The sequence below is a fragment of the Hemitrygon akajei genome, chromosome 9, assembly GCF_048418815.1.
Source record: "Hemitrygon akajei chromosome 9, sHemAka1.3, whole genome shotgun sequence".
In the NCBI taxonomy this organism is placed as follows: Eukaryota; Metazoa; Chordata; class Chondrichthyes; order Myliobatiformes; family Dasyatidae; genus Hemitrygon; species Hemitrygon akajei.
The window spans coordinates 23,718,477-24,871,909 of NC_133132.1; the positions used below are offsets into that span (position 1 = coordinate 23,718,477).

Here is a 1,153,433-nt window from a genome sequence, read left to right on the forward strand (position 1 = left end):
TCGGTGTCTTGGACCTCCAGAAGTGGTCCAGAGCAGGGGTGATTGATAAGTTTGTGGCCTAAGGTAGAAGGAGATGAGTTATTAACTTCAAACTTCCTGCATTTTCACCCCAAGAGTAGAACAGCACATGCATGTAACGAGAGCTGTATAACTCATCTCCTTCCACCTTAGGCCACAAATTTATCAATCACTCCTGCTGTGGACCACCAGGAGGTCCAAGACGCTCTCGTTACATGCACATGCAGTTCAACTCTTTGAGTGGTAATACAGAAAATTTAACTTATCAACCACTCCTGCTGTGGACCACTTCTACAAAGAAGGAATCCGTATGCTCCACGACCACTGGACTAAGTGTGTACGTGTAGGAGGGGACTATGTTGAAAAATAAATGTGCTAGGTTTTCTAAAATTGACTCCTTCTCCCTTAAGCCACGAACTTACAAATCACTCCTCGTAAATAGAGTATCTACAGGAGCAGGCCATAGGCCAGACATCAGTGTCATTCTGTCATCTACAAGGCATAGATCAGGATTATGTTGGAATATTCTTCAATTGCCTGGATAGGTACAGTTTCAACAACGATCAAGTAGGTCAAAATCATTTGGGTCAAGAAACCCTGCACGGAGGACAGAATAAACCGACTCCAACACCTCACAAACTGCTCACATCATCAGAAATCTCCTGCCCCATCTGTGAAGATTAAGGCTTCCCCATTGGTTCACCGGTCACCTCGGTACACAAACCCAGAGGGGAAGCAAGTAATCTTCGATGGAACTGCCTAAACAGAATATCATGCCAAGCAGAGAAAGTTATGTTAAGTCCCCTCTCTCCTTCCTGTCCACCAGCCTGTGGTGAACTACATATACCTGTCTGGACACGCCCCCCCCCCGCTGTCTGCTCCTGTGGCTCCTCCCACAGACCCCGGTATAAAGGCGATTGGAGACACAGAGCCGTCCTCAGTCGCCAGGATGTTGTGTGATGGTTCTTCCAGCCAATAAAAGCCTACCTTAACCCACGTCTCAGAGTTATTGATGGTGCATCACAGCCCAACGACCATGTTATCTTTTTCATTGAGAGCTCTTATTTTTTGCGCAGACCTTAAACTCGACCACCCCAGCCAAAGTGTTTATCAGTCCCTTCAACTATAAATAACGTTTTCAAACTTTCTGTCTCCTAAACAAAACTAACTGAGTTCTAACCCGCTCCGGTGCCTTTCCCATAGGTAGGGGGCGTTGCGGAGCAACCGTGGCGGTAAGGCGCATGCGCCGAATCGCGCCGCCGTGTCCGCTTGAACACGAGTCCTGCGGCAGTCGGCGGCGAGTATCGGGCTGTTGAGCTACTGTTTGCAGGGTGGGTTGACGGCGGTCAGGACCGCGGAGGGCGCAGCGCCAGGATGAGCATCCTGCAGAAGATAGCAGAGATCGAGGCCGAGGTAATGGGAGGCCGGGGCTGGTCACCGAGAGAGCTGACATGACGGGCCAAGCGGTTCTCGGGCCTCTCCCTCTCCTCACCCTGAAAAACCGCCCCATCCACCGGAGTCTTGGCCCAGTCTGCTGCGTTCACGCCGTCCCTCGCTGGCGTTTTACTTTCTTCCTTCCACTTGGGGACACTCATTCTCACGTGGATGTACTTGCGGCCTGTGTTTCTTTGGCAGTTAACTGTAGCTGCTCTGATGAACACACGAGACTGGTCCCAGTGTTTTCGTGCAGGCTAACTTTCTTGCTGGGAGATATTGCCTCATAATCCATTGATTTTTTTAATTGATAATCAATAATAGTGGCATATTTCCAAGTTGTAATGGTTATTTCGAATTGATGGGAATCCCATGCACTTGTTCCTTTTGGGCGCTTTTTGGGTGATACATTTCATGTACATTTTGCAGTTTTGAAATTTATTGTCCTTTATCCTATCCAATCTAATTTGGATGATTGCGGGATGCTGACTTCTCCTTGAAATGGTCGATCAAGTCACTTTGCTCATCAGAGTGAAAATCTCAAAATCTGATTAACTCACTCACCCCCTGCCACCCAAAAACAAAGCTGAATGAGTCCATTTGACTTGCTAACATCATCTAGGGCGTTACTCCAAAACTGACAACTGTCCTTTTAAGTAAACAAATAACAGCTTAAGATACCAAACTGGCTGCCTTCAAGTAATGAATGTAAACCCCACTGACTAATGGACATCTGTAAAAACAGAACCTGTTTGTTATTGAAGAGTATTTCCTTTCACCCAGGCTTTTTCATTGCAATTCCTGTGTATGACCTGTCCTACCGATAGGAGAGACCTAGGACGTGGTGATATGTGGTCAGAAGAAGGAAGTCCTTTAGGTTTTTAATAGTGAGTAAGTCTTTGATGTAGTGTTAAGTCACGTGGAAGAATTACTTAGAGTAGCAGCTGAGATTTAGTCTGTGTTATTGGGGTAGGTGGTGTGTTGGAGTGAAATCCCAAAAATTACTACCTGAAGCAGCTTCTGATTCTTTAAAAGGCATGCCTGCCTGATTGGTTCTGAGGGAGAGCAGTGTGAGGGATGTACTTCATTTCCTTACTGGTCAACCTGTCACAGATACACAAAAAGGCTGGAGGAACTCAGCAGGTCTGGCAGCATCTGTTGAAATGAGCAGTCAACGTCACAGAGATAAGTTGGTTACTGATTAGGAGTGTAGAGATAAAGTTTTGACTTCACTAAGGAGAATCTCTGCTGTATGGCACTTTCACTGGACTAATTGGAGGAATTCCGAGCAAACCCAGAAGTTCAAAGCTGGTCGTATTCCATCAAAGAAGAGTGTATGAGGAGTGTCTGATGACTGTGGGCCTGTACTCACTGGAGTTTAAAAGAATGAGGGGAAAATCTTATTGAAACTTGTCAGATATTGGAAAAACATAGAGTGGACTCCCCTCTAGTGGGGGAGTCTAGTACTAGAGGGCACAGTCCCAGAATAGAGGGATGTCCCTTTTATGAAGTGGGATTTCCTTAGCCAAATGGTGTTGAATCCATGGAATTCATTGCAAGAGATGGCTGTGGAGGCCAAGCCATTGGGTATATTTAAAGTGAAGATTGATAGATTCTTGATTAGTAAGGGTTTCAAAGGTTATGGAGAGAAGGCAAGAGAATGGGATTGAGAAGGATAATATATCAGCCATGATGGAATGGTGGAACTGGCTCAATGGGTCAAATGCCCTAATTCTGCTCTTGTGGCTTATGGTCTAAATGCAACAGAACTTAATCTGATAGGACATATTCAGAGGAATCGTAGAAAATGATACTCAGCATAGCTGGACTGAACTACCAAAACACTGATGTACATACTGGTTGAGCAGTGGAACTATACCCTAGATAGCAGAACAATTCCATTAATTGAATGGATTAGTGATTTTGAATTGTCAGATTCAGTTGTGATTGATTTTCAACCACCTTAATTCAGAAGTACCAAGTGAACAGTACACAATTTGGCCCCTTCCTGAAGTTGTTGCTTTGGTAGAAAATGCTGTTCATGAAATCGGGGTAAGGTTGAAAGCATTGAACTTGGCTAAGACAGTAGTCTCTAACACATTCTAGCTCCTGGGCTCTTCTGCTTAGTTGTGCTCTGAGCCAGTATATTCTAGCACAACACACACAAAATGCTGGAGGAACTCAGCACGTCAGGCAGCATCTATGGAAGTGAATAGATAGTTGACATTTCAGGCCAAGACCCTTCATCAGGACTGAACTTCCAGCATCAGCAGTATCTCGTGTTTATATTCTAGCACAACTGCAATGACATTTGTTCGACCAAGTGAAACATTTTCCAGTATTATTCTGTCCACAAAAAGCATGACAAAGCTAATGTCACCAATAGCTTATTTAAATGAGGTGTTTCAACTTATTCTTAGCCATAGCAAAGTAGAAAATATTGTCAACGCTGTTGATCAAGCAACATTGAACTTGCTCATAAGTGTTTGGTTTGCTTTAAACCTCCTTACTAATTTAACGAAATATGGACAAAAGAGTTGAATTCCGGGGGTATAGTGAGTAGACTATCACTTGTAACGGACTATAGGATCAACAAGCCCTTATTTAAGGTATTTGTTTTCAGTAAGAGGGATTGACTTGGAGAATAAAATGTCACACTTGTTTCAGATCTTCAAGTTCTTATAGTCTTGAAGATTGAATTTCAAGATTGAAAATCCTACAGAACAACAGAAGTTACCTCCCCATAAATAATTAACTCCTTTAGATAAGCTGATTTTTTCTATTGTGTGGCATTGAGTATCAATTATCAAAGTAGTATCTGAGTTAGTAATGATAGTAAAACTACCATTATGTACATATCCACCATTTATTGGTAACAATAACAATGATATGATGTAATAGTTCAATAAATCTCTCCCTTGTTTCTTTTGGATTAGATGGCCAGAACGCAGAAAAACAAAGCAACAGCTCACCACTTGGGGCTGCTGAAAGCCCGTTTGGCCAAACTACGTCGAGAGCTCATTGCTCCCAAAGGAGGAGGTGGAGGAGGACCTGGTGAAGGTATTGGATTTGTGTTAGAATTTCTGAGAAATTGAATTAATGCATTATTATTTGTTCAAATTTAGGATATTCAGATGTTGATTTTTATCAAGATATTAAGTTTAATGCTCTGAGAGCCATCATGTATTGTTTGGAGTATCCCACTGTAGCTTGTTTTTTGTAGCAGAACAATGCATTTTCATGAGTCATAAAATGAGTGGGGCAGCATAACTAGTGAGAATGGTGCTGGGAAGGACTTTGAAAGAGTAGGTATGGTTGATAAGGGAAAGAATTTGCAATAGAGTTTAATGATTGAAAGAAGAGGAATAGGACCATGAAAGTATTCCAAAGGAAAGTTCAAAGTAAATTTATATTCAAAGTACGTATATGTCACTATATACTACCCTGAGCAAGGCTGGGGATCTTAAGAGAGCGAGTGAAGGGTGATGGTAAAGGAGGTTGATCAGAAAGTAAACTGCTGGAAGAACTTTGTAGTTTTAACAGGATTTGTAGAGGCAAAGAAAGGGTTGATATTTTTGCTGAGACCCTGCATTGGAACTTGACCTAAAGCATCAACCATCCCTTTGTCTCCACAGACACTGCATAACCCATTGAATTCTTCTGTCAGATTTTTCTTTGCTCCAGAATACAGCATCTGCAGGAATCTTGCATCTCCGTAATGGAGGCTGACTCTTTCAGTCTCTTCGGGGAAATTAGTAGCTTGGATCAAGCTGCAGTCCCCAACCTCCTGTCTTCTTGATTTCTCTATCTGCAGTCCTTGAAATCTGCCTGACTGAATGCTCTAGTCCTTCACCCCCTGGCAAGGTGTAATGAGGCTTCTGTGGAACTAGGCATATTGCTGAGGTTTTGCAGAACACCCTTTGAAAGGGAATAAAATCTGATGACCCATGCTGCCTGTCAAAACCAATGGAGGCTTTGTAACAGTTTTTAAATGTCTCATATTAAAATTGCTTTAAATACCGTAGATTCCGGACTACAGAGCGCACCTGATTAAAAGCCGCTGGCTCTAATTTTAGAAATAAAATCAATTTTTTAATTGTACAGGCCGCACCGGATTTTAGGCCGCACCGGATTTTCGGCCGCAGGTGTCCCACGTTGTAATATGAGATATTTACACAGAAAGATATTACACGTGAGGATTTTTTAACTTTTAATTAAATCCATATGGTAACAAAAACAAATACATATTGCAAATGCTTTTTTTCGAACCGTGCCCGTAACGCGGCTACTTTTAAATATACGTTGCGTATACTTCTTTACTGAACAACATTCCAATATCTCCTAACGACTGGTAAAAAATATATATACTGCAGCCTACCAGGAAAAGTTATTGATCGCCTTTAACTTAAAAGCAGCGTTCGCTCAGATCCAAAGCCGCTCGCGTAATGCGCTCCCTCCCTCCGTCCCGTTTTATCGCAAACCGGCGTTTTCCCACAAGACGCGGCGAAACCGGGTGTGACGTCATAGCATCCCGCGATGTAGTACAGAAAACAAATATAGTTAAAACTCTTCTAACTTTAACTAGAAAATGAATTACTAAGCGAAAATATTATAAATAACTGCCATAAAGGCAGGATAATGCTTTTCTTCGAGTGTTTTCCATGTTGATGAGGGTGAGTACAAATGACTGATTTACAATAATTTAATTGTGAAAGTGCGCTTGATTTATCGTACAATTTCATTGGACCTCTGTGAACTACTCATCAATTTTATTGGTCTACTGTTACGAGGCAAAATGTTTACGAGGCGGCATGAAAAAAAATCATGTATTAGCCGCTCCGTTTTAAAGGCCGCAAAGTTCAAAGCTGTTCAAAATGTGGGAAAAAAGTAGCGGCTTAAAATCCGGAATCTACGGTAGTTTGATTGAATTGCTCTAAAAATTTACATTTATTAACACTGAAATAATTAAACACATAAATCTTTGAACATTCAAAGAAAATATCTTGGGAAGTAGGGAAGAACCTAATGTAAATCCCCATTCAACTGAATGAAATTGCTGCTCTTAAGACAGGGTGTAAGAGCAGATAGCTCAACGATGTGGCATCAGAAGGAGATGGAGTGCTGAAGAAGGCATTTGGCATGTTGGCTTTCAGTCAGGGTGTTGAATTAAAGAATTGGTGAGGCCATATCTGAAGTATTATGTACAGTTTTAGTTCTCTGTCAGAGGAACTAAAGAGGAATAGATAGAGTGGACAGCCAGTGCCTCTTCCCCAGGGCATCACTGCTCAATAAAAGAGGACATGGCTTTAAGGTAAGGGGTGGAAAGTTCATGGGGGATATTAGGGGAAGGTTTTTTACTCAGAGAGTGGTTGGTGCGTGGAATGCACTGCCTGAGTCAGTGGTGGAGGCAGATACACTAGTGAAATTTAAGAGACTACTAGACAGGTATATGGAGGAATTTAAGGAGGAGGGTAATAGGCATCTGTTAGTCTCGTGAGACCATGGATTTGCGCCTTGGAAGGTTTCAGGGCGCAGGCCTGGGCAGGGTTGTATGGGAGACCAGCAGTTGCCCAAGCTGCAAGCCTTCCCCTCTCCAAGCCACCGATGTTGTCCAAGGGAAGGGTGCTAGGACCCAAGCAGCTTGGCACTGGTGTTGTTGCAGAGCAATGTGTTGTTAAGTGCCTTGCTCAAGGGCACAACTCGCTGCCTCAGCTGGGGCTCGAACCAGTGACCTTTGTTTCATAGACCGATGCCTTATCCCCTAGGCCATGTGCCAACACAGGGTTATATGGGGGGGGGGCAAGGTTTAAGAGTCAACACAACACTGTGGGCCGAATGGCCTGTACTATGCTGTATAGCTCTTTGTTCTTTGAAAGACATTGTAAAGCAGGAACAAGTGAATGATTATTTGCGAGGATGCAGCCAGGACTCAAGGACCTGATTTATAGGAAGAGGTAGGGCAGGTAGGACTTTATTCCTTGGAGTGAGACTGGAAGATTACTTTGCAGAAATGGATAAAATAGTGAGGGGCATAGATAGGGTGAATGCATATTTTTCCCAGGGAAAAGAAATCAAAAACTTGAGGGTGTAGGTTTAAAGTGAGAGGGGAAAGATTTAAAGGGACTTGAGGGACATCTTTATTCATGCTGAAGCATTTATGGAATGAGCCACCTTCATATGTTTGGACAGGTATGTGGATGGGAAATTTGGTTGTAACAAAGGCAAATGGGATTGGCTTATGTTGGCGAGTTTGGTCACAGGGCAAATAACTATAACAAGTGTTGAGATACACAGGTCCTGAACATGACCTGGGAGTAGCTGTTATGCTGGTATTTCATTGAACCACTGGCTGTAGAGAGCTGGAAATGATTTGGTAAGTGACAATTTCTAAAACCATGAGGTGATTATGAAATTAATGCAGGTAATAGAAAAAATGATGATGTCATTGGAATGAACTGGGGAAGGCACAGCAGAAAGGTGCTCCACAAGGCTTTGTAGTGTACAAGATGTTGGGTTTCTATACATAATGGTTTTAACTACCTATTTCTCAGGATCTGAGCATCACTGGTAAGGCCAGTATTTACTTATTGCCTAATTGTTATTAAGAAATTAGTGGTTCATCACTGCTGTCCTTTTGGTGAAGATACTCTTAATACAGTTAGGAATTCTGGGATTTAAAGCCAGTGTTGATGAAGGAATGGCGATACATTTCCAAGTCAGGAAATTTTTAAGATGGATTGGATGCCAATAAGTTGGTTGCTTTGTCCTGTATGGTGTCAAGTTTCTTGAGGATTGATAATGCTGCATTCATCTAGGTAAGTGAAGCATATTTCATCATGCTCCTAACCTGTGTCTTGTAGATGGAGAATGACTGTTGTCAGTAGGTAAGTAACTTGATGCAGGATAGCTAGTTTCTGAATCTCACTTATAGCCACAATACATACAAAGCTGGTTAATTTTTTGTGTTTTTTTTTATCCCTGAGGTATTAATGGTAGGGAACTTGTCAGTGGTAATTCCATTGAATGTTAAGGATAGTTAAATCTGACTTGTTGGAGATGGCTATTGCCTGGTACTTTTTTGTGGCATGAATTAAAAGATCTTATTGTATAATTTTTGATGAATTGTTATGCTAATATGTTTTTTATTGATCTCTCTCTTTCTCTTTCTGTTGTTGATGCTAGGGTTTGATGTGGCAAAGACTGGGGATGCCCGGATTGGGTTTGTGGGTTTCCCTTCTGTTGGGAAATCTACATTGCTAAGTAATCTGGCTGGAGTGTATTCGGAAGTGGCAGCCTATGAGTTCACTACTTTGACCACTGTACCAGGGGTGATTCGCTATAAAGGAGCTAAGATACAGGTATTATGTGATTTGTAATTGTAGGCAGAGTTAAGTTATGCAGTATTTTGTTATATTTCTGAGCTCACTAACATTGTGAGCTTAGAATTGTAAATGTTGGTCCATTTTCCTCTCTGGTGTGTTTAAGGAGCTTTAGTTTACTGCAGTTAACAAAGTATTTAGCCATGGTAACACATTACCTTCAGTAATTTAACTGTGTGATGGAAACAGTAACATGAGGGAAAGCACCATAAACAAATGAGGTACGAACGCAAGCTAGCCAGGAATATAAAGGAGGTTAGCAAAAGCTTTTTTAGGTATGTGAAGAGAAAGAAGATAGTTAAGAACAATGTTGGGCCCTTGAAGAATGAATTGGGTGAAATTGTTATGGGAAACAGAAAAATGGCAGAAGAATTTAATAAGTACTTTAGATCTGTCTTCACTAAGGAAGACACAAGCAATCTCCCAGATGTATGGATGGGCCAAGGACATAGGGTAACAGAGGAAATGAAACAGATTGACATTAGGAAGGAAATGGTGATGAGTAGACTGATGGGACTGAAGGCTGACAAATCCCCAGGTCCAGATGGTCTGCATCCTAGGGTACTAAAGGAGGTGGCCCTGGAAATTGCGGATGCATTGGTAATCATTTTCCAATGTTCCTTAGATTCAGGATCAGTTCCTGAGGATTGGAGAATGGCTGATGTTATCCCACTTTTTAAGAAAGGAGGGAGGGAGAAAACAGAACTATCGTCCTGTCAGCCTAACATCAGTAGTGGGGAAGATGCTAAAGAGTCCATTATTAAAGACGAAATAGTGGCATATCTAGATAGCAGTGATAGGATTGGGCCAAGCCAGCATGGATTTACCAAGGGCAAATCATGCTTGACTAATCTATTGGAGTTTTTCGAGGATGTAACCAGGAAGTTAGACAAGGGAGATCCAGTGGATGTAGTGTACCTCGATTTTCAGAAGGCATTTGATAAGGTCCAACATAGGAGATTGATGGGTAAAATCAGAGCTCATGGCATTGGGGGGAAGACATTGACATGGATAGAAAACTGGTTGGCAGATAGAAAGCAAAGGGTAGCGGTGAATGGGTGTTTCTCGGAATGGCAGGTGGTGACTAGTGGGGTGCCACTGGGCTTGGTATTGGGACCACAGCTGTTTACGATTTACGTCAATGATTTAGATGAAGGCATTGGGAATAACATCAGCAAGTTTGCTGATGATACTAAGCTGGGTGGCAGTGTGACATGTGATGAGGATGTTAGGAGAATTCAGGGTGACTTGGATAGGCTGGGTGAGTGGGCAGATACTTGGCAGATGACGTTTAATGTGAATAAGTGTGAGGTTATCCACTTTGGGAGTAAGAACAGGAAGGCAGATTATTATCTGAACGGTGTAAAGTTAGGTAAGGGAGAAATACAAAGAGATCTAGGAGTCCTTGTTCATCAGTCACTGAAGGTGAATGAGCAAGTGCAGCAGGCAGTGAAGAAGGCTAATGGAATGTTGGCCTTTATTACAAAGGGAATTGAGTACAAGAGCAAGGAAATCCTCTTGCATTTGTACAGGGCCCTGGTGAGACCACACCTGGAGTATTGTGTACAGTTTTGGTCTCCAGGGTTAAGGAAGGACATCCTGGCTGCGTTAAAGACAAACCTGTTGAGTTTTTTGAGCGGAAAAAATTGTGAGCAAGCGGGACAGAAGCAAGTCCTGAGAGCCACCACCTCCATAAATGCTGCTGTTCTGAGAGCATTGCACTTAGTGGCTAAGGCTAAGAAGCCTTTCACTGGTGAAGAATTGATTCTGCCTGCTGCCGTGTCATGAACTGTTGGGAGAAGCTGCAGCTAACAAGATAGCACAGGTTTCTCTTTCAGCTACCACATTTTCAAGGAGAATCAATGACATAGCGAAGGACATTGAAGCACAGCTCTTGGAATGGCTTAACGAGTCACCATGGTATGCTATCCAGGTCGATGAGTCTACTGATGTCAACAACAAGGCAATACTGCTGGTTTATGTGCGATTATATATTTCAAGACAATGTGCACGAGGATATGTTGTGTGCATTGCTGCTGCCAACTAATAAAACTGGGGCAGAACTATTCAAGTCTTTGAATGATTACATGTCAGGCAATCTGGACTGGTCATTCTGTGTTGGAATATGCACAGCTAAGTTGGACCGAGGGTGTCCTGGAGGCTGAGAGTCGCGTTCGGTTCGTTACTGCAGCAACGCGTGTGTGGCCGTTGGTGCGATGGACAGCTACTCCTCGGACTTTTCTTCTGGCACTCTTGGTGGAGCCAAGGTAGATGCGGGGACGATCATGGAGCAAGTAAAACTGCAAATTGCTGTTGCTAACGCTCAGGAATTACTACAGAGAATGACTGATAAGTGTTTTAAAAAGTGCATTGGCGAACCAGGAAGTTCACTGGATAACTCTGAACAGAAATGTATAGCTATGTGTATGGATCGACATATGGATGCCTGGAACACAGTATCGCGAACTTACAACTCCAGATTGCAGCGAGAACGTGCATGAATGTAATTACACAGTGGAGAGTCAAAGAGGTGGCTTATACTTAAGGTTGGGAAAACTTGAGAATAATGAAGTGATGTACAAAATGAAATACTGGAATATTCTCTGAGAAAACCTGTAAACTTGCCTAGTCTTTATCCAAACCTAAATATTGTGAACTTAATTATGAATAAAAGAAAATAAATGAAATTGAACTTTACAAAAAAGGAATATGCACAGCTATGACTGGATGGCTACTTCACTACCCAAGTCAAAGAGGTTGCTCCTGAATGCCAATCTACACACTGTGTCATACACAAGAAGATCACAAGACAAAGGAGCAGAAGTAGGCCATTCAGCCCATTGAGTCTGCTCCGCCACTCCACCATGAGCTAAACTATTCTCCCATCTAGTTCCAATTTCTGGCTTTTTCCCCATATCCCTTGATACCCTGACTAATTAGATGCCTATCAATCTCCTCCTTAAACACCCTCAATGATCGGGCCTCCACAGCTGTATGTGGCAATGAATTCCATAAATCCACGACCCTCTGGCTAAAAAAAATTCTCCTCATCTGTTTTAAATGGGTACCCTCTAATTCTAAGACTGTGGCCTCTTGTCCTGGACTCACCCACCAAGGGAAACGGCCTTTCCACATCTACTCTGTCCAACCCTTTCAACATTCAAAATGTTTCTATGAGATCCCCTCTCATTCTTCTATACTCTAATGTATACAGTCCAAGAGCCGACAAACGCTCCTCATATGTTAGCCCCTGCATTCCGGGAATCATCCTCTTAAATCTTCTCTGAACTCTCTCCAACATCAGTACATCCCTTCTAAGATAGGTGGCCCAAAACTGCACACAGTATTCCAAATGGGGTCTCACCAGTGCCCGATAGAGCCTCATCAACACCTCCTTACTCTTACACACTATTCCTCTTGAAATGAATGCCAACATAGCATTCGCTTTCCTTACTGCCGATGGAACCTGGTGGTTAACCTTTAGGGTATCTTGCATGAGGACCCCCAAGTCCCTTTGCAGTTCTGATTTTTGAATTTTCTCCCCATCTAAATAATAATCTGCCTGATTATTTCTTCTTCCAAAATGTACAACCATACATTTCTCAACATTGTATCTCATCTGCCATTTCTTTGCCCACTCTCCTAAACTGACCAAATCTCTCTGCAACCTTTCTGTTTCTTCAACACTTCCTACTCCTCCACCTATCTTGGTGTCATCTGCAAACTTAGTCACAAAACCATTTAATCCATAATCTAAATCATCGATATACAGTGTAAAAAGAAGCGGCCCCGACACCGACCCCTGTGGAACACCACTAGTAACCAGCAACCAACCAGAATAGGATCCCTTTATTCCCACCCTTTGCTTTCTGCCTATCAGCCAATGCTCCACCCATTCCAATATGCTGGCTAGCTGAAAAATGTCACCTGATCTTAACAGCGTATTGAGTGATGTTGTTGAAGTTATCAATCACATCAAAGCAAAAGCCCTTAACTCATGTCTGTTTGAGCAGCTTTGCAAGGAAATGGATGAAGAGCACAAAGGCCTTCTCTTACACACTGAAGTCAGGTGGCTATCAAGGGGGCCAGGGTTTTTGAGTTGCTACAGAGATTTCTTTCTGGAAATAAGTAACCACTGTCAGTACACTGCGGTGATGAGGAGTGGATAGCAAAACTCGCTTATCCTTGTGACATCTTCAACTTGCTCAATGAACTCAATTTGTCACTTCAGGGGAGAATGACAACTGTCTTCAAGTTGGCAGATAAAGTGTCTGCTTTCAAAGCCAAACTGGAACTGTGGGGACGGAGAGTGGACAGGGACATATTTGACATGTTCCCAACATTAGCTGGGATTTTGGGAGAGACTGAGGCTGCACCGTCCTCCTCACAGCTGGTGTGCGATCACCTATCTTCGCCTTCGACAGAATTCGAGCATTACTTCCCAACCGCAAATGACCCAAGACGTGCAAAGGAATGGATCCGTGACTCATTTGTGAATGTCCCCGGTGAATCATCCATGTTAGTGCGGGAAGAAGATCAGCTCCTCGAGCTTGCAAATGACAGTGGGCTGAAAAGTATGTTTGACATAACATCTCTGCTGGCATTCTGGATCAAAGTCAAGGCTGAGTATCCTGAGATAGCCACGAAAGCTCTGAAAACGTTGCTTCCATTTCCAACATTATATTTCTATGAAGCGGGGTTTTCTGCAATGAATGCAATGAAAACTAAATTGTGGAATAGACTGGACGTATGGAACCCCCTTCTAGTATCACTGTCTTACATCACCCCTCTGGGACCGTCTTGTTGCAGGCCCGGGGCTCCCACTGATTCAGCAATATTGGTGTGTTGCAATGATTTTATATGTTCATACAAGGAAAATATGCACTGTGTTTAATATCCAAATGTTACTTTAAATGTTATGATGCTATTGACTTATAAGTGACTTACAATTGACTTATCACTATACTCATGCGAGGAAAATATGCACTGTGTTTAATATTAAATTCGTTAGATAAACCCTTTTAGAAATGAAATTGAGTGTATTAGCCACTTATAAATGATTTATAGTTGACTTATAACTTGTATTCTGGTCGTGATTAACACCCCCCCCCCCCCCCCCCCACTCATTGGCCGGTCCGCAAGAATATTGTCAAATTTAAACCAGTCCGTGGTGCATAAAGGGTTGGTGACCCCTGCCCTAAGATGTAGGAGCAGAGTTAGGCCATTTGGCGCATCGATCTGGTCCACTATTTCATCATGGCTGATCCAGTTTTCCTCTTTAGCCCCAATCTCCTGCCTTCATTCCCTGAGCAATCAAGAATCTCCATATCCCTTCATTCCCTGAGCAATCAAGAATTTATCAACTTCTGCCTTAAATATACATGAAGATCTGTGGCAATGAATTCCACAGATTCACTACTCTCTGGCTAAAGAAATTCCTCCTCCTCATCTTTCTAAAAGGATGCCTCTCTATTCTGAGGCTGTGCCCTCTGATCTTAGACTCTCCTACCATAGGAAACATCCTCTACATGTCCACTCTATCAAGGCCTTTCATCATTCTATAGGTTTCAATCAGGTCTCCCCCTCATTCTTCTAAATTCTAGTGCATACAGCCCAGAGCCATCGAACACTCTTCATCTGACAAGCTGTTAATCCTGGAATCATTTTTGTGAACCTTCTTTGAAATCTCTAGTTTCAGCACATCCTTTCTGAGATAAAGGGCCCAAAACTGCTCACAATACTCCCAAGTGAGGGTTCCACCAGTGCTTTATAAAGTCTCAATATTAAATTTTTGCTTTTATATTCTGGTTCTCTTGAAATGAATGCTAACATTGCATTTGCCTTCCTTACCACAGACTTAACCTGCAAATTAACCTTTAGGAAATCCTGCACAAGGACTCCCAAATCCTTTTGCGCTTCAGATTTTTGTATTTTCTCTCCCTTGGGAAAATAGTCAACCTATTCAAGTCAAGTCAAATCACTTTTATTGTCATTTTGACCGTAACTGCTGGTACAGTATATAGTAAAAATGAGACAACATTTTTCAGGACCATGGTGTTACATGACACAGTAAAAAAACTGGACTGAACTACGTAAAAAAAAAGGAAGCTACACTAGACTACAGACCTACACAGGACTGCGTAAAGTGCACAAAAACAGTGCAGGCATTACAATAAATAATAAACAGGACAATAGGGCAAGGTGTCAGTCCAGGCTCTAGGTATTGAGGAGTCTGATAGCTTGGGGGAAGAAACTGTTACATAGTCTGGTCGTGAGAGCCCAAATGCTTCGGAGCCTTTTCCCAGACGGCAGGAGGGAGAAGAGATTGTATGAGGGATGTATGGGGTCCTTCATAATGCTGCTTCCTTTGCAGATGCAGCGTATAGTGTAAATGTCCGTGATGGCGGAAAGAGAGACCCCGATGATCTTCTCAGCTGACCTCACTATCCGCTGCAGGATCTTGCGATCCGAGATGGTGCAATTTCTGAACCAGGCAGTGATGCAGCTGCTCAGGATGCTCGCAATACAGCCCCTGTAGAATGTGATGAGGGTGGGGGGGAGATGGACTTTACTCAGCGTTCGCAGAAAGTAGAGATGCTGCTGGGCTTTCTTTGATATGGAGCTGGTGTTGAGGGACCAGGTGAGATTCTTCACCAGGTGAACACCAAGAAATTTGGTGCTCTTAACGATCTCTACCGAGGAGCTGTCGATGTTCAGCAGGGAGTGGTCGTTCCGTGCCCACCTGAAGTCAACAACCATCTCTTTTGTTCACATTAAGAGACAAGTTGTCTCTTACTAATCTTACTAAGTTGGCTCTGCACTAATCTGTTAGCCGCTGCACCTCCTCTCTGTAAGCTGACTCGTCATTCTTGCTGATGAGACCCACCACGGTCTTGTCATCGGCAAACTTGATGATGTGGTTCGAGCTGTGTGTTGCAGCACAGTCATGGGTCAGCAGAGTGAACAGCAGTGGACTGAGCATGTAGCCCTGGGGGGCCCCCATGCTGAGGGCGATGGTGTTGGAGATACTGGTCCTGATCCAGACTGACTGAGGTCTCCCAGTCAGGAAGTCTAGGATCCAGTGAAGAGGGAGGTGTTCAGGCCCAGTAGGCTCAGCTTTCCAATCAGTTTCTGAGGGATGATTGTGTTGAATGCTGAAGTTTATGACCATACACTTCCCGACATTGTATTCCATCTGCCACTTCTTTGTCCATTCTCCTGTAGCCTATTTCCTCAAAGCTACCTGCCCCTCCACCTATCTTCATATTGTTTGAAAACTTTACAACAGAGCTATCAGTTCCATCATCCAAATCATTCACATATAATGTAAAAAGATTTGGTCCCACACAGGCCCCTGTGGAGCACTGCTAGTTACCGGCAGCCAACAGGAAAAGCTTCATATATTTCCAGTCTTTGCCTCCTGCCAATCAGATACTGCTTTATCCATGCTAGAATCTTTCCCGTAATACCACGGGCTTGTAGCTTGTCTAGCACTTTGGACACTTACCATTTTAAATGTGCTTGTCTTTCTGCTCAGCTGCTTGACCTTCCGGGTATCATCGAAGGAGCCAAAGATGGCAAAGGCCGTGGGCGACAAGTTATTGCTGGTAAGCTTTAGAAGTTTTGACATATGATTAAAGATCAAGTCTGTCTTAAGAGTGAAAAAAATGGTCTGAATTTTTTTTATTATTCTAGCATACCTGGTGTACATAAGAAGGCACAATGTAACCAGTAATATTTTTTCCTTTCAGTGGCTCGAACCTGCAACCTCATCTTGATCGTACTCGATGTGCTGAAGCCTTTGTTACACAAGAAAATAATTGAGAATGAGGTGGAAGGATTTGGAATCCGTCTTAACAAGCAGCCTCCCAACATCGGGTTCAGGAAGAAGGACAAGGGAGGCATTAATCTGACATCCACGGTGGGTGATAATAATTGATTATGAAGTTTGAAACAGGATCAAGATTCCACAAAGTTGTGAACCATTTTGATCTGCATGGAGTGTGTGGGATGGAAAGGACCTCAGTGGAAATTGATTGTAACAGTGGTTTGGTGTTGGTTATGGTTGTGATCGGTTACAGTGATGTATTGTCCATGGTCTTTAAATTTCATAGTGTAATATTAGCAAATGAAGGCTTGGAAAGTTCATTTAGAATCATTGAGTTATTCAGCACAGAAACAAGCCTCTTGGCCCAACTGTTCATATAAATTGAGGTGCTTTGCTGAGCTGGTCCCGTTTTCCTGCATTTGGCCCATATCATTTCAAGTCATTTCCATACATGAACTTGTCCAAAAGTCTTTTAATTGCTGTTATTATATCTGCCTTGATCACTGACTCTGGCATCTTGTTTGATAAACCCACCAACCCTGGTATTGAAAAACCTGCCCTCTGCATTTCCCTACCATCCACTCCATGCCCAAATACTCCTCCCCACCCCATTACAAAAACAATAAGGTTTCTTCAGCTTAATTGAAGGCCACTACAATATTACTGTTGGCAGTCCACAAGATAAAGAGGTAGGTGTTACATATTTTTCCTCCTCCTGGAGTATTTCAATTACTGCTGTACAACTCTTGTTGGTGCCTTTCTTGTCATCATTTTTCTGCTCTGCTGTGTTGGGAGCTAATAATTGACTTTTCTCTCTCAAGAATTAAACAAAAAATGTAGCAGATCAGCTAGGAAATCTATGGATGTGTATATAATTATACACAAGGTTTAACCTCTGACTGTAGTACTATTTGGAATCCCTAATTCTAAATCATAAGCATCTGAATCAAGTACCTCAGTGTTTATGGTGAACTTAGCACATAACACAGCACTTAAGCTTGCAGGGTCAAGCAGTTCTATTTTTATGCCAAGTCTTTATGTTCCTTATGTCAAAGATTAAGTGCCCTGATATGTCACTGAGTCACAATAAAAGGCTAAAATGGCAATGTCATTAAGAACTTTTCCAGCAAAAGATTGAGTTAGCACAAACATGTAACTGCAGATGAGCTGAAGAATTAACTGCTCTGAGGATCTTCTGACATCCATCTTTCATTACTTGTCAAAAATGCAAATACAACATCTTGGTATGTGTTTAGTTACATGTATACATGTTTTCCTTTGTGTAGTGTGTGCAGTCTGAGCTGGACATGGAAACTGTGAAAAGTATCCTAGCTGAATATAAAATCCACAATGCCGATGTCACATTACGCAGTGACTCAACAGCAGATGACCTGATTGATGTGGTGGAGGGTAATCGGTAAGTATTATGTATTGACATCTGCATCAGATGTTCTTGAACTGAAAGACAGACGATTATTTAAATGGAGAGGGAATTCAAATGAGGGATCTTGGTGCTGTTGCCTATGATGTATTGACCTTGAGCAGGAATTCCCAATTTTTTTTATGCCATGAATCAATGCCATTAAGCAAGGGATCCATGGTCCCCAGTTTGGCAACCTCTGACTTAGAGATTAAAAATAAGGATCTACATCTGGAGTACAGTGTATGTGGACTTGCAGATGCTGGAAATCTGAAATAAAGGCAGAAATTGTTGGAAACGTTGTACAGGTCAGGATTGGATATATGGAAAGAGAAACAGAGTTAACACCATGTAGAAGACCCTTATCAGAAATGTGTACATTTTTGGCCCTCATTTGAAAAAGATATGCTAGGGATGGAAGCTGCCCAGAAGAGATTCACTAGGCCAACTCCTGGAATGAGAGAGTTAGATTAAATACTCTTTGGAGTTTAGAAGCATGAGAGATGATCTTGTTGAAACATAAGAGATCTTGAGGGGACAAGACTGGATAGATGTTGAGATGTTCTTCACTATGGGGAGGAAATAGAATGAGGGACAATTTAAAAGGAAAGAGGGCAATCATATTAAGTAAAAACATAAGAAATAGGAGCAGGAGTAGGCCATCTAGCCTGTTGAGCCTGCTCCACCATTCAATAAGACTGTGGCTGATCTGGCCATGGACTCATCTCCACCTGTTTGTTTTTTCCTCATAACCCTTAATTCCAATAAAGTTGAACTGGAGAGGGTGGTGAAGCTGTGGAATTCTCTATCCAGTGGGTTGTGGAGGTGAGATCACTAGAGATATTTAAATAGCAGGTGGATGCATTTTTTAAAACACCTGAAGTGATGGCAGTGGAGAACTTGCATAGGAGTTGAGGCCTGGGGCAGATCAGTGATGAGCATAATGGAATAAGGGGCTTTGAGGGGCTGGGCCTGCTCGTTTTTGTTTTTTATGTACAATTGCTAACCCAATAAAGCACTGATTTCATGGTGCTTTGTAATGCAGAATGCATTGTGACCTACTTCACATACCATAGCTGACAGACCTTTGTCAGTGACTCATTTGCCTAGGCTGTTAGAAGCTGTCAAGCATTCAGGAGAAAGAATAAGGGGAGGTATTGATCTGAAATCCGTGTTGGGTGATAAGAATTAATTTTAAAAAGTTGAAATTGGATTAAAATTGCACAAAGGTGAACTAATTTGATCATCATGAAAAGTGCGAGGTGTAAAGCGGTGTAGAAGATCTCACTGGAAACTGATTGAAGCAGGTCCAGACCCCTTCATTGTATCCTAACAAATCTACCCTCAGCTGTCTCTAAAGGAAAACAGTGACACCTTCTCCAGTCTGTGTTCAACTGTCGTGCCTCACCCAGGATCCATTTTCATAACTCCTTTCTGGACCCTCACTAATGCCTTCACTTTGCTGATTGTGGACTTCAGGGAGGGTAAGGTGAAGGAACATATACTAATTCTCATTGAGGGATCAGAAGTGGAGAAAGTGAGCAGTTTCAAGTTCCTGGGTGTCAAAATCTCTGAGGACCTAACCTGGTCCCAACATATTGATGCAGTTATAAAGAAGACAAGATAGAGTCTATACTTCATTAGGAGTTTGAAGAGATTTGGTATGTCGACAAGTACACTCAAAAACTTCTATAGATGTACCGTGGAGAGCATTCTGACAGGTTGCATCACTGTCTGGTATCGGGGTGCTACTGCACAGGACCGAAAGAAGCTGCAGAGGGTTGTAAATTTAGTCGGCTTTATCTTGAGTGCTAGCCTACAAAGTACCCAGGACATCTTCAGTGTTTCAGAAAGTGAGCATCCATTATTAAGGACCTCCAGCATCCAGGGCATGCCCTTTTCTCACTGTTACCATCAGGTAGGGGGTACAAGCACTCAGCAATTCAGGAACAGCTTCTTCTCCTCTGCTATCCGATTCCTAAATGGACATTAAAAATCTGTTTTTTGCATGTTTTTTTTTTATCTAGTATGCACCCATACTGCAATTTATTTATTTTTCTTCTATATTATGTATTGCATTGAACTGCTGCTGCTAAGTTAACAAATTTCACAACACATGCCAATGAAAATAAACCGGATTCAGATTCGGTTCCTCTAATATTGTGTCCACAGTTTGGGATAGTACAGTGACCTTTACTTGGGGCAATTTACATTGGTCTGTTAATCTATCAGCCAACCAGCATGCCTTTGATTCACATCAAAATCAAAGCAGCAAGAGGGCTGTAAGATGGTCAAAGTCTTTTTCCTAGAAAACTAAAATTAGGTGACATAAATTTAAGGTGAGAGGTATGAGGAGAAACCTATGTGGTCAACAGGAGAACATGCAAACTCCACACAGACAGCAAAGTCGTTGCTAAGCCACCTTCATTAATCATGGCTTTCAGTACAGGAGTTGGGTTGTCATGTTGCAATTGTTGCTTGGAACATTGTACAAAATTCCTGTCACCCAGCTAAAAGGAAGGATGTCATTAAGCTGGAAAGGCTGCAGAAAAAAGTCATAAGGATGTTACCTTACCTTGAGTTATAAGGAGGGAGTGGAGAGACTGGGGCTAGAGCATGTGGAAGGCTGAGGGATGACCTTGCATATAATCATGAAGGGTATAAGTAAGGTGAATCACAGTCTTAATCCCAGAGTAGGGGTATCTAAAACTAGAGGACATAGATTTAAGGTGGGAGGGGGAGAAATTTTAAAAGGACCTGAGGAGCAACATTTTCACACAGAGGATGACGGGTAAATGGAATGTACTGTTAGAGGGCGCTGCAGACAGGTACAATTCCAATGTTTAAAGGACATTTGAACAGGTATGTGGATCAGAATGTTTTAAAGGGATAAAGGCCAATTGCCAAGTAACTCAAAAATTGAAAAGAACGAGTTGGGTCTGTTCTCGAAAATCTTGACTTTTATTCATCCTTGCCAGAAATGTGAGATTACGTACATTAGGAGTCTTATTTGTAAATCATAAGAATTATATGACACTGAAATCGGTCCTTCTGTCACCATATCCATGTTGACGATCAAACACTTATCTATAATAATATTATGTATTGGCCCTTGGTGTTAATAGTTTTGGTGCTTATTTAGGTATTTTATACATCTGAGCATCTTCTCTGCAGTGTCTCTTTTCTATAATATGCCAAGCAGACCTATGTACATTTTGCTAAATTGTGTTCATTTCAGATTTAGTTAAGCTTCCAAAATAAAATGTTCATGCCGTAGACTCATAAGCATAGAAAGATCAGTTCACCATGACAATTGTAGGCATCCATCTACATTAATTCTATTTCCAAGCACTTCGCTTAACAAGTTAGAGTACTTGAAAATGTTGTGAGATTCCTATCTCATGTAGTATGTCCCTGATTTCATCAAGGTGAAAAGCTTATTCATCAGAGCTCCTCTAAACCTCTTCCCCCTTGCCCTAATCTGAATTCTCACACTTGTTATGTGAAAAGTTTCTCACAATCCTCTTAGAGTATCTCACAATTTTTGGAAACCAGTCAGATTCCCCTTAACCTCATGCTCCAAGGAAACCAAACCCATTTTATCCAATATTTCCTCATAAATCAAATGCTGCATCCTTGCCAGCAACCTGGTGAATTCTCCTCTAAACCCTGTTCAGTGCAATTACATCCTACCTTAGTGTGGTGACCAGGATTATACACACTGAAACAGTCACCAAAGCAATGTTTTAAAACTGTATTTAGTCTCTTTACCCTTATATTATGTACCCCAGTTAATGTCATATCTTGTGTGCTGCCACCTTATCTTATCCATCCCTCCCTTTGAGTGCAGTAGGAAATTGGAGCACCCAGAGAAAACCCACACATTCCACAGCGAGTATGTATAGTCTCCATGCAAATGACGTTGGAATAAATGCTGAACTGCAGTGCCCCAAGCTATAATAGTATAACACCATAGGGAAGAAGTCCATTTGGCCCATCAAGTTGCTCCACCATTCAATCATGGGCAGAGCTAATTCTTCCAGTCATCCCCATTCCCCTGTCTTCACCCTTTGATGCCCTGGCTAATCAACAACCTATCTACCTCTGCCTTAAATGCACCCAATGACTTGGCCTCCACAGCCGTTTGTGGCAACAAATTCCACAGGTTTACCACCCTCTGACTAAAGTAATTTCTCCACATCTCTGTTCTAAATGGACGTCCTTCAATCCTGAAGTTGTGCCCTCTTGTCCTAGACTCCCCTACCATGGGAAATCTAACCTGTTCTGGCCTTTTAACATTCGGAATGTTTCTTTGAGATTCCCCCCTCATTCTCTTGAACTCCAGGGAATACAGCCCAAGAGCTGCCAGGCATTCCTCATACAGTAACCCTTTCATTCCTGGAACCATTTTTGTGACTCTTTTCTGAACCCTCTCCAATGTCAGAATATCCTTTCTAAAATAAGGAGCCTAAAACTGCACTCAATACTCCCAAGTATGGTCTCACGAGTGCCTTACGGAGCCTCAACATCACATCCCTGCTCTTATATTTTATACCTCTCGAAATGAATGCCAACATTGCATTCACCTCTTTCACCACCAACTCAACCTGGAGGTTAACCTTTAGGAACGTAGAAACATAGAAAACCTACAGCACAATACAGGCCCTTCAGCCCACAAAGCTGACCCAGACATGTCCTTAGCTGAGAAATTACCTAGGGTTACTCATAGCCCTCTATTTTTCTGAGCTCCAGAAATCTGTCCAGGAGTCTCTTAAAAGACCCCATCGCATCCATCTCCACCTCTGTCGCTGGCAGCCCATTCCAAGCACTCACCACTCTCTGTAAAAAAAAAACACAACTTAACCTGATATCTCCTCTGTACCTACTTCCAAGCACCTTAAAACTGTGCCCTCTCATGCTAGCCATTTCAGCCTTGGGAAAAAGCCTCTGACTATCCACACGATCAATGCCTCTCGTCATCTTATACACCTCTATCAGGTCACCTCTCATCCTCCATCGCTCCAAGGAAGAAAGGCGGAGTTCACTCAACCTATTCTCATAAGGCATGCTCCCCAATCCAGGCAACATCCTTATAAATCTCCTCTGCACCCTTTCTATGGTTTCCACGTTCTTCCTGTAGTGAGGCAACCAGAACTGAGCACAGTACTCCAAGTGGGGTCTGACCAGGGTCCTATATAGCTGCAACATTACCTCTGGGCTCCTAAACTCAATCCTATGATTGATGAAGGCCAATGAACTGTATGCTTTCTTAACCAGAGTCAACCTGCACAGTAGCCTCAAGTGTCCTATGGACTCCCGCTCCAAGATCCCTCTGATCCTCCACACTGCCAAGAGTCTTGCTGTTCCTACTATATTTTGCCATTATATTTAACCTTCCAAAATGAACCACCTCACACTTATTTGGGGTGAACTCCATCTGCCACTTCTCAGCCCAGTTTTGCATCCTATCAGTGTCCCGCTGTAACCTCTGACAGCCCTCCACACTATCCAAAACACCTCCAACCTTTGTGTTATTAGCAAATTTACTAACCTATCCCTCCACTTCTTCATCCAGGTCATTTATAAAAGTCACGAAGAGTAGGGGGTCCCAGAACAGATCCCTGAGGCACACCATTGGTGACCAACCTCCATGTAGAATATGACCCGTCTACAATGACTCTTTGCCTTCTGTGGGCAAGCCAGTTCTGGATCCACAAAGCATTCCCCTTGGATCCCATGCCTCCTTTCTCAATAAACTTGCATGGGATACCTTATCAAATGCCTTGCTGAAATCCATATACACTACATCTACTGCCCTATCATCATCAGTGTGTTTAGTCACATGCTCAAAAAATTCAACCAGGCTCATAAGTAATGACCTGCCTTGAACAAAGCTATGCTACCTATTTGTAATCATATTATGCCTCTCCAGATGTTCATAAATCCTGCCTCCAGGATCTTTTTCATCAGCTTACCAACCACTGAAGTAAGATTCACTGGTCTATAATTTCCTGGGCTATTTCTACTCCCTTTCTTGAATAAGGGAACAACATCCGCAACCCTCCAATCCTTTGGAACCTCTCCTGTCCCCATTGATGATGCAAAGATCATTGCCACAGGCTCAGCAATCTCCTCCCTTGCCTCAGACAGTAGCCGGCAGTATATCTTGTCCGGTCCTGGTAACTTATCCAACTTGATGCTTTTCAAAAGCTCTTTCTTAATATCTGCATGCTGAAGCTTTTGTGTCTGCTGTAAGTCATTTCTACAATCGCCAAGATCCTTTTCCATAGTGAATACTGAAGCAAAGTACTCATTAAGTATCTCTGCTATCTCCTCCGGTACCATACACACTTTTCTATTGTCACACTTGATTGGTCCTATTCTCTCACGCCTTATCCTCTTGCTCTTAACATACTTGTAGAATGCCTTGGGGTTTTCCTTAATCCTGTCCATCCTTCTTTAGGGTATCCTGCACAAGGATCCCAAGTCCCTTTGCATTTCTGTATTTTGAATTCTCCCCCCATCTGTCCATTTATTTCTTACACCAAAGTGAATGACCATACACTTTCCAACTCTAACTGCTATGTGCCTTTGTGGATTTTAGTCTTGTATTCACTGAAGCATTACCATTCATTGTATATGTCCTATCCATATTAGTCTTCCCTAAAGTCCATTGCCTCACTTATCAGGATTAAGTTCCATCTGTCTTAGTTTGTCCATTTTATGATTTGATCAATATCCTCCTGTAACATAAGATTATCTTCTTCAGTAGAGCAACTCTATCAATTCAAAATCAGCTTGAATTGATATTTTAATTAGTGGTCCACTGTTAGTGACAGGTGTACTTGCAATCTGAGAGCATTTTGTTCTTGTACCTCACATGGACTCCATCTACATATAAATAATCTGTATCCCGCTTCTTACTACCAACATGTACAACCTCTATTGGTTAGTTTATTAATATTCTTCATTAATGTGCCGGTATAATTGAGTGAATTTACAAGTCATTAATTTGATATTATCTGCAATTTAGACATGATGTTCTGGTGTTTAGATTGTTAATATGAGCTGTGGAGCACAACTACCAGTGCAAACGTGGATGAGGGAATCTGAAGCTACCAGGATCTGCTGGGGAAACAGAGTGGGCTGAACAGCATATGGACTGGTGGTTGGGGGAGGGGTAAGAATAGTTGATGGTTCAGACTGAAATGATGCACCAGGATTGAGCTTTGTTTAGAATGAAGCAGGGCTTTAAGACCTTCCTGGTTGGGGATGAAGGTGCATAAAGACTGAGAGATCTATATTGCAGAAAGAAGTAAATGATGCAGAACTTTGAAGTGTTGACAGTTTCTTTCTGCCCACATATGCTACTTGATGTCCTGAGTTCCTCTGGCAGATTGTTGTACCATAGCAAATATCAACCTTTTATTTTCACTCTGTGAATTTTGTTCCTAATCTATTCTGCTCTGTCTTCTGGTTTTGCAATCTCTGAATCATTATCTAAGTGATTGAAAATCTAGAGATAATATACATTTAATGCATTATTACCATTGACTACTCCTGTTTCTTCAATATTCAATATGTTTAGTTATGTAAAATGTTACAATTTGAAATCTATTGAGTTCCTTTGGATTACTTAATGCACTATGTACTAAAGTTATTATCTGAACATCTAGGATATTAAGAGCTAGTACCTAATTTTAAAATGAATACCTAGACAATTTCAACTAAAGTAACTGCATGTGGCGATAGTGTTGAAACTTTATCTGTAGACTCAATGTCCTATTTTCTCCACTGCAGGGTGTACATCCCATGCATATATGTTCTGAACAAAATAGACCAGATCTCTTTAGAGGAGCTGGATATAATTTATAAAATACCACACTGCGTACCAATTTCTGCGCATCACCGTTGGAACTTTGATGATCTCTTGGAAAAAATATGGGATTACTTGCAACTTGTTCGTATGTAGGTACCATTTGAATGGGAATAATAATCCAATGCTGTTTTGTTTTTGTTGGGATTCTTAAATATTAAATGGACTGAAATTTTATTATTGCAGTTACACCAAACCCAAGGGACAGTTACCTGATTACACTTCCCCAGTTGTGTTACCACATCGAAGAACTACAGTTGAGGATTTCTGCATGAAAATTCATAAAAACCTAATTAAGGAATTCAAATAGTAAGTAATACTTCCTTAATTATCATAGCCAAGGTGGTTGATAAAGAATGTGACACAAGTTGAGGACTGCATGATGAAATTAGTGCTATTTATCTTCTGTTACAGTGCTCTGGTGTGGGGTTCGTCTGTGAAATATAATCCACAGAAGGTTGGCAAGGACCATGTGCTGGAAGATGAGGATGTAATTCAGATAGTAAAGAAGTAAACTGGAGCATGATTTCTACTCTTCAAGGTTCATTTCTTAAAACAACTCCTTGGTGGTAACAGTGTTTTGTCATATGGTGCATGAAACTCTTCAGGTTGTGATTGGGTCTGGTACTTCCCTTTATTCAATCTGCAGCCAAAGTGGTTTCATCCAAAATAGTTGCATATGTAGAAACAAAAGGTTCTTGACTTTCAACAAGTGTATAATTCAGCCAATAAAAGATTATTGGGACAACAGGATTGCATCTAATGATTTGACATTATTAAAATAAGTACCTATCATGTTCTTATAGCGTCTTTTGGTGCGTGGGTTAAAGACATACAATTCAATTGAAAATTCTTGTTGCTTTCCTCTCTAGAGGTTCGTTGATGAGTTAAGTGGCTACTTGGTCACTGATTTTTCTTTGTAGGATAAGGGGCATCAAAGATCAATATCTAGACTTTTCTGTGCAATTAATGGTTTAGTTTGACTATCATATCCAAATCTGTACATTGATTTAAGTGAAGTTACAGTTGTGTCTGGTATATGGAAAAGAAACTTTTTTTTAAAAAAAGGGCCCTGTAGAATAGTAACTATGCTTGTTAATCTGCCATTTCATCATGGAGGGTGGCGTGGGGAAGGTAGCAGGCAGTATTTAATGTTGCCAGACATTATAGTACATACATTCCCTTTAGGGTGCTCAAATGTTCTGGAGTTTACTTTCCACAAATATTCTTGTTCTTATCAGCTTAAACCTTGCAGCATAGGCTACTGATAATCCTTGTAAAACATTTATAAAACAAGCATTCCCTGTGGGGGGGAATCTCTTAAGAAATACAATCAATTTACTAACTAGCAGTAATTAGGTAGTATATTTGGGTTCAGAATTAGTTGTTTTAGAACTATCTAAAGACCTGTAACTCCAGGAAGTATAGAAAAGCATGCATAGGATGCCGAATGTAGAAGAGAGCAGATTAACCCTTGACATTGTAAGAAGGCAGTTTCATTAAGCTGCATAAACGGAGGAAGCCAGCTAAGAAAAAGGGGGGGGGGGGGCGGGGATAGAGAGATTGAGTAAAGTTCTAGATGGCTGAAGTATAATGGTTAGAGGATAGGATTCAGGAAAAGGTGCAAGATATTCAATCCTATCATTCACTACCTTGTACTTTGTGTATGAGGACAGCACCTAAGTGTCAAAATGGTTGAATCTCAGGAATGTTGGCATCAATAGTTTATTTAGAAACAATCCATGGGGACTATGGCCAAAGTGTTTCATCCACTCATAAGTGAATTCATCTTCCTGAGTTGCAGGCTCAGTACCAGACCCTCCCTCCCTCCCCAAATGGCCACACAAGAAATCTGGCAAAAGTCTCCAAGGAAGTTCACTGTTATTAAGGTAAAGGTTATTTTAAAAAAACAAGTTCAGTGGCACAGAATTCAAAGGCCATAATGGTAAACCTTAATGAGGAATTAGATTCCAATTGGTGTTGCAGTTTCAGAAATATTTGAGATAAATTTGGGAGCAATGTGAAGGGGCTTTACTGGAATGTTAAAAAATAGGAAATACTGTGACTGAAAATTGGATGCCTGAAGCAGTGTACTTTGTTTTAACTGAAATGTTCCATTAACGACTAGTTTTTTAACAAGTTGATTGGATTCTTTAGATATAGAATTGATATCCACAATAAATAGTGGATAAATTTCTATGGTAACTTGCAAAAGTAATATCAGTATGTCTTGCAGTTATATAGCAGTAATAAAACAAGACTCAGGAAAAGGCAAGCTGTTTCTTCTGGTATATATTTCAGATCACATCTCTGCAGGCAAGAGAATCAAAGCTGGTTTATCAACCTAATTTACGCCAAGGAAAGCTAATACGATTACTGTATCACCCATCATTTTGCCCTTCTATTCCAAAGCCACATTTGAAACTGTTAAGGTAGTTTCAACACATGAAGATATTGTTCCAGAGCCCAGCAAAGAAAATGTATTGATTTGGAATACTCAAAGAAAGCATGCTGCAAAAGTAATTTTGGAAAAAGCAGGTTATGTGTTAAATCCAATAACAAAAAGATGTAGAAATACATTAAATGGACCATTTGTTGTGTTAGTTATAATAGGAATAACTGAAAATATGAAGCAAGCAGAGCTTGGACAAATCAGGCTTGAAAGGGGTTGCAATTTCGGAGTCTGGGGAAAATACACTCAGAGGCCACTTTATTAGGTACAGTAGTGGAATAGTGTGGTCACCTGCTGCTATAGTCCATCCACTTTGCAGTAACATTTTCTGCGTTCAGAGATGCTCTTCTGCACACCACTGTTGTAGTGGGTGGTTATTTGTGTTACTATCACTTTCCTGTCAGCTTGAACCAGCCTGGTCATTGTCCTCTGACTTCTCATTAACAAGGTATTTTTGTCCACAGAACTGGCACTCCTAGATGTTTTTTTTTGTTTCTTGCCCGTTCTCAGAGCAGGAGTTCCCACCCTTTTTGCCGTGGACCCCCAGTTCTGAACCGCTACTCTAGAGCCTGTTGTGCATGAAAATCCCAACTCAGCAGTTTCTGAGATACTCAAACCACCCCACAATTATTCCATGGTCAAAATCAATTAGATCATATTTCTTCACAATTCTGATACTTGGTCTGAACATCTAAACCTCTTGACAATGTCTACGTGCTTTTATTTATTGAGTTGCTGCCATATAATGGAAATATCAAATCAGACAATTGTTCCTTTGTTACAGGTGTTCCTGATAAAATGGCCACTGAGTGTAGTTTGTGAGAACATTCAAATTCAGCATAGAGTCAGAGGGTCATACTTAATATCTGATATGTTCGTGGAAGTTATGTTTTAAGGGACAGTTAACATGACCAAATTGGGAATAAAATTCATCAAAACCTCCATGAATTGCTTCTTACCTCTTCCTAAGAGACTTGTGGCGCAGGTCCATTGTTGATCAGCCTTCAGACTGATCACTATCGTGCCAATACAGAGACTGGCAAAAGCAAGTTTCAAAAGATTAGTAATGTGTTCTATCTACAGTTGTAGACAAACTATTTCTGAATTGTAACATACCTAATGTTCTTTTAAATCAAATACCAGAGATTAACAATGTGGTTTATAAACTGGTATATGTTCTCACCAGTTTATAAACATTAATACACAGACCCCATAAACAGTAGTGATAATGTTAGATAATGGAGAACCTTGTAGAAAATACAATTAAAGATAACAATTGTAATAGCACACAGATTGGATTAATCAAATTAGAAGTTCTGGGTGGATACAGGATGACTTTCTGGACCAATACATTGATGAAGTAACTGGAGACCAAGCTAACCTGGAACTGTGTTTAGGAAAAAAATAATAAAAATTTTTGTCTAAGGGCCCTTCAGGGGAGCAACATATATGATAAACCATTATGTGCATGAAACTAAAAAAATGGAAACTGTACCGTGTGGAAGAGTTGGCAGTAGCAACAATTTAAGGTACACATGTCAATGGCTTATTACTGTTTGGCACAAAAATAAAACAGGCTTGTCCATAGCTAACAAGGTATAGACAATTCCTTTTCCAATTGGCAGACAGTGACTAGAGTTCAGTACTTGGAATGCTGGTATTCAGAAATTCTATTATTGATTTTCATGAAGGAATTAAGCACAATAAACCCCAAGATTGTGGCTGAAACAATGCTGCTAAGGAACAATGAGCTATGAGATGCAGAGAGGCACAACTGCAATTTGGACAGGTGGGCAAATAAATAGTAGATACAGTATAATGTGGATAAATGGAGGCAAACTATTGGTGGGCAGGAGCATGTAGGTGGTTAATAACCTGCACAGGATCATCAGTGAATTATTCAGTCTTCAGGAGATATCAGTGAGTATGCTGTACAGTTTTGGGCTCACAAGGAAAGATTTGTCTTACAACAGTGGTGTGCAGCAATGGATTACCAGAACTTCTTGGCTGGTAGCTGGTATATATAGCAAATATGCTATATTTCTTCACTATTCTTGTATATTGCTATATTTCTACACTATTCTTGGTTGGTGCAGCTGTAACAACCCAATTTCCCTCGGGATCAATAAAGTATGTCTGTCTGTCTGATAGATAGAATGACTGGAACAACAAGGCTTGTCATCATTTTGGAAAGAATATACTAACACTGGAATCAGTCCAAAAGAAATTGGGGGTGTTGTGGAGGGCTGTCAGGGACACAGATAGGATGCAAAACTGGGCTGAGAAGTGGCAGATGGAGCTCAACCCAGATAAGTGTGGGTGGTTTATTTTGGTAGGTCAAATATGATAGCAGAATACAGTATTAATGGTGAGATTCTTGACAGTGTGGAGGATCAGAGGGATCTTAGGCCATAGGACACTCAAAGCAGCTGCACAGGTTGACTCTGGTTAAGAAGGTATACAGCGAAGGCCCTCATCAACAGTGGAATTGAGTTTGAGTGAGAAGTGAGAGGCAATGTTACAGCTTTATACAACCCTGGTCAGACCCCACTTGGAGTACTGTGCTCAGTTCTGGTCACCTCACTGCAGGAAAGATGTGGAAACCATAGAAATGGTGCAGAGGAGATTTACAAGGATGTTGCCTGGATTGGGGAGCATGCCTTATGAGAATAGGTTGAGTGAACTTGGCTTTTTCTCCTTGGAGCGACGGAGGATGAGAGGTGACCTGATAGAGGTGTATACGATGATGAGAGGCATTGATTGTGTGGATAGAGGCTTTTTCACAGAGCTGAAATGGCTAACACAAGAGGGCACAGTTTTAAGGTGCTTGGAAGTAGGTACAGAGATGTCGTCAGGAATAAGTTTTCTCCCCTCTGCACATACAATAGGGTCTTTTAAGAGACTCCTGGGTAGGCACATGGAGCTTAGAAAAAGAGGGCTATGGATAACCAGAGGTAATTTCTAAAGTACATGTTGGGCACACCATTGTGGGCTGAAGGGCCTACAATGTGCTGTAGGTTTTCTATGTTTTATGAAAATTTACTAGACTAATTCGTGGGATGAGAGGGCTGACCCATCACAGGCAGCTACAGAAATCAGATCTATATGTGGAGTTAACAAAGGTGATCATACTGAAACAAACTATCCTAAGGTGTGTGACAGGGTAGATTTCACCATTAGTAGGATAATTTCAAATGAGGGTAATCATTTAGAATTGGCACAATACAGGAACATATTAGAGGGTTGTGGAAGTTAGATCATTTAGAAATGTAAAGAGGAGTTGGATACATTATTAAATTGCTTTGGAGAAGTAGCAGAACAGCCATGATCAAATGGAATAGTATGGCAGTTAGCAGTCCCAAGTAGCCAAACTCCTACCTCTAGTTTCTTACATTCATTGAAGAATGAGCACATTATTACAAAACTCTAGATGAAGATATTCCTACTGCCAGGGGTCACAGAGGCAAGGCATTTCATTTTCTAAAGCATGTGAGAAGGTGCCACATAAGAGACTGGTGCATAAACTGAAATCCTAAAAAGGTACAAGTGTCAACAGCACTTCATATATAAAAACATTGTTTCTAAGTTTTTGGTGTCTTTCAAGCTGGAAGAATGAAGTAGTGGAATGCTTTAGGGAATTAGTTCTTGGTGTGACATTCTTTACCACTGCAATCAAGCTTGGGGCTTCCAACTACAAGGTTTCCAAGTTTCCTGCTGCAATGAAAATGGAATGGCATGTTGTGAAGACGACAGTTTTAATCAGAATAGCGAGGGTGTGGAATGAAGTGCTAGATATAGGTTCAATTGTAACATTAAGTTTGGAAGAGAGGGGTTTGGAGAGCTTGTGGTCTGGGTGCAAGTAGATGGGATTTGGTAGGAAATCAGCCTGGCCCAGACCAGATGGTGGCAAGGGCCTGCTTCTGTACTGTAATGCTCTGACTATTGAGATTACACAACAGGATACAGATCAACTGATGCAAAACTCTGGCAAATGGAGTTTAAGGTGGGGGAAGTATAAGATCATGTACTTACATGACCAAAAGGCAAGGGCAAGAATTAGGCCATTTGGCCCATCAAGTCTGCTCTGCCATCCCAGCATGGCTGATATCCTTCTCAACCCTATTCCCCAGCCTTCTTCCAGTAACCTTTGACACCCTGACTATTTAAGAGCCTATCAACCTCAGCTTTAAATATACCCAATGACTTGGCCTCCACAACTGTCTAAATTCCAGATTCATCATCCCCTGGCCAAGGAAATACTTCCTCATCTCTGCTGTAAAGGGATATCCTTCCATACAGAGGCTGTGCCCACTATAGGAAACATCCTCACCATGTCCAGTCTGTCTAGGCTTTTCAATAGGTTTCAACACAATCTCCCCTCATTCTTCTAAACTTCAGCACATACAGTCCCAGAACCATCAAATGCTCCTCACACATTAACCCTTTCATTCCCAGGATCATTCTCATGAACCTCCTTTGAATCCTCTCCAATGTCAGCACATCCCTTCTTAGTTAAGGGGGCTCCAATAATTACTCTCAATTCTCAATGTCTCATACAGCCTCAACATTATATCCTTGCTTTTATATTCTAGCCCCCTCAAAATGAATGGCAACATTGCATTTGCCTTCCTTACCAAACAAGATCTGAAAGTTAACCTTTTAGAGAATCCTACGTTTCCAAATTCCTTTGCACCTTGAATTTGTTCTCCATTTAGGAAAGTCTACACTTTGTTCCTTCCACAGAAGTGCATGATCATAACTTCCCTATACTGTATTCCATCTGCCACCTGTCTGTCCATTCTCCTAACCTGTTCAAGTCTTTTTGCGGACTCCATGCTTCCAGAACACTAACTTCCCCTTCTCTGATCTGCAAATTTGGCCACCAAGTCATCAGTTCTGTCCTCCAAATGACTAGCATAACATGAAGTCCCAACATTTCAGGTTGTACATTGTATACAATCTGATATTAAAATGGAACTATTGAACATCAGAGGAAGACCACTAGTCACCAGCAGCCAACCAGAAGAGGCCCTCTTTATTCCCATACTTTGCCTTCTTCCAGTCAGTTAATTTTCAACCCATGCTAGTGTCTTTCCTATAATACTAGGGTGTAAGGAATCAAAGGGCAGAAACTCAAAATGGAGATTCCCCCAAATGAGTAATGTTCAGAAGAACTGAAGTGCTGTAGCACACAGATTAGCAAGCAGGTTCAAAGAACAGTTAAGGTAATAGCATGTTGGCCATGATTACAAAGGGGTTGAATAAGAATAGGGAGGTTCAGTTACAGTTGTACAGGGTGTGGACAACACCTCATCTGAAATACCATGGAGCTTTGTTCCTTTTGTTAAAAATTGAGGTATTTAAAAAGATTTACCAGGCTAACCCCTAGGATGGGAGAGTTGTCCTATAAAGAGAATAGAATGAAGTGATCTTCCAACATACAAGCAGCTCATGGGTTTGACAGGATCAAACCTGATGTTTCTCATACAAGGGGGCATAGCTATATTAACAAGACAGCAATTTAAAAACAATGTGAAATTTCTTCAAGAGCAGTCAACCACTGAAAATCTGTCTTGAGGCTAGTGGAGTTGGATACAAATTGATGAAAGATTAAAGAAATGAGGCATAGGTAATTACTATGAGGATGAACTGAGGCCAGTATTGATAATATTGAACAACCAACAGGGGGCAAAATGGCCTCCTCCTACTCTGAGGCAAAATGATGCAGCACTCATTTCAAGGCAGTGCTCTTAGCAGGATAAAAAAGTTACCGTGAACTTTAATTATCCACCATGCCTCTGATTCCACTGGCTTGAGCTGTTTAATATACCATGGATGTAAACATGAAATCTTGAACTAACCACAACTATAGAAAGGCAAGTGATGTTAAATACAATTCAATGTTGGAACAAGTTGGTTTTTAGTCATGGATAAATGTGTTAAGACCTTGGCAGCTCATATCAAATGAAGTGACCACTGAATATGGAAACTCCTAGTTCAGATTTATTACCCAGTAATCTGCAATGAGAGAATTGGGCAAGGAAAGTAGAGAAAATGACACCTGTAGTTGACCAACCTATAAAGAATCTTGTGTAGTATTATTGGTAACATGTCCAATGTGTTTACTGCATTGTGCAAGCACCACTGGGATTGATTAGACAAAGCTTTGCATTAGAGAAACAAGTCCATTCTGCAAATCTTTAGCAGTACAATTGATAGCCTGTATGTGGAGCTTACAATATTAGGGTATTGTACTACAAGTCTATGTTTGCATCCACCTAGGGTGGTTGGTGGCAATCCTATGGCTCTGTTGAAGAGAATCAGTATCCTTTCCACAGTTGTAAGCAATTTTTGAATCATGAGCATCTGATGAGAGAGTGCTGTGTACTTGGTTGCTATTTGATGTTAATAAATACTAACATTAAAATACTAGAATAGAGGCAAGATACATAATCAAAAGGAAAATTTGTCAATTATCACAATCCATGCCCTATATTATATTCTTGTGCAGGGGAATTTCAAATTGTGTAAACATAGAAGTATTCATAGATCTGTAGTTCAGATGGATAGACAAACTTAAATACTGATTTGTCATAGAACCAATTTCTATGACACTCCCTGTAATTCTAAATAAAAGATACATTTTGGGAGAATTTTTCTTCATTAATTGGAAGCTTAACATTGAATTCATATTTTATTATCCTTTTGAAAATCTTTGTGCTTTCCTTTCCCTAAAACAATGAATTCCAGCAGTCATGGGTCACATTACTGAACAATGCAAAGCAGAGCTTTACTGTGTACAGAAGGGACAGTACATTAAATTGGTTTGGGAGAGGGAGGAGAAAATAACCTTTTTAGCCACAGAAAAAAAAAAAGGCACAAGAAACCACACTACTTCCTGAACACTAGAGGCAACATCTTATGGGTGCTGAGGGGCTTGTGCCCAAATGGTAAGCAAATTTACAACTCACTCAGCCATCTTTTTGCAAAATGAAAGTTACAAATTCAAGCCTACATTCCCCCCCCCCCCCCCCACCCCACCCCAATTCAACCCAAACGGTCTTTATGGACATCAGAATCAACCAGATGACCACGGATGACTTGATGCTGAAGACTTGGGTCCTAGCCCCATAACAATCAACTGGATCCAATCTGACCTAGATTTTTCAACAAAAAAGTTTACAGTGTTTTCTTCCATTTGCTACTACCAGCATTAATTCAAATCTAGTATATACACAATATTCCCAGTACAGAGTTGTCTGCTCAGTTACTACCTACTGGTCAATGTTCACAGGCCTGCTCAGGAACCATGTAGTGCATTGGAAATTAAAAATATTCATGCTGCAAAATTGCACAAAAGATACAAAATTTCAGCAAAACTGGTTTACAAGTCATTGCATTCATCCTTCCAGCATTTTTATGTACAGTCTCCCACTGCATATGTACAGATGTTATTTTACACAAGTTTCTGTACACAAGGTCTATACAATTCTCATGGTGGCCTACAATTGTAAAGCCCCTCCAAAAAAAAAAAAAAATCACTTTTTTCTTCTATAAGAGAGTTTACTGGATCCTTAAAGTATCCAGTGTTCCCAGACAGGCATTTGCCACAGATCAACTGATCAAGTTTTCCTCCACTTATCTTACTGTTGGGTTTAGTTACTCCCAAGTAGCACTTTTTCCAGTCAAGGGGCTCAGGAAACATTGGGTAACAAACAAATCCACTTTCCGGACCACTCCCCTAGTATTTTGATGCCTGCAGCTCCCTTCTTAAAAACTCCCATCTTTTCATACATTTTACTTTGCCACATTTCTACTGATGGAGTTCAAGTTCATCCACACTGATCACTTTACTAGGCATAGATGGCAATGGTTGTTGAAGGACATCACTGCCAAACCACTTGGAGAGATTGACAGGGGATCCACTTCTCTGATGGAGAGGTTGCAGTGTTGAATTCGGCTGGTTCAGGTGTAGATGTGCTCCAGGTCCTTGGCCACTTGTACTTGGTGACTGCAACACTGTTAGAAGAAAAATAATTAGGTGTAAAGTGTCTCAAACTTGTGTTAGAACTACACATCAGGTACATGGGGAGTATCTACTCCATGAATTTGTTTGCATCTTCGAGCTGGTGTAAAGACTATGGCATAGAAGACCCAACCTCTGGCCGACTTGGGGAATCTCCCCTAGAAACCCACCCAGATTAGTAGTAGGGATCCAAAAGGTAACTGATTGAATGTCAATGACAACAGGTGATTAGAATCTTGGAGACACTGTGGGAATTTGTCTGGACCCTTCTGCGTGCATCCACCAACAGCATTTAACAAGCAGCAAATGGAATTGAGTCACACAAGCAAACACACTCATTATATTCAGACCATGATATTGAAGCAGCACTGAAGATAAATAGTCCATTGGTCTGTGAGGAACTCTTGCATTGATGGCCTGGGTCTGCATAAGCTACCTATAGCACTCTGACCACCATTAGTACATTTCCACTAGATGTCTATTGATCTCAGTGTTACCAATGCTCTGATCCAAACTCAAATACTGCCTTGATGCCAAGAACAGCACTTTTATCTAATTCAGTTTGAGCCCAGTTCAGACCAAGGCTGGAGAGACTGGGAACAGCAGCCCTGCAGCCCTGACAAAAAGCCTCTAACTGAATAGCACTCAGGTTAGAATGCAAGTGCTTTGTAATAACAGTAGTTATGTTCCATTGATTGACCAATAAAGCAAAAGTACAGACTGTCTTCAACATACATTGCAGGAGTCTTCAATGCAATTCAGTTCTATCCTCAAGTGTCTCACTTCAAAGGGAATTTGATGAAGCACAGTTAGGTTTGGATTCAAATGCTAAACATGTTGAGCATGGTAAACATCCTTACAAGATCAGTGCACCAGATGGGCTGTAACAAGATGCTTCATTGTTACCAATCTTCAACTCAAAAATCCAAATAGTCATAACATTTAAGTGTCCAGCTTCTCTAGATCAAGGATCTAGGAGTTAGGATCAGTGGTCAAGAGCAACCATCACATTCCCTGCCTTCCTTCTTGAGGGACAAAAGTCAAATGGACAGCTTCACAATCAAATTCAAACAATCTAGCAGCCTTCCTCACAATTTCCAACCAGATAAGATTTACCACCAATGTGAGTGATCTTTCAATGATAAAGATTTGAAGCTTCAAATGTAATTTGAATTTATTACCTTGTCTTATCATGGCCAGATGCTGCAGGGATGTTCCAGATGCCTGAACCTGTGCTGCAGAGATTGCAGCTCGAGGATTCAGGAGAGGGAGGCCACTTGCTGGAAGAGGGTAGAAAGTCTGTCCAAGGAGAGTTGGAGGAAGGCTTTGCAAATGTGATAGATCCACACCCGACTGAAACATACCTGACAAAAGATTTGGGAGACAAGTTGGTTTCTGAGCTGCTTGCAATTCTTGTATATGCCACTATTTACTGGAGAGTTCAGGCTCATTTCAATGCTTAACAATAGCAGAATATTAAGCAGCATTCTCACATGGAGATTAGCTATCATTTGCTAATACTATTAAAACAGTTTAAGTAGTATCATTTTGAATTGGTAAACAAATTAAATGCAATTTTAGTTTAATGCCCCAGATACCTCAACCAAGGAAGCTGACAATCCAATCCCCAACTAGCATAAACTTTCAATACCTAGGGTTGCCATTGGAGTGACTCCCCTCCATCCGAGATCAACATTTCATGTGCTCCAGCCTTCTGTTCACAAAGCTTCCTCATTTCTTAGTTTGGGTGTGGTTTTCTCTCTTCTCCCCCCCCCCACCACACATGAGATACTGAAAAGCTCATCTTGCATTACTGTTCATTCAGATCTAGTTATACAGTACATTGAAGGAGAACAAGGCAAAACATCAGAATAACAGCTACAAAGACAGTACAGTACAAGAAAGCAACTAAGGGGCAAAGCTATAAACAAGGCAAATTGAGAGGTCAAATCTAATCTTATTACACTAGGGAATTATTTAATATTCTTGAGCCTGGTGGCATGCGCTTTAAGGTTTTTATATCTTCTGCCTGATAGAAGAGGAAAGATAAAAAATATATATTTGCATTGGGCAGGATTCTTTGATTATGCTGGCTGCTTTATTGAGGTAGTGAGAAGTACAGCAGTCCAAGGAGGGAAGGCTAGTATTTGTGATATGCTGAGGTGTGTCCATAACTTAAGTTTTAGTCATGTGCAGAGCCATAATGCATTGGGATAGAATGCTCTCTATAGTGTATTAATTTAAAAGATCAAAGACATATGAAGCTTTAGGCTCTTGAAGAAATGGACACACTGGTGAGTTTTGTTGGCTATGATGTCTGTGTGGTTGGACCAGGACAGGATATTGATGTCCACTCCTAGCACTTATGCTCTCAGCCTCAGCAACGTTGATGTAAACTGAAGCACATGCACTGCCCCCTCCCCTGAAGGGAGGGAGCAACTCTTATTTTGCTGACATTGAGGGAAGATTTGATATAACACCATGTCTCTATCTCCTTCCTATACTGTGGTTTATTATTTAAGATACAGCCCAATGGGTGAAAAAGAAAATGGTGAGAGGGAGAAATTACCAAAAGTTAGAGAAATTAATTTTAATGCCTTTCGGCTGGAGGCTACCCATGAGGTCTTGCTCCTGCGACAGGAGTGTGGCTTCATTGTGGCAGACTAACTTACTTTCTGAGTACTTTTCTTATAGATGTGTAGTTCAAAGTGGTTTACAAGTTTTCCTCAGTTGTAATGTGAAATTAGTGTGAAGTCAATTCCAATTGTATTCTATAGCAAATCAATTATGTACTACTGAAGAATTAGATGAAGAAATGCAAGCAAACCACTGACTAGTTTACAATTTTAAGGAATACCTAATCTAAACCATAAAACATAAGCGGAATTAGGTCATTTGACCCAACGAGTCTGCTCAGCTATGAGATGTAACAAAGCTACAGTTTGACTGCAGCATTTTGGTTACTCCCACCATCTCCAAAAGTGCTGGCAGGTTAACTAGCCACTGTAAACTGCCACGTGTAGAAAGTTAGGGTGCAGTTGAGAGAATAAAAATGAGAATGGTTAGTTATACACTCAATGGGCTGAATAATCTGAAGTTATTAAAAATTTTATGAAGTTATGAATTCACCCAAATTACATTTAGGTCAATTTGATAGCTTACTTTCATAGGAAACATTCAGACCAAACATTTTAGACACGTATAGTGTTTCCAGTATATCATCAATATTTATTTGTTTATTGAGATACAGCACATAGACCCTTCAAGTGATCCCTAATTTAATCCTAGCCTAATCACAGGATGATTTACAGCCTGTACGCCAGTGGGTCTTTGGATCTGGGAGGAAATCTGAGCACCGAGAGGAAGCCCACGTGGCAACATACAAACATACAAAATCCTTACAGGCAGCAGTGGGAATTGAACCCAGGCTGCCTGCACCGTAAATAGTTGTACCAACTACTAGACTACTGTGCCGTTCTTCTCTCAGGTTTCTCCAACTTAGACCAGGATGAACAGAAAAGCACCTCCATGTTCTCCTACCAAAAAATTACTTAATCCAATTCTATAGCCATGATTTAAGATTAAACACTGAATTGCTCTGCACTCACCTGCATGAAGTAATGCTGGTTGTAGCTGTTGTGGTGAACTGCTTTGTGCCAGCATCCTCTGAACTACCCCAGGAGGCAAGTGAGGAGACTGACGCACAAGTGGTACATGTGACATGAGGGATAGAGGACAAATGAGTCGAGGAAATGAAGACCCAGGAACTGGAGAAGCCCCAGTTGGAGTTTTCCTTCCTGTAGATCTAGGTCTATAGTCTTGGTCTTTTGTGAAACGCATCTGGTTTAACTGAGGAGTTGTACATGCAGACCTGTGGTACGTTGACCTTGCCCCTCCTATAGGAGATGCTCCTCGATTTGTGTTTTCCTGTTGAGAACCAGGTGACAAATGGCCTGCAAAGGTGAAGCAATAAAAAGTTGAACTTAAACTTGTGCTTTAGGTTTTTAAAACAAAACCCATATTAATGACAGCAGTTATAGTATAAAAGGCCCATCATGCATTATATAATCCTTTCTAGATGGCAGTCAATTGTAATTTCCATTATACATGCAAATAGATCGGCAATGCAAGTGTACAGAAAGTTCAATATCCCTTTGTTCTTTTGTCTTCAATGCCCTGTCATTCAATGGAAATACAAACGTTTGTAATTTGTAACTATGCTTTCATGATTATTACCAACTCCAACCTCTTTCCACAAGTCACCATACAAATGTGAAATGGTGCAAGTATTTAGAGGGACTTTGCTGCTTTCAGGGAGCTGTGGATTGATTTACATACCAATGTGTACCTATGACACATATATCTTTGATTAAGTTGCATTGAGTACTGTGTGCGGTTTTGCTCGCCGTAACTACAGAAAGTCTGTGCAGGCTTTAGAGGGAGTGCAGAAGAGGTTGACCAGTATGTTACCTGGATTGGAATGTATTAGAAGTGAGGTTGGCCAACCTTTGATTATTTTCTCTGGATCCAGAGCCAAGGGACAACTCAAGTACATAAAAATGAGGCATACTCGAGATGGTCTTTTTCCTCCAGGATGCAAATATAAATACTGTAGGTTATGGAGTGGTAAGAGCCTGGATTACACCACCAGGGAAGGCGGCAGAAGTGGATACAGTAACAGCTAAGAGGCATTTGGTCAGAAAGACGAGGAATAGATGGATATGGATTACGTGAAGGCAGACTAGCATCATGGATGAGGCAGATATGGTGGGCCAAAAGGGCTGTTCTCCAGTACAAGTAAATTACCATGTCCCTTATGTTTAGATTAAAAATGCTCAGGTCGAAGTACTGAAAAATGGATTCAGATTGTTAATGCTTCCCCTCTCCACATCTGCTTTCAGATGTCCCACATCTGCAGTCTATTTATCCTCCATTTTGGACATTTCCTTCTGCAATCTAAAGCACTTTACACCCTAGTATGATGATCACAGTTATAGCCAAACCAAGCATTAATAGAGTTGTGACTTTCTTGCTGGTGAACCCTGCCCTTGGGTATTTGTTTTATATTTATTTATTTATTTATTTTTAAAAGGAAGTTTTAAACTCCAGTGATTTGTTATGTGCCTCTCCCTCTCCAATTAACTCCATAAATCCTGCCCACCACCACACAAATTCTTGCACCTTTTGGAATTGCAACTCTGGGTCCACACTACTTAGAATATAGCAATGCTCAGCATTAAGTTTCATCTGTTTCTCTTCCCCCACCCCCCCCCCACCCCATTTCAACCAGCATGTGGTATTACTGCTTCACTTCTATTGGGTTATTAGTAGGTATTGATTTTAACAGGGCAAACAAACAGGCTCAAAGAAAGCGGAGCCTACCAACTAACTGATGAGCTACAAGTACAGTAACAAACTCCCACCACTCAATTTGCTTTCCGTGTGCCTTATGGGTACAAGGATAAACATACATTAAATGGCAATGACAAATAATGCATTTAAAGCTTCTAATACCTTCCATTAGGCCATGTCTATCCTCCACAAGGTCCTTCACTGGATGAGTTTCCTTCCCATCCTTGAACTTGTCTTTACTTTCAAACATCTTTCGAATTACTGAGGTAGGAGTGAATGATGGAGAAAGCTCCATGTGTGGGAAAAAGACAAAGGGAGAATTACAACCTGGAAACATTTGGCTTGATCTACCTTCAATGTGTGGTTCCAATATCAAACCTTCCTTTCACCTCTATTCTCAACCCAAAACATTCATGCAGTCTCTGCTTCAAACAAGTTGAACTTTTGATCCAAGCTTCTTTAACTTGCAACAAACTTTGTCTTAATGTTGTATCTACTGCTTTTCATTTGACAATAAATGCTGTACGGAAAAAAATCTGTCAAGTATGATTTGGTTTATAAAACTCAGAACTAAACATTCTATATGCCAAGGTTTAGAGTTTGACAAGAGCAGTGGTGATGGTGCCACATGTCATACAAGATATCTGCTTTCTCAAAAAAAGTTCTAATTTTTCTGAGCTGTTTTACCTAACAATACAATCACATTCCCTCAAGTCTACTGGTGATTCTTACCATGTTTGTGAATGAGGAGGCCTGTGATGGTGATGCTGCATTCAATCTATGCTGACTAGGTGGCCCAGGTGAACGAATTCGCTGCTGCCTAAAATCGGAGAGGTTGTTAAAGAATAGAGATCACATTGTTGCTTAGTGCAGCAGTCTGCAGACTCCAGTCAGGAATACCTCAGATCACATGGATCACTCAATTATATAACTTTAATATTAAAGGAAGCTGTCATGTTCAAATCACTATTACCCATTTAGTCCCTCTTAATTACTCCTTCCAAAGCTCTGCAAGCTTTCCCCCTTCAGAGTCAATGAAAACAGTTTCTATAAAGAAAACAGCCCCTTTAGCAAATTGAAAGTTAGAAAAAATCCTAGCTTAAAGATATACTCAGTCTTTATATGAAACTAATTGACATATTAAAGTTTAATTACAAATTCTAACTTAGATTAGCAGATCAGTTATAAATCAGATCAGTAAATACATTTCATCTATAGCAAAGCTTCAACTTGAAGACCCATACCTGACACTGTAGCTATCCCTGTGTTCGTGGTGGATTTTCCCAAATCCAGGTTGGTAAACTTCCCCACCAGGCACATGCAGATCTTGCGCAAAAGGAAGCCGTTCCATGGCTCCCTGTCGCATATCCAGTTGGGATGGACTATCAGCCTATTAGATCAAGGACTAAATCAGGAGATAGCTACTGGCTCACAATTTGGATGGCATCAGTTCAAATACATTGCATTCTGCTGTGTCTTTATCCATTCATTTCAACTGTTTCCCCTCAAATTCTCCTTGCATCTTTCTCAACCCATATTTCCTCCTAGCTTTCCATCAGCAAATTTGAGTATTTGTATTTAAATCAAACAAACTAAACAGATGTGACCATGGAAGCAATTCTTGTGCCAGCCCCACAGTAGCCAGTGATACAGCCCTAGAGTAGACAGAATCTAAACAAACTGTGTTTAATCTTGTACCATTTCCATTTTATTCACCCCACATTCCTGGCAACTTCCTCCAGGCTCCATCACTCAATTTTGAACAGATAATTAACCTACCAATTTCAAGTGGATCCAGGAAAAAGCTTACAAGTACAGGATTGAACCTAGATCACTGGAGTGATGAGGAAGCATCTCTGGGTTTGCACCAACATGCCTCTCCAGTAGCAATTCCAGAAGTTAGGACTCAAATTCAAGTCCATTACTTTTGAAAAAGTGGTATGGAGAGAGTTTGATGCCTTCGACACGAAGGAGCACTACATAAGGAAACAAGTCCTTTAGCCCATTTAGTAAATGCTACATGTCTGGGGTAGATTTTGTCTTCTAAAAGTGTGATAGGTGCATAGAACATATTGGTGGTAGAGGCAGATGCATTAAGGACATTAAAGAAACACTTAGATAGGCACATTGATGAAAGATGAAAGAAAACTGAAGGGCTACATGGGAGGGAAGAGTTATATTGATCTTAAAGTAGGCTAAAAGGCCAACCCAACATTATGGGACAAAAGGCCTGTACTGTGCTGCACTAAATCCCTCCATTCTGTTCCAGGATCAACAGAACGAAAAAACTCAAATTTTACCGTATCAAAAAATATTTTAAGCCATTGAAAATAAGCAGACTGAATTCCACATTTGGTCAAAAATACTGACCAAAGACTGACACCACCTACCTGTGGAATAGGAGATACGTTTTTTGACAGTGGCAGTCCTTGATAGTGATCTTGAATGTGGGTGGAATTTTGGGGATAACCTATAAAATAAAAACGGGGCAGGTTAACCTGGCCATTTTGATGGTAGTTGTAGTGGAAACAGTTTTGACCATAACTGAACTGAATCTCAAGAGTTTTTTTCTCTCCTGCTAACACCTCAAAGTATCTTCAGACAACCAAACAGCTGTAATCCTCCACTTTAAATTTGACTGGCAACCCAACTCTGATTTCATGAATCACTCCACATTTACAGTTAGAGTATATGCTACTTACATCGTCCAAGGGAAATTCCTACTTCTACAGTATATTCCCTAATATACTAGGCGTGGCCACTGGAGCAGCTGGAGAAAAAACAATCGTGGCAGCCCTAACTTAACGATCTTTTACATGCAGCGAATGGGAACTGAGTGTTAACTAATTTGAAGAATTTGCATGCCTCAAGTGGATAACTGAAACTTAGAATAGCTTATAAGCAAATTGTCTATCAGATAGACATTATGAAGCACAAATGTGTACTGAGATTCATTAACATTATGTTACTAGATGCAGATATTATGCTCACCAATTGGAGACTTGACTCTGAAGAACTCCGAAGGGGATGGCTGCTGGAATGCTGGTATGGGGGACGAATGGCCTTGCTGATTAAGGACTGGTGTGTGATGATTCTGACTGCCCAGCAAGTCACCTAGAATATCTGGGGATGGAGGCCCCATTACAGGGGGCGGTAGAATTTCCTGTACAAAAATTCACAATTTGATCCAAGCAATATCACATAAAATATTTAAAATTAAAGTTTCCATCAGTGAAGAACAAGTTAATTTTGAAATTAAAATCGGATTTCTTTGTAGCCACTGTGCCACTTCAGAATTGTAATAACATTGGCAAAACATACATGCACAGGCTTACTAGATGTATAGCAAAGAGGGAAAAAAAAGCACATTGTGGACAAAGCCAAAAACTTTCCAGAACGTGGTTTACAAGCTATGCAACAAATGTCAACTGAAATGTCAGTTGCTTCACTTTAGAAGTTCCATCAGGAAAAACTTTGCAAGTTAATCAATGGTTGTGTGTAATACTGAAGTCTCCAAATACAAGTGAGCAAATCAACATGTCATTCACATCTTGTTATTCTGATTTTGTTTTCAGTTGCCATAAACAAGGAAGAAATGCAAGGACAGTAAGATCTCAATATACCACCCTTCCACTTATACAAAACTACATTTTAAGTTAAAGCAAGAAAGCTGGCCAACTACAAAGGGTCACGTGAGGGGAATCCAGGATGAAGCTTTCTGGATTTTCTGCCACTGCTTCTGAGGAGTTTGTACTTTCTTCCCGTGGCTGTGTAGATTTCCTCCGGATGTGCTGGTTTCCACTCCCACCCCCGTAGGTCAACTGGTCGTGGTAAATTGTCCCGTGATTAGGATAGGATTAAATTGGGGATGGCTAGGTGGCATGGCTCAAAGGGCTGTATGTCAATAACTTTTTTTTAAACAAAAAAGGTTTGTAAAAGACACGATGGAGCAAGGGTAAAAGTTGAATAGGTGTTATAGATGCTGATGAGAATTAATAGAAAGAGCCACGGCTTGAGAACGATCTTCAGAGAAGGTGGTTGCACTAGCATTTGTTCATGAATAGGTGGACTAGTTGAGTGCCTGACAAAAAAAAGGGAAAAAACCCCAGCAAAACACAACTGAGCTAATAGTCAAGGCTTCAGCCAAAATTCAGTCACCAAAAGTTGGTGATAAATTATACTGTGAAGACAAATTATTCTAAAACAGAGGCAGAGGGATGAAGGGTGGGGGGAGGGGTTTTGCTAGTCAGGGAAAATATTACAGCAGTGCTTCGGCAGGACAGATTAGAGGGCTTGTCTACTGAGGCCATATGGGTGGAGCTGAGAAACAGGAAAGGTATGACCACATTAATAGGGCTGTATTATAGACCTCCCAATAGTCAGCTAGAATTGGAGGAGCAAATCTGCAGAGAGATAACAGACAACTGCAGGAGACAGGAAGTTGTGATTGTAGGGGATTTTTAATTTTCCACACATTGATTGGGACTCCCATACTGTTAAAGGTCTAGATGGGTTAGTTTGTGAAATGTGTTCAGGAAAGTTTTCTAAATCAATATATAGAAGTACCAAATAGGAAAATGCAATATTAGATCTCTTAGTAGGAAATGAGTTAGGGCAGGTGACGGAAGTGTGTGTAGGGGAACACCTTGGTTCCAGTGATCATAGCGTCATTAGTTTCAACTTGATCATGGATAAAGATAGATCTGGTCCTCGGATTGAAGTTCTAAACTGAAAAAAGGCCAAATTTGAAGAAATGAGAAAGGCTCTAAAAAGCGTGGATTGGGACGGGTTGTTCTCTGCAAGGATGAGGGAGGCCTTCAAAGGAGAAATTTTGAGAGTGCAGAGTTTGTATGTTCCTGTCAGGGTTAAAGGCAAAGTGATTAAGAATAAGGAACCTTGGTTCTCGAGGGATATTGGAACTCTGATGAAGAAGAGAGAGATGTATAACATGTATAGGCAACAGGGAGGAAATAAGATGTTTGTGGAGTATAAAAAGAGTAGGAAAGTACTTAAGAAATCAGGAGGGCTAAAAGAAGACATGAGGTTGCTTTGGCAGTCAGGGTGAAGGATAATCTCAAGAGCTTCTACAGGTATGTTAAAAGTGAAAGGATAGTGAGGGATAAAATTGGTCCTCTTGAAGATCAGAAAGGTCAGCTATGTATGGAACCAAAAGAAATGGGAGAAATATTAAATGAGTTTTTTTGCATCTGTATTTACTAAGGAAACTGGAAAGGAGTCTATGGAAACAAGGCAAACAAGTAGGGAGGTCATGGAACCTATACAGATTGAAGAGGAGGAGGTGCTTGCTGTCTTGAGGCAAATCAGAGTAGATAAATCCCCAGGACCTGACAGGGTATTCCTTCGGACCTTGAGGGAGACTAGTGTTAAAATTGCAGGGGCCCTGGCAGAAATATTTAAAATGTCGATATCCACGGGTCAGGTGCCGGAGGATTGGAGGATAGGCTTATGTAGTTCTATTGTTTAAAAAAGGCTCAAACAGTAAGCCGGGAAATTATAGGCCGGTAAGTTTGACATCGGTAGTAGGTAAATTATTGGAAGGAGTACTAAGAGATAAGATCCACAAGTATTTGGATAGACAGGGACTTATTAGAAACAGCATGGCTTTGAGCGTGGTAGGTCATGTTTAACCAATTTATTAGAGTTTTTCGAGGAAGTTACCAGGAAAGTGGATGAAGGGAAGGCAGGGGATATTGTATACATGGATTTCAGTAAGGCCTTTGACAAGGTCCCGCATGGGAGGTTAGTTAGGAAGATTCAGTCGCTAGGTATACATGGAGAGGTAGTAAATTGGATGAGACATTGGCTCAATGGGAGAAGCCAGAGTGGTAGTGGAGACTTGTGACTAGTGTTGTGCCACAGGGATCAGTGCTGGGTCCATTGTTACTTGTCATCTATATCAATGATCTGCATGATAATGTTGTAAATTGGATCAGCAATTTTGCTGATGATACCAAGACTGGAGGTGTAGTGGACAGTGAGGAAGGTTTTCAAAGCTTGCAGAGGGATTTGGACCAGTTGGAGGAATGGCTGAAGAATGGCAGATGGAGTTTAATACGGACAAGTGTGAGGTATTGCACTTCGGAAGGTCAAACCAATGTAGAACATACAAAGTAAATAGTAGGACACTGAGGAGTGCAGTAGAACAGAGGGATCTGGGAGTACAGATACACAATTCCCTAAAAGTGGCGTCACAAGTAGATAGGGTTGTAAAGAGAGCTTTTGGTACATTGGCCTTTATAAATCAAAGTATTGAGTAAAAGAGTTGGAATGTAATGGTGAGGTTGTACAAGACATTGGTGAAACTGAATTTGGAGTATTGTGTGCAGTTTTGGTCACCTAATTACAGGAAGGATATTAATAAGGTTGAAAGAGTGCAGAGAATGTTTACAAGGATGTTGCTGGGACTTGAGAAACTGAGTTACAGAGAAAGCTTGAATAGCTTAGGACTTTGTTCCCTGGAGTGGAGGAGAATGAGGGGCGATTTGATAGAGGTGTATAAAATTATGATGGGTATAGATAGAGTGAATGCAGGGCGGCTTTTTCCACTGAGGCCAGGGGAGGGAAAAAAGGTCATGGGTTAAGGGTAAAGGGGGAGAAGTTTAAAGGGAACATGGGGGGGGGCTTCTTCACACAGAGTGGTGGGAGTGTGGAATGAGCTGCCAGATGCAGTGGTGAATGAAGGCTCACTTTTGACATTTAAGAAAAACTTGGACAGGTATATGGATGAGAGGGGTTTGGAGGGATATGGCCCAGGTGCAGGTCAGTGGGACAAGGCAGAAAAATGGTTTGGCACAGCCAAGAAGGGCCAAAAGGCCTGTTTCTGTGCTGTAATGTTCTATGATTCTACGGTTCAATGGAACACTGGATTCATCCTAATCAAGCTCCTAAAAGAGCTCAGTAATGACAGTGAAGACGTAATAATGGTAAACCCTAATTTCTTTAGGCTGTCCAATCACAAACAAGAGAAAATCTGCAGATGTTGTCACTCAGAGAGCTGCAGATATTACGTAGATTGTGGAGCCATGAACTTCAGTTGCAGCCTTGCACAAGGGCATTTATAGAAGAGTGGCAAGGAAGAAGCCCTAGCTTAAAAGATTTTGCAAATTATCACTCAGATACTGTAAAGATGTGGAAAAGATCTTCTGGCTGGATGAGAATTTTCTGGCCTCACTAAGTAGTGTGCCAATAATCTTAAAATTGTGCATCAGCAGGTAATGCCATCTGTACTGTAAAGCATTGTGGAGGTAGCAGCATGCTACACCAATGCTTTCCAGCACCAGATGCTAGAAATCTAGTCAGCATTGGAAGATGAGTACTGCTAAATACAAGCGATCCTAGACAAAAACCTGCTAGACTCTGCCAGAAACTTGAGGAAGTTGGTCTTTCAGCAGGACAACATCCTGAAGCACACAGCCAGAGTAACCATAGAGTATCTTCAAATGAAGAAAATTCCAGTCCTTAAGTGCTCCAGTCAGAATCCTAACCCTAACTGATCGAATGTCTCTGGCAAGACCTCAAGATTGCTGCCCACCACCGCTCTTCAAATAACCAGAACAGCTTGAGCAATTTAGCAAGGAGGAATGGGCAGATCTTGCTCTTTTATGTTGTGTAAAGCTAATAGAAACTTATAGCTCAAGTACTGAGCAAAGGGGGGATGAATACTTTTGAACTGCTAACATTTCAGGTTTTGAATTTTCAGTTTTACATGCTCTACAACTTTATTTTTGGGGCTAAACTGTTTAAAAAAGGGCTAAAATGGCAAAATGACAGAACACAAACCAGTCCTCATAGGGATCAGAAGAGGAGAGTGAGCACTTCGAAGTTCCTGGGTTGCAATATCAGAGGATCTAACCTGGTCCAATAGATCAATGCAGTTATAAAGGCAGCGGCTGCATTTCATCAGGAGTTTGAGAGGGTTTTCGTTTGTCACCAAAAACACTCAAACTTCTACAGGTATATCGCAGAGAGCATTCTGACTCGCTACATCACCATCCAGTATGGGGTGGCTACTGCACAGAATTGAAACTGCAGAGCGGTATAAAATTTGTAAGCTCAACATGGGTACTAGCCTCCGTAGTATCCAAGGCATCTTCAAGGAGTGCTACATAAGAAAAGCAGCTTCCATCATCAAGCACTCCTACCATCCAGGACGTACCCTCTTATTATTACCGTTAGAAAGGAGGTACAGAGCCTGAAGGCACACGTTCAGCAATTCAAGAGCAGCTTCTTCTCCTTTGCCAGATTTCTAAATGGAGGTTGAATCCATGAACGCTACCTCACTAGGCAAAACGAGTGAATCTGCAGATGCTGGAAATAAATAAAAACACAAAATGCTGGCAGAACTCAGCAGGCCAGACAGCATCTATGGGAGGAGGTAGTGATGACGTTTTGGGCCGAAACCCTCCATCACCCTCCTGATGAAGGGTTTCGGCCCGAAATGTCGTCACTACCTACTCCCATAGATGCTGTCTGGCCTGCTGAGTTCTGCCAGCATTATGTTTTTACACTACCTCACTAGTTTCTTTTAAAACTGTTTCTGTGTGACTTAACTATTGAGTATGCATTTACTATATATACTTACTGTAATTCAGTTTTCTATAACATGTATTGCATTGTACTGCTGCTGCAAAGTTAACAAATTTCACAACACATGTTGGTGATATTATTCTGATTCTGATGTGATTCATGAATAAAAATTCTCAGCTAAATTGATCAATATTCCTGATTGTAATACTCACTTAGGTGAACAAAGGGTTAGGGGCTGAATACTTTTACAAAGGTACTACATATTAAGCCATATGTGAAAGACTAGAATCTGGAGAATAAATTGCACAGTGGCAAACAGCAAATACTGTAATAAAGATCTTTAAGTCAGACAGAAGATATAGGCTAGAATCCAGAGAACAACCCAACCCACGAATTTGGGAATAAGTGTTATAGCCCAGTGGGTAACAGGGGAAGGATGTCTACTGTAGGCTGAACAGTTACTTACAACGGTCTTGCAAAGACTAATGGCTGAAGTCCTAGGTAATCGAAATAGTGCTTTGTGACAATACTCCTACCTTGTCTGCTAAACTGAAAGTGCACCATAATGTCAAGATAATCTCAGGTGAACAAATTCATTAAACATTCTTCCAAAAAATGTCTTTCTACAGATACATTGCTTATAGCAAGGACTATTAGAGCTAGACACAAACAAACGTACTTTAGCCCACACAGTCCATGCCAACCATTAAACCATTTTACATCAAATGCTGAATCCCATTTTATTCTTCCCCACAATTCTATCCACCGTAACACGGAGTCAATTAACCTATTACTACATCTTTTTTGATACAAGCAAATCAAATTAAAATACTGAAAATATCAAAATTTCAAGGCAAGCTATTCAAATTAGGTAAAATGCACTTGGTTTCCAAAAGTGTAGAGAACAACCTTACATAAGCTTAAGATTCAAGAGAAATTCACATCTTCAATGGATACTTTTATATTAAGTCATCCATTTGAGAACAAATTACTTGGAAACAAGAGACTGCAGATGTTGGAATCTGGAGTCTAAATTTCTTGGAAGCAGTTTGTGTTATTTTCCCCCAAATGAATGAGAAGAAATTTCCTGTTGTAATATTTGAACATTATAACCCAGTACAAAGGATGTACTTAGTTAACTCAATTACAATGTTGCTCAACTTACTTTATTCAAAGAACTGTACAAAGCCAATGTTAATCAAACCCTATTAGAATGCCATGTTATGAGACACGCAGGAACTTGGTTTAAAAGTGATAACCTAGTCCAATGTCAAAGGCTTCCACTTTTTTGGACAATGAACTTCTGCTCCAAATTTGCAAGAGCTTTACTCATTATGCCCATCAAGCATGAACTATAAAATAATTAAATGCCCATCACCAAGTATGAACTATAAAATAATTAAATGATTACAAAAACATTCATGTTTATGACTTGAATCTGCAGTCAACTTTGTACTTACAGGCGGCTTTGATTGCAAAGGCAAAGTTCCACTTGCCTTCATACTATTAACTAACTTATTGAAAGCAGTCATATCTGTGTCTTTTTTTTGTATTTGTTTGGGACCAGATGATGCAGTCAGAGTCTGTTCCAGATGTTCCACCATGAATGGTGTGGCAAGCTTCCTCTCAGATTCCACTTTGAGACCCTTCAGTTCTGCTTCCACCTCTTCAACAGACAAAACCACTCCAGTCTGTGCTGCAAAACAGAAGAGATCATACACTATATCGAAACAATCCATTAAACAGTCCAGTTACAAACTGAGCACCTCAGCCACACACAGCACCTTCATGATCACTTGGGCATACTTGTCTACATTTCAAATGAACTGCATAACTTTTTGGTGGCAAAATAGTTTCTTGAAGCTTAGCACCAAGTTCACAGGGAAAACAGAATGGATCCACAATTACCAGAACTGCTGACAGACAAGCAAATAAGTTATGTTTTGTATTTTCACAAGTACAAAAGATACTCATATAATCAAAGCAGTGGTGAAGTGGCCAAAAACAGTTAACTTAGCACCACCATTAGAATCAGGAGGCACGGAAAAATTGCCTTTCAGTTCCATGAAAAAACAATTTACTCCAGATCTAATTTTATCTTATACCCATTTTCACAACTCCACCACTCCCCTGCCTATGTACAGGGTAATTAACCTGGCAATCTTTTAAACACAATTAATACAATTTCAACTTCAACTGTTAAATATGCAGAAATAGACACCTACAACTCTCCTTTAGTTTCTCCTTGTTGGCAGTAAGACTGGACAGCAGTGGTTTCACATCCACATTTGCTTTTCGCAGTATTTCTAAAATATCAACCTTTTTATTAATCTCCTTGTTATCTTCTCGTGATGGAATGGGAGCAAAGTAGTTTCCAAGCTGTGAAACAGGAGTTGGGATCCTTTGCTCCAGACCTGTAGCCACCAAAACAAAAACACTTGTTACACTTGGTTAACATCCAAGTTCTAAATACTACAAGTTGTAGCTTCCCCAATACAACTTGGTACTGCTTTGTCAGATGGAGCCAGGCAGCAGATGAGAGCATATGCGCTTTCAGATGAGCATTGACAATTGCAAAGAAACACTGACTATGAAGTTACTCATAAGCAATCTGAACTTTATAATTGTATTTCCTAGATGAACCAGAAGCTGGCACTTGTGATAGATGCATCTCACCATAAGCAAGGAAACTCCTCTAATGTACCTTTGGTCATGCAGTTTGCTGACTGATGCAAAGACATTGTACTACAATGTACTTGAATTCTGTAGCACAAATGTAACCAGTTCTAATGAGGCAACAGAAAAAATTGCAACTCAAACCACCAGTTTTGGGTTTGGTTAATGAAAGGCACCACATAAATTAGTGTGTAAAAAAAAAATCAAAAACTGCAGATGCTGGACACGAAATAAAACCAAAAAGGCCAGTGCACTCACTCAGCAAGTCAGGTAGCTCAGAAGAGCTGACTTCAAAAATAAGTTGTCTGTCAGAAACAATAGATAAAAATAGGCAGAGTTGATCACTTAGAAAGTGTTAAATAATGACCAAAATGGGATTGTTTTCCAAGCCTGTTTAAATGACAGCAGAATTGTTTCCACAAATCTGAAAGCAGATGTCAATACAGCATTTACTATCATGTAACCTCAGGTGATTAGTGTTACAAGTCCAAGGTGGCACTTGAAAACGTCAACTTTGAACACTACAGAAATTTCCACAGAAAGTTGACTTCATACACCTTGTTCACATAACCATTATCAGCCACCTCATATTCAACCAACCTTAGGGGTGGTGTCAATTATCTATTTTTTTTTGCTTTTAGGTTCACAATTCACAGGCTAGAAACTCTAATAACCAACCATAAATGTGACCAACGGGAAAAATATGTGGACATCCAGCTTTTAAAAATTTGCAAACCTGCACATTTCCCACCCCACCCCCCATTTGCCACAATTATAGTTGCTTATTAGACAGCCAAGTCCCTGAACATTACAGAAATGAAATATTCAACCTGATATTTTCTTAAAAACTTTGGGGAAAAAAATTCTTTATCCAGCCACAAACTAATAAGAATTTCTCTTGCGCACTGAACTCAAGTGAGGTTGCTTGTGGTAGTTCGTGTGCACTACTTTAGTTCATTAGGCCACATCAGGGCCTGATGTAGCCCAAATGATTTAGATTGATTTTTACCTCCAATATTTTAAACATAGAACTAGTACAGCACATTACAGGCCCTTCGGCCCACAATGTTGTGCCGACCCTCAAACCCTGCCTCCCATATAACCCCCCCCCCACCTTAAATTCCTCCATATACCTGTCTAACAGTCTCTTAAACTTCACTAGTGTATCTGCCTCCACCACTGACTCAGGCAGTGCATTCCACGCACCAACCACTCTGAGTGAAAAACCTTCCTCTAATATCCCCCTTGAACTCCCCTCCCCTTAAAGCCATGTCCTCTTGTACTGAGCAGTGGTGCCCTGGGGAAGAGGCGGTGGCTGTCCACTCTGTCCATTCCTCTTAATATCTTGTACACTTATAGCATGTCTCCTCTCATCCTCCTTCTCTCCAAAGAGTAAAGCCCTAGCTCCCTTAATCTCTGATCATAATCCATACTCTCTAAACCAGGCAGCATCCTGGTAAATCTCCTCTGTACCCTTTCCAATGCTTCCACATCCTTCCTATAGTGAAGTGACCAGAATTGGACACAGTACTCTAAGTGTGGCCTAACTAGAGTTTTATTCAGCTGCATCATTACATCGCGACTCTTAAACTCTATCCCTCGACTTATGAAAGCTAACACCCCATCAGCTTTCTTAACTACCCTATCTACCTGTGAGGCAACTTTCAGGGATCTGTCGACATGTAACCCTCTGCTCCTCCACACTACCAAGTATCCTGCCATTTGTACTCTGCCTTGGAGTTTGTCCTTCCAAAGTGTACCACCTCACATTTCTCTGGGTTGAATTCCATCTGCCACTTCTCAGCCCAGTTCTGCATCCTATCAATGTCTCTCTGCAACCTTTGACAATCCTCTACACTATCTACAACACCACCAACCTTTGTGTCATCTGCAAACTTGCCAACCCACCCTTCTACCCCCACATCCAGGTCGTTAATAAAAATCACAAAAAGTAGAGGTCCCAGAACAGATCCTTCTGGGACAACACTAGTCACAACCCTCCAATCTGAATGTACTCCCTCCACCACGACCCTCTGCCTTCTGCAGGCAAGCCAATTCTGAATCCACCTGGCCAAACTTCCCTGGATCCCATGCCATCTGACTTTCTGAATAAGTCTACCATGTGGAACCTTGTCAAGTGCCTTACTAAAATCCTTGTAGATCACATCCACTGCACTACCCTCATCTATATGCCTGGTCACCTCCTCAACGAACTCCATCAGGCTTGTTAGGCACGATCTGCCCTTCACAAAGCCATGCTGACTGTCCCTGATCAGACCATGATTCTCTAAATGCCCACAGATCCTATCTCTAAGAATCTTTTCCAACAGCTTTCCCACCACAGACGCAAGGCTCACTGGTCTATAATTACCTGGACTATCCCTACCACCTTTTTTGAACAAGGTGACAACATTTGCTTCCCTCCAATCCTCCGGTACCATTCCCGTGGACAACGAGGACATAAAGATCCTAGCCAGAGGTTCAGCAATCTCTTCCCTTGCCTTGTGGAGCAGCCTGGGGAATATTCCACCAGGCCCTGGGGACTTATCCGTCCTAATGTATTTTAACAACTCCAACACCTCCTCTCCCTTAATATTAACATGCTCCAGAACATCAACCTCACTCATATTGTCCTCACCGTCATCAAGTTCCCTCTCAGTGGTGAATACCGAACAGAAGTATCCATTGAGGACCTCGCTCACTTCCACAGCCTCCAGGCACATCTTCCCACTTCTATCTCTAATCAGTCCTACCCTTCACTCCTGTCATCCTTTCATTCTTCGCATAATTGAAGAATGCCTTGGGGTTTGCCTTTACCCTACTCGCCAAGGCCTTCTCATGCCCCCTTCTTGCTCTTCTCAGCCCCTTCTTAAGCTCCTTTCTTGCTACCCTATATTCCTCAATAGACCTATCTGATTCTTGCTTCCTAAACCTCGTGTATGCTGCCTTCTTCCACCTGACTAGATTTTCCACTTCACTTGTCACCCATGGTTTCTTCACCCTACCATTCTTTATCTTCCTCACCAGGACAAATTTATCCCTAACATCCTGCAAGATATCCTTCAACATCGACCACATGTCCATAGTACATTTCCCTGCAAAAACATCATCCCAATTCACACCCGCAAGTTCTAGCCTTATAGCCTCATAATTTGCCCTTCCCCAATTAAAAATTTTCATGTCCTCTCTGATTCTATCCTTTTCCATGATAATGCCAAAGGTCAGGGAGTAGTGGTCACTGTCCCCCAGATGCTCACCCACCGAGAAATCTGTGACCTGACCCGGTTAATACTAGATCTAGTATGGCATTCCCCCTAGTTGGCCTGTCAACATACTGTGACAGGAATCCATCCTGCACACACTTAACAAACTCTGCCCCATCTAAACCATTGGAACTAATCAAGTGCCAATCAATATTAGGGAAGTTAAAGTCACCCATGATAACAACCCTGTTATTTTTGCACCTTTCCAAAATCTGCCTCCCAATCTGCTCCTCGGTATCTCTGCTGCTACCAGGGGGCCTATAGAATACCCCCAGTAGAGTAACTGCTCCCTTCCTGTTCCTGACTTCCACCCATACTGACTCAAAAGAGGATCCCCCCCCCCCCCCCGCCCCCCCCACCATCCCTTTTGAGAATTCAGGTTTGGTGTCTGAAGCAAAAGCTTCAAATAAAGTTTCCAAAGCAGCTTAGGAGAATAAAGTTGAATGAGACAAGTTACTTTTGTTATTCACTTTAGGCTACCCAAAAGCTTTACTTAATTTGCTTCTGCAATGCTACACATCACAGGCATCTCACCCCAACCCAAGCTGAAAGCTGTACTACTTATTCCAACTTCAGATTTATTCTTTACAAATCTATATTACTCAAGAAATGAGATTTTACCACATCTTACGACCACCCAAAGGGGGTATTATTGGATAATGTTATTCAAGAACCAAGAACTATATTTGTATTTGAAGATAATGGGAAGAACTTCAACATTTTAGACAAAAGCTGTTTACCAGCAAGCTTCTCAAGTTCTTCATGTGGGGTAGACCGCAGGCTACTGGAGCGACTACCTGGTCTACTTAAGTTACTCGAAAACCACTGACTGAACCGGCTGGATGACACTGATCCTTCTCCAAGCACCTCTTCAATCATCTAGTTAAAAGAAAATCAGAATTAATGTCATAATCAAACCAAATGCAATGAGGAAGTAACATAGAAGAATGTTTGAACTTACATCATCACACAGCCCTTTGGTGCTAAATTTGGAACTTGATTTCCCAACGATAAATAGGACTGCTGAATGTATCGCCACCTTGCAGCTTTGTTGTATTAATGCAAGAACAAAATCACCTCCTCTCCCAATAACTGTATTACCATTTAAGTTTAATTACATATTCATTAGTGATGGGCATAACAAATGCATTGACATTCCTAATTGTTACTTATTTCAACAATTCAAAGCAAAATATTTGGAGTTTATATATGCAAAAAGATTGGACTGTTCCTGCTTGTCCTATAACATTGGCATAACCATATTTGTGACTTTAATTCTATAGCCCTATGGGTTTAGTCAGCCCAAAGAAAAAAAATTAGGATTGAGACCAAGCAACTACCCAAATCAACAACCAAAGATTAATTCAAACTTGAATATTTATACACTTGTAATTTTAATATGCCAAATAGCTAAAAACCAAATTTAACCCTTCATAAAACCAAGCTTTATTGATTAATTCATTCAAGGTTTTCACATTTGAACAGCAACAAAAACATTTTCAACTATTGCATGCAAGTTGAGAAATTGTTCAACTTGCACTTGCAAAATTTGCAGGTTTGAAGAAATTTAACATTAAGTGCATCACATGTTGAATATTATTGTCAAGCTCCAGAAAGCAATTGTAAAAAAATCCCAGCTCATGGATCCATAAAATATCTTGAAAACACTGACTAGTATACAATCTAGATTAGCAATGGTTTCACACTGAGTGAATTCAGTCCTCAGCTACACCAATTCAATTCAAGATTCTCCTAAATGAGACCAACCATCGAAGGCCACTTCTGCAATCAAAGATTCTGTTCAGAGAGTTCTTTTCAGACATTCCAGAGAAGGTTAGAAAATCACTGAAAAGTTGCCAGTCTCATGAAGAAATTACTTCAATTTATATGCATTTTCCTGAAGTTTATTTTTGGCTGCTCATCATTTCTCCTCTTTAGAACCCAAAAATTTACTATTCAAGGCTAACCACTCACTCTGGTTCTGTCATAACTTGAAATCTGACTATTTGTGCAACCTTAAGTCTTCTATCTTGCCCACACTATCAAGTTTACACAGCCATTTATCCTTCTATATTAATATCACCCCTACACAAGTTCTACATTATCTATCAACCCTAAATCAAACTGCCAAGTTCCTTCAGGACCTTGACTCATTATGTATGAGAAAGCTTAAGCGTACCTTCCCCCCCCCCCCACCAAAAGTTAACATTGGGGACCCACTCCCACTCCCCTCCCCCATGTAATGAATTCACTTGTCCCAATATTGTCCCAATATTTTCAGTACCTAATGCCTGGATGACTACCAGTGTCATGCAAAATATTCATGCTCCTTAAACTTGGAACTGATCAGGTTTTATTCCAATCTCTATTTACATGCTCTGCTCATTAATTGTGAACCCTTCCCAATCCAAGCATGTTGTGCTGTCAATTGATAATTACTTACTGTAGATGAGATAGAAATAAATTGCAGATACTAAGCAGCTAGATTAATTCAGGAAAAATATGGAACTGAACTTTAAGAGGGTTTCAGGACAGAATATACATTTTAAATGGTGGAAAGTTAAAGATGAGAAATCCAAACAGGATCTGCAGATGCTAGAAATCCAAGCAACGCAAAATGCTGGAGGAACTCAGCAGGCCAGGCAGCATACATAGAAAAAAGTAGAGTCAACATTTTGGGCTGTCAACTGCACCCCCCCCCCCCCCCCCCACCCCATGGATGCTGCCTAGCTGGCTGAGTTCCTCCAGCATTTTATGTGTTGACTGGAAATCCGAAGTTGCTTTGGGAGGAAGGCTGAAGCAAGTTTTAACGTTCATTATATTTAACTGTATGTGCAGATATTGAAACAAGCTGATGTGAGATTGGTTAATCCAAAATCTAGGACTTTGCTTTTACATGTGGCCATTTCTTTGCTAGTGTTAGTTTAAATAGGCAATGAGTTTCTGATCACATCTGTGCTGCAGACTGCCCATTGGCTTCAATGGTTCCAAGATTCACTGGGTGATTCATGAAACCTATGGGGCAGTAGCAGAGGCTTCATTATTTGGAAAATCAGCCTCTAAGCTGAGAAAACTAATGCTAATTATAAATTATGATTTTGATTAATGCTAAACTTTAAGCTCCAAATATTAGAAAATATCCCTTCCATGTTCTGAATGCTAATGTCTGCAAAAATCTAAAACTTCCACACAAACATGAAAGGCTGTAATCAAACACGAGGAAATCTGCAGATGCTAGAAATTTAAGCCACACACACAAAATGCTGGTGGAACGCAGCAGGCTAGGCAGCATCTATAGAGAGAAGCTGCCTGGCCTGCTGCGTTCCACCAGCATTTAAGGCTGCAATTATATTTTTAGACAGTGTGTAGGAGTCCAGCTTCATTAGGTAGCTGCACCTCCAGAACCTCTAGCTAGCTGCCCCATGCTGAAGCAGCAATGAGGTAGCCTTTCAAGTGTTAAAAACTTGGCCTCCCATGTAAAAACCTCATCCAATTAAATGGCAGGCAGCATAGCAGCAAGTTCAGCCCAGTATATTCTTTCATAAGTGGTTTAAATTGATGATGTCTGGTTCAGCAACAGAATTAAGAACACTTTACAGCAATTGTTAGATTTTAAAATTAGGACTTAGTCACAGGTATTAAAATACATAAATCATGGTTATACAGCATTAAGTCACTGTCTCAGCCATTTTATCAAGTCAAGTCACTTTTTATTGTCGTTTCGACCATAACTGCTGGTACAGTACATAGTGAAAACGAGACTAAGTTTTCCAGGACCATGGTGCTACATGAACAATACAAAAACTATACTGAACTATGTAAACCAACAAAAACTACACTAGAGCAGAGCAGGAACCACAGGCAAATATCCTCCTGTATCTTTTATACAAGGGCCTCAAGACAACCCTTTGAAATAATTTCAGTAATCCGAGGATTTTACATTTCCCTTAATAGTCTACTTTTAATGTAAATGTAAACTACAGCCCATCAAAAAAGAAAGTAAGAAAGAAAGTAAGTGCACTCAAACACCAATTTGAGATCAATTCAAGAATGCCCATAAGCAAACCAAATACCAGAAATACTTCAGTCAAACAGTATTTGGAAAAAAATTAAATTTAGTTCTTTCATCAGAACTGCTCCATTCCCACAGAAGCTGTCTGACCCAAAGCATTTGGCATTGACTGTATGCGTACATGCAGGTGTTTTGTTTAAAGTTGTTTTTGCTATGAATACCTGGAGGATTTAGATTAATGAAAGATTTTATGATGTGCACCACCACAAACCCATGGATCGTTATCTTCCCTTTGGTTCTACAATAATCCAACTAGAGCAATTAGCTATTGGTGGATCATTACATCTTATCCCAACACCAAATGTGCCAACTAACCGATGCTAGTCCAGGTACACTTTTCTCCATGTTGAAGAACTCATTGAAATCAAAGTCCCCTAATGAAGGTTCAGGCAGGACTGCTTCCTGGGGAACTTCTTGGTCAGCTTCTGATGTAGAAACAATAGGCATCTCTGCTTGGGCAGCACCATTGCACTCTACACCTAGAAAACAATGAACAAGCTTTCAAAAATATTAAGCAATCCATATATTGGCAGAAACCAGATTAAATTCAGCTACTATAGTGCTCATATTCAACAATGTGGAATAAAGTTATCATTTCTTATACCTTCGTATTTTTGCCATAATGTGTTTAACCTTGAATATTAAAGTTGCTGCCTCAATAAATTGCAACAGGTAGCAAAACAATGGAATGGTACAGAATGGGCCTAAATATTACTGCAGCAAATGTTCAATTAGCTAAATAAATTTAGGTTTAATGATCCATATCTAGTCTTAATAGTCACCATCTTATTGACAAATTTAATCTTTTATCCCTAACCCATAATGGAGCCTGAAATAATCTGATGTCTTGAAGTAGATATAGCTTCTACTATGGATGCAGAGTGCAGCCATTTGTCCCATTATGCCATTTGTAAAACCATCCAAAATTTGTCCTACTCATTACCAAGTTGCTTTGAATCTTTTCATGTACATAGATATCAATTTGCTTTGAGTCACAGAAAACTATAGCACAGAAACAGGTTCTTCAGCCCATCTAGTCCATGCCAAGCCATTTAAACAGCCTAGTCCCATCAACCTGCACCAGGACCGTAGACCTTTATATCCCTTCCATCCTCGTACCGATCCAAACTTCCCTTAAGTGCTGAAATCAAAATTGCATCCACCACTTGCATTGGCAGCTTGTTCCACCGAGTGAAGATACCCCTCATGTTCCCCTTAAACATTTCACCTTTTACCCCCATTTTAAATGATACCCCTCAATTTTGTATACCTCTCAAATCTTCCCTCAATCTTCTACATTAAGGAATACAGTCCCAACCTATTCAATCTTTCCTTATAACTCAGGTTCTCCAGTCCCAGCAACATCCTCGCAAATTTTCTCTGTACTTTTTCCAATCTTATTCACATCTTTCTGTAGGTAAGTGATCAAAACTGCACACAGTACTCCAAATTAGGCCTCAATGTCTTAAACTTCAACATGACATCCCAACTCTTATATTCAATACTTTGAGCTATGAAGTTTTATGACCCTATCTACATGTGACACTACTTTCAATGAATTCTGGACCTGTATGTGTTCTCAGATCCCTTTGTTCTACCGCGCTCCTCAGTACCCTATCATTCCCTGTGCAAGGCCTACCCTGGTTTGTCCTCTCAAAGTGCAACACCTCACACTTTTCTGCAATAAACTCAATGTCATTTTCCAGTCAGAGAGGTAACATCTGCTACCATTCTCTGGCTTCTCTCAAAGCCAGTGCCTAATCCAATTCACTACCACATCTGGAATGCCAAGTGACTGAACATTCTTGACCAATCTCCTTTGTCAAATGCCTTGCTGAAGTCTATGCAGAAGTCACTGCCTTGCCTTCAACTTTCCTGCTAACACCCTCAGAAAACTAAGATTGGTCAGACACTACCTACATGCACAAAACCATGCTGACTATCCCTAATCAATCCCTGTCTATCCGGCATCTCAGAATACTTCAAAGAACTTTCCCATTACTCAAAAAGGGTGTTTCACAAGCTAAAGTGTTTAGGATGTCCAGAAACCTTAAAATACTAAATTCATTTTTTCCTCCTGCACAGATTTTGTGAATGTATTCGAGTTTTGTGAATTACCATCAGATTTTTTTTTGCTGCTTGCAACCAATTATTCAATATTTTCTGTTCAGTCTGCACTACTGTAAAATTGCTCTTAAATGCCTGACACCAAGGGCAATACTTTGAGAGAGAATAGTTCAGCTGTTGTCAAACCAGCCTTCAATACAATTTCCTTCATTTTACATTCTATGGAGTCAATGCCATTGTTTAGTTGTCTTGATTCATCACAAAAACTGGCCGTTTCCAGATCTCTCCCAGCATGCCCATATACACTTACTCTTCACAGACTTATCAGCATCTGGGACTTCTCCAGTATCTAGAGCATTCTTCCATGGTCAGTGGTGTTCCAATTTAATTAGTAAACTCTGCACCTGCCACTGGACAATTCAAGTTTTTGCACCTACCTACAATTCACTAATACAAGAAACTGGTTAAAGTTAAAATCTGTTCCGAGCCTTATAGGTTCATCAGGCCGGTGCTTATGTCGGTTTCTGTGGCGTGATGCAACTGAGAGTACGAGACTCCCCCACCCCCAGATTGGATGCCAGTCTATCACGAGGTTAACCCCCACCCAGCATTTTGCCAGAACCCATTTTCAGCTGGGTGGACTGGAGTAACGTGTGGTTAAGTGCTTTGTTCAAGGACACAAAATGCTGCCTCGGCTGGGGCTCAAACTCACGACCTTCAGATCGCTAGTCCAATGCCTTAACCACTTGGCCACACAAGAAACTGGACAACCTTTATATTTGTCCACATACATGTTAAAAGCTTTTTAAAAAAAAACATGAATACAAGTAGACCTTTTAGCACCCCTGAAGGCCAAGACCTTGGAAGATCAGATTTTGAGATACTGCCCATAACCTTCAACTCCTCCATGCATCAGTTTCTCAGTCTTTTAGTAAATTATTCAACCCAAATTCTCTCCCAGATAACAGATGAACACTTTCCTAAATTCTTCATTGATCAAATTAAGATATATTCCTAGATTTAAGTTTCACTTCTGAACTCCAAAGTAGACTGCAGTCTTGTCTCTCCAAGGTACAAGCCTAAACTGCTTTACTAATCACAAACCTTCCATCCCTGGAATTAACTAACTGCATTTCCTTTGACTTCCACATGTACCCATCAAGATGAAAAATATATTCAGAACTTTACATGTAGTTTTGCCAATATCCTGTATGCTGTTAAGGCAAATTCAATTTTCCCTGGTCACTTGATCTATATGTATACCAATTGTTTCCTACAGACCCAGTCCATGAAGATGACTGCCATTCAACCATCAGTAACATTTCATTCCTTTGATCAGCTACCCTTGCCTTATTTAGACTTGCTAAGTTGAAGCAGAGACCCAAAGACTCATTAAATATAATCAACTTTCTTAATGATGTCACTCAGCACCACTTCCCCTATAATCACCTCCAATTCACTCAAACACCCTTGTCAAGAACCTTCCAGATCCTGTTTAATCAAGCCCCCTCTCACCTCCTCTAGCAATGGAAAGCCTAGCCTATGCAACATCCTCCCCAAGCCAACCAAATCTTCCCCAACCCAATTACAGGTATTTGTTTTTTAAGCTTTTCAGGCATGCCTCCAACAAAACTACAGTATTCCAAATGTAGTCTTAACAATGACACACAAATTGAAATTTAACTTTCATACATCATTCCACTAATTCCCTCTCCAAAAATAAAGGCTCAGAATTAAACATTCTTTAATGACTTGAAACTGGTAAATTGTGCCCTAGGACACCAAGCACCTTATTTCCACAAACTTAAATGGCCCTGCTTAAACTGCCGATTTCATATTTTCATCACATTCTACAACTTTGCTCACTCATTTCTTTTTTAAAAAATATTTATAATTTTCTACAAACTACAACAAAAAGAAAATCAATATATAGGATCATTGCCATACAAAAATAACAATAATACATGTCTTAACAAATGAGCAAGTCACCCATAGTAAAAAAAAAAGGGGGGGAAAAAAAGCACCCAATCCATCACCTATCCAACTCCAAGCCAACCATTATATGAGATACACTTTTATTACCCCAGAACTACATATTGTAATAAAAAAAAGCCTGCTACCTGATCAGAAAAAAACAAAAGTCAAAATAAGCTGGAAATGTAGGGTCTGATTATCAAGGGAAAAAAGAACAAACACCTGTCAATCTAGGTGAGTTATGAAAATATTCGAGAAAAGATCCCCACACCCTATGGAACTTTATGTCCGATTTAGAAAGTGAATAGTGAATCTTTTCGAGATCTAAAGAAGACATAATATCCCTAAGCCATTGAGCATGGGTAAGGGGAAACTACATCTCTCCATTTAAGGAGTACTGCTCATCTGGCTAGAAGAGAGGCAAAAGACAATGTTCGTTGTTTAGCCGGGGTCAAGTGCTTGCCAGGGTCTCGAAGAATACCAAAAGGATCAGGTTCCAAATGACAATTTAATATAGAAGATAAAGTTAAAAAAACATCTTTCCAAAATTTTTCCAGGCCCAATACAAATGGAAAAGGGAGGCCTCACCTCTTTTGCATTTGTCACACCAGGGACTAATATCAGGATAGAACTTCGCCAATTTGGTTTTGGACATATGAGCCCTGTGGACGACTTTAAACTGCAGGAGACAATGACGAGCACATAAAGAGATTGAATTGATGGATTTAAGAATTGAATCCCAAACTTTGTCGGACAAAGAAATACCCAAGTCATGCTCCCAAGCAGTCTTAATTTTATCACAAGGGGCTTGTCTGAGAGTCATAAATTTAACACGAATAGTAGAAATTACACCTTTGCCCAAGGGGTTCATTTGAAGAAACAAGTCTACAACATTTTTATCAGGTTGTTCAGGAAAATGTGGTATTAAAGGGCTAATAAAATGTCTAATTTGAAGATATCTAAAAAATGAGTATTCGGTAAATTAAACTTTATAGACAACTGTTCAAAAGACGCAAACTGATTGTCAATAAAAAAGATCTTCAAACCGCCTGATACCTCTCCTAAACCAGTCTTGGAATGTGGAATCCTGCATAGACGGTTGAAATAAATAATTGTATAGAATAGGACTAGAGAGGGAAAAACTATAAAGACCATGGTATTTTCTAAATTGAGCCCATATTCTCAGAGTATGCCTGATTACAGGATTAATAATAGATTTTGGCAATTGGCAAGGAAGAACAAATCCAAGTAAAACTGGAATAGATAATTTCTTATAAGCGTTTAATTCCATTGCCACCCATGTTGGACAAACAGACTGATTATAAAAGTAGGACCAAAAGATAATATTACGAATATTGGCTGCCCAATAATATGAACAAAAATTAGGCAAAGCCAAGCCACCTTCTCTTTTAGGCTTTTGGAGGTGAGCTTTATCGAGTCTGGGCTGTTTACCCTTCCATAGGTATGACGAGATAATAGAATCTAAAGAATCAAGAAAAACTTTAGAAATAAATATAGGTAAAGATTGAAATAAGTATAAAAATTTAGGGAGAATATACATTTTAATTACATTAGTTCGCCCAATTAAAGACATGGACAGAGGTGACCACTGTGCTAATCTCAGTTTTGTAAAATTTAAAAGATTATTGAAATTCTCATCGAACAGTCGATTATAGTTCCTTGTTACGATAATACCGAGTAAAACAATTGTTTACTACTTTAAAAGGGAGATTGTGAAATTCTAATTCTTGTGCTTCCTTATTTATCAGAAAAAGTTCACTCTTATGTAGATTAAGTTTGTATCTGAATAGCTAACTAAATTTATTGAGAAGTGAAAACAAAGGTAAGGAGGTGGTCGGGTTTGATATAAAAAAGTAACAAATCATCAGCGTATAGAGACTTTGTGCTCAAAACTGCCCCTCCAGATCCCAATCAGTTCAGTACAACTGCGAAACGCAATTGCCAATGGCTCGATGGCCAGATCAAATAACAGAGGGCTTAAAGGGCATCCCTGTCGGGTGCCACGTTTAAGATCAAACAGTTGGGATTGCTGGGAATTAGTCAAAACTGATGCAATTGTATGGGAATATAGTAACTTAATTCACTTAATAAAATTATATCCAAAATCAAATTTTTCTAAAACCGCAAATAAATAGTGCCAGTCCACCTGATCAAACACCTTTTCTGCATCAAGAGAGATAACACATTCAGAGGTCCCTGATGAAGATGAATATAGAATATTAAAAAGACGTCTAATGTTGAAAAAGGGAAGGCAATTTTTAATAAAGCCAGATTGATCCTCAGATAATTAAGGGTTAAAATACTCTCCAGCCTACGGGCCAAAACTTTAGTTAAAATTTTAGCATCTACATTTAATAGAGAAATCGGCCTGTATGAAGCACATTCTAATGGATCCTTGCCTTTTTTCGCTAAAAGAATGATACAAGCCTCATCAAATGATGCAATTTGTTTTGTTTAAAAGAATCAGAAAAAACTAAACTAAGTTGGGTTAAGAGCAATGGGGAAAATGATTTATAAAATTCTGTAGAGAACCCATCAGGACCAGGAGATTTACCAGGCTGCAAAGCAGAAATAGCAGAGGATATCTCCTCTAAGGATAATGGCTCATTCAATTTATGTTTAAGATCAGAAGAAAGTTTAGGAATATTTAAACTATCTAAAAATTGCATAACAGTAGTATTACCATTAAAGGATTCAGAGGTGTAAAGTTGAGAGTGAAAATTCCTGAATGTATCATTAATTTTAGACTGGTCCACACTAATATACCCATTACTCATTTGAATTTTAGTGATGTGTTGTTTTGCTTTAGGGCGTCTAAGTTGGTTAACTAAGGACTTACCAGATTTATCCCCGTGAATATAGAACTTATATTCGCCGACTGCCCAAAAGTTGGCGTTCAATCGGATAAGTCGAAATAAGATTAAATTTAGTTTGAAGTTCCATTCTTTTCTTATATAACTCCGGATCCTTGATCTAGGCGTATAATTGGTCTATAGCTTTAATCTGATTGATCAGTTCTAAATGTTCTTTGTGAGTCTTTCTTTTCATAATTGCTGTGTAGGAAATTATTTAACCTCTTAGATATGCTTTCATTGCATCCCAAACCACCTATGTGTAGTGCGTTGGTATTTAAAAAGAAAGTTATCTGATCCTCCATAAATTTTACAAAGTCGTTATCCGACAACAAGGTCGGATTAAAACACCAGTGTTTATTTACTTGAGGGAGGCCAGGGAGAACTATGGACAATGTAAGTGGGGCATGATCTGAAATCAATATACTCTTATAGTCACAAGAACAGACGGATGGGATCAATCGATTATCAATTAAAAAATAGTTGATTCTAGTAAATGTATGGTGAACTTGTGAGAAAAAGGAGTAATCTTTCATGTGGATGAAAGAAACGCCAAATATCAGATACTCCATAATTAGAAAAAGATTGAATAAATAAAGCAGATTTACTTAATTGTCTAGGGATAGAAGATCTGTCCAAAACCAGATCCAGCCAACAGTTAAAGTCACCACCCAAATGAACTTAGTTCTGGCAATGAAGAAAAAAAACGGTCAAAAAACCCTACATCATCCGAGTTAGGAGCGTAAAGGTTGGCTAAGATAAAACGACCATTAGGATAAGATATCTTATTGTGAAGCTCAAAAGAAACATTTTTGTTTATAAGAATTGAAACGGCCCTCGACTTGGCTTGAAAAGTTGAATGAAAGTGTTGTCCTGCCCATCAGACGAGAATTATCTGAGTGACGAATATGTGTTTCTTGTAAAAAGACTACCTCTGCTCTAAGCTGTTTAAGATGTGCGAACACTCTTCCCCTTTTAACCGGATGATTCAAACCCTTAACATTCCAGCTGACAAAGTTCAATGGACTAACCATTGAACACAAGAAAAAAAAAAAATGGATAGCAGGCATTAAACCATATCTGAAATTTATATGTAATTCTGGGGCAAAAGTATATAAGAAAATAAACAGGATGAAATTACATCCTGTATAGTACAAATAAGTCAAAATTCCATATATATTAGCATTGGAGTTCCCACCCACACCCTCTAAACGTACAACAAGAAAGCTGCAAATATAAAGCAGCAAGCTCTCCCCGAGAAAAACTAACCCCCTACTGGACTTCCAATTAGGTAACATCTTAATTATCTCCACTCCAACTGTTGATACAGTAATGGAAATAAACACCAAAAAGCTTTGAGTTACAAAGATTTACCTTAACAAGAAAAAACAATACATTTGAAGTTTGTAAATCTTAAAGTATAATAATGGTCTAAAAAAAACAAACTTTACCCCAACCTTTCCGCTAGAGTTGATAAACCGAAAAAAAGATAATCTATAAACTCAGTTATACAGAAAAAAAAACTAACGTCAAAGTAAGTAATCCAACCGAATCATAAAAATAAGGAAAGAAAACAACACAAATAGCATCTTGAAACACAGGAAAAAAAAACACCAAAGAAAAATCCATTCAAGAGGAATTTGATCTAAACCAAAAACTGAGTTTAAAGGTACAGCATTGACTGCTGCTCAAGGTTAAAATAATCTAACCGGAGAGAAAAAAAAATCATCACCTTTAAACAAATAAAATTATGTAAGATAGAAACCAAAATTGAGAAAATGGAAGAAAAAGCACTTCAATAGGACAATGCAACATAATTAAGCTACTAATTAGATGCGACAACAGCTACATTTTAAATTTAAAGAAAATATCAAGATTTGTAGAAATTTGAGACTGAAGTCTGAAAAGAAAAACAAAAAACCATTCAAAGACGTCGTCACTTCACGAATCCATATCGATTTTTAAATGCGACACCGACTCCATTTTGAAATAAAGTCTCCAAAGACCTTTAAGAGGTGTCTAATTACATTGTTTCACAGTCAGCTCTATTTAAGGAAAATGAAAATGCCCATACTGAAAAATAGAAATCCATCGTATTGAAAAATATATTGAGTTAAATGAATAATGAAAAAGATAGAAGATTAGAATATTAGGGAAAAAATCGTTATCTAAACAGAAACGAAAAAGGCTGAAAAGAAAAAAAAATAATCATATATTGTATCTGAGGAACTCGAAGTAGCAGATAGGCTATCAATGAAGGTCTGCGCCTCTGCAACTGAATCGAAAACATTTAAAATCGCCATTCCTAAGCTTGATTCGGAGCCGGGCTGGATAGGCGAGGGCTGGATGAAGTCCACAATCGTAGAGAATTTTCATTACTCCTCTGTATTCAGCACGTTGACTCATAACTTGAGGTGTATAGTCCTCTACTAAACGGATAGCATGACCTTTATATTGAAGCGTTTTATGTCGGCGAGCTTCTTTAATTAGTAAATCCTTGATTTGGTAACGATGGAGGCAAATTATCACTGGACGTGGTCTCTGGCCATCTGCTGAGCGAGATGTAAAGATACATAAAGATGTAAAGATAAAGCTCGATCAATCTCTGGAGGACTGGAAAGTATTGCGCTTCCAAAAATCTCACATAGAAAGTTTGAGAAAAATTCGACAGGGGATCCCCCTTCAACAGTCTCAGGCAAGCCGAGAATTCGAAGATTTTGGCATCTACTCCTGCTTTCAAGAACCATAACTTTAAGAGTTAACTTGCTATTATGCTCCTTTAGGGTAGAGCAAACTCTTTCCAGGTCTTTACAACAACTGTCTAGTTTCTCCGTGACTTCTTCAACATGTGATAAACGTTGAGTGTGATTCTTCAGTGTAGAGTTGATTTTATCCAGTTTCAGTTCCAACAAACTAAATTGAGAAAACATATCTTGTCGGGTTTGTTCTTACAGCGACACAATTTCACTCAAGGTTGCTCCCGATGGAATGTCTTTTTTTGCCGATTTAGTAGGCTTAGATACACTCATTGTGCAGCCAGCAACTTCAATAGTGGGAAGAAGAGTAAGAAATAAATGCAAGTATATGAAATGGAGTGGAGCAATAGTTTCAGCGACTTAAGCTACCACCATCTTAACTGGAAGTCCACTCATTTTCATTAGAATATAACCTCATGTCCTTGAAGTGTTCCTACCTCCGTGGTATGAACGAATTTAAACAATGAGGCCTTCAGTTCCTTCTATCTCACTGTTAGAAGATTATTGAATAGTTCCCTGGCACAATAACATGGACTCTACCTCAATCTACTTTATTGTGACCTTGCACCCTACTGTATCAGCACTGCACTCCAACACTATTCTGCATTTATAATTTTACCTTTCATTACCTCAATGCAATGCTATAATGAATTGATCTACATGGACAGTATGCAAGTTTTTCATTGTACCTCAGTGAATGAGGCAATAAGCCAATTTACCAAGGACTAAATTGAGAAAAAAAGCAAATGAAGTCTCTTAAACTTTAGGCTATCAAATCAGTCTACATACTTGAAACAAATTTGAGCAGGGACATTTATATAATGCTACAAAAATCAAAACAGGGTATTGTGTTTAACGTGCTGTTAGCTATACAACTACTTTCAATGGAAGGATGAAAATATTACCTTCTTTAAGGGTTTCTGATCGCTTTCTCCACCTCTTTGCCCGTCTTGGATCCTCCAATAGCACTTTATCATCAAAACCCGTCAGTTCTATTGTTTCTGACTGACTAGTAGGGCCAGCAGAAAACCATTCAGGCTCCTCTTCTGTATAGGAATCACATCGCCTCCGCTCACCAAAAACACGTTTGCCATCACCAAACTCTCTCTGCAAAAATAGAAAGCACTATGTCCAAGATTCAGCCAATTTCCCAGCCATATCATGCTGGTAGATGAAGCCATATGTTTAGATCATATTTCAAGATTTAAGACTTGATATATTACATTGGAATAGCTGCTTTCAAGTTAGGGCACAATTAATTCTCTTCCTTATTTAGAGGGGTGTATCAAGATCTTATTTGCTTGACAAGAGTCATTTTTAGTCATAAAATGCTATCTTATGGTTGCTAATAGAATATCATGCAATGTCATCAAGCTTACTAGTTTCACAAGTACCGCACAACACTTATCAATTACCGATAAGGGCAAAGAACAATGCAAGTACCTTTCCACATAATAAACGCCAATCAAGTTAACTCCTAGTGACTTCATAAGTTAGTTCCTCCATAGGTTTTCCAACTCTAAACAATTAACCTTCTCCCCCCACCCCACCCCCACACTCACACTAACTAGAGTAGTGGTCATCAACCCGTTGATCACGATCGACTGGTCGATCTTTGAGACTTTCCCAGTAGATCCCAAAAAAAAAGAAAAATAAATACACAAATACCGTTGAGAGATTGTTTCCGGGTTGTGGGGTTTTAGTTCTGTTCTTTCTGCCCAGTGTGCATGCGTGTAGCTCCCCCTCCACGCGCTGGTCCCCAACCACTGGGCCGCAAGGAAACAATGAGTCAGCTGCACCTTTCCTCATTCCCTGTCACACTCACTGTTGAACTTGAACCCATGCGAGGTCATTACCCAAGCACATCAGGGATCACTAGTTGGCCTCGGGTAACTGGCCGGCGGGAAGTGCCGTTGCTACTGGCCTGGAGCGCGGACAGATGGGCACCGCCTCTAAACCTGTTTAGCACACCGGGGGATCCTGGTGCTAAAATATTCACAGACTACCTAATTCAGGCTCAGGGTTTCATAAGTAGCAGAGCAGCTACCGCGCTGCGATCTACTGAAACGAACTTTTATTGGCCCATAGATCCTACAAGGGGGTGGTGGACACGTCCTGTTGCACTCCTCGCTTGGTCGCCGGACTGCGATCGCCACTGCCCCGGTATGGGAACAGACGCACCTGGCCAAGGCGGTGGGCAGACAGGTGGCTGAAGCTCAGGCCCAGAGGCTGTCTAATGAGGCAATGAAGCCCTCAAACCTGCTTCTGTACCTTGAGTCCAAGCACCCTCCACAAACACGCTGAGTTTTTTTTTCCAGCGGGAAAAACGTGAGCAAGTGGGACAGCAGCTAAGTGCTGAGAGCCACGTAATCTAAATTGTGGAACAGACTGGACATAAGGAACCTGCTTGGAGTATTGCTGTATTCCCATCATGTTTAACATCCTCCTCACCCCCCCCCCCCACCCTGGTCCGCAAAAATATTGTCAATATTAAACAGGTCTGCGGTGCGGGGAAAAAAAGGATGGTGACCCCTGGTGTTCATACATTTCTACTTCCGGGTTGCGGGGTTTTTACTTCCAGTCTTTTCTGCCCTGGTGCGCATGCGTGTAACTAATCGACTTGGAGTCAATCTTGCCTTTTAACAAGGCCGAGGTAGGGGAACTTGGGCTTCAAAAGGTTGTTGACCACTAAACTAGAGGATCACATCCTAAGTTCTAAACCAGTGGCCACATGTCCCTCCAAACTACACTGTAACAACTTGATTTTGGGACCAATGGGTTCCAATGACCAAGTGATACTTCTCTGGTGGTTAATTTTCCCTCAATCATGTAGTCACAATTACAAATAAAATCAGAGTCCGGAGCAAATCTAACCCTAAAGCGCTTTTCCTTGTAGTCTCGTTCCCTTCCTTCTCTAGCATCTCTGTCACGCAAGTCTTTGTCTCTGCCATCCCGATCAAACGCTCTTGATGTTATTATACGTCCACTTCCAATTCTCCGCTGGCAACCCAACCCGCGAATATTTTCATTCTCTTTGTTTTCCAATGGGCTTCCAGATTGTCGACTATTGGAAGTATTGGTCACATGACAGCCACCACCAAAGCTTCGGCGCTGAGGACTGAGTACAACATCAAGATCTTCTTCCTTTATTCTCTCTCGTGGATCTAGAGCAAGTATAGACATTTGATCAATGAACTTCCATGGTCAAAAACAGATATTAAAGTGCACCTTCTGACTCAAATTCAGTATCAAATTCTGCTTTCCCAGATCACCCATATTGCATGTCATAAAGAACAGATATGAGACTACTCAGTTAAAAGCTGAAGGCCATTTGATGCCCCACCTTCCACTCAGTGAGAAACAAAATCAGAACCAATATCTCTAACTTAATACTACCACATCCATTAAGAACAAATTTGTATTTTTATGCCACTTTAGCCATTTGGCCCTTAGAGCCTATCTTGGCATTTAATATATGCTGGCTGATCAACTTTCTTTTGATGCCCGTGTCTAGAAATCAACCATCTTCAAATATATTTAATGACTTAGCTGCCAGAACATGGATAGTAGTTGAGCCAGGGAATTCTGAGCAAAAAGCAATCTCAGCCCAAATCATTCTGAGACGACAATCACTTAATCTTCTCCTATTCAGAAGGTAACCTGCTCCTTGCATCTAACTTGCCAAGTTTTGCCAGAATTCACCAAGTTTAAATGAGTTCACCTCATCTTTTAAAGAATTCATGCCTTGGTGGATCCCCATACACTGTCATCAAAAATGATGATAGGATACAATATGATTTGATTATGCATATAGAGACCAAAGCTGCCTAATATTGTAGGTCTTATCCAATCTTGTATATGATTACATCCTTGGTTCTGCACTGAAAACTTCAAAATAAAAGAGTTAATGAAAGATTCTAGTTAACTGCTTGTAGATTTCCACATTTGCTTTCTGTAACTCATAAAGGACAACGAGGTCCATTTTTAATTAGTCCCCTACTTATTAAATATTCAGCATTGGCTTTTCCCTATCAAAGTTGACAACTTCACTTAACCATTGTAAAGCACATCTATCATCTACCGTCCACTCATTCAAACTCTTCAACAGTGCATCCTCACAAGCCCATCCTATTTCATGCCACTTAAGCATATGGTTCACTCCTAAATGACGACAAAATTAGGGCTGCAGCACTATCTGCCACGCTGGCATTCCTCAGCTTACCCCAAACTCCAAATCTAATATTGTACACAAACTCATTACATGGGAGTTCAGAATTTTTTAAAAATTAGAAATAAGAGTTCCTTGGTCTTGATGTGAAACCAGATGTGTGATATCTTGAAAGAACAAGGAAAAGAAATGCCTGCTAATAGCTTGGAACACATGAACCTCAGGCAAGAGGAAGCCTTGAGATATTGACACATTTGGAGGAAAAGTCCAAAGCCTGATGAAATCTATCCCAAGAAATTGCTGGAAGGAATGAGATTGCTTTAGGGAAAAACAGATTTTTAATTATTTGCCACAGATCAGGTACCAGAAGACTAGGGCGCAGCTAATGTTGACCCACGCTCAAAGACCAGCAGAGATAGGGATAAGTTAGAAAACATCTTTGTATCAGCAGTAAAGAAATTATAGGAAAAGATCTTTAGGGGTGAAATTTATGATCACTTGAAATTGGGTCAGAAGAGAAAGAAAGAGGGCGAAATCAGTTTTGACAGTGGGAAAACATGTCTTACCAGTTTTTACAATTTGAGACTACTAAGAAAATTGAAAGGAAACATGGTATAAATGGCCTTCATCAAGGTTTTTGACAAAGACCCACCTAGTAGCTGGTCCACAAAGTTGGGGCAAATTCGATCCAAAAGTGATATGGGAGAGGGAGATGGAGGGTTGCTTCTGTGACAGGGATCCTGATCATCTGGAAAGTTAGACAGAACGGTGGCAGATTAAATTTCATCCAATTACCTGCAAGGGCTCCTGAACCAGAGAGAATAATGTCATGACCTCAGCCCCCTCCTTTGTGAGAATCGCAAGAGAGAGAGCCTTACGGTTTGGAATGTGGGCTGGCCGCTCAGCAAGACAAAAGCCTTGGACATAGCCATTGTCTTGGGAGACACCTTTGTGGAATAAGGAACTGGACTACGTGCAAACCCTAAGGGCAATGTGAGATGGGTGATGGGGGAAAGATTGCCTCACCCCCCACCCTGATTGACATCTACAACCCTGCCAGTCCAGATAAAAGGTGGGCTGCCGAGGCGGGGCCTCAGGCGCACCAAGGAGACACACGAAGAAGACACGATAGTGCTTCCCATCGGAGCGGGAAGCCATTCTGAAGGAAGCCACGTGCGTTAGATTCCGGATCGGGAGTCTGTGGCTGGACCCAAAAGGAAAAACCGCTTTAACTAACAGCAGGGATTTGCTTCGCAAGGACGACGGGCAAGTGTTCCTTTTCTCTCTCTCCAACACGTGAAATGCCAGCGGTTCCCGAAACGGGGAAGCCTGCAGACTTTGAGTGACTCTTATATCCCATTGGACTCAGTATCCCCTAGACAATGATAGAGCTCATTTTTGATTGATTATTACTACACCTGTGCTTTAGATTGAGTTTTGACGATGTATATGATCTGAATGTTTTGTATTAACCATACGTTTGTGCCCCTTTATAAATAAAACGTTTGAAAATAGTAGCACCAGGCTTCAGCGGACCTCTCTATCTTTGCTGGTAAGTCACCCGGTTACTGGGGAACGTAACAATAACTTCACTTGTCCCATCACTGAGTTGTTCCCACAATCTATGGACTCCCTTTCAAGAACTTCTCTCATCTTCAATATTTCTCATTTCTTTTTTCCTATTTGTATTTTTACATACTGGTTGTCTGTCTTATCAATACAGACTTTCAGGCATTCTATTATGGTTATTAGTATGCCTGCAAGAAAATGATTCTCAGCATTGTATATAAGACACATACTTTGAACTTTCTAATGTCCTAGCATTTTCCTCATCATCTGGTGTTGGTGTATCTGGTATGTAGTAGCCCAACAATGCAGGGCTACATTTCCCACCCTCAATTTACAGGAACCATTACTAAATTTCTTTGGACTTTTAGTTCCTGTGTGTGTAACCATTTTAGTTCCTACATGTTTCTTAAACATTGGCTATTGCCTCACCAAGTTTGTAAAAAATAATAATTAAAAAGCAGGGGGGAAAAAATAAAGAGACGCATCTAGAATCTCTTGCTTCAATGCAAACTTGCACCAATGCACAAATCAATTACAAACAAAATAGTTTGTGAGTAATACATGCAAAATACTTGAGGAACTCAGCAGGTCAAACAGCATTTATGGAAATGAATAAATAGTCGACGTTTCAGGGAGAGAACCTCATCAGGACTCAATGAACATTTTGTGTTGCTCTAGATTTCCAACATCTGCAGAATCTCTAGTGTTTAATCTAAGATAGCTTACAAGGACATGACAAACAGGAAACAAATGGTCTGATCAAAGAGTGGACGAAGTGGGGTATGTTTATCTTTAACAAGCACAAAATGATATAGAAAATAGGCTAGGTAGGCATGGTTCATCATTAACCCCTCAACTAAATTTGGTTTACTGGGCCCTTTCACAGGATCAAGTACATTAGCCTGGACTGGGGGGAAAAAACATTTCTTCCCATGAACAAAACAGCAGGTTGTATTCCAGTGTCAGTAGTTTTATTATAAACAGAAAATGCTCAAAATAACAGATTAAGCAGCAATGCTAGAGGGAAACTTAAACATTTCATGCTAACAACCTTTCAGATGAGAATTGAATCATGCAGAAAGATTAACTGTTACTTCCTGCTATATCTGAAGAGCAGTTGGGTGTAGAAAGAGGCTGAGCAACTAGCTGACAGCCAACTATTCATAAGTTCAAACACTTAAAAGCCCCACCCTAGAGTTGGGAATAGTCAGCATCACAAAACAGGTCATCAACAACCATTGGGTAAAGTCTAGACCTCCAACTATCACTGCCAATGACAGATTACTCTAGACTATCCTACAGAAAGTTAGATCTAGCTTTACCACAAATGATTGACAAGTTAAGGTCATATTTCAAATAAACAATGTTCAAAGATTGGCTGGAGTGATTGGAGGCAGAGGGTAGTTTTGATGTCTGGCAGTCTTTAATCAAAGGTAGGGATCAGTATAGAGATGACTTGACAAAAAAAGTAGAGTGTTTGATTTTCAAGTCTGTCAAAGATATGAAAATTGAGTGCAAGGATAAGAAAAACACAAATGAACTGGAAAGTTGGACACAGAAGTGGCAAAAATAAAGTTTAATATGTCCTTCGTCTGAATTTATGCCCCAACAGAGTTTGACTTCAGAGTTATGATAGGGACCTTGGAAATGTTGGTGTACAGAGATCATGTGGTACTAGCCCAAAGTTCCCTGAAAGTGGATAAGGTCATGACAATGCCATTCACTATGCCTGCCTACACTAGCAGAGACATTGAGAATAGGTGTTGAAATGTCATATTGCAGCTGTAAAATATACAGATTTGACTGTTTCTACAGAGTTGTACAGTTTTGGTTGCCACACCTCAGGAAAGAGGTAGTGCCAGTACACTGCAAAGTTCACCAGGATGTTGCCTGGAAATGGAGTAATTACAGGGAGACTGGGCAAGGTGGGCTTAAGATTCACTTAAAGGAGGAGTGGTTAAGGGACGACTTTACAGCGTGCAATAAAATATGGGATATAGAAAGGGTAAAAGCTCCGAGATGAAAAGACTAATTGAAGGCTAAAGGGAGAAGAGGAAAAACTCAGGGAATTCAGGTGGATGTGATTATATGGAACAAGCTGAAAGAGGTGGCAGTAGAGACATGCAATTACAATTTTTAAAAAGAGCATTCAGATAGGAAAGGGCAAGATATGATGGCCTGAAGCAAGCAAATGAAATTTGCATTGTCACAGAATAAATAAGGCAAGTTAAGGAGTTGTAGAGCTCAAAACACCTTGTCAACTGGGCAATAATGAAACCTTTCCTTATACACTTAGACCTAAATGACTTGCAGCATCCCAATTTACTTATGCAACTCCACTGAATCCCTGAGATCCACCAGCTGGAAAAATAATCTAACCTGTTCTTATTCATTAAAATCTAGTTGAGGGCCAACTAATACTCAAATGACTTGGAGTCCACTGAATTCCTAATCATCATCATCATTCTGTGCTATATCAGACTCCTAATACAGTTACTATTAGAACATGGACAAAAAGATCATAAAAACCTCAAAAATCCAAAATGGATCAGAAATAAAGTCTTCCATCGATCTGAGGGTCCACCAAAGGTAACATTTTATGAAATTAAAACAAGGCATGAACTTGAAGATTCAAGTATGCTTTAAAGACTAAAGTGCTTTCCAAATAGCTAAAAAAGAAATTAAGCAATTTTGGAAACCTAAAGAGGCAAATTAATTCCAGCAAACTTAACATTTCTTTCAGAATCAAATGAAGTTTTAAGCACCCCATTGTTATTAGGATGGAGAGAATACTCAAAAAAGAAAATGCTGCCCTTGGGTCAGAGAGTATCTCTCAAGAGTGTAAACCAAAGTTAACATTCAAGTCATGCTTATTTCAGTGGTTCAGAAACTGACGTTACAACAAGCAAAAACAGAAGAAACCTCATCTTTTTACAATATATTAATTACAATGTATTGCCCATATGAACATTTTCAACAACCTTATGCTTTTCCTACAAAGGATTGAAGTTTAATCTGTCTAACACTCTGGTTCCATCAGCTGAACAAGTCTGGGGAAGACACCCTCCCGGCCACGCCAAACGTGGGAGATTGAAGCGCAAGCCCCCCACCCCCCCCCAAATCCCCCTGTATGTGTGGATGCTGCGTGATTTGTTACCATTACAAATAAGTAAAGTGGAATAATAGACAGTACACCGCATACAATTAAAAGATTTAGCTTCACACAAAATGCTGGTGGAACGCAGCAGGCCAGGCAGCATCTATAGGAAGAAGCACTGTTGATGTTTTGGGCCAAGATCCTTCGTCAGGACAAAGTCAGAACGTATCCTGATGAAGGGTCTCAGCCCGAAATGTCGACACTGCCAGCCCCAGTCCGGGTCGACTTAAGTCAAAGATAGATAGGTCCTTGATTAGCCAGGGCATCAAAGGGTATGGGGTAAAGATAGGGGAGTGGGGATGACTGGAAGAATTGGATCAGCCCATGATTGAATGGCAGAGTAGGCTCGGGCTGAATGGCCTACTTCTGATCCTATATCTTATGTACTCCTCCAACCTCTTCTCCCCTCTCAAGCCCCAAGCCCAACCCTAGTCCTTCACCAGAGAAATCTCCCCCATATCCACTATCCCGGTTGGGTGGCACACATTTATCCTATCTCTCATCTTCAACAGTAACCCAAACAAGCAGTTTACACAGAACAGAAAAAATATGAACCATGTGAACCAGGGCATTACATTTGTATAAGGAGTCTAATGTGCCTGAAGATGTGTTCCATTTTAAATATCCTTAATGGCTCAGAGGTGGTGAATTAATCTGCCTTTACTGAAGGCACTCCCAAGTCTAGGACAAAAGTCCACATTTTCAAGAGTCTTCTGCAAATCTGAAATATCATACAGCAAAGCAAGGTTAGTAGAGGTCCTTTTGCTTTGTGAATTATGAATGCAAAACCCATCCAGACATGCTTCAGTCAAAGCAATACCCAAAAATGCTGGAAGAACTCATGCCAGGCAGCATCTATGGACACCAGTCTTCACAAGAAAAAAAAAAGTTGCTGTTGGCACACTATGGCTTGCAATGAATAAGATGGAGACACTTCTGTGAACAATAGATTTGAAGAGTGTTCTCCACTATTCCAATGATGGAATTAAAGGCTGGTGCTGCTCCCTTTCTTTTGAGTTATTTTGTGAAGATTACATGCCTCCAAGTTGCTTCCACACAGGATTCAGGAAGGAACAGCCCAGATAAAACTCTAGCAATGGTTTTCCCTGTTACAGTAAGCAGGGAGACCCATTCAGAGTTGGACTAGTCACCTTTCCTGCTGAGCAAGATAAATGCAGAACGAAGTCCTCTGCAATATGCTTCTCTTCATCTAGATGGAATTAAACTAGCTCTTCTGCTGACAAACAATATTAATTTTATCATTTCCCAGCCTGCAGAAGCCAGAGTCCACAGCTTAGGAGTTACCCCAAGGTCTGTCATAATTCGATCCATGAATTAGGTCCTGGTTTCTTTCAGAAAAAGGAAGTTTATCAAGTCTGACCAAAATAAAAGGAACTAATTAACTGCAAATACAAAGCATTCCTAAAAAGAAAAGGAAGAACTTTCAAGTTGAAAAGAAACAGTAACCTAAAGACAGAGAACCAGCTTAAAACAGAACCCAGAGAACAAATGGAGAATGGAGAGTACAGGTCAGTAACTTTACCATTGCCATATGTACAAGTACTTCAGAATAAAATCCAATGATCACAACACCTAAAGACCCAGGCCACTGAGAATCAAGAACCGAGGTAATCAACACCTACTGGATGCAACACTTCAACTATGAGCACCTTTGATGTGGTAGCCCTTCATTTTTTTCCCCTCTATCTAAGCCAGCCTTGCTATCATTCTTGTTAAGAGCACAAAATGCCTGCGAAAAAGTTACATATAAGATTTGCTGCTGAGTTCTAAAGGATACATTTTAATTGTTACATTTGAAAAATAATGTTATACATTCATCTTAATTAAAAACTAAAGTTTCAATACCAAGTGAAATATTTGCGTTGAATCTATGAAAGACATTTATAACCTCAGACTGAATTACCTGTCAAAATTACCATAGATTTTAAAATCAAAGATGAATCCACCTAGGGAAAGGAGCTCGTGGCTAGAACCGGCAATTCGGCCCTTCAAATATTTCCCATGTGTTTGACATCAATGTTCCCTCCAATTAACTTGGGCGGTGTAATTTATTGTCCAGTGACAAGTGTGTGCTGATTTTTACAGTTAGGTATTCATTTTAACAGCTGGAAAACCTCCACAACTTTGATCTCCTCTTGATTGTTTTTACTCTCATTCATCTGCAGGCCTGTAGCAGGTAATCAAGGATTTTCTTGCTGGATTGCACACATTCATATATGATTTGTTTGCCAAATGAGGCTTTAAAAAGTTTCTAAATTTCACTCCACTTCTTCCCACACAAATCCCTTGGCTTCTTTGGAATTCAACTTAGTACATCAACAATTTCTTCAATAAAATTCAGTATTAAAAAAGTTATAATCTATAATCTACAAACAAATCACTGCAAGCTCCACACTATCAACACTATCCGCATCAGAAACCATGATTGTGAAATATACTAACGAGGTAGAGGGTGACCAACTTTTGTGCACAGTTTAAATTCCTTTGTGCATTAGTAGCAAAAGACGTGTGCGCACCTCAGAGGGAACATTGTCCGACGTACCATTTTTACTAACTCAATCACCTTCCTAAAAAGTTGCATTCCAGGTTCACTCACCTCAGCCTGATATGTGAAGTGGGACATTAGTTACAATATTACCATCTGAGTTGGGAACCAGAGTCTGATCACAAGATAAAACTAAACACCAAAAAATACAACTTTGGGTTAAATAGTTCAACTTTGCACTGTACATCATATGCAATCCTGATCCTTAATTGATACACGATTATTTAGCCAGCCAAACACTATACTCAAGATGCTGAAATTGATTCAATAGAAACAAGCTAGAAAATAAACTGACAAATAAAATTGAACTATTATTTTCCACAAGAATCACCTGCAATTCTTCGCTTGAGAACTGCTCTCTCCAAATCTGAAGCACAGTCCTTCTTAGTTCCATCCAGTGGAGAATTCCTGCCAGAATTGGGGTACAAGGATGCATGCCACTTTTCAGGATCCCAGATGCCTTCACTAGAGAAATACCAGTTAAAAAGTTACTCAGTTCATTGAAAAAAAATGACTAAAGATAGTTTGATTATGTAGTATGCTGAATTAAAACATACTTTTTCATTTTAATTCACTGGTAACCTGAAACTGCAAGACCCTCAAAAAAAAAAATTGCATACTTTTGTTTTGAACAGCAACCAATTAGTTCCAGATTACTGCACAAAATGAGAAGCCCTCACCATATCCACCCAGTCAATATCCCTCAGGATCTTATTTCAATCAAATATGCACTTAGTCTGAACTCCAAAAAAAAAAAAAAAAAAAATTGGTTGCAAGGTAATAATCTCATTTTAAGAAATGTTGGAGAAGATCTTCTCCGAACTACTCCTAAAATATTAACTTTCCTGCTTAAGACACAGTCCACTGGACTTGGTCTCAGTAATCCCCAAAAGTGAACCACAATTTCTACCCTATAGTGATCCCCTCTTAATAAAAGTGCTATTATTAATGTACCTTCATAATAACTTTTTTGCATTAGAACAGAGATCCCTCTGCATCTCCACATACATAAATTAATGCCATTTAGATACTGTGTTTTGTCAAAATGGACAATTTTACACTTCCCACATTAGTTTCTCACTAATCCAAGTTTATAAATTGGTTATTTGCCCACATGTTGTTTTCATAGTTGGTTTGCTATCATCTTTCTATAGTTTGTCTGTGAACCTGATGCGTTCCTTGGTTTTTCAATAAGTGTTCACAGTTTAGATTTCATTTTAACGATTCGACATCTTCATTTGGAGGCTTTGAAAAAAAATTATAATCAACTGTTGCTTTGGGGACAGGTACATTTATTGCTTGCTGCCAAGTTTCAAATGTTTGCCCTAGTTTTGACATCCCAACATCCATGCTTAGAATGTAGAACAGTTCAGCTCACCTTGTCTGCAACTATTGTAACCAACTAATCCCATCTATTTATTCCCCACCTGTTTATGTTTGTCTGAATGCCTCAAACATTACTACCTTATCAGCTTCTGCAGTAACTTTCAGGTACATATCAGTGCCTTTTAAACACAAAATGCAGGTGCAATTAAATCTTCCTCTGGCAGCTTATTTCAAATACCAATTACCTTCTAAGTTATCCCCTCAAGCCCTCTTAACTTTGTACCCACCCCCCCACTTCTCAGCTTAACTTATGCCTTCTAACTTTAGACTTCCTACTCCAGGAAAAACACTGATCAGCTACCTACTTGGCTTAATTTTATATACTATGATGTTTCCCTGAAACCTCCTATGCTGTAGGGAAAGAAAAAACATGTCTCACTAATCTCTTCAAAACTTTTCCCTCATTCAACTTGTGCTCACCTTAAGCATTTCCACCTGGGAAAATACTATTTACCCCACTTACGCTTCCATTTTATATCAGTACGCTTGTGCAGAAAGTGAAAAATTTTTTCACTGCAAAGTTTAAACAAAGTTAAAATAATCTCATTGCAATCAAAAAGAACACACTCCTTTACCTGTCATATTTTTCCAAAAGACATGCTGGTCTTTGTTTTGCATATGGATACTCTTTGATTTCAAGTAGCTTTTCCTGAAAATGGAAAACAATTAAAATCTTAAGTTTTAGACAATGGCAAAAAAATCTGTTAAATCTCTTTAATGTATCCCTACAGAAGTGATACCAAACTAGATCCACGTTCTGATCAATATTCAACCGGGATGTGTATTCAACTCAGCATTACAAAAAGCCATATACTGCTTGGTTATCCAGCTGCCTGTCTTTTTTGGGGAAGAGAAGTCAATGACAATATCATCTTTGTAGTAACCCTGACCAAGACCTCACTGGCAAGGCCTAAATTTATTACCATTTCTCCATGTTGACACACAAGTTACTTTCAGTAACTAGCTACCTTCAGGTAAAGGACACTTGTGCAGTTGGGTTTGGAGTTCCAGGATTTAAATGAAGGGCAATGACAGACATTGCCCAGAATAATGGAGTAATCAGATGCTGGGATTTCCATGCATCTGCTGGTCATATAACATCTTCTAGCACTGTAGGGAGCTAGGCAAATGACTTAGTAAACTGTGTACATCATAGCCTCCTGGCTAAATGAGGCTTTAACATTGATGCCCCGTACCAGCCAGGGTAAAGCAGCCTTCCAAAATGTTTATTTGCCAGTGCTCAGAGCAATCCATGCAGGAGGATTTAAGGAAGTATTCACCTGCAGCAATACCACAGCACAGTGATGGACCATATTTCTAACAAACATGCATCTCCTTTTATGCACAGTAAAATTTCAACTTAGTGTTTCCCACTAAATCCAATAATATGTTTCAAAGACAAAGTAAAATTTGTTATCAAAGTACATATTACCATATACTACTTGAGAATCATATTCTTGCAGGCATTTACAGTTAAAATACAGTTTATCAATGGTTATAGTGCAGATAAAGACAACCAAAAGACAAATTGTGCGAAAAGAACACAAGTTGTAAAACCTCCTTGAAACTGAGTCTGTAGGTTGTAGAATCAGTTCAAAATTGCAGAGAGTGAAGTTACTCACGTCAGGTCCTGAACCTGATTGTAGTAGGGCAATAACCGTACCCAAAGCAGGTGTGTGGGGACTATAGCTTCTGTACCTCCCGCCCAATGGCAACAGCAAGAAGACAGCATGCTCCTGGATGGTGGTGGTGGGGGGGGGTGGTGAGTTTGCTGATAAATGTTACTTTCTTGTGGCAGCACTCCAAGTAAATGCACTCAATGGTGAGGAGGATTGTGTTTGTGATGGACTGAGCTTATCCATCACTTTCTGTACCCTTTTCTATTAATGGACACAGGTGTTTCTATTCCAGGTGATGATGCAACCAGTTAGGATACTCTCATGCATCTACTGAAGATTGCCATAATTTTTGGTGACATGCCAAGTGTACATGAACATCTAAGATAGTAGGGGTACTGTTGTGCCTTCTTTGTAATGGCATTTATGTTGGTCTCAGGATAGATCCTCTGATATGATAATGGCAAAGAATTTAAAGTTTCTGACCCTCTCCATCTCCAATCTTCTGATGACGATTGGCTTGTGGACCTCTAGCTTATTCCTCCTGCAGCTGATATTCAGCTGTTTCTGCTGAAATGGGTGAGATTGAAAATCTGGTTGAATGGTGCCACAACAATCTCCTTCCTGTATGCTGATTTGTCAGCACCTTTGATTCAGCCAAAGGGTTGTCAACAGCTTACATACAGCATTAGAACTACCACACAATTATAAAAAGTAGGGTTCTAAGCACACTCCCTTGTGGTCCACCAGTGATACTGTGTAGAGATGCTGCCTTATTAACTGGGGTCTGCAAATGAGAGATTGGGGATCCAGTTGCACAGGGAAAATATCAAGGTCCAGGTCTTATCCGGGCATTCCAAAGTTGAGTGGACAGCCAATGAAATGGCATCTGCTATTGACCTGTTGCAACAGTAGGCAAAATGGAGTGGATCCAGGTCACTCCTCAGGCAGGCAGGCAGTTGATAATCTTCACGACCAGCTTCTCAAAGCACTTCCTCACTTTGATGCAAGAGCTACTTAATGATACTCATTGAGGCAGGTTACCACATTATTCTTGAACACCTGTATGATTGAAGCCGACTTGAAGCAAGTGGGTACCTCAGACTGCTGAATCAAGATGTTTACGAATTCAAAAAGGCTGGATCTGTTCTTGGCTACACCGGACTCTTGAGTTAGCGGTGTAGAGGAGGTCATTGAACAAACTTATCCATTATGGACAATCTGGTGCATCTGCTCCATGAATAAGCAGCGGAGCACCCTTTTGAATAGGTTCATTCAGCTTTGCTGTCACAAGGATTGTTACAGAAAATAATTTCATTTGGAAGGAAAAAAAGCATATGACAGTTCATTTCTGAGTAGCAGAACACATAGTACAATAATCTGTTTTATCATTCCATACATCATTGCACATGATTAAATTTATATATTATTCTGTACTTGATATTAACTAATAATTACAATTATTGCTCAGTTTTTAAATATTGCTGATGTAACAAAATTTCCCACTCAGGATCAATAAAGTACTTATTATTAAACACTTCAGCCAGTTGATTAGCACAGGTCTTCAGAACTCGGCCAGGTACATCACCTGGGCCAAATGATTTCCATGGTTCACTCTCCTGTTGTCAATTATACACAATACCATACACAAGACCAATGTTGCTTGACTTTGCTTTGTAGGAACCCATGACATTGAAACCCTGCCATACTTGTCAAGCATCCCTCTGTGATTCAGGTGAGTTCATCCAGACATTCCAGAGATGCCTTATTTCTAGCCCTGAACACCACGCCACTGATCTAGCCCTCAGCAGACTGAATCTCTTAAGATAACCCAGGGCTTCTGTTTGAGGACTGGGCTTGTGGAGTTTTTGGGTTTTTAGGGAGAGGACACTTTCACACCATTTAACCCTGTTCAGTTGAAGTGTACTGAAAAGCACAACAAGTTTTCAGCAACACAGTTATCTAGTCCAAAAACCCTGCCCTATTTCCATTGCTCTCAGCCATTTATTATCTGTGTACAATGTGTTACTGTGATTTGATCTCATATGGGAGAAGCAAAACAATTTTAAAAAAAAAATTTGAGAGACAGCACAGTATAGGCCCTTTGAGCCGTATCGACTAGCAACCCCAAATTTAACCCTAGCTGAATCACAGGACAATTTACAATGACTAATCTACAGTAGAAAACCCATTGTACAGGGAGAATGTACAAACTCCTTACAGACAGCAGTGGGAATTGAACCTGGGTCACTGATGCTGTAAAGTGTTGTGCTAATCATTATGCTAATGTATTCATAAATACAGTAATTGAATCTGTTATTGATGCTGTTAATTGAATCTGTTATTGTAGCACCACTATGCTACTGTATTCACAAAGTACTTAAGCCTGGTCTGACTCCTGATGACCAAGCTGATCTTCCACATCCCTTCAGCCTAACTTACAGTAGTTCCTATTTACTGCTAATACTTAGTCTCGTATAATGTGAAGGTATCATTGACAGGCCCCAAGAATCCTGTCCAGTTTTGTCTTGAATGCACAAGTGAAGCACAGAAAAAGGTGAGGCTTCAGCAAGAGGAGGCTGGGAGGACAAGCTGATTGTAGCATTTAAATCAGCTGATAAGTTGCAAATGTGTCATGTTAATTCAAGCTATTTCATTTGGCATACTTAATGTGGTAACTCTGGATGGACATCAAGTACTGCAAGCATACAGAGTACTGAGCATCTGCCCGCCAAAGGGTGGTGGGGGATGCATTTTTTAAAAAAATACAGCATTTTCAAGGGTATTCAGATCAAAAAAATGTATAGTCCATAGTATTTAATATACATGATTTCAAATTTCATCTTGAATTTAACTGAAGTTGCATTTGAATTTCTTAATCTCTGATAGACCAAAAAACTTAACCACCTGGTACAAGCAGAACAGACGAGTAGTTTTCTTGATGACTGCGCAATAAAAACAATTCATAATCCTTTGATCCTTCAAACGTCAATTTCATAATTCAGAGGATGCAGCACTTCAAAAGCTACCATGAAACACACTGAAGACTCCACAGGTGGATCTACTTTGCAAAAACTGATATGCGGGGGGAAGCTATATAATAAGCCAGTGATTGTGGGTGCTTTTGTCTTCTGAAGGAAAAAAATTGATCTGGCTAGGAAATTACTAATAGCAAGAGAAGGTTGGAGGAAAAAAGATAGGTAGCTAAATTGCAGAAATAGGATTCAGTGCCTCGAGGCTACATTATCCCATGAGTATAGTTGATATTTGTATACCTAAAATCTATTCATGATTAAAAGCCAGTTACATTTTAAGCAGTATGTGTAGAAGGGGAAAATGGATTCATTAAACCAGGAAGCTTAGTGTATATCGCTACTTTCTAAATTAACATGGAAGAGCAAGAGCTTCAGAAACCTTGCAGTCAATGATTACTACGTCAGGTGGGTACGAAAATGGTAACAGACTTATAGCTTTCATATCTAGAGAGTGAAACACTCTACACTACAAAACCAATAAACAGCTGGTGGTACTACATCTAGAACATTAAAGAGCAGTACTATGCATATTGTGCACGTCCTCAGCTTACAACAGATCAGACTCAGGGTTAAAGACAACTGAAATTCAGGTTATAAACCCACTGTCTAGAGATGATTTAATTCAACTTTTGAAAATACATGGGAAGAATATAGCATGTCTAAAGCCAGGAAATGTTTACATTTAAGGTAAAGTCTAAATTAGACTACATGATGGCAAGTATGACAGAAATTTTGAAACAAAGTTTCTGTACCCAATATTTTGCAAATGTAAGCTTACTTAATAAGTTACAATCTTAAATCACTAATGAGCGAAGTAGTTACAAGTAGTATATCAATGACATTTTGATCTCAGCTCTTAACTATTACCCATGCATGCCAGAGGTTCAGCCTCACCTTGAGTCCACGTTGTCAATCTGAGGTATACAGTGGCATAAAGATGACAGATTTACAAAGCTCAATGCAGACTTGGTTCATTACAGAATTTATACTTACACATGTTCAACCTAATAAATGCTCTACAAGATCATGGGGTGGGAAATATCTTACAATATCTTGTGTCCACAGTTATCTTTCTCCCACAAGTCTGGTAAACATCTCACCTATACTGAATTCAGGAAATATGCATTGTAAAAGTGGGGCTGTTGTTCATAAGCAGATCAATAACTCAATTCATGTTTTCAATCTGCATTTTATAGTTAACTATTATGAACAAATGGACAAGAAAATATTGTTTAGGACAAAGTTGTCATTTGGAAAGTATGGGTGAGTAAGATAGGTAACAATGTTATGATTAAAAGTTGATTCTATCAATAAACTCAAGACCAATTGTTAAACAATTGTTTTGCTTTGGCTAATTAAGTTCCTATTGTGCTTGCAGACTGAAAGTTTGTCAAATTCAATATAGGAGCACCACTAACATCAAGTTACTGAGAAATCAAAGTATTGAGCAGATCTCACATTTCAAGTATAAAATTGCTATTAAGCCTGAAATGTAATGAACATGATAATAGTAACCTAACTTCAAAAGACAATAGCAAAAATAAGTTTATTCTTTCTGAAATACACAACTTTAAAAAAAGGTTAAAAAAGATGTTTCCCTCTCCCCAAACCCCATAAAACAATTTCAGCTGATAGGACAAATTAATAAAGAGAAGCATACAAGCTAATGTAAGAAGGTTTTAGCCAATTCTGAGCAGATACCAAGAATTTCAACACTGAGAGAATGTAGAGGGTCAAATTGTTTAAAATCCACAGAAGGATAAACTAGATCAGGTTTTAAAAAAAGAGGGTTGTCAAACTCATCTCACTGGAGCTTAAATGGAGGGCATATGAAGCCCAAAAATCCAGAAAAATTAATAACTACTGTACTGCTTGAAACCTGCAGGGCAGAACTTTAAGTTTTGTTGAAACTGTCAGATCAGGATCAGATCAAGTACCTGGAAAGCAATTTGCACTGAGGGCTAGTACCTGTAGTGTGGAAAGAATGAGTTGATAGTGTTGCAAGGTGCAGATTTAAGTGACTCAGTGGCTATGTCATACTGTCCAAAAAAAAAACACACACAAAAGCAGGGGTGTCAGCCTTTGTCTTAAAACTTTAAAAACAGATGTAAATTTTTAAAAATAACTTTAAATGAACCATATACTGTTAGCAAGTATTACATCAAGGGTGTGATTTAGTTAAAATATCCCCAGCTTCTCTCATCTCAAAGAATACTATAAGCTTCCAACTGCTTTTCATGGTGTTTGATATCTTCCAACACAAAGCTAATAGCCATCAATAAACTAAACTATAAGAGTATGCCACAACTGAAAATTTGTCTTTAGTCCATACAGTTGGGCACTCATTATTAAACAGCATTCTGGTACAAATAGTTTAGCTTGGGTGCCATTGCCCTCCCATCTCTTCCTCACTGCCCAACCCACAATACATTCCTCACAGGTGCATTGTGACACTTAATTTAGCATTTTGTTTCCAAAAATATTATGCCAATTTCCAGAGATGTATACACCAAAGGTGCTCATCAACTCATAATTGGAACTTGATTCTGTAATATAAAGTTCATTTGACTTAATTAATTTCACTATTACAAACCAGCTTTTCATTACATGCAAAACAGCTTTATTTCTATCTTTGATATCTCCTGAAAAAAGGAAAAACCTTGCCAAGGTTCTTTTGAAGACCCTGGCCTAGAGTTACAGTCTAACTTTGGTTCTTTGCTGGAATGGGACCCACTCTCAGGACCTCACGACTAGCTGCTTTTTGATATCCCAAGGAAGACCAGCTCGCTCTCAGGGTGCCAGATTTTTGTGGCTCTGGAGACAGGCTGATTCAAGGCTGGTGCCCCTGAATATCAGGAGCAGTGGGTTAGCTGCCAGCTGTGTGTCCAGAGACCAGAGCCTTTCTGGGGCAGAGCTCAGAAAAAGCGATGCAACAGACGTTTATCATCATGAATCAGCAAGTTGTTTGTTATGCCTTCCCTCTTGCTGTGAAATGGGGACACCTCTTTTTGCTTTATTAGTGAGACACTATGGTATGTCGAATTACCGGGTGAATGAGTAGTCCTTGGGGTACTGCATCTTTATTGATGCTTTGCTGCAAGCTTGAATGCTTAGTGGAGGGCGCCAATTTTTTTTTGTTAGTTGGGGGTTGGGTTGTTGCCTTCCTGCTGCTTGTGCATGAGGGGGGCAGCTGGAGGGGCTTTGGGGTTCTAACATTTAATTGTCATTCATTCTTTGGGGCACTCCTGTTTTCGTGGATGTTTGCGAAGAAAAAGAATTCCATGTTGTATGTATTTCTCTGACGTTAAATGCACCTATTGAACAGTATTATTAAATCCATCTACCACCATCATCTAGGTTCCTCCCCCCCCAAAAAAAAATGCAAGTTTATAGGCATTCACAAGATCACAGCTGGTGCACAACTTTGTTATCTTTAGCAGAAAAATTTGGACACTAGCATCTGCTGGGGGGAGGGGAAGGAAGAGGAGGAGAAAGTGAGACAACATCTTGACAGGTGACTATCAAAAGGATTATTCAAGAAAAGTCTGGAAGGAGGGAATTACTGTTCAAAAGAATAATTTGCAAGAAAGGCAGATTTGTCTACGGCCATGACCATTTGGAATTTTTCCCTCATAGGATAGCAAAGTGTCTGAAAATTTTAAGGCACAGGTTGTTAGATTCTTGAAAAGCAATAAAAGGTTACAAGGGAGTAAATGGGAACTGGGTGAAAACTGCAGATTAACATCTTAGTGATTGTCAGACAAAAGCCAAAAGGTTAACACCTAATTTTTATGCTCATATAATACAGCACTGAACCCAAATGCAAGATCCTGTCATGTAGATTCCCAACCTGAACAGGTACTGAGATGACAAGGTTGTTTCAAATTAGTTTATGCAGATATCAGCTCCTGATGAAATCTTAAACCGCTAGGATATGACGCAACACACACTTCCAAGATGTTGATTTTTGACAATACAGCATTTATTTTATTTATCTCACTCTATGACAGGCCAAAACCAACAGCCATCACCAAATTACTGAGATCTTACACTTGAATTCTAAATTTTTGACATAAAAAATGAAATCAAAACTGGAAATCTGAAATTACAAAAAAAATACAATTCTGAATTCCCACAACTACTTCACTACAAACAGCTAAAGCTCCTAGAAATTACAACCACCAAATGAAAAACTCCAAATATTTCAACTTACCTTTGAATATCTATATGGTTTCTTCTTGCCACACATGTTTACTATATCATTTACTTGCTCTTTTTCTTCAATCCATTTTTTATCCATGCCTGCCATAAAGTTTAAAGACATTAAAACAAAATTTACCAACTGTTGCACCATAGTTCAGACATAGTCTATCCTAAACTTCACCAACAATAATAGGCCCGTTAATATCTATTTCGAGCTAATAAACCAATAGATAACATTTCATTCAACTTGAAAGCTAAGGGCAACACAAATATGTAATATTACCCACTACGAAAGAGACAAGGCAAACTGGAAGATATCTTTAGCCGTTTAGTTCAGAACTAATGAGAATGTGCAAAACAAAAAAAGTGGCTTCCCAATTACAAGAAACAAAAATCTATCCCTTCTTCCACAGCACTAAACCGAGACCACTTCCTACATGCAAATACATACCTGAAAAGGCAACAAGGCACCTAATCTTGCTTGTTAGGCGTCTGGCGGAGTAGGTAGGGAAATTAAAGGGAAAAGTTTGTGTTGGGGAATGGCAAGAGGACACTCAACCGCTCCCCGGGTTACCCGGCAGCTTGTGCAGCGGCCCCAGGCACCGGGACAACCCGAGCCTGCCAGACACCGAGCTCCGCCACACACACAACAAACGCGGAACACAACCGGCCGAGAAAGCAGCAACAACGACGACGACAACAACAACAAGGGCTACAGCCTGCAGGGTCCAAGCGCCGAAACGAGCACCAACCCCGAAACCAAGCTCACCACCACCAAGACTCAGCAGCCGCCTCCGCCGCTCGGCTAAGAACCCCCGCAGCCGCGTCACGCGCCCGGATGTACGGGCCGCCGGCCGGGCGCCTGACTCTCCTCAAGCAGAGAAAACCAATACATTCGAACTAAAAGTACTTTGCATTAAATGATACATAGAATATTATCATCTTAATTATTAATTATTTAATTCACACTATTTATATTTCATGCACTCCATATATTTTTTGAAAAATGTGAAGGACCTTCAGGCTAATAAAGTCAACGGCAAAACTCAGCCTTGCTCAGCCAATCAGAAGGGGCGCGTCTGTCTGGGGCGTCAGCCGGGCAGCCTGATCGGTGGCGGCTGAGCCGTCGGGGCTCAGCACACTGAGATTCTCTGTATGCATGACGGGCATGTGCGCGGATTGTTTCTCTCAGTACACTTTCGATGTGTATGGACCCCCGGCGTCTACAGCTTCCGTATATCCACGCGGCTGAGATTTTCGTTTCCCATTATCGTTGATGCTTGCCTGTGAATGTTAGGAATCCCGCTATCCTGGCTAAAGGTATAGTTTGACCATCTTTACTGCAGGGACTAGGAAGGTAGTTCATCATTGTCTTCGAAAGGACAATAAATAATGTTGACTTTGCCGGCAAAATCGGCATCCTCAAATGTTTTGGTTGCAAATATGTTCTGTTTTCCTTATCACTCGCCAATCAATGAGGACAACACAGGTGGATTTAAAAGGCTGCAACTCTTGGACCTAGTAAGGTGTTGAAAACGAGTCATTAGATACAAAGGAACAAGAAGTAGAGAGCGCCCCTAATCTGGATCTCTCTTTGTGCTTTGGTGTCTGTGGAAAGGGTACACACTCTCTCAAATTCTTCGACAACTGAAGCACAACATGAACTACGGGGATATTATTTTAACGTGGTTTATTTACTATGTAATTTTTAAATGATTTTGTTAGAAACACAAGATTCTGGAAATCTTGATCTTTTCTCCAGTATTTAGTGTGTGTTGAACATTTGCTTGTTGACAATTACTGTGTATTCCAGCTAATCGGAACCAGTACTTTTTGGCCTAATTAAACGGCTGCCCCAGTTAAAAAGTTAAATAGTTAAAAAGGAATAAAAAAAAGGCAAAGTGGGTAACAGATTATGTACTTAAATGAAATACAGAACAAATTGGAACGCTACCAATATTACTACGGTACTAAATATAGCTGTCAATTCATCTAGTTACACAATTAACAAAATCAGCACAGACATGTAGTGGATTGCCTTTATACAATGCTATAAAAAGACTACCATTTAACTGAGTAACAAATTATGTATTTAAATGAAATACAGAACAAATGATAACACTACCAAATCTACTACAGTACATCTTCAGTTTACACTGATGCGTTCTTTTGATTGTAATGAATAAAATCCACGCAGCTACCTAGTGCAGATAATGTTCTGCCATCATGCAATGCTTTCAATGATGGCATCCTTGAAATCTTAATTTTTATTGTAACGTTCAAGATGATCGTTGATACCTTCAAATTCTTCATCCTTCCTAACATGTTGAAAGTAGTTTCATTTTAACTGCTGGCCATTTCTGGCATCTCCGAGCCTGAATGCTTAAAACTGCAGTGAGTGAAACTGTTCTGACTTGTCTTACTGTTTATTCACCAACTATCATGACAGAAATCACTGCTTTTTGAACACAAACACATGCAACTGACACTATTTAAAAACTTCTCTCTAATCACAATGTAGTGTCTTAACGGCCACACAAGTGTGCGTGCGATGCTAGTTAGAACCTGTTTGGCAACAGTCTCCTGCTTCAATTAAGTAGCATAGTGTCCTAAATAAATGATGGGAATCCCAGAAATTTTCTTGATTAATTTCTGTTATTTAAGACTTGTTGCAAATAAGTGGCTGCCCTGATTAACTGATGATCCAAATAACCGGAAACCACTGTATTACCCAATTGGTAATATGCATTTTTGTAACTTAAATAAATGTTTCCTGAATTGAACTCCTTAATTAACAGGAATAAAAGAGCAAATTAATAATAACTCTTCCACTATTTCTATCCAATGAGAAAAATAAATAGATTTATTGCCAAATGGACCTATTTTAATTAACTCCTTAATTAACAGGAATAAAAGAGCAGATTAATAATAACTCTTCCACTATTTCTATCCAATGAGAAAAATAAATAGATTTATTGCCAAATGGACCTATTTTAATTGCATCAATATGACAGCATTTTCTTCGATCTCAATCAATTGATTTTCTGAGTCTGTAAATGGGCCCATGTCAGCTCATACTGTTAATGGTTGCCTCTCATCGGGTGCTGACCCTACTGTAGATACTGCCAACATTGACCTGCCCAAAACATACTTGATTCCAATAGCTTTACAAGCTCAGGCCCCATTTTCAACTCCATTATTTCCTGTGAATGTGTTTCTTGAATCCACATGTCTTTCCCAGAACTCGGGTGTCTTAATCTATCCTATCAGGTGTGTGTCTTTGTCATTGGTGTTGGCACACATTAAGAAGGACCATCAGGAAAGTTGCAACCTTTTCCTAGTCATTGACATGCTTGATTGCATCATTCTCCCCCACTTCTATTCCACACCCAGATTTTTTTTCTGGCCACAGGAGGTAACTGATGCATGTGCAGTCCCTGACATCAGGAGTGCAAATATCATTTTGTGCACGCTACCTATAGTGTAAGTACTTTGGTAAGCTAGAAATTAAGTGTGGAGGTAATCTGAGATTGCATGGTAGAGTATTTACCAAAGTCTCTGGAAATCCATGTATTGCTATAAAATCTGCATCAAATTCAGACTGTTAGCAGGTGTCCACTCTTCCAGATGTTGCTACTGATTGTTATTTTTCTTATTCAGCTGCAGCTAGAGAATTGAGTGATTTCTCTTTTCTCTTTAGCTCCATAGTGTTCTAACTATCTCTGATCCTTCCCATTCTTAAATACCTATCCTACCCCCCAAAACAGGATTTTAAAACACACCTTCACTTTCCATGTGTAGGTTAGTGAAATGTAATTTAAATCTCTTCCCCACTTAACCTTGCATACTTCTAAATTATCAGATTATTTGTTTGTTGTGTGATATTAGACAAGTTTTCAGCTTAATTCTTAGCCATCATTTCTATCCTTCCCTGCAACTGTCCAAGGCTGGTTTAATCTTGTTTTTGCATTGGTTGTATGACTTGCACATATCAAGTTTGACGATGACGCAACAGTGGTGGGGTTCATCACCAACAATGATGAGATGGCTTAGAGAGAGGTGATGGAAAATTCAAGGCCTAGTGTTAGGTAAATAACTTCTTCCTCAATGTCAACAAGATAAAGGAGATGGTTATTGCCTTTGGGACAACTCATACCACACACCCCTATTTACATTGGCGACACAGCAGTGGAAACAATCTTCTACTTGTATGCAGTGGAGAGCATCCTAGCATGTTGAATTACTGCATGGTACAGAAACTGTACTGCAGTGAATAAGAAGGCTCTACAACAGGTAGTCAAAACTGTCCAACACACCACCAGCACCAGCCTACTTGCCATCAAGGACATATACAAAAAGGTGCCAGAAAAAGGCCAGCAATGTCATGGAGGATCTTACCTACCTTGCTCATGGACTGCATCCACTAAATTTTGTAGGATTCTTTATTCAAGGGCATTGGTGTTTCCATACCAGGCTGTGATGCAGTCGTTATAGTCTCAACTACACATCTATAGAAGTTTATCAAAGTTGTAGATGTTATTCCGAATCTCCACAAACTCCTAAGTAGAAGCACTGCCGTGCTTTTTCCGTGTTTCCACTTGTGTGCTGGGCCCAGGACAAGTCCTCCAAAATATTAACATTGAGGAATTTAAAGTTGCTGACCCTCTACCTCTGCTTCTCTGATAAGGACTGGCTCATACACTTCTGGTTTCCTTCTCCTTAAATCTAAAATCGTGTCTTTGTTCTTCCTGATATTGAGTAAGAGATTGTTGTTGTGGTACCACTCAGCCAGGTTTTCAATCTCCCTCATATGTTGATTCACCACCACCTTTGATTCAGCCTATAACAGTGGTATTGTCAGCAAACTTGAATATGGCATTGGAGCTGCGTTTAGCCACACGGTCATAAGTGTAAAGCAAGTAGAGTAGGGGATTAAGCACACAGCCTTGTGGTACACTTATGCTGATGGAGATTGTATTTGAGATGTTGCCACTCTGTTCTGACTGGAGTCTGCAAGTGAGAGCATCCTAATGTATGCATCTTTGCTGTCAGATATTCCAGGGTTAAGTGAAAAGCCAATGAGATGGCATCTGCTGTGGTCCTGTTGCCCTGGTAGGCAAATTGGAGTGGACCTAAGTCACTTCTCGGGAGCTGATGTTTCATCACCAACTTCTCAAAACATTTTATCACTGTGGATGTAAGTGCTACTGGGCAACAGTCATTGAGGCAGGTCACCATGTTATTCTTGGGGACCAGTATAATTAAAAACTAGTTGAAGCACGTGGGTACCACACACTGCTGAAGAGAGAAGTTAAAGATCTCAGTGAACACTCTAGCCAGTTGATCATGAGACCACTCAAGTCTGTGGACTTGGAACCAAACCAACAAGCTTCTAATCTGGATGAATGCACTCCAATGCCACCACGTCTAAATTAAGAATAATGCTCACCTGGTTCAGATAATGCATCACCAAAGCCCTCATGATTGTAGTTACTTTCTTAAATATTTGCAAACATTAAAATCTCACTTGACTTTGGTGACAAGGAGAAGATGGTCAGTAAGAAAACATGATCTTGGTACATGATGGCAATATGTATTACTATGACAACCTAAAATGACAATGGTAATTTGATCCACAGTTGTAAGACTTTTAAAACGCAAACACGAGGAAATCTGCAGATGCTGGAAATACAAGCAACACACACAAAATGCTGGTGGAATGCAGCAGGCCAGGCAGCATCTATAGGGAGAAGCACTGTCGACGTTTCAGGCCGAGACCCTTCATCAGGACTAACTGAAAGGAAAGATAGTAAGAGATTTGGAAGTGGGAGGGGGAGGGGGAGATCCAAAATGATAGGAGAAGACAGGAGGGGGAGGGATGAAGGTAAGAGCTGGAAAGGTGATTGGCAAAAGGGATACACAGCTGGAGAAGGGAAAGGATCATGGACGGGAGGCCAAGGGAGAAAGAAAGGGGGAGGGAAGCACCAGAGGGAGATGGAGAGCAGGCAAGGTGTGATTGTGAGAGGGACAGAGAGAGAGAAAAGAAGAAAAAAGGGGGAAAATAATAAATAAGGGATGGGGTAAGAAGGGGAGGGGGGGGCAAATCCCCTCCATGGCCACCTCTACTGTCAAGATGAAACCACACTCAGGTTGGAGGAACAACGCTTTATATTCCGTCTGGGTAGCCTCCAGCGTTATGGCATGAACATTGATTTACCTAACTTCCGTCAATGCCTCCCCTTCTTACCCTATCCCTTACTTACTTATTTATCTATCTATTTATTTATTTATTTATTTATTATTTCTCCCCTTTTTTTCTTCTTTTCTCTCTCTCTCTCTCTGTCCCTCTCACAATCACACCTTGCCTGCTCTCCATCTCTCTCTGGTGCTCCCATCCCATGATCCTTTCCCTTCTCCAGCTATGTATCCCTTCTGCCAATCAACTTTCCCGCTCTTACCTTCATTCCCTCCCCCTCCTGTCTTCTCCTATCATTTTGGATCTCCCCTTCCCCCTCCCACTTTCAAATCTCTTCCTATCTCTTCTTTCAGTTATTCCTGACGAAGGGTCTCAGCTCAAAATGTCAACTGTACTTCTTCCTATAGATGCTGCCTGGCCTGCTGCGTTCCACCAGCATTTTGTGTGTGTTGCTTGTAAGACTTCTGACCACTTTTTAATATTTCTATTTATTAGATGGAATTAAATTAATTGTATACTTGGTCAAAGCAATAAGATGCTCTGTTCTCAATGGCACATGTAATAAAGATTGTACCTGTCTAAATAATTTGGAATCAACTAAGTTAAGTTTTGGCACATAGGTAAAATTGAAAATGGAAACTAAAAGTGAGATTATTCCTGTTTTTCATTAATTCTGTAACAGTTCCCAGTGTTTCCATTTAGGTTTGTGCACATATGGATGCTGAAATCTTAAATTTCTGTTAGTTTAAAATCACAACAAGATATGCTCAGTGCATCTGTACACCTGCTCATTAATGCAGATATCTAATCAGTCAATCATGTGCCAGCAACTCAATGCATTCAGACATGGTCAAGAGGTTTAGGGTTTATTTGTTGTTCAGACCAAACATCAGAATGGAGAAGAAATGTGATTGTTGCTGCCAGACATGGGAATTTGAGTATCTCAGAAACTGCCGATCTTCTGGGATTTTCACCCACAACAGTCTCCCAACCCTTTTTATGCAATGAACCGCTACCATTAACCGAGAGGTATGTGGACCCCAGGTTGGGAACCCCTGCTCTAGAGTTTACACAAAAGAATGTGATTAATAAAAAGCATCCAAAGAGTGGCAGTTCAGTGGGAGAATGTTCCCTGTTAATCAGAGAGGGCAGAGGAGAATGGCCAGATTTGTTCAAGCTGAAAGGAAAGCTTCAGCAGCTCAGATAACCACATATTACAACAGTTGTGTACAGAAGAGCAATTCTGAAATGGGCTACTGCAAAAGACCACACTAGGTTCCTCTACTGTACCTAGCTAAATGAAGTGGGCACTGAGTGTATGTTGATGCAAAATTTCATTACACATGCATTGTAGGACATTCAGAGAGATCAGCAATGGAAACTAGCTCACATGAAGCACTTAAAATGGAGACATACATTTGGAAGATTGGGGAATTGAGAGCTATGGGGATCTGAGAAGGAGTTGAGCCTGGGTTAAATCAGCTGTTACCATATTCAATGGTGAGGTAAGTTTGAGAAGATTGTTACTGTTCCTTTGTTCTTATGATTGTGATTCTAGAACATGGGATTTGTGTGCTATGAAGAAACAAAACATTTTTATAGTTGAAGTGTGAGGCAGTTATTTTTAAGTACTGAGAGAGTATATGAGAGAAAATAGAGGGTATTTAACTCAGATTGTGCAGAAATTGGACAAATAATTGGAAAAGTAAAAATGAAGATTGATCACATATTACTTAGATATGTATTACTGAATAAGAATTGCTTGAAAAGTGCTCATTAACATTCATCTGAGAATGACATTGTATTATTAAAAGATATTGAAAAATATTAAAATTATAAACTATGGAGCAAGAGTCAGCAATTCCCAAAATTTCTCTGAGGAAACTAATACAAAGTATGATTTTAAAAGTGCAAAAACAAAATAAATAAAATATTAGAAAATTGAAGTAAAATCAAAATGCTGGAAATGGTAAGCATTGGGCAGTTAGGTCAATGACATTTGGTCAAACATTCTGTCACATCTATTGAAAGAGCATTAACTGAAATGTTAACTGGTCATTTCTATGGATCCCTGAAATGCTGAGTATTTTCTGTTTTTATTATGTATAACAAACAAGATCTGGAAAAAGCAAGTTGAAACATTTGACTCTAAAGTTTCATTGTTTCGGTTAAAGAACATTCTTTTAATTTCTTGCATCAGGTAAATTAGTAGAATTAATGATTGTGCACAGTAAAAAAAAAGGTTTTAAAGATGGAAAATCAAAATGCCAATCTTAATAAAAGTGCTTGAGTATTGAACTTGGTAATAACTGCAAGGTGTTCCAAAGTACATTACAGCCAGTGAAATCCTTTCAGAATGTAATCATTGTTTAATTTAGGTGCCAGCAATTTGATCAGCAAGCATGAGAAAGTAGCCAGATATCTGCCTAAAAATTTGATTTAATCTCTTTTTAGTGCATAACACCAAATCATCTCTTCCAAGAAGATTGTAAAATTGGCTGCAACAACGTGGCTTCCACCTCAGTGCATGCATTGGCCAATGCAATGGGAGTGGTCCCAGCTTAGAACAAAGGTCATTGAAAGGCAAGACCACTTAAAGCTATGTTACCCATGGCAGCCAGACTGTAGTAGCATGTTATGGCTAGAATTGTGGAAAGAGCACCATGGTTATCTTACAAAATTGTTCAAAGAGCTAAAGAATTGGATACATGGCAGAAGAAAATGAACTATGCACAAACATGGGAAGCTTTATAGGACTAGGTACTGCTTTTGAATGGTGAAATTTCTTCTCTCTTGCACACAGAAATACCCTTTCACCTTCTCGAACTCCCAGTAAGGTGAATAGGTCATTCATGTTATCCAACAATTTATAACATGATCTCCATTTTCCCCCTCTTTGATCCAGAGCACAAGACCTCTTACCCAAGTTATTGATCACACAATTAAAATTTTTAATTGCTCCGCTAACATCCTCCAACTGTAAAACAGAGAGCTCAATAGTTTAATTTGCCTTCATATTAAAAATTTCTTCTAGATTTCACTCCAATGGCCAAGTTCAGATTTAAAGATTATACCTCCTTGTTCTGAATTCCAACTCAGAAAATAATTGTTGTATATTTATGTATCAAAACCTTATATAAATTTGATTATCCTTTATCCCTCTGAATATAAGGGTATAAGAGTTAATGAGCATAATTTAATCCCTGATTTTTTTCTGGTTATTCTACATTATGCTCTCACAATCATATAAAAGAACAATATGTAATTCTTGACATGTAGTATCCAAAACTGAACTGTTGTCAAGCACTACTACATCTGATGGAAAAAAGGTGGGGGAAGGGATAGGAAAGGGAGAAAGAAAACTCAGGTGGATATGTATATGGGTGATGGCAACGAGGGAAAGATTAATGTATAGCATGGGTTGGTGGGGTGAAGGTGGTCATGGGAGGAGGTAAGATTGGAATAGGTGAACAGAGAACCCAGGCGGACTGGTGGGGTTTCATCTTTCTTTGAAAATCATTCCTATCCCATCTTTCAACCCAACCCGGTTCCATCCATCTATCATCTTTCCCTTATCTGGTTCCACATATATACTAGTCTCTGCCTCATTGCTTTCCCACACCCCACACAGTTCTATCTGCCTAAAGTCCACTCCCCCAACTCCTTTTGACTGCTTTCACCTATCAGCCTCCCTTTGTCTCATCACTCCCCTGGCTCCATGTGTCCATCAACCTCACCTCATCTGATTTCATCCATCATTTACAACCTTGTCTCACTCCTCTCTCCCTTCTATATCCTTTACTATCCTCCTCTGTACTTTCACTCCTGATGCAGGGTGTTCACCCAGTATTTTGACCATCTCCTGTTCTTACAGCTTCAACATTAATTTGTGTTGGACTGACAAATATTTATTTCACCAACTCAAGTATATTTCCTTTTCCTAGCCTGACATCCTACTACGACAAATAGCTTTGTGCTTACCATATTGTTTGGAATATAACACCACATTTGGATCTTTGCGCCTTCTCTGTAATTCAACAAATGCATTGTTGATCTTTGACCTTGGAGCAGCTTTCTGCACTAAGCCCTTTCCCCCCAAATATTGATGTACTCAATGTCTGTATGGTTCTTCGGTAGGAAATTCCAAATCTCTCTTTTGGGTGAAGAAATTTATTCACATCTCAGTCCTGAATGGCTGAACCTTATTTGGAACCTATGACCTTTCATTCTAAATACTCAACCAGGCAAGATATGATGGAGAGATAAGATATCGCGGGTACCAGAAATCTGAATAACACATAAAGGCATTTGAGGAACTTGGCAGGTCAGGCCAAATTTATTGAGGAAAGTGGACAGTCAACAGTTCAGCTAAGACTGTTCGTCTGGACTGGAAAGAAAGAGGGGACATAGGCAGTGTAAAAAGATGGAGGGAAAGGGTAGAGCAAAAGCTGGAACCAGGTGGAGTGTGTAGGGGGGTGATAAGTAAGGAGAGTAGAAATGATGTTGGAAATTGAGAGCTGATGGGTGGAAGTGACAAAGGACTGACTATGATGGTGTCTGATAGGAGAGAATAATAGGGTATGTACTAAAGGGTAGAGAGGTGAGGAAAGAACCCCATGGGAAGAGTGTGTGGGTGAAGGGCAGATAGAGAGGGTGGGGAAGGGGAAAGAGAGGGTAATGGGAGCCAGATGAATCAGGAGGAGAGAAATGGAAAAAGGGGAAATGAACAGAAGGGGAACAGTTACTGGAAATTTGAGAATTTGATATTCCTGCTGTCAGATTGCCTAGACAGAATGTGAAGTCTGTTCCTCTACTTTGCATTTAGTGTTGAACTGGCAGTGGTGGAGTCTTTGGACAGACATGTCATTGTGGAATGGGAAGTGGAATTAAAATGGCTGGCCACCAGGAGATCCCAGCTATCTCTTTCCAATCCGCGACTGTCTATCTGTACGTCCTTCCACAAGTTCCCTTCCTTACCTTTGCTTTATTCCATGGCCTACCTGCCTCTCCTATCAGATTTCATCATTTTCAGCCCTTTGTCACTTTCAACCATCACCACCGAGTTTCCAATATTTTCCCACTTTCCTCCTTCCCTCTTCTGCCTATCAACTCCTCTCACCAAGACCAACCTATCACCTGCCAGCTGTTGCTCCATTTCCTTTCCCACATCTGTTCATAGTGGCCATCTCCCCTCTTTCTTTCCAGTCCAAGATAAAGAGTCTTTATCGAAAACGTTGGCCAATCCATTTCCATCCATAGATGCTGGCTGACCTACAGCACTTTTGTGTGTTGCTTCAGGCGAAATATCCTTCCTGCATCCTAATCAGCCCTGTAGAAATATTACTTGTTGATTGAGATGATATATTGTTTTTTTGTCTAATCTCAAGTATAGTCTCAGTTAGGTTCATTTCTCCTCATAAGACAATACCCCACCCAACCTAGAGGTAAGCCTGATGCAAAAATTCTGCACTTCCTCTCTTGCAAGTATATCCTTCCTCAGATGGGGAGGTCAGACCTGTAAACAATATTTCAAGTGCTGCCTTATCATAGGATAAATGGAGGATATTACATTTTCACTTGTGCTGAAATAATCTTGCTATAAAGGCCACATGCCACTCATCTTCCCAATTGCTTGCTGTAACTCTGCAACAGTGATTGGTCAGAAGGGGTACAATTTATTGCTGAACACCAACACTGTACAATCTGTTACCATTTAAAAATAACTTTTAAACAAGGTGGCTGACTTCTGAATTTTCCAAAATGTTCCTTCCACTATGTCCTTACATATTTACTTAAGAATGTTCCTTCCACTATGTCCTCACATATTTACTTAAGCTGTCTATATCCCTATGAAACATTTCGCACTTTGTGCACAACGCTCATTGCCACTTATTTGTATCATCAGCAAATTTGGATATATTATACTTATTCCAAAACATTGATAAAGATTGTAAACAGCAGTGACTCCAACACATATTCTTTCTATAAATTGGATCCCAAACAACACTAATATATCTCACCACCATCCCCTGGCCAATATTTGAATTTTGGACAATAATTTCTTGTGTGATACCCATTGAAAGTTCCATGAATGTCCACACATGCCACATCACCTGGTTTGCTTCATTCTATTCTGCTAGAAACAACCTCAAAAAATTTGAAAAGGTTTATTAAACACAATTTTCCTTTATAAAATTTTCATTGACTTTACCAAGTCTTTTAAAATTATTTTCCAGGCATTCTGTTAATTTTTCTTACTGACAGATACCAGCAGTTTCATCTATTCTGGATGTTAGGCAAAAGGAGATAGTTTGGACCACCTGGTCCACGTTAAATTGAGATGAGCAATCCATTTACAGTTAAAATCGATAATTTGGTACACTTGAGACTTTGCTGGTGCTGGCTGGCAGCTATTTTGGACCAGGAGCGAGGAACCCGATGCTGGTGAATTGAAAGGGAGCACGGGAAATGGGCAGCAAACATTGAACAATGAACCAGATGGTGAACCATAGTGATTTCCTTACATAGAAAATTATCGGTACTTTGCTCTAGTTATTTTCAACCCCTCTGTTTCTCTGCACCTTGCCATTTATTCAGTCAAATGAGCAATTTATAATAACCAATTAACCCACGGCACAACTGAGTTTTGGAAAGAAGCAGATCAAGTGGTGACACCTGAGGTCAGGGCTGAACATAGTTATAGACAATAGACAATAGGTGCAGAAGTAGACCATTTGGCCCTTCGAGCCTGCACCGCCATTCTGAGATCATGGCTGATCATCTACTATCAATACCCGGTTCCTGCCTTGTCCCCATATCCCTTGATTCCCCTATCCATAACATACCTATCTAGCTCCTTCTTGAAAGCATCCAGAGAATTGGCCTCCACTACCTTCCGAGGCAATGCATTCCAGACCCCCACAACTCTCTGGGAGAGGACGTTTTTCCTTAACTCTGTCCTAAATGACCTACCCCTTATTCTCAAACCATGCCCTCTGGTACTGGACTCTCCCAGCATCTGGAACATATTTCCTGCCTCTATTTTGTCCAATTCCTTAATAATCTGATAAGTTTCAATCAGATCCTCTCTCAATCTCCTTAATTCCAACGTGTACAAGCCCAGTCTCTCTAACCTCTCTGCGTAAGACAGTCCGGACATCCCAGGAATTAACCTCGTGAATCTACGCTGCACTTCCTCTACAGCCAAGATGTCCTTCCTTAACTCTGGAGACCAAAACTGTACACAATACTCCAGGTGTGGTCTCACCAGGGCTCTGTACAAATGCAAGAGGATTTCCTTGCTCTTGTACTCAATTCCCTTTGTAATAAAGGCCAACATTGCATTAGCCTTCTTCACTGCCTGCTGCACTTGCTCATTCACCTTCAGTGACTGATGAACAAGGACTCCTAGATCTCTTTTTATTTCTCCCTTACCTAACTCTACACCGTTCAAATAATAATCTGCCTTCCTGTTCTTACTCCCAAAGTGGATAACCTCACACTTATTCACATTAAACGTCATCTGCCAATTATCTGCCCACTCACCCAGCCTATCCAAGTCACCCTGAATTCTCCTAACATCCTCATCATATGTCACACTGCCACCCAGCTTAGTATCATCAGCAAATTTGCTGATGTTATTCTCAATGCCTTCATCTAAATCGTTGACGTAAATTGTAAACAGCTGTGGTCCCAATACCGAGCCCTGTGGCACCCCACTAGTCACCACCTGCCATTCCGAGAAACACCCATTCACCGCTACCCTTTGCTTTCTATCCACCAACCAGTTTTCTATCCATGTCAATGTCTTCCCCTCGATGCCCTGAGCTTTGATTTTACCCACTAATCTCCTATGTGGGACCTTATCAAATGCCTTCTGAATATCGAGGTACACTAGATCTCCCCCGTCTAACTTCCTGGTTACATCCTCGAAAAACTCCAACAGATTAGTCAAGCATGATTTACCCTTGGTAAATCCATGCTGGCTCGGCCCAATCCTATCACTGCTATCTGGATATGCCACTATTTCATCCTTAATAATGGACTCTAGCATCTTCCCCACCACCGATGTCAGGCTGACAGGTTGATAGTTCTCTGTTTTCTCCCTCCCTCCTTTCTTAAAAAATGGGATAACATCAGCCATTCTCCAATCTTCAGGAACAGATCCTGAATCTAAGGAACATTGGAAAATGATTACCAATGCATCCGCAATTTCCAGGGCTTAACTTATTCTGAAACATAGAAAACCTACAGCACAATACAGGTCCTTCAGCACACAAAGTTGTGCTGAACATGTCCCTACCTTAGAAATTACTAGGCTTACCCATAGCCCTCTATTTTTCCAAGCTCCATGTACCTATCCAAAAGTCTCTTAAAAGATCCTAACATATCTGTCTCCACTACCATTGCCGGCAGCCCGTTCCACACGCTCGCCACTGAGTAAAAAACTTACTCCTGACATCTTCTCTGCACCTACTCCCCAGCACCTTAAACCTGCGTCCTCTTGTGGCAACCATTTCAGCCCTGGGAAAAAGCCTATGACTATCCACACGATCAATGCCTCTCATCATCTTGTACACCTCTCAAGAGGTCACCTCTCATCTTCCTTTGCTCCAAGGATAAAAGGCCAAGTTCACTCAACTTATTCACATAAGACATGCTCCCGAATCCAGGCAACATCCTGGTAAATCTCCTCTGCACCCTTTCTATGGCTTCCACATCCTTTCTGTAGTGAGGCGACTAGAACTGAGCAAAGTACTCCAAGTGGGGTCTGACCGGGGTCCTATATAGCTGCAACATTACCCCTTGGCTCCTAAATTCAATTCCACAATTGATGAAGGCCAATAGACCATAAGCCTTCTTAACCATAGAGTCAACCTGCGCAGCTGCCTTTGAGCGACCTATGGATTTGGACCCCGAGATCCCTCTGATCTGCTATCATATTTGACCCAACAAAATGAACCACCTCACATTTATCTGGGTTGAACTCCATCTACCACTTCTCAGCCCAGTTTTGCATCCTATCAATGGCCTGCTGTAACCTCTGACAGCCCTCCACACTGTCTACAACACCTGCAACCTTTCTGTCATCAGCAAACTTACTAACCCATCCCTCCACTTCCTCATCCAGGTCTTTTATAAAAATCACGAAGAGTAAGGGTCCCAGAACAGATCTCTGAGACACTCCATGTAGAATATGACCCGTCTACAACCACTCTTTGCCTTCTGTGGACAAGCCAGTTCTGGATCCACAAAGCAATGTTCCCTTGGATCCCATGCCTCCTTACTTTCTCAGTAAGTCTTGCATGGGGTACCTTATCAAATGCCTTGCTGAAACCCATATACACTACATCTACTGCTCTTCCTTCATCAATGTGTTTAGTCACATCCTCAAAAAATTCAATCAGGCTCGTAAGACACGACCTGCCCTTCACAAAGCCATGCTGACTACTCCTAATCGTATTATACCTCTCCAAATGTTCATAAATCCTGACTCTCAGGATCTTCTCCATCAACTTACCAACCACTGAAATAAGACTCTCTCTAATTTCCTGGGCTACCTCTACTCCCTTTCTTGAATAATGGAACAACATCCGCAGCCCCCCAATCCTCCAGAACCTCTCCTGTCCCCATTGATGATGCAAAGATCATTGCCAGAGGCTCAGCAATCTCCTCCTCTGCCTCCCACAGTAGCTTGGGGTACATTTTGTCCGGTCCTGGTGACTTATCCAACTTGATGCTTTCCAAAAGCTCCAGCACATCCTCTTTCTTAATATCTACATGCTCAAGCTTTTCAGTCTGCTGCAAGTCATCACTACAATCACCAAGATCCTTTTCCATAGTGAATACTGGAGTACCTCTGCTATTTCCTCCAGTTCTATACACACTTACCCACTGTCACATTTGATAGGTCCTATTCTTTCTCGTCTTATCCTCTCACTCTTCACATACTTGTAGAATGCCTTGGGGTTTTCCTTAATTCTGCCCACCAAGGTCTTCTCATGGCCCCTTCTGGTTCTCCTAATTTCCTTCTTAAGCTCTTAGTAGCCTTATAATCTCCTAGATCTCTAACATTACCTAGCTTTCCGAACCTTTGTAAGCTTTTCTTTTCTTCTTGACTAGATTTATTACAGCCACGGTTCCTGCACCCTACCACAACTTCCCTGTCTCATTGGAACGTACCTGTGCAGAACTCCACACAAATATCCCCTGAATATTTGCCACATTTCTTCGGTACTTTTCCCTGACAACATGTTTCCAATTTAAGCCTCCAATTTCCTGCCTGATAGCCTCATAATTCCTCTTACCCCAATTAAACACTTTTCTAACTTGTCTGTTCCTATCTCTCTCCAATGCTATTGTAAAGGAGATAGAATTATGATCACTGTCTCCAAAATGCTCTCCCACTGAGAGATCTGACACCTGACCAGGTTCATTTCCCAATACCAAATCAAGTACAGCCTCTCCTCTTGTAGGCTTACCTACATACTGTGTCAAGAAGCCTTCCTGAACACAACAAACTCCACCCCATCTAAACCCCTCACTCTAGGGAGATGCCAATTGATAATTGGGAAATTAAAATCTCATATCACGACAACTTTGTTATTATTACACCTTTCCAGGATCTGTTTTCCTATTTGCTGCTCGATATCCCTGTTATAGGCAGCCTATAAAAAACACCCAGTAAAGTTATTGACCCCTTCCTGTTCCTAACCTCCACCCACAAAGACTCCATTGACAATTCCTCCATGGCGTCCACCTTTTCTGCAGCTGTGACGCTATCTCTGATCAACAGTGCCACGCCCCCACCTCTTTTGCCTCCCTCCCTGTCCTTTCTGAAACATCTAAAACCCGGCACTTGAAGTAACCTATCCTGTCCCTGAGCCATCCAAATCCCTGTGATGGCCACCACATTATATCTCCAAGTACTGATCCACGCTCTACGCTCATCCGCTTTGTTCACAACACTCCTTGCATTAAAATAGACAGATCTCAAGCCTTCGGTCTGAGCGCGTCCCTTCTCTACCACCTGCCTATCCTCCCTCTCATACTGTCTACAAGCTTTCTCTATTTGTGAGTCTCTTCAGTTTGGTCCCCCCCCCCCCAACAATTCTAGTTTAAACTCTCCCCAGTCGCCTTAGCAAACTTTCCCGCCAGGATATTGGTCCTCCCGGGATTCAAGTGCAACCCGTCCTTTTTGTACAGGTCACACCTGCCCCAAAAGATCCAGAAATCTGAATCCTTGCCCCCTGCTCCAATCCCTCAACCACGCATTTATCCCCCACCTCACTCTATTCCTATACTCACTGTCGCATGGCACAGCCAATAATCCCGAGATTACTACCTTTGCGGTCCTGTTTTTCAACTTCCTTCCTAACTCCCTGTAGTCTTTCAGGACCTCTTCCATATTACTACCTATGTCATTGGTACCAATATGTACCAGGGCCTCTGGCTGTTCTCCCTCTCACCGCAGGATATCTTGGATGCAATCTGAAACATCCCAGACCCTGGCAGCTGGGAGGCAAACTACCATCCGAGTTTCTGACGAAGGGTCTCGGCCCGAAATGTCGACAGCGCTTCTCCCTATAGATGCTGCCTGGCCTGCTGTGTTCCACCAGCATTTTGTGTGTTGTTGTTTGAATTTCCAGCACCTGCAGATTTCCTCGTGTTTGATCCGAGTTTCTTTCCTGCGTCCACAGAATCGCCTGTCTGACTCCCTAACTATAGAGTCCCCTATCCCCTATTTTGTTTCAAGACTTCCACTGTACACCATGTGTGATATTTTCAGTCTGGAAGCTACATCAAAGGCCCGCCCCCGTCGCAGGGCGCCGCCGTTGTCATGGAGACGTGAGCGGGTGATGCAGGATGGGTAGTTGAACACTAGGGCGGGAAAAATGGCGGCCTTTGCTGACGGCGATAGTCCATCGGCTGCCTTTTCGTGAGATATGCTCGGTCGCCCATCTCCCAGTCGGTGCTTTTTGTTTGATGGTTTGCCTCTGCCAGCGGATTCTGAGTGTAAGAGATTTTTTTTTTGTTGTCCTCGGTTATCATGGGCTTTCTCACATCAACATGCTCGGCTCTTCTTGGGATCTGAGTGGCCTTTCCAGGTAGCGGCAGGGACAGGAGCAGGCCATTCAAATGGTGGCTGTGTTCATCTCATCCTTTCTTCACCGAAGCTTTGAAATCTGGAGGGAGTAACTGAATGCCTCTTCGGTGCAGCTCTTCAAGTCGGGGTGTGGCTTGAATGTATGCAGTTGAAAAGGATTCACTACGTCTGATTCACTCAAGTTTTAATCGTGGCATGTCAAACAGAATCTGATTTTATAAAAGCAAAAAGCCGCTTACGTTACGGGCCAAATTCAAATATATATGGTTCTTTTTTGCTTAAACGCCTGTGTGTTCAGAGCTAGAAGATTCTTGTAGCCATAGTAATGTACATCCTTGAGAATAATTGACAGTATAATAAAATATTCTTTACAAAAGAATGCCACCATTCTCAGCACAAATATAATTCATTTTACTTGTATGAATTCATTCCTTGAGTAAATACCTTTACCTTTGATATCTTTTTTGCAGTTGCTTCGGTGGTCCTATAGCTTAGAGACCCAGGCCTTGGAATGTACCAGTATACAGCATTCACTGTCGCCTCCTTTTGGCTTAGGACATTGAAGTGTTAGGGAGACCAAAGGGTCTTTTTCACTTGGTTTGGAATCTCAACAGTGGCATCCTTTTCCAGGCTAGAGCACAGTGCAGTAGTATTGGGCCGGTGTTCACTGCATCTCTTTCTGGCTAGAATTTGTCAAATCTTCAAGCATATTGAGATGTCTGCCACAAATACAAATGCTATTCATCATCTTAAATACCTAAGTGTAGGGCAAACATGATTATGGTGTTTGCTTGAAAGTTCTGGTGGTGAGATGTTCTGGAAAATGAATATGGTGGTCTTCTCTAAAGCTGCCATCTTCTATACCCCAAAGCTATTCTGTGCAGATCACTGATTGATTGTCTTATGGTCAAAGGTGTTGTTCTGCACAAATATTACTATGATGAACAGATGTTAATAATGCATAGTCAAATGCCATGGTCAGATGACCCTCACCCAGCATGGGTGACAGATTGAGCCTCAACATTTTGCATTTGCATATGCACAGTTGGATGCAGCCATGAATAAATGTAGCCCATCGGGATAAGAAGACTTTTTTTCAGCCTTTCATTTTAAAGTTCAGATGAAGTGGCCTGCACCACCAGACTCAGGAACAATGGTTACCTCTCAATGATGACACACACAAAATGCAGGAGGATCTGAACAGGTCAGGCAGCATCTATGGAAAGGAATAAACAGTTGAGTTTTTGTGCTGAGATCCTTCAGAGCTGAGGAAAAGTCAAAGTAAGAAGGTGGGGGGAGGGGAGGAAGAAGTAGAAGGTGATAGATGAAACCTGGGGAAGGGGTGAAGTAAAGAGCTAGGAAGTTGGTGGAAGAGAGAGGAGGAATCTGATAGGAGAGGGTAGAAGATCATGGAAGAAAGGAAAGGAGGAGGAGCACCAGAAGGAGGTGATGGGCAGGGAAGGAAAAAAGTGAGAGAGGGAAACAAATGGGGAATGGTGGGGAGGGGGCAATTACTGGAAGTTCAAGAAATCAAGGTTCATGCCATCAGGTTGGAGTCTACCCAGAGGGAATATTAGGTGCAAACACGAGGAAATCTGCAGATGCTGGAAATTCAAACGACAACACACACAAAATGCTGGTGGAACACAGCAGGCCAGGCAGCATCTATAGGGAGAAGCGCTGTCGACGTTTCGGGCCGAGACCCTTTGTCAGGACTAACCGAAAGGAAAGATAGTAAGAAATTCGAAAGTAGTGGAGGGAAGGGGAAATGCGAAATGATAGGAGAAGACCGGAGGGGGTGGGATGAAGCTAAGAGCTGGAAAGGTGATTGGCGAAAGTGATTCAGAGCTGGAGAAGAGAAAGGATCATGGGACGGGAGGCCTCAGGAGAAAGAAAGGAGGGGAGAGCACCAGAGGGAGATGGAGAACAGGCAAACAACAGGCCTCAGGCAAAAGAAGGGGAGGAGGGGCATTAGGGTGGCACCTCCAACGGGATCCCACTACCAAACACATTTTTCCCTCCCCCCTCTTTCTGCTTTTCGCAGGGATCGCTCCCTACGCGACTCCCTTGTCCACTCGTCCCCCCCATCCCTTTCCACCGATCTCCCTCCTGGCACTTATCCTTGTAAACGGAACAAGTGCTACACCTGCCCTTACACTTCCTCCCTCACCACCATTCAGAGCCCCAGACAGTCCTTCCAGGTGAGGCCACACTTCACCTGTAAGTCGGCTGGTGTGGTATACTGCGACCGGTGCTCCCAGTGTGGCCTTTTATATATTGGTAAGACCCGATGCAGACTGGGAGACCGTTTCGCTGAACACCTACGCTCGGTCTGCCAGAAAAAGCAGGATCTCCCAGTGGCCACACATTTTAATTCCACGTCCCATTCCCATTCTGATAAGTCTATCCATGGCCTCCTCTGTTGTCAAAATGAATCCAAACTCAGGTTGGAGGAACAACACCTTATATACCGGCTGGGTAGCCTCCAACCTGATGGCATGAACATTGACTTCTCTAACTTCCGTTAATGCCCCTCCTCCCCTTCTTAACCCATCCCTGACATATTTAGTTGTTTGCCTGTTCTCCATCTCCCTCTGGTGCTCCCCCCCACTTTCTTTCTCCTGAGGCCTCCCGTCCCATGATCCTTTCCCTTCTCCAGCTCTGTATCACTTTTGCCAATCACCTTTCCAGGTCTTAGCTTAATCCCACCCCCTCTGGTCTTCTATCATTTCGCATTTCCCCCTCCCCCCACTACTTTCAAATCTCTTACTATCTTTCCTTTCGGTTAGTCCTGACGAAGAGTCTTGGCCCAAAACGTCGACAGCGCTTCTCCCTATAGATGCTGCCTGGCCTGCTGTGTTCCACCAGCATTTTGGGAATATAAGGTATTGCTGCTCCAACCGACTGGCGTCATTGCTGCAGTAGAGGAGGCCATGGACTGACATGTTTAAATGGGAAGTAGAATTGAAATGTGTGGCTACCAAGAGATTTCAGTTTTTTACTGGCGGACAGAGCTTAGGTGTCCGGCAAGTTTATGTTGGGTCTCACAGGAGGCCACACCGAGAGCATTGGATGCAGTAGATGACCCCAATAGACATACAGTGAAGTGTCACCTCACTTGGAAGCACTGTTTGTGGCACTGAATGGTAGTGAGAGAGGGGTGTAGGGGCATGTGTGGCACTTGTTCTGCTTGCAAGGATTAGTACCAGGAGGGAGATCAGTGGGGAAGGAGGCTAAAGGGTGGTAGATGAGGACAAGAGAAACCCAATTCCTGATATTGGAGGATGAGATGAGGGTTGATGTGGGTGAAATGGAAGAGATGCAAATGGGGGCACCGTTGATGGTGGAGGAAGGAAAGCCCCTTTCTTTGAAGGAGGATGTCTCATTGGTTCTGGAATGAAAAGTCTCATCCTAAGAGCAGGTGCTGCAGAGACAGAGGAGCTGAGAGAAGGGGATGGCATTTTTACAAGTGGCAAGGTGGGAAGAGGTATAGTTCAGGTAGTTGTGAGAATCAGTGGGTTTATAAAAGATTGGTGGATAAATGTCTCCAGAGATAAACACAGAGCGAGAAAGGGAAAGGAGGTGTTGGAAATGAACCACGTAAATTTGAAGGCAGGGTAGAAGTTGGAGGTAAAGTTAATGAAGTTGAGAAGCTCAGCATGGGTGCAGGAAGTACAGCAATGTAGTCATTGATGTAGCGTAAGAAAAGTTGGGAGCAGAACCGGTTTAGGCTTGGAACATGGACTGTTCCAAAGAGATAAATATTTAATGAATATACTGCTGGTGGCTGGTAAAAAGACTCTTACTAGGAACTGGTTATCACAGAAGAGCCCAACTTTAAACGTATGGGTGGAAATTACAATGAACATTTACAAAATGGAGAAGATAACAGCATCTGTCAATCATAAATTGGAACAATTTGATTCATACTAGGAAAAAATGGTTAAATACATAACACCCCATAGGCCTGATTTTATTCTCACAAATGAGTGATTATGTTGTTAAAAAAAGATCACTCCCTACTTGTACATAGTTTTCCTTTTGTTCTTTTTTTCTTTCTTTTCTATTAGATAAATACTATGTGGAGATCTGTGACAAACATGAATATATGATATATAAAACAGTATCTGAAATACATCTTATGGAAATGTTTGTATGATGTTGAATTTCAATAAAAAATAAATTATGAAAAAATAGAGACAGGGAAGGAAGGTGTTGGATTTGGACCGGTGGAAGTTGGAGGCATAGTGGATGAGGTCGACGAGTTCAGCAAGGGTGCAGGAAGCAACACCAGTGCAATTGTTGATGTAGCGTAGGAAAAGTGCTGGATGGTTACCAGTGCAGGCTTTTAGCATAGACTGTTCCACGCAGCTGACAAGCTGGCAGGCATAGCTGGGAACCCATGTGAATGTCCATGGCTACACCTTTTTTTTGAAGGAAGGGGGAGGAGCCAAAGGAGAAATCATTGAGAGTGAGGACAAGTTCTTCTAGGTGGAGAAGCGTGGTGGTGGAGGGGAACTGGTTAAGTCTGGTATCCAGTGAAAAACAGAGGTTTGAGGCCTTCCTGATGGGGATGGAGGTGAATAGGGTCTGGACTTCCATAGTAAAAATAAGGACATACATGGTAAATGGTAGGGCATTGAGGAATGCAGAAGAACAGAGTGATCTAGGAATAATGGTGCATAGTTCCTTGAAGGTGGAATCTCATGTGGATAGGGCGGTGAAGAAAGCTTTTGGTATGCTGGCCTTTATAAATCAGAGTATTGAGTGTTGGAGTTGGGATGTAATGTTAAAATTGTACAAGGCATTGGCGAGGCCAAATATGGAGTATTGTGTACAGTTCTGGTCACCGAATAATAAGAAAGATGTCAACAAAATAGAGAGCATACAGAGGAGATTTACTAGAATGTTACCTGGGTTTCAGCACCTAAGTTACAGAGAAAGGTCAAACAAGTTAGGTCTTTATTCTTTGGAGCTTAGAAGGTTGAGGGGGGACTTGATAGAGGTATTTAAAATTATGAGGGGGATAGATAGCGTTGATGTGGGTAGGCTTTTTCCATTGAGAGTAGGGGAGATTCAGACAAGAGGACATGAGTTGAGAGTTAAAGGGCAAAAGTTCAGTGGTAACATGAGGGGGAGCTTCTTTACTCAGAGAGTGGTAGCTGTGTGGAATGAGCTTCCAGTAGAAGTGGTAGAGGCAGGTTCGATTTTGTCATTTAAAAAAAATTGGATAGGTATATGGACAGGAAAGGAATGGAGGGTTATGGGCTGAGTGCAGGTAAGTGGGACTAGGTGAGAGTAAGTGTTCGGCACAGACTAGAAGGGCCGAGATGGCCTGTTTCCGTGCTGTAATTGTTATATGGTTATAAGATGATGGGGGCGAGGGAACTAGAAATCCATGAAAAGATCAAGAGCGTGTGAGGTGTCATGGATATAGGTAGGAAGGGACTGAACTGGGTGGGGGGGGGATAAAAACAGTTGGGGTATGCTGGTATGAGTTGAGTGGGGCAGGAACAAGCTGAGACAATGGGTCTACCTGGACAAGCGGGTTTGTGGAATTTGGGTAGGAGGTAGAAACGGGAGGTGCGGGGTGCGGGGACTATTAGGTTGGTGGTGGTGGATGAGAGATTCCAGAGTCAATAAGGTTGGTGATGGTGTGGGAGACAGTGGCCTGGTGTTCTGCAGTGGGGTCCTGTTTGATGGATAAGTAAGATGAGGTGTCAGTGAGTTGGCTGTGGGCCTCTTCAAGGCAGAGTTCAGTATGCCAGACTACTACATCACCTCCCTTATCTGCGGGTTTGATGGTGAGGTTAGGATTAGTGTGGAGGGAATAGAGAATGTCTCATATTCATCTTTTATTGCTTATTTCTTTTTTTCTTCTTGTATTTGCAATAGTTTGTTGTCTTTTGCACATTGGTTATTTGTCTTTGTTGTGTGCGGGTTTTCATTTAGTCTGTTGTGTTTCTTTGTGTTTACTGTGAATGCCCACACGAAAATAAATCTCTGGGTAGTATATGGTGACATATATGTTCTTTGATAGTAAATATACTTTAAGCTTTGACAGCTTGGGTGTGAGTTGCAGTATGGCAGAGGGTAAGACCAAGCTGCACCATGTACAACAGCTCTGAGAGCATCTTGTGCACGACGACTGGATTTTTTTCTTTTAGTTTAGATGATCACATTCTAGGTTATTACTTGGATATCTGCTGCACATAGGTCTTGATTAATACCAAGATACTATTGAATCATGTTCCTAGCACCTTCAGGCAATTAGACCTGATGATAAAGTAGACCAAGTATCTTTTGGACCAGTTGCCAAACAACTTATGTGGCCATTAACTCAGGTAGGGGTCATTTTGTTCATCGATCTGTAGCCTTACAGTGGAATGGAGCGGTAAGTGGCAACAACAATCATGTACTGAGAACCCACAGTTGCCTAGAATTGTCATCCCCTTTATGCAGGCAGGTTTGCTAGAGCTGTTGTGAGGATTTAAACTAATTTGGCAGGGGATGGGAACCGAAGTGATAGGCAGTTGGTATACAAATAGGTAGATACTTTATTGATTCCCAAAGGAAATTACAGTGTTACAGTAGCATTACAAGTGCTAGATATACAAGTATTAGAAGAGAAGTAGGAAAGAATAAAATATAAGTTACCTCAAACAATCTTAACAGGAGGGGCTTATCACTTCCCTGCCTGTAGGTTGACTCATTAGAGAGCCTAATGGCTGAGGGTAAGAATGACCTCATATAGCGCTGTTTAGAGTGGTGCAGTTGTCTTAGTTTATTACTAGTACGTGCAGTGTGTAGTGAAACTGAGGAAAGACAGGCAGATGATAGGGTAAAATTGCAGTCGGTGAGATGAGTTGAAGTGCAGAATTGAAAAGGATGATGCATACAGGCCTGAAGGTGTTATATTTGAATGTTCAAAGTAAACGGAATAAGGTAGGTGATTTGTAGCACAGTTAGAGATTGACAAGTATGATGTTTTGGGCATCACTGAGTCATGGCAGAAAGAATATAGTTGGAAGTTTAACATCCAAGAATACACATTGTATCGAAAGGACAGACAGGCAGGCAGAGGGGTTGGTAAAAAAATGAAATCAAATCCTGAGAAAGAGGTGACATTGGATTGGAAGATAGAGAATACTTGTAGGTAGAGTTAGGAGCTGCAAGGGTAGAAGTCTCTGGTAGGAGGCCAGGATGTGGGATACAAATCACAATGGGAGATAGAAAAGGCATGTAAAAAGGGCAATGTTATGATAGTCAACGGGGGAATTGGAAAAATCAGGCTGTGCTGGATCTCAAAGAGAATTTGTAGATTGCCTTTGAAATGGCTTTTTAGAGCAGCTTGTGGTTGAACCCACTAAGGGATCAGCTATTCTGTATTGGATGTTGTGCAATGAACCAGATCTGATTGGGGAACTTAAGGTAAAGCAACCTTTAGGAAACAGTGATCACAGTGTGGGAGAATCCACCCTGCAGCTTGAGAGGGAGAAGAGAAAAAATATATCACTATTACAGTGGAGTTCAAGGAGTTACAGAGGCATGGAAGAGGAGCTGGCCAACATTGATTGGAAGGGGACACTAACAAGGATGATGCCAAAAGAAAAATATCTGGAGTTTCTGGGAGCAGGATAGATGAAGTAGTATTCTAATGGGAGGATGAGTTAACCATGGCTGACAAGGGAAGACAAAGACAGCATAAAAGCAAAAGGGAGGGCATATTATACAGTGAAATCAGTGGAAAGTTAGAGGATTGGAAGGCTTTTATAAATCAACAAAATGCAACAAAATGAGTCATAAAGATAGAAAAAAATGAAATATGAAGATAAGCCAGATAATCATATAAAAGAGGATGTCAATTTTTTTTGTCAGTTATATGCTGGAGTTGGATAAGTCTCCGGGACCGGACAAGATGTGGGAGGCGAGGGAGGAGATTGCTGAATCTCTGGCGATGACCTTTGCATCATCAATGGGGATGGGAGAGGTTCTGGAGGATTTGAGGGTTGCAGATGTTGTTCCCTTATTCAAGAAAGGGAGTAGAGATAGCCCAGGAAATTATAGACCAATGAATCTTACTTCAGTGGTTGGTAAGTTGATGGAAAAGATCCTGAGAGGCAGGATTTATGAACATTTGGAGAGGCATAATATGAATAGGAATAGTCAGCATGGCTTTGTCAAAGGCAGGTTGTGGCTTACGAGCCTGATTGAATTTTTTGAGGATGTGACTAAACACATTGATGATGGTAGAGCGGTCGATGTAGTGTATAGGGATTTCAGCAAGGCATTTGATAAGGTACCCCATGCAAGGCTTATTGAGAAAGTAAGGAGGCATAGGATCCAAGGGGTCATTGCTTTGTGGATCCAGAATTGACTTGCCTACAGAAGGCAAAGAGTGGTTGTAGACGGGTCATATTCTGCATGGAGGTCGGTGACCAGTGGTTTGTCTTGGGGATCTGTTCTGGGACCCCTTCTCTTCGTGATTTTTATAAATGACCTTGATGAGGAAGTGGAAGGATGGGTTAGTAAATTTGCTGATGAAACAGGGTTGGGGGTGTTGTGGATAGTGTGGAGGGCTGTCAGAGGTTACAGCAGGACTTTGATAGGATGCAAAACTGGGCTGAGAAGTGGCTGATAGAGTTCAACCCAGATAAGTGTGAAGTGGTTCATTTTGTTAGGTCAAATATGATGGCAGAATATAGTATTAATGGTAAGACACTTGGCAGTGTGGAGGATCAGAGGGATCTTGGGGTCCAAGTCCATAGGACACTTAAAGCTGCTGCGCAGGTTGACTCTATGGTTAAGAAGGCATACAGTGCATTGGCCTTCATCAACCATGGGATTGAGTTTAAGAGCTGAGAGGTAATGTTACAGCTTTATCAGAATCAGAATCAGAATCAGACTTTAATCGCCAAGTACCTATGCACATACAAGGAATTTACTTCCAGCAGATGTTGTCTCTCTGCTCATAACAATAATAATGATAAATATAAATGAAAATATAGATTATACATACAGGTAGTGCAATCCAAGTAATAGTTAGCCGACAGTTAACCGGCAGTTAACTTCAGCAAAGTGACCGCAGTAGGGAAAAAACTTATCCAGTGCCTATTAGTCTTAGTCTGGAGGGATCTGAAGCGCCTGCCAGACGGAAGCAGATCAAACAGTCTGTGCGCAGGATGGGAGGAGTCCTTTATGATGTTCCCCACCCTCTTCTTCAACCTGGAAGAGTACAGGTCCACAATAGAGGGCAGGGAGGCTCCAATGATGAGCTCGGCAGTCCTCACTGTGCGCTGTAGTCTGGTTCTATCCTGCTTGGTGGCCTGGTGACCCTGGTCAGACCCCACTTGAAGTATTGTGCTCAGTTCTGGTTGCCTCACTACAGGAAGGATGTGGAAACCATAGAAAGGGTGCAGAGGAGATTTACAAGGATGTTGCCTGGATTGGGGAGCATGTCTTATGAGAATAGGTTGAGTGAACTCGGCCTTTTCTCCTTGGAGCAACTGAGGATGAGAGGTGACCTGATAGAGGTGTATAAGATGATGAGAGGCATTGATCATGTGGATAGTCAGAGACATTTTCCCATGTATGAAATGGTTGCCACAAAAGGACATAGGTTTAACGTGCTGGGGAGTAGGTACAGAGGAGATGTTAGGGGTAAGTTTTTTATGCAGAGACTGGTGAGTGCGTGGAAGAGGCTGCCGGTGGTGGAGGCGGATACAATAGGGTCTTTTAAGAGGCTCCTGGGTAGGTACATGGAGCTTAGAAAAATAGAGGGCTGTGGGTAACCCTGGATAATTTCTAAAGTAAGTACATGTTCGGCACAGCATTGTGGGCCGAACGGCCTGTATTGTGCTGTAGGTTTTATATATAAAGAGTAAAAGAGATGTGAGCCTGAAAATGACGCTGGATAGGTCGTAAAAAGAAATAAGGAAAAGGTAGATGAACCTATTCAGTATTTTGCATCAGTCTTCATTGTGGAAGACACTAGCAGAATGCCAGAAATTCGAGAGTGTAATGGGTAGAATTGATTGCAGTTACTATTTTTGCTATTTCTAAGGAGAAGGTGCTTGGGAAACTGGAAGGTTTGAAGGTAGATAAGTCACCTGGACCTGAAGAAGTACACTCCAGGGTTCTGAAAGAGGTAACTGAAGATATTGTGGAGTCATTTGCAATGAGCTTTCAAGAATCATTATATTCTGGAATGGTTCCGGAGGATTGGAAAATTGCAAATTTCACTCCACTCTTTAAGAAGAGCAGGAGGCAAAGAAGCAGGAAATTATAGGATAGTTAGCCTTATTTTGATGGTTGGCAAGAGCCCATTATTAAGAATGTGGTCTGTGGCACTTGGAGGGACAACAAGGTCAGCATGGTTTCTGTAAGGGGAAATCTTGCATGACAAATCTATATTGGAATCTTTTGAGGAAATAACAAGCGGGATAGACAAAGGAAAGTCGGTGGATGTTGTTGGATTTTCAGAAGCTCTTTGACAAGGTACCACACGTGAGACTGCTTAATAAAAGATTGGCTGACTGGCAGGAGGCAAAGAGTCAGAATAAAGGGGGCCTCTTCTGATTGGTTGCTGGTGACTAGTGGGTTGATATTGTAACCGCATCGTTTCACATTATGTCAGTGATTTGGGTAATGGAATTGATGGCTTTGTGGCTAAATTTGCAGGAAATACTAAGATAGGTAGAGGGGAGGGAGTGTTGAGGAAGCAGGGAGTCTGCAAAAGGACTTTGACAGATAGGGAAATGAAGTGGCAGATGGAATGTAGTGTAGGGAAGTGGATTGTCATGCACTTTGGCATAGACTATTTTCTAAATGAGAAAATTCAAAAATCTGAGGTGCAAAGGGCTTGGGAGTCCTTGTGCAGGATTCTCTAAAGGTTAATTTGCAGTTTGAGTTGGTGGTAAGGAAATCAAATGCAATGTTAGCATTCATTTCGAGAGGACTAGAGTATAAGAGCAAGGATGTGATGCTGAGGCTTTATAAGGTATTGGTTAGACCACACAAAGTTTCGTGAGCAGTTTTGGGCCCCTTATCTAAGAAAAGATGTGCTGGCATTGGAGAGAGTGCAGAGGAGGTTTACGAGGATGATTCCAGGGCTGAAAGGGTTAATGTATGAGGCTCATTTGATGGCTCAGAGCCTGTTCTCGCTGGAATTTGTAAGAATGAGGGAGGATCTTATTGAAACCTGTTGAATACTGAAAGGCCTAGTTAGAGTAGATGTGGAGATGATGTTTCCTATGTGGGTGAGCCTAGGACGGGAGGACAAAGTGTCAGAATATAGTGTTTAGTTCAGAGATGAGGAATTTCTTTAGTCGGAGCATGGTAACTCTGTGGAATTCATTACCATGGACAGCTGCTGAGTATCTTTAAAGCAGTGGTTGATACCTGGATTGGTCAGGGTGTCAAATGTTACAGAGAGAAGGCAGGAGAAAGGAGTTGTGAGGGATAATGAGATAACCATAATGGAATATTGCAGCAGACTATTGGGCTGTGTGCCTAATTCCACTCCTATTGTCTTATAGTTTTATACCTATATTCTTTGTGATGGGGTCAGGAACAGGTTTGATAAAATAGGCAAAGGAGACAGCAGAGTGGATAACATTGTCTAAGATTTCATATTGGAGACTAAGTTTCCATTCATTAATTTGGGCTGCACTACTGTTGTCTGCATAGCTTAATTTTATGCAATTGTAATTCCTTCCTCACACTGTTTTGCAGAGCACACCATCCTGTATTGATGTAATAGTCTCTCAAAGATCTTATTCTTGTCTAGGGTGATTAGGCAAATGACACACAAAATGCTGGAGGAACTCAGCAGGCCAAGCGGAATCTATTGAAAAAAGTACAGTCGACATTTCCGGCCAAAAGCCTTCGGCATAAACCCATCATAATCTGCAGATTTTCTTTTGTTTTTAATTAAGCAAATGTCCATATGCTTGTGCCATATGAAGGCATTTCCATCCCTGTTTAGAATCAGAATCAAAATCAAGTATATTATCACCAACATGTGATGTAAAATTTCTTAACTTAGCAGCAACAGTTCAATGCAATACATAGTCTAGCAGAGGGAGAAAAATAATAATAATAAAGAAAATAAAACAGAATACTAAATAAACAAATAGATCAATTATGTACATTGAAAAAGGCTCTAAAAGTAATCCGGGAAATTATAGGCCGGTAAGTTTGACGTTGGTAGTTGGTAAATTATTGGAAGGAGTACTAAGAGATAGGATCTACAAGTATTTAGATAGACGGGGACTTATTAGGGAGAGTCAACACGGCTTTGTGCGTGGTAGGTCATGTTTAACAAATCTATTAGAGTTTTTCGAGGAAGTTACCAGGAAAGTGGATGAAGGGAAGACAGTGGATGTTGTCTACATGGACCTCAGTAAGGCCTTTGACAAGGTCCTGCATGGGAGGTAAGTTAGGAAGATTCAGTCACCAGGTATACGTGGTGAGATAATAAATTGGATTAGACATTGGCTCAATGGGAGATGCCAGAGAGTGGTAGCGGAGGCCTGTAACTAGTGGTGTGCTACAGGGATCAGTGCTGGGTCCATTGTTATTTGTCATCTATGTCAATGATCTGGATGATAATGTGGTAAATTGGATAAGCAAATTTGCTGATGATACTAAGATTGGAGGTGTAGTGGAAAGTAAGGGAGGTTTTCAAAGCTTGCAGAGAGTTTTGGACCAGCTGGAAAAATGGGCTGAAAAATGGCAGATGGAGTTTAATGCAGACAAGTGTGAGGTATTGCACTTTGGAAGGACAAACCAAGGTAGAACATACAAGGTAAATGGTAGGGCACTGAGGAGTGTAGTAGAACAGAGGGATCTAGGAATACAGATACAAAATTCCCTAAAAGTGGCGTCACAGGTAGATAGGGTTGTAAAGAGAGCTTTTGGTACATTGGCCTTTATAAATCAAAGTATTGAGTATAAGAGTTGAAATGTTATGGTGAGGTTGTAAAAGGCATTGGTGAGGCCGAATTTGGAGTATTGTGTGCAGTTTTGGTCACCAAACTACAGGAAGGATATTAAGGTTGAAAGAGCGCAGAGAAGGTTTACAAGGATGTTGCCGGGACCTGAGAAACTGAGTTACAGAGAAAGGTTGAATAGGTTAGGGCTTTATTCCCTGGAGTGTAGAAGAATGAAAAGAGATTTGATAGAGGTGTATAAAATTATGATGGGTATAGGTAGAGTGAATGCAAGCAGGCTTTTTCCACTGAGGCTAGGGGAGGAAAAACCAGAGGACATGGGTTAAGTGTGAAGGGGGGCAAAGTTTAAAGGGAACATTGGTCGGGGGGGGGGCTTCTTCACACAGAGAGTGGTGGGAATGCGGAATGAGCTGCCAGATGAAGTAGTAAATGGGGGCTCACTTTTAACAGTTAAGAAAAACTTGGAGAGGTACATGGATGAGAGGGGTATGGAGGGATATGGTCCAGGTGCAGGTCAGTGGTCTAGGCAGAAAAATGGTTTGGCACAGCCAAGAAGGGCCAAAAGGCCTGTTTCTGTGCTGTAATGTTCTATGGTTACCATAGAACACTACAGCACAATACAGGTCCTTCAGCCCTCCATGTTGTGCTGACCCATATAATCCTTTAAAAAAAGTACTAAACCCACACTACCCCATAACCTTCCATTTTTCTTTCATCCATGTGCCTGTCCAAGAGGTTATTAAATACCCCTAATGTTTTAGCCTTCACCACCATCCCTGGCAAGTCATTCCAGGCACTCACAACCCTCTGTGTAAAAACTTACCCCTGATGTCTCCCCTAAACTTCCCTCCCTTAATTTTGTACATATGCTGGTTTGTACATATCTGGTGTTTGCTATTAGTGCCTTGGGAAACAGGTACTGACTATCCACCCTATCTATGCCTCTCATAATCTTTCAGACCTCTATCAAGTCCCCTCTCACTCTTCTATGCTCCAAAGAGAAAAGTCCCAGCTCTGCTAATCTTGCTTCATCTGACTTGTTCTCCAAACCAGGCAACATCCTGGTAAATCTCCTCCGCACCCTCTCCATAGCTTCCACATCCTTCCTATAATGATGTGACCAGAATTGAACACAATACTCTAAGTGCGGTCTCACCAGAGATTTGTAGAGTTGCAACATGACCTCTCTACTCGAACTCAATCCCCTGTTAATGAAGCCTAGCATCCCATAGGCCTTCTTAACTTCCCTATCAACCTGTGCAGCGACCTTGAGGGATGTATGGATTTGAACCCCAAGGTCCCTTTGTTCATCCACACTCTTAAGTAACTGACCATTAATCCTGTACTCAGTCTTCTGGTTTGTCCTTCCAAAATGCATCACCTCACACTTGTCCGGATTGAACTCCATCTGCCATTTTCCGCCCAACTCTGCAGCCTGTCTATATCCTCTTGTGACCTTCGACAACCTACAGCTCCATTCACAACTCCTCCAATTTTCGTGTCCTCCGCAAACTTACCCATCCTTCCGCCTCTACATCCAGGTCATTTATAAAAATCACAAATAGCAGGAGTCCCAGGACAGATCCTCGCGGCACTCCACTAGTCACCGACCTCCAGGCAGAATACTTTCCTTCCACAACTACCCTCTGCTTTCTTCCTTTAAACCAATTTTTTATCCAAACAGCCAAGGTTCCACTTATCCCATGCTTCATGACTTTCTGGATGAGTCTCTCATGAGGGACCTTGTCAAATGCTTTGCTAAAGTCCATGTAGACCACATCCACTGCCCTACCCTCATCAATTTCTTTTGTTACCTCTTCAAAAAACTCAGTCAGGCTCGTGAGGTACGATCTTCCCTTCACAAAGCCATGTTGACTATCCAGGAGTAGACTGTACTTCTCCAAATGCTCATAGATCCTATCCTTAAGAATCCTTTCCAGTAGTTTGCAGACCACTGACGTAAGACTCACTGGTCTATAGTTCCCAGGTTTCTCCCTAGGGAACTACATTTGCCATTCTCCAGTCCTCTGGCACTTCCCCTGCAGCCAAAGAGGATTCAAAGATCATAGCTAATGCTCCTGCGATCTCTTCTCTCAATTCCCACAACAACCTGGGGTGTATCATATCCGGCCCTGGGGATTTATCAATCTTAATGTTTTTAAGAAGATCCAGCACTACTTCTTCCTTAATCTCCACATTGTCCAGCACACAGGCCCGCTCTACTTCAACCTCATCCTGATCAAGATCCTTTTCACTTGTGAATACTGAAGCAAAGTATTCATTTAGGACCTCCCCAACCTCCTCCGCCTCATGTTGCCCTCTTTATCCTTTAGCGGTCCCACCTTCGTTCTCGTCATCCTCCTATTCTTCACATACGCATAGAACGCCTTGGGGTTCTCCTTAATCCTACATGCCAAGGCCTTCTCATGCACCCTCGAGCTCTCCTAAGTCCTTTCTTCAGCTCCTTCCTGGCTACTCTATATTTCTCATAAGCCCCTCCTACTTCCTGCTTCTTATATCTAACATATGTTTCCTTTTCCCTCTTGACAAGTTGCCTCACATATCTCGTCAGCCACAGTTCCCTTTTCCTACCATTTTTTCCTTGCCTCAGTGGGACAAACCTATCCTGAACCCAGCTCAAGTGGTCCCTAAACTTCTCCCACATTACTTCTGTGCTATCCCCTTTGAACATCTGTTTCCAATTTACTCTCGCTAGTTCCTGCCTCATCCCTTCAAAGTTAGCCCTTCCCCAGTTAAGCACTGTACCATTTCGTCTGATTTTATCCCTTTCCATAGCTATGCTGAAGCTAAGGGAGTTGTGGTCAATCTCACCAAAATGCTCCCCCACCAAGAGGTCTGTCACCTGACCAGGTTCATTACCCAGAACTAGATCCAGTATAGCCTTTCCTCTCGTTGGCCGGTCCACATACTGTGTCAAGAATCCTTCTTGAACACACCTGACAAATTCAGCCCCATCTATCCCCGTTGCACTCAGGAGGTGCCAGTCAATATGAGGGAAGTTGAAATCACCCATAACTACTACCCTGTATTTCCTGCACCATTCTAAAATCTGCCTGCACCATTCTAAAGTCTCCTTGGTGTCCCGAGAGCTATTTGGGGGCCTATAGACTACTCCCAGCACAGTGATTGATCCCTTCCTATTTCTGACTTCCACCCAGACTGACTCTATGGACACTCCTTCTGCAGCATCCTCCCTTTCTATAGCCGTGATACTATCCCTGACCAGCAATGCCACTCCCCCCCTTTTCTACCTACCATCCTATTCCTTTTAAAACACCTGAACCCCATGACCTGCATCATCCAATCCTGCCCTTCCTCCAAACAAGTTTCAGTAACGGCCACAACATCGTAGTTCCACATACTAATCCATGCTCTAAGTTCATCCTCCTTGTTCCTAATACTCCTAGCATTGAAAGAGACACATTTCAACCCCTTTAACTGGCTACAATTATGTTCTGTCCCCTGCCTGTCTTTCCTCATCAACTCAGAACTCTTAACATCATGTCCTTGTCCTTCTACCTTAATCCCTGCACTCACATTTTAATTCCCACCCCCCTGCCAAACTAGTTTAAACCCTCCCCAACAGCTCTATCAAACCTGCCCGCCAGGATATTGGTCCCCCTGGGATTCAAGTGCTACCCGTCCTTTTTGTACAGGTCACACCCGCCCCAAAAGAGGTCCCAATGATCCAGAAATCTGAATCCCTGCCCCCTGCTCCAATCCCTCAGCCACGCATTTATCCTCCACCTCATTCTATTCCTATTCTCACTGTCGCATGGCACAGGCAGTAATCCTGAGATTACTACCTTTGAGGTCCTGCTTTTCTACTTCCTTCCTAACTCTTCTTTCAAGACCTCTTCCCTTTTCCTACCTATGTCATTGGTACCAATATGTACCACGACCTCTGGCTGTTCTCCCTCCCACCGCAGGATATCTTGGACACGATCAGAAAAAGGTTCTCTGAATAGATTTTGAAAAATGTGCAAAAAATAGAAATACTCTATATTAAAAACAGTGAGGTGGTGTCCAAAGCTTCAACGTCCATTTAGGAATCGGATGGCAGAGATGGCTGTTCCTGAATCGCTGAGTGTGTGTCTTCAAGCTTCTGTACCTCCTACCTGTGGTAACAGTGAGAAAAGGGCATGCCCTGGCTGCTGGAGGTCCTTAATAATGGACGCTGCCTTTCTGAGAGACTGCTCCCTAAAGATGTCCTGGGTACTTTGTAGGCCACTGCCCAAGTTGGAGCTGACTAGATTTACAACCTTCTGCAGCTTCTTTTGGTCCTGTGCAGTAGCCCCTCAATACCAGTGATGCAGCCTGTCAGAATGCTCTCCATGGTACAACTATAGAAGTTTTTGAATGCGTTTGTTGACATGCCAAATCTCTTCAAACTCCGAATAAAGTATAGCCGCCGTCTTGCCTTCTTTATGACTGCATTGATATGTTGGGACCAGGTGAGATCCTCAGAGATCTTGACACTGAGGAACTTCAAATTGCTCACTTTCTCCACTTCTGATCCCTCTATGAGGATTGGTATGTGCTCCTTCGTCTTACCTTTCCTGAAGTCCACAATTAGCTCTTTCGTCTTACTGATGTTGAGTGCCAGGTTGTTGCTGCAGCACTATTCCACTAGTTGGCGTATCTGACTGCTGTACGCCCTCTCGTCACCACCTGAGATTCTACCAACAATGGTTGTATTGTCAGCAAATTTGTAGATGGTATTTGAGCTATGCCTAGCCATACAGTCATGTGTATATTGAGAGTAGAGCAGTGGGCTAAGCACACACCCCTGAGATGCATCAAGTATTGACCGTCAGTGAGGAGGATCAGAAGTATCATGCAGGTCTGATCAGATGAATTGTCTGGTGCAGAGCAGAATGACTATGATCTGTCTTGTAATTCACATTATAAGTAAAGATACTGTGATGTTTCAGTTGGCTGCACCAAGCTGTCTGTGATCAGTGTTTAATATTTGTGTGAATGGATGTCCCTCTCTTTTAAGTATTGCGACATCTGATATTTTGTAAATTATCATTTCAATTTGTTTTGTTTGTTTTACACAGGTTCCCAGTGTGCTTCATTGAGATGTCAATGACCTGCTGGACAAGCAGCTTGTAACTGACAGCAATTAATTGCTCACCTGAGTAATCTCTTCAAATATTCATGCTTATTGAACCTTGTCAGCTATCTCTCAACGGGATATTACTGACTTCATTCTTAAGAAATTTATAATTGTTGATCACATGACTTTTATGATCCTATGAGCTTCTGCGTATGACTGAGAACTCCTGGCTGAATCAGATGGTGTTGCTTTCTAGGGGAATTAAAAAAAACTTCACAATTCTTGACCCAGCACAGTTGGTACTGAACTCCATGTTAATTTTGTTATCATTTGAAAATGAATCCAAAACCAAACAGAATTGCTTTGAATCCTGCAAAGCATCTAGTTCGGAAAGACCAACTGATGAAGAAATCTGATTTCCCAAAGAAAGCTCATCAAAGGTAAGTTTAGAAAAAAGAAAAGATCAAGACTTTAGATTTTAAGAGTTTCAGCATTGCAGGCTAGTTTTTACTGTACATTGGACCACATAGAGAGATTATGTCAGGGACCCAAAAGCATGGTCACTTATATTTTTAATTATTATCTTTAAAAAGCCATTTTATTTCAGTCTGTCTCAAAATTTAATAAAATTATAATCTGGATTACACTAACTTTCTCAAGAATTATGCCCCCGGATGATCATGCCCTAGAATAGAGAACAAAAGGCATTGTGTTGTGCACTCATCCATTCTGTGATTGAGTACAGTTAATTGCACTCAATAGATACATCTGGAAGAAATCTGTTTAAGAGGAAGCTGTGCTACATGAGCATGACCACTGCTGTAGTGCAGAGAACAAGTAGAGCTGTGAAAAGAGAGACTGAACACCAAAAGACCCAATCATTAACCCCAGTTACCACTTAATCTTGTCCATACTATATCAAAATATGTGGATCCTGGATCAGCCTCTACAGCCACCTGAGGACCCACCAATAGACAACCCCTTAGGAGAACATCTTACTTGGCTCAAGTGATTGCACTACTTCAGTTAATATCTTTGATGCCATGCATAATTAATTTCCAGGCAGCTCAGCTATCTGGGAAAGCTGATGAGATGATTTGTGTGGAATAAAATGGAAAGTTAGTTATAGCAATTTTTTGGCATATGGAGCCATTCAATCCATTATGCATTCAATCATGTGATCCTTTTTTGTTCTCCTCAACCCTAGCTCTGGCCTTCTCCCCATGACCAATCAAGAACTTATCAATCTCTACCTTCAGTCACCCAATGACCTGCATATGGCAACAAATTCCACAAATTCACCACCCTTTAGCTAAAGAAATTACCCCACATCTCTGTTTTGAAACAGCGCCCGTCTATCCTGAGGCTGTGCCCTCTTGTCCTAGACTCTCCCATCATGGGAAACATCCTGTCCACATCTACTCTGTCTAGGCCTTTCAACATTCAAAAGGTTTCAATGAGATGCCCCCTTATCCTTTTGAATTCCAGCGAGTACAGACCCAGAGCCATCAAAAGTTCTTCGTATGATAACCCTTTCATTCCTGGAATCATCCTTGTGAACATCCTCTGGGCCCTCCCCAATGCCAGCAGGTCTCTTCTAAGATGAGGAGCCCAAAACTGCACACAATACTCAAGGTGAGATCTCACCAGTGCCTTATAAAGCCTCAGCATCACATCCTTGCTCTTGTATTCTAGACCTCTTGAAATGGATGCTAACATGGCATTTACCTTCCTCACCATCGACTCAACCTGCAAGTTAACTTTTAGGGTGTTCTGCACAAGGACTTCCAAGTCCCTTTGCATCTCAGATTTTTGTGGATTTTTCTCCCTGTTTAAAAATAGTCAGCACATTTATTTCTACTACCGAAGTGCGTGACCATGCATTTTCTAACATTGTATTTCATTTGCCAACTTTCTTGCCTTTTCTCCTAATTTGTCTAAGTCCTTCTGCATCCTACCTGTTTTCTCACCACTACCTGCTCCTCCACCAATCTTCGTATCATCTGCAAACTTAGCAACAAAGCCATCTATTCCATCATCTAAATCATTTATATACAGCATAAAAAGAAGTGGTCCCAACACCAACCCCTGCGGAACACCACTAGTCACTGGCAGCCAACCAGAAAAGGATCCTTTTATTCCCACTTGCTGCCTCCTACCAATCAGCCAATGCTCTAACCATGTTAGTAACTTTCCTGTAATGCCATGGGCGCTTAACTTGGTAAGCACCTTGTCAAAGGCCTTCTGAAAGTCCAAATATACAATATCCACAGCTTCCCCTTTATCTATCTCACTTGTAATCTCAAAGAATTCCACCAGGTTCGTCAAGCAGGATTTTCCTGAAGAAAACCATGCTGACTCTGTACTATCTTGTCCTGTGTCACCAAGTACTTTATCACCTCATCCTTAATTGACTCTAACATTTTCCCAACCACTGAGGTCAGGCTAACTGGTCTATAATTTCTTTTCTGCTGCCTTCCTCCTTTCTTAAAGAGTGGAGTGACATTTGCAAATTTCCAGTCCTCTGGCACCATTCCAGAGTCCAATGATTTCTAATGCCATCACAATCTCTAATCCTAGGATACAGGTCATCTGGCCCGGGTGACTTATGTACCTTCTCTCTTGTAATAGTAACTGCATCTACTTCTCTTCCTTCACACACTACAACATCAGGCATACTGCTAGTGCCATCTGCAGTGAAGAATGATGCAAAATACTCATTTAGTTCACCATTTAGCCATGGTTGTACTATTTTCCATTTGAGTATTTCTTCATTTTTGGAATACATGTTTCCTGCACCTTCCTCATTTTTCCCAGAAACGCACACCATTGTTGATCTGCTTACATCCCTGCCAGCAGCTCCTTCCAATTTACTTTAGACAACTCTTCTTTCATCCCACTGTAATTTCTCTTACTCCACTGAAATACTGCTACATCAGACTTTACTTTCTCCCTATCAAATTTCAAGTTGAACTCAGTCATATTGTGATCGCTGGTTCCTAAGGGTTCTTTTACCTTAAGCTCCCTGATCACCTCCGGTTCATTTCATAACACCCAATCCAGTATAGCTGATCCCCTAGTAGGCTCAACAACACTCTAAAAAGATATCTCTTAGGCATTCAGCAAGCTCACTCTCTTGAGATCCATTACCAACCTGATTTTCTCAATCGACCTGCATGTTAAAATCTCCCATGAGTACCATTAACATTGCCCTTTTGACTCGCTTTTTCTATTTCCTGCTGTAACCTGTGGTCCACCTCCCAGCCAATGTTGGGAGGCCTGTATATAATTGCCATCAATGTCCTTTTACCCTTGCAGTTTCTTAACTCAACCCACAAGGATTCAACATCTTCTGATCCTATGTCACATTTTTCTACTAATTTGATGCTATTCTTTACCAGTAGAGCCACACACCCCCTCTGCCTACCTTCCTATCTCTCTGATATAATGTGTAACCTTGGACATTTAGCTCCCAGCTATAACCATCCTTCAGCCATGATTCAGTGATGGCCATAACATCATACCTGGTAATCTGTAATATTGCAACAAGATCATCACCTTATTTCTTATTCTATGCGCATTTAGATGCAACACCTTGAGTACCGTATTTGCTATCCTTTCTGAATTTGCATCCCTAATGATTTGATACGCCTGTTGGCTGCAACCAGGTTCCATCACCTACCTGCCTTCCTGACAGTCTGACTGCACGCTATCTTTACTTTTTTACCATCTGTCCTATCCTGAGTCCCTTCACTCTGGTTCCCAACCCCTTGCCAAATTAATTTAAACGCTCATACCTGCCCTAGAAGAGATCCTAATGATTCAAGAAGCTGAAGCCCTGGGCCCTGCATCAGCTTCTCAGCCATGCATTTATCTGCCAAATCATTCTGTTTCTATCATAAGACCATAAGACATTGGAGCAGAATTAGGCCATTCAGCCCATCCAGTCTGATCTGCCATTTCATCGTGGCTGATCCTGGATTCCACTCAACCCCATACACCTGCCTTCTTGCTGTATCCTTTGATGCCCTGACCGATCAGGAAACTATCAACTTCCGCCTTAAATATACCCATGGATTTGGCCTCCACTGCAGTCTGTGGCAGAGCATTCCACAGATTCACTACTCGCTGGCTAAAATAATTCCTCCTTACCTCTGTTCTAAAACGTCACCCCTCAATTTTGAGGCTGCGCCTTCTAGTTCTGGATACCCCCACCATAGGAAACATGGCAGTATTCATCACATCTGGATGTTATGTAGATGTGGTGTGGTGAAGAAACAAGGAAAAGGATATTGTTGGGTTTCTTACTGACTGCTTTTGGGGATTAGATGTGAACTTCAACACTTTTGGTAAGATGTTCAACTATGTAATTCCCTACCCCCAGTAATGTGACGGCAGGCCTAACACAGCTTCCCATAAGTGCATCTCTGGAATATCCCATAAAGCAAGATTGGTGTAAGGTGCAGCGTGTAAGAAGAAGCACAGTTCCATATAGAGTCAATTATAACTGGCGCAGAGGTGGACGATTAAAGGAGCTTCGTATCAGGTAAATTTGCTGTATTGTGCTTGAAAATGCTGCTATTTCATTCACAAAGTCCACTTGTGGTTCAGCTTGGGTTGGTGATAGAAGGGTTGAAATGGAGATATTGTCCATAAAGATGTTTGTGAGACTGCATTTGGAATATTCTGTTCAGTTTTGGTCACCCTGCTACAAAAAAGATGCCATTAAGCGGGTAAGAGTGTAGAGCAGGTTCTTGTCCTTCTTGTCTTGTCCTTCATGATTCCCTTGTTTATTCGTATCTCCCTCCTGACACATAGCCCTGAAATGGAAGAAGTGCTACATCTGCCCATTCAACTCCTCCCTCTCCTCCAGTCAGGGCCCCATGGAATCCTTCCAGGTGAGGCAACACTTCACTGCTAATATGTTTATGTTAAGCAACACACACAAAATGCTGGTGGAACGCAGCAGGCCAGGCAGCATCTATAGGAAGAATCACTGTGGATGTTTCAGGCCGAGACCCTTCATCAGGAGGGGTTTTATTTACCCCTCGATCATGACCTCACTAAGGAGCACCAGGCCACTGTCTCCCACACTATCACCAACCTTATCAGCTCTGGGGATCTCCCATCCACTGCCACCAACCTCATATTTCCCACACCCCGCACTTCTCGTTTCTACAAGTGTCCTGAAGGAGGGTCTTGGCCCGAAATGTCAACAGTGCTTCCTATAGATGCTGTCTGGCCTGCTGCGTTCCACCCACATTTTGTGTGTGTTGCTTGAATTTCCAGCATCTGCAGATTTCCTCGTGAATATGTTTGTGTTGTTTATTGTACTTGGTGCTCCTGATGCAATCTCCTTAACATCAGTGATCCTTGACGTAGATTGGGGGACTACTTCGTTGAGCACCTTTGCTCCAGTTGCAACAAACAGGATTTCCTGGTGGTCAACCATTTTAATTCCAATCCCCATTCCCATTCCAACATGTTGGTTCATGGCTGCCTCAACTGCAACAATGAGGTTGGAAGAACAATGCCTCATATTCTGTCTGGATAGCCTGCAACCTGATGGCATAAATGTTGATTTCTCTAACTTTCAGTTTTCCTTTTCCCTTCCTTTTTCTTTCATTCCCCCTCTCTGGCTTCTCTCTAACTTCTTTCCTCTTCACCTGCCTATCACCTATCCCTGGTGTCCCCCTTCCTTCCTTTTCTCTCATGGTCCAATCTCCTCGCTTATCAGATTCCTTCTTCTTCAGACACCTTTTCCACCTATCACCTCCCAGCTTCTGACTTCATCGTTCCACCTGACTTCACCTACTCCTTCCCTGCCTATCAGCTTTTCTTGCTTCTTCCCCTTTCCAGTTCTAATGAAGGATTTTGATCCAAAACATCAACTGTTTATTCTTTTCCGTAAATGTTCATCCAGCATTTTGTTAACTGGATTTCCAGCATCAGCAGAATATCTTGTGTTAAAGATTACCTCAGTTTTTTACATGTACTGTACATTGAAGCATGCAGGAAAATGTGTTAAATGACCAACACAGTCCAAGGATATGCTGGGGGTAGCTGGTAAGTGTCACCAAGCTTTAGGTGTCAACAAATATACCCACAGCTTACTAAACCTTACAACTTGGAATGTTGTAGGAAACTGTGGTATCTGGAGGAAACCCCCACGGTCATGGGGAGAACATACAAACTCCTTACAGATGGTTGCAGGAATTGAACGATGATTGCTGGCACTCTAAAGCATTATGCTAATTGCCATGTTCCTGTGCTGTGATTAATATCAAAATATATTAATCCAAGTTATGGACAATTGTTGGAGCTTTGCATTTTCTAACCTCTGTATTTAGTGACTAAACTTATTTCTCAGAAGCCTTAAAAATCTTGTATATGGTTCATAGGGGAACTGACGGTTGTAGAAAATAGGTAGGATGGAGCTGAGAGAATAAAGGTGAAGTGGAAAAGGGCACAGAATAATGGGACTGGAAGAGGATCAGGAGGAGAGGAGTAGGAGTGGGGTTGATGTTCTTTTGGTGAGTAATAGAGGAGGTCACCTCTCATCCTCCATTGCTCCAAGGAGAAGAGGCCAAGTTCACTCAACCTGTCCTCATAAGGCCCACTCTCCAATCCAGGCAACATCCTTGTAAATCTCCTCTGCACTTTCTATAGTATCCACATCCTTCCGATAGTGAGCTGACCAAAAGTGAACACAGTACTCCAAGTGGGGTCTGACCAAGGTCTTATATAGCTGTAACATTATCTCATGACTATTGAATTCAACACACCATACTCCTTCTTAACAACATTGTCAACCTGTGCAGCAGCTTTGACACGGACCTCAAGATCTCTCTGGTCATCCACACTGCCAAGAGTCTTACCATATCATATTTGACCTACCAAAATGAACAATTTCACACTTATCTGGGTTGAACTCCATCTGCCGCTTCTTAGCCCGGTTCTGCATCCTATCTATGTCACGCTGTAACCTCTGACAACATTCCAGGCTATACACAACAGCCCCAACTTTTGTGTCATCAGCAAACTTAACGAACCCACATTTCTACTTCCTCATCCAGGTCATTTATAAAAATCACCAAGAGGAGGGATCCCAGAACTGATTCCTGCAGAACACCAGTGGTCACTGACATCCATGCAGAATACAAACCATCTACAACCACCCTTTGCCTTCTGTGGGCAAGCCAATTCTGGATTGACAAAGCAAGGTCTCCTTGGATCCCATGCCTCTTGACTTTCTGAATGAGCCTTGCATGGGGAACTTTATCAAATGCTTTACTGAAATCTTTATACATTACATCCACTGCTCTACCTTCATCAGTGTTTTGTTACATCCTCAAAGAATTCAAACAGGCTTGTAAAACATGACCTGCCCATGATGAAGCAATGCTGACTATCCCTAATCAGATTATGTCTCTCCAAATGCTCATAAATCCTGCCTCTCAGGATCTTCTCCAACAACTTGCTCAGTACTGAAGTAAGACTCGCTGGTCTGTAGTTTCCAGGGTTATCTCTACTCCTTTTCTTGAACAAGGGAACAACATTTGCAACCCTCCAATCCTCCGGTACTTCTCCCAACCCTATTGATGATGCAAATATCATTGCCAGAGGTTTTGCAATCTCTTCTCTCGCTTCCCACAGTAGCCTGGGGCGTATCCCATCTGAACTCAGCGACTCATCTAACTTAATGCTTTTCAAAAGCTTCAGCACATCCTTTTTCTTAATGTCTATATGCTCAAGCGTTTCAGTCCACTATAAGTCATCCCTACAATTGCCAAGGTCTTTTTCCCTGGTGAATACTGAAGGAAAGTATTCATTAAGTACTTCCGCTACCTTCTCCGACTCCATGCACACATTTACACTATCACACCTGATTGGTACTATTCTCACACGGCTCATTCTCTTGTTCTTCACATACTTGTAGAATGCCTTGGGGTTTTCTTTAATCCAGCTCGCTAGGGCCTTTTCATGGCCCCTTCTAGCTCTCCTAATTTAATTCTCAAGCTCCTTTAAAGGCTCTAAGTTTGCACTTTGACTCTAGCCCCCACTCCGATGATGGCTATACTAGACCCTATCTCTCTTTTATGGTTTAAAAAATAAGAAAAACCCCCACGCAAGGAGAAAGAACTCACCATATTTGGTGGTGCTCCACCTGCCTTCTGCTGCTGCCGATGCCTCTGGTGCTTCCTGCGTTTTCAATGAATATTTGCAATCGGAGGTAGAGTTAGCACTACGTCATGTCATAATCATCGTCATGGGAGATCTAAATGCCAAAGTGGGAAGTAAAAACTGGCACTTCACTTAGGTCATGGACATGCATAGATGTGAACAATGACTAACAGTGGTGAAAGAGTGGTGGAATTCTGTGCCATGAACAATCTGGTCATAGAAGGGACCCTCTTTCGGCGCCATGAAATTCACAAACTAACACAGTGCACACCCATGATTAATGATTTCATGATTAATGGTATGTGGCAATGATCCTTGCAAGATCTAAAGGTCAAGAGAGTAGCAGAAATGGAAGTGATCATCACGATGTTGTAGCAGTGATGAAACTTAAGCTGCGAATCACTGGGACCAGAACACGGGTACAAAGATGTTTTGATGTTGAAAAGCTCAAGGACACCAGTGTGAGATCTGCCTTCACCATTCAGCTTAAGAACAGATTCTAGACCTTGTAAGACCTTGATGAGGATGTGTCAGTAAACAAGATCAATGCAGTGTGGAAACAGATGCTTCAGTCTTCAAAGAGAGTAGCAAAGCTTGTCTAGGATACAGAGCTGGAAAGAAGAGCAAAGCAGGAAACATGGACAGCCGTAGAAGAAAGACAGAAAATTAAGAAGAAAGTGTTAGGTGCAAAGTCAACAGGAATTAAGGAGAAGCTTCAACTAGCATATACTGAAGCTAACAAGAAAGGTAAGAGACTTGTAAGAAAGATAAGAGAGTCTACATGGAAACCCTTGCAGAGGAGGCCTATTGAGGCAATCAGAGAAATTCATGCAAAATTTCAAAACTGCTATGTGGAAAGTTCCAGGCCAGATCCAGTGTGAGAGGTAAGAACAGTCTGCTTTTGACAACTGAGAAAGAGGAAGAAGCACAATGGATGGAGTATTTCAGAGAATTACAGAATAGACCACCACCAAATGAAGAACCTAACATACAAGAGCTAGCAGAGGACCTTGACATCAACACAGATCTATCCAAGAATGAAGAGATTGTTCTGATTAAATCATTAAAGAACAACAAAGCTTCAGAACATGACAATTTCAATACCAGACTATTCAAAGTTGAATCTAAAGTTACAGCAGCCATTCTGCAACCACTGTTTACTATAATCTGGGAATGGGGACAAGTACCCAAGAACTGGAGAAAGGGAGTTCTTGTTAGAATCCCCAAGAAAGGAGCATTAACTGATTGCAACAACTTGTGTGGCCATCACTCTTTTGTTAGAGTCCAGCAAGATTCTCGCCAAAGTCCTTATACAGATGCAGTTGATATGTGCTTGTGGAAAGAACAAGCTAGCTTCAGGAGAAACGGAGGCTGTGTCAACCAGATCTTCACACTGTGTAACACCATAGAACAGTGTACAGAGTGGCAGAGACAACTGTGTGTGGTGGCAGTCATCATGAGGAAATGTTGGAGATGGATTGGGCTCTTAATGAGCAGAGAGGCCAACTCCATCATCAAGACAGTACTTCATTGGACCTTTGAAGGGTAGAGGAAACACAAGAGACCAAAGACAACTTGACGCTGTACTGTAGAGGCAGAAAAGAGGACCCTGAATGACACCTGGGGCAAAATTGCTGAGGGCAAACAGAATGGATGACCTTCATTGCTGCCCTAAATACCAGTGACATAACTGGCTGTAACTACTAGTTATTGACTCTCCAGTTATATTTCAACTTCCCACTCACTCCTTAGCTAAATTCAGCAATTTCAAATCAAGCTCTGGTAAGTAAACACTCCTCCCCCTACTTTGACCCACATCCTTTCATTTAAAGTATTATACTGTGCAGTTTATGTATTTTATAATTTGCTTCTACTAATGCAGAGTCCTTTCATCCAAAGCTAGGTAACAGGAGGTTGAATTAGGCGTGTTTTTTTATCTTGTAAGTATTACTCAATAAAATGTTGTAAAATTGCAATTTTGACTGCAATTTCACCAAGGAGATAAAAAATATAGGATATTGCAGTCTTTTTTGTGAGATTGGAGTCTATTGGTGGAATCATTAAGATTAAATCTTATGCTGGTTTTCAGCCTACATTACAGGTAATGAATCAAGTGATGATAATCAATATTTTGTCTAAAATCTCATACTTGAAGAATTCAACGTGTTTGACTTTAGAATGAAACTACACCAAATAATAATGTAATCCTGTCAACCCAGGCACCTTGCGAGGAAGTTCCTGTACTTATGGGTGTGCAAAACGTTTGGCAGAATCCTTCCATCCAAGGCCAGGTAAGATTATATTTGCTTCCTTTAACTTGTTTAGATTGAAGATGAAAATGGTTAGAATTTCAAAGTACAAGCAGAGAATGTATGGGTATTGTTATCGAAAATAAGAACTCAGATTGGGTGAAAACACATCACCAGGGATGGAGAAATGATTAAAGTGAAGGGCATGAATGAATGCATTTCTTTCATGTGGCATATTGTTACTAAGTGTACCATTCTGGTCACTTCTGGGTCCTCAACTGTTCACTCTTATAAAGCCCAGGAGCTAAAGTAAACTGTGGGGTGAATACAGCAAGACAGCGTAGAAATTCAGATGGATTAATGGAGTCATTTAGGGAGAATTACAAGGGATATAAGGCATAGAGATGGGTGAGTGGGACTAGCCAGTCCGTGCAGAGTTTATGCTCCATTGAATCTCCTAACATGTTTCAACATCTAAATTGAACAATGTAGTCCTTGATTTCCTTCTCAGATAAATTTTTGTCTGGACTGTTGAAACGTATATATACCCTGCACATCAACCATTTACTGTTGCAACAAGTCACACATTTCCAGCACTCTGTGGGTAAGGAAATATCTTCTGCAGTCCCCATAGGGTATTTTGGTGACTGCAATTAAGCAGCAGTTGTGTTAGCAAATTGCAGGTTAACTGTGTCACTTTTCAGAAACCTGCACTGTTAACTCCAAGATGCCCACCTCCAGCCAATACATGTTTTGCTGTTGTCTAAGAATGACTCAATAAATGTGACCAGAAGTTGTAAGTACAACTGTGGTTTCACAAAGGATAGTTGGAATAAATTGCAGTCTGTTCATGAGATTGAAACCCACTGATTTGATCATTGATATTAGTGGGCTTGTGGGTGCTCCATGATTGAGCATCTAAGGCTCAGGCTCTCTTGAACAGTTTAGGAGTTGGAAGAAATCGGGACTAGTAGAGCTGATACCTCACAGCTCCAAACGACTCTGATTCAATCCTGACCTCTGGTGCTGTCTCTGGAATTTACACCATCCCCTTGTATTTATGTGAGTTTTCCCCAGATGCTCTGGATACATGCCGCATCCCAAAGGCATATGGTTGGTAAGTTAATTTGCTACTGTAACTTGCCCCTAGTGCATGTTGAGAGACAAATGTTGGGTGCGGTTGACTGGAATAAATAATAGAAGTTTTTATTACTCCAGTGAGTCTTACTTCAATGGGGTTGTTAAGTTGATGGAAAAGATCCTGAGAGGCAGGATTTATGAATATCTGGAGAGGCATAATATGATTAGGAATAGTCAGCATGGCTTTGTCAAAGGCAGGTCGTGCCTTACGAGCCTGATTGAATTTTTTGAGGATGTGACTAAACACGTTAAAGAAGGTAGAGCAGTAGATACAGTGTATATGGATTTCAGCAAGGCATTTGATAAGGTACCCCCCATGCAAGGCTTATTGAGAAAGTAAGGAGGCATGGGATCCAAGGCGACCTTGCTTTGTGGATCCAGAACTGACTTGCCCACAGAAGGCAAAGAGTGGCTGTACACGGGTCATATTCTGCATGGAGGTTGGTGACCGGTGGTGTGCCTCAGGGATCTGTTCTGGGACCCCTTCTCCGTGATTTTTATAAATCACCTGTGTTGCTTCATTGACCCATATGTTTTGGTCTTGTCCTTGTTTACAAAACTATTGGAAAAATATTTTTAATATTATTTCAAGAGTTTTAAATATTAATTTCCAACCACATCCTTTTTCCGCAATTTTTGGTCTACCAATGATAGATAATAAGCGTTTATCTGCTTCATCCCAACGAATGATTGCATTTGTTACATTAATGGCTAGAAGATCTATTTTACTGAATTGGAAAGAAATTAACCCTCCAACTGTATTTCAGTGGTTTTCTCAAACTATTTCCTGTTTGAGTTTAGAAAAAATTAGAAGTGTGGTTTTTGATTCTTCAGTTAAATTTGAGGAAACTTGGAGACCATTTATTCAACATTTTCATATGAATTAAATGGTCTGATCCTGAACCTTATTGTTACTATCCTGAATTGTGTGAATGGAGGTTCGGAGTCATCGGCACTACTGTATGTATTTAACATTATGCAATTGCCCATGTTGGTTAGTTTTTTTTTATTAGTTTTTTTTTAATTCTCTTAGTTTTTTTGGGGGTTTTTTTCTCTCTCCTTTTTCTCTTTTTCTTAATTCCTTTACATTAATACTATGAGTTTGGGAGACTTTATATATTGATTAATACATATCTGATTGTTAATTAATCTATTAATTGTGTACTCTCAAATGTTTTGTACTCATATTTTACTTATGTTTTTCTTAAAATTAATAAAAAGATTTGAAAAGAAAAGAAAAAAAGAAATCACCTGGATGAAGAAGTGGAGGGATGGGTTAGTAAATTTGCTGATGAAACAGGGTTGGGGGTGTTGTGGATAGTGTGGAGGGCTGTCAGAGGTTACAGCAGGACATTGACAAGATGTAAAACTGTGATGAGAAGTGGCAGATAGAGTTCAACCCAGATAAGTGTGAGGTGGTTAATTTTGGTATGTTAAATATGATAGCAGAATATAGTATTAATGGTAAGACTCTTGGCAGTGTGGAGGATCAGAGGCACTTTCCCAGGGCTGAAATGGCTAATACGAGAGGGCACAGTTTTAAGGTGCTTGGAAGTAAGTACAGAGAAGATGTTGGGTTAAGTTTTTTATGCAGAATGGTGAGTGTGTGGAATGGGCTGCTGGCAACGGTGGTGGAGTCTTTTAAGAGACTCCTGGGTAGGTACATGGAGCTTAGAAAAATAGAGGGCTGTGGGTAACCCTACGTAATTTCTAAAGTAAGTACATGTTCAGTACAGTATTGTGGGCTGAAGGGCTTGTATTGTGCTGTAGGTTTTGTATGTTTCTGTGTTTTCTAGAATTGATTTTAACCACGTGAACCTTAAGTCAGTGCTCCCCAAATTCCATCAGTATGTGGACTTTGCAACGAGGGGGGAGAACATGTTGGACCTGGTTTACACAAACATCCCCGACGCATACCGGGCAGAGCCCTGCCCCCACCTTGGATACTCAGACCACATCTCTGTTATGCTAATTCCAGCATACAGGCCGCTCGTCAGGCGCTCCAGACCAGTTGAGAAGCAGGTGAAAACCTGGCCAGCAGGAGCCATCTCTGCTCTTCAAGTCTGCTTTGAGCACACTGACTGGCACATGTTCAGGGAGGCTGTAACCGATGGTGACTCTACCAACTTAGAGGAGTACACAGCATCAGTGACCAGCTACATCAGCAAGTGCATTGATGATGTTACGCTGTCCAAGATATCACTATACGTGCTAATCAGAAGCCATGGATGACCGTGGAGGTGTGTGCGCTGCTGAGGACCTGCGACTCTGCCTTAAGAGCAGGTGACAAGGCAGCTCTAACAACCGCAAGGGCCAAACTGTCGCGGGCCATCAATGGGGCAAAGCGTGCACACACCCAGCTAATCCACAGCCACTTCCAGGACAGCAGCGACACGCAGTACATGTGGAAGGGCATCCAGGACATCACCAATTACAGGACAACATCACCTGACTGTGCCTCCCTCCCAGATGCGCTGAATGACTTCTACGCCCGGTTTGAGGCGGAAAACGACGTGGCGGTGAGGAAGTCCACCCCTGTGTCTCACTGTGGCCGATGTGAGAAGAACCCTGTGCAGGGTCAGCCCACGGAAGGCTGCTGGACCAGACAACATCCCTGGTAGAGTGCTCAGAGGATGTGCAGACCAGCTAGCAGATGTTCTTACTGACATCTTCAACATCTCCCTGAGCAGCGCCACCATTTCAACGTGCTTCAAGGCCGCCACCATCGCCCCTGTGCCGAAGAAGTCTTCAGTGTCCTGCCTAAATGACTACCGTCCCATTGCACTTACATCCATCATCATGAAGTGTTTCGAGAAGCTCGTCATGAGGCATATCAAGACCCTGCTGCCCCCCTCATTGGACCCCCTGAAGTTTGTGTACCGTCCCAACTGCTCAACAGATGACGCCATTGCCACCACCCTCCACCTGGCCCTAACCCACCTGGACAAAAAAGACACATATGTTCGGATGCTGTTCATAGACTTTAGTTCAGCATTCAACACAATCATCCCTCAGAAACTGATTGGAAAGCTGAGCCTACTGGGCCTGAACACCTCCCTCTGCAGCTGGATCCTAGACTTCCTGACTGGGAGACCTCAGTCAGTCCAGATCGGGAGCAGCATCTCCAACACCATCACACTGAGCACGGGGGCCCCCCAGGGCTGCGTGCTCAGTCCACTGCTGTTCACTCTGCTGACCCACAACTGTGCTGCAACACACAGTTCAAACCACATCATGAAGTTCGCCGATGACACGACCGTGGTGGCCCGCATCAGCAAGAATGACGAGTCAGCTTGCAAAGAGGAGGTGCAGAGCCAACAATCTGTCTCTTAATGTGAACAAAACAAAAGAGATGGTTTTTGACTTCAGGAGGGCACGGAGCGACCACTCCCCGCTGAACATCAACGGCTCCTCAGTAGAGATTGTTAAGAGCACCAAATTTCTTGATGTTCACCTGGCGGAGAATCTCACCTGGTCCCTCAACACCAGCTCCATAGCAAAGAAAGCCCAGCAGCATCTCTACTTTGTGTGAAGGCTGAGGAAAGTCCATCTCCCAACCCCCATCCTCATCACATTCTACTGGGGTTGTATTGAGAGCATCCTGAGCAGCTGCATCACTGCCTGGTTCGGAAATTGCAACATCTCGGATTGCAAGACCCTGCAGCAGATAGTGAGGTCAGCTGAGAAGATCATTGGGGTCTCTCTTCCCACCATCACGGACGTTTACACTACACGCTGCATCCGCAAAGGAAACAGCATTATGAAGGACCCCATGCACCCCTCATACAATCTCTTCTCTCTCCTGCCATCTGAGAAAAGGCTCTGAAGCATTTGGGCTCTCACGACCAGACTATGTAACAGTTTCTTCCCCCAAGTTATCAGACTCCTCAATACCCAGAGCCCGGACTGACACCTTGCCCTCTTGTCCTGTTTATTGTAATGCCTGCACTGTTTTGTGCACTTTACGCGGTCCTGTGTAGGTCTGTAGTCTAGTGTAGCTTTCTCTGTGTTTTTTTTTTACATAGTTCAGTCTAGTTTTTGTACTGTGTCATGTAACACCATGGTCCTGAAAAACGATGTCTCATTTTTACTATGTACTGTACCAGCAGTTATGGTCGAAATGACAATAAAAGTGACGACTTGAAATTGGTATAAATGCATTAGGTTTAGAGCATTAGGGAAGATTGGTGGAGACTGGAGCCGAATGTCTAGTTTCCACCCTGTATGACTCATAACTGTAATCAAGGGTTTGGCAGTAAAGTGGAGAAGGCAAAGATGGTTTAATTAATTGGTGGAGCAAGGAACAAAGTGTCTAATTACTGCTATTTCTTGTTTGATGTTCTTTTCTGGTTGCTGCACTACACTTGGATTTTCAAAAAGGAAAGCAACAATTTTAAAATATTTTTATTATTTGAAATTATGCCAATTACACACGTGACTAAACTAACAACCTGTTCGTCTTCGGAATGTGTGAATACACTGGAGCACCAGGAGGAAACCTACACGGTCAAAGGAAGAATATACAAACTCTTTACAGACAGTGGTAGAGTTGAATCCGGGTCACTGGTGCTGTAATAGTGTTACACTAGCTACTACACTACTGTAGCAAAATAGAAACACATTTTGGGAGAAACTCATTGGGTCAAGACCCTACATCAGGAATTTGGATGAGTTGAGACATGTCGACCAAGAGCAAAATTGACCCTTGATCAATATGTTGGGACAAATATCAGATTGGTAGTCAGTTGACTAAAAATGAAACAAGGATTTTGAGTTCAAATAAAGCCTTTGGAAAGTGGTGCACCATAAGGATTGATGTTGGCAGTACTGCTATCAATCTAATGGCTTGTATAAATTCTGTACTAGACAATTTCAAAGGTGAATGAAATTAACTTTTGGGAAAAATGGAGCAATAACTAGTATTAGGAAAGACTGCAACAAAATATAATTGATAAATAACAAAGATAAATAATGAATGACTTTAAAGATAGATAGTTGAGAGTCAGATACAACAACCCAATTTGTAAAGTAGTGACTCAAGTAAATAAGAATATATAAATCAAAAGTAGCAAAAACAATTGGGATTCATTCCTGGAAGAAAACCATTGAAATACAGAAGTGGAAATGTCAATTTCTATAGAATGGACTGAATTTGATGTTTTGTGCAGTTTAAATCTTTATATTATATAGAATATGTGTGGGCACTGGAGAAGGTACAGGAAGGAGAAATTGTAGCAATTAGGAAAGGCTGTTGTGACTAAGATTGTTTTCGCTGGAATGGAGATGGTTGAAGAGTGAGTTTGCAAAATTTTTTAAGGATTTCATAGGATGGGTACAGAGCTGATGTTTCTCCAGGAAGGAATCCAAAATTGAGGATCACAACTATAAAATTGTTGTGAATTAAGAAGAAATTTCTTCTCAAGAACAACAATCTGTTGCATGCAAACTCTCCTGCCTGTGTGTTGTATTTGTAAAACAAACTGATTGAAAACGGTATTTTATCACAACCACAAGCCATTAATGCTATTAATTCTAATTTTGAATCTTTCATTGATCATTATTTATTCTGGCACTTTCCACATGAGAGGCCTAAACTACGGAAATGTGCAACCTTAACCAGATTGGTTTAAAACTGGGATGCAGCATCATAACTTTCTAGGTTGGCTAGGGTGGTGAAGAAGGCATTTGGTAGGCCAGCCTTAGTAGGCCAAGGCAGTTGCCATGTCACATTGCATTTATACAAAACATTGATTAGACATTATTTGGAGTATTGGGTACTGTTTTGGTTGCTGCAGTGCAGCAAGAATATGGTAACACCAGAAAGAGTGCAGAAGAAATTTAACAGGATATTGCCTGGAATGGAGGGCAGTGATTATAAGGAGAAATTGGATTAATATTTTTATGCTTTCTGGAATGTCAGGCTGAGGTGTGATTGTAGAGAAATCTATAAAATGCATGAGAGGCACAGATAGTCAGAATCTTTCCTCTTGGGCAAGGGAGTCTAAAACTAGAAGTTTCAAGTAAGAGGGAAGAAATTTAAAGGAGATTGAGTGTGCTGTTTTTCACATAGAGAGTGGTGAATGTTTGGAACAAGCAATCAGAGCAGGTGGTGGAGGTAGCTACTGTTAGAACATTTAAAAGGCATTTGGATAAGTAAGGGGTAGAGAGATCCAGGCCTAATGCAGGCAAGTGGGATAAACATAGACAGACTGCATATCCAGCACAGATGATCTTATTTCTGTGCTGGACATCTCTATGATTCTGTGAACTACTGTTGAGAACAATAGCAGGTTGCTGGGATACAACAGACAAAAAGGATATTCGTTTTGAGGTTTAGGGAGAGGAAATTTGTGTGGAGCTTAAAAAAATTAATCAACACAAAATCTACTTTTGAACTATATGTTCTATTTTGCTGTATGGAGAATAAGTGTGCGTTAGTATCAAAGGTCAAATCGTGAAGAATTTTTGGAAAAAATGCTGAAATTATAACAAATTTTAACTGGCAGCTGCATGGTATTAGAAATATTTAAAAAATGAACGGCACAATGAAGATATAATTCAGGCTCAATTGTATCTGGGCTTTTAAATCAATACTTAGTGATACTACGTATTTTAATACTAAGTAATACTTAATGAACATTTTGGGAATGAAATTACAATCAGCTGTTATGTGATGTTGTCTTTTCCTTTCACTAGATCTCATTACTGTCATGCTTTGTTGAATAAAACATTTGATGGATGGAAGGAACAGTGGTGGTGTGCTCGAGTAGAATGGAAGTTGATGGTCCGAGCAGATTGTCACTACAGGTACTTTTATATTTCTTGTGCTGTATCTGTGTCATAGATTTGTGTGCACTCTAATAAGCTGCTAATTGTCCTTATTATATTTCATCCAGAAAGTGTCTTCAATATTACTAATCTGAACTTTGCGTGAATGTGTAACTAGAAAGCAAGGAGCTGTAGGTAATCACAAAACCTGTCCTCTGAGATAGCCTATTTCTGGACATAGCTGGAAAGCTCTAAAAATAATTGTGTTTTGTACAGAAGGATGTACTTTAAAGTTATATTTATTACTACTGTAGTGAAATGTGGTGGAGAACCTGTTCCCTTGATCTGTGAATTTAATCAATTTTTGCAAAATAACCATGGGCTTCTCCACCTCAGAAGCTCTTTATTTTGTTGATATATTTCTCATTTTCTGTCATCCAGTTTGTGGTGGTCCAAAGATGCAGATCCATTCAACGCTGTTGATTTTTAGCACCTTCTTCCAGGTGTTGCTATTCCATTTGCAAGCACTATGTGAAATATGGTAAATCATTTGGACTGTGGAGGAATCATAACTTTCATAGATCTTTGTAGAATCAGTTTCAGCATGGAAGCAAATGTTTCTTTGGTTGCCTCTTATTTACATCTGCCAAAGGCCAACATGCCAAGCACCATCATCACCATTCTCACTCTCTGTGTTGCTACTTTCAGGGAACTCTGTACTTGTACTCCTAGGACCCTGTTCTGGTTGAAAACACATCCCGAGCCTGTACCATTCAATGTGAAAGACTAGTCCTTGTTTGACTTTCCAAAATGCAAACCTCGCACTTATCTGGATTGAACAGCATTTGTTATTCCTTGGCTAATTTACCTATCTTATAAAAATCTTGTAATTTTGATCATTTTCTTTGCTGTCTATGATGTCACTTAAGGGAATGTAGTTTTATGTACACATATGCACTGTTGTAAAAAAAATACTACTTATAATGATGATTAGTGAGGCACAAAGAGATCTGTATTTACTGACAAGTACCTTTATTGTTTAAACTAACAAGTACGTGAATTCATACGCCATCATCAGAGACTCCCACTATCCAATCCATGCTCTCTTCTCGCTGCTGCCATCAGAGAGGTGGTACAGGAGCCTCAGGCCCCACACCATCAGGTTCAGGAGCAGTTATTACACTTCAACCATCAGAACTAGAGTGGATAACTTCACTCATCTCAACAGCGAACTATTCCCACAACCTATGGACTCACTTTCAAGCACTCTTCATCTCATGTTCTTGATGGTTATTGATTGATTATTTATTTATTTATTTATTTATTATTATTACTACTTTGCTTGTGTGTTTTTTGGGTTTTATTTGTATGTACTGAGAATACCCACAAGAAAATGAATTTCAAGGGTTTATATGGTGACATGTACATGTGTAGTTTGATAATAAATTTACTTGGAACTTTGGTTTTCAAATTGGCGGGCTGACTTGGTCCTTAGACCTTGGCCCAAAAGGCAGTCAAATATATAACGGTTTTCCCCTGTCATCATTGCTCCTCTTTTAAATTTTTTGCAAATTGCCAGGGAACACATTCAATCCTACATCCCTGTTAAACTAACCATGAGAGGGTTGCTCTGGATTGGATAGTGGGAGATCTGATGATGGATACTGGTTTCCTGCAACAATGTTCCATGTAGCTGTGCTCAATAGTTGGGAGGACTGGGGTGTATCCACTACTTTTTGTAGGCTTTTCCGTTTAAAGTTGTTTTCATACAGGCCATGTGGTAACCATTTGATGCATATTCACCACATATCTATAGAAGCTTGACAAAGTTTTAGATGATGTGCTGAATCTTCGCAAACTTTTCTTAAAAAAAAGTAGAGGTGCTGCCATGCTTTCTTTGTATTGGCACGTACGTGCTGGACCCAAGACAGATCCTCTGAAGTGGTAATGTCGAGGAATTTAAAGGTACTGACACGCTCCACCTCTGATCTCTCAATGAGGTCTGGCTCATGGGCCTCTGGTTTCCTTCTCTTGAAGTTGCTAATCAGCTCCTTGGTCTTGCTGACGTTGAGTGAGAGATTATCGTTGTGGCACCACTCAACCAGATTTTCAGTGCTATATGATGATTCGTCACCACCTTTGATTTGGCCTACAACAATGGTGTTGTCAGCAAATTTAAATATGGCATTGGAGTTACTCTTAGACTTACAGTCATAAGTATAAAGCAAGAATAGGGGCTAAGCCCACAGCCTTGTGGTGCACCTGTGGAGGCCGTGGAGGAGATGTTGTTACCATTCTGAACTGATTGGGTTCAGCAAGTTATGAAATCGAGGAGGTATGAGATCTAGGTCTTGGAGCTTGTTGATTAGTCTTAAGGGGATGATAGTATTAAATGCCAAGCTGTAGTCAATGAAATGGTATCTGCTGTTGACCTGTTGTGATGGTAGGCGACATGCAAGTCACTCCTCAGGCGGGAGTTGATGTGTTATATCACCAACCTCAAAGCACTTCATTACAGTGGATGTGAGTGCTACTGGATTCCTGCCCCTTGTCCCCTAATGTAGAACACTTGTGATTGATAGTCTCCCACCTTTTTGTAATCTGTCCCTTTTCTATCAATGACAGGTACTACATATACAGTCAGACATGGAAAACCTGGCAGATGTACATTCTTCAAAAAAAGAAGACAAATTCAAAATACATAGTTGCTGCTTCACATGGTATGAGGTGGAAATACAAACAATTGCTGACTGAACACTTTTCAGAGCCAAAGTAATGTTGAAATTATTTCAAGTGGAGTTTGAATGACATTTCAATATATAAATACAAAAGCAAAAATACTGTGGTTTCTGGTACCCTGAAGTAAAAACAGAAAATTTGGGAAATACTCAGCAAGTAAACAATAGCTTGAGACAAGAATAGCACTTTATGATTTAAAAAAAAGCAACTGTCATAAATCTTGTATTTTAATAGAGTAATATCCTATAATATTCTCTCAAAATGGTGAATCTCTTGTTTGACACTAATTTTTACACGACGAGTATGTGAACAATCTGTTAGAAGCTGATTTCTAAGATGCCCTGTTCTGTGGTTTGCTGAGCAAAATCAGGATTTAGCTGCTGCTTCAATTTTGAAGTATATTGAGTGGCATGAAAGTAGATGTATTAACTGGGAAATAACAAATAAACTTATTGCAGGAGGTTGAAGTTATTCATTTAATTCTAAGTTATTTATTTAATAGCTCTTTGATTTCTGCTGGTCAACCACTTTCAGTTTTGGTAAAGAGAGTGGATTGCAGGTATTAAAAAAATCAGGGAAAGCAGAAACACACAAAATAGAAGAGACAATGGTAAGATCTGGAAATAGTGTCAAAAGCAAAGGACTTATAATATTAAAATAAAAATGGGAAGTCGAAACAAATTATTACTGGGAGGTGATACTTTAAAGTTCAAAGTACATTTTATTATCAAAGTATTACGTTCTATAATTTTCTATTAAAATAATGGTGAAGTTAATGTTGTACACTAGAATGTAGTTGAACGTAGAACACTACCACAGAATGCAAGTCCTTCAGCCCACAATATTGTGTCATCCTTATAACCCACTCTAAGACAAATTTAACCCTTCCCTCCATATGTCCCTCTGTTATGCCATCATAAGTGACCTTATTTTGACCGTGCCTCTTGCCTCTGTTTACAGCTTCAGTAAGATTAGCTGCCAATAACAAACCATCACCATGCTCTTCCAAATGATGCCAATCAGTGTCAGATATTTTCTTTTAATCTTTCTTCTTTCACAAAGATTACCTCTATTTTGGATTTCAGATGATCAGAACTAATGGACTGAAATAAATTCCCCTTTCTCCTCTCAGTATCTACTCTCCTGCCAGTTTCACCTTATTTACTTGATCAGGACCTCTTGGTAGGTACTAATTGAAATCTTTAAAAGTTGCTAAAGAGTTGGTAGGTTTGCCTTCAACTGACTTTCCTGAATTCATACAATGAATTACCTCATGCACTCCTTCAGAATTCCATTTCCACAGCGACCTTTTTTACTTTTAGATTTCTACCAATGGGTTTGTGCTATATTGTGTACTTTGGCGAAGGAGCAAATTGATCCAAATTGAGGTTGCCTGTCTAGTTAATATTGTCATTATCATATGTAATAATATACTGTTTACTGTGCCTAAATAATACAAATATTGCTACGTGCACTTAAAAGCTAGCTGTATTTATCATGGTTAAATTTTATCAGGTTGATTGATAGTCCTTTTTGTGTATTTCAGCTAATTTGCAGTTGCTGCATAAAGTCTGGATCCATTGGTGTTGGTACATAAAAATTTGCAAAACCAAACATTTGATGCAAGTTGAGGCACGGGTGTTTCATATAAGAACTATTACTCGGTGAGCATAAACTTATTTCTGATTTAAATAATTTTATTCTCGATGAAGTATGACTACTGAAAAAGTGAACAATTAGACATTTGACGTCTGGTGAGATATATCACCATCTGTTATTGTAACCAAATCACTTGCACAATGGTTAGTTTTAATAGTTTGTCCTAAAATTGTCTTTCCAGTATCGATTTCAGATTTCAAATTTGCCATCATTTTTGCATTGAAATAGAAGTTTTGTGTCTACATTTTCAGTGTTATAGTTTAAACATTGCTCAGCGTTCTGGCATTTTAGTTTGTTTCATGAATTCTGCTTTGTAGATTTTACTTTTCAATCTGGCAGGTTTTTAACATTTTTCTTGATAATTTTTAAATATGTTTCTAATGGCACTTTATCGTTTTCAATAACATTTGTACAAAGCCTCTGGTGTAGTAAAATACCCCACTATATTAACAGAAACAGATTCAGGTTAAAAATGACAAACATAAAGAAGAGATGGGTCTTAAGTAACCAAACCTTACTTAAATTTATTTTTAAGTAGACTTATTGACTGGAGAGAAGTTGAGAGATGGAATTCCAGAGCTTTAGTGTGTGCAGTTATTGTATGCAGTTTTGGTCACCTAATTACAGGAAGAATATTAATGAGGTTGAAAGAGTGCAGAGAAGGTTTACAAGGATGTTGCTGGGACTTGAGAAACTGAGTTACAGAGAAAGATTGAATAGATAAGGACTTTATTCCCTGGAGCATAGAAGAATGAGGGGAGATTTGGTAGAGGTATGTAACATTATGATGGGTATAGATAGAGTGAATGCAAGCGGGCTTTTTCCACTAAGGCTAGGGGAGAAAAAAAGCCAGAGGACATGGGTTAAGGGTGAAGGTTAAAAAGTTTAAAGGGAACATTAGGGGGGCTTCTTCACACAGAGAGTGGTGGGAGTGTGGAATGAGCTGCCAGATGAAGTGGTAAATGCAGACTCACTTTTCACATTTAAGAAAAACATGGACAGGTTCATGGATGAGAGGTGTATGGAAGGATATGGTCCAGGTGCAGTTCAGTGGGGCTGGGCAGAAAAATGGTTTGGCACAGCCAAGAAGGGCCAAAAGGCCTGTTTCTGTGCTGTAATGTTCTATGGTTCTATGGTTTAGGCCGGCTGAAAGAATATTTGGAAGTTGTAAATTGAAGTTGCAAATGTACATGGCCAGCATGGGAGAAATGCAGAGTCTTTAGAGGACTGTGGGGCTAGAGATTAGCAGAGTTGGGAGGAAATAGAAATAATTTTGGAGAGTGAGAATTTCCATTTTGTGTCATTGATTTTCTGGTGGCTGGTGTATGTCATTGAGTGCAAGGAAAATGATTGAGGGGAGCCTGATATGAACCAGTTGAAGTAGTCTAGTCGTTTCATTTTCTATCTCAACTATTTCTGACATCTCTAAGCCTGAATGCTTGAAATTGTGGTGAGCAAAACAGTTCTGAATTAACTTGCTGCTTAGTTCTCACAAACTATCTGTGACAAAAATCACTGCTTTTTGAACACAAATATGCATAAGTAACACCATTTTAAAAAACTGGTCTGTCTAAGCATGATGTATTGTCTAACGGCCATACAAGTGCATGCGCCTGACACTAGTGGCATAGTGTCCCATGTAAATAAAGGGAATCCCAACTATTTTAAAGATTTAGTTTTTGTTCCTTAAGAGTTCTCCCAAATAAATGGCTGCCGTGATTAACTGATGACCCAATTAATTGGAATCCTTCTATTAACAACAGAGCTTGTGTTTCTTTCTAGGTATGTGTGGTCCATTTGGACTAAGCAGTTGATGAGGAAGGAAAGAAGTCGTGCAATGGATAGCTTAGCAATGCAGCACTGGGCAGAAACCTTGCAGCACAGGGTAGGTTTGACAGCAGATATTTCAGATTTTGATGGTTTGTATACCTTAACATTGAAGAAGATTTTGATCTTTATGTTATATATGTGACTTCTTTGAATGTATGCACAATATACATCTGCAGAGTTCTTTCACGTCACACAACACTAAAGGTTCAAAATTACTCAATTGTATGGCATTTGTACAATATACATTATTCCCAGCATTTTTTAAATAAAAGTCTTCTTGTTATCAGACATTTAAGAATCATGTGGATAGGTATACAGAGAGTGGGACTTAAAGGAATATGGGCTAAATTCAGGAAATTGGAACTAGATCAGTGGGCAATATAGTATACGTAGATTTGTTGGGATGAAGGGCTTATAGCTGTGCTGTAATAGTCTATGACCTCAATGCATTACCTGGTTAACAAAGCAAAGCTTTTTAATAAGCAAGATTAATAACTGCTGACATTAAGTATCTTTACCTGACACAGTTGGAACATGGAGTGTTTCATTGCAGAAAATGGTTAAAGCACATTTTGAAGCGTGTGTATTGGGAAGAAAAGCATTTTGAATTTTGATACCATGCTTCTTTAGTCATATAGTTTCCAGTTAAAATTTTATTTTTTTTCTCTGCTCTGAATTTGCACAGAGCAGGCAAAGTCAAAGCCTCTTACCATGTGCCATCCTGCCAATTTGATTGTCTGGAGCCCATGTTCCACTATTCTAATTGTCAAACACCAGACAAATAGATCAATAAACATCCTTTTTTTTGGATTCATCTCTAAACTGAATCTTAATGCCTGTGTCGCACTGTGAATCTTAGTGTACATTTTATAGCTTTTCTAGGTTTTAAGTTTAACTTCTTCACCAATATATTTAACTTTCAGTTGTATAATTTTTAGCATCAATTCTTCTATGGCAGCTTGTTGATTTAGCAGGTCCAGACTAGACCAAGGTAACTGGGACCTTGACTCTCCATTATCATGTCCAGCAAAGCAAAGGAAGGAACATTGATAAAAAGATGAAATCAAAATTTGTAGAAAAATTGCACATTTGTTTGATTATATACTGTATTAAAACAAGTAGTAGAGACCAAGCAGTGGCGCAGACTAAGGTTTATTTTCTTTACTGCAGAAATTTTCCATATTTCTGTCCACATGGTTGTGAGTGACTGAGCTTATTTCTCCACACTCTGTGTTTTGGTGTTTAGCCAACAGGTGGCAACCTTGTTTGTTACAAGAGCTTCAAATGACTCTTGGTGACAAACTGATTAACTGAAGTGCATTCAGCAACATGGAACATTCTAGAAGCCTGAAGTGAGATAGGAGTGCTTTCCTCTGTATTGGCTGGTTGGGTTTATCTATACTTGTTTTCACACCAACTCCCTCTGCACCCTCACTCTTTACCCCACATTGTCTAATGTGTTTCTTACTGATTTGCAGTTTCACAGCTAACAACATTTTCCATTCCTCACATGGGTCCATTTTTACTAAGTAAAGTTTGGTTGTGAACATCAACAGGTTGTTTGACCAGAGCATCAACTTTCAATTCAGTTCTTTTCTTCCTTGATTTCCTTATCAATGCTTGCCAGCAGCAGTCACCAGTTAGTGATTTGCCACCTTGTTATTTTTCCCCTTTTAAAGCTAAGTTTACTGAAGCCACTTGGTAAGCACTTTTTGTGAATTCTGATCAGGAATAAGATGAGAAGAAATTTCTTGAAGCGGGAACTAGTGAAGCTTTGCGATTCTAAGCATGGAAGTTTATTCACTGAGGATATCAATAATATTTGGATGTTTGGGTATAGATTCATGCAGGAAATTGTGCTGAATATAAAGGCATCCCTGGAGCAAGTGTAAGTGGCTAACTAGCCTACACCTGCTTGCAGTTCTTAGTTTCTGTCTGAGATTATTTTATGTCTTGAAAATATATTGGGAGTTTTATAGTAAGATGCAAAAATAAAACAATCTTCAGTTTTCAAGTACTGATTGAATTTTGTATTTTGAGCATTTTAAGTTTTTACTTTTACATGTTTTACAATATTTTTAATAGCAGCACAGTTTAATATCTTTGTTTCAATAGGAGTTAATAATTTGCTTAATGCTTGAAGAATTAATGTAGCTTATGTGCACTATGTGCAAAGCAATAACATTTCTACTTTGCAGGCTTGGCTTCAGTGGAATGCAATGTTACATCAGTCGATAAAAGATCAGAGAAAGGCTGCTCAAGCTCAGCAGATTCATCAGCATAGGTGCCTGCACCATTCATTCCTGGCTTGGCTGGTTTACATTCAGGTTCGCAGGGTGAAGAAACATCAACAGAGTAAGCTTCTGGAATAAAGACTTAAAATCTATGTGCACACATGTTCCATGAACCTGTTGCCTCCTGAGGTACAGAGTTATAATTTGAATTTTTGCCAAGCTGTTAATCCATAAATTTGAAAGTTGATGGTGTCACTTTCAGTAATATTTAACGAGAGTCTTCAATTCTACTTCTGGTGTACTGACTAAAGCTAAATTATTGTGGGCTCACTGTTGTGCAACTAGATTGTATTGACTGTTTTTGAACATGATGAACATTCTGTTTCATTATCTATGAAGAGGACTCCATTGTTCTATAGCGTGCCTCTGATGGGGCTGAATGTGGCCTTGGATCTTTACAGATCAATATTACACTACACGTTGGATGAACAAAGAAGTGCATTTTTTTTCATTTTAAGTTTAAAATAACCATTCATGGCTTGTAAGGAGAAGTGAGTGTGGGTGAGTGGTGGAAAGCATGGTTGCACAGGTAATTCTTAAGAGACTTTTAAAAAGTCAATTGGAGAGTTTCTTTTAGATGGATAGGATATCAGATGAGGACCAAACAGGCTGAAGTCAGGAGAGTTTTTTTGTGTGGGGAGAATGGTGATGGAATGAATAGAAGGCTGAAATTATAGGAATGGATAATTGTGGAGTAAGTGAGGTGGTGAAGGTTAAAAGATATATTAAAATAGTTTGGAAAATGACCCAACCGATTTGAATGTAACATTGTTGCAGAACTGGTAGCATATGGTGGGTGTTGAACAAGAGTGATTTGATGCAGCAATATAGTAATAGTTTGCACTTTATAGAAGTGTTCCCTCCCCTCCTTTCTTCCATGATTTTTCCATTAGATCCCTTCTTCTTCTTCAGACCTTCACCTTTTCCACCTATTACATTGTAGCTTCTTTCTGCAACCCCCTGATCCCTCACCTGATCTCACCTATCATCTGCAGCCTTGAGTAATGTGGAACAAGGTTATGTTAAATTTAATTAAAACACAAGTTCATCTGAAGCTGTTGTCCAAAGTTTTGTCACCACTCTAATTAAAGGATGCATAGGTCCTAGAAATATATGTAGAATTTTTTTAGAGATGAGTTTTGGTTATAATGAAATCTGGAATGTATTCCTTGGGGCAGAGAAGGTTGAGAGGTTGATTTGATGGAAGTGTTCAAGAAGTTTGCAAATGCAGAAAACAATAAATTATATGTAATCAGTAGGTCAGACAGCATCCTTTGAGAGAGAAGTTCAGGTGGATGACCTTTTGTCAGAACAGGAAAAAAGAGAAGCTATTTATTACAGAAGACATAGAGTTCTTTGAGGAAGTAACAAGCACCTATGGACAAAGGAGAGGTAGTGAATATCATTTACTTAGATTTTCAGAAGGTGTTTGATAAGGTGCCACACATGAGGCTGCTTAATGAGATAAAGTGCTATGACGTTACAAGAAAGATACTGGCATGGATAGAGGAATGGCTGACAGGCAGGAGGCAGCAAGTGGTAATAAAAGGGGCCTTTTCTGGTTGGCTGCCAGTGGCTAGTGCTGTTCCTCAGGTGCCACTATTGGGAACCCCTACTTTTCACATTGTTTGTCATTGACTTGGATAATAGAATTGATGTCTTTGTGGCAAAGTTTGCAGATGATATAAAGATAGATAGAGGGGTAGGTGGTGCTGAGGAAGCAATGCGATTGCAGCAGGACTTTGACAGATTGGAGGAATGGGCAAAAAGTGGCCGATGGAATACAGTGTTGCGAAATGTATGATAATGCATTTTGGTAAAAGGAGCAATAGTGCGGACTATTGTCTAAATGGGGAGAAAATTCGAACAACAGAGGTGCAAAGGGACTTAGGAGACCAAGTGCAAGACTCCCAGAAGGTTAATTTTGAGTCTGTGGTAAAGAAGGCCAAATAGAATATAAATGCAAGAAGATAATGCTGAGCCTTTACAACACACTAGTCAAGATGCATTTGGAGTATTTTCAGCAGTTATGGGCCCCATATCTCAGAAAGGATGTGTCGTCCTTGGAGAGAGTCCAGAGGAGGTTCATGAGGATAATTCCAGGAATGAAGGGGTTAACATGAGGAGCATTTGGCAGCTTTGGGCCTGTACTCATTGGAATTTAGAAGAATGTATGGGGATCTCATTGAAACCTACCAAATGTTGAAAGGACTAGATAGGGTGGATGGGGAGAGGATGTTTCTTATGGTGGGGGTATCCAGAACTAGAGGGCACAGCCTCAAGATTGAGGGGCAACGTTTTAGACCAGAGGTAAGGAAGAATTATTTTAGAAGAGAGTAGTGAATCTGTGGAATGCTCTGCCACAGAAAGCGGTGGAGGCCAAATCCATGGGTATATTTAAGGCAGAAGTTGATCGTTTCCTGATCGGTCAGGGCATCAAAGGATATAGCGAGAAGGCAGGTATATGGGGTTGAGTGGGATCTGGGATCAGCCATGATGGAATGGTGGAGCAAACTCTATGGGCTGAATGGCCTAATTCTGCTCCTATGTTTTATGATCTTATGCACATAGGCGCAGAACTAGGCCATTTAGCTCTTCGAGTCTGTTCCGCCTTTCCATCATGGCTGATTGATTATCCCTCTCAATCCCATTCTCCTGACCTCTCCCTATAACTTTTGATGTCCTTACTAATCAAGAACCTATTCTGCTTTGAGTATACGCAATGATGGCCTCCACAGTTGACTATAGCAATGATTTCAACAGATTTACCACCCTCTAGCTAAAGAAATTCCTCCTTATCTCTTCTAAAGGGACATCTTTCTGTTCTGAAGCTGTACCCTCTGGTACTAGATGCTCCACTATAGGAAACATCCTCTCCATGTCTACTTGACCTAGGCCTTTCAATATCGGGTAGGTTTCAATGAGATCCTCTCATTCTTCTAAATTCCTGTGATTATGGGTCCAGAGCTATCATACACTCTTCATATGTTAACACTTTCATTCCCAGGATCATTCTCATGAACCTACTCTGGTCCCCCACTGATTTCAGCAAATCCTTACTTAGGTAAGGGTAAGGGGCTTAAAACTACTCTCAATACTCCCAAGTGTGGTCTGACCAATGCCTTATAAAGCCTCAGTATTGTATCTTTGCTTTCATGTTCCGGTCCATTCTGTTCTGCACCTTTTGTCTATTGTCTATTTTGAATGCTGACCCATTAAATGGCAACTTCATGAAAATAATGTTGGTGAAAACAGGTTTTCAAAGACCAGTGAGGTTGAAACTCTTACCACAGTCAAACATTATGTGCTGTTAACATCATCAGGGGAAGCTTTACACTGGAAAAATATCACCATTTGTAAGAATCAGAATACTTCTGGTTAAGATGGCACGTGTGTATAACACTCTTTTCAGTCAACATCTTCTGGATAGATCATGAACCATATATTTCACTTTTATGTCTTTTACATTTGTTTTTTTTTAATCTTGAATGTGTTTCTGGAATTGTTGGAGCCTGTGATTTGCAGTGTGGAGATTGTTTGGATGTCTCAGCACTCTGCAGTCTCCAACGGGATTCTGGGAGGCAGAGACAGCAAGCAGGAATCTTGTGGTAAGAAGGTTGCGAGCTGGTGTTCAACTTCATTTTGCTGATTAAAACTACCATTGTTCGCTGATTGAAGTGACAAGGGAAATTGAAACGCCGGCTGCCTGCCTTTTTATCACTGGGTAAGTGCTCTGTTGACCGAGAGGGGGTACTGCCTTTTTATCACTGGTGAGATCACTCTGCTATGGAGAGGGAGGATGTTGCCAGGATTCCTGTGATTTGTATGTGGACTTTTTTTCAGTCTTGTGGTTTGTTTTGTATTCTGTGTTTCTCGCCTGATCTTTCTCCCAAGGTGACATTAAAGATGAAATTCAGGGATCAAAGGGAAGGCAAGTAAACATTGGTAAAATTGAGAAAAAAATAGTGCAACTGGAGTAAGAAAATGAATTGGAAAGAAAGTTCACTTTGAAATGACTTGTTGAACCTGAGTCAGCTTTCTGCTGTTAACTAATGCTCCATGTATGCCAGTATATTTTTCTGAAATTTGAGGTTTTATCTTGTGTAGCAGGTTTTATGCAGCAACTCTATGAATACTGTCTGGGATGGAAAATATAGTGTATTCATTGGCTTCCCTGAGTAACAGTTTGATTCAGCACAGCATAGCAGTTTACACATTGCTTTATGGTGCCAACCTTCACAGAGTTCAATTCCTGCCACTGCCATTCCTGTGTATTCTTCCCATGAATACATGGGTTTTCTCTGGGTGCTCCAGTTCCCTTCCACATTTCAAAGATGTATGGTTAGGGTTAGTGAGTCATGGGTCTGCTACGTTGGCACTGAAAGTGTGGCAACACAGGCATTAAACTTTGTGGGTCATAGATTCAAAAATTCCAGATTTCACTGTATGTTTTGATATACATATGACAAATGAAGCTAATCTTAAGATCTTAGTCTTCAGAAATGATGCCTCTTTCAAAAGTGGTTTTAAAAGTGGTTGGAGCATTACACTTGTTGCACTCTGAATGAAGCATTGTGATAATCGCGATATACTGACCATCCTTCTCATTATTGTTGTCTTTTCAATTTCATCACACAGCAGTGGCTAAGCAGTTCTACACAAACAATGTTGTATCACAATACTTTTCTATGTGGATCTTTGCCTGGCATCATCAAAAGAGCATCTGTGCCCTTGAGATTTGCATCAGTAAGTTGAGCAGGAGGTGCATGCTGCGGAGGATCTTTCAGCATTGGAGTCATTGTATCCTTTCTCTGTGAAATCCTTAACTTGAGTCTGTCTAGATTGCAGCATTGTTGGGACATAGTATTGCACAATGGGATTACTTCATGTCAGTTAAAACATTTAGTATTGCTCAAAGGTTTTCAAAATATACATAAACTCTGACCAGGTGTTGCAACAAAACAATATTGCTGAGAAGATAAATTATGGGAGAGAAAAACGGTGACATAGCGGTTAGCGTGATGCTATTACAGTTTAGGGTATTGGAGCTTGGGGTTCAAATCCTATGTCCTCTGTAAGAAAGTTCTTCCTTTGTGTGTGTGTGTTTGTTTTTTCCAGGTGCCAGCCCAAAGATGTAGGTTAATTGGTCATTGTAAGTTGTCCTGTGATTATCTTGGGTTAAATAGGTGAGTCGCTGGTTGGATGGCATGGTGGGCTGAAGGGACTGTCCTGCACTGTATCTCTAAATAAGTAAATAAAATAAATTCATTACTACTCAATGATCGATTAAGGGTTGAAGACTGCAAGTTCAGCAGCATTGACAGTTTGTGGGCTAAAGGAGATATCTCTAAAAGGGGACTTATGAATCTCCTCCTTGTGTGTATTCCCTTAGGGTTAGGAAAGACTTGATTCTACTTTAATCCTCTGGGCTCTGAGTGATTGTTGAATCCTTTGAAGGATGTACAAATTCAGCTATAGATGGAGCAGTTGAGCAGATGGGCGGTTTGTTTAGGATTCTGTGTGTTGCATCTGCTGTTTGTACTTTGCTTCTGAGTGTGCTTTTATCATGAAGAACTGATGTGCTCTGAGCCTTCACGGAGTTTTCTTCACTGTTAGGAGCATTCATTGGGTCATGAATTCCAATGAGTTGGTGTAGTTGTTGAAGCTTATCAATTAAACTTTAAGCACATCACTTTGGAAATCTCATACCACAATGAAGTTTGGAGTCAAGCATACACACAGTGGCCACTTTATTAGGTAGAACAGTGGTCTTCTGCTGCTATAGCCCATTCACTTCCAGATTTGATGTATTATGCATTCAGAGATGCTCTTCTGCACATCACTGTTGTAATGCATGGTTATTTGAGTTACTGTTGCCTTCCTATCAGCTTGAACCAAAGTGGCCATTCTCCTCTGACCTCATTAACAAGGTGTTTTCGCCCACACAGCTACTGATCGCTGAATGTTATTTTGCTTATCGCACCATTCTCTAGAGAATTGTGTGTGAAAATTCCCGAGATCAGCAGTTTCTGAGATACTCAACCCACTCCGTCTGGCACCAACATTCACTCCATGGTCTTTGTCACTTAGAATTCCTTCCTAACCCATTCTAATGTTTGGTGTGAACAATAACTAAACCTCTTGACCATGTCTGCATGCTTTTATGCATTGAGTTGTTGCCACATGGCTGGCTGATTACAAGCAGGTGTACAGGTGTACCTTATAAAGTGGTCACGGAGTTTATGTTTCTGGAGTCTGGTGTCAGGCTTGGTTCATTTATCAGAGCTATTTGACTGTAATCAGATCCTTGATGCAATTGACATTAACCTGGGGGAGGATGTTCACATTGTTTTGCTTAACCTGCCAGTGAATTTGGAGGATTTTGCAGCAGTAGTAAAGATGCTACTTGTTTACAAAGTCCAAAGGGACTGCAGATGCTGGAATCTGGAACAAAAGCAACACTGGAGGAACTTGGGGTCATGAAGCATCTGTCGGGGCTTGTAATTCAGTTGTAATTCAGTGGCTCGGATTGAGACTCTGTGTCAGGACTAGAGGTAACAGGAGAGATTGCCTGTACATATCAGTACATGGGGGTGGGATAGTGACTGGCAGGTGATGGATTGAACCAGCTGGAAAGGGGATGAAGGGCAGATGGAACGGGATGTGAGAGCAGATCAGAGTGATAAAAAGGAGAAGAAAACTAGAATGTCCATTGCATGCATGTGAGAGGGGAACAAGAGGGTTACCTGAAACATAAGAAATATGAGACATAGTTCATCCAATTTGTGTTATCAATGGGGAAGGCCGAAGATAGCTCAATGTAGGATTGGGAAGAGAATTGAAGTGACATGTTGTAAACTTGAAATGGCCATTGTGAACAGAGCATACTTGCTCTACAAAATGGTTGCCTTAAGCTGATTAAAAATTTTAGTCTGGCTATATTTTGAATATTGTGTACCGTTCTGGTGGCCCCATTACTGGAATGATGTGAAAGCACCAAAGCATTCGGGCTCTCACGACCAGACTATGTAACAGTTTCTTCCCCCAAGCCATCAGACTCCTCAATACCCAGAGCCTGGACTGACACCAACTTACTGCCCTCTACTGTGCCTATTGTCTTGTTTATTATTTATTGTAATGCCTGCACTGTTTTGTGCACTTTATGCAGTCCAGGGTAGGTCTGTAGTCTAGTGTAGTTTTTTTATGTGTGTTTTTACGTAGTTCAGTGTAGTTTTTGTACTGTTTCATGTAGCACCATGGTCCTGAAAGACGTTGTCTCGTTTTTACTGTGTACTGCACAGTTATGGTCGAAATGCAATAAAAAGTGACTTGACTTAGTAACAAAAAATTGTTAATGTCAAGATTTGATGCATCCTTTTGAGCCTCTTCTGTACTGGATTATGGAGTCATAAAGTCATAGAACATGGAATCAGGCCCTTTGGCCTAACATGTCCATGTCAACCAAGATTCCCAGCTAAGTTAGTTCCATCTGCCCATGTTTTGCCCATATCCCTCTATTCATATCCATATCCTATCCATGTATCTGTCCAAATATGTTTTATATTTTCTTATAATACTTGCCTCAGCCACTTCCTCTGGCAGTTCATTTCATATATGCTTCATCTTCTGCATGAAGAAGTTGCCTCTTAGGTTCATTACAAATCTTCTTCCTCTTACCTTAAGCCTATACCTTCTAGTTTTTGATTGCCTAATTACATTCACCCTATCTATTCCCTTTATGGTTTGTATACCTCTGTAAGGTTACCTTTCAGTCTTGTATGTTCCAAAGAATAATGTTCTAGCCTGCCCATCCTCGCACCAGAAACTTAGTTCCTCATGTCCTAATAACAGCCTCGTAGATCTTACCTGCAGTTTTTCTGGCTTCATGGTATCTTTCCTTTAGCAGAGTGACCAAAATTGAATGTAATATTTGCAAATGTGGCCTCTCCCAAATCTTGTACTTCTATACTCAGTGTCCTGACTGTTGAAGGCTAATGTGCCAAAATCCTTCTTCACCGACCTTACCCATGATGCCACATTCAGGGAACCCATATACTTGTACTCCTGGGTCAGCAACTCTCCCCAGAGCTCAACCATTCACTATGGAAGCTCTACCCTGATTTGTCTTCCCAAAATGCAACACTTCACACTTGGCCAAATTGAATCCCATTTGCTATTCCTCGGATCACCTACCCAGCTGATCAAGATCATTGTAATTCTTGACAAACTATCTATGACACCTTTTATTTCAGTGCAAGCTTACTAACCATGCTTCATATAGATAGATAGATAGATAGATAGATACTTTATTCATCCCCATGGGGAAATTCAACTTTTTTCCAATGTCCCATACACTTGTTGTAGCAAAACTAATTACATACAATACTTAACTCAGTAAAAAATATGATATACATCTAAATCACTATCTCAAAAAGCATTAATAATAGCTTTTAAAAAGTTCTTAAGTCCTGGCGGTAGAATTGTAAAGCCTAATGGCATTGGGGAGTATTGACCTCTTCATCCTGTCTGAGGAGCATTGCATCGATAGTAACCTGTTGCTGAAACTGCTTCTCTGTCTCTGGATGGTGCTATGTAGAGGATGTTCAGAGTTATCCATAATTGACCATAGCCTACTCAGCGCCCTTCGCTCAGCTACCGATGTTAAACTCTCCAGTACTTTGCCCACGACAGAGCCCGCCTTCCTTACCAGCTTATTAAGACGTGAGGCGTCCCTCTTCTTAATGCTTCCTCCCCAACACGCCACCACAAAGAAGAGGGCGCTCTCCACAACTGACCTATAGAACATCTTCAGCATCTCACTACAGACATTGAATGACGCCAACCTTCTTAGGAAGTACAGTCGACTCTGTGCCTTCCTGCACAAGGCATCTGTGTTGGCAGTCCAGTCTAGCTTCTCATCTAACTGTACTCCCAGATACTTGTAGGTCTTAACCTGCTCCACACATTCTCCATTAATGATCACTGGCTCCATATGAGGCCTAGATCTCCTAAAGTCCACCACCATCTCCTTGGTCTTGGTGATATTTTCATTCAAATCATTGATTATAGATGATAAATAAGAATTGGCCGAGCACTGACCCATGGATCTCTAGTTCGATAAACAACCTTCCACCATCATCCTCTGCTTCCTACCATCAATCCAATTGTGTATCCAGTTAGCTACTTCACCTTTGACCTCATTTGATCTAAATTTCCATTGCTGCCTTGAATGGAAGCCCCATAAAAGGCTTTACTAAAGTCCATGTAGGCCATCTCTACTGCCCTGCACTTCTGGCTTGTTTATTTCTCATTTGATTTTGTGCTTATCTCTGATGAAAGGCCTCAACCTTCCAGTAAGAAGATGGTGCATTCAATCACATTGGCTTCTACGGGGTCAACCAAAGGTGAATGTGTCCTTTTTAACTTGTTTTTTTATGGTCACAAGACCCTGCTGGACATTAAGAACTTGAAGTACTGCAGGTCTACCCTGTCAATGAGTTGCTCATTGGCAGAGAAAGTGAATCATACTGCTGCCTGCATCAGAGACTTGTCAGACGAGTCAGTACACAAAGGAGGTGTGCAGTCCAACAGTGAGTAATCGTCTTGGTCGCTTTTCTTGTGATCTTAAGACCCTTATGTAGCCATGTGCATAAGGGTCTTAAGGACCAGCCCATGATTCAATGGCCAAGCAGACTCGATGGGCCATATGGCTTACTTCTGCTCCTATATCTTATGGTCTTTTGTGGAATGCTACAAGTCCGATTCACTGATTTATTGGACAGCAGTGGGGCTGCGTGGCCTTGGTTATAGCGGGGATTAGGCCTCAAACTGCAGTATCGCCTATTTATAGACGCCACAGAGAGAGGCATTGGAGTCGGTATGGTCCAAGTTGCCTCCGCTCTCCCCCCACCCCCCATGTCCGCTAAGGAGAAGACAAACTGATTGTGCAGATTTCTGCAACATTCATGGGCTCAGTGTCTTGGGCTGTATATTTTTTTCGTATGACTGTATTTTACTGGTATCTTACATGTGCTTGCAATCTTTTATGTGCTATATGTTCCTTGTGTGTGTGACTTTTGGAACTGTGTTTGCAGCTTGGCCCTGGAGTAATGCTTTTTTGTTTGTCTGTATTTATGACTGTTCGTGTATGATTGAATGACTATTAAACTTGAATAATCTGTTGGTAATTTATTTGTATAATAGCTGGTAATTCTGTTAACTTCAATGCAGACATTGTTCTGAGGGCTGAAAAGATTGAACTATGCAACTTGGCAGATCATCATTACCGCTGTTACCTGCTGGTAAGATTTAGTCATATCATGCACTGTATTAAAGTCTTGTACTGCATTGCTGCTGGGTTTAGAATTGCTGAAATGTGTAATTATTTTATTCAGGCACCAGTAACTTTTAAAATAAGTTCTTTTGATATTCAGTATCTGAGTTTTGGATTTATTAACAACTTAGCAGCTCAGTTACAGTATATTAAGGTTAGACTCAGGACCATTGATCCACAGACTTGAATTTAAATGTCATCATGGCTGTTGGAAATTAAATTCTAGAATGAAATAAACTTGGAATATTAAAAAAAATACTAGTACAAGTTGAGTACCCCTTATCTGAAATGCATGAGGCAGAAGTGTTTTGGATTTAGGAATAGATAACTTCTGCCATTTCTTTCAGTACCTTGGGATGCATTCCATCAGGACCAGGGGATTTATCTGTGTTCAGGCCCAGAAGTTTTCTCAGCACTACCTCTTTAGTGATATCAGGGTCTTCGCCTCCCATCACATCCATAACATCTCTCTTGTTATGTTAGATGTGTTCATCACCATGAAGACTGACGCAAAATAGTCATTTAAATTCTCAGCTATTTCCTTATTACCTATTTCAATTCCCTCTTCTCATCCTCCAAGGGACCTACGTTCACTTTAGCCACTCTTTTCTGCTTTATATAATTATAAACACTTTTACTATCCGTTTTTATATTTGGTGCTAGTTTATTTTCATAATATAGCTTTTCTTTCTTTATTACTTGCTTAGTGGTACTTTGTTGCTTTTTAGAGTTTTCCCAATCTTCCAGTTTCCCATTACTCTTGGTGACTTTGTATGCATGAGATTTTAGTTTGATGTCTTCTTTTATTTCCTTAGTTATCCAGGGCTGGCTCTCCCACTCTTACTATCCTTGCTTTTAACTGCAATATACTTTTGTTGAGCAACATGAAAAATCTCTTTAAAAGTCTTCCACTGTTCCTCAACCATCCCTCCATATAGCCTGTGTTTCCAGTCTACAGTAGCCAAATCCTCCTCCATCCCATTGTAGTCTCCATTGTTTAGGCATAAAACACTCATTTTAGATTGAACGATTGTACCCTCCATTTGTTGAGAAATTCAGTCATACTGTGATCACTCTTTCCAAGAGGATCCCTAACCACAAGAACAGTAATTTTACCTGTCTCATTGCACAGGACCAGATCTAAGATAGCTTGTTCCCTTGTAGCTTCAGTAACATGCTGTCCAAGAAAGCCATCATGGATGCTTTCTATGAAGTCCTCCTCAAGGCTGCCTCGACCAACTTGATACATCCCAATCTATTGACAAGTTAAAGTCCCTCATGATAACTGTTGTTCCATTCTTACATGCCTCAGATATTTCTCTGTTTATTGCCTGTGCCACTATAATGTTATTACTGGGTGGCTGATAGTGTCGTGGTTCCTTGAAATAACCAGGAGACGCAGAAGATTCTTCGAGAAGTATAAGCCTTTATTTGCAAACAAAAGCTGAGACAATTAATGAGCGTGTCACTAATTGTCCGCCAAACCCTAGTTCACAGTATTCTTTATAGTAATTTCTTACCTTAGTTGCATTAGCATACCCCGTCTCCTATCTCAGTTACATTAGCATACCCCGTCTCCTATCTCAGTTACATTAGCATACCCCGTCTCCTATCTCAGTTACATTAGCATACCCCGTCTCCTATCTCAGTTACATTAGCATACCCCGTCTCCTATCTCAGTCTCATTAGCATACCCCGTCTCCTATCTCAGTTACATTAGCATACCCCGTCTCCTATCTCAGTCACATTAGCATACCCCGTCTCCTATCTCAGTTACATTAGCATACCTCGTCTCCTATCTCAGTTACATTAGCATACCCCGTCTCCTATCTCAGTTACATTAGCATACCCCGTCTCCTATCTCAGTTACATTAGCATACCTCGTCTCCTATCTCAGTTACATTAGCATGCCCCGTCTCCTATCTCAGTTACATTAGCATACCCCGTCTCCTATCTCAGTTACATTAGCATACCCCGTCTCCTATTTCAGTTACATTAGCATACCCCGTCTCCTATCTCAGTTACATTAGCATACCCCGTCTCCTATCTCAGTTACATTAGCATACCCCGTCTCCTATCTCAGTTTCATTAGCATACCCCGTCTCCTATCTCAGTTACATTAGCATACCCCGTCTCCTATCTCAGTTACATTAGCATACCCCGTCTCCTATCTCAGTTACATTAGCATACCTCGTCTCCTATCTCAGTTACATTACCATACCCCGTCTCCTATCTCAGTCACATTAGCATACCCCGTCTCCTATCTCAGTTACATTAGCATACCTCGTCTCCTATCTCAGTTACATTAGCATACCCCGTCTCCTATCTCAGTTACATTAGCATACCTCGTCTCCTATCTCAGTTACATTAGCATACCCCGTCTCCTATCTCAGTTACATTAGCATACCCCGTCTCCTATCTCAGTTACATTAGCATACCCCGTCTCCTATCTCAGTTACATTAGCATACCCCGTCTCCTATCTCAGTTACATTAGCATACCCCGTCTCCTATCTCAGTTACATTAGCATATCCCGTCTCCTATCTCAGTTACATCAGCATACCCCGTCTCCTATACCCCGTCTCCTATCTCAGTTACATTAGCATACCCCGTCTCCTATCTCAGTTACATCAGCATACCCCGTCTCCTATCTCAGTTACATCAGCATACCCCGTCTCCTATCTCAGTTACATCAGCATACCCCGTCTCCTATCTCAGTTACATCAGCATACCCCGTCTCCTATCTCAGTTACATTAGCATACCCCGTCTCCTATCTCAGTTACATCAGCATACCCCGTCTCCTATCTCAGTTACATCAGCATACCCCGTCTCCTATCTCAGTTACATCAGCATACCCCGTCTCCTATCTCAGTTACATTAGCATACCCCGTCTCCTATCTCAGTTACATTAGCATACCCCGTCTCCTATCTCAGTTACATTAGCATACCCCGTCTCCTATCTCAGTTACATTAGCATACCCCGTCTCCTATCTCAGTTACATTAGCATACCCCGTCTCCTATCTCAGTTACATTAGCATACCCCGTCTCCTATCTCAGTTACATTAGCATACCCCGTCTCCTATCTCAGTTACATTAGCATACCCCGTCTCCTATCTCAGTTACATTAGCATACCCCGTCTCCTATCTCAGTTACATTAGCATACCCCGTCTCCTATCTCAGTTACATTAGCATACCCCGTCTCCTATCTCAGTTACATTAGCATACCCCGTCTCCTATCTCAGTTACATTAGCATACCCCGTCTCCTATCTCAGTTACATTAGCATACCCCGTCTCCTATCTCAGTTACATTAGCATACCCCGTCTCCTATCTCAGTTACATTAGCATACCCCGTCTCCTATCTCAGTTACATTAGCATACCCCGTCTCCTATCTCAGTTACATTAGCATACCCCGTCTCCTATCTCAGTTACATTACCATACCTCGTTTCCTATCTCAGTTACATTACCATACCCCGTCTCCTATCTCAGTCACATTAGCATACCCCGTCTCCTATCTCAGTTACATTAGCATACCTCGTCTCCTATCTCAGTTACATTAGCATACCCCGTCTCCTATCTCAGTTACATTAGCATACCCCGTCTCCTATCTCAGTTACATTAGCATACCCCGTCTCCTATCTCAGTTACATTAGCATACCCCGTCTCCTATCTCAGTTACATTAGCATATCCCGTCTCCTATCTCAGTTACATCAGCATACCCCGTCTCCTATACCCCGTCTCCTATCTCAGTTACATTAGCATACCCCGTCTCCTATCTCAGTTACATCAGCATACCCCGTCTCCTATCTCAGTTACATCAGCATACCCCGTCTCCTATCTCAGTTACATCAGCATACCCCGTCTCCTATCTCAGTTACATCAGCATACCCCGTCTCCTATCTCAGTTACATTAGCATACCCCGTCTCCTATCTCAGTTACATCAGCATACCCCGTCTCCTATCTCAGTTACATCAGCATACCCCGTCTCCTATCTCAGTTACATCAGCATACCCCGTCTCCTATCTCAGTTACATTAGCATACCCCGTCTCCTATCTCAGTTACATTAGCATACCCCGTCTCCTATCTCAGTTACATTAGCATACCCCGTCTCCTATCTCAGTTACATTAGCATACCCCGTCTCCTATCTCAGTTACATTAGCATACCCCGTCTCCTATCTCAGTTACATTAGCATACCCCGTCTCCTATCTCAGTTACATTAGCATACCCCGTCTCCTATCTCAGTTACATTAGCATACCCCGTCTCCTATCTCAGTTACATTAGCATACCCCGTCTCCTATCTCAGTTACATTAGCATACCCCGTCTCCTATCTCAGTTACATTAGCATACCCCGTCTCCTATCTCAGTTACATTAGCATACCCCGTCTCCTATCTCAGTTACATTAGCATACCCCGTCTCCTATCTCAGTTACATTAGCATACCCCGTCTCCTATCTCAGTTACATTAGCATACCCCGTCTCCTATCTCAGTTACATTAGCATACCCCGTCTCCTATCTCAGTTACATTAGCATACCCCGTCTCCTATCTCAGTTACATTAGCATACCCCGTCTCCTATCTCAGTTACATTACCATACCTCGTTTCCTATCTCAGTTACATTACCATACCCCGTCTCCTATCTCAGTCACATTAGCATACCCCGTCTCCTATCTCAGTTACATTAGCATACCTCGTCTCCTATCTCAGTTACATTAGCATACCCCGTCTCCTATCTCAGTTACATTAGCATACCCCGTCTCCTATCTCAGTTACATTAGCATACCCCGTCTCCTATCTCAGTTACATTACCATACCTCGTCTCCTATCTCAGTTACATTACCATACCCCGTCTCCTATCTCAGTCACATTAGCATACCCCGTCTCCTATCTCAGTTACATTAGCATACCCCGTCTCCTATCTCAGTTACATTAGCATACCCCGTCTCCTATCTCAGTTACATTAGCATACCCCGTCTCCTATCTCAGTTACATTAGCATACCCCGTCTCCTATCTCAGTTACATTAGCATACCCCGTCTCCTATCTCAGTTACATTAGCATACCCCGTCTCCTATCTCAGTTACATTAGCATACCCCGTCTCCTATCTCAGTTACATTAGCATACCCCGTCTCCTATCTCAGTTACATTAGCATATCCCGTCTCCTATCTCAGTTACATTAGCATACCCCGTCTCCTATCTCAGTTACATTAGCATACCTCGTCTCCTATCTCAGTTACATTAGCATACCCCGTCTCCTATCTCAGTTACATTAGCATACCCCGTCTCCTATCTCAGTTACATTAGCATACCCCGTCTCCTATCTCAGTTACATTAGCATACCCCGTCTCCTATCTCAGTTACATCAGCATACCCCGTCTCCTATCTCAGTTACATCAGCATACCCCGTCTCCTATCTCAGTTACATCAGCATACCCCGTCTCCTATCTCAGTTACATCAGCATACCCCGTCTCCTATCTCAGTTACATCAGCATGCCCCGTCTCCTATCTCAGTTACATCAGCATGCCCCGTCTCCTATCTCAGTTACATTAGCATACCCCGTCTCCTATCTCAGTTACATTAGCATACCCCGTCTCCTATCTCAGTTACATTAGCATACCCCGTCTCCTATCTCAGTTACATCAGCATACCCCGTCTCCTATCTCAGTTACATTAGCATACCCCGTCTCCTATCTCAGTTACATTAGCATACCCCGTCTCCTATCTCAGTTACATCAGCATACCCCGTCTCCTATCTCAGTTACATTAGCATACCCCGTCTCCTATCTCAGTTACATTAGCATACCCCGTCTCCTATCTCAGTTACATTAGCATACCCCGTCTCCTATCTCAGTTACATTAGCATACCCCGTCTCCTATCTCAGTTACATTAGCATACCCCGTCTCCTATCTCAGTTACATTAGCATACCCCGTCTCCTATCTCAGTTACATTAGCATACCCCGTCTCCTATCTCAGTCACATTAGCATACCCCGTCTCCTATCTCAGTCACATTAGCATACCCCGTCTCCTATCTCAGTCACATTAGCATACCCCGTCTCCTATCTCAGTTACATTAGCATACCCCGTCTCCTATCTCAGTTACATTAGCATACCCCGTCTCCTATCTCAGTTTCATTAGCATACCCCGTCTCCTATCTCAGTTACATTAGCATACCCCGTCTCCTATCTCAGTTACATTAGCATACCCCGTCTCCTATCTCAGTTACATTAGCATACCCCGTCTCCTATCTCATACCCTATCCGCTTGCAATGCTTATCACCAGCACATTAGCTTCTCCGTTAGCCACCAGTATTTCTGCTCAGTAGCCCATACTTGCTCTAGTCTATTCCTTGGAACACGTGTTCCCCTTCCCGGCTTTGACTGGTCCGCATACCATCACACCACTCCACGATCCTGTCTACCACCGTTATCTCTACATTGCTTACTTTCACTGTTAGCTACATTCTCAAGGCATTGATGTGTTCAATAGTACAAAGACAATACAGAGATTTCATTCTGGCTGATAAGTCGGATACATAGTAAATATAAGGCTGGTTTCTCACTGTTAGCTACTTTCTTAAGGCACTGATGTGTTCAATAGTACAGAGACAAAACAGAGATTTCATTCTCCTTCTAAATTGGATACATACATAGCAAATAGCAAACAAGGCTGGTTACATAGTTTTGGTTACACAGCAAACAATTTGCTTTATTCTCGAATATAATCCCCTCTTTGAGACCCATAGGGTCTCACACAGAGAAAGAAGACTAAGAGTCCGCGCACAAAAGCCCCAATAAAGTCCAGCACTTATTCCCAAATCTCGGGTTAAACTATAATTTTCTGTGCCAAGACCTCAAAGTATTCTCTCCCTGTTACCCTAGGCCGCTGAGCCAAAAACCTGTCCCTTTGTACCTGAGACAGGGAAAAAAACTCAGTAGCCCTTACAATCTACTCCCACACTGTCGTTTTGCTCTTGTTCATCCTGCAGGTGTTGTAGGCTGTAACAATACATCTTCGGTGCTTCTTTCTCCACTAAGCTTGCTTCAGTAATTGCCACGAGCATCAGAAATTGTTTGGTTGCAGCACGCACGACAAGAGACTTGAGACAAGGAAGTAAACAGCACAGAACAAGCGCACAGCTCAACAATACAATACCAACAGTTATTGCCATCTTAGTCAGCCATGCTCCCCATCCTCCGAGTCTACTTTCTAACCAGTCAAATAACTGATGTCCGAACCCTGCATTCTGTTTAACTTCCTTTCTTAGACTTTTCAACTTATACATTGCCTTAGTAAACGATCCTTCTGGACTAGTGTTATTTGGTATAAAAGTACAGCACTACTCTCCAAACATCACACAAACTCCTCCTTTTTTTGCCAACAGCCAGTCCAATGCTTGTCTATTCTGCCACGCCATTTTGCTAGTTGCATCTAACTGTTGTCCCAAGGCCTCCAATGCATCATCGGTGTAGTTGATGAATCTTTGCTGATTGTAATATATATAATTTATCCATTCAACATTCTTAATAGTTCCTATCAAGGGTAGAAATGCTTCGAAGCCTGAAGCAATCTCATTCCTCGCCTTAAATTCGTTAGGTATACCTCTCGGCTGACCTATACTATCTATCCAAATCATCGAGTCGGGTTCATATTTTCTCCTTTTCCGCAATAGTGTCTGCTGTTCAGAGATATCAGTGTTGAAGTGTACTTCAGGGGATACTATAACTTCTTGAAGTAGCATAACACGCGTACACGTACCTGCCCAATTGAGGGGAAGTGTGGATCTCAGACCTCCTTCCTCACCACACAGCCACCAGGTGTCTGCTAAGGGGATGGTCTGGGTGTCCAACGTACCTTTGGGTGGAGGGGAACCTACTACGTGTCTTTTGCCTGGGGTTACATCCCACATCTGAGTGCAGCTACCTCTAAAATGACCCACTGGACGAGCACCTTTCCGCGTAAAACATTCATAGCTCAACCGATATTGCATTATAAGCTGTTCCAGTGTAGGTGTCTGGCTTCTTGTTCCTCCTGTCTGTCTTCTGCTAACTGTTCCTCCGCATCACTTACCTCGGACTCCTCACCTGATTGTCCTTGCGGGACTGCCCTCGTGCAGTGGCTCAGATGGTAACAGGTGGAGCGTCCTTCTACCTGAACTGCGGTGGGTGATGCCTTGGTTACTGTAAAGGGTCCTTCCCTTCTCGGCTCGTTCCACTTTCTCCGAAAAACTCTCACGTAAGCCTGGTCTCCTGGTTTGGTCGGTCCTTCCCCTTGTACAGTCTCTGGCTCTTTCTGTTTTTCCTGTGCATAAATAGACTTATGTATCATAGTTAGCTGCTGCATGTATTGTTTCAATTCTATTTCCAATTGTTCCAAACTAGGTCTTTTATACGGCCCTCTCCACTGGGGCACTGGCATGGGCCTCCCAGTTAGCATCTCATGCAATGTCAGGCATGTCATTCGATTAGTTTGCATGCGGTAACTCATCAATGCTAACGTTAAAGCATCGACCCAATTAAGTTTAGTGTCTGCACAGATCTTGTTCAGTTTGGCTTTCAGGGTTCCATTAATTCTCTCTACCATGCCCTGCGACTAAGTGTGGTATACACATCCAAATCTTTGCTTTATCCTCAGTGCTTGTAGTACCAATTTGACCACTTTCTGGATAAAAGCTGAACCATTGTCTGAGCTAACTTCTGTAGGTATTCCAAACTTTGGGATCACTTCATTTGTCAGAAATTTTACCACTTTCATTGTCCCTACCATATCTACACTTACTATTATTTTAATGCAATTGTTGTCTTCTGATATCCACACCTCCGGCGTGATTTTCCTCCACACTGTTACGGTTTCAGCACTCTTAACTAAGGGTCCTAAGTCTTTAGACTGATATCCCTTGTTTACCAACAACGTTACGTGGGGTGCAGCCTCTGGTATCCTGTACCATTTTTCTAAAAAGGTGTTCCACTTAACTTGTAAAGCTGCCCCTTGCTTTCCAATTATCACAGCCTCCCCTTCCAGGTGCTGTTGGGTACATGCCTCCACGTGCCATCTCTCCTCTAACTCCCTGTTCTGAGTCTCGTCAAAAATCACTGTACAATGTAGCTCAGATTTGGGCATTACGGCCCTGGGTAATATAGCCTGCACACCCTTTTTCCATTTTCCCAGGTTTCCTGAATCTGATCTGCTATGTCTCCTATCCAAAAGACATTAGCCTTCTTATCTTCTCGCACTATCAATTGAGCCCCTGCTCTTTCCACACTCAGCCCATTTCTGGTGCATTCTAATTTTAATTCCAGTTTCAATAAGGCATCTCTGCCTAACAAATTAATCGGAGTTTCTTTAGATACTAGCACTGGCAAAACAATTCCTTTATTTCCCATTTTCAACTGCACTGGAGCCGTGCACTGTGTCAACTGTGTTTTCCCCGAGAACCCTACCGTCTTAATAAACTTTCCTGACATGGGAAGGTGAAGGGCATACTGTGGCTGTACGCAAGTGTACGTGGCTCCAGTATCTACCATCATTGGTGTCAGTTGCCCTTCTAACATAACCTGAACATTGGGTTCCTCGTCTGCCTCCCTTGTTATTATTGGGTAATGTCCCTTCCCACTCGAGTTCTCGGGGCACCTCTAATACCTCGCGTAGGGGTTCACAGGTCCGCTTGGGCCTGTGGGAGCTGGTCCTTGGCTAAACTTTAGTTCCCTTCTTATCGGTTCCTGCTAGTGTGTGACAGGCCATGGTGTAAACGGACAATCTCTTCTTAGGTGACCTGGCTGATTACATCCCCAGCACAATCTCTCTACCTCTCTTTCCCCCTGTTTCCTCACTGGTCCCCTCTGCCCATAGCTCCTCCTCTGTCCCCCTCCTTGGGACTTCCAGTCCTGTCTGGGCTGTTTGAATTTGGTCTGTTCCTGATAGGGCATTTGTGGGAATGCTCCTCCAAAGATGTTGATTATTGGCATGGGGTTTTCCGGCCCTTGTCTTACAGTATGATCGGTTCCTCCATATAGCGGTGCTTCATTCAGTTCGATGGCTGTACTCGGAAAGATTGCTGGCAGCATCTTTTTGCTTTTCTCTTTTTCCTTCTTTTTGAGTTCTTCGAGCTGCATTTGTATTAACTTCCTTTGCACCTCTTCCTGCTGCTCAGCCAACCTTCGTTTGTCTTTCCGGTATTTCTCAACCGCATGGACTACGTGGTCTCTGAATTCTTGTGGGATCATTGACGTCAGCCCAACCACTTCCTCCAGTTTGGATTTTACTTGTGGAGGCATTGCATCCAAAATGCTATGTTGGAACAGTGAGGTGATAAATAAGCTATTTTCCACCTCTTGCTCAGTCTCCAGTCTCCACCTTTTCAACTGGTTTTCTGCATAGGCTGCTGGGTTTTCAGTGTCTCCCAGTGGATCCCCCTTTAAGGCTTTGGGGTCCACTTTGGGTGGATAAAACTTCCTGAGGGCCTGCCATACCCTCTGCCTCACTCTGTCAAACCCGTCTCCATCAGTTCTCGGGTCGTTCGAGTTTACTATGCCAGCCATTTCCATTAGTTCGTTAAATTTGGAGGTTCCCATCAACCTTATCAATAGTGCCTTCAAATCTCCCATAGCCAATAATTGTCCCACCGTTTCTTCTTCAAAGGCTCTAATCCATTTCCCTGCTCCTTCATGTAGACTGGGCAGAGTGTTTTTCAGCCCTTCTAGGTCCTGGGATCCCCAAGGAATATACTGCACTTGTCCTGATCCTTTAACTAACAATGGCATCATTCTTCCTCCTACTTCCCACCTGCTCCGGCTCTCCTCCTCGCCTGACTCCCCATCCGTCTCTGGGTATGTCTTTACTGCCTCTCACACAAATTTCTCCGGGGTCCTCTTCTTCTCTCGGTCTCCCTGTGGAGTCCTTCCTTTCTGTCCTGATTCAATACTTGGTCGGCCCCGGAGTAATTTTCACATCTCCTCTGGCAATTCCCTCTCAGTAACTTATCTAGCTCTCTCTCTACTTCCGCAAGTTGCTTCCCTACCGCCTCCTTCTGCTCTTCTAGGCTTCTGCCTCCTACCTCTTCCCCACAAATTCTCGCATCCTCTCTCTCACCACTTAACTCTTGCTCCTCCAATGAGTCACCTTCTCTTTCTTCCTGTCCGTGTCTGTACACCTGTGGCAGGGACTCCTCATGATCCTTACTCATGCTTGATTCTCTTCTCTCTTGTGTTTCTCCAAGACTCTCATCTCCTATCTTCTTTCCACTTCCTCTTGAATGCCTCAGCTCTTCCTGCCCTGATGAACCACTTTCTTTTCTAGTCTGTTCATTTCTACGGTATAACCGGTACTCCTCATACTCCTTTTCCTCTCTCAAGTATTTCATCTGTTCAATCTCATTTCTCTCTTTGCCTGTTCCACCTTTATCCTTTCTGCCTGTATCTCCTTCCATATTGCCGCTTTTTCCTTCTCGTAATGTCTTTTTTCCTCCTCATTATCCCAAACTTGTACTTCTCCCTGCATGTTTACTGTACCCGTCAGCAGGGGGCACTGCTTAGGGGTTCCTTCCTCATTATAGGGAGGGGGCCTTTCTGCCTCTTTCACATCCGGGTATGGAGCTGAAGCCAGCTTCTCACTGTACCTCTCCCTCTCTCTCTAACAGGCTGTTTCTCCAGCACCTTAGTTTCTTCCTCGCTTGTAATCAATATTCTACCTGTCCTCCTCAGCCTCTCTCCCTCCGTTCTGAAGAGTTATAGCACTTTCATTCCTCGTTCTCTTTTTTGCTCTGTTTTCTTAGTTTTATCTTTTGGTTTGTAATTTTTAATTAGTGCCTCCATTTCTTCGCACAAGCTTACATAAAACGTTCCTTCTCTAGGCCATTTTGTGACCAGGTTCTTGGTTCTTTTTTCCCATTTTTCTGAAGTTTTTGTGATCTCACATTTATTTACCGGGAATTTTTTGCTCAGAATCTCTACTGCCGTTCCTTTACCTGTCATGTTGTTCTCTCTTTTTAAGGTATTTCAGAGATTCACAGTTCGTTTACTGGATAATACTATTTACTCTAATTCTATGCCTAGTCTATCGTCTATCTACCAGCGCTTTAAACTATATATCGGACTGTCCTTGTTTCCTATTCCGTTCTGCCCGTACAGACCTCTACCTAGAGCGGTATCCACAGAACTTTCTCTTTGCACCTCGTCTATTCAGACCCTTATCTCTTAAGGCGGTATCCACGAGGATTTTCTCTAATATCCTTTCCCTGCCCGTTCAGACCTTTGTTTTGTACGAAGCGGTATCCACAGGGACTTACCAACAACACGTGGAATTTTTCTTCACTTAACTCCTTATTAGCTTATTCGTACTTACCCCCACTGCAGTGTTCTCGATCAATCCTCTGAGCCTTTTGTTAACCCCCAATTCTGCCAGATTCTTTGGGCCGGAGAGACCCTTCGACAGTGGTTCTACACTTCTGAGTCTCCGAGACCTCCCCAAAACCAACAGAATTCTTAGTCCAAATTGTCGCAAAAAGCGCTTAGTTTTTGTTTGGGTGCACCCTTAATTCTGTTAGCCCTGTGGGGTTCCCTGGAGGACTGGGAAGCGTCCCCAATCTGCCGTTTCCTTTCCGTGGGTCTCTTTCCGGTCCTGCCGTGGTCGCCAATTTTTGTCGTGGTTCCTTGAAATAACCAGGAGACGCAGAAGATTCTTTGAGAAGTTTAAGCCTTTATTTGCAAACAAAAGCTGAGACAATTAATGAGCGTGTCACTAATTGTCCGCCAAACCCTAGTTCACAGTATTCTTTATAGTAATTTCTTACCTTAGTCGCATTAGCATACCCCGTCTCCTATCTCAGTTACATTAGCATATCCCGTCTCCTATCTCAGTTACATTAGCATACCCCGTCTCCTATCTCAGTTACATTAGCATACCCTCGTCTCCTATCTCAGTTACATTAGCATACCCCGTCTCCTATCTCAGTTACATTAGCATACCCCGTCTCCTATCTCAGTTACATTAGCATAACCCGTCTCCTATCTCAGTTACATTAGAATACCCCGTCTCTTATCTCAGTTACATTAGCATACCCCGTCTCCTATCTCAGTTACATTAGCATACCCCGTCTCCTATCTCAGTTACATTAGCATACCCCGTCTCCTATCTCAGTTACATTAGCATACCCCGTCTCCTATCTCAGTTACATTAGCATACCCCGTCTCCTATCTCAGTTACATTAGCATACCCCGTCTCCTATCTCAGTTACATTAGCATACCCTCGACTCCTATCTCAGTTACATTAGCATACCCCGTCTCCTATCTCAGTTACATTAGCATACCCCGTCTCCTATCTCAGTTACATTAGCATACCCCGTCTCCTATCTCAGTTACATTAGCATACCCCGTCTCCTATCTCAGTTACATTAGCATACCCCGTCTCCTATCTCAGTTACATTAGCATACCCCGTCTCCTATCTCAGTTACATTAGCATACCCCGTCTCCTATCTCAGTTACATTAGCATACCCCGTCTCCTATCTCAGTTACATTAGCATACCCCGTCTCCTATCTCAGTTACATTAGAATACCCCGTCTCCTATCTCAGTTACATTAGCATACCCCGTCTCCTATCTCAGTTACATTAGCATACCCCGTCTCCTATCTCAGTTACATTAGCATACCCCGTCTCCTATCTCAGTTACATTAGCATACCCCGTCTCCTATCTCAGTTACATTAGCATACCCCGTCTCCTATCTCAGTTACATTAGCATACCCCGTCTCCTATCTCAGTTACATCAGCATACCCCGTCTCCTATCTCAGTTACATTAGCATACCCCGTCTCCTATCTCAGTTACATTAGCATACCCCGTCTCCTATCTCAGTTACATTACCATACCCCGTCTCCTATCTCAGTTACATTAGCATACCCCGTCTCCTATCTCATACCCTATCCGCTTGCAACGCTTATCACCAGCACATTAGCTTCTCCGTTAGCCACCAATATTTCTGCTCAGTAGCCCATACTTGGTCTAGTCCATATATGTCAAACTCAAGGCCCGCGGGCCAAATCCGGCCCGCGGTGGAATTATCTTTGGCCCACGAGATAATATCTAATTACTATTAAAGCTGGCCCCAGTAATTGAAGCGCCTATGACGTATGATATGGCTAATGCTGAGTTTATTCAGGTACCAGGTTTTCAGGGTTTTTAGTGTTTATTCGGCAGTCTTCTTCATAAGAAACGGAATTTGTAAAGTGAAACACTTTGTAGTTATAGCAGAGACTGAGACACATGAGAGTAGGCTGAAAAAACGGAGGCAACAAAAGCTGCGTTTGCAAGCGTCCGACTGATCCGGCCCGCATGAAGCTGCATTTTGCTCAATCCGGCCCGTGACCTAAAATGAGTTTGACACCCCTGCTCTAGTCTATTCCTTGGAACACGTGTCCCTCTTCCCGGCCTTGACTGGTCCCCATACCATCACACCACTCCACGATCCTGTCTACCACCGTTATCTCTACATTGCTTACTTTCACTGTTAGCTACATTCTCAAGGCATTGATGTGTTCAATAGTACAGAGACAATACAGAGATTTCATTCTGGCTGATAAGTTGGATACATAGTAAATATAAGGCTGGTTTCTCACTGTTAGCTACTTTCTTAAGGCACTGATGTGTTTAATACCATCCAGCCCAAGATCTTAAAGCACAAACTAACGGAGATGGGAGTAGACTCTCACATGGTGGGTTGGATAGTGGACTACTTGACAGATAGACCTCAGTATGTGCGGTTGGGAGACTGTAGGTCTGACACGGTGGTCAGCAGCACAGGAGCGCCGCAGGGAACTGTACTCTCTCCGGTACTGTTCACCCTGTACACATCAGACTTCCAATATAACTCGGAGTCCTGCCATGTGCAGAAGTTCGCTGATGACACGGCCATAGTGGGGTGTGTCAGGAATGGACAGGAGGAGGAGTATAGGAAACTGATACAGGACTTTGTGATATGGTGCAACTCAAACTACCTGCGTCTCAATATCACCAAGACCAAGGAGATGGTGGTGGACTTTAGGAGATCTAGGCCTCATATGGAGCCAGTGATCATTAATGGAGAATGTGTGGAGCAGGTTAAGACCTACAAGTATCTGGGAGTACAGTTAGACGAGAAGCTAGACTGGACTGCCAACACAGATGCCTTGTGCAGGAAGGCACAGAGTCGACTGTACTTCCTTAGAAGGTTGGCGTCATTCAATGTCTGCAGTGAGATGCTGAAGATGTTCTATAGGTCAGTTGTTGAGAGCGCCCTCTTCTTTGTGGTGGCGTGTTGGGGAGGAAGCATTAAGAAGAGGGACGCCTCACGTCTTAATAAGCTGGTAAGGAAGGCGGGCTCTGTCGTGGGCAAAGTACTGGAGAGTTTAACATCGGTAGCTGAGCGAAGGGCGCTGAGTAGGCTACGGTCAATTATGGAAAACCCTGAACATCCTCTACATAGCACCATCCAGAGACAGAGAAGCAGTTTCAGCGACAGGTTACTATCGATGCAATGCTCCTCAGACAGGATGAAGAGGTCAATACTCCCCAATGCCATTAGGCTTTACAATTCAACTGCCAGGACTTAAGAACTTTTTTTTTTTTAAAGCTATTATTAATGCTTTTTGAGTTAGTGATTTAGATGCATTTCATATTATTACTGAGTTAAGTATTGTATGTAATTAGCTTTTGCTACAACAAGTGTATGGGACATTGGAAAAAATGTTGAATTTCCCCATGGGGATGAATAAAGTATCTATCTATCTATCTAATAGTACAGAGACAAAACAGAGATTTAATTATCCTTCTAAATTGGATACATACATATCAAATAGCAAACACAAGACTGGTTACATAGTTTTGGTTACACAGCAAACAATTTGCTTTATTCTCCAATAATAGACAACTTCTACTAGTGATTTATTTCCCTTCAATATTCCTAATCTGTACCCAGATGGATTCAGTATTCTGCTCCTTAGATCTTATATCGTCTCTCGCTATGGCCCTGATCTCATATTTAATTAAGAGCGCTATCCCATCTCCATTACCTTCCTTTCTATCCTGTAGTATGTGACATCCTTGGATATTTAATTCCCAATCCTCTCCACCCTGCAACCACATCTCTGTAATGACCACTAAATCATACCTCTTTGTACTGATTTGAGCCACAAGTTCACTGACCTTGTTTCAAATACTACGGGCATTCAAATAAGATGCCCTTACACTCATTGTGTTTTTAAAATCTTGTAATCTTTTATTCTTTTGCACTTGACTTTTCTTCACTCCACTCTTACTTTTCTCTTTTTTTAATCTTTTTTTATCTTTATCCACACTTCTCTTTTTTCACTTCTCCAATCTGTTGAACCCCCCCCCCCCCCCCACTATTCAGTTTTAAGTCCTATCCACAGCCCTAGTTATGCAATTCGTTAGGATCCAGGTGCCATCACGGTTCAGGTGGAGCCCATCCCTACGGTACTGCTCTCTCCTTCCCCAGTACTGGTGCCAATTTCCCATGAATTCAAGCACACTTCTCCCACACTAATCCTTGAGCCATGCTTTTAACTCTCTAATCTTCTTGACACTTTGCCAATTTGCACATGGCTCAGATAATAAACCAGAGATTGGTAGCGTTTTGGACTGCTCAAATTCCCTCAGCGGAACCTCTTTCCTCATTTTACCTATGTCATTGGTACCCACGTGGACCATGACAACTAGATCTTTCTTCTCTCACTGCAAATTCCTCTGTAAGTCGGATAAGATGTCTCAAACTTGGGCACCAGGCAGGCAACACAGCCTTTGGGACACTCTATCCTCACGACAGAGAACTCTGTCTATTCCCCAGACTGTACTGTCCCCAATTACCACTACATTTCCCTTCTTTCCCCCTCTTGAATGGCTCCCTGAACTACGGTGCCACAGTTAGGTTGTTCATCCTTCCTACTGTTATCCACACAGGGAGCAAAAATCTCAGACCTGTTGGACAAGCTCACAGGCTGACGCTCCTCCAGCACTGTCTCTTGGATCCACTCGCTGTCACATCTTCTTGTCCCTGACCACAGCCTGAATTCAGCTCATCTAAAGGGTGTGACTACCTCCTGAAACAGAGATTCCAGCTATCTCTCCCCCTCCCTGACGTGCCGCTTTGCTTGAAGCTCAGATTCCCGGTCGTCAACATTGAGCCTGAGTTCCTTGAGCAGCCAACACTTGCTGCAGATGTCACCAGGAACCACAATGGGGTCCATCAGCTTCCACATCATGCAGCTACAGCACATCACTTGATCCCGCATCATCCCTTTATTTAATTAGCCGTAATTTAGTGACTTTTGATTCAATGATTACAAAAACCTTACTTGCTACTTTCCTGTACCTACCTGTTAAACATCATATGTTCACTCTGACACTGATCTTACATGATCAGACCTTCACTTTTTAATTTATGCAGTGTTTATCTATTTTTCATTAACTTCTTGTTTATTACATATGTGTGGTAACTTCTCAGAACTGCCTGTGGTGTACAGGGACCTGGGAACCTTCCTAGCATCTTGTAGAATTTTCCATTTGTGATTTCATGTCAGTGCTCAAAAAGTTTGGATTTCAAAGGTTTTCTGATTTTGGAATTTTGGGTAAGGGGTACTCAGCCTTTATTGATAACAGCAGAAAACCAGGGGAGCAAGGAAATCTACTGTCTTTAGGCATAGTACCATAAAACCATATGAAATAGGAGCTGAATTAGGCCATTCAGCCCATTGAGTTTTCCCACCATTCAATCATGGCTGAGTTATTATCCATGTCGACTCCATTCTTCTGCCTTCTCCGTGTAACCCTGATGCCCTTACTAATCAAGATCCTATCAGCCCCCACTTTAAATATTCCCAATGACTTGGCTGCACAGCAATGAATTCCACAGATTCATCAGTTCTTGTTAAAAGGCCTGAACAGATTAGATATAGCAAAGTTATTTCCCACGGTAGGACAAGAGGGCATGACTTCAGGATTGAAGGACGTCCCTTTAGAACTGAGATGCGGAGAAATTACTTTAGTCAGAGGACTAAATCTGTGGAATTTGTTGCCACAGGCAGCTGTGGAGGCCAAGTCATTGGGTGTATTTAAGGCAGAGATAGATAGATTCTTGATTAGCCAGGGCATGAAAGGATATGGGGTGAAAGCAAAGGAGTGGGGATGACTGGATGAAGTGGATCAGCCCATGATTGAATGGTGGAGCAGACCTAATGGGCTGAATGGCCTACTTCTCCTAGAGTCAACAATGTAACTAGAGATGGTCACATCCTGAGGACAATAACAAAGCAGGCAGGTTGTGTGTACTCAGTACATAATCCAGTTGGCCCTCCTTACCCACGAGGGACTGGTTCCGGGACCCCTCGCGGATACCAAAAAACGCAGATGCTCAAGTCCCTTATTCAGCCTGTCTCAATGCGATGGACCTTAGGACCCAGCGGAACCCCGGACCTTATTTAACCTGTCTCAGTGCGGGGGATATTAGGACCCAGCGGCAGAGCTCTGAATCGGCAGTTTTTCTGTTCACGAAAATAATCACGGTCACGATTGAAAATAAAGTGGAGATAATAAAGCGATTGGAAAGAGGTGAAACACCATTGGTCATTGGAAAAGCGTTAGGCTACAGTCGGTCAACGTTCGGAACAATTTTAAAGGATAACGTGAGAAAGGCCCTGCCCCAATGAAACCTACAATCACTACTAAGCAATGCAGTGGTTTAATTATTGGAGTTTTGATCCTCCACATCAACCAGGCACGGATGGAGAGTGCGCTTGGCAATCTGTCACTGGATTGAACTTGGGATCTCCTGTTCCCGAGCCCGGTGCTGAAACATACGTTCTTAAGTGTTTTATATGCATAGAAAGGTAAAATATATACTATATACTAAGACAAACATTTGACTAATTGATGCTAAATAATACCGGATGTACCTGTTCTGACTTAATTGGTAAAAGAACTTCCAGTTTTTTTTTCAATCCCGATCCACGATAACCTACGCACATCCTCCCGTATAGTTTAAATCGTCTCTAGATTACTTATAATACCTAATACAATGTAAATGCTATGTAAAATAGTTGTTATACTACATTGTTTAGGGAATAATGACAAGAAAAAAAGTCTGTACGTGCTCAAACAACAATTGCTGGAAGAGCACTTCCGGGTTTTCTTGATTTGCGGTTGGTTGAATTCGTGTATGCGGAACTCTCGGATAAGGAGGGCCGACTGTAGTACGAAAGCCTGAGTTAGTTAATGCGTTTAAGGTGGTTTAATGATGCAGATGGAATTAAACTATTTAGCATAGTGAAGAATTCCAGAACATAGAATTAAAGAAAAACCATGCAGGCCAGTGTCTAATTCTAGTTCTCAGCCTGTAGGCTATGATGCTTCAACTATTCATCCAAGTACTTTCCCAGTGTGATTGTTTCTGCCTTCTACATCTTTTCAGGCTCAGTGGGTGTTGTTTGAAGCTAAACTATCTTGCTTGATAGATGAATGCACTTTATTTAAAACCACATTATTCTTGTTTATTAGAGACTGGGTTTTGTTGCTCTGAATGGTAATGTGGGAAATAAGCGCCTGAAACAAATACAGAACAACTTGGCATTCCAGCAGTCAATCATATGGGTAAGTGTTTGGTTTTTGTTTGTATCTTACTCTGGGCACTGAAGAATGTAAGAAGATTAATGTGAATCATTTGATAACTACCCCCTTGTTCCATTGATGACACTGTGTGTTATCAGGAATCTCACACATACAATGTAATCAAAGCCCTAGAATGGTTCTTTCTGGCTAGGGTTACTTTGCTTCCTGTGGCTGTGTAAATATGACAGACAGAGAAACCTGTGGTAACCAATGGAACCAAACAACAAATTGGAGTTTGTAGATCCAAAGTGATACAGTAAGGTAATAGTTTAAGAAATTGTGGACTCTACTGAAGTGGGGCCGTGCACTCACAGGTAGGAGGGGCTATCCCCCATGGCTAGACGTTTCCTCTAGCTCAACCCAGGGACATCTACTAGAGACCTCAACCTTGAAATCACACCTTCGGTACCTTTTTTTTCATTCGCGTTTCTTGGTTCTTATTTGTTCAGGGAGCAGATAGATAGTTCTATTTTGTTAATTTTAATGATACATTGACAGATAAATACACATGCCTAAGGACAAAGTAAAATTCATTTCTTTTAATGTCAATGGGCTGTTAAATCCAATCAAACGCTGTAAAATTCTATCAAAAACAAAGAAAGAACAAGCCCATGTAGTATATGTACAAGAAACTCACTTAAGTGATAATGAGCATGGAAAACTAAAGAGAATGGGTTTCAATAATTTGTTTTTCTCCTCATATAAATCAGGACATAGGAGAGGAGTTACTATTCTCATCCTAAACAAGCTAAATTTTGAAAAAGTATTCGAAATGGGAGATAAGGAGAGCAGATATATTCTGGAAGGGGGAATATAGACGGGAATTCAGTTACTCTATTGAATATAAATGCACCCCCAGGAAGTGATATTAGTTTCTTCCAGAAAATTACTAATATTATGGTAACGGAAACAGAAGGTCTCTTGATATGTGGGGGAGACTTAAATTTACAATTACAACCAAACTTAGACTTTTCCAATAGAAAAACCTATGAAATAAAATCCTTACATAAGAAAGTTAATACACTTTTTGAGAATGTTGGTCTAATTCATTTATGGAGGGACCTTTTCCCCAACAGAAGGGATTACATTCATTATTCTGCCCCCCCCCCCCCCCCATTCTGTATATACAAGAATAGACTATTTCATAACATTTGGAAAAGATAAAGACAAAATAAACACCTGTGGAATTAGGACATAGATGTAAGTGACCATGCACTTATATATTTATCTGTTGATTTTGACCTACAACCAAAGAATACTATGTGGAAACTAAATTCAAGTCTACTCAATGATCACTATTTTAAGGAACAAATTAAAAAAGAAATTGGTCTTTACTTAGAATTCAATGATGATGGAGAGGTTTCACCTCCCATTCTATGGGATACTCTGAAGGCTGTTTTAAGAGGGAAATTTATAGCGATATCTTCATATAAGAAATAAAGTAAGGAATAAAACATTAGAGGTATTACAAAATAGGCTGAAGGAACTAGAAAAAAACACAAATTGAGTTTGGCACAGGATACATTAGAGGAAATTAAAAAAAATTAGGAACAAAATTAATAGTTTGGCTACACAAGAAATCAGGAAAAATCTAATGTTTCTGAAACAGAGACACTATGAAAGTGAATCTAGATCTATGAAAATACTGGCATGGAAACTGGAAAAAAAAGATATCAGAAAATACAATTCATAGAATTAGGGATCCAAGAACAAAAGTTATTTAAAAAAAATAAGCTAAGTGAAATTCAAGAAGCTTTTAAAGTGTTTTACAAAACTCTATATTCCAAAGTTCCAGGGAGAAGCATAACCCAAATTGACACATTCCTGAATTCTCTGGAGTTACCCGCTTTAAGCGAAGAACAAAATAGAACGATGACTGCTGATGTAACTGAAGCTGAACTAAAAACTGCAATTAGTAAGCTTAAATTAAGCAAGTCACCAGGCTTGGATGGATATACGGCAGAGTGGTACAAAGAATTTAAAAATGAGTTAATTCCTGTCTTACTCCCCACACTGAACTGGGCTCTAAAAAGACCCAAATGCCACCCAGCTGGAAGGAGGCGATAATCTCAGCTATACCGAAAGAAGGCAAGGATAAAATGGCATGTGGGTCATTTGGACCAATGTCTTTTCTTAATGTAGATTATAGATTATTTACCTCCATCATGGCCAAACAATTATAAGAGTTTCTACCCACACTGATACATAATGATCAGACAGGTTTTATACAACAACGCCAAACACAAGACAATATACGAAGGACACTTCACATTATGGACCATATGCAAAAAAATAAAATTGAAGCAATAGTGATAAGTGTGGACGCTGAAAAGGCATTTGATTTGGTTAATTGGAATTTTCTTTACAGAGTTTTACATAGATTTGATTTACATGACACAATTATTAAAACTATACAGTCACTATATGACAATCCTACCGCTAGGATTAAAATCCATGGATATTTATCAAATTTAACATAGAACATAGAGTAGTACAGCACAGTACAGGCCCTTCGGCCCACAATGTTGTGCCGACCCTTAAACCCTGCCTCCCATATAACCCCCCACCTTAAATTCCTCCATATACCTGTCTAGTAGTCTCTTAAATTTCACTAGTGTATCTGCCTCCACCACAGAGGTTTTATCCTAGAAAGGGGCACGAGACAGGGTTGTGCATGGTCACCGCTGCTCTTTGCATTATATCTGGAACCACTAGCTCAGTACATCAGACAAAATGAAGATATCAGGGGAATTACTATTAAAGGGACAGAGCATAACTTGGCCTGTTACGTGGATGACATTTTGATCTATTTAGGGCAACCAACACACTCTTTACCTAAATTGATGCAATCCTTTGAACGATATGGTCAATTATCTGGATACAAGATCAACATAGATAAAACCCAATTACTTTAATATAACTATAGCCCACCAAGAGAAATTGAAAGTAGATATCCTTGGGCATGGCAAACAGAGTCTTTCAAATATTTGGGCATCATTATGCGAAAAGATTTGGCAAAATTATCAGAATGCTATTATCTGCCAAAATATAAAAAACTAAGGAAGATATTACAAGATGGAACCTAATTCCTTTTTTAAGTCTCAGTTCAAGGATTGAATCCATTAAAATGAATATATTGCCCAGACTGTTATATCTTTTTCAGACCCTACCAATAGAGATTAACCAAAATCAATTCAATAAATGGAACAAAATGTTATCGAGATATATATGACAAGGTAAAAGGCCTTGAGTTTGTCTCAAAACTTTGCAATTAGCCAAGGGAAGGGGGGAGGGGGGAATGGGGCCTACCTTCTCTTAGAGATTATTATTTTGCAGCACAGTTGAGAGCTGTGATAGGTTGGTGCAACGCATCATATGATGCTCAATGGAAAAACATTGAGGAGCAGGTACTTTCCATCCCCATACAGGCAATTTTGGTTGATAACAATCTACAAAATTACATAAATACTATTGATAACCCATGGGTGAAATGACCTCTTAAAATATCAAAAACTATTATAAAAGAATATAAACTAGAGGGATATATTGCACTTCTTAAATGGTGTGCATATGACTCGGATTTTACGCCGAATAAACTGGATACTAGATTTGAGGACTGGACAACTAAAGGAATAACAGTTCTTTGCAATATAGTGAAAGAAGGAACACTGTTTGGTTTTGAAATGCTTAAAGAGAAACATCTATTAGAAAAACAAGCCTTTTATTGGTATTTGCAGATGTGACAGTATGTTAATAGGAGGGTTAAAAATGTAACCAAGCAAATACATGCTTGATAGAGCTATTTAGAAAAGCATATAATTCAGATAAAGGTAGTAGAATCATTTCAAGTATGTATAAGGGTTTGTCAAATCTTAAAACTCATTCGACTTCATACATTAAAACAAAATGGGAGAAGGAAGGAGGGAAAATTATATCTGAGGAAGAATGGGCAATAATATGGAGATATCAGTGGAAGTGCACCAGTTCACAGAAATGGAGGGAGTTTGGATGGAAAAACTTGATAAGATATTTTATTACACCCTCTCAGAAATCCCATTATGATAGTAACCTTTCTGTTTGCTGGAGAAATTGTGGAAATCAAAATGCAAACTATTCCCATATTTTCTGGGATTGCCCTGTTATCAAAGACTGTTGGAGTGGGATACACAATGCCCTACAAGACATTTTTAATTGTGAAATACCCTTAGAAAGTAAGACCATATATTTTGGGTATATAACTCAAGAGTGGTTGAAAATAGATAAATATTTAATGAATATACTGCTGGTGGCTGTTAAAAAGACTCTTACCAGGAAATGGTTATCATAGGAGAGCCCAACCTTAAACGCATGGATTGAAATTACAATGGACATTTACAAAATGGAGAAGATAGCAGCATCGGTAAAAGTTGGAACAATTTGATTCAAACTGGGAAAAATGGTTTAACTACATAACACCTCATAGGCCTTATTTATTCTCACAAATCAATGGATATGTTGTATAAAAAATAGATCACTCCCTGCTTGTATATAGTTTTCACCTTTTGCTTGTTTTTCTTTCCTCTCTTTTCTTTGTGTACACCTCTGATAAATATTATGTGGAGATTTGTGGCAAATATGAGTATATGAAATTGTGGACTGATTTAGAATCAAAATTCTAGCATTATGTTGGGGAAAAGAAGGGGCAAAGTATCTACTATAACCTTAGGTGTGTGACCTTAGGTCATGTATATGAAATTTTAAAATCTTATTATATTTCTGAAAAAAAGATATTTTGCATTTGTTAATTTTGAAATACAGTTCCAAGGTCGTATTGCTCAAGTGCCTGCTTTTCATCTATGTTTGTGGTGTTGCTGTATTCACATATTGGGAAAGTCACAGGTGAACATAATTTGTTAGTGAATGGCAATTTATGGACGTTATCCATTATGGTTAAGGAATAGTAGTCAAGGCACTTTTGGTTAACTCTTGAACTTGCATGTGACCTATTGTAGAAAGTCAATTTTAGAAAGCCTAGCACATTTATTTCTCAACATTGTCCCCTCCTACATGTAGACACTTAGTCCAGTGGTCGTTGAGCATATGATCCCTTCTTTGTAGAAGTGGTCCTCAGCAGGGGTGATGGATAAGTTTGTGGCCTAAGGTAGACAGAGATGATTTATTAACTTAAAACTTCGTGCTTATCACTCAGAGTTGAACTGCATGTGCATGTAACCAGAGTGTCTTGGATCTCCAGGTGGTCCAAAGCAGGGGTGACTGATAAATTTGTGGCCCAAGGTGATGAGTTATACAGCTCTTGTTACATGCACGTGCAGTTCAATTCCTTGAGTGATTACACAGAAGGTTTGAAGTTAATAACTCATCTCCTTCTATCTTGAGCCACAAACTTATCAATCACCGCTGCCGTGGACCACTCCTGGAGGTCCAAGGTGCCGACTTCTACAAAGAAGGGATCCATGTGCTCCACGACTGCTGGACTAAGTGTGTAAATGTAGGAAAAATAAATGTGCTAGCTTTTCTAAAATAGACTCCTTCTACCTTAGGCCATGAACTTATCAATCACCCCTCGTACAATCCAAGCATTTGGAAAAGAATAGAGGTTTTTATATGAATGATATGCTCATAATTTGATATAAATTATGTGATTTCAACGTGTGTTAACAAACTGAGGATTTGGGGAATACCTGTGACAGTGCGATAGTTAATTAACTGTGAAGCATTTGTGGACTGAAGTGGATTTCTTGACATTCCAGTAACATTACAAAATATGAGTATAAAGTGTGATTTCAGTTACTCTATAATTATGTTACAATAGACATTTATGATATAATCCTTTTGTACAACATCACTATTTCAAATTAATGAAGATCTACAGTCCATTTTATTTTATGGTTAATATGATCAAAGCAAAATGTGACTTTTATTGCACTGTTCTTGTTTCATTGCAGGAATTGTGATGGGGTAACAAAACATGGTATAATTTTTGAGACTAAGAGGAGTTTGTTTGTTCTTAGCATTTATTGTTTAAATTTGCATCAATATTTGAACAATTGATAAAGTATAATCTCTTTGCATTGTACATTTTTGATGCTGGCAGAAGTTTGATGCATCTGTTCTTTGTAGGTGAATTATTGCAGGTTTTTTTCATGGATACAAGTGTGCACTGAACAGGAATAAATCATTTGGAACTAAAGACACTGTTGTTCCAGCAGTCTGGAGCTCTGAGCTAGATCAGCTTGGACATTGCTGTTTACAGTACTGAAACTCATTTTAGATTTGTTGTCTCTGTTGCTGTAGTTCTGTACATATGAAAATCGATTCTGTTTTGATCCCAAGAATTTGTCACTTTAGTTGATGCCAGCTTCTGCAGTGATTGAGTTCATTGTACTTCATGCAGTGATTGCAGTTCGATGACTTACTTCTGTGCAAAAGCACCCATGAATGTTTGAGACTGAATTATGCATGGGTGAGGAGTCTTTCAGAGTGCCTTTGCTTGCTGTTATATAATGTGGCTATCCTTCCAGTACTGTGGTTATATTGTTTAAAAATATATTCTAAAACTTAACTTATTTGCATGATGACTCTGTGAAGTGCTCCACTAGCACAAATTTCCAGTCCTGATGTAGGGTCATGACCCAAAACATGACTGTTGATTAATTTCCATAGACACTTCCTGACCTGAATTCCTCCAGCATTTTGTGCATGTTACTCTGGATCTGCAGCATCTGCAGAATCTCTTGTATTACTGATTACTTGTGTCTTTCAAGGAATTGACATAGGTGTGATGAGGTGGAAAGCTGCCTCTTTCTATGTTAAATGTTTTTACCATTCTACTGACTGGATATATTGCAGACTAAATTATTTTTGATACATCCTGTGGCTTAGGCAGTTCAGCCAGATTCTGGTATATCTTTTGAGTGTAGTTTAAAGTACTGTTTCTTCCCCCTTGATTTGTGAAGAAGTGTAATATCATAAAGATGGGGAGAGAACACAGCATTTCAGAATTTGGCCTTGTACGAGAGAAATTATAGGTTTTGTTATTTCAAAAATCTGCAACTGCAATTCTTCTCTAGATCCAAAGTTGGCAGTTTTTATGCAAATGAACAACAGCCGTGGGTGAGGACAGAAAGCAAGTGAAATACATTTTATGTGAATGTGTGATTAAAACAGGTTGATGAATGTCTTTGTGACTAAATTGCACTTGGACCTGTTCAACAGTCCAGTGCTATAAATACAGCTGTATTGGGCCTGGGCTTGTGTTTTTGCTGTCACAGTTTACCTTGTTTGAACAGGTGCTGCAAAAGTGCTGGAATCAGTGGAAGATGTGTTTGGAGAAGCAAGAGGAGCTTGAGCTTCAGGAACAGTCCAGAGAAGCCCAAAATCACTTCAGGTATTCTAATAGCCTTTGAATTTTTAATTCTAAACATATATCCACTAGAAATAATTCAGAAGTTGTGTAATTCGGATGTTTGATGATTTGGTTGAGTTGTTCTCAAATCTTAGCAATTTACTTGCAAATATTTCTTCACCATGTGAAGAGGCATCATCAGTGTGCTGTTGATTGTGGTGTGTCCTCCAAATGCTTGGCCTTTATATACTTTTTAATCAACTGATTGGAAGTTATTTTGGAAACTCAATTTATGATGTGAGGAGGAAACTCTGTTGATGATTGGCCAATCAGTGATGAGATTACCTCCACCTCCATCACAAATGTGTTTTCAAAATGAATTCCAGTTAGCTGATTGAAAAATGTATAAAGGCCAAGCATTTGGAGGACACACCAAAATCAACCATGCACTGACGATGTCTCCTTGCATGGTGATGAAACATTTGCCAGTAAATTGCCAAGATTGGAGAACAACTCAGCCCAATATCATCCACTGTTCTCAGAAGGTGAAAATGTCCTTTGTATGCTGAAACCTTTGTGCTTGTCCACATTCATTTTGCCAAGTTCCTCAAAGGTACATTTAACATTATATGGACATTTGGTTCTCAGAAATTTGTATACAGATGACAACTAAAATTCATGAATAGGAACACTGATCTTCACATTTCAAAGCATGTAAAATGATGTCACTTTTGCTACTGACTTCACCTTTGTGATTACTCCAGATAAGTAACTATGGGTTGTTGCTGAATCTTGGACTTTATAATTGTATATTAATGATCAATGTAAACAGAGTTGAGCACAAACCTCTGTTGTAGCCCTTTTTGATGAAGAGGGTAGTTTCATGCTAGTCCTATGATCGGGTTGTAAATACATGAATATATTCTGAAGGTAAGGCAAGCGTCAACTCTGGAGCATGGAACAGTATGAACTCTTTGGCCCCCAATGTTGTGTTGACCAATATAAACCTACTCCATGATCAATCTAACCCTTCCCTCTTGCAATAGTCCTCATAGTCCTCAAAACTACTTCTGATATCTCTCTTAAACTTTCATCTACTCACCTTAAATGGATATCCCCTTGATATTGGCCATTGCCACCCTGGGAAAAAGATGCTGGCTGTCCCCCCATCTATTGCCTCTTGTACGCCTCTAACCAGTTGCCTCTCATCTTTGTTGTGCCAAAGATAAAAGCTCCAGCTGGCTCAAGCTTTCCTCGTAAGATGAGCTCTCTAATTCAGGCAGTATCCTGGTAAATCCCCTCTGCACCCTCTCTAAGCTTCCACATCCTTCCTATACGAGGTGATCAGAACTGAATATAATTCTCTAGACGTAGTCTGACCAGAGTTTTATAGAGTGTCAGCTTTACCTTGTGGCCCCTGAACTCAATTTCCTGACTAATGAAGTCTAGCAGACCATATGCTGCCTTACCTGCCCTAACAATTTGCATAGCAAATTTGAGGCATCTATGTGTGTGACCCCAAGATCCTTCTGTTCCTCCACATTGCTAAGGATCCTGCCATTAATTTTGTACTCTGCCTTTAAGTTCAGTCTTCAAACTTCAGATTGAATTCCATCTTCCACTTCTCCACCTTGTTCTGTATGCTGTGTCTATCCCATAGTAACCTGCTACAACTTTCTACACTATCCACAGTTCCACCAACCTTTGTGCTATCTGCAAATTTACCCCTCTAATTCCTCATCTACGTCATATATAAAAATCATAAAGATTAAAGGTCCAAGAACAAATGCCTGTAGAATATCACTAGTCACCAACTCCAGCAAAATACAGTCCATCTACTACCACGCTCTGCTTCTATGGCAAGTTAATTTTATAACCACGTAGCCTCGTTTCCCTGGATCCCATGCCTCATGGCTTTCTGAATGAGCCTATCATGGGGATCCTTGTCAAACACCTTATTAACATCCATATGACTACATCCACAGCTCTACTTCAATTTAATTTGTCACCTCCTCTCATTTAGGCATGACCTACCTCATAGATCCATGCTGACTGTCCCTAATAAAGATTACCTTTATTTGTCACATGCACACCAAAACATACAGTGAGGTCAACATTGTGGGCTGAAGGGCCTGTTCCCTGCTGCACTGTTATAAGTGCATCATTTATGTCAAATCAATCAGCAGGGATTGTGTCCTGCTCGTAGCACTAATGCAGTGTGCCCACAGCTTATTATCCCTAACCATACATCTTTGGAAACCAGAGCACTTGGAGGAAACCCATGTGGTCACAGGGCAAACATACAAACTCCAGCGGTGGGAATTGAACCCCAATCTTGCAGCTGGTGCTAGCCCCAATCCTTCTCCAAATGCTTGTTAGTCTTGTCTCTAAACCTGACTTTCTGAGTTCCTCTGGACCAAAACTGGATCTACTTTCTGGCTAACCTATAGTATGCCCCGGATATTTATGACCCCTCAATGACCTTGATTTTGTCAGCTGGCAATTTATCTCTCCCAGAAGATCACATGCTGCCGGCTGAATAGAGACAATCTATGGCGTGATGCACAAAATGTGACACAAATTGTGTGATTGTAGCGATCCAATAGTTGTAACTATCAGTATGCAAGTTTTGTTTATTTTCTGGCTAATGTAGAAGTTGGATATCTCTGGGAAGTGCCTACTATTTGCAACTGATAACTGCACTCAGATTTTTGCAGAGCAATGCAACCCAGAACCTCTCTTGGAGTATAATTTACAGAAAGTAACCTGAAGATATAATTTTATTTTACATAAAAATGATAATTTAAAATACTGTTTTAAAGCCTCACAATAAAGCTTATTTAATGGAAAAATCAGTATTTGGTTTCTAATTGGAAGCTAATCAACCATTTCGTATTTGTTAAATTCTCCAACAATGTTTATATGACGTGTCTGTAAGCCTGCTTCGTAACACAGATTTTACTGAAACAATTACAGGAAGGTATTGTTGAAGAAATCTCTGCACTATTGGATGACACGCCTTCAAGAGAAAAAGTGGTATCAGGTGAGGAATTAAGATGTGATTATGAACAAGATTGTTGAGAGTGAGCAAGTCTGTCCAAGGTTCAGCAGATTGAAATCTATGACATCATGAAGATTATAACTACCCACCTCTCAGTTCATTTACAGCTTTGAAATGGTTTTGGGAGTTCAATATTTTAGTTCCATCACAGTAGTATTATTTTCTGCTTAAAAACAGATTTTTAAAAAGTCTTTTTGTGATATAAGGATTTAATCAAATTAATATTATCCAAAAGGGGGTTGATTTCCTTCTGCCAAACACTGGACTGTGCTCTGCTTGTGTCGTATTCCTTGTTGGTATAATTTTATTAAGACTTGCGTTTAACTTCCTGCCTCTCATTCTGTCAGACCTAAAATAGGCTTAGCTAGAAGGTGAAATACATAATTTTTTGCATCATTTCCTTGGCCTGCCCATGTCAAGTGGTCTCTCCGAGGATCCACTGTTCTTTTATTCTTCCTTCTATCCTAATCCTTTAGCCTACACTGCTCCCACCATGTTGCCTGGACCAATTCTTACCTCTGTCTAATTCCCAGCTCTCTGGAGTTGCTTTGCCAGAATAGGGCAGTTTGTAATTGGTTTGGTAGGTAAAAAAGAAAATAAGTAACTAAGCTGATTATAAATCAGCATTGAATGTCAATTCTTAACAAGTTCTATTTAGAATCATAGTCATACATCTCAGCTCTGTGAGTCCACACCTACTTTTACACTAATCACATACTGATCCCATTTTATTCTTCCCATATTCAGCTCTCACTGATTCTCTCACTTACTTGCTGACAACATCTCTGTCATAGGCCAGATCAAAGGTGGTGATGAATCAGTATATAGGAGTGAGATTGAAAACCTGGCTGAATGGTGTTGCAACAACTTCTTAGTCAATGTCAGCAAGACTAAGGGGCTGATTATTGACTTCAAGAGGAGGAAACCGGAAGTCCTTATCGGGGGTTCAGAGGTGGATGGGGTCAGTGACTTTAAATTCCATGGTATTATTTCAGAGGATCTGTCCTGGGTCTAGCACTTAAGTGCAATTACTAAGAAAGCATGGTAGCACTTCTACTTTCTTAGAAGTTTGCCAAGATTCGGCATGTCATCTAAAACTGATGAACTTTTATAGACATATATTGACTGCCTTCATTACAGCCTGGTATGAAAACACCAATGTCCTTGAATGGAAAACCCTACAATAAGTAGTGAATATGGCCCAGTCCATCTCAGATAAAGCCCTTCTCACCATTGAGTACATCTACATGGAGCATTGTCACAGGAAATCAGCTTTCCCGTGGATAAGGGATCCACATGACCCAGGTCATCCTTCTCTTCTCACTGCTGCCACCAGAAAGAAGGTACAGGATCCTCAGGACTCTCACCACTAGGTTCAGGAACAGTTATTACACCTCAACCATCAGGCTCTTGAACCAGAGGGGATAACTTCACTCAACTTCACTTGCCCCATCATTGAACTCTTCCCACAACCTATGGACTCACTTTCAAGAATACTATCATGTTCTTGATAGTTATTGCTTTATTATTATTATTATTATTATTATTATTATTATTATTATTATTATTATTTCCTTTTTTATTTTTGTATTTGCACAGTTTGATGTCTTGCACACTGGCTGTTTGCCCTGTTGGTGAAACAATCTTTCATTGTTTCTATTATGGTTATAAGATTTATTGAGTATGCCCCACAAGAAAATGAGTCTGAGGGTTGTTTATGATTACATATTTGTACTTTGATAAGAAATTCACTTATTAGTTTGAACATGTGGGAAGTAAACCATTATGAAAGTCCATTGGCCTAAAAGGGTAACTCTGGTTTACTCCTCACAGCTACTGCCTGACCTCCTGATTATCTTCTGATTTTATTTCAGATTTCCAGTATCTGTAGATTTTGCTTTTCAATTAGAAAGTTTGGAAGAAATTCTAAACCTTGGTATCTGAACAGCTGAAGGCAAAGTTACTAATGCCACAGTTACTTTCAGCATTGAGTCTAGCTTTCTTCAAGGTCTTTAGGGCTTGGAGAGAATACTGAAATCAGAAGGGGCAAGGCCATGAGGGATAAGAATTTTGAAATTGTAATGTTGCTTATGGAAGAGCCAGTGAAGGCCATAAAACCCAGGGTATGAGAGATGGATAATACTAAGTGGGATTAAGAAAACAGTTGAAGATGACTTCCAGGCTTATGGAGCACAAGATGAAAGAGGCTAGCATTGGAGTAACCACATCTAGAGGTAACAAGTATTTGGAATAATTCATTCAGTGCACTATGTGTTCGTTTCTGTTCATGAGTGCAATTTGATAACTCAGAAAGTATCAAAGAAACTGTTGTGAAAAGTAATTACTTTTCAGCCTGAGAAAGAGTCCCAAGTGAATTGTGCTGTTAAAAGTGTTTCTTGATTCATAGTTGCATACTAATATAAATGTATATAAAATTACTCCTGAGGTTTCTAATTGCCTGATTAAACTGTTGATCTCATGACATGAACAGTTCACTGTTGTTTCATATTTGTTTAATAATGGGTAATATGGAAAAGGATGTCTGGGGAGATTATACTTCGTACATACTTTGCTATTGAAACTGTGATTGCTGATGTACCAGTAAAATGGCACATACTGATAGATCATGACCTGCTTGTTTTACACTGCTTTAGCCCTGTATATTTGTGTCTTAATCTTTTCTGAAAGGGTATTGTTCTACTCTATTTACTTGGCACTGTGAATTTGCTTCAGTGAATTATAGAATTGAGACTAAACTTTTTTGTCAAAATAAGATGTTATTTTTAATAGAGTTGCACGGGACATTTTCTATTCAATAAGCCTTTGTACTTTCTGCACAATTTTTATTCATACATTTTTGTCAAGTTTACTTCCTTTTGATTGTAGCATTCATTGTTGATATATCAATCACATAATTTATAAATTTTAATAATAAATGGCACAAAAAGAAGGGGAGTTTTGATATTGCTGAGCATCTTAAAACATCATTCAGTTGTTTTTGTTCTTCATCATACTCGCCTGTCAGGTGAGACTGACTGGGCCTGTATTCACATGTGTTTAGAACAAGGGTTCCCAATTTGGGGTCCGCAGACCCCTTAATCATATTAGTCTATAGCAAAAAGTATTACTCCCTGCTTCAGAAGAATGTGGAGTGATCTCAGTGAAATTAAGCAAAAAATCCTGCAGGACATGGTAAAATTAATACAGGAATGGTGTTCCATGGCTAAGGATCACAGTCTCATGAGGATGACTATTTAGGACCATTCAGCCCATCAAGTCTGTTCCATCATTCCATCATGGCTGATCCTGGATCCCACTCAACCACACACCTGTCTTCTTGCGATATACTTCGACCAATCAGGAAACTATCGTCTTCAGCCATGAACTTGGTGCCCACTGCAGTCTGTGGCAGAGCATTCCACAGATTCACTACTCTCTGGATAAAACCATTCCTCTATACATCTGTTATAAAAGGTCGTCGCTCAATTTTGAGGCTGTGCCCTCTAGTTCTGGATACCCCCACCATAAGAAACATCATCCTCTCCACATCCGCCCTATCTTGTACTTTCAACATTCAGTGGGTTTCAGTGAGATCCCCCCATAATCTTCTGAGATAAGGACAAGATCTTTTCATTCAAATGACATTGAAACTTTAGAATTTTCAACCGGGGTGGCTGTGGAGGCTTAGTCATTGAGTCAGTTCAGTAGATCAGTTGACTTCTAGATGTTGAGGAGCTTGAGGATGTTGAGGGGTATGAGGGAAGTGAAGGTGATGTTGAAGGTAAGCCAGGATTCAAATGAATGGTGGTAAAGGTTCAAAGGGCTGGATTGCCTATTTCTGCTTCTCATTCTTGTGTTCTAATATGACTGCTTTTCATTTTTCAGTTTGATATCTCCTGTTTGCTTTGACTCTATTGTGGACCATTATGGACCATGTTAGTGCTTGCCGTTGTTAGAAATCAGCTCCTTTGTTACTGTCAGCTCCTTAAGTATTGTGTCCATTGATATGTCCCTTTCTACCCATGCAATTTTTCTGTTAAGCTTCCAATTAGAGTTGTTTTCTCTGATATTTTTGCACAGTGATGGTCATTAATAACTGGATGCTCTGCAAAACTTTTAAGGACCGGGAATGGAAGTTCCCTTCACGTGCTGCATTTAAACTCAGGTGGAATGTCATCATTGTGAAGCTTTAATTATGTTCCTCAGCTTTCTGTTGATATGTGTTGAAGTCAGTGTGATACCCGTGGGCATGGAGGGGCTATGCAGACAATGTTATTGATTACTTATGACTTTGATATTGTTTAATATTTCAGGTTCAAGGTAAAAGGGCTATAGCTCACCATAGAAGGACGCTGTTGCCTTTTTTCCTGAAAAAATGGAGGTTGTTTGTGAGTGAGAAGAAACGCCTATATCAACTGAAAGAGACTGCAGGAGTATTTCACAGGTATTGTCCAAATGCTGGGTGTGAAGTGAAGAATGGTGTTTTGTTTTGCATCTTTGCCCTCTCTAGTTCTGCATCTACAGGATAGAGGTAAGCAATCTCACTGCCAATGAACTTGATTGCAGCTCTATGATGTGGGGCCCAGTATGTGAATGCTGTAGAGACAATGATGAAACATTTGCAACGGTATTCAGTCAGGTGTGGAATGCGAATAACCTATCTCAGCTTCCTCCTGTGATTACTGTCATAGAAGTCGCTCTTCAGCAAATGCCATTCTCTTCATGTGGTATTGAAAAGCATTTGCGAGCACATGATACAGCAAAGACAATGCAACCATACAACATTACAGCTGTGGCACTGAAGGCCTGCATTCCTGAATTAGTTGCATCTTTGGTTCTAGTACAATCACAACATTGACATCTATTAATCATGTGGAAAATTATATCGCTTTCACAAGAAGAATTGCCTAATCTGTCTCATTACCATCCACTCATACAACTCAGTCAGCAGCAAAATGATGAAAGCGTCAATGACAATGTTATCAACTGGTGCTTAACAATAATTTGCTCATGGATCTTAGTCTGCATTTGCCAGGACCTCTCAGTTCCAGTCTTCATCATGACCTTAGTCCAAACGTACGTGAAAAGCTGATTCCAGAGACAAGTGTGGTAATCAAGGATCCCAGGAAAAACTGAATTCATAGTGGACCATGTGGTAATTGCTCATACATTGCACAAGGAAATTGTGGTTATTGAAGGTAATTTATTTTAAATCCAGGACATTACTGAGGGAATTTCATGAGGCAGTGTACTAGGCTTAACCATCTTTAGCTGCTTCAGATAGTGTTACGTACCCGTGACACGTGACAGTGGTATCCTTGTCACGTGACTGGGGTTGAAGTTACTTGAGGTAATGGTCTTGTGATGGTGGAGTGACGTCATTTTCCCGCCAGTAGAGGTCATGTGACAGTTTTTTTTACAGGTTATAAAAGGAAGACCCACCCTGTGGGGTGGGGCAGTTCGTGGCCGGATTTGCCAAGTTGACTTCATGCCACTGCGTGATTTAATGTGATGACGCAGTTTAGTTGAAAAATAAAGTTTTATCTAATGCCTAAAGTTTAAAAGGTCATTGCCAGCAGTTTCTTTGCTAGTGGAGAGTGAAGATAAGAATTTAGAAGATAAAGATCGAGGAGAATCGGTTTTCGACGGTGGATTGGTTTCGACCTTATTTGATCCTCATTCGGAAGGATTTCGTTGACTATTCTTGCTGTTAATCCCTGGGTTGACCAGAAAGGATTTGAGAATAGTGTGGAAGGAAAGGTCAGTGCCTTTAAACCGTTACATTTCATAAAAGTATTCATGGGGAAAAGTTCGACGCCGGGGATCAAAGGACAACGACGTGGAAGAGAATTTGAATCGCCTTAAAAAGTCTCTCCTTTTAAAATGGACTGTGAGCTTTTGAACTTTTGGCATACCGCTTTAAAGAACTGTTTTTTTTCAACATCGCTGTAAGAACTGTTTTTGCTGCATCGCTTTAAGAACTGTTTAAGCTGTCGCACAGCAGCTGTTTTCCGGTTACGTTTGAGTTTGTTTACTTTTGGGGGGGGGGGTTTGTTTTCAGTGTTTAATAAACGTGTTATTTGTTATAAAAACCCTTTGCCTAACTCATATATATTTATTGTTGCCTGAATACGTAACAATAGACAGACATACTTTATTGATCCTGAGGGAAATTGGGTTTCATTACAGCGGCACCAACCAAGAATAGTGAAGAAATATAGCAATATAAAACCAGTAATAATTAAATAATAATAAGTTAATCATGTCAAGTGGAAATAAGTCCAGGACCAGCCTATTGGCTCAGGGTGTCTGACACTCCGAGGGAGGAGTTGTAAAGTTTGATGGCCACAGGTAGGAATGACTTCCTATGACGCTCAGTGTTACATCTCGGTAGAATGAGTCTCTGGCTGAATGCACTCCTTTGCCTAACCAGTACATTATGGAGTGGATGGGAGTCATTGTCCAAGATGGCATGCAACTTGGACAGCATCCTCTTTTCAGACACCACCGTCAAAGAGTCCAGTTCCACCCCCACAACATCACTGGCCTTACGAATGAGATTGTTGATTCTGTTGGTGTCTGCTACCCTCAAGCCTACTGCCCCAGCACACAACAGCAAACATGATAGCACTGGCCACCACAGCCTTGTAGAACATCCTCAGTATCGTCCGGCAGATGTTAAAGGACCTCATTCTCCTCAGGAAATAGAGATGGCTCTGACCCTTCTTGTAGACAGCCTCAGTGTTCTTTGACCAGTCCAGTTTATTGTCCATTCGTATCCCCAGGTATTTGTAATCCTCCACTATGTCCACACTGACCCCTTGGATGGAAACAGGCCCTCCTCAGGTCCACCACCAGATCCTTAGTCTTTTTCATATTAAGCTGCAGATGATTCTGCTCGCACCATGTGACAAAGTTTCCCACCGTAGCCCTGTACTCAGCCTCATCTCCCTTGCTGATGCATCCAACTATGGCAGAGTCATCAGAAAACTTCTGAAGATGGCAAGACTCTGTGTTGTAGTTGAAATCCGAGGTGTAGATGGTGAAGGGAAAGGGAGACAGGACAGTCCCCTGTGGAGCCCCAGTGCTGCTGACCACTCTGTCTGACGCACAGTGTTGCAAGAACACGTACTGTGGTCTGCCAGTCAGGTAATCAATAATGACACCAGGGAAGCATCCACCTGCATCACTGTCAGCTTCTCACCCAGCAGAGCAGGGCGGATGGTGTTGAACGCACTGGAGAAGTCAAAAAACATGACCCTCACAGTGCTCGTCGGCTTGTCCAGGGGGGCGTAGATATGGTTCAGCATGTAGATGATGGCATCCTCAACTCCTAGTCGGGGCTGATAGGTGAACTGGAGGGGTCTAAGTGTGGCCTAACCATAGGCCGGTCAATGACCATTGTTTCATTATGCTATCAGAAGTGGAGATTGATAATTGTACAATGTTAAATTCCCTTTGCATCACCTCTGCAAATCAACAAGTCCATCCCTGCATGCAACAAACCTGGATGGACAAATAACAAATATTATACCAGGCAGAGGTTATCACCAAACAAGGGAGAAGCCAAACCATTTATCCTTGACAATCAATGGTATTGCTAAGTTCCCCACCATCAGCATCCTGTGGATCATCATTATTCATAATCACAACTGGACCAGCAATGTAAATACTAAGGCTGCATAAACAGGGCAGAAGCTGGCTATCCTGCATCGAGTGATTCACCTCCTGACAGCTGAAAGTCTTTTTTTTGCTATCTATATGACACCTCAGGAGTATGATGGTGCTGGTCTGGATGAGTTAGCTCTAACAGTTTATGATCCATGATAAAGGATCCCTCACCCTTATCAACATTAATTTTCTTTAGGACTATCATGCCCAATGGCTGTCATGTACAGGCTGCAAAATGCACTGCAGTTACTCACCTGGGATCTTCCAACAGTGAGCTCAAAGCTGCAATCTCTATCACCAGTAAGGACAAGGGCAGCAAGTGCCGAGGAACACCACAGGGCCTGCAAGTTCCCTTCAAGTTACACAGCTTCTGTTTGGGAATTTGAGATGTTTTTTCATTGTCCTGGGGTCTAAAACCTAACGATAGCTCTATGGCAATTCTTTCACCAGAAGGACCACAGTGGTTCAAAAAGGAAGCTCACCAATACATTGTCGAACAGTGAGGTTTGGGCATTGCCAATGATATGCAAATCCTAAAAATATGAGTAATATGAACGTAAACTCCGTATGATAATCTATTATATACTATAACAACTAACAAATTTTCTTCACAGAGAGGTGGTACAGAGATCAGCTTTTTATGTTTGGTGGAAGATCATGGATCAGATTCGTGAGAACCGGCTGGCAGAGAGACTGGTAAATGTATTCTTCCAGCAGTTGATCATAACTGATGATAACAAAATCCTGTTTTGTAGAAATTTTTTGTCAGTTCAAACTGATAAAGTACTTATTGTGTTGACCATAATTAAGTATACAGATCACAAATACATAAATACTCAATGTGTCAGCCTCATCTTAGTGAGTGGTACTTACCACTGAATCTGAAGGATTCACATTGCACACCACATGCTTATGTTGCCACATATGTGGGACATTGCCTTGAAGCATTAAAATGAGGCCTCCTAAAGTGTTGAAGATTATGTGTGCTATTTAAGGAATTGTGTTCTATTATTTATTGCATAGCTAACAACAGTAGAACAAAGTATCTGATCTCATTGATATTCTTTGAATCTTCCTGGCTGCCAGCAGCTGTTGTGTTTACCTGTGTAACAATAATGATTGGTTCTTAAATAGTTTTTAAAGCTGACGAGTGGATTTCTTAAAGAATCCAGTGACAAAGCTCTTGCACTTGGTTTGTTTCATAGGGTTCCATTAAACAGGTGGTGTTTTGGGAAAGAATTGATGGACAAATCACTGTTTCCACAGGCAGTGATTCATTCTACTCGACACTTGTTACTTCGTTACTGGTGTTGCTGGCGTGTGAAGACTGCTGTCCAGGTGGAGGAGAGAGAGAAGGCGACCACTGCTGATGATTTCTTTCGGCAACAGTTGTTACTGAAGTATATTCACTTTTGGAGAGAGACTGTGGGAGAGCAGAAAGCAGGGTATGCATGTAATCACTGGGCTTTAATCTACTTAATGTTTCTCTAGTTCTTTATAAAATCACTTGTTGACATTTTGTTACAAAATTGTTAAATTAAAGACTAGGAGCAAGGCATGGAGGGATATTGAGTGCATAAAAATGAGTAATACTTTAAGGATGTTGAGGCAACTTCAGCTTTTGCAAATGTATTATTTTGTAATGTTGTCTGTCTTCTTAGCACAGCCTTTTAGATTTCTCCCCATCACTAAAGTCCTCCAGTTCAGGGAATACCCTGATGATTCTCCTCTGCACTCTTTCCACCACAATCACATCCTTCCTATAGCGTTGTAACCAAAACTACATATAATACTCTCAAGTGCTTCCTGACCAGTATTTTGTAAAGTATCGACTCTCATAGTTTATGCCCTAAAATTGAGGGCATCCATACTTCGTGATATTGTTTGAATGCAAGTTCCAAATGAGTTCATGTATAAGTATTCATCATTGGAGATTAGCGATTGGTGTAATTTCAATTCCTGGATCTTTTTTCTTATCTTTTCTTCAGACGAGACAAAGAAATGGAAGCGATAAGACATCGGTACAAGTTTTCCTTGCATAGGACCTGGAGTGCTTGGCAACAAGTGAGAAATTAGACTTATTCAAGTGGGTGAATGGTATGAAATAGCAATCAAACTAGAATGCAATTTAAACCAAATGGATCTGACATCCACTGTATCCTGGTATGAACAGTTATGTGGATAGGAAAGGTTTAGAAGGTTGTGGGCCAAATGTGGGCAAATGGGGCTAGCTTAGATGAGCATTTCAGTTGGCACAGACTAGTTAGGTTAAAGGGCCTGGTTTTGACTCCTGGATGGTGGTGAGCTTTTTGAGAGTTACTGGAACTACATTAATACAAGTTGATGCAAGTGGAGCTGCCTCAATGACTATTGGCCAATGGCACTCACATCTACAGGTTAGTCATGGCTAGATTTAGCTCCTGCTTAAGGACCTGAGCCCGCCTAAATTTGCCTACTGCCACAATAGATGCAATCTCAGTGGTTCTCCACAGCCTTGGAACACCTGGATAACAGCAGTACCTATGTCAGGCTACTATTCATGGATTACAGTTCAACATTCAACACCATCATCCCCCCAGTACTAATCAACAATCTTCAATACCTTTTTTAGCAGTTAAGCACCGTCTCAAAAATCACCTGAGCCGGAAGCTTTCTTCAAGGTTTTCAATGAAACAATTTTGTGAGACTGCAGAAGGTTAAGTAAAACATATACTAAATTCAATACAGAACCATTGTGCTCCTGAATATACCATGGTGTAACGATGGCTTAACAGTGATGAACATATTACTTCCTTCAAAGTACACCTGCTAAATGTATTATCAATATTAAGAAAGCTTCAAACTCATAGAGTTGTTGTTTCAAGGGCAAATAAAGAATGGATAGAAATGGACTTCTTTCTACTGTGTTTGCTCCAAGTTGAAATCCAAATTAATCTGTGCAGGAAATGGTGTAAAAAAAAAAGCTTACAAACAGTACTGATGTTTGTACAAAACAAACTGCATACAAAATGAATAGCGCATCTAAAGGTATAACACTGCTCGCCTGACGTCCATGATGTCAAACTTTGTCAGAGGTGTTATTGAAGTCTCTGTAAATCACATCAACAGCATAGCTTTTTTCAGTATATTTAGTTACCTCTTCAAGAACACAACCTGAATTAGTCAGATGTGATCTCCCATTTACAAATCTAGTCTAACCATCCTTGTTTTTAATCTATGCCTTTCTAAATGCAGATTAATCCTGGTCCTCAGGATCTATTCCAGTAATCTTCCTACCATTGATGTTAGACTTATTCCCCTAGAATTAATTAGACCATAAGACATAGGAGCAGAATTAGGCCATTTGGCCCATTGAGTCTGCTCTGCCATTCAATCATGGCTGATCCTTTTTTTTTTCTCCTCCTCCACCCTGGCCTTCTCTCTGTCACCTTTGATGCCATGTCCAATCAAGAACCTATCAATCTCTGCTTTAAATACACCCTGACCTCCACAGCTGCACGTGGCAACAAATTCCACAAAATCCACTACCCTCTGACTAAAGAAATCTCTCTGCATTGCTGTTTTGAATGGACGCCCCTCTTGTTCTAGACTCTCCCACCACAGAACGATTCTTTCCACATCTACTCTGTCTAGGCCTTTCAACATTCAAAAGGTTTTAATGAGATCCCACCTCATCCTTCTAAATTCCAATGAGTACTGATTCAGAGCCATCAAATGTTCCTCGTATGATAACTCATCCTTGTGAATGTCTTCTGGGCCCTCCCCAATGCCAGCACATCTCTTCTAAGATGAGGAGCCCAAAACTGTACACAGTACTCAAGGTGAGGCCTCACCAGTGCCTTATAAAGACTCAGCATCACATCCTTGCTCTTGTATTCTCAACCTCTTGAAATGAATGCTAACGTTGCATTTGCCTTCCTCACCACCGACTCAACCTGCAAGTTAACATTTGGGGTGTTTGCATCTCAGATTTTTTGGATTTTCTCCCTGTTTAGAAAATAGTCCACATATTTATTTCTACTACCACGGACAGCCAACCAGACAATAATCCTTTTATTCCCATTAGCTGCCTTCCTTCAATCAGCAAATGCTCTAACCATTTTAGCAACTTTTCTGTCATACTTGGTAAGCAGCCTCTTAACTTGGTAAGCAGCCTCAAGTGTGGCACCTTGTCAAAGGCCTTCTGAAAGCCCAAATATGTAACATCCACAGCATCCCCTTTATCTATCCTACTTGTAATCTCCTCAAAGAATTCCAACGGGTTAGTCAAGCAGGATTTTCCCTTAAGGAAACCATGCTGACTTTGTCCTATCTTATCCTGTGTCACCAAGTATTCCATCACCTCTCACATTTTCTCCAACCACTGGGGTCAGGCTAACTGGTCTATCCTTTCTGCTGCCTTCCTCCTTTCTTAAAGAGTGGAGTGACATTTGCAATTTTTCAGTCCTCTGGCATCTCCTTGTCCCCTGTTATTTCTCCTGCCTCATTTTCTAGCAGTACTCTTTCTGCTCTCATCTCTCTTTTATTTTTTTTACATACTTGAAAATCTTTTACTATCCACTTTGATATTATTTGCCAGCTTGCTTTCATATTTCATCTTTTTGCTGCTAATGATTCTTTTAGTTGCTCTCTCTAGGGTTTTAAAAACTTTCCAATCCTCTATCTTCCCTCTCTTTTGTTTTTATATTAGCTTTGATTTTCCTTGTCAGCCACAGTTGTACTATTTTGCCTTTTGGGTATTTCTTCATTTTTGTAATACACATGTCCTGCATTTTCCCAGAAATGCATGCGATTGCTGCTCTGCTGACATCCCTGCCAACAGCTCCTACCAATTTACTTTGGCCAACTCTCATACCACTATAATTTCCCTTGCTCCACGGAAATACTGCTATATCAGACTTTACTTTCTCCCTATCAAATTTCAAGTTGGACTCAATCATATTGTGATCACTGGTTCCTAAGGCTTCTTTTGCCTCTGGTTCATTACATAACACTCATCCAGTATAGCTGATCCCCTAGTAGGCTCAACAACAAACTGCTCTAAAAAGCCATCTCTTAGGCATTCAAATAACTCACATTCAAATCCACGGCTAGAGTAGGTGGTTTTAGCAATGTGGGATAGACAATATATTCATTTACTAAGTAACTGTATCCACAGCTAGGGTAGGTGGTTTTAGCAATGTGGGATAGGCAATATATTCATTTACTAAGTAACTGTATGTTTTTTGCTTTTACCATGTTTTACTCATTTGATATTTCACACTACTCATCTGCTCTAGCTATAACAACACTCTCCCTGCAGCACCCCTCTTCCCCCAATCTTGTGGAAGTGTTCGTTAAGAACCTTGCCCACACACTCCATCTCATGCATAGTTTTTCTACAGTTCTTGGTAAGCCATTTTCTGTCCTTGCTTATCCTCTTTTAGTCGTCTTTGATTTTATGTGCTCGTACTTTCTTTCTGACTCTTCAAAATGTTATTTCAAGACTTCCTTGTCTTTTTGACCTATGTTATTGGCAGTGATGTGAGCCATGGCCTTGGCTGTTCACCTTCCCTCTAGAGGGTTCGACAGTAGGAAAGCAGTATATCACTCTGGAATCACATTTAGACCTATAGATACACCTGTCAGCTACCTGAATTGTAGAATCCCCTGTAACTATTGCTCTCTTGTGCTTTTTTCCTTTCTTTATCCACAACTTAAATATCTGTGCTGCAATGATTAGATGTGGTGGTGCTCTCTAGAGAACACTCCCTCTACGCTCAGTGCTTAGAAATGAATACGTTAGAAGACTGTTCTCTCTGGGATCTCTTGAAAAGCTGGCTTGCATTTTTATTTATCTAGTTATCATCAATTCCACACAGACTACATTCTCTGGAAATTAAGCTGTTTGGATGGACTGCAGTAACATCAAGAATTACTCAGTCATCATAACTCAGAGCTTAGGCTCCTCCAGCTGATGTTGTTGTACATGTGATCGCCCTGAACATCTCAGTAATCTGTTTCCACTTGCATAGATTCATGCTTGCTGTGGGTCTGAGGTACCCAGTCATGTTTTTATTTATGATATTAACTTACTAGCATAGATTAAGTAACAGAAATAACATTGCTTCACCACCCCTGATTCACCATTTCTCCACCCTGAAGCTCAACTTAACACTCACCAAAATCCTCAGTTTCATACTAAAGAAGCAGTACCCTGTGCAACCAGTCACCTCAAAATCTGTAGGCCTAGTGGATTTCTGATGAAGTAAGCTGTCACTGTTCAGCAGAGAGTGCTCTTGGTGCTAGATAGCTGGCGAAAGTTGGTACTCCTCTGATGGAACTTATCTCTCTCAACAAAACATCACAGTTCTCTTGTCAGAGTGATTAGCTTTGTGGAAATTGTAGGTTTCTGCAATCAGGAGTTAATCCACAGTTGAATAGATCAAAATGGCAGTTCTAAGCTGAACTGCTAGCCTTTATTGGAAACTGTCTCTGCTTCGTTTTCTCTCTTTGATGTTAGCTGAACTACTGTGGCAGTTAATCTGATCAACCATTCTAGTTAGCTCACCCCATCCCCCTCTTTCTATTCCTCAGTCACTGCACTGCACTGTTAACACTTCAAACAACTCTTTATAATGTTGTTTGCATGCTAGTATTTACGTATTTATGCAATTTTGTTCCATATCAGTACTTCTAACTTTATATAATTCTTTATTCTTTATAATTGTTGAATGTTTTTATTGAAAGTAAACACACCACAGCGAATTCCTAATACATGTAAATATATTTGGCCAATAAAGTTGATCCTCTTTCGAGAATTTTTACCTTTTGTTCATTTGTGTCTTAAGTTTATTGCACTGCATTTCTTGCTTATGGGTGGTCTTTTCTTTGGGGAGGCTCAGTGCACATTGAGTGCTTTCCAGAACATCTCTCTTCAGTCTGCAAATCTTACCCCTAGCTTCTGGCCACCTGATACTTCCAGTCTATTTTATATTGCCGTTGACTTTTTTTTCAATCTCCTCTGTTGTTCAAATGAAGCTCAGTTAAAGCTTATTAGACAAGACCTCATCATTTAGCAAATGGCAGTTTTTTTGAATCTCCAAGTTCCGTTCAGGAATGGTCTTGCTGTTTATTCACACTCCCTTAAATTCATCTCTGTTGTTTCATGTAACATTATTATTTCCCTTTCCCTTGTGGCAGCATTCCATTTTTTCACACAATTCTTCTGCTTCCATCCTAATCCAGACTTTGCCTTTTGTTCTTTCTCTTTGCCGCTGTCATTGTTTCTTTAAAGAGTTAATGATAGCACAATTTTTGTTTCAATCCAATTGAACATCAATTTGAAATCCTAGCTGTATGTCATTTCCAAAATACAGTGGATTCCAGTTAATTGGGACTCATCTGAGCCAGTACATTTTGGCCAAATTAAATGACTGCTTCAATTAGCCAAGATTTCATAGAAGTAGTTAGCTGAACAGTTCTGAATTGTTCTGCTGCTTATTACTTACCAATTATCAGTGACAAATATTGCTTTTTGAATACAAACACTTGCAAGTGATGTTATTTAAAAATTGTTCGTGTAGTGTCTAATAGCCACACAACATGCATGCAACTGAGGCTCGTTAGAAACTCTTCGGAAGTTTCCTGTTTCATTTAAGCAGCATAGTGTCACAGTTAAACAAAAGGAATCCTGGCTATTTTCTTGATTTATTTTTGTATTTTATGAGATATCTTAAATATGTGGCAGCCCTGAACAACTGGTGGCTCAATTAACTGGAATCCACAGCACTGTCTGGCATGTTGAGTATTTTAGCTTTTTCTGCAATTATTGAACAATATGAAAATGTTGTATGGAGCCGAAGAATATACAGTTTTAGAAACTTTATGAAGTTAGTAAGTACAACAATTTGCACTTTTCCAGTATGTACAGAAAAAGCATGAAAAGTGGAAGAAGCAGATGTGTGCTGATGCTCATTTTCACCGGGCATTGCTTTGTAAAGCTTTAAATGGATGGAAGGTGAGTGACAGATGCTGCAAACTTGAAGGTAACTTCATGCTGAATGAAGGTAAGTTGTGCTGTCTAGTTGTGGAAAAACAGTTTGTTGCTTAACCTAGATTTAAACCCCATATTAAGTCTGGGGTTGTACGATAGCGTAGCGGTTAGGTTAACACTAATACAGTGCTGGCTATAAGTTTGAAGTTCAATTCCCATGTCTGTCTGTAATGAGTTTGTACATTTTCTGTGTGACCACATGGGTTTTCTCCAGGTTGCACTGGTTTCTTTTAATGTTCGAAAGACGTATGGATTAGAGTTTGTGAGTTGTGGACATAATATGTTGGTGCTGGAAGCATGAAGATACTTGCAGGCTGCCCAGCATAATCTTAACAACACACACAAAATGCTGGTGGAACGCAGCAGGCCAGGCAACATTTTGTGTGTGTTGTTTGAATTTCCAGCATCTGCAGATTCCCTCGTGTTTGCCAGCATAATCTTTGCTGATTTGATTTGACACATATGGCACATTTCACTGTGTTTTGATGGACATATAACAATAAAGTTAATCTTTAATGTTAAGTAGACAGTTCAGAGTTTATAATATCACATGTCAGTATTAGGATATTGAGGTGACTTTTCATTGATATTTTGAGTGAGGCAGATGTTGGATCAAATCTGCGATTGCTTTCTATTTGACACTCTGAAATTTTTTTGAAATAATGTTTTGTGCTCCATTTTGATGATCTGTCATTGTAGAATACTTATAGAATAGTGTTCTAGAGAATGACATAGTGGTGCAGGTAATGGAACTGCTGGCTCCTAGTTGTAAGTCAACTGAGCCTGGTGTTTCAAATCATTTTCCCATTGTGTTACTAACAAGTTACAGGGCTATAGAGTGATAATGGGAAATGGGTCAAATGGGATTGCTCAGCCAATGGACCAAAGAACCTCTTTCTGATTTCTCCTTCTGGTATTTTTCCCTCCCCTTTCCTATTTCTTCTATTCTCCCCTCCGGCCTCTTACTTATTCTCACCTGCCTATCACCTCCCCATGGGTCCCCAACTCCTTCCCATGGTCAACTGTTCTCTCCAAACAGATTCCTTCCTCTCTCGCCCTTTAGCTTTACCAGCCACCTGGCTTCACCTCTCACCTTCTAGCTATCCTCCTTCACCCTCCAATCTAAGTTTGACTAAGTTTGTTCTTTGCACAACTGATGGTGATGAGAATTAAGTTCCTCTACTGACCTGACTTTTAACTTGTCCATCTGAGACAACCCCTCCCTCATTTATAATTCCCTTTATTTAAATTGGAGACACTGGTTGTGGACCTGTAGTGTTCATCCTCAAACTGCATTTAGAATTCTATTGTTTTGTAGTCACTATCCCCGAGGGGGATCTTTAACCACAGGATCCCTCATTAATCCTTCCTCCTTAACTAACATAAAATTTAAAATAGCCTGTTCCCAGGTAGCCTCTGCAAAGTACTGATCTAAAAAGCAATCACAGATGCATTCCACTAATTCTTCAACAATACCCTTGCCAATTTGATTTGTCCAATTAATATGTAAATTAAAATCTCTCATGATAATTGGAGCCGTTCAAACATTCTCTTTATTTCCTATTTATGTTTTAACCTATTAGGAGGTGTAATTTTGGGGGCCAGTAGATTACTCCCACCACCTCTTTCTCTGCTGTTCATGATTTTAATCCAAACTGATTCCACATCACTGTCCACAGCATTTTGCAGTCTGTCTTTGCAGCAGAGAACAGCATCTAGTTCCTTAACTATGCTATTCCCTACAGCTGCTACATTTCTCTTTCCTTCCTTCATTTGAATGGCTTCCTGCACCATGGTGATGTGTACAGTTTGCACAGACACGTTCTTGCCTAAACAGGAAGTGAGAACCTCACTCCAGTTAAACAAAGATAATGTCTGAGGCTCCTAGAGCTATGCTGTAATCCCTTCTACTACCCTTTTGTCATCACAATGTCTTGTCACTGACCATTTGGTAAGTTAGAAGTAGTTAATCAAGGGGTATGACTGCCTCACTGATGCACCATCAATAACTCTCTGAGACGTGAGGCGAGATATAAGCTTTTATTGGCTGGAAGTAAGAACAAGCAGCAATTGACCACCACACTACATCCTGGAGACTGAGGGCAGGGCTCAGGCTCCAATCGCCTTTATACCGGGGTCTGTGGGAGGAGCCACAGGAGCAGTCAGCAGGGGGGCGTGTCCAGACAGGTATATGTAGTTCACCACATTCACCCCCCCTTTGTTTTAAAAGAGAGTCCCCATGGGGCGAAGTTTCTTACAAGTATATTCACAGGTTAAGTCTATCAGGTGGTCGAGTCTGTCGCTGCGATCTACGTAGCACCGGCTGTGATTGCACCGGTGACAGTGGTTGTGCTGGTTCCGGCCTAACTGGAGGTGTCAGCCCACTAGGCGTCATTGATCCCTCATGCGTGTGCATGGTATATGCCTGGTATATGCACGTGCGAGACGCCCGGTATAGGAGTGTCGTGAGGAGTCTGTGTAGGGCTCGGTGTGCGCGGTGTCACCTCTACTTGGAAGGGAATGGTCTCGTCCACTACATGCATCGTTGCTTTGGCAATGTCCCCTTTAATGCAGCTGAAGGCTGCGCGGGCCTCGGCAGAGAGGGGAAATGTGGTAGACTTGACCAGGGGGCGGGACGTCTGCGTAATGGGGGACCCATTGGGCGTAATAGGAAAAGAAGCCCAGGCACCGTCTGAGGGCTTTGAGGGTGGTGGGAAGAGGGAGTTCTAACAGGGGGTGCATACGGCCGGGATCAGGGCCAATGACCCCATTCTCCACGACATACCCAACGATAGCGAGTCAGGTGGTTCTGAGCACACACTTGTCCCTGTTATAAGTAAGGTTCAGGGCTTTGGCCACTTGGAAAAATCGTTGGAGGTTGGCGTTGTGATCCGACCAGTCGTGACCACAGATGGTGATTTTATCCAGATAGGGAAATGTGGCCTTCAGTTGGCACTGGTCCACCATCCGGTCCATTTCCCTCTGGAAGGCAGAGAAACCATTTGTGACACTGAAGGGGATGCGCAGGAAGTGATAGAGCCTGCCGCCCGCCTCGAAGGCGGTGTAGGGGTGGTCCTCTGGGCGGATGGGGAGCTGGTGGTAAGCGGATTTCAGATCTATGGTCAAGTACACCTTGTACTGAGCTATCTGGTTGACCATATCCGCGATGCGGGGTAGGGGGTACGCGTCAAGCTGCGTGAACCTAATGATGGTCTGGCTATAGTCCACGGCCATCCTATTTTTCTGCCCGGTCCGAACAACAACCACCTGGGCCCTCCAAGGACTTGTGCTTGGCTCAATGATCCCCTCCCTGAGCAGCCGTTGTACCTCTGACTGAATGAAGGCCCTGTCCCCCACGCTGTACCTCCTGCTTTTAGTTGCCACAGGTTTACAGTCGGGGGTCAGGTTGGCGAACAGTGGTGGGGGAGGGATCTTGAGGGTGGAGAGGCTGCAAGTGGTGTCAGTAGCGCAGCTGTCGGCATGGTGCTGGGTGGGATGTGTGGGTCGATGTGTGTGTGTGGTCAGTAGCGGGGTATATGACTAAGTCCCACAAAACTGAGGATTCCTGACAGTGAGTGGTGGGAGGGGCCCGTCATATGCCATAGTCACACTTTCGAGGTGACTCTGGAAGTCCAGCCCCAATAGCACAGGCACGCACAGTTGAGGCATGACCAGTAGCGCAAAGTTCCAATATTCTGTGCCCTGCACCACCAATGTCGCTACACAACCCACCCGGATGTCTGTGGAATGCGACCCAGAAGCCATGGTGACCCTCTGGCTTACCGGCCGTGTCACGAGTCTGCAGCGTTGCACCGTGTCCGGGTGAATAAAACTCTCAGTGCTGCCCATGTCAAACAGGCAGCTAGTCCAGTGCCCCTCCACCAGGATGTCCATCATTGACCTTGCAAGCTGGTGTGGGGCGCTTTGGTCGAGGGTTACGGAGGCCAGAGTTGAACTGCTGTCTTGGTGCCCAGTAAGCACCCGTGGGTCGGAGGTGGGGCGAGGTGGCGCCGACAAAGATGGCCGCCCCCATGCCTCGCATGAGGCGGGCAGGCAAGATGGCGGCCCCCATGCCTCACATGCAGCGCTGCCGGACCCCGCTCGTGGTTCAGACTTACAGACCTTGGCGAAATGGCCCTTCTTCCCGCAGCTGGAGCAGGTCGCTTCTTGGGCCGGGCAGCGTTTTCGGGGGTGCTTTTCGAGTCCGCAGAAGTAACACTGCGCGGACTTGCGACTGGCAGCAGCTGTGGTCGGTTTCAGGGAGTTCGTGGACTCGCGACTGGCAGCGGTGGTGGTGAATTCGCTGGCGGGTGGCGGGGTCTGCAGTGTCCACGGAACCGGCAGGGGATCGTGCGGCTGGACAGCGTCAACATTGTGCAGAGCAGCCTCCAGCGTGTCGGCCGTCTCGATCGCCGAGCGTAAGGTAAGATTGGCAATTTCCAGCAGCCGCTGGCGCATGTACACTGACCTGATTCCCGTAACGAAGGCGTCTCTTACCAGGAACTCCGAATGCTGCTCCGCCGTCAGACCTTTGCAGTCGCAAGTTTGCATGAGTGTCTGTAGGGCTCGGAGAAACTCAGCGCTCGACTTGTGGGGTCACTGCCGCCGTGTCGCTAAGCGATGTCTTGCATAGACAGTGTTCACCGGCCGCAGGTACTGTCTTTTGAGGGCGTCCAGTGCCCTTTGGTAGGTCGGCAGGTCTCTGATAAGGGAATATACTTTCGGACTTACTCTTGATAGTAGGATTTTGTACATTGTGGCAGGCTCAGTCACTGGAATCTGTTCCAAGTATGATTAGAAGCATGCAAGCCAGAGTTCAAAGGCAAGAGCTGCTTCTGGAGTTTGGGGGTCCAAGTCTAATTTTTCCGGATGTAAAATACTTTCCATGTTTTAAAACTTCCAGCCAATAAAATTGATGCACCATTAATAACTCTGAGACGTGAGGCGAGATATAGGCTTTTATTGGCTGGAAGAAAGAACAAGCAGCAATTGACCACCATACTACATCCTGGAGACTGAGGGCAGGGCTCAGGCTCCAATCGCCTTTATACCGGGGTCCGTGGGAGGAACCACGGTCAGTGGGAGGAGCCACAGGAGCAGTCAGCAGGGGGGTGTGTGTCCAGACAGGTATATGTAGTTCACCACACTCACAAAATACTGTTCCCAGGAAATTCTTCCTCTCACTCATGGAGCTTGGATTCCAGCTCCAAACACTGACACATCAAGAAGAAGCATAATTACTTAGACAAGGTATTGAAAGAGGCAGGCAGACCCCTGAGCATCTGCGGATATGGTCACTTTTTGCTACAATGGATTTTTACCAATTTCCATGTCTACAGTATATTGCCTGCTCAGCTATCTGTTCTTAATTTGTTGTATTTATTAGGTGAATTAGATTATGTTGGGTTTTATCATTTTAGGACTACAGTCTTCGTTTATGTCCCAATTTTAAATTTGTGACCAATCAGAATAGGTAGAAAGAAGCTTGAAGAAAAATGCCTGTCATTTATCAAGTTACTGCACCCAACTGATTCACACTGATCTCCTATTGTTGCACATCTGAAAACAATATACATATATTTATCTCTTTTTAGATAATTTGCTAGAGTCTTATACTTAGTGTTTTTGACTTATCTACATAAGTTGATAACCTCTATTGACAATGGACTTGTTTCCTGGAAGGTTATCAAATAATCCCATTGGTTTGTTCAATTTAAGCATCTTGATATCTTAAAATAACAAGTTTTAACTGCATTGAAAGTGGAGGAGGTTTGCTAAAAGAGGAAGGCCCTGTTTTTTGAATTGCATATTTGATTTTGTATTTGATTCTGCATGTTCAGTTTAATAGTCCACCAGAAAATATTAAGAGTCCAAGCTTATTCGGAGGAGTCCATGAAAGCACTTGATCACTTATGAAATGAAAATGAATTTCAATCATCAGTGTACAAATAGCTGCTTTATCTTTATGACACACACAAAATGCTGGAGGAACTCAGCAGGCCAGGCAGCATTGTGGGCAGGGTTTCAGCCTGAAACATTGACTGTAATCTTTTCCTAGATGCTGTTTGGCCTGCCGAGTTCCTCCAGCATTTTGTGCATGTTGTTTGGATTTCCAGTATCTGCAGATTTTCTCTTTAACTTCAATTGTGTACACATTTCAGATTTTTTTTTTACTTGTGCCCTGTTCAATATGTTTGTTTAAATTCCAAATATTTAAGGATTAATCTGATTTGGAAAGCTCTTCTATTGCATCCCTTTATCTCATTTAGGTTTACCATCAAATCACTCATCAGATTTTGTATAAGGTGGATGAGAAGGAGAAGAAATGGAGACACAATCTCTTGAGGTAATAAATTTTTGCAATACTCTGTTTCTGTGTTTGCAAGATTATACAACAAGTAACAATTTCAAAGTGTAAAGTAAATTTATCATTGACGTACATATATGTCACTATATACAACCCTGAGATTTATTTTCTTGTGGGCATTCTCAATAAATCTATAATAGAATAATAACCAAAATAGAATCAATGAAGACCACACCAACTTGGATGTTCAACTAGTGTTCAAAACACAACAAATTGTACAAGTGCAAAAAGAAAGAATAATAATAAATAAATATCAAGAACATGAGATGAAGTGTCCTTGAAAGTGTGTCCATAGATTGTGGAACATTTCAGTCATGGGGCAGGTGAAGTTAAATGAAGTTATCCCTTTGGTTCAAGAGCCTGATGGATGAGGGTTAATAACTGTTCCCGAACCTGATGGTGTGAGTCCTGATGCTCCTGTACCACCTTCCTGATGGTAGCAGTGAGAAGAGAGCATGATCTGATAGTAAGGGTCCCTGAAGATGGCTTTCTTATGACAGTGCTTCATGTCAATGTGCTCAATGGTGGGGAGGGCTTTACCCATAATAGACTGGGCTGTGTCCACTGATCTTTGTCGGATTTTCCATTCAAAGACATTGATGTTTCCATACCAGACTGTGATGCAATCAGTCAATATACTCTCCACTACAAATCTATAGAAGATAGTCAAAGTATTAGATCTCCTTGGTCTTTCTAACATTGTTTAAGTGGTTGTTGTTATGGTACCACTCAGCCAGGTTTTCAATCTCCCTTCTATATGCTGACTCATCACTACCTTTGATTTGGCCTACAACAGTGGTGTCATCAGTCGTTTTGGAGCTGTGCTTGGCTACACAGTCATAAGTGTAAAGCCAGTAGAGCAGGGAGCTAAGCACACAGTCTTATGGTGCGCCTGTGCTGATGGAGATCATGGAGAAGCTTATTGATTAGTTTTGAGGGGATGATGGTATTGACTACTGAACTGTAGTTAAGAATGGGCATCCTGATGTATACACCTTTGCTGTAAAGGTGTTCCAAGGTGGCATCTGCTGTGGATCTGTTGTGTTGGTGGGCAAATTGGAGCAGATCCAAGCCACTTCTCAGGCAGGAGTTGAAATGTTTCATCACTAACCTTTCAAAACTCTTCATTACTGTGGATGCAAGTTCTACTGGACGATATTCATTGAGGCAGGTTACTTTGTTCTTCTTAGGAAGATGGGTGCCTCAGACTTCCAATATAACTCGGAGTCCTACCATGTGCAGAAGTTCGCTGATGACACGGCCATAGTGGGGTGTGTCAGGAATGGACAGGAGGAGGAGTATAGGAAACTGATACAGGACTTTGTGATATGGTGCAACTCAAAATACCTGCGTCTCAATATCACCAAGACCAAGGAGATGGTGGTGGACTTTAGGAGATCTAGGCCTCATATGGAGCCAGTGATCATTAATGGAGAATGTGTGGAGCAGGTTAAGACCTACAAGTATCTGGGTGTACAGTTAGACGAGAAGCTAGACTGGACTGCCAACACAGATGCCTTGTGCAGGAAGGCACAGAGTCGACTGTACTTCCTTAGAAGGTTGGCGTCATTCAATGTCTGTAGTGAGATGCTGAAGATGTTCTATAGGTCAGTTGTGGAGAGCGCCCTCTTCTTTGTGGTGGCGTGTTGGGGAGGAAGCATTAAGAAGAGGGACGCCTCACGTCTTAATAAGCTGGTAAGGAAGGCGGGCTCTGTCGTGGGCAAAGTACTGGAGAGTTTAACATCGGTAGCTGAGCGAAGGGCGCTGAGTAGGCTACGGTCAATTATGGATAACTCTGAACATCCTCTACATAGCACCATCCAGAGACAGAGAAGCAGTTTCAGCGACAGGTTACTATCGATGCAATGCTCCTCAGACAGGATGAAGAGGTCAATACTCCCCAATGCCTTTAGGCTTTACAATTCTACCGCCAGGACTTAAGAACTTTTTAAAAGCTATTATTAATGCTTTTTGAGATAGTGATTTAGATGCATATCATATTTTTTACTGAGTTAAGTATTGTATGTAATTAGTTTTGCTACAACAAGTGTATGGGACATTGGAAAAAAGTTGAATTTCCCCATGGGGATGAATAAAGTATCTATCTATCTATCTATCTATCAGACTGCTGAAGCAAGAGTGAAAGATCTCAGTGAACACTCCAGCCAGTTGATCAGCACTGGTCTTTAGTACTTGGCAGGAATGCTGTCTGGGCCGAATTTTCTTTGTGTGTCTGGGTACCTTGCGTGCATTAAATTTCACATTATAGAACTAGGATCATTTCATGTAATTGTATATATTAATGAATAAATGGTAAAATATAATTGTTAGTTTTGAAAGTGACCTTTATGTTATCACCACCTTCCAGATCATTGAATCTACTTAAATCAGTGGTTCCCAACCTTTTCTATGCCCCACACCCCTAGGAAATGTTTGATTAATGTTCGCACCCCCTACAAAAGTAATATCACATTTGAAGATGAAGAAGTTTAATTTCTAATTTTTGAACCACATACAATAAATTGAAAAAATAAGCTTTTAACTCAGTGCATAAAATGCAAATATAAATTGAGTAATTAGATTCTAATTTATTCAGAAAAAAATTGTAAATAGTAAAATCAATCCCAATTGTGAACATAAAATTCAATGACTTCTTTGCTCCTGCTTCTCATTCATGATTTTGTCAAAACGTAGAATGTTCTTGCTGACTGCGATCTGCTGGTCTGCCTGTGGATTCAGGCGATTCCTAGATTTTGTCTTGATTGACAAAAGATTCACACAAGTATGTTGTTGCAAGTGGCATGAGGACACGGAGTGCTTTTCTACCAAGTCTTGGGAACATATCCAGTGCTGCACACCAAAACTTCTCCAAAGTCTTGCTTTCAAATTGCATTTCAAGAGCTTGATTTGTCCGCAAATCAATAAGATCTTCCTTCAGCTCTTCATCATCTGACATTTTCTCCAAATTGTAGGAATATGGATTCATGATCCATTCTTCTGAAATCTTCAGGTCTCCAGCAGCAAAATATCCATCAAACGATTCTGACAACATTTCCAAGTGAGCCACAATTTCTTCACGCACAGTAGAAGTTATGGATCCAGCATCATCAACCATCTCTTCTAGTGAAGGAAAATTTAAGAGACTGCCTCTTTCCATCCTTCGATGCCAAAGATGTAACTTTTCTTTGAAGGCATTCAACTTTTCACAAGCCTTCAATATGTTTATCCCTTTTCCTTGAAGAGAAACACTCAGGTCATTCATACAAGTGAAAATGTCAGCTAAGTAAGCCAGCATTTGGGCGAATTCCTGTGATTTCATTGCCCCAACCAGATCATATTCACCCTCCTCCAGAAAAACTTTGATTTCTTCCCGCATTTCAAAGAAGCAGGTTGTCCTCGTGACAACCAACGGACTTCTGTGTGGAAAAGCAAAACTGAATGCTCACTTCCCAGATCCTCACAAAATGACTTGAAGATGCGATGGTTCAAAGCACGCTCCCTGATCCAGTTGATGATCTTCACACAAGTATCAAGGACTTTCTTCAAATTTGGAGGCAATGTTTTTGATGCCAAAGCATGCTGATGAAGAAAACAATGGGTAACTTGCAAGTCTGGAATCTCCTTTTTTATCAATGCAGAAAAGCCAGATTTATTTCCAAGCATTGCAGGTGCCCCGTCAGTGAACACAGAGCCAATGACTTTGATATCTAAATCACGTTTGGCAAAGAAGTCTTTCACGCTGCATCACATCCTTTGCAGTTGTGTGTGTTTTCAGATCTTTACAAAACAGGAAATCTTCCTTCATAGCACCATCATTGACATACCTCACTAATGTGATGAATTGACTACAACTGGAAACATCAGTTGACTCATCCAACTGAATAGAGATTTCAAGAGGGCTAGCTCTGACATCTGAGATGACTTGGTCCAAAATATCTTCACTCAAATCACAGATTCGGTTGTGAATGACATTATTTGATAGGGGCATCTGTTCAAATTTTTTTCTTGCTTCTTTGCCCAGGATAATTGTTGTCATTTCCAGTGTACATGGCTTGATGAGATCTTCCGCAATTGTATGGGGCTTCTTGGATTTGGCCACTTTATATGCCACTTGGTATGAAGCAAGAAGTAATGGTTTCTCAACAGAAACAAAACCTAATTTTGGAAGAATTCCTTGTGAATCAAAACGAGCTCTTTTGATTTTCAATGACCCAACATCATGTCCTTCAACTTCAACTCCACCATGCTTGTTCTTGAAGTGCTCTTGAAGCTTGGATGGCTTCAGATTTGAGTTGGAAAACACAACGCTACAAAGAATGCACTGGGGTTTTTGCAAGCCATCATTTCCTGTTGTGCAAATGAAACCAAAGCACACATAGTCATCATCCCATTTCCTTCTTTTAGACAAGATGAAGCATTAAGGGTAAAGAGAAAAGTATGAGCTAATATGAGAAAAACTATCTGACTAAGTCAGGGATGACCACTTTACTCAACCAGACACGCCTATAGCAAAGTATCGCGAGAAATACACTTTTGAATATTATATTATGATATTATCTGCGGTTATGCCAAGATAAGTCGTCAGGTGGAAATGCTACGGGGACGTGACGTGACTTTTTAGGCTACTCTCTACTGAATTTACACACCTATTTCCAATGATTACCGGAGATATGAACTCCCATCACGATTCAAAGTCCTCGGTGCTAACCATGATACCTCCTCAACTAACACAATTCAAAATTATCAATGATTTAAGAAAAAAACCTTTTACAAGGAAAAAAACCTTTGAAATTCAAAAACTTCTTTAATGCATTGAGACAAATACGAATGAATGACTTCAGCTGCTTTTTATCAAAATGTGGCTTTTAAAAATTTTATAATTGAATAATTTACCTACTGTCTGCAGGTTTGGTTTTAACGCAAAGTCGCTGCTCGATGGTTGATTCGGGATGTATAAAGATTTTGGCATTATGAGATGATTTTTAACTCTTGAGATGTAACCTTGCTAAAATTGATGAGACTCCTCAACTCTGAGGTGTAACTTCCCAGGTAACACTGATGAGAATCCTCAATGCTGACTTGGGCAGTGTGAGACTGGAGTGTGCTTGGGACAAGCGTTACTACCACTTCTCAAGGCACACTGGCAGCTGGCTGAGTGATGATTTGTGACTCGTTACTCAAGGACACAAGCCACTCTTTGTCGCACCCCTTGAAATTCCATCTCGCACCCCAGGTTGGGAACTCCTGACTTAAATCAAGGCTATTTTAGCCTTGTTGCTAATCACTAAAGAACAAGCATGCATTCCATTTGCTTCTCATTGTTCTTTCCTTTCTGATATACTTGACATTTATAAAAGACAGAATAACATAGCACATTAATTTGGCTGAGCATTATTCCAAATTAAACTAAACCCTTCTGCTTGCACACAATCCATATCCCTTCATTGCTTGTGTGTGTATATATATTCATTTGCTTATTTGAATGCCACTATTGGATCTGCTTCCAGTATTGTCCCTGGCAGCATGTTCAGACACCTACCACTCTCTGTGTTTCAAAAGAAAATACACCCTGTACGTGCCCTTTCTTCCCTGGGACATTTGACATTTCTTTCCTGGGAAAATGTTTCTTGCTGTCGACCCTATTTTTGTCTCGAATAATTGTAAGTTTGTCCATAAGACCATAAGAATAGGAGCAGAATTAGGCCATTAGGTCCATCGAGTCTGCTCCACCGTCTCGTCATGGCTGATCCAGTTTTCCTCCCAGTCCCAATCTTCTGCCTTCTCCCCATATCCCTTCATGCCCTGATGAATCAAGAATCTATCAACCTCTGTCTTAAATACACATGCCTATGGAAATGAATTCCAGAGATTCACTACTCTCTGGCTGAAGAAATTCCTCTTTATCTCTGTTCTAAAAGGACATCCCTTTATTCTGAGGCTGTGTCCTATGGTCTTAGACTTTTCTAGCATAGGAAACATCCTCTCCACATCCACTCTATCAAGGACTTTCACCATTCGATAGGTTTCAATGAGGTCACCCCTCATTCATCTAAATTCCAGTGAATACAGACAGACAGACATACTTTATTGATCCCGAGGGAAATTGGATTTCGTTACAGCCGCACCAACAAAGAATAGTGAAGAAATATAGCAATATAAAACCATAAATAATTAGATAATAAAAGTTAATCATGCCAAGTGGAAATAAGTCCAGGACCAGCCTATTGGCTCAGGGTGTCTGACACTCCGAGGGAGGAGTTGTAAAGTTTGATGGCCACAGGTAGGAATGACTTCCTATGACGCTCAGTGTTACATCTCGGTAGAATGAGTCTCTGGCTGAATGTACTCCTGTGCCTAACCAGTACATTATGGAGCGGATGGGAGTCATTGTCCAAGATGGCATGCAACTTGGACAGCATCCTCTTTTCAGACACCACGTCAAAGAGTCCAGTTCCACCCCCACAACATCACTGGCCTTACGAATGAGATTGTTGATTCTGTTGGTGTCTGCTACCCTCAGCCTGCTGCCCCAGCACACAACAGCAAACATGATAGCACTGGCCACCACAGCCTCGTAGAACATCCTCAGTATCGTCCGGCAGATGTTAAAGGACCTCATTCTTCTCAGGAAATAGAGATGGCTCTGACCCTTCTTGTAGACAGCCTCAGTGTTCTTTGACCAGTCCAGTTTACTGTCCATTTGTATCCCCAGGTATTTGTAATCCTCCACTATGTCCACACTGACCCCTTGGATGGAAACGGGTCACCAGTGCCTTAGCTCTCCTCAGGTCCACCACCAGCTCCTTAGTCTTTTTTACATTAAGCTGCAGATGATTCTGCTCGCACCATGTGACAAAGTTTCCCACCGTAGCCCTATACTCAGCCTCATCTCCCTTGCTGATGCATCCAACTATGGCAGAGTCATCAGAAAACTTCTGAAGATGGCAAGACTCTGTGTTGTAGTTGAAGTCCGAGGTGTAGATGGTGAAGAGAAAGGGAGACAGGACAGTCCCCTGTGGAGCCAGTGCTGCTGACCACTCTGTCTGACACACAGTGTTGCAAGCGCACGTACTGTGGTCTGCCAGTCAGGTAATCAATAATCCAAGACACCAGGGAAGCATCCACCTGCATCACTGTCAGCTTCTCACCCAGCAGAGCAGGGCGGATGGTGTTGAACGCACTGGAGAAGTCAAAAAACATGACCCTCACAGCGCTCGCCGGCTTGTCCAGGTGGGCGTAGATATGGTTCAGCAGGTAGACAATGGCATCCTCAATTCCTAGTCGGGGCTGATAGGCGAACTGGAGGGGTCTAAGTGTGGCCTAACCATAGGCCGGAGCTGCTCTAGAACAAGTCTGTCCAGGGTCTTCATGATGTGGGAGGTCAATGCCACCGGTCTGTAGTCATTGGAGCCGCTGGGGCGCGGCGTCTTCGATACAGGAACGAGGCAGGATGTCTTCCACATCACAGGAACCCTCTGGAGACTCAGGCTCAGGTTGAAGACATGGTGAAGTACTCCACATAGCTGGGGGGCACAGGCTTTGAGCACCCTGGGGCTGACACCATCCGGGCCTGCAGCCTTGCTTGGATGGAGACATTTCAGCTGTCTTCTCACCTGTTCAGCTGTGAAGCCCACCGTGGTGGTTTCAGGTGACGGAGGGATGTAGTCATGAGAGCAGGGTGGGGGGCTGTGAGGAGGGGTAGGAGGGGAGAGCGGAGTATGTGTTGGTTGGGGGCCAGAGTACAGGCCAGAGCCACCAAACACTCTTAATATAACAAGTCATTCAAACCTGGAATAATCTTTGTGAAGCTCCTTTGAACTCTGTCCATGTTCAGCACATCTTTCTAAGGTAACTGCTTATGATACTCCAAGTGATGCCTCACCAGTGCTTTATAAAACCTCAACATTACATCCTTGCTTGTATATTCTAGTCCTCTTGAAACGAATGCTGACATTGCATTTGCCTTCCTCACCACCGACTCAACCTGCAAATTAACCTTTAGGGAATTCTACACAAGGACTCCCAAGTCCCTTTGCATCTCAGTTTTTTGTATTTTCTCTCCATTCAGAAAATAGTCTACCCTTTAATTTCTTCTAACAAACTGCATGACCACAAATTTCCCAGCACTGTATTCCATCTGTCATTTCTTTGCCCATTCTCTTAATCTGTCTGGGTCCTACTGTAGCCTCTCTACTTCCTCAAAACTGCAAGCTCCTTAGCTATCTTCATATTATCTGCAAACTTTGTAACAAAGCCATCAATTCCGTCATTGACATATAATGTAAAAAGAATTGGCCCCAACACAGACCCATGTGGAACACCATTAGTCACCAGCAGCCAACCAGAAAAGGCTCCCTTTATTCCCACTCTTTGCCTCCTGCCAATAGGACACTGATTTATTCATGCCAGAATCTTTCCTATAATACCATGTGATCGTAGCTTGTTCAGCAGCCTCATGTTGGTCAAAGGCCTTCTGAAAATCCAAATACATAACATCAACCGATTCTCCTTTGTGTATCCTTCTCGCTATTTCTTCAAAGAATTTCAACAGATTTGGCACGCAAGATTTTCCCTTGAGGGAATCATACTGACTACGGCCCATTTTATCACGTGCCTCCAAGTACCCTGAAACAACATCCTTAATAATCAACTCCAACATCTTCCCCAACCACTGCGGTTAGACTAACTGGCCTGTAATTTTCTTTCTTCTGTTTCTCTCCCTTCTTGAAGAGTGGAGTGACATTTGCAATTTTCCAGTCTTCCAGAATCATTCCAGAATCTAGTGATTCTTGAAAGATCATTGCTAATTCCTCCATAATCTCTTCAGCCACCTCTTTCAGAACTGTGGGGTGTACACCATCTGATCCAGGTCTACTTTCAGACCTTTCAGTTTCCCAAGAACCTTCTCCCTAGTAATGATAACTTCACACACTTGTCCTACCTCTTCTTATAGGAATTGCCCTCTAATCCAGTCAACATCGTAGTAAACTCTGTTCAAACTCTCTCCTAAGTATTTCTATATCCTTCTGCAGGAAATACTCCTGGTGCAGCCTAACGAAAACTTTATGCAACTACACCATGACTTCCTGATTCTTGTACTTTGGGCCCATAGTAATGATGTCAAGCTTGCCATAGGTGTTCTTTAGTACTCACTGTGTATGTTTCCACCTTCAGAGAGGTATGGACTTCCATCCAAAGATGCTTCTGTGCACCACTGCCGTTAAGGGCCCTGCCATTAACTCTATACCATCCCCTTATATTTCACCTCTCAATATGCAACGTGTCACACTTGCTGGATTAAGCTTCATCTGGCATTTCTCCTCCCAAAATTGTAATTAATGCATATCCTGCTGTATCATTTGACCACCTTCTTCACTGTCCACAACTCCTTCAATTTTTTTTATTATTGTGTACAAACTTACTAATGAACCTGTCTATATCTGGTCCAGAACAGAACATAGAAATCTATAGCACATTACGGGCCTTTCGGCCCACAATGTTGTGCCGACCATGTTAGCTGCCTAGGATTACCCTACTGCATAGTCCTCTATTTTTAAAGTTCCACATACCTTTCTAAGAGTCTCTTAAAAGACCTTATTGTATCTGCCTCCACCACCGTTGCCCAAAGCGCATTCCACACACCCACCACTCTTTGTGTGAGAAACTTACCCCTGACATCCCTCTGTACCTACTTCCAAGCACCTTAAAACTGTGCCCCTTTGTGTTAGCTATTTCAGCTCTGGGAAAAAGCCTCTGGCTATCCACATGATCAATACATCTCATCATCTTATATATCTCTGTCAGGTCACCTCTCATCCTTTGTTGCTCCAAGGAAAAAAGGCTGAGTTCACTCAACCTATTCTCATAAGGCATGCTCCCCAATTCAGGCAACATCCTTGTAAATCTCCACTGCACCCTTTCTATGGTTTCCACATCCTTCCTGTAGTGAGGCGACCAGAACTGAGCACAGTACTCCCAAGTGGGGTCTGACCAGGGTCCTATATAGCTGTGACATTACCTCTCGGCTCCTAAACTCAGTCCCACGATTGATGAAGGCCAATGCACTGTGTGTCTTCTTAACCACACAGTCAACCTGTGCAGCAGCTTTGAGTGTCCTATGGACTTGGAACCCAAGATCCCTCTGATCGTCCACACTGCCAAGAGTCTGGGGTATAACTCAACCGGTCCCATGACTTACCTAACTCAATGCTTTTCAAAAGCTCCAGCACATCCTCTTTCTTAATGTCTATATGCTCAAGCGTTTCAGTCTGCTGTAAGTCATCCCCTCAACTGCCAAGGTCTTTTTCCCTGCTGAATACTAAAGCAAACTATTCATGAAGAACCACTGCTACCTCTTCCAACTCCGTGCATACGTTTCCACTTTCACACCTGGTTGCTCCTATTTTCACACGGCTCATTTTCTTGCTCTTCACATACTTGTAGAATGCCTTGGGGTTTTTCGTAATCCTGCTCCCCAAGGCCTTCGTTGGCCCCTTCTAGCTCTCCTAATTTCATTCTTAAGCTCCTTCTTGGTAATCTTGTAATTTTCTAGAGCTCTAACAGTACCTAGTTTCTTGAACATTTTGTAATCTTTTCTTCTTAACTGGATTTTCCACGTCCTTTGTATACCATGGTTCTTTTACCCAACCATCCTTTCCCTGCCTCCATGAAACATACCTATGCAGAACACCATACAAATGTTCCCTGAACATTTGCCACATTTCTGCTGTACATTTCCATGAGAACATCTGCTCACGTTCCTGCCTAATAGTATCATTTTCTCCCCCTTACCCCAATTAAATATTTTTCTGAATTGCTCCTATCCCTTTCCAACACTATGGTACAGGAGTTAGAGTTGTGATCATTACCTCCAAAATGCTCTCCCACTGAGAGATCTGACACCTGACCAGGTTCATTTTCCAATACCAGACCAAGTACAGCCACTCCTCCAGTTGGCTTACCTATATATTGCATCAGGAAATCTTTCTGAGCAAACCTAATAATCTAAACCCCTTGGTCTAAGGGGATGTCAGTCAGTATTAGGAAAGTTAAAATCTCCCATCACAACAACCCTATTATTATTGCACCATTTTAGAATCTGTCTCCCTATTAGCTCCTCGAGGTCACTGTTACTATTGGGGAAATCTATAAAAATCATCCAGTAGAGTTATTGCCCCCTTCCTGTTCCTGACTTTCAGCCACACTGACTCAGTTGATAAGCCCTTCATGACTTCCTCCTTTTCTGCAGCCGTGAGACTGTCTGTGATTAGCAATGCCATGCCCCCACCTCTTTTGCCTCCCTTCCTGTCCTTTTTGAAACATCTAAAGCCTGGCGCACTCGGCAGCCATTCCTGCCCCTGAGATATCCAAGTCTCTGTAATGACCACAACGTCATAGCTCCACATATTGATCCACGCTCTAAGTTCATCTGCCTTGTTTATGATACTCCTTGCATTAAAATAGACACATCTCAAACCATCAGGCTGAGTGCATCTTTGCTTTATCATATGTTTGTCCTTCCTCTCAAACTCCCTGCAAGCTGTCTCTACTTGTTTGCCAACCACCTCATTCTCTACCTCTTAACTTTGGTTCTCACCCCAATGCAGATCTAGTTTAAACCCTCCCCAATAGCATTTGCAAAGCTCCCTGCTACGATATAGATCCCCCTGGGATTCAAGTGCAACCTGTCCTTTTTGTACAGGTCACACCTGCCCTAGAAGAGGTCCAAATGATCTAGAAATTTCAATCCCTGCCCCCTACTCCAATCCTACAGCCACACATTTATCTGCACCTCATTCTATTTCTATACTCACTGTTGCATGGCACAGGCAGCAAAATCAAGATTACTACCCTTGAGGTCCTGCTTCTCAGCTTCCTTCCAAACTGCTTTCAGGACAGCCTCCCTTTTTCTGTCTATGTCATTCATACCATTATGTACCATAGCCTCTGGCTGCTCACCCTCCCATCTCAGGATATTATGGAAGTGTTCAGAAACATCATGAACCCTGGCACCTAGGAGGCAAACTACCATCTATGTTTCTTTTTCCTGCCCACAGAATTGCCTATCTGTCCCACTAACTATAGAGTCCCCTATTACTGCTGCTATCCTCTTCCATTCTCTACCCTTCTGAGCCACAGGGCCAGACTCAGTGCCAGAGGCATGGCCACTGTTGCTTCCCCCAGGTAGGTCCTTCCCCTCCCCCCAACAGTACTCAAAATAGAGTACTTATTGTTTTTTCTTTGTAATTTATTTTTTTATTGAAGTTCATCATCAAACAAACATTTCTATAAGATGTATTTCAGATATTGTACATATATATCATATAATCATATATATCACAAATCTCCACAAAGTATTTATCTGAGGTATACACTTATAGAAAAGAATGGAAAGAAAAAACAAGCAAAAGGAAAGAACTATGTACAAGAAGGGAGTGATTTTTTTTTACAACAGATTAATTGATTTTGAGAATAAAATCAGGCCTATGAAGCATTATGTAGTTAAACCATTTTTCCCAGTATGAATCAAACTGTTCCAGCTTATGCTTAACAGATGCTGTTATCGTCTCCATTTTGTAAATGTCCATTGTAATTTCCATCCATGTATTTAAAGTTGGGCTCTCCTGTGATAACCATACTCTAGTAAGAGTCTTTTTACCAGCCACCAACAGTATATTCATTAAATATTTATCTCTTTTCAACCATTCTTGAGGTATATATCCAAAATATATGGTCTTACTCTCTAAGGGTATTTCACATTTAAAGATGTCTTGTAGGACATTGTGTATCCCCCTCCAACAGTTTTTGATAACAGGGCAGTCCCAAAAAATATGATAATGATTTGCATTTTGATTTCCACAATTTCTTGAGCAAACAGGGAGCTTACTATCATATCAAGGAGATGGTGGTGGACTTTAGGAGATCTAGGCCTCATATGGAGCCAGTGATCATTAATGGAGAATGTGTGGAGCAGGTTAAGACCTACAAGTATCTGGGAGTACAGTTAGACGAGAAGCTAGACTGGACTGCCAACACAGATGCCTTGTGCAGGAAGGCACAGAGTCGACTGTACTTCCTTAGAAGGTTGGCGTCATTCAATGTCTGTAGTGAGATGCTGAAGATGTTCTATAGGTCAGTTGTGGAGAGCGCCCTCTTCTTTGTGGTGGCGTGTTGGGGAGGAAGCATTAAGAAGAGGGACGCCTCACGTCTTAATAAGCTGGTAAGGAAGGCAGGCTCTGTCGTGGGCAAAGTACTGGAGAGTTTAACATCGGTAGCTGAGCGAAGGGCGCTGAGTAGGCTACGGTCAATTATGGAAAACTCTGAACATCCTCTACATAGCACCATCCAGAGACAGAGAAGCAGTTTCAGCGACAGGTTACTATCGATGCAATGCTCCTCAGACAGGATGAAGAGGTCAATACTCCCCAATGCCATTAGGCTTTACAATTCAACCGCCAGGACTTAAGAACTTTTTAAAAGCTATTATTAATGCTTTTTGAGATAGTGATTTAGATGCATATCATATTTTTTACTGAGTTAAGTATTGTATGTAATTAGTTTTGCTACAACAAGTGTATGGGACATTGGAAAAAAAGTTGAATTTCCCCATGGGGATGAATAAAGTATCTATCTATCTAATGGGATTTCTGAGAGGGTGTAATAAAATATCTTATCGAGTTTTTCCATCCAAACTCCCTCCATTTCTGTGACTGGTACACTTCCATTGATACCTCCATATTGTTGTCCATTCTTCACCAGATATAATTATCCCTCCTTCCTTCTCCCATTTTGTTTTAATGTATGAAGTCGAATGTGTTAAGATTTGACAACCCCTTATACATGCTTGAAATGATTCTACTACCATTATCTGAATTATATGCTTTTCTAAAGAGCTCTATCAAGCATGTATTTGCCTTGGTTACATTTTTAAGCGTCTTATTAACATATTGTCACATCTGTAAATACCGATAAAAATCTTGTTTTTCTAATAAGTGTTTGTCTTTAAGCATTTCAAAACTGAACAGTGTTCCTTCTTTCATTATGTTGCAAAGAACTGTTATTCCTTTAGCTGTCCAGTCCTTAAATCTAGCATCCAATTTATTTGGTGTAAAATCTGAGTCATATGCACACTATTTAAGAATTGCAATATCTCCCTCTAGATTATATTCTTTTATAGTAGTTTTCCATATTTTAAGAGTCAATTTCACCCATGGGTTATCAATAATATTTATGTACCTTTGCAGGTTGTTATCAGCTAAAATTGCTTGTATGGGGATGGGAAGTACCCACTCCTTAATGTTTTTCCATTGAGCGTCATATCAGGGTATAGAGAGAAAGCAGGTACAGGGTTCTGAGTTGGATGATCAGCCATGATCATACTGAATGGCGGTGCAGGCTTGAAGAGCCGAATGGCCTACTCCTGCACCTATTTTCTGTGTTTCTATGATGGGTTGCACCGACATATCACAGCTCTCAACTGTGCTGCAAAATGATAATCTCTAAGAGAAGGTAGGCCCCATCCCCCCTTTTCCTTTGCTAATTGCAAAGTTTTGAGATGAACTCTAGGCCTTTTACCCTGCCAAATATACCTTGATAGCATCTTGTTCCATTCATTGAATTGATTTTGATTAATCTCTATTGGTAGGGTCTGAAAGAGATATAACAGTCTGGGCAGTATATTCATTTTAATAGACTCAATCCTTGAACTGAGACTGAAAAAAGGAATCAGGTTCCATCTTGCCACATCTTCCTTAATTTTTTATATAAAGGCTGATAATTACATTCTGATAATTTTGCCAAATCTTTTGGCATAATGATGCCCAAATATTTGAAAGACTCTGTGTGCCATGCCCAGGGGTATCAACTTTCAATTTCTCTTGGTGGGCTATAGTAATATGAAAGTAATTGGGTTTTATCTATGTTGATCTTGTATCCTGATAATTGATCATATTGTTCAAAGGATTGCATCAATTTAGGCAAAGAGTATGTTGGTTGCCCTAGATAGATCAAAATGTCATCCGCATAACAAGCCAATTTATGCTCTGTCCCTTTAATAGTAATTCCCCTGATATCTTCATTTTGTCTGATGTATTGAGCTAATGGTTCCAGATATAACGCGAAGAGTAGTGGTGACCATGCACAACCCTGTCTTGTGCCCCTTTCTAGGATAAGACTATTTGATAAATATCCATTGATTTTAATCCTAGCAGTAGGATTGTCATATAGTGTCTGTATAGTTTTAATAATTGTGTCTTGGAAACCAAATCTATGTAAAACTCTGTAAAGAAACTTCCAATTAACCGAATCAAATGCTTTTTCAGCGTCCACGTTTATCAATATTGCTTCGATTTTAATTTTTTGTATATGATCCATAATGTGAAGTGTCCTTTGTATATTGTCTTGTGTCTGGCATTGTTGTATAAAACCTGTCTGATCGTTACGTATCAGTATGGGCAGAAACTCCTCATCGTTTGGCCATGATGGAGGTAAATAACCTAAAATCTACATTAAGAACGGATATTGGTCTAAATGACCGGCATTCCATTTTATCCTTGCCTTCTTTCAGTGTAGCTGAAATTATCGCTTCCTTCCAACTGGGTGGCATTTGTGCCTTTTTTAGAGCCCAGTTCAGCGTGGGGAGTAAAACAGAAATTAACTCATTTTTAAATTCTTTGTACCACTCTGCTGTATACCCATCTGATCCTGGTGACTTGCTTAATTTAAGCCTACTAATTGCAGCTTTTAATTCAACTTCAGTTATGTCAGCTGTCATCGTTCTATTTAGTTCTTTGCTTAAAGTGGGTAACTAGAGAATTCAAGAAGGTGTCAATTGGGTTATGCTTCCCCCGGAACTTCAAAAGCTTCTTGAATTTCACTTAGCTTATTTTTTTAACATTTTCGTTCTTGCGTCCCTAATTCTATGAATTGTATTTTCTGCTATCTTTTTTTTCAGTTTCCACGCCAGTATTTTCATAGATTTCGATCCACTTTCATAATGTCTCTGTTTGAGAAACATTAAGTTTTTCCTGATTTCTTGCGTAGCCAAATTATTTATTTCATTCCTAATTCTTTTAATTTCCCCTAATGTATCCTGTGCCAAATTCAATGTGTTTTTTCTCTAGTTCCTTCAGCCTATTTTGTAATTCCTCTAATGTTTTATTCCTTATTTTCTTATATGAAGATATCGCTATAATTTTCCCTCTTAAGACCGCCTTCAGAGTATCCCATAAAATGGGAGGTGAAACCTCTCCATTATCATTAAGTTCTAAGTAGAGACCAATTTCTTTTTTTAATTTGTTCCTTAATGTACAGATCATTGAGTAGACTTGAACTTAGTTTCCAAATAGTATTCTTTGGTTGTAGGTCAAAATCAACAGATAAATATATAGGTGCATGGTCACTTACATCTATTGTCCCAATTCCAGAGGTGTTTATTTTGTCTTTGTCTTTTCCAAATGTTATGAAATAGTCTATTCTTGTATATACAGAATGTGGAGCAGAATAATGAGTGTAATCCCTTCTGTCAGGGAAAAGGTCCCTCCATATATCAATTAAACCAACATCCTTAAAAAGTGTATTAACTTTCTTATGTAAAGATTTTGTTTCATAGGTTTTTCTATTGGAAGAGTCTAAGTTTGATTGTAATTGTCAATTTAAGTCTCCTCCACATATTAGGAGACCTTCTGTTTCCATAATATCAGTAATTTTCTGAAAGAAACCAATATCACTTCCCGGGGGTGAGTATATATTCAATAGAGTAACTGAATTGCTGTCTATATTCCCCCTTACCAGAATATATCTGCCCTATTTATCTCCCAATTCGAATACTTTTTCAAAATTTACCTTACTTGAGATAAGAATAGCAACTCCTCTCCTATGTCCTGATTTATATGAGGAGAAAAACAGATTAGTGAAGTCCATTCTCTGTACTTTTTTATGCTCATTATCACTTAAATGAGTTTCCTGTAAATGTACTAAATGGGCTTGTTCTTTCTTCATTTTAGATAAAATTCTCTTACGTTTGATTGGATTTAATAGCCCAGTGACATTAAAAGAAATGAATTTTACCTTGTCCTTAGCCATCTGTATTTATCTGTCAATGTATCATTGAAATTAGAACAAAACTTAATCAATCTACTCCCTGAACAAATAAGAACCAAGAAACGCAAATAATAACAAAAATGGCAACGAACGTGTGATTCCAAGGCTGAGGTCTCTAGTAGATGACTCTGCGTTGAGCAGAGGAAATGTCTAGCTGTGCGGGATAACCCCTCCTACTTGTGAGTTGAGGGCCCCCATTGCAGTATTCATAAAAGTCAGTGAACAAATCCATTACACAGAATAGATTTCCCTGTGTACTCATATATATATATATATATATATATATATATATACATATACATACACACATATGCACACACACATATATATACGCACACACATACATACACACACATATATGCACACACATATATATTCTCATTTTGATGGGGAAAAAGGAGTAAGTGAGCGAATAAAGAGTAACAACTAAGTAATATAAAATCCACATTATAATAAGTATTTCTCGAGATAGGTATATCACCGGGTACTTTTGGTTCTGTTTAGCTTCTCAACATTTTTAAAGTTAGCCAAACCTTATGGCTCTTCTGAAGGGGGTGAGGACTGTCTTTGGGAAACTCCCAGTCTCCTCCTGATATATTTCTCTCGGCCTCCTCCCGTCTCCTGCCTTCTCGATTCTCGCACTATTTCCCAAGCGGAGCGGGATAATTCCTCAGCCAGGTTTTCCCTCGTTTTGGTCATGCTGACGGGCAACCCTGTGGCCTTCATGTCTGTAGTTACCTCTTCCACTTTCTATCTGGTACAACTGCGTCCCGTTGTCATAAAACACTCGAAGTTTAGCAGGGTACGGAGTTTGAAATCTAATCTTATTTTGCTTTAGTACTCGCTTTACTTCAGAGTATTCTTTGCGTTTCTGGAGGACCGCAGGGGGAGTAATCTTGGTCGAAATATATTAATTAATCCTCTAAAACCACTCTCTTCTTACCCCAGGCCCTTCGTAGAATCTCCGCCTTGGTGCTGTACTGAAGGAATTTAATTATTATTGAGCGTGGCTTCTATCCTGGGTAGGTTTCGGGATGAGAGCACGGTGGGCTCTTTCGATTTCCAGCTTCATAGCCGGGGGAAGATCCAGCGCGTCCCACAGTAACTTTCCGACAAACTCCGTCATAGACGAGCCCTCCGCTCCTTATTTTCCGCTGTGATCTTCTCTCCGGATCAAGCAGTTTATCGAGGAGTGGAGGAGTTCGCACAAAAACTCCCAATTATTCGCTAACTACACATAGAGATTTCCAAGCGTAATGGATTAAAGATGAAGACAGAGACAGTGAATGGAAGTGATGGACATTTAAGGATGATACAGGGGAGAAAGGCAAAATTTGAGAAATACTAATTGAGAAAATTTTTTCTTCTTCTCATATATATACTTCTTTATGTTGCGGGGGTACTAGGGAGCTTTGGATCGATTACTGCGGGATTCACATATGTAATCATGGCGATTTCCGTGACCCATACAACAGAGGGGGGTAATGTTGTGTTCTTTTTTTTCACAACATTAGTAGGGGGGTATTTTGTTTTTTTCTTTATAATCTATTTTTCTTCTATCTTTCTGCCTGGATGATCAGTGGGGACACACATAGCAACATGGAGAATTTAAAAAAGATTCCCCAAGATACCACGAAAGTTGAACGATTAGGTATTATTATAGATTGGAGTAACACAATTAAAAATAATGACTAATTTACTGAATTTTTAAAGTTTTAATGTTAATGGGCTTACTGGACCGGTGAAAAGAAAAAGAATCTTAACATACATTAAAAAAATGAAAATAGATATAGCTTTTTTACAAGAAACACACTTAACAGAGATAGAACATCAGAAATTAAAAAGAGACTGGGTTGGAAATGTTATTGCAGCTTCATTTAATTCAAAGGCGAGAGAAGTTGCAATTTTGGTTAATAAAAATTGATTGACGCGGCGAGCTCTGACTTAATATCACGGAGCTGCTGCTTTCTGTCTTTCTTGACCTCCATTATTTCCTTAAGGATTTCGAAGATATTCGCCGCTTCGCCTGAGCGAGGCCCAGAGTCTGCCTCGCTAGCACGCGGTCAGGTAGGAGAGCCGCTCGCTGCACTCCTCTTGGCTGCAGGCTCCGCAGTGTCGCTTTTTTAAATTTCCATTCCTTTTCCCCATTCTTGCCCCTCTTTTCAGTTCAAATATTTTTTGAAATATATTATATTTGATGGGTGAACGGGGCTTAATATGCATTTTTCCAGAGGAGCTAGTGACTTAAGCTGCCATTCTCGACGATGATGTCACCGGAAACCAGAGTACTTCTTGTTAAGGGGGATGGCCACACTGGGTGCTCTCCACTACTTGACATTCCCCTTTCCCTCTCCTGACAGTCACCCATTTATCAGTCTCCTGTGGCCCGGTGTGACTACCTGCCTGTAGCTCCTATCGATCACCACTTCACTTTCTCCAAGAAGCTGAAGGTAATTTTACTGCAACTCCAGTTATCTAACTCCATCTCTAAGGAGCTGCAGCTTGATGCACCTGGCACAGATATGGCCATCAGGAAGGCTGGAAGACATCTGGATTTCTCATATCTGACAGCCAGAGCAGAAAATTGGCCTTGCAGTCATACCCACTATTCTTAAGTTAGAGGAAAAAAAGAGATATGAAAGTAACTGACCACCTTACCTCACCTAGGCTTGTCCTCACCAAAGCCCCGATGAGCCAAAGCCCTACTACTCTGACTCGTGCTACTCTGATGACCACTCCACTAGGCAGTGTCTCCCTTTTATCCTGGAACCTTCTCAGCGGCTTTGAGCGATGTCAAGCTACTGTGTTTGCACACTTCTCCCAATCAAATCTCCTGCTGAAAGAAACACCTCTGTTTTTAAATCTCCTCAGTAGCCTTGTGTGATGTTGAGTTACTGTTTCTGTGCAATTCTCCCAATTGAATCTCCTGCTGAAAGAAACACCCCCCTTTTAAAATCTTCTCAGTGGCCCTGTGTGATGACTAGTTACTGCATCTGTGCACTTCTCCCAATTGAATCCCTTGTTGTAAGAAACCCCTCGCTTTTTAAATGTTCTTAGTGGCCTTGCGCACTTCTCCCAATCAAATCTACTTTAATGGAAACTATCTTAAATTATATCTGCCATTGGTGAGCTCATCACCAACAACAATGAGACAGCCTACAGAGAGGAGGTGGAAGAGGTCAAAGTCTGGTGCTAGGCAAATAACCTCTTCCTCAATGTCAACAAGACAAGAGAGATATTTATCAGAACTTGCACCACTCTCACTCCTCTATACATCGGTGCAGCACTGTGGTAGACACTGCGCGCTGTTTCAAGCTGCTGGGTATGCACATTTCACGCAACTTGTTGTGGTCCCAGGACATATTCTACTCAATCAAGAAAGATCACCAACATTTCTGCATCCTGAGGAGGCTGAAGAGAGCTGGACTATACATATCGGTACTCATGCCCTTCTACAGATGTGCAGTAGAGAGCATTATAACATGTTGCATCACCACATGGTATGGAAACTGCACTGCAATGGACAGGAAGACTCTACAACGAGTAGTCTAAACTACCAAATATTTTATCAGCAACTGCCTACTCACCATCAAGGACAAACCTGTATATACAGAAAGGTGCTGGGAAAAGGCCAGCAATATCATTAAGGATCACACCAGCCTGCTTGTGGACTGTTCGTCCCAAGAGGGAGGAGGCTGTGTAGCAGCCATGCTAGGTCCACCAGACTCAAAAATAGTTACTCCTTCCACTAATGCACTCCACCACAACACCAACATCACTGCTTAATCATTTCCTCTTATCACCTTATGTGCAGATACTCCTGTGTCCAGCGTCACTTTATGGACACATCAGTCTATGTGTATAAGCTATCTTGTATATTTATTGTGTTTTTAAAATGATTTTGGTCTTTATCTTAGTGTGTTATTTTTTTCTGTTGTATCGGATCCAGAGTAAGAATTATTTTATTCTCCTTTACACTTCTGTACTTGAAAATTACATTAAACCATCTTGAGTCGTTTTTGTTCCATTAACTCTCATATTTTAATAATAATCTGCAATTTCTGAACATCAGTGTTGTTTGTTTACTATCCATACAAGTCTCTTGCAATATTGACTGAATAATCTCTTGATGTTTGACCTTTTGCCTTACTAGATCTCAAGTGTTTGGAGGCTAGATTATTGGGAGTATTTAGAGTAGGAGTATCCACCCTTCTCCATGGCTTAAAGAAGGCTAGGAACCCCTGATTTAGAGGAAATAGATATATATATGTAAAAGAACAGTGAATACAGGACATAGAAGATGAAGCCTGAGGAAGAAGAGGAAAGATATTGAATAGTGAGACAATTGAGGGACGGAGTGATGTACTCCTCCCATTTTCTTGTAGGTTTGCTTTTGATTGATTTCATCTTTATTATCTAGATTTTCTTTTTCCACTTGGAAACAAAATGCACACGGACTGGCTGATGAAGCAAGGAACACTGCCAGAGCGGATCAGCATTATTGCCATGTACTTTTATCTAAGGTATCGCTCTGTTCCATTACGAAAGAAAATTCCAAGAATCTTCTGGAGCTGAATATGAGAGATAATGATTTTTCATTATCAGTGTTGCTTATCATCAGAGTTAACTCTGAATTATTATTTTTGCGTTATTGTAACTGTTTGTGGCAATCTATTGTTTCCTCTGCCTGGAATCGGCATACAATATTAAGCTCCACCCAACTGCCTCCGCTTGTGCTGCTGTATTGTCAGATTGTTAGGAGCAGCAAATGAACATCTATGGGTAATTTCCTGTTTTCATTCAGTCTCCTAGTCATTAGTAAATAGAACATGAGACTCCATGCTCATGAAAAGCCTCATAGGTGATTATTCCACCTGTACTGTCATTTGATAAAAATATGTTTGCAATAAATGTCCTTCATATCCCACTCAATAATTGAGTTTAATTAGACTTTAATAATCAGCCTGAAAGGGAAAAATAGAAGGCCAGATGTTCTGCTGCTAATCTCTGTCCATTGGTCAGACTTAGCAGTGATCAATTCATCTGCACTCACGTTGTTTCTGAATATAAATATGAATTGGCTCTTGGAGGAAAGCTGTCAGCACTTGTGGAAACTTAACAAATATTAGTGCGTTTAGTATAGGGAAGTGTGTGGACATGAATAGAAACATTCCTATAGTGCGCCTGTGCCTTTAGATTGACATCTGTGCACAATGACTTAAATTATAGTGGGCAGTTGTACGAAGGCACTGAAAGATACAGAACTTTTTTCTGCAACTCAACTCGGTGATGATTATGTGACTTCATCTTTGTAAAGGTACTTGGCTGCTGGAGAGATGTCATCTCGATTCAAGTATATCAACGGCAAGAGAAGGAAAAATTCGTGCTGAAAGCAAAGAAACATATTGATTTTGGTAAGAGACAAAATACAATTCACATGTGCATAAACTGTATCAGAAAATACTCTGTGAAATACAGTGCATTTCAGTTATTTGGGCCACATCAGGACAGGTACGTTTTGGCCCAATTAAGCGGCTAACCCAATTAGCCAGAGTTTTATGGAAATAGTTAAAAGGGTATAAAAAAAGGACAAACTACCACTTAACTGAGTAACAAATAATGTATTTAAATTAAAACAATCAATACTACTACAGTTCTATAGAAGTGTGTATTAGTTCCTAATAGTTATCGACAGAGAAATTAATTCAATGTACACTGCTGTGTAGTTTTGAGTGACTGTAAATGAAATAAAATAGCGCAGACACCTAGTGCAGATGATGGACTGCCATCATACAATGCTTTTGTTGATTGCATCCTCCAAATCTTAATTTTTATTGTAACGTTCAAGTTGATACCTTCAAATTCTGTTTATTTCCTAACTTGGTGAAGTACTGAAATCATTCATTTTCACTCCCAGCCATTTCTCACATCTCCAAGCCTGGATGCTTGAAACCACAGTGAGCAAAACCATTCGGAACTGTTGAACTGCATACTTCACACCAACTATCAGTGGCAAAAATCACTGATTTTTGAACACAAACACATTTAAATGATGCTATTTAAAAATGGTTCACCCTAAGCACAACATAGTGTCTAACAGTGTACACGACTGATGCTAATTAGAAACTGTTTGGCAACAGTCTCCTGTTCCAATTAGTTGGTATATTGTCCCAAATAAATAAAGGAAATCTTGCCTATTTGTTGTTTAAGATTTGTCCCAAATAAGCAGCTGTCCTGATTAACCAATGGCCCAATTAACCGAAACCTACTGTATTTGCTTCTTTATATCTTGACATGGTTTTGTGACTATAATACTCAACTTTACTTAAGTTTCATTTGTTTCTTTTGAGACTTGGAAGGGAAACCATCAGAACACTTGTGTTGTATATCAGCAGAGTTGCACATTATCATTGAATTTTGCTTATCTGAAAATGCATAAGACTGTTAATCATAGTCATACAGCACAGAAGTAGGTCCTTTGGCTTGCTTTCTCAAAGGTGACAATCAAGCATCCATCTATACTTATTCCTTGGTTTTCTGTGCCTTGGTTATGAAGTTGTTCATCAGATATCACCTAAATGTTTTGAGAGTCTCTGCCTCCACTATCTTCTCAGGTCACTCATGCATTCCAATTCTAATCCCACTTTGGGTGAAAGAATTCTCTCACTTCCCTCTAAATCTCTTCCTCATACCTTCAACTTGTACCCCCAGGTTACAGACACTTCTTTTAAGGGGTTATGTTTATTCAAAACACATATATTATCAAAGAATGTATAAATTATACACTTTGAAATTTGTCTGCTTATAGGCAGTCACAAATCAATAAACTCAAATAATCCAATTTAAAAAAAACAAAAACCACTGCGCAGAGAAAGAGCAAAGGGAAAAAAAAACCCATTCTGTAAACAGGAGAAGCAAGCCAACAGCTTTCCGAACCACAATGAGTCTCAGAAGTACTCTGGGAGCAGAGTTTGGCCAAAGCCTCTCTGCCGCGAAGAAATGAATGAATGAACCTTCGTGAGGGAGCGAGCGAAATTAGCCCAACCATCACATCCATACCCAATGCACAGGCTTCCAGTCTATCTGCACTGACGTTGAAATTGTCCAAGCACCAAGTAGTGCCACTTTCCAAGGCCCAAATCCAGCCACCTCAATATGCCTGGGCCACTCTGCCCAAAACTGTTCTTGATCTCACCAAATTGGCTTGGCACTTGGAGCGATCCAACCTCACAGCCAGGTTAGGTGGACGGACACTGAAACTACCCTGAGTTGACTCCTCTCAAAAATGCTCGCTCCATCTCTGGCAGTGATACCACCAACTCCATCTGCGAATCTGGTGCCCAAACACACTGTGCCTCACAATGCACGGCTCATCCCCCGACCAGCCTCATGTCCACCTGCCTCCTCACTTCTGTGGTGATAGTTCACCACAATTTGGTTCTTGAAAGATGTTATAAGTAATGTTTTTAGTCGATTCTCTTGCCTTATGATTTACCTGTAAGCTGTTGTACGTCTTTGGTAGTGCTACCTTAAACCAGAAGTTTAATCCACATTTCATATTCGAATCCTATCGACTGTCTTTCATGATTTGGTATAGTATTATCAGGTCCTCCTTCAGCTTTTGCTGGTTGAAAGAAAACAAATCCCAGCCTATTCAATCACTTCTCATCACCTAGGTACTTCATTCCAGGCAACGTGGCAGTAAAGCGTCTTATCACTCTCTCCAGAACAATCATGTCATGTTGATAATGTAATATCAGAATTGCACAAATACAGTATATTGTAAAGCAGTACTGTAGCTTGCCTTCTATTCTCTGCCTAATGAAGGCGAGTATTTTGTATGACATCTTTATCACCCTTATCTATCACTTTTAGGGATCTTTGGACTTAGACCATAAGAATTAGGCCATTTGGCCCATCAAGTCAGCTCTGCCATTCGATCACGGCTGATTAATTGTGTCTTTCGACTTCATTCTCCTGTCTTCTGTCCATACCCTTTGATGCCCTTACTAATCAAGAACCTATCACCCTGTGCTTTAAATATACCCAATGACTTGACTTCTACAGATGTCTGTGGCAATGAATTCCACATGTTCACCGCCTTCTAGTTGTAACCCCTGGGTCGCCTCAGGCATCGCTCAAACTCGTTCTAGTCTAGGGGGAGCAGCCTTCGGCCCCGCCAAACTGGGTAATCAGCTGGTGTGGATGCTGTGTGATGTCCCCGCCTTGCCCAAAAAACAGACAGTACACCTTATGCGATTAAATGAGTACAATTTATAAAGATTACTATAACTAAGTGATTACTAACGATACAGTATATATGAATAAGAGAAAAAAAGAAAAGGCGCCAAACTTATCAAAGTCCAAACCACTTCGTGCACAACCGTTGGAGCTCAATTACTGAAGTCTTCTGGCATTCGATCCCCTCCGACTTCCTCGACCCGCTTCCTGGGACCCCCACGGTGGTCGACCAGACGCTCCACACTCCTCTGTCTCCGTCTTCTCTCATCACCGAAAACCTTGGGCCGGGGACCGTCGCTCAGCTTCCAGCATCCCGTCCTCTCTCTCTCACTCCATCGCGCTGACTCCCCAAAATCCCTGCCAACAATCAGTATACAGTCCCAAACAAGCTTCCAGCACTTATCATAACAAAGACTCTAGCATTCCTACTATTAACACAGGCGCCAGCATTCCTACTTTTAACAAAACAAAGACGCCATTTTGATTACATACACAGTAACAAAGAAAAAGAAACCCCCTGTTACACTCTCCCCCCACCAAATAAAAGTCATGTCCTCATGACTATTAGATAACTCGTCACCTTTCCTGCCAACACACCGTAACCCAAGCACAAGCAGTGACATCTCCTCCCCACACAGTAAACCTCACTAAACCTCCTTAGGCGCTATATAGGCCAACTATCTGGGCGTTCCCTAACCCTTCTGAGACCTTCCGTACCCCCCTCACCTAAACCCTTAGGCTAGGACACAGCTGGGGATGGGGTCCACTACCAACTCCTCTGTCAACCTCTCACTCATGCCCCACACTGCACACAGCTAACCCTCCCCACTACACCTGACTCAGTGGAAGAAGGGCCAAAGGTCTCTTCCTCAATCGAGGGAAAGTCAGCAAAAGGTAGCATGTACTACACATCCAGCACATCAGCCTTTGAATCCGTATTCTTCCTCATTTCTTTGATCGGTAGCTGCTGTTTGATCTTCTCCAAATGGAAACACGTGACCTGCACTGCTCCAGCAGTCTCTTCAGCCTCCTGCAATTGAGATTATCATCTTCTCTGGTCCCTGGCTCAGCAGTTCTGACTCCTGCATCCCGGCCATCTCAATCTGGAATGCAGTTACTCCAACAGCTTCTTCCACCCCGACCTGAAAAGCAGCAGTTAAAGATTGGTCACCCTCCAGTTCAGTATTCGCTGCACTTCTCTCCAGCTTTTTTTTTCTCCTCATGACTTCTTCCAGATCAACCTTAAGGTTTTGCACTTCATTTGAACTGTCGATGGTCATCTTCAGGTTCCCTTCAAGCTACCGCTTCCCCCTTCCGAGATTTGTCCGCAATTTCTTCACCTCCGCAAACTCCCTTCTCCAGGCTCTCAGTTTGCTGTGGCCCTCAGTCAAACAACTTTCTTCATTCTCTCCAACTTGTACGTCTTTCAAATGGTTCCAGATCACTCTCTCCGGTCTCTCAAGTCTTCATTTCAAACTTGATTCCATAGAGACAGACACTCACGAGCTGCGACCTTCGCCAGCCCTGGCACGTGTCCAGAAAACACTTTAACTCTGTAGTTCTCAGCCGCTCCTGCAACGACCTCACTTCATATTCTCCTGAGGCAAATCCAAATACCAGGAGATCATCCACATACGTCAAAATTCCAAACGCCTCCACACCCCCATGGTCTTCCACATGCCCTGCAGGAAGGTTGCAAGGGCTCCAGAGATACCCTGTGGTATCGTTTCGGACCGGAAAGATTCCTAGGGAACTTTTAACCGCCGTCTTCTCCTTGTCGGCCTCACTCATCGGGATCTGGCAACATCCACTCCTCAGATCCAGCACCTTAAACCTCTTCGCACCACTCAGATAGGCCATCGCCTCTACGGCCCAATATAATCCACACACACACGCTGCCTACGTCTGCCACGCTGTAGGGGCCAGTCGCCGCAACCTCTGCCTCACTGAGGTGTCTTCAGCAGTCAACTCCCCTCCCTGGTGGTATTTCGCAGCGTCCACTAAGAGGGTCTCACCCTCAGATACTCCTCCAGGCCATACCACCACCGGCTCTTGTTTGAATTCGGTATCGGCCCAAGGCTGCTACACACATCCGCACAAGCAGCTCGAAACTCTGGGTGCATCGATAATGCCTCCAAACAGCTCTCACCCGCCTCCTCCGGGCAGGCCCCCAAGCGCACCAACAGGATATTGGTTCTCTCCATAACCGAAACGCTGCCCGTCTCAACAGTGTCCAGACACATCAGCATCAACGATTCACGAACCTCAGTCACCTCCACATTTGCCTCTAAGAACTCCATTTTCACTGACCAACAACCGTCGTCTTTATAATCACCGGCACTGGTACCCCAAATCTCCAGTGCCGTCAATGTCATCAAGGGTAAAGGCTTCCAAAAACGGTTATAACACAAACTGTACAGCAACTTAACCGGTGCCCCGGTGCCGAGGATGGCTTTAACTCGACTCCCATCCATCCGTAACAACACCTGAGTGCGTGGTCCCTCTAAGCCTTCAGGAATAGGAAATGATTAAGCAGAGATGTTGGTGTTGTGGTGGAGTGCATTAGTGGAAGGAGTAACTATTTTTGAGTCTGGTGGACCTAGCATGGCTGCTACACAGCCTCCTCCCTCATGGGACGAACAGTCCACAAGCAGGCTGGTGTGATCCTTAATGATATTGCTGGCCTTTTCCCAGCACCTTTCTGTATATACAGGTTTGTCCTTGATGGTGAGTAGGCAGTTGCTGATAAAATATTTGGTAGTTTAGACTACTCGTTGTAGAGTCTTCCTGTCCATTGCAGTGCAGTTTCCATACCATGTGGTGATGCAACATGTTATAATGCTCTCTACTGCACATATTTTTGTTTTTATTGCATTTTGGAAAATATCCCAACTTTTCTGGAAATGGGGTTTGTAGATGATTGGAGGAAATGTCGATCTCTGACTCCCAGGGCATAAGATACTTAACAGAACAGGAGTTAAATCATTTGTCCTTTTCATGCCTCTGTACATTAAGTAACAACATGGTTTGGCTAAACTTTCCTTCCCTAATCAATATCCCTTGATCCCCTATATTGTTAGCTGATAATGTGAAACTGGAGGTAATTTTTTTATATAGGCAAAATTAGATTGTAGAATTATAGAACCAAGATAAGTAACTAGGGTCCAAATGTAGATGAGCCATATTCTCATTGAATAGCTCATAAAGCTTAACAGGCTGAATGGCCGACTCCAAATTCCAGTGTACACTCTGTATACCTCACTCAAGCAACCATGCAAAATCATCATAATTTTTGTGGCTGTTTCCTCCATCCCCACTCATTCGTGAAACCATTGAGCTAGTTGTCTCAACAACACACACAAAATGCTGGTAGAACACAGCAGGCTAGGCAGCATCTATAGGGAGAAGCGCTGTCGACGTTTCGGGCCGAGACCCTTCGTCAGGACCCGGCCCGAAACGTCGACAGCACTTCTCCCTATAGATGCTGCCTAGCCTGCTGTGTTCTACCAGCATTTTGTGTGTGTTGTTGTTTGAATTTCCAGCATCTGCAGATTTCCTTGTGTTTGAGCTAATTGTCTACACACAGGTATTATAAGTTCTCCAGTGCTGACTTACATTTCAGAATAATGCGATGGCACTTGATGGCACAGTATGTTATAGCTATAAAAGATGAGAAGTTGGCAAACCAGCAGGTTATGTGACCTTCAGGAGTCATAACTCACTGAAAGTCAGGATCCTTTTAAGGGATGGGACAAAATGAGAGCATTGTGGTCTGTATGTTTTGTCTATAAATGGTGGGCTATGTTATGTTGACATTGTATTGTGTTCCTGTCCCACCAGTCATAGTGATGACAATATAAGTTAGAGACTTGTGCAAATAGAGTACTGGCTAAAAACATTTTAACCATGTGAATTTGGTTAATTTTAGTAAAAATGTTCTTTGTGCACATCAAGAAACTCATTAGATTTTGAAGATGAAAAGATGAATAAAAGTCAGCAATGAAACTGCTCAGCTGGAAGGAAGTTTAAGTGAATTGTAAAAGATCTGAGTTGGGAAGATGGGAATTGAACATTGTGAAATGAACCAATAAGTAGTCCCAGGAAGCATCCAAAAAGTATGGATACATGCATGAGGAATAAAGAAAACACTGCTTAGGTCTAGCCACTCACTGATTAAAATGGAACGGAGAGACCAAGTTGATAATACTGAAGATTGTGAGATGTATCGAGACAAAGCCGAGTGTTTAAAAAGAAAGTACTGGAAAGGAATTAAGATGTGCCATGTAACTATTTGAATTACAATATATGGCTTGTATAAGATTTTATGTTATAAATAGTTAAAAAAATAGTATTCAAAGAAAGGGTGAGGCTCTTTGGAACCACAAAGAACACATAATCATGTGGAAGGCTTGTAAGGATACTAAATGAGTACTTCTATAAAGGAGTGATGCTGTCAAAATTGCAGTTAAGGCATAGGTATCAGATAAATTGGGAGGTATTAAAAATGATGAAGAACTTAAATTTAGCATTATTCAAACTGAAAATGTTTATAAACTGCTCCTTTAAGCAGTCTTCTCAACTTGTTACTTGCAAAATTTGTGTGCGGATAGATGGCCCTTAATGCAAAGTGTGGAGTGTTGTGTCAGGGGTTGGTGTTGTGACCACTACTCTTTTTGATTAATGATTATGGTTGTGATTTGCATAGGGGAAGTATAACTTAAAAGCTTTCAAATAGCACAAAACGTGGAAATACAGTAAACAAAGTACTTAATTTATAATACCGTAGAACATCCCAAAATGCATTTTGAAGTGCCATTAATGTTGTGACGTACAACTGTGTCAACCAGTTGGAGTACAGCAATCTTTTGTAAACAACAATATGATAATGATCAGAATTATTTTGGTGCTATTGATCGAAGGATAATGTTGAGTGAATGCTTCTGCTCTAAATAATGCCTTAAGACCATAAGGTATAGGAGCACAATTAGGCCATTTAGCCCACTTAGTCTACTCTGCCATTTCATCATGACTGATCCAATTTTCCTCTCATCCCCAAACTCCTGCCTTCTGTCCATATCTCTTCATGCCCTGACCAATCAAGAATCTATCAACCTCTGCCTTAAATATACATAAAGACTCGGCCTCCACAGCCGCATGTGGCAAAGAATTCCATGGATTCATCACTCTCTGGCTAAGGAAATTCCCCCTATTTGCTGTTTTAAAAGGACCCCTCTCTATTCTAAGGCTGTGTCCTCTGGTTTTAGACTCTGCCAGTTTAGGGAACATCCTTTTCACATCCACACTCTGAAGGTCTTTCAACATTCAGTAGGTTTCAATGAGGTCACCCGTCCTTCTGAATTCTAGTGAATACAAGCCCAGAGCCATCAAACACTCTTCATATGACAAGATGTTCAATCCTGGAACCATTTTCGTGAACCTCCTTTGAACCTTCTCCAGTTTCAGCACATCCTTTCAGTCTTTCAAGAACTTTCTCTCTAGAAATGGTAGCTCCACACTCTTCATGATCCCTGACATCTGGAGCTTTCAACATACTGCTAGTGTCTTCCACAGTGTAGACTGATGCAAAATCCTTATTCAGCTGAGTTATTCAGGTTCTTTTTGGAGACCATCTGAGCCCTTGGTTTAATGTCTTATTTGAAAGTGGAGCACAGCCTCAGTATTGAACTGGGGAGTTGGCCTAGAGTTTTAGTGTTGTCTCTGGTTCATGTCTTCTGACTGTAATGTGGGATTGCTACAACTGAGGCTTGGCTTATACAGGAGCAGGATGTAGGCTGATGAAGTAGCCAAGTATGTGCAGATTAAATTTAATGTCATAAATTATAAAGGGATACATTTTAGCAAGAAGAATGACATAAAAATAAACGAAACTTGAAAATGTTTTAATCTTAGATTATATTTATTTTCTCTTTTTCACCTGGCTGGTTTAGTGAAGAAAATGCGATGAAATGAGTGCAGGAACAAAATGTCCTAGGACTGCCAGTACACAAGTTAGTCAGAAAGTTATTTTTTAAAAACTGGTTGTTTTCTTTAAAGACAACCTGTTGTACTCAACATATTGATCAGACAATTCAATTCTGGCACCTCAATTAAAAAAAAAGTGAAGGACTTGAAAATGATGGAGAGAGATTTACTTGATTGTTACTCTACAAGGGGGCTTATTTTGATCTCTACCTTAAAGACCTCCAAATTTGTTTTAGCTGTTGAACTTTGATTACAGTTTCCCTGGACAGATCTATTCTCATCCTAATGGAAGTGGCCCTTCTCTCATTGTTTTCACTTTGAAATGGTCCACATTCTATCTATAATTATTGTAAAGCTTAAGATCCAGAAAAGCATAAATTCTTTTTTTTAACATTAATTATTTTTGAGTTTCTACAATGTGACAAAACAAAAAAAGCAGTAAAAAAAGGTTTATACGTATCAAATGTACAGTTCATAACAACTAAGAAAAAGCACCCATAGTAGAATCATATAAAGTTAGTTACCATCCCACCCTCCCACTACCCAATTCCAAGCCAACCTTATGGTATATAAAAAGGTTCATCAGAACTTTTATCACCACCGAGCTGTATTTATAAAAAGAAGGTATATTGCCTACTACCTGAACTATAATATACTTACACATAAAAAAATGGAAATCTTAACCGAAAGAAGCTGGAAGTAAAGGATTTAAATGCAAAAGAAAAAAGGGAGGGATGCACCCTGTCACGTACCCAATAACTGGGTTACTAAACCAACAGAAATGGAATGATACGTTGGAGTCCGGTGGTACTGTAACTAAAAGGGTTTATTAGTAAACTAAGTAATACAGTATCAAAAATGCAAATATACATATAAAACAGGTTAGCAATGATATATACAGAAGTGTGGAAATATAAACCAAAACCAAGCTCTATCAAAGTCTAAGGGGTAAATGAATAGTCTTAAGATAATGCAGAGTTCAGTTCAGTTCAGCTTGGGTTGAGGTAGTTGCTGTTGTGACGTTGGAGAGAGAGAGAGAGAGAGCGAGTGAGAGATGAGCAGCTGCAGCAGGGAAACCTTTTGTTGTCTTCTTGTTCCGTTGTGGTCACCGATTATGACCCCTCCATTCCAAGCCAGACCGTTCTTCAGTGGTGGGCTCGTCACCCAGGTGTGGGTGGACACACACACAAGCCCCGCCACCGGCCTGCCTTCACACACTGTGAGCCTCTGACCGATTCCCCCGAATCGATCCTCCAAGCCCCCACCTTCCTGTGGGTGCACAACACTCTTTCAGTGTCCAGCGGCGTGTCTGCCGGTGTCTCAGCAGACTCATCTTTTATCTCCCCTGCCGACGTACCAGCCATCCATCAACTGTCCATGTCCGTCACCTGGCTCCTCCTTGCAGGGATGCACACAAACAGGCCAAATGTCCTTGGCGCTCAAGTCAACAGTCAGCGAAGAAGCTATAATACTAAATCATCCATGGAGCCATAACTTTAATCCTTGTCTCTCTCTCATTATCAGCACGTGCAGCATGGTGCCTCTCTCCCTCTTTATCTCTCTCTCTCGTTAGCAGCATAGTTCACGGGGGGGGGGGGTCAACTCTGGACCCCATGGTTTGCTCATCACACATAACAACCCTTAATCTAAACGGGAATTATGAAAATATTCAAGGACAGGTCCCCACACCTTTTGGAACTTTATGTCCGAATTAAGAAGTGAATAATGGATCTTTTCAAGGTCTAAGCAGGACATGACATCTCTGAGCCATTGAGCATGAGTGGGTGGGGCAACATCTCTCCACCTAAGAAGGACTGCATGTCTTGCCAAGAGAGAGGCGAAAGACAATGTACGACGCTTAGTCGGAGTCAGATAGATGTTAATTTCTCCCAAGGTGCCGAAAAGAGCAATCAGAGGGTTAGGTTCCAAGTAGCAATTAAGTATACGAGATAAAGTTTAAAAAAACTCTCCAGAATTTCTCCAAGCTAGAACAAGCCCAATACATATGAAAAAGGGAAGCCTTGCCCCCTTTATACTTATCACAACAGGGACTAAAATCAGGATAGAAGCGCGATAATTTAGTTTTAGACATATGAGCCCTGTGTACAACCTTGAACTGTAAAAGGCAGTGGCTAGCCATATGGAAGTTGAATTAACTGACTTGAGAATTGAATCCCAAACCTCGTTGGACAGAGGAAAATTTAAATCATGCTCCCAGGCAGTTTTAATTTTGTTAAAGAGGGCTTGCCTCAACATTGCTAACATATCTCAAATAGTAGATATTAAACCTTTACCCAATGGGTTCATATGAAGAAACAAAAGCACAACATTTTTATTGGTTACCTCAGAAAAGTTTGGTATTAAAGGGTTGATAAAATGTCTAATTTGGAGATATCTAAAAAAAAAAGAGTATTGGGTAGGGCAAACTTTACGGACAGTTGGTCAAAAGTTGCAAAGCGCTTGTCTGTGAAAAGATCTTAAAATCATCTAATGCCCTTTCTGTGCCAGTTTAGAAATGTTAAATCCTGCATAGAAGGCTGAAAAAGATGATTATGTAGAATAGGACTAGAGAGAGAGAAACCATGAATTCCATTATATTTTCTGAACTGAGCCCATATTCTCAGAGTGTGTCTGATAAGTGGATTAACAATTGATTTCGGCAAATGGCAAGGAAGTGTGGAGATGGAGAGATTCTTATTGGAGTTCAACTCCATTGCCACCCATATTGGGCAGTTCAACTGATTATAAAAGTAAGACCAAAAGATAAGACAACGTATGTTGGCTGCCCAGTAATATAAGTGAAAATTGGCAAGGCCATACCACCTACCCTTTTAGGATTTTGAAGGTGAGCTTTATTTAGTCTGGGACGTTTGCCCTTCCATAGATAGGACGAAATAATAGAATCTAACGAGTCAAAAAAAGCTTTAGAAATAAAAATTGGTAAAGATTGAAATAAGTATAAAAATTTAGGAAGGATATACATTTTAACAACATTAATTTGACCTATCAGAGACATGGGCAAGGGTGACCACTGTGCTAAACTCTGTTTTGTATGATTTAAAAGATTAGTGAAATTTTCTCCAAAAAGACGCTTATAATTCCTTGTTACTGTAATGCCAAGGTAAGTAAATTGATTATTTACTACTTTAAAAGGGAGGTTATGACATTCTAATATCTGTGCTTCTCTGATTATTGCAAAGAGTTCATTCTTATGTAAAATAAGTTTGTATCCAGAAAGCTGGCTAAATTTAAGGAGTGAAAACATTGGGGATAAGGAGGAGTCGGGTTTGATATAAAAAGTAAAAGATCATCAGCATAAAGAGAGACTTTGTGCTCAATACCCCCCTCCAAATCCCTGTCAATTCAGCACAACTAGGAAATGCAATCACCTATGGCCCTATGGCCAAAATCAAAAAGTTAGGGAGATAGAATCAGCAAGGCCTTTGAGGTAAGGATAGAGAAGGCGTTTTGTGATGATTAGCTGCATTCTGTTTTCATCATCCTTTGATTATTGATTTGCTATGTAAGAACCAAGATATAAAGCTGTCAACACTATCATAAGAAGCACTTAACAGCCAACATTTTGTCTCACTGTTTTAATAGAGACGAAAGCCTGTCTGTCTGTGTTATTCTGATGTTTCTTGGATACCACCAGCTGGGAAGATGCTCAAAACCTTTAAACCCACTAACTCCCACAGCTACCTAGATTATATCTTCTTTTACCCTGTTGCTTGTATGGATGCAGTTTCTTACAAGCAACAGAAGACCCAAGGTCTGATTGTTGGCTGCAGGTGGAGGAAACTGGAGGTCCATGAGCCAATCCTAATCAGGGGATCAGAGGTGGAGAAGGTCAGTAATTTTAAATTCCTCTGTGCTACATTTCAGAGGATCTATCCTGTATCCAGCTTATAACTGCCATTTTAAAGAAGGCATGGCAGCAACTCTACTTTCTTTGAAGTTTGTAAAGTTTCGGCATGGCATCTAAAACTTTGACAGACTTCTATAGATGCACAGTGGAGAGTATACTAACTGATTGCATTACAGCCTTGTATGGAAACACCAATGCCCTTGAATAGAAAAGCTTATAAAAAGTAGTGGGTGTTGCTTAGTCTATCATACCTATAGCTCTTCCCATTATTGAGCACATCTACAAGGCTTCACCCCACCAGCCTATGCACCCAGCACATCATGCTTTGCAACTTCTGCTAGCTACAATGTGATCCACCACTATCCTTCTCATTATTTCTGTTTTTTTTTGCAAAAATCATTCTCTCTAAGACTCTTTGGTCCTCACCTTTGTTGTTCTACTCATCGCCACCCTAAACAATGCCACAGAAGATGTACGTGAATGTCTGCCTCACCTGGAAGGGCTATTTAGGGTCCTGGATGGTAGTGCAACATGTGACCTTACATCTCTTCCTCATCACCATCCAGGACCCTAAATAGCCCTTCCAGGTGAGGCAGACATTCACGTACATCTCCTCTGGCATTGCTTATTGTATCTGGTGCTCCTCTACATATGTAGACCAGGTGCAAACAAGGTGAGCACTTAAGTTAGCACTTGTGATTTATCCACCTTAGCTGTCTTGGAGCTATGAATTGTCAATCATTTTAATTTTCTTCCCCATTCCTACAATGACATGTCTGTTCTCGCCCTGGTCTAGTGCCAGGGTGCAGCTAAATGCAAACTGGAGGATCTGTTCCTCATATTCTGCCTGGGTAGTCTCCAACCCAGTGGCATGAACATTGAATTCTCCAATTTCAGGTAAATCGCTCTTCATCAGTCTCTTTTCTCTCTCTATCTGAACTATTCAGTTATTCCTAAACTCACCCCAGACCCCATCACCTTAGTTTGTTCCCCTCCTTCATCCACTTTATCTGCCCATCAACCACACACTCCTCGCACTGGTTTCTCTCTCCCTCCCCCCCCCCCCCCACGTGTGTGTTCCCACCTGCTCACCACCTCCCTTATTGATTTCATGCTCCTCCTTCCTCATGGATCATATTCCATTAGCCCTATACTGACTCCACCCATCATGTTCCAGCCTTTATCACTATTTCCACTCTAACTCCCCCATCTGCCTGTCACCCCTCCTCATCTGAATCTATCTATTGTTTGCAATAGAATGCAAAAGGATCAGTTGAATCCACCTCTGTTCTTTACCTTTTTTATATTGTCTATCTCCTCTCTATCTTTGAAGGGTCTTAAACTAAATTTCGATTGTCCATGTTCTTGATGCTGTCTGACTTACTGAGTTCCTTCAGCATCTTGTTGCTACAGGTTCAAGCATCTGCAATATCTTGTGCCTCCAGACTCTTTTTTTCTGACTTTAAGGAGAAAATCAGAATTTTTTTTACAGTATTAAAAGAACAGGGAGGACCCTATAGATGTAATTATAAATATTAAATCATTAGTACAGGATGTAATTGAAATAAATTGATAGAATCAGATGTTGTCACATAAGAGTACATTTTAAATATGTCATAGGTCATTGGGCCCTTCTTCTCTCTTCTTGCCAGACACCCATGTTGCATCCCACTGGGATAGATAAAATTGTCAATGATGTGTTGTTTCACCTTATCCAGAACTAGAGAACCAGATATAGAACTATGGTGCTTATAGGTTGTGCTGCCCAGTATTTTCCCCACTCTGTTAGAGTAACTGACTTATGATCCACTGATTTTCCATCTTCTTTGAATTGAAGATCCTAGGCCCAGCCATTTCCAGTTGCTTCCCCAGTGACCCTCCTTTCATCATAAGGTCAGAATTGTTCCTGTTCACTGATTATTGTAGAATGTTCCGTACCACTTTCTAACTCCTCAGCAGTTACATGTAACCATCAAGTTCTTCTACCGGCGTGGACAACTTCATTCACCACCATTCTGAACTGATTCTTTGATCTACAGACTCACTGTCAATGACTTTTCAACTGATGTTCTTGGTATTATTTTTATTTGCAGTTTGTCGTCTTCTACACATTGGTGTTTGTCTGTTTACGTATAGTTTTTTCTACAACTCTATTGTATTTTTCCCTGTAAGTGCCTGTGAGAAAATGAATCTCAAGGTAGTATATGGTAATATATATGTACTTCTATAATGGATTTACTTTCAGCTTTGAGGGTACATACAGACATGGGCTGATAAGTACAACTAACATTCCTACCACAAAATTGGCAGGCAGTGACCAATTCCAATAAGAGAGAAAGAGTTTAATCACCCATTCATGACAGACAATGGCAATACCACCCCAAGAGGTACCATTGACAGGGCTCATGAGAATATAAAGGTAGCTGAAGAAGGAATATAGGAAAGCTAGAAGGGGCATAAGAAGGGTTTGGCAAGTAAGATTAAGGAAAACCCCAAGGTGTTCTACACATACATGAAGTTTAAGTTCAAGTTTAATTGTCATTCAACCATACATGAATGTAGCCAAGCGAAACAGTGTTCCTCCAGGACCAAGGTGCAAAACACAGTGCATAGCACTTATTGTTACAATAGTGGAAAGACATACAGCTGCAAAAAAAAAAGCCCAAATCACTGAGTCCTGTAGATTGATGGTGCATGAGATATTGTCCTGGTCCACCTTGTCTTCCACCAAGCTAATAGTGGAAGGCAGCACCAATAATGGGAAGGGCCAGCTTCCAACCCAGTACGGATTCCAGAATAGTATGAAGAATAAAATGAGAGAGTGAAAGTGGATGATTTAGGACAAAGGAGAAAATGTGCCTGGAGGGGGTAGGGGAAGACCTTAATGTCTACTTTGCTTCATTATTTGCCAGGGAGAGGGAGATTGACATGTGAGGTGAATGGTCACGAACAGCTGAATGAGCTGGAGCGTGACAGTGGTAGTAATGGAACATGTGAAAATTATTAGAATAGATAGGTCCCTGGGGCTGGAGGTGATATAACTCAGGTGACTATGGGAAGCAAAGGAAGAGATTGCTGTGCCTTTGGAGCTGATCTTTGTAATGTCACTGGCCACAGGAATAATGCCAGAGGATTGGAGAGTGGCAAATATTCCTTTGTTTTGGTGGCTCAGGTGAGAGGAGATGAGTCAGAGCCTACTAAAGTCGGAGGTGAGGATAAAAGGAGCAGATTAGGGCAAGGCCAGTCTTTTTGGGCTGTGTAGGTGCAGAAAATGTTAGGGCCAGAGGCCTAAATTCAGCTGCAAATAAAAGGAGGGTAGGCTCAAGCGGAGAGGCCATTGTCAGAGTTTGCCAGTGACAGTGTGAAGGCTTTGGCTTTACAGGTACAGGCACAGTTAAGAACAGGCAAGTCTTTTTCTTTTTTAGTACTGAGTAGTCAGGATTGAATGCTCTTATCAGACGTGGGAATTCAGGATACCTGACGGATTCCCCGATGACTACACCTGTAGGAAGTGCACCCGACTTCAGCGTTTGACTGACTGGGTCAAGGAGTCGGAGCTGGAGTTGGATGTACTCAGGATCATTCAGGAGGCTGAAGATATTATAGATGAGACTTTTGAAGAGGTGGTCACACCCAGAGTGCAGGCTTCAGACAGTAGATCGATGACCACCAGGAGAGGTAAGGGGGTTAAGAAGTCAGTGCAGGCCATTCCCCTCAGCAACAAGTATACTACTTTGGATACTGCTAAGAGGGGTGGGGGTGGGGGTGACCCATCAGATCATGGCACCCCTATGGCCGGCTCTGGCGCTTGTCAGGCAGTACGTTATTTATAGTGCACTTGATCATTAGGGGGACAGAAAGCAGATTCTGTGGCACCAGGATTGTGTGTTGTCTCCCAGTGCTGGGGCTTATGATGTATCAGAGTGGCTGCAGGATATTCTCAAGGGGGAGAAGGAACAGCCAGAGATTGTGGTGCATGTTGGCATCAGTGACAAAGGCAGAGAAGGGGAAGAGGTCCTATGCTGTGAATATGTAGAGTTAGGAAAGATGCCAAAGAGCAGGACCTCCATGGTAGTAATTTCTGGATTACTTCCTGTGCCACGGACTAGTAGTGCAGGTAGGAATGGGGTGATAGCATGGATGAATAATTGGCTGCTGAGGTGATGCAGGGGACAGGTTTTCAATTTCTTGGATCATTGGAACCTTTTCTGGGAAAGGTGAGACCTGCTGAGTTCTTCCAGCGTTGTGTACGTATTTTTTGATCCACAGCATCTGCAGTTGTATTTTTGTGGGTTGCACCTGAACTGGGGAGGAACCAATATCCTGGCTGGGAGGTGTGCTGGTGCAACTCTGGAGAGTTTAAACAAGTTTTACAAGGTTCTGGGAACTGGAGGCCCAGGTTGGAAAGGGAAGGATTGGACGAGAGGGTAGATGCCAGGCACAACTGAAATAACTGGTATGATGGGTCAGATAGTTTGTAGTGTGTATATTTTAATGCTAAGAGTATTGTGATGCAAAACTATTGGTGGACTGCTTTGGCAGAAAGAATGCAGCACTATGCAAACACCGGCAACACTTGAGCCTTCTATGAATCACTGGGCATAATTTATTGTCTGACTCGTCAGATTCAAGGTCTTTTACACTCATCTGACAGCTCCAGCATGACATACTAGGAAGCCAGCATGAGGTGATGGACAGAGCACTATGAGAGCCTTTTCGGGAATAATCATCAAATACATGAAGCATTCATTGAAGTGCTCTCCTAGCATGAAGTGAGGCTTAAGCTCGATGGCCCACTAACTCTGGATGAGGTCAAATCCGCTATTTCCAAGCTGAAATGCCGTAAAGCCCTAGCTATTGATGGAGTTGTACTGCTAATCAGGGACAACATCACAGCTGCACCCAGGGGAGACGTAATGGAGGGGTTAGACACTGTGAGTCTATTTGGGTAGAATTAAGAGGAATAGACAGAGTGGATAGCCAGTGCCTCTTCCCCGGGGCACCACTGCTCAGTACAAGAGGACATGGCTTTAAGGTAAGGGGAGGGAAGTTCAAGGGGGATATTAGAGGAAGGTTTTTCACTCAGAGAGTGGTTGGTGCGTGAAATGCACTGCCTGAGTCAGTGGTGGAGGCAGATACACTAGTGAAGTTTAAGAGACTGTTAGACAGGTATATGGAGGAATTTAAGGTTGGGGGGTTATATGGGAGGCAGGGTTTGAGGGTCGGCACAACATTGTGGGCCAAAGGGCCTGTAATGTGCTGTACTATTCTATGTTCTATGTTAACTCAGGAATAGGAAAGGTGCAGTCTCGCTGTTGGGATTAAACCACATGCCCCCTAATAGCCCTTGGGACATTGAGGATCAGATATTAATCAGATTAAGGAAATATGTGAAAATAATAGAGTTGTTGTCATGGGGGATTTCAACTTCCCCTAATATAAACTGGGACCTTCTTAGTGCATGGGGTTTAGATGAGCAGAATGTGTTAAGTGCATCTAGGGGGGGTATCTTAATACATAGACGGTCCAACAGGTGGAGGGGCCGTACTGGACCTGGTATTGGGTAATGATCCTGGCCAGGTGACTGACCTTTCAATGGGTGAACAGATAGGGAACAGTGACCACAACTACTTAACTTTCAGGATAGCTTTCGATAAGGATAGGTATGGTTCTTGTGGGAGAGTTTTAAACTGGAGTAGGGAAAATTGAGGGCGTTAGGTAGGAACTAAGAAGCAGAAGATGAGACATGACTTGATAAAAGTGTAGAAGATTTTGGGAAGCATAGATACAGTGGACAGGTGGCACCTGTTTTTTTTTTCCCAAAGTGGCAATGACAATACCAGGAGTCATCGGTTTAAGTTGAGTAGAGAAAATTAGGGGAGATGTCAGAAGTAGGGTCCTTTTTATACACAGAGAGAGGTGGGTACCTGGAAAGCACTGCCAGAGATGGTGTTAGAGGCTGATATAATAGGGACACTTAAAAGATAAAGAAAATGGAGGATTATGGATAGTATTGGAAGAAATGGTTAGATTAATCTTGGTTGCAGCACTGTATAGTATGAAGGTGCCAATGTACAGGATTAGTAAAAGCTGCAGAAGGTTGTAAGCACAGTCAGTCTATCATAGACACTTGCCTCTGCACTATCAAGGACTTCTTCAAAAGAAGAATGCTGAAGAAAGTTGCATCTATCGTGAAGGACCCTCACCATTTAGGATCTGCCCCTCTCTTTGCTACCATCATGGAGGAGGTATAGGAATTGAGCTTAGGAACACATTCTTCCTCTCCATTATCAGATTTCTGAACGGTTCATGAACGCTACCTCACAATTTCGCTCTCTTTGCACGTTTTATTTTTATGTTATTGTAATATGTAGTAATTTTTATGTACTACAATATGCTGCTGTCACATAGCAACAAATTCATGACATATGTCAGTAAGAATAAACCTAATTCTGATTCTAAGTAGATTTACTGCACATAAGTTGGCATAGCACTGTAGGCTGTATGGCCCATACTGTGTCTGACTGTTCTATGTTCTTTGAGTATACCCAAGCATTTTGGTAATTAGCTAGTTAGTGGCTAAAGAAAATTGGGTACATGCAAGAAGTTAAAATTGGAGGAATACACACCTAGGGTTAAAAGCGTGATGGAAGTTACAAAGACTACAGAAGAATTTGAAAATGAGATATTTTTGTTCCACCAAAAGATATTTTGGTGAAGCATTTTCTATTGGACCACTTAAAATTAAAACACACATCTTTTAGAATAGTCTAATCTAACATTAAGCAATGTTAGCACTGTGATTAACTCAATGTTCATTCATTATACTACAAGATTAATCATAATATTTGTTTTAAGTTGCTGTGCAGCCCATGTTTATAACCATCAAACTTTTTCATACAATGATTTTGTTCTCTTATGGTCATGGTGTGAACTGTTGGATTTGATATCTTCTATGACTTTATTGGGACATGAATAAGATTTTAAATGTGTGAATTTATCTTATCCAACCCTGTCTTCTAAACGGGAGGTGTGACTCAATCCCTGAAACTTACTGCTCCTTTTGCACTCTACCTTGTCAGCAACCTGCATACTTGAGAAGCAATTGAAAATATAAAGTAGCAAATTTCAGCTTTAATTTTGGAATGTTGAGCTCCGATCTTCACTAATTTATTCCCCACTATTTTATGGAGGTTAAACAAATGAATAATAATTTCACTGGAATTTGAGAAGAATGAGTTGTGAAGAACTCCACCACAGCCCTCAGCTTCTTCACAGATAAATCTATATGATTGCCCAGTTGAGTTGAGATGACAGTTTTATTTCCATCTCCCCCAGTTCATTTGCAGCACGTGTTTTCTCATTGGAAACAGCTCAGCCAAAAAACAATAACTCAGCAAGGGAAATTGGAAGCTGCTTCACAACACTATGAGCAGCAGATTGCAAAAAAATGCCTGCTGTTATGGAAATGGTATCATGACAAGCGTGTAAGAGTGATGGTGAGTACAAAATATCCTGATTTGTACAACAGATACTGTTCTGATTATAAAGAAACTGCATGATAGAGAGAACTTGAAATTATATGACACATGCTCAGAATTTGGGAGTAAGAAAATTCAGCATCTGACGGAGTTAGTTTATGCATTTCTTTTCCCACTAAGAATATTTTTGGGTGAATTTCTAAATCATTTTCTCATTGCAAAAGCAAGACTGGAAGCTACAGGCCATTGAGTCTGACATTGATGATGGATAAATTGGTCAGGGGAATTCTGAGGGAACCAGATCTATCGACTTTTGGAGAGACAAGTACTGATTCAGGACAGTCAGCATGGCTTTGTGCGTGAGAGGTCGTGTCTGACAGGGAACCAAGAGGATAGATGAGGGTAGGGCAGTAGATGTTGTCTATGTGGACTGTAGCTAGACTTTTGAAAAGGTCCCTCATGGCAGGCTAGTCTGGAAGTTTAGGTTATATGGAAACTAGAAGAGTTAGCAAATTGGATTCATAATTGCCTCTGTGATAAGAATCAGATTCTTTCGAACTTATAGTCTTTTAACATCTTTGGACTATTTTTACTGTGCCCATGGTCTGTTTTTTTAATCAATTATGGTATTGTTTGCACTGTTGTAACTATATGTTGTAACTATGTAGTTTTGTGTAGGTCTTATAGCTTTAGTTTTTGGTTTGTTGGGTCTCCTGACTTGGTGTGTCTGGGTAGCCTTGTTTTGTCTGGTGGATTTGGAGCTCCTTTCTGGGGAACACGCTAAGATGGTAGCGCAATATTAATACACAGCAGCCTCTCCGGACTCTGGATTTGGGGATTGCCAAACGTTATGTGGATTTTCTGGTGTAGTCTGTTTTGTCGTGTGCTTTTGTGATATCATTCTGGAGGAACATTGCTTCATTTTTTAACTGCATTGCAATTGTGGTTTCTAAATGACAATAACTGGAAATTCAATTCAATTCAATTCAGATGGTGATAGTTGAGTGTTGTGTCTCAGACTGGAAGTTACAGGGATCAGTGCTAGGACCTTTGTAATTTATATAAATGGTTTGGATGTAAATGTATAGGTATGTTAGTGAGATCACAAATGATACTACTACTGTACACTTGATGTTTGATATTCTATGCATTATTCACTCACTATTTTGTGGTTTGTGCAACTTATTTTTTTGCATGCCTGTTTGGGTGTTTGATCTTTTTTTGAACAGGTTCCATGGTGTTTCTTTGTTCCGTGGCTGCCTGCAGGAGGATGAATCTCAGAGTAGTATTCTGTATGCACACTTTGACACAAATGTACTTTGGATCTTTTAATTGAAAATCAAAGGTGTTGTAATTAGTATGGAAAGTTCCAAAAAATTTACAGGGGTATATTGATCAGCTAGATATGTGGGCTGAGTATTGGCAAATGGCTTCCAATCTGAGGTATTGTATTTTGGGAGATCAAACTGTAGGGCTTATACAGTGAATGGTAAGGCCATGGTGAGTGTTATAGAAAGAAGGGCTAGCAGCGTAAGTGCATAGTTTGCTGAAAGTGACATCATAGGTAGATAAGGTGGTGAAGAAGGCACTTGGCATGCTGGCCTTCATTGGTCAGGACACTGGGTATAGGAGTTGAAAAGTTGTGTTGCAGTTATACAAGACATTGGTGAAGCTGCATTTGGAGTATTGTGTACTGTTTTGATGACTCTGTTATAGGAAAGGTTTTACTAAACTGGAAAGAGTGCAGGAAAGGTTTACCAAAATGTTATTTCAACTTGGGGCCTGAATTACAAGAAGAGGTTGCATGCATTAGTGCTTAATTTCCTGAAATGTTGGAGGTAGACCTAATAGGGGTATTTAACATTATAAAAGGACATAGATGTGATAAAAGTACAGTCTGTTTTCCTATGGACATCGCAAAAGATTTAACAGGGATATCAGTGGCAGTTACTTCACACAAAGGCTGGTGTATATTTAGAATGAGCTGCCAGAAATAGTGGTTGAGATTAGCAATATTTAGACACCATCTGGATAACTACATGGATAAGAGAGGTTTAGAAGATTATGGGCCAAACGTGGGGAGATGGGACCAGATCGCTATTGAATGTGGACAAATTGTGCTGAAAGTCTTGTTTTCATGCAATATGACTGTGATTTATGACTGGGCTTTCATATCCTCACTGATAGAGCTGTTGAATTTTCTGGGCTATCTGGGTTTAACAGAATGAGCTTAAAAACTGGTTGTAAATGGCATGTAGTTCTTATAGACTGAGATATGAATGTTTTGAATTAAACATACCCTGTTCTGAATCACCAAGAAAATTATTTGTTTCTATGTTAATAACCCATTTCCAGTTTTATTTAAAGGATATAAAATTTATTGTAAATGTTACCTTACATTTCTTGTTTTTATTTATCTTTAAAGGGTGGTTTACCCTTGGGGTTGTAGTTTCTGCTGTTAACTTATGATGTATTTGACGGAGAGGCTGGTGTTAGATGTGTCTGTTTAAAATATGCTTTTGGTGCACTTGTAATAAAGTGGAACAGATTGTATGAACTGTATGGGCAGTTGGGTTTAAGAGGCTTTACAAATTATGGGCCATGAATGCCTTAACAGCAAAGAACTGAAGTTGTGGGACTGAATAGAAAGAAAGTGAATGTATGTTGAAAGACATTTATGCCACAAGATGTTGTCATAGGAGGAGAATGTGATGAGTTCAAGAGTACCTGTGGAATAAACGGTCAGGATATTGTGATATACACTTTATAGTACAGCATATCACTCACAGAGGGATGAAAGGCATAAGGTCAAAATTTTTGACAAGTTCTGCTGACCAGGAGCAATGTTAATGCGCACATACTCAAGGGAAGTGCTGCAAACCTTGTCTAAGATGGAATGCATTGTTTTTTCTGGATAACAAGATGATTGCATTGCTGGTAATTGTGCTGAACTGGCCTTGAGGTAGAGAATGGATCAAAACATTTTGGTCTGGAGAAATGGAAGAAGTGCTAATAGATGAGTTCTTTATATATCCAGAGTTATGATAAGACCATAAGACATAGGAGCAGAATTAGCCCACTGCTCTACTCTCAATATATATAGGACTGTGTGGCTACGCATAGCTCAGATACCATCTATAAATTTGCTGATGATACAACCATTATTGGTAGAATCTCAGGTGTTGACGAGAGGGCGTACAGGAGTGAGATATGTCAACTAGTGGAATGATGCTGCAGCAACAATCTGGCACTCAGCTCAACAGAGAAAGAGAGGTGACCTGATAGAGGTGTATAAGATGATGAGAGGCATTGATTGTATGGATAGTGAGGTGCTTTTTTGCAAGAGGGCACAGTTTTAAGGTGCTTGGAAGTACAAACGTAGGTACAGAGGAGAGGTCAGGGGTAATTTTTTTACGCAGAGATGACTGTGTGGGATGTGCTGCCGGCGACGACGGTGGAGGCTGATACGATAGGCTCTTTTAAGAGACTCCTGGATAGGTACATGGAGCTTAGAAAAATAGAGGACTATGAGTAACCCTCTAAGTTGGCATATCTCACTCCTGTATGCCACTCCTGTACAACCTCGCAATTCTGTTTCAGAAATTTAAATTGGCCCTGACTATTTCACAGTTTCTTTAACACTTTATGCCATGAAGGAAGAGACTGGACCAAAAATGTAAAGTTGCTGCTTTTAATCATCACACAAAAGCATTAGAGAGACCAGGAAGCATTCAAAATGCTGGAGGAACTTAGCAGATCAGGTCTAGTAAGCTTGTTGGTACTTTGTGAGTTTTAAAATGATGGGACCAGGTAGGCAAAATGTCTGAGCTAAGTGCATCCATGGAATTATACATCATTTAGGAAGAACGGAAGAATGATTTTTCATTTTTCTTTCATAAGCAGCTTTCATTCTGCTTACCTGTATTGTGAGTAAAAACTTTTGCTTTTGATTGTGTTCTGTCTAGCTTTTACAGCGACAGGGAGAATGGTTTCAGATGTATCGACTTTGCAGATACTACTTCACAATCTGGAAAGTAAAAGTAAGAAATATTGCAGAGTTTCATTAATTTTTTATGGTTGTTCTGAATTTAATTTGGGCAGTATAGAGCATTAATACATTTATCCAAAAGTTCCAGTGCTTCTGTGTTTTGCTTTTTGGAGGATTTCTCTTCCTGTTTTGACCATATCTGCTTACTATCATTAGCATTTCACCAGCACACATCTTCCATGCATATAGTTGATTCTGCTCCATCCATTGTGTAGAGGATTGGTTCATGGTACAACAAATGCTACTGCTTTTTTTTTAAACAAGCATACTGTTGATTTCATCTATGGTGCTGAGGTTGAGAGCTTCAAGTTCCTTGGTATTGCCACAGCCAACCATGTAAACACCATGGCCAAGATAACTTTCCAACTCTTCTACTGCCTCAGAACGCTAAAGAAATTTGGCATGCCCTGTCGACCTATTTCATCAGTACACCATAGAAAGCATCCTATCTGGATGCATCACAGCTTGATATGGCAGTTGCTGTGCGCATGACCAAAAGAAACAGCAGAGAGTTGTGGATACAGCTCAGCACATTACTGAAATGTGTCCATGGACTCTGTCTGTACTTCTCACTGCCTCAGTGAAGCAACCAGCATAAATCAAAGACCCCACCCATCCAAGACATTCTTTCTTCTTCCCTCTTCTATTAGACAAAATTTTGAAAGCACGTGCTACTATATTCAAGGACAGCTTCTACCTGCTGTCGCAAGGCTATTAAATAGTTGTCTAATGCCATAAGATAGATTCTTGATTTCACAAGCTAACTCATTATGTTCTTGCACATTATTGTTTACCTGCACTTTGTCTGTAGCTATTAGATTTTATTCTCCCTTCTGTTGTTTTACCTTGTTCTACCTGAATACATTGTGTAATAATTTGATCTGTATGAAAAATATGCAAGACAAGCTTTTCACTGTATCTCAATACATGACAATAATTAACCAAATCCAATTGTGATTCTGTTCACAGAGTTTGAAGAAATAATGCTGTTGGCATAAAGATTCTCTCACCACAATTCCTGTTTCTAATTTTCAAATCTTAGGTTAGCCTTGCTATGTGTGAATATCAGAACATGTAAAATGAAAAATGGACTTGGCTACAATGATCTGATCAACCATTCTACTTAGCCCCACCCCTTCTAAATATCACCCCCATCACAGAAGCACACTGTAAACATTTTTGATAATGCTGATTACACTGTAAATAAATTCTGGTATTTATGCATATTTTATTCCATATCTATATTTTAACTTCTAACTTTATTTATATATAATTATTTATTCTTTATATTTGTTGAATGTTGTGCCCTGACCAACACACCGCAACAAATTCTTAATACGTGTAAATGTATAGTAAATAAAGTTGATCCTTAATGTTATCCTTTTATTGAATAAATTGCTGGCATTTGTCAAGGCTTTTGTAGAATGAATGTCCATTCATTTTAAGTACCAGGACAAAACAAAAAAATTCTCTTTAGCAAAGAATCTTTCTCTTTCTTCCTCTTGACTCCCAGCAATACGTACTGGAACATGACTGAGTTATAAACTAGTGAACTGGAGACTGCAGTGGACTGCTGTGTTGGTCTTGTTCTCACAGTGATCCTGTATTTCATTTGGGATGTAACTTGTTTTATTTTATTACTTATGTAGCAGTTGGATAAACGTCGAGAAGACAAACAATCAGCACTTGCTTTATGGCACTGGTGTCTCGTACTTCAGGGAAAGGTAAGACACCACACAAACTAAATTTTTGGTTCACAAATAGATATTAAGATTGATTCCTGATGTTATGGTCATTCTTATTTTTCCATAACTCTTAAAACAGTGGCTGCAATCAGAAGTTTAAAGGAAAACGATATCAGTAGTCCAGAACAAATTTTCTTTCTGATTTTAACGTTCTGCAAAACTTAGTGTAGGTGAGTGGTGGAATTGAGACTGTGGCCTGTTTGGCAAGTAGATGTGAACTAAATGTAACTGAATCTTCAACCAATGTGACAGTTCATGTAAACCCAATATAACTAGTCTAGGAAATCAATCTAGTCCTAGATTTCATGAAGTACGCATCTTTTAGTTTTGAAAAAGTGATATCTATCCCAAAAAGTAACTGATTCAGCTCTCTTGTTAAAGATATCACCGGACAACAATTTTTTTTCAAAAGTGTTGCTTCCTCATACCGTAGATGTCGGATTATAAGCCGCTACTTTTTTCCCACATTTTGAACAGCTTTGAACTCTGCGGCCTTTAATACAGAGCGGCTAATGCATGGTTTTTTTTCATGCCGCCAAAAACATTTTGCCTCGTAACAGTAGACCAATAAAATTGATGAGTAGTTCACAGAGGTCCAATGAAATTGTACGATAAATCAAGCGCACTTTCACAATTAAATTATTGTAAATCAGTCATTTGTACTCACCCTCATCAACATGGAAAACACTCGAAGAAAAGCATTGTGCTGCCTTTATGGCAGTTATTTAGTTTATAATATTTTCGCTTAGTAATTCATTTTCTAGTTAAAGTTAGAAGAGTTTTAACTATATTTGTTTTCTGTACTACATCGCGGGATGCTATGACGTCACACCCGGTTTCGCCGCGTCTTGTGGGAAAAATGCCAGTTTGCGATAAACGGGAAGGCGGGGGGGAGCGGCGGAGCGGCATTGGATCTGAGCGAACGCTGCTTTTAAGTTAAAGGCGATCAATAACTTTTCCTGGTAGGCTGCAGTATATATATTTTTTACCAGTCGTTAGGAGATATTGGAATGTTGTTCAGTAAAGAAGTATACGCAACGTATATTTAAAAGTAGCCGCGTTACAGGCATGGTTCGAAAAAAAGCATTTGCAATATGTATTTGTTTATGTTACCATATGGATTTAATTAAAAGTTAAAAAATCCTCACGTGTAATATCTTTCTGTGTAAATATCTCATATTACAACATGGGACACCTGCGGCCGAAAATCCGGTGCGGCCTGTACAAGTAAAAAATTGATTTTCTTTCTAAAATTAGAGCCAGCGGCTTTTAATCAGGTGCGCTCTGTAGTCCGGAATCTACGGTAATTTTTTTTTGGTTTCTGATAGACTGCTTGAAGATGAACACAAATATAATTTCAGACTATTTGTACCAAGTAGGAATTTAGAGAAACAAGAAATTAACTTTTATTGAAAAAATGCATTGAATTGCATAATGGTGCTGATGTTTTGCAATAGGTCAACTAAGTTAAAAATGTTTTGTTGATGATTTTCATTTGTACTCAGTGTCTGAGGCTTTTTGCTCAAGTGCTTAACAATCATCAGCCAGCACTGATGGATTCCAGTTGCCCTGATACTGTTTCTTCATTGTCCTGGTTTCTCCGATGTCCCAGTGAAACCTTTCAACATGTTCATTACTGACAGCACCAAGATTTACAGGGAAGAAGTCTAAATGGAAAAGCAGAAAATGAATCTTTCATGACATGTTGCACTTCATGGTTTTGTATTCTTGAAACATGTTGTCAACCAGCTGCCTGTAGCTTGGTGCTCTGTAGTTGGCCAAGAAATTTTTCAACAACATCCTTGAATGTCTTCCATGTGATTTTCTCTGGTCCCACTAGAAGTTCTTTGAATTGCCTGTCATTGATGACCTGTTTGATTTGTGGCCAACAAAAATGCCTTCCTTAATCTTGGCATCAGTTACTCTGACTTGAATTATGAATTGAAATAACAAAGATAGGTGATTTTTAAAAAAATTGTGTGTGATAAGGAAATTTCATGGTGATTTTCATGATTGGCTGCCCAAAATCCATAAGCGACACCCATAAGTATATAGGAAGCAAAATCTTTATTGTCTAGCATATTCAGCTAATTGGCATTCATTTAGTGAGATAACAGCCTTTTGTAGTTAATGTCCTTTGGAGGGAAAAAGCCACCTCCTCATATTTATCCCTCATACATAGTTTGTTACAATTTAATACAGTTAAATTCCATTTTCAATTGGAATACTTAGCTGGAACAGAATATATGCTTGTTTACTGCATTGCATTTCTACTTTGGTCTACTCTGTACAGCAAAATATTTGTGAATTTTTTTTAGTGCTTTGAGAATTAAGAGGAATCAATTTTACGCATTTGTACTGCCCACGTGCACAGCATTTCAGCTTACCAGATTAAAAAATTGTTTGCAATCCTGAGTCAATTACCCAAAACTAAGATTTCCTGAAACATATGAACTTGTACATGGTCTTAAAATTTGCACTGTTTATTGTATCATTAGCAGGTTTTGAAATCATATCCTCCATCAAGATCAGTAATAAAAATAGAAAAGCTCAAACTGTCCCAACATAGATTCTTGAAAACTAGTCTTCACAAAGATCCAGTTCTATCTGTGGTAATGTTTGCTTCCTTCTACCTTCACCCAGTTGTCAATACAACTGAACATATCTCTAACATTGGAGGATGCAATCATGGGAAGCCTGTGATGAGGGAACTTACCTAGAGCTTTATGTAGTTTAAGTTGGCATTTAGAACCATAGAACATTACTGTTTCGAGACAGATATTTCAGATAAAAACAACGGCGCATGTGCACCAAGTTTAATCATCTGCTCACGAATTCATGTACAAGTATATCATAACATCCCCCTTTTTATCAAAACGAAGTAAAGGAACAGTTGTATTAACAATTAAACTCACTTTCTCTGGAGACTGCTTTCGAGTATATTTTCATGGAATTAACTTACAAAGCATTCATTAATCATGCCTTATGTCTCTTATGTCCTGTTGTTTGTTATTTGCATGTTTCAATGTTTGTGTTGTGTCATTAGCCTCTGCTAGTGTTTGGCCGTGTGCATTTGATGCAGTAGGCACACTGTGGTCATTGTCATTACACTCTGCTAGTGTTTGTGTGCATTTGATGCAGTAGACACACTGTGGTCATTGTTATTAGCCTCTGCTAGAGTTTGGCCGTGTGCATTTGATGCAGTAGGCACACTGTGGTCATTGTTATTAGCCTCTGCTTGTGTTTGTCTGTGTGCATTTGATGCAGTAGGCACACTGTGGTCATTGTCATTAGCCTCTGCTAGTGTTTGGCCGTGTGCATTTGATGCAGTAGGCACACTGTGGTCATTGTCATTAGCCTCTGCTAGTGTTTGGCCGTGTGCATTTGATGCGGTAGACACACTGTGGTCATTGTCATTACACTCTGCTAGTGTTTGTGTGCATTTGATGCAGTAGGCACACTGTGGTCATTGATCTCAGTTGTTTGACCTGATTTTGCCTGTTCATGTGTGATTTGCTTTCCTGGAGGTTCCTCAGCCGTCTTTTGTAGATGTGTGCGATTACGTCAGTAGATCCCAGAAGGGGTTTAAACTACATATGAACGATCATCAAAGCGCTGACACACAATTGCTTTCTTCCAATTCTTTTTACCTTTCACCAGGGGTTACATGCGCACAGTATCCCCTTCGTTGAGTGGGGCAAGATCTTTGGCTGATTTGTTGTAATTGTCGGCCTGCTGCTGGCGTGTTGTTTCGTACGCTTGCGTTCGCATACAACTCTGGGTTCCAGAACTCGCTGTTGTAGGCAGGAGCGTGCGTGTGCGGCGATTCATCAGACACTGGGCAGGACTTGTGCTGGGCCCTTGCGAAGATGTGTTGTGATGGTCTAGAAGTGCGAGGTAGGGATCTGCTCGCGATTTGTTGCACTTAATGAGGATCCGTTTAGCTGTTTTAACTGCTGATTCAGCTTTTCCATTTGCTTTGCTATTTCCGGGACTGCTACACAAGTGCTCAAAATCCCATTCTCATGCAAATCTGTGAAACTCTGCTGATGTGTATTGTGGCCCATTATCACTAACCATCTGTTTTGGGCTACCATATCTCGCAAAACGAGCCTTCAATTTGCAAATAACGGCTGCACTGGTCGTATCGTAGAGAAGATCTACCTCAAAGAAATTGCTGTAGTAATCAATGGTGATGAGGTATTCTTTCCTTCGAATGTAAATAGGTCGGTACCTATCTTTTCCCATGGCCGAGCAGGTACCTAATGACTCATAAGCGATTCTTTCTGCTGACTCATTTCATATGTGCGACAAACATCACGTGTAGCAATATATTACTTGCTGTCGCTGCTCATGCCTGGCCAAAAAAGATATTCGCGTGCACATCTGAGGCATTCTTCTACGCCCAAGTGTGACGAATGAATTCTTTCCTTTATATGCTTTTGCTCACTTTGCGGTATGATGACATGCTCACCTTTGAAGATTAAGCCGCCTTGGACTGCAAGCTCATCTCTATAGCTATAGTAAGGTGTGAGTTGCTCTGGTAGCGCGTCACGTTCGCTCAGCCATCCGCTGATGATTATGTGTTTCAACATCTGTAGTGTGTCATCTTTCACTGTTTCTGTGCGAATCTGCTCTAGACACTCATCGCGGATTGGCAAGTGCGATAGCATGTTAACTTCGTCGAAGCTGTTCTCCTGGCCAGGAGTACCACTAACTTCTTGCGATAGCGTATCCATGAGCTTTTCTTGACGAAATCATAGCTCTGCAGGCGAAGAAGCATTCCCTGTAGGCGCTTTAGTGCCTTCACCAATGGCTTCTTAACTATCATTTTGAGCGGCTTGTGATCGCAGAGTACTCTTGTGAAGCAGCCAAAAGTGTATTGATGAAAACGCTCAAGTGCGAAAATGATTGCGATCATTTCCTTTTCGATCGCTGCATAACACGTTTCTGTGTCTGTTAACGCTCTGCTTGCATATGCGATTGGACGCCTATTCCGGAGGAGTGCTGCCTTTTTTGCTGGCGTCACATTGGATGGTTAGCTCTTCCTTAGAATTGTAGTATGCTAACACCGGTGCTTCGGATGCCATCGGCTTGATCTTGGAGAGAGTGTTTTACTGCTCAGCTGACCACTCCCATGCTACATCTGGCTTTGTCAGCTGTCTTATTGGCTGAAGGGTATCTGAGAGACTTGGTAGAAAACGGCTCAGGTAGTTGACAAATCCGATTAATCACTGCACTCCCTGCACATCTGTGAGTGCTGGCATGTTGCGAACATCAGCGACCTTTTTAGGATCAGGCTGAAGTCCCTCACTTATGATGAGATGCCCCCAAAAGGGTATCTCTGTTGCACTGAAGCCAGATTTGTTCTTGTTGAGCCTGATATGCTGCTCTGCACAACGCTGTAATAGCTGCTGAAGTTTCACATCATGATTGGTGATTGCCTTTCCCTGCATTTCCCCTTTTCCATACACCAGAATATCGTCTGCGCGCAGATCACTCCCGGTAGTCCTTCCAGTGCCTGATGCAGTTTGCGCTGGAAGATCTCTGATGAAACGTTGGTTCCTTATGGAAGTCTGAGCTATCTATACCACCTGAAAGGTGTGTGGAAGGTGGTGAGCACGCTTGATTCACTGTCCAGTTTCACTTGCCAGAATGCAGAACTCATATCAACCTTGTTGAAAACCCAGCCTGATCAAGATCTGGCAAAGTGTCCTCTATCACCGGAAGGGGGTAGTGTTCTCTCCTCAGCGCTTTGTTCAATGGTCGAGGGTCAATGCATATACGAAGATTGCCATTCTTCTTCTCTGCGACCACTAGCTGGTTAACCCACCTTGTAGGTTCATGGACTGGAGCTATCACCTTGCGATCTACCAGTTGATCAAGCTCAGCTTTCACTTTTTGCTTCATAGCATGAGGTAGACGTCGTGGGGGTAACACGTGGGTTGAACTTCCTCATCAATCTGCAGGTGGGCTGCACCTGGAAGCTCCCCGAGCGCATCATCAAACACTTCTGGTGTGCATTGTTTTTCTGTGAGTGTAGATGCATGCACCCTGCGAAAGTTGTCATCGTTGACTGTAATCAGCTTCATTTGTTGGCCGGCCCTGCTTCCCAGCAATGGTGTAAAGTCGTCAGTGACCACGACAAATTCAACAGAATACTTGCCGTTCGTCATGGGGTTACGGAGTTTCACTCTGCACATCCCTTCTGCATCCATGGTGGTCTTGTTCCACATCATTAGCTTTTTTGTGCGTTGTCTTAGTGTGTGATCTACCCCCTCCAAGTATTTGCAGGGTAAAATGTTAATGGTCGCCCCGCTGTCGGCTTGTGGAAGTCTTTTGGCTTTCCATTGATGAGCATCAATGCGAATACGTCATCCTTTGTCTTCAAACTGTTGACCACTAGTATGACATTGTCGATAAACTCGGTGCTGCTGTCACTGTCTGTTTGGTCATGGCTTTGTGCTTCCACCCCATGCACGGGCTTCTGCTTGCATACCTTTGCAAAGTGATTTCAAATGCCACACGCCTTGTACACCTGTCCGTATGCTGGGCATTGTTGCTTGTCTCTTGCATGTTCCATGCCACAGCACTTTGCTTCTGTGGCTGTTCAAGGTGCCTTTGGCTCTGGCTCTACCACTAGCACTAACCTTCTGTCCAGGATGCTTTCAACATTTCTTGTGTTACGTACCCTGTAACTGGGTGGCTTACCAGCAAAGATAGAGAGGTCCGCTGAAGTCTGATGGTACTATTTTCAAACGTTTTTTATTTATAAAGGGGCACAAACGTATGGTTAATACAAAACATTCAGATCATATACGTCGTCAATACTCAATCTAAAGCACAGGTATAGTAATAATCAATCAGAAATAAGCTCTATCGTTGTCTAGGGGATAATACTGAGTCCAATGGAAATATAAAAGTCACTCAGAAATCTGCAGGCTTTTCCGTTTGGGAACCGCTGGCATTTCACGTGTTGGAGAGAGGGATTGGTGAGAGAAAGGAACACTTGCCCGTTGTCTTTGCGAAGCAAATCCCTGTTGTTAGTTAAAAACGGTTTTTCCTTTGGTTTCAGCCACAGACTCCCGATCCGGAATCTAACGCACGTGGCTTCCTTCAAAATGGCTTCCCGCTCCGACGGGAAGCGCAATCGTGTCTTCTTAGTGTGTCTCCTTGGTGCGTCTGAGGGGCCGCCTCGGCAGCCCACCTTTTATCGGGACTTGCAGGGTTGTAGCTGTCAATCAGGGTGGGGTGAGGCAATCTCTCCTCATCTCCCAGCCCACGTTGCCCTGAGGGTTTGCACGTAACCCAGTCCCCATTCCACAAAGGTGTCTCCAAGAGACAATGGCCATTTCTGTGGCTTTTGTCTGGCTGAGAGGCCAGACCACATTCCAAAACCTTGAGGCCTCTCTCTCACTCTCCTGTCCAATTCAGCACGTCGCTCTCTCTCTTGGGTCATTGACCCCCCCTTCACTAGGGCTCTTGCGATTCTCACAAAGGAGGGGGCTGGGGTCATAATACCTCCCCTATTAAAAGTTTTTTACCAGCGGTTAAAAAGAAGTTGGTACAGAGTCTCACAGGGTTTTTGAATCTAACACAATACACAAGCTTTTCTTTTCACAGTGTACTACTGTTATACATTCAAGTCAGTATCTAAACAGGTAACAATTACAGTGTCCCTTTCTTTAATATCTTAACATCGCGTACCGTACTAAAGTCTTGTAGCATCAAACTTCAGCTCAATAACCACCTATTTATTTATTTTCTTCAGCAACAAAACTAAGGGTGTGTGATCTTAGCTTAGGTGCATCTACAAAAGTTTATGCAAATACTAATCGTTTCGGTCGTGTTACTTCACCGGCAGGTCTCCAAAGGGGTTGTCTTTATTATTAACAGGTTTTGGCGCAAACCCGTACAACCGGCTTTGCTGTTTAAAAATGGCATTTCTATTAACCGTTGCCTCTTTTCCGGTGAGTCCCCTCGTGGGGAACTTGAGTAATTTGGCGAGGTACTCTTCCGCCTTTCCTTTCCACAAGGGTTATTCTCTTAACTCCGTGTCCCCAACCTAGTCCATCATGGGAATTTCCACCCAATTCTTTAATGCTACACAGGTAGCTAACCCTTTTGTCAAGACCATGCAGGCTGATGTGTTTCAGTTCGAACCTTTCCCTCCAGCCGCATTTATTTTTTGGCTTCCTCACAGCGCTTTCTTGAATAACAATAGCGTGTGGGGCACCTTTACATTCCAAATCAACCTGTAATCGATGCACAGGCATCAATCTAGACTTTAATTTTTTTTCATTCGATTTGGGAACTACAGATTTACCGTTCTCCTCCACAACAACAGTTATCTCCCCATTCGTAAACTCCACATTAACTCGGAACACCCCCTTCAGCGCAACCATCGGGGAACTCACACTTCCCAAGGTTAACCCTTTCTTCCCTGAACCAAGTCTATCTGATCCAAAAGGACGGCCGCCTCGTCCAGCTGAGTCAAATACCTCAGACTTTTTCTGAGCTCCGTGACTAGGTTCAGGACCACGTGCATCCCCATCTTGGACACACTCAAACGGGGCATTGGCCTCTTCCAGGCTTTCAACACCCGTACCCTTTTCACATTCTAACTTCCCCCGGTCCTCCCAGTTCCTCTCTGGGAAGCTCTCACCGGGGGAAGGCGCAACCCTGCGAGCTGAAACAACCTCCTCGGCCCTTTCAGCAGACTTCCTCAAGGCAAGGGTACCCTTTTCATCTAGGATTGCCCTCATCTCGCTATCGGGAACACCTTTAGAACTCTCAACGTCCTCAAACAATTCTGCCAACCCAGACAGATCATCCATGTCCAACTCTGGACCTTTTAACAGCTTTATCTGTTTCTCATCTTTATTTCCTACCTCTAGGACCTTTTTCTTCGCTAAGGGAAGATCTACCTTCTCTCCCTTACCCCCTTTTACGTTACTATTCCTCGTTTTACCACCCTCGAAACCCTCATGGCACAGGGTCGGTAAAGACGTCTGGGCCAAATCAAAACTGGCCAATTTTAAACTGCTCCCGTTCTCAGCTGCCGCTCTCGACAGGCTGCGAGTGTCCGCGTATGCGGGATAGCTCGGGGACGCTATGGGCGGGGCCTCAACACACACCGGTCGGCGGGTCATAGTCATGGCCGACCAAACTTTTCCTCCTGCTAAATCGTTTCCAAGGAGGACATCCACGTCAGTTCTCGGGAATTCTGATGGCACCCCCATTTCAACTGATCCATACACCAGATCACAATCCAAAATGACCCTACATAAAGACACCCTTTCTGTCCATTTTCCTATTCCTCTCAGGGCTACCTCGCCCGTCGGAGGTCCGAATTGTAATACGTTACGTCTAATTAATGATAGCTCCGCCCCCGTGTCTCTCCAAATCCATACGGGAATTGGTGGGTCCCCCTCCCTCACAGACACGGTTCCGTGTGACAGATAAATCTCCAACCTCTCGCGCTCTCTGCTTACCTGGGACCCTCTTGCCGATTTTCTGATTACCACTGCACACCCGATAGGGATCGCTGCTTTCCCTCTCTCTGGCTCCTTTCTCGGAGCAAAGCACTTAGATGCAATATGACCCACCTTTCCACAATTAAAACAGGTCAAGCCAGGACCTCTCCTGCCATCTTGCCTCTCCTCCTCAATTTTACCACTAGCTCCCAGCGGGATCTCTGCCTCAGCCGGCGGGCTTTCTTTACCGTTCCCACGGTCTCTCTGGTAACTTTCATTCGAGGAAAACTTTGTCTTGTGGGTTAGGGCATATTCATCTGCGAACCTAGCAATTTCTGAGATGGACTGATTCGTGCTCTCATTCAAATACATCCGGATCTCTTCCGGTACACAACCTTTAAATTCCTCAATCAAAAATAACTCCCTGAGACGCCCATAATTCTCGGCCACCTTTTCCGCGGAGCAGCAACGGTCCAAGAGCACACTCTTCTCATGGGCTAGCTCGGTATACGTTTGATTCCACCCTTTCCTTAAATTTCTGAACCTCTGTCTATACGCTTCAGGTACTAACTCGTAACCCCGGAGAATGGCCTCCTTTACTTGGTCATAATTCCCTTCCCCTTCCGGGGGCAACGCTGCATATGCCCGCTGTGCTTTCCCTCGTAACACACTTTGTAACAACGCCACCCACTGCTCTCTGGGCCACTTCTGATTCACTGCCACCTTTTCAAAAAGCAAGAAATAACTATCAACATCCGTCTCCTCGAACCCCCCGACCAACCTCAACGCCCGACTAACATCAAACCCCTCCTCTCTCTCTACCCCTTTCTCTCTTTGCTCTTGCCTTCGCCTGTCCAGCTCCAACTCATGGCTCCTTTGTTTCTCTTTCTCGGCTGCTTCTAGCTCTTTTAACTGGAGCTCATGAACCCATTTCACCTCTAATTCCTTTAGTTTGAATGCCTGCTCCCTTTCTCTCTCAGCCCGTTCCTTTTCCTTCTCAGCTGCTTCCAGCTGCTTTACTTTAAATTCATGTTCCAACCTTACTTTCTCCAACTCTAACTGATCTGTCCCACTCGCTAATATCTTTTCGGGGAGATTTTCCAAATCCTCAGCTGCAAACACCTTCTTCCCAATATAATACTGAGTTATGACCCTTCGCACTTCCCGCTTTTTCATTGATGACCTCACCTCTGTGAGGTCTAACCCCTTCGCCAGATTTACCAAGTCTAATTTGGTAGCCTTCCCTAGCGCCCCCGGAGTCGGGTTTCTCATAAATTCATCCACGTCCATCTTTGCTGGTTTTCTGTCTGGCTACCTGCGTACCCAGATTCAAGTTTGGACTTACAGCCCGATTCACTGACCCTCCCCTTTGGTTTCAAATCCCGAGACGAGTACCCCACTTGTTACGTACCCTGTAACTGGGTGGCTTACCAGCAAAGATAGAGAGGTCCGCTGAAGTCTGATGGTACTATTTTCAAACGTTTTTTATTTATAAAGGGGCACAAACGTATGGTTAATACAAAACATTCAGATCATATACGTCGTCAATACTCAATCTAAAGCACAGGTATAGTAATAATCAATCAGAAATAAGCTCTATCGTTGTCTAGGGGATAATACTGAGTCCAATGGAAATATAAAAGTCACTCAGAAATCTGCAGGCTTTTCCGTTTGGGAACCGCTGGCATTTCACGTGTTGGAGAGAGGGATTGGTGAGAGAAAGGAACACTTGCCCGTTGTCTTTGCGAAGCAAATCCCTGTTGTTAGTTAAAAACGGTTTTTCCTTTGGTTTCAGCCACAGACTCCCGATCTGGAATCTAACGCACGTGGCTTCCTTCAAAATGGCTTCCCGCTCCGACGGGAAGCGCTATCGTGTCTTCTTAGTGTGTCTCCTTGGTGCGTCTGAGGGGCCGCCTCGGCAGCCCACCTTTTATCGGGACTTGCAGGGTTGTAGCTGTCAATCAGGGTGGGGTGAGGCAATCTCTCCTCATCTCCCAGCCCACGTTGCCCTGAGGGTTTGCACGTAACCCAGTCCCCATTCCAAGAGACAATGGCCATTTCTCCAAGAGAGGCCAGACCACATTCCAAAACCTTGAGGCCTCTCTCTCACTCTCCTGAGTCCAATTCAGCACGTCGCTCTCTCTCGGGTCATTGACCCCCCCCTTCACTAGGGCTCTTGCGATTCTCACAAAGGAGGGGGCTGGGGTCATAACACTTGTTAGCGCAAGATTTTATCTCATAGACAGTAGCGGACCTGCTATCTGCAGCTGTATTGAATGCTTGTAGGTGTGATTTAGCCATTTCTGTGCTTTCACAGATGTCAATGCAGTTATTGAGCGTTAGCTTTCTCTCTTGTAACAGATGTTTTCTGGTTTGGGAGTTGTTTTTTTTTTTTTTTTTTTTTTTTTAAACTTTTTTTTATTGTTTTCAAATTGTTACAGAATAAATGTGCATGAAAAAAAAAGTGTTACCCAACCCCCTCCCCTTAACCCCTCCCCCCTAACATCCCTATTAAAAAAATAAGAAAGAGAAAAAAAAAGGGAATGCCTGGATGTTGGAAGATCCCCACACACTCCACGGAGTTCTCATTTTTTTTTAAAATATATGTTAAAGTTCTTTTTCTTTTCAATCTATAATAATACCTAATCTTTCCACTTTCGTGGTATCCTGGGAAATCTTTATAAAAGTCTCCATGTTGCTATGTGTGTCCCCACCATTCATCCAGGCAAAAAGATAGAAAAAAATTAAAATATAAAGGAAAAAAAAAAAAAAAAAAAAAATACCCCCCTACTAATGTTGTGGAAAAAAGACACAACATTACCCCCCTCTGCTGTACGGGTCATGGCAACCGCCATGATTACACACGTGAATCCCGCAGTAACCGATCCACAGCCTCCCAGCTCCCCCGCAACATAAAAAAGTATATGTATAAGAAGAGAAAAAAAAAATACTATTCTCATTTAGTATTTCTAAAATTTTGCTTTTCTCTTCTGTAATATCCATAAATGTCCATCACTTCTGTTCCTTGGTTCTATCTTCATCTTTAATCCATTACGTTTGGAAGCCTCTATGTGTAGTTAGCGAATAGATGGAAGTTCTTGTACAAACTCCTCCGCTTTTCGATAGTCGGAAAAAAGAAATTTTCTGTCCTCCAAAAAAATTATCAGTGTTGCTGGATGACGCATTGTAAATTTATAACCCTTTTCCCATAAGGCTTTTTTCGCTGGGTTAAATTCCTTCCTTCTCTTCAACAGGTTGTAACTTATATCAGGATAAAAAAGAATTGGTTTCCCTGCTATCATCAGTGGCCCGTTTCTATTTTTGGCACTTTGGGCAGCGGCCTTCAGGATCTTTTCTTTGTCTTGGTATCGTAAGCATTTTATCAAAATTGATCGTGGGTTTTGGTCAGCTCGAGGTCTTGACCTTAAAGATCTATGCGCCCATACAATCTCAATTGGAGTTTCTCTTTCCATTTTCAATTTTTTAGGGATCCATTTTTGAAAAAAATTTATTGGATCTTCTCCTTCTATATCTTCTTTAAGTCCAACAATTTTAATATTATTTCGTCTACTGAGATTTTCAAGCTTATCAATTTTTTCCATAAATTGTTTTCTTTCTGATGTCCAAGCAGTATTTTCCTTTTCCATTTTGTCCATTCTTTCAACCATGTCTTCCGTTGTAGTTTCCAAGTCCGTAATTCTTTTTTCCATTTTTTCCTGTCTCTTTGTCATTTTATCAAGCATAGTCTCCATATTGGTCATTTTTTTTTCGAGTTTTTTTTGGTTATTTTTAATTACTTTTAATGTGTCTAATTTACGCATTATTTGCCTCAAAGTCTTTTCTATATTTCTAGAAGGACTTTTACCTCCTTCAGCTGATCCTTCCGAGAGATTTGACTCTCCCTCCGATTCGCTATCACTTTCAGTTGCAGTGGTAGCTGGGCTTTGTAGTTCTTTTTGTTCCTGTTTGCGCATGGTCCATCCTTCGCGCTTGCGCAGTTCACGATGGTTTTTTCCTTTGGAAGTGGCAAGCGTTGCCACCATCTCCTGTTCAGTATCACCGGCGATACAATGTACCTGAGATCGCGGCTCCTCGGTAGACGTGGGCCTCGCTCTTGTTCCAGCTTGCGTAGTCTTCCCGGTATTAGTTTTCTTCATCTTCTTTCCTTGAGGCATAGCTTGACACAGTCCGGAGTCGTTTATAAGCAACTTTTAGAGAGTATTGACTAACTTTTCTTCATTTAAACATTAATTTATTAACTTTTTACGGGAGAGCTGGGTCCCTGCGTCTCGATCCTACGTCATCACGTGATGTCCCCCCTGGTTTGGGAGTTGTTAATGCCCAGTATGATCTTGTCTCAGCAGACTGTCTGACATACATGAGCAAAAATTTCATGTCTGGCAAGAAATGATTCAAAGGTCTCACCTTGTTCTTTTTGTCGCTTGTTGAACAAGTACCGTTCATATGTGTCATTTTCTCACCGAGAGCATATCTGTCAAATGCAGCTAGAATCTTTGCGGTCTTGGCTTTCAGCCTCATCTGCGAACGCAAAACTATTGTAGACCTCAAGTCCTGACGGTCCAATTGTATGCAAAAATAATGCTGCCTGGTATGCTGGAACTTGTTTGTGCGGTTGTGCTACAAGGCTGTAGTTAGTCCACATCTGCCGTCATGTCTTCCATCTGCCTATCAGTCCGCGGTTGACCGTCATGGCCGGTGCTGCTGACTGGGGAAGCACTTCTGCCCCGACCATGGTTCCCCGGCACGGGGTTGCCCGTGGGTGCTGGGTGCTGCTGAGATGCTGCTGTCTCACCTCCAGGCATTGCTACCGCACCCATCTCTATTTGTGGCTAGTTGCTCGTCTCAGTTGACATTTTTCTACTCTTACACTCACCCTCCGATGTTTCAGAGTTGTGCTATTATTATGCCACCAACTGAAAGTTGAAAAAATTGGGCGCTGCGGTTGAAAAAAGCAATATTTCAGATAAAAACAACAGTGCATGTGCACCAACTTTAATTATCTGCTCACGAGTACGTGTACAAGTATATCATAACAATTACAGCACAGAAACAGGCCTTTTGGCCCTTCTTGGCTGTGCCGAACCATTTTTCTGCCTAGTCCCACTGACCTGCACCTGGACCATATCCCTCCATATACCTGTCATCCATGTACCTGTCCAAGTTTTTCTTAAATGTTAAAAGTGAGCCCACATTTACCATTTCATCTTTGTGTGAAGAAGTTCCCTTTAAACTTTTTCCCCTTCACCCTTAACCCATGCCCTCTTTTTTTTCTCTATCCATCATCACAGAAGGCAGACTTTATCTAATTCAATTAATTCCATGTGATATCAAGAAAAACTGAGAGGTTAGGACACATAAAAGACTACAGGACCAAGCAGTCTTCTGACAGTGAAGGCTTGGCTCAAGAATATTTTGTGCCTTTAACAGACTACTATGCCAATATCGACATAGGACATAAAATATAACAACACAGTACAGGAGCTTATACTGACTTGAAGAGAAATCTAATGCTTCCATCCTACATAACCCTCTGTTTTTCTTTCATCCATGTGCCTATCTAAGAGTCTCTTAAAGACTCGTAATGTATCAGCTTCTACCAGCTCCCCTGGGAGGGTGTTCCTACACATGCTCCATTTTCTGTGTGTAAAAAAAACTTACCTCTGACATACCCCCTATACTTTCCTCCAATCATCTTAAAATTATGCCCCCTTGTTTTGGTCATTTCTGCACTGAGAAAATGTGTCTGGCTATCCACTTGATCTATGCCTCTTATCATTGTATACACCTCTATCAAATCACCTCTCATCCTCCTTTTCTCCACAGACAATGGCTCTAGCTCACTCAATCTTTCCTCATAAGCCATACTCTCTAATCCAGGCAGCAACCTGGTTGTTCTCCTCTACACCCTCCCTAAAGCTTCCACATTCTTCTTATAATGAGGTGACCAGAACAGAACACAATACACAATAGTGTGACTATTGTTTTATGGAGTTGCAACATTATCTCATGGCTTTTGAACTCAATCCCCCAACTAATGAAGGCCAACACACCATACACTTTCTTAACAACCCCATCAACTTGTGCAACAACTTTAAAGGATGCATAGACATGTACCTCAAGATCCTTGTGTTCCTTCCTCTACACTGCTAAGAATCCTGCCATTAACTCTGTATTGTGCCTTCAAATTCTACCTTCCAAAGTAAATTACTTCACACTCTTCTAAGTTGAACTCCATCTACCATATCTTAGTTCAACTCTACATCCTGTCAATGTCCCTTTAAAACTTACAAAATCTCCCTGATAATGTGGAAAATTACCTGGATAGATCATGTTCTCAAGAAGCATGTCAAATTTTGAATTACCACCTGCGGTTCTGTGAATTACTGCCTGACCAATCTGCTGTTAGTTCATGGCAGAATGATGAAAGCTAATGAATGACTTGACTCCAGGTCTCATGCGAGTCTTTATTCAAAATAGACCAATGAGCTGAGTGCCAGAGGTGGCAACAAGAAGCCATGGTAAAATGGAATCAGGACATAAATGCCACAGTGGCTGCACATGTACAGTACTTTGGACAGGGGTAGATAGGTGTGGTTGTTGGAGTTTAATTACCCAAGCCTGAGAACAAAACACAACAGGAAATTATAGCTATTCTCTTGACCCAATCAACCTTAACTGTTGTTAAGAAAGATGGTCATTGGTTTGCTAACGATGTTCTGTTAAGTTCCAGTAGCAGCAACTCAGTAAATGATAACACCTGCCTGCAACAGGAGGAGGACACTTTCAGGTGTGGATGATAAATGTCACATAATATTCATGCCATAAAGTACCAGGTCATTTTCATCTCCAGCAAAGAGAGTCTAACCATCTATCCATAACATCGTGGGAAGTAATGACAGTAATGAAACTGAGGAGGAGGTATAGCTTTAAGAGTATAAACAGGTTGGATTTAAGTTATGAATCAATCAGAAAGTTAATAATATCCAAGTTTCAACCTGAGTCATGTGCAAATTAATATAGAAATGGTAAAATCAGAAACTTGAATATATGTGGTTCAAGAGTTGGGGTGGAAGAAGTGTGTGCCACCTGATAGACCACTGTGCAAAAAGGGAAGTGGATAAATACACTTGAATTGATCTGGGACCAGTGAGCTAATGAATCAAATAACAACTGCAAGTTAAACAAAACTAAGTACAAGTGATTGGATTTAAGAGAGTGGAAACAACATGATTGTGCAGGATGGCAGAAGGGGTAATGACAACCAGTTCAACAGGAATGGACAGAGCATACAACCACACTTTGTGTTAGAGCAAGGAAAAATTGTTGCAAAGTCAAACTGTGTGAAATCATACAGTATTCATAACAAGATAAATGAATTAATGGCAGTAATGGAAAAAGTAATGGGCACAATTTAATTGCCATTAGAGAGACATAACCAAATTTTGGGAATAATTATTCCAACATAGTTAACTAATGCAAAATTGATAAGAAGGCCCATATAATAACTGATGGAATACATTTAGTTGATAACTACATTAAAGGGTATTTAAAAATGAAAGCAGTGACTAACATATAACAAATTAAAAAATACAGCAAATTAAATATCCTTTTAAGGCACAAAGTCCAATAGAAAAGGTGTTCCAGCTGTATCTAATAAGTTAAAGATAACATTAGATGAAGGAAAAGAGTTTAATATTGCCAAAAATAGAGTAAACCCAAGGATTGGAACAAATTCAGAATTAAGCCAAAGGGGACCGAGAACTCAGTAAGCAAAGGGGATGGTACGTCATAAGATTCAAGATCGTTTCATGTCACTTCTGGTACTCAAGTCTAAATGAGAACAAAATAATTATTACTCCAAATCTGATGCAGCACAAAAAACACAATAAGGTAAAGAACACAACAATAAAATATAAAAATACATAATATAAATACAGAAGTACATAAGATTGCTTATATTCATTGATTGTATATTAATAAAGTGACGCTAGGAGTAATTATACATAAGGTGACTCTGACATGAAATGATAAAGTGGTAGTGGTGGGGGATGAGGGATGGGTTAGTGAGTGGAGGTGTTGATCAGCCTTCCTGTTCGGAGAAAATAACTATTTTTGTGTCTGGTGGTCTTGGTGTAGATACTATGTGGCTTTCTCCTTGAAGGGAGTGGAACAAATAGTCTATGAACAAGATGAGTGGATCCTTCATGATGTCCCTGGCAATTCTCCAGGACTTTTCTGTCTTTGATGATGGGTGGCTGGTATCAGTGATTTGGGCAGTTTTGATTAATATTTGTAGAGCCTTTCTGTCTGCTGCAGTGTAGTTTCTGTGACATGCAGTGATGCAGCAGTTGGGATGCTCTCTATTGCTCATCTGTAGAAGGATGTGAGTATACCTCTGTATAGTTCAGCTCTCTTCAGCCTCCTCAGAAAGTAGAGTCATTGGTGAGCTTTCCTGATTATGTAGAATGTGTTCTAGGACCATGAGAGGTTGTGCCAGATGTGTACTCCCAGGAGTTTGAAACTGCTTGCAGTTTCCACTGCTGTGCCAGAGGGGTGTGAGTTCTCCTGAAGTTGATAACCATCTCCTTTGTCTTGTTGACCTTGAGGAAGGGGTTATTTGCCTGGCATCAGGCCTCGAGCTGTCCCACGTCCTCTCCGTAGGCTGTTTCATCATCGTTGGTGATGAACCCACCACTGTCATGTCATTAGTGAACTTGACAATGTGATTACTCGAGTGTTTGGCCATGCAGTCATGCGATGAGCTCAACACAAAATATTATAACAATAATCTAGTGAGAAATTTTTAAAAATCAAGTTGCAGAAGTTTAAATATATATGTAAAAAGATTAGCAGCAAAAGTTAGTGCTTTCAGTTCAGACTTAGGTAGAAGTAATGACAAAGAATTGACTGTCAGTATTTATGTCATAAGGCCTGGAAATAGGGGACAATGGGTTAGAGAGGAAGAGGTACTGAAAGGAACTTTACATTTGATTAGGACTGAGCAAGTTCAATATGGATATACGAAAGGGAACACAGAACATTTCTGTTCAAAGTTTTTTGAGATTAACACCTTCAGTCATCATCTGAAGGTGGACCAGATGATGACTTGTATTTGGGGTCTGAGAAGGTGTTTGATGAAGTGCTAATAAGTTATTAAATAAAATTAGATCTCATTTAGTTAATGGAACAAACAAGTTATTTTGGCTTGGGAAAATATAAGAGATGGATTATTGACAGTAATAGTGTGCATGATCTAATCAACGGTTTGAATTAATAGGCCAAGTGTGATGTATTCAAGTTTGCTGGTAAAATATGGCTGATTTACCTTAAGTGAGGACACTTTGTTACCCTAAGGGAGATTAGTTTCAGCCAACATAATAATTTCTTGATCTGAAATCAAGAGGCTTCAAGTTACTGCTTTGTCCTCAACAGCAGAAAGTTATGTTGGTATCATTAATTCTCTTAAAACTTCATTGGATGAATTAAGTATGAAACAGAAAACATTATTTTTCCCCCCAGAGTGATCAGATAAATATATAAGCATAAGAGCCTGAAGGTGATGGAACTTCGGGCACAAAATGAACTGCTGCAGCAATTCAGCAGGTCAGGTAGCATAAATTTGCATGTTTGATTGGGCCAAGTTGCAATTTATTGCTCGTGTTTCTAAAGGGGCCTGTTAATTATGAGCCACTGATGGCCTTAGCAATTTGGACTTCTGTGCATGTTCTGTCAAACATGGAAGTCTGAAGTCCAGAGGGCAGACATCTGTCCTTCTGTCCAAAGCTGATCAGTGAGCCCAGCATTGAATCAGCTATGTGCTTACCTGCCCAGTGTGGAGAAAAGCAAGAATCTTCTTTATTTTAATATTTAAAATTATGTAATTCTTTTAATTATTAATATTTTAATATGCTTTTTAAAATAATCATTTAAAATATGTAAGTCTATTTGATTAGTCTTTTGACATCTATATCACATTCGGTTAAAAGCTGTTAAAAAGCCTTTTGACAGCAAAGAGATGTGAAGGTGTTCCATGTTAGGGCAGGCAGGATATTGACATAGGAGCTTGATACCTACATGCTGTTAGGTTTGCTCTGCTAAGCTAAGCATCAGTCAGGATGTAATAGGTAAGCTTTTCCAGCCGTCTACATTCAGAAAAGTAACTAGGCAGGGACCATAGGTGGTGAAAACCAGGACCAGGACAATGTCAATATTTTTGTGAATAACTTTAATCTCACCAGCTCTAAAGCATGCTATTTGAATCAGCAAATGAACTGTTAGTAAAAATATTTTCTTAACTGTTACTTTTTAAGGAGCAGCTTTATTTCACCAGTCTACCACTTTAGCTGCTTCTACATTTTAAACAGAATCGGGTTTATTATCACCGACATGTGTCATGAAATTTGTTAACTTAGCAGCAGCAGTTCAATACAATACATAATATAGAAGAGAAAGAAAACCAATAATAACTAAATAAATCAATCAATCAATCAATTATGATATACGTATAGAATAGATTAAAAATAGTGCAAAAAACAAATAATATATATTAAAAAAGTGAGATAGTGTTCACGGGTTCAATGCCCATTTTGGAATATGATGGCAGAGGGGGAGAAACTGTTCCTGAATCGCTGAGTGTGTACCTTCAGGCTTCTGTACCTCCTACCTGATGGTAACAGTGAGAAAAGGGCATGTTTTGGGTGTTGGAGGTCCTTAGTAATGGATGCTGCCTTTCTAAGACACCGCTCCTTAAAGATGGCCTGGGTACTTTGTAGACTAATACCCAAGATGGAGCCGACTAAATTTACAACCCACTGCAGCTTCTTTCGGTCTGTACAGCAGCCTCCCCCATACCAGACAGTGATGCTTTCAGAATGCTTTCCACAATACATCTATAGAAGTTTTTGAGTGTATTTGTTGACATACCAAATTTCTTCAAACTCCTAAAGAAGCATAGTCACTGTCTTACCTTCTTTATAACTGCATTGATATGTTGGGACCAGATTTGGTCCTCAGAGATCTTGACATCCAGGAACTTGAAACTGCTCACTCTCTCCGCTTCTGTATGTGTTCCTTTGACTTATCCTTCCTGAAGTCCACAATCAGCTCTTTTGTCTTACTGATGTAGAGTGCCAGGTTGTTGCTGGGACACCACTCCACTAGTTGGCATATCTTGCTGCTGTATGCCCTTTCATCTCTACTAGCAATGGTTGTATCATCAGCACATTTATAGATGGTATTTGAGTTATGCCTAGCCACATAGTCATGGGTGTTATAGGGTAGAGCAGTGGACGAAGCACACACCCCTGAGGTGCGCCAGTATTGATCGTCAGCAAGGAGGAGATGTTATCACCAATCCACACAGAATGTGGTCTTCTGGTTAGGAAGTCGAGGATCCAATTGCAGAGGAAGATACAGAGGCCCAAGTTCTGTAACTTCTCAATCAGGATTGTGGGAAAGATGGTGTTAAATGCTGAGCTATAGTTGATGAACAGCATCCTGACATAGGTGTATTGCCCAGGTGGTGTAAGGCAGTGTGAAGAGCCATTGAGATTGCATCTACCATTGACCTATTGTGTCAATAGGCAAATTGCAATGGGTCCAGGTCCTTGCTGAGGTAGGACCAACCATTCAAAGTATTTCATCACTTGTGAGTGCTACTGGGCGATAGTCATTAAGGCAGCTCGCATTCTTCTTCTTAGGCATTGGTGTAATTGTTGCCTTTTCGAAGCAAGTGGGAACTTCAGCCTGTAGCAGTGAGAGGTTGAAAATGTCCTTGAATACTCCCCCAGTTGGTTGGCACAAGTTCTTAAGAATCTTACCAGGTACTCTGTCGGGATCTTCCACCTTGTGAGGGTTCACCCTCTTTAAAGACAGCTTAACATCGGCCTCTGAGACTGAGGTCACAGGGTCACCGGGTGCAGCACAGATCTTCACAGCTGTAGTTATATTCACCCTTTCAAAGCGGGCATAGAAGGTGTTGAGTTTATCTGGTAGTCAAGCATCACCGCCATTGATGCTATTGGGTTTCGCTTTGTAGGAAGTAATGTCTTGCAAACCCTGCCAGAGTTGTCGTATATCCGAAGTCACCTCCAACCTCATTCAAAATTGTCTCTTTGCCCTTGAAATAGCCCTCCACAAATCATACCTGGTTTTTCTGGTACAGACCTGGGTTGCCAGCCTGGAACGCCACAGATCTAGCCTTCAGCAGGCGACATACCTCCTGGTTCATCCACGGCTTTTGGTTTGGGAATGTACAGTAAGTCTTTGTAGGCACACACTCATCCACATAGGTTTTAATGTTGGTAACAACTGCAGCATACTCATCCAGATTTGAAGCTGAATCCCTAAATACAGTCCAGTCCACCAATTCAAAGCAGTCCTGTAGGCACTCCTGTGCTTCCCTTGTCCAAACCTTCTTGGTCCTCACTACTGGTGCTGCAGTCTTAAGTCTCTGCCTATACTCAAGGAGTAAAAGAACAGCCAAGTGATCAGACTTCCGGAAGTGAGGACGTGGAATAGCACAGTAGGCATTCTTGATAGTGGTGTACAGTGGTCCAGTATGTTGCTTCCTCTGGTATCGCAAGTGATCTGTTGATGGTAATTGCTTAGTGATTTTTTTCAGACAGGCTTTGTTAAAATCCCCCAAAATGATGGAGAAAGCGTTAGGGTGCGCTGTTTCGTGCATGTTGATCCCATTGCTCAGATCATCTAAAGCCTGTTTGACTTTGGCCTGAGGTGAAATGTATGCCACTTCCAAAATGATCCTGGAAATCTCTCATGGTAGGTAAAATGGATGGCACTTAACTGCTAGATATTCCAGGTCTGGTGAGCAGAATTGGGACAGCACTGATATATTTGTGACCAAGAAAAGTTGATCATGAGGCATACTCCTCCAACTCTGTTTTTGAGAGACTCTATAGATCTATCCTGATGGTGTATAGTAAACTCGTCTGAATTGCTGCATCTGGTGCAGAAGGGGTTACCCGGGATTCTGTGAAACAAAGGACACACATGGTCCTAATGGTCCTAATGTCCCTCTGATTCAGCACCCTAGCTCTGAGATCTTCGATTTTATTCACCAGAGACTGCACGTTTGCCAGCAAGATATTCAGTATTGGGAGTTTAAAACCCCGTTTCCTTAAGCGCATTTGTATCCTTGACCTGCAACCACATTTCCTACATGGAATCTGGCAAGGAGTCTGTCCACAATCGGCATTGTTTCTGTCAGTTTTAAGCAGTGATGGTTTGTTTAAACACATTAAGACATCTTTGTTGACTGTATTGACCTTGGAAGCAGTTGTGCTTTTTAGCTGTGTCAGGCTGAAACGAGAATATTTAATCGTGTTCTCTATCTTTCCCCTATCATAATTCCTCTATCTTTCCTTTCCTTTCTAGAATTCTTTAGTGACTTTCAATGTATGGTTAAGATATCATGTGGCATGGAAAATCATATCTATTTTGCTTGTAAGATTATGACATTAGTGCACTTCTCCTTTCCAAGTTGTGTCACCTTCCACAGTATTTCATGTATATTCACCTTATGATGACTGGGCATAATAAACAGCACAATTAATACTAAACCCTACCTATCAGGATTGTAATCTTCAAATGTTTTTTTCAACATGTGAGATGGTACTGGCAAGACCAGAATTCATTGCTTCCCTAGTTATACTTGAAGAGGTGGTGGTGAAGCTGCAGCCACAAGGCTAAAGTCTGCAGAGTTTCAAAGGTTTACACTGTACCTTGAATGGTTCCAAATTTTTACATTATGCTGTTTTTAAAAAAATGTTAATATACCATAATCCTGAAGAACATCCCCTCCATAAAGCTATCAGGGATGCCCATGCACAATACTAGTCCAAAATCTAGCCCCAGACAAGCTGCCAATTGTGGCAGGGCTTACATGTTAGAATGCGCTATGGGACCAAGTTAGGTAGCATTCTGGACAACAGTGATGAGCTTAAAGCATTCTATGCCTGTTCTGAACTGAAGGGGATTGGAATCTCACCACTCACCCCTTTAGCGTCCAATGCACCTGAATCCACAGCCACTGTTGTGTGCATAAGATCAGTCTTCTTGAGAGTGAACCTGTGGAAATCATTTGGCCCAGATGGTATCCCTAAATGTGTCCTTAGATCCTGCACAGGTCAGTTGGCAGGAATATTTGTAGGCATTTTTAACCTCTCTCTACTTCAACCTGAGGTTCCCACCTACTTTAAGAAGACCACTATCGTTCTGGCACCTAAGAAACACAAGGTAACATGTCTAAATAACTACCACCCAGAGGCTCTGACATCCACTATCTTGGAGTGCTTTGAGAAGCTTGTCATGGCACATATTAACTCTCGCCTCCTGGACAAACGCGACCCACTGCAATTCGTCCATCACTGAAACAGGTCAACAACCGATATCATGTTACTGATCCTACTATTTCCCTTTGCAACTGGATCCTCTTCTTCCTCATTGGCAAATGTCAATCAGTAAGGATTGTTAACAACATCTCCTTGCTGACAATCAACACAGATGCACCTCAACGCTGTGTGCTTAACCTCCTGCTTTACTCCCTGTACATGCTAGACCATGTGGCTAAACGCAGTTCCAATACCATTTACAGATTCTCCAAATCATGGGTATAATGCATCAACTTGCACCTGGTTGAGAGGTGCTGCAACAACCGCATCTTGCTCAATGTCAGTAAAACTAAAGAGTTGGTTGTTGACCTTAGGAAGAGGAAAGGAGGCCTCCTAATTAGTGGATTGGTGGCGGAGAGGTCAACAGCTCTAAATTCCTAGGTGTTAGAAGTTCAGATGACCTGTCCTATGCCCAGCAACTAGACGAAGTCATAAGGAAGGTGTGCTAGAGTTTTTACTTATATAGGAGATTAAGCAAACTTCTGCAGATGTGTTGTTGAAATATCATGACTGGTCCAACTTTAGTGGAAAAAGCTTGCTTGCCTTTACCCCTCAACATTTTGTATAAATCTATCAAATCTCCCGATTCTCCTACTTCCAGTGAATAAAATCCTGACCTATTCAAATTTTCCCTATAACTCATGTGGCCAAGCGGTTAAGGCATTTGTCTAGTCATCTGAAGGTTGCTAGTTCAAGCCTTGGCTGAGTCTGTGTGTATGTCACTTAACCACAACATTGCACTGTGACAACACCAGTGCCAAGCTGTATGGGTCCTAATGCCCTTCCATTGAACAACATCGGTGGCATGGAGAGGGGAGACTTGCAGCTTGGGCAACTGCCAGTCTTCCATTAAAAAAAAACCTTGCCCAGGCTTATGCCTTGGAAACTTTCCAAAGCACAGATCCATGGTCTATCGAGACTAATGGAGGCCTACATAACTCAGGTCCTCAAGTCCAAGTAATATCCTTGTAAATTTTATCTGTGCTCTTTCTGGTAGGTAGGTAACTCAAACTGCACACAATACTCCAAATCAGGCCTCACCAGTGTCTTATATAACTTCAACATAATATCCCAGCTCTTGTATTCAGTGAAAAACTTAGAAGACTGAAGTGTACTCTTCCTGTAGTTAAGGTCTTCAGCCTCCAGCCTGTTTCCTTTTCAGGTATTTGATGCCTGGCTGATAAACATGCGGGAGCAACAGAGAAAAAGATTACGCATTGCAAAAGCAGTGGAAAACTATCAGAGTCACCTTTTGCGAATGGGAGTTGCTGCAGTTCTTCAGTATACCTCTGACATGATCCAGTTGCGTAGGCATATTGCTGTTGAACGTCAAGTGAAGGTAAGACTCTGAAGCAGGGAGATTTGAAGCTGACATCTGCGAATCTCTCTGAACCTTTGCATTCTCAATTAACAATGTCATAAGGGGCAATAAGTTTGTTTCTGATTATAAAAACACAAGTTCTGCAAACACTCAGTAAGTTAGGCAGCATCTGTGGAAAGATGGTCGATGTTTCAGGTTGAAACAGGCAGGTGAAAATTAAGTTTTAAGTTGTTACGAGGGACAGGGAAGAACTGTAGGTCAAAAGGAGCATCTGAAATGGTGAGCATTGTTTATAAAATTGAGGGAAGTTAGAGAGGGAATAAAACGAACAAAGGAACTTATAAAACAACAGAATACAGTTCAGGCAATGCACACAAAGTGCTGGCGGAACACAGTAGGCCAGGCAGCATTTATAGGAAGAAGTACAGATGACGTTTCGGGCCGAGATCCTTCGTCAGGGCTAACTGAAAGAAAAGATAGTAAGAGATTTGAAAGTGGGGGGGGGAGGGGAGATCCAAAATGATAGGAGAAGACAGGAAGGGGAGGGATGAAGCTAAGAGCTAGAAAGTTGATTGGCAAAAGGGATACACAGCTGGAGAAGGGAAAGGATTATGGGACGGGAGGCCTAGGGAGAAAGAAAGGGGGAGGGGAGCACCAGAGGGAGATGGAGAACAGGCAAAGAGTGACCGTTTTGGATACTTTTGGTGGGGACAACCTACCAGGGACAAGTTGCAGTGGTTGCGTCTGGAACTGAGACTGGATCCTCCGCTCAGAAGGGAAGGAGGGAAAAGAGGAGAGCAGTAGTGATAGGGGATAACAATCTCAGGATTGCTACCAGTGCCATGTGCAGGTGGGTTTAGAAATAGTAAGATAGTGCAGATCAACATGTGGCTGAAGACATGATGCAGGAAGGAGGGCTTCAGATTTATAGATAATTGGGCAGTTTTCCAGGGAAGGTGGGACATGTTCCAGTGGGACGGTTTACATCTGAACTGGAGGGGGACAAATATTCTTGCAGGTAGGTTTGCTAGAGAGGCTTCAGTGGATTTAAACTAGATACAAGGGGGGAGGGAAACCAGAGTGTAGGAACAGATGTATGGGAGAAGGAAGAAAAAAAAGATAGTAAAGTTGTTTGCACTGTTAGAGATAAACAGAGAGGAAGAGGTGGAGAATTTCTTAAATGCATTTATTTTAATGCTAGGAGCATTATAAGAAAGGTGGATGAGCTTAGAGCATGGATTGATACCTGGAAATATGATGTAGCTATTAGTGAAACATGGTTGCAGGAGGGGTGTGATTGGCAACTAAATATTCCTGGATTTCACTGCTTCAGGTGTGATAGAATCGGAGAGCCAAGAGGGGGAGGTGTTGCATTGCTTGTCAGAGAAGATATTACAGCGGTGCTCTGGCAGAATAGATTAGAGGGCTCATCTAGGGAGACTATTTGGGTGGAACTGAGGAATGGGAAAGGTGTAGTAACACTTATAGGGGTGTATTATAGACCACCTAATGGGGAGCGAGAATTGGAGGAGCAAATTTGTAAGGAGATAGCAGATATTTGTAGTAAGCACAGGGTTGTGATAGTGGGAGATTTTAATTTTCCACACATAGACTGGGAAGCCCATACTGTAAAAGGGCTGGATGGTTTGGAGTTTGTAAAATGTGTGCAGGATAGTTTTTTGCATCAATACATAGAGGTACCAACTATGGTAGGTACAGGGGCAGTGTTGGATCTCCTGTTAGGGAATGAGATAGGTCAGGTGACGGAGGTATGTGTTGGGGAGCACTTTGGGTCCAGTGATCACAATGTCATTAGTTTCAATATGCATATGGTGAAGGATAGGACTGGACCCAGGGTTGAGATTTTTGATTGGAGAAAGGGCTAACTTTGAGGAGATGTGAAAGGATTTAGAAAGAGTGGATTGGGACAATTTGTTTTATGGGAAGGATATAATAGAGAAATGGAGGTCATTTAAAGGAGAAATTTTGAGGGTATAGAATCTCTATGTTCCTGTTAGGTTGAAAGGAAAGGTTAAACGTTTGAGAGAGCCATGGTTTTCAAGGGATATTGGAAACTTGGTTTGGAAAAAGAGAGAGATCTACAATAAATATAGGCATCATGGAGTAAATGAGGTGCTCAAGGAATATAAAGAATGTAAAAAGAATCTTAAGAAAGAAATTAGAAAAGCTGAAAGAAGATACGAGGTTGCTTTGGTAAGTAAGGTGAAAATAAATCCAAAGGGTTTTAACAGCTATATTAATAGCAAAAGGATAGTGAGGGATAAAATTGGGCCCTTAGAGAATCAGAGTGGACAGCTATGTATGGAGCCAAAAGAGATGGGGGAGATTTTGAACAATCTCTTTTCTTCGGTATTCACTGAGGAGAAGGATATTGAATTGTGTAAGGTAAGGGAAACAAGTAGGGAAGTTACGGAAACTATGATAATTAAAGAGGAGGAAGTGCTGGCACTTTTAAGGAATATAAAAGTGGATAAATCTCTGGGTCCTGACAGGATATTCCCTAGGACCTTGAGGGAAGTTAGTGTAGAAATAGCAGAGGCTCTGACAGAATTATTTCAAATGTCATTAGAAATGGGGATGGTGCTGGAGGATTGACATATTGCTTATGTTGTTTCATTGTTTAGAATGGGTTCTAAGAGTAAACCTAGCAATTATAGGCCTGTAAGTTTGACATCAGTGGTGGGTAAATTAATGGAAAGTTTTCTTAGAGATGATATATATAATTATCTGGATAGGGTCTGATTAGGAACAGTCAACATGGATTTGTGCGTGGAAGGTCATGTTTGACAAATCTTATTGAATTTTTTGAAGAGGTTACTAGGAAAGTTGACGAGGGTAAAGCAGTGGATGTTGTCTATATGGACAAGGCCTTTAACAAGGTGACTAGTGGTGTGCCTCAGGAATGTGTACTGGATCCAATGTTGTTTGTCATATACATTAATGTATAATGCATGATGGGGTGTTAAATTGGATTAGTAAGTATGCAGATGATACTAAGATAGGTGGCATTGTGGATAATGAAGTAGGTTTTCAAAGCTTGCAGAGAGATTTCGGTCAGTTAGAAGAGTGGGCTGAAAGATGGCAGATGGAGTTTAATGCTGATAAGTGTGAGGTGCTACATTTTGGTAGGACTAATCAAAATAGTACATACATGTTAAATGGTAGGGCATTGAAGAATGCAGAAGAGCAGAGTGATCTAGGAATAATGGTGCATAGTTCCCTGAAGGTGGAATCTCATGTGGATAGGGTGGTGAAGAAAGCTTTTGGTATGCTGGCCTTTATAAATCAGAGCATTGAGTATAGGAGTTGGAATGTAATGTTAAAATTGTACAAGGCATTGGCGAGGCCAAATCTGGAGTATTGTGTACAGTTCTGTTCACCAAATTATAGGAAAGATGTCAATAAAATAGAGAGAGTACAGAGGAGATATACTAGAATCTTACCTGGGTTTGAGCACCTAAGTTACAGAGAAAGGTTGAACAAGTTAGGTCTTTATTCTTTGGAGCGTAGAAGGTTGAGGAGTGACTTGATAGAGGTATTTAAAATTATGAGAGAGATAGATAGAGTTGACGTTGATAGGCTTTTTCCATTGAGAGTAGGGGAGATTCAAACAAGAGGACATGAGTTGAGAATTAAGGGGCAAAAGTTTAGGGGTAACACAAGGGGGAGTTTCTTTACTCAGAGAGTGGTAACTGTGTGGAACGAGCTTCCAGTAGAAGTGGTAGAGGCAGGTTCGCTATTGTCATTTGAAGTAAAATTGGATAGGTATATGGACAGGAAAGGAATGGAGGGTTATGGGCTGAGTGCAGATCAGTGGGACTAGGTGAGAGTAAGCGTTCAGCATGGACTAGAAGGGCCAAGATGGCATGTTTCTGTGCAGTAATTGTTATATGGTTATAAGGGAGTGCCATAGTAAGAAAGCATTAAACTTGATGGGAAAATAATTGCATGAAAGTATTGGACTGTTATTGTTACTCAAGTTGATCCAGCAATCTCAAGAAATACTGGATGCATTTTGAATGTTGCCAAAAGTCTGCCAATGTTTATTTGTGTTGTGGAATAATGGGGAAAGGAAGTTTGGATTAAGGCAGAGAAAATTGACATACCTGAAATTTTAAAAATATCTCTGTGCATTTACTATATACTAGAATAATTTTGATTAGTTGAAATTGTTCTGTGTCTGTACCAGAGGACTTTCATCCATGAAGAGCATGTTTTTAAAAAAACATCGATGATTAATACTTTGCCGTCCATGTACCAGTCCAATTTTCTCTCAAATGTTGAAGTTGAACCCGCATCCAACACTTACACTGGCATCTCATTCCACACAATCAAAATCCTCTGAGTGAAGAAGCTCCCCCTCATCTTCCTCTTAAACATTCCACCTTTCACCTTTAACCCATGACCTCTAGTTCTAGTTTTACCCAATCTCAATGGAAAAAGCTTGCTTGCATTTGCCCTATCTGTAGCCCTCATAATTTTGTATCTCTGTATCAAGTTACCTCTAATTCTTCTACACTTTATGGAATAAAGTCCAAAAGTATTCAATCTTACCCTGTAACTCAGGTCCTCAGTATCTTGTAAATTTTCTCTGTACTCTTTCAATCTTAATGACATCTTTCCTGTAGATAGGTGACCAAAACTGCAGACTATACTCCAAAATAGGCCTCATGAACATCTTATACAACTTTAACATAACATCCCAACTCCTGGACTCAGTACTTTGAACTATGAAGGCTAATGTGCCAAACTGTTTCTTTACGACCCTGTCTACCTATGACACCACTTTCAAGGATTGTGGATCTGTATTCCCAAATCCCTCTCTTCTACTGCACTTCTCACTGTCTTACTGCTCACTGTGTAAGCTCTGTTTTGGTTTGTCCTCTCAAAGTGCAACACTGCACACTTGTCTGCCTTAAATTCCACCTGCCAGTTTTTAGCCCATTTTCCAGCTAGTCCAGATCCCCTTGCAAGCTTTGATAGCCTTCTTTACTGTCCACTATGCCCCAATCTTGGTGTCATCTGCAAATGTGTTGATACTGGTTACCATATTATCATTCAGATTGTTGATATAGATGACAAGCAACCATTCTTACTATTGTATATCTGTAAAAGTTCTTGTGATTCTCCTTCACCTTGTCTGCTAGAAGCAAGTTCGTGCCAACTTGTAGCCCTCCTGATTTCCTTCTTTAAGTGTTTATTGTATTTCTTATACTCCTCAAGTACCTCATTTGTTCCTACCTGCCTATACCTGTGTAGCCCCCGGTAAGCCTCAGGCTCGCTCAGCTCACTTCCGTCTAGGGGGAGCAGCCTTCTGAGTGATCAGCTTGTGTAGACGCTGTGTGATGTCCCCACCATGCCAAATAACAGACAGTACACCATATGTGATTAAATGATTACACTTTATAGATCGTACTGGAACTATGTACTTAATAGAGATACAATATAAAAGGAAAAGTAAAAGGCGCCAAACTTATCAAAGTCCAACCACTTCATGCACAACCATTGGAGCTCAGTTAACGATGTCTTCTTGCCACCATTCGATCCCCTCCGACCTCCTCGACCCGCTGCCTGGGACCAACCATGGTGGTCGACCAGGCGCTCCACATGAATCTGACCTCATCTCCTCTCCTCGCCGAAAACCCTGGGCCCTGGACCCCCGCTCAGGGTCCGTTCCATTGCCCAGCTACAGCATCGCGCCTTCTCGCTCTAGTATACAATTCTCGTTATCAGTAATTATAACCCAAACAAGCTGCGAGAGAAAGCACTCTCTCACTAATTAACATAACAAAGAAGTATTTTATTAGCCTTAGCCGTAACATAAAAGAAGAAACCCCTTACACCTGCTTTGCGCTTCCTACTTTTTCATAACTGGGGGCCTCAATATCTTTAGAAACCTGGGGTTCTATGAAACTGTTAATTTTACCTTTTATTCTGACAGGAACATACAAACTCTGTACTCTGAAAACCTCACTTTTGAAGGCCTCTCACTTACCAACTACACCTGTGCCAGAAACAACCTGGCCCAATCCATGCTTGCCAGATCCTTTCTGAGACTGTTAAAAGTGGCCTTTCACCAACTTAGAATCTCGACTGGAGGACCAGGCCTGTCCTTTTCCATAATATGGTTAATGTTTGGAAAGTTAAAATCACCTACTATCACAACCTTATGTTTCTTGTAATAGTCTATGATCTATACAAATTTGCTCCTCTAAATCCCACAGACTGTTGGGTAGTCTGTAATGTAATCCAATTAACATGGTCATCCCTTTTTTATTCCTCACTTCCATCCATACAGCCTTAGTTTCCAAACTGTCCTGTCTGAGCACTGCCATGACATTTTCCCTGACACCTCCCTCTTTAATCCCTCCCACTCTATCACATCCAAAATAACAGAACCCTGGAACACCGAGTTGCCAGTCCTGTCCCTCCTGCAGCCAAATCTCTCTAATAGCTACAATGTCATAATTCCATGTGATGATCCATGCCCTGAGCTCATCTGCCTTTCCGATAATTATCCTTGCATTGAAATATGCCCAACTCAGAACATTAATCCCACCAGGTTTAATCTTTCGATTCCTGTGTTTGAATGTAGTCTTAATAACTTCTTTCCCTACAACCACTCCACTATATGCTCTGTTCCTCTGGTTCCCATCCCACTCTAACCTAAGTTTAAAACAACTCCCTCCCCCTCCCCCACCATACATCGTTACTAATCCTTCCACAAGGATATTAGTCTTTCTCCAGTTCAGGCGCGAACTGTCCTATCTGTACAGGTCCCACCTTCCCTGGAAGAGAGCCCAGTGATCCAAAACTCTGAAGCCTTCCCTCCTGCACCAGCTGTTTAGTCACAGGTTAAACCGTATGATCTTCCTGTTTCTAGTCTCAAGAGCATGGGTAGTAACCCTGAGGTCCTGTCCTTTAACTTTGCACCTAACTCCCTGAACTCACTTTACAGGACCTTGTTAACCTTTCTACCCATGTCATTGATACCGATGTGAACTATGACCTCTGGCTGATGTCCCTGACCCTAACACCCCAACGTACCATCCGTGAATCTCCTGTTTGTTCCCCTCAACAGTGAATCCCCTATCACGACAGCTTGTCTATTCTCCCACTTCCCTTTTGAACTACAGAGTTGGATTCAATTCCAGAGACCTGACCACTGTAACTTTCCTCTGCTACTTCATCTCCCACCTTACCCCCCCGCAACAATATCCAAAGCCTGTTTGTTATACCTGTTCTTGAGGGGAGTGGCCACAGGGGTACTCTGCACTGGCTGCCTGTCTCCTTTACCCCCTACTGATGGTCACCCTGTTACCTGTGCCCTATACCTTGGGTATAACTACCTCCCTATATGACCTGATAATCAACCGCTCAGCCTCCCAAATGATCCGGAATTCATCCAGCTCCAGTTTCATTTCCTTAACGTGGTTTAAAAGAACTTGCAGCTGGATGCACTTTCTGCAGGTATAATCATCAGGGACACTGGAGGTCTCCCTGCCTTCCCACATCCTGTAAGAGGGACATTCCACTATCACTGCTGTTAACTGTGCAATAAAAAAGAAAAAAAGAAAGAAAAATTAAATGAAAATAATCTACCTATAACCTTCACCTCTCTTCACCAAAGCCTCTGAGTCAAAGCCTGAATTCCCTACTCTAGCATGGGCCTACTCACGCAATGTCTGCCCTGCTCAAACTTATCTTCTTGTAATTGGACCTTGCCAAGTGCCTGCCTGATGATGCATACTCCAACATCTCCTGAGGAACTGGCACACAGAATGTCCTGAGTGCTCCTGCTAACTTCTTTTAAAATCTCTCTCTTGCTGTGCAATTCAATGTCTCCTCGAGAACTGTGGCACATAATCATATACCCTAATTTTGGTAATTAGTAATCAGATTCATATTGTGGTTCATGTACTAAGATACAGTGAGAAGCATGGTTTTGCAGACCATCAATCCAAAGCACTTCAAACCATAAATAATCGAGTAGTATGAAGGGAAATACAGCAACAGAAAGCAGAATATATGATTAGTTACAGAGAAAATGCAGAGCAGGTAGAAAATAAGGTGAAAGGGCCATAGCATGCTTGATTGAGAGATGAAGAGTCGTCTTTATTGTGCAAGATGTCTGTTCAGGCTTGTAATGGAAAATTGATTTGCAGATCCAGCGGGTGCCTAGTATCTTTAGGCAAGATGCCCTTTATGGGAGACAGGCTGCTAACCTTGACTGATGAAACATAGAAAACCTACAGCACAATACAGGCCCTTCGGCCCACAAAGTTGTGCCGAACATGTCCCTACCTTAGAAATTACTAGGCTTACCTATAGCTCTCTATTTTACTAAGCTCCATGAGTTCTGGAGATTTACAAATATGGTAGATTCAAGTTAATTGGTACACATTGGGACCAGTACATTTATGCCCAGTTAAGCATCTGACCTAATTAGCCAAAGTTTCATGGAAATAGTTAAGTAGATACTGAGTAACAAATTATGTATTTAAATGAATTCAGAACAAATACTACTGCAGTGCTATAAAACTGGGTATTAGTTCCTAATAGTTATCGATGGAGGAATTCATCCACTGCTGTGTTCTTTTGACTGTAAGTGAAAAAAAATCAGCGCAGACACCTAGTGGAGATAATGCTGCATTAAATGCTTTTGACTATTGTATCCTCCATCTTCATTTTCATTGTAACATTCAAGATGCTTGTCAATACCTTCAAATCCTTCGTAGTTCCTAACTTGTCGAAGCAGCGAAATCCTTTATTTTTACTCTTAGCTGTTTCTGGCATCTCCGAACCTGAATGCTTGAAACCGTTGTGAGCAAAACAGTTCTGAATTGTCTTGCTATTTATTTCTCACCAACTATCAGTGACAAAAGTCACTACTTTTTGAAGACAAACACACATCTGATGCTTTTTTAAAAAACTGTTGGCTCTAGGCATGGAGTAGTGCCTAATGGACACACAAGTGCACGTGACTGACGCTAGTTAGAAACTGTTTAGCAACAGTCTCCTGTCCCAATTAAGCGGCATAGTGTCGAAGGGAATCTGGCTAATTTATTGATTCTTTTTTGTTCTTTAAAAGTTGTCCCAAATAAGCAGCTGCCTTGATTTACTGATAGTCCAATTAACAAGAATCTACTGTATATTATTTCCCCCTGTGGTAACTTTTAATCCCCCCCCGCCCCAATATCAGCTTGAATCCTTGCTATGTCTTCAGTGTTCCCTCCGACCTTCCCCTTTCTGAGGTGCAACATTCTGTCCTCAGCAAGGGCCTTGCTTTTGTCCCCCTTTGCCCCCACCTCAGTGAATTTTGCCCCCATGCTCACCATGATGCCAAGCTCTTCTGTCGCCTCTATCTCCAAGCCCATTTCTTTGGCAAGAATGCCACACCCCACACTGATGATCGTTCTCCTATCATAACCCTCCTTCTGTTGGACACTCTGCTCAGATTCTTTGTCTGCTTTGGATCTTTTCATCTTGAATTGCCAACAAGATGTCCACAGTCTCAACTTCAGCACTTCTGTCTCTGCTTCGAATCTTATGCCCTCTGAACACACTGCTCTCCACTCTCTCCACACCAATCCCTACCTTACCATAAAACCTGCAAACAAAGGGATTGCTGTTCAGTGTGACACACTGACCACTACTTTGCTGAGGCCAGGCAGCAACTCTCATACACATTCTCATACCTACCCTTTGAAGAGGACCCCTCTCCAGACTATCAGAAAACAATTTCTGAAACTATCACTGATCTTGTCAACTCTGGAGAACTCCCATCCACTACACCAGACTCATAGTTCCCTTACCCCACACTACTCGCTTCTACCTCTCACCCAAGATTGGACAACTTGACTGTCTGGATAGGTAGGTCTATTGTCTGTGTTTGCTCCTGCCCCACTGAACTCATGTCCACATACCTTGACTCCATTCTGTCCCCGTTGATTCAGTCCCTTCCCACCTATATCCATGACACATCTCATGCTCTTGATCTCCTCGGTAACTTTCAATTCCTTGGCCCTGACCGCCTCATTTTCACTATGGATGTCCAGTCCCTCTGCACTTTTATAGCCAATCAAGAAGGCCTTAAAACTCTCCACTTCTTTCTCAGTAAAAGAACCAACCAGTTGCCCTGGCAGAACTGGTCTTCACCCTCAACAACTTTTCCTTCAGCACCTTCCACTTTTTCCAGACTCAAGGGGCAGCCATGGGCACCCACATGAGCTCCAGCTATGCCTGTCTCTATGTAGAATAGTCCATGTTCCAAGCCTTCCCCAATAATGCTCCCTAACTCTTCCTCTGCCACAGTGATGATTGCATTGGTGCTGTTTCATGCACCCGTTGTGCCGACTCATATATTCCTTTAAAAAAAGTACTAAACCCACACTACCCCGTAACCCTCTTTTTCTTTCATCCATGTGCCTGTCCAAGAGGCTCTTAAATACCCCGAATGTTTTAGCCTCCACCACCATCCCTGGTAAGTCATTCCAGGCACCCACAATCCTCTGTGTAAAAAAAAACAAAAAAACTTACCCCTGATGTCTCCCCTAAATTTCCCTCCCTTAACTTTGTACATATGCCCTCTGGTGTTTGCTGTTCATGCTCTGGGAAACAGGTACTAGCTATACACCTTATCTATGCCTCTCATAATCTTGTAGATTTCTATCAAGTCCCCTCTCATCTTTCTACGCTACAAAGAGAAAAGTCCCTGCTCTGCTAACCTTGCCTCATAAGACTTGTTTTCCAATCCAGGCAACATCCTGGTAAGTCTCCTCTGCACCCTCTCCACAGCTTCCACATCCTTCTTATAATGAGGTGACCAGAACTGAACACAATACTCTTAAGTGTGGTCTCACCAGAGATTTGTAGAGTTGCAACATGACGTATCTACTCTTGAACTTCTTCCCTCAGGGTGAAAGAGCAACACCTTATATTCTGTCTGAGTAGCCTTCAACCTAATGGAATGAAAGTCAATGTCTCCTTCCAGTTTAAAAAAAATTCCTCCCCTTCCCTTCTTCTTCTGTTCCTTACTCTAGCCTCTTGCCTTTTCTCACCTGCCAATCAACCCCCTTCCCCCAAGATCCCCTCTTCCTTCTCTTTCTCCTATGGTCCGCTGTCCACTACTACTTCCATCAGATTCCTTCCCCTCTGATCCTTAATCCTTACTACCCACCTGGTTTCACCTATCTCCTCTAGCTATCCTCCGTTGCCTCCCCCCACCTTTTTATTCTGGTGTCTTCCCCCTTCCTTTCCAGTCCTGAAGAAGAGTCTCGGCCCAAGACATTCATTTGCATAGATGCTTCCTGATTCTGAGTTCTTCCAGCATTTTGTGTGTGTTGCTTTGTATATCATTGTTGCTTTGTTGGATGTGAGAGTACCTTTCCCCAAAGGGACTGCAGTAATTCAAGAAGGTGGCTGACAACCACTTCAGGGATAATTAGATGAGGCAAATAATAGTTTTTGATGCCCACAGCTTGTACAAATCAATAAAAATATTGGAATATTGACCTATTTATTGATCATAATAGCTGGCATTTAATTTAATCTTCATTGAACTTCAAATTTTTCTCCCCAGACTGCTTATAGCCTTCATCAGGTTGTCTATCGTTGTGCAATGATTTGGAAGCAAAGGGTACTCTGCGAAAGGGAGAGGCTGAAGCAGACATCCACTGCCGTGGCACGAAAAAAGAATGTGGCCTTCAAGCTTCCAGTCACTGATGTTTGCAAAGTGAAGGATGTTGGTACAAAAACCCACATCTTGAAGAGTGCATCTAGGAAAATGATTCCAAAGGCTTCAGCAAATCCAGTCCAAAGTGATAGCTTTCCAACAGTGCTGCTCGGTGACACAGACTTTCCCAGTTTGTAAGCAAACTTCTTGCCTTTCTGTCTTATGATAAAGTAATGCACATATGTGGACATATCAATTGTCATTCATATTGTGGGCTATTGAGAGGGCTAGAATATAAAAACAAGGATGTAATGCTGAGGCTTTATAAGGCATTAGTCAGACTGCACTTGGAGTATTATGAGCTCTTTATCCAAGAAAGGATGTGCTAGTATTGAAGGCGATCCAGAGAAGTTTATAAGAATGAAAGGGTTAGCATACGAGGAACACTTGATGGCTTTATGTCTGTACTCACTGGAGTTTAGAAGAATGAGGGAAGATCTGTTAGAAATGTATCAAATATTGAAAGGCCTAGATAGAACGGACGTAGTGAGAATGTGAGCACAGCCTCAGAATATAAGGACATTCATTTAGAGCAGAGATCAGGAGGAATTTCTTTAGCCAGAGGGTGATGAATCCAGGGAATTCTTTACCACAGATAGCTGGGAGGACCAAGTCATTTGGTATCTTTAAAGCAGAGTTGATAAGTTCTTGATTAGTAAGGGTGTCAAAGGTAACAGGGAGAAGGCAGGAAAATGAGAGAAAATAAATCAGCCATGATGGAATGGTGGTGAAGACTTGATGGGCCAAATGGCCTAATTCTGCTCCGGTGTCTTATGGTCTAATGCTGCTAAGCTGAAGTGCACATGAAATGGGGCTATTCGTGATTATGTGCAAGGTTAAAGGTTACAAGGAGGCACCATCCATAAAATGGAAATAAGTGAAGTTGAAACTAAAGCTGAGAAAGTTTAAATACATAATATACATTATGAGGAACAGAATGACTACATCATTTTCCCTTCGTGTCAATTTCAGTGTCTGCAAAAGCTGAACACAAATTCTTCCCATAAAATAATAAGTAGCAATCCTAACTAAGCTGTGAGACATTCCATTGGTAACTGACTGTTGATCAGGTCAATGTTCACACAGACCTTTATGTTAAATATACAGTGGCATGCAAAAGTTTGGGCACCCCTGGTCAAAATTTCTGTCACTGCGAATAGTTAAGCGAGTAAAAGATGACCTGATTTCCAAAAGGCATAAAGTTAAAGATGATGCATTTCTTTAATATTTTAAGTAAGATTACTTTTTTATTTCCATCTTTTACAGTTTCAAAATAACAAAAAAGGAAAAGGGCCCAAAGCAAAAGTTTGGGCACCCTGCATGGTCAGTTCTTTTCATGAAATTCGGCACCCTTTTTTCTCCAAACATACCTTTGCTCATTGCAGCCAAGAAGTTCTATTTTAACTTCATCAGTCCACAGGACTTGTTTTCAAAATGCATCAGGCTTGTTTAGATATTCCTTTGCAAACTTCTGATGTTGAATTTTGTGGTGAGGACATAGGAAAGGTTTTCTTCTGATGACTCTTCCTTGAAGGTCATATTTGTGCAGGTGTCGCTGCACAGTGGAACAGTGCACCACCACTCCAGAGTCTGCTAAATCTTCCTGAAGGTCTTTTGCAGTCAAACGGGGGTTTTGATTTGCCTTTCTAGCAATCGTACGAGCAGTTCTCTCGGAAAGTTTTCTTGTTCTTCCAGACCTCAGCTTGACCTCCACCATTCCTGTTAACTGCCATTTCTTAATTACATTACGAACTGAAACGGCTACCTGAAGACGCTTTGCTATCTTCTTATAGCCTTCTTCTGCTTTGTGGGCTTAATTTATTTTAATTTTCATAGTGCTAGGCAGCTGCTTAGAGGAGCCCACGGCTGCTGATTGTTGGAACAAGGTTTGAAGAGTCAGGGTATTTATAAAGCTTTGAAATTTGCATCACCTGGCCTTTCCTAACAATGACTGTGAACAGCCAAAGCCCTAACAAGCTAATTAAGGTCTGAGACCTTGGTAAAAGTTATCTGAGAGCTCAAATCTCTTGGGGTTCCCAAACTTTTGCATGGTGCTCCTTTCCTTTTTTTTCACGCTAAAATCGTACAAAACAAAAATAATACACTAATCTTGCTTAAAGTGTTGAAAAGAATGTTTCATCTTTAACTTACCGTATTGACTTTTGGAGATCAGTTCATCTACTCACTTAACTATTCACAGTAACAGAAATTTTGACCGGGGTGCCCAAACTTTTGCATGCCACTGTATCTACACCTGCAAGTTCACTTCGATGCATGCTCAATCGCACCCTAGAAGTGGTGAAGAAATTACTCATGAAGGTTAATGTCTAAAATTCAGGAAGTACTTTTGACGATATTCTGTTGAGGATGACTTCATTCCATGGATATGCAATGATAAGGAGAAGTTCAATCTGTAGCAAATTACAAAGCATTTGAAGGAGCTCAGTGGATCGGGCAACTTCTTTGGAGGGAAATGGTCAGTTGACATTTCAGGTCAAGACTCTTCATCAGGACTCGAGAGAAAGAGGGGAGATTGATGAAGAGTCTTGACCTGAAATGTCAACTATCCATTTCCCTCTGTTGATCTTGCCTGATCTGCTGAGTTCCTCCTGTTCCTTTACATGTTGCTCCAGATTTCCAGCATCTGCAATCTCTTGTGTCTCATCTGTTCAATCTATGCAGTTTTAAAGCTTTGGTCTCTTCGTATGTAATCATTCAATGAACTCCCTGTATTCACAATCTGCCCACGTTGAACAGTTGAAATCTGCAACATGAATAAAGTACTGAAAGTTTAAAAGTGCATGGTGGTCTTGTTCTGTTACCTCAGCTGGTGCCCATTTCTTGTTGTCAGTAAACTAATACTCTTGAGATGCTGCTAATGTGTTGGGGAGTAATATATTAATTTGTTATCTAGAGTGATGTTCATCTTGTATTGGTGCTGATATATTTCCCAAGCTGCCACTTCAGGAGGCACACTTCACTGAGCATGAGGTGACATATCAGATGGGCTTCAATTTAGAGAAAGTCAGACCACTGCATTGCAAGAGCAAATTGTTTCACCATGCAAAATTCTTTGGGCTTAGTCAAGAAATGTATAAATACTAAAAAAAACCTGCAATGAATATTAAACCTCCCATGATAATCTAGATGTGGCTTTTTTTTACTCCCTTAAAATAAAGCAAAGGTTTTGGGTATTAATCATGATAACAATGCTCCATGCAGCTAATTATTTTTGACTCTGAGAAACTTGTTTTTCTTAACCAGTTGATTAACACAGAAAACACCCAATTTGTTGATACTGGCCCTTTTCTTTGTGTTGTCCTTCACCTAATCAGAGATCTGTAAAAGAAGAAAAATCTTATTTTGTTTTATGTACCAGTTACTCTACAAAAAATGAGTGATTGAAGGTGCTGTCATTTGGCAGTACATGGGGCAGTGGGTTATAACACCAAGTGGTGCGAGAATTGTTGACACAGAGTTCTGGAATAAAGTGTAAGTTTTTCATTGGAAATAAGTGATTGGAATAGAATAAGAGCACCAAGTGAAACTGTATGAACAGAATTACCTTAAGAGATATAGATAATGGTTAATTGCAAATGAACTTGAGAAGAGACTGTGGCATCTTTTGAAGATTAATTCAATCCCTCAATGCTTCAATGTATCAATAGACACTTTGAACATCAGGCAAGATTGCAACCAAGAAAACCAAGTTTCCTGAGTAAACCATCACCAAAGAAAAAGCTTCAGGACAGTGGCAATAACAGGTACGAATATCTATTATATAAAGTGTCCTGTGTATTTGACTCAGAACACAAACATGAGCTGGCACTTTCTTGTAAGCTGTATTCACTAACGTTGTACAGTTTATTTCCCGTCTTTTCATCTCCTTGTTCTATTCTTCCTCCACGTTCTTATGCACTTCCATATCTTTATCCTGACTTCTCCCTTTCCTCTCATTTCTGCTAATTATTTCCATTTTCCATGTATATATTCTGTCCTTTGCACTGTAACCATATTAATGCTAAATATGATTGTATCACATTCACCTGTACCTTGACATTACTAATTATCTAAATGGTATTTATATAAAATGTTGAAAACCAATGTGATACTATTATTTTTCTGTATAGAGATGTAACCATTGCGGATTCTTTTGTTTTGTCACAAGAATTGTGAAGAAGATCTCAGGATCTCCAGTCACACACCTGGTCCTTGACAAATATTTTTTATCATTGAGAACAGAACTTGTGGAAGTGCATTTCTGACAGATAATTATTATAATTATTCTACTTCCTAAAGCTATCGTACCTTGTGTTTCTTTTCTCAGTATTAAGCAACTGTTGTCAACATAGGAAGCAGACAAAAGTTTTTCTTCATTGCAATCTAACCAGATTTATCTTGGGAATAAATAAATTAAAACCATTTCATGATATCGGTTGGTATATCTTCCACCTTCCCTAGAGCATTTTTCACCTTTATTTTGTTCTTCTTTCCTCCCTACCTTCTCTTCTCTTGTTCATTCACAAATTTCCCCCTCACCTTCCTGTTCCCTTCCTGCCATTTCTGCATCACATGAAAATAAAGTTTTCAACAAAGAGCAAAGTGCACAAGAATTAACTAGTGGATACGTGAGTACAGGCAGTCCCCGGATTACGTACAAGTTCTGTTCCTGAGTCCGTCTTTAAGTCGGATTTGTATGTAAGTCGGAACAAGTACATCCGGTGTTATTTAGCATCAGTTCGTCAAATGTTTATCTTATAGTATATATTTTGCCTTTCTATGCATAGAAAGCACTTAAGAAATGTATGTATTCCAATAATTAAACCACTGCGTTGCTTAGTAATAATTGTAGCTTTCATCGGGACAGGGCCTTTCACATGCTCTATTATTCTCACTTTATCTGTTATCCTTTAAAATTGTTCTGATTGTTGACCGACTGTAGCCTAACGCTTTTGCAATGACCAATGGTGTTTCACCTCTTTCCAAACGCTTTATTATTTCTATTTTATTTTCAATCACGATCGCTTCCCGTCAATGGAACAGAAACACCGCGGGTGTCGGGTCCCAAGCTCTGCCGGCTCCTGAGGTCCGCTGGGTCCTAAGGACCACCGCACTGAATTCCCTGGGTCTTAAACTCCACTGCACTGAGAAAGGTTAAATGGGACAAGTGGGGGCTGTGCTGAGTTTGGGTATTTGATCCTCCACAATATTCCACATGGGAATTTAAACTGGAGGTGGCAGTGTTTTTTATATGAGGTCGAGTTGCAAGCTCGACATCAATCCAGCACGGGAGTATTCTGTCACTGGATCGAACTCGGGAACCCCGGCGCTGATCTCACTGTGCCACCAGCCGACTGATGAAATTAATTTTCATCAGACAGAGGTGAATGTAAGTTTTATTTTTATTCTAATTCACTTCGCCTGTTTTTTTTGTAGAAAGGATTGCAAGTCATACTAATTTAATTCAATACTTAGTCATTGAATCTATTCAAGGCTGACACTATTAGATGTTTGGATAGAAACACAATGAAGACCATAATAATTGAATGGGAAAGAAGTCTTGAAACACAGAATAAGCCACAGTCAGTTTGTGAAGCAAGCTTAAAATACACAGTAACCATATAACAATTACAGCATGGAAACAGGCCATCTCAGCCCTTCTAGTTCGTGCCGAATGCTTACTCTCACCTAGTCCCACCGACTTGCACTCAGTCCATAACTCTCCATTCCTTTCTTGTCCATATACCTATCCAATTTTTTAAAAAATGACTATTAAACTTGCCTCTATCACTTCTACTGGAAGCTCGTTCCACACAGCTACCATTCTCTGATTAAAGAAGTTCCCCTTCGTGTTACCCCTAAATCTTTACCCCCTAACTCTCAACTCATGTCCTCTTGTTTGAATCTCCCCTACTCTCAATGGAAAAAGCCTATCCACGTCAACTCTATCTATCCCCCTCATAATTTTAAATACCTCCATAAAGTCCCCCCTCAACCTTCTAAGCTCCAAAGAATAAAGACCTAACTTGTTTGACCTTTCTCTGTAACTTAGGTGCTGAAACCCAGGTAACATTCTAGTAAATCTTCTCTGTACACTCTCTATTTTGTTGACATCTTTCCTATAATTCGGTGACCAGAACTGTACACGATACTTCAAATGCTGTGGCATACTACAGGCTGCATAATGTACACCATCAGTCATGACCTCCTAGTTCCACTGCCCAATTTCACTCTTGCCTTGTCTCATTTATTGATGAAACTCTTATGCATATTTCAAATCCTTCAGACCTGACCATTGCAACACAATAATGACTGCTGTTCTTTTTCTACCCTCTGTCTGTGACTTAACTTATTCCAAGTCATGCAAAGCTAGAACATTTTATTTTCAAACAAAATATTGAAATCACCTGCTTCTAGCAAGCTTCAATCATAACAATGCCTAAGAAAAACGTGGTTAGCTGCCTCAATGTCTATTGTCCAGTAACACTTACTGATCAGCTCTTGCTTGAGGAGCAACTTGGATCCACTTCAATTTGCCTACCATCACAATAGGCCAACAGCAGATGCCATTTCATTGGCTCTTCACTCAACCCTGGAACATCTGGACAGTGGAGGTGCATACATCAGGATGCTCTTCATTGATTATGGCTCTGCATTCAACATTATCATCCCCTGAAATCTAATCAATGAGCTCCAAGACCTAGGCCTCAATACCTCCTCGTACAACAACTGGATTGATTTCCTCACTTGCAGACCTCAGTCAGTTCAGTATGGCAACAACATCTGCTCCACAATCTCCATCAACACAGGTACACTACAAGACTGTGTGCTCAGCACCTGATCTACTCGTCTTGTATTTATGACTGTGAGGCTAAGCACCGCTCCAATGTGATACATATGTTTGCTGACAACACCATGAATCAAGGTGGTGACAAATCAGCATATAGGAGGGAGATGGAAAATTTGGCAACAATAACCTCTCACTCAATATCAACAAAATCAAAGACTACGGGAGAAGTAAACAGGAGGTTCATAAGTCAGTCTTCAATAGGGCATCAGAGGTGGAGGTGGTCAGTAATTTTAAATTCCTAGGAGTTACATTCCTGGGTCCATTAAGTAAGTGCACAGCAGTTCTAAAACTTTGACAAACTTCTCTAAGTGCATCATGACCTGGTATGGAACAAAAATGCCCTTGACTGGAAAAGCCTTTAAAAAGTAGTGAGTATGGCCCAGTCTATCATAGGTAAAGTTCTTCCCACCGTTGAGCACATCTAAAAGGAGCGTTCTGACAGGAAAGCAGCACCCATCATTAAGGACTCCCACCATCCAAGCCAAGCTCTCTTCTCATTGCTGCTATCAAGAAGGAGGTACAGGAGCCATAAGTCCCACACCACCAGGTTCAGGAATAGTAATACAATACAATACAAATACTTTATTGTCACCAAACAATTGATACTAGAGCGTACAATCATCACAGTGATGTTTGTTTCTGTGCTTCGCACTCCAATTACTTACTCCTCAACCATCAGATTCTTGAACTAGAATAGATAACTTCATTCACCCCTACACTGAATTGATTCCATAACCCATGGACTCACTTTCAAGGACTCTTCAACTCATGTTCTCAATATTTATTACTTTATTACTTTGTTTTTTCCTTTTGTTTTACACAGTTTTTTGTCTTTTGCACATTGGTTGTTTGTCCATTTTTGTTGTGTGCAACTTCTCATTGATTCTGTTGTTTCTTTGTATTTACTGTGAATGCCCATAAGAAAATAGATCTCAAGGTAGTATATGATGACATAAATGTACTTTGATGATAATTTTACTTTGAACTTCGCATATACAGCAGTCCATTTGGTACACGGTGATCAGGCAGGCCTAAAAAATTAATGTCATTTTCAGTTTCCAGTTTTCGGTTCATGGCCTTATAAGTTACGACTCTTCAGAAGGTATTCAAGGAATTTTTAAATGTTGAAATGGGTTCTGTCCATATCACCTTTTGAAATTCTGAGTTCTAGTATTCTTTGAAAGAATTATCCTCTTGTTTCCCCACTAACTCTTCAATTAATTAACTTAATTTTCTCTCCAAGGGAAAGCCCTTGTTAGTTTCTCATAATTTTAATTAAATTTCCCCCCAGTTTCCTTTGCAAAGAAAACAACATGGTTTCCTTAGTTTCTCATGTTTAATTCTCCAGTCCTGCCCGCCTTGTATATCTTCTTTTCACCTTCTTTTGTACTGTCACATCCATCCTTTTCTGCAATAACTAAAAAGTCACAACTATGGCTGACTAGTGTTTTTTTTTCAAGATTCTAACCTGACTTCCCTCATCTGGACTGTTTTGTTTCCTGCACTATTTCTCCAATCCTTTCTCAGAATCAGGGTAGATTTCCCTTCTTCATATTCTTCACAACACCATCCTCTGCTCTTGCTGGCAACTCCAGCAAAATACTGAAAATAAGTGGATCTTTTCCTTGCCTCCCCAATAGCATTCAGGCAGGTAGGGAGGTGGAGATAGCAGCTTTTGTCACATTCAACAGCAGAGGATGAGAGATCGTATGGCATAGGAAGTCTGTTAACAAATGGAGCAAGTTTTGGAATGGCCCACACATTCCAGTATGTGATCCTGAGTACAATGAGCAGTCATGCCTCTCTCCAGCCCCTATGGGCAGTCATTCAACATTGAGCTAGAGTGGGATGACAGTGGTTTCAATGCCCAGTCCCTTTCTGCACAATATGCAGCAGTAAGGAGAGCAGGAGGTTGAGTTGGGTTACTGATATAACTGCACAGCCTGAGTGGATGTTTACTACAGAGATCAGGGACCTTTGTTTGTACTTGAAGGACCATGAATGTTGTCAGCACTCTGAAGTAGAACTAAGCAGTTCTGAAGAATAGTCTCATGAGAACTGCATCCATGATCTCTTATTTAGAGGCGTATTTGCTAACAGATTTTAGTAGAGTCCAACTCCTCATGAGCTAATGGACTATATGCTATATATATTTTATACTATATATATATATATATATATAGTGACAGAGGACACAGGTTTTCATGGCAAGATAAGGAAGTGGATTGCCAGGCCTTTCCTCCACGCAGATACTGCTGCTGCCAAGGCTTGGACCCGCCTAGGTTTGAACTCAGGGCCAGTGAAGTCCAGTGATGATGCCACTACACCATTTAGCTCTAGGCTGGATCTAAAAGATGAATTGTTAAAATACAACAATCTCTGTAGAAGTAGATGTTTAAAAATATTCTGTTATATATTATATGGAAAGTAAGGGATTCAGTAGTGCCTTGGCCAGTACTTTTCCATCACCAATTAAGTTCCGTGGAAGTGGTGATATGGGTAAAGAAGATGGTGAAGAAAGCATTTGGCTTACTTGCCTCCATAGTGCACAAGAGTTCACTGAGCACAAGAGTTGGGATGTTATGCTACAGCATTATAAGGTATTGACCACTTGCTTTGAGAATGATGTGATGAAACTAGAAAGGATGCAGAAAATATTCACAAGGATGTTACCAGGTCTTGATGGCCTGACTTATGCACTTTGGTAGTAGAAATAAATGTGCAGACTATTTTCTAAACAGGGAGAAAATCCAAAATTCTGAGATGTAAAGGGGCTTGGGAATCCTTGTGCAGAACACCCTAAAGGTTAACTTGCAGGTAAACTCAGTGATGAGGAAGGCAAATGCGATGTTAACATTAATTTCAGGAGGTCTAGAATATAAGAACAGGGATGTGATGCTGAGGCTTTATGAGGCACTGGTGAGGCGTCTCACCTTAAGTATTGTGAACAGTTTTGGTTTCCTCATCTAAGACAAGACAGGACTGCCAAAGGGTCTTGGCCAGAAACGTCAACTGTACTTTTTTCCCATAGATGCTGCCTGGCCTGCTGAGTTCCTCCAGCATTTTGTGTGTGATGTGCAGTCTCTTGATGGGTGTCCAACAGATGTGCTAAGTGAATGTTCAGGATGCATAACCCTCTGGATTGTCAGTGGTGAGGGTTCCAGTAGGTGTGACTGGTGATGGATGAGGGATCCAGTAGGTGTGGACAACAGGCACCCTCACACACCACCAGTCCAGACCTGCTGGAACACACACCCACCTCATGTCCAATGAAGGTTCCAGCAGGTATAGGACCTCCTACCCTCCCAGTCTCGCTCCCCCTCCCCATCTCACTTCCCCACCCTGCTAAACCCTCCCCGCTCCGCTAACTCCCCATCACTCTTTCCCTCCCCTCCCCTCCCCTCCCCTACTCTCCCTCCCCTACTCTCCCCCTCTACTCTCCTCTCCCCCTCCCCATCACTCTTTCCCTCCCCTCCCCTACTCTCCCCTCCCCCTCCTCTCCCCCTCCCCTTCCTCACTCCCTCACCTCCTCCCCTCCTCTCCCCCATTCCTGTCCCCTCTCCCTCTCCCTCCCACTACCTCTCTCCCCTCTCCATCCCTCCCCCTGTCCATCCCTCCCTCTCACCCTCTCTCTTCCTCCCCACTCTCTCGCCCCCATTCTCTTTGTCTCCTCCCTCTTGCACCCACTCTCTGACTTCCCCCCTCCCTTCCTCACTTCCTTCCCCCTTCCACACTTCCCATCTCCCCCTCCCCACCCACTTCCTCCCCTCCCTCCATTTCCCTCCTTCTCTATCTCCCCTCCCTCTCTCCCTTGCTTTCCCTCTCTCTCCCTCTCTCTCACACACACACACTCACTCACTCACTCTGCAAAGATGCTTACAGTTTTGCTTATTCTCCCCGCTGTTGATTTGTCCTCATCTTTTTCCGTTTGCAGCATCAATGCTTTGAATCTTGGCTCCTCAATGTCATCTGCAGCCTCTCTGTCAGAAGAGAAAGTGGAGGCTCCTGCACAGTCCAGAGTTGATGAAACTATGGTTTACACAAGCTTAAGGAAGCTTTCTGAGGATGATACTGTAGAGCATTTTACCTGGCAACTGCCATTAATAAATCTACAGACTGTTCAGTCTCAGATGGCCTTCCCCATCGCCCGTTCTGCTCCTCAGAGGCCCACCATGGATAACCTGCTGGAGCAGCCAGTGCCAAAGGAAGTCCTGCTGCCCCCTTCAGCATTCCTGCCCCTTTGCCAGGAGAAAGAGAATGTAAGTCAGTAGTGATCTTCAGCTACTCTTTTCTTCTAACATTGCAGAAAATCAAGGCTGAGTTTTTTATCATCTACACAAGTACTTGTATTGTTACGTATCTCTATCCAGCAAAGATAGAGAGGTCCGTTGAAGTCTGATAGCACTATTTTTTAGTTTTTATTTATAAAGGGGCACAAAAGTAAGGTTAATACAAACATTCAGATAACATACGTCGTCAATACTCAATCTAAAGCGCAGGTATAGTAATAATCAATAAGAAATAAGCTCTATCGTTGTCTAGGGGTAATATATTGTCCAATGTAAATATAAAAGTCTCTCGAGGTCACTGCAGTTCCACCAGCTGCCGTCTTTTGGGTGTCGCGGTGGTGCACTTTGTTGGAGAGAGAGAGAAATAGGTATAGAATGGAACAGTTACCCGGCGGGTTTTCCAACCTTTATGAGTTTGATCCGTCGGAGTCTCGTTGGGGGGTGGCCGTTCACTTGTGGCCTCTCCTGTAGCTAAAGCCGTTCTTCCGTGGTGAGGTCGCCAATCCCAGGCAAGGAAAGGATGCACACGAGCCCCCCCCACCAGCTGTCGCTATTAAACGCTGTTACAGGATTTCTAGCGTGTCTTCTGGTGCGTCTGGGGGGCCGTCTTTACAACCCCTCTTTTATCTGGACTCATGGGGTCTCAGATGTCAATCAGGTTGGGATGATGCAATCTCTCTCCGTCTCTCCACCCACGTTGCCCTGAGGGTATACACGTAGTACAGTTCCCAATTCACAAAGGTGTCTCCACGAGACAATGACCACAGTCGCCAGCTTTTGCCTCACCGTGAAACGAGGGACATCGCACGTATCTTTCTCTTCTCTTGGGTCATTGACCCCCCCTTCACTAGGGCTCTTGCGATTCTCACAAAGGAGGGGGCTGGGATCATAACAGTATGCAATGAGATGCTTACTCGCAGCAGCATTACAGATGCATAGCATCTTATTCACAATATGATAAACAAGTTGAATATAATTTTGACAATTGTAACAGAAATAAATCCATTTTAGTGCAAGGTGATCAAAGTGGTCATAGTATTGCTAAACTCCAGTAATCAGTGCTGTGCAGTTCTGGTACTTTTCAGTCCTGACGAAGGGTCTTGGCCCGAAAGTTGACTGCTCATTTCAACGGATGCTGCCCGACCTGCTGAGTTCATCCAGCTAGTTTGTACGTGGTACTTTAGCTTGTTTTTTATTCCATGTCTGTGCAGTACTACTCCAGCACTGCACTGGCAACAGTGGCCCAAAAATTGTTTGCTGGTTGCTGCAATGCAAAAGCTGTTTTGACCTGAATTTAAAATCTCCTTCAGTTGAGTGACAGCAGTATTGAAGCCAACCCATTCTCCCCTGCAGAATATTTTTGCTCAGACGTACGAATGTTCATCTCCACTTACAGACTCTCACTACACAGTCAATCATACCTTCATTATCATAAGGCTCGATTACTATATGTCTTTCAAGTCAGTTATTCATGCTTATCAACAGCAACAGAACTCAGAAATTCACAGCATGTCCTTGGCAGAAACTAGTTCAGAACACATTTGTTTGTGAGGGTGGTAGGTTGAACTTAAGATGCCAGAGAAATGTGAAGTCTTTGCATATACACTGAGTTCTTGAGTGCAGTTCAGGGCCCAGTTCTAACACTCCATTTAAACTTGGTTCACTGGAAAATTTATTATAGTAATGTGAAACATTAAAAAAAACGCAAGTGAAAAGTGTGTTAATAATTGGAGTAAGATCCAATTGATTGCAAAATCTGCCAATCTGGCAAATTAACAGAGCTTGACTATTGTTCAATGATGTGTTATCAACAGTGGTGTGCAAAGTGGGGGGGGGGGTGGCTGGACATGTCATGCTGGGCCCCAATCTACCAGCCTTCATTATAGGGGACTGAAGGGAAATAGAACTAATTCCTATTCCTATTTTGATTTTAGGCAAATGAGGATCGGAACAGGAACAGTGCGTTTGGTGCCCACCAAGTTCAAAAGGATCAGAAAGTTTTGACTGAACGGTCACTCAGAACTAAACGGCTGCTCTCTTCAGATTATTTAAGGAACAGAACAGAATTCCTCAGTGTAACATTCCAGGACACAGGTCAATGAATAACTGATAAGACTGTTGTGTTCATTTCTGGTCACCTCTTTATAGGACGGATGTGGTAGCTTTAGAGAGGGTGTGTGGAGGAGATATACCAAGCTGTCTGGGTTAGAAAGCATGTCTTACAAGGATAAGCTGAGTGAGCTGGGGATTTTCTCTTTGGGGTGAAGGAGGATGAGAGGTGATTTGGTAGAGATGTACAGTATCTGATGATAAAGGGCATTGATAGAGTGGACAGCCAATGCCTTTTTTTTCCCAGAGCAGCAATGACTAATGCCAGAGGACATCTGGCATTATATATAGTGACATATATAGTATATATGTATACTATATAGTATGTATGTATACTATGTATGTACTATATGTATACTATATATGTGTACTATATAGTATATATGTATAAATATATATAGTATATATAGTATAAAATGAGTGAAGGATGTTTAGGGGAGATGTCAGAGGTAAATTTTTAAACAGAATGCTAATCCTTTGGAATGTAGTGCTTGGGATGGGGTTTGAGGCTGATAGATTAGGGACATTTAAGAGACACGTAGGCACAAGGCTGGAAGAAAACTGGAGGGTTATGTGCTACATAAGTGAGAGGGATTGCATTGATCACTGAGTAGGTTCATACAGGTCAGCACAATGACAAGGACCTGAGCTATAGGGAAAGGTTGAATAGGTTTGGACTTTATTCCCTCAAGTGTAAGGGAATGAGGGGAGATCTTATAGATCTTATAATACTCAATTATAAGAGGTATATATATGGTGAATGTCTGCAAGTTTTGCCCCTCAGGTTGAGTGAGACTAGAATTAGGGGTTATAGATTTAATGTGAAAGGTGAAATATTTGGGAATTTTGAGAGGGAACTTACTCACTCAGGGGGGCTGTGTGTGTGGTTCAGTTGTAACATTAAAGAACTATTTGGTAAGTATGTGGATGAGAGGGGTATGGAGGGCTATGGTCTGGTACAGCCACACAGGACTGGGTGGAAGGCGAGGTCGCGGTGGACTAGATGTGTTGAAGGGTCTGTTTCTGTGCCGTGGTGCCCAGTATTTAAAAGGTCAATGTGCAGATATACATACCGTTCTAAAGTTCAATAACAAGTCATCCTGGCAGTATCCTCACCTGTCAATCAGAAGGTCCAGATTTCAAACCACGCTGCACAAACATTTGACACAGCACAGATCAGGCAGGTGTAAACAAAGTCTTGGTGTATTTCCTTGATCAAAGTTTTTGCAGGTTGATGGGTGAGGCAAGAGTTCCTTATCTCCTGGCTGTCATTTTTTTGGTGTATGCATTCAGTGTCACCAATGAACTGTTTACATAGAACTTAGCAATTTGCAGCACATTACAGGCCCTTCAGCCCACAATGTTGTGTCGACCATGTAACCTGCTCTAGACATTGCCTAGAATTTCCCTAGCTCATAGCCCTCTTATTTTTCTGAGCTCCATGTACCTATATAAGAGGCTCTTAAAAGACCCTATTGTATCTGCTTCCAACTCCTCTGCTGGCAGTGCCTTCCACGCACCCACTGTGTGAAAATCTTACCCCTGACATCCCCTCGGTACCTATTTTCAAGCACCTTAAAACTGTGCCCTCTCCTGTTAGCCATTTCAGCCCTGGAAAAAAGCCTCTGTCTATCCATGATCAATGCTCTTCTTTGTCTTAATACACCTCTATCAGGTCATCTTTCATCCTTTCATCCTTTGTCACTCCAAGGAGAAAAGGCCAAGTACACTCAACCTATTCTCATAAGGTATGCCCTCCAGTCCAGGCAACATCCTTGTAAATCTCCTCTGCACTCTCTCTATGGTATCCACCTCCTGCCTGTAGTGAGGTGACCAGAACTGAACACAGTACTCCAAGTGGGGTCTGAGCAAAGGTTCAAAGGTCCAAGTTAATGTATACAATATACATCCTGAAATGCTTTTTCTTTGCAAACATCCATGAACTCCAATCTCCCCTCCCTCCTGCACATAAGCAGCAACAATCCCCCTCCCCCCACCGGCAAAAAAAAAGCAAGCATTGGTACTGTCACCAAGCACTCAAACGTGAGCAAAGCAATAGCAAAGACAATGGCTTGCAGTTACCCCCAAAGACTTTGCGTTTCACCTTGCACTCAACATACCACAGATTCTCTCTGTCCCTAATAAGGGAGAAAAAGGTGCCTCCATTTTTTCTCCAGTGAGCAGGGAGACATAACAAACAACTTGTTGGTTTTCAATGTTAAAAGTCTGTTATGTTGCTTTTTTCGAGCTCTGTGCCTGAAGATCACAAAGATCTCAGGTCTTTGGACCCGCAGCAGATATCCCAATTCCCCCAACGTCACACGGATCTCTTGCCATTTCACTGACCTTTGATCCGCCCATCTCCAGAACCCTGAGATCTTAGGCTTCCGAATTCAAGCCGGACACTCAGGCCGAACCCTTGCCGTGCCGAACAATGGCCAGTCCTAAAATGCCGAGAACAGGTCCCATTCCCACAAAGAACCAAAGTCAGTGTGTAACTCCAGGTCAGGGTCTTCAAAAGAACCCTGAAAGGGAAAAATAAAGATATTAAAGATAGAAATAGAGCTGTTTTCGAAGGTGCAAGCAAAGGAGTCGCCATTTAACGTCATCTTAACTTCGCTCCACCTCCTGTCACTCCACCTCCAAGGTCCTATATAGCTGTAACATTAGCTTATGGCTCTTGAACTCAATCCCACGGTTGATGAATGCCAACACACCATAAAACAACACTGTCAACCTGTGCAGCAGCTTTGAATGTCCTATCGACACAGACCCCTTGTTCTCTCAGATCCTCCACACTGCCAAGAGTCTTGCCATTTATATTATATTCTGTCTTCAAATTGGACCTATCAAAATGAACCACTTCACACTTATCTGGGTTGAAGTCCATCTGCCACTTCTCAGCCCAGTTCTGCATCTGATTGATGTCCTGTTGTAACTACTGACAACCCTCCAGACTATCCACAACACCCCCAACCTTTGTGTCAGCAGCAAACATCCTAACCCACCCTTCTACTTCTTCAGCCAGGTCATTTATAAAAATCACAAAGAGGAGGGATCCCCCAAATTATCCCTGCGGAACACCACTGGTCACCGACCTCCATGCAGAATACGAACCATCTAAAAGCCCCCCTTTGCCTGCTGTAGGCAAGCCAATTCTGGACCCACAAAGCAAGGACTCCCTGGATCCCATGCCTCCTTACTTTCTGAATGAGCCTTGTATGAGGAACCTTATCAAATGCCTTTCTGAAGTCCATACACACTACTCTACCTGCATCAATGTGTTTTGTTACATCCTCAAAGAATTCAGTCAGGCTCGTAAGGCACAACCTGCCCTTGACAAATCTATGCTGACTATCCCTCATCAGATTATGTCTCTCCAAATGCTCATAAATCCTGCTTCTCAGGATCTTTTCCAACAACTTGTCCACCACTGAAGTCAGACTTACTGGTCTATAATTACCTGGGTTATCTCTACTCCCTCTCTTGAACAAGGGAACAATATTTCCAACCCTCTTATCCTCCAGTACTTCTCTTGTTCCTATTGATGACGCAAAGATCATCACAAGTAGCTCAGCAATCTCCTCCCTCGCTTCCCATAGTAACCTGGGGTATATCTCATTCGGACCTGGTGACTTATCTAAGTTAATGCATTTCAAAAGCTCCAGCAAATCCTCTTTCTTAATGTCTAATGCTCTAATTTCTTAATGTTCAAGTGTTTCAGTCCACTGTAAGTCATCCCCACAATTGCTATGGTCATTTTCCCTGGTGAATACTGAAGCAAAGTATTCATTGAGTACCTCCGCTAACTCCTCTGACTCCATGCACGTGTTTCCACTATCGCACCTGATTGGTCCTATTCTCACATGGCTCATCCTCTTGCTCTTCACATATTTGTAGAATGTCTTGGGATTTTCCTTACTGCTGCTCAGCAAGGCCTTCTCATGGCCCCTTCTTGCTCTCCTAATTCCATTCTTAAGCTCCTACCTAGCAACCTTGTAAATTTCTAGAGCTCTAACAGTACCCAGTTTCTTGAACCTTTCGTAAGCTTTTCTTTTCTTCTTCACCAGATTTTCTACATACTTTGTACACCATGGTTAGAAACAAAGAAACATCAAAAACCTACATCACAATACAGACCCTTCGGCCCATGATGCTGTGCCGAACACATACTTATTTTAGAAATTACCTAGGGTTACCTATAGCCCTCTATTTTTCTGAGCTCCATGTACAGATGTCCCCCCCTTTACAAAGGTAGAGTGTTCTTATGAAACCTTTCTTAAGCCGAAACGGCGTAAAGCGAAGAACCATTATTTTAAGCAACGCACACAAAATGCTGGTGTGTGTTGCTTAAATTAAGCAACGCTTAATTCATCCCCCATCACTTCCTACCGATCTCCCTCCTGGCACTTATACCTGTAAGCGGAACAAGTGCTACACCTGCCCTTACACTTCCTCCCTCACCACCATTCAGGGCTCCAGACAGTCCTTCCAGGTGAGGCGACACTTCACCTGTGAGTCAGCTGGTGTGGTATACTGCGTCTGGTGTTCCCTGTGCTGCCTTTTATATATTGGTGAGACCCGATGCAGACTGGGAGACCGTTTTGCTGAACACCTATGCTCTGTCTGCCAGAGAAAGCAAGATCTCCCAGTGGCCACACATTTTAATTCCATGTCCCATTCCCATTCTGATATGTCTATCCATGGCCTCCTCTACTGTCAAGATTGAAGCCACACTCAGGTTGGAGGAACAACACCTTATATTCTGTCTGGGTAGCCTCCAACCTGATGGCATGAACATTGATTTCCCTAACTTCAGTTAATGCCCCTCCTACCCTTCTTACCCCATCCCTTATTTATTTATTTCCCCCTCCTTTTTTTCTCTCTCTGCTGATCATTCTTGGCCTCCATCTCCCTCTGGTGCTCCCCTCCCCCGTCTTTCTCCCTAGGCCTCCCGTCTCATGATCCTTTCCCTTCTCCAGCTCTGTATCCCTTTAGCCTATCACCTTTCCAGCTCTTAGCTTCACCCCACCTCCTCTGGTTTTCTCCTATCATTTCGGATCTCCCCCTCCTCCTCCTCCTTTCAAATCTCTTGCTACCTTTTCTTTCAGTTAGTCCTGATGAAGGGACTCGGCCCGAAATGTCGACAGTGCTTCTTCCTATAGGTGCTGCCTGGCCTGCTGTTTGTGTGTGTTACTTGAATTTCCAGCATCTGCAGATTTCCTCGTGTGAACCATTAATTTATATGGGAAAAATTTTTGTAAAAGCAAAAATCTCCTTTGTAATGCAAAAACAGGTTACTAATGTAGGTATTTGTAAAATCGAAGTGGCATAAAGCGAACATTCATAAAGCTGGGGACACCTGTATCTATGTTCTTTAACTTTACCATCCTTGCCCTGCCTCAACTGAACATACTTATGCAGAACTCCATGCAAATGGTCCCTGAACATTTGCCACATTTCTGCCGTGCATTTCCCTGAGGAACATCTGATCCCAATTTATGCTCCCAAGTTCCTGCCTAATAGCATCATATTTCCCCCTATCCCAAGTAAACATTTTCCCAAGTTGTCTGCTCCTATCCCTTCAGCACTATGGTGAAGGAGATAGAGTTGTTGTCACTGCCTCCAAAATGCTCTCCCACTGAGAGATCTGACACCTGACCAGGTTAATTTCCCAATACCAGATCAAATACAGCCTCTCCTCTAGTTGGCATATTGCGTCAGGAGACCTTCCTGAACACACCTAACCAACTCCACCCTATCTAAACCCCTTGCGCTAAGATGATGCCAATCAATATTAGGAAAATTAAAATCTCCCATCACAACACCCCTATTATTATTGCATCTTTCCAGAATCTGCCTCCCTATCTGTTCTTCGATATCCCTTTTACTATTGGGAAGGGGCTATAAAAAACACCCAGTAGAGTTATTGCCCCTTTCCTGTTTCTGACTTCCACCCACACGGACTCAGTAGACCATCCTTCCAAGACTTCCTCCTTTTCTGTAGCCGTGACAATATCCCTAATTACCAGTGCCACACCCTCACCTCTTTTGCCTTCCTCTCTGTTCTTTTTGAAACATCTAAAGCCTGGCACACTCAGCAGCCATTGCATTAAAATAGACTCATCAGGTTGAGTGTATCTTTGCTCTAACATCTGCCTGTCCTTCCTCAGAAACTCCCTACAAGCTGTCTCTACTTGGGTTCCAACCTCCCCATCCTCTGCCTCTTCATTTTGGTTCCCACACCCCTGCAAATGTAGTTTAAACCCTCCCCAATAGCATTACAAACCTCACTGCCAGGATATTGGTCCCCCTCGGATTCAAGTGCAACCCGTCCTTTTTGTACAGGTCACACCTGCTCCTGAAGAGGTCCCAATGATCCAGAAATCTGAATCCCTGCCCCCTGCTCCAATCCTTCAGCCACACATTTATCCACCACCTAATTCTATTCCTATACTCATTGTCATGTGGCACAGGCAGTGATCCTGAGATTACAACCCTTGATGTCCTGCTGCTCAGCTTCCTTCCTGGCTCCCTGTAGTCTGCTTTCAGGACCTCCATGCTTTTTTGAGCTATGTCATTGGTACCAATATGTAACCATGACCTGTGGCTGTTGCTTGTAGAAACATACTTTGTTCAAACTGGCTATCGTATTTCCTGCAAGCAAATAGAATACATTTGTTAAAAGCAGCAGTTTGGCAACTCCAGAGGTTATATTTATTCCTTGTTACTGAAACTGGAAATTTCATGCATTTGGTGTCTCAGTCAGTGCAATGATGTCAAAGTTAGAGCTCGAATGCGCAAGAGTGTGGGCGTCAGCCATTAAGAACAGTGAGAAGAGTTTAAAACGAGACAGCTGTGTAGAGGGAGACAGAGTAGGAAGGCTTTGGCTCAATGGAGCTTTGGCGATAACGGGGCAAGGTAAGGTAGGTTGTCTGAGTAGAATACAGACAGGAAGTACGTGTGTGAGGCTGGTTTTCTGTACTGGGTGTGAGATGTGGGAGGTCCGGGAGACTCCCAGCGACCTGGATGGCCGCATCTGCACCAGGTGCATCGAGCTGCAGCTCCTTAGGAACCGTGTTAGGGAACTGGAGATGTAGCTCGATGACCTTCGTCTGGTCAGGGAGAGTGAGGAGGTGATAGATAGGAGCTGTAGGCAGGTAGTCACACCGGGGCCTCGGGAGACAGATAAGTGAGCAACAGTCAGGAGAGGCTAAAGAGCACCCCTGTGGCTGTACCCCTTGACAATAAGTACTCCTGCTTGAGTACTGTTGTGGGGGGGTGGGGGGGGAACAGCCTACCTGGGGGAAGCAACAGTGGCCGTGCTTCTAGAACAGAGTTTTGCCCTGTGGCTCAGAAGGGTAGGGAAAGGAAAAGGAAGGCAGTAGTGATAGGGGACTCTATAGTTAGGGGGTCAGACAAGTGATTCTGTGGACGCAGGAAAGAAGCACGGATGGTAGTTCGCCTTCCAGGTGCCAGGGTCCGGAATGTTTTTGATCGCGTCCAAGATATCCTGAAGAGGAAAGGAGAAAAGCCAGAGGTTGTGGTACATATTGGTACCAATAACATAGGCAGGAAAAAGTAGGAGGTCCTGAAAGCTGACTGCAGGGAGTTAGGAAGGAAGTTGAGAAGCAGGATCACAAAGGTAGTAATCTCGGGACAGTGCCACGTGACAGCGAGAATAGGAACAGAGTGAGGTGGGGGATAAATGCATGGCCAAGGGATTGGAGCAGGGGGCAGGGATTCATATTTCTGGATCATTGGGACCTCTTTTGGGGCAGGTATGATCTGTACAAAAAGGATGGATCACACGAATCCCAGGGGGACCAATATCCTGGCAGGGAGGTTTGTTAAGGCTATTGGAGAGAGTTTAAACTAGAATTGCTGGGGGGTGGGAACCAAACTGAAGAGATGGAGGAAGAGGTGGTTGGCTCACAAATAGAGAAAGCTTGGAGACAGTGTGAGAGGGAGGATAGGCAGGTGATAGAAGGGACGTGCTTAGACCGATGATCTGAGATATGTCTATTTTAACACAAGGAGCATTGTGAACAAAGCGGATGAGCTTAGAGCATGCATCAGTGTTTGGAGCTATGATGTTGTGGCCATTACAGATACTTGGATGGCTCAGGGGCAGGAATGGTTACTTAGAATGCCAGCCTTTAGATGCTTCAGAAAGGACAGGGAGGGAGGCAAAAGAGGTGGGGGTGTGGCACTGTTGATCAGAGATAGTGTCATGGCTGTAGGAAAGGAGGAAGACATGCAGGGATTGTTTATGGAGTCTCTGTGGCTGGAAGCTAGGAACAGGAAAGGGTCAATAACTCTACTCTGTGTCTTTTATAGACCACCCAATAGTAACAGGGACATCGAGGAGCAGACAGGGTGCTCTGGAAAGGTGTGATAATAACAGGGTTGTTGTGGTGGGAGATTTTAGTTTCTCAAATATCGATTGGCATCTCCCTAGAGCAAGGGGTTTAGATGGGGTGGTGTTTGTTAGGTGTGTTCAGGAAGGTTTCTTGATACAATATGTAGATAAGCCTACAAGAGGAGAGGCTGTACTTGATCTGGTATTGAGAAATGAACCTGGTCAGGTGTCAGATGTCTTAGTAGGAGAGCATTTTGGAGATAGTGATCACAACTCTATCTCCTTTATCATTGGAGAACAATAGGAACAGACAAGTTAGAAAAGTGTTTAATTGAAATAAGGGGAAATATGAGGCTATCAGGCAGGAACTTGGAAGTATAAATTGGGAACAGATGTTCTCAGGGAAATGTACGGCAGAAATATGGCGAATGTTCAGGGGATATTTGTGTGGAGTTCTGCATAGGTACATTCCAAAGAAAAAGGATGGTAGGGTTCAGGAACTGTGGTGTACAAAGGCTGTTGAAAATCTAGTCAAGAAGAAAAGAAGAGCTTATGAAAGGTTCAAAAGCTTGGTAATGATGGAAAGCTAAATGATTATAAGGCTAGCAGGAAGGAATTCAGGAAAGGAGTTAGGAGAGCCAGAAGCGGCCATGCAAAGGCCTTGGTGAACATGATTAAGGAAAACCCCAAGGTATTCTACAAGTATGTTAAGAGCAAGAGGGTAAGACGTGAGAGAATAGGACCAATCAATTGTGACAGTGAAAAAGTGTGTATGGAACCGGAGGAGATAGCAGAGGTACCTAATGAATACTTTATTTCGGTATTCACTACGGAAAAGGATCTTGGCGATTATAGTGATGACTTGCAATGGACTGAAAAGCTTGAGCATGTAGATATTAAGAAAGGGGATGTGCTGGAGCTTTTGGAAAGCATCAAGTTGGATAAGTCACTGGGACCAGACGAGATGTACCTCAGGCCACTGTGGGAGGCATGGGAGGAGATTGCTGAGCCTCCGGCGATGATCTTTGAATTGGGAGTGGTTCCGGAAAATTGGAGGGTTGCGGATATTGTTCCTTTATTCAAGAAAGGGAGTAGAGATAGCCCAGGAAATTACAGACCAGTGAGTCTTACTTCAGTGGTTGGTAGGTTGACAGAGAAGATCCTGAGAGGCAGGATTTATGAACATTTGAGAGGTGTAACATGATTAGGAATAGTCAGCATGCTTTGTGAAAGGCAGGTCGTGCCTTATGAGCCTGATTGAATTTTTTGAGGATGTGATGATGGTAGAGCAGTAGATGTAGTGTATATGGATTTGTGGGCTCCAAAGGGAAATTGCTTTGTGGACCCAGAACTGGCTTGTCCACAGAAGGGAAATTGTGGTTGTAGACAGGTCATATTCTGCGTGGAGGTCGGTGACCAGTGGTGTGCTTCAGGGATCTGTTCTGGGACCCCTTCTCTTTGTGATTTTTATAAATGACCTGGATGAGGAAGTGGAGGGATAGGTTAGTGAATTTGCTGATGACACAAAGGTCGGAGGTGTTGTGGGTAGTATGGAGGGCTGTCAGAGGTTACATTGGGACATTGATAGGATGCAAAACTGGGGTGAGAAGTGGCAGATGGAGTTAAACACAGATAAGTGTGAGGTGGTTCATTCTGGTTGGTCATATATGATGACAGAATATAGTATTAATGGTAAGAAGCTTAGCAGTCAGAATCAGGTTTATTATGACCAGCATGTGATGTGAAATTTGTTAACTTAGCAGCAGTTCAATGCAGTACGTAATCTAGCAGAGATAGAAAAATAATAATAAATAAAATAAAACAAAATAATAAACAAGTAAATCAATTACATATATTGAATAGATTATTAAAAAATGTTGAAAAAAAAGAAATACAGTATATTTAAAAAGATGTGAGTCAGTGTGGAGGATTAGAGGGATCTTGGGGTCCGAGTCCACAGGACACTCAAGGTTGCTACGCAGGTTGACTCTGTGGTTAAATAAGCATACTGTGCATTGTTCTTCATCAATCGTGGGATTGAGTTTAAGAGCCCAGAGGTAATGTTGCAGCTATATAGGACCCTGGTTAGACCCCACTTGGAGTACTGCGCTCAATTCTGGTTGCCTCACTATAGGAAGGATGTGGAATCCATAGAAAGGCTGCAGAGGAGATTTACAAGGATGTTGCTGGATTGGGGAGCATGCCTTATGAGAATAGGTTGAGTGAACTTGACCCTTTTTTCCTTGGAGCGATGGAGGGTGAGAGGTGACCTGTTAGAGGTGTATAAGATGATGAGCGGTATTGATTGTGTGGATAGTCAAGGCTTTTTCCCAGTGCTGAAACAGCTAGCACGAGAGGGCACAGCTTTAAGGTGCTTGGAAGTACGTACAGAGGAGATATTGGGGTAAGTTTTTACGCAGGGAGTGGTGAGTGCGTAGAATGGGCTACCTGCAACGGTGGTGAAGGCAGATATGGTAGGGTCTTTTAAGAGTCTCTGGACAGGTACATGGAGCTCAGAAAAATTGAGGGCTATGGGTAACCCTTGGTAATTTCTCAGGTAAGGACATGTTCGGCACAGCTTTGTGGGCCAAAGGGCCTGTATTGTGCTGTAGGTTTTCTATGTTTCTATCTTGCATCTGAGTTCCCTAGTCATGATAACAAAATGGCAGTCAGTGTTGCTGCTGCGATTGTCCATGAGGATCCCCTCATTCCGGCTCTGGCATAACATATGATGAGTAAGCTGTCTGTGTGGTTTCTTGTAGTATGCTACTACATGGGTTCCACAGGGCATGAGTTTGATGGAGAAGTGTGAGTTCAGAAGCAATGAACCCATAGAGAACACTAGTATGGTCACACATGGAGTTTTGTGTCTGATTCTGGATGAACCACTTTAAGAAAGCTTTGGTGAGGCAGAAGAGATTTTCTAAAATGTTTCTGTGGATGAGGGATTTCAGTGATGTATTTGGAGTGGCAAGCTTGGATTCTTCTCTTTGGATTATGAGGGGCTATGATTGAAGAAAATCCTGGGATATAGAGAGACAAGACATGGAGGATATGAGAGATGCATCCACGCTGTGGCTGGGAACTGTAAATCTAAAAAGTTCTGGGTTTTCATTCAGTGAAGAATAGGAACTTCTTAAATTGTCTTGTCACGAGCACTTTTCTGTGTTCAATGTAAACATGAAGGTCCCTACAACCAGTCATGCTTATCTTTGCAGATTGGCCTTCATTGACATACATTGCAGAGTTGTCATTTTATGCAGATTTTGTGTAAATATTAAATGTGAAGGTCAGACTTGTGAGAGAATGAGCACTTGCAGTGGTTGACAGGCTGCTGTGATTAATCCTTTCTTTTCCTTCCATAATTCAGATGCTGACACTAAATGTGATCAACAATGTCAACTGGAGGCTGAACTGAAAGCAATACGTCAACAGATGCAGGGCTTCCATGACGGCAAGCTGAAGCTAAGGCAAGTTATCAGAGAAGTGCTCTACTTTTGACTTGTGCTAATGTCAGTGTAGTCAGGCACATAACTAAACCTCCCCCCTACTCACCATGAGCCATCCCTGTGCCCCAGAGGAGATTAGCCAAAGGATGTCCCCAAAGGGAAATCTGATTCAGCAAAAAAGATCAAGGATATTGATCAGGATAATGCCTCCCCCACATCCAGTACCAGGTATGTTAGTTCATCTGCATCTACTCACTCTCCCATCCCTCATCCCTCTCTCTCTACTCCCCACTCTCCCACCCTCATTTCTTTTCGATCCTCTTCTGCGCTTTGTTCTTCTGCCCTCTACATCTGATAACTGCCTGTATCAGAACAGGCCAGTTGCACTCTGTCCTGCATCTGATCTGCAGGCACTTTCTCTGTTCTGTTTTTGCTCTGTAACTTCAAACCACTTTGTTTCTCTCTCCCAGTTCCACCAAAGGATCCTGGATAATGGACTACCTGACTGGCAGACCCCAGTTTGTGCAACTTCAGAGCTGTGTGTCAGACATGGCTATAAGCAGCACTGTGGCTCCACAAGGGACTGTATTGGCTCTCATCTATACCTTAGACTTCAGATAACATAAGAACATAAGAAGTAGGAGCATAAGATGGCCATCAGACCCATCGAGCCTGCTCCGCCTTTCAAGAAGATCGTGGCTGATCTGGCCATGGACTCATCTCCATTGACCTGCCTTTTCCCCATAATGCTTAATTCCCCTACTATGCAAAAATCTATCCAACCTCGTCTTAAGTATATTTACTAAGGTAGCCTCCACCGCTTCATTGGGCAGAGAATTCCACAGATTCACCAGCCTCTGGGAAAAGCGGTTTCTCCTTATCTCCATCGCAAATCTGCTCCCCCAAATCTTGAAGCTTTATCCCCTAGTTCTAGTCTCATTTACCTGTGGAAACAACCTTCCTGCCTCTATCTATCCCTTTCATAATTTTACATGTTTCTATAAGATCTCCTCTCATTCTTCTGAATTCCAACTAGTAGTACAGTTCCAGGTGACTCAATCTCTCCTCAAAGTCTAACCCCCTCATCTCTGGAATCAACCTGGTGAACTTCCTCTGCACTGCCTCCAAGGCCAGTATATACTTCCTCAGGTAAGGAAACCAGAACTGTATGAGAAAGCTTGTAGACAGTGTGAGAGGGAGGATAGGCAGGTGATAGGCTAGAGGGAGGGATACGCTCAAACTGATGGTTTGAGATGTGTCTTTGTTCAAGAAGCATCATGAACAAAGCAGATGAGCTTAGTACTTGGAGCGATGACATTGTGGCTATTACAGAGACTTGGATGGCTCAGGGGCAGGAATGGCTACTTAGAGTGTCAGACTTTAGATGTTTCAGAAAGGACAGAGAGGGCAAAAGGTGGGGGCGTGGCACTGCAGATCAGAGATAGTGTCACAGCTGCAGAAAAGGAGGAAGTCATGGAGGGGTTGACTATTGAGTCTCTGTGGGTGGAAGTTAGGAACAGGAAGGGGTCAATAACTCTACTGGGTGTTTTTATAGACCATGCAATAGAAACAGGGACACCGAGGAGCAGATAGGAAGACAGAGTCTTGAAAGATGCAATAATAACAGGATTGTCATGGTGGGAGATTTTAATTTCCACAGTATTGATTGGCTTATCCCCAGAGCAAGGGGTTTAGATGGGGTGTAGTTAGTTAGGTGTCAGTTCAGGAAGGTTTCCTGACATAATATGTAGATAAGCCTACAAGAGGAGAGGCTGTACTTGATCTGGTATTGAGAAATGAACCTGGTCAGGTGTCAGATCTCTCAGTGGGAGGGAATTTAGGAGATAGTGATCACAATTCTATCTCCTTTACCATAGCACTGGAGAGGGATAGGAACAAACAAGTTAGGAAAGCGTTTAATTGGAGTAAGGGGAAATATGAAGTTATCAAGCAGGAACTTGGAAGTATAAATTAGGAACAGGTTTCTCAGGGAATTGTACGGCAGAAATGTGGCAAATACTCAGGGGATGTTTGCATGGTGTTCTGCATTAGTACGTTCCAATGAGACAGGGAAAGGATGGTAGGGTACAGGAACAATGGTGTACAAATGCTGTTGAGAATCCAGTCAAGAAGAAAAGAAAAGCTTACAAAAGGTTCAAAAAACTAGGTAATGATAGAGATCTAGAAAATTATAAGGCTAGCAGGAAGGAGCTTATGAATGAAATTAGGAGAGCCAGAAGGGGCTATGAGAAGGCCTTGGCAAGCAGGATTAAGGAAAACCCCAAGGCATTCTACAAGTGAAATTTCTCTTGTAGAATGTTTCTCATTCTACAACTGAGAAACAGGAAAGGTATGACTACATTAAAAGGGTTGTATTATAGACCACCAAATAGTCAGCGAGAATTGGAGGAGCAAATCTGCAGAGATAACAGACAACTGCAGGAGACAGAAAGTTGTGATTGTAGGGGATTTTAATTTTCCACACATTAATTGGGACTCCCATACTGTTAAAGGTCTAGATGGGTTAGAGTTTGTGAAATGTGTTCAGGAAAGTTTTCTTAATCAATAGATAGAGGTACCGACTAGAGAGGATGCAATATTAGATCTCCTATTAGGAAATGAGTTAGGGCAGGTGACGGAAGTGTGTGTAGGGGAACACCTTGGTTCCAGTGATCATAATGTCATTAGTTTCAACTTGATCATAGATAAAGATAGATCTGGTCTTTGGGTTGAGGTTCTAAACTGGAAAAAGGCCAAATTTGAAGATATGAGAAAGGATCTAAAAAGCGTAGATTGGGACAGGTTGTTATCTGGCAAGGATGTGATTGGTAAGTGGGAGGCCTTCAAAGGAGAAATTTTGAGAGTGCAGAGTTTATATGTTCCTGTCAGGGTTAAAGGCAAAATGAATAAGAATAAGGAACCTTGGTCCTCTAGGGATATTGGAACTCTGATAAAGAAGAAGAGAGAGATCTATAACATGTATAGGCAACAGGGAGGAAATAAGATGCTTGAGGAGTATAAAAAGAGTAAGAAAATACTTAAGAAAAAAATCAGGAAGGCTAAAAGAAGACAATAGACAATAGGTGCAGAAGTAGACCATTTGGCCCTTCGAGCCTGCACCGCCATTTTGAGATCATGGCTGATCAACTACTATCAATACCCGGTTCCTGCCTTGTCCCCATATCCCTTGATTCCCCTATCCATAAGATACCTATCTAGCTCCTTCTTGAAAGCATCCCGAGAATTGGCCTCCACTACCTTCCGAGGCAGTGCATTCCAGACCCCCACAACTCTCTGGGAGAAGAAGTTTTTCCCTAACTCTGTCCTAAATGACCTACCCCTTATTCTCAAACCATGCCCTCTGGTACTGGACTCTCCCAGCATCTGGAACATATTTCCTGCCTCTATCTTGTCCAATCCCTTAATAATCTTATATGTTTCAATCAGATCCCCTCTCAATCTCTTTAATTCCAGTGTGTACAAGCCCAGTCTCTCTAACCTCTCTGCGTAAGACAGTCCAGACATCCCAGGAATTAACCTCGTGAATCTACGCTGCACTTCCTCTACACCCAGGATGTCCTTCCTTAACCCTGGAGATCAAAACTGTACACAATACTCCAGGTGTGGTCTCACCAGGGCTCTGTACAAATGCAAGAGGATTTCCTTGCTCTTGTACTCAATTCCCTTTGTAATAAAGGCCAACATTCCATTAGCCTTCTTCACTGCCTGCTGCACTTGCTCATTCACCTTCAGTGACTGATGAACAAGGACTCCTAGATCTCTTTGTATTTCTCCCTTACCTAACTCTACACTGTTCAGATAATAATCTGCCTTCCTGTTCTTACTCCCAAAGTGGATAACCTCACACTTATTCACATTAAGCGTCATCTGCCAAGTATTTGCCCACTCACCCAGCCTATCCAAGTCACCCTGAATTCTCCTAACATCCTCATCACATGTCACACTGCCACCCAGCTTAGTATCATCAGCAAATTTGCTGATGTTATTCTCAATGCCTTCATCTAAATTGTTGACGTAAATTGTAAACAGCTGTCCCAATACCGAACCCTGTGGCACCCCACTAGTCACCACCTGCCATTCCGAGAAACACCCATTCACCACTACCCTTTGCTTTCTATCTGCCAACCAGTTTTCTATCCATGTCAATGTCTTCCCCCCGATGCCCTGAGCTTTGATTTTACCCACCAATCTCCTATGTGGGACCTTATCAAATGCCTTCTGAAAATCGAGGTACACTACATCCACTGGATTTCCCTTGTCTAACTTCCTGGTTACATCCTCGAAAAACTCCAATAGATCAGTCAAGCATGATTTACCCTTGGTAAATCCATGCTGGCTTGGCCCAATCCTATCACTGCTATCTAGATATGCCACTATTTCATCCTTAAGACATGAGGTTGCTTTGGCAGTCAGGGTGAAGGATAATCCTAAGAGCTTGTACAGGTATGTTAAGAGCAAAAGGATAGTAAGGGATAAAATTGGTCCTCTTGAAGATCAGAGTGGTTGGCTACGTATGGAAACAAAAGAAATGGGAGAGATATTAAATGGGTTTTTTGCATCTGTATTTACTAAGGAAACTGGAATGGAGTCTATGGAACCAAGGCAAACAAGTAGGGAGGTCATGGAACTTATACAGATTAAACAGGAGGAGTTGCTTGCTGTCTTGAGGCAAATCAGAGTAGATAAATCCCCAGGACTGACAAGGTATTCCCTCAGACCTTGAAGGAGACTAGTGTTGAAATTGCAGGGGCCCTGGCAGAAATATTTAAAATGTCGATATCCACGGGTCAGGTGCCGGAGGATTGGACCTTGTTCATGTCGTTCCGTTGTCTAAAAAAGGCTCAAAAAGTAAGCCGGGAAATTACAGGCCGGTAAGTTTGACATTGGTAGTAGGTAAATTATTGAAAGGAATACTAAGAGATAGGATCTACAAGTATTTGGATAGACATGGACTTATTAAAAACAGTCAGCATGGCTTTGTGCGTGGTAGGTCATGTTTAACCAGTTTATTAGAGTTTTTCGAGGAAGTTACCAGGAAAGTGGATGAAGGGAAGGCAGTGGATGTTGTATACATGGACTTCATAAGGCCTTTGACAAGGTCCAGCATGGGAGGTTAGTTAGGAAGATTCAGTCACTAGGTATACATGTAGAGGTAGTAAATTGGATTAGACATTGGCTCAATGGAAGAAGCCAGAGAGTGGTAGTGGAAGATTGCTACTCTGAGTGGAGGCCTGTGACTAGTGATGAGCCACAGGGATCAGTGCTGGGTCCATTGTTATTTGTCATCTATATCAATGATCTGGATGATAATGTGACAAACTGGATCAGCAAATTTGCTGATGATACAAAGATTGGAGGTGTAGTGAACAGTGAGGAAGGTTTTCAAAGCTTGCAGAGGGATTTGGACCAGTTGGAGGAATGGGCAGAAAAATGGCAGATGGAGTTTAATGTAGGCAAGTGTGAGGTATTGCACTTTGGAAGGTCAAACCAAGGTAGAACATTCAAGATAAATGGTAGGACACTGAGGAGTGCAGTAGAACAGAGGGATCTGGGAGTACAGATACATAATTCCCTAAAAGTGGTGTCACAAGTAGATAGGGTTGTAAAGAAAGCTTTTGGTACATTGGCCTTTATAAATCAAAGTATTGAGTAAAAGAGTTGGAATGTAATGGTGAGGTTGTATAAGACATTGGTGAGACTGAATTTGGAGTATTGTGTGCAGTTTTAGTCACTTAATTACAGGAAGGATATTAATAAGGTTGAAAGCGTGCAGAGAAGATTTACAAGGATGTTGCCGGGACTTGAGAAACTGAGTTACAGAGAAAGGTTGAATAGGTTAGGACTTTATTCCCTGGAGTGGAGGAGAATGAGGGGTGATTTGATTGAGGTGTATAAAATTGTGATAGGTATAGATAGAGTGAATGCAAGCAGGTTTTTTCCACTGAGGCCTGGGGAGAAAAAAAAACAGAGGTCATGGGTTAAGGGTGAAAGGGGAAAAGTTTAATGGGAACATTAAGGGGGGCTTCTTCATGCAGAGAGTGGTGGGAGTGTGGAATGAGCTGCCAGATGAAGTGGTGAATGCGGGCTCACTTTTGACATTTAAGAAAAACTTGGACAGGTACACGGATGAGAGGTGTATGGAGGGATATGGCCCAGGTGCAGGTCAGTGGGACTAGGCAGAAAAATGGTTCGGCACAGCCAAGGAGGGCAAAATGCCTTTTTCTGTGCTGTAATGTTCTATGGTTCTAAGTATGTGAAGATCAAGAGGATAAGATGCGAGAGAATAGGACCAATCAAGTGTGAAAGTGGAAAAGTGTGCATGGAACTGGAGGAGATAGTGGAGGTACTTAATGAATACTTTGTTTCAGTATTCATTATGGAAAGGGATTTTGGCAATTTTAGGGATGACTGACAACAGACTGAAAAGCTTGAGCATATAGAGATAAAGAAAGAGGATGTGCTGGAGCTTTTGGAAAGCATCAAGTTGGATGTCACCGGCACCGGATGAGATACACCCCAGGCTACTGTGGGAGGAGATTACTGAGCCACTGGCAGTGATCTTTTACATCATCAATGGGGACAAGGAGAGGTTCCGGAAGATTACAGGGTTACAGATGTTGTTCCCTTGTTCAAGAAAGAGAGTAGAGATAGCCCAGGAAATTATAGACCAGTGACCTTTACTTCTGTGGTTGATAAATTGATGGAGAAGATCCTGAGAAGCAGGAATTATGAACATTTGGAGAGGCATAATATGATTAGGAATAGTCAGCATGGCTCTGTGAAAGCCAGGTTGTGCCTTACGAGCCTGATTCAATCTTTTCAGGATGTAACTAAACACATTGATGAAGGCAGTAGATGTAGTGTATATGGATTTCAGCATGGCATTTGATAAGGTACCCCATGTAAGGTTTATTGAGAAAGTAAGGAGGCATGGGATCCATGGGGACCTTGCTTTGTGGATCCAGAATTGGCTTGCCCACAGAAGGCAAAGAGTGGTTGTAGACAGGTATATCCTGCATGGAGGTCGGTGATCAGTGGTGTGCCTCAGCAATCTGTTCTGGGACCCCTTCTCTTCGTGATTTTTATTAACGACCTGGATGAGGAAGTGCAGGGATGGGTTAGTAAATTTGCTGATGACACAAATGTTGGGAGTGTTGTGGGCAGTGTGGAGGGCTGTCAGCAGGACATCAATAGGATAAGAAGTGGCAGATGGAGTTCAATCCAGATAAGTGTGAGATGGTTCATTTTGGTAGGTCAGATATGATGGCAGAACATAGTATTGATGTTGGCAGTGTGGCAGACTCTTGGCAGCGTGGAAGATTAAAGGGATCTTAGGGTCCAATTCCAAAGGACACTCAAAGCAGCTGCGCAGGTTGACTCTGTGGTTCAGAAGGCATACGGTGTATTGGCCTTCATCAATCGAGGGATTGAGTTCAAGAGCCAAGTGGTAATGTTACAGTTGTATAGGACCCTGGTCAGATCCACTTGGAGTACTGTTTTTAAGAGGCTCCTACATAGGTACATGGAGCTTAGAAAAATAGAGGGCTGTGGGTAACCATAGGTAATTCCTAAAGTAAGTACATGTTTGACACAGCAATGTGGGCCAAAGGGTTGGTTTTCTATGTTCTACTCTGGCTGTGGCCTCACCAGTTCCCTGTACAGTTGCAGCATACCCGCCCTGCTCTTAAATTCAATCCCTCTAGCAATGAATGCCAACATCCCATTTGCCTTCTTGATAGCCTGCTGCACCTGCAAACCAACCTTTTGTGATTCATGCACCAGCACTCTCAAGTCCTTCTGCACAATAGCATGCTGCAATTTTTTACCATTTAAATAATAATCTGCTCTTTCATTTTTCTTTCCAAAATGGATGATCTCGCATTTACCAACTGCCATCTGTCAGACCCTTGCCCACTCACTTAACCTATCCAAATCTCTCTGTAGACTCTCCTATCTTCTGCACAATTTGCTTGTCCACTCAGTTTAGTGTCATCAGCAAACTTCGATACACTACACTTGGTCTCCTCTTCCAGATTGTTAATGTATATCGTGAACTGTTGCAGGCCGAGCACCAACCCCTGCAGCACACCGCTCACCACGGATTGCCAATCAACGTAGAACCCATGTCTCTCAACTCTCTGCTTTCTATTAGTTAACCAATCCACTATCCATACTAATACATCACTCCCAACTCTCTGCATTCTTATCTTATGGATAAGTCTTTTATGTGGCACCTTATCGGATGCCTTCTGGAAGTCCAAGTAAATAACGTCCATCTGTTCCCCTCTATCCACTGCACTCATTATATCCTCAAAGAACCTCAGGAAGGAAAGATGTAAAAAAGGGAGTCACAGTCCGGTGCCGTCGTCCTCCTAAGCTCCACCCACATAGTTCCCCTATTACTGTTGCTCTCCTCCTCTCCCACACCCACTTCCCTTCAGATTCACTGCAGCTTTCTCTTGGTAAGAAGTCCCCTCCAATAGTATCCAAAGCAGTATACCTGTTGTTGAGGGGAATAGTACTCTGTACTATCTGTCTGTTCCTTTTTTCTCTTGTGACAGTCCCCCAGTTACCTACCTCCTGCAGGTTTGGTGTACTACCACTGTGTGTGTGTGTGTGTGTACAGCACTACACAGTACAGGCCCTTTGATCCACGATGTGCCAGCCTTTTAACCTACTCAAAGATCAATCCTACACATTCCTCCATTTTTATATCATTAATCTGCCTATCTAAGAGTTTCTTAATATATGTCTCTTATTTTTCCCGTGTAAAAAAAATTATCTCTGACCTCTGACATCCTCTCTCCCCCCCCCCCCCCCCCCCCAACATACTTCCACCAATCACCCTGAAACTATGTTCCCTCATATTAGCCTGGGAAGAAGTTTCTGGCTATCTACTCAATGCATGCCACTTATCATCTTGTACACCTCTATCAAGTTATCTAAGAAAAAGCCCAAGCTCACGGAATCTATTCTCATAATACGTGCTCTCTAATCCGGGCAGTATTCTGGTAAATCTCCTCTGCACACTCTCTAAAATTTCCACATCCTTCCAATAATGGGCGACTAGAACTGAACACAATATTTGATGTGAATATTTTATTTTATGGGAAATAGAAGTGCCATCTGTCTCCAGTCATGTTCAACATACGTAGATTGCTCAGCCTGGCAGTAGGACTGCTGTATTTTCTGAGAGATGAACAGCTCCCAAAATGTGCTTTTTTTCCTGTTGCTACCAGCACATCTAATGTTTTAGGCATATTTATGTTATCTGGTTCATACTTCTGTACTGAGTGAGTACTTTGCTTAGGACTCAAATGTGGATGTAACTTCCTGCTTTTGAGATCCATAACATACTATGTCAAAATGGGATCCAAGTCACTACATTATTGAAATTTCTGCATATGGTTCTGGATATCCCATGATGGTGTGGAGAAAGTTTTAATCTGCCTTTAGCAGTGCTGCCTAGATTAATAGAATCAATCAATGCTCAGTGGCTCAGCTAGCAGAACTGCTGCTTCACAGTTCCAATGGTCTGGTTCAGTTCTGACCTCTGACGGGAGTGTGTTCTCTCTGTGACAGTGTGACTATGACTTCCCTGTAGGCGAATGATAAAATAAATCAAAGTCAGCATGGTTTCCATAAAGGGTTTCAGCCTGACAAATCCGTTAGAATCTTCGAGGAAGTAACCAGTAGGGTGGGCAAAGGAGAGGCAGTGGATATCATTTGCTTGGATCTTCAAAAGGCATTTGATAAGGCATGAGGCTGCTTAACAAAATAAAATCTTATGGCGTTACAGGAAAGATACTGGCATGGATAGAAGATTGGATGACAGGCAGGAGGCAGCAAGTGGGATAATGGGGACCTTTTCTGGTTGGTTGTCAGTGATTAGGGGTTCAGTATTGAGACTGCTGCTTTTCACATTGTTTGTCAGTAATTTAGATAATGGAATTGATGGCTTTGTGGCAAAGTTTGTGGATGATACAAAGATAGGTGAAGGGGCAGGTGGTGCTGTGGAAGCAATGCGATTGCAGCAAGACAGACAAATTGGAAGAAGTTGTGGGCAAAAAAGTGACTGATGGAATACAGTGTTGGGAAATGTATGATCATGCATTTCAATAAAAGGAAAAACAATGCAGACTATTATCTAAATGGAAAGAAAGTTCAAACATCAGAGGTTCAGAGGGACTTGGGAATCATCATGCAAGACTCTCAGAAGGCTAATTTACAGGTTGAGTCTGTGGTAAAGAGGTCAAATGCAATGTTGACATTTATTTCAAGGGGAATAGAACATAAAAAGCAAGGAGATAATACTGAGGCACACTTACAGTATTGCCAACAGTTTGGGGCCACATATTTCAGAAAAGAAGTGTTGTCATTGGAGAGAGTCCAGAGAGGTTAATATATGAGGAGCATTTGAGAGCTTTATGCTTGTATTCACTGGAATTTAGAAGAATGCAGGGGTTGGGAATCTCATTGAAACCTACTGAATGTTGAAAGGATGAGATAGGGTGTATGTGGAGAGGGTGTTTCCTATGGTGGGGTATCCAGAACTAGAAGGCACAGCCTCAAAATCAAGGAGTGACCCTTTAGGACAGAGATAAGGAGGAATTTTTTAACCAGAGAGTAGTGAATTTGTGGAAAGCTCTGCCACAGATTGTGGTGGACGCCAAGTCTGTGGGTATATTCAAAGCCGAAGTTGATAGTTTCCTGATTGGTCAGGGCATCAAAGGATATGGTGAGAAGGCAGGTGTATGGGGTTGAGTGGGATCCGGGATCAACCATGATGGAATGACAGAAGACTCGATGGGCTGCACGACCTAATTCTGCTCCTATGTCTTATAGTGCAGGTGGCCTCTTGACATCCCCAATGAGCTAGTTGATCATTGAATTGGCTACTATAAATAGCTGTGGTGTGTAGCTGGGTGATATCATTAACAGGAATGGGATAAGGGTAGGTTATAAAGAAAGTTAGTGAGAGGACAGGATTGCTGTGAACTGGAATATATTCAATGAAGTAAATGGTCTCCTAAAGGGAAATATGCAATAAACTTTCCACTGTTTTCCTTTCCAGAACCTGGCAGAAACAGACTGCTGTGCTGCAGAACTGGCTTCAGGTGAATGCAGCAGAAGGGGGAGAAGAAGTGCTGCAGATGAGCCGTGAATTAAAGCAGGTATAAATCATTGTAGTCTAACAGCGGTTCCATTCACAGGTACATTTACCATTTTACATCATGTAGGGATAAATCTGAATTCCTCTCAATAAGAGGTGGACAGCTGGTGAAGGCAGAGCACTGTTTTCTCTGCATTGATTCCAGGTTCCCCATTCAGCTGTTGTCACTTGATAGGAGAAAGTGTACTTCTGTTGAAAAATACATTGTGGTTCAGTGATCAGCTAGCTGTGGTCCTGAGAAAGGATGCAGAAATAGGGCAGAATTCCTGTTCCAAGACCTCATTTTCCTGCAAAGTTGATGTTTAGGTCTAGAAGGAAAATGTACTTGAAGACAGAATTGGTGTTCTCATTCCAGCTGTGGAGGTGTAGCTCATTCTGTGAACGATGAAAACAGTTATATAGGGGGAATAAATTGTGTTTGCTGTATATCTTTGTTCCTAGAGTGTGTTACATATCCTTTGTAGAGGCTGGATAGTTTTTTATTTTGCAGTAGGATCTGATTGTGGTTGTTTATCCTTTGCAATGATGTAGTCAGGTTTAATTTATTGTCTTTTGATGGGATTATCTTTCTCTATTGGATGTTTACAGTAGGGATGGAGCTGCACTGATGTGAATAGCAGGAATACTGGACTATGATATGTGGTCTGCTGGCTCTGTTCCCAGTCCACAGTAGCAAGGCTGCTTGTTGTGGGGTGCTGAGAAAATGTGGGAATTTATTGAAATGTACCATTACCAGCAACCTGGTAAAATGAGCCCAATGCAAAGTCCCCGCTCCTTCACTACCAGCAACAGACTCTGGTAATTTTAATTTCCCATAGTAGGGATATGACACTGCTAAATTTATTTAGTTTATTTATCACGGTTAGTTACTGATGCAAAGGAATCTGTGAGGAAGATCAGTGCCGGAAAGGTCAGATGGGCCATCAGAAAATATTCACGCTTCGCTCAAAATTTCTGGTAAGACAGTAGAACCATAGAACCATAGAACATTACAGCACAGAAATAGGCCTTTTGACCCTTCTTGGCTGTGCCGAACCATTTTTCTGCCTTGTTCCACTGACCTGCACCTGGACCATATCCCTCCATACACCTCTCATCCATGAACCTGTCCAAGTTTTTCTTAAATGTTAAAAGTGAGCCCGCATTTACAACTTCATCTGGCAGCTCATTCCACACTCAATAGACAATAGACAATAGGTGCAGAAGTAGACCATTCGGCCCTTTGAGCCTGCACCGCCATTCTGAGATCATGGCTGATCATCTACTATCAATACCCGGTTCCTGCCTTGTCCCCATATCCCTTGATTCCCCTATCCATAAGATACCTATCTAGCTCCTTCTTGAAAGCATCCAGAGAATTGGCCTCCACTGCCTTCTGAGGCAGTGCATTCCAGACCCCCACAACTCTCTGGGAGAAGAAGTTTTTCCTTAACTCTGTCCTAAATGACCTACCCCTTATTTTTAAACCATGCCCTCTGGTACTGGACTCTCCCAGCATCTGAAACATATTTCCTGCCTCTATCTTGTCCAATCCCTTAATAATCTTATATGTTGCAATCAGATCCCCTCTCAATCTCCTTAATTCCAGCGTGTACAAGCCCAGTCTCTCTAACCTCTCTGCGTAAGACAGTCCGGACATCCCAGGAATTAACCTTGTGAATCTACGCTGCACTTCCTCTACAGCCAGGATGTCCTTCCTTAACCCTGGAGACCAAAACTGTACACAATACTCCAGGTGTGGTCTCACCAGGGCCCTGTACAAATGCAAAAGGATTTCCTTGCTCTTGTACTCAATTCCCTTTGTAATAAAGGCCAACATTCTTCACTGCCTGCTGCACTTGCTCATTCACCTTTAGTGACTGATGAACAAGGACTCCTAGATCTCTTTGTATTTCTCCCTTACCTAACTCTACACCGTTCAGATAATAATCTGCCTTCCTGTTCTTACTCCCAAAGTGGATAACCTCACACTTATTCACATTAAACATCATCTGCCAAGTATCTGCCCACTCACCCAGCTTATCCAAGTCACCCTGAATTCTCCTAACATCCTCATCACATGTCACACTGCCACCCAGCTTAGTATCATCAGCAAACTTGCTGATGTTATTCTCAATGCCTTCATCTAAATCGTTGATGTAAATCGTAAACAGCTGTGGTCCCAATACCGAGCCTTGTGGCACCCCACTAGTCACCACCTGCCATTCCGAGAAACACCCATTCACCGATACCCTTTGCTTTCTATCTGCCAACCAGTTTTCTATCCATGTCACTATCTTCCCCCCAATCCCATGAGCTCTGATTTTACCCACCAATCTCCTATGTGGGACCTTATCAAATGCCTTCTGAAAATCGAGGTACACTACATCCACTGGATCTCCCTTGTCTAACTTCCTGGTTACATCCTCGAAAAACTCCAATAGATCAGTCAAGCATGATTTTCCCTTGGTAAATCCATGCTGGCTCGGCCCAATCCTATCACTGCTATCTAGATATGCCACTATTTCATCTTTAATAATGGACGCTAGCATCTTCCCCACTACTGATGTTAGGCTGACAGGACGATAGTTCTCTGTTTTCTCCCTCCCTCCTTTCTTAAAAAGTGGGATAATATTAGCCATTCTCCAATCCTCAGGAACTGATCCTGAATCTAAGGAACTCCCACCACTCTCTGTGTGAAGAAGCCCCCACTAATGTTCCCTTTAAACCTTTCCCCCTTCACCTTTAACCCATGTCCTCTGGTTTTTTTCTCCCCTGGCCTCAGTAGAAAAAACCTGCTTGCATTCACTCTATCTATACCCATCATAATCTTATATACCTCCATCAAGTCTCCCCTCATTCTTCTACACTCCAGGAAATAAAGTCCTAACCTATTCAACCTTTCTCGGTAACTCAGTTTCTCAAGTCCCGGCAACATCCTTGTAAACCTTCTCTGCACTCTTTCAACCTTATTAATATCCTTCCTGTAATTCGGTGACCAAAACTGCGCACAAAACTCCAAATTTGGCCTCACCAATGCCTTATACAACCTCACCATAACATTCCAACTCTTATACTCAATACTTTGATTTATAAAGGGCAATGTACCAAAAGCTCTCTGTACTACCCTATCTATCTATGACACCACTTTTAGGGAATTTTGTATCTGTATTCCTAGATCCCGCTGTTCTACTGCACTTCTCAAGTGTCCTAACATTTACCTTGTATGTTCTACCTTGGTTTTTCCTTCCAAAGTGCAATTCCTCACACTTGTCTGTATTAAACTTCATCTGCCATTTTTCAACCCATTTTTCCAGCTGGTCCAGAGCCTCTGCAAGCTTTGAAAACCTTCCTCACTGTCCACTACAGCTCCAATCTTTGTATCATCAGCAAATTTGCTGATCCAATTTACCACATTATCATCCAGATCATTGATATAGATGACAAATAACACTGGACCCAGCACTGATCCCTGTGGCACACCACTAGTCACAGGCCTCCACTACCACTCTCTAGCTTCTCCCATTGAGCCAATGTCTAACCCAATTTACTACTTCACCATGTATACCTAGCGACTGAATCTTCCTAACTAACCTGTCGCGCGGGACCATGTCAAAGGCCTTACTGAAGTCCATGTAGACAATATCTGCTGCCTTCCCTTCATCCACTTTCCTCAAAAAAATCAAAAACCTCCTCAAAAAACTCTTAATTGATTTGTTAAACATCACCTACCATGCACAAAGCCCTGTTGACTCTCCCTAATAAGTCCTTGTTTATCTAAATACTTGTAGATCCTATCTCTTAGTACTCCTTCAAATAATTTACCAACTACCGACATCAAATTTACTGACCTGTAATTTCCCGGATTACCTTTAGAACCTTTTTTAAACAACGGAACAACATGAGCTATCCTCCAATCCTCCGGCACCTCGCCTGTAGATACCGACATTTTAAATATATCTGCCAGGGCCCCTGCAGTTTGAACACTAGTCTCCTTCAAGGTCTGAGGGAGTGCCCTCTCAGGTCCTGAGGGTTTATCTTCTCTGATTTGCCTCAAGATAACAAACACCTCCTCCTCTTCAATCTGTATAGGTTCCATGACCTCACTACTTGTTTGCCTTATTTCCATTGACTCCATGCCATTTTCCTTATACAGACGCAAAAAAAACATTTAAGATCCCCCCCCATGTCTTTTGGTTCCATACATTTTGTATGGAAGACCACTTTGATCTTCAAGAGGACCAAGTTTATCCCTTACCACCCTTTTGCTCTTAGTATACCTGTAGAAGCTCTTTGGATTATCCTTCACCTTGACTGCCAAAGTTACCTCATGTCTTCTTTCTTTCTTAAGTACTTTTTTGCACTTTTTATCCAGTATCCTTAGAGAACCAAGGTTCCTTATTCTTATTCACTTTGCCTTTAATCCTGACAGGAACATACAAACTCTGCACTCTCAGAATTTCTCCTTTGAAGGCCTCCCACTTACCAACGACATCCTTGCCAGAGAACAACCTGACCCAATCCACACTTTTTAGATCCTTTCTCATTTCTTCAAATTTGGCCTTTTTCCAGTTTAGAACCTCAACCCGAGCACCAGGTCTAATTTTATCCATGATCAAGTTGAAACTAATGGTGTTATGATCACTGGAACCAAAGTGTTCCCCTACACACACTTCCGTCACCTGTCCTAACTCGTTTCCTAATAGGAGATCTAATATCGCATTCTCTCTAGTAGGTACCTCTATATATTGATTTAGAAAACTTTCCTGAACACATTTTAGAAACTCTAACCCATCTAGACCTTTAACAGTATGGGAGTACCAATCAATATGTGGAAAATTAAAATCCCCTATTATCAGAACTTTATGTTTCCTACAGTTGTCTGCTATCTCTGCAGATTTGCTCCTTCAATTCTCGTTGACTATTCGGTGGTCTATAATACAACCCTATTAATGTGGTCATAACTTTCCTGTTTCTCAGCTCCACCCATATGGCCTCGATAGACAAGCCCTCTAATCTGTCCTGCCTGAGCACTGCTGTAGCATTTTCCCTGACTAGCAGTGCCACCACCCCCCGGCCCCCCCGCCCCACCACCCTTCATCCATCTGCCTCTATCACGTCTGAAACATCAGAACCCTGGAACATTAAGCTACCAGTCCTGCCCCTCCTGTAACCAAGTTTCACTAATGGCTACAATGAAATAATTCCATGTGTCAATCCAGCTCGTCAGCCTTCCCCACAATACTCCTCGCATTGAAATAGACATACCTCAGAGGATTATTACCACCACCACACACAACCCTTCTATTTGTGACTTCGCATGAAATTTTAGTGACATTTATTTTCACCCCCACTCCACTATCTACTCTGGCACTCTGGTTCCCATCCCCCTGCAAATCTAGTTTAAACCCCCCCCAGTAGCACTAACAAACCTCCCTGCAAGGATATTGGTCCCCCTGTAGTTCAGGTGTATCCTGTCTCTCTTGTAAAATCCCACCTGCCCCAAAAGAGGTCCCAATGATCCTGAAATCTGAAACCCTGTCCCGTACACCAGTTCCTCAGCCACGTGTTCATCCTCCAGAGCATCCTACACTTAACCCGCACTGGCACATGGCACAGGTAGCAATCTTGAGATTACTACCCTCGAGCTCCTGCTTTTTAACTTCCTACCAAGCCCTCTATACTCACTCTTCAGGACCTCCTCACTTTTTCTTCCTACATCATTGGTACCGATGGCATAAGGCATTGGTCGGATGGCATTTGGGAATATTGAGCAGTTTTGAGCCCCTTATCTAAGAAAGGATGTGCTGGCACTGGAGAGGGTCCAGGAGTTTCACGAGAATGTTCCAGAGAATGAAAGAGTTAACGTATAAGGAACGTTTGATGGCTATGGGCCTTTACTGGCTGGAGTTTAGAAGAATGAGAGGAGATCTCATTGAAACCTATCGACTATTGAAAGATGTAGATCTGAATATGAAGAGGCTTTTTTACAGTGGGAGAATCCAGGGCCAGAGGGAGGTGGAATTCATTGTCACAGGCAAATGTAAATGCCAAGTCATTGGGTACATTTAAATCAGAAGTTGAAGGGATTTTGATTAGTCAGGGTGTCAATGGTAACAGGAAGAAAGCAGGAGAATGAGATTCAGAGGGATAATAAATTTGCCAAGATAGAACAGTGGAGCAGATGGATAGGCCAAATGGCCTGAGTCTTATGATCAAACATCTGAAACAGGGTCCCAATGAGAAAGCCATTGCATTTAATATTTCTAAGTTGTGTACTGGGCTAGCCTATCTCAGAAACTTTTGTCTATTCGAAAGTTCTTTTGGAAATAACGTATATTGTAGTTGCTGTGAATTTAATAAATATTGCCAACTATGGGTTTTGCAGATCTGTCTTATTGTGGAGTAATTCTGTTTCCCAGCTAAAAATCTCCCTTTATTGCTGATATCCTGCTTTGTGGAGGATCTGAGTAAAAAGATGGTACTTTAGCATGCATGTCATCAGTCATCAAATAAACTGGAACCTGCCTTTCCACATCTTTGTTTCTTGAAGATTTGTTGAGTGTTCAGGAATTTCTTTTTATGTTATTGCTATTTTAATGCAAGGAGTATTATGAACAAAGTGGATGAGCTTAGAGCGTGGATCAGTACTTGGAGCTATGATGTTGTGGTCATTACAGACACTTGGATGCTCAGGCAGGAATTGTTACTTCGAGTGTTTTTTTATAGACCACCCAATAGTAACAGGGACATCAAAGAGCAGACACAGAGACAGATTCTGGAAAGGTGTAATAATAACATGGTTGTCATGGTGGGAGATTTTAATTTCCCTAATATTGATTGGCATCTCCCTGGAGCAAGGGGTTTAGATGGGGTGGAGTTTGTTAGGTATGTTCAGGAAGGTTTCTTGACACAATATGTAGATAAGCCTACAAGAGGAGAGGCTGTACTTGATCTGGTATTGGGAAATGAGCCTGGTCATGTGTCAGGTCTCTCAGTGGGAGAGTATTTTGGAGATAGCGATCACAATTCTATAGCATAGCATTGGAGAGGGATAGGAACAGACAAGTTAGGGAACCATATAATTGGAGTAAGGGGAAATATGAGGCTATCAGGTAGGAACTTGGAAACAGATGTTTTCAGGGAAACGTACGGAAGAAATGTGGCAAATGTTCAGGTGATATTTGCATGGGGTTCTGCGTAGATACATTGCAATGAGACGGGAAGGATGGTAGGGTACAGGAACTGTGGTGTACAAAGGCTGTACAAATCTAGTCAGGGAAAAGAGATTACAAAAGGTTCAAAAATCTAGATAATATTAGACATCTAGAAGGCTAGTAGGAAGGAGCTTAAGAATGAAATTGGGAGAGCCAAAAGGGGCCATGAGAAGGCCTTGGCGGACAGGATTAAGGAAAACCCTAGGCCCAGTATGTGAAGAGCAAGAGGATAAGATGTGAGACAATAGGACCAATCAAGTGTGACAGTGGAAAGATGTGTATGGAATCAGAGGAGATAGCAGAGGGCCTTAATGAATACTCTACTTCCATATTCACTACGGAAAAGGATCTTGGCGATTGTAGAGATGACTGACAGCAGACTGAAAAGCTTGAGCATGTAGATATTAAGAAAGAGGATGTACTGCAACTTTTGGAAAGCATCAAGTTGAGTAAGTCACCGGGACCGGATGGGATGTACCCCAAGCTACTGTGGGAACCAAGGGAGGAGATTGCAGAGCCTCTGGCGATGATCTTTGCATCGTCAATGAGGACGGGAGAGGTTCCGGAGGATTGTGGATGTTGTTTGCTTATTCAAGAAGTGGAGTAGGGAATTATAGACCAGTGAGTCTTACTTCAGTGCTTGGTAACTTGATGGAGAAGATCCTGAGAGACAGGATTTATGAACATTTAGAGAGGCATAACAGATTAGCAATAGTCAGCATGGCTTTGTCAAAGACAGGTTGTGCCTTACAAGCCTGATTGAATTTCTTGAGGATGAACACATTGATGACGGTAGAGCAATCGATGTAGTGTATATGGATTTCTGCAAGGCATTTGATAAGGAACCCCATGCAAGGTTATTGAGAAGTTAGGAGGCATGGGATCCAAGGGGACATTGCTTTGTGGATTCAGAAATGGCTTGCCCACAGAAGGGAGAGTGGTTGTAGACGGGTCATATTCTGCATGAAGGTCGGTGACCAGCCTCAGGGATCTGTTCTGGGACCCCTACTCCTTGTGGTTTTTATAAATGACCTGGATCAGGAAGTGGAGGGCTGTCAGAGGTTACAGCAGGACATTGCTGGGATGCAAAACTGGGCTGAGAATTGGCAGATAGAGTTTCACCCAGATAGTGTGAGGTGGTTCATTTTGGTAGGTCAAATATTATGGCAAGACTCTTGGCAATGTGGAGGATCAGAGGGATCTTGGGGTCTGAGTTCATAGGACGCTCAAAGCAGCTGCGCAGGTTGACTCTGTGGTTAAGAAGAGGCATAAGGTGCATTGGCCTTCATCAATTGTGGGATTGAGTTTAAGAGCCAAGAGGTAATGTTGCAGCTATATAGAACCCTGGTCAGACCCCACTTGGAGTACTGTGCTCAGTTCTGCTCGCTTCACTACAGGAAGGATGTGAAAACCATATAAAGGGTGCAGAGGAGATTTACAAGGATGCTGCCTGGATTGGGGAGCATGCCTTATGAGAACAGGTTGAGTGAACTCGGCCTTTTCTCCTTGGAGCGACGAAGGATGAGAGGTGACTTGATGGAGGTGTACAAGACAATGAGAGGCATTGATCATGTGGATAGTTGGAGGCTTTTTCCCAGGACTGAAATGGCTAGCATGAGAGGGCACAGTTTTAAAGTAATTGGAAGTAGGTACAAAGGTGATGTCACGGGTAAGTATTTTACTCAGAGTGATGAGTGCGTGGAGTGGGCTGCCGTAGTGGCGGTGGAGGTGGAAACAATAGGGTCTTTTAAGAGACTCCTGGATGGATACATGGAGCTTAGAAAAATTGAGGGCTATGGGTAAAGCGTAGGTAGTTCTAAGATAAGGACATGTTCAGCACAGATTTGTGGGCTAAAGGGCCTGTATTGTGTTGTAGGTTTTCTATGTTAATATCAAAATTGCAGATGCAGGGTATTGGATATTCACAACATTGTGAAGAAATCCAAGGCAAAAACCTGCTTTTTCATATGTCCTTCTGCCTGACCAACTTTGAGTTATCCCCAGCTATTGGTTTCCTGTTATTTGAGTACTGCTGAACAACACTGATATAATGTTCCAACACTCTACAGCATTCACTTAATTTATTCTCAACCTAAATCCGGGAGATAAATCAGATGAGACCCTGGTTGCGCTCGGAAAGCTCCAAGGCGAAATTTTAAAGGAATTTAAAACCGCTTTCAAACAGTTGGAAGACAAACTGGATCGGATCAACGATAAAGTGGACAAGCATGCCGAACACCTATCTCGCATCGATTCGACTTCTGAAGATTTAGAAAGTCGTGTTCGATACTTGGAGACTCTCTGTTCCAGCTTAGAGGAAAAATCTAACAAACTTCTTTCCAAAATGGTGGATCTTGAAAATCGCAGCAGATGCTGCAATCTCAGAATTCTTGGATTGCCAGAGGCGACCGAACAGGGATCAACCGTGAAGTTTTTCGCCAAGTTTCTCTGTGAGATATTCGGGAAAGATTTGCTTCCGAACCCGCCCGAGCTCGAACGGGCACACAGAGTCTACGTTCCCCACGGAATTCTGGGCTCCCGTCCGCGACCAGTAATCTTGTGTTTCCATCAATTCCAGGTAAAACACAGTCTGATTGTAAAGGCACGTCGCAGGGGGTCTTTTCCTTTCCAGGATACAACCATTCGCTTTGTGGAAGATTTTGCACCCCAGACCTTAAAGATGCGCGCTGAGTTTAAAGGCGCAATGAAAGTGCTTTTTATCATGATTTTAAACCCTCTCTTGGAAATCCTGCCGATCTACGAATCAAGCTTAATACCGGAAAATACAAGTGGTTCAAATCAGTGAAGGAAGCTGAAGCATTTGTGGCAAGTCTTCCGGCTATCCAGTCATCTTCGGAATCTGATCGGACCTCCTAAAATGGTGGATAAGTACTCCTCGTAGTAAAATTACTTTTTCTGGACTCAGACTTCACTTGAATCACTCAGACATTATTCATTGAAACTCTAAGGGCTGTTGACAATCTCTCCTGGGATTTGGTGTGTGTGTAATCTATTTTTATTCTTGTATAACTTTATCTACAGAGTTCTACAACTGACTCTAACTTGTTTTGGAGGTTCGAAGTCTTTAGTGAAGGCCTCCCTGTTTGTTGGTTCACAGTTTAATTGCTGATTTATTTTTCCCTTTTTTTAATATTTATTTGTTATCTTCTTTTTCTTTTCTTCACCCCTTTTTTTCTAATCTCTGAAATTTTTTTCTCTCCTCTCTGTAAATGGTTGATAAATACTCATCTTGAATTTATAATTTTCCCCTTCCTCTTTTTTTTTCCCCTTTTTTTTCCCTTTCTCTTACTTTATTCTTCTACAATTTTTCGCGGGTAGGTTAGTTTTGGTTTTCTTCCGATTTTCTCTGTATTAAGTTTTATATTTCTGCAGAAGATGTTCTAATCTGTAGTTATGTTTTCTAGTGCATAAACTAGTTACTATTTGCTATAGTATTTATACAGAACTGTTGTTAATGACACAGATCTGGAAGTTGTATTTGGGTTAATTTTTTGGTAGAGCTAGCTACTTGTTTTGGTAGCCGTCTAGTTTTGGGTTGTGTGGAAGGGGTGGGTTTTCCAGTTCCAACATCACTCACTGTATTTATTGTTTCTCTTTATTGCTCAGGACATGTATATGTTTTGATTTTACGAATCTATGTTTACATCTCTGCTCCCAGACTGCTATTGTACTGCTTGACTTTTTATATGCCTGCTGCCTTTTATGCATTAGTAATTGATAATGGCTAGTGCACTTAAATTCGTGAGCTGGAATGTAAAGGGATTGAATCACCCTGTTAAAAGGAGGAAGGTATTCTCACAACTCAAAGCTGACATTGCTTTCCTTCAAGAAACTCATATTCGTTGTTTTGATAACTCCCGGCTTCTGTCAAAGTGGGCGGGTCAGCACTTGCATTCATCCTTTGCCGCTAAAGCTAGGGAAGTCTCCATTCTTATTAACTCAAATACTCCTTTTGAACTCCATAATAAAATATCTGATACAAATGGCCGTTTTATTATTGTTTCTGGTAAACTATATAACACTAAAGTTGCACAAGCAAACCTGTATGCCCCCAACTTTGATGATGTTAACTTTTTTGAACGGTTTTTTTCCTCACTACCAGACTTAAACTCATACTCTCTTATACTGCGTGGTGACTTCAACTGTTGGTTGGATCCTAAACTGGATCAATCGTCCTCTGTTACCAGATCACCTACTAAATCTGCCTTAGCTATCCAATCGTTTCTCTCTAATTTTGGTATCTCTGATATATGGCGTTTCCTCCATCCTACGGAGAGAGATTATTCTTTTTTCTCACATGTTCACCATACCTTCACTAGAATTGACTATTTCTTACTCGATAACCAACTTATCCCATTTGCCCACTCTTGTGACTATCAGAGTATACTGATTTCTGACCATGCCCCAATTACCCTCTCTCTGAACTTTCCTGGTCTCCCTCAGAGGAATAAACACTGGCGGTTTGATTCAACTTTATTATCGGATGATGATTTCGTAAAATTTATTAAGGATCAGATAACCTTTTATTTTAACACTAATACATCACCTGAAGTGCTATCCCAGATTGTCTGGGATGCCATGAAAGCATATCTGAGGGGTCAAATAATCTCTTACACAGCAAATCTCAACAGAAGATCCCGTGCAGATCGATCAGACCTCATTAACCAGATTAAAGATTTGGATCAAATATATGCCCAAACTAAGAACCCTGAATTATACAAGAAGCATGTTGAACTCCAAACTAAATTTAACCTTCTGTCCACTCAACCTGTCGAACGCCAACTTCTCGAAAGCAAGAGTCGCTTTTACATTCATGGGGATAAGTCTGGTAAATTCCTAGCCAATCAACTGAGGCGTTCCAAAGCCAAACAACATATTACAAAGATCCAGAAGGAGAACGGAGACTTTACATCGGATCATTTAGAAATTAATGACGCATTTAAAAATTTTTTTCGGCTTTATTCCTCTGAATCTCTGAATGACAGTATCTCTGTTAATCAATTTTTACAGAATCTGAATATCCCCTCACTTTCATCTGATTTCAAAGCCAAGCTCAATGCGCCTATATCATCAGAAGAAATATCTTTTGCAATTTCTGCAGTGTCCTCGGGGAAATCTCCTGGACCTGATGGGTTCCCTGTAGAATTTTATAAATCATTCTCTTCACTTCTTTCTCCTCAGTTACTTTCAGTATTATCTGACTCGTTTAATTACGGCAAATTGCCACCCTCTTTCAATGAGGCATCTATTATTCTTCTTTTAAAAAAGGGCAAAGACCCAACAGAGTGTTCCTCGTACAGGCCAATTTCTCTGCTCAATGTTGATGTAAAGATCTTAGCTAAGGTGTTGGCTCATAGATTAGAAACCGTTATTCCCTCCATTATCTCTGATGCCCAAACAGGCTTTATTAAAAACCGTCTCCTTTTTTTAACATTCGGCGTCTATTTAATATTTTATACTCAGCTCCAACTGGGACTCCTGAATGTGTTATTTCCCTCGATGCGGAGAAAGCATTCGATCGTATAGAGTGGAACTACCTTTTTGCAGTCTTAGAAAAATTTGACCTCGGCCAAAGTTTCATCTCTTGGATCCAATTGCTGTACCTGTGTCCTACTGCTTCTGTTTTAACTAATTTTCAGAAATCCCAAGTAATTAATCTCAAACGTGGCACCCGTCAGGGATGCCCCTTAAGTCCCTTTCTCTTTGATTTGGCTATAGAACCTCTGGCGATAGCATTTCGAAACTGTCCTGAATTGACCGGGATTTGGAGAGGGGGTGTTGAGCATAAAGTTTCTCTCTATGCTGATGACTTATTACTCTTTCTCTCAAATCCATCTACATCCTTACCTCTAATGTTTTCACTTCTTGACCAGTTTAGCCAGATCTCTGGCTATAAACTTAATTTACATAAGAGTGAACTTTTCCCAATTAATAAAGAAGCACAAGAACTAATATTTCATGATCTCCCTTTTAAAGTAGTCCATAATCAATTTACTTATCTTGGAATTACAGTCACAAGGAAGTTTAAAGATCTCTTTCGTGAAAACTTTGTCAATCTTTCATATGCTATAAAACAGAGTCTGGTACAATGGTCACCTCTATCTTTGTCTTTGGTAGGTCGTATTAATGTTGTTAAAATGTATGTTCAACCCAACTTTTTATACTTATTTCAATCTATCCCAATTTTTATTCCTAAATCTTTTTTTGATTCCTTAGACTCTATTATTTTGTCATATCTGTGGCAGAATAAGCGCTCTAGAATTAATAAAATCCACCTCCAAAAATCTAAAAAAGAGGGTGGCATGGCTTTACCTAACTTTCGCTTATATTATTGGGCAGCTAATATACGTTGTGCTACCTTCTGGTCTTTCTTCCACGGCCAACCCGAGTGCCCTAACTGGGTGGCAATGGAGTTGAGCTCCACTAAAGAATTATCTATATCTGCACTTCTTGGCTCTGCACTCCCTAGTAGTCTGCCCAGATCAATAGCTAATCCTCTTGTTAGACACACTTTGCGTATATGGGCTCAGTTCAGGAAATGCTATGGTTTCCGTTTCTAGCCCTGTCGCACATAATCACCTTTTTTTACCTACTACGTACGATTCAGCATTCCATGTTTGGTACAGGAAGGGCATTAGACATTTTGAAGATCTCTTCATTGATAATCGCTTCGCTTCTTTTCAGCAGCTCTCTGTTAAGTTCAACCTGCCTAATGCTCACTTTTTCAGATATCTCCAAATCCGACACTTTATTGCTCCTTTAATTCCTAACTTTCCTGAAATGCCTGCGAAAAATGCTATGTACCTATTTCTTTCCATTAATCCACTAGGTAAAGGTTTAATATCAATTATCCGAGATAAACTAGCAGCCTTACGACGGGCCCCTGTGGATAAAATTAAATTGGCCTGGGAGCAGGATTTAAATATCTCCTTATCCGAGGAGAGCTGGGACTCAGTTCTCAAATCGGTTAACTCAACCTCTCTTTGTGCTCGCCATTGCCTTTTACAGTTTAAGATTGTTCATAGAGCCCATATGTCTAAATCTAAACTATCTCGATTCTACCCTGGCATTAGTCCGCTCTGTGATAAATGCAAGAGGCCTCTCTCATCCATATGTACTGGCTCTGTCCTAGCTTGGAGAAATTCTGGAAAGATGTCTTCACTACATTATCGGGTATTCTGAATCAGCACCTAGAACCAAACCCCTTAATTGCTCTGTTCGGTTTTTGGGGCGAGACAGATTTATGTCTGGGTCCGACCAAATGCCGAATACTATCCTTTGCCTCTCTCCTGGCTAGACGCTTGATCCTCCTTAGATGGAGAGATGTTGCCCCGCCCACTCATGCGCTATGGTTTAATGACATTATGGCCTGCTTGGACCTCGAAAAAATTCATTATTCAGTTCTTAATTCCAGTCTAAAGTTCCATAAGGTCTGGGGACCTTTTATTGAGTACTTTCATAACCTTCCTCTTGACTAGGGTTTTTTTTTTTTTGTTTTTTTTTCTTCTTTTCGGTCCCTTGCTTTCAGCTCCCTTTTTTTTTTCTGGTAGTAGGCATTATTATCCTCTGTTGCTAAGTGTATTCACAGTCTGGGAGTTTGACTGTCCTGACCTATACTCTTTATATTGTGTTGTGGTCGGTCTGGAGTTGTTTTTTTTCTTGTGGGGCTTGGGGAGGACACTAAGCTTACTTGTCTTTAATTTAGGTGCTTTTTTTGTTAAATTCTCTTCCTTTGTAGCATATTGTTATTGTATGCTTAATTTTGCACTGTATTAATGCTCCTCATTGGGATTTGGGGTTTTTAATTTGTAAAATGTTTTGAAAAACTAATAAAATTTAAAAAAAAAATTATTCTCAACACCATATGAGCATGTATGCAGTGTCTATTCTAACAAACTTTATATGTAATAATATGGGGGTTAACTTTGGTTCCTGGTGACAGACTCTGACTTACTCTTTTGTGTTCATTTTAAGCTGGAGACAGACATTGAAAGACTTTCAATGAAGCTGAAGAAAGATGCGCCACACATACAGCGGCACGTTGCCAGAGTGCAAGAAATCCGGCAGATGTTCAGAGCGTGATGGTGTCAATCAGCAATCTGCCATCTTTATTGTTACAGGGAAACTCATTTTTTAAATCGGAAGTATTTGCTGGTATGCTGAATCCACCCCATGTATCTCTTGCTTTTTCAGCCGTGGGACACAATTGTGGGAGCAGCAAATAGTGCATGCTTTGAAATGCTTCTAAGAAACGTCATTGTGTTACGAAAAGACCCTGTGGTAGACATTGATATTCAGAGCTTTGTGGGGCAATAATAATGTCCAAGGGAAGATGATACAGTAGTTGGATTTTTTCAAAGCCTGGAGGTATATTACAATATACTTTATTTTTACATTAAGAAAACCACATATATAGAGCTTACTTTTACTACAACCATAAGAAAATTTTTGCTGTGGCCTATTGCAGCATTTCACTGATAATAAGCTCTCACATCAGTAAGATATGGAAGCAGAAGTAGGCCATTCATGATAGTGAAGCATAGAGTACAGCACATTTGATTCCAATGTCTTCAAATATTTTTCCTTGCAGTGCAGCAGCTGAATGGACCAGTGTTAATTCTCAATCTATACAAGGGTTCTAAAGGTTGGTAAAATTTTGAAAAATAAAAGTTATGCAGATGATGGAGAATCACCTATTCCATTGTGCATGTAAGGCTTCATACCAAATCTAAGGAAAATTTACAGCAATTCTCAAAGAAATAAATTTAAAAATTCTTGTGAAATACTGGTTTATTTGATTCCTTGCTCATTATTCATTACTCCATATGAAAATAATCCTGCAGTGAATAGCTGTGGGATTGAACCAGACACTCCCAAACTATAAAAACAGTTAACAAAAAGTACAATTAAAACCACCTGTTCCCTCTGATATTGTACCACTGTGTGGGAAGCTCCAAAAGGACATTTGTTATGGCCACTCATTTAGTGCTTAAGCCAAGAACAGAAATCTTCAGAATATGCAAGGAATGACATCAAGTACCAGCAACATAGTGTCACCATTAATGAAGGAACAACTCAAGTGCCCTCTTTGGTGGTGGTTTGATATAAACAGGTGCTGACCAAGGACCAAAGGAAAAAAATCAGCAACCTTATTTTTCCCCACCTTTTGAAATTTTATTTAAGGAGCAACATCATCATTTACATTTAAAGTAACAGTAAAGATATCTGGCCCTTAGATATTTTAATTGTACGTTCCAACATGCCATTTGTCACCTTCAATCATGCACTCATTTCTTCGATGCTTCCATCCAGGTTATGGGAAGCTAGATGCAGGTTAAACAGGGCAAGAGCCAGATTGTAAACCAGTGAAAATATAGACTCATCTTTGGTATTTGGCAGTTTAATCAGTGGTTGGTTTTACCCATATCTGATTTTGTTTCCCCCTTTTTGACATCTGGATTAACACAAGTTTTAACATTTCTGCAAAAAAAAAACACAGCAGTAAGTTTTGGTATAGCCATTATTTTATTTTGTCTGAAATGTAATTTGCTGAGATTTAATCTTTAAGGATATAAAATTACTGCATGAACTTGCATGGAGCTATTCAGCAAACATTCTGCATCACCATCTCCTGCAGTGTTTCATGGGATATCTTGCTACTCCCCTTAAGACTTGGGCTCTAAAAATTCAGTTCATCTTTCAAAGTTCTTTTATTCCTGGTGACCTGCCAGGGTCCTCCTATCCACAGAAAGAACGGCACTGCACATGCTCAAAACCCCATCCCTCCCATCAGCTTCCTATTGAAAGGAGTAACTGGGTAGGGTTAGTTCCGTGTTTCAGGAGACAGCAGAGCGCTTGTTATGGTGCAGCTGCTCCCTAAGATGGAAGCTGAGGGAGATGCTTCTGCAGTGATGAAGGAGGAATAGCCTGAATTTAACCAAATTTCAGTACAGCCATTCCTCCTGCTTCCTGGTCTGCACTCACTTCTTGTTACTCCAATCCAATTTGAGATTTTTTTTTTAATGATGTTGCTACTAGATAGACCCGAGAGCCTCTCCAAATCTAATCTTCTGTCCAGGTTTAAGGTTAAAGATGAAGTCTTTTGGTGCCTCAAAGATGAGTACAATGGTGGAGCCCAAGTTGAACTCGCCCAGATGCTCTCCTTTTCTCATGGTAACCCCTTCTTTGTTGTTGTTTGTAACAAAACTGAAGTCATTGTAGGAGCCCTTCATGTAGCGAGGGCTGTTGGTGTGCAGATCCTGTGCAAAATAAAGGTGCAGTAAGGGTTATTTTCCAACACTGCTGTCCCATTTCACAATCAATCTTGATATACAGTGACTTCACAATATATCAGTGACTACTTTATTAGAGTCACCTGCTCATTAATGCAAGTATCTAATCAGCCAATCACATAGCAGCAATTCAATGAATAAACACATTTAGGCACGAACAAGAAGCACAGTTGCTATTCAGACAAAACATCAGAATGGGGAGAAAACGTGATCTAAGTGACTTTGACCACATTGGTGCCAGAGTATCCCAGAAATTGATAGAAACATACAGCATAACACAGGCCCTATGGCCCACAGAGCTGTGCTAAACATGTTCCTACCTTAGATCTACCTGGGCTTTACCCATTTTTCTAAGCTCCGTGTAGCCATCCAGGAGTCTTGTAAAAGACCCTATCGTTTCCGCCTCCACCACCACTGCCGGTAGCCCATTCCATGCACTCGCCTCTCTCTGCGGAAAAAAACTTACCCCTAACATCTCCTCTGTGTCTACTTTTCCAAACACCTTAAAACTATGCCCTCTCATGTTAGCCAATTCAGCCCTGGGGAAAAGCCTCTGACTATCCACACAATCAATGCCTCTCATCATCTTGTACACCTCTATCAAGTCATTTCTCATCCTTCGTTGCTCCAAGGAGAAAAGACTGAGTTCACTCAAACTATACTCATAAGGCATCTCTTGGGATTTTCATGCATAGTCTCAAATTTATGGAGAATGGTGCAAAAAGAACAACAAAAAGTCCAGAGAGCATCAATTCTGTCAGTGAATATATCTTTGTAATGACAGAGCTCAGAAGAGAATGGCCAAACTAGTTCAAGCTGACAGAAGGCGATTGCCAGGAGGGCTGTCAGAGGTTACAGTGGGATATTGATAGGATGCAAAACTGGGCTGAGAAGTGGCAGGTGGAGTTCAACCCAGATAAGTGTGAGGTGGTTCATTTTGGTAGGTCAAATATGATGGCAGAATATAAGTTTTAAGGTAAGGACATGTTCGGCAGTTTTGTGGGCCAAAGGGCCTGTATTGTGCTGTGGGTTTTCTATGTTTCTATGTAACTCAAATAGCCAAGCATCACTATAGCCAAGTGCACAACAGCAAATTGGCTAATGAGGGTATAGTTCACCAGCTTAACTGAGGTCATTGACCATCCATAAACCTGCACTGATGGGTGATCTGTAAGGTAATGATTCAGTTTCAATTGAGAAATAGGATGCCTGTCCCATAACTAGTTTAATGAGAGAAATTAAATGGAAAGGAATGGAGGGTTATGGGCTGAGTGCAGGTTGGTGGGACTAGGTGAGAGTAAGCATTCGGCACAGACTAGAAGTGCCGAGATGGCCTGTTCCCGTGCTGTAATTGTTATATGGAATCAACATGAGTAACATAAAAACCACTGGAGGTACTTTGCAGGTCAGGCAGCATCTCGATAGAAAATAACAGTTGATGTTTCCAAATGAGACCCCCTCATCAAGACATGATTATCCCTCAAATATCAAAACTCTTTCCCCCTTAGGATACTTAATCTAAGCATTAAGCAAGAGAGATGCTTAGTGAATTGGAAAGTTTCAATAATTTTCTGCACTTTTGCCTGTGTTCAGCCATTTTTTCCATTTTTGTTCAATATATCCAGGCTAATCAGCAGCAGGTGTTTCATTAAGACAACATGGTAACAGTGAAAGCCTGTGGCCATTTCACTGGATCATAAATGTGTGCTTTAAGCTATGCTGCAAAACTCCACCCAGTAATTTTATAGAATTGAATTTCCAATCTTTGGGTTGCTAACAGTGTTCCATTGATAGGGAATTATACACCCACATTTTACCATTCTTTCCTTTTATATTTAGCTCAGACATATACCAGAAACTTTAAATGGCCAATTATACCCCCACTGTCTCAAACAGGTGCAAGCAAAATAAATGGAAACCAAAATTTCAGACTTTCAGCATCTCATCCCGGGCACAGGCAGCAAGCATAAAAACGCTTCAGAATACTGGGTTTACTTCCCATAACCGTCTACCATACTCACATTGTCAAAGTAAATGCGAATAGATCCAACATTTGTGGCACCGACTGCAGTGAGCGAAAAGAAGCCATGAGTCCAATCTCCAGCCAGAACAACCCGTTCATTGTGACAGAAAAGCTCCTTAATCCAACGAGCTACTCCAGGATTAACCGACATAAGGGAGCCTGAGGAAGACAAGAGCAAATACACAACCTGGTTTTAGTCACTGTTCATTACAACTGCACAATTACACTTGTCTAAGCACATGTTGTGTTCTTGGAATTGTTGCTGGAAGTTTTTCATTGTGCACAGGTGCAATCAACTTGATTTTGACACGTCACTCTTTCTGACTTCACTACAACAGAATCACAGCCCTTTGCTACTATAAATTTGTAATTCCAGAATCTTCAAAATGAACAAAACCATTTCAACTATCTTGGCCTCTTTAAAATGACTATAAATTAATCTCTCACTATTGTTCCTTCCCTGGAGCCTTTCAATTTTTTTTCCATTCATTTCCCTTGATCTTGAATTTGCTTTCAACTTCGCAGCAGTGAATTCTGGATCATTACTCAGAATTCTAAAAAAAATTTCACTCCTTCCTCCCCCACTGATTGTCTCCAATTATCTCAAAACCATCTCCTTTGGTGACCAACACCCGACATGTGGAAGGAGATTTTTCCCTTTTAAAATCCCATATCCTATGGATCTTCTTTAAAGCTCCTTTTAACCTTGTGTTCCAAGGAGTACAATCAGTTTTTCCACTCAAACCCAGATTAATAGATCCTGCAATTCTCAAGCAAGAAACCTTTGTAACTTATATTTGTGTTTTGGATTACTGAGCAAGAATGATGTTGAAAATCCAAGTTATTTTCACTCAAGAACATCTCTTTCACCTTTTACTGTTTCAGATTTAAAGAAAGGATTCAGTGAGCCAGCTGAAACCTAAAGAGCTGACTAGCAACAGCTCCATAAATCTCATTTAGAGATTAAAAGAAAATGACCCAGCCTGCTGTCAGTCTTCAGATATCTACTGCTCTTTTGACCATCAAGGAGATTGTATTAATGTTTTCTGAGGTCATCTTTAGACCCATCTCATTCATATCCTTCCAGACTAAGAGTTAGCCTGTACTATGGAAGTACCAGAGGCCTCGTTCTTTTCCATTGCCAGCACAACACTGAATTAGCTAGAACAACGTCAGACCTACAACACAAATGCTGGCCGCTGGGAAAGTTCCAGAATCTAGCTAATGGCCCAACCCAGCCTCTGCTTCCAGAATGATTCAGAAAGAAACTGCTCAGGAACTACAAAAGGCACTGATCCCAGACCCATCATAAGGTAAGAAGTAGAAAAGCCTGAAGTCCCAGGTCATCAGGTTTTTGAATGATCTGCACAACCCGAGCCCAAGCACACCAGTGAAACACTACTGACGTCCTCAGTTGGGTCTTGCATTTATATTCTGTGTTGTTTGCACCACTGGGCCTATGACGCAGCAAGCAAACTTTTTTATTGTGGACCTCCTCATACTTGTTCAAAAGACAATAAACTTCACTGAACTTGAAATTACAGTAAGCATTGGTCCCTAAATGCCACTAGTCCATGCCAAAGTTGTTCCTTTCAAGTATCCCTTAACTTCACTCAGCTAAAACCTCTTCTCCCTATGTGCTTGAACTGCCATAAATACACCTGGAATACTGACTCCACCACCTCTGCGGGAGTAAGTTCTATAGTCTCATCACCCTCAGAAGAGGCATTTCCCTTCAATTCTGTTGGATATTTGGTCTCTTGTCATAATTTACTAGCCTCTTCTCCATGACATTTATCCATTATGCCTGTACATAAAGTTTCTCTACTCAGGCTAAGAGTGATCCTGTTAGTTCTTTCTCACATTTGTGGTAACATCCTTGTAAATCTTCTCTGTATTATCTCTGTACCTTCATAGCCTTTTGATAACATGTTGACCAGAACTGCACAAATTTCTCTTAAGTGTGGTCTAACCAAGGTTCATACAGGTTCATAATAACTTCCCCATTCTATACCTACAGAGAAAAAAAACTTGGTGCTTGACGTGCTTCTGTTTACTGACATGTGGTGCAACCTTTTGTGACTGGTGAATTGGTGCTTCCATATCCCTGTTTTCCTCCCCCATTTCTGCACAAAGTGTACTCCTTCCATGCATTATGTTGCAATTTATTTGCTAATCAATTGCCCATTCAAGCTTACTAATGTTCTTGGTGTTCTTTCAGTACTAACAAGTTCCCAATTTGTTATTACCTACCAATGTAGGAACACGCTGCAGGGGGTGTGGTAGACACACATAGGGATATTTGAGATACTCAGATGAGGCACATGGATGACAGAAAATGAAGGGCTACATGAAAGGGAAGGGCAAGATTGATCTTGGAGCAGGTTGAACAGTTGGCACAATATAGTGGGCCAAAGGGCCTGTACTGTTCTATGTCACATGGCAGTTTCAGGTCATTCCTAATGATATCAATTCAATTCCAGAGTAAACCCCAAGTGAACAATAGAGTACTTACCTGGAAAATGCCGCCTGTGAGAGACTCGCCAATCAGTTGGTGAATGAAAACAGTGATAATCTCCAGGAGCCAAATAAATGACACAGTGATAGAGATCATTGCCTTCCTTTGTAACCAAGTGGTCCTGGAACGTTGTCTCTGTGTTATCTGCAGGATTAAATAAATTATACAACAAAGAAAGGATTTAAACAGGATTCTAAGAACCACTGTACCCTGGACTTTAGAATCAGAATCACATTTAATATCACTGACATGCCATGAAATTTGTTTTGCAACAGCAGTGCAGTACATCATTTAAAAACTAATTCAGATATATAAAGTAGTGCAAAATAACTCTAAACATCTAGTGTCAGCCAGCCAGAACTTTGACAGACAATATTAGCAACTGTGCAGTAAAGTTCTGTTCAACTGAAGAATGGTTTAGATTGCAGTTTGGAGGAACTTGTGTTGTGTGACATCAGGTTCATTGAGTGACAAGACACTTGCTACCAGTAAGTAAACTATTTATTTACAAGACAAAGTAAACATTCAGTAAACCCTCCAAGTCACACTCAATTACAAATACTTATCTAAAGTGTTCAAACTGTATATATGTTTAGTGTCTGTTTTGACCCACCACTTTGGGCGTACACTTTAGGTAAGTATTTGTAATTGAGTGTGACTTGGAGGGTTTAAAGTGTCAACCCAGGCCCTTTATTGCAGCACACCCCCACTGCTTTCCATTTCTGTGACACCCTTGACTGCTGGCTTTTGAAGAGCAGGTAAGTTAAGACACTGAAACAACTCAGCTGAGTTTGCATCATACTTGTTATCTGTATTCTAGAAACACTCATCACAGATTGTGCAATTTACTTCTCTTGATCATCCCCATGCTGCCTCTCAGAAACATAGAACTACACAAACGGGTCAACTTCCAAATATACATAACAAGAACTCAACACCTCTAGCACCCTCAACCACTTCTGTATTATCATTATAGGGTAACATAATTGGAGGAAATGTACATAATTCACAGCTAGCTACACTGAGTTGGGGTTTCACTTTAAGAGGCTGATCTGACCTGATTTTTATCATAGTTTTGCATTTAGGTTTGGAGTTCAATAAAATATGTTACAGATTTCATTAAACATAAAACATTTCACTTTTGTTTTATTTGTGAAACACTACATGGGTGACCCAGATGTTCTAGGATAATTCCAGAATTATTGAACGCAGTCAACACGGCCAACGCCCAAGTTTTGGAAACAAAGTGCTGTCACTTGGTTTAAAGAACTCTTCTTGCAGAAAATGCCTGATCCAGTTCACATAGTCCTCACTAATGACCCATGAAGGACTATAGGAAGCTTGCTAAAATAGCTGATAGTCTATATTCAGCCAAGTAGATATGCATAATTCCTCTTTTCCCTGCCTCAATAAGCCCAGTCAGCAAGGCCCCTAACATAAGGATGTCTGTGGCTGTGAAACAGACTACACAGGGCCTGTGGTATTGCCACACTCGCTTTGGTACCAACACTAGGAAGTGCCAACTGCCTTGCTGCTTTGACAGTACCTGAATTGGGACATCAGAGGTCTGTGAACACCATGGGTTCCAGCTGCAAGTGTCATCTACTGTTCATTATGGACACCCTTTCAGGGCGACGTTTCCTGTGTGACATGGGTGCTCAAGAGTGTGCTGCCAGCATTGCCTATTGATGAGAAGGCAAGAGCAATAAAACCTCGCTGATGGCAGCAGGATCCAGACTTACAGGACACAGTGGGTGACATCGTGCTTCAGTGTGCGACGTTACACATGAGACATCACACAGGCCAAAGTGGTTAGACCTCTGCTCGGTGTAGATTTCATGAATGCCCAAAGACTGTCAGTCGATCTTAAGAACTGCCAGCTTATGGCTATCAAGGATTTTGGCTTGATACCCTGCTCCGCCAGTAAGATCCCCAGAACAACTCTGTCAAACACGTGCACCACTGCATGTGAATTTACTTAACTGCTAGGTGTATTCCCAAACTTCACCAAGTCCACATTCTCCACTACTGTCACAAAACATGGGGTTGAGCACCACATTCCTACAACAGGCCTGCTAGTCCATGTCACACATGTAACCTGGACCCAGAAAAGCTGGCAACTACAAAGGCTGAGTTCGCCAACATGGAAAGACTTAGCATTGTACGCTGGTCAAATAGTCCCTGGGTTTCACCCCTCCACATGGTCCCCATGGTTGCTGCCCACATGCCGATTACCAACACCCCTCAATCATTACCAGGTCCCACATAGTCAAGATGTTTCAGCACGCTTAGCCGAAAAGTTAATTTTTTCCATGGTCAATCAGCTTAGGGGCTACCATCAGGTGCCTGTGTGCTTGAAGGACATTCTCAAAACAGCTGTGATAACCCTGTTTGGCCTTTTTGAGTTTCTGTGCATGACATTTCAGCTGAAAAATGTAGCACAGACTTTCGAACAGTTGACAAACTCTATTAAAATAAAGACTTACAATTTCTTTTTGTTTACCTGGACGACATTCTTTTTGCCAGTGCGAACACGTATCTTATCTCTGCTCACTTTGAACATTTAAGCCAACACAGATTGATCATCAACCCTGCTAAATGTCAGTTTGGATTGTCAACCATTGACTCTCTCAGCCATCGCATCTCCACAGTAGGTGAGAAACCTCTCCCATCAAAAGCGTCACTATTATGGATTTCCTACTGGCCCCACACTACTAAACTACTACAGGAGTGTTTAGGTATGGTAAATTTCCATCACTGCATCATTCTGCAAGCTGCTGAACTTATGTTCCCCCTATACTGTATAGTGCATTTCCAGGCTACAACCCTAATCAAGTGCTTGACTGGTCAGTGGACATGACAAGGGCATTTGCTGACACCAAACAAGCTCTTTCTAATGTGGCCCTACTGCCGAACGCACTCCCCGACACACCCAAAGCCATTACTACTGATGCTTCAGACTATGCTGTGGGTGCTGTGCATGAACAGTTGGTTGAATACATCTGGCAGCCTTCTTCAGCCACCAGCTCTGTCCCCCGAAAGGAAGTACAGCATGTTTGACTGTGAGCATCTATCTAACTGTCTGCCATTTTTGTTTTTGTCTGGAGGGCCGCCATTTCTCAGCATTTGTTGACCAAACACCTTGTGCCAAAATGGCAGACCCTTGATCTGCAGCAACACTATCTGCCTACATATCCAAATTCACAACTAATATACAACATATCAAGGGGAAAAATAATGCCGTGGCTAACTGCCTCTTACAGCCAAACACAGATTGGGGTTAACTATGCCAGTATGCAGCCAACCAAGTTGCTGACTCAGAGGTCCACCTTACCAAAGAGCAATCACAGGCCTGTGGTTGACTGGCATTAAGTTTAGGAAGGTGGCATTTCTCTCCTGTGCAATGTCTCAACAGCATTCCACCCTCCTCAGTAAATTCAATTCTTCGTCACCTATTCCTACCTCCCATATATCACTCTTGGGATTCTATTGATCTACATTTCGCCTCATTTGTTTTCATCCACCATGATGCACACCAATACCCCTTAGGCCTCTTTAAGACAGCCCATTCTGTTTTGGAACAGGGAGAAAAAGACTTATCATAGTAAGAGGGGTAAACTTTAACGTATTTTGATAGATCATCTTAAACTGGCCCAATAAGATTTGGACTGTTCTGCTGCCATGACAATGGTGCCACAACATGACCATGAGCATGTCAACGCACCTCTGCACAAACCAGAGGCACCTGTTGTTCCTCCACCTGAACACAGCACCCAAGCCGGGTAACTCACCCGAGCTCCAGGCAAGCTCAAAATGCCAATTTTAGTGAATTCTGGAGGGGAATCTGTGGAGGGTAATGTAATTGGTGGAAATGTACATAGTTCACAACCACTGACATTGAGTTGAAATTTCACTTCAAGAGGCTGGTCTGACGTGATGATGTTATTATGCAGAGTTCTCAGTCCGCTTTTGTGTGTAGGTTTTGGAGTCCAATAAAATGTGTTACGGGTTTCATTAAACATAAAAGCCTCTCTATGTTTCATTTGCAAAAATCTATATCATTAATGTACTATGATTTTAGAGCATATAACGGAGAAATCTACAACACATTACAGGCCCTTCAGCCCACAAAGTTTGTGCTGACCATGTAATCTATTTTAGAGACTGCCTAGAATTTCCCTACCACAAAGCTCTCTATTTTTCTAAGCTCCATGTACCGATCTAAGAGTCTCTTAAAAGACCCTATTGTATCCTCCTCCTCCACCACCTTTGCTGACTGTGCATTCCATGCACCCACCATTCTCTGTGTAACATTAACCCGTACCTACTTCCAAGCACTGAAAACTATGCTCCCTCATGTTAGCCATTTCAGCCCTAGGAAAAAGCCTCTGGCTATCCACACAATCAATGCCTCTCATTATCTTGTACACCTCTATCAGGTCACCTCTCATCTTCTATTGCTCCAAGGAGAAAAGGCTGAGTTCACTCACCTATTCTCATAAGGCATGCTCTCCAATCCTTCCACCATCCTTGTAAGTACATCTGTACTCTCTCTCTAGTTTCCACATCCTTCCTGTAGCAAGGTGACCGGAACTGAACACAGTACTCCAAGTGGGGTCTGACCAAGGTCTTACATAGCTGTAACATTATCTCATGGCTCTTGAACTCAGTTCTACTGTCAACCTATGCAGCAGCTTTGAGTGTCCTATGAACACAGACCCCCAGTTCTCTCTGATCCTTTCCACTACTAAGAATCTTACCATTAATATTATATTTTGTCTTCAAATTTCACCTACCAAAATGAACCACTTCACACTAATCTGGGTTGAACAAATGCCACTTCTCACCCCAGTTTGCATCCTATCGATGTCCTGCTGTAACCTGACAACCCTCCACACTATCCACAACACCCCTAACCGTTATGTCATCAGCAAACTTACTAACCAACCCTCCTACTTCTTCATCCAGGTCATTTATAAAAATCACAAAGAGGAGGGGTCCCAGAACAGATCCCTGTGGAAAACCACTGCTCACTGACCTCCACGCAGAATATGAACCACCCACAACCATCCCCCTTTGCCTTTTGTTGGCAAGCCAATTCTGAATCCCATGCCTCCTTGCTTTCTGAATGAGCCTTCCATGGAGAACCTTATCAAATGTCTGACTGAAATTCATATACACTACATCCGCTGTTCAACTTCAATGTGTTTTGTTGCATCCTCAAAGAATTCAATCAGGCTTGTAAGGCACGACCTGCCCTTGACAAAGCCATGCTGACTATCCCTAATCAGATTATGTCTCTCCAAAATGTTCATAAATCCACCTCACAGGATCTTCTCCAACAACTTGTCCACCATTGAAATAAGACTCTGGGCTCTCTCTCTCTCCAACCCTCCAGTACTTCTTCCATCCCTATTGATGACGCAAAGATCACCAGAGGTTCAGCAATCTCCACCCTCACTTCCCACAGAACCGCCTGGGGTATATCTCGTCCAGTCAGTGACTTAACTTAAAGCTTTTCAAAAACTCCAGCACTTCCTCTATAAAAGAAGGGAAGTTCAAGGGGGATACTAGAGGAAGGTTTTTCACTCACAGAGTGGTTGGTGCGTGAAATGCACTGCCTGAGTCAGTGGTGAAGTTTAAGAGACTACTAGACAGGTATATGGAGGAATTTAAGGTGGGGGGGTTATATAGGAGGCAGGGTTTGAGGGTCGGCACAACATTGTGGGCCAAAGAGCCTGTAATGTGCTATGTTCTATATGCTCAAGCATTTCAGTCTGCTGTAAATCATCCCCACAATTGCCAACGTCCTTTCCCTTGTGAATACTGAAACAAAGTATTCATTAAGCACCTCCGCCACCTCCTTAAACTCCATGCACACTTTTTCACTACTGCACCTGATTTGTCCTATTCTCATACAGCTCACCCTCTTGCTCTTCATGTACTTGTAGAATGCCTTGGGGTTTTCCTTAACCCTGCTCACCAAGGCCTTCTCATGGTCCCTTCTAGCTCTCCTAATTCCATTTTAAGCTCTATCCTGGCAACCTTGTAATTTTCTAGAACTGTTTCTTGAACCTCTTGTAAGCTTTTCTTCTTAACTGGATTTTCCACATCCTTGCATATACCATGGTTCTTTTACTCTGCCATCCTTTCCCTGCCTCAATGGAACAACTATGCAGAACACTATGCAAATATTCCATGAACATTTGCCATATTTCTGCCATGCATTTCCCTGAGAACATCTGCTCCCAAGTTCCTGCCTAATAGTATCATATTTCCCCCACCTCAATTAAATGTTCTCACGAATTGTTTGCTCCTATCCCTCTCCAGTGCTATGGTAAAAGAGAGAGTTGTGATCACTACCTCTAAAATGCTCTCCCACCGAGAGATCTGACATTTGACCAGGTTCATTTCCCAATACCAAATCAAGTACAGCCTCTCCTCTAGTTGGCTCATCTACATATTGCGTTAGGAAACCTTCCTAAGTATACCTAACAAACTCCATCTAAACCCCTTGCTGTAAGGAGATGCCAGTCAGGAAAGTTAAAATCTCCCATCACAACAACCCTATTATTATTGCACCATTCCGGAACCTGCCTCCCTATCTGCTCTCGATGTATCTTACTACTGGGGGGGGGTCTATAAAAAACACCCAGTAGTTATTGACCCCTTCCTGTTCCTGACTTTCAGCCACACAGACTCAGTAGATTATCCCTCCATGACTTCCTCTTTTTCTGCAACCATGACACTATAACTGATTAGCAGTGCCACTCCCCCAGCTCTTTTGCCTCCCGTCCTGTCCTTTTTGAAACATCTAAAAGCCTGGCACACTCAGCAGCCATTCCCGCCCCTGAGACATCCAAGTCTCTATAATGGTCACAACGTCATAGTTCCACGTATTGATCCACACTCTAAGTTCATCCACCTTTTTTATGATACTCCTTGCATTAAAATAGACACATCTCAAACCATCAGGCTGAGTGCATCTTTGCTCTATCATCTGCCCATCCTTCCTCACAAACTCTCTACAAGCTGTCCCAACTTGTGCACCAACCACCCCGTCCTCTGCCTCTTCACTTCCGTTCCCACCCCCTGCAAATCTAGTTTAAACCCTCCCCAACAGCATTAGCAAACCTCCCTCCCAGGATATTGGTCTTCCTCGGATTCAAGTGCAACCCGTCCTTTTTGTACAGGTCACACTTGCACCAGAAGAGGTCCCAATGATTCAGAAATCTGAATCCCTGCCTCCTGCTCCAATCCTTCAGCCACGCATTTATCTGCCACCTCATTCTATTCCTATACTCACTGTCACGTGGTACAGGTAGCAATCCCGAGATTATAACCCTTGATGTCCTGCTTCTCAGTTTCCTTCCTAACTCCCTGTATTCTGCTTTCAGGACCTCCTCCCTACTTCTGCCTGTGCCATTGGTACCAATATGTATGACGACCTTTGGCTGCTCAACTGCCCATTTCAGGATATAGAGGACAGATTCAGAAACATCATGAATTCTGGCACCTGGGAGGCAAGCTACCATTTGTGTTTCTTTTTCACACCCACAGAATCCCCTATCTGTCCCCCTAACTATACAGTCCCTTAATATGCTGCCATTCTGAACCCTTCAGAGCCACAGGGACAGACTCACTGCCAGCGGCACAGCCACTGTTGCTTTCCCCAGGTAGGTCGTCTCCCCCACCCACCCCAACAATACTCAAAATGGAGTACTTGCTGTTCAGGGGGATGGCCACCAGTGTTGCTGTCCACTCCCTGATGGCTCTCCCTACTGCCTCCTGACAGTCACCAACAATTCTCTACCATCATTAATCCTTGGATGAGCTAACTTAATATTGGGAAGATCAAAGCCATCACTTTTGATGGCCCTACAAGCTGTGCTTAGTACTTTCTAACTGCCCCTGGGGTAGGGTCTCTTACCTAATCAGCGTTCAGAATATAAACAATTGAACGCTTCAGTCTTACACCACCCCTGGCCTGATCACAGTACAATCTCACATCACCATACATACCCATTCCTACCCGATTATTGTTTCTGTGTTTGTGTTATTGTTTCACTTTCTCTACTGCACCATCAGTGGCAGAGCCTTCAGCCTCTGTCTCTTGCACTCTGGTGGATCTCCCTTAATCCCTTTAACTCATTAGGATTAGGCAGAAAAAAATTCATTACTTTGATTTATATTTTAATGACCTGTGCAAAACATCTTCTACAGATTTCAGAATCAGAATCAGGTTGAGGCTGCCTTAATGACTATTGCCCGGTAGCACTCACATCTACAGTGATGAAATGCAATGAGAGGTTGGTCATGACTAGACTGTCTCAGCAAGGACCTGAACCCACTGCAATCTGCCTATTGCCACAATAGGTCAACTGCAGATAAAATCTCCATATAACCATAACAACCCGAACAACACAAACACCTATGTCAGGATGCTGTTCATTGACTATAGCTCAGCATTTAAGAAGGAAATTAGCAGAGCCAGAAGTGGCCATGAGAAGGCCTTGGTGGGCAGGATTAAGGGAAACCCCAAGGCATTCTACAAGTATGTGAAGAGCAAGAGGATAAGACATCAAAGAATAGGACCTATCAAATGTGACAGTGGGAAAGTGTGTACGGAACCAGAGGAAATAGCAGAAGTACTTAATGAATACTTGACTTCAGTATTCACAATGGAAAAGGATCTTGGTGATTGTAGTGATGACTTGCAGCAAACTGAAAAGCTTGAGCATGTAGATATTAAAAAAAGAGGATGTGCTGGAAAGCATCAAGTTGGATAAGTCTCCAAGATTGGATGAGATGCACCCCAGGCTACTGCGGGAGGCGAGGGAGGAGATTGCTAAACCTTTGCCATTATCAATGAGGATGGGAGAGGTTCCTGAGGATTGGAGGGTTGTGGATGTTGTTTCTTTATTCAAGAAAGGGAGTAGAGATAGCCCAGGAAATTAGAGACCAGTGAGTCTTACTTCAGTGGTTGGTAAGTTGATGGAGAAGATCCTGAGAGGCAGGATTTATGAACATTTGGAGAGGTATAATATGATTAGTAGTCAGCATGGCTTTGTCAAGGGCAGGTTGTGCCTTAGGAGCCTCATTGAATTTTTTGAGGATGTGACTAAACACGTTGATGAAGGTAGAGTAGTAGAAGTAGTGTACACAGAATTCAGCAAGGCATTTGATAAGGTACCCCATGAAAAGCTTATTGAGAAAGTGAGGAGGCATGGGATCCAAGGGGACATTGCTTTGCGGATCCAGAACTGGTTTGCCCACAGAAGGCAAAGAATGGTTGTAGATGGGTCAACCCATCGGTCACCAGTGGAGTGCCTCAGGGATCTGTTCTGGGACCCTTTTACTCTTTGTGATTTTTATAAATGACCTGGATGGGGAAGTGGAGGGATGGGTTAGTCAGTTTGCTGATGACACAAAGGTTGGAGGTGTTGTGGATAGTGTGGAGGTCTGTCAGAGTTTACAGAGAGAGGGACATTGATAAGATACAAAACTGGGCTGAGAAGTGGCAGATGGAGTTCAACCCAGATAAGAGTGAAGTGGTTCATTTTGGGTCAAATATGATGGCAGAATATAGCATTAATGGTAAGACTATCAGCAGTGTGGAGGATCAGAGGGATCTTGGGGTCCAAGTCCATAGGACACTCAAAGCAGCTACACAGGTTGATTCCATGGTTAAGAAGGCATATGGTGTATTGCCCTTCATCAATCGTGGAACTGAATTTAGGAGCCGAAAGGTAATGATGCAGCTATATAGGACCCTGGTCAGACCCCACTTGGTGTACTGTGCTCAGTTCTGGTCGCCTCACTACAGGAAGGATGTGGAAGCCATAGAAAGGGTGCAGAAGAGATTTACAAGGATGTTGCCTGGATTGGGGAGCATGCCTTATGAAAAAAGGTTGAGTGAACTTGGCCTTTTCTCCTTGGAGCAACGGAGGATGAGAGGTGACCTGATAGAGGTGTATAAGATGATGAGAGGCATTGATCATGTGGATAGTCAAGAGACATTTTCCCATGTATGAAATGGTTGCCACAAGAGGACACAGGTTTAACGTGCTGGGGAGTAGGTACAAAGGAGATGTTGGGGTTAAGTTTTTCAGTCAGAGAGTGGTGACTGTGTGGAATGGGCTGCTGGCAACGCTGGTGGAGGTGAATACGATAGGGTCTGTTAAGAGACTTTTGGATAGGTACATGGAGCTTAGAAAAATAGAGGGCTATAGGTAAGCCTAGTAATTTCTAAGGTAGGGACATGCTTGGCACAACTTTGTGAGCCGAAGGGCCTGTATTTTGCTGTAGGTTTTCTATGTTTCTATAATCCTGATTTAGAAGTTGCAGAACCTGGGTCTCTGTACCTCCCTCTGCAATTGGATTCTCGACTTCCTAACTGAGAGACCACAATCTGTGCGGATTGGTAATGATATCATCTCCTCCCTGACGATTAACACTGGTGCACCTCAGGAGTGTGTGCTTAGCCCACTGCTCTACTCCCTATACCCATTACCGTGTGGCTCGGCATAGCTCAAATACCATCTATAAATTTACTGATGATACAACAATTGCTGGTAGAATCTCAGATGGTGACGAGAGGACGCACAGGAGCGAGATATGCCAATAAGCGGAGTGGTGTCACAGCAACAACCTGGCACTCAATGTCAGTAAGATGAAAGAGCTGATTGTGGACTTCAGGAAGGGCAAGACGAAGGAACACATACCAATCCTCAGAGAGGGATCAGAAGTGGTCTCAGTTTCAAGCTCCTGGGTGTCAAGATCTCTGAGGATTTAATGTGGTCCCAACACATTTATGTAGTTATAAATAAGACAAGATGCAACTATACTTCATTAGGAGTTTGAAGAGATTTGGTATGTCAACAAATAACTCAAAAACATCTACAGATGTACCGTGGAGAGCATTCTGACAGGCTGCATCACTGTCTGGTACGGGGGGGGGGGGGGGGGGGGTGCTACTGCATAGGACCAAAAGAAGCTGCAGAGGGTTGTAAATTTAGTTGGCCCCATCTTGGGTACTAGTACCCAGGACACCTTCAAGGAGTGGTGTCTCAGAAAGGCAGTGTCCATTATTAAGTACCTCCAGAATCCAGGGCATGCCCTTTTCTCACTGTTACCATCAGGTCGGATGTCCAGAAGCCTGAAGACACATAGCGATTCAGGAATGGCTTCTTCCCTCTACCATCCAATTCCTAAAAGGACATTGAACCCTTGAACGCTATCTCTTTTTAAAAATTATATATATTTTCTGTTTTTTGCACTATTTTTAACCCATTCAATATACGTATGCTGTAATTGATTTATTTATTTATTATTTATTTATGTACCGCAGGCTACTGTGGGAGGCAAGGGGGGAGATTGCTGAGCCCCTATTGATGATCTTTGCCTCATCAATGAGGACGGGAGAGGTTCCGGAGAATTGGAGGGTTGTGGATGTTGTTTCTTTATTCAAGAAAGGGAGAAGAGATAGCCCAGGAATTATAGACCAGTGAGTCTTACTTCAGTGGTTGGTAAGTTGCTGGAGAAGATCCTGAGAGGCAGGATTTATGAACATTTGGAGAGGTATGATATGATTAGGAGTAGACAGCATGGCTTTGTCAAGGGCAGATCGTGCCTTACGAGCCTGATTGAATTTTTTGAAGATGTGACTAAACACACTGATGAAGAAAGAGCAGAAGATGTAAGCATGAAGAAATCTGCAGATGCTGGAAATTCAAACAACACACACAAAATGCGGGTGGAACACAGCAGGTCAGGTAACATCTATAGGAAGAAGCACTGTCGACGTTTCGGGCTGAGACCCTTCATCAGGACTAACTGAAAGAAAAGGTAGTAAGAGATTTGAAGGTAGTGGGGGAGGGGGAAATGCAAACTGATAGGAGAAGATTGGAGGGGGTGGGATGGAGCTAAGAGCTGGAAAGGTGATTGGCGAAAGCGATACAGAGCTGGAGAAGGGAAAGGATCATGGGATGGGAGGCCTAGGGAGAAAGAAAGGAGCACTAGAGGGAGATGGAGAACAGGCAGAGTGATGGGCAGAGAGAGAGAAAAAAACAACTAAATATGTCAGGGATGGGGTAAGAAGGGGAGGAGGGGCATTAACAGAAGTTAGAGAAGTCAATGTTCATGCCATCAGTATGGAGGCTACCCAGCTGGTACATAAGGTGTTGTTCCTCCAACCTGAGTGTGGCTTCATCTTGACAGTAGAGGAGGCCATTGATAGACATATCAGAATGCGAATGGGATGTGGAATTAAAATGTGTGGCCACTGGGAGATCCTGCTTTCTCTGGCGGACAGAGCATAGGTGTTCAGCGAAACGGTCTCCCAGTCTGCGTCGGGTCTCACCAATATATAAAAGGCCACACCAGGAGCACCGGACGCAGTGTACCACACCAGCCGACTCACAGGTGAAGTGTCGCCTCACCTGGAAGGGCTGTCTGGGGCCCTGAAAGGTGGTGAGGGAAGAAGTGTAAGGGCAGGTGTAGCACTTGTTCCATTTACAAGGATAAGTGCCAGGAGGGAGATCCGTGGGAAGGGATGGGGGGGACGAGTGGACAAGGGAGTCGCGTAGGGAGTGATCCCTGCAGAAAGCAGAAGGGGGGGGGGGAGAGGGAAAGATGTGCTTAGTAGTGGGATCCCGTTGGAGGTGGCGGAAGTTACGGAGAATACGTACGGGAGTTACGGAGAGTTACCTCCGGTCTTCTCCTATCATTTCGCATTTCCCCCTCCCCCTCCTACTTTCAAATCTCTTAGTATCTTTCCTTTCAGTTAGTCCTGACGAAGGGTCTCGGCCCGAAACGTCGACAGTGCTTCTCCCTATGGATGCTGCCTGGCCTGCTACGTTCTACCAGCATTTTGAGTAGATGTAGTGTATATGGATTTCAGCAAGGCACTTGATAAGACACCCCATGCAAGGCTTATTGAGAAAGTAAGGAGGTATGGGATCCAAGGGGACATTGCTTATGGCGGATACGATAGGGTCTTTTAAGAGACTTTTAGATAGGTACATGGAGCTTAGTAAAATAGAGGCCCAGTAACTTCTAAGGTAGGGACATGTTCGGCATAACTTTGTGCGTTGAAGGGCCTGTAGAATGCTGAAGGTTTTCTATGTTCTATTCTTTTTTCTTCTATATTATGTATTGCATTGAACTGCTGCTGCCAAGTTATTGAATTTCACAACACATGACAGTGATGGTGATAATAAACCTGATTCTGATTCTGACACTTTACAACTGTTACAAACTGCAATGTTTTAGAAACAAATCAGCAGCAAGAGATTTCACACTGAGTCCGAGTGTAATACAGGTCCACAATCCCTTATCCGAAATTCTGAAATCCAAAAAGCTCCAAAAACCGATGTTTTTTCCTGCTAACAGCTGACATCACTCAGGTGTGACGTGGCAGCATTAGCAGAGGCCGCTAGATGTCAGTTGTGGCTCAGTGCTCCTACTGGTTACATGTGCATTTGCTGTTTGCTGATATCTTGTGTTCACTGTTGACTTTGTGTTTAATTTCACTGAAAATGTCAAAAAGAGTTGCAGATACCCCTATGGATAACAATGAGAAAAAGAGAAGGAAGCATCTATCATTATCAGTAATGCAGAAAGTGGAGTTATTGCAGAAGCTCGATTGTGGTGTGTCTGTGCGGCGTCTTACTGAAGAATATGGTGTCAGACCTATCACTGTATGTGATTTAAAGAAACAGAAAGACAAGTTACTTAAGTTTTATAGTGACACTGACGTTCTACATTTATTCCAGTAAGTCACTTACCATGTGTTTGATTTGGTTTGTTTGAAGCTGTATATGCTAATGTTTTATTGAATGTTTTTGTTGGAAATAAATTTTGTTTCTTGTCATTATTCCCTAACCAATACAGTATAACAACTACTCACATACCATTTACATTGTATTAGGTATTATAAGTAATCTAAAGAATATGGGAGGATGGGCGTAGGTCTGGAGATCCGCCAGGTCCTAAAGTCCACCCGCACTGAGACAGGTTAAATAAGGGAGTTGAGCATATGTTTTTTGGTATCCATGGAGGGTCCTGTAACCAATAAGAAGGGATTCTGAAATCTGAAAAATTCTAAATTCCGAAATGCAACTGGCCCCAAGGATTTTGGATAAGGGATTGTGGACCTGGTATTAAAACCACTACCTTTATTAGTATCTACTTATTTTATAGTAACTTAACCAAGATAAACAAACATTAACAGTGTTACGTGTATATATGTGTGTAAATATAGCTCCCAAACTATTGAGCCGGGGGGAATAACGTTTAGAGTCTTGAGATGGAAAGTAGGAAAGTTCAGTCATCCACATAATAAATGATGGGAGAGAGTTATTTGTAATCCATGTTGCAATGGAGAGAGAAGGTAAGTACGAAGTATTCCACAGGTTCCACGTCAGGTAAATAAAGTAATAGTCGCCACAGATATTGTCCGTCGAGTTGTGCCAAATCCATGTACGAATTACCAAAAAGTAATCTGTCACAGGAATATCATCTTCGAGTGGTTACCACACAACATACCCAGGCAAGGGTTACACAAGTGGTCCCACAGTTGATTCCAAAATCCACTCCTATGGATTATACGAAGTGACAGACACTTATCCATTATGCACTTCGTGCTGATGGATCAACCCACCCTTGTGGGCATAGGAGAGTTCCAAGCCTCAGCTGAAACAAGCTGAAGCTACCAACTTCCCCGGTCTCGCTCTCTCTCTCTCTCTCTGTCCAGTCAGCAGTGTCAGCCTGTGACTGACGTCATAGTCCCGCCTCACTCAGGCACTCTTAAAGAAACACTCACAGTACAACTGCTGGCTCGTAACAACTCAGATTCTGAAAAACCTTACCCAATTGCAGTTAAACCTGGTCAATTGGGCTATTGGTTAATCACGGCAGCCGCTTATTTGGGACAACTCTTAAAAGAACAAAACTAATCAAGAAAATTGCTCGGATTCCCTTCATTTATTTGGGACATTATGCCACTTAATTAGTCACTGCACCATGCTTAGAGCCATCAGTTTTTAAATAGCGTGAGCTTTGTGTGCTTGGTGTCAAAAGACAGTTGCTTTTGCCACTGATAGTTAGTGAAAAATAATCAGTAAGAGAACTTGGAATTGTTTTGCTCGATTGGTTTCAAGCATTCAGGCTTACAGATAACAGAAACAGCCAGGAGTGAAAATAAATTATTTCACTACTTCAACAAATTAGGAATTACGAAGAACCTGAAGGTGTCGACAATCGTCTTAAATGTTACAACAAAAATGAAGATTTGGAAGATGCAATCATCTAAAGCTTTATATGAAGGCAGTTCATTATCTGCACTAGGTGTCTGCACTGATTTTGCTCATTTGCAGTCAATCAAAAGAACAGGGCAGCATACACTGAATGAATTCCTCTTGATAATTATTAGGAACTAATAGTTTTATAGTACTGAGGTAGTATTGGTAATATTCTAATTTGTTCTGCATTTCATTTATGTACATAATTTGTTATTTGCTAAATGGTAGTTTGTCTTTTTTTATATACCTTTTTAACTATTTCCATGAAACTTTAGCTAACTTGGGGAGCTGTTTAAATAGGTCAAAATGTACTGGTGCCAATGTATCTGAGAATCCACTGTATTCCAAGTTCTACGACCAATCAATTACCCTGCATCCTGCCATTGGTGAAGACCAATTTTTTCACCTCTACCCCACTGAATAAGAAAGAGAGAGAAACAGGTCTTTTGGTCCAATATTACACTGACCATTTACCACCCATTAACACCAATCCCAAGCTCATTCCAATTTTTTTTGCATCACAGCCTAACATACACATACACTTCACACATTCCTCTGTCGACCCTGTGGAAAAAAAAACACCTCCTCTCACCTTCTGCTAACTGATTGCTTCATAACAGTCAATTCAAGATGGTGAACTGCCTGAAAATATATGCAAACCAATATTGAGAAATGAACTTACTGTTGCTAATCTCCAGGTTATCTGACCAGGTCTGAGGGCCCAGGAAAGTCTTCAGTGAATAAGTCACACCCTTCACTTGCTCCACCTCACAATTCTTCACCCTCCCAAAGTGCAGGATTTTTCCATCAGAGGGACTGATCTAGGAACCAACAATAAGGAGAGGCATTGTTGGGTCAATTACAAATCAAGAAACGAATGTCAAACTGCCCACAGCATGGGACAAAATATATGCAGGTGCTCACATTAAGGAATTGATAGTGATTTTAAAGAAAAAGACTAGATATGGAATATGTTCTGGCTGCATCTAATACACCCGCATTGATATGTCAATGAACCAAATTTTCTCTTACACGCTAAAGACATTTGGGTTAGGGTTAATAAGTTATGGACATGCTATATTAATGCAGGAAGCATGGTGTCACTTGGGGACTGCTCACAGCATACCCGCGGGCTGCGTTGGTCATTGACGCAAATGATGGATTTCACTGTATGTGACAAATAAAGCTAATCTCATCTTAATTTTAATTTTCCACCAATTCCTCTGCTTTCTCCTTTGATGAAGAAAAGAGCTTCTTTATCAGCTTTCTTTATGCTTCATCTTGTACTTTTTAATGTTTGTGTTTCCTTATAACACGACTATATTGCCAGATAGGAATAGAATGAGGTGGTGGATAAATGTTTGATTTAAGAGTTGGAGCAAGGGGCAGGGATTCAGATTTCTGGATTATTGGTGCAAACACCAGAGGGCATATGTACAAAATTAAGGGAGGGAAGTTTAGGGGAAACATCAGGGGTAAGTTTTTTTACACAGAGGGTTGTGAGTGCCTGGAATGACTTGCCAGGGATGGTGGTGGAGGCAAAAACATTAGGGGTATTTAACAGCCTCTTGGACAGGCACATGGATGAAAGAAAAATGGAGGGTTATGGGGCAGTGTGGGTTTAGTACTTTTTTTTAAAGGATTATATGGGTCAGCACAACATGGAGGGCTGAAGGGCCTGTACTGTGCTGTGCTGTTTTATGGTTCTATGGTTGGGACCACTCCTGAGGCAGATGGGATCTGTACAAAAGGGATGGGTTGCACTTGAATCCGAGGGGGACCAATATCGTTGCGGGCAGGTTTACTAGAGCTGTTGGGAGTGGTTTAAGCTAATATGGCAGTGGGACGGGAACCAGTCTGATAGAGCTGAGAATAAGCCAGCAGGTTTACAAGTAGATGATGGGTGTAATATGAATGTAAGGAAGGACAACCCAATGATTGGGTACAAATGCAGACAGCGCAAAGAGGTAAGTTGTACCACAGAGGTAAAATTTATAAGGGCAAAGAATGCAGGACTGAAGGTGCTGTATTTAAATACACGTAGCATTCGGAATAAGGTGGACGAACTCTTGACGCAATTACAGTATGACGTTGTGGGCATCACTGAGTCATGGCTGAAAGAAAGCCATAGTTGGGAGCTTAACATCAAAGGATATACTTTGTAGCGAAAGGACAGGCAGGAAGACATAGCCCGTAGTGTGGCTCTGTTGGTAAGAAATGGAATTACATCTTTAGAAAGGTAACTTAGGGTCCGAGGATGTTAAATCTTTGTGACTGGCTATAAAGAAACTGCAAGGGTTAGTGGAATTGATGGATTTGTGGTAAAATTTGCAGTGATACTAAGATAGGTGGATGGGGTACGTAGTGCTGAGGAAACAATACGACTGCAGCAGGATTTGGACAAAAAAGTAGTAGGTGGAATACAGTGTTGGGATGATAATGCATCTTGGTAAAAGGAATAATAGTGCAAATTACCTAAATGGGAGAAAATTCAGATATCAGAGGTGCAAAGGGACCTCATGCAAGACCCCCAGAAGGTTAATTCATAAGTTGAGTGTGTGGTAGAGAAGGTAAATACAATGATGGCATTTATTTCAAAGGGAATAGTAAGGAGCCTTTATAAGATACTAGCCAGACCGCCCTTGGAGTATCATCAATAATTTTGGGCCCCACATCTCAAAAAGGATGTGCTGCCATTGGAAAGTCCAGTGGAGGTTCAAGAGGATGATTCTGGGAATGAAGGGGTTAACATATGAGGAGCATTTGGGCAGTTTTGGGCCACTGGAATTTAGAAGAATATGTGGGGCAGAGGGTGAAGCTTAGTCATGATCAGTGACTCACTGCTTGCATCTTCGGAAACAGCTCTATTTCTATCTTATTATCTCTGTTTTTCCCTTTCAGGGTTCTTCTGAAGACCCTGCCCTGGAGTTACATGCTAACTTTGGTTCTTGCAGGAATGGGACCTGCTCTCAGGGTTTCAAGTCTGACCGTTATTCAACATGCCAAGGACGCAGCCTGAGACCTCAGCCTGCCTTCAGAGGGCCGAGATCTTGTGGCTCCAGAGCTGGGCAGATCGAAGGTCGGTGTCCCAGCAGGAGATTGGTGTGTCGTGGGAGTCAGAAGATGTATGGCTGTGTATGACCTTTGGGCACAGAGCTCCGACAAAGCGACACAACGGACTTTTAACATCGTTATCCAGCAAATTATTTGTTATGTCTCCCATCTCGCTGTGAAACAGAGACACCTCTTTCTCCCTTATTTGGGGGGGATGAAAAGAGGGGGAGGGGGAGAGGGAGAAACACTATGGTATGTCGAATACCGGGTGAACTAGTAGTCTTTGGGGTACTGCAAGTCTGTGTCTTTGCTGTTGCTTTGCTCACACTTCAGTGCCCAGTTATGCTTTTTTTATTGCTGGTGGGGGAGGGGGAATTGTCGCTTGCTGCCATTTACATGCGGTAGGGAAGGGGGTCTTTGGGATTCTAACATTTAACTGTCATTCATTCTTTGGGGGCACTCCCCTTTTCATGGATGGTTGCGAAGAAAAAGCATTTCAGGATATATACTGTATATATTTCTCTGACATTAAATGTACCTTTGATACTTTTTGATCTCACTGAAACGTACCGAATGTTGAAAGGACCAGATAAGGTGGATGTGGAGAGGATGCTTCTTATGGTGGAGGTATTCAGAACTAGAAGGCACAGCCTTAAAACTGCTTTTAGAACAGAAGTAAAGGCATTTTTTTTTTAGCCAAAGAGTGGTGAACCCACAGACTGCAGTGGAGGCAGAGTCCATGGGTATATTCAAAGCAGAAGTTGATAGATTCCTGATTGGTCGGAGTATCAAGGGATATTGTGAGAAGGCAGGTGAATGGGGTTGAATGGGATCCTGGGTTAGCCATGATGGCGGAGCGGTCTCGATGGGCTGAATGACCTAATTCTGTTCCTATGTCTTAATGTCTTAAATTCTTCACAGGCTGTTTAACACATTGGGATAGCTAAGGTCAGGAATGAAACTACACAAATTATATTCATAGATAACAGAAAGACCATTATTGTATTATCTCTGAATATTACAGTGAACCAACTTAAACAGAAATTAACAAATCAATGTGATAAGACATACTACCCATCGTTGAGAAACTGAGGTATTGCACAATTTGATTGGCTCCTGTTGTGAGGAGATTAATAACACACTGCATACCCCCACTGCATATGTGTGTGAAAGGAAAAAAAATGGCAAAAATAAAACCAGATTTCCATGAAACACAAATCCATACTCTTTACATTGTGACTAAGGTGTCAGATATTAACATGAAATCATTCAAGCCTGCTGCAAGACCTGGATGTAGTCTGGATATTCTGTGCTGCATTCTGGCAGTTCACCCTCATCAAGTTGCCTCCAGTAGCCACGACTATGGGGAGTAGGGGAGGAAAGTCATCACCCAAAACAACAATTGGGAACAGGGACTCTCACTTTCTTGCCACCCACCCCCTCCAGTGTGAATTATCAACCAGCTATAACCAGCTCAAGAACCAGAGGCAAAGAAATCCGAAGGAGTATGAGAGAGAGAGGCTGGCAAACCCCCCTTTTCAGGAAAAACCTACATTAGTACCTGTTTTCGCTAACCAAAGAGTATTTTCGCTTTTATGAAAAAAAGACGCCTGCTTTATACGTGTGTTTACCCCAAAAAAGACTAACATGATCTTGAAACCTTGTGCGGGCAGTTGTGTGTGCATGCGTAGGCATGTACGTGCACATGCGCATACGTGCCTTTTTTCCCCCTCCAAATCGATTTTGGCTCATTGTCTTCCCGATTTTGATAAGTGAAACTACACAGAGTGGTGAATCTGTGGAATTTTCTGCCACAGGAAACAGTTGAGGCCAGTTCATTGGCTATATTTAAGAGGGAGTTAGATATGGCCCTTGTGGCTAAAGGGATCAGGGGGTATGGAGAGAAGGCAGGTACAGGATTCTGAGTTGGATGATCAGCCATGATCATACTGAATGACGGTGCAGGCTCGAAGGGCCGAATGGCCTACTCCTGCACCTATTTTCTATGTTTCTATGTTACCGTACATACAATATTTCTACTTTATATAGCTGTGTCTTTATCATATCATTCCTGCTTTTACTATATGTTCGTGTTATTTTAGGTTTTATGTGTTACTTGGTATGATTTGGTAGGTTATTTTTGGGCCTGGGAACATACAAAAATTTTTCCCATATAAATTAATAGTAATTGCTTCTTCGCTTTACGACATTTCGGCTTACAAACTGTTTCATAGGAACGCTCTACCTTCCTATGGGGAATACAGGGGAAACCTGTATTTTTCTTTTGATAGATTCTTCTAAATTTCATTTAGCACCAATGAACACAACTTACCACACAGTGAGAGTCACAAACAGGACGTGCCTGTGGTTTTAGCTTTCTGCGGAAGAATTCACTGAGGTTTCGATAGTGCTGCAAATCTTCAACTGCTGCTTCCTTCATATTGACCCCAAATGTCCATATGTACAAATTATAGACTGGCTTCCGCATCCAGCTGGGTAACTCCACCTGATTGAGCCGGCCCCATGCACGAGACAGCAACCGGGTGGGAATTGTTTTATACAGACCAACCTGCAAGATTCAGACAAGCATTGTTAAACACCTGATACCAGCAGTGCTCCTGATTTGGGGGAGCGAGTGCAAAGGTTGAAGGGTCATTCAGTAAAACCAGTCTTGCATGGAAAAACAATAACTACTCCTTCAAATACCAACAAATGCCACTATATACAATTAGGAGAATGGTTTATATAGGAAAATACTTCACAGAAAGTTTACATCAGCACATTACCTATAGATCACATCCATTGGGAAGGATTCTCAAAAACATAATTTCAAATGAGTGCAAGTTATTACTGAAGCAGTGGTACTTTGCTTTTGAAAATTAAATTATTGCAAACACCAAACATACAGTAATGTTACAAAGCTGCCCCCAATAGCTCATACTAAATGATTTTCTCAGGGAGCTCAATGTGGCAGTCAGCAAAGCATTCCTGCTTCAACACTGTAACTCCTCAACACCAGCTTGTGAGGTCTATGAATCTCAAAGCAGTCCAAGGGGAACAGGCAATATCAATGGGAAATCCAATTATATCAATCACAGGGAAATATAAAATATATGCTATTGTGACAGGGAAGAGCTACTCTAAGCCACCCAACCCTGTCTGCTTGCTTCACCTTCGACAGAGCAGAGCCTCAAATAATAACTGTTTGATGATCAAACACCATTCTTGTTAATTCTAAACATCAGTACCTACAGAATTAACATTCCAACTATAAAAGTTATACACAAGTATAGAATTACCTTATCAAATGTGAAATTAAACAGTGACTGACCTCCTGAGCAGTCACTGTATTTTTCTTTTGTTCAATTACAGGCAAAAATAATATCCCATATATTTACAAGTGAGAGAGAGCAAGAGCAAGCAAAATAAAACTCTATATACTTTTAGGTCAAAGAAGAAAAGTAGAGTTGTTAATTCTGTCTCCACAGATGTTACCTGATCCATCCAACACTTAAAGCATTGTTTTACAAACTTACATCAGTTGCCCTATTTTGCTTTGTATTTCCATTTATACAGTTTCCTTTAAAATAGAAATTGGTCCAAATTGCTTCACAGGAATATTACTCAACAAGATTTGTTTCTCTTAAAATAATAAAGAAAGGTATGGGCAAATTGATGGGTTTCAAGGAATGTCTCAAAGGAAGACAAGCTTAAGAGAATTAGAGCTAGGCCCCAAAGTGCAAAATTATTAAGGGCAAAGAATGCAGGACTGAAGGTGCTGTATTTAAATGTGTGTAGCATTCGGATTAAGATGGACAAACTCGTGACGCAATTACAGATTAATTGGAATGACAGTATGGGCATCACTGAGTCATGGCTGAAAGAAGGCCACAGCTGGGAACTTAACATCAAAGGACGGTTGTCCATCGAAATCTGATGACAATGTTCACTCCTTTAACGGTGACATCCTTGATGACTATACAGTCCTATCCTGGACCCACACGCTCTATTGCAGGTGGGATATGTATATGTGGTAGTGGTGGTAGTGTGACTCTGCTGGTAAGGGTTGGAATTACCTCTTTAGAAAGAAGTGACATGGGGTCAGAGAATGTCGAATCTTTGTGGGTGGAGTTAAGAAACTGCACGGCTGAAAAAAGCATAATGGGAATCATATATAGGCCTCCAAAGAGCAGCCAAACTCTGGGGTTGTCATTGCAAAGGCAACTGGAAAAGGTATGTAATAAGGGCATGTCAAAATTGTAAGGGACTTCAAAATGCAAGATGATTGGGAAAATCAGGTTGGTGTCAGATTGCAAGACAGGGCATTTGTTGAATGCCTATGATATAGCTTTTTAGAGCAGTTCGTGCTCAAGCCTACCAGGGGAAAGGTGATCTTAGATTGGGTTTTGAGTAACAACTCCAATTTTATTAGTCAACTTAATGTAAAGGAACCTTTAGGAAGAAGATATCATAATATGATTGAATTCATACTGCAATCTGAAAGGGAGAAGCACAAGTCACATGTATCAGTATCACAATGGCATAAAGGGAATTACAGAAGCATGAAAGAGAAACTTGCCCAGGTGGATTTTTGGGGGATACTGGCCCACTTGGATTGGAGGGGGATAATGGTGGGGATGATGGCAGAACAGAGGTGGCTGAAGTTTCTCGGAATAGTTCACAAGGTGCAAGATAGATATGTCCCACAGAAGTTGTTCTCAAATGGCAGGGCTAGGCAACCATGGCTGACAAGGGAATTTAAGGACTGAATAGGAAAGGGCATACAAAGTGGCAAAAGTGAGTAGGAAGTTGGATGATTGGGAAGCTTTTAAAATCCAAAAAAAATCAACTAAAAAAGCTGAGGGAAAAGTTTAAATATGACGGCAAAGTTTAAATATAAGGGCAAACTAGCCAATAAAGCAGGCTACTAAAAGTTTTTTCAGTTATAGAAAGAATAAAAGGGAGGTGAGAGTTGATATTGGACCACTGGAAAATGATGCTGGCGAAGTAGTAATGGAGTTAAGTTTGCGGACAATACTACATTGATTGGCCTTATCTCAAATAATAACGAGGTAGCCTACAGAGAAGAAGTCATCACCCTGACACAGTGGTGTCAAGAAAACAATCTCTCCCTCAATGTTGCAAAAACAAAGGAGCTGGTTGTGGACTAGAGGAGGAATGGAGACAGGCTAACCCCTATAAGCATCAATGGATCTGGGGTTGAGAGGGTGAACAGCTTTAAGTTCCTCGACATACACATCACCGAGGATCTCACGTGGTCTGTACACACCGGCTGTGTGGTGAAAAAAAGCACACAGCCTCTTTCACCTCAGATGGTTGAACAAGTCTAGCATGAGTCCCCAAATCCTAGGGACTTTCCACAGGGACACAATTGAGAGCTTCTTGACTGGCTGAATCACTGACTGGAAAGAGAACTGTACTTCCCTCAACCGCAGGACTCTGCAGAGTGGTGCGGACAGCCCAGCACATCTGTGGATGGGAACTTCCCACTATTCAGGACACTTCCAGAGACAGGTGCGTAAAAAGGGCCCAAAGGATCATTGGGGACCCAAGTCACCCCAACCACAAACTGTTCTAGCTACTACCATCTGGGGAACAGTACCTCAGCATTAAAGCCAGGACCAACAGGCTCCGAGACAGCTTCTTCCACCAGGACATTAGACTGATTATTCACACTGATGCAACTGTATTTTATGCTATATTGACTGTTCTGTTGTACATACTATTTATTAGAATTTGCTATAAATTTCACACTGCAGATTTAGATGGAGACATAATGTAAAGATTTTTACTCCTCATGTATGTGAAGGATGTAAGAAATAAAGTCAATTCAAAGAAATGGCAGATGAACTTAATAAGTACTTTGCTTCAGTCTTTACTGTGGAAGACACTAGCAGTGTGCCATTGGTCCATGAGTGTCAGGGAGAATGGAGTGAGAGCACTGCTATTACAAAGGAAAAAGTGCTAGACAAACTCAGAATGTCTTAAGGTGGATAAATCACCTGGACCAGATGGACTACGCCCCAGAGTCCTGAGAGAGGTTGCTGAAGAGATAATAGATGCATTGGCTATGATCTTTCAAGAATCACTTGATTCTGGCATGGTCCTGGAGGACTGGAAAATAGCAAATATCACTCCACTCTTTAAAAAGGAAGGAAGACAAAAAAGAGGATGTTTGACCTGAGTGGTTGGGAAAATGTTGGAATCCATTAAGGATGAGGTTTTGGGGTACTTGGAGACTAATGATAAAATAAGTCAAAGTTAGCATGGTGTCTGTAAAGGGAAATCTTGCCTGACAAATCTGTTAGAATTCTTCAAGGAAGTAACAAGCAGGGTGGACAGTGGATGCCATTTACTTGAATTTTCAGAGCAGTGATCCTGAGGTGCGCCAGGCTGCAGGACATTGCAGGTTGAAAGTGGGGAAGTCACAGGATTTAAAACAATGATAAAAATTTTGAATGGACTCCAAAGCAGAAGGCAGTATTAGTCAATGAGCCAGGTTGACAGGCCAACACCTCATCCAAGGAATGCAATCTACAGATGTGATGGCAGGATATACATTGCCTGGTTCAGTTGGGGAAATGATGAGCAACACACACAAATTGCTGGAGGAATTCAGCGAAAGAGCAAAGGTAGAAGCAGGCAGTTATAGAGATGGAGAAAACGTGGGACCATCAATTTGATTCAGTCTCAGGCAGTTTCCAGAAAGAACTGTAGATATTTCAGTGGAACTTAGGGCTTCACTTTCAAAAAAACAGCACGAGGAGACTGCATGCCAGAGTGAGGGGAGAGGTAGCATTAATTGCTGGGTAAGGGGGGGGGGAGAGTCTCTATGTACAACTAAACTGTATATACTTGTAATGTCCTGATTCATATTTTTTCTGGTTATGCTGTACGTATTTCATTTTGTGCAGTTCTGTAAGAGCTGTTTGTTCTGCTTTCAGCCTATTGGGTTATTGTTGAACATAAGGGATGATGAGGAATGTGGGAGGTTTTTCTTGGTGAAGGACAATAAGGTTGGTCTTTGGCTTTTGTTTGGTGGGAGATGGAGAGAGAAGACACTGGGGAGAACCAGTCGTAGCATACGATCCAGTGGGAGACTGTTTGTTCAAGATGGGTTGCGACATTTGGAAGGTGGTGTGTGCTTTCACGTTGTGTTTTCACGGCATGAGTGACAGAGAAGTTCAAGATGAGCTCCAACTTCTGCACATTTGACTGTTTAATTAAAAGGGGCCCGTTTCTTGCTGTTATTCTTTACAAATCCTTCAGTTAAGATTCATAAATATAATTCTTTTAATAGTATGCAGTTAACTGTCTGTTATTTCCTGGCATTAATTTATACAGGATAGCAAATGACAGAGGATAGCAAACCGAGGTTTGGGGTGGGATCCAGTGTGCCTCAATCTCTACAGCGGGGCCAGAGGTTGCCTTCCCTAGACTTACACAGCCAAGGAAAAGGGGTTATCTCATTTTGAATATGTATTCACACTCATACACATATACACACAACCAAACCAAGCAATGTTCCTCTGGACCATGGTGCACCCACAGAGCATAAATCACACACAGCACATACACCAAAATATTATACTCAAAGTTCATGTAGTAAAGGACAGCACAGGTAAACAGTAAACAGCTTGCTGTCCTGGTGACAAGACCTCAGTGGTGGCAGGGTATTCAGTCATTTCACAGCCTGAGGGAAGAAGTCTTGCAGCCCCAGTCCTGATGCTCCTGTACCTCCTCTAGTAGGTCAAAGAGATTGTGGGGTGTGTGGTAGGGCTCTTCAATGATGCTTTGGGCCCTTCACCTTCATCTGCAATGTTCCTGGTAAATGTCACAAATGGGGGAGGGAGATACCGGTACCGGATCCTTCTGGTGATTGGTCCTCCTGATAAGGTTAAGAGTGGAAGAAATGCTGGAGAATTGAATGCTTAGATAATCTCATCCATGGCAAAAGGAGAAACAGAGGAATATGCTGTGTCCACTTGTGACAAATAGTTCAGCTCAGAAAGTTTGGGGTGTGGATAGTTGTTTCATTGCTCTAGCAAGGTCTCAACAATGAAAGGAATAATAGCAATTCATAACACCCCCTCAACCTACTCTATCATTCCATAAAATCCTTGGTAATCTAATGCTGGTCTTAACTCTACCTTTTTCCCTGAAAGCCTTATCAAACCTTGCTTCCTTTTATCTATAAACTATTTCATCCATGAATATATGCAATCATCCTCTCTCTGCAATTCCCTTGGGACTAGATAATCGAAAACATTCACCACCCTGCCAAAAGAAATTTTCACCATCATAAATGATTGACCCTTTATCTAGAGGCAATGTTCCTCAGTTGAGTTGAGTGAACTCAGCCTTTACTCCTTGGAGCGACGGAGGATGAGAGGTGACTTATTAGAGGTGTACAAGATAATGAGAGGCATTAATCATGTGGATAGTCAGAGGCTTTTACCCAGGGCTGGAATGGCTATCACGAGAGGGTATAGTTTTAAGGTGTTTGGAAGTAGGTACAGAGGAGATGTCAGGGGTAAGTTTTTCTTTACACAGAGAGTGGTGAGTGTGTGGAATGGGCTGCCGGTGGCAGTGGTGGAGGCGGAAAAGTTAGGGTCTTTTAAGAGACTAACCATATAACCAGATAACAATTACAGCATGGAAACAGGCCATCTGGACCCTACTAGTCCATGCCGAACGCTTATTCTCACCTAGTCCCACCGACCTGCACTCAGCCCATAACCCTCCATTCCTTTCCTGTCCATATTCCTATCCAATTTTTTTTTTAATGACAATATCGAACCTGCCTCTACCACTTCTACTGGAAGCTCGTTCCACACAGCTACCACTCTCTGAGTAAAGAAGTTCCCCCTCGTGTTACCCCTAAACTTTTGCCCCTTAACTCTCAACTCGTCCTTTTGTTTGAACCTCACTTACTCTCAATGGAAAAAGCCTATCCATGTCAACTCTATCTATCCCCCTCATAATTTTAAATACCTCAATCAAGTCCCCCCTCAACCTTCTACGCTCCAAAGAATAAAGATCCAACTTGTTCAACCTTTCTCTGAAACTTAGGTGCTGAAACCCAGGTAACATTCTAGTAAATCTCCTCTGTACTCTCTCTAATTTGTTGACATCTTTCCTATAATTCCGTGACCAGAACTGTACACAATACTCCAAATTTGGCCTTACCAATGCCTTGTACAATTTTAACATTACATCCCAACTCCTATACTCAATGCTCTGATTTATAAAGGCCAGCATACCAAAAGCTTTCTTCACCACCCTATCCACATGACATTCCACCTTCAGGGAACCATTATTCCTGGATCACTCTGTTCTACTGCATTCCTCAAAGCCCTACCATTTTCCATGTATGTCCTATTTTGATTAGTCCTACCAAAATGTAGCACCTCACACTTATCAGCATTAAACTCCATCTGCCATCTTTCAGCCCACTCTTCTGACCTAAATCTCTCTGCAAGCTTTGAAACCCTACTTCATTATCCACAACGCCACCTATCTTAGTATCATCTGAACACTTACTAATCCAATTTACCACCCCACCATCCAGATCATTAATGTATATGACAAACAACACTGGACCCAGTACAGATCCCTGAGGCACACCACTAGTCACCTGCCTCCAACCTGACAAACAGTAATCCACCACTACTCTCTGGCATCTCCCATCCAGCCACTGTTGAATCCATTTTACTACTTCAATATTAATACCTAACGATTGAACCATCCTAACTAACCTTCCATGTGGAACTTTGTCAAAGGCCTTACTGAAGTCCATATAGACAACATCCACCGCTTTACCCTCGTCAACTTTCTGAGTAACCTCTTCAAAAAATTCAGTTAGATTTGTCAAACATGACCTTCCATGTACAAATCCATGTTGACTGTTCCTAATCAGACCCTGTCTATCCAGATAATTATATATACCATCTCTAAGAATACTTTCCATTAATTTTCCCACCACTGATGTCAAACTGAGAATTGCTAGGTTTACTCTTAGAAACCTTTTTAAACAATGGAACCACATGAGCAATATGCCAATCCTCCGGCAACATCCCGTTTCTAATGACATTTGAAATATTTCTGTCAGAGTCCCTGCTATTTCTACACTAACTTCCCTCAAGGTCCTAGGGAAAATCCTGTCAGAACCTAGAGACTTATCCACTTTATTCTTTATTCTTTAAGAGCGCCAGTACTTCCTCTTCTTTAATCATCATAGTCTCCATAACTACCCTACTTGTTTCTCTTACCTTACGCAATTCAATATCCTTCTCCTTGGTGAATACTGAAGAAAAGAAATTGTTCAAAATCTCCCCCATCTCTTTTGGCTCCACACATAGGTGTCCACTCTGATTCTCTAAGGGACCAATTTTATCCCTCTCTATCCTTTTGCTATTAATAAGTGTAGAAACCCTTTGGATTTATTTTTACCTTTCTTGCCAAAGCAACCACATATCTTCTTTTAGCTTTACTAATTTCTTTGTTAAGATTCTTTTTACATTCTTTATATTCCTCGAGCACCTCATTTATTACATGCTGCCGATATTTATTGTAGATATCTCTCTTTTTCCGAACCAAGTTTCCAATATCCCTTGAAAACCATGGCTCTCTCAAACTTTTAACCTTTCCTTTCAACCTAACAGGAACATAAAGCTTCTGTTCCCTCAAAATTTCACTTTTAAATGACCTCCATTTCTCTATTACATCCTTCCCATAAAACAAATTGTCCCAACCCACTCCTAAATCCTTTCGCATCTCCTCAAAGTTAGCCTTTCTCCAATCAAAAATCTCAACCCTGGGTCCAGACCTATCCTTCTCCATAATTATATTGAAACTAATGGTATTGTGATCACTGAACCTGAAGTACTCCCCAACACATACCTCTGTCACCTGACCTATCTCATTCCATAACAGGAGATCCAACACTGCCCTTTCTCTAGTTGGTACCTCTATGTATTGCTGCAAAAAACTATCCTGCACACATTTTACAAACTCCAAACCATCCAGCCATTTTACAGAATCAGCTTCCCAGTCTATGTGTGGAAAATTAAAATCTCCCACAAACACAACCTTGTGCTTACTACAAATATCTGCTATTTCTTTGCAAATTTGCTCTTCCAAATCTCGCTCCCCATTAGGTGGTCTATAATACACCCCTGTAAGTGATACTACACCTTTTCCATTCCTCAATTCCACCCAAATAGCCTCCCTAGATGAGCCCTCTAATCTATCCTGCCAAAGCACAGCTGTAACATTTTCTCTGACAAGCAATGCAACACCTCCCCCTCTTGCCCCTCTGATTCTATCACACCTGAAGCAACGAAATCCAGGAATATTTAGTTGCCAGTCACACCCCTCCTGCAACCATGTTTCACTAATTGCTACATCATTTTATTTCCAGGTATCAATCCATGCTCTAAGCTCATCCACCTTTCTTACAATATTCCTAGCATTCTAAGCTATGTGGAGCTTAGAAAAATAGAGGACTATTGGTAAAGCCTAGGTAAGGACATGTTCAGCACAGCTTTGTGGGCCGAAGGGGCTGTATTGTGCTGTATATTTTCTATGTTTCTAGTTCTATTTCTCCAACGGAAACATCCTCTTAGCATTTGCTCTATATTGTATCCGCTTCCCCTCACAGACCTTCTGAGCTAGTATATCAGTATTTCTCATTCTAACTTGAGAGCACACCTGCTAAATCTTTCCTCAAGATTATCCCTTTATACCTGGAATCAACTGATTGAACCTTGTTCTGCACTACTTCCAAAGCAAGTCTTTCTCCCCTTAAGTAGTAAGGCGAAACAAATAGTTCTGCAGGTGAGGTCTCACTAGTGTCGTGTACATTTATAACAAGTCTTTACTACTTTTATATTTAATCAGCCTTAGAATTATGTTGATAACCAATTTGTCTCCCAATTTACATGCTTTACCTCCAAATTAATTTTGTGTTACTTCTAAAGGAACAACAGGATCTCACTGAACATCAGCATTAAACAGTCCCATTGCATTTAAATAGCTTGCATTTCTGTTTCTTCCAGTAGATAACTGTAATGCTCCACATTACTTGCCCACTCCATCTACTTACATCCCTTTGCAGTCTGTGTTTTCCCCACTTTACACCTATTCATAAATCAGTGAAGTTCTGATGCCCAGTGCCTTTGCCGAAGTCTTTAATTTAGACTGTAATTAGCAATTCCTGTTGTATCCTACTAATTAAGGTTCACCAACCTGAAATGATCCATTTTTTAAATCTGAAAATATAATTTATTCATTAGAGTACTAAAATATACATATAAATACAAAACATCAAGTAATCATTTTCATAACAGACGTTATTCCATTATTTAGTATTAACACATCATCAAGCAAAGTTAAATAGTTCATGGTGTTTCAACGCAGATTTTAACTAAAATATGTGCAATAATAGGGCCCTAAGTTGCGGTCTTTCCAAAAAATGATTACCCCAACATTTGGCTTTCTGTCAACACACCTAATCTATCTCTGTAAACAAAGATTTTTGAAATAGGGATTTGTTCAGGTATAAATCTAGTCTGACTCTCAAAACTGTCTTAGTTGTTCAGTTGTAAGGATCTGTACATTACTGTCTGAGCCAGCAGTAACGTGGTATGCCAGAGTTGTACAGTACTGAAACATCCCATCATATCCACACTGACCTGTCTGCCATCTACACTAATCCCATTTGCACACATTAGGATCTTTCCGTGCCTTGCGTACAAGTGCCTGTCTGAATGAATCATAAGTGCAGTAATTGTATTTGATTCCATCACCTGGTAGCGTTCGAGATAAAAGCATTCTATGTAAACTTCATTCTCAAATTTCCTTTAAAACCTCTACAACTCACAATAAACCTGCGCCCTTTCATTTTTGACACCCCTACCATGGAACTATCTGCACCCCTTGAGTGCCCCTACAACAGGGTTTCCTAACCTTTTTTATGCCATGGACCCCTACCATTAACCACGCAGTTTGTGGACCTCAGGTTGGGAACCCTTGTCCTACAAGATTATCCTTCAGTCTTGTTCACTCCAAGGAAAATAAGCCAAGCCCATGCAATCTTTCCCCATAACTAAAATCCTCCAGTCCAGGAAATGTCCTGGTGATTCTCCTCTGCACTCTCAGCAGCGCAACTATATTTTTCCTAACGTGTGGCAATGAGAACTGTTCGCAGTGCTTCAATATCATCCTTCAACCATTATAGTCCTCCTGGTTAAGGTTTCTCCCTCAGTGCTCTGGGCAGCATTTTCAAAGATTTAGAGCCAGTATACACCTGTTTGGTAATGGTTACTGATATTCAATGTGCTTACAGAGTAGCCTGGGAGAATAACTACAATACACGTTATAGGTCTTATGACCACCCCACCTCCCCAAGATCTTGATGATGGGAAACTTGGTGATGCAAAACCACTCAAAATGGAGTAGATGGTTAGATTCTCTTGCTGGAGGTAATAATCATTACCCATACATTAGCAGCACAAATCCTTCTTGCCACTTCCTAGCCCATGCCCAAATCATGTTTAGCTCCTACAAGTATAGACTGCTCCAGCTGCTGAGGTCACTTATAGAATTGACCATTGTGCTATTTGATGAACACCTGACCATATAATGGAAGGAAGGAAGGAAGATATAACAGTTGAAGATGGTTAGGCCTAGGATGCTTCCTGGAGTGAATTTGTGGACTGGGATGACTCCAAACATTAGGGTGTTTCCACCCGTTGCCCAGTTTTTCAAGGGCCCTTTGATGTCAGAGACAAATGCTACCTTGATATCAAGTGTGGTCACACTTACCTCACTTCATGAAGTTAGCTCTTAGGTCCATGTTTGGAGCAAGGCTGTAATGGGGTCTGGAGACAAATGGTCCTCTCAAAACCCATAACCAGGTACCAACGAGCAGTTTATTGATTAATACTTGGTAAACTGTTGATGATACCTTCCAAAACTTTGCCAATAATTGAGCATAGCAATGATCCCATCTAGATTTGTCCTAATTTTAATGAAGAGGCAATAACATATTGTTAGGTAGATCTCAGCGAAGTACAGTTGAAGTCAGAAGTTTACATACACCTTAGCCAAATACATTTAAACTCAGTTTCTCACAATTCCAAAACTGCCATAAAAAAGCCAGACTACAGTTTGCAACTGCATATGGGGACAAAGATCTTATGTTTTAGAGAAATGTCCTCTGGTCCGATGAAACAAAAATTGAACTGTTTGGCTATAATGACCATTGTTATATTTGGAGGAAAAAGGGTGAGGCTTGCAAGCCGAAGAACACCATCCCAACCGTGAAGCATAGGGGTGGCAGCATCATGTTGTGGGGGTGCTTTGCTGCAGGAGGGACTGGTGCACTTCACAAAATAGATGGCATCATGAGGAAGGAAAATTATGTGGATATATTGAAGCAACATCTCAAGACACCAGCCAGGAAGTTACAGCTCGGTCGCAAATGGGTCTTCCAAATGAGCAGACCTCCAAAGTTGTGGCAAAATTGCTTAAGGACAGCAAAGTCAAGGTATTGGAGTGGCCATCACAAAGCCCTGACCTCAATCTGATAGAAGATTTGTAGGCAGAACTAAAAAAAGCGTGTGCGAGCAAGGAGGCCTACAAACCTGATGACTCAGTTACACCAGTTCTGTCTGGAGGAATGGAACAAAATTCCAGCAACTTACTGTAAGAAGCTTGTGGAAGGCTTCCCAAAACGTTTGACCCAAGTTAAACAATTTAAAGGAAATGCTACCAAATACTAACAAAGTGTATGTAAACTTCTGACCCACTGGAAAAGTGATTAAAGAAATAAAAGCTGAAATAAATCATTCTCTCTACTATTATTCGGACATTTCACATTCTTAAAATAAAGTGGTGATCCTAACTGATCTAAGATGGGAATTTTTTCTAGGATTAAATGTCAGGAATTGCAAAAAACTGAGTTTAAATGTATGTAAACTTCTGACTTCAACTGTAACTGTACTGACCAGAGGTGCAGCTAGTTCTGAAGCAGAGGTCTTCAGTAACATGACCAGATTGCTGTCTGGTCCTGTGGCCCTTGTTTATCCAATGCTCTCTACTGTTTCTTCATATCACGTAGAGAAGAGAAGTGGCTGAGGACAGGCTTCTAATGGCATCATTCTCAGGAGGATACTTGGAACCAGTACCAACTTCTGGATGAATGGAAGCTTCAGATTTCTCTAGTACTCCTGTGCTTAGCCCTGCTATTGAGAATGAGGACGCTCCTGCAAACTCCTCATCCTGTTATGCCAGAAGTAACCTTTTGATGCCCCACACAACCACAAAGTTAGGCTTCATGAATCATCCAGCTTCTATGTTGAAAATCTAAATGAGCTGCATCCACTCGTTCCCATCATCTGCAATTCCAATTACATCCTCAAAAACACCAAGTTTTTCCAAACATTGTCTCCCTTAAACCATTGAGTTTGCTGAATTATCTTATGATTTTCTAACTCTCCTCTCACTACTTCTTAAAAAAAAAACCTGATTGGAGAGATTCAGACATGGATTTTTGGGAACAGCAGCAATTGAAGAGTCCAGAAATTGGAAAATTGGCTTACTGTCACCAGTACCTAGGTTCAGTGAAAAATATCTTGCATACCATTCATAGATCAATTCTTTACAAAAGTGCATGGAGTTTAACAAGGAAAAACCATAAACATAATGCAGAATATGGTATTCAGTTACAGAGAAAGTGCAGTGCAAGTAGGCAATAAGGTACAAGGTCATAATGACATAGATCGAGAGCTCAGGAGTCCACCTTCTATCATTATTAATGCTCCAAAACTGGGAGCTTCCATACTGAAGTCTGTGGGTTATCACTATACTCTAAGCCCTGTCAGTGCATTGTGGCCCTCTCTATGTTAAACCCAAGTGGATTTGAGTACTGTTTTCTTTAACAATATGGACTTAACAAAAGGGGAATTAGGCTTTGTTTTAAAAATTGTCAATAAATAGCACTATTACTCTCAGGTAAAATATTGTACAAGTTTCCATCTTACATCCAAATTGAAAACAAAAGCTTGGTGGGTGTGTAATTTAATGGTGGAAAAAGATCTCATTGCTTCAATGCTTAAACCTGAGTCAATGGAAGCCCACAGCAAGCCAGAAAAGATTCTGGAGCTTGGTTAATGAGATTAAGTTCTGAAATTGAGGTTTTTTTGCCCCAAAGTTTCATTCCAAGATGACTCAACTAAAAATTGAGGACATTGTACATGACCCATTCAGTTGATTTGCACTGAATTCTCAGCCTATCTTGTTTCATCAAATGAAAAGGAGGACCACAAACTAGATTTATCAATCAACTTTTCCAATGTCAAAATCTATCATACATATACAAGCCCAAATCCTGGTGTTCAAGATGAAAAAAATTATCATAGGCCATGTTTTGAATCAGACACAGTACTCCAGCAGCAAAACTGATGGAACCAAACAACCTGTGATATTTTAGTCCAGCACAGTAGTAAAGTGGAGCTGAGCCAAGAACATTACAATGCTGGCATCATATTGTCTGCAAATTGCAACAGACTGCTCATACTTCACATTTCTATGAAAAGAGAAAGTGATCTGATCACCACTCAATGCACTGACTGATGGGTTAGGTTCTATGCTTTGACTCAGTGTCTATACACAACTTCAACTTCAGAAACAATACTACCAAAGGAGTGGCCACCCACAGATGAACAGCTGTGTGGCAGTTTCTAATTAACATAATTCCATGGATACAATTCAAATCCTTTCAACAAAGCAGGCAGAGGAGCGAATGCAAATCAACAACAGACTTAATGAAACAGAAAACATTGGAAACACTCAGCAGGCCAGGCTGCAACTGTGGTAAGAGGAAGAGTTAACATTTTGAGTGAAAGACTTCTCATCCAAACTGTTTCTCCTTCTTGGATGCTACCCAACTTCTTGAATGTTTCCAACTTACTCTGTTTTCATTTCAGATTTCTGTTATATGCAGTTGTTGATTTGAATCATAATGACTTGTATTGATATAGCACCTTCAACATGGCAAAAGGCCCCAACCTGCTTCTCAGCAGTGTAGTCAGATAAAAATTAAACAGGACTATATCTGGAGTGATCAATGCAGAGGTATTAATGATAAGGACCATTTTACTGTCTGACTCAGACAGCACACAGGCACCAGCATTGAGCCAGTATTGGGGCATGAATAAGTATGATAAAAGCAGAATACACAAGCACAGTCAAAATCCAGACAGCTGCTCCCTTCATCAAAACAGTTATTAACATTATTATTCCCTACAAGTCACTGCTAGGTACAGAAACAGATCGGTGGGTATACCATAAATCACAGCACATAATTATTCATCAGAAGTATATTGTACTGTAAACAGTAGGCAAGATGTGGATGCCAGGATTAACCCTTGCCTCACCTTAACACCCCATACCTCCCCCCCGACAAACCTAGAAATAACACACACTTACCCTGCTTGTTGGTCGCCATCCTACTTTTGCAAGAGGCTTAAGGACACTAAATGGCAGGAAGAAATAGAGAAAAGACAGAGGCCAGGTACGGAGCTTGAGTGCAGGCTTGGACATACAGCTTAGCTGGCCTAACCTGCGTCGCAAAGCCAGCTGGGGGAAATGCAACCTGTGGAATTATACATACAGAGCTGATCAGGCAATGGGATATCCCAAACATAATGTGACAGATTAAAACACAAAATAACCCTGCTACGGGGTTTGAAGTTCAATTGCCTGAAGGGTGAGACACACCCTACTAGGCTTTTAAAAGTTTCTCACCATTTAGCTCAACTAAACTTATCACATGTACAACTCATTGCACTTAAGTTGATGAAGTAAAGGTGAAGAATCACAACAGTTCCTCCCCTCCTTTCAGATAGTGAGCTCTTACAAATAGTACTAACTCAAATGAGTATATGCACATTGCTCTCAACAGCACAGAGCTAAAACAAAAGTGCTCAACAGTATTGCCTTTACATTGGGGTGGGGAGGAGGGGGGGGGGAAGCACAGGTTTTAATTTTGCTGCCTTAAAACTCACTTCATTGAAAGTGTCCAACCTTTCTGGAGCACGTGATCGATCAGTCAAGCCTGCTCCACCATTCATCAATATCTTGCTGATCTCCCATTTTCCAGCATTACAACCCATGATTCCACCCATCTGCCATTCACATCTACAAATATGCTTCTTTTAATCTGAGGAGATAGCTCCAAATTCTGAGCAACCCATTATTTTTTTTTACAAATCTGCCCTAAATTCCCAGTGAGAAAACATAGCTGTATCTTAATCTCAAATGATCAACCTCCATTCTGAAACTGTCTACCCAGTCCTAGCACTTTAAGAATTTTATTAGCGTCAGTGAGACCTCCTTTATCTTTTCTAAACTACAGAACAAACAGGATGAGTTTGCAGAACAGCTCTTCTCCCTGCATGTATTTCTCTATGAGCTTGCCCACCATGCTGCATGCCAATTTTGTGAATCATGATCTCAAAAGGATTTATTCAACAATAGCATCAGAAAAAGTCCAGAGCAGGATTCCAGAGATTTTGTAGACATTCCATTCCACAATATTACATTTATTCTCTATAAACAGCACAGCTGGACAATTAGGCAAAAGTTAAGTTTCTCTTTGGTTGAACAGATCATCACATAATTGGGAAGGGAAAACCAAGCATAATGCCCAAAATAGAACCAAAAAGTTAGACCTATTTTGTGGGGCCTAAATTGTAGGAATGGATCGGGGTAAAGAGTTCAGTGTTGTGTTGTGAGTTGTAGGAATGGATGGGGGTAAAGAGCTCAGTGTTGTGTTCAGAGTTGTAGGAATGGATTGGGGTAAAGAGCTCAGTGTTGTGTTGGGAGTTGTAGGAATGGATCGGGGTAAAGTGCTCAGTGTTGTGTTGGGAGTTGTAGGAATGCATCGGGGTAAAGAGCTCAGTGTTGTGTTACGAGTTGTAGGAATGGATCGGGGTAAAGAGCTCAGTGTTGCGTTGGGAGTTGTAGGAATGGATCGGGGTAAAGAGCTCAGTGTTGTGTTGGGAGTTGAAGGAATGGATCGGGGCAAAGAGCTCAGTGCTGTGCTGGGAGTTGTAGGAATGGATAGGGGTAAAGAGATCAGTGTTGGGTTGGGAGTTGTAGGAATGGATCGGGGCAAAGAGCTCAGTGCTGTGCTGGGAGTTGTAGGAATGGATCGGGGTAAAGAGCTCAGTGTTGTGTCGGGAGTTGTAGGAATGGATCGGGGTAAAGAGCTCAGTGTTGTGTTGGGAGTTGTAGGAATGGATCGGGGTAAAGTGCTCAGTGTTGTGTTGGGAGTTGTAGGAATGGATCGGGGTAAAGTGCTCAGTGTTGTGTTGGGAGTTGTAGGAATGGATCGGGGTAAAGTGCTCAGTGTTGTGTTGGGAGTTGTAGGAATGGATCGGGGTAATTAGCTCAGTGCTGTGTTGGGAGTTGTAGGAATGGATCCGGGTAATGAGCTCAGTGCTACAGTAGGAGTTGTAGGAATGGATCGGGGTAAAGAGCTCAGTGCTGTTTTGGGAGTTGTAGGAATGGATCGGGGTAAAGAGCTCAGTGCTGTTTTGGGAGTTGTAGGAATGGATAGGGGGTAAAGAGCTCAGTGTTGTGTTGGGAGTTGTAGGAATGGATCGGGGTAAAGTGCTCAGTGTTGTGTAGGGAGTTGTAGGAATGGATCGGGGTAAAGAGCTCAGTGCTGTGTTGGGAGTTGTAGGAATGGATCGGGGTAAAGTGCTCAGTGCTGTGTTGGGAGTTGTAGGAATGGATCGGGGTAAAGAGCTCAGTGTTGTGTTGGGAGTTGTAGGAATGGATTGGGGTAAAGAGCTCAGTGCTGTTTTGGGAGTTGTAGGAATGGATCGGGGGTAAAGAGCTCAGTGCTGTGTTGGGAGTTGTAGGAATGGATCGGGGTAAAGAGCTCAGTGCTACATTAGGAGTTGTAGGAATGGATCGGGGTAATGAGCTCAGTGCTACATTAGGAGTTGTAGGAATGGATTGGGGTAAAGAGCTCAGTGTTGTGTTGGGAGTTGCAGAAATGGATCGGGGTAAAGAGCTCAGTGTTGTGTTGAGAGTTGTAGGAATGGATCGGGGTAAAGAGCTCAGTGTTGTGTTGAGAGTTGTAGGAATGGATCGAGGTAAAGAGCTCAGTGTTGTGTTGAGAGTTGTAGGAATGGATCGAGGTAAAGAGCTTAGTGCTGTGTCGGGAGTTGTAGGAATGGATCGGGGTAAAGAGCTCAGTGTTGTGTTGGGAGTTGTAGGAATGGATTGGGGTAAAGAGCTCAGTGCTGTTTTGGGAGTTGTAGGAATGGATAGGGGGTAAAGAGCTCAGTGCTGTGTTGGGAGTTGTAGGAATGGATCGGGGTTAAAGAGCTCAGTGCTGCGTCGGGAGTTGTAGGAATGGATCGGGGTTAAGAGCTCAGTGTTGTGTTGGGAGTTGTAGGAATGGATCGGGGTAATGAGCTCAGTGTTGTATTGGGAATTGTAGGAATGGATCGGGGTTAAAGAGCTCAGTGCTACATTAGGAGTTGTAGGAATGGATAGGGGTAAAGAGCTCAGTGCTACATTAGGAGTTGTAGGAATGGATCAGGGGTAAAGAGCTCAGTGCTACAGTAGGAGTTGTAGGAATGGATCGAGGTAATGAGCTCAGTGTTGTGTTGAGAGTTGTAGGAATGGATCGGGGTAAAGAGCTCAGTGTTGTGTTGGGAGTTGTAGGAATGGATCGGGGTAAAGAGCTCAGTGTTGTGTTGGGAGTTGTAGGAATGGATCGGGGTAAAGAGCTCAGTGTTGTGTTGGGAGATGTCGGAATGGATCGGGGTAAAGAGCTCAGTGTTGTGTTGGGAGTTGTAGGAATGGATCGGGATAAAGTGCTCAGTGCTGTGTCGGGAGTTGTAGGAATGGATCGGGAGTAAAGAGCTCAGTGCTGTGTTGGGAATTGTAGGAATGGATCGGGGGTAAAGAGCTCAGTGCTACATTAGGAGTTGTAGGAATGGATTGGGGTAAAGAGCTCAGTGTTGTGTTGGGAGTTGCAGAAATGGATCGGGGTAAAGAGCTCAGTGTTGTGTTGAGAGTTGTAGGAATGGATCGGGGTAAAGAGCTCAGTGTTGTGTTGAGAGTTGTAGGAATGGATCGAGGTAAAGAGCTCAGTGTTGTGTTGAGAGTTGTAGGAATGGATCGAGGTAAAGAGCTTAGTGCTGTGTCAGGAGTTGTAGGAATGGATCGGGGTAAAGAGCTCAGTGTTGTGTTGGGAGTTGTAGGAATGGATCGGGGTAATGAGCTCAGTGTTGTATTGGGAATTGTAGGAATGGATCGGGGTTAAAGAACTCAGTGCTGTGTTGGGAGTTGTAGGAATGGATCGGGGTAAAGAGCTCAGTGCTACATTAGGAGTTGTAGGAATGGATAAGGGTAAAGAGCTCAGTGTTGTGTTGGGAGTTGTAGGAATGGATCGGGGGTAAAGAGCTCAGTGCTGTGTTGAGAGTTGTAGGAATGGATCGAGGTAAAGAGCTCAGTGCTGTGTTGGGAGTTGTAGGAATGGATCGGGGGTAAAGAGCTCAGTGTTGTGTTGGGAGTTGTAGGAATGGATAGGGGTAATGAGCTCAGTGCTACAGTAGGAGTTGTAGGAATGGATCGGGGTAATGAGCTCAGTGTTGTGTTGGGAGCTGTAGAAATGGATCAGGGTAAAGAGCTCAGTGTTGTGTTGAGAGTTGTAGGAATGGATCGAGGTAAAGAGCTCAGTGCTGTGTTGGGAGATGTAGGAATGGATCGGGGTAAAGAGCTCAGTGTTGTGTTGGGAGTTGTAGGAATGGATCGGGGTAAAGAGCTCAGTGTTGTGTTGGGAGTTGTAGGAATGCATCGGGGTAAAGAGCTCAGTGTTGTGTTGGGAGTTGTAGGAATGGATCGGGGTAAAGAGCTCAGTGTTGTGTTGGGAGTTGTAGGAATGGATCGAGGTAAAGAGCTCAGTGTTGTGTTGGGAGTTGTAGGAATGGATCGAGGTAAAGAGCTCAGTGTCGTGTTGGGAGTTGTAGGAATGGATCGGGGTAATGAGCTCAGTGTTGTGTTGGGAGCTGTAGAAATGGATCGGGGTAAAGAGCTCAGTGTTGTGTTGGGAGTTGTAGGAATGGATTGGGGTAAAGAGCTCAGTGCTGTTTTGGGAGTTGTAGGAATGGATCGGGGTAATGAGCTCAGTGCTACATTAGGAGTTGTAGGAATGGATTGGGGTAAAGAGCTCAGTGTTGTGTTGGGAGTTGTAGAAATGGATCGGGGTAAAGAGCTCAGTGTTGTGTTGAGAGTTGTAGGAATGGATCGGGGTAAAGAGCTCAGTGTTGTGTTGAGAGTTGTAGGAATGGATCGAGGTAAAGAGCTTAGTGCTGTGTTGGGAGTTGTAGAAATGGATCGGGGTAAAGAGCTCAGTGTTGTGTTGAGAGTTGTAGGAATGGATCGGGGTAAAGAGCTCAGTGTTGTGTTGAGAGTTGTAGGAATGGATCGAGGTAAAGAGCTTAGTGCTGTGTTGGGAGTTGTAGGAATGGATCGGGGTAAAGAGCTCAGTGTTGTGTTGAGAGTTGTAGGAATGGATCGGGGTAAAGAGCTCAGTGTTGTGTTGGGAGTTGTAGGAATGGATCGGGGTTAAGAGCTCAGTGTTGTGTTGGGAGTTGTAGGAATGGATTGGGGTAAAGAGCTCAGTGCTGTTTTGGGAGTTGTAGGAATGGATAGGGGGTAAAGAGCTCAGTGCTGTGTTGGGAGTTGTAGGAATGGATCGGGGTTAAAGAGCTCAGTGCTGTGTTGGGAGTTGTAGGAATGGATCGGGATTAAGAGCTCAGTGTTGTGTTGGGAGTTGTAGGAATGGATCGGGGTAAAGTGCTCAGTGTTGTGTTGGGAGTTGTAGGAATGGATCGGGGTAAGGAGCTCAGTGTTGTGTTGGGAGTTGTAGGAATGGATCGGGGTAATGAGCTCAGTGTTGTGTTGGGAGTTGTAGGAATGGATCGGGGTAAGGAGCTCAGTGTTGTGTCGGGAGTTGTAGGAATGGATCGGGGTAAAGAGCTCAGTGCTGTGTTGGGAGTTGTAGGAATGGATCGGGGGTAAAGAGCTCAGTGCTGTGTTGAGAGTTGTAGGAATGGATCGGGGTAAAGAGCTCGGTGCTGTGTAGGGAGTTGTAGGAATGGATCGGGGTAAAGAGCTCAGTGCTGTGTTGGGAGTTGTAGGAATGGATCGGGGTAAAGAGCTCAGTGTTGTGTCGGGAGTTGTAGGAATGGATCGGAGTAAAGAGCTCAGTGTTGTGTTGGGAGTTGTAGGAATGGATAGGGGTAAAGAGCTCAGTGCTACATTAGGAGTTGTAGGAATGGATCAGGGGTAAAGAGCTCAGTGCTACAGTAGGAGTTGTAGGAATGGATCGAGGTAATGAGCTCAGTGTTGTGTTGAGAGTTGTAGGAATGGATCGGGGTAAAGAGCTCAGTGTTGTGTTGGGAGTTGTAGGAATGGATCGGGGTAATGAGCTCAGTGTTGTGTTGGGAGTTGTAGGAATGGATCGGGGTAAAGAGCTCAGTGTTGTGTTGGGAGTTGTAGGAATGGATCGGGGTAAAGAGCTCAGTGTTGTGTTGGGAGATGTCGGAATGGATCGGGGTAAAGAGCTCAGTGTTGTGTTGGGAGTTGTAGGAATGGATCGGGATAAAGTGCTCAGTGCTGTGTCGGGAGTTGTAGGAATGGATCGGGGTAAAGAGCTCAGTGCTGTGTTGGGAGTTGTAGGAATGGATCGGGAGTAAAGAGCTCAGTGCTGTGTTGGGAATTGTAGGAATGGATCGGGGGTAAAGAGCTCAGTGCTACATTAGGAGTTGTAGGAATGGATCCGGGTAATGAGCTCAGTGCTACATTAGGAGTTGTAGGAATGGATCGGGGTAAAGAGCTCAGTGTTGTGTTGGGAGTTGTAGGAATGGATCGGGGTAAAGAGCTCAGTGTTGTGTTGAGAGTTGTAGGAATGGATCGAGGTAAAGAGCTCAGTGTTGTGTTGGGAGTTGTAGTAATGGATCGGGGTAAAGAGCGCAGTGTTGTGTTGGGAGTTGTAGGAATGGATGGGGGTAAAGAGCGCAGTGCTGTGTTGGGAGTTGTAGGAATGGATCAGGGTAAAGAGCTCAGTGCTGTGTCGGGAGTTGTAGGAATGGATCGGGGGTAAAGAGCTCAGTGCTGTGTCGGGAGTTGTAGGAGTGGATCGGAGTAAAGCGCTCTGTGCTGTGTCGGGAGTTGTAGGAATGGATCGGGGGTAAAGAGCTCAGTGCTTTGTTGGGAGTTGTAGGAATGGATCGGGGGTAAAGAGCTCAGTGTTGTGTTGGGAGTTGTAGGAGTGTATCGGGGTAAAGCGCTCGGTGCTGTGTTGGGAGTTGTAGGAATGGATCGGGGTAAAGCGCTCAGTGTTGTGTTGGGAGTTGTAGGAATGGATCGGGGGTAAAGAGCTCAGTGTTGTGTTGGGAGTTGTAGGAGTGGATCGGGGTAAAGCGCTCGGTGCTGTGTTGGGAGTTGTAGGAATGGATCGGGGTAAAGCGCTCAGTGTTGTGTTGGGAGTTGTAGGAATGGATCGGGGGTAATGAGCTCAGTGTTGTGTTGGGAGTTGTAGGAGTGGATCGGGGTAAAGAGCTCGGTGCTGTGTTGGGAGTTGTAGGAATGGATCGGGGTGAAGAGCTCAGTGTTGTGTTGGGAGTTATAGGCATGGATCAGGGTAAAGAGCTCAGTGTTGTGTTGAGAGTTGTAGGAATGGATCGGGGTAAAGAGCTCAGTGTTGTGTTGGGAGTTGTAGGAATGGATCGGGGTAAAGAGCTCAGTGTTGTGTTGGGAGTTGTAGGAATGGATCGGGGTAAAGCGCTCAGTGTAGTGTTGGGAGTTGTAGGAATGGATCGGGGGTAAAGAGCTCAGTGTTGTGTTGGGAGTTGTAGGAATGGATCGGGGTAAAGAGCTCAGTGCTACATTAGGAGTTGTAGGAATGGATCCGGGTAATGAGCTCAGTGCTACATTAGGAGTTGTAGGAATGGATCGGGGTAAAGAGCTCAGTGTTGTGTTGGGAGTTGTAGGAATGGATCGCGGTAAAGAGCTCAGTGTTGTGTTGGGAGTTGTAGGAATGGATCGGGGTAAAGAGCTCAGTGTTGTGTTGGGAGTTGTAGGAATGCATCGGGGTAAAGAGCTCAGTGTTGTGTTGGGAGTTGTAGGAATGGATCGGGGTAAAGAGCTCAGTGTTGTGTTAGGAGTTGTAGGAATGGATCGCGGTAAAGAGCTCAGTGTTGTGTTGGGAGTTGTAGGAATGGATCGAGGTAAAGCGCTCAGTGCTGTGTCGGGAGTTGTAGGAATGGATCGGGGTAAAGAGCTCAGTGTTGTGTTGGGAGTTGTAGGAATGCATCGGGGTAAAGAGCTCAGTGTTGTGTTGGGAGTTGTAGGAATGGATCGGGGTAAAGAGCTCAGTGTTGTGTTGGGAGTTGTAGGAATGGATCGGGGTAAAGAGCTCAGTGTTGTGCTGAGAGTTGTAGGAATGGATCGGGGTAAAGAGCTCAGTGTTGTGTTGGGAGTTGTAGGAATGCATCGGGGTAAAGAGCTCAGTGTTGTGTTGGGAGTTGTAGGAATGGATCGGGGTAAAGAGCTCAGTGTTGTGTTAGGAGTTGTAGGAATGGATCGCGGTAAAGAGCTCAGTGTTGTGTTGGGAGTTGTAGGAATGGATCGAGGTAAAGCGCTCAGTGCTGTGTCGGGAGTTGTAGGAATGGATCGGGGTAAAGAGCTTAGTGTTGTGTTGGGAGTTGTAGGAATGGATCGGGGTAAAGAGCTCAGTGTTGTGTTGGGAGTTGTAGGAATGGATCGGGGTAAAGCGCTCAGTGTTGTGTTGGGAGTTGTAGGAATGGATCGGGGGTAAAGAGCTCAGTGTTGTGTTGGGAGTTGTAGGAATGGATCGGGATATAGTGCTCAGTGCTGTGTCGGGAGTTGTAGGAATGGATCGGGGTAAAGAGCTCAGTGCTGTGTTGGGAGTTGTAGGAATGGATAGGGGGTAAAGAGCTCAGTGCTGTGTTGGGAATTGTAGGAATGGATCGGGGTTAAAGAGCTCAGTGCTGTGTTGGGAGTTGTAGGAATGGATCGGGGTAAAGAGCTCAGTGCTACATTAGGAGTTGTAGGAATGGATCCGGGTAATGAGCTCAGTGCTACATTAGGAGTTGTAGGAATGGATCGGGGTAAAGAGCTCAGTGTTGTGTTGGGAGTTGTAGGAATGGATCGCGGTAAAGAGCTCAGTGTTGTGTTGGGAGTTGTAGGAATGGATCGGGGTAAAGAGCTCAGTGTTGTGTTGGGAGTTGTAGGAATGCATCGGGGTAAAGAGCTCAGTGTTGTGTTGGGAGTTGTAGGAATGGATCGGGGTAAAGAGCTCAGTGTTGTGTTAGGAGTTGTAGGAATGGATCGCGGTAAAGAGCTCAGTGTTGTGTTGGGAGTTGTAGGAATGGATCGAGGTAAAGCGCTCAGTGCTGTGTCGGGAGTTGTAGGAATGGATCGGGGTAAAGAGCTCAGTGTTGTGTTGGGAGTTGTAGGAATGCATCGGGGTAAAGAGCTCAGTGTTGTGTTGGGAGTTGTAGGAATGGATCGGGGTAAAGAGCTCAGTGTTGTGTTGGGAGTTGTAGGAATGGATCGGGGTAAAGAGCTCAGTGTTGTGCTGAGAGTTGTAGGAATGGATCGGGGTAAAGAGCTCAGTGTTGTGTTGGGAGTTGTAGGAATGGATCGGGGGTAAAGAGCTCAGTGCTGTGTTGGGAGTTGTAGGAATGGATCGGGGGTAAAGAGCTCAGTGCTGTGTTGGGAGTTGTAGGAATGGATCGGGGTTAAGAGCTCAGTGTTGTGTTGAGAGTTGTAGGAATGGATCGGGGTAATGAGCTCAGTATTGTGTTGGGAGTTGTAGGAATGGATCGGGGTAAAGAGCTCAGTGTTGTGTTGAGAGTTGTAGGAATGGATCGGGGGTAAAGAGCTCAGTGCTGTGTCGGGAGTTGTAGGAGTGGATCGGGGTAAAGAGCTCAGTGTTGTATTGGGAGTTGTAGGAATGGATCGGGGTAAAGAGCTCAGTGTTGTGTTGGGAGTTGTAGGAATGGATCGGGGTAAAGAGCTCAGTGTTGTGTTGGGAGTTGCAGGAATGGATCGGGGTAAAGAGCTCAGTGTTGTGTTGAGAGTTGTAGGAATGGATCCGGGTAAGGAGCTCGGTGTTGTGTTGGGAGTTGTAGGAATGGATCGGGGTAAAGAGCTCGGTGCTGTGTTGGGAGTTGTAGGAATGGATCGGGGTGAAGAGCTCAGTGTTGTGTTGGGAGTTATAGGCATGGATCGGGGTAAAGAGCTCAGTGTTGTGTTGAGAGTTGTAGGAATGGATCGGGGTAAAGAGCTCAGTGTTGTGTTGGGAGTTGTAGGAATGGATCGGGGTAAAGAGCTCAGTGTTGTGTTGGGAGTTGTAGGAATGGATCGGGGTAAAGAGCTCAGTGTTGTGTTGGGAGTTGTAGGAATGGATCGGGGTAAAGCGCTCAGTGTTGTGTTGGGAGTTGTAGGAATGGATCGGGGGTAAAGAGCTCAGTGTTGTGTTGGGAGTTGTAGGAATGGATCGGGATATAGTGCTCAGTGCTGTGTCGGGAGTTGTAGGAATGGATCGGGGTAAAGAGCTCAGTGCTGTGTTGGGAGTTGTAGGAATGGATAGGGGGTAAAGAGCTCAGTGCTGTGTTGGGAATTGTAGGAATGGATCGGGGTTAAAGAGCTCAGTGCTGTGTTGGGAGTTGTAGGAATGGATCGGGGTAAAGAGCTCAGTGCTACATTAGGAGTTGTAGGAATGGATCCGGGTAATGAGCTCAGTGCTACATTAGGAGTTGTAGGAATGGATCGGGGTAAAGAGCTCAGTGTTGTGTTGGGAGTTGTAGGAATGGATCGCGGTAAAGAGCTCAGTGTTGTGTTGGGAGTTGTAGGAATGGATCGGGGTAAAGAGCTCAGTGTTGTGTTGGGAGTTGTAGGAATGCATCGGGGTAAAGAGCTCAGTGTTGTGTTGGGAGTTGTAGGAATGGATCGGGGTAAAGAGCTCAGTGTTGTGTTAGGAGTTGTAGGAATGGATCGCGGTAAAGAGCTCAGTGTTGTGTTGGGAGTTGTAGGAATGGATCGAGGTAAAGCGCTCAGTGCTGTGTCGGGAGTTGTAGGAATGGATCGGGGTAAAGAGCTCAGTGTTGTGTTGGGAGTTGTAGGAATGCATCGGGGTAAAGAGCTCAGTGTTGTGTTGGGAGTTGTAGGAATGGATCGGGGTAAAGAGCTCAGTGTTGTGTTGGGAGTTGTAGGAATGGATCGGGGTAAAGTGCTCAGTGTTGTGTTGGGAGTTGTAGGAATGGATCGGGGTAAGGAGCTCAGTGTTGTGTTGGGAGTTGTAGGAATGGATCGGGGTAATGAGCTCAGTGTTGTGTTGGGAGTTGTAGGAATGGATCGGGGTAAGGAGCTCAGTGTTGTGTCGGGAGTTGTAGGAATGGATCGGGGTAAAGAGCTCAGTGCTGTGTTGGGAGTTGTAGGAATGGATCGGGGGTAAAGAGCTCAGTGCTGTGTTGAGAGTTGTAGGAATGGATCGGGGTAAAGAGCTCGGTGCTGTGTAGGGAGTTGTAGGAATGGATCGGGGTAAAGAGCTCAGTGCTGTGTTGGGAGTTGTAGGAATGGATCGGGGTAAAGAGCTCAGTGTTGTGTCGGGAGTTGTAGGAATGGATCGGAGTAAAGAGCTCAGTGTTGTGTTGGGAGTTGTAGGAATGGATAGGGGTAAAGAGCTCAGTGCTACATTAGGAGTTGTAGGAATGGATCAGGGGTAAAGAGCTCAGTGCTACAGTAGGAGTTGTAGGAATGGATCGAGGTAATGAGCTCAGTGTTGTGTTGAGAGTTGTAGGAATGGATCGGGGTAAAGAGCTCAGTGTTGTGTTGGGAGTTGTAGGAATGGATCGGGGTAATGAGCTCAGTGTTGTGTTGGGAGTTGTAGGAATGGATCGGGGTAAAGAGCTCAGTGTTGTGTTGGGAGTTGTAGGAATGGATCGGGGTAAAGAGCTCAGTGTTGTGTTGGGAGATGTCGGAATGGATCGGGGTAAAGAGCTCAGTGTTGTGTTGGGAGTTGTAGGAATGGATCGGGATAAAGTGCTCAGTGCTGTGTCGGGAGTTGTAGGAATGGATCGGGGTAAAGAGCTCAGTGCTGTGTTGGGAGTTGTAGGAATGGATCGGGAGTAAAGAGCTCAGTGCTGTGTTGGGAATTGTAGGAATGGATCGGGGGTAAAGAGCTCAGTGCTACATTAGGAGTTGTAGGAATGGATCCGGGTAATGAGCTCAGTGCTACATTAGGAGTTGTAGGAATGGATCGGGGTAAAGAGCTCAGTGTTGTGTTGGGAGTTGTAGGAATGGATCGGGGTAAAGAGCTCAGTGTTGTGTTGAGAGTTGTAGGAATGGATCGAGGTAAAGAGCTCAGTGTTGTGTTGGGAGTTGTAGTAATGGATCGGGGTAAAGAGCGCAGTGTTGTGTTGGGAGTTGTAGGAATGGATGGGGGTAAAGAGCGCAGTGCTGTGTTGGGAGTTGTAGGAATGGATCAGGGTAAAGAGCTCAGTGCTGTGTCGGGAGTTGTAGGAATGGATCGGGGGTAAAGAGCTCAGTGCTGTGTCGGGAGTTGTAGGAGTGGATCGGAGTAAAGCGCTCTGTGCTGTGTCGGGAGTTGTAGGAATGGATCGGGGGTAAAGAGCTCAGTGCTTTGTTGGGAGTTGTAGGAATGGATCGGGGGTAAAGAGCTCAGTGTTGTGTTGGGAGTTGTAGGAGTGTATCGGGGTAAAGCGCTCGGTGCTGTGTTGGGAGTTGTAGGAATGGATCGGGGTAAAGCGCTCAGTGTTGTGTTGGGAGTTGTAGGAATGGATCGGGGGTAAAGAGCTCAGTGTTGTGTTGGGAGTTGTAGGAGTGGATCGGGGTAAAGCGCTCGGTGCTGTGTTGGGAGTTGTAGGAATGGATCGGGGTAAAGCGCTCAGTGTTGTGTTGGGAGTTGTAGGAATGGATCGGGGGTAATGAGCTCAGTGTTGTGTTGGGAGTTGTAGGAGTGGATCGGGGTAAAGAGCTCGGTGCTGTGTTGGGAGTTGTAGGAATGGATCGGGGTGAAGAGCTCAGTGTTGTGTTGGGAGTTATAGGCATGGATCAGGGTAAAGAGCTCAGTGTTGTGTTGAGAGTTGTAGGAATGGATCGGGGTAAAGAGCTCAGTGTTGTGTTGGGAGTTGTAGGAATGGATCGGGGTAAAGAGCTCAGTGTTGTGTTGGGAGTTGTAGGAATGGATCGGGGTAAAGCGCTCAGTGTAGTGTTGGGAGTTGTAGGAATGGATCGGGGGTAAAGAGCTCAGTGTTGTGTTGGGAGTTGTAGGAATGGATCGGGGTAAAGAGCTCAGTGCTACATTAGGAGTTGTAGGAATGGATCCGGGTAATGAGCTCAGTGCTACATTAGGAGTTGTAGGAATGGATCGGGGTAAAGAGCTCAGTGTTGTGTTGGGAGTTGTAGGAATGGATCGCGGTAAAGAGCTCAGTGTTGTGTTGGGAGTTGTAGGAATGGATCGGGGTAAAGAGCTCAGTGTTGTGTTGGGAGTTGTAGGAATGCATCGGGGTAAAGAGCTCAGTGTTGTGTTGGGAGTTGTAGGAATGGATCGGGGTAAAGAGCTCAGTGTTGTGTTAGGAGTTGTAGGAATGGATCGCGGTAAAGAGCTCAGTGTTGTGTTGGGAGTTGTAGGAATGGATCGAGGTAAAGCGCTCAGTGCTGTGTCGGGAGTTGTAGGAATGGATCGGGGTAAAGAGCTCAGTGTTGTGTTGGGAGTTGTAGGAATGCATCGGGGTAAAGAGCTCAGTGTTGTGTTGGGAGTTGTAGGAATGGATCGGGGTAAAGAGCTCAGTGTTGTGTTGGGAGTTGTAGGAATGGATCGGGGTAAAGAGCTCAGTGTTGTGCTGAGAGTTGTAGGAATGGATCGGGGTAAAGAGCTCAGTGTTGTGTTGGGAGTTGTAGGAATGCATCGGGGTAAAGAGCTCAGTGTTGTGTTGGGAGTTGTAGGAATGGATCGGGGTAAAGAGCTCAGTGTTGTGTTAGGAGTTGTAGGAATGGATCGCGGTAAAGAGCTCAGTGTTGTGTTGGGAGTTGTAGGAATGGATCGAGGTAAAGCGCTCAGTGCTGTGTCGGGAGTTGTAGGAATGGATCGGGGTAAAGAGCTTAGTGTTGTGTTGGGAGTTGTAGGAATGGATCGGGGTAAAGAGCTCAGTGTTGTGTTGGGAGTTGTAGGAATGGATCGGGGTAAAGCGCTCAGTGTTGTGTTGGGAGTTGTAGGAATGGATCGGGGGTAAAGAGCTCAGTGTTGTGTTGGGAGTTGTAGGAATGGATCGGGATATAGTGCTCAGTGCTGTGTCGGGAGTTGTAGGAATGGATCGGGGTAAAGAGCTCAGTGCTGTGTTGGGAGTTGTAGGAATGGATAGGGGGTAAAGAGCTCAGTGCTGTGTTGGGAATTGTAGGAATGGATCGGGGTTAAAGAGCTCAGTGCTGTGTTGGGAGTTGTAGGAATGGATCGGGGTAAAGAGCTCAGTGCTACATTAGGAGTTGTAGGAATGGATCCGGGTAATGAGCTCAGTGCTACATTAGGAGTTGTAGGAATGGATCGGGGTAAAGAGCTCAGTGTTGTGTTGGGAGTTGTAGGAATGGATCGCGGTAAAGAGCTCAGTGTTGTGTTGGGAGTTGTAGGAATGGATCGGGGTAAAGAGCTCAGTGTTGTGTTGGGAGTTGTAGGAATGCATCGGGGTAAAGAGCTCAGTGTTGTGTTGGGAGTTGTAGGAATGGATCGGGGTAAAGAGCTCAGTGTTGTGTTAGGAGTTGTAGGAATGGATCGCGGTAAAGAGCTCAGTGTTGTGTTGGGAGTTGTAGGAATGGATCGAGGTAAAGCGCTCAGTGCTGTGTCGGGAGTTGTAGGAATGGATCGGGGTAAAGAGCTCAGTGTTGTGTTGGGAGTTGTAGGAATGCATCGGGGTAAAGAGCTCAGTGTTGTGTTGGGAGTTGTAGGAATGGATCGGGGTAAAGAGCTCAGTGTTGTGTTGGGAGTTGTAGGAATGGATCGGGGTAAAGAGCTCAGTGTTGTGCTGAGAGTTGTAGGAATGGATCGGGGTAAAGAGCTCAGTGTTGTGTTGGGAGTTGTAGGAATGGATCGGGGGTAAAGAGCTCAGTGCTGTGTTGGGAGTTGTAGGAATGGATCGGGGGTAAAGAGCTCAGTGCTGTGTTGGGAGTTGTAGGAATGGATCGGGGTTAAGAGCTCAGTGTTGTGTTGAGAGTTGTAGGAATGGATCGGGGTAATGAGCTCAGTATTGTGTTGGGAGTTGTAGGAATGGATCGGGGTAAAGAGCTCAGTGTTGTGTTGAGAGTTGTAGGAATGGATCGGGGGTAAAGAGCTCAGTGCTGTGTCGGGAGTTGTAGGAGTGGATCGGGGTAAAGAGCTCAGTGTTGTATTGGGAGTTGTAGGAATGGATCGGGGTAAAGAGCTCAGTGTTGTGTTGGGAGTTGTAGGAATGGATCGGGGTAAAGAGCTCAGTGTTGTGTTGGGAGTTGCAGGAATGGATCGGGGTAAAGAGCTCAGTGTTGTGTTGAGAGTTGTAGGAATGGATCCGGGTAAGGAGCTCGGTGTTGTGTTGGGAGTTGTAGGAATGGATCGGGGTAAAGAGCTCGGTGCTGTGTTGGGAGTTGTAGGAATGGATCGGGGTGAAGAGCTCAGTGTTGTGTTGGGAGTTATAGGCATGGATCGGGGTAAAGAGCTCAGTGTTGTGTTGAGAGTTGTAGGAATGGATCGGGGTAAAGAGCTCAGTGTTGTGTTGGGAGTTGTAGGAATGGATCGGGGTAAAGAGCTCAGTGTTGTGTTGGGAGTTGTAGGAATGGATCGGGGTAAAGAGCTCAGTGTTGTGTTGGGAGTTGTAGGAATGGATCGGGGTAAAGCGCTCAGTGTTGTGTTGGGAGTTGTAGGAATGGATCGGGGGTAAAGAGCTCAGTGTTGTGTTGGGAGTTGTAGGAATGGATCGGGATATAGTGCTCAGTGCTGTGTCGGGAGTTGTAGGAATGGATCGGGGTAAAGAGCTCAGTGCTGTGTTGGGAGTTGTAGGAATGGATAGGGGGTAAAGAGCTCAGTGCTGTGTTGGGAATTGTAGGAATGGATCGGGGTTAAAGAGCTCAGTGCTGTGTTGGGAGTTGTAGGAATGGATCGGGGTAAAGAGCTCAGTGCTACATTAGGAGTTGTAGGAATGGATCCGGGTAATGAGCTCAGTGCTACATTAGGAGTTGTAGGAATGGATCGGGGTAAAGAGCTCAGTGTTGTGTTGGGAGTTGTAGGAATGGATCGCGGTAAAGAGCTCAGTGTTGTGTTGGGAGTTGTAGGAATGGATCGGGGTAAAGAGCTCAGTGTTGTGTTGGGAGTTGTAGGAATGCATCGGGGTAAAGAGCTCAGTGTTGTGTTGGGAGTTGTAGGAATGGATCGGGGTAAAGAGCTCAGTGTTGTGTTAGGAGTTGTAGGAATGGATCGCGGTAAAGAGCTCAGTGTTGTGTTGGGAGTTGTAGGAATGGATCGAGGTAAAGCGCTCAGTGCTGTGTCGGGAGTTGTAGGAATGGATCGGGGTAAAGAGCTCAGTGTTGTGTTGGGAGTTGTAGGAATGCATCGGGGTAAAGAGCTCAGTGTTGTGTTGGGAGTTGTAGGAATGGATCGGGGTAAAGAGCTCAGTGTTGTGTTGGGAGTTGTAGGAATGGATCGGGGTAAAGAGCTCAGTGTTGTGCTGAGAGTTGTAGGAATGGATCGGGGTAAAGAGCTCAGTGTTGTGTTGGGAGTTGTAGGAATGGATCGGGGTAAAGAGCTCAGTGCTACATTAGGAGTTGTAGGAATGGATCCGGGTAATGAGCTCAGTGCTACATTAGGAGTTGTAGGAATGGATCGGGGTAAAGAGCTCAGTGTTGTGTTGGGAGTTGTAGGAATGGATCGCGGTAAAGAGCTCAGTGTTGTGTTGGGAGTTGTAGGAATGGATCGGGGTAAAGAGCTCAGTGTTGTGTTGGGAGTTGTAGGAATGCATCGGGGTAAAGAGCTCAGTGTTGTGTTGGGAGTTGTAGGAATGGATCGGGGTAAAGAGCTCAGTGTTGTGTTAGGAGTTGTAGGAATGGATCGCGGTAAAGAGCTCAGTGTTGTGTTGGGAGTTGTAGGAATGGATCGAGGTAAAGCGCTCAGTGCTGTGTCGGGAGTTGTAGGAATGGATCGGGGTAAAGAGCTCAGTGTTGTGTTGGGAGTTGTAGGAATGCATCGGGGTAAAGAGCTCAGTGTTGTGTTGGGAGTTGTAGGAATGGATCGGGGTAAAGAGCTCAGTGTTGTGTTGGGAGTTGTAGGAATGGATCGGGGTAAAGAGCTCAGTGTTGTGCTGAGAGTTGTAGGAATGGATCGGGGTAAAGAGCTCAGTGTTGTGTTGGGAGTTGTAGGAATGGATCGGGGGTAAAGAGCTCAGTGCTGTGTTGGGAGTTGTAGGAATGGATCGGGGGTAAAGAGCTCAGTGCTGTGTTGGGAGTTGTAGGAATGGATCGGGGTTAAGAGCTCAGTGTTGTGTTGAGAGTTGTAGGAATGGATCGGGGTAATGAGCTCAGTATTGTGTTGGGAGTTGTAGGAATGGATCGGGGTAAAGAGCTCAGTGTTGTGTTGAGAGTTGTAGGAATGGATCGGGGGTAAAGAGCTCAGTGCTGTGTCGGGAGTTGTAGGAGTGGATCGGGGTAAAGAGCTCAGTGTTGTATTGGGAGTTGTAGGAATGGATCGGGGTAAAGAGCTCAGTGTTGTGTTGAGAGTTGTAGGAATGGATCGGGGGTAAAGAGCTCAGTGCTGTGTCGGGAGTTGTAGGAGTGGATCGGGGTAAAGCGCTCAGTATTGTGTTGGGAGTTGTAGGAATGGATCGGGGTAAAGAGCTCAGTGTTGTGTTGGGAGTTGTAGGAATGGATCGGGGTAAAGAGCTCAGTGTTGTGTTGGGAGTTGTAGGAGTGGATCGGGGTAAAGAGCTCAGTATTGTGTTGGGAGTTGTAGGAATGGATCGGGGTAAAGAGCTCAGTGTTGTGTTGAGAGTTGTAGGAATGGATCGGGGGTAAAGAGCTCAGTGCTGCGTCGGGAGTTGTAGGAGTGGATCGGGGTAAAGAGCTCAGTGTTGTGTTGGGAGTTGTAGGAATGGATCGGGGTAAAGAGCTCAGTGTTGTGTTGGGAGTTGCAGGAATGGATCGGGGTAAAGAGCTCAGTGTTGTGTTGAGAGTTGTAGGAATGGATCCGGGTAAGGAGCTCAGTGTTGTGTTGAGAGTTGTAGGAATGGATCGGGGTTAAGAGCTCAGTGTTGTGTTGGGAGTTGTAGGAATGGATCGGGGTAAAGAGCTCAGTGTTGTGTTGGGAGTTGTAGGAATGGATCGGAGTAAAGAGCTCAGTGTTGTGTTGGGAGTTGTAGGAATGGATCGGGGTAAAGAGCTCAGTGTTGTGTTGGGAGTTGTAGGAATGGATCGGGGTAAAGAGCTCAGTGCTGTGTCGGGAGTTGTAGGAGTGGATCCGGGTAAAGCGCTCGGTGCTGTGTCGGGAGTTGTAGGAATGGATCGGGGGTAAAGAGATCAGTGCTGTGTTGGGAGTTGTAGGAATGGATCGGGGGTAAAGAGCTCAGTGTTGTGTTGGGAGTTGTAGGAATGGATCGGGGTAAAGCGCTCAGTGTTGTGTTGGGAGTTGTAGGAATGGATCGGGGGTAAAGAGCTCAGTGTTGTGTTGGGAGTTGTAGGAGTGGATCGGGGTAAAGCGCTCGGTGCTGTGTTGGGAGTTGTAGGAATGGATCGGGGTAAAGAGCTCAGTGTTGTGTTGGGTGTTGTAGGAATGGATCGGGGTAAAGCGCTCAGTGTTGTGTTGGGAGTTGTAGGAATGGATCGGGATAAAGAGCTCAGTGTTGTGTTGGGAGTTGTAGGAATGGATCGGGGTAAAGAGCTCAGTGTTGTGTTGGGAGTTGTAGGAATGGATCGGGGGTAAAGAGCTCAGTGTTGTGTTGGGAGATGTAGGAATGGATCGGGGTAACAAGCTCAGTGCTTCACTGGGGAGGATCTGGACATTTGCCAGCATCTGATGCTGCCCAGAGCTGGACTAAGAATGTATCTAAATTTCACAAAAACCTTGAGTGTGTCAAAAGTATTTGATAGGACCCAGGACAAGTCTGTCTTTGATGACATCACGTGATTACATATTTCAGCAAACACTGCTGAATAGCATTTGGGACTGGGAACCCCGACACACATCCAACATTTACCCAAAAAGGATGTGATCATTTCTCAAGGGATGAGGAATTTGACCCCAAGCTAATTTGAATGCAAAGCTAAGCTCATGATTTGCTGTGCTACATGCACTCTGGATAAAGAGAGACCATACTGATGTCAGTGATAAAAACGAATGCATTCATTCAAATAGGACCCCTTTAGGCTCTAATGCCACACTCTGCCCATAATTAAATTTGAAGCAACTGGTTAATCCTTACAAAAGGAGGAACAAATTGATACCTAGAAAGCATGATGATTAGAATAGGAACTACAATTCTCTTCCCGATCATGGAAACGCTCTCTCCTCTGTAGCAAGGTACGTGAGCCAGAAGTAATCAGGATGTCCTAACTGTGCTAGCTTATCAGTGCACAACAGGCAGCTTATGTGCTGGTACTGACAAAAGATGATCTCATTGCAACAAATGATTCTAAGTGGGCTTAATAGGATTGTTGCTATGATCATGTGATCTCTATGGGAGAAATCTCGAATGAGGGGGCCATAGTTTTAGAATAAAGGATGGAGATGAGCAATTAATACCTTCCCCCAGTTTTGGAGTCCTCTGGATTCTCTATTCCAAGTCATTAAGTACATCCAAGTCTGAGATATTGGAAAAAAAAATCAAGGCTTACTGGGATCAGGCCAGAAAGCGGAGATGAGCCCTAAATCAGGTCAGCCATGACCTTAGTGAGCAGCTGAACAAGCCTAAGAGTGAACCATCTGCCTGACTCCTGCTCCTAGTCCTTATGTTCTCATATCTTAGGTAAGAGCTCAAAGGAATGTATGGCCAATTGTATGAGAGGGGAGGCAATGAAATATAACTCGTGGTAATGGCAGTATTTAAAATATCCAGGATCATTCAAAATTCATGTTAACTAGAGACTGCACGATGTGGCACCAATGATCTTGTGATAGACTGGACAAGCACAGAAGATGCTCCATCGGGTAGAAAGGGGAAACTTGCCCGAGTCTATAGACTCTGCAACAATGGAATCTGGAAAATGCTCATTCTCAGAGGAAGAGCAGGGTGGCTTGGTCAATGCTGCCCCATTTAATGCATTTCAGTGGGCTGGAGAACAGGAAATGCATGAACAAACTTTACATGAAATCAGAACCTGGATGGGACAGGAGTGAGCTAAGCATGCTGCAAAAGGTAGAATTAAATGGTCAAGTCTTTAAGAAATTCATTTCACCAAATGTGCTTCAGTTTTGATGTTATAATTTAACAATTGTTGGCATATTTTGTGTTAATTTCAAGCCTTATTGTGAACAAAACTGGCCCTCCCATTGCACTATTAATCAATAATTACAAATCATTGTGTCAAACATATCAGGCACAATCACCTAATGCACACTGATATCCAGTCAAATTTCTCAAAGCTTGCAAAGAAAAGTGGTCTTGTATAATCCAGGAAACCCAAATCATTAAAACTCATATTAGTTCTCAGACTTATTCCCAGAACATTTTTGTCTGAGAAGCCCTGTGCACATCTGGTTCTAAAGGGGTTATTTATTACAATGCTTGGAAAGTGAACTTCGATTAATACAGTTTAATTGAGGGCCAAGTTTATGGAGGAACCTCACCAGGAAAACATGTCGAGTCTGATGTTTGAATATTTTAAACTCATACCGAACAATCTGTGGGCAGTTACAAAGCTGCCTCCTCCCTCCAGAGTCAGTTTGACCAGGAGGGTACTGTATTTTCACGAGAAGGAACCCACATCTTCAAAAACGAATATAAATACATGCAGTCCTCCCCATTTAACACACACAATCGCATTCTTCTTTATGACATCCTGTATATTTCCATGACAGATGGACTGGTAATTAACTCTTCCCTGCCTTTCACTGCTTCTGATTATCACTAACAGTAATATTTGCATTTATTGCTTTAAATTATTTATAAAGCCTAGCAAAAACGAACCTCCCTTAGCTGTTTACTGCCTCCATCCCTATGACACCTTCCTAAACTGCTAAGAGGAAATCCAACACTCACCAGAATCGCACCATCTTCCTGCCTGGCACGCTACACATTCGCTGTATACTGATTTCACCGTGCTTCCCCAGACATGAACCATCTCCCCCCCTCTCCTCTCCACTGCAGAGAGTAGTCAGCCAATCATCAGCAAGCAGCATCACTGCATAGAAACACCAATCACTCTCTTCTGCATCCTCTCAGATCCAATTCGCAACTTTACAGGCAATGAATCACAGCTCTCCCACCCGCACCATTTCCCCTCCCCCATCAACATGTCTCTATCAAATCAAATGGCATTTTCCTCCTCCTCCATCATTCCAACAAGCCTCCTCATTTAGGTAGCTCCTACAGGCATTTTCTTCCTCCTCTCTTGCCATTCCCACAAAACCATTCCCTCTTTGCCTCAGCCCCCTCCCCAGGTAGGAAAGAAGCAAATCTTGTGTATCCCATCTCAAAAATCTCCAGTCTCTGGTCTCCAAGCTGACTCCTTTCTCTACCTAACAACTTCCGCACCCCCTTCCAGACATTGTGCCAGTATCCTGACGCCCTTTCATATGTAACCTCATTAGGATCTTTCCCCATCCCATCAACCATAACAAAGTGGTCCACCTCTCTCACAAATGTCTCCTGCCAGTAACAGTCTGCACCTCTTCCTTCTCAGCAAACTGGCATCTTCTCCTCCACAGGAAACTCCCACTGTAAATCACAACTCCGGAGAAGATACTTTCCCCCCAACTACAGAAACTGCTGGTTTGCACAATGCTCTTGACCAGATGATGCATACGGGCAGTTTCTGCTCCCAGGCCATCACAACTTTCCAGGTTCCCTATAGACAGCATCTCCCAGACGGGTAACAACAGCCAGCAGCCTTCAATCTATCCGTTACAGGCTCTAATCTACTAGAAACCTCCCTTGACTAGAAGATTCCCCACACCCCACCAATGGTGACCCAGGAGTTCGCCCATCCTCCCTGTGAGCAATGATATAATGACATCCTATCCCTCAGTACTGTCAGCCTCTTCGGCCAAGTGGGATCTCTCCCTGCCTCCATCTACTGGCGGCACCCTCTGACCCTTCCCCTTCTCTCCCCCCCACACACACAGATGGACCCTCGGACCAGAAGCTCCTCCTCCCTATTCCATTAACAGCCTCGCCCGCTAGGGTGACCCCTCCACTCGAAGGAAACTGTTCGCAGGATCCTGCCCATCCCGCCAACACTTTCTCCCGGACGACTACACTCTTAAGATTCCTTTGCTGAAGCGCTTCCCGAGCCGGTTACTTTCACTGGGTCGGCTGTCGGATTTAGCCCGTCGGCCCTTTGCAGCGGCGAGGCGGGGATCAGTTCCCATACCTGAAGCGTGCCTGCCTGCTAGAGCCCGCACCAGTGGACGCCAGCGGCCCGTCGGCGGGATGCTGCTCTGCTGGGCTTACATCGATGCAGCGGGCCCTCCGAACGCGAGCTTTAACTTTATGCAGGTTGTAACAGGTGGTAATGTGTGGCAAGCACTTGCGGCATCTCACCATTTTCCTCCCCTCCGCGCCGCCGGCCGCCCCTGCAGCTGCGGGCTCGGTGGACACATGACCGGCTTCACGAGCCCGGCTCCGGCCGTCCGATCCGCTCCGTCCCGTCCCGCCCCGCCCCGTGACGTCAGCGCCCAACGACGCCACCCGCCAGCGTGCCCGTCCCAAAGTCTGAGCGGGGAGGTTTCGCCCTAATTCATTTATCGATTTTATTTAGGGATACGGCCTGGTAACAGGCCCCTCCGTCCAACAACACATTCGCGACCAATTCCAAAGCCGGCTTTAACAACAAATTCCTTTCGATCCAGCTTCGCTGTCTGGCGAGTCTCATTCTAATATGGCCCTAATGGTGTTCTCCAGCGATAAAAATGTTTCCCTCCCAAGCCCTAAGTAATTTGTCAGTTCTATTTGATCACTCCGCGGCTGCTCAGACTTTCCCATCCCTTCCCTTCCCACCTTCGTCTGGCATCTTTCCCCTTTTCAGACCTAAAGGGTCTCGGCCCAAAACGTCGACTGTTTAATTCAATTACAAAGATGCTGCCTGACCACTGAACTCCACCATTTTGTATGTATTAGCTGAAACATTTTACCTTGTACAACTGTTGTAAAAAAACCTTGCAACTTCTTTGCCACCTGGCTCCATAAAGTTTACATGACTTACAAAACCCTAAAATATTCAAAGCAGTTTATAGTCAATGAATTGTTGTCACTAATGTAAAGATACAAACAAGTGTAATTAATAACGTAATGAGTTTTTAAGTTGTATGTTGTTAATTTTAGATCTTTTACCATTGTAGTATAGCTGTTAATGCGATGCTATTACAGCTCAGGGCATCATTGAATTCTGAATTCAATTCCAATACTGTCTGTAAGAAGTATGCTCGTCCTTCCCGTGACTGCGTGGGTTTCAAGTCAAGTCACTTTTTATTGTCATTTCGACCATAACTGCTGGTACAGTACATAGTAAAAATGAGACGATGTTTTTCAGGACCATGGTGTTGCATGATACGGTACAATAACTAGACTGAACTACGTAAAAAACACAGAAAAGAAAGCAAATGCGAGGGCATCTGCAGATGCTGGAAATTCAAGCAACACACACAAAATGCTAGTGGAACACAGCAGGCCAGGCAGCATCTGTAAGGAGAAGCACTGTTGACATTTCGGGCCGGACCCTTCGTCAGGACTAACTGAATGGAACGATAGTAAGAGATTTGAAAGTAGGAAGGGGAAGGGAAAATGTGAAATGATAGAAGGCTGGAGGGGGAGAGATGAAGCTAAGAGCTGGAAAGGTGATTGGCAAAAGGGATACAGAGCTGGAGAAGGGAAAGGATCATGGGACGGGAGGCCTAGGGAGAAAGAAAGAGGGAGGGGAGCACCAGAGGGAGATGGAGAACAGGCAGTGATGGGCAGAAAGAGAGAGAGAAAAAAGAGGGGGAAAAACACTAAATATATCAGGGATGGGGTAAGAAGGGGAGGAGGGTAGCCTCCAACCTGATGGCATGAACATTGACTTCTCTCTTCCGTTAATGCCCCTCCTCCCCTTCTCTCCCAGGACTGCATAAAGTGCACAAAACAGTGCAGGCATTACAATAAATAATACAAAAGACAATGGGGCAGAAAGGTGTCAGTCCAGGCTCTGGGTATTGAGGAGTCTGATAGCTCGGGGGAAGAAACTGTTACAACGTCTGGTCATGAGAGCCCGAATGCTTCGGCGCCTTCTCCCAGACGGCAGGAGGGAGAAGAGTTTGTATGAGGGGTGCGTGGGGTCCTTCATAATGCTGTTTGCTTTGCAGATGCAGTGTGTAGTATAAATGTCCATAATGGCGGGAAGAGAGATGATCTTCTCAGCTGACCTCACTTTCCACTGAAGGGTCTTACGATCCCAGATGGTGCAATTTCCAAACCAGGCAGTGATGCATGCAGCTGCTCAGGATGGTCTCAATACAACCCCTGTTTGATGAGGATGGGCAGTGGAAAATGGACTTTCCTCAGCCTTTGCAGAAAGTAGAGACGCTTTTGGGCTTTCTTTGCTATGGAGCTGGTGTTAAGGTACCGGGTGAGATTCTCCGCCAGGTGAACACCGAGAAATTTGGTGCTCTTAACGATCTCTACCGAGGAGCCATCAATGTTCAGCGGGGAGTGGTCGCTCCGTGCTCTCCTGAAGTCAACAACCATCTCTTTTATTTTGTTCACATTAAGAGACAGGTTGTTGGCTCTGCACCAGTCCGTTAGCCGCTGCACCTCTCTGTAAGCTGACTCGTCGTTCTTGCTGATGAGACCCACCACGGTTGTGTCATCAGCGAACTTGATGATGTGGTTCGAACTGTGTGTTGCAGCACAGTCATGGGTCAGCAGAGTGAACAGCAGTGGACTGAGAACACAGCCCTGGAGGGCCCTCGTGCTCAATGTGATGGTGTTGGAGATGCTGCTCCTGATCCGGACTGACTGAGGTCTCCCAGTCAGGAAGTCTAGGATCCAGTTGCAGAGGGAGGTGTTCAGGCCCAGTCGGCTCAGCTTTCCAATCAGTTTCTGGGGGATGATTGTGTTGAATGCTGAACTGAAGTCTATGAACAGCATTTGAATGTATGTGTCTTTTTTGTCCAGGTGGGTTAGGGCCAGGTGGAGGGTGATAGCAATGGCGTCATCTTTTGAGCAGTTGGGACGGTATGCAAACTGCAGGGGGTCTAGTGAGGGGGGCAGCAAGGTCTTCATATGCCTCACGGCGAGCCTCTCGAAACACTTCATGATGATGGTGGTCATTTAGGCAGGATACTGAAGACTTCTTTGGCACGGGGATGATGGTGGCGGCCTTGAAACACGTTGGAACGATGGCGCTGCTCAGGGAGATGTTGAAGATGTCAGTGAGAACATCTGCTAGCTGGTCTGCACATTCTCTGAGCACTCTACCAGGAATGTTGACTGGTCCAGCAGCCTTCTGTGGGTTGACCCTGCACAGGGTTCTCCTCACATCGGCCACGGTGAGAGACAGCACCTGGTCATTTGTAGCAGGGGTGGACTTCCTCACCGCCACATCATTTTCCGCCTCAAACGGGCGTAGAAGTTAAACAGCGCATCTGGGAGGGAGGCATCACCCACACAGTCAGGTGATGTTGTCCTGTAATTGGTGATGTCCTGGATGCTCTTCAACATGCGCCGTGTGTCGCTGCTGTCCTGGAAGTGGCTGTGGATTCGCTGTGAGTGTGCACGCTTTGCCCCTCTGATGGCCTGGGACAGTTTGGCCCTTGCTGTTGTTAGGGCTGCTCTTGTCATCTGCTCTGAAGGCAGAGTCAAGAGTCCTCAGCGGTGCACGCACCTCCGCAGTCTCCCACAGTCCAACGGCATACCAGTCAGTAGGTTAATTGGTCATTGTAAATTAGACCAGGGTTGCTGGGTGATGTGGCTCAGTGGGCTGGAAGGGCCTGTTCTGCACTGTATCTCTAATAAGTTGCATCTCTCCATATCAGCTGAGGGATGGTGCAGGGCTATGATGACCATAGCAGAATTATCTGCTAACTTTCTCTATCAAGGATCTCTTGTACCAGTAATTAACAACCGGCTGTGGGACAGGATCCCAGCAACTATCAGTGTCTTCAAACGACAGGAATGGATTGAGTCAACATCTCCTTTCCCATCTAGTAGAAACATGTCGCAACAGTAAATACATTGAGCAGGGTAATCCCGAAACACATAGAACAGAGGTTTAATCATAGTATGTGTGGATTACTCATTTATTTTCACCAAGAGTGGTTAGGGTCATTTTCTTAAGGCTCTGCTGTTGATCAATGAAATGAAGTAAGTCCCAGTGATGTGTGGGAGCATGTAAGTGAAGTCACAACTCTGATCCATCTCACGTGATCCCCTGGTGCTGCCCTGTTTATAGGCACTCCCTGCACTGATTGCCACTGCCTATGCTCTTTGCACCGGCAGTCACCGCTCATTTTTATATGTTACATTTAACATATTTCACTGCTTGATGGGAACATTTTTAGACCTGGTGACCAAAAGCACATCTTAAGAGAATCTTAAAGAAAAAAGTTTAATTAGAGAGACCAGGAGGTATACAAGGAAATTCCAGAACATTTTAGGGAGCTGAAGGTACAGGAGTCAGTAGTGGAGCACATAAGAATCAGGAATGCTCAAGGCCTCATTTAGAGGGCCAAACACCTAAAGACTGTTGGTCCGAGGAAATAGAAATGTTCATATACGAATTTGGAAATAGAGATGCCAAATTTAAAACTGATGTGTTTAATCAAGAGCCAAATGAGCTCTGGTGTATTGGTCGCACAATTTGGATACTCTACAAGCACAGATTCATTACGGATAGTACGCTTGTGACAGTTGTTACAAAACCCCGTAACTGGGTCACTTACCAGCAAAGATAGAGACGTCCGTTGAAGTCTAATGATACTATTTTTAACAGTATTTATTAGCAAGAATACACAAAAATAATATCAATGCAAATATACAGATAATATACGTCGTCAATATTAAACCTAAAAGTGCGGGTATAATAATAATAAGAAACAAGCTCTACCGTTGTCTAGGGGATAATGAATTGTCCGATGGAAATATAAAGTTCGCTGCAGTTCACACAGGCTGCCGCCGTTTGTGTGTCGCTGTGCTGCAATTGTTGGAGAGAGAGAGAAATAGGAGAATGGGTTTTTCCAACCTTCCTTTATGGTTTCGATCCATCGGTGTCTCTTTGGTGTGGCTGTTCAAGTGTGACCTCTCCTTTAGCTAAACCGTTCTTCCGTGATGAGCCCGCCACCCAGGCAAGGGAGGGCGCACATGAGCTCTCACCGGCTTTTGCTATAAAACGCTGTCCCTGGATCTCTAGCGTTTCTCCTGGTGCATCTAAAGGGGTGTTCCCCAGACCTCTCTTTTATCCTCACTCACGGGGTCTCCGATGTCAATCAGGTTGGGATGATGCAATCCCTCAACCAGACCACTCTGGTTGTCCCCTGAGGGGTTTCAATGAATAGTACAGTACTCAATACACAATTCCTTCTCCAAGAGACAATGGCAGTAATCAGTGGTTCTGTTCCGCTTATGTCAGGAGACATTCCACCTGTGTCTCTCTCTCTCATTTCCTGGGTCTCAGACCCGAAATAATAGCGATCTTGCGATTCTCAAAAAGGAGGGGGCAACTTTGTACCCTTTGGCCCCTCAGAGTTGCTCCACCTTTGTAACACAGTGTATTGAATAGTTAAATCCAGAGACAGCAAAGTCCTGGATGAGATGAGGTTGTAGTGTAACGTAATTGGGAGAAATGTACATAGTTCACAACCACCGACATTGAGTTGGGGTTTCAGTTTAAGAGGCTGGTCTGTCAAGAGATTTGGAAGCAAAATGCCATCAATTGGTTCGTACAAGCAGAGACTCAATTCACGTTTTGAGAAATCCCCACCAATGACACCAAATTCTACTAATGTAAGCACTGCTCAGCTGTTCCATGGCTGTGAGAGTGGTGAGCCTGCTTGAATACCCACCTGAACACGATAAATACCGATCACAAAAAACTCACCTTTTACAGACTTTTGGGCTATTGAAGTCTAAACATACCAAACAATTGCTCTTGTTACCCGTCTCGGCCTTCAGAACTAATGTGAAATCACCATCCTTGTTTTATTTTAAAGGAACTACAGGTATGCGCCGCTTAATGTCCATTCGGACAACATCCGATCGCATATACATCTGTAGTCCCGATCGGAGAATGTGGCGTAGTAGACGTAACCAATCACATGTTTCGTGCATCTCTTGAGTGTAGTAGCGTTATCTGTTTAATTTTCTTTTGAAAATATTACCGTAAAGTGCATCATAGCTTCCAAACGCAGCAAAACCACTCCTAGTGATAGCAGCAGCAAGAGGCAAAGGAAAAGTATTGATTTTGAAGTGAAACATAAGGTTATTAAACAATATGAAGGTGGAAAGCCAGTGAATGCTATTGCTTGAAAATGCGAGAGGGACCTATATTGGATGTGGAGAAATTGCTAATGACATGGATTGAGGACCACACAAAAGAGAATCCCTCTCAGCACATTGACAATCACTGCTAAGGCATGGAGCTTGTTCGAAATGCTTAAAGAAAAAGCAGGACCAGACTACGATATTGAGTTTAGTGCTACTCCATATAGGTTTGCTAAGTATATAATATGGTGTTTGCACAACGTCCAAATCACATGACGTTAGATTTCACAGAACGTATCGTGGACGTTAAGTGACACATACCTGTATAGGGAGCTCGCTAAGATGGCCGATAGTCTACTCAGCTAGGCAGCAGTGCATCATTCCTCCTCCTTTCTCTACCTCAATGAATAAGGACACGTGCAGCTGTGAAACAGACAACGCTGAGTCTGCGCTTTTACCATGCTCACTTTGGTACAAACTCTAAGAAGAGCCAACACTGTACAACTTCGACACTACCAGTGCACTGGGGCATTTGCAGTCTGTCAACACCATGGATTCCTGCTGCCAGGGACGTCTGCTATTCATTACAGACAACCTTTCAGGGGACGTTTCTTGTGTGCTACGGGTGCTCAAGTGAGTGTGCTACCAGTATTGCCTATGATGAGACGGCAAAGAGTGATGAAACCTCACTGGAGGCTGCCAACGGCAGCAGCCGCAGTAGAATCCAGACTTTTGGACACAATGGCTGACATTCTGCTTCAGTGGGTAACGCTACACGTCCTGGCTAAAGTGGCTAGACCTCTGGTGCAGATTTCTTGTGTGCCTAAGGACTGTTAGTCAATCTCAAGAACTGACGTCAAGGACTTTGGGTTGTTAACCAGCTCCCCCAGTAAGCTCCCCACAACAACTTTATCAAACACATGCACCATTTGCATGAGAGTTTACTTGATGGCTGGGCAAATTCCCAAACCTCACCAAGCCCACATTCTCCACTACAGTCACAAAACATAGGGTTGAGTACCACATTGCCACAATTGGCCAGTCCATGCACACACAGGTACATTGGACCCAGAAAATTTGGAAACCATGAAGGCTGAGTTTGCCACGGAGAGAGTCGGCATTGAACACCAATGAGGATTACCGATGCCACCGCTCCTGTTCATTACTAGACACTAGAATACTACAGCACAGTACAGGCCCTTCAGCCCTCGTTGTTGTGCCAGCCCATATATTCCTAAAAAAATACTAAACCCACACTACCTCGTAACCCTCTATTTTTCTTTCATCCATGTGCCTGTCCAAGAGGCTCTTAAATACCCCAAATGTTTTAGCCTCTACCACCATCCCTGGCAAGTCATTCCAGACACCCACAACCCTCTGTAAAAAAACTTACTTCTGATGTCTCCCCTAAATTTCCCTTCCTTAACTTTGTACATATGCCCTCTGGTGTTTTCTATTCGTGCCCTGAAAAAACAGGAACTGGCTATCCACTCTATCTATGCCTCTCATAATCTGGTAGACCTCTATCAAGTCCCCTCTCATCCTTCTACGCTCCAGAGAAAAGTCCCAGCTCTGCTAACCTTGCCTCATAAGACTTGTTTTCCAATCCAGGCAACATCCTGGTAAATCTCCTCTGCACCCTCCCCATAGCTTCCACATCCTTCCCATAATGAGGTGACCAGAATTGAACACAATACTCTCTAAGTGCGGTCTCACCAGAGATTTGTAGAGTTGCGACATGACCTCTCTACCCTTGAACTCAATCCCCCTATTAATGAAGCCTAGCATCCCACAGGCCTTCTCAACTATCCTATCAACCTGTGCAGCGACCTTGAGGGATGTATGAATTTGAACCCCAAGGTCCCTCTGTTCATCCACGCTGTTAAGTAACCGACCATTAACCCTGTAGTCGGCCTTCTGGTTTGTCCTTCAAAAATGCATCACGTCACACTTATCTGGATTGAAGTCCATCTGCCACTTTTCTGCCCAACTCTGCATCCTGTCTATGTCCTCTTGTAACCTTCGATAACCTACAGCTCCATCCACAACTCCTTCAATCTTCGTGTCATCCGCAAACTTACTCACCCATCCTTTCACCTCTTCATCCAGGTCATTGATGAAAATCACAAATAGCAGGAGTCCCAGGACAGATCCTCGTGGCACTCCACTAGTCACCGACCTCCAGGCAGAATACTTTCCTTCCACTACAACCCTCTGCTTTCTTCCTGTAAGCCAATTTTTTATCCAAACAGCCAAGGTTCCACTGATCCCATGCCTCATGACTTTCTGGATGAGTCTCTCATGGGGGACCTTGTCAAATGCCTTGCTAATATCCATGTAAACCACATCTACCACCCTATCCTCATCAATTTATTTTGTTACCTCTTCAAAAAACTCAATTAGGCTTGTGAGGCACGACCTTCCCTTCACAAAGCCATGTTGACTATCCTTGACTGTACTTCTACAAATGCTCGTAGATCCTATCCTTAAGAATCCTTTCCAATAGTTTGCAGACCACCGACGTAAGACTCACCTGTCTATAGTTCCCAGGATTCTCCCTATTACCTTTTTTAAACAAGGGAACTACATTTGCCATTCTCCAGTCCTCCGGCACCTCCCCTGCAGCCAAAGAGGATTCAAAGATCATAGCTACTGCTCCAGCGATCTCTTCTCTCACTTCCCACAGCAACCTGGGGTATATCACGTCCGGCCCTGGGGACTTATCAATCTTGATCTTTTTAAGAATATCCAACACTTCTTCTTCCTTAATCTCCACATTGTCCAGCACACAGGCCTATTCCGACCTCACCATGATCAAGGTCCTTTTCACTTGTGAATACTGAAGCAAAGTATTCATTTAGGACCTCCACAACCTCCTCCGCCTCCAGGCACATGCTGCCTTCTTTATCCTTTCGTGGCCCCATCTTCATTCTTGTCATCCTTCTGTTCTTCACATACGCATAGAATGCCTTGGGGTTCTCCTTAATCCTACATGCTAAGGCCTTCTCATGCCCCCTTCGAGCTCTCCTAAGTCCTTTCTTAAGCTCCTTCCTGACTACCCTATATTTCTCATGAGCCCCTCCTGCTTCCTGCTTCTTATATCTATCTATTATATATCTTCTTATATCCATTTCCTGTACCATTCTAAAATCTGCCTGCTTATCTGCTCCTTGGTGTCCCGAGGGCTATTTGGGGGCCTATAGACTACTCCCAGCACAGTGATTGATCCCTTCCTATTTCTGACTTCCACCCACACCAACTCAGTTGACACTCCCTCTGCAGCATCCTCCCTTTCTATAGCCATGATACTATCCCTGACCAGTAATGCTACTCCCCCCCCCCCTTCCTACTTCCCATCCTATTCCTTTTAAAACACCTAAACCCCGGTACCTGCATCAGCCAATCCTGCCCTTCCTCCAATCAAGTTTCAGTAACAGCCACAACATCGTAGTTCCACGTCTTGATCCATGCTCTAAGTTCATCCCCTTCATTCCTAATACTCCTAGCATTGAAATAGACACATGTGAACCCCGCTAACTGGCTACATTTATGTTTTGTCCCCTGCCTGTCCTTCTTCACCAACTCAGAACACATAGCATCATGCCCTTGTCCTTCTACCCTAATCTCTGCACTCACGTTCTGATTCCCAACCCCTGCCAAACTTGGTCTCAACATTCAAGACTTCTCAGCACATTTAGCCAGAAAGTTAATTTTTCCCAAATTCAATCTAGTTAGGGGCTAACATCAGGTGCCTGAGGGCTCAGAGGACATTCCCAAAAACAGCTGTGATAACCCCTTTCGGCCTTTTCAAGTTTCTGCGCATGCCGTTGGAACTGAAAAATACAGCAGACTTTCCAAAGGCTGATGGACTATTAAAAGACTTAGATTTTCTTTTTGTTTACATGGAAGATATACTTGCCACCAATGTGTCCAAATCCAAACATGCATTTCATCTCCGCACACTTTGAGCACTTAAGCTGACAGGGGTTGACTATTTTCGACTGCATACATGGCCTCTTGCATCCAGGCCAAAAGGCCTCACAGGAACTGGTTGCACTAAAGTTTGTTTGGCACGGCCTCAGAAAGGAAGTGTGTGATTGGACTGCAGCCTGTGTGGAGTGCCAGCAGGCAAAAATTAACCGTCATATTCAGGTGCCACTGCCACCTTTTGAGGTCCCTGAGCGATGGTTTGACCATGTCAGTGTGGACCTTGTTGGTCCTCTTCCCCCCACCTCCCATGGGTGGACCATACCACCAGTTGGCCAGAGGTTGTCTGCCTAGCACCAACAATGGCCGCAGACATGGCTTTGGCGATCATCAGCATTTGGGTGCTCATTTTGGCACCTCATCTGTTATTTCCTCTGACCGTGTCCCCCAATTCATATCAGACCTCTGGGCAGCGATGACCCAGAACCTCGGTGATAAGCTACATCACACCATGTTGTATCACCCCCAGTCCAATGGTCTATGTGAGCAGTTCCATCACTCCTTAAAGGCTGCTCTGAGAGCTTCCCAGACAGACAAGTGGTGGCTTGATCATCTCCCAAGGGTCCTGCTGGGGCTCAGAACAACCCCAAAAGAGGACCTGCAGTCAGCCACAGCTGAGCTGATATATGAACAGCCGTTATGAGTGCCAGGTGATTTCACTGCTGATGCCACGACTACCTGCTTGGCCTCTCAACAGCAGTCCACTCTCTTCAGTAAATTCAATTCCTTTTCACTCATCCCTATCTCACATCAGGGCATAAAGGACTCTTGGGTTCTTGTTGACCTACATTCAATTCACCTCATTTGTTTTCATCCGCCATGATGTACACCAACATCCTCTTAGACCTCCTCACTTTCCATGTTTTGGACCATTCTGTGTTTTGGATATAATAGAGAAGAGGGGTAAACCTGAACGTATTTTGGTAGATCACCTTAAACCAGCCCACCAAGATTTAGGGTATTCTGCTGCCATGCATCTGGTGTCACGACACGACCATAAGCGTGGAAAGGCATCTCAGGACGTGCCAGAAGCACCTGCTGTTCCTTCACCCATGTAGCACAGGAGGCTCATCCAAGGTTACAATGCCCATTTTAGTGAATTCTGGGGAGTCAATGTAGGGTAATTCACAACCACCGACACTGAAGGGGTTTCACCCATGTAGCACAGGAGGCTCATCCAAGGTTACAATGCCCATTTTAGTGAATTCTGGGGAGTCAATGTAGGGTAATGTAATTGGGAGAAACATACATAATTCACAACCACCGACACTGAAGGGGTTTCACTTTAAGAGGCTGGTCAGATGTGATGATGTTATTATGCAAACAATTTTTAGTGATTTTTGTGTGTAGGTTTTGAAGTTCAAAAAAATGTGTTACAGGTTTCATTAAACATAAAATGCTTCACTTAGTCTTATTTGCAAAAGCCTGCAAGGTTGTCAGCAGTCAGAGCCAAGTCAATTGTATTATGCTTGGTTGTAACAATAGTCTTGGCATGTGGTTTGACACACAATAGTCTTAGTATGTGGTTTAAAAATGACACTTAAAATTGCAAATATCATGTTTAGTCTCATAAAGGTGCCAATGGGACTGATGGCTAGGGAACATACATTATGATAAAGGCCAGAAAATATCATTTTTTTTATTCTCTTCACTTTATGGCTCAGATTATTTTGAATGTGTCCCCGATTGCTACAGGATGTAAAAGATCTTGGCATTCTTTTGAGAAACTACATTTGGTGACACTATATTAACTGGCCAGAGTAGAAATACAGTTTCTGAGACAAGTTCTGCTAATCTAGTCTGGTCCTGCAAATAAAAAGAACTGATTTTCTGACAAAACATATCAATAATTGTAACCTCCATTTACTTTCAGGAGGAATTGCTCTTTTTATTTGAGAAAGTTGTGGTAGTTTGTGTCTCCTGCTTTTCAAAAAGATTTTATTGCTAACTTGACTTCGCTGTACTTTGGCTCTGCTCTAAGTCATAGGTTGCACCCCACAGTGACTGACATGGTGTTAGCATTGAATACTCTTTCAAGGTAGGGATATTCTGTCCATTATCTTGCCCAACACATTTTCATCAATCAACATTTCTAAATCAGTTTACCTGGTCATTATCAAGTTGCTACTTCTGAAATTCTGCTGTGTCCAAATTAACATTTTCACATATTTGTGGCATGGACCAGTTGGGCAGAGGAGCCAGTTTCTGACTGTAGAACCATGACTATTTCCTACATTATGATGATGATGACATTGTATCATTGTTATCATTTTAAACTCTTACTTCTCAGAAAATCAAATCACAATTTCCATTGAAAACTGCTGACACATTTGAAATTAAAACAGAAAATGTCAGAAATGTTCAGCAGATTATGCTGTGTCTGTGAGAAGAATGACAGTGGAAATGTATACATATAACTTGAAGTATTTCAATGATTTTGTGAGGAATTTGTAATGTTTTGAAAGGAATGTGAAAGGTGGATACAAGAGTGGAATTTAGTGTGGTCTTCTGCTGCTGTAGCCCACCCACTACAAGATTCAGAAATGGTTTTCAGCACACCACTGTTCTAACTCATGGTTATTTCAGTTACTGCTGCCTTCTTGCCAGCTTGAACCAGTCTAGCCATTTTCTTTTGACCTCTCCCATTAACAAGGCATTTTCGCCCTTAGAACTGCCACTCATTGGATGTTTCTGATTTTCACACCATTCTCTGTTAACTCTAGACCAGAGGTTTCCAACCTGGGGTCCACAGACACCTTGGTTAAAGGAAGGGGTCTATGGCATAAAAAATGTTGGGAACTCCTGCTTGAGAGACTTGAACATGAAAATCCCAGGAGATCTGCAGTTTCTGAGATACTCGAACTCCCCTGTCTGGTACTCAAAATCAGTCCATGGTCAAAGTCATTAAATCACATTTCTCCCCTCTTATGATTTCGGTTTGGACAACAATTGAAACTCTTGATCAGGTCTGCATGTTTTTAAGCATTGAGTTGCTGCCATATGATTGGCTGATTAGGTATTTTCATTAATGATTGGGTGTACATGTGTACCTAATAAAGTGGCTACTGAGTGTATAAATCTAAGTCACATGTCTCCTAATACTTGGAAGAAATGACTAATTTTGTACATCATTTGAGCAGCCCAACAAATCAGAGATGAAATGTTTGCGAGAGTTAATGTTGTACAAGAGATGTGGAAACTACTTAAGAAAATGAGAATGTGCAAGTTGACATTAAGTCTGATATCACAGAGTCAAAATGGCCTTTTGGCCCTATTTTGTCCATGCCCACCAAGATGCTTTCATGAGCTCATCCCATTTGCCTAGATTTGGCCCATTTCCCTCTAAACTTTTCCTATCCATGAAGCTGTCCAAATGTCTTTTAACCATTCTACTTGCACCTCCTTCAAACACTTCCTCAGCCAGCTTGTTCCACACACCCAGCCCCTTCTGTTTGGGGGGGGCAGGGGAAAGAGAAATTTGACCCACAGATCGCCTTTAAGTCTTTTTCTGTATAGCCTTAAACCCTCTAGTTTTAGACGGCCCTACCCTGGAAAAAAAGACTAATAATATCCACCTTTTATGCAACTCATGATTTTATATACCTTTCTAAAGATGCCTCTCAGTCCAAGCCTATCCAGTTTCCCCTCACAACTCAAGCCCTTCTGTCTCAGAAACATCCTAGTGCATCTTTTCCGAACCCTCTACCTTAGTGGTCACCAACCTTTTTAAACCCAAGATCCCCTATCTCGGCCTTAGTGAAAGGCAAGATCGACCCCAAATCGATTAGTTACACGCACGTGCACTGGAGCAGAAAAGACCGGAAGTAAAACCCCGCAACCCAGAAGTAGAAATAATGTATGAACACCAGGGGTCCCCACCCTTTTTTTATACTGCAGACCGGTTTAATATTGACAATATTCTTGCGGACCAGCCGATGGGGGTGGGGGTGGGGGTGGTGTTAAACACGACGGGAATACAGCGATACTCGAAGCAGGTTCCTTGTGTCCAGTCTATTCCGCAATTAAGTTTTTGTGGCTCTCAGCTGCTGTCCCGCTTGCTCACGTTTTTTTCCGCTGAAAAAACTCAATGGGTTTGTCTTTAAGTGCGGGGTGCTTGGACTCAAGGTACCGAAGCAGTTTTGAGGGCTTCATTGCCTCATTAGACAGCCTCCGGGCCTGAACTCCAGACTCCTGCCCGCCAGACGCCTTGGCCAGGTGCAGCTGGTCGTGGGTAGGGTGAGAGGACAAGGTCAGGGCCGGAGGACCCCGTGCCGGGGCCGTGGTGGTAGCAGTCCAGAGAGAGTGAGCAAGGAGTGCGACAGGGAGCAGGCCTGCCTCCCTTGCAGGATCTATTGGCCGACAAAGGTTTGCTTCAGTAGATCGCAGTGAGGTAGCTGCTCTGCTACTTACGAAACCCTGAGCCTGGGTCGTCTGCGAATATTTTAGCACCGGGTTCCCCACGAACATACGGTGTGCTAAGCAGGTTTAGAGGCGGCGCCCATCTGTCCACGCTCCAGGCCAGTAGCAATGGCACTTTCCGTCGGCCGCACAAGGGTGTCACTGCATTTAGGTGACTGACGACCTCGCGTGTGTTCATGTTCAGCAGTGGGCGTGACAGGAAATGAGGAAAGGGGCAGCTGACTCATATCATTTCCTCGCGGCCCGGTGGTTGGGGACCACTAAAGTACACTGTGTAGTCAAGTGTGTGGTGGGGGAGATACACGCATGCGCACTGGGCAGAAAGAACGGAACTAAAACCGCGCAACCTGGAAACAATCAACAGTATTTGTGTATTTCTTTTTCTTTTTTTTTCAGGATCTACTGTGAAAGTCTCAAAGATCGACCAGTCGATCGTGATCGATGGGTTGGCGACCACTACTCTACCTTAATCACATTCATCCTACGGTATGGCAACCAGAAGTACACATTATATTGCAGATGCAATCTCACCAACGTCCTGTACAGCTGTAACATGATGTTCCAATTCTTGTACTTGATGTTTCACCCGACTGAAGGCAAGCATGTCTTTTTCACCGTTTTATCTCCCTGTGTCATCACTTTCAGGGAACTGTGCACTTGTACTCTTGTGATTCTGTGTTCGACAACAGCTCCCAGGGCCCTTTCATTTACCGTGCAAGTTTAACTTCCCAAAACGCATGACCTTGCACTTTTCTAAGTTAAATTCCATTTGCCATTCCATTGCTCACTTTCTGAGTTGACCTAGATATTGTTATAATCTTAGACAACTTTCTACACTACCACCGATTTTGGTGTCAGCTGTAAAGTTACTGATGACGTCACCAACATTCTCATCCAAACTGATAATATGAGAATAGGACACCCAATACAGATCCCTGCACATCACTAGTTACAGGCCTACAATCAATTTATTTTATCTAGTGGTATAGCACAGTAAAGGCACTTTTGTCCCAGCAAGCCCAATTACACCCATGTGATCAATTATTCTACTAAACTATACGTCGTGGATAGTCAGAGGCTTTTTCCCAGGGATGAAATAGCTAACACGAGAGGGCATGGTTTTAAGGTGCTTGGGAGTAGGTACAGAAGAGATGTCGGGGTAAGTTTTTTTTATGTTGAGCGTGGTGAGTGCGTGGAATCGGCTGCTGGCGACGGTGGTGGAGGCCGATAGGATAGAGTCTTTTAAGAGACTCCTGGATAAGTACATAGAGTTTAGAAAAATAGAGGGCTATGGGTAACCCTAGGTCATTTCTAAAGTAAGGACATGTTTGGTACAGCATTGTGGGCCGAAGAGCTTGTATTGTGCTGTAGGCTTTCTATGTTTCTATGGAATGTGAAAGGAAACCAGAGCAAAGGGATGAAATCCATGCAGTCACATGGAGGACATACACACTCCTTACAGAGAGTGGTGGAATTCATCTGGGATCGCTGACACTGTAATAGCATCATGCAAACCGCTATGCTACTATGTCGCCCCTTAAAAATAAACAACGCTCTACTACCACCTTCTGACTCCTTCCAGCAAGGCAATTTTATATCCATTTAGCTATCTCACCCTGGATTCCATGTGACATCATCTTCCAGACCAGTCCAAATGCTGGACCTTTTCAAAAACCTTGCCTTAAATGCTGCCTGCATGAATCCTCATAGTCATGTCTTTAAAAGAAAACACAAATTTGCGCAACACAATTTACTATGCACAAAATCCCTCATCAGTCCTGAGCTAACCATATGTTGATAGATCCTCTCTCTCATAATCCCTTCCACTCTTTACCTTCCCACGACTGATGTTAGACTTACTAGCCTGGCATGTCCTTATAGCCTTTCTTAAATAAAAGCACATGAGTCACCCTCCAGTCCTCCAGAACCCATGGCTTATGAGGTTTCACTGCCAGGGCTCCAGTAATTTCTCTCCTGGTGTCCCATATTATTCTCTTCCCTGAATTCCCCAACTTCCATGACCTTCTCCATGGTAAATACAGATGATACATTTTAACTTAAATCCTTACCACTATACAAGCAGATGACAAATTTAAGGGACCGTATTTTCCCTAATTACCCTATTTGCACTTAAGAAGAATCCCTGAAGATTCTATTATATGCCCTTTTTCTCTCCTGATTTCCTCCCGTAAGTTGGACTTCGTTTATTTGTGTTCTGATTATGTCATTTCTTGCAAATATTTTGGGCAACTTCTTGTGAATGCTGCTGTAACTGATGCAACATGCCTGTAATGCTGAAATGCTACCGCAATTAGGGGTTTCTTTGCATTTGTACATGTTGCAATGAAATGAACTTAATTTGGCTTGAAGTTTATGGATTTTTTTAAATCCCAGTTGTCGATGCATGGTATGCCTCCTTTTTCCTGACTTGAGCCTCCATATTCCTTGTACTTGGTGCTTCATCTTATTGAAGGCGAGCATGTCGTATTTTGTCTCCCTGTATCACCACTTTCAGGGAACTGTGTACTTGTAGTCTTGCGAATCTACGTTCTACAACACTCCAAACACATTCCACAGGGTAGAAACTGCAGTGCAGGTAGAAAATAACGTGCAAGGCCATTACAGTATTTTAAGTAAAGGTAAGTAGCAGAGGTACTTAATGAATACTTCAGTATTCACTATGGAAAAGGATCTTAGTGATTGTAGTGATGACTTGCAGCAGACTAAAAAGCTTGAGCATGTGGACATTAAGAGAGAGGATGTGCTGGAGCTTTTGGAAAGCACCAAGTTGGGTAAGTCGCTGGGAACAGATGAGATGTACCCCAGGCTACCGTGAGAGGTGAGGGAGGAGATTGCTGAGCCTCTGGCAATGATCTTTGCATTATCAATGGGGACAAGAGAGGTTCCGGAGGATTGGAGGGTTGTAGATGTTGTTCCTTTATTCAGGGGTGAATATCACAAATGACCTGACTTGGTCTAACCAAGCAAAGTCCACTGCCAAGAAGGCCAACCAGCGCCTTTACTTCCTAAGAAAGCTGAAGAAATTTGGCCTGTCCCCTAAAACCCTCACTAATTTTTATAGATGCACCATAGAAAGCATTCTTCTAGGGTGCATCACAACCTGGTATGGAAGTTGTCCAGTCCAAGACCAGAAGAAACTGCAGAAGATCGTGAACATAGCCCAGCACATCACACAAACTTTCCTTGGACTCACTTTACACCGCACGCTATTGGAGCAGTGCTGCCAGGATAATCAAGGACACGACCCACCCAGCCAACACACTTTTTGTCCCTCTTCCCTCCGGGAGAAGGTTCAGGAGCTTGAAGATTCGTATGGCCAGATTTAGGAACAGCTTCTTTCCAACTGTGATAAGACTGCTGAACGGATCCTGACCCGGATCTGGGCCATACCTTCCAAATATCCGGACCTGACTTGCACTACCTTACTTCCCCTTTTCTATTTTCTAATTATGATTTATAATTTAAATTTTTATTATATTTACTTTGACTTGTACTCCAGGGAGCGCGAAGCACAGAATCAAATATTGCTGTGATGATTGTACGCTTTAGTATCAATTGTTTGGTGACAATAAAGTAAAGTAAAGAAAGGGAGTAGAGATAGCCCAGGAAATTATAGACCAGTGAGTCTTACCTCAGTGGCTGGTAAGTTGATGGAGAAGATCCTGAGTGACAGGATTGATGAACATTTGGAGAGGTATAATATGATTCAGAGTAGTCAGCATGGCTTTGTCAAGGGCAGGTCGTGCCTTATGAGCCTGATTGAATTTTTTGAGGATGTGACTAAACACATTGATGAAGGAAGAGCAGTAGATGTAGTGTATATGGATTTCAGCAAAGCATTTGATAAGGTACCACATGCAAGGCTTATTGGTGTTGTGGATAGTGTGGAGGGCTGTCAGAGGTTACAGCAGGACATTGATAGGATGCAAACCTGGGCTGAGAAGTGGCAGATAGAGTTCAACCCAGATAAGTGTGAAGTGGTTCATTTTGGTAGGTCAAATATGATGGCAGAATATACTGTTAATGGTAAGACTCCTGGCAGTGTGGAGGATCAGAGATCTTGGGCTCCGAGTCCATAGGACACTCAAAGCAGCTGCACAGATTGACTCTGTGGTTAAGAACATGTACGGTGTATTGGCCTTCATCAATCATGGAATTGAATTTAGGAGCCAAGAGGTAATGTTGCAGCTATATAGAACCCTGGTCAGACCACACTTGGAGTACTATGCTCAGTTCAAGTCGCCTCACTACAGGAAGGATGTGGAAACCATAGAAAGGGTACAGAGGAGATTTAAAAGGATGTTGCCTGGATTGGGGAGCATGCCTTATGAGAATAGGTTCAGTGAACTCAGCCTTATCTCCTTGGAATGACGGAGGATGAGAGGTAACCTGATGGAGGTGTACAAGATGATGAGAGGCATTGATCGTGTGAATAGTCAGAGGCTTTTTCCTAAGGCTGAAATGGTTGCCACAAGAGGACACAGGTTTAAGGTGCTGGGGTGTAGGTACAGAGAAGATATTGGGTGAGTTTTTTTTAATTCAGCCAGTGGTGAGTGTGTGAAATGGGCTGCTGGCAACGGTGGTGGAGGTGGATACGATAGGGTCTTTTAAGAGGCTTTTAGATAAGTACATGGAGCTTAGTAGTAATGGAGGGCTACAGTAGTAATTTCTAAGGTAGGGACATGTTCAGCACAATTTTGTGGGCCGAAGGGCCTGTATTGTGCTGTAGGTTTTTTTTGCTTCTATGTAAGGAAGGTATATTAAATAAAACAGCAAGAGAAAGCACACATTCCATGGAAGGGAAGCTAGGTGATGGGTGAAGCCAGGTATGGGGGAAGGTAGGTGGTTGGGGGAGGGAGGATGTAATATCTGTTATGTCTAATATGTTATGCCTAACATATGTAATATACTTTCAGTGATATTGCAGAGGTTAAATTTTAGTTGGAACAGCAGAAGAACTGCCCTGCTCTTTGAATAGTGGAATGGGATCCCAAACCTCTGGCAGTGCAGCACTATTTAACAGTGTTCTTAAACTATCAGATGGGATTATGAGCTCAAGTTAAAGTTGGGTTGACTCTAAACTTTTGTCTCAGTTGTAATATGAATAAATTTCAACTTATATTTCTGAGTACAGAAACCAAGACAGACACTTCTTTCCTTAGCCCAGTCTACAAAAGTTAAAATAATCCGCTGCTACTGATCTCCAAGAAATAAAGACACTTTCAAAGAATTGTTAAATAGCTCACATTGAGTACTTATTCAGGAAAGTCACCATACAGTAATTTTAAAAAATTCTTTTTAATATCAATATTTCTTTTAGGAATTAGCAATGATTAATCAGAAGGACATCATCCTGAGGGTTAAACAGAAAGCAATTAAACACACATTAGAGAGCAACACACACAAAATGCTGGTGGAACACAGCAGGCCAGGCAGCATCTATAAGGAGAAACACTGTCGACATTTTGGGCTGAGACCCTTCGTCAGGCTGAATTACACATTACAGAGCCCTAGGTATATACTCCATAATCAAATCTAAGGCGCATCTCCATGAAGTGTCTTAATATGCACTGGGCAATTTGTTCCTCCCCCTCCCCACCTGATAAAAAAACAAAACGGCTTCCAGGGTATTTTCAGTGGATTCCAGGCAACAGAAAGGTTGACAATAGGCATATCATAAAATTCAAATAACAGTCCCGACTTTACCTCATGTTTCCAGACTGTAAATGGCAGACCCATTGATCCTGAGCTTGTGATTTCTGACTGCCTTTATCTGTACTCTGTAATCAGGGCAAAACTTATTTGCATGAAGTATATTTAATTGTACTATATTTCTGTTACTTATGTACTTATAAGAGTATGCTTTCTGCAAGAAAATTGACTCTTATTTTTGGTGGTGTCTTCTGTCTTTGCAATGGCTGAAAACTCTGGCTCACTCCTTTCCATTCTAATCACAATGAGACTTAGAAAGAATGATGGAACTGACCAGGAGGTTTGCAGATTCAAGATGCATTTTCTGCTGAAAATTTATTGTAAGTAGTTGTCTTCAGCTCCTCAAATTTGACATAAAAAGCAAAAAACTTAATTTAAATTTTCAGTTTTAAAATAGCTAAGTGCTGTTACCTGACTAAATGGAAGGAAGGCACGTGGACGAGAGGTATAAGGGCAGGGGTGAGGGAAAAAGGGAGGAAGGGATCAGCTCAAAAGTCTAGAAGTATGTGCACAAGGTATTCCTACTAGAAACTTTAAGGATATTTAGTAAAGGAAAGTAATTGCTTTCTGTTTAACCCTCAGGATGATGTCCTTCTGATTAATCATTGCTAATTTCTAAAATATTGATATTAAAAAAGAATTTTAAAATATTACTGTATGGTGACTTTTCTGAATAAGTACTCAACAATTCTTTGAAAGTGTCTTCATTTCTTGGTGATCAGTAGGGGTGCATTATTTTATCTTTCGTAGACTGGGCTAAGGAAGGAAATGTCTGTCTTGGTTTCTGTGCTCAGAAATACAAGTTGAAATTTGTTCGTGTCACAACTGAGTCAGAAGTTTACAGAGTCAACCCAACTTTAACTTGAGCCCATAATCTCATCTGGTAACTTAAGAAAAGAATGTTCTTTCTGCTGTAAACTGCACTCCTAATGGAGCTTGCACATTTTGCTACGTTATATAGCAGTATTTCTTAAGCAGTCCCTCAGCATAAAGAACAACTTGCTTCCACTCCAGTTCAAAGAAACCCCTACTTAAATTCTGTCATTGCTGGCTATTCATTGCACAGTTTTGACAGAGCAAGATTCTGCTCCAAAGGCTAGGAGGTTTGACATGACTGGTGACCAGGCTCAGCTGTACAAATGTTGCACACATACATATAGACACACATTACAGAGCACAGGAATGGGATCCTGATCACACCTTTTGGCTCGACACTTGGTGGCCACCGCTCAACCCACCTTGATCCTATCCCTCCTTCAGTTTCCCCATTACTGTTGCCCTTCCTATAAATGTCTCCTTCAACCTTCTCCCTCTTGGCTTCCTCCTCCCTCACTTACCTTCTTCCCTTTCCCTCTTGACTAAGCTGCTCCCCCTCATTGCCGATCACTCTCCCTCTCACAGTAGCCTATACTAGAACTCTTGGAACTTAGAACTCAATTCAAGCTTTAGAATTTCGCACATTACAGCACATTACAGTGCAGTACAGGGCTTTTGGTGTCTTGTCAAACTCCCAACCCACTGCAAGATCAAACTAACCCTTTCCTCCTACATAGCCCTCTACTTTTCAATCATCCATGTACCATATAAGAGTTTCTTAAATGCCCTTAATGTATCTGCCTCTGTCACCACCCCTGGCAGAATGTTCTAGGCAACCACCACCTGATGTCAATACACTGCAGTCTCCCAGTGCTCTTTGAGCTACATTTTTAGACTAATGGAAACAGATTCACCCCTCACTTGACTACCCACACCACTCAACCAGGCTCTTATCTCCCACACTCCTCATAAATATAGTTGAACAAAAGAGGTCAACGAGATCAGCCTCAGTAGACAAGCTCTCAAGCTTGTCCTGTCTGAGCACTGTGGTCATATTTTCCTGCCTAGTAAGGTGACCCCTCTATTATGTCTAAAACAACGGAATTCTGGAACACTGAGATACCTGTCCTGCCCTTCCTGCAACCAAGTCTTACTAATTAGCTACAATATAATAATTTCAAGTGCTGATCCATGCTCTAAGCTCATCTGCCTTACCTACAATACTCCTTGCATTGAAATAGACACAACTCAGAATATTAACTCCACCGTGCTTAATGTTTCAGCTGCTGTCTTTGTACATAGGCTTAACATCTACTTTCTCTACAACCACTCCGCTATCTATTCCGGTACTCTGGTTTTCATTCAGTTTAAACTCACCAAAGCAGCACTTGAAAACCTTCCCACAAATACTTCAGATCTAAACCGTTTTGTATATACAGGTCCCACCTTCCCTGAAAAGAGCATAATGATCCAAAATTCTGAAGCCCCTCTCCCCCCCCCCGCCGGCCAAACCATCCCCTTAGCCACGTGTTAAACAGTATTAGCTTCCTAGTTCTAGCCTCACAAGTATGTGACATGGGTAGCAATCCTCAGCTCACCACCCTGGAGGTTCATCCTGTAACCTAAACTCCCTGAACTCAGTTTACAGGACCTCATCACCCTTCTTTGTACCCAAAGAGTAATTTAGCCAAAGTTCCATTTGCTTACCATCATATTCTGTTCCTCCATGATTCAATCACATATTGCCAAGGCATAAATGGTCTCATGGTTCCCACCAATGAAATCACTAGTGTTGTAAATAATGTAGAGGGCTGTTGTAGGTTACAATTGACAAGATGCAGAGATGGGCTGAGAAGTGGCAGATGGACTTCAACCTGGAAAACTGTGAACTGATTCACTTTGGATGGTTGAACCTGAAGGCAGAAAACAGTGTTAATGTCAGGGCTTGTAGCAGTGTGGAGGAAATAACACAGGGACCTTGGGGTCTATGTCCATAAATCTCTCAAAGTTGCTGCACAGGTTGACAGGGTGATTAAGAAGGTGTGCTGGGGGATTAAGTTGCAGAGTTGTGAGGTAATGTCACAGCTGTACAAAACCACGGTTAGACCACATTTGAAATATTGTGTTCAGTTCTGGCCACCTCATGTTAAGAAGGATGTGGAAATTTTAGAGAGCTGTAGAACAGATTTATCAGGCTACTGCTTAGATTAGACAGTATCTCTTACGAGGATAGGTTGAGCATGCTAGAACCTTTCTCTTTGGAATGGAGTATTGAATTGAATTGACTTCATTACTTACATCCTTCACATGCATGAGAAGTAAAAATCTTTATGTTATGTCTCCGCCTAAATGTGAAATATATAGTAATTTGTAATAAATAGTATGTACAACAGGACAGTTAATATAACATAGAAATACAATTGTATCAGCGTAGGATGAGAGGTGACATGAATAGAGGTATACAAAATAATAAGAGGCATAGATCAAGTGGATAGCCAGAGATATTTTCCCAGGGTAGAAATGGCTAATACCAGAGGACATCATTTTTAAGGTGATTGGAGGAAAGTAAAGCGGGGGATGTCAGAGGTAAGTTTTGAAAAGGCAGTCGTGGGTGCATGGAATGTTCTGCCTGAGGTGGTAGTAGAGTGGCATTAGGGACATTTAAGAAATTCTTAGATAGGCACATGGATGACAGAAAAATGAAGGGCTATGTAGGAGGGATGGGTTAAATTGATCTTAGAATAGGTTAAAAGGTCAGCACAACATTGTGGGCCTGTACTGTGCAGTAACGTTCTAAGTAAATCTATGTAAATATATTATTCTCTACTACCGGTAATCTATTCTGATATTTGTGCACATATCCATTCTGCATAATCATGGCTTTATAATTAAAAGTACCCTGACACCATAACCAATCCTCACATCATCATGTACTCACCATCTATCTTCTACACCCACTTACTCAACACATTCTTATTTAAACACAAAAATCTTTATAGCGTGTAATTTACAATGGCTGTTTTTAAACATAATTAAATATTTTCTTGGGGTGTCATTAAAAGTTTATTGGCTGATTACCACTATCAGCCAAATAATCTGCTACTACATCTAGAGCTTACTGCAGACTGGGGGGGGAAGGACTTCCCCAACTCTGCATAACTTTTCCAGAAAGCAAACTTAATTTTAACAGGATAAACTGACTCAGGCCTATATCTTCATCATGCTCACCCACAATTAATGTCTCAGAAGAAAATAATTTACAAAATGTACACTCCACCGAATACTTGTAGATCTTTTCTTTAATTGAAGGTTGAATCTTGAGGAATTTCCCAAATGGTGCAGTTTTATTTGGGAAGAATAGAGAGATAATTTCAGGTTCAGTCCACATAGCGAATCTCAATTTTCAAGCTCATTTCCAGTTGGGAAAGCCCATTTGAGGATAATGGACCAAAAGCAGACAAATACTGCAGTTAGACTGTTCCAGCAAATTGCACCAGCATTTAATGTATAAATGCTGTCAAAGTGTGGCACAAGTAGTCATTCAAGCTGAGATATCCGATTTCTTAATTGGAGCTGTCCAAAGGACCCAAATGACACAAACATTTACAGTTTATGTGGGAATAGACACTCTTACATTGTTTCATGATGTTGTGATATTTTACAGTTTCACCACCAATGAACTACTTTTAGCCACAGCTGCAGGAAACACACCAACCAATTTGTTCACAAGTACTGGAGACAACACACAATAAATGCTCAGATCCTTCCACTCCAGCTCTTTACTTTTCCTACCCCAATGTCTTTGCCTATCATCTTCTAGCTAGTCCTTCTTTCCTTCCCCCTCTCCAACCTTTTTATTCTGATGTCTTCCCCCTTCCTTTCCAGTCCTAACTAAGTGTCTCGACCCAAAACGTCGACTATTTGTTCCTTTCCATAGATGCTGCCTAACCTGTGAATTTCTCCAGCATTTTGTGTGTAATGCTCAGATACTTTATTTTACTCACTTCAGGTAACCTGAGGTATGGGCAGGTTTAAAAATGGTATTGATTTATTTACTATTTTTCCCCTCTACATAAATTTCATGAGAACAAATTTTATTCTGCATCCAAATTTTTGGTTATTAATTTGTGAATTCTGTAAGGGTGAATTTCTGTAACCCTTAATGCATGTACAAGGTAAATAATCACCTACATGGACATTAGGGAGAATACTGCTGGTTTTCCTGTAAAGGAATACCATTAATTAGAGGGCAAATTGGGCCTCATTTTGATGTCCAAACTAAAAGACAATGTCTAGCAGCATACCCTCAGGACTACAATAGAGAACCGCCCCCCCCCCCCCCCCCACTGCATCTGAATATTTGCTAATTTACTTGGAATGGACTGGGAAAGCATTTTGACTGATGGATTGGGTAGCATTACTTGAAGTTAAGAGGGAAGGGGCCTTCAGAAGGTGGAGGTGGGGTGGGGGTAGAGGAGGAACAGGATGGCAAAAGAAGGGCTGACTTCTTATGTGGACCAGTGATAATAGAAGAGCAGAGGAGGCGTCTTCAAGAGTGGAGGTGGACAAGATGGGAAATAATTTGCTTCAAGCAACACACACAAAATGCTGGTAGAATGTAGCTGGCTAGGCAGCATCTATAGGGAGAAGCACTGACGACATTTCGGGCCGAGACCCTTCATCAGGACTAACTGAAAGGAAAGATAGTAAGAGATTTGAAAGTAGGGGGAGGGGAAAATGTGAAATGATAGGAGAAGACCGGAGGGGGTGGGGTGAAGCTGAGAGCCGGAAAGGTGATTAGCAAAAGGGAAATAGAGCTGGAGAAGGGAAAGGATCATGGACAGGAGGCCTAGGGAGAAAGAAAGGGGGAGGGGAGCACCAGAGGGAGATGGAGAACAGGCAGAGTGATGGGCAGAGAGAAAAAAAGGAGGGGGAAAAAACTAAATAGGGATGGGGTAAGAAGGGGAGGAGGGGCATTAACAGAAGTCAGAGAAGTCAATGTTTAAATAATTTGTTTTGTTACTTCCCTTACCAGTCAACCGTGTCAATATTCTCTCAAACTTTGCTTTGACTTTTCATTTCCCATTTTTTTTTAAAAAAGAGGCCTAATCATGTCATCATCCAACTGCTTTCAATACTCTCTCAGTTCATCGATTTTACGGACTCACTGTCTGCTAAGTATTCCCTTTTATTTGTCCAATCTGAAGTGAAGCATCCTATATGACAAGATATTTTCCCACACTTATTCACTCAGTTTCTTTCCTAAACTCTGTAGCTGAAAAATTCTATTTTTGTCAGCAAATTCATGAAATATGAAACTAAGTATCTAGAGAAACTAAGTATCTAAAACAAATAACATCCGGAACAAAATTGTTTAAAAATATTCAAAAAGCACTGCAGTGTCCTTACAAAAACATCTACACAATGAATAACACCACACAGATGGAAATTCCCCTTGCATATACACACACACAAAACACTGAGCAGAAAATATAGAGCAGGAATAAATGTTGCAGGAAGTGTCATGTGAAAATTGGGCAAATACCAGACGTCGCAACTCTGGTAAATCAAAGCCATTATGCAAACTAATATGGCAATAAGAAAATGGACGAAGTTATTCTTTGTGACCTTTTAGCAAATGACTATATACAGGCAGTCCCTGGGTTACGAACCAGTTCCATTCCTGAGTCCATCTTTAAGTCGGATTTGTACGTAAGTCAGAACAAGTACATCCGATATTATTTAGCGTCAGTTAGTCAAACGTTTGTCTTAGTATGTAGTATATATTTTACCTTTCTATGCATATAAAACATAAAGAAACGTATGTATTCCAATAATTAAACCACTGCTGTAATAACTGTAGCTTTCATTGGGGCAGGGCTTTTCACATGCTCCATTATTCTCACTTTATCCTTTATCCTTTAAAATTATTCTGATCATTGACCAACTGTAGACTAACGCTTTTCCAATGACCGATGACGTTTCACCACTTTCCAAATGCTTTATTATTTCTACTTTATTTTCAATCGTGATCACTTCCCGTCAACGGAACAGAAACACTGCGGGAGGTCCCGAGCTTTGCCGAGTCCTAAGGACTACCGCACTGAATTCCCCAGGTCCTAAACTCTACCGCACTGAGACAGGTTAAATGGGACAAGTAGGGGCTGTGCTGGGTTTGGGTATTTGATCCTCCAAAATATTCCACGTGAGAATTTAAACTGGAAGTGGCAGTGTTTTTTATATGAGGTCGAGTTGCAAGCTCGACATCAACCTGGCACAGATGGGAGAGCGCACTCAGGAGCAGTCTGTCACTGGATTGAACTTGGGAACCTCCATTCTTGAGCCCGACACTGATCTCACTGCGCTACCAGCCGACTGGAAAAGGAGGGGCAGGGTCAGGATGAATCTTGCTAAGAAAAGTTTAAGCCAAATGCAAAGTTACACACTCAGCACAGCGTCAACGGCAATGACTTAAAATGGCGGACGGTGTTGCAATCCAACTTAAAATAGCGGACAGCGTTCTCCTTCCTCGGTTCATAAGTACGAGTTGTTCGTAAGTCGGACATTCATAACTCAGGAACTACCTGTATATCAGAAATGTGATGAAAATGGAAGGATATGGACATAGAGTAGCCAGAAGAGATTAGTTCGCCATTTGATTACTAATTTAATTAGTTAAGCACAACGTTGTTGACTGCAGGGCTGTTCCTGTGCTGTACTGTTCACTGTGTCTTCACTGTGGAAGACGTTAGTAGTATGGTAGAAGTTCCAAGTGTCGGGGGGCATGAAGTTACCATAACTAGAGAGAAGGTTCTTGGGAAACTGAAAGGTCTGAAGGTAGGTAAGTCACCTGGACCAGATGTACACCCAAGAGTTCTGAAAGAGGTTGCTATAAAGATTGTGGAGGCATTGGTAATGATCTTTCAAGAATCACTAGGTTCTGGAATGGTTCCAGAAGACTGGAAAATTGCAAATGCCGTTCTGTTCTTCAAGAAGGGAGAGAGGCAGAAGAAAGGAAACTATAAACCAGTTAGTCTGACCTCAATGGTTGGGAAGATGTTGGTGTTAATTGTTAAGGATGAGTTCTCAGGATACTTGGAGACACATGATAAAATAGGCTGTAGTTAGTATGGTTTCCTCAAGGGAAAATCTTGCCATACAAATCTGTCGGAACTCTTTGAAGAAATAACAAGCAGGAAAATTTGTTGATGTTGTGTACTTGGATTTTCAGAAGGCCTTTGACAAGGTGCTGCAAATGAAGCTGTTTAACAAGCTATGAACCCAAGCTATGAAAGATTCGAGCATGGATCAAGCATTGGCTGATTGGCAAGAAACCTTTTCTGACTCACTGACAGTGACTAGTGCTGTTCCACAGGGGTCTGTGTTGGGACCCATTCTTCCTACGTTATTTATCAATGATTTGGATGATGGAATTGATGGCTTTGTTGCAAAGTTTGCAGACGATATGAAGATAGGTGGAGAGGCAGATAGTTTTGAGGAAATTGTAGAATTGGCAGATGGAATTCAGTGTCAGGAAGTGAATAGCCATGTACTTTGGTAGAAGAAATGAAAGGGTTGTGGCGACTCACTTCCTAGCGCACTCGAACCGGCTCACAAATAGCCAGCGCGCCGGCATAAAGGCCAGTCCCAAAAGGGCGCCAAGTCTACTTCACCAACAAAGGGAAAAGCCCGCGCGGGACCGTGAATATGTGCCCCCTACAGCATCCACGCCCGGGGAGGGTGGGATGAGGGAGGCTTTAAAGCGAGGCCGCTAAGTTCAAATAAAATCTTTTTTAACTGCAGTTTACCGACTCAGTGTCGTTATTTCAGCGCTGCGTGTAGCACACCACTACAATTGGTGACCCCGACAGCCCAAACGATATTTGGGCCGAAGATGAACGACGCCGCATCTGTTCATGCAGTTTCGTTGAAACTGCCAAGCTTCTGGACGCTGCGACCTCACCTTTGGTTCCAGCAAGCAGAAGCCCAATTCCACGTCCCGCAGATAACCTCGGAGGACACACGTTACTACTACGTGGTGAGCTCCCTCGACCAGGACTCAGCAGCCCAGGTTGAGGAGTTCATACAGTCTCCCCCAGCGGACGGCAAATACACGGAATTCAAAGCCCTGCTCATAAGGACTTTCGGACTCTCACGGCGCGAGCGGGCTGCCCGCTTACTGCACCTGGATGGTTTGGGAGACGGACCTCCATCTGCTTTAATGAATGAGATGTTGTCTCTGGCCGGAGGACACACACCCTGCCTCATGTTTGAGCAGGCATTCCTGGAGCAGCTGCCTGAGGACATACGCCTGCTGCTGTCCGACGCAGATTTCAGCGACCCCTGGGTGGACTTGCTGTGGAACGCCAAGGACAGTGGGGCATCCGTCGCACAGATCACCTGGCCACACTCCCAGCAGCAAACCAGACCAGGCCCGGCCACAGAGCCCGCTAACCCCAGAGGCAGGGGTGAGGAGACCAACGAACAATGGTGCTTCTACCACCAGCGGTGGAGCGCAGAAGCCCGTCGCTGTCACCTGCCCTGCAAGTTCCCGGGAAACGCCAGGGCCAGCCGCCGCTGATGGCTATGGCGGCTGGCCATCGGGATAGCCTCCTGTATGTGTGAGACAAGCGGTCGGGACGCCGTTTTTTGGTCGACACCGGTGCCGAGATCAGCGTCTTACCTCCGACGAGTGGGGTGGTAGGTGAGGACAAGGGGGACCCTATCCCGAGTGGGGTGGTGGGCGGATGGGGTAAGGGCAGATGTGCGGGAAATGAGAGAGATGCGTTTGAGAGCAGAGTTGATGGTGGAAGAAGGGAAGCCCCTTTGTTTAAAAAAAGGAAGACATCTCCTTCGTCCTGGAATGAAAAGCCTCATCCTGAGAGCAGATACAGTGGAGTCGGAGGAATTGTGAGAAAGGGTAGCATCTTTGCAAGAGACCGGGTGGGAAAAGGAATAGTCCAGGTAGCTGTGAGAGTCTGTAGGCTTATAGTAGTTATCAGTAGATAGGCCATCTCCAGAGATGGAGACAGAAAGATCAAGAAAGGGGACAGAGGTGTCAGAAAAATTTAATGGTCCATAATTCTCTTATCTGTTCTCTAACATAAAGGGTAGTGATTCAGATGAACAATATAAATAAAGTTACTACCTCAGAAGTCAGTAAAACTGAAGGGCAAATAATGGAGTTTCTTCCACAAATAAATGGTAAACCTTAAACTCCTTTCAATATAGCTGAGTTGGGAATTGCCGTCCAGTAGCTCACATATCAGCCTGTGCTATAATAGCCAACTTTTACTAACCTGCAGTCAAGATACAGGATTTATTTTAAATCATTTTTTGGGATCTGGGTGCCATGGCAGGGGAAGCATCCTTAAATTGTTCAAGATGGGTAATTAGCTATGTTTTTGAACCACTACAATCACTTTGTATTAGATACTGTGCTCTTTTATACAGGGGTCGAGTGATGATCAAGATCATGACGGCCAAGTTTACATGGTGCTGTTGGGAGTACCATGTAACTGTGGTGCTTTTTGTGTTTGGGACACCTGCAGCCAAGGAGTGCCAATGGTAGAGAGAATGAAAGTGATGGATGGGATATTAAGCAACTAGGCTGCTTTGGCCTGGATGGCATACTTAGTTAACTCTTCAAGAAAAAACTCAAATTAGTCAGACACAACTGCCTATCAACAAATCAATGCTCCTTATCGTTGATCAATGCCTGACTTTCCAATTAAGCTTGTCCTTCAGAATTGTTCCTCCGATAATTTTCCTAACACTGACTTTGGACTCACTGGCTTATAATTATCCACATTACTTCTGCTGTCTTTCTTGAATACAGGTATCACATTTGCTGTCTTCTAGGTGTCTGTCATCTCACCTGTGGGCAGCAAACTTCAATGTTTAAATACACATACATTGGACCGCAGCAATCTTCTCCTTTGCCTTCCAGTGCAGCTTGGGATAGATCTCATCAGGACTGAGGCATTTATCCACATGTTAATGTGTTAACATTAAAAAACACTACCTTTTCTAATGTTAACACGCTCCAGAATTTTACTATTCCAAGTGAATTCTCCAACTGCAATATCTTTCTCCTTGGTAAATACAGATGAAAAGTATCAATTTAATTCCTCACCCATATCTTCTGGTTCCATGTACGGACTGCCCTTTTGGTTCCCTGGTTACCCCCTGGTTCTTAATACACTTACAAAATAACTTGAGATTTCCCTTATTACAGTTCAATTCATATTAACTGAAAAATTGAAAGCATTTGCTGCCTAAGAGGGCAAAGCCATCAGGATCTGAACTATTTCCTCTTGTTGGAGTCCAGCATAGTAGGGTGCGGTATTAATCTTAGAACCAAGTTTACTTGGGGTGAATCATGAAAATGCACTTTTGTCATTATGGGTGGAAATCCCCAACTGAGGGAAGACAGAGATATTTAAATTACACAACTGACATGGACAGATATCTGTTAAATAAGCACATTTATGATTATAGAACAAAAGTAGACAATAAGACCATAAGACAAAGAAGCAGAATTAGGCCATTCAGCCTATCAAGTCTGCTCCGCCATTCCATCTTGGCTGATCCAGGATCCCACTCAACCTCATACACCTGCCTTATTGCCATATCCTTTGATGCTCTTACTGATCAGGAAATGATGAACTTCCATCTTAATATACACATGGGACGCCTCCACCACAGTCTGCAGCACAGCATTCCACATATTTACTACTCTCTGGCTAAAAAAATTCATCTTTACCTCTGTTCTAAAGGTCCTCCTCAATTTTGAAACTGTGCCCTCTAGTTCTGGATATCCCCATCACAGAAACATCCTCTCCATATCCACTCTATTTAGTCTTACCAACATTTGGTAGGTTTCAATGAGACTTCTGCCCCCCCCCCCCATTCTTCTAAATTTCAGTTAGTACAGGTGCCAAACGCTCCTCATATGTTAACCCCTTCATTCCTGTAATGCAATAGGATTTTATCTTGTTAATTAGCCTCACACCTTCTGAAAATCCAAGTAAATGACATCCTTTGAGGAAGTAAGGACATCTTTTGTTCACCCTGCTTGTTACTTCCTCAAAGAACTCCAACAGATTTGTCAGGCAAGTTTTCCCTTTACAGAAACCGCGCTGACTCTGACTTATTTTATCATTATTCTCCAAGTATCTTGTAGCATCGTCCTTAATAATAGACTCCAACATTTTCTCAAACACTGAGGCTAGGCTAACTGGCCTACAATTTCCTTTATTTTGCTTTCTTCCCTTCTTAAAGAGTGGAGTAACATTGGAGTCAAAATGAAGATCAGCAACAAGGTATCAAGGGCCACATGGTTGATTCTCATCAACATGAGCAAAGCACTGTGGCGACCTTTTAATGGAAGGGTTCAGTGGGTAGATGGGAACAGGGCTGCTTTTGTGTCCAAGTTAACTGAAACTTACAATGTGATGAGATTGCAAATATGTTACGCGTGCCCAGCTTGTAGTGGAAAAATTTAGACTGGCCTTAATCCAAATGCAACCTTCTTTATTAAAGCTAACTTCATTGACTGGCAGAGAAAACATAATATGGTGTGAGGCAAATGGGGGTGGAAGAGAGGAAGTCTGTCAAGATAGAGGGTACAAGATGCAGGGTGTAGGCAAAATTGAGTCAATAGCACTCTGGCCCGAACCAAAGCTGTAGGTTCAAGCTACCTTTGCTAACATTCCAGCAATATACCACATAGAGACTTTGATGCAGTGTTGAAATATTAATCGGGGTTAAGCGTTAAACCAAGATGGTACTTAGCCACACAGCTGAAAGCATATTATCTGGGGAAAAAAGCACGGACCTATTCTTGTGCTGTATAATGTTAATTCCTCAAACAAGATCACATAACTTGTCACTTGTCATAACGTTCTTTGTGGAATCTGCAGCACTGTAGCTCGTGATGATGACTACAATTCAGAGTCAGCACAGGGAACAAGAAGCTAAATACACTGAAATTCATTTGCTCTCACAGGAATTGCAGCTATTCTGCTTGACAGTACAATAAGTTTGCTGAAAGCTGAGACTTCAGGGCAATTTAACTAAATTAGCTATCATGGGGGTTTGCTTCACATAAAAGACATCTTATTTTGATGTACTACATTTAGACTGGTGTACAAAAAGTGGTATGACTTTAACAATTTCATCATAAATGGCTATGGCTTTAACCCCTTAGGCCTTAAACTCTAACATCCCCTTCAGAAAGATCTTTAAAGACTTACTCTTTACAAAATATTCGATCGCCTGTGAGCAAGTATCATCTACTTGCTCAAATATTACCTATGGGAATGAACTCAATTTGCTGACTAATGAAGCTCTTCTCCACACCACTAGTGTAACACTTGAAGATTTTAAATCTAGCTGAGCGGTGTCACAACAACCTCTTACTTAATTGTCAGCAAGACCAAGAAGCTGATTATCAACTTCAGGAGGAGGAAACCAGAGGTCCATGAGGCAGTTCTTATCAGGAGATCAGAGGTGGAGTGGGTCAGCAACCTCTCACTTCGGCAGTCTGAGGTACCCACCTGCTTCAAGCAGGTTTTGATTATACCGGTGCCTCAGAACAGTGTGGTAATCTGCCTCAATGGCTATCACCCAGTGGCACTTACATCCACAGTGATGAAGTGCTTTGAGAGGTTGGTGATGAAACATATCAACTCTTGCCTAAGTAGCTCCAATTTGCCTACCAGAGCAACAGGTTTACAGCAGTTGTCATCTCATTGGCTCTTCACTCAACCCTGGAACATCTGGCCAGCAAAGATGCATACATCAGGATGCTCAGCATTCCATACCATTATCCCCTCAAAACAAATCAATAAGCTCCTAAACCTTGGCCTCAATACCTCCTTGTGCAATTGGATCCTCGAATTCCTCAATTACAAAGAAAGCATGGCAGCACCTCTACTTCCTTAGAAGCTTGCGTAAATTTGGCATGTCATCTGAAACTTTGACAGACTTCTCTCGATGCATAGTAGAGAGTATATTGACTGGCTGCATCTCAGCCTGGTATGGAAACACTAATGCCCCTGAATGGAAAATCCTCCAAAAAGTAGTGGATATGGTCTAGTCCATCATGGGTAAAGCCCTCCCCACCATTGAGCACATTGAGATGAAACGCTGTTGCAGGAAAGCGGCATCCATCATCAGCGATCCCCACGCCCAAGGACCTGCTCTCTTCATGCTGCTGCCATCAGGAAGGTGGTACAGGAGCCTCAGGATTCACACTACCAGGTTCATGAACAGTTACGACCCCTCAACCATCAGGCTCTTGAACTAAAGAGTATAACTTTACTCAGCTTCACCTGCCTCAGCATTGAAATGTTCCCACAACAGATGGACACACTTTTAAGGACTCGTCATCACACGTTCTCGATTATATTTCTTATTTTTTCTTCCTTTTTGTATATACTCAGTTTGTTGTCTTTTGCACATTGTTTGTTCCCCCAGCTGGTGCAGTCTTTCATGGTTATTGGATTTATTGATTATGTCTGCAAGAAAAAGAATCTCTAGACTGTATACAGTGACATGTTTGTACTTTGATAATAAATTTACTTTAAACTTTGAATGTGGCTATTTGAGTTACTGTAGCCTTCCTGCCTGCTTCAACCAGTCTGGCCATTTTCCTCTGACCTCACTCATTAACAAGGTATTTTTTCCCCACACAACTGCTACTCACAGGATGTTTTCTGTTTTTCACATCATGAAGGATGGAAAGTGGAGTGGCATTTGTATTGAAACCTATCTGATATTGAAAGGCCTAGGTAGGGTGGATTTGGAGAGGATGTTTCCTATAGTGGGTGAGTTCAGAACCAGAGGGCACAACATAAAAATATCTGTTTACAACAGAAATGAGGAGGTATTTCTTTAGCCAGAGGGTTGTAAATCAGTGGAATTCATTGCTACAGACACCTTTGGAGGCCAAGTCAATAGTATATTTAAAGCAGAGGTTGATAGGTTCTTGCTTAATCAGGATGTCAAAGGTTACAGGGAAAAGACTGGAGAATAGGGCTGAGAGGGATAGTAGATCAGCCATGATGGAATGGTGGCACTGACCCAATGGGTCAAATGGCCTAATTCTACTTATGGTCTTTTCATCTAACAGCACTATTTATGTAGTCTGTTGTTCAAATAGGGTTAAATATGGAGTATTGTGTACACTTCTGGTCACTGAATTATAGGAAAGATGTCAACAAAATAGAGAGAGTACAGAGAAGATTTACTAGAATGTTACCTGGGTTTCAGCACCTAAGTTACAGAGAAAGATTAAACAAGTTAGGTCTTTATTCTTTGGAGAGTAGAAGGTTGAGGGGGGACTTGATAGAGGTATTTAAAGTTATGAGGAGGATAGATAGAGTTGATGTGGATAGGCTTTTTCCATTGAGAGTAGGGGAGATTCAAACAAGAGGACATGAGTTGAGAGTTAAGGGGCAAAAGTTTAGGGGTAACACGAGGGGGAATTTCTTTACTCAGAGAGTGGTAGCTGTGTGGAATGAGCTTCCAGTAGAAGTGGTAGAGGCAGGTTCGATATTGTCATTTAAAGTAAAATTGGATAGGTATATGGACAGGAAAGGAATGGAGGGTTATGGGCTGAGTGCAGGTCGGTGGGACTAGATGAGAGTAAGTGTTCGGCACGGACTAGATGGCCTGTTTCCGTGCTGTAATAGTTATATGGTTATATGGTTATGAAAAAGAGAATGCAAACAATCTCATTTAGTTTTAGAAATTTACCAGGAAAAGGAATGGAGATGGAACAAGCCAAGATGGTAGGCTTCAGTCTTTCTAGTATTTAATTAAAGGAAATTTCTACGCATGTATTTTTGAGGTATGACAAAGAGCAATTTGACACAGTAACTAGCTAGACCAACAAGGGAGGGAGCATCATCTAATTGTGTCTTTGGTAATGTAGTCAGTCAGGTAGAGAATGTCAATGGGGAAGATTTTGGAAATATTTGACCTTACCTTCATATATCTCAAACTGATTATGAAAAAAAGATGAGGATAGACCAGGAATGAAGGTCTTTAATAAGTGGAAGAGACAAATGTCATTAAAAAAAGACAAGACCTGGCAACGGTAGATTGGGAGCATCTACTTTCAGATACATCTACATAGTGGAAAACATTCAAATGAGAAATAACAATAGTTCAGGGTCACCATGTTTCTTGGTGGGTGAAAGCCAAAAGCAGTAGGTACAGAGAACCCCCGATGTCTAGGAACATCGAAGATTGGATAAAGAGAAAATAGGAAGCATCTGGCAGGTATGAAAAATTACATTGGGGTAGGCCTATCAAGAGTATGAAGAAGTATAGGAAGTCAGTTAAAAAGGAATTAGAAAGGCAGGATTAAAAAAAGGTTCTTATCAAAGCTTTTGGGGGAAAAGATTCTAACGGACAGGATTAATGAGTGAATGGAAAGGCAGGGACTAATCTGAGATAGCCAGCATGGCTTTATCAAGAGAAGATCTTGTTTGACCAACCTGATTGAATTTTTTGAGGAGGTAACGAAGTGCACAGACATGGGCAGTCAAGTACCGGTAGATGTGGTTTACATAGATTTCAGTAAGCCCTTTGACAAAGTGACTTGTACAAAAGGATAGCACCCTTGGAATCCAATGCATTGGCAAATTAGATCCAAAATTAGTAAGAGACACATGGGAGAGGGCTGTTGAGATTGGACGCTTGTGACTACTAATAGCCTGCTGAGTTCCTCCAGCATTTTGTGTGTGTTGCTTCAGATGTACCAATTGCTCTTGCTGTGGTCATCTCAAAGTACTATTTAATTATACAAGGATTCTTAACTCCTACCTACTCTTCGAATAAAGGCTAATATATCACATATTTTCCAAATAATTAAGCATCTAGTTCTTGGTTATTTGTTAGCCCTACTGCCAATAATTCTACATTCTAATTTTCTTGGTAAGGTAATGTCTATTGATTGCCTCAATCCCAACCATTATTATCAATACCCTCCCATCTCCTTTTCCATTTTCCTACCTTTGCCAAATGACATATATAGATACATTCATCCTCATTAACTCCAAAATTATATTTGTGTATCAGTAATTATAACAAAGTCTGTTTGTGGCATTCAGGCTCAGTTTGTCCATGGCCTTCTTGACTGCCACAATGAAACCAGACACAGGTTGGAGGAAAATATTCTGCCTTGATGGACTCCTACCAGAGCATCAACATCAATTTCTCTAACTTCTGGCAATCATCACTTGTTTTCCTTCCTCCTACCCTCTTTGTTTTCCCTCATTAATGTGCCCCACATCCTTTCTCTTCCACCCTCATGGCCATCCATTCTCCTCCTTTCCTTTATTCAAATTCCACTGTCCTCTCCTATAAGATTCTTTCTTCTTCAATCCTTTGCCTCTTCCATATATTGCCTCCCAGCTAGTTACATCTGTTACATACCCGTGACACGTGACAGTGGTACCCTTGTCACGTGACTGGGGTTGAAGTTATACTGGACTTGAGGTAATGGTCTTGTGATGGTGGAGTGATGTCATTTTCCCGCCAGTAGAGGTCATGTGACAGGTTGTTTTTTTTTACAGGTTATAAAAGGAAGACCCACCCTGTCAGGTGGGGCAGTTCGTGGCTGGATTTGCCAAGCTGACTTCATGCCACTGCGTGGTTTAATGTGATGACGCAGTTTAGTTGAAAAATGAAGTTTTATTTAATGCCTAAAGTTTGAAAGGTCAATGTCAGCAGTTTCTTTACTGTGGAGAGTGAAGATAAAAGTTTGGAAGTTAAAGATCGAGGAGAATCGATTTTCGACGGTGGAATGGTTTCGACCTTGTATGATCCTCATTCGGAAGGATTTTGTTGACTATTCTCGTGTTAATCTCTGCTGGGAAAGCAGGAGATTGAGAATAGTGTGGAAGAAGAGGTCAGTGCCTTTAAACCGTTACGTTTCATAAAAATTCTACGTGGGAAGAGTTCGACGCCGGGGATCGAAGGACAAAGACGTGGAAGAGAATTTAAATCGCCTTAAAAAGTCTCTCCTTTTAAATGGACTGTGAGCATTTTGAACTTTCGGCATACCGCTTTAAAGAACTGTTTTTTTTTCAATACCGCTTTAAGAACTGTTAGAGCTGCATCGCTTTAAGAACTGTGAAGTTGCCGCACAGCAGCTGTTTTCCGGTTACGTTAGAGTTTGTTTACTTTTGGGGGGTTTGTTTTCAGTGTTTAATAAACGTGTTATTTGTTATAAAAACCCTTGCCTAACTCGCATATATTTATTGTTGCCTGAATATGTAACACATCATTCTCTTTCATTCCCCTCCCCTCCACCTGAACTCACCCATTAACTTCTAGCTTGTACTCCTCTCCCTACCTTCTTATTCTGGCTTCTGCCCTCTTTCTTTCCAATTGTGAAGTGTCTCAGCCCAAAAAATCGACTGTTCATTTCCCTCCATAAATGCAGTCTGACCTACTGAATTCCCTCAGCATTTTGTCTGTTCCTCTGTCATTAATGATCTATTTGTTTTTTTTAAACAAAGGAGATAACTTCAGAAGAAATAAGAAACTATTCAATCTATGATGACTACTATCTTTCTTCTTTAATAACTGTTTCAGTTAAAGATAATCAGGATGGTGGAATGGAAAAAGGTTCTGGAGAACGCTGGGTGGAGAGACTTTGTGACGGATAATGGTGGGGGTGATTCGGCAGGAGATGAAGAAAGAAGAAGGTTGAGGGAACTGGCTGTAGGATTCAATCTGACCGGAATGCTTGATTTGATGGTATTTTTATAATTATATGCAATTATGCACCTTCTTTATAATTATTATTTCTTCTGACAGATAACTGCATGTGGGCAGTATTTACAAGGTATTCACTCAGATCAGGATTCAGGCTGTCAAAACATCCCAAATTCTGGCGTGGTGGGACCCAAGTCACACTGACCCTAGACGTACGGAGTTCGAGAAAGGTGGCTTTCTCACTGCTGAGTCCAGTAGCTGTTGGCGAGTGGCTAATTAGCTGTGCTTCTAGGGATGCCCAGAATAAAGGGGTTACACTTACATTTACCATTCAGTTTAACTCCCAACAATATTAAAGTCTACAGACATTTCCTAATTCAGTATATACCACATCTAAGCATTATCTTAGGTGGGTCTCATTAGGACTGTTTCCCAGGGTAGTAAGCTAAACAAGCCATGAAAAACTGAAGTAACCAGTATTTCTACCTCAATCACCTCAAAAATAAACAAAGCATGGCATCAACTGACAGTTAAGACAAGGGCTCTGCTTCCAGAAAGATTTTTAGTCAGCTCCCAATATGGACCAATGTTAAGACCATATAACAATATAACCACAGTCAATGCCTAAACCCATGACCATGTGAAAGCAAATCCTGACATGAAATGATGTAAGTGAACGATCTCTACTTTCCCTTCCCTTTCTATATACATTCCATAAATGGAATAACAAATCAGAATCCTGCAGTTAGAGCCATTTTACAGGAACCTGGATCTTTGCGTTTAGTTGTGAGAAATTCTCAAACATTTTTTTCCTTTGTATTCATAACTTTTTTTAGAAAAGTTCTAAACCTTCATAATTTTACTTCAAGGGTTGCTCTTTGCAGAGGCAACATTTACACAGTCCATATCATACAACATGGATGGCAGAGTGGAGATACATTCTACCAAAGATGGTGTAAGGTACTCCTTCCCACTGCTAGTCTGCAGGTCACCCTTTGGCAAGGTGTAGCACCTGCTTAGCCCCTCGATCAGAGTCATGTGAAACCATGGGAGCAGGTGATAGATAGTTGTATGAGCAGCTGGTGCATATCATAAGATCAATGGCTGCAGGTTTTGATTTTGAAAAACGTATGTTATGTGACCATTCATTTTACTTCTACTGAGACTCCCTATATTCTGTACTTGGCTACAGTGCAGGTAATGATGTAAACATCTGTCATATCTGTTCACTGTCATGGGAAATGGAAGGTGAAAAAATATGCTGCTTTTAGATTAAATGTGTGGCACGTGGCCAAGTGGTTAAGGTGTTGAACTAGCGATCTGAAGTTCAAGCCCCAGCCAAGGCAGCGTGTTGTGTCCTTGAGCATTACACAAGTCCACCCAGCTGAAAATGGATACTGACAAACGCTGAGGGTTAACCTCGCAATAGACTGGCATCTTATCCGGGTGGGGTGGGGGGGGGGAAGAGTCTGGTACTCTCAGTCGCTTCACGCCACAGAAACCAGCGTAAGCACCGACCTGATGAGCCTATAAGGCTCGGGACAGACTAACTTTTTTAGATTAAATAACACAATTTTTACTGCATTAATTCCATATTAATAGAGATCATGGGGCTGAAATTTTCAACATGACATATTTTATCTTTCTACATCAATTAACAAATCAGGCATCACAGGCCTCTGTCCCTTTATCCTGATGTGGATGACAAGACAGGGTGTACTGTAGCCATATTTGTCAATGATACAAAACAAGTTAGCAAATTGTTAGCAGGACAGAAAGAGCCCACAAAGGACTTTCCAAACACTGAAATCAGGCTGACTGGTCTATAATTTCCTTTAACTGCCTCCAGTGGCATTTGTAATTTTGCAGTCCTCCAGAACCAGTCTAGTCTCCAGTGATTCTTGAAAGATCACTACTAATGCTTCCATAATTTCATCAGCCACCTCTTTCAGGTGTAGTACATCTGGTCCAAGTGACTTATCTACATTCAGACCTTTCAACTTCTCAAGCTTTCCTCTCCTCTCTGTTTTTTTTAATATAAAGTTGTCTTCTGTTGGTTTTTAAAAGCTTTCTAATCCTCTAACTTCCCACTATTTTTTTTTTGCTATCTATATTCTATGCTCTCTCTTTTGCTTTTATGCTGTCTTTTAACTACCCTGGTCAGCCATAGTTGTGCCATCCTCCATTTAGAATACTTCTTCATCTTTAGGATGTATCTATCCTGCACCTTCCAAATTGCTGCCAGAAATTCCAGCCTTTACTGTTCTGCCATCATCCCTGCTAATGTCCCCTTACAACCAATTTTGGCCAGTTCCTCTCTCATCAAGTTCAAGTTTAATTATCATTCAACTATACATGAATACCCATGAATGCAGCCAAATGAAACTGCGTTACTCCAGGGCCAAGGTGGAAAACACTGTACCAAAAGTCACACACAGCGTAAAAGAAATATATAGCACATATAACAGTCACAAAAAAATATAATATACCCCAAGTCCCTGAGTGACATGTCCTGTAAATTAATGGTGCATGGCATTAATGGCAAGAATAAGCAGCTCTTGTCCATAGACAAATATACACAATCCAGCTTGTCTTGCACCAAGCAAACACTGAATGGCAGCTCCGACAGGAGGGGCCAGCCCCCAACCCAGCATGAATGCTCCTCTACACCACCTCCGGCACCTCCTCTCCTGGACTGCTACAACAGGCAAGCCTGCAGCTTGAGGCCTAGTCTCGCTACAACAAAGGCCACATAGCTCCCCCGCTGCCTGTCTCTCCAAAAAACACGGAAAGCAGATTTGCAGTACAGTTGGCCCTCCTTATCCGCGGGGGATTGGTTCCGGGACCCACCCGCGGATACCAAAGTATGCGGATGCTCAAGTCCCTTATTTAACATGTCTCAGTGTGGTGGACTTTAGGACCCGGCAGAGCTCAGGACCCGCTGCCTGCAGTGTTTCTGTTCCATTGACGGAAAACGATCACGATTGAAAATAAAGTGGAAAGAACAAAGCGATCGGAAAGAGGTGAAACACCATTGGTCATTGGAAAAGCGTTAGGCTTCAGTCAGTCAACGACTGGAACAATTTTAAAGAATAAAGTGAGAATAATGGAGCATGTGAAAGGCCCTGCCCCAAAGAAAGCTACAATTACTACCAAGCAACGCAGTGGTTTAATTATTGAAATACATATGCTTCTGAAGTGTTTTATATACATAGAAAGGTAAAATATATACTATATACTAAGACAAACATTTGACTAACTGACGCTAAGTAATACCGGATGTACCTGTTCCAACTTACTTATAATACCTAATACAAAGTAAATGTTATGTAAATAGTTGTTATACTGTATTGTTCAGGGAATAATGACAAGAAAAAAAGTCTGTACATGCTCAAACAACAAGTGCTGGAGAGAGAACTACTGGGTTTTCCCGATCCGTGGTTGGTTGAATCCACGCATGCGGAACCCGCGGATGAGGGCCAACTGTATTTTACATTACCAGTGTGCAATACGGTCTTACATCACAGGAGAAATGTCCAAGACAGTCACTTGCTGTTAGACTGCACTCCACACACCAACTCCAATGCTTTTCAGTAGCAAGCAGTAACATGGTTCACACCAGTTCCAGCTCCAGCTCCTTCACCAACTAGCAGCTCACTGATGGGGTAGACCTGCTGCACTTGAAGTCTTAATGTTGAGCATTGCCTTGTGATTGTAAAAAAGTTTTAAAACTACAGATTGGCCCCCAAGAGGCTGCTGCATACAAACATGCCACCATCTTACTGGAAGTCTCTCATGCCTCTGTAATTCCCTTTACTCTGCTGTAATACTGATACATCTAATTTTAGCTTCTGCAGAGTGAATTCTGTCATATTATGATCACTGCCTCCTAAGGGTTTTGTTTTATCTTAAGCTTTTTAATCGAATCTTATTCTTTACACAACACCCAGTCCAGAATTGTCTTCTACACAGTGGGCTTAACCACAAGCTGCTCTGAAAAGCCATCTCACAGACATTCTACAAGTTCCCTCTCTTAAGATCCTGCACCAACCCGATTTTCCCCAGTCTACCTGCATATCAAAATTCCCCAAGACTATCATAACATGCCCATTTTACATGCCTTTTCTATCTACCATTACCCCACATTCTGACTGCTGTTCAGAGACCTATATATAACTCCCATCAGGGTCATTTTACCTTCTGCACTTTCTTAACTTTACCCACAGAATTCTAAATCTCTCTGATCCTGCATCACCACTTTCTAAGGATTTGATTTCATATTTTACCTACACAGCTACCCCACCTGCCTGTCTTTTCGAAACAATGCGCATCCTTGGACGTTAAGCACTCAACTATGATTTTCTTTCTGCCACAACTCAGTGCTGTCCACGTCATACCTGCCAATCTAGCTGCACTACAAGACCATCTACCGAGTTCTGATTAGTGCATGCATTCAAAACATAATGTCTTCAATCCTGTATTCATCACCCTTTTCAATTTTGCTCCTATGTTACACTTCAACTCATCCCACTGGCTACAAGTTTGCCCTATCCTTCCAGAGTCTCACTACACAATGCATCTAGTCATATGACAACTGCCCCAACCTCAGCCCCATCACTCCACTTCTCAACCCCCTGCCAAATTAGTTTAAACTCTCCCCAACAGCTCTCGCAAGCCTACCCACGAGGATTTTGTTCCCTCTTGAGTTCAGGAGTAATTCATCCTTTTTGTATAGGTCACATCTTCCACAGAAGAAATCTCAATGATCCAGAAATCTGAAAACATGCCCCCTGCACCAATTTCTCAGCCACACATTCATCTGCCAAATCATCCCATTCTTACCCTCACTGATGTGTGGCACAGGCAGCAATCCAGAAATTACTACCCTTGAGGTCCTGCTGTTCAGCTTCCTACCTGACTCCCTATATGCTCTCTTCAGGACCTCATCCCTTTTCCTACCTATTTCATTGGTTATCAATATGTGCCACGACTTCCAGCTGTTCACCCTCCTCCACAGACTGCTGTAGATCTGATTCAAAGCATGCCTGTCCCTGGCACCTGGGAGTAAACATACATCAGGGTGTCTCATTCACTTCCACAAAATCTCAAACTATGGAGTCCCCTATCACTACTGCACTCCTCCCAGAGAAGGAGTTAAAGAAGGGAATTCCAGGATCTTTAGAGCACAGATAGTGTGATATTGATGGCAATGGATTGAAGTAAACTAAAGACAGACAGGAATTCAGCTTTGAGGAAACAATTAAATAGGATCACAAAACTGTAAAGGTTGTTAATTTGGCCACATAATAAAACTTGCAAAACAAATCAAACTGGCAATGAAATCTGAACTGTTCTGCTCTCTTCATAGTCAAACAAAATAGGTCAGTCCCATCAGAAATACTGATAGCAGAAAAGAGAACATATACAATACATTGTGATGAACTTTTCTCTCCTTTGGCAGTAACAGTTGTCCTTGAATTAACAGCAAAGCTCATTTATGTAGTTTATGCATTGTTTATAACACATAAATGCTTCGCCCAGGAACTGAGATTATTAATGTTATCAACAGATTTATGAACATGAGAAACAGAAGTTAGCCACTTGAGCACTTCTGACTGCTCTGTCATTCAATATAATAAAAGCTAATCAGTCCTGACAAAATGTCTCGGCCCGAAACGTTGACTGTACTCCTGACGAAGGGTCTCGGCCTGAAATGACAACTGTACTTTTTCCTATAGATGCTGCCTGGCCTGCTGCGTTCCTCCAACATTTTGTGTGTGTTGTTTTTACCCCAGCATTACTTTCCTGCACCAAAGTCATTACACTTGCCTTCATAAAATTCAAAAACCTATTGAATTGGTATAAAAAAATCAGAGATACCTTTAATGAAAAAATTCAAAATTGAAGATCAAGAGCTTAAATATACTCAGAAATTGTGCTTGCAATACCTGGTTGGGTAGAAAATTACGAAGATTCACTATCTTCTGCATGAAGAAAATTGTTCTCCTCTCAGTCACGAACATTTTTTTTATTTTAGGACCATTATCCCAGGTTCTAGATATTATCCCCACAACAAGCTCATTCTTGATGCAAACACTGGAGACACCATCACATATGTCAACTATCCAAGTCCAGCCATATCACTCTTGACAAAAGTTTTTTAAAAAACTAGGCCTCAGAAACAGACAGTATAACAGCTGAAGCTCAAAAACTTGGTTATGAAAAATTCCAGCAACAAATTCACAACCCGATCCCCTTAACCAGATGTGGGTGATGTGACCTAATGAGGTAATTGGGGAGGAGTATTGCTGCAGTTTGCCACAATGAAAATCATCACCAGGATTCTCCTAAACTGTTTCCTCTTTGTGAATGAAGAAATGCTTCTTGAACTGTAGTCTGGCCATCCCATACAACTCACACTCCAAGACAAACTCAGAGAATTGCACTAAACATTATACATGGTCTTTATCAACCTTACTAAAGCCTTTGACTACAATTGAGAGGGACAATGGAGTACCTTTCTCAAATTTGGCTCCCACAGATGTTTGTCTCCAAATTGCATTTGGCTCATGTACACTGTGATCTTGACCAACTGATTCACAAGACAGCCAACCTCATCCAAACTTGTAGCAACCAAGCTGCCTCACTTGTTTCTTTCCTATCTTTTTCACCTCAGTGCTGCACACACATTCAACAAGATTTCCTTAAGACTAGAATTAATCTATAAGACTAACAGAAACTATTCAACCTACATCACAATCATTCAGAACCTAGGTCACCCAAACTCAGTAGATGAGCTCCTTTACGTACACAATGCTGTTTCTACTTGTGATGTTTCAATGCTAGGATCCAAATCACCATCCAGTGTTTCAGCGAAATTCTTTAGTAAATATTGTTGTCTTAAATACAACATGCACAAAACCAAAATCCTCTAGTAATCTGCCCACACTAAAACCCAATAATAGAGGTTCACAGGGGAAGCTGAAGTAAGACCACTTCCCATATCTTGGGTTCATACCTCTGCCATGCAGACATTGACAATAAAATTTTCTATTACTTTTAGTGCAGCAGGCAGTATAATGCATACCACCAACAATGTCTCCACAAAATCCTCCAAACCCCTTTTCTAGATAAGCAAACATGTATTGCTGATCGATATCTCCAACACTGAAGCCCTAAATTCAGTCAGCGCCAATGAATATGGCATATTGTTTGCATGCTCAACAGCAGACTCATAAAATAGGCACTGAATCCAAGCTGGAAATTACAAGATGGATTTAGGAAAAGCTTTTGTGGACCTTATCAAAACATCACTGGAAAGAGTATTTTCTGGGAATGCTTGGTCAAAATGGAGAACCAACACTTGGGATTGCACAGAATATACTGGAGACTACACATTAGGAGAATATGGAGGACCAATTCAAACATCAGTAGGAGTGCACCACCTCATAATTGATGCACTGCCCCGCCACATCCCTGCTGCCCACCAGATGTATATACGTCCCTCCCTGGTCTCTACAGGCACCTCAGGATCCATCACCAATAGTGTCCCAAAGTACAGTGCAAAATGTTTCCTTTAGTGGGTATATTCAAGACACGGATCAATAGATTGATAAATATTGAGGGATTGAAGAGGTTTACAGTTACTGCAGGAAAAATGACAATCATTTTGCAGTGCCATATTGATTTATGTTGGGAAGTTAATTTACCACACAAAGGCTTGCAACTTTACATGTTCTTAATGACCAGTATGGAAACACTGAAGGGTTTTGTCCTGTAATATCAACTATTTATTCATTTCAATGGATGCTGCCACATTCTTATAGCATATTTTGTGTGTTGCTTGGGGTTTCCAGCATCTGCAGACTTTCTCATGTTCATGGAAACACCAATGCTGAGGAATGGATAAGTGTATAGAAAGTGGTAGATACAGCCCGGTATATCTCAGGCAACTGAGTACATTTACATGGAGTGCTGCCACAAGAAAGTAGCACCCATCATTAAGGACTCCCACCATCCAAGCCATGCTCTCTTTTCACTAGTACCAGGAGTGAACAGGAGGTACAAGAGCCTTGGGTCCCACACCACCAAATTCAGGAACAATTATTACCCTACAACCATCAGGCTCCTTCCTGAACTACAGTGGATAACTTCATGCACTCTGAACTGATCCCACAACCTACAGACTCACTTTCAAAGACTCTTGAACTCATTTTCTCAGTATTATTTTTTCTTATTTGTACATTTGTCTTTTTTTGCACACTGACTATTGGTCATTCTTTACGTAAATGTTTTTCATAAATCCTCATGTATTTCTTTATTTTCCTGTAAATGCCTGCAAGAAAATGAATCTTAACGTAGTATATAACAACATACACATACTTTTTCTAATAATGCAGTCTATCAGGTCAAATGCACATTTTCATAGTCTCCAGTTGACATTCAGCTCCACACTACTACGTGAAAATCTTAAAGTTGCAGCTCATTGTTTTTCTCCGTCAGCTATCAGAATATTTGATGTATATCCTGGTAGCTTAGTTCAAGTTCAAGTCACTCAGAGCATCATTCGAAAAATAATTGTTTGCTTATTTCACTCCTGCAAAGTAACATAATCTGTCTGACGTATATGACAACTACCAGTTCTGTGCTGACAGGAGCAGAACCTGACAGAAGTTTATCAGAATGCAATTATCAGCCTATATATTAAAAAAATTAAGATATAACAAGATGGAACCTAATTCTTTTTTTTTAGTTTCAGTTCAAGGATTGAATCTATTAAAATGAATATACTGCCCAGACTATTATATCTCTTTCAAACCCTACCAATAGAGATTAATCAAAATCAATTCAATGAATGGAACAAAATGTTATCAAGATATATTTGGCAAGGTAAAAGGCCTAGAGTTCGTCTCAAAACTTTGCAATTAGCCAAGGAAAAGGGGAGATGGGGCCTACCTTCTCTTAGAGATTATTATTTTGCAGCACAGTTGAGAGCTGTGATATGTTGGTGTAACCCATCATATGACGCTCAATGGAAAAACATTGAGGAGTGGGTACTTCCCATCCCCATACAGGCAATTTTGGCTGATAACAACCTACAAAGTTACATAAATACTATTGATAACCCATGGGTGAAATGGACACTTAAAATATGGAAAACTTTTATAAAAGAATATAAACTACAGGGAGATATTGCAATTCTTAAATGGTGTGCACATGACTCAGATTTTACGCCGAATAAACTGGATGCTAGATTTAAGGACTGGACAGCTAAGGAATAACAGTTCTTTGCAATATAATGAAAGAAGGAACACTGTCCAGTTTTGAAATGCTTAAAGAGAAACACATTAGAAAAACAAGACTTTTATCGATATTTACAGATGTGACAATATGTTAATAGGATGGTTAAAAATGTAACCAAGACAAGCACATGTTTGATAGAGCTATTTGGATAAGCATATAATTCAGATAACGGTAGTAGAATCATTTCAAGCATGTATAAGGGTTTGTCAAATCTTAAAATTCGTTCGACTTCATACATTAAAACAAAATGGGAGGAGGAAGGAAGGATAATTATATCTGAGGGAGAATGGACAATAATATGGAGGTATCAATGGAAATGTACCAGTTCACAGGAATAGAGGGAGTTCAGATGGAAAAATTTGATGAGATATTTTATTACTCCCTCTCAGAAATCCCATTATGATAGTAACCTGCCTGTTTGCTGCAGAAATTGTGGCAACCAAAATGCAAACCATTATCATATTTTCTGAGAATGCCCCATTATCAAAGACTATTGGAGTGGGATACACACAGCCCTACAAGACATATTTAAATGTGAAATACCCTTAGAGAGTAAGACCATATATTTTGGGTATATACCTCAAGAACGGTTGAAAAGAGATTAATATTTAATGAATATACTGCTGGTGGCTGGTAAAAATACTCTTACTAGGAAATGGTTATCACAGGAGCACCCAACCTTAAATGCATGGATGGAAATTACAATGGACATTTACAAAATGGAGAAGATAACAGCATCTTAATATAGTCATAAGTTGGAACAATTTGATTCATACTGGGAAAAATGGTTTAACTACATAACACCTCATAGGCCTGATTTTATTCTCACAAATCAATGAATCTGTTGTAAATAAAAAAAATTATTCCCTACTTGTAGGTAGTTTTCTCCTTTCGCTTGTTCCTTCTTTCCTCTCTTTTCTATAAGTGTATACCTCAGATAAATATTATGTGGAGATTTGTGGCATATATGACTATATGATATATATGTACAATATCTGAAATACATCTTATGGAAATGTTTGTTTGATGATGAACTTCAATAAAAAATAAATTACAATAAAAAGAATGGATCTCAGTTAGTTTTAGATCTTACTAAAAATTAGTTAAATAGAAGAGATCTGTGCTACAGATTCAAGACATGTACGATCACAGGAGCTGCTGGATCTCAGAATGTCAAATTCGAGAGTCTCAACCTGTACCCACCTTCTCATATTATGAAAAGTAATTTAAAAACATTCCACTTGTAGTTTATGTTTGCTCATTAACACTGGTAAAAGTTAAGAGTTATTCGAGATGAACTTGGAAGTGAATGGAAGATGGGAAGTGAATTTGAATAAAAAGAGATGATAGAGATAAAATCATTGTCATAGCTCTAGGTGGGCAGTGAGCAGATTTTACTCCCTTATTTAGAGTAACATTGCAGGAAAAGATGCTGTAGGTTTTTACCAAATATTATTTAGGAAGAGTGTTGCACAGGATGAGAAGCTTGCAGGTTATGGACAAAAAGCAGGCATAATGGATTAACAGGAATTGTATTTTTCAAAAAGCCAGAGGCATCTTTATTGCGACTTTCTGAACAACATGAAATCAAGGCTTAGAATCAATAACCTCACTATCATTAAAGCCTAATAATGCACCGATATGTTCAATTGTCTTCACTCTTTAACTGAAACACAAGCCTCCCACACAGCCACAAACCCATCCTTCACTGTTGTATTGAAACTTTTCAATGTCTTCACTCTTTCAAACTCATCGCTCAGGTTTCATAACTCCCACTTCTAAGGTCCTTACAGAATGAACCCAAATGTTTATATCATCTTCACTTTCAGTCCAAATACTATTGTAGTCAACATCTCTGACCTCTTGTTGCCCAAATGTAACTAATACCTCCTATATTGCAGAGATAAGAGACTGCAGCTGCTGGAATCTGGGGCAAAAAAATAGGCCAGATGAAGGGTCTTGACCCAAAGCATTGACTGTCCATTTCCATCCACAGACCTGCTGAGTTTCTCCATCATTTTGGTTTATTTCCTTCAATCTCCTGTACTGCTTTGGTTCATACACAACAGGGTCTAATGTTCATCAAACTAAATTTAATTAAACACTTACTTCCATAAATCTACTCCAATCTACCTTTACCAAACAGTTCATGTTACTCATTCTCTGCCAAAAGGACCACTATCTCTGGCTTTGCACAAACCCAGTCATGTTCTTAATATCTGCAAGAATATTTTCTTAGCTTTAAAACAATTTTGTAAACTGATAGGATGGATGGAAAAGGTAAAATTACATTTGAAAATAAATTCAGTCTTTCCAGTTCACCTAATCTGCTTTAGACCATAAGATATAGGAGCAGAAGTAGGCCATTCAGCCCATCAAGTCTGCTCTGACATTCAATCATGGGCTGATCCAATTCTTCCAGTCATCCCCACTCCCCTGCCTTCTCCCCATACCCTTTGATGCCCTGGCTAATGAAGAACCTATCTATCTCTGCCTTAAATACACCCAATGACTTGGCCTCTCGTGGCAACAAATTCTACAGATTTACCACCCTCGGACTAAAGTAATTTCTCTGCATCTCAGTTCTAAATGGACATCCTCCAATCCTGAAGTCGTGCCCTCTTGTCCTAGAATCCCCTACCATGGTAAATAACTTTGCCATATCTAATTTGTTCAGGCCTTTTAACATTTGGAATGTTTCTATGAGATCCTCCCTCATTCTCCTAAGCTGCCAGACGTTCCTCATACAATAACCATTTCATTCCTAGAATCATTTTTGTGAATCTTCTCTAAACCCTCTCCAATGTCAGTATATCCTTTCTAAAATAAGAATTTAATGCTTTAGCATTAATACATAGGATGTTGAAGAACTCTTGAGAAATTTTAAAGAAAATTTATTAGGTAACAGCAGATACGTAGTGCACAGAAGCAAGCATTTTTACAATGGGACTATATCAAAGTCATCTCAGCAGTATAATGAATTCATGGTGTCCTCATGATTTGTACCTGATTAAATTTGTGCCAAAGTATTGAAACAAATAATATTGCTGATAACATTAATGATGCCTTGTTACCAATGACCTACCTGCCATGCAGCAGCTATGCTCTGTTGTCTCAGCCCTTCTAATCCTTCACGTTCGAGTTCTCGCTGTTTGTACTTGTCGTACTGCCAGTAGCCCACATACCCACTGCCTGTTGCTACTAAAAGGTGCAAAGGACGGATACGAGTAATGGCTCCAAAAGAGATTGTCTGCAGAATCCGGTGATCTGCTTAGACCAAAAACAAAACCAAATCAGAATATTGGTGAGACTAACAAACATTTTATCATGATACATAAGGCACAGGTCTTTGTGCTAATATATTGAAACAAATTATACTGCTGAAAAATAAATAACAAATGACACCCAGTTACCTAGCTGCCATTCTACAGCTATGCTTTTGCTTTAGCCCTTCTATCCCACAAAATATATCTGCAAAATAATTACAGTTTATGACCTTCCTAATAAGGGTTACATCTGGGAAGAAGAAATTAAACTGCAAAGCTCGTGAAGGGACAGATGACCATATATTTGTTTCTACTCTTGTAATTTAACTGATATATAAATACATCATATCAATCATATTATATTCCAAAATGAATTTCTAGATAAAATATATATTTAGAAATGTGTGTTTTTTTTTGTTATGCTTAGATGGGTCAGGTAACTGGATGTACACTCAGCGACCACTTTCTCTTATGCATAATCATGGTCTTCTGCAGTTGTCGCCCATCCACTTCAAGGTTCAACATGTTGCACATTCAGCACATTACAGCTACAACACAATTATTTAATAATTGTCTTCCTGACAGTTTCAACCAGTCTGGCCATTCTCCTCTACCCTCTCTCATTTACAATTCATCTTCATCCACAGAACTGCCACTCACACCATTTTGGTCTGAACCACCAAATGGTGGTTTTTCACACCATTCTCTGTAAACTCTAGAAAGTGTTGTACATGAAAATCCAGCTCAGCAGTTTCTGAGATCCTCAAACCACCCCATCTGATACCAACATTCATTCCACGGTCAAAGTCACTCAGATCACATTTCTTCCCCATTCTGAACAAAGTTTAAAGTAAATTTATCAAAGCGCATATACTGTATATCACCATATACTATCGTGAGATTCATTTTCTTGCAGACATAGACAGTAAATCCAAGACACATAATGGAATCAATGAAAGACCACACCCAACAAGACAACCAATGTGCATAAGACAACTGTGCAAATGCAAAACAAGGAAAAAATATTTTATTGATCCCAAAGAAAATTACAGTGTCACAGTAGCATTACAAGTGCACAGATATACAAATATAGAAATATTAGAAGAGACAATGAAGAGACACAACAGGTCCACAGCAGAAGACATTTCAATGGCTCTTCACTCAACACTGGAACATCTGGACAGCAAAGGTGCTCTTTATTAACCACAGCTCTGCACTCAATACCATAATTTCCTCAAAATTAATCAATAATCTAGCCCCTGGCCTAAATGCCTCTTTGTGCAACTGGATCCTTGATTTCCTCACTTGCAAACCCAAGTCAGTTCGGATTGGCAACAACATCTCTACCACAATTTCCATCAGCATAGGAGCACACAAGGCTATGTGCTTAGCCCCGTGCTATATTCACTTTATACTCACATTAGACAGTGTGGCTAAGCTCACTAACTTCAATTGCCCCATCACTGAATTGTCCTCTCAACTTATGGACTCATTTTCAAGGACTCTTCATCTAATGTTCTCAATATTTATTGCTTTCTTGTTTATTTATTTATTTATTTATTATTTCTCTCTCCCACACACCCCTTTTTCCCCTTCTTTTTGTATTTGCACTGTTTGTTGTCTTTTGCACACAGGTTGTCTGTCCCATGGTGCTGTCTTTCACTGATTCTATTATGGATATTGGATTTATTGAGTATGCCCGTAAGAAAATGAATCTCAAGGTTGTATATGGTGACATATATTTACTTTGAACTCTGATTTTTACACTCCATATAGTATCTACCTTGCTTCTCCATTTAAATTTCCACCCTCACTCTCCCTCTGTGCTAACCTATCAATATGGAGAATTGGAGGAAAGAGGGGTAAACTGCAGCAGCATGAAACAGCAAAAGCCATGAGGGAAAAGGCAATAGTTGAACTGTAAATGAAAAATAATACCCTTACAAATAAGCATGATTGAATAAACATTCACTCATGTGAAGTCTAAAAGCAGGTGCCAAATGTGGGTATCCTACGTGCAGCATATATGTTTTTGATGAAGATAAATGATGTCCTCTACACATACAATCCACATAATATATATCAGGCCCAAAGACTCTAGCAAATTTTTACAAAGGTACCGTCAAGCGCATTCAGACTGGTTATGTGACTGTCTGGTATGGAGATGCCAATGCCCAGGACCTGAAAAGTCTGCAGGGTTTTGTAAACTCTGCCAGCTCCATCACGGGTACTCACCTTTCCACCAGAGGTAATCTTGAAAAAGAAATACCTCAAAAAATGGTATCCAGACTTCCAGTCAAGATGGCGATGGACTAGTCACTAAAAACTTTAGCTCCATTCTGTTTCTTATCTCCGCATTCCTTTTCTCCCCTTTTTTTAAAATCCAAACTGTTAAACTTTTTATTCTCCCTCCCGCCTGTGAATATGCCTGCTCTACAATGGCCTCAAAGAGTTCCAAACCCGGGAAAAAAGACATTCCAGTGGGTGGCCCATCGGGTGGAAGCATTATCTTGATTCTGAATCAGCACCATCAGGAGATAATTGCTGAATTTAAGTCCTCTTTCAGTTCGTTGGAATCGAAATTGAATCAAATCAATTCCAAAGTGGAGGATCATGCCCAATGCTTATCAAGTCTCGAGCTTGTTATGCACGATTTGGAACAGCACGTTAATGAGTTGGAAAACGTTTGTTCCAGCTTGAGTGTTTACAATAACAAGGTAACAGCAACAGCAAAAGCCGAAGCAGACATCAGAACCTACATATTTTGGGACTGCCGGAGTCTATCAAATGTGGAAGTCCCACTGAATTTTTATCCTCTCTGCTATGTGAGATTGTCAGGAAGGATATACAGGTAGTCCTCGAGTTATGAACATCCAACTTATGAACAACTCATACTTACGAACCGAGGAAGCAGAACACCGTCCGCCATTTTAAGTCGGATCACGATGCTGTTCACCATTTTAAGTTGTTGCCGTTGATACTCTGTTGAGTGTGTAACTTTGTATTTGGCTTAAATTTTTCTTAGCAAGATTCACCCTGACCTTGCACCCCCTTTTCTGATCGGCTGGTGGCGCAGTGAGATCAGCGCCGGGCTCGAGAACAGAAGTTCCCGAGTTCGATCCAGTGACAGACTGCTCCCGAGCGCACTCTCCCATCCATGCCGGGTTGATGTTGAGTTCGCAATTCGACCTTGTATAAAAAACACTGCCACCTCCAGTTTAAATTCCCACGCAGAATATTGTAGAGGATCAAATACCCAACACAGCCCCCACTTGTCTCATTTAACCTGTCTCAGTGCGGTGGACTTTAGGACCCAGGGAATTCAGTGCGATGGTCCTTAGGACCAGGCAGAGCTCAGGACCCGCCGCCTGCAGTGTTTCTGTTCTGTTGACGGGAAGCGATCACAATTGAAAATAAAGTGGAAATAATAAAGCGTTTGGAAAGAGGTGAAACAGCATCGGTCATTGGAAAAGCATTAGGCTAGTCGGTCAACGATCAGAACAATTTTAAAGGATAAAGTGAGAATAATGGAGTATTTTTTCTGTTCTGTGAATTTTTTTTAACAGTCTTTCGTGGGTGGTTCATTGGATAAAATCTGCTTACTTGTTTTTATCTTTCTTTTTCTAAATACTAGTTTATATTCTTTTTTTGGATTATTTGAGTAATGCTTAATAAATTTTGGAGGAATTGCTCTATTTTTCACAGTGTATAATATTAGTCTGGAGTGTTAAAAGTTTTCTGTTTTTTTAAATTGATAGACGACAGAGTTGATGATGATGTCACAAGACAGGAAGTTGAATTATGGGGTGACTTTTTTTTGAAGAGCTTGCTGCTGTTTTTCGGTAGCTGTCTTGCTGTGGATTGGGAGGTGGTGGGAGGGAACTCTGTTGCCAATATCCTTATAGAACCTTTAGATATTTTTGTTATTCAGGATGTATTTTTGTCCTGTTTTTCTTTGTTGTATACTTTTGTCCCAGAGCTGCTATTCGAAATCCTGACATTGCTTATGCCTATTTTTTTTTTAAAAGAACAATGGTTAATCCGTTGAATTTTGTGAGCTGGAATTTTAAGGGATTGAACCATCCTGTTAAAAGAAGGAAGGTGTTTTTACATCTTAAACAGCTTAATGCAGCAATTGCTTTTTTCTCAAGAAACACACATTCGTAGTTCTGATAACTCTCGTCTCATGTCAAGATGGACGGGGCAGCACTTCCATTCTATTTTTCAGGCTAAAGCCAGGTCTGAATTCTCAATGTTCCCTTTGAACTCCATAACAAAGTATCAGGTACAAATGGTCGTTTTATCATTGCCTCGGGGAAATTATATATGACATTGGTAGTGTTGGCTAACTTATATGCTCCTAACTCAGATGATGTGGAGTTTTTTGATAGTTTCTTCTCTCTATTGCCTGAATTGAGTTCATACTCTTTCATATTGGGTGGTGACTTTAACTGTTGGTTAGATCCAGTTTTGGATCAATTGTCTTCTATTCCCAGATTACCAAGCAAATCTGCTTCACTAATTCAGTCCTTTCTTTCCAATTATGGTATCTCCGATGTATGGCATTTTCTCCACCCAAATGAGAGAGATCATTCTTTTTTTTCCACATGTTCATCACACTTTTACTAGAATTGATTACTTTTTAATTGATAATAAGTTGATCCCATCTGTCCATTCTTGTGACTGCCAGAGTATGATGATTTCAGATCATGCCCCAGTCACCCTGTCTATAATCCCTCCTGGTTCCCCACAAATAAATAAGCATTGGCATTTTAATTTGACCTTAGTGTCAGATAATGATTTTGTAAAATTTATGGAGGACCAGATAATTTTTTCCCTAAGTACTAACATATCATCTGAAACTTCAAGTCTGGTTGTTTGGGATGCTGTGAAAGCATACCTAAGGGGTCAAATAATTTCATACTCTGCGAATTTGAAAAGAAGGACCTATAAAGAGCAATTAGATCTGGTCAATCAAATTAAAGAAACAGACCAACTATATGCCCAAACCAAAAATCCAGAGCTGTATAAGAAACGAATGGAACTTCAAACTAAGTTTGACCTTATTTCCACTCACCCAATTGAACGCCAACTTTTGGAAAGTAAGAGCCGATTTTATATTCATGGTGATAAATCCGGTAAATATTTAGCCAACCAACTAAAACACTTCAAAGCTAAACAACACATTACGAGAATTCGAATGGAAAATGGGAATATTACCTTGAATCACTCTGAAATCAATGACACATTCAGGAATTTTTATTCCTGACTCTATACTTCTGAATCTCTAAATGATAACATTTCCGCCAAGAATTTCTTAAATAGTCTAAATATTCCTATGCTTTATCCTGATCTCAAAGCAAAACTGAATGAGCCAATATCACTAGAGGAAATATCCTCAGCTATTTCTATACAGCAGACTGGTAAATCTCCTGGACCTGATGGGTTCTCTGTAGAATTCTATAAATCATTTTCCTCATTGCTTTCACCTCAACTAACCTTGGTTTTATCTGACTTGTTTAAACAAGGTAAGCTGCCAGCATCATTTAATGAGGCATGTATCATTCTTTTAGTGAAACGAGGCAAAGATCCAACAAAGTCTTCTTCATATAGGCCGATCTCTTTGCTAAATGTTGATGTTAAAATTTTGGCTAAAGGTTGGCCCATAGATTGGAGAACATTCTACCTTAAATTGTTTCTGAAGACCAAACTGGTTTTACTAAAAATCGTCTCCCTTTTTATAATATACGGCATCTATGCAAGGTAAGTATCTTATACTCACCTTCAGCTGGGATTCCTGAATGAGCCATTTCTTTAGATGTGGAGAAAGCATTTGATCGTGCGGAGTGGAACGATCTCCTTGCGGTTTTAGAAAAATTTGATCTTGAACAAAGTTTTATTACGTGGATTAAATTGTTATACTCTCATCCCACTGCCTCTGTTTTGGCTAACTCTCAGGAACCCAACCTTTCAATCTTAAACATGGTACCTGCCAAGGATGCCCTTTAAGTCCCTAACTTTTTGATCTGGCCATACAGCCATTGGCGATTGCATTTTGTGGTTGCACTGATCTGATGGGGATTTGGGGGGTGGGGTGTTGAGCACAAAGTCTCTCTTTATGCTGATGATCCTTTACTTTTAATATCAAATCTGACTACCTCCCTACCTTCAATGTTTTCACTCCTTAACAAATTTAGCTAATTTTCCAGATACAATCTTAATTTACATAAGAGTGAACTCTTTCCAATAAACAGAGAAGCACAAATGTTAGAGTTTCACAACCTCCCTTTTAAAGTAGTGAATAATCAATTTACTTACCTTGCAGTAACAAGGAACTATAACCGTCTTTTTGGAGAAAATTTTACTAATTTCTTAAATCATATAAAACAGAGTCTAGTACAGTGGTCACCCCTGTCCATGTCCCTAATGGGTCGTATTAATGTTGTTAAAATGTACATCCTTCCTAAATTTTTATACTTATTTCAACCTTTATCAATTTTTATTTCTAAAGCTTTCTTCGACTCGTTAAACTCAATTATTGGCATAAGGTGCTTTGAACATATTTTTACAGACAATTGTTTTGCATCTTTTGAACAATTGTCTGTAAAGTTCAACTTACCCAACACTCACTTCTTTAGATATCTCCAAATTAGACATTTCATCAACCCTTTAACACCAAACTTCCGAGGTACCCGATTAAAATGCTGTTGACAGGACTTCAGGTAAGATGGCGATTGTTTAGCTGCTCCAAACATTTGTTCCGTTACTGTCGCTATCTTTGCACTAAATATCTCCATTTTTTAAACCTTAGTTAGGAATTTTTTCGGTATCTCTTACTTGCCTGTGAACATATCTAATTTACAATGTCTAGCAAGAGTTCTAAATCCGGGAGAAAGGAAGCTATCGCTCCCTCAGACGAGACCCTGGTTGCGCTCGGAAAGCTCCGAGACGAAATTTTAAAGGAATTTAAAACCGCTTTCAAACAGTTGGAAGACAAACTGGATCGGATCAACAATAAAGTGGACAAGCATGCCGAACACCTATCTCGCATCGATTCGACTTCTGAAGATTTAGAAAGTCGTGTTCGATACTTGGAGACTCTCTGTTCCAGCTTAGAGGAAAAATCTAACAAACTTCTTTCCAAAATGGTGGATCTCGAAAATCGCAGCAGACGCTGCAATCTCAGAATTCTTGCATTGCCAGAGGCGACCGAACAGGGATCAACCGTGAAGTTTTTCGCCAAGTTTCTCTGTGAGATATTCGGGAAAGATTAGCTTCCGAACCCGCCCGAGCTCGAACGGGCACACAGAGTCTACGTTCCCCCCGGAATTCTGGGCTCCCGTCCGCAACCAGTAATCTTGTGTTTCTATCTATACCAGGTAAAACACAGTCTGATTGTAGAGGCACGTCGCAGGGGGTCTTTTCCTTTCCAGGATACAACCATTCGCTTTGTGGAAGATTTTGCACCCCAGACCTTAAAGATGCGCGCTGAGTTTAAAGATGCAATTAAAGTGCTTTTTGATCGTGATTTTAAACCCTCTCTTCGAAATCCTGCCGATCTACGAATCAAGCTTAATACCGGAAAATACAAGTGGTTCAAATCAGTGAAGGAAGCTGAAGCATTTGTGGCAAGTCTTCCGGCTATCTAGTCATCTTCGGAATCTGATCGGACCTCCTAAAATGGTGGATAAGTACTCCTCGTAGTAAAATTACTTTTTCTGGACTCAGACTTCACTTGAATCACTCAGAAATTATTCATTGAAACTCTAAGGGCTGTTGACAATCTCTCCCGGGATTTGGTGTGTGTGTAATCTATTTTTATTCTTGTATAACTTTATCTACAGAGTTCTACAACTGACTCTAACTTGTTTTGGAGGTTCGAAGTCTTTAGTGAAGGCCTCCCTGTTTGTTGGTTCACAGTTTAATTGCTGATTTATTTTTCCCTTTTTTTAGTATTTATTTATGTTATCTTCTTTTTCTTTTCTTCACCCTTTTTTTCTAATCTCTGAAATTTTTTTCTCTCCTCTTTGTAAATGGTTGATAAATACTCGTCTTGAATTTATAATTTTCCCCTTCCTCTTCTTTTTTTCACTTTTTTTTTCCCTTTCTCTTTATTCTTCTACAATTTTTCGCGGGTAGCTTAGTTTTGGTTTTCTTCCGATTTTCTCTGTATTAAGTTTTATATTTCTGCAGAAGGTATTCTAATCTGTAGTTATGTTTTCTAGTGCATAAACTAGATACTATTTGCTATAGTATTTATACAGAACTGTTGTTAATGACACAGATCTGGAAGTTGTATTTGGGTTAATTTTTTTGGTAGAGCTAGCTACTTGTTTTGGTAGCCGTCTAGTTTTGGGTTGTGTGGGTGGGGTGGAATTTCCAGTTCCAACATCACTCACTGTATTTATTGTTTCTCTTTATTGCTCAGGACATGTATATGTTTTGATTTTACAAATCTATGTTTACATCTCTGTTCCCAGACTGCTATTGTACTGCTTGACTTTTTATATGCCTGCTGCCTTTTATGCATTAGTAATTGATAATGGCTAGTGCACTTAAATTCATGAGCTGGAATGTAATGGGATTGAATCACCCTGTTAAAAGGAGGAAGGTATTCTCACATATCAAACAACTCAAAGCTGACATTGCTGGGGTGGGTTTTCCAGTTCCAACATTTCTTTATTGTTTAGGACATGTTTATATTTTGACCTTACGAATCTATGTTTACATCTCTGCTCCCAGACTGCTATTGTACCGCTTGATTTTTTATATGCCTGCTGCCTTTTATGCATTAGTAATTGATAATGGCTAGTGCACTTAAATTTGTGAGCTGGAATGTAAAGGGACTGAATCACCCTGTTAAAAGGAGGAAGGTATTTGCACATATTAAACAACTCAAAGCTGACATTGCTTTCCTCCAAGAAACTCATATTCGTTGTTTTGATAACTCCCGGCTTCTGTCCAAGTGGGCGGGTCAGCATTTTCATTCATCCTTTGCCGCTAAAGCTAGAGGAGTCTCCATTCTTATTAACTCAAATATTCCTTTTGAACTCCATAATAAAATATCGGACACAAATGGCCGTTTTATTATTGTTTCTGGTAAACTATATAACACTAAAGTTGCACTAGCAAACCTGTATGCCCCCAACTTTGATGATGTTAACTTCTTTGAACGGTTTTTTTCCTCACTCCCAGACCTAAACTCATACTCTCTTATATTGGGTGGTGACTTTAACTGTTGGTTGGATCCTAAACTGGACCGATCGTCCTCTGTTACCAGATCACCTACCAAATCTGCCTTAGCTATTCAGTCGTTTCTCTCTAATTTTGGTATCTCTGATATATGGCGTTTCCTCCATCCTACGGAGAGAGATTATTCCTTTTTCTCACATGTTCACCATACCTTCACTAGAATTGACTATTTCCTACTCGATAACTAACTTATCCCATTTGCCCACACTTGTGACTATCAGAGTATACTGATTTCTGACCATGCCCCAATTACCCTCTCTCTGAACTTTCCTGGTCTCCCTCAGAGGAACAAACACTGGCGGTTCGATTCAACTTTATTATCGGATGATGATTTCGTAAAATTTATTAAAGACCAGATAACCTTTTATTTTAACACTAATACATCACCTGAAGTGCCATCCCAGACTGTCTGGGATGCCATGAAAACATATCTGAGGGGTCAAATAATCTCTTACACAGCAAATCTCAACAGAAGATCCCGTGCAGATCGATCAGACCTCATTAACCAGATTAAAGATTTGGATCAAATATATGCCCAAACTAAGAACCCTGAATTATACAAGAAGCACGTTGAACTCCAAACTAAATTTAACCTTCTGTCCACTCAACCTGTCGAACGCCAACTTCTCGAAAGCAAGAGTCGCTTTTACATTCATGGGGATAAGTCTGGTAAATTCCTAGCCAATCAGCTGCGGCGTTCCAAAGCCAAACAACATATTACAAAGATCTGGAAGGAGAACGGAGACTTTACATCAGATCATTTAGAAATTAATGACGCATTTAAAAATTTTTATTCTCGGCTTTATTCCTCTGAATCTCTGAATGACAGTATCTCTGTTGATCAATTTTTACAGAATCTGAATATCCCCTCACTTTCATCTGATTTCAAAGCCAAACTCAATGCGCCTATATCATCAGAAGAAATATCTTTTGCAATTTCTGCACTGTCCTCAGGGAAATCTCCTGGACCTGATGGGTTCCCTGTAGAATTTTATAAATCATTCTCTTCACTTCTTTCTCCTCAGTTACTTTCAGTATTATCTGACTCGTTTAATTACGGCAAATTGCCACCCTCTTTCAATGAGGCATCTATTATTCTTCTTTTAAAAAAGGGCAAAGACCCAACAGAGTGTTCCTCGTACAGGCCGATCTCTCTGCTCAATGTTGATGTAAAGATCTTAGCTAAAGTGTTGGCTCATAGATTAGAAACCGTTATTCCCTCCATTATCTCTGGTGACCAAACAGGCTTTATTAAAAACCGTCTCCTTTTTTTAACATTCAGCGTCTATTTAATATTTTATACTCAGCTCCAACTGGGACTCCTGAATGTGTTATTTCCCTCGATGCGGAGAAAGCATTCGATCGTATAGAGTGGAACTACCTTTTTGCAGTCTTAGAAAAATTTGACCTCGGCCAAAGTTTCATCTCTTGGATCCAATTGCTGTACCTGTGCCCTACTGCTTCTGTTTTAACAAATTTTCAGAAATCCCAAGTATTTAATCTCAAACGTGGCACCCGTCAGGGATGCCCCTTAAGTCCCTTTCTCTTTGATTTGGCTATAGAACCTCTGGCGATAGCATTTCAAAACTGTCCTGAATTGACCGGGATTTGGAGAGGGGGTGTTGAGCATAAAGTTTCTCTCTATGCTGATGACTTATTACTCTTTCTCTCAAATCCGTCTACATCCTTACCTCTAATGTTTTCACTTCTTGACCAGTTTAGCCAGATCTCTGGCTATAAACTCAATTTACATAAGAGTGAACTTTTCCCAATTAATAAAGAAGCACAAGAACTAATATTTCGTGATCTCCCTTTTAAAGTAGTCCATAATCAATTTACTTATCTTGGAATTACAGTCACAAGGAAGTTTAAAGATCTCTTTCGTGAAAACTTTGTCAATCTTTCATATGCTATAAAACAGAGTCTGGTACAATGGTCACCTCTATCTATGTCTTTGGTAGGTTGTATTAATGTTGTTAAAATGTATGTTCTCCCCAAATTTTTATACTTATTTTAATCCATCCCAATTTTTATTCCTAAATCTTTTTTTGATTCCTTAGACTCTATTATTTTGTCATATCTGTGGCAGAATAAGCGCTCTAGAATTAATAAAATCCACCTCCAAAAATCTAAAAAAAGAGGGTGGCATGGCTTTACCTAACTTTCGCTTATATTATTGGGCAGCTAATATACGTTGTGCTACCTTCTGGTCTTTCTTCCACGGCCGACCCGAGTGCCCTAACTGGGTGGCAATGGAGTTGAGCTCCACTAAAGAATTATCTATATCTGCACTTCTTGGCTCTGCACTCCCTAGTATTCTGCCCAGATCAATAGCTAATCCTCTTGTTAGACACACTTTGCGTATATGGGCTCAGTTCAGGAAATGCTATGGTTTCCAGGGGTTTTCCGTTTCTAGCCCTGTCGCACATAATCACCTTTTTTTACCTACTATGTACGATTCAGCATTCCATGTTTGGTATAGGAAGGGCATTAGACATTTTGAAGATCTCTTCATTGATAATCGCTTCGCTTCTTTTCAGCAGCTCTCTGTTAAGTTCAACCTGCCTAACGCTCACTTTTTCAGATATCTCCAAATCCGACACTTTAATGCTCCTTTAATTCCTAACTTTCCTGAAATGCCTGCGAAAAATGCTATGGACCTATTTATTTCCATTAATCCACTAGGTAAAGGTTTAATTTCAATTATCCAAGATAAACTAGCAGCCTTACGACGGGCCCCTGTGGATAAAATTAAATTGGCCTGGGAGCAGGATTTAAATATCTCCTTATCCGAGGAGAGCTGGGACTCAGTTCTCAAAACGGTTAACTCAACCTCTCTTTGTGCTCGCCATTGCCTTTTACAGTTTAAGATTGTTCATAGAGCCCATATGTCTAAATCTAAACTATCTCGATTCTACCCTGGCATTAGTCCGCTCTGTGATAAATGCAAGAGGGGCGTTGCCTCTCTCATCCATATGTACTGGCTCTGTCCTAGCTTGGAGAAATTCTGGAAAGATGTCTTCACTACATTATCGGGTATTCTGAATCAGCACCTAGAACCAAACCCCTTAATTGCTCTGTTCGGTTTTTGGGGCGAAACAGATTTATGTCTGGGTCCGACCAAATGCCGAATACTATCCTTTGCCTCTCTCCTGGCTAGACGCTTGATCCTCCTTAGATGAAGAGATGTTGCCCCGCCCACTCATGCGCAATGGCTTAACGACATTATGGCCTGCTTGGACCTCGAAAAAATTCATTATTCAGTTCTTAATTTGGATCTAAAGTTCCATAAGGTCTGGGGACCTTTTATCGAGTACTTTCATAACCTTCCTCTTGACTAGGGTTTTTTTTTCCTTTTTTTTCCTTCTTTTCTTTCAGCTCCCTTTTTTTTTCTGGTAGTAGGCATTATTATCCTCTGTTGCTAAGTGTATTCACAGTCTGGGAGTTTGACTGTCCTGACCTATACTCTTTATACTGTGTTGTGGTCGGTCTGGAGTTGTTGCTGTTTTTTTTCTTGTGTTGTGGGGCTTGGGGAGGACACTAAGCTTACTTGTCTTTAATTTAGGTGCTTTTTTGTTAAATTCTTTTCCTTTGTAGCATATTGTTATTGTATGCTTAATTTTGCACTGTATTAATGCTCCTCATTGGGATTTGGGGTTTTTAATTTGTAAAATGTTTTGAAAAACTAATAAAAAAATTTAATTTAAAAAAATGCTGTTGACTTGTTTCTTCGTATGAATCCATTGTGTAAAGGCTTAATATCTACTATTCGAGATAAGTTAGCGAGAGATAAGAGATAAGAGGCGAGTTCCCCTTGACAAAATTAAAACTGCCTGGGAGCAAGATTTAAATTTTCCTTTGTCTGATGATGTATGGGATTCAATTCTCAAGTCAGTTAATTGAACTTCTTTATGTGCTTGCCATTGCCTGTTACAGTTCAAGGTTGTACACAGGGCTCATATGTCTAAAACTAAATTATTGTGTCTCTATCCAGACATTAGTCCCTTTTGCGACAAAGGGGGCAAGGCTTCCCTTTTTCCTATGTATTGGACTTGCCCTGGCTTGGAGAAATACTGGAGAAATGTCTTTCTAACTTTATCCCATATACTTAATTACTATTTGGAACCTAATCCTCTGATTGCTCTTTTCGGCACCTCGGGAGAGGTTGACATGCATCTGAGTCTGACTAAACTTCGTGCACTGTCTTTTGCCTCTCTTTTGGCCAGACACACAGTCCTTCTTAGGTGGAGAGATGCTGCCCCACCCACTCATGCTCAATGGTTCAGAGATATTATGTCCATGTCCTGTTTAGATCTTGAAAAGATTCAATAACAGTTTGAATAAAAGGAAAAATAAACATTATCAAGATCAAACATAGTATTAATCTAATAGTATATAAAGAGAAAGGTAATTGATTCTCTTCTTATCCATAAAAAGAAAAAAAAAGACTTTTATAATTGAAATGTACAGGAAAAAACCCCAAAACACAAAAAAAACAAGGAAAAACTTTCAGATCAAATCCAAAACTTCAAAAAGGTAACTGGAAGGGCCATAATTCAGAGCATATGAAAATATTGAATAAAAGATCGCCAAGTTTCCTCAAATTTAGAGGATGTATCAAATGTCCGATTTCCTATTTTCTCTAAACTTAAACAGGACATAATGGAGGTAAGCCAATAAATAACAGTAGGTGGATTAAAGTTCTTCCATTTAAGCAAAATGGCGGCCAATAAAGTTGTAAAAGCTATCAGCCATTGAGTGGAAACAGGAATATCTCCTTCTTCCGACGGAATGATCCCAAAAATTGCTGAAAGTAAATTCGGTTGTAGAATCAAATTCAGAACCTTTCATAAAGTTCTAAAGACTTCTTTCCAAAAATTATCCACCTTGATACAAGACCAGAACATACGTGTTAAAGTAGCCACCTCAATATTACATCTACCACAAACAGGATTAGTATTAGAAAAAGTACGGGCTAATTTGTCCTTTGACATATGCGCCCAATGCACTACCTTGAACTGTATCAAAGAGTGACGGGCACAAATAGAAGAGGTATTTACCAAATGAAAAATCTTATCCCATTGATTGTCTGAAAATGACTCTCCAAACTCCAATTCCCACGTTCCTTTAATTTTATCATTACGTAACATACACAAATTCAATAACCATTTATAAATTATAGCTATCAGTCCTTTTTGAAATGGTTTGACCTGAAAAAGAGTATCAATAATATTGGGTGAATAAGTCAAGGGAAAATCTGGCAGTAAATTACGTAGAAAATTCCTAATTTGTAAATATCTAAAAAAGTGTACATTCGATAGGTCATATTTATCCACTAACTGAGTGAAAGATATTAGCCAATTACCCATGAAAAAATCTTTAAAAATTACTATTCCTTTGGTTTTCCAAATTGAAAAGGTCTGATCAAAAATTGAAGGTTTAAAAAAAATAAGAAAGATGGATCTTACTAGAAAGAACAAAGTTATTAAAGTCGAAGGATCTACAAAATTGAAACCAAATTCTTAATGTATGTTTAATAACAGGATTAAAATCTCGACTACCAATCTTAGAAAGCAAAAAAGAAAGAGGAGCTCCCAGTAAAGAGGCCAAAGAATACCCCTTCACCGAGTTTTTCTCCAAATCCACCCATAAGGGACAATTATGTATATCTGAAAAATGAATCCAAAAGCGATATAACAAATGTTAATTGCCCAGTAGTACAATCTAAAGTTAGACAAAACCATACCACCATACTTTTTTAATTTCTGCAATAAAAGTTTACTCAATCTAGGATTTTTATTATTCCAAATAAAAGATAAAATTTTAGAGACTATTCTATCAAAAAAATTTTAGGAACAAAAGAGGGAATAGCTTGGAATACATATAAAAACTTTGGCAACACTATCATTTTAATAGCATTAATATGGCCAATTAATGATAATGTCATAGGAGACCATTTAGAAATTACTTGCTGCATATACTCAATTAATGAAAGAAAGTTACATTTATACAGGTCGTTAAAATTTTTGGTAATTTTAATACCTAGATAAGTTATTTTTAGCAATGCTAAAAGGAAATTGGTCATATCGATCAAAATAATTGTTAATAGGAAATAACTCACTTTTATGCAAATTTAATTTATATCCGGAAAAACTACTAAATTCAGAAAATATAGATAACAAAGCAGGAATCGATTTCTTAGGATCTGAAATATAAACTAACAAGTTATCTGCATACAATGAAACCTTATGCACTGTGTCTCCTCTCTTAATACCTAAAACCTTATTGGAGTCCCGAAGAGCAACAGCAAGAGGTTCTAGAGCCAAATTAAATAACAACAGCCTAAGAGGGCAACACTGCCAGGCACCTCTATATAGCCTAAAATAAGAAGATTTTTGATTATTATTTATAACTGCCGCCAAAGGGGCTTGATAAATCAATTTAATCCAAGAGATAAAGCATGGACCAAAATTAAATCTTTCTAAAACCTGAAATAAGTAAATTCTACCCTATCAAAGGTTTTCTCTGAATCAAGAGAAACAACACATTCAAATTCTTTAGATGGAGAGGAATGAATGATATTCAGTAATCTCTGAACATAAAAATATGAATATCTATTCTTAATAAAGCCAGTTTGATCCTCAGAAATAACCTTAGCTAAAACATTCTCAAGCCTGTTAGCCAAAATCTTAGAAAGAATATTGGAGTCAACATTTAATAAAGAAATTGGTCTGTAAGAGGCACATTGAAATAAATCTTTTCCTTTTTTAAGAATTAATGAAATTGATGCCTCATAAAAAGTTTTTGGGAGGGTCCCAGAAGATATAGATTCAGTGAAAATTTGGCATAGATGAGGTGTAAGAATATCCGTAAACATCTTAAAATATTCTACCATAAATCCATCCGGTCCCGGAGCTTAACCTGATTGAAAGAAGATATAACTCTTACTATTTCCTTTCAATTAATGGGTGCATCTAAAGTATTCAAATCTTGGGTAGAAATTTGGGGTATATTCAATCTCAGAAGAAACTCATATATAGAAGTAGCGCTGTCTGGAAAATCAGATTTATAAAGATTAGAGTAAAAGTCCAAAAAAACCCTATTAATTTCCTGATAATCAGATGTTTCAGTTCTGTCAGATCTCTGCACTTTCAAAATCTGCCTTCTAGCCATAGTTACTTTGAGTTGAGCAGCTAACAGTTTACCTGATTTATCTCCATGTATATAAAATTGACTTATCGATTTCAAAAGTTGCGGCTCAGTGGGATAAGTCAATAGCAAGTCATGCTGCGTTTGAAGTTTCACCCTTTATTTACGTAAGTCTTCAGTAGGTAATACTGAATAAACTTTATCTATTTCTTTAATCCTGTTAGTAATCACTAAAAGCTCCACTTTAGTTTTCTTTCTTAAAGCTGCTGAATATGAAATTATATGTCCCCTAAGATTTCATCGTATCCCAAATAACCAAATTTGACATACCCCCAGTTGTATTTAATTCAAAAAATAAAGAGATTTGCTCTTTTCTAAAACTAAGAAATGTTGAACCATGGAGCAATGCAGCATTAAATCTCCATTGAGCTGCATTCCATAAGTTATCAGAAAGCTTCAGTGTAAGTTTCATGGGTGCATGATCCAACAGCGCAATAACGTCATACGCACTATCAACAACAAAGGATACCAATTGCGTATCTAACAAAAACATAATCAATTCTTGAATATTTATGATGTACATGTGAAAAAAGGGAAAAATCTTCATCTTTAGGATGTAGAAATCTCCAAATGTCTAACACACCGTATTCTAGTAAAAAGGAATTAATGCAGGACGCAGCCTTATTAGGAAGGCACGGATAGGTCGATGACCAATCAATCGAGGGATTGAGTAAGTAGTTAAAGTCACCACCCATTATCAACTTATATTCATTTAAATTCGGCAGTGCAGAAAATAACCTCTTAAAAAATTCAGGACTATATACATTAGATGTGTACACACATACCAATGCCACCTTTTGACCACATAAACCAGTAACAATTAAGTATCTTCCAACTGAATCAGTAACAGTATTAAAATGTACAAAAGAAACTTTAAAATTAATAAAAATAGACACTCCACTGTTTTTTGAAATTGACTAAGAGTGATACTGAGAACCCTTCCAAAATTTAAAAAAAAGATTTTCATCTGCCCTAAGGATGTGGGTCTCTTGCGCAAAAATGATATCAGCTTGAAATGTTCTTAATTTCTTAAAGACCTTTCTACGCTTAATAGATTGATTCAAGCTATTCAGGTTCCAGAAATTATACTAATTTTATTAACATCCATACTGAGACAAGCAGAAGGGAAAAAAATTAAACTGTCAGATGATGTCTGGACCATCAAAAACGTAAATTGAACTTTCAACAGTTGAGCTGTAAACGACTCTCCACTAAAGATTGAATTCAATATTATGTCTAATAGATGGTAGCACGTACAGGCAGTCCCCGAGTTACAAACATCCGACTTACGGACAACTTGTACTTACGAACCGAGGAAGGAGAACGCCATCTGCCATTTTAAGTCGTTGCCATTGACACTATGTTGAATGTTTAACTTTGTATTGGCTTAAGTTTTTCTTGGTAAGAGTCACCCTGACCCCGCACCCCCCCCCCCCCCGTTCCGGTTGGCTGGTGGTGCAGTGAGATCAGTGCCAGGCTCGAGTTCAATCCAATGACAGACCGCTCCCGTGCCGGGTTGATGTCGAGCTCACAACTCAACCTCGTTAAAAAAAACACTGCCACCTCCAGTTTAAATTCCCACGCGGAATATTGTGGCGGATCAAATACCCAAACCCAGCACAGCCCCCACTTGTCACATTTAGCCTGTCTCAGTGCGGTGGTCCTTAGGACCCAGCGGACCTCAGGAGCCGGCACAGCTCGGGACCCGCCGCCCGCAGTGTTTCTGTTCCATTGACAGGAAGTGATAGCGATTGAAAACGAAGTGGAAATAATAAAGCATTTGGAAAGAGGTGAAACGCCATCGGTCATTGGAAAAGCGTTAGGCTACAGTCGGTCAACGATCGAGACAACTCTAAAGGATAAAGTGAGAATAATGGAGCATGTGAAAGGCCCTGTCCCGATGAAAGCTACAATTATTACTAAGCAACGCAGTGGTTTAATTATTGGAATACATATGTTTCTTAAGTGTTTTATATGCATCGAAAGGTAAAATATATACTATAAGACAAACGTTTGACTAACTGACGCTAAATAATACCGGATGTACTTGTTCCGACTTACGTACAAATCCGACTTAAAGACAGACTCAGGAACAGAACTTGTACATAATCCAGGGACTGCCTGTAATTAACAGCTGCCATCTTAAATACATTTAGTAAAAATTGATCATATATTCAGAAATAAATAGATTCAAGCAAATAATATGTTGCGACTTATGTTAAATTCATACAAATCTTTAAAAAAATACAAGAATCAAAGCAATGGCTATACATAGAACATAGATTAATCTTTAAACGATTCAACCACACAATTGTTGAAGTTGCTTGCAGAACGGCAATGAAGGAGTTGCTTACACGACCGACTTAAACTCGTTGAGAAACTTCCTAGCTTCCTCAGGAGAATCAAGACGTTCAGGACGAGCATCAGCCGGAAAAATTATCAACCGGGCAGGATAGCGCAACGATGGACGAAGGTTTTTCTTATACAATTCTGCCATCACTTCCCAATATTTAATTCTTTCTGCATAAACTTCAGGGGCAAAATCTTCAACTATACGAAACTCCACACCGTTCTAAGTTAACTTCCCCCGCTTCCTGGCATCTCAAAGAATTGCTTCTTTAGTAGCAAAATAATGTAAACACAGAATCATCGCTCGTGGCTTCATCTCAACTGATGGCTTGTTGTGGGGGATTCAGTGCGCCCTGTCTATTAACATAGAGGTTTCAAGTATCTCATTAAAAAGTGAGTATAACATACTTGTAAAAATCTTTAATAGCTCACCAGTTTCCATATTTTCAGGCAAACCCAGTATACGTAAATTCATCCTTTGGCTTCTACTTTCCAGATCGATCGTTTTCTTCTTAATTCTTGATAATTCCAATGAAACCTCAGCAATTTTCTTTTCCATGGTAGAGAACTTTAATTCCTGATCTTTAATTATTGATGTATTGTCTCTTGCTGTCTTCCAAATTTATTAGTATCCATTTTAAGCGTTTGATATTGAGATTCCAGATTCCTCAAAGATTCTTGGATGGCAAATAGTTTCTTCAAGCTTTTCATTAGCATTTGTCAATTTATCAATTTTAGAATCCACCATTCCAATTTTGGTATTAATATCTTACATCAATAAGAACATTCTTTCAGGATTATAGGTTTCTTCTACCTCCCTTATAAATTCGGTTTGTTCAGCTTCAGAAACAATTTTGCCACGTCTTAATTCCTTTCCAGTTCGGGTTCCAGCCGTCATAATTAAATCGTAAATCCTTCACTAATAATAATGAATCTTCAAAGTTTAAACAAAAGTAGCAGGGGTAAGTATGTTGTAAAAGTATAGAGAAGAGCCAATAAGCTTCTTACTCCATGAGCTGCCCAGAAGAGACTATCCACTCCTGAATTCGGACATAAAATTCCAAAGTGTGTGTGGACCTTTTCTTGAATACTTTCATAATTCCCACTTAGATTAAAGGACCTTCCCTTTTCTTTTCCTTCTGCATATAAATCCCTTACTTCCTGCTTCTTTCAGTTGAGATTTACGGTTTTTGATGTGTAAACATATTATATTCCAGGTAGTAGGCAATATACCTTCTTTTTATAAATACAGCTCTGTGGAGATAAAATTTCTGTTCAACTTTTCTATATATTGTAAGATTGATTTGGAGTGGGTAATGGGTGGATGGGGTGGTAACTAACTATATATGATTCTACCATGGGTGCTTTTTTTATGTTATGAACTGTACATTCTATACCTTTGTTTTGCACTGTATAAACTTTTCTTTATTGGGTTTTCTTAAAAAACTAATTAAAAAAAATAGATGGCATCCATCATTGAGAACCCCAACCACCCAGGACATGTCCTCTTCTCGTTACTATCATCAGGAAGACAGGAGGCTTAAGACACACACTCAACCTTTTAATATCAGCTTCTTCCCCTCCGCCATCAGATTTCTGAACATCCATGAACTCTTGAACACTACCTCATTATTTTGCTGTATTTGTGTGTTACTTATTTATTTGTTATATTTCTTATTGTAAATTTTTTATTACTTATTGCACTGTACCACTGCTACAAACCCACATATTTCATGACACGTCAGTAATAATAAATCTGATTCTGATTCAGGTCTCAAAAGTCTTAGATTCTTAGAGTAGTATGTTACATACCCGTGGGTATCTTGTATCCAGTCACGTGACCATTATGCAATTGAGGCTATGCTGGAGATGAGGTAATGGTCTTGTGATGGTGGAGTAACGTCATTTTCCCGCCAGTGAGAGGTCATGTGACAGTTTTTATTTACAGGGTATAAAAGGAGAACCCCACCCTGTGACGGGGCAGTTTGTGGCTGAATTCGCCACTGACTCCATGTTGCTGCGTATTCTGATATTATGACGCAGTTTCGTTTAAAAGTGGAGTTTTACTTTCTGTTTTAAGTCTCAAAGGTTATTGCCGGCAGTTTCGCTCTAATACTGCCAGTTTGGTCAGTGGAAAGTGAAGATTTTGAAGGAGTTCGGAAATCCCAAAGGATTGAGAAAGTTATTGTCGACGGTGAAACAGATTTGACCTTTGTTTAATCTTCACGCGGGGAATTAGTAACGAGTATCCACGATAACTCCTGTTCTGCCAGAAGAGCAGAGGGTTGGATACAAAGTTTCGTCAAAGGTCACTGCCTTTAAGCCATTTTATTTCCTTCGATCGTAAATCCTCCGGGGAATAACATACTTCGGTTGGGATCAGCAGTAACCCCACGAAAGAGGATTTAAATAATTTCAAGAAGTCTCTCCTTTAACGGACTGTGTAAGCGTTTGGACTTTCGCATTACTACTTCTAAGAACTGTTTTCGCATTCTCGCTTTAAAAACTGTTCGAGCTGCCGTATCACAGCTGACTTCCGATTAAGTTAATCGTTTGTTTACTTTTGGGTTTTTTACAGTGTTTAATAAATGTTTTATTTGTTATAAAAAAAACCTGTCTCAAATCATATATTCATTGCTGCTGATTTATAACAAATGGGGGCTTGTGGGATGAACCATTTTTGAGTTTAAATGCTTGTTTGATATTTAATCAGTGTTTTGGAAAAAGGGAATACTCGATTCTTTTGTTTGATTGGCTTGTGAGTGGTATTCGGCAACAATGAGTATTGAAGAATTCCTGGCTTCACCAGACGCAGAGTTATTAGCGAAGGCGAAAAAAAATTATGTATTGAAGATTGCTAGCAGGTTGGAACTTAAAGGTATTTCGAAAGATACAACAAAGCCTGTAATTCAGAGGAAAATCGCGGAAAACTATATAGATTCTGGTGTGTTTGATGTATCGGTTTTAGATCGATTTCCTGTGAGTAAAGCAATGATTCTGTTACAGTTGGAACAATTAGCGTTGGAAAAGTTAAAAATAGAAGCTGAATTAAAACAGAAGGAATTGCAAGCTAAATTGGAATTAAGTCGATTAGAAGCTGAAAATAAAAAGAAACAGTTGGAAGCTAACTTGGGATTACGTAGGTTAGAAGCTGAGGATAAACAGAGGGAATTTGAACTTAAGATAGCGGAGTTAAAGTCTGAGAATCAGTCTCCTGGTTCTAGAAAAACATTTGTTGTTAGTCAGGAAATTAAATTGGTTCCTCCATTTAGTGAAACAGAAGTAGAGAAATATTTTCAGCATTTTGAAACGATTGCTCTGATTTCGAGTGGCAGAAAGAGAAATGGTCAGTGTTGTTGCAGTGTGTAATTAAAGGCAAAACCCAACAGGTTTATACAGCTTTAACTGCTGAGCAAGCACTTGATTATGATATTGTGAAGTAGCAGATATTGAAGGCATATGGGTTGATCCCAGAAGCTTATAGAGAAAGATTCAGAAATTTGAAGAAATCTGTGGAGGAAACATATGTGGAATTTACCTATGATAAAGCTGTGTGTTTTGAGAGATGGGTTTCCTCTAAAAATGTAAATGGGGACTATAATAAATTGAAAGAGCTGATTTTAATGGAGGAGGTTAAAAGGAGCATTCCTGATGAGATAAGGACATACTTAAATGAGAGAGACACTGCTACATTGCAGGACTCTGCTAAATTAGCTGATGAGTATGCTTTACAGGCTGCACAGGTGGAAGGTCAACTGAGGAAGATCTGTACCAGCAAGGCGGCTGGACCGGATGGAGTTTCCCCACGATTACTGAGGGCCTGTGCGACTGAGCTGGGAGAACCACTACAGCGCATCTTCAACATGAGCCTGGAGCAGAGAAGAGTACCCAGACAGTGGAAAACATCCTGTATTGTCCCGGTACCGAAGAAACCACAACCAAAGGAGTTGAATGACTTCAGACCTGTTGCCTTGACGTCGCACGTGATGAAGACCATGGAGCGGCTGATAATACAGAATCTGAGGCCACAAACCAGGCACGCCCAGGATCCTCTTCAGTTTGCGTATAAGGAGAAGGTGGGAGTGGAGGATGCTATCACGTATTTGCTGCACAAATCACTCTCTCACCTAGAGGGGGTCAGTTGTGCTGTGAGGATTACATTCCTTGACTTCTCTAGTGCCTTTAACACCATCCAGCCCAAGATCTTAAGGCACAAACTAACTGAGATGGGAGTAGACTCTCACATGGTGGATTGGATAGTGGACTACTTGACAGATAGACCTCAGTATGTGCGGTTGGGAGACTGTAGGTCTGACACGGTGGTCAGCAGCACAGGGGCGCCGCAGGGAACCGTACTCTCTCCGGTCCTGTTCACCCTGTACACATCAGACTTCCAATATAACTCAGAGTCCTGCCATGTGCAGAAGTTCGCTGATGACACGGCCATAGTGGGGTGTGTCAGGAATGGACAGGAGGAGGAGTATAGGAAACTGATACAGGACTTTGTGATATGGTGCAACTCAAACTACCTGCGTCTCAATATCACCAAGACCAAGGAGATGGTGGTGGACTTTAGGAGATCTAGGCCTCATTTGGAGCCAGTGATCATTAATGGAGAATGTGTGGAGCAGGTTAAGACCTACAAGTATCTGGGAGTACAGTTAGACGAGAAGCTAGACTGGACTGCCAACACAGATGCCTTGTGCAGGAAGGCACAGAGTCGAATGTACTTCCTAAGAAGGTTGGCGTCATTCAATGTCTGTAGTGAGATGCTGAAGATGTTCTATAGGTCAGTTGTGGAGAGCGCCCTCTTCTTTGTGGTGGCGTGTTGGGGAGGAAGCATTAAGAAGAGGGACGCCTCACGTCTTAATAAGCTGGTAAGGAAGGCGGGCTCTGTCGTGGGCAAAGTACTGGAGAGTTTAACATCGGTAGCTGAGCGAAGGGTGCTGAGTAGGCTACGGTCAATTATGGATAACTCTGAACATCCTCTACATAGCACCATCCAGAGACAGAGAAGTAGTTTCAGCGACAGGTTACTATCGATGCAATGCTCCTCAGACAGGATGAAGAGGTCAATACTCCCCAATGCCATTAGGCTTTACAATTCTACCGCCAGGACTTAAGAACTTTTTAAAGCTATTATTAATGCTTTTTTGAGATGGTGATTTAGATGCATATCATATTTTTTTTTTTACTGAGTTAAGTATTGTATGTAATTAGTTTTGCTACAACAAGTGTATGGGACATTGGAAAAAAAGTTGAATTTCCCCATGGGGATGAATAAAGTATCTATCTATCTATCTATCTATCTTAATTCATAAGAATAAATTTTCTCAGGGTAGAACTTTTAAAAGGAAAAATAGCAGTGAATCAAGGTTAATCAGAAATTAAATCAGAAGTTAATGAGAAAGGTAAAGAGGAAGGAAAACTTGTGAAGGAAAGACAATTTTGCCCCATTTGTAATTATTGTAAGAAACCTGGTCATGTAATAGCTAACTGTTTCCGATTGAAAAAGAAAGAGAAGGAAGCAGTCACAGATGCTTGTGTGCAACATACTGAAACACCTGTAAAATCACAGGGTTTGGTAAACACAAATGAAGTTTTGCTAGAGTCTGACCAAGTTAAAAGGGGATATGATCGTTTTATAACTGAAGGATTTGTATCCTTGAAAGAAGGATCTACTCCGGTGCCAATAAAAATCCTTGGGGATACTGGAGCTTCTCAATCACTGATGTTAGACAGTGTATTAAAGTTTAATGAAGAGACTGATACTGGTGAGGTAAATTATATACAAGGTGTTTGGAGTGCCCTTATGCCTGTATATCTGCATAAAGTGAATTTAAAGTCAGGGTTAGTTACAGGACTTGTTAAAGTAGGATTACAGCCTAGCTTACCTGTGAAGGATACTCCTTTATTGATTTGGTAATGATTTGGCAGGTGGACAAGTTTTCCCTGAAGTGCATTTGACAATAGAGTCAAAGGAACCACAGATGGATTCTAACACAGATTCTTCCTGTGTGATTACATGAGCTATGGCTAAAAAGATTGATGTGCAGAATGAGGTTGTTACTCATGACTGTTCAACTCAGGATTCCAGTTTTGAGGATGTGTCAGAAACTTTCTTACCCTCATTGTTTGAACAAGATTCTTGGAGTAAGTCTGACCATGAAGATTTGTCTCTGTCTCGGAAGGAAATGATAGCAGAGCAGGGTAGAGACCCTGAGATTATAAAATTAAAAGAACAAGCTCTACCCGATAGTGAAATTGAGAAGGTGCCAGTAGGATATTATTTTGAAAAAGAAGTGTTGATGAGGAAGTGGAGATCGCCTACAATTCCTGCAAGTGATGAATGGCATATTGTTTACCAAGTAGTTGTTCCTTAAGTTTATCAAAATGAGATTTTAACTTTAGTCCATAGTGTGCCCTTGGGTGGATATCAAGGGGTAAGGAAAACTGTGGATAAGATTTTAAAACATTTTTACTGGCCTGGTTTAAGAAAAGATGTGGCAATGTTTTGTAGAATGTGCCATACTTGTCAAATTGTGGGTAAACCAAATCAAATTACACCAGTGGCTCCACTACAACCTATTCCAGCATTCGGTGAACCATTTTCTAAAATTATTATAGATTGTGTAGGTCCATTACCAAAAACAAAAACTGGTTATCAGCACTTGTTAACTATCATGTGCACTGCGTCTAGGTTTCCAGAGGAAGTACCACTTAGGAATATAACAGCTAAAACGATAACAAAGGCTCTTATAAAATACTTTACTTATTTTGGTTTGCCTAAGGAAATACAATCTGATCAAGGCAGTAACTTTATGTCTGGATTGTTTCAATAGATAGTTTATAAATTGGGAGCTAAGCAAATCACTTCGTCTGCATACCATCCAGAATCATTCTAAACCTAACGTTGTTTCTGTCAGATTACCAACTCATCCATTCTGGAAAATATTAATGAAAAATTTGCACATTTACAGCCAGAGCAGAAGCAGCAAATGAAACAATTATTAGGTTTTGTATGGACTATAGGAAGGTGAATGCTGTAACAAAACAGATGCATATCCAATTCCTAGAGTAGATGATTGTATAGATAAAGTTGGAAAAGCAAAGTTCCTTACAAAGATTGATTTATTGAAAGGGTATTGGTGTGTTCCATTAACGGATAGGGGTAGAGAGATTTCTGCATTTCTAACTCCATCTGGGTTATATGAATATAATGTTCTTCCATTTGGGATGAAGAATGCCCCAGGTACTTTCCAGAGGATGATTAACTCTGTTATTCAGGGACTGAAAGATACAGATGCTTATATTGACGATTTGGTGACAGGATTTGGTGGGAAGCACACATTACTGCGGTGGAGAAATTGTTTGAAAGGCTTTCCAAAGCTAACTTAACTATTAACTTAGCTAAAAGTGAATTCGGACATGCCACTGTAACTTACCTTGGTTACGTTGTGGGTCAAGGTAAGGTAGTTCCTGTTCAGGCAAAAGTTCAGGCAATTTTAGAGATTCCCACCCCAACTGGGAAAAAAACCCTCAGAAGATTCCTGGGAATGGTAGGGTATTATTGAAAATTCTGTAAGGCTTTTGCTCATATGGCCCTTCCATTAACTAACCTCTTGAAGAAGAATGATGTTTGTGTGGACAGTGCCTTGTCAAGAAGCATTTGAGAAATTGAAAACTATGATATGTCAACAACCTGTGCTCAAGGCACCTGACTTTGAAAAAACTTTTTCATTAGCTGTAGATGCTAGCGATGAGGCTGCAGGAGCAGTATTAATGCAAAGGGATGAGGGTGATGAGGTTGATCATCCAGTAGCTTACTTTTCTAAGAAATGTAATGAGCATCAAAGAAACTATTCAACAATAGAAAAGGAATTGTTATCTCTTGTTTTAGCCTTAGAAAATTCTACACTGACCATAATCCATTAGTGTTTCTGACCAAGATGAAAAACAAAAATAGAAGGTTATTAAATTGGAGTTTAATGTTACAAGAGTACAATATTGTAATAACACATATTAAAGGTAAAGATAATGTGATCGCTGATTGTCTATCTCAATGCTGAATGTACAATGTCATTTTTTTTAATGGAGTGACATTTTACCATTTGTAACACTCCTGTGTAATAATTTGTCAGTTGATGTATGAAATACTATGTATACTGTGTACATCGTAAATTTTTGTATGTTTGTATTTCTTCTCCTGTAAATAGTTCATTGTTAAAATTTTGTTCTTGACAGATCAAAATTGTTTTTGGAGGGAGATGCTACGTTGGGTATCTTGTACCTGTCACGTGACCATGATGTAATTGAGATAAGATGAGGTAATAGTCTTGTGATGGTGGAGTGACATCATTTTCCCACCAGTGAGAGGTCATATGATGGTTTTTGTTTACAGGGTATAAAAGGAGAACCCCACCCTGTGATGGGGGCAGTTCATGGCTGAATTCACCACTGACTCCATGTTGCTGCGTATTCTGATATTATGATGCAGTTTCATTTAAAAGTGGAGTTTTACTTTCTGTTTTAAGTCTCAAAGGTTATTGCCGGCAGTTTCACTATAATACTGCCAGTTTGGTCAGTGGAGAGTGAAGATTTTAAAGGAGTGCGGAAATCCCAAAGGATTGGGAAAGTTAGTGTCGACGGTGAAACAGATTCGCCCTTTGTTTAATCTTCGCATGAGGAATTAGTAACGAGTATCCACGATAACTCCTGTTCTGCCAGAAGAGCAGAGGGTTGGATACAAAGTTTCGTCAAAGGTCACTGCCTTTAAGCCGTTTTATTTCCTTCGATCGTAAATCCTCCGGGGAATAACAAACTTCGGCTGGGATCAGCAGTAACCCCACGAAAGAGGATTTAAATCATTTCAAGAAGTCTCTCCTTTAACGGACTGTGTAAGCGTTTGGACTTTCGCATTACTACTTCTAAGAACTGTTTTCGCATTCTCGCTTTAAAAACTGTTCGAGCTGCCGTATCACAGCTGACTTCCGATTAAGTTAATCGTTTGTTTACTTTTGGGTTTTTTTTTTACAGGGTTTAATAAATGTTTTATTTGTTATATAAAAAAACCTGTCTCAAATCATATATTCATTGTTGCTGATTTGTAACAAATACAGCAAGGCACCAAACTTTTTGACCCAATTTGTCTTGCCAACCAAGATGCCCATAAGCCAAGTCTTAAGGAAAGTCTGCTTGGATTTGCAAAGCTTTTGTTCCAGATGGAGATCTTATGGTTCAGGAGAGGAAGGAGTTAATTTAATCCTTAGGCTGGGTAGTAATTCCATTTTGGTCAGTGGTTTGGGACAGGGTAACTTATCAGTGAGAAGCAGTAATGAGAATTTAAAATATAGGTTGAATATGCCTTTTCCAAAATCCAAAAACTGACATTTTTTTTTGAGCATTGACATGACATCACAAGTCGAAAATTCCACAAGGTGCTGGGAAGGTTCCCAGGTGATGTACAGGTCTCTGCACATCACAGACAGTTCTGAAAAAATGACCTCACATACATAATGAACAGGAGTTAACGTTAAATAGAAAAAAGTCTGCATAGAGCAAAAAATGCAGCTCTCAATCGGGCATAGAAAGAATGAATTCATCAGTGTTGGAGCAATCCTATGCCGCTTAACGGTATACATCATGAAACAAGCAAAGTGAATTTCGAAGTACATTTTGAAGTGAAAATCAAAGGTAATTATGAATTGTGTGTATAATTTTGAATATTCAGCAGGCTAGTTGCCAAAATTTATAAAAAGGCATGCCAATAATTTTTTTTTAATTTTAAACATTTGAAAGGTAAAGCATATGCTGTTCATGAAGCAGCAAACAAATTCATTGATGTTTGTTAAGATCTTTGCTAATGAAAATCTAACACCAGACCAAGTCTACAATACTGATTGTTTTTACACTTACATAAAACTTAAAAAAAATAAAATACTGGAAACTTTTAATCAAAACACAGCATCGTAGTTGGAGACTGAAAGAACACAGAACATAGAATAGTACAGCACAGTACAGGCCCTTCGGCCCACAATGTTGTGCCGACCCTTAAACCCTGTCTCCCATATAACCCCCACCTTAAATTCCTCCATATACCTGTCTAGTAATCTCTTAAATTTCACTAGTGTATCTGCCTCCACCACTGACACAGGCAGTGCATTCCATGCACCAACCACTCTCTGAGTAAAAAACCTTCCTCTAATATCCCCCTTGAACTTCCCACCCCTTACCTTAAAGCCATGTCCTCTTGTATTGAGGAGTGGTGCCCTGGGGAAGAGGCGCTGGCTGTCCACTCTATCTATTCCTCTTAATATCTTGTATACCTCTATCATGTCTCCTCTGATTCTCCCTCTTTCCAAAGAGTAAAGCCCTACCTCCCTTAATCTTTGATCATAACGCATACTCTCTAAATCAGGCAGCATTCTGGTAAATCTCGTCTGTACTCTTTCCAATGCTTCCACATCCTTCCTATAGTGAGGTGACCAGAACTGGACACAGTACTCCAACTGTGACCTAACCAGAGTTTTATAGAGCTGCATCATTACCTCGTAACTCTTAAACTCTATCCCTCGACTTATGAAAGCTAACACTCCCTAAGCTTTCTTAACTACCCTATCTACCTGTGAAGCAGATAGATAGGTAGAAAGCCTGCATTGCTCATTGTTGTTCAACAGCTGATCCAGGTAGTCTCCTGATGCTGCTGTGCTGCTTTTGTTACCCTGCACACATTTTCAATATATTAATGGTATATTATATTACTGTTAAGTATATATATGTGAAGACTGCTTATCAATAGCACATAAACTCAGAGTCAGAAATTATGGCGATCCCAAGCTATCTCATTACTTATTCCAAAATATGGAATACTTCCAGCTCTGACCATTTAGGATAAGGGATACTGAACCTGTATAACAATGTAGGGCCCTAAGCCATCATCCTTGTCTAGAAAGATACATGCTATAGAAGACTACAATGACTGTAGGAAGAACAGATAATTTGTTCACAGCATTGTGTGACAGGAAGCTATTCAAGATACTGGATTAAGATAAAAATTTGATAATGATAATAAGATTCCTCAAGAAAAGGTATAGATTTTTTTAACAGTGACATTATAAAGAATATTAAGTCCAGACAAGATCATGGATTAGAGGAAAAGATTTAGTTATTGAGCACTGTATAAACTAGGAACAAGGAACTTTAGAAATGATTTTGGCCAAGTCGGGACTTGCAGACTTTGCCATAGAGGTGCTTCTTCCACCAATTCTGTGTGCTCCAGAACACATGGAGTTAATCCTCTCAATACTATCCTTAATGCTTGTACTCCATTTTGTGTGCTCATGGGCCAAGGATGTCTGAGGGTCAGTGGGAATGTTACATATTGTCAAGTCTACATCTTGAATCTTTTCCATTGTCCACCTCATAACCTCATGTATTCAGTGAACAGTTTCCATTTCCGGAGTCTAGATTCAGGCATCTAAACAATGTGACTCTAACTGTATTAACTGAATGTAATGAGGCTTCGTGGATATTGAACAGGTTAAGTACACTGGCTTATTGATCCCACTAATAGATTTGTGGGCTTTTCAGAATTAGCATTAGTGGTACCCCACCTGTGCTTTGACAAGGCTGCTGTACAACCTATGAATGTTCCAGAAACATTCAGGAAGGCAGCAATTCCGCTGTCTGATACATCACAAGTTTTGTATCAAGTTTGAGGATCTGCACTTCAAGCACTTTTTCTCCTTGACAGAAAAAGGCTGCACTGGTCCACTTAAGTCTATGCTGAACTCTGCCATTGACAGATGCCTCCAGAGATATGGCAAGTGTTCAACATTTACCTATATTGCTGGATGATTGTCAGAGTAGTTGAACACCTGTTTTGTAAACATTAGGTGCAAGGCTAATTCCCTTGTATGCTTCAGTGAACGAATCAGTAACCTGGATCTAATCTCCAAATGTGTAAATATGCAAGCACTGTCTGCATACTGCAGCTTGAAGATAAAAATTGATCCTAGCGTGGAGGTTACAGAAGTTGAACAGTTACCCACTGGTCACATAGATTTGGTCCTCTTGTGGGTAACTTGTCGCAAACAAGATGCAGTATTACCACTAGGGTGCACAAAAGAGGAATGCAGGCTTCATCTGACAATGTCCAACAACTTAACAGTGCCCTCAACAGGAAGTGTTTTGCATGGCTCTGCTTTAACTTAATAGGTAGTTATTCCTGATCAAGGAATAATTTGTGATTCACACAACTCCTGTGAAAGTGGTGCTAATCTTAACAAATTGTGAACTGTTCCACCTACACTTTAGAACCACAATCACCTGAACCTCAGTAGCTGAGCTGCAGAGTGCCAGTGAGGATAGTTCATAAGCTGAACTTCAAGCCACTGTTGACTTGCTCAGGGGGCCATACAAGTGGATGGGTCTTACACTACATTCACAAGACATCTTCCTTTGTATAAAACTGCTCAGACAATAAAAGGTCATGATACCCTAATTACTCACTAATCTCCAAGGCCTAGGCCTCAACACCTCCCTGTGCAAGTGGATCCTCAATTTCCTCACTTGTAGACAGACCCCAGTCTGTAGAGATTGGTAACATCTCTTTCACAACCACCATCAGCACAGGTACACCACAAGACTGCTCTACTCTACTTAGTCCCCTGCTCTACTCACTATATACCTATGATTGTGTACAGCACTGTTACGTACCCCATAATGGGTTAAAAAGAGCCAGCAGAAATAGACACACCTGGAGTCTGAGTCTTCCGTTATAAACTCTATTTTATTAGTAACTACGTGAATAAAGTAATATAAAACAAGGTAATCAGGTTAGCAAAGTAACAAGCCTTGTTAAGTCTGTCTCTGAATTCCAAAACATAACTAAGCACGCTCATACTTACTTACATTCTGATCTGACCATTGCTCTGAGTAGAGTCAAAGGTCCCCTAGCTTTGTGACCAAAAACAAGTTCAAATGGGCTGAACCCCAAAGACTCTTGAATCAAATCTCTAACAGCAAATAGGAGTAGGGGAACCCTTTCATCCCAGTTTCTTCCATTTTCCACACAGTATGTTTTAATTATCATCTTAAGAGTGGAGTGAAACGGCTCCAAAGCCCCCTGGGACTCTGGGTGATATGCAGATGACACAATGTGCTTAATTCCCAACTCTTTAACTATCCCCTCAAATGTTCTCGAAGTAAAGTTACACCCTGGTCAGATTGAATTTCTTTAGGTAGACCTACCAGTGTGAAAAATTTTATAAGGACTTTTACCACTGTCTCGGCCCTGATATTTCTGAGAGACACCGCCTCAGGGAACCTAGTCGAAGCACACATGATGGTTAATAAATACTCATAGCCATCTGCATTCCTTGGCAATGGGCCAGCACAATCCACTATTACCCTAGAAAAAGGTTCACCAAAAGCAGGTATTGGTCTAGGTGGTGCTGCTGGGATCACCTGATTAGGTTTTCCCACAACCTGACAGGTATGGCAAGTCCTGCAAAAGTTCACAACATCCTTTCTTAAATTAGGCCAGTAGAATTCCTTCATAATCCTGTTTACTGTCTTCCTCACTCCAAAGTGTCCACCTAAAGGCATACTATGAGCCACGTTTAAAATCTCAGCCCTGTAAACTTTCAGGACCACAACTTGATGTTCAATGGCCTAATCCTCATTTGCAGGCACAGTAGGTGGTCTCCACTTCCTCATTAATACCCCACCCTTAAGATTGTCTATTGTCTATAATATCGTACTCTCTCTGAACCTCCTCTTCTGTGAGAGCCGTCTCCTTTAACGCAGTAATTTCAGAATCTCCATATAACCATATAACAATTACAGCACGGAAACAGGCCGTCTCGGCCCTTCTAGTCCTTGCCGACGCTTACACTCACCTAGTCCCACTGACCCACACTCAGCCCATAACCGTCCATTCCTTTCCTGTCCATATACCTATCCAATTTTACTTTAAATGACAATACCGAACCTGCCTCTACCACTTCTACTGGAAGCTCATTCCACACAGCTACCACTCTCTGAATAAAGAAATTCCCCCTCATGTTACCCTTAAACTTTTGCCCCCTACTCTCAAATCATGTCCTCTTGTTTGAATCTCCCCTACTCTCAATGGAAAAAGCCTATCCACATCAACTCGATCTATCCCCCTCATTATTTTAAATACCTCTGTTACGAAGGATGAACAACTCTGATGGGCAGAAGGGTGCAGAGTTGCCCATGCCCCCCCCTTTTGGAGAATCGCAAATCGCTACTATTTCGATGCTGTTATCAAGGAAGTAAGAGAGACAAAGGAAATCTGCCAGGGCAGTTGTTATTGATAACAGCTCATGAAAGTTAATGAGAGAGAAACACACCTAAGAGTTACCCAGGGTGGATCGTCTCCTACTGACAAAAGCCATTGATTTACTGCTATTGTCTTTTGGAGAAGGATTGTTTACTTGGTACTGTTCTATTCATTGAAACCCCTCAGGGGGCAACCAGAGTGGGCTGGTTTGATGGGTTACATCATCCCAACCTGACTGACACCTGAGACCCCGTGAGTGGGGATAAAAGTGAGGTCTGGGGTAACACCCCTCAGACGCACCAGGAGAAACGCTAGTGAGCATCAGAACCCCCCCACGAGTCAGGGTGGGAGATCGGAGACCGAACGAAGGGTCAGTAAATTTTAACTCACAGTGTTTTGTAGCGAGACCGGTGGGGGCTTGTGTGTGTGTCCACCCTTTCCTGGGTGACGAGTCCACCACGGAAGAACGGTCTAGCTAAAGGACGGCATACATGAATGGCCACAACAACAACGCATCGGCGGATCAAAATCGTAAAGGAAGGTTGGCAAGATAATAGCTGTTACTGTTCACACGTTTTCTCTCTCTCTCCAACAATTGCAACACATCGGCAAACAACTACCACAGCCTGCATGAACTGAACTGAACTTTATATTTCCATCTGACAATTCATTATCCCCTAGACAACGATAGAGCTTGTTTCATTAGTGATTACTATTATTATACCCGCACTTTTAGGTTTAGTATTGCTAATGTATATTCTCTGTATATTCGCATTGATATTATTTTGTATATTTTTGCTAATAAATATTGTTGAAAATAGTATCACCAGACTCCAACGGACACTTCTATCTTTGCTGGCAAGACACCCAGTTACAGGGTACGTAACACCTCTATCAAGTCCCCCCTCAACCTTCTACACTCCAAAGAATAAAGACCTAACTTGTTCAACCTTTCCCTGTAATTTAGGTGCTGAAACCCAGGTAACATTCTAGAAAATCTTCTCTGTACTCTTTCCTATAATTCGGTGACCAGAACTGTACACAATACTCCAAATTCGGCCTTACCAATGCCTTGTACAATTTTAACATTACATCCCAACTCCTATACTCAATGCTCTGATTTATAAAGGCCAGCATACCAAACACCTTCTTCACCACCCTATCCACATGAGATTCCACCTTCAGGGAACTATGCACCATTATTCCTAGATCACTCTGTTCTACTGCATTCTTCAATGCCCTACCATTTACCATGTATGTCCTATTTGGATTATTCCTACCAAAATGTAGCACCTCACACTTATCAGCATTAAACTCCATCTGCCATCGTTCAGCCCACTCTTCTAACTGGCCTAAATCTCTCTGCAAGCTTTGAAAATCTACTTCATTATCCACAACGCCTCCTACCTTAGTATCATCTGCATACTTACTAATCCAATTTACCACCCCATCATCCAGATCATTAATGTATATGACAAACAACATTGGACCCAGTACAGATCCCTGAGGCACACCACTAGTCACCGGCCTCCAACCTGACGAACAGTTATCCACCACTACTCTCTGGCATCTCCCATCTAGCCACTGTTGAATCCTTGTTGAATCTCGACTTTGTTCTGCTATAAATTCATCCCTGGACAAGAACAAACCTTTCCCATCCTCCTTACTACCTAAATCCTGATGTAACATGGAAGGTAGAAAAGTCATAAATTAAACACCTGTCTTTGCTAACTGTGTCAGTGGCCTTTTTAGACATGCTTCAGGTCACGGCGTATGCATGGTACATGTCAGCATCTGTGCGTGGGTTGTCAGCCACAGGCTTGCTCATTAGCTGCACTGCTGAATAAACGTCCCCACCTGCACGGTCATTACCCAGCAAGACATCAACATTGTCTATTGGCAACTCAGATTGTACCCCGATCTTAACAGGTCTCGATACCAATTTGCATTTCAATATTACCTTGTGCAAAGGCACAGACTCAGTCCCCTTTCCAATTCCTCTAATAATATTGACTTCATCGGTTTTCATCTCATCACCGAAGTCCAAAACACTATCCAATATCAGTGACTGAAAAGCCCCAGTATCTCTCCAGATTCTCACTGGAACCGGGGTGGACCCTTCGTTTACAGACACAAACCCCTCTGAGATAAATCACTCAAGCCCCTCTTGCACTCGGTCAGACCCTATCTTCCTGCGTGGTGTCTCAACAGACTGAACACAACCAGTTGGGATTGTCTCTTTTTCCTTTCCTTTTCCCCTTTTCATAGTGAAACATGACCAGGCTTCTTACAATAGTGACAGGTAAAACTGGGAACCTTCCCTTTTGACTGCTTTCCTTCCTCCTTACTCTTGTCACAAGTTCCCAACTTACTCTCCGGTTTAACCTGTGGGGTATCTTTGTTATCCCCACTACTCCTTTGGTAGTTTCTACTTGGGTAAAGCTTTACCTCGTGGGTTAAAGCTAATTCGTCTGTTAACCTAGCAGACTCTGACAGGGTCACAGCCTCTTTTTCATTCAAGTACGTCTTGATGTTGTCAGGGACAGAGTTTTTAAATTCTTCAATCAGCATCAATTCCCTCAAATTGTTAATGTCCTCATTTGCCCCTTTTGAGGTACACCAATGATCAAAGTACACCCGTTTTTCATGGGCAAACTCCACATGTTTGACTCCCAGACTGCCTCAAGTCCCTGAACTTTTGTCTATATGCCTCCGGAACCAACTCATGGACTTTAAGCACTGTATCTTTCACTGTATCATAATTCTTGACTGTTTAAGTGTCAGGGCAGAATATGCCTGCTGAGCCTTCCCCTTCAACACATTTTGTACCATGACAGCCCACTCATCCCTCAGCCATTTCCGAGTCTGGGCCACCTTTCAAAAGTGTAGGAAATACTGGTCGACCTCAGCTTCATCAAATGGTAGTACTAACTTAATTTCTTGGCTGATATTAAACAGTACCACCAGCCCATCATCATGATCTAGCATTGGACCTCCTTATTATATCCTCTCTATCCTAGTCAGCTCGTACTGCCACCGCTTGTCTGGCTCCTTAGCCTCATGTAACCTCTGCTTTTCTGTTTCGTCAGCCTCGAGCTGTTTTAACTGCAACTCATACTCATACCTTATTTTTGCTACCTGAAGCTGAACCTCAGCCTCAGTAAGTACTTTACCTTCCGCAAACATTTCCAACACCTCCTTTTCAAATTTCCCCTCAGCTACATAATGTTGTGCTATTAACAGCTTTATCTAAGCCTTCTTCATGCGAGTGGTCACTTTAACCTTTAACTTACGAGCAATTCCCAACAGTACATCCCTCTTAGCATCATCCAACGCCTCCGGGGTTGTTTCTGCCACAAACTTACTAACCTCAAACTCCATTTCTGCTGTTAATCCACTCACACAAATCAAAAGGGAATTTCCCTAATCAAATCAACTAGTCAATCAAGCCCCCCCAACAAATTTTAGAATGGCTCCCACCAATTTTTGTTCACATCGCAGACAAGCCCCCAATTTGTTACGTATCCCGTAACGGGTTAAAAAGAGCCAGCAGAAATGGACACACCTGGAGTCTGAGTCTTCCGTTATAAACTCTATTTTATTAGTAACTACGTGAATAAAGTAATATAAAACAAGATAAGGTAAACAGGTTAGCAAAGTATATGCATATATATAGGTGAGTAAACAAGGTTCCCAAACTTTCCCAGCTCAGGTGATTAGGTGATACAGTCTTATGGTGGTATGGTAAGTAATAAGTTCAGTTCCGGAATTTGATTTGAGTAGAGTTGGAGAGAGAGAGATAGAAAGTAGGTTTGTCTTCCAATGCCGATCCTCCACGTCATCCTCCTGCTCCCAAAACTTAGTCACCTACTGTGACCACAAAAAGAGGATGCCGTCTTCTGTGGTAGAGTTATCAACCCAAACCAGGGTTCAACACACCGACAGCTCCCCACCGGTCACCCCTTTTGTCCACACTGTGAGCAAAACCCCACCCTTGTTGTGGGTACACAAAGCTCACCAGTGTCCTCCTTGCCTCTGGAGTCGTGTGTCTCCTGTGTGCTGTGTGTGTCTGATTAAAAAGTCAACTGACCTTGTATATATCTCAGTAGTGCGGAACACCAGCTGTCCATCATATAGCTCCGCCTTTCAGTTTCCAAGGCAACTCACAGACTCTCTCTCTCCCTGCTGCTGAATTAGTACACAAGCTGTTCGCTCCTTCTCTCTCTCTTTTAAAGGAACAGTCCACTTTAGAATAATCCTTCACATCTCATCACAATCACTAATGCAGTATTTAAGTTTGCAGACTACACCACTGTTGTTTGCTGAATCAAAGATGGTTATGAATCAGCATAAAGGAGAGAGATTGAAAATCTGGTGAATGGTGCCACAACAATTCATTCAATGTCAGCAAAGCATAACAGCTGATTATAGTGACTAAAAGAGGAAGAAGCCAGAGTTCCATGAGCCAGTTCTCGTTAGGGGATCAGAGGCGGATAAGATCAGTAACTTTAAATTCCTTGGCATTATCGTATCAGAGGATCTCTCCTGGGACCAGCAGGTAGATGCCATCACAAAGAAGCACTAGAGTACTTGTACTATCTAAGAAGTTTGCACAGATTTCCATGTCACCTAAAACACTGACAAACATCCATAGATGTGCAGTGGAGATGTAAAGTGGAGCTATCTTAACTGGTTGCATCACAGCCTGGTATGGGAATACCAATGCCCAGGAATAGAAAAGTCTACAGAAAGTGATGAATACAACTCAGTCCATCACAGACAAAGCCCTCCTCACCATTGAACACATTTACAAGAAGTGCTGTCATAAGAAAGCAGCACCCATCATCAAGGATTCTCACAATCTAGGCCATGTTCTCTTCTCACTACTACCATTAGGCAGGAGGTACAGCAGCCGTAAGTTCCACACCACCAGGATAAGGAACATTTATTGCTCTACAACCATCAGGCTCTTAAACCAGTATGGATAACTTTAATCACCTCAACAATGAACTGATTCTACAAACTACAGACTCACTTTCAAGGACTCATGTTCTTGTTTTTTTTATTACATTTTGTTTTCTTTTGCTCATTGGTTGTTTGTCAGTCTTAATGTATGTTTTTTTCATAAATTCTATTTATTTTCTTGTAAATGCCTGTACAAAAACAGAATCTCAAGGTAGTACAGTCGGCCCTCCTTATCTGCGGGGAATTGGTTCTGGGACCCCCGCGGATACCAAAATTCGCGGATGCTCAAGTCCCTTATTTAACATGTATCAGTGCAGTGGTCCTTAGGACCCAGCAGAACCCCAGACTTTATTTAACATGTCTCCGTGAGGTGTACATTAGGACCTGGCGGTGCAGCTCTGAATGCGCAGTGTTTCTGTTCATGAAAATAATCACGATCATGATTGAAAATAAGGTGGAAGTAATAACGTGATCGGAAAGAGGTGAAACACCATCGGTCATGGGAAAAGCGTTAGGCTACAGTTGGTCAATGATTGGAACAATTTTAATTGAGCATGTGAAAGGCCCTGCCCCGATGAAAGCTACAATTATTACTTAGCAACGCAGTGGTTAAATTAGTGAAATACGTATGTTTCTTAAGTGTTTTATATGCATATAAAGGTAAAATACCGTAGATTCCGGACTACAGAGCGCACCTGATTAAAAGCCGCTGGCTCTAATTTTAGAAATAAAATCAATTTTTTAATTGTACAGGCCGCACCGGATTTTAGGCCACACCGGATTTCCGGCCGCACCGGATTTTCGGCGCACCGGATTTTCGGCCGCAGGTGTCCCACGTTGTAATATGAGATATTTACACAGAAAGATATTACACGTGTTGGGCTTCAAATTCTGCCCTGTGTTCGTTTTGGAAGAGAGACAACCAACACCGGATTATAGTGCAGCGTGGCTTTATTGCAGAACGCGTTCTGCCTTCCCCTTACATTCTGCTCTTATTTATACCCCTTTTTCCCCCAAACCAAACCCTCGCTACACATATTTGGTAAGGCTAAACTTTGTTATACCTATTTGGTAACATCGGACACTTGTGTCCTTATTGGCCCGATACCATTCACTCACGAGTTTTCCTGTTTTTTTGTTTACTGAATCGCTAGCAGTTTCGGTGCAGCGGAATCCTCAGTTTCGCTCCCTCCCTCCCTTGTACTGCTGTCTAATATCACGTGAGCCACTCCTGACCTGAAGCGGCAGTCCCAAATTAATCCTAACACACGTGAGGATTTTTTAAAATTTTAATTAAATCCGTATGGTAACATAAACAAATACATATTGCAAATGCTTTTTTTCGAACCGTGCCTGTAACACGGCTACTTTTAAAATACATACCTATCGGTAACACACAAATTACGTTGGGTATACTTTTTTACTGAACAGTGCATGAACAACATTCCAACATCTCCTAACGACTGGTTAAAAAAAATATATATACTGCAGCCTACCAGGAAAAGTTATTGATCGCCTTCTTCATCTTCCTCCTGCGCACTAAAACCATCAAAGTCCTCTTCTTCAGTGTCCGAATTGAACAACCTCAGGATCTCATCACTCACTTCAGTCTCTTCGTTGTCGCTCTCACTTGAGCGCACGCGATCCTCTTCATCACGCAGCAGTCCAGCCTTTCGAAACCCGTTGGTGATGGTGGATGTTGTGACATGGCTCCAAGCATTTAGGATCCATTGGCAGACTTGAGTTAAAGATGCTCTTCGCATGTGGCCTGTTTTGGTAAAGGATTTCTCGCCGCTCGTCATCCAAGTCTCCCACTCAATGCGTAGTGCCACTTTAAATGCCCGGTTCACGCTGATGTCCAGTGGCTGCAAATACTTCATGGTGCCCCCAGGAATCACAGATGGAATTGAGTTTGTACTCTTGATGGCAGCTTTCACTGAATCTGTTATATGAGCCCTCATGCTGTCCATAACGAGCAACGCTTTTTTTATGTGAAAAAATCTCCCCGGTCGCTTGGCGTAGCACTCTCTGAGCCAATCCTTCATTAGACTCTCCATCATCCAACCTTTCTTATTGACTTTCACCATGATTTCTTTTGGGAATTTTTCCTTTGGCATTGTCAGCCGCTTAAAAATCACCATCGGTGGAAGCTTTAGTCCGGATGCTGTGCAGCTCAGAACACAAGTAAAATGCGCTCTCTCATGGCCACTTGTTTTCAGTATGATGGACGAGTCACCTTTTTTATTAACAGTCCGAGTGAGAGGCAGGTCAAACGTCAAAGGTACTTAATCCATATTTATGATTTCATCTGGCCCGATGGAATTCTCCGCTATCTTTGTTTGAGTGAATGTGCGGAAGTTAGCAAGTTTTTCCTCATGGTCGGGAGGGAGCTGCTGACAGAGAGTCGTGCGTACCCTGATGGACAGGCCTTTTCGTCTCATAAATCTAAAACACCACGATGGCCCACCTCTAAAATCTTCGATTTTCATTTTGGTGGCGATTGCTTTAGCCTTCAGTCTGATCTGCACGGTGGAAACACCGCGGCCGCCTGCTCTCTGTGTGTTAACCCAGTCTTCAAGAAAGTTTTCAAGTTCGGGCCATCTGCTGTGATTACCTCTGAAAGCTTTTGTCGTCTTTTTGCATTGATTCAGTTCTTCGCGCTGGCGTCTCCACCTTCTCACCATCGATTCATTTTTGCCAAGATTACGCGCAGCAGCTCGATTTCCTTCTTCAACCGCCAGATTGATTGCCTTTAACTTAAAAGCTGCATCATATGCTTTTCTTCGAGTGTTTTCCATGTTGATGAGGGTGAGTACAAATGGCTGATTTACAATAATTTGTGAAGTGCGCTTGATTTATCGTACAATTTCATTGGACCTCTGTGAACTACTCATCAATTTTATTGGTCTACTGTTACGAGGTAAAATGTTTTGGCGGCATGAAAAAAACCCATTTATTAGCCGCACCGTATTAAAAGCCGCAGTGTTCAATGCTGTTCAAAGCATGGGAAAAAAGTAGCGGCTTATAATCCGACATCTACGGTATGTACTATATACTAAGAAAAACGTTTGACTGAGACTAAATAATACCAGATGTACCTGTTCCGACTTCAAATCCAACTTAAAGATGGACTCAGGAATGGAACTCATTCATAATCCGGGGACTGCCCGTATTTTTAAGTCATTTCTAGATTACTTTTAATACCTAATACAATGTAAATGCTATGTAAATAGTTGTTATACTGTATTGTTTAGGGGATAACGACAAGAAAAAATAGTCTGTACATGCTCAAACAACGAGTGCTGGAGAGAGAACTTCCAGGTTTCCTTGATCCGCGGTTGGTTGAATCTGCGCATGCGGAATCTGCGGATAAGGAGGGCCGACTGAATCTGGCTTTCATGGACCCCTTTTCATATCTTAACAACCAATACTCCGCAAAGGTAGACATCAAAGATATTCACCAATTCTTTCAATGTACAGAGTCTTTAATCGATTGAAGATCAACCTGGCACAAAACTCAAGGTCTACATGTCAGCAATGATCCTTGCCTTCCTGTATGCACTCAAGACCCAAACTATCTACAGCGGGCACATCATGATACAAAAGAGAAACCAAAGACATCGCTGCAAAATTCTACAAATTCACCAAGAGAAGGAAACAGGCAACAGTGTTCCATCCCAGGCTGATATCCTGAGATATGAGCAAGTCATGGCTGCTCACCTGGCTGACCCTGAAATCCTGAAAGACATTTTATTCCAAGTTATGTTAAAAGAACTGACAACCATATTAAAATTGGAGTAACTTTGCCCTTGACATAGAAGTAACATAAACTGAACAGTTACCCATTCGTCACACTGGTTAGCTTCTCCATTGTGGGAAATATTGCAAGCACGATGCAGCTTATCACTCAGGGGCACATGGAAATGATTCAGGCTTTATCTAAAAAGCCCAATAACAAAAGTGTGCTTAAGAAGAACTGATTTGTGGTTTGAATATAAATTACACAGCTGTACATTTAATTTAACAGATAAGTTAACCCCATAATTTCAGTACAGGTGTCCCCCGTTTTTTGAACTTTCGCTTTACAACACCTCTCTGTTACAAAAGACCTACATTAGTTACCTGTTTTCACTAACAGAAGGTGTTTTCACTGTTGCAAAAAAAGGTAGCCCGTGCCCCGAGCAGCCAAGCTTCTCCCCCGGAACTGCGTTCTAGCCGCCATTGCTTAAACATGTGCCTGTGAGCATCTGTGCTTAAAGTTGATTTATTTTGTGCATCCGTTAGCAAAAAACTAGACATAATTAAGCCTTTTGATTGTGGTGAATGAAGTAAGGACAAAGTGAGCTTGGCTTGTGGAAGCTGACCAAGATGCTGTTGAAGAGGTTTTGGCATCCCATGACCAAGAACTGATAGATGAAGAGCTGACGCAACTGGAAGAGGAAAGGATAACAATCAAAACTGAACGCAGTAGCGAATGGCCCGAAAGTGAAGTCATCCAGGAACTGAACGTGAAGCAACTGCATGAGATTTTCGCTGTGATTGACAACGCTGCAATGATTGCAGAAAAGTACGACTTCAATTTTGAAAGGGTATGTAGGTTTAGGGCATATTTGCAGGATGGTTTGAGTGTTTACAAAGAACTGCATGATAGAAAAATGCGTGAGGCTAAGCAGTCAAGCATACTGTCGTTTTTCAAGCCTTCTACATCAGCCACAGCAGACGACGAACCTTGACCTTCGACATCGAGGCAGGCAGACACAGAAGATGACCTGCCTGCCCTGATGGAAAGAGACGACGATGAGATGACACCCCAGTCTCCTCTACCTCCCACCACCCCAACCTCTGACGACTCATCCTAACACACCATTGTCAGTGTGTTACCGACAATCTCGCTGTCTTACCGATTCTGGTAAGTGATACTACACTGTACATACATTATTTCTACTTTATATACGCTGTGTATTTTTATGTGTTATTTGCTATGATATATTATTTGGTATGAATTGGCAGCTTCATAGCTTAAAGGTTACTGGAGAGAGTGTTTCTGCTGAGAGCTCTTGCATGAGATTTTCGCTAAGTAGACAGTACTGCAATGATTGCAGAAAAGTATTTCTATTTTATATAGGCTGCAGACTTATCATATCATTCCTGCTTTTACTATATGTCACTGTCATTTTAGGTTTTATGTGTTATTTGGCATGATTTGGTAGGTTATTTTTTGGGTCTGTGAACGCTCACAAGTTTTTCCCATATAAATAAATGGTAATTGCTTCTTCGCTTTATAACATTCCGGCTTACGAACCATTTCATAGAAAGGCTCTACCTTCGGATAGCGGGGGAAACCTGTACTGCAATTTGAGAGGCAGAAGATCAACTCACAAGTATCAGTGGCGTAATGGAATAAAGGGAATTACAGAGGCGTGAGAGAGGAGCTTTGGATGGCGGGGGAACCTGTATTCCTGATCAAAGAATAATTTTGAACTCATTACAGAACCTATCCAGATGGATCATCGCTTGGTGTGGCAACTCCTCTGTCTAAAACACAAGACATTAAGAAAGAGGATGTGCTGGAGCTTTTGGAAAGCATCAAGTTGGATGTCACAGGGACCAGACAAGATACACCCAAGGCTACTGTGGGTGGCGAGGGAGGAGATTGCTGAGCCTCTGGCAATGATCTTTGCATCAGCAGTGGGGACGGGAGAGGTTCTGGAGGAGTAGAGATAGCCCAGGAAATTATAGACCAGTGAGCCTTACCTCAGTGGTTGGTAAGTTGATGGAGAAGATCCTGAGAGGCAGGAATTATGAACATTTGGAGAGGCATAATATGATTAAGTTTAGTCAGCATGGCATTGTCAAAGGGAGGTCATGCCTGATGAGCCTGATTGAATTTTTTGAGGATGTGCCACAGGGATCAGTGCTGCGTCCATTGTTATTTGTCATCTATATCAATGATCTGGATGATAACGTGGTAAATTGGATCAGCAAATTTGCTGATGATACAAAGATTGGAGGTGTAGTGGACAGTGAGGAAGGTTTTCAAAGCTTGCAGAGGGATCTGGACCAGCTGGAAAAATGGGCTGAAAAATGGCAGATGGAGTTTAATACAGACAAGTGTGAGATATTGCACTTTGGAAGGACAAACCAAGGTAGAACATACAAGGTAAATGGTAGGACACTGAGGAGTGCAGCAGAACAGAGGGATCTAGGAATACAGATACAAAATTCCCTAAAAGTGGCTTCACAGGTAGATAGGGTAGTAAAGAGATCCTTTGGTACATTGGCTTTTATAAATCAAAGTTTTGAGTATAAGAGTTGGAACTTTATGGTGAGGTTGTAAAGCATTGGTGAGGCCGAATTTGGAGTACTGTGCGCAGTTTTGGTCACCGAATTACATGAAGGATTGTTACGTACCCATGGGTATCTTGTGACCATGATGTAATTGAGGCTCTACTGGGCATGATGTAATGGTGGAATGATGTAATTTTCCCGCCAGTGAGAGGTCATGTGATGGCCTCTTTCAACAGGGTATAAAAGGAGAACCCCTCCCTGTGACGCAGGTCAGTTCGTGGTTTAATTCGTCAGTGACTCTGTTCTGCTGCGTATTTGATTTTATGATGCAGTTTCGTTTTAAAAGTGGAGTTTTAATTTCTACTGTAAGAATCGTTGTGGCGGCAGTTCTGCAAATCACTGCCAGTTAAAGTCCAGTCGGAGAGTGAAGAATTATCGAAGTTCGGGAAGCTGAAGGATCGAGAAAAGTTGGTGTTGTCGACGGTAAAACAGGTTCGACCTTATTTAATCTTCATTTGGAAGGAATTAGTAACCCGCAATCCAAGATAGTCCCTGCTAAAGAGCAGAAAGGACTGGAGCAAGGTTTCGCCAAGGAAAGGTCAGTGCCTTTAAGCTATTTTATTTCCTTCATCGTAAATCCTTCGGGCAAGGCATATTTCAGCTGGAATCAGCAGTAACGCTATGACGTTGAGGAATTCGTTACTTCTAGAAAAATCTCTCCTAAGTAATTGTGTAAATCATTTGGACTTTTGCATTACTACTTTTAAAGAACTGTTCGCATTTCTCATTTTAAGAACTGTTCGAGCTGCCGTATAGCAGCTGACTTCCGGTTAAGTTAGTCGTTTGTTTACTTTTGGGTTTTTTTTATAACAAATAAAACATTTATTAAGCTCTGCTCAAAAAAACCCCAAAAGTAAACAAACGACTAACTTAACCAGCAGAGCCTCAACTAATCATGGTCATGTAACAGTCATAAGATACCCACGGGTATGTAACAGGATATTAATAAGGTTGAAAGAGTGCAGAGAAGGTTTACAAGGATGTTGCCGGGACTTGAGAAACTGAGTTACAGAGAAAGATTGAATAGGTTAGGACTTTATTCCCTGGAGCGTAGAAGAATGAGGGGAGATTTGATAGAGGTATATAACATTATGATGGGTATAGATAGAGTGAATGCAAGCAGGCTTTTTCCACTGAGGCTAGGGGAGAAAAAAAACCAGAGGACATGGGTTAAGGGTGAAGGGGGAAGAGTTTAAAGGGAACAGTGGGGAGAGCTTCTTCACACAGAGAGTGGTGGAAGTGTGGAATGAGCTGCCAGATGAAGTTGTAAATGTGGGATCACTTTTAACATTTAAGAAAAACTTGGACAGGTACATGGATGAGAGGTGTATGGAGGGATATGGGCAGGTGCAGGTCAGTGGGACTAGGCAGAAAAATGGTTTGACACAGCCAAGAAAGGCCAAAAGGCCTGTTTCTGTGCTGTAAAGTTCTATGGTTCCATGTGTCTAAACACATTGATGAAGGTAGAGTAGTAGATGTAGTGTATATGGATTTCAGCAAGGCACTTGATAACATACCCCATGCAAGACATATTGAGAAAGTAAGGAGGCATCGGATCCAAGGGGACATTGCTTTGTGGATCCAAAATTTGCTTGCCCACAGAAGGCAAAGAGTGGTTGCAGACAGGTCATATTCTGCATTGAGGCTGGTGACTAGTGATGTGCCTCAAGGATCTATTCTGGGACTCCATCTCTTCATGCTTTTTATAAATGACCTGGATGACGAAGTGGAAGGATGGGTTAGTAAATTTGCTGACAACACAAAGGTTGGTGGTGTTGTGGATAGCGTGGTGGGCTATCAGGGGTTACAGTACGACATCGATAGAATGCAAAACTGGGATGAGAAGTGGCAGATGGGGTTCAACCCAGATAAATGTGAGGTGGTTCATTTTGGTAGGTCAAATATGATGGCAGATTATAGTATTAGTCATAAGACTCTTGGCAATGCGGAGGATCAGAGGGATCTAGGGGTTCGAGTCCATAGGACACTCAAAGCAGCTGCGCAGGTTGACTCTGTGGTTAAGAAGGCGTATGGTGTATTTGGCTTCATCAATCGGGGAATTGAATTTAGAAGCCGAGAGGTAATGTTGCAGCTATATAGAACCTTGGTCAGACCCCACTTGGAGTACTTTGCTCAGTTCTAGTCGCCTCACTACAGGAAGGATGTCGAAGCCATAGAAAGGGTGCAGAGGAGATTTACAAGGATGTTGCCTGGATTGGGGAGCATGCCTTATGAGAACAGGTTGAGTGAACTCGGCCTTTTCTCCTTGGAGTGACAGAGGATGAGATGTGACCTAATAGAGGTGTATAAGATGATGAGGCATTGGTCGTGTGAATAGTCAGAGGCTTTTTCCCAGGGCTGAAATGGTTGCCACAAGAGGACACAGTTTTAAGGTGCTGGGGAGTAGGTACAGAGGAGATGTCAGGGGTAAGTTTTTTTACTCAGAGAGCGGTGAGTGCGTGGAATGGGCTGCTGGCAATGGTGGTGGAGGCGGATACGATAGGGTCTTTTAAGAGGCTTTTAGATAGGTACATGGAGCTTAGTAAAATAGAGGGCTAAATGTAAGCCTAGTAAATTCTGAGGTAGGGACATGTTCGGCACAACTTTGTGCTGTAGGTTCTCTATGAATAACCCCTCATGGAGTTGCGAGCTGAGCACCGCTTCGTCCTTCACCCTCAGCCTCAACACCTTAATCTTCATAATCTGTATCAGTGCTTAAACAAGCTAAACTTCGGTTCTTTTTCACTCTTGGGCCTGGACCCCGCCATTTCATTCCGGCCCAAAGTTTGCTGCAGCAATGAGTGCTATAACTATACCTGCATTCTTGAGAGAAGCACTCTGGCTGGTCACTGCTATTGTGAGAAAGACCCTGGCCCCAGGGTCAACCCATGTAAAGTTGTGGGGCCTGATAACATACCTGGTCGATGCTGAGGGACTGTGTAGTCCAGCTAACAAATGATCTAATAGATATCTTCAGTCTAGTGTCCTCTAATCTGTACAACAATCACTTTGAGCCCCTAACATGAGACAAGAGGTACATTAAGACAAGAATTGTTAGGACTGTTATTTTATGTTATTGTTATTTTTATTTTATTTTATTTTCAGTTATTTTATTTTATTTTGTTATCTTTATGTCTTCGTTGTCTAAGGGAATGGTACCGGAGGATTTGAGGGAGGCAAATGTTGTCCGCTTGTTCAAAAAACGTAGTAGGGATAGTCCAGGTAATTATAGACCAGTGAGCCTTACATCTGTGGAGGGAAAGCTGTTGGAAAAGATTCTTAGAGATAGGATCTAAGGGCATTTAGAGAATCATGGTCTGATCAGGGACAGTCAGCATGGCTTTGTGAAGGGCAGATCGTGCCTAACAAACCTGATAGAGTTCTTTGAGGAGGTGACCAGGCATATAGATGAGGGTAGTGCAGTGGATGTGATCTACATGGATTTTAGTAAGGCATTTGACAAGGTTCCACACTGTAGGTTTATTCAGAAAGTCGGATAGCATGGGATCCAGGGTAGTTTGGCAAGGTGGATTCAGAATTGGTTTGCCTGCAGAAGGCAGAGGGTCATGGTGGAGGGAATACATTCAGATTGGAGGCTTGTGCCTAGTGGTGTCCCAGAAGGATCTGTTCTGGGACCTCCACTTTTTGTGATTTTTATTAACGACATGGATGTGGGGGTAGAAAGGTGGGTTGGCAAGTTTGCAGATGACACAAAGGCTGGTGGTGTTGTAGATAGTGTAGAGGATTGTCGAAGATTGCAGAGAGACATTGATAGGATGCAGAAGTGGGCTGAGAGGAGGCAAATGGAGTTCAACCCCAAGAAGTGTGAGGTGGTACACTTTGGAAGGACAAACTCCAAGGCAGAGTACAAAGTAAATGGGAGGATACTTGGTAGTGTGGAAACAGCCCACTTCTGCATCCTATCAATGTCTATCTGCAATCTTTGACAATCTTGGGCAGGTACATGGATGAGAGGTGTATGGAGGGATATAGTCCAGGAGGTGGTCAGTGGGACTCAGCAGAAAAATGGTTCGGCACAGCCAAGCAAGGAAACAACATGAGTCAGCTGTACCTTTCCTCATTCCCTGTCACGCCAACTGTTGAACTTGAACGCACACGAGGTCATCAGTTGCCTAAACACAGTGATACCCTCGCGCCAGTGATCACTGGTTGGCCTCAGGCAGCCGGCGGGAAGCGTCATTGCTACTGGCCTGGAATGCAGACAGATGGGCGCAGCCTCTAAACCTGTTTAGCACACCAAATGTTCGTGGGGAACCGGGTGCTAAAATATTCGCAGACAACTTAATTCGGGCTCAGCGTTTCGTAAGTATCAGAGCAGCTACCTTGCTGTGATCTACTGAAGCAAACTTTTGTCGACCGATAGGTCCTACGGGGGGGGGGGCGCGGGCTTGCACTCTGTTGCACTCCTCGCTCGGTCGGTCGCTCTCTTCGGACTGCAACCACCGCGGTCCCGGCACGGGAACCTCCAGCCCTTCCCTTGTCCTCTCACCCCACCCACAACCAGCTGTACCTGGCGTCTGGCGGCAGGCAGGCGGGAGGCTGGAGTTCGGGCCCGGAGGCTGTCTAATGAGGCAATGAAACCCTCAAAACTGCTTCGGTACCTTGAGTCCAAGCACCCTGCGCTTAAAGACAAACTCGTTGAGTTTTTTCAGTGGAAAGAACTTGAGCAGCGCTGGACAGAAGCTAAGTGCCGAGAGCCGCGAAAACTAAATTGCAGAATAGACTGGAGATAAAGAACCTGCTTTAAGTATTGCTGTATTCCCATTGTGTTTAACACCACCCCCCCATCAGCCGGTCCGCAAGAATATTGTCAATATTAAACCGGTCCACGGTGCAAAATAGGATGGGTACCCCTGGTGTTTATACATTATTTCTACTTCTGGGTTGCGGGGTTTTATTTCCGGTCTTTTCTGCCCCAGTGCACATGCGTGTAACTAATTGATCTGGGGTCAATCTTGCCTTTCACTAAGGCCAAGGTAGGGGATCTTGGGCTTAAAAAGGTTGGTGACCACTACTCTAAATGATAGAGAATTGTAAACTTTGCTGGGACAGTTTATCTTGATATTTATAAATGTCTGCTCAAGGCTGACTGCAGTTGGCAAATTTTTAATTAGCTTTCAAAACTAATCAGTAAAGCTTTGCAGTTGCAGCCAGGCAATGGTTACGCTTGTCTTCATCATCTCCTGGATTATTTGAACCCAGGTGATGGGTAATTATATGTAGAAGAACTAAGTGTTCTGGAGCTTGCCACTGCGTCTGTTAATGAGTAATCCCAATGTACAAGGTGTTATTCAGTTTGGAAATCAGATGCTCCAACTCCTTCACAGTAGAAATATTGGCAGATCATCCTGGCTACAGAGATAACAAGTTGTTCTAGCTCCTATCAGCTTCACTTCTAAATGGTCATAATTCAGTATGCTATGATCTTCCAAAGGTGAATGTTGAGATTTGAACTAGGAACCAGTCTGTCTGCTCCTCAAACTTCACCAGTAGGATCCAAACTTGTCAAGAACACTGCATACTCTGTGCATACACTATGACAGTCACGGGTCCTTTTAGAATTCCTTTGAACCTTCCTCAACGGCATGCAACCTGACCTTGAAGATGTGTTACCAAAGAAGATGGCACCAACGAACAACATGACCAAGGGCAACATCCCCCAGGCAGTTCATGAAACTACTTCTTTTACATTTTCTTTTTCTTTCAAATGTAGTTCTGCTACTGGTGGAGCCTGTGATCTACATTTTGGTGGGGTTTTTTTCAGGCTGATTGAGCATTGTGGCTCTTTGCTGTCTCCAAGGATGTTCAGTGAGTTTTTGAGTGAAACGAACCGGGTAACGAACTGGGTCAGGTCACAGATCTGTCAGAGGCTGAGCATCTGGGGGACAGTGATCACCGCTCCCTGGCCTTTAGGATTATCATGGAAAAGGACAGAATCAGAGAGGACAGGAAAATTTTTAATTGGGGAAGGGCAAATTATAAGGCTAGAACTTGCGGGTGTGAATTGGGATGATGTTTTTGCAGGGAAATGTACTATGGGCATGTGGTCAATGTTTAAGGATCTCTTGCAGGATGTTAGGGATAAATTTGTCCCGGTGAGGAAGATAAAGAATGGTAGGGTGAAGGAACCATGGGTGACAAGTGAAGTGTAAAATCTAGTCAGGTGGAAGAAGGCAGCATACATGAGGTTTAGGAAGCAAGGATCAGACGGGTCTATTGAGGAATATAGGGTAGCAAGAAAGGAGCTTAAGAAGGGGCTGAGAAGAGCAAGAAGGGGGCATGAGAAGGCCTTGGCGAGTAGGGTAAAGGAAAACCCCAAGGCATTCTTCAATTATGTGAAGAACAAAAGGATGACAGGAATGAAGGTAGGACCAATTAGAGATAGAAGTGGGAAGATGTGCCTGGAGGCTGGGTGGAAGTGAGCGAGGTCCTCAATGAATACTTCTCTTCGGTATTCACCAATGAGAGGGAACTTGATGACGGTGAGGACAATACGAGTGAGGCTGATGTTCTGGAGCATGTTGATATAAAGGGAGAAGAGGTGTAGGAGTTGCTAAAATACATTAGGACGGATAAGTCCCCAGGGCCTGACGGAATATTCCCCAGGCTGTTCCATGAGGTGAGGGAAGAGATTGCTGAGCCTCTGGCTAGGATCTTTATGTTCTCGTTGTCCAAGGGAATGGTACCGGAGGACTGGAGGGAGGCGAATGTTGTCCCCTTGTTCAAAAAAGGTAGTAGGGATAGTCCGGGTAATTATAGACCAGTGAGCCTTACGTCTGTGGTGGGAAAGCTGTTGGAAAAGATTCTTAGAGATAGGATCTATGGGCATTTAGAGAATCATGGTCTGATCAGGGACAGTCAGCATGGCTTTGTGAAGGGCAGATCATGTCTAACAAGCCTGATAGAGTTCTTTGAGGAGGTGACCAGGCATGTAGATGAGGGTAGTGCAGTGGGTGTGATCTACATAGATTATAGTAAGGCACTTGACAAGGTTCCACACGGTAGGCTTATTCAGAAAATCAGACGGCATGGGATCCAGGGAAGTTTAGCAAGGTGGATTCAGAATTGGCTTGCCTGCAGAAGGCAGAGGGTCGTGGTGGAGGGAATACATTCAGATTGGAGGGTTGTGACTAGTAGTGTCCCACAAGGATCTGTTCTGGGACCTCCACTTTTTGTGATTTTTATTAACGACCTGGATGTGGGGGTAGAAGGGTGGGTTGGCAAGTTTGCAGACGACACAAAGGTTGGTGGTGTTGTAGATAGTGTAGAGGATTGTCGAAGACTGCAGAGAGACATTGATAGGATGCAGAAGTGGGCTGAGAAGTGGTAGATGGAGTTCAAACCGTAGAAGTGTGAGGTGGTACATTTTGGAAGGACAAATTCCAAGGCAGAGTATTAAGTAAATGGCAGGATACTTGGTAGTATGGAGGAGCAGAGGGATCTGGGGGGACATGTCCACAGATCCCTGAAAACTGCCTCACAGGTAGATAAGGTAGTTAAGAAAGCTTATGGGTTCCTGGGTGGGGTCAGGGAGCGGAGCTGAATCGCCACTTGTTGCGAGAGCCGAGACAAGCGACCAGGTCGGGCTGGGCGGAGGCAGCTTCTTAAAAAAATTTTAAAAAAAGTAGAAAGCTTATGGGGTGTTAGCTTTCATAAGTCGAGGGATAGAGTTTAAGAGACACGATGTAATGATCCAGCTGTATAAAACTCAAGTTAGGCCACACTTGGAGTACTGTGTCCAGTTCTGGTTGCCTCTCTATAAGAAGGATGTGGAAGCATTGGAAAGGGTACAGAGGAGATTTACCAGGATGCTGCCTGGTTTAGAGAGTATGGATTATGATCAGAGATTAAGGGAGCTAGGGCTTTACTCTTTGGAGAGAAGGAGGGTGAGAGGAGACATGATAGAGGTGTACAAGATATTAAGAGGAATAGACAGAGCCAGCACCTCTTCCCCAGGACACCACTGCTCAGTACAAGAGGACATGGCTTTAAGGTAAGGGGAGAGAAGTTCAAGGGGGATATTAGAGGAAGGTTTTTCACTCAGAGAGTGGTTGGTGCGTGGAATGCACTGCCTGAGTCAGTGGTGGAGGCAGATACACTAGTGAAGTTTAGGAGACTACTAGACAGGTATATGGAGGAATTTAAGATGGGGGGGGGTTATATGGGAGGCATTGTTTGAGGGTCGGCACAACATTGTGGGCCGAAGGGCCTGTAATGTGCTGTACTATTCTATGTTCTATGAAGCATGCAGCCTCGAAGACGAATAAGCCTGGAGGCGGGGCATGAGCCCATGATTGTCAAGTCAAGTCACTTTTATTGTCATTTCGACCATAACTGCTGGTACAGTACATAGTAAAAATGAGACAACGTTTTTCAGGACCATGGTGTTACATGACACAGTACAAAAACTAGATTGAACTGCATAAAAATAAACAACACAGAGAAAGCTACACTAGACTACAGACCTACACAGGACTGCATAAAGTGCACAAAAACAGTGCAGGCATTACAATAAATAATAAACAAGACAATAAGGCAGTAAGGTGTCAGTCCAGGCTCTGGGTATTGAGGAGTCTGATAGCTTGGGGGAAGAAAATGTTACATAGTCTGGTCGTGACAGCCCGAATGCTTCAGAGCCTTTTCCCATACGGCAGCAGGGAGAAGAGATTGTATGAGAGGTGCATGGGGTCCTTCAGAATGCTGTTTCCTTTGAGGATGCAGCGTGTAGTGTAAATGTCCGTGATGGCGGGAAGAGAGACCCCGATGATCTTCTCAGCTGACCTCACTATCCGCTGCAGGGTCTTGCGATTCGAGATGGTGCAATTTCCGAACCAGGCAGTGATGCAGCTGCTCAGGAAGCTCTCAATACAACCCCTGTAGAATGTGATGAGGATGGGGGGGGTGGGAGATGGACTTTCCTCAACCTTCGCAGAAAGTAGTGACGCTGCTGGGCTTTCTTTGCTATGAAGCTGGTGTTGAGGGACCAGGAGAGATTCTCTGCCAGGTGAACACCGAGAAATTTGGTGTTCTTAACGTTCTCTACCGAGGAGCCGTCAATGTTCAGCGGGGAGTGGTCGCTCCATGCCCTCTTGAAATCAACAACCATCTCTTTTGTTTTGTTCACATTAAGAGACAGGTTGTTGGCTCTGCGCCAGTCCATTAGCCGCTGCACCTCCTCTCTGTAAGCTGACTCGTCGTTCTTGCTGATGAGACCCACCACGGTCGTGTCATCGGCGAACTTGATGATGTGGTTCAAGCTGTGTGTTGCAGCACAGTCATGGGTCAGCAGTAGACTGAGCACGCAGCCCTGGGGGGCCCCCGTGCTCAGTGTGATGGTGTTGGAGATGCTGCTCCTGATCCGGACTGACTGAGGTCTCCCAGTCAGGAAGTCTAGGATCCAGTTGCAGAGGGAGGTGTTCATGCTCCATTTTTCATCAATCTCACCAATTAAAACTTCGAAGCAAGCAGGTGTTCAGCGCCATCAACCAGCCTCTCGCTTGCTGCTCCCAGAGGAAGGTCCCTGTGTTCAAATGGTCACTCTATCTCTCGCCCTCTTGCTCAATGCTGCCAGTCTTGGGCAAGGTTTAATCGATGCGGTTTATGGATTAGACTCTGGAGTTCAAGTTATGATGTGTTTCTTGTCGCTTCTCTTTTTTTTCGCTATTTTGGGCAATTTTTGATCAGAGTGGCTTGCAAGTAACGAACAACACAGGACTAGATTGAACTGAACTGAGCTGAACTGAATATACCATAGACTCTTTCAGTTTTGTGTTTTATATTCTGTTTTTCACTTTTTTTCGCTGTTTGCACGATTGTTTTTTGTGCATGGGGTGATACTGTTTCGCTTTGAACAGGATTCATGGTTTTCTTTGTTTCATGGCTGTCTGTGGGAAGATGAATCTCAGGCTTGTATACGGCACACAGACTTTGATAATGAATGTACTTTGAATCTTTGATGTAGATGAGTACTGACTGGATTTCAGCCAGAGCATAGTTAAGGCAATTTTGAGTTAAAGTAGCTCAAAAGTACCTAGATTCAGCAGATAGCACCTTCAGCTTTTAATGAGGATGCTGAAGGTTTAAGGTACACTGTAGCACTACTTGAACACATAATTCAAATTGATATTACAATGCAGCATTGAGAGTGTGCTGCACAGACAGAAATGTTATCCAGTTACTACTGCACTAGTAACGCACAAAATGCTGGAGGAACTCAGCAGGTCAAGCAACATCTACAGAGGAGAGTAAACAGTCAACATTTCGGTCTGAGAACCTTGCGCATGGTACATCTCTCTCCCCGACTGGCAAATATTACAAACATGGATTAACTAATCTTTTACTTAAATCATTTTCTGGGATTTTGTGCTGGGCAAATTGGCCCATCACCCATGTTCTTGTGTACCAGTCATTGCCTTTGGGAAATCAGCAGTTCCCTTAAAGGTCACACCTTTTAAGACTAATTAAAATTTACCTTAAAAAGTAGATGGTACAACTGCATACTTACAGTTGGAGAAGCTTCGAATGGGGACCCTTGAATAACATGTAGACAGTGAAGGGAGATGCACACACCATAACGGCCTTAAACTAGGAAGGAATGAAAGAGAACACCATTAAAATGTTGCAAAATCCATTAGCTTGCACAAAACAGCCACAGCAATCAATTTCTTCTTCTTGTAAAGCCCATCATCCCTACTAGACCCCACCAGAGTCCTCTGTCCTGGGCCATTTCTTCAAGTTGTCCCCAGGTGTAGCCCATCTTTGAAGATCCCTCCTCACCCAGGGATGAAGTCTTTGGAGCTTCTGTTTCTGTAGCTTTGGGTTTTTTCAGGATGGAGTTGCTAGCTTCATGCCAAACCCTCAACCTTTCACAACCAGGCTTCCAACCAATTTGGAAACTTAAGATGTAGGTCCAGAACACAGCATAAGTGGAAAATAGCTCTCATTATTAAGGCAAAATTTTACTTTTGTGTTTTGTTCTGATTCTCATTCACCTGGTACCAGACCTAGAGCTAAAGTAATCTGTTGTAACGAGACAATGTCACTCATGTGATATTTGCCCTTGATGACTCCGGGACTGATCTAGCTCAGCGATTAAATTAAACAGTGACTCTTCATAAAACATCCCTAACCCCAGTAAGTACCATATTTATAGAGTATTTTTGTACACAAACTTGTGAATGATATGTTTTAACATTTAATTGGGACTAGCTGCACAGATTCCTCTCCAGCATGGGAAGAAGAAAATTACAATGAATAGTGGAGTTCAGAACAAAACAATAAGGTGCAAACTGTTTGCCCCAGAGAGCACAAATCTTGCCCTTGAAATAGGGTTGACGAACCTTTTTGAGAGCATATGCCCAAATTGGCAATAATCTAAAAAAAAATTCTCATGTGCTATGTTAATTTTGAGCAGAGATTAATGAATTAGTATAATTATGGACTTTAAGGAAAAAAGATGATTAGTTTTATTAATTGTTTTACTATTAATAAAATAACAGAGACAGGTTGAAATAAATGAAGGATTTTAGAAAACCCATTCAAGAATTAATAATATTCTTTTTAAAAATCAATTGAAAGAACATCATTTCTAAATAGTATTGTTATTGTAACCATTTACTATCAAAATACTGATGCGAGTACCAGATCTGTAAGGATTTCAAAATATATCGCCCAATGTCACATGCTTCCTAACTGTCTCACTAGCGCCAAGCAGATGTGAGATGTTTTCTGTGAAACATCTCACTGCTTTCAGGTTGTAAAAAAATAATTCACTGCATCATCTGGCAGAAAAGATAACGATTATGTATTTTTTTCTTATTATGGGTAGGCTTTAAACAATCAAGTGGCACCACTGCATGCCATGCACTAATAACATGTTTGTGTGTGACATCTTGGGCACGCATGCCATTAGTTCACCACCCCTGTGACTAAGGATATCATATAGGCTTATGAGTAGATTTTTACATCCTGAAGCCAAATCCAATTGTGTAAAAGATTAAAGTTACTAGGGGACTTCTAATTCTTGATATCTGCCATTTGGGATACAGATTAAATCCTACTTAATCTTTACATTGATAGGACAATCAAAACCAAATGTGCAATATCCTTAGTCGGTGTCCAATATGCTAAAAGTTGTCACATACCCCGTGACTGGGTTACCAAACCAGCAGAAATGGAATGATACGTTGGAGTCTGGTTAGTAATACAGCACTATAAAATGCAAATATACATATAAAACAGGTTAGCAATGATATAAATATAAATATAAATCAAAACCAAGCTTTATCGAAGTCTTGGCGTAAATGAATAGTCTTATGATGGTGCAGAGTTCAGTTCAGTTTATTTTTAGTCGAGGTGGTTGCTGCGGTACCATGGGGGAGGGGGGGAGGGAGGGAGGGAGGGGGGGGAGGGAGGGGGGGGAGGGAGAGGGGGGAGGGAGAGGGGGGAGGGAGAGGGGGGAGGGAGAGAGGGGAGGGAGAGAGGGGAGGGGGGAGAGAGGGAGGTGAGCAGTTGCAGCAGGCAAACGAAGGTCTTCTTGTTCTGGTGTGCTGTTGTGGTCACTGACTGTGACCCCTCTGTTCCAGGCCAGACCGTTCTTCAGTGGTGAGCCTGTCACCCAGGCGAGGGTGGACACACACACAAGCCCCTACTGGTCTGCCTTCACACACTGTGAGCCTCTGATCAATTCCCCCGAATCGATCCTCCAAATCCCCACCTTCCTGTGGGTGCACAACGCTCTTTCAGTGTCCCGTGGTGTGTCTGCCTGTGTCTCAGCAGACTTGCCTTTTATCTCCCCTGACGGGGTACCAGCCATCCATCAACTGTCCATGTCCATCACCTGGCCCTGCCTTGCAGGGATTCACACAAGCAGGCAAAAGTGTCCTTGGAGCAAAAGAAAACAATTATCGAAGAAGCCATAATACTAAATCATTCTCTCTCTCTCATTATCAGCATCTGCAGCAGGAGGCCTACCCCCTCTTCTTCTTCCTCTTCTTCTTCTCTCTCTCTCTCTCATTAGCAGCATAGTTCACAGGGAGGACAACTCTGGACCTCATCTCCGCCTGGTTCTCTCATCACACATCACAAAGTAGAAAAAATGTTCTGCCTGAAAACACTGTGTTCACCTTCAGACTTTTAACATTTTCAACACCACCATCTTGGCCTGCTACTACATCATACACTAATCACAAAAATGTCCACTGGGACATATAACAAGAAGTACTTAAGTGCATGCCTTGACTGGGGTGAGAGGCAGTACACAGTTACACTTTTGCCACAACAATGTTCGGTTTACCCATATTAAAAATACCAATTTCAGACCACTGGATAATTCAAAATAATCAATTCAAACAACTATATATAAAAATCAGCGATGAGTTGGCAGTATTTTCCCCATCTTTGACTGCAGCAATTTCCTCATCAGAAATACAATGAGTTGCTTTTAGAGCCACTTACCAAGATATAAGGAAACACGGTGTTGAGAAACCGGTATGGCAGGAAAGCCAAAGACAGGCAAATTGCTCATTCTCAACATTTGTATGGGGTTAGTATTATTTTCATCATCACATAATTCATCATACAATTCATGGAAGCAAAATAATAATTTGACACCTTTTACCCCACATACTATTATCATTCAGCATTACAAAAAATAATTTGTATTTACAGCTTGAAAATGCGATGATGCTTTGGAGGAACATGATGAGATAAAACACATTCCAAAAGAGGCAATATTAAGTGGCCACAGTAGGTCTCAAAGGACCACAGAATGGAACCCACACATTTAGCCTGTGAACTTGAGGTCTTTTGAGTCCAGTCAGTGGTGACGTTAAGGAAGTGGCAAATGGACAAAAGCAATGCAGAATTCTTGAAAGTTGGCAGGAGGACATTAAGTGGGCCACAAGAGATTCTAGAAATCCTGGATATCTTGAGCAACACACTGGAAGAACTCAGCAGGTAAGGCAGCATCTATGGAGGTAAATAAACAGTCAACATTCCAGACTGACGCCTTTCAGTGGTCAGGAAAGGAAGGGAGCAGACAGAAGGCGGCAGCATGGGGAGAGAAAGGAGCTTCATCACCTACCAGCTTCTACTTCTCCTCCTCCTCTCTTACTCTGGTTTCAGCCCCTTTCCTTTCCAGTCCAGATGAAGTGTCTCAGCCTGAAACTTCAGCTGTCTATTTCCCTCCACAGACATTTCAATGGGCCAATCATCAACCTAGGTTATTGCGCAAACAATTCTTGAGATAAGGACAGAAGAATATTGAACTCAATTTTTTTCAGAGAATGAAAGAGACCAGGCAGGAGTGCACTAATATAGCTGAGCTCAGATGTAATGAACTACACACTAACTTGATTTTACTGATTCAAGGCACACAAGGTGGTCAAGGCCAGCATTTATTGCCATTCCAAGATGCCTTTGAGAAAATGGGTATTGACATGGGTATTGTCAATGAATGTCAAGAGGGAACAAAATAGCCTTGGTAGGGATACTGAAAAGGTTTATGCAGAGTTTCTTTGTGATGGAGGTAGCTCCATCAAACAAGATAAATACACAAAAATTGAGTTCAGTCTGAGAGTGACCAGAAGGAAGGATCAAATTGATTACGAGGAGTTTCTGATGTGAGCCAAGGCTTTAGTGTTCTCAATATTTAGCTGGAAGAAACAGCTGATAATTTTGAAACCAGATGGCAAACAGATAGATTTAACACAGAGATATAAAAACACGAAGAGAGATGATGATACAATGGAGCTGGGTATCTACAGTATTGATAAGACCATAAGGTATAGGAGCAGAACTAGGCCATTTGGCACATCAAGTCTGCTCCGCCATTTCATCATGGCTGATCCAAATTTCCTCTCAGCCCCAATCTCCTGCTTTCTCCCTGTATCACAAATGCCCTGACCAATCAAGAATCTATCAACCTCTGCCTTAAATATACATAAAGTTTTGGCCTCCACAGCCACCTGTGGCAAAGAATCCCACAGATTCACAACCCTCTGGCTAAAGAAATTCCTCCCTCATCTCCATTCTAAAAGGACACCCCTCTATTCTGAGGCTGTGTCCTCTGATCTTAGACTTCCCCACTATAGGAAACATCGACTCCACATCTACTTTATCAAGGCCTTTTACCATTTGATAGGTTTCATTCTTCTGAATACTAGTGAATGCAGGCCAGAGCTATCAGACATTCTTCATATGACAAGCCATTCAATCTTGGAATCATTTTTGTGAACCTCCTTTGAACCCTCTCCAGTTTCAGCACATCCTTTCCAAGATAAGGAGCCCAAACCTGCTCACAATATTCTAAGTGAGGCTCACCAATGCTTTATAAAATTTCCTTGCTTTTATATTATAGTCCTCTTGAAATGAATGCTAACATTGCAATTGCCTTCCTCACCACAGACTCAATCGGCAAATTAACCTTAGGGAATCCTGCACAAGGACTCCCAAGTCCCTTTGTGTCTCAGTTTTTTGCATTTTCTCTCCATTTAGAAAAATGCATGACTACACACTTCCCAACACTGTATTCCATCTGCCATTTCTTTGCCCGTTCTCCTAATCTGTCTAAATCCTTCTGTAATCTCTCTATTTCCTCAAAACTACCTGCCCCTCCACTTATCTTCATATCATCTGTAAACTTTGCAACAAGCCATCAATTTCATCATCCAATTCACTGACATATAACGTAACAAAAATTGGTCCCAACAGAGACCCTTGTGGAACGCCATGGTCACTAGCAGCCAATCAGAAAAGGCTCCCTTTATTCCTACTCTTTGCCTCCTGCCAATCAGCTAGAATCTTTCCTATAATACCATGGGCACATACTTTTTTAAGCAGCCTTATGTGTGGCACCTTGTCAAAGGCCTTCTGAAAATCCAAGAACAACATCAACTGATTCTCCTTTGAATATCTTGCTTGTTTTGTCTTCTAAGAATTCCAACAGATTCGTCAAGTAAGATTTTTCCTTTAGTAAACCATACTGACTACGGCCTATTTTATCAAGTGCCTCCAAGTACCCCAAGACCTCATCCTTAATAATCAACTCCAACATCTTCCCAGCCACTGAGGTCAGACTAACTGGCCTATAGTTTCCTTTCTTCTGCTTCTCTCCCTTCTTGAAGAGCAGAGTGACATTTGCAATTATCCAGTCTTCTGGAACCATTCCAGAATCAACTGATTCTTGAAAGATATTATCAATGCCTCCACAATCTTTTCAGCCACCTACTTCAGAACTCTTGGGTGTACGCCATCTGGTCCAGGTGTCTTATCTGCCTTCAGACCTTTAAGTTTCCCAAGAACCTTCTCGCTAGTTATGGTAACTTCACACTCTCCATGTCCCGACAACTGGAACTTCCTCCATACTGCTAGTGTCTTCCACAGTGAAGACTTATACAAAATGCTTATTCAGTTTGTCTGCTATTTCATCGTCCCCATTACTACTTCTCCAGCATCGTTTTCCAGTGGTCCAATATCCACTTAGAGTAACAGAGTTGCTGGGAAAATGGAAATGGACTTGCAATAGAATAATGTATTCAGGAATCTGAGAGAAAAAGTTTGCAATCTGAGCAGCAGTTTGCAAGGCCAGCTGGAATAAAGGCAAATGACAGATTTGAAAGTGCCTAACTAAATAGTGACATTATCAAATAATGATGAAACATGGACTTCACATTGGGTGAACATTAGTTTAGTTTAGTGGGAAGAAGTTTGAGAAGGCAGGTGTTATCCCATGGCTAAAATGAGCACCAGAAAGCAGGTAAGGAGGAGGGATGAAATGGAGTTAAGGTTAGGCAGGAGGAGAAATAATAGGATTTCTAAAATCTTTGCAACTCATTCATAGAAATATCAACTGATCTATCCAGGATCCAATCTTTTACAAACAAAAAATTCAGATTTTCTCTGTACTGTATGGGAGGGAAATATGTTTCCCATACAAATTAAGCGAAAATCTGAACTATGGATTTTACATACCCGACCGGCTCCATATTTTGTGGAAAGGCTTCTCTGCAGCCTCTCCATTCTTTAAACAGATTACCTGACTAGAAATCTAGCTGTCCAAGTATCCTTATTTATTCCATGTCATTTTACACTTGAATCCCATAACTCACCATCTCTCAGCCACATTATGCTGTCTTAATTTTCAGTCTGAGATGCTGATTGCACACCTTATTAAAAATCATTTCTAACACCCATAATTAATATCACTGATATTAAAAAATAGCAAATAAGTTACTTCAACAGCATTTTAATAGATTTAAAAAAAAATGTACACCACAGACACTTTCTGGAAGCTTCTCCCTAAAACCTGTTGCATTATAGTTACAGGAGGCAGCTGGTCACTCGCAAGGCTCCTCAGCTGACACAGTACATAGTTAAGATTGGATGAGCCGTGTTCCAGGACATAGTGCTGGTTTTCGAACAAGGTTGTGCAAAAACCAATTTCTTTAAATTATATGCGACTGTAGAGGCCATTGACACATTCCTTTACATTTATGAAAAGTGACATTCCTCAGAGAAAGAAAACTAATGGTTCCGGGACCAAGAGTAGTCTGATTTTCCAACACCTGGGAGTACTGACCTTTCATTTGCGAAACTCAGTTCAATATGCGCACTCAACAAGTAATCACCCCACATCGCTCCCTCCTTAAGGTAGCTTGGTTCAGGCCCGTTACCGAGCGTGGTTTCACAAAGGCCACCACTTAATAGAACTTAGCGCAGCAATACGGACCTGTCACTAGACCCCTACACCGCCCTATTACCAACCATACTGCCTCATTACTTGTCAGTAGAGTATCATGCCGCCCCATTCCCTGTCACTGGAACCTCTCTCCCCTCCCACCACCCTGAACATCCCCATTACCTGAGCGACACCATCCGCGACCGCAACGACAGCACCCACATTCCAGAAGCCGCCATTGCGCAGCACGCCAAGACAGCCAATCCGCTTCCGCTCCAGAACCTTCCCATGGTGCCGCGGGCCGTTGTCATGGTGATCGCAGATCCTGCCAGCCCAGCGAAAAGGTGGTGTGGGAATCTAATGGGAGTCGTCTTATTGACTTTGGGAAAGGAGCGAAACAAGCGCAGAAAATCTGGGTTTTCAGTGATGTGCTGTGCTGAGAGAATTTCTGTTGGATAAGAGAATTGTGCCGAAGGCGATACCCCATCGAAATTCCCAGATGTACATAAACATGTATGTGGATGATCCTTCTCGGGTCGGAGAGTTTTCTACATCCCCGAGCGCTGCATCTTTACAACGAAATCAGTAACGTTACATGATAGGGAAGAGTCTGTTTAGTCATGGAGACATACAAGTAAGGAAACGGGCCTTTTGACCCTTAATGACTAAAAGGCTGTGGTAAACAAATCCGGTTTACCACAAACACGAGAAAAATCTGCGGGATGCTGGAGGAGCTCAGCAGGTCAGGCGGCATCGATGGAAAAGAGTGAACGTTTTGGGCCGAAACCACTGCCTTTTCTCTGTCTCTCTCACATGCTATGGCGGTTCAACTGCTTATTTAAATATTAAATGTTATGACATTTAATGTCGCCTCTGCTGTCAAGCTCTTTGCTCCAAATTCCAACCGTTGGCTAAGTGAAAAAAATTTCTCAGCTCCCCCTTAAGTTATAAACACATGCCTTGTTTTATATTTCTGTTAGGAAAAATTTCTTACATTCTACTGTATCTTCTCATAATTCCATAATTATTCTTCTGTTCCAAGGAAAACAAATTCATCTATGCACTCTCTCCTAATAACTGAGACATTCATCACAAATAACATCCTGGTGAATCTCTTCTGTAAACTCTCCAGCACAATCATGTCAGTCTGCCAGGGCTTGGATAATTCGAGGAAGAACTGTACTTACACAGCAGGGGAGATGATCTAATCTTGATCTACCATAATGATGACAGCTATTTTAGCAGAGAGATGTGGAAGTGTAAAATTGCTGATCGCAGGAAGCATGAAGGAACTCCAAATGGATGATGCCATTTGAAGAGTCACAAGGCCTGTTTTTAATTCCCTGGTGGGAAGCAATCAAGGCAAATATCAAGAAGTTCTTCAATTTCGGGGATGTTTGGAGAGAAAGAATCAAAAAGAGACGCACAACTCCTGAAATGAATGTGGAACTTCCTCCTTCTGTGGTTGATAGGAGTAGATGTTGAGAAGGAGTTTCAAGTGGTAAAAGGGCTACAAACCTTACTCCTTGCCTCAGAGATCTCCATGATTACCTTCCAACTCAAAGTCCGCTCCATGGATGAAATGTGTTTGTGCATGCAAACAGCCACACACATTAAGAACCTGCAAATCCTTCGAAGCTGTGCTATGTGATCCAAGGGGCACAGATAACTCTCTTCTTCCGCAAAGGGTTTAGATGACAGCAAGCAGGGGAGGCAGGATTGACTGTTGACCCTACCAAGTGACGAGGTTTAATCCATTTCTTCCAATAAGTAATACTGGGGTTTGCCAGTTGAGTTGTACTTGGCTCACTAGGACTAACTGGCCCCAGATCTGCTGGATAAGTACATCCCTCCCTTAATTGATTCCACTCTTCACCTTTTTTTTATCAGGTTTTCCAAAAGTGGCCAAACTTAATTTGGAGTTTGACAGGATTTTGTACGTCACCACTATAGCAAATTTCTTCAAATGTATGGTGACTGATTACATCACCATCTGATATGGGGGCTCCAATGCACAGAATCCAAAAGGGCTGCAGAGGGTTGTAGACTCAGCCAAAACCCTCTGAAAAATCAAGATATTTTCAAAAAGTGGTGCCTTAAGAAGGCAGCATCCATTACTAATGGCCCTCACCTCTTATCTTTACTACCTGAGAGGAGGAGGTACAGGAACCAGAAGACTCACACTCTCATGTTTTAAGAACATCAGATTTCTGAACAGTCCATGAACCTGTGAACACTACTTTGCTATTCCTCTTTTGCACTAATTATTTATTGTAACTCATAGTAATTTTTACATCTTGCACTGTACTGCTGTCACAAAACAACAAATTTCACGACATTTGTCGATGATAATAAACCTGATTCTGACTTTGCAATCCAGCCTTTATCACTATCTCCACCCTTCTATCCATCACCTGAGTCCATCTGTCAATCAACCAATCCTCACCTAGATCCACCTATCACTTGTCAGTTCTTTCCTTACCCCTTCCTCTCACTGCTTTACACTGGCTATTTCCCCTCTTTCAGCCCAGATGAAGGGTCTTGATCTGAAATGTTCCTCCACAGATGTTGTGTGACCACACACAAAGGGCCGGAGAATTCAGCAGGTCAGGCAGCAACAATGGAAGAAAATGAACAGTCAATGTTTTGGTCTGAGAGAAAGGGTCTCAGCCAGAAATGTTGACTGTTCATTTCCTTAATAAATGCTGCCTGACCTGCTGAGTTCCTCCAGCATTTTGTGTGTGTTGCTTAAGATTTCCAGCATCTGCAGAATATCTTGTGTATTCATGTTTGGCCTGAAAAGCTGCATGAAACAGAATGGTGCTGTTTGGGCTGTGCCCGGGCATACGCAACTGAGATAAATATCGGCAGATAGTGGAGAAAAATTAAAATAGCTGTCGTACCTTTCAGTCTGCCTGAATCTCAATGACTTTCTGGAGCTAGTTGCAGTTCATCACCAAGTAATGCACACGGGAACACTCTAAAGTCCAGAACAAATTGATGCTGTGTGCTCTGTTACAAACCCCGTAACTGGGTCACTTACCAGCAAAGAGAGAGAGGTCCGCTGAAGTCTGATGGTACTATTTTTAAAACGTTTTTATTTATAAAGGGGCACAAAAGTAAGGTTAATACAAACATTCAGATAATATACGTCGTCAATACTCAATCTAAAGCACGGGTATAGTAATAATCAACAATAAGAAGTAGCTCTATCGTTTGTCTAGGGGTAAAACTATTGTCTGATGGAAATATAAAAGTCTCGCCAGTTCATGAAGGCTTTTAGCCGTTTGGGAACCGCTGGGTGTTCACGGGTTGGAGAGAGAAAATAAACTTGCCAGCCTTTTGGACTCAAATCGTTGAATCGGGAACGTGAGTTCCCCGTTGTCAGTTCGAAATCCTTTTCGGGGTTATCAGCCACTCGGTTCCCAAGCTAGGGGAACCAAATCACACGTGGCTCCCAAACAGCTTCCCGTCCTTACGGGAGCGATGAGCGAATGTGTCTCCGTCTGGTGTGTCGCTGGAGTACTGCCTCCTGCAGTCTCCTTTTTATCATGACTGGCAGATTTGTAAATGTCAATCAAGGTAGGGTGATACAATCCCCACCCCACATTGCCCGAGGGCGTCCATGTCCCTGATAGCTGGTACGTACTATAGAGTTGCAATTCACACAGGTGCCTCTAAGAACAATGGTCAAATTGTTCATTGTCTCTCATTTCCTGGGTCCAAGACCCGAATTAATAGCGATCTTGCGATTCTCCAGAAGGAGGGGGCTGGTCCCGCACCCTTCGGCCCCTCAGAGCTGTGGTACATTCATAACACCCCCTTTCTTCAAAGCGTTTTCACCAGTGGTGGAAACGAAGTAGTACAGAGTCTTACAGGATTTTAGAATCTAACACAATACACAAGCTTTTCTTTCCACTACAGAGCTATACAGTTATACATTTAATTCATCATCTAAACAGGTAATGAGTACAGTGGCACTTCCTTTAATATTTTTTTTCTTGTACCCGACTAAAGGCTGGTAGCATCAGATTTCAACTTAACAGGCAGGTTCCAAGGGGGTTGTCTTTGTTATTCACATGCTTTGTCAAAATCCCATACAGCCAGTTTTCCTATTTAAAAAATGGCGCCCCCATTAACCATCACCTTTTTTCCGGTGAGTTTCTAAGGGAGGAACTCGAGTAGTTTGGCGGGGTAAACTCCCGTCCGCCTTATTCATAGGAGTTATCTTATCAACACCGGATCCCAGACCTATTTCATTTCTACCCAATTCTTTAGTTTTAAGCAAGTTGCTATTTTTCTCTTCAGGACCCGTCATGCTATTAGTTTCCAACTTAAGATCTGCAAGCGATCCCGCTTTGTCCAGACAGCATGTCAAGTGCTGCCCGTTCACCCCACACCCTTGAATAACAATAGCGTGTGGGGCCCCGGCAGCTCCCGTCTTACTCTGTAAGCGAGCTGCAGGGTTTAAAATTTTTTCATTCGATCTGGGAACTACAAACTTTCCGTTCCCTTCAATAATAATATTTATCCCCCCATGGCCGAGTTCCACTTTAAGGTTCACCACCCCTTCGTGTACAAACACCTGGGAACCCTCACTTCCCCCAATTACCAGGATTAACCCTGTCTTCACTGAACCCAGCCTATCTGACCCAAAAGGACGGCCGTCTCGTTCAGCTGAATTAGATACCTCAGAACTTTTCTGAGCTCCGTGACTAGGTTCGGAACCATGTGCATCCCCGTCTTGGACACTCTCAAACGGGACATTGACCTCTTCCAGGCTTTCAATACCCGTACCTTTTTCAAATTCCAAATTCCCTTGCTCCTCCCAGCTACTCTCTGGGCAACTCCCTTCCAGAGTAAACTCAACCCCGCGGGCTGAAACAACCTCATCTGCCAACCCAGCAGACCTCTCCAAGGTAATGGCATCCTTTTCATCTAGGACTGCCCTCATCTCATTATCGGGAACACTTTTATAACTCTCAACTTCTTCAAACAGGGCTGCCACCCCAGACAGCTCATCCATGTCCAACTCTGGACCTTTTAACAGCTTTATCTGTTTCTCATCTTCATTTCCTACCTCTAGGACCTTTCTCTTCGCTAAGGGTAGAGCTATCTCCTCTCCCTTACCCTCTTTCACTTCACTACTCTTCGTTTTACCACCCTCTAAACCCTCGTGGCACAGGGTCGGTAAAGACGTCTCGGCCAAATCAAAAATGGCCAATTTTAAACTGCTCCCGTTCTCAGCTGCCGATCTGGACAGGCTGTGAGTGACTGCGCATGCAGTATAGCTCGGGGACGTTAGGGGCGGGGCCTCAACACGCACCGGTCGGCGGGTCATAGTCATGGCTGACCAAACCTTACCCCCTGCTAAATCGTTCCCCAGAAGGACGTCCACGTCAGTTCTCGGGAATTCTGATGGCACCCCTATTTCAACTGATCCATACACCAGCTCACAATCCAAAATGACCTTACATAAGGACACCATTTCTGTCCATTTTCCTATTCCTCTCAGGGCTACCTCTCCCGTCTGAGGTCCAAATTTTAACACGTTACCGCTAATTAATGATAGCTCCGCCCCCGTGTCTCTCCAAATCCTTACGGGAATTGGTGGGTCCCCCTCCCTTAAAGACACGGTTCCGTGTGACAGATAAATCTCAGACCTCCTCGCGCTCTCTGCTTACCCGGCACCCTCTGGCCGATTTTCTGATTACCACTGCACACCCAATAGGGACCGCTGCTTTCCCTTTTTCTGGCTTCTTTCTCGGAGCAAAGCACCTAGATGCAATATGTCCTCCCTTTCCACAATTAAAACAGGTCAAGCCCGGAAATCTCGGGCCGCCTGGCCTTTCCCCCTCAACCTTACCACTAACTCCCAGTGGGACCTCTGCCTCAGCTGGCGGACTTTCTCGATCGTTCCCACAGTCTCTCGGGGTACTTTTATTCGAGGGAAACTTTGTCCTGTGGGTTAGGGCATATTCATCTGCGAACCTAGCAATTTCTGAGATGGACTTATTCGGCTTCTCATTCAAATACATCTGGATCTCCTCCGGAACACACCCTTTGAATTCCTCAATCAAAAATAACTCCCTGATATGCCCATAATCCCCGTCGACCTGTTCCGCGGTGCACCAACGGTCCAAGAGCACACCCTTTTCATAGGCTAGCTCGGTATACGTTTGATTCCACCCTTTCCGTAAATTTCTGAACCTTTGTCTATAAGCTTCAGGTACTAGCTCGTAACTCCGGAGAATGGCCTCCTTTACTTTGGCATAATTCTCTGCTTCCCCCTCGACGGACAACGCCGCATATGCTCGTTGTGCCTTCCCTTTTAACACACTGTAACAATGCCACCCACTGCTCTTTGGGCCACTTCTGATTTACTGCCACCTTTTCAAAAAGCAAGAAATAACTATCAACATCCGACTCTTCGAATGGAGGAACTACCCTCAACTCCCGACTAACATTAAACCTCTCCTCTCGGTCTAACCCTTGATCTCTTCGCTCTTTCCTTAACTTCTCCATCTCCAAGTCATGTTTCCTCTGTTTTTCTGCCTCCTCATACTCTCTCCTTCTTAGCTGCTTTACTTTAAATTCATGTTCCAACCTTAATTTCTCCAACTCTAACTGATCCGTCCCACTCGCTAGTACCTTTTCAGGGATTTTCCAAATCCTCAGCTGCAAACACCTTCTTCCCAATGTAATACTGAGTTATGACCCTTCGCACTTCCCGCTTTTTCATTGATGACCTCACCTCTGTGAGGCTTAACCCCTTCGCCAGATTTACCAAGTCTAATTTTGTAGCCGCCTCTAGCTCAGAGTCGGGTCTTTCATAAATTCATCCACGTCCATCTTTGCTGGTTTCCCGTCTGGCTACCCATTACCAGAACCAAATTTTTTTTTTGACTTAAGCCCGATTCACTGGCCCTCCAAATTTGGGTGTCAAATCCTGAGACGAGTACCCCAATGTTGTTACGAACCCCGTAACTGGGTCACTTACCAGCAAAGAGAGAGCGGTCCGCTGAAGTCTGATGGTACTATTTTTAAACGTTTTTATTTATAAAGGGGCACAAAAGTAAGGTTAATACAAACATTCAGATAATATACGTCGTCAATACTCAATCTAAAGCGCGGGTATGGTAATAATCAACAATAAGAAGTAGCTCTATCGTTTGTCTAGGGGTAAAACTATTGTCCGATGGAAATATAAAAGTCTCGCCAGTTCATGAAGGCTTTTAGCCGTTTGGGAACCGCTGGGTGTTCACGGGTTGGAGAGAGAAAATAAACTTGCCAGCCTTTTGGACTCAAATCGTTGAATTGGGAACGTGAGTTCCCCGTTGTCAGTTCGAAATCCTTTTCGGGGTTATCAGCCACTCGGTTCCCAAGCTAGGGGAACCGAATCACACGTGGCTTCCAAACAGCTTCCCGTCCTTACGGGAGCGATGAGCGAATGTGTCTCCGTCTGGTGCGTCGCTGGAGTACTGCCTCCTGCAGTCTCCTTTTTATCATGACTGGCAGATTTGTAAATGTCAATCGAGGTAGGGTGATACAATCCCCACCCCACATTGCCCGAGGGTGTCCATGTCCCTGATAGCTGGTACGTACTTTAGAGTTGCAATTCACACAGGTTCCTCTAAGAACAATGGTCAAATCTGTTGCATTGTCTCTCATTTCCTGGGTCCAAGACCCGAATTAATAGCGATCTTGCGATTCTCCGGAAGGAGGGGGCTGGTCCCGCACCCTTCGGCCCCTCAGAGCTGTGGTACATTCATAACAGCTGTCACTGCAAAAACTGTGTAAAAGGAGAACTTTGTTTAACTGAGACCTCTTAAGTGCCTCTTGAAAAGTTAATATTCAATAAATTCCTTGAACTGGACACACCATTATCTGTAATTTCATTCTGTGCTGCTGGTCACTGAGGCAAATTTAAAGGCTAGAGATACACAACACATTCTTTACCGAAGGCATCAACATTCAACTAACTGTAATGGCTGGAGCATCAATACATCAACAGTCAGACTACGTGCCACAGTTTTGCATTCATATGTACTCGATCACTTTCTCCCAAGAAAAGATACAATCCCATGTAAAATATGTACCATATGTAGAATCAGAGAGTTGCATACACTTCAGTTCACCACACCAATGTTGACCTTTTTGCCAACCCATTTCCCCATTTTAGGACCATATCCTTCAATGCCTTGCCTATTTATATGTTTTTAAAGGCCTCTTAAATGTAGTAATTCTGGATCTACCACCTCCTCTGGTAGTACATTCCAGATATCACATCTGATGAAGGTTCTCGTCTGAAACATCGACTGTTTATTCCTTTTCATAGGTGCTGCCTGACTTGCCCAGTTCCTCCAGCATTTTGTGTGTGTTGCTCTGGGATTTCCACCCGCAGAATCTCTTGTGTTTATGATAATCCTAATTCATACGTCTTTGGAATGTGGAGGGAAATCGGAGCACTCAGAGGAAACCCCAAAGGTCACGGGGAGAATGTATAAAGTCTTTACAGATAATGGTGGAAATCAAACCCCAATCTTACTGCTGTAAAACATTGCGCTAATTGCTAAGCTACTGTGTCACCCACTTAATGTGGGTAAACCTTCATCCCGTACTTTAAAACCTATAAAATGCTTACTTCCCATTTTAAAATCATGCTGTTGTAGCGGTGTACTACACACAGCACTGGAATAACGACACACAGACAGTGAGTTGCAGTTGCGTTAAAGCTTTATTCAAACTTCGCGGCCTTGCTTTTTTTTTTTTTTTTTTTTTTTTTTTTTTTTTTTTTTTTTTTTAAATCTTTTTATTGATTTTTAGAACATAACATAAGTAAAATATAGTACAAAAAAAAACATTTGAGAGTACACAATAGATTCATTAATAATCAATTATATATTATCAATGTAAAAAGTCTCCCAAACTTATAATATTAATATGAAGAATTTAAGACAAAAAGCACAAAAAAAAAAACCCCAAAAAGAAGAAGAAAAAAAAACAATATATAAAAAAAAAACTAACATGGGCAATTGTATAATGTTAAGTACACACAGCAGTGCCAATGACTCCGAACCTCCATTTATACAATTCAGGATGGTAGCAATAAGGTTCAGGATCAGACCATTTAACTCACATGAAAATGTTGAATAAATGGTCTCCAAGTTTCCTCAAATTTAACTGAGGAGTTAAAGACCACACTTCTAATTTTTTCTAAACTCAAACAGGAAATGGTTTGAGAGAGCCACTGAAATACAGTTGGAGGATTAATTTCTTTCCAGTTCAATAAAATAGATCTTCTAGCCAATAGTGTAGCAAATGCAATCATTCGCTGAGAAGAAGCAGATAAACACATATTATCTATCATAGGTAGACCAAAAATTGCAGTAAAAGGATGTGGTTGAAGATTAATATTTAAAACTCTTGAAATGATATTAAAAATATCCTTCCAATAGCTTTGTAAACAAGGACAAGACCAAAACATATGAGTCAATGTAGCAATATCAGAATGACATCTATCACAGGTTGGATTAACATAAGAATAAAATCGAGCAATTTTATTTTTAGACATATGGGCTCTATGTACAACCTTGAATTGTATTAGAGCATGTTTAGCACAAATAGAGGATGAGTTTACCAATAATAAAAATTTTTCCCATTGCTCAGTAGATATAGGGCAATGCAATTCTTCCTGCCATTCCTTCTTAATTTTTTCTGATATATCCGGCTGTATCTTCATAATCATATTGTAAATGATAGCTACTAAACCCTTTTGATAAGGATTAAGAGTTAGAATTCTCTCTGTAATGTCCAGTGGACATTCTTTCGAAAAAGACTTTAATTCATTATATAAAAAATTTCTAATTTGTAAGTATCTAAAAAAATGGGTTTTAGGTAAATTGTATTTGTTAGATAGCTGTTCAAAGGACATAATGTTATCATCCAAATACAGGTCACGAAAACATTTTATACCTTTTGTTTTCCATAGGAAAAAAGCCTGATCTATAAATGATGGCCGAAAGAAATAATTAGATGTTATAGGACTTGACAGTATAAACTTATTCAAGCCAAAAGATTTACGAAATTGAAACCAGATTCGTAATGTATACTTAACTATAGGATTAGTTATCTGTTTATTAATTTTGAGTAACGAAAAAGGAAGTGAAGATCCTAAGATTGAGATCAATGAGAAATCTTGCACAGATTTACATTCCAAATTTACCCATTGTGGGCCAGCTACTGTAGTCAATTCTTGTGTCCAAAATATCAAATACCGTATATTAACTGCCCAGTAGTAAAATCTTAGGTTTGGTAAAGCCAAGCCGCCCTCTTTCTTTGACTTCTGTAAATATTTTTTACCTAATCTAGGATTTTTGTTCTGCCACAAATAGGAAGATATTTTAGAGTCAACCATATCAAAAAAAGATTTAGGAATAAAAATTGGTAATGCTTGAAATAAATATAGAAATTTAGGTAATATCATCATCTTAATGGCGTTAATTCTGCCTACCAAAGACAAAGAAAGTGGGGACCATCTATTAGCAAGTTGCTTAATTTGGTCTATTAAGGGGAAAAAATTAGTTTTAAACAAATCTTTATGTTTTTTAGTAATTTTAATACCTAAATAGGTAAAATAATCTGTAACGATTCTATATGGTACATGATTATAAATTGGAATATACATATTTAATGGAAAAAGTTCACTCTTATTAAAATTCAATTTATAACCAGAAAAATTACTAAATTGAGCAAGTAAAGAAGAAATAGCAGGAATAGATTTTTCAGGATCAGATATATATAATAATAAATCGTCCGCATATAATGATACCTTATACATCGCCTCTCCACGGGTAATGCCTAAAATATTGGGTGATTCACGAATAGCTATAGCCAAAGGTTCTAAAGCAATATCAAATAATAAAGGGCTCAAAGGGCAACCTTGTCTTGTACCGCGAAATAATTGAAAGAAAGGGGATTTTTGATTATTGGTAAAAACCGAAGCTAAAGGTTTATGATATATTAACTTAATCCATGATATAAATTTTGATCCAAAATTGAAATGTTGCAATGTATTGAATAAATATGACCATTCGACTCTATCAAATGCTTTTTCGGCATCCAAAGAGATAATACATTCAGGGATTTTAGATGTAGAGGTATAAGCAATATTAATTAATTTTCTAATGTTAAAAGATGAATAGCGATTTTTAATAAATCCGGTCTGATCCTCAGAAATAATCCGAGGTAATATATTTTCTAATCTAATAGCTAAAATTTTACTAAAAATCTTAAAATCTGTATTCAGCAAAGATATAGGACGATAGGATGCACATTCAGTCGGGTCTTTGTCTTTTTTAAGAATTAAAGAAATAGAAGCTTCATAAAAAGATTGTGGTAATTTACCTATACTTAATGCATCTTTAAAAATTTTACAAAGCCAAGGAGAAAGTATAGAAGAAAAGGATTTAAAAAATTCTGCGGAAAAACCATCTGGACCTGAAGCTTTACCCGAGTTCATTGAAAAAATAGCCTTTTCTATTTCAGACTCGGTAATAGGTGTATCCAAAAATACGTTATCTTCAACAGTTACTTTTGGAATATTCAATTTCCCTAAAAATTCATTCATAATAGAAGAGTCCTTAGTACATTCTGATTGATATAAAGAATTATAAAAATCTTGAAAGGCTTTATTTATCTCTTTATGGTCAATCGTCAAAGTACCATCTTGTTTACGAATCCTAGTAATTTGTCGCTTATCTGAAGCAATTTTCAATTGATTAGCTAGTAGTTTACCTGACTTATCTCCATATGTATAAAATTGAGCCTTCGATTTAATTAACTGACTTTCAATCGAGGAGGTTAATAGTAAACTATGTTCCATTTGGAGTTCCACTCTTTCTTTATAAAGTTCTTTACTAGGAGTTGATGAGTAGATCTTATCAATTGCCTTAATTTTATCAACTAATGTTGATATTTTGGAATTAGTTCGTTTCCTAACTCCAGCAGAATATGAAATAATCTGTCCACGAATATATGCCTTAAAAGTATCCCATAAAATTCCACTAGAGATCTCTGCTGTAGAATTTATTGAGAAAAACAAATCAATTTGCTGTTTAATAAAGCTAATAAAGTCAGAGTCCTGCAAAAGAACAGGATTAAGCCTCCAACTTTTCGTACTAATATATGAATCCGTCACCTTAATAGATAACTTCAAAGGTGCATGATCAGATATGGTAATTGAGTCATATTTACAATCCATGACATCTGTAAGTAAATGCTGATCAATGAAAAAGTAATCAATTCTTGAATAACTATGATAAACATGGGAAAAATATGAAAACTCTTTGTCATTAGGGTGTAAAAAACGCCAAATCTCACAAATAGCTGAATCAACCATAAAGGAATTAATAAGAGAAGCCGATTTGTTCGGCAAAATTTGAATGGGCTTGGACCTATCCATCACAGGGTTTAAACAACAATTAAAATCTCCGCCCATTATCAATCTATATTGATTCAAATTGGGAAAGGATGTAAATAAACATTTAAAAAATTCAGGACAATCAGTATTTGGAGCATAAACATTAACTAGAAGAACTTTTTGATTACAAAGTAAACCAGTAATAAGCAAAAATCTACCGTGCGGATCTGAAATTGTTTCATGATGTATAAAAGCAGTAGATGAGTCTATAAAAATAGACACACCTCTCACTTTAGCTTGCACATTTGAGTGGTATTGTTGGCCCTTCCAGAACCTAAACAAGCGCTGACTATCCATCTTCCTTACATGAGTCTCTTGTATAAAGATAACATTAGCATTCATTCTATGGAATACATTGAATACTTTTTTCCGTTTGATCGGATGATTTAAACCATTAGTATTCCAAGAAACGAAATTAATAGTCTTAACCATCATGACAGTATATATTATAGTTAATACATAAGTTCGAAAGAAAAGTGAACTCATGAACCCGGAAGAAGGAAGTAAGTTCAAAAGGAAACCGGAAGTCATAGCACTGCAGCCATTTTTGTAGTTTCATATGCGCCCAAAAAATAAAACTAAGCAAAAAGCAAGCAAAAAACAAAAAAAGAAAGAAAAATCCCCCTCCCACCACCCTTGAAACCCCAAGAAAAAAGCCAAAAAAGGCAAGCGAGCAAGCTAATACTAAAACTACCCCCATGTCTCAAGACGGCAACTCAAACGTAATAGAGTTAAGAAAATACACACAACCCACATTATAAAAAGGGTAATACTACAAAAGTTAAAATATAAAATTAGCGGCCTTGCTTTTAAGCCTTCCCGTTTCCGCCCTCCCCAGGCGGGAATGCATATTCACAGTCCCTTCTCACGCGCGGGCTTTTCCCCTTGCTGGTGAAGAAGGCCTGGCGCCCTTTTTGGGACTGGCCTCCCTGCCGGCGCTCACCATTTTGTGAGCCAGTTCGAGTGCGCTGGGAAGTGGGTCGCCACAAGAAAGTGGGTTGCCACATAACCCCCCCCCCCGCAGAACCGGCGATACACCCACCAATGTCCACAGTCTGAGTCAGTCTCTGTTTGGCAGGTCTGCCTCTGCGCTGCGGTGCCAGAGCCCCGACCGGCTGTGCCAAGTCCACATGGGCCGGTTTGAGTCAGTCCGCTGTGAAAACCTCCACTTTCCCCCCAATGTCCAGTACGAACGTGGACCCGTTGTTCCTGATCACCTTAAACAGCCCCTCGTAGGGCCGCTGTAGCGGTGCCCGATGTCCGCCCCGGCGTACAAAAACAAACTTACAGTGCTGCAGGTCTTTGGGTACGCAGGTCATGCTGTGAAGTGGGTATGGGGGCCAGGTTACCGAGCCTCTCACGTAGTCTGGCCAGGACTGCTGCTGGTTCTTCCTCTTGCCCCCTTGGGGCTGGTATGAAGTCTCCTGGGACGACTAGGGGTGCGCCGTACACCAACTCGGCCAACAAGGTGTGCAGATCCTCTTTGGGCGCTGTGCGGATTCCGAGCAGGACCCAGGGGAGCTCGTCCACCCAGTTAGGCCCTTTCAGGCGGGCCATGAGAGCCGACCAGGTGACGGTGGAAACGCTCCACTAGCCCGTTCGATTGTGGGTGGTAGGCAGTTGTGTGGTGCAGCTGTGTTCCCAAAAGGCTGGCCATAGCTGACCACAGGCTGAAGGTGAACTGGGCGCCTCTGTCGGAGGTATGTGGGCCGGTACACCAAAGTGAGATACCCAGGTTGCAATCAGTGCTCGGGCGCAGGATTCAGAAGTGGTGTCAGTGAGCGGGACTGCCTCTGGCCATCTTGTGAACCGGTCCACCATAGTTAGGAGGTGCTGCGCTCCTCACAACACTGGCAGGGGGCCCACGATGTCCACATGAATGTGGTTGAAACGCCGGTGGGTGGGGGGGAATCTGCTGCGGCAGAGCTTTGGAGTGCCGCTGCACCTTGGCTGTTTGGCACTGCATGCACGTTTTGGCCCATTCACTGACCTGCTTGCGGAGTCCGTGCCAAACGAACCTGTTGGAGACCATCCGGACGGTTGTCCTGATGGAGGGGTACACTAAGCTGTGAATGGAGTGGAAAACTCGCCGCCACCAGGCTGCCGGGACAATGGGACGGGGTTGGCCGGTAGCTACATTACACAGTAGGGTCCTCTCACCTGGGCCTACGGGGAAGTCTTGGAGATGCAAACTGGAGACTGCAGTCCTGTAACTAGGGATCTCATCGTCTGCCTGTTGTGCCTCCGCTAGCGCTGCATAATCCACCCCCTGGGACAGGGCCTGGATGGTAGGTCTGGATAGGGTGTCCACCACGACGTTGTCCTTTCCCGAGACATGCCGGATGTCTGTCATGTATTCGGAGATGTAGGACAAATGTCGCTGCTGGCGGGATGACCAGGGATCGGACGCCTTCGTGAACGCAAAGGTGAGCGGTTTGTGGTCCGTGAACACGGTGAAGGGCCTACTTTCTAAGAAGTACCGGAAATACCGGATTGCCAGGTATAGTGCCAACAGCTCCCAGTCGAAAGCACTGTATTTGAGTTCAGGTGGTCGTAAGTGTTTGCTGAAGAATGCCAGGGGTTGCCGGCGACCTTCGATGAGTTGTTCCAGCACTCCACCGACTGCTGTGTTGGTTGTGTCCACTGTGAGGGCGGTAGGGATGTCTGTTCTGGGGTGCACTAGCATCGCAGCGTTTGCCAAGGCTTCTTTGGTTTTAATTTGTCCCAGGTAATGTCCTTGCCCTTACCCGACATCAGGGTGAACAGGGTGAGCATGATTCGGGCTGCTGAGGGGGAGGAAGTGGTGGTAGAAATTCACCATACCCATGAATTCCTGCAGGCCTTTGAGTGTGTTGGGTCGGGGGAAGTGGCAGACCGCATCTACCTTGGCTGGCAGAGGGGTTGACCCGTCTTTAGAAATCCTGTGGCCCAGGAAGTCGATGGCGTCGAGTCCAAACTGGCACTTGGCCGGGTTGATTGTTAGGCTGTATTCATTCAGTCGGGCGTAGAGTTGATGGAGGTGGGACAGATGCTCCTGACGACTACTGCTGGCTATGAGGATGTTGTCCAAATAGATGAATGCAAAGTCCAGGTCGTGTCCCACCACGTCCATGAGCCGCTGGAACGTCTGTGCGGCATTCTTTAGGCCGAACGGCATTCAGAGGAATTTGAAAAGGCCGAACGGAGTGATGAGTGCTGTTTTGGGGATGTCGTCCAGATGTATCGGGATTTGATGGTATCCCCGGACGAGGTCTACCTTGGAAAAGATCCTTGCGCCGTGCAGGTTTGCTGCAAAGTCCTGAATGTGCGGCACAGGGTAGCGGTCCGGTGTTGTAGCCTCGTTCAGTCTGTGGTAGTCGCCGCATGATCTCCAGCCCTCTGTCGCTTTGGGCACCATGTGCAGCGGGGAGGCCATGGGCTGTCGGACCGCCGTATGATCCCCAATTCCTCCATCCTCATGAACTTCTCCTTCGCCGGTCGGAGCTTGTCCGGGGAGCACAGGCGTGGAGGGGTGGTCCCTGGGTCGGGATGTGGTGCTGTGCCCTGTGTCTGGGCATGGCTGCCATGAACTGTGGTGCTAGAACTGATGGGAAATCCACCAGGACTCTGGTGAATTCATTGTCGGACAGCATGATGGAGTCCAGGTGTGGGGCTGGCAACTGGGCTTCACCCAGGGAGAACGTTTGAAAAGTCTTGGCGTGGACTAGTCTCTTCCCTTGCAGGTCGACCAGCAGGCTGTGAGCTCACAAAAAATCCGCTCCCAGGAGTGGTTGGGCCACGGCAGCCATTGTGAAGTCCCACGTGAACCAGCTGGAGCCGAACTGTGCCGTAGGTCCGTATTGTGCTGCCATTTGCGGCCCTCAGCGTGGGTCCCGGTTCTCTGTTGCAGGTGTCGTAACTCGTCGGAGGTAAGACACTGATCTCGGCCCCAGTGTCGACCAAAATGCGGCGTCCTGACTGTTTGTCCCAGACATACAGGAGGCTATCCTGATGGCCAGCTGCCCTAGCCATCAGCGGCCGCTGGCCCTGGCATTGCCCGGGAAGTTGCAGGGCGGGCTACAGCAGCGGGCTTCTGTGCCCCACCACTGGTGGTAGAAGCACCATTGTTTGTTGGCCTCCGCACTCCTGCTTCTGGGTTTTGTGGGCTCTGCTGCCGGGCCTGGTCTGGTCTGCTTTTGGGCGCGTGGCTTGGTGATCTGTGCGACAGACGCCCCACTCTCCTTTTTGGCTTTCCACAGCACATCTGTCTGGGCCGCCACCTTCTGGGGGTCGCTGAAATCCACGTCGGACAGCAGCAGGTGTATGTCCACGGGCAGCTGCTCTAGGAACGCCTGCTCAAACATGAGGCAGGGCATGTGTCCTTCAGCCAGGGCCAGCATCTCGTTCATTAATGCCGACGGCGGCCTGTCTCCCAAACCATCCAGGTGCAATAAGCAGGCAGCTCGCTCATGCTGTGAGAGTCCAAAAGTCCTTATGAGCAGGGCCTTGAATGCTGTGTATTTGCTGTCCTCTGGGGGCAACTGTATGAACTCCTCAACCTTGGCAGCCGTCTCCTGGTCGAGGGAGCTCACCACGTAGTAGTAACATGTGGAGTCCGAGGTTATCTGCCGAATGTGGAATTGGGCTTCTACTTGTTGGAACCATAGGTGAGATCGCAGCGTCCAGAAGCTTGGCAGTTTTAACGAAACTGCATGAACAGATACGGCGTCATTCATCTTCGGTCCAAATATCATTTGGGCCTTTGGGGTCACCAATTGTAGCGGTGTGCTACACGCAGCGCTGGAATAATGACACGCAGACGGTGAGTTGCAGTTGCGTTAAAGCTTTATTCAAACTTTGTGGCCTCGCTTCTAAGCCTTCCCGTTTCCGCCCTCCCCGGGAATGCATATTCACAGTCCCTTCTCACACGGGGGCTTTTCCCGTCGCTGGTGAAGAAGGCCTGGCGCCCTTTTTGGGGCCGGCCTCCCTGCCGGCGCTCACCATTTTGTGAGCCGGTTCGAGTGCGCTGGAAAGTGGGTCACCACATTGTCTTGTTTTTGGTAACCTTAGTGCAGGAAACAGATTTTAACCATCTTCCCTATTTACTTCCTATAGTTTCATATTCTTCTGTCAAATTATCCCTCAGCCTCCTTCACCCTATGGAAAACAAGACAGATTATCCAATCATCTCCCATAATTAAAGTCTTTCAATCCAGACAATATCCTGCTGAATCTCATCTGTGCTCACCTTAATCTTAATCACGTGTTTTTGAAACACTCTTGTTTAAGAGCAACTTTTTGGAGAGCCTGTGCTGGAGATCTTGCTTCAAGTCAAGTCAAGTCACTTTTTATTGTCATTTCGACCATGACTGCTGGTACAGCACATAGTAAAAACGAGACAACGTTTTTCAGGATCATGGTGTTACATGACACAGTACAAAAACTAGACTGAACTATATAAAAAACAACACAGAAAAAAACTACACTAGACTACAGACCTACCTAGGACAGCATAAAGTGCACAAAACAGTGCCGGCATTACAATAAATAATAAACAAGACAATAGGGCAGTAAGGTGTCAGTCCAGGCTCTGGGTATTGAGGAGTCTGATAGCTTGGGGGAAGAAACTGTTACAATGTCTGGTCGTGAGAGCCTGAATGCTTTGGTGCCTTTTCCCAGACGGCAGGAGGTGTCGTGGTTACTTGAAATGACCAGGAAATGCAGACAATTCCTCGAGAAGTTTAAACCTTTATTTGCAAACAAAGGCTGAGGCAATCAATGAACTTGTCACCGAAAGCCCACCGAGCTCTGGTGTACAGCATTCTTTATAGTAATTTCTTATCTCAGTTACATTTCGGTTTTATCAGCATACCCAATCAATTTTTAGTTGCATATCATCTATACATTAACTAATCAATCGCTCTTGCCTAGCTCTCGGTGCGCCACCAGTATTTCTTTCCAGTTCGCATCTTGGGCTTCATTCCTGGCCACAGTTGTTTCTCAGTCAGCCTCCTTAACCTCCCTCACATTACATTTTCTGTTCGTACCATCCTGTCTGCCATCGTTATCTCTTAATAAGCCATGCTGCGTATAATATATGGAGTACATTTCAGCTAATTAGTGCTGCTAGCTAAACAGGTGTTCTTTAAGTATGTAGCTAAGAGAATACAAGGTATCTAGTTAAAACAATACATAGCAAAATGTGTCTAGTACAATAATACATAGTAATATTCAGTACATAGAAGTGATTACATAGTATAGTAAATAGCCAGTACATAGTGGTTATATTTCAGGTATATATAGTGATTATGTCAGGTATATTTCTCAATATAATCCCCCCTTTGAGACCCACAGGGTCTCACACAGAAAGAGAACACTCAGAGGCCGTGCACCAAAGCCAAAATAAAGTCCAGTATTTAATCCCAAATTTGGGTCAACTACAATTTCCGTACTCGGAGCTCAAAATGATCTCTCTCTGTTACCCTAGGCTGCTGAGCCAAAAACCTGTCCCTCCGTAGCTGAGACAGGGAAAAAGACTCAGACACCTTTACAGACTAGTGTCCACATCATTAACACCCTCCAGTCCATTTGATGCGTCGCGCAGACTGTAGCAGTACATCATTGGTTTTTCTCCTTGTCTGGGGTCAGATTCAACAATTTCCAGGAGCATTGGGAATCATTTTGCTGTTGCATGCACTATCAAAGTCTTGAGACATGGAAAAAAACAGCACAGAATAAGTGCACAACTTATCAGCACAATACCTGCAGTCATTGTCATTTTGGTCAGCCACGCACCCCATCCCCCTAGTCTGCTTTCTATCCAGTCAAACCACTGATGCCCAAATCTTGCATTCTGCTTGACCTCCTTCCGCAAATTCCTTAGTTTATTCATTGTTCTGGTGAAAGACCCTTCTGGGCTAGTATTGTTTGGTATGAAAGTGCAGCATTGTTCTCCAAACATTACACACACACCCCCTTTTTCTGCCAAAAGCCAATCCAGTACCTGTCTGTTTTGCCACGCCATCCTGCTAGTTGCATCCAGTTGTTGCCCTAAGGCCTCCAGTGCATCATCGGTGTGGTTGATGAATCTCTGTTGATTGTAGTATATATAATTTATCCATTCAAAATTTTTGCTTACCCCAATCACAGGTATGAGAGCTCTCCAGCCTGCAGCAATCTCATTCCGTGCCTTGAATTCGTTAGGTATAACTCTCGGCTGTCCTATACTATCAATCCGGATTGTCGGGTCAGGTTCATATTTTCTCTTCTGCTGTAGCAGTGTCCGCTGCTCAGGGAAGTTAGCGTTGGACTGTACTTCAGGGGACAGTATAACTTCCTGAAGCAGCATGACACGCGTGCATGTTCCTGCCCAATCGAGGGGGAGCGTAGATCTCAGACCTCTCTCCTGTCCACACAGCCACCAGGTGTCTGCTAATGGGATAGTCTGAGTGTCCAATGCACCCTCAGGAGGAGGGGAACCCGTTGGGTGTTTTTTACCTGGGGTGACATCCCACGTCTGAGTGCAGTTGCCTTGGAAGTGGCCAACCGGGTGAGTGCCCACCCGCATGAAGCATTCATAACTCAGATGGTCCTGCATTATAAGCTGTTCCAGTGTAGGTGTCTGGCTTCTTTTATTTATAGCCCATGGTCTGCTATAATTACAGTGATAGGCAAGCTTGTTTTGGTCAAACTGCGAGGATGCCTGATATAACGTACACCAATATGGGCACTTTGGTGCATTGTTCAGACAGTTTTGATAACAGGGATCCATGTTAACACAAATCCTCATGTAACAAGCCCTAGCCCTAATTGGACATGGGCATCGTTGATCACATCGCTCCATGTGCTCCCTTCGCCACTGCACACAAGTGGAAGAATTATAAGGCATGGGAACTACATGCTGCGCAGGGTTTGCCCTTGAGCACAGGTAGCAATTCTGTCTTCCCATCGTGCTTGCTGTATACATTGCCCATTGGTACCATGTGTTCTCTTGTCATGGCAAAACGGTGTGTGTGTTACTTCTCTTACTGTGTGCTCCTGAGTTTCCCAGGGTTACATCATTCCCATGCCATATCCTCCATGTTGATGGTTTCCAAATCTGCGCTAAAGTAGGCGGGTGTGTCATCCTGCGGGGCAGAACTGGTTGTACCCAAGCCATCCCCACTATCTGAAGAAGTACTACTATCCACAACTTCATTCTCAGAGGCATCAGAATTACCAAATACTTCCCTTACCACCTGGTCAAATTCCTGTGCTGCAGTGTCGACTTCTTGTTCCTCCTGGCTGGCCTCTGCAGTCTGCTCCTCCTCACCACTTACCTCGGGTTCCGCCTCTGACTGTACCTGCGGAACTGCCCTAATGCAGTGGTTGAGATGATACCAAATGGAGCGCCCTTCCATTTGAACCGCAGTGGGTGATGCCTTGATTACCGTGAAAGGCCCTTCCCTTCTTGGTTCATTCCACTTCCTTCGAAATGCTTGCACGTAGACCTGATCTCCCGGTCGGATTGGTCCTTCCCCTTGGAACGTCTCTGGCTCTTTCTGTTTTTCCTGCGTGTAGATAGACTTATGTATCATAGTTAGTTGCTGCATGTATTGTCTTAGTTCAAGTTCCAATTGCTCTAAACTGGGTCCCTTATATGGTCCTCTCCATTGGGGCACTGGCATGGGCCTTCCAGTTAGCATTTCATGTGGTGTCAAGCATGTTACTCGATTAGTCTGCATACGGTAACTCATTACTGCTAACGGTAATGCATCAACCCAATTCAGTCTAGTCTCTGCACAAATTTTGTTCAGCTTGGCCTTCAGAGTGCCATTGATTCTTTCCATCATGCCCTGTGATTGTGGGTGGTACACACATCCAAACCTCTGCTTTATTTTCAGTACCTGTAATACCAATTTGACCACCTTTTGGATGAAGGCTGAACCGTTGTCCAAGCTAATCTCCGTAGGTATTCCAAATCTTGGGATCACTTCGTTTGTCAGGAACTTTACCACTGTTCCTGCCCCTTGATCCTTCAAGGGCACTGCCTCTACCCACCTGCTGAACCTGTCAATTACCACCAGAATGTATCTTTTCCCTCTTACCATCTTTATCATATCTACGTAGTCGATCACCAGATGTTGAAATGGTCCTTCAGGCATGGGTATGTGACCTATTGGGGTTGTAATCCCCCTTCGAACATTATTCTGTGCACAAACCTCGCATTGTGCTAAAACATAGTCTACCATAGCCTGTAAGTAAGGTGACCAGAAACCATCCTTTTTTATTTTCCTTATTACTTCCCCCCTTGCACAATGGTCCACTCCATGTGCTTCTGAGATTAGGATAGTCAACAAAGGAGCAGGTGCTACCCACAACCCATCCTCCTTGCTCCACAGGCCTTCTGGGTTCTGCTTGGCCCCCCTGCGCCTCCACATCGTCTGTTCTGCCAACGTTGCCCTACCTTGCATTTCAACCAGGTCCTCTAGCACGGGTTCCGGCTCTAAGCTTACCTGGGGTGCAATAACAGTTGATGTACACCCAGACGCTTTCCTGGCCGCTTCGTCTGCAGCTTGATTTCCTTTGGTTATCACATCATTCCCTTTCTTATGTGCCTGGCATTTCACTATAGCCAGTGCTTGGGATTTCGTAAGTGCTTTTATTAAGTCTGAGATTTGCTGACAATGCTGTATGGGGTCTCCATTACTTTTCCTGAAACCTCTCTGTTTCCACACTGCCCCAAACAGATGACATACCCCATGGGCATATGCCGAATCAGTGTAAATGTCTACTTTCTCACCTTCCATCATCTCACATGCTGCTGTCAAAGCTTTGAGTTCTGCTAATTGAGCGGAGCACGGTTGTGGACAAGCTTCCACTTTGACGGTCTTGAAGCTTGACTGGTCCTGCTGTACCACTGGCAGTCCTGCATGATTTCCATCATAATCCCTATAGCAAGAATCATCTACAAACAAAACCTTTTTATCCGAATCCTCTAGTGGCTCTGACCGTAAATCTGCTCTCAGCTTGGCAAATGTCATCGTTTTCCCTACACAATCATAGGGTTCTCCTTCGCAGCTCAAAGAGACATAATCGGCTATGTTGTTGGTGGTACATCTTTGTATGGTTATATCTGGAAATGTCAACAACATCTGATACACTGCTATCCTGGCTGGTGTTAGCACAAATTTCCCTCTATTCAGCAATTCTGCTACCTTGTGGTGTGTGTACAGAATCACCGGATAACCCATAGTTACAGATGATGCCTTCTCATACGCGTAGTACAGTGCTGCTGATCCCTGATAACAAGGTGGATAGCCCTGGGCCACCTCGTCCAGTTTTGCACTGTAGTACGCTATTGGCTGCTTCACTTTCCCTGTACCTGTCTCCTGTGTCGGCACTGCTGCGGCATAGCCTTCCCGTCGATTAGATACATACAGATGGAAAGCCTTTTCATAGTCAGGCAATGCTAATGCCGGGGCTGACTGTAGTTCCTGTTTAATAGTGTTGAAGGCTATCTCCGCCTCCTCATTCCACTGCAGGCTCGTTCTCAAATTGGTATGGCCTGCTTCCTTCATTATCTTCCTCAGTGGTGCTACAATCTCAGCATATTCTCCAATCCAGTCTGAGCTATATCCTGTCATTCCCAGAAACGTCATCATCTGCCCTACTGTCTGGGACTTTGGAGCTTTAGTTATCGCCTCAATCTGACTCGACGCTAGTGCCTTCACACCTTTAGATACCATCCTCCCTAAGTATTCCACCTGCTGCTTGCAAAACTGCAGCTTTTTCTTAGATACTTTATGTCCTCCATACGCCAGTTTCTCTAAAAGTGTCACAGTATCCCGTTCACACTGCTCTTCACTTTCAGAGCAAATCAACAAATCATCCACATACTGTATCAGTGTACTGTCCAGCGAAATGCCATCCAAATCTTCCTTCAATACTTTATTAAAAACATGTGGCAAATGCTTAAATCCTTGTGGCATTCTAGTGTAGGTGTACTGGTTGCCTCTGTATGTAAATGCAAACAAATACTGACACTGTTCGGCTAGGGGAATGCTGAAGAAAGCCGAACATAAATCAATCACTGAAAAGTAGCTTGCTTCTGGCGGGATATTAGTCAGCAGTGTGTGTGGATTCGGGACCACTGCTGCCACATCCTCCACTACCTCATTCACTGCTCGTAAGTCATGCACCAGTCTCCATTTAGACCTGTCCGCTTTTGGGACAGGTAGCAGCGGAGTTTTGCAGGGGCTGTTTACCCTCTTAAGTACTCCTGCCTCTAACAGTCCCTGTATTGTCGGCGCTATACCTTCCTCTGCTTCCGGTCTTAAAGGATATTGTGGTCTCCTAGGTGGAACTGCTCCTTTCTTTAACCTTACCTCCACCGGACTGGCTGTTTTTATTTTCCCCACGTCTGTGTCATGTTGCGACCACAGAATAGGTGGCAACTTGTCCAATCTTTTATCTTTCTGCTGGCCCTCTGCCTTCCCCAACAATGGCATGTGTGGCTGAGGAGTTACTTCGACCTCCTTCATAGTTCCTGTCACATCTATGTTTACCCCTATCTTAATGTAGTTGTTGTCTCCGGATATCCATACCTCAGGCATAACCTTTCTCCAAACCGTTACGGTGCTTACCTGCTTTACTAGGGGTCCTAGGTCTTTAGACTGGTATCCCTCATTTACCAGCAGTGTTATGTGGGGTACAGCTTCCGGTATCCTGTACCATTCCTTCAAAAAGGTATTCCACCTGACTTGCAGGGCCGCCCCCTGCTTCCCAATTACTATGGCTTCCTCTTTCAGGTGTTGTCGAATATCTGTCCTCATGTTCCATCTCCTCTCTACCTCCTTATTCTGAGTCTCATCGAAAATTACAGTACAATGTAACTCAGATTTGGGCGCTACAGCCTCAGGTAATATGGCCTGCACGCCCTGTTTCCACTTTTCCCAGGTATCCCAGATCTGATCTTCTATGTCCCCTATCCAAAAAACATTGGCTCTCTTATCTTTTCGCACTATCAATTGAGCCCCTGCTCTTTCCACACTTAACCCATTTCTGGTGCATTCTAATTTTAATTCCAGTTTCAATAGAGCATCTCTGCCTAACAAATTAATTGGAGTTCCTTTAGATACTAGTACTGGCAAAACAATTCCTTTATTTCCCATTCTCAAATGCACTGGAGCCATGCACTGTGTCAACTGTGTTTTCCCTGAGAAAGTCTTAATAAACTTTCCTGACATGGGAAGGTGAAGGGCATACTGTGGCTGTACACAAGTGTATGTGGCTCCAGGGTCTATCATCATTGGTGTCAGTTGCCCTTCTAACATAACCTGAACCATAGGTTCCTCCTCTGCCTCCCTCGTTATCATTGGGTAATGTCCCTTCCCACTGGAGTTTTCGGGGCACCCCTAATACCTTGCATAGGGGTTTACAGGTCCGCTCAGACCCCCAGGAGCCGGCATGGGGCCAAACTGTGGCTCCCTTGCCATCGGTTCCTGCTGGTACGAGACGGGCCATGGTTTAAATGGGCAGTCTCTCTTCATGTGTCCATGCTGGCTGCATCCCCAGCAAAATCTTTCTATCTCTCTTTCCCCCGTCTCCTCAGTAATCCTCTCTGCCCATAACTCTTCTGTCCCCCTCCTTGGGAGTTCCAGTCCTGTCTGGGCTGTTGCTTAAATCTACTCTGCCCCTGATAGGGCATCTGTGGAAATGTTCCGCCTAAGACATTCATTATTGGTATGGGGTTTTCTGGCCCTAGACTGACAGAATGACCGGTTCCTTCATCTAACGGTGCTTCATTCACTTTAATGGCTGTACTCACACTGGTGGTGGCTGGCAGCATCTTTTTGCTTTTCTCTTTTTCCTTCTTTTTCAGTTCTTCAAGCTGCATTTGCAATAGCTTTTGTTGCACCTCTTCTTGCTGCTCAGCCAGCTTTCGTTTGTCTCTCCGATATTTCTCCACCGCGTGGACTACGTGATCACTGAATGCTTGTGGGGTCAGCGACGACAGCCCAACCACTTCCTCCATTTTAGATTTGACCTGCGGAGGCATTGCGTCCAGAATGCTTTGTCGGAACAGTGAGTTCAGAAACAAGCTATTTTCCACCTCTTGCTCAGTCTCCAGTCTCCACCTTTTCAACTGGTTTTCTACATAGGCTGCTGGGTTTTCAGTGTCTCCCAGTGGTTCCCTCTTTAAGGCTTTGGGGTCCCCTCTGGGTGGATAAAGCTTCCTGAGGGCCTGCCATACCCTCTGCCTCACTGGATCAAAATTGGTCCCATCAGTCTGTGGGCTGTCCACATTCTGAAAGCCAGCCATTTCTTTTAGCTTGGAAGTTCCCATCAATCTTATCAGCAGTGCCTTCAAATCTCCCATAGCCAACAATCGTCCCATTGTTTCCTCCTCGAAGGCTCTAATCCACTTTCCTGCCCCCTCGTGCAGACTAGGCAGAGTATTTTTCAGCCCTTCCAGGTCCTGGGATCCCAAAGGGATATACTGTACTTGTCCTGATCCCTTTACCAGCAGTGGCAGCATTTCCTTCTCCCCGTTCCATGTAATCAAGCTTCCTTCCTCGCCTGATTCTTCATCTATTGCTGACCCTATTTCTACTGGCTGCCACTCATACCTCCTTGGGGTATACCTTCTCCCTTGCTCCTTCTCTCCTCTAGTCCCCTCTTCCATCTCCAATATCTGCCTCTCTGTTCTCTCTTGTGCTTCCTCCAAACTCTCGTCTCCTACCTTCCTCCAACTTCCTCTCAACTCACTCCGTTCATGCCGTCTAGATGATTCCCGTTCCCTTCTAGTCTGTCCGTCTCTACAGTATAACCAATACTCCTCATAATCCCTCTTCTCTCTCAGCTGCTGTAGCCTTTCCACTTCTCTTACCATCTCCCTTCTATCCTGTTCCAACCTCATCTTTTCTCCCTCTATCTCGTTCCTCAGCACCTCTCTCACCCTCTCATATTTCCTTCTTTCCTCCTCAGGGTCCCAGACCTCTACTTCCCCCTGCAGGCTTACTGTTCCTGATATCATGGGGCACTGCTTGGGTGTTCCCTGCTCATAATAGGGAGGAGGTCTTTCTACTTCTTTCAGATCTGGGTATGGAGCTGAAGCCGGGTTTCTGTTAGGCTTTTCCTCTCCCCCACCCGACTGTTTTCCCTGTTCCCTTGTGCCTTTTTCGTTTATTATCAATATCCTGCCTTTCTTTCTCAATCTCTCTCCCTCCATCCTAAAAAGTTTCAATACTTCCATCTCCTGTTCTCTCCTTTCCTCCCTTTTCTTTGACATCGTTTGGTTTATGATTTTTAATTAGTACTTCCATCTCTTCATACAAGCTTACATCGAATGTTCCTTCTTTTGGCCATTTCGTGCGTAGGTTTTTGGTTCTTTTTTCCCATTTCTCTGAAATTGCAGTGATCTCACCTCTACTTACTGGAAATTTCTTGCACAGTATGTCTACTGCTGTTCCTTTTTCTTCCGCCATGTTATTTTCTTCTTCTCTTAGGTATTATTTCTTTAAAAGTCTCACAATTCAAATACTTCCCTGATCCTATCTCTACACCTGGCCCTACATTTTATTCTACCAGTGTTCAAGCAATTTATCAAATTCTTCTTACCTTCTGTTCCGTTCTGTCCGAGCAGCCCTCAACCTAGGGCGATATTCACAGAACTTTCTCTTCACTTTCCCTGCCCGTTCAGCCCTTCGCTTCGTGCGAAGCGGTATCCACAGGGACTTACCAACACCACGTGGAATTTTCTTTACTCAACTTCTTAATACCTTATTCGTCCTTACCCCCACTGCAATGTTCTCGATCAATCTTCTGAGCCTCCTGTCAAACTCCCAATTCTACCAGATTCTTTGGATCGGAGGGACCCTTCGGCAGTTGCTACACACTTTTGAGTCCCCGAGACCCCCAAAACCAACAGAATTTTAATCCAAATTGTCACAAAAAGCGCTTACCTTTTTTCTGGGTGCACCCGTAATTCTGTTAGCTCTGTGAGGGCTCCCGAGGGATCAGGAAATGGCCTCAACCCGCCAAATCCTTTTCGCGGGTCTCTTTCCGATCCTGTTCGTGACGCCAATTTTGTCGTGGTTACTTGAAATGACCAGGAGACGCAGACAATTCCTCGAGAAGTTTAAACCTTTATTTGCAAACAAAGACTGAGGCAATCAATGAACTTGTCACCGAAAGCCCACCGAGCTCTGTTGTACAGCATTCTTTATAGTAATTTCTTATCTCAGTTACATTTCGGTTTTATCAGCATACCCAATCAATTTTTAGTTGCATATCATCTATACATTAACTAATCAATCGCTCTTACCTAGCTCTTGGTGCGCCACCAGTATTTCTTTCCAGTTCACATCTTGGGCTTCATTCCTGGCCACAGTTGTTTCTCAGTCAGCCTCCTTAACCTCCCTCACATTACATTTTCTGTTCGTACCATCCTGTCTGCCACCGTTATCTCTTAATAAGCCATGCTGCGTATAATATATGGAGTACATTTCAGCTAATTAGTGCTGCTAGCTAAACAGGTGTTCTTTAAGTATGTAGCTAAGAGAATACAAGGTATCTAGTTAAAACAATACATAGCAAAATGTGTCTAGTACAATAATACATAGTAATATTCAGTACATAGAAGTGATTACATAGTATAGTAAATAGCCAGTACATAGTGGTTAAATTTCAGGTATATATAGTGATTATGTCAGGTATATTTCTCAACAGAGGGAGAAGAGTTTGTATGAGGGGTGCGTGGGGTCCTTCATAATGCTGTTTGCTTTGCGGGTGAAGCGTGTAGTGTAAATGTTGGTAATGGCGGGAAGAGAGACCCTGATAATCTTCTCAGCTGACCTCACTTTCCGTTGCAGGGTCTTACGATCTGAGATGGTGCAATTTCCAAACCAGGCAGTGATGCAGCTGCTCAGGATGCTCTCAATACAACCCCTGTTTGATGAGGATGGGCGGTGGGAGATGGACTTTCCTCAGCCTTCGCAGAAAGTAGAGACGCTGCTGTGCTTTCTTTGCTATGGAGCTGGTGTTGAGGGACCAGGTGAGAACCAAGAAATTTGGCGTTCTTAACGATCTCCACCGAGGAGCCGTCAATGTTCAGTGGGGAGTGGTCCCTCCGTGCCCTCCTGAAATCAACAACCATCTCTTTTGTTTTGTTCACATTCAGAGACAGGTTGTTGGCTCTGCACCAGTCTGTTAGCCGCTGCACCTCCTCTCTGTAAGCTGACTCATCGTTCTTGCTGATGAGACCCACCACGGTCGTATCATCGGCGAACTTGATGATCTGGTTCGAGCTGTGTGTTGCAGCACAGTCATGGGTCAGCAGAGTGAACAGCAGTGGACTGAGCACAAAGCCCTGGGGGGCCCCCGTGCTCAGTGTGATGGTGTTGGAGATGCTGCTCCCGATCTGGACCGTCCGAGGTCTCCCAGTCAGGAAGTCTAGGATCCAGTGGCAGAGGGAGGTGTTCAGGCCCAGTAGGCTCAGCTTTCCAATCAGTTTCTGAGGGATGATTGTGTTGAATGCTGAACTGAAGTCTATGAACAGCATTCGGACGTACGTGTCTTTTCTGTCCAGGTGGGTTAGGGCCAGGTGGAGGGTGGTGGCAATGGCGTCATCTGTTGAGCGGTTGGGACGGTACGCAAACTGCAGGGGGTTCAGTGAGGGTGGCAGTAGGGTCTTGATATGCCTCATGACGAGCCTCTTCAAGCACTTCATGATGATGGATGTGAGTGCAATGGGACGGTGGTCATTTAGGCAGGACACTGAAGACTTCTTCGGCACGGGGATGATGGTGGCGGCCTTGAAGCACATTGGAACGGTGGCGCTGCTCAGGGAGATGTTGAAGATGTCAGTGAGAACATCTGCTGGCTGGTCTGCACATCGTCTGAGCACTCTGCCAGGAATGTTGTCTGGTCCAGCAGCCTTCCGTGGGTTGACCCTACACAGGGTTCTTGTTTCTTGTTTCAAGAATCTTGAAACAAGAACAAAAATGTTGTTTTGCCATGCCTGTTTGAATGTTGCTGCACAGAACACTAGTTTGGGGTCTGTTTTTGAGGAATTCTGTTTGGTTTGTTTGTACATTTTGAGCTCTCCCTTTAGGGGGCTCCTGTCCTAGTGCTCCAGTTCAAACAATCTTTCTTGGGGAATTCCATTCAAAAGTTTTTTAGACCATTATGCTTTTTAGGCTCTTCTATTTTGGTGCTCCCATTTAGAGAATGTTTATAGATTTATACAGTTGCACAGCATGAAAACAGCCTGTTTGTCCCAACCGATTCATGCAGGCCCATTTATCTGCACTTGGCAGGTATCCTGCTGAACCTTCACTCTCCATGCCTGTACCACCTCCTTTGGCAGTTTGTTCATATACCCATCAGCCTCTGTGTGAAAAATAGGCCCTTCAGGACCTCATTAAATCTGTCCTCTCACCTTAACCCTGTGCCCTCTAGTTTTAGGCACCTCTAGTTTTTTCCTGGAAAAAAGGACTGTGAATATCTGCCCTTAATGATTTTGTAAACCTCTATTAGGTCACCTTTCAAGCCTCCTTCATTCCAAGGAAATAAGTCTCAGCATCTCAAATCTTTTCTTTGGACTCAAGCCCTCCAGTCCTGATACAATCCTTGTGAATCTTTTCAGCTCTCCATAGCCTATTCACATTCTTCCTTCAGTATTCCAGATTTGGTCTCACTAACATTTTGTACAGCTGTAACGTGACATCCCAACTCTTTTATTCAATGTCCCAACTGATGAAAGCGGATGTACCATATGTCTTCTTCACCACCCTGTCTACCAGTGATGCCATTTTGAGGGATCTATATACTTGTGCAGCCAGTCGCTACAGTATTCCTTAGGACATTCACTGTGTATGTCCTGGCCTGGTTTAACTTCCCAAAATGCAATACTTGTCTGAGTTAAATTTGTGGTTCAGCTGTCCTCTATCCCAGCTAATCAATATCCTGTTGTAACTTTGAACAAACTTTGTCACTGTCCACTACACCACCAATTTTGGTTCCATCTGCAGTGATATTTGTGGTATTCAATTTGGGAATCACATTTTGTGAACCCTTGTTTTTGGAATCATTTTGAAGTAGCCTTATTTGAGAGCTTCTTTTCAGGGAGGTGTATTGGCACTTCTCTTTGGGTGATCATGCTTGGTTGTTGCTGTTTGAGGAATCTTGTTTATCAATCCTTGTTTGGCATTCTGGTTTTTTTAAAGGTCATTTTGGGGGATTTTATTTGGGAGTTCCTGTTTGGGAAATCCATTTCCTTCGACTAATCAGTCCTGTTTGGATGTCCCTGCTTGAGCCATCAATTTTGGATGTTCCCTTTTTAATATTCCTGCTCTCATGGTTCTGTTTGGGTATTCACATTCATGAACACAGTTTAGGCATTAAAATTTGAAAAATGCTGTTATGAAAACCCCATTTGGTGGTCCTGTTTGGGTCCTTATATTTGAGTTCTGTTTGTCTAACTCATTTTCTGAATCCTATTTAGAGTTAGTCTGCTGGGGTTTTCTCGTTTTGACTATACTATATAATACTATATACTATACTATACTCACAGTGGCAGATCCTTCTTGTCATGTTTGGGGAACACAGCTCAAGGGCTCTTATTTAGTGAATCCTGTTGGCTCACTCTAACTGAGCACTCCTGTTTGGTCCTCTTTGGAAGCTTCTATTTGTGTATTCCTCTTTGTGGGATTCCGTTTGGTTGATGCTATTTTGGTATTCCTACGTGGTTCTCCTGATTAGACAGTCATATTTGAGGATCCCTCATTGGATACATCTTTTCAGGCATTCTTATTTAGACACTTTTGCTCAGATGCACAAGCTTTTAGGCTCTCATTGAAGGACTCTGTTTTAGGAACTTTTGACTTAGAGCTACTGTTGGGACAGTTCCATTTCTTGGGATCCTGCTTTACTGCCGAAATTTAGGATCTCAGTTCTGGGAGCTCTTCTTTGGGTGCTCCTGTTTGAAGTCTCCATTTTATTGAATCCTATTTGAGAAGTCCTGTTCAAGAGTGTCTGTTTTCCCAATGAATCTCTTCGTGCTCTCCTACTTAGGCATGCCTGTAAATGGATTCTGTTTCATCTTTCTTGTTTAGATGCATAAATGTAAGAATTCTTGTTTCTTACTGTTGTTTTTTAGGCTCTATTTGCACACTTGGGCATTCCTCTTTAGGCACACCTGGAGCCATAGAGCACTACAGCACAGAAACAAGCCCTTTGGCCAATCTAGTCTATGCCAAATTATTATTAATCTGCCTAGTCGCATCTTCCTGCACCTGGACACGTGTGTGTGTGTGTGTGTGTGTGTGTGTGTGTGTGTGTGTGTGTGTGTGTGTGTGTGTGTGTGTGTGTGTGTGTGTGTGTGTGTGTGTGTGTGTGTGTGTGTGTGTGTGTGTGTGTGTGTGTGTGTGTGTGTATATATATATATAATCCAGTTAAGGCACTTCTGTATGTTTCTAATTGGATGCAGGTATTTTGGACTCTGGTTCAGATTCTCCTGTTTTGGTGGATCCCTTTGGGGTTTCCTATTTATCAAATCATGCTTGGGTGCTGCACAATGTTCCCTCTAATTTGTAATGACCAGTGGGTGCAAAAATCTTGTGCTGTGCAACTTTGTGCCCAACGACAACAATGTTGTCTGTGCACTGAATTTTTAAGTGGAAGTAAACCTAAAGATAAAAGTCCAGTTTGTTGTTCATTGTTCAAAAGAAATAAAATAATGTCAATAAGAACTTTGATCTCCTCTGGGTTTGATCACTGTCACCTGCACTCTTTAGAAAACATAAGTAGCAGGTCTGTAGTGAGTAATCAAGGATTTCCTCACCATGACCTTTGCACACCATCTGCATGTGATTTGCTTGCTAAAAGATGTTCTAAAAAGTCGTTTCCAAATACCACTCCATTTCTTCCCACTTGCAAATTCTCAGCAACTTTTGCATCACAACAATACATGCAGGTAACACCAGTTTCTTTATTGTGCATAAATATTTCTCACAGTTGCATTGATCCTGACCTCATGAGCATTTGATGCTACTATTTTTGATGTTTCTACTATTCATTAAGCCATTCCGCTTAAGTGAACTAGCGATTCTTTTGTGCTTCATGCCCTTTGCTTCTTTGGAATTTGACATAGTGAATCAATAATTTCTTCAAGAAAAACAATATAAATAAGCCAGTTCTAAAATCTGCAGAAAAATCATCACAAACTCCACGTTGTCAACACTGTCCGTACCAGAAACCAGAAATGGAAATGCGATTGTGTATAATTGTGAAGTATACTTAACATGCCAACGAGGTAGAGGGTGACAACTGTTTGTGTGCAGTTTAAATTCCTTTCTGTGCTAATAGCAAAAGACGTGAGTGTGTGCACACCTTAGAGGAACATTGGTGTTGCAATGTAGGTGCTCCTGATTATTGGGCACTTTAGTTTGGAGAATACATTTTAGATGCAGCCTCTTCTGAAGTTATAGTTTTGGCTCATTATTTGGGGCCCTCCTGCTCAGCTCTTTGAAGAATCCAGTTTGAATGATCCTATCTCAACATTAAATTTGTGGGAATACTGTTCAGGCACCCCTATTCGTGTTTCTTATATTTCCTTACAGCATACATGAAGTCTGTTCTGAACTTCAAGTACATACCAGCTCTCAAAGCAATCCCATTGATCCTGTTTTCCCACTTATTTCCTGTGACCTTTTCTTTCACACATTTTCCACCAGCAGCTAATTTTCCACTAATATATTTTTAACTTGTGTAAGGAAATAGATAAATCTGATTTCTCCTTGGTATGTGCTAAAATGTGTAATACAGAAATGGAAGTTTGTAGGATCAAATGAGTGTCTGGGGTGTGGTAATGTTTTGTGAAAGTACAAACAAACCAGTCCACAGAATTGTTTGGAGAACTTACCGTGACTACCAGTAGATGGTGAAAAACATGATTCTGCAGCTTCAGATACCTCCTGGTAATATCCCATGTAGAAGATAAATAGCTTTTAGAGAGTATAAAAGAAGGACACTTTCTCGGTGCAAATCAAAATCTTCCCTCGAGCTGGGTCACAGCCAATGCTAGGATAGAAAGGAGGCAGCGTAAAAGGTTGTCAGCCATCTGTAGTTTCCTCCAGCATTGTATAGATCAGTTCATTAAGTGGATGATAAGTAATATTTTGTTTCCTTCTAGATTTCTTTAAGTATTCTGCCTTCTTTCTGTATTTTATTAATTATATATTTCTAATAAAGTACCTTTTTATAACCTTTAACACGTACAATGTGCTTCCTTTGTTTGCTGCTGAATCTGAAAAGAACACGAATGAATTTTAAAATATTTTTATAACAGCATGGAGCACCCTGGTGACACCAACACAATCATGGGAAGAACACAACAGCACCGGAGGTCAGATTGGAAACTGGGTGCCAGAGCGCTGTGTTATATATAGCACCACTGCATTTTACTGAGTAATTCAGGGCACTTCTGTTTGACTCTTGTCCATTTAATGCTCTGTTTCGGGCGTTTTTATTCATGCATGCCTTTTTGAAGAACCACAGAGAAGCTTTTGTTGGATGCTCCCATTTGCAAAATACTTTTGCAAAGTCAAAGACATTTATAATCAAACTATGAATATCTTACCACACACTACTTTGAGATGTACATTCTTTCAGGCATTTACAGGAAAATACAGAAATACAATAGAATTTATGAAAAACTACACATAAAGTCTGACAAATAACCAATGTGTAAGCAAAGACAAATTATGCTAATAACTAAAAAATGACACTGAAAAACACATAAAAAATGCTGGAGGAACTCAGCAGGCCAGGCAGCATCTATAGAAAAAAAGCACAGTTGATGTTTCTGGCCAAAACCCTTCAGCAGGACTGGAGGAAAAGAGCGAAGTAGTAGGTTTGAAAGGTGGGGGGAGGGGAAAGAGAAACACCAGGCGACAGGTGAAACTTGGAGAGGGGGGTTAGGGATGAAGCAAAGAGCTAGGAAGCTGATTGGTGAAAAAGACAGAGCCATGGAAGAAAAAAGGGGGAGGGAGGAGCACCAGAGGGAGGTGATGGGCGGGCAAGTAGATAACATGAGAAAGAGGATGGGAAATGGTGAAGGGGAGATATTACTGGAAGTTTGAGAAATCGATTTTCATGCCATCAGGTTGGAGGCTATCCACACGGAATATAAGGTGTTGTTCCTCCAACCTAAGTGTGGTCTTATCATGACTGGAGGAGGCCATGGATGGATATATCAGAATGGAATTAAAATAGGTGGACATTGAGAGATCCCCTTTGTTCTGGTGGAGAGCACATTGGTGCTAGGTGAAGTGGTCTCCCAATCTATGTCGGATCTCACCGATATACAGGAGACCACACTGAGAGCACCGAACACAATATATGACCCCAACAGACTCACAGGTGAAGTGTCACCTTACCTTGAAGGACTGTATGGGGCCCTGAGCAGTAATGATAGATAGATAGATACTTTATTCATCCCCATGGGGAAATTCAACTTTTTTCCAATGTTCCATACACTTGTTGTAGCAAAACTAATTACGGTACATACAATACTTAACTCAGTAAAAAATATGATATGCATCTAAATCACTATCTCAAAAAGCATTAATAATAGCTTTTAAAAAGTTCTTAAGTCCTGGCGGTAGAATTGTAAAGCCTAATGGCATTGGGGAGTATTGACCTCTTCATCCTGTCTGAGGAGCATTGCATCGATAGTAACCTGTCGCTGAAACTGCTTCTCTGTCTCTGGATGGTGCTATGTAGAGGATGTTCAGAGTTTTCCATAATTGACCGTAGCCTACTCAGCGCCCTTCGCTCAGCTAAGGGAGAAGGTATAGGACAGGTGTAGCACTTGTTCCACTTGTGTAGGGAGCGCTTCCTGCGGAAAGAAGGAAGTAGTGGAGGGGGAGGGAGGGAAAGATGTGTTTGGAGGTGAGATCCAGTTGGAGGTGGCGGAAGGTTCGGAGAATTATGTGCTGGTCATGGAAGCTGGTGGGCTGGAATTGAGAGAAGGGGATGTTGCTTTTACAAGTAGTAGGGTGGGATAAGGTATAGTCCAAGCAGCTGTTGCTTTATAATAGACATTGGTGGATAAGCTGTCTATGAAGATAGAGACTGTGAGATTGAGAAAGGAAAGGGAAAAGGATCTTGGTGATCGTAGGGATGACTTACAGCGGATGAAAAGCTTGAGCATATAGATATTAAGAAAGAGGATGTGCTGGAGCTTTTGGAAAGCATCAAGTTGGATAAAACACTGGGATTGTATGAGATGTACCCCAGACTACTGTGGGAGGCGAGGGAGGAGATTGCTGAGCCTCTGGCCATGATATTTGTATCATCAATGGGGACGGGAAAGGTTCCGGAGGATTGGAGGGCTGTGGACGTTTTCCATTTTTCAAGAAAGGGAGTAGAGATGAACATTTGGAGACGTATAATATGATTAGGAAGAGTCAGCATGGCTTTGTCAAAGGCACGTTGCGCCTTACGAGCTTGATTAAATTTTTTGAGGATGTGGCAAAACACAGTGATGAAGGAAGAGCAGTAGATGTAGTGTATATGGATTTCAGCAAGGCATTTGATAAAGTATCCCATGCAAGGCTTATTGAGAAAGTAAGGAGGCATGGGATCCAAGGGGACTTTGCTTTGTGGATCCAGAACTGGCTTGCCCACAGAAGGCAAAGAGTGGTTGTAGATGGATCATATTCTGCATGGAGGTCAGTCACCAGTGGAGTGCCTCAGGCATCTGTTCTGGGACCCTTACTCTTTGTGATTTTTATAAATGACCTGGATGATGAAGTGGAGGGATGGGTTAGTAAATTTGCTGATGACACAAAGGTTGGAGGTGTGTATAATGTGGAGGGCTGTCAGAGGTTGCAGTGGGACATTGATAGGATGCAAAACTGGGCTGAGAAGTGGCAAATGAAGTTCAACCCAGATAAGTGTGAAATGGTTCATTTTGTAGGTCAAATATGATGGCAGAATATAGTATTAATAGTAAGACATTTGGCAGTGTGGAGGATCAGAGGGATCTTGGGGTCCGAGTCCATAGGACACTCAAAGCAGCTGCACAGGTTGATTCTGTGGTTAAAAAGCATACGGTGCATTGGCCTTCATCAATCGTAGGATTGAGTTTCAGAGCCAATAGGTAATGCTGTAGCTACATAGGACCCCGGTCAGACCCCACTTGGACTATTGTGTTCAGTTCTGGTCACCTCACTATAGGAAGGATGTGGAAACCATAGAAAGGATGCAGAGGAGATTTACAAGGATGTTGCCTGGATTGGGGAGCATGCCTTATGAGGATAGGTTGAGTGAAATCGGCCTTTTTTCCTTGGAGCGACAGAGAATGAGAGGGGACCTGATAGAGGTGTATAAGATGATGAGAGACATTGATCTGTGAATAGTCAGAGGCTTTTTCCCAGGGCTGAAATGGCTAGCATGAGAGGGCACAGTTTTAAGGCGCTTGGAAGTGGGTACAGAGGAGATGTCAGGAATAAGTTTTTACTCAGAGAGTGGTGAGTGCGTGGAATGGGCTGCCGGCGACCGTGGTGGAAGCAGATATGATAGGGTCTTTTAAGAGACTCCTGGACAGGTATATGGAGCTCAGAAAAATAGAAGGCGATGGGTAACCCTAGGTAATTTCTAAGGTAAGGACATGCTCGGCAAGGGCCTGTATTGTGCTGTAGGTTTTATACGTTTCTATGAAATGGACCAGGTGAATTTCAGGGTAGGGTGGAAATTGGAGGCAAAGTGGATGAAATCGACGAGTTCAGCATGGTTGCAGGAAGCAGCACCAATGCAGTTGTCAACGTAGCATAGGAAAAGTGCGGGACAGTCACCAGTGTAGGCTTGGAACATAGACTGTTCCACGTAGCTGACAAACAGGAAGGAACTGTTGGGACTCATGCGAGTGCCCTTTTGCTTAAAGGAAGTGGGAGGAGCCAGAGGAGAAATTATTGAGAGTGAGGACAAGTTCCACTAGGTGGAGGAAAGTGGTGGTGGAGGAGAACTGGTTGGGTCTGGTGTCCAGAAAGAAACAGAGAGCTTTGAGGCCTTCCTGGTGGGGGATGGAGGTGTATAGGGACTGGACATCCACAGTGTAAAGAAGATGATGGGGGCCAGGGAACCTGAAATCCTTGAAAAGATCAACAGCATGTGAGGTAACACGGATGTAGGTAGGAAGGGACTGAACTGGGTGGGGATAATACAGAATTGAGGTATGCATATATGAGTTCAGTGGGGCAGGAACAAGCTGAAACAATGGACAAGCATGTTTGTGGATTTTGTGTAGGAGGTAGAAACAGAAGGTGTGGGGTGTGGGAACAATGAGGTTGGTGACGGTGGATGGGAGCTTCCCAGAGTCAATGAGGTTGGTGATTATCTATACCGTGAATCCGGAAGGTGATATAATGAATATTAATTGCCCAATAATAAATAATAAATAATAATCAGGACTGTCCTTCATGGTTAGGCTTGGAGGAGAATTCGGTAAGGGGGTTTTCTTTGGCTTCTTTACTGGGAGCTCCTCTTCCTTTTTTGTTCTCTAGGATAGGTAGACAAGGTCCTATTGTTAAACATACATTAAAAATTTGGTTTCAGTTTCACAGATTTTTTGACCTAAATAACTTTGTTCTCTCTAGTAATATCCATTTTAACTTTTTTTTAAGCCATCAACTCTGGATAAGGCTTCTTTAACATGGAAAACTAAGGGAATTAAAAACTTTTTTAGATCTGTTTTTACAGGATTGTTTAATGCCTTTTCGCAGTTAATGTTTTGAATTATAGGAATAATTTCGAATTATAGGAAAGATGTCAACAAAATAGAGAGAGTACAGAGAAGATTTACTAGAATGTTACTGGGGTTTCAGCACCTAAGTTACAGGGAAAGATTGAACAAGTTAGGTCTTTATTCTTTGGAGTGCAGAAGGTTGATGGGGGACTTGATAGAGGTATTTAAAATTATGAGGGGGATAGATAGAGTTGATGTGGATAGGCTTTTTCCATTGAGACTAGGGAAGATTCAAACAAGAGGACATGAGTTGAGAGTTAGGGGGCAAAATTTTAAGGGTAACATGAGGGGGAATTTCTTTACTCAGAGAGTGGTAGCTGTGTGGAATGAGCTTCCAGTAGAAGTGGTAGAGGTAGGTTCAGTATTGTCATTTAAAGCAAAATTGGATAGGTATATGGACAAGAAAGAAATGGAGGGTTATGGGCTGAGTGTGGGTCAGTGGGATTAGGTGAGAGTAAGCGTTCGGCACGGATTAGAAGGGCTGAGATGGCCTGTTTCTGTGCTGTAATTGTTATGGTTATAATGGATAAATGTGATTTATCTAATGCCCAATTTTTTAGATACTTACAAGTTAGGAATTTTTTACATGATTTTTTTACTGAATTATCCATTTGTTCATTTACCAAATATGATAGATGCTATTTTCCAGATCAAACCATTTCAAAAAGGATTGATAGCTATTATATATAAATGCTTAATGAATTCACATATGATACCTAATGATAAGGTTAAACATGTTTGGGAAATGGAACTTCAGGACTCACTTTCAGATGATCAATAGAATAAAATTTATTATTTAGTTAACAATTCATCTATCTGCGCCCGTCACTCAATTCAGTTCAAGGTAGTGCACAAGGCACATATGTCAAAAGATGAATTAGCGCATATTTTTTCTAATATAAATCCCACCTGCGATCGATGCAGCGCTGAGGTGGCTCCTCTAACTCGTATGTTTTGGTCTTGTAAAAAGTTAAATAATTTTTGGAGAGACGTTTTTAGAAAGTTATCAAAAGTCATAGGTGTGGACTTACAACCTAATTCACTTACGGCAATCTTTGGGATTACCCCAAAGGAAGCAGGAAATCTTCCTGCTCAACATGTGATAGCCTTTTCAACTTTATTGGCCAGGAGAGCTATTTTGTTGCATTGGAAGGATCCAATGTTTTTTTCTGGCTCTCCTCCATTATGTCTTGTTTCATCTTGGAGAAAATTAGAAGTCGGATGTTTGATACATCTTTCAAATTTGAGCAAACCTGGCGACCTTTTATTCAATTTTCCTTTCTTTTTTTTTAGGTAATTTTTTTCTTTTTTCCTTCTCCCTCCACGAAGTTTCAGATTTGACCAGAAAGATGTTTTCTTCTTTTTTAGTAATTTTATCAAATGGACTGCCCAGTCCCTTTTTTTTGTTTTAGGTTAGTTTAGGGGGTTTTTTTCTTCCAAAAAATAGAAAATTTCCAGTCTTTTTTTTTGTATGAATTGTCAAGAGGAGTTGTGGTTCTCTGTTTATATATACTAGCCTAATATTATATTATACGTGATTTTGACAGTTTATATCCTTTTCTGTTTGTACATTGTATCTGTTTGTACTATGTATTTGATATAACTTCTCTGATTTGTATCTATTCATATAATTTTTTTTAAATCAATAAAAAAAGATTGAAAATGAAAATGAATAAGGTTGGTGATGGTGTGGGAGACAATGGCCTGGTGTTCTGCAGTGGGATCCCGCTTGATGGGGAAGTGAGAAGAGGTGCTGGAGAGTTGGCGTTGGGCCTCAGTAAGGTAGAGGTCAGCAGGCCAGACTACTACAGCATCCACATCTTTTTTTTTCCTCCAGTAGGATTTCAGCTCGAAACTTCAAATGTGCTTTTTTCCCCACAGATGCTGAGTTCCTCCAGCTGAGTTCCTCCAGCATTTTGCATGTGTTGCTCAGATTTCCAGCATCTGCAGATTCCTTTTACATAGAAAGTTGGTGAGTGCATGGAATGGGCTGCCAGTGATGGTGATGGTGGTGGAGGCAGATACAATAAGAGACTCCTGGATAGGTACATGAAGCTTAGGAAAATAGAGGGCTATGAGTAACCCTAGGTAATTTCTGAAGTAAGTACTTGTTCAGCACAACATTGTGGGCTGAAGGGCCTGTATTATGCTGTCGGTTTTCTCTGTTTCTAATTATTCACCAAAGCTCGAGTTAGTGAAGAAAAAAGTAGGAGTAGAGTGCATAAAAGTAAAAAGCAAAAATCGCATAGGTCACTAGATTCTAAAAGGACAATGAGTATAAGGACACTTTATCTAAATACCCGTAGAATTAGAAACCAGGTTAGTGAACTTGTGGCACAGATCAGTACCAAGGCATATGATTTCATGGCCATTACAGAAACCTGGTTGCAAGATGGAGATGACTGGGAATTAAATATCCAAGGGTATCAGGTAATATGGAAAGATAGGCCGGAAGGCAGAGGAGGTAGGGTGGCGCTCTTGATTAGGGATGAGATCAGGACGATTGTGAGAGACGATATAAGATCTACAGAGCAGAATGTTGAGTCCACCTGGGTAGAGATTAAGAATAGTAAAGGGAAAAAAAAAAATCACTGGTGGGTGTTGTCTATAGGCCAGCTAATAAAAATATTGCAGTGGCAGAGGTGATTAACCAAGACATAACTGAGGCTTGTAAGAACGGAACGTCAGTTGCCATGAGGGTTTTTAACTTCCACATAGATTGGGTGAATCAGGTCGGTCAAGGAAATCTTGAGGAGGACTTCATAGAATGCATTCGTGATGGCTTTCTTGGGCAACATATTAGTGAACCTACAAGGGAAAATATTATCTTAGATCTAGTCCTGTGCAATGAGACAGGTAAGATTAACGATCTTGTAGTCAGGGATCCTCTTGGAAAGAGTGATCATAGTATGATTGAATTTCGCATTCAGATGGAGAATGAAATAGTTAGATCTAAAACTAGTGATTTATGCTTGAACAGGGAGACTACAACAGGATGAGGGAGGAGTTGGCTAATGTGGATTGGAAGCACAAGCTATTTGGTCGGACAGTTGAGGAACAGTGGAATACTTTCAGAGATTTTTCACAGTGCTCAACAAAAGTATATTCCTGTCGAAAGTAAGGACAGTAAGTGTGGGGAAAGTGAGCCTTGGATAACTAAGGAAATAAAAGATAGTATCAAATTAAAAGCTGATGTGTACAAAGTCGCAAAGAGTAGTGGGAGACTGGAGGATTGGGAAAACTTTAAAAAGCAACAGAGAACTAAACAAGAAATAAAGAAAGGGAAGATAGAGTAAGAAAGTAAATTAGCACAAAATATAAAACAGACAGCAAAAGTTTTTATAAATATATAAAGCGGAAGAGGGTGGCTAAAGTCAACGTAGGTCCCATGGAAGACGATAAGGGGAAATTGATATTGGGTGATAAGGAAACGGCTGAGGCATTGAATGACTATTTTATGTCAGTCTTCACAGTGGAGGACATGTTTAATGTGCCAAAAAATGATGTTATGGATGAAATGAGAGGTGAAGACACATTTTAGATAATATTTATGTAGAAATAGAGAAAATTCTACAGGGTTCACAAACTTCCTAACACAACTGTAACTGAAATCCTCCAACTCTTGAGAAGGAGAGGATTCACGGGATTTTTCAGATTTTTTAAACAGCCAACCAATTGGGAGTGGAGGAACTGAAGACAGCTAGCGCACTATAAAAGAAGTTTTGTCTAGCGAAGCGGCCATCGTCGTAAAGGCCATCGTCAGAGTGGACTGAGTCAGAGTGGGATGGCTTTGGCTTAACAGGCTTCGACGTGAACAGGCAGAGGGAAGGGAAGGTTCCGGTAAGTTGTTTTTTTTTCTCATTCAATTTCTTTTTTAACTAGTTAGTTTAGAGAGAATGCCAGGCAGGATGTTGGAATGCTCCTCTTGCAGGATGTGGGAAGTGCATTAGGGAACTAGAGCAGGAGCTGGATGACCTCCGGATCATTCGGGAGAATGAGGAGTTTATAGGTAGTAGTTTCAGGGAGGTAGCTATGCCAAAGGAACAGAGCACAAGTAATTGGGTTACCATCAGGCGAGGGAGGGGGAAGGGGCAGGTAGAACAGAGTTCCCCTGTGGCTATTCCCCTCAACAAGTATACTGAATTGGATGACTTACCAGGGACAAGCTGCGGCAGCCAGATCTCTGACACTGAGTCTGGTTCTGCAGTGCAGAAGGGAGGGGGGAAGAAGGACAGCGGTAGTGATAGGGGACTCAATCGTTAGAGGTACAGACAGGAGGTTCTGTGGTCATGACAGAGACTCCTGGATGGTTTGTTGCCTCCTGGGTGCCAGGGTCAAGGATGTCTCTGATCGTGTGCATGGCATTCTGAAGTGGGAGGGTGATCAGCCAGATGTCATGGTATACATTGGTACCAATGACGTAGAAAGAAAGAGTGAAAAGGTCCTGAAGAATGCGTATAGAGGGAAAGAAGGACCTCCAGGGTAGTAATCTCAGGATTGCTATCTGTGCCACGTGCCAGTGAGGGTAAGAATAGGATGTTCTGAAGGATGAACACATGGTTGAGGAACTGGTGTAGGGGGCAGGGTTTCAGATTTCAGGATCATTGGGACCTCTTCTGGGGCAGGTGGGACCTGTACAAGAGAGACGGGTTACACCTGAACTACAAGGGGGCCAATATCCTTGCAGAGAGGTTTGCTAGTGCTATTGGGGGGGGGGGGGTTTAAACTAGATTTGCAGGGGGATGGAAACCAGAGTGACAGGGTGGATAGTGGAGCGGGAGTGAAAATAAATGATGTTAAAGTTTCATGCAAAGTCACAAATAGAAGGGTTATGTATGGTGGTAATAATCTTCCGAGGTGTGTCTATTTCAATGTGAGGAATATTATGGGGAAGACTGATGAGCTGAGGGCGTGGATTGACACTTGGAATTAGGACATTGTAGCCATTAGTGAAACTTGGCTACAGGAGGGGCAGGACTGGCAGCTTAATGTTCCAGGGTTCCGATGTTTCAGACGTGATAGAGGCAGATGGATGAAGGGTGGGGGAGTGGCATTGCTAGTCAGGGAAAATATTACAGCAATGCTCAAGCAGGACACATTAGAGGGCTTGTCTACTGAGGCCATATGGGTGGAGCTGAGAAAAAGGAAAGATATGACCATTGTTATGCCCGCAGCCCCCTCCTTTGTGAGAATTGCAAAAGCACTATTGGGTTGGATCAGGGGACCCAGGAAATGAGAGACGTGCAAAATGCCTCGTTCCCCGGTGATGTAAAGTCACGAGACATATCCATTGTCTCCTGCAGACACATTTGTGGATTGAGATCCTATGCTACGTGAGAGCCCTCGGACAAAGTGGGCTGGGTGAAGGGGAGAGATTGCATCATCCCCCAACCTGATTGACATCTACAACCCTGCAAGTCAGGATAAAAAGAGGGGCTGTAGGAACGGCCCCTCAGATGCACCAGAAGACACGCTAGCGATCCCATAATAGCGGGAAGCCATTTGAAGAAAGCCATGTGCGTTCAGTTTCCTTGCCTGGGAGCTGGTGGCCACAGAATAAGACTTTGAACTAACAATGGGGAACCAACTCTCCCGACTCAATGGATTGGCCTCATAAAAGACCCGGGCAAGTTTAAAACCGTCTCTCTTAAAACCAAAGGCTGCAGCCTGCATGAACTGAGTGAACTTTATATTTCCATCAGACAATACATTATCCCCTAGACAATGATAGAGCTTATTTCTTCTTATTATTATTATACCCGCACTTTTAGATTGAGTATTGACGACGTATATTATCTGAATCTTTGTATTAATCTTATTTTTGTGCCCCTTTATCAATAAAGAATTTTAAAAATAGTACCATCAGACTTCAACGGACCGCTCTATCTTTGCTGGTAAGTGACCCAGTTATGGGGTACGCAACAAAATTGGGGTTCTCGTCTCGAGATTTGATACCAAATTGGGGAGCCAGTGAATCGGGCTTGTAAGTCCAAACTTGGATCTGGTACGTGGGTAGCCAGACGGGAAACCAGCAAAGATAGACGTGGATGAATTTATAGAAAACCCGACTCTGGAGGCGCTAGAGGTGGCCACCAAATCAGACTTGGTAAATTTGGCGAAGGGGTTAAACCTTGCAGAGGTGAGGTCGTCAATGAAAAAGCGGGAGGTGAGAAGGGCCATAACTCAGTATTACATCGAGAAGAATGTGTTTGCAGCTGAGGTATTGGAAAATATCCTTGAAAAGGTACCAGCTAGTGGGATGGCTCAGTTAGAGTTGGAGAAAGTAAGGTTGGAACATGAAATTAAGTTAAAGCAGTTGAGAAAGAAAGGGAGCATGAGCTCCAGCTAAAGGAGTTGGAGGTGAAAAGGGAGCAGAACAGAGCTGAGAAGCAAAGAGAGCATGACCTTCAGTTAAAACAGCTGGAAGCAGCTGAGAAGGAGAAGGAACGAGCTAAGAAGGAGAAGGAAAGGGCCAAGAAGGAGAGGGAGGCAGAGAGACAGAGGAAACATGACTTGGAGATGGAGAAGTTGAAGCAAGAGCAACGCGGTCAGGGGTCAGACCGAGAGGAGCGGTTTGATGTTAGTCGGGCGTTGAGGTTAGTAACCCCATTCGAGGAGACGGATGTTGATAGTTATTTCTTGCTTTTTGAAAAGGTGGCAGTGAATCAGAAGTGGCCCAGAGCACAGTGGGTGGCGTTGTTACAAAGTGTGTTAAAAGGGAAGGCACAGCGGGCATATGCGGCGTTGGCCATGGAGGAGGAAGAGGAGGAGAGTTATGACAAAGTAAAGGCGGCCATTCTCTGGGGTTATGAGCTAGTACCTAAAGCGTATAGACAAAAGTTCAGAAATTTACGGAAAGGGTGGAATCAGACGTATACCGAGTTTGCCCATGAGAAGGGTGTGCTTTTGGACCGTTGGTGCACCGCAGAAATAGTGGACGAGGATTATGGGCGTCTCAGGGAACTAATTTTGATTGAGGAATTTAAAGGTTGTGTTCTGGAGGAGATCCGGATGTATTTGAATGAGAAGCCGAATAAGTCCATCTCAGAATTTGCTAGGTTCGCAAATGAATATGCCCTAACCCACAAGACAAAGTTTTCCTCGACAAAAAGTTACCCGAGAGACCGTGGGAACGGTAGGGAAAGCCCACCGGCTAAGGGAGAAACTCAGCCGGGAGCTAGCGGAAAAATTGAGGATGAGAGGCCAGAAGCCAGGAGATTTCCTGGTATGACCTGTTTTAATTGTGGAAAGGTGGGACATATTGCATCTAAATGCTCCGCTCCGAGGGAGGAGCCAGAAAAAGGGAAAGCAGCTATCCCTATAGGCTGTATTGCGTCGATCAGAAAATCGACGAGAGGACCCCAGGTAGATGGAGTACAGGAGGGGTGTGAGACGTTTAGTTCAGAAGGAACCGTGTCTGTGGAGGAGGGAGGCCCCCCAATTCCAGTACGGATCTGGAGAGACACGGGGGCTGAGCTGTCATTGATTAGCAGTAAAATGTTAAAGTTCGGACCTCAGACGGGAGAGGTAGCCCTGAGAGGCATAGGAAAATGGACCGAAGTGGTGCCTTTGCATAGGGTCATTCTAAATTGTGAGCTGGTGTCGGGACCAGTGGAGTTGGGGGTCCTGCCGGAGTTGCCGGGGGAAGGCGTGGACGTCCTTCTGGGTAACGACCTAGCGGGTGGGAAGATGGGTGCAGCCGTGAAGCTGACAACCCAGCCTGTGAGGGTTGAGGCCCCGCCCCCAGATTCCAAGATCTATCCCGCATGCGTGGTCACTCGCAGCATGTCGAAAAAGGCAGCCGAGACAGAGAGCAGTTTAAATCTGGCCAGTGTCGAGTTGGCTGAGACGTTTTTGCCGACTCTGTACCAACAAGGGTCAGAGGAAGGTAAACTGGAGAGTAGGGAGGGAAGAGAGAGTAAATGGGGGGAGGTAGACCTGCCCTTAGCAAGAAGAGAGTTTGTACGGGAACAGGAAGGTGACGGGGAACTGGTAGCCTTGAGAGAGTTGGTTCTTTCTGAGACCGAGATTGAGAAAGAGCCCGAGGGTTACTACCTGAAAGAGGGTGTGTTGATGAGAAAATGGAGGCCCCCCGCGGTGCCAGTCGATGAGGACTGGGCGGTGGTACATCAGATAGTAGTTCCGAAAGTGTATCGGGACGAAATTTTGAACTTAGCTCATAAGGGACCTTTGGGAATAACGAAGACAGTGGATCGGGTTATGAGAGAGTTCCATTGGCCAAACCTGAGAAAAGATATTACTGAGTATTGTAAAAGGTGTCATACATGTCAGGGGGTGGGTAAGCCGAACCAAGTTATCCCTAAGGCACCCCTCCGACCCATCCCCGCATGTGAGGAGCCTTTCTCCCGAATCATTGTGGATTTTGTGGGACCCTTACCTAAAACTGCGAGTGGGCGGCAGTATATCATGACCCTTTTGTGTGCCGCTACACAATTTCCAGAGGCTGTGCCTCTGGGTAATATTAGGACCTCTGTGGTGGTGAAGGTCCTCATTAAATTCTTTACCACAGCGGGGCTGCCTAAGGAGATACAGTCGGATCAGGGGAGTACATTCACGTCCAGAGCATTTCGGCAGATGATGACCCAGCTAGGGGTCAAACAAATTCTAGCCTCTGCGTACCACCCGGAATCCCAAGGAGCGTTGGAAAGATTCCACGCTACACTAAAGACCATGCTTAAAACTTATTGTCAGGAAAACGTTCGAGACTGGGATGAGGCTTTGCCCCTTCTGTTATTTGCCGTAAGGGATACAGTCCAGTGCTCCCTGGGGTTCAGTCCGTTTGAGCTCGTTTTCGGTCACAGGCCCCGGGGACCTCTAACCCTACTGAAAGAAAAATGGTCTAGCCCGACCGTTCAAGTCAGTGTGATCGACTATATTCTGAAATTCCGGGAAAGGCTGCATAAAGTATGCGCCTTGGCAAGAGAAAACCTTAAAGACTCCCAGGAAAAAATGAGCCAGTGGTATAACCCAAGAACGAGAGAGCGAGAGTTTCATGTAGGCGACAAGGTTTTGGACCTATTTCCGGTAGTTACCCACCCCCTTCAGGCGAGGTTTCAAAGACCATATACAGTGCGTAAGAAAATAGACTCGCTGAATTATGTGATTGAAACCCCGGATCGGCAAAAGCCAACCCAGTTAGTGCACGTGAACATGATGAAAGGGTATCATGAACCCACCCCCGCGGTGGTCGGGGCGGCCAAGAAAACCGATGAGGTAGAGGGGGGTGGTAAGGAGGAACCAGAGCGGTTTGAAAAGATAGGTATAGTACCCACCAGTTTGGAGAACTCTGTTGTATTGGCAACCCTTGCGAATAAAGTTAGCCACTTAAAGCCTGAACAGCGGGAGCAGGTAATGCAGCTCATTAACCGGCATGCAGACTTATGTCCAGATGTTCCCCAGAAGGTGTAGTGGGACGAACCATGATGTGATACTTACCTCAACCCATCCTATAAAACAGGCCCCTTATCGGATGAATTCCGAAAAGAGCCAGCTAGTAGAAAAGGAGATTGAACATATGCTAGCTGCTGGGATAATCCGTGAATCCTCTTCCGCGTGGGCTTCTCCTTGCGTGGTTGTCCCAAAACCGGATGGTACCATAAGATTCTGTACCGATTACCGGAAGGTCAACGCTGTCACCCAGACAGACGCTTACCCTATCCCCCGGGTGGATGGTTGCATTGATCAAGTGGGGAAGGCGAGGTACATCACAAAAATTGACTTGTTAAAGGGGTACTGGTGCGTTCCTTTAATGGACAGGGCTCGAGAGATTTCAGCCTTTGTCACCCCATCCGGGTTGTACGAGTACAACGTTATGCCGTTTGGGATGAAAAATGCCCCAGGGACATTTCAGTGGATGATAGACACTGTGATAAAGGGGTTAACCCACACCAAGGCTTATCTTGACGATGTGATAGTTTGGAATGACACCTGGGGGGAGCACCTGGAAGCTGTAGAAAGTTTGTTTACCCAAATGTCGGCAGCCCACCTTACAGTAAACCTCGCCAAGAGTGAGTTTGGTCATGCCACGATCACCTATCTGGGGTATGTGGTGGGAGAGGGGCAGTTGGCTCCTGTGCAGGCGAAGGTACAGGCTATTTCTGAGGTCCCTGTACCCTACAATAAAAGGGCCCTGAGGAGGTTTTTGGGCATGGTGGGATACTATCGGAAATTCTGTAAAAATTTCGAGGATATTGCTCTCCCCTTACAAAACTCCTACTGAAGGAGGAAAAATTTGAGTGGGGCCATTCTTGTCAGAATGCTTTTGAAAAGTTAAAAGCCATATTGTGCCATCACCCTATGTTAAAAGCACCCGATTTGTTAGCAACCTTCTCCTTGGCGACGGACGCCAGTGATGAGGCTGCAGGAGCAGTCCTCTTACAGCAAGCAGGGGATGGAGTGGAGCACCCGGTAGCATATTTCTCTCGGAAGTTCAATGTACATCAGAGGAATTACTCTACCGTGGAAAAAGAATTGTTGGCACTTGTGTTGGCGATACAACATTTCGAAGTGTACATTTGTCCAGCGCAAAAACCCCTAGTTGTCTATACCGATCACAACCCGTTGGTATTCCTGGCCAATATGAAAAATAAAAACAGGAGGTTATTGAGTTGGAGTCTGATGCTGCAAGAGTTCGATATTAAGATATAGCATATTAAAGGGAGTGATAATGTGCTAGCGGATTGTTTATCTAGATGCTGAATTGAATGTCTCACTGTATTACTCTATAGAAAAGAAAAACTTCGGTATTGTGTTAGCTTCCCCAATCCTGTAAGACTCTGTACTACTTCGTTTTTAACCGCTGGTAAAAATGCTTTGAAGAGGGGAGGTGTTATGCCTGCAGCTCCCTCCTTTGTGAGAATTGCAAGAGCTCTATTGGGTTGGGTCAGGGGACCCAGGAAATGAGAGAGAGACGTGCAAAATATCTCGTTCCCCGGCAATGTAAAGTCACGAGACATATCCATTGTCTCTTGGAGACACATTTGTGGATTGAGATCCTATGCTATGTGAGAGCCCTCGGGCAAAGTGGGCTGGGTGAAGGGGAGAGATTGCATCATCCCCCAACCTGATTGACATCTACGACCCTGCAAGTCAGGATAAAAAGAGGGGCTGTAGGAACGGCCCCTTAGATGCACCAGAAGACACGCTAGCGATCCCAGAATAGCGGGAAGCCATTTGAAGGAAGCCACGTGCGTTCAGTTCCCTTGCCTGGGAGCTGGTGGCTGATACCACAGAAAAAGACTTTGAACTAACAATGGGGAACCAACTCTCCCGACTCAACAGATTGGCCTCATAAAAGACCTGGGCAAGGTTAAAACCGTCTCTTTTAAACCCAAAGGCTGCAGCCTGTATGAACTGAGTGAACTTTATATTTCCATTGGACAATACATTATCCCCTAGACAACGATAGAGCTTATTTCTTATTGATTATTATTATTCCCATGCTTTTAGATTGAGTATTGACGACGTATATTATCTGAATCTTTGTATTAATCTTATTTTTGTGCCCCTTTATCAATAAAGAATTAAAAAAATAGTACCATCAGACTTCAACGGACCGCTCTATCTTTGCTGGTAAGTGACCCAGTTACAGGGTACGTAACACCATATTAATGGGGTTGTATTATAGACCGCCCAATAGTCAGCAAGAATTGGAGGAGCAAATCTGCAGAGAGATAGCAGACAACTGCAGGAAACCCCAGAGTTGGAGGAGTCCACTTCCACAATGAACTGGCAAGATGGGTCAGGTTGGACCAGGATGGGAGCAGAGGTGAAATGCCTCTTCAGCTCCAAGAAGGCTGAGTCCACTTTAGGGGTCCAGTGGAAGGGGGTCGCAGGAGAGGGGAGCTGAGTAAGGGGTGCTGCCACCTGTCTGTAGTCCCTAATGAATCCCAGAAATTGCTGAAGTTGTTTAAGCATCATGGGTTTGGGCCACTCTGCCACCGCCCGGATCTTTTCAGGATCCACCCTCACCTGCCCGTTCTCAATGATGTACCCCAGGAAACTGATGGAACGGGCATGGAACTGTCACTTCTCTGCCTTAACAAATAGCTGTTCTCCAAAATCCTCTGAAGAACTTGGTGGACCTGGAGATTATGGGAGAAGATTAGGATATCGTCCAGATAAACAAAAACAAATCAGTTAATAAAGTCCCCAAGGACATCGTTGACCAGAGCCTGGAACACCGTGGGAGCATTGGTCAGGCTGAAAGGCAACACCAGGTATTCAAAATGACCGACGGGGTGTTAAAAGCTGTCTTCCATTCATCTCCCTCCCTTATCCTGACCAGGTGCTAGGCATTCAGCAAGTCGAATTTAGAGAAAACTGTGGCTCCGTGAAGGGGATCAAATGCCGAGTTGATAAGGGGCAGGGGATACTTGTTCTTTATGGTGATGTTGTTCAGGCCATCTTTCTTCCCCAAGAAGAAACCAGCGCCTACAGGGGAAGATGAGAGTCGGATAACGCCAGCCGCGAGGGAGTCATTTACGTACGTCTCCATAGCTTCTCTTTCTGGGCGGAACAGGATTGGTGGGTAATGAGGTTCCAGGGAGGTGGTCAATTGTGCAATCGTAAGAGCGATGTGGAGGCAGAGAGAGGGCCCATTGCTTGCTAAACACTTCTCCCAGATTGTGATATTTACGGGAACCGTGGACAAGTCAGGGGGTTCAGAGGCAGACGAGGTTGCAGGGACCTCCACTGGGGGAAGGGCTGATTGCAGGCAAGAGAAATGGCAGAACGAGCTCCAGCTGACTGTCTTCCTGGTGGGCCAGTCGATGTGGGGGTTATGACGGCTTAACCAGGGGTGGCCGAGAACTATAGGGACTTGAGGAGAGGAAATCAAATGGAATCGTACCGGTTCCTGATGGTTTCTGGAGAGAAGGAGAAGCAGGGGTTCCGTGCAGTGTGTGACTCGGGCCAGGAGTCTACCGTCCAGTGCCTGGACGTCCCGGGGGGTGCACAAAGGCTCATGAGGAATTCTGGCTCGGAAGGCTAAGTTTTCATCCATGAAGTTTCCCCCTACGCCGGAGTCCACTAGTGCTAGCAGAGGCAAGGACTGTTGGTTGTAACATAGAGTGGCTTGAAGCTGCATCTGGGGTCCAGGACGAAAGGGAAGGCAGTCTGGCTCTCCAGGGTCCCCATAGCTACTGGTGAGCCCCCCTCCTTTTGGCCAAAAGGGACAGGTGGCAAGGAAGTGGCCGGACTGACCACAATATAAACACTCACCCGTTCTCATTCTCCGGAGTCGTTCAGCGGGAGAAAGGCGCAGAAGTAAAACAAGACAAAGGAGCAGAAGTAGGTCATTTGGCCCATCGAGTCTGCTCTGCCACTCATGAGCTAAACTATTCTCCCATCTAGTTCCAATTTCCCACTTTTTCCCCATATCCCTTGATACCCTGACCAATTAGATACCTATCAATCTCCTCCTTAAACACCCTCAATGATCGGGCCTCCACAGCTGTATGTGGCAACGAATTCCATAAATCCACGACCCTCTGGCTAAAAAAATTTTCTCCCCATCTAAATAATAATCTGCCCGATTATTTCTTCTTCCAAAATGTACAACCGTACATTTCTCACTGTATCTCATCTGCCATTTCTTTGCCCACTCTCCTAAACTGACCAAGTCTCTCTGCAACCTTTCCGTTTCTTCAACAATTCCTGCTCCTCCACCTGTCTTGGTGTCATCTGCAAACTTAGCCACAAAACCATTTAATCCATAATCTAAATCATCGATACAGGTGTACCCCGCTTTACAAATGTTCGGTTTACGCCACTTCGCTTTTACAAAAGACCTACATTAGTAACCTGCTTTCGCATAACAAAGAGGATTTTCGCTTTTATGAAAATTTTTCCCATGTAAGTTAATGGATCTTCGCTTTATGCCATTTCAATTTAAGAAAGGTTTCATAGGAACACTCTACCTTTGTAAAGGGGGGGACACCTGTATACAATGTAAAAAGAAGCAGCCTCAACACCAACCCCTGCGGAACACCACTAGTAACCGGCAACCAACCAGAATAGGATCCCTTTATTCACACCCTTTGCTTTCTACCTATCAGCCAATGCTCCACCCATTCCAATATCTTTCCTGTAATTCCATGGGCTCTCATCTTATTAAGCAGCCTCTTATGTGGCGCCTCATCGAAGGCCTTTTGAAAATCCAAGTACACAACATCCACAGCCTCTCCCTTGTCAAACTTATTTGAGATTACCTCAAAAAATTCCAATAGGTTGGTCAGGCAGGATCTTCCCTTCATGAAACCATGCTGGCTTGGGCCTATCTTGTCATGCACCTTGAGGTATTTCATAACCTTGTCCTTGAGGATTGACTCCAATAACTTTCCAACTACTGATGTCAGACTAATAGGTCTGTAATTTTCTTTTTGCTGCCTCCCTCCTTTCTTAAACAGCGGAACTACATTTGCAACCTTCCAGTCCTCCGGAACCATGCCAGAGTCTATTGATTCCTGGAAGATCAGTTCCAATGCCTCCACAATCTCCAAAGCCACCTCCTTCAGAAGCCATGGGTGCACCTCATCTAGTCCGGGAGACTTATCTATCCTTAGTCCATTTAGCTTCCTCTCTAGTAATCTTGATTGTACCCAATTCTATTCCCTAAGACCTCTGGCTATCAGGTATGTTGCTAATATCTTCTACTGCGAAGACTGATGCAAAGTACTCATTTAGTTCCTCTGCCATCTCTTTGTTACCCATTACAATTTCTCCAGCATCATTTTCAATTGGTCCTATATCTACCCATGTCACTCTTTTACTCTTCATATATTTAAAAAAGCTCTTAGTATCCTTTTTTATGTTAATTGTCAACTTCCTTTCATAATTCATCTTTTCCTTCCTAATGACTTCCTTAGTTTCCTTCTGTAAGTTTTTAAAAGTCATCCAGTCCTCAGTTTTCCCACTAATTTTTGCTTGCTTGCACACCGTCTCTTATGCTTTTATTTTAGCCCTAACCTCTCTCGTTAGCCACATTTGTGCCATTTTTCCATTCATGATTTTCTTTTTTCTTGGAATATATTTTTCCTGCACTTTCCTTATTTCTTGTAGGAATTTCATCCAATTCTGCTCTACCGTCCCTCCATCTAGCTTACTTTTCCAATCAACTTGGGCCAGTTCCTCTCTCATACCACTGTAATTTCCTTTGTTCCACTGAAATATTGATACACCTGATATCAGCTTCTCCTTTTCAAGTTTGAAACTGAACTCAATCCTATTATGATCACTACTTCCAAGCAATTCCATTACCTTTAGCTCCCAAATTGCCTCAGGTTCATTACACAGCACTCAATCCAAAACAGCTGATCCCCTGGCGGGCTGATGGACAAGCTGCTCCAAAAAGCCAACCCATAGGCATTCTACAAACTCCCTCTCCTGAGATCCAGTACCTTCCTGACTTTCTGTGGTAAACTATGTATACCTGTCTGGACACACCCCTCTGCTGACTGCTCCTGTGGCTCCTCCCACAGACCCCTGTATAAAGGCGATTGGAGGCACTGCTCCCCCCTCAGTCTGAGATGCTGTGCTCCGTTTTGCTGCTAATAAAAGCCTATCGTTCGCCTCCCATCTCCGAGAGTTATTGATGGTGCATCAATTTTATTAGCAGCAATTTTAAAACATGGATAGCATTTTACGACTCGACAGATTGGATATTGACCCTCAATCTCCGGAAGCCGGCATCATTTTTGAACTCTGGCTTGCATGCTTCCAATCATACCTAGAGATTCGTGTGACCGAGCCTGCAAGGATGCACAAAATTCTCCTCTCCAGGGTCAGTCTGCGGGTCTACTCCCTGATCAGGGACCTGCCAACCTACCAAGGGGCACTGGACGCCCTCAAAAGACAATACCTGCGGCCAGTGAACACCATCTACGCAAGACGTCGCTTAGCAACACGGCGGCAGCGGGCCGGAGAGCCGAGTGCTGAGTTTGTCACTCGTGTGGGCCTGTGACTGCAGGGGACTGACGGCGGAACAACATGCGGAGCTGCTAGTAAGAGACGCCTTCGTCACGGGGATCAGGTCAGTGTACGTGCGCCAGCGGCTGCTGGAAAATGCCGATCTTACCTTACAGTCGGCGATCGAGCTGGCCGACACGCTGGAGGCTGCTCTGCACAACACTGATGCTGTCCAGCTGTGCAATCTCCCGCCGGCCCCGTGGACACTGCAGACCCCGCAACCCGCTGGCGAATCAACCACTGCTGCTGCCACTCACGAGTCTGTGAACTCCCCACAAACCGCCGGCAAGTCGACCACAGCTGCTGCTAGACGCAAGTTCGCACAGTGTTACTTCTGCAGACTCGAAAAGCACCCCCGAAGACGCTGCCCAGCTGCGGGAAGAAAGGCCACTTCGCCAAGGCCTGCGAGTCCAAACCACGAGCAGGGTCGAGCAGTGCTGCATGCAAGGCATGGGGGTCGCCATCTTTGTTGGCGCCACCTCACCCCGCCTCCAACCTATGGGTGCTTACCAGGCACCAAGACGGCGATGCAACTCTGGCCTCTGTGACCCTCGACCAAAGTGCTCCACACCAGCTCGCAAGGTCAATGATGGACATCCTGGTGGAGGGGCACAGGACTAGCTGCCTGTTTGACATGGGCAGCACTGAGAGTTTTATTCACCCAGACACAGTGCAACGCTGCGGACTCGTGACATAGCCGGTAAGCCAGAGGGTCACCATGGCTTCTGGATCGCATTCCACAGACATCCGGGGGCGTTGTGTAGTGACATTGGTGGTGCAGGGCACAGAATATCGGGACTTTGCGTTACTGGTCATGCCTCAACTGTGCGCACCTGTGCTATTGGGGCTCGACTTCCAGAGCCACCTGAAAAGTGTGACAATGGAGTATTGGCCCCTCCCACCAATCACTGTCAGAAATCCTCAGTTTTGTGGGACTTCATCATATACCCCGCTACTGACCACACACACACACCGACCCGCACATCCCACCCAACACCATGCCAACAGCCGCGCTACTGACACCACTTGCAGCCTCTCCACCCTCAAGATCCCTCCCCCACCGCTGTTCGCCAACCTGACCCCCGACTGTAAACCTGTGGCAACTAAAAGCTGGAGGTACAGTGTGGGGGATAGGGCCTTCATTCAGTCAGAGGTGCAGCGGCTGCTCAGGGAGGGGATCATTGAGCCAAGCACAAGTCCTTGGAGGGCCCAGGTGGTCGTTGTTTGGACCGGGCAGAAAAATAGGATGGTCGTGGACTATAGCCAGACCATCAATAGGTTCACGCAGCTTGACGCGTACCCCCTACCCCGCATTGCGGATATGGTCAATCAGATAGCTCAGTACAAGGTGTACTTGACCATAGATCTGAAATCTGCTTACCATCAGCTCCCCATCCGCCCAGAGGACTGCCCCTACACCGCCTTTGAGGCGGGCGGCAGGCTCTATCACTTCCTGCGCATCCCCTTCGGTGACACGAATGGTGTCTCTGTCTTCCAGAGGGAAATGGACCGGATGGTGGACCAGTGCCAACTGAAGGCCATATCTGGATAACATCACCATCTGCAGTCACGACTGGCAGGATTACGACACTAACCTCCAACGATTTTTCCAAATGACCAAGGTTCTTAATCTTACCTATAACAGGGACAAGTGTGTGTTTGGAACCACCTGACTTGCTATGCTTGGGTATGTCGTGGAGAAATGGGGTCATTGGCCCTGACCCCGACCGTATGCGCCCCCTGTTGGAACTCCATCTTCCCACCACCCTCAGAGCCCTCAAACGGTGCCTGGGCTTCTTTTCCTATTACACCCAATCGGTCCCTCACTACGCAGACAAGGCCCGCCCCCTGGTCAAGTCCACCGCATTTCCCCTCTCAGCCGAGGCCCGCGCGGCCTTCAGCCACATTAAAGGGGACATTGCCAAAACAACGATGCATGCGGTGGATGAAACCATTCCCTTCCAAGTAGAGAGTGACGCCTCCAACTTCGCACTGGCTGCTACCCTCAATCAGGCAGGAAGGCCAGTAGCATTCTTCTCTCGTACCCTTCAGGGCCCTGAAATTCGGCACTCCACAGTGAAGAAAGAAGCCCAGGCCATAGTGGAAGCTATTAGGCACTGGAGGCACTATCTCGCCAGCAAAAGGTTCACCTTGCTGACCGACCAGCGCTCAGTTGCGTTCATGTTCAGCAACCAACAGCGGGGCAAAATCAAAAATGATAGAATTTTGCGGTGGAGAATAAAACTCTCCACCTACAACTATGATATCCTGTACCGGCCTGGAAGGCTCAATGAGCCCCCTGATGCCCTATCCCAGGGAGCGTGTGCCAGCGCACAGCTCGACCGGCTATACACCCTCCATGCAGATCTTTGCCACCCGGGGGTCACCCGACTTTACCATTTTGTGAAAGCCCGGAACACTGCCTTACTCCCTTGAGGACATCAGGACGATGACCAGGGACTGCCAAGTCTGCGCTGAGTGCAAACTGCACTTCTACCGTCCTGAAAAGGCGCAACTTATCAAGGCCACCCGCCCCTTTGAGCGACTGAGTGTCGACTTTAAGGGCCCCCTTCCCTCCACCGGCCGTAATGTCTACTTTCTCAACATAATCGACGAGTACTCGCAGTTCCTCTTTGCCATTCCCGATACCACTGCCACATCCGTCATAAAAGCCCTGCGTCAGCTCTTCACTCTGTTCGGATATCCCTGCCATATCCACAGTGATAGAGGGTCCTCGTTTATGAGTGACGAGCTGCGCCAGTACCTGCTGGCTAGGGGCATTGCTACTAGTAGGACCACGAGCTATAATCCCCGGGGGAATGGACAGGTGGAGAGGGAGAATGCCACTGTGTGGAAGGCCAAAGGGATTGCCGGTCTCTCGATGGCAGGAGGTCCTCCCCGAGGCACTCCACTCCATCCGCTCCCTGTTATGCACGTCCACCAATGCCACCCCTCATGAGCGACTCTTTTCTTTTCCCAGGAAGTCCGCCACTGGGACCACCCTACTGGCTTGGCTGACATCCCCAGGGCCAGTGCTGCTTCGGAAACATGCGAGGAGCAATAAATACTCCCTGATGGTCGAGAGGGTTCACCTACTTCATGCGAACCCCCAGTATGCCTACGTGGTCTTACCTGATGGGCGGGAGAACATGGTCTCCGTCCGCGATCTGGCGCCCACAGGAGCACCAGACCCCTACCCTGAACACTCCACGGTGACTATGAACCCCATACCCACCGATGTATATACCCACGAGACACCGTGCACACCAAGCCCTACACAGACTCCTCATGACACTCCCATACTGGGCGCCTCGCACACGCATGAGGGATTACTGACGCCTGATGGGCTGGCACCTCAAGTCAGGCCAGAGCCAGCACAACCACCGGCACCTGTGCAATCACCACCACCGGCACCTGTGCAACCACAGCCGGTGCTACGTAGATCACAGCGACAGACTCGACCGCCTGACAGACTTAACCTGTAAATATACCTGTAAGAAACTTCGCCCCATGGGGACTCTCTTTTAAAACAAGGGGGGGGGGGTGAATGTGGTAAAATATGTATACCTGTCTGGACACGCCCCTCTGCTGACTGCTCCTGTGGCTCCTCCCACAGACCCCTGGACAAAGGTGATTGGAGGCACTGCTCCCCCCTCGGTCTCCGAGATGCTGTGCTTCATTTGCTGCTAATAAAAGCCTATCGTTCACCTCCTGTCTCCGAGAGTTATTGATGGTGCATCATTTTCCCAATCCACTTTCATATTAAAATCCCCCATAATTATCTTGACATTTTCCTTCCGACATGCTTTTTCTATATCCAACTGTAACTTGTAGTCCACATCCTGGCTGCTGTTTGGAGGCCTATATATAGCTGCTATTAGTGTCTTTTTACCCTTGCCATTTCTTAACTCGATCCAAAAGGATTCTACCTCTTCTGATCTTATGCCCCTTCTTTCTAATGATTTTATATCATTGCTTACCATCAGGGCCATGCCACCCCCTTTACCTACCTTCCTATCTTTCCTATATACTGTGTATCATTGGACATTCAGCTCCCAATCATATCCATCATTTAGCTGTGACTTGGTGATGGCCACTGTCATATCTTTTAACCTGTAGCTGTACAACAAGGTCATCCACTTTATTTCTAATGCTGCATGCATTTAAGTACAGTACATTTAGATCAGTATCCGTTACCAATTTTGCTATATTTCTATCGCACAGCAAATTATCCTATCTATTCACCTGCCTGTCCTTCTTGCCATCTCTGCTGAACAGCATCTTCGAATTATTTCTATTTCCCTCTTTCTCGACCCTAACACCCTGGTTTCCTTCCCCCAGCCAACTTAGTTTAAACCCTCCCTAACAGCTGTATTAAACAATCCCGCCAGGAGTCCTGACGAAGGATCTCGGCCCGAAATGTTGACAGTGTTTCTCCCTACAGATGCTGCCTGGCCTGTTGTGTTCCACCAGCATTTTGTGTGTGTTGCTTGAATTTCCAGCATCTGCAGATTTCCTCGTGTTTGCCGCCAGGATATTAGTACCCTGGTTCAGGTGTAACCCATCATTTTTGTACAAGTCATACCTCCCCCAAAATAGGTCTCAATGATCCAAGAATTTGAAGCCCTGCCCCCTGCACCAGTTAACCTTAGCCACACATTCATCTGCTTAATTCTGCTATTCTTACCTTCATTAGCGCGTGGCTCAGGCAGTAATCCTGAGATTATTACTCTGGAGGTCTGGCTTTTCAATTTTCTTACTAGCTCCCAGTAATCTTCCTTCAGGACCTCCTCTCTTTTTCGGTCTATGTCATTGGTACCAACGCGTACCAAGACTTCTGGCTGCTCGCCCTCCTCAGAGTACTCTGGACCTGATCTGAGACACCCCATACCTTGGCACCAGGGAGGCAACACACCATCCGGGTATCCTTGTCTGGCTCACAGAATCTCTTGTCTGCTCCCTTCACTATCCCCTATAACTACTGATTTCTCCTTGCTTTCTTGATCACGGCACTGGGCAGAGTGCCAGAATCCCATCTGCTGTGGTCTTCCTCTGTCAGGTCAACATGGGTTGCATGGGTTCCACTCCCGGGGCGGTTGAAGCGGCAGGGCTGGGAGCTTCTTGGGGTGCAGGAGGAGGACAGAGGCTTGTTCTAGTGGGAGGTGGTAGTGAGTGTTGAGAAGTGGCCGAAGGTGGTGGACGACCAGTTCTCTCTCTATGGCACCCTCGGAGGCGATTGTCCAACCTGGTGGCTCGGGAGATCAGGGAATCCAGGCTGTCGGTGTTGTCTCTCGCTGCCCACTCGTCCTTCGCCAGGACGCTGAGTCCACTCCAAAAAACCCCCTGGAGCAACTCATCGTTCCACCCCAAGCTGGCCACTAACATGCGGAACTCCACTGAATATTCGGCAACACTGCGGGAGCCTTGGCAGAGAATGAGTAGACGCTTGGCGGCATCTTTACCATGGATGGGGTGGTCAAAGATCTTTCTAATTACTGCTATAAAAGTGGCGAAAGAGCAGATATCTGGTTGGTTGTCCCAACCTACTGTGGCCTACATTAATGCACTTCCCCGCAGCAACCCCATGATATAAGCAATCTTTGACTTATCTGTGGAGTAAGTTGAGGACTGCTGTTCAAGCACCAGGGAGCACTGAAGGAGGAAGGCCCAGCACTTCCCTGAATCTCCAGCGTAGTGCTTCTGCTTAGGTATGTGAGGCTCTCTGGGCAGGGGTGTTGGTGACACATGGGGGGGTTGCTGCTACAGGCTGTGTGCGCTGGCTAGGCTAGGTTCCAGGAGTGGGTTGAGAGATGAGTGGAGACACGGCCCACCTGGTTACTGACTCGTGTGACGTGAGCAGACAGGTAACGGAGGTTCTCCGTGACACCCCACCCCCAGGGGAATTGGTCGTGCTGTCCCAGAAGGCTGGGAGGATTGGCTGGCGAGGGCTTGTTGAAGAGTGCTTGTGTCCACTGGGTTCTGTTATGCACCCCGTAACTGGGTCACTTACCAGCAAAGATAGAGCGGTCCGTTGAAGTCTGATGGTACTATTTTTAACAGTATTTATTGATAAAAATACACAAAATAATATCAATGCAAACATACAGATAATATACTTCGTCAATACTAAATCTAAAAGTGTGGGTATAATAATAATCAATAAGAAATAGCTCTATCGTTGTCTAGGGGATAATGTATTGTCCAATGGAAATATAAAAGTCACTGTAGTTCATTCAAGCTGCGGCTTTCTGGTTGGAGAGAAAGACGGGTTAAAACTTCCCCATTCCTTTTATGATGTCAATCCTTCGAGAGTCGTTGGGAGTTGATTTCCCCGTTGTTAGCTAAAAACCGTTCTGCCGTGGTAAAGGGCCCACCGATTCCGGGGCAAATGGAAAAGGACACACGTGGCCTTTCCACTAGTTTTTGCTATTACGGGATCGCTAGCGTTTCTTCTGGTGCGTCTGAGGGGCTGTTCCCACAGACCCTCTTTTATCCTGACTCACAGGGTCTCAGATGTCAATCAGGCTGGGATGATGCAATCCCTCCACCAACCAGCCCACTTTGCCTGAGGGCTTCCACGAAGCACAGTATTTTAATACACAATCCCGTCTCCAAGAGACAATGGCCGTTTCCCGTAGCTTTATATCGCTGGGGGTGGGGGGGGGGGGGGGTCAAGACATTCCAAACGTCTCTCTCTCATATTTCCTGGGTCTCCTGACCCAAATCAATAGCGATCCTGCGATCCTTAAAAAGGAGGGGGCTGCAGGCGTAACAGTTCATAGTGGCCAGATCGTTCTGTTGCAAGGAACGGGCGAACCCGAACACAGGACACTGGCACAGAGATAGAGTAGGATGCAGACGAGGGTGTGAGCGTGTCTGGAGCTGAACAGCAAACAGGAGGGTGAACAGAAAAGCAGGAGGCAGGCAAAACTTAAGTTGAAACAGGGCGTTGCTGGATCTGAACGGCAAACAAGAAAGGCAGGCGGCAGGGAAAACTTATCTTGACACGGAAGGACAGGTAAATGTCATGATCCTATCTGGCAATTCCCCATTACCTCTTTAATTGAGCCTTAAATCCCCTCGCCTGATTTCCAATCATTCCCAATACAGCAAATTACACACACCTGCTTCTAGGAGGACACTTCCAGTCCAGAGACTATCCTCCCACCATCCTGTGTGAGAGGCAACCCTCACCCAACGAAAAGGAAGCCCAACGGGACGACCCTAACCCCGGCAATGGACCCGGCGGTCGCCTGTATGTGCCAGATTCCGTCAGATCCCAGGTTCTCCAGTGGGGGCACACATCTCGGTTCGTCTGCCACCCCTGGAGTGATCGGACCCTGGCTCTCCCGAAAAGACACTTTTGGTGGCCTTCCGTGGAGGTGGATACCCGTTCCTATGTCTCTGCATGTTCCGTCTGTGCCCGTGGAAAAGCCTCCCATCGGCCACCAGCGGGATTACTTTGTCTCCACCTGTCCCTGGTCGCACATCGCCCTAGACTCGTCACTGGTCTACCCCTTTCCCGCGGAAACACCACTGTCCTCACCGTGGTAGACCGGTTCTCCAAGACGGTGCACTTTGTGGCCCTCCCTAAACTCCCTTCTGCTCAGGAAACCGCAGACCTTCTCATCCGCCACGTCTTCCGCCTCCACGGAATCCCCGTGGACATAGTCTCTGATCGAGATCCCCAATTTGTCTTGCAGGTGTGGAAGGCCTTCTGTCAAGCCTTAGGTGCATCGGTCAGCCTGTCATCCTGCTTCCACCCCCAGACGAACGGGCAGACGGAACGGGTCAACCAGGACCTGGAGGCGACGCTACGTTGTGTAACGGCAAACAACCCGTCTATCTGGAGCGACCACCGGCTGTGGGTTGAGTACGCCCACAGCTCTCTGGTGAGTTCTGTTATTGGGAGGTCTCCCTTGGGTACCAACCCTCACTGTTCCCCGCGCAAGAAGAGGAGACTGCGGTACCGTCGGTTCAGGACCATATCGATCGGTGCCTTAAGGTTTGGGAGGAGACACGCACGGCCCTACTCAGATCAGCAAATCGCAATAAGAAGACTGCCGACTGACACTGGATTCCGGCGCCTGAGTACCGAACTGGGCAGATGGTGTGGCTTTCATCTAAGGACATCCCGCTCAAGAACAAGCCTAGGAAACTCACCCCTCGCTTCCTGGGACCGTTCAAGATCGAAAGGGTCATCAATCCCACAGCAATCCGACTTAAACTCCCTAAATCTATGCTCATCCACCCAACATCTCACGTCTCTCAAGTAAAACCTGTTTCCGATTGCCCCTTGTGTCATCCCACCGAAACCCCTCCACCCACCCGGATCATCGACAACCATCCGGCATACACCGTCCGGTGGCTACGATGTGCGCCGTCGGGGCAGGGGCCTCTAATACCTGTTCGACTGGGAAGGGTACGGCCCAGAAGAGTGTTCCTGGGTTCCCGCTCCTTCATCTTGGACTTCCATCAGGACCATCCGGACAAGCCTGGAGGCTACCATTGGGGGGGGGGGGGTGAGAAGAGAGGTACTGTCATGGTCCTGTCTGGTAATTCCCCATTACCTCTTTAATTGAGCCTTAAATCCTTTTGCCTGACTTCCAATCGTTCCCAATTCAGCAAATTACACACAGCTGCTTCCCATCAGAAAATGCAGGATAAAAACCCTGGAACTGCCAGTTCGTTGGTCAACTCTTGTATGAGTAACCTTGTTTCATGGTTATTTAGGACTGGCAGTTCCAAGTTCTGCATCGGCTCCTGGATTCTCCACGTGAACTTCGTCTCTGCATAAAGACTCGCCGAGATACCCACTTTCCATTGGCAGTGATGCTAATGCCTAATGACTCTGCCTCCATGCCTGTGTCCTGCACCTGGGTTCATCCCTAGCCACGTCCTTGCGACAGGTAAACCTCGGTACTGAAGTAAAACTTAGAATACACAATCCTAAGTGGCAGGGAACATGAATTACCACATCCAGTGTCCCTTTCTAGACCAGAATCTGTGTGGATTTGAAATAACATCTCCACCTCACTAATGATCAGCACTGGTGCACCACAGGGGTGTGTATTCAGCCCACTACTCTACTCTCCACATTCCCCTGACTGTGTGGCTAGGCACAGCTCAAATACCATTTATACATTGGCTGATGATACAACCATTCTTGACAGAATTTCAGATGGTGATGAGAGGGTGTATCGGAGTGAGATATACCAGCTAGTTGTGTGGTGTCGCAACAACCTCGTACTCAAAGTCAGTGAGACCAAAGAACTGATTGTGGATTTCAGAAAGGGTAGGACCAGAGTACACAAACCAATCCTCAGAGGGATCAGAAGTAGAGAAAATGAGTAGTTTAAAGTTCCTGGATGTCTGTCATATGGAGGACGTGGGGGGCGGACCCAAATGCAAGACACAGACACTGAACTACCAGGAGCAGGACTAGGCGTGAGAAGGAAGCAAGGAAAGTGAGGAAGAAAGGACACTGGACATGACCTCGGTCGAGACAAGGACTCCAGGCCTGGTCTAGGACTTGATGAGGATAGCAGAACCAGGACATGGAACTGGGAACTAGGAGCCTGGGCTTGGACTCCGAGCCAGAGACTGGACAAGGACGCAGAACCTAGGTCTTGACTCAGGCTCGGACTCCAGACCCAGTCGAGGACAAGATGTAGCTACAGGATGAGGAGGGGCACAGGACTGGACGTGAGACTCATGCACAGGACAAGGAAATCCCAGCACAGGACAAGGGAACCCCAGCACTGGGCTGGGCAAGGAACGCCTGGGCTGGATGAGGAACAGAACCTTGGTCGAGGGAGAACAGGAATGCAGAACACAGAGTTGAGGAAGAGACAGGAACATGGAACACAGAGCCAGGACCCATCCTTGGATACAGGGCATAGGGCCAGGACTCATTACACAGAATGCTGAACACAACAAGACAGTTCCCAATGCTACGTAGCAGCAAAACAGCCAGACCTACCTAGCAAAGGCACTGACATGGACAGATAATTCCAACAGGGCAAGGCTCCAGACACAGGCAAGGCAAGGCAGGGCCCCAGGCACAGGTGTAGGTTGCAGGCAGGGCTTCAGAGGGAAGGAAAGGAACAGCCCAACCTTAAGGTAACAGCAATGATGGCCTGACTTACCCCACATAGGACAGGATACCAACAGGACAAACCCACACAGAGGCAAAGACAGGATACTGACAAGACAAACCAATAATCACCCTCAACCCCAGGGCCACTTATATTCTAGGCCCCAAGACGAGAATCAGGTGCCTACGATTAAGCCCAAATGAGACAAGGGACAGCAGGAAGACCTGGAGTCTGGGGTCCACGGACTGGTCCGTGAGCCGGAACGGGGACTTTACGGACTGGACCATGACAGTGTCATCTCTGAGGACCTTACCTGGTCCCAATATGCTGCTATAGAGACAAATCAGCGGCTATACTTTATTAGGTTTAGTTTGACAACTGTATTCTATCAGGCTGCATCATTGTCTGGTATGGGTGGGTGGGGGAGAGGAGCTGCACAAGATCGAAAGGCGACGTCCATGATTAAGGATTCCCACCACCCGGTCTTCTCATTGTTACTGTCGGGAATGAGGAGCACAAATCTGAAGGCACACACTCAGCGATTCAGGAACAGCTTGTGTCCCTCTGCCATCCGATTTCTGAATGGACATTGAACCCGTGGATACTACCTCACTACTTTTTTATTTCTGTTTTTTTGCACTAATTATTTTAACCATTAACCATTACTTAATTTAACTCAGTTTTTTCTCTATATTTATTTATCATGCATTTCACAGTACTGCTGCCGTAAAGTTACCAAATTTCACGACATATGCCGGTGATATTAAACCTGATTCTGATTTCATCCAGAGAAGCGGCTTGTGTATGCGTTTACCCAGGGTACCGTTTTTCAGTGGCACCTTTTGCCCGAGGGACATTTTGTGCGGTGGCCCTGGGTTTAGCTCACTTACGGAAACGGCGAATTAACAGAATAACTGGCAACACTGGATATCTCACGGCGAACAGAATCTGCTCTCGGAACTTCGACTGGGTGACCCCGTAAATGAAGGTATTAGTACAGCAGCTTAAATTGATCAGCATAAACCCGACCTTGTGGAAATTGTATTCGGAAGCATTGTAATCGGTGGGGTTCTTCCCCGCAATGGTATAGTACAAGAAATGTGCCAGAGCCACCGTCCACAGCAAGATGAAGTTGGCAGACAAGCCGAAGAGGAGAATCACCGACTTTCTCCTGCTCTCCATCTCCGGATCATGCGCAGCGTCAGCGCTGTGCGCGCCCCTCAGTCTTCTCCGGATTCGACTCGCTGCTAAGATGTATTTCACTGTCAGAACGTTGAGCAGCAGAATGAAAGCGAACGGGAGCAATGGTGTCAAGACCGAATCAAACCAGTCATAACCCACCCACCCTGGCTCAATAAAAATGCTTGCCTTTGTATGACAGTCCCATGGGATGTTGTTAATGATCTCCCAGGGTTCTATTGTAAAATAGTGGGGGATATTTTTTAGAGCGAGCAGGATGCCGGTTGTCCCCAGAACTACAACTGCAGTTTTCTCGGTACAATACTTTGTTCTCAGTTTCTGCAAACAGATGGCAACGAATCGGTCAAAGGTAAACACGACGGTGAACCAGACGGAGTAGTCTGTGGACGTCCGAACAAGCAGGAAGACAATCCTGCACACGGGGGTAATGTGCAGGAAACTCTCGGGGAAGTGGTGATAACTGATCTGCCTTAGTAAGACCTCGCTGACAATGAGCAGGAGATCAGCCGCTGCCATGGCCACCAGGTAGCGCGTGGTACAGGGGGACAGGCCGCACTTGCCCCGGCAGAGAATCACAACCGCCGCTAAATTCACTGAAATAGAGGAGAGACAATGGAGAAGAGAGCGGCAACTAATAGTCAGACATTGCCCTAGGCTAGTTCTGTGTTGTCAGGCTTCAAATCAAGGCAAACCGGACCCATACCACCTGAAAACAGTGCATATGCAATAAGTGAAGGAGGGATGGAGAGGGAGCAAGGATCTGGGAACCAACTGCTCCCAGAAAATATTCATCTGTGGGATGGTCGCCGGGGGGTGGGGGGTGGGCGGGGAGGAATTGACGATATTTCGGGTAATCAAGACTGCCACATATGCTGCCACACATGGACTGCCACATATGCTGAAGCCTACCAGGTGGGGTTAGGGGACAGCAACAGGTCCTTCGGCTTAAGCAGTCCGTGCTGAATATTGTTATTCTGCCTAGTCCCACTCACCCGCACATGGACCACAGGTCTTCATACCCCTCCGATCCATGTAAGAATCCAAGTTCCTCCTAAGGATTGAAAATGAATCTACGCTTCTAGTAAGTGATATGCCAAAACAGTTCAGGCCGAACCAGGACGTCTTTGGTTATTCAAGTTCAAAGTAAATGTATTATCAAAGTTCGTATATGTCACCTTATACTTGAGATTCATTTTCTTGCGGACCGTCACAGTAGAACCAAGAAATACGGTAGGATCAATGAAAATTACACGCAATGTGCAAAGGAAGACAAACTGTGTAAATACACCAATAATAATAAATACTGAAAAACATAATGTCCTTAACAGTGAGTCCACGTGCTGTGGAATCAGTTCACAGTTGAGGTGAGTGAAGTTATCCACACTGGTTCAAGGGTAATAACTGTCCTTGAATTTAGCGGTGTGGGACCTGCCGCCTCCCGGATGGCGGCAGCGAGAAGAGAGCATGGCCTGGATGGTTCCTTAATTGCTAACGTATATCTCATTCTTATCAAAGAATCAGGTACACGAAACTGAATCTGAAAGGTTTATAGGGAAATGGCAAGGATGACATCATTTTTGGCGTTCGTCAAGCGAAGTTAGGCACTGAACTTTTATAAAAGTATTAGGGGCCGGGAAGCATCTCGAGGGAGGTGAAAAGGAGAAGAGGCAGGCACGGGGAGTATGAGGAAAGGCGGGCGGGATATGAGTTTGAGGAATCTGAGATTGTTGGGACTGGAATGGTGGAGCTGAATTTGGGAATCGCGATGAGTGGGAATACAGAGAAAGGGAATCGTTGTTCTACACTGCAGGAAAAGAAACATAAAATACGAAAAATTGAAGGATTAACACGGTACGTGATATATCACCCGCCGTTGGCAGAGATTATTGGAAGAGGAAAGGTGATACAATTTCTGGAGCATTGCTTTGGCAGGATCAGAATGCGGAAGAGAACGTAGGAGAATAGGAATAGTAAAAGCGGCTACAACTCCGGAAACGTTACGTTGAGCCTTTATCAAAGTTTGTGAAGGGAGTGAAAATGAGATTTACCAGGGCTGAGGGATTTTACCCACAAGGCTGGAGAAACTGACGTTGGAGTTGGAATGCCTCTTCTCATTACTACCATCAGGGAAGGAGGTACGGGAGCCTTAAAACAGACAGACACAGGACTCATTAAGAACAGTTTCTTTGCCTCCACCATCAGATTTCTGAACGTACCTCACTAATAATTTATTTTAAAATATTTCTATTGTAACTGATAGTAAACTTCTCTGAGTTGCACTATACTGCCACAAATCAACACATTTAAGGACCTATGTCAGTGATGATAAATTTGATTCTGATTTGGACACCAGGCTAGTACGGATGTATAAGATAATGGCAGGTTTCCATAAGGAGACAGAAAACCTGTTCCCATTAGCTGACGGCACGAGGAGGGTGTGCGGTTTAGGATCTAGTCCGCCAGAGGCGATAGCCTGAAAGATAATGGATTTGGAGATGGTTAATCATTTCAAAAGGAAATTGCGCAGATAACAGAGGAAAACAAATTAAAGCCTATAGAGATGGGCGGGGGTGGGGGGGGGGGGTGGATAAGGCCGGGCGGGTTGTTCCACAGAGACCGCGTGGACACGAAGGACTCCTTACAGTTCAAAGTCGTACCTAGTGTGAGATCTTAAAGGTGGGAGAACGATCTGCAGAGAAATACAATGGTGAGTCATGACAGAATACATTCAAACACATCCAAATGCTTTGGCGCCAAGTGCGGAGGTGATACAGAAATAAAACGATAAAACGACGACGGAGACAACAAACAAAACAAACCAATTCAACCAATTTCTACGAGACCCTTGTGGTAGAAAAGGAGAACATTTATTAAGTAAAGGCATGGCAAAGCTATTCATTTGGATTCTGGAGTCCCAATATATCAAATAATAGTAAAATATTGCAAATTGAATAGTAAATGGCCATACAATTAAATGTGGGGGAGTAGTGTCGGAAAGCGAGTGTCTTCCGGAAACTTGACAGCACTAGGGCTAAACCGGCGAATTCATTTGGCCACAAGAGATTCGCAGATGCTGGAAATCCAGAACAACACACAAAATTCTAGAGGCAGTGTGGAGGATCAGAGGGATCTTGGGGTCTGAGTCCATAGGACACTCAAAGCTGCTGCGCAGGTTGACTCTGTGGTTAAGAAGGCATACATCAATCGTGGGATTGAGTTTAGGAGCCAATAGGTAATGTTGCAGATATATAGGACCCTGGTCAGACCCCACTTGGAGTACTGTGCTCAGTTCAGGTCGCCTCACTACAGGAAGGATGTGAAAACCATAGAAAGGGTGCAGAGTAGATTTATGAGGATGTTGCCTGGATTGGGGAGCATGTTTTATGAGAATAGGTTGAATGAACTCGGCCTTTTCTCCTTGGAGCGAAGGAGGATGAGAGGTGACCTGATAGAGGTGTATAAGATGATGAGAGGCATTGATCGTGTGGATAGTCAGTGGCTTTTTCCCAGGGCTGAAATGGTTAACACGAGGGGTCATAGTTTTAAGGTGCTTGGAAGCAGATACAGAGGAGATGTCAGGGGTAAGTTTTTTACGCAGAGTGTGGTGAGTGCACGGAATGGGCTGTCGGCGACGGTAGTGGAGGCAGATACGATAGGGTCTTTTAAGAGACTCCTGGATAGGTACACGGAGCTTAGAAAAATAGAGGGCTCTGGGTAACCCTAGGTAATCTCTAAGGTACGGGTTGTTGGCCGAAAGGCCTGTGTTGTGCTCAGCAGGTCAGGCAGCATCTATAGAGAAGAATAAACATTCGACGTTTTGGGCCTTCCTTCTCGCCCGGCTTCGCCTGCCAACTTGTACTCCCCCTCCACCGCCCCCCCCCCCCCACCTCAGCTTCCTATTCTGGCTTCTTTCCCCGTCCTTTCAAGTCCTGGTGAAGAGTCTCGGCCCGAAACGTCGACTGTTTATTCCTGTCCATGGATGCTGTCTGATATCCTGTGTTCCTCCAGCATGTTGTGTTTAACTCTCATGGAACGAACGCCCGCGGTTTACAAAATAGTGCGATCCTGGACCCACTTGACAATTTATCAGTAAATGTGGACAATATGCATCAAGTAGAGGCAAGACCGTCCTCCCAGCCCGTTCGGCTCCGCTAGCAGCCATCCACCTCAGCACACAGAGACACCCTGCCCAGCCCCATGTCTTCCTTAGAGTTCCCAACTAATGTAACGTCGGTACCAATGAGGAAAACTGTTCCAAGTATTTAAGCTTCATCTTCATTAATTGTCATAAAGTAGGAAGACAGATTATCTAGGTCAGAAAACAGACTCAGTGCACTGACCCTTGCAAAAAAAAACCTAAATGCTGAAGGAACTCTGCAGGTTAGGCAGCATCCATGGAGGGTAATGGACAGTCGCGTTTCGCGCCGAAACCTTCACCTGGACTGCAGAAATCACAGAACCAGAATCTCTCAGAAATGCCGTCGAGAACAGAAGAAAATCATCTTCAAAATGTGCATACCTAGTAAAAGGTCCGGAACCGAATCGTCGACTGTTCACTTCCGTCCACAGATGCAGTCTGACGCGCGGAGTTCTTCTGGCCTTTGGAGTTGTTTTGCACCTGATTTCAGCATCTTCAGTTTCTGGTGTCTCCGAAAGCAGAAATGAAACGTACCTGTACAGAAAATGCTGAACTTAGAAATCAGAAATGAAATCGGGAACAAACTCATGCTAACTCTTGTTTCTTCTCCCACACGTACTACCTGGCTTAACAAGCCTTCTTATTGGTAAGTTGGACTTCATTTATAAAACGTATCATTCCACATCTCAGGAAAAATAGATGGAAACCACCAGATATTACACACTAATGCCAAGTCTAGTTTTCTATTAAGAAAATTGGGTATATGTCTTCAGTCCTGACGAAGGGTCTCGGCCCGAAACGTCGACAGTGCTTCTCCTTATAGATGCTGCCTGGCCTGCTGCTTTCCACCAGTTGTTTGAATTTCCAGCATCTGCAGATTTCCTCGTATATGTCTTCAGTTGTACGATTTTCCTCTGAAAGGGACATACATCTGAAAGCGGAGACCATGGAGACGCCGAATTGCGCTCCTCCACATTTCATTTCGGATCTGGAACAGTCGAGGACCACATCCCACACCAGGAAGAACCAGGAAGGTTGTTGAACGATCCACGAACAGTTTGTGTGCCCATGAGTTAACTGTTAACAAGTCACTGGTGGCAACATTCAAGAGCAGATTCTCTTTTTGCAAAACAAACCAAAAACAACGGTCCCTTTCTTATCCGATACCACGAGAAGGCAGGTCTATGAGCGGGAAAATTCCATGGCCTGAAAATATGAGTTCAAAGTGGAAATGAATTGAATCCAATCTCAGTGATATATGATGTGTGGCGTCGGCGAGTCACTATTCTCTCAGAGAAAATTTGAGAATGCCTAATTGAGCAGTTCATGATACATTACCTAACGGAACAGACTGATAATAGAGTGAATCTGTTCGCCGCGAGTATAATTTACTGGGTGTAATCTTTTGATTTAATTCATTCCCCGTGGACTGTTCGCGTTGATTGTCAGTCACAAAGACAGAGCCGAGATCATATACAGTACGAAGACAGATTTACTTAAATGGCGCAGTTACTTACCAGGAATGCCAAGCACGGCGAGGATTATGTGATACTGTTCGTTGCTACTATTGAACATTTCGAGCATTTTCTGTCGGAGATGGTGTCCTTACACAGTGCACAAGTTCTCTCAACGAAATTCTACGGCGATACATATCCAGAGTTTGCAATTTATACACCGCGTAATCTCCATCGGGACAAATTGGTTGCAACATCATTCAGTTGTATTATTTCCATTTGAACGAAGGGATTACGACAGCCGAGGAAAATAGAATGTATATTTAGAGCTAAGTGTGAACAGGAAAACCCAAAACGTCGGCAATAGTATTTGGCGAAAACCGAAATGTACACTGGTTCATCTCTTCATCTGATCATACTTCGGCCTTCATTTGTAATTCTGGACGTCCCATTGAGTTTAAACAAGCATTTGCACGGTAGCGTAGAGGTTAGCACAACGCTTTACAGTACCGGCGATCGGTTGCTCCGTTTTCTTCCCACATTCCAAAGACGTATCGGTTGGTAGGTTCATTGGTCATTGTAAATTGTCCCACGATTAGACTAGGATTAATCTGGGTGATTGCCGGGCGGCGCGGCTCGAAAGGCGAGAAGGGCCTATACCCACACCGTACATCAATAAAATCAAATAAAAAAAAAACACGAGGAGCAACAAATTTTGTTCTTTAATTTATACTCTCCATCTTATAAATTACAATCAAGTAAGTAGACCACACCAGAACAATCCGGCCCGTGAAATCCACGTCCTCTGTCCACTAGGTACTCCAGAACACTCAAGAGCATCTTTTCTCCGTCCGCCACAAAAGGTGGGGCTTTCCCCACGGCCACCCATTTTAATTCCATTTGCGATTTCCTTTCCAACATGTCGGTACATGCTCTCTGCTGCCACGATGAGGCCACTCTCAGGTTGCAAGAACAATACCATATACCTTCTGGACCAACCTGACCGCATGAACATCGATTTTCTAGTTTCCTGTAATTTTCCCCTCTCCATTTCTCTCTTTTTCCATTCCCCATTTTGGCTCCCTTCGTACCCCTTCTCCTCTCCTCACTTCCCCTCCCCGCTTCTTACCATCTTTCCCATGCAGACTTCACCTGGCTTCACCTGTCATCTGCCAGGTACACTCCTCCCTCCACACCTTCTGATTTTGGCTTCTTAGAACATAGAACATAGAATAGTACAGCACATTACAGGCCCTTCGGCCCACAATGTTGTGCCAACCCTCAAACCCTGCCTCCCATATAACCCCCCACCTTAAATTCCTCCATATAGCTGTCTAGTAGTCTCTTAAACTTCACTAGTGTATCTGCCTCCACCACTGACTCAGGCAGTGCATTCCATGCACCAACCACTCTCTGAGTGAAAAACCTTCCTCTAATATCCCCCTTGAACTTCCTTCCCCTTACCTTAAAGCCATGTTCTCTTGTACTGAGCAGTGGTGCCCTGGGGAAGAGGCGCTGGCTGTCCACTCTGTCTATTCCTCTTAATATCTTGTACACCTCTATCAAGTCTCCTCTCACCCTCCTTCTCTCCAAAGAGTAAAGCCCTAGCTCCCTTAATCTCTGATCGTAATCCATACTCTCTAAACCAGGCAGCATCCTGGTAAATCTCCTCTGTACTCTTTCCAATGCTTCCACATCCTTCCTGTAGTGAGGTGACCAGAACTGGACACAGTACTCCAAGTGTGGCCAAACTAGAGTTTTATAGAGCTGCATCATTACATCACATCTGTTAAACTCTATCCCTTAACTTATGAAAGCTAACACCCCATAAGCTTTCTTAACTACCCTATCTACCTGTGAGGCAACTTTCAGGGATCTGTGGACATGTAATCCCAGATCCCTCTGCTCCTTCACACTAACAAGTATCCTGCCATTTACTTTGTACTCGTTTGTCCTTCCAAAGTGTACCACCTCACTCTTCTCTAGGCTGAACTCCATCTGCCACATTTTCCCTCTTCTTTTCCAGTCATGATGAAGAGACTCAGCCTGAAACATTGACTGTTTATTCTCCTTCATAGATGCTGCCAAACCTGCTGAGTTCCTCCAGCATTTTGTGTGTGTCACCCTGGGTTTCCAGCATCTTCAGAATCTTTTGCATTTATTATTTGTTGCAGCAAACAGTGCTGAATTAAAGTCAATCTCTTTTATTCCTTTGGTTCTTGTGCCTGCATACCTCGACTCAGTATTATCCCCTTCCACCTACATCAGTCACACTCACATGCTCTCTATCACTTCAACCACTTTCAGTTTTCTGTCCCTGATCACTTCATGTTTATTGTGAATGTGCAGTATTATACGATTCTATCCCCTATCTGGAGGAGTTTAAATCTCTCCACCTATTTAGACAACAGACTCGACCAATTTCTATCCACCACTACCCTCCGCCATCTGCAGAACTGGTAATCACACTCAACAATTTCTCTTTCAGTTCCTCCCACTTTTTCCAAACCCAAGGAGTAGCTATGGGCACCCACATGGGTCCCAGCTTTGCCTGCCTCTTTGTTGGCTTCATGAAACAGTCCATACTCCAAACCTTCACTGGTAATGTTTCACACTTCTTTCTGGGCTGCATAGACAACTGCATTGGTGCTGCTTAAAGCATCAATTTCATCAGCTTTGCCTCCAACTTCCACCCTGCTCTCAGTTGACTTGGTCCATTTCGGATACCTCTTTCCCTTTTCTCAATCACACAGTCTCCATCTTTTATAAACCTATTGATTCTTGCAGCTATCTGCACTCTATCTTGTCCCAACTTGTCACTTGTAAGACTGACATTCCCTTTTCTCAGTTCCTCATTCTCCACCTCATATGTTATAATAGTCATAGGAGATTTCAACATGCAGGTCGACTGGGAAAAGTAGGTTGGTAATGGATCTCAAAAGAGTGTGTTTGTTGAATGCCTAAGAGTTAGCTTTTTAGAGCAGTTTGTTGTTGAGCCTAGTAGGGGGATCAGTTATACTGGATTGGGTGTTATGTAATGAACCAGGGATAATTAGGGAGCTTAAGGTAAAAGAACACTTAGGAACCAGTGATCACAATATGATTGAGTTCAACATGAAATTTGATAGGGAGTAAGTTAAGTTTGATGTAGCAGTATTTCAGTGGAGTAATGGAAATTACAGTTGTATGAGAGAGGAGTTGGCCAAAGTAAATTGGAAGGAGCTACTGGCTGGCATGTGTTTCTAGGGGAATGAGGAAGGTGCAGGATATGTGTATTCCAAAAATGAAGAAATACTCAAATGGCAAAATAGTACAACCATGGCTGACAAGGAATGTCAAAGCTATTATGAAGAGTTTTGGGTCCCTCATCTTAGAAAGGATGTGCTGGCATTGGAGAGGATCTAAAGTAGGTTCACAACGATGATTCCAGGAATGAAAAGGTTATCATATGAGGAACATTTGATGGCTCAGGGTCTATACTCACTGAAATTCAGAAGGCTGAGGGGAAAACTCACTGAATCTTTTCAAGGATAAGATGTGAAAGAATAGGACCTATCAAGTGTGACAGTGGGAAAGTGTGTATGGAACCGGAGGAAATAGCAGAGGTAATTAATGAATACGTTACTTCAGTATTCACTATGGAAAAGGATCTCAGTGATTGTAGTGATGACTTGTAGCAGAATGAAAAGCTTGAGCATGTAGATATTAAGAAAGAGGATGTGTTGGAGCTTTTGGAAAGCATCAAGTTGGATAAGTCACTGGGATCGGACGAAATGTACCCCAGGCTACTGTGGGAGGTGAGGGAGGAGATTGCTGAGCCTCTGGCGATGATCGTTGCATCATCAATGGGGATGGGAAAGGTTCCAGAGGATTGCAGGGTTGTGGATGCTGTTCCTTTATTCAAGAAAGGGAGTAGAGATAGCCAAGGAAATTATAGACCAGTTAGTCTTATCTCAGTGGTTGGTAATTTGATGAAGATCCTGAGAGGCAGGATTTATGAACATTTGGAGAGGTATAATATGAATAGGAATAGTCAGCATGGCTTTGTCAGGGGCAGGTCGTTCCTTATGAGCCTGATTGAATTTTTTGAGGATGTGACTAAACACATTGAAGAAGGAAGAGCAGTAGATGTAGTGTATATGGATTTCAGCAAGGCATTTGATAAAGTACCCCATGCAAGGCTTATTGAGAAAGTAAGGAGGCATGGGATCCAAGGGATCCTTGCTTTGTGGACCCAGAACTGGCTTGCTCACAGAAGCAAAGAATGGTTGTAGACAGGTCATATTCTGCATGGAGGTCAGTGACCAGTGGTGTGCCTCAGGGATCTGTTATGGGACCCCTGCTCTTTGTGATTTTTATAAATGTGTCAGGGTCCGGTCCGGTCCGGAATCCGCGTTCTGGGTCTCGATCCGGTCCGAGGGCTCCGGACTCCGGGTCCTGCAGTTGTCCCTCCCGTCACCCGTGAACTAATTAGGACCCTCCTGGCTCAAGGAGGCACACCTGTGACTCACTGAGCTACAGATGCTTATAAGGGGCCTTGGGACTGGAACCAGGGTGGTGGTCGTTTTGTTCTGTTTCCTGTTCTCCGCCGGCTCCGAACTTTTCTCTGCATTCTGTTATCCTGCCCAGGCTCAGATCTACTCCTCATCATGCTTCTCTGCCCTGTACCAGTACTGCCAGGTTGGTCCTCTCCCCCCACCTTTCTTCCCATGCGCTGGCCCCGCTTCTCCGCTCGTTTGTGTTGCTCGCGCGGTCATGCTGTCTGCCGGCCGTTCCCGATTTTCCTGTTATCATGGCTGTTGTGTTGGTTACCCTGGACCTATGCCCATTCCTATCCCTTGCCTCCGTCAGGCAGATCCGGCCGACCTGCCGCTGCCCAGTGAAGGCTCTCTTCTGCCCCGTCCTTCTGCCCGAACTCTAGGATTGTGCCCGGCACACGCCTAGGGGTTCGCGTCGTGCCCAGGCCTCCGGTGTTTCCGCCTGGGAAGCGGCCCTACCCGGGATATATGCGGCCCGCCCAGGGAGGGCTCTCCACCAGCCTATCTAGCCACCTAGACCTGTCCGCCTGCCTGCCTGAACCCCGGGGACCTATCTGCCTGCGTGGACCCCGGGAGCCCGCTCCGCTCTGCCTGCGTGGACCCCGGGAGCCCGCTCCGCTCTGCCTGCGTGGACCCCGGGAGCCCGCTCCGCTCTGCCTGCGTGGACCCCGGGAGCCCGCTCCGCTCTGCCTGCGTGACACTCTGTCGACCTGAACCCCAGCTCTACCCTTAAATGCCATGACATCCCCATCCTGTCCTCCCCCTAGTACTTCAGTGTCTGCATCCTGCATTTGGGTCCATCTGGCCCCCGTTCCTGACAGAACGACCACCCCCCATGGACCCAGCGACACAGACACTGGAGGCTAGTTCCCGTTATCTTGGGGTCCTCTCTGCTTTGGATATTCTCCCCCCCCACCCCCCTGTACCGTCCCTGGCCCTCCAGCCCCGCTTTGGTTGCCAGGAGGCTCCCTTAGAGGGGGGGGGGGTTACTGTCAGGGTCCGGAATCCGTGTTCCGGGTCTCGATCCGGTCCGAGGGCTCTGGACTCCGGGTCCTGCAGTTGTCCCTCCCGTCACCTGTGAATTAGTTAAGACCCTCCTGGCTCAAGGAGGCACACCTGTGACTCACTGAGCTACAGATGCTTATAAGGGGCCTTGGGACTGGGACCAGGGTGGTGGTCGTTTTATTCTGTTTCCTGTTTTCTGCCGGCTCCAAACTCTTCTCTGCACTCTTATCCTGCCCGGGCTCAGATCTACTCCTCATCATGCTTCTCTGCCCCATTCCAGTACTGCCAGGTTGGTCCTCTCCCCCACCTTTCTTCCCATGCGCTGGTCCTGCTTCTCCGCTCATTTGTTTTGTTCGCGCGGTCATGCTGTCTGCCGGCTATTCCCAATTTTCCTGTTATCATGGCTGTTGTGTTGGTCACCCTGGACCTATGCCCATTCCTACCCCTTGCCTCCGTCAGGCAGGTCTGGCTGACCTGCCGCTGCATGGCGGTGGTTCTGCCCGTTTCTATTCCTTGCCACCTAGACCTGCCTGCACCCTGGGGACCTGCCTGCCTGGACTCCAGGAGCCCGCTCTGCTCTGCCTGCCTGACACTCTATCGACCTGAACCCCAGGTCTACCCTTAAATGCCATGGCATCCCCATCCTGTCCTCCCCCTAGTACTTCAGTGTCTGCGTCCTGTGTTTGGGTCCATCCGGCCGCGTTCCTGACAAAATGACCTGGATGAGGAAGTGGAGGGATGGGTTAGTAAGTTTGCTGATGACACAAAGGTTGGGGGTGTTGTGGATAGTGTGCAGGGTTGTCAGAGGTTACAGCGGGACATTGATAGGATGCAAATCTTGGCTGAGAAGTGGCAGATGAAGTTCAACCAGGATAAGTGCGAAGTGGTTCATTTTGTTATGTCAAATATGATGGCAGAATATAGTATTAATGGTAAGGCTCTTAGCAGTGTGGAGGATCAGAGGGATCTCCGGGTCTGAGTCCATACGACACTCAAAGCAACTGCGCAGGTTGACTCTGTGGTTAAGAAGGCATACGGTGTATTGGCTTTCATCAATTGGGGAATTGAATTTAGCAGCCAAGAGGTAATGTTGCAGCTACATAGGACCCTGGTCAGACCCCACTTGGAGTACTGTGCTCAGTTCTGGTCGCCTCACTACAGGAAGAATGTGGACGCCATAGAAGTGGTGCAGAGGAGATTTACAAGGATTTTGCCTGGATTTTGGAGCATGCCTTATGAGAATAGGTTGAGTGAACTCGGCCCTTTTCTCCTTGGAGTGGCAGAGGATTAGAGGTGACCTGATAGAGGTGTATAAGATGATGAGAGGCATTGATCATGTGGATAGTCAGAGGCTTTTTCCGAGGGCTGAAATGGCTAACACGAGGGGTCATAGTTTTAAGGTGCTTGGAAGTAGGTACAGAGAAGATATCAGAGTTAAGTTTTTTACGCAGAGAATGGTGAGAGCTTGGAATGGGCTGCCAGTGACAGTGGTGGAGGTGGATACGATAGGGTCTTTTAAGAGACTTTTGGATAGGTACATGGAACTTAGAAAAACAGAGGGCTATAGGTAACCCTAGTAATTTCTAAGGTAGGGACATTTTTGGCACAACTTTGTGGGCCAAAAGGCCTGTATTGTGCTGTAGGTTTTCTATGAATGTTGAAAGGCCTAGACTGAGTAGATGTGGGAAAGATGTTTCCTATGGTGGGAGAGTCTAGGACAAGAGAGCATAGCCTCAGGATAGAGGGATGCCCTTTCAATACAGAGATGAGGATAAATTCTTTTAGCCAAAGGGTGATGAATTTGTGGAATTTGTTGCCACATGCAGCTGTGGAGGCCAGGTCATTGAGTGTATTTAAGGCAGATTGATAGGTTCTTGATTGGACATGGCATCATAGGTTACGGGAGAATTGGGGTTGAGGAAGAGATAGAAAAAAAGGACCAGCCATGATTTAATGGTGGAGTAGACTCAAAGGGCCAGATGGCCTAATTCTGCTCCTATGTTTTATAGTCTTAAGTTTTCAGGACATGGCTTTCTATTCCAGAAGTTTTGAGATGTCTTCCACCTTCAAAGAACTTGGGTTCCCTTTCTCTACTATTTATGTTGCACTTTCCCAACTCTCTTCCATTTCCCAGACATCCGTACTCACCCCGTCTTCCCACCACCATAACATGCACAGAGTTCTTCTAGAGCAGGGATTCCCAATCTTTTTAATGCCATGGACCCCTACCATTGACTGAGGGGTCAATCGACCCGAGGTTGAGAACATCTGCTCTAGAGTATCTACCATCCCATGAACCTCTGAATCCAGAACATCATTCTGGAACCTCCACCATCTTCAATGGGATACTACTACTGAATGTTTCTTTTCTCACCCACACCACTTTTTGCAGGGATTGTTCTCTCTGTGAGTCACTTGTCCAATGTCACTCCCCACTGATCTCCTTCCTGGCACATCCCCACAAACAGCACAAGTACTGCAGCTGCTCATTCACATCTTCCCTCACCATGATTGTGGGGGCCCCAGATTTCTTCTCCTCGGTTTAAGTATCATGAAGAATCCTACCCACTTTGCTCATGAACTGTTTGCCCCATTCCCATCAGGAAGAGGGACAGGACAGGACTACTAGACTCAAAAGCAGTTACTCCCCCAAGCCAGCGGATTGATCAACACTTCACCAATTAACACACCACACTGCCCCCCCCCACCAAAACTAGATCCACATCTGCCACTATCACACCTTATACCTGACCTGACACAGTCACTGTCCTCCTATGTTTTCATATGCTCTGCTGCTACCAGGCGGAGTTCCTCTTGCCAAGAGTCACTTTGTCATTTTATCTTTTCCTGTCAGTCACTTTATGTGTGGATTCTCCTGAACCGCATCACTTTACATGCCTAAAGCCAGTCTATGTGTATAAGCTAATCTTATGTATGTACGGCCACACTGAACAGTGACTTGATTATTACGTTTTATAGGATTGATTTTATATTTATTGTGTTTTTCTGCTGATTGTGTTTATTTATGTTCATTCAGATCCAGGATACATTCATGGATTGACGAATGACAATAAACAATCTTGAATTTTCCAGGCGAGGCAACATTTCATCTACAAGTCCGTCGGTGTCATCTGTGGTGCTCCTAGTGCCCTCCTCTAGATTGGTGAGAACCGATGTAAATTAGGGGATGACTTTGTTGGGCACCTTCGCTCCATCCAAGGAGGATTTCCTGGTGGTCAAGCATTTTAATTCCAGTCCCAACCTCCCATATGTCCGTGCCTTTTCTACTGTCATGATGAGCTGCTCCGGCTAGGTAGCCTCCAACCTGACAGCATGAACATCGATTTCTGTAACTTCTGGTAATTTCTCCCCCTCCCCTTCTCTCATTTTCCACTTCCCATTCTGTCTCCCCTCTTACCCTTTCTCTTCTATCACTCCCTAGATTACTGGCTCCTTCCCTTTCTCCCATGATTCACTCTCCTCTCCTATCAGATTCCTTTTTAGTGCTTTCCTTTTCACCTGTTACCTCCCAGCTTCTCGCTTCAACCCACCCCCACCTCACCTGACTTTACCTATCACCTAACAGCTTTTACTCCTTCCCTCTCCCACCCAACCTTCTTGTTCTGGCTTCTTTCCCACTCTTTCCATTCCTGATGGTCTGGGCCCAAAATGGCGACCATTTATTCCTCTCCATAGGCGCTCTCTGACCTGCTGAGTTCTTCCAGCATACGATGTGCGGCACTCTGGATTTCCAGCATCTACACAATCTCTAGTGTCTACTGCCTGTTGTAATCCACATCCCTCTCCGCTCTGCTTATTTTGTGTGCATAGAATAGTGTGTGCAATTTAGTCTTTTCTGGCTTGTTTAGCATAGATAAGGCAGCTCCGCTTGTCGGATAGCATTTTCTATCCCAATAACAGACACTGTTTCCTCTTCAGTATCTTGTGATTGCAGCTCCTCATCAGTGTGCCTTGGTGGCTTTAGCTGGCTAATGGAGCTTTGCTAGAAAGAGGAGGTGAGTGTAGTGGCTATCAGCTTCTAGAGAAAATGTATTGGGAAGTCTTGTTCAAGACTTTCAGTCTCGGGTGGGACAGAAGCCTGGGAAATCATGTTCCCGCAGGGTTACTACAAGCCCTCCTTTCTATAAATGCGGCTCTTGTGGTAGGGGTTTTTGGAACCAAACCGGGTAGGTCTAACCTCGGAAACACAGCAGAGAAAGACTTTATTTTAAATTTTCGTACTTTAGCTCCCAAGATTGGTGGCTGTTCTCCATTGGCTGCTGAGAGGTGAACCTGTCAATTTCATTGACTTTGAGATGAGGATGATGGATAAGAACTTTCAGAATTTTCTGCTAGGCTGCAACTTTTACTAACTCAAATTTTACTGATTTCACTACTTTGAGACCACTAGGTAGACTTAACTTCCTTTACCATAGACATTACCTTCAGCAGAGGCTAGATTTAATTATTAAAATCATTTAGTTCAGTTTTTAGATAGTTTTAGTGATATTTTTATTCTTAGTGGTAATGTTAACCATCTCAGTTAAGTTAATCTGTTGATGTTAATAAGGTTGCTAATAGGCTGAATTAAGGTTTTGTGATGATGGCAAAGTGATGGCATTGGTGCCAGGTTGTTAACACAACAGCGTAGTATTTTTTGTAGAGAATATGTTGTAACTGTAAATGTTAACCCAATGTTAGCACTGGGTATTGGTACTGAAGGGATGTTCTTATCAGTCTGTATACCATGATGCCTCTGGACACTGGTAAAGGAAGCCATCATTGAAGTTTTGGATGTGACAAAAATTCTAAAAGAGGACGGAAATAGAAAAGCTGGCTGCATCTAAAATGGAGAAGCCACCTTGTCCCAGGCATAAGGGTGGAAACTGCAGAGATCATACCCTTCTCGACTTTTGTTGTTCCAGGGAATTATGAGTAGTTGTGTAGTGTCTGAGGTTGGAAAAAATGCAAATGTTTCCCTAGAGCTCTCAATATTCCATCATGGAACACTTATCTGCCTCCACTTCAATTACCTCCAGTGATCTAGCTTTGCTGGGGCAAACAGATTCACCACCTCTGAGAAGAAATTTCTATGTACCTCAGTTTTAAATGACCAGCTCTTTACCTCACAATTGACCCTAAGTCAAGAAACATTACAACATCTTCCCCAATGTCCCCTCTTGGGATATTCTAGGTTTCAATTAGAGTAACACACCCAGAGTCACAGCAGTAAACGGTCCTATATAGCAGGTACAATCGTATTTATGTTGAACTAGGGACCAGACAGCCTTTAGTACAGGGTTAACATTAGATCACGATGAGGCATGATAGATACTAGTTCTAGGAATGAAGCTCAACAGCTACAAAATAGCAAAAAAAAAAACACAAATTGCTGGAGGAACGCAGCAGGCCAGCCAGTATCTGAGAGGGAAATGTACAGTCAATGTTTTGGATCGAGACCTTTGAATGTTAGTTCTTTCATGGGTTAACACATGACAGCCAAAGAGATTGAAACTAAAAGGCGCAAAGGTGGGATGAGATAATCCTTGTCTGGGTTGACACAATTTAGTCAGTGTGGAGAAATAATGTAATGAAAGGAGAAAGACAGGAACTGTGAACGTGTGTTGTGCCCTCTGTGTGAGTGCCTGAGATCCTTTGCTTCCTTCATGCTCCAATCAAATCTTCGTTTAAACCACCAGTCTTCATCCCACATAAGATGAAAATTATGGGCCTTTTAACAATGTACCTGTAAGGAGGATGCACAAACAAGAGAAAATCAGCAGATGCTCGAAATCCAAGCAACATACACAACATGCTGGAGGAACTCAGCAGGCCAGGCAGCACCTGTGGGGGGGGGGGGGGGGGGGGGAAAAGTACAATTCTTGTTGACTGTAATTTTTGTCCATAGATGCTGCCTGGCCTGCTGAGTTCCTCCAGCATGTTGTGTGCGTTGAGGAGGATGCACAAGACTGGTTGCAGGAATGTTAGGGCCAGGAGAGATCGAGTAGACTGAGATTGAGCGTTCTCACTGAGATGATACAGGGCTGGACAAGTTGGGTAGAGGGAGGGCAGAATCGACGAGTATTCCCATTCACCTTTTTCTCCCATCGGGCGGAAGATACAAGAGCCCGTGAGCATGTATCACCAGGCTCAGGACAGCTTCTATCCTGTTGTTATAATAATGAACGGCCTCCTGATAAAATAAGGTGGACATGGATTCTGAACCTCACAATCTACCTGGTTTTGACCTTGCACCTTTGAGTGTGAGTGTGTGTAATATCTCAATCTCTCTCATTATATTCTGCATCCTGTTTGGATGGTATCTCGGTACATGAGACACAAATAAACGAATTCGACCCTGGCCTATCCTGAATGCGTTGCTGCTGGTCGCTGTAGGGATGATGTCCTATCCTCGCCAACCTCTCTCCCCTGAGCCCGTGTGTAGGGATATCCCGAACGCGAAATAAGAGACCAGGCTGCGCTCAATGCATCGTCTTTATTGCAGCGGATTTCGTGTGACGGGTTGCTCTCGGTCAGCCAGAGTTGATTTCATGCAGCAAAGGAGGGTCGCCAATCTCGGGGACTTGGCCCATCCACCGCCGCTGTCTGCAACATAAGATGCCACGGGGGCAGGAGTCTGGCGTGGCGTACTCGCTGCGTTTGCAGCTCCTCTCTCGGCAGGCTCCCAGGTTCCAGCTGCAGGTATACCTCAGGTCTACATAGGGAAGTAAACGGAGATGGTTTCATTAATGGTTCTGCACACGGCTTTGGCGTGGATGCAGCCCAGCCACTTTTCCCACCGCGTCTCCCAGCGCCGCCCAGGACAAAGGGCTGTGTTGTAGCGGTCAGCACGGAAACCAGCGGTGTTATTGCCGATGGGTCGGTTTGAAAGGGATGGGGAGAGTGGAACACATCCAACGACCACAGACGCAACACTCACCCACTCTTCTATCGATTTCCCGTCCTCAGACGCAACCTCTCGCTTCCCTCCTGGCCCCTCATTTTTTTCTTTCTACCCTCGGGGAACCTCCTTGCGACCCGACTCCCCACCACCGAGTCTCACTCCTTCCCGGATCTTCACCTCGCTCTGGAAGCTTCGCTTTCTGCGTCCCAGCGCCTCTCTTCCTCTCCCACCCTCCTTCTCTCTCGCTCCCTCCGGGGAGTCTCCCACACTCCCTCCTCCCTCTCGGCGACTCACTGACCTCCCTCCAGTCCTCGGGTCGCAGGGGATGGCCGTGAAACATCGTTATCGCGATGTCACCCATGACCCTGCCTCAGTTCGGCTATCCCTCCCGCTTTCACTCACTCCCCTTTTACTTCAACCACAGGCACAGAACCCGGTCCTGCTGAAGAGACCCGAAACGTCGACTGTTTGGTTTCCTCCACAGACGCTGCCTGACCTGCTGAAACCCTCCGGCATTTTGTCCGTGAATCTCAGATCACAGGTTCAAAATTTTGCTTCTTCCGTAGTGTCTGATAACTCTACACCCTTAAAGACCTGTAATTCCTCCACATACAGCTCTTTCTGGCTTTGCGTGAATTTGTCGAACACAAACTTTTCAGAAACTGAAAACACTGCAAAAAAAAAAATTCAGCGGGTCGGACAGCGTTTGTGGAAGGAGAATCGGAGTTAACATTGACCGTCCACCTGAAATGTGAGCTATTTCTCTCTCTCCACGGAAGGTGCCCGGATCTAACGACTGGTCCCAGCGCCCCGGTGTGCCTGTTTTCCAAAACAAAGAGCCGGTTGGAACCACTCTGACCACATAAGGCCGGCGCGGAAGTAGTCACCGAGCCTCGCCGCATCTCGGTGTGAGGATATTAATCTGGTGGAGGGGCTCAGCGGAGAGGACAATTCAGAAATCGAGGACTTGTGAGTGCGTCAGGGTGAATGTGCGAGAGAGACTCACTCAGTCCAGTTCCCATGCAGGATTTCGACCCAAAATGTCGACCGTTCTTCCTCCCGGATACTGCTGAATTGGTCCAACAGGTTGTTGCTCCAGATTCCAGTGTCTGCAGTCTCTTGTGTCACCGTGTTGCTCGGCCTGCCATTTCATTGCCCCGAGACCGGACTGTGAAAGGTGGCGAGGACGCAGTGGTGTTTTCGCATAACCAGCACCCTGACAGCCGGTCAGGAGGAGCGGTGGAGTGGCCTCCGTGTGCTGCCCCTTGTACCCTGATCTCCAGGTTTAGGTTGATCAATGCAAACACCCAGTCTGTTCAATTCTTTTTCACCACCGGCACCAGTCTCGTCAAACCGGGGCTCTCAGACTAAAAAGAAAGTATATTAAGACTACTAAGGACCCACCTGTGGGGCGACCGGCAACAGAACCGACCGGGATTTCCACCGAAATCACCAGTATCCCAAAAGCCAAGAACGACGCGGTCTTCATCTTCCCCAGAAGGACTGGGCTGATTCCGGGATCTTCTCTCAGATTGCTGCCTTTGTACCCACGTCGCTGCTCTGGGGAGATGTGCCGGGGGAGAGACGTCCCTGCTCAGGTTGGCGCTCCTCTTTTTCCCTGGCCACCACCGTGCGCAGCACTACATTTAATGGCTTGTGCAGAATGTGCCAGAAGACACTCCCCTCATTATCCCCTTGCGCCGCCTCCTCCCCTTCTACGCACCACTGATGCCATTACACCAAACATTATTCCAAAACAAAGGTCTGCAGAGGTCGCATCAAAGCCTGATACCACAATTTCAAAACGCAAGAGGCTGCAAAGAATAGCGGACACAGCCGTCCCCTTGATTGATAGCCGTACTGGACCTGGTGTGGGGTAATGATCCTGGCCAGGTGACTGACCTTCCAGTGGGTGAGCAGTTAGGCAACAGTGACCACAACTTTGTAACTCTCAGGATTGCTAAAGATAAGGACAGGTGTGGTCCTTGCGGGAGGGTTTTAAATTGGAGGGTGGCAGAGTTAAGACTTCCTGGAGCGTGGAAGAATGAGGGGAGATTTGATAGAGGCATATAAAATTATGATGGGTATAGATAGAGTGAATGTAAGCAGGCTTTTTCCACTGAGGCTAGGGGAGAAAAAACCAGAGGACATGGGTTAAGGGTGAAGGGGGAAAGGTTTAAAGGGAACATTAGTGGGGGCTTCTTCACACAGAGTAGTGGGAGTGTGGAATGAGCTGCCAGATGAAGTGGTAAATACGGGCTCACTTTAAACATTTAAGAAAAACTTGAACAGGTACATGGATGAGAGGTGTATGGAGGGATATGGGCCAGTGGGACTAGACAGAAAAATGGTTCAGCACAGCCAAGAAGGGCTAAAAGGCCTGTTTCTGTGCTGTAATGTTCTATGGTTCTATTAGGCAGGAACTAAGAAGCGTTAATTGGGAAGAGCTTTTCTCTGGCCAGTCCACATCAGACATGTTTAAAGATCAATTGCACAGAGTCCAATTTGAAAGGAAGGATGGAAATGCAAAAGACTTCAACAGGTTTCAATAGGTATATTTACACATTCTTAAGGGAGGGAAGTTTAGGGGAGACATCAGGGGTAAGATTTTTACACAGAGGGTTGTGAGTGCCTGGAATGACTTGCCAGGGATGGTGGTGGAGACTAAAACATTAGGGGTATTTAAGAGCCTCTTGGACAGGCACATGGATGAAAGAAAAATGGAGGGTTATGGGGTAGTGTGGGTTTAGTACTTTTTTTAAAGGATTATATGGGTTGGCACAACATGGAGGGCTGAAGGGCCTGTACTGTGCTGTAATGTTCTATGGTTCTATGGTGTCAAAAAAGCAACAATTATACTGGTGCCTAAGAAGAATAATGTGGGCTGCCATAATGACTATCACCCAGTAGCACTCACATCGACAGTGATGAAATGACTGTAGTTCTGACCAGACTGAACTCCTGCCTCAGCAAGGACCTGGACCCATTGCAATTGGCCTATCACCACAGTAGGTCAATGCCAGACGCAATCTCAATGGCTCTTCATATGGCTTTAGACCACCTGGACAACACAAATACTTAAATCAGGACCTGTTCATTGGGATAATATTAAATAAAATAAAAGATAATAATAAATAAACAAGTAAGTATTGAATAGATTTTTTTAAATGTGCAGAAACAGAAATACTGTATATTAAAAAAAGTGAGATACCTCAGGACTGGACTGTTTGGAAATGAATGGACGGGTGAATGGGTCTGGTATCTCAGGACTGGACTGTTTGGAAATGAATGGACGGGTGAATGGGTCTGGTATCTCAGGACTGGACTGTTTGGAAATGAATGGACGGGTGAATGGGTCTGGTATCTCAGGACTGGACTGTTTGGAAATGAATGGACGGGTGAATGGGTCTGGTATCTCAGGACTGGACTGTGTTCTGAAATGAACAGAGCACCAGGAAATGGGAAACAGACACGTGTATGCAGGCACACTCAGAGTTTCTCTCTGTCTCCTTCCTTCCCTCAGACACACACCTGCACCCTGACACAGGTCAGCACATCTGTGACTTACAATGATACAGAAAGAGCTCTTCACGTTCTTGCCAGCTCCAGGGCTACAATCCCAGAGTTTAATTCCCAAGCTCCTTGTTCCCCTCTACCCCTGTACCCCTGCTACTTATTATTTTTCACATATTAAATCCCCTTTTATTTTTCTGTGACATTAACTTGAATTGAGGAGCAATTTATAGCGGTTAATTAATCTTCCAGCATCTTTGAAATGTGTGAGGAAATCAGAGCAGCTGCACGAAACCCATGTGATCACAGGGAGTCAATGCCAACTCCACACAGACAGCACCTGAAGTCAGAATCGAACCTGGGTCACCAGTCCTGTCAAATATTGGCTCCACTAATTGGTAATTGGTTTATTATTATCACAGGTTGGTGGTGAAAGGTGAAATGTTTAAGGTGAAACTACTGAGGAACTTCTTCACTCAGAGGGTGGTGTGAGTGTGGAACGAGCTGTCAATGGAAGTAATGGATGCAGGTTTGATTGCAACATTCAAGAGAAGTTTGGATAAGTACATGGATGGGAGGGGAATGGAGAGCTATGGTTCAACTGCGGGTTGATGGAACTTGATGGACTAACTACTTGGCAGGGACTAGATGGGCCAAAATCCTGTTTCTCTGCTGTAGTGTTCTATGACTCTATGAACAAGAGACAGTTTGTTTATGTGCCATTCAAATAAGGTTTTGATATACTTGGGGGGACAAAATAAAATAGGCCAAAATCAGCTTGGTTTCTTTAAGAGAAAATCTTGCCTGACAAAACCATTTGAATGCTTTGAGGAAATAACAGGCAGGATAGACAAAGGAGAGTCAGTGGATGTTGTTTTCTTTGATTTTCAGGTTTTTGATAAGGCGCTGAACATGAGGCTGCTTAACAAGATAAGGGCATAATTAGAGTGAGGCAGAGAATTACAATGTGGAATGTATTGGTACGGTTACAGGGAAGTGCAGTGCAGAGAGATAAATAAAGTGCAAGGACCGTGATAGCATATATTGAGCAGTTAGGAGTTCATCTTGATTATCTAAGAGCTCTATTCAAGAATCTCACAACTGGGGTTTCCGGTGACGTCATCGTTGAGAATGGCAGCTTAAGTCACTAGCTCCTCCAGAAAAACGTGTATTAAGCCCCGTTAACCCATCAAATATAATATTTTTCGAAAAATATTTGAACTGAAAAGAGGGGCAAGAATGGGGAAAAGGAATGGAAATAAAAAAAGCGACACTGCGGCCGAGAGGAGTGCAGCGAGCGGCTCTCATACCCAACCGTGTGCTAGCGAGGCGGCTGCTGGGCCTCGTTCAGGCGAAGTGGCGAATATGATCGAAATTCTGAAAGAGATAAGGGAGTTTAAGAAAGCAATAAAGCAGCAGCTCCATAATATTAAGTCAGAGCTCGCCAGCATCAATCAAAAAATAGCGGTGGCAGGGACTCGAATTGAGAAGGTGGAAGATTGTGTTCAAAACGTGGAACGGATACTGAGTAAGACAATAAAAATATTAAATCACCAAGAAGGTAAACTGCTTGACCTGGAGGGAAGATCATGGCGGAAAAATATCAGAATCTACAACGTTCCCGAAGGAGCGGAGGGCTCGTCTATGACGGAGTTTGTCGGAAAGTTACTGCAGGACGCGCTGGATCTTCCCTCGGCTATGGAGCTGGAAGTTGAAAGAGCCCACCGCGCGTTAGTCCCGAAGTCTACCCAAGATAAGCCACGCTTAATAATAATAATTAAATTCCTTTGGTACAGCACCAAAGCGGAGATTCTACGAAGGGCCTGGGGTAAGAAGAGAGTGTTTTTAGATGATAAATTAATATATTTCGACCAAGATTAACCCCCCCCCCACCGCGGTCCTGCAGAAACGCAAAGAATACTCTGAAGTAAAGCGAGTACTAAAGCAAAAAAAGATTAGATTTCAAACTCTGTACCCTGCTAAACTTCGAGTGTTTTATGGCAACGGGATGCGGTTGTACCAGACAGTGGAAGAGACGACTACAGACATGAAGGCCAGAGGGTTGTCCGGCAGCGTGACCAAAACGAGGGAAAGCCTGGTTGAGAAATTATCCCACTCCGCTTGGGAAATAGTGCGAGAATCGAGAAGGCAGGAGATGGGAGGAGGCCGAGAGAAACATATCAGGAAGAGACCGGGAGTTTCCCAAAGACAGTCCTCACCCCCTTCAGAAGAGCCATAAGGTTTGGCTAACTTTAAAAATGTTGAGAAGTTAAACGGAAGCAAAAGTAGATGGTGATATACCTATCTCGAGAAATACTTATTATAATGTGGATTTTATATTACTTGTTATTCTTTATTCGCTCACTTACTCCTTCCCCCCACCAAAATGAGAATATATATATATGTGTATGTGTGTAATATATGTGTATGTGTGTATGTGTGTGTGTGTATATATATATTTGTGTGTGTCCATATATATAGGAGGAGTACACAGGGAAATCTTTTCTGTGTAATGGATTTGTTCACTGACTTTTATGAATACTGCAATGGGGGCCCTCGACTCACAAGTAGAGGGGTCATCCCCCACAGCTAGACATTTCCTCTAGCTCAACGCAGGGTCATCTACTAGAGACCTCAGCCTTGGAATCACACGTTCATTGCCATTTTTGTTATTATTTGTGTTTCTTGGTTCTTATTTGTTCAGGGTGTAGATTGATTAAGTTTTATTCTAATTTCAATGATACATTGACAGATAAATACAGATAGCTAAGGACAAGGTAAAACTAATTTCTTTTAATGTCAATGGACTATTAAATCCAATCAAATGCAAGAGAATTTTATTTAAAATGAAAAAAGAACAAGCCCATGTAGTATATTTACAGGAAACTCATTTAAGTGATAATGAGCATAAAAAACTAAACAGAATGGGCTTCACTAATCTGTTTTTCTCCTCATATAAATCATGGCATAGGAGAGGAGTTGCTATTCTTATCTCAAGTAAGCTAAATTTTGAAAAAGTATTCGAAATGGGAGATAAAGAGGGCAGATATATTCTGGTAAGGGGGAATATAGATGGAAATTCAGTTACTCTATTGAATATATACACACCCCCGGGAAGTGATATTGGTTTCTTTCAGAAAATTACAAATATTATGGTAACAGAAACAGAAGGTCTCCTGATATGTGGGGGAGACTTAAATTTACAATTACAACCAAACTTAGACTCTTCCAATAGAAAAACCTATGAAACAAAATCTTTACATAAGAAAGTTAATACACTTTTTGAGGATGTTGGTTTAATTGATATATGGAGGGACCTTTTACCCGACAGAAGGGATTACACTCATTATTCTGCACCCCATTCTGTATATACAAGAATAGACTATTTCATAACATTTAGAAAAGACAAAGACAAAATAAACACCTGTGGAATTGGGACAATAGATGTAAGTGACCATGCACCTATATATTTATCTGTTGATTTTGACCTACAACCAAAGAATATTAATGTTAAAATACTAATAGTTTGGCTATGCAAGAAATCAGGAAAAATTTAATGTTTCTGAAGCAGAGACATTATGAAAGTGGATTGAAATCTATGAAAATACTGGCGTGGAAACTGAAAAAAAAGATAGCAGAAAATACAATTCATAGAATTAGGGACCCAAGAACGAAAATGATAAAAAATAAGCTAAGAGAAATTCAAGAAGCTTTTGAAGTGTTTTACAAAACTCTATATTCCAAAGTTCCAGGGGGAAGCATAATGCAAATTGACACCTTCCTGAATTCTCTAGAGTTACCCACTTTAAGTGAAGAACTAAATAGAACGATGACTGCTGACATAACTGAAGTTGAATTAAAAACTGCAATTAGTAGGCTTAAATTAAGCAAGTCACCAGGATCAGATGGGTATACGGCAGAGTGATACAAATAATTTAAAAATGAGTTAATTCCTGTTTTACTCCCCACACTGAACTGGGCTCTAAAAAAGGCACAAGTGCCACCCAGCTCGAAGGAAGCGATAATCTCAGCTATACCGAAAGAAGGCAAGGATAAAATGGAATGTGGGTCATTTAGACCAATATCCGTTCTTAATGTAGATTATAGGTTATTTACCTCCATCATGGCCAAACGATTAGAGGAGTTTCTACCCATACTGATACATAACGATCAGACAGGTTTTATACGACAATGCCAGACAGAAGACAATATACGAAGGACACTTCACATTATGGATCATATACAAAAAAATAAAATCGAAGCAAGAGTGATAAGCGTGGATGCTGAAAAAGCATTTGATTCGGTTAATTGGAATTTTCTTTACAGAGTTTTACATAGATTTGGTTTCCAGGACACAATTATTAAAACTATACAGACACTATATGACAATCCTACTGCTAGGATTAAAATCAATGGATATTTATCAAATAGTCTTACCCTAGAAAGGGGCACGAGACAGGGTTGTGCATGGTCACCGCTACTCTTCGCATTATATCTGGAACCATTAGCTCAATACATCAGACAAAATGAAGATATCAGGGGAATTACTATTAAAGGGACAGAGCATAAATTGTCTTGTTATGCGGATGACATTTTGATCTATCTAGGGCAACCACCATACTCTTTACCTAAATTGATGCAGTCCTTTGAACAATATGGTCAATTATCAGGATACAAGATCAACATAGATAAAACCCAATTACTTTCATATTACTATAGCCCACCAAGAGAAATTGAAAGTAGATACCCCTGGATCTTTCAGATTTGGCAAAATTATCAGAATGTAATTATCAGCCTTTATATAAAAAAATTAAGGAAGATGTGTGATGCACCATCAATAACTCTCTGAGACGTGAGGCGAGATATTGGCTTTTATTGGCTGGAAGAAAGAACAAGCAGCAATTGACCACCACACTACATCCTGGAGACTGAGACCGGGGCGGAGTCCCCAATCGCCTTTATACTGGGGTCCGTGGGAGGAGCCACAGGAGCAGTCAGCAGGAGGGACATGTCCAGACAGGTATATGTAGTTCACCACAATGTGGCAAGATGGAACCTGATTCCTTTTTTCAGTCTCAGTTCAAGGATTGAGTCTATTAAATGAATATACTGCCCAGATTGTTATATCTCTTTCAGACCCTACCAATAGAGATTAATCAAAATCAATTCAATGAATGGAACAAGATGTTATCAAGGTATATTTGGCAGGGTAAAAGGCCTAGAGTTCGGCTCAAAACTTTGCAATTAGCAAAGGAAAAGGGGGGATAGGGCCTACCTTCTCTTAGAGATTATTATTTTGCAGCACAGTTGAGAGCTGTGATATGTTGGTGCAACCAACATATGTGATATGACGCTCAATGGAAAAACATTAAGGAGTGGGTACTTCCCATCCCCATACAAGCAATTTTGGCTGATAACAATCTGCAAAGGTACATAAATACTATTGATAACCCATGGGTGAAATTGACTCTTAAAATATGGAAAACTACTATAAAAGAATATAATCTAGAGGGAGATATTGCAATTCTTAAATGGTGTGCATATGAGTTGGATTTTACACCAAATAAATTGGATGCTAAATTTAAGGACTGGACAGCTAAAGGAATAACAGTTCTTTGCAACATAATGAAAGAAGGAACACTGTTCAGTTTTGAAATGCTTAAAGAGAAACACTTATTAGAAAAACAAGATTTTTATCAGTATTTACAGATGTGACAATATGTTAATAAGACGCTTAAAAATGTAACCAAGCAAATACATGCTTGATAGAGCTCTTTAGAAAAGCATATAATTCAGATAATGGTAGTAGAATCATTTCAAGCATGTATAAGGGGTTGTCAAATCTTAAAACACATTTGACTTCATACATTAAAACAAAATGGGAGAAGGAAGGAGGGATAATTATATCTGAGGAAGAATGGACAACAATATGGAGATATCAATGGAAGTGTACCAGTTCACAGAAATGGAGGGAGTTTGGATGGAAAAACTTGATAAGATATTTTATTACACCCCCTCAGAAATCCCATTATGATAGTAACCTTCCTGTTTGCTGGAGAAATTGTGGAAATCAAAATGCAAATCATTATCATTTTTTTGGGACTGCCCTGTTATCAAAAACTATTGGAGGGGGATACACAATGCCCTACAAAACATCTTTAAATGTGAAATACCCTTAGAGAGTAAGACCATATATTTTGAATATATATCAAGAATGGTTGAAAAGAGATAAATATTTAATGAATATACTGTTGATGGCTGGTGTGGTGAACTACGTATATCTGTCTGGACACGCCCCCTGCTGACTGCTCCTGTGGCCCCTCCCACTGACTGTGGCTCCTCCCACAGACCCCGGTATAAAGGCGATTGAGGCCTGAGCCCGGCCCTCAGTCTCCAGGATGTAGTATGGTGGTCAACTACTGCTTGTTCTTTCTTCCAGTCAATGAAAGCCGATATCTCGCCTTCACATCTCAGAGAGAGTTATTGATGGTGCATCAGCTGGTAAAAAGACTCTCACTAGGAAAACAGGAGAGCCCAACTTTAAGTACATGGATGGAAATTACAATGGACATTTACAAAATGGAGAAGATAACAGCATCTGTTAATCATAAGCTGGAACAATTTGATTCATACTGGGAAAAATGGTTTAACTACATAATGCCTCATAGGCCTGATTTTATTCTCACAAATCAATGAATCTGTTGTTAAAAAAAGATCACTTCCTACTTGTACATAGTTCTTTCCTTCTGCTTGTTTTTTCTTTCCACTCATTTCTATAAGTGTATATCTCAGATAAATACTATGTGGAGATTTGTGGCAAATATGAATATATGATATATATGTACAATGTCTGAAATACATCTTATGGAAATGTTTGATGATGAACTTCAATAAAAAAAACAAATTACAAAGAAAAAAAGAGTCTCATAACTGTGTGATAGAAGCTGTTGTTAAGTTTGGTATTACACATTTTTAAGCTTTTCCATCTTCTGCTTGATGGGAGTGGGGTGGTGAGAAGAGAGAATGCCTGTGATTGCAGTGGTCTTTCATGAAGTTGGCAGCTTTCCTGAGGCAGTAGGAAGTGTAGACAGAGTCAATAGAGGCGAGACTGGTTTATGTGATAGACTGGGTTGTGTCCACAGCCTTCTGTAATGTATTGTGGTCTTGGGTAGATCAGTTGCCATACCGAGCTATGATATATCCAGATAGGATGCTTTCTATAGTGCATCTGTAAAGGTTGGTGGGTATCATCAGGAATATGCTTAATTTCCTTCACCTTCTGAGGAAATAAAGACACTGATGTGTTATTACCAGTGTATAGAAGCTTGTATATAGAAGTGAAGAAGGTTGTAATTAACAAAGCAAAGGGAGGGCATAAATGCACTGGCAAGTAAAATCAAAAAAGTATAATGAAGTGTCATAAGAATATTACACCAGAATTCTGAAAGAGGTGGCTGAAGAGGTTGTATTGTATTAGCAATATCTTTCAAAAATCACTAGATTCTGGAATGGTTCTGGAGTACTGGAAAACTGCAAATATTACTCCACTTTTTAAGAAGGGAAGGAGGCAGCTGAAAGGAAATTATAGGCCATTAGCCTTACTTCAGTGGTTGAGAAGATGTTGGAGTTTACTATTGAGGATGAGGTTTTGGGGTACTTGGAGGCACATGATACAATAGGCCAAAGTCATCAAGGTTTCTTTAAGAGAAAATCTTGCCTGACAAATCCATTTGAATTCTTTGAGGAAAAAACAGGCAGGATAGACAAAGGAGAGTAAGTGGATGTTGTTTTCTTGGATTTTCAGAAAGTCTTTGAAAGGCACTGCATGTGATGCTGCTTTACAAGATAAGGGCCCATGATATTAAAGGAAAGATACTTACATGGATAGAAGATGGCTGACTGGCAAGAGACAAAGACTGGGAATAAAGGGGAGCTCCTCTGATTTGTTGCTGACTAGTGGTGTTCCACAGGGGTCAGTAAAGGGATTGCTTCTGTTCATGTTATATGTGAATAATTTGGATGATGGAATTGATGTATTATCAAACTATATACGTGTCATCGTATACAACTCTGCCATTCATTTTCTTGTGAGCAATCACAGTAAATGCAAGAATCACAACAGAGTCAATAAAAGACCACACCAACAACCAATGTGAAAAAACAAACTATGCAACTACAAAAAGAAAGAGAATAAAAGCAAATAATAAATAAATAAATGTAATGTCACTGTCCACCAGTCACAGTGCACAGATTATATCTTAATGGATGCATTGGCCAGATCTGAAAATTGTATCCCTGATACAGCTGATAATGTGTAATAGGACTGACAGTGCACTGCAGACCAGACTGGGATAAGATCAGTGGCTATCCTCTCTCTAGGACAGTAAGGAGCCAGGTGAGTTTTGGAACAACCCACCTTGTAGTTATCAACACTTATTAGTTTACTTAGTGACATAGATTTCAATTGGAAAGTTGAAGGGATGTCATCTCCAGTCTGAGAATCCTTGAGTTATTCATCTAGTGATGCTGAAGTGCCCTGTATTGTTAAAATTGACATAATCTCTAAAACCAGATTCATGTTAACACATTCCCAGCAACATAGACTCAGACACAAAGTCTGCACAAGAATCCTGCCAAATTCTGACTGTATTTATGTGGCTGCACATATTTATAATGAAAGAGAGAAACTTGGTTAATTTTAACAGAGTCACAGAACATTCTGCACATTGTTAGACTAATTTCTGCACTACTGATATCACACAAATCAAAAGTAAATATGGAGCAACATTGTTTAAGGTAGTAAATAGTCTTATCAGTCCCATAGAACCTAAAGTAAATGCCATACAAACATGCAAAACCCCTGAGGTATATTTCAATATAATTTCAATCACAGTTGTATGAGTCTATTTGATATACCCAGATCCCCACAAACACCACCCCTCCATTATTTTATTCACTTGAATTGATTTCACCCATCCTCCTCAGTTCCCATGAAAGCGGGGATTGCTCAACAGGACTTCAGTGAGACCTCTCTCACTGCTTTTCCTTTATGGTCTTTGTTGTTCTCTGACTCTTCAATTCCTAGCTTCTCAATTCATTGCCTCCCCCACCCCACTTCCCCTTCATTTGGTTTCACCTGTCATCTGTCAGCTTGTTGCGTTGTACCATTCTGTCTCCCGTGATGTGTTAGTCAGCGACACTGGCATGGAATCGGTTCATCCGCAGAGTTGCAGGGCCTTACTCCAAAGGCACACATCATCCAGGCCGCATCCTGGGGATATTGAAAATGGCCAGTCAGTGAGCTCTGGGAGTGGGAACCAGCACCTTAAAGAACTACAGTTTGAGTTTGATTGGGCCCCTGCTTCAGTGTCCTGACAGATGGTGGGGTTGGAGATGTGGAGGAGACTGTTTCAGGGTCTAAGAAGAAACAACAGTGTGTCTGTAGCAAGAAACCCAGATTCATAAGTACCAAAGATACTGCAGATGTGGGAAACCAGAGGCTTCTTCCCTTCTTTCTTTACACCCCCGATGAATGGTCTTACGTTATGGTTCTGACTGAATAGCAGCCGGCATCCAAGTTTAAGTCCTCCAGTTCCCCAGAGTATGGTTAGCTGTTGCTGTCCCTTTAAGACTCGGGAATTATATGCAGAATTAAAAGGGCTAAAACTAGCTGACTTATTGGCAGCTTGACAAGTCATGTTGTGAGAATAATGTATGAATAAAGAAGTGTTTGTTGCATGAGAAAGCTGCACTGTGTACCCTTATCGAAGTATGTATGTGATAATGGATGTATAACAGCAGCTCCAGACAGTACTCGGGGGCTCACTTGATTTGCAGATTTTCCCCAGGCTCTGCGAGCGGGGTTCTGTAGTTCAACTGAGATGCAAGCTTGCTAATAAACAGTATGTAATTTTAAATAAACTGTGTTTGACAATTACTCCCTGGGTCTGAACCAAAACTAAGTAAGTGGACAGATGGATCATTGGGGTGAATCAGAAACAAACTTTAACCTTGGTTCCTCTCTGCTATCTGATGACTCTGTTCCCTCAGTTTGGCGGGGAAAATCCATGCCAAAGGGAAGAAAGAGGAGATGGGTAGTTTGAGTTCCCTGGAAAGAGGAGACGGGCGGTTCAAGTCCATCGGAATACAATATGTGCGCACTTAGACAAATGTTGTTCTAATTGTCTAAACGTTTGGGGAAAGACAAATGGCCCACAGGAGGTACATTTGATATACACGTTTGTAAATTTAATATGGCAGGCAGACAGGGAATATGGAAAGGGAAGGTAGGGAAAGAGTGTGGTTGCCTGATTGGCCATGGCGACAAGAAGCAGAAATAAAAGAAGACAGACATAAATTAAATTATTGGACAGATAATGGTAAGTAAAGAGGGATGGACGCAACCATAGGCAACTCTAAGAGTTAGCATGTTGAGAGTGATTTATGAAGAATGGGATAAGGGACAGAAACAGACAAAGGAGACGGGGAAAGAAATGGTATAAGACAAAACACACTGTCCATGGCTAATCGAATAAAGGGAAAAGGGAAACAGAAAATAAAAATAGTTCTGGGGCACCCCACCTCTGTCAAGACCTACTGACCAATTCCCCAAACAATACTGATGATGATTAGGAATGGGTACGGTGACCTGATAATCCCACCATACAACCCATAACTGCATTGGCACCTGTTTTACCATGGTCAGGTTCCCCACCCCCATATGGTTCTTGCCTTGGTGCCTCAGTCACCAACTCAACAGTCATTGCATCACCACCAACTGATGTAGTTCCTCCAGAACAGTTGGGAAGCCTAATGCCTGTATACGCAGTCAGACTGGACCCCTGAACAAGGGCCATTGGTTTTATTGGGACCGATACAGACTCATTATCAATTGCCCATGAGGATCATTCCTAACCCACAAGCCCATAAGATTTAGGAGCAGAAGTAGGCTTTTTGGCCCATCGAGTCTGCTCTGCCATTCAATCATGGCCTGATCCACTTCATCTAGTCATCCCCAGTCCTCTGCCTTCTCCCCATACCCTTTGATGCCCTGGCTAATCAAGAACCTATATAGATATAGGCTCTGCCTTAAATGCACCCAGTGACTTGCCCTCCACAGCTGTTCGGGGCAACAAATTCTACAGATTTACCACCCTCTGACTAAAGTAATTTCTCCGCATCCCTCCAGTTCTAAAAGGACGTCCTTCAATCCTGAAGTTGTGCCCTCTTGTCCTAGAATTCCTTACCATGGGAAATAACGTTGCCATATCTAATCTGTTCAGGCCTTTTAACATTTGGAATGTTTCTATAAGATCCCCCCTCATTCTTCTGAACTCCAGAGAATACAGCCCAAGAGCTGCCAGACATTCATCATACCTTTCATTCCAGGAATCATTCTCGTGAATCTTCTCTGAACCCTCTCCAAAGTCAGTATATCCTTTCTAAAATAAGGAGCCCAAAACTGCACACAGTACTCCAAGTGTGGTCTCATGAGTGCCTTACAGAGCCTCAACATCACATCCCTGCTCTTGTATTCTATACCTCTAGAAATGAATGCTAACATTGCAGTCACCTTCTTCACAAGCAACTCAACCTGCAGGTTTAACCTTTAGGGTATCTTGCACAAGGACTCCCAAGTCTCTTTGCATCTCTGCATTTTGAATTCTCTCCCCATCTAAATGATAGTCTGCCTATTTATTTCTTCCACCAAAGTGCATGACCAAACACTTTCCAACATTGTATTTCATTTGCCACTTCTTTGCCCATTCCCCTAAACTATCTAAGTCTCTCTGCAGGCTCTCTGTTTCCTCAACACTACTGTTCCTCCACCTATCTTTCTATCATTGGCAAATTTAGCCACAAGTCCATTAATCCCATAGTCCAAATCATTGACATACATCGTAAAAAGCAGTGGTCTCAATACCGACCCCCATGGAACTCCACTGGTAACTGGCAGCTAGCCAGAATAGGATCCCTTTATTCCCACTCTGTTTTCTGCCTACCAGCCAATGCTCCACCTATACTAGTAACTTCCTTGTAATTCCATGGGCTCTTATCTTGCTAAGCAGCATCATGTGTGGCACCTTGTCTTTCTTTCTTTTTTAATATTTTTATTGATTTCTTACATAAAAGAATACAGAGTATAGTACAATATATAATATATATTGATTACAATATATTGGAATCACAAATATAGTCTCATTACCCCATATCCATTTAAATTAAATTTAAACATAATACTGAAAAGAGATAATTTTATTATACAAAATAATCTAAACCCACTACCAGAAAAAACAGCTGTTTGGTTAAAAACAAAGTTAGGGAAGAAATCCTTATATAGTTAAACATATTATTAGCCAACATCTGTGCTTAATAGTGTTATGATCCCAGCCCCCTCCTTTGTGAGAATCGCAAGAGCCCTAGTGAAGGGGGGGGGTCAATGACCCAAGAGAAGAGAGAGATACATGCGGTGTCCCTCATTTCACGGTGAGGCAGAAGCTGGCGACTGTGGTCATTGTCTCGTGGAGACACCTTTGTGAATTGGGAACTGTACTACGTGTATACCCTCAGGGCAACGTGGGTGGAGAGATGGAGAAAGATTGCATCATCCCAACCTGATTGACATCTGAGACCCCGTGAGTTCAGATAAAAGAGGGGTTGTAAAGACGGCCCCCCAGACGCACCAGAAGACACGCTAGAAATCCTGTGACAGCGTTTAATAGCGACAGCCGGTGGGGGGGGGGGGGGGGGGTTCGTGTGCGTCTTTTCCTTGCCTGGGATTGGCGACCTCACCATGAAAGAACGGCTTTAGCTACAGGAGAGGCCACAAGTGAACGGCCACCCCCCAACGAGACTCCGACGGATTGAACTCATAAAGGTTGGAAAAAACCCGCCAGGTAACTGTTTCATTCAATCTCTATCTCTCTCTCTCCAACAAAAGTGCACCACCGCGACACCACAAAAGACGACAGCTGGTGGAACTGCAGTGAACGCAAGAGACTTTTAGATATACAGCGGATAATATATTTTACCCCTAGACAACGATAGAGCTTATTTCTTATTGATTATTACTATACCTGCGCTTTAGATTGAGTATTGACGACGTATGTTATCTGAATGTTTGTATTAACCTTACTTTTGTGCCCCTTTATAAATAAAACCGTTTAAAAATGGTACCATCAGACTTCAGCGGACCTCTCTATCTTTGCTGGTAAGTGATCCAGTTACGGGATACGTAACAATAGCAAATCAAAGATTTTGAAAATAATTCAGAAAAGGTCCTCACAATGTTAAAAATTTTTGTCTAGGTTCAGAAATTGAACAGCGAATCTTCTCTTAATTTAAGCAGGTCAGTGGGACTAGGCAGAAAAATGGTTCGGCACAGCCAAGAAGGGCCAAAAGGCCTGTTTCTGTGCTGTAATTTTCTATGGTTCTATAACATCATTTAACCAATGAGTATGAGTAGGCGGAGTGGCATCCGTCCACTTAAGCAACAATGCCCTCCTGGCTATAAGAGAAATAAAAGCCAAAATAATTTAATTTCCTCCAACAGTACCAAATAAGGCAGTCAAAGGATTAGGTTTAAAATTTACTTTAAAAAGCACCAAAAAAATTTGGAATACTTCCTTCCAATATTTTTCAGGACTCGGACAAATCCAAAACATATGAATTAATGAAGCTTCTCCATTGTTATATCTATCACAATATGGAGATATATCAAAATAAAAATGAGACAGCTTATCTTTAGTCATATGGGCTCTATGAACCACTTTAAATTGTGGTAGTGAATGACGGGCACATAATGATGAGGTATTAACCAATTTGAAAATTTCATTCCAAGTATCCTCAGAAATTGGAATCTGTAAATCTTGTTCCCAGAGATTTTTAATTTTGTCTAAAGGAATATTTCTCATTCCCAACAACATACCATAAATATTAGATATAGATCCATTATGGAAGAGTTTCAAATTAAAAATTGTATCAAGTAAATTCTTATCTGGACTTTTAGGAAATGTATGTACTTGAGAATGCAAAAAGTCACTAATTTGTAAGTATCGAGAAGAGCGGGTTTTGGGTAGGCTATACTTAGCTGACAGTTGTTCAATGAAGAGAGACTATCTCCAACAAACAAATTTTGAAAACATTTAATACCCAATCTATTCCACTCTTTAAAAACTACCCCAGTCATGAAGGTTTAAAAAAAAGTTAGAAAAAATGGGACTTGAAAGTGAAAAACACAATAAACCAAAATATTTTCTAGATTGTACCCAAATCCTCAAAGTGTGTTTAACTACAAAATTATTAGTTAAATTACTTAAAGATAAAGGAATTGAGGATCCAAGAAGAGAAATGATAGAGAATTTATTAACAGAATTAGCTTCTAAAGAAACCCAGACCAGACAGTCCTCTCAATTAATATAATATAACCAAAAAGTAAGATTCCATATATTGACTGCCCAGTAATAAAACCTAAAATTGGGTAAGGCTAAACCTCCATTCTTTTTAGCTTTTTGAAGATGACCTTTATTTATTTGGGAAATCTTATTTCTCCATATATGAGAAGATATAATAGAATCCAGAGAATCAAAAAAAAAGGATTTAGGAATAAAAACAGGTACAACCTGAAATAAATATAAAAATTTAGGCAAAATATTCATCTTAATAGAATTAATTCTGCCAATCAGCAATAAAGAGAGGGGTGAACAATTTGATAGTGCCTTCTTAACATAATTCAGAAGTGCAAAAAAAATTCTTTAAAAAGGAATTTATAATTGTTACGCCTGTTATGAAGGATGAACAGTTCTGATGGGCAGAAGGGTGCAGAGTTGCCCATATTGCCCCCCTCCCCGGGAGAATCACAAACCATTACTGTTGCTATGCTGCTCATGAGAGAGACAGATGAAAAGAAAACATGCCAGAACATCTGCTACAGATAAGAGAGGGGAGAGAGTCTTGTTGATTTACCGTATTTTGACTTCTGCGAGGGTTATTTGTCTTATACCATCCTGTTCATTAACATTCCTCAGTGGACAGCCGGAGTGGGCTGGTTTGATGGACACAGTCATTCAAAATTGATTGATAACTGAGTAGGGATAAAAGTCAGGTCTGGAGAGACACCCTTCAGACACACCAGGAGACACACTAGTGGACACTGTTTGAGTGCTGGAACCCACAGGAAGGTGTGGGGCTTCGGAGACTGAACCAGGAGGTCGGTCAGTAAAACTCACAGTGTTATAGCAGGGCCGGTGGGGACGTGTGTGTGTCCACTCATGCCAGAGTGACGAGTCCACCACAGAAGAACGGTCTAGCTGAAGGACAGAGGGGTCATAACTGAATAACCACAACGACACGACGGATCAAGAACGCAAAGGAAGGTTTGCCTGACTGTAGCTGTTACATCTCGCTCCCTCTCTCTCTCTCTCTCTCCAACGATTACAACACAACAACCAATATCTACCTCAGCACGCAGGAACTGAACTGAACTTTATATTCTATGACAATTCATTTACCCCTAGACATCGATAGAGCTTGTTTATTATTGCTTATTATTATTCCTACAGTTTTAGGTTTATTATTGCTAACTTGTGTTATTTATATATTTGCATTATTGGTATTGATTTGCTTATTTTACTAATAAACACTTTTGAATATAGTACCACCAGACTCCAACGGATTCTTCTTTCTCTGCTGGTCAGACACCCAGTTACGGGGTATGTAACACGCCTAAATAAATAAATAAATTTCTTACAAATTTAAAAGGAAGGTTTGTATTAAATTATTCAAAGGAGAAAGTTCACTCTTATGAAAGTTAAGTTTATATCCTGAAAACTGACTAAAGCAGGAGAGTAAAGAAAATACAAAAGGTAAAGAAGACTCCACATTAGAAATGTAGTGCAAAAGGTCATTAGCATAAAGCGAAACTTTGTGGGTAATACCCTTCCGTAAAATACCAGTGATATCATTAGATTCCCTGAAAGCAATAGCTAAAGGTTCTAATACCACATCAAAAAGCAAAGGACTCAAAGGAGAACCTTGTCTAGTTCCATGTAGAGTTAGCAAGAACCTGAGCAGAGGGAGATAGATAAAGTAATTTAATCCATTGAATAAAATTGGGCCCAAAGTTAAATTTTTCTAAAGTTCTAAATAAATAATTCCATTCAACTCAATCAAAGGGTTTCTCAGCATCTAAGGATATCACACATTCTGATATCTCTTTAGAAGGAGAATAAATAACATTCAATAAATGATGAATATTAAAGATGGAGTATTGATTTTTGATATATCCAGTCTGGTTATCAGAAATAATAGATGGCAAAATATTTTCAATCCTATGAGCCTAAAGTTTAGGTAAAATTTTAGTATCAACATTAAGTAAGGAAATTGGTCTATAAGAAGAACATTCAGTTGGATCCTTATTCTTTTTAAGAATAAGCGAAATGGAGGCTTCATAAAAAGATTGTGGCAACCTACCTAATTTAAAAGAGTCCAAAAGGACTGAATATAAGTGAGGTATAAGCAAAACCTTATAAAAATCTCCAGAAAATCCATCAGGACCCGGAGCCTTCCCTGAGTGCCAAGAGTGAACAATCTTGCAATTTCCTCATAAGAAATGGGTTGATCCAGCAATTTTCGATTATCATCAGAAAGTGTAGGAATGTTTAATCGATCTAAGAAATTATTCATTACAGTATTATCTTTAGGAGGATCAGAACTATAAAGTTTAGAATATAATTCTTTAAAAGTATCATTTATTTCTAAATGATCAGATGTTTTATCACCATTAGCTTTACAAATTTCTTTAATTTGGCATTTACCCATATTATCTCCATGAACATAAAACTGACTTTTATCTTTTAAAAGTTGAGCTTCAATTGGATAAGTTAAAAGCAGATCGTATTTAGTTTTAATTTCAACACATCTTTTATATATAACAGGATCTGGAACCAAAGCATATTTTTGATATAATTGTTTCAACTGATTGGCTAATTCAATTCTCTCCTTATTTGCTTTTTCCTTAACACTTGTGGTAGAAGAAATAATTTGTCCTCTAATATAAGCCTTAAAAGCATCCCATAAAATAAGACTAGAAGTCTCTTCTAGTGTATTCTCTTAAAAAAAAGAGTAATTTATCTCTCCAAAAATTAAAAAAAATCCTTATCAGATAACAGAGTTGGATTAAAATGCTAAAATCTGTTTATTTTGGAGACACCCAGAAGATTTAAAGATAAAAACACAGGAGCATGATCTGAAACAGCAATTTCTTTTTATTCACAGCTTCAACCAATGGAATCAATTGACTATCAACAAAAAAAAATCAATCCTGGAATATGTATGATGATCACGAGAAAAAAATGATACTCTTTATCTGTCGGATACAAAAAGCGCCAAATATCAACAATCTCACATTTCATTAGAGAAGATTGGATAAAGGAGGCAGATCTACTAAAATTCAATTGTTTAAAAGATGAGTGATCTAAAACAGTGATCTAAACAACAGTTGAAGTTTCCTCCTAAAACAAGAGAATACAGACTTAAATCTGGTAAAAGCAAAAAAAAAAGCATTCAAAAAAACCTGGATCATCTATATTTGGGGCATACAAATTAACAAAAACCATTAATTTATTATCTAATTTTCCAGACACTATAACAAAACGCCCATTGGTATCACACACTACATTATGTTGAATGAAAGAAACTGAATTGTCTATAAGAATCAAAACTCCTCTGGCCTGAAAGGAGGAATGAAAAGTTAAGCCCTTTTACGAACATGAGTTTCTTGTAAAAAAAATAATTGAGACATTCAATTTCTTAATATAATTAAATATCTTATTATGTTTCACAGGATGGTTTAATCCTTTCACATTAAAACTACACATTTGTAAGTAAATTGATAGTATGATCCATTTTAAATATTACTTAAAAGAGAGTTAGAATAAAAACTGCTGGAATATATATTAAATCCAAACAATGAGCTTTAAGATAAAGTAACCAAGCAACAAATGAAGCTAAGAGAACCAAACAGCTGATAGAAAAGAAGAAATCCACCCTCCACTCCGCACCCAAAGAGAGAAAGTTGACCAAAGGGCAGCTGACAGCTAAACCTACCCACATTAGCCTCCCAAGACTGAGCTCCAAAAGTTTTTCAAGACTAACTGCATTCCAACAAGACACTCCAAAGAAGAGAGCAAAATTAAACTTATTAAAAAAACCTCATGAAAAAATACAGTATAAAATATTAAAAAGAACTAAGAAAATTCAGAACATATTAACTTGGAAAGTATTAACTCAATGAAAACTTACTGATGTTAAATCCTTAATTTTCTAAGCAAAGAAATAAAAGATGCAAAGGTATATCAAAAGTAAAAAAAACAATTGTTCATAAAAGAAAGTAATAAACAGTTAGACTGCTGATTCTAAAAAAAGGATCCATCAGGCAACATGGATTTATTGAACAGTTAAACTCCTGATACTGATTTGGAAATTAAAAATTCCTACACCTCTTGAGTCGAACTGAACCATTTCTGTTGGCAGATGGAGTTCAAGTGGCAGATGGAGTTCAACCTGGAGAAGTGTGAGGTGGTACACTTTGGAAGGACAAACTCCAAGGCAGAATACAAAGTAAATGGCAGGATACTTGGTAGTGTGGAGGAGCAGAGGGATCTGGGGGTACATGTCCACAGACCCCTGAAAGTTGCCTCACAGGTAGATAGGGTAGTTAAGAAAGCTTATGGGGTGTTAGCTTTCATAAGTTGAGGGATAGAGTTTAAGAGACGCGATGTAATGATGCAGCTCTATAAAACTCTAGTTAGGCCACACTTGGAGTACTGTGTCCAGTTCTGGTCACCTCACTACAGGAAGGATGTGGAAGCATTGGAAAGGGTACAGAGGAGATTTACCAGGATGCTGCCTGGTTTAGAGAGTATGGATTATGATCAGAGATTAAGGGAGCTAGGGCTTTACTCTTTGGAGAGAAGGAGGGTGAGAGGAGACATGATAGAGGTGTACAAGATATTAAGAGGAATAGACAGAGTGGACAGCCAGTGCCTCTTCCCCAGGGCACCACTGCTCAGTCCAAGAGGACATGGCTTTAAGGTAAGGGGAAGGAAGTTCAAGGGGGATATTAGAGGAAGGTTTTTCACTCAGAGAGTGGTTGGTGCATGGAATGCACTGCCTGAGTCAGTGGTGGAGGCAGATACACTAGTGAAGTTCTATGTTCTATGTTCATTTCTGAGAGCCATTTTTCAAAATGATTCTAAAATGAGCGGGGTAACAAAGAAAGGGTTAAAAACCTGTATTATACAATTCCGACATAACCTTTTTAAATTTGAATTGTTCATTCAACACCTCTGGTAAAAAATCCTCTACAATTCTGATCTTCTGGCCTTCATAATCAATCATACCTTTCCGATGAGATTCATGAATTAAAAGTTCCTTTGTTTAAAAGACGTGAAGACAGATTATCACTGAACGGGGTTGTTCTCCTGGAGGAGGTCTCAGTACTGGCGATCTATGAGCTCAGTCTGTTTTAGGTGGAGATCTTAAAATATTTGGAAATAAGTTAGCCAAAAGGTTTGCAAATAATTCCGAAGGCTGATTTCCTTCCATTAACTCTTTAAAACCCAGAATTTGTAAATTATTTCTTCTGCTTCTATTTTCTAAGTCAATAATCTTCTGTCTTAATTTTTCATTAACCTTTGACTGTTTATCACAGATCTTTTCCAGGTCATCAATCTTCGCATCCAACATCGTCAGTGTCTTCATTCTCTTTTCTTTTATGTTTATCGTGTTCACTTAAGTTTTTTGAATAGAATGCAATTTTACATCCATTCGTTTAAATTCAGCGCTGAATTACCAGAACTTCTGCTGGAACTCCTCCGAAAGTTCATCACAGATTCAGATTCAGTTTATTGTCATTTAGAAACCACAAATGCAATGCAGTTAAAAAATGAGACAATGTTCTCCAGAATGATATCACAAAAAAGCACACGACAAAACAGACCACACAAGAAAAACCACATAGCGTTTGGTAATCCCCAATCCAGAGTATGGAGAGGCTGCTGCGTATCAATATCGCGCTACCATCTTAGCACATTACCCAGAAAGGAACTCCAAATCCATCAGACAAAACAAGACTACCCAGACACACAAAGTCAAGAGACCAGCACTTCCACCCAACAAACCAAAAACCTATAGTTATAGTTAATATTTAGTTGCAACAGTGCAGACAATACCATAAGTGATAAAAGACTGACAAAAATCACATAATTACAACATTTAGTTACAACAGTGCAGCCAATACCATAATTGATAAAAGACTAACTGACAAAAACCACATAATTATAACACATAGTTCTAACAGTGCAGAGCAATACCGTAATCTGATAAAGAGCATACCATGGCACGGTAAAAAGTCTCAAAGTCCCGACAGCCCATCATCTCACGCAGACGATAGAAGGAAGAAAGAAAAACTCTTCCTTCCATGATCCTCCAGCGCCGCAACCTTGCCGATACAGCCCCCTGGAAGCACCCGACCACAGCCAACTCTGAGTCCGTCCGAAAACTTCGAGCCTCCGACCAGCCCTCCGACACCAAGCACCATCTCTGCCGAGCGCTTCGACCCCGGCCCCGGCTGCCAAGCAACAGGCAAAGCCGAGGATTCAGGGCCTTCCTCCCACAGATTTTTCAATCGCACAGTAGCAGTGGCAGCGAAACAGGCATTTCAAAAGTTTCACCAGATGTTCCTCTGTGCTTCACCAGTCTGTCCCCATCAAATCAGGATTGTACACGGCATCCTACTTGACAGATTACAGATATTCATTCTGAAGTGGCCGCTGCGCGCTGCTGCATCGTGGGTTTTATGCTTCCTAAGTGTCTCCATAATAGATTCGAAAGATATAGGAGGGTCTTCTTCTTTTTTAGTAGCTTTGGAACCTCTCATCATAAAACAACATTGCGTTTAAAAGTAAATTTTCAGAACAAGTTGGAAACAGTAAATTAAGTAGAGTAGGAGCAGCTATAAAAACACTGCTACTCCATCGACAACCAGGAGAGTTCTTCCGGCACCTTGTCAAAGGCCTTCTGAAAATCCAAGTACATAGCCTCTACTGCATCTCCTTTATCTACCAAGCTTGTAATTTCCTCGAAGAATTGCAGTCAGGCAGGATTTTCCTATCAGGAAACCATGCTGGTTTTGGCTTATCTTGTTATGTGCCTGCAGGTACTCCGTAATCCCATCCCTAACAATCAATTCCAACAACTTCTCAACCACTGATGTCAGGCTAACAGGTCTACAGTTTCCTTTCTGCTGCCTCCCACACTTCTTAAATAGCAGAATAACATTTGCAATTTTCCAGTCATCCGGTACAATGCCAGCATCTATCGATTCTTGAAAGATCATCGTTAACATATTCCGCAATCCCACCAGCTACTTCTTTCAGAACCCAAGGGTGCATTCCATTAGGTCCAGGAGATTTATCCACCCTTAGACCATTAAGCTTCCAGAGCACCTTCTCAGTCATAATTTTCACTGTACAAACGTCACTTCCCTGAAACCAGAGTGGCAGAACAAGCACCTACTATGCAAATCCATAAGACCTGGACCCCTTTTGAACTCTATGGTATACTGAGTGTCGCCCCTGACAAAAAGGTTGCCCCCCAAGGGTTCTGTAATTATTTAAGAACTCCCCTATTTATTCTGCTAACCAGAGATTTGTTCACTCTGGCTATGGCCGCCCTTACTCCTACTGATCAGACAAGGTTCAACACTTGGCTTGGACATGGCAACTATGACCAGTTAATCATGACTGGGCAAACCGAACTGTGGATGATTGAAAATATATTGGAAGCCTTGTTCCACGTTCTGGCCGCCTCCATAGATGTAACTACAGTCTTAGAGTGTAAACCCAGGAGAGGTGAGAACTCTTTAATGCTGTTTATTCTGCACGATCGGGAGATCCGCTGTATTCAGCAGGGAACCAGTCCCCACAGTGCTGTGTTCACCTCCTCCAAGCCCTGCCCAGCAAGGTGGCCGACAGGTTTAAAGTCAACAATAAGAACTGATCAGAATTCACTCGAGCTTCAGAAAGCCATTTTAAATGAGTTAGTAGCTCACAAAGACTACTATTTCCAGGAAAGCTGTAAATCAGATGAAGATGTTCATTATTTATTATTGTAGCTGTATTAACAATCTGCGGCCTTGTCAGAAAGAAGTGTCATTGTTCAGTCTTTCAAAGCAAACCACAAAGACAATCTAAAGGGAAAAAGTTCATTTAAATTTTATTACATAACATTTCAGTGGGTGGCTAGAGCAATCTTCTATACGTCAATATATGTTGTCTTTCCTTGTGAGGAAAGGTTAATTTTTGATTTTGTCCAATTCTGAACAAATATAAGGACACTACATTATACAAAAAATCTAGTGTGTTACCTTGCTTTTAAAAAGTTTTATTATCAAGTGCCACATAAGTGCCAATGTAGTACAGATCTTAATAGACCTGAAGGTACCAGATTCAGCCCTTGACCTGTGCTAATTGTTAACACACTACGCCGACTTAGATATGTAAATTCCTGGGCCTTGTCAATTTCTGCCCACTAGATATGAGGTCCTTCTCCTACAGAACTCCCATCTCCACTTTTCCCCTTGTTCTAATGTGAGCCCAGCCACTTTTTTAGAATGCCCACCTGAGCATCTAGATTCACCACCCCATGCAACAAAATATCACCAATTGACAGAAGTCCGACCTGACATGACTGACGCTCCCACTCGCTTACCCAGACTTAGTCTTCTATGTAGATAAGGAGATCCTTTATAGACAACCAAGGCCAGTGCTGTGCTGGCTATGCTGTTGCTTTCGACATAGAAACCGTGGAGTCTGCTTCCTTTCTTTCTCCTCACTCGGTGCAGCAAGCTGAATAGAACATGCATCCTAGCCACTGGGAAATTGGTCAATATTTTTACAGACTCTAGATATGCCTTTGAAGTCACTCATGACTTCAGCCAACTTTGGAAAGCTAGGGGTTATTTCACCTCCTCTGGTAAAATTTACATCGACAATCTTTTGTCTGCCATCTGTCTTCCTTCACAATTGACCATTATTAAGTGCTCTGCATATATAACCATATAACAATTACAGCACGGAAACAGGCCATCTCAGCCCTTCTAGTCCGTGCCGAACACTTACTCTCACCTAGTCCCACTGACGCGCACTCAGCCCATAACACTCCATTCCTTTCCTGTCCATATACCTGTCCAATTTTACTTTAAATGACAATACTGAACCTGCCTCTACCACTTCTACTGGAAGCTTGTTTCACACAGCTACCACTCTCTGAGTAAAGAAATTCCCCCTCGTGTTACCCTTAAACTATTGCCCCCTAACTCTCAACTCATGTCCTCTTGTTTGAATCTCCCCTACTCTCAATGGAAAAAGCCTATCCACGTCAACTTTATCTATCCCCCTCATAATTTTAAATACCTCTATCAAGTCCCCCCTCAACCTTCTACACTCCAAAGAATAAAGACCTAACTCGTTCAATCTTTCCCTGTAACTTAGGTGCTGAAACCCAGATAATATTCTAGTAAATCTTCTCTGTACTCTCTCTATTTTGTTGACATCTTTCCTATAATTCTGTGACCAGAACTGTACACAACATTCCAAATTCGGCCTTACCAATGCCTTGTACAATTTTAACATTACATCCCAACTCCTATACTCAATGCTCTGATTTATAGAGGCCAACATACCAAAAGCTTTCTTCACCACCCTATCCACATGAGATTCCACCTTCAGGAAACTATGCACCATTATTCCTGGATCACTCTGTTCTACTGCATTCTTCAATGCCCTACCATTTACCATGTATGTCCTATTTGGATTATTCCTACCAAAATGTACCACCTCACATTTGTCAGCATTAAACTCCATCGGCCATCGTTCAGCCCACTCTTCTAACTGGCCTAAATCTCTCTGCAAGCTTTGAAAACCTACTTCATTATCCACAACGCCACCTACCTTAGTATCATCTACATACTTACTAATCCAATTTACCACCCCATCATCCAGATCATTAATGTATATGACAAACAACATTGGACCCAGTACAGATCCCTGAGGCACACCACTAGTCACCGGCCTCCAACCTGACAAACAGTTATCCACCACTACTCTCTGGCATCTCCCATCCAGCACTGTTGAATCTATTTTACTACTTCAATATTAATACCTAACAATTGAACCTTCCTAACTAACCTTCTGTGTGGAACCTTGTCAAAGGCCTTACTGAAGTCCATATAGACAACATCCACTGCTTTACCCTCATCAAGTTTCCTCGTAACCTCTTCAAAAAATTCAATAAGATTTGTCAAACATGACCTTCCACGCACAAATCTATGTTGATTGTTCCTAATCAGACCCTGTCTATCCAGTTAATTATATATACCATTTCTTAGAATACCTTCAACTAATTTACCCACCACTGACATCAAACTGACAGGCCTATAATTGCTAGGTTTACTCTTAGAACCCTTTTTAAACAATGATACACTAAATGCATACACTAAAGGTACTATAGAACCATAGAACACTACGGCACAGTACAGGTCCTTCAGCCCTCCATGTTGTTCTGACCCATATAATCCTTTAAAAAAGTACTAAACCCACACTACCCCATAACCTTCCATTTTTCTTTCATCCATATCCCTGTCCAAGAGGCTCTTAAATACCCATAATGTTTTAGCCTCCACCACCATCCCTGGAAAATCATTCCAGGCACTCACAACCCTCTGTGTAAAAAACTTACCCCTGATGTCTCCCTTAAATTTCCCTCCCTTAATTTTGTTCCTATGCCCTCCGGTGTTTGCTATTGGTGCCCTGGGAAACAGGTACTGACTATCCACCCTATCTATGCCTCTCATAATCTTGTAGACCTCTATCAAGTCCCCTCTTATTCTTCTATGCTCCAAAGAGAAAAGTCCCAGGTCTGCTAACCTTGCTTCATTTGACTTGTTCTCCAATCCAGGCAACATCCTGGTAAATCTCCTCTGCACCTTCTCCATAGCTTCCACATCCTTCCTATAATGAGGTGACCAGAATTGAACACAATACTCTAAGTGCGGTCTCACCAGAGATTTGTAGAATTGCAACATGACCTCTCTACTCTTGAATTCAATCCCCCTGTTAATGAAGCCTAGCAACCCATAGGCCTTCTTAACTACTCTATCAACCTGTGCAGCGACCTTGAGGGATGTATGGATTTGAACCCCAAGGTCCCTTTGTTCATCCACACTCTTAAGTAACTGACCATTAATCCTGTACTCAGTCTTCTGGTTTGTCCTTCCAAAATGCATCACCTCACACTTGTCCAGATTGAACTCCATCTGCCATTTTTCTGCCCAACTCTGCAGCCTGTCTATATCCTCTTGTAACCTTCGACAACCTGCAGCTCCATCCACAACTCCTCAAATCTTCGTGTCATCCACAAACTTACTCACCCATCCTTCCGCCTCTACATCCAGGTCATTTATAAAAATCACAAATAGCAGGGGTCCCAGGACAGATCCCTGCGGCACTCCACTAGTCATCGACCTCCAGGCAGAATACCTTCCTTCCACAACTACCCTCTGCTTTCTTCCTTTAAGCCAATTTTTTATCCAAACAGCCAAGGTTCCACTTATCCTATGCCTCATGACTTTCTGGATGAGTCTCTCATGAGGGACATTGTCAAATGCTTTGCTAAAGTCCATGTAGACCACATCCGCTGCCCTACTCTCATCAATTTCTTTTGTTACCTCTTCAAAAAACTCAATCAGGCTCGTGAGGCACGATCTTCCCTTCACAAAGCCATGTTGACTCTCCACGAGAAGACAGTACTTCTCCAAATGCTCATACATCCTATCCTGAAGAATCCTTTCCAGTAGTTTGCATACCACCGACATAAGACTCACCAGTCTATAGTTCCCAGGTTTCTCCCTATTACCTTTTTTAAACAAGGGAACTATATTTGCCATTCTCCAGTCCTCTTGCACTTCCTCTGCAGCCAAAGATCATAGCTAATGCTCCTGCGATCTCTTCTCTCAATTCCCACAACAACCTGGGGTGTATCATATCTGGCCCTGGGGATTTATCAATCTTAATTGTTTTTAAGAAGATCCAGTTCTTCCTTAATCTCCACATTGTCCAGCACACAGTCCCGCTCTACTTCGACCTCATCCTGATCAAGATCCTTTTCACTTGTGAATACTGAAGCACTGAAGTATTACTGAGACTGATCATGGAAACAAAAGAGCTGACTCAGCTGTGAAACAAGCTGCCCTTACCAGAGCACTGATTGTTCCCCAAATGATGAATCACTGGGGATAAATGGAATCCCCCGTTTTCGAATCAAAGGCTATGCCTGGAATTGAGGATGTGCGTGTTTTACAGGGGGACACCTCTGGAACAGAGAAAGCCACCTGGGAATCGGCTGGATGTTTTTCCTCATCAACCAAGGACCTGTGGCTTACTCCTGCCCGTCAAGTCTGCGTACCTGAAACTAGACTGGGCTATATTGTAGATTTTTTACATGCTAATGCTCACCTTAGCAAGAAGGGAATGGTAAGGCAATGTTTGGAATCATGATTGAACCTGGACCCAGAGAAAGTAGCAGAGTGTTGCCAGATGATGTCTGATATGCCAAGAACATAATCCAAGAAAAGGCACCCCATGCCCAAAGGATATACCTCATTGCTAAGTACACTTTCTGCCAGCTACAACTCAAATTTATCGAATTACCGGGCATGCAAGTTATAAGTCTTGTCTTGTGATTCTTGATGTTTTTAGTAGATGGATTGAAGCATATTCCACCGCAGATAACAAACCCAGTACTGTGGTGCGTATTTTCTTGAAAAAAATCATTCCCAGATTTGGAGTACCGGAACAAGTTATATTTGACAATAGTTCTCATTTTGTGGGCAAGATTAATACCCAACAATGCCAGGTTCTGGGGATTAAACAGACATCCCATTGTCCCCACAGACCACATTGAAAGGGCTAGTGGGACGTTGAAAAACAAATTGGCTAAACTAGGTCAAGAAACTGGTCAAAATTGGCTCGAAGTGCTACCAGTAGTCTTGTTCCAGATGAGAACTCATTATCAGACCAAGCATGGTCTGTCGGTGGCTGAAATTGTATATGTCAGGCCATTAAGAACCCCCTTAGAAGGCTGTCTTGCAGACCCCAAAATTACCCCTGAATGAAATTATAGGGTATATACTAGCACTAATCAAATCTCTCTAGGTCTTGCATTCGCAGGTGAAGGAGGCTCACCGGGAAGGAGAAGAACTGGAAAATGAACATTGAGTTTGCCCAGGAGACTGTGTTCTCATAAAGAACCACCTTAGAAAGAGGCTTGAACTTTGCTGGAAAGGACCCTGCCAAGTGTTACTAACCACTCCGAAGGAAGTCAAACTTCCGAAATGGACAAATCTAGGACATGTCAAACATGTGCATTCATGATTGAGCTATTACTGTCTATACTTGTAATCTTAAGCACTTGTATTGTAGTAACCAAGCCAAACACCTTCCTGTCACTTTGCTATAGTTATGCTGGGAAAATTAACTCATCTGCCTGCTGGGTGTGTGCAGTGATTCCTCCCCATGGGAAGATAGGGGTTCCCCTACTAGCCATTCTGTGGAACAGCAGTGAACAACTGTTAGTCTTGGCCTTTTCTAATGGCACTCAGACTAGTGAGGCCCAAAATTGCATCAGTAATGTGATTGGGCCGTGAGTGCCATTGCTTTGATGGTTGGTACATTTGTCCCCCCCTGAGGTCAGACATCATGGCCCTCCACTATTGTCAGATCTGACCAACCAGCGAATACTATCTGCTACTGTAATTTCAAAGGTAAGGGGACTCACTTTCTGGGCAATAGCACCTGTGCCATTTATAGAACGGCCAAACCACCACACCCCCCTGAATGGAACTCAATGGGATTGTGTGGAAATGGCCTACTTATGGCTCCCAAAAGAGATATCTAACCGATGGAACACCCAACAAGAGGGCAGAAATTGGATTGGATGCTGCTTCCTGGCTTACCTTGTACCCCATGTGAATGCTGAAAACCCTGGACTAGCACCCTTCCCTATGGCAAAAACGAGGAATCTCACAACGAGAGCGCTTCTGGATGATAGCTTTCCCTTCTATGGAGTGGCCCGCAATTCCATGGAAAACACCAATCTGGCCGCAGTTTTGGAGATATTCGATAGTACCGCTAAGGCTATGGATGGCATCCAGGAACAGGTGAGGGCCATCACTGCTGAAATAATGGTGCTAGACAGACAGCTTTACAGAAGCGAATGGCCCTTGATTTTATTTGGGTTGAAAAAGGAGGTGCACACGCCGTTATAGGACAAGAATGCTGCACCAACATCCCAGATGAATCAGAGAACATAACCTCTCTCTCCGATCACATTCAAAAGGAGGTAATTACAATCCGGAAAATCGGGGCCGACCTACATGGCTTTAGCTCAAAAGTGGCATCTTCGCAGGATGGAGCGATATGCTGCTACATAATGCCATCATCATCGCAGGAGTACCCATACTTAATGCACTTTCTGATGTTTCTGGCCTCTTGTCAGCTGGTGCTTTTGCTTAACACCCACAAGAATATTTAAACAAAGAGTCCCCCAAGAAGGAAGGGGACCTCACAGAGACCAAAGTGCAAATGAAGAGGATGGAGACTATGACAATGCGGAAAGTCCTTTGGCTTATCCAATGGGTTACTATCCTACCTTCTTACATGAAGATGAAAATTAAGATGTACAACAACCCTGACATTGATAATCCTAGTTGTCATGGAATGGCATAAGGAGGGAATGAGGAATTATATCCAGAATTAAAAGGGCTAAAACCTAACTGACTTATTGGCAGCTTGACAAGTCGTGCTGTGAGAATAATGTATGAACAAAGGAGAATTTGTGTATGAGGAATCTGCACTGTGTACCCTTATCAAAGTATAACTGATAACTGATGTATAACATCAGTTGCAGACAATACTCGGGGGGCTCAGATAGAACCATAGAACATTACAGCACAGAAACAGTCCCTTCAGCCCTTCTTGGCTGTGCTGAACCATTTTTCTGCCTAGTCCCACTAACCTGCACCTGGACCATATCCCTCCATACCCATCTCATCCATGTACCTGTCCAAGTTTTTCTTAAATGTTACAAGTGAGCCCACGTTTACAACTTCATCTGGCAGCTCATTCCACACTCCCACCACTCTTTGTGTGAAGAAGCCCCCCCTAATTTTCCCTTTAAACTTTTCCCCCTTCACCCTTAACCCATGTCCTCTGGTTCTTTTTTCTCCCCTAGCCTCAGTGGAAAAAGCCGGCTTGCATTCACTCTATCTATACCCATCATAATTTTATATACCTCTATCAAATTTCCCCTCATTCTTCTACATTCCAGGAAATAAAGTCTTAACCTATTCAACCTTTCTCTGTAACTCAGTTTCTCAAGTCCCGGCAACATCCTTGTAAACCTTCTCTGCATTCTTTCAACCTTGTTAATATCTTTCCTGTAATTAGGTGACCAAAACTGCTCACAATACTCCAAATTCGGCCTCACCAATGTCTTATACAACCTCACCATAACATTCCAACTCTTATACTCAATACTTTGATGCCATTTTTAGGGAATTATGTATCTGTATTCCCAGATCCCTCTGTTCTACTGTACTCCTCAGTGTCCTACCATTTACCTTGGATGTTCTACCTTGGTTTTTCCTTCCAAAGTGCAATATCTCACACTTGTCTGCATTAAACTCCATCTACCATTTGTCAGCCCATTTTTCCAGCTGGTCCAAATTCTTCTGCAAGCTTTGAAAACCTTCCTCACTGTCCACTACACCTCCAATTTACCACATTATCATCCAGACCATTGATATAGATGACAAATAACAATGGACCCAGCACTGATCCCTGTGGCACACCACTAGTCACAGGCCTCCACTCAGAGAAGCAATCCTGCACTACCACTCTCTGGCTTCTCCCATTGAGCCAATGTCTACTCCAATTTACTCCCTCATGGTGTATACCTAGCGAATGAATCTTTCTAACTAACCTCCCATGTGGGACCTTGTCAAAGGCCTTACTGAAGTCCATGTAGACAACATCCACTGCCTTTCCTTCATCCATTTTCCTGTTAACCTCGAAAAACTCTAATAGATTGGTTAAGCATGACCTACCACACACAAAGCCATGTTGACTCTTCCTAATAAGTCCCTGTCCATCCAAATACTTGTAGATCCTATCTCTTAGTACTCCTTCCAATAATTTACCTACTACTGACATTAAACTTACTGGCCTATAATTTCCTGGATTACTTATACAGCCTTTTTTAAACAACAGAACAACATGAGCTATCCTCCAATCCTTTGGCACCTCACCCAAAGGACATTTTAAATATGTTTGTCAGGGCCCCTGTAATTTCAACACTAGTCTCCTTCAAGGTCCATGGGAATGTCAGGTCCTGGGGATTTACCTACTCTGATTTGCCTCAAGACAGCAAGCAACTCTTCCCCTTCAACCTGTATAGGTTCCGTGACTTCACTACTTGTTTGCCTTATTTCCATAGACTCTATGCCAGTTTCCTTAGTAAATACAGATGCAAAAAACCCATTTAAGATCTCTCCCATTTCTTTTAGTTCCATACATAGCCGACCACTCTGATCTTCAAGAGGACTGATTTTATCCCTTACTATCCTTTTGCTCTTAATATACCTGTAGAAGCTCTTAGGATTATCCTTCACCTTAACTGCAAAAGCAACCTCATGTCTTCTTTTAGCCCTCCTGATTTCTTTCTTAAGTAGTTTTTTGCACTTTTTATACTCAAGGACCTTATCTGCCCCCTGTTGCCTATACATGTTAGACATCTCTCTCTTCTTTATCAGAGTTCCAATGTCCCTCGAGAACCAAGGTTCCTTATTCTTATTCACTTTGCCTTTAATCCTGACAGGAACATACAAACTCTGCACTCTCAAAATTTCTCCTTTGAAGGCCTCCCACTTACCAATCACATCCTTGCCAGAGAACAACCTGTCCCAATCCACACTTTTTAGATCCTTTCTCATTTCTTCAAATTTGGCCTTTTTCCAGTTTAGAACCTCAACCCAAGGACCAGATCTATCTTTATCCATGATCAAGTTGAAACTAATGGTGTTATGATCACTGGAACCAAAGTGTTCCCCTATACACACTTCCGTCACCTGTCCTAACTTGTTTCCTAATAGAAGATCTAATATTGCATCCTTTGTAGTTGGTACCTCTATATATTGATTTAGAATATTTTCCTGGACTTATTTTACAAACTCTAACCCATCTAGACCTTTAACAGTATGGGAGTCCCAATCAATATGTGGAAAATTAAAATCCCCTACTGTCACAACTTTGTTTCCTGCAGTTGTCTGCTATCTCTCTGCAGGTCTGCTCCAATTCTCGCTGACTATTCGGTGGTCTATAATACAACCCCATTAATGCAGTCATAACTTTCCTGTTTCTCAGTTCCACCCATATGGCCTTGGTAGACAAGCCCTCTAATCTGTCCTGCCTGAGCACTGCTGTAACATTTTCCCTGACTAGCAATGCCACCCCGCCACCATTCATCTCTCTCCCTCTATCATGTCTGAAACATCGGAACCCTGGAACATTAAGCTGCCAGTCCTGCCCCTCCTATAGTCAAGTTTCACTAATGGCTACAATGTCATAATTCCCTGTATCAATACACACCCTCAGCTCGTCAGCCTTCCCCACAATACTCCTTGCATTGAAATAGACACACCTCAGAAGATTATTACCACCACACACAAACCTTCTATTTGTGATTTTGTATGAATTTTTAACATCATTTATTTTCGCCTGTATTCCACTATCTGTTCTGTCACTTTGGTTCCCATCCTCTGCAAATCTAGTTTAAGCCCTCCCCAATAGTACTGACAACCTCCCTGCAAGGATATTGGTCCCCCTGTAGTTCAGGTGTAACCCATCTCTCTTGTACAGGTCCCACCTGCCCCAGAAGAGGTCCCAATGATCCTGAAATCTGAAACCTTGCCCCCTACATCAGTTCCTCAGCTATGTGTTCATCCGCCAGCCCCGTGTTCATCTACTCTAACCCTCAATGGCACGTGGCAAAGGTGGCAATCCTGAGATTACCACCCTTGAGGTCCTGCTTTTTAAGTTCCTACCAAGCTCTCTATATTCACTCGGCAGGACCTCCTGACTCTTTCTACCTATGTCATTGGTACCGATATGTTCCATGACATCTGGCTGATCACACTCCCACTTCAGAATGCTGTGCACACGATCAGAGACATCCCTGACCCTGGTACCCGGGAGGCAACAAACCATCCGGGAGTCTCTGTCACAACCACAGAACCTCCTGTTTGTACCTCTAACTATCGAGTCCCCTATCACTACTGCTCTCCTCTTCTTCCCCCCTCCCTTCTGCACTGCAGAACCAGACTCAGTGCCAGAGATCCGGCTGCCACAGCTTGTCCCAGGTAAGTCACCAACCCAATAGTATCCAAGTCGGTATACTTGCTGTTGAGAGGAATGGTCACAGGGGAGCCCTGCTCTGCCTGCCCTTTCCCCTTCCCTCACCTGACGGTAACCCAATTACCTGTACGCTGCTCCTTTGGCGTAACTACCTCCCTGAAACAACTATCTATTAACTCCTCATTCTCCCGAATGATCTGGAGGTCATCCAGCTCCTGCTCCAGTTCCCTAACGCAGTTTGTTAAGACCTGCAGCTGAATGCACTTCTTGCAGGTGTCGTTTTCAGGGAAACCAGAGGTCTCCCAAAAAGAGCATTCCAACATCCTGCCTGGCATTCTCGCTACTCTAAACGAACAAAACAAAACTTACCGGAACCTACCCTTGCTTCTGCCTGTTGAGCCAAAGCCATGCCAGTCTGCTCCCTCTCACTCTGCTGTCCACTCTCAATGCTGCCCGCTGGATACGGTAGTCACCTTTTTAGACCTTTGGCGCTCTACTGGTTGATGTCACACACCTGCGCAGTCCAGCCTCTTTTCCTAGAGCAGTGAAAAAAAATGGCTTCTCTCTGAGATTCCTTACTCCTTCACTCTCAGCCTCTAGCTCCGATTTGCAGATTTTCCCAAGCTTTGTGAGCGGGGCTCTGTAGTTCAACTGAGATGCAAGCTTGCTAATAAACAGTATGTAATTTTAAGTAAACTGTGTTTGACAACTAGTCCCTGGGTCTGAACTTAAAGCCCTTTGATGGAGAGGCAGATCAGCATCTGTAGTGCTCCATAGCTATGACGGCAGTTTGATGATAGACGATAGACCTGCTTCTGTGTTGTAGTGATCTGGGGCAATGAGATGGATGGATTGTCTGATGGACCTATTCTTGTGCGGTAGTTCTCAATGACAATGAGATGAAGGGATGGTCAGATGGACCTGTTTCAGTGCTGTAGTGCTCTATGACAATGGGATGGATGGAAGGACTGATGGACTTGGTTCTGTGTTGTAGTGTTCGATGACAATCGGATGGATGGATGGATGTGATGTTGGACCTGTTTCTGTGTGATAGAGTTTGATGACAGTGGAATGGATGGATGGGCTGATGGACCAGTTTCTGTGCAGTGTTGTTCTTTGATAATGGGATAGATGGACCTGTTTCTCTGCTGTAGTGTTCCATGATGAATACAGCAATGGGAGGGATGGATGGCCTCATGGACCTATTCCTGTGCAATAGACTTCTATCACAATGGGTTGTATGATAGGGCTGAATGAGCTGCTTCTGTGCTGTAGTGCTCTGTGACAATGGGATGGATGGATGCATTGATGGACCAGGTTTGTGAGCTGCAGAGCACTGTGACTATGGGATGGATGGATGGACTGATGGATCTGTTTCAGTTTGGTAGTTTTCTATGTGAATGGGATGATTGGATGGGCTGATGGACCTGATTCAGTACTGTAGTGCTCTATGACAATTGGATGGATGGAGAGGCTGATGGACCTTTTTCTCTGTTGTAGTGCTCTTTGATACTGGGATGGATAGATGGGCTGATAGACCTGTTTCTGTGCTGCAGTGAACTATGACTATGGGATGGATTGTAAGGCTGATGGATCTGATTCTGTGCTGTAGTGAACTATGATAATGGGATGGATGGTGGGCTGATACACCTGTGTCTGTGCTGCAGTGTTCCATGATGAAGGGATGGATGGATGCACTGATGGCCCTGTTTCTAAGCTGTAGTGCTCCATGATGAATACTGCAATAGGATGGACCTGTTTCTGTGCTAGAATTGGTAATGTCAATGGGCTGGACCTGGCTCTGCGCTGTAGTGTGTTATTACAATGGGATGGATGGTTGGGCTGATGGACCTGTTTTGATGCTGTAGTGCTCTATGTCAATATGATGGATGATTGGGTTGATGGACAAGTTTCTGTGCTGTAGTGTTCTATGAATATGTGATGGATGAATGGGCTGATGGACCTGTTTTGGTGCTGCAGTAAACTATGACAGTGGGATGGATGGATAGGCTATTGGACCTGTAGTTATGCTGCAGAGCGCTATGACTACGGGATGGATGACTTGCAGCAGACTGAAAAGCTTGAGCATGTAGTTATTAAGAAAGAAGATATGCTGGAGCTTTTGAAAAGCATCAAGTTGGATAAGTCGCCGGGACCAGACGAAATGTACCCCAGGCTACTGAGGGAGGCAAGGGAGGAGATTGCTGATCATCTGGCGACGATCCTTGCATAATCAATGGGGATGGGAGAGGTTCTGGAGGATTGGAGGGTTGTGGATGTTGTTCCTTTATTCAAGAAGGGGAGTAGAGATAGCCCAGGAAATTATAGACCAGTGAGTCTTACCTCAGTGGTTGGTAAGTTGATGGAGAAGATCCTGAGAGGCAGAATTTATGAACATTTGGAGAGGTATAATATGACCAGGAGAAGTCAGCATGGCTTTGTGAAGGGCAGGTCCTGTCGTATGAGCCTAACTGAATTTTTTGAGGACGTGACTAAACACATTGATGAAGGAAAAGCAGTAATGTAGTGTATATGGATTTCAGCAAGGCATTTGATAAGGTACCCCATGCAAGGCTTATTGAGAAAGTAAGGAGGCATGGGATCCAAGGGGACGTTGCTTTGTGGATCCAGAACTGGTTTGCCCACAGAAGGCAAAGTGTGGTTGTAGACAGGTCATATTCTGCATGGAGGTTGGTCACCAGTGGATCTGTTAGGGATCTGTTCTGGGACCCTTACTCTTTGTGATTTTTATAAGTGACCCGGATGAAGAAGTGGAGGGATGGGTTAGTAAATTTACTGTTGACACAAAGGTTGGAGGTGTTGTGGATAGTGTGGAGGGCAGTCAGGGGTTACAATGGGACATTGATAGGATGCAAAACTGGGTTGAGAAGTGTTCAACCCAGATAAATGTGAAGAGGCTCATTTTTTAGGTCAAATATGAGGGCAGAATATAGTATTAATGGTAAGACTCTTGGCAGTGTAGAGGATCAGAGGGATCTTGGGGTCCGAGTCCATGGGACGCTCAAAGCAGCTGCGCAAATTGACTCTGTGGTTAAGAAGGTGTTTGGTGTATTGGCCTTCATCAATCGCGGAATTGAATTTAGGAGTGGAGAGGTAATGTTGCAGCTATATAGGACCCTGGTCAGACCCCACTTGGAGTACTGTGCTCAGTTCTGGTCGCCTCACTACAGGAAGGATGTGGAAACCATAGAAAGGGTGCAGAGGAGATTTACAAGGATGTTGCCTGGATTGGGGGCATGCCTTATGAGAATAGGCTGAGTGAGCTCGGCCTTTTATCCTTGGATCAACAGAGGATGAGAGGTGACCTGATAGAGATGTATAAGATGATGAGAGGCATTGATCGTGTGGGTAGTCAGAGGCTTTTTCCCAGGGCTGAAATGGTTGCCACAAGAGGACACAGGTTTAAGGTGCTGGGGAGTAGGCACAGAGGAGATGTCAGGGGTAAGTTTTTTACTCAGAGAGTGGTGAGTGCATGGAATGGGCTGCCGGCAATGGTGGTGGAGGCAGATACGATAGGGTCTTTTAAGAGGCTTTTAAATAGGTACATGGAGCTTAGTAAAATAGAGGGCTATATGTAAGCCTAGTAAATTCTGAGGTAGGGACATGTTCGGCACAACTTTATGGGCCGAAGGGCCTGTATTGTGCTGTAGGTTTTCTAGGTTTTTTTCTATGGATGGACTGATCTACCTGTTGCTGCGCAGTTGTGTTCTATGATGATGGGATTTGTGGATGGACTGATGGCTCTGTTTTTATGCTGTAGTGCTCCATGACTAATACCACAATGGGATGGATGGATGGCTTATGGACCAGTAACTGTGTAGTGCTCTGTTGCAGTGGGATGGATGGATGAGCTGGTGGACCAGTAACTGTGTAGTGCTCTGTTGCAGTGGGATGGATGGATGAGCTGATGGACCAGTAACTGTGTAGTGCTCTGTTGCAGTGGGATGGATGGATGAGCTGATGGACCAGTAACTGTGTAGTGCTCTGTTGCAGTGGGATGAATGAATGGGCTGATGGACCAGTAACTGTGTAGTGCTCTGTTGCAGTGGGATGGATGGATGGGCTGATGGACCAGTAACTGTGTAGTGCTCTGTTGCAGGGGGATGGATGGATGGGCTGATGGACCAGTAACTGTGTAGTGCTCTGTTGCATTGGGATGGATGGATGGGCTGATGGACCTGTTCCTGTGCTGTTGGGCTATCTGACAATTGGATGGATGGATGAGCTGATGGACCTGTTCCTGTGCTGTTGGGCTATCTGACAATTGGATGGATAGATGGGTTTATGGCCCTGTTTCTGTGCTGTAGTGGCCTGTGACTATGATGACAATGGAATGGAAGGATGGGCTGATGGATCTATTTCTGTACGATTGCGCTCTAGGAATATGGGATGGATGGACTGATCTCCGGGAGTGAAAGGTTATTGATGGGGTGGGGGGTTATAGGGGAAACAGATTGGGTGTGGGGAGTGAATGGGGTAATAGATGGGGTGAGTGAGGCGTTACTGGGGTAATAGATGAAGGGTGACATGTGTAAAAGACAGGAGGGTTGACAGGGATAATTGATGGGGATGGGGGAGTGACAGGATAATAAATCGTGATGGGGTGTCAAGGGTAATAGATAAGTGTGGGTGTGACAGGTGTAATAGATGTGGGTTGGGATGACAGGGGTAATGATCGGGTGGGAGTGATGTGGTAATAGATTGGGTGGGTTGGCTGGGGTAATAGATGGGGTGGGGGTGACAGGGGTAATAGATAGAGGTGGGATGATGGGTAATAGATGGGAGTGGGTAGACCGGGGTAATAGATGGGGGTGGGTCGACAGGGGTAATAGATGGGGGGTGGGGAGACAGATGTATATTAAATGGGGGTGGGAATGTCAGGGGTAATAGATGGGGTGAGTGGCAGGGGTAATAGTTGAGGTGTGGGGAAGTGGCAGGGGTAATAGATTGGGGAATGACGGTTGTAGTAGATGGGGGTAGGGTGATGACGGGGTAATAGATGGTGGTGGAGTCTGACAGGGGTATTGTATGTGGGAGTGGGTGAGCGAGAGGGGTAATAGATGGGGTGGGGAGTAACAGGTGTATTATATGGGGGTGGGTTGACAGGGGTAACAGATGGGGTGGGGAGTGACAGGGGTAATAGATGAGGGGGGTGCAGGTAGTGGATGGGGTGAAAGTGACAGGGGTAATAGTTAAGGGGTGGGGAAGTGGCAGGGGTAATAGATGGGGTAGTGACAGGGGTAGGAGATGGGGGTGGGGAGCTAACTAGAATGGTTGATAAGATTAACTGCCTGGGGCAATTCAAGATCAAGTTTGTCATCTGACTGTAGATATATACACCCAAACGAACAGTGTTCCTCTGGACCACAGTACACCCATCATACATATATCATACACAGCACATAGAGTAAAACAAAGTATTACTACAAAAACAGTTAATAAAAAATAATTCAAATGCATCTGAAGTGCACAACACAGGTGAACAGTAAACAGCTCAATGTGCTAGTGACGAGACTTGGTGGTGGCAGGGAATTTATTAGTCTCGCAGCCTGAGGGAACAAGCTGTTACCCAGCCTGGCAGTCCTTGTCCTGATGTTCCTGTACTTCCTTCCTGACAGCAGTGGATCAATGAGATTGTGGAATGGGTGGCTGAGATCCTCAACAATGCCTCTGGCCCTTCACACACAGCACTTCCGGTAAAAGTCACAAATATGGGGGAGGGTGACCCTTGTGAACCTCGTGGCAGTTTTTACTATCCTCGTTAGGGTCTTCCAGCTTCTGTACCACACCGGACAGGGCACTCTCAATGGTGCTTCTGTCGAAAGTTGTTAGATTAGGGCAGGGTGGCTTGCACGTCTCAATCTCCTCAGGAAGTGTAGACACTCTTCTGCCTTCTTGAATAGTGAGATGTTGTGGGTCTGTGTTAGATTGTCCATTATATGCACACTAAGGGACCTTCTGCTATATACTCTCTCCACTGCAGAGCCATTGAGGTGCAATGGAGTGTGGTCGACCTGCGTGTTCTTCAAGTCCTCAACCATCTCTTCTGTCTTGTCTATGTTGAGACTGGGGTTGTTGTTCTCACACCATTTGACAAAGCCTCTCAACTTCCTCTCTGTATGCCATCATTGTTGTTGATGAGGCCAACCACTATTTTGTCATTAGCGAACTTAATGATACCATTTGAGTTGAATCTGCTAGTGCAGTCATGAGTCAGCAGTGTGAACAGCAGCGGACTGAGCACACAGCCCTGGGAACACCAGTGCTCAGCGTGATGGAGCTTGAGATGTTGCTGCCAACTTGGACTGACTGGGGTCTTTACATCAAGAAGTCCAAGATCCAGTTACAAAGAGAGGTGTTGAGTCCCAATGAAGTCAGTTTACCTACCAACCTCTGAGGGATGATTGTTAAAACACTGAGCTGAAGTCGATGAGCAATATCTACACACGAGGCATAATTTTCAAGGTGGGACAAGATGGAGTGGATGGCTGAGGCTGTGGCATCCTCAGTGGACCAGTTTGAGTGGTAAGCAAGCTGGAAAGGGAATGTGTGGATGGAAGGTGGGATTTTATATGATCCATTACCAGGCACTCAAAGCATTTTGTGATTGTTGAGGACAATGACACCGGGTGGTACTCAGTTTGGCCAGTTACCATTGTTTTCTTGAGCACTGGAATGACAGTGGCTGCCTTGAAACTTGCAGGGTTTAACCTGGCTAGGATCTTCATCACCTTGGCTGCAGCCAGAAAGGGTGCGTGTGGCTTGGGGAGAAGGGGCTTTCCTCAATATCATATCATTTATTGTATCAAAGGCCTTCAGCCTATCAGGAAGGGAGGTGTATCTGTCATTGATGTGCAGCGTGGACTTGTAATCTGTTAAAGATTAATACCTTGCCACATGTGCTGTGTGTACCTGGTGTTAAAAATGTGTCTGTTTATTTTCTGTGAGTACTCTTGCTTTGCCTTCCTGATGGCAAGGGAGAAACCACAGTCACTCTGCATGACTAAGAAGTACCCTGATCAAAATTCTTTGCTTGACTTGTAAGAGAAAATCTGCAGATGCTGGAAATCCAAGCAACACAGAAAATGCTGGAGGAACTCAGCAGGCCAGGCAGCATCTTTGGAAAAGTCTACAGGTCTGATATTACCTCAAGTGTCATATGTTTAAAACATTAGTTTGCAAATGCTTGCCTTTTAAAGTATTTTCTTGATCTGCGGATAAACACCCCAAGTTTCTTCTGCCTCACCATACCGCTTGATACCCTCCCATTAGTTGTGTATTCCTTTTCTTTGTTGCACCTCTTCAGTTCAATAACAAACAAGAGAAAATCTGCAGATGCTGGAAAGCCACACACACAAAACTCAGCAGGCCAGGCATCATCTATGGAAAAGAGTAAACAGTCAATGTTTTGGGCTGAGATCCTTCATCAGGTCCCTCCGGCATTTTGTGTGTTACTTGTCTTTGCTGGACTCCTCTTGTGTCCATTTGATGCACCATCAATAACTCTCTCTGAGACATAAAGGCGAGATATCGGCTTTTATTGACTGGAAGAAGGAACAAGCAGTGGTTGACCACCATACTACATCCTGGAGACAGAGAGGCCGGGCTCAGACCTCAATCGCCTTTATACCGGGGTCTGTGGGAGGAGCCACAGGAGCAGTCAGCAGGGGGCGTGTCCAGACAGGTATATGTAGTTCACCACACCATTTCAAGTTTTACAACATTTCAATATAACCTCTCTGTTGTCATATTCTGCACTTTATTTATGATATACATGATCTTATAGGCTTTACTACAAAATGAACTGTTGCTCTCAGTCCCTCTGAATCCCTGCACTCTATAGGACAGAGAAATTTAACCTATTTTGTTTCTAGTTGTTTCTTCTGTCAAAAATACCACTTTACAGATTACCTTATTTAAATTTCATGTGTTACTTGTCTGTTCATTCTACCAGCCTACCCGTAGACAAACTAGAACAATGTAATTGGGAGAAATGTACGTAATTCACAACCACCGACATTGAGTTGGGGTTTCACTTTAAGGGATTGGTCTGACGTGATGGGGTAATTACATAATGTATTTTTTAGTGCACTTTGTGTTCAGTTTTTGGTTAAATAAATGGGTTGCTATGGCTCATTTAATTTTATTTGCAAAAACCTACATTGGTGACCTTAGTGATCTAGGATGATTCCAGAGTTATTGAACATGTCGACCAACGCTTTTGCTTTGAAACTGCTGGAGTTTTGGGAACAAAATGGCATTGCTTGATTCATACAAGTGGAGGATCAATTCGTGCTTCGAGAAATCTCCGCCAACACCAAGTATTTCTACTTGATAGCGTCGCTCAGCATTTTCACGGCAATCAGAGCGTGAATCTGTCTGAACACAATAAATACCGATCACTAAAAACTCACTTCATACAGAGTTTTGAACTATCAAGAGTCTGAGCACGCCAAACAGTTCTTCTCCTTACCCAGTCTCGGCAATGCTAAATTGTCAAAGCTAATGGGCCACATGCTGTCTCTCCTGGAAAATTACCATCCTTGTTTCATTTTTAAAGAACTCTTCGTGCAGCAAATGCCTGATCCAGTTCATATAGCCCTCACTAAGGCACCCATGAAGGACTATAGGTAGCTTGATAAAACGGCTGATAGGCTACACTCAGCTAGGCAGTGGTGCATCATTCCTCCTTTCTCTACCTTAATGAGCCTGGTCAGCAAGGCCCCCAACATAAGGACACCTGCACCTGTGAAATAGACAATGTTGGGCCTGTGCTTTTACCACGCTCGCTTTGGTATGAATGCTAGGACATCAGAAGTCTGTGAACACCATGGGTTTCAGCTGCCAGGATCATGACTGACACCCTTTCAGGGGACGTTTCTTGTGTGCTACGGATGCTCAAGTGAGTGTGCTACCAGTATTGCCTATGATGAGACGGCAAAGAGTGATGAAACCTCACTGGAGGCTGCCAACGGCGGCAGCTGCAGTAGGATCCAGACACAACAGCTGACATTCTGCTTCAGTGGTCAACGCTACATATGGGACTTCATCGTGGCTGAAGTGGCCAGACCTCTGCTTGCTGCAGATTTCCTGTGTGCCTAAGGACTGTTAGTCAATTTCAAGAGCTGATGTCAAGGACTTTGGGTTGTTACCCTGCTCCCCCAGTAAGTTCCCCGTAACAACTCTGTCAAACGCATGCACCACTGCATGTGAGCTTACTCGACTGCTGAGCGAATTCCCAAACTTCATCAAACCCACATTCTCCACTACAGTCATATTCCCACAAATGACTCACCAGTCCAATGCCCATGCGCATAGACTGGACCCAAAAAGCTGGCAATCGTGAAGGCTGAGTTTGCCAACATGGAAAGACTTGGCATTGTGCGCCAGTCGAATAGCCCTGGGTTTCACCCTCTATATGGTCCCGAAGTCTGATAGTGGTTGCTACCCATGTGGAGATTACTGATGCCTTAATGAGGCCACCACCCCCGATCATTACCTGGTCACATACATCCAAGACTTTTCAACACATTTAGATGGAAAGTCAATTTTTTCCAAAGTCAGTTTAGTTAGGGACTACCAACAGGTTCCTGTGTGCTTGGAGGACATTCCTAAAACAACTGTGATAACTCCATTGGGCCTCTTTGAGTTTCTGCACATGCCGTTTGGGCTGAAAAATGCAGCACAGACTTTCCAATGGCTGATGGAACGTTTCTCATCTCCGCACATTTTTCGAGTGCTTAAGTCAACACGGATTGATTATTAACCCTGCTAAATGCCAGTTGGGTTGTCAACCATTGACTTCCTCAGCTATCGCATTTCTGCAGGTGTGAAGCCTCTCCCATCAAAGGTTGCCACTATTATGGATTTCCCACCAGCCAACACTACACAAAAACAACAGGAGTTTTTACGTGTGGTGAATTTCTATCACCACTTCATTCCATGAGCTCCTGAACTTATGCTTACCCTGTGAGTGTGCTTAAAGGCTACACCCCGAATCAAGTGCTTGACTGGTCAGCGGACATGACCAGGTCATTTGATGACACCAAGCAAGCTCTTTCTAACACGACACTACTGACACCCATAGCCATTACTACTGATGCTTCAGACCATGCTGTGGATGCTGTGCTCGAATGGTTGGTTGGAGGTGTGTGACAACCGCTCGCTGTTTTCAGCCAGCAGCCCAGCAGCTCCCTTCCCCCGAAAGGCAGTACAGTACGTTTGACCGTGAGCTTCTTGGTTCCTTCCTGGCTGTCTGCCATTTTCATTTTCTTTTAGAAGGTGGCCATTTCACAAACCCCTCGTGCACACGATGGCCAAAATATCAGACTCTTGGTCTGCACGGCAGCAACACCACCTGGCCTACGTATCAGAGTTCACAACAGATATAAAACAAGGGGAAAAATAATACCATGATGGATTGCCTCTCATGGCCAGATTTTGAGGCCATACACAAGGGGGTTGACTATGCCAGCATGGCAGCTAACCATGTAACTGACCGAGAGGTTCAGGCTTACCAAACAGTAGTCACAGGCCTCAGCTAGCTGACATTAATTTCAGGAAAGCTGGGGCTTCTCTCCTGTGCGAAGTCTCAACTGGTTGCCCTCACCCCATAGTGCCCGCAAACTGGAGGTGGACTGTTTTGAACTCCATACCTGGCCTCTTGCACCTGGGCTGGAAGGCCTCACAGAAACGGGTTGCACTGAAGTTTGTTTGGCACGGCCTCAGAAAGGACATGCAAGATTGGAGCGCCAGCAGGCAAAAGCTAACCATCATGTTCAGGTGCCATTGGCACCTTTTGAGGTCCCAAGCGACGGTTTAACCGTGTCAATGTGCATCTTGTTGATCCTCTCTACCCCTCCACCCCGTGGTTTCACACACCTCCTTACCATAGAGACGGTACCCCCAGATGGGCCCTAGCATTGACGAATGCCACAGATGTGGCTTGGGCGATCATCAGCACCTGGGTGGCTCAGTTTGGCACCCCACCTGATATTTCCTCTGACTGCAGTCATTCATTTCAGGCCTCTGGTCTGTGATGGACAGAACATCGGCGTAATGCTACATCACACCACGACGTATCACCCACAGTCCAATGGCCTATATGAACGGTTTCACTGCACCTTAAAGGCTGCTCTGAGAGCTTCCCTGACAGATGAGTGGTGGCATGATCATCTCCCACGGGTCCTGCTGGGGCTCAGAACAACACCAAAAGAGGACCTGCAGTTAGCCATAACTGAGTTTGTATATGGACAGCCATTGCAAGTGCCAGGTGATTTCATTCTTGATGCTAAGGCCACCTGGTCGGCCTCTAAACAGCATTCTGCCCTCCTCAATAAATTCAATTCCTTTTCACTGATTCCTACTTCCCACCATGGTGTACAGAACTCCTGGATTCCTGTTGACCCACGCTCTGCCTCGTTCGTTTTCGTCTGCCATGATGCACACGGACATCCCCTTAGACCCCCTTATGTTGGCCCATTCTGGAACAGGGACAGAAGACTTTTAATACAGATAAGTGGGGTAAAACTGAATGTATTTCAGTTGATCACCTTAAACCAGCTCACCAGGATTTGGAGGATTCCGCTACCATGCCCCTGGTGTCACGACATGACCATGCGAGTGGTTTCCCCACTCCTTAAGTTTTCCAGACAATTGAGTGTTGGCATGATCAACAAACTTCCGGACGAGCCAGAGGCATCCACCCATGGAGCACAGGATCTGAGCCGGGCGACTTGTCTGAGCTCTGGAACGGCTCACAATGCTGGCTTTAGTGAATTCTGGGTGGGGTTGCTATGTCAGGTGACCTAATTGGTGGAAATATACATAATTCACAATCACCGACATTGGGTTTGTGTTTCACTTTAAAAGGCTGGTCTGACATGATGAGTTAGTTAGGTTTTTAGTGTAGTTGGTGCTCATTTTTTTGGTGTTCAATAAATTAATTGCTACAGTTTTCTGAAACATGAAGTGCCTCACATCGCTTTATTTGCAAAAACCTACTTATATGACCTAGCATCAGATATTCTACCTGATCCGTCTTGGCATGTTTCTGTTGGGTTACAAGTAGTTAATGCTCACCAGTAGTGAAGTGTCCTAGCTGAGGTGGTCTTAGAGCGACATTTGAGCCTCATCCATCAGGAATTTGCTGTAGACTTGTTGGAATTGGTTTATTGTAGCCACATGCACCAAGGTACAGTGAAAAACTTGTCTTACATACTGTTGATACAGATCAGATCAATACACAGTGCATTAAGGTAGAACAACTTACTGCCCGTTATTCTTGGCTGTCTCATTTCGCGCTTTCTTGACTGTGATGTCTTTATGGTTGGACTAGGACAGGCTATTGGTCATGTTCACTCAACAGGCTGTCAACCGTCTAATCTTCAGCAATGTTGATATAGATAACTCTTTTGCATTTCTGACGTCGAGGGAAAGGTAGTTGTTACGGCACCATGTTATTCCAATGAATACAACAGTGGTTATAACTCTCCCAAAGCACAGAGAAGGGATTGGGAAATTCGATTACCGGTACAAAGACTCCTCCTGCCGGCCGGAAGTCTCCCTGAGCCGCCGGCGCCATCTCCGGGTCACGTGAAGGAGAATGGATTTGAATCACGTGAGGGAGAGCCGGCGGCCGGAACCATTTTGCCCGGAAACTGTTGGATGCCGTACTATTGGTGCCCCTGAACAGACCTCCGGAGTGATACAGGCTGCGGTGGCCTCGGCTTTCCGCGCTAGCCCGCTGCCAGAATGAGAACCAACAGGGTCTACAAACTGTGGATTCACAAAAAGGGGTTCGGAGGCAGTGGTGAGAATGGAGTTGATTGGGATTGCAATGCAAGAGGGGGAAGAAGGGGGGAGGGTAAGAGTGATCAGGAGGGGCTGACCGGGTGGGGATGGAGAACGGGACAGAGGCCGAGGAAAGGATATAGATCTGAGAGGAGCGTTTGGAGTCGAGAAGGAGGAAGTGTGAAAAAGATGGGTATTCGGGGCACTGACTTAGGCTAGGAACACATGTTCGTGTGCCCCCTCCAGACCCTTGGCTTTGTTTTTCATTCCCTGTTATTGCCCTATGGACCCCACTGGTTAGCACTCTGTGTACTGTCACCAATCTGCCGGGCTACCAATCCTATCAGATAGCTCGGTGGACCCTGCTGGTAATTGCTGACAACACCAGAACTCTTTACTTTGCAAAGCTGACAATGTAGTTTAGCCACCTACACTGCTCCCAGTGATACTGCTTCTTCGTTACCTCTGACTCTATATCAAAATAAACTCTAAAACTTGAAGCACACATAATCCCAAGGATAGTGTGAGTGCAATTTCCAGTCTCCACTTACTTTAGAATACATGGTTCCTTACCTGGCATAACTCACAGCCACGTCTGATACATGTTCAGATGAAGGGATGAATGCCACAAGAAAATTTCACTGTCGAGACTCTCACCATTCAGCTTTATCTGTTCAATTCCTCTAAGGTGATGAGTGATTTTCTTTTCGTCTCTTTTACTTTGCTAAATGCAAATAAAGTCACAGTTTGAAAGTTGGATAACATCACAGTGAAATGGAATCGAGCCATTTTGCTTACCTTTTGGCATTTGAGAAAAGATGGGGAGTGGTGGTAGTTGTGGGCCAGGGTTCATGTCAGGAGATAGTTACAGAACTATTTCTCTCCAAACAAATAATTAAATGTGTGAGATGATTGTTTGCTGCGTGTGGGAAAAGTGTGCTGAATGGACAGGTGACTTTTTTCATGTTGGCGTGCTTTTTTGGGAAAAGTGAGGAAGGTGCAGGACATGTGTATTCCAAAAATGAAGAAATATTTAAATGGTAAAATAGTACAGCCATGGCTGACAAGGGAAGTTAAGGCTATTGTAAAAGCACAAGGGTATACGGCAAATTAGTTTTAAAAACCTACAGAAAGCAACTGAAAAATCATTAGAAGGGAAAAGATGAGATTTGAAAGCAAGCTAGCAAATAATATCAAAGTGGATAGTAAAAGTCTTTTAAAGTATGTTGAAAATAAAAGAGAAATGAGAGTGGATATAGGACTGCTAGCGAATGAGGCAGGAGGAATAATAATGGGGAACAAGAAGATGGCTGATGAACTAAGTGAGTATTTTGCGTCAATCTCCATTATGGAAGACACTAGCAGTTTGCCTGCTGTTGTGTGTGAAGGAAGAAAAGTTGGTGCAGTTGCTGTTACAAGAGAAAAGGTGCTGAAAAATCTGGAAGACTTAAAAGTACTTAAGTCACACAGACCAGAGCAACTGCACCCTAGGGTTCTGAAAGATGTAGTGTTAGAGATTGTGGCAGCATTAGAAATGATCTTTCAAAAATCATTGGACTCTGGCATGGTGCCAGAGGACTGAAAAATTACAAATGTTACTCCACTCTTTAAGAAAGGAGGAAGGCAACAGAAAGGAAGTTATAGACCAGTTAGACTGACCTCAGTGGTTGGGAAGATGTTAGTCAATTGTTAAGGATGAGGTGATGGAGTACATGGTGACACAGGACAAGATAGGACAAAGTCAGCGTGGTTTCCTTCAGGGAAAATCCTGCCTGATGAACATGTTGGAATTCTTTAAGGAGATTACAAGTAGGATAGATAAAGGGGATGCAGTGGAGGTTGTGTATTGGACTTTCAGAAGGCCTTTGACAAGGTGCCATACATGCTTACCAAGTTAAGAGCCCATGGTATTACATGAAAGTTACTAACATGGTTAGTATTATTATAACATAGAGTATTAACATGGTTGTGACTAGTGGTGTCCCACAAGGGTCGGTTCTGGGACCTCTACTTCTTGTGATTTTTATTAACGACCTGAATGTGGGGGTAGAAGGGTGGGTTGGCAAGTTTGCAGATGACACAAAGGTTGGTGGTGTTGTAGGTAGTGTAGAGGATTGTCGAAGATTGCAGAGAGACGTTGATAGAATGCAGAAGTGGGCTGAGAAGTGGCAGATGGAGTTCAACCCGGAGAAGTGTGAGGTGGTACACTTTGGAAGGACAAACTCCAAGGAAGAGTACAAAGTAAATGGCAGGATACTTGGTGGTGTGGAGGAGCAGAGGGATCTGGAGGTACATGTCCACAGATCCCTGGAAGTTTTCTCACAGGTAGATAGGGTAGTTAAGAAAGCTTTCATAAGTCGAGGGATAGAGTTTAAGAGATGCGATGTAATGATGCAGCTCTATAAAACTTAGTTAGGCCACACTTGGAGTACTGTATCCAGTTCTGGTCGCCTCACTATAGGAAGGATGTGAAAGCATTGGAAAGGGTACAGAGGAGATTTACCAGGATGCTGCCTGGTTTAGAGAGTATGCATTATGATCAGAGATTAAGGGAGCTAGGGCTTTACACTTTGGAGAGAAGGAGGATGAGAGGAGACATGATAGAGATATACAAGATATTAAGAGGAATAGATAGAGTGGATAGCTTGCACCTCTTCCCCAGGGCACCACTGCTCAATACAACAGGACATGACTTTAAGGTAAGGGGTGGAAAGTTCAAGGGGGATATTAGAGGACTGTTTTTTACTCAGAGAGTGGTTAGTGCATGGAGTGCACTGCCTGAGGCAGTGGTGGAGGCAGATACACTACTGAAGTTTAAGAGACTACTAGACAGGTATATGGAGGAATTTAAAGTGGGGGGGGGGGATATATGGGAGGCAGGGTTTAAGTGTTGGCACAACATTGTGGGCCGAAGGGCCTGTACTGTGCATTACTATTCTATGTTCTATTGGCTGATTGGTAGGAGGCAGCGAGTGGGAATAAATGGATCCTTTTCTGGTTGGCTGCCAGTGACTTGTGGTGTTCTGAGGGGTTGGTGTTGGGACCACTTCTTTTTATGCTGTATATCAATGGTTTAGATGATGGAATAGATGGCTTTATTGCCAAGATTGCAGATGATATGAAGATTGGTGGAGGGGCAGATAATGTTGAGGAAACAGGTAGGATGCAGAAGGACTTAGACAGATTAGGAGAATGGGCAAGAAAGTGGCAAATGAAATACAATGGTGGAAAATGCATGGTCATGCACTTTGGTAGTAGAAATAAATGTGTGGACTATTTTCTAAATGGGGAGAAAATCCAGGAATCTGTGATGCAGTGGGGCTTGGGAGTCCTTGCGCAGAACACCCTGAAGGTTAACTTGCAGTTTGAGTTGGTAGTGAGGAAGGCAAATGCCATGTTAGCATCCATTTCAAGAGGTCTGGAGTACAAGAGCAGGGATGTGATACCGAGGCTTTATAAGGCGCTGGTGAGGCCTCACCTTGAGTACTGTGAACAGTTTTGGGCCCCTCATCTTAGAAAAGATGTGCTAGTATTGGAGTGGGTCCAGAGGAGGTTCACAAGGATGATTCCAGGAATGAAAGGGTTATCATATGAGGAATGTTTGATGGCTCTGGGTCTGTACTCACTGGAAATCAGAAGAATGAGGGGGGGATGTCATTGAAACCTTTCGAATGTTGAAAGGCCTAGACAGATGGAAAGGATGTTTCCCATGGTGGGAGAGTCTAGGACAAGAGGGCATAGCTTCAGGATAGAGGGGCGCTCTTTCAAAACAGAGATCCAGAGAAATTTCTTTAGCCAAAGGCTGGTGAATTTGTGGAAATTTTTGCAATGTGCAGCTGTGGAGGTATGAAAGGTTACAGGGAGAAGGCCGGGAACTGGGGTTGAGGAGGAGATAGAAAAATATGATCAGCCATGATTGAATGGCGGAGCAGACTTGGTGGGCCAGATGGCCTAATTCTGCTCCTATGTCTTATTGTCTTATGTTGTCTTTCTGTTTCTTGTAGACTATGAACTGATGGTGAACCCCAAAGTCTTCCCCCAGGTGAGACTTGGTGACATTGTGGAGATTGCATATGTCAATGATGAATACAGGTTGGTACCATTTTAAAGAACTGTTAAATGGTTTAAAGAGTTAATTTGTTGAGATGTGAGCAGTGCTGACAAGGGCAGCATTTATTGGCCTGCCAAATTGCCTGTGGTGGCGAACTGCCTCTTCATCTGTTGGTGCTCTTGAGGAAGGTGTTCCAGATTTAGTTTTGGCATCCATGAGATGCATGGCGGTATGGCAGTCTGCAGATGGCGGTGCGGCGGTTGTGTTTTCATGTGGCTGCTGCCTGTGTCCTTTTTTGGTGATGAAGGTTGCAGATTCAGGGAATGCTGGGTCAACAGGGATCATTTGTGAAACTTGTTAAAGTGGGAGACTTCATAATCTCACTGAAATAGGAGTCAGGCTGCATTAAAATCTCCAAAATTTCTGTCTGAGGAAGTCACTGAGTCCTCATTCCTGATGTCATCTGCTGGTAAACACTTCTCCCTTAGCCAATGTCACTGGGAGATTTTGTAGGGATTATATTAGTGGGGGCTTGTGTTGAAACTGGTTGCTGTATATCCTGCCTCACAACAGAGGCTGCACGTTCAAAACACATTTTTGCTGGAGAAACATTTCAGTTTAAAAATTTACTTCCTTTAACTTGGCCTGCAGACTGTGAGATGAATTTCTGAATGTTGACAGAATTGAGGATGATGAGGACCAGATTGGAGAAAAGTTGCAGTTACTTTTATTAATTGCAGTAATTTGCAGATATTGCATTGCTGGTGCATTTTGCTCAATTGCAATCATGTGGTAGGTGCTGGGATTGATTTGGTTTTTGGGGTCTGCTGCGGGAACATGTGATATTGTATCGTACATATAGCCTTGGGAGGGCAAGGCCAGGGACCCTGGAGGGGGCAGGGGAGGTTAAATGAAACTGAATCTGATATTGTACAGTCTACAATTTCCACAGTGTGATATGTCTTTTGGGGGGGGGGGGGGTCCACATTTGACACCCTTCTTCCTTCTCTGCTTGTTGCTCAATACTCTTGTGATCTCTCTTTGCAGCCCTCTTCTTCTGCAGGTGAAGTCATTGAGAGAAGATCTGCAGAAAGGTAATGGCTTGAGTTCCTTTGCGTGTTTGTAGTGGTTGGAATGGTGGAACTTCAGTTTGAGAACAGTGTTTAAAGGTGGGATAATCAGTATTAAAACTGAGTGTAATGTGTATCTGACCCGCTTACAGTCATAAGGTGATAAGACATGGGCAGAATTAGGCCATTCAGCCTATTGAGTCTGCTGTGCCATTCCATCATGGCTGATTTATTTTCCCTCTTAATCCCATTCTCCAGTCTTCTCCACATAACCCATAATGCCTTTACAGATCAAGAACATATCAACCTCCGCTTTAAATATATCTAATGATTTGGTGTCTACAGTCGTATTAGGAAATGAATTCCACTGATTCACTAACCTCTGACTAAAGAAATTCCTTCTAATCTCCACAGGACGTAGGAACAGAATTAGACCAATTAGCCCATCAAGTCTGGTCCGCTGTAGAACCATAGAACATTACAGCACAGAAACAGGCCTTATGGCCTTTCTTGGGTGTGCCGAACCATTTTCCTGCCTAGTCCCACTGACCTGTACCTGGCCCATATCCCTCCATACACCTCTCATCCATGTACCTATCCAAGTTTTTCTTAAATGTTAAAAGTGAGCCCGCATTTACCACTTCAACTGGCAGCTCATTCCACACTCCCACCACTCTCTGTGTGAAGAAGCCCCCCCAATGTTCCCTTTAAACTTTTCCCCCTTCACCCTTAACCCATGTCCTCTGGTTTTTTTTCTCCCCTAGCCTCAGTGGAAAAAGCCTGCTTGCATTCACTCTTATCTGTATCCAACATAATTTTATATACCTCTATTAAGTCTCCCCTCATTCTTCTACGCTCCAGGGAATAAAGTCCTAACCTATTCAACCTTTCTCTGTAACTCAGTTTCTCAAGTCCTAGCAACACCCTTGTAAACCTTCTCTGTACTCTTTCAACATTATTAATATCCTTCCTGTAATTCGGTGACCAGAACTGCACACAATACTCCAAATTCAGCCTCACCATTGCCTTATACAATCTCACCATAACATTCCAACTCTTATACTCAATACTTTGGTTTATAAAGGCCAATGTACCAAAAGCTCTCTTTACTACCTTTTCTACCTGTGATGCCACTTTCAGGGAATTTTGTATCTGTATTCCTGGATCCATCTTTTCTACTGCACTCCTCAGTGTCCTACCATTTACCTTGAATGTTCTACCTTGGTTTATCCTTCCAAAGTGCAATACCTCACACTTGTCTGTATTAAACTCCATCTGCCATTTTACAGCCCATTTTTCCAGCTAGTCTAGATCCCTCTGCAAGCTTTGAAAACCTTCCTCACTGTCCACTACACCTCCAATCTTTGTATCAGCAGCAAATTTGCTGATCCAATTTACCACATTATCATCCAGATCATTGATATAGATGACAAATAACAATGGACCCAGCACTGATCCCTGTGGCACACCACCAGTCACAGGCCTCCATTCAGAGTAGCAATCCTCCACTACCACTCTCTGACTTCTCCCATTGAGCCAATGTCTAATCCAATTTACTACCTCACCATGTATACCTAGCGACTGGATCTTCCTAACTAACCTCCCATGCGGATTTGAGCATGGGTGATTTATTATTCCTCTCAACCCCATTCTCCTGTCTTCTCTCTGTAATCATTGACACCCTTACTAATAAAGAACCTATCAGTTCCAAATGGACGCCCATCCATTCTGAGGCTGAGCCCTCTGGTCATGAACTCTCCCACTATTGGAACATTCTCTCCATGTTCTTTCATAGCCTTTCAATATTTGATAGGTTTCAATGAGATTTCCCCCCTCATTCTCTTAATTTCAGTGAGTACCTGCACAGTTTTTTCTCCTTTCATTCCTGGATCATTCTCACAAACCTCCTCTGACCTTCTCCATTGCCAGCATGTCTTTTCTCAGATAAGAGGCCCAAACCTGCTCAAAATACTCCCAAGTGTGGTCTGACCGATGCTTTATAAAGCCGCAACATTACATCTTTGCTTTCATATTCTGATCCTCTCAAAATGGATGCTAACATTGCATTTACCTTCCTCACCACAGACTCAACCTTTAGGGAATCCTGTACAAGAATTCCCAAGATCCTTTATACTTCTTTCTGGATTTACTCCCATTTTAGCAAGTAGCATACACCTTTATTCCTTCTGCTAAAGTGCATGACCTTACACTTCCCTGTGTTGATTTCTATCGGTCACTTTTCCGATTCTGGCGCTCCTATAACATGAGTATTACACACCAGGTACTGGCACATAGCTGAAGACTTGTTAGTATTGATTTATAAGTGCCACATGTACATCCAGTGAAAAAGTTACTGTTCAAATTGATCAAATTGTTACACAGCTTCCCTTAAATATTTCACCTTTCACCCTTAATCTATGACCAATTGTTCTTGTCTCAGTCAACCTCAGTAGAAAAAAGCCTGCTTGCATTTTCTCTATCTATACCCTCATAATTTAGTATTTCTATGTTAAATCTCCCCTCATCCTCCTGTGCTCTAGGAAATAAAGTCCTAACCTATTCCTGCTGTTGTGATGCCACTTTATAAATCTTGCACTTTGTCTGTCCTTCAAAAATAACATTTCATATCCTAGCCAGCCTGTAGTTAGCTCTCCAGTTGTTGTCTCCTGCTCTGGAGTATTGAAAATATTTCCTAAAATCCTACCTTTCCAGAAAACCCTCTTGTCACTCTGATCTTTGCTCTCCTAACATTGGTTAGGGATTGACTTGTTCTTCAACCTTTGACCTTAGACCCGTGCCTAAATGCAGAAGGTCAGCTGTTGTAGATTAGTTTGGGATAATGTCACTGAATGAAAGATCTGTGTTCAAACTCATGTTGTTGTAGTCATTTCTGAACAATGTGGAGGAACTCAGCAGACCAGGCAGCATCTTTGGAAAAAAGCATAATCGACATTTTGGGCCAAAACACTTCGGTAGGACTGGAGAAGAAAGCTGAGGAGTAGATTTGAAAGGTGGGAGGAGGGGAGAGAGAAACACCAGGCGATAGGTGAAACTTGGAGGGGGAGGGATGAAGCAAAGAGCTGGGAAGTTGATTGGTGAAAGAAAGAGAAGGCCATGGAAGAAAAGAAAAAAAAGGGAGGAGAGCAGGAGGAGCACCAGAAGGAGGTGATGGGCAGGCAAGGAGTTAAGGTGAGGGAGGGAAAAGGAGATGGGAGATGGTTGGGGGAGGGTGGGTTTGGAGGCATTACCAGAAGTTTGAGAAATCGATCCTCATGCCATCAGGTTGGAGGCTACCCAAACGGAATACAAGGTGTTGTTCCTCCAACCTAAGTGTGGCCTAATCATGACAGAGGAGGAGGAGGCCATGGATGGGCATATTGGAATGGGAATGTGAACTGGAATTAAAATGGGTGGCCTGGCCTTGGCCACCTATTTTAATTTCACTTCCCATTTTAATTCCATTCTGATATGTCCATCCTCCAGCATTTTGTTCCAGCATCTGTAGAACTTCTCTTGTTTGTGATTAGAATTCTGCCAGATAAAATTGAATTGACATTAAATGTAAAATTAAATTTATATTAATTATCCTTTTTGCCTTTGTTTTTTTCCTTCAGAAACTATCAGTGTGGACCAGACTGTTGCCCAGGTATTTAAACTCCGAGCTTACCAGGATGTCTATGTGAACATTGTGGATCCCAAGGTAAGGCTCATATTGGATTTTTGTTTTCAATTTTTTTGTATTTTCTTACAACGTAGAAGGGTGCTTTTCAAACATTCAAGTCTATCCCTGCTCTTGAAATATTGCTAGTAGCCCCATTCTCTGTTTAATTCAGCATTTCAATTCAGATTTATTTATAATGTGTAGATCGAAGCATACAGTGAAATGTGTTGTTTGTGCCAACAACCAACAGAACCTAAGGTTGTGCTGGGGCAGCCTGCAAGTGCCGCTACATATTCCAACGCCAACGTAGCACAGCCACAATGCTTGTTAGAATGACACAGAATACAACAACAACAAAACAAGCCCCTTTACTTCCTCCCACCCACCTACACACTCACACACATCAACCCCATGGCAGGTTGTCTTTCACTTCCCATGGTCTCAAGGATCCGCAGATTTTGGGCTTTGACTTTCCAAGTGGATTCACGGACTTGGGCTTTTGCAGAGTTCTGTACTTCTGATTGACCATTGAGCTTTGATCTTTGGTATTGACTCCAGGAATTGCCAGTGATGAAAAATGAGGATTCTGTACACTAGTCCTCAAACTCCGGATGTGCAGCTAACAGGTCTCTGAACGTGAAGCCTCAAACCCTGGACTTGCTGGTAACAGGACTCTGAACATGAGGCCTCAAACTCCAGACTCTCTGCTAACAGGACTCTGAACATGAGACCTCAAACTCTGGACTGGCTGTTGACGGGACTCTGAACACCAGGCCTCAAACTCTGGACTTGCTGCTAACAGGACTCCAAACACTAGGCCTCAAACTCCAGTCTTGACAATTCGTGTACCTAAAGGCTCACCAGCCTTCATGCCTCCTGGCTGTAGGAACTGTGATTCTGGAAACCATCGATGATTTGCTGACTGGGAGGGGGCTGGGAAGGTGTACCGCTCCTTGTCCTAGCTGATCTGTTGGCTGACAGTAGAGCATAGATGTCCCATGTCTGTGTCACTGTCCTTTGAACGTGCAGCGGAGGACTAGACACTGGCCTATCTACTATTCCCTCCCCACATTCCTGTCAGTAAATCCTAGCCTGACCCCTAACTTTCCTCTCTGTCCCCAAAGCCATTGCTGTGATTAAAAAAAAAACCTATGTTTGAGCCACAACCTCAATGGAGGCCATAGCACGGCACCATCTTATTTCTTGTGAACCATTCTCTTTTCAGTCCCCAGTTTCTACAACTCAGCACACAGTGGTTAATTAACTTACCAACCTGCTCTTATTTAGAATGTGGGAGGAAACCAGAGCACACAGGAGAAATCCACGCAGTCTAGTGCAAACTCCTTGTGGACAGCGGCAGAAATTGAACACGGCTGCCTCCAGCACGTCCTTGGGCGTGTTAGTCCTTATAAGTGACACATTTCTCAGTATAGAACATAGAAATCTGCAGCACATTACAGGCCCTACTCTAGAAACTACCTAGAATTTCCCTAGCGCATAGCCCTCTATTTTTCTAAGCTCCGTGTATCTATCCAGGAGACTTTTAAAAGACTCTATTGTATCCGCCTCCACCACCATCGCCGGCAGCCCATTCTGCTGTCTGTGAGAAAAACTTACCCCTGACTTCTCCTCAGTACGTATTATTTCCAAGCACCTTAAAACTATGCCCTTCATATTAGCCATTTCAGCCCTGGGAAAAAGCCTCTGACTGTCCACACGATCAGTGCCCCTCATCATCTTATACACCTCTTTCAGGTCACCTGTCATCCTCCGTCGCTCTAAGGAAAAAAGGCCGAGTTCACACAACCTATTCTCACAAGGCATGCTCCCCAATCCAGGCAATATCCTTCCTATAGTAGGTGACCAGGAGTGAGCACAGGAATCCAAGTGGGGTCTAACTAAGGTCGTATATAGCTGTAACATTACCTCACAGCTCTTGAACTCAGTCCCATGGTTGATGAATGCCAACACACAATATGCCTTCTTAGCAACACTGTGCAGCAGCTTTGAGTTTCCTATGGACACGGACCCCAAGATCTCTCTGATCTTCCCCACTGCCAAGAGACTTTTATACTATGTCTTCATATTTGATCTAGTAAAATGAACCACTTCACATTTATCTGGGCTGAACTCCATCTGCCACTTCTCAGCCCAGTTCTACATGTTAAATGTCGAAAGTACTTTATATTGTGGATGGCCAAGTTCACTCAACCGATTCTCATAATGCATGCTCCCCAATCCAGGCAACATCCTTGTAAATCTCCTCTGCACCCTTTCTATGGTTTCCACGTCCTTCCTGTAGTGAAGTGACCAGAATTGAGCACAGTACTCCAAGTGGGGTAGTTGTATTGGTAGTGATTGAAATAAGTATTGTAATCTAGGGAATATATTCATTTTTATGGTATTTACTCTACCTACTAATGTTATTGGTAATATCATCCATTTATCAAGATCTTCTTGAAATTTTTTCAATAATGGTAAATAATTTAATTTATATAAGTTCTTTATATAATTATCAACTCTTATACCTAAATATTTTATACCGTTTATCGGCCATCTAAATTGAGTTATTAATCAACATTGACTATAATCTCCTTTAGTAAGAGGTAATATTTCACTTTTATCCCAATTTATTTTGTAGCCTGATATTTTCCCATATTCTTCTAATCTAGAGGATAATTTACTCTAGTGCAATGGGTTTGTTAAATAAAGCAGAATATCATCAGCAAATAAGTTAATCTTGTATTCCTCCTGGTTAACTCTGAAACCCTTAATATCTGGGTCCATTCTAATTAACTCAGCTAATGGTTCTATCGCCAACACAAATAAAGCAGGTGATAATGGACAACCTTGCCTAGTTGACCTTGTTAACTGAAATGGTGTTGAAATTTGACCATTTGTCACTACTTTAGCTTTGGGATTAGTACTTAAGGTTTTAATCCATTTTATAAAGGATACTCCTAATCCATATTTTTCCAATACCTTAAATAAAAAATCCCATTCCAATCTATCAAATGCTTTTACATTTAAAGCAACTGCCACACTCATTTCTTCCCTCTTTTGAGCCAAATGAATTATGCTAAATAACCGAGTTACATTATCTGCCGATTGTCTATTTTTAATAAATCCTGTTTGATCCATATGTATTAATTTTAGTAAGTATTTAGATAATCTGTTAGATAAGATTTTTGCTATTATTTTATAGTCAGTGTTTAACAAAGAAATAGGTCTATATGATGTTGGCTTTAAAAGATCTCTTTTTTTTGGCAATACTATTAAAATAGCTGTCGAAAAAGATTCTGGAAGTTTATGCGTTCTTTCCGCTTGGTGTATTAACTCCATAAAAGGAGAAATTAATAAATCTTTAAACTTTTTATAAAATTCGGGCAGAAAACCATCTTCTCCTGGGGATTTATTACTTTGAAATGATCCTAGAGCTTCTTCGACCTCTTTTAATGTAAAAGGCATATCTAATCCCTTCTGTTCTTCCGAATTCAATTTTGGAAGAGTTATTTGTGATAAAAACCTTTCTATCTTGACATTATCATTTTGTGATTCTGATTTATACAGTTCGGAATAAAAAGTCTTAAAAGTTTCATTAATTTCTAAAGGTTTATAAGTAATTATATTTACTCTTGTTCGAATTGCATTTATCGTTTTAGAAGTCTGGTCTGTTTTTAACTGCCAAGCAAGAACCTTATGTGATCTTTCACCTAGTTCATAATATCTCTGTTTAGTTCTCATAATTGCTTTTTCTGTTCGATATGTCTGAAGTGTATTATATTGTAACTTCTTGTTAACAAGTTGTCTTCGTTTTTCTTCTGTCATATATCTTTGAGATTCTTTTTCTAATTTTGTAATCTCTTTTTCCAATTGATCTATTTCTGTCATATATTCCTTCTTAATTTTAGAAGTATAACTTATTATCTGACCTCTCAAATATGCCTTCATCGCTTCCCACAATATAAATTTATCATCAACTGAATGTGAATTTGTATCTAAAAAAAACTGAATCTGCTTTTTCATAAAATCACAAAAATCTTGACGTTTTAGTAATATTGAATTAAATCTCCATCTATAAATTGATTCCTCTTTATCTATCATTATCATTGTCATTATCAAAGGAGAATGATCTGACAATATTCTTGCTTTATATTCCATATTTTTCACTCTGTCTTGAATATTCAAATTTAAATCTTTCATCAATGATAAAGTTAATTTTACTACTTTTGATTTTGTGACAACCTTTGTTGATCTATCTAAAACTGGATCTAGACAAAAGTTAAAGACCAGAAGTTTTTTCAAGAGTTAAATAAATATGTGAGGAAGTTCCTTTGGAAAGGTAAGATGTCAAGAATATCGTTGGAAAAATTGACATGGAAATTTGATCTAGGAGGGTTACAACTTCCAAATTTTAAGAATTATTATAAAACAAATCAACTTAGATTTATTGCATCTTTTTTTGATAAAGATAAACCGGCATGGATTAGAATAGAACTAGATAAAATAGGAGAAAATACACCAGAAGATTTTATATATAAACAGGAATCTAAATGGATACGGGAAAAGAAAGAATCTCCTATATTAAAACATTTGATTGATTTATGGAATAAGATAAATGTTGATAATGAGATAAGAAATCTTTATTAGCAAAGAGATCTTTAATTCAAAATAGACTTATTCCTTTTACAATGGATAATCAACTTTTATATAATTTGTTTCAAAAAGGGATTAGATATATAGGAGATTGTTTTGAAGGAGGTATATTATTGTCATTTGATCAATTAAAGAATAAATATAAAATATCAAATAACACTCTTTTTTGTTACTTCCAATTAAGGGCTTATTTAAGAGAAAAATTGGGTCAAACAATGTTATTGCCAAAATCTAATGAAATAGAAACTTTAATTCAAAAAGGAAAAACTAAAAAATTTATTTCTTGTATGTATAGTTTGATTCAAAAACAGGCAATTAAACAAGGAATCCATAAGTCAAGACAAAAATGGGAAATTGACTTGAATATTAAAATTGAAGAAACAAATTGGTCAAGACTATGTCTTGATAGTATGACAAATACAATAAATGTCCGGTTAAGATTAGTGCAATATAATTTTTTACATCAATTATATATTACACCACAAAAAATAAATAAATTAAACCCAAATTTATCAGATCAGTGTTTCCGATGTAACCAAGAAATTGGTACTTTTTTACATTCTACTTGGTCTTGTTCTAAAATTCAACCTTTTTGGACAAATTTAAGAGTTTTACTGGAACAAATTATTGGAACACAAGTTCAACATAACCCAATATTATTTTTATTAGGCGATATTGAAGGGATAAAACCGAAACCCAAATTGAGTAAATATCAGAAAGAATTCATAAAAATTGCACTGGCAGTAGCCAGAAAGGCTATTGCAGTTACTTGGAAATTGGATTCATACTTAAGTATAGATCGTTGGAAGAATGAAATTTCCAGCTGTATTCCACTTGAAAAAATTACTTATAATTTAAGAGATAAATATGAAACATTTTTGAAAATTTGGCGCCCTTATTTACAAAAGACAGGATTAAATATATAGGTGCTCCGAAGATAAAATAATTGGTTATTTGGGGAAAGAAATAAATATATATACTAAAGTTATTATGAACTCCGTGGAGCATGTGGGGATCTTCCGATATCCAGGCATTCTTTCTTTCTTTCTTTCTTTCTTTCTTTCTTTCTTTCTTTCTTTCTTTCTTTCTTTCTTTCTTTCTTTCTTTCTTTCTTTCTTTCTTCTTTTCTTCTATAAGGATGTTAGGGGGAAGGGGGAAGGGTAGATAATTTTTTTAAAAGTACTCCAAGTGGGGTCTGACTAGGGTACTATATAGCTGCAACATTACCTCTTAGCTCTTAAACTCAATCCCATGATTGATGAAGGCCAATGCACCATATGCCTTCTTATCCACAGAGTTAACCTGTGTAGCAGCTTGGGCTCTGACACCAAGATCCCTCTGATCCTCCACACTGTCAGGAGTCTTACCATTAATACTATATGCTGACATTATGAAATTGAATCATCAGTGAATATTTTGATTTTTGAAGATAATTGGGTTTTACCCGGGCTTCTTGACACCAAATACAGCTTTGATGTAATGGGTAGTTACTCTCACCTCATGCCAGAGACCTCTTTGTTCCATGTTGGAATCAAGGCTGTGATGAGGGCTCGAGTGTAGTTGTCCTAGCAAACCTAAACTAGGATCAGTGAGTAGGTTAATGACACTTCATGGCATGACTGATGATGGCTTTCATAACTGCTGAGCATTGACCATAGACTGACATAGATTGACCAGCTTAGATCTGTCCTGCTTCTAGTTAATAGACAAACACAGATAATTTTCCTTCTTTGTAGGTGGATGCCTGTGTTGTAACTTACTGAATGGCTTGATCAGAGGTTCAGCACGTACTCAAACACAGTTGTGACAGTGTCTAGACCCTTTGCATGCCCTAAACTGTCGGTCAATTCTCAAAATCTTATGAATCAAATTGACAGAATATTGGCTTCTGTGATGGGAGTGATCTTGGGAGGAATCTGAGGTGGATTATCCACTCTGGTTTTGGCTAAAAATGGATGATCATAAGATATAGGAGCTGAAGTAGGCCATTCGGCCCATCAAGTCTGGCCTGCCATTCAATCATGGGCTGATCCAATTCTTCCAGTCATTCCCACTCCCCTGCCTTCTCTCTGTGTCCTTTGATGCCCTGGCTAATCAAGAATCTATCTATCTTTGCCTTAAATGACTTGGCCTCCATTGCCTCCTATGGCAACAAATTCCACAGATTTATCACCCTCTGACTGAAGTAATTTCTCTGCATCTCAGTTCTAAATAGACATCCTTCAATCCTGAAGTCGTGCCCTCTTGTCCTAGATTCCCCTACCATGGGAAATAACTTTGCCATGTCTAATCTGTTCAGGCCTTTTAACATTCGGAATGTTTCTATGAGATCCCCTCTCATTCTCCTGAACTCCAGGGAATACAGCCCAAGAGCTGCCAGACGTTCCTCATATGGTAACCCTTTCATTCCTGGAATCATTCTCATGAATCTTCTCTCAACCCTCTCCAATGTCAGTATATCCTTTCTAAAATAAGGAGCCCAAAAATGCACGCAGAACTCCAAGTATGGTCTCATGAGTGCCTTATAGAGCCTCAACATCACATCCCTGCTCTTATATTCTATACCTCTAGAAATGAATGGCAACATTGCATTCGCCTTCTGCACCACTGACTCAACCTGGAGGTTAACCTTTAGGGTATCCTGCACAAGGGCTCGCATGTTGCTTTGCACCTCTGCATTTTGAATTCTCCCCATCTGAATAATAGTCTGCCCCTTTTTCTCTTCCACCAAAGTGAATGACCATACACTTTCCAACATTGTATTTCATTTACCACTTCTTTGCCCATTCCCCTAAACTATCTAAGTCTCTCTAGAGGCTCTGTTTCCTCACTACTACCCGCTTCTCTACCTATCTTTATGTCATTGGCAAATACAGCCACAAATCCAATAATACCATAGTCCAAGTCATTGACGTACATCGTAAAAAGCAGCACTCCCAACACCGACCCCTGTAGAACTCCACTGGTAACTGTCAGCCAGCCAGAATAGGATCCCTTTATTCCCACACTCTGTTTTCTGCCAATCAGCCAATGCTCAACCCATGCTAGTAACCTCCCTGTAATTCCATGGGCTCTTATCTTGCTAAGCAGCCTCATGTGCAGCACCTTGTCAAAGGCCTTCTGAAAATCTAAGTGCACCGTATCTACTGCATCTCCTTTGTCTACCCTCCATGAAATTTCCTCAAAAATTGCAGTAGGTTTGTCAGGCAGGATTTTTCTTTCAGGAAACATAAGAACATAAGAAATAGGAGCAGGAGTAGGCCATCTGGCCCATCAAGCCTGCCCCACTGTTCTATAAGATCATGGCTGATCTGTCCGTAAACTCAGCTCCATCTACCTGCCTTTTCCCCATAACCCTTAATTCCCTTACTATGTAAAAACCTATCTAACTGTATCTTAAATATATTTAGTGAAGAAGCCTCAATTGCTTCCCTGGGCAGAGAATTCCACAGATTCACCACTCTCTGGGAAAAAAACATTTTCTCCTCATCTCCATCCTAAATCTTCTCTGAATCTTGAGGCAATGTCCACTAATTCTAGTCTCGCCTACCAATGGAAACAACTTTCCTACTTCTATCTTATCTATCCCTTTCAAAGTTTCTTAAGTTTCTATAAGATCCCTTCTCATTCTTCTGAATTCCAGAGAGTATAGTCCCAGGGCGACTCAATCTCTCCTCATAGGTTAACCCCTTCATCTTTATAATCAACCTGGTGAACCTCCTCTGCACTGCCTCCAAAGCCAGTATATTCTTCCTCAAGTATGGAGACCAGAACTGCTCACAGCACTCCAGGTGCGGCCTCACCAGTACCCTGTATAGTTGCAGCATGACCTCCCTGCGCTTGAATTCAATCCCTCTAGCAATGAAGGCCACCATTCCGTTTACCTTCTTAATAACCTGTTGCACCTGCAAGCCAACTTTTTGCGATTCATGCACAAGCACTCTCAAATCCCTCTGCACAACGGCATTCTGCAATCTTTCACCATTTAAATAATAATTCATTCTTCTATTTTTCCTTCCAAAGTAGATGATCTTACATTTACCAACGTTGTATTCCATCTGCCAGACCTGGGCCTACTCACTTAACCTATCTATATCCCTCTGTAGACTCTCCACATCCTCTATACAATTTGCTTTTCCACTCAGTTTGGTGTCATCAGCAAATTTTGCTACGCTACACTCAGTCCCCTCTTCCAAATCATCGATGTAAATGGTAAACAGCTGCGGGCACAGCACTGACCCCTGCAGCACCCCACTCACCACTGACTGGACAAACACACATTTATAGCAATTCTCTGCCTTCTACTGGTTAACCAATCCACTTCCTCTAATTCCATGCATCCGTATCTTATTTATAAGTCTCTTGTGCGGCACCTTATCGAGCGCCTTCTGGAAATCCAAGTATACGACATCCACCGGTTCCCCTCTATCCACTGCATTCATTATGTCCTCAAAGAACTCCAGTAAGTTTGTCAAACAGGACCTGCCCTTTCTGAATCCATGCTGAGTCTGTCCAATGGAACCACTCCTTTCTAAATGTTTTGCTATTTTCTCCTTAATGACAGCTTCAAGCATTTTCCCAACTACAGCTGTTAAGATAACTGGCCTATAGTTGCCCGTATTTTGCCTACATCCTTTTTTAAAAAGTGGCGTGACATTTACTGTCCTCCAATCCACCGGGACCTGCCCAGAGTGTAGAGTTTGGTGGCTTTGGCCTATCTTGTCATGTGCCTTTAGTTATTCCGTAATCTCATCTCTAACAATTGATTCCAACAACTTCCCAAGCACTGATGTCACACTAAAAGGTCTATAGTTTCCTTTCTGCTTCATCCCACCCTTCTTAAATAGTGGAGTAACATCTGCAAATTTCCAGTCATTTGGTACAATGCCGGACTCTATCGATTCTTGAAAGATCAGTTTTACACAATCTCTCCAGCTACTTCCTTCAGAAATCGAGGGTGCATTCCATCAGGTCCAGGAGATTTATTAGACCATTAAGCTTCCTGAGCACCTTCTCAGTCGTAAATTTTACTCCACTTGCTTCACTTCCTTGACACTCTTGGATGTCTAGTATACTGCAGATGTCTTCCACTGTGAAGACTGATGCAAAATACTCATTCAGTTCCTCTGTCATCTCTCATTACAATATTTCCAGTGTCATTTTCTATTAGTCCCATATCTACCCCTGATTCTCTTTTACCCTTTATGTACTTTAAAAAGCTTTTAGTATCTAAGATTTGGGGGAAAAAAAGCAAACACCAGAGGGCATATGTACAAAATTAAGGGAGGGAAGTTTAGGGGAGACATCAGGGGTAAGTTTTTTACACAGAGGGTTGTGAGTGCCTGGAATGACTTGCCAGGGATGGTGGTGGAGGCTAAAACATTAGGGGTATTTAAGAGCCTCTTGGACAGGCACATGGATTAAAGAAAAATGGAGGGTTAGGGGTAGTGTGGGTTTAGTACTTTTTTATAAGGATTATATGGGTCGGCACAACATGGAAGGCTGAAAGGCCTGTACTGTGCCGTAGTGTTCTATGTTCTATCTTCTTTGATATTCGTCTTTCATAATTTGTTTTTTCATTCCTAATGACCTTCTTAGTTTCCTTCTGCAAGTTTTTAAAAGCTTCCCTATCTTCTGTCTTCCCACTAGCTTTGGCTTCCTTCTATGCCCTCTCTTTTGCTTTTACTTTGGCTCTGAGTTCACTTGTCAGCCACAGTAGTGTCCTTCTTCCATTCGAAAATTTCTTGTTATTTGTAATATATCTGTCTTGCACTTTCCTCATTTTTCAGAGAAACTCCAGCCATTGCTGCTCTGCTTTTATTCCTGCTAGTGTCCCTTTCCAGTGAACTTTGGCCAGTTTTCCTTCTAATGCCATTGTAATTTCCTTTATTCCACTGGAATACCGACACATTGAATTTTAGTTTCTCTTTCTCAAATTTCAAAGTGAACTCAATCATATTGTGATCACTGTTCCTTAAGGGTTCCTTAAACTTATGCCTTCTTATCACCTCCGGAGCATTGCACAACAGCAAATCTAGCACAGCTGATCCCCTAGTGGGCTCAACAACACGCTGTTCTAAAAAGTCACCCCTTAGACATTCTACAAATTCTCTCTCTTGAGGTCCAGTACTGGCCTGGTTTTCCCAATCCACTTTCATGATAAAATCCCCAGTGATTACCATGATTTTGCCCTTCTGACATGCTTTTCTATCTCCTACTGTAATTTGTAATCCACATCCCGGCTGCTGTTAGGAGGCTTGTGTACAACTGTCATTAGGGTCTTTTTACCCTTGCCATTTCTTAACTCAACCCATAGAGACTCCACACGTTCCGATCCTATGTCATCTCTTTCCAATGATTTAATATTATTTCTTATACACAGGGCCACACCACTCCCTCTGCCTGCTAACCTATCTTTCCGATACACCGTACATTCTTGGACGTTCAGCTCCCAATGGCAGCTATCCTTTAACCAAGTTTCAGAGATAGCCACAACGTCATACTTGCCAATCTGTTGCTGAATTTCAAGATCGTCCATTTTATTACTTGTGCTGTGTGCATTCAAATATAACACTTTCAGTCCAGTATTTGTTGCTTTCTGTTCTAACTGCACCACACCTCTATTGCCCTGTAACTCATCCCACTGGCTGTGATTATGCCTCATCTCCTGCCTGTCCTTTCTATCATCTCTGCTGCATGCTATCTTTAATTTATTTCTGTTTCCCCCTTCCTCAGCTCTATCACTCCAGTTCCCATCCCCCTGCCATATTAGTTTGATCCGTCCCTAACAGCTCTATTAAACCTGCCTGCTAGGATATTGGACCCCTTTGAGTTCAGGTGTAACCCTTCCTTTTGTAATTGCTTTAACACCCAGATATTTGGCTCTCTGTTGTGCAGTTTCTGATGTTACTGCAGCCAGCATCTCTCAGTAGCTGTTTCATTATCCAATCCATTCCCAGCCAGATGTGGTGGAACAGCAGAACTTTGATCTCTTCTATAGGTTGTCGGGTTGGTTATTCCTGTCTGTTGCACAGTGTTCCCGTGCTGACTTTGCTGAACTTTTACAAAGTGTTTCTGCTTGGATTCTCCCTTTCTGTTAATATTTTCCTGTGTTTTCTGTCTGAACATTTAACAGGACATCACCCTTGATTTGGTGGAGCTGACCTTCAAGGACCAGTACATTGGGCGCAGCGACATGTGGCGGCTGAAGAAAAACCTGGTGAGTTGTGGGAAATTTGAAATTGAATGGTGTGTAATGAACACCCTCTCTGAACAATTGAAGCTTTATTAAGGCCACTCAGCCCCTGGAATTTTAGCTGTCATTCAGTTCATTCCTGCTGTTGTGCATTGGTCGCATAGCCTTTGGTATCTGCACCTAATAGCTCTGGGATGTCCAGCTGATTTCCCGCGGCCTCATCGTATCTTTGGGTGAGTGATTCCAGGTTCCCAGGGTTTGGCTGTGTGCAGGCTGGCTGCAGGACTTGGTGTGATTGTACCATCCCCTTGTTTTGCTGATCTCTCTGCTTCATGGAGCTCCGCTTCCAAGTTGGATGGTTCTGAGGGTGGAGCTCTCTGTAGATTTATTGGAGGTGGTAGTGACGGAAGACTCTTTGCTGGATGACCTGTGTTAGAAAATGAAGGGTGAATTGGAAGGAGACCTCCCATGGCAACTTCTTCAAACAGTTATTGTCCTGTTTTAGTAATTGTTACCTGTAAGAAACCAGTGAGGTACAGTCATTATTCACTCTGAACTCTGTGCACTGGAGATTTCAGTTCATTGGATTGTGCTATTGATTTGAGAACAAAACAGTGAGAGACTTCCAGCTGGGATTGTATGTTAGATTCAAGGTCAAGTTTCATTTATTTTTCATGTGTACATTGAAATACCCAGTGAAATCTGTTGTTTGTGTTAACAAGTAACACACCTGAGGGTGTCCTGGGGGCAGTCCACACGCGTTGCCAAACATGGCGCCAACATACCCATGATGCACAGTAGAACAACACAGAACACGAAGCAAAAAAAGAATAACAGCAAAACAAGCCTCATTGCTCCCTCCCACCCATACACATACAGTCCTCTAATTCCAAAATGGCCAACGTGATGTTCCTTGAGTGAATTCCTGGGGCTCTGGGTGTGGGGCCAATACTGCAAAGTGTTTAGTGTTGAAGTTCAAACACGAGGAAATCTGCAGATGCTGGAAATTCAAACAACAACACACACAAAATGCTGGTGGAACACAGCAGGCCAGGCAGCATCTATAGGAGAAGCACTGTCGACGTTTCGGGCCGAGACCCTTTGTCAGGACTAACCGAAAGGAAAGATAGTAAGAGATTTGAAAGTAGTGGGGGGAGGGGGAAATGCGACCGGAGGGGGTGGGATGAGCTGGAAAGGTGATTGGCGAAAGTGATACAGAGCTGGAGAAGGGAAAGGAGGGGACAGGAGGCCTCGGGAGAAAGAAAGGAGGGGGGGAAGCACCAGAGGGAGATGGAGAACAGGCAAACAACTAAATATGTCAGGGATGGGGTAAGAAGGGGAGGAGGGGCATTAACGGAAGTTAGAGAAGTCAATGTTCATGCCATCAGGTTGGAGGCTACCCAGCCGGTATATAAAGTGTTGTTCCTCCAGCCTGAGTTTGGATTCATTTTGACAGCAGAGGAGGCCATGGATAGACATATCAGAATGGGAATGGGACGTGGAATTAAAATGTGTGGCCACTGGGAGATCCTGCTTTTTCTGGCGGACCGAGCATAGATGTTCAGCAAAGTGGTCTCCCAGTCTGCATCGGGTCTCACCAATATATAAAAGGCCACACCACTGTCTGTGGCCCTGAATGGTGGTGAGGGAGGAAGTGTAAGGGCAGGTGCAGCACTTGTTCCGTTTACAAGGATAAGTGCCAGGAGGGAGATCAGTGGGAAGGGATGGGGGGGACGAGTGGACAAGGGAGTCGTGTAGGGAGCGATCCCTGCGAAAAGCAGAAAGGGAGGGAGGGAAAGATGTGCTTGGTAGTGGGATCCCGTTGGAGGTGGCGGAAGTTACGGAGAGTTATACGTTGGACCTGGAGGCTGGTGGGGTGGTAGGTGAGGACAAGGGGAACACTATCCCGAGTGGGGTGCTGGATGGATGGGGTGAGGGCAGATGTGCGGGAAATGGAAGAGATGCGTTTGAGAGCAGAGTTGATGGTGGATAAAGGGAAGCCCCTTTGTTTAAAAAAGGAAGACATCTCCTTCGTCCTGGAATGAAAAGCCTCATCCTGAGAGCAGGTGCGGCAGAGACAGAGGAATTGTAAGAAGGGGATAGCATTTTTGCAAGAGACAGGGTGGGAAGAGGAATAGTCCAGGTAGCTGTGAGAGTCTGTAGGCTTATAGTAGATATCAGTAGGTAGGCTGTCTCCAGAGATGGAGACAGAAAGATCAAGAAAGGGGACAGAGGTGTTGGAAATGGACCAGGTAAAAGGCAGCTTGCTCCTGCCCCACTGAACTCATCTCTGCATACCTTGACACTGTCTTATCCTCCCTTGTTCAATCTCTTCCCACCTATGTTCTTGACACTTCTCATGCTTTGAATTTTTTCAATGATTTTAAGTTCCCTGGCCCCCACCGTCTTATTTTCACCATGGACGTCCAGTCCCTATATACCTCCATCCCCCACCGAGATGGTCTCGAAGCTCTTTGCTTTTTTTTGGATTCCAGACCTAACCAATTCCCCTCTACCACCACTCTCCTCCGTTAAGCGGAATTTGTTCTTACTCTCAATAAATTCTCCTTTGGCTCCTTCCACTTCCTCCAAACCAAGGGTGTAGCCATGGGCACCCGTATGGGTCCCAGTTATGCCTGCCTTTTTGTTGGCTTTGTGGAACAGTCCATGTTCCAAGTCTATACGGGTATCCATCCCCCTCTTTTCCTTCGCTACATCGACAACTGCATTGGCGCTGCCTCCTGCATGCATGCTGAGCTCGTTGACTTCATTAACTTTGCCTCCAACTTTCACCCTGCCCTCAAATTTACTTGGTACATTTCCGACACCTCCCTCCCCTTTCTTGATCTTACTGTCTCCATCTCTGGAGACGGCCTATCTACTGATATCTACTATAAGCTTACAGACTCTCACAGCTACCTGGACTATTCCTCTTCGCACCCTGTCTCTTGCAAAAATGCTATCCCTTCTCACAATTCCTCCGTCTCCGCCGCGTCTGCTCTCAGGATGAGGCTTTTCATTCCAGGACGAAGGAGATGTCTTCCTTTTTTAAACAAAGGGGCTTCCCTTCGTCCACCATCAACTCTGCTCTCAAACGCATCTCTCCCATTTCCCGCACATCTGCCCTCACCCCATCCACCCGGCACCCCACTCAGGATAGTGTTCCCCTTGTCCTCACCTACCACCTCACCAGCCTCCAGGTCCAACGTATAATTCTCCGTAACTTCCGCCACCTCCAACGGGATCCCACTACCAAGCACATCTTTCCCTCCCCCCCTTTCTGCTTTTCACAGGGATCGCTCCCTACGCGACTCCCTTCCCACCGATCTCCCTCCTGGCACTTATCCTTGTAAGTGGAACAAGTGCTACACCTGCCCTTACACTTCCTCCCTCACCACCATTCAGGGCCACAGACAGTCCTTTCAGGTGAGGCGACACTTCACCTGTGAGTCGGCTGGTGTGGTATACTGCGTCCGGTGCTCCCGGTGTGGCCTTTTATATATTGGTGAGACCCGACGCAGACTGGGAGACCGTTTCGCTGAACACCTACACTTGGTCTGCCAGAAAAAGCAGGATCTCCCAGTGGCCACACATTTTAATTCCGCGTCCCATTCCCATTCTGATATGTCTGTCCATGGCCTCCTCTACTGTCAAGATGAATCCAAACTCAGGTTGGAGGAACAACACCTTATATACCGGCTGGGTAGCCTCCAACCTGATGGCATGAAGATTGACTTCTCTAACTTCAGTTAATGCCCCTCCTCCCCTTCTTACCCCATCCCTGACATATTTAGTTGTTTGCCTGTTCTCCATCTCCCTCTGGTGCTTCCCCCCCCCCCCCCCTTTCTTTCTCCCGAGACCTCCTGTCCCATGATCCTTTCCCTACTCCAGCTCTGTATCACTTTCGCCAATCATCTTTCCAGCTCTTAGCTTCATCCCACCGCCTCCGGTCTTCTATCATTTTGCAATTCCCCCTCTCCCTCCTACATTCAAATCTCTTACTATCTTTCCTTTCGGATAGTCCTGACGAAGGGTCTCGGCCCAAAATGTCGACAGTGCTTCTCTTATAGATGCTGCCTGGCCTGCTGTGTTCCACCAGCATTTTGTGAGTGTTGAGGTTCGGTTGTTTGTACTCAATGACGCAGCACTGCGCAAATACAGTGTGGCCACTTAATTAGCTGCCTCCTGTACCTTATAAAGTGGCCACTGAGTGTGTGTTTATGGTCTTCTGCTACTGTAGCCCAGCCACTTCAAGGTTTGACATGTGTGCGTTTAGGGATGCTCTTCTGCACACCTGTCGTAAAACGTGTTATTTGAGTTACTGTTGCCTTCCTGAAGGCTTGACCCAGTCTCGCCATTCTCCTCTGACCTCACTCATTAACAAGGCATTTTTGTTTTTTGTTTCATACACCATTCTCCATAAACTGTAAACAGTGTGGCACCATAGTGCAATGCTATTACAGCTTGGGGTGTCAGAGTTTGGAGTTCAATCCCCAGCATCATCTAAAGAGTCTTTACATCCTCCCCATGGAATGCAAGGGTTTTTCCTCTGTGCTGCAGTTTGCACCCACAGTCCAAAAACATGCCAATCCGTAGATTAATTGATCATTGTAAATTATGTGATTGGGATAGGGTTAAATTGGGGTTTGTGGGGATTTCCTTAGTGGCCTGGTTTGAAGAATCTATTCCATGCTGTATCTCAAAATAGATAAAAAATAAAATCCCAGGAGATCAGTGGTTTCTGAGATACTCAAATTGCTTAGATTGGCACCAACGATCATTCCATGGTCAGAGTTACTTGGATCACATTTCTGCCCCATTCTGATGTTTGGTCTGAACAACAACTTAACCTCTTGCAATATCTACAAAATGCTGGAGGAATTGAGTAGGCTAGGCAGCATCTATGGAAAGAGTAAACAGTTGATCTTTTGGGCCAAGACCCTGCCTCAGAACTGGAAATAAAAAGATGAGAAGATGTCAGAGTAAGACGGTTGGGAGAGGGGAGGAGGAAATGCAAGGTAGTAGGTGATAGGTGAAACCAGGAGAGGGGGAGGGGTGGAGTAAAGAGCTGGGAAGTTGATTGGTGAAAGAGATAAAGGGCTGAAGAAGGGATTATCTGATAGGAGTGGGTAGAAAGCTATGGAAGAAAGGGAAGCGGGAGGAACTCCAGAGGGAGGTGATGGGCAGGTATCCCCTCACCATTCCTTTTTCCCTCATCTCCTTACCTGCCTATCACCTCCCTCTGGTGCTCCTCCCCCTTCCCTTTCTTCCATGGCCTTCTGTCCTCTCCAGTTAGATTGCCCCTTCTCCAGCCCTTTATCTCTTTCACCAATCAACTTCCCAGCTCTTTACTTCATCCCTCACCTCTCTTGGTTTCATTTATCATCTACTACCTTGTATTTCTTCCTCCTCTCCCACCACCTTCTTACTCTGACTTTGCATCTTTTTTTCTCCAGTTACGATGAAGGGTCTCAGCCTGAAATGTCGACTGTTTACTCTTTTCCATAGATGTTGTCTAGCCTGCTGAGTTCCTCCAGCATTTTTTGTGTGTATTGCTTGGATTTTCCAACATTGGAGATTTTCTCTTGTTTGTAACTGAACCTCTTGATGATGTCTGCATGCTTTTATGCATTGAGTTGCTGCCACGTGATTAGCTGATTAGATATTTGCATTAACAAGCAGGTGTACCTAATAAAGTGGCCACTGAGTGTAATCCACACTGCAGTGATACTCTTAGTGGACTGGAAGCAGGTGAATGTCTAGATATTTGTGATACACTTAAGAGCATGAGGTAATTACTTATGAAGTGGAACAATTGTGACTGCTCATTGAAAACCTTGTCTATTTCTTCTAGGTTAATACCTGTGCTTACATTACACAGAAAGTGGAATTTGCTGGAATAAGGTCAGATTTGAAGCTCTTTTTGCATCAGCTCTCCCATGTGCACCCATGATTATTTGGCTTAGAGTTTTAATGTATTATGTTTTAAATTGTCTGTTATTTTGTCCAATACGATTATCTCTCCTTTTCTGCACATCTTACCCATGACAAAAAAAAACAATATTTCTAATGTCTGGTGTGTCTGAGCAATGAGGGTAGGTGGTCCTGGTGCACCTCCTCGCTGCCAACTCATAGTAACGTTGTTCAAGGCTGAGGGTCAAGGAAAGGGGATAGGGAGGGAAACTACAACCTCTTGAAATCACCAGTGAAGCTTCAGTCTTTGTGCAGGGTGCAGTTCCTCTTACATACACCTCATACTCTTGGGTACCTTGCTTGTTTCCCTTCATCTTCCTACTCCATCTGCCTATCACTGATGCCCTCCTCCTGCCGGGTTCCCTCCCCCTCCTGTTCCCATCTGCCACCCCACCTCCATCTTCTACCCTCCTCTCATTACATTCCATTAGGCTCTTGAACAAAATAGAATAACTACACTCATCTATTGAGATGTTCCCACAACCAATGATCACACTTCAAGGAACTTTTTATCTTGTTATTTCATGCTCTTGTTATTTATTGCTGTTTATTTATATTTCATTTGCAGTTTGTTGTCTTCTATGCTCTTGCTCTTTCACTGATCTTGTTTACAGTTCTATAGATTTGCTGAGTATACCTCCAGGAAAAAGAATGCCAGGAATGTCATGTGGTGACATGTTTATACTCTGATACTTTGAACTATCATCTGCAGTTCTTTGTTGCCTTCACCTGTCACCTCCTAGCCTCTGTCACTATATCTTCCCTTCCTCCATCTGCCATCACCTCTCCTCACCTGGATCTACCCATCACCTGCCAGTTTTTGCTTCACCTCCCCATCTCCCCTCTGATCTTTCAGTCCAGGTGAAGAGTCTTGACCCAAAATGTCGATTGTCCGTTTCCCTCTGCGGATGATGGCTGAGCTGCTGAGTTCCTTTCACAGTTAGCTTGTGGCTGCATTTCAGATTTCCTTAACTGAGAGCAAGAACAAAGGCCTTCAGTTCATGCTGAAGCTGAGCTTGCTCTGATGGAAGATCAGCTTATGGAGAGACTGAAAATTATGAAGGCTTTTCTTATCGTAAATAAAACAAAGCCAGATTAGTTGTTATGCAATTGGTTTAAATTTCAGAATCAGGTTTACCATCACTGACATGTCATGAAATTTGTTTTGTGTTGGCAGTATGGTGTCATAAAATATCCTGTGTTATAAATTTCAATAAGAAACATACAAAAAAATTAAACAAGCAGGACCAGAAGATAGCAAATGCAGTGAGGTAGTGCACGTGGGTTCACTGACCATTCCGAAGTCTGATGGCGGAGGGGAAGAAGCTGTCTCTAAGACATTACCTGTGTGTCTTTAGTCTCCGAATAGCAGTAATGAGAAGAGGGAACGCCGTGGGTGGTGTCAGTGCTTGATAATGGATGTCGCCTTGAGGCATTGCTGTCTTGAAGATGTCCTTAGTGGTGAGGAGGCTAGTGCCCATGATGGAGCTGGATTTGTAGAGGAACTGAGAGATTGGAAGGGTTTTATTTATGTACCAAATGATTGACTTTGAGTTTCACCAAGCATTTGGCTGCCTGCACTTGCTGTTTAGGTGCACAGTGAACAACTGCTCCCTTGAGCTATCCCTAGACGTGATCTTCATCTGTAAACTAATAGTTACCTGCTCAGATGGACTTACCATCGTATGAAATGCCCCACCCAAAGAACATAATTGGCAGCCGGGTCGCACTCCTCCCCCCCCCAGCTGAGGCAGCTCTCAAACGTGATTGAAAAAAATGACTCAATTGACAAATACTCAATATCTATTACATTAAATATATGATTACATGTTTTAGATTTTTAAGCAAACAAAAATGTAAAATGAATACAAGGGATATTTAAACTAAATTGGTGAAAGTAGACTTTTAAACTGAACTTTCTCCCTTGCTGACATCCTGCTCCATTTCACTGAATGAAAGGAGTAACTAGGCAGAGGTGCTGGGAAACTCTGGATGCCTGTCCTCCAGCAGACTCCTGAGTTGTAAGATTAAAAGGCAGCATCTCTGTGTAGAAGTAGATTCAATGGTCCCTTCTAGAAATGGAATTGATTGGATACCTTGGGGGTGGGAAGAAAGAATCACAGGCCTGCAGGGGAAGAGTTAAGTAGGATCTTAATGGATTATGCTCGCTAAGAGCTGGTACATGCACACTAGAATGAATGGCTACTCCTCCACTATAATGCGTTCTTTATCTGTGGTGGGCTCATGGAGAATGATTATGTCTTAGAAAGTTCAGTACCCTGTGAACTCTTATCTGGATCCTGGCATTTTGTTTCCTTTGTACTTGTTGAGAATTCTTCAGTGATTATCCCTAGCTAACCCTGGTTATTTTGCTCCTCTAGGGCACAAGCAAGTGAACTTTGGGTTAAGGGTGAAAAAGTCACATGTGGATACATTGGTGAAGATACAAGGGTAAGAATTGATCTGTGACCCTGGTGCATGATCTTTCCAGTGAGTTGGAATTCAGTTGTAGTAGTTTCTGCCATCATGTTCATCATTACTGGAATCAGGCCATGAAAATTTTTGTCCACTCCTAATTAGTCTGGTGTGGGACTGCTGTCTTGTATTGCTGAGAGATGCTTGGTACAAGTGACTGGCTTGCTGGCCTGTATGAATGAAGCTGCAGTTATGAAGATATAGAGATTAATTTTATTTGTCCATGACTCACTAACCTTAGCCTGCACATTTTTAGAATTTTGGAGGAAATCTGAGTGGTCACGGGGATAATGTACAAACTCCTTGTACTGTGATTTTTTTCCAGTTCAGGAATCAAACCCTGATCATTACAGCATAGTGCTCACTGCTGTGTGACTGTGCTGCCCAGATCAACCATATTGCTCTGGGATTGGAGTTAACTACAACGCTGAGCAAATAAGGGCATTGGGTCTCTTGCCTTAAAAACTGTTGGGGAACTTATAGCAGGTCAGCTGACTTAAACCTGGAAGCAATTGATCTGGATAAGATCTGTATTTTGTATGGTGCCTTCAGCTGCTGACCAAAGAAAGTGATTTAAAACAATTATTATTTTTTATAAAAGTCTTTTTTTTTAAAGATGACATACCTTTAATGGGAGGAAGGCAGCAGGAGATATCATAGAGATGCACTTGAAGTGTGCTTGGCCTCCCCAAGTCATCCACATTTGGTTTGGTGTGTAAGGTGTAACCTGGTTCTGTTGCAATGGCATCTGAAATAGCCTGGGAGTGTTGACGTTTAGGAGAAGTCCATAGGATGGAAGCTTCCAATAAGACCAAAGGGAGATAGTTAGTAGAATGTGTGAGAAGAATCGAATATTATGCAAAATTTTAGATGATGTAGAAATGAGAGAAATGTCTGAGAAATATAAATGGGATGAATACTGAGTGTTTTTGTTGGCTTTTGAAACAATTAGATTTGGCTTGCATGATTCACTCAATGAGAACTTCCTGGAAACTGCTGGGAGAAATCCTTAGGGGTGAGCTCTGCACAATGACTGTGTCTTCTATATCATGGGTGGTCTATATAACCCTTGGACATACAGCAAATCAATAAAAGCCATAGCCTCCTAGGTCACACTCTCATACTTGATCAATGGCAAAGATACTGCTGCTTGTGCAGGTAATGTCAGCACATTCTGGCAGTAACACTAACATTTCCCTGCAAAGTTCTTGTGTTTGATTGGGGAAAGGAATATTCTGACAAAATTCTGTTCATGAAAATATGTTTAAATTATAATTGTAACATTATTGGTGTCCATTTCAAAGGTGGTGTTTCGATCTACTTCTGCCATGGTCTACATTTTCATCCAAATGAGTTGTGAGATGTGGGACTTCGACATCTACGGTGAGGAAAACGTACACTGTAGTGGGAAAGAAATGCCTGGCAGCCTCTGTACAGAAGCTAGAATCTTTGTTTAATTATTTGTACAGAAATTATTTGTACATCTATACAGAAGCTAGGATCTTCTAGCTTCTACAGTAATAATGGTTCAGTGCAGGTTGGAATCACTCATGTTCTCTGACCACACCAGCAGTGTGGGGACTCTTGCTTCAAAATAATGAGTAGGCCAAGAGTTGGGAAGTAAGGCTTCAACCATTCAGATGGAAAATTTCTTCATCCTGTGGCTGGCTAGTGTATCTTTGGAATTCTCCACCCAAGAGAACAAGAGGTTCACTTGCTGAGAATGTTTAAGAGGGAGATCATAGAAACATAGAACATAAAACATTGCACTACAGTACATCTCCTTTGGTCCATAATGTTGTACTGGCCTTTTAAAATAGTCCTCTAATGTGTCTTCTATCACCACCCTTGGAAGGATGTTCCATGCTTTCATCACTCTACATAAGAAAAAAAGAGAAAAACTTACCTATGACCTTCCCCTGCACTTTCCTCCACTCACCTCTGTATTGAAACGTTCTTCTAATCAGTGAATAAATGGGTCAAGAGTTTGATTGCTGTCTCTAGCATTGCTGTTGGACCATTGACCTTGATTTGGCAAACTTTGCACTTCTCATTTGTGACTGGAGAAACACTCCAAGTAAGTTGTAGATGTTTGTACTAACATTTTGCTTTCTTAACCATTCTGTCATATTTTTCCCTCATTTAGGTGACTTGTACTTTGAGAAAGCTGTAAATGGTTTCCTCGCTGACCTCTTTGCCAAATGGAAGGTAAATAAAATAAGGAAATGACCGGCAACTGATTGTGGAAGATTTTGTTAAGTTTGGAATGCAGTATGCTGAATTCAGTGCAGTAATGGATGGCCACTGACAATATGGCACTTATGATTTATTTAATTCCTGCCATAAACGTCCCACACTGGGACAAAAACACTGAAAATGCAAAGGTAGAGAATCTTCTTTGGGTGTGGGCTTTACCAAGAGAGTGTTGGTTCAACCATTTGTGTATAAGTGCAGAAGGACATGCTGCTGTACTGTGTCTGGAGTAGGCAGTGGGCAAAGCAACACAGGGTTACCTGACCTCGGGTTCACCAACCTATCTGTTGCAGATGCACCTGTCCATAGATTGTTCATGGTGGCCACTGTATTTCTGGAGACAAAGACCTGTTTTCACACTAAGGACACTTACTGTTGTGTTGGATTACAAGCATGCTAAATGCTAAACTCAGAGCAGATCTGGCAGCTCAAAAACTGGGCACCCATGAGGCACTGTGGACCATCAGCAACTCGCAGCATCTGTAACCCTGTGATATGATGTTTGTTATTCTTTTGCTCTGCCATTGCTAACGAGCCAGGGATAAGCAGCAGATAGAGTTAAAAATGAGATGCAAACCCGGTGAAGTTGCAAATCAGGACCTAGTGTTCAACAACAAATACAGCGTGTAATAGACTGAGCTGAGCAGACTTGCCATTGTATCAGGTCAAAGCTCTGCAGTCCTGCACCATCGTTCTAAAAGGTCCCAGGAACTTCATTAAAGGTGGGACACGGGATGTGGGTGCTGAAGACAAGGCGAGGGTATTTGCAGTCCTGTTGGGCCCAGTGATGCTCCATTGTGGTTTCTTGCTGAGATTCAAACCATCACTTAAGCCATTCTACAGCCTATTTTACTCCATGTGATGTCAAGAAATGGCCAAGAAAGCTGAACAAGGCATAAAAGTGGGACAGAGAACATTCCAGTTCTACTCCACAACTAACTGGTCCAAAAAGGAAAATTAGGAGAGCCAGAAGGGGCCACGAGAAGGCCTTGGTGGGCAGGATTCAGGAAAACCCCAAGGAATTCTACAAGTATGTGAAGAACAAGAGGATGAGACGTCAAAGAATAGGATCTATCAAGTGTGACAGTGGGAAAGTGTGTATGGAACTGGAGGAAATAGCAGGTGCACTTAATGAATACTTTATTTCAGTATTCACTATGGAAATGGATCTTGGTGATTGTAGTGATGACTTGCAGCAGACTGAAAAGCTTGAGCATGTAGATATTAAGAAGGAGGATGTGCTGGAGCTTTTGGAAAGCATCAAGTTGGATAAGTTGCCGGGAGTGGATGGGATGTACCCCAGGCTACTGTGGGAGGCGAGGGAGAATATTGTTGAGCCTCTGGCAATGATCCTTGAATCATCAATGGGGATGGGAGAGGTTCCGGAGGATTGGAGGGTTGTGGATGTTGTTCCTTTATTCAAGAAAGGGAGTAGAGGTAGCCCAGGAAATTATAGACCAGTGAATCTTACCTCAGTGGTTGGTAAGTTGATGAAGAAGATCCTGCGAGGCAGGATTTATGAATATTTAGAGAGGTATAATACGATTAGGAGTAGTCAGCATGGCTTTGTCAAGGGCAGGTCGTGCCTTAGGAGCCTGATTAAATTTTTTGAGGATGTGACTAAACAGATGAAGGAAGAGCAGTAGATGTAGTGTATATGGATTTCAGCAAGGCATTTGATAAGGTACCTCATTCAAGGCTTACTGAGAAAGTAAGGCATGGGACCCAAGGGGACATTGCTTTGTGGATCGAGAACTGGCTTGCCCACAGAAGGCAAAGAGCGGTTGTAGATGGGTCGTATTCTATGTGGAGGTCGGTGACCAGTGGTGTGCCTCGGGTCTGTTCTGGGACCCTTGTTCTTTGTGATTTTTATAAATGACCTGGATGAGGAAGTGGAGGGATAGGTAAGTAAATTTGCTATGACACAAAGTTTGGGGGTGTTGTGGATAGTGTGGAGGCCTGTCAGAGGTTATAGCAGAACATTGATAAAATGCAAAACTGGGCTGAGAAGTGGCAGATGGAGTTCAACCCAGATAAATGTGAAGTGGTTCATTTTACTAGATCAAATATGATGGCAGAATATAGTATTAATGGCAAGACTCTTGGCAGTGTGGAGGATCAGAGGGATCTTGGGGTCCGAGTCCATGGGACGCTCAAAGCAGCTGGGCAGGTTGACGCTATGGTTAAGACGGCATACGGTGTATTAGCCTTCATTAAACGTGGAATTGAATTTAGGAGGTGAGAGGTAATGTTGCAGCTATATAGGATCCTGGTCAGACCCCACTTGGAGTACTGTGCTCAGTTCTGGTTGCCTCACTACAGGAAGGATGTGGAAGCCGTAGAAAGGGTGCAGAGGAGATTTACAAGGATGTTACCTGGTTTGGGGAGCATGCCTTATGAAAACAGATTGAGTGAACTCGGCCTTTTCTCCTTGGAGCGACAGAGGATGAGAGGTGACTTGACAGAGGTATATAAGATGATGAGAGGCATTGATCGTGTGGATAGTCAGAGGCTTTTTCCCAGGGCTGGAATAGTTGCCACAAAAGGACACAGGTTTAAGGTGCTGGGGAGTAGGTACAGAGGTGATGTCAGGGGTAAGTTTTTTTACACAGAGAATGGTGAATGCATGGAATGGGCTGCTGGCAACGGTGGTGGAGGTGGATACGATAGGGTCTTTTAAGAGACTTTTGGATAGGTACATGGAGCTTAGAAAAATAGAGGGCTCTGGGTAAGCCTAGTAATTTCTAAGGTAGAGACATGTTCAGCACAACATTGTGGGCCGAAGGGCCTGTATTGTGCTGTAGGTTTTCTATGTTTCTAAAACAGTTCCAACAGGGGCATGCACCCAACAATGGGGAGAGTTCCAGGCTCATCTTATCCTGGAAATGCAAGTGGACCAAATATAAGCACAGGTCAGGGTGAGAAATCTGTTATGAAAATCTCATCTCCTGCAGCCCATCACCTTTCCACTGTTGACATGTCACATTTCTTTCCACTGCAATATGTTGCTTCAATGACACTTACAAAGCTTACTAAAAACAGTTAGCATTCAGTCCTCTGCCACCAATACGCAGTATATATCATCTTTAAAATACACTGCAGTTGCTTGTTCAGTTTATTCCTACAGTAAGTTCTTCTCTAAATTCCAAGTAAATTTATTGTTGAAGTATGTATATATCTTCATTGACTACCCTGAGATTCATTTTCTCTCAGGCATTCACAAGGAAATAAATGCAATAGAATTTGTGAAAAGACTGACAACAGCTGAAGTGCAAAAAAAGACAAATTGTGCAAATAAATAAAGGAATGAATACCGTAATACTGAGAATATGAGTTGAGAATATCTCTGGGCTGAATCTACCACTCCATCCAGTGGTTATCATTGATTACTCTGAATTTCACAACTCCCTTTCCAACAGCACTGAGGGAATACCTTTAGAAGAGGGACAACATTTCAAGAAACCAGTTCACCAGTATCTCAGGGGTAATTGGGTCATCTCTGATGTCTAGATCTCAAAAACTGAATAAATATAACAAATTTTCATTATATTTCTTCTCTCTAGCAAGAAAAACACTTACTTTTGATCTCAGAATCTAATACTAAGAGAAAATAAATATGATATTGCAATATAAATTTATGCTACAATTAGTGTCTCATCAAATGAGATATTATAATTTAATTTTCTTTCATTGTCCTTTAATTTTAGGAGAAGAATTGCAGCCATGAAGTGACGGTTGTTCTGTTTTCTAGAACTTTCTACAATACCAAGTCTGCAGGTGAGTTTGTCCTTCAAGCTGGGTCTTAATCTGGAAGGGACTTGTGATCACCTCAGTAGGGATGGTCGAAAATAAAAATGGAGGCTGTTCAGCCTATTGTGTCTGAAGTTGGAGAAGAGCTTCCAACACTTAAATTACACAAATGCTGGAGGAACTCAGCAGGTCTGCTGAAGGGTCTCGGCCCTAAATGTCAACTGTACTCTTCCATAAATGCTGTCTGGCCTGCTGAATTCCTCGAGTGTGTTGTTGGGATTTCCAGCATCTGCAGAGTTTCTTGTATTTGTGTTCCTCGGTAAATCCCACCTTCCAGGGCAAGGGCTAAAGCCCAGCAGGTTACTGCATTTCGAGTCGTTACCCATGTGAGGGTTTCTGTTAGTCTCTGTCCCTGTCTCTGTCTCGGTCTGTGTCCTGGGGTGTTCAAGACTACCAACCACCTTGAGGGAGAAAACATTTTCCTCTTGTCCCCTCTAATTCTTGTTTCTTTTTTAATCACTCGGCTGAAGGAAATGTGTTGTTCCATTGGGCATGTACCAGCAGGCACAAGGACAGCTTTCATCTTACTATTATAGCACTATTGAATGGTCCCTCATACAATAAAATTTATTTCTGCTTTCTGTTATTGTTTTTCCACTGGTGAGACTCAATACACTGCTGAGATGGAATAGCTTGTATGGATGGCAAGCAAAACAAATTTCATACTCTACCTTGGCACATGTGACGTTATTAAACCAATTTACAGTAATCTATATTGACAGCTCATCACTTATTCCATTTCATTTAAGTTTCCACTGAACTACCTCCTTTGCAGTTCAATCTTCCTCATACCTGGCAATATCTTTGTAAATCTCGAGTGCATAGCCACCTTTCTTGTAACTTGGTGATTGGAACTGTGTGTGTAGTACTCACATTTTCGTCTCACTCATTGTACACAGTTCCATGGGAACCTCCCTTCTCATAATCAAAACCTTGGTTGATAAAGTAAATCTTTTAAAAAAGATGTTAATGATCAATCAAGTCAAGTCACTTTTATTGTCATTTCGACCACAACTGCTGGTACAGTGCATAGTAAAAGTGAGACAACATTTTTCAGGACCATGGTGTTACATGACACAGTACAAAAACTAGACTGAACTACGTAAAAAAAACCCCAAAAAACAACAACAACACAAAAGAAGCTACACTAGACTACAGACCTACACAGGACTGCGTAAAGTGCACAAAAACAGTGCAGGCATTTACAATAAATAATAAACAGGACAGTAGGGCAAGGTGTCAGTCCAGGCTTTCGGTATTGAGGAGTCTGATAGCTTGGGGGAAGAGACTGTTACATAGCCTGGTTGTGAGAGCCCGAATGCTTCGGAGCCTTTTCCCAGACGGCAGGAGGGAGAAGAGATTGTATGAGGGGTGCATGGGGTCCTTCATAATGTTGTTTCCTTTGTGGATGCAGCGTGTAGTGTAAATGTCCGTGATGGCTGGAAGAGAGACCCCGATGATCTTCTCAGCAACCTCACTATCCGTTGCAGGGTCTTGCGATCCAAGATGGTGCAATTTCTGAACCAGGCAGTGATGTAGCTGCTCAGGATGCTCTCAATACAACCCATGTAGAATGTGATGAGGATGGGGGGTGTGGGAGATGGACTTTCCTCAGCCTTCGCAAAAAGTAGAGACGCTGCTAGGCTTTCTTTGCTATGGAACTGGTGTTGAGGGACCAGGTGAGATTCTCCGTCAGGTGAACTCCAAGAAATTTGGTGCTCTTAACGATTTCTACTGAGGAGCCGTCAATGTTCAGCAGAGAGTGGTCGTTCCGTGCCCTCCTGAAGTCAACAACCATCTCTTTTGTTGACATTTAGAGACAAGTTGTTGGCTCTGCACCAGTCCGTTAGCCGCTGCACCTCCTCTCTGTAAGCTGACTCATCGTTCTTGCTGATGAGACCCACCACGGTCGTGTCTTCGGCGAACTTGATGATATGGTTCGAGCTGTGTGTTGCAGCACAGTCGTGGGTCAGCAGAGTGAACAGCAGTGGACTGAGCACGCAACCCTGGGGAGCCCCCCCCCCCCCCGTTCTCAGTGTGATGGTGTTGGAGGTGCTGCTCCCAATCTGGATTGACTGAGGTCTCCCAGTCAGGAAGTCTAGGATCCAGTTGCAGAATCCTGCCACCTTTTAAAGACATACACTGTAAAGTTTCCTTGTATTTGCTCAGATGATGGAGAAATGATGGTCGGAGATTCTTTAACAGGCTGAGATATATTCCATCTGGGCCTGGTGACGTATCCACTTTCAGACATTCTGAGAACCTTCATAATTCTCCTTTAACTATGTTTCTTACACTTTGGGGTGGCAAGGTAGTGCAGTGGTTAGCACAATGCTTTACAGTGTTAACAACCTGGGTTCAGTTCTCGCCTCTGTTTGTAAGGAGTTTGTACATTCTCCCTGTGACTGTGTGGGTTTTCTCCAGCTGCTCCCATTTCCTCCCACATTCCAAAATGTCTGTGGATTAATGGGTTATTGGTTATGTGGGTATGATTGGGTGATGCAGCAAGTTGGGCCATAAGGGCCTGTTACTGTGCTGTATCTCTAAATAATTAAATAAAAATGCTTCCTCCTGAACTGCAATATCAGCATTACCCCCTCTCCAACCACCACATTCATAAAGGCAGCTGTGAAATATTCACCCATACTACCTTCTTTCCTCAGCTATCAGCTTGCTCATTTTGAACTTTGGTGCCCTCTCTTTCCTCTTCTTCTTTCCCTTTCTCTTCCCCCCCTCCCCCACCCTCTCTCCTATTTTATCTTTGTCCTTTTCCACACTGATGCTAAAACCAATCTCTGTATGCTGTTGCTGGTGGACTCTTTAGCTTGGAAATCTGCACTAATTGTGCTGCTGCTTATAATTTATTGCTGTTTTGGGTGTTAGCTGTTGAGAAATACATCACTGACTCAAGTTAATTTGCTTACATTTATATAAAATTAATGGTCCCATGTAAGGCCCAAGTCTGAAGTCAGATATGCTTTAATTCATATTCAGATTTACTTAGCAGATGTACATCGAAATGTGGTGAAATACATCATTTGGGTTGACAACCAACACACCCAAGGTTGTGTTTTCTTTGAATATGGGTCATATTTGTACCAACGATCTAGGTAGGAAAAGGGAGGAAGTATTGAAGAAAGAATATAGGGAGTTAGGTAGAAAGCTGAAAAACATGACCTCCAGGGTAGTAATCTCTGGACTGCCTGTGCCATGTGCCAGTGAGGGTAAGAATAGTGTTACGTATTCGGGCAACAATAATATAGATGAGTTAGGCAAGGGGTTTTATAACAAATAACACGTTTATTAAACATTGATAACAAACCCCCTTCAAAAGTAAACAAACCCAAACAATGACCCGAAACCAGCTGCTGGCAGCTGGTCAGACAGTTCTTAATAGCTTTGCAGTCTCAAACAGTCTTTAAAGCGGTATTGAAACGAACTCAGTTCGTTAAAGCGATATGCCGAATGAAAACAGTTCAAAGAACGATATGCCGACAGTTCAAAAGCTCACGGTACTTTTAAAAGGAGAGACTTTTTTAAAGCGATTTAAATTCTCTTCCACGTCGATGTCCTTCGATTCCCAGCGTCGAACTCCCACGTCGAATTTTATTAAATATAACAACTTAAAGTGACTGACCTCTCTTCCACACTATTCTCAAACCCTTTCTGGTCATCCCAGGGGTCAACAGCGAGAATAGTCAACGAAATCCTTCCGAATGAGGATCACACAAGGTCGAAGTCAATCCATCCACCGTGTCGAAAATCGATTCTTCTCGATTTGTCTTCCAAATTCTTATCTTCACTCTCCATCAGCAAAGAAACCGTTGGCTCTGACCTTTTAAACTTTAGGCATTATATAAAACTTCATTTTTAACTAAACTGCGTCATCACATTAAATCACACAGTAACATGAAGTCATCTTGGCAAATCCAGCCACGAACTGCCCCACCTGACAGGGTGGATCTTCCTTTTATACCCTGTAGAAAAAACCTGTCACATGACCTCTACTGGCGGGAAAATGACATCACTCCACCATTACCTCATGTCCAGTATAACTTCAACCCCAGTCACGTGACAAGGGTACCACTGTCACGTGTCACGGGTACGTAACACCTCCCTCCAAAAAAAACATTTTTGGTCTATCAAGAACAAAAATTTTTAACAATTACTTACAAAAAAAAAACAAATGTATAAATCATATAACATACACAATATACAATACAGTAGGAGTGTTACAATAAAAAAAAACCACTCCAAAAAAAAAAACATTGTACATTCAATATCGAGATAGACAATCAGCAACCACATTATCTTTACCTTTAATATGAGTTATCACAATATTGTACTCTTGTAACATCAAACTCCAATTTAACAATCTTCTGTTTTTGTTTTTCATCTTACTCAGAAAAACTAACGGATTATGATCAGTGTAAACAATAAGTGATTTTTGAGTTGTACCAACATATACCTCAAAATATTCCAAAGCTAAAACAAGAGATAACAATTCTTTCTCTATTGTTGAATAGTTTCTTTGATGCTTATTAAATTTCTTAGAAAAGTAAGCTACTGGATGATCAACCTCATCACCCTCATTCCTTTGCATCAATACTGCTCCCGCAGCTTCATCACTAGCATCCACAGCTAATGAAAAAGGTTTTTCAAAGTCAGGTGCCTTAAGCACAGGTTGTTCACATATCATTGTTTTCAATTTTTCAAATGCTTCCTGACAAAACACTGTCCACACAAACTTCACATTCTTCTGCAGAAGATTAGTTAATGGAAGGGCAACATTAGCAAAATTCTTACAAAATTTTCGATAATATCCTACCATTCCCAAAAACCTTCTGAGAGTTTTTTTCCCCGTCGGAGTGGGAATTTCTAAAATTGCCTGAACTTTTGCCTGAACAGGAGCTACCTTACCTTGACCTACAACATAACCAAGGTAAGTCACAGTAGCATGTCCAAGTTCACTCTTGGCTAAATTAATAGTCAAGTTAGCTTTTGAAAGCTTTTCAAACAATTTCTCCACCGCAATTATGTGTGCTTCCCAAGTATCATTTCCTGTCACTAAATCATCAATATAAGCATCAGTATCTTTCAATCCCTGAATCACAGAGTTAATCATCCTCTGAAAAGTACCTGGCGCATTCTTCATCCCAAATGGAAGAACATTATACTCATATAACCCAGATGGAGTTACAAATGCAGAAATCTCTCTACCTCTGTCTGTTAATGGAACACACCAATACCCTTTCAATAAATCAATCTTTGTAAGGAACTTTGCTTTCCCAACTTTATCTACACAATCATCTATATGCATCTGTTTTCGTTACAGCATTCACCTTTCTATAGTCCGTACAAAACCTAATACTACCATCAAGTTTTGGCACCATTACACATGGCGAACTCCAATTCGAGTTAGAATGTCTAATAATATCATTCTCTAACATGTATTCAATTTCTTTCTCAGCAAGTTCACATTTTTCCATGTTCATCCTATATGGATGTTGTTTAATAGGTTTGGCATCTCCAACATCTACATCATGTGAAGCTATAGTAGTCCTTCTCGGAACATCTGGAAACAAATCCTTATACTTAAAAATCAATTCCTTCATCTGTTGTTTCTGCTCTAGCTGTAAATGTGCTAATTTCTCATCCATATTTTCCAAAATAGTCGAATTAGGTAACCTAACAGAAACAATGTTAGATTTAGAATGAAAGTCAGATGAATCATCTATCATGTTCCCAGTTAAATCCAACTCATTCTCACTAACCACAACAGTCACAGTATCAGATTGTTTCTCAAAATATGGTTTAATCATATTTATGTGGCAAAGTTGTGTTGACCTTCTACGATCTGGAGTTTTTATTACATAATCCACATCATTAACTCTAGACACAATTTCATAAGGTCCATGAAATCTAGCTTGTAAAGGATTTATCTGCACTGGGAAAAAAACCAACACCTTATCTCCAGGCTTAAACATCCTCATCCTAGCTTCCTTATCATACCAAGTCTTCATTTTCCCCTGAGCCAACTTCAAATTTTCCTTGGCTAAGCTACAAGCTTTATGTAACCTGTCCTTAAATTTCAAAACATAGTCCAACAAATTAGTATGCACTTCCTTACTAATCCACTGTTCCTTCAATAAAGCTAAAGGTCCTCTAACTCTATGTCCAAACACAAGTTCAAATGGACTAAAACCTAAAGATTCCTGTACCGATTCCCTTACTGCAAATAAAAGTAAGTTTATACTCTCATCCCAGTCACCTTCATTCTCCACACAATATGTCCTAATCATATTCTTGAGAGTAGAATGAAACCTCTCCAAAGCACCTTGCGATTCTGGATGGTATGCAGACGAAGTAATTTGCTTAGCTCCCAATTTATAAACTATCTGTTGAAACAATCCAGACATAAAATTACTACCTTGATCAGTTTGTATTTCCTTAGGCAATCCAAAATAAGTAAAGAATTTTATAAGAGCCTTCGTCACAGTTTTAGCTTTTATATTCCTAAGTGGTACTGCCTCTGGAAACCTAGACGAAGTACACATGATAGTCAACAAATACTGATAACCAGTTTTTGTCTTTGGTAATGGACCAACACAATCTACAATAACTTTAGAAAACGGTTCACCAAATGCTGGAATAGGTTTTAATGGAGCTACTGGTGTAACCTGATTTGGTTTACCCACAATTTGACAAGTATGGCACGTCTTACAAAACATCGCCACATCTTTTCTTAAACCAGGCCAGTAAAAATGTTTTAAAATCTTGTCCACAGTTTTCCTTACCCCTTGATGTCCACCTAAAGGCACACTATGAGCTAAAGTCAAAATCTCATTCCGATAAACTTTAGGAACAACTACCTGGTAAACAACATTCCATTCCTCACTTGCAGGAATTGTAGGCGACCTCCACTTCCTCATCAACACTCCTTTTTCCAAGTAATATCCTACTGACACCTTCTCAATTTCACTACCTAGTAAAGCTTGTTCCCTTAATTTTATAATCTCAGGATCTCTATTCTGCTCTGCTATCATCTCCTTCCGTGACAAAGATAAATCTTCATAGTCAGACTTACTCCCAGAACCTTGTTCAAACAACGAAGGTAAGAAAGTTTCTGACACATCCTCAAAACTCAAATCCTGAGTTGAACAGTCATGAGTAACAACCTCATTCTGCACATCAATCTTTTTAGCCATAGCTCTAGTCACAACACAAGAAGAATCTGTGTTAGAATTCACCTCTGGTACCTCTGATTCCATTGTCAAATGCACTTCAGGAAAAACTTGTCCACCTGCCAAGTCATTACCTAACAATAAAGAAATACCCCTCACAGGTAAGCTATGCTGTAATCCTACCTTAACAAATCCTGTAACCAACCCTGACTTTAAATTTACTTCATGTAAACGTACAGGCATAAAATCACTTCCAACACCTCTTATGTAATTTACCTCACCAGTATCACTCTCTTCATTAAACTTCAACACACTATCTAACATCAGTGATTGAGAAGCTCCAGTATCCCTAAGAATCTTTATTGGCACCAGAGTAGATCCTTCTTTCAAGGATACAAACCCTTCAGTTATAAAATGATCATATCCCTTTCTAACTTTGTCAGACTCTAACAAATCCTCATTTGTGTTTACCAAACCCTGTAACTTTACAGGTGCTTCAGTATGTTGCACACAAGCATCCGGAACTGCATCCTTCTCTTTCTTTTTCAATTTGAAACAGTTAGCTATTACATGGCCAGGCTTCTTACAATAGTTACAAATAAGACCAAACTGTCTTTCCTTCACAGGTTTTCCTTCCTCCTTACCTCTCTCATTAACCTCTAATTTAATTTCTGATTTACCTTGAGTCTCCATATTATTTTTCCTCTTAAAAATTCTACCCTGAGGAAATTTATTCTTATGGATTAAAACATACTCATCAGCTAATCTAGCACAGTCCTGCAATTTATCAGTATCCCTCTCATTTAAGTAGGTCCTTACTTCAACAGGAATGCTTCTTTTAAATTCCTCCATCAAAATCAGCTCTCTCAATGTCTCATAGTCCTCATCTACATTTTGAGAAGAAACCCATCTCTCAAAACACATAGCTTTATCATAGGCAAATTCCACATAAGTCTTTTCCACAGACTTTTTCAAACTCCTGAATCTTTCCCTGTACGCTTCTGGGACCAATTCATACGATTTGAGAATATTTTCTTTCACAATATCATAATCTAATGCTTGCGCAGCAGTTAAAGCTGTGTAAACCTGTTGTGCCTTGCCTTTGATTACACTCTGTAATAACACTGACCATTTATCTTTCGGCCACTCTGACATCCGAGCAATAGTTTCAAAATGTTGAAAATATCTTTCCACTTCTGTTTCACTAAATGGAGGGACCAATTTAATTTCTTGGCTAGCAACAAACGGTTTTTTAGAATCAGCAGACTGTTCTACAGACCTTAATTTAGCCATTGCATATTCAAAATCTCTCTGCTTTTGTTCAGCTTCCAATTTACACCTTTCTAACATCATTTGTTCAATTTGCAACTGCATCTCCAGATTACTTATTGGAAACGATTCTAAAATCGATTCTTCAAAATGACCCGAAGCCACAAAATGTGATGCGATCTTTCTCTGTATTACAGCTTTTGACGTAGTTGGCAAGATCCCTTTAAGATGCAACCGATTAGCAATCTCAGACACTTCAGTTTTTTTTGCCTTCGCTAACAAATCCGCGTCTGGCGAATCCAGAAACTCATCAATATTCATCGTTGCCGAATACCACTCACAAGCCAATCAAACAAAAAAAAATCGAGCAATCCCCGTTACCAAAACACCGATTCAAAATTCAAAAAACTTTTTAAAATCAAATAATTCAATTCCGAACGTAGCCCCCATAATTATGTTACGTATTCGGGCAACAATAATATAGATGAGTTAGGCAAGGGGTTTTATAACAAATAACACGTTTATTAAACACTGATAACAAACCCCCTTCAAAAGTAAACAAACCCAAACAATGACCCGAAACCAGCTGCTGGCAGCTGGTCAGACAGTTCTTAATAGCTTTGCAGTCTCAAACAGTCTTTAAAGCGGTATTGAAACGAACTCAGTTCGTTAAAGCGATATGCCGAATGAAAACAGTTCAAAGAACGATATGCCGACAGTTCAAAAGCTCACGGTACTTTTAAAAGGAGAGACTTTTTTAAAGCGATTTAAATTCTCTTCCACGTCGATGTCCTTCGATTCCCAGCGTCGAACTCCCACGTCGAATTTTATTAAATATAACAACTTAAAGTGACTGACCTCTCTTCCACACTATTCTCAAACCCTTTCTGGTCATCCCAGGGGTCAACAGCGAGAATAGTCAACGAAATCCTTCCGAATGAGGATCACACAAGGTCGAAGTCAATCCATCCACCGTGTCGAAAATCGATTCTTCTCGATTTGTCTTCCAAATTCTTATCTTCACTCTCCATCAGCAAAGAAACCGTTGGCTCTGACCTTTTAAACTTTAGGCATTATATAAAACTTCATTTTTAACTAAACTGCGTCATCACATTAAATCACCCAGTAACATGAAGTCATCTTGGCAAATCCAGCCACGAACTGCCCCACCTGACAGGGTGGATCTTCCTTTTATACCCTGTAGAAAAAACCTGTCACATGACCTCTACTGGCGGGAAAATGACATCACTCCACCATTACCTCATGTCCAGTATAACTTCAACCCCAGTCACGTGACAAGGGTACCACTGTCACGTGTCACGGGTACGTAACAATAGGATGATTTGGCTGATAAATGCTTGGCTGAGGAATTGGTACAGGGGGGCTTGCTTTCAGATTTCTGAATCTTTGGGATCTCTTCTGGGGAAGGTATGGCCTTTACAGAAAGGATGGGTATCAACAACCTAGCAGGCAGCTTGCCACAGCTGTTGGGGGGGGGGTTTAGACATCAGGGGGATGGGAACCGGAGTGATAGGGCTGAGGATGGGGAAAGGACATCCAAGGACACAAATTGTATCAAAAGTACAGGCAGAGGGGATAGTGTGGTATTTCTGTTAGTAAAAAATGAAATCAAATCATTAGAAAAAGGTGATATAGGATAGGAAGATGTAGAATCCTTCTGGGTAGAGTTAAGAAACTGCAAAGGTAAAAAGACCCTGATGGGTGTTGAACAAATAGTAGCCAGTATGTGGGGTTCAAATTATAATAGCAGATAGGAAAAAAAGCATGTAAAAAGGGCAAAGTCATGGGGGACTTCAATATGCAGGTTGATTGGGGAAAGTCAGATTAGTGCTGAATCCTAAGAGAGAACTTGTAGAATACTTATGAGATGGCTTTTGAGAGGTTTGTGGTTAAATCCACTGAGAAAGACAATTTTGGATTGGTTGTTGTGTAGTAAACCAAATTTGATTAGGGAGCTTAAGGTATAGGAACCCTTTGGGAAGTAGTGATCATAATATGATAGAATTCACCCTGCAGTTTGAGAGGGAGAAGCTAAAGTCAGATGTATTAGTATTATAATGGAGTAAAGGGAGTCATGAGAGAGGAGCTGGTGAAAGTTGATTGGGAGGGGTCACTAACAGGGACGGCAGCAGAACAGCAATGGCTGAAGTTTCTGGGAGCAATTCAAAAACAGCAGGACAGACCCATCCCAAGGAAGAATGTTCTATAGGGAGGATGACACAACTGTGACAAGAGAAGTCAAAGACTGCATAAAAGCAAAAGAGAGGGATATAATATAGCATAAATTAGTGGGAAGTTAGAGGATTGGAATTCTTTTAAAAACTGACAGAAGGCAACTACAGAGCCATAAGGAGAGAAAGATGAAATTTGAAGGTAAGCTAGCCAATAATGTAAGAGTCAATATCAAACGTTTGTTCAGATATACTGTATAAAGAGTAAAACAGAGGTAAGAATGGGTATTGGATACTGGAAAATGACACTAGAGGGGTATTAATGGGGGAACAAAGAAATGGTGGAGGAACCTAAGTATTTTCTGTCAGTCTTCACTGTAGAAGGCACTAGCAGAATGACAGAAATAGTTGTCTATTTTTCTAAGGTCCATGTACCTATCCAAGAGTCTTTTAAAAGACCCTATTATATCTGCCTCCACCACTATCGCCAGTAGCCCATTCCATGCACTCACCACTGTGCATTAATTAATAAATAAATAAATAGACAGACAGATAAATAAATAAATTAATAATAATAATAATTAAAAAAATAACTTAACCCTGACATCTCCTCTGTACTACTTCCAAGCACCTTAAAACTGTGCCCTCTCATGTTAGTCATTTCAGCCCTGGGAAAAAGCCTCTGACTATCCACACTATCAATGCCTCTTAATCATCTTATACGCCTCTATCAGGTCACCTCTCATCCTCCATCGCTACAAGGAGAAAAGGCCAAGTACACTCAACCTATTCTTATAAAGCATGCTTCCGAATCCAGGCAACATCCTTGTAAATCTCCTTTCCACCCTTTCTTTAGTTTTCACATCCCTCCTGTAGTGAGGCGACCAGAACTGAGCACAGTACTTCAAGTGAGGTCTGACCAGGGTCTTATATAGCTGCAACATTACCTCTTGGCTCCTAAACTCAATCCCACGATTGATGAAGGCCAATGTACCGTATGCCTCCTTAACCACAGAGTCAACCTTCGCCGCAGCTTTGAGTGTCCTATGGACTCAGACCCCAAGATCCCTCTGATCCTCCACACTGCCAAGAGTCTTACCATTAATACTATATTCTGCCATCATATTTGACCTACCAAAATGAACCACCTCACACTTACCTGGGTTGAACGCCATCTGTCACCTCTCAGCCCAGTTTTGCAACCTATCAATGACCCGCTGTAACCTCTGACAGCCCTCCACACTATCCACAACACCTCCAACCCTTTTGTCATCATAGTCAGGATGTCAAAGGTTGCACGGAGAAGGCAGGAGAATGTTGTTGAGCCATGATGCAATGGCCTAATTCTGCTCCAATCTGTTATGGTCTTATGTTATTTAAAGAATTTTTTGGGAGGAAAAGTCTGTGACTTCATGTATTCCCTCGCTGACTTTAATATCTTTTTCTTTAATGAATGTTCTTGCTGCATATGGTTCTCTGGCCTTCTCACCAGCTCACCACTGGCATCCTGCACCTCTGCTCATGGAACTGAACAGGTGCTGAGAGTCATCATGTCACACACTAGGAAATTTGCAGATGCTGGAAATTCAAACAATAACACACACAAAATGCTGGTGGAACACAGCAGGCCAGGCAGCATTTTGTGTATGTCACACACTATTCTTTTTTGGATTCATGTTCTTTGTTATCTCCATACACTTTCCCCAGTAACATTACCTGACCTTCTGATGCACATCAAGTTACTTTATCACCACCTTACAGATCCTGCTGCATGGCCCGATGTTTTTATATTTTTCATTGTTGTTAACGCTGTTTCCATCTCAAGAGTAAATTCCAATGTCCAGTTCCCTTTACTCAAATCATCTGATAACTGAGCTCCGCAAGAAACCCTGGGGTTCAGCTCTCCAAACCTTCACTTTCAGCCACTCCCTGCTTTCCATTACTTTGTGAGTGGTTCTGTCAACAAAATCTCATCTGCTTATCAGATATGGAACTGGTTCTTCTCACCGGAAGGCAGAACTGCTGAACAAGTAGTGTATTCTGTGCCTGTTCGCAGTTCTGGCCACCTCCACCCCTCCTGCAGCTCTGGCTGCCTCGTGGTTAGCACAATTACTGATCACCAATTGGAGTTTGATTTCAACCATGGTCTGTAAGGAGCTTGTACATTCTCTCTATGCTCATGTGGGTTTCTTATGGTTTTGGGAATGCTATGTTGGTGCTTGAATCATGGCGACACTTGCAGGCTGCCCAGCACATTCTCTGACTGTTGTGTTGTTGACCCAAACAATGCATTTCACTGTATATTTTAATATTTCCATGTAAACATGACAAATTTAGCTAATCTAATCTAATATATATGATCCCATCCTGCTGCTTTCACATGCATACCGTACTCTGATCTGTTGTGTTGGCTCCAGATGAATTTCCTGAGAGTCACCGATCCTCTATTCAGCAGGACCACGAGGGAAGATTCTATGAAGACTTTTATAAGTAAGTTTTTAATAAAATTGACTTGGTTTTTCCTTGTCTTCCACCCTGTGGGGCATGTGTTTCCCTGAATGATATTAAACTCTAAGTCATGGAAGGAGGTGATTCATTGGGGCCCAAAGTTTTAGCTGAACAGCAGGGTTATGTTTGTGCCTTTGTTGGACTGTCTTTAACTTCGGTTTAGTCTTTGATGTTATTTGGGAAAATATCCCAGAGAGAGGCAACATGGTGTCAGGTTAGTTATAATAAGCAGCTGGAGCAACTAGTGAATTGTTCATATTGAGATGCTGTTTGTACCAAACAATTTTGATCCATATAACTATTTATCATATTGCCAGTTGTTTGGATCTTCAATCAGAACAGCAGCTGAGTTGAGATTCACCAACAGACAGGGTAGTTGTCAGAACTTTGGGATGAGCTTCTGGTTCCAGAATTCATAACATGGTGAACAGGTTCGCAAGACACAGATCTGAGACTGACCTTACAAGACTCAGATCCGAGACCGACCTCATAATTCCTTCCTCACAAGAAACAGATCCGAGACCAACCTCATAATTCTTTCCTCACAAGGCACAGATCTGAGACTGACCTCACAATTTCTTTCTCACAAGACGCAGATCCGAGACCGACCTCACAATTCTTTCCTCTTCAAGACACAGATCCAACACTGACCTCACAATTCCTTCTTTCCTGCTGTCCTTCTATTCGTTTGTTTCTCTTTGCATGTTTCTTAGTGGCTTGTGTAATTTTCTTCTGAAGCTCACTCTTGTTCTGGAAGTGTATGTCTGTCTATCTTGACATATCCAATGAAGTATGGACAGGAGGCTGAAATCTCTTCAGGAATATTAAGTGATATGGCTGAGCATGAAGGGTGTCCAATCGATTGAACAATAGAATTGGCACCTGACTTGGGACCATTGTGACTCAATACATGTACAGCAAATAATTTGTAAGATGGCGATTGTTTAGCTGCTCCGAACTTTTGTTCTGTTACTGTCGCTATCTTTGCACTAAACGTCTCCATTTTTTAAACCTTAGTTAGGAATTATTTCGGTATCTCTTACTTGCCTGTGAATATATCTAACTTACAATGTCTAGCAAGAGTTCTAAATCCGGGAGAAAAGAAGCTATGACCCCCTCGGACGAGACTCTGGTTGCGCTCGGAAAGCTCCGAGACAAAATTTTAAAGGAATTTAAAACCGCTTTCAAACAGTTAGAAGACAAACTGGATCGGATCAATGATAAAGTGGACAAGCATGCTGAACACTTATCTCGCATCGATTCGACTTCTGAAGATTTAGAAAGTCGTGTTCTATACTTGGAGACTCTCTGTTCCAGCTTAGAGGAAAAATCTAACAAACTTCTTTCCAAAATGGTGGATCTCGAAAATCGCAGCAGGCGCTGCAACCTCAGAATTCTTAGATTGCCAGAGGCGACCGAACAGGGATCAACCGTGAAGTTTTTCGCCGAGTTTCTCTGTGAGATATTCGGGAAAGATTTGCTTCCGAAGCCGCCCGAGCTCGAACGGGCACACAGAGTTTACGTTCCCCCCGGAATTCTGGGCTCCCGTCCGCGACCAGTAGTCTTGTGTTTCCATCAATACCAGGTAAAACACAGTCTGATTGTAGAGGTGCATCGCAGGGGGTCTTTTCCTTTCCAGGATACAACCATTCGCTTTGTGGAAGATTTTGCACCCCAGACCTTAAAGATGCGCGCTGAGTTTAAAGGCGCAATGAAAGTGCTTTTTGATCGTGGTTTCAAACCTTCTCTTTGCAATCCTGCCGATCTACGAATCAAGCTTAATACCGGGAAATACAAGTGGTTCAAATCAGCGAAGGAAGCTGAAGCGTTTGTGGCAAGTCTTCCAGCTATCCAGTCATCTTCGGAATCTGATCGGACCTCCTAAAATGGTGGATAAATACTCCTCGTAGTAAAATTACTTTTTCTGGACTCAGACTTCACTTGAATCACTCGGACACTATTCATTGAAACTTTAAGGGCTGTTGACAATTTCTCCCGGGATTTGGTGTGTGTGTAATCTATTTTTATTCTTGTATAACTTTACCTACAGAGTTCTACAACTAACTCTAACTTGTTTTGGAGGTTCGAAGTCTTTAGTGAAGGCCTCCCTGTTTGTTGGTTCACAGTTTAATTGCTGATTTATTTTTCCTTTTTTTAAGATATTTATTTATTTTATCTTTTTTCTTTTCTTCACCCCTTTTTTCTAATCTCTGAATTTTTTTCTCCCTTCTCTGTAAATGGTTGATAAATACTCGTCTTGAATTTATAAGTTTCCCCTTCCTCTTTTTTCTTTTTCTTTCTTACCTTTTTTTTTCCCTTTCTCTTACTTTATTCTTCTATAATTTTTCGCGGGTAGGTTAGTTTTGGTTTTCTTCTGATTCTCTCTGTATTAAGTTTTATATTTCTGCAGAAGGTATTCTAATCTGTAGTTATGTTTTCTAGTGCATAAACTAGTTACTATTTGCTATAGTATTTATACGGAACTGTTGTTAATGACACAGATCTGGAAGTTGTATTTGGGTTACTTTTTTTGGTAGAGCTAGCTACGTGTTTTGGTAGCCGTCTAGTTTTGGGTTGTGCGGGTGGGGTGGATTTTCCAGTTCCAACATCACTCACTGTATTTATTGTTTCTCTTTATTGCTCAGGACATGTATATGTTTTGATTTCACGAATCTATGTTTACATCTCTGCTCCCAGACTGCTATTGTACTGCTTGACTTTTTATATGCCTGCTGCCTTTTATGCATTAGTAATTGATAATGGCTAGTGCACTTAAGTTCCTGAGCTGGAATGTAAAGGGATTGAATCACCCTGTTAAAAGGAGGAAGGTATTCTCACATATCAAATAACTCAAAGCTGACATTGCTTTCCTTCAAGAAACTCATATTCGTTGTTTTGATAACTCCCGGCTTCTGTCAAAGTGGGCGGGTCAGCATTTTCATTCATCCTTTGCCGCTAAAGCTAGGGGAGTCTCCATTCTTATTAACTCAAATATTCCTTTTGAACTCCATAATAAAATATCTGATACAAATGGCCGTTTTATTATTGTTTCTGGTAAACTATAACACTAAAGTTGCACTAGCAAACCTGTATGCCCCCAACTTTGATGATGTTAACTTTTTTTGAACGGTTTTTTTCCTCACTACCAGACTTAAATTCATACTCTCTTATACTGGGTGGTGACTTCAACTGTTGGTTGGATCCTAAACTGGACCGATCGTCCTCTGTTACCAGATCACCTACTAAATCTGCCTTAGCTATTCAATCGTTTCTCTCTAATTTTGGTATCTCTGATATATGGCGTTTCCTCCATCCTACGGAGAGAGATTATTCTTTTTTCTCACATGTTCACCATACCTTCACTAGAATTGACTATTTCTTACTTGATAACCAACTTATCCCATTTGCCCACTCTTGTGACTATCAGAGTATACTGATTTCTGACCATGCCCCAATTACCCTCTCTCTGAACTTTCCTGGTCTCCCTCAGAGGAATAAACACTGGTGGTTCGATTCAACTTTATTATCGGATGATGATTTCGTAAAATTTATTAAGGACCAGATAACCTTTTATTTTAACACTAATACATCACCTGAAGTGCCATCCCAGATTGTCTGGGATGCCATGAAAGCATATCTGAGGGGTCAAGTAATCTCTTACACAGCGAATCTCAATAGAAGATCCTGTGCAGATCGAGCAGACCTCATTAACCAGATTAAAGATTTGGATCAAATATATGCCCAAACTAAGAACCCTGAATTATACAAGAAGCGCGTTGAACTCCAAACTAAATTTAACCTTCTGTCCACTCAACCTGTCGAACGCCAACTTCTCGAAAGCAAGAGTTGCTTTTACATTCATGGGGATAAGTCTGGTAAATTCCTAGCCAATCAGCTGAGACGTTCCAAAGCCAAACAACATATTACAAAGATCCGGAAGGAGAATGGAGACTTTACATTGGATCATTTAGAAATTAATGACGCATTTAAAAATTTTTATTCTCGGCTTTATTCCTCTGAATCTCTGAATGACAATATCTCTGTGGATCAATTTTTACAGAATCTGAATATCCCCTCACTTTCATCTGATTTCAAAGCCAAACTCAATGTGCCTATATCATCAGAAGAAATATCTTTTGCAATTTCTGCACTGTCCTCAGGGAAATCTCCTGGACCTGATGGGTTCCCTGTAGAATTTTATGAATCATTCTCTTCACTTCTTTCTCCTCAGTTACTTTCAGTATTATCTGACTCGTTTAATTATGGCAAATTGCCACCCTCTTTCAATGAGGCATGTATTATTCTTCTTTTAAAAAAGGGCAAAGACCCAACAGAGTGTTCCTCGTACAGGCCGATCTCTCTGCTCAATGTTGATGTAAAGATCTTAGCTAAAGTGTTGGCTCATAGATTAGAAACCGTTATTCCCACCATTATCTCTGGTGACCAAACAGGCTTTATTAAAAACCATCTCCCTTTTTTTAACATTCGGCATCTATTTAATATTCTATACTCAGCTCCAACTGGGACTCCTGAATGTGTTATCTCCCTTGATGCGGAGAAAGCATTTGATCGTATAGAGTGGAACTACCTTTTTGCAGTCTTAGAAAAATTTGACCTCGGCCAAAGTTTCATCTCTTGGATCCAATTGCTGTACCTGTGTCCTACTGCTTCTGTTCTAACTAATTTTCAGAAATCCCAAGTATTTAATCTCAAACGTGGCACCCGTCAGGGATGCCCCTTAAGTCCCTTTCTCTTTGATTTGGCAATAAACCTCTGGCGATAGCATTTCGAAATTGTCCTGAATTGACCGGGATTTGGAGAGGGGGTGTTGAGCATAAAGTTTCTCTCTGTGCTGGTGACTTATTACTCTTTCTCTCAAATCCATTTACATCCTTACCTCTAATGTTTTCACTTCTTGACCAGTTTAGCCAGATCTCTGGCTATGAACTCAATTTACATAAGAATGAACTTTTCCCAATTAATAAAGAAGCACAAGAACTAATATTTCGTGATCTCCCTTTTAAAGTAGTCCATAATCAATTTACTTATCTTGGAATTACAGTCACAAGGAAGTTTAAAGATCTCTTTCGTGAAAACTTTGTCAATCTTTCATATGCTATAAAACAGAGTCTGGTACAATGGTCACCTCTATCTATGTCTTTGGTAGGTCGTATTAATGTTGTTAAAATGTATGTTCTCCCCAAATTTTTATACTTATTTCAATCTATCCCAATTTTTATTCCTAAATCTTTTTTTGATTCCTTAGACTCTATTATTTTGTCATATCTGTGGCAGAATAAGCGCTCTAGAATTAATAAAATCCACCTCCAAAAATCTAAAAAAGAGGGTGGCATGGCTTTACCTAACTTTTGCTTATATTACTGGGCAGCTTATATACGTTGTGCTGCCTTCTGGTCTTTCTTCCACGGTCAACCCGAGTGCCCTAACTGGGTGGCAATGGAGTTGAGCTCCACTAAAGAATTGTCTATATCTGCACTTCTTGGCTCTGCACTCCCTAGCAGTCTGCCCAGATCAATAGCTAATCCTCTTGTTAGACACACTTTGTGTATATGGGCTCAGTTCAGGAAATGCTATGGTTTCCAGGGGTTTTCCGTTTCTAGCCCTGTCGCACATAATCACCTTTTTTTCCCTGCTACGTACGATTCAGCATTCCATGTTTGGTACAGGAAGGGCATTAGACATTTTGAAGATCTCTTCATTGATAATCGCTTCGCTTCTTTTCAGCAGCTCTCTGTTAAGTTCAACCTGCCTAACGCTCACTTTTTCAGATATCTCCAAATCCGACACTTTACTGCTCCTTTAATTCCTAACTTTCCTGAAATGCCTGCGAAAAATGCTATGGACCTATTTTTTACCATTAATCCACTAGGTAAAGGTTTAATATCAATTATCCGAGATAACCTAGCAGCCTTACGACGGGCCCCTGTGGATAAAATTAAAATGGCCTGGGAGCAGGATTTAAATATCTCCTTATCCGAGGAGAGCTGGGACTCAGTTCTCAAATCGGTTAACTCAACCTCTCTTTGTGCTCGCCATTGCCTTTTACAGTTTAAGATTGTTCATAGAGCCCATATGTCTAAATCTAAACTATCTCGATTCTACCCTGGCATTAGTCCGCTCTGTGATAAATGCAAGAGGGGCGTGGCCTCTCTCATCCATATGTACTAGTTCTGTCCTAGCTTGGAGAAATTCTGGAAAGATGTCTTCACTACATTATCGGGTATTCTGAATCAGCACCTAGAACCTAACCCCTTAATTGCTCTGTTCGGTTTTTGGGGCGAGACAGATTTATGTCTGGGTCCGACCAAATGCCGAATACTATCCTTTGCCTCTCTCCTGGCGAGACGCTTGATCCTCCTTAGATGGAGAGATGTTGCCCCGCCCACTCATGCGCAATGGCTTAACGACATTATGGCATGCTTGGACCTCGAAAAAATTCATTATTCAGTTCTTAATTCGGATCTAAAGTTCCATAAGGTCTGGGGACCTTTTATCGAGTACTTTCATAACCTTTCTCTTGACTAGGGTTTTTTTTCTTTTTTTTTCTTCTTTTCGCTTTCAGCTCCCTTTTTTTTTCTGGTAGTAGGCATTATTATCCTCTATTGCTAAGTGTATTCACAGTCTGGGAGTTTGACTGTCCTGACTTATACTCTCTATATTGTGTGGTGGTTGGTCTGGAGTTGTTGTTTTTTTCTTGTGTTGTGGGGCTTGGGGAGGACACTAAGCTTACTTGTCTTTAATTTAGGTGCTTTTTTGTTAAATTCTCTTCCTTTGTAGCATATTGTTATTGTATGCTTAATTTTGCACTGTATTAATGCTCCTCATTGGGATTTGGGGTTTTTAATTTTGTAAAATGTTTTGAAAAACTAATAAAAAAATAAAAAAAATAAATAATTTGTGCAACTTTTTGTATGATGTTTTCTTCTTAAAGCCTAAAGATCATCCATGAAAACGGACTGGAAAAGCTTCAGTAGGAATGTGAAAACAAATACAGCCTCCTTTCAGTGAGAAGCAGGGGTGGGGAATGAAAAATTGACCAAATAGAACATACTTGGCAGGGCATTCTACGCTACTTTCTTTGTTTAAAAAAAAAAACAACTTTCTGACATCACCCCTATACTTCCCTCCAATCATCTTACAATTATGCCCTAGTATTACCCAGAAGTCTTTGGGTCCATTTGATCTTTGCCTCTTATCATCTTGTACCTCAATTAAATCACCTGTTAACGTCTTTCTCTCCAAAGAGGAAAGCGCTGGCTCACTCATAAATACTTTGGATTTGGCTTCATAAAGGAGTATGCAAGTGGTAGTACACTGAGTGTCTAATGAGAGTGAGGAATCAAAAGAATTCGGTATGGGTAAAGAAATAGATTTGGGAATGTTGATGGGAATGATAGCGATTAAGTGTCCAGAGCTGATAATCTGCATCCCAAAGTAGTTATGGGAGTATCCAAAGAATGATGGATGTATTGTCAGTATTTTCAGACAGTGATTTTCAGACCCTGTAGCAGTTTCTACAGATTGAAGGATGACTAATGTAACCCCACTATTGGGGGGAGAAAAGAGAGAGAAGAAAAACAAAAATTATAGGTTGATGCCAGTAATGGGGAAAGTGCAGGAGTCCATTCTTAGAGGTATAATAGACCATTTGGAAAACAGTGATAGTGTCAGTTAAAGTCGACATGGGTTTACAAAGGGAAGGTCATGCTTGACAATTTTCTTTGAGGATACAGCTAGTGGAGTGGGTAGAAGAGAATCGGTAGATGTTCTGTATTTGGATTTTCAGATGGCTTTCCATAAGGTTGCATGTAAGAAATACTTTGACTATGTTAATTAGAAGCTCCTTCCTAAGGGGGATGTTCTGGTTTGGCTCATCTCAGCTGTTGTCCTGAATGAAGACACAAACTGCAACGAGCTGCTGCTGTGGAAAAATGGCTTCAGAGACTCAAAAAGTGATGTGGTTGGAGATAAAAAGCTTCTGCAGGTGAAATTAGTAAGATTGGTTTAGGGATAATGTGCTGCTGTGATCAAAGAACTGACAGAAAACAAAAAAACCCAAAAAGAAACAAGAATTAATGGGTCTTATTCTGAGCAGCAGACAGTGACTGATGAGGTGCATTGGGATCAGTGCTGGGGCACCAGCTATTCCTAATATGTATCAGTAATTTGGATGGGGAAGTGAAATGTCATGTCTCCATTTTTGTAGACAACATGAAGCTGGTGGGGAGTATGAGCTGCAGAGGAATGCAGGTTTAATGTGATTTGTACAGGTTGAATGAGAAATACAGGTTTAATGTGATTTGGGCAAATTGATTTGGAATGCAGGTTTAATGTGATTTGGACAGGTTGAGTGGGGAATACCGGTTTAATGTAATTTGGGCAGGTTGAGTGGGGAATACAGGTTTAATGTGATTTGGACAGGTTGATTTGGGCAGGTTGAGTGGGAATGCAGGTTTAATGTGATTTGGACAGGTTGATTTGGGCAGGTTGAGTGGGAATGCAGGTTTAATGTGATTTGGACAGGTTGAGTGGGAATGCAGGTTTACTGTGATTTGGACAGGTTGAGTGGGGAATACCGGTTTAATGAGATTTCGGCAGGTCAAGTGAGAATGCAGGTTTAATGTGATTTGGGCAGGTTGAGTGGGAATGCAGGTTTAATGTGATTTGGACAGGTTGATTTGGGCAGGTTGAGTGGGAATGCAGGTTTAATGTGATTTCGGCAGGTCAAGTGAGAATGCGGGTTTAATGTGATTTGGGCAGGTTGAGTAGGAAATGCGGGTTTAATGTGATTTGGACAGGTTGAGTGGGAATGTAGGTTTAATGTGATTTGGACAGGTTGATTTGGGCAGGTTGAGTGGGAATGCAGGTTTAATGTGATTTGGACAGGTTGATTTGGGCAGGTTGAGTGGGAATGCAGGTTTAATGTGATTTGGACAGGTTGATTTGGGCAGGTCAAGTGAGAATGCAGGTTTAAGGTGATTTGGAAAGTTGATTGGAATGCGGGTTTAATGTGATTTGGGCAGGTTGAGTAGGAATGTAGGTTTAATGTGATTTGGACAGGTTGATTTGGGCAGGTTGAGTGGGAATGCAGGTTTACTGTGATTTGGACAGGTTGAGTGGGGAATGCAGGTTTAATGAGATTTCGGCAGGTCAAGTGAGAAAGCAGGTTTAATGTGATTTGGACGTTGATTTGGGCAGGTTGAGTGGGAATGCAGGTTTAATGTGATTTGGACAGGTTGATTTGGGCAGGTTGAGTGGGAATGCAGGTTTACTGTGATTTGGACAGGTTGAGTGGGGAATGCAGGTTTAATGAGATTTCGGCAGGTCAAGTGAGAATGCAGGTTTAATGTGATTTGGGCAGGTTGAGTGGGAATGCAGGTTTAATGTGATTTGGACAGGTTGAGTGGGAATGCAGGTTTAATGTGATTTCGGCAGGTCAAGTGAGAATGCAGGTTTAAGGTGATTTGGACAGGTTGATAAACAGAACGGGTTAATAAACAGAACAGTAGGGCAAGGTGTCAGTCCAGGCTTCGGGTATTGAGGAGTCTGATAGCTTGGGGGAAGAAACTGTTACATAGTTTGATCGTGAGAGCCCGAATGCTTCGGAGCCTTTTCCCAGATGGCAGGAGGGAGAAGAGATTGTATGAAGGGTGCATGGGGTTGTTTCCTTTGTTGTTTCCTTTGCGTATGCAGCGTGTAGTGTAAATGTCCGTGATGGCAGGAAGAGAGACCCCAATGATCTTCTCAGCTGACCTCACTATCTGCTGCAGGGTCTTACGATCCGGGATGTTGCAATTTCTGAACCAGGCAGTGATGCAGCTGCTCAGGATACTCTCAATACAACCCCTGTAGAATGTGATGAGGATGGGGGGGTGGGAGATGGACTTTCCTCAGCCTTCGCAAAAAGTAGAGACGCTGCTGGGCTTTCTTTGCTATGGAGCTGGTGTTGAGGGACCAGGTGAGATTCTCCGTCAGGTGAATACCAAGAAATTTGGTGCTCTTTACGATCTCTACTGAGGAGCCATTGATGTTCAGCGGAGAGTGGTTGCTCCGTGCCCTCCTGAAGTCAACAACCATCTCTTTTGTTTTGTTCACATTAAGAGACAGGTTGTTGGCTCTGCACCAGTCTGTTAGCCGCTGCACCTCCTCTCTGTAAGCGGACTCGTCGTTCTTGCTGATGAGACCCACCACAGTCGTGTCATCGGCGAACTTGATGATGTGTTTCGAGCTGTGTGTTGCAGCACAGTCGTGGGTCAGCAGAGTGAACAGCAGTGGACTGAGCACGCAACCCTGGGGAGCCCCCGTGCTCAGTGTGATGGTGTTGGAAATGCTGCTCCCGATCCGGACTGACTGAGGTCTCCCAGTCAGGAAGTCTAGGATCCAGTTGCAGAGGGAGGTGTTCAGGCCTGGTAGGCTTAGCTTTCCAGTCAGTTTCTGAGGGATGATTGTGTTGAATGCTAAACTGAAGTCTATGAACAGTATCCGAACGTATGTGTCTTTTTTGTCCAGGTGGGTTAGGGCCAGGTGGAGGGTGGTGGCAATGGCATCATCTGTTGAGCGGTTGTGACGGTATGTAAACTGCAGGGGGTCCAGTGAGGGGGGCAGCAGGGTCTTGATATGCCTCATGACGAGCCTCTCGAAACACTTCATGATGATGGATGTAAGTGCAACGGGACGGTAGTCATTTAGGCAGGACACTGAAGACTTCTTCGGCACGGGGACGATGGTGGCGGCCTTGAAGCATGTTGGAATGGTGGCACTGCTCGGAGAAATTTACCAATATTTTCTGCACTCTGGGAGTGTCATGGTGGATTGGTAGGCATTGTTTAAAAAATGATGTGTAGGTAAAAGGGGCAACTATAACAGTTTAACGTCTGTATTTGGGAAGTAAGGAAGAAAAAATGAGAAATCTGGATAGAAGTGGTTCCTTCACACAGGCATAGCATGGATTCATGAAGGAGTAGGTCCTGTTTGGCAAACATACTGGAGTCCTTTGAGGATGTAATGAGTGTGATGGATAGAGGGAAACAGGAAGTTTGGATTTCCAAAAGACACTCTATAAGTTGCTGCAATGGATAAGAAAGACTTATCAATTGGATAAGGATGCATGAATTTGGGGATAATGAATTAGTATGGTTGGTTGGCATCCGTTGGTCTTGAGGGAGAATGTGTAATCATCATCATCATCACAAGCCTGGGTGGAAGGTATGGAGATCCTGAGATGCCCATTGTCAAGATCCCCCTCTTGGCCTCACCAGTGAAGTCTAAAGGAAAGCTTATGAAGCAATACGTTTGGCACCAGCTTGGCTCAGGAGCTGTTGGAAGGCTGTTCAATGACATCCATCTGCCTGAGGGGCTCCACTCTGGATTTGTTGTCTGGGTTTACTCCTGTAGTCTTCGTCTCTCCTGAGGCTGCCCATAAGGTAGTGGGGCTATTTACCTATAGCTGGGGATCTGGTTTACGAGCACCGGGGTGTGTCTGCAGACCAGTGGGCTTGGGTGTTAATATGTTCAGGGGCCAGGCCTCCTCCCTGTCCTCTGTAGTTTTATCTGAGTCTGAAAGGAGTTCAGTTCCCATGTGTTGCTAGTGAGGAGGCACTACATGAGGCTTACCCACTCAGCTCTCTTCATGAGACTGATAGCCAGTGGTGGAAGTTGAAAGTGCGAGCAACAAGCACTACCCACTACACTATCACTCTAGATGTGTCACACCAACCATTTTGACACCATTAGAATACAAAATAATTAGAGCATTGTTAACCAATAGAAGGCAGTGGTGAGTGGTGTACAGCAGGGTTTGGTACTGGGCCCGCAACTGTTCACGGTGTACATTAATGATTTGGAAGAGGGGACCGAGTGTAGTGTATTGAAGTTTGCTAAATTAAGTGGAAAAGCAAATTGTGCAGCAGATGAAAGAAGCTGCAGATGGTGTGAATTTAGTCGGCTCCATCTTAGGTACTAGCCTACAAAGTACTCAGGACATCTTCAAGGAGCGGTGTTTCGGAAAGGCAATGTCCATTATTTAGGACCTCCCGCACCCAGGGCATGCCCTTTTCTCACTGTTACCATCAGGTAGGAGGTACAAAAGCTTGAAGGCACAATTCAGGAACAGCTTCTTCCCCTCTGCCATCCTAAATGGACATTGAACTCTACCTCACTTTTTAAACATATTTATGTTTTTTGCATGATTTTTAATCTATTCAATATGCATGTACTGTAATTGATTTACTTATTTATTATTAATTTTTCCTCTTCTAGATTGTGTATTGCATTGAACTGTTGCTGCAAAATTAACAAATTTCACGACACATGCCAGTGATAATAAATCTGATTCTGAGATGCAGAGAGTGTGCAGAGATGTAGATCGGTTAAGTGAATGGGCGAAAGTCTGGCAAATGGAGTACAACTTTGGTAAATGTGAGATCATCCACTTTGGTCGGAAAAATAAAAGATTCTGATTATTATTTATACAGAGAAGTTTGCAGTGTGCTGTTATACGTGGAGACTTGGAGTGTTTGTGCATAAATCAGAAAAGGTTGATTATTAATCAGGCAGATGGAATCTTTGAATCTTTGTTTCTAGAGGGCTGAACTTAAGAGCAGGGAGGTTTTATTGCAACTGTGCAGGGTACTGGTAAGGCTACATTTGAAATACTGTATACAGTATTGATCTCCTTACTTGAGGAAAGGCTTTGGTGCAGAGGAGGTTCACCAGATTGGTTCTGGAGATGAGGGGTTTAAGCTGTGAGGAGAGATTGAGTCCCTGAGATTTTACTTGTTGGAATTCAGAAGAATGAGAGGGGATCTTATCAAAACTCATAAGATTATGAAAGGGATAGATATGATTAAGGCAGAAAAGTTGATAAGTGAGGGGCTTGGCCTTGATTTGGGAGGAGTAGATTTAGGACAGAAATGAGGAAAACTGCTTTTCCCAGAGAGTAGTGAGTCTGGAATTTTCAGCTCAGAGAAGCAGCGAGGCAACCTCATTAAATAGATTTAAGATACTGTTAAAGGAATTAAGGGCTATGGGGAAAAGGCAAGTAAGTAGAGCCGAGTCCACAGTCAGATCAGCCATGATTTTATTGAATAGTGCAAGCTCGATGGGCCAGTTGGTTAACTCATAGAAACATAGAAAACCTACAGCACAATACAGGCCCTATAGCCCACAATGCTGTGCCGAACATGTACTTACTTTAGAAATTACCTCGGGTTACCCATAGCCCTTTGTTTTTCTAAGCTCCATGTACCTATCCAGGAGCCTCTTAAAAGACCCTAATGTATCCACCTTCACCACAGTCACCAGCAGCTCATTCCACTTACTCATCACTCTCTGCCTAAAAAAAAAACTTACCCCTGACATCCCCTCTGTACCTACTTCCCAGCACCTTAAAATTGTGCCCTCTCAGGTTAGCCATTTCAGCCCTGGGGAAAAAGCCATTGACTATCCACATGATCAATGCCTCTCATTATCTTATACACCTCTATCAGGTCACCTCGCAACCTCTGTCACTCCAAGGAGAAAAGGCCAAGTTCACTCAACCTATTCTCATGAGGCATGCTCCCCAATCCAGGCAACATCCTTGTAAATCTCCTCTGCACCCTTTCTATGATTTCCACATCCTTCCTGTAATGAGGCAACCAGAATTGAGCACAGTACTCCAAGTGGGGTCTGACCAGGGTCCTATACAACTGTAACATTACCTTTTGGCTCTAGAACTCAATCCCTCAGTTGATGAAGTCCAATGCATCGTATGCTGTCTTAACCACAGAGTCAACCTGCAAAGCAGCTTTGAGTGTCCTATGGACTCAGACCCCAAGATCCCTTTTGAGTTTCCACACTACCAAGAGTCTTATCATTAATACTATGGTCTGCTGCTCCTACTCCTTTTATCATCTTAGAAATGATGAGAGATGTACAATCAGGACTCTGTGTACTTGTGCAGAAATGGATTAAACAAAAGGTTAAGTAGGCAAATAATTGCAAGAGGAATTGCATACAGGAGCAGCAGCGTACTTGTATGAGCACATGGTGAGACCACAGCTTTTGTGTGAATTTTTGTCAGTCTTCTTGGGATGTCAGGACTAATGGGAGAATACACCCACCTGTACTTCCCCTCACCAGGCTCACCTATCATTTCTAGCTTGTACTCCTTACTCTCCTCCTCTTAATTGTTCTGGCTTCTTTTCCCTTCCTTTCCAGTCCCGATGAAGGGTCTTGGCATGAAATGCCAATTGTTTATTACTTTCCATAGATACTGCCTGACTTGGTGAGTTCCTCCAGTATTTTGCATCTGTTATCCTGGATTTCCAGCATCTGTGTTAATGATGGGAGAATGGGGTGATTGGCCTTTTCTCACTACAGTTGAGAAATGGGCTTCCTGTGGTGGGGAGCCCAGCACTAGGGGGTCACTGTCTGCGGTTATGTATTAGGACGAGATGAGGAGAACGTTCGGCAAAAAACGAATGGTAAACTTGAAATCATCCACATCTTGAAGCTAGATCATTGAATATTTCAGCAAGGAGCTGGATTTTGGCAGAGGATGTACTTTTTGCGGTAGTTTGTAAAATTCTGTCTTTCCCAGAACATGCTGGTGCAATTCTACACTGCCATCACCAAGAGCATTCTCACATCGGCCATTACTGTCTAGTTTGGTGCAGCTTCCTCTCACAATAGACAAAAACTACAGGAAACTGACAGGTCAGCAGAAAAGGTTATTGGCTGCAGCCTACCATCACTGCAGGACTTGTATGTGTCCAGGACAAAGATGCAGGCAGGAAAATTCATTGTGGACACTAACCACCTTACAAATTGTCATTTCCAAATGTTCTCTGCTGGAAAGTGCTAAAGGGCTATTAAAATACACCTGCACACCTTCTTAAAAGTGTCTTCCCTGGGCAGTTAATCTGATTAACCATTCTAGTTTGCTCCCCCCACTCCCTTCTATCTATTACCCCCACTACAGCACACTAAACATTCTAAACCACTTTTGATCATGCTGTTTATGTTGTAGATACATGCTATTATTTATGCATGTTTTATTGCATATCTGTACTTTAGCCTCTAGCTTTATTTATTTTTTATATAAAAGTTGAATTTTGTTGTTTTATGTTGCACCCTGACCAACACACCACAACAAATTCCTAATACAGTACAAGTAAATGTATATGGTGAATAAAGTTGGTACTTAAATCTTTGGTTTTCCATTGGTTTAAGAGACCAAGAGATGTGGCAAGAAAGCAGAAACAGGGAATTAAATTTGAATGATCTGTAGTGATTACATTGAATGACGGAGCAGGCTCAACAGGCCTAGGTGTGATATGTTCACTGTTAGCACCAGTGCAGCACAGCCAGATGCTGAGTTCCCACTGGATTGATTGCTGGATGTGGGGCTTTTCCTGTAAGGAGAAGCTGAGGGTGATTGGCCTGTTCTGAAGTTTAGAAGAGCATGAGAGAATCTCATTGAGATGTACAAGACTCCGATAAAGTGAGATCCACAATGAACAGGTGACTGCAGAACATCATTTCAGCTGGAGCTTTGAACTGCTGCTTGTCTGGGAGTGTAGACTTCAGCTGATGATAATCCTGCAAGTCTATCATTGGTTGATCACTGTCTCTTCATTTGTTTCTTTTAACTGTAATATTTATGCTATAAATTTGTTTTTATGCAAATAACACAGCTATGCACCAAATTTGGCAATGATCTCATCAACTCAGAGGGCTGTTTTTGGTTTGATATTGTCCCTTCATTTGTTTTCTAAACATTGCTTTTGTATTTTCTCAAGAGTTGTAGCACAGAATGAAAGACGGGAGGAGTGGACTTCACTACTGACAACAATTAAAAAGCTCTTCATCCAGTACCCAGTGTTGGTGCGGTTGCAAGAAACAGGTAATAATGGAAGTGGGGGCAATAAACAACACAATTGCTGATTGCATTGGAAACACCTCTCGAGTAACAAGATCCATGCAGTCAAGTCGCTAAAATGCATGCTTTTAGAACAACTGTGACTTGAACTCAGAAACTTTTCCATTTACATAGAACCTAGAATATAGAACAATACAGCACAGTAGAGGCCATTCTTTTAACCTACTCTGGGATCAATCTAACCCTTCCCTCCTATATAGCCTCCATTTTTAAAAATATTATCGATGTGCCTGTCTAAGAGTTTCTTAAATGCCCCTAATGTATCTGCCTCTGCCACTAGCACTTACAGTGAACACTCTGTGTTGTGAGTGCATGGAGAAGAAAAAAAACTAATCTGTGACATCCACTCTTTCCTCCAAACACCTTAAAATTGCCCCTGTGTAAAAAGTTTCTGGCTACCCACACAATCTGTACCTCATCATCTTGTACATCACTATCAAGTCACCTCTCATCCTTCTTTGCTCCAAGAGAAAAGCCCCACCTCATTCAACCATTCCTTATGAGACATGCTCTCTAATCGAGGCAGCATCTTGGTAAATCTCCTCTGCACACTCTTCTAAAGCTTCCACATCCAGAACTGAACACAACATTCTAGATGTGGTCTAACTGGGGCTTTATCGAGCTGCAGCATTACCTCATAGCTCTTGAACTCAATTCCCTCACTAATGAAGGCCAATCCAGTTTACAGCATCTTAATAACCCTATCAACAAAAGTATTTACTAAGAAAATTAACAATCATTACTTGTGGAGTTTTGTGAGGGACTATTCATCATCAAATTAAAATCTTGATTTAATCTACTATCACTGCGGACACTACCTACCAGGTAGACCTACCATCCCTTTTCTGAGAAAAACCTTTCTGGAAAAGTTCTGTAAGGCTATTAAAACAAAAGAACTTCCTTCTTTCGTTCAGTTGGGTTCACCCATCTTCAGTTCAGTAGGGTTTACATTCCACCTAATGTGTTAAACCCTTACTCATTCTACTATTTGGACCACTGCTTTCTTTTTCTCCTCAGATGGTTTTCCACGTGCTCAGAACTCTACAGCAGCCCAAGGGAACTACTTAGAGGCCATCAACCTTTCCTTTAATGGTGTGTATTTACATGCTCTTTGGCTTTGTTTATTGGGGACTGAACTGACTAATTAAGGACTCAGTGGGTTGAACAGCATCTCTGAAGGGTAAAGGAATTGCAGATGTTTTCAGAGTGAGACCTTGTACCAGGACTATGACTTTGATGCAGGGTCACTTGTGCCTCCTGACTTGGTAGGTAAATGGATGGAGGCACCAGAAGATGAGATGGTAACCCAGTTAAAATAGGAATGGCCAGTTAGTTATTTCTTGATCTGTGAACGCTGGTTAGGATTGTAGTTACACACCACATCAGATAGGAGAGGGGGAGATGACCCAGTAATCCCATCCCCTGGTTGCTATCAACGAGATTCTGTTGGAGTGAATCTGGATAAAGATTCAAATTCAGATTAATTTATCACATCTACTTTGAAGCATGCAGTGAAATCTGTTGTTGCGTTAACAGCCAACACACCTAACGATGTGCTGGGGGTAGCCCGCAAGTTTCTCCACACATTCTGTTGCCAACACAGCACGTCCACAATGCTCAACAGAACATCACAGGCCACAACAAAACAACATATCAAGTGACAAAGTAGCCACTGTGAAATAACTCTTGAGTCAGGTTCCTTTTGGGTGTACTTGGGGGTCAAGTGTAATTCACACTGCACAGAGGTTTACATGGCTATTAATGGGTTCTGTAATTGGGGTGCTATGGAGACAAGAATACAGGGTGGCTGCTAAGGGTCTCAGCCTGAAATGTTGACTGTTTATTCCTCTCTATAGATGCTGCCTGACCTGCTGAGTTCCTCCAGCATTTGTGTGTTGCTCTGGATTTCCAGCAACTGCAGATGCTCTTATGTTTATGATTGTAAAATGCTCTGTAACGAGTAAGCATTTCTACGGTGCTAGTGTCTAACCTGGTGAATATGGTGGACCATGAGAGAGTGCAAGCAGTCTCTTACAATCTCCTGTGACCCTGAATGTGAGGGGTTTCTTGATTGCCTTGTACTTAATAGTGTAAAGTGTCTATACTGGAGATTTGTTGTGTTTTAATCCCTGTTAATTGGGATGCCTGCTCTGAATGTGTAGAATTTGTGCAGGCTTACTTGCACTCTTTCAACAGGCACAAGGTCCATGGTCCAGGATATGCTCTGATCCTGAGTATTGCAGCATCCAGTGAAGTGCCACCACTACGGAAAACAACACTCAAGCAACTGATTTAATATGTTGCCACATATTATTTGTGCTTTACTTCTGTTCTGTAGATTTTCATTAAAATCTTGCCTCTTCTCATTTAGTGTTTGACAAGCATTACATAAACAGAAACTTTGACCGCACCGGACAGATGTCTGTTGTTATCACACCTGGGGTAGGAGTGTTCGAAGTTGACCGGCTGCTGATGATTCTCACCAAACAGCGGATGATCGACAATGGTGAGGTTTGCGATTACTGAAACTCTGTGTTTCCTTTGGTGTATCGTATAAAAGGGCTAAATATTGGGAAGATTTGAAAATGTCACATTTCCTAATATTTTGATCTATATTTTGCATTTTAAACAAAAGAGTTTGGTTCATGTTTAGTATACGAGTAATTCACCACTTGATAACAGTATGTTTATCAGAGGTGCTTCTAGGATGATCCTAGGATGTTTCATCACCTCTAGTAGTTTATTGAGCTATCAAAGTATAAAAAACGTTTAACACTGAAGGGGGCCATGCCTCTGCTAAGGTAACCATGTCCTATCTCTTTACTCTGTCTAGGCTCCCCATAACTGTATACACCACAGCTAGGTTTCCCGTCCGCCTCTTCCAAATGAAATAACCCTCCCATCCAACACTTCCAAAGTTCAAAGTAAATTTATTATCAAAGTTTATATGTCACCATATACAGCCCTGAGATTCATTTTCTTGTAGGCATTTGTAATAAATACAAAGGAACACAATAGAATCAATGAAGACACACACAACAAAGACGGACAAACAGCCAGTGTGCGAAAGACAATAAACTATGCAAATACAAAAAGGGGAAACATTTATAATATAAATAAATAAGCCATAAATATTGAGAACGTCATCTCCTTAAAAGTGTGTCCATAGGTTGTGGAATCAGTCCAGTATTGGGGTACGTGTAGTTATCCCTTCTGGTTCAAGAGGCTGATGATTGAGCGGTAATTCAGGTTCCTATACCTGAAGGTGTGAGCTCTGTATCTGTTGGCAGCAGCGAGAAGGGAATACAGCATTACAGTCCATGTAATACAATATTCCAGTCCTGGTAACATCCTGTACATCTCCTCTGCATCTGTTCCACGACTTTGCTGCAATGACATTGTGCAAAAGTGTACACAGTACTCAAGCAGCCATTGGGTATATTTAAAACGGAGGTTGATAGGTTCTTGATTAACTGGGGCATCAAAGGTCATGGACAGAAGAATGAGGTTGAGAGGGATAATAAATCAGCCATGATTGAATGGTGAAGCAGAGACAAAGGGCCGAATGACCTAATTCTGTTCCTATTTCTCATGGTTATGGTCTGTAGTCCAGCTAGTGTAGTCTATAGGTCTGACATCACCTCCGAGGTCATGTTTTCAAAACCTTGGTTCAGAAATGCTTGTCTTTAAAGTATTTTCTTGATCTGTGGACAAACACCCCAAGTTCCTTCTGCCTCACCATGCTGCTTGATACCTTCCCATTAGTTGTGTATTCCTTTTTTTTGTTGCACCTCTTCATTCTGCAGATCCTCTATATAAGTTCAATCACAAACAAGAGAAAATCTGCAGATGGTGGAAATCCAAGCAACACGCACAATATTTCACTTTCTGTGTAATGTAAGCACAGGTATTAACCTAGAAGAAATAGACAAGGTTTTCTTCTTTTTGTATTTTTTTTATTGAAGTTCATCATCAAACAAACATTTCCATAAAATGTGTTTCAGACATTGTACCTATATATCATATAATCATATATATCACAAATCTCCACAAAGTATTTATCTGAGGTACACACTTATAGAAAAGAGTGGAGAGAAAAACAAGCAAAAGGGAAGAACTATGTACAAGTAGGGAGTGATCTTTTGTTTTTACAACAGATTCATTGATTTGTGAGAATAAAGTCAGGCCTATGAGGCATTATTTAGTTAAACCATTTTTCCCAGTATGAATCAAATTGTTCTAAATTGGATAAAATTCTCTTACGTTTGATTGGATTTAATAGCCCATTGACATTAAAAGAAATGAATTTTACCATGTCCTTAGCCATCTGTCTTTATCTGTCAATGTACCATTGAAATTAGAATAAAACTTAATCGATCTACTCCCTGAACAAATAAGAACCAAGAAACGCAGATAATAACAAAAATGGCAACGAACGTGTGATTCCAAGGCTGAGGTCACTAGTAGATGACCCTCTGTTGAGCTAGAGGAAATGTCTAGCTGTGGGGGATAACCCCTTCCTACTTGTGAGTTGAGGGCCCCCAATGCAGTATTCATAAAAGTCAGTGAACATTACACAGAAAAGATTTCCCTGTGTACTCCTCCTGTATATACATATATATACATACACACACACACATTACATATGTGTATATATATATTCTCATTTTGGTGGGGGAAAAAGGAGTAAGTGAGCGAATAACGAATAACAACTAAGTAGTATAAAATCCACATTATAATAAGTATTTCTCAGGATAGGTATATCAACATCTACTTTTGCTTTCATTTAGCTTCTCAACATTTTTAAAGTTAGCTAAACCTTATGGCTCTTCTGAAGGGGGTGAGGACTGTCTTTGGGGAAACTCCCGGTCTCTTCCTGATATATTTCTCTCGGCCTCCTCCCATCTCCTGCCTTCTCGATTCTCGCACTATTTCCCAAGCGGAGCGGGACAGTTCCTCAGTCAGGCTTTCCCTCATTTTGGTGACACTGACGGGCAAACCTCTGGCCTTCATGTCTGTAGTCGCCTCTTCCACCATCTGGTACAACTACGTCCCGTTGTCATAAAACACTCGAAATTTAGCAGGGTACATAGTTTGAAATCTAATCTCATTTTGCTTTAGTACTCACTTTACTTCAGAGTATTCTTTGTGTTTCTGCAGGACCGCAGGGGGGGTAATCTTGGTCGAAATATATTAATTTATCGTCGAAAAACACTCTCTTCTTACCCCAGGCCCTTTGTAGAATCTGCTTCTTTGTGCTGTACCGAAGGAATTTAATTATTATAGAGCGTGGCTTTCTGTCCTGGGTAGGTTTCGGCGTCCTCTCGATTTCCAGCTTCATAACTGAGGGAAGATCCAGTGCGTCCCGCAGTAGCTTTTCGACAAACTCCGTCATAGACGAGCCCTCCGCTCCTTCGGGAACGTTGTAGATTCTGATATTTTTCCACCGTGATCTTCCCTCCAGGTCAAGCAGTTTACTTTCTTGGTGATGTAATATTTTTATTGTCTTACTCAGTATCCGTTCCACGTTTTGAACACGATCTTCCACCTTCTCGATTCGAGTCTGTGCCACCGCTATTTTTTTAATTAACGCTGGCGAGCTCTGCCTTAATATCCCGGAGCTGCTGCTTTATTTCTTTCAGGATTTCGGAAATATTCGCTGCTTCGCCTGAATGAGGCCCAGTAGCCGCCTCTCATGCAGTCGGGTCAGAGAGCCGCTCGCTGCACTCCTCTCGGACGCAGGCTCCACAGTGTCGCTTTTTTTATTTCCGTTCCTTTTCCCCATTCTTGCCCCTCTTTTCAGTTTTTCCGGAGGAGCTAGTGACTTAAGCTGCCATTCTTGACGATTGCGTCACCGGAACCCCTAGATGAGGTTTTCAATGAGCAGTCACAATTGTTCCACTTCATAAGTAATTACCTCATGTTCTTAAATGTATCGCAAATATCTAGCATTCACCTGCTTCCAGTCCACTAAGAGTGGATTACACTTAGTGGCCACTTTATTAGGTACACCTGCTCGTTAATGCAAATATTTAATCAGCTAATCATGTTGCAGCAACTCAATGTGTAACAGCATAAAGACATAGTCAAGAGGTTCTATTACAAACAAGAGAAAATCTACAGATGTTGGAAAGTCCAAGCCATACGTACAAAAATGTTGGAGGTACTCAGCAAGCCAGGCAGCATCTGTGGAAAAGAGTAAACAGTTGATTTTTTGGGCTGAGACCCTTCATCAGATGAAATGTCGACTGATTTTTCTTTTTCATAGATGCTGCCTGGCCTGCTGAGTTCCTCCAGCATTTTGTGTGTAACCTGCATCTTCTTGCCATTTAAAGTTTTCTTCCTTGCACTTTTGTATTGTATCAATTTTAAAGGTTTTTAATCAAGTTCCCTCTATTCAAGTCTAAGTTATTAATGAATACTACAACTAACAACTAACTATAACTAAACCATATGGAACCTAGTCAAGCACTGAGACACTCAAAGAGCCATCCACCATTAACAGAGGTGCATACACAGGATAGCATGGTAGTGCAATATTTTATAGTGCCAGCAATCACTGATCAGTTCAATTCGCACTGCTGCCTGTAAGGAGTTCGTATGTTCTTCCCATGACTGCGTGGGTTTCCTCCCAAAGACGTTCAGTTAGTGTTAGTAAGTTGTGAGCTTGCTATATTGGCACCAGAAATGTGGTGGCACCTGCGGGCAATCCTGACAGATCTGATTTGATACAAATGATGTATTTCACAGTATGTTTTGATGTTTCAGTGTATAATGTATGTGACAAATAAAGTTAACCTCATTATCTTTTAGCTCTGTCACTGAGTTTCCACTCTCCTCCTCACACTTTCTGACTGAGTAAAGGTTTGGCCTCTGGTATCTGATGGAACCTTCAGGAGGAGGTCCTTTAAGCTTATCATGGGGGAGGTAGTGGGAATAAGTTCTCATGACCTATTAAATAGTCCCAATGTTACATGTCTTGAATAGTCTCTGACAACCAAGTCCAGCTACTGACCTTCACATGTGGCTTAGCTACTAAGCCTGGGGAAACTGTCTATTGACAGGAGAAGAGGCAAAGATGGCACCTTAAAACCAGTCACCAGGCAGATGGAGCTCATCAGCTGTGGTTGGCAGTTCATCTAGGAGAAGGAAAACTCTGATCTTAAGCTTCCACTGCCTTGCGGCTATACCCACTCATGGGTAAGGTTTTCGGAGTAAACCTCAAGGGGAAAAATCCAGAGCTGGAGTCCCTAAAGGGACGTTGAGTTCAATGCTGACTGGTGCCAAACTGTATCAGACTCTGCTGTTCCTTTGGATCATTAGATGCTTGGAGAGGAGCCTGCTGCATGAGCAACAGCTTGGTCTCCATATCGTACTGCCCTGGCTTACATATCACATACAGTAGACAGCTAGAACACAACATCCATGGTCAACCCCAACCAACTGAGAGCCTCACCTGAGCATGGGGCTACTTGGACATGTACGTGTATGATTGGAATGTAGCTCTTTAGATCTCAGTCCCACAGCTTGCCAATGCTCAGTCCTATATGTTGATTGCCTAATGATCCCTGGCAGCCAAACTTGCTCAACATACCCCATGTTTTGAGGAGAGCTGTGTTACTCTGCTAATGTTAAATCTCTGATATTTTTCCTTTTGATGCTTAAAACAATTTCCTGATGGTCTCTACTTCTGTTGCCTAGGTATTGGTGTTGACCTGGTGTGTATGGGTGAGCAGCCTCTTCATGCTGTGCCCTTGTTCAAGGTGAGTGAGGCTGTGTGAATAGTCCATACGACATAGGAGCAGAATCAGGCCATTTGGCTCATCATGGTTTATATATTGTCCCTTTCAAATCAATATTCCTGCCTTCTTCCTGTAAACTTTGACATCCCTACTAATCAAGAACCTATCATTCTCCACTTTTTAAAAAAATACACAGTGACTTGGCCTCCAGCTGTCTGTGGCAATAAATTCCACAGATTTACCCCCTCTGTTAAAGAAATTCCTTTTCATTTCTGTTTCAAAAGGATGATCGTCTATTTTGAAGCAATGCCTTCTGGTCCTAGCCTCCCCCACTATAGGAAACATCCACTCCATGTCTAATCTCTTTAGGCCTTTCAATATTTGATAGGTTTCAATAAACTTATCCCTCATTCTTCTTAACTCCAGTGAGTATGTCCCCAGAGCCATTAACCTTTTGCTCCCCATTTAGAAAATAGCTTACACCTTTATTCCTTCTACCAAAGTGCATGACCATACCTTTTCCTACACTGTATTCCACCTGCCACTCCTTTTCCCAGCCTCTTTCTGCAGACTACCTGCTTCTTCAATACTATTTCTGTATCGTTCACAAACAGCCACAAAGCCATCAATTCTATCATCCAAATCATTGACATATACAAAGAAGTGGTCCAAACAGTGACATCTGTAGAACACCACTAGTCACCGGCATCCAACCAGAAAAAACCCCCTTTATTCCCACTCTTTGCCTCCTGCCAGTCAGCTAATTTTCTATCCATGCTAGTATCTATTCTGTAATACCATGGGTCTTATCTTGTTAAGCAGCCTCATGTATAGCACTTTGTCAAAGACCTTCTGAAAATCCAAGTACACAACATCTACTGACTCTCCCCAGTCTATCTTGCCTGTTCTTTTCTTAAAGAATTCCAATAGATTTGTAAGGCAAGATTTCCCATGCTGATTTTGGCCTATTTTATCATGAGCCTGCAAGTACCCTGAAACCTCATTCTTAATAAAGGACTCCCAACATCTTCCTTACCACTGAAGTCAGGCTGACTGGCCTGTAATTTTTGTCTTGTCTCCTCCCTGCTTAAAGAGTGGAGTCTTATACAAATTTATAATCTTGTATAGACATCATCATAAACATTGGCATAAAGAATTAGTATGAATGGTCTGTACCTGTGCTGTGCTGTGTACACAGTGAAATAGTTTTGTAACATTGGAATCATTTTTAGACTCTGACTTTTATCACCCTTCATATCATCTTGACTCAAAAGATCTAAGGTTAGAGTTAGTTTCCATATCTCATATTGAAAGGAGGATGGCATTCAGTCTGTCTAACCTATGGTAGTTCTCAGTAAACCTGTTCCCTACTGATTTTCCCTGTAATGTTTTCTCCCTACATTACCATCAGTTCCTGTAGACTTGGGGTAATTCACTGTGGCCAGTGAATCTAATGATCTAATCTGTAAGAAAGAGCAAGGGAGGGAAATTGGTGGGAGTAGAGTATAGGTCCCTCCATAGTATTGTGCTCTGCTGTAGAAATAATGAATACTTGTGTAAACAGTATTGGAATAAGTGTGGCCAAAGCTGCCTTCAAGGCAAGTTCATAGAGTGTATTGAAGGTGGTTTCTTGAAGAAAGAACTAGCCAGGGAGCAACATGTTTGCCATTGATAACTGATTCAAGACCAGGATTAGTTTATGATTTCATATTAGAAGTTTGGAGTAAATTTGTTATCAAAGGATGTATACTGTGTGTCACCATACACTACCTTGAGACTATTTTCTTGCAGCCATTCACAGGAAAGTAAATAAATACAATAAAATTTATGAAAACTAAATAACAAAGTCTGACAATCAATGTGCGGAAGAGAACAAATCATGCAAATAATTTAAAAAAGTAAATAAATAGTACTGTGAACATGAGTTGTAGCATACTTGAAAGTGAGTCTATAGGTTGTGGGGTCAGTTTAGTGTTGGGGTGAGTGAAGTTATTCAAACTGGTTCAGGAGCCTGATGGTTGAGGGGTAACAACTGTTCCTGACCCTGGTGGTGTGAGCCTTGAGGCTCCTGAACCTCCTCTCTAATGCAGCAGCAGCAAGAAGAGAGCATGGCCTGGTTGGTGGGCGTCCTTGATGATAGATGTTGCTTACTTGTGGCAGCGCTCCATGTAGATGTGCTTAGTGATGAGGAGGACTTTCTGTCTGATGGACTGGGTTGTAACCACCACATTTGTAGACTTTTCAGTTCCTGGGCTTTGGTGTTTTCATACCAGGCTGTGATACAACCAATCTAAAAAGAGATGATACCTAGGGAGATGAATGATTATGATTTGATAGAATTTGCTATTCAGCTTCACTGTGAGAAACTTGTGCCTGAAACTTGTGTCTGAAATAGATATTAAAAGAAAGGTGCAAGCTTCAGGTGTGTGTTGTGTACATTGAAACATGGAATAAAATGCATCATTGTGTTAACAGCCAATGCACCCGATTAACATTATCCTCTGTATTTTGTATTCCTTTGGAGTTTTGTGTGTTTTGTTGGTGTGAAGTATTTAACTCCTCCCTTATTAACAGCTGCACAATCGAAACATCCCTGGGGATTCTCGTCTGGGTGATGACTACAACATTCCTCACTGGATAAACCACAGGTAGGTGATCCTTGCGATGGTGCTTCCATTACTCAGTGACTGACATAAGTGGATGTGGCTGTGACAGCAGCAAACTCGGCACTATCAGCGCTGTGGCTCTGTGTTGGCTCTTACTCTGTCAGAAGGTCAGCTGTTGAAGGCGTGGATCTGAGTTGTGGAGGGAGGAGGCTTTATCCTAGGTCAGTGCTTGGTACAATATTGGGTGCCACGCTATCAAAGGTGATATCTCCAGATGAGATGATAAACCAAGACCATGTCTACCATGGGTAGATGTTTAAAAAACGCTTTGACTCAATTTAAATGAAAACAGGCGATGCTGTTGCTAGTCTTTAATCTTCAACCAATGTCACATGAATTATCTTGTGCATTGATATTGGTGGGACTTTGCTATATTTCTTACAATTGCTACAGTGAACACACACAAAGACTTTGACTATATTTTGTGCACTGAGCCATCAGCTTCTAAACAAAAGCATGCTTTTTTAATATATAAATAGATGGGGAAGTGGAAGGGTGAGTTAGTAAGTTTTCAGAGAACATATAGGTTGGTGGAGTTGTGGACAGTGTAGAAGGTTGTAGGTTACAACGGGACATTGACAGGATGCAGAACTGGGCTGAGAAGTGGCAGATGGAGTTCAACCTGGCAAAGTGTGCAGTGATTCACTTTGGAAGGTTGAATTTGAAGGCAGAATACAGGATTCTTAGCTGTGTGTGTGGGGGGCAGGGAGAAAGGATCTTGGAGTCTATGTTCATAGATCCTGCAAAGTTGTCATGTAAGTTGATAAGCATTTTTAAGAAGGTGTATGATATGCTGGCCTCTCATTGGTCAGGAGTTGGAGTTCAAGAGCTCCGAGGTAATGTTGCAGCTCCATAAACTCCTGGTTAGACCACCCTTGGAATATTGTGTTCAGTTCTTGTTGCCTCATAGGAAGGATGTGGAAGCTTTAGAGAGGCTGCAGAGCATACTTACCAGGATGCTGCCTGGGTTAGAGAGCTTGTCTTATGAGGACAGGTTAAGTGAACTAGGGCTTTTCTCTCTGGAATAATGACAGATGAGAGGTGACTTGATAGAGGTGTACAAGATGTTACGAGGTGTAGGTTGAGTGGATGACCAGAGACTTTTTCCCAGGGTGGAAGTGGCTAATATAAAGGGCATAATTTTAATGTGTTTGGGGGGAGATGTCAGAGGTAAATATTTTACAGAGTGGTGGGTGTGTGGTATGCCCTGCCAGGGGTAGTGATAGATTCATTTGGGACATTTTTATAAAAAAGGACTCTTAGACCGGCACTTGGATGGTAGAGAAATGGAGGGCTATGTAGGAAGGAAGAGTTAGAATAATCTTAGAGTAGGTTAAAACTTTGGCACAATGTTGTGAGCTGAGGAGACTGTACTGTGCTATAGTTTTCTAGGGTCTGTTTTTGTTTAACCTTCATCTCTGAGCAATTAATTGGAAGGTTAAGAATCTGCTTCCTGTGTTTCTGGAAGGCTGCTTCCCCTCCATACCCAGATGCCACCCAGCACCAACATAAGGGGAGAGGGTCACCAGCTTAAGAGCTCCTACCACTCCACTCCGATGCAGCAAAGGTGACTGTTCCATTAGGATAGAGTGTGAAGCACAGGACTGGAGACCACCAATGTGTGAAACATTATTGTTGGGCATGGACAGGAAGGTTAAGTGGATCTGCTTCCCTGCCGGTAAAGGTGAGATGTGATGGTTAAATGTGGATGAAGGCCCTGAAACTGAGCAGTTTCAAATCCACCAGTCTATCCCAGGTTGGGCCAAGACTTGGCAACACATTCCCACCTATCTCAGATCCCTGTTCACTTTTGGCCAAACCTCCCACAATTCTCTGTATATGTTCATATTGTGGCAGACCCACCCTTCACACCTGTACATTTCGACTGGGTTTTAACTGGTGGTATGGAGAGGCAAGAGGAAGAGAGGTAAACTTGTGAGAGATGTACAGGAACAGTAAAATATTAGAAATCCTACAGCACCATACAGGCCCTTCGGCCCACAAAGCTGTGCTGAACATGTCCTTACTATGGAAATTACCTAAGACACTTGGCAGTGTGCAGGATCAGAGCGATCTTGGGGTCCGAGTCCATAGGACACTCAGAGCTGCTATGCAGGTTGACTCTATGGTTAAGAAGGCATATGGTGCATTGGCCGTCATCAACCGTGGATTGAGTTTAGGAGCCGAGAGGTAATGTTGCAGCTATATAGGACACTGGTCAGACCCCACTTGGAGTACTCCGTTCTGGTCGCCTCACTATAGGAAGGATGTGGAGACCATAGAAAGGGTGCAAAGGAGATTTACAAAGATGTTGCCTGGATTGGGGAGTATGCCTTATGAGAATAGGTTGAGTGAACTCGGCCTTTTCTCCGTGGAGCGATGGAGGACGAGAGGTGACTGTCAGAGGTGTATAAGATGATGAGAGGCATTGATTGTGTGGATAGTCAGAGGCTTTTTCCCAGGGCTGAAATGGTTGCCACAAGAGCACACATGTTTAAGGCACTGGGGAGTAGGTACAGAGATGTCAGGGGGAAGTTTTTTACTCAGAGAGTGGTGAGTGCGTGGAATGGGCTGCCGGTAATGGTGGTGGACGCGGATATGATAGGGTCTTTTAAGAGACTTTTGGATAGGTACATGGAGCTTAGAAAAATAGAGGGCTATGGGTAAGCCTAGTAATTCCCAAGGTTGGGACATGTTCGGCATAACATTGTGAGCCGAAGGGCCTGTATTGTGCTGTAGGTTTTCTATGTTTCTGTGCCACTTCTCAGCCCAGTTTTGCATACGATCAATGTCCCGCTGTAAGCTCTGACAGCACTCCACACTATCCACAACACCTCCAACCTATGTATCATCAGCAAACTTAGTAACCCATCCCTCCACTTCCTCATCCAGATCATTTATAAAAATCACTAAGTGTAAGGGTCCCTGTGGGCAAGCCAATTCTGGATCCACAAAGCAGTGTCCCCTTGTATCCTATGCCTCTTTACTTTCACAATAAACTTTGCATGGGGTACCTGATCAAATGCCTTGCTAAAATCCATATACACTACATCTATTGCTCTACTCTCATAAAAAGATTCAATCCAGCTCGAAAGCCATGACCTGCCTTTGACCAAACCATGCTGACTATTCCTAATCATATTATGCCTCTCCAAATGTTCATAAATACTGCCTCTCAGGATCTTCTCCATCAACTTACCAACCACAGAAGTAAGGCACACTGGTCTATAATTTCCCGGGCTATCTCTACTCCCTTTCTTGAATAAGGGAACAACATCCATGACCCTCCAATTCTCCAGAACCTCTCCCGTCCCCATTGATGATGCAAAGATCATTGCAAGAGGCTCAGCAATCTCCTCCCTTGCCTCCCACAGTAGCCTAGGGTATATCTCGTCCAGTCCTGGTGACTTGTCCAACTTGATGCTTTCCAAAAGTTCCAGCACATCCTCTTTCTTAGTATGTATATGTTCAAGCTTTTCAGTCCACTTTAAGTCATCCCTACAATCACCAAGATCCTTTTCTGTAGTGAATACTGAAGCAAAGTATTCATTAAATACCTCTGCTATCTCTTCCGGTTCCATACACACTTTTCCACTATCACACTTGATTTGTCGTATTCTTTCACATCTTATCCTCTTGGTCTTGCAGAATACTTCAGGGTTTTCCTTAATCCTGTCTGCCAAGGCTTTCTCATGGCCCCTTCTGGCTCTCTTAATTTTATTCTTAAACTCCTTCCTGCTAGCCTTATAATCTTCAAGACCTCTATCATTTCCTAGTTTTTAGAACCTTTTGTGAGCTTTTCTTCTTGACTAGATTTACAACAGCCTTTGTACAATACGGTTCCTGTACCCTACCATCCTTTCCCTATCTCATTGGAATGTACCTATACAGAACTTCACGCAAATATCCCCTGAACATTTGCCACATTTCTGCCGTGCATTTCACTGAGAATATCTATTCCCAATTTATGCTTCCAAGTTCCTGCCTGATAGCCTCATACTTCCCCTTACTCCAATTAAACACTTCTTAACTTGTCTGTTCCTACCCCTCTCCAATGCTATGGTAAAGAAGATAGATTTGTGATCACTATCTCCAAAATGCTCTCCCACCGAGAGATCTGACACCTGACCAGATTCATTTCCCAATACCAGATCAAGTACAGCCTCTCCTCTTGTAGGTTTATCTGCATATTGTGTCAAGAAACTTTCCTGAACACACCTAACAAACTCCACCCTTTCTAAACCCCTCACTCTAGGGAGTTGCCAGTCTATATTTGGGAAAATAAAATCTCCCACCATGACAACCCTGTTATTATTACACCTTTCCAGAATCTGTCTCCCTATCTGCTCCTCAATGTCTCTGTTACTATTTGGTGGTCTATAAAAAATACCCAGTGGAGTTATTGACCCCTTCCTGTTCCTAACTTCCACCCACAGAGACCCCGTAGACAATCCCTCCATGACTTCCTTCTTTTTTGCAACCGTGACACTATCTCTGATCAGCAGTGCCATGCCCCCACCTCTTTTGGCTCCCTCCCTGTCCTTTCTGAAACATCTGAAGCCTGGCATTTCTGTCCCTGAGCCATCCAAGTCTCTGTAATAGCCACAACATTATAGCTCCAAGTACTGATCCATGCTCTAAGCTCATCCTCTTTGTTCATAATATACCTTGCATTAAAATAGACACATCTCAAACCATCGGTCTGTGTGCATCACTTCTCTATCAACTGCATATTCTCCCTCTCGCACTGACTCCAATCTTTCTCTATTTATGAGCCAACCACCTCTTCCTCGGTCTCTTCAATTTGGTTCCCACCCCCCAGCGTTTCTAGTTTAAAGTCTCCCCAGTAGCTGTTCAAACCTCCCTGCCAGAATATTGGTCCCTCTAGGATTCAATTGCAACCCGTCCTTTTTGTACAGGTCACACCTGCCCCAGAAGAGGTCCCAATAATCCAGAAATCTGGATCCCTGCCCCCTGCTCCAATCCCTCAGCCACGCATTTATCTTCCACCTCCCTCTATTCTTATACTCACTGTTGCATGGCACAGGCAGTAATCCAGAGATTACTACCTTTGAGGTCCTGCTTCTCAACATCCTTCCTAACTCCCTGTAGTCTATATTCAGGACCTCTGGCTGTTCTCCTTCCCACTTCAGGATATTGTGGATGCAATCAGAAACATCCTGGACCCTGGTACCTGGGAGGCAATCTACCATCAATGTTTCTTTCCTGCGTCCCCATAATCACCTGTCTGACCCCCTAACTATCGAGTCCCCTATGACTGCTACCATCGTCTTCCTTTCCGTACGCTTCTGAGCCACAGGGCCAGACTCTGTGCCAGAGGCGCAGACACTTGCTGCCCCCAGGTAGGTCATTTCCCCCCCACCCCCCCAACAGTACTCAAATAGGAGTACTTATTAAGGGGGACAGCCACAGTGGTATACTCTAGTATCTGACTCTTGCCCTTCCCTCTCCTGACTGTTACCCACTTATCTGTCTCACAGGGCCCTGGTGTGACTACCTGCCTACAGCTCCTCTCTATCACCTCCTCACTCTCCCTGACCAGACGAAGGTCATCAAGCTGCATCTCCCATTCCCTAATGCAGTCCCTAAGGAGCTGCAGCTCAGCGCACCTGGCACAAATGTGACTGTCCTGGAGACTGTGAGGCTCCAGGACTTCCCACATCTGACACTGAGCACAGAACACCAGCCTCACCCACATACTTCCTGTCTGTATTCTACACAGGGACCTACCTCGCTTCGACCCGTTATCGCCGAAGCATCCTTCTCTGTCTCCCTCTACTCTGCACCCACTCTGTAAAGCTGTCTCCTTTAAACTCTTCTCGCTGTTCTAACTAGCTGACGTCCACACACTTGCACAGTCGTGCCTTGATCAAATCGCTGAAGAAATAACCAGCTCCTTTTAATCTCTTCTTGCTGTTGTAACCGGCTGATGTCAACGTGCTTGCGCAGTTGTGCCTTGATCTGCCACGCTTTCTTGAGAGTGAAGGGGATGGCGAGGGCATAGAAGAAGTCATGGTCGTCCACTGCAACCAAGGAAACCCACAGTTGTGATGACCACTCAAACCATTGGACCCGGACTTCTGAGTTCAAGTGGAACTACTCCACTGCAATGGCTTCTCCACTTTAAAATTTCTCCTGCACAGTTTTCTTTGTCCAGTTCACCACATCTAAGGAACTGCACAGATCTAACTGTCATCATTGGGTATGATGGACAACCACTCATGGGAAGAGAGGGAGTAGAAGGGCAAAGACTGGAGACAGGGAATGGGCTAGTTCTGGGTCAAATCCACCCAAACTCTGCACTGAAGAGCTTGAGATTATTCACCACTTATGATTTCCATTTCATTGGTGCTTTTGTTAGATCAACAAGGTTTAGTTGGTTGGGAGATCCCTGTTAAAGTTCACAGTAAATTTATTATCAATGTAGGAATGTGTCACCATATATGGCCCTGAGGTTCATTTCCTTGCAGGCATTTACAAAAAAACAAAGACAGACAGTAGAATCAACGAGAACCTGCTCACAAGACAAAATCAACTAATGTACAAAAGAAGACAAATGGTGCAAACAAAAGTTAATAAGTAAATGAATTACATGAGTTGTAGAGTCCTCGAAAGTGAGTCCATTGGTTGTGGAATGAGCTCAGTGTTGAGTGAAGTTATCCATGCTGGTTTAGGAGTCCAGAGGTTGATAGGTAAAAACTGTTCCTGGACCTGGTAGTGTGGGACCCAATGCTCCTGTATCTCCTTCCCAATGGCAGCAATGAGAAGAGAGTATGGCCTGGATGGATGCTGTTTTAATGTATCTGTGCTCCTTGTAGATGTGCTTAACGGTGGGGAGGGCTTTGCCTGTGATGGACTGGGCTGCAACTACCACTCTGTAGACTTTTCTGTTCTTGGGCATTGGTGTTCCCAGACCAGGCTAGACTCAGACTGACTGACTGATGGATGAACTGACTCAGTCTCTTCTCTTTACTTGCAGCTTTTACACTTCTCAGAGTCAGTTGTATTGTAATGGTTTCACTCCTCGCATCAAGCTGGCAGCAAGAAAGGTGAGTTGTACATTGGTTGAGGCTGAAATATTAAAGCTTTCTCAAAATTTGAAGCATTGGGTTTAAAGATCTAACATGAGAGCCTTTGGCTACTCATCCATAATAACAGGTGGTTCTTATTATGAAGTGCTTGAACAGTTCAGTTTGGTGTAAGAGTGATCCTTAAGTGGACTTGTTCAAGTCAAGTGTATGAAAGGGGTGGGGTGATAAATAACCCTGCTGATGGGTTTAGATGAGTAAGGGCTGGTATGGAGTCATTAGACTGAATGGCCTATTTAAGACTTGTATGACTTTTAGGTAAAAAGCACCAAGCTTATGCCAGATCAGCAGAGCCGGGCCAGACAGCTATTTGTTGCCTTTGTTCCCCTGGCTAAGTGAAGAGCAGTTTGAGCCAGGCTCCCTGATTGCAGTAGGCCCTTTTGGAATGTGTGGTGGTGTTGTGGTAGTAGGGGTGTGATGAGTTTACTCAGTGGCCAGTGTAGGTGGTTTAAGGTGTGTCACTATTGTGAAAGGTTCTTGTTCAGATGGTTTAGACTCCTGCAACCTAGAATCTTGCCTAAGCTTTAATACTCATCTGGGTCACAGAAAGGGGCATCTAAATATGTTGCTATTGTGCCACTAAGGAGGATGTTTTGGAGTATGAATTTCTTGTCCAGTTTGTATGGTCATTCAATTTAAACCTCTTGCATTGAAATTATTTTATTAAAGGCTGCAAACAGCTCCATCTCACATCTGCTCTGTTTCTCCAGACACCAGCCGAGAAAGGCAAGACTGATCGAGATAACGGTAAGTACTTGTAATGCCTCTCACTTGCCTGTAGTGTTGGAGGCAAGCCCCTGTGGGGACCTGTCAGTGATGTACTTGTTGAAATGAGCCAGTTGTTTATCTGGAGACTGATCAGCTTTCCACAGGGCTTTGATCCTTTCGAGATGCTCCTGACTTCTGGCATTCTGCCTTTTAAATGAAGGGTTATTAAGCAGTAGTTGAGAGATAACAGCTGAAACATTTAACTTCACAGCCCCTCAGTTGTGACCAGGGATCCCAAATCAGGCTGGTTCTGTTTCTGGGCATTACATCAGATGCTAAAGCACCCTGACCATCTTTCCTCCCACACCAGCTGGAAGGGGAACACACTGTTTCTGCCCAACTGTGTTGATTTGTGAATAAAATAAAAAGCTGGGTAAATTCAGCAGGTCAGGCAGCATCTCTAGGGACAGAAACTGAGGTGACTTTGATCAAAACTTTAGATCAATCTTGGCCCTTGGTGAAATTGGCCTTATTCTGATCTCAGATAATTGGATGATTTCCTGTGGGTTAAACATAGAACATTAAACATTACAACATAGTACAGGCCCATTGGCCCACAATTTTGTGCTGACCTGCAGGCAGAATACATTCCAACCACAACCATGCTCTGCTGAGTGCCTGAGTTATTCCAGACTTGCTCACAGCAGGACTTGTGCATTAATCTTTAGTCTTTGGTGACACCAAGCAGGTCTGTGTGGGGGTGAGGGAGAAGGGGAGGTCCCTGATCACATGGTGTTTGGACTCAGAAAAGAACATATCTGATATCTACACTGCTGAGTTGGCTGATGGCTGGCAGATAGCTGAGGGTCTCCGTTAACCTTCAGCGTTCATTGGCCTGGAAGCACATCATGTCAAACCTGATCCACTGCCCAGTTCTTTGTAAGTTTACTGAGCACCAAATGCTTCTCCAAAGAAGTCTCCAATGCGAAGAGGATTTCTGCTTCCAGCATTCTTCTGGATAGAGAGAGATGCACCCCAGCTGCCTCTGGGTGTGAATTAAAATACCATCTACTCTTCTTACACCCTTCCTCTCACTGCTTGAAGTCTGTCTACTCCAAGTGTTAAGTTGGTAGCTGTTCTCTGTATTTCAACCCCTCCCTAACTGCATGAATCACCTCTGCTCTTGGTCTTGATTGTCAGGAGGCCAGGCTTTGATAGGTACCGGATGTGAGTGAGGGGTTTGGGTGGATATGCTCCAGGTGCAAGTAAGTGGGACCAGGCAGATAAGGTCAACGTGGACTAGATGAGCCAAAGGGCCCTTTTCTGTTCTGTAGTTCTCTATAACTTGGCCCCTCCACTCCCTGCTTGGACTCTTTGCTTGGCTGATTAAGGCAAGTGTCCTGATAGCTTCCTTGTCTCGTTGATCTACCTGTATTCCTGCCTTCAGGACTTGTGGTCATCTCTCCTGAAGCTGCCAGTCCCTTCTCTCTTTGCAGATGCCTATCAGCTATTTCCCACCTCATTTGTCCCTCTGAATGCTCTCTTCTCCATACTGAGCTCCATCCACCACCACCTGCACCCCTCCCCACCCACTCTTCCTTTCAGTCTACAACTTCCTTCCACAGAATCTAAAGCCAGCACGAGGGATCTGCAGACGGTTCTGACACTGAAATCCAAAGCGGTGCTTACCACCAGATTTGGGGGCCCTGTACTCTGTGCCAAAAAGCTGGGGCAACCATTACATAGGAACACTAAGGCACAGAGGAAGGGGTGAGGACTGGTGGGGCAGATCAGCCACAGTCGTACTGACTGACAGGGCCCGGTGTTCAGCAACTCCCTCATGTACATGTGAGGCCCCTTCGTCTCAGCACTCATCAAATGCTGCTTTCCCCTGGGCCCCATTGGCTTTGATCTTTGGACCATTTCCAGTGGAGCCTCCTTCATTACGTCCTCAAAATGATTCCATCATTTGCCAGCCAGGACCTTCCTCTCATGAATCCATGAGCAGTGGACTTGATCAAATACTGCTTCCACAGATGGCTTGTGCTCTTCCTCAGAATGTTCTCCATTAATTTTCCAGCCATGCTGTTGGATAGACTGGCATAGAATTGTTCAGTCTCTCCTCCTTGTACTTTGTCACATTAGTTCTCTGGCATGGAGTGTGGAACGTGGAGGGGTGGGGTCAGACCCGGATGTTGGGTGTGGGACCGAGACCCCGACATCAGGTGTGGGGCGGGGAGAGGAGGGAGGGTTCAGACTCCATTTCCTGAGTAGTCTTTCATCTCCACTGGACCTTTCAAAGGTGCTAGATCTCCAAATTTCCCTTCTCACTTTTGTCCAATATTTCACCATGATTCTCCTTCATCTGTTTTTTTCCTTCCCTTTTGAGAAGGTGGACTGCAGGATTATTTTTGGAGCCCTGTCTTGCATCTCTACAGGTGGACCTGTAAGTCCATCTGGAGTTACTCTTCATGTATTTATTGAGATTATTGGTTCCCCACCAATGTATTTCTTCCCTCTGTGCTTCCCGGGTTCCCTTCTAATTTCACCTATGCATCTTGGTTTTCTTAATACATTTGCCATGGACATGGTCCTCTGAGTCTGTACTTCTTGGAGTTGGGTTGATGTCCAGATCAGTGACTCACAACCTCCTGGCTGTAGCCATTCTAACGTATGGCCTGCTGAACTGCCTCATTACAGTGAACATTGTGCACTTTCCCCACTCTTGAGTCCCGATTATCTGCAGTGGCCAACTGGTCTTCCGGTTGGTGAGGCTTTGGAGGACGTGGGTTCCTTTTACCATAAAGGGCAAGCTGTGCTCCAATCAATTGAAGATTATGTTTACTGTTATGGGCAGATGTGAAGCATATAGCTGAAGTGTCAATTAACTTTCTGCAGCAGCAGCAGCAGCATCCCAGTACATTACAGAGCTAAATGAACAAATCGTCAGGTGGGTAGTCTCCAACCTGATGCATCGACGTCAGTTTGTCTAATTTCTGGTAACCAATCCCTCTGTCCCTTTCCCTTATTCCATTGTGTCCATCACCTTATCTCCATATCCCCACCCTTTCCATCTGTGCATCACTGACACACTCCTCCCACCAGTTCCCCTTCCCGCCTGCCCCACCATCAGATTTCTGATTGCTCCATGATCCCCTGAGCACTGTCTCACGATGTTTGCTGTCTTGTTTGCATTACTTGTATTTTATTGTAATTTATAGCATATTACACTGTTCTACTGCCCCCCCCAAAAAAAAAACAAATTTCATGGCACATGTCAGTGATAATAAATCTGACCTTGATTCTGATCTCCCTTCCTTGTCTTATCCTATTAGGTTCCATTTTCTTTAGCTCCGAGTCACTTCCGCCCATCAGCTCCCAGCTACTCACTCTCCTCCCCACCCACCTGCCTATCAAGCCCATCACCTGCGTTGTCCTCTCATCCACAGCTCTAGCTCTAACCCTGCCTCCACTTTTACACTGGCTCTTTCCTCCTCTTTCTAGTTCCGATTAAGTGTCTCAACTGGAAACGTCGATTGCTACTTCCCTCTGTCCATGCTGGCTGATCCACTGAGTTCATTCAGCATAAGTTAACATAAATTTTCTGTACAACAGAACTTCAAAAACATTTTGTGTCCCTCATTCACAAACATTCAATAAAATTATTATAATGTGTTTACAAAAGTTTGGGAAAATGCAGTGGCACATCAGGTAGAGGCAGTGCCTCATAGATCCAACGACCCAGCTTCATTCCTGATATTTGCTGTTGTCTGTGTGGAGTTTGCACCTGAGTTCTCTGTCTCCCCCCTCGTGGGCTTTGATTTCACGCACATCCCAAGAATGTTCTGGTTGCTAAATTAATTGGCTAGTGTAAATTTCCCCTGGTTTGTAGTGAATTGTAGAATCCATGGAGTAGTTATTGGGAGCATGTGGAGAAAAACATGGGTTAGTGTCAGATTAGTGGGATCTTGCTGGATGGAAGGACCTGTTTCTGTCTGGTATGGCTCTATAACTTGCTGCTTGTTGCTCCCTCCCACTTCCTCTCCGTTGTTACGAATGCTGACTCCCATCTAACCACCAGGAGACTGCAGGATGTTGGTTCTCTTCTGCTCACCTCCCTGCTGAGTCTCCCATCAGAATGCAGTGACTGGGGCTTTGCTGTGTATCGTGAGTGGCCACTCCTTAGTACACAGTGTGCAGCCAACCCATTTCTCTGGCATTGTTTGTGGATGGTAGGAGAGTGGTGTGCTGGCTAACACCACCATCTTGTAGCCATGCAAGAAATGCTCAGTAGTTGCCTTCTATTGTTTCCTGAGTTCAGAATAAATTTATCATCATGGTATGTATGTATGTGTCACCATATACTACCTTGAGATTCATTTTCTTGCTAGCGACCTGAAGGTTGTGAGTTCGAGCCCAGCTGAGGCAGCGTGTCTGTCCTTGAGCAAGGCACTTAACCACACAATGCTCCAGTCTATCCAGTCCAGTACTGGCAAAAAATGCTAGGGGTCAACCTCGCGATAGACTGGCGTCCTATCTGGGGGTGAGTCTCGTACTCTCAGTTGCTTCACGCCACAGCCTGATGAAACACAAAGGCTCGGGACAGGACTTTGACTTTGATTTACAGGAAAATAAAGAAATACGATAAAATTTATTAAAACTATATAACCATATAACAATTACAGCGCGGAAACAGGCCATCTCGGCCTTACAAATTTGCTCCTCCAATTCTTGCTCCCCATTAGGTGGTCTGTAATACACCCCTATAAGTGTTAGTACACCTTTCCCATTCCTCAATTCCACCTAAGTAGTCTCCCTAGACGAGCCCTCTAATCTATCCTGCCAGAGCACCGCTGTAATATTTTCTCTGACAAGCAATGCAACACCTTCCCCTCTTGTCTCTCCGATTCTATACACCTGAAGCAGCGAAATCCAGGAATAATTGGTTGCCAATCACACTGCTCCTGCAACCATGTTTCACTAATTGCTACAACATTATACTTCCAGGTATCAATCCATGCTCTAAGCTCATCCACCTTTCTTACAATGCTCCTAGCATTAAAATAAATGCATTTAAGAAATTTTCCACCTCTTACTCTCTGTTTATCTCTAACAGTGCAAAGAATTTTACTAGCAACACACACAAAATGCTGGTAGAACGCAGCAGGCCAGGCAGCATCTCCTGGCCATCTTCCTGGCCAGGCCAGGAAGGGTCTCAGCCTGAAACGTTGACAGTGCTTCTCCCTATAGATGCTGCTTGGCCTGCTGCGTTCCATCAGCATTTTGTGTGTGTTGCTTGAATTTCCAGCATCTGCAGATTTCCTCGTGTTTGCTTTTGAAAAACAGCTTTACTATCTTCTTTTTCTTCCTTCTCCCATACATCTGTTCCTACACTCTGGTTCCCCTCCCCCCTTGTATCTAGTTTAAATCCACTGGAGCCTCTCTAGTAAACCTACCTGCAAGAATATTTGTCCCCCTCCAGTTCAGATGTAAACCGTCCCACTGGAACAGGTCCCACCTTCCCTGGAAAACTGCCCAATTATCTATAAATCTGAAGCCCTCCCTCCTGCACCATGTCTTCAGCCAAGTGTTGATCTGTGCTATCTTACTATTTCTAAACCCGCCTGCACGTGGCACTAGTCGCATTCCTGAGATTGGTATCCTGGAGGTCCTGTCCTTTAACTTAGTGCCTAACTCCCTAAGCTCACCTTTCAGGGCCTCCTCACTCTTCCTATCCACGTCATTGGTCCCTACATGGACCATGACATCTGGCTGCTCACGCTCCCTCTTGAGAATTCTGAGAACTCGATCCGAGATATCGCGGACCCTGGCACCAGGGAGGCAACAGACCATCCGGGATTCTCGATCTCTTCCACAGAATCTCCTACCTGTCCCCCTAACTATCAAATCCCCTATCACTACTGCTCTCTTTTCCCTCCTTCCCTTCTGAGCTGAGGGTCCAGTCTCAGTGCCAGAGACGCAACCACTGCAACTTGTCCCTGGTAGGTCGTCCCCACTAACAGTATCCAAAATGATATACTTATTATTGATGGGAATGGCCGCAGGGGTGCTCTGCTCTTCCTGTCTATTCCCCTTCCCTCTCCTGACAGTCACCCAGCTACCTGTCTCCTGACTCTTAGGGTGACTATCTCCCTGTAACTCCTGTTTATTTCTGCTTCTGCCTCCCGAATGGTCCGAAGTTCATGCAACTCCAGCTCCAGTTCTCTACATGGTTTGTCAGGAGCTGCAGCTGGATGCACCTTTTACAGGTGTCGTCATTAGGGACAGCTGTGTTCACTCTGACTTCCCACATACTGCAAACAGAGCACTGGACTGCCCTCACTGCTGCCTCCATGATCTACTCCTAAGGTAATTAAATCAATTAAAGGAACTTAATTACCTCACTTGGAGTGAAGCTAGTCCTCACCCTCTGCTCGCTTTTAAAATTCTCTTGCTTCCTCTTGCTTGCGCAGTTGTGTCCCGTTCAAACCTTGCCTCTGCCTGTTCCTGTTGAAGCCTGTTGAGCCAAAGCCGTCCCAGTCTGCCTCAGTCCACTCCGATGATGGCCACTCTGACGATGGCTGCTGTATATGGTGGTCCTCCTTTTAAATCTTTGGCGTGCTACATCACGTGCCTGCGCAGTCTAGCCGCTTTTCCCCGATCAGTTTTTAAAAAAAAAAAACGACTTCTCTCTGTGATGCCTTTACTTCTTCCCTCTCCGCCTCTTGCTTTGATTTAAAAGACTGTTGAAAAATTCCTCTCCTTTTCAAACCTTTGGCGCTCTAACTATAAATAACAAAGACTGACAAACAACCAAAGGAAGACAAATTGTGGAAATAATCAAAATATCTCTGTTGGTCAGAGTTGATCATGGATATTATCGCCTAGATACACGAGCCTGGGCAGCACAATATGGAGAGCAAGCTGTTACCCATGTAGCAGGCTCTCCCTCTCCATGCATCTGATGAACCCAAAGGAATGACATAGACTGATACAGTTTGGTACCAGCAACATTGCAGAAGTTGTGAGTCAGCATTGAACTCACTGTAGGACTGCCTTAGTGATTCCAGCTCCGGGGTTTACTCCCAAAGCCTTTCCAATGAGTGGGTATAGCTGCAAGGCAGCAGAAATTTGAGATCAGAGTTTTCCTTCTTGTAGGTGAGCTGCCAACCACGGCTGATGAGCCCCATTTGCCAAAAGCAACTGGCTTTAAGGTGGCAGTAACCCACAAAGGTCCCTTCTCCTGTCAGTAGAAACGGTTCCGCCGAGCTTAGTAACTAAGCCACATGTGAAAGACAGAAGCTCAACTTGGTTGTCAGAGGCCATTCAAGATGCATGCCATTCGGTACGTTTACTAGGTAGTGGGAGCTAATTCCCACTACCACTCCTGGTTATAACAACCTTAAGGAACCAATAAAAAATATAAATAATAACTTTGAGAACATGAAGTGTAGAGTCTTGGAAAACGAGTCTGTATGTTATGGAGACAGTTCACTATTGAGGTGACTGGAGTTATCCATGCTGGTTCAGGACCCTGGTTGTTGTAGAGTAACAACTTTTCCTTATGTGATATACATGTATACTGTACATGAAGTATAGAGATTGAGCTAGGAAGAGGTTGAAGTTCTGTTATGTCCATGCAATGTATTTAGTTACTACTTGATAAGCAGTGTACAAATATAGTCAGTTTAAGACTAAAATTGAATTAGATGTCTTAATTTTGTGATATAAGCTATTAAATTTAGTTGTGGGAATATGCTTTGATATTTGTTGGTTCACAGAACAATCCGGCTTGCTACTCCTTTTCCCTGTAACCTATCTACACATTCCTATCAAGTCCTTTCAGATTCTATCATTCACCTTCACACTAGGGGCAATTTACGGTAGGCAGTTAACCTCCTCACCTGCATGTTTTTGGGGTGTGATGGAAAACATGAGCCCCCGAAGGGAAACCCATGCTGTCCACACCGACCGCGCCCGAGCTCAGGATTGAAACCGGGTTGCTGGAGCTGTGAGGCAGTGATGCACCACCGTTACTGGGTTTGTTGCATGTCAGTGTAAAAGATACTAGCTCAGTAAGGCACCTTGGTTGGCATATGTTTCTTTTCCCCTTAATGTAAGGGTGTGTGCTGAGATTCTGCAGTTACAAATAGCGGTGGGATCTCCACTCGGATTGGACTGTTTGGCTCGGTGAAAGCTGCATTCCATCCACACCTCAGACCGGAATGTCCGCTGCCTCCCATAGACAAACAACCGCTGATAAAGAGTTGCTTCTGTGGTGCAAATTATACCAGTGGTGTCAGTCCTGCACCTCTGGCTGAGGAGCTGCAGAAACCCATTGAGGATTCTGTAGAAATCCTCACTGGACAGACCCTGTGAGAAGCCAAACCTGAGATGAACAGTCAGGTGAACGGGAAATCCCTGCAGATCAAGGCTGCTTTTGCTGAAGGAGCACGCTTTGGGCCAACTTTTCAGGTGGTTTTGACAACCACAGTCTGACCTGGTGGGTATTTCCAGCCTTCTCCCTCCTTGATACAACATCCTGGGGTGCTGCTGCAGTGTGTCTGAGAGCAGTGCCTCAGAGTACTGCACTTACAACATGTGTCTTGTCCAACCAATAATCCACTTTTAGTCTCCATACTTGTTCTCATCATCACTACACAGTTCTGTCCCAAAGTATCGAGGGGTCTGGGTGACAGCTGTATTATAGATGTGAACATTCACTGTCTGGGCTGGGGGAAATGATCAGCTTCCCTCAGTGTGTCTGGAAACAAAACAGGAGTGATAAATGTTGAAATAAGTGAAGGAAAGTTCAAGACATCTGTTGTCAATCGAGAATTTGAAAGGTGTTGAGAATCCCTTGATTGGATGAGCCGTTCTCTGCCAGTGTTTGGCATTCTGTCAGCCCCAGCTGCAGAATCAGTGAAAACCTCAACCTTAAGCCCAGTGTTAAGCCATGCCTCTGGCACAGAGTCTGGCCCTGTGGTCGCAGAAGAGTAGAGGAAGGAAGAGAATGGCAGCAGTGATAGGGGACTCTATAGGTAGGGGATCAGACTGGCTATTCTGTGGATGCAGGAAAGAAACTCGGATGGTAGTTTGCCGTTCAGGTGCAGGGTCTGGGATGTTTCTGATTGCATCCAAGATATCCTGAAGTGGGAGGGAGAACAGCCAGAGGTCATGATACATATTGGTAGCTATGACATAGGTAGGAAAAGGGAGGAGGTCCTGAAAAGAGACTAGAGGGACTTAGGAAGGAAGTTGAGAAGCAGGACCACAAAGGTAGTCATCTGGAGATTACTGCCTGTGCCATGTGACAGTGAGTATAGGAATAGAATGAGGTGGAGGATAAATGTGTGGCTGAGAGATTGGAGCAGGGGGCAGGGATTCAGATTTCTGGATCATTGGGACCTCTTTTGGGGCAGGTGTGATTTGCACAAAAAAGACAGGTTGCACTTGAATCCTGGGGGACCAATATTCTGGCGGGGACATTCGCTAAGGCTATTGAGGAGAGTTTAAACTAAAATTGCAGGGGGGGGGGTGGCAATGGAACTGAAGAGATGGAGGAAGAGGCGGTTGGCTCACAAATAGACAAAGCTTGGAGACAGTGCGAGAGGGAGGATAGGCAGGCAATAGAAAAGGGACATGTGCAGACTGATTGAGATCTGTCTATTTTAATGCAAGGAGTATTATGAACAAAGCGGATAAGGTTAGAGCATGGTTCAGTACTTGGAGCTATGATGTTGTGGCCATTACAGAGACTTGGATGGCTCAGGGGCAGATGTGGTTACTTCAAATGTTTCAGAAAGGACCCTTCAAATGTTTCAGATGTTTCAGAAAGGACAGGGAGGGAGACAAAAGAGGTGGGGGTGTGGAGTTCTGCATAGGTACTTTCCAATGAGACAGGGAAGTTATTGTAGGGTACAGGAACCGTGGTGTACAGAGGCTGTAATAAATCTAGTCAAGGAGAAAAGAAAAGCTTACAAAAGGTTTCGAGAGCTAGGTAATGTTAGAGGTCTAGAAGATTATAAGGCTATTAGGAAGGAGCTTAAGAAGGAAATTAGGAGAGCCAGAAGGGGCCATGGGAAGGCCTTGGTGGGCAGGATTAAGGAAAACCCCAAGGAATTCTACAAGTATGTGAAGAGCAAGAGGATAAGACGTGAAGGAATAGGACCTATCAAGTGGGACAGTGAGAAAGTGTGTTTGGAACAGGAGGAAATAGCAGAGGTACTTAATGAATACTTCAGTATTCACTATGGAAAAGGATCTTAGTGATTGTAGTGATGACTTGCAGCAGACTGAAAAGCTTGAGCATGTAGATGTTATGAAAGAGGATGTGCTGGAGCTTTTGGAAAGCAACAAGTTGGATAAGTCACCGGGACTGGATGAGATGTACCCAGGCTACTGTGGGAGGTGAGGGAGGAGATTGTTGAGCCTCTGGCAATGATCTTTGAATCATCAATGGGGACCTGAGAGGTTCCAGAGGTTTGGAGGGTTGTGGATGTTGTTCCCTTATTCAAGAAAGGGAGTAGAGATAGCCCAGGAAACTATAGACCGGTGAGTCTTACCTCAGTGGTTGGTAAGTTGATGGAGAAGATCCTGAGAGGCAGGATTTATGAACGTTTGGAGAGGCATAATATGATTAGGAATAGTCAGCATGGCTTTGTCAAAGGCATTATGAGACTGATTGAATTTTTTGAGGATGTGACTAAACCCATTGATGAAGGAAGAGCAGTAGATGTAGTATATATGGAATTTAGCAAGGCATTTGATAAGTTACCCCATGCAAGGCTTATTGAGAAAGTAAGGAGGAATGGGATCCAAGGGGACATTGCTTTGTGGATCCAGAACTGTCTTGCCTACAGAAGACAAAGAGTGGTTGTAGACAGGTCATATTCTGCATGGAGGTCAGTGACCAGTGGTGTGACTCAGAGATCTGTTCTGGAACCCCTACTCTTCATGATTTTTATAAATGACCTGGAAGAGAAAGTGGAGGGATGGGTTAGTAAATTTGCTGATGACACAAAGGTTGGGGGTGTTGTGGATAGTGTGGAGGACTGTCAGAGGTTACAGGGGGACATTGATAGGATGCAAAACTTGACTGAGAAGTGGCAGATGGAGTTCAACCCATCTATGTGTGAGGTGGTTTCTTTTGGTAGGTCAAATATGATGGTAGAATATAGTATTAATGGTAAGACTCTTGGTAATGTGGAGGATCAGAGGGATCTCGGTGTCCGAGTCCATAGGACACTCAAAGCTGCAGCACAGCTGCAGTTAAGAAGGCATACGGTGCATTGACTTTTATCAATCATGGGACTGAGTTTAGGAGCCGAGAGGTAATGTTGCAGCTATATCGGACCCTGGTCAGACCCCACTTGGAGTACTGTGCTCAGTTCTGGTCCCCTCACTACAGAAAGGATGTGGAAACCATATGCAAAAGAGATTTACAAGGATGTTGCCTGGATTAGGGAGCATGCCTTATGAGGATAAGTTGAGCGAACTTGGCCTTTTCTCCTTATAGCAACGGAGGATGAGAGGTGACCTGATAGAGGTGTATAAGATGATGAGAGGCATTGATCATGTGGATAGTCAGAGGCTTTTTCCCAGGGCTGAAATAGCTAGCATGAGAGGGCACAGTTTGGTGCTTGGAAGTAGGGATGGAGGAGATGTCAGGGTTAAGTTTTTTACGCAGAGAGTGGTGAGTGTTTGGAATGGGTTGCCGGTGACAGTGGTTACGATATAGTACATGGAGCTTAGAAAAATAGAGGGCTATGGGTAACCCTAGGTAATTTCTAAGGTAAGGGCATGTTCGGCACAGCTTTGTGGGCTGAAGGGCTGTTTTGTACTGTAGGGTTTTCATGTTTCTATGTTGGCTTTGAACTCACTGAAACCTCATAAACGCAAGAGGTTCTGTGGGTGTTGGAAATCCAGAGCAATGCATACAAAATGCTGGAGGACTCAGCAGGTCAGTCAGCATCTATGAAAGTGAATAAACATTCCACGTTTTGGGCCAACATCCTTCTTCAGGACCGGACAGGAAGGAGAAAAAAGCCAGAGGAAGAATGTGGAGCTGTGGGGTGATAGGTGAAATAAATGAGGGGAAAGGTAGGTAGGTGGCTGAGTGAGGGAGGATGAAGTGAACTGTTTGGAAGTGTAATTCTCCAGGTGCAGTATCATAGTCCATTTATCATCGTAGGATTTGCAGTTGAATTTGTTAAACATCTCAGTTGATAATTTGACTAAGAGCATTTGTAAGCAGTCTTGAGCCCAATCTTCTTTCCACCTCTGTGGTGTTGCCGGCTGAGGTGGTGGTGACACTGTGAGGACTTGTAGGGAGGTCACCAGGCACTGAAGAAGAGAAGCATGAGCATTTGTTGGTGCACCCTTGCTCATTGTGCTTTGTTTCATCTTCAGCCATTGGTGCCAGCACCCCGAAGGAATCGGGGAACAGCCTCCCGATCCAGGTGGATTACGATGCGTATGATGCTCAGGTGTTCCGTTTACTGGGGCCTCCTCGGACCCAGAGGCCCACCTCTTTCAGGTAAGCTGTGCGATCATTGTTCAATGCTTTGGGAGTGCAGAATTTATTGTGAGCTACCCTCTTTTCTTGAATTCGATTTTCTCAGTGAAAGGACAGAGAACAACTGCTGCCTACTTCCAGCCTCTGCCAAGGTAAACCAACAATTGTTTGCAACAACTCCAGCAGATGTCAGCTGTTTTCCCTTTGAGCCTACTCTGCCAGGTATCACAATCATTGATCTCCTAATTCCATAATACTCTCTGCAATATTCTTAAATTCTTTGATTTCATCAGGGGAAGTGCTCCTCTCTGTGTAAAGCCTGGTGGGAGCTGAAAGTACAAGTTTCACAAACTAGGAAGTCCAAAACCATAGACAGTTCTCCAGGTGCAATCTCTCTGAGCCCATTTATAATGGCTGTAAACATTTGAACTCCTGCACTCAAATGGATGCTAACAGCCATTTCCCCAGCATAGTGAAGTCCAAAACTAGGGGCTAGATGTTTACGGTGAGAAGGGAAAGATTTGAATGGACCGGAGAGGAAATTTTTTGATGGAGAGGGTGGTCACTTATATGGAATGAGTTGCAAGAGGAAGTGGTTGAGGCAGGTACTGTCATCACTGGACTCTGAAAACTCACTCATTCCTCATTTACATTTATTTACTTGTGCACAAGGAGAACAGCGTGGCCACTGTCTCTACCACACCATTCTGACATTTGAACAGAGAAATACCATTTTTTTAAATATAGAGAATTGATTAGCAGTAACTCATGTTGACCAATTGGTAAACGTGTATGTTCAAATCCCTTATTTGCACGATCAACCATGATTCACAATATAGGTGTTAAAAGTCAACAGAAACTACAAACTAACAACTGATAATCCTTTGAAGATAATAGCCCCTAGTTGGTGTGTGCCTTGCATCCTTATCTTGTCTCCATATGCCAAGTGGATTGGGACAATTTGTTTTATGGGAAGGATGTAATAGAGAAATGGCAGTCATTTAAAGGTGAAATTTTGAGGGTACAGAATCTTTATGTTCCTGTTAGGTTGAAAGGAAAGGTTAAAAGTTTGAGAGAGCCATGGTTTTCAAGGGATATTGGAAACTTGGTTAGGAAAAAGAGAGATATCTACAATAAATATAGGCAGCATGGAGTAAATGAGGTGCTCGAGGAATATAAAGAATGTAAGAAGAATCTTCAGAAAGAAATTAGAAAAGCTAAAAGAAGATACAAGGTTGCTTTGGCAAGTAAGGTGAAAATAAATTCGAAGGGTTTCTATGGTTATATTAATAGCTAAAGGACAGTGAGGGATAAAATTGGTCCCTTAGAGAATCAGAGTGGACAGCTATGTGTGGAGCTGAAAGAGATGGGGGAGATTTTGAACAATTTCTATTCTTTGGTATTCACTAAGGAGGATATTGAATTGTGTAAGGTAAGGGAAACGAGTAGGGAAGTTATGGAAACTATAATGATTAAAGAGGAGGAAGTGTTGGTGTTTTTAAGGAATATAAAAGTGGGTAAATCTCCAGTTCCTGACAGGATATTCCCTAGGACCTTGAGGGAGGTTAGTGCAGAAATAGCAGGGGCTCTGACGGAAATATTTCAAATGTCATTAGAAACGGGGATGGTGCCGGAGGATTGGCGTATTGCTCATGTGCTTCCATTGTTTAAAAAGGGTTCTAAGAGTAAACCTAGCAATTATAGGCCTGTCAGTTTGACGTCAGTGGTGGGTAAATTAATAGAAAGTATTCTTAGAGATGGTACATATAATTATCTGGATAGACAGGGTCTGATTAGGAACAGTCAACATGGATTTGTGCGTGGAAGGTCATGTTTGACAAATCTTATTGAATTTTTTGAAGAGGTTACGAGGAAAGTTGACGAGGGTAAAGCAGTGGATGTTGTCTATATGGACAAGGCCTTTGACAAGGTTCCGCACGGAAGGTTAGTTAGGAAGGTTCAATCGTTAGCTATTAATATTGAAGTAGTAAAATGGATTCCACAGTGGCTGGATGGGAGATGCCAGAGAGTAGTGGTGGATAACTATTTGTCAGGTTGGAGGCCGGTGACTAGTGGTGTGCCTCAGGGATCTGTACTGGGTCCAATGTTGTTTGTCATTTACATTAATGATCTGGATGATGGGGTGGTAAATTGGATTAGTAAGTATGCAGATGATACTAAGGTAGGTGGCGTTGTGGATAATGAAGTAGGTTTTCAAAGTTTGCAGAGAGATTTAGGCCAGTTAGACGAGTGGGTTGAACGATGGCAGATGGAGTTTAATGCTGATGAGTGTGAGGTGCTACATTTTGGTAGGAATAATCCAAATAGGACATACATGGTAAATGGTAGGGCATTGAAGAATGCAGTAGAACAGAGTGATCTAGGAATAATGGTGCATAGTTCCCTGAAGGTGGAATCTCATGTGGATAGGGTGGTGAAGAAAGCTTTTGGTATGCTGACCTTTATAAATCAGAGCATTGAATATAGGAGTTGGGATGTAATGTTAAAATTGTACAAGGCATTGGTAAGGCCGAATTTGTATTGTGTACAGTTCTGGTCACCGAATTATAGGAAAGATGTCAACAAAATAGAAAGAGTACAGAGAAGATTTACTAGAATGTTACCTGGGTTCAGTACCGAAGTTACAGAGAAAGGTTGAACAAATTAGGTCTTTATTCTTTGGAATGTAGAAGGTTGAGGGGGGACTTGATAGAGGTATTTAAAATTATGAGGGGGATAGATAGAGTTGATGTGGATAGGCTTTTTCCATTGAGAGTAGGGGAGATTCAAACAAGAGGACATGTCGAGAGTTGGGGGCAAAAGTTTAAGGGTAACAGGAGGGGGAATTTGTTTACTCAGAGAGTGGTAGCTGTGTGGAACGAGCTTCCAGTAGAAGTGGTAGAGGCAGGTTCGGTGTTGTCATTTAAAGTAAAGTTGGATAGGAAAGGAATGGAGGGTTGTGGGCTGAGTGCAGGTCAGTGGGACTAGGTGAGAGTAAGCATTTGGCACGGACTAGAAGGGCCGAGATGGCCTGTTTCCATGCTGTAATTGTTATATGGTTATATGGTTAATGGAGAGCTGGGCAGATGCAGTAATTTGTGCTCCGCCCCCTGGTTAAAACTAATGAACACTGTGCACCAGATTAGCTTTATTTGTCACATTACATCAAAGTTTCAAAACATACAGTGAAATGCGTTGTTTACATCAAATCAAATCAATGAGGATTATGCTGGGTAACCCTCACGTATTGCTGCACGTTTGCCAATATATCATGCCCTGTAACCTGTATGTCTTTGGAATGCGGACACCGTGAGCGCGTACAAACTCCTTACAGACAGCAAGGGCATCAAAACCCGATTGGTGATTGTCTGGTGGAGTAAAGCAATTGCTCTAATAATATGCTACAGTGCCCCACAGCAGTATTGCAGAGTGACCTGCTTCTTGTGTCTCTGTTCTCAGGCCTGTTCGGGAGAGCAGCACCAGAAAGAGTTCCAGCTCCTTTGATGTTTCAAACAGCCCCCCCCAGCAACGCGGAACCCAGCCTCTAGAGGAGGTGCGAAGCCAGGCCTCTGACGACAGCTCACTGGGGAAAATCTCAAATATCCTCTTGATTCCACGGCCCCACCTACATCAGTATGAGGTCAGCAGCTCTCTGGGCTACACCAGCACCCGCGGTAAGGAGCAGGCATGAATAGGTTCCTTCTATTTCATTTCTGGTGCATTTCCTTCTATTTCATTCCTTGTGCTCTGTGTTCCAGCTACGAGAGTCAATCAGAGCTTTGGTCATCTTGCACGCTGTTCATCAGGTTGTCTGTCTTAGGACAACTTGATGATCAGCATCCAAGATGACCAAAGCTGTTAAATTGTAGCTGTTGCTGTTACATTTGGTACATTGGTAACAGTAACCTGGTACATCTCCCAGCACTAGCAATAACCGTAATCCTTGTCATTTGTGTGGTGCCATTAACAGCACAGAATGCCTGATGAATGTTACCAAACTAAACGATTCAGGCTGCTCTGGAGCCCTTCTCCTGCCGCTTAGCTCTTGCAAATGTCAGGATGCTTTTGAAAGGCTAGCTTGTGACTCTGCACCAAGGTTCATTAGTTTCTGGATGGATGCTTGTGTGGAACATTGGCTGGGCCTGTCATTAGGTACAGAGGAGATATCAGTGGGAATTTTTTTACACAGAGAGTGGTGAGTGCATGGAATGGGCTGCCAGCGATGGTGGTGGAGGCGGATACGATAGGGTCTTTTAAGAGATTCCTGGACAGGTACATGGAGCTCAGAAAAATAGAGGGTTATGGGTAACCCTGGGTAATTTCTAAGGTAAGGACATGTTCGGCACAGCTTTGTGGGCCAAAGGGTCTGTATTGTGCTGTAGGTTTTCTATGTTTCTATGTCTCTACATGATAGCCTGTGCCTAGGTTGGTATAACCCTTGTGGGCCTGAGCATCATGGATTGTACAACAGATCTGTTGATCGCTGTGCATGGATCTGAGCTCTGACACTCAAGCCTAACTCATCAAGTGGCAAACCCCATGAGGTCTCTGACTTTGGGAACCCATATTAGGTCATTTGGCCCATCAAGTCTGCTTCACCGTTTTAGCATGGCTGATACATTTTTTTCCCCTCTCAGCCTCAATCTCCTGCCTCCCTCCCCCCATCCCTTCCTGCCCTGGCCAGTGAAGAATCAACCAACGTCTTCCTTAAATATCTATAAATACTCGGCCTCCACAGCTGCCTATGGCAAAGAATTCCACAGAAACCTCTTTGGCGAAACCTCATAGGTTTCAATGAGCTCATCCCTCATTCTTATGAATTGTGAATACAGGCCCAGAGCCATCAAACGCTCTTCATATGACAAGCAATTCAATCCTGGAATCATTTTCTTGAACCTCCTTTGAACCCTCTCCAGTTTCAGCACAACTTTTCTAAGATAAGGGGCCCAAACCTGTTTACAATACTCTAAGTGAAGCCTCACCAGTGCTTTATAAAGTTTCAACATTACATCCTGGCTTTTATATTCTAGTCCTCAAGAAATGAATGATAACATCGCATTTTCCTTCCTCACCTGAGACTCAACCTACAAATTAATCTTTAGGGAATCCTGCACAAGGACTTTCAAGTCCCTTTGCGCCTCAGATTTTTGTATTTTCTCTACATTTAGAAAATAGTCACCCCTTTCATTTGTTCTACCAAAGTGCATGACCATACACTTCCCAACACTGTATTCCGTCTACTACCTCTTTGCCCATTCTCTTTATCTAAGACCTCCTGTAGCCTCTGTACTTCCACAAAACTATCTGACGCTCCATCTATCTTCGTATCATCTGCAAACTTTGCAACAAAGCCATCAATTCCATCATCCAAATCATTGACATATAATGTGAAAAGAATAGGTCCTAACATTGACCCCTGAAGAACATCTCTAGTCAATGGTAGCCAAACAGAAAAGGCTCCCTTTATTTCCTCTCTTTGCCTCCTGCCAATCAGCCATGCCAGAATCTTTCCTTTAATATCCTTGGCTTGTAGCTTGTTAAGCAGCCACCTTGTCCAAGGCCTTTAAAACTATATAATAGTATTGCATTACACTGATTTATTTTTGGCAAGAATAAGTATACGTGTCATTCAGAGTGTGGAGTGAGGGTGAAATGAGCTGCCAGCTTATGGTGGATGTGGGTTCAATTTTAACAGTGAAGCGAGGTTTAGATAAGTACATGGATGGGAGGGGTATGGAGGGCTATGGTCAAAGTATGGGTTGATGGGACTGGGCAAAATGGTAGTTCAGCATGGACTAGATGGGTTGAAGGCTGTTTCTGTGTTGTTGTGTTGACTGAGATACAGTGAAAAATCTTTGTGTGCCCTGCAAACAGATTATGTCATCCGTAAGCACCTCAGGTTTATAAAAAGAGCAGAATTGTGAGTATTAGTGCAGTACATGAAATGCAAAGGCCAACAACAAGGTAGTTCGGGAAATTAACAGTTGATCTTAAAATTATTATTTTTTTTAAATTTTTTAAATTAGTTTTTCAAAACATTTTACAAAATTAAAAACCCCAAATCCCAATGAGGAGCATTAATACAGTGCAAGATTAAGCATACAATAACAATGTGCTACAAAGGAAGAGAATTTAACAAAAAAGCACCTAAATTAAAGACAAGTGAGCTTAGTGTCCTCCCCAAGCCCCACAACACAAGAAAAAAAACAACAACAACTCCAGACCAACCACCACACAGTATAAAGAGTATAAGTCCGGACAGACAAACTCCCAGACTGTGAATACACTTAGCAACAGAGGATAATAATGCCTACTACCAGAAAAAAAAGGGAGCTGAAAGCAAGGAAAGAAGAAGAAAAAAAGAAGAAAAAAAACTCCCTAGTCAAGAGGAAGGTTATGAAAGTACTCGATAAAAGGTCCCCAGACCTTATGGAACTTTAGATCCGAATTAAGAACTGAATAATGAATTTTTTCGAGGTCCAAGCATGCCATAATGTCGTTAAGCCATTGCGCATGAGTGGGCGGGGCAACATCTCTCCATCTAAGGAGGATCAAGCGTCTCGCCAGGAGAGAGGCAAAGGATAGTATTCGGCATTTGGTCGGACCCAGACATAAATCTGTCTCGCCCCAAAAACCGAACAGAGCAATTAAGGGGTTAGGTTCTAGGTGCTGATTCAGAATACCCGATAATGTAGTGATAATCTTTCCAAAATTTTTCCAAGCTAGGACAGAACCAGTACATATGGATGAGAGAGGCAACGCCCCTCTTGCATTTATCACAGAGCGGACTAATGCCAGGGTAGAATCGAGATAGTTTAGATTTAGACATATGGGCTCTATGAACAATCTTAAACTGTAAGCACAATGGCGAGCACAAAGGGAGGTTGAGTTAACCGATTTGAGAACTGAGTCCCAGCTCTCCTCGGATAAGGAGATATTTAAATCCTGCTCCCAGGCCATTTTAATTTTATCCACAGGGGCCCGTCGAAAGGCTGCTAGTTTATCTCGGATAATTGAAATTAAACCTTTACCTAGTGGATTAATGGTAAGAAATATGTCCATAGCATTTTTCGCAGGCATTTCAGGAAAGTTAGGAATTAAAGGAGCAGTAAAGTGTCGGATTTGGGGATATCTGAAAAAGTGAGCGTTAGGCAGGTTGAACTTAACGGAGAGCTGCTGAAAAGAAGCGAAGCGATTATCAATGAAGAGATCTTCAAAATGTCTAATGCCCTTCCTGTACCAAACATGGAATGCTGAATTGTATGTAGTAGGTAAAAAAAAGGTGATTATGTGCGACAGGGCTAGAAACGGAAAACCCCTGGAAACCATAGCATTTCCTGAACTGAGCCCATATACGCAAAGTGTGTCTAACCAGAGGGTTAGCTATTGATCTGGGCAGACTGCTAGGGAGTGCAGAGCCAAGAAGTGCAGATATAGATAATTCTTTAGTGGAGCTCAGCTCCATTGTCACCCAGTTAGGGCACTCGGGTTGACCGTGGAAGAAAGACCAGAAAGCAGCACAACGTATATTAGCTGCCCAGTAATATAAGCGAAAGTTAGGTAAAGCCATGCCACCCTCTTTTTTAGATTTCTGGAGGTGGATTTTATTAATTCTAGAGCGCTTATTCTGCCACAGATATGACAAAATAATAGAGTCTAAGGAATCAAAAAAGGATTTAGGAATAAAAATTGGGATAGATTGGAATAAGTATAAAAATTTGGGGAGAACATACATTTTAACAACATTAATACGACCTACCAAGGACATAGATAGAGGTGACCATTGTACCAGACTCTGTTTTATAGTATATGAAAGATTGACAACGTTTTCACAAAAGAGATCTTTAAACTTCCTTGTGACTGTAATTCCAAGATAAGTAAATTGATTATGGACTACTTTAAAAGGGAGATCACGAAATATTAGTTCTTGTGCTTCTTTATTAATTGGGAAAAGTTCATTCTTATGTAAATTGAGTTTATAGCCAGAGATCTGGCTAAACTGGTCAAGAAGTGAAAACATTAGAGGTAAGGATGTAAATGGATTTGAGAGAAAGAGTAATAAGTCATCAGCATAGAGAGAAACTTTATGCTCAACACCCCCTCTCCAAATCCCGGTCAATTCAGGACAATTTCGAAATGCTATCGCCAGAGGTTCTATAGCCAAATCAAAGAGAAAGGGACTTAAGGGGCATCCCTGACGGGTGCCATGTTTGAGATTAAATACTTGGGATTTCTGAAAATTAGTTAGAACAGAAGCAGTAGGACACAGGTACAGCAATTGGATCCAAGAGATGAAACTTTGGCCGAGGTCAAATTTTTCTAAGACTGCAAAAAGGTAGTTCCACTCTATACGATCAAATGCTTTCTCCGCATCAAGGGAGATAACACATTCAGTAGTCCCAGTTGGAACTGAGTATAAAATATTAAATAGACGCCAAATGTTAAAAAAAGGGAGACGGTTTTTAATAAAGCCTGTTTGGTCATCAGAGATAATGGAGGGAATAATGGTTTCTAATCTGTGAGCCAACACTTTAGCTAAGATCTTTACATCAACATTGAGCAGAGAGATTGGCCTGTACGAGGAACACTCTGTTGGGTCTTTGCCCTTTTTTAAAAGAAGAATAATAGATGCCTCATTGAAAGAGGGTGGCAATTTGCCATAATTAAACAAGTCAGAAAATACTGAAAGTAACTGAGGAGAAAGAAGTGAAGAGAATGATTTATAAAATTCTACAGGGAACCCATCAGGTCCAGGAGATTTCCCTGAGGACAGTGCAGAAATTGCAAAAGATATTTCTTCTGGTGATATAGGCGCATTGAGTTTGGCTTTGGAATCAGATGAAAGTGAGGGGATATTCAGATTCTGTAAAAATTGATCCACAGAGATATTGTCATTCAGGGATTCAGAGGAATAAAGCCGAGAATAAAAATTTTTAAATGCGTCATTAATTTCTAAATGATCCGATGTAAAGTCTCCGTTCTCCTTCCGGATGTTTGTAATATGTTGTTTGGCTTTGGAACGCCTCAGCTGATTGGCTAGGAATTTACCAGACTTATCCCCATGAATGTAAAAGCAGCTCTTGCTTTCGAGAAGTTGGCGTTCGACAGGTTGAGTGGACAGAAGGTTAAATTTAGTTTGGAGTTCAACGCGCTTCTTGTATAATTCAGGGTTCTTAGTTTGGGCATATATTTGATCCAAATCTTTAATCTGGTTAATGAGGTCTGCTTGATCTGCACGGGATCTTCTATTGAGATTTGCTGTGTAAGAGATTATTTGACCCCTCAGATATGCTTTCATGGCATCCCAGACAATCTGGGATGGCACTTCAGGTGATGTATTAGTGTTAAAATAAAAGGTTATCTGATCCTTAATAAATTTTACGAAATCGTCATCCGATAATAAAGTTGAATCGAACCGCCAGTGTTTGTTCCTCTGAGGGAGACCAGGAAAGTTCAGAGAGAGGGTAATTGGGGCATGGTCAGAAATCAGTATACTCTGATAGTCACAAGAGTGGGCAAATGGGATAAGTTGGTTATCGAGTAAGAAATAGTCAATTCTAGTGAAGGTATGGTGAACATGTGAGAAAAAAGAATAATCTCTCTCCGTAGGATGGAGGAAACGCCATATATCAGAGATACCAAAATTAGAGAGAAACGATTGAATAGCTAAGGCAGATTTAGTAGGTGATCTGGTAACAGAGGACGATCGGTCCTGTTTAGGATCCAACCAACAGTTGAAGTCACCACCCAGTATAAGAGAGTATGAGTTTAAGTCTGGTAGTGAGGAAAAAAACCGTTCAAAAAAGTTAACATCATCAAAGTTGGGGGCATACAGGTTTGCTAGTGCAACTTTAGTGTTATATAGTTTACCAGAAACGATAATAAAACGGCCATTTGTATCAGATATTTTATTATGGAGTTCAAAAGGAATATTTGAGTTAATAAGAATGGAAACTCCCCTAGCTTTAGCGGCAAAGGATGAATGAAAATGCTGACCCGCCCACTTTGACAGAAGCCAGGAGTTATCAGAACAACGAATATGAGTTTCTTGGAGGAAAGCAATGTCAGCTTTGAGTTGTTTAATATGTGAGAATACCTTCCTCCTTTTAACAGGGTGGTTCAATCCCTTTACATTCCAGCTCACGAATTTAAGTGCACTAGCCATTATCAATTACTAATGCATAAAAGGCAGCAGGCATATAAAAAGTCAAGCAGTACAATAGCAGTCTGGGAGCAGAGATGTAAACATAGATTCGTAAGGTCAAAATATAAACATGTCCTAAGCAATAAAGAGATGTTGGAACTGGAAAATCCACCCCATCCGCACAACCCAAAACTAGACGGCTACCAAAACAAGTAGCTAGCTCTACCAAAAAAATTAACCCAAATACAACTTCCAGATCTGTGTCATTAACAACAGTTCCGTATAAATACTATAGCAAATAATAACTAGTTTATGCACTAGAAAACATAACTACAGATTAGAACATCTTCTGCAGAAATATAAAACTTAATACAGAGAAAATCGGAAGAAAACCAAAACTAACCTACCCGCGAAAAATTATAGAAGAATAAAGTAAGAGAAAGGGGAAAAAAAAGGTAAGGAGGAAAAAGAAAAAAAGAGGAAGGGGAAAATTATAAATTCAAGACGAGTATTTATCAACCGTTTACAGAGAAGGGAGAAAAAAATTCAGAGATTAGAAAAAAAGGGGGTGAAGAAAAGAAAAAGATAAAATAAATAAATATTTAAAACAAAGGAAAAATGAGTCAGCAGTTGAACTGTGAACCGACAAACAGGGAGGTCTTCACTAAAGACTTCGAACCTCCAAAACAAGTTAGAGTTAGTTGTAGAACTCTGTAGGTAAAGTTATACAAGAATGAAAATAGATTACACACACACCAAATCCCGGGAGAGATTGTCAACAGCCCTTAAAGTTTCAATGAATGATGTCTGAGTGATTCAAGTGAATTCCGAGTCCAAAGAAAGTAATTTTACTACGAGGAGTACTTATCCACCATTTTAGGAGGTCCGATCAGATTCCGAAGATGGCTGGATAGCTGGAAGACTTGCCACAAACGCTTCAGCTTCCTTCGCTGATTTGAACCACTTGAATTTCCCGGTATTAAGCTTGATTCGTAGATCAGCAAGGTTACGAAGGGAAGGTTTGAAACCACGATCAAAAAGCACTTTCATTACGCCTTTAAACTCAACGCGCATCTTTAAGGTCTGGGGTGCAAAATCTTCCACAAAGCGAATGGTTGTATCCTGGAAAGAAAAAGAACCTCTGCGACGTGCCTCCACAATCAGACTGTGATTTACCTGGTATTGATGGAAACACAAGACTACTGGTCGCGGGCGGGAGCCCAGAATTCCGGGGGGAACGTAAACTCTGTGTGCCCGTTCGAGCTCGTGCGGCTTCGGAAGCAAATCTTTCCCGAATAACTCACAGAGAAACTTGGTGAAAATCTTCACGGTTGATCCCTTTTCAGTCGCCTCTGGTAATCCCAGAATTCTGATATTGCAGCGTCTGCTACGATTTTCGAGATCCACCATTTTGGAAAGAAGTTTATTAGATTTTTCCTCTAAGCTGGAACAGAGAGTCTCCAAGTATCGAACACGACTCTCTAAACCTTCAGAAGTCGAATCGATGCGAGATAAGTGTTCAGCATGTTTGTCCACTTTATCGTTGATCCGATCCAGTTTGTCTTCTAACTGTTTGAAAGCGGTTTTAAATTCCTTTAAGATTTCGTCTCGGAGCTTTCCAAGCGCAACCAGCATCTCGTCCGACGGGGTCATAGTTTCTTTTCTCCCGGATTTAGAACTCTTGCTAGACATTGTAAGTTAGATATATTCACAGGCAAGTAAGAGATACCGAAATAATTCCTAACTAAGGTTTAAAAAATGAAGACATTTAGTGCAAAGGTAGCGACAGTAACGGAACAAAAGTTCGGAGCAGCTAAACAATCGCCATCTTACCGGAAGTCCGATCTTAAAATTTGTCATTTTGCGGCAGCAGTTTATTACAATACATAAAAATTAATTTAAATTGCAAAGCTAAGGAAATAGTCCAATAGCAGTATAGGTGGTTTCATTCACTTTGTTGCTCTGAGTTGGATGTTCTTCTGACCTTCAGTCTGGGTTGTGTGCAAGATGGCAGTGCAGTCACTCCCACTTTTGGCTAGACCTCGCATCCTGTATATTAGATCATGTAATGAGAAGAAATCTGATGGCAGAGGAAAAAAAGCTGTTTCTGAATCATACTGTGTGTTTTTGTGTCTTCAGGCTTCTGTACCTCCTCCCCAATGGTAGTAACATGAAGAGGGCATGTCCCAGATGGTGGAGGTCTTTAATGGCTGGGTACACCACCTTATGAAGATGTCCTCAAGCTGGGGATGGACTAGTTCACCTCTTAGTGTGTGAGAAGTCTGTTTTGATAGCAGTGGGACAGGATAGTAGCTGTCCTTGAGTAGTACCTGTTTAATTGGTGTAGCTTTGGGGAGGGGGGAGTGGATTTACAAGAACGGTGTTCGGTTAAATTGAATGTAAGAAACCTGACTGTTCTGCGGTTTCTGGCCTCTGTTGTAGATGTCCTGGAGAGAATGGTTGACTCGCAGCAGCGGGATTCCAGTGCACCAGGCCGCTTCCACGTGGGCAGTGCCGAGTCGATGCTCCATGTCAGGCCAGGAGGCTACACCCCACAACGGGCGCTCATCAATCCCTTCGCTCCCTCCCGCATGCCGATGAAGCTGACGTCTAATAGGAGGCGGTGGATGCATACATTCCCCACTGGTAGGTGAGCTCGGCTGGCAGCTGGTCACACCAACTGTTCCCAGTGGCTCTCCCAGCCGCTCAGATGCCAAGAGTGCAACATGGCAGAGACCAGTGTGTTTATGACCAAAACAGCAGTTGAAATTCAGTATGTGGGACCAGCTGGAAGAGGTGATGCACAGAGACAGATACCCAGCTGGCCCTCTCTGTGGGCTGCATACAAGGTATCAGTGACTGGAACTCATCCCATACATGGATCATATAGTGAAGAGAATCAAAGTTGAGTTTATTGTCACATGCACAAGTACATATTTTCATAGATGCAATGAAAATCATCTACAGCAGCATAACAGGCACATAGAATTAGATAACTATTATATGGAAAAAGATAAATTAAAACTTAAATCATACATAACTTATGCAAGAAAGAACATGATTAGAACAAAACAAAATACATTTTAGTGCAAAGTAATCAGGGTGGTCACATATTGCTAAAGTGTAGGGCTTAACTCACATGGCCAGACTTGAGCATTGAACATAGAGCATTACAGCACAATACACACCTTACCTTCAATATGACCCTGCACTTTTCTGCTTTCCATGCGCCTATTTAAGAGCTACTTAAATACCCGTAGTATAATGGCCACAACCTGACAAAGTGTTCCATACACTCACCAATCTCTGTGTAAGGAGCCTATCTCTGACTTCCCCCTTTACCTTTCTCCAATCACTTTAAAATTATGCCTGCTTATATTGGCTATTTTCACCCTGGGAAGAAGTCTCTGGCTATCCACTCTATCTATGCCTCTTATCATCTTGTACACCTTTATCAAGTTGCTTCTCATCCTCCTCTGCTCCAAAGAGAAAAACCCTAGCTCACTTAACCGTCTTTATAAGACATGCTATCTAGTCCAGGCAACATTCAGATAAATCTCCTCTGCACACTCACTAAAGCTTCCACATTCTTCCTTTAAACAGATGACCAAAACTGAGCTTGCTTTTCTAAGTGTGATCTAACCAGGGTTTTATAGAGCTGCAACATTATCTCGCAGCTCTTGAACTCAATCCCCCGACTAACGAAGGCCAACTCCTTAACTTGCATGGCAACTTTGAGGGATCTGTGGATGTGGACACTTCCAGCATGTTCATTTCTTCCCTCTCTTTCTGCTCCCGTTTTCCATCCTATTCCAATCTTTAGTGGCAATTGCCAGCTTGGATGGTCTGTCTCCTCTGTTTGTGTTGTAGAACATGGTACAGTGAATGAAGTCGGCTGTGTTGGCCAGGGTGCCGATGTAAATTAATTTCACCTGCCTGCACGTGGTCCCTCCACTTTCCATTCTCTGCTTGTTCAGATGCCTACCTAAATTCACCTACAAGAATTTGATGGAGTTGGGCAACAATTAGTGAGCAAAGCAAAATTGTAAAATAAGTCAATTGCTGGCGGGCCTGTAATCATGGGTATTGTAGATTAGACAAAAACAACTCCCATTCATACCCAGCAGACTCTTGTAATTGTGTTACTGCAAGTATATGGAAAATCACATTAGCGGGAAGAAGGGTGCTCGATGATCAGTATGATCCTGATGGACCGAAAGGTCTGCTTCTGTGCTTCAGTCATTCTAGTAACATGGCAGTACTTGGCCATGTACCATGTTCTGTTCAATCCTGACCTTGTGTGTGGTCCATGTGGAGCTTGCATGTTTTCCCTGTGACCTCTGGTTTCCTGCCCCATCCCAAAGACTTGATAGGTTATCTGTCTACTGTAAATTACTCTTGGGTGAAGGTAAGTAATAAGAATCAAAGGGCAGTTGATGGGTATGTGATAAAGAAAGCAAGTCACAGGGTTACACTGTTGTTCAGCAAGTTGGCCAGTCAGCTCCCTTTTGCATTATAATAAATAAGAAAGACTAAAGAATGATTGGCTACATTAGAATATCAAAACAGTGAAATGTGTCATTTGCATTAATGATGAACACAGTCTGAGGGGGCAGCCCGCAAGTGTCACCATGAATCTTTGAAACTGGATCACCTCGTGGTAATGGGGAGATGTGCAAACTCCTTCCAGACAGTGGCAGAATTAAACCTGGGATACTGGAATTGCAATGTTATGCATCACGCTGCCCTAAAATAAACATGCAGTGAAATACCTTATTCACTGTGTCAACGACTAGCGCAGTATGAGGATGTAACACGCACAACACGCTGGAGGAACTCAGCAGGTCGGGCAGCATCCGTGGAAACGAACAGTCAACGGTTCGGGCCGAGACCCTTCGTCAGGACTGAAGAGGGAGGGGGCAGGGGCCCTATAAAGAAGGTGGGGGGAGGGTGGGAAGGGAAGGCTGGTAGGTGCCAGGTGAAAAACCAATCAGGAAAAATCAAGGGGTGGGGGAGGGGAAGCAGAGAGGGGATAGGCAGGAGAGGTGAAGAAGGAATGTAAGGGGAAAGCACTATGGGTAGTAGAAGAAGACAGAATCATGAGAGAGGTGATGGGCAGCTAGAAGAAGAGGCAGAGTGAAAGTGGGATGGTGGAAGGGAGAGGGAGGGAATTACCGGAAGTTGGAGAATTAAATGTTCATGCCAAGGGGCTGGAGACTACCCAGACGGTATATGAGGTGTTGCTCCTCCAACCTGAGTTTGGCCTCATCATGGCAGTAGAGGAGGCCATGTATGGACATATCCAAGTGGGAAAGTGAAGCAGAGTTGAAGTGGGTGGCAACTGGGTGGAGGTGCTCAACGAAGCGGTCCCCTAATCTGCGTTGGGTCTCGCCAATGTAGAGGAGGTTGCACTGGGAGCACCGGATGCAATAGGTGACTCCAACAGACCTACAAGTGAAGTGTTGCCTCACCTGGAAGGACTGTTGGAGGCCCTGAATGGTGCTAAGATAGGAGGTGTAGGGACAGGTGTAGCACTTATGCTTGCAGGGGTAAGTGCCAGGTGGGAGATCCGTGGGGAGGGACGTGTGGACCAGGCAGCCGTGGAGGGAACGATCCCTGCGGAAAGCGGAGAGGGGTAGAGAGGGAAAGATGTGCTTAGTGGTGGGGTCCTGTTGAAGGTGGCGGAAGTTGCAGAGGATAATATGCTGGATCCGGAGGCTGGTGGGGTGGTAGGTGATGACAAGGGAAACTCGGTCCCTGTTGTGGTGACGGGAGGATGGGGTGAGGGCTGAAGCGCGGGAAATGGAGGAGATGCGGGTGAGGGCATCATTGATGACGGCAGAAGGGAAACCACAATCTCTAAAGAAAGAGGACATTTGAGATGTCCTGGAACGGAAAGCCTCATCTTGGGTGTAGATGCAGCGGAGACAGAGGAACTGGGAATAGGGAATAGCATTTTTGCATTTGGCAGGGTGGGAAGAGGTATAGTCAAGTAGTATGAGGATGTGCTGGCTGCAGTCCACAAGTATTTCTATGCTTCCAATGCCAACAGAGCCTGCCCACAACTTATAATCCATGTGTCTTTGTGTGTGGAAGGAAACTGCAATACTTGGAGGAAACCCACATGAACTACCTTTAGAGAGTGGTGTGAGTTGGCCCCTATCACTTGTGCTAACCGTACATTACAGTGCCCCCCTTCTATTGTGATTGAGAAATGTTGGACATTTGGAGCAGCACACACAAAATGCTGGAGGAACTCAGCAGGTCAGGCAGCATCTATGGAGAGCAAAGCAGCACTGATATTTCTGATTAATGATCTTCTATTAGAATGGAACAAATCTACCTGAACTGTAGATGCTGCCTGACCCATTGAAAACTTCCAGCTTTTTCTGTTTTAACAAACTGAGAAAAATTCCCATTTCTACTGACCCATATAGCAAGATCATTAATGTCCATTGAAACAGACAGAAACATGATTTCCTATCTGCAAAATCTTGTTAATCATTACCCCAATTAGCCCCCAGTGTTGTTTTGATACAGAATGTTGGGGTAATAAATGAAGAGCCTGTGCTGGAGATTGAGTCCAGATCAGTGTGCTTTGTAATTGAATGTCAGCAGTCCCAGAGGTCGAGTTGGCAGGTGCTGAGGAGACCAGCAATCTCTATTGAGTTCCGGTCCTGGGACAGAGGTCTGTACGATTTGGAGTCATCTATGGTAATGAAATGCTTTGAGAGGTTGGTCATGGCCAGAATCAACTCTTGCCTCAGCAAGGACCTGGACCTGAACCTGGACCCACTGCAATTTGCTGATTGCCACAATAGGTTTATGGCAGACACAATCTCAATGGCTCTTCACATGGCCTTAGATCATATGGACATTACTAACACCTATGTCAGGATGCTGTTCGTTGACTATAGCTCAGCATTTAATACATTCAGTCCCACAGTCCTGATTGATAAGTTACAGAACTTCAGCCTTTGTGCCTCCCTCTGTAACTGAATCCTTGACTTCCTCACTAGAGGACCACAATCTTTGCAGATTGGTAATAATATCTCCTAATCAACACTGGCGCACCTCAGGGGTATGTTGCTTAGCCCACTGCTCTACTCTCTCTACACCCATGACTGTGGCTAAGTATAACTCAAATGCCATCTATAAATTTGCTGATGATACAACCATTGTTGGTAGAATGTCAGATGGAGACAAGAGGGCGTACAGGAGTGAGATATATCAGTTAGTTGGGTGGTGTCACAGCAACAACCTTGCACTCAACGTCAGTAAGACCAAAGAATCGACTGTGGCCTTCAGAAAGGGTAGTTCGCGGGAACATGAACCAATCCTCATAGAAGGATCAGAAGTGGAGAGAGTGAGCAATTTCAAGTTAATGGGTGTCAAGATCTCTGAGGATCTAACCTGGTCTCAACATATCGATGCAGCTATAAAGAAGGCAAGACAGAAGCTATATTCCATTAGGAGTCTTAGAAAATTTGGTTTGTCACCCAAGACACTTAAACTTTTACAGATGTACTGTGGAGAGTATTCTGACAGGCTGCATTCACTGTCTGGTATGGGGGGTGGTGGTGTGGTGGTGGTGATTACTTCACAGGATTGAAAGCAGCTACAGAAAGTTGTAAAATTAGTCAGCTCCATCTTGGGTACTAGCCTCCAAGACATCTTCAAGGAGTGGTGCCTCAGAAAGGTCAGTGTCCATTATTAAAGATCCCCAGCACCCAGGGCATGCCCTCTTCTCATTGTTACCATCAGGCAGGAGGTACAGAAGCCTGAAGGCACACACTCAGCGATTCAGGAACAGTTTCTCCCCCTCTACTGTCCGATTCCTGAATGGACATTGAACTCATGATCACTACCTTACTTTTATTATTTCTCTTTTTGCACTTTTTTTAATTTAACTATTTAATATGCATAAATATACTTTAATTGATTTACTTATTCATTTCTTCTATATTATTGTGTACTTTATTGTACTGCTGCTGCTAAATTAACAAATTTCACAACATATGCCAGTGATACTAAACCTGATTCTGAGTTGTGAAGTCTGTTGATCTGTACCCCCTCTGGTCACCGGGGTTAAAGCTCCCTGTAGATCTGGAAATTGAAGCCCGAAGGTCAAACTTGTGATTAGTGAATCTAGATGCTGCTGAAGTCTAGAGGGCAAAGTTGAAGGCTGTAGTCTAGAGCCAGTGAGTCTGGAAGGTCAAAGACTGAAGGTAGAGCCCCAAAGAAGTCATGAAGACCAGGGTCACAAGGGTTGGAAATCCTTGCGGCTCTGAAAGTTGAAGTCCAAAAAGTAACCTGTGATTAATGAGTCCTGGAATAAAGTCTGGAGTTAGAGGCCCAATGTCTGAGAGTCTGGGGCCAAAAACAAGCCTGGAGGAGGCCTATTCTGAGGCTGGAAGTCTGTCTGTGTTGGTGAGTGGGTGGTAAAAGGCCTTGTTTTGCTGGTGTTGTCGCTCCTTGTTCTGCTGAATCTTGTGTGCATGCTTTGTTGGTGGTGCACGGTTGGGCTGTCCCCAGCACATCCTTAGGTGTGTTGATTGTTAATGCAAATGGTGCATTTTACTGTATGTCTGGATGCACATGTGATAAATAATTCTAGGAATCTGATAAATCTGACATTCAGCGGTATCTGTGGAAAGAGAAACTGAGTAAAGACTTCAAGTTGAAGACCTTTCATCAAAGGTCAGGGTTTGATCTCCTGCTGAAACTCCTCATGTCCATCCCAAGAGAGAAAACACACAAAATGCTGAAGGAACTCAGCAAGTCAGGCAGCATCTATGGAAGGATAACAGTCCACTTGAAACATTGACTATTTATTCTCTTCCATGGATAGTCTTGCTGAGTTTCTCTAGCATCTTGTGTGTGTTGCTCAAGATGTCCGACATCTGCAGAATCTCCTGACCAGATTAAGTATGTTATTTCGGTCACGGAGAAGCTGGGGAAGCGTGGTGGACGGTTAAAGTGCCTTTATTCCACTCCCCTCACTCACTGGCTTACCACCCTCTAAACCTCATTCCATCCTTTGCTGTGATCATAGTTCTAATGAAAAATCTTTGACGTGAAACAGTAACTGTTTCTCCCTCAATAGATGCTGCCTGATCTGCTGAGTTTTTCCAGCATTTTCTGTTTTTAATTGTTGGAGACTTCAGACTCTGAGGCAAGCGATCCTAGTACTGCACCACATCACCCTTGTAAATCAAAAGCTGCATTTTTCTGTGTGTGTATGATTTCCTTTCAATGATCAAGGATCCAGGATCAACTTTATTCACCATACAATGTTCAGTATTAGGAATTTGCTGCTGTATGTTCATCAGGACACAACATACAACAAGAAAGTGATGACATTCAATAATTATAAAGAATTATAAAAATAATGTTAGAGATTAAAGTACGGATTGGAATAAAATGTGCATAAATACACAAGAGCCAGCATATACTTACAATGTAAACTGCATTAATAAATGTGGTAAAATATTTACAGTGCAGTGACAGAGGTAATAGGTGGAGGGGGTAGGGGTAGGCTAACCCTAATGATTATTTAGATTAACTGCCTGGAGAAGAAACTTCTAGGATAGGGTAAAGTTTTTGTTTTAATAGTCATATAACATACTCCAGAAGGGAGCTTTTGGAAAAGGCAATTTGCAGGGTGGGTGGTGTCCACAATGACTTTTCCTGCCCACTTCCTTGTCCTGGACACATACAGTGATGGTAGGCTGCAACCAATGACCTTTTCTGCTGACCTGCCAGTTTGTTGTAGTTTTTGTATATTGTGAGAGGATGCTACATCAAACCAGACAGTAATGACTGATGTGAGGATACTCTCTATGATGGCAGTATAGAATTGCACCGGGATGTTCAGGGGAAGATGGAATTTTACAAATTGCCTCAAGAAGTATGTCCTCTGCCAAAGCTTTTTGTTAATTGTGGAGAAATGGCTTTCCCACAAGTGGTTGGTCAGGCTACGGTGGAACTGAATATGATTGTAGTCCACTGATTTTCCCTTTGCAGGTCCCTCGGGGGAAGCCATACAGATCCACCACCAGACTCAGCAGCACATGGCAGAGCTTCAGGGCAGTGGTGCCCATGATGCCACACACACCTCAGCAGAGCTGCTGGAGCTGGCCTACCATGAAGCCATGGGCAGGTGGGTACTTGAGGCCACAGGCACACTGTAGGGTCCCAATCTGCTGATGTATTAGTTACACCACAAGATCCTAGTGTGCAGGCTTCACGATCCTTTCCTGCCCTCTGCCTCAAATGTCAACAATCAACCAGGACCCTTAACAGGGTGGTACCCTACTAGCTCTGCACAAGAGCCAGGGCTGTGACAAAAACAGTCACAACATGACTCGATTTCCTGTTGATACTGTTCTGCCCCACTTTCATCCTCTTAAGCTACAGTCTTCCAATCTCTCTGTCTGTATTCAATCTGTCTGTCTGTCTGTCTGTAATCATTCTCTGTATTCAATCTCTTTCTGTCTCTGTACTCTGTCTATATTCTAATCTCTCTGTATTCAATAGTAACTATGACGATGTCATTTATAACTGTTACATCACCCTTTCTCCCCACTCCCTCAGCCCATCTTGCCTACCTCCACCTCCTTTCCCTGCTGTATGCCGCCTCAACTACCTACCCCACAAGTCTTCATATGCTTGTAGTCCTCAGCATTCAATATTTTTCCCTTCCTTGTAACCACTAACAGCTGAGAGAAATCCTTCCCAACCTGCTCTCCCCCCACCGGCCCTCCCTTACACCCCCATCCTTACCGGCGCTCTCTTACCCACCCCCACCAGCCCTCTCTTAACCCGCACCCCCATTGACGCTCTCTTACAACCCCCACCCCCACCGGCACTTTCCTACCCCCTCCCCCCACACACACCCCCACCAGCCCTCTCTTAACCTACTGACCTGTACATCTTTAGACTTTGGGAGGAATCTGTCGGGAAACCCACACAGTCAGGGGGAGAATGTATAAGTTCCTTACAGCTGGTGGTGGGAATTGAACTCGTGTGTTGTGTGACACTAATCACTGTACCTCTGTGCTGTGTTGTCAACATGCTGAACCCAGTGTGGACATTGGTAAGTATTTTCACAGTCTGGTCACTGGTCAGTCCACTCTGACATCCTTGGCCCTCTGGTCCAGTTCATCCAAGCTGACTGTATTGCCCAGCAAGCTAGTCCGGTGGTCCTCTGAACCTCTCCTGTCCAGATTGTTACTAAAATGAATTTTAAATATTGTTGCTGTGCTGATCTCAACCACAATTTCTGGCAGCACATTCCAAAATGCACCACATGAAGAAGGTGCCCCAGACATCCCTTTTCAATCATTCACCTCTGCGCTTTTTGTATTTAGCATCTCCCTGGGAAAATGTGCACATGCTTTCACCGTGCCTGTACCACTCACTGTCAGCTCACCCAACAGTCTCCTCCATTGCAGGAAGTGTGTTAGAGAGTGCGATGGCTGGGCATCCCACCTGCTTATCCTGAAGTGATTCTACTTCCTCTTGCTTCCAGGCAGAGCACGGCCCGGCAGGCTGCCGATAACTTGTCTTTCCTCGGCGGTCCAGGAGCAGATGAGTTTGCCAGTAGCCCGGCCAGCAGTCACAGTGCAGGTGGGGACTCACTTTTGTCACTCTGATTCATTAGCAAACTCTTTTCTTTATTTCATCATCAGTTGATATTGTGATGTTCAACTCAGACTACAAACGTGACTAGTTGTCTGTTAAAACTAGCCTGTTATACATGCCAGAGCAGAGTGCATCACACAGTGGTACACGGGTCGGATCAGTGTGTGTTAACGCTGTGGTACACGGGTCGGATCAGTGTGCGTTAACACTGTGGTACACGGGTCGGATCAGTGTGCGTTAACACTGTGGTACACGGGTCAGAAGAGTGTGCGTTAACATTGTGGTACACGGGTCGGAACAGAGTGCGTTAACACTGTGGTACACGGGTCGGAACTGTGCATTAACACTGTGGTACACGGGCCAGATCAGTGTGCGTTAACACTGTGGTACACGGGTCGGATCAGTGTGCGTTAACACTATGGTACACGGGTCGGATCAGTGTGCGTTAGCACTGTGGTACACGGGTCGGATCAGTGTGCGTTAACACTGTGGTACACGGGTCGGAACAGTGTGCATCACACAGTGGTACACGGGTCGGATCAGTGTGCGTTAACACTGTGGTACACGGGTCGGATCAGTGTGCGTTAACACTGTGGTACACGGGTCGGAACAGTGTGCGATAACACTGTGGTACACGGGTCGGAACTGTGCGTTAACACTGTGGTACACGGGTCGGAAGAGTGTGCGTTAACACTGTGGTACACGGGTCGGATCAGTGTGCGTTAACACTGTGGTACACGGGTCGGATCAGTGTGCGTTAACACTGTGGTACACGGGTCGGATCAGTGTGCGTTAACACTGTGGTACACGGGTCGGAACAGTGTGCGTTAACACTGTGGTACACGGGTCGGAACTGTGCATTAACACTGTGGTACACGGGTCGGAACAGTGTGCGTTAACACTGTGGTACACGGGTCGCAACAGTGTGCGTTAACACTGTGGTACACGGGTCGGATCAGTGTGCGTTAACACTGTGGTACACGGGTCGGAACTGTGTGCGTTAACACTGTGGTACACGGGTCGGATCAGTGTGCATCACACAGTTGTACACGGGTCGGAAGAGTGTGCGTTAACACTGTGGTACACGGGTCGGAACTGTGCATTAACACTGTGGTACACGGGCCAGATCAGTGTGCGTTAACACTGTGGTACACGGGTCGGATCAGTGTGCGTTAACACTATGGTACACGGGTCGGATCAGTGTGCGTTAGCACTGTGGTACACGGGTCGGATCAGTGTGCGTTAACACTGTGGTACACGGGTCGGAACAGTGTGCATCACACAGTGGTACACGGGTCGGATCAGTGTGCGTTAACACTGTGGTACACGGGTCGGATCAGTGTGCGTTAACACTGTGGTACACGGGTCGGAACAGTGTGCGATAACACTGTGGTACACGGGTCGGAACTGTGCGTTAACACTGTGGTACACGGGTCGTAAGAGTGTGCGTTAACACTGTGGTACACGGGTCGGATCAGTGTGCGTTAACACTGTGGTACACGGGTCGGATCAGTGTGCGTTAACACTGTGGTACACGGGTCGGAACTGTGCGTTAACACTGTGGTACACGGGTCGGAACAGTGTGCGTTAACACTGTGGTACACGGGTCGCATCAGTGTGCGTTAACACTGTGGTACACGGGTCGGATCAGTGTGCGTTAACACTGTGGTACACGGGTCGGAACTGTGTGCGTTAACACTGTGGTACACGGGTCGGATCAGTGTGCATCACACAGTTGTACACGGGTCGGAAGAGTGTGCGTTAACATTGTGGTACACGGGTCGGAACAGTGTGCGTTAACACTGTGGTACACGGGTCGGAACTGTGCATTAACACTGTGGTACACGGGCCGGATCAGTGTGCGTTAACACTGTGGTACACGGGTCGGATCAGTGTGCGTTAACACTATGGTACACGGGTCGGATCAGTGTGCGTTAGCACTGTGGTACACGGGTCGGATCAGTGTGCGTTAACACTGTGGTACACGGGTCGGAACAGTGTGCATCACACAGTGGTACACGGGTTGGATCAGTGTGCGTTAACACTGTGGTACACGGGTCGGATCAGTGTGCGTTAACACTGTGGTACACGGGTCGGATCAGTGTGCATCACACAGTTGTACACGGGTCGGATCAGTGTGCGTTAACACTGTGGTACACGGGTCGGAACAGTGTGCATCACACAGTGGTACACGGGTCGGATCAGTGTGCGTTAACACTGTGGTACACGGGTCGGATCAGTGTGTGTTAACACTGTGGTACACGGGTCGGAACAGTGTGCGTTAACACTGTGGTACACGGGTCGGAACTGTGCATTAACACTGTGGTACACGGGTCGGATCAGTGTGCATCACACAGTGGTACACGGGTCGGAACAGTGTGCATTAACACTGGTACACGGGTCGGATCAGTGTGCGTTAACACTGTGGTACACGGGTCGGATCAGAGTGCATCACACAGTGGTACACGGGTCGGATCAGTGTGTGTTAACGCTGTGGTACACGGGTCAGATCAGTGTGCGTTAACACTGGTACACGGGTCGGATCAGTGTGTGTTAACGCTGTGGTACACGGGTCGGAACAGTGTGCATCACACAGTGGTACACGGGTCGGATCAGTGTGCGTTAACACTGTGGTACACGGGTCGGATCAGTGTGCGTTAACACTGTGGTACACGGGTCAGAAGAGTGTGCGTTAACATTGTGGTACACGGGTCGGAACAGTGTGCATTAACACTGTGGTACATGGGTCGGAACTGTGCATTAACACTGTGGTACACGGGCCAGATCAGTGTGCGTTAACACTGTGGTACACGGGTCGGATCAGTGTGCGTTAACACTATGGTACACGGGTCGGATCAGTGTGCGTTAGCACTGTGGTACACGGGTCGGATCAGTGTGCGTTAACACTGTGGTACACGGGTCGGAACAGTGTGCATCTCCCAGTGGTACACGGGTCGGATCAGTGTGCGTTAACACTGTGGTACACGGGTCGGATCAGTGTGCGTTAACACTGTGGTACACGGGTCGGAACAGTGTGTGATAACACTGTGGTACACGGGTCAGAACTGTGCGTTAACACTGTGGTACACGGGTCGGAAGAGTGTGCGTTAACACTGTGGTACACGGGTCGGATCAGTGTGCGTTAACACTGTGGTACACGGGTCGGATCAGTGTGCGTTAACACTGTGGTACACGGGTCGGATCAGTGTGTGTTAACACTGTGGTACACGGGTCGGAACAGTGTGCGTTAACACTGTGGTACACGGGTCGGAACTGTGCATTAACACTGTGGTACACGGGTCGGAACAGTGTGCGTTAACACTGTGGTACACGGGTCGGATCAGTGTGCGTTAACACTGTGGTACACGGGTCGGATCAGTGTGCGTTAACACTGTGGTACACGGGTCGGAACTGTGTGCGTTAACACTGTGGTACACGGGTCGGATCAGTGTGCATCACACAGTTGTACACGGGTCGGAAGAGTGTGCGTTAACATTGTGGTACACGGGTCGGAACAGTGTGCGTTAACACTGTGGTACACGGGTCGGAACTGTGCATTAACACTGTGGTACACGGGTCGGATCGGTGTGCGTTAACACTATGGTACACGGGTCGGATCGGTGTGCGTTAGCACTGTGGTACACGGGTCGGATCAGTGTGCGTTAACACTGTGGTACACGGGTCGGAACAGTGTGCATCACACAGTGGTACACGGGTCGGATCAGTGTGCGTTAACACTGTGGTACACGGGTCGGATCAGTGTGCGTTAACACTGTGGTACGCGGGTCGGAACAGTGTGCATCACACAGTGGTACACGGGTCGGATCAGTGTGCGTTAACACTGTGGTACACGGGTCGGATCAGTGTGTGTTAACACTGTGGTACACGGGTCGGAACAGTGTGCGTTAACACTGTGGTACACGGGTCGGAACAGTGTGCGTTAACACTGTGGTACACGGGTCGGAACTGTGCATTAACACAGTGTTACACGGGTCGGAACAGTGTGCGTTAACACTGTGGTACATGGGTCGGAACAGTGTGCGTTAACACTGTGGTACACGGGTCGGAACAGTGTGCGTTAACACTGTGGTACACGGGTCGGATCAGTGTGCGTTAACACTGTGGTACACGGGTCGGATCAGTGTGCATCACAGAGTGGTACACAGGTCGGATCAGTGTGCGTTAACACTGTGGTACACGGATCGGAACAGTGTGCGTTAACACTGTTGTACACGGGTCGGAACAGTGTGCATTAACACTGGTACACGGGTCAGATCAGTGTGCGTTAACACTGTGGTACACGGGTCGGAACAGTGTGCATCACACAGTGGTACACGGGTTGGATCAGTGTGCGTTAACATTGGTACACGGGTCGGTTCAGTGTGCGTTAACACTGTGGTACACGGGATGGATCAGTGTGTATCACACAGTGGTACACGGGTCGGAACAGTGTGCGTTAACACTGTGGTACACGGGTCAGAACAGTGTGCGTTAACACTGTGGTACACGGGTTGGATCAGTGTACGTTAACACTGTAGTCCATGGGTCAGAATATTGGTTTATTATTGTCATAAAAACATAGAAAACCTACAGCCTTACTAGGCTTACCTATAGCCCTCTATTTTCTAAGCTCTGTGTACCTATCCAAAAGTTTCTTAAGAGACCCTATCGTATCCGCCTCCACCACCTTTGCCAGTAGCCAAAGTGCACTCACCACTCTCTGAGTAAAAAACTTACCCCTGACATCTCCTCTGTACCTGCTCCCTAGCACCTTAAACCTGTGTCCTCTTGTGGCTACCATTTCAGCCCTGGGAAAAAGCCTCTGACTATCCACACGATCAATGCCTCTCAACATCTTATACACCTCTATCAGGTCACCTCTCATCCTCCATCGCTCCAAGGAGAAAAGGCCGAGTTCACTCAACCTATCCTCATAAGGCATGCTCCTGAATCCAGGCAACATCCTTGTAAATCTCCACTGCACCCTTTCTATGGCTTCCACATCCTTCCTGTAGTGAGGCGACCAGAACTGAGCACAGTACTCCAAGTGGGGCCTGACCAGGGTCCTATATAGCTGCAACATTACCTCTCGGCTCCTAAATTCAATTCCACGATTGATGAAGGCCAATACACTGTATGCCTTCTTAACCACAGAGTCAACCTGCGCAGCTGCTTTGAGCGTCCTATGGACTCGGACCCCAAGATCCCTCTGATCCTCCACATTGCCAAGTCTTACCATTAATTCTATATTCTGCCATCATATTTGACCTACCAAAATGAACCACTTCACACTTAATCTGGGTTGAATGCCATCTGCCACTTCTCAGCCCAGTTTTGCATCCTATCAATGTCCTGCTGTAACCTCTGACAGCCCTCCATACTACCCACAACGCCTCCAACCTTACAGTGTCATCAGCAAATTTACTAACCCATCCCTCCACTTCCTCATCCAGGTCATTTATAAAAATCACAAAGGGTAAGGGTTCCAGAACAGATCCCTGAGGCACACCACTGGTGACTGACCTCCATGCAGAATATGACCTGTCTACAACCACTCTTTGCCTTCTGTGGGCAAGCCAGTTCTGGATCCACAAAGCAATGTCCCCTTGGATCCCATGCCTCCTTACTTTCTCAGTTAGCCTTGTATGGGGTACCTTATCAAATGCCTTGCTGAAATCCATATACACTACATCTACTGCACTTCCTTCATCGATATGTTTAGTCACATCCTCAAAAAATTCAATCAGGCTCTTAAGGCATGACCTGCCCTTGACAAAGCCATGCTGACTATTCCTAATCATATTATACCTCTCCAAATGTTCATAAATCCTGCCTCTCAGAATCTTCTCCATCAACTTACCAACCACCTAGGTAAGACTCACTGGTCTATAATTTCCTGGTCCATCTCTACTCCCTTTCTTGAATAAGGGAACAACATCCGCAACCCTCCAATATTCTGGAACCTCTCCCGTCCCTATTGATGATGCAAAGATCATCGCCAGTGGCTCAGCAAATGCCTCCCTCGTCTTCCACATTAGCCTAGGGTACATCTCATCTGGACCCGGCAACTTATTCAACTTGATGCTTTCCAAAAGCTCCAGCACATCCTCTTTCTTAATAACTACATGCTCAAGCTTTTCAATCTGCTGCAAGTTGTCACTATTATCGCCAAGAGCCTTTTCCATAGTGAATACTGAAGTAAAGTATTCATTAACTACTTCTGCTATTTCCTCTGGTTTCATACACCCTTTCCCACTGTCACATTTGATAGGTCCTATTTTTTCACGTCTTATTCTCCTGCTCCTTCACATACTTGTAGAATGCCTTGGGGTTTTCCTTAATCCTTCCCACCAAGGCCTTGTCATTGCCCCTTCTGGCTCTCCTAATTTCCTTCTTAAGCTCCTTCCTGTTAGCCTTATAATCTTCTAGATCTCACACATTACCTAGCTGTCTGAACCCTTTGTAAGCTTTTGAATCTCGTGTAGTAAAAATAACTCCAATTTGGGTGCCATCCAGGCAATGTCATACATTTGTTCATCGAGGTAGTTAAAAACAAATAAATGTGGTAAAAAGTGATGTGTGTAATGGAAGGTAAAGGTTTGTGCAAGGTATCTAGTCTTTGTATGGTTGCTTTGTCCAGGTGTCTGATGACCAAAAAATGCTTCCTTGCTGAGGTTCTTGCACTTTATTATACTTCTTGCTGATGCCTGAAAATGCAGCAACTTTCATCGGAAAAATGGCTTATCACAAAGTCACTGTTCTTGTTGCAGGAACCCCTCTGAACCAGGTGTCATCCCAAGAGAACTCCTCAACTGGCCGTGATCCAAGTGAGTCAGGAATAAGACAGAGCCGTATGTAAAGGGCACAAGTGGGAAATGATGGGAATCTGGGGGGGGGGGGGGGGGGGGAGGGAAGGAAAAGAAATGGCAGCAAGAGCTAGTAGATGTAAAATTGCCCCAAATCAGGCCAATGTCAGATTTTGTCTATGTTTGTGGATATTATGCATTTATTTTCACATTTTCAGTTCGATCCCCTCCTGTTTTACAATTACCAGCCAAACCAAGGCCAAAGTAGCTGCGTTTTTCATTTCTCAGTCTATTCCCTCCTCCCTCCCTCCTCCCTGCACAGTGGCAGAACATGAAAGACAGAAACAGGAGCGAGCATATTGCCTCAACCTGCTCTGGTCTTCAATAAAGTCACAACTACTTCCACCCTCATGCAATCATCCACCAATTCCCTTCTCATCTGCAGTCTCCTAAGGCCTCAGATCTACTCGATAAGCAAGCCATTGCAGATGGAGATATTTCTGCTCATTAACCCCTATCCCTAGCCACACAGAACAGAACAGCTTGTATTAATATTGTATTAAATAGGTCAGAACGGCATGCATTAACACTGTGGTACATGGGCCGGAACAGTGTGTATTAACACTGTTGTATAGGGGTCGGAACCGTGTGTGATAACACTGTGGTAAAGAGGTCAGGACAGAGTTAATTAATGCTGGTACACGGGTCAGGGCAGAGTTCATTAACACTGGTACACGGGTCATTACTGTGTGCATTAATGCTGGTACACGGGTCAGGACTATGTGCGTTAACAATGGTACACAGGTCAGAACAGCGTGCGTTACAAAGTAACACTGTAACAACTCCAATACAAAGATTGGAGGTGTAGTGGACAGTGAGGAAGATTTTCAAAGCTTGCAGAGGGATTTGGACCAGCTGGAAAAATCGGCTGACAAATGGCAGATGGAATTTAATGCAGACAAGTGTGAGGTATTGCACTTTGGAAGGACAAACCAAGGTAGAAAATGCAAGGTAAATGGTAGGACACTGAGGAGTGCAGTAGCACTGAGGGATCTGGGAATACAGATACAAAATTCCCTAAAAGTGTCATCACAGATAGATAGGGTCGTAAAGAGAGCTTTTGGTACATTGGCCTTTATAAACCAAAGTATTGAGTATAAGAGTTGGAATATTATGGTGAGGTTGTATAAGACATTGGTGAGGCTGAATTTGGAGAATTGTATGCAGTTTTGGTCACCTATTTACAATAAGGTTGAAAGAGTGCAGAGAAGGTTTACAAGGATGTTGCTGGGACTTGAGAAACTGAGTTACAGAGAAAGGTTGAATAGGTTAGGACTTTATTCCCTGGAGCGTAGAAGAATGAGGGGAGATTTGATAGAGGTGTATAAAATTATGATGGGGATAGATAGAGTGAATGCAAGTAGGCTTTTTCCACTGAGGCTAGGGGAGAAAAAAAAACAGAGGACATGGGTTAAGGGTGAAAAGGGAAAAGTTTAAAGGGAACATTAGTGTGGGGCTTCTTCACACAGAGAGTAGTGGGAGTGTGGAATGAGCTGCCAGATGAAGTGGTAAAAGTGGGCTCACTTTTAACATTTAAGAAAAACTTGGACAGGTAAATGGATAAGAGGTGTATGGAGGGATATGGGCCAGGTACAGGTCAGTGGGACTAGGCAGAAAAATGGTTCGGCACAGCTAAGAAGGGCCAAAAGGCCTGTTATCAGTGCTGTAATGTTAACACTATGGTACAAGGGTGGGAACAGCGTGCTTTAATGCTGCGATATACGGCTCAGAACAGTGCATTAACGCTGGTACATGGGTCAGGACTGTGTGCATTAACACTGTAATACACAGATCAGAACAGTGTGTACTAACACTGTGGTACACGGGTTGGAACAGTGTGTATTGCACTATGATACACGGGTTGGAACAGTGTGCATAGCACTATGGTATGCGTGTGGGAACAGTGTGCATTAACACTGTGATACATGGGTAGGAACAGCGTGCGTTAACACTGTGATACATGGGTTGGAACAGCGTGCGTTAACACTGTGATACATGGGTCGGAACAGCGTGCGTTAACACAATAGCCCTTTTCCCTAGCCCCACTGTGTGCCTATTTGCTTCATCCTGGAGAATAAAAGTTGTCTTTTCACTGACCTGATATTTGTGTAAGTGAAGCATCAGATAGAAACTACAGATGCTGGAAGTCTAAAATAAATCCAGAAAATACTGGAAACACGAAATAGGTGTGAAGGGAAGCAGCGTTACCACTTGGATCAATAATTCTAACTTGTAATGGTATGTCAGTTTCTTTCCCACAACCCGCTGAGTGTTTTCAGTATTTCCTTGTTTTATATTTTGGTGAAAAAACTCTGTTTCATGTAAAGTAATTGGTACAGTGCAGTTGTCTTGTTCCAATTGTGTCCCTGCTTGTGAGGTGTGTCTGTGCTGTCACTGTTCTGCCGCTTTGTCTGAGGGGGCAGTGGGTGCATGCTTTAGCAAAACATGGACATTCTGTTTGATTGAGCAAACTTTGTCTCATGATATGGTCTCATGATTTGTCTCATGATATAGTCATGATATGGGCTCAGCTGGAGTGCTGTACAGAAGGCAATGCTATGTATGAAGCATTGCATAGTTTCCTAACATCATAAGGAATTATTCACCTTCTCTTGCCACTTAATTGCTCTGACAATGCACATTTGTCATGACAAGATCCTCTGCTGGTCTGACACAGGAAGGATGTGGTGGTAGTAGGGAACGTGTAAAGATTCACTAAAATATTGTTTGGATTGGGGTTGCTAGTTATCAGAAGGGATTGGATATGCCAGGCTTATTCTTACTGGAATGTAAGAGGTTGAGGAACGACCTTCAAGAGATTCAAGATTCATGTTTATTTATCACAGGTACATCAAAACATACAGGGAAATGTGGCAATACACCTAAGCATATGGTGGGAGCAGCCCGGAAGTGTCACCACACATTCCAGCACCAACACAACATAGCCACATTGCTTGGCAGAACAACATAGAGCACAACAAAATAAAATACAGCGACAAAACAACAACAGCAGTCAAACAACAGAGCAGAAAACCTTATAGAGTTTTATAAAATTATGACAACCTTAGACTAGGCAGATAGTCTTTATTTCTTCCAGAGTGGAGTGTCTAAAACTAAAGGCACAGATTCAAGGTGAGAAAGGAAAAATTTAAAGCAAATCTGAGAGACAACTTGTCCACACAGGGTAGGTGAAACAAGCTGCAGGAACTGTTAGAGGAAGGTATAGTTATAGGGCTGGAGAATCAAGAACAAGAGGTAATTGGTTTAAGGTGAGAGGGGAGCTATTTACTTGAAACCTGAGTGGCACCTTTCATCCAGACAGTGGCGTCTATATGAAATGAACAGCCAGGGAAGTGGTTGAGGCAGGTTTATCAACTACATGTAGAAAGCATTTAGGCAGCTATATAGATAGGAAAGGTTTGGAGGATATGGGTTAATCAGAGGAAAATATGATTAGCATAAACGGGCATCTTGACCAGGTTGAATGAGGCAAGCCGATGGAGCGTTTCTGTGCTGCATGACCTATAGCTCTAGTGATGCCAGATCTCACTCCCAGAGTCTGCTCTAGCCTGACTGTAATGGGTGGGTTGTGGGTGTTTGTTGCCTGTAGATGAGAGGATGTGTGGGAAGGAGATCAGCATTATTGATTTCCTTGATGACTGAAAGTCCATTCCTTGCTTTTCCCATAGACCATTTTCTTAATTGCAAATTTATTATGGGACACATTGAATGTCTATTGGAAATTTATGTATTGCACATCCCAGTTCCCCTTAACCCTTACTGTTTAATCTGTTAGAAAGTCCTCTCAGGTTAGCTGGACATGATTTGCCCTGCACTCCATCACTCCATTTCTCAATCAGTTCAAACTAGTCTGAGTAGCTGCTAATTCTGTCCCCATTATCTAGAATTTTATCACCATTAAGTTTAAACTAGTTGGTGATCACTGGATTTATCCTCTCACCTTTTTTTAAACAAGTTCTAGGTAGATTTTTGAAGTGCTTTGCCAGCCATGGTTGGTCCAGACTCACTGGACATGAATATCACTCATGCCTGTGACAAAGAAGTCCGGTGGGAGATCATCTCAAGGAAAAGGGAAAGGAATTGTAAAGAGTGAATAATGTGGGCTTGGTCTAAGCATTTATAAATTTGCAAAATCAAACATTGTACAGACCACAGCTTGACCTTTCTGCTGTATAACTCGAGCAGCACCTTGTAAAATTATATTGTAATGGTCACCTTGTTGGGATGAGAAGGGCAGGTACTTGGTACCCAAGAAGGATCACCTTTATTCAGCATATACATTTACTTTGGTATTTGCTGTGGTCCTTTGGCCAGAGTGTGACACATAATAAAAAAACAACATTCAACAATTATAAAGAATAAGGAAATATATAAAAATAAAGTTAGAAGTTGAATTATGGATGTGGAATAAAATGTGCGCATATATATGTGCAGCATGTATGTTTGTATTTATAATGTAAGTAGCAGTATAACAGTAAACATTTGTACCTCTGCTGCAGTTAGGGAGCCACTTGGATAGGAACGAACAAGACAGGCTTCGAAGTGGCTCCCGTTGCAGTGGGAGGTATTTGCCACCATTAGTATTAGACATTACTGGATCTCGTGCCTGTTTCATTTTACTTCCCATTTTTGATTTCTGCTCTTTTTTTCTTTGTCTGTGTGATCCTTCTCTGAGACTTAGTGGCATGGTATGTGATTCAGCTCCATGGCCTGTATTGTGTGTGTTTAATATACCTTGTACTGTGAAACTTCACTGATCCTAGTGACTCCAATCCTGCTAATATTTAATAGATAAAAAATAAAATCAACAAGCAAATGATCCCATCCTTTGTTTTTCAAACTACCCATTTAATTTGTGTGTTTAACAGTTACTAATGTGTTCACTTCGTGTTGTGATATTGCTGTCAAATTTTGTCCAATTATAAATAAGTGCATGTTAAATTTGAATACCAGAATAATTTTTAACAGCTAATTTTTATTTTTCTCTTTTCACTCTTCCTTGCTGTTCAATCGATGGCTTTATCTTCCACCCCCCCACACCTGTTCCTTCTCTGCTGGAATTTGGTGTCCCAATGGTTTTCTGACGCGCTGAAGTTCTGATGCTGTCTGCTCCTCCTGTAGTGCCTAGTTTCTGTTGCACAGTGGGAGTGGACTGGAAGTCTCTCACCACCCCTGCCTGCTTGCCACTCACTACAGACTACTTTCCTGATCGGCAGAGCTTGCAGAACGATTACACTGAAGGCTGCTATAATCTCCTGCCAGAGTCTGACATCGACAGGTATGCAACACGTTTCTTCCCTGATTTTAAACCCGGCCTTAGAGTTACCACAGCTGGAAGTATTGGGTGGGGTGTGGTGTCCCAGATAACGTTGGGGTGATTAAGGTGGGGGTTGAGTCTATTGCTTTAAATTTTGACATAATGTAGCAGTTGTTGTCAGTAGTTACTATTCCTGCATCACAAATCCAATTAAAGCAGTCTGTGTATTCAGGGTCTGTTCTGTTCACTTACCTACGGGAAAGATATCAATAAGATTGAAAGAGTGTCACAGATTTACAAAGATGTTGTTGGCACTTGAGGACCTGAGTTTGAGGAAAGGTTGAGTAAATTAGGTCTTTATTCCCTGAAGCATAGGAAAATGAGGGGGAAAGTGAGGGGTATAGATATGGTAAACACTAAGACTAATATAAAGCAAAGTCCAGTCAGTCTCTGGTTTGATCCCAGCTTCTGGTGTTTTCTGAGGTATTTGTATATACTTTTGGTTTTCCATGCGTGTTCCAGTTTCCTCCACGTCAAAGATGTGCAGGTTGGTAGATTAATTGGCCTCTATAAATTGATCCTATTATGTAGATGAGTGGGAGAAACTGGAGAGGGTGGATGGAAGTGTTGAGGAATTAAATGGGGTCAGTGTAGGATTAATGTATATGGGTGCTTGGTCAGTGTGGACCGGTTGGGATGAAGGGCCTGTTTCTGTGCTGTATTACACCATAGTTACTGAACCCTGAGGTTTACTACTAAATATGTAGTGAGCACCTATGTTTTTATTTCCAGTAAATATATCAGAGCTTTGGTCTTTGAATGAGAAACTTGCAGCAGTGGAAGAAGCCATTTGTCCCATTGTGTCAATAGGGTGGCAGAGGACCCCTTGACCTAGACATTAGCAAGTTCCTCCAGCAGTTTGCTTCTCGCTCCAGATTCCAGCATCTATAGTTCTTTGTCTTCCTCTCAAAAGTCTGATTGGTTTGACCGCAAGAGAGCTGGACCATAACCAGCACAGTACCACATCCAGATTCAGATTTACTTATCACATGTATATCAAAACTTACAGTGAAGTGTGTCATTTGCATTAACAACTAACACAATCAAGTATCACCACACATTCCAGCAGCAACATAACATGCGCATAATGTTCAACAGAACAGCAACGATGATGACCACCACCACCTTATACACACCCAGGCATGCAAACACAGGTCAGGCTGTCTCTGAGATTAACCCACTCTCAAACAATCTGGGCTTTCTTAAAGGCTTGGCCAAACAAAGGAGTGTGGGTTTGTGATGATTGATCTGCTTGTGCCTGGTAAAGCATTCCAACACCATACCACTTCCTGTATTAATAAAAACTTGTTGCTTAGGTCTTTGGACAATTACTTTCATTCCGTATTGCTGATTCTTGACGTATCCACCAGTTGGAAGCTTCTGTCTACCCTCTCCTTACTGTTGTTCCTCAGTCAGATTCCCCTGCAATGTTACAGCTCAGAGCATTGGAGTTTGGAATTCAATTCCACTGCAGTCTAAGAAGTTTCTACATCCTTCCTGTGACTGCATGGGTTTCCTCCCACACTCCAAAGACTTACTGGTTAATAGATGAATTGGTCATTGTAAATTGTGCTGTTAGGCAAGGGTTATATCGGAGGGTTGCTGGGCAGTGCAGCTCATTGGGCTGGAAGGGACTGTTAAACACCGTATTGATAAATAAAATAATGTTTTCTTGAAGGGAGCAATGCTAGTTTGTTCAGAGTGTCCCCTTGACAGGAGCGGGGAGTGCAGGTGGCAGCGTTTGGAGTTAAAAACCGTTTGCTAGAGGAACACAGCAGCTCATCCAATGTTTCCTGACCTACTGAGTTTCTCCATGGATTGTGTGGCATCCATTTATATTCAGATTTGGAAGTCCATAAGATATAGGAGCCTATCTAGTCTGCTTTGCCATTCGATCATGGCTGATCAGGGTGGGAATAAAGGGGGCCTTTTCTGGTTGGCTGCAGAGACTGGTGCTGTTCCTCAGGCTTCTAGTTTGGGAATGCTTCTTTTCATGTTGTACATCAACAATTTGGATGATGGAATTAATAGCTTTGTGCCTAAGTTTTTGGACGATATGAAGATAGGTGGAAGGGCAGATAGTGTTGAGGAAGCAGGAAGTCTGCAGAAGGTGAATAGGCAAAAAGGTAGCAAATAGAATATGTGTAGGGGTGTATTATGGTGCATTGTGGTAGAAGAAATAAAGGTGTAAATGTGCAGGATTCCATAAAGGTTAACTTGTGGGTTGAGTCGGCTCTTAAAAAGCCTCAACATTACACCCTTGCCTTGACATTCTAGTCCTCTGGTAATGAATGCAAATGCAATGTAAGTATTCATTACGAGAGGACTTGAATGTAAATGCAAGGATGTAATGCTGAGGCTTTATAAGACATTGGTGAGACAACAGTTAGAATATTGTGAACAGGTTTGGGCCCCTTTATTTTAAAAAAAATACGCTGGCATTGAGAAGAACCAGAGGAGGTTCAATTTAATGTCAGATAATTTATACAGTATACAGCCTGAAATCCCTACCTTTGCAGATATCCATGAAAGAGGGGAGAAAAGACATAATGAATGACAGAAAAACATTAGAACCCCAAAACCCCATTCCCCATTCCATGCACAGGTTGCAGCAAACATCAACCCTCCCCTCCCCCACTTGTTACAGCAAAAAGCATCAGCCCCCCCGCCACCCACCATGCAAGTAATAGCAAGCCCCCAGAGACCATGATCTATAGTCCATCAAAACTCACTGTCCCTCCCATCACTTCCCAACAGGCCCTCTCTTCTACTAACAAGGGAGAGAGAGAGAGAGAGAGATATCGTTCCTGCCACAGCGAGAGGAGAGGCCACAGCTTACTGTTGCCTTGTTGCAGTCTGCAGTGTCACCAATTCAAATTCCACTGGACTCGCAAATCTGCAGACTCTCGCTCACCATTGGGAGAAAGATTGCAGAAGGGCAGAGGCCTTCGACAGTCACGCCAGATGTCCTAATCTCCCACATCGGCTTGGAATCGGGCCATCATTAGGGCTACACCCCGAAGGCCCATGTCTTCCAAGCCGCTCCTGGAGATCCCAAAATGCAGGCCACTCAAGGAGTTCTGAAAAGCAAGAACCACCGTCCACGGAGAACGTAGTTTGAGTGCAGCTGTAGATCACGGACTCTGACAGGAGCCCAGCCACCCTGTAATGGGGGGGGGGGGGGTGGAGAAAAGACACGAGAACAGAAGATTTGAACTGTTTCGTGGGTGAACTCACCCAGGTCTGTCAAAAAAAAAAAAAAAAAAATGAATGGCGCTAAAAATTCACAAGAATGATTCCAGGAATGAGCCATGTATGAGCCATGTTTGATGGCTAGAAGAATGAGGAAGGATCTAGTTGAAACCTATTAAATGTTGAAAGGCCTAGATAGAGTGGATATTGAGAGGATGTTTCCTGTAATGGGGGAGTCTAGGACCAGAAGGCACAGATTCAGAATAGAGAGATGTCCATTTAGAATAGAGATGAGGAGGAATTCCTTTAGTCAGAGGGTACTGAATCTGTGGAATTCATTGTCACAGACAGCTGTGGAGGTCAAGTCATTGGGTGTATTTAAAGCAGAAGTTGATAAGTTCTTGAATAGTCAGAGTGGCATAAGTTACGAGAAGAAGGCAGGAGAATGGGACTAAAGGACATGATGAAATGGAGGAGCAGACTCAATGGGTTTAATGACCTAATTCTGCTCCTTTGTCCTTAAGGTCTTATGTATTATCTTTCCCAGCCCATTCTTCTGCCTTCTTCCCATAACCTTTGACACCCTTACTAATTAAGAACTTAACAACCTCCACATGGACATGGCAGGTTGAAGCTGTACTGTATTATTAAATGTTACTACTCCACTCAAATTGTATTGAATTTGATGAAGACTGTGTAGGATCCTTGTGTAATATGAGTCCTTGCTCAAGAGGGATCTGGCTTTCTGACTTTAAATGGCAGTAAAACAGCTGGAGAGTGATTGTGAAAACAGTACAGATTATCGGGACACGATGACAGAGCTTGCAGCGTAAGTGGGTTTGTGCAGGTGATTGGTAAGGTGGAGTGTGGAATGAAGATTTTTTTTAAATTGCCTGCAAAAGTACGTATACTTCCTGAGCTGAGAGATTCTGCAGATGCTGGAAATCCAAAGCAATATGTACAAAATGCTGGAGGAACTCAGCAGGTCAGGCAGCATCTATGGAAATGAATAGATAGTCAACGTTTCGGGCCAAGACCCTTCTTGAGGACTGCGAAGGACATACTCCATGAATATGTGATGAATTTCACAGAAGTAATAATTCTCCACTGTGGCTTGGACTCCAGTTCCATTCTCACTCCAGTGAATGGTCTACTTTATGCTAAAAAAAATACCATTGACATGGCTGCTTTCAGCAGACTGAAGGTAGGTGAACCCTGGATGTGTTCTCAGTCTGGGAAGTGGATGTGAAAACTAAGTGAGTGAGACTGGAATCCTTGTGTTCTGAGTGCAAGCTCCCCTTGATTCCATCAGGTAGCAGTGTTTGCCAGTGAGGGGTGGGGAAAGCAATTCTGAAGCTTCATTTTAAAACGGGAGTGCAGCACCTCTGTTAGAAGCATTTGTCAAGACAGCTGTTCTGATATCTGGTTCTGTGCCTTCCACATGCACTCTTCACACCGTTGCCTCCAAACTGAAGTCTCACTTGTGCTGCAGACGTATGTCTCAGTTTGAAACGTCACCTGGATTTCTAGTGTCTAGTGTCCTCCACGCATTTCTGTCAGCCCCCATCGCCAGTGAAGTTCTGTGTCCCACACAAAGTTTATTAATAGGGACGCAATAAGCAGGTAACATCAGATTGACCTAACACTTGTCTTCTGATATATCAGTCAAGTTTACCAGAACCCAAATGGATCAGCACCATGTGTCTGAGAGGATAGGTGGGCACCGCATCACTGCAGACTAGGTATCAGCCTTTGTAATGTGCTGGAGTCTTTGAACTGGAAAGTGTGGGTGAGTGTGTAGCCTCTCGTGCACAGTTCATATTTTACAGTTAATCAGGGTCACAGGATCAGAATCAGGTTTATTATCACTGACCTGTCATGAATTTTCTTGTTTTGTGGCAGCAGTACAGTGCAATACATAAGAGTAACTATAAGTTACAAAAATAAATAGTCCTAAGAGGAATAGTGAGGTAGTGTTATTGGACCATTCGTAAATCTGACAGGAGTGGCTGTCTGGGCTGCTGTGCTCTGATAGGTCTGGAAGACTTCATTCGTTCTCATTCTCACAGGGGAGCCACAGCAGAGTGACAGACACTTGTCCAGCAGTTTGTTCACCTTGTCTCTTTGGGTGGATATCGGCTGGCATATTGGCAGAGGAATTGGAATTGCCACATGTACTGAGATATAGTGAAACACTTGTCTTGCATACTGTTCATACAGGTCAGATCTTTACGCAGTGTATTGAGGTAGAACAATAACAGAATGCAGAATAAAGTGCAACAGCTACAGAGAAAGTGCATTGCAGGTGAACATTGAAATGGAAATTCATGACGAGATGGATTGTGAGGCCGAGAGTCTACTTTATTGTACAATAGGTCTATTTGGGAGTCTGATAACAGTGGAATGGAGGCTGTCATTTAGCCTGGTGATGTGTGCTTTCAGGATTTTGTATCTTCTGCTGATGAAAGAGGGAAGAAGGATGAATGTCCAGGGTGGCAGGATCACTGTTTTACTGAGAATGCAAGAAGAGTAGACAGAGTCTATAGAGGGGGAGTCCTCCAGACCTAATGAAGGGCCCCAGCCCAAAATGACTTATTGTTTATTCTTCTCCACAGATGCTGCCTGATCTGCTGAGTTCCTCCAGCACTTTGTGCACTTTTACACATAGAGGGGAGGCTGGTTTCCTTGATGAGGGTGACCTGTTTGTTTTGCCCATTTACACTTGTTCCACTTGCCTGCATTAGGATTGTCTCCTCCTGCCCCTTGCTCCTGTCTCAGTGTCTGTGAAGACAGTGATTGTATCTGATTCCACTGCCTCGTATGGCAGTGATTTCCACACAAGTCTTTGTTTAAAATAACTTGCCCTCATATACCCTTAGAAATCTCCTTCCTCTACCTTAAACCTATGTCTTTTTGATTCCTGCAACGGAAAAAGATTATGACTACTTATGCTGTCTATGTCTCATGATCTTACATGCTTCTATCAGGTCACCCCCCCGAGTCTCCTCTGCTCCAGGGAGAACAAGCCCAACCTATCCAATCTGACCCTGTAACAAAAGTCTTGCCCGACCTATCCAACCCCAACCTATCCAATCTCTCCCCGTAACAAAAGTCGTGCCCGACTTATCCGAGCCCAAGTGATCCAATCTGTCCTGTAACAAAAATCTTACAATCCAGGCAGCATCCTAATGAACCTCCTCTTCACTCTCTCTAACACTTCATCCTTGCCATAGCAACAAACAAAATGCTGGAGGAACTCAGCAGGTCAGGCACATGGGAATGCATAAACAGTTGATGTTTCAGGCTGAGACCCTTCATCAATGTGGAAACCATAGAAAGGGCGCAGAGGAGATTTACAAAGATGTTGCCTGGATTGGGAGCATGCCTTATGAGTGAACTCAGCCTTTTCTCCTTGGAGCGACAGAGGATGAGAGGTGACCTGATAGAGGTGTATAAGATGATGATTGTGTGGATAATCAGAGGCTTTTTCCCAGGGCTGAAATGGCTGCCACAAGAGGGCACAGGTTTAAGGTTTCTGGGAGTAGGTTACAGAGGAGATGTCAGGGTTAAGTTTTCTTTTATGCGGAGAGTGGTGGAGTGCGTGGAAAGGGCTGCTGGCAACGGTGGTGGAGGTGGATACGATAGGGTCTTTTAAGAGACTTTTGGATAGGTACATGGAGCTTAGAAAAATAGAAGGCTATGGGTAAGCCTAGTAATTTCTAAGGTAGGGACATGTTCGGCACAACTTTGTGGGCCGAAGGGCCTGTATTGTGCTGTAGGTTTTCTATGTTTCTGTTTCTAACAAGACTGGAATAGAAGAGTTAAGAAGCCAGAATAAGGAAGTGGGAGGAAGGTAAGGTATACAAGCTGGCAGGTGAGGGTAAGGTCAGTGGGTGGGTGAGGGGGATGAAGCAAAGCTGGGAGGTGATAGTTGGTAAAGGTAAAGAACTGAACGAGGAATTTGATGGGAGAAATTAGTAGATCGTGAATGGGGAATGCAAAAGGGGGAGTGTACAAATCACCGGAGAAATCGATGTTCATGCTATCTGGTTGGAGGCTACACAGACAGAATATGAGGTGTTGTTCTTCCAACCTGAGTGTGGCCTCATTGTGACAGTATGGGAGCATCCGGTAGTGTGGTGACCAGAACAGCAGAGAAGTGATGTTGAATGAGCATTCTGTAACGTTGCAACATAATGCCCCACCTGTGCCCTAACCTGTGAAGGCAAGCATGTCATATTCTTCCTTCACTTCCATATTTACCTACATTGCCACTGTCAAGCACTATGGGCTTCCACTCCGGGTTCACTCTGTTCACCAGCATTTACAGTGGCGGGAATTGAACGTCAATCTTACAGCTTGTGCTGCAACACATTCCGTGAATCAGTACCGTGTTATCTGAACCAAAGAGAAAATGGAGCTTTGGAGAGAGAGGACAAAGCATTCCCTGACCTGTTTGCTTTGATTATTGCAGAAGAGAAGAGGATGGGCCCATAATGTCAGCCCAGCAGGTGTTTGAGGAGTTCATCTGCCAACGGCTCATGCAGGGCTACCAAATCATTGTGCAGCCCAAGAACAAGTTGGCCAGCACCGTAGTCCCGGCTCCTCTCAGTAGCAGCCCCCTCTACACACGAGGTAAGAACTTACCCCATGATCGATGTGCCAATGGCTCCCTAGTTAAGGCAGTCCAGCATGATGTCAGGCCTGGTCACTTTGGTAAGATTTTGAGAGTTAGTCTTGGTTACTGTTAAAAGATTATGAAAGGCATGGACAGAGTGGCGAGCCATTGTCTTTTTTCCAGGGTAGCAATGGCCAATATCAGAGGACATCCTTTTAAGGAGAGTGGAGGAAAGTTTAGGGGAGCAACACACAATAAATGCCGGAGGAACTCAGCAGGCCAGGCAGCATGTATAGAAAAAAGTACAGTTGATGTTTTGGGCTGATACCCTTTGGCAGGACCCTACAGTTGACGTTTCGGGCCGAAACCCTTTGTTCAGTCGTAGATGCTGCCTGGCCTGCTGAGTTTTTCCAGCATTTTGTGTGTGTTGTTTGGATTTCCAGCATCTGCAGGTTTTCCCTTGTTTATGAAAGTTTAGGGGTTTCTCACAGAGAGTGGTAAGTTCCTGGAACACATTGCCAGGGGTGTTGGTGGAGGCTGATACACTAGGAACATTTAAGAGACCTCTAGTTAGGCACAAGGATGAAAGATAAATGTAGGGGTTCAGGCTATGTAGAAGGGAAGAGTTAGATTAATCACGGAGCAGGTTAAAAGGTTGGTACAATATTGTGGGTCAAAGGGCCTGTACTGTGCCAAAATCTGTAGTTTCTTGTGTCTCTAAGGAAAATTATTGGATTGAAGAGAGAGAAAGCACAGAATCAGTCCTTTGGCTCATTGAGTCTGTGCTGACCATCAAACAGCCATTTACAGTACATTAATCCCAGTTTATTCTCCTCACATTCTCATTAACTGCCCCCTAATTCCACCACTCACCCACACAAGGGACGATTTACAGCGACCTATTAATGTATCGATTGTATGTTTCTAAGATGTTGGAGGAAACCTGAGCACCTAAAGGAAACCCAAACAGTCATGGCAAGAATAAGCAAACTCCATGCAGGCAGCAACAGAGGTCAGAATGGAATCCACATCTCTGGAGTTGTGAGACTATGCCACTGTGGTGCAAGAGATGAGAATCTGGGGGGAGTGGGGATTTCTCTTAAAGAAAGCATAAATGATTCTGCAGTGCATCAAGGATGATGTGGACTGATGATTCCTTTTGAAGGACAATCTAGGACTAGAAATCAGTAGTTAAAAATGAACATTTGCCTTTTTGAGATGCATCAGAAATGAATTTTTCATCTGAAGAGCACGAGTCTTTGGAATTCTCTTTCTCAAACGGCAGTGGAAATGGTCTTTAAGTTTTTTTAGGTAGAGGTGGCGAGATTCTTGATGAACAAATAGTGAATAGTTAGAGTAGACAGGAATCGAGATCATAATCAGATTAGCCAAAAGTTTTGCCAGCACAGGTTGGAGGTGCCAAGAAGCCACTTCCTTCTCTGGTTTTAGACATAGACATAGACATAGCCATATACATAGTACAGCACATTACAGGCCCTTCGGCCCACAATGTTGTGCCGACCCTCAAACCCTGCCTCCCATATAACCCCCCACCTTAAATTCCTCCATATACCTGTCTAGTAGTCTCTTAAACTTCACTAGTGTATCTGCCTCCACCACTGACTCAGGCAGTGCATTCCACTCACCAACCACTCTCTGAGTGAAAAACCTTCCTCTAATATCCCCCTTGAACTTCTCTTCCTTACCTTAAAGCCATGTCCTCTTGCATTGAGCAGTGGTGCCCTGGGGAAGAGGTGCTGGCTGTCCACTCTGTCTATTCCTCTTAATATCTTGTACACCTCTATCATGTCTCCTCTCATCCTCCTTCTCTCCAAAGAGTAAAGCCCTAGCTCCCCTAATCTCTGATCATAATCCATCCTCTCTAAACCAGGCAGCATCCTGGTAAATCTCCTCTGTAACCTTTCCAATGCTTCCACATCCTTCCTATACTGAGGCGACCAGAACTGGACACAGTACTCCAAGTGTGGCCTAACTAGAGTTTTATAGAGCTGCATCATTACATCGCGACTCTTAAACTCTGTCCCTCGACTTATGAAAGCCAACACCCCATGAGCTTTCTTAACTACCCTATCCACCTGTGAGGCAACTTTCAGGGATCTGTGGACATGTACCCCCAGATCCCTCTGCTCCTCCACACTACCAAGTATCCTGCCATTTACTTTGTACTCTGCCTTGGAGTTTGTCCTTCCAAAGTGTATCACCTTACACTTCTCCGGGTTGAACTCCATCTGCCACTTCTCAGCCCACTTCTGCATCCTATCAACGTCTCTCTGCAATCTTCGACAATCCTCTACACTATCTACAACACCACCAACCTTTGTGTCATCTGCAAAATTGCCAGCCCACCCTTCTACCCCCACATCCAGGTCCTTAATAAAAATCTCACAAAAAGTAGAGGTCCCAGAACAGATCCTTGTGGGACACCACTAGTCACAACCCTCCAAATTGAATGTACTCCCTCCACCATGACCCTCTGCCTTCTGCAGGCAAGCCAATTCTGAATCCATCTGGCCAAACTTCCCTGGATCCCATGCCTTCTGACTTTCTGAATAAGCCTACCATGTGGAACCTTGTCAAATGCCTTACTAAAATCCATGTAGATCACATCCACTGCACTACCCTCATCTATATGCCTGGTCACCTTCTCAAAGAACTCTATCAGGCTTGTTAGGCACGATCTGCCCTTCACAAAGCCATGCTGACTGTCCCTGATCAGACCATGATTCTCTAAATGCCCATAGATCCTATCTCTAAGAACCTTTCCCAACAGCTTTCCCACCACAGATGTAAGGCTCACTGGTCTATAATTACCTGGACTATTCCTACTACGTTTTTTGAACAAGGGGACAACATTCACCTCCCTCCAATCTTCCGGTACCATTCCCTTGGACAACGAGGACATAAAGATCCTAGCCAGAGGCTCAGCAATCTCTTCCCTTGCCTCGTGGAGCAGCCTGGGGAGTATTCCGTCAGCCCCCGGGGACTTATCAGAATCAGAATCAGACTTTAATCGCTAAGTACCTATGCACATACAAGGAATTTACTTCCGCCAGATGTTGTCTCTTTGCTCATAACAATAATAATGATAAATATAAATGAAAATATAGATTATACATACAGGTAGTGCAATCCAAGTAATAGTTAGCCGACAGTTAACCGGCAGTTAACTGTTCAGCAAAGTGACCGCAGTAGGGAAAAACCTTCTCCAATGCCTATTAGTCTTAGTCTGGAGGGATCTGAAGTGCCTACCAGATGGATCCATCCTAATGTATTTTAACAACTCCAACACCTCCTCTCCCTTACTATTAACATGCTCCAGAACATATATGTCAAACTCAAGGCCCGCGGGCCAAATCCGGCCCGCGGTGGAATTATCTTTGGCCCGCGAGATAATATCTAATTACTATTAAAGTTGGCCCCAGTAATTGAAGCGCCTATGGCGTATGATATGGCTAATGCTGAGTTTATTCAGGTACCAGGTTTTCAGGGTTTTTAGTGTTTATTCGGCAGTCTTGCTCAGCAGTCTTCTTCATAAGAAACGGAATTTGTAAAGTGAAACACTTTGTAGTTATAGCAGAGACTGAGACACATGAGAGCAGGCTGAAAAAACGGAGGCAACGAAAGCTGCGTTCGCACGCGTCCGACTGATCCGGCCCGCATGAAGCTGCATTTTGCTCAATCCGGTCCGTGACCTAAAATGAGTTTGACACCCCTGCTCCAGAACATCAACCTCACTCATATTGTCCTCACCGTCATCAAGTTCTGTCTCAGTGGTGAATACTGAAGAGAAGTATTCATTGAGGACCTCGCTCACTTCCACAGCCTCCAGGCACATCTTCCTACTTTTATCTCTAATCGGTCCTACCTTCACTCCTGTCATCCTTTTGTTTTTCACATAATTGAAGAATGCCTTGGGGTTTTCCTTTACCCTACTTGCCAAGGCCTTCTCATGCCCCCTTCTTAAGCTCCTTTCTTGCTACCCTATATTCCTCAATAGACCCATCTGATTCTTGCTTTCTAAACCTCCTGTATGCTGCCTTCTTCCACCTGACTAGATTTTCCACTTCACTTGTCACCCATGGTTCCCTCACCCTACCATTCTTTATCTTCCTCACTGGGACAAATTTATCCCTAACATCCTGCAAGAAATCCCTAAACATAGACCACATGTCCATAGTACATTTCCCTGCAAAAACATCATCCCAATTCACACCCGCAAGTTCTAGCCTTATAGCCTCATAATTTACCCTTCCCCAATTAAAAATTTTCATTTCCTCTCTGATTCTATCCTTTTCCATGATAATGCTAAAGGTCAGGGAGCGGTGGCCACTGTCCCCCAGATGCTCACCCACTGAGAGATCTGTGACCTTTCCCGGTTTGTTACCTAATACTAGATCTAGTATGGCATTCCCCCTAGTCGGCCTGTCAACATACTGTGACAGGAATCCATCCTGGACACGCTTAACAAACTCTGCCCCATCTAAACCATTGGAACTAATCAAGTGCCAATCAATATTAGGGAAATTAAAGTCACCCATGATAACAACCCTGTTATTTTTGCACCTTTCCAAAATCTGCCTCCCAATCTGCTCCTCGGTATCTCTGCTGCTACCAGGGGGCCTATAGAATACCCCAGTAGAGTAACTGCTCCCTTCCTGTTTCTGACTTCCACCCATACTGACTCAAAAGAGGATCCTGCTACATTATCCACCCTTTCTGCAGCTGTAATAGTATCCCTGACCAGTAATGCCACCCCTCCTCCCCTTTCCCCCCCTCTCTATCCCTTTTAAAGCAATGAAATCCAGGAATATTGAGAATCCATTCCTTCCCTGGTGCCAGCCAAGTCTCCGTAATGGCCACTACATCATAATTCCATGTATGTATCCAAGCTCTCAGTTCCTGATGCTTCTTGCATTGAAGTACACACACTTTAGCCCTTCTACCTTACTACCTTTACACCCTTTATTCTGCTTCTCTTTCCTCAAAGCCTCTCTATTTGGTAGATCTGGCTTTACTCCATGCACTTCTTTCACTGCTCTATTGCTCCGGGTCCCATCCCCCTTGCAAATTAGTTTAAACCCTCCCGAACCATGCTAGCAAACCTACCAGCAAGGATATTCCTCCCCTTGCTGAATAAGGTGCAACCCATCCAATCTGTACAGGTCCCACCTTCCCCAGAAGAGATCCCAATGGTCCAAAAATCTAAAACCCTGCCCCCTGCACCAACTCTTCAGCCATGCATTCAACTGCCATCTCCTCCAATTCTTACCATCACTATCACGTGGTACTGGCAGCAATCCTGAGAACGCCACCTTTGAGGTCCTGTTCTTCAGCCTTCTGCCTAGTTCCCGAAACTCACACTTCAGGACCTCATCCCTCTTTCTGCCTATGTCATTGGTCCCAGCATGTATCACGACTTCTGGTTGCTTTCCCTCTCGTACCAGGATGTCATGCACCCAGTCAGAGACATCCCTGGCACCTGGGAGGCAACAAACCATAAGGGTTTCCTTCTCACGTCCACAAAATCTCCTGTCTGCTCCCCTGACTATAGAGTCTCCAATGACGACATCCTCTTCTCCGTCCCATCCTTCTGCACCACAGGGTCAGACTCAGTGCCAGAGACCCTGCCACCGTGGCTCACACCTGGTCGGTCGTCCTCACCAACAGCATCCAGGATGGTAAACATTATTCAGGGGAATGGCTACAGGGGTGCTCTGGACTACCTGTCTACTCTCCTTCGCTTTCCCCCCTCGGACTGTCACCCAACGACCTGCTTCCGGTAGCCTAGGTGTGACTACCTCCCTGTAGCTCTCATCTATGACTGCTTCATTCTCCCTTATGAGTCGAAGGTCATCCAGCTGCTGCTCCAGATTCCTCATGCGGTCTTCCAGATCGCCCAGCTGCAAGCACCTGGCAGATGTGACTCTGCGGGAGAGGGGAGCTCCCCCAAGACTGCCACATCTCACAGGAGAGGCACATCACCGTCTCAGCAGGCATTGTAAAGACTAACTAGGAACAAGCTCGTCCTCTGCCTCTTCTCGTCGAAGCCTCTCGAGTCAAAACCACAAATCTCCACTCCTTCACTGGCCACTTTTTTGTGAGTATGGTAAAGATATTGAAGGACGATTCCCACCGTTGCTCAGCCCATGGCTAAAATCATATCTCGTCCAATACTGATATCCGGGACAGATCAAGTTTTGTCTTTGTGGCTGCAGGTTATAGATGCTGCTCGCAAATTTGCGAATTAGTTTACAAAGTGTACATGCAGGTATGATGGTGTTCGCTGCACCGAAGATCCAGCTGCCCCACTCCAGGAGCTTGAGCACCCAAAGCCAGCAGTAGCCAGGTTGCCTCACCCTATGCATATCAAAGTCCTAGTTCATAGCATCCCCACTCAAGTGATTTCAACTCCTCACTGTATTCCAGGTAACATGCAGAAGAATATCTTCCCTTCGGAGTCACAGAGAGTCATAGAACACTACAGCACAGAAGCAGACCCATTGGCCTGTCCTGTCTGTACTGAACTGTTATCCTGCTGAGTCTTATCGACTGGGTTCTGGACCATAGTCCTCCATAACCATCCTATCTCTGTACTTATCCAAACTTCTCTTAAGTGTTGATTTCAAACCCGCATCCACCTCTTCTACTGGGAGCTCATAAGACACTCTTACCACCATCTGATGAAGAAATGTCAACATGTGGAAAGTTAGAATCACTTGCAATCTCTCTTTAAAATTGCTCTTCCAAATACCATTGGGTGGTCAATAATATAATCCCATTATCATGGCCATCCCTTTCTTATGTCTCATTTCCACCCATATAGCCTCAGTAGATGAGCTCCCTCTCACTCCCCGCTCCTTTCCCACTCGACCCCACTCCTTTCCCCCTCCCCCCCAACATAATCACTTCCCAGCTTCTCACTTCACCCAGTGTCACCTATCACCTCCCAGTTTGTAGTCCTTGCCCTCTCTCCCTTATTATTCTGACTTCTTCCGCATTCCTTTCCAATCCTGATGAAGGGTCTTGGCCCAAAACACCAACTCTTTATTGCTTTCCATAGATGCTCCCTGACCTTTTGAATTCTTCTGGCATTTTGTGTGTATTCTGGATTTCCAGCATCTTCAGAATCTCCTGTGTTTATAATTAAGACCAACACTTTGTGGGTTCAGCTGCTTGCTCTCTGCAGTGGTGGTGTTCAGTCATTGGCTTACTCCCTGTATCTGCAGGCCTGGTGTCCAGGAACAAGCTGGAAGAGGATGAGATTTTGTACTGGCTGAGTATGGGACGCACCTTTCATAAGGTCTGCTTGAAGGACAAGATGATAACTGTCACTCGTTACCTACCCAAGTAAGTGGGATGTAATTGTTCCAGATAAGCATTTATTTGCCATGTGTCTGACAGGATTGATCAGAAAACTGCAATCATTTTTCTGCCCCTTTAGCAAAATGAAGACTTTAAGACATAGGAACAGATTAGGCCATTTGAATCTTCTCGGCCCATTAAAGCATGGCTTACTTATTATCCCTATCAACCCTATTCTCCTGCCTTCTCCCCATAACCTTTGACATTCTTAATAATCAAGATCCCATCAACTTCCACTTTTAAAAACACTCACTGACTTGCCCTCCACAGCCATCTATGGCAATGAATTCAACAGATTCACCACCCTCTGGTCAAAGAAATTCCTACTCATCTGAGTCCTGATGAAGGGTCTTGGCCTGAAACATCAACTGTTTACTTTTTTCCATAGATTCTGCATGGCCTGCTGAGTTCCTCCAGCTTTTTTTGTATGTTTCTCCTCATCTCTGTTCTAAAGGGACGTCTTTAGTTTGAAATGTGAGAAAACAATCCAAACCTGGGAATAAGAGCAAATCTCAAGCTTTTACCTACCCCCCCCCCCCACCTTCCAATGCCAGTATGTGGAAGAGGACTTGGCTTTGATATGAGCCTTGTAAAATGAAGCAGGTATTTTTGTTTCAGCAACAAGGAGCTCTGCTAGGCTGAGTGTATAAGGCTGTGCTGTGTTTGCATCAGTTGAATGTTGCCCTTGATATCAAGTAATTATTTCTAAAAAGATAAAAGAGCACAAAACTTGCATGTAAATGTAACCTTTGCAATTCAAATCACTTTATGACTATTAAAGCATGTCTAACGTGACCTCCTTTATCAGGCCCTCGTGTTTCATTGCTAGCCTTGTGCTGTGCTCTCTAACCCCACTTAGATAGTTTGAACTAAAATGACAATGCCTCAGGCCCCTCTCGGGTCAGGAAGGCATCATTCAGGCTGATGCTCTAGAACAGGGGTTCTCAACTTTTTTATGCCATGGACCAATAACACGGACCCCAAGTTGGGAATCCCTGGTCGAGACAAGTTGAGGGAGTGTTTCTCACAAGATGCCATCTTCCAAATCGGGAGTTAAATTGAAGCCCTTTTCTACTTTATGCAGGCCAAATGGGCTTATTCTTGCTGAGGTTTAGTAGAATGAGGGTGGATTTCACTGCAGCTTATTGAATATTAAAATACCTAGGTAGAGTGAAAGTGGAGAGGATGTTTCATAAGAGCAGAAGTCATACTGTCCGAATACAAATACCTCCCTTTAGAACAGAGGTGATGAGGAATTCCTTTAGCCAGATGTGGTGAATCTGTGGAATTAATTGCCACAGATGGCTGTGGAGGCCAAATCATTGAGTAAATTTGAGGCGGGGGTTGATAGGTTCTTGATTAAAAATGGCATCAAAACTTAAGGGGAGAAGGCACGAGAAAGGGATTGAAAGGGATAATAAATCAGTCATGATCAAATGGTGGAGCAGTCTCAATGGGCCGAGTAGCCTAATTCTGCTCCGACGTCTAATGGTTTAAGACTAAATGATCTCCAATGAGTTCCGTGCTGTCAGTGATCCCTTGGACAACTCTAAACACCCTCTGCCTATTGGTTCCTGGTGGTGGTGGGGTGCTTGGTTCTTTGTATCACTATTGTGGAACTTATCTCAACTTTGTGGGAATTCTTCATGAAGCATTGGGATCACTTAGTGGGTATGATTAGGGCAATTAAGTATGTCTGGTTTAAAATATGTTGATTTTGAAAAATTGACTGGAAAACTGGATATTTTTTTCTGGAGGCAGGAGACGTAACTCAGTGGAAAAACATGCAGGGGAATCAATGCAGGTGTCTTCTAATGTTCCTCATGAAGGCTGAGAAACTACTGGAACTCTAGTCAAAGAGCTTGGGGCATCTAATTGTAATGGATACAATCAGAATCAGTTTTATTATCACTGACATTTACTATCAAAGTGTGTATGCACTATACAACCCTGAGATTCGTCTTCCCACGTCATGAAACAAAGAAAACCATGGAACTGTTCAAAGAAATATGTCAAACTTTTTTTCTCAGGGCGAAAATTGTTTAGCAGCGGTAGTACAATGCAAAGTGTGTATGTGTATATATATATATATGTGTGTGTATGTATATATATATATATATATATATGTGTATGTGTTAAAATGCTATAAGTTACAAGAAGAAAAAAGTGCATAAAGAGCAAAAATAGTGAGGTATTGTCATGGGTTCATTTTCCAATCAGAATTCTGGTGGCAGAGGTGAAGAAACTGTTCCTTAAATATTAAGTGTGTGTCTTCAGGCTCCTGTACCACCACCTTGATGGTAGTAATAAGAAGAGGACATGTCTTGGGTTGTGGGAGTTCTTAATGATCGATGTCCTTTTGAAAGTGTCCTTGATGCTGGGGAGGCAAGAACCCATGATGAAGCTAGCTGAGTTTACAACCTCTGCAGCTTTTTCCAGTCCTGTGCAGTGGCCCATTCAGACCAGGTGATGATGCAAATGGTTAGAATGCTCTCCACGATACTTCTGTGGAAATTTGCTGGTGTCTTTGGCGGCATACCAAATCTCAAACTCCTAATCTAGCATGGAGAAGAGTTAGAAAAGTAATTAGATAATAGTGTGAAATGATAGCAAAGTTAGTGACATGGGGTCAAAATGGAGGAGAGTCAAAAAATATGTGTCAGGGTGTAAATGATCAAATCCTGTTGCTGCTTTGTTCTCTGTACTGGGAATTCTTAGATGGAAGCTGGAGAATGGGGTTTGGAAAAGCTGGGAGGTGGATCCTTTCTGCACTAATTCTAGCTCTAATTCTAGCCATTCTGGTCTCCTTAGGTACCCTTATGAATCCGCTTTGATCCAGTACACTTACTGTCTCTGCCCGCCACACTCAAGCACAGAGTTTGTGTCATGTTGGGTGGAGTTCTTTCACGAGCGTCTGGAAGAGTACAAGTGGAATTACCTGGATCAGTACATCTGCTCGTCAGGCTCTGAAGATTTCAGGTTTGTGTCTACACCAGCCTTTCTCCAGCTCCGCATCGAGGGGAAGTAGACGTCCCATTCATCATCCCATTCCCAATCGCCCAGTCAGTGTGAGGACACCAGATATCTCCACTTACCCCAACACTGATCACAGCTGCAGCATGGCCCTGAATGCCCAAGCTGGTGAAATTCGTGGTAGAACTCAAACAATAAAACAACACATCTCAGTTTTACATAATCAACCCCAGGTGATGGTTGAGACCAGATGGGGAGGGAGGAATGACGTGGTAAGCTAGAATGTGATAAGCTAGAAGAGGTAAAGGGCTGAAAAAGAAGAATAGAGGGAAGGTGGAGAACCAGAGGGAGGTGATGGGCAGGGGACAGGAAGAGAGGGAAACCCAAATTGTGTGTTTGCATATTCATAGAGGCTAAGTTTGAAGGCCATATGCAATGTCTTAAGTCAGTGGATTGGAATCATGATTTTGGGCAATGAGCAGAGAGTTCCATGAAATGGTGATCATTAATACCTTAGTCTCAGATACATCAAGAACCCACCACCTTATTGTCTTGGCTGTTCATTTCTTGGCATTCACTATAAACCTCAGTTCATGCCATACTTATATCCACACATCCATTACGTTTGAGACATAGGAAGCTGCAGATGGGGTGACACACAATGACACTGGAGGAGCTCACCAGGTCAGGCAGCATTTGTGGAGGGAAATGACAGTTGACATTTTGGCTTGTCACTCTTCATCTGGACTGAAATTAAGGGGCAAATGAGCAGTATGTTTAAAAAAGCTGCTTCATCCATAGATGCTTTTTATAGCGCCAAATGTTCCCCCCACCTCCCACCCCTTATCTGCAGTCTTCTTCAGAGTTACACTACCATTCTTGTGTGCTTCCAGTTTTGGCTGCTGGAACATCTAGAAATTCAGCTAAATGGGCCCTAACCCTGGAATTCCCTTGTCTAGTCCCTACTTCTGTTTTGTTCCATTCTCTTTTAAGATATTTCTTAAAACACTCATCTCCCGGTCTTGTGTCTTGAACTCCTAATATGGGTTGATGCCAACTGTCATCTGAATACCCAGGCAGTGTACAGGGACCTTTCCCTACGAAGAGTTATAGACAGGTTAACTAGTGGACAAGAATATGGTGATTAAATTGTAATGTGGGAAATTAAGATTATTGAGGCAGGTAAAATTAGAAAACAAGAGACTTTTGTAAATAGTAAGACTTTATTAAATGTTAGTGCTATGTTGATAGAAGACATTGTGGCATGAAGGTACAGCATAAAGAATTGGAAGGCAGCTGATACATTGATCTTTGTTTCAAGAGGATTGCTGTATAGGGCTAAGAATGTCTTGTTGCAAGTACTTTGGTCTCTTTATGTTGGCAGCAGTGTAAATAGATTTCTTAGTTTGATTCCTGAGCTGAGGAGAAAATGAGAAGGAATATGAATTCATCAGAAGGTAAAAGAATGAGAGATGACCTCACTAAAACTTCTAGGATTTTTGAGGCAATCTATCTGCTGCAGTACCAACCAGGATCTCCTGGTGGCCAGCTATTTTCATTCCACCTCCACTCACACACTGATATGTCTGTTCATGCCCTTTTCTACTGCAGAATTGGGGTCCACCACAGATTAGAGGAATAGCACCTTGGTAGACTCCAAACTAATAGCATGAGTGTCAATTTTTCTGACTTAAGGTAAGTACTGTAAGATTCCATCATATTCAGTCACTTCTACTTATCACTTCCCATCTTCTGATTTCATTTCCATCACCCACTCTCCCCCCCATCCCTCATATGCCTCCACCCCTCTCACCTGGATCCACCTCTCACCTGCCAGCTCTTGCTTCACTGCATCCCCTCCACCTTTTTGTACCAGCTATCTCCCCTCTATCTTTCAGTCTAATTGAAGATCTTGACAAGAAACATCAGCTGTCCATTTCCCTTCACGGATGCTGTCTGATTTTCTGTGATCCTCTAGCTCCTTTGGGTCTGTGCAAAATCTGAAGCAGCTTCAGATGGTGGAAGAGATGAAGGAGTATCCATTTTGGGGTGGATTAGGGAGGAGAATCCAGCACTAGGGAAATAATATCAGTAAAAGCACTTGCCCAGTTTGAAATGATGGGAAATGGCTTTATTGCGAGGGAGGTGAATCTTTCACCTTTGGGTACTCTGTCACTGAGTACATTAAGTCATGGTGATAAACCTGTGGCCACGGGAATTGGATGAAGCTTGCTCAAGGTAGCACTGTCTCACCTATTCAGGTTGAGTCATAGAGCATTACAACACAGAAGCAGACTTTTTGGCCCATCTAGTCCATGCTGAACAATTATTCTGCCTAGTCCCATCAACTTACACCTGGAGCATTGCCCTCCATATCCCTCCCATCCATGTACTTATCCAAACTTCTCTGAAATGCTGAAATCAAACCCACATGCCCCCACCTGAATTGAATTGACTTTATTTCTTACAGCCTTCACATACATGAGAAGTAAAAATCCTTACATCCATCTAAATGTGCAATGTGCAATCATAGTAATCTATAATAAATAGAACAGTCAATGTAATATAGCTCAAGTCAGTGTGAGTTCATCAGTATATTGGTCTGGTGGAATAAGCTTTCCTGGAACCTGTTGGCCCTGGCTTTTATGTAGCGGTACTGCTTCCCGGATGGTAGCAGCTGGGATAGATTGTGGTTGGGGTGACTCAGGTCCCCAATGATCCTTCAGGCCCTTTTTTCATACCTGTTTTTGTAAATGTCCTGAATCATGGGAAGTTCACAACTACAGATGCACTGGCCTGTCTGCACCACTCTCTGCAGAATCCTGCGATTAAGGGAAGTACAGTTCCCATACCAGGCAGTGATGCAGCCAGTCAGGATGCTCTGAATTATGATTTGGGGGCCCATACCAAATTTCCTCAACTGCCTGAGGTGATAAAGGTGCTGTTGTGTCTTTTTCACCACACAGCTGGTGTGTACAGACCACGTGAGATTTTCAGTGACGTGGATGCTGAGGAACTTGAAGCTGTTTACCCTCTCAACCCCAGATACACTGATGTCAATGGGGGTTAGCCTGTCTCCATTCCTCCTGTAATCCACAACCAAATCCTTCGTTTTTGCGACATTGAGGGAGAGGTTGTTTTCTTGACATCACTGTGTCAGGGTGATGACTTCTTCCCTGTAGGCCACCTTGTTATTGTTTGAGATTGGACCAATCAATGTAGTGTCATACCGCAGCTTGTTCCACACTCTCACCATCATTTGAATGAGGAACTTTCCCCTCAGCTTCCCTTTAAATATGTCATCTTTCACCCTTAACCTATGACCTCTAGTTCTACTCACACCCAACCTTTGTGGATTTACCAGCTTGCATTTACCCTATCTATACCCCTCATAATTTTACCTCTACCAAATCTCCCCTCATTCTCCTGCGCTCTGGGGAATAAAGTCCTAAGCAGTGAAATGCGTCATTTGTGCTAACAACCAACAGTGCTGGGGGTGGCCCGCAGGTGTCTCCACACATTCTGTTGCCAAATCCTCATGATGCTGTGCTCCACAGTTTGATTGAGTCCCTGAAGTTCTGGCGAACCAGGTTCCTGCTGCTGCCAGCCTGTGTAACGGCCACGAAGCGGATCATGGAGGGTGAGAGCCACTGTGATGTCTACGGGGAGACACTGCGCTCAGATCAGGAGGAGTGGCAGCTGCTGGATGGCTTCATTCGATTTGTGGAGGGTCTGAATCGGATTCGGAGAAGGCACCGCTCGGACAGGATCATAAGGGTGAGGCTGTCCCAGTGGTATTGGTCATTGGATCGAGCAGGAAACCATAGAGAATCCTAGGTTCTGTTTGTTTGCTGCTTGCTTTCATCCTAATAACCTAGGAAGAGGACATTCAGGCCCTGAGTTCATGCTGGCGCTCCATGTGACCTCACTCCTCCATTCTCTTTACACGTGTGGCTTTTCTGCCACCTACCTACACAAGCTGCAGTTTATTAACCTCCTAACCAGCGTGTGTGAGGAAACCGGAGCACCCTGGAGAAATCCTTGTGACCACAGGGAGATATTGTAGACTCCACACAGATGGCACCAGATGGCAGGATGATGCCTGGGTCTGTGGAGCAACAGCAATGCACATTTTTTTCTTCCATTCCCTTTGTGTTTCCTTTCTCAGGTGAAATACAGCAAGTATTTCAGAAGTTCAGTCTTTCCGATTTATCTCTTCTCCTCTTCTCACCTGCCTATCAGCTCCCTCTGGTGCCCCTCCACCTTTCCTTTCTCCCATGGTGCACTCTCCTTCTCGATCAGATTCCTTCTTATTCAGTCCCCAATCACCTCCCAGCTTTTCACTTCATCCCTCATCCACCTTCCCCCTCAGCTGGTCTCACCCATCACCTGCTAGCTTGTACCTTACTTTGAGTGCATTGAGATATAACACTTTGAGTACTGTATTTGCTACCCTTTTTGATTCTGCATCCCTAATGCACTGATACACTCACCCTGTGGGCTGCAATTTTGTCCTATTATCTTCTTGCCCTTCCTAACAGTCTGACTGCTCGCTCTTTTTGCTTTTTCACTGTCAATCCTATCCTGAGTCCCTTAATTCTGCTAAATTAGAGTAAAGCCTCCCCAACAGCTTTAACAAACAAACCTGCCCATGAGAATATTGGTCCCCCTCAGGTTCAGGTGCAACCTTTCACTTTTGAACAGGTCATACTTGCCCCAGAAGAGATCCCAATGATCCAAGAACCTGAAGCCCTGCCCCCTGCAGCAGCTTCTCAGCCACGCATTAATCTGCCAGATCATCCTTTTTAAACCTCACTGGCACATGGTACAAGTAGCAATCCCAAAATTACCGTCCTGGAGGTCCTGCTTCTCAGCTTTCTACCTAGCTCTCTAAATTCTCTTTTTAGGATCTCCTTGCTTTTCCCTCCTATGTCAATGGTACCAATATGTACCAAGACATCTGCCACCTTTCCCTCCTCTCCAAAATGCTGTGGACGCAATCCGGGACGTCAGTGACCCTGGCAACCTGGGAGGCAACATACCATTTGTGTGGCCCATTCATATCCACAGAAATTCCTTTCTGTTCCCCTGACTATTGAGTCCCTATCACTACCTATTCTTCCTTTTTCCCTTCTGTACTATGGACCAATGTTCAGTGCCAGTAACCAGTCTCCATGGCATTTCCTTGGGAGGTCATCCCCCACAACTCTATCCAAAATGGTATACTTACTATTGAGAGGAATGGCCACAGTGGTGCTCTGTACTAACTGCCCTTTCACATTTCCATTTCACCCAACAGTCACCCAGCTACTAGCCTCATGCAACTTAGGGGAGACTACTTCCCTGTAATTCCGATGGATTTCCCTGTAACTAATGTAATCTGTGTGAACAGTACGCAAAACAAGTGCTGCTGTTGGAACAATAGCAAACCAATGACAATAACATGTGACTATAACAAACGAATGACCAATTCCAATAGACCATCCCAAATGCTCCTACATGAACATCTTTCTGCCCCTATAACAGCCCCTTTAACCTTTCACCATCCTCCTTTGAGGTGCCAGCCAACCATTGAACTAGTTGTGCTATTACCTCCTTGGGATAAAATCTCTTCTCTCCTCCCCCCCCCTCCACCCCAGCTGTATTCAGAACTGACCACTGGTTAGAGATGATCTCAAAGATCTCCAGAACTACCTGATAGTCCTCAATCTGTCAATCAGCCATTTCCCTTTGGCTGCACGTCCTCAGACTGCAGGACTACCATCCCATGGAGTCTGCTATCCGCAAAGTATGCCACTTGTTTGATCTGCTGTTGATCTACCTCTGAAATCTGGAGCTTGAGCTCCTTCAGCTAGTGACATGAACCACGATCGGTAGATATTGTTGTCTGGGACTGGGAAGGATCTTGGCTTTCTGTGCTGTGCAGAACATGCATTCCATGAGTTGAAGGTGTTCACCCATAACTCTGTGTTAGCTTAACTAATTAATGGGACAAAAGACCATGAGTCATAGTCAAAGCAGATGGGAACAGGCCTTCAGGCCCATTTCATCAATGTTGACTAAAATGCCTTCCTGAACCAGTCCCATATGCCAGTGTTTGGTCCGTGTCCCTCCACACCTTTCCTATCCATGTACTTGTCCAAACATCTTTTAAGTGTGATTTAAATGGGCCTCGACCACTCCCTCTGGAAGCTCATTCCGTATTCCCTATAACTTATTTCCACTTCTCTCAATTTTATGTACCTCTGTAAGGCTGCCTCTTGGCCTCCTTTGCTCCATAGAAAACAGTCCCAGTCCATCCAGTCTTTCTTGATAAGCTCATCCATTTGACTTTCCTACCCAATATATTACTGAATTTTCCCAGTGCTTTAAGGATTTGAGTCTGCTGATTCAGAAGCACTAGGAGAAGGCTCAGAGAGAACCTGGACTATTCCTTTCACCAAGGTTTTCTTCTGTCTCTCGGGACTGATTCTCAGCCACATTTTGCCCAGCCTCTTGTTCAGTGTAACATGATGCTTCACATTATTTAACACAGGTGTCCTCTCTCCATTTCAGAAGGCGGCACCCATTAAAGGTCTGCAGGTGACTGGCTCCCTACCAAGCTATCCCACTGAACCAGCAGCGCCCCCACTGGGGAAGAAAGGGACTTCAGCTCTGTCAGCCTTGCTGGAGATGGAAGCTAACCAGAGGTGAGATGCTGAAACAATTGGTTCTTGGATGTGGATTGGTTCCAGTAAGCCCTTGCCTCAGTCCCCTTACTCCCAGCAATATGTGAGGGGCTTAGAGCCTCATGACTCCAGTTGGGAACAGATAGCAGTGAAGATGGTCTTTTCCTGGGCTCCATTCAATTCCCGCTGTGTGCTGTGAGTCCTTGAGTTTCATTCACTTGTCATGTAGATGATGCTTCTCATACAAAATACTGTGCCATAATGAATGTATGAGGCAAGTTCATTGTGTTTTATTTGGATTAATCCTAATGTGATTACTTTAAAAGAAAAACACACACATGCACGCACACGCACACCCACGCACGCACGCACGCACACACACACACACACAAGCACACACATATGCACACACAATACACACACATATTCTCCGCACATTGTGGACATGCAATACACGCGTGCATACACACAAACCACACACACACCCTGATGTGAGGAACATGCCATGGGTCTGTGGGACATAGGCACAAATCCCCATGCATGAGACTGACAACATTTTAAGATAAAATGCTAACATAATCTGTGCTAAAACTTACCTGGAGTGTGTTTGTTCATATACGTTGTTGCTTGTGTTGTGATTGGGGAGGAGGGGGCAGCAACACTGAAGGCTTTGTTTGGAACTGAACCTTGCTGTGGAAATTCCTGAAAGAAACTTGGGGGCAAAAATCTCTGGCCCCAACATAGTACCATGTGGTTTTATATTTAATATAAAACTGTATTTACGGAAATACCAGCTGTTTACTCTTTTCCGTAGATGCTGCCTGGCCTGCTGAGTTCCTCCAGCATTTTGTGTATGTTGCTAATTGAACTCTGCACAATTATCAATGTCACTGTAATGGATTATACAACCTCTAGAGTTGGGGACTCCAGTTTAACTCAGACTGAGAGTCCCATTCATGGATTCTGTTTAATTCTGAAGTATGAAAAGAAACTTTTTTCCCTTCTAATTTCTCCAGGAGCTTTGAGGAGCAGCAGGCAGCTGTGCATTCTGGGAAAGGAGCTGTTCCATCCACCGAGAACGCTCCCCTTTCGGGGTCAAACTTAGTCATCACTCCCACACACGTGGACAGTCCGAGGAAGGTAACACAACTCTGGTGTTTAAGTCGCACGGCATTTGCTGAAATATGCTGGTGAGCATATGGATATTGTTTCTGTATGCTTCCACCTTTCAAACTGCCACAAGCTGAGGCCTCTGTAAAGTGATACTGAAGGGAATATCTTTGTTTTAGGGTAGTTGTTTTGGCATTCTGTCATGAAAGAGAGTGCAAGAAGCATGCACCAAGTGGAAGGGTGTGGACCATTGTATAATTAGATCCCACCAGCAACTGATTGGATTTTTTTCCAATAGGACTCAATACGTAATTGACATGTTAATATTACCTGAAATCTGGGCTTCATTTTCATATTGAAAGGACATACTGCTGACAGAGTACAATTAGAGTGGGGCATGTAGGCTTGACTCTATCCCCTGAGTTCACTGTTTCAGATTTCCTGATGTGGTCTTTTAATGTTTTGATCACTTGATGGAGAGGTGAATGGCCATGAGTGTGGGGTGGGTGGAAGGATACTGTGAGTATTTGCTGTACTGAAGGGCAAGACTTCCATTCTGGCGTACTGTGATTGATTTGAAGGTTTGATTTGCAAATCTGAGTGTTAACACACTGTTCATTGTGCTTTTGAGAGAGTTTCATTTGGTTGAATTCTGACAAGTCTCAGATTTGAGCCAGTTGTCCCCACGGGTGCTGAAATGGACTCTTGCAGATAATGATGCACTGCTGGACTTGGGCATATTAAGTCAACTAATTCAGCGATAGGCAAGGAACCAAAATGTATATTAAAAATTTTATATAACTCATGTTTCATTACTGTGGTAATGTTGAAGAAAAGAGCATTTTAATTCCTGATGTTTATGTAGCCTCCGTGCCCCCAGTTGACCTTCGTTTGCCTAGGGTGAACCGCCGTTGCCCCGCCGGTAGTGCAATATTTCGGTATAAATATGGTGTAATGCCCCCCCACCTCACGATACACAATACAAATACAAATGCCAGACAATACCAAAAGCGAGTAAATAATTGCAACTTTATAGTTATTTCTTAGCGGTGGGTTAGTAGAAACAGATAACTTAAAAGGTGCCTAAGTAATAATAAGTTTGTCAGTTTGTGCACATATTTTAATACATTGGAGCTCACGCCTCCGGTTCCTTCCACAACGACCTTCTAAGCCTTCGGCCACCATCCGAACTGCTGACGTCCAGTATCCGTTGCTCTGGAACTGCTGCTCGCTCCACACATGTCCGTCCTCCTCGCTTTCCTCCCGAAAAAGACCGCAAACTCCCGCTCAGCTTACACGGACAAGATAGCTTAACAATTCTCCATTGGTTATTTTCCCCCTTATCAGTAGCCTTAATCCAAACATACCAGACACAGAATCCCATTATAGCATTACAGAGAAGCCATTTCATTATAGCAGTACAGAGAAGCCATTTTGTTAGCCTGAACAGTTAACACCACGGTTACTGGTACTGAGAACCCTACATTTACAATGTGTTTCAAGCCTGGCATTGACACAGGGTGTCTTTGTAGTTACGCCAGCAGAGTCTGATTTCCTGTTTGTTGGATTTGGATTCCTTCTCAGTTTGTTTCAGTGCCAAATTTGAACAGCTCTCTCCAAATTGCTTTGATTGATGGGTTAGAGAAATCTGCTGTTCTGATTGGAAGGAGAAAGCCACAGTGGCCATTGGATCAGAGCTGGTGGGATGTTTCCTGAGCCTAGTGGGACATACCTCTCACATCCACTGGCAGCAATCCCATCAAATGTCCACTGTATCCTTGCCTCCCAGCCCCGTGGTCCTGGCCTTCCCTCTCACTGGTATTTGCCCCCAGCCCCACAATTCTCAGAGAATTAACTCTAACCCCTTGTTCATTCCGTATCCCTGAGTCCTGTGTTATGTGTTGACAGAAGAGTTAAAATTCTGCTGATGGAAATCATCTTTAAATGGTCTTTTCAAATAAACCTAACTATCAAGTTAGACAGCTCTAATTTATTCAGTTATTGCCCATATTCCCCTTCTCTCCTTCTCTTACCAAGATCCTGGTCTGTCAAGATGGTGCCACACTGTGGTGAATGTTGAGGTCACAAATCAGATTCAGTTTTTTAGGTTTTTTTTGTTAGTAGGGATGGTTTGACAGACAGAGGAGTTAGGGGTCAGATATGGGGGAGATTAGAGGCCAGGTTGGAATCTAACCCTCCACTCTGCGTTGGAAGACCAGTGAATGGACGTGTGTTGGACTGGCAGACTACAGAGGTTGTTCAGGGTCCTGTTGATGGCTAGTCTGAAGTTTAAGGACAGGAGTTGGGTCCTCACCCCAGGTCCCCATCTGACATCACTGGTGAGTCTTGGGTCGATGCTGAAGATCAAAGTTCCAAGGTTGATTGAAAACGCAGAGGTTAAGGCCCGATGGCTGGAGCCCTCAGTCTGCAAGTCTGCTGGGGAAGTCAGAGGCCAAATATTTGCAAATCTGTGAGTCCACTGGAGGCCGAAGACAGCCTGTCCTGGGTTTAGAAGGCTGTATGTGCATGAGTGGGTGTTTGGGAAGAACATGGCTTGTTTTTGCTGTTGCTGATTTATCATATGGAATGTTGTCTCTTGTTGTATTCTATAGGGCCATAAGATATAGGAGCAGAAGTAAGCCATTTGGCCCATTGACTCTGCTCTGCCATTCAATCATGGCTGATCCAATTCTTCCAGTCATTCCCACTCCCCTGCCTTCTCCTCGTACCATTTGATGCCCTGGCTAATCAAGAACCTATCTATCTCTCCCTTAAATGCACCCAATGACTTGGCCTCCACAGCCGCTCGTGGCAACAAATTCCACACATTTAAAGTAATTTCTCTGCATCTCTGTTCTAAGTGGATGTTCTTCAATCCTGAAGTTGTGCCCTCTTGTCCTAGACTCCCCTACCATGGGAAATAACTTTGCCATATCTAATCTGTTCAGGCCTTTTAACATTTGGAATGTTTCTATGAGATCCCCCCTCATTCTCCTGAACTCCAAGGAATATAGCCCAAGAGCTGCCAGACATTTCTTATACAGTAACTTTCATTCTTGGAATCATTCTTGTAAATCTTCTCTGAACCCTATCCAATGCCGGTATATCATTATAAAATAAGGAGCACAAAACTGCAGGCAATGTGTCAAGTGTGGTCTCAGGAGTGCCTTATAGAACCTCAACATCACACCCCTGCTCTCATATTCTATACCTTTAGAAATCAATGGCAACATTGCATTCACCTTCTGTACCACCAACTCAACCTGGAGCCTTTAGGGTATCCTGCACAAGGACTCCCAAGTCCTTTTGCATCTCTGTGTTTTGAATTCTCTCCCCATCTAAATAATAGTCTGCCCGTTTATTTCTTCCACCAAAGTGCATGACCATATACTCTCCAACCTTGTGTTTCATTTGCCACTTCTTTGCCTTTTCTCTGAAACTATCTCAGTCTCTCTGCAGGGTCTCTGTTTCCTTAACACTACCCGCTCCTCCACCTAGCTTTGAATCTTCAGCAAATGTAGCCACAAATTCATTAATCCCAAGTCCAAATCATTGATATACATTACAAAAAGCAGCAGTCCCAACACCGGTAACTGGTAACCAGCAGCCAGCAAGAATAGGATCCCTTAATCCCACACTCTGTTTTCTGCTGATCAGCCAATGCTCCACCCATGCTAGTAACTTCCCTGTAATTCCATGGGCTCTTATCTTGCTAAGAAGCCTCATGTGTGGCACCTTGTCAAAGGCCTTCTGAAAGTCCAAGTACACCACATCTACTGCATCTCCTTTGTCTACCCTGCTTGTAATTTCTTCAAAAAACTGCAGTAGATTAGTCAGGCAGGATCTTCCTTTCAGGAAACCATGCTGACTTTGTCCTAATCTTGTCATGTGCCTACAGGTACTTTGTAATCTCATCCCTAACAATCGATTCCAACAATTTCTCAACCACTGATGTCAGGCTAACAGGTCTGTAGTTTCCTTTCTGCAGCCTCCCACCCTTCTTAAATAGTGGAGTAACGTTTGCAATTTTCCAGTCATCTGGTACAATGCCAGAATCTATCAATTCTTGAAAGATTATTGTTAATGCCTCTGCAATCTCTCCGGCTACTTCCTTCAGAACCCAAGGGTGCATTCCATCAGGTCTAGAAGATTTATCCACCCTCAGATCATTAAGCTTCCTGAGTACTTTCACAATCATAATTTTCACTGCACATACTTCACTTCCCAGACACTTTTGAATGTTTGTTATACTGCAGATGGCTTCCACTGTGAAGACTTATGCAAAATACGCATTCAGTTCCTCTGCCATCTCTGTGTCTCCCATTACAATACCTCCAGCATCATTTTCTATTGGTCCTTTATCTACCCTCAACTCTCTTTTACCCTTTATCTATTTAAGAAAGCTTTTAATATCTGCTTTGATATTAGTCGCCAGCTTCCTTTCATAGTTCATCTGTTCCATCCTACTGACCTTTTTTATTATTTTTTTATTAGTTTTTCTATACATTTTACAAATTAAAAACCCCAAATCCCAATGAGGAACATTAATACAGTGCAAAATTAAGCATACAATGACAATATGCTACAAAGGAAGAGAATTTGACAAAAGAGCACCTAAATTGAAGACAAGTAAACTTAGTATCCTCCCCAAGCCCCACAACACAAGAAAAAACAACAACAACTCGAGACCAACCACAACACAATATAGAGTATAAATCAGGACAATCAAACTCCCAGACTGTGAATACACTTAGCAACAGAGGATAATAATGCCTACTACCAGAAAAAAAAGGGAGCTGAAAGCAAGGGACCGAAAAGAAAAAAAAAACCCTAGTCAAGAGGAAGGTTATGAAAGTACTCGATAAAAGGTCCCCAGACCTTATGGAACTTTAGATTCGAATTAAGAACTGAGTAATTAATTTTTTCGAGGTCCAAGCAGGCCATAATGTCGTTAAGTCATTGCGCATGAGTGGGCGGGGCAACATCTCTCCATCTAAGGAAGATCAAGCGTCTAGCCAGGAGAGAGGTAAAGGATAATATTCGGCATTTGGTTGGACCCAGACATAAATCTGTCTCGCCCCAAAAACCGAACAAAGCAATTAAGGGGTTTGGTTCTAGGTGCTGATTTAGAATATACGATAATGTAGTGAAGACATCTTTCCAAAATTTCTCCAAGCTAGGACAGAACCAGTACATATGGATGAGAGAGGCCACGCCCCTCTTGCATTTATCACAGAGCGGACTAATGCCAGGGTAGAATCGAGATAGTTTAGATTTAGACATATGGGCTCTATGAATAATCTTAAACTGTAAAAGGCAATGGCGAGCACAAAGAGAGGTTGAGTTAACCGATTTGAGAATTGAGTCCCAGCTCTCATCAGATAAGGAGGTATTTAAATCCTGCTCCCAGGCCATTTTAATTTTATCCACAGGGGCCCGTCGTAAGGCTGCTAATTTATCTCGAATAATTGATATTAAACCTTTACCTAGTGGATTGATGGAAAGAAATAGGTCCATAGCATTTTTCACAGGCATTTCAGGAAAGTTAGGAATTAAAGGAGCAATAAAGTGTCTGATTTGGAGATATCTAAAAAAAATGAGCGTTGGGCAGATTGAACTTAACAGAGAGCTGCTGAAAAGAAGCGAAGCGATTATCAATGAAAAGATCTTCAAAATGTCTAATGCCCTTCCTATACCAAACATGGAATGCTGAATCATATGTAGTAGGTAAAAAAAGGTGATTATGTGCGACAGGGCTGGAAACGGAAAACCTATGGAAACCATAGCATTTCCTAAACTGAGCCCATATATGCAAAGTGTGTCTAACAAGAGGATTAGCTATTGATCTGGACAGACTACTAGGGAGTGCAGAGCCAAGAAGTGCAGAGATAGATAATTCTTTAGTGGAGCTCAACTCCATTGCCACCCAATTAGGGCACTCGGGTTGGCCGTGGAAGAAAGACCAAAAGGTAGCACAATGTATATTAGCTGCCCAATAATATAAACGAAAGTTAGGTAAAGCCATGCCACCCTCTTTTTTAGATTTTTGGAGATGAATTTTATTAATTCTAGAGCGCTTATTCTTCCACAGATATGACAAAATAATAGTGTCTAAGGAATCGAAAAAAGATTTAGGAATAAAAATTGGGATAGATTGAAATAAGTATAAAAATTTGAGGAGAACATACATTTTAACAACATTAATACGACCTACCAAAGACATAGAGGTGACCATTGTACCAGACTCTGTTTTATAGTATATGAAAGATTGGCAAAGTTTTCACGAAAGAGATCTTTAAACTTCCTTGTGACTGTAATTCCAAGATAAGTAAATTGATTATGGACTACTTTAAAAGGGAGATCACGAAATGTTAGTTCTTGTGCTTCTTTATTAATTGGGAAAAGTTCACTCTTATGTAAATTAAGTTTATAGCCAGAGATCTGGCTAAACTGGTCAAGAAGTGAAAACATTAGAGGTAAGGATGTAGCCGGATTTGAGAGAAAGAGTAATGAGTCATCAGCTTAAAGAGAAACTTTATGCTCAACACCCCCTCTCCAAATCCCGGTCAATTCAGGACAGTTTCGAAATGCTATCGCCAAAGGTTCTATAGCCAAATCAAAGAGAAGGGGACTTAAGGGGCATCCCTGACGGGTGCCATGTTTGAGATTAAATACTTGGGATTTCTGAAAATTAGTTAAAACAGAAGCAGTAGGACACAGGTACAGCAATTGGATCCAAGAGATGAAACTTTGACCGAGGTCAAATTTTTCTAAGACTGCAAAAAGGTAGTTCCACTCTTTACGATCAAATGCTTTCTCCGCATCGAGGGAAATAACACATTCAGGAATCCCAGTTGGAGGTGAGTATAAGATATTAAATAAACGCCGAATATTAAAAAAAGGGAGACGGTTTTTAATAAAACCTGTTTGGTCATCAGAGATAATGGAGGGAATAACGGTTTCTAATCTATGAGCCAAAACTTTAGCTAAGATCTTTACATCAACATTGAGCAAAGAAATCGGCCTATACGAGGAACACTCTGTTGGGTCTTTGCCCTTTTTTAAAAGAAGAATAATAGATGCCTCATTGAAAGAGGGTGGCAATTTGCCGTAATTAAACGAGTCAGATAATACTGAAAGTAACTGAGGAGAAAGAAGTGAAGAGAATGATTTATAAAATTCTACAGGGAACCCATCAGGTCCAGGAGATTTCCCTGAGGACAGTGCAGAAATTGCAAAAGATATTTCTTCTGATGATATAGGTGCATTGAGTTTGGCTTTAAAATCAGATGAAAGTGAAGGGATATTCAGATTCTGTAAAAATTGATCAACAGAGATATTGTCATTCAAAGATTCAGAGGAATAAAACCGAGAATAAAAAATTTTTAATGCGTCATTAATTTCTAAATGATCCGATGTAAAGTCTCCGTTCTTCTTCCGGATCTTTGTCATATGTTGTTTGGCTTTGGAACGCCTCAGCTGATTGGCTAGGAATTTACCAGACTTAACCCCATGAATGTAAAACCAACTCTTGCTTTCGAGAAGTTGGCGTTCGACAGGTTGAGTAGACAGAAGATTAAATTTAGTTTGGAGTTCAACGCGCTTCTTGTATAATTCAGGGTTCTTAGTTTGACCATATAGTTGATCCAATTCTTTAATCTGGTTAATGAGGTCTAATCGATCTGCACAGGATCTTCTGTTGAGATTTGCTGTGTAAGAGATTATTTGACCCCTCAGATATGCTTTCATGGCATCCCAGACAATCTGGGATGGCACTTCAGGTGATGTATTAGTGTTAAAATAAAAGATTATCTGATCCTTAATAAATTTTTTAAAATCATCATCCGATAATAAAGTTGAATCAAACCGCCAGTGTTTATTCCTCTGAGGGAGATCAGGAAAGTTCAGAGAGAGAGTAATTGGGGCATGGTCAGAAATCAGTATACTCTGATAGTCACAAGAGTGGGCAAATGGAATAAGTTGGTTATCGAATAAGAAATAGTCACATCTAGTGAAGGTATGGTGAACATGTGAGAAAAAACAATAATCTCTCTCAGTAGGATGAAGGAAACGCCTATATCAGAGATACCAAAATTAGAGAGAAATGATTGGGTAGCTAAGGCAGATTTAGTAGGTGATCTGGTAACAGAGGACGATCGATCCAGATTAGGATCCAACCAACAGTTGAAGTCACCACCCAGTATAAGAGAGTATGAGTTTAAGTCTGGTAGTGAGGAAAAAAAAACGTTCCAAAAAGTTAACATTATACAGGTTTGCTAGTGCAACTTTAGTGTTATATAGTTTACCAGAAGCAATAATAAAACGGCCATTTGTATCAGATATTTTGTTATGGAGTTCAAAAGGAATATTTGAGTTAATAAGAATGGAGACTTCCCTAGCTTTAGCGGCAAAGGATGAATGAAAATGCTGACCCGCCCACTTTGACAGAAGCAGGGAGTTATCAAAACAACGAATATGAATTTCTTGGAGGAAAGCAATGTCAGCTTTGAGTTGTTAGATATGTGAGAATACCTTCCTCCTTTTAACAGGGTGATTCAATCCCTTTACATTCCAGCTCACGAATTTAAGTGTACTAGCCATTATCAATTACTAATGCATAAAAGGCAGCAGGCATATAAAAAGTCAAGCAGTACAATAGCAGTCTGGGAGCAGAGATGTAAACATAGATTCGTAAAATCAAAACATAAACATGTCCTGAACAATAAAGAAAAACAATAAATACAGTGAGTGATGTTGGAACTGGAAAAGCCACCCCTCCCACACAACCCAAAACTAGACGGCTACCAAAACAAGTAGCTAGCTCTACCAAAAAAATTAACCCAAATACAACTTCCAGATCTGTGTCATTAACAGCAGTTCCGTATAAATACTATAGCAAATAGTAACTAGTTTATGCACTAGAAAACATAACTGCAAATTAGAACATCTTCTGCAGAAATATAAAACTTAATACAGAGAAAATCGGAAGAAAACCAAAACTAACCTACCCGCGAAAAATTATAGAAGAATAAAGTAAGAGAAAGGGGAAAAAAAAAGGGGAGGAAGGGGAAAATTATAAATTCAAGAAGAGTACTTATCAACCATTTACAGAGAGGAGAAAAAAAATCAGAGATTAGAAAAAAGGGTAAAGAAAAGAGAAAAAAATATATAAAAAAATAAATAAATCGGCAATTAAACTGTGAACCGACAAACAGGGAGGCCTTCACTAAAGACTTCAAACCAAAACAAGTTAGAGTCAGTTGTAGAACTCTATAGATAAAGTTATACAAGAATAAAATAGATTACACAAGTACTATTTAAACATCCATAGGGAAACATTAAGCACAGAATGTCTATTTAAAAAAGACCCACCAAATCCAGGGAGAGATTGTCAACAGCCCTTAGAGTGTCAATGAATAATGTCTGAGTGATTCAAGTAAAGTCTGAGTCCAGAAGAAGTAATTTTACTACGAGAAGTACTTATCCACCATTTTAGGAGGTCCAATCGGGTTCCGAAGATGACTGGATAGCTGGAAGACTTGCCACAAATGCTTCAGCTTCCTTCACTGACTTAAACCACTTATATTTTCCAGTATTAAGCTTGATTCGTAGATCGGCAGGAGTGCAAAGCGAGGGTTTAAAACCACGATCAAAAAGCACTTTCATTGCGCCTTTAAACTCAGCGCGCATCTTTAAGGTCTGGGGTGCAAAATCTTCCACAAAGCGAATGATTGTATTTTGGAAAGAAAAAGTACCTCTGCGACGTGCCTCCATAATCAGATGATGTTTTACCTGGTATTGATGAAAGCACAAAATTACCGGTCGCGGACGGGAGCCCAGAATTCCGGGGGGAACGTAGACCCTGTGTGCCCGTTCGAGCTCAGGCAGGTTCGGAAGCAAATCTTTCCCGAATATCTCACAGAGAAACTCAGCGAAAAACTTCACGGTTGATCCCTGTTCGGTGGCCTCTGGCAACCCAAGAATTCGGAGATTGCAGCGTCTGCTGCGATTTTCGAGATCCACCATTTTGGAAAGGAGTTTGTTACATTTTTCCTCTAAGCTGGAACAGAGAGTCTCCAAGTATCGAACACGACTTTCTAAATCTTCAGAAGTCAAATCGATGCGAAATAAGTGTTCAGCATATTTGTCCACTCTATCGTTGATCTGATCCAGTTTGGCTTCCAACTGTTTGAAAGCGGTTCTAAATTCCTTTAAAATATCGTCTCGGAGTTGTTCGAGCGCAGCTAGAGTCTCAGCCGAGAGAGCCGGAGCTTCCTTTCTCCCGGATTTAGAACTCTTGCTAGACATTGTAAGGTAGATGTGTTCACAGGCAAGTAAAAGAAACCGAAAAAGTTCCTAACTAAGGTTTAAAAAATGGAGACATTTAGTGCAAAGATAGCGACAGTAACGGAACAAAAGTTCGGAGCAGCTAAGCAATCGCCATCTTACCGGAAGTCCTAATGACCTTCTTAGTTTCTTTCTGCAAGTTTTTGAAAACTTCCCAATCCTCTATCTTCCCACTAGCTTTGGCTTCCTTGTATGCCCTCTCTTTTGCTTTTTGTTTGGCTCTGACTTCACTTGTCAGCCATAGTGTCCTCTTCTATTCAAAAATTTCTTCTTGTTTGGAATGTATCTGTCTTGCACTTCCCTCATTTCTTGCAGAAACTTCAACCATTGCTGCTCTGCTGTCCTTCCTGCTAGTGCCCCTTTCCAGTCAACTTTGGCCAGTTCCCTCTCATGACATCATAATTTCCTTTATTCCACTGAAATACCGACGCATGGGAACAGCTTCTCCTTCTCAAATTTCAGAATGAACAGAATCATATTGTAATCACTGTTCCCTAGGGGTTCCTTAACCTTAAGCTCTCTTATCACCTCTGGATCATTGCACAACACCCAATCCAGCACTGCGATTCCCCTGGTGGGCTCAACAACAAGCTATCCTAAAAAGCCATCCCTTAGACATTCGACAAATTCTCTCTCTTGAGCTCCAATACTGGCCTGGTTTTCCCAATCCACTTGCATGTGAAAATCCCCAGCAATTATCATGGCATTGCCCTTCTGACATGCCTTTTCTATTTCTTGCTGTAATTTGTAATCCACATCCTGGCTGCTGTTTGGAGACCTGTATACAACTGCCATTAGGGTCCTTTTACCCTTGCCATTTCTTAACTCAACCCATAGAGACTCTACACCTTCTGATCCTATGTCATTTCTTTCTAATGATTTAATATTATTTCTGAAACACAGGGCAACACCACTTTCCTGCCTACTAACCCAGCTTTCCGATACACTCTATATTCTTGAACATTCAAGAATCCTTTAGCCAAGTTTCAGAAGTGGCCACAATGCCATACTTGCCAATCTGTAGCTGAATTTCAAGATTGTCCATTTTATTTCTTAAACTGTGTGCATTCAAATAGAACACTTGCAATCCAGTATTTGTTGCTTTCTGTTTTAACTGCACCACACCTCTATTGCCCTGTAACTCATCCCACAGGCTGTGATTATGCCTCATCTCCTGCCTGTCCTTTCTATCACTATGTTGCCTGTCATCTTTGTTTTATTTGTTTCCCCTTTCCTCAGCACTATCACTCTGGTTCCCGGCCCCCTACCAAATTAGTTTAAACCCTCCTTAACAGCTCTATTAAACCTGCCTGCTAGGATATTGTACCCCTTTAGGTTCAGGTGTAACCCATCCTTTTTGTACAGATCGTACCTCCCCCAGAAGAGGCCCCAGTGATCCTGGAACACAAAACCCTGTCTCCTACACCAGTCTTTCGGCCATGCATTAATATGCCTGATCATGCTATTCTTGCGCTCGTTTGCATGTGGCACAGTCAGCAATCCTGAGATTACCACCCTGAAAGTCCTGCTTTTCAGCTTTCTACCCAACTCCCTGAATTATTACTTCAGGACCTCCTCCCTTTTGGTATCAATGTCATTGGTACCAACATGTACCAAGATCGCTCTCTCCCTTCAGAATACTCTGCACCCGATCCAAGACATCCCGTACCTTGGCACCTGGGAGGCAGCACACCATGAGGGTATCTCTATCAGGCTGACAGAACCTCCTGTCTGTTCCCCTCTCTATGGAATCTCCAATGACTACCGCATTCCTCGTCTTCTTCTCTCCCTTCTGCATCATGGAACCAGTCTCAGTGCCAGAGACCCGATCGCTGTGGTCATCCTCTGTCGGGTCACCCCCCCTCAATACCATCCAAAACAAGTTAACAATTACTGAGGGAGATGGGTGCTCTGTACTATCTGAGCTCTTCCCCATCCTTTCCTGACTGTCATCCATTTATCTAACTGCTGCACCCTCGGGAGGATGAACTCCTTGTAGCTCCTATCCATCTCCTGCTCACTCTCCCTAATAAGCTTGGTCATCAAGCCGCAGCTCCAGATCCCTAACTTGGTCTCTCAGGAGCTGCATCTCTGTGCACCTGGCGCAGATACTGCCATCTGGGAGACTGGAAGATTCCCAGCACTCCCACATCTGACACCCAGAGCAAGGTACTAACCCTACAGACATGCTCTTTATTCCTCAAACAATGCAAGGAAAAAATGCAGTCCACTTACGCACTTGCCTCGCCAAAGCCTGAATGAGCCCAAGCCCTACCACTCTGTCTCAGATCACTCCATTGATGACAGTGTCTTCCTTTTATGCCTGAACCTTCCCTGTTCTCCCACACATGATTGGTACTCCAGTTGTTGCCGACTTCCTATGAAGCTTTCCCTTTTAAACTTTGCTCCCGGACCTCCCCACTCGTAGCTCTCCAATTCACGATCGGTGCTGATCAGTGTCATTTGGGTAAGCATGGTGGGCATGCTATGTTGGTGCTGGAATGTGTGGTCACACTTGTGTGTGCGTTGGCTGTCATTGTAAACAACACATTTCACAATGTTTCGATAATAAATTTGACCCTGCTGATAGAATGTATTTCAGTGATCCCAAGTTCCTGTTTCATTCTGTGGGATCCTTGGATTCCATTCATTCAGTACATCAGCAAAGCAGAGCAAGAGGTTGAAATTCCAGGTGCCTCACTGCACTGGCAGATCTATATCTTGTCCAAAGTTCACATACATGGAATTGTTATCGTTTTGCAGTCAACAGGCTTTGCAAATTCCCAGAAACAGCAAATGCATTGAATTACTTGAACTATTTTCATGAAACACTTTGAGAGCAAGATCTTGATTCTCTGCCCTCAATAGTTCTGCAATCATTGCTCCAGAGGCACAGATTCCGTCCTCACCTCTGATACCGTCCGGGTGGAATTTGTACAATTGCCCTGTGGTGTAGGATTTTCCCCACATGCTCCAGATGTGTAGGTAGTTAGTTAAGTTCTTCTAGTGTAGGTTAAAGGCAAAAAGAGTCTACGGGGACAATGGATCTGTGTCAGAGAGGATGGCACAGGGACACAGCATGGAGATCAGTGTGGACTTGGTGAGCTAAATGGCTTCTTCCTGTGCATTTGTAAGTATTCTGTATTAATCTGTGATAAGGTATTCTGCATTAATCTGACAGTTCTGGGGAGCTGACTCACATTTTGTACCTACCTCTTTTACTTTCTGGGTTTTATTCAGTAAGTTGAATTTTTTCTACAATCATACAGGCTGTGATTCCACCATTTTGTTAAGAAGGTGCCAAGGTGGGAAATCTGGATGAAAATATGGCATGGAAAATACATTGCAAAATCTTGAGTTGTTAAGTTTAAAAAGCATTGTCTTAAAATTGAACTGACCAATTTAGGACCAAATTAGAACCAAACTGGGACTCTGCCCCTCTCTGCCCTTGCTGAACTTCTGTGCACCTCGCTGCCTCCCTGTCATTGTCTCCCCATCTCTGTCATTTGTGAGGTTTCTACTGTTTGCATTTATGATCAGGGTTTTCATTATACAAGACTGGAATGGGACCCATCTACTACTGGAGAAAATGGCTCTTGGTTGATATTTATGTTTTATTTAATGTGCACACAGGTTCAAGGAGACCAGGTGTTAATTGGCCCTGACCATTCAGATTACAGTCCAGCTTTGACAGCCACTGCTGCCCCTCCAGACAGATCGGGCAACCTGCAAAACTCCACCCTGGGGGCTGCTTCAGCTACAGCCGACCAATCTTTGGCCTCCACTGTGGCAGAGGGCAGGTAAGGTTACCAATCCGGCCGGCGTTGTCCTTAGTGTCAGTAATAGCCCGACACATTACTCCTTTCCTGATATAAGTTTACCTTTAGTATCTGTTGTGAATTAATTCTTGTCACATTATCAAATGTGTTGGACTTGTGGCATCACCTGGTATACTGAAGATTCTGTAGATGGAGGAAATGCAGAGCAACACCCACAAAATTAGTGAGGAACTCAGCATGTCTGAGAGCATCTATGCAGAGGAGTGAACAGTCAATGTCCTGGGCTGAGACTCTTCATCAGGATTGGGAAGGAAGGGGGAGGGGAAGCTGGCAGGTATATGTGAGACCAGGTGAGTGGGTGAGGACAGGGAGAATGAAGTAAGAAGCTGGGAGACGATAGGTGAAAGAGGTAAAGGAATGGAAAAAGAAGGATTCTGTTTGGAAAGGACAGTGGACCTTGGGAGAAAGGAAAGGAAGATGGGCATCAGAGGGAGGTGATGGGCAGGTGAATGGAAGGAGGAATAAGAGGGCAGCTAGAACGGGGATTAGAAAAAGAGAGAGATTTTTAGAAAAAAAATCGCCCAAATACTGAATTAATTAATACTCGCTGCAAACTATTAATCTATGCACTGGAAAGCAGAGACCTTGTTTCTGAAGCCTGATTTAAAAACCAATTGAGGATTGTTACAATATAGAGATGCCCCTGGCTTTCAGAGTCCTGCAGCACAGATATGGGTACTTTGGGCCAGTTCATCTTTGCCAACTATCCCAGCTGGTCTTATTTTGCAGTGTTTGGCCTATATCACTCGAAGCATTTACTATCCATGCACCAGTTCAAATGCCTGTTTTTAAACATTTTAATTGTTGAAGCTCAGATTAACCTAAAAAGCATACCAATCTCTAATTTTGTTTTTGAGGTTCACTTCAATGCTACAGATAGTTCAGTTGTAGCACTGAAGTAAACAGTTCATTTCAAAAGGTTTAGCCTTTTACCCTTTGAAGTTACAGGAAGGTATTTCCTTCTGATAACCTGTTGGCATGGGATTTGAGGCGCAGACTGCTGAAGCCTTCCCAGCCGCAACCAGCTAAACCAATCTGATCTGCCCATTTGGAACTGCACTCTGGGGTAAGAGTGCTCTGATTGAGGGTGCAAGAGCTTCCAGACACGTTCCCCTCTGACACTTCTGCTGGGGTCAGTGATGTCATCATCCTAGATGGTTGTTAACCTTTGCCAGTAAATGAGTATTCAGACAGAAGTACTGTCGGAAGGAATCTGTGAAATGTTTCAAGAACCATAAAACAGTGCAGTACAGTACAGGTTCTTCAGCCCATGATGTTGTACTGACCTTTTAACCTATTCTAAGATCAATTTAACCCTTCCCTCCTACATAGCACTCCATTTTTCTGTCATCCATACACCTAGTAAGAATTTCTTAAATGTCCCTAATGTATCTGCCTCTACCACCAAGCCCAGCAGGACATTCCACACACCCATCACTCTGTATAAAAAAGCTTGGCTCAGACATTCGTCACTGCCCCCCCCCCCCCCCCCACTCCTATACTTAGCTCCAATTGTCTTAAAATTATGCTATTTACTTGTATTAGCTATTTCTGGCCTGGGGAAAAATCTCTGGCTATCCATTCGATCTGTGCCTCTTCTTGTACATCTCTATTAAGTCACCTCTCATCTTCCTTTGCTCCAAAGAGAAAAGCCTTGGCTTGCTTAACCTTTCCTTATAAGTCATGCTCTGTAGTCCAGACAGCATCCTGGTAAATTTCTGCAGCCTCTAAAGCTTCCACATCCTGAGGCCACCAAGCTCAACACAATATTCAGAGTGTGGTCTAACCAAGGTTTTATTGGCTTATGTACAAAAGATATAATTGCATTCCTAACCACGGTCTCTATGACATCAGTTTTTCAAAAAAATGCCCGTGTTTATAAATGGAAAATGCTGCTGTGAACTTCATTCACTTACCACAGGAGAATTGATGGTAGTTCAAAACCCATTATATCCCAGACACACACCATCCTGACCTGGCACGTGTTTCCAATCTTTACATGGTCAGAGTCCAAAAAGAAAAAAAATGTTTTAAAACATTATATGCTACTGCCACTCAGCTCCAACAACCTTAGCTGGTGACAAGAGCAAATCACTATAAATATGTAGAATTTGTAGTGTATGGATCTATTTCTTTTACAGCAATGACTCTCTGTAGCATTATGTATGAACTGTTGTCTCTGCGTGCACGTTGTTCTCTCCCTTCCCCCTCTCCCCCCGCCCCTTGCCCCCGCCCCCTGTCCCCTGCCCCTGAACTGGGATTGAGGAGAAGATAGAGAAAAAAAGGATCAGTCATGATTGAATGGCGGGGCAGACTCGATGGGTCATGTGGCCTAATTCTGCTCCTATGTCTTATTGTCTTATGGACTTACTGGTTCAAGATAAAAGTCTGCAGAAAGTGTCACAGATAAGGTCACAGATATGTTGTGTTCTTTATAAAGAAACATATTCTGGATGAACATAACTAGAACTTTTATTTAACAGCAAGCAGCAACCACCTTTAACACTGCCACGCTTCTAGATCATTCTCCCATTTCTGTACATGCTCAGAGCTCTGTCCAATCATGTTCTGATCATCGGGGTCTCTCTTCCCGCCATCACGGACATTTATACTACACACTGCATCTGCAAAGGAAGCAGCATTATGAAGAACCCCATGCACCCCTCATACAATCTCTTCTCCCTCCTGCCGTCTGGGAAAAGGCTTTGAAGCATTCGGGCTCTCACGACCAGACTATGTAACAGTTTCTTCCCCCAAGCTATCAGACTCCTCAATACCCAGAGCCTGGACTGACACCTTACTGCCTTATTGTCTTGTTTATTATTTATTGTAATACCTGCACTGTTTTTGTGCACTTTACGCAGTCCTGTGTAGGTCTGTAGTCTAGTGTAGCTTTCTCTGTGTTGTTCTTTTATGTAGTTCAGTCTAGTTTTTGTAATGTGTCATGTAACACCATGGTCCTGAAAAACGTTGTCTCATTTTTACTATTTACTGTACCAGCAGTTATGGTCGAAATGACAATAAAAGTGACTTGACTTGACTTGACACGTGATATCACCAGATCTTCCTTTCCTTAAAAAAAAACAATTAACAACATTAAATAAACAAATGCATAATTTAACATGGTTCTATCAGTTTCTCTGGGGGTTTACGAACACGAGTAGACCTTCTAAGTGGTTCACACAGTTCTTGTGTTTTGTTATTTCTATGTTTTGTCTGGTCTGCATCAGTTAACGGAAACTCTGAAGTTGGCTCTTTCTTGAGGTGTTTGCAATTTCTTCTTAACACTGCTCCTGTTTGAACCATGTGGGATCTGGGTTGTACTTCTTCAAGTACTGTAGCTTTCTGTGTCCTTTCCACTTCCAGTTGTAATGAAATATGGATCTTCTTTTCTTCATCTAATTCATTCATTAACTGTGTATCTCTTTTTTATGCTAAGACTTTATCATTTCAATAAAACTTCTCAGTTCCTTCACTTGTGCTTTCATTTTTCAATTGGATCACTGTCTCTTTTCACCAAATTCAGTCTCTCACAGGTAGATAAACTCAGAATTGACTCTACATTCTTTGGCACGACCACAAATGAAAGCATGTGCATGATATTTTTATGTGATACTTTTGCCACACATGGAATGTCTGCACTTGAATACCCCAGTCACTTTTATATTTGTCTGATGTAACTTTGGTCTTGTCTTTAATGCATTAAACTTAGATTCTGCAAGAACATTTACTTGTGCTCCAGTGTCCAGTTTAAACAGAATAATGTTTTGGTTCGCTTGCAATGGCATAGTCCAGTCATTCTTACTTTGTTTATTTTCACAAAGCACATCAATATAAAACTCCTCACGTTCATTTTCAAGCACTGCATTTACGTGTTTTATTTCCTTTCTACTTCTGCAACAGCGTGAAAAATGATTACTCTTACCGCAGTGATTGCACATTTTACCATAGGTTGGACACTTCTTAGGTCAGTGCTGCCGCCCACAGCAATCACAAATTTTTTTCTTTCAAACGATGGGTTCGTTGTCGCTTCATTATTTTTTCTAATAGGTTCGTGCGACATCACGGATTCCGAAGCTTTGCAGAGAATCAAAGCTTTTTCCAAATTTACGTCTGGTTCTCTTAAGAGCCTTTCTCTCAGAGCATTATCCAGAGTGCTGCAAGCAATTCCGTCTTTAATGAGAGAGTCCGTCAGCTCTGAAAACTCGCATGTTTTACTGCAGTTTCTCAACTTGGTAACAAATTGATCAATCGTTTGACCAGCTTTCTGCTTGCACATAAACAATTTGTACCGTTCATACGTCACATTGCGCTTCAGTATACAAAATGCTTCAAACTTGTCGATTATGGTTTTCGCTTTCGGATTCAAACTACCTCCATTCTCAAAAGCAAAATGGTTATATATCTCAATTGTGCTGCGCCTCTGGTAGTCACTGAGAGTGGTTTCTCCAGGGCGCAAGCCAGGGCAGAGTTGATATGGTGATCCGTCTGTTGCCCATGTAGTGGGTCCCCGTTTGGTGCCAGCAGCATCGCAGGAGTTGCCATGCCAGTGCTGAGTAATGCAGACAGCCTCCTTCGGGACTCCGACTCTGGATTTTTCCTCAGGGTTTACTCCCAAAGCCTTTCCCGTGAGCGGGTATAGCTGCAAGGCAGCGGAGGTTTGAAATTGGAGTTTTCCCTCTCCTAGATGAGCTACCATCCACGGTTAATGAGCCCCATCTGCCCAGAGCAACTGGTTTTAATGTACCAGTGGTCCGCCTTTGCCCCTTCTCCTGTCAGTGAGAACAGCTCCGCCGGGCATAAGAAGCTGTTAGTAAACACTAAAAAAGTTTGCGCTCTTTTTGTTCAATTATCTTCACATCTCCCGTGTTTAGCGAATGTATTATTCTTCCAGACCTGTCTTCTGACAGCATGTTGTGTTCTTTATGCGTACCGTGAGTTACGCATGAAGAAACATTCTGGAAGAAAATAACTAGACCTTTTATTTAACAGCAAACAGCAACCACCTTTAACACTGCCATGCTTCTAGATCATTCTCCCATTTCTGCGCATGCTCAGAACTCTGTCCAATCACGTTCTGACACGTGACACATGATATCACCACAACACAGAGAGAGTGTGCAAGGCAGACGAAACACACAACTGAGTGAAAAGTTTCAAACGCAAAGCTAAGCAAATGCGTAAAGTGACTGAATGTGAAACATAATAAAGGATGTGGAAACAATAGAAAGGGTGCAGAGAAGACTTACAAGGATGTTGCCTGGATTCGGGAGCATGCCTTATGAGAATAGATTGAGTGAACTTGGCCTTTTCTCCTTGTAGTGACGAAGGATGAGAGGTGACCTGATAGAGGTGTATAAGATGATGAGAGGCATTGATTGTGTGGAAGTCAGAGGCTTTTTCCCAGGGCTGTAATGGCTAGTGTTACGTACCCCGTAACGGGTTAAAAAGAACCAGCAGAAATGAACACACCTGGAGTCTGAGTCTTCAGTTATAAACAATATTTTATTAGTAACTACATGATAAAGTAATATAAAACAAGATAAGGTAAACAGGTTAGCAAAGTATATGCATATATATAGGTGAGTAAACAAGGTTCCCAAGCTTCCCCAGCTCAGGTGATTAGATGATACAGTCTTACGGTGGTATGGTAAGAAGTCAGTTCAGTTCTGGAATTTGAATTGAGTAGAGTTGGAGATAGAGAGAGGGAGATGTTTTGTCTTCCCAGTGCCGATGCCGTTGAATCTTCCACGTTGTTCTCCTGCTTCCGAAACTTATTAAAGTCATTGACTGTGACCACAAAAAAGACCATCTTCTCTGGTGGAGTTATCAATCCAGGCAAGGATTGGACACACCGATAGCTCCCCACTAGTCACTCCTTTATTCACACTGTGAGCCAAAACCCCACCTTTGCCGTGGGCACACTAAGCTCAACCAGTGTCAGTCTTCCTTGTCTCTCTGGCGTGTCTAGTGTGTCTGATTACAAAGTCAGTTGACCTTGTATATATTCCACAAGTGCAGAACACCAGCTGTCCATCATATAGTTCCGCTTTGTCGCTTCCATGGCAACTCAGACTTTTTGTTGCTCTCTCTCCCTGAAATAGCACACACGCTGTCCCCCTCTCTCTTTTTAAAGGAACAGTCCACTTTGTATAATCCTTCAGATCTCATCACACTAGCATGAGAGGGCACAGTTTCAAGGTGCTTGGAAGTAGATGTCAGGGGTAAGTTTTTTATGCAGAATGGTGAGTGCGTGGAATGGGCTGCTGGCGACAGTGGTGGAAGCAGATATGGGGTCTTTTAAGAGACTCCTGGACAGGTACATGAAGTTCAGAAAAATAGAGGATATGGGTAACCCTAGGTAATTTCTAAGGTAAGGACATGTTCAGAACCGCTTTGTGGGCTGAGGGTCTGTATTGTGCTGCAGGTTTTCTATGTTTCTATAATCAGACAACACAGAGTATAACAAAGGTGAGGTGTCGTGCCCAGAACTGCATTGTATTACTGAAGCAAATCACAAAATCACATGGATCACAGTAGATGTGTCTGGCATAAAACAGCAAATGGAACAGGACACAAGGTCAGCTTTGTCCATAATTTCAGAGGCTGACTACAACAGATTGTTTTCTAAGATAGCATTAGAGAAGACTGCAGTGATGCTAAAGACCTACACTGGCAAAGTGTCTCCTAAGGGTAAACTGAAGGTGAATATGACTTATGGAGGCCAAACGCAACAGTTAGAGCTTTATGTATTGAAAAGTGGAGGGCTAGCACTATGTGGAGGTAAATGGTTGAGAAAAATCCAACTGGACTGGCAGTCAATCAAAACTCTTAGTGTGACATCAACAGGCAGCTACAGCCCAAATGGTAGCACTAACCAGAGACTGTCACAGCTACTTAATGCTAATGAAGGTGTTTGAGAAAGGGATTGGTAAACTCAAAGGCATGAAGGCCAGAATTGAACTGGATGAAGAAGCAACGCCAAGATTCCATAAAGCACGTCCAGTGCCTTATGCACTACATCCTAAAGTGGATGCCGAACTGAAGAGCTTGGAGGCATCTGGAATTCTCTCCAAGAATGAGTGGAGTGGTTGGGCCATGACCATTGTCCCGATGATCAAGAAAGGGAGGGCCAGAGCAGTTTGCATATGTGGTGATCTCAAAGTGAGCATCAACCCGGTGCTGCGTATTGTGCAGTATCCCTTGCCACAAATAGAAGACATTTTTGCATTTTTGGCAGGTGGGGAGACATTTTCAAAGTTTAACTTGTAACAAACCTACATGCAAATGGAGATTAGGGATTGAATAGTCAAGTAGGGAATTCTTCACATTCAACACTCACAACAGAGTGTTCCAGTATAATCATCTCATCTTTGGAGTCACATCAGCTCCAGCTATTAAGCAAAGAGCGATGGACCAAGTGTTCCAAGATATTCCAGGAACATAACGTTACCTTGATGACATGGTCATGACTGGTATGAATGATGAAGAGCACCTCCAGAACCTTGGTAAAGTGCTTACCAGGCTCACAGAGTATGGTTTGCATAAGACCCAAGAGAGACTGAAGCAGTGCTACAGGCACCCAGACTGGAAAATGTGTCACAACTCGGGTCATACTTGGGCCTGGTAAATTACTATCACCGGTTTCTCTCAAACATTGCTACAGTGCTGCATCCATTAGGCACACTGTTACAGATAGGAGCAAAGTGGGAATGGTCAGAAAGATGTGAAAAAACATTCAAGGAAACAAAGAGACTAATAACATCTGATTAACTGCTCACCTATTATGACTCATCACTGCCCATCAGACTGGCGTGCAGTGTGTCCCCTTATGACATTGGAGCTGTTTTGTTACACATTATGAAAGATAGATCTGAATGTCCAATTGCATTTGCTTTAAGATCACTAACGAGCGCAGAACACAATTATGCACAGATCAAACAAGAGGGAATAAAGAAGTTCCACCACTACCTCTGCAGAAAGAAGTTCTGGTGACAGATTACCAGCCCCATGGGTCCTTTTTCAATCCCAGGAAAGGAGTTTCAGTGATGACTGCTATTTGGTTAAACATTGGGCACTGCTCCTAGGAGCTCACTCTTATGACATAGAGTTCAAGGGTACCAAACGTCACAGCAATGCTGATGGCTTGTCACATTTTTCATTTTTGTTGAATGAAGAAGAAAAGTTGTCTTACTGTGACCCAGCAGAAGAGTTCCACACAGCATTGGTGGACCACTTGCTGGTAACAAATTCCGAAATACAAAGTGAAACAAGGAATAACCCAACATCGTCAAAAATCTATAAAATCACTGTGCAAGGATGGCCAGTTCATGGTAATGCTATGTTTCCAGAGTTCTCAGTGAGATGAGACTAACTTGTTGGTATGTCAAAGAAAGTTGATGTGTGGATCTCGTGTCATGGTTCCCTCTAAGCTGCACACCAGAGTGTTAGAGAATCTGTTTGAAGGACACCTGGGTACAGTCAAGGTGAAGAGTCTCGCCCGGAACTACGTGTGGTGGCCGGGAATAGATAAATATTGAAAACTTGGGATTTGGGATGCTAAGAATCAAAATGCACCCTCACAGGCACTATTACACCCATGGGAGTGGCTGTCATTGCCATGGCAATTTGCTGGGCCATTCATGGACTCCATGTTCCTGATTACTGTGGATGTTCATTTGAAGTGGCCAGAGGTCATACCAATGAAGTCAACCACCTCAGCGAAGACTGTCTCCATTTTGCGGACTAAAATGGCTTATCAGAACAATTAGTGAGTGATAACAGACCACAACACACATCAGACGAATTCTGACTGTTCATGAAAAAAAAATGGCATCAGACATTTTAAGTCAGCTCCTCGCCACCCAGCAACGAATGGGTAAGTGGAAAAGTTTATCTAAGCTTTCAAGTCGTCCATTAAAGCAATGGACAAGGAAGACATTTCTATATAGCACAAGGTGGACAACTTCGTTTTTGTGCATCAGAACTCTGTACAAGCAATAACAAAACAAACACCAGCAATGCTGTTCATGAACAAGAATCTGAGATTTTGCTAGACCTCCTGAAACCAGATCTACAGAGGAAAGTGCAGCCAGTCGCTAAATGATGCAGCAAGGAGCATCGAGGTTGGACAGGAAGTCTTAGCGTGTGATTACTGAGAAGACGTGGACACCTGGTAGGACAGCAACAAGAACACAATGTACACAATGGATGTTCTAGATCAGACATGGAGACGTCATGTGGACCAGATACGGGATACTCAACCACAGAACACACCTGAGTCGATTGAATCCAACAAATCAGACACATTACAGTCACCGGACTTGCCTCTCGGTGATGATCATGTTGTCTTAGGACAAGACACTGACCAAATCTGATGCCACTCCATAGGCCAGAGGTGCTATGAGGATGAGAACGTTATTGCTGACAAGACACTTGGCAAACCTGATGCCACTCCACAGGTCCAGAAATGCTGTCCTAAAAGAAACAGAGCATCACCCTAAAGACTGAATCTTTAGAACATTGAAGTTAGTTATGAATGGTAATTGTGAAAGCATGGTTATTTAAATATGCACTGTAATTTAAATATGCACTTTTGGAAGAGGACAGCGAGGCTTTGAGAAGAAGTGCGGCGGTGGCCATTTTCAAATTGCTTCTCAGATCGGAGTTCTGAGAGGCGGGACTGCGCAGGCGCGTGAAGGAGGCCTGGGAAGGAGGGAAGATATAAAAAGAACGCAGCCTTAAGCAGCGGGCAGCGAAGTGAGCCGGGAGCAGAGTGTAGGGCTTAGGCTGAAGAGGGCACAGTAGGCTTATCTTTTAGTTCTCCTTGTTATTTTCAGTTATTCGGGAAGTATGAATGTGAGGGCAGCTTCTTGTTCTTGGTGTCGGATGTGGGAGATCCTGGAGTCTCTGAGCCTCCTGGACGTCCACATCTGCGCCAGGTGCGCCGAACTGCAGCTCCTGAGGGACCGAGTTAGGGAACTGGAGCTGCAGCTCGATGACCGTCGCCTGGTCAGGGAGAGTGAGGAGGTGATAGAGAGGAGTTACAGGCGGGTGGTCACTCCAGGGCCACAGGAGGCAGATAGGGGGTCACGGTCAGGAAGGGGCAGGTACTAGAGAGTACCCCAGTGGCTGTACCCCTTGACAATAAGTACTCATGTTTGAGTACTGTTGGGGGGGACAGCCTACCTGGAGGAAGTGACAGTGGCCGGGCCTCTGGCACAGAGGAAGGCCCTGTAGCTCAGAAGGGTAGGGATAGAAGAAAGAGGACCATAGTAATAGGGGACTCGATAGTCAGGGGTTCAGACAGGCGGTTCTGTGGAGGTGATCGGGAGTCCCGGATGGTAGTTTGCCTCCCTGGTGCCAGGGTCCAGGACGTTTCTGATCGCGTCCAAGATATCCTGAAGTGGGAGGGTGAGGAGCCAGAGGTCGTGGTACATGTAGGTACCAATGACATAGGTAAGAAAGGGGAAGAGGTCCTGAAACGAGAGTATAGGGAGTTAGGAAGGCAGTTAAGAAGAAGGACCGCAAAGGTAGTAATCTCGGGATTACTGCCTGTGCCACGCGACAGTGAGAGTAGGAATGGAATTAGGTAGAGGATGAATGCGTGGCTGAGGGATTGGAGCAGGGGGCAGGGATTCAAGTTTCTGGATCATTGGGACCTCTTCTGGGGCAGGCGTGACCTGTTCAAGAAGGACGGGTTACACTTGAATCCTGGGGGGACCAATATCCTAGTGGGGAGGTTTGCTAGGGCTACAGGGCAGACTTTAAACTAGTAAGATGGGGGGGGGGGCAGAAATCAATTTGAGGAAACTATGGGAGAGGAGGTTAGTTCACCAGTAGAGCAAGTAAGTAGACAGTGTGTGAGGGAGGAAAGGCAGGTGATGGAGAAGGGATGCGCTCAGCCCGAAGATGTAGGGGAGAAGAAAGAAAAGGATAATAAATTTGAATGCATTGCTAGGGATGAAAAGAGAGGAGGAGGTGGAGAGTATCTTAAATGTATCTATTTTAATGCTAGGAGCATTGTAAGAAAGGTGGATGAGCTTAAAGCATGGATTGATGCGTGGAATTATGATGTTGTAGCTATTAGTGAAACATGGTTGCAGGAAGGGTGTGATTGGCAACTAAATATTCCTGGATTTAGTTGCTTCAGGTGTGATAGAGTAGGAGGGGCCAGAGGAGGAGGTGTTGCATTGCTTGTCTGAGAAAATCTTATGGCAGTGCTTTGGAAGGATAGATTAGAGAGCTCCTCTATGGAGGCTATTTGGATGGAATTGAGGAATAGGAAAGGTGTAGTAACACTGTTAGGAGTGTATTATAGGCCACCTAATGGGGAGCGTGAGTTGGAAGAGCAAATGTGTAAGGAGATAGCAGATATTTGTAGTAAACACAAGGTGGTGATTGTGGGAGATTTTAATTTTCCACACATAGATTGGGAAGCTCATTCTGTAAAAGGGCTGGATGGTTTAGAGTTTGTGAAATGTGTACAGGATAGTTTTTTGCAACAATATATAGAAGTACCGATTAGAGATGGGGCAGTGTTGGATCTCCTGTTAGGGAATGCGATAGGTCAGCTGACAGATGTATGTGTTGGGGAGCACTTTGGGTCCAGTGATCACAATAGCATTAGCTTCAATATAATTATGGAGAAGGACAGGACTGGACCTAGAGTTGAGATTTTTGATTGGAGAAAGGCTAACTTTGAGGAGATGCGCAGGGATTTAGAGAGAGTGGATTGGGTCAAGTTGTTTTATGGGAAGGATGTAATAGAGAAATGGAGGTCATTTAAGGGTGAAATTATGAGGGTACAGAATCTTTATGTTCCTGTTAGGTTGAAAGGAAAGGTTAAAGGTTTGAAAGCGCCATGGTTTTCAAGGGATATAAGAAACTTGGTTTGAAAAAAGAGGGATGTCTACAATAGATATAGGCAGCATGGAGTAAAGGAATTGTTTGAGGAATATAAAGAATGTAAAAGGAATCTTAAGAAAGAGATTAGAAAAGCTAAAAGAAGTTACGAGTTTGGTTTGGCAAATAAGGTGGAAGTAAATCCTAAAGGCTTCTACAGTTATATTAAAAGCAAGAGGATAGTGAGGGATAAAATTGGTCCCTTAGAGAATCAGGGTGGTCAGCTATGTGTGGAGCCGAGGGAGATGGGAGAGATTTTCAATTTCTTCTCTTCGGTATTCACTAAGGAGAAGGATATTGAATGGTGTAAGGTGTGGGAAACAAGTAAGGAAGTTATGGAACCTATGACAATTAAAGAGGTGGAAGTACTGGTGCTTTTTAATTTTTTTTTATTTAATTGCGTTTTTAAGTAATTACAAGAGTGGAAAAAAATATATATATCCCTTCCCCCCTCCCCTTAACCCCTCCCCCCTAACTTCCCTATATAAAAAAAAGAGAAAGTAAGAAAGAAAAAAAAAGAAAGAGTGCCTGGTTGTTGGAAGATCTCCACATGCTCCATGGAGTTCTTAATAACTGTAGTATATATATTTATTTATTTCCCCAAGTAACCAATTGTTTCATCTTCAGAGCACCTATATATTTATTCCTGTCTTTTGTAAATAAGGGCACCAAATTTTCAAAAATGTTTCATATTTATCTCTTAAATTATAAGTAATTTTCTCTAATGGAATACAGCCATAGATTTCTTTCTTCCAACAATCTATACTTAAATATGTATCCGATTTCCAAGTAACTGCAATAGCCTTTTTGGCTACTGCCAGTGCAATTTTTATGAATTCTTTCTGATATTTACTTAGTTTGAGTTTCGGTTTTATCCCTTCAATATCACCTAGTAAAAGTAATATTGGATTATGAGGAAGTTGTATTCCCGTAATTTGTTCCAGTAAAAGTCTTAAATTTGTCCAAAAAGGCTGAATTTTAGAACAAGACCATGTAGAATGTAAAAATGTACCAGTTTCTTGGTTACATCGGAAACACTGATCAGATAAACTTGGATTTAATTTATTTATTTTTTGTGGTGTAATATATAATTGATGTAGAAAGTTATATTGCACTAATCTTAACCGAACATTTGTTGTATTTGTCATACTATCAAGACATAGTCTTGACCAATTTGTTTCTTCAATTTTAATATTCAATAGTACTGGCGCTTTTAAGAAATTTAGAAGTGGATAATTCTCCGGGTCCTGACAGGATATTCCCCAGGACCTTGAGGGAAGTTTGTGTAGAGATAGCAGGAGCTCTGACGGAGATCTTTCAGATGTCATTAGAAATGGGGATTGTGCCGGAGGATTGGCATATTGCTCATGTGGTTCCATTGTTTAAAAAGAGTTCTAGAAGTAAGCCTGGCAATTATAGACCTGTCAGTTTGACATCAGTGGTGGGTAAATTAATGGAAAGTATTCTTAGAGATAGTATTTATAATTATCTGGATAGACAGGATCTGATTAGGAGTAGCCAGCATGGATTTGTGCGTGGAAGGTCATGTTTGACAAACCTTATTGAATTTTTTGAAGTAGTTACGAAGAATGTTGACGAGGGTAAGGCAGTGGATGTAGTCTATATGGACTTCAGCAAGGTCTTTGACAAAGTTCCACATGGAAGGTTAGTTAAGAAGGTTCAGTCGTTAGGTATTAATGCTGGAGTAATAAAATGGATTCAACAGTGGCTAGATGGGAGATGCCAGAGAGTAGTGGTGGATAATTGTTTATCGGGATGGAGGCCAGTGACTAGCGGGGTGCCTCAGGGATCTGTTTTGGGCCCAATGTTGTTTGTAATATACATAAATGATCTGGATGATGGGGTGGTAAATTGGATTAGTAAGTATGCTGATGATACTAAGGTAGGAGGTGTTGTGGATGATGAGCTGGGTTTTCAAAGCTTGCAGGGAGATTTATGCCGGTTAGAAGAATGGGCTGAATGTTGGCAGATGGAGTTTAATGCTGAGAAGTGTGAGGTTCTACATTTTGGCAGGAATAATCCAAGTAGAACATACAGGGTAAATGGTAGGGCATTGAGGAATGCAGTGGAACAGAGAGATCTAGGAATAACAGTGCATAGTTCCCTGAAGGTGGAGTCTCATGTAGATAGGGTGGTGAAGAAGGCTTTTGGAACGCTGGCCTTTATAAATCAGAGCATTGAGTACAGAAGTTGGGATGTAATGTTAAAATTGTACAAGGCATTGGTAAAGCCAAATTTGGAATATTGTGTACAGTTCTGGTCACCGAATTATAGGAAAGATATCAATAAATTAGAGAGAGTGCAGAGACGATTTACTAGGATGTTACCTGGGTTTCAGCACTTAAGTTACAGAGAAAGGTTGAACAAGTTAGGTCTCTATTCATTGGAGCGTAGAAGGTTGAGGGGAGATTTGATCGAGGTATTTAAAATTTTGAGAGGGATAGATAGAGTTGACGTGAATAGGCTGTTTCCATTGAGAGTAGGGGAGATTCAAACGAGAGGACATGATTTAAGAGTTAGGGGGCAAAAGTTTAAGGGAAACACGAGGGGGTATTTCTTTACTCAGAGAGTGATAGCTGTGTGGAATGAGCTTCCTGTAGAAGTAGTAGAGGCCAGTTCAGTTGTGTCATTTAAGGTAAAATTGGATAGGTATATGGACAGGAAAGGAGTGGAGGGTTATGGGCTGAGTGCGGATAGGTGGGACTAGGTGAGATTAAGAGTTCGGCACGGACTAGGAGGGCTGGAATGGCCTGTTTCCGTGCTGTGATTGTTATATGGTTATATGGTTAAAAGGGGAATTGAATGTTTTATACATAAACATTTTTTATGCTACATTAATCTATGACTTCGCGTAACACTACATATGATCTGTCGTCTATGGGTACATCTCCCTCTGCCCTCTCCCCCATCTCTCCCCCTTCCCGTTCCCTTATGTCTCCCCACTCCCGTTCCCCCATCTCTCTCCCCTCCCATCCCCTTCTCACACACCCCCCCCCCTTTCTCTAGCTAGGGCTTTTCCCTTTGGAGTGAAGGAGGGTGAGAGGTGACTTGATAGAGATGTACAAGATAATAAGAGGCATAGATTGAGGCATAAGCTGAAGACTTTTTTCCAGGGCAGAACTGCCTAGTACCAGGAGGCATCATTTTAAAGAAATTAAAGGGGGGATGTCAGAGGTAAGATTTTTTTATGCAGAGTGGTGTGTGCATGGAATGCCCTGCCAGTATTAGTGCATTTAAGAATCTCTTAGATAGGCATGTAGATGGTAGAAAAATTGAGGGTTAGATTGATCTAAGAGAAGGTTAAAAGGTTGACACAGCATCAAGTATATACAGAAAAATTCTATACAGTGTGATGGAACTTGTTATTCAAACAAAGATGCAGTATTCTGCAGATGCTGGAATTCCAGAGCAACACACACAAAATGCCAGAGGAGTTTGGCAGGTCGGGCAGCATCTCTGAGGGGAATGAACAGTCAATGTTTCGGGTCAGGACCCTTGATCGGAACTGGAAAGGAATAATGAAGAAGCTAGAATCAGAAGGTTGGGGGGCAACGTAGAGAATGGAGTACAACCTGGCAGGTGATAGTGCCAAGAGTCTCACAGCAGCAAAGATCTTCTTGGGTCTTTTGAAATTTTTGCGAAAATGCTGGGAAGCAATAAGGTAGATGAAGTGGAAGGAGGTTCTTGGGGAGAGTGATCATCAGTGCTGGATCTGGACCCTTTCTCCATAATGTAAGAAGCAAAGACACGAGGTGCCCTTCCACCACAAGCCTTCTCAGCACTTGGTTTACTGTGACACATTACAATGTATGCTTGACTCTGTGTAAAATATCTGGTGATTCATTCCATTACAGCAGTCAGCTGTCCTTTGGGATCACAAGTGTACTGACTTCCTCCTCATCTCTCACAGAGGTACTGGAGGCAATGAAACACCCAACGTGAGTATTAGATGTGTGGACTGTGTGCTTGTGAAGGCAGCACTCCTGCCCGGTAAAGCTGTGTGCTACTTTTTTTTTATTTTACCAGTGTGTAACTCTCGCTTTGGCTAGTGGCTTAATCTAAGGGATGATAGCCCCCAGTCCGACCAAACTTAAGAAATCTCGTTTGGGTGGATGCTGCGCAATGTGTCCCTGTTACAAATCAGTACCATGAAATAACAAACAGTACACAATATGCGATTAAAAGATTGAGCTTTATAATTCTGAATATGACTGTATGGTTAGTAAAGAAAACAAAAAAGACAAAGGGCCCATTCTCATGAAACAGTCTATTGCGCAAAGTTGGAGCTCACTGATAAGGCTGTTCATTCACCATCAACCTCCTCCGATTGTCACTGACCTTCGGACCCTCGCTCCAAGTCCACTCCATCTGGCAGTCTACCAACTCTCTCCATTCGCATCTTCTGTCCTCATCTCTCCCCGGCAAAAGAACCTCGAATTCCCGGTTCCCAGACGCACAAGAAAGGCCAAAATCCTGCTCATTGGCTAGCATGCCATTATCTCTAGTCATAACCCAAACATTGCTGCTACAGAGAAACCATTACCTCAGCAGTGGAACACGACAGAGAAGCCATTACATTAGTGGTGCAACCTTATAGCGTGTTACAAGTGGGTTGTACAACACCCATTTGTGGTTTAAAGTTTGTGAATGGAAGGGTTCAGAGAAAAAGAAGTTTAAAATAAGTACTACCGGGAATTGTGTAGCATAGGTTAATTTTCTATTTGTGTAGAAATACACTGTAGCTACTTTATTGGGTGCACCTGTACACGGGCTCATTAATGCAAGAATTTAATCAGCCGATCATGTGGTAGCAACTTAATGCATAAAAGCATCCAAACATGATCAAGAGATTCAGTTGTTCAGACCAAAATCAGAGTGGGGAAGGACTGTGATCTAAGTGATTTTTATGATGAAACATTGTTGGTGCCTGACTGGGTGGTTTGTGAACTTACTGATCTCCTGGGATTCTCATGCACAACAATCTCCACAGTTTACAGAGAATGTTGCAAAAAACAAAAAATAAATCCAGTGAGTGCCAGTTCTGTGGATGAAAAGGCCTTTGTTAATGAGATAGAATGGCCAGACTGGTTCAGCTAACATGAAGTTGACAGTAACTCAAATAATCACACATTACAACAGTGCACTGAATCTCTGAACTACTGAACATTCTCTGAACTCACAACACATTGGACCTTGGATTGAATGGGCTACAGTAGAAGAAGACCACACAAGGTTCCAGTCCTGTACCTAATGAAGTGGCTATTGAGTGTATATGCACTCTTGCATTGTTAAATGACCAATGCCTGAGGTAGATCTTTGTATGGCAGAAGATAATGACTTAGAACTGTTGTGATGCTGTGGGTTCTGGGATTTTCCAGCACTTAGAAAGAGGCCAGAGTTGGTACGAAGCAAATGCTCGGGAATCGGGGACAGCGCAACGGATCCATAAAACTCTAAATTTATTGGGGGGGGGGGGTGCAGGCTGAGGCAAGTGGAAAGTTTGCTTTAAGTGAGGTGCTCCATAGCTTTGGTGGGATGGGGTGGATGCATAATAGGGATGTGGAAAAGTTGTTTTGTCTCTGGGCCTGGGATAGGGCCGGTAGTTAGAGAGACTGATATAGACCGTAATGGCTGTGGGATTCAAACATTTGTCTCTGTGCACTCTTCCATCCCAGTACTGGTATTCAGCTGCTTCCTGAACAGAGGGGGTTGCACCCCAACTGTTTCATCAGTGCTGAAGTGGTCCACTGGCTTATCAGCAATGTCGAAGGGGTCCATACGCAATCCATGGCCATCGATATCATGCAGGTGAGCACCAGCCCAGCTTCGCTGTTTCACACTAACGACTCCCCCTTCCAGAATTGTACTGGGGCACTCTTAATAGCTCTGGTTTAGACCATACGACATAGGAGCAGAATTAGTCCATTATGTGCTGGCTGATTTATTTTCCCTTTTAACCCCATTCTCCTGCCTTCCCCTTGTAACCTTTGAAACCCTTACTAATCAGGAACCTATCTACCTCCACTTTAAATGTACGCAATGACTTAGCTGCCACAGCTGTCTGTGATTCAGCACCCTCTGGCTAAAAAATTCCTCCTCATCTCTTTTCTAAAGGGATGTCCTTATATTCTGAGGCTGTGCTCTCTGGTCCTGGAAACCCCCGCTATAGGAAACATCTGCGGCATGTTGACCCAGCTATGGTACGGCCTTGCAGTCATCCTCATCGACACCCCATCCCAGACAGAGCACAGAGAGATCAAGCAAGGTCTCAGTTCCATGATCACGATTCACTTAGACATTAGCCTGGATCTTGCTTGCCCAGTTGCCCTGCTGCCTTTGGTCAGATCCGTGCATGTGAGAAGGGTCACTGAGTGAAGTGATGCCCTTTGAAATCCCAGATTTTCACATTTACTGACTACAGTGAAGAAAGTTTTCACTCCGTCTTGCTGGAGCAATCCTGTCATTCTGGTTTCTCCCTAACTCAGTGCTGTGTTAAAGTGCCCTTTCAGTCAGCCACGAGACCATAAGACATTGGAGCAGAACTAGTCCATTCAGCCCATTGGATCTGCTCTGCTATCTAATTATGCTGATTTTTAAACCACATTTTCCTGCCTTCTCCCTGTAACCCTACCCCCTCCCCACTTTACCAATCAGGAACCTATCAAGCCTTAAAATGTACCCAATGCTTGGCCTCCAGTCATTTGTGGCAGCAAAATCCATTAGCTCACCACCCTCTGGCTGAGGAAATTCCTTCTCATCTCAATTTGAAAGGTTGTCCTTTAATTCAGAGGCTGTGTCCTCAGATCCCATACTTGCCTATGGATGGAAACCTCCTCTCCAAGTCCACTCTATCCAGGCCTAGGTTTCAATGAGAACCTGCCCCCACAAACCCATACCCCTCATACTTCTGAACTCCATCGAGTACAGGCCCAGAGATATCAAGCTCTCCTCTGTCATAAGTATATGCCCAATGTGTTTCACAAATAACAAGGAGTTCCTGTCATATCCTGGCCATAATTGTTCAATATTCTCATATTTTTCATATTTTATTACAATGTATAAGGAGGCCATTCCTACCATCAAATCCATGCTGGCTCCTGGAGTAATCCCACCTTCTCATTTATTTTCCTATTTCCAAGCTCCTCAAATCATCCTTATTTTTTTTTAATCAACTCTCCTTCCCCCAACTCCTGTACACAAGGCGCTGTTTGCTGTGGCCAGTTAACTCCCCAGCACACCTTTGGGATGTGGGCAGATGTACCACAATCATAGTAAACTCCACACCGACTATCCCTATACAAGGCAAGTCATGATCTTAGAGAATAATTATAACAGAGTTAAAGTTCAAACTAAATTTATTATCAGAGCATGTATATATTACCATATACTACCTTGAGGTTCATTTTCGTGCAGGCATTTACAGGGAAAATAAATATTATAGAATTTCACGAAAATCTATATAAACGGACAAAGACTGACAAACAACCAGTGTGCAGAAGAAGACAAACTTACAAATAAAAAAAATAATACTGAGTAGAGTTATCAAGAGGCCTTGTCTGTAGGTCATAGAATCAGTTCAGAGTTGTGGTGGTGGAAGTTCTTCTTGCTGGAAATATAAATGGAATTAGAAAAGTGAGGCACAGAAGCAGACTCTTCAGCAGCAACCCCGTACCACCCCCGATGTCCATGCAGGCTTTTCTGTGAATCTACACAAATCAAATTTGCCTGTATTAGCTCTGTATATTTTTATGCCTCACCTATTAAGTGTCTGCGTATGTGTCTCTTAAATGTAGTGATGTCTTTGACTCCACCACCTCCTCTAGCAGCAAGTTCCAGATAAAGCTTACCCCTCAGATTTCCTTTAAAACCCTTACCCCTCACTTTCTACCTTCTTGTTTTGGATACCCTTACTATGGGAACAAGATTTTGACCATTCTACCCAATCTACGACTATAAGAAAACCCGATCAGCCTCCTTTACTCCAGCCTATCTAATCACAAACAAGAGAAAGTCTGCAGATGCTGGAAATCCGAACAACACATACAAAATGCTGGAGGAATTCAGCAGGCCAGGCAGCATCTATGGCAGAAAGTGCAGTCAATGTTTTGGGCTGAAACCCTTTGACGGTCCTGCTGAAAGGTACTTTTTTCCATGGATGCACCCTCTCTAGCACAACCATAACCTTCCTATAATGTGGTGACCAGAGCTGCCCACAGTGCTCCAATTGAGGTCTGAAAAATGTTGAATACAGTTGGGGTTTTGAATGCCTCCCTGTGAACATATCCTTCCACAGCCCAACCATGTGCAGGTCAGCAGGTAAATTACCTCTCTGTAGAGAGCCAGATCTATTGATGGGTTACGAGACTGAGATTATTGTTTTGAGATCTGACAGATACTTGATGTTTAAACTGAATGCCTGACTTTCATGTTATACAACATGGGCCATGTTAAATTTTCAGCTTCTAGCAAAGACTTGATTGTGAATCAGAATCAGGCTTATTATCACTGACATATGTCACGAAATCTGCAGTACAATGCAATCCATAAAATATACAGTAAGAAATGTATATAAAGAAAAATTAAATAAATAGTATAAAAAGCAAGCGAAAATAATGAAGTACTTTTTATGGGCCTGCTCTGAAATCGAATAGTGGATGCTGTTCCTAAAATGTAGAACTGTGGAATGGACCATTGTTTTGTGTGAATCTTTGTGCAGAAAATGCTGGATGAGCAGCTGATTGTTCATGCCTTTGGGGAATCCATGCGGACCTTTGTGTACGGTTTCTACCTGTACCGACTCCTCTCAGACAAAGACACCGAGAAAGGTAACAATTTACTTCATTCTGGTGACCTCTGATTCAAGAACAATAGTACCAAAAGATCAAAGTTGTATAAGATGTTGGTGAAATCAGGTCACCTTGAGTTTTGGTCACCTATAGGAAAGCTATAAATAAGTTTGAAAGGGTTCAGAGAAAATCTACAAGGATGTTGCTGGGACTTGAGGACCTGAGTTATAGGGAAAGGTTGAATAAGTTAGGATTTTATTCTCATGAACACAGGAGAATGAGGGGAGATTTGATAGACATACAAAGTTATGAGGGATATAGATTAGGTGAATACAGGCAGACTTTTTCTACTAAGGCTGTGTGAGACTAGAACTAGGGGTCATAGGTTAAAGGTAAAAGGTGAACTATTTGGGGGAACCTGAAGGGATCTTCACAGGATGGTGAGTGTTGAACGAGCTGCATGGGAGTAGTGGGTGTAGTTCAATATTAATATTTAAGAGAGTTTTGGGTAGATACATGGATGGGGAGGGCTATGGTCCAGGTGGAGGTTGTTGGAACCAGACAGTTTGGCATGGACTAGAAGGGCCAAAGAGCCTGTTGCTGTGCTGTAGTACACTCTGACTGTAAACAAAGCAAAGGAACTTCTGGTTGAGGTGTGGTTGCTAGTTTTTTTTTATGGTAGATAATCTGTGCACAAAACAGTCTTGTTGACAGAAGAGGTTGTGTGGTGGATGTGGTCAGTAGACTGAACTGTTTAATTCTGCTTTTAGAACCATAGAACATTACAGCACAGAAACAGGCCTTTTGGCCCTTCTTGGTTGTGCCAAACCACAGGTGTTAACATCAGACCGCACTTGACTCTGAATGCCTTTGCTACTTTTTGATGATGAAGCTTGGTAGAATGTCATCACTTTTGACCTAGTCATAGCACTGCACAATGTTGGCATTCATTTTGAGAGGGTAAGAATTTAAATACAACAATGTAATGTTGAGGCATTGGGCAGATGGCACTTGGAGAATTGAGTAGTTTTGGGCCCTGTATCTAAGAAAGGATGTGCTGGCGTTGGAGAGGGTCCAAAAGAGGTTCATGAGAATGATCCTGGGAATGAAGAAGTTTATATATGGGGAATGCCTGATGGCTCTGGACCTGTACCTGCTGGAGTTTAAAAGAGAAAGAGTGGAACTCCGTGAAACCTGTCAAATATTGAAAGGCCCAGATAGAGTGTATGTGGAGAGGAATCTAGGACCAGAGGATACAGCCTCAGAATACAAGGACATCCTTTTAGAATAGAGCTTAGGAATTTCTTTAGCCAGAGAGTGGTGAATCTGTGCAGTTCATTGCCACAGATGGCTGTGGAGGCCAAGTCATTGGGTGTATTTAAAGCAGAGGTTGATAGTTTCTTGATTAGTAATGGAGTCAAAGGTTATGGAGAGAAACCAGGAGAATGGGACTAAAAGGAATAATAAGTCAGCCATGATGGAATGGTGGAGCAGAATTGATTGGACGAGTGGCCTAATTCTGCTTTTATATCTTAAGGTTTTATGAACTACTTCAGGTGCTTTAAGGATGTGGACAGATGCTCGGTTAATGCAAATGTTTCTTTTCACTTGAACATCCATAATGTTTGCTGAAGGTGATGTAACTGGGTTAAGAGAATGACTGGGTGATTTCTGTGTGTGTATCTGCACATCAACCATCATCAGAGTGACTCTTTCCTCTCTGCAGGGACAGTGCAGCCTTCCACTATTTGGTACACTTCCACAATGGACGACCTGGTGGCCTTCCAGCGCAAGTGGTTTGAGGTGGCTTTCCTTACAGAAGAGCGACTTCACGTTGACATTCCTGCCTTCCTGTTACCGTGGTTACCCAGTAGGCCAGCATCCTATGCAAGTAGGCACAGTTCCTTCAGCCGCAGTTTTGGAGGACGAAGTCAAGCTGCTGCCTTACTAGGTAGATGCACACCACAGGCAGCAGGGGTTGGTCTCCAAAGGGATGAGCTCATGTGGACACACTGCCTCCTCCCATTCTGCACACTGGCTGCTCAGATTATTTGTATCTGTCTGTTATATCTGTTTCAGAAGGCAGTGAGCCCTGTTTTGATCAGAGCTTCCCACACAGCCTGCATGTCTTTCCAATGCTTCAAGACTACCTCTGTTTCAGTATATATAACATGCCTGGCTTGCTTAATATGAAACCAAGTCTTGGAAGTATCTTACTTCTGTGAAAATTCCTTCCTTTTCTTAGAACATGGAACACCACAATACAGGCCCTTCGGACCACAATGTTATGCTGACATTTTAACCTATTCTAAGATCATTCAAACCCTTCCCTCGTGCATCTTTTCCATCTGCAGTTTCTCAAAGTTAAAGCTAGTTTTTGGGTTACCATTCCCCCTCTGTTGTATCTTTGACTGATGCATAGCAGTGTTTTTGGCACCAAGTGACTCCAGTATTTTGGCTTGTAGCTTCTTGCTCCTAATGTTTTACCTGGCTGGTGTGGTGAGAAAAGAAGAATGTCTTTGAGTAGGAAGTCCCCAGTTCTTCCCATGACTTGCTTCACATTGAAAGGAGCTAAATATCTTGTACCCAATGTCAGTGGAACATAAATGTGGGAGGAAATTGCAGAGACCTTGGCCATGATCTTCCAAACATGTATGCAACACACAGAATGCTGGAGGAACTCAACAGGCTAGGCAGCATCTATGGGAAAAATACCACAGGCAGCAGGGGTTGGTCTCCAAAGGGATGAGCTTGGCAATCGACATTTCGGGCCAAGACCCTTCAGCAGAACTGGAGAAAAAACAGCTGAGTAGATTTAAAAGGTGGGGGAGGGGAGAGAGAAGCACAGGTGATAGGTGAAACTAGGAGGGGGAGGGATTAAGTGAAGAGCTGGGATGTTGATTGGTGAAAGAGATACAAGGCTGGAGAAAGGGAGTCTGATAGGAGAGGACAGAAGACCATGGAAGAAAGAAAAGAGGGGAGGAAAACCAGAAGAAGCGATGGGTCTGCAAGGCGATAAGGTGAGAGAGGGAAAAGGGGATGGGGAATAGTGAAGTTGTAGGGGGCTGCACTACTAGGAGTTTGAGAAATCGATGTTCATGCCATCAGGTTGGAGGCTACCCAGATTGTTCCTCCAATCTGAGTGTGACCTCATCACCACAGTAGAGAAGGCCATGAATTGACATATCCAAACATCTATGAATGCTTGAGGTTAGTAAATTGCAGATGTTTAGACCCTTGTTCAAAATAGCTAGGGGGTTTAAAGCCAGTGACTGCAGATTATTTAGTTAAACTTGGTGATAAAAAAGTTTCTGGAAAGAATGATCAAGGACAACTTGGAGAGGTATAAAGACGTGATTCATCAAATGATTACAGAGATAAGGGACTTCTGGTTTGTTGATATGCTGGAGAAGCTCTGGCAATTCTTGGTACAGAAAAGGTTGGAGAGGATCTGATAGAGCGATGTAAAATCATCAGCAGTATTCATAGGGTGGATGGAAAGCAACTGTTTCCCTTCATAAAGGGTGAGGCGGGGTAGTAAAGGGATGGAGAGAAACTTCCCCTTCATAAAGGGTGGGCGGGGCCCCATTCTCCTTAGTTCCTTTTAAGTAACCTAGTTCTTTGAATAGTTTTTATAATCTGAGTTGGAAGTGTGTTGGGGTATTAATAGGAGTCTGGAAAATCTTTTCAGTCCAGCATCAATAAAGTCACAAATAAGACAGATTATCAGAGTTTGGTAAGAAATTACTAGGTCATCCCCATTCCAGATGGTATTTGTGTTGCCACCATGTCATTAAGACAAGAAGACAGGGTTTACCTTGAAATTTGCAATGGATGTATGACTGGCTCTTGTACTAACACAATGAGGTAACTGATAGGGCTTGAAATCAAAAGTGGGGACTGCCTGTTGAAACAGAATTGACAAATTGCTCGAACCTATTTTTGACCACTAAGCTTTGCTAACCATTTGTGCTCAAATGCTCATTGTGACAAAGCACTATTGTTTTCAAGCAGATGTAGCCTACAGCTATGGAAACTTATGGTAGCTCTTTGTGATCAAGCTGTTAAGTTGACGTATTGTATCTGTTCCTTTTCTGGCTTCATTGGTAGCAATTGCCTATTAAGCTTTTACTAAATCTCTGCTGTCCACATGAACTCATTGGTTCCTCACTTGGATATTATTGGCTGATTCCCTATGCAAAGCCTGTGATGTGGTACTGTGTGTATAATAGAGCTCAGGAACAAGCTCTAACTCTACTATAATCACCCCAATAATCTTCCCTTCAAATAATTTGCATGCTTCCTCCTCCCCTTTTGACCTTACTATGGTAAATTGGAATATATGCTGTTTGAAATGGCTTGAAAATTACCTTTCTTGAGAAGGTATCCTAACTCATCTGGGCCAAGGGGGAATCCCGTAATCTGTATTGAATAAGCTATTGATTTCAGCAAAGATGGGTATTGTGAATAACTTGCTTGGTTAGATAATTTATCCTGCATTACTGTTACTGATCACCACCTAGTGCCCTTTCTGGAAACAAGGCGACATTCATTCAAAATGCCTTTCTGCATTGATGCCAACTGCCTAGACTCCCACAAGAAGGGCCATGTGGCAGAAGTACTTGAAGACCATCACACTTGGGCAACCATTGGTCTTTCGTGGATATGAAGGCCTTGAGATGTCTGCAGTAGGTAGTCTAAGTCTCTGAAGCATATCAGGTGTAATCAGGTGCCAGGTCTAATGTCTTAATCAGGTTCCCTATTCAACCAAAGTTTGTACTGGTCAACATCTCCTTTGCTGTGTATATAAAGGTGGGGGGGGGGGGGTGGATCAGGAAATGGTCCATGTTTATCAGGGTTTCATCTGAACCTTTATTGTTGGAGGACCATGTGGTGTAACACAGACAGTGTGATAGAGCACCTTTCTTCCTCGCACCTTGCAGTGACAAAACTGAAGGGGCTCTGGCATGATATATAAAACATCCGTAGCCGTGGCTGAGGTGCTAGAGGATGGAGGAGAGCCAATATTGTTCTATTGTTCAAGAAAGGCTTTAAGAATAAGTCAAGAAATTACAGGCCATTGAGCCTGACATCAGTCAAGGGTAAATTATTGGAAAGTATTTCAATAGACAGGGCCTGATAAGTGACAGTCATTGTAGCTTTGTGTGTGGTAGGTCATGTCTCATCAATGTTCGAGTTTTTTTTTGAGAACGGTACAAGGAAGATTTATGAAGAAAAGGCAGTGCACGTTGTATCCATGGACTTTAGCAAGGCCTTTGACAAAGTCCCGCATGGGAGGCTGATCGAGAAGGTTAAGTCACTTGTTATTCAGGAACAAGTAGTAAATAGGATTCAGCATTGGCTTAGCAGAAAAAGCAGAGGGTAATAGTAGATTGTTGTTCTTCTAACTGGAGGTCTGTGACTAGGAATGTGACACAGGGATTGGTGCTGGATCCATTGTTGTTTGACATTCATATTAATGATCTGGATGACAATGTGGTAAACTGAATCAGCAGATCTGATGATGAAACTAAGATTGGGTGTGTAGTGGACAGTGAGGAAGGATGTCAAAGCTTGGACCAGCTGGAAAACTGGCAAATGGAATTTAATGCAGATAAGTGTGAGGTGTTGTACTTTGGAAGGGTAGACTTACACAGTGAATAGTAGGGTACTCAGGAGTGCAGTAGAATGGAGGGTACCTGAGGGTGAACTTCACTCTGAAGGTAGTGCAAATGTGGAATGAGGTGATGGATGTAGTTCAATTGTAACATTTAAGAGATGTTTAGATAAAGACAAGGATGAGATGGGTATGGAGGGCTATGATCCAAGTGCAAGTAGATAAAACTCAGTGGAAAAACAGATTGGCACAGACAGTGTAAGCTGAAGGGCCTGTTACTGTGCTGTAGCGCTCTGTGCCAACGTAGTGTGTAAAGCTTGCGCTTCATTGAACAAGTCGATGTTAACATGGAACTCAACCACTGAGTACTCACAAATGTGGGCATTGTCTGTGTAAGGTAGCTCACCACTGAGGCTGGTGTGACCTTGGTTCTAGCGAGCAGTTGCCATAGGTTGAACAGGTATCCATTAGTTCTGAAAATTCACTCCCCTTCTGCAGGCAGTTTTTAGAGATTAGCTGCAATGTCACAACAGAAGAACATGAGGAAGATGCTGAGGCAGTGATGCAGCCTTGTTCGCCTCTGGTCTTTGCTGAGGTTGGCTTCATTACAGATCCGGTGGTTAGCATCATGGCTGGTGTACTGTCTTGAAGCAAATGTAAAATGCAGTTCAATTTCTCTGGTGACTGAATTTAAAGAGCAGGACTTGGTCTCTCTTGACTGATAGGGTAAAAGGTTTTGATAGAACTGAAAATGGCCCTTCTTGCAATTATCTCTGTGGTGCAGTTCATGCCTCCAGACAATGCCTGTGATTTAGGGAACAGCTCCCTCCCCTCTGGGACTACACAGGGTGAAGAACAATATTGCACCTGAAATAACTAGGCTTAACTCAACAAGCCTTCACTAGGAGAGGGAAACGGAAAAGCTGTCTTCAATGGTCGCTTCTGGGAAAAGTGCTAGATGTTTGAGCTCCAGGGTTGGTGGTCATTACCCAGTGAAGCAGAGCTCCTGGCATAAGGCAGCACCTACAGTTTTCAGTTGGTATTAAATAAATAGCAGTTTCTCGCAGACGTCATGTGGATTCGAGAACTAATGATAGCATCCATTATTTCCTCTCTAGTCTGTGCTGTACACGGTAATTATCTGTACCTCACTGACTGTTGTTGTTTCTCTGCTTCTTGCTTCATCTTCTGAACTGTTATTTTCCTTTGCTCTTTCTCCTGATGTCTCCCACATAGCACCATAAATGACACCTTGTGATATTCCCCCATGTTTTGTAATCTTTGGAGCTGATTTCTGTTATGTTCCATTTTCCATTTTGGCTCCCTTCTTTTCCCCTTCCCTTCTCACCTGCCCATCACCTCCCTCTGGTACCCCTCTTCCTTCCCTGTCTCCCATGGTCCATGCTCCTCTCCTATCAGATTCCTTCTTCAGCCCTTTACTTCTTCCACCTCTGACCTCCCAGCTCCTCACTTCATCCCCTCTCCTTACCCCACCCACCCACATTCCCCCTCAACTGGTTTCAGCCATCACCTCTAGCTTGTGCTCTTTCCCATTCTCCTCAGCTTCATATTCTGGCTTCTTACTCCTTTCTTTCCAGTCTGGATAAAGGGTCTCCGCCTGAAACTTTGGCTGTTTATTCCTTTCCATCAGATGCTGTCTGACTTGATGAGTTCCTCCAGCATCTTCCTCCATGTTCCTCTGGATTTCCAGCATCTGTAGAATCTCTGCTTTATAATTCCCTTCATATTCATGTTTTTATCTAAACGCCTTTCAAACACCACTATTGTACGTACTTCTGCCACTTCTCCCGGAAGCCAACCACTCTTGTGTTCTTAAGAAATTTACCTAGAAATCTTCAAACTTCCCCTACCACCTTAAATACATGCCCTTTGTATTCTGGATTCTGACTGTCTACCCTGTCTATGCCTTTTATTCTTTAAACTTCTACCTCCTCTCCCCTCAGCTTCTGCCACTCCTGAGGAAACAACCCAGGCTTGGCCAGCCTCTCCTTATAGCATGTGCCCGCTAATCTAGGCAACATCCTAGTAAACCTCTTCTGCACCGTCTCCAAAGCCACATATTCTTCCTGTAATGGGGCAACTGGAAATGCATGCAATATTCCAAGTGTGGTCTGACTAAAATTTAGAAGGAGAATGGATCAAATCTATTTGTCAGTTACTTGTATTAGGAAATTGCTGTAGTGTGTTGACATGACATGCGACAAAAATAACAATCAACAATTATAAAAAATTAAAATAAAGTTGGAGGTTAAAATATGGATATAGAATAAAATCTGCATAAATACCAGCATGTATTTACAATGTAAACAGCATTATACAATGTAGTTTAAATGTTAACAGCACAGTGCAGTGACAGGGGTAATAGATAGAGGGGCTAATAGATAGTTGGTAGTGGGGCTAACCAGAATGGTTGATCAGATTAACTACCTGGGGGAGGAAACTTGAAAGATGGTGTGGTTTTTGTTTTAATACCCCAAATAACACTTTCTAGAAGGGAGCTTTTGGAAAAGGCAGTTTGCAGGGTGGGTTGTGTCTGCAATGATTTTTTTCCTGCCCACTTCTCTGTCCTGGACAAAGTCCTGCAGTGATGGTAAACTGCTGCCAATGACCTTTTCTGCTGACCTGACAGCTCACTGTACCTTTTGTATATGGTGAGAGGATGCTGCACCAAACCAGACAGTAATGGCTGATGTGACAATGCTCTCTATGATGGCAGTGTTGAATTGCACAGGATGTTCTGGGGAAGATGGAATTTCACAAACTGCACCATGAAGCATTCTCTCATATTGTCAGAATTATAGTGCAAGTGTTCAGAGAACATCTGAAGTTTATCTTACTCTTTAACGTATCATGTTTAAACAAAGTAATCCCTGCATCTCTTAACACATAAAATCTTCATTGTCCACCTGCCCTCTTGCATGCCAGCTGATTTCGAATGGTTCGGAGTCTTCCAAGTGTCCAAACTTACCAACAAATCAAAATGTTTAGGCTCCACTTCAAGCATGTACACCCACTAGGAGCAGATTTTAGTTGGTTCATGTCAGATCTTAGTAAGTGTGTGTTATTGTGAAATAGGAGCTTGAGCCTTTAGAGTTGAGCTGCATTTAGAAAAGTCTCTGGTTTTAATGTGCTCCTGACTGCTTCCTTGTGACTTCTTCCACCTTCAGCTGCCACAGTCCCTGAACAAAAGACAGTGACGCTGGATGTGGATGTCAATAACCGCTCGGACCGCGTAGAGTGGTGCAGTTGCTATTACCACGGCAACTACTCACTGAGCGCTGCGTTTGAAGTCAAGCTGCACTGGATGGCAGTGACATCAGCCATGCTCTTTGAAATGGTAGGTGTATTTAGCCATATAACAATTACAGCAAGGAAGCAGGCCATCTCGGCCCTTCTAGTCCATGCCAAATGCATACTCTCACCTAGTCCCACTGACCTGCATTCAGCCCATAACCCTCCATTCCTTTCCTGTTCATATACCTATCCAATTTTACTTTAAATGACAATATCGAACCTGCCTCTACCACTTCTACTGGAAGCTCGTTCCACACAGCTACCACTCTCTGAGTAAAGAAATTCCCCCTCGTGTTACCCCTAAACTTTTGCCCCGTAGATCTCAACTCATGTCCTCTTGTTTGAATCTCCCCTACTCTCAATGGAAAAAGCCTATCCACGTCAACTCTATCAATCCCCCTCATAATTTAAAATACCTCTATCAAGTCCACCCTCAACCTTCTACGCTCCAAAGAATAAAGACCTAACTTGTTCAGCCTTTTTCTGTAACTTAGGTGTTGAAACCCAGGTAACATTCTAGTAAATTTCCTCTATTTTGTTGACATCTTTCCTATAATTCGGTGACCAGAACTGTACACAATACTCCAAATTTGGCCTTACCAATGCCTTGTACAATTTTAACATTACATCCCAACTCCTATATTCAATGCTGTGATTTATAAAGGCCAGCATACCAAAAGCTTTCTTCACCACCCTATCCACATGAGATTCCACCTTCAGGGAACTGTGCATCATTATTCCTAGATCACTCTGTTCTACTGCATTCTTCAATGAATGTCCTATTTTGATTATTCCTACCAAAATGTAGCACCTCACACTTAACAGCATTAAACTCCATCTGCCATCTTTCAGCCCACTCTTCTAACTGACCTAAATCTCTCTGCAAGCTTTGAAAACCTACTTCATTATCCACAACGCCACCTATCTTCGTATCATCTGCATACTTACTAATCCAATTTACCACCCCATCATCCAGATCATTAATGTATATGACAAAAAACATTGGACCCAGTACAGATCCCTGAGGCACACCACTAGTCACCGGCCTCCAACCTGACAAACAGTTATCCACCACTACTCTCTGGCATCTCCCATCCAGCCACTGTGGAATCCATTTTACTACTTCAATATTAACACCTAAAGATTGAACCTTCCTAACTAACCTTCCGTGCGGAATCTTGTCAAAGGCCTTACTGAAGTCCATTTAGGCAACATCCACTGCTTTACCCTCGTCAACTTTCTTAGTAAACTCTTCAAAAAATTCAATAAGATTTGTCAAACATGACCTTCCACACACAAATCCATGTTGACTATTCCTAATCAGACCCTGTCTATCCAGATAATTATATATATCATCTCTAAGAATACTTTCCATTAATTTACCCACCACTGACGTCAAACTTACAGGCCTATGATTGCTAGATTTACTCTTAGAACCCTTTTTGAAACAATGGAACAACATGAGCAATATGCCAATCCCCGTTTCTAATGGCATTTGAAATATTTCTGTCAGAGCCCCTGCTATTTCTACACTAACTTCCCTCAAGTTCCTAGAGAATGTCCTGTCAGGACCCGGAGATTTATCCACTTTTATATTCCTTAAAAGCTCCAGCATTTCCTCCTCTTTAATTGTCATAGTTTCCATAGCTACCCTACTTGTTTCCCTTACCTTACACAATTCAATATCCTTCTCCTTAGTGAATACCGAAGAAAATAAATTATTCAAAATCTCCCCCATCTCTCTTGGCTCCACAATTTTATCCCCCACTATCCTTTTGCTGTTAATATAACTGTAGAAACCCTTTAGATTTATTTTCACCTTACTTGCCAAAGTAACCTCGTATCTTCTTTTAGCTTTTCTAATTTCTTTCTTAAGATTCTTTTTACATTCTTTATATTCCTCGAGCACCTCATTTACTCCATGCTGCCTATATTTATTGTAGATCTCTCTCTTTTTCCAAACCAAGTTTCCAATATCCCTTGAAAACCATGGCTCTCTCAAACAACCTAACAGGAACATAAAGATTCTGTACCCTCAAAATTTCACCTTTAAATGACCTTCATTTCTCTATTACATCCTTCCCATAAAACAAATTGTCCCAATCCACTCCTAAATCCTTTTGCATCTCCTCAAAGTTAGCCTTTCTGCAATCAAAAATCTCAACCCTGGGTCTAGTCCTATCCTTCTCCATAATTATATTGAAACTAATGGCATTGTGATCACTGGACCCGAAGTGCTCCCCAACACATATCTCTGTCACCTGACCTATCTCATTCCCTAACAGGAGATCCAGCAATGCCCCTTCTCTAGTTAGTTGGGCTTCCCAGTCGTATGTGTGGAAAATTAAAATCTCCTACAATCACAACCCTGTGCTTACTACAAATATCTGCTATCTCCTTACAAATTTGCTCCTCCAATTCTCGCTCCCCATTAGGTGGTCTATAATACATCCCTATAAGTGTTACTACACCTTTCCCATTCCTCAATTCCACACAAATAGCCTCCCTAGACGAGCCCTCTAATCTATCCTGCCAGAGCACCGCTGTAATATTTTCTCTGACAAGCAATGCAACACCTCCCCCTCTTGGCTCTCCGATTCTATCACACCTGAAGCAGTGAAATCCAGGAATATTTAGTTGCCAATCACACCCCTCCTGCAACCATGTTTCACTAATAGCTACATCATATTTCCAGGTATCAATCCATGCTCTAAGCTCATCCACCTTTCTTATAATGCTCCTAGCATTAAAATAAATGCATTTAAGAAATTCTCCACCTCTCCCTCTCTGTTTATCTCTAACGGTGCAAACAACTTTACTATCTTCTTTTTCTTCCTTCTCCCATACATCTGTTCCTACACTCTGGTTCCCCTCCCCCTTTGTATCCAGTTTAAATCCGCTGGAGCCTCTCTAGTAAACCTACCTGCAAGAATATTTGTCCCCCTCCAGTTCAGATGTAAACCATCCCGCTGGAACATGTCCCACCTTCCCTGGAAAACTGCCTAATTATCTATAAATCTGAAGCCTGCCCTCCTGCACCATGTCTTCAGCCATGTGTTGATCTGCACTATCTTATTATTTCTAAACCCACCTGCACGTGGCATTGGTAGCAATCCTGAGATTGCTACCCTGGAGGTCCTGTCCTTTAACTTGACGCCTAACTCTCTAAACTCACCTTTCATGACCTCCTCACTCTTCCTACTCACATCATTAGTCCCTACGTGGACCACGACATCCGACTGCTCTCCCTCCCTCTTGAGAATACTGAGAATTCGATCCGAGATATCGCGGACCCTGGCACCAGGGAGGCAATAAACCATCCGGGATTCTTGATCTCTTCCACAGAACCACCTATCTGTCCCCCTAACTATCAAATCCTGCTCTCCTCTTTTTCCTCCTTCCCTTCTGAGCTGAGGGTCCAGTCTCGATGCCAGAGACGCAACCACTGCAACTTGTCCTTGGTAGGTCGTCCTCACCAACAGTATCCAAAACAGTATACTTATTATTGATGGGAATGGCTGCAGGGGTGCTCTGCTCTTCCTGTCTATTCTCCTTCCCTCTCCTGACAGTCACCCAGCTACCTGTCTCCTGACTCTTAGGGGTGACTATTTCCCTGTAACTTCTATTTATTTCTGCCTCTGCCTCCCGAATGATCCGAAGTTCTTCCAGCTCCAGTTAATTTAGTTGCCAACTTGCCAATTAAGTTGTGCTGGAATCCAGTCAGTGTTGTGGTTTAACTGGGGACTGCAGCTTTAGGTTACCTTCCAGTCAGCAACACAGATGGTAACCCTAAACATAAACTTGCCAGAATCTGTTTAGACTGGCCATCAGAAGTCACATTCTTTAAATTCAGTTTGGTTTTTGGCTATCAGTGACAAGGTTGTTAAAAAGGTGGTGGTAAGTGTCTCCTTGAACCAATGTAGAGGGATACAGCCCACATACAGGCCCTTCAGCTGACTGTGTTTGTACTGACCATCAAGCACCTATTGACATACATCCTGCACTGATCCCATTTTATTCTTTCCCACATTCCCATTGTTGCCTCACTTACCCACACAGTAGGAGAAATTTAAAGTGGCAAGATTAACCTACCCTCCTTTGGGATGTGGGAGGAAACCCATGTGATTACAGAAAGTGACCAAACTCAACATGATGACCGCCAGAGATCAGAATTGAACCACTCTGCCATCCTGGGAGCAGTGGGATGTTCTGAGATGTTGAACTAGCCGGTCTGAGGAGCAACTTAGCATTCCAGTCAGATGCGTGTTGGGGTATTACAGGTGTGGTCCTGTTTACCGCTGCCCTTGGTACTTCTGGATGCTGGATTTGAGTGATGCCCCTACACTATGTTGCTGTTAAGCCAGAGTATGGTACACATTTCAACCACGTCACCCCTGCGGTAGAAGGAGTGGATGTTTATGGTGGTCGAGGGGATGGATGTTTTGGAAGGAGGATCAGTAAGCTGCCAGGCAGGCAGTTGCCTTGATGTCAATGGGTTCATCCTTCCCATTCACTGACAGAACTGGTCTTGCTCTTGGGTTGTAGTTGGCTGTTCAGAGCCAGCACCATCACAGTGGTATTACACATGCACAGGTATAATGAGAAGAGCAAAGCAGGTCCACGGTCTTTATTACAATAAAACGTGATTTATTGTAGTGAGAACTGCAAGATCTTGAGATGGCTGCTGGCTGACTACTTTAGACCTAGAAGCTGCAATTGAAAATTTATTAAAATAAAGTACAAGTCAAAAAATACTTTATAATTGGTTTATAACTTATCTTAATAGTGCAATCACTTGAGTTGAGTAAGATCTTCTCCTGAGGGGTTGTCTATTGGGTCCTCGAGTCGAGTATGATTTCTCCTGAGGGGTTGTCTATCAGTGGGTCCTCAAGTCGAGTATGATTTCTCCTGAGGGGTTGTCTATTGGTGGGTCCTCGAGTCGAGTATGATTTCTCCTAAGAGGTTGTCTATTGGTGTGTCCTCGAGTCGAGTATGATGATCTCCTGAGGGGTTGTCAATTGGTGGGTCCTCAGCTGGCTGTAGAGGCCGATCGGGGATCCCCATTCTTTGGTGCAGTGTGGACAGGATTAAGTGGTGGCTGTGGTTAGTAGTTGGGTCTTTTGGTTGTTCAGTCACTTTTCGGCACAGTGGAGGTCATTCTCATGTAACGCAGTTCCGTCTTGAATGGATTTCTTCCAGTGTATCTATTGAGTGCAATGTCTTCCCAGTTTTTTTGTAATGTTGAATTTCTTCAGGCTGGTTTTGATGTTATCTTTGAAGTGTTTCCTTTGCCCACCAGGGCTAGCTGACCTTCCTTCAACTGGGAGACGTGGGTTAGACATCCAAATGACATGACCTGTTCATCGGAATTGGTGTTGATTTATCATGCTGGAGATGTTGTTCATGTTGACCTCCTATGATATGCTGGAGTTAGTGTGACTGTCCTTCCAAACTGATCCTCAAAACCTTTCGCAAGTTCTTTGGAAGTAATGCCCAGGGCTTTCAGGTGTCTACTGTAGAAGGTTCACGTTTCAGCTCCATGCAGTAATGTAGGAAGGATGACTGCTCGATAGATCAAATGTTTTGTTTGGACCTGTAGGTCTTCAAAGGTTCTTTTCCTTAATCTTACAAAGGCTCCACTATCGCTACTCAGGTTGTGGTTGATCTGGAAGTTGATGTCTGCTTTTGAGGAGAAAACACTGCCAAGATGGGGAAAGTGGTCTACATTTTCAAGGGCAATATCATCAACTTTTATGGAGGGCTGGATAAATTGGCTGGTTGGGCGGTAGCAGATATAGGACCTGTGTCTTTTTATATTCAAAACAAGACCCAGGGCTCTACCTGTAATTGGCAGGCTGTGAAGATCATGTCTGCGGTACCTCTAGATGGGCGGAAACCACACTTTGATTCAAAGAGTACTTCAGATAGCAGACGGAATCAGTTGACAAGGATATGTGAAAGCAGTCTGCCTGTTGTTAACAGTGGGAGATGCTTCAGTAATTGCCACAATCTGCCTAGTCTCCCTTCTTGAATTAGAGCATCCCTAAACTCTGAGGGTAATTGTTCCTCGTCCCAGACCTTCAGGAGCAAGGTGTGTGTGTGGTTCAGGAGTGCTGGTCCACCTTTCTTAAGGATCTCTGCCGCAATCCTGTCAGGACCAGTGGATTTGTTGCTTTTCAGGCTCCTGATGACAGCATGGACCTCTTTCATACTGGGAGGTTGCCCCATGTCTTCTCTGACAGATCTCTGGAAGATTTGATCTTAATGAACCTCTGGTTCATTAGTGCTGTCACAGTTAAGATTTTTAAAGTGCTCTCTCCATCATTTGTTGATATTGTTCTGATCCTTTAATGAGTTCTTCACTTCCTTTGAGTGTAGGAGTTTAATTCAAAGTAACTTGGACCATAGACTGCTTTGGTGTCACTGAAGAAGCCTCTCGTGTCACCAGGGTCTGCCAGTCTCTGGATTTCCAGGGCTTTCTCAGTCCACCAAGAGTTCTTAAGCTCTCTCACCTTGCACTGGGCATTTGCCTTGGCTTTGGAGTAAGCATCTCTTTTGGCCTTACTGCCAGTGTCATTCTACCAGGCACAAAAGGCTTTCCTACTCTTGGAGATAAATTGTTCTAGTTCTATCTGATTAACATCAAATTGATCCTAATTTTTTCTGGACTTGTATTCAAAGTTGTTTATGCAGGTATCGAGGACGGTGGATTTAAGTAGATTCCGGTGTTCTTTGATATCTTCCAGATAGTCCTGTTGGAGATTTTCCCCAAATGAAGCCTGAAGGTGCCTTTGGGTGGAAGTATTAAGCAGGCTCTTGAGTTTTAATCTTGACCTGGTCTGCTTCTTCTGAACCCTCCCCTCCTCTTTTCAGAAAATCTTCACCATGTCGTGGTGGAGAAGCTTATGAGTTCCTGAAATCCCAAGAACAATGCCGTTTGGTGCTTAGTTCCTGGTAGGGTCACCCATAATGTGTCAGCCTACCCACATTAAACAAATTCATGCACATTAAGGGAATCCACCCTTACCCCCTGGATTAAGTCCAATAGTGATCAGCAAGTGTCTTTGGGGACAGGATTGTGAGGTCTGGAAGCCCCTAATCACGTTGGGTGGTGGGTGTTTGGTTCAATCACTGGGCTCTTGGACTGAGGCAGAAAGAGCATTTTGAGAGCTACATTCACGACTCAGCTGCCCTGTTTAGTGTCTACTCCACTCACCCCACTTGGGGAAGGGACTGAAAAAGGTGCTCTCAAAATCTCCTGACTGCATTACTGCAGCCAGACGGGTCACCAGAAAGAAAGAAAGATGCCGTTTGGAGCATGGAACGTACACAGTGTGATAGACTGTATCACCAGTGATTGACCAGAAAGGGAAACTGCGATCATTCTGAAACCCTACTGGCAGACCAAGGGCAATTGAGGGAGGGGAAGGCTGACAAACCCAGGATCCATGGTGATAAAGAACCAACTTGTCAGTCGACTTCTCGTGGGGAATAATGAACACCTCCATTTGGTGCTTTCCAACAACCCGTTAGCAGCTGTTGTGAGTGCTTGTGCATCAGCTCTGAACTCGTATGAGTATGGAAAAGAGGCCTTTTTCACTTGCCTGTCGAGCATCCCCAAAGGAGGATAAGATCATTCTTTTCATGGACTTTATTGCCAGGGTTGTTGGGAATTTCAATCTTTGGAAGGGGACCATAGGAAAGGAAGACCATTGGCATCATCACCTCAAAAGAAGTACCACTTCTCACCATACAGTATGTGCTGTGCCTTATCTTATCATCACAAACACTGTTCCAGCAGAAAAGCAAACTCAAGGCATCCTCGATTTAAACAGTGACATCTCATTGACTATGTTATTATCTCAGCTAGGGACCGCTGTGATGTGAATATCACAACAGCCATGACTGGCACAGATGACTGCTGGTCAGATCCTCTCCACCGTCCATCAGACTTGTCTTCCTTAACTTAAAACAGTCTCTGTGTGCATGAGAGAGAAATTTAATGCTGCTGGACACTAGCCTCATTTATGGCTGAAACAAGATAATCAATACAAAATCTAAATGCTTACAACATATTTATGTCTATAATAGCCATTAGATTGTGTTTAGGGATCAAGCTACTGTTTAGTAGTAAAAGACTCAACTGTTAGTATCTTTCTTTCTATAACTAGATATCTTGCTCTGTACTTAATATTAAATATTTCTGTTCAAATTTTAACCATTTTCAAACCTGATTGACAAACATTCCTTCGGCTGTTGATTTTAATATCATTTCATTTTAATATCATACATTCAAGTAATGGAAGCAGCTATTCCAATCATATTGAATGTATTCCAAAATAGATAGACTGTATAAAACGCAGTTCACAGAGACGAGAAACTTGTCTCCTATAAATTGCTGAAAAGGATTGAATGGGAATTAAAAATGAAAAATCTCAAACTGCGGGCAGCAGATAGTAGTCAGAGTCCAGGGTTCAATCCTGACCTCTGGTGCTATCTTATGGGACCTGCCGCATTCTTGCTGGGTGCCGAGGTGTCCACCCAGCTGGTAGGGGAGTTGGCCACTGTGAACCATCCCTGATGTAGAATGTGGAGAGCAGTTAGCGCAATCTCTTTACAGCGCCAGTGAACACTGATGGGAGTTTGATTTCCATTGTGTCTGTCAGGAATTCATACATTCCTTTCTGTGATTGCCTGGGTTTCAGCAGGAGCTGCAGTTTCCTCCCACATTCCAAAGACATATGGTTAGGATTTGAAGGTGAGTTGTGGGCATGCTACGTTGGCACCGGAAGTGTGGTGACACTTGCTCCATCACATCTTTGGATGGTCTGTGTGAGTCATTGACACAAAACTATGCTTGGCACTGTATGTTTCAATGTACATGTGACAAATAAAGCTCATTTTTAAGTGTTTAAAAAAAAGAATAAGAGTTCATGTGAGATTGAATAAATTGCCAAAGTACAGGGAATTTCATTCAGGACTGAGGCTGAAGGGGTTGATTTTTTGAGGGCAGACATGGAATCGATGGGCCAAATGGTCTCCTTGTGGTAATAAGTAAGTTGGTCATCCTACTCCTGGATGGGTTGCTTATTGAAATATTTGAATATGTTGGGACACCTCTGATGTTCCCACCCTTCCAGTTGTAATGCTGACTGGGTTCTTCAGAGCTTAAAAAGCCAGCAGGGAAGGCAAGGTAAGCAGAATTGGACTGGACAGGACAGAAGTACTGAGCACGTCCAGCATATCAGTGCTGAGAGAAACAATTATTTCACGTTCAATTATTCCTAACCCCTAAAATCTCTGCCTCTAAGTTAATCTTCAAACTAAAAATATACCTTAAGTTGCATCTGCAATATGAGCAGTCACCTATATTTTGGAAATTTGTGTTGACTTCTGTGGATATAATCACTTAAAATTCTAAAGGTTGGGCTTTATTCTGTGTAGTATTTTTAAATTGTCAATTGATTTTGTGCTTCAAGTTCAAGAGATTTTACTGTGGAATTACCCACTGAGGATATCAAAAATGTTTTCTCTGATTGAGGTGGACAGAGCTTGCAAGCAGCAGTTCTTCGCATATAGTAAATGGTCAGCCTTGGTACAACTGGTTTACAGATGAGCTCTGGCAATAGTGGGTGTGGGTGAATAATGGGAAGTGTGTGTTACTGTCTGGTTGAGATCTTTAATTTGGGGATAGCTCTCTGACTCTGGGCCAGTGAGGTTCAGAACCATCTGGAACCTCTGTCATGAAATTTGGTAAGTTATAAAATGTAGCTATTCAGATTTACTTATAACTGGTACATCAAAACATACAGTGAAATGTTTGTTTTAGCAACCAACACACTCCAGTGGTGTGCTGGAGGCAGCCTACAGTATCACCATGCATTCCAGTGCCAATATAGCATTTCCATAATATTTAACATGGCACACAACTCAACAACACAAGACAGCAGCAAAATAAGTTTTCTCCCCTTCTCTCCTCCCCTCCCCCACTCTTCTTTTCCTCCTTATCCCTCCTTGCTTCCCCTCCTCGCTTCTCCTCCTCACTTCCCCTCCTCTCCTCCACTCCTCTCCTCTCTTCCCTTTCCCCTCCTCTCTTCCCTTTCCCCTCCTCTCTTCCCCTTCCCCCTCCTTCCCTCCCCTCCACTCTGCCGCTTCCCCTTCCTCTTTCCCTTTTCCTTCTCTTCTCTTCCCCCTTCCCCATCCTCCCTTCCCCACTTCCCCCTTCGCCCCTCCCCGCTTGCCCACTCCCTCCCCTCTACCCCACACCATCCCTGCCACCCCACTCCCTCCCTACTACCCCACTCTCTCACTCCCTCCCCACCACCCCACTCCCACCCCTCCTTCCCACAGCCTTCACTTCACCCCATTCCCTTCCCCACCTCCTCCTTCATTCCCTTCTCCCCCTCCCTCCCATTTTCCCCACTCCCTTTCCCTCCCCACACTCCCCTGCCCTACCACCCCCCTTCCCCACCCTTCTCTTCTCCCGCCCCCTTCTCCCTCCCCCTCCCCATCCTTCCTTCCCCTTCTCTCTTCTCTTCTCTTCCCCCTTCGCCCATCCCCTCTTCCCCCTTCCCAACTCCCTTCCCCCTCCCTGCTTGCCCACTCCCTCCCCCTTACCCCACACCATCCCCGCCACATCACTCCCTCCCCACTACCCCACTAACCTCACTCCCTCCCCACCACCCCACTCCCACCCCTCCTTCCCACAGCCTTCACTACACCCCACTCCCTTCCCCTCCCACACTACCTCTTCCACACTCCCCTCCCTTCCCCACACCCCTCTGCCCTACCACCCCTTTCATCACCCCTCTTCACCTTTCCCCACCCCTCTTCACCTTGCCCCCTCTCCCCATTCCCCACCCCTCTTTCCGCCGCTTCCCCACCCCTCTCTCCGCCGCTTCCCCACCCCTCTCTCCGCCGCTTCCCCACCCCTCTCTCCGCCGCTTCCCCACCCCTCTCTCCGCCGCTTCCCCACCCCTCTCTCTCCCCTTCCACACCCCTCTCTCTCCCCTTCCACACCCCTCTCTCCCCTTCCACACCCTTCCCCCTCCCCACTCACCCTCCTTCCACTCCCACTTTTCCCACTCCCCTCTTCCCCACCATCTCCCCCTCTCTCCCCACTCTCTTTCCCTCTCTTCCCCCCCCACCCCCCTGTACCCCCCTTTGAGACTGTAACATGTCCTAATTGAAGATCAGGTGCTGCTGTAGGAGCTTAGTTTTTAATGGTAAGCTAGGGGGAGTGGAGTTTCCTAGCTGATTTAGATCACGCAAGAAAGTTACTGCTACTGACCGGAGGTTTCTGGATGAGAATGGACACAACAGACAGCTCATTGACAACTACTTCATTTGCTGGTGTGCAGGTACAAGGCTGGCACAGGAAGGCGACCTCCTGCGGCTTCCTCCTGGTACCCGTCCTGGAAGGCCCGTTTGCTCTCCCCAGTTACCTCTATGGAGACCCACTGCGAGCTCAGCTCTTCATCCCCCTCAATATCATGTGCTTGGTGAAAGATGGAGCTGAGCACCTCTTTGACGGTACGTAACTTGCAGTCCTGCCCTGGGGACAGAGGGTAAAGCTGGGAAAGGCACCACAGGTATAGATTAAGCTGACCTATGATGAGGTGCAATATCTTCTTGTGCTTGTAAAGCTCCCATTGCAGGAGTCAGTGTGAGCAACATACACAATGCTGGGGAACCCAAGAGGTCTGCCAGCAAGAATAAACAGTCCTGGTGAAGAGCCTTGGCCTGAAACATCAAATGTTTACTCTTCTCCATGGATGCTGCCCGATCTGCTGAGTTCCTCCTGCAATTTGTGTGTTGATAACCAGAGTGAGACTGAAGAGACTTTGGAAAGTAACGTTCACCAAGTCCACATGTGCTGATTGGAAAGGTCTGATGGACTGACATGCCCTGTACCATAAGAGAGATGGGATCAGCCTCTCTTTATGCAGTCAGTACATTGCTGGTAGGTTTGGTAAGCATTTTGATAAGATTTAGCAGTTTTAAATGTCCTTGTTTTTTGCTAGTTCATTATTTGCTGTTGTTTAGGATTGGGACTTATCCAATGGATTAGCTTTTATACATTTATACATGGGCATCGAAACATATAGTGAATTGTAATGTTTGCATCAAATCAAATCAGCAAAGATTGTGAACAAGTGACCAATTAACCTACCAAGTGTTTTTCTTTAAAATATGGGAGGAAACGTCACTATAGGAAGGATATGGAAACTATAGAAAGGGTGCAGAGGAGATTTACAAGGATGTTGCCTGCATTGGGGAGCATGCTTTTTTTTTAATGTTGGAGATTTTTATTATTCCACATACACTATGTGACATCATTATTATATTGTCTTTCCACCCCAAATCAAAGCATTACACTGGTCTTGTTGAAAGAGATCACAGACTGCTGTCTTATCTGAAGGTTGCAATGGAACCTAGCACTGACCAGGTTCGTGTTAAAGCAACTAAAGGCTATTGGGCCTTACGCTGCCGTGAGGAATCCCCGCAATGATGCCTTGGGACTGAGCTGATTAACATTTGTCCTTTTTTTTAAAAAAAAAAATTATTTTTTCAAAACATTTTACAAAATTAAAAACCCCAAATCCCAATGAGGAGCATTAATACAGTGCAAGATTAAGCATACAATAACAATATGCTACAAAGGAAGAGAGTTTAACAAAAAAGCACCTAAATTAAAGACAAGTGAGCTTAGTGTCCTCCCCAAGCCCCACAACACAAGAAAAAAACAACAACAACTCCAGACCAACCACCACACAGTATAAAGAGTATAAGTCCGGACAGTCAAACTCCCAGACTGTAAATACACTTAGTAACAGAGGATAATAATGCCTACTACCAGAAAAAAAAGGGAGCTGAAAGCAAGGGACCGAAAAGAAGAAAAAAAAACGAAAAAAAAAAAACCCTAGTCAAGAGGAAGGTTATGAAAGTACTCGATAAAAGGTCCCCAGACATTATGGAACTTTAGATCCGAATTCAGAACTGAATAATGAATTTTTTCGAGGTCCAAGCAGGCCATAATGTCGTTAAGCCATTGCGCATGAGTGGGCGGGGCAACATCTCTCCATCTAAGGAGGATCAAGCGTCTCGCCAGAAGAGAGGCGAATGAAAATGCTGACCCGCCCACTTTGACAGAAGCCGGGAGTTATCAGAACAACGAATATGAGTTTCTTGGAGGAAAGCAATGTCAGCTTTGAGTTGTTTAATATGTGAGAATACCTTCCTCCTTTTAACAGGGTGGTTCAGTCCCTTTACATTCCAGCTCACAAATTTAAGTGCACTAGCCATTATCAAATACTAATGCATAAAAGGCAGCAAGCATATAAAAAATCAAGCAGTACAATAGCAGTCTGGAAGCAGAGATGTAAACATAGATTCGTAAGGTCAAAATATAAACATGTCCTAAGCAATAAAGAGATGTTGGAACTGGAAAACCCACCCCACCCGCACAACCCAAAACTAGACGGCTACCAAAACAAATAGCTAGCTGTACCAAAAAAATTAACCCAAATACAACTTCCAGATCTGTGTCATTAACAACAGTTCCGTATAAATTCTATAGCAAATAATAACTAGTTTATGCACTAGAAAACATAACTACAGATTAGAACACCTTCTGCAGAAATATACCACTTAATACAGAGAAAATCGGAAGAAAACCAAAACTAACCTACCCGCGAAAAATTATAGAAGGGTAAAGTAAGAGAAAGGGAAAAAAAAAGGTAAGAAGGAAAAAGAAAAAAGAAGAGGAAGGGGAAAATTATAAATTCAAGACAAGTATTTATCAACCATTTACAGAGAAGGGAGAGAAAAATTCAGAGATTAGAAAAAAAGGGGGTGAAGAAAAGAAAAAGATAAAATAAATAAATATTTAAAGCAAAGGAAAAATAAATCAGCAATTGAACTGTGAACCGACAAACAGGGAGGCCTTCACTAAAGACTTCGAACCTCCAAAACAAGTTAGAGTTAGTTGTAGAACTCTGTAGGTAAAGTTATACAAGAATAAAAATAGGTTACACACACACCAAATCCCGGGAGAGATTGTCAACAGCCCTTAGAGTTTCAATGAATAATGTCTGAGTGATTCAAGTGAATTCCGAGTCCAGAGAAAGTAATTTTACTACGAGGAGTACTTATCCACCATTTTAGGAGGTCCGATCAGATTCCGAAAGTGACTGGATAGCCGGAAGACTTGCCACAAACGCTTCAGCTTCCTTTGCTGATTTGAACCACTTGAATTCCCTGGTATTAAGCTTGATTCATAGATCAGCAGGATTACGAAGGGAAGGTTTGAAACCATGATCAAAAAGCACTTTCATTACGCCTTTAAACTCAGCACGCATCTTTAAGGTCTGGGGTGCAAAATCTTCCACAAAGCGAATGGTTGTATCCTGGAAAGGAAAAGAACCTCTGCGACGTGCCTCCACAATCAGACTGTGTTTTACCTGGTATTGATGGAAACACAAGACTACTGGTCGCGGACGGGAGCCCAGAATTCCAGGGGGAACGTCAACTCTGTGTGCCCATTCGAGCTCGGGCGGCTTCGGAAGCAGATCTTTCCCGAATAACTCACAGAGAAACTCGGCGAAAAACTTCACGGTTGATCCCTTTTCAGTCACCTCTGGTAGTCCCAGAATTCTGAGGTTGCAGCGTCTGCTGCGATTTTCGAGATCCACCATTTTGGAAAGGAGTTTATTAGATTTTTCCTCTAAGCTGAAACAGAGAATCTCCAAGTATCGAACACGACTCTCTAAATCTTCAGAAGTCGAATCGATGCGAGATAAGTGTTCAGCATGTTTGTCCACTTTATCGTTGATCCGATCCAGTTTGTCTTCTAACTGTTTGAAAGCGGTTTTAAATTCCTTTAAGATTTCGTCTCGGAGCTTTCCAAGCGCAACCAGCGTCTCGTCCGACGCGGTCATAGCTTCTTTTCTCCCGGATTTAGAACTCTTGCTAGACATTGTAAGTTAGATATATTCACAGGCAAGTAAGAGATACCGAAATAATTCCTAACTAAGGTTTAAAAAAATGGAGACATTTAGTGCAAAGGTAGCGACAGTAATGGAACAAAAGTTCGGAGCAGCTAAACAATCGCCATCTTACCGGAAGTCCGGGAGCATGCTTTATGAGAATAGGTTGAGTGAACTTGGCCTTTTCTCCTTGGAGTGAAGGAGGATGAGAGGTGACCTGATAGAGGTGTACAGGATGATGAGAGGCATTGATTGTGTGGATAGTCAGAGCCTTTTTTCCAGGGTTGAAATGGTTAACATGAGAGGGCACAGTTTTATGGTGCTTGGAAGTAGGTATAGAGGAGATGTAAGGGGTAAGTTTTTACAGAGAAAGTGGTGAGTGCGTGGAATGGGCTGCCAGCGACAGTTGTGAAGGCGGATACAATAGGGTCTTTTAAGAGACTCCTAGTTAGATACTTAGAGCTTATAAAAATAGAGGGCTATGGGTAACCCTAGGTAATTTCTAAAGTACATGTGCAGTAAAATGTACAAGTACAGCTTTGTGGGCTGAAGAGCCTGTACTGTGCTGTAGGTTTTCTATGTTTCTATGAATCAGAAGTCTGGGAAATCTCGCTGTCACAAGTTAGTGCACAAACTCCTTTCAGACAATGGTGGAATTAAACCCTGATCTTGCAGCTGGCGTTGTAAAGTGTTGTGCTAACCGCAGATTACCGTGCAGTTGTTAAAAAAGGGAAAGGTCAAAGCCAGTGGAATGTATGTGTCCTTCACAGGAATTCTGCAAGTATTTTCACACCTGGGCTGTCAGCCATTCGGTCTACAAAAAACTAATAATCCCACCCAGTCGGATATTGTGAGAGACTCTGAAACCCAGCCTGATGCTACAGCAAATTAACGAAAATGAAGATAATTATGAAAGTGCTGACTAGATTTTAGTTTTGTATTTTAGTGTGAAGGACTTTCCATCTGACACCAGGCAACCTGCTGAGTTCATCCAGCTTTTGTACGTGTTGAAATCTCACTAGGCAAAAGGGAATGATAGTTTTGGGGTCCATATCTAAGAAAAGATGTAATGACCCTGGAGAGGAAGTTCACAAGAATGACCTTTGAAGGAATTTCTAGAACTTGCTGACACTTAGGGTTGTGAATTTATTTGATATATTTAATGCAAAGATCGATAGGTTTTTCGTTGGTGAGGGGTTGAATGGTGAAGAGTTACGGGCTGAAGGTGACAGAATGTGGTTAGAAAAAATCAGCCATGATTGAATGTTGCAGCTGATTCAGTGGACCAAATGGCTTAATTCTGTTTCTATATCTTACAGTCCTATGATTTGTGGAGCAGTAGTAGAGGAATGTCCAGTTTTTAGTTGTTGAAAGAACAGGCAGGATAGGTCAGACCTCCTCCCAGCATGCACTGTCACTGTTGCAGCAACTTAGTCTTTTCACATTTCATTACTTTATGTTCAGTTAGTAATCTGCATATTCTTGAGTTTGATTTCAGTTTGTGTTGTGATATTTTTTGAATGTGCTGTGCTTGGAGACAGAGAATGTAGCTGCCAGAAATTGGAGCTAGTGACTTGGCCTGTGCAGTGAAGCAGTGAGAGGATGGTTCTCTGTCCTCTCCCCCCGGCCTTATCGAACACAGTGCAGTACAGGAACAAGTCCTACAGCACATCATGCCGCGCCAAACTAATTAACATAGAAACACAGAAAACCTACAGCGCAATGCAGGCCCTTCGGCCCACAAAGTTGTGCTGAATATGTACTTACTTTAGAAATTACCTAGGGTTACCCATAGTCCTTTGTGTTTCTATGTACCTAAGCTCCATGTACCTATCCAGGAGTCTCTTAAAAGACCCTATTGTATCCGCCTACATCACAGTTGCCAGCAGTCCATTCCACACACTCACCACTCTCTGCGTTGAAGAAAAAACTTGCTGACATCTCCTCTGTACCTACTTCCAAGTATTTTAAAACTCTACCCTCTCGTGTTAGTCATTTCAACCCTGGGAAAAAGCCTCTGACTATCCACATGATCAATGTCTCTCATCATCTTATACACCTCTATAAGGCATGCTCCCCAATCCAGACAACATCCTTGTAAATCTCCACTGCACCCTTTCTATGGTTTCCACATCCTTCCTGTAGTGAGGCGACCAGAAATGAGCATAGTACTCCAAGTGGGGCCTGACCTGGGTCCTATATAGGTACAACATTACCTTTCGGTTCCTAAACTCAATCCCACAGTTGATGAAGGCCAATGAACCTTATGCCTCCTTAACCACACAGTCAATCTGCGTAGCAGCTTTGAGTGTCCTATGGACTCAGATCCCAAGATCCCTCTGATCTTCCACACTGTCAAGAGTCTTACTATTAATACCATATTCTGCCATCATATTTGACCTACGAAATTGAACCACCTCACACTTATCTGGGTTGAACTCCATCTGCCATTTCTCAGCCCAGTTTTGCATCCTATCAATGTCCCACTGTAACCTCTGACAGCTCTCCACTCTATCCACAACACCTCAACATTGAGGCATGACTGCGCAAGCACATGGACAGCAGCCAGTTAGAACAGTGAGAAGAGTTTAAAAGGAGACATTTACAGAGCGAGAGACAGAGTAGGAGGGCTTTGGTGTATTGGGGCTTTGGTGATAATGGGTCGAGGTGAGGTAGTTTGCCTGTGTAGAATACAGACAGGAAGTATTTGTGTGAGGCCGGTGCTCTGTGCTCAGTGTCAGATGTGGGAAGTCCTGGAGACTCACAGTCTCCTGGACGGCCACATCGGCGCCTGGTGCGTCGAGCTGCAGCTCCTTAGGGACTGCGTTATGGAACTGGAGATGCAGCTCAATGATCTTCATCTGGTCAGGGAGAGTGAGGAGGTGATAGATAGGAGCTCTAGGCAGGTAGTCACACCGGGGCCTCGGGAGACAGATAACTGGGTAACAGTCAAGAGAGGGAAGGGCAGGAGTCAGATACTAGAGTATACCCCTGTGGCGGTCCCCCTTGATAAGTACTCCTGTTTGAGTACTGTTGGGGGAGCAACGGCCTACCTGGCTCAGAAGGTAGGGAAAGGAAGAGGACAGCAGCAGTGATAGGGGACATAATTGGGGGGTCCGACAGGCGACTCTGTGGATGCAGGAAAGAAACACAGATGGTAGTTTGCCTCCCAGGTGCCAGGGTCCGGGATGTTTCTGATCGGGATATCCTGAAGTGTGAAGGAGAACAGCCAGAGGTCATGGTACATATTGGTACCGATGTCATAGGTAGGAAAAGGGAGGAGGTCCTGAAAACATACTACAGGGAGTTAAGAAGGAAGTTGATAAGCAGGACCACAAAGGTATTAATCTCAGCATTACTGCCTGTGCCACATGTCAGTGAGTATAGGAATAGAGTGAGGTGAAGGCTGAGGGATTGGAGCAGGGGGCAGGGATTCAGATTTCTGGATCATTGGGTCCTCTTTTGGGACAGGTGGGACCTGTACAAAAAGGACAAAAATATCAATTGGCATCTCCCTAGAGTGAGGGTTTAGATGGGGTGGAGTTTGTTAGGTGTGTTTAGGAAGGTTTCTTGACACAATATGTAGATAAGCCTACAAGGGAGTGGCTGTACTTAATCTGGCATTAGGAAATGAACCTGGTCAGGTGTTAATTCTCTCAGTGGGAGAACATTTTGGAGATAGTGATCACAATTCTATCTCCTTTGTGTCATCAGCAAATTTACTCACCCATCCCTCCACTTCTTCATCCAGGTCATTTGTAAAAATCACGAAGGAAAGGTGTCCCAGAACAGATCCCTGAGGCACACCACTGGTCACCGACCTCCATGCAGAATATGACCCTTCTGTGGGCAAGCCAGTTCTGGATCCACAAAACAATGTCCCCTTAGATCCCATGCCTCCTTACTTTCTCAATAAGCCTTGCATGGGGTACCTTATCAAATGCCTTGCAGAAATCCATATACACTACATCTACTGCCCTACCTTCATCAATGTGTTTAGTCACATCCTGAAAAATTCAGTCAGGCTCATAAGGCACGACCTGCCTTTGACAAAACCATGCTGACTATTCCTGATCATATTATGCTTCTCCAAATGTTTATAAAATCTGCCTCTCAGGATCTTCTCCATCAATTTATCATCCACTGAAGTAAGACTCACTAGCCTATAATTTCCTGGGCTATCTCTCCTCTCTTTCTTGAATAAGGGAACAAAATCTACAACCTTCTAATCCTCCAGAACCTCTCCCGTCCCCATTGATGATGAAAAGATCATCGTCAGAGGCTCAGCAATCTCCTCCCTCACCTCCCACAGTAGCCTGGCGTACATCTTGTCTGGTAGCAGTGACTTATCCAACTTGATGATTTCCAAAAGCTCCAGCACATCTTCTTTCTTAATAGCTATATGCTTAAGCTTATCAGTCTGCTGTAAGTCATCTCTACAATTGCCAAGATCCTTTTCTGTACTGAATACTGAAGCAAAGTATTCATTAAGTACCTGTGCGACCTCCTCCAGTTCCATTCACACTTTTCCACTGTCACACTTGTTTGGTCCTATTCTCACACGCTTTGTCTCTTGCTCTTCACATATTTGTAGAATGCTTTGGGGTTTTCCTTAATCCTGTCTGCCAAGGCCTTCTCATGGCCCCTTCTGGCTCTGCTAATTTCATTCTTAAGCTCCTTCCTGCTCGCCTTATAATCTTCTAGATCTGTATCATTACCTAGTTTTTTGAACCTTTCGTAAGCTTTTCTTTTCTTCTTGACTAGATTTACAACAGCCTTTGTACACCACTGTTCCTGTACCCTACCATCCTTCCCCGGTCTCATTGCAACGTAACTATACAGAACTCCATGCAAGTATTCCCTGAACATTTGCCACATTTCTGTTGTGCATTTCACTGAGAATATCTATTCCCAATTTATGCTTCCAAGTTCCTGCCTGATAGCCTCATACTTCCCCTTACTCCAATTAAACACTTCCTTAACTTGTCTGTTCCTATCTCTCTCCAATGCTATTGTAAAGGAAATAGAATTATGATCACTATCTCCAAATGCTCTCCCACTGAGAGATCTGACACCTGACCAGGTTCATTTCCTAATGCCAGATCAAGTACAGCCTCTCCTCTTGTAGGCTTATCTACATATTGTGTAAAGAAACCTTCCCGAACACACCTAACAAACTCCACCCCATCTAAACCCCTCACTCTCGGGAGATGCCAATCAATATTAGGGAAATTAAAATCTCCCACCACACCAACCCTGTTATCACACCTTTCCAGAATCTGTCTCCCTATGTGCTCCTCGATGTCCCTGTTACTAGTGGGTGGTCTATAAAAAATTCCCAGTAGAGTTATTGACCCCTTCCTGTTCCTAACTTCCACCCACAGAGACTCAGTTGACAATCCCTCCATAACTTTCTCCTTTTTTGCAGCGGTGACACTATCTCTGATCAGCAGTGCCACACCCCCACCTCTTTTGCTCCCCTCCTTGTCCTTTCTGAAACATCTGAAGCTTGGCACTCTAAGAAACCATTCCTGCCCCTGAGCCATCCAAGACTCTGTAATGGCCAACATCATAGCTCCAAGTACTGATCCACGCTCTAAGCTCATCTGCTTTGATTAAACTAATAATTAAATACCAAAGTAATTTAATCCATTCTTTTAACACATGATCCATATCCCTTCATTCTTTGCATGACCTTATGCCTATCTAAGAACCTCTTAATGAATGAATTGAATGTATTTCTTACATCTTTCACACATGAGTAAAAATTTTTACGTTATGTCTCCATCTAAATGTGCAATGTCAATCATAGTAATTTATAATAAATTATAATAAATAGAGCAGTCAGTGTAATATAGAGTACACTCAAGCCAGCATGAGTTCATCAGTCTGATGGTCTGCTGAAAGAAGCTGTCCTGGAACCTGTTGGTCCTGGATTTTATGCTGTGGTTGGGATGGCTTGGGTCCCCAATGATCCTACAGGCCCTTTTTACACACCCGTTCTTGTGAATGTCCTGAATCATGGGAAGTTCGCAACTACAGATCCGCTTGGCTGTCCCCACCACTTTCTGCAGAATCCTGCTATTAAAGGAGGTACAGTTCCCATACCAGGCAGTGATGCAGCTAGTCAGGAGGCTCTCAATTGTGCCCCTGTAGAAAGTTCTTAGGATTTGGGGGCCCATACCAAACTACTTCAACTGTCTGAGGTGAAAGAGGCGCTGTTGTGCCTTTTTCACCACACAGCTGTTGTGTACATACCACATGAGGTCCTCGGTGATGTGGATACTGAGCTGTTTACTCTCTCAACCCCAGATCCACTGATGTCAATAGGGGTTAGCCCATCTCCATTCCTCCACAACATTGAGGGAGAGGTTGTTCTTGACACCACTGTGTCAGGTTGTGGGGGTAGAAGGGTGGGTTGGCAAGTTTGCAGACGACACAAAGGTTGGTGGTGTTGTGGATAGTGTAGAGGATTGTCGAAGATTGTAGAGAGACATTGATAGGATGCAGAAGTGGGCTGAGAAGTGCAGATGGTGTTCAACCCGGAGAAGTGTGAGGTGGTACACTTTGGAAGGACAAACTCCAAGGAAGAGTACAAAGTAAATGGCAGGATACTTGGTAGTGTGGAGGAGCAGAGGAATCTGGGGTACATGTCCACAGATCCCTGAAAGTTGCCTCACAGGTAGATAGGGTAGTTAAGAAAGCTTATGGAGTGTTAGCTTTCATAAGTCAAGGGATAGAGTTTAAGAGTCACGATGTAATGATGCAGCTCTATAAAACTCTGGTTAGGCCACACTTGGAGTACTGTGTCCAGTTCTGGTCGCCTCAGTATAGGAAGGATGTGGAAGCATTGGAAAGAGTACAGAGGAGATTTACCAGGATGCTGCCTGGTTTAGAGAGTATGGATTATGATCAGAGATTAAGGGAACTAGGGCTTTACTTTTTGGAGAGAAGGCAGATGAGAGGAGACATGATAGAGGTGTACAAGATATTAAGAGGAATAGATAGAGTGGATAGCCAGCACCTCTTCCCCAGGGCACCACTGCTCAGTACAAGCAGACATGGCTTTAAGGTAAGGAGAGAGGTTCAAGGGGGATATTAGAGGAAGGTTTTTTTATTCAGAGAGGGGTTGGTGCGTGGAATGCACTGCCTGAGTCAGTGGTGGAGGCAGATACACTTGTGAAATTTAAGAGACTACTAGACAGGTATATGGAGGAATTTAAGGTGGAGGGTTATATGGGAGGCAGGGTTTAAGGATCAGCACAACATTGTGGGCCGAAAGGCCTGTAATGTGCTGTACTATTCTATGTTCTATGTTCAGAGAGCTAAGTTCTTCCCTGTAGGCCACCTTGTTATTGTTTGAGATAAGGCCAATCAATGTTGTGTCATTGGCAAATTCAATTATACAGTCTTGAGTATACAGGGAGTAAAGGAGGGGACTCGGTACACAGCCCTGAGGGGCTCCTGTGTTGAGAGTTAGAGGGTTGGAGGTGAGGGAGACCACTCTTACAACCTGCTGGCAATCTGACAGGAAGTCTTAAGATCCAGCTGCACAAGGTAGGGTCAAGGCTGAGATCTCTGAATGTCTTGTCGAGCCTGGATGGATCTGTGGAGTATGCTGAACTGGTAGTCCAAGAACAGCATTCTCACCTGAGCATCCTTCTACTCCAGATGTGTAAGAGTGGTATGTAGAGCAGTGGCTATTGTGTCATCTGTCAATCGGTTGTGTTGGTAGGCGAATTGTAGGGGGTCCAGTGTGGGTGGTAGCAAGCTGCAGATGTAATCCTTGACCAGCCTCTCAAAGCATTTGCTTATTTTTGAGGTGAGTGTGACAGGAGGCCAGTTGTTCAGTCATGTTACCTTGGTCTTTTTTGGTACAGGGACAATGGTGGATAATTTGAAATAGGAGGGCACTCTACACTGGGAGAGGGAAAGATTAAAAATGTCTGTAAGCTCATCCGCCAGTTGTGCTGCGCACATCCTGAGTACTTGCCCTGGGATGCTGTCCGGTCCTGCAGCCTTGTGACTTGTTTCTGCCACCACCGTCACCATCACTGGCAATGCATTCTGGAGACTCTCCTCTTTCTATGTAAACAAAAAACTGCCCACACACCTCCTTTGAATTTAAATGCATGCCCTCCAGAATTAGACGTTTCATTTGTGGCGTAGAGACACTGGCTGTCAATCTATGCCTCTTGTAATCTTATAAATCTGTCAGATCTCCCTTCAACCTCTACTGCCCCAGAGAAAACAATTCAACTTTGTCCATCTTCTCCATTTAGCTCCTGCCTTGTAATCCAGGTAGCATCCTGATAATCCTCTTCTGCGCCCTCTCCAAAGATTTGACATCCTTCCTATAATGGAACGACCAGAAATGAATGCAACACTCCAAACACCACCCAGCAAAAGTGTTATAAAGTTGCAAAATAACTTCCTAATTCTTGAACTTAGTACCTCAGCTAATAAAGGCAAGCACGCCATACACATGTATCTCAAGAACTACTCCAGCATGGTGACTTGGTAATGGTGACCTTGAATTAAGCAGCAAGAATTAGTAAAATAACCAGGGTTTTAACTAGTGTAGTTTTTTCCCCCAGAAAGTGTGCAAGGGTCTGTATCCAGGATCAGGCTTGTCTGTAGGGGCTTCCTACTGGAGCAACCTGCTGATACCAGCTCCCAAATTTGACAGGATCTCGTCAGACCACTCAGCCAACAGTCTCTTGAGGACCACTGGTGAACTTATTCTAATTCCAAGGAGACTTGAGGAGCAAATTTATACAAGATATATATACAAGATTTATACAAGCAATTCATACAATAATTTATACAAGAGTTCAAGAGCCACAAGGTAATGTTGCAGCTTGATTAAATTTGGGTAGACCACTCTTGGAGTAGTGTCAAACACAAAATGCTGGAGGAACTCAACAGGCCAGGCAGCATCTATGGAAAAGAGTAAACAGTTGACGTTTTGGATCTCAGGCCAAAATGTCGACTGTTCACTTTTCCATAGATGCTGCCTGGTCTGCTGAGTCCCTCCAACAATTCATGTGTGTTGCATAGATTTCCAGCATCTGCAAATTTTCTTGACTTGGAGTCGTGTGTTTAATTCTGGTCACCTCATTATAGAAAGGATGTGGAAGGATTTGAGAGGGTACTGAGGAGACTTACTAGGATGCTGCCTGGATTAGACAACATGTCTTATAAGGATAGGTTGAGCAAGCTATGGATTTTCTCTTTGGAGAGGAGGAGGATGAAGGGTGACTCAATTAATGGCTCCGTCTGTCTAATTAGACAATGGCTGTGCCTGGTTTCGGACTCACTTGGGTGTGGAACAGCGTCGGCTGTGGCTGAATAAGCCGATCCTTGAGTGGCGGTCCTTGGTACAGCTGCTGCACACGAAGGCTGATGGCTGCAGCTGGGTAGTTACTGCCGCAGCTTTCTTTCTCTCTCTTCTGTCTGACCACAGTCGAGTTTGTTTTTCCTCTGCATTGGTAATGCCTGTCGTCAGGTGCAGCGATTTGCAGCTGTCTCTTCCCAAGTGATATCAGCAGACTTCAGGTCACATTTACAAACGTCCCTGTAACGTCCCTGTATGGGCCGGGATCCTGCGGCAAATTCTCCGTATAGGATGTCCTTGGGGATGCGGCAGGCGTGGCCAAGCCAGCGCAGTCGTCGCTGTGTGAGAAGGACATGCATGCTTGGCATGCCAGCCTGGTCCAGGACATCCTTGTTTGCCACGTGGTCTTTCCAGGAAATGACTAGGATCCGACGCAAGCACTGTAGGTGGATGCTGTTGAGGCGGTGCTCTTGGCGTGCGCAGGTTGTCCAACTCTGGCTGCCGTAGAGAAGAGCACTCAGTACGCAGGCTGTGTACGCTGCAATCTTGGGGGCTGTGGTGAGCTTGTTGTTTTTCCACACTCTCTTTGACAGCTTGGTCATAGCAGCGGCTGTTCGCCTGTTGAGCTCTGGATCGAGGCACAGATTGCTGGAGACTGTCGATCCTGGGTAGGTGAATTCACCTACCACTTGCAGGGTGTGGTTGCCGATGCTGATGCTGGGGGCTTTGCTGGCGTCCTGGCCCATGATCTCCGTCTTCTTCAGACTGATGGTGAGGGCAAACTCTTAGCAAGCAAGTGCCAGAGAACTGACTAGCCTCTGTAGATCAGACTTTGTGTGTGACATCAGGGCGGCATCATCAGCGAAGAGTATCTCCCGGATCAGGACCTGGCACACTTTGGTCTTTGCTCTGAGATGTGCAAGGTTGAAGAGCTTGCCATCGGACCTAGTGTGTAGGTACACTCCGTCATCAGATGTCCTGAAAGCGTACAACAGTACGAGGGAGAAGAAGATCCCGAAGAACGTCGGGGCAAGGATGTAACCCTGCTTCACTCCGCTTTGGATGGGGAAGGGCTCTGAGGATGATCTATTGAATTGTACTGTCTCCTGCATGCCGTCATGGAAAGAGGTGATGAGATGTAGCAGCTTTGAAGGGCATCCGATCTTCTTCAGAAGTGCGAAGAGGCCTCTTCTGCTAACCAGGTGAAAAGCCTTGGTCAGATTGATACAGGCAACGTACAAAGGCTGTCTCTGTTCTCCTGCAGCTGCCTGAGTGAGGAGGTCATGTCGATGGTGGATCTCTGCTCTGAAGCCACACTGGGACTCAGGGTAGATGTGTTCTGCCAGTGCCTGCAGTCACTTCAGAACCACTTGGGCAAACGCCTTTGCAATGGTGTTGAGCAGGAATAAGCCTCTGTAATTATGACAGTGGTTGTGGTCTCTCTTATTCTTGAACAATGTGATGATGTTTGTGTCTCACATGTCTTGGGGAACTGATTCCTCCTGCCAGCACTGGCAGAGCAGCTCGTGAAGATGGCTTAGGAGCACTGGTTTCCTGCACTGGATCACTTCTGTAGGGATGCCGTCTTTGCTTGGTGCCCTGCCTTGAGCAAGTGAGTCGATGGCCTTGCTGAGTTCTTCCTCTGTTGGGAGTAGATCCAGCTCTTTCATGACAGGTAGGGCAGGGATACTGACAAGGGCTGACTCATTGACCATGTTCTCAGTGGGGTACAGGTTCTGGTAGTGCTTGGCCCACCTCTCCATCTGCTTGGCACGGTCTTTGATGACTTCACCGTCCCTGGATTTCAGTGGAGCGATCTTGCTAGCAGTGGGCCTGAAGGCTTTCTTCATCCCCTCATACGTGCCTTGCACGTTGCCACTGTCAGTGCAGATCTGGATGCTCTGGCACAGGTTCTGCCAGTAGTCGATTGCGCAGCGTCTAGCCGTCCTTTGAGCGTTGTTTCTTGCCATTCTCAGTGCAGTGAGATTCTTTTCTGACGAGTCTCTTTTGTAGTTGATCAGAGTTTCTCTCTTGGCATTGATGACAAGAGACATCTCAGACAGGTGAGATTCAAACCAATCTTGGTTTTTCCTCTCCTCCTTCCCGAGGGATGACATGGCGATGTTGTAGATGGTGTCACGAATGAATTGCCACCTCTCTTCCATGGTTGTGGCTGTATTTGCTTTGAAAGCCTGTTCCCTTTGGTCGTTGAGTTTCGTGCGAAGTTCTGGGTTCGCTGCTTTAGTGTTGTTGATGCATGGGCATCCTTTCTGCTTGGTGTGGTGGATCTTCTTTGGTTTCAGTTGGACTTTGCTGCACACCATGGAATAGTCTGGGTCACAGTCTGCACTGTGTAAGCTGTGTGTTAGAAGCACCACTGTTGAGGGCAGCTCTTCTGGTGATGATCATGTCCAGCTGATGCTAGTGTCCGGACCTTGGGTGACTCCAGGAGACTCTATGGCGAGGCTTTGTCTTGAAGAACGTGTTGGTGATGCAAAGCTTGCTATAGGAGCAAAGCTCCAGCAGTCTCTGGCTGTTGTCATTCATCTTGCCAACGCCGAAGTGTCCGAGGCAGCCTGGCCATGAGCTGTGGTCAGATTGGACTCCAGCATTGAAATCACCAAGCGGAATGATGTGTTCAGATTCTTTTATTTTGCTGATTGTAGTGTCGAGGTCCTCATAAAACTGATCTTTTGTTTCTTGAGGTGAGCCCAGCATTGGAGCGTAGACAATCAGGATGTTCGCTTTACCGGATGATGTTGAAAGGCTGAGGGAAAGGATGCGTTCTGACCCGACGGTGGGAGGAACTATCATGGATAGTTCTTGACAGCAAGGCCGACACCTTGCAGTCAGGGTTCCTCAGGTGGTCTGCCCTGCCTAAAGAAGGTATAGTCCCTCTCTCACAGCATGGCGTCTGCAGCAAGACTGCTCTCTTGCAGTACTGCTATGTCGATGTCCAGCCTCCTCAGCTCAGAGTCAATGATTGCTGTTTTCCTGCTGTCGTTGATCTGCTGCAGATCGTCTGAGAGGCCAGCGCACATGGTCCTAATGTTCCAGGTGGCCAGTCGCATGACTGGTGGTTTCTTCTTTCTTCTCTGTGGTGTGCCTGGTGCAGTGATAGCTGTCTGTTTTTCAATGCAAATCTAAGCTCCAAGCACCCTTTGAAGCAGGCAGACAGTGGCGGATCAGCACCCAGTTGTCTGGGAGCTGCCCAGATTGAGGTGGGTGGTAGCTCATCAGTGAGATGCAATGACCTCTCCCACCGTTGGAGGCAACCCGTAACGCCCGTACCTTGCGCCAATCAGGTTGGACTTATAACTCGTAACTGCTGCCTCCCGTGTTGGTTTTGCAGCAGCACCGGAGTGACCTCTCTGGGGTGCAGACCTGGGCGATGAATATGGAGATCCTGGGCTGCCCAGACATCACGATCCCCCTCTTGGCCTCGTGGATGTGGTCCAAAGGAATGCGAAGCAGTACATTTGGCATCAGCTTTTGCTGGGAGGTGACGTGATACGTCATCCAACTGCCTTAGGGGCTCCACTCCGGATTTGTGTAGGGTTTACTCCTTAGCATTCTCTTCTCCCGAAGATACCCACAAGGCAGTGGGATCCGTAACCCTGGATATGGGCCCGTACCGGGTACTGTCAGCCGGAGACAGCTGAGCCTGGGACTCGTGTAAGGCAGGGTCATCATATGGAGCCACTACCCACTACCTAGGTGACTCAGTAGAGCTGTACAAAATGATAAGGGGCATAAATAGATTGGACATTCAAAGACTTTTTCCCAGAAATGGATAATGTGAGGAGGCAGAATTTTAGGATGACTGGAGGAAAGTATAGGAGGAATATTAGAGGTATTTTTTATCATTTCTACACAGTGGTGGGTGCGTGGAAAGCCTTGCCAGGGGTAGTGGTAGAATCAGATATGTTAGGGACATTTAAGAAACTCTTATGTCATATGGATGATAGAAAACTGGAAGTCTATGTAGGAGGGAAGTGTTAGATAGATCTTAGAGTAGGTTAAAAGGTCGGCATAACGTTGTGGGCCAAGGCCTGTACTGTGCTGTAATGTTCTGTGTTCCAGAATTTTCACCAGCTTATTCAATGAAATCAGAAAGCACTCGTTTGATTTCATATTAAATATCTACTTTACATCCTTACAACCTTTTAAAGATACCTTACAACCAAAGAACACGCTCACAGTCTTTAACATTGCAATTAGTTTAATCATGTGATGTTAATAAACGGCTCCTGATTAACTGTAGACTAAGCTCCGTTTACCAGATAATGCCTGTGGAAGGCCAGTAGCTTTGTCAGTGGAGTAGAAGAGTGTTTTACCATTGGGTAAGGAATTTAGGAGGAAAATGAAGGAGTGAAGGCAGAGGCTTATCTCTCCCACAGTGTCTCCTATTCTCTCTTTCACTCCTATTGCTCTCTCTGTTAGGTCTCTGCTGCCCATTCACTCTCACCTCATTCAAGTGCTCTTCCCTCCCCAAAGCCCTCTCTCTCTACTGCCTCTACCTCCTTTAACCAACAGAAGATTGACTGTCTAGCAGGAAGCAGAGAGTGGTGATGAATGGCTCTTTTTCTAGTGTACAAGGTATGAAGTGTTTGGAGTTTTAAAAATGTTTGCATGCAGAATAGAGTGGGTGTGGAGAAGATGTTTCCATGTGCAGGGAGTCTAGGACCAAAGGGCACAGCCTCAGAATAGATGATGATGATGTCGACTCAGGCCTGAGAGGCCTGCGTCGGGCGTTTTCATGCATTACAAGGCGCCGAACGAAAGACTGTGTGGTGCGCCACTCCTCACACAGACATTTTGCAGTATTTTTCTTTATTTTATGAGGTCAAGTTGTGAGCTCAACACTCAACCTGGCACAGATGGAAAGCATACTCGGGAACGGCCTGACTGAATTCAAACCCAGGAGCTTCCGTTCTGGAGTCTGGCGTTGCCGTCACTGCACCACCAGCCAACCTAAGAATAGAAGAGCATCCCTTTAGAACAGAGATAAGAATTTTCTTGCACTAAAGAGCAGTGAATCTGTGGAATTTGCAACAGAGGTCTGTGGAGACCAAGTCATTGGGTATATTTAAAGCAGCAGTTTCGTAAGGGTATCAAAGATTATGGGGAGAAGACATTAGAACGAGGTTAAGAGGGATAACAAATCAGCCATGATGGAATGATGAAGCAGATTCACTGGGCTGAATGGCCTAATTCTGCTCCTGTCATATGGTCCTTTGGATGGGGAAGGAAGGTCAATTATGACAGCCTGAAAACAGCTTGACGATTAGGTTAATGGCCGATCATTTTATCTTATTTCCATATTTCCTCCTGATATGGAAGGTGGCCATTCATACCATCAGATCTATGCCAGCTCTCTCAGCAATCCCGTCAGCCCCATTTCCACTTACTTCCCTGTAGTTCTCCTGCACGTTGACTGTCCTGACACCTACCCATCACTGGGATGTGGGAGGAAACCCACGTGATCACAAGTAGAACGTACTAGCTCCACACAGATGGTACCCAAAGTTGATGCTGGTCCTGTTGCACAGGAGCTGTGAGACAGCAGCACCTGCACAACTCCACTGTACTGCAACAAGAAAGAAAATCTCCCAGAACACAGCCCATTGTGAAGGATCAAGGGTCAACTTTATTAGTCATGTATTAGCTGTGGTATGTTGGTGTGTCATGTGACAAGAAACAGTATTCAACCATTATAAACTATTTTAAAGTAAAGTTAGAGATTAAAGAATAGATACAGAATAAAATGTACATCAACACAAATACCATAATGTATTTACTGTATAAACAGCATTGTAAAAAGTGGGTTGAAGTGTTAACAGAGCAGTTCAGTGATCCAGGTAATAACTGGAGGTTGTGGGGGTAGGTGGTAGCTAACCAGAATGATTGATTAGATTATCTGTATGCAGATGAACCTTTTAAGATAGCGGGAAGTTTTTGTTTTAATAGCCCTAAAATGCTTTCCAGAGGGGAGTTTTTGGAAAAGGCAGTTTGCAGGGTGGGCACTGTCCACAATGAGTTTTCCTGCCTGCTTTCTCGTCCTGGACACATACAAGTCCTGCAGTGATGACCTTTTCTGCTGACCTGCCAGTTTGCTGCAGTTTTCATATACTGTGAGAGGATACTGTACATACCAGTCAGTAATGGCTGATGTGAAGATGCTTTGTATGATGGCAGTATGGTTAAAGGAACAAAGAACAGTACAGCACAGGAACAGGCCATTCGACCCACAATGTTGTACTGAACCAGCATAAAAAAACATATCAAACACCCAACACTAATCCCTTCTACTTACATCATGTGTATGTCCCTCCATCTCCCTTACATCCATGTGGCTTTCCAAATGTTCCTAATGAGACTTAAAAGCCTTTAATGTATTTGCCTCTGCCACCATACCTGGCAACGCATTCCAGGCATCCACCACTCTGAGGGGAAAAAAACTTGCCCCTCACATCCTTTGAACCTACCTCCCTCTTTCCTTCAATGCATGCTGTCTGGTATTAGACATTTCAACCCTGGGAAACAGATTCTGTCTTGTCTACTCTATCTATGCCTCTCATCATCCCCTCAGCCTCCAGTGCTGCAGAGAGAACAACCCAAGTTTATCCAGCCTCTCATGATAGCCTCTAAACTGGGCAGCAGCCTGGTGAATCTCTATTGCACTCCCTCCAAAGCCTTCTGTAATGGGGTCACCAGAACTGTATGCAATACTCCAGATGTGGCCAAACCAGAGTTTTTTAAAGTTGCGACACAACCTCCTGACTTTTGAACTCAGTGCCTCAACTAATAAAAGCAAGCTTTACCCACCTTATCAACCTGTGTAGCCGGTTTCAAGGAGCTATGAACTTGGACCCCAAGATCTCGCTGCTCAACAATATTGATAAGGACCTTGCCCTCAACAATGTACTGTCTTCTTGCATTTGCCCTACTGAAGTTCAACACCTCACATTTATCTGGGTTAAACTCCCATCTGCCATTTCTCAGCCTGTATCTGCAACTGGCCTATATTGTGCTGTATTCTTTACCAGTCTTCTACACTATCCACAACTCCACCAATCTTGATATAATCTACAAATTTACTAACCTGCCCATCTACGTTTTCATCCAGCTCATTTATATGCATCACAAACAACAGAGGATGTAGCACTGACCCCTGCGGAACACCACTAATTACAGACCTCCAGCCTGAATAAGTCCCTTCAATCACTACCCTCTGTCTTCTGTGCACAAGCCAGTCCTGAATCCAAACAGCCAAAATCCCCATGATCAGTTTGAAGTAAAAGCATATACTTGTGACAAGATGGGTGGCAGGTCAGGAATTTAAAAATTATAGTGTGAGGAAAGCGAGCCAACGATGTAGAAAGGATATACATTTCTAAAGATAATCGGAAAATAGTTAGCAAACTGAGTACTGGCCAAGTAGAGAGTGAGTCTGGGAAATTAATATACAGTGGCATGCAAAAGTTTGGGCACCTTGGTCAAAATTTCTGTTACTGTGAATAGCTAAGTGAGTAAAAGATTACCTGATTTCCAAAAGGCATAAAGTTAAAGATGACACATTTCTTTAATATTTTAAGCAAGATTTATTTTTTATTTTCATCTTTACAATTTCAATATAACAAAAAAGGAAAAGGGCCCGAGGCAAAAGTTTGGGCACCCTGCATGGTCAGTATTTAGTAACACCCACTTTGGCAAGTATCACAGCATGTAAACGCTTTCTGTAGCCAGCTAAGAGTCATTCAATTCTTGTTTGGGGGATTTTCGCCCATTCTTCCTTGCAAAAGGCTTCTAGTTCTGTGAGATTTTTGGGCCATCTTGCATGCACTGCTCTTTTGAGGTCTATCCACAGATTTTCAATGATGTTTAGGTCGGGGGACCGTGAGGGCCACGGCAATATCTTCAGCTTGCGCCTCTTGAGGTAGTCCATTGCAGATTTTGAGGTGTGTTTAGGATCATTATCCTATCGTACAAGCCATCCTCTTTTCATCGTCAACTTTTTTACAGACGGTGTGAAGTTTACTTCCTGAATTTGCTGGTATTTAATTGAATTCATTCTTCTGTCTACCAGTGTAATGTTCCCTGTGCCACTGGTTGCAACACAAGCCCAAAGCATGATCGATCCACCCCTGTGATTAACAGTTCGAGAGGTGTACTTTTCATGAAATTCTGCACCCTTTTTTCTCCAAACATACCTTTGCTCATTGCGGCCAAAAGTTCTATTCAAAAAGTTCAAAGGAACATCTAAACAAGCCTGATGCATTTTGGAAACAAGTCCTGTAGACTGATGAAGTTAAAATAGAACTTAGCTATTCACAGTAACATAAATTTTGATCGGGGTGCCCAAACTTTTGCCATACCACTGTATAAAGCAATAAGATTTGCAGATAGAACATAGAACAATACAGCACAGTACAGGCCCTTCGGCCCACAATGTTGTGCCAACCCTTAAACCCATTTAAGCCTCCACCTTAAATTCCTCCATATACTTGCCTAGTAGTTCCTCTTAAATTTCACTAGTGTATCTGCCTCCACCACTGACTCAGGCAGTGCATTCCACGCACCAACCCTTCTCTGAGTAAAAAACCTTCCTCTAATATCCCCCTTGAACTTCCCACCCCTTACCTTAAAGCCATGTCCTCTTGTATTGAGCAGTGGTGCCCGGGGGAAGAGGCGCTGGCTGTCCACTCTACCTATTCCTCTTAATATCTTGTATACCTCTATCATGTCTCCTCTCATCTTGCTTCTCACCAGAGAGTAAAGCCCTAGCTCCCTTAATCTCTGATCATAATGCATACTCTCTAAACCAGGCAGCATCCTGGTAAATCTCCTCTGTACCCTTTCCAATGCTTCCATATCCTTCCTATAGTGAGGCAACTAGAACTGGACACTGCACTCCAAATGTGGCCTAACCAGAGTTTTATAGAGCTGCATCATTACCCTGCGACTCTTAAACTCTGTCCCTTGACTTATGAAAGCTAACACTCCATAAGCTTTCCACTCCATAAGCTTTCTTAACTACGCTATCTACCTGTGAGTCAACTTTCAGGGATCTGTGGACATGTACCCCCAGATCCCTCTGCTCCACTCCCAAGTATCCTGCCATTTACTTTGTACTCTGCCTTGGAGTTTGTCCTTCCAGAGTGTACCACCTCACACTTCTCCGGGTTGAACTCCATCTGCCACTTCTCAGCCCACTTCTGTATCCTATCAATGTCTCTCTGCAATCTTCGACAATCCTCAACACTATCCACAACACCACCAACCTTTGTGTTGTCTGCAAACTTGCCAACCCACCCTTCTACCCCTACATCCAGGTCGTTAATAAAAATCACGAAAAGTAGAGGTCCCAGAACCGATCCTTGTGGGACACCACTAGTTACAACCCTCCAATCCAAATGTACTCCCTCCACCACGACCCTCTGCTTTCTGCAGGCAAGCCAATTCTGAATCCACCTGGCCAAACTTTCCTGGATCCCATGCCTTCTGACTTTCTGAATAAGCCTACCATGTGGTACCTTGTCAAATGCCTTACAAAAATCTATGTAGATCACATCCACTGCACTACCCTCATCTATATGCCTGGTCACCTCCTCAACGAACTCTATATCAGGTTTGTTAAGCACGATCTGCCCTTCACGAAGCCATGCTGACTGCCCCTGATGAGACCATGATTCTCTGAATGCCCATGGATTCTAGCTCTAAGAAATCTTTTCCAACAGCTTTCCCACCACAGATGTAAGGCTCACTGGTCTATAATTACCCGGACAATCCCTACTACCTTGTTTGAACAAGGGGACAACATTCGCCTCCCTCCAATCCTCTGGTACCATTCCCGTGGATGACGAGAACATAAAGATCCTAGCCAGAGGCTCAGCAATCTCTTCCCTTGCCTCATGCAGCAGCCTGGGGAATATTCTGTCAGCCCCAGGGACTTACCCGTCCTAATGTATTTTAACAACTCCAACACCTCTTCTCCCTTAATATCAACATGTTCCAGAACATCAACCTCACTCATATTGTCCTCACCATCCTCAAGTTCCCTCTCATTGGTGAATACTGAAGAGAAGTATTCATTGAGGACCTTGCTCACTACCTCAGCCTCCAGACACATCTTTCCACCTTTATCTCTAATCTTCACTCCTGTCAGTCTTTCGTTCTCCACATAATTGAAGAATGCCTTGGGGTTTTCCCTTACCCTACTCGTCAAGGCCTTCTCATGCCCCCTTCTTGCTCTCCTCAGCCCCTTCTTAAGCTCCTTTCTTGCTACCCTATATTCCTCAATAGACTCATCTGATCCTTGCTTCCTAATCCTCACGTATGCTGCCTTCTTCTATCTGATTAGATTCTCCACCTCACTTGTCACCCATGGTTCCCTCACCCTACCATTCTTTATCTTCCTTACCGGGACAAATTTATCCCTAACATTGTGCAAGAGATCCCTAAACATCAACCACATGTCCATAGTACATTTCCCTGCAAAAACATCATCCCAATTCACACCCGCAAGTTCTAGCCTAATAGCCTCATAATTTGCCCTTCCCCAATTAAAAATTTTCCTATCCTCTCTGATTCTGTCCTTTTCCATGATAATGTTAAAGGCCAGGGAGCGGTGGTCACTGTCCCCCAGAAGCTCACCCACTGAGAGATCTATGACCTGACCCGGTTCGTTACCTAATACTAGATCTAGTATTAGATCTGGCATTCCCCCAGTCGGCCTGACAACATACTGTGACAAGAATCCGTCCTGGGGGGACATCACGTGATGACGTAGGATCGAGACGCAGGGACCCAGCTCTCCCGTAAAAAGTTAATAAATTAATGTTTAAATGAAGAAAAGTTAGTCAATACTTTCTAAAAGTTACTTATAAACAACTCCGGACTGTGTCAAGCTATGCCTCAAGGAAGGAAGATGAAGAAAACTAATACCGGGAAGACTACGCAAGTTGGAACAAGAACAAGGCCCACGTCTACCGAGGAACCGCGGTCTCAGGTACATTATATCACCGGCGATACGGAACAGGAGACTGTGGCAACATTGGCCACTTCCAAAGGAAAAGACCATCGTGAACTGCGCAAACGCGAAGGATGGAGCATGCGCAAACGGGAGCAACAAGAACTACAAAGCCCAGCTACCACTGCAACTGAAAGTGATAGCGAATCGGAGGGAGAGTCAAATCTCTCGGAAGGATCAGATGAAGAAGGAGTTAAAAGTCCTTCTAGAAATATAGAAAAGACTTTGAGGCAAATAATGCGTAAATTAGACACATTAAAAGTAATTAAAAATAATCAAAAAATACTCGAAAAAAAATGACTAATAAGAATCCGTCCTGGAAGCACTTAAACTCTGCCCCATCTAAACCATTGGAATTAATCAGGTGCCAATCAATATTAGGGAAGTTAAAGTCACCCATGATAACAGCCCTGTTATTTTTGCACCTTTCCAAAATCTGCCTCCCAATCTGCTCCTCGGTATCTCTGCTGCTACCAGGGGGCCTATAGAATACCCCAGTAGAGTAACTGCCCCCTTCCTGTTCCTGACTTCCACCCATACTGACTCGAGAATCCTGCTACATTAGCTGTAATAGTACCCCTGACCAGTAATGCCACCCCTCCTCCCCTTTTCCCCCCGCTGTATCTGAAATCCAGGAATATTGAGAATCCATTCCTGCCCTGGTGCCCGCAATGTCTCTGTAATGGCCACTACATCATAATTCCATGTATGTATCCAAGCTCTCAGTCAATCACCTTTGTTCCTGATGCTTCTTGCATTGAAGTATATGCACTTTAGCCCTTCTACCTTACTACCTTTACACCCTTTATTCTGTTTCTCTTTCCTCAAAGCCTCTTTATATGTTAGATCTCGCTTTACTCCATACACTCTGTGGTGGGGGAGGGGGAACAACCTCTGACATTTTTTTCTCCAACCACCTTAAAATTATGCCCCCTCATATTAGCTATTTCTCCTGGGAAAAAGTATCTGGCCATCCACGCAATCTACGTATTTTGTTAAGACATCTTGTACAAGTTACCTCTCATTCTCCTTCACTTTCAAGAGGAAAGCCCTAGCTCACACAACCTACCCTCAGAAGACAAGCTCTCTAATCCAGACAGCATCCTGGTAAATCTCCTCTGCACCCTCTCAAGCTTCCACAGCCTTCCTATAATGTGGTGACCAGAACTGAACACAATATCCCAAGTGTGGTCTAACCAGAATTTTAGTGGCTGCCCTCCCAGATTATATAAATGGCTTGGATTAAGGTGTTCAATGTACTGATAACATAAAGATAGTTAGGAAAAATGTTGTGTAGAAGATACGAGGGTGGACCTGGGTGGGTGAAGTAATTAGATACAGATCTGGCAAATGAGGCTGTAATATGAAAAAATATGAACATTATCTAAATGATGAGAGAGTGCAGGGCATTGGATCTCAGTGCAAAAGATAGCATGCTGGAGTGGATTGGGAAGGTAAAACAGAAACTGAGATTGTGGGGATCATGGTGCTCTCAGAGCTGTTGTTCTTGGCTCTGTTGTTTCTCCCGCTCAGAAATTACCCAAGCCATCTTCCATTTCTTCAGGAGATCCACAATGGAGGGAGTCAGATGGGTCACACTGCACACGTCCCTGGACAATGAGGGTTAAAAACGTACCCAATGTCACCCTCATCCTAATAACCACTTCTGTGTGTAGCTGCATCAGACTGCGCATGGAACCCAAGTATATGGGCACCTTCTCTCTGGCAATCAATGCTGGCATTGACAATCAAAGATGTATTCTTAACCTACTGCTCTACACTGTGGCCAGGCACAGCTCAAATGGATCTATAAGTTTGCTGATGAGTAACTGTTCTGGTTAGGACTCAACACACCTCTGGATCTTGGACTTCTTAATGGAAAGACCCCAGTCAGTCCAAGTTGGCATCAACATCTCAAGCTCAGTCACACTGAGCACTGGTGCTCCCAGGGCTGTGTGCTCAGTCCGCTGCTGTTCACACTGCTGACTCATGACTGCACCAGCAGATTCGGCTCAAATCGAATCATTAAGTTTGCTGATGATACAACAATGGTTAGCCTCATCAGCAACAATGATGAGTCAGTGTACAGAGAGGCGGTAGAGAGGCTTTGTCAAATGGTGTGAGAACAACCTGAGTCTCCACGTAGACAAGCCAAAAGAGATGATTGTGGACTTCAGGAAGGTGCAGGACAACCACTCTCCATTGCACATCAATGACTCTGCCTTAGAGGGTGAATTGCGCAACTTTCTCTGGATTAATGGGCCCACAACACATCCTCATTAGCAGAGAGAGCACAGCAGTGTGTGTGTGTGTGTGTCTGTGTGTATGATATATATATTATACATGAGTGTGCTTTTATATATATCTGTGTATGTATGTGTATGTTTGTATGTGTTTGTGTATACATGTGGGTGTGTATATATATGTGTGTGCGAGTATGCATGTGTGTGCGCGCGTGTGTATATGTGTCCGTGTGTGTGTGTGTGTGTGTGTGTATATAGAAAAAAAGAAAATAGAAAACCTACAGCACAATACAGGCCCTTCGGCCCACAAAGTTGTGCTGAGCATGTTCTCACCTTAGAACTACCTAGGCTTACCCATAGCCCTTTATTTTTCTAAGCTGCGGAAAGCCGAGTGGGGGGGAGGGGAAGATGTGGTTGGTGGTGGGATCATGTAGGAGGTGGCGGAAGATACGGAGGATTATGCGTTGGATCTGTAGGTTGGTAGGGTGATAGGTGAGGACCGGGGGACTCTATCCCTGGTGGGCTGGCGGGGGGATGCCCACTCTCGGCTTTCCGCAGGGATCACTCCCTACGCGACTCCCTTGTCCATTCATCCCTCCCCACGGACCTCCCTCCGGGCACTCACCCCTGCAAACGGAAGAAGTGCTACACCTGCCCCACACTTCTTCCCTCACCACCATCCCAGGCCCCAGACAGTCCTTTCAGGTGAGGCACCACTTCACCTGCGAGTCAACTGGGGTGATATACTGTATCCGGTGCTCCCGATGTGGCCATTTATACATTGGGGAGACCTGCCGCAGACTGGGAGACCGTTTCGCCGAACACCGGCACTCGGTCCTCCAGCAGTGGCGGGATCTCACTGTGGCCACACACTTCAATTCCACAGACCACTCGCACTCCGACATGTCTGTCCATGGCCTCCTCTACCGTCAAGATGAGGCCACACGCAGGTCGATGGAGCAATACCTTTTCTCCCGCCTGGGTAGCCTCCTTCCTGCCGGCATGAACATCCAACTCACTGACCTCTGTTGATACCCCTGCCCTCCACCCTTACTCCCATCCCTGTCTATTATTTTAGTCTGGTTCTCTTTCTCTCTCTTATTCCCCCCTCACTATAATCTCTCCCCCCAGCCCTACCTTTCTTTCTGTTTTATTTCCCATAATTCTTCACCTTCCCCCTAGCCCATTTCCCTCCAGCCTATCACTTCCCAGCTCTCTATCCCTCCCCCCACTTCTTATCCCCCCTCAACCATCCCATGTTACTTCACTCCTGATGAAAGGTTTCGGCCCGAAACGTCGTTATTACCTCCTCCCATAGATGCTGTCTGGCCTGCTGAGTTCTGCCAGCATTTTGTGTTTTTTATTTATTTCCAGCATCTGCAGATTCACTCGTGTTGCCTTTAAACAGGCATCAGCTGCCTTTGGGAGACTTCGGTGTAGAGACTTTCAGAACAGGAGCCTTCGTCCCTCCACAAAGGTCGCTGTATACCACCTGTGTCTGTGTCACCACCCTCCTTTATGGCTGTGAAGCTTGGGTAACCCACAGCTGTCACATCAAGTCCTTGAGCGCTTCTGCATAAGCTGCCTTCAGCACATCCTGGAAATTACTTGATGTGAGTGGGTGCCTCACACTGAAATACTAGTAGAGACCAACTGCAGAAGTATTGAGGCCATGATTACCCAGCATCAGTTGCAGTGGCTGGGGCATGTGATAAGGATGCCTCCATGTCGGCTACCCCGCAGAGTGTTATAGGGCCAGCTACATCATGGTCAACGCTCAGCTGGAGGGCCGAAGAATCGCTATAAGGATCAGATGAAAAACACTTTAAGGAAGTGAGAGATCAGACCTGAGGACCTGGAGGATGTTGCTGCTGACCGTAACTCTTGGCGACAGCTGTGTAGGGATGGGGTTCATATTCTGGAGATGGAAAGAACAACCAGAAGACAGCAGAAGAGAGCCAGGAGAAATGCAGCCATGGTTGCCATCACTACCATGACTACCACATGTTCCACCTGCAATAGAACTTGAGGGTCCCGGATAGGACTGTATAGTCATAAAAGATCTCACCTTTAAAGGAGAGGACATCGTCATCAGATTTCAATGGACAGCTGAAGAGGAAGAGTGTGTGTGAATGTATAAATGTGTGTATTGCTGTGTGTATATATGTGTGTGTATGGCTGTGTGTGTGTGAGTGTATATATGTGTGTATGGCTGTGTGTTTGTGTGCATGTGTGTGTATGTGTATGTATGTGTGGAGGACTATCAGAGGTAACAGCGGGATAGGATGCAAAACTAGGCTGGGAAGTGGCAGATGGAGTTCAACCCAGATAAGTGAAGTGGTTCATTTTGGTAGGTCAAATGTGATGACAGAATATAGTATTAATGGTAAGACTCTTGGTAGTGTGGAGGATCAGAGGGGTCTTGGGGTCCAAGTCCATAGTACACTCAAAGCTGCTATGCAGGTTGACTCTGTAGTTAAGAAGGCATACAGTGCATTAGCCTTCATCAGTCATGAGATTAAGTTTAGGAGCTAAGAGGTAATGTAGCTATATAGGACCCTTGTCAGACCCCACTTGGAGTACTGTGCTCAATTCTGGTCGCCTTACTACAGAAAAGATGTGGAAACCATAGAAAGGGTGCAGAGGAGATTTACAAGGATGTTGCCTGGATTGGGGAGCATGCCTTATGAAGACAGGGTGAGTGAACTCGGCCTTTTCTCCTTGGACAGACGGAGGATGAGAGGTGACCTGATTAGAGGTGTATATGATGAGAGGCATTGATCATGTGGATAGTCAGAGGCTTTTTCCCAGGGCTAAAGTGGCTTGTACAAGAGGGCACAGTTTTAAGGTGCTTGGAAGTAGGTACAGAGGAGATGTCAGGGGCAAGTTTTTTACGTGAGAGTGGTTGGTGCGTGGAATGGGCTGCCAGCAATGGTGGTGGAAACAGATATGATAGGGTCTTTTAGGAAACTTCTGTGTAGGTACATAGAAAAATAGAGGTCTATGGGTAACCCTAGGTAATTTCTAAGGTAGGGACATGTTCGGCACAGCTTTGTGGGCTGAAGGGCCTGTATTGTGCTGTAGGTTTTCTATGTTTCTATGATATTGGTCCCCCTGGGATTCAAGTGTAACCTGTCCTTTTTGTACAGGTATATATGTGTGTACGCGTGTATACGAGTATGTGTGTATGTGTAGGTGAGTGTATATACGTATATATGCGTGTGTGTATATATGTATATATCATTCACACACACACACACACACACACACACACACACACACACACACACACTCTCACACACACACTCTCACACACACACTCTCACACACACACTCTCACACACACACACACACACACACACACACACACACACACACACACACACACACACACACACACACACAGTGATTCACAGATTTTTAATGTATTCTCTATTGCAGTGTACTGCTCCTGCAAAGTCAACAAATTTCACAACATATGGCAGTGATAGATCTGATTCTGATGAATAGACATTGTACAATTTAATCTTGTAAATATTTTTGTTATGACTAAATTTTATTCTAATATGAAAAAAGAGTAGAGTGCAGGTATGTAATTAGGGAAGAATAACATTATAATTTATTGCCTGGAAAATGGAATAGAAAGCAAGAGACATTTTGCATGCAACGCACACAAAATGCTGGTGGAACACATTTCACCAGCATTTTGTGTGTGTTGCTTGAATTTCCAGCATCTGCAGATTTCTTCGTATAGACATTTTGCATGATTAATTTGAAGCATTTTGAGACATGGCTGTGCATGTTGTCTTCTGAAGATGGATGTGTGCCTGTTGAAGTGCGGAAGAGAGAAGATGAATGAAACACACAGTATCCTGAGGCTGGATGGTGAGAGGCTGTTTCTTCTTGTGGGAGACTCTAGAATTGGGAGTCAAAGTTGAGAGTTTATCCATCTAAAATTGAAATAAGGCAAAAAAAATCTGAGGGATATGAAATGGAGGGGCTACTCTTCCTGAAAGGTCGGTGGTGGAATCTTTGAATATTTCTAAGCCAGAGGGAGAGAGATTGTTGACAGGGTAAAGTGGGAAGGTTGCAGTCAGATCAGGGTGTGACATTAAATGATGGAGCAGGCCTGAAAGGCTGAGTGGCCTCTGTTAAGGAATGTCTGTGTGAATGTTTCTGAATTCCAAGTGTTTTGTAGCCATGAAGCAGGGTTCAACAAACCAGCACATTTTGTAAACACGAGGAAACCTGCAGATGCTGGAAATTCAAACAACACACACAAAATGCTGGTGGAACACAGCAGGCCAGGCAGCATCTATAGGAAGAAGCGCTGTTGATGTTTCGGGCCGAGACCCTTCGTCAGGAATAATTGAAAGGGGAAATACTAAGAGATTTGAAAGTAGTGGGGGAGGGGGAAATGCGAAATGATAGAAGAAGACCGGAGGGGGTGGGATGAAGCTAAGAGCTGGAAAGGTGATTGGCGAAAGTGATACAGAGCTGGAGAAGGGAAAGGATCATGGGACGGGAGGCCTCGGGAGAAAGAAAGGGGGAGGGGGAGCACCAGAGGAAGATGGAGAACAGATGGGCAGAGAGAGAGAGAAAAAACAAACAACTAAATATGTCTGGGATGGGGTAAGAAGGGGAGGAGGGGCATTAATGGAAGTTAGAGAAGTCAATGTTCATGCCATCAGTTTGGAAGCTACCCAGCCGGTTTATAAGGTGTTGTTCCTCCAACCTGAGTGTGGATTCATCTTGACAGTAGAGGAGGCCATGGATAGACATATCAGAATGGGAATGGGACGTGGAATTAAAATGTGTAAGTCATTTTGTAAATCTATTTCTTATGGGCGTTATGTATGCATTTCATTGTGAATGAAGCAATGATGTTTCTTCCATGTTGTTAGATTAATTTTGCAGGTAACATAGACAGAGGAGAGGGTGGTGAGTTGTGGGGGTGGGAACACTCAACTGTGCTAAACCACCAGCTCTGCCAGGGGTTGGGGTTGGAGTTGGAGTTAGCGTCCCTGATGTTGCTAGTAATGATTTTATGTCAGCTACGTCTTTATTGTCACAGTCTTATCCTTGAGTTCATGTCCCACTCTAGACAGTTAAGCAATTTGGCTTGGCTGACCAGAACTGGTGGAAAAGCTCAGCAGGTCAGGCAACATTTGAGGAGAAACAAATGTTAGCAAGTCAAGTTCAAGGCTCATCTTTGATCTTAACTCTGTTTCACTTTCCACAGATGCAAGAGTTTCCAGCATTTTCTGTTTTGTTATTGTTTTAGATTTCCAGCATCTGCAGTTTCTTTTTAATTTTGAAAATAAAGGGAATCAACTATGCAGATGTGTATTTATGCAATTAAGAAACACTGGTGCTCTGGTTTTCTTCCAAGTCCCAAAGACATGCTAGTTGGTAAATTGAAGCAATGCACAAAGGCACTGTAGCAGCTCCTTGTGTCTCCCGGTTGTTAGATTAATTTCTGCTACAAATTGTTGCCAATGTGTCAGCAAGTGTAGAATTTGTGGGGAATTGATGGGAAAGCAGGGTGAAGAAAATATGGGAATAATATAGGTTTAATTTCAGTTGATGAAGCACATGGACTTGGTAGATCAAAGGGCTGTTTCTGTGCTCTCTCTCTGATTGCAGGAACCAGATCACACTCTCAAATCACTAAATAAGTTACAAGGTTCGGTACCATCCTGTACCATGTTCTCTCCCTAAACTATCTCCTTTCAGCTTGTAAATGGGTTGGATCTCTTCACAGATGATGCAGTATGCTGTATGAACATTTACTGTCACCCTTTACCCTGTACCTGTTTAATCTGTCTGCTGTATTCATTCAGGATTTGAACCGGAAACTTACTGGGATCGGATGCAGCTTCTGCAGGAGGCCATTCTTGCCAGGTAGGTCGCCATTCCTACCCACCTTGTGTCACACTACACCCTCCATTTCTCCACCTTTCTACCTCTCCCATCTCTTGGACCTATAGGACAGAGGATGGGCAGTTAGTATATAAATAGATGCAATGTATAATTTAGAAAAGGATAAGAATATAACTTCCAGTAAAATCAAAAAGGTGATGAATACAAAATTGAAGGTGTTATATTTGAAAACACACTATGCACAATAAGATAGATGATCTTGTAGCACAATTAGAGATTGGCAGGTATGATGTGGACATCAATAAGTCGTGGCTGAAAGAAGATCATAGTTGGGAGCTCAACATCAAGGACACACATTGTATTGAAAGTACAAGCTGGTACACAAAGTGGGTGGGGTGGCTCCGTTGTTAAAACAATGAAATTAAATCCTTAGAAAGAGGTGGCATGGGATTGGAAAGTGTAGAATCCTTGTGGGTAGAGTGAAGAAACGGCGAGGGTAAAAAGTCACTGATGGAAGGTTATATACAGGGCTACAAACAGTAACCAGGATGTGGAGTACAAATTACAACGGGAGATAGAAAACGCATATATGTAAAAAAGGCAATGTTATGACAGTAGTGGGAGATTTTAATATGCAGGTCGATTTGGGGAAAGTCAGGTTGGTGCTGGATTCCAAGGGAGGGAATTTGTAGAATGCCTGTGAGATGGCTTTTTAGAGCAGCTTGTGGTTGAGCCCACTAGGGGAATGGCAATTCTGCATTGGGTGTGGTGTAATAAACCAGATTTGATTAGGGAGTTGAGGTTATTATCAAAGTACATATATGTTCCCATATACAACCCTGACATTCATTTTCTTCCGGGCATACTCAACAAATCTATAGAATAATAACGATAACAGAATCAATGACAGACCACCCAATTTGGATGTTCAACCAATGTGCAGATGACGGCAAGCTGCAAATATAAAAAAGAAAGAAAGAATAATAAATAAATAAACAATAAATATCGAAAACATGAGATGAAAAGCCCTTGAAAGTGAGTCCATAGGTGTGGGAACGTTTCAATAATAGGGCAAGTGAGGTTATCCTCTTTGAGTTCAAGAGCCTGATGATTGAGAACAATAACTGTTCTTGAATCTGTTGATGTGAGTCCTGTGGCTCCTGTACCATCTTCTTGATTGCAACAGCAAGAAGAGAGCATGTCCTGGGTGGTGGGGGTCCCCGATGATGGATGCTGCTTTCCTGCGACAGAGTGTCATGTAGATGTGCTCAATGGTTGGGAGGGTTTTAGCTGTGATGGACTGGATTGTATGCACTACCTTTTGTGGCATTAGTATTTCCATATTAGGCTGTGATGAGCCAGTCAATATACTCTCCACTACATATTTATAGAATTTTGCCAAAGTTTTAGATGTCATGCTGAATCTCTGCAAACTCTGAAGAAAGTAGAGATGCTGCTGGGCTTTCTTTGTAATTGCCCTTGTGTGCTGAGCAAGGTCCTCTGAGACAGGTCCTCTGAAATGGTAACACCGAGGAATTTGTAGTTCCTGACCCTCTCCATCTCTGATCCTCCATTGAGGACTAGCTGGTGGACTGGTTTCTTTCTCCTGAAGTCAATAATCAGCTCCTTGGTCTTGTTGTTGTGGCACCACTCAGCCAGATTTTCAATCATCTTCCTGTATAATCAGAATCAGGTTTATTATCACCGGCATGTGACGTAAAATTTGTTAACTTAGCAGCAGCAGTTCAATGTAATACATAATCTAGCAGAGAGAGAAAAAAAATAATAAATAAAATAAAACATAATAATAAACAAGTAAATCAAATACGTATATTGAATAGATTATTAAAAATGTGCAAAAACAGAAATACTGTATTTTTAAAAATGTGAGGTAGTACCCAAAGCTTCAAAGTCCATTTAGGAATCGGATGGCAGAGAGGAAGAAGCTGTTCCTGAATCGCTGAATGTGTGCCCTCAGGCTTCTGTATCTCCTACCTGATGGTGACAGTGAGAAAAGGGCATGCACTGGGTGCTGGAGGTCCTTAATAATGGACACTGCCTTTCTGAGACACTGCTCCCTAAAGATGTCCTGGGTACATAAGAAATAGGAGCAGGAGTAGGCCATCCAGTCCATCAAGCCTGCCCCACCATTAAATAAGATCATGGCTGATCTGTCCGCAAACTCAGCTCCATCTGCCTGCCTTTTCCCTATAACCCTTAATTCCCTTACTATGTAAAAACCTATCTAACTGTTTCTAAAATATTTTTAGTGAGGAAGCGTCAACTGCTTCCCTGGGCAGAGAATTCCACGGATTCATCACTCTCTGGGGAAAAACAGTTTCTCCTCATCTCCGTCCTAAATCTTCTCCCCTGAATCTTGAGGCAATGTCCCCTAGTTCTAGTCTCACCTACCAATGGAAACAACATTCCAACTTCTGTCTTACCTATCCCTTTCAAAATTTTGTATGTTTCTATAAGAAACCCTCTCATTCTTCTGAATTCCAGAGAGTATAGTCTCAGGTGACTCAATCTCTCCTCATAGGTTAACCCCTTCATCCCTGGAATCAACCTGGTGAACCTCCTTTGCACTGCCTCCAAAGCCAATATATTCTTCCTCAAATACGGAGACCAGAACTGCACACAGTACTCCAGGTGCGGCCTCACCAGTTCCCTGTATAGCATGACCTCCCTGCTCTTGAATTCAATCCCTTTAGCAATGAAGGCCAACATTCAGTTTGCCTTCTTAATAACCTGTTGTACCTGTAAGCCAACTTTTTGCGATTCATGAACAAGCATTCCTAAGTCCCTCTGTACAACAGCATTCTGCAGTCTTTCACCGTTTAAATAATAATCTGCTCTTCTATTATTCCTTCCAAAGTTTATGATCTCACATTTACCAACTTTGTATTCCATCTGCCAGACCTTGACCCACTCATTTAACCTATCTACATCCCTCTGCTGACTCTCCACATCCTCTGTACAATTTGTTTTTCCACTCAGTTTAGTGTCATCAGCAAATTTTGCTACGCTACACTCAGTCCCCTCTTCCAAATCATCAATGTAAATGGTAAACAGCTGTGGGCCCAGCACCGACCCATGCGGCACCCCACTCACCACTGACTGCCAACCAGAGAAACACCCATTTATACCAACTCTCTGCCTTCTATTGGTTACCCAATCCACTACCCATGCTGATACACTTCCTCCGACTCCATGCATCCGTATCTTATTTGTAAGGTACTTTGTAGGCTAGTGCCCAAGATGGAGCTGACTAGATTTACAACCTGGCGCAGCTTCTTTCGGTCCTGTACAGTAGGCCCTCCATGCCAGACAGTGATGCAGCCTGTCAGAATGCTCTCTATTTTACAACTAGTACAACAAATTTTTGAATATATTTGTTGACATGCCAAATCACTTCAAACTCCTAATAAAGTTTAGCTGCTATCTTGCTTTCTTTATAACTACATGAATATGTTGGAACCAGATTAGATCCCCGGAAATCTTGACACCCAGGAACTTGAAGCTGCTCACTTTCTCCACTTCTGATCCCTCTATGACGATTGGTATGTGTTCCTTCGTCTTACCCTTCCTGAAGTCCACAATCAGCTCTTTCGTCTTACTGATGTTGAGTGCCAGGTTATTGCTGTGGCACCATTCCACTAGTTGGCATATCTCACTCCTGTACGCCCTCTCGTCACCACCTAAGATTCTATCAATAATGGTTGTTGTATTGTCAGCAAATTTGTAGATGGTATTTGAGCTATGCCTAGCCACACAGTCATGTGTATATTGAGAGTAGAGCAGTGGGCTAAGCACACACCCTGAGTTGCGCCAGTGTCGATTGTCAGTGAAGAGGAGATATCACCAATCCACACAGGCTGTGGTCTTCTGGTTAGGAAGTTGAGGATCCAGTTACAGAGGCCCAGGTTCTGCAACTTCTCAATCAGGATTGTGGGAATGAAGGTATTAAATGCTGAGCTATAATCGATGAACAGCATCCTGACGTAGGTGTTTATGTCGTCTAGGTGGTCTATAGCCGTGTGAAGAGCCATGGAGATTGTATCTGCTGTTGACCTAAGCAAACTCCAATGGGTCCAGGTCCTTGCTGAGACAGAAGTTCAGTCTAGTCATAACCAACCTCTCAAAGCATTTCATCACTTTCGATGTGAGTGCTACCAGGCGATAGTTGTTAAGGCAGCCCACTTTATTCTTCTTTGGCACTGGTATAATTGTTACCTTTTTGAAGCAAGTGGGAACTTCTGCCCGTAGCAGTGAGAGGTTGAAAATGTCCTTTAATACTCCTGCTAGTTGGTTGGCACAGGGTTTTATAGCCTTGCCAGGTACCCCATCGGGACCTTCTGCTTTGTAAGGGTTCACTCTCTAAAGACAGTCTAACATCAGTCTCTGAGCCAGAGATCACAGGGTCATCAGGTGCAGCGGGGATTTTCACAGCTGTAGTTGTGTTCTCCCTTTCAAAGCGAGCACAGAAGGCGTTGAGTTCATCTGGTAGTGAAGCATCACTGCCATTCATACTGTTGGGTTTCGCTTTTTAGGAAGTAACGTCTTGAAGTCCCTGCCAGAGTTGCCGTGCATCTGATATCGCTTCCAACCTCGTTCAAAATTGTCCCTTCACCCTTGAAATAGCCCTCCGTAAATCATACTTGGTTTTCTGGTACAAGCCTGGATTGCCAGACTTGAATCACCTTTGATTCGGCCAGCGACAGTAGTGTCATCAACAAACTTGAATATGGCGTTGGAGCTGTGCTTAGCCACACAGTCATAAGTGTAAAGCAAGGAGAGCAGAGGCCTAAGCACACAGTCTTGTGGTGCACCTGTACTGTTGGTGATTGTGAAGGAGATGTTGTTCCCAATCTGAACTGACTGGGGTCTGTAAGTGAGGAAGTCGAAGATCCAATTGCAAAAGGAGGTATTGAGCCCAAGGACTTTGAGTTTATTGATTGAGAGGATGTTGGTGTTGAATGCAGAGCTATAGTAGTCAATAAAGAGCATCCTGATGTATGTATCCACCACCAAGCACATCTTTCCCTCCCTACCCCTCAGCTTTTTGCAGGGATTGTTCCCTCCGCGACTACCTGGTCCACATGTCCCTCCCCGCAGAACTCCCACCTGGCATTTATCCCTGCAAGCGCAAATGCTACACCTGTCCCCACACCTCCCCCCTTACCACCATTCCGGACCCCAGACAGTCCTTCCAGGTGAGGCAACTACAACTTCACCTGCGAGTCTGCTGGAGTCGTCTATTGCATCCGGTGCTCCCGGTGCGGCCTCTTCTACATTGGCGAGACCCGACGCAGATTGGGGGACCGCTTTGTCGAGCACCTACTTTGTCTTTGTTCATCACAATAGACAGGACCTCCCGGTTGCCACCCACTTCAACTCTGCCTCTCATTCCCATTTGGCTATGTCCATACATGGGCTCCTCTACTGCCATGATGAGGCCAAACACAGGTTGGAGGAGCAACACCTCATCTACCGTCTGGGTAGTCTCCAGCCTGGTGGTATGAACATTGAATTCTCCAATTTCCGGTAATTCCCTCCCCCTCCCCCTTCCCCTATCCCAGGTCCCTCTCTGCCTCTCTCCCCTTTCAACTTTCTGCTTCTTTATCTCTACAGTTCTTTCATGCTTATCCCCTCCCCTCCCCCCTTTATCTTTCCTCTGATTGGTTTTCCACCTGGCGCCTCTAGGCCCTACCCCCTCCCCTATCTCTATTACTGGGCTTTGGCCCTCTCCTCCCCCCCCCCCCATTCCTGATGAAGGGTCTCGGCCCGAAACGTTGGCTACTCTTTTCTCACAGATGCTGCCTGACCTGCTGAGTTCTTCCAGCCTCATGTACGTATTCTCTGATGTATGCATCTTTGTCCAGTTGGTCCTGGGTTGAGTGAAGAGCCAATGAGATGGCAACTGCTGTGGACCTTTGCTCTGGTATGTAAGTTGGAGTGGATCTAAGTCACTTTGCAGGCAGTTGATATGTTTCATCACCAGCCTCTCAAAACACTTCATCACTGGGATGCAAGTGCTAATGGGCGATAGTCAGTGAGGCATGTCATTATGTACTTCTTAGGCATCAGTATAATTGAAGCCTGCTTGAAGCCAGGTACCCTGTCTGGGCTGGATGCTTTCTGCTCACACTCTAGCCTCAAGAGACTAAAATCACTGGATCATTGGGGGATGTAGGAGTTTTTAATGTTTCCTCCGTGTTTTGACGGTCAACACGAACATAGAAGGTATTGAGCTCATCTGGATGTGAAGCCCTGTTGTTGCCTAAGTTGCTTGATTTAATTTTATAAGAGGTGTTAGTATTCAAGTCCAGCCACAACTGTTGAGCACAGTTCGCTGATTCAAGTTTAATCGGAAATTGTACTTCACCCATGAGAAGGAGATTATACCTGGACCTCTTGTAACTTTCTTGGTCACCAGACTTGAATGCCTCTGATCTGGCCCTCAGCAGACTGAAGATTTCATGGTTAATAACCATATAACAATTACAGCACAGAAACAGGCCATCTCAGCCCTTCTAGTCCATGCCAAGCGCTTACTCTCACCTAGTCCCACCGACCTGCACTCAGCCCATAACCCTCCATCCCTTTCCTGTCCATATACCTATCCAATTTTACTTTAAATGACAATACTCAATCTGCCTCTACCACTTCTACTGGAAGCTCGTTCCACACAGCTACCACTCTCTGAGTAAAGAAATTCCCCCTCGTGTTACCCTTAAACTTTTGCCCCCTAACTCTCAACTCATGTTTGAATCTCCCCTACTGTCAGTGGAAAAGGCCTATCCACGTCAACTCCATCTATCCCCCTCATAATTTTAAATACCTCTATCAAGTCCTCCCTCAACCTTTTACGCTCCTGAGTTTGGATTCATTTTGACAGTAGAGGAGGCCATGGATAGACATATCAGAATGGGAATGGGACATGGAATTAAAATGTGTGGGAGATGCTGCTTTCTCTGGCGGACCAAGCGTAGGTGTTCAGCGAAACGGTCTCCCAGTCTGCGTCGGGTCTCACCAATGTATAAGAGGCCAGACCGGGAGCACCAGACGCAGTCCCATTCCCATTCCCATTCTGATATGTCTATCCATGGCCTCCTCTACTGTCAAAATGAATCCAAACTCAGGATGGAGGAACAACACCTTATATACCGGCTGGGTAGCCTCCAACCTGATGGTATGAACATTGATTTCTCTAACTTCAGTTAATGCCCCTCATCCCCTTCTTACCCCATCCCTGACATATTTAGTTGTTTGCCTGTTCTCCATCTCCCTCTGGTGCTTCCCCCCCCCCCCCCCCCCCCCACCATCCTTCTTTCTCCCGAGGCCTCCTGTCCCATGATCCTTTCCCTTCTGCAACTCTGTATCACTTTCGCCAATCACCTTTCCAGCTCTTAGCTTCATCCCACCCCCTCTGGTCTTCTATCATTTCGCATTTCCCCCTCCCCCCACTACTTTCAAATCTCTTAGTATCTTTCCTTTCAGTTAGTCCTGACGAAGGGTCTCGGCCCGAAACATCGACAGCGCTTCTCCCTATAGATGCTGCCTGGCCTGCTGTGTTCCACCAGCATTTTGTGTGTGTTGACAGAACTGACTCTCCCATTTCAATTGTGTCTTGACCAAACAGGTCTTGGTCTTATAAGTTGACATACTCATCATAACTTTGCTTGATATCACTAGTCAATCCCTAAATATATTTGGTTCTGCAGCCTCTAGGTATGTTCTGCTGCACTACTTTCCAGATTAATCAGACAAATTCATCATAATGATCAGGTTCTGGTGGTATTGTATCGATAAGTTGATCAAGAGATTCTGCAAAAGATGTCCAATTCGCTTTTTGCAGGTTAAATCTCGGTAGGTACTTTGTTGGTACAGGTCTCAGAACTGGAAGGGATTCTACCTGGACTGAACAGTGTTGGGATTTGGGTATATGTTGGAGGACTGTTAGTGTGAAGAGGTTGGAGCTTGCTGAGGTAACAAAGGCAAGGTCTAGGTTGTATCCTTTTCTCCATCTGCCACTTGTGAAGGTAGGGGGTGTCCTTTGACTCATATAGTAGCTCAAGGCTGTTGTTTAGAGCGCATGATACAACTTCTTCTTCATTTGCATCGTCATCTTCGTATCCCCAGTTGGTGCTATGGCTATTAAAGTCACCAATAATGAGGTACATTTTGCCCTGGAGATCTAGGTTAGGTAGCCACATGAATGGTTCATTAGAGGGTTTGTAGACTGAAATGATATTTATGTGTTTTGTTTCAACTTTTTTTTTTAAAAAAGCTTCCCAATCCTCTAACTTCCCACTAACTTTTGCTACATAATATCCCCTCCTTTGCTTTTTGCTGTACAGGCAGTCCCTGAGTTACGAACGTCCGATTTACGGACAACTCGTAATTACGAACTGAGGAAGGAGAACACCGTCCACCATTTTAAGTCGGATCACGATGCCGTCTGCCATTTTAAGTCATTGCCGTTGACACTGTGTTGAGTGTTTAACTCTGTATTTGGCTTAAATTGTAAGATTCACCCTGACCCCCCCCCCGTTCCGGTCGGCTGGTTGCGCAGTGAGATCAGCGCCGGGCTCGAGAACGGAGGTTCCCGAGTTCGATCCAGTGACAGACTGCTCCCGTGCCGGGTTGATGTCAATCCAGTGACTCCCGTACCATCCGTGCCGGGTTGATTTCAAGCTCGCAAATTGACCGCATTAAAAAAAAACACAGCCACCTCCAGTTTAAATTCCCACGTGGAATATTGTGGAGGATCAAATACCCAAACCCAGCATAGCCCCCACTTGTCCCATTTGACCTGTCTCAATGCGATGATCCTCAGGACCGAGCGGACCTCGGGAGCCGGCAGAGCTTGGGACCCGCCACCTGCAGTGTTTCTGTTCCATTGACGGGAAGCGATCGCAATTGAAAGTAAAGTGGAAATAATAAAGCGTTTGGAAAGAGGTGAAATGCCATCTGTCATTGGAAAAGCATTAGGCTACAGTCGGTCAACGATCGGAACAATTTTAAAGAATAAAGTGAGAATAATGGAGCATTTGAAAGGCCCTGCCCCGATGAAAGCTACAATTATTACTAAGCAACACAGTGGTTTAATTATTGGAATACATATGTTTCTTAAGTGTTTTATATGCATAGAAAGGTAAAATATATACAATATACTAAGATAAACGTTTGACTGATGCTAAATAATACCATATGTACTTGTTCTGACTTACGTACAAATCTCAGGAACGGAACTCGTATGTAACCCAGGGACTGCTGTATTCGACTTTCCTTTTCAGCCATGTTTGCCCTCAGAATACTATGTATCTGTCTTGGGGAGCAATTTGGAAGGCACATGACAGGTATGTAGTATTCTAATGGGCAAACATGGCTGACAAGGAAAGTCAAATACATGTACAGCAAAAAGCAAAGGAAGGGGATATGATGTAGCAAAAGTTAGTGGGAATTAAGAGGATTGGGAAGCTTTTTAAAAAAAAGAGAAGGCTGCTAAAAAAAAATAAGGAGAGAAAAGATGATATAAAAGAGGACACCGACGCTGGAGAGGACGTACTGGGCGATAAAGAAATGGCGGGCGAGCTCACTGTATTTTGCATCAGTCTTCTGTGGAAGACACCAGCAGTATGCGAGAAATTGCCAGTAAAGGGAAAACAGTGGCGGATGAAATATATGTAGAGATGTGTATGGTCATGTACTTTGGTAGAAGCATTAAAGGTTTAGACTGTTTTCTAAATGGGGGAGATTCAGAAATGACAGATGCAAGGGACTTGGGAGTCCTCGTGCAGGATTCCCTAAAGATGAACCTGCAGATTGAGTCAGTGATAAGAAAGGAAAATGCATTGTTAGCATTCATTTTGAGAGAACTAGAATATAAAAGCAAGGATGTAATGCTGAGGTATTAAAAGGCATTGGTCAGACCACACTTGGACTATTATGAGCAAGAATGGGCTCCTAATCTCAGAAAGGATGTGCTGCCATTGGAGGTTGGTCTAGAGGAGGTTCATGAGAATGATGCTGGCAATGAAAGAGTTAATGTATGAAAAGCGTTTGATAGCTTGCACCTGTAATCACAGGAATTTAGAAGAATGAGGGGGGATCTCATTGAAATCTATTGAACATTTGAAAGGCCTAGATAGAGTGGATGTGGAGAGGATGTTTCCTGTAGTGGGAGAATCTAGGACCAGAGGACATAGCCTTAGAATAGAAGGATGTCTCTTTAAAACAGAGATAAGAAGGGATTTCTTTAGCGGTGGGTGGTGAGTCTTTGGAATTCAGTATCATAGACGGAGGCCAAATCATTGGGTATATTTAAAGTGGAGGTTGATAGGTTCTTGATTGGTAAATGCATCATAGGTTATGAATAGAAGGCATGTGAATATGGGTTGAGCAGGATAATAAATCAGTCATGATTGAATGGCAGAGCAGACTTGATGGGGCTAAAGGCCTAGTTCTGCTGCTGTGTCTTATGGTCTTAACTCTTACCCATTTTCATCCCATGCCTGCCTCCATATCAAGAGACTGGGTGGTGGTATTGACCAGCAGGCAGAGTCTCAATGGTGGAGCCAACTGTGATGAGCTGTTGAGGGACAGGGTAGAGTATCTGTGCCAGCCCATGGACTGGGGCCACCAGGGTTTCTTGCTGTGTGCTCCTCTGATCCTGCTTCCCTCTCTGATGCAGGTTTGGATTTGTTCAAGACAAGTACTCAGCCTCAGCCTTTAACTTCCCTGCAGAGAACAAGCCACAGTACATACATGTCACAGGTGAGTGCCACTGTGCTGCTGGGAAGCCACATTCATCAGAGCCCATGGCCGACAGATGCTCGGTACAGTCAGCAGCTCCCATCTATGTACCAATCCATGTTTCTTAAACATTGAAATTGAGCTCATATGCACCACTTGTGCTGACAGCTCATTCCACACCCGCCCGACCCTCGGAGTGAAGAAGTTTTCCCTCCTATTCCCCTTAAACATTTCTCCTTTCACCCTTAACCCATGACTTCAAGTTGTAGTCCCATCCAACCTCAGCGAAAAAAGCCTGCTTGCATTTACCCTAACTGTACCTCTCAGAATTTTGTATACCTCTATCAAATCTCTATCGATCGTCTACTTTTCAAGGAATAAAGTCCTAACCTATTCGATCTTCCCTTACAACTCGGGTCCTTCAGTCCCAATAACATCCTTGTAAATTTTCTCTGTACTCTTCCAACCTTATTTACATCTTTCCTGTAGGCAGGTAACCAAAACTGCATGCAGTACTCCAATCTGGGCCTTGCCAAAGTCTTGTACAACTTCAACATAACATCCCAACACTTGTACTCAGTACTTTGATTTATGAAGGTCAATATGCCAAAAGCTTTCTCAACAACCCTCTACCTTCAATGAATTATGGACCTGCATTTCCAGATCCTTTTGTTCTACCACACTCCTCAGTACACTGTGTAAGGCCTACCCTGGTTAGTCCTACTGAAGTGCAAAACCTTGCACTTGTCTGCATTAAGTTCAATCTGCCATTTTTCAGCCCCTTTTTTTCCAGCTGGTCCAGATCCTGCTGCAAGCTGTGATAGTCTTCCTCGCTGTCCAATACACCCCCAGTCTTGGTGTCATCTGCAAATTTGCTGATCCAGTTAACAACATTTTTATCCAGATCACAAATAACAAGGGCCCAGCACTGATCCCTGCGGCACTCCACTAGTCCCAGTCAGAGAGCCAACCATCTACTACCACTCTCTGACGTCTCCCTCAAAGTTGATGGCTAATCCAATTTACTACCTCATCTTGAAGCAACTGAACCTTCTTGACCAACCTCCCATGTGGGACCTTGTCAAATGCCTTGCTAAAGTCCATGTAGACAACATCCACAGCCTTTCCTTCATCCTGTTTCCTGGTAACTTCCTCAAAAAAACACTATATGATTGGCTAGACACAACCTACCAGGTACAAAGCCATGCTGACTATCCCTAATCTGGCCCTGTCTACCCAAATACTGGTATATCCAGTCCCTTAGAATTCCTTCCAACAACTTTCCTACTACTGATGACAGGCTCACCGGCCTATAATTTACTGGTTTATTTTTAGAATCTTTCTTAAATAGTGGAACCACATTAGGTATCCTCCGGTACCTCACCTGCTGCTAAGGATGATTTAAATATCTCTGCTAGGGCCCTTGCAAATTCTGTGCTTGCCTCGCACTGGATCCAAGGGAACACCTTGTCAGGCACTGGGATTCATCCACCCTGACAGCAAACACTGTATAGGGTCCATGACCACGCTGCTGCTTTGCCTCACTTCTGTAGACTCTGTGTCCATCTCCCGAGTAAAGACAGATGCAAAAATTCCATTTATGATCTCCTCCATCTCTTTCAGCTCCATTCTGATCTTTCAGAGGTCCAATTTTGTCCCTTGGAATCCTTTTGTTCTTAGCATATCTGTAGAATTCCTTGGGATTCAGCTTCACTTGTCTGTTAGAGCAACTTCAGACCATCTTTTAGCCCTCCTGATTTCTTTCTTTAGTGTTCTTTTGCATTTCTTATACTACATAAGCTTCTTATTTGTTCCAACCTGTCTATATCTGCGATGCATCTGCTATTTTTCCTATGCCGGGGCTGAATCTCTCTTGTAAGCCGAGGTTCCCTGCACTCATTATCTTCACCTTTTATTCTGACAGTCATATACAAAATTTCACTTTGGAAGACCTCTCACTTACCAAGTACATCTTTGCCAGAAAACCATTTGTCCCAATTCACACTTGCCAGATCCTTCCTGATACCATCAAAATTTGCCTTTTTCCAATTTAGAATCTCAATCCACGGACCAGACATATCTTTTCTCAGATTTACTTGGAAACTAATGATCACTAGATGCAAAGTGATCCCCTACACAAACTTCTGTCACCTGTCCCATATTCCCTGATAGGAGATCAAGTATTGCATGCTCTTCCGTTGTGACTTCTATGTACTGATTAAGGAAACTGTCCTAAACATCCAATGACTATCCAATCTAGTCATTTTACAGTATGGGAGTCCCAGTCAATATGTGGAAAGTTTAAAATCACCTACAATAACAACATGTTTCTTGCAGCAGTTTGTGACCTCTCTGCAAATTTGTTCCTCTAAATCCTGTGGACTGTCTATAATATAGCCCCATTAACGAGGTCATAGAAACAGAGAAAACCTACAGCACAATACAGGCGCTTCGGCCAACAGTACTGTGCCGAACATGTGCATACTTTAGGAATTACCTAGGGTTACCCATAGCCCTCTGTTTTTCTAAGCTCCATGTACCTAACCAGGAGTCTCTTAAAAGACCCTATTGTATCCGCCTCCACCAGAGTCGCTGGCAGCCCATTCCACGCACGCATTACTCTCTGTGTAAAAAAAAAACAACAACAACACACCCACTGACATCTCTGTACCTACTTCCAAGCACCTTAAAACTGTGCCCTCTTGTGTTAGCAATTACAGCCCTGGGAAAAAGCCCCTGACTATTCACACGATCAATGCCTCTCATCATCTTAGACACCTCCATCAGGTCAGCTCTCATCCTCCTTTGCTCCAAGGAGAAAAGGCTAAGTTCACTCAACCTATTCTTGTAAGGCATGCTCTCCAATCCAGACAAGATCCTTGTAAATCTCCTCTGGACCCTTTCTATGGTTTCCACATCCTTCCTGTAGTGAGGCGACCAGAACTGAGCACAGTACTCCAAGTGAGGTCTGACCAGGGCCCTAAAAAGCTGTAACATTGCCTCTCAGCTCTTAAACTCAATCCCATGGTTGGTGAGGGCCAATACACCAGATGCCTTCTTAATCAAAGAGTCAAACTGCGCAGCGGCTTTGAGTGTCCTATGGAGTCAGACCTCAAGATCCCTCATTTCCCCACACTGCTAAATGTCTTACCATTAATACTATATTCTGCAATCATGTTTGACCTACCAAAATGAACATCTCACACTATACTGCGTTGAACTTCATCTGTCACTTCTCAGCCCAGTTTTGCATCCTATCGATGTCCTGCTGACATCTCTCCACACTAACCACAACACTCCCAACCTTTGTGTCATCAGCAAATTTACTAACCCATCCCTCCACTTCTTCATACAGGATATTTATAAAAATCGCAAAGAGAAGGGGTCACAGAACAGATCACTGGTCACCAACCTCCATGCAAATATGACCTGTCTACAAACACTCTTTGCCTTCTGTGGACTTGCCAATTCTGGATCCACAACACAAGGTCCTCTTGGATTCCATGCCTCCTTACTTTCTCAATAAGCCTTGCATGGGGTACCTTATCAAATGCCTTGCTGAAATCCATATACACTACATCTACTGCTCTACCTTCATCAATGTGTTTAGTCATGTCCTCAAAAAAATCAATCAGGCTCATGACCTGCATTTGACAAAGCCATACCGACTATTCCTAATCCTATTATGCCTCTCCAAATGTTCATAAATCTTGCCTCTCAGGATCTTTTCCACCAGCAAACCAACTACTGAAGTAAGACTCACTGGTTTATAATTTCCTGGGCTATCTCTACTCCCTTTCTTGAATAAGAGAACAACATCCAATCCTCTGGAACTTCTCCTGTCCCCATTGATGATGCAAACGTCATTGCCAGAGACTTATTCAACTTGATGCTTTCTAAAAGCTCCAGCACAATGTCTTTCTTAATGTCTATATGCTCAAGCTTTTCAGTCTGCTGTAAGTCATCTCTACAATTGTCAAGGTCCTTTTCCGTAGTGAATACTGAAGTAAGGTATTCATTAAGTACCTCTGCTATCTCTTCCAGTTCCATACACACTTTTCCACTGTCACACTTGATTGGTCCTATTCTCTCACATTTTATCCTCTTGCTCTTCACATACTTGTAGAATGCTTTGGGGTTTTCCTTAGTCATGTTTGCCAAGGCCTTCTCATGGCCCCATCTGACTTTTCTAATTTCATTCTTAAGCTCCTTCCTGCTAGCCTTATAGTTTTCTAGATATCTATCATTACCTTTTTTTTGAACATTTTGTAAGCTTTTCTTTTCTTCTTGACTAGATTTTCAACAGCCTTTGTACACCATGGTTCCTGTATGATATCATCCTTTCCCTGTCTCATTGGAACATACTTATACAGAACACTACGCAAATATCCCCAAACATTTGCCACATTTCTTCCATATATTTCCCTGATAACCATATAACATATAACCAGAACTGAAAATACACATGGACTAAGATGTTAACTGTCCTGTGCTATCATCAGTGGGATCATCAGTTGATCTGCCACCTGTCCTCTGGAGTTTTGGCCCACTTATGATCAAGATTCCCTCGAGGTGGTGGGCCAGCAGTGCTAAAGCACCACCTCCCACTGATGAGCTTAAAAACTTGGCATCTGCCTCTATCAGAGTTGTTGGTTGCTTCCATCCAACAGATAGTCTACTCTTCAGGTATCTATGCAGCTACTGAAGAGTTTACAAAAGATGGATACACTGTCCGACTATCTGCCCCTCTGGATGTACTTAGTCTACACCCATTATGATCCTGCCTCTGCTGCCTCAGCTACAGCCCTGCTGGTTGACTTGATCTCTCTTCTAGTGAAGCCAAGATCACGCAGCCAGTTCTGGAAAGTGAACGCAATAAAGCCACAGCATCCTACTTCGAATGGACAGCATGAGACCTTCCACCCTCTGTCTCTGCACTCTGATCTTAATTCTGCATACTTGGTTAACTTGCGCTCATGGGCTTCATCGATGTTGCCTTCCTAGGGGACTGTGAGTTCACCAATAACCACTTCTCTGCTGGTGTCAGACCAGATGATTATATCTGGATGCAATGTGGTGAAAACTATTTGCTCCGGGAAACTACCTTTCCCATCCAGGTTGGCCTTGACACACCAGTCATTGGCTGAAGAAAGTATGCTTGATCGTGGGCCTGCGCTGTACACCCTTGACTTGGAACTTTCTTTCACAAATGATGTGCAATGTTCTGTGCAGCATGGGGCTTGAGATAAGTTGTGCTGCAGTACTCTCTGCTCAGCCGCTTCTGTTACAACTTTGAGAACGTTGTTATGTCTCCAAGTGTACATGCCGTTGGAAAGATTGACTCTGCATGCACTCAAAATATGCTGAAGTGTTCCCTTCTCGCCACAAGCATTATGCCTGTCTGACATATAACCATATAAAAATTACAGCACAGAAACAGGCCATTTTGGCCCTTCTAGTCAGTGCCGAACGCTTACTCACCTAGTCCCACCGACCTGCACTCAGACCATAATCCTCCATTCCTTTCCTGTCCATATACCTAACCAATTTTTTTTTAAATGACAATATCGAACCTGCCTCTACCGCTTCTACTGGGAGCTCGTTCCACACAGCTACCACTTTCTGAGTAAAGAAGGTCCCCCTCCTGTTACCCCTAAACTTTTGCCCCATAACTCTCAACTCATGTCCTCTTGTTTGAATTTCCCCTACTCTCAATGGAAAAAGTCTATCCACGTCAACTCTATCTATCCCCCTCATAATTTTAAATACCTCTATCGAGTCCCCCCTCAACCTTCTACGCTCCAAAGAATAAAGACCTAACTTGTTCAACCTTTCTCTGTAACTGAAACCCAGGTAACATTCTAGTAAATCTCCTCTGTACTCTCTTTATTTTGTTGACATCTTTCCTATAATTCAGTGACCAGAACTGTACACAATACTCTAAATTTGGCCTCACCAATGTCTTGTACAATTTTAACATTACATCCCAACTTCTATACTCAATGCTCTGATTTATAAAAGCCAGCATACCATAAACTTTCTTCACCACCCTATCCACATGAGATTCCACCTTCAGGGAACTATGCACCATTATTCCTAGATCACTCTGTTCTACCGCATTCCGCAATGCCCTACCATTTACCATGTATGTCCTATTTGGATTATTCCTACCAAAATGTAGCACCTCACACTTTTCAGCATTAAACTCCATCTGCCATCTTTCAGCCCACTCTTCCAACTGGCCTAAATCTCTGCAAGCTTTGAAAGCCTACTTCATTATCCACAATGCCACATATCTTAGTATCATCTGCATACTTACTAATCCAATTTACCACCCCATCATTCAGATCATTAATGTATATGACAAACAACATTGGACCCAGTACAGATCCCTGAGGCACACCACTAGTCACTGGCCTCCAACCTGACAAACAGTTATCCACCACTACTCTCTGGCATCTCCCATCCATCCACTGTTGAATCCATTTTACTACTTCAATGTTAATACCTAACGATTGAACCTTCCTAACTATCCTTCCATGCGGAACCTTGTCAAAGGCTTTACTGAAATCGATATAGACAACATCCATTGCTTTACCCTCATCAACTTTCCTAGTAACCTCTTCAAAAAATTCAATAAGATTTGTAAAACATGACCTTCCATGCATAAATCCATGTTGACTGTTCCTAATCATACCCTGTCTATCCAGATAATTATATATACCATCTCTAAGAATACTTTCCATTAATTTACCCACCACTGATGTCAAACTTACAGGCCAATAATTGCTAGGTTTACTCTTAGAACCCTTTTTAAACAATGGAACCACTGGAGCAATATGCCAATCCTCCAGCACCATCCCTGTTTCTAATGACATTTGAAATATTTCTGTCAGAGCCCCTGCTATTTCTACACTAACTTCCCTCAATGTCCTAGAGAATATCCAGTCAGGATCTGGAGATTTATCCACTTTTATATTCTTTAAAAGCACCAGTACTTCCTCTTCTTTAATCATCATAGTTTCCATAACTAGCCCACATGTTTCCCTTACCTTACACAATTCAATATCCTTCTCTTTAGTGAATACCGAAGAAAAATTGTTCAAAATCCCCACTATCCTTTTGCTATTAATATAACTGTAGAAACCCTTTGGACTTATTTCCACCTTACTTGCCTCATATCTTTCAGCTTTTCTAATTTCTTTCCTAAGATTCTTTTTATATTCTTTATATTCCTTGAGCACCTCATTTAGTCCATGCTGCCTATATTTATTGTAGATCTTTCTCATTTTCTGCACCAGGTTTCCAATATCCCTTGAAAACCATGGCTCTCTCAAACTTTTAACCTTTCCTTTCAACCTAACAGGAACATAAAGATTCTGTACCCTCAAAATTTCACCTTTAAATGACCTCCATTTCTCTATTACATCCTTCCCAATAAACAAATTGTCCCAATCCACTCCTTCTAAATCCTTTTGCATCTCCTCAAAGTTAGCCTTTCTCCAATCAAAAATCTCAACCCTGGGTCCAGTCCTATCCTTTTCCATAATTATATTGAAACTAATGGCATTGTGATCACTGGTCCCGAAGTGCTCCCCAACACATACCTCTGTCACCTAACCTATCTCATTCTCTTACAGGAGATCCAATACTGCCCCTTCTCTAGTTGGTAGCTCTATGTATTGCTGCAAGAAACTATGCACAGATTTTACAAACTCCAAACCATCTAGCCCTTTTACAGAATGGGCTTCCCAGTCTATGTGTGGAAAATTTAAAATCTCTCACAATTACAACCTTGTGTTTACTACAAATATCTGCAATCTCCTCCAATTCTCACTCCCCATTAGGTGGTCTATAATACACCCCTATAAGTGCTACTACACCTTTCCCATTCCTCAATTCCACCCAAATAGTCTCCCTAGATGAGCCCTCTAATCTATCCTGCCAGAGCACCACTGTAATATTTTCTCTGACAAGCAATGCACCACCTCCCCCTCTTGCCCTTCCAATTCTATCACACCTGAAGCAACGAAATCCAGGAATAGTTAGTTGCCAATCACACCCCTCCTGCAACCATGTTTCACTAATAGCTAATCATATTTCCAGGTATCAACCCATGCTCTAAGCTCATCCACCTTTCTTACACTGCTCCTAGCATTAAAACAAATGCATTTAAGAAATTTTCCACCTCTTACTCTCTGTTTATCCCTATTGGTGCAAACAACTTTACTATCTTCTTTTTCTTCCTTCTCCCCTACATCTTCGGTCTGAGCGCTCCCCTTCTGTATCATCTGCCTATCCTCCCTCACACAGTCTACAAGTTTTCTCTATTTGTGAACTAACCTCCTCTCTCCTCGTCTCTTCAATTTGATTCCCACCCCCCAACCATTCTAGTTTAAAGTCTCCCCAGTAGCCTTAGTAAATTCCCCGCCGGGATATTGGTCCCCCTAGGATTCAAGTGCAACCCGTCCTTTTTGTACAGGTCACACCTGCCCCAAAAGAGGACCCAATGATCCAGAAACTTGACTCCCTGCCCCTTGCTCCAATCCCTGAGCCACGCATTTATCCTCCACCTCATTCCATTCCTACTCTCACTGTCGCGTGGCACAGGCAGTAATCCCGAGATTAGTACCTTTGCGGTCCTTCTTCTCAACTCCCTTCTTAACTCCCTATATTCTCCTTTCAGGACCTCTTCCCTTTTTCTACCTATGTCATTGGTACCTATATGTACCATGACCTCTGGCTCCTCGCCCTCCCACTTCAGGATATCTTGGACGTGATCAGAAGCATCAGGGAGACAAACTACCATCCGGGTCTCCTGACTGCGTCCACAGAATCACCTATCTGAAGCCCTAACTATCGAGTCCCCTATCACTACTGCCTTCCTCTTCCTTTCCCTACCCTTCTGAGCTACAGGGCCAGACTCTGTGCCCCCCAACAATACTCAAACAGGAGTACTTATTGTCAAGGTGTACAGCCACTGGGGTACTCTCTAGTACCTGACTCTTCCCTTTCCCCCTCCTAACCGTGGCCCACTTGTCTGCCTCCCGTGGCCCTGGTGTGACCACCTGCCTGTAACTCCTCTCTATCAACTCCTCACTCTCCCTGACCAGATGAAGGTGATCGAGCTGCAGATCCAGTTCCCTAACTCGGTCCCTTAGGAGCTGCAGCTCGGCGCACCTGGCGCAGATGTGGCCGTCTGGGAGGCTAGGAGACTCCAGGACCTCCCACATCCGACACCGAGAACAACAAGCTGCCCTCACACTCATAATTCCCCCTTTCCTCAAATAACAGGAAAAACTGAAACTAAACCTATCTTGCCTCACCTGTTTCCACCTAAGCTCGTTGAGCCAAAGCCCTTAAGCCTTCACTCTGCTCCCAGCTCACTCCACTGCCCGTGAACGACGCTGCCCGCTGTATAAGGCTGTGTTCCTTTTAAATCTTCCACGCTTCTCTGCCCAACGTCACACACCTGTGCAGTCCCGCCTCTCTTAACCCCGATGAGAAGAAAAAATCAAAATGGTTCCCGCAGCACTCCTGTTCTGATTCTCAGACTTCCTTCTCCAAACATCTGTTCCCAATTTATGCTTCCAAGTTCCTGTCTGATAGCTTCATATTTCCCCTTACTCCACTTAAATAGTTTCCTAACTTGTATATTCCTTTCCAATGCTATGGTAAAAGAGGTAGAATTTGATCACTATCTCCAAAATGCTCACCCATTGAGAGATCTGACACCTGACCAAGTTCATTTCCCAATACCAGATCAAATACAGACGTTTCTCATATAGGCTTATCGACATATTGTGTCAGGAATACACCTAACAAACTCCACCCCATCCAATCCCCTTGCTTAGGGAGATGCATTTTTCCCAATATTGGTGTAATTAAAATCTCCCACCACAACAACCCTGTTATTATTGTACCTTTCCAGAATCTGTCTCCCTATCTGCTCCTTGATGTCCCTGTTACTATTGGGTGGTCTACAAAAAAACACCCAGTAGAGTTATTGACCCCTTCCTGTTCCTAACTTCCACGACTTCCTCCTTTTCTGCAGCCATGACACTATCTCTCATCAGCAGTGCCACACCCCCACGTCTTTAGCCTCTCTCCCTGTCCTTTCTGAAACATGTAAAGCCTGACACTCTGTGACCATTCTTGCCCCTGAGCCATCCAAGTCTCTGTAATGTCCACAACATCAAAGCTCCAAGCACTGATCCATGCTCTCTCATCTGCTTTGTTCATGATACTCCTTGCATTAAAATAGACACATCTCAAACAATCAGTCTCAATATATCCCTTCTCTATTACCTGCCTATCCTCCTTCTCACACTGTCTCCAAGCTTTCTTGATTTGTGAGCCAACTGCTCCTTCCTCCATCTCTTCAGTTTGGTTCCCACTCCTCCCCCCAGCAATTGTAATTTAAACTCTCTCCAGCAGCTTTAGCAAACCTCCCTGCCAGGATATTAGTCATCCTCGAATTCAAGTGCAACCCGTCATTTTTGTATAGGTCACTTCTGCCCCAAAAGAGGTCCCAATGATCCAGAAATCTGAATCCCTGCCCCCTGCTCCAATCCCTCAGCCACGTATTTATCTTCCACCTCACTCTATTCCCATATTGATCGTCGCGTGGCACAGGCAGTAATCCCGGGATTACTATCTTTGTGGTCCTGCTTCTCAATTTCCTTCCTAACTCCCTTTTTTCTGTTTTTAGGATCTCCTCCCTTTTCCTACCCATGTTGTTGGTACATATTGGTTATTCTCTGGCTCTGGCTGTTCTCCTTCCCACCACACGATATCATGGACATGATCAGAAGCATCCCGGACCCTGGCACCTGGGAGGCAAACTACCATCCGTACTTCTTTTCCTGTGTCCACAGAATCACCTGTCTGACCCCCTAACTGTAGAGTCCCCTCTCACTGTTGCCATTCTCTTCCTTTCCCTACCCTTCTGAGCCACAGGGCCAGACTCTGTGCCAGAGGTGTGGCCACTGTTGCTTTCCCCGGATACGTTCCCCCCCCCCCCACCAACTATTGTTAAGGGGGACAGCCACAGGGGTACTCTCTAGAATCTGACTTTTGCTCTTCCCTCTTCTGATTGTTACCCACTTATCTGTCATACCTTTGTATTTCTTAGTTCCACCCATAGCACCCACTAGACGAGTACTCCAGAGTGTCCTGACTAAGCACTGTTGTGACACTTCCCGACTAGTAATGCCACCCTAACTCCTTTAATCCCTCCCGCTCTGTTGCATCTTAAATGATGGATCCCCACCCCTCCCAGCGACCAAGTTTCACTAATGGCTACAATACCATAATTCCAGGTGTTGATCCATGCTCTGAGCCCATCAGCCTTTCCTACAATTCCTGCATTGAAATATACACAGCCCAGAATATTAGTTGTATGTTTTGTTTCTTGACTTTGTCTGAGGTCTTAACAACATCTGGCTCCATAATCCTCCATATCTGTTCTGGCATTCTGGTTCCCATCCCGCTGCAACTCTAGTTTAAATCTCACCTTGCAGCACTAGCAAACCATATCGCCAGGATATTAGTCCTTCTCCAGTTCAGGTACAAACAGTCTCTACTGTATAGGTGCGCTACAAAATTGTCCAGCCAGTCACTCTGGGCCAACAGAGCCTCCTCCATATACTGGGTTAGGATTTACTGTTTTGTGGTTTGCATTCACAGGAATTAGGAGTGAGGCTTTATATCCTAAAAGAGATTTCCTTTGTTTTCCTGCATGTCCTTCCTTTCGCACCCCAGCCATGACGAGTATCCAGAGTATGTGTTCAGGAATTCCCAGCAGTCTGCTGGTATGTGATCAGATTCCTAGCTGACCCACTAAGAGCGCTGGCATGACCTTGTAGGTTCCCACCAGGAGTCTGCTGGTATAGATGAGGTATTCCCAACTGTCCCACCAGTAGTCTACTGGTGTGCCATCAGATATTCATAGCTGTCCTACTGGGAGTCTGCTGGTATACATCAAGTATTCTCAGCTATTTCTGAGTGGCACAGTCTGCCAACTGTAAGTTACCAAGTATTATTCTTGTAAAAGTGAAAGTGTTAATATGGTTTAAAAAAAGATAACGTTGAAAAGGTAGATATGTGACTAGTTCCTTAGTGTGACGGGCTGGCCTTAACACAGTTATTGTTGGTCATCCTAGGGACCGTGTTCCTTCAGCTGCCTTATTCCAAGCGCAAGCTGACGAGTGGCCAGCAGAGACGGCGGAGGAATTCCACCAGCTCCAGCACCCAGAGCCTCTTCAGTGAGGAGAAGATCGGCTACAACTGGGCCTACAACACCATGTTGACCAAAACTTGGCGATCCAGTGCCACCGGGGATGAGAAATTCGCTGATCGTCTGCTCAAAGACTTTACTGATTTTTGCTCCAATAGGGATAATCGCTTGCTTAACTTCTGGGAGAGCTGCCTGGACAAAATGCATTCCAGTGCACCATAAGAAAGCAAAGCTACGTGTGTGGATAGCTAGTCATGGCATATGCATCCATCTTCTATCTGATGTAAGCTGGTTCACTGCCAGTTGGTATATGTGTTATTCTTTTCCCTAATGGCCGATAGTCAATGTCCTTTGGTGCATCAATCCCACTTCTTTTCATTGGTTGAATGGTGAATACCCTTAGTGCATGCATCCAAACAGAGCACATTGAGGATGGTACATTTTGGTGATATGCAATGATATGAGTTCCCATTATCTTCTGCATTGTTTCCTGCTGCCTCTGCTGAAGTTTCCAGAACAACAATTCCTTTACCCCACTCAAGTTTGACGTGAGTGATCTGTTTGATCACACTGAATTTAGTATTTTCTCTTTCAAAAGCCTGGCTGGAATCCATTTGGGCAGAGGAGGTGCAGCTTTCTGCAATTCAAAAAAAAAGAGAGGTTTTGGAAAGGAGTCCAGAAATGCCAAAGGGAATTAGCTTCATCTGCTCTCACGCCTCTCAGTGGTGTGTAGTTGATTCCCTTTATTGATCAGATCTTTCCCCAACAAACAGTAATCAATTTCTTGCTCCTTACAAGCCTAATTGACTTGGTCCCCAAACTGCTACCTTATGGGAAGTCCACATTCTGGCTGGCATCACTCTGCTGTTGAGTATTTATTTGAGCCTTTGTATACTGAAATATTTACCTCTCTTGTTGAGAGGGGAATGGAAAGACCTGACTCTGTGCAGAGTTGAACACTGCTGCTGGCACAGTCCTACTAACAAGAATATTTGTAACAATCCAGTTTGTAATGTGATTGACACACACCTACACCATCTCCTGATTCTACCTTTTTTATGCATTACCTTCCTTAATTTTCTTTGTTATTCTCAGTCTCCAATACTGACATTCTTGCCTAAGTTAATGGTGGTGTTGGTCCTAAGAATGGAAATCCATTTATAGACTGCAGTACGGAAAGTTTCCTAATGGCTTCTGTTGAATTAATACCAAAACCAAACTCAAACTCCAATTATAATCAATAAAAGATATAGCAACATCTGTCTGTACTTATGGATCTGCTGAAGTGGGAAAGTAAGAAAGCTAGGGGAGCAGCAATGTCTGCATGGATTTCTAAGGAGTGGTATTTTACATTGACTTGTGCTGGCAGGATGGCCATGTTGAACCATAATGGGAATAACTTACGATCTCTAGCAAATATGTTGCACATTATCTCAATGTAGTCACTAAATAAGAGGAGACAATGGTATATTTGTTGGGCCAATCCACTTGTGTGAGAATTTAAATTATTACCATAGCTGGGGACAAGCCCCCATTGTTGTATGGCTGTGATATGTGAAAGTGCCCATTTTCTCCAATACTCTTGTAAAGAGAAAGCTGCACCTTTGACTTGTCCTTGGCTTTATCTTAATAATTTATATTTGCAAATAAAGAGGAAAAAAAGATTGTTTTACTTTGTTATAATTTTTGAAATTCTGAAGAGTATATTGTTAGATTGTGCAATGTTAACTCTTTAGACCAAGATTTTTAAAAATTTCTCAATAGTGGATTTTCAGTTTCAGTAGATTTTAACAAAGTATCCCCTTGTCTTGAGGTGCTGATCTTGAAGCCAGAGATGTGGGGCAGCTGGGAGCTCATTCTTCCCCTTAACGCTTAATCAAATTAATCTCCTCAAGCAGTTCATCGTCAATCAAGTCAAGTCAAGTCAAGTCACTTTATTTTATTGTCATTTCGACCATAACTGCTGGTACAGTAGATAGTAAAAAAATGAGACAACGATTTTCAGGACCATGGTATTACATGACACAGTACAAAAATTAGACTGAACTACGTAAACACTGCCTGATTTTCCTGTGTGCCTACCTTCTGATCAAGAGGGCACAAACCATTGAAATCGTGGCTCAGACAGTTGTTTATTAAGCTCATGGGGATGGTTTTGGGGACAGAGAGGAACTTTAAGGGTCAGATTAAGGTTTAGGGGCAAGGATGGTGACAGGTTAGAAGCCAGGCTTCTGCTCTGCATTCGAAGTTCAGCAATGTTGATGGATGATGAAGGACGTCACTGTGGTCTGTGCTTCCACTAGGCGCTCAGAGTGGCTAAGGACATCTGCAGTCCAGGTCTCCACTCTGTGCTTGAAGGCTAGCGACGTCGACGGGTAACAAAGAACATCTGTCAGTCCCAGGATTGGAATTCTGGAATTCTGTGTGAGCAGGAGGCACGAGGGCTGTTGAGTTGGCTAGCCTTGAGTTCAGGGTCCTGTCATCAGCTAGTCGGGGGAGATTGATATCAGAGATCGAAGCCAATAAACTGCAGATGTTGAAAATTTCAATAAAAACCAAAAATGCTGGAAACACTCAGCAGGTGGGACAGCGTCTGTAAAGAGGGGAGCATAATTAATGCTTTAGGCTGAAGTCCCTTTGTCAGAGTTGGGAAAGAGACATAATATTACTGACATTACAGAGAGAGGCAGGGAAGGATAGAACAAAAGGATAATCATTCCTATCAGAGACATTCTCTTTGCCTCACTTCTCTCCTTCCACACAACCTCTCTCAAACGTAAAACTGCTTTTTTCTCTTTCCTAGTACCAGTGAAGTGCCCCAGTTCTGAAATGCTGCCTGACCTGCTAAGTGTTTCCAACATTTTCTACTTTTGTATCTTAGTCAGGGAGGGTCAGATCTGATTACAAGACTTAATGTGATTCTCGCCCAAGATTTACATATTGTAATTGGAGCAAGATGACCAGTTATATTTGCTGTCTAAATTGCTTGATGTACCTTTATATTAACCTTCTGTGACCTATCAGTTTTGTCTCTTCATTAATACATCCTAACCTGTGAACTCTGTCCCAAAGCAATTTGTAACATTTTAAGTTTAGTTACATTAACTGCCTGGTTGACTCTAGAACATCTCCCCAGGGCAATCCTGGCCTCACCTTCTCTCAGGTGTTCCCTCCATTCTATTCATCCTTTTCCCCCATCTCTGCAACTCTGGCTTTTCCTTCTACAGGTGCTGTGGGACCTGCTGAGCATCTCCTGTTTTCTGTTCAGATTTCCAGCTGTCTTAACTGACTTTTCCAGGAAACCCATCCCAGAAAATGAAATATGCTTTTTTCCACACTGCTTTTCTACAGCAAGTGAAACAGCTGTGCTTGGCTTTGAGTGGGGCAGGTCCCATTTTACAAACTTGACTGAGGTTTTTTTGAGGAGGTGACAGAGGAAATCAACGAGGGTCGAGTAGTGGATGTTGCCTACATGGACTTAGCAAAGCCTTTAACGGTTTTTTTCATGGTAGTTTAATCCAGAAAATTTAGTTGTTTGGGTTCCATAGAGTTTTGGTAGTTTGGATTCAGTGTTAAATTGTCCATTGAAGACAGAGGATATGTTATAAAAATGTGTTATTCTGGCTAGAGATCCATGATTAGTGACGTTCCACAGGGATTAGCGCTGGGACCTGTTTGTGATATTTATCAGTGACTTGGATGAAAATGTTCATAGGTAGGCTAGTAAGTCAGCAAGCAACACAAAGATTGGTGGAGTTGTGGAGAGTGAAGAAGGCCATCAAAGGATACAGTCGGATATCATCACTTACAGTTTTAGGCAGTGAAATGACAGGTGGAGCTTAATCCGAATAATTAAGGTGTTACATATTGGGAGGTCAAATATAAGGGAAAATTATGCACCTAGTGGCAGGATCCTTAACTGTGTTGATGTACAGAGAGATCTTGGGATCCAAATCTATTGTTCCCTGAAGGTGGTAATGTAAGTAGTTGTGGTATGACATGCTTCCCTTTGTTGGTTGGGACACTAAGCAAGAGTCAGGAAGACATGTTGAATCTCTATAAAACTCTGGTTATGCTGAGCTTGGAATATTGTGCACAATTCTGATTGCCCCATTTTAGGAAGAATGTGAAGGCTGTGGAGAGGGTACAGAAGAGGTGCACCAGGATGCTCCCTGAATTAGAGGGTATGAGCTAAACAGAGAAGCTGGAAAAACTTGGTGACCTGATGGAAGTTAATAAAATTGAGGAATAGAAAGACTAGACAGAATCCTTTTCTCAGGATAGACATGTCAAATACAAGAGGACATGCATGTAAGAATCGGAATCAATCACTGACAGTTTGAGATGTGTCTATTTTAATGCAAGGAGTATTGTGAACAAAGCGGATGAGCTTACAGCGTGGATCAGTACTTGGAGCTATGATGTGGTGGCCATTACAGAGACTAGGATGGGTCAGGGACAGGAATGGTTACTTCAAGTGCCGGGTTTTAGATGTTTCAGAAAGGACGGGGAGGGAGGCAAAAGAGGTGGGGGCGTGGCATTGTTGATCAGAGATAGTGTCATGGCTGCAGAAAAGGTGGACATCATGGAGGGATTGTTTACGGAGTCTCTGTGCGTGGCGGTTAGGAACAGGAAAGGGTCAATAATTTTACTGGGTGTTTTATATAGGCTGCCCAATAGTAACAGGGATATCAAGGAGCAGATAGGGAAACACATCCTGGAAAGGTGTAATAATAACAGAGTAGTCGTGATGGGAGATTTTAATTTCCCAAATATCGGTTGGCATCTTGCTGGAGCAAGGAGTTTAGATGGGGTGGGGTTTGTTAGGTGTGTTCAGGAAGGTTTCCTGACACAATATGTAGATAAGCCTACAAAAGGACAGACTGTACTTGATTTGGCATTGGGAAATGAGCCTGGTCAGGTGTCAGGTTTCTCAGTGGGAGAGCATTTTGGAAATAGTGATCATAATTCTATCTCCTTTACATTGGAGAGAGAGATAAGAACAGACAAGTTAGAAAAGCATTTAATTGGAGTAAGGGGAGTTATGAGGCTAACAGGCAGGAAATTGGAAGCTTAAATTGCGAACAGATGTTCTCAGAAAAGTACAGAAGAAATGTGGCAAATGTTCAGGGGATATTGGTGTGGAGTCTGCATAGGTACATTCCAGTGAGACAGGGAAGTTATGGTAGGGGACAGGAACCATGGTGTACAAAGGCTGTAATAAATCTAGTCAAGAAGAAAAGCTTACAAGAGGTTCAGAGAGCTAGGTAATGTTAGAGATCTAGAAGATTATAAGGCTACTAGGAAGGAGCTTAAGAAGGAAATTAGGAGAGCCAGATGGGGCCATGAGAAGGCCTTGGCGGGCAGAATTAAGGAAAACCCCAAGGCATTCTACAAGTATGCGAAGAGCAAGAGGATAAGACAGGAAAGAATACGACCTATCAAGTGTGACAGTGGGAAAGTGTGTATGGAACCAGAGGAAATAGCAGAGGTACTTAATGAATACTTAAGTATTCACTATGGAAAAGGATCTTGGTGGTTGTTGGGATGACTTGCAGCAGACTGAAAAGCTTGAGCATGTAGATATTAAGAAAGAGGATGTGCTGGAGCTTTTGGAAAGCATCAAGAATGGATAAGTCACCGGGACCAGATGAGATGTACCCCAGGCTATTATGGGAGGTGAGAGAGGAGATTGCTGAGCCTCTGGTGATCATCTTTGATCATCAATGGGGACGGGAGAGGTTCCGGAGGATTGAAGGGTTGTGGATGTTGTTCCTTTATTCAAGAAATGGAGTAGAGATAGCCCAGGGAATTATAGACCAGTGAGTCTTACTTCAGTGGTTAGTAAGTTGATGGAGAAGATCCTGAGAGGCAGGATTTATGAACATTTAGAGAGGTATAATATGATTAGGAATAGTCAGCATGGCTTTGTCAAGAACAGGTAATGCCTTACAAGCCTGATTGAATTTTTTGAGGATGTGAATAAGCACATTGATGAAGGAAGAGCAGTATATGTAGTGTATATGGATTTCAGCAAGGCATTTGATAAGGTACCCCATGCAAGGCTTATTGAGAAAGTAAGGAGGCATGGGATCCAAGGGGACGTTGCTTTGTGGATCCAGAAATGGCTTGCCCACAGAAGGCAAAGGGTTGTTGTAGACGGGTCATATTCTGCATGGATGTCAGTGACCAGTGGTGTGCCTCCGGGATCTGTTCTGGGACCCTTACTCTTTGTGGTTTTTATAAATAACCTGGAAGAGGAAGTGGAGGGATGGGTTAGCAAGTTTGCTGATGACACAAATGTTGGGGGTGTTATGGATAGTGTGGAGGGCTGTCAGAGGTTACAGCAGGATATTGATAGGTTGCAAAACTGAGCTGAGAAGTGACAGATGGAGTTCAACCCAGATAAGTGTGAAATGGTTCATTTTGGTAGGTAAAATATGGTGACAGAATATAGTATTAATGGTAAGACTCTTGGCAGTGTAGAGGATCAGAGGGATCTTAGGGTCCGAGTCCATAGGACACTCAAAGCTGCTGCGCAGGTTGACTATGTGGTTAAAAAGGCATACAGTGTATTGGCCTTTATTAATTGTGTAATTGAATTTAGGAGCCGAGAAGTAATGTTGCAGCTATATAGGACCCTGGTCAGACCCCACTTGGACTACTGTGCTTCGTTCTGGTTGCCTCACTACAGGAAGGATGTGGAAGCCATAGAAAGGGTGCAGAGGAGATTTACAAGAATGTTTCCTGGATTGGGGAGCATGTCTTATGAGAATAGGTTCTCATAACTTGGCCTTTTCTCCTTGGAGCAACGGATGATGAGAGGTGAGCTGATAGAGGTGTGTAAGATGATGAGAGGCATTGATCATGTGGATAGTCAGAGGCTTTTTCCCAGGGCTGAAATGGTTGCCACAACACAGGATTAAGGTGCTGGGGATTAGGTACAGAGGAGATGTCAGGGTTAAGTGTTTTTTACACAGAGAGTGGTGAGTGCATGGAATGGGCTGACAGCGACGGTGGTGGAAGCAGATATGATAGGGTCTTTTAAGAGACTTTTGGATAGGTACATGGAACTCAGAAAAATAGAGGGCTATGGGTAACCTTAGTAATTTTTAAGGTAGGGACATGTTCGGCACAACTTTGTGGACCGAAGGGCCTGTATTGTGCTGTAGGTTTTCTATGTTTTTCTATGTTGGATTCCTCTGAGTCTCTATGTGGTGAAGAAAGACCTTTCACAACTCCAGCTCTGTTTAATGAGCAATCTGCCAGAGGAATGCAGCAGCTCAAGCAGTATCGGTGGGAGGAATTTAATTTAATTTATTGATTCAGTGGGAGGAAATAAAATTTATTTAATTATTTAGCGATACAGCATTGTATCGCCATATTATTTGGCCCAAACAGCTCGTGCTACCCAATTACACCCATGTGACCAATTAACCTACCACTTTGTACTGTGGGAGGAAACCGAAGCACCTGGGGGAAGACCATGCAGCCATGGGGAGAACATACAGACTCCTTACAGACAGCTGCGGAATGGAACCACAATCACTGGCATTGTAATGGTGTCAATGTTTCAGGTTGAAACCCGACATTGGGACTGAAATTGGAGGTGAGATGGATAGGGAGTTCAGTCACACTCACTACCCCCCTCAGTCAGAGACACACAGGGTGCTGGTAGCTCATGGTATGGTAATGGAGGGGTCCACACAGGCTCTAAGAGCCCTGATGTGAAGCAGGAAATTTGAGGAACTATTTGCTGCATCACAGTGCTGACTGTTTTCCTCTGACAAGGATGTTTGAGCTGAGTGAACAGATTGAAATCTCATCTGAAGAAGGATGTTCCCCAATGCATGGCACCTTAGTATTACATCAACCTGGATCTGTGAAGAGCTTGAATCTCCAGGAACTGGTTTCAGCTGAGATGACATTAATAATATGCAGGTTTACTGGGACTGGTTGGAGGCCTCTAGACCTATTTTTTTGGGGAAAGGAGGCTGTCCTAGAACATACAGCTGTAGAGCACAGGAAGAGTCCTTCAGCTCATCATGTCTGTGCACAACATGATGCCAAATTAAAATATCTCTTCTCCCAATACATGGTCTGTATCCTTCCATATTCATCTGTCTGCCCAAAGGACTCAAACACTGCTGTCACATTTGCATTCGCTACTACCCCCAGCAGCCAATTCTAGGCTCTTTCTGCTGTCAGTAAAAAGAAAGATGGTCCACACATTCCCCCCCCCTCCCCTACTTTCTGCTGTTGGTGAAAAGAAAATGATCCACATATCTCCCCCACTTTCTCCTGTCAGTAAAAAGAAAGGTGGTCCATGCATCCCCCCCCCCCCCTACTGTTGGTACACATCCTCCCCCCTTTTTGCTGTCGGTAAAAAGAAACATGGTCCACATATCATCCCACCCCCCCCCCCCCCCCCGTGCTGTCGGTAAAAAGAAAGATGGTCCACATATCCCCCCGACTTTCTGCTGTCAGTAAAAAGAAACATAGTCCACATATCACTCCCCCATTCTGCTGTCAGAAAGAAGAAAAATGGTCCATGCATCCCCCCCATTTTCTGCTGATGGTACACATCCCCCCATTTTTGCTGTCAGTTAAAAGAAACATGGTCCACACATCCGCTTTAACTCCCTCCCCCCCTTTCACCTCATCTGAATATGCAGACTTCAGTAAGGGGAAGTTGATGGAACATGCACGAGTCCTCATCGAAGAATCAGCAGTTACAACTTCCTGGGTGTCAACATCTGTGAAGATCTATCCTGGGTCCAACGTATTGATGAAATTACATTGCAGCTATATTTCATTAGGAGTTTGAGGAGATTTGGTGTGTCACCAAAGACCAGCAAGTTACCAAATGGAGAGCATTCTAACTGGTTGCGTGACCACCTGGTACAGGGGGGCGGGGGGGAGGTTGTTGAGGCACTGTACAGGATCAGACAAAGCTGCAGAAAGTTGTAAATTCAGCCAGCTCCATTATGTATACTAGTCTCCCCACCATTGAGGACATCTTCACAAGGTGATGCCTCCATTATTAAGGCCCCCTACCACTTAGGACATGTCCTCTTCCCATAATTACCAGAGAGGTGGCACAGGAATCTGAGACACTCACTCAATGTTTTAGGAACAGCTTCTTCCCCTCTGCCATTAGATTACTGAATAGACAATAAACCCATGTGCACTACCTCACTATTTTTGCTTTTTGTACTATTTAATGATATATTTCACTGATAATTTAATGATTTAATGATATAAATTGCACTGTACCACTGCTCAAAACAACATACATAGAAACACAGAAAACCTACAGCACAATACAAGCCCTTCGGCCTACAAAGTTGTGCCACACATGTCCTTGCCTTAGAAATTACTAGGCTTACCCATAGCTCTCTATTTTCTGAGCTCCATGTACCTATCCAAGTCTCTTAAAAGACCCTATCGTATCTGCCGCTACCACCATTGCCAGCAGCCATTCCACGAAGTTAACTGCTATATGGCAACTTGAACAGTTATTAAAGCGATAAATGCGAACACAGTTCTTGAAGTGGTAAATGCAAAAGTCCAAATAATTTATACAGTCAATTAGGAGAGACTTTCCTGAAGTAACGAATTCCTCGATGACATGACATTATGGCTGATCCCAGCCAAAATATGCCTTGCCCGAAAGACTCACGATGAAGGAAATAAAAATGGCTTAAAGGAACTGACCTTTTTCTTGGCAAATAACACTGCACAACCCTTTCTGTTCTTACAGGCAGGGGTTATCTCAGATGCAGGTTACTATTTCCCTGAACGAAGATCCAATAAGGTCGATCCTGTATTAAACCGCCGAACTTTACTTGATCCTTCGGGTTCCTGTACTTCGGTAAAATCTTCACTCTCCAATACTTAGACTTTAAAATTAAATCGAAGATACATCAAACATAACTGGCAGTGATTTTAAAAATTGCCAGCACAACGATTATGTACCTTACCGTAGAAATTAAAATTCCACTTTAAAATGAAACTGCATCATGAAACCAAATACGCAGCATAATGGAGTAACTGATGACTTAAATGACGTCTCAACACAAAAAACTCATGCATCACAGCAGGCTTTCCAGTTTTATACTTGGTCATGTCATTATGTGACCTCGCACTGGAGGGAAAATTACATCACCCCACCATCACAAAACCATTACATCATGCTTACCAGATACTCAATTACATCATGGTCATAAGACAGCCACAAGATACCCACGGGGTATATAGCAACCCTTTCTATGGTTTCCACATCGTTCCTGTAGTGAGCGACCAGAACTGAGCACAGTACTCCAAGTGCCATCATATTTGACCTACCAAAATGAACCACTTCACACTTATCTGGGTTGAACTCCATCTGCCACTTCTCAGCCCAGTTTTGCATCCTATCAATGTCCTGCTATAATCTCTGACAGCCTCCCACACTACCCACAACACCTCCAACTTTTGTGTCATCAGCAAACTTGCTAACCCATCCCTCCACTTCCTGTTCCAGGTAATTTATAAAAAATCACAAAGAGTAAGGGTCCCAGAACAGATCCCTGAGGCACACCACTGGTCACAAACCTCCATGCAGAATATGACCAGAATACAACCACTCTTTGCCTTCTATGGGCAAGCCAGTTCTGGATCCACAAAGCAAGGTCTCTTTAGATCCCATGCCTCCTTACTTTCTCAATAAGCCTTGCATGGGGTACCTTATCAAATGCCTTGCTGAAATCCATATACACTACATCTACTGCTCTTCCTTCATCAATGTGTTTAGTCACATCCTCAAAAAAATACAATCAGGCTTGCAAGGCACGACCTGCCCCTGACAAAGCCATGCTGACTATTCCTAATCATATTATACTTCTCCAAATGTTCATAAATCCTGCCTCTCAAGATCTTTTCCATCAACTTACCAACCACTAAAGTAAGATACATTGGTCTATAATTTCCTGGGCTATCTCTACTCCCTTTCTTGAATAAAGGAACAACATAGAACCATAACCATATAATACTTACAGCACGGAAACAGGCCATCTTGGCCCTTCTAGTCCATGCCGACGCTTACACTCACCTAGTCCCACTGGCCCGCACTCAGCCCATAACCCTCCATTCCTTTCCTGTCCATATACCTATCCAATTTTACTTTAAATGACAATACCGAACCTGCCTCTACCACTTCTACTGGAAGCTCATTCCACACAGCTCTGAGTAAAGAAATTATTTTAAATACCTCTATCAAGTCCCCCCTCAACCTTCTACATTCCAAAGAATAAAGACCTAACTTGTTCAGCCTTTCCCTGTAACTTAGGTGCTGAAACCCAGGTAACATTCTAGAAAATCTTCTCTGTACTCTTTCTATTTTGTTGATATCTTTCCTATAATTCGGTGACCAGGACTGTACACAATACTCCAAATTCGGCCTTACCAATGCCTTGTACAATTTTAACATTACATCCCAACTCCTATACTCAATGCTCTGATTTATAAAGGCCAACATACTAAAAGCTTTCTTCACCACCCTATCCATGTGAGATTCCACCTTCAGGGAACTATGCATCATTATTCCTAGATCAACATCTGCAACACTCCAATCCTCCAGAACCTCTCCTGTCCCCACTGATGATGCAAATATCATTGCCAGAGGCTCAGCAATCTCCTCCCTCATCTCCCACAGTAGCCTGGGGTACATCTCATCTGGTTCCGGTGACTTATCCAACTTGATGCTTTCCAAAAGCTCCAGCACATCCTCTTTCTTAATATCTACATGCTCAAGCTTTTCAGTCTGCTGCAAATCTCTTGGAAAAATCTCTCTGAACTCAAAGCATATCAAGGTTTCATCCTGTTTAAGCACACAGTTAACAGATGATTGAAAAGAGTGCCAGTATTTACAATTGAAGAGTTTGCTTCACTACTATTGGAGCGGGCAAGTGATGTTTTTGAATTACAATGTTCCAGTGAGAGGAGATCACAATTGGCATAATTTCTGAATATTCAATCACCTTTAGGAATGCAGGTACCAAAGCAGTCTCCTGTTCCCTATTGAAGGATGACTCTGTGGGGACACGTGTGCACACATACACAAGAGACACACATAAAGAGACAGACAGACATACACACACGCGTGTGCACACACGGACACATTGTTTGAATACTGATTGGCAAAACAAATGTGACCATGACCATGTGTGAAATTGGCCAGTCTTGGCCTCTTCCTGGTCTGATTAACACAGACATGTAGCCCTGTATGATTTACAATGGTGCAAAGCTCAGGATGTCCCGTGCCTCATAATTACAATTGAACAGTCAAAGGCTATTTTTTATTTGTATTACTGGCTGCTACCTCTATAACTCCTGATCAAAGACCACCCCTTTTAATGAGATCCACTTGTTATTGTAGATATGATAACAACATGAAAGATTTTCAGGCAAATAATTTAAAAGTGATGCACCATCAATAACTCTCGGAGATGTGAGGTGAGATATAGGCTTTTATTGGCTGGAAGAAAGAACAAGCAGCAATTGACCACCACACTACATCCTGGAGACTGAGACCGGGGCTGTGTCTCCAATCGCCTTTATACCGGGGTCTGTGGGAGGAGCCACGGTCAGTGGGAGGAGCCACAGGAGCCTGCTGACAGGTTCTGGAAATGGCTGCACAGCCCAAGAGGTGGAAGATGGAAAGTAGTCAGGCCAAGTCTTTGCCCACATACTGTGATTCAGCAACTCCAGAGATCTAGTCAGCAGACATTGAGGAGACCAGCAATCCCCAACCAGTAAATCTCTGTCCCTAGTCGAAAGTCCATAGAGATTGGAGTCACAACCCTACCACCCCCCACCTCCCACAGCTTACCAGTGTCGGAGGGCTGAAGGTCAAATCTATGATTGGGGAGTCCTGGGGTAAAGTCTGAAGTTGGAGGCTGGATGTCAGCAAGCCTGAGAGTCTGGAGCCAAAGATGGCCTGCCCTGGGGCTGGGGGCCTGTCTGTCTGAGTAGTGAGGTACGTAGGTGGGAGGGAAGAGTGGGAGGGGGATTGTTTTGCTGTTGTTTGTTATGTTGTTTTTCTGAGTTTTGTGGGCCTGATGTGTTGGCGCCAGAATGTGTGGCGACATTTCACTGTATTCGATGTACATGTGTGAAATAATCTGAATCTAACTCCTTAATGTCGTGGGGTGGGTCATAGAAACATAGAAAACCTACAGCACAATACAGGCCCTTCAGCCCACAAGGATGTCCTTACCTTGGGAATTACCTAGAGTTACCCAGAGCCCTCTATTTTTCTAAGCTCCGTGTACCTATCCAGGAGTCTCTAAAAAGACCCTGTCGTATCCACCTCTACCACCATAGAAACAGAAACATAGAAAATAGGTGCAGGAGTAGGACATTCGGCCCTTCGAGCCTGCACCACCATTCAGTATGATCATGGCTGATCATCCAACTCAAAACCCTGTACCTGCTTTCTCTCCATACCCCCTGATCCCTTTAGCCACAAGGGCCATATCTAACTTCCTCTTAAATATAGCCAATGAACCGGCCTCAACTGTTTTCTGTGGCAGAGAATTCCACAGATTCACCACTCTCTGTGTGAAGAAGTTTTTCCTCATCTCGGTCCTAAAAGGCTTCCCCTTTATCCTTAAACTGTGACCCCTCGTTCTGGACTTCCCCAACATCGGAAACAATCTTCCTGCATCTAGCCTGTCCAATCCCTTTAGAATTTTATACATTTCAATAAGATCACCCCTCAATCTTCTAAATTCCAGTGAGTATAAGTCTAGTCGATCCAGTCTTTCTTCATATGAAAGTCCTGCCATCCCAGGAATCAATCTGGTGAACCTTCTTTGTACTCCCTCTATGGCAAGAATGTCTTTCCTCAGAGATTAGGGGACCAAAACTGCACACAATACTCTAGGTGCGGTCTCACCAAGGCCTTATACAACTGCAGTAGAACCTCCCTGCTCCTGTACTCAAATCCTATTGCTATGCATGCCAACATACCATTTGCCTTTTTCACCGCCTGCTGTACCTGCATGCCCACCTTCAATGACTGGTGTACAATGACATCCAGGTCTTGTTGCACCTCCCCTTTTCCTAATCGGCCACCATTCAGATAATAATCTGTTTTCCTGTTCTTGCAACCAAAGTGGATAACCTCACATTTATGCACATTAAATTGCATCTGCCTCCACATTAAATTGCATCTGCACCATTGCCGGCAGCCCATTCAACGCACTCACCACTCTCTGCGTAAAAAAACTTACCCCTGACATCTTCTCTATACCTGCTTCCAAGCACCTTAAAAACTGTCCTTCTCGAGCTAGCCATTTCAGCCTTAGGAAAAAGTCTCTGACCTCTCATCATCTTCTACACCTCTTTTGGGTCACCTCTCATCCTCCATTGGACCAAGGAGAAAAGACAGAGTTCACTCAACCTATTCTCATAAGGCATGCTCCCCAATCCAGGCAACATCCTTGTAAATCTCCTCTGCACCCTTTCTATGGTTTCCACATCCTTCCTGTAGTGAGGTGACCAGAACTGAGCACAGTACTCCAAGTGGGGTCTGAACAGGGTCCTATATATTACCTGTAAAATTACCTCTCGGCTCCAAAAATCAATCCCACGATTGATGAAGGCCAATGTACCGTATGCTGCCTTAACCGCAGAGTCAACCTGCGCAGCAGCTTTGAGCGTCCAATGGACTCGGACCCGAAAATCCCTCTAATCCTCCACACTGTCAAGAATCTTACTATTAATACTATATTCTACTATCATATCTGACCTACCAAAATGAACCACTTCACACTTATCTGGGTTGAACTCCATCTGCCACTTCTCAGCCCAGTTTTGCATCCCATCAATGTCTGGCTGTAATCTCTGACCACCTTCCACACTATCCACAACACCCCCAACCTTTGTGTCATCAGCAGTTTGATTAATAGGACTGGATGTTGCAATCCCTAAAGTTTCAGCACTGCACTTGATTTGAGTGGAAGTAGTTCTTAAAGATGACCATCAGTGACTAGTGGAGTGCCGCAGGGATCTGTCCTGGGACCCCTGTTATTTGTGATTTTTATAAATGACCTGGATGTAGAGACGGAAGGATGGGTGAGTAAGTTTGCGGATGACACGAATATTGGAGGAGTTGTGGATGGAGCTGTAGGTTGTCGAAGGTTACAAGAGGATATAGACAGACTGCAGAGTTGTGCAGAAAAATGGCAGATGGAGTTCAATCCGGACAAGTGTGAGGTGACACATTTTGGAAGGACAAACCAGTTGAAAAAGGTTCTGTGACCAGTGGTGTGCCTCAGGGATCTGTTTTGGGAGGCCTACTCTTCATGATTTGTATAAATGACCTGGATGAGGAAGTGGAGGGATGGGTTAGTAAATGTGCAGTTTTCAACTTTTTCAACCAGAATACTGAGTACAGGATTAATGGTCAGTTACTTAAGAGTGTGGATGAACAAAAGGACCTTGGGGTTCAAATCCATACAGACCTCCATGCAGAATATGACCTATTTACAACCACTCTTTGCCTTCTGTGGGCAAGCCAGTTCTGGATCCACAAAGCAATGTCCCCTTGGACAAGATTCCACACGGAAGGTATCGTTAAGTATTAATATTGAAGTAGTAAAATGGATTCAACAGTGGCTGGATGGGAGATGCCAGAGAGTAATGGTGGATAACTGTTTGTCAGGTTGGAGGCCAGTGACTAGTGGTGTACCTCAGGGATCTGTACTGGGTCCAATGTTGTTTGTCATATACATTAATGATCTGGATGATGGGGTGGTAAATTGGATTAGTAAGTATGCAGATGATACTAAGATAGGCAGCATTGTGGATAATGAAGTACGTTTTCAAAGCTTGCAGAGAGATTTAGGCCAGTTGGAAGAGTGGGCTGAAAGATGGCAGATGGAGTTTAATGCTGATAAGTGTGAGGTGCTACATTTTGGAAGGACTAATCAAAATAGGACATACGTGGTAGATGGTAGGGCACTGAAGAATGCATTAGATCAGAGTGATCTAGGAATAATGGCGCATAGTTCCTTGAAGGTAGAATCTCATGTGGATAGAATGGTGAAGAAAGCTTTTGGTATGCTGGCCTTTATAAATCAGAGCATTGAGTATAGGAATTGGGATGTAATGTTAAAATTGTACAAGGCATTGGTGAGGCCAAATTTGGAGTATTGTGTACAGTTCTGGTCATTGAATTATAGGAAAAATGTCAACAAAATAGAGAGAGTACAGAGGAGATTTACTAGAATGTTACCTGGGTTTCAGCACCTAAGTTTCAGAGAAAGGTTGAACAAGTTAAAGGTTGGGCAGATGGGCAGAAAAATGGCAGATGGAGTTCAATCCAGACAAGTGTGAGGTGATGCATTTTGATGCAAACCAGAAGACTGAGTACAGGATTAATGATCAGTTACTTAAGAGTGTGGATGGACAAAGGGACCTTGGGCTTCAAATCCATACATCCCTCAAGGTCGCTGCACAGGTTGATAGAGTAGTTAAGAAGGCCTATGGGTTGCTAGGCTTCATTAACAGGGGGATTGAGTTCAAGAGTAGAGAGGTCAAGTTGCAACTCTACAAATCTCTGGTGTGACTGCACTTAGAGTATTGTGTTCAAGGATATGGAAGCTATTGAAAGGGTGCAGAGGAGATTTACCAGGATGTTGCCTGGATTGGAGAACAAGTCATATGAAGCAAGGTTAGCAGAGCTGGGACTTTTCTCTTTGGAGCGTAGAAGAATGAGAGGGGACTTGATAGAGGTCTACAGGATTATGACAGGGTGGATAGTCAGTACCTGTTTCCCAGGGCACCAATAGCAAACACCAGAGGGCATATGTACAAAATTAAGGGAGGGAAGTTTAGGGGAGACATCAGGGGTAAGTAAGTTTTTTTACACAGAGGGTTGTGAGTGCCTGGAATGACTTGCCAGGGATGGTGGTGGAGGCTAAAACATTAGGGGTATTTAAGAGCCTCTTGGACAGGCACATGAATGAAAGAACAATGGAGGGTTATGGGGTAGTGTGGGTTTAGTACTTCTTTTTAAGGATTATATGGGTCGGCACAACATGGAGGGCTGAAGGGCCTGTACTGTGCCGTAGTGTTCTACGGTTCTATGGTTCTAAGTTAGGTCTTTATTCTTTGGAGCATAGAAGGTTGAGGGGGGACTCGATAGAGGTATTTAAAATTATGAGGGGGATAGATAGAGTTGACGTGGATAGGCTTTTTCCATTGAGAGTAGGGGAGATTCAAACAAGAGGACATGAGTTGAGAGTTAGGGGGCAAAAGTTTAGGGGTAACAGGAGGGGGAACTTCTTTACTCAGAGAGTGGTAGCTGTGTGGAATGAGCTTTCAGTAGAAGTGGTAGAGGCAGATTTGATTTTGTCATTTTAAAAAAATTGGATAGGTATATGGACAGGAAAGGAATGGAGGGTTATGGGCTGAGTGCAGGTTGGTGGGCCTAGGTGAGAGTAAGCATTCAGCACGGACTAGAAGGGCTGAGATGGTCTGTTTCTGTGCTGTAATTGTTATATGGTTATATGGATCCTATGCCTCCTTACTTTCTCAATAAGCCTTGCTTGGGGTACCTTATCAAATGCCTTGCTGAAATCCATATACACTACATCTACTGCACTTCCTTCATCAATGTGTTTAGTCACATCCTCAAAAAATTCAGTCCGGCTCATAAGGCATGAGCAGCCTTTGACAAAGCCATGCCTCTCCAAATGTTTATAAAGCTTGCCTCTCAGGATCCTCTCCATCAATTTACCAACCACTGAAGTAAGATTTGCTGGTCTATAATTTTCTGGGCTATCTCTACTCCCTTTCTTGAATAAGGGAACAGCATCTGCAACCCTCCAATCCTCGGGAACCTCTCCTGTCCCCATTGATGATGCAAAGGTTATCACCACAGGTTCAGCAATCTCCTCCCTCATCTCTCACAGTAGCCTGGGGTACATCTCTTCTGGTCCCAGTGACTTATTCAACTTGATTCTTTCTAAAAGTTCCAGCACATCCTCTTTCTTAATATCTACATGTTCAAGCTTTTCAGACCGCAGAAAGTCTTCTCTACAATTGCCAAGATCTTTTCTGTAATGAATACTGAAGCAAAGTATTCATCAAGTACCTCTGCTATATCCTCCGGTTCCATACACACTTTTCCACTGTCAAACTTGATTGGTCCTATTCTCCCACATCTTATCCTCTTGCTCTTCACATACTTGTAGAATGCCTTGGGGTTTTCCTTAATCCTGTCCACCAAGGACTTCTCCTGGCCCCTTTTGGCTCTCCTAATTTCATTCTTAAGCTCCTTATAATCTTCTAGATCTATTTTTTTGTATCTTTCGTAAGCTTCTTGACTAGATTTTCAACAGCCTTTGTACACTACAGTTCCTGTACCCTACCATTATTTCCCTGTCTCATTCAGAATGTACCTACTCCACGCAAATATCTCCAGAGTATTTGCCACATTTCTCTTGTGCATTTCCTTGAGAACATTTGTTCCTCATTTGTGCTTCCAGGTTCCTGCCTGATAGCCACATATTTCCCCTTACTCCAATTAAACGCTTTCCTAAGTTGTCTGTCTCTTTCCCTCTCTAATGCTATGGTAAAGGAGATAGAATTGTGATCACCATCTCCAAAAAGCTCTGCCACTGAGAGATCTGACACCTGACTAGGTTCATTTCCCAATTGCAGATCAAGAACAGCCTCTCTTCTTGTAGGCTTATCTACATATTGTGTCATGAAACCTCCTGAACACACGTAACAAACTCCACTCTATCTAAACTCCTTGCTCTGGGGAGATGTCAATCAATATTTGGGAAATCAAAGTCTGCCAGCACGACAACCCTGTTATAATTACTTCTTTCTCCCTATCTGATCCTCAATGTACTTGTTACTATTGGGTGGACTATCAAAAACACCTGGTAGAATTATTGACCCCTTCCTGTTCCTAACTTCCACCCACAGAGACTCCGTAGACAATCCTTCCATGACTTCCTCCTTTTCTGCAGCTGTGACACTGATCAGCAGAGCCACACCCCCACCTCTTTTGCCTCCCTCACTGTCCTTTCTGAAATATGTAAAGCCTGGCACTCTGTAACCATTCCTGCCCCTGAGCCATCCAAGTCTCTATAATGGCCACAACATCATAGCTCCAAGTACTGATCCACGCTCTAAGCTCAGCCGCTTTGTTTATTATACTCCTTGCATTAAAATAGACACATCTCAAGCCATCGGTTGGAATGTATCCCTTCTCTATCATCTGTCTACCCTTCCTCTTGCACTGTCTCCTAGCTTTCTCTATATGTGAGCCAACAGCTTCTTCCTTCATCCCTTTAGTTCAGTTCCCACCCCCTGCAGCAATTCTAGTTTAAACTCTCCCAGTAGCCTTAGCAAACCTCCCTGCCAGGATATTGGTCCCCCTCGGATTCAAGTGCAACCCATCCTTTTTGTATAGGTCATGCCTGTCCCAAAAGAGATCTTAATGATCCAGAAATCTCAATCCCTGCCCCCTGCTCCAATCCCTCAGCCACGCATTTATCCTCCACCTCACTCTACTCCTATACTCACTGTCATGTGGCACAGGCAGTAATCCCGAGATTACTACCTTTGAAGTCCTGCTTCTCAACTTCCTTCCTAACTGCCTGTAGTCTGTTTTCAGGACTTACTCCCTTTTCCTGCCTATGTCGTTGGTACCAATATGTACCACGACCTCTGGTTGTTCTCCTTCCCACTTCAGGTTATCGTAGATGTGATCAGAAATGTCCTGGACCCTGGCATCTGGGAGGCAAATTACCATCTTTGTATCTTTCCTGTGTCCACAGAATCGCCTGTCTGACCCCCTAACTATGGAGTCCCCTATCCTCTTCCTTTCCCTACCTTTCTGAGCCATAGGGCCAAACTCTGTTACAGAGGCATGGCCACTGTTGTTTTCCCCAGGTAGGCCATCCCCCCAATAGCACACAAACAAGAGTACTTATTGTTAAGGGGGATAGCCACAGGGGTTCTCTGTAGTACCCAATTCTTGCCCTTCCCTCTCCTGACTGTTGCTCACTTATCTGTCTCCCAAGGCCCTGGTGTGACTACCTGCCTATAGCTCTTCTCTATCACCTCATCACTTTCCCTGACCAGATGAAGATCATCGATCTGCATCTCCAGTTCCCTAACTGCAGATTGATGCACCTGGCGCAGATGTGGCTGTCTGGGAGGCTGGGAGTCTTTAAAAAGCGGCCCACTTTCAGGAGCGGGCAGCGTCGGTGCGGGCAGCGGAGTGCGCAGGAGCAGAGTGCTGGGCTTTGGCTCAGTGGGCTTCGGCGCAAGAGGACTTCGGCAAGAAGAAATCAGTGAGCCTGAGTACGTGCTTTTCACTTATTCTGACTAATCTGGGATCAGGTAATGGGGGAGACAGTTAGAGCAGAGGTGTGCTCCGTATGCAGTATGTGGGATGTCAGGGTCAACACAGTTGTCCCTGATGACCACACCTGCAATAGGTGTATCCAGCTTCAGCTCCTATCAGACCGAGTTAGGGAATTTGAGCAGGAGCTGGATGAACTACGGATCATTCGGGAGGCAGAGGCAGAGATAGATAAGAGTTATCGGAAGGTAGTCACACTGAAAAGACAGGAGGTAGGCAAATGGGTGACAGTCAAGAGAGGCGGGGGAGCAGACAGAGAGAGAAGAGCACCCCTGTGGCCGTTCCCATCAAAAATAAGTATACCGTTTTGGATACTGTTGGTGGGGATGACCTACCAGGAACAAGCTGTAGTGGTCCTGTCTCTGGCTGGACCCTCGACTAGGAAGGGGAGGAGGGAAGAGAAGAGAGCAGTATTGATAGGGGATTCTATAGTCAGGGGGGCGGAAAGGAGATTTTGTGGGGAAGATCGGGAGTTTCGGATGGTATGTTGCTTCCCTGGTGCTGGGGTCCGAGACATCTCAGATCGGGTGCAGGTTATTCTCGAGAGGGAGGGCAAGAATCCAGATGTTGTGGTCCATGTAGGGACCAATGACGTGGGTAGGATGAGTGAGGGGGTCCTGCGTAGGGAGTTCAGGGAGTTAGGTGTGAAGCTGAAGAGCAGGACCTCCAGGGTAACAATCTCAGGATTGCTACCTGTGCCACGTGCGAGTGAGGCAAGGAACAGAAAGATTATAAAGATTAATACGTGGCTGAGAGGATGGTGCAGGAGGGAGGGCTCCAGGTTTGTAGATAATTGGGCTTTGTTCCAGGGAAGGTGGGATCTGTTCCGAAGGGACGGTTTACACCTGAACTGGAGCGGTACTAACATTCTTGCAGGGAAGTTTGCTAGTGCTTCTTGGGGGGGTTTAAACTAAATTTGCAGGGGGCGGGGATCCAGAATGTGAGAGAGGATAGCGAGAGGAAGAATAAAGGACAGGTGGGGACTACACGGTTCCGGAATATTAAGTGTGTCGTAGAGAAAGGTGAAGCAGAACAAGTGATAAGGAGGACACATGTACAGAGGGATGGTCTGACGGAACATGGAGTTAAATGTGTTGAAAGAATAAGTAAATTTAGGAAGGACAACAAAATTCTAGGGGCATATAGCCCGATGGGAGTTCGGGGAGCTGGGTTAAGCACAATAGGCAGCGATTCAAACAGAGAGAGGAGAAATGGGCTAAAAATTCTATATCTGAATGCACGAAGTGTCAGAAATAAGGCGGATGAGCTTGAAGCTCAGGTGCGAATGGGTAATTATGATGTTGTTGGGATAACGGAGACATGGCTGCAGGGAGATCAGACCTGGGAAATGAATGTACAATTTATTTATAAAATATATAAATATATATAAAATATATATAAATATATAAAATTTATAAAATTTATAAAATACAATCTACGTGCTATCGTAGGGACAGAAATGTGGGCAGAGGGGGTGGGGTGGCCCTGTTGGTGAGGAATGAGATTCAGTCCTTTGCAAGGGGGGACATAGGGTCAGGAGAAGTAGAGTCTGTGTGGATAGAACTGAGGAACAGTAAGGGCAAAAGGACCCAAATGGGTGTTGTCTACAGGCCACCAAACAGTAGCATGGATATTGGGTGCAAGTTGAATAGGGAGTTAACATTGGCATGTGGCAAAGGTAATGTCGCAGTAGTTATGGGGGATTTCAACATGCAGGTGAACTGGGAGAATCAGGTTGGTGCTGGACCACAGGATAGGGAGTTTGTAGAGTGCCTACGGGATGCATTCTTGGAACAGCTTGTACGAGAGCCGACCAGGGACAAGACTATTCTGGATTTAGTGTTATGTAATGAACAGGATTTGATAAGCGATCTTGCAGTAAAGGAGCCATTAGGAGGTAGTGATCATAATATGATAAGTTTTTATCTGCAATTTGAGAAGGATAAGGGCAGATCGGAGGTGTCAGTGTTGCAGTTGAACAGGGGGAACTATGGAGCAATGAGGGAGGAGCTGGCCAAAGTTGACTGGATGGATACCCTAGCAGAAAAGACAGTGGAACAGCAATGGCAGGTATTCTTGGGAATAATGCACAAGGTGAAAAATCAGTTCATCCCCCCAGAGAAGGAAGGATTCAAAGGGGGGAAAGGGGCCACAGTGGTTGACAAAGGAAGTCAGAGATTGCATAGCATTAAAAAAAAGGAAGTATGACAGAGCTAAGGTGAGTGGGAGGACAGATGATTGGGAAGTTTTTAAGGAACAACAGAACTTAACTAAAAAGGCAATACGGGGAGAAAAAATGAGGTACGAACGCAAGCTAGCCAGGAATATAAAGGAAGATAGCAAAAGCATTTTTAGGTATGTGAAGAGAAAGAAGCTAGTTAAGAACAATGTTGGGCCCTTGAAGAATGAATTGGGTGAAATTGTTATGGGAAACAGAGAAATGGCAGAAGAATTTAATGAGTACTTTAGATCTGTTTTCACTAAGGAAGACACAAGCAATCTCCCAGATATATGGATGGGCCAAGGGCATAGGGTAACAGAGGAAATGAAACAGATTGACATTAGGTAGGAAACGGTGATGAGAAGACTGATGGGACTGAAGGCTGACAAATCCCCAGGTCTAGATGGTCTGCATCCTAGGGTACTAAAGGAGGTGGCCCTGGAAATTGCGGATGCATTGGTAATCATCTTCCAATGTTCCTTAGATTCAGGATCAGTTCCTGAGGATTGGAGAATGGCTAATGTTATCCCACTTTTTAAGAAAGGAGAGAGGGAGAAAACAGAGAACTATTGACCTGTCAGCCTGACATCGGTGGTGGGGAAGATGCTAGAGTCCATTATTAAGGATGAAATAGTGGCATATCTAGATAGCAGTGATAGGATTGGGCCGAGCCAGCATGGATTTACCAAGGGTAAATCATGCTTGACTAATCTGTTGGAGTTTATCGAGGATGTAACCAGGAAGTTAGACGGGGAGATCCAGTGGATGTAGTGTACCTCGATTTTCAGAAGGCATTTGATAAGGTCCCACATAGGAGATTGGTGGGTAAAATCAAAGCTCAGGGCATCGGGGGGAAAGACATTGACATGGATAGAAAACTGGTTGGCAGATAGAAAGCAAAGGGTAGCGGTGAATGGGTGTTTCTCGGAATGGCAGGTGGTGACTAGTGGGGTGCCACAGGGCTCGGTATTGGGACAGCTGTTTACAATTTACGTCAACGATTTAGATGAAGGCATTGGGAATAACATCAGCAAATTTGCTGATGATACTAAGCTGGGTGGCAGTGTGACATGTGATTAGGATGTTAGGAGAAATCAGGGTGACTTGGATAGGCTGGGTGAGTGGGCAGATACTTGGCAGATGACGTTTAATGTGAATAAGTGTGAGGTTATCCACTTTGGGAGTAAGAACAGGAAGGCAGATTATTATCTGAACGGTGTAGAGTTAGGTAAGGGAGAAATACAAAGAGATCTAGGAGTCCTTGTTCATCAGTCACTGAAGGTGAATGAGCAAGTGCAGCAGGCAGTGAAGAAGGCTAATGGAATGTTGGCCTTTATTACAAAGGGAATTGAGTACAAGAGCAAGGAAATCCTCTTGCATTTGTACAGGGCCCTGGTGAGACCACACCTGAAGTATTGTGTACAGTTTTGGTCTCCAGGGTTAAGGAAGGACATCCTGGCTGTAGAGGAAGTGCAGCGTAGATTCACGAGGTTAATTCCTGGGATGTCTGGACTGTCTTATGCAGAGAGGTTAGAGAGACTGGGCTTGTACACGCTGGAATTAAGGAGATTGAGAGGGGATCTGATTGAAACATATAAGATTATTAAGGGATTGGACAAGATAGAGGCAGGAAATATGTTCCAGATGCTGAGAGAGTCCAGTACCAGAGGGCGTGGTTTGAGAATGGGGGTAGGTCATTTAGGACAGAGTTAAGGAAAAACTTCTTCTCCCAGAGAGTTGTGGGGATCTGGAATGCACTGCCTCAGAAGGGTAGTGGAGGCCAATTCTCTGGATGCTTTCAAGAAGGAGCTAGATAAGTATCTTATGGATAGGGGAATCAAGAGATGTGGGGCAAGGCAGGAACCGGGTATTGATAGTAGATGATCAGCCATGATCTCAAAATGGCGGTGCAGGCTCAAAGGGCCGAATGGTCTACTTCTGCACCTATTGTCTATTGTCTATATCTGACACCCAGTACAGAACACCAGCCACTGTAGCCCCGTTGAGCCAAAGTCCTCCTGCTCTTCCTTTACTCCATCGCGGGCTCCTCTGGCATCTGCTCTATAAAGCTATCTCCTTTTAAAGTCTTCTCACTGTTCTAACTTGCTGCCATCCACATGCTTACGCAGTCATGCCTCAATCAAACCACTGAAGAAATAAATATCTGCTTTTAAACTTCTCGCTATTCTAACTCGCTGACATCCACGCACTTGCACAGTTGTGCCTCGATTGTTGTCATTCTTGGGGCTATTTGGGTGTTTTCATGCTTGGTATTATTTATGGGGACATTTTTATCCTTGGGATTGTTTATTGGGTGAGTTCACCGTTAGGGTTGTTTATTGGGGTTTTTTAACCTTGGGGAGTATTTGTTGCGATGTTTGTATCTTTAGGATTTTTATTGTTTATCGTGACATTTGCACGATTGGGATTGTATATTCTTATGTTGTCATCCTTGGGATTGTATATTGGCGTGTTTGCACCCTTTGTATTGTTTATTGGTGTGTTTTAATTCTTGGGATTGTTTATTGGGACATTATCATGCTTGGTGTTATTTATGGGGTCATTTTCATCTATAAGATTGTTTATCGGGACATTCTGACACTGAGCACAGAGTACCTATGCTTCCTGTCTGTATTCTACATGGGCAACCTATCTCACCTCGACCCGTTATCACTGAAGCCCTGTTGAACCAAAGCTCTCCTACTCTGTCTCCCTCTACTCTTTTACCTGCTCTATAAAGCCATGTCCTTTTAAACTCTTCTCGTTTTTAAAGTCCTCTCGCTGTTCTAACTGGCTGATGTCCACATGCTTGTGCAGTCATGCCTTGATCAATTGGTCCAATTGTGCAGTGCATCCCCTGCTGATCGAAAAGCCTGCCAGGCACAGGGTGTAAAGTGCTAATGGAAGGAAGATAAGGTAATGTGATTGTCCATTCCTGAGTTCGGTGCTGCAAATGGTTTCATAATCTCATCAGGTCAGAAGCTGATAATCAATCACTCTGCCCATTGATCTTCAACTACCTTCAACCTTGATGCCTGCCCCAGTTCATCTCCCTCAATCCCACACCTCTCCCATTGTATGCACATTCTGACATCACCATTTCTCCCAACTGTACCACCATTCAGGCTAATCTTTACATGTTCACTCCCCTTCAGTGATAGCTTTCCTTTCAGAGCACAGATACCCTCATGCACAGATTTATCCTTTTCCTCTCTACGGGTGAGAGAGCGTGCTAGAAATTCAAGGCTGGAGGGCCACTTTCATAAATGTTCATAAATGCAGAATGGATACTTGTGCAGTATAACGTGTGGTAACCAAAATCATGGCCTTGGTTCTCCCAACCGCCAGGTGATAGAACTCCTCTCCATCTAAATACCCCATTTAAACAGCCGTGAGGGTTGGTGGTTAGTGTAAAATGATCCTAGACATGATTGCAATTCTACAAAATCCGACATGAAATGTTCTAATTCTCAAACTTCTAACAGTGAATGATGTTCACTAGAGATTCTGCAGATTCTGGAAATTCCGAACAACACACACAAAATGCTGGAGGAGCTCAGCAGGTCAGGCAGTTTCAATGGAGGGGAATAATCAGGTAACATTTCGGGCCAAGACTCCTCATCAGTAATGTATCTCGTGGTTCCTGCAGCAAGATGGTGATTCCTCCAGCTCAGACGGTGTCCCACCATGTGATGTGTCATTCAGGCACCTGCACTTTGGTGGTCTGGTACGTTGGAAGATCTTCACATAGTGGCTTTTCACATTGCAAGCAAGCAAAGAGAGGAGATGGGGACATCAGTTGTATTAGAAAGCCCATGTCCCAGAGGTCTGAAGAAAATGCTATGGTGACAGCAGGGAGAATTCCAGAAGTGGGGCAGGTTACAGGGTTGAGGAGTGGAGAAAGCTGGGAAGGACTGGGAAACAAAGATATACATTTTTAAGTTCTTGTCACTGCAGAAGTTTCCACTCATGGAAAGTGGTGAACAACCAGCAATATTTAGATGTTCCAAGTTTCCAGATGGTGTAAGGTGGGGGGAGCAGCTAGTCACCAGAATAGGAAGGTCCATGAGTAACAAAAGGTTGGATGGGAACTTCTTGCTCACTTCTAGTCTCTCTGTATCCCTTTCTGGGCTCCTCTTGTCATTCTTGCAACTTGCCTTCCCACAGTGACTACAGTGCACTTGGTTCTTTCATCCATTACCACAAATTGTGAATAGTCAAGATGCCAGCACTGATTCCTGTGGCTCCCATCTAGTTACTGGTTGTCAGCTATGTTCCCCCTAAGCTGTGTGCATGTGTGCGTGCACACGTTTTTCAACCAGCGCACAAAGGAAATCAATGTGCACACAGAAGGTTAGTTACCTAAAATAATGTAGTAATTAATAATTATACTTATTGAAAATAATCTTTTAGCTAAATGTTTCTGTTAACTAGTTAGTCGGTTTTTCAAATACCACAATGCACGTCACTAATTTATATCACCTCACCTTTCCTGTTCCGATTTGTACAGCTGCATCGCGGCGACAGCCATCTTTGACGGACAGTGTTCATATCGTAAACTTCACATTTGGCAATGAACAAGTTCATGCCTTATGTCTAAAATATCATGATTTTCTAGCTGAGAATACTGTAATAGTTAGACAGTTCAATGATTTCAAATTTTCCATGCAAGAAAAAAGTAAATCCAAACTGATTTTAAACTTTGCTCAAATGGTAGCATTTGTACTTCAAAATGAACAGTTTTGTGAACTTGCACAGTTGATGGACATTGGGAGAACCTTTCTTGTGTCTAGTGCAGACTGTGAGCGAGGTTTTAGCCTAATGAATCAACTCAAAAACAAGCTGAGAAACCGTTTAGGTGAATGTCATTTGGATATGTTAATGAAATCAAAAGCTATCAATTGGATGGAAGTTCTATTAGTCTAGATAGAGTTTACAAAGAATGGATAAATGCCAAAGACAGGAGAGAGAAAAAATTAACTGAGTGACTTAAATATGTATGTTATTTTGTTGTTATCCTGTGCAGTTTTATGTCAAATATTTTGTAAACCTACATAAACTGTGCTATGTGTGCATTCAGTGCACACATACTTTTGGCACAGGAAAAAAATTTGCACAACATAAAATTTTTGCACACACTGACTACTAAAAATTAGAGGGAACATTGGTTGTCAGTCCAAAGTAGGCCCATTTATCAAGGTGCCATACCTGATTCCTGAGAGTTGACAATAATATATTGGCATGGAGGATGAAGTGGTGAATAGACAAGTGATGGAGATTGTTTTAAATTCCATCCTCGCGCTTACATCATCTGAAGTGTGTTAGTCATATACAGAGGAAAGGCTTGATCAGTGCAAGCTTGCTTAACCTGTTCTATTCACTGCACCAATGGACTATGGTCCTCCCTGGACACTGAAGACCAAAGCAGCTGGCCAGGATTTTGTGCACAACCTGCACCAGTCACAATTTGCCTTTTCAATACTGGACCAATAGTGGGAGGATATAACAAGCCAGCATGGAGCAGACTCATTGGATCAAATGACCTAATTCTGCTCCAATATCTTTATGGTCTTATGATGTCTAACCTGGTCTGAACATAGTCTGGGAGATTCTGATGGAAAATTATATACATCAATAATATTAACTTTATTTATATCATATCTTTCATACATTAAGATGCAGTCTCAAAGTGCTTACATAGATTGTAAAGATCAATATGGTCCCAACGTATCAATGGAGTTATAAAGAAGGCAAGATAGCGACTAGACTTCCTTAGGAGTTTGAAGAGATTTGGTATGTCAACAAATATATTCAAAAACTTCTATAGATATACCATGGAGAGCATTCTGACCGGCTGCATCACTATCTGGTATAGGGGGTGGGGGGGCTACTGTACAGGACCAAAAGAAGCTGTAGAGGGTCGTAAATTTAGTCCGCTCCATCTTAGGTACTAGCCTACTAAGTACCCAGGACACCTTCAAGGAGTGGTGTCTCAGAAAGGCAGCGTCCATTATTAAGGACCTCCAGCACCCAGTGCATGCCCTTTTCTCACTGTCACCATCAGGTAGGAGGTACAGAAGCCACACTGAGCAATTCAGGAACAGCTTCTTCCCCTCGGCCATTTGATTCTTAAATGGACATTGAACTCGTGAACACTACCTCACTTTTTAAAATATATATTAATTCTGTTTTTTTGCACAATTTTTAATTATTCAATATACATATACTGTAATTGATTTATTAATTATTTTTTCTTCTATATTATGTATTGCAATGAATTGCTGCTAAGTTAATTAATTTCACAACACATTCCAGTGATAATAACCTGATTCTGATTCTGATTCATAAAAACTGAAACAAAATAAAAATCTTAAGTAAAGGCAAACATTATATAGAATAGAATGTAATTGAATATACCAAATTATATAAATGTAATCAGCATCAACAGGCATTAAGTAATCCTATAAGTAGGCCAATTTTAAAAAGTAGCTTTTAAGAAGTGTTTTGAAATGCTCTACAATTGGTATCTCATTGGTATCTCAATCAGTAGGATATTGCAGATTTTTGGTGCATCAGAGCAAAAGGCCACAGCACCAGTTCTTATATGCTTGGCTGTAGGAACACTGAGCAAACCTGTTGTAACACTCTGTACAGTTTCACTGCTAATGTCTCTCTGTAGCTACAGTTTCTCTGTAGCAGCACTGTTTGGGTTATGACAAGAGATAATGGGGGCTTTGCAATGTGCACCATCCAATGAGAGGTGTATTGTTTCTTTCTTGTGTGACTGAGAGGAGGTATGCATCATCTTTTGTCGGCAAGAGGTGAAGAGAGAAGATGTGAGAGGAGTGAGCTGGTAGACCACAGGGCAGAATGGACGGAGTGAGGGTCCAGGAGTTAATGATGCTTGGAGGAGATTGATGGGGAAGTCAAGGACAGCAAACCGTGAGGTTCAACGTGCACAATAGACTGTTTCATTAAAATAGGCCCTTTTTCTTTTTGTTTTCTGTATTAGCCCTATAGTCAACTTAAGAATTAAAAAGCTCAATTGTTTAATTGCATATGGTGTACTATCTGATTTTTTTGTGGTACTGAGTTGTAATAGGGGAACACATCACGCAGCATCCACACAAATGAGATTTCATCAGTTTGGCAGAGGCAGTGACTGTCTTCCCTAGACTAACGCAGCCCACCAAACCTGGGGGTTACACTGTATTCATGGATCTAAGATTACGATTAGGGTTAGACACTTCAAAATATACGGAGGAGCTAGTGGAATAGTGCCAAAGCTGGTGAAAAGTGCTCAGATTTTCCTTTTTTTTTGGGTTAAGATTCGTGCTGCTGCATTTTGAACAAGCTGCAGACAATTTTTATCTTTCTCAGGCAGTCCTGAAGGTGCATTGCAGTCATCTAATTGGCTAAAATCAAAAGTGTGTATTAATTTTTCTGCATCTTGAGATGTTATAAGATATTGAACTCATGAAATGTCCTTAATTGAAAGAATGCAGTCTTAATAAGATAAGTTAATATTGTATATGATTTGAAATTTAACTCAGCTTCATTAATAATGCATACATTCTTTATTTCTGGCATGATTTGTAAGGCCATATGGTCAAGTCTATTTCTAAGATTCACACTTTTTTATTGCTACCAATTACCAACATTTCTGTTTTTTTCCTTATTTAATTTAAGGAAGTTTGAACTCATTCATTCTGTAATGCTAGTAAGACACCGGACCAGAGGGTTTAGAGCCTCAAGGTCATCTGGTGTAATTGACAAATACAGTTGTGTGTCCTCTGCACAGTTGTGGTAATTCACCTTGTGGTTTGAAATAATGTGACGCAATTGAAGTATGTCGAGTGACAACAACAATGGGTCAAGAATTGATCCTTGCGGCACACCAAGCACAATATCCTGGATTTTGGACACACAATCATCACAGCTAACAAAATAAAAATTCTTCCTGTTATATAAGATTGAAACCAGCTTAAGGCAGAAGAACCTACCCATTGACTACGTTGGTTTAGGACAATGTTGTGATCTACAGTATCAAATGCTGCCCTCAAAAAAACAGATATGTTAACTGTGTTGGCATTACTCCATTAGAAACATAGAAAACCTTCAGCACATTACAGACCCTTCAGCCCACAAAGTTGTGCTGAACATGTCCCTTCCTTAGAAATTGCTAGGCTTACCCATAGCCCTCTATTTTTCCAAGCTCCATGTACCTATCCAAAAGTCTCTTAAAAGACCTTAGCAGAGTTTCCAGTGACATCATTGTCCAGAATGGCAGCTTAAGTCCATAGCTCCTCCAGAAAAACGCATATTTTGCCCCATTAATCCATCAAATATAAGATCTTCTGAAAATATCTGAATTGATAAGGGGGGGGGCAAGAATGGGGAAAAAGAATGGAGACAAAAAAAGCATCACTGTGGAGCCTGTGGATGAGAGGGGTGCAGTGTGTGGCTCTCCTACCCGAATGTGTGGTAGTGAGGTTGACGATGGGCCTCGTTCAGGCAAAGCGGTAAATATGATCAAAATTCTGGAAGAGATACAAGGGTTCCAAAAAGATATAAAAGAGCAACTAAATGATATCAAGTCAGAGCTCGCCAATGTCAATCAAAAAATAGTGGTGGCAGAGACACGAATTGAGAATGTGGAAGAACGCATGCAAAACATGGAACAGATACTAATTAAGAGGATAAAAATATTAAATCAACAAGAAAGTAAACTGATTGACCTGGAGGGAAGATCACGATGGAAAAATACCAGGATATAAAATGTTCCTGAACGAATGGAGGGTTTGTCTATGACTGAGTTTGTACGGAAGTTGCTGCGGGACACGCTAGAGATTCCTCCGACTATGGAGCTTGAAATTGAGAGGGCGCATCATGTGCTCACCCCGTGTCCTACGAGAGACAGAGAAGATAAGCCACGCTCAAAAGTAATTAGATTCTTTTGATACAATACTGTTACGTAACCCCGTAACCAGGTAACTTACCAGCAAAGATAGATGGATCAGCTGAGTCGGATGCTACTATTTTCAAACGTTTTATTCAAAAGGGGCACAAACGTATGGTTAATACAAAACATTCAGATCATATACATCGTCAAAACTCAATCTAAAACACCGGTGTAACCATAATCAATCAGAAATAAGCTCTACAGTTGTCTAGGGGTAATACTGAGTCCAATTGAAATATAAAGAGTCACTCAGAAGTTTGCAGGCTTTTCCTTTTTGGGAACCGCTGGGGTTTTAACGTTGTAGAGAGAGAGAGATGATTTAGAAAAGATAAACACTTGCCCGTCGTCTTGGCAGAGCAAATCCTTGGAATCAGGGGAGCAGACTTCCCCGTTGTTAGTTAAAAGCAGTCTTTCGTTGGTTCTAGCCACAGATTCGAAATTCGGAATCTAACGCACGTGGCTTCCTTCAAAATGCCTTCCCGCTCCCACGGGAATCGATATCATGCTTCCTTGGTGTCTCCTTGGTGCGTCTGAGGGTTCCCCCCCCTCAGACCCTCCTTTATACTTCTTCACGGGATTGCAGGTGTCAATCAAGTTGCAGGTAATGTGATCTCTCTCTCAACCAGCCCACTTTGCCCGAGGGCTTTTCACGTGGTCTCCATGAGACAATAGTCAGTGTCACCTTTATTCTGCTTCTTGGGAGAACGTGGTCTCTCTCTCTCTCTCCCATTTTCCTGTGTCTATTCAGCACGTCTCTTCCTCTTTTGGGTCAGCTGACCCCCCCCCTTGACTAGGGTTCTTGAGATTCTCACAAAGGAGGGGGCCGACGGCATAACAATACCAAGACAGAGATTCTACGAAGGGCCTGGGGTAAGAAGAGGGTGTTTTTGGATGGTAAATTAATATATTTCGATCAGGATTACTCCCTGGCAGTCCTGCAGAGACGTAAAGAATACTCTGAAGTAAAGTGAATATTAAAGCAAGGAAAGATTAGATTCCAAACCCCATACCCTGCTAAACTGCGGGCGTTTTATGAAGATGGGATCCAACAGTATCAGACAGTGGAAGTGGCGACTACAGACAAGAAGGCCAGAGGGTTGCCCGTCAGTGGGATCAAACTGAGGGAAAGCCTGGCAGAGGAATTATCCCGCTCTGCTTGGGAAATAATGCGAGAATCGAGAAAGCAGGGGACAGGAGGAGGGCGAGAGAAGTATATCAGGAAGAGACTGGGAGTTTTCCAAAGACAGCCCTCACCCCCTCCAGAAGAGCCATAAGGTTTGGCTAACTTTAAAAGTGTTGAGAAGCTAAACGGAAGCAAAAATAGATAGTGATACACCTGTCTTGAGAAATACTTATTATAATGTGGATTTTATATGACTCAATTATTCATTTATTCATTCCTTTTTCCCCACCTGAATGAGAATATATATATGTGTGTGTGTGTGTATATATATATGGGAGGAATACACAAGGAAATCTTTTCTGGGTAATAGATATAGATTTGTTCACTTACTTTTATGAATACTGCAATGGGGGCCCTCAACTCACAGGTAGGAGAGGCTATCCCCCACAGCTGGATGTTTCCTCTAGCTCAACCCAGCCTGGAGACCACAGCCTTGAAATCACACCTTCATTACCTTTTTTTTTAAATTATTCACGTTTCTTGGTTCTTAATTGTTCAGGGAGTAGATCAATTAAGCTTTATTCTGCTAATTTCAGTGATATATTGACAGATAAATACACATGGCTAAGGACAAAGTAAAATTCATTTATTTTAATGTCAATATGCTGTTAAATCCAATCAAATGTAGTAGAATTCTATCCAAAATGAAAAAAGAACAAGCCCATGTAGTATGTTTACAGAAACTCACTTAAGTGATAATAAGCATGGAAAACTAAAGAGAATGGGCTTCACTAATTTGTTTTTCTCCTTATATAAATCAGGACATAGGAAAGGAGTTGCTATTCTTATCTCAAACAAGCTAAATTTTGAAAAAGTATTCAAAATAGAAGATAAGAAGGGCAGATATATTCTGGTAAGGGGGAATATAGACTGAAATTCAGTTATTCTATTGAATATATGTGCAGCCCCGGGGAGTGATATTGGTTTCTTTCAGAAAATTACTAATATTATTGTAATGGAAACAGAAGGTCTCCTGATATGTGGGGGAGACTTAAATTTACAATTACAACCAAAGTTAGACTCTTCCAATAGAAAAACCTATGAAACAAAATCCTTACTTAAGAAAGTTAATACACTCTTTCATGATGTCGGTCTAATTGATATATGGAGGGATCTTTACCCCAACAGAAGGGATTACGATCTTTATTCTGCACCCCATTCTGTATATACAAGAATAGACTATTTCATAACATTTGGAAAAGACAAAGACAAAATAAGCACCTGTGGAATTGGGACTATAGATGTAAATGAACATGCACCTATATATCTGTTGATTTTAACCTACAACCAAACAAAGCTATTTAGAAACTAAATTCAGGTCTACTCAATGATCCCTACTTTAAGGAACAAATTAAAAAAAGAAATTGGATTTTACTTCGAATTCAATGATAATGGAGAGGTCTCACCTTCCATTCTTTTTAAAAAAAAAATTTAATTGAATTTTCAAATAGGTTACAGAAAGAAAAAAAAAGTGTCAACCCTTCCCCCTCCCCTTAACCCCTCCCCCCTAACATATCCCTATAGAAAAAAAAGAAGAAAAAAGAAAGAAAGAAAGAATGCCTGGATATCGGAAGATCCCCACATGCTCCATGGAGTTCATAATAGCTTTAATATGTATATTTAATTCTTTCCCCAGATAACCAATAATTTTATCTTTGGAGCACCTATATATTTAATCCTATCTTTTGTAAATAAGGGTGCAACATTTTCAGAAATATTTCATATTTATCTCTTAAATTATGTAATTTTTTCAAGTGGAATGCAGCTAAAAATTTCATTCTTCCAACGATCTATACTTAAGTATGAATCCGATTTCCAAGTAACTGCAATAGCCTTTTTGGCTACTGCCAATGCAATTTTTATGAATTCTTTCTGATATTTATTCAATTTGGATTTCGATTTTATCCCTTCAATAAAATAATATTGGATTATGTGGAAGTTGTATTCCAATAATTTGTTCCAGTAAAACTCTTAAATTTGTCCAAAAAGGTTGAATTTTAGAACAAGACCAAGTAGAATGTAAAAAAGTACCAATTTCTTGATTACATCGAAAACATTGATCAGATAAATTTGAGTTTAATCTATTTATTTTTTGTGATGTAATATATATTTGATGTAAAAAGTTATATTGTACTAATCTTAGTCGAACATTTATTGTATTTGTCATACTGTCAAGACATAATCTTGACCAACTTGTTTCATCAATTTTAATATTCAAATCAGTTTCCCATTTTTGTCTTGACTTATGAATTCCTTGTTTAATTGCCTGTTTTTGAATCAAATTATACATACCAGAAATAATTTTTTAAAATTTTTCCTTTATGAATTAAAGTCTCTATTTCATTAGGTTTCGGTAATAACATTGTTTGACCCAGTTTATCTCTTAAATAAGCCCTTAATTGGAAATAACAGAAAAGAGTGTTACTTGATATTTTATATTTATTCTTTAATTGGTCAAATGACATTAATATACCTCCTTCAAAACAGTCTCCTATATATCTAATCCCTTTGTGAAACCAGTTATATAAAAGTTAATTATCCATTGTAAAAGGGATAAGTTTATTTTGAATTAAAGGTCTCTTTGCTAATAGAGATTTCTTTATCTCATCATCAACATTTATCTTATTCCATAAATCAATCAAATGTTTTAGTATAGGAGATTCTTTTTTTTCCCGTATCCATTTAGATTCCCATTTATATATAAAATCTTCTGGTATATTTTCTCCTATTTTATCTAATTCTATTCTAATCCATGCCGCTTTATCGTCATCAAAAAAAGATGCAATAAATCTAAGTTGATTTGCTTTGTAATAATTCTTAAAATTTGGTAATTGTAACCCTCCTAGGTCAAATTTCCATGTCAATTTTTCCAGCTATATTCTTGACATCTTACCTTTCCAAAAGAATTTCCTCACACATTTATTTAACTCTTGAAAAAACTTCTGCGGTAATTGTATTGGTAGTGTTTGGAATAATTATTGTAATCTAGGGAATATATTAATTTTTACAGCATTGACTCTACCTATTAATATTATTGGTAACATCATCCATTTATCAAGATCCTCTTGAATTTTTTTCAACAATGGCAAATAATTTAGTTTATATAAATTCTTTATATCATTATCAACTGTTATACCTAAATACTTTATACCATTTATTGGCCATCTAAATTGAGTTATTAATCAACATTGACTTTTTATCTCCTTTAGTAAGGGGTAAAATTTCACTTTTATTCCAATTTATTTTGTACCCTGATATTTTCCCATATTCTTCCAATCTAGAAGATAATTTACGCAACGAATGCAATGGGTTAGTTAGATAAATCAGAACATCATCAGCAAGTAAGTTAATCTTATATTCCTCCTGATTAACTCTGAAACCCATAATATCTGAGTCAGTTCTAATTAATTCAGCTAATGGTTCTATTGCCAACACAAATAAAGCAGGTGATAATGGACAACCTTGTCTAGTTGACCTTGTTAACTGAAATTATGTTGAAATTTGGGCATTTGTCACCACTTTAGCTTTGGGGTTAGTATTTAAAGTTTTAATCCCTTTTATAAAAGATACTCCTAATCCATATTTTTCCAATACCTTAAATAAAAAATCCCATTCCAATCTATCAAATGCTTTTTCTGCATCCAAAGCAACTGCCACACTCATTTCTTCCCTCTTTTGTGCCAAATGAATTATGCTAAGTAACCGAGTTACATTATCTGCCGATTGTCTATTTTTAATAAATCCTGTTTGGTCCATATGTATTAATTTTGGTAAGTATTTAGATAATCTATTAGATAAAATATTTGCTATTATTTTATAGTCTGTGTTCAACAAAGAAATAGGTCTATATGATGTTGGCTTTAAAAGATTTGTCTTTTTTTGGCAATACTATTAAAATAGCTGTCGAAAAAGATTCTGGAAGTTTATGCGTTCTTTCTGCTTGGTGTATTAGCTCCATAAAAGGAGGAATTAATAAATCTTTAAACTTTTTGTAAAATTCAGGTGGAAAACCATCTTCTCCTGGAGATTTATTACTCTGAAGTGATCCTAGAGCTTCTTCGACCTCTTTTAATGTAAAAGGCACATCTAATCCCTTCTGTTCTTCCGAATTCAATTTTGGGAGAGTTATTTGTGATAAAACCCTTTCTATCTCAACAATATCATTTTGTGATTCTGATTGATACAGTTCAGAATAATTTTTTTTTAAAGTTTCATTGATTTCTAAAGGTTTATAAGTATTTTTATTTACACTTGTTCTAATTGCATTTATCGTTTTGGAAGCCTGGTCTGTTTTTAACTGCCAAGCAAGAATCTTGTGTGATCTTTCACCTAGTTCATAATATCTCTGTTTAGTTCTCACAATTGCTTTTTCTGTTCAGTATGTCTGAAGTGTATTATATTGTAGCTTCTTATTAATAAGTTGTCTTTGTTTTTCTTCTATATATCTTTGAGATTCTTTTACTAATTTTATAATCTCTTTTTCCAATTGATCTATTTCTACCATATATTCCTTCTTAATTTTAGAAGTATAACTTATTATCTGGCCTCTCAAATATGCCTTCATCGCTTCCCATAATATAAATTTATCATCAACTGAATGTGAGTTTGTATCTAAAAAAAACTGAATCTGTTTTTTCATAAAATCACAAAAATCTTGATGTTTTAATAATATTGAATTAAATCTCCATCTGTAAATCAATTCCTCCTTATCAATCATTATCATTGTTATTATCAAGGGGGAATGATCTGACAATGTTCTTGCTTTATATTCCATATTTTTCACTCTGTCTTGAATATTCGTTGATAGTAGGAAAAAATCTATCCTTGAATAAGTTTTATGTCTATTTGAATAAAATGAATAATCTCTCTCTTGGGTTAATTCTTCTCCATATATCAATCAAATTTAAATCTTTCATCAATGATAAAGTTAATTTTGCTACTTTTGGTTTTGTAACAACCTTTGTTGACCTATCTAAAACTGGGTCTCGACAAAAATTAAAGTCTCCACCTATTGATATTTTATCGTGTGCGTCAGCCAAATTCAAAAAAGCCTCTTGTATAAATTTTACATCATTTTCATTTGGTGCATAAATATTCATGAGTCCATAGCTCTGAAAAGATTTAACAATGTATAATTACATATCTTCCCGCAGAATCAATTAATACATTTTGTATTTTAATTGGTAAAGTTTTGTTGACCAAAATTGCAACCCCCCTCACTTTTGAATTAAATGAAGCTGCTATAACATTTCCGACCCAGTCTCTCTTTAATTTCTGATGTTCTATCTCTGTTAAATGTGTTTCGTGTATAAAAGCTATATCTATTTTCATTTTCTTAATGTATGTTAAAATTCTTTTTTCTTTTCACCGGTCCATTAAGCCCTGTTACGTATTCAGGCAACAATAAATATATATGAGTTAGGCAAAGGGTTTTTATAACAAATAACACGTTTATTAAACACTGAAAACAAACCCCCCAAAAGTAAACAAACTCTAACGTAACCGGAAAACAGCTGCTGTGCGGCAGCTTAAACAGTTCTTAAAGCGATGCAGCAAAAACAGTTCTTAAAGCGGTATTGAAAAAAAAACAGTTCTTTAAAGCGGTATGCCGAAAGTTCAAAAGCTCACAGTCCATTTTAAAAGGAGAGACTTTTTAAGGCGATTTAAATTCTCTTCCACGTCGTTGTCCTTCGATTCCCGGCATCGAACTTTTCCCATGAATACTTTTATGAAATGTAACGGTTTAAAGGCACTGACCTTTCCTTCCACACTATTCTCAAATCCTTTCTGGTCATCCCAGGGATTAACAGCAAGAATAGTCAACGGAATCCTTCCGAATGAGGATCAAATAAGGTCGAAACCAATCCACCGACGAAAATCGATTCTCCTCGATCTTTATCTTCCAAATTCTTATCTTCACTCTCCACCAGCAAAGAAACTGCTGGCAATGACCTTTTAAACTTTAGGCATTAGATAAATCTTCATTTTTCAACTAAACTGCGTCATCACATTAAATCACGCAGTGGCATGAAGTCAACATGGCAAATCCAGCCACGAACTGCCCCACCCCACAGGGTGGGTCTTCCTTTTATAACCTGTAAAAAAAACCTGTCACATGACCTCTACTGGCGGGAAAATGACGTCACTCCACCATCACAAGACCATTACCTCAAGTCCAGTATAACTTCAACCCCAGTCACGTGACAAGGGTACCACTATCACGTGTCACGGGTACGTAACACCCATTAACATTAAAACTTTAAAAATTCAGTAAATTAGTCATTATTTTTAATGGGGTTACTCCAGTCTATAATAATACATAATATTTCAACTCTCATAGTACCTTGGGGAATTATTATAAAATTCTCCATATTGCTATGTGTCTCCCCTCCGATCATCCAGGCAAAGAAAGAAAGATAAAAAAAATAGATTAAAAAGAAAAAAAAACAAAAAACCCCCCTGCCAATGTTGTGAATGAAAAAAAACACAACATTACCCCCCTCCATTGTGCGGGTCATGGCAAACGCCATAATTACACACGTGAATCCCGTAGCGATCGATCCAAAGTTCCCCCAGCTCCCCCGTAATATGAAAAAAGTATATATAAGAGAAGAAAAAATATCACTACTCTCGATTAATATTTCTCAGATTTTTACCTTTCTCCCCCTGTATCATATAATTAAAAGTATATTTAAATATTCTTCTGTCCTTAATGTCCATCAATTCACTTCACTGTCCCCATCTTCATCTTTAATCTGTTTCACTTTTAAATCTTTACTGTGTCTAACGAATATTTGGGAGTTCTTGTGCAAACTCCTCTGCATCCCGATGATCAGTAAAAAATCTTCTTTTTCCGTCATCCAAAAAAATTATCAGTGTTGCTGGGTGGCGCAATATAAATTTATAACCCTTTTCCCATAAAACTTTTTTCGCTGGATTAAATTCCTTCTTTCTCTTCAAAAGGTCATAACTTATATCAGGATAGAAAAGAACTGCTTTCCCTTCTATCATCAATGGCCCATTTCTCTTACTGGCACATTGGGCAGCCACCTTCAGGATCTTTTCTTTATCTTGATATCTTAAGCATTTTATCAAGATTGGTCATGGGTTTTGATCAGGTTGAGGTTTTGGTCTTAAGGCTCTGTGGACCCTTTCGATTTCAATCAACTGGGTTCCCTCTTCCATTTTCAAATTTTCTGAGATCCATTTTTGAAAAAAATTTATTGGATCCTCTCTCTCCCTCTATCCCTTCTTTAAGACCAACAATTTTAATATTATTTTGTCTACTAAAATTTTCAAGCACGTCTATTTTTTCCAACAGTCATTTTCTTTCTGATGTCCAGGCAAGAATATTATCTTCCATTTTATTCACTCTATCAATAGTGTCTCCCGTTATTTCTTCCAGCTTTTTAACTTTCTTGTCCATTTTCTCCTGTTTTTTCACCATTTTATCAAACATAGTCTTCATATTTTTAATATCTTCTTTTATTATTTTCAATGTTTTTAATTCTTTTAATTCATGCATTATTTGCGCCAAAGCTTTTCTAATGTCTCCAGAATATCTTCCACCTCCAACCTCTTCCTGTTCTTCTTCTTTTACCTCCTCATCTTCATCTGTATGTTCCAGAGAATCCGAATCCACCTCGGGTTCATTTTCACTTCCACTTCCAATCGTAGCTGGGATTTGTAGTAAAAATTGCTCATGTTTGCTCATGCCCTTTCTTTCACGCATGCACAGTTCCTGTTGTTTCTTCTTGGAGACTGTTGATGTTGCCGCCGATTCCTGTTCTGTATCGCCGGAGGTGAGATGCACTTGAGTCCGAGGCTTCTTCATGGCAGCCTAGCTTGTACTGTCTTCAAAGTAGTAGTTTTCTTCTTTGTCTGTTTAGGAGGCATATCTAAGGAAAATCCTGAGTAGTTTAGATGTAGTTTTTAGAAAAGATTTACTAACTTTTCTTCACTTAAACATTAATTTATTAGTTTTTTACGGGAGAGCTGGATTTCCACGTCTCGATCCTATGTCATCACATGATGTCCCCCTCACCTCCCATTCTGTGGGATACTCTGAAGGCTGTTTTAAGAAGGAAAATTATAGCGATACCTTCATATAAGAAAAAAAATAAGGAATTCCATTAGAGGAATTACAAATAGGCTGAAGGAACTAGAGAAAAAAACACAATTTGAATTTGGTGCAGGATACATTAGAGGAAATTTAAAAAATTAGGAATGAAATTAATAGTTTGGCTATGCAAGAAATCAGGAAAATTTAATGTTTCTGAAACAGAGACATTATGAAAGTGGATCTAAGTCTATGAAAATACTGGCGTGAAAACTGAAACAAAAAGATGGCAGAAAATACAATTCATAGAATTAGGAATCCAAGAACAAAAATAATAAAAAATAAGCTAAGTTAAATTCAAGAAGCTTTTGAAGTGTTTTACAAAACTCTATATTCCAAAGTTCCAGGGGGAAGCATAACCCAAATTGAAACCTTCCTGAATTCTCTGGAGTTACCCACTTTAAGCAAAGAACAAAATAGAATTATGACTGCTGACATAACTGAAGTTGAACTAACAGCTGCAATTAGTAGGCTTCAATTAAGCAAGTCACCTGGATCAGATGGGTATATGGTAGAGTGTACAAAGAATTTTACAAAGCTGCATTTTGCTCAATCCGGCCCGTGACCTAAAATGAGTTTGACACTCCTGGTCTTACCCTAGAAAGGGGCATGAGACAGGGTTGTGCATGGTCACCGCTACTCTTTGCATTATATCTGGAACCCTTAGCTCAATACATCAGACAACATGAAGGTATCAGGGGAATTACTATTAAAGGGACAGAGCATAATTTGGCTTGTTATGCGGATGACATTTTGATCTATCTAGGGCAACCAACATACTCTTTACCTAAATTAATGTAATCCTTTGAACAATATGGTCAATTATCAGGATACAAGATCAACATAGATAAAACCCAATTACTTTCAGATAACTATAGCCCACCAAGAGAAATTGAAAGTAGATATCCCTGGGCATGGCAGACAGAGTCTCTCAAATATCTGGGCATCATTATGCCAAAAGATTTGGCAAAATTAGCAGAATGCAATTATCAGCCTATATATAAAAAAAATTAAGGAAGATGGAGTATTGGAGTATTGTGTGCCATTTTGATCACCAAACTACAGGAAGGATATTAATAAGGTTGAAAGAGTGCAGAGAAGGTTTGCAAGGATGTTGCTGGGACTTGAGAAACTGAGTTACAGAGAAAGGGTTGAATAGATTAGGACTTTATTCCGTGGAGCGTAGAAGAATGAAGGGAGATTTGATAGAGGTATATAAAATTATGATGGGTATAGAGTGAATGCAAGCAGGCTTTTTCCACTGAGGCTAGGGGAGAAAAAAAACCAGAGGACATGGGTGAAGGGGGAAAACTTAAAAGGGAACATTAGTGGGGGCTTCTTCACACAGAGTGGTGGGAGTGTGGAATGAGCTGTCAGATGAAGTGTTAAATGCGGGCTCACTTTTAACATTTCAGAAAAACTTGGACAGGTACATGGATGAGAGGGGTATGGAGGGATATGGTCCAGGTTCAGGTCAGTGGGACTAGGCAGAAAAATGGTTTGGCACAGCCAAGAAGGCCCAAAAGGCCTGTTTCAGTGCTGTAATGTTCTATGGTTCTATATAAACAAGATGGAACCTAATTCCTTTTTTTAGTTTCAGTTCAAGGATTGAATCTATTAAAATGAATATACTGCCCAGGCAATTATATCTCTTTCAAACCCTACCAATAGAGGTTAATCAAAATCAATTCAGTGAATGGAACAAAATGTTATCACGATATATTTGGCAAGGTAAAAGGCCTAGAGTTTGTCTCAAAACTTTGCAATTAGCCAAGGAAAAGCGGGGATGGGGCCTACCTTCTCTTAGAGATTATTATTTTGCAGCATAGTTGAGAGCTGTGATATGTTAGTGCAACCCATCATATGACGCTCAATGGAAAAACATTGAGGAGCGGGTATTCCCATCCCCATACAAACAATTTTGGCTGATAACAACCTACAAAGGTACATAAATACTATTGATAACCCATAGGTGAAATGGACACTTAAAATATGGAAAACTATTAGAAAAGAATATAAAGTAGAGGGAGATATTGCCATTCTTAAATAGTGTGCCTATGACTCGGATTTTACGCTGAATAAACTGGATGCTAAATTTAAGGACTGGACAGCTAAAGGAATAACAGTTCTCATATAATGAAAGAAGGAACACTGTTCAGTTTTGAAATGCTTAAAGAGAAACACTTATTAGAAAAACAAGACTTTTATTAGTATTTACAGATGTGACAATATATTAATAGGATGGTTAAAAATGTAACCAAGGCAAGTACATATTTGATAGAGCTATTTAGAAAAGCATATAATTCAGATAACGGTAGTAGAAACATTTCAAGCCTGTATAAGGGTTTGTCAAATCTTAACACACATTCGACTTCATACATTAAAACAAAATGGGAGAAGGAAGAGGGATAATTATATCTGAAGAAGAATGGACAATAATATGGAGGTATCAATAGAAGTGCATCAGTTCACAGAAATGGAGGGAGTTTGGAACAAAAAACTTGATAAGATATTTTATTACATCCTCTCAGAATCCCATTATGATGGTAACCTCCCTGTTTGCTGGAGAAATTGTGGAACTCAAAATGAAAACCATTATCATATTTTCTGGAAATGCCCTGTTATCAAAGACTATTGCAATGGGATATACAGTGCCCTACAAGACATCTTTAAATGTGAAATACCTTTAGAAAGTAAGACCATATGTTTTGGGAATATACCTCAAGAGTGGTTCAAAAGAGATAAATATTTAATGAATATACTGTTGGTGGCTGGTAAAAAGACTCTTACTAGGAAATGGTTATCACAGGAGAGCACAAACTTAAATACATGGCTGGAAATTACAATGGATATTTACAAAATGGAGAAGATAACAGCATCTGTTAACCATAAGCTGGAACAATTTGATTCATACTGGGAAAAATGGTTCAACTACATAACACCTCATAGGCCTTATTCTCACAAATCAATGCATATATTGTAAAAACAAGATCACTCCCTACTTGTACATACAAACGTTTGTAGTTTTCTCCTTTCTCTTGTTCTTTCTTTCTTTCTTTCTTCTCTTTTCTATAAGTGTATACCTCAGATAAATATTATGTGGAGATTTCAGGCATGATATATATGTACAATATCTGAAATACATCTTGTGGAAATGTTTGTTTGATGATGAACTTCAATAAAAAATAAATTACAAAAAAAAGACTCCAGCGTATCCACCTCCACCATCATTGCCGGCAGCCCATTCCACGCACTCACCACTCTCTGCGTAAAAAACTAACCCTTACATCAACTCTGCACCTACTCCCCAGCACCTTAAACCCGTATCCTCTTGTGGCAACCATTTCAGCCCTTGGAAAAAGTCTCTGACTATCCACACGATCAATGCCTCTCATTATCTTGTACACCTCTGTCAGGTCACCTCTCATCCTCCATCGCTCCAAGGCGAAAAGGCCGAATACAGTCAACCTATTTTTGTAAGGCATGCTCCCCAATCCAGGCAACATCCTTGAAAATCTCCTCTGCACCCTTTCGATGGTTTCCACATCCTTCCTGTAGAGAGGCGAACAGAACTGAGCACAGTACTCCAAGTAGGGTCTGACCAGGGTCCTATATAGCTGCAACATTATTTCTCGGATCCTAAATTCAATTCCAGGATTGATGAAGGCCAAAACACTGTATGCCTTCTTAACTACAGAGTCAACCTGCGCAGCTGCTCTGAACATCCTATGGACTCCTATCTCTTGTTTTAGCTTTAGAACATTTTGACGTATATGTTGGTACAACTCAAAAAACCACTTATTGTTTACACTGATCATAATCCGTTAGTGTTTCTGAATAAGATGAAAAACAAAAACAGAAGGTTATTAAATTGGAATTTGATGTTACAAGAGTACAATATTGTGATAACTCATATTAAAGGTAAAGATAATGTGGTTGCTGATTGTCTATCTCGATGTTGAATGTAAAATATTATTTTTTTTATGGAGTGGTTTTTTTTAACAATTATAACACTCCTACTGTATTGTAAGTTGTAAGATGTTATATGATGATACTATGTATACTGTATATGTTATAAAATTTATACATTTGCTTTTTTTTCTTGTAAATAATTGTTAAAATTTTGTTCTTGACAGACCAAAAATTTTTTTTTGGAGGGAGGTGTATCTTGTACTTGTCACGTGACAGTGGTGTTGAAGCTATACTGGACTTAAGATAGTGGTCTTGTGATGGTGGAGTGACGTCATTTTCCCACCAGTAGAGGTCATGTGACAGGTTTTTTTTACAGGGTATAAAAGGAGGACCCCTCCCTGTGAGGAGGGGCAGTTCGTGGCTGGATTTGCCATTTCGACTCCATGCCACTGCGTGGTCCAATATTATGACACAGTTTGGTTGAAAGGTGGAGTTTTATTTAATGCCAAAAGTTTAAAAGGTCATTGCCGGCAGTTTCTTTATAATACTGCCAGTTAAAAATCAGTGGAGAGTGAAGATCAGAGTTCGGGAGCTAAAAGATTGAGGAAAGTCGATTTTGACGGTGAAGCAGGTTCGACCTTGTTTGATCCTCATTTGGAAGGAATTTGTTGGCTGTCCCTCTGGTAACCCCTGCGAACAATAGCAGAAAGGGTTGGGTACAATTTTGTAAAGGAAAGGTCAGTGCCTTTAAGCCGCTTCATTTTCATCTTCGTAAATTCTCCAGGAAAAGTATAGTTTGACTGGGAACTGCAACAACACGACGTGAAAGAGAATTTAAATCGTCTAAAAAGTCTCTCCTTTAATGGACTGTAAGCATTTTGAACTTTTGCAGTACTACTTTGAAGAATTGTTTTTGCAACATCGCTTTAAGAACTGTTTTTGCTTTATTCCTTTAAGAACTGTTTAAGCTGCCGCACAGCAGCTGACTTCTGGTTACATTAGTGGTTTGTTTACTTTTGGGGGTTTGTTTTTCAGTGTTTAATAAGTGTTTTATTTGTTATAAAAACCCCATGCCTCACTTATATATTTTTTGTTGCTGAATCCGTAACAATAGAATTAATTCAGCCAAGCAACAATAACGAAAGGGGTGACCAGTTTGATAATGCCCTTTTTACATAATTCAGTAGGGTAAGAAAATTTTCTTTAAATAGATGTTTATAATTCTTAGTAATTGTTATATCCAAATAGGTAAATTGATTTCTTACAATTTTAAAAGGAAGGTTAGTATTAATTAATACCAATTATTCAAAGGAAAAAGTTCACTCTTATGTAAATTCAGTTTATATCCTGAAAACTGGCTGAAACAAGAGAGTAAAGAAAGTGCAGGAGATAACGAAGTCTTGACATTAGAAATAAAAAGCAATAGGTCATCAGCATAGAGCAAAACTTTGTTGGTAGTACCTCTCCTTAAACTACCAGTGATATCATTAGATTCTTGAAAAGCAATGGCTAAAGGTTCTAAGGCCAGATCAAACAGCAAAGGGCTCAAAGAACAACCTTGTCTGGTTCCACACTGAAGTTTAAATGGTTTGGAATTATGAAAATTAGCAGAGGGAAATAAATAAAGTAATTTGATCCGTTGAATGAAATCGGGCTCAAAATTAAATTTTCCAAAGGTTTTAAATAAATAATTCCATTCAACCCCATCAAAAACCTTCTCAGCGTCTAAGTAGATCACACATTCTGATAGCTCCTTAGAATGAGAGTAGATAACATTTAATAAATGATGAATATTAAAGTGGGAATATTGATTTTTAATAAAATCCAGTCTGATCATCAGAAATTATAGATGGTAAAATATTTTCAATCCTACAAGCCAGAACTTTGGATAGGATTTTTTTTAATCAACATTGAGTAAGGAGATTGGTCTGTATGAAGAGCTTTCAGTTGAGTTCTTATTCTTTTTAAGGATAAGCTAAATAGAAGCTTCATAAAAAGATTATGGCAATCTATCCAACTTAAAGGAATCTGAAAAGACTGAACATAAATGAGGTATAAGCAGTGAGGAAAAAGCCTTATAAAATTCTCCTGAAAATCCATCCCAAGTGCCTTGGCAATTTCCTCAAAAGAAATAGGTTGATCCAGCTGTTTTCGGTTATCAACAGAAAGTGTAGGAATGCTTAATTGGTCTAAAAAATTATTAATTATGTTACGAATCCAGTAACTGGGTCACTTACCAGCAAAGATAGAGAGGTCTGTTGAAGTCTGATGGTACTATGTTTAACAGTATTTATTAGTAAAAATACACAAAAATAATATCAATGCAAACATACAGATAATATACGTCGTCAATACTAAATCTAAAAGTGCCGGTATAATAATAATCAATAAGAAGTAGCTCTATCGTTGTCTAGGGGATAATGTATTGTCTGATGGAAATATAAAAGTCACTCAGTTCATTCAGGCTGCAGCCTTTGGTTGGAGTCAAGAGAGAGATTTTTAGAAACTTGCCAGCTTTTCCTTTTTATGCTTTCGATCCTTCAGAGTCTCGTTGTCGTGGCCGTTCCCTTGCGGCCTCTCCTTTAGCTAAGCCGTTCTTCCGTGGTAAGCCCGAGACCCTGGCAAGGGAGGACACACACGGGCCCCACCGGCTTTGGCTATCAAATGCTGTCATTGGATTTCCAGCGTTTCTCCTGGTGCGTCTAAAGGGGTTGTTCCCCAGACCCTCTTTTATCCTTACTCACGGGGTCTCAGATGTCAATCAGGTTGGGATGATGCAATCCCTCAACCAGCCCACTCTGGTCATCCCCTGAGGGCTTCAATGAATAGTACAGTACTCAATACACAATTCCGTCTCCAAGAGACAATGGCCGTTATCCGTGGCTTTGTCTTGCTGAGGCCAGGACACATTCCAAAACCTTGAGGATTCTCTCTCATTTCCTGGGTCCCAGACCCGAATTAATAGCGAACTTGCGATTCTCAAGAAGGAGGGGGCTACTTTGTACCCTTCGGCCCCTCAGAGTTGTGGCACATTCGTAACACTCCCTTCCTTCAAAGCTTTTTTACCATCGGTAAAAATGAATTAATACAGAGTCTTACAGGATTTTAGAATCTAACACAATACAAAAGAGTTTTTTTTTCACTACAGAGTAATACAGTTATACATTCCATTCAGCATCTAAACAGTTAACGATTACATTGTCACTTCCTTTAATATCTTAACATCTTGTACCTTAATAAATTCTTGTAGCATCAGACTTCAATTTACTAACCACCTATTTTTATTCCTTTTCTTCAGCAAACAAAAACTAAAGAGTTGTGATCTTAGCTTACGTGTATACTACAAAAGTTCATGCAAATACTAATCTTTATGTTACTTTCAAACTTAACAGTCAATCTTCCATGGGGGTTGTCTTTATTATTCACATGCTTTGTCGAAATCCCTTAAAACCGGATCCGGTTAGTTAAAACGGCATCCCGTCAACCTTCGCCCCATTTCCAGTTAACTCCCACGTGGTGAGCTTGTGCACCAGTGTGGAATAGGCTTTCGCATGCTCCTTTCATAGGAGTTATTTTATCAACAATGTGTTCCAAACTTAGACCATTTTCCGAATTTCCACACAATTCTTTAATTTTAAGCAAGTTGTTGGTTTTATCTTCAGGACCCTTCATGCTATTAGTTTTCAGTTTAAACTCTTTGTTCAAACAGCATTTCAAATTCTGCCTCGTCACAGCACTCTCTTGAATAACAATAGTGTGTGGGGCACCTTTACATTCCAAATCAACCTGTAATTGATTCGCAGGCACCGTGTTACCAAGCCATTGTCTCTGTAGCCTGGTTGCTGCTTCTGACATCAATCCAGACTCTAAATTTTCTTCATTCAATTTAGGAACCACACTTTTCCCTTCTCCTTCAATAATAATATTCACCTCACCACCTTTTATCTCCTCACCAACTTTTAACACACCTTCGAGCACAAACAACTGGGAATTCTCACTTCCCACTATTACCAAGGTTAACACTTTCTTCACTGAACCAAGTCCATCTGACCCACAAGGACTGCATTCCTTTTCAACTGAATCAAATACCTCAGACTTTTTCTGAGCTCCCTTACTAGGTTCAGTACCACGTGCATCCACATCTTGAACACACTCAAATGGGCCATTTGCCTCTTCCAGGCTTTCATTACCTGTACCCTTTTCAAATTCTAAATTCCCCTGATCCTCCCAGCTACTTTCTGGGCAACTCCCTTCCGGAGTAAACTCAACCCTGCGGGCTGAAACAACCTCATCTGCCAACCCAGCAGACTTCTTCAAGGTAATGGCACCCTTTTCATCTAGGACTGCCCTCATTTCATTATCGGGAACACCTTTAGAATTTTCAACTTCTTCAAACAGTTCTGCCAAACCAGACAGATCATCCGTGTCCAACTCTGGACCTTTTAACAGCCTTATCTGTTTCTCATCTTTACTTCGTGCCTCTACAATTTTCCTCCTGGCTAAGGGCAGGACTACCTCCTCTCCCTTACTCTTTTTCACTTCCCTATTCTCCATTTTACCACCCTCTAAATCCTCTTGGTACAGGGTCGGTAAAAATGTCTCGGCCAAATCGATACTGGCCTCTTTCTCAGCTGCCTTTCTTGACATGCTACAAGTGGTCGCACATGTGGGATAGATCTTGGAACCTAGGGGCGGGACCTCAACACTCACAGGCTGGCTCGTCAGCCTCATTACTGACCAAACCTTACCACTGGCTAAATCGTTACCAAGAAGGACGTCTACGTCAGTTCTCGGGAATTCTGATTGCACCCTTATTTCAACTGGTCCAGATACCAGCTCACAAATTATAATGATCCTATGCAAGGGCACCACTTCTGTCCCTTTTCCTATACCTCTCAAAGCTACCTCTGCAGTCTTACGACAAAAATCCAGTACCTTACTGCTAATCAATGACAGCACAGCTCCCGTGTCTCTCCAGATCCGCACTGGAACTGGTGTGTCTCCCTTTCTCACAGACACGGTTCCTTTTGAAATACATTTCTCAGACCCTTCTCGTACTCTGTCTACCTTGGGCTCTCTCGTTGATTTACTGATCACCACAGCACATCCTATAGGGACTGCTGCTTTCCATTTTCCTATCTCCTTCCTTGGAGCAAGGCACTTAGATGCAATATGACCCACCTTTCCACAATTAAAACAGGTCAAGCCAGGACCTCTCCTGCCGTCTTGCCTTTCCTCCTCCTTAGTTTTACCACTGGCTCCCGGCTTAGTTTCTCCCTCAGCTGGCGGGCTTTCTCGATCGTTCCCACGGTCTCTCTGGTAACTTTTATTCGAGGAAAACTTTGTCTTGTGGGTTAGGGCATATTCATCTGCGAACCTAGCAACTCTCGGTCTGACCCTTGAACTCTTTGCTCTTGCCTTAACTTCTCCATATCCAAGTCATGTTGCCTCTGTTTCTCCACCTCCCTTTCCTTCTCGGTTCTTTCCTTTTCTTTCTCAGCTGCTTCCAGCTGTTTTAACTTAATTTCATGCTCCCTCTGCTTCTCAGCTCTGTCCTGCTCCCTTTTCACTTCTAACTCCTTTAGCTGGAGCACATGCACCTGTTGCTTTTCAGCTCTTTGCTGCTCTTTTTCCTTTTCAGCTGCTTCCAACCTTAATTTCTCCAACTCTAACTGAGCCATCCCACTGGCTGGTGCCTTTTCAGGGATATTTTCCAATACCTCGGCTGAAAACACATTCTTCACAATATAATACTGAGTTATGGCCCTCCGCACCTCCCGCTTTTTCATTGACAACCTCACCTCTGCGAGGTTTAGTCCTTTCGCAATATTTATCAAGTCCGACTTTGTGGCAGCCTCTAGCGACTCCAGAGTCGGGTTTTCTATAAATTCATCCACGTCTATCTTTGCTGGTTTCCCGTCTGGCTACCCGTGCAACCAGATCCAAGTTTGGACTTACAAGCCCGATTCACTGGCCCTCCAATTTGGTATCAAATCTCGAGACGAGATCCCCACTTTGTTACGAACCCCGTAACTGGGTCACTTACCAGCAAAGATAGAGAGGTCCGTTGAAGTCTGATGGTACTATGTTTAACAGTATTTATTAGTAAAAATACACAAAATAATATCAATGCAAACATACAGGTAATATACGTCGTCAATACTAAATCTAAAAGTGCCGGTATAATAATAATCAATGAGAAATAGCTCTATCGTTGTCTAGGGGATAATGTATTGTCCAATGGAAATATAAAAGTCACTCAGTTCATTCAGGCTGCAGCCTTTGGTTGGAGTCAAGAGAGAGATTTTTAGAAACTTGCCAGCTTTTCCTTTTTATGCTTTCGATCCTTCAGAGTCTCGTTGTCGTGGCCGTTCCCTTGTGGCCTCTCCTTTAGCTAAGCCATTCTTCCGTGGTAAGCCCGCTACCCTGGCAAGGGAGGATGCACACGGGCCCCACCGGCTTTGGCTATCAAACGCTGTCACTGGATTTCCAGTGTTTCTCCTGGTGCGTCTAAAGGGGTTGTTTCCCAGACCCTCTTTTATCCTTACTCACGGGGTCTCAGATGTCAATCAGGTTGGGATGATGCAATCCCTCAACCAGCCCACTCTGGTCATCCCCTGAGGGCTTCAATGAATAGTACAGTACTCAATACATAATTCTGTCTCCAAGAGACAATGGCCGTTATCCGTGGCTTTGTCTTGCTGAGGCCAGGACACATTCCAAAACCTTGAGGATTCTCTCTCATTTCCTGGGTCCCAGACCCGAATTAATAGCGATCTTGCGATTCTCAAAAAGGAGGGGGCTACTTTGTACCCTTCGGCCCCTCAGAGTTGTGGCACATTCGTAACAATTACAGTATTATCTTTAGGAGGGTCAGAACTATAAAGTTTAGAATAAAATTCTCTAAAGGTATCATTTATTTCTAAATAGTCAGTTGTCGTATCACCATTAGCTTTACAAATTTCTTTAATTTGCTGTTTAGTTATAAAGGTTTTTAAATGGTTAGCCAATAATTTACCTGTTTTGTCTCCATGAATATAAAATTGACTTTTGAAATTGAGTTTCAATTGTATATGTTGATAGAAGATCATCTTTAGTTTTAATTTCAACATGCCTTTTATATAAAACAGAGATTAAAAAATTGAAAGAGACCTCTATTATTACACCTTACATTTACTTTTTTCTGTTTTTCAAAACAAAGCAGCAGAACTCCCATGTTTGGCCTCAGATGCTTTCAGCATCCATTCCATCAATGGAGCTGGTTCTAATAGATGATTGGTAGTTGAAAACAATACTCTTGAATTATCTGCAAGGTCATTAATAATATTAGAGAAGTAAGACTGTCTCTCAAGATAAACTGCTGTGTTGTATTTAGTTATATCATCCCTCAGGTTTCATCATGTTTCTTCCTCCATTGCCACTCTTCCTCCATTCAGCCTTATGTCACTCTTGTCTGAATTTACAGACTGCTTGAGTTTTCCATGGTATTAGAACAGTAGATGACTTATTAACAAATATGTGTGTGTACATACACATGCACACTAAAACACACACGCACACATGGACAGAGACAAAAACGCATGCACACGCACAAACGTAGGCGCAGACATGGAACAGGAGAAGGAGAACTTGAACCAGAACTTTTTTGAGTGCTGACATGATATTGCAAATGAAATATTCCACAAGGCACTGGGAAGGATCGCAGGTCCCTGTGCACCACAGGCAGTTCTGAAAAGTGACTTCACATATGTAATGAACAGGAAGTTAATGAAAATAGACAAACACAACATAAAGTGAAAAATTAAGATCTCAATTGTGTATTGAAAGAGTGGATTTTTCAGCCTTGCTACTTAACCTTAGGCTGATCGTGAAACAAACAATGATTTGTCACAGCGAACTGAAAATTGAGGTAGTTGTGAATATTCAGCAGGCTGGTGCAGAAATTTAACAGAAAGCTCGGCATTATTTTTTTAAAAAGATTTGTAGTGATAAAGCGTCTGCTAATCACGAAGCAGCAAATAAATTCATTGCATTTGCCAAGGTCGTCACTGGTGAAAAATTAACATACTAAATGGCTACATAAAGTATGTATGTGTGATGAACAAGTGTAAGACAAAGGTTGCTTCCTGGTAGCATATAAATTCAGTCAGTGACAGTAAACCTGATTCTGGTTCTGAAAACCTGCTGGGAATTCAGTAAGCCCAAAATATTTCCCACCACTCATCTATCCTCACCTCCTTACCTCTCCCCTACCTCTCCCTCCTCCTCTACCCTCATTCTCCATCCTTCCCCTCTCCTCCCTCCCCTCCCCTTTCCCTCTCCTCCTCCTTCCTTCCCTCCCTCCCTCTCCTTCCCCCTTCGCTCCCTCCCCCTCATCCCCTCCCTCCCCTACCTCTTCCCCTCTCCCCTCTTCCTACCCCTCTTCCTTCTCCCCTTTCCCTCCCACCCTTCCTCTTCCTCACCCCTCCCCACCCCCTGCTCACTTCCCCTCCTGCTCCACCTCCACCACTACTCCCCTTCCCCTACTCACCTCCCCTCCTCTCCCCTTCCCCTCACTCAACTTTTCCCCTCCTCTTCCCTTACTCATCGTCTCCCCTCTGCTGACTGTGCACACTGTGTGTGTGTGTGTGTGTGTGTGTGTGTGTGTGTGTGTGTGTGTGTGTGTGTGTGTGTGTGTGTTTGTGTCTGTGTATGTGTCTGTGTTTGTGTCTGTGTCTGTGTGTCTCTGTGTGTGTGTGTGTGTATGGAGGGGTGGGGGGGTTCGGAAAGGAAGATGAAACTCAGTGTCTCTGCGTGGATGAAGGAGTGAAAGGAGTGCATAGGAGGATGGAGGGCAGCTGGAACTCCTGTGGATTTCCAGACACAGCTGAGCAACTGTGGGGGCTGGTCTGGAAGGTGCTGAGGGATGGAGTGTACGGGCCTGCTGGAGTTAAACTGGACTGACTATGACCCTGTCCCTCAGATTGACCCCTAACTCCTGACACTCCCCTCGCACTCATTCCTGACCCTCAGACTGACCCCTAACTCCTGACACTCCCCTCGCACTCATTCCTGACCCTCAGACTGACCCCTAACTCCGGACACTCCCTCGCACTAACCCTGCCCCTCGGACTGACCCCTAACTCCTGACACTCCCTCGCACTAACCCCACCCCTCAGACTGACCCCTAACTCCTGACACTCCCTCGCACTAACCCTGCCCCTCAGACAGACCCCTAACTCCTGACACTCCCTCACACTAACCCTGCCCCTCGGACTGACCCCTAACTCCTGACACTCCCTCGCACTAACCCTGCCCCTCGGTCTGATCCCTAGCTACTGACACTCCCCTTGTACTCTCAGGGACTCTCAGCCCCTCAGACTGACCCCTAACTCCTTCACTACCTCCCACACTGATCCCTGCCCCTTGGACTGACCCCTAACTCTGGATACCTTTTGGACTGATCCTGCCCCCTTCACCCCCTCACTGACTACGGTCCTGCACATGTCCACTTGTACCAGTAGGGCTCTTGGAAAAGTTCATGATCAAGGACAGTGCTGTTTTGTGAATTTGCCATTTGTCTGTTGCAATAGTGAGACTGGTGCTTGCCGATTTAATGTTGTAGATCGACAGAGTTACTCATGGCCCTGACACAGTTATCGCAACATCTCATACCTGTGAGCACTGAGCTGCACCTCTACCATCTCAGCCTTACCCCCCTCCAGGTCAGCAAAATCCTTTCTTCAAATAATTAGATTTCTTCTTTGAAAGATTCATAATTGTGGAATAATTGGTGGAGATTTTTTTTTAATAACTGAAGTGATTCAAAGAAACCAGACAAACCTGAATGCAGACAGTCATTTTCCCAAGATTGAGGAATTGAGATCCAGAGGAAATAGGATTAAAGTAGGAGGGGAAAGACTGAGGGCAATTTTTTCATACAGATCGTAATCAGCTTATGGAACAAGTCACCAGAGGAAGTGGTTGAAGCAGGTGCAATAACAAGTTTAAAGAAACATTTGGACAGGTACATGTATTGGAAGTCTAGGACCAGAAGCAACAGATTCAGAATAGAAGGATGTCGCTTTAGAACAGAGATGAGGAGGAATTGCTTTAGCCAGAGGGTGGTGAATCTGTGGAATATATTGCCACAGGCGGCTGTGAGGGCCAAGTCATTTGGTGTATTTAAAGCAGAGAGTGATAGGCCCTTGATCAGTAAGGGCATCAAAGGTTACGGGAAGAAGGCAGGAGAATAGGGTTAAGAGGAATAATAAATCAACCATGATCAAATGGCAGAGTAGAGACAATGGGCTGAATGCCCTAATTCTGCTCCTATGTATTATGGTCTTTTAAAATTTTTTGAGATAGAGAGGCATATGGATCAAACATGGACAAATGGGACAAGGTTGATGGACATCTTGCTCAGCGTGGATGAGTGGGGTTGAACGGCTTGTTTCCGTGCTGCATGACTTTGTGACTTCTCTTTCAGACCTTCCCATGGGACCACCCACTCCACATCCCATTCTCTGTGTTAAGGGAGCAATAACAAGACCATTGATCGTTTGCTAATTACAACAAAAAATGTTAGAAATACTCAGCAGGTCAGACAGCATCTGATGAGAATGGAAAACTCAAGTGGTGGTGCACACAGTTTGTGGATGAGCAAACCTTACAATCCCACATTGTGCTTTTCTCTCCATTTGCTGAATCTTCTCAGTGTTTTCTGTTTTCATTTCAGGTTCACACCATCAGCAGTTTTTTTTTGCTTTACTGTTTTATTTTATCTCTCTGTTGGTACTTTGACTGGTAAAGAATCCTGTAGTCTAGTCTGGATCTCACCCAATTCCTGCAGTGCTGTGCAGGCTCTCAACTATGATGAAGTGTGTGAGGTTTAGCTAATATTTACCGTAAAACTTTACAGTGGCAGGTGTATGATTGGGACTCAATTCCTGCAAGAAGCTGTATGTTCTCCCTGTGTCCGTGTGGGTTTCCTCGGGTGCTGTTTTCCTCTCATATTCCAAAGAGGTACTCATTACAATTAGTGGGTGTGGGCATGCTACAGTGGCATGCAAAAGTTTGGGCACCCCTGGCCAAAATTTCTGTTACTGTGAATAGCTAAGCAAGTAAAAGATGACCTGATTTCCAAAACACATGAAGTTAAAGATGACACATTTCTTTAATATTTTAAGCAAGATTACTTTTTTATTTCCATCATTTACAGTTTCAAAATAACAAAAAAAGGAAAAGGGCCTGAAACAAAAGTTTGGGCACCCTGTATGGTCAGTAGAACAGTGCACCACCACTCCAGAATCTGCTAAATCTTCCTGAAGGTATTTTGCAGTCAAACAGGGGTTTTGATTTGCCTTTCTAGAAATCCTATGAGCAGTTCTCTCGGAAAGTTTTCTTGGTCTTCCAGACCTTAACGTGACCTCCACCATTCCTGTTAACTGCCATTTCTTAATTACATTATGAACTGAGGAAACGGCTACCTAAAAACACTTAGCTATCTTCTTATAGCCTTCTTCTGCTTTGTGGGCATCAATTTTTTTAATTTTCAGAGTACTGGGCAGCTGCTTAGAGGAGCCTGTAGCTGCTGATTGTTGGGCCAAGGTTTGAGGCGTCAGGGTATTTATAAAGTTCTGAAATTTGCATCACCTGACCTTTCCTAATGATGACTGTGAACAAGCCATAGACCTAACAAGCTAATGAAGGTCTGAGACCTTGGTGAAAGTTATCTGAGAGCTCTAATCTCTTGGGGTGCCCAAACTTTTGCATGGTGCTCCTTTCCTGTTTTTCACTTTAAAATTGTACAAAACAAAAATAATACACTAATCTTGCTTAAAATGTTGAAAAGATTGTTTTGTTATGTACCCTGTAACGGGTTAAAAGAACCAGCAGAAATGGAACACACCTGGAGTCGGGTTTTGCTATTAACAAAACACAATTTATTAATATCTACCAATAATAGTAAACTTAACACCAGATAAACCAATATGCATAAATAAGCATATATCTGGGAGTACAGTTAGACGAGAAGCTAGACTGGACTGCCAACACAGATGCCTTGTGCAGGAAGGCACAGAGTCGACTGTACTTCCTAAGAAGGTTGGCGTCATTCAATGTCTGTAGTGAGATGCTGAAGATGTTCTATAGGTCAGTTGTGGAGAGCGCCCTCTTCTTTGTGGTGGCGTGTTGGGGAGGAAGCATTAAGAAGAGGGACGCCTCACGTCTTAATAAGCTGGTAAGGAAGGCGGGCTCTGTCGTGGGCAAAGTACTGGAGAGTTTAACATCGGTAGCTGAGCGAAGGGCGCTGAGTAGGCTACGGTCAATTATGGATAACTCTGAACATCCTCTACATAGCACCATCCAGAGACAGAGAAGCAGTTTCAGCGACAGGTTACTATCGATGCAATGCTCCTCAGACAGGATGAAGAGGTCAATACTCCCCAATGCCATTAGGCTTTACAATTCTACCGCCAGGACTTAAGAACTTTTTAAAAGCTATTATTAATGCTTTTTGAGATAGTGATTTAGATGCATATCATATTTTTTTTTACTGAGTTAAGTATTGTATGTAATTAGTTTTGCTACAACAAGTGTATGGGACATTGGAAAAAAGTTGAATTTCCCTATGGGGATGAATAAAGTATCTATCTATCTATCTATCTATCTATATAGGTGTGAGTATATGTTTCCCAAACTCATTCAAGCTCAGGTGGTAAATGATACAGTCTTATGATGATATGTGAGAAAGTTCAGTTCAATGCACGAGGTTGCTGTTGTTGGTAAGAGAGAGAGATTTGTAATCCAAAGGCGTATGTTGTGAGAAGGCAATTATGTTGATATTCCACAGATACCACAAGAGCAATCCAAAATAACAATAGCAGTAGGTTTTATCTCTGAAGTTGTTCCACTCCACACATGAAGTATCACCGACAGTATTCTTCAACTAATTTCCTGTTAACATAAGTGGTACCACACCCGAATTCAGCTATGGGACATCTCAAAGTGGTGGCCAGAGGGTACTCAAACAGAATCCATGTATGGACTATCACCAACAGTAGCTTATCACAATGGGGACCATCTTTAAGAGAACCACCACTCAAGCAAAGGTCGACACCGGTAGATTCCACAAGGTTACCCCAACCACACAACATGATAGCCACTTATCCAGTTCCACGACATACGAAATAACTCCAACAGTGATTTGCCACAGGGGTGAACTACCACACCCAGACAAAGGGTAAACACACACATGGTAGTCACAAAGGTTTCCCCTCACCAGAGAACCCACTCCTGTGGATTAACTAAGTGACAATCACACTTCCGTAGCCGAACGGAAACAAACTCACCTTACGGGCTACTTAGAGAGAGAGTCCAAACAGTGATCTCTTTGTCACTAGGTTTCTTCCTCTCCTCTCTTCTCTCCCTGCAATCTTGTTCTAGTTGCAGAAAACTTGTGAGAGTCATTTATCAATACTCAGAATCGATCTCAACTCACCCCTTTGGGCTACTGAAAGTTTAAACCGGTGACCGACTCACTAGTGTCTCTCATTGACCGAATCCATCTTGACTCTAACCTGTGGGTGTTTGTGTGTCTGTAAGAGGAATCATCTGACCTTGCTTATTCAAAACACGCTGCAGAGTAGATGTAAACTCGAGCTGCTCACCATAGCAACCAAGCAATTCTGCAGTCAGTAGAAATCCAAAAGTCAGTCTCATTCTCCCGGCATTTTAAAGTGACAGACCACAGAAAATATGAACTCTAGGGATACATAACAGTTTCATCTTTAACTTCATGACTTATGGAGATCAGTTCATCTTCTACTCACTTAACTATTCACAGTAACAGAAATTTTGACCGGGGTGCATGCAAAACTATGTTGGCACCAGAAGTGTGGCAACATTTGTGGCTGCCTGGCACAATCCGTGTTGATTTGATTTGATGCAAACGGCACATTTTGCTGTATGTTTCAATGTACGTGTAATAAATAAAGTTAATCTTGTCACATAAACGTTCATCTGGAGGCAAATTGCTGTAGTTAACCCTCATCCACGGTTTGTGTTGTGAGCCTGCAGATGCTGCCATGCAATCCAATGCCAGCATACAATGCCTACAATACTCGGCAGAACAATACAGAACACAGCAAGCAACAAAATAACAACAGCAAAGCAAGTCTGTTCCTCCCTCCCACCCACCCACACACACAGAGGCCTTCAAATCCAGAGCAGGTTGTGTTTGAGCGCATTGAATGGCCGCAGTGAGTCTGTTAAATAACTCTGTTGTTATGAGTGAGTCTGGTTAGTTACTCTGTTAGTAATAGAGAGTGTGATTACCAGCTTGGAAAGAAGCAAATGAGATTGAGTTTGGAGATGATTCTATGTACTCTATCATTGGACAGAAGCTGTTTATTTGGAGGGAAAAAGTTCCAGAGGGATGTGCCTGGTACTGGGAGGGAACTTTTAGTGAGAAGGTTAGTCTAAGAGTTGTCGGGAAAGGATGGAATATCAGACAGAGGTTGTTTTTATATCAGGGCAGTGGTTTCAGCTGGAAAAACAGAAGATTAATGTTGTTGCTGGGGCATGTTTCAATAGAACAAGTGAGGGAAAGAACTGGTCAAAATAGGTTCTTTCAGATTCATTTATTTATCACATGTCAAAACATAAACTCAGTGGCCACTTTATCAGGTACATCTGTACACTGGCTCATTAATCAGTTAATCATGTGGCAGCAACTCAATGCATAAAATGTGCAGACATGGTCAAGAAGTTCAGTTGTTGTTCAGACCAAACATCAGAATGGGGAAGCAATGTGATCTAAATGACTTTGACCGTGGAATGATCATTGGTGCCAGATGGTGCTAGCTTGAGTATCTCAGAAAATGCTGACCAACTGCGATGCACAACAATATCAAGAGTTTACAGACAATGATGAGAAAGGGCAAGTCCTGTTCGACAAACTTACTGGAGTTCTTTGAGGACTTAATGAGTGCAGTGGATAGAGGGAACAGGCGGACGTCATATACTTGGATTTCCAGAAGGCGTTCGATAAGGTGCCACACAAGAGACTTATAAATAAGGTACGGATGCTTGGAGTCGGAGGAAATGTATTGGCATGGATAGTGGATTGGTTAACCAATAGAAGGCAGAGAGTTGGTATAAATGGGTGTTTCTCTGGTTGGCAGTCAGTGGTGAGTGGGGTGCCGCACGGGATGGTGCTGGGCCCACAGCTGTTTACCATTTACATTGATGATTTGGAAGAGGGGACTGAGTGTAGCGTAGCAAAATTTGCTGATGACACTAAACTGAGTGGAAAAACAAATTGTACAGAGGATGTGGAGAGTCTGCAGAGGGATATAGATAGCATAAATTGGGAGCAGATGTTCTCAGGGAAATGCACGGCAGAAAAGTAGTATCAGGGAACATTTGCATGGAGTTCTGCATAGATATGTTCCATTGAGGCAGAGAAAGAATAGTAGCATTAAAGAACCCTAGTGTACAAAGGATGTAGAAAATCTGGTTAAGAAGAAAAGATAAGCTTACAAAAGATTCAAGAAACTAGGTACTATTAGAGCTCTAGAAAATTACTAGGTTGCTAGGAAGCAAGAAGAGTTTAAAAGGAGAAGGATATTTCTTCTGTGGTTTGATCGAGGCACGCCTTGCAAGTGCATGGACGTCAGCTTTGGTTCAATGGGGCTTCGGCAATAATGGGTCAGGACAAGGTAGGCTGCTGGAACTTTTCAAAAGCATCAAGTTGGATAAGTCACTGGGACCAGTTGAGATGTACCCCAGGCTACAGTGGGAGGTGAGGGAGGAGATTGCTGATCCTCTGACGATGACCTTTACATCATCAATGGTGACAGGAGAGGTTCTGGAGGATTGGAGGGTTGCAGATGTTGTTCCCTTATTCAAGAAAGGGAGTAGAGATAGCCCAGGAAATTATACACCAGTGAGTCTTACCTCAGTGGTTTGTAAGTTAATGGAAAACATCCAGAGAGGCAGGTTTATGAACATTTGGAGAGGCATAATATGATTAGGAATAGTCAGCATGGCTTTGTCAAAGGCAGGTCGTGACTTATGAGCCTGATTGAATTTTTTGAGGATGTGACTAAAGACATTGATGAAGGAAGAGCAGTAGATGTAGTGTATATGGATTTCAGCAAGGCATTTGATAAGGTACTCCATGCAAGACTTATTGAGAAAGTAAGGAGGCATGGGATCCAAGGGGACTTTGCTTTGTGGATCCAGAATTGGGCTTGCCCACAGTAGAGAAAGAGTGGTGGTAAACAGGTCATATTCTGCATGGAGGTTGGTGACCAGTGGTATGCCTCGGGGATCTGTTCTGGGACCCCTACTCTTCGTGATTTTTATAAATGACCAGGATGAGTAAGTGAAGGGATGGGTTAGTAAATTTGCTGATTACACAAAGGTTGGAGGTGTTGTGGATAATGTGGAGGGCTGTCAGAGGTTACGGCGGGACATTGATAGGATACAAAACTGGGCTGAGAAGTGGCAGATGGAGTTCAACCCAGGTAATTGTGAGGTAGTTCATTTTGGTAGGTCAAATATGATGGCAAAATATGGTATTAATGGTAAGACTCTTGACAGTGTGGAGGATCAGAGGGATCTTGAGGTTCGAGTCCATAGGACACTCAAAGCTGCTATGCAGGTTGACTCTGTGGTTAAGAAGGCATTGGCCTTCATCAACTCTGGGACTGAGTTTAGGAGCCAAGAGGTAATGTTGCAGCTATATAGGACCCTGGTCAGACCCCACTTAGAGTACTGTGCTCAGTTCTGGTCACCTCACTACAGGAAGGATGTGGAAACCATAGAAAGAGTGCAGAGCAGATTTACAAGGATGTGGCCTGGTTGGGGAGCACACCTTATGAGAATAGATTGAGTGCTCTTGGCCTTTTCTCCTTGGAGCGACAGAGGAAGAGAGGTGACCTGATTGTATGGTTTAATCAGAGGCTTTTTCCCAGGACAGAACGTTTTCCCAGGACAGAAATGGCTAACATGGAAGGGCACAGTTTTAAGGTGCTTTGAAGTAGGTACAGAGGAGACGTCGGGGTAAGGTTTTTTATGCAGAGAGTGGTGAATATGTGGAATGGGCTGCCGGCGATGGTGGTGGAGGCGGATACGATTGGGTCTTTTAAGAGACTCCGGGACAGGTACATGGAGCTCAACAAAATAGAGGGCTATGGGTAACCCTATGCAATTTCCAAAGTAAGTACATACTTGGCACAGCTTTGTGGGGCAAAGAACCTGTACTGTGTTGTAGATTTTCTATGTTTCTAAACAATCTCAAGGGTGAAAATGTCCCAACAGACAACCTCTAGGATGTAGGCATCATAATAAAAAATTGCAAGGGTGAACACACCCCAATAAACAATCAAAAGTTTGCAAACAACCCAATAAACAATCCCAAGTATGTAATACTGCAATAAACAACCCCTAGGATGAAAACATACCAATAAAAATCCCAAAGGTGAAGACACTCCAGTAAACATACTCAAGGATGAAAACACCCCAATGAACAATCCCAAGCATGACAATGTCCCAATGAACAATCTGAAGGGTGAAAACATCCCAATAAATAATCTCAAGCATGACAACACCCCACTCAACATTGCCAAGGATGATAACATCCGGATAAACAATCCAGGGGTGAACCACCACCACCCCCACCCAGTAAACAAGCCCAAGACTGAAAATACACCAGTAGAAAATCCCAAGGATGATAATTTTCCAATAAGCAATCCCAAGGGGTAAAACACACTAATAAAGAATACAAAGGGTGAAAATACCTCAATATACAATCCCAAGGAAGAAAACAACACAGTAACCAACTGCAAGGAGGAAAACACTGTAATGAAGAATCCCAAGTATGAAAACATCTAAATATACAATCCCACTGGTGCAAATATCACACTGAACAATCCCAGGGATGAAGCACCCCAATAAACAATCCCGTGGATTAACAATTTTCAAGAAACAATCGCAAGTGTGAAATCACACCAAAAAACAATCCAATGGGTGTAAACCTCCCAGTAAAATAATCTCAAGTGTGAAGTCCCAAAAAACAACCCCAAATGTCCCAATAAACAATCCCAAGGATGAAAACACCTCAATTAACAATCCTAAGGGTGAAAATGTTCCAATAAACAATTCCAAGGACAAAAACATCTCAATAAACAAACCCTGGGTTGAAAACGTCCCAATAAAATATCCCAAGGGTGAAAATGTCGCAATAAAAATCCCAAGGATGCGAATGTCACAACAAATAATCTCCAGGGTTAAAAAACCCCAATAAAAGATCTCAAGGGTGAACCCACCAAATAAACAATCCCAAGGGTTCACATCCCCATTAATAATCCCAAGAATGAAAACACCCAAATAAACCGTCCCAAAGATGATAATGTCCCAATGTCCAGTGACAATTATATCTTCAGCGGATTGATCGAAGCGCAACTGCACAAGCACATGGATATCAGCCAGTTAGAACAGCGAGAAGAGTTTAAAAGGAGAAGGCTTTATAGATCGGGCATCCAAGGAGCTGGCAACAGAGTAAAGGGCTTTGGTTCAATGGGACTCAGCTGTAATGGGTCGAGGTGAGGTAGGTTGCCTGTGTAGAATACAGACAGGAAGTATGTGTGTGAGGCCAGTTTTCTGAGCTCGGTGTCAGACGTGGGAAGGTCTGGAGACTCCCAGCCATTGGATGGCCACATCTGCACCAGTGTGTTGAGATGCAGCTCCTTAGGATCACATTAGAGAACTGGAGATGCAGCTCGATGACCTTCATCTGGTCGGGGAGAGTGAGGAGGTGATAGATAGGAGCTATAGGCAGGTAGTCACACCGGGGCCTTGGGAGACAGATAAGTGGGTAACAGTCTGGAGAGGGAAGGGCAGGAGTCAGATGCTAGAGAGTACCCCTGTGGCTGTCTCCCTTAATAATAAATACTCCTGCTTGAGTACTGGTGGTGGGGGGCGGCCTATCTGGGGGAAGTTACAGTGGCCCTGCCTCTGGCAGGGAGTCTGGCTCTGTGACTCAGCAGGGTAGGGAAAGGAAGAGGATGGCAGCAGTGATAGGGGACTCTATAGTTAGGTGGTCAGACAGGCGACTCTGTGGATGCAGGAAAGAAACACGAATGGTAGTTTGCTTCCCAGGTGCCAGGGTCTGGGATGTTTCTGATCGCGTCCACAGTATTCTGTAGTGGGAAGGAGAACAGCTGGAGGTCGTGGTACATACTGGTACCAACGACATAGGTAGGAAAAGGGAGGAGGTCCTGAAAACAGACAACAGGGAGTTAAGAAGGAAGTTGAAAAGCATGACCACAGTGGTAGTAACCTGGGGATTACTACCTATGCCACATGACAGTGAGTATAGGAATAGAATGAGGTGGAGGATAAATGTGTGGCTGAGGGATTGGAGCCGGGGGCAGGGATTCAGATTTCTGGATCATTGAGACCTCTTTTGAGGCAGGTGTGACCTATACAAAAGGTTGGGTTGCACTTGAATCCCAGAGGGACCAATATCCTGGTGGGGAGGTTTGCTAAGGCTATTGGGGAGAGTTTAAACTAGAATTTCTGTGGGGGGGTTGGGAACTGAACTGAAGAGACGGAGGAAGAGGTAGTTGGCTCACAAATAGAGAAAGCTTGGAGACAGTGCGAGAGGGAGGATAGGCAGGTGATAGAGAAGGGATGCGCACAGACCGATGGTTTGAGATGTGCCTATTTTAATGCAAGTATTATGAACAAAGAGGATGAGCTTAGAGCGGGGCATCAGCACTTGCAGCTATCATGTTGTGGCCGTTACAGAAAGTTGGATGGCTCAGGAGTAGGAATGGTTACTTAGAGTGCCAGGCTTTAGGTGTTTCAGAAAGGACAGGGAGGGAGGCAAAAGAGGTGGGGGCATGGCACTACTGATCAGAGATACTGTCACAGCTGCAGAAGAGGAAGTCATGGAAAGATTGTCTACTGAGTCTCTGTGGGTGGAAATTAGGAACAGGATGGGGTCAATAACTCTGCTGTGTGTTTTTTTTAGACCACCCAATAGTAACAGGGACATCAAGGAGCAGATAGGGAGACAGATTCTGGAAAGGTGTAATAATAACAGGTTGGAGATTTTAATTTCCCAAATATCGACTGGCATCTCCCTAGGCCAAGACATTTAAATGGGGTGGAGTTTGTTATGTGTTTTCAGGAAGGTTTCTTGACAAAGTATGTAGCCTACAAGAAGAGAGGCTGTACTTGATCTGGTATTGGGAAATGAACTTGGTCAGGTGTCAGTTCTCTCAGTAGGAGAGCATTTTGGAGATGGTGATCACAATTACAATCTTGTAGTTTTACCATAGCATTGGAGAGGGATATGAACAGAAAAGTTACAAAAGCATTTAACTGGAGTAAGGGGAAATATGAGGCTATCAGGCAGGAACTTGAAAGCATAAATTGGGAACAGATGTTCTCAGGGAAATGTACGGAAGAAATGTGGTAAACGTTCAGGAGATACTTGAGTGGATTTCTGCATAGGTACGTTCCAATGAGACAGGCTGTTATAAATCTAGTCAAGAAGACAAGAAGAGCTTACAAAAGGTTCAGAGAGCTAGGTAATGTTAGATATCTAGAAGATTATAAGACTACTAGGAAGGAGCTTAAGAAGGAAATTAGGAGAGCCGGAAGGGGCCATGAGAAGGCCTTGGCGGGCAGAATGAAGGAAAACCTCAAGGCATTCTATGTCATGGTTCCGGTTGGCTTTTCCCCTTTAACACTCCTTTCTCACTGATTACGCCCTAATTTCAGTCATTAGATCTCCAATTGCTGCTAGTTTACTCAATTGCAGTACACCTGGTTTTCATCAGAGACTGAAATAAGTATGATGGCATCATTATCATAGATTGTCAGTTTGTTGGTCTGTGATAACTTCATTTCTTGACTGCTTAGAATTGTTTGTTCTAAGTTCAGCTCCAGTTTCAAGATATTCCATGAAAACCCTATCTCGTGTCAAGACTCCATATCAGAGCTCAGTGTCAAGATTCCTCCGGCTTCCTGTTCAACGTTCACGTCTGCACCAGCATCCCTGTGCCTATGTCCTGCACTTAGGTTCTCCTCATTCGCTCCATGCAACATTCTAGTCCTATTGGGGGGGGGGGGGTTTAAACTAGATTTGCAGGGGGATGGGAACCAGAGTGCCAGAGCAGATAGTGGACTGGAGGTGAAAATAAATGATGTTAAAAATTCATGCAAAGTCCGAAATCAAGGGGTTGTGTGTAGTGGTAATAATCTTCTGAGGTGTGTCTATTTCAATGTGAGAAGTATTGTGGGAAAGGCAGATGAGCTGAGGGTGTGGATTGACACATGGAATTATGACATTGTAGCCATTAGTGAAACTTGGCTATAGAAGGGGAAGGTTCCAGGGTTCTGATGTTTCAGATGTGATAGAGGCAGAGGGATGAAGGGTGGGGGGAGGTGGCATTGTTAGTCAGGGAAAATGTTACAGCAGTGCTCAGGCAGGACAGATTAGAGGGCTTGTCTACCGAGGCCATATGGGTGGAGCTGAGAAACAGGAAAGGTATTTCCACATTAATGGGGTTGTATTATAGACCGCCCAATAGTCAGCGAGAATTGGAGGAGCAAATCTGCAGAGAGATAGCAGACAACTGCAGGAAACATAAAGTTGTGATAGTAGGGAATTTTAATTTTCCTCATACTGATTGGGACTCCCATACTGTTAAAGGTCTAGATGGGTTAGAGTTTGTAAAATATGTTCAGGAAAGTTTTCTAAATCAATATATAGAGGTACCAACTAGAGTGGATGCAATATTAGATCTCCTATTAGGAAATGAGTTAGGGCAGGTGACGGAAGTGCGTGTAGGGGAACACTTTGGTTCCAGTGATCATAACGTCATTAGTTTCAATTTGGTCATGGATAAAGATAGATCTGGTCCTCGGGTTGAGGCTCTAAACTGGAAAAAGGCCAAATTTGAAGAAATGAGTAAGGATCTAAAAAGCGTGGATTGGGACAGGTTGTTCCCTGCTAAGGATATGATTAGTAAGTGGGAGGCCTTCAAAGGAGAGCTTTTGACAGCGCAGAGCTTGTATGTTCCCGTCAGGACCAAAGGCAAAGTAAATAAGAATGAGGAACCTTGGTTTTCGAGGGATATTTCAAATGTCATTAGAAATGGGGATGGTGCCGGAGGACTGGCGTATTGCTCATGTTGTTCCATTGTTTAAAAAGGGTTCTAAGAGTAAACCTAGCAATTATAGGCCTGTAAGTTTGACGTCAGTGGTGGGTAAATTAATGGAAAGTATTCTTAGAGATGGTATATATAATTATCTGGATAGACAGGGTCTGATTAGGAACAGTCAACATGGATTTGTGTGTGGAAGGTCACGTTTGACAAATCTTATTGAAATTTTTGAAGAGGTTACTAGGAAAGTTGACAAGGGTAAAGCAGTGGATGTTGTCTATATGGACTTCAGTAAGGCCTTTGACAAAGTTCCACACGGAAGGTTAGTTAGGAAGGTTCAATCGTTAGGTATTAATATTGAAGTAGTAAAATGGATTCCACAGTGGCTGGATGGGAGATGCCAGAGAGTAGTGGTGGATAACTGTTTGTCAGGTTGGAGGCCAGTGACTAGTGGTGTGCCTCAGGGATCTGTACTGGGTCCAATGTTGTTTGTCATATACATTAATGATCTGGATGATGGGGTGGTAAATTGGATTAGTAAATATGCAGATGATATGAAGATAGGTGGCGTTGTGGATAATGAAGTAGGTTTTCAAAGCTTGCAGAGAGATTTAGGCCAGTTAGAAGAGTGGGCTGAAAGATGGCAGATGGAGTTTAATGCTGATAAGTGTGAGGTGCTACATTTTGGTAGGACTAATCAAAATAGGACATACATGGTAAATGGTAGGCATTGAAGAATGCAGTAGAACAGAGTGATCTAGGAATAATGGCGCATAGTTCCCTAAAGGTGGAATCTCATGTGGATAGGGTGGTGAAGAAAGCTTTTGGTATGCTGGCCTTTATAAATCAGAACATTGAGTATAGGAGTTGGGATGTAATATTAAAATTGTACAAAGCATTGGTGAGGCCAAATTTAGAGTATTGTGTACAGTTCTGGTTACCGAATTATAGAAAAGAGTCAACAAAATAGAGAGAGTACAGAGGAAGATTTACTGGAATATTACCTGGGTTTCAGCACCTAAGTTACAGAGAAAGGTTGAACAAGTTAGGTCTTTATTCTTTGGAGCGTAGAAGGTTGAGGGGGGACTTGATAGAGGTATTTAAAATTATGAGGGGATAGATAGAGTTGATGTGGATAGGCTTTTTCCATTGAGAGTAGGGGAGATTCAAACAAGAGGACATGAGTTGAGAGTTAGAGGGCAAAAGTTTAGGGGTAACATGAGGGGGAATTTCTTTACTCAGAGAGTGGTAGCTGTGTGGAACGAGCTTCCAATAGAAGTGGTAGAGGCAGGTTCGATATTGTCATTTAAAGTAAAATTGGATAGGTATATAGACAGGAAAGGAATGGAGGGTTATGGGCTGAGTGCAGATAGATGGGACTAGGTGAGAGTAAGCATTCAGCACAGACTAGAAGGGCAGAGATGGCCTGTTTCCATGCTGTAATTGTTATATGGTTATATAGTTATTGGAACTCTGATAAAGAAGAAGAGAGAGATGTATGACAGTTACAGGCAACAAGGAGCAAATAAGGTGCTTGAGGAGTATAAAAAGTGCAAGAAAATACTTAAGAAAGAAATCAGGAGGGCTAAAAGGAGACAGGAGGTTGCTTTGGCAGTCAAAGTGAAGGATAATCCTAAGAGCTTCTACAGAGATAATTAAGAGCAAAAGAATAGTAAGGGATAAATTTGATAAAATCTTGAAGATCAGAGTGATCGGCTGTGTATGGAAGCAAAAGAAATGGGGGAGATCTTAAATAGGTTTTTTGCATCTGTATTTGCTAAGGAAACTGGCAAGGAGTCTATGGAAATAAGGCAAACAAGTAGTGAGGTCATGGAACCTATACAGATTAAAGAGGAGGAGATACTTGCTGTCTTGAGGCAAATCAGAGTAGATAAATTCCCAGGACCTGACAGAGTATTCCTTCGGTCCTTGAAGGAGACTACTGTTGAAATTGCATGGGCCCTGGCTGATTTATTTAAAATGTCAGTATCCATGGGTGAGGTGCCGGAGGATTGGAGGATAGCTCATGTTGTTCCGTTGTTTAAAAAAGGCTCCACAAGTAATCCAGGAAATTATAGGCCGGTAAATTTGACGTCAGTAGTAGGTAAATTATTGGAAGGAGTACTAAGAGATAGGATCTACAAGTATTTGGATGGACAGGGACTTATTAGGGAGAGTCAACATGGCTTTGTGCGTGGTCGGTCATGTTTAACCGATCTATTTGAGTTTTTTGAGGAGGTTACCAGGAAAGTGGATGAAGGGAAGGCAGTGGATGTTGTCTACATGGACTTCAGTAAGGCCTTTGACAAGGTCCCGCATGGGAGGTTAGTTAGGAAGATTCAGTCGCTAGGTATACATGGAGAGAGGTAGTAAATTGGATTAGACATTGGCTCAGTGGGAGAAGCCAGAGTGGTAGTGGAGAATTGATTCTCTGAGTGGAGGCCTCTGACTAGTGGTGTGCCACAGGGATCAGTGCTGGGTCCATTGTTATTTGTCATCTATATCAATGATCTGGATGATAATGTGGTAAATTGGATCAGCAAATTTGCTGATGATACAAAGACTGGAGGTGTAGTGGACAGTGAGGAAGGTTTTCAAAGCTTGCAGAGGGATTTGGACCAGCTGGAAAAATGGGCTGAAAATGGCAGATGGAGTTTAATGCAGACAAGTGTGAGGTATTGCCTTTGGAAGGACAAACCAAGGTAGAACATACAAGATAAATGGTAGGACACTGAGAAGTGCAGTAGAACAGAGGGATCTGGGAGTACAGATACGCAATTCCCTAAAAGTGGCGTCACAAGTAGATAGGGTTGTAAAGAGAGCTTTTGGTACATTGGCCTTTATAAATCAAAGTATTGAGTATAAACATTGGAATGTTATGGTAAGGTTGAGACATTGGTGAGACCGAATTTGGAGTATTGTGAGCAGTTTTGGTCACCTAATTACAGGAAGAATATTAATAAGGTTGAAAGAGTGCAGAGAAGGTTTACAAGGATGTTGCCTTGTAAACTGAGTTACAGAGAAAGGTTGAATAGGTTAGGACTTTATTCCCTGGAGTGTAGAAGAATGAGGGGAGATTTGACAGAGGTGTATAACATTATAATGGGTATAGATAGTGAAAAAAAACCCAGAGGACATGGGTTAAGGGTGAAGGGGGAAAAGTTTAAAGGGAACATCTTCTTCACAAAGAGAGTGGTGGGTGTGTGGAATGAGCTGCCAGATGAAGTGGTAAATGTGGGCTCACTTTTAACATTTAAGAAAACCTTGGACAGGTACATGGATGAGAGGAGTATGGAGGGATATGGTGTAGGTGCAGGTCAGTAGGACTAGGCAGAAAAATGGTTCAGGCCAAAAGGCCGGTTTGTGTGCTGTAATGTTCTATGGTTCTAAGTATGTAAAAAGCAAGAGGATAAGACATGAAAGAATAGAACCTATTGTTATGATCCCAGCCCCCTCCTTTGTGAGAATCGCCAGAGCCCTAGTGAAGGGGGGGGGTCAATGACCCAAGAGAAGAGAAAGATACGTGCGGTGTTCCTCGTTCACGGCGAGGCAAAAGCTGGCGACTGTGGTCATTGTCTCGTGGAGACACCTTTGTGAATTGGGAACTGTACTACGTGTATACCCTCAGGGCAACGTGGGTGGAGAGACGGAGAGAGATTGCATCATCCCAACCTGATTGACATCTGAGACCCCATGAGTTCAGATAAAAGAGGGGTTGTAAAGACGGCCCCCCAGACGCACCAGAAGACACGCTAGAAATCCTGTGACAGCATTTAATAGCGACAGCCGGTGGGGGGGTTCGTGTGCGTCTTTTCCTTGCCTGGGATTGGCGACCTCACCACGGAAGAACGGCTTTAGCTACAGGAGAGGCCACAAGTGAGCGGCCATTCCCCAACGAGACTCCGACGGATCGAACTCATAAAGGTTGGAAAAACCCGCCGGGTAACTGTTCCCTTCTATACCTATCTCTCTCTCTCTCCAACAAAGTGCACCACCACGACACCCAAAAGACGGCAGCTGGTGGAACTGCAGTGACCTCGAGAGACTTTTTATATTGGACAATATATATTACCCCGAGACAACGATAGAGCTTATTTCTTATTGATTATTACTATACCTGCACTTTAGATTGAGTATTGACGACGTATGTTATCTGAATGTTTGTATTAACCTTATTTTTGTGCCCCTTTATAAATAAAAACTTCTAAAAAATAGTGCCATCAGACTTCAACGGACCTCTCTATCTTTGCTGGTAAGTGATCCAGTTACGGGATACGTAACACTATCAAGTGTGACAGTGGGTAAGTGTGTATGAAACTGGAGGGAATAGCAGAGGTACTTAATGAATACTTTACTTCAGTATTCACTATGGAAAAGGATCTTAGTGATTGTAGTGATGACTTCCAGCAGACTGAAAAGCTTGAACATGTAGATATTAAGAAAGAGGATGTGTTGGAGCTTTTGGAAAGCATCAAGTTGGATAAGTCACTGGAACCGGATGAAATGTACCCCAGAATACTGTGGGAGGTGAAGGAGGAGATTGCTGAGCCTCTGGTGATGATCGTTGCATCATCTGGGGACGGGAGAGGTTTTGGAGGGTTGCGGATGTTGTTCCTTTATTCAAGAAAAGGAGTAGAAATAGCCCAGGGAATTATAGACTGAGTCTTATCTCAGTGTTTGGTAGTTGACGGAGAAGATCCTGAGATTTATGAACATTTGGACAGGCATAATATGATTTGGAATAGTCAGCATGGCTTTGTCAAAGGCAAGTTGTGCCTTACAGGCATGATTGAATTTTTTGAGGATGTGACTAAACACATTGATTAAGGTAGAGCAGCAGATGTAGTGCCTATGGATTTCAGCAAAACATTTGATAAGGTACCCCATGAGAAAGTAAGGAGGCATGGGATCCAAGGGGACATTGCTTTGTGGATCCAGAACTGGTTTGCCCACAGAAGGCAAAGATTGGTTGTAGATGGGTCATATTCTGCATGGATGTCAGTGACCAGTGGTGTGCCTCAGGGATCTGTTCTGGGACCCTTACTCTTCGTGATTTTTATAAATTACTGGTGTGAGGAAGTGGAGGGATGGGTTTGTAAGTTTGCTGATGACACAAAGGTTGGGGGTGTTGTGGACAGTGTGGAGGGCTGTCCGAGGTTACAGCGGGACATTGATAGGATGCATATCTTGGCTGAGAAGTGGCAGATGGAGTTTAACCCAGATAAGTGTCAAGTTGTTCATTTTGGTAGGTCAGATATGATGACAGAATATTAGGATTCGTGGTAAGACTCTTGGCAGTGTGGAGGATTGCAGGAATGTTGGGGTCTGAGTCCATAGGACACTCAAAGCTGCTGCGCAGGTTGACTCTGTGGTTAAGAAGGCATATGGTACATTGGCCTTCATCAATTGTGGGATTGAGTTTAAGAGCAAAGAGGTAATGTTGCAGCTATATAGGACCCTGGTCAGACCCCACTTGGAGTTTTGTGCTCATTTCTGGTTGCCTTACTACAGGAAGGATGTGGAAACCATAGAAAGGGTGCAGAGGAGATTTACAAGGATGTTGCCTAGATTAGGGAGCATGCCTTATGAGAATAGGTTGAGTGAACTCGGCCTTTTTTCCTTGGAATGAGAGGTGACCTGATAGAGGTGTACAAGATGATGAGAGGCAGTGATTATGTGGATAGTCAGAGGCATTTTTCCAGGGCTGAAATGGCTTGCATGAGAGGGCACAGTTTTAATGTGCTTGGAAGCAGGTACAGAGGAGATGTCAGGGGTAAGTTTTTTACGCAGAGAGTGCTGAGTGCATGGAATGGGCTACTGGCGATGGTGATGGAAGTGGATATGATAGGGTCTTTTAAGAGACTCCTGGATAGGTACATGGCGCTTAGAAAAATAGAGGGTTATGGGTAACCTAGGTAATTTCTAAGGTAAGGTCATGTTTGGCACAGCTTTGTGGGCCGAAGGGCTCATATGTGTTGTAGGTGTTCTATGTTTCTATGAAGGAGCTTAAAATGGAGTTAGGAGAGCCAGAAGGGGCCATGAGAAAGCCTTGGTGGGCAGGATTAAGGAAACCCCAAGGCATACCACAAGTACATGAAGAGCAAGAGGATGAGCTGTGTGAGAATAGGACCAATCAGGTGCGATATTGGAAACATGTGAATGGAGTCAGAGGAGGTAGCGGAGGTATATAATGAATACATTGCTTCAATATTTTGCAGGGTAAAAGACCTTGGCAATTGTGGGGATGACTTACAGTGGACTGACATGCTTGAGCATATAGACATTAGGAAAGAGAATGTGCTGATGCTTTTGAAAAGCATTGAGTTAAATAGGTCACCGGAACTGGATGAAATATACCCTAGGTTACTGTGGGATGCAAGGGAGGAGATTGTTGAGCTTCTGGCAATGATATTTGCATCATCAACAGAGATAGGAGAAGTACCGGAGGATTAGAGGGTTGTAAATGTTGTTTCCTTGTTCAAGAAAGGGAGTAGAGATAACCCAGGAAATTATAGACCAGTGAGTCTGACTTCAGTGGTGGGCAGATTGTTGGAGAAGGTCCTGAGAGGCAGGATTTATGACCATTTGGAGAGACATAATCTGTTTAGGGATTGTCAGCATGGCGTTGTCAAGGACAGGTTGTGCCTTATGAGTCAGATTGAATTCTTTGAGGAAGTAACAAAATACATTGTTGAAGGATGTAGTGTATATGGATTTCAGTAAGACATTTGAGTAGGTTCCCCATGCAAGGCTCTTTCAGAAAGTAAGGAGGCATGGGATCCAAGGAGACCTTGGTTAGTGGATCCTGAATTGACTTGCCCACAGAAGGCAAAGGGTGGTTGTAGATTGTTTGTATTCTGCTTGGAGGATGGTGACTGGTAGCGTCCTGCAGGGATCTGTTCTGGGACCCCTCCTCTTTGTGATTTTTATAAATGACCTGGATGAAGAAGTAGAAGGGTGGGTTAGTAAGTCTGCTGATGACACAAAGGATGGGGTGTTATAGATAGTCTGGAGATTTGTCAGAGGTTACAGTGGGACATCGGTAGGATGTGGAATTGGTAGTTGGCCTTCAACCCAGGTAAGAGTGAAGTGGTTCTTTTTGGTAGGTTAAATTTGAAGACAGAATATAATATTATTCTGGTTTTTTCCCAGGCTGAAGTGGCTAACACAAGGGCATTGTTTTAAGAGGCTTGGAAATATGTACTGAGGGGATGTCAGGGGTAAGTTTTTCACACAGTGGTGGGTGTATGGAATGCAGTGCCAGTGGTGGCGCTGGAAGTGATACAACAGGATCTTTTAAGAGCCTGTTAGATAGGTACATGGAGCTTGGAAAAATAGGGAGTTATGCGCTAGGGAAATTCTAGGTAGTTTCTTGAGTAGGTTACATGGTCGGCACAACATTGTGGGCCGAAGGGCCTGTAATGTGCTGTAGATTTTATGTTCTATGAAGAGAGTTTGAAAGTGAGTCCGTTGGTTGTGGGGACATTTCAATGGGGCAAATGAAGTTGAGTGAAGTTATTCCCATTTGGTTGAGGGTAGTAAGTATTCCTGATCCTGGTAGTGTGTATCCTGAGGATCTTGTACCACCTTCCTGATGGCAGCAGTGAGAAGAGAGATGAAGTGAGACCATATGGCTGAACTATATAACAGGGAAGAACATCACACTCTTGGGAGTGTTCTATGACTGTCCATCAGCCATTTGTTGTTCAGTATAAAAGCAGTAGGGTGTAATGGTGGTGATTTCACATACTGTCTTCTTCACTGGGTTACAGTCACAGGATGTCTAAATTACATTCAGGAGAACCTTTTTAACCAAAGTACAGCAAAGCTCAAAAAGAGAAGGAATGATTCTACATTTGGTTTTCAGCAATGAAGGGTAGAGAGAGCATCTTGTGACAAAGATTGTAACTGAGATTTAGTTAACTATGAAACCTTACAACTGATAAAACAAGAGCATGTTATAATAAAATGTGGCCAATTTTATTATGTTGAGTGTTTATTTAGCAAAATTAGACTAGAAACAGCAGCCTGAAGTAAATGAGCCTCTGAGCAATGGGAGACATTCAAATCCCATCTTATTTATGGTATCCAAGATGCCTATCTCAGCTAGTTCCATTTGACTGTGTTTGATCTGTCTCCTTCTAAACCTTTCTTACCCATATACCAGCTTAAATATCATTTAAATAAGAGATTCTGCAGATGCTGGAAATCCAGAACAACTCATACACAAAATGATGGAGGGACTCAACAGATCAGGATCTATGGAGAGGAATTGGCAGCTGACATTTATTAGGATTGACATTTAAGTGTTTTATTGCATCCATCTCTTCTACGTTTTGTTGCATGTACCCACCACCCTCTGGGTAAAAATATTGTCTCTCAGATCTCATCTTAAACCTAAGCCCTCTTAATTTTAGACCACCCCCCCCAACCCTGTGCCCACCGACACAACTGATCAACAGATGACACAACAGCCACTGCGCTACCCACCGTCCTTACACATCTGGAGAAGAAGACTACTAATGTGAGAATGCTGTTTAGTATTCAACACCATAATTCTATCCAGGCTTGATAAGAAGCTCAGAGACCTCCACCTTGACCCTGCCTTGTGCAGCTAGATACTGGACTTCCTGTCAGATTGCCAGCAGGTGGTAAGAGTGGGCTCCCTCACTTCCAACCCTGTGACTCTCAACACAGGAGCCCTTCAGGGCTATGTACTAAGTCACCTCCTTTACTCCCTGTATACCCATGACTGTGCCGTCACCCAAAGCTCCAAACTGCTTACTAAATTTGCCAATGACACTACACTGATTGGCCTTATCTCAAACAATAATGAGGTGGCCTACAGGGAAGAAGTCATCTCTCTGACACAGTGGTGTCAAGAAAACAACCTCTCCCTCAATGTCGCAAAAACAAAGGAGCTGGTTGTGGATTACAGGAAGAATGAATATGGGCTAACCCCTATTAGCATCAATGGATCTGGGGTTGAGATAGTAAACAGCTCTAAGTTCCTCGGCATCCGCATCATCGAGGACCTCACGCGATCTCTACACACCAGTTGTGTGAAAAAGGCATAACAGCGCCTCTTTCACCTCAGACGGTTGAGAAAGTTTGGTATGGGCCCCCAGATCCTAATAACTTTCTACAGGGCACAACTGAGAGTATCCTGACTGGCTGCATCACTGCCTGGTATGGGAACTGTACCTCCCTTAATCGCAGGACTCTGCAGAGAGTGGTGCAGACTGCCCAGCGCATCTGTAGTTGTGAACTTCCCAAGATTCAGGACATTTACAAAGACTGGTGTGAGAAAAGGACCTGAAAGATTACTAGGGACGTGAGTCACCACAATCACAATCTATTCCAGTTGCTACCATCCGGGAAATGGTACCGCAGCATAAAAGCCAACAGGCTCCGGGGACAGCTTCTTCCACCAGGCCATCAGACAGAGGAGGGGCAGTATTGGATCTCCTGTTAGGGAATGGGATAGGTCAGGTGACGGAGATATGTGTTGGGGAGCACTTCGGGTCCAGTGATCACAATGCCATTAGTTTCAATATAATTATGGAGAAGGATAGGACTGGATTGAGATTTTTGGTTGGAAATAGGAAAAAGGTTGGAAAAAGGTTGAGATTTTTGATTGGAAATAGGTTAACTTTGAGGAGATACGAAAGGATTTAGAAGGAGTGGATTGGGACAATTTGTTTTATGGGAAGGATGTAATAGAGAAATGGAGGTCATTTAAAGGTGAAATTTTGAGGGTACAGAATCTTTATGTTTCTGTTAGGTTGAAAGGAAAGGTTAAAAGTTTGAGAGAGTCATGGTTTTCAAGGGATATTGGAAACTTGGTTTGGAAAATGAGAGAGATCTACAATAAATATCGGCAGCATGGAGTAAATGAGGTGCTCAAGGAATATAAAGAATGTAAAAAGAATCTTAAGAAAGAAATTAGAAAAGCTGAAAGACGATATGAGGTTGCTTTGGCAAGTAAGGTGAAAATAAATCCAAAGGATTACTACAGTTATATTAATAGCAAAAGGATTGTGAGGGATAAATTTGATCCCTTAGAGAATCAGAGTGGACAGCTATGTGTGGAGATGGGGGAGATTTTGAACAATTTTTTTTCTTTGGTATTCACTAAGGAGAAGGGTATTGAATTGTGTAAGGTAAGGGGAACAAGTAGGGTAGTTATGGAAACTATTGTAGTCACGCACAAAGCACTACAAAAGGAACACATGGAGACAGAGAGAGCTGAATTCAGAATGACTTTACTGATTCAAACTCGCGCACTTAAATCTCCCCTCCCATGGGTCCCTGCGACCAGCAGGGGTCAGACCGTCCCCAGAAGGTGCGCACCGAGTGGGCCGCGCGTCTGCCTGCGGCTCCCGATGGCAGTTCAAGTCCCATGTGTGCGGACCGCTACACCACCCCGCTCAGAAATGTCCATCGGGGGAGTGGAGCCCCCAGTCTGCGTGGCTTGCCTGGGTGGCCGGCCTCACCGGCGCGGTGCCAGTACTCTTGTTGCTCAATGTCTAATTGCGCCAGTTTGAGGTGGTCCACTGTAAAAGTCTCCTCCCGGCCACCCACCTCCACGACACACATGGATCCATTGTGCCGGATCTCCTTGAAGGGTCCCTCGTACGGCCGCTGCAGAGGTGACCTGTGCATGCCCCTGTGAATAAAAACATACTCACAGTCTCAGAGGTCTTTAGGGGTGAAGAATGGCGTGGGACCATGCCTGGAGGTCGGGACCGGTGCTAGGTCCCTACCTTTTTCTGCAGCCTCGTTAACACCGCTACTGGAGTTTCGTCCGAACCTCGGGCCTCTGGTACAAACTCGCCTGGGACCGTCAGGGGGGCGCCGTAGACCAATTCTGCCGAGGAGGCGTCCAGGTCCTCCTTGGGGGCCGTGCGGATGCCCAGTAGGGCCTTGGGAAGTCGTCTGTCCAGTTGGGGCCCCTGAGTCAGGGCCTACTTGAGATGCCTGTGGAAACGCTCTACCAAACTGTTGGACTGGGGATGGTACACTGTGGTGTGATGCAGCTGGGTGCCCAGGAGCTGTGCCAGTGCTGTCCACAAACCAGACGTGAACTGCGCTCCTCTGTTGGAGGTGATGTCCGTTGGGAGGCCGAACCTGGCGATTCAGTTTGCAATGAGCGTCCTGGCGCAGGACTCAGTGGACGTGTCTGCGAGCAGTACGGCTTCCGGCCATCTGGTGAACCTGACTACCATGGTAAAGATATACCTGGTGCCCCGGGAGACTGGCAGGGGGCCAACGATGTCCACGTGGATGTGTTGGAACCTCCTTTGTGTCGGCTGGAACTGCTGGAGGGGAGCCTTCACGTGCCGCTGGACTTTGGCGGTCTGGCAGAGTACGCAGGTCCCGGCCCAGTGTCCGACCTGTTTGCGCAAACTGTGCCAGATGAATGTGTCTGCTACCAGCTTGATGGACGCCCGGATGGACGGGTGGGCCAGGTCAGGGGTGAGACAATGTGTTGGCGACAATGTTGTTCTTCCCCGCGATGTGGTGGACTGTTATGGACGGAAAGTTATCCGACCAAGCAGGAACGTGGTATCAGAGAAAATGTATCTGCGACAAGAATGAGACTAGACCACGGATCACAGTATTACACTTATTTATTGGTAAGGTAAAATATTAGCATAAATGACACTTCATTGCGGAAAGCGGCTTAACTTAACTATCCACAGCTGTGCAACTGCCCTTTTCCCGATACAAGCAATACTTATCAACGTGTGGTTAATCCCACTCCCACACGACTCATACGGGGCCAGGAACAGGCGTGATGAAGCACCCACGCCAGCGAACGCGGTCTTCACCTGGGATGTTTCGTCCCCACCTGGGGTTCCTTCTGGTCTTGCTAGTTGTTGTCCTTCTCCACGGACTGCATATCGTCCTCTCCCTGTCTTCCTGCACCTCACAGCCCCTGGCCCCTTATATATATCCTCTTAGAACAATGAGAACAATATATATCTTCTTAAAACAATGACATCCTGTACAATGCCTCTACATGCCTACACGGACAAGGACATCCTGTACAATGCCTCTACATGCCTACATGGTACAGTTACCACAGGACAATATAGAACGCGTTGCGGTTGACGAGCTGGGACCGATTGCATTGTTGCATTTCCTGGCCCGACGCCATCCATTCTGCTACATTAACAACCCACTACCCCACCAAATACCACCTGCTCAGTGGAAACTTATAGCAACCCATTAACCTCTCAAGTCCCACATTATTTTCCTACAATACACTCCACCCCTCGGTACCAACTCGTCAACGGCGGCGAGGGGTTACACAGCGTTGAATAACCTGCTTAATCACAAAAACACATAAAGCCACAAAAATTATTAACAGAATAACAAACACAAACCATTGTACCAATTACAAGTCAACCGGTCAACCCTCCATCCACTCGCATGACACATGCAGCTGTCACCGACGGGTAAGTGTAGCTGGTCGGTGCCATCGTCACAAGACCAGATACGAGAGCTGGTACTGGATCCGAGAAGAAGGAGGGTCAGCAGGCCGTACAAGAGCATCATCAAAATCCTGAAAACAGACAATCATTCGCGTTTAGTCAGGCGTTCTGTATTTAAACATTCCACCCGATCGTGCCCTTCCACAGCCACCCTGGGCCACAGCAATTATCTCCCCCGGGAGGCGTTCACCTGTAGGATAATGGACCCATACCTGCTGTCCTACAACAGGCACCATTTTTTCCTCGTCTTCCTCAATGTCAATGCCGGCCTGGTTACCATCAGGGGGAAACAGGCGCTCCAACGGGGTGCCCCCCTTCCCCACTCGCTGGTTTAACCGGTCCACTGCTTGTTGCAGCACAATACACCAGCCCTTAAGCGTATGGCTGGGGGTCAACAACCGGATCTGCTCCTTTAGCAGTCCGTTCATCCGCTCCACTAGTCCTGAGGCTTGTGGATAATAAGGTATGTGAAACACCCAGTATATCCCATGGGCCACTGCCCAGTCGGCTACTTGTCCTCCGGTGAAATGGGACCCATTATCTGATTGTATTTCTTCCGGGATACCGTAGTGGGATATCAAGTAGTCAAGTCCGGCCACGGTGGAATCTTGATCCGCTCTGGCGCTGGGGCGGGCCAACACCACCCCTGAATATGTGTCTACCATGACCAAACAATACTTCTTCCCCCGACATTCAGGCATGGGGCCAATATAGTCCACTTGCCATACCCGGGCGGGGGCTTTTCCACGTTTGATCACAGCGGGCGGACCTTGCATCACCCGACGGGGTTTTACCTCCTGGCAGGTAGGGCAAATATGCACCAGCTCCTTCACCGTGTCACCTGTTAGGGCAATCCCATGCCGCCGAGCCCACTCCCGAATACCCTTTTCTCCCCTATGTCCACTCTGTTCATGGGCCCAGCGACCCAGAGCCAGCACGTCTATCTTTCGGATCGCGGCTAACATGTCTACATGCTCATTATGAGTTGCCGTTTCAGTGGGCCGCTTATCATGGGCATCCACATGCCATACTGTTAAGGTCCGTGTCAGCGCAGCTGCCCACAACTTCTTCCATAACTCCTGTCCCCATATGGGCTTACCGTGCACTGTCCAGTCGTTCCGTTCCCAATCAGGCATCCACACGGTCAGTCCATTGGCTACGGCCCACGAATCTGTATATAAATACACAGCAGTGTCCACAGCACTAGGTCCCATAGCATCAGATTCTAAATTACTGTGATCCAGGGGCAAAGTGACTGCCACCAATTCAGCGAGCTGGCTGGAGCCGGCCGTACCCTCTTCGGTGAGCTCGGTTCCGGAACTAGGATGATAAGCGGCAGCTCGCCACCGCGGCACGCCGGACACCCATTTACTTGATCCGTCGGTGAACCAAGCATATTTCTTTTCTTCGTCGGTTAGCTCTTCAAAGGGCCGCCCCCACTTCACGGGTGAGGTAGGTAATACATCGATCTTCTCAGCGACTGGTTTCGGCTCCAACGGCTGCTCGGCTACCAGCTCGTGTATGCGACTCACTCCGTCAGGTCCCTTGGTAGCTCGATCTTGAATGTACCACTTCCACTTAACAATGGAGGACTGTTGGGCTCGCCCTTGCTTTAAGTTAGCGGAGTCCGATAGGATCCAGTTCATAATGGGGAGGCTAGGTCGGAGAACAATAGGTGCGTCTCCAGTCATCCGCTCCGTTTCAATCAACGCCCAATAACAGGCCAGGAGTTGTCGCTCAAAAGCGGTGTACCGTGTTGCAGCATCTGGCATCTTCCTTGACCAAAAGCCCAGAGGAACTCGCCGTCCTGCTTGTTTTTGCCACATGCTCCAGTGAGCCGCATCCACATCAGCGGTTACCTGCAGTTCAAACGGTACACCAGGTACCCTTGGAGACAAAGGTAGCGCTTGTTGTACAGCTAGTTTAGCGTCTTCAAACGACTTCTGTTGTTCTTCACCCCACTCAAAGGGGGCCTTTTTCCGGGTGACCACATAGAGAGGGCGCAGGAGGCCGGACAGGTGCGGAATATGCCTCCGCCAGTAACCTAGCAACCCGAGGAATCGTTGCGTGTCCGTCTTGTTAGAGGGGGTGGCAATATTAATTATTTTCTGCCGCACCTTTTCCGGAATGACTTGCTCTCCCGCATGCCACTGAATGCCCAGGAACACTACTGACTGACTTGGTCCCTGGACTTTAGCGGGGTTAACCGCCCAGCCCCGTTGTGTAAGGTATGCGGTGAGGGATTCCAGGGCCTCTTGTACTGTGGCCATATCACAACCCTGAACCATAATGTCATCAATATAATGGTGTATAATAATACTAGGTATGGTGGTGAATTCTGCCAGGTCTCGGGCTATCAATCCATGGCATACGGTGGGAGAGTGGAGATAACCCTGAGGTAGTCGGGTAAATGTATACTGTCGCCCCTTCCAAGTGAAGGCAAATTGGTCCTGCGATTCGGGGCTAATAGGAATACTAAAGAAGGCATTGGCCAGGTCAATCACAGCATACCAACTCCCGTTCTCCTGCGCGGCGATATTTTCAATAATAGTTACTATGTCCGGAACGGCCGCCGCCAATGGAGGAGCCGCTCTATTCAGCCGGCGGTAATCGACCGTCATTCGCCACGAGCCGTCTGGCTTCTGTACTGGCCATATTGGGCTATTAAACGGGGAAGTGGCTGGTCGCACAATGCCTTCCTGGACCAAAGCCTGTACCGTCTCGGTTATGGCATCATGCCCCCCAGGAATGCGGTATTGGGGAACGCTGACCGGAGAGAGAGGAGCGGGGATGTGGACCGGTTCCCACCTTGCCTTTCCCACAATTACTCTAGTAGCCCTTATCCCAAAAGTGAACGCGCCCCTTGTGGTTTGTAACTGTAACCCTCTTAAGATGTTCATACCCAGTATACATTCTTCCGTGGGGGCCACCAGTACCCGCCGCACCACCGGGGTATGATTGCCAATAGTGAGGCGGACCGAAACCTCTCGGGCCCTCGTCAGAGCTCCTCCCATACCCTCAATGTGGTACGGAGGTCCTTTCCACTTGTCTGGATTGCCCGGTATTACCGTATGTTCAGCCCCAGTATCAACCAAGGCTAGATGGCGCTGGTCATTCCCCTTACCCCAGTGGACTATTACAGGTATATAAGGCCTGGGGTCACCCTTTGTCCACTCTGTGGTGATGTGATACACCAGGGCGACCCCGCCAACCTCCTATCCTTTACATGGCACTGGTGCCTTCCATTTAGCCGCCTCCTCCTGCAATGTTTTACGCACCAGCTGTTGCACATCGTCCAAGCTGGGATAAAGGGAAGGGGACGACTTGCTCACATCATTACGCTTCAGACCCGGTCCTCCCTCCACCTTTCCCTTCACTTTGGTCTTATACAATGCATGCAGGACAGAGGTGGGCTTACCATCTATTTCTTCCTTGCGGACACCTGCCTGCAACAGTGAGAGGAACATTTCTCGCCTACTCGGTCCTGGCGGTCCCTCTTTCTTCTGCCGATCCGTAGACACGGGCCGAGCCCGGCTACGGGGGGTGGCTATTTCAGACAATGTCTGCATGGCCCCTATAACACGGGCGATAGGGCTCCCGATCAAGGGTCCCGTTATTGATAACACAACTCCCCGTAATGCGGGAGCCGCTGAGCGGACCAGGCGGGTCTGCATACCAGCGGTGAAGAGTTCATCCTCTGGCCCTCCCCCATGGGCCCACTGGCCCAGCCGATGGGCATATAGGGCAGCCGCCAGGGCTTGCTGCCGCAGCACCTGTGCTCCTTCCTCCCCCGTCTCCCAGTCCGCAACTTTATGGTCCCAATCCATAGCGGAAGGGAAGACTCTATGGGCGGCTGCAGTAATAGTATAGAACAAATAGTCAGTGTCGACGCTCCGACCCCGCAACTCTTGGTTAAGGCGAGGGTCTGTAGCTAACGTCCCCATACCTACCAACTCCTCCGGAGTTAGATAGATATGCCCCCCTCCTTCTTCCCATATCCGTAATAACCAAGCCGCCAAAGGTTCCGATAGTTTCTGCCGGAACCTCTGGCCCATCCCGGACAATTCCTTCATGGTGTAATCCTTATATTGTACCTGCCTTCGACCCGCGTTTAGGGCCTCTCCCGGTCTTACCCGCGCATCGCCCTCGGCCTGAGCATAGTCAGATTCAAAATCGTCTCCCTCCGCCTCGTCCTGAGGGGTAGGATAAGTATACGTGGTGACCATTGCCGGCCGGGCTTGGGCTTGGGCGGTATCCTCTCCCTGGCCATTGCCCGGGAGAGGTGGATAAGATGGTTGATCCGGATATCGGTTGTCATCATCATACCAGATATCACCATCCCAGGTATCAATGTCATCCCCTTGTGCTAACATTGCCCTTACTCGGGCGGGATCCGGGGACATAGATCCCTTTTGCTTATACAACTGGTGTTTCAGTTGGAGGGCCCTACATGCCAATTTGACCCCCGTTTCTTCCAGTTCAGAAGCCCGATTCTGACTGGTGCGCACTACTTCGCCCATCATAGCACACCTCTGTTGCATGGCTTCAACTTCCTCCCTTAATTCACCCAATTCCTTCTTCTTAGCAGATAATACTCCTGATTGATGCCTCAGGGCTGTGGCCAGCAGCCAAAAAGCATCCGTCAGGGACTCCTTTTGCTTCGGAAAATTCAGCTCTCGCAATAACCATGCCACACTTTCCCCGATAGGGGTTTCCCGTGGTAGCAGGCGATCCTCCCAACTGAGAGGAGAGCCCAACTGAGACAATGTATTTGCCAGCATCCCGAACCCGGCCGAATTATCCGTCCAGCCGGGAATAAGGAACTGTTCGGGAGTGGCCTCCTTCTTGCGGCGGAACAAATTCATCCTGATACCCTGCTCGCAGCGCCAACTGTTATGGACGGAAAGTTATCCGACCAAGCAGGAACGTGGTATCAGAGAAAATGTATCTGCGACAAGAATGAGACTAGACCACGGATCACAGTATTACACTTATTTATTGGTAAGGTAAAATATTAGCATAAATGACACTTCATTGCGGAAAGCGGCTTAACTTAACTATCCACAGCTGTGCAACTGCCCTTTTCCCGATACAAGCAATACTTATCAACGTGTGGTTAATCCCACTCCCACACGACTCATACGGGGCCAGGAACAGGCGTGATGAAGCACCCACGCCAGCGAACGCGGTCTTCACCTGGGATGTTTCGTCCCCACCTGGGGTTCCTTCTGGTCTTGCTAGTTGTTGTCCTTCTCCACGGACTGCATATCGTCCTCTCCCTGTCTTCCTGCACCTCACAGCCCCTGGCCCCTTATATATATCCTCTTAGAACAATGAGAACAATATATATCTTCTTAAAACAATGACATCCTGTACAATGCCTCTACATGCCTACACGGACAAGGACATCCTGTACAATGCCTCTACATGCCTACATGGTACAGTTACCACAGGACAATATAGAACGCGTTGCGGTTGACGAGCTGGGACCGATTGCATTGTTGCATTTCCTGGCCCGACGCCATCCATTCTGCTACATTAACAACCCACTACCCCACCAAATACCACCTGCTCAGTGGAAACTTATAGCAACCCATTAACCTCTCAAGTCCCACATTATTTTCCTACAATACACTCCACCCCTCGGTACCAACTCGTCAACGGCGGCGAGGGGTTACACAGCGTTGAATAACCTGCTTAATCACAAAAACACATAAAGCCACAAAAATTATTAACAGAATAACAAACACAAACCATTGTACCAATTACAAGTCAACCGGTCAACCCTCCATCCACTCGCATGACACATGCAGCTGTCACCGACGGGTAAGTGTAGCTGGTCGGTGCCATCGTCACAAGACCAGATACGAGAGCTGGTACTGGATCCGAGAAGAAGGAGGGTCAGCAGGCCGTACAAGAGCATCATCAAAATCCTGAAAACAGACAATCATTCGCGTTTAGTCAGGCGTTCTGTATTTAAACATTCCACCCGATCGTGCCCTTCCACAGCCACCCTGGGCCACAGCAATTATCTCCCCCGGGAGGCGTTCACCTGTAGGATAATGGACCCATACCTGCTGTCCTACAACAGGCACCATTTTTTCCTCGTCTTCCTCAATGTCAATGCCGGCCTGGTTACCATCAGGGGGAAACAGGCGCTCCAACGGGGTGCCCCCCTTCCCCACTCGCTGGTTTAACCGGTCCACTGCTTGTTGCAGCACAATACACCAGCCTTTAAGCGTATGGCTGGGGGTCAACAACCGGATCTGCTCCTTTAGCAGTCCGTTCATCCGCTCCACTAGTCCTGAGGCTTGTGGATAATAAGGTATGTGAAACACCCAGTATATCCCATGGGCCACTGCCCAGTCGGCTACTTGTCCTCCGGTGAAATGGGACCCATTATCTGATTGTATTTCTTCCGGGATACCGTAGTGGGATATCAAGTAGTCAAGTCCGGCCACGGTGGAATCTTGATCCGCTCTGGCGCTGGGGCGGGCCAACACCACCCCTGAATATGTGTCTACCATGACCAAACAATACTTCTTCCCCCGACATTCAGGCATGGGGCCAATATAGTCCACTTGCCATACCCGGGCGGGGGCTTTTCCACGTTTGATCACAGCGGGCGGACCTTGCATCACCCGACGGGGTTTTACCTCCTGGCAGGTAGGGCAAATATGCACCAGCTCCTTCACCGTGTCACCTGTTAGGGCAATCCCATGCCGCCGAGCCCACTCCCGAATACCCTTTTCTCCCCTATGTCCACTCTGTTCATGGGCCCAGCGACCCAGAGCCAGCACGTCTATCTTTCGGATCGCGGCTAACATGTCTACATGCTCATTATGAGTTGCCGTTTCAGTGGGCCGCTTATCATGGGCATCCACATGCCATACTGTTAAGGTCCGTGTCAGCGCAGCTGCCCACAACTTCTTCCATAACTCCTGTCCCCATATGGGCTTACCGTGCACTGTCCAGTCGTTCCGTTCCCAATCAGGCATCCACACGGTCAGTCCATTGGCTACGGCCCACGAATCTGTATATAAATACACAGCAGTGTCCACAGCACTAGGTCCCATAGCATCAGATTCTAAATTACTGTGATCCAGGGGCAAAGTGACTGCCACCAATTCAGCGAGCTGGCTGGAGCCGGCCGTACCCTCTTCGGTGAGCTCGGTTCCGGAACTAGGATGATAAGCGGCAGCTCGCCACCGCGGCACGCCGGACACCCATTTACTTGATCCGTCGGTGAACCAAGCATATTTCTTTTCTTCGTCGGTTAGCTCTTCAAAGGGCCGCCCCCACTTCACGGGTGAGGTAGGTAATACATCGATCTTCTCAGCGACTGGTTTCGGCTCCAACGGCTGCTCGGCTACCAGCTCGTGTATGCGACTCACTCCGTCAGGTCCCTTGGTAGCTCGATCTTGAATGTACCACTTCCACTTAACAATGGAGGACTGTTGGGCTCGCCCTTGCTTTAAGTTAGCGGAGTCCGATAGGATCCAGTTCATAATGGGGAGGCTAGGTCGGAGAACAATAGGTGCGTCTCCAGTCATCCGCTCCGTTTCAATCAACGCCCAATAACAGGCCAGGAGTTGTCGCTCAAAAGCGGTGTACCGTGTTGCAGCATCTGGCATCTTCCTTGACCAAAAGCCCAGAGGAACTCGCCGTCCTGCTTGTTTTTGCCACATGCTCCAGTGAGCCGCATCCACATCAGCGGTTACCTGCAGTTCAAACGGTACACCAGGTACCCTTGGAGACAAAGGTAGCGCTTGTTGTACAGCTAGTTTAGCGTCTTCAAACGACTTCTGTTGTTCTTCACCCCACTCAAAGGGGGCCTTTTTCCGGGTGACCACATAGAGAGGGCGCAGGAGGCCGGACAGGTGCGGAATATGCCTCCGCCAGTAACCTAGCAACCCGAGGAATCGTTGCGTGTCCGTCTTGTTAGAGGGGGTGGCAATATTAATTATTTTCTGCCGCACCTTTTCCGGAATGACTTGCTCTCCCGCATGCCACTGAATGCCCAGGAACACTACTGACTGACTTGGTCCCTGGACTTTAGCGGGGTTAACCGCCCAGCCCCGTTGTGTAAGGTATGCGGTGAGGGATTCCAGGGCCTCTTGTACTGTGGCCATATCACAACCCTGAACCATAATGTCATCAATATAATGGTGTATAATAATACTAGGTATGGTGGTGAATTCTGCCAGGTCTCGGGCTATCAATCCATGGCATACGGTGGGAGAGTGGAGATAACCCTGAGGTAGTCGGGTAAATGTATACTGTCGCCCCTTCCAAGTGAAGGCAAATTGGTCCTGCGATTCGGGGCTAATAGGAATACTAAAGAAGGCATTGGCCAGGTCAATCACAGCATACCAACTCCCGTTCTCCTGCGCGGCGATATTTTCAATAATAGTTACTATGTCCGGAACGGCCGCCGCCAATGGAGGAGCCGCTCTATTCAGCCGGCGGTAATCGACCGTCATTCGCCACGAGCCGTCTGGCTTCTGTACTGGCCATATTGGGCTATTAAACGGGGAAGTGGCTGGTCGCACAATGCCTTCCTGGACCAAAGCCTGTACCGTCTCGGTTATGGCATCATGCCCCCCAGGAATGCGGTATTGGGGAACGCTGACCGGAGAGAGAGGAGCGGGGATGTGGACCGGTTCCCACCTTGCCTTTCCCACAATTACTCTAGTAGCCCTTATCCCAAAAGTGAACGCGCCCCTTGTGGTTTGTAACTGTAACCCTCTTAAGATGTTCATACCCAGTATACATTCTTCCGTGGGGGCCACCAGTACCCGCCGCACCACCGGGGTATGATTGCCAATAGTGAGGCGGACCGAAACCTCTCGGGCCCTCGTCAGAGCTCCTCCCATACCCTCAATGTGGTACGGAGGTCCTTTCCACTTGTCTGGATTGCCCGGTATTACCGTATGTTCAGCCCCAGTATCAACCAAGGCTAGATGGCGCTGGTCATTCCCCTTACCCCAGTGGACTATTACAGGTATATAAGGCCTGGGGTCACCCTTTGTCCACTCTGTGGTGATGTGATACACCAGGGCGACCCCGCCAACCTCCTATCCTTTACATGGCACTGGTGCCTTCCATTTAGCCGCCTCCTCCTGCAATGTTTTACGCACCAGCTGTTGCACATCGTCCAAGCTGGGATAAAGGGAAGGGGACGACTTGCTCACATCATTACGCTTCAGACCCGGTCCTCCCTCCACCTTTCCCTTCACTTTGGTCTTATACAATGCATGCAGGACAGAGGTGGGCTTACCATCTATTTCTTCCTTGCGGACACCTGCCTGCAACAGTGAGAGGAACATTTCTCGCCTACTCGGTCCTGGCGGTCCCTCTTTCTTCTGCCGATCCGTAGACACGGGCCGAGCCCGGCTACGGGGGGTGGCTATTTCAGACAATGTCTGCATGGCCCCTATAACACGGGCGATAGGGCTCCCGATCAAGGGTCCCGTTATTGATAACACAACTCCCCGTAATGCGGGAGCCGCTGAGCGGACCAGGCGGGTCTGCATACCAGCGGTGAAGAGTTCATCCTCTGGCCCTCCCCCATGGGCCCACTGGCCCAGCCGATGGGCATATAGGGCAGCCGCCAGGGCTTGCTGCCGCAGCACCTGTGCTCCTTCCTCCCCCGTCTCCCAGTCCGCAACTTTATGGTCCCAATCCATAGCGGAAGGGAAGACTCTATGGGCGGCTGCAGTAATAGTATAGAACAAATAGTCAGTGTCGACGCTCCGACCCCGCAACTCTTGGTTAAGGCGAGGGTCTGTAGCTAACGTCCCCATACCTACCAACTCCTCCGGAGTTAGATAGATATGCCCCCCTCCTTCTTCCCATATCCGTAATAACCAAGCCGCCAAAGGTTCCGATAGTTTCTGCCGGAACCTCTGGCCCATCCCGGACAATTCCTTCATGGTGTAATCCTTATATTGTACCTGCCTTCGACCCGCGTTTAGGGCCTCTCCCGGTCTTACCCGCGCATCGCCCTCGGCCTGAGCATAGTCAGATTCAAAATCGTCTCCCTCCGCCTCGTCCTGAGGGGTAGGATAAGTATACGTGGTGACCATTGCCGGCCGGGCTTGGGCTTGGGCGGTATCCTCTCCCTGGCCATTGCCCGGGAGAGGTGGATAAGATGGTTGATCCGGATATCGGTTGTCATCATCATACCAGATATCACCATCCCAGGTATCAATGTCATCCCCTTGTGCTAACATTGCCCTTACTCGGGCGGGATCCGGGGACATAGATCCCTTTTGCTTATACAACTGGTGTTTCAGTTGGAGGGCCCTACATGCCAATTTGACCCCCGTTTCTTCCAGTTCAGAAGCCCGATTCTGACTGGTGCGCACTACTTCGCCCATCATAGCACACCTCTGTTGCATGGCTTCAACTTCCTCCCTTAATTCACCCAATTCCTTCTTCTTAGCAGATAATACTCCTGATTGATGCCTCAGGGCTGTGGCCAGCAGCCAAAAAGCATCCGTCAGGGACTCCTTTTGCTTCGGAAAATTCAGCTCTCGCAATAACCATGCCACACTTTCCCCGATAGGGGTTTCCCGTGGTAGCAGGCGATCCTCCCAACTGAGAGGAGAGCCCAACTGAGACAATGTATTTGCCAGCATCCCGAACCCGGCCGAATTATCCGTCCAGCCGGGAATAAGGAACTGTTCGGGAGTGGCCTCCTTCTTGCGGCGGAACAAATTCATCCTGATACCCTGCTCGCAGCGCCAACTGTTATGGACGGAAAGTTATCCGACCAAGCAGGAACGTGGTATCAGAGAAAATGTATCTGCGACAAGAATGAGACTAGACCACGGATCACAGTATTACACTTATTTATTGGTAAGGTAAAATATTAGCATAAATGACACTTCATTGCGGAAAGCGGCTTAACTTAACTATCCACAGCTGTGCAACTGCCCTTTTCCCGATACAAGCAATACTTATCAACGTGTGGTTAATCCCACTCCCACACGACTCATACGGGGCCAGGAACAGGCGTGATGAAGCACCCACGCCAGCGAACGCGGTCTTCACCTGGGATGTTTCGTCCCCACCTGGGGTTCCTTCTGGTCTTGCTAGTTGTTGTCCTTCTCCACGGACTGCATATCGTCCTCTCCCTGTCTTCCTGCACCTCACAGCCCCTGGCCCCTTATATATATCCTCTTAGAACAATGAGAACAATATATATCTTCTTAAAACAATGACATCCTGTACAATGCCTCTACATGCCTACACGGACAAGGACATCCTGTACAATGCCTCTACATGCCTACATGGTACAGTTACCACAGGACAATATAGAATGCGTTGCGGTTGACGAGCTGGGACCGATTGCATTGTTGCATTTCCTGGCCCGACGCCATCCATTCTGCTACATTAACAACCCACTACCCCACCAAATACCACCTGCTCAGTGGAAACTTATAGCAACCCATTAACCTCTCAAGTCCCACATTATTTTCCTACAATACATGGACGTCTATGGTGAATTCTGAAATAAAGGACAGGTGCCTCTGCTGCCAAGCCAACCATGGGTCTGATACCTTGGCCAGTGCGAAGGTGAGTGGCTTGTGATCCGTATACATGGTGAACTCCCTTCCCTCAAGGAAGTACCGGAAATGCCGGACAGCCAGGTAGAGTGCTAGCAACTCTCTGTCGAAGGCACTGTACTTCACCTCTGGTGGCCATAGGTGCCGGCTGAAGAAAGCGAGTGGTCGCCACTGGTCCTCGATGAGCTGCTCCAGGACTCCGCCAACCGCCGCAACGGAAGCGTTGACTGTGAGTGCTGTGGGTACATTGACTCTCGGGTGCACTAGGAGGGCCGCCTTCGCCAGCGCCTCCTTGGTCTGCTCGAACGCCTCCGTGGACTCTGCATCCCATGCCACTTCTTTGGCCTTGCCGGCCGTGAGGCGGAACAAGGGTCTCATGATGCGTGCCGCCGCTGGCACGAACCGATGATAAAAGTTGACCATCCCTACGAACTCCTGCAGGCCCTTGACCGTGCTGGGCTTGGGGAACTGGCAGATGGCCTGGGCCTTGTCCGGTAGGGGAACTGCGCCATGTCGGTTGACTCTGTGGCCCAAGAAATCGATCTCTGTCAGCCCGAACTGGCACCTCGCCAGATTGATTGCCAGTCCGTGGTCACTCAGGCGTTGGCACAGCTGGTGCAATGTGCCACGTGCTCTTAGTGCGAACTGCTGGCCACCAGATATTGTCCAAGTAAATGAAATCCAGGCTGCATCCCACCGAGTCTATGAGCCTTTGGAAAGTTTGGGCTGCATTCTTGAGACCGAAAGGCATCATCAGGAATTCAAACAAGCCGAATGGGGTGATGAGGTCTGTCTTGGGGACATCGTTGGGGTGCACTGGGATCTGACGGTATCCCCTGACCAGGTCGATTTTGGAGAAGATGGTCGCTCCGTGCAGGTTCGCCGTGAAGTCCTGGATGTGGGGTACTGGGTATCTGTCAGCGGTTGTGGTGTTGTTGAGCCTTCTGTAGTCTCCGCAGGGCCTCCATCCTCCTGCAGACATTGGTCTGAGCGGCGTACGATCCCCAGCTCTTCCATCTTACGGAACTCCTCCTTGGCGAGGTGGAGCTTGTCGGGTTGGAGCCTGCGAGCTCGGGTGTGCAGCGGTGGTCCTTGCGTGGTGATGTGGTGCTGCACGCCATGCTTGGGGTCGGCCGTGGAGAACTGCGGGGTGACTATGGAGGGGAATTCCGCCAACAACCTGGCATATTCGTTACCCGAGAGGGTCACGGAATCCAGGTGGAGGGCTGGTAGCTTGGCTTCTCCGAGCTGGAAAGTCTGGAACATCTCGAAGTGGACCAAATGCTGGCCTTTCAAGTCCACCAGGAGGCAGTTGGCTCGTAGGAAGTCTGCCCTTAGTAGTGGCTGTGACACTGTTGCCAATGTGAAAGTCCAACTGAAACGGCTGGACCCGAAATGCAGTGCGATAGTTCGCAGGCCGTACGTCCGAATGCTGGTGCCATTTGCGGCGGCTTCGGCTGCGGGGCCTGGGCTTTGGGGCGCGCGATCGTGGCTAGGCTGATGGAGGCTGCTCCACGTTGCTTGCTCTGCCAAAGGACATCTGCTTTAGCCGCAAACCTGCGTGGGTCGCTGAAATCCTCACTCGCGAGGAAGAGGCGAATGTCCTCTGGCATTTGCTCGAGGAACAACTGTTCAAATAAAAGGCACGGCTTATGGCCGTCCATGAGCGCCAGCATATCATACATGAGCTCGGATGGTGTGCGGTCGCCCAGGCCGTCCATATGTAGGAGCCGCGCGGCCCATTAGCGGTGGGAGAGTCCGAAGGTACGGATCAGGAGCACTTAAGCTTAGTTTACCTGTCCTCTGTTAGTGGCTGGCATAGGAAGTCAATGATCTGGCCTGCCGTCTCCTGGTCGAGCGTGCTGACCGTGTAGGAATACCACGTAGCGTCGGCTGTAATGTCTCTGATATTGAATTGGGCCTTAGTCTGCTTGAACAAAACGTGGGGCTGAGTGGCCCAGAAAGTCGGAAGCTTCAGAGCTTCAGAAAGCTGTGCAAATTGCTTGGATTCATGGCTGGTTGCAGAGTTGCTGGTTCCAGATGCCGTCTGGAACATCGGGCGCAAATGTAGTCGCGTGCAAAGTGCTACGGAAGGAACACACTGAGGCAGAGAGAGCTGAACTCAGAATGACTTTACTGATTCAAACTCACGCGCTTAAACCTCCCCTCCCATGGGTCCCTGCGAACAGACTGTCCCCGGAAATTGGATTAGTAAATATGCAGATGATACTAAGATAGGTGGCGTTGTGGATAATGAAGTAGGTTTTCAAAGCTTGCAGAGAGATTTAGGCCAGTTAGAAGAGTGGGCTAAAAGATGGCAGATGGAGTTTAATGCTGATAAGTGTGAGGAGCTACATTATGGTAGGAATAATCTAAATAGGACATACATGGTAAATGGTAGGGCATTGAGGAATGCAGTAGAACAGAGTGATCTAGGAATAATGGTGCATAGTTCCCTGAAGGTGGAATCTCATGTGGATAGGGTGGTGAAGAAAGCTTATGGTATGCTGGCCTTTATAAATCAGAGCACTGAGTATAGTAGTTGGGATGTAAAGTTAAAATTGTACAAGGCATTGTTGAGGCCAAATTTGGAGTATTGTGTACAGTTCTGGACACCAAATTATAGGAAAGATGTCAACAAAATAGAGAAAGTACAGAGGAGATTTACTAGAATGTTACCTAAGTTACAGAGAAAGATTGAACAAGTTAGGTCTTTATTCTTTGGAGCATAGAAGGTTGAGGGGGGACTTGATAGGGGTATTTAAAATTATGAGAGGGATAGATAGAGTTGATGTGGGTAGGCTTTTTCCATTGAGAGTAGGGGAGATTCAAACAAGAGGACATGAGTTGAGAGTTAGGGGCAAAAGGTTAGAGGTAACACGAGGGGGAACTTCTTTACTCAGAGAGTAGTAGCTGTGTGGAACGAGCTTCCAGTAGAAGTGGTAGAGGCAGGTTCGGTATTGTCGCTTAAAAAAAATTTGGATAGGTATATGGACAGGAAAGGAATGGAGGGTAATGGGCTGAGTGCAGGTAGGTGGGACTAGGTGAGAGTAAGCGTTCGGCACAGACTAGAAGGGCCGAGATGGCCTGTTTCTGTGCTGTAATTGTTGTATGGTTATATGGTTAGAATTAACTCACACTGATTTTTCTATGTTAAATTGACTGTTCTATTTATTATAAATTACTATGATTGCACATTGCACATTTAGACAGAGATGTAACATAAAGATTTTTTACTCATCATGTATGTGAAGTATGTAAGAAATAAAGTCAATTCAATTCAATTCATCTCATGATTTTATACTCCTCCACATGATCACCCATCATCCTGCTCTCCAGGGAAAGAACTTCAGTCTATCCCGTGTCTCATTTAGCTTAAGAACCTCCTGTGCTTGACAGTCTTTTCTGTATCCAGTTCATCAACATCCTTCCTGGTCAGTAGAACTGCCCACACTCTCACAAACACCTTGTATGGCTGGAACATTGGGGGATGGCCCAGCTCCTGTACTCAGTGCCCTGCCCAAAGAAAGCAAATGTGCCATACACCACCTTCATCACTCTGTCTACTTGTCACCACTTTCAAGAACTCTGCAGCTCTTTTCTTCAGAAAGTTTGAAGTTAATAACTCATCTCCTTCTACCTTAGGCCACAAACTTATCAATCATCCCTGATGAGTTATTAACTTCAAACTTTCTGCATAATCACTCAAAGAGTTGAACTACTTGTGCATGTAATGGGAGCTGTATAACTCATCTCCTCTTACCTTAGGCCATGAACTTATCAATCATCCCTGCTGTGGACACTTTCTGGGGGTCCAAGATACGTATGCTCCATGACTGCTGTACTAAGTGTGTAAGTGTAGGACGGGATTATGTTGAAAAATGAATGTCCCAGGTTTTCTAAAATTGACTCCTTCTATCTTAGGCCACGAACTTATCAATCACTCCTCGTATACTTGACCCTTTTGTTCAACAACGTTCCCCACTGCACTGACAAACAATATTCAAAAGCGTCTAGGCAAGCATGTTGTAACCAAGGCAAAGAGTGTGGCTGTCAGATCAGAAGTCCCCTGCAGGACAAGGTGCATAGAAGATAGGAGGTCATGCTCTCTTCTCACTACTACCATTGGACAGGAGGTACAGGAGCCTCAGGTCCCACGCCACTATGTCCAAGAATAGTTGTTACCCTGCAACCTTCAAACTCCTGAACTGGCATAGATAACTTCGCTCACCACAACTCTGAACTGATTCCACAAACTACATACTCACTTTCAAGGACTCATGTTCTCAGTATTATTTATTTCTTTTTTGCACAATTTGTCTTCTTTTGCACATTGGTTGTTTATCAGGAGAGGTCTAGCATAGTGGTAAGCCAGAGACCCAATTATACGCTGGGGACATGAGTTCAAATCCCACCATGGCAGATGGTGACTTTGAATTCAATAAAAGTATCTGATGACCAAGAAAACATGTCGATTGTCATAAAAACCCATCTGGTTCACTAATGTCCTTTAGGGGAGGACCACATTGCTGTCCTTACCTGGTCTGGCCTATTTTTGACTCTAGGTTGTGGTTGACTCTTAAAAGCTCTCTGAAATGGCCTAGCAAGCCATTCAGTTGTATCCAACTGCTAAAAACAAAATAATAAGGAATGAACCCGGACGGATAACCCCGTATCAACCAACTGGAAACGACAACAGCAAAACCAGCCCTGTTGGCCCTGCAAAGTCATCCTTAGTAATCTGGGGACTTAGAAACATTGAAAACTAGAAAACCTACAGCACAATACAGGCCCTTCGGCCCACAAAGTTGTGCCGAACATGTCCCTACCTTAGAAATTACTAGGCTTACCTATAGCCCTCTATTTTTATAAGCTCCATGTACCTATCTGAAAGTTTCTTAAAAGACCCTATTGTATCCGCCTCCACCACCATTGCCGGTAGCCCATTCCATGCACTCAACACTCTCTGAGTAAAAAATCTTCCCCGACATCTCCTCTGTACCTACTCCCCAGCACCTTGAACCTGTGTCCTCTTGTGGCAACCATTTCAGCCCTGGGAAAAAGCCTTTGACTATCCACATGATCAATGCCTCTCATCATCTTATACACCTCTATCAGGTCACCTCTCATCTTCTGTCACTCCAAGGAGAAAAGGCCGAGTTCACTCAACCTATTCTCATAAGGCATGCTCCCCAATCCAGGCAACATCCTTGTAAATCTCCTCTGCACCCTTTCTATGGCTTCCACGTCCTTCCTGAGCACAGTACTCCAAATGGGGTTTGACCAGGGTCCTATATAGCTGCAACATTACCTCTCGGCTCCTAAATTCAATTCCACAATTGATGAAGGCCAATACACTGTACTCCTTCTTAACCACAGAGTCAACTTTGTGCCAGATTTGGGAGAGCTGTCTCACAGAGTAGGCAAGCAACAGCCTAACATAGTTGTACTGACAGAATCATACCTTATGGTTAACATTCCGTACTCCACCATCACCATTCCTGGGTATGTATGGCAGGACAGCCCTAGCACAGATGGTGGCACAGTGACATACGGTAGAGAGGGTTTGCCTTGGTAACTCTCAATATTGATTCTGGACCCCATGAAATTTCATGGCACCAGATTCAACATGGGCAAGGAAACATCCTACCTTGTACCATCCTTCTTCAGCTGATGAATGAGTACTTCTCCATGTTGAACAGCACTTGGAGGAGGCATTGAGGGTGCTAAGGGCACAGAATGTACCTGGGTGGGAGACTTCAAAATCCATCACCAGGAGTGGCTCAGTAGTGCCACCACAGACCAAGCCGGTGGGGTCCTACTGGACATAACTACGAAACTGGGACTACAGCAGATGGTGAGAGAACCAACAAGAAGGAAAAACATACTTCAAAGGTTTCAAAGTTACATTTAATGTCAGTGAAATATATACAATATACATCCTGAAATGCTTTTTCTTCAAAATCATCCATGAAAACAGAGGAGTGCCCCCAAAGAATGAATGACAGTTGAATGTTAGAACCCCACAGCCCCCAGCTCCCCCCTCCCACATGTAAGCAGCAGCAAAGCAACAATCCCCCTCCCCCACCAGCAAAAAAAAGCATTGGTACCCACCACCGAGCACTCAAGTGTGCATCAAAGCAACAGCAAATGTATAGACTTGCAGTATCCCAAAGACTACTTGTTCACCCAGTATTCAACATTCCACAGGCTCTCTCTCTCTCTCTCTCTCTCTCTCTCTCTCTCTCTCTCTCTCTCTCTCTCCCCCCCCCCCCCCTAATAAGGGAGAAAGAGATGTCCCTGTTTCACAGTGAGGGGGAGACATAGTAAACAACACTGCTTTATGATGTTAAAAGTCCGTTGCATTGCTTTTTCTGAGCCCAAAGATCTCAGGTCTCAGGGCACACAGCCAGAGATCTTTCGTCTGTAACGACACACACCGATTTCCTGTCAGGACACCGACCTTCAGTCCGCCCATCTCCAGAGCCATGAGATCCCGGAACTTGGCATATCGAATAATGTCCAGTCGTGAAACTCCAAGAGCTATTCCCATCCTGCAAAGAACCGAAGTCAACATGTAATTCCAGGTCAGGGTCTTCAAAAGAACCCTGAAGGAAAAAATAGAGATATTAAAGATAGAAATAGAGCTGTTCCAAGCAAAGGAATTGCCAAGGAATTGCCATTGTCTCCACATTGAAGAAACCTTCCACCGCATTGTGTGGCACTACCACTGGGCTAAATGGGATAGACTTTGAACAGACCTAGCAGCTGGAGATTGGGCATCCATGAAGCACTGTGGGCCATCATCAACAGCAGAATTGTACTCAACTACAACCTGTAACCTCATGGCTGGGCATATCTGCTGTTCTAACATTACCACCAGGCCAGGGAATCAACCCTGGTTCATTGGCGAGTGCAGGAGGGCACGTCCAGAACAACACCAGGTACATTTCAAAATGAGGCATCATGCTGGTGAAACCACAATACAGGACTACTTGTATGCCAAACACTATAAGCAGCAAGCAATAGACAGAGCTAAGCAGTCCCACAACAAAAGGATCAGATCTAAGCTCTGTAGTCCTGCTACATCCAGCCGTGAAGGGTGGTGGACAATCAAACAACTCACTGGAGGAGGAGGCTCCACAAATATCCCCATCCTCAATGATAGAGGAGCCTAGCACACTTATGCAAAAGATAAGGCCGAGGCATTTGCAACAATCTTCAGTCAGAAGTGTCGAGTAGATGATCCAGCTCGGCTTCTCCAGAAGTCCCCAGCTTCCTAGATGTCAGTATGCAGCCAATCCGATTCACTCCATGTTATATCAAGAAACAGCTGAAAGCACTGGATACTGCGAAGGTTATGGGCCCAGACAAAATCCTGGTTATAGTCCTGAAGACTTGTGCTCCAGAACTTGACACACCACTAGCCAAGCTGTTCCAGTGCAGTTATAACATTGGCATCTACCTGGTGAAGTATAAAATTGGCCAGGTATGTCCTGTACACAAGAAAAAGGACAAGTCCAACCCAGCCAATTACTGCCCTATCAGCCTATTCTCAATCATCAGTAAAATAATGGAACGGGTCATCAACAGTGCTATCATGCAGTACCTACTCAGCAATAACCTGCTTATGGATGCCCAGTTTGGGTTCCGTCAAGGCCACTCAGTTCCTGACCTCATCACCTCCTTGGTCCAAACACGGACCAAAGAGATAAATACCAGAAGTGAGGTGAGAAATCTCGACATCAAAGCAGCATTTGACTGAGTATGTCAATGTGAATTAGGGGGAAAACCCTCTACTGGCTGGAATAATAGTGGACACAAAGGAAGATGGTTGAGGTGGTTGGAGGTCAATCATCTCATCCTCAGGACATCACTGCAGGAGTACCTCAGGGAAGTGTCTGAGGACCAACCATCTTCAGCTGCTTCATCATTAACCTTCCTTCCATCATAAGGTCAGGTGGAGATGTTCGCAGATGACTGCACAATGTTCTGCACCATTCATGACTCCTCAGATAGTGAAGCAGTTCATACCCAAATGCAGCAGGACCTGGTCAATATCCAGGCTTGGAAATGACAAGTGGCAGGTAACATTCGAGCCACGCAAGTGCCAGGCAATCACAATCTCCAACAAGAGAGGCTCTAACCATCGTCCCTTGACATTTAGTGGCATCGCCGTCACTGAATCCCCTACTGTCAACATCCTGGGGGTTACCATTGACAGGAAACTGAACTGGTCTAGCCATATAAACAGCGTGGCTACCAGAGCAGGCCAAAGGCTAGGAATCCTCTGGCGTGTAACTCATTTCCTGACTCTCCAAAGCCTGACCACCATCTACAAGGCCCAGGTCAGGAGTGTAATGGAATACTCACCACTCACCTGGATGAGTGCAGCTCCATCAACACTCAAGAAGCTTGACACCATCCAGTACAAGGCAGCCCATTTGATTGGTACCCCTTCCACAACCATCCAATCCCTCTACCATCAATTAACATTTGTAGCAGTGTGTACTATCTACAAGATGCACTGCAACAACACAGCAAAGTTCCCAAGGCAGCACCTTCCAGACCCAAGAACACTACAATCTAGAAGGATGAGAACAGCAGATACCTGGGAACATCACCACTTGGAAATTCCCCCTCCAAGTCACTCACCATCCTTCCATGGAAACATATTCCTTTATTGTTGCTGGGTCAAATTCACAGTTCCCTCACTAACAGCACTGTGGGTGTACCTACACCCCAGGGTCTGCAGCAGTACAAGAAGGCAACTCATCACCACCTTCTCACGGGCAACTAGAGATGGGCAATAAATGCTGGGTTAGCTGGTGATGCCCACATCCCATAAATGAATAAGTTTTTAAAAATCAGTCTGCTTTTCATAAATTCTAATGTATTTCTTTATTTTCCTGTAAATACCTGCAAGAAAATGAAACTCCAGTTACTATATAGTCACATTTACATACTAACTTTGATAATAAATTTACCTTGACTTTGACTTTAACATGTTGAAAGATGGGAAGCTTCCATCATATGCCAAGAGTATGTTCAGAACTCAGGAGAGTCCAGACTGCGGAAGTGAAATTAAGAAAATTGGAAATGTAAAGAGAATATGACAAATAAACTACTCAAATAAAATCCAAAGATGGTTTTATATAAGAACATGTGTATTATGAAAGAGGGTTAAGATTCGCAAATGAAGAGGCAATGCTAATGCTGTAGTTAAGAAGGATGAGTCTGAAATATTACAGAGACTGAACATGGTTATGGAGCTTTGCAAGTGGATAAACCACCGGCCCAGATGAAATATAAAATAAAAATAGAAAATGTAGGGAATATTCAGCAGGTCAAGCTGCATCTGTGGGAAGAGACATAGGGTTAGGTCAAAGACTCTTTGTCAGAACCTGGAAGGAGAGAAAAGAAGTTTATTAAACTTTGGAGGTGAGGAGGGGAGAGGATATCCCTGAAGGGTAGAACCTTAGTGGCCATGGTGATAAGCTGTTAACATGGTTAGAGAGTCATAGAACACTGGAGTAATAGACCCTTATCTGTTCAATGAGTGAATGGGAGCAGTTACCGAGCCAGAATATAGATAACAGAATGTGTGTGTGTGTGTGTGTGTGTGTGTGTGTGTGTGTGTGTGTGTGTGTGTGTGTGTGTGTGTGTGTGTGTGTGTGTGTGTGTGTGTGTGTGTGTGTGTGTGTGTGTGTGTCTGTGGTATGTGGCCTCCATCAGTCGTGGTCGACCATGGGTACTGTGCCTCTGGTAGTCATTGGAGTGGCCCCTCCAGGGCGCAAGCCAGGACAGAGTTGATATGGAGATCCATCTGTTGCCCATGCAGTGGGACCACCCACCCCCTTCATGCTGATGACAGGTCCAAAGGAACGACGAAAGTTGATACAGTTTGGTGCCAGCAACATCACAGGAGTTGCCATGCCGGTGCTGGATACTGCAGTCAGCTGCCTTTGGGACTCTGACTCTGGATTTTTCCTCGGGGTTCACTCCCAAAGCCTTTCTTGTGAGTGGGTATAGCCACAAGGCAGCAGAGGTTTGAAATCGGAGTTTTCCCTCTCCTAGATGAGCTACCATCTGTAGTTAATGAGCCTCATCTGCTCGGAGCAACTGGTTTTAAGGTGTCAGTGGCCCGCCTTTGCCCCTTCTCCTGTCAGTGACAACAGCTCCGCCGGGAATAAGAACTATGCCACACGTGAAGGCCAGGAGTTGGACTTGGTTGTTAGAGGCTGTCTGAGACACATGCCACAAAGAACATTTGTTTAGCAGTGGGAGCTCATCCCCACTACCACCCTTTGGCTATGACTACCTTTGGAGCCATAAAAGAATGTAGAAGCAGTGAAATGTAGAGCAGAAAGACATGCCCAGCAGGTCAGAGCAAACCCGGCAACCCAGCAAACAATAAACAAGCAAACAGAACCAATATCACAGGTGGATGACTGATACAGATAGGGAAGTTGTACAACTCAATAGTGAATTCTACAATTTAAGATAACTTATTAATAATTCTTTAGAAAGGGAATAGAGGTAACCAAGTAATAACAGGAGAGTTGTTTTAGCTTCACTGGAGTCAATTCAGAGGGCCAGTATAATTCTTCATTTAGAAAGACAGAGTCTAATAAGGTACATTGGGCATGGATTTGTTAAAGGTAGGCCAAGTCTAACTAACTTGATTGAAGTATTTGAAGATAACAAGAGAAGTTGATGAGGAGAGTGAATTTGATGCAGTCTAATGAGACTCTTTGGCAACATCCTACATAAGCAATGATGCAGGGAGTTCTTGACCCAAAATATTGCCCATCCCTCTGCCACCTGACCCACTGAATGCCTCCAGTAGTTTTTTTTTGTCTCACACCAGACTGTTTAAACAAGAAAAGGACAATTGAAACTGAAGGTAGAACAGCAAACTGGAGGCAACATTGGCTCCATGACAGGAAACAAAAAGTAATGGTGTTTCTGCAGATAAAAAGCTACTCCTTACTAGTTCTGCAGAGCTCAACTCTTAAGCCCTTTGCATTGTGTAATATGCAGTAAAGAGTGGCCACATGGTTGACAATAAGGAGGATAGTTTAAAATTGCAGGGTGATATGGATATTAGTTGGGTAGAAAAGTAGTAAATAAAATTTAAGGCACTGTAGTCCAAGGGAACCACTTGACTGCACCTGGAGTATTGTGAGCAGTTTTAGGCCCTTTAACAAAGGGAGTGCTAAAATTGGGGAGAGTCCAGAAGAAGTTCATGAGAATGATCCCAGGAATGAAAGGGTTAACATATGAGGAGTGTTTGATGGCTCTGGGGCTGTACTCACTGGAGTCTAGAAAAATAAGGGGGATCTCACTGAAAACAATCAAATATTGAAAGCCTAGATAGAATGGATGTTGAGAGGATGTTAAGAGAGAATTTCTTTAGCCAGAGTGTGGTGCATCTGAGGAATTCATTGTAACAGATGGCTGTGCAGGCTAAGTAATTGGGTATATTTGGTGAAGGTTGATAGGTTAGAGTTACATGGAACAGGCCCTTTGGCCCACCATGTCTGTGCTGAGCAGGATGCCAAATTATACTGATCTCTCTGCTTGCACATGATCCATAGTCATCCATTCATACGCCAGCTTCTACCCTATCACATTTACATTTCGGAAGAGGCTATAAATTCAAGAAAACTAGCTCACTATTGTAACACACACCAAATGCCAGAGGAACTCAGCAAGTCAGGGAACATCCATGGAAGGGTATAAACAGTCGATGGTTCAAGCAGTCCATCAGGACTGGAGAGGAAGGAGGCAGAAGCCTGAATAATGTCGAGGGAAGGGAAACAATGAGGAGGGGAAATTATTGGAAATCAGAGAGAATTGTTGTTCATGTTCATGCCATTATTTTGGAGGCTACCCAGACAAAATATGTGATGTTCCTCCAACCTGAGTTTTGCCACAGTGTGACAGTAGAGGAAGCCATGGACAGACATGTCAGAGTGGGAATGGGAAGTCAAATTGAAATAGATAGCCACTGGGAGATTCTGATTTCTTATTCTGGCTTCTTTCCCCTTCCTTTTCAATCCTGATGAAGGATCTTGGCCAAAATGTCAACTGTCCATTTCCCTCCGTAATTTTCCTGACCTGCCGAGTTCCTCCAGCATCTTCTGTGTGTGTGTGTATATATATATTATATATATATCAGCATCTCCAGAGTTTTGTGTTTATAGTTTGCTACCTCATACCTCACTAACCCTCACTATTTATTTTATTTTTATTGTAATGTATAATGATACTTTGTCTGGCACTGTACTGCAGCCCCAAATAACAAATTTCACAATTTATGCCAGTGGGTTTGATTCTGTCTCTAAAAGCTTCCATTACCATTCCTGGCAGCACATTCCAAACACATACCATTCTGTGTAAAAACAAATGCCCATCTCCTTTAAACTGCCTCCCTCCATTCTAACTTAAAGCTGTGCATTCTAATATTCGACATTTCTACCCTAATAAAAAGATTTTGTCTGTCTACCCTAGTTCACAGGCCGGGAGTGGCAGTCGAGTTTTGAATGCCAAAAAGCCAAATTCTGCTGTGGATCTATGTTCTATCAGCTGCTGGGCTCAGTTTCTTGGGTCTATTGTTCTCCCACCAGAATAAAAGCAAAGTGCATTTATGCAGCATCCAATCACATCCCTCAGCCCAAGTTGCCATGACGACAGGCAGTGGAGACAGGGAGGCAAACCATTGCAGGATGTGATAGAAGAGCACATCATTTAGACACAAGAGACTCTGCAGATGCTGGAAGTCCAGAGTAGCATATACAAAATGTTGGTGGAACTCAGCAGGTCAAGCCAGCATCTATGGAGAGGAACAACAGTTGTTGTTTTGGTCCTGATGTTTCTTGACTAGTATAGATGTCAAAGATTATGGGGAGAATGCAGGAGAATAGAGTGAAGAAGGAAGTCAAATCTGCCATGGTGGAACAGATTTGATGGGCTGAATGGCCTAATTCGGCTCCAATGTCTTATGGTCTTACGGAATGCATTTGCAAAATGGAAAGGAATATGCAATAAACTGTAATATATGGGAGGAGATTGGGAATGTGGAGGAACAGAAATACAGTGTGTTTGACTGTAGGCTCTGATGTTACACTGCTCGTGTTACTTTAATTTTCTAATTTAATTTTGAGACACAATTTTTGATTAGGGCACATGGATAACAGAGCGATGAAAGCTACCATCGTCAGATACTGCTACAATACAGAGATCGCCCAAAAACAAACCTTTATGAAGATCTGTTGGTTAAATTACGCGACCTCGGCTTTCTGAGAGGATTGGGCCTACAGTCCTTGGAGTCACCTGATGCTGATGGCCGGAGGTGAGGATGTCGTAAGCGGTGTGCGAGGAAGTGGAAGCAAGGTAAGCGGGCCGGGGTCCATGCCAGGCAAAAAGCAAACCCTAGCCAGCCGGCTCTCCCATCTATTCTGCTCTCCAGTGTCCATTCCCTGGACAATAAATTGGACTACATCCGACTCCAACGAAATACTCGGTGGGAGTACAGAGTCTGCTGTGCTATGCTTTCAGAGACATGGCTCACTGATGGAATCCCGGACACCGCCATTCAGCTGGACGGGCTCGCCTTGTTTGGAGTAAAAAAAAGTAAGACTCGTGATGGTGGCTTGTGTGTTTACATCAATACGGAATGGTGCAAGAACTCTGTGCTGGTTTCCAGATACTGCTCATCACTAGTGGAGTTTGTGACTGTTAGATACAGACCATTTTATTTACCATGGGAATTCACCACTGTCCTCATAGTCAGTGTGTACATTCCCCCCAGTGCTAATGCTAAGGAGGCACTCTGTGAACTGTATGGGGCTATTAGCGAACTGCAGAATGCACACCCTGATGGTCTGTTTATTGTCTCCGGAGATTTTAACCATGCGAACCTCAAGTCAGTGCTCCCCAAATTCCATGAGTATGTGGACTTTGCAATGGGGGGGGGGGGGAGAATGCGTTGGACCTGGTTTACACAAACATCTCCAATGCATACCGGGCAGAGCCCCGCCCTCACCTCAGTTACTCAGACCACATTTCTGTTTTGCTAATCCCAGCATACAGACCGCTTGTCAGGCGCTCCAGACCAGTTCAGAAGCAGGTGAAAACCTGGCCAGCAGGAGACATCTCTGCTCTTCAAGACTGCTTTGAGCACACTGACTGGCACATGTTCAGGGAGGCTGCAACCGATGGCGACTCCACCAACTTAGAGGAGTACACAGCATCAGTGACTAGCTACAAGTGCATCGAAGACGTTACTATGTCCAAGACCATCACTACATGCGCTAACCAGAAGCCATGGATGACCGCGGAGGTGTGTGTGCTGCTGAGGACCCATGACTCCGCCTTCAGAGCAGGCGACAAGGCAGCTCTAACAACAGCAAGGGCCAAACTGTCCCGAGCCATCAGAGGGGCAAAGTGTGCACATGCCCAGTGAATCCACAGCCACTTCCAGGACAGCGGTGACACGCGGCGCATGTTGAAGGGCATTCAGGACATCACCAACTACAGGACAACATCACCTGACTGTGCAGGTGATGCCTCCCTCCCAGATGCACTGAACAACTTCTATGTTCGTTTCGAGGCAGAAAATGATGTGGCAGTGAGGAAGTCCACCCCTCCTCCAAATGACCAGGTGCTGTGTCTCACCGTGGCCGATGTGAGAAGAACCCTGTTCAGGGTCAACACACGGAAGGCTGCTGGACCAGACAACATTCCTGGTAGAGTGCTCAGAGGATGTGCAGACCAGCTAGCAGATGTTCTCACTGACATCTTCAACATCTCCCTGAGCAGTGCCACCATTCCAACGTGCTTCAAGGCCACCACCATCCTCCCCGTGCCGAAGAAGTCTTCAGTGTCCTGTCTTAACGACCACCATCATCTCTCACATCTCTCACATCCATCATCATGAAGTGTATCGAGAGGCTCAAATTGAGGCAAATCAAGACCCTGCTGCCCCCTCACTGGACCCCCTGCAGTTCGCGTACTGTCCCAACCATTCTACAGTTGACGCCATTGCCATCATCCTCCACCTGGCCCTAAACCACCTGGACAAAAAAGGTACGTACGTTCGAATGCTGTTCATAGACTTCAGTTCAGCATTCAACACAATGATTCCTCAGCACCTGATTGGAAAACTGAAATTGCTGGGCCTGAACACCTCCCTCTACAACTGGATCCTAGACTTCCTGACTGGGAGACCTCGGTCAGTCCGGATCAGGAGCAGCATCTCCAACACCATCACACTGAGCACGGGGGCCCTCCGGGGCTGTGTTCTCAGTCCACTGCTGTTCACTCTGCTAACCCACGACTGTGCTGCAACACACAGCTCGAACCACATCATCAAGTTCGCCGATGACATGACCGTGGTGGGTCTCATCAGCAAGAACGATGAGTCAGCTTACAGAGAAGAGGTGCAGCGGCTAACAGACTGGTGCAGAGCCGACAACCTGTCTCTGAATGTCAACAAAAGAGATGGTTGTTGACTTCAGGAGGGCACGGAACGACCACTCTCCGCTGAACATTGATGGCTCCTCAGTAGAAATTGTTAAGAGCACCAAATTTCTCGGTGTTCACCTGGTGGAGGATCTCACCTGGTCCCTCAACACCAGTTCCATAGCAAAGAAAGCCCAGCAGTGTCTCTACTTTCTGGAAAGGCTGAGGAAAGTCCATCTCCCACGCCCCATCCTCATCACATTCTACAGGAGTTGTATTGAGAGCATCCTGAGCAGCTGCATCACTGCCTGGTTTGGAAATTGCACCATCTCGGATCGCAAGACCCTATAGCAGATAGTGAGGTCAGCTGAGAAGATCATCGGGGTCTCTCTTCCCGCCATTATAGACATTTACACTACACGCTGCATCCGCAAAGGAAACAACATTATGAAGGACCCCACGCACCCCTCATACAAACTCTTCTCCCTCCTGCCGTCTGGGAAAAGGCACCGAAGCATTCGGGCTCTCACAACCAGACTATGTAACAGTTTCTTACCTCAAGCCATTGGACTCCTCAATACCCAGAGCTTGGACTGACACCAGCTTACTGCCCTCTACTGTGCCTATTGTCTTGTTTATTATTTATTGTAATGCCTGCATTGTTTTTGTGCACTTTATACAGTCCTGGGTAGGTCTGTAGTCCAGTGTAGTTTTTTCCCCCCTTTTTTTCTATGTTGTTTTTATGGAGATTAGTGTAGTTTTTGTACTGTTTCATGCAGCACCATGGTCCTGAAAAACGTTGTCTCGTTTTTACTGTGTATTGTACCAGCAGTTATGGTCAAAAGGACAATAAAAAGTGACTTGACTTGAAAAGCAGCAGAACAAGTTAATGAGATGAAGAAAAGGGCACATGAGGCTCTTTGCTGTATTCAGATTCAGATTTATTTATCACACTTTCTCTGGAACATACAGTGACAGTGTCCCTTCATTAACACTCAACACACACCCAAGGATGTGCTCATCAGGGTATCTGAAGTGGAGAGGCTCAGTAACTTTAATTTCCTCGGCATTACCATTTCAGAGGATTTGTCCTGGGCCCAGCACGCAAGTGCCATTACAAAGAAGGTGCAGCAATGCTTCTACTTTTTTAGAGGTTTGCAAAGATTCAGCATGTCATCTTCTAAAACTTCAACATGCATCACAGATCATGATGAATGAGGACCCTGGATAAGGGCCCAAACTAGAGGGCCTCAACACTAGACTCAAATCCTAGACCTCATACTCTAGTAGACTTAGACTCCGGCCTGTCCTTCAATTGTCCCGCATCCCTATCCCTAAACATAACCTAACCTCTAATTCCCCTCTCTGACCTCTCAAACCTAAAATAATCTGAAATCTAACTAAATCTGAGTTGCAACCTTGATGGAGGTCACAGCTTGGTGCCATCTTTAATATTACTCAAGACAAAGAACACTAAAGAAAATCAAGAAACAGGAAATTCAGGAAACACAACAAATCAGGCAGCAACTGTGGAGAGAGAAACAGTGTTAATACTTTGGGACATTGATCCTTAAGAACAGAACAAGTCTGTTGGAACTTAGTTGGCCACTGCCTGGGTATCGGAGAAAGAAGGCTGTGAGTGAACTGGTGATTTTTCAGAGCGAAGTGAGTTTTTTACTACTCGGTTAAAGAGAGGCGAGACTGCGCAGGCGCATGATGTCAGCCAGTAGAGCGCGAAAGGTTTAAAAAGGCAGCCATATCCAGCGGGTAGTGTTGGAGCAGGCAGTGGAGTGAGAGGCAGCAGAGTGGTAGGGCTTTGGTTCAATGGGTTTAGGTGGTAACGGGATGAGGCAAGGTAGGAAGTATGTGTGTAAAACCAGTTTTCTGTGCTCAGTGTCAGATGTGGGGTGTCCTGGAGTCTCCCAGCTCCCAGACGGCCATATCTGCACCAAGTGTGTAGAGCTGCAGCTCCTGAGGGACCAAGTTAGGGAACTGGAGATGCAGCTCGATGACCTTCACATAGTCAGGGCAAGCGAGGAGGTGATAGAGAGGAGTTACAGGCAGGTGGTCACACTGGGGCCACGGGAGACAGACAAATGGGTCACAGTCAAGAGGGGGAAGGGGAAGAGTCAGGTACTAGAGAGTACCCCTGTGGCTGTACCCCTTGACAATAAGTATTCCTGTTTGAGTACTGTTGAGGGGGAACAACCTACCTGGGGGAAGCAGCAGTGGCCGTACCTCTGGCACAGAGTCCGGCCCTGTGGCTCAGAAGGGTAGGGAAGGGAAGAGGAAGGAAGTAGTGAAAGAGGACTCTATAGTTAGGGGGTCAGACAGGTGATTCTGTGGATGCAGGAAAGAAACTCAGATGGTAGTTTCCCTCCCAGGTGCCAGGGTCAGGGATGTTTTGGATCGTGTCCAAGATATCCTGCGGTGGGAGAGAGAACAGCCAGAGATTGTGGTACATATTGGTACCAATGATATAGGTAGGAAAAGGGAGGAGGTCCTGAAAAAAGACTACAGGGAGTTAGGAAGGAAGCTGAGAAACAGGACCGCAAAGGTAGTAATCTCGGGATTACTGCCTGTGACACAAGACAGTCAGAATTGGAATAGGATGAGGTGGAGGATAAATGCGTGGCTGAGGGATTGGAGCAGGGGGGCAGGGATTCAGATTTCTGGATCATTGGGACCTCTTTTGGGGCAGGTGTCACCTGTACAAAAAGGACAGGTTGCACTTGAATCCCAGGGGGATCAATATTCTGGCGGGGAGGTTTGCTAAGGGTACTGGGGAGAGTTTAAACTAGAATTGTTGGGGGGTGGGAACCAAACTGAAGAGACTGGGGAAAAGGAGGTTAGCTCACAAATTGTCATGGTCCCTTCTGGCACCTGGCTATCTTCCTCAGGAATTGGGCCTTAACCACCTTGTTTAATTCCCAGTCATTCCCCAGCTCCAATAACTACAAACACCTGAATTCCATCAACCAATACAGTATAAGAATCCTGTGACCACAACTAGAAGGTGCCAGTTTGTTGACTTGTGTATGAGTAACTGCATTCCATGGGACTTAGGACTATCAGTTCTAAGTCTAACCTCGTTTGTGAATTATCTACTAGAACCAAGACTTTGGGCAAAGACTCCCTTGGAACCCTTTCCATGCTCGCTACGATGGCAACGCCTCCCGACTTGGCCTCCGTGCCTGTGTTCAGCACTTGGGTTCGTTCCACCGCTATGTCTGTGTAACACAAATACAGAAAGCTTGTAGACAGTGCGAGAGGGAGGATAGGCAGGTGATAGAGAAGGGATGTGCTCAGACCAAAGGCTTGAGATGTGTCTATTTTAATGCAAGGAGTGTTGTGAACAAAGCGGATGAGCTTAGAGTGTGGATCAGTACTTGGAGATATGATGTGGTGGCCATTACAGAGACTTGGATGACTCAGGGACAGGATTGGTTACTTCAAGTGCTGGGTTTTAGATGTTTCAGAAAGGACAGGGAGGGAGGCAAAAGAGGTGGGGGTGTGGCACTTTTGATCAGAGATAGTGTCACAGTGGCAGAAAAGGTGGATGCCATGGAGGGATTGTCTATGGAGTCTTTGTGGGTGGAGGTTAGGAACAGGAAGGGGTCATTAACTTTACTGGGTGTTTTTTATAGATTGCCTAATAGTAACAGGGATATCGAAGAGCAGATAGAGAAATAGATCCTGGAAAGGTGTAATAATAACAAAGTTGTCCTGATGGGAGATTTTAATTTCCCAAATATCAACTGGCATCTCCCTGGAGCAAGGGGTTTAGATGGGGTGGAGTTTATTAGGTGTGTTCAGGAAGGCTTCTTGACACAATATGTAGATAAGCCTACAAGAGGAGATGCTGTACTTGATCTGGTATTAGGAAATGAACCTGGTCAGGTGTCAGATCTCTCAGTGGGACAGCATTTTGGAGATGGTGATAATAATTCTATCTCCTTTACAATAAAAGCGTTTAATTGGAGTAAGGGGAATTATAAGGCTATCAGGCAGGAAATTGGAGGCTTAAATTGGAAACAGATGTTCTCAGGGAAAAGTACAGAAGAAATGTGGCAAATATTCAGGGAATATTTGTGTAGAGCTCTGTATAGGTATGTTCTAATGAGACAGGGAAGTTATGGTAGGGTACAGGAACCGTGGTGTACAAAGGCTGTAATAAATCTAGTCAAGAAGGGAAGAAAAGCTTACAAAAGGTTCAAAGAGCTAGGTAGTGTTAGAAATCTAGAAGATTATAAGGCTACTAGGAAGGATCTAAGAAGGAAATTAGGAGAGCCAGAAGGGGCCATGAGAAGGCCTTGGTGGGCAGAATTAAAGAAAACCCCAAGGCATTCTACAAGTATGTGAAGAGCAAGAGGATAAGACATGAAAGAATAGGACCTATCAAATGTGACAGTGGGAAAGTGTGTATGGAACTGGAGGGAATAGCAGAGGTACTTAATGAATACTCCAGTATTCACTATGGAAAAGGATCTTGGTGATTGTAGTGATGACTTGCAGCAGACTGAAAAGCTTGAACATGTAGATATTAAGAAAGAGGATGTGCTGGAGCTTTTGGAAAGCATCAGCATCAGGACTGGATGAAATATACCCCCAGGCTACTGTGGGAGGTGAGGCTTGTGTAGAGCCTCTGGCGATCATTTTTGCAAAATCAATAGGGATGGGAGAGGTTTTTGAGGATTGGAGTGTTGCGGATGTTCTTCCTTTATTCAAGAAAGGGAGTAGAGATAGCCCAGGAAAATTATAGACCAGTGAGTCTTACTTCAGTGGTTGGTAAGTTGATGGGGGAAGATCCTGAGAGGCAGGATTTATGTACATTTGGAGAGGTATAATATGATTAGGAGTAGTCAGCATGGCTTTGTAAAGGGCAGGTCGTGCCTTATGAGCCTGATAGAATTTTTTGAGGATGTGACTAAACACATTGATGAAGGAGGAGTAGTAGATGTAGCATATATGCATTTCAGCAAGGCATTTGATAAGGTACCCCATGCAAGGCTTATTGAGAAAGTAAGCAGGCATGGGATCCAAGGGGACATTGCTTTGTGGATCCAAAACTGACTTGCCCACAGAAGGCAAAAAGTGGTTGTAGACGGGTCATATTCTGCATGGAGGTCAGTCACCAGTGGAGTGCCTCAGGGATCTGTTCTGGGACCCTTACTCTTTGTGATTTTTATAAATGACCTGGATGAGGAAGTGGAGGGATGGGTTAGTAAGTTTGCTGATGATTGGAGGTGTTGTGGATAGTGTGGAGGGCTGTCAAAGGTTACAGTGGGACATTGATAGGATGCAAAACTGGGCTGAGAAGTGGCAGATGGAGTTCAACCCAGATAAATGTGAAGTGGTTCATTTTGGTAGGTCAAATATAATGGCAGAATATAGTATTAATGGTAAGACTCTTGGCAGTGTGGAGGATCAGAGGGATCTTGGGGTCCGAGTCCATAGGACGCTCAAAGCAGCTGTGCAGGTTGACTCTGTGGTTAAGAAGGCATACAGTGTATTGGCCTTCATCAATCATAGAATTGAATTTAGGAGCCGAGAGGTAATGTTGCAGCTATATAGGACCCTTGTCAGACCCCACTTAGAGTACTGTGCTCAGTTCTGGTTGCCTCACTTACAGGAAGGATGTGGAAACCATAAAGGATGCAGAGGAGATTTACAAGGATGTTGCCTGGATTGGGGAGCATGCCTTATGAGAATAGGTTGAGTGAACTCGGTCTTTTCTCCTTGGAGCGAAGGAGGATGAGAGGTGACCTGATAGAGGTGTACAAAATGAGAGGCATTGATCGTGTGGATAGTCGGAGGCTTTTTTCCAGGGCTGAAATGGTTGCCCAAGAGGACATAGATTTAAGGTGCTGGGGAATAGGTACAGAGGAGATGTCGGGGTACGTTTTTTTTTACTCCGAGTGGTGAGTGTGTGGAATGGGCTGCCAGCAATGGTAGTGGAGGCAGATACGATAGGGCCTTTTAAGAGGCTTTTCGATAGGTACATGGAGCTTAGTGAAATAGAGGGCTGTAGGTAAACCTAGTAATTTCTAAGGTAGGGATGTGTTCGGCACAACTTTGTGGGCCAAAGGGCCTGTATTGTGCTGTAGATTTTCTATGTTTCTATGTACTGCTGGAAAGGGTACACTGGTGATGGAGTAGAGGAGGTTCAGGAAGATGATGCCGGAACCATAAGATTAGGGTTAGAACATAAAACGTGGAACAGTACAGCTCATCCTTTTTGTGCTAATGATATCCCTTCCAATGAGCCGCTACTTATCCAATCTTTCCAGAGTAGCCATAATCTTCCCAATCTTTAACACCACCATTACAACCACCCTTAACAGTTGTTGATTGTGATCGACCACACACAAAGTACAAACCAGAGTACATACATGTTATCACATACAGCTCTGAGATTCTTTTTAACTGAGGGCATACTTAGCAAATCTGTAGAACGGTAACTAAACAGGATCAATAAACAACAACTGTGCAAATGCAAATATAAATAAATTGCAATAAATAAAGCGCCTGAAATGAAATGAACATGAAATGAAAGCACAAAATAACAAGATAAAGAGTCCATAAAGTGAGACCATCGGTTGTGGGAACACCAGAAATAGAAAGAGTGTAGTTATCCCCTTTTGTTCTGATTGTTGAGGGGTAGTAGTTGTCTTGAATCTGGTAGTGCAAGTTTGAGGTACTTGTACCTTCTAGTTGATGGCAGCAGTAAGAAAAGAGCATGGCCTGGATGACAAGGATTTTTGACAATGGATGCTACTTTTCTATCACAACATTTCATGTAGTCATGCTCACTGGTTGGGAAGGTTTTACCTGTGATGTACTGGGCCAAATCCACTAACTTTTGTAGGATTTTCCATTCAGATGTATTGGTGTTCCCATACCAGGCCATAATGCAGCCAGTCAGCTTACTTTCCACAACACATCTACAGAAGTTTGTCAAGGGTTTTGATGACATGCAGTCTCTGCAGTCTCCTGAGGAAGTAGAGGTGCTGTAGTGCTTTCTTTGGAATTATACTTATATAATGATCCAGGACAGGCCCTCTGTGATAGTGACACCCAAGAAGTTAAAGTTACTGACTCTCTCCACCTCTCATCCTCCAATGATTACTGGCTTACGGACTTCTGGTTTCCCTCTCCTGAAGTATACAATTAGTTCCTTGGTCTTATTGACATTGAGTGAGAGGTTATTGTAATTACGTTTGTACACCATTCAGCCAAATTTTCAAGTTCCCTCTTGTATGCAGATATATCACCAGCTTTGATACAGCCCACATCAGCAAAACTTGTATATGATGTTGGAGCTGTACTTAGCCACACAGTCATAGGTGTGAAGCGAGTAAAGCAGGGGGCTAAGCACACATCCATGTGGTGCTCCTGTGCTGATGGAGGTTGTGGAGGAGATGCTTTTTCCAATCTTACTCTTGCAGAAATGTCACATCAGCCTTTAGCTTGACCAGATAGTCTGAAGTGGCCACATCTGGTGCAGAGCTTTCCACAGTGCAGATGTTGGTTGTTTGGATTGTCATAGAGTTTAGTGCTTTGAAGTTCATGGGCTGTTGTTAGAGTCAGTTCCCCGTGCCTAAGTGTCCACAGATTTCACAAGCTGAACTGTTTTCCTGGATGAGTGAGCTAGGGATTTTCTCTTGGGAACAAAAGCGGATGAGAAGTGAGTTGGTAGAGGTGTACAAGAGAATAAAAGGCAGAGATTGAATGGACAGCCAGAGACTTTTTTCCCAGGGCGCAAATGGCTGATATGAAGGGATGTAATTTTAAGGTGATTGAAGGTAAGTATGGGGGGGGGGGGGGGGTTGGAAATACACTTCTATATGCACTTACAGTGTCCTATTCTGGTTGACTGCCAGTGACATAATGTTCCAAAGGGGTTGGTGTTGGGAACACTTCTTTTTATGTTATATGTCAATGATTTTGGATCCAGAATTGATGGCTCTGTGGCGAAGTTTGCAGATGATATAAAAAAAGGTGGAGGGGCAGGTATAGTTGAGGAATTGGGGAGTCTGCAAAAAGGATGTGGAGAGGATATTTCCTCTAACGGGTGAGTCTAGGACTAGAGGTCACAGCCTCAGAATAAAGGGATGTCCATTAGAACAGAAGTGAGAAGGAATTTCTTCAGTCAGAGTGGGTGAATCTGTGGAATTCATTGCTACAGATGGCTGTGGAGGCCAAACCATTGAGTAAATTTAAAGCAGAGTTTAGTAGGTTCTTGGTTTGTCAGGGCATCAAAGGTTATATAGAAAAGACAGGAGAATGGGTTGCAAGGGATAATAAATCAGCCACGATAAAATGGCCAAACAGACTCAGTGGGCCAAGTGGCCTAATTCTGCTCCTATGTCTTATAGCCTTCTGGGATGTCAAATGTGCTGCCAAGGGTGGTGGTAGAGGTAGGTATTTACATTTGCCCTACCAAGGTGCAACACCACATTTATCTGGATTAAACTCCATCTGCCATGTCTTTGCCCATATCTGCAACTGATGTACCACGCTGTATTCTTTGCTAGTCTTCCACACAATCTGAAACTCCACCAATCTTGGTATCATCCACCAATTTACTAATCCACCCATCTACATTTTCATCCAGGTCATTTATATAGATCACAAACAGCAGAGATCCCTACAGAACACCAGTAATTCCAGAGCTCCAGCTCAAATAAATCCCTTCCACCACTACTCTTTATCTTCTATGCACAAAGCAGTTCTGAATCCAAACAGCCAATTCACCACGGAACCCATGTATCCTAATCTTCAGGATTAGTCTCTCATAAGGGACTTTGTCAAATGCCTTACTAAAATCCATATAGACCACATTCACTGCTCTACTTTCATCAGTGTCCCTCATCACCTTGTCAAACAAATCAATTATGGTGTTAAGACACGACTTGCCCTGCACAAGACCATGCTGGCTCACTCTACTTAGGCTATGGGTTTCCAAATGCTCATATATCCTATCCCTAAGAATTTTCTCCAGTTATTTCCCTACAACTGACATGAGACTCACTAATCTATAGTTTCCAGGATTTCTCATTTCCTTCTTAAACAAAGGTACAACATTAGCCACTCACCAGTCCTCCGGGATCTTGCCTATGCATAGAGAGGACACAAAGCCCCCGCTATCTCACCTCTTGCCTCCTTCAATAATCTGGGGTAAATCCCATCAGGCCCTGGGACTTATTCAACTTAATACTCATTAGGAGGGTTAACACTTCCTCCTCCTCGACTTATGAATGCCCTAACGTATTTATACACTCAGCACTGATCCACCATATCCTTTTTCTTGGTACATACTGAAACAAAGTACTCAGTGAGTAAGTCACTCAGATTCTCCACTTCCAAGCAATGTTCTCCTTTTATTTTTCTACTCTCTCTCTAGTTATTCTCTTGCCCTTGATGTATGTATAGAATGCCTTGGGATTCACCTTAATCCTCCTTGCCAAGTACTTTTCTCCAGGCTTTCCTAATTCCCTTCTTTAATTTTTTTTGGTTTCTTTATACTCCTCATGTGCTTTGTTTGATCCTAATTCCAAAGCTTTACATAGAGTCATAGTGAAGTACAGCACAGAAAAAAGGCAGTTCAGACCAAAGAGTCCATACCTAACATTTAAACTGACCTGCTCCTATTGACCTGCAGTAGGACCATAGCCCTTCATATCCCTACTATCCATGTACCTAACCAAACTTCTCTTAAACTTTGAAATCGAGTTCACATGCTCGATTCAGGCAGCTCATTCCACACTCTCACTACCCTCTGAGTAAAGAAATTTTCTCTCATGTTCCCATTAAACTTCTCACCTTTCATCCCTAACCCATGAGTCTGGTTGTAGTCCCACCCAACCTTAGTGGAAAAAAGCCTACTTGAATTTACCCTATCTATACCCCTTCCCCCATAATTTTGTATACTATTAAATCTCCTCTCAATCTTCTACGTTCTAAAGAATACAGTCCCAACCTATTTATTTTTTCCTTATGACTCAGGTCCACCAGACCTGGCAAAATCCTTGTGAATTTTCTCTGTGCTCTTTCAACCTTGCTTACATCTTTCCTGTAGGTTGGTGCCCAAAACTGTACACAATACTCCAAATAAGGCCCCACCAACGTCTTTTCCTTTTCCTTTTTCTTCTTGACTTAATTAATCATCTCTCAGAACATCCAAGGTTCTTTTACTTTTCCATCCTTGTCCTTCCTTCAAACAGGAAGAGTACAGTAGAATACCTTTACTATACCTTTAGACCTTTAAAAGCCCTCCACATGTCTGATGTAGACTTACCAGAAAAAAAGGTGTTCCCAATTAACTTTTCTTAGTTACCTCCTAATGTTCTTGTAATTTGCCCTACTCCAATTTAAAATTCTCTGGCAAGGACCCTTGTTATCCTTGTATCTTTGGTGACATAGGACAATATAGGACTAAGTCAGCATGGTTTCCTGCAGGGAAAATCTTGTTTGACGAACCTGTTGGAATGCTTTTTTTTTTTTTAATTTTTTTATTAGTTTTTCAAAACATTTTACAAAATTAAAAACCCCAAATCCCAATGAGGAGCATTAATACAGTGCAAAATTAAGCATACAATAACAATATGCTACAAAGGAAGAGAATTTAACAAAAATGCACCTAAATTAAAGACAAGTGAGCTTAGTGTCCTCCCCAAACCCCACAACACAAGAAAAAAAAACAACAATTCCAGACCAACCACCACACAATATAGAGAGTATAAGTCCGGACAGTCAAACTCCCAGACTGTGAATACGCTTAGCAACAGAGGATAATAATGCCTACTACCAGAAAAGAAAGGGAGCTGAAAGCAAGGGACCGAAAAGAAAAAAAAAACCCTAGTCAAGAGGAAGGTTATGAAAGTACTCGATAAAAGGCCCCCAGATCTTATGGAACTTTAAATCCGAATTGAGAACTGAATAATGAACGAATATGAGTTTCTTGGAGGAAAGCAATGTCAGCTTTGAGTTGTTTAATATGTGAGAATACCTTCCTCCTTTTAACAGGGTGGTTCAGTCCCTTTACATTCCAGCTCACAAATTTAAGTGCACTAGCCATTATCAATTGCTAATGCATAAAAGGCAGCAGGCATATAAAAAATCAAGCGGTACAATAGCAGTCTGGGAGCAGAGATGTAAACATAGATTCGTAAGGTCAAAATATAAACATGTCCTAAACAATAAAGAAATGTTGGAACTGGAAAATCCATACCACCCACACAACCCAAAACTAGACGGCTACCAAAACAAGTAGCTAGCTCTACCAAAGAAATTAACCCAAATACAACTTCCAGATCTGTGTCATTGACAGCAGTTCCGTATAAATGCTATTACAAACAGTAACTAGTTTATGCACTAGGAAACATAACTACAGATTAGAACACCTTCTGCCGAGATATACAACTTAATACAGAGAAAATCGGAAGAAAACCAAAACTAATCTACCCGCGAAATATTATAGAAGGATAAAGTAAGAAAAAGGGGAAAAAAAGGTAAGAAGGAAAAAGAAAAAAAAGAGGGAGGGGAAAATTGTAAATTCAAGACGAGTATTTATCAACCGTTTACCGAGAAGGGAGAAAAAAACATTCAGCGAATGGAAAAAAAAGGGGGTGAAGAAAAGAAAAAGATAAAATAAATAAGTATTTAAAACAGAGGAAAAATAAATCAGCAGTTGAACTGTGAACCGACAAACAGGGAGGCCTTCACTAAAGACTTCAAACCTCCAAAACAAGTTAGATTTAGTTGTAGAACTCTGTAGGTAAAGTTATACAGAGGTGAAAATAGATTACACACACACCAAATCCCGGGAGAGATTGTCAACAGCCTTTAGAGTTTCAGTGAATAATGTCTGAGTGATTCAAGTGAATTCCGAGTCCAGAGAAAGTAATTTTACTACAAGGAGTACTTATCCACCATTTTAGGAGGTCCGATCAGATTCCAAAGATGGCTGGATAGCCGGAAGACTTGCCACAAACGCTTCGGCTTCCCTCGCTGATTTGAACCACTTGAATTCCCCGGTATTAAACTTGATTCTTAGGTCAGCAAGATTACAAAAGGAAGGTTTGAAACCACGATCAAAAAGCACTTTCATTACGCCTTTATACTCAGCGCGCATCTTTAAAGTCTGGGGTGCAAAATCTTCCACAAAGCGAATGGTTGTATCCTGGAAAGAAAAAGAGCCTCTGCGACGTGCCTCCACAATCAGACTGTGTTTTACCAGGTATTGATGAAAACACAAGATTACTGGTCACGGACGGGTGCCCAGAATTCCGGGGGGTACATTAACTCTGTGTGCCCGTTCGAGCTCGGGCGGGTTTGGAAGCAGATCCTTCCCAAATATCTCACAGAGAAACTCGGCGAAAAACTTCATGGTTGACCCCTTCTCAGTTGCCTCTGGTAATCCCAGAATTCTGATGTTGCAGCGTCTGCTGCGATTTTCGAGGTCCACCATTTTGGAAAGAAGTTTATTAGATTTTTCCTCTAAGCTGGAACAGAGAGTCTCCAAGTATCGAACCCGACTTTCTAAAGCTTCAGAAGTCGAATCGATGCGAGATAAGTGTTCAGCATGTTTGTCCACTTTATCGTTGATCCGATCCAGTTTGTCTTCTAACTGTTTGAAAGCGGTTTTAATTTCCTTTAAGATTTCGTCTCGGAGATTTGCAAGCGCCTCCAAGATTTGCCTTCGAGATTTGCAAACTACGAAGTCGTAGTTTCTTTTCTCCCGGATTTAGAACTCTTGCTAGGTTAGATATAGGTTAGATATTGTAGGTTAGATATATTCACAGGCAAGTAAGAGATACCGAAATAATTCCTATCTAAGCTTTATAAAATGGAGACATTTAGTGCAAAGGTAGCGACAGTAACGGAACAAAAGTTCGGAGCAGCTAAGCGATCGCCATCTTACCGGAAGTCCCTGGAATGCTTTGAGGAGATTACAAGTAGGATAGATAAAGTGGGTGCAGTGGATGTTGTATATTTGGACTTCAGAAGGCCCTTTGACAAGGCACCACATGTGAGGCTGCTTACCAAATTAAGAGGCCATGGTAATACAGGATAGTTACTGGCATGGGTAGAGCCTAATACTAGTAGTGACTAGTGACTCTAACAGTGATTAGTAGTGTTCTGCATGGGTTGCAGTTGTGACTGCTTCTTTTTATGCTGCATATCAGTGATTTAGATGATGGAATAGATGGCTTTGTTGCCAAGTTTGCAGATGATATGAAGATTGGTGGAGGGGCAGGTGGAATTGAGTAAACTGGTAGGATGCTGAAGGACTTAGAAAAATGGGCAAGGAAGTGACAAATGAAATACAATGTTGGAAAATGCATGGTCATGCACGTTGGTAGAAGGAATAAATGTGCAGACTATTTTCAAAATGGGGAGAAAATCCAAAATCTGAGATGCAAAGGGACTTGGGAGTCCTTATGCAGAACACCCTAAAAGTTAACTTGCAGGTAGAGTTGGTGATGAAGAAGGCAAATCCAATGTTAGCATTCATTTCAAGAGGTCTAGAATACAATGAATTTGAGGCTTTATAAGGCACTGGTGAGGCCTCACTTGAGTATTGTGAACAGTTCTGGGCTCCTCATCTAAGAAAGGATGTGCTGGCATTGGAGAGTGCCCAGAGGAAGTTCACAAGGATGATAATGGGAATGAAAGGATTATCATACGAGGAATGTTTGATAGCTCTAGGTCTGTACTTGCTGGAATTTAGAAGGATGTTGGGGGGGGGGGGGCGGGGAAGCTCAATGAAACCTTTTGAATGTTGAAAGTCTAGACAGAGTAGACGTGGAAAGGATGTTTCCCATGGTGGGGGAATCTAAGACAAGAGGGCACAGCCTCAGGATAGAGGGGCATCCATTTAAAACAGAGATGCAGAGAAATTTCTTTAGCCAGAGGGTGGTGAGTTTGTGGAATTTAATACCACGTGCAGCTGTGGAGCCCAGTTCGTCAGATGTATTAAGGCAAAGCTTGATAGGTTCTTGATTGGACATGGTATCAACAGTATTGGGGAGAAGGCCAGGGAGTGGGGCTGAAGAGGGAAATAAAGGGATCAGCCATGATTGAATAGCAGAGCAGACTCGAAGGGACAAATGGCCTAATTTTATTCCTATATCTTAGCTGTCCTGAAAGTTAAAGAGTTGTGATTAATGTTTCCTAACTGTTTACCCATTGAAAGGTCAGTCAGCTGGCCAGGGTCATTATCCAACACCAGATCCAATACAGCCCCTTCTCTTGTTGGACCATCTACATATTGTTTTAAGACACTCTCCTGGATACACTTAACAAATTCTGCCCCCTCTAAACTCCTAAAGGTCCCAGTTTATATTAGGGAAATTGAAATCCCTCATGACAACAACAATTTACACACTTTCTTAATCTGTTTGCATATCCGTTCTTCGATATTTCAGGGTAGAAATGTCTAATACATTGAAGGTTCAACCGGCGATGTAAGGAGTAAATTTTTTACACAGAGACTGGCGGATGTCTGGAATGCATTACCTGGGATGATGGTAGAGGCAAATTCATTAGAGACTTTTAAGAGATGTTTAGATAGGCACATGAATATGAGGAAGATGGAGGGATATGGACATTGTGCAGGGAGGAGGAATTAGTTTTTGGGCATTTTTTGATTTATTTTTTACGTGGATTGCACAACTTTATAGGCCAAAGGGCCTGTTCCTGTGCTGTACTGTTGTACAATAGGTGTATTTAAGAAACTCTCATACAGGCATTTGGATGCCAGGAAAATGATAGGCTATGTTGGAGGAAAGGGTTAGATTGGTTTTAGAGTAGGTTAAAAGATTGGTACAACATTGTGGTCTGAAAGGTCTGCGTATTGTACTGTAAAGTTCTATTTTCTATAAGCTGACACAGATCATCTGAGGGGAGATCACACTGTTTCCCTATTTCTTTTGTCCTAGTTGTATCTAGTCAGAAGTTGTATCCATGATCTCCTGCTGCTGAGGTGCACAGCACTCAGTCCTCCAGAGCTGGGGTGCATCAGGTACTGCACTTCTCCCAGTTCCCCAGAGCCAGGGTATCAAGCACTGCACAGCCCTCAGTTCCCCAGAGCTGGTGTGCATTGGGGTGTTGTACTCCTGGTCTTCTGGAACTGGGGATGTAGTGGGTGCCACAGCACTCCCAATTTCTCATAACTGAGGTGTCAAGAACTGCACCACTCTCAGTGTTGGGCTGCATTGTGTGCTGCACTGCAGCCATTCTGCAGTTTCCCAGACCAAGGGCTGTTTTCTTCTCGCACAGCTTCCTGGTTGCTGCTTCTGGAGGGACATTCACTTGTATTGTTCATTTTAGATGTGCTAAATGGTAGATGTGGGTTTGATTTAAACATTTAAGAGAAATTTGGATAAGTACATGACGGGTGGGGTTTGGAGTGCTGTATTCCAGTATGAGAAACTGGGATTAGGAATAATAATAGTTCAGCACAGACTAGATGAGCTGAAGGGCCTTTTTCTGTTCTTTGACTCTATGTGTGCTCATAGCTGCAAAATGGCTAAATCCTTTAATGGGTGGGGGCCATGAGAAGTTTCTCACTGAGAAATTGCACCAGTCTAATTCTTGACCTGTGAGGAAAATGAGTGATGAACGGGAATGATTATTCACAATAAAATGCAAATTTATATTTTATTTTGATATATTTGTATAATTTAAAGCACAAATAATTATCAATGTACACCCACCTCTAATAAAACTGATGTTCAATTAGTCTGCTATGATACATGAACTGACATTAGGGCAATTTTAACTTACACATTGGTAAATGCGAACTTCATGGAGTGGTGATTTTACAACCTGTGGGAAATAAACCAGAGTTCCATCCCTATAGGGAAGTTCCTTATTTGACAAAATAAACCCAATTAAGTAGCTCAGAGAATGATCATTGTAAAGAGAGAAAAACTATAATTAGAACGGCTGCCCTTGACCACCTTGGACCTTATGCTTTGTTTTAAGCTTTGCAGAGAATGCACAAGATTCGTCTGATATTGTTGTTTCGCTATCTTGCTGATTATATGAAATAGCTTATGCTTTGTGTGTGATGCTTTATAATGCCGTCTCCAGAAGTGGAAGAAGTCATGTATGCATTGCATAAATTAAGATATTTGAACAGATAGCACACTTTTACAATGGTGCATTTTTATGAAGATACTACTCATAAGCCAAATAAAGCACTGCACATTGAAACCATCTGCAAGCAGTGATTTCCCGTAGCACCCCCCCCCCCCCCGATGCAAATGCATTCTGTCTTGGGATCCTCGTCAAGTGAGGGACTGTACGTATGGTTCCCGCTGCGCTCCCGACCCTGGGCCAGGCTGAATTTCCTGCAACGCAAACAAAACACTGGAGGAACCCAAGCAGGTCAGGCAGCGTCTTTGCAGGAGAATATACAGTCGATACCGCCTGACTTGCTGAGTTTCTCCAGTACTTTGCACGTTGCTCTGGATTTCCACTATACGGCTACTGCTCCACGCCCATCATAATCGCTCGTCCTCTTGTCAACGCGCCAATTATTATCGAGGTAGCCGTTCAGTCTAATCATAATCGCAGCCTACCTAGCAGCACTATATCCACACCAATCACAAGCACCGCTGTCCCGGCCGCCGTGCAGCGCTGCATCAATCAGATTCGGCATCTTGTCGAACCCTGTCATCTGAATTTTCGGCCGGCACAACACGCCTGCGCACTTACACTGCCCGGTGCGCCGGTTCCGCACATTAACGCACGCGCAATTCCCTTGCTAACATCCCCCCCGCCTAAAATTGCTACCATGGTAACCAAATATGTCCTTGCTCCCTTTCCTCCCATGCAGACTGCACGGATTCATTCATGTACGCACCGGCGCGCGAACTAGCCTAGGTCCCACCCTCTGGTGGGGGGGAGGGAAAAATCCGCAGGGTTCTAAATTTAGCAAGTGACGTCACCGTTAAATAGAGCGGTCGGTCCAGGGCCCGCACTGCGCATGCCAGACTGCGGCACAGCAGGGCCTTGTGGGTAGGCGGCGTGTGTATGAGAGCGCGTTGCGGAGGCGGGGCCGAGTTCGAGAGCAGCGGGAGCCGGCGGACGGCGGCCTCTCTCACCGCGGCGTCCGACATGGCAGATCGAGAGCAGCTGGTGCAACGAGCCCGGCTGGCTGAGCAGGCTGAGCGCTACGATGACATGGCGGCGGCTATGAAGTCGGTGAGTGGCACTGCCTGTCCTTAGGGTCCAGATCCGGATCCGAGTCGCCAGTGGTCCCGCTTACTTCAACTGCAGTCGTCTGAGCTCTGTCCTGGACCAGGCGGGCTCTCCGGGCCCCTCCCACTAGAACGTGGTTGTTCCCCGTCCGGCAGGTGGGGACAGGTGAACGGGGCTCTCTGCATCCCTCCCCATTTACCATAAGGTCCCGGAATTACCGGTTGGGTTCGGACGGCGGAGGGAAATGAACGGTATGAGGGTAGGAGGGCGGTGCCTGTTAGGAAATATGATGCCAAGTCATTGGGGTCCAGCTTTTGGTTTTAAATAATTCCTTATCACTTATTCTTATAGTGCGGTTTAATGACCTAGGGCATTGCACTGTGTACAAATTGGGTCGATCCCCATCGAGTGCGATCTACTAGCACGCCTCTGGCGCATCCTCGTACAAGTATGTATCCCTGGTACTGCATGGCTGGGCTGCACGGCGGCTGAGGCGGGGTTCTGAAATATCGGCCGGTGTCTGGGTTGGGTCTATTGTGTGTAGCCGACCGACGGACCAGCTCAATTACCACTTCATTCTTCTCGTGAACACATCTGGTTGGTTGGCGCCTTGTGTGGATCCTAGGTGGATAACTATAACTAGCCTTTTCCAACATGGGGCATTCTGCCAACAAAAGGGAAAGCTTGACGCAAGCCGCTGTTCACTGCGGGGTTCTTTTGGCGTGGCAGATCAGTGTAGGCGGCCTTCATTGATGCCGGAGAGCAATTTTTCAGCAGCTTCTAGTCCCTACTGCCGTAGGTGGGCGCTATGTGGCACAAGCGAATATAGTCAAAACTGACAATCGATGTGATGCAGTTGTTTAAAGCGAGGTCTAGTATTTGAGAATTGAGCAGAGGTGTCCCTTTAAAAAGAAATTTTACATCGATCTGGGCTGAATGAGATTCATTTTTTGGAACTTAAAAACCATGTTTACATGAGTAGGTTTTATTATTGAATCATAGTCTAGTGTATGCTTTCATCCTTTATTGTAGCAATTCTACAATACAACACAATCTGACTTGTATGCAGCTCAGAAACAAGCATTTTGGCCCACCTATCATCGTCTAGAGCATAGGCCTCCATATTGCTTTCACTCAGAATCACGTTTATTATAACTGACATGTGTTGTGAAATTTGAGGCAGCTGTAGAGTGCAATACATAATATATGCAATAAATTACAATGGGAGTTTATAAATATTAAATAGTGCGGAAACTGAGGTAGTCTTCATGGGTCCATTTTGTTCATGTACCTATCGAAACTTCTATTAAATGTTACAATTGCACCAACATCTTCCACTTCCATCCTCTAAGTGATGTTCCCCCTTGTACATTTCACCTTTCATCCGAACCTATGACCACTAGTTCTAGTCTTACTCGTGCGGGAGAATAGCTTGCAGGCATTCACCCCTCATAATTGTGTATACCTCTATAAGATTGCCCCTCATTCTTCTGTGCTGTAGTGAATAAAGTCCTAACCTATTCAACCTAACCCTGTAACTTGTGTCTTTGATGCAGAAACATCCCCATAAATCTTCTCTGCACTCTTTCAAGCTTATTGATGTCTTTCCTGTAGGTCAGTGACCAGAACTGCAGACAGCACCCAAAATCTGGCCTCTTATATGGCTTCAACATAACAGCCAGCTCCTGTACTCAATACCCTGATGTATGAAGATCAATCTGCCACAAGCTCTTTGTGACCCTATCTACCTGTGCTGCCACTTTCAAGGAATTATGGATATGTTTTCCCAGATTCCTTTGTTCTTAGTTCACTGTGTAAGCCTTATCCTGGTGTACCCTTGCAATTTCATGCAATGTACCTGCATTAATTTCCATCTGCCATTTTTAACCTTTTTCTTAGCTGGTCCAGATCACTTGGCAAGTTTTTGATAGCTGTGTAAGGTGAGACTCTAACTGCAGTAATGTACATGAGTATGATCTCCCTCCCCAAGCAAAATAAGTTTCCTTGATTGTTTTCTTGGATAAGGGAATTTTGCAATGGGGAGATATCAAGATTAGACTGGTTACTTGGGTTTAGTAGTTTTTAAGTGTACTAATTGCTGTATTGGTTTTCTACTTGATTGGGTAGAGTTGGGGATATTTCCCTTGTTTGGTTTTATCTCATTTTGGATTTGAGTCTCTAGCCACTTGACAACAGCATCCTTCAAGGGTTTAGAAAACCTTAAGAAATCTTGACTTAAATGAGGCTCAATTGTTGAGTGAAGTTTTTAATGAAGGAGCTGAGTAAGTTAATGTAGTTGATGTTTCTGTGATGCATTAGTTCTGTACTTGAAACAATGAGAGGCAGTAGCAGCATAACAAGACTAATTTAATAATACCACCTAACTGAGACAATAAGGTCTCTGCTGTGTGCTTCTGATATTGATTGTTAAGCATGATCTTCACAGCAGTCTTCGTTAAAGCATGCAGTGCATAGGAAGAGAGTTTCCTGATCTAAAGATGAAAGGAAGAATTGAGTAGGTGTCTTCTAAGTCTCAGTGCTAGAAAATTTGTCAATAGCCAACTTGTATATTTGGAAATTTCCAGCATAAAGTAGATTTGGAAACTAGATGGCAACTAGAAAGGTTAAATAAAATTGTGTTGTGGGAGTAGGCATTTGTGGTTTGACTCTGTTCCCAAGCAATAGGTCATGGTTCATTTGTAAGCCAATGTACCTACTACCTTTCTCATCACTGCTTCAATTTCATTTGAACATAAGAATTCATTTAGCTTAGCATTTGCAGAAGTAACTGTACCCCCATTGTGCAGAAATGTTTCTTGGCTTCAGCCTTAAATAAGATGCCTTAGTTATATGGTTGCTGGGTAAGTGAATGATCAAAGTCAAAATCAGTCACTTTGGGCCACATTGCTTACTGAAAATTGATATCTGCTGTATTAACATGGTGCTTAATATTGTAAACTGGGAGGCTGGGGGACTGTGGTAGGGTGGAGGGTAGAACTGGGGTAAGTAGATAGTGGGGTATGCTAGAAATAATCTTTATATTTTGGCCTTGAACTTCTTGTGGGTTGGTAAAGCTTGTACAGCCTGGCAAGTCTTCCATCTAGCTTGGGAGTTGAATTTGCTAAGCAATTACTTGTATCTTATTAGCTCACACCCCTTCTCATCCCCACTCCTGCTCTGTTCAAATTACAAGGGTGTTACGGCTATTTGTAGATTAGACTAAGTTGTGTAATTCTCTTCTGCAGGTTTTAGGTTACAAGTTGATCTAGATGATACCCCTTCTCTCTCCCTCTAATTCTTTAGAAGATTTATGATTGTTTAATGTCATTTCCAGTACATAAGTATAACGGAGAGTAAAATATTTTTTTCTGGATCCAATGCAGCATAATTAACAATGTAAAGCTGTTGGACCTGGATTTCCTGCCATTGTCTGTAAAGAGTTTGTACATTCTTCCAGTGACCACTGGATTTCCTCCAGGTGCTCTGGTTTCCTCCCACTTTCCAAAGAATGTATGTTAATTGGTCACATGGGTATAATTGGGCATTGGGCTGTGTAGTATCTCCAAATAAAAGAAAATAAAGAGAAGATATTCGAATGGGTCTTACCCCAGCCACAACCTGTGGAGCCAATTACGAGGAGTGATTGATAAGTTAGTAGAAGGCGTCAGTTTTTACAAAAAGCATTTTTCAACATAGTTCCCTCCTACACGTACACGCTTGTCCAGTGGTTGTGGAGCGTAGAAGTGGTCCACAGCAGGGGTGATTAATAACTTTGTGGCTTAAGGTAGAAGATGAGTTATTAACTTCAAACTTTCTGCACGTGCATGTAACGAGAGCGTCTTGGTCTACAGCAGGGGTGACTGATAAGTTCATGGCCTAAGGTGGAAGGAGATGAGTTATACAGCTCAGGTCCAAGACGCCAACTTCTACAAAGAAGGGATCTGTATGCTCCATGACTGCTGGACTAAGTGTATAAATGTAGGGAAAAATAAATGTGCTAGGATTTCTAAAATTGACTCCTTCTACCTTAGGCCACAAACTTACCTGCAGAGTGTGTTCAGTACAGAACTGGACATGTCTTTCCTGACAGTTTGTCTTTAGATGCTGCTGCTTTCCTTTATTCCTTTGAAACCACAACCTTGTTGACCACAGTTCCTTTGGACTCAGTTCACAAGCCAAATGCAAAATAAAGTCACCCAATGTCACAGTCCAGGACTTGTGGTTATTGCTTGCTTGGTGATGGTGTCTGATAGTGAGGGGAGAGTTATTTAATTTTTTTGTGCCATTTGATTTGAACTGTTTTGGAAGGATTGTACATTTATTTGGTCTGAAGATTATCCTGACCTGATTTCACCTTAATCCTCATTCTGTGAAAAACGAAGCTTTATTCCATTTCTAATGAGTTCACAGCTAACCTGTTGAAGATAAAAACATTTTCACCACTGCCAAATGTGACTCTGTAAAAGATGGAAATCTTGAGCAAGACAAACTGCTGGAGGAACTCAATGGGTCAGGCAGCATCTATGAAAGGAAATAAACAGTCAATGTTTTGGCCTGAGCCCCTTCAGGACTGGGAAGGACAGAGACAGCAATTAAAATGAGGTGGAGGAAGGGATGGAGCACAAGCTGTGACAGCTAATGTAAGACCAGGTGAGGAGGAAGATGGTTGGAGGAGGGTGATGAAGTGAGAGGCTGGGAGGTGATAGGTGGAAGAGATAATGGGCTAAAGCAGGAATTTGAGGAGAATGGACCATGGAATAAAGAGGTAAGGAACTAGAAGGAAGTGATTGGCATGGGGGAGGGGAAGAGGGTGAGAGGGCCACTGGGATGATGGAAAAGCAAAAATTATGTGGGGGATATTGAGAACAGGAGTTACTGGAATTTAGCAAAATTGATATTCATGCCATCAGGTTAGAGCCGCCTTAGCTGAAATGAGATGTTGCTCCTCCAACTTTTGGCCTCCTTGGCAGTAGAGGAGATGTGAGTGGAAAGTCAAATTGAAATGGGTCACTGAGATGCTGGTAGGCAAAGCTAAGGTGCTCGACAAAGCTGTCACAGATGTGGAGGAGGCTGTGCCGGATGGAATAAATAACCCCACTCTGCCTCTTTTTTTTTGCATTTTTTTTGTTATCTGTATATTTAAGTTATCCATGAGTGTTGATTCTACATCACAGGATGGGAGAATAAGTTTACAACAAATTCACTCATTGTCTTCAGCTGCAGTGAGTTGCAGGTCCTATTGGTGTGTGGCCTTAATGGTACTTTAATGTGCTTAGCTGAATATGTTATCTGGCTTAAAGGAAGAAAGTTACTGCTGAAAGCCTTTTGGGGGGGGGGGGAGAAAGCAGTTTGAGCATTATGGCTTCTCTCTATTCACACCTTCAGCAAGATGAACTGTTGAGTAGTTGGTTGCTTTCAGTCATATTACTGAAGCTCTGACTACTCAGAGGTTTTGTGTAGTCTACCTACTCCCAGAAGTTGGAGATCAGATGCAGTCATAAATATGACTAGTGTACTTTTGGTCAAGTTAGCCTGATGTACTAACTCAATTTTGTATATTTGAAGTTTATCAGCAAGTAAACATTGTATTTGTAAAGCTGTACTAGCATGGTCTAGAGATAGAAGTGTCACATGATTGGCTTGTTACTGTGATTATTACTGTTATCAACCTATTGTCTGCATTCTTAGTACAAAATACAAGTGTCCTTGTACATGACTGTGCCCTAAGAAAGGGCTGTATAAAGCACAATCTGCAAATAAGGTCTGAATATTTAGGTCCATCAACAATTTATTACCTTGATGTTTTCTCTATTGGAGATAGTGCATTCTAAGGTAGTTGGATGGCTACCATTTGTGCAAGTATACCATTCAGTGTGAGACCAGATGATGGGGTTTTGAGCAGAAAATACATTGAAGCAATATTTGTCCCTGTAGTGCAGCACACTGCTCTAGTACCTATACTGCATCTGACCTCCCTTGGATAGGTTTGACAGCTCAGAGTAAGATTTGGATAACCTAAAGTTCTTTGAAAAGGAGGCTGAGAGAAAACTTGGTGTCTAAAATTAAGATAAATACTTCTGGGTGTTCCGGTGATGTCATCGTCGAGAATGGCAGCTTAAGTCACTAGCTCCTCCGGAAAAACGTGTATTAAGCCCCGTTAACCCATCAAATATAATATTTTTCAAAAAATATTTGAACTGAAAAGAGGGGCAAGAATGGGGAAAAAGAATGGAAATTAAAAAAGTGACACTGTGGAGCCTGCAGCCGAGAGGAGTGCAGCAAGCGGCTCTCCTACCCGACCGCGTGCTAGCAAGGCAGACGCTGGGCCTCGTTCAGATGAAGCAGCAAATATGTTCGAAATCCTGAAAGAGATAAGGGAGTTCTGGAAAGAAATAAAGCCGCAGCTCCATGATATTAAGTCAGAGCTCGCCAGCGTCAATCAAAAAATAGCGGTGGCAAAGACTCGAATTGAGAAGGTGGAAGATCGAGTTCAAAACATGGAACGGATACTGAGTAAGACAATAAAAATATTAAATCGCCAAGAAGGTAAACTGCTTGACCTGGAGGGAAGATCACGGTGGAAAAATATCAGAATCTACAACGTTCCGGAAGGAGCGGAGGGCTCGTCTATGATGGAGTTTGTCGGAAAGTTATTGCGGGATGCGCTAGATCTTGCCCCGGCTATGAAACTGGAAGTTGAAAGAGCCCACTGCGCGTTAGTCCCAAAACCTACCCTGGATAGAAAGCCACGCTAAATAATAATTAAATTCCTTCGGTACAGCACCAAGGCGGAGATTCTACGAAGGGCCTGGAGTAAGGAGAATGTTTTTCGACGATAAATTAATGTTTCGACCAAGATTTACCCCCCCCCCCCACAGTCCTCCAGAAATGCAAAGAATACTCTGAAGTAAAGCGAGTACTAAAGCAAAATAAGATTAGATTTCAAGCTGTGTACCCTGCTAAACTTCGAGTGTTTTATGACAACAGGATGCGGTTGTACCAGACAGTGGAAGAGGCAACTACAGACATGAAGGCCAGAGTGTTGCCTGTCAGCATGACCAGAATGAGGGAAAGCCTGACTGAGGAATTATCCCGCTGTGCTTGGGAAATAGTGCGAGAATCAAGAAGACAGGAGACGAGAGGAGGCCGAGAGAAATATATCAGGAAGAGACCGGGAGTTTCCCAAAGATAGTCCTCACCCCCTTCAGAAGAGCCATAAGATTTGGCTAACTTTAAAAATGTTAAGAAGCTAAACGGAAGTAAAAGTACACGGTGATATACCTATCTCGAGAAATACTTATTATAATATGGATTTTATATTACTTAGTAGTTATTCTTTATTCCCTTACTTACTCCTTTCCCCCCACCAAAATGAGAATATATACACACACACACACACACACACACACACACGTGTATATAATATATATACACACACACATATATGTGTGTGTGTGTGCATATATATGTATATATAGGAGTACACAGGGAAATCTTTTCTGTGTAATGGATTTGTTTACTGACTTTTATGAATACTGCAATGGGGGCCCTCAACTCACAAGTAGGAGGGGTTATCCCCCACAGCTAGACATTTCCTCTAGCTCAAGGCAGGGACATCTACTAGAGACCTCAGCCTTGGAATCACACGTTCGTTGCCATTTTTGTTATTATTTGCGTTTCTTGGTTCTTATTTGTTCAGGGAGTAGATCGATTAAGTTTTATTCTAATTACAATGATACATTGACAGATAAATTCAGATGGCTAAGGACAAGGTAAAATTCATTTCTTTTAATGTCAATGGGCTATTAAATCCAATCAAGCATAAGAGAATTTTATCCAAAATGAAGAAAAAACAAGCCCATGTAGTATATTTACAGGAAACTCACGTAAGTGATAATGAGCATGAAAAACTAAAGAGAATGGGCTTCTCTAATCTGTTTTTCTCCTCATATAAATCAGGACATAGGAGAGGAGTTGCTATTCTTATCTCAAGTAAGGTAAATTTTGAAAAAGTATTCGAAATGGGAGATAGAGGGCAGATATATTCTGGTAAGGGAAAATATAGACAGCAATTCAGTTACTCTATTGAATATATACACACCCCCGGGAAGTGATACTGGTTTCTTTCAGTAAATTACTGATATTATGGAAGCGGAAACAGAAGGTCTCCTGATATGTGGGGGAGACTTAAATTTACAATTACAACCAAACTTAGACTCTTCCAATAGAAAAACCTATGAAACAAAATCTTTACATGAGAAAGTTAATACACTTTTTGAGGATGTTGGTTTAATTGATATATGGAGGGACCTTTTACCCGACAGAAGGGATTACACTCATTATTCTGCACCCCATTCTGTATATACAAGAATAGACTATTTCATAACATTTAGAAAAGACAAAGACAAAATAAACACCTGTGGAATTGGGACAATAGATGTAAGTGACCATGCACCTATATATTTATCTGTTGATTTTGACCTACAACCAAAGAATATTAATGTTAAAATACTAATAGTTTGGCTATGCAAGAAATCAGGAAAAATTTAATGTTTCTGAAGCAGAGACATTATGAAAGTGGATCGAAATCTATGAAAATACTGGCGTGGAAACTGAAAAAAAAGATGGCAGAAAATACAATTCATAGAATTAGGGACCCAAGAACGAAAATGATAAAAAAAAAATAAGCTAAGTGAAATTCAAGAAGCATTTGAAGTGTTTTACAAAACTTTATATTCCAAAGTTCCAGGGGGAAGCATAACCCAAATTGACATCTTCTTGAATTCTCTAGAGTTACCCACTTTAAGCGAAGAACAAAATAGAACGATGACTGCTGACATTACTGAAGTTGAATTAACAGCTGCAATTAGTAGGCTTAAACTAAGCAAGTCACCAGGATCAGATGGGTATACGGCGGAGTGGTACAAAGAATTTAAAAATGAGTTAATTCCTGTTTTACTCCCCATGCTGAACTGGGCTCTTTTTATATAAAAAAAAAAGAGGCACAAATGCAGGTCATTTAGACCAATATCCGTTCTTAATGTAGATTATAGGTTATTTACCTCCATCATGGCCAAACGATTAGAGGAGTTTCTACCCATATTGATACATAACGATCATAACGACTGGGTTTTATACGACAACGCCAGTCACAAGACAATATACAAAGGACACTTCACATTATGGATCATATAAAAAAAAAAATAAATCAAAGCAATAGTGATAAGCATGGATGCTGAAAAAGCATTTGATTCGGTTAATTGGAATTTTCTTTACAAAGTTTTACATAGATTTGGTTTCCAAGACAATTATTAAAACTATTTAGACACTACATGACAATCCTGCCGCTAGGATTAAAATCAATGGATATTTATCAAATAGTCTTACCCTAGAAAAGGGCACGAGACAGGGTTGTGCATGGTCACCACTACTCTTCACGTTATATCTGGAACCATTAGCTCAATACATCAGACAAAATGAAGATATCGGGAATTACTATTAAAGGGACAGAGCATGAATTGGCTTGTTATGCAGATGACATTTTGATCTATCTAGGGCAACCAACATACTCTTTACCTAAATTGATGCCATCCTTTGAACAATATGGTCAATTATCAGGATACAAGATCAACATAAATAAAACCCAATTACTTTCATATTACTGTAGCCCACCAAGAGAAATTGAAAGTCGATACCCCTGGGCATGACACACAGTCTTTCAAATATTTGGGCATCATTATGCCAAAAGATTTGGCAAAATAATCAGAATGTGATTATCAGCCTTTATATTAAAAAAAATTAAGGAAGATGTGGCAAGATGGAACCTGATTCCTTTTTTCAGTCTCAGTTCAAGGATTGAGTCTATTAAAATGAATATACTGCCCAGACTGTTATATCTCTTTCAGACTCTACCAATCGAGATTAATCAAAACCAATTCAATGAATGGAACAAGATGTTATCAAGGTATATTTGGCAGGGTAAAAGGCCTAGAGTTCATCTCAAAACTTTGCAATTAGCAAAGGAAAAGGGGGGATGGGGCCTACCTTCTCTTAGAGATTATTATTTTGCAGCACAGTTCAGAGCTGTGATATGTTGGTGTAACCCATCATATGACACTCAATGGAAAAACATTGAGGAGTGGGTACTTCCCATCCCCATACAAGCAATTTTGGCTGATAACAACCTGCAAAGGTACATAAATACTATTGATAACCCATGGGTGAAATTGACTCTTAAAATATGGAAAACTACTATAAAAGAATATAATCTAGAGGGAGATATTGCAATTCTTAAAAGGTGTGCATATGACTCAGATTTTACACCAAATAAATTGGATGCTAGATTTAACAGTTCTTTGCAACATAATGAAAGAAGGAACACTGTTTAGTTTTGAAATGCTTAAAGAGAAACACTTACTAGAAAAACAAGATTTTTATTGGTATTTACAGATGTGACAATATGTTAATAAGATAGATACTTTATTCATCCCCATGGGGAAATTCAACTTTTTTTTTCCAATGTCCCATACACTTGTTGTAGCAAAACTAATTACATACAATACTTAACTCAGTAAAAAATATGATATGCATCTAAATCACTATCTCAAAAAGCATTAATAATAGCTTTTAAAAAGTTCTTAAGTCCTGGCGGTAGAATTGTAAAGCCTAATGGCATTGGGGAGTATTGACCTCTTCATCCTGTCTGAGGAGCATTGCATCGATAGTAACCTGTCGCTGAAACTGCTTCTCTGTCTCTGGATGGTGCTATGTAGAGGATGTTCAGAGTTTTCCATAATTGACCGTAGCCTACTCAGCGCCCTTCGCTCAGCTACCGATGTTAAACTCTCCAGTACTTTGCCCACGACAGAACCCGCCTTCCTTACCAGCTTATTAAGACGTGAGGCGTCCCTCTTCTTAATGCTTCCTCCCCAACACGCCACCACAAAGAAGAGGGCGCTCTCCACAACTGACCTATAGAACATCTTCAGCATCTCACTACAGACATTGAATGACGCCAACCTTCTAAGGAAGTACAGTCGACTCTGTGCCTTCCTGCACAAGGCATCTGTGTTGGCAGTCCAGTCTAGCTTCTCGTTTAACTGTACTCCCAGATACTTGTAGGTCTTAACCTGCTCCACACATTCTCCATTAATGATCACTGGCTCCATATGAGGCCTAAATGTAACCAAGGCAAATACATGCTTGATAGAGCTCTTTAGAAAAGCATATAATTCAGATAATGGTAGCAGAATCATTTCAAGCATGTATAAGGGGTTGTCAAATCTTAAAACACATTCGACTTCATACATTAAAACAAAATGGGAGAAGGAAGGAGGGATAATTATATCTGAGGAAGAGCGGACAACAATATGGAGATATCAATGGAAGTGTACCAGTTCACAGAAATGGAGGGAGTTTGGATGGAAAAACTTGATAAGATACTAGTAACCTCCCTGTTTGCTGGAGAAATTGTGGAAATCAAACTGCAAATCATCAAATCATCTATCGGAGGGGGATACACAATGCCCTACAAGACATCTTTAAATGTGAAATACCCTTAGAGAGTAAGATCACATATATTTTGGATATATACCTCAAGAATGGTTGAAAAGAGATAAATATTTAATGAATATCTGTTGGTGGCTGGTAAAGACTCTTACTAGGAAATGGTTATCACAGGAGAGCCCAACTTTAAATACATGGATGGAAATTACAATGGACATTTACAAAATGGAGAAGATAACAGCATCTGTTAACCATAAGCTGGAACAATTTGATTCATACTGGGAAAAATGGTTTAACTACATAATGCTTCATAGGCCTGATTTTATTCTTACAAATCAACGAATCTGTTGGTTTAAAAAAATCACTCCCTACTTGTATATAGTTTTTTTCCTTTTGCTTGTTTTTTCTTTCCACTCTTTTCTATGTGTATACCTCAGATAAATACTTTGTGGAGATTTGTGATGTATATGATTATATGATATATATGTACAATGAATGAAATACATCTTATGGAAATGTTTGTTTGTTGATTAACTTCAATTTAAAAAAATTACAATTTTTTTTTAAAAAAGGTAAATACTCTTGGTTCCCTATTCCCACGGTGTTCTCAAAGGCCAGAAAGCAGAGATTTTAAATCACTGGGATTAGACAGATGGGGGATGGAGGAATCCCAAATTAGTCTTGGTGGTCTGGCACTTGCTGCATGAAAAGGTGAAGAGTCTGAAGAGTTGTGACATGTTAGGGTTATAGAATTGTGATGTGTAGGGTTACAGAACAAGTGCTAGAAGGTGGATTTGGGCTGAGGTCTTCTCAACCAGCTCGAGTCATAGTCCAAAGAACTTGCTGTGTCAATTTTCTGAACTGGTCCAACTGCACCTACATTGTGGACTAGTGAAAGAATTGGAATCAAAGACCTTTATGTGGCTTGGTCATTGTTTGCCTGCAACTTGTTATAGAAAGTGGAAATTCATTTTGAGTTGGTTAAAATGGTGAGACCCTTGGAAACCCAGGAGGTTACTTGTTCACTCACATCTGTTGCTCTCTTTCCTGTTGTCTCTCTTGCAGGTAACAGAGCTGAATGAAGCGCTGTCTAATGAAGATCGCAACCTGCTCTCTGTGGCCTACAAGAATGTGGTGGGAGCTCGTAGGTCTTCCTGGCGTGTTATCAGCAGCATCGAGCAGAAAACATCTACTGATGGTAATGAGAAGAAGCTAGAGATGGTACGTGCTTATCGGGAGAAGGTGGAGAAGGAGCTGGAGGTAGTGTGTAATGATGTATTGGCGCTGCTTGACAAATTCCTCATTAAGAACTGCAGCGAGTCCCAGGTAGAGAGCAAAGTCTTTTACCTGAAAATGAAGGGAGACTACTACCGCTACTTGGCTGAGGTGGCCACTGGTGAGAAGAGGGCCCGTGTAGTGGAGTTGTCCGAGGCTGCTTATAAAGAGGCCTTTGAGGTCAGCAAGGATCAGATGCAGCCTACTCATCCTATCCGCTTGGGCTTAGCCCTCAACTTCTCTGTCTTCTACTATGAAATCCAGAATGCCCCTGAGCAGGCTTGTCAGCTGGCCAAGGCAGCCTTTGACGATGCCATTGCTGAACTGGACACTCTTAACGAGGGTTCCTACCAGGACTCAACACTCATCATGCAGTTACTACGGGACAACCTCACCCTCTGGACGACTGACCAGCAGGATGATGAAGCAGGAGAAGGCAACAACTGATAGTCTTCCCCTTCTTTCCCCTTCCCACCTGCCCTTCCATTTTCTCTCTCTTGCCTCACCCACCCACCATATGCGCTATACACCATAGTGCTGATGTATCTGCTGTACACACTCCCCTAAATCTGCTGTATGCTCATCAGAGAACAATGATATCAAGTCTTTGGCTGTATTGGTATTTAAGCCCATTTGCTGTAGTTTGCACTTAAGAATCATGCAGAATGTTTGTGGATCTATTACATTGACCACGAATCATTGACATTTTTGTTTTTGGTCTTTTAAGAGGTCTGGTTTTATTTCGGAACTATCAGCCCCCAAGGTTAAATGATGTGTGGTGGTCTTATCACTTTAATCTAGATCAGTGACCCAGTCATCATGATGCCTCCCCTCATGACCAATCTCTCCTTGTGTGTGGAAATGACAGTATCCCATTTTAACTCCAACACCCTGTTAAGTTCATGGAACTTGAGTGTATTGTACTGTTTACATTAATCAGTGTCTTGTCAAATTATTCAGCCCCAAACCCTTTGTTCATATAAATAAGTATTGCAACCAGGGATTTTGATCAATTTAGCTGGGAATTTTTATTTGTCAATAACATGCTCCTTCCTTTCAGAGTCCAAAAACCAGGGAAATGCTAAAAATTCAAAACCTGAAAAGGATTCGTCCTCTCTTGCTCATTACTTAGTTGAACCACCTCTCACAGCTGTTATGGCCAGTAGTGTTTTTGGATAAGTCTCCATTAACTTTGCACAATGTGAAGCAAGATTTGCCTGTTCCTCCTTGCTGTGCTGTGTTGCTCAAGCTGTGCCAGGTTAATTGGGGAGCAGTGGTGGACAGGTTAAGGTCAGGACTTTGATCCAGTCAAGGACATCACTTTTCTTTTTAAACCACTCCATGGTTGCTCTGGGTCACTATCCTTTTGAAAGACTAACTTAAGTTTATGGTTTCTAGCAGGTTTTTGATCCATGATCTCTGTATATAGCAGTATTCATCCCATCAATCCTGACCTGATTTTCGGTCCTTGCTGCTGAAAAGCATCTCCATAGTGTGATGCTTCCTCCACTATACAGTAGGGATGGTGTTACCTGGTGATATGTAGTATTAGATTTACACATGCACTGCTTAGTGTTGAGGCCAGAAAGTTAACCTTTCGTCTTAACCGACCACAAGTCCATTTTCCACATCTTTACAGTATTTTCTAAGTGACACATTGCAAATTGGACAATTTTTTGGGCCAGGGCTTTTCTTGCCACTCTTCTATAAATACCCTTTTCGTGCGAGGCCTTAGAGATTGTGCAGTCATGAACTTCATCTCCAGTTGCAGCCACTGACTTCTGTAGCTCATTCAGTGAGTGTTAGTGTCAAAGTAACCTCTTACTAGTACTATTCTTTAGTGACTAAGTTTAAAGGGGTGGCCTGACCTAGGCAGTGTGGTTGTGGTTTCATATTTTTTCCAGTTTTGCAATGGGCTGCATTGTGCTCATTTACGTTCACTGAGATATTTGAGATTGTCTTGCACTCTTCTCCAGATTTGTGCTTCTCCATTATTTTTCCCTGATTTGTCTTGAATGCTTTTTTGTCTTCATTTTGGTTTCATCTTTTGAAACTCTACTGTTGGACTTTAGAGAGGATGTATTTATTCTTAAGAATTCATTGAAAACAGGTGATCCTCTAATTTTCTACATCAACAAATTGGCTGAGTTGGTAAGGTAATATATTGCACTTAAGGGAAGTTAGTGTACTGATTACAAAGGGGATGAATACTTTGGCAGCCTCATAATTTTATTTTTCAATTTCTGGTAAATTGACAGATTTTGGATTTTTTTTTGATTTGACATGCACAGTGTTTTGTAGATGAGCTCAAAAATCCAACAATATATTTTAAATTTAGAAAATGAGACAGTAAAATGTGAATGATTGTGGGAGCTGAATACTTTTTCAAGTCACTGTAGGTTGCTCATTTTAGCCAATGAGTATTTCATCCTTGTGCTAAATTTGTATAAAGCTAGGACTGGCTTTTGTTGCTGAATATTTTTTGGCTATTTTTATTTATGACAACTTCTGATGTACACAGATCTTGGGGAATGCATTGCATCTGCTTAAATATTTTGATACTTTTGTCACATTTGTTTGTACCTAATTAAATCTTCTGTAAGACGTCAGCTTTGCTGATCAGTTTTCAAGCTGGTTTCATTAAGCTCAGAGGATTGTCAAAAGCATTGAGGGGAAATAAATAATCTGATGGAATGCTGAACTTTAATTCGATGTTGAGTTAAACGGATGTCAATAAATGCTGCCTCAGCTACAACCTGGATTTAGCCTCTGTCTTCTGTTGGTTGACTGCATTTGCTCTCTGGTTAAAGGAACGTCACTAAATGAATGTTATAAATTTAACTTGTACATTTGGCCCTCCTTATCCACGAGGGATTGGTTTTGGGATCCCTCGCGGATACCAAAAGTCGCAGATGCCCAAGTCTCTTATTCAACCTGTCTCAGTGCGGTGGACATTAGGACCCAGCGGCAGACCTCTGAATCCGCATTGTTTCTGTTCACGAAAATAGTCACGATCACAATTGAAAATAAAGTGGAAATAATAAAGCGATCGGAAAGAGGTGAAACACCATCGGTCATTGGAAAAGCGCTAGGCTACGTCGGTCAACGATTGGAACAATTTTAATGGATAAAGTGCGAAAGGCTTTGCCCCGATGGAAGCTACAATTATTACTAAGCAACGCAGTGGTTTAATTATTGGGTTTTGGGTGTTTGATCTTCCACATCAACTGAGTGGAGAGCACACTCGGGAGCAATCTGTCACTCGAACGAACTCAGGAAATTCCATTCTGGAGCCCGGTGCTGAAACATACGTTCTTAAGTGTTTTATATGCATAGAAAGGTGAAATGTATACCATATACTAAGACAAACGTTTGACTGACGCTAAATAATACCGGATGTACCTGTTCTGACTTAGTCAGAGAACTTCTGATTTTTTTCAATCCTGATCCACAATAACCACCGCACATCCTCCCGTATACTTTAAATCATCTCTAGATTACTTATAATACCTAATACAATGTAAATGCTATGTAAAATAGTTGTTATACTGCATTGTTTAGAGAATAATGATAAGAAAAAAAGTCTGTATATGCTCGAACAACAAGTGCTGGAAGAGCACTTCCGGGTTTTCGTGATTCGCGGTTGGTTGAATTCGCGCATGCGGAATTCGTAGATAAGGGGGGCTGACTGTAAGTGCTTGTGAATTCAGATCTCAAAGAATAATCCAGCCTAAAAGCCAGCAGGTGACAATGTTCTTACGCTGTTCTCTATGATCTGTCTTCATGCACCTGTTTTATGAATGTATTCCAGCCATCAGTAGAGAAAGTGGGAAAGGGAAAAATGTCTTCAGCCTTTTCTGATTTCTACACTTGAGTCCTTGTTGAGTCCTTGTTTCTTGTGATATTAAGCTAATTTCTTTTTAAGGACAGATAACTAAAGTACATTTTGTAAATTTTCACAATAACCAGTCGATATCTGGACTGGAAGTGAATCAGCCATTTGTAGCAAATATTTACTGTTTCTAAATGTATAGAGTTACTTGTGTTGAGGTTTCCTTGTCACATACTGGTGTGGCACATTGGTGTTTATTTCCTAGACTCTAAGCCTGGTGTTTAGACCTTTTGCACAGCAGTTGTAAATCCAGAAAGGTATTAAACTCATGAACCAGGCTTTAATGGATTAATGGAAGTGGCTGGGCAGGAAATGTATTGGTATCCAAACTAATTGATGTTGTATTAACATTGTGAACTTCAGATCTGACTTGCAGTATGGAACTGTCATCTGTCCCATTTTATTTGCCAGCTCTTTATCTAATTAGTTCCAAATCTCTGCAAACGTTTTTCCACAGCTTTTATCCAATTCCCTTGAAAGAAATCTATTGCAACTCTTGCCATTTTAGGCAGTGCATAACAGTTCAGGACTTGCTGTGCATAACATTTTTCCCTAACACTTGTGTCGTGACTTTGAATATATCCTGAACCTCTTTTCACTAGTTACCTTGAATATAACTAATATCACAAAAATACTATTCTTTTGAACATATTTTAAAATCACGTACAAAGAGGAGTTGGCCAATGCCATTCTTCACTTGGAAATGATCATCTATTTTGTTTCTTTTGTGTAGCCTTGTGCGAGAAAATAAATGTAAGGGTGGAGAAAGTAGTCTTGAAGATCCTTAAAGGTTGATGGGCCAAGAGATGTGATAATTAAATAACATGCAGATTTCCTTGGCTGAGGTAAGGTTTTGCTAGAACTGTAAACAACTGTAGTTGGATCACAGCATGAGCTCCACTTGCAGTTCTTCTCACCATGTTAGAGGAACAGTCTGCACTGATGAAGGTGCAGAATAGGTTTATGAATATGTCAACATTTAAAAGTTTGGGTAAGTACAAAGGGGTGGGATGGAGAAGGGTAGGGAGGGCTATGGTCCATATGCAGTACCTGTTTGTGCTGTATACTGTATGACTCAGGCCTGAAAAATAGTTACAATAAAGACTGGAGCAATGGCTGGTCACTGGAGTTCTATAAATTGCTGCTGACAGGTTGGTGGAGGCAGCAACCCTCAATGTTTGGATGTGTACTTGGAGCAGGATTGCTGAGAGGATGGGATTGGGTGGTCTTCCAGCCAGTACAGACGTGGGCCACGTTGTTATACATTTTTGCTAAGTTTGAGTCCTTAGGAACTCCTGACACAAACTATAAGAGTATAAGTGCCTCTTAAAGTGTTGATTGGATTTGTGATAGTTGTTATGGTGATATAGTGCAGCACTTATATTGAGCTAATGTAGACAGTGGGTACATTGCAAATCTGAAATTAATCCATGGGCCCCAGATATGGTGTGAATGTAATAATGATAAAACTGTACTTGTCTGTTGGAGTATTGCTATTGTTGGGAGTATGCTAGACCACTTTGCCCCATGTTCTCTCTCTGCATCTCTCAAATTCTGATTCCATCGTTGTCAGCCATGCATTTGGTTGTCTAGGCTCCAACTTCTCACCAGTCAAATCTTAAACTTTGTCAGAAATTTCCTAACACTTTTGTATACAAATGCTAGCCACTGTGCTGGGTTAAAGGCTAAAGGAACAGCTAATCAAGGAAGGTAAACTACATATGGGTATCTGCACCAAGAGCAGGCTAGCAACAGTTTGGAAAAATCTGAGAATCAGGATGAAACGTAACTTGATAGAAGTGTACTAGATTGAGTGGAGAGCAGGGTTCTTTTTCTCACAGCTGAATTGGCTAATATGGGTGAGGGGCATAGTGATTGGAGGGAAGTGTGGGGGGGGATGTTGGAAGTAGTTTTACAGGATTGGTGGTGGATGCAGATACATCAATGATATTTAAGAAACACTTAGATGGGTACGTGGAGGATAGAAAAATGGAGGGCTATGGGGGGAGTGGAAAGACTTAGATTTATCTTGGAGGCGGTTAACAGCTTGCCATGATGTCTTGGGACCCAAAAGGGTCTGCACTGTGCTGTAATGTTCTGGGATGGCTGCTTATCACTGACCACTTCTCCATACTTTTGGAGAATGGTCATACATCCATGGGTGAAAATAAATACTATCTGGGAAGGAGGCACAAAGTGAGAGTGGAGGGAGTGATGGGACATAGTTTACGCCATTGTGGTCACGCTACTTTGGCATCAAAGCATGCTGGCACGTTCAGGCTGCCCAGCCCATGTTGCTGATTTGATTTGATGCAAACTATGCATTTCATGGTTTCAATGTATAACAAATAAAGCTAATCTCTTTAGGAAGGGAAAGACTGGGTTTTGGATGGTACCTTTGTTAGTTTCTTAGAAATGCTAGCTTCTGTTTTGTTTTTGGTAATATTGTGGCCCCTTTAAGTCTCTGCTTGATCCTTCTATGTTCCCCTTCCATACCTTTACTATTTGTTTCAGAAGACGAGCAGGGCTGGTCTCTCAGTACCAGAAATCTGGGTTTAATCCTGATCTCCGTCACTTTGTGGAGTTTGCGTGTTCTCCCTATGAAGCATGGGTTTAGTTTGGATACGACAGTTTCTTCCCACAGATTGTGTAGGCGAGTGGTAGAATCTGGGGGTAGCAACTGAACTTATGGAAAATCAGGTTTGATGTAGATCAAGACCATAAGGCATAGGAGCAGTATTGAGCCATTTGGTCCATCGAGTCTCTTCACCATTTCATCATGGTAATTTATTATCCCTCCCTTCTTGTAACCTTTGGCATCTTGACTAATCAAGAATTTGTCAATCTCTGCCTTAAGTATACTTAACTGACTTGACCTGCAGAGCCATCTGTTGCAATGAATTCTACAGATTCACCAACTAATGGCTAAAGAAATTGTTATAAGTGGATGACCCTCAGTTATGAGACTGTGCTCTCTGGTTCTAAATACCTCACAATAGGAAACACCCTCTCCATATCTTCTCTATCGAGGCCTTTCAATATTCATGCGATTCAATGGGATTCTCATTGTTAAGTCCAAGTTCAGAAGAATGAGGCCCAGAACCATCAAAGCTTCTCAATGTAACTCTTTCATTCTGGGAATTGTTCTAGTGAGCCTCTTTTGGACCCTCTCCAATGCCAGCTCATCTTAAATAAGAGGCCCCAAACTGCTCACAGTACTCCCAAGTATGATCTGACCAATGCCTCAGTGTTACATCCTTGCTTTTGTATTCTAGTCCTTTGTGCTGTTGATCCCTTGAATTCTCCTTCCTGGTCCACAGTCAATTTCTTAGTTGTAATGACGTTGAGGGCAAAATTTCCTTTCCAGCACTTCCCCATTTTGCAAAAACCACCTTGGTATTTACAGACAGATCATGACAAGCTTAATCAAAATCCTTTCCGGTATGGACTGATTATCATCCTTGCAACATACACTGGACTGAGACTGTGCTCTGATGATCAGCTGTGAAACAAAGTGACACCTTTCATCCTGTGAGATTTGTTGCCCTGGCACAGCTAGTGTGGAATCTGCAGCTGATGGTCTCCTGCCTCCTGTTTTCTTGGCAACTGTTACAATGTAAGAACATACAGCAATGTAAGGAGCCCTTAGATTGGGTATGTTGGGAGCAAAACCAGCTTTTCACCTCCTACTCCTCCCCAAACTGGGAAGAATACACTGTTCCTTCATGCTCTTTATGGGGCAGTGCAGGCTCTTGACCCTGGGTCTGGATAGTGTAAGATTCCCTGCTGGTATAAAGCTGAAAATGCTGGGGGAAATGCACAGGTTACATCTGCTGAAGGAGAAATGATTGATGCTTTGGGTTTAAAAACCCTCCAAAATTGAGAAAGCATGAGGGTGGGGTAGTGAGATGGGTGAAACAATGGAGTTTTCTGATTCAGTGAAATGTGGTTGTAGAGAAGCAGTAGTAAAGCTCTCGTGTAATGTTACTCATGTTGTGAAGTCTGGACAATGTACAGTCTTGGTACTGGGAACTGTCCAAAAGGCCAGGCTATACAATGAAGGAAAGGTGAGATATCCTTGGCAAAGCGATCCAGTCCTGATAAGAGCCAGTTATCAAAAGGTGGAGAACTATCAATTCCCTGTGTTCTCTGTAATTAGCACATCCTACGGTTGCTCCGGTTTCCTTCCACATTCCAGAATTGGTTGCAGGTTAATAGGCTAATTGGTCACATGGGTGTTGCAGGCTCATTGTGCTGGAAGAGCCTGTATCACTGCAGGCTACAACTTGCCCAGATGGTAAATAAGATGCTGTTCTTTGTGCTTGTATTGGGTATCATTGCAAAAGTCAAATTGTGCAAGATAAATAATGCTGTGAGCATGAATTGAAGAATACTTTAAAGTGAGTGTGTAGGTAGTAGAATCAGTTTAGTGTTGGGGTGAGAGAAGTTCTCCACATTGTTTTAGGAGCTTGATGGTTGGTGAATGTGGGACTGGCCAGTGTAAACCTTTTATGTACTTTGTCCCTTGACCCTGGGAGTACAAAAATTGTACACTGATCTTTTGTCTTCTGGACATGTATTTATATTGACTGAGTCGAGGTACAGGAGTTAGTCTCTGTTCATAGACTATCCATAATCTGAGCAATACAGAGCTTGACCTTTTGTACTTGTGGCTGGACAGGCTTTTATTTACTGGCCTTTCGCTCTCCTACATTTACAGCCCATCTTGCTTTGCCAGCCTTTGTTATCACCCTCCTTGGACGCACCAGTGTTCTCCAGCATTCCAGTTTCCATTCCCTCATTATCAGGGGCCCAGTGGTACTCTTCTGTAAACTTGCCCACAGTTAAGAATCACCACTGGTAGCTGCTGCTTTAGAACACAGAACAGTACAGATCATTTAGCCAACAATGTTATGCCAACCTTTCTACCTACCCTAAAGTCAACTTAACCTTTCCCTGCTACACAACCCTCTCTTTTTCTAACATCCATGTGCCTTGCTTCAAGCACTTGCAACTGGGTGTAGCATGCTGCTGTGTTGGACAGGCATCCTGAGGGCAGGTGGTTTTGTAATCTCTGACACCTCTTGTTGCTTGCAATGCATAACCCACTGGTTTCCTCCCACACATCCAAGAATTTGAAAAGGACTAGGTTGCCATTCCCATCTGTAGTCTTTTCCCTTAATGCACATTGGCATTAAACCTGGAGTGAAACTGCTTCATGTTAAAAATTATATCCAAGCCAGCAACTGTTAACCAAAAGCATAAAATTCAGACCCTTTGCCCAATCTATCTGTACTTTAAGATATCTAGAGACCCATTTGACTGTAGTCCTTTTTCTGTGTATCTGTGCAATTGAACATTAACCTTATCAAATGCCTTAATGAATTCCATATTGACTGTCTATTGTCCCTCCTGCATCAGCTTCATATGACATGATCTCCCAAGCTCCTGTGTTGATTAGCCCCACCTGCATGTATTTATTATCCCTCCAATAACTTGCCTACCACATTAGACTTACTGGACATCAATCCTCAGGTTTTTCTTTGCTACCCTCAAAGGCACAATGTTACCTCACCTCACCCATGACCAGTGATAATCGTTGTATCTTATTCAAGGCTCCTGCAATTTCTCATCTAGTTTTCGACAGTGTTCAGGCCCCAGAGATTTATCTGCCTTGATTTGTTTTAAAATGCCTAGCAGCTCTTCTGTATGGTGGACTGTTCTAAAGTTTCAAATTCCCTAGACTTGTCTTTCTCCATGGTAAAATGGGGAAATATTCATTGAGGCCCCTCTTGTGGCTTCACATATGGAGACATAAAACCTTACAGCACACAAAACTGGCCCTTCAGCCCATCTACTATGTGCTGTTACAAGAATCACCCCTTGTAATAATGATCAGTGAGGCAGAGAATCTGTAGTTACTTACAGGTAACTTTTATTATTTCAACTAAAAGCACGTGGGTTCACAAACTGTCTCTGTGCACCCTACTAGAATTCCCTAACAGTCAATGAGGAGAAAAGGATATTACCCAGGAAAGGAGTCTACCCAGGCGTTCCTCATGTTCCCAATCTCCAGATGTCCGTGGGGTCCTCCTTATCTGCGATGATTGGTCTCTGGCTGCTGGAGAGTTATCACCCCTGCGTATTTGGAGCTCCTGAGTCTTATACAGTCGGCCCTCCTTATCCACGGGTTCCGCACGCGCGGATTCGACCAACCGCGGATCGGGAAAACCTGGAAGTTCTCTCTCCAGCACTCGTTGTTTGAGCATGTACAGACTATTTTTTCTTGTCATTTTTCCCTAAACAATACAGTATAACAACTATTTACATAGCATTTACATTGTATTAGGTATTATAAGTAATCTAGAAATGACTTAAAAGTACAGGCAGTCCCTGGGTTATGAATGAGTTCCATTCCTGAGTCCATCTTTAAGTCTGATTTGAAGTTGGAACAGGTACATCCCCCTATTATGTAGCCTCAGTTAGTAAAATGTTTGTCTTAGTATATAGTATATATTTTACCTTTCTATGCATATAAAACACTTAAATGTACGTACAGTCGGCCCTTCTTATCCGCGGGGGATTGGTTCCCAAACCCCCCGCGGATACCAAAATTCGCGGATGCTCAAGTCCCTTATTTAACATGCATCTTTAGGACCCAGCGGAACCGTGGACTTTATTTAACATCATCGTGCGTTGGACATTAGGAACTAGCGGCGCAGCTCTGCGCAGTGTTTCTGTTCACGAAAATAATCACGATGGCGATTGAAAATAAGGTGGAAGTAAATGCGATTAGAAAGAGGTGAAATGCCATTGGAAAAGTGTTAGGCTACAGTCGATTAACGATCGGAACAATTCTAATGGAGCATGTGAAAGGCCCTGCCCTGATGAAAGCTACAATTATTACTAAGTAACGCAGTGGTTTAATTATTGAAATACTTATGTTTCTTAAGTGTTTTATATGCATAGAAAGGTAAAATATGTACTATATACTAAGAAAAACATTTAATTAACTGACGCTAAATAACACACACAAAATGCTGGTGGAACACAGCAGGCCAGGCAGCATCTATAAGGTGAAGCATTGTCAATGTTTCGGGCCAAGACCCTTCGTCAGGGCTAACTGAAAGGAAAAGTAGTAAGAGATTTGAAAGTAGTGGGGGGAGGGGGAAATGCGAAATGATAGAAGACCGGAGGGGGTGGGATGAAGCTAAGAGCTGGAAAGGTGATTGGCGAAAGTGATACAGAGCTGGAGAAGGGAAAGGATCATGGGACGGGAGGCCTTGGGAGAAAGAAAGGGGGAAGGGAGCACCAGAGGGAGATGGAGAACAGGCAAACAACTAAATATGTCAGGGATGGGGTAAGAAGGGGAGGAGGGGCATTAACAGAAGTTAGAGAAGTCAATGTTCATGCCATCAGGTTGGAGGCTAACCAGCTGGTATATAAGGTGTTCCTCCAACCTGAGTGCGGATTGATTTTGACAGTAGAGGAGGCCATGGATAGACATATCAGAATGGGAATGGGACGTGAAATTAAAATGTGTGGACACTGGGAGTTCCTGCTTTCTCTGGCGGACCAAGCATAGGTGTTCAGCGAAACAGTCTCCCAGTCTGCATTGGGTCTCACCAATATATAAAAGGCCACACTGGGAGCACCGGACGCAGTATACCACACCATCCGACTCACAGGTGAAGTGTTGCCTCACCTGGAAGGACTGTCTGTGACCCTGAATGGTGGTGAGGGAGGAAGTGTAAGGACAGGTGTAGCACTTGTTTCGCTTACAAGGATAAGTGCCAGGAGGGAGGGAGATCGGTGGGAAGGGATGGGGGGGACAAGTGGACAAGGGAATCGCGTAGGGAGCGATCCCTGCGGAAAGCAGAAAGGCGGGGGGGGGGGGAGGGAAAGATGTGTTTGGTAGTGGGATCCCGTTGGAGGTGGTGGAAGTTACGGAGAATTATACATTGGACCTGGAGGCTGGTGGGGTGGCAGGCGGATGGGGTGAGGGCAGATGTGTGGGAAATGGGAGAGATGCGTTTGAGAGCAGAGTTGATGGTGGAAGAAGGGAAGCCCTCTTGTTTAAAAAAGGAAGACATCTCCTTCGTCCTGGAATGAAAAGCCTCATTCTGAGAGCAGATGCAGCGGAGACTGAGGAATTGTGAGAAGGGGATAGCATTTTTGCAAGAGACAGGGTGGGAAGAGGAATAGTCCAGGTAGCTGTGAGAGTCTGTAGGCTTTTAGTAGATATTAGTAGATAAGCCGTCTCCAGAGATGGAGACAGAAAGATCAAGAAAGGGGAGGGAGGTGTAAAAAATGGACCAGGTAAATTTGAGGGCAGGATGAAAGTTGGAGGCAAAGTTAATGAAGTCAACGAGCTCTGCATACGTGCAGGAGGCAGCACCAATGCAGTCGTCGATGTAGGAAGGAAAAGAGGGGGGACGGATACCCATATAGACTTGGAATATGGACTGTTCCACAAAGCCAACAAAAAGGCAGGCATAACTGGGACCCATACAAACCATGGCTACACCCTTGGTTTGGAGGAAGTGGGAGGAGCCAAAGGAGAAATTATTGAGAGTAAGAACTAATTCCGCTAGATGGAGGAGAGTGGTGGTAGAGGGGAATTGGTTAGGTCTGGAATCCAGAAAGAAGCGAAGAGCTTTGAGACCGTCCGGGTGGGGGAAATAAGGACTGGACGTACATGGTGAAAATAAGGCGGTGGGGGCCAGGGAACTTAAAATCACTAAAAGAAATTTAAAGCATGAGAAGTGTCACGAACATAGGTGGGAAGAGATTGAACAAGGGGTGATAAGACAGTGTCCAGGTATGCAGAGATGAGTTCGGTGGGGTAGGAGCAAGCTGAGACAATAGGTCTACCTGGACAGGCAGGTTTGTGGATCTTGGGTAGGAGGTAGAAACGGGAAGTGCGGGGTGTGGGAACTATGAGGTTGGTGGCAGTGGATGGGAGATCCCCAGAGCTGATAAGGTTGGTGATGGTATAGGAGACAGTGGCCTGGTGCTCCTTAGTGGGGTCATGATCGAGGGGTAAATAAGAGGAGGTATCAGAGTTGTCGCTGTGCCTCGGCCAGGTAGAGGTCAGTATGCCAGACAACAACAGCTCCCCCCTTATCAGCAAGTTTTATAGTGAGGTTGGAATTGGTGTGGAGGGAGCAGAGAGCAGAGCATTCAGAAAGAGTTAGGTTGGAATTGGAACAGGGTGTGGTGAAGTCGAGATGGTTGATGTCCCATCAGCAATTATCAATAAAGAGATCCAGAGCAGGCAGAAGACCAGAGCGGGGTGTCCATGAAGAGGAGGAGGGTTGAAGATGGGAGAAGGGGTCATCAGTGGGGGTAGGAGAGTTCTTGCCAAAGAAGTAAGCTCGGAGACGGAGATGGCGGAAGAAGAGTTCAACGTCATGGCGTACGCGAAACTCGCTGAGGTGTGGGTGAAGGGGGGCAAAACTGAGGCCCTTACTGAGGACAGAGCGCTCTGCCTCAGAGTTGAAGGTCGGAGGGAATGGTAAAGACCCAGCACGGATGAGAGATGGGATCAGAGGGGGGAGGGAGGTTGGTAGTGTCAGTGGAGAGGGAAGGGTTGGGGTGAGAGGTAAGATGGAGCCTCTGAGGGCCCAGGAGCTGACGATGGGATCTGAGGGAGAGGGGATTGCAGAGTGGTGGTGGGGGAAGGGGAGACTGGAGTCACAATCGCAGCATGTGAAGACCCGGCCTGGAGTTCAAGGCTGGAGTCGCAGTCAGTGGTTGCGCAATCACTTTGAAGCTGTCCATGGCCGTTGGAACACGTGGTGATGGTGCTGGACTCCAGGTTTTCAATATGCCCTGGGTTGCTGGGGCAGCCAAGATCGACGGCTGGGCCCAGGGCCGCGATACGAAGTCCATGCTCTGGGGTCTGCAGATGGAAGATCTTGCGATCCTTGCAGGACGTGATAAAGTCAAAGAAATGGCAACTGCACGCATGGATCCGACGGAGGATGAAATAACGGACGGGTCCATTGCAAACAGAGAAAAAGGTGTCCTGGAGGCGTGGAAGGGATTGTGATAGGGACGCCAGGTACCTTCTCATGGCAGAGAGTATCGCCCTCAGAGCTCGACAGGAGAAACAACGGGAGGCAGAGTCAATTAAATGGACCTGGGATCCTCAGAAGGTCCAAATTGAGAAGCTCGAAAACAGAGCCCTCCCCCCCCCTTCTTTCTCCTGAGGCCTCCAGTCCCATGATCCTTTCCCTCCTCCAGCTCTGTATCACTTTTGCCAATCACCTTTCCAGCTCTTGGCTTCATCCCACCCCCTCCGGTCTTCTATCATTTTGCATTTCCCCCTCCCCCCACTACTTTCAAATCTCTCTCTTTCCTTTCAGTTAGTCCTGACGAAGGGTCTCAGCCGGAAACATCGACAGCGCTTCTCCTTATAGATGCTGCCTGGCCTGCTGTGTTCCACCAGCATTTTGTGTGTGTTGTTTGAGTTTCCAGCATCTGCAGATTTCCTCGTGTTGATGCTAAATAATACCGGATGTACCTGTTCCAACTTAAAGATGAACTCAGGATCAGGACTCATTCATAACCCGGGGACTGCCTGTATTTTTAAGTCATTTCTAGATTGCTTATAATACCTAATACAATGTAAATGCTATGTAAATAGTTGTTATACTGTATAGTTTAGGGAATAATGACAAGAAAAAATAGTCTGTACATGCTCAAGCAACGAGTGCTGGAGAGAGTTTTCCCGATCTGCGGTTGATTGAATCCACGCATACGGAATCCGCAGATAAGGAGGGCCGACTGTATTTGAATAATTAAACCACTGCATTGCTTAGTAATAATTGTAGCTTTCATCGGGCAGGGCCTTTCAAATGCTCCATTAAAATTGTTCCGATTGTTGACCGACTGTAGTCTAATGCTTTTCCAATGACCGATGGTGTTTCACCTCTTTCCGATTGCTTTATTACTTCCACTTTATCTTCAATCGTGATCGTGATTATTTTCGTGAACAGAAACCGTGTGGATTCAGAGCTGCGCCAGGTCCTAAAGTCCACTGCACTGATACAGGTTAAATAAGGTCCAGTGTTCCACTGGGTCCTAAAGACCACAGCATTGTCAGGTTAAATAAGGGATTTGAACATCTGAGTTTTTTGGTATCCGAGGGGGGTCCCAGAACCAATCCCCCGCGGATAAGGAGGGCTGACTGTACTGTTCTTCATCAATTGAACCATTGGATCTCCATCCTATTGGCTCAAGGTCACCTGACCTACCTGGATCACCACCTTACTGGTCATTGTACGGGCTACAGCCAACATTGTTTCATGGCTCTGCCCACCCCTGCCTTGTGTATTTGCCTTTACACTCTGACTGGTCCAAACCAATTAAATGAGGCAACCCAGACAGTCTAATGAGATTACCGATTCCAGGTCTGGTATTTTACATAACAAGTGGCTACTCCTCTGAGAATGGTCTCGGGTATATTGCTCTGATTGGATTGTCCCAGAGCAAGGATCAGTTCAGAGTCTGTTCCCCTTACATAACAATGGCGATTTGTTTAAGAATGATCTCAGGTTTAGCAGATCATTACCTGAAGCTTCCTGAGTCCACATTCAGTTGCTCTGATTAGATTAACCAAGAGCAAGAAACTGTTCAGAGCCCACAAAATGGGGGAAACAAAGATGACTGGCTCGTCTGCTTTCCCCGTCCTTGATCAGACTACAGTTTCTCACCCCTCCTAACCTCTTGTGGCTTCACATAGAGACAGAAAGCAGGCCCTTCAGCCCATCCACTATGTGCCAAACTATGGGACTATTCTGCCTAGTCCCATTGACCTGTACCTGAACCATAGACCACCATATCCCTCTCACCTATGTACTTGTACTATGTCCTTAAATGCTAAAATCAAACCCAACTGCTTCCATTGGCAGCTCGTTCCAGACTTGCACCACCCTCTGACGATCCCCTTAAAGATGACACCTTTCACCCTTAAACTATGGCTTCCAGTTGCTTATTTGTTCTTTATCACCCTAGTTGATCTAGCAGATCAGATATCGTTACCTAATCTCCCCCCACCCCCAACAGCACCCAGTCTGCAAGCTCTGAAATGCCTGAAATCTCTTGTTCAGTGTCATTGGTTTAATCATCTCCCTACCTCCTGTGACTGTCTGCTTGTGCTTTACTTGCAGCTCTCAAAAATCTCTTTGCTGCATTAAATTCCTGCTGGTAAGGAGTTTGTAAGTTTTTTCCATGACTGCATCTGTCTCCTCCCGCAGTCTACATTGTATCTCAGTAAATAAATGTCTGTGTGGTGTGTGACATTTATTAATTGTGTACTGCCCTTGAATTCTCGGGACTGGGGGTAGTGCACAGTGGAATCTGAGCAATACAAGGATTTGTATTGGATTGTGCAATTTGTACAAGGATTGTCTGTATATGTGCAATATTGCAGGCTCGGGTGCATATTATCCAAGTTGAGTCCTCCTCTGGCATCTTCCTATACTTCAATAACCTTAAAATTATGCCCACTCATTTTAGACTAGGGGAAAGTTTGTGGTTATCCACTCAACCCATGCCTCTTGACTTGTTCACCTCTATCAAGTCACTTTTTATCCCCCTTCACTCCAGAGAGAATAGCCTTAGCAAGATGCATCAGGAATTCTGGAGAACACTCATGGCTACTTATTGGGTTTGGTCACATTTCAGTAAAGTTGAATGACATCTTTTTCCATAGGGATGAAATATCTAATATCAGGGAGCATGCATTTGAGGTGAGAAGGGGCAAGTTCAAAGGAGATGTGCAGGGCAAGTTTTTCTTTAAACAGAATTCTGGGTGCCTGGAATGATCTGCCTGGTATGTTGGTGGAGGCCAATACTCTAGAGGTGTTCAGGAGCCTCTTAGGCACATGATTTGGTAGGATGTGGACATTGGTAAAGAAATCCCTTCTGCCTACACAGTGCAATTAGTTTGATGCAACCCTGTGCTGAAGGGCCTGTCCTGGGGAGGGAGTGGTTCAGTGAACATCGTGGGTATGCTATGTGGTGACATTTGCGGGCTTCTCCCAGCACTGATCATTAGACAAATGACACATTTCACTATGCTTCCATGTATATGTGATAAAGCTTAATCTGTAATGTTTGGTCAGTTGGAGTTGAACACAAGGGTGTCTGCACATGAGGTGTCAGCAGCTAAGTACTGCTCTTTGCTCAGAGTCAGAAGGCTGAGCGGTCAGGATGCATTCCAAAGAGATGGGCAAAAGTCAGATTTGAAATGGCTCTTTCTTGTGAGATAATAAGCAATCACCTACAAACCCAGAGCAAAATGAGCAATGGTATGCATAGATAGATTAAAACAGTAACTGACCTTTAGGTTTGCTCTGCCAGCATTCATCATTTTGGGTTGAGAATTCCAGTAATTCACAATACTTTTAAGAGTTTTTCTCAAAGTTCAAAGTTAATTTATTAGCAAAATACATATAGGACTCCATTTACAATGCTAAGATTCATTTTCTAGCAGGCATTCACAGTAAATATAAAAAAAAGACAAGTATAATAATTAAGCAATAAATGTCAAGAACATCAGATGAAGAGTCCTTGAAAGTGAGTCCATTGGGTAGTGACAGTTCATCTTAGTTCCTGAGATCTGGTCTCATTTCTGGGTTCTCATTGTTGGTGCCAACAGCCCTACGTGTCTCATGTCTTCCGGTTAAGTCCTAAAGGAATTTTGTTTCAGTAAGATCATTCCTCATTTTTCTAAACTCTACAGAATAATGACCATCTGCTCAACACTTCTCAGCAAAGGCCTTAAACGATGCTGAGAGTATATTCTTCCTTATCTTGTTGTTTTAAGAGAAGGGCATTACATATTAGGAGACTGTGGGAAGTGGACCTGGAATATGGTAGGGGTCAATGTGGGGAGATGATGTAGGTAGGGGGAAGAGTCAGGGAAAAGGAGGTGGGAGGGGTCATCTGTCAGTGTCCTCACTCTGCATCTGGTCTCCAATCACCTTGGACCAGTTTGGCATAGGACCATAAACTCAATCCTTCAGGTCAGTGAAGCACTGGTGTGGTTTGGAATTCATCATTTTCAAGATTTATCCCTCATCGAGCAAACAGAACAAACAACTGTCATTGTCACAATATTGTTTATGGATGTGCACTCACCATGCCTCCCTCCTGTGTAACTCCACTTTGCAGAGTGCCTCAGGTTATCTTGGAGTTGTAATATACTAGCACTAAACTGCACATTAACACTCTGAGGTAGTGCTATTTAAAGGCCCACATAAAAGTTAAACTTGACCTGGTGGCTAATGACATTGAAACTGGTGAGGCAGTGAGATGGGAAGTGTTCCAGTCCCAGTAACCACATCCGCCTGTTTGTGCACAATGTGTAAACAAAGCTTAGGTCATAGCTACATATCTAACTATTGGAATTTGGCAAGGCATTCTGAGAAACCAGTTGCATCAGTGGAATGCCTGGACAGAAACTCCAATAGCTGATGTCAAGGCTTGAAGCTCTGCCCTAGTGGAGAGAATTATGTCAGGCCTATTCTAATGACTCATTAAATAACGTGTTATTCACTTACAACACCCAGGTGTGTTGGTTAAAATGTAAACAACATATTTCACTGTATGTTTCTGTGTACATGTGTGATAAATAAATCTAAATCTGGCTAGTAGATAAATCCACTAATTCCTGTCCAAGTTGCCACCCACAATGGAATCAGCTGTACTTGGGGAAAGCACCTACACTTCTAGTGTGGAAGAAAAGGGACATCACCGATTAGATGTGCAAGATGGTGAGAGAGCTGGGTGGGTAGTTGAAGATGCAATCAGAGGTCCTTGATGCAGCCAACGAGGCAACATCATGAACACCGGGGTGTGGGGGGGGGGGGGGGAATCGTATACCTGTTGGGAGTCAGACCCTTCACTCTGATGGCCAGAGAGCTAGGGAAGTTTGGTCCCTTCCAGCAAAACTCTCCAGAGCAGAGCTCTGACCGTTTGCAAGCTTCAGGGTGGTTAGACCACACTTGGACTATTGTGTTCTCTTCTGGTCACATTGCCTTATTATAAGAAGGATGTAGAAGCTTTAGAGAGGATGCTGCGTAGGTTACAAAATATTTCTTATCAGGATAAGTTGAGTGAGATAGGGCTTCTATCTTTTCAATGAAGGAGGATGAGAGTCAACATGATAGAGATGTTCAAGACGATAAGAGGCATAGATAGAGTGAATATCCAGAGACTTTTTCCCAGAATAATTCGAGGGGACATAATTAAGATGTCAAGGGAGGATGTCAGAGGTAAGTTCTTTACACACAGTGGAATGACCTGCCAGGGTGGTGGAAGAGGTAAAGACATTAGGGACAGATTTTTAGATAGGCACGTGGATGATAGAAAAATGGCAGGCTATGTAGGAGGGAAGGATTAGATTGATCATAGAGTTGGTTAAATAGTCAGCATAATGTTGTGGGCTGAAGGGCCTGTACTCTGCTATAGTTTTCTATGTTCAGATGCAAAGAGTGAAGGCCTGAACAGCCCAGTGCCCACATCACTAAGTGTGGCTACAAGTCCTTTGTCATTCCAGCTGCAGGGGTGATGTGGAAGGCAATGTAGCCCAGGCACAAAGGAGGAGACTATGCCCAGTGATCAGATTCAGGTTTTGTCCTTTCTGTGCCACACTGGATGGTTGTGCTACGTGGAAGAATTACTGACCTGAGTAATTCCCTGCTTCCCTGAAAGCAGATCAATCTGGTGTCCTGGAACTTCCACGTGTATGGAATTCCATAGCCTAAAGCACACAGGAGCTGGCCACTTGGCCCAGTCATTGATGCTCTTTCTGTCACCCCACATCTAATCCAAAGTATGTCAGCCTCATCCAGTTTCTCGTTAAAAATCCATATTATTCACTCCAACCTCTTCCTGCAGGAGCAAGTCTACATCCTCTTAAAGTAAGTTACTCATGAATTCCTTGTTAGCTTTCATACAGTCAAAGAATAATATACAGTCAGAGTAATAGATGACCCAGGGTAATATACAGCATAGGGTAATATACAACATGATTTTTACAGTCATTTGAGTGAAATACAGCAGAAATTTGGCAAGTTCTGGTTGACCCTAATCAATCTTTATACATCCTAGAAAGCGTCTATCCAGATGCATCACAGCTTGATATAGCAAAACCCGTGCTGAAGACCACAAGAAACCAGAGTGGACCAGCCCATTAAATCCTTGGGGCAACACAATAGTGTAGTGGTTAGAACAACATGTTACAGTGCAGGTGACTCATGTTCATTTTCCACTGTTGCCTGTAAGGTGTTTGTACGTTCTCCCCGTGACCACGTGGGTTTCCTCTGGGTGCTCCAGTTTCCTCCCACAGGCTAAAGATATACCTGTTGGTAGGTCATTGTAAATTGTCCCATGAATAGACAGGATTAAATTGGGGGTTTGCTGGGCAGTATAGCTCTAAAGGCTGGAAGGGCCTTTCTCAGTAAATAAATAAAACGGGGCCTTTAGCCCAACTTATCCATGCTGGCCAATGAGAATGAGCTGGTCAGCAACACCCACAAGTCAGAAAAGTGAGTGCTTCATCACTCAGAAAACAGAAGACTCAGTGAGTAGTAATAATGAATATTTTGTTCTCTCTCATTCCATAGATTATTGACAGTGGGATATCCTTGAGCCTAGTCGTGCATGTTGTCAGAAAGGAGAAGAGAGGATGTCCAGGGAGGGTGAGGTTCATGGAGAGGGATGGGGTGGGGTGGTCCACAACCCTCTTTGGTTCTTGTGGTCTTGAGCATAGTATGTTCTTTATCCAGCTCTGATGCATCTGGATAGGGTCCTTTCTATGATGTACAAAGATTGATTAGGGTCAATGGGGGCATGGCAGGTTTCTGTAGCCTTCTGAAGAAGTAGAGCTGCTGGTGTGCTTTTTTAGCCACAGTACTCTGCCCCTCTTCCTGAAGACAATGACCAGTTCTATTGTTTTACTGACACTGAAATGAAGGGATGTTGAAAGAAAAATTAGGAAAGCAAAGGGGGAGTAGGAAAATTAATAACACATAAATTGAAGGTAGACTGTAAGATGTTTTATAAGTACATAAAGAGCAAGGCAATAACTAAAGATTGTTCCAGAGTTTGGAGTTTAATCCTGGTGGCATCCATAAGGAGTTTGTATGTCCTCCCCATGGGTTTCCTCTGGGTTCTCCATTTTCCTCCCACAGTCCAAAGACATAAACATAGAAACATAGAAAATAGGTGCAGGAGTAGGCCATTCAGCCCTTCGAGCCTACACCACCATTCAGTATGATCATGGCTGATCATCCAACTCAGAACCCTGTACCTGCTTTCTCTCCATACCCCCGATCCCTTTAGCCACAAGGGCCATATCTAACTTCCTCTTAAATATAGCCAATGAATCGGCCTCAACTGTTTCCTGTGGCAGAGAATTCCACAGATTCACCACTCTCTGTGTGAAGAAGTTTTTCTTCATCTCGGTCCTAAAAGGCTTCCCCTTTATCCTTAAACTGTGACCCCTCGTTCTGGACTTCCCATACAAGTTATTTGGTTAATTGGTCATTGTAAATCATCCTGTGATTAGGCTAATGTTAAAATAGATCGGTTGCTGGGTGATTGGGCCAGAAGGGCCTGTTCCATGTGTTACGTACCCGTGGGTATCTTGTACTTGTCATGTGACAGTGGTGTTGAAGCTATACTGGACTTAAGGTAGTGGTCTTGTGATGGTGGAGTGACGTCATTTTCCCGCCAGTAGAGGTCATGTGACAGTTTTTTTTTACAGGGTATAAAAGGAGGACCCCTCCCTGTGAGGAGAGGCAGTTCGTGGCTGGATTTGCCATTTCGACTCCTTGCCACTGCGTGGTCCAATATTATGACGCAGTTTGGTTGAAAGATGGAGTTTTATTTAATGCCTAAAGTTTAAAAGGTCATTGCTGGCAGTTTCTTTATCATACTGCCAGTTAAAAATCAGTGGAGAGTGAAGATCGGAGTTCGGGAGTTAAAAGATCGAGGAAAGTCGATTTCGATGGTGAAACAGGTTCGACCTTGTTTGATCCTCATTCGGAAAGAATTCGTTGGCTGTCCCCGTGTTAATCCCTGCGAAATAGTAGAAAGGATTGGGAACAGTTTTGTAAAGGAAAGGTCAGTGCCTTTAAGCCGTTTCATTTTCATCTTCTTAAATTCTCCATGGGAAAAGTATAGTTTGACTGGGAACTGCAACAACTCGACGTGAAAGAGAATTTAAATCGTCTGAAAAGTCTCTCCTTTGATGGACTGTAAGCATTTTGAACTTTTGCAGTACTACTTTGAAGAACTGTTTTCGCTTTATTCCTTTAAGAACTGTTTAAGCTGCCGCACAGCAGCTGACTTCTGGTTACGTTAGTGGTTTGTTTACTTTTGGGGGTTTGTTTTTTTTCAGTGTTTAATAAATGTTTTATTTGTTATAAAAACCCATGCCTCACTTATATATTTATTGTTGCTGAATCCGTAACACTCCCTATACCATATCTCAAAATAAATAAATAAGCTAGGCTAGGATTTAACATGAAAGGTGAAACAGTCTTTTCCCACAAGGGGTGCTGGGGCTCTGGACCCTTGAACGCATTTAATGAGTAGCTAGGTGTATATCTGAAGATCTGTGCCCATCAGTAGGATTAGGCTAGTTGTAAACAACATGTGCTCAAACACTCAGCAGGTCAGGCAGCATTCCCAGAGAGGGTAACACAATTAAGATCGGGAGCGAGGAAGGCTATCAAAGTTTGCAGCAGGATTTAGATAAGCAGAAAAATTCAGACAAGTGTAAGGTGTTGCACTTTTGGAAAACAAACTAGTGTAGAACTTACACAGGGTTCAGTAGGGCACTGAGGACTGCAGTATAATAGATGATCTGGGAATACAGATCGATAGTTCCTTGAAAGTGGCATCACAGGTAGATAGGATGTTAAAAAAAGCTTTTGACACATTGGCCTTCATAAGTCAGTACAAGAGAAGGGATGTTAAATTGAAGTTGTGTGAGGCTTGATTTTGAGTGTTGTGTGCAGTTCTGGTCACTTACCAGCTATCAATACAATTGAAAGAGTAAGAGAAAATATACAAGGATGTTGCCAGGACTTGAAAATCTGAGTTATAAGGAAGTTATCTGAGCTTAGGACTTTATTCCTGAGTGTAGAAGAATGGGGGAGAGAGGAGATTTGACAAAATTAAGAGGAATATGGATGTGGTGAATGCAAACAGGATTTTTCCACTGAGGTTTGGTGAGACTAGAACTAGAGGTTATGGGTTAAGGGTGAAAGGTGAAATGTTTAAGGGGAACATGAGGGAGAACTACTTCATTCAGAGGGTGGTGAGTGTGTGGAATAAGCTGCCTGCTCAAATTATGGAACATTGGATAGGTACATGGATGAGTGGGGTATGGATCCAGTGCGGATAGGTGGGACCAGGCAGATTAATGGTTTGGCATGGACTAAATGGGCCAGGGTGTTCTAAGACTCTATGACATCAGAACTCTTTGACCAGAACAGACTCGATGGGCTGATCAAATTCGTCCACTGTGATGCATTATGCTTCTGAAAGAAAATCCTGCATTTTATGCGATTAACCTCACTACAATAAAACTACAATAATGTTGACAGGCTGAGTTTATATGCAAATCTAACATTTGCTTACTTAACATTACTAACATTCTAACCATGACTACACCTGCTTGTAAAGCATTTTGAGACATTATTGGTCAGAAAACAGCTTTTTATAACTAACCATTTCTCTCTGAAATGGCGTACATTTGGACAGGATTTGGTGGAATCTCAATAGGCGGGACCTCCTCATTGCCAAGGTGGGAAAACTTGGGGGATCGGGATGTTAATGATGTTGCCTTTGTTCCCAGCGACAAACCAAGTGCTGCTGGAAGGCCACCATTTGTGAACATTGCCCTTTGATCTTGGTCTTAAAGCACAGCGAGATGTTGGTGAGGAAATGCTGCCCACTGATACAGTCCAGGCTGTAGAAGGACATGATGCCCTGAAAACTGGGTGCAGCTAATGCTAGGCTCTGTAGGGAAGGACCAGAGTCTAGATCCCTTCCTCAACCACACACAAGGGGCAGGAGATCGATGGGGATGGTCTCAGGGGACCACATTTTTGCAATGGTGCTACGTCCTCTGCCACATCCACCTATCACCTCCCACTTTTGTATATAATCCCCCTCACCTAGTCTCACCTATCTCCTGCCAGCTTGTACTTGTCTCCCTATTCATGCCTTCTTATTCTGACTTCTGTCCCGATAAAGGGTGTTGCCTGTAGGTGCTGGCACGTTTGTTTACGTTTCCAACCTCTCTTTAAATTAAAGATTAGTTTTATCTTTTTATACATTGAACTGCGTCGCTTGCATCGGAGATGTGTTGGGGACTACCTGCGATGTCGCCATGCTACTGGCGCCAACATAGCATGCCCACAACTCACTAACCCTAACCTAAAAGAAACCCACGCGGTCACGGGGAGAACATACAGACTGCAGCTGGAAATGAACCCCAGTCTTACAGCTGGTACGTTGAAAAGAGTTTATATTCTGTAATGTACTGACCAAGAATGTAAAATTTTTTTTTACACTTCTTCCTTCTGTACTGTATATATTTTTATATAATGAATAAAGTTTACTTTTGAAATGTGAAAACTTCTTTGTCCAGAAGTTGACTGTACTGTATATATTTTTATATAATGAATAAAGTCTATTTTTGAAATGTGAAAATTTCTCTGTCCAGAAGTTGACAACTTCTTTGTCCAGAAGTTGACTTTTAGGTGACTGGGTGGTGCTGAATCATTCTATATTAACACACATCCTGTCAGTGTGCAGAAATTACAGCCCTAGGGCTTCAGTGCATCATAAGGGCAAGAACAAGCTACATGTTATAAATGAGCCCATCCTTACTTTGATATATACAATTCAAAATCAAATATTTTGCCCAATAATGCTAGTAAATGAGATTGGTCTTTCGTCCCAAGGGCTAATTAATGTCTGCATGTCATTCCACATGGTCCTACATCACCTGGTTCGTTTGTTTGTAAAGCTTCTGCTCTTAGCTTGACAGAAGGGTCAAAAAGGCAAGGGCATGGGTTCAAAGCAATTGGTAGGTGGTGTAGAGGGGAATTCTCAACCAGAGGATGGCAGGGGTCTGGAATTCATTGTCTGGAGGGGTGGGAGAGGTGGAAGCCTTGTAACACTGCCCGGATGAGTGATGCCAGAGGAAAGAAGCATCCATCATCAAGAACCTTTGTCATCCGGGCCTTGCTGTCGCTACTAGCAGGCAGGAGGTACAGGAGCCTTAGGTCCCACACCACCATGTTCAGGAACAGTTATTATCCTACAACCACCAGGCTCCTGAACCAGTGTGGATAACTTCACACACCACAACTCTGAACTGATTCTACAAACTCTTCTATTTTATTTGCCCAACTTGTCTTCTTTTGTACACTGATTGTCAGTCTTTGTTTATGTATAGTTTTTCCATAAATTCTATTGTAATTCTTTATTTTCCTGTACATGCTCACAAGAAAATTAATAGTTACTTTGACAATAAATTGACTTTAACTTTGGATGTGGAGTTGAAGGATGTGCAGCACCGCGCAGCCAGTGTCCAGTTGATTTGTCATCGGGGTGGAGCTGGTTCTGCATGTACCCCGGGTTCACTGCTGCTCTTGAAGCCCAGCCCAGAATGTGGGCAGAAACCTAGGGATGTAACATTAGGATCAAGACAGGGGAAGAAGTCCAATGGACTTACAGGGGCAATGCAGGGGGCTCTGACAGAAATATTTCAAATGTCATTAGAAAAGGGGATGGTACCGGAGGATTGACGTATTGCTCATGTTGTTCCATTGTTTAAAAAGGGTTGTAAGAGTAAACCTAGCAATTATTGGCCTGTAAGTTTTATGTCAGTGGTGGGTAAATTAATGGAAAGTATTCTTAGAGATGGTATATATAATTATCTGGATAGACAGGGTCTGATTAGGAATAGTCAACGTGGATTTGTGCGTGGAAGGTCATGTTTGATAAATCTTATTAAATTTTTTGAAGAGGTTACTAGGGAAGTTGACAAGGGTAAAGCAGTGGATGTTGACTATATGGACTTCAGTAAGGCCTTTGACAAGGTTCCACACAAAAGGTTAGTTAGGAAGGTTCAATCGTTAGGTATTAATATTGAAGTAGTAAAATGGATTCAACAGTGGCTGGATGGTAGATGCCGGAGAGTAGTGGTGGATAACTGTTTGTCAGGTTGGAGGCCAGTGACTAGTGGTGTGCCTCGGGGATCTGTACTGGGTCTAATGTTGTTTGTCATATACATTAATGATCTGGATGATGGGGTGGTAAATTGGATTAGTAAATATGCAGATGATACGAAGATAGGTGGCGTTGTGGATAATGAAGTAGGTTTTCAAAGCTTGCAGAGAGATTTAGGCCAGTTAGAAGAGTGGGCTGAAAGATGGCAGATGGAGTTTAATGCTGATAAGTGTGAGGTGCTACATTTTGGTAGGACTAATCAAAATAGGACATACATGGTAAATGGTAGGCATTGAAGAATGCAGTAGAACAGAGTGATCTAGGAATAATGGCGCATAGTTCCCTAAAGGTGGAATCTCATGTGGATAGGGTGGTGAAGAAAGCTTTTGGTATACTGGCCTTTATAAATCAGAGCATTGAGTATAGAAGTTGGGATGTGATGTTGAAATTGTACAAGGCATTGGTGAGGCCAAATTTGGAGTATTGTGTACAGTTCTGGTCACCAGATTACAGGAAAGATGTCAACAAAATAGAGAGAGTACAGAGGAGATTTATTAGAATGATACCTGGGTTTCAGCATCTAAGTTACAGAGAAAGGTTGAACAAAAGTTAGGTCTTTATTCTTTGGAACATAGAAGGTTGAGGGGGGACTTGAAAGAGGTATTTAAAATTATGAGGGGGATAGATAGAGTTGATGTGGATAGGCTTTTTCCATTGAGAGTAGGGGAGATTTAGACAAGAGGACATGAGTTGAGAGTTAAGGGGCAAAAGTTTAGGGGTAACATGAGGGGGAACTTCTTTACTCAGAGAGTGGTAACTGTGTAGAACGAGCTTCCAGTAGAAGTGGTACAGGCAGGTTTGATTTTGTCATTTAAAAAAAATTGGATAGGTATACGGACAGGAAAGGAATGAGTGCAGGTCAGTGGGACTAGGTGAGAGTAAGCGTTCAGCTCAGACTGGAAGGGCTGAGATGGCCTGTTTCCATATTATATGGTTATATGGAACACCACTCATCCTGTTGTACCCAGTAACTACTGAAATGAAGTACCCACTGAACTGATCTTGGATCATTTACTTCCCTATTTGTTCTTTGTTGTAAATCCTTCCTGTAACAGTCTCTCCCTCCACGCTTACAATTTCAGTGCTCACAAGCAGAAAACAGAGAACACTGCAACACTGTACAGATCTTTGCTCACGACGTTGTGCTGAGATTTTAATCTACTCTAAGATCAATTTAACCCTTCCCTCCTGTGTAAACCTCTATTTTTCTATCATCTATGTGCCGATCTAATAGCTTCTAAAATACCCTTAATGTTTCTGCCTCTACCAAGCACTCACCACTCTGTAAAAAACCTTACTGCTGACTTCCCTCCTCTAATTCCTGCAATCAGCTTAAAATTCTACTCCTCCAGCCATTTCCACTCTGGCTGTCCACTCGATCTGTGCCTCTATCATCTACTCATCTCCTACTCCTCTATTAAGTCACCTCTCATCTTTCTTTGCTCCAAAGAGAAAGGCCCTGCCTCGCTCAACCTTTCCCCATAAGACATGCTCTCTAATCCTGTCAGCATCTTGGTAAATCTCCTCTGTACCATCTGTAAAGCTTTCACATCCTTCCTAGAATGAGGCGACACTACTACAAGTGTGGTCGAATTAGAGTTTTATAGAGCTTCACCATTACCTTGTGTTCTTGAACTCAATCCCACCACCAATAGAGTCCAACATACCATACGCCTTTTTAGCAACCCTATCAATTTATGTGGCAACTCTGAGGGATCTATGGAGAGATCTATTGGCTGGAGCCGAGAATAAAGGTTCCAGATGTGAGGACTTCAGTAGATTTATGAGAGAAAGTGAAAGTCACATTTTGTGTGAACCTTTGCAGTGCAGTTTCAGAATTTTATAATGTGACATGTTATACGTTTACACTATAAAGTTCTAGAGAATTCTCAAAGTGCCTAGCATGTCTCACATAACTTCTAAGTAAACTTCCTGGTTCCTCGTCTCTGCAATATCCTCTGGGAGCTCTCACTCCTGACAGCAGCTGCCTGCGCTCTCCCCTTCTTCAAGTACCTTGACCATCCGCCCTAATATTTTGTCATGTTGGTTATGCTAGTTTTCTTTTTTTCCAAATCTTTTATTATTATTATTATTATTATTATTATTATTATTATTATTATTATTATTATTATTATTATTATTATTATTATTATTATTATTATTATTATTATTATCCAAAATAACAAGAGTACATCAAAGTAGGTAACACAATGTCTCAAAGGAAAAAACAATGTTTTAAAGATTGAAAAATATGGTGACACAAAAAAAAGGCAAAGAAAAAATAGCCCTACTGAAGCAAAGAAAAGTGAGAAAAAAAAACCCATTCGGTGTTCAACTCCGCAGCCATGCATCATACAAAAAGCTTCTAAAGATAAACATCAAACTGCCAGCAAAAAAACCCCAAAATTTACAATTAGATCGTGGAGGAAATCTATTAGTTAACTCAAATGGTAATAAAGAGCAAATGAACACCATCTTTTCTCAAAATCAAACATAGGTTCAAAGGTTAGACTTCTAATTTTCTCCAAACTAAGACATAACATCCCATTGTGACAGTGGGAGCCGTCGAATCCTTCCACTTCAACAGAATAGCCTTCCTAGCTATCAATGTAACAAACGCAATAACATGTTGGTCAGACAAAGAAATACCGCGGATATTTTGAGGAATTATTCCAAAGATCACAGTTAATTTGTTAGGTTGTAAATTAATTTTGTGCTTTAGAAATTGTAGAAAAAACTGACTTCCAAAACTGTTCCAGTATAGAACACGACCAAAATATGTGTGTCAGTGTAGCTGTCTCAGTTTTACATTTATCACAATAACTATCAACATTAGGAAAGATTTTAGACAATCTCTCCTTCGTCAAATCGTAACGACGTACAATTTTAAATTGAATCAGTGAATGACTAGCACAAATCGAAGAAGAGTTAACCAACTTCAGAATCCGCATCCAGTCCTCTGTCATAAAAGTCAAATTAAGTTCCTTTTCCCAATCTTGTTTAATCTTAAATAAAGGACGCTTATCCCATTGTAGTAATAAATTATAAATTCTTCCAATGGAACCCTTCATCAAAGGGTTCATACTTGTAATAATATCTAACAGGTCGGCATCCGATATGTAAGGAAAATTACTTATAATATTTTGTAAGAAATGTCTAACTTGAAGGTATTGTAAAAAGTGTGAGTATGAAAGAGAATACTTATCAACTAATTGTTCAAAAGACATCAGTCTATCTTCTTTAAATAGATCCAAAAAAGAATTAATACCTTTATTTTTCCGAAGTTAAAAAATTGGATCACTCAAAGAAGGCTTAACAAATAATTTCAATAAATTAAACTACAAAGTTTAAATTTTTTAAGATTAAAAAAGTTACGGAACTGGAGCCAAATTTGTAAAGAATATTTAATCACAGGGTATAAATTTAAATTAGCAACTTTAGCTAATTGTATAGGTAGAGCAGCTCCCAATAACGACGTTAAATAAAACTTTTTCACAGCTTTCAATTCCAAATCTACCCAAATTGTCCGCTCGTTCTTATCAACCCAGTGTAACCAAAAGGGCATATATCGCTCATTAACAGCCCAGTAATACATTCTTAAATTAGGCAAAGCAAGACCTCCATCCTTTTTCAATTTTTGTAAGTGACATTTACTAACTCTTGGTCTTTTATCATTCCAAATATAAGATGAGATAATAGAATCAATTCAATCAAAAAACTTTTTAGTAAAAAAAAAGGGATATTCTGAAATAAATATAAAAATTTTGGTAAAATCATCATTTTGACTATATGGATGCGGCCAGCAAGTGAAAACGTAAGTGGGTTCCATCTACTAAATAAATACTTCATAGAATCTACTGAGGGAACAAAATTAGCTTTATGCAGATCCTTATATTTTTTAGTGATTATAACGCCTAGATATCTAAAGGAATCCGTAACTTTGAAAGGAGTATTATCAGATATAGAAAAAGATTCATTTAAATGTAACAGTTCACTTTTATTAAAATTAATTTTATATCCTGAAAAATCTCCAAATTCATTAAATAATTTTAGCAAGGCAAGGATAATGCTAGTTTTTATTCCCAAGTCCCCGGGAAGGTGGTTACAGTTGCTGTTGTTGAGAAAATACCTTGTTTTTGTTTGGAATCACGCAGGTTTCTATCACTACCCTCAGCAGCGGCAGAATTCCCGAGTTACAGTCCTGCTGGATCTTGCAAATGATGAACATAGATTTAAAGCATCTCAATACACAAGAGGACATTTTGATGAGACCAGCGATAATTCGTTAGATTTACTTGATGTTTGACGGTTGGATATCTGGTTTATTCTGATGTCTGACTGTGACTGCAGTAAGAGTTCTACTTAAGGTTGTCAGCATTCTGCCATATGTACACACATCTCAGATACAAGAGACGTTGGATGCTTCTGTTGATCTCACTGATCAGCTGAAACAAACGCTACAGTTCCGCAGCATGAGCGGTGTAACTGGCTGCCCCACTGCACCGCCGCATTCTGCCAAACTGAGCAGGAGCGGCGCCGCATTAGCCCTTCTTCCTCCACTTCCCAGCAGCGTACCCCTTCCCAAACCCACTGTTCTGAGTTTCTGATCCCAATGGGCGCCGCATTTCTCCTCGCCCATAAAACATTGCGAGAATACAGTATGTTGCCTCGTGTATTAAATCTGAGACCTCATTTCAAGATCAAGTCGTCAGGTCACTGTTTATTGTCATTTCGACCATAACTGCTGGTACAGTAAAAACGAGACAATGTTTTTAAGGACAATGTGCTACATGAAACTGTACAAAAACTACATTGAACTAGTAAAAACAACACCGAAAACAAACTACACTAGACTACAGACCTACTCAGGACAGCATAAAGTGCACAAAACAGTGCTGGCATTACAGTAAATACAAACAAGACAATAGGCACAGTAAGTTGGTGTCAGTCCAGGCTTTGGGTATTGAGGAGTTTGATAGCTTGGGGGAAGAAACTGTTACATAGTCTGGTCGTGAGAGCCTGAATGCTTCGGTGCCTTTTCCCAGATGGCAGGAGGGAGAAGAGTTTGTATGAGGGGTGTGTGGGGTCCTTCATAATGCTGTTTGCTTTTTGGATGCAGCGTGTGGTGTAAATGTCTGTAATGGCAGGGAAAGAGACCCCGATGATCTTCTCAGCTGACCTCACTATCCACTGCAGGGTCTTGCGATCCGAGATGGTGCAATTTCCGAACCAGGCAGTGATGCATCTGCTCAGGATACTCTCAATGCAACCCCTGTAGAATGTGGTGAGGATGGGGGGGGGGGGGGGCGGGGTGGGAGATGGACTTTCCTCAGCCTTTGCAGAAAGTAGAGACGCTGCTGGGGTTTCTTTGCTATGGAGCTCGTGTTGAGGGACCAGGTGAGATTCTCCACCAGGTGAACTCCAAGAAATTTGGTGCTCTTAACGATCTCGACCAGGGAGTCGTCAATGTTCAGCGGGGAGTGGTCACTTCATGCCCTACTGAAGTCAACAATCATCTATTTTGTTTTGTTCACAATCAGAGACAGGTTGTTGGCTCTGCACCAGTCCGTTAGCCACTGCACCTTCTCTCTGTATGCTGACTCATTGTTCTTGCTGATGAGACGTGTCATCAGCGAACTTGATGATGTGGTTCGAGATGTGTATTGCTGCACAGTCATGGGTCAGCAGAGTGAACAGCAGTGGACTGAGCACACAGCCCTGGGGCCCCCCATGCTCGGTGTGATGGTATTGGAGATGCTGCCTCCGATCCAGACTGACTGAGGTCTCCCAGTCAGGAAATCAGGCTGTAAGGTGGACAAATCTGAAATTCGAATGAAAACAGAGTGGAAAATGAAAAATGAGTGAGTGAGTGAGTGAATGAGAGAGAGAGAGAGAGAGAGAGAAAAATAGATCATACAGCCCACAGTATTTATATAGATCAAGATGACAAATTAAACGAAGCCCCACTGCCTGCACATGACCCTTATACATCCATTCCCTGCACATTAATTTGCCCATCGAAAGCACTATAGTACCTGTTTTTACCACCACCCCTGGCAGCACATTCCAGGCACTTGGCATTCCCTGTGTAAAAAAAACATGCCCTGCATATCTGCCCCAAACTTTGCACCTTCTCCATAAGGAAGAGGAAAGTGCAGGTCGGAGCTGGTGACTGCAGTATAACACAAAGATGTAATGCTGATGCTTTGCAGGGTAATGGTCAGACCACACGGAGTACTGCGAGTCGTTTTGGGCCCCCTGACTAAAAGTTAATGTGCTAGCATTGGAGAGGGCCCAGAGAAGGGTCACAAGAATTATCTCAGGAATGAAAGGGTTAACATATGAGGAGACTGAGCTTGCAATGGCTGGGTGTCAGATGAATGAGGGGGAGGGGAATCTCATTGAAACCTATCCAATATTGAAAGGCCTAGATAGAGTGGGGTCGTTGTCTCCTAAAGTCAGGGAGTCTAGGATAAGAGGACACAGCCTCCTTTAGAACAGAGATGAGGAGGAACTTCTTTAGCCAGAGGAATTAATTACCACTTGGTAGCAGCCAAGTCATTGGGTATATTAGAAGCAGAGTTTGAATGGTTCTTGATTATTCAGGGTGTCAAAAGTTTGAGGGACAAGGCAAGAGAATGTGTTTGAGAAAGATAAATCAGTCATGATGGAATTGCAGAGAAGACTCAATGTGTAAAATGGTCTAACTCTTCTGGTTTATTGTTTAAATAAGAGAGTGTGATGCAGGACACAGTGAGTGAGTGTGAAGATGGGGGGAGCTGGGCTGAGCATCTCGGTGAGGAAACATTTGCAGACAGCCCAGATGTAAGCACAGCCACAAATACAAGCAGATAGTCTTGTATTTGAGAACTTGGTATAGGCAGTGGCTGGCTCTGCAAAGCTTTAAGTCCCATTCAATGTAGAAGTATGACCCACTGACCTGGGAGCCCAGAAATGGAGAGCTGGTCCAATGCAGCATGCTCAATTTGAAAGCTGGAACACACAGCACTAAATGGCAGTGACAATGTTGTTAACTTCTGGCAGGGAATGCAATGAAAGGAAAACATTGACACGGAGACTCAACAAACTGGAGGAGCCGCAATCTGGAGCAACACACAATCTGCTGGGTGTGGTGAACTACATATATCTGTCTGGATACGCCCCCCCCGCTGACTGCTCCTGTGGCCCCTCCCACTGACTGTGGCTCCTCCCACAGACCCCGGTATAAAGGCGATTGAGGCCTGAGCCCTCCCCTCAGTCTCCAGGATGTAGTATGGTGGTCAATTGCTGCTTGTTCTTTATTCCAGTCAATAAAAGCTGATTTCTCGCCTCACGTCTCAGAGAGTTATTGATGGTGCATCACTGGGTCAGAGCAACAATGTGTGGGAAAGTCCCTTTCAGCAATGGGGGAATGAAGCTCCCAGCAATGGGTGTGAGAAGTGTCTGTCTCAGCAGTGGGGGGGGAGGAGGAGTTGTAAAATGTCCCTTTCAGCAAAGGGAAAATTTCCCTCTCAGCAATGGAGAGGGGGAAGGACAGAATGTCCCTCTCTGCAATGGGGGGGAGGGGGTAGGGGAATGTCCCTCTCAGAAATGTGGGAGGGGAATGTAACTCTCAACATTCAGAGGGTTATGGAATATCCCTCTCAAAAATTGGGGGTTGTGGAAAAACCCTCTCCACAACACGGGGGGGGGGGGGGGCGTTTTCTGGCATATAATACCAATTGCCAGGAAAGTTCGTAAATGCAAAGCGCTGTAAACCACTGCAGTTTCGGTATTCTATGTTGCTGATCACTATTCAAGCATTTTCATCACTGTGGCACTTCAATTAAATGCACATATAGATTATACAAAATGCATACAGTAGAAAGTAAAGCATACATTTCAATTATGCTCAAAAATACTGAGGGCTAACAAAGTGTAAACATATTATTTTCACGAAACTTATGAGGTAGAGTGGTTTGAAACAGTATTATGTGTATGCTCCTCAAACTGAAGAAAACAGGGGCATTTCTATAAAAAATAGAACAGGATAGACATCATAAGTTTCATTAAAATAATACATAAAAATAATGCATTACATTCCATTGTGTGCATTTTCTGGAAACCATGGAATTTTCCTGACAATTGGCCTTTGCTCTGAAAATGCTAAATCTCAATTCTGTGCAGTTTGTGATATAACTGACTAACTTATTTAGCTTAATAAACATACACATAATACTGGTTCCGAACAACTTTACATCAATATTCATATCAATATTTGCACCTACTTACCATTTAAGCAAAATGGAAATATATGATTTTTGGTCTGTATGCATTATTTTCTTTTATCTGGATTTTCTGTATTTCGCTTTTCAGGCTGCAGTGCCACTGTGATTAAAATGTTTGAATAGTGATCAGCAACATAGAATATCTAAATTATAGTTGATTACAACACATTAAGACACAGGAACTTTCCTTATAAATGCATTGTAGGCATTTTGCTCTGAAAATGCTATACCTCGATTCTGTGCTACTTGTTAAATAAAAGACTCAAACATTCAGTTTAAGGAGCATACACATAATACTGGTTCCAAATGACTACATCATACATTTCTACATATGATCATATCTGTGGAGTACAGAGCGTAGATCATAGAGTACAGAACACAGAGCAAAGAAAATGGACCATACAGCAGAGTCCTTAGAGACTAGACAACAAACATACAGCATGAACAATACACCAAGATGCAGAAAGCCGAGAGCTTAGACAATAGACCACCGAGGATATAGCATAGACCATAGAGCATAGAACATAGACCACACAGCATAGACCATGTAGCCAAAGTGACAGAAAATATACAATTGACCATGGAGATTAGAACAGATGATAGACCATAGAGCATAGACCACAGAACGCAGAATGCAGATAGACCACAGACCACAGAGCTGTTATGAGACACCATAGACTACAGACTGGAGTGCACAGGCAGTAGAACTTAGGCTAGAAACCATAGACAAGAGACTGCAGAACACAGTTTGAAGAGATGGGCCAGATATCATAGACCACAAGCTGTGGACAACGGATTGAAGAACTTCGGCTAGAGACCATAGATGACAGTCTGTGGAGCTTAGGCCAGAGAGCATAGACCACAGTCCGTATAATACAGATCATAGAGCTTGGACAACAGACCACAAACTGTAGAGCATAGTCCAGAGAGCATACATCACAGACCATAGAGCACAGTCCGCAGCGTTTAGGCGAGTGATCATAAAAATGGTTGTAGACAACTCTAAAGCATAAGAAAAGTAGAATTTTAAGATTTACATGAGGTTAGCACACAGTACTTACACACACTCTTTTCAACTGAATGCATTACTTTCTATTCTGTGCATAATGTGATAAATGAATGTATATAACTATTAGGCTGAATTCAGGAACATACCACACAGCATTTACATTGGAACTGCCATTACCTTTCCTTAGCTTTGTAAAAGCTTGTGTTTTACTATGTGCAACTGATAATATTACCGAAAGTAACTTCTCTAACTTCAATAGCACACATATAAAAACGGTTGCAGACAACTCCAAACCACAAGAAAAGTAGAATTTTAAGGTTTACATGAAATTAGCATACAGTACTTTCCAGCAAAATTCAAACTTACACTCTTTTGAACTGAATGCATTACTTTCTATTCTGTGCATAATGTGATAAATGAATGTATATAACTATTAGGCTTCAGCTATAACTGTATGGAAACGGCAGGAATAGTAGTCACAACCATGGAATACTCAAAGTAAAGCTGAATTCAGGAACATACAACACAGCATTTACATTGGAACTGCCATTACCTTTCCTTAGCTTTGTAAACGCTTGTGTTCTACTATGTGCAACTGATAATATTACCTAAAGTAACTTCTCTAACTTCAATAGTACCCAGATAAAAATTGTTGCAGACAACTCTAAACCATAAAAAAGTAGAATTTTAATGTTTGCATGAAGTTAGCACTGTGACGTACCCCGTAACTGGGTGTCTTACCAGCAAAGATAGAAGAATCTGTTGGAGTCTGGTGGTACTATTTTCAAACAGTGTTTATTAGTAAAATATACAAATCAATATATGAACAATGCAAATATATAGATAATACACGTTAGCAATATTAAACCTAAAAGTTTGGGTATAATAATAATCAATAATAAACAAGCTCTATCGATGTCTAGGGGATAATGAATTTTATGTGAATATAAAGTTCAGTTCTGTTCATACGTGCTGAGGTAGTTGTTGGTTCTTGTCTTTCAATCGTTGGAGAGAGAGAGTGAGCAAACAGTCAGGCAAACCTTCCTTTACGTTCTTGATCCGTCGGTGTGTTGTGGCCATTCAGGTATGATCCCTCTGTCCTTCAGCTAGACCTGTGGTGGACTTGTCACCCAGGCAAGGGTGGGCACACACACACAAGCCCCCACCGGCACTGCTATAACACTGAGAGTTAAACTGACCGATCCTTTGTTCGGTCCCCGATGCCCCACACCTTCTCGTGGGTTCCAACACTCAAGCAGTGCTGAATAGTGTGTCTCTGAGGGGTGTCTCCCCAGACCTCACTTTTATCCCCACTCACGGGGTCTCAGGTGTCAATCAGCTTTGAATGGCTTAGTCCATCAAACCAGCCCACTCCGGCTGTCCACTGAGGAATTTTAATGAACAGAATGGTACCAAGTAAAGAGGCCTCTCCGGAGCCATAAGTCTTTCAGCAATCATAATATGGTGGGTCAGCAAGTCTCTCTCTCCCCGGTGTTATCTCTCCCTTATCTGAAGCAGTCCCAGTATGTTTTCCCTTTACTTCTCTTCCTCTCTCATTAGCAGTGTGGTAACAGTAGCAGTTTGTGATTCTCCCGGGGAGGGGGACATGGGCAACTCTGCACCCTTCTGCCCATCAGAACTGTTTATCCTTCGTAACAGCACACAGTACTTTCCAGCAAAATTCTCTAACACACACATAAAAATGGTTGTAGACAACTCTAAAGCATAAGAAAAGTAGAATTTTAAGATTTACATGTGGTTAGCACACAGTACTGATGCACCATCAATAACTCTGAGACGTGGGTTAAGGTAGGCTTTTCTTGGCTGGAAGAAAGCACAAGCAGCAAGTGACCACCGCACAACATCCTGGAGACTGAGGAAGGGTCTGTGCCTCCACTTGCCTTTATACCGGGGTCTGTGGGAGGAGCCAGAGGAACAGTCAGCGGGGGGAGCGTGACCAGACAGATATATGTAGTTCACCACAAGTATTTCCCAGAAAAATTCAAACGTACACTCTTTTCAACTGAATGCATTACTTTCTATTCTGTGCATAGTGATAAATGTATGTACATAACTATTAGGCTTCAGCTGTAACCTTATGGAAACGGCAGGAATAGTAGTCACAACCATGGAATACTCAAAGTAAAGCTGAATTCAGGAACATACCACACAGCATTTACATTGGAACTCCCATTAACTTTCCTTAGCTTTGTAAACGCTTGTGTTTTACTAGGTGCAACTGATAATATTATCTGAAGTAACTTCTGTAACTTCAATAGCACACAGATAAAAATGGTTGCAGATAACTCCTAAACCATAAAAAAGTAGAATTTTAAGGTTTACATGAAGTTAGCACACTGTACTTTCCATCAAAAATCAAACTTACACTCTTTTGAACTGAATGCATTACTTTCAATTCGGTGATTAATGTGATAAATGTATGTACATAACTACTAGGCTTCAGATGTAACCATATGGAAATGACAGGAATAGTAGTCACAACCATGGAACACTCAAAGTAAAGTTACATTAGGTAATACTATCAGTTGCACATAGTAGAACACAAGCGTTAACAAAGCTATGGAAAGGTAATGGCTGTTCCAATGTAAATGCTGTGTGGTATGTACCTGAGATCAGCTTTACTTTGAGTATTCCATGGTTGTGACTACTATCCCTGCCTTTTCTATACAGTTACAGCAAACGTCTAATAGTTATGTACATCAATTTATCACAATATGCAAAGAATAGGAAGTAATGAAGTCAGTTCAAAAGAGTGTAAGTTTGAATTTTGCTGGAATGTACTCTGTGCTAACTTCATGTAAACCTTAAAATTCTACTTTTCTTATGCTTTAGAGTTGTCTGCCACAATTTTCATCTGTGTGCTATTGAAGTTAGAGAAGTTACTTTAAGTAATATTATCAGTTGAAGGTAGTAGAACACAAGCGTTAACAAAGCTATGGAAAGGTAATGGCTGTTCCAATGTAAATGCTGTGTGGTACGTTCCTGAATTCAGCTTTACTTTGAGTATTCCATGGTTGTGACTACTATTCCTGCCGGTTCCTTCTGTTACTATACAATTACAGGTGAACCCTCATTATGTACATCCATTGGTCACATTATGCACAGAATACAAAGTAATACATTCAGTTCAAAAGAGTGTAAGTTTGAATTTTGCATGAATGTACTGAGTGCTAACTTCATGTAAACCTTGGAAATCTACTTTTCTTGTGGTTTAGAGTTCTCTGAAACCATTTTTAATTTTGCGCTATTGAAGTTATAGATGTTATTTCAGGTAACAGTATTAGTTGCACATAGCAGAACACAATCGTTTAGAAAGCTAAGCAAAAGTAAAGGCTCTACCAATGTAAATGCTGTGTGGTACGTTCCTGAATTCAGCTTTAATTTGAGTATTCCATTATTGTGACTACTATTCCTGCTGGTTCTATACACTTACAGCCGAACACTAATAGTTAACTGCATCCATTTATAACATTATGCACAGAATAGAAAGTAATGCATTCAGTTCAAAAGAGTGTTCGTTTGAACTTTGCTGGAAAGTACTGTGTGCTAACGTCATGTAAACCTTAAAATTATACTTATGGTGTAGAGTTGTATGCAGCCATTTTTATCGCTGTTGTATTAAAGTTATAGAAGTTACCTCATATAATATTATCATTTGCAGATATTAGAACACAAGCGTATACAAAGATAAGGAAATGTAATGGTTGTTCCAATGTAAATGCTGTGTGGTATGTTCCTGAATTCAGCTTTACTTTGAATAATCCATGGCTGTGACTGTCATTCCTGCTTGTTCTATACAGTTACAGCGGAAGCCTCATTGTAATGTACATCCATTTATCACATTCTGCACAGAATATAATCTAATGCATTCAGTTCAAAAGAGTGAAGTTTGAATTTTGCTTAAAAGTACTGTGTGCTAACTTTATGTAAACCGTAGAATTCTACTTTTTTTGTGGTTTAGAGTTGTCTGGAACATTTTTTAGCTGTGTGCTCTTGCAGTTATAGAAGTTACTTCAGGTAATATGATCAGTTGCACATAGTAGAACACAAGCGTTTTCAAATCCAAGGAAAGGTAATGGCTGTTCCAATGTAAATGCTGTGTGGTATGTTTCTGAATTCAGCTTTACTTTGAGTATTCCATGGATGTAACTGCTATTCGTGCTGTTACTATACAGTTACAGGTGAACCCTCATTATGATACATCCATTTGTCACATTATGCACAGAATAGAAAGTAATGCATTCAGTTCAAAAGAGTGTACGTTTGAACTTTGCTGGAAAGTACTGTCTGCTAACTTCATGTAAACCTTAGAATTCTACATTTCTTGTGGTTTCGAGTTGTCTGGAACCATTTTTATCTGTGTGCTATTGAAGATATAGATGTTGCTTCAGGTAATATTATCGGTAGCACATAGCAGGACACAATCGTTTAGAAAGCTAAGCAAAAGTAATGGCTCTTCCAATGTAAATGCTGAGTGGTATGTTCCTGAATTCAGCTTTACTTTGAGTATTCCATGGTTGTTACTACTATTCCTGCCTGTTCTATACATTTATAGCTGAACACTAATAGTTATGTGCAATCATTGATCACATTATGCACAGATTAGAAAGTAATGCATTCAGTTCAAAAGAGTGTTCCTTTGAATTTTGCTGGAAAGTACGGTGAGCTAACTTCATGTAAACCTCAGAATTCTACAGTTCTTGCCGTTTAGAGTTGTCTGGAACCTTTTTCAGCTGTGTGCTATTGAAGTTATAGAAGTTACTTCAGGTAATATTATCAGTTGCACATAGTAGAACACAATCGTTTAGAAAGCTAAGCAACGCTAACGGTTATTCCACTGTAAGTACTGTGTGGTATGCCGCTGAATTCAGATTTACTTTGAGTTTTCCATGGTTATGACTACTATTCCTGCCTGTTCTATACAATTACAGCTGAAGCCTCATTGTAATGCACATCCATTTATCACATCATGCTCAGGATATAATGTAATGCATACAGTTCAAAAGAGTGTAAGTTTGAACTTTGCTGGAAACTACTGTGTGCTAACTTCATGTAAACCTTAGAATTCTACATCTATTGTTGTTTGGAGTTGTCTGGAACCTTTATTAGCTGTGTGCTATTGAAGTTATAGAAGTTACTTCAGGGAATATTATCAGTGGCACATAGTAGAACACAATCTTTTAGAAAGCTAAGCAAAGCTAACGGTTATTCCACTGTAAGTACTGCGTGGTAAGTTCCTGAATTCAGCTTCACTTTGAGTATTCCATGGTTGTGACTACGATTCCTGCCTGTTATATACATTTATAGCTGAACACTAATAGTTATGTGCATCCATTGATCATATTATGCACAGAATGGAAAGTAATGCATTCAGTTCAAAAGAGTGTTCCTTTGAACTTTGCTGGAAACTACTGTGTGCTAACTTCATGTACACCTTAAAATTATACTTATGGTTTAGAGTTGTATGCAACAATTTTTATCGCTGTGGTATTAAAGTTATAGAAGTTACTTCAGGTAATATTATCAGTTGCACATAGTAAAACACAATCGTTTAGAAAGCTAAGCAAAACCAATGGTTATTCCACTGTAAGTACTGCGTGGTAAGTTCCTGAATTCAGCTTCACTTTGTGTATTCCATGGTTGTGACTACGATTCCTGCCTGTTCTATACATTTATAGCTGAACACTAGTAGTTATGTGCATCCATTGATCACATTATGCACAGATTGGAAAGTAATGCATTCAGTTCAAAAGAGTGTGTTTGAATTTTGCTGGAAAGTACGGTGAGCTAACTTCATGTACACAAAATTATACTTATGGTTTAGAGTTGTATGCAACAATTTTTATCGCTGTGGTATTAAAGTTATAGAAGTTACTTCAGGTAATATTATCAGTTGCACATTGTAGAACACAATCGTTTAGAAAGCTAAGCAAAGCTAACGGTTATCCCACTGTAAGTACTGTGTGGTATGCTCCTGAATTCAGCTCTACTTTGAGTATTCCATGGTTGTGACTACTATTCCTGCCGGTTCTATACACTTACAGCTGAACACGAATAGTTAAGTGCATCCATTTATAACATTATGCTCAGAATAGGAAATAATGCATTCAGTTCAAAAGAGTGTTCGTTTGAACTTTGCTGGAACGTACTGTCTGATAACTTCATGTAAACCTTAAAATTATACTTATGGTGTAGAGTTGTATGCAACCATTTTTATCGCTGTGGTATTAAAGTTATAAAAGTTACTTCCGGTAAAATTATCAGTTACACATAGTAGAACACAAGCGTTTAGAAAGCTAAAGAAAGGTAATGGCTGTTCCAATGTAAATGTTATGTTATGTTCCTGAATTCTGCTTTACTTTGAGTAATCCATGGTTGTGACTATCATTCATGCCGGTTCTATAGTTACATCTGAAACTTCATTGTAATGTACATTCATTTCCACATTATATTATGCAATGCATTCAGTTCAAAAGAGGGTAAGTTTGAATTTTGCATGAATGTACTGTGTGCTAACTTCATGTAAACCTTAGATTTCTACTTTTCTTGTGGTTTAGAGTTCTCTGGAACCATTTTTATCTGTGTGCTATTGAAGTTATAGATTTTACTTCAGGTAACATTATCAGTTGCACATATTAGAACACAAGCGTTTAGAAAGCAAAGGAAAGTGAATGGCTGTTCCAATGTAAATGCTGTGTTGTATGTTCTTGACTTCAGTTTTACTTTGAGTATTCCATGGTTGTGACTAATATTCCTGCCGGTTCTCTACAGTTACAGCAGAAACCTCATTGTAATGTACATCCATTTATGACGTTATGCACAGAATAGAATGTAATGCATTCATTTCAAAAGAGTGTAAGTTTGAATTTTGCTGGAAGGTAATGTGTGCTAACTTCATGTAAACCTTAGATTTCTACTTTTCTTGTGGTTTAGAGTTCTCTGGAACCATTTTTATCTGTGTGCTATTGAAGTTATAGATTTTACTTCAGGTAACATTATCAGTTGCACATATTAGAACACAAGCGTTTAGAAAGCAAAGGAAAGTGAATGGCTGTTCCAATGTAAATGCTGTGTTGTATGTTCTTGACTTCAGTTTTACTTTGAGTATTCCATGGTTGTGACTATCATTCATGCCGGTTCTATAGTTACATCTGAAGCTTCATTGTAATGTACATTCATTTCCACATTATATTATGTAATGCATTCAGTTCAAAAGAGGGTAAGTTTGAATTTTGCATGAATGTACTGTGTGCTAACTTCAGGTAAACCTTAGATTTCTACTTTTCTTGTGGTTTAGAGTTCTCTGGATCCATTTTTATCTATGTGCTATTGACGTTATAGATTTTACTTCAGGTAACATTATCAGTTGCACATATTAGAACAAGCGTTTAGAAAGCTAAAGAAAGTGAATGTCTGTTCCAATTTAAATGATGTGTTGTTTGTTCCTGAATTCAGCTTTACTTTGAGGATTCCATAGCTGTGACTAGTATTCCTGCCGTTTCTATACAGATACAGCTGAAGCCGTATTATGTAAATCCCTTGAACACAATATTCACAGAATACAATGTAATGTTTTCACTTCAATAGAGTTTACCTTTGAATTTTCCTCGAAAGTACTAAGTGCTATCTTTATGTAAACCTTTAAATTCTACGTTCCATATTGTTTTGAGTTGTCTGGAACCATTTTAATGTGTGTGTTATTAAAGTTAGAGTAGTTAAAGAACTATTATCACTTTTTGCACATAGTAGAACAATAGCATTTTCAAAGCCAAGGAAATGTAATGTCAGTTCCAATGTAAATGTTGTATGGTAGGTTCCTGTATTCAGCTTTATTTTGAGCATTCCATGGTTCTGACTACTATTCCTGCCGTTTCTATATAGCTACAGCTGAAGCATTATAGTTATGTAAATCCCTTCAACATTATATTCACAGAATAGAAAGTACTGTTTTCAGTTCAATTTTGCTCAAATGTACTAAGTGCTAACTTGATGTAAACCTTTAAATTCTACTTTTCATATGGTGTAGAGTTGTCTGCAACCATTTTTATGTGTGTTATATAAAGTTAGAGTAGTTTTTTTTAGGTAATATCATCATTTGCACATAGTAGAACACAAGCGTTTTCAAAGCCAAAGAAAGTTAGTGGCAGTTCCAATGTAAATGCTATGTGGTATGTTCCTGAATTCAGCTTTACTTTGAGTAATCCATGGTTGTGACTATCATTCATGCCGGTTCTATTGTTACAGCTGAAGCTTCACTGTCATGTACATTCATTTCCCATATTATGCACCGAATATAATGTAATGCATTCAGTTCAAAAGAGGGTAAGTTTGAATTTTGCTGGAATGTACCGTGTCCTAACCTCATGTAAACCTTAGAATTCTACATTTCCTATGCTTTAGAGTTGTCTGGAACCTTTTTTAGATGTGTTCTATTGAAGTTATAGAAGTTACTTCAGGTAATATTATCAGTTGCTCATAGTAGAACACAATCGTTTACAAAGCTAAGCAAAGCTAAGCAAAGTACAGTGTGCTAACTTCATGTAAACGTTAAAATTCTACATTTCCTATGCTTTAGAGTTGTCTGACACAATTTTCATCTGTGAGCTATTGAAGTTACAGAAGTTACTTTAGGTAATATTATCAGTTGCAGATAGTAGAGCACAAGCGTTTACAAAGATAAGGAAAGGTAATGGCTGTTCCAATGTGCGGTAAGTTCCTGAATTCAGCTTTACTTTGAGTATTCCATGGTTGTGACTACTATTCCTGCCGGTTCTATACACTTACAGCTGAACACGAATAGTTAAGTGCATCCATTTATAACATTATGCTCAGAATAGGAAATAATGCATTCAGTTCCAAAGAGTGTTCGTTTGAAATTTGCTGGAACGTACTGTCTGATAACTTCATGTAAACCTTAAAATTATACTTATGGTGTAGAGTTGTATGCAACCATTTTTATCGCTGTGGTATTAAAGTTATAAAAGTTACTTCCGGTAAAATTATCAGTTACACATAGTAGAACACAAGCGTTTAGAAAGCTAAAGAAAGGTAATGGCTGTTCCAATGTAAATGTTATGTTATGTTCCTGAATTCTGCTTTACTTTGAGTAATCCATGGTTGTGACTATCATTCATGCCGGTTCTATAGTTACATCTGAAACTTCATTGTAATGTACATTCATTTCCACATTATATTATGCAATGCATTCAGTTCAAAAGAGGGTAAGTTTGAATTTTGCATGAATGTACTGTGTGCTAACTTCATGTAAACCTTAGATTTCTACTTTTCTTGTGGTTTAGAGTTCTCTGGAACCATTTTTATCTGTGTGCTATTGAAGTTATAGATTTTACTTCAGGTAACATTATCAGTTGCACATATTAGAACACAAGCGTTTAGAAAGCAAAGGAAAGTGAATGGCTGTTCCAATGTAAATGCTGTGTTGTATGTTCTTGACTTCAGTTTTACTTTGAGTATTCCATGGTTGTGACTAATATTCCTGCCGGTTCTCTACAGTTACAGCAGAAACCTCATTGTAATGTACATCCATTTATGACGTTATGCACAGAATAGAATGTAATGCATTCATTTCAAAAGAGTGTAAGTTTGAATTTTGCTGGAAGGTAATGTGTGCTAACTTCATGTAAACCTTAGATTTCTACTTTTCTTGTGGTTTAGAGTTCTCTGGAACCATTTTTATCTGTGTGCTATTGAAGTTATAGATTTTACTTCAGGTAACATTATCAGTTGCACATATTAGAACACAAGCGTTTAGAAAGCAAAGGAAAGTGAATGGCTGTTCCAATGTAAATGCTGTGTTGTATGTTCTTGACTTCAGTTTTACTTTGAGTATTCCATGGTTGTGACTATCATTCATGCCGGTTCTATAGTTACATCTGAAGCTTCATTGTAATGTACATTCATTTCCACATTATATTATGTAATGCATTCAGTTCAAAAGAGGGTAAGTTTGAATTTTGCATGAATGTACTGTGTGCTAACTTCAGGTAAACCTTAGATTTCTACTTTTCTTGTGGTTTAGAGTTCTCTGGATCCATTTTTATCTATGTGCTATTGACGTTATAGATTTTACTTCAGGTAACATTATCAGTTGCACATATTAGAACAAGCGTTTAGAAAGCTAAGGAAAGTGAATGTCTGTTCCAATTTAAATGATGTGTTGTTTGTTCCTGAATTCAGCTTTACTTTGAGGATTCCATGGCTGTGACTAGTATTCCTGCCGTTTCTATACAGATACAGCTGAAGCCGTATTGTTATGTAAATCCCTTGAACACAATATTCACAGAATACAATGTAATGTTTTCACTTCAATAGAGTTTACCTTTGAATTTTCCTCGAAAGTACTAAGTGCTATCTTTATGTAAACCTTTAAATTCTACGTTCCATATTGTTTTGAGTTGTCTGGAACCATTTTAATGTGTGTGTTATTAAAGTTAGAGTAGTTAAAGAACTATTATCACTTTTTGCACATAGTAGAACAATAGCATTTTCAAAGCCAAGGAAATGTAATGTCAGTTCCAATGTAAATGTTGTATGGTAGGTTCCTGTATTCAGCTTTATTTTGAGCATTCCATGGTTCTGACTACTATTCCTGCCGTTTCTATATAGCTACAGCTGAAGCATTATAGTTATGTAAATCCCTTCAACATTATATTCACAGAATAGAAAGTACTGTTTTCAGTTCAATTTTGCTCAAATGTACTAAGTGCTAACTTGATGTAAACCTTTAAATTCTACTTTTCATATGGTGTAGAGTTGTCTGCAACCATTTTTATGTGTGTTATATAAAGTTAGAGTAGTTTTTTTTAGGTAATATCATCATTTGCACATAGTAGAACACAAGCGTTTTCAAAGCCAAAGAAAGTTAGTGGCAGTTCCAATGTAAATGCTATGTGGTATGTTCCTGAATTCAGCTTTACTTTGAGTAATCCATGGTTGTGACTATCATTCATGCCGGTTCTATTGTTACAGCTGAAGCTTCACTGTCATGTACATTCATTTCCCATATTATGCACCGAATATAATGTAATGCATTCAGTTCAAAAGAGGGTAAGTTTGAATTTTGCTGGAATGTACCGTGTCCTAACCTCATGTAAACCTTAGAATTCTACATTTCCTATGCTTTAGAGTTGTCTGGAACCTTTTTTAGATGTGTTCTATTGAAGTTATAGAAGTTACTTCAGGTAATATTATCAGTTGCTCATAGTAGAACACAATCGTTTACAAAGCTAAGCAAAGCTAAGCAAAGTACAGTGTGCTAACTTCATGTAAACGTTAAAATTCTACATTTCCTATGCTTTAGAGTTGTCTGACACAATTTTCATCTGTGAGCTATTGAAGTTACAGAAGTTACTTTAGGTAATATTATCAGTTGCAGATAGTAGAGCACAAGCGTTTACAAAGATAAGGAAAGGTAATGGCTGTTCCAATGTGCGGTAAGTTCCTGAATTCAGCTTTACTTTGAGTATTCCATGGTTGTGACTACTATTCCTGCCGGTTCTATACACTTACAGCTGAACACGAATAGTTAAGTGCATCCATTTATAACATTATGCTCAGAATAGGAAATAATGCATTCAGTTCCAAAGAGTGTTCGTTTGAAATTTGCTGGAACGTACTGTCTGATAACTTCATGTAAACCTTAAAATTATACTTATGGTGTAGAGTTGTATGCAACCATTTTTATCGCTGTGGTATTAAAGTTATAAAAGTTACTTCCGGTAAAATTATCAGTTACACATAGTAGAACACAAGCGTTTAGAAAGCTAAAGAAAGGTAATGGCTGTTCCAATGTAAATGTTATGTTATGTTCCTGAATTCTGCTTTACTTTGAGTAATCCATGGTTGTGACTATCATTCATGCCGGTTCTATAGTTACATCTGAAACTTCATTGTAATGTACATTCATTTCCACATTATATTATGCAATGCATTCAGTTCAAAAGAGGGTAAGTTTGAATTTTGCATGAATGTACTGTGTGCTAACTTCATGTAAACCTTAGATTTCTACTTTTCTTGTGGTTTAGAGTTCTCTGGAACCATTTTTATCTGTGTGCTATTGAAGTTATAGATTTTACTTCAGGTAACATTATCAGTTGCACATATTAGAACACAAGCGTTTAGAAAGCAAAGGAAAGTGAATGGCTGTTCCAATGTAAATGCTGTGTTGTATGTTCTTGACTTCAGTTTTACTTTGAGTATTCCATGGTTGTGACTAATATTCCTGCCGGTTCTCTACAGTTACAGCAGAAACCTCATTGTAATGTACATCCATTTATGACGTTATGCACAGAATAGAATGTAATGCATTCATTTCAAAAGAGTGTAAGTTTGAATTTTGCTGGAAGGTAATGTGTGCTAACTTCATGTAAACCTTAGATTTCTACTTTTCTTGTGGTTTAGAGTTCTCTGGAACCATTTTTATCTGTGTGCTATTGAAGTTATAGATTTTACTTCAGGTAACATTATCAGTTGCACATATTAGAACACAAGCGTTTAGAAAGCAAAGGAAAGTGAATGGCTGTTCCAATGTAAATGCTGTGTTGTATGTTCTTGACTTCAGTTTTACTTTGAGTATTCCATGGTTGTGACTATCATTCATGCCGGTTCTATAGTTACATCTGAAGCTTCATTGTAATGTACATTCATTTCCACATTATATTATGTAATGCATTCAGTTCAAAAGAGGGTAAGTTTGAATTTTGCATGAATGTACTGTGTGCTAACTTCAGGTAAACCTTAGATTTCTACTTTTCTTGTGGTTTAGAGTTCTCTGGATCCATTTTTATCTATGTGCTATTGACGTTATAGATTTTACTTCAGGTAACATTATCAGTTGCACATATTAGAACAAGCGTTTAGAAAGCTAAGGAAAGTGAATGTCTGTTCCAATTTAAATGATGTGTTGTTTGTTCCTGAATTCAGCTTTACTTTGAGGATTCCATGGCTGTGACTAGTATTCCTGCCGTTTCTATACAGATACAGCTGAAGCCGTATTGTTATGTAAATCCCTTGAACACAATATTCACAGAATACAATGTAATGTTTTCACTTCAATAGAGTTTACCTTTGAATTTTCCTCGAAAGTACTAAGTGCTATCTTTATGTAAACCTTTAAATTCTACGTTCCATATTGTTTTGAGTTGTCTGGAACCATTTTAATGTGTGTGTTATTAAAGTTAGAGTAGTTAAAGAACTATTATCACTTTTTGCACATAGTAGAACAATAGCATTTTCAAAGCCAAGGAAATGTAATGTCAGTTCCAATGTAAATGTTGTATGGTAGGTTCCTGTATTCAGCTTTATTTTGAGCATTCCATGGTTCTGACTACTATTCCTGCCGTTTCTATATAGCTACAGCTGAAGCATTATAGTTATGTAAATCCCTTCAACATTATATTCACAGAATAGAAAGTACTGTTTTCAGTTCAATTTTGCTCAAATGTACTAAGTGCTAACTTGATGTAAACCTTTAAATTCTACTTTTCATATGGTGTAGAGTTGTCTGCAACCATTTTTATGTGTGTTATATAAAGTTAGAGTAGTTTTTTTTAGGTAATATCATCATTTGCACATAGTAGAACACAAGCGTTTTCAAAGCCAAAGAAAGTTAGTGGCAGTTCCAATGTAAATGCTATGTGGTATGTTCCTGAATTCAGCTTTACTTTGAGTAATCCATGGTTGTGACTATCATTCATGCCGGTTCTATTGTTACAGCTGAAGCTTCACTGTCATGTACATTCATTTCCCATATTATGCACCGAATATAATGTAATGCATTCAGTTCAAAAGAGGGTAAGTTTGAATTTTGCTGGAATGTACCGTGTCCTAACCTCATGTAAACCTTAGAATTCTACATTTCCTATGCTTTAGAGTTGTCTGGAACCTTTTTTAGATGTGTTCTATTGAAGTTATAGAAGTTACTTCAGGTAATATTATCAGTTGCTCATAGTAGAACACAATCGTTTACAAAGCTAAGCAAAGCTAAGCAAAGTACAGTGTGCTAACTTCATGTAAACGTTAAAATTCTACATTTCCTATGCTTTAGAGTTGTCTGACACAATTTTCATCTGTGAGCTATTGAAGTTACAGAAGTTACTTTAGGTAATATTATCAGTTGCAGATAGTAGAGCACAAGCGTTTACAAAGATAAGGAAAGGTAATGGCTGTTCCAATGTGCGGTAAGTTCCTGAATTCAGCTTTACTTTGAGTATTCCATGGTTGTGACTACTATTCCTGCCGGTTCTATACACTTACAGCTGAACACGAATAGTTAAGTGCATCCATTTATAACATTATGCTCAGAATAGGAAATAATGCATTCAGTTCCAAAGAGTGTTCGTTTGAAATTTGCTGGAACGTACTGTCTGATAACTTCATGTAAACCTTAAAATTATACTTATGGTGTAGAGTTGTATGCAACCATTTTTATCGCTGTGGTATTAAAGTTATAAAAGTTACTTCCGGTAAAATTATCAGTTACACATAGTAGAACACAAGCGTTTAGAAAGCTAAAGAAAGGTAATGGCTGTTCCAATGTAAATGTTATGTTATGTTCCTGAATTCTGCTTTACTTTGAGTAATCCATGGTTGTGACTATCATTCATGCCGGTTCTATAGTTACATCTGAAACTTCATTGTAATGTACATTCATTTCCACATTATATTATGCAATGCATTCAGTTCAAAAGAGGGTAAGTTTGAATTTTGCATGAATGTACTGTGTGCTAACTTCATGTAAACCTTAGATTTCTACTTTTCTTGTGGTTTAGAGTTCTCTGGAACCATTTTTATCTGTGTGCTATTGAAGTTATAGATTTTACTTCAGGTAACATTATCAGTTGCACATATTAGAACACAAGCGTTTAGAAAGCAAAGGAAAGTGAATGGCTGTTCCAATGTAAATGCTGTGTTGTATGTTCTTGACTTCAGTTTTACTTTGAGTATTCCATGGTTGTGACTAATATTCCTGCCGGTTCTCTACAGTTACAGCAGAAACCTCATTGTAATGTACATCCATTTATGACGTTATGCACAGAATAGAATGTAATGCATTCATTTCAAAAGAGTGTAAGTTTGAATTTTGCTGGAAGGTAATGTGTGCTAACTTCATGTAAACCTTAGATTTCTACTTTTCTTGTGGTTTAGAGTTCTCTGGAACCATTTTTATCTGTGTGCTATTGAAGTTATAGATTTTACTTCAGGTAACATTATCAGTTGCACATATTAGAACACAAGCGTTTAGAAAGCAAAGGAAAGTGAATGGCTGTTCCAATGTAAATGCTGTGTTGTATGTTCTTGACTTCAGTTTTACTTTGAGTATTCCATGGTTGTGACTATCATTCATGCCGGTTCTATAGTTACATCTGAAGCTTCATTGTAATGTACATTCATTTCCACATTATATTATGTAATGCATTCAGTTCAAAAGAGGGTAAGTTTGAATTTTGCATGAATGTACTGTGTGCTAACTTCAGGTAAACCTTAGATTTCTACTTTTCTTGTGGTTTAGAGTTCTCTGGATCCATTTTTATCTATGTGCTATTGACGTTATAGATTTTACTTCAGGTAACATTATCAGTTGCACATATTAGAACAAGCGTTTAGAAAGCTAAAGAAAGTGAATGTCTGTTCCAATTTAAATGATGTGTTGTTTGTTCCTGAATTCAGCTTTACTTTGAGGATTCCATAGCTGTGACTAGTATTCCTGCCGTTTCTATACAGATACAGCTGAAGCCGTATTATGTAAATCCCTTGAACACAATATTCACAGAATACAATGTAATGTTTTCACTTCAATAGAGTTTACCTTTGAATTTTCCTCGAAAGTACTAAGTGCTATCTTTATGTAAACCTTTAAATTCTACGTTCCATATTGTTTTGAGTTGTCTGGAACCATTTTAATGTGTGTGTTATTAAAGTTAGAGTAGTTAAAGAACTATTATCACTTTTTGCACATAGTAGAACAATAGCATTTTCAAAGCCAAGGAAATGTAATGTCAGTTCCAATGTAAATGTTGTATGGTAGGTTCCTGTATTCAGCTTTATTTTGAGCATTCCATGGTTCTGACTACTATTCCTGCCGTTTCTATATAGCTACAGCTGAAGCATTATAGTTATGTAAATCTCTTCAACATTATATTCACAGAATAGAAAGTACTGTTTTCAGTTCAATTTTGCTCAAATGTACTAAGTGCTAACTTGATGTAAACCTTTAAATTCTACTTTTCATATGGTGTAGAGTTGTCTGCAACCATTTTTATGTGTGTTATATAAAGTTAGAGTAGTTTTTTTTAGGTAATATCATCATTTGCACATAGTAGAACACAAGCGTTTTCAAAGCCAAAGAAAGTTAGTGGCAGTTCCAATGTAAATGCTATGTGGTATGTTCCTGAATTCAGCTTTACTTTGAGTAATCCATGGTTGTGACTATCATTCATGCCGGTTCTATTGTTACAGCTGAAGCTTCACTGTCATGTACATTCATTTCCCATATTATGCACCGAATATAATGTAATGCATTCAGTTCAAAAGAGGGTAAGTTTGAATTTTGCTGGAATGTACCGTGTCCTAACCTCATGTAAACCTTAGAATTCTACATTTCCTATGCTTTAGAGTTGTCTGGAACCTTTTTTAGATGTGTTCTATTGAAGTTATAGAAGTTACTTCAGGTAATATTATCAGTTGCTCATAGTAGAACACAATCGTTTACAAAGCTAAGCAAAGCTAAGCAAAGTACAGTGTGCTAACTTCATGTAAACGTTAAAATTCTACATTTCCTATGCTTTAGAGTTGTCTGACACAATTTTCATCTGTGAGCTATTGAAGTTACAGAAGTTACTTTAGGTAATATTATCAGTTGCAGATAGTAGAGCACAAGCGTTTACAAAGATAAGGAAAGGTAATGGCTGTTCCAATGTGCGGTAAGTTCCTGAATTCAGCTTTACTTTGAGTATTCCATGGTTGTGACTACTATTCCTGCCGGTTCTATACACTTACAGCTGAACACGAATAGTTAAGTGCATCCATTTATAACATTATGCTCAGAATAGGAAATAATGCATTCAGTTCCAAAGAGTGTTCGTTTGAAATTTGCTGGAACGTACTGTCTGATAACTTCATGTAAACCTTAAAATTATACTTATGGTGTAGAGTTGTATGCAACCATTTTTATCGCTGTGGTATTAAAGTTATAAAAGTTACTTCCGGTAAAATTATCAGTTACACATAGTAGAACACAAGCGTTTAGAAAGCTAAAGAAAGGTAATGGCTGTTCCAATGTAAATGTTATGTTATGTTCCTGAATTCTGCTTTACTTTGAGTAATCCATGGTTGTGACTATCATTCATGCCGGTTCTATAGTTACATCTGAAACTTCATTGTAATGTACATTCATTTCCACATTATATTATGCAATGCATTCAGTTCAAAAGAGGGTAAGTTTGAATTTTGCATGAATGTACTGTGTGCTAACTTCATGTAAACCTTAGATTTCTACTTTTCTTGTGGTTTAGAGTTCTCTGGAACCATTTTTATCTGTGTGCTATTGAAGTTATAGATTTTACTTCAGGTAACATTATCAGTTGCACATATTAGAACACAAGCGTTTAGAAAGCAAAGGAAAGTGAATGGCTGTTCCAATGTAAATGCTGTGTTGTATGTTCTTGACTTCAGTTTTACTTTGAGTATTCCATGGTTGTGACTAATATTCCTGCCGGTTCTCTACAGTTACAGCAGAAACCTCATTGTAATGTACATCCATTTATGACGTTATGCACAGAATAGAATGTAATGCATTCATTTCAAAAGAGTGTAAGTTTGAATTTTGCTGGAAGGTAATGTGTGCTAACTTCATGTAAACCTTAGATTTCTACTTTTCTTGTGGTTTAGAGTTCTCTGGAACCATTTTTATCTGTGTGCTATTGAAGTTATAGATTTTACTTCAGGTAACATTATCAGTTGCACATATTAGAACACAAGCGTTTAGAAAGCAAAGGAAAGTGAATGGCTGTTCCAATGTAAATGCTGTGTTGTATGTTCTTGACTTCAGTTTTACTTTGAGTATTCCATGGTTGTGACTATCATTCATGCCGGTTCTATAGTTACATCTGAAGCTTCATTGTAATGTACATTCATTTCCACATTATATTATGTAATGCATTCAGTTCAAAAGAGGGTAAGTTTGAATTTTGCATGAATGTACTGTGTGCTAACTTCAGGTAAACCTTAGATTTCTACTTTTCTTGTGGTTTAGAGTTCTCTGGATCCATTTTTATCTATGTGCTATTGACGTTATAGATTTTACTTCAGGTAACATTATCAGTTGCACATATTAGAACAAGCGTTTAGAAAGCTAAAGAAAGTGAATGTCTGTTCCAATTTAAATGATGTGTTGTTTGTTCCTGAATTCAGCTTTACTTTGAGGATTCCATAGCTGTGACTAGTATTCCTGCCGTTTCTATACAGATACAGCTGAAGCCGTATTATGTAAATCCCTTGAACACAATATTCACAGAATACAATGTAATGTTTTCACTTCAATAGAGTTTACCTTTGAATTTTCCTCGAAAGTACTAAGTGCTATCTTTATGTAAACCTTTAAATTCTACGTTCCATATTGTTTTGAGTTGTCTGGAACCATTTTAATGTGTGTGTTATTAAAGTTAGAGTAGTTAAAGAACTATTATCACTTTTTGCACATAGTAGAACAATAGCATTTTCAAAGCCAAGGAAATGTAATGTCAGTTCCAATGTAAATGTTGTATGGTAGGTTCCTGTATTCAGCTTTATTTTGAGCATTCCATGGTTCTGACTACTATTCCTGCCGTTTCTATATAGCTACAGCTGAAGCATTATAGTTATGTAAATCCCTTCAACATTATATTCACAGAATAGAAAGTACTGTTTTCAGTTCAATTTTGCTCAAATGTACTAAGTGCTAACTTGATGTAAACCTTTAAATTCTACTTTTCATATGGTGTAGAGTTGTCTGCAACCATTTTTATGTGTGTTATATAAAGTTAGAGTAGTTTTTTTTAGGTAATATCATCATTTGCACATAGTAGAACACAAGCGTTTTCAAAGCCAAAGAAAGTTAGTGGCAGTTCCAATGTAAATGCTATGTGGTATGTTCCTGAATTCAGCTTTACTTTGAGTAATCCATGGTTGTGACTATCATTCATGCCGGTTCTATTGTTACAGCTGAAGCTTCACTGTCATGTACATTCATTTCCCATATTATGCACCGAATATAATGTAATGCATTCAGTTCAAAAGAGGGTAAGTTTGAATTTTGCTGGAATGTACCGTGTCCTAACCTCATGTAAACCTTAGAATTCTACATTTCCTATGCTTTAGAGTTGTCTGGAACCTTTTTTAGATGTGTTCTATTGAAGTTATAGAAGTTACTTCAGGTAATATTATCAGTTGCTCATAGTAGAACACAATCGTTTACAAAGCTAAGCAAAGCTAAGCAAAGTACAGTGTGCTAACTTCATGTAAACGTTAAAATTCTACATTTCCTATGCTTTAGAGTTGTCTGACACAATTTTCATCTGTGAGCTATTGAAGTTACAGAAGTTACTTTAGGTAATATTATCAGTTGCAGATAGTAGAGCACAAGCGTTTACAAAGATAAGGAAAGGTAATGGCTGTTCCAATGTGCGGTAAGTTCCTGAATTCAGCTTTACTTTGAGTATTCCATGGTTGTGACTACTATTCCTGCCGGTTCTATACACTTACAGCTGAACACGAATAGTTAAGTGCATCCATTTATAACATTATGCTCAGAATAGGAAATAATGCATTCAGTTCCAAAGAGTGTTCGTTTGAAATTTGCTGGAACGTACTGTCTGATAACTTCATGTAAACCTTAAAATTATACTTATGGTGTAGAGTTGTATGCAACCATTTTTATCGCTGTGGTATTAAAGTTATAAAAGTTACTTCCGGTAAAATTATCAGTTACACATAGTAGAACACAAGCGTTTAGAAAGCTAAAGAAAGGTAATGGCTGTTCCAATGTAAATGTTATGTTATGTTCCTGAATTCTGCTTTACTTTGAGTAATCCATGGTTGTGACTATCATTCATGCCGGTTCTATAGTTACATCTGAAACTTCATTGTAATGTACATTCATTTCCACATTATATTATGCAATGCATTCAGTTCAAAAGAGGGTAAGTTTGAATTTTGCATGAATGTACTGTGTGCTAACTTCATGTAAACCTTAGATTTCTACTTTTCTTGTGGTTTAGAGTTCTCTGGAACCATTTTTATCTGTGTGCTATTGAAGTTATAGATTTTACTTCAGGTAACATTATCAGTTGCACATATTAGAACACAAGCGTTTAGAAAGCAAAGGAAAGTGAATGGCTGTTCCAATGTAAATGCTGTGTTGTATGTTCTTGACTTCAGTTTTACTTTGAGTATTCCATGGTTGTGACTAATATTCCTGCCGGTTCTCTACAGTTACAGCAGAAACCTCATTGTAATGTACATCCATTTATGACGTTATGCACAGAATAGAATGTAATGCATTCATTTCAAAAGAGTGTAAGTTTGAATTTTGCTGGAAGGTAATGTGTGCTAACTTCATGTAAACCTTAGATTTCTACTTTTCTTGTGGTTTAGAGTTCTCTGGAACCATTTTTATCTGTGTGCTATTGAAGTTATAGATTTTACTTCAGGTAACATTATCAGTTGCACATATTAGAACACAAGCGTTTAGAAAGCAAAGGAAAGTGAATGGCTGTTCCAATGTAAATGCTGTGTTGTATGTTCTTGACTTCAGTTTTACTTTGAGTATTCCATGGTTGTGACTATCATTCATGCCGGTTCTATAGTTACATCTGAAGCTTCATTGTAATGTACATTCATTTCCACATTATATTATGTAATGCATTCAGTTCAAAAGAGGGTAAGTTTGAATTTTGCATGAATGTACTGTGTGCTAACTTCAGGTAAACCTTAGATTTCTACTTTTCTTGTGGTTTAGAGTTCTCTGGATCCATTTTTATCTATGTGCTATTGACGTTATAGATTTTACTTCAGGTAACATTATCAGTTGCACATATTAGAACAAGCGTTTAGAAAGCTAAGGAAAGTGAATGTCTGTTCCAATTTAAATGATGTGTTGTTTGTTCCTGAATTCAGCTTTACTTTGAGGATTCCATGGCTGTGACTAGTATTCCTGCCGTTTCTATACAGATACAGCTGAAGCCGTATTGTTATGTAAATCCCTTGAACACAATATTCACAGAATACAATGTAATGTTTTCACTTCAATAGAGTTTACCTTTGAATTTTCCTCGAAAGTACTAAGTGCTATCTTTATGTAAACCTTTAAATTCTACGTTCCATATTGTTTTGAGTTGTCTGGAACCATTTTAATGTGTGTGTTATTAAAGTTAGAGTAGTTAAAGAACTATTATCACTTTTTGCACATAGTAGAACAATAGCATTTTCAAAGCCAAGGAAATGTAATGTCAGTTCCAATGTAAATGTTGTATGGTAGGTTCCTGTATTCAGCTTTATTTTGAGCATTCCATGGTTCTGACTACTATTCCTGCCGTTTCTATATAGCTACAGCTGAAGCATTATAGTTATGTAAATCCCTTCAACATTATATTCACAGAATAGAAAGTACTGTTTTCAGTTCAATTTTGCTCAAATGTACTAAGTGCTAACTTGATGTAAACCTTTAAATTCTACTTTTCATATGGTGTAGAGTTGTCTGCAACCATTTTTATGTGTGTTATATAAAGTTAGAGTAGTTTTTTTTAGGTAATATCATCATTTGCACATAGTAGAACACAAGCGTTTTCAAAGCCAAAGAAAGTTAGTGGCAGTTCCAATGTAAATGCTATGTGGTATGTTCCTGAATTCAGCTTTACTTTGAGTAATCCATGGTTGTGACTATCATTCATGCCGGTTCTATTGTTACAGCTGAAGCTTCACTGTCATGTACATTCATTTCCCATATTATGCACCGAATATAATGTAATGCATTCAGTTCAAAAGAGGGTAAGTTTGAATTTTGCTGGAATGTACCGTGTCCTAACCTCATGTAAACCTTAGAATTCTACATTTCCTATGCTTTAGAGTTGTCTGGAACCTTTTTTAGATGTGTTCTATTGAAGTTATAGAAGTTACTTCAGGTAATATTATCAGTTGCTCATAGTAGAACACAATCGTTTACAAAGCTAAGCAAAGCTAAGCAAAGTACAGTGTGCTAACTTCATGTAAACGTTAAAATTCTACATTTCCTATGCTTTAGAGTTGTCTGACACAATTTTCATCTGTGAGCTATTGAAGTTACAGAAGTTACTTTAGGTAATATTATCAGTTGCAGATAGTAGAGCACAAGCGTTTACAAAGATAAGGAAAGGTAATGGCTGTTCCAATGTGCGGTAAGTTCCTGAATTCAGCTTTACTTTGAGTATTCCATGGTTGTGACTACTATTCCTGCCGGTTCTATACACTTACAGCTGAACACGAATAGTTAAGTGCATCCATTTATAACATTATGCTCAGAATAGGAAATAATGCATTCAGTTCCAAAGAGTGTTCGTTTGAAATTTGCTGGAACGTACTGTCTGATAACTTCATGTAAACCTTAAAATTATACTTATGGTGTAGAGTTGTATGCAACCATTTTTATCGCTGTGGTATTAAAGTTATAAAAGTTACTTCCGGTAAAATTATCAGTTACACATAGTAGAACACAAGCGTTTAGAAAGCTAAAGAAAGGTAATGGCTGTTCCAATGTAAATGTTATGTTATGTTCCTGAATTCTGCTTTACTTTGAGTAATCCATGGTTGTGACTATCATTCATGCCGGTTCTATAGTTACATCTGAAACTTCATTGTAATGTACATTCATTTCCACATTATATTATGCAATGCATTCAGTTCAAAAGAGGGTAAGTTTGAATTTTGCATGAATGTACTGTGTGCTAACTTCATGTAAACCTTAGATTTCTACTTTTCTTGTGGTTTAGAGTTCTCTGGAACCATTTTTATCTGTGTGCTATTGAAGTTATAGATTTTACTTCAGGTAACATTATCAGTTGCACATATTAGAACACAAGCGTTTAGAAAGCAAAGGAAAGTGAATGGCTGTTCCAATGTAAATGCTGTGTTGTATGTTCTTGACTTCAGTTTTACTTTGAGTATTCCATGGTTGTGACTAATATTCCTGCCGGTTCTCTACAGTTACAGCAGAAACCTCATTGTAATGTACATCCATTTATGACGTTATGCACAGAATAGAATGTAATGCATTCATTTCAAAAGAGTGTAAGTTTGAATTTTGCTGGAAGGTAATGTGTGCTAACTTCATGTAAACCTTAGATTTCTACTTTTCTTGTGGTTTAGAGTTCTCTGGAACCATTTTTATCTGTGTGCTATTGAAGTTATAGATTTTACTTCAGGTAACATTATCAGTTGCACATATTAGAACACAAGCGTTTAGAAAGCAAAGGAAAGTGAATGGCTGTTCCAATGTAAATGCTGTGTTGTATGTTCTTGACTTCAGTTTTACTTTGAGTATTCCATGGTTGTGACTATCATTCATGCCGGTTCTATAGTTACATCTGAAGCTTCATTGTAATGTACATTCATTTCCACATTATATTATGTAATGCATTCAGTTCAAAAGAGGGTAAGTTTGAATTTTGCATGAATGTACTGTGTGCTAACTTCAGGTAAACCTTAGATTTCTACTTTTCTTGTGGTTTAGAGTTCTCTGGATCCATTTTTATCTATGTGCTATTGACGTTATAGATTTTACTTCAGGTAACATTATCAGTTGCACATATTAGAACAAGCGTTTAGAAAGCTAAGGAAAGTGAATGTCTGTTCCAATTTAAATGATGTGTTGTTTGTTCCTGAATTCAGCTTTACTTTGAGGATTCCATGGCTGTGACTAGTATTCCTGCCGTTTCTATACAGATACAGCTGAAGCCGTATTGTTATGTAAATCCCTTGAACACAATATTCACAGAATACAATGTAATGTTTTCACTTCAATAGAGTTTACCTTTGAATTTTCCTCGAAAGTACTAAGTGCTATCTTTATGTAAACCTTTAAATTCTACGTTCCATATTGTTTTGAGTTGTCTGGAACCATTTTAATGTGTGTGTTATTAAAGTTAGAGTAGTTAAAGAACTATTATCACTTTTTGCACATAGTAGAACAATAGCATTTTCAAAGCCAAGGAAATGTAATGTCAGTTCCAATGTAAATGTTGTATGGTAGGTTCCTGTATTCAGCTTTATTTTGAGCATTCCATGGTTCTGACTACTATTCCTGCCGTTTCTATATAGCTACAGCTGAAGCATTATAGTTATGTAAATCCCTTCAACATTATATTCACAGAATAGAAAGTACTGTTTTCAGTTCAATTTTGCTCAAATGTACTAAGTGCTAACTTGATGTAAACCTTTAAATTCTACTTTTCATATGGTGTAGAGTTGTCTGCAACCATTTTTATGTGTGTTATATAAAGTTAGAGTAGTTTTTTTTAGGTAATATCATCATTTGCACATAGTAGAACACAAGCGTTTTCAAAGCCAAAGAAAGTTAGTGGCAGTTCCAATGTAAATGCTATGTGGTATGTTCCTGAATTCAGCTTTACTTTGAGTAATCCATGGTTGTGACTATCATTCATGCCGGTTCTATTGTTACAGCTGAAGCTTCACTGTCATGTACATTCATTTCCCATATTATGCACCGAATATAATGTAATGCATTCAGTTCAAAAGAGGGTAAGTTTGAATTTTGCTGGAATGTACCGTGTCCTAACCTCATGTAAACCTTAGAATTCTACATTTCCTATGCTTTAGAGTTGTCTGGAACCTTTTTTAGATGTGTTCTATTGAAGTTATAGAAGTTACTTCAGGTAATATTATCAGTTGCTCATAGTAGAACACAATCGTTTACAAAGCTAAGCAAAGCTAAGCAAAGTACAGTGTGCTAACTTCATGTAAACGTTAAAATTCTACATTTCCTATGCTTTAGAGTTGTCTGACACAATTTTCATCTGTGAGCTATTGAAGTTACAGAAGTTACTTTAGGTAATATTATCAGTTGCAGATAGTAGAGCACAAGCGTTTACAAAGATAAGGAAAGGTAATGGCTGTTCCAATGTGCGGTAAGTTCCTGAATTCAGCTTTACTTTGAGTATTCCATGGTTGTGACTACTATTCCTGCCGGTTCTATACACTTACAGCTGAACACGAATAGTTAAGTGCATCCATTTATAACATTATGCTCAGAATAGGAAATAATGCATTCAGTTCCAAAGAGTGTTCGTTTGAAATTTGCTGGAACGTACTGTCTGATAACTTCATGTAAACCTTAAAATTATACTTATGGTGTAGAGTTGTATGCAACCATTTTTATCGCTGTGGTATTAAAGTTATAAAAGTTACTTCCGGTAAAATTATCAGTTACACATAGTAGAACACAAGCGTTTAGAAAGCTAAAGAAAGGTAATGGCTGTTCCAATGTAAATGTTATGTTATGTTCCTGAATTCTGCTTTACTTTGAGTAATCCATGGTTGTGACTATCATTCATGCCGGTTCTATAGTTACATCTGAAACTTCATTGTAATGTACATTCATTTCCACATTATATTATGCAATGCATTCAGTTCAAAAGAGGGTAAGTTTGAATTTTGCATGAATGTACTGTGTGCTAACTTCATGTAAACCTTAGATTTCTACTTTTCTTGTGGTTTAGAGTTCTCTGGAACCATTTTTATCTGTGTGCTATTGAAGTTATAGATTTTACTTCAGGTAACATTATCAGTTGCACATATTAGAACACAAGCGTTTAGAAAGCAAAGGAAAGTGAATGGCTGTTCCAATGTAAATGCTGTGTTGTATGTTCTTGACTTCAGTTTTACTTTGAGTATTCCATGGTTGTGACTAATATTCCTGCCGGTTCTCTACAGTTACAGCAGAAACCTCATTGTAATGTACATCCATTTATGACGTTATGCACAGAATAGAATGTAATGCATTCATTTCAAAAGAGTGTAAGTTTGAATTTTGCTGGAAGGTAATGTGTGCTAACTTCATGTAAACCTTAGATTTCTACTTTTCTTGTGGTTTAGAGTTCTCTGGAACCATTTTTATCTGTGTGCTATTGAAGTTATAGATTTTACTTCAGGTAACATTATCAGTTGCACATATTAGAACACAAGCGTTTAGAAAGCAAAGGAAAGTGAATGGCTGTTCCAATGTAAATGCTGTGTTGTATGTTCTTGACTTCAGTTTTACTTTGAGTATTCCATGGTTGTGACTATCATTCATGCCGGTTCTATAGTTACATCTGAAGCTTCATTGTAATGTACATTCATTTCCACATTATATTATGTAATGCATTCAGTTCAAAAGAGGGTAAGTTTGAATTTTGCATGAATGTACTGTGTGCTAACTTCAGGTAAACCTTAGATTTCTACTTTTCTTGTGGTTTAGAGTTCTCTGGATCCATTTTTATCTATGTGCTATTGACGTTATAGATTTTACTTCAGGTAACATTATCAGTTGCACATATTAGAACAAGCGTTTAGAAAGCTAAAGAAAGTGAATGTCTGTTCCAATTTAAATGATGTGTTGTTTGTTCCTGAATTCAGCTTTACTTTGAGGATTCCATAGCTGTGACTAGTATTCCTGCCGTTTCTATACAGATACAGCTGAAGCCGTATTATGTAAATCCCTTGAACACAATATTCACAGAATACAATGTAATGTTTTCACTTCAATAGAGTTTACCTTTGAATTTTCCTCGAAAGTACTAAGTGCTATCTTTATGTAAACCTTTAAATTCTACGTTCCATATTGTTTTGAGTTGTCTGGAACCATTTTAATGTGTGTGTTATTAAAGTTAGAGTAGTTAAAGAACTATTATCACTTTTTGCACATAGTAGAACAATAGCATTTTCAAAGCCAAGGAAATGTAATGTCAGTTCCAATGTAAATGTTGTATGGTAGGTTCCTGTATTCAGCTTTATTTTGAGCATTCCATGGTTCTGACTACTATTCCTGCCGTTTCTATATAGCTACAGCTGAAGCATTATAGTTATGTAAATCCCTTCAACATTATATTCACAGAATAGAAAGTACTGTTTTCAGTTCAATTTTGCTCAAATGTACTAAGTGCTAACTTGATGTAAACCTTTAAATTCTACTTTTCATATGGTGTAGAGTTGTCTGCAACCATTTTTATGTGTGTTATATAAAGTTAGAGTAGTTTTTTTTAGGTAATATCATCATTTGCACATAGTAGAACACAAGCGTTTTCAAAGCCAAAGAAAGTTAGTGGCAGTTCCAATGTAAATGCTATGTGGTATGTTCCTGAATTCAGCTTTACTTTGAGTAATCCATGGTTGTGACTATCATTCATGCCGGTTCTATTGTTACAGCTGAAGCTTCACTGTCATGTACATTCATTTCCCATATTATGCACCGAATATAATGTAATGCATTCAGTTCAAAAGAGGGTAAGTTTGAATTTTGCTGGAATGTACCGTGTCCTAACCTCATGTAAACCTTAGAATTCTACATTTCCTATGCTTTAGAGTTGTCTGGAACCTTTTTTAGATGTGTTCTATTGAAGTTATAGAAGTTACTTCAGGTAATATTATCAGTTGCTCATAGTAGAACACAATCGTTTACAAAGCTAAGCAAAGCTAAGCAAAGTACAGTGTGCTAACTTCATGTAAACGTTAAAATTCTACATTTCCTATGCTTTAGAGTTGTCTGACACAATTTTCATCTGTGAGCTATTGAAGTTACAGAAGTTACTTTAGGTAATATTATCAGTTGCAGATAGTAGAGCACAAGCGTTTACAAAGATAAGGAAAGGTAATGGCTGTTCCAATGTGCGGTAAGTTCCTGAATTCAGCTTTACTTTGAGTATTCCATGGTTGTGACTACTATTCCTGCCGGTTCTATACACTTACAGCTGAACACGAATAGTTAAGTGCATCCATTTATAACATTATGCTCAGAATAGGAAATAATGCATTCAGTTCCAAAGAGTGTTCGTTTGAAATTTGCTGGAACGTACTGTCTGATAACTTCATGTAAACCTTAAAATTATACTTATGGTGTAGAGTTGTATGCAACCATTTTTATCGCTGTGGTATTAAAGTTATAAAAGTTACTTCCGGTAAAATTATCAGTTACACATAGTAGAACACAAGCGTTTAGAAAGCTAAAGAAAGGTAATGGCTGTTCCAATGTAAATGTTATGTTATGTTCCTGAATTCTGCTTTACTTTGAGTAATCCATGGTTGTGACTATCATTCATGCCGGTTCTATAGTTACATCTGAAACTTCATTGTAATGTACATTCATTTCCACATTATATTATGCAATGCATTCAGTTCAAAAGAGGGTAAGTTTGAATTTTGCATGAATGTACTGTGTGCTAACTTCATGTAAACCTTAGATTTCTACTTTTCTTGTGGTTTAGAGTTCTCTGGAACCATTTTTATCTGTGTGCTATTGAAGTTATAGATTTTACTTCAGGTAACATTATCAGTTGCACATATTAGAACACAAGCGTTTAGAAAGCAAAGGAAAGTGAATGGCTGTTCCAATGTAAATGCTGTGTTGTATGTTCTTGACTTCAGTTTTACTTTGAGTATTCCATGGTTGTGACTAATATTCCTGCCGGTTCTCTACAGTTACAGCAGAAACCTCATTGTAATGTACATCCATTTATGACGTTATGCACAGAATAGAATGTAATGCATTCATTTCAAAAGAGTGTAAGTTTGAATTTTGCTGGAAGGTAATGTGTGCTAACTTCATGTAAACCTTAGATTTCTACTTTTCTTGTGGTTTAGAGTTCTCTGGAACCATTTTTATCTGTGTGCTATTGAAGTTATAGATTTTACTTCAGGTAACATTATCAGTTGCACATATTAGAACACAAGCGTTTAGAAAGCAAAGGAAAGTGAATGGCTGTTCCAATGTAAATGCTGTGTTGTATGTTCTTGACTTCAGTTTTACTTTGAGTATTCCATGGTTGTGACTATCATTCATGCCGGTTCTATAGTTACATCTGAAGCTTCATTGTAATGTACATTCATTTCCACATTATATTATGTAATGCATTCAGTTCAAAAGAGGGTAAGTTTGAATTTTGCATGAATGTACTGTGTGCTAACTTCAGGTAAACCTTAGATTTCTACTTTTCTTGTGGTTTAGAGTTCTCTGGATCCATTTTTATCTATGTGCTATTGACGTTATAGATTTTACTTCAGGTAACATTATCAGTTGCACATATTAGAACAAGCGTTTAGAAAGCTAAAGAAAGTGAATGTCTGTTCCAATTTAAATGATGTGTTGTTTGTTCCTGAATTCAGCTTTACTTTGAGGATTCCATAGCTGTGACTAGTATTCCTGCCGTTTCTATACAGATACAGCTGAAGCCGTATTATGTAAATCCCTTGAACACAATATTCACAGAATACAATGTAATGTTTTCACTTCAATAGAGTTTACCTTTGAATTTTCCTCGAAAGTACTAAGTGCTATCTTTATGTAAACCTTTAAATTCTACGTTCCATATTGTTTTGAGTTGTCTGGAACCATTTTAATGTGTGTGTTATTAAAGTTAGAGTAGTTAAAGAACTATTATCACTTTTTGCACATAGTAGAACAATAGCATTTTCAAAGCCAAGGAAATGTAATGTCAGTTCCAATGTAAATGTTGTATGGTAGGTTCCTGTATTCAGCTTTATTTTGAGCATTCCATGGTTCTGACTACTATTCCTGCCGTTTCTATATAGCTACAGCTGAAGCATTATAGTTATGTAAATCCCTTCAACATTATATTCACAGAATAGAAAGTACTGTTTTCAGTTCAATTTTGCTCAAATGTACTAAGTGCTAACTTGATGTAAACCTTTAAATTCTACTTTTCATATGGTGTAGAGTTGTCTGCAACCATTTTTATGTGTGTTATATAAAGTTAGAGTAGTTTTTTTTAGGTAATATCATCATTTGCACATAGTAGAACACAAGCGTTTTCAAAGCCAAAGAAAGTTAGTGGCAGTTCCAATGTAAATGCTATGTGGTATGTTCCTGAATTCAGCTTTACTTTGAGTAATCCATGGTTGTGACTATCATTCATGCCGGTTCTATTGTTACAGCTGAAGCTTCACTGTCATGTACATTCATTTCCCATATTATGCACCGAATATAATGTAATGCATTCAGTTCAAAAGAGGGTAAGTTTGAATTTTGCTGGAATGTACCGTGTCCTAACCTCATGTAAACCTTAGAATTCTACATTTCCTATGCTTTAGAGTTGTCTGGAACCTTTTTTAGATGTGTTCTATTGAAGTTATAGAAGTTACTTCAGGTAATATTATCAGTTGCTCATAGTAGAACACAATCGTTTACAAAGCTAAGCAAAGCTAAGCAAAGTACAGTGTGCTAACTTCATGTAAACGTTAAAATTCTACATTTCCTATGCTTTAGAGTTGTCTGACACAATTTTCATCTGTGAGCTATTGAAGTTACAGAAGTTACTTTAGGTAATATTATCAGTTGCAGATAGTAGAGCACAAGCGTTTACAAAGATAAGGAAAGGTAATGGCTGTTCCAATGTGCGGTAAGTTCCTGAATTCAGCTTTACTTTGAGTATTCCATGGTTGTGACTACTATTCCTGCCGGTTCTATACACTTACAGCTGAACACGAATAGTTAAGTGCATCCATTTATAACATTATGCTCAGAATAGGAAATAATGCATTCAGTTCCAAAGAGTGTTCGTTTGAAATTTGCTGGAACGTACTGTCTGATAACTTCATGTAAACCTTAAAATTATACTTATGGTGTAGAGTTGTATGCAACCATTTTTATCGCTGTGGTATTAAAGTTATAAAAGTTACTTCCGGTAAAATTATCAGTTACACATAGTAGAACACAAGCGTTTAGAAAGCTAAAGAAAGGTAATGGCTGTTCCAATGTAAATGTTATGTTATGTTCCTGAATTCTGCTTTACTTTGAGTAATCCATGGTTGTGACTATCATTCATGCCGGTTCTATAGTTACATCTGAAACTTCATTGTAATGTACATTCATTTCCACATTATATTATGCAATGCATTCAGTTCAAAAGAGGGTAAGTTTGAATTTTGCATGAATGTACTGTGTGCTAACTTCATGTAAACCTTAGATTTCTACTTTTCTTGTGGTTTAGAGTTCTCTGGAACCATTTTTATCTGTGTGCTATTGAAGTTATAGATTTTACTTCAGGTAACATTATCAGTTGCACATATTAGAACACAAGCGTTTAGAAAGCAAAGGAAAGTGAATGGCTGTTCCAATGTAAATGCTGTGTTGTATGTTCTTGACTTCAGTTTTACTTTGAGTATTCCATGGTTGTGACTAATATTCCTGCCGGTTCTCTACAGTTACAGCAGAAACCTCATTGTAATGTACATCCATTTATGACGTTATGCACAGAATAGAATGTAATGCATTCATTTCAAAAGAGTGTAAGTTTGAATTTTGCTGGAAGGTAATGTGTGCTAACTTCATGTAAACCTTAGATTTCTACTTTTCTTGTGGTTTAGAGTTCTCTGGAACCATTTTTATCTGTGTGCTATTGAAGTTATAGATTTTACTTCAGGTAACATTATCAGTTGCACATATTAGAACACAAGCGTTTAGAAAGCAAAGGAAAGTGAATGGCTGTTCCAATGTAAATGCTGTGTTGTATGTTCTTGACTTCAGTTTTACTTTGAGTATTCCATGGTTGTGACTATCATTCATGCCGGTTCTATAGTTACATCTGAAGCTTCATTGTAATGTACATTCATTTCCACATTATATTATGTAATGCATTCAGTTCAAAAGAGGGTAAGTTTGAATTTTGCATGAATGTACTGTGTGCTAACTTCAGGTAAACCTTAGATTTCTACTTTTCTTGTGGTTTAGAGTTCTCTGGATCCATTTTTATCTATGTGCTATTGACGTTATAGATTTTACTTCAGGTAACATTATCAGTTGCACATATTAGAACAAGCGTTTAGAAAGCTAAGGAAAGTGAATGTCTGTTCCAATTTAAATGATGTGTTGTTTGTTCCTGAATTCAGCTTTACTTTGAGGATTCCATGGCTGTGACTAGTATTCCTGCCGTTTCTATACAGATACAGCTGAAGCCGTATTGTTATGTAAATCCCTTGAACACAATATTCACAGAATACAATGTAATGTTTTCACTTCAATAGAGTTTACCTTTGAATTTTCCTCGAAAGTACTAAGTGCTATCTTTATGTAAACCTTTAAATTCTACGTTCCATATTGTTTTGAGTTGTCTGGAACCATTTTAATGTGTGTGTTATTAAAGTTAGAGTAGTTAAAGAACTATTATCACTTTTTGCACATAGTAGAACAATAGCATTTTCAAAGCCAAGGAAATGTAATGTCAGTTCCAATGTAAATGTTGTATGGTAGGTTCCTGTATTCAGCTTTATTTTGAGCATTCCATGGTTCTGACTACTATTCCTGCCGTTTCTATATAGCTACAGCTGAAGCATTATAGTTATGTAAATCCCTTCAACATTATATTCACAGAATAGAAAGTACTGTTTTCAGTTCAATTTTGCTCAAATGTACTAAGTGCTAACTTGATGTAAACCTTTAAATTCTACTTTTCATATGGTGTAGAGTTGTCTGCAACCATTTTTATGTGTGTTATATAAAGTTAGAGTAGTTTTTTTTAGGTAATATCATCATTTGCACATAGTAGAACACAAGCGTTTTCAAAGCCAAAGAAAGTTAGTGGCAGTTCCAATGTAAATGCTATGTGGTATGTTCCTGAATTCAGCTTTACTTTGAGTAATCCATGGTTGTGACTATCATTCATGCCGGTTCTATTGTTACAGCTGAAGCTTCACTGTCATGTACATTCATTTCCCATATTATGCACCGAATATAATGTAATGCATTCAGTTCAAAAGAGGGTAAGTTTGAATTTTGCTGGAATGTACCGTGTCCTAACCTCATGTAAACCTTAGAATTCTACATTTCCTATGCTTTAGAGTTGTCTGGAACCTTTTTTAGATGTGTTCTATTGAAGTTATAGAAGTTACTTCAGGTAATATTATCAGTTGCTCATAGTAGAACACAATCGTTTACAAAGCTAAGCAAAGCTAAGCAAAGTACAGTGTGCTAACTTCATGTAAACGTTAAAATTCTACATTTCCTATGCTTTAGAGTTGTCTGACACAATTTTCATCTGTGAGCTATTGAAGTTACAGAAGTTACTTTAGGTAATATTATCAGTTGCAGATAGTAGAGCACAAGCGTTTACAAAGATAAGGAAAGGTAATGGCTGTTCCAATGTGCGGTAAGTTCCTGAATTCAGCTTTACTTTGAGTATTCCATGGTTGTGACTACTATTCCTGCCGGTTCTATACACTTACAGCTGAACACGAATAGTTAAGTGCATCCATTTATAACATTATGCTCAGAATAGGAAATAATGCATTCAGTTCCAAAGAGTGTTCGTTTGAAATTTGCTGGAACGTACTGTCTGATAACTTCATGTAAACCTTAAAATTATACTTATGGTGTAGAGTTGTATGCAACCATTTTTATCGCTGTGGTATTAAAGTTATAAAAGTTACTTCCGGTAAAATTATCAGTTACACATAGTAGAACACAAGCGTTTAGAAAGCTAAAGAAAGGTAATGGCTGTTCCAATGTAAATGTTATGTTATGTTCCTGAATTCTGCTTTACTTTGAGTAATCCATGGTTGTGACTATCATTCATGCCGGTTCTATAGTTACATCTGAAACTTCATTGTAATGTACATTCATTTCCACATTATATTATGCAATGCATTCAGTTCAAAAGAGGGTAAGTTTGAATTTTGCATGAATGTACTGTGTGCTAACTTCATGTAAACCTTAGATTTCTACTTTTCTTGTGGTTTAGAGTTCTCTGGAACCATTTTTATCTGTGTGCTATTGAAGTTATAGATTTTACTTCAGGTAACATTATCAGTTGCACATATTAGAACACAAGCGTTTAGAAAGCAAAGGAAAGTGAATGGCTGTTCCAATGTAAATGCTGTGTTGTATGTTCTTGACTTCAGTTTTACTTTGAGTATTCCATGGTTGTGACTAATATTCCTGCCGGTTCTCTACAGTTACAGCAGAAACCTCATTGTAATGTACATCCATTTATGACGTTATGCACAGAATAGAATGTAATGCATTCATTTCAAAAGAGTGTAAGTTTGAATTTTGCTGGAAGGTAATGTGTGCTAACTTCATGTAAACCTTAGATTTCTACTTTTCTTGTGGTTTAGAGTTCTCTGGAACCATTTTTATCTGTGTGCTATTGAAGTTATAGATTTTACTTCAGGTAACATTATCAGTTGCACATATTAGAACACAAGCGTTTAGAAAGCAAAGGAAAGTGAATGGCTGTTCCAATGTAAATGCTGTGTTGTATGTTCTTGACTTCAGTTTTACTTTGAGTATTCCATGGTTGTGACTATCATTCATGCCGGTTCTATAGTTACATCTGAAGCTTCATTGTAATGTACATTCATTTCCACATTATATTATGTAATGCATTCAGTTCAAAAGAGGGTAAGTTTGAATTTTGCATGAATGTACTGTGTGCTAACTTCAGGTAAACCTTAGATTTCTACTTTTCTTGTGGTTTAGAGTTCTCTGGATCCATTTTTATCTATGTGCTATTGACGTTATAGATTTTACTTCAGGTAACATTATCAGTTGCACATATTAGAACAAGCGTTTAGAAAGCTAAGGAAAGTGAATGTCTGTTCCAATTTAAATGATGTGTTGTTTGTTCCTGAATTCAGCTTTACTTTGAGGATTCCATGGCTGTGACTAGTATTCCTGCCGTTTCTATACAGATACAGCTGAAGCCGTATTGTTATGTAAATCCCTTGAACACAATATTCACAGAATACAATGTAATGTTTTCACTTCAATAGAGTTTACCTTTGAATTTTCCTCGAAAGTACTAAGTGCTATCTTTATGTAAACCTTTAAATTCTACGTTCCATATTGTTTTGAGTTGTCTGGAACCATTTTAATGTGTGTGTTATTAAAGTTAGAGTAGTTAAAGAACTATTATCACTTTTTGCACATAGTAGAACAATAGCATTTTCAAAGCCAAGGAAATGTAATGTCAGTTCCAATGTAAATGTTGTATGGTAGGTTCCTGTATTCAGCTTTATTTTGAGCATTCCATGGTTCTGACTACTATTCCTGCCGTTTCTATATAGCTACAGCTGAAGCATTATAGTTATGTAAATCCCTTCAACATTATATTCACAGAATAGAAAGTACTGTTTTCAGTTCAATTTTGCTCAAATGTACTAAGTGCTAACTTGATGTAAACCTTTAAATTCTACTTTTCATATGGTGTAGAGTTGTCTGCAACCATTTTTATGTGTGTTATATAAAGTTAGAGTAGTTTTTTTTAGGTAATATCATCATTTGCACATAGTAGAACACAAGCGTTTTCAAAGCCAAAGAAAGTTAGTGGCAGTTCCAATGTAAATGCTATGTGGTATGTTCCTGAATTCAGCTTTACTTTGAGTAATCCATGGTTGTGACTATCATTCATGCCGGTTCTATTGTTACAGCTGAAGCTTCACTGTCATGTACATTCATTTCCCATATTATGCACCGAATATAATGTAATGCATTCAGTTCAAAAGAGGGTAAGTTTGAATTTTGCTGGAATGTACCGTGTCCTAACCTCATGTAAACCTTAGAATTCTACATTTCCTATGCTTTAGAGTTGTCTGGAACCTTTTTTAGATGTGTTCTATTGAAGTTATAGAAGTTACTTCAGGTAATATTATCAGTTGCTCATAGTAGAACACAATCGTTTACAAAGCTAAGCAAAGCTAAGCAAAGTACAGTGTGCTAACTTCATGTAAACGTTAAAATTCTACATTTCCTATGCTTTAGAGTTGTCTGACACAATTTTCATCTGTGAGCTATTGAAGTTACAGAAGTTACTTTAGGTAATATTATCAGTTGCAGATAGTAGAGCACAAGCGTTTACAAAGATAAGGAAAGGTAATGGCTGTTCCAATGTGCGGTAAGTTCCTGAATTCAGCTTTACTTTGAGTATTCCATGGTTGTGACTACTATTCCTGCCGGTTCTATACACTTACAGCTGAACACGAATAGTTAAGTGCATCCATTTATAACATTATGCTCAGAATAGGAAATAATGCATTCAGTTCCAAAGAGTGTTCGTTTGAAATTTGCTGGAACGTACTGTCTGATAACTTCATGTAAACCTTAAAATTATACTTATGGTGTAGAGTTGTATGCAACCATTTTTATCGCTGTGGTATTAAAGTTATAAAAGTTACTTCCGGTAAAATTATCAGTTACACATAGTAGAACACAAGCGTTTAGAAAGCTAAAGAAAGGTAATGGCTGTTCCAATGTAAATGTTATGTTATGTTCCTGAATTCTGCTTTACTTTGAGTAATCCATGGTTGTGACTATCATTCATGCCGGTTCTATAGTTACATCTGAAACTTCATTGTAATGTACATTCATTTCCACATTATATTATGCAATGCATTCAGTTCAAAAGAGGGTAAGTTTGAATTTTGCATGAATGTACTGTGTGCTAACTTCATGTAAACCTTAGATTTCTACTTTTCTTGTGGTTTAGAGTTCTCTGGAACCATTTTTATCTGTGTGCTATTGAAGTTATAGATTTTACTTCAGGTAACATTATCAGTTGCACATATTAGAACACAAGCGTTTAGAAAGCAAAGGAAAGTGAATGGCTGTTCCAATGTAAATGCTGTGTTGTATGTTCTTGACTTCAGTTTTACTTTGAGTATTCCATGGTTGTGACTAATATTCCTGCCGGTTCTCTACAGTTACAGCAGAAACCTCATTGTAATGTACATCCATTTATGACGTTATGCACAGAATAGAATGTAATGCATTCATTTCAAAAGAGTGTAAGTTTGAATTTTGCTGGAAGGTAATGTGTGCTAACTTCATGTAAACCTTAGATTTCTACTTTTCTTGTGGTTTAGAGTTCTCTGGAACCATTTTTATCTGTGTGCTATTGAAGTTATAGATTTTACTTCAGGTAACATTATCAGTTGCACATATTAGAACACAAGCGTTTAGAAAGCAAAGGAAAGTGAATGGCTGTTCCAATGTAAATGCTGTGTTGTATGTTCTTGACTTCAGTTTTACTTTGAGTATTCCATGGTTGTGACTATCATTCATGCCGGTTCTATAGTTACATCTGAAGCTTCATTGTAATGTACATTCATTTCCACATTATATTATGTAATGCATTCAGTTCAAAAGAGGGTAAGTTTGAATTTTGCATGAATGTACTGTGTGCTAACTTCAGGTAAACCTTAGATTTCTACTTTTCTTGTGGTTTAGAGTTCTCTGGATCCATTTTTATCTATGTGCTATTGACGTTATAGATTTTACTTCAGGTAACATTATCAGTTGCACATATTAGAACAAGCGTTTAGAAAGCTAAAGAAAGTGAATGTCTGTTCCAATTTAAATGATGTGTTGTTTGTTCCTGAATTCAGCTTTACTTTGAGGATTCCATAGCTGTGACTAGTATTCCTGCCGTTTCTATACAGATACAGCTGAAGCCGTATTATGTAAATCCCTTGAACACAATATTCACAGAATACAATGTAATGTTTTCACTTCAATAGAGTTTACCTTTGAATTTTCCTCGAAAGTACTAAGTGCTATCTTTATGTAAACCTTTAAATTCTACGTTCCATATTGTTTTGAGTTGTCTGGAACCATTTTAATGTGTGTGTTATTAAAGTTAGAGTAGTTAAAGAACTATTATCACTTTTTGCACATAGTAGAACAATAGCATTTTCAAAGCCAAGGAAATGTAATGTCAGTTCCAATGTAAATGTTGTATGGTAGGTTCCTGTATTCAGCTTTATTTTGAGCATTCCATGGTTCTGACTACTATTCCTGCCGTTTCTATATAGCTACAGCTGAAGCATTATAGTTATGTAAATCCCTTCAACATTATATTCACAGAATAGAAAGTACTGTTTTCAGTTCAATTTTGCTCAAATGTACTAAGTGCTAACTTGATGTAAACCTTTAAATTCTACTTTTCATATGGTGTAGAGTTGTCTGCAACCATTTTTATGTGTGTTATATAAAGTTAGAGTAGTTTTTTTTAGGTAATATCATCATTTGCACATAGTAGAACACAAGCGTTTTCAAAGCCAAAGAAAGTTAGTGGCAGTTCCAATGTAAATGCTATGTGGTATGTTCCTGAATTCAGCTTTACTTTGAGTAATCCATGGTTGTGACTATCATTCATGCCGGTTCTATTGTTACAGCTGAAGCTTCACTGTCATGTACATTCATTTCCCATATTATGCACCGAATATAATGTAATGCATTCAGTTCAAAAGAGGGTGTTTGAATTTTGCTGGAATGTACCGTGTCCTAACCTCATGTAAACCTTAGAATTCTACATTTCCTATGCTTTAGAGTTGTCTGGAACCTTTTTTAGATGTGTTCTATTGAAGTTATAGAAGTTACTTCAGGTAATATTATCAGTTGCTCATAGTAGAACACAATCGTTTACAAAGCTAAGCAAAGCTAAGCAAAGTACAGTGTGCTAACTTCATGTAAACGTTAAAATTCTACATTTCCTATGCTTTAGAGTTGTCTGACACAATTTTCATCTGTGAGCTATTGAAGTTACAGAAGTTACTTTAGGTAATATTATCAGTTGCAGATAGTAGAGCACAAGCGTTTACAAAGATAAGGAAAGGTAATGGCTGTTCCAATGTGCGGTAAGTTCCTGAATTCAGCTTTACTTTGAGTATTCCATGGTTGTGACTACTATTCCTGCCGGTTCTATACACTTACAGCTGAACACGAATAGTTAAGTGCATCCATTTATAACATTATGCTCAGAATAGGAAATAATGCATTCAGTTCCAAAGAGTGTTCGTTTGAAATTTGCTGGAACGTACTGTCTGATAACTTCATGTAAACCTTAAAATTATACTTATGGTGTAGAGTTGTATGCAACCATTTTTATCGCTGTGGTATTAAAGTTATAAAAGTTACTTCCGGTAAAATTATCAGTTACACATAGTAGAACACAAGCGTTTAGAAAGCTAAAGAAAGGTAATGGCTGTTCCAATGTAAATGTTATGTTATGTTCCTGAATTCTGCTTTACTTTGAGTAATCCATGGTTGTGACTATCATTCATGCCGGTTCTATAGTTACATCTGAAACTTCATTGTAATGTACATTCATTTCCACATTATATTATGCAATGCATTCAGTTCAAAAGAGGGTAAGTTTGAATTTTGCATGAATGTACTGTGTGCTAACTTCATGTAAACCTTAGATTTCTACTTTTCTTGTGGTTTAGAGTTCTCTGGAACCATTTTTATCTGTGTGCTATTGAAGTTATAGATTTTACTTCAGGTAACATTATCAGTTGCACATATTAGAACACAAGCGTTTAGAAAGCAAAGGAAAGTGAATGGCTGTTCCAATGTAAATGCTGTGTTGTATGTTCTTGACTTCAGTTTTACTTTGAGTATTCCATGGTTGTGACTAATATTCCTGCCGGTTCTCTACAGTTACAGCAGAAACCTCATTGTAATGTACATCCATTTATGACGTTATGCACAGAATAGAATGTAATGCATTCATTTCAAAAGAGTGTAAGTTTGAATTTTGCTGGAAGGTAATGTGTGCTAACTTCATGTAAACCTTAGATTTCTACTTTTCTTGTGGTTTAGAGTTCTCTGGAACCATTTTTATCTGTGTGCTATTGAAGTTATAGATTTTACTTCAGGTAACATTATCAGTTGCACATATTAGAACACAAGCGTTTAGAAAGCAAAGGAAAGTGAATGGCTGTTCCAATGTAAATGCTGTGTTGTATGTTCTTGACTTCAGTTTTACTTTGAGTATTCCATGGTTGTGACTATCATTCATGCCGGTTCTATAGTTACATCTGAAGCTTCATTGTAATGTACATTCATTTCCACATTATATTATGTAATGCATTCAGTTCAAAAGAGGGTAAGTTTGAATTTTGCATGAATGTACTGTGTGCTAACTTCAGGTAAACCTTAGATTTCTACTTTTCTTGTGGTTTAGAGTTCTCTGGATCCATTTTTATCTATGTGCTATTGACGTTATAGATTTTACTTCAGGTAACATTATCAGTTGCACATATTAGAACAAGCGTTTAGAAAGCTAAGGAAAGTGAATGTCTGTTCCAATTTAAATGATGTGTTGTTTGTTCCTGAATTCAGCTTTACTTTGAGGATTCCATGGCTGTGACTAGTATTCCTGCCGTTTCTATACAGATACAGCTGAAGCCGTATTGTTATGTAAATCCCTTGAACACAATATTCACAGAATACAATGTAATGTTTTCACTTCAATAGAGTTTACCTTTGAATTTTCCTCGAAAGTACTAAGTGCTATCTTTATGTAAACCTTTAAATTCTACGTTCCATATTGTTTTGAGTTGTCTGGAACCATTTTAATGTGTGTGTTATTAAAGTTAGAGTAGTTAAAGAACTATTATCACTTTTTGCACATAGTAGAACAATAGCATTTTCAAAGCCAAGGAAATGTAATGTCAGTTCCAATGTAAATGTTGTATGGTAGGTTCCTGTATTCAGCTTTATTTTGAGCATTCCATGGTTCTGACTACTATTCCTGCCGTTTCTATATAGCTACAGCTGAAGCATTATAGTTATGTAAATCCCTTCAACATTATATTCACAGAATAGAAAGTACTGTTTTCAGTTCAATTTTGCTCAAATGTACTAAGTGCTAACTTGATGTAAACCTTTAAATTCTACTTTTCATATGGTGTAGAGTTGTCTGCAACCATTTTTATGTGTGTTATATAAAGTTAGAGTAGTTTTTTTTAGGTAATATCATCATTTGCACATAGTAGAACACAAGCGTTTTCAAAGCCAAAGAAAGTTAGTGGCAGTTCCAATGTAAATGCTATGTGGTATGTTCCTGAATTCAGCTTTACTTTGAGTAATCCATGGTTGTGACTATCATTCATGCCGGTTCTATTGTTACAGCTGAAGCTTCACTGTCATGTACATTCATTTCCCATATTATGCACCGAATATAATGTAATGCATTCAGTTCAAAAGAGGGTAAGTTTGAATTTTGCTGGAATGTACCGTGTCCTAACCTCATGTAAACCTTAGAATTCTACATTTCCTATGCTTTAGAGTTGTCTGACACAATTTTCATCTGTGAGCTATTGAAGTTACAGAAGTTACTTTAGGTAATATTATCAGTTGCAGATAGTAGAGCACAAGCGTTTACAAAGATAAGGAAAGGTAATGGCTGTTCCAATGTGCGGTAAGTTCCTGAATTCAGCTTTACTTTGAGTATTCCATGGTTGTGACTACTATTCCTGCCGGTTCTATACACTTACAGCTGAACACGAATAGTTAAGTGCATCCATTTATAACATTATGCTCAGAATAGGAAATAATGCATTCAGTTCCAAAGAGTGTTCGTTTGAAATTTGCTGGAACGTACTGTCTGATAACTTCATGTAAACCTTAAAATTATACTTATGGTGTAGAGTTGTATGCAACCATTTTTATCGCTGTGGTATTAAAGTTATAAAAGTTACTTCCGGTAAAATTATCAGTTACACATAGTAGAACACAAGCGTTTAGAAAGCTAAAGAAAGGTAATGGCTGTTCCAATGTAAATGTTATGTTATGTTCCTGAATTCTGCTTTACTTTGAGTAATCCATGGTTGTGACTATCATTCATGCCGGTTCTATAGTTACATCTGAAACTTCATTGTAATGTACATTCATTTCCACATTATATTATGCAATGCATTCAGTTCAAAAGAGGGTAAGTTTGAATTTTGCATGAATGTACTGTGTGCTAACTTCATGTAAACCTTAGATTTCTACTTTTCTTGTGGTTTAGAGTTCTCTGGAACCATTTTTATCTGTGTGCTATTGAAGTTATAGATTTTACTTCAGGTAACATTATCAGTTGCACATATTAGAACACAAGCGTTTAGAAAGCAAAGGAAAGTGAATGGCTGTTCCAATGTAAATGCTGTGTTGTATGTTCTTGACTTCAGTTTTACTTTGAGTATTCCATGGTTGTGACTAATATTCCTGCCGGTTCTCTACAGTTACAGCAGAAACCTCATTGTAATGTACATCCATTTATGACGTTATGCACAGAATAGAATGTAATGCATTCATTTCAAAAGAGTGTAAGTTTGAATTTTGCTGGAAGGTAATGTGTGCTAACTTCATGTAAACCTTAGATTTCTACTTTTCTTGTGGTTTAGAGTTCTCTGGAACCATTTTTATCTGTGTGCTATTGAAGTTATAGATTTTACTTCAGGTAACATTATCAGTTGCACATATTAGAACACAAGCGTTTAGAAAGCAAAGGAAAGTGAATGGCTGTTCCAATGTAAATGCTGTGTTGTATGTTCTTGACTTCAGTTTTACTTTGAGTATTCCATGGTTGTGACTATCATTCATGCCGGTTCTATAGTTACATCTGAAGCTTCATTGTAATGTACATTCATTTCCACATTATATTATGTAATGCATTCAGTTCAAAAGAGGGTAAGTTTGAATTTTGCATGAATGTACTGTGTGCTAACTTCAGGTAAACCTTAGATTTCTACTTTTCTTGTGGTTTAGAGTTCTCTGGATCCATTTTTATCTATGTGCTATTGACGTTATAGATTTTACTTCAGGTAACATTATCAGTTGCACATATTAGAACAAGCGTTTAGAAAGCTAAAGAAAGTGAATGTCTGTTCCAATTTAAATGATGTGTTGTTTGTTCCTGAATTCAGCTTTACTTTGAGGATTCCATAGCTGTGACTAGTATTCCTGCCGTTTCTATACAGATACAGCTGAAGCCGTATTATGTAAATCCCTTGAACACAATATTCACAGAATACAATGTAATGTTTTCACTTCAATAGAGTTTACCTTTGAATTTTCCTCGAAAGTACTAAGTGCTATCTTTATGTAAACCTTTAAATTCTACGTTCCATATTGTTTTGAGTTGTCTGGAACCATTTTAATGTGTGTGTTATTAAAGTTAGAGTAGTTAAAGAACTATTATCACTTTTTGCACATAGTAGAACAATAGCATTTTCAAAGCCAAGGAAATGTAATGTCAGTTCCAATGTAAATGTTGTATGGTAGGTTCCTGTATTCAGCTTTATTTTGAGCATTCCATGGTTCTGACTACTATTCCTGCCGTTTCTATATAGCTACAGCTGAAGCATTATAGTTATGTAAATCCCTTCAACATTATATTCACAGAATAGAAAGTAGTTTTCAGTTCAATTTTGCTCAAATGTACTAAGTGCTAACTTGATGTAAACCTTTAAATTCTACTTTTCATATGGTGTAGAGTTGTCTGCAACCATTTTTATGTGTGTTATATAAAGTTAGAGTAGTTTTTTTTAGGTAATATCATCATTTGCACATAGTAGAACACAAGCGTTTTCAAAGCCAAAGAAAGTTAGTGGCAGTTCCAATGTAAATGCTATGTGGTATGTTCCTGAATTCAGCTTTACTTTGAGTAATCCATGGTTGTGACTATCATTCATGCCGGTTCTATTGTTACAGCTGAAGCTTCACTGTCATGTACATTCATTTCCCATATTATGCACCGAATATAATGTAATGCATTCAGTTCAAAAGAGGGTAAGTTTGAATTTTGCTGGAATGTACCGTGTCCTAACCTCATGTAAACCTTAGAATTCTACATTTCCTATGCTTTAGAGTTGTCTGGAACCTTTTTTAGATGTGTTCTATTGAAGTTATAGAAGTTACTTCAGGTAATATTATCAGTTGCTCATAGTAGAACACAATCGTTTACAAAGCTAAGCAAAGCTAAGCAAAGTACAGTGTGCTAACTTCATGTAAACGTTAAAATTCTACATTTCCTATGCTTTAGAGTTGTCTGACACAATTTTCATCTGTGAGCTATTGAAGTTACAGAAGTTACTTTAGGTAATATTATCAGTTGCAGATAGTAGAGCACAAGCGTTTACAAAGATAAGGAAAGGTAATGGCTGTTCCAATGTGCGGTAAGTTCCTGAATTCAGCTTTACTTTGAGTATTCCATGGTTGTGACTACTATTCCTGCCGGTTCTATACACTTACAGCTGAACACGAATAGTTAAGTGCATCCATTTATAACATTATGCTCAGAATAGGAAATAATGCATTCAGTTCCAAAGAGTGTTCGTTTGAAATTTGCTGGAACGTACTGTCTGATAACTTCATGTAAACCTTAAAATTATACTTATGGTGTAGAGTTGTATGCAACCATTTTTATCGCTGTGGTATTAAAGTTATAAAAGTTACTTCCGGTAAAATTATCAGTTACACATAGTAGAACACAAGCGTTTAGAAAGCTAAAGAAAGGTAATGGCTGTTCCAATGTAAATGTTATGTTATGTTCCTGAATTCTGCTTTACTTTGAGTAATCCATGGTTGTGACTATCATTCATGCCGGTTCTATAGTTACATCTGAAACTTCATTGTAATGTACATTCATTTCCACATTATATTATGCAATGCATTCAGTTCAAAAGAGGGTAAGTTTGAATTTTGCATGAATGTACTGTGTGCTAACTTCATGTAAACCTTAGATTTCTACTTTTCTTGTGGTTTAGAGTTCTCTGGAACCATTTTTATCTGTGTGCTATTGAAGTTATAGATTTTACTTCAGGTAACATTATCAGTTGCACATATTAGAACACAAGCGTTTAGAAAGCAAAGGAAAGTGAATGGCTGTTCCAATGTAAATGCTGTGTTGTATGTTCTTGACTTCAGTTTTACTTTGAGTATTCCATGGTTGTGACTAATATTCCTGCCGGTTCTCTACAGTTACAGCAGAAACCTCATTGTAATGTACATCCATTTATGACGTTATGCACAGAATAGAATGTAATGCATTCATTTCAAAAGAGTGTAAGTTTGAATTTTGCTGGAAGGTAATGTGTGCTAACTTCATGTAAACCTTAGATTTCTACTTTTCTTGTGGTTTAGAGTTCTCTGGAACCATTTTTATCTGTGTGCTATTGAAGTTATAGATTTTACTTCAGGTAACATTATCAGTTGCACATATTAGAACACAAGCGTTTAGAAAGCAAAGGAAAGTGAATGGCTGTTCCAATGTAAATGCTGTGTTGTATGTTCTTGACTTCAGTTTTACTTTGAGTATTCCATGGTTGTGACTATCATTCATGCCGGTTCTATAGTTACATCTGAAGCTTCATTGTAATGTACATTCATTTCCACATTATATTATGTAATGCATTCAGTTCAAAAGAGGGTAAGTTTGAATTTTGCATGAATGTACTGTGTGCTAACTTCAGGTAAACCTTAGATTTCTACTTTTCTTGTGGTTTAGAGTTCTCTGGATCCATTTTTATCTATGTGCTATTGACGTTATAGATTTTACTTCAGGTAACATTATCAGTTGCACATATTAGAACAAGCGTTTAGAAAGCTAAGGAAAGTGAATGTCTGTTCCAATTTAAATGATGTGTTGTTTGTTCCTGAATTCAGCTTTACTTTGAGGATTCCATGGCTGTGACTAGTATTCCTGCCGTTTCTATACAGATACAGCTGAAGCCGTATTGTTATGTAAATCCCTTGAACACAATATTCACAGAATACAATGTAATGTTTTCACTTCAATAGAGTTTACCTTTGAATTTTCCTCGAAAGTACTAAGTGCTATCTTTATGTAAACCTTTAAATTCTACGTTCCATATTGTTTTGAGTTGTCTGGAACCATTTTAATGTGTGTGTTATTAAAGTTAGAGTAGTTAAAGAACTATTATCACTTTTTGCACATAGTAGAACAATAGCATTTTCAAAGCCAAGGAAATGTAATGTCAGTTCCAATGTAAATGTTGTATGGTAGGTTCCTGTATTCAGCTTTATTTTGAGCATTCCATGGTTCTGACTACTATTCCTGCCGTTTCTATATAGCTACAGCTGAAGCATTATAGTTATGTAAATCCCTTCAACATTATATTCACAGAATAGAATACTGTTTTCAGTTCAATTTTGCTCAAATGTACTAAGTGCTAACTTGATGTAAACCTTTAAATTCTACTTTTCATATGGTGTAGAGTTGTCTGCAACCATTTTTATGTGTGTTATATAAAGTTAGAGTAGTTTTTTTTAGGTAATATCATCATTTGCACATAGTAGAACACAAGCGTTTTCAAAGCCAAAGAAAGTTAGTGGCAGTTCCAATGTAAATGCTATGTGGTATGTTCCTGAATTCAGCTTTACTTTTAGTAATCCATGGTTGTGACTATCATTCATGCCGGTTCTATTGTTACAGCTGAAGCTTCACTGTAATGTACATTCATTTCCCATATTATGCACCGAATATAATGTAATGCATTCAGTTCAAAAGAGGGTAAGTTTGAATTTTGCTGGAATGTACCGTGTCCTAACCTCATGTAAACCTTAGAATTCTACATTTCCTATGCTTTAGAGTTGTCTGGAACCTTTTTTAGATGTGTTCTATTGAAGTTATAGAAGTTACTTCAGGTAATATTATCAGTTGCTCATAGTAGAACACAATCGTTTACAAAGCTAAGCAAAGCTAAGCAAAGTACAGTGTGCTAACTTCATGTAAACGTTAAAATTCTACATTTCCTATGCTTTAGAGTTGTCTGACACAATTTTCATCTGTGAGCTATTGAAGTTACAGAAGTTACTTTAGGTAATATTATCAGTTGCAGATAGTAGAGCACAAGCGTTTACAAAGATAAGGAAAGGTAATGGCTGTTCCAATGTGCGGTAAGTTCCTGAATTCAGCTTTACTTTGAGTATTCCATGGTTGTGACTACTATTCCTGCCGGTTCTATACACTTACAGCTGAACACGAATAGTTAAGTGCATCCATTTATAACATTATGCTCAGAAAAGGAAATAATGCATTCAGTTCCAAAGAGTGTTCGTTTGAAATTTGCTGGAACGTACTGTCTGATAACTTCATGTAAACCTTAAAATTATACTTATGGTGTAGAGTTGTATGCAACCATTTTTATCGCTGTGGTATTAAAGTTATAAAAGTTACTTCCGGTAAAATTATCAGTTACACATAGTAGAACACAAGCGTTTAGAAAGCTAAAGAAAGGTAATGGCTGTTCCAATGTAAATGTTATGTTATGTTCCTGAATTCTGCTTTACTTTGAGTAATCCATGGTTGTGACTATCATTCATGCCGGTTCTATAGTTACATCTGAAACTTCATTGTAATGTACATTCATTTCCACATTATATTATGCAATGCATTCAGTTCAAAAGAGGGTAAGTTTGAATTTTGCATGAATGTACTGTGTGCTAACTTCATGTAAACCTTAGATTTCTACTTTTCTTGTGGTTTAGAGTTCTCTGGAACCATTTTTATCTGTGTGCTATTGAAGTTATAGATTTTACTTCAGGTAACATTATCAGTTGCACATATTAGAACACAAGCGTTTAGAAAGCAAAGGAAAGTGAATGGCTGTTCCAATGTAAATGCTGTGTTGTATGTTCTTGACTTCAGTTTTACTTTGAGTATTCCATGGTTGTGACTAATATTCCTGCCGGTTCTCTACAGTTACAGCAGAAACCTCATTGTAATGTACATCCATTTATGACGTTATGCACAGAATAGAATGTAATGCATTCATTTCAAAAGAGTGTAAGTTTGAATTTTGCTGGAAGGTAATGTGTGCTAACTTCATGTAAACTTTAAAATTCTATTTTTCCTATGCTTTAGAGTTGTCTGCAACCATTTTTATCTGTGTGCTATTGAAGTTTGAGAAGTTACTTTAGGTAATATTATTTGTTGCAGATGGTAGAATACAAGCATTTACAAAACTAAGGACAGTTAATGGCTGTTCCAATATCAATGCTGTGTGGTATGTTCCTGAATTTTGCTTTACGTTGAGCATTCCATGGTTGTGACTACAATTCCTGCCGTTTCTATGCAGTTACGGATGAAGCCTCTTTGTTATGTACATACATTTATCACATTGTGTACAGAATATAATGTAATGCATACAGTTCAAAAGAGTGTAAGTTTGAATTTTTCTGCAAAGTACTGTGTGCTAACTTCATGTAAACCTTAAAATTCAACTTTTCTTATGCTTTAGAGTTGTCTGCAACAGTTTTTATCTGTGTGCTATTAAAGTTAGAGAAGTTACTTTAGGTAATATTATCATTTGCACATAGTAGAACACAAGCGTTTACAAAGCAAAGGAAAGTGAATGGCTGTTCCAATGTAAATGCTGTGTTGTATGTTCCTGAATTCAGCTTTACTTTGAGGATTCCATGGCTGTGACTAGTATTCCTGCCGTTTCTATACAGATACAGCTGAAGCCGTATTGTTATGTAAATCCCTTGAACACAATATTCACAGAATACAATGTAATGTTTTCACTTCAATAGAGTTTACCTTTGAATTTTCCTCGAAAGTACTAAGTGCTATCTTTATGTAAACCTTTAAATTCTACGTTCCATATTGTTTTGAGTTGTCTGGAACCATTTTAATGTGTGTGTTATTAAAGTTAGAGTAGTTAAAGAACTATTATCACTTTTTGCACATAGTAGAACAATAGCATTTTCAAAGCCAAGGAAATGTAATGTCAGTTCCAATGTAAATGTTGTATGGTAGGTTCCTGTATTCAGCTTTATTTTGAGCATTCCATGGTTCTGACTACTATTCCTGCCGTTTCTATATAGCTACAGCTGAAGCATTATAGTTATGTAAATCCCTTCAACATTATATTCACAGAATAGAAAGTACTGTTTTCAGTTCAATTTTGCTCAAATGTACTAAGTGCTAACTTGATGTAAACCTTTAAATTCTACTTTTCATATGGTGTAGAGTTGTCTGCAACCATTTTTATGTGTGTTATATAAAGTTAGAGTAGTTTTTTTTAGGTAATATCATCATTTGCACATAGTAGAACACAAGCGTTTTCAAAGCCAAAGAAAGTTAGTGGCAGTTCCAATGTAAATGCTATGTGGTATGTTCCTGAATTCAGCTTTACTTTGAGTAATCCATGGTTGTGACTATCATTCATGCCGGTTCTATTGTTACAGCTGAAGCTTCACTGTCATGTACATTCATTTCCCATATTATGCACCGAATATAATGTAATGCATTCAGTTCAAAAGAGGGTAAGTTTGAATTTTGCTGGAATGTACCGTGTCCTAACCTCATGTAAACCTTAGAATTCTACATTTCCTATGCTTTAGAGTTGTCTGGAACCTTTTTTAGATGTGTTCTATTGAAGTTATAGAAGTTACTTCAGGTAATATTATCAGTTGCTCATAGTAGAACACAATCGTTTACAAAGCTAAGCAAAGCTAAGCAAAGTACAGTGTGCTAACTTCATGTAAACGTTAAAATTCTACATTTCCTATGCTTTAGAGTTGTCTGACACAATTTTCATCTGTGAGCTATTGAAGTTACAGAAGTTACTTTAGGTAATATTATCAGTTGCAGATAGTAGAGCACAAGCGTTTACAAAGATAAGGAAAGGTAATGGCTGTTCCAATGTGCGGTAAGTTCCTGAATTCAGCTTTACTTTGAGTATTCCATGGTTGTGACTACTATTCCTGCCGGTTCTATACACTTACAGCTGAACACGAATAGTTAAGTGCATCCATTTATAACATTATGCTCAGAATAGGAAATAATGCATTCAGTTCCAAAGAGTGTTCGTTTGAAATTTGCTGGAACGTACTGTCTGATAACTTCATGTAAACCTTAAAATTATACTTATGGTGTAGAGTTGTATGCAACCATTTTTATCGCTGTGGTATTAAAGTTATAAAAGTTACTTCCGGTAAAATTATCAGTTACACATAGTAGAACACAAGCGTTTAGAAAGCTAAAGAAAGGTAATGGCTGTTCCAATGTAAATGTTATGTTATGTTCCTGAATTCTGCTTTACTTTGAGTAATCCATGGTTGTGACTATCATTCATGCCGGTTCTATAGTTACATCTGAAACTTCATTGTAATGTACATTCATTTCCACATTATATTATGCAATGCATTCAGTTCAAAAGAGGGTAAGTTTGAATTTTGCATGAATGTACTGTGTGCTAACTTCATGTAAACCTTAGATTTCTACTTTTCTTGTGGTTTAGAGTTCTCTGGAACCATTTTTATCTGTGTGCTATTGAAGTTATAGATTTTACTTCAGGTAACATTATCAGTTGCACATATTAGAACACAAGCGTTTAGAAAGCAAAGGAAAGTGAATGGCTGTTCCAATGTAAATGCTGTGTTGTATGTTCTTGACTTCAGTTTTACTTTGAGTATTCCATGGTTGTGTCTAATATTCCTGCCGGTTCTCTACAGTTACAGCAGAAACCTCATTGTAATGTACATCCATTTATGACGTTATGCACAGAATAGAATGTAATGCATTCATTTCAAAAGAGTGTAAGTTTGAATTTTGCTGGAAGGTAATGTGTGCTAACTTCATGCAAACTTTAAAATTCTATTTTTCCTATGCTTTAGAGTTGTCTGCAACCATTTTTATCTGTGTGCTATTGAAGTTTGAAAAGTTACTTTAGGTAATATTATTTGTTGCAGATGGTAGAATACAAGCATTTACAAAACTAAGGACAGTTAATGGCTGTTCCAATATCAATGCTGTGTGGTATGTTCCTGAATTTTGCTTTACGTTGAGCATTCCATGGTTGTGACTACAATTCCTGCCGTTTCTATGCAGTTACGGATGAAGCCTCTTTGTTATGTACATACATTTATCACATTGTGTACAGAATATAATGTAATGCATACAGTTCAAAAGAGTGTAAGTTTGAATTTTTCTGCAAAGTACTGTGTGCTAACTTCATGTAAACCTTAAAATTCAACTTTTCTTATGCTTTAGAGTTGTCTGCAACAG

At 42.4% G+C, this 1,153,433-nt stretch overlaps 6 protein-coding genes, 1 long non-coding RNA gene and 1 pseudogene across 24 annotated transcripts; 5 read left to right on the forward strand and 3 right to left on the reverse strand.

Annotated features, from left to right (window-relative positions):
• The first annotated feature begins 1,260 nt into the window (after window positions 1-1,260).
• Window positions 1,261-26,705, forward strand: drg1 (developmentally regulated GTP binding protein 1). The gene is made up of 9 exons (XM_073055658.1): window positions 1,261-1,431; window positions 4,389-4,512; window positions 8,635-8,810; window positions 16,369-16,438; window positions 16,583-16,752; window positions 17,946-18,076; window positions 25,880-26,047; window positions 26,142-26,264; window positions 26,370-26,705. Exons 1-9 carry the CDS (start codon window positions 1,393-1,395, stop codon window positions 26,467-26,469), a joined length of 1,101 nt encoding a protein of 366 aa, XP_072911759.1. The 5' UTR covers window positions 1,261-1,392; the 3' UTR covers window positions 26,470-26,705.
• Window positions 10,280-11,535, forward strand: LOC140732933 (mitochondrial import inner membrane translocase subunit Tim13 pseudogene; annotated as a pseudogene).
• Window positions 26,706-35,978: 9,273 nt separating the features above from the next.
• Window positions 35,979-92,529, reverse strand: eif4enif1 (eukaryotic translation initiation factor 4E nuclear import factor 1). 4 transcript variants are annotated; one of them, XM_073055647.1, is made up of 19 exons: window positions 92,483-92,516; window positions 92,165-92,205; window positions 91,724-91,812; window positions 83,435-83,508; window positions 81,805-81,938; window positions 72,888-73,177; window positions 70,919-71,120; window positions 60,659-60,822; window positions 57,012-57,150; window positions 52,558-52,746; window positions 51,793-52,028; window positions 44,777-44,948; window positions 44,176-44,255; window positions 43,030-43,175; window positions 42,518-42,605; window positions 41,948-42,074; window positions 40,042-40,386; window positions 37,615-37,797; window positions 35,979-36,426 (listed from the first exon to the last, which is right to left on the reverse strand). In XM_073055647.1, the coding sequence occupies exons 3-19, from the start codon at window positions 91,808-91,810 to the stop codon at window positions 36,221-36,223; spliced, it is 2,862 nt and encodes a 953-aa protein (XP_072911748.1). In that variant the 5' UTR covers window positions 91,811-91,812; window positions 92,165-92,205; window positions 92,483-92,516; the 3' UTR covers window positions 35,979-36,220. The 4 variants fall into 4 exon arrangements, with proteins under 4 accessions (XP_072911748.1, XP_072911747.1, XP_072911749.1 ...); XM_073055646.1 differs by having other exon boundaries at window positions 92,165-92,529; XM_073055648.1 differs by lacking the exon at window positions 92,165-92,205 and having other exon boundaries at window positions 92,483-92,528.
• A 278-nt stretch (window positions 92,530-92,807) lies between these two features.
• Window positions 92,808-355,091, forward strand: sfi1 (SFI1 centrin binding protein). 4 transcript variants are annotated; one of them, XM_073055643.1, is made up of 33 exons: window positions 92,808-93,033; window positions 128,053-128,491; window positions 132,436-132,597; window positions 138,455-138,526; window positions 146,321-146,431; window positions 149,018-149,112; window positions 150,678-150,795; window positions 152,573-152,675; window positions 154,819-154,975; window positions 159,553-159,714; window positions 165,145-165,215; window positions 184,800-184,892; window positions 192,200-192,297; window positions 195,232-195,298; window positions 199,630-199,760; window positions 203,602-203,683; window positions 204,254-204,432; window positions 204,976-205,051; window positions 210,891-210,986; window positions 217,292-217,368; window positions 238,910-239,012; window positions 239,807-239,903; window positions 259,919-260,079; window positions 264,027-264,101; window positions 265,759-265,833; window positions 290,925-291,101; window positions 302,686-302,972; window positions 306,507-306,602; window positions 313,623-313,947; window positions 315,912-316,071; window positions 327,819-327,918; window positions 338,993-339,092; window positions 354,283-355,091. In XM_073055643.1, exons 2-33 carry the CDS (start codon window positions 128,388-128,390, stop codon window positions 354,388-354,390), a joined length of 3,918 nt encoding a protein of 1,305 aa, XP_072911744.1. In that variant the 5' UTR covers window positions 92,808-93,033; window positions 128,053-128,387; the 3' UTR covers window positions 354,391-355,091. The 4 variants fall into 4 exon arrangements, with proteins under 4 accessions (XP_072911744.1, XP_072911743.1, XP_072911746.1 ...); XM_073055642.1 differs by lacking the exon at window positions 92,808-93,033 and adding an exon at window positions 109,781-109,924; XM_073055644.1 differs by lacking the exons at window positions 92,808-93,033; window positions 128,053-128,491 and adding an exon at window positions 132,870-132,949 and having other exon boundaries at window positions 132,473-132,597.
• A 366-nt stretch (window positions 355,092-355,457) lies between these two features.
• pisd (phosphatidylserine decarboxylase) lies at window positions 355,458-532,960 on the reverse strand. 7 transcript variants are annotated; one of them, XM_073055652.1, is made up of 8 exons: window positions 532,852-532,960; window positions 525,496-525,575; window positions 470,359-470,540; window positions 381,830-382,066; window positions 377,126-377,264; window positions 361,139-361,285; window positions 358,622-358,782; window positions 355,458-356,567 (listed from the first exon to the last, which is right to left on the reverse strand). In XM_073055652.1, the coding sequence occupies exons 1-8, from the start codon at window positions 532,956-532,958 to the stop codon at window positions 356,343-356,345; spliced, it is 1,278 nt and encodes a 425-aa protein (XP_072911753.1). In that variant the 5' UTR covers window positions 532,959-532,960; the 3' UTR covers window positions 355,458-356,342. The 7 variants fall into 7 exon arrangements, with proteins under 7 accessions (XP_072911753.1, XP_072911752.1, XP_072911756.1 ...); XM_073055651.1 differs by having other exon boundaries at window positions 470,359-470,543; XM_073055655.1 differs by lacking the exons at window positions 470,359-470,540; window positions 525,496-525,575; window positions 532,852-532,960 and adding exons at window positions 397,012-397,177; window positions 419,370-419,505.
• A 132,012-nt stretch (window positions 532,961-664,972) lies between these two features.
• depdc5 (DEP domain containing 5, GATOR1 subcomplex subunit) lies at window positions 664,973-931,996 on the forward strand. Of its 6 annotated transcripts, none has more exons than XM_073055636.1 (41): window positions 664,973-665,116; window positions 669,102-669,189; window positions 670,196-670,242; window positions 673,833-673,918; window positions 685,671-685,754; window positions 691,585-691,634; window positions 694,085-694,154; window positions 695,483-695,561; window positions 696,325-696,386; window positions 700,139-700,208; window positions 713,304-713,376; window positions 729,198-729,301; window positions 730,355-730,429; window positions 731,709-731,843; window positions 737,039-737,100; window positions 739,654-739,727; window positions 746,746-746,815; window positions 747,565-747,601; window positions 759,974-760,100; window positions 763,539-763,753; window positions 772,666-772,869; window positions 780,250-780,385; window positions 781,757-781,854; window positions 788,640-788,696; window positions 793,851-794,034; window positions 801,740-801,900; window positions 809,131-809,251; window positions 812,078-812,245; window positions 815,797-816,016; window positions 818,795-818,928; window positions 819,924-820,047; window positions 833,998-834,164; window positions 849,983-850,066; window positions 851,804-851,936; window positions 854,845-854,953; window positions 856,641-856,865; window positions 863,720-863,889; window positions 875,207-875,378; window positions 907,289-907,349; window positions 918,028-918,110; window positions 930,254-931,996. In XM_073055636.1, exons 1-41 carry the CDS (start codon window positions 665,059-665,061, stop codon window positions 930,547-930,549), a joined length of 4,773 nt encoding a protein of 1,590 aa, XP_072911737.1. In that variant the 5' UTR covers window positions 664,973-665,058; the 3' UTR covers window positions 930,550-931,996. The 6 variants fall into 6 exon arrangements, 5 of the variants coding, with proteins under 5 accessions (XP_072911737.1, XP_072911740.1, XP_072911738.1 ...); XM_073055639.1 differs by having other exon boundaries at window positions 856,641-856,805; XM_073055637.1 differs by having other exon boundaries at window positions 818,798-818,928.
• A 95,697-nt stretch (window positions 931,997-1,027,693) lies between these two features.
• On the reverse strand, window positions 1,027,694-1,053,576 carry LOC140732705 (uncharacterized). Its single transcript, XR_012100115.1, has 3 exons — window positions 1,053,458-1,053,576; window positions 1,030,385-1,030,467; window positions 1,027,694-1,027,951 (listed from the first exon to the last, which is right to left on the reverse strand). It is a non-coding gene; the product is annotated as an uncharacterized lncRNA (long non-coding RNA).
• A 315-nt stretch (window positions 1,053,577-1,053,891) lies between these two features.
• Window positions 1,053,892-1,069,618, forward strand: ywhah (tyrosine 3-monooxygenase/tryptophan 5-monooxygenase activation protein, eta polypeptide). Its single transcript, XM_073055660.1, has 2 exons — window positions 1,053,892-1,054,082; window positions 1,066,650-1,069,618. Exons 1-2 carry the CDS (start codon window positions 1,053,912-1,053,914, stop codon window positions 1,067,304-1,067,306), a joined length of 828 nt encoding a protein of 275 aa, XP_072911761.1. The 5' UTR covers window positions 1,053,892-1,053,911; the 3' UTR covers window positions 1,067,307-1,069,618.
• The last annotated feature ends 83,815 nt before the right edge of the window (window positions 1,069,619-1,153,433 follow it).

What these genes read in the sequence shown, in the direction of transcription:
- drg1 (XM_073055658.1), top strand. Translation starts at nt 1,393, where the DNA reads ATGAGCATCCTGCAGAAGATAGCAGAGATCGAGGCCGAG. An exon ending in TAGCAGAGATCGAGGCCGAG is followed by an intron (nt 1,432 to 4,388) that starts GTAATGGGAGGC and finishes CTTTTGGATTAG; the next exon opens with ATGGCCAGAACGCAGAAAAA. An exon ending in TGGAGGAGGACCTGGTGAAG is followed by an intron (nt 4,513 to 8,634) that starts GTATTGGATTTG and finishes TGTTGATGCTAG; the next exon opens with GGTTTGATGTGGCAAAGACT.
- eif4enif1 (XM_073055646.1), bottom strand. Translation starts at nt 91,810, where the DNA reads ATGGATAAAAAATGGATTGAAGAAAAAGAGCAAGTAAATGATATAGTA. An exon ending in TCTCAAGCGAAGAATTGCAG is followed by an intron (nt 73,178 to 81,804) that starts GTGATTCTTGTG and finishes TACTTGCTCTAG; the next exon opens with ATCCACGAGAGAGAATAAAG. An exon ending in GGAGAAACTAAAGGAGAGTT is followed by an intron (nt 52,029 to 52,557) that starts GTAGGTGTCTAT and finishes TCTGTTTTGCAG; the next exon opens with CACAGACTGGAGTGGTTTTG.
- sfi1 (XM_073055643.1), top strand. Translation starts at nt 128,388, where the DNA reads ATGAATCCAAAACCAAACAGAATTGCTTTGAATCCTGCAAAGCATCTA. An exon ending in TGTAACATTCCAGGACACAG is followed by an intron (nt 316,072 to 327,818) that starts GTCAATGAATAA and finishes TCCATAATTCAG; the next exon opens with ATGCTGACACTAAATGTGAT. An exon ending in TGAGCCGTGAATTAAAGCAG is followed by an intron (nt 339,093 to 354,282) that starts GTATAAATCATT and finishes GTTCATTTTAAG; the next exon opens with CTGGAGACAGACATTGAAAG.
- pisd (XM_073055651.1), bottom strand. Translation starts at nt 532,958, where the DNA reads ATGGGAAGGTTCTGGAGCGGAAGCGGATTGGCTGTCTTGGCGTGCTGC. An exon ending in TTTGTGACTCTCACTGTGTG is followed by an intron (nt 377,265 to 381,829) that starts GTAAGTTGTGTT and finishes GTTGGTTCCTAG; the next exon opens with ATCAGTCCCTCTGATGGAAA. An exon ending in TCACAGGCGGCATTTTCCAG is followed by an intron (nt 358,783 to 361,138) that starts GTAAGTACTCTA and finishes TGTCTTCCTCAG; the next exon opens with GCTCCCTTATGTCGGTTAAT.
- depdc5 (XM_073055636.1), top strand. Translation starts at nt 665,059, where the DNA reads ATGAGAACCAACAGGGTCTACAAACTGTGGATTCACAAAAAGGGGTTC. An exon ending in GTGGAATTTGCTGGAATAAG is followed by an intron (nt 691,635 to 694,084) that starts GTCAGATTTGAA and finishes TTGCTCCTCTAG; the next exon opens with GGCACAAGCAAGTGAACTTT. An exon ending in CAGCCCCCTCTACACACGAG is followed by an intron (nt 801,901 to 809,130) that starts GTAAGAACTTAC and finishes CTGTATCTGCAG; the next exon opens with GCCTGGTGTCCAGGAACAAG.
- ywhah (XM_073055660.1), top strand. Translation starts at nt 1,053,912, where the DNA reads ATGAGAGCGCGTTGCGGAGGCGGGGCCGAGTTCGAGAGCAGCGGGAGC. An exon ending in TGGCGGCGGCTATGAAGTCG is followed by an intron (nt 1,054,083 to 1,066,649) that starts GTGAGTGGCACT and finishes TCTCTCTTGCAG; the next exon opens with GTAACAGAGCTGAATGAAGC.